This window comes from Ambystoma mexicanum, chromosome 1p (assembly GCF_040938575.1).
Source record: "Ambystoma mexicanum isolate Mex_15411 chromosome 1p, UKY_AmexF1_1, whole genome shotgun sequence".
Taxonomy (NCBI): Eukaryota; Metazoa; Chordata; class Amphibia; order Caudata; family Ambystomatidae; genus Ambystoma; species Ambystoma mexicanum.
The window spans coordinates 128892523-129952152 of record NC_090921.1 but is presented as its reverse complement, the minus strand read 5'-3'; the positions used below and the strand labels follow the sequence as shown (position 1 = coordinate 129952152).

The 1059630-nt window shown below is 47.0% G+C and overlaps 2 protein-coding genes across 4 annotated transcripts in view; both read left to right on the top strand.

The window, feature by feature from the left end:
• TSC22D4 (TSC22 domain family member 4) overlaps nt 1–30902 on the top strand; it is a 637200-nt gene extending 606298 nt beyond the window's left edge. The window contains exon 5 of the mRNA XM_069644942.1: nt 24477–30902. Within this exon, the coding sequence (XP_069501043.1) occupies nt 24477–24695 (219 nt within the window). The 3' untranslated portion in view covers nt 24696–30902. The remainder of the gene's footprint in view (nt 1–24476) is intronic.
• A 240915-nt stretch (nt 30903–271817) lies between these two features.
• On the top strand, nt 271818–928006 carry LOC138567068 (polyamine-transporting ATPase 13A3-like). 3 transcript variants are annotated; one of them, XM_069644921.1, is made up of 34 exons: nt 271818–272082; nt 361489–361570; nt 362132–362225; nt 402566–402659; nt 403581–403754; nt 407225–407407; nt 435901–436052; nt 449555–449624; nt 494820–494954; nt 519328–519400; nt 563845–563976; nt 564060–564242; nt 566746–566903; nt 582195–582383; nt 623611–623672; nt 635445–635595; nt 635697–635813; nt 660593–660610; nt 661080–661233; nt 731987–732107; nt 742708–742832; nt 768082–768257; nt 768966–769100; nt 770431–770510; nt 781430–781472; nt 784024–784133; nt 798311–798407; nt 800629–800701; nt 825847–826024; nt 827741–827961; nt 828118–828206; nt 878682–878762; nt 914411–914500; nt 915171–928006. In XM_069644921.1, the coding sequence occupies exons 4-34, from the start codon at nt 402609–402611 to the stop codon at nt 915345–915347; spliced, it is 3798 nt and encodes a 1265-aa protein (XP_069501022.1). In that variant the 5' UTR covers nt 271818–272082; nt 361489–361570; nt 362132–362225; nt 402566–402608; the 3' UTR covers nt 915348–928006. The 3 variants fall into 3 exon arrangements, with proteins under 3 accessions (XP_069501022.1, XP_069501032.1, XP_069501015.1); XM_069644931.1 differs by lacking the exon at nt 362132–362225 and having other exon boundaries at nt 768969–769100; XM_069644914.1 differs by lacking the exon at nt 362132–362225 and having other exon boundaries at nt 271819–272082.
• The last annotated feature ends 131624 nt before the right edge of the window (nt 928007–1059630 follow it).

Below are 1059630 nucleotides of genomic sequence, written 5' to 3'. Positions count from 1 at the left end.
AGTTGAACATATGGGCTGCTGCCAACCTCGACTGGACATGTCTCAATCTGGCGTCCATCCTCTGCGCAGCCCAGTGGCCGCCGCCCTGCAGTCAGGCACGGATTAGCCCACCGGGCACTTGGCCATTGGCCAAAAGGTATCAGACAATTTATGCAGATTGTTGGCTTGTTTATGTTAATGTAGGCTGATCTTAAATGAACTAATGCACTTTTCACCTTGTACAAGCATCTGTTTGGGGCCGATGAATGGGCACCCGCACCAGCTGGTGCAGAGGTAGCACCTCTGTAAAGTGTGTATCACTAGGCACTAGCACTCCTGTTCTGGTTTAGAGTACGTGTGATAGCAATGATCATTATTATTGGGGTATATATTGAGCGCAGACCCAGCTCTGGGAAGCAACAAAGTGCTTTACAATCATAGGGGGAAGAACATGGCGAGAGACATAGAGATACAAGAGAGTGGGGGGCTAGCAACGGGGAAGGATGAGGGCGGGCAATTTGGTAGTAAGGGACCAGCAAGCAACCAGTGGGAGAAACAGGGGAGAGCAGATCACCCAGTCATGGAGTTAGTGTGGGCCTTGGTGTTAGGAGGAGTAGGGTCTTAGGCTTCCTCCTGAAATGTAGAAGCGAAGGGGAAAGGCTGTTGTTGATGGGGAGGAGGTTCCAGAGTCTGGGGGTGTAGACAGAGAAGGCCTGCCTTCTGGTTCTTTCCTTCTGCACATGTCCTTACTTCTGGTGTATGGCAGGCCACCTGAGATGCTGAGTTTCTCAGCGCGGTAGTTTGAGGACTTCAGGGTGGCAGCTTTGTGGTAGGTGCTTGCAGATGGAGCCAGTGCCGCTTGATACGGATCAGGGTGATGCAGTCGAATCTGTGGAGTCATTTCATGAGTCGTGCTGAAGCATTGTACTCTGGGACAGGAGAACACAACGGTGAGTCAAGGGGTGCTTCTCCGCAGCCCCCCTATGGATCAGGAAAAATAACAAAAGTGAGGAAAAACAGAATCAAATTGTCCAAAACAATGCAGTGTTGCCATAGACTCAAAGATGTTCCTCATTACCAGCAACCACTATGGCACAGGAAAAAAATAAATGCTGTCTTATGTCCTGTTGCAAAGGGAATGAATGGGGGTTGGAAGGTTTTGAAAATCTTCCCCATTGGCATTTCTCTGGGCAGCCCTCCAGGCTATTGATTTTCAGCCCGCCAAGCCATTGCAGGGGGATGAAAACAGTATGCAAATGAGGTACCCACATCTGGGCATACCTGTAATACTCTAAGTGCCAGGGGGGGCGTAACTGAAACCAGGAGCACAGTGCCAAAGAACACGCCTCCATCACAGGTATTCTTGTACCAGTAAAAAAAATAAAAACACCAACCCAGTTTTCTTGCGAATAATTTACAGTGTACTAGTTATCTATCTCACCAGAGGTTTGTGTGCCATCTGTCATGCCCGGTTTATGGTCTTTGCATCGAATGCCATTGCATCTAATGCCATTTCATCGAAATGTTTCCATCTAAAACATTTCCATCAAATGCATTTTTCTTTCTTTTTTTTTCTTTTTTTTGGGAGGATTTCTTTTTTTGGGGGGGTTCCCCCAAATCCCTGTTTTTTTTACTTTTTAAAATGCACCTGAACAAAAATTAACCCTTTACCCCCCAAAAATATCCATTCGATGGACATTTTTTAGTGGAAACATTTCGATGGAAGGGCATTAGATGCAATAGTATTCGATGCAAAGACCAGAGACCATCATATGCCACTATTAGTTATGCCAGTAATCAGACTGCAATCCCGCAGCACATGATTTATTGCATTAATCGTTGATCCCAGCACATGATTTATGCCCATACTGCCTGCCCCAGCACATGTGTGCCTGCAGCCGCGTCCCGCAGCACATGATTTATGCATGTACTCTTTGGTCCCAGCACATGATTTATGCATGTAATCTTTGGTCCCAGCACATGATATATGCATGTAATCTTTGGTCTAGCATATGATGATATGCCTGCAATCGCTGGCCACAGCCCATGATTCACGCCTATAAACACTGACTCTAGCACATGATTTATGGATTCTCGACAATGCATAGGATGCATGCCAGTATGTGTTTCCCACTGAAAGTATTTGTGACATCATCTTATGCCTCCTATAACAGTTATCTCAGTGGGAATGCCCCAGTCCCGTAATATTCTTCCTGCTATCCAGGCAAGGGTGGAGGGGTGGGGTCCCTGGTCTTCCCCTTCTTCCTCGTCTGCCCGGTCCAGCCGCACCTGATGATCGGTGTTCTGGTGGCAGCGGTGTGGAGGATGGAGAGCCTCACACTTCCACTGCTCCTCACCACCACCACCACTTTCTGCTGGCTACAAAGCTGCTCATCAGTTATCTAAAGTAGCGTACATTCGAAGCCCCTGCTAGCAAGGGTCTCTCGAGTTTTTTCTAGTCGTAAACAGCGCATGCATATGCACTGTATAGTACTGAGGTTCTCATTGACGGCCAAACCATCTGCATAACATCTAGATTGATAAACCGTAGCGTATGTATTGGAAACGTATTTCCATCCGTGGCGCATTACATAGACGCGCAACCACAAGTCCTCATCCAGCCATAGACCCCATGTTTGGGATCCGGAGGAGAACCCAGAGGTGCGCTGGGATATATACAATGGAATGGAGGTGGATGGAACACCTTTCGGACAATGACCAAGAGGTTGGCGCTATGGACCCCACAGACTTGGCATGCATTTGACCCATGTTGATGGGTGACAAAAATGTTATCAGTGCTTTCTGTACAATGGTGCAGATCACCATAAATCCACTTCATATTTGGTGCACTGCTTCCACCCAGTGGCCTGCCATGCACAGTGAAACTTTTATTTGCCATGTTTGTTTGCAGTAAATGTCAAATAAAAGTATCTAACATCCCTGTACACGCCAGCACGGTTGACCATAACATCTCGTTGACTATGCGAGTGGGAGAGTAGATTTTGTAGGCCCTCATTCCATAATCATGCTCTTTTTCGGCCGTTAAAGTATGTTTTTTATATCTAGACTCTGTAATGAAGCAACAGGGTGTAGATATTCGGTTGTTTCCAAGAAAGAATTTAATCTTACAAAGATGCTTCTGATGCCGGAAGTCCCTGCAGGACATTTTCTGACCAGAAGTAAACCAATCACCAGAAGAAAATGACAACCACCTATACCTCCCTATATTACAGCTTCCAACCAGGAAAGCTATATTGAAATTGACGAACTTCTTCTTTACAAAGGAAATTGAAACACGACCTGTCTAAAACCGGAAAGTAGAAGTTAACTGCTATCAGAGGAGGCAGGAAGGGAAGGCAGGTATGTCAGGTGACTTGTAATTCCTGTCTCAACTCCTTTCATCTGCCTAATTAAACACATGCTAGACAGACTGTTCAAAGAAGAGCTTGGGGTACAAATGTAACCAGTTCTCGATTATCATTGAATGTAGCATAGCGCAACCGGATCTGGTACTTGCTGTAACTAGGGTCCGGGGGTAGGACTATATCAAAAGCAGTAGCCTAACCCCCTAAATCTGTACTGTTGGCAAGTATGCTGTCCCTTTGTCGAAAGGAAAGCAGCCAGGATGCAGGCCAGCCTGTGATATTACTCTGCATTTACCTCAAGTGTCTCACTATAATTGTCTCATAGGGGGCAGTGTTTCTTGTCATGGGAACGTCGGCGGATAGGATGATGGCAGCACAACAAAATGGAGGTCTCTCTGAGCTGCCCCTGGATATCTCCAGCCTGACCTCTCCCCCCCTCTCCCGCCCCTTGCAGGCTGCTATTTCTCTGCGCAGCACCACCCAGGCTGCCCCATCCACGCTCGTGCCTCGCCCTGCCTGTGGTTGGCGCTTCCTTCCTATGGTTTGGCGTCAGGGATGTCATCACGCCACCCTCTGCGCCCTGTGGTTGGTTGGGGCGCAGCAGTATTTATAACTGCATATAAAGGCAGACGCAGGATTCTGTGAGTACAGCGAGGTTATAAAAAAGCATGCGGCATGGCTCCCAAACACTGTCCTTCACCACTGGCCCAGCATGGCTGTTTTAGCGGGGTGCCCAAAGCCCCAGCTGTGCTTTCCATCACACTCTTCTATGGTAAGTGGAGCAGGCAAATAAGTAACAATAGGGTTTGGGTGCTCCAGAGGAAGGGGTGTTACTGCAGTGAAGACTTGAAGGTTCTTTAAATAGCCATGTGTCAGGTCTCCCCTACCAGAATAGGAGCGCGTGGGTAGGATTGGGGACGCTGAGGAGTGGTGTGGGTCCTAGTTCTGGAATAGCCATGGTTGCTGCACAGATTACATTCAGATCCCTCTGCATCATTCACAAGGCGGTCTGGGCCTGGGGACCACACTATCTACAACTTGCTCTCACTAAATACTCCCCCTCTAGACCACTGCGCTCCCCTGGCTCGAACTCTGTGTGTGTAAAGTGTTTTGATAAACAGAGGGCAGGTGGTCGTTCGCTTTCCTCAGCTGGCTCCCTCCTTTGGAACAGCCTCCCCTTCTCTCTGCGCCTTGAGCAGGACCTTCTTAAATTCCAGAAGCTCCTTAAGACTCTCCTCTTTACCTCCTCCCTGCCTTCTTCTTTCCCCTGCTAATCCCACAGTTGCTGCGATTGGGTGTCCTGTGCCCTTATGCATCCTCGACGATCTGACCTCCCTCAACCAATCGGCTCAGCTCCTGTCTATCTGCACTTCCACTTACACCCTCCGCCCTGGTGGCTCGCACTTACACCCGTCGCGGCTCCAGGCCGTGTAGCACTCATCATTCCTAGCACTTCATCTGTGGCTCACCCATGAGCTCAGACCCCAGAGTACCTACCCCACTGCCCTCTTCCTTGATGCACTTGCATGTTCTGAATACTCACGAGGCATAGTAGGTTCGTCCTATTCCTCTTCCCCAACTGCTCTTATGTTATTGTGTTTTTAATGTATTTTAATGTATTTCCCACTCCTTCACCCTCACGTACGCTGTGGGCACTTTGAAACAGTATTTTCTTATTGTATAAGCCCCTAAAAAGCAAACAATAACTAACTAACTAAATAAATAAATAAGTGGGTTGGGGGGTGTATGTGTGCAGGTGCATAGGCAGAGCATTTGGGAGATGTTTACAGCAGCACCAGGCATGACGTAGTTCCTGCTGAGTAGACATTCAGTCCTAGAGCACCGTGTAAAACTAATTGATACCTTCTAAAAGCAAAATGGCCACCATGAGTATGTTGCAGGAATTCAGACCAGCAAAAGGAACATCCACAGGTGAGGAAAACAGTTGAAAAACTCTCACCACCACACAGTCCTGAAACGCTAATCAACTGCAACCAATGGGATCAGCCTGGCCCGACTCAATATTGAAAACACAACTGCCACAGCATCCCCCCACGACAAAGCCCATTGGAGCCCCTTTTCTCCTCCAGCTCTGTATGCCAGCCACCCCATCATCCTGCACCTACAGCAGAGCGGCTTCCCCTCCACCATTCCCAGACTCCTGATGAACCTCGGTCATTCCCGCCTCATGATCCAGAAATCTCCCTCCACTCCCAAGGCTGGGCAAACATCCCTTTCTTAAAAGCACACATTGCGCCTGGAAACTCTCTCAACTTGCTTTCCCAGCACCGCCTCCAAAAGCTGGGCAAGATCCGTGGTATGATAGGGCCAAGCCAACACCAGGCCCTCATCTCCTGGCCACTCTGCCGTCCTGGCCATCAGCTTTCAAGCCCCCTGTTGCTGCAGCGACCGCGACTATCCTGGTGGTCGACAAGACCCTCCAGATCACAGATGAGCGTGACCCTCCCCTGGAAGTCTCAACTCAGCCTTTCTGCTGTCTTTGATCACTTTCCTCAATGGACACTTTCCAGCACCCACTCCACCGTCCTAGAGATCTGCTCTCAAGCCCCCTATTACAGCAGCGACTGCGACTGTCCAGGTCGTCGACGAGACCCTCCACGTCACAGATGAGCATGACCCGTCCCTGGAAGTCCTTTGATCACTTCCCTCACTGGACACTTTCCAGCACCCTGGCTTTGCAATGTCTCAGTAGAATGTTTTGCCTCATTCGTGAGCGATAGACGACAATGTATCCACCAGTCAACCTCCAGATCAACCACTCTCAGTGCCTTGGGAGGGCCCCCATGGGTTCACCCTCTCACCAGTACCCTCCAACTTCTACATGGAGCCTCTGTGGGCTCTTCTCGTCAGCCAGGTTATCGCCATGGGCCAACATATCGACAACGCTCCATTTTACCATAGTCTGTCACCAGCCTCCGATCGAAACCCTGCCCAACCCTCATTGAGACACTGGCTTCTTCCCTCACACACACACAACCTTATCAAAGCAGAACTCATCCTTCTAAAAGGGGAACACACAAAATCTCCCATTTAAGCGGGGTTCTCTTGTATGAGGCGTTTGGGTGCCCCAAATTGCTTGGTGTTCTGACGGATTCTGACGTGAATTTCCAGGTGCACCGTACACATCAATTATTAATCGTGAGTTGCTTGGGTCCAACTCTTTCCCCTGCCTAACACCGGCCCTTCCTCCCTCAATCTTGTTGTGCGACTGTCAATGCAATCGTCCTCTCCATTGGCCCCCGTACCAGACACCTCCATGGCTCCTGCGGATTTGTTATCCGTGCTGCAACCCACCTGATACTTGGCCAAAAAAAATACAACCATCTAACCCCCATCTTGAGAGAGCTGCACTTTCTCCACCTTCAAGCGTGCGCCCTGTTTATGTGCTCTTGGACTGTTTATAAGATCACCATACCAAAGAGCAAGCAGTCCCAGGCAGTGATAGAAGTGCACCAAACAAGTAGTGGAGCTGTGACCCCGGCAGGGGACAGAGAAGGCAGGAAGGACGCAACGCGCAACACATTTTTGAAGGGTTGCGGCCATGCTGGTTGACGGCCAATTGAGTGGAAATAGATTTCAGTTTAGCCGTAACTGATATCCAGTGGTAAGGTGGGGAAGGTTGCTGTAACTTCATGAGGAACAGTTGCCGAATGGTATAAATGGTTGCAAAAAGTAGTGGAGCTGTTAACAGTAAAAAATAAAAGTAGTGGAACACCATTCCAGACCGTTCCCCCTCACTTCGACCACTGGTCCCAGGTGACTTTATCACGCAGGTATGAACCAGAGGAGTTTAGAGAGATCTCAGGCAACCCCACGTTAGGCGCGAGGTGCAGGGCATGTCCTGTTTTCAGGCTCAGATAAGTAGTGGAACACCATTCCAGACCGTTCCCCCTCACTTCGACCACTGGTCGCAGGTGACTTTATCACGCAGGTATGAACCAGAGGAATTAGAGAGATCTCAGGCTACCCCGCGTTAGGCGAGAGGTGGACTGAGATAAGTAGTGGAGCACCGCTCCCAACCGTTCCCCCTCACTTCGACCACTGGTCCCAGGTGACTTTATCACGCAGGTATGAACCAGAGGAATTAGAGAGATCTCAGGCTACCCCACGTTAGGCGAGAGGTGCAAGGCCTGTCCTGTTTTCAGGCTGAGATAACGTTGCATTCTGGCACTTGTCCTGCGTATACACGACAACATGAGCTGAAACGCTAGGATATTGAGAGTGTCTCAAACTTGCCACAGGACAAACTGAGACAAGGGGGGGGGGGTTCTGGGAGTCCCTCTACCAGCACGAACACAGCCCATTGACCTGTTCTTGGGTGGATGACGCCTGGGAGAGACTCTACCAAGTCTTTAGCTCACTGTCCCTGGAGCCATCCACCCAAGAACAGGTCAATGGGCTGTGTTCGTGCTGGTGGAGAGACTCACAGACCCCCTTTGTTTTGGATAAACTGAGACCTCTGCGTATTTCTGAAAATTGAGTGTGAAGGCGTAGGAATTTCAGTGAATTCTTCCTTGATCCCCACTTCCTTCAGAGGCTGGGGATGTTTGGGGGTGTCAGGGAACATTTTAGCTCCAGAATTAAAAAGCACTATTATAAAACCCAGTCGCATGTCCTTAATTCTTTCCCCTGCTCACCCCCTCCCACTGTGATTTTTTTCAGGGGGAGGAGGGACAATCTCTATACTGTCATGTCACGAATTGTAACTTTGCTGCTGTGTGAGTCACTTTCTTAGGACAACCACCCTCTGAAAATAATGAACTTGTCGCCCATAACCCCAAGAAGGCCACGTTCAAACATAGACAACTAGCTCCACACAAGGCCGGCTGAAGATGTGTCAGGGCTGATGTGGTCCATTTTAACATGGTTTTTGGGACCCCTTGCCTACAACTGGGAAAACAGTCTGAGGCACCCAGGGCTGCCTAAACTATAATGGAGACAAAAGAATACAGCAAGGGAGTTAATAGCTGCACATTATCACGGGACAGTCATCCAGCAGGGAGATGAAACACTAAGTATCGACTTGAAAGCTATCAATTGTTCTTTGCCAGCAAGGATCCAATGTAGACAAAAGCGGTGTAAAAAGAGCAATGGATTAATAGGAGCTTTGCTGGATACTGCAGGAGGGCTGAGGGAGGTACGACCTGAGGGCACCAGCAAAGGCAGCCTGTAAGGTGCCTGCTGCAAAGCGCACAGGTAGTGTCCTGAATTAAAGGAGTGTTTTGCTGGCAGGCAATGGCAGGATATCTGAACACTAGGTAATCATTTAAAGGGAATGACAGGCCTATGTGTGGGGACTACTTCCCTACTGAGGAAGAGGTGTTCAGCCTCAGGGCTGAGGTGCATTGGCAGAGCTGTATGGAATGTATCAGGGCTGGAAACAGCAGGTGGCGCTGCAGGATAGGATTGAAGTGCATTGGAAAAGCTACTTGTGGGTTCTAGGGATGTAACGCAACTCATCGCGATGGCCATGTCACTGCTGTTTTATGCGGCAAGACCCTCATGCGCCCCCATTTCGATGACTGCCACCCTCCCCAACCCATAGATCTCTAAAATCTCATTAAAACCTACACCACATCCCCCATAAAAGCAGATCAAAGGTTGTCCTGTTATGTGGTAACCCCATTCTATGTTTTATGCGCCCTGATGCCCACAGGCTTTCGGCGCTTTATAAGCACCTAAATAAATAAAATGCGATGAAAAACCCACAGAGTTAGGCAGGCCGGGGTGGAGCTGCGCAGACAGAGCTGTGTGTGGTTCCACGCGACTGCTGCTGTGCAGAGGAGAGGTGGACTGGCAGAGGAGAGGTGCACCGGCAGAGCTGTGTGTGGTTCCAGGCGACTGCTGCTGTGCAGAGGAGAGGTGCACCGGCAGAGCTGTGTGTGGTTCCAGGCGACTGCTGCTGTGCAGAGGAGAGGTGCACCGGCAGAGCTGTGTGTGGTTCCAGGCGACTGCTGCTGTGCAGAGGAGAGGTGCACCGGCAGAGCTGTGTGTGGATCCAGGCGACTGCTGCTGTGCAGAGGAGAGGTGCACCGGCAGAGCTGTGTGTGGATCCAGGCGACTGCTGCTGTGCAGAGGAGAGGTGCACCGGCAGAGCTGTGTGTGGTTCCAGGCGACTGCTGCTGTGCAGAGGAGAGGTGCACCGGCAGAGCTGTGTGTGGTTCCAGGCGACTGCTGCTGTGCAGAGGAGAGGTGCACCGGCAGAGCTGTGTGTGGATCCAGGCGACTGCTGCTGTGCAGAGGAGAGGTGCACCGGCAGAGCTGTGTGTGGTTCCAGGCGACTGCTGCTGTTCAGAGGAGAGGTGCACCGGCAGAGCTGTGTGTGGTTCCAGGCGACTGCTGCTGTGCAGAGGAGAGGTGCACCGGCAGAGCTGTGTGTGGATCCAGGCGACTGCTGCTGTGCAGAGGAGAGGTGCACCGGCAGAGCTGTGTGTGGTTCCAGGCGACTGCTGCTGTTCAGAGGAGAGGTGCACCGGCAGAGCTGTGTGTGGTTCCAGGCGACTGCTGCTGTTCAGAGGAGAGGTGCACCGGCAGAGCTGTGTGTGGTTCCAGGCGACTGCTGCTGTGCAGAGGAGAGGTGCACCGGCAGAGCTGTGTGTGGTTCCAGGCGACTGCTGCTGTGCAGAGGAGAGGTGCACCGGCAGAGCTGTGTGTGGTTCCAGGCGACTGCTGCTGTGCAGAGGAGAGGTGCACCGGCAGAGCTGTGTGTGGATCCAGGCGACTGCTGCTGTGCAGAGGAGAGGTGCACCGGCAGAGCTGTGTGTGGTTCCAGGCGACTGCTGCTGTTCAGAGGAGAGGTGCACCGGCAGAGCTGTGTGTGGATCCAGGCGACTGCTGCTGTGCAGAGGAGAGGTGCACTGTCAGAGCTGTGTGTGGTTCCAGGCGACTGCTGCTGTGCAGAGGAGAGGTGGACTGGCAGAGGAGAGGTGCACCGGCAGAGCTGTGTGTGGTTCCAGGCGACTGCTGCTGTGCAGAGGAGAGGTGCACCGGCAGAGCTGTGTGTGGTTCCAGGCGACTGCTGCTGTGCAGAGGAGAGGTGCACCGGCAGAGCTGTGTGTGGTTCCAGGCGACTGCTGCTGTGCAGAGGAGGGGTGCACCGGCAGAGCTGTGTGTGGTTCCAGGCGACTGCTGCTGTGCAGAGGAGAGGTGCACCGGCAGAGCTGTGTGTGGTTCCAGGCGACTGCTGCTGTGCAGAGGAGGGGTGCACCGGCAGAGCTGTGTGTGGTTCCAGGCGACTGCTGCTGTTCAGAGGAGAGGTGCACCAGCAGAGCTGTGTGTAGTTCCAGGCGACTGCTGCTGTGCAGAGGAGAGGTGGACTGGCAGAGGAGAGGTGCACCGGCAGAGCTGTGTGTGGTTCCAGGCGACTGCTGCTGTGCAGAGGAGAGGTGCACCGGCAGAGCTGTGTGTGGTTCCAGGCGACTGCTGCTGTGCAGAGGAGGGGTGCACCGGCAGAGCTGTGTGTGGATCCAGGCGACTGCTGCTGTGCAGAGGAGAGGTGCACTGTCAAAGCTGTGTGTGGTTCCAGGCGACTGCTGCTGTGCAGAGGAGAGGTGGACTGGCAGAGGAGAGGTGCACCGGCAGAGCTGTGTGTGGTTCCAGGCGACTGCTGCTGTGCAGAGGAGAGGTGCACCGGCAGAGCTGTGTGTGGTTCCAGGCGACTGCTGCTGTGCAGAGGAGAGGTGCACCGGCAGAGCTGTGTGTGGTTCCAGGCGACTGCTGCTGTGCAGAGGAGGGGTGCACCGGCAGAGCTGTGTGTGGTTCCAGGCGACTGCTGCTGTGCAGAGGAGAGGTGCACCGGCAGAGCTGTGTGTGGTTCCAGGCGACTGCTGCTGTGCAGAGGAGGGGTGCACCGGCAGAGCTGTGTGTGGTTCCAGGCGACTGCTGCTGTTCAGAGGAGAGGTGCACCAGCAGAGCTGTGTGTGGTTCCAGGCGACTGCTGCTGTGCAGAGGAGAGGTGGACTGGCAGAGGAGAGGTGCACCGGCAGAGCTGTGTGTGGTTCCAGGCGACTGCTGCTGTGCAGAGGAGGGGTGCACCGGCAGAGCTGTGTGTGGTTCCAGGCGACTGTTGCTGTGCAGAGGAGGGGTGCACCGGCAGAGCTGTGTGTGGTTCCAGGCGACTGCTGCTGTGCAGAGGAGGGGTGCACCGGCAGAGCTGTGTGTGGTTCCAGGCGACTGCTGCTGTTCAGAGGAGAGGTGCACCAGCAGAGCTGTGTGTGGTTCCAGGCGACTGCTGCTGTGCAGAGGAGAGGTGGACTGGCAGAGGAGAGGTGCACCGGCAGAGCTGTGTGTGGTTCCAGGCGACTGCTGCTGTGCAGAGGAGAGGTGCACCGGCAGAGCTGTGTGTGGTTCCAGGCGACTGCTGCTGTGCAGAGGAGGGGTGCACCGGCAGAACTGTGTGTGGTTCCAGGCGACTGCTGCTGTGCAGAGGAGTGGTGGACTGGCAGAGGAGAGGTGCACTGGCAGAGCTGTGTGTGGTTCCAGGCGACTGCTGCTGTGCAGAGGAGAGGTGCAAGTGTGGTTCCAGGCGACTGCTGCTGTGCAGAGGAGAGGTGCACCGGCAGAGCTGTGTGTGGTTCCAGGCGACTGCTGCTGTGCAGAGGAGAGGTACACCGGCAGAGCTGTGTGTGGATCCAGGCGACTGCTGCTGTGCAGAGGAGGGGTGCACTGGCAGAGCTGTGTGTGGTTCCAGGCGACTGCTGCTGTTCAGAGGAGAGGTGCACCGGCAGAGCTGTGTGTGGATCCAGGCGACTGCTGCTGTTCAGAGGAGAGGTGCACCGGCAGAGCTGTGTGTGGATCCAGGCGACTGCTGCTGTGCAGAGGAGAGGTGCACCGGCAGAGCTGTGTGTGGATCCAGGCGACTGCTGCTGTGCAGAGGAGAGGTGCACCGGCAGAGCTGTGTGTGGTTCCAGGCGACTGCTGCTGTTCAGAGGAGAGGTGCACCGGCAGAGCTGTGTGTGGTTCCAGGCGACTGCTGCTGTGCAGAGGAGAGGTGCACCGGCAGAGCTGTGTGTGGTTCCAGGCGACTGCTGCTGTGCAGAGGAGGGGTGCACCGGCAGAGCTGTGTGTGGTTCCAGGCGACTGCTGCTGTGCAGAGGAGGGGTGCACCGGCAGAGCTGTGTGTGGTTCCAGGCGACTGCTGCTGTGCAGAGGAGTGGTGGACTGGCAGAGGAGAGGTGCACTGGCAGAGCTGTGTGTGGTTCCAGGCGACTGCTGCTGTGCAGAGGAGAGGTGCAAGTGTGGTTCCAGGCGACTGCTGCTGTGCAGAGGAGAGGTGCACCGGCAGAGCTGTGTGTGGATCCAGGCGATTACTGCTGTGCAGAGGAGAGGTGCACCGGCAGAGCTGTGTGTGGTTCCAGGCGACTGCTGCTGTCAGAGGAGAGGTGCACCGGCAGAGCTGTGTGTGGTTCCAGGCGACTGCTGCTGTGCAGAGGAGGGGTGCACCGGCAGAGCTGTGTGTGGTTCCAGGCGACTGCTGCTGTGCAGAGGAGGGGTGCACCGGCAGAGCTGTGTGTGGTTCCAGGCGACTGCTGCTGTGCAGAGGAGAGGTGCACCGGCAGAGCTGTGTGTGGTTCCAGGCGACTGCTGCTGTTCAGAGGAGAGGTGCACCGGCAGAGCTGTGTGTGGCTCCAGGCGACTGCTGCTGTGCAGAGGAGAGGTGCACCGGCAGAGCTGTGTGTGGTTCCAGGCGACTGCTGCTGTGCAGAGGAGGGGTGCACCGGCAGAGCTGTGTGTGGTTCCAGGCGACTGCTGCTGTGCAGAGGAGGGGTGCACCGGCAGAGCTGTGTGTGGTTCCAGGCGACTGCTGCTGTTCAGAGGAGAGGTGCACCGGCAGAGCTGTGTGTGGATCCAGGCGACTGCTGCTGTGCAGAGCAGGGGTGCACCGGCAGAGCTGTGTGTGGTTCCAGGCGACTGCTGCTGTGCAGAGGAGGGGTGCACCGGCAGAGCTGTGTGTGGTTCCAGGCGACTGCTGCTGTTCAGAGGAGAGGTGCACTGGCAGAGGAGAGGTGCACCGGCAGAGCTGTGTGTGGATCCAGGCGACTGCTGCTGTTCAGAGGAGAGGTGCACTGGCAGAGGAGAGGTGCACCGGCAGAGCTGTGTGTGGATCCAGGCGACTGCTGCTGTTCAGAGGAGAGGTGCACTGGCAGAGCTCTGCGTGGGCGCAGTACTGGTACAGGAGGGGTGCTGCTATTAGGACCCGGCTTTGCTGGGAGGCGGGTAGGTGTGATTTCGGGGAGCAGGACATTAGGTGTTGCTGCTGTTACTGTGGGAGGAGAGGGCGGAGCTCTGTGTGGCTCCGCATCTCAGGGATGGAGAAAGAAAAGTGGGAGTTGCTTTTTCAGAGCCCCGCACAGGTGGTCAGCCAGTGCTATCAGCAGGAGAATGCTCTCCGGGTGCCCCATTGCTGGAGACCTGCTGCTCTGGGAGACCCCAAGTTATCCATGCTCTTAACAGAGACAGAGTACAAAGCATCTCCAGGGATCATATTGGGGGGCGGCGGGGGAGGGGCATGAATGTGTCTAGAGATCAAAGTGTGAACTGAGCACCCGTAATGGGCGAATGCAAATTTCTGATCCATCATGGGTGGGGCCCTAATGGGTGGGGTCAGCAGCAGTAGCGTCTGTCACCGGGCCCTCATGGGTGGGGTCAGCAGCAGTAGCGTCTGTCACCAGGCCCTCATGGGTGGGGTCAGCAGCAGTAACGTCTGTCACCAGGTCCTCATGGTTGGGGTCAGCAGCAGTAGCGTCTGTCACCAGGCCCTCATGGGTGGGGTCAGCAGCAGTAGCGCCTGTCCCCAGTCCCTCATGGGTGGGGACAGCAGCAGTAGCGTCTGTCACCAGGCCCTCATGGGTGGGGTCAGCAGCAGTAGCGTCTGTAACCAGGTCCTCATGGGTGGGGTCAGCAGCAGTAGTGTCTGTCAGGAGGCCTCGTGGGTGGGGTCAGCAGCAGTAGCGTCTGTCACCGGGCCCTCATGGGTGGGGTCAGCAGCAGTAGCGTCTGTAACCAGGTCCTCATGGGTGGGGTCAGCAGCAGTAGTGTCTGTCAGGAGGCCTCGTGGGTGGGGTCAGCAGCAGTAGCGTCTGTCACCGGGCCCTCATGGGTGGGGTCAGCAGCAGTAGCGTCTGTCACCAGGCCCTCATGGGTGGGGTCAGCAGCACTAGCGTCTGTCACCAGGCCCTCATGGGTGGGGTCAGCAGCAGTAGCATCTGTCACCAGCCCCTCATGGATGGGGACAGCAGCAGTAACGTCTGTCACCAGGCCCTCATGGATGGGGACAGCAGCAGTAGCATCTGTCACCGGGCACTCATGGGTGGGGTCAGCAGCAGTAACGTCTGTCACCGGGCACTCATGGGGTGTCAGCTGTTCTGTGTTTATCACCTGGGCCTCATGGGTGGTGTCAGCAGCAGTAGCGTCTGTCCCCAGGCCCTCATGGGTGGGGTCAGCAGCAGTAACGTCTGTCACCGGGCACTCATGGGGTGTCAGCTGTTCTGTGTTTATCACCTGGGCCTAATGGGTGGGGTCAGCAGCAGTAGCGTCTGTCACCGGGCCCTCATGGGTGGGGTCAGCAGCAGTAACGTCTGTCACCAGGCCCTCATGGATGGGGACAGCAGCAGTAGCATCTGTCACCGGGCACTCATGGATGGGGTCAGCAGCAGTAACGTCTGTCACCAGGCCCTCATGGATGGGGTCAGCAGCAGTAGCGTCTGTCCCCAGGCCCTCATGGGTGAGGTCAGCAGCAGTATCGTCTGTCACCAGGTCCTCATGGGTGGGGTCAGCAGCAGTAGCATCTGTCACCGGGCACTCATGGGTGGGGTCAGCAGCAGTAACGTCTGTCAACGGGCACTCATGGGTGGGGTCAGCAGCAGTAGCGTCTGTCACCATGCCCTCATGGGTGGGGTCAGCAGCAGTAGCGTCTGTCACCGGGCCCTCATGGGGGGTCAGCTGTTCTGTGTTTATCACCTGGGCCTCATGGGTGGGGTCAGCAGCAGTAACGTCTGTCACCGGGCACTCATGGGTGGGGTCAGCAGCAGTAGCGTCTGTCACCATGCCCTCATGGGTGGGGTCAGCAGCAGTAGCGTCTGTCACCGGGCCCTCATGGGTGGGGTCAGCAGCAGTAACGTCTGTCACCGGGCACTCATGGGGGGTCAGCTGTTCTGTGTTTATCACCTGGGCCTCATGGGTGGGGTCAGCAGCCGTGCATCTGTCACCAGGCCCTCATGGGTGGGGTCAGCAGCAGTAGCGTCTGTCACCGGGCCCTCATGGGTGGGGTCAGCAGCAGTAACGTCTGTCACCGGGCACTCATGGGTGGGGTCAGCAGCAGTAACGTCTGTCACCGGGCACTCATGGGGGGTCAGCTGTTCTGTGTTTATCACCTGGGCCTCATGGGTGGGGTCAGCAGCAGTAACGTCTGTCACCATGCCCTCATGGGTGGGGTCAGCAGCAGTAGCGTCTGTCACCGGGCCCTCATGGGTGGGGTCAGCAGCAGTAACGTCTGTCACCGGGCACTCATGGGGGGTCAGCTGTTCTGTGTTTATCACCTGGGCCTCATGGGTGGGGTCAGCAGCCGTGCATCTGTCACCAGGCCCTCATGGGTGGGGTCAGCAGCAGTAGCGTCTGTCACCGGGCCCTCATGGGTGGGGTCAGCAGCAGTAACGTCTGTCACCGGGCACTCATGGGGGGTCAGCTGTTCTGTGTTTATCACCTGGGCCTCATGGGTGGGGTCAGCAGCCGTGCATCTGTCACCAGGCCCTCATGGGTGGGATCAGCAGCATTAGCGTATGTCACCAGGCCCTCATGGGTGGGGTCAGCAGCAGTAACGTCTGTCACCGGGCACTCATGGGGGGTCAGCTGTTCTGTGTTTATCACCTGGGCCTCATGGGTGGAGTCAGCAGCAGTAGCGTCTGTCACCAGGCCCTCAAGGGTGGGGTCAGCAGCAGTAGCGTCTGTCACCGGGCCCTCATGGGTGGGGTCAGCAGCAGTAACGTCTGTCACCGGGCACTCATGGGGGGTCAGCTGTTCTGTGTTTATCACCTGGGCCTCATGGGTGGGGTCAGCAGCAGTAGCGTCTGTCACCATGCCCGCATGGGTGGGATCAGCAGCATTAGCGTCTGTCACCATGCCCTCATGGGTGGGGTCAGCAGCAGTAGCGTCTGTCACCGGGCCCTCATGGGTGGGGTCAGCAGCAGTAACGTCTGTCACCGGGCACTCATGGGGGGTCAGCTGTTCTGTGTTTATCACCTGGGCCTCATGGGTTGGGTTAGCAGCAGTAGCGTCTGTCCCCAGGCCCTCATGGGTGAGGTCAGCAGCAGTAGCGTCTGTCACCATGCCCTCATGGGTGGGGTCAGCAGCTATGCTTCTGTCACTGGACCCTCAGGGGTGAAATAGTCTAAGCTTTTTTTTATCTTTATATCATGATGTGTGTAATTCTGTTTCTGAAAATAAGATTTACTAATCACTAATCCCAGTTTAATGATGCACAATGCAAAAAAGCATAATGCAGCCAGGTACGTTGTTGTGACAGTCCACTGATAACACCAGAATGCTAGCATGCAGAAGCAAGCAGGCAGGTTCAAAAGTCACATCTGCATTCATAAACATAGGTGCTGGAATCCAACGTTCTAACAGACAGAGTTGGCTTTTTAACTATGCACCTCTGGTTCAAAATATCAAAATTGTGTGCCCCAGCAGTCTTGTGGCAGTTGATAAAAACTAAGCCATGTGTGGTTTTGGAATGGTGGCTGCTGATATTGCACAATTATAGAGCCACAAGCATTTTATGTCATTTTCTTGTCAGCTTGGTAACAGTGACTTATTCAAGATATGGCCTGGTGTGTATTAAGCTGTCTGGGCTGGCTAAACCCACAACAACCATGTAGGTCCCACCAAGGGAGCCTCCCCTTTGATCACCCTGAGACGGCTAGACACATCCTCCAGGGAACAGAAACAATCCCTGGTGCTCAGATGGGAACTGCTACTTCAAAGGCAGCCCTGCCATTAAAATGGCCCCCTCTTCTCACCAGAGTGCTGATTATTTGAGCCCAGTTGATGTAGACAGACAGAGGAAGATGGCAGAGATAGAGTAGCCCAGGCGAGAGCTTCAATCCACAGAGGGGTCTCACCATCTTGGAATTTGCTAGCACTCCTGAAATTGTTGTCCCCCTGCCAACTCCCTGCAGACAAAGCATTTTTGGTATGACATCATAAGGCAAGGAACATTTGTCACAGCAGCCTGGATTGGACACTTAACAACAGGTTTTCGCTGGGGCACACCACTGTAGCATTTTGCCTATATAAGGTGGGGACACTCCCTTTAGTGAATTCATCTTTGGAACATTCTTGAAAAACAATATAACTGGAACTGTGTTGGGGGGACAGTCTGCTCCAAAGTCCTCTGGCCTAGGGGTGAAGACAGAGAGCACCAAGGAAGAGGAAGGCTCTTCTCCCTAACGATCCGATAGGGCCTTTTTGGGATGGCCTGCTGGCGTGACGAGGCCTACTTCATTTGAGACACTGTTACCCAGGATGCTGCTCACTGACGTTGACAGAACCCTGCAAGTGCTCTCTACAAACCTTCCTTGTTGGGACGAGCAGAAGAAAGGATTTACCTTGCTCCTGAGACTCTGGACTGCACCCCGAGCAACAAATGAACCAAGGAAGCAACCCCTAGTTCTCCCTGCATCTCCGAACTGCCTTAACGCCAGTTAGGGGACCTACAAAGCCTTCCAAGCTGCTGCAAGGGAACTGCTGGAGTCCTCTTTGATTTCAACATATGACTGACTCCACATCGCCAAAGTTCTACTGTCTCAACAGCTGAGACCCGCTGAGTCTTCGAACATCCCAACTCGACACCACCTTCATGAATATCAGCTTCTTAAATCTCCAAGCCAACACCAGTGCAGTACCCTGACGCCTTGATGAGCCCGTCGAGCCTGCTCGCCGCTGAAGGGCAGTCTCCACTTATCCGCTCCCGAGGCCTCCAAGACCTCCCGTGCAGCCAACCTGGCACCGCTTGCCGTCCAGAGCATCACCCCACAAATCATTATTGCTGACGAACAGCACCACATCATTGGAACCCGGCGCCCACCTCTCCTCGACTCAACCCCGACACTCAGCGCCCAGACTTCTGGTTCGACACTGAAGAGACTGGCTTGATCCTGTTAAGCCCTAAAAGAAAAGGACTACATGTATTTGAGGGTCCCATGTCATAATAACGAGAATAAAATAACGGATAGTAATAACAGTGTGAAGATGAATAGGAATATTGAAATGTTGTATAATGAAATGTAGATGTATGTCTTGGTAGGTGTCGGTTTAGGATGTTGTTGTCTAGTGTTAAAATTCCCAAACATGGTTATTAATGGGTATTAATGCTATTTGAATTATTCTTTTTTTTATTATTCTTTATTTACATTTACAAGTATTCTTTCAAGTTTTTTTCCGTATGTGTTCGATTGTAAATTGTTCCATACTTTATTTGAATATTTTTTTATTTGTGTGTTTATAAACAAAACGTATATATTTTGTAAAGGTTTAAAATAAACCAAAGACAAATAAACAAAACAAAAAAAGAAATACATAAAGAACGAAACGGAAATAATGAAAACATTATTAACTAAATGAATAGGGTACAATGTAACGGACATTGTTAACGTAAATTAAATATCGAATATAATATATAACGAAACGGTCATGCTAAGAAAGAGAAACGAGACTCACCTTGAGTGATTTCTGGTATTTTTGTCTACTCCATGAATTCACAAAAATGTTTTTTAAAAAAGGCAAATACATTGAACAAAATCCTTCTGTAATCTAAGAATCCAGCAATGTACAATACTCAACAGGAACACCCAACAAAAAAATGACAACCGCATGACTAAGAGATTTCAAAAGCAGGAAAGCTCAAACAAACCCACACTCAAGGGAACAAAAAGAGAATGCAATTCAGGTCAAGATTGAAAAAATAAGCAGAAACAAGCAAAAATCCTACCGAAAGAAGGAACGCTGTAAAAGGAACCGATAACACGAAGGCTGGAAATCAAAAATGGCATCGAAAAGTTTCTGGTTAAATTCCATTGCAAAACGTAATATTGCGAGTGACACCTACTGGTCAAAAAAGAATTAGCAATTGAAATGGACATTTCAAATTGCACATTTGTTAGACTACTACATATTTATTTATGTTTTTAAATCATAATGCAATATCTACAAAGCATAGCACAACATTTGTTATTTAAGTAAAGCAATATTTACAAAATCGTTATTAATTATTCACTAATAATGTTTTCGTTATTATCTGATTCGATATTATCACTGTATACTGTATTTGAAGTGGCCCCGCCACCCTGGTCCACCTTAAAGGACGCAAGTGCATTGTTTAAAGGACATACCAAATAAGTGACATTTTTCTGCTTAAATCTTTGCCTGGGCACCTAAGTGTACACAGCCAGAGAGTGCCCCTTTACTTTCAAGTCTGCTTCATGAGTCTTTCCCTGCGCGGCCCCAAATGGCAGAGGAAGTATAACTGGCTGGCTTTGCCTGTTTCACCTCTATGCTTGGGATCACTGCTGGTTTAGTAGTACTTAGCGCTTCGGGACTACTCATGCCTGTACTCCTGCACAGCAGTAGTGCTTTCATCACACTGCCCCAAGCCAACCGTAGTAAAATGCAGTGAAATGTCGGATGCAGCAAAATGTGGTGACAGCCAAATCGGTAACTTTGAGAACCGGTGTTGATGGGTTTCCCAGCATTGGAAGCCACTTGAAAAGTAAATTGTTTAGGCCAGTCTTGCCAAAGAGCCGAATTGACATTTCTGAGTCATTGAGGTCCATTCTGTAGAATTTCATCCACTCCTGGATTTTGATCCATCACCAAAACAGGCTCCTGTAGTCATTGGTGTTATCATCCAAACAATGATCACAGCGTTTATACATTGTGTGGCCCTCTAGATGTTTTGGAATACTACTCACATGACCCTTCATCACTGGCTGTGCTGGCTAGGGGTCATGGGAGTTGATGTACGAAGCATGTGGTGGCCAACATCTTGTGGCCCGGAGTATGAGTAACCATGAATTATCAATTATGTATCTATGTATGTAACCCAAGTTTCTCAAGTGCCCAGCTACCTCAGGGTTTGGTGCGCAATATAAATATTAAACAAATACAAATAGAAATCATAGCATCCATTGGAAGGGCAATGATAACTTGCCAGTAAGTGTGGCTAGTGGCTTCAGTGACTCATATGTTGTTTTTTGGGGTTCTCAAGATGAATCGAGCAATCTTTACTCAGAATGGGTGGTTTTGAAGGAATGGTGTTAACCGCATCAGTGCCCTGCTTTGCACGTCATATTATGTTCAAAGCTCTTTATGAGGATGGTCTGGCCGACTGTGTCATGGTGCATATAAAGCACATTGAGACCATACAAATGGGGAAAGAGCGCTATATAAATAACCAAATACAATACAATACAATATAGGTCAAGTCAGATTATGACAGCGGTATTGTTGTCATCAAGGGATCATAAGAGTGTTTCCGCATTGTCTACCAGCTGGCCTGAAAGCAGATGGACAATTATGTTATGTGGATTCATGCCACGCGCCACTCCCATTTGCATGGTCTCTGGGCGCTCTCATGGACTGTAAAGGAAAGTGGTGTGGGAGCTTTGGTGAGCGGAGCAAAGGGGAACACCAAGCAGTTGTGCTTAGCAACTGATGCATGCAGGAGCAGCTGTCCTCTGTGCAGGTGTGTTTTGTAGGGGGGTATTGATGTGTATGCATGAGGTGTTGTGTTTCCAGATTGGACACCTCCTGTGTCTGGCTTGTCAGGGTGCTTTGGTAGGTGGTGGGCTTTGCAGGTTGACTCTAGAGATGTAGGGTTTTGAAGTCTTTAGGCTGAGGGAGCAGGCGTTCTCTAGCCATCTCTGTTGGTGTGTTTGATCAGCATGCAGAGAGGCAGGGTGGTTGAGTTTGAGGTTGTTCGTAGATTTCTTTGAGATATTTGATTACAGTGCCCATGTAGTTGGTAGATCACTCCCTTGCTCAGGTTTGTGGCTAGTTTGAGATGGGGGGTAGTTAATGAAGTCATTCTTATTGCTTACGGTTTGTTTAGAAATGCCGTGCAGGTTGTTTTGTGTATTTTTAGGACCTCTGACCTGTTTTAAGGATGGGTGAGATGGTTCTCACTGAAATTACATACCCGGCTTGATGGTCTTTGGGCCGAGGGCAATTTAAATGGCTTGCTGATTTTACCCATTGAGGTGAAGCTGGATAATGTAGCAGGGGCCAGAGGTGTTTGTGACGTTTGGGGCATGGTCTCTGAAGAATGTTTAGGGGTTTGATATCTTCAGTTTTGGTGAAGCCATAGAATGATATGTTTTTGACTAGTTACGTGGAAAAGAGGTTTGTCGCCTTTGCTTCGGCCGGATCTGCCGTCTCGGCCAAGGTCTGTGATCGTGGCTTAGAACAACAAAGCGATGCCAGTTGTGATCATGTCCTTCCTCTTGCTGCTTGACTGAGGTCTGGTAGTCTTTCACTTGGGTTCTAAAGGCTGTTTTTCCCAGTCCATCTCTGTTCCCCCCCCCCCAACCACATTATACATTTCTCTGTATTACTTTTACAGGTCAGCAGTTACTTGTCTAACCAACTTTTGTTGTTTCTTATTCAGAGTAAATTCTTTGTTTCTGTACTGGGTCCAGTACATCAAGCGCCCTTACTTTTCCAGGTTGAGATTTTTTTGAGAAGTTGGCTGGCGTCAGGGTTATTACTGTTAGCTATTCGGGGAGCAAAGAGGTATATTGGTAGAATTCCTGTGTTTACTTCTTGATGCATCTAATGGTTGTTTATCGAAATAGACTTTATTTAATTGGCGTATCTGAGGGAGAGTCGCGAGTTGAAGCTACGTCTGCGCTTCTCTGGTTCTTTATACATAGATGGAGTGTCCTGTCCCACAGGTGACTTCACTCTCACCCCTTCTTCTGTTTTTTGCTTGAGTAATTTAGCATGGGCAAAGGTTTTAGCAAGAGCCTGCTTGTTCTGTGAAGGAGTCTCATCACTGAGATGGTATACACCTTCTATGTCACCTTCCTTAACCTCCTCATCGCTATATGCCTGTGCCCATGCTCGGACTGGCCTATCGGGCAATCGGCCCATGGCCGAACCAAAAACACAGAATGTTTGGGTGGGCCAGTTTTTTGGATCAACGTGGGCCTGTTGTTTGGGCCAATGTGGGTCAGTTTGATCAGTTACTTCACTATGCGGCTAAAGGTTTTGACCAGTGTTGCTGAATAAATATTCTTTAAAATGCACAATTTGCATCACATTTTATCAAAAAACTCCCCCTTGGTTACTACTCAAACAGTATCACAAAAGGAATGAATTTGCATTGGAAACTGCAGGCCACTTTTTCGCTGGTGCCTGAGACAATATTATGCCCTGGTCCGACCCTTCCTGTGCCTCCTCCCAATCGGCCAGCTGTAGGCTTTTTTACCCTGTAGTGGGCAAGTAAGTGTCCTCTGCCGATGTGTAGGCTCCAGTTGGCATGGTTGAGTCACCGAAATGGTGCCTAAAAAAGGAGCCTTGGAAATACCGTTGTATGACTGACCCTTGGTGACAGGCTGCAGTGTTATAAAAACAGACATTTAGGGGGTGATGTTTTTCTTTAGGTTTCAGGGGCCGATCCGATCATTTTTTGGCCCTTTGGTTACATGATGTTTTCTGTGCTGATTTTTATGTCATATTTGGATTCAGGTGTTTTTTGCTGTTCCCTTTTCCGCACCTTCTGCACCATGTCTAGAAATGTATTACACGGTCTGTCAGAAACCGAGCACCTCCTGCAGTGCCCTATCTGTGTCGCACTCAGTGCTCACAATAAGATTTGGAAGTGGGAGCAGTTTACTTCCTCTTTTTTAAAGTTGGGAGTAAAATTATTTTTTATGGAGTAAAAATTTAAGTCCAACTCCCAATGAGAGTATTTTACATGTGGGTAAAAATATGTTTTAACTGGAAAACGGAAATGTTTTTGTAATAATTATTTGCACCTAGTTATTCATGCACATAAAAAGATACAGTTTTACTACTTCCCATCAGGCAGTAATAATTGTTTTTTTCGTGGTACTACGTGCCCTACTGGGCCAAACATAGCCATGGAGCTTGGTGGGTGAACGCTATTTTTTGTTGGGAGTATTTTACTCCATGTTTTTATTCTTTGGGAGTATTTGCCTATTTTATGGGCGTAAAAATGGATTATACACCCCTTATCCATAGTGCTGGTCCTCCATATCTCCCCAGAGGGAGATTTGCACTCAGTGCGAAGGTTACGTTCCTGCACGACACACGCCACAGAAATGTTTATCTCCAAAATATGTCTGTCACTACTGCTCCCATTCAACTTTTAACCATTAAAAAAACCACAGCATCACAACACACTTTCAAAATATCGGTGTTTTCTCCTTGTTCAGAATGCTGTCAGCAACAGCTGGGGTGGCTCTAGCAAACTATGTTCCCGGCAATATGATACTCACTCACAGAGAGGGGAAGAAGCATAGGGTGGACATACAGAGGGAGAATGAGAGTGCAGCGAGAGAGAGAAAGAACGCAAGACATATCACTCGATGGGCATATGATGCGCCAGATACAAGTAATAGTTAATGAAATGTGTAGTGCTGTGAAGGATTTACATGCAATGAGAGGTGTGTTCTGATAGCTTTGTTGTACAAAGTGCCATTCGTTAGGATCTGTGAAACTTGAGGGATAGGTCTGCTGTCTGATGAATGTGAGGAATGTGCACCTTGAGAGATACCTCTGCCATTTGAGGCCTGACGCTGCATGTTCTGTACAAGCAGAGATATGATATGATATGATTGGTTATTTATAATGCACTTAATACCCAGAGGTTTCGAAGCGCGGACGTGAGGATCGAACCTGTGTTGCAGTGTGTTGTATTGCTTCCAAGACGAGCACGTTGCTCCTGAGCTATCCTCCCGAGATGGCTCTCTTGGTTAACCATACACCTTCTTTCGGAAGGGCAATTGACAGTTATGAAATAATGTACAAACCTGTCTTAGAAAGTACTCGCCATGCAGTCTGCTGTTTTCTCATCTTGTCTGTTGTCTCCTGCAGGATTTGGTGAAGACCCACCTGATGTTTGCGGTCAGAGAGGAGGTGGAGGTGCTGCGGGAACAGATCAAAGATCTGATGGAGAGGAACTCGCACCTGGAGCAGGAGAACACTGTGCTCAAGTCCCTGGCAAGCCCAGAACAGCTGTCCGAGATGCAGGCCAAGATGCAGAGCCTCCGGCTGGGCCTGGTTCCGCCGTCCACCAATACCACCACGGCGTGACCGACCAAGACCAGGGGCCTCCAAGAGCCAAGAAGCCAACCCCAAGGCTGCCCTGTCTGAGGGCCCGCCAACACTACAGTTGCTTGATAATGCCAGGCTTGGTTCCTTTGGGACCTCCAGGGGGTACCAGACCCCACATGCACTACTAACATACCACACGTGCCTTTCCAATGGGGTGCAGGATCGCACCCAGAAAAAGAGCAGTGGAGCCAGAGAGGTCAGTGGCAGGAGTAGGCCAGTGCTCCTGTACTGTTGTGAAACCAGAGAAGATGCAGAGAGCTATGCAAGATGGCGTCTTTGTGCCATGCCGGGAAGCTCCTTCCCTGATGTTCCTTGGAGTCAGAGGTGTGCACAAGATATCGTTGCAGGAAGCCAACTGCACCCACTTGTGAATTTTCTGCCTTTCAGGGCGATGTTGGGGGCAGCAGAAAAGTATTGCATCATAGCAGAGCATCAGACTCTCCTACAACTTTGGTGATGAGGCGGGTGAGCACCATGCTCCAGGCATAGGCAGTGACCTGTCCTCTCCTGCCTCTAGTGCAATAGAGCAATCGACGAAACATAAATGGAGGGCCTCTGGCCCACTTCTACCCATACTCTTCTCCAACCCATCCAATCACCAAGATCTTAGTTCTAAAACGTTTATTTTAAGGGGTGGCCTGCAAATGACGACTAGGCAAAGATGGCCGCCAACATCACACACCACTTTACCCAGACCATACCAAGCAACTGGATGAAGGGTGAAAAGACTGTTAGCACCAGCTCCATACGGACATGTCCCTTCGGCTTGCCTTTGCACAAGTTTGCGATAAACGTTTGCACAATTATGCACGTGACTTTTCAGAAACCTGGCTGAGCTTTGCCATATGCTTTATTGTTGTTATTCAATTTGGGGTGGGAGTGGTGAGGATGGGTCTACATATGCTAACTATGGATTTGCCTAGAACATGTTGCTACCATTGCCAGGTGTATTCGGTGGACTTTTGGTGGGGTAAGAATGTAAATTGATGCAGTCATGCAACCAGAAATGGTCATACGAGAGTATTGATACGGGGAGAGGCGCGTATTGTGGATTTGCAGCCTTCCTGATGGAAAATTAGATGCATTCTCATAAGCAGGTGGCTCCCACTGTCACCGCACAGGGCTGCCACTTGCCAGATAATGTCTGTGGGAAAACTGCTTTATAGCGCCCACAGTGTGTATCAAAGGTGGCCTTCAAGGAGGAGCTTGCAAAAAGATCAGAGCTGTGAGAGGAATGAAAAGGTGCGCACCTTTTATTTCATGAAACGGGCAGCTGGTACGGAAATCCAATTTGATATTTGTGAAATGGTGGCAGCCCTTGGATAAAGCCTCCGGCCTGGCGGCGCCAGGGGCAAACGGTGCCAGGTCTGCTAGACGTTCTAAGCAAGCTGCGGCATAGTAGGCAGGCTCCTTTTCTGGGCGTGCTCTCGTTTGGCTCATGTGCAGTTGGGGGTGGGTGAAGATGAGGGCTGGCTGGGCCACAACGTCATGAGACACAACGCCCCGTGCCTAATCCGCTATCACTGGCTTAGCATTCTGGGACGGTGCTTGTTAAGAAAGGGCTGTGCGGCAGGGCTCAGGCGGAGAGGTGACATACCTTTCCAAGCCTGCTATTGAACCCCAGGTATATGCACCCCTCAGATTGCACCCTGTGTCCGTGTCTTCCTCGTGACTGGTCCACCAGCTGGCGGTCAGTGGAGTCGCCCTTCCCAGTTCTCTGCTGTCTTCCGTTAGTACTTGTACATATATAGAAAATGCGCACTTTTTGTCCTGAATCGGTACTCTCTCGCCAGATGTGATTGAGTAGTCCCAGAGTAGTGCCCCATAATGTGAAAGGAAGGCTGGCTAGGCTGGAATGTGGGCGGTGGCTATGTGTTTACCTTGCCCTTCTGGGCCGCCAACCCTCCACCGGCGCCTGATTTCCGTTGAGTGGTTGGTCTTCGTGGGAGCAGTCTTTTGTCACGTGACACCGAGGCGTAGCCATGACTGTCTAACAAGTGGGGCCTGCAGCACTGCAGTGACATTAACATCTGAAAATGCCCACACAGAGCTGCTGAGTGGGTATTTGTAGATTTTGGGTGGGCCGCGCCCACAAAGGCCCCAACCTGTCTACGCCTCAAACCCCCCAGCCGCCAGATGCCTTTGAGAGCTGCCTGCCTTGCATTCGTCTGCACGTGGCACCCTTTTCATTGCCCATCCCACTAAATCACAGAGAGGCTGTGCAGGCCACGTAAATCACATGCCACGTAAATCACAGAGAGGCTGTGCAGGCCACATAGATCACAGGCCACGTACATCACAGAGAGACTGGGCAGGCCACGTAAATCACACGCCACGTAAATCACAGCGAGGCTGTGCAGGCCACGTAAATCACACGCCATGTAAATCACAGAGAGGCTGGGCAGGTCAATCACACGCCACGTAAATCACTGAGAGGCTGTGCAGGCCACGTAAATCACACGCCACATAAATCACAGTGAGGCTGTGCAGGCCGCGTAAATCACACGCCACGTAAATCACAAAGAGGCTGCCACGTAAATCACAGAGAGGCTGGGCAGGCCACAGAGATCCCAGCGAGGCTGTACAACCCGTAATGCGTATAACCTCTGATGTAGGCGGTACGTTAGCAGAGATCCAAACCAGGCCACGTACACACAAGGCCCTGGAAAGTGTAGCACCAGCACTTTGCTGCAGTGGGCGACCCTGGTAGTGGCAAATCGCCCGACCTGGTACTTTACGGGCCTGTCGAAAATATTAAGCGGCATAACCCAGTGCAGTACTGCTTTTGTAATGTATGTGGTTGGCACGTGTAATCTTACTAATACCTCAGGATTGAAGTTAGAAGTTTGTGTAAATACTATATGGGAATCAAAATTGTCCACCGTGGAATAGCGCATGCGCAAAGCTAGCATCTCTTTCATTTAGTCACAGCTTTATTAAACTCGCCTTTCCACATCACATTCGCAAAATGCTCAGCAAGCTGCGACACAAACGGCACGCCTAGTGTAGGAACTGTTTTCAGTTTGCAAAATGTTTTCAGGGGCCAGGTAAGGGTTAGGCTGAAAGCAGTTCTCAAACACCAGAGTGGCTCGGAGAGAGTGGTCTTTTAAACGGATGGCAAGAGGCAGAACACCTTGGAATTCCCAAAAGAGGAATTTCTGGGAATTCAAGGGTGGATGACAGAAATGCCCCTGTGCCCTGTTGGTTGAGGATGTGTATGCCCTGTGCAAGAGCAGACGCAGAGACTGGGGTTGGCCATTGACGAGCACGAGGATGTGGCAGTCAGGGCCCAAACCTTGCGTGTGATGTCTTCCATGCTGGTCAGACGGCACATGGAGTTGAGCGCTCACCCCTGCTGTCTGTGTGCAGCCTGCTGTCGCAGGTTTGAATCCCGGCAAGGTCAACTCAGCCTTTTCTCTTTCCGAGGTGGATAACTCGAGTACCACTTTGTAGGATAATAATGGCAACTGGCTATTTCAGCGCGAGTAGTGCCAAATAATAGGTATTATTATTAATATTCCACAGCCAGGTCATTTTACCCCAGGAGATGTGTGAATAGCGATCATCGCCCTATAAGGATTGCAAGTGATCAGCGCTTCAAGGCAGGTGTGCATGTGCCAGAAGCCGCGCCATGAGGCTTCATTTTCACCGAAACCGCCGAATAACGTGAGTCTGTGTTCTGTCTGCCAGAAATGAAACCTGCATCCAACAGAAACACTGCCCGCCCACTCCCATTGTGTTGTCCGGGTGCCTTCCGCAGTTTTCAGGGAAACCCCAGACGTGCTAATGGATGTTGTCTTTGTTTAATATTTATTGGTTGGTTACTAACGGTATTAGCATAATTGATCTTAAATATTTGACCGAATTTTGTTGACCTTTTTTCGGTCACATTTAATTAAATATATGTATGGGGTGGGTAAGGGTATAGATTAGGTTGAGTGGAAGTGGCGGGGTTGCGGATAGTCTCCCCCCTGCATTTTAGACCAAAGAAAAAGGTCAAATAAATTCGATCAAAGTTGATTAGGTCAAATGTTTTAGGTCAAATAGGCCCAAACCTTACTAACACTCTAGAGTGCATAGAAGCGGAAGTAAAAACTAAGGCCTTCATGTGCGGCCCAGGAGGTCTTAGAAACTAAGTTCCCTTCTCATGTCCATTTTAAAAGCCAGATGCTCTGAATTGCCCTGTGCAGCATCTATGTCATGATCAATTTCCCGAAAATGTCAGCGATCTAGCTGGCATGGCTCCCTCATGAATAACCAGCTGGCATGGCTCCCTCATGAATAACCAGCTGGCATGGCTCCCTCATGAATAACCAGCTGGCATGGCTCCCTCATGAATAACCAGCTGGCATGGCTCCCTCATGAATAACTTGCTTTAACTGGGAATTCCAATGAGTCTAAGGACAGTGAGACACCTAACGATTTTCTCTGCTTAAAGGCTTCCAAACCGTAACTGAGTTTACCGGGAGCTGTTCTCATAGGCTTTCTGGGGTCACTTTTTCGACTACTATGTATTCGTTTGGGCAGTTTTCATCTGTGTGACTGTGATGTCACATCTTGCAATGTTGTCCCAATTTTTTAAAAAAAGGTATTACTTCGCTTCCTGTGATGTCCGCGAGGTCTCAGACTGTAACTTTGTGATATTCTGATGGAGTATCATCTTTACTTTCGTTGTTATTTTGGTGGAACGTTGCTTCAGGCATCACAGTTTATTTAATTGTTAAAACATGCAGGCTTGTGAGATAGTTTAAATACAGGAGATATTTTTTCGTAATGCCAGGCTGAGACAACGAGAGAGATGTCTAGCAATTGTTATTGGAAACAATGTGCCCTGTATGGAAACTGGGAGATTTCCCCAAATGTCTGTTGCCCTGGCTAGCTATCAGATTTGGGAATTAAGGGGTCATTTCTGACTATGCCTCGGCCCTGCCAGCCTTACAAAGGCACCAGCCTATCACAGAGTTGGCAACCAGCAACAAGTGATCAATTTACTTTTTATCAAAGTTTAAACAAAGTCACTTTAGTCATCAGCACTTTACAGGCTGGCACATGTAGTTGATCTGTCTGCATTATAGGTGTCGGCTTCCAGTTTGCCTTTTGCTAAGGGTTGCTCTCTAACAAAAGGTTGCTCTCTTACAGAGGGTTTCTCTCTAAAAAAGGGTTGCTCGCTAAAAAAAAGGGTTGCTCTCTAACAAAGGGTTGCTCTCTAACAGGGTTTCTCTCTAAAAAAGGTTGCTCTCTAACAAAGGGTTGCTCTCTAACAAAGGGTTGCTCTCTAACAAAGGGTGCTCTCTAACAAAGGGTTGCTCTCTAAAAAATCAGGACTGAATAACAGTGCTTCCAGTGACATGAGGCCAGATGTCACCTCTGCTGATAAGGGAGCGTAGAAGCTCACCTCGGCACTGAAGTCTGCCTCCGGATCTTACACCAGGCAGGAGGTAAAAAACACAAAGGAGATACAGAACAGTAGTCCAGATCTTAGGCGGTGAACAGCTCAATATATGGTGCCAACTATCGACAGGGTGGACGGAAAAAGGTGGTTACAGGATGTGCTAAGTCTTCTGGAAGCAACAGAGGTCAAAAGTCTTAATCCCAAGTGGTGGCGGTACACAACCCTTATTGCACCACTAACATCACTCCTGGGGATAATTCCATACTCCCCATCTAAACCCTCCCTGATTCCTGCAAATACTCCCCCCGGGTTACGGTCACTCCGAGTTGTGAGACTTTCAACGTCGACTCATGCGATTAACTTATATTTGGGCAATGTTTGTACTATGGGGGCTGAGGCAATGAAAAATAAATAAAGCTTTGTAGGCAAAGCGTTATATACTGCCAAGTGTGTAGAAGCGCCCTCGTGTCATCAGCACCAAAGTATTTCAACTGTGTTCCTTTGTTGTGAGCACCCACAGCAGTGTCCATCAACGCCGGACAACTAAATGGTGTTTAACCGACGCCGGACAACTAACTGTGTCTATCGAGCCTGTTGTCCTGGATTTTGTTCATTCAACTCCAAAGTCCATGAACACCGAGAAGCTGTGCACAGGACGTCTTCAATTATGCAAGAAAAAAAAGGAACTGTACTAATCTTAAATGGTTTTTAAGGACTTATAATGGCCGAAAGTCTGTGAAATGAAATGTAAAATGTATGACTAATCTCTGTAAAGTTTTTGCCTTCAAACCCTATTGTACAGTAGAAGTGATGAAACTACTTTTCATTATGGGTGTGTAAGTGTTTGTATGTGGAATGTCTTGCGTGTTGTGGTAAGTCGTACTCAGGAGTCGAACAAAAGGTCAATTTGAGTTTTATTAAAACAAAGAGAAGACCTATTCGTCCCTACATGTAATGTGGATATGGTGCCTATCTAAAAGAAAAGAATAAATGGTCCTCACCAGTAAGTCTTACAAATCTATCCCAAAGACTAATCTAACCTAAATTCTGACCCTGAGAGAGGTACGGGAGTTCCCACATTTGTGAACTTGATCTATTTTTCTAAATTCTGACCCTACCATTAATCAAAAGGATTAACATAAATTCAACCGGATCTGTAAAGACGTTTCTACTCGGCATATGAAATGGTGGCTGGCTTCTGACCCTCTCCTAAATATCTCTCTGGCGGTTTCCAGGCCTTGTGCCTGGTTGTGCAGTTCAAAGTTCAAGCAGAAATGTCACTTTATTCTCCCCTTTCTCCTGGTATAACAGTTGTCGGCCCTAGGAATTGAGCCGTGATCACTCTGCCCTAGAGTATAGCTTGAGGTTGTGTATCTCTCACTCCGCCCTGAAATATAGTTTCTGTCAAGCGACCTGGGATCGTATATCGCTCTCCTAACCTTGGAGATTTGCTTCTCTTAGCCCGCCTTGAGGTTTTGGTTCTTACACCCCATCTTGGGGTCCAGACACTCGCCCACTGTGGGATATTGTAGCTCTTACCCCGTCATGGGGTCGTTTGGTGTTCACCCTGCCTAGAGCTCTCTGGTCTCTCACCCCATCATGGGGTTTCTGATCTCTCACCCTAGTTTGGGATTGTTTGGATTTCACCCCAGCTGTGGGTATCTGGTCTCTCACCCCATCAGGGCCTGGCTGGGTCTATCCACCATCCTTCCTAGAACAACCATGTACCTTGTCTGTCGTGGTGGCATTCCTCAGGAGGTGGTCTCCTCGACAGGGCGGAACGGCGCTTTAGGTTCTTTCTTGGTTCCCTGCGTCTTCTTCGTTGGGCCGATGTTCGCTGGTTCGCTAGCACGGTGTTGTCACGATCTGCTGTCCCTGAAAACTATGGTGGAAATGGAAGAAGGGCTACTGAGCAGAAATTAATACAGCGCTCTAGTTATTTACGGCGCATCACGTACATATACGCGTCACGCCTAAGCGATACAAGGTATTACAGTTTGTTCTCCGTCCACTGTTTGTTCTCCGTCCACTGTTCTGGTGGTTCTGTTTTCCCCTAGTTTTCCTGCTGCCTTCCCACCTTCCTTGCTTTGCCTTCTCCGTGCCTCCTTCCTCCCTTTCTCCTAGCGGTTCGTCCTGATCTATCGGCAGCCATTCTACCCCTTCTCTGCGCTCTGCTTTCCTTCGGAGCGATCTTCTGCCCAGAGATTTCTCAGAGTTTTCCCCTTACACTTACCTTGTGTTTCTACTACGCATCTGTTAACACACATTTGCGTAATCCTCTTCAGCACCTTCTTGAAAGACTGGATAAGCCTTTTCGTCCCACGAAGTCGACTGCATTCAAGAAACCGCAGTTTAACATCGTCCCAGGGTTTTTCAGCCTTGCTTTTCCCTGGTTGTGGGACGGTCCCCCTGGAGGTCCCCACTACCAGGCCGGCTGCAATTAGGCAGAGTGGCCTCCGGCTGGGCTCTTCCTAAGACTCATCCAAAAAAGCCAGGACACGCCTGGAGAAGCCAGAGGGAGATATCTTCAGAAGACTCATCCGAGGAATCACGGACAGGAGAGGAGGAAGGGGAATCTGGGTCAGAAGAATTTTTCTTGGATAGTTTACCCCACATTCATGAAAGTTTGCATCGCCAAGAGATGGCCAGTTTAGAACAATACCAAGAGCTTGTTACAGCCATACAAGGTATTACAGTCGAACTACAGACTTTAAAAACAGAGAACAATGCATTGAAAGCAGACAATGCTGCATTAAGACAACAGTTCTTATGTAGAGAAGATCGGGGGGATCTCCCACCAGTATCCTTGCCATGCGGCAAATACGACAGGAATCACAAAAGACTTAAAGAATTTCTGGACACCTGTCAAAGTTACTTCACTTTTCGCCCCAAGACGTTTGAATTAGACCAGGCTAAAGTTGGATTTGTTGCCTGAAAATTAACGGGTAATGCCCTGGCCTGCGCAACCCCGCTGGTCACCGATGCCGATCCAGTCCTCACTGTTTATGGAACTTTCATCCAACAGTTCCGGACCAGGTTCGAAAGACCAGAGGTGTTATTTACGTCTTATGAAAACCTCTTAGGCACCAAACAAGGCACATCTGACTTTCAGACATATGTGACCAACTTCCAGAGGATAGCCCAGGAGACTGGATGGCCAGACTCTGCAAGACAGACTTTATTCAGAAGGGGTTTACAAGAGGAGATAAAGGACGAACTGTCAAGAATTGCTAGACCTGCATCATTTCAGGAACTGATTTCCCTAGCTCTACAAACTGAATTCCGACTGTCGGAGCGCCGGGCAGGAAGAAGACGACCCAGGTTGCTTGCTCCTCACCTTCCTTCTCCCAGTGTGCAGACCACCCCAGAAAGGAACAAATCTTCAACGGAAGAACCCATGCAAATCGAGACTACCAGAGGACCCCTAACGGTTGCAGAGAGAAAACGGCGAAAGGACTTGAGCCTGTGCCTGTATTGCGGATCTGACAAGCATCTCCTGAGGGATTGTCCTGAGGTCCCTCCTAGGAGGTCGGGAAACGAACAACCCCGTCCGTGAACAGGGACATGGAAGGGGTCTATAGGGCCAATCCCTGTGTTTCAAAACACCCCATAGTAGAGGAAGTCTCACACCAGCTCATGATCCTCAAGGTGGTATTAGAATGGAAGAAGAACTGTAAGGTGGAATGCCTGGCCATGCTAGACTGCGGAGCAGCTGGCAATTTCATGGACGATGAATGGGCAACAAAGCACGCCATACCTAGAAGAAGTAAGCATCTACCAATAGCTGTGGAAGGGGTAGATGGCTCTCCCCTATCTTTGGGTCCCATCAAACAAGAGACTCATGAATTAACAGTCAGGATGAACACCCATCGAGAAAGAATTGCATTCGACTTGATAAGGACGGCCCACTTCCCAGTGATCCTGGGAATCGCTTGGCTAAGGAGACACAATCCCGGTATTGACTGGAGCGCAAATACGCTGGAATTCCGCTCTGACTCTGTTTACACACCTGTTTGTCTCAAGAGAATGAGCCGATTCAAGCTAATAACACGATGCCCATCAAGAGCGTGATTTGTATCCCAGAAGAATACCAGGAGTTTTCAGATGTCTTTTCCGGCATCCAACCCAAGCCTCTCCCACCTTACAAACCAGAAGACTGTAGAATTGAATTAAAACCAGAGGCAGAGGTTCCGTTCGGGAGAATATTCCCGTTGTCCCTACCAGAGAAAGACGCCCTGAGGGAATATTTAGCCACCAATCTACAGAATGGTCTCATCCGAGAATCTACCTCTTCTGCAGGGGCTTCTCTGTTCTTTATCCCCAAGAAGGGTACCACAGAGCTCAGGCCCTGTATCAACTATCGAGGTCTGAACAGTCAGACAATCAGAGACCGCTACCCGATGCCTCTTATCAAGGACATTCTGGAGACTGTGCAAGGAGCAAGATGGTTTACAAAATTGAATCTCAGGGATGCATATCATTTACTAAGAATACATAAAGGAGACAAATGGAAGATGGCTTTTCGTACACCCCTGGGTCACTTCGAGTACAGGGTAATTCCCTTTGGCTTAGTTAATGCTCCCGCTCAATTCCAAAGGTTTATGGACAAGATTTTCTTTGATTTGTTGTTCAGCAAGGTGGTAGTGTATCTGGACGATATATTGGTCTACTCAAAGACCCTTGAGCAACATTGTCTGGACGTAAAGGAAGTCTTGGAACGGCTCAGACATAATCATCTCTTTGCAAAACCTGAAAAGAGCCAGTTCGAAGCCTCTTCTGTTCCTTATCTGGGATTTATACTTTCGGGAGACCAACTGACAATGGGTTCCAACAAGGTCAAGGCAATATCCCAGTGGCCCACTACCGCTTCGGTCAAGGATGTACAGCGATTTTTAGGCTTAGCCAATTTTTACCGGAAATTCATCACCGGGTTTTCCAACATTGTCCTACCAATATCCGCCCTGTTAAAAAAGGGTGTAATGTTCACATGGTCAATCGAAGCCGATCAAGCCTTCCATCAATTAAAAGAAGCTTTTACCACCGCACCAATACTTAGCCAACCTGACCAGACTCAGCCTTTTATCATTGTCATTGATGCTTCTTATGGGGCCCTCGGAGCCGCTATTTTACAGAAAAAGGAAGACCAGTTGGAACACCCAATTGCTTACTATTCAAGAACCCTCAATTCTAGTGAGAAGAATTACTCGGTGATCGAAAAGGAACTCCTTGCCATTCGACAAGCTTGCGAGGAGTGGAGACATCTTCTGCAGGGAGCAAGGTTTCCCTTTCAAGTCCGCACGGATCATAGAAACCTTAGCATCCTACAACAAATGGAATGCAGGAATTCCCGCCATGCCAGATGGGCATATTACTTTTCCCAATTTGACTTCGAACTGACCTGTCTACCAGGGAAGTAAAATCATTTAGCCGATGCTCTTTCTAGAAGTCATGGGGAAGAATCAGGAAAGTACTCAGGTCACGAATACTTACTGCAGGGTAAAACCTTTATCAACTCCATAAACACTTTCTTACAAGATGTTCTTGAAGCCCAGAAAGACCCATCCACCACCCTTATTCCTCTCTTAACTCAAAGAGGGAACCTTTGCTTTTGGGAGGAAGGATTGTATCTTCCAACTCAGGAACTCAGGACCAAGGCACTTACATGGTGCCATGATATACCTACCGCAGGCCACAAGGGTCAGTCTGCCACTCTGGAACTATTACGTTGACATTTCTGGTGGCCTAGGATGGCTAAGGATACCAAGGAGTACGTCTCCTCATGTCCCACTTGTGCAAGAAACAAATATAATACAGCAAAGCCCTTGGGACTCCTTCAACAAGACGGTCCTTCTTCAGGACCCTGGCACCACCTCTCGATGGATTTCATTGTAGAATTACCAGACTCGGCAGGATACACTGCAATTATGGTGGCAGTCGATTCCTTTAGCAAATTGGCTCATTTCACTCCTATGAGGGGCACTCTGTCAGCTTCGGAGACGGCCCTTGCCTTTCTCAGAGACATTGTGCGTCCACATGGAATACCGTTTACCATAGTTTCTGACAGAGGTACCCAATTCACCTCGAAATTCTGGACTGCTCTCTGAAAACAACTTCAGATCCAAAGAGCTTTATCTTCAGGTTTTCATCCTGAGTCCAATGGACAGACGGAGCGTCTTAACGCCACCCTCGAGCAATACATAAGATGTTTTTGTCACCAAACACAGGATGATTGGCATCAGCTATTACCGGTGGCTGCGTTCTCTTATAACAACACAGTACACTCAGCAATCGGAATGAGTCCATTCAAGTGCACCTATGGATACCATCCTCGTCACATTCCTTTTTCTACCATGCAACCCACCTCGTTACCTACCATCGATCAGCTGCTGCACACACTCAAAGACACGCACAAGGAGGTTCAGGAGAATCTGTCAGACAGCCTCCAGAAGAACAAAAGATGGGCCGACAAGGGTAGAAGACCCAATCCTAAATGGAAAGTCGGTGATAAAGTGTGGTTGTCAACCAAGCATCTTCCGAGATGGGTCCATCCTGGGAAGTTTGCCCCAAGATACATTGGTCCTTACTCAATTGAAAAATGTGTCAATCCAGTAACCTTCCAACTCTCTTTGCCATCTTCGTTACGCAGAGTCCACCCTGTATTTCACACATCCCTGCTCAAGGAATACAAATTCGACCCATATAAAAGGCGACTGAGAAAGTCCAATACCTCATACTCTGGAAAGGGTATCCCTGGTCCGAAAGATCATGGGAACCCGAAAGGAATGTGAAGGCTCCAAGGCTCCAATGTCAGTTTCATAGAAATCATCCAGGCAAACCAGGAGGGGTGCCCATAAGAAGGGGTCATACTGTCATGATCCGCCGTCCCTGGAAACTGGTGGAAATGGAAGAAGGGCTACTGAGCGTAAACTAATGCAGCGCTCTAGTTATTTACGGCGCATCACGTACATATACGTGTCACGCCTAAGCGATGATGCATTGCAACCCTCCTAATTTGGATATACACGCTTGTTCACCGTCCACTGTTCTGGTGGTTCTGTTTTCCCCTAGTTTTCCCGCTGCCTTCCCGCCTTCCTTGCTTTGCCTTCTCCGTGCCTCCTTCCTCCCTTTCTCCTAGCGGTTCGTCCTGATCTATCGGCCGCCATTCTACCCCTCCTCTGCGCTCTGCTTTCCTTCGGAGCGTTCTTCCGCCCAGAGACTTCTCAGAGTTTTCCCCTTACACTTACCTTGTGTTTCTACTACGCATCTGTTAACACGCATTTGCGTAAGCCTCTTCAGCACCTTCTGGAAAGACTGGATAGGCCTTTTCGTCCCACGAAGTCGACTGCATTCAAGAAACCGCAGTTTAACATCGTCCCAGGGTTTTTCAGCCTTGCTTTTCCCTGGTTGTGGGACGGTCCCCCTGGTGGTCCCCACTGCCGGGCCGGCTGCAATTAGGCAGGGTGGCCTCCGGCGGGGCTCTTCCTAAGACTCATCCAAAAAAGCCGGAGAACGCCTGGAAAAGCCAGAGGGAGATATCTTCAGAAGACTCATCCGAGGAATCACGGACAGGTGGGGAGGAAGGGGAATCTGGGTCAGAAGAATTGTTCTTGGATAGTTTACCCCACATTCATGAGACGTGTACCGCAGGCACGAATCAACCACTTCTGACATGGTCGGTACCTCTTCGGTCGTCCAGATGAGCTTAGTTGGCTTCAGACTGTCTCGGAGAGAGCAGCGTTCAACATGCTCCTAGGCTCCTCTGCGCAATACTCGTTCTGCTTCAGACTGCTTCCTGTCTCTGCCTTCCAGGAGGATGTCTTCTCTTGTGACTCGCTCCGCAGGACTTCCTCTTCCCTTTCCATCTCTCCTGGTGCCGCTCAAACAGTATCTTTATGTTTGAGCCTGAAACGATATTGAACGATCCGTTGATTCTGTGATTCTCGTAATGAGGATCTTATAAAAGGATCAGAAACCATGCCAGCCATTTCTAAAGAGTCATACATGCTCTGATACTGGTCAATCTCCATGTAGCCAACAAACATATGGAACTTTTCACATGAAGGAGGATTAATAAAATCCCTCACTGGGGATTCGTCCACCAAGGGGGATAAACCCCCAGTGGGATCCCACTTGCCCCATCCCCTAGGGGGCTTAGCATGCTCACCTCCCTAGGCCCAAAGTATGTGGCTCCCACTTAGGGAGAAGTAACAAATTCCCTGAATCGTCACATACCCCTCCTATTTGGTTTGAGCCCTACTCTAGTTACCTCATTCGGGGTGACTGAAGAAATTTATGTTATGAGCAAACAGTTTCCTACTGGTGTTACGGACTAGAAGTTCATGGCCATCAAGCAACTGTGAAAGCAGGGCTCCTAGGCCTACCTTACATGCATCGGTTTACCAGATGACCTCCCTATTGAAATCTTGCATCTTTAGGACAGGTACATCACAAAGAATCTTTATCTACCCATCAAAGCTCTTTTGATATTGGCGAGTCCAGACACGTTCATTCGGTTGTTCATTCTTGAGCTTGTCTGCAAGATTGGCCCTGCTTGTCGAACCATTTGGAATGAACCTGGTCCCCCGACCTATCTGCAGCCTGTTGATTATAGGTAATTGTCTGATGTGCTTGGCCCCTGGAGAGTTAACTGTTAACTTCCCTTACTGCCCTCATTTGGGATTATAGGTTGTTGGCCACTTGGGATATAGGCAGCTAAGCTCCCTCCATCTCCTATTGTCTCCCTTAACATATAGAGCACATCTTGGGGTTCTCTGTCATACAAGAGATTGTACGGGGAACATCCCAGGAGGATTTTGGAGGTTTTCGGGCTGCAAAAGGGGACTAGTGTATCATCAAGTCCCACTAACCCTAGGAAAGCTCAGAGTTATCTCTGTGTTTGTACTGGGGGTGTTATGGCCACTGCCTTCACATTCTCTGTCTGGGGTTGTATGAGGTCATTCCCTATAAACGAGCCTAGATATGCCACTGCATTCTGAGATAGATGCCATTTCTTCAGGTTGGCACGGAGCCCACCTTTCTTAAAGCCCTAGTGATCTCTAGACGTGGCACAGATGTTCCTCCCAACTACTAGCATGAGTCACTATGTCATCTAAGGAGGCTCACACAAATGCGGAATACATTCTTAGAGCTTTATCCATAAGCCTTTGGAAGGTGGCCGTGGCCCCATGAAGTCCAATGGGATGCAAAGTGAATTGAAACAAACCCTGAGGGGTGTAAAATGCAGATTTATCTTTATTGGTAGGGTTCAATGGTATCTGTCAATAAACCATGGTTAAATCTAATCTATTAATGTGCCTAGCGTTCCCTAGTCTTGCGATTAATTTGTGGATTCTGGGCATCAGATAGTTATCGAAGACCAAGATGGAATTCAGTCTCTGGAAATCAATGAAGAATCGCCAAGAACCATCAGGTTTGGCGGCGGTAACAATTGGGGAGGACTATAATCTCTCAGAGGATTCTGTGACTCCTAACTGCAACAACTTGGTTATGTCTTCCTCTATAATCCTCCGGCAAAACTCAGTAGTTCTTTAGGGTATGTGATTGACTGTCTGTCCAAGAGGGGTTTGGATGTAGTGAAAGAAATTCCAGACTCCCCTTGGTTCTTCTGAGAAGACCCCGGGAATTGGTTCAACAAATCTTGGAGGTCCCTTTTTTGTATTTTAGTAACATTTTACAGGATCAGGTTGAATATATTTTCGTTTTCTAGCAAAGGGGTTGCCATGGTGATGGTGCTTTGTTCAACAGGGTCTTCCCTCCAAATCTGTAGTAGATTTATATGATAGATTTGGGTCTTTTGCTTCTATCAAGTTGGGTGACAGATAATTGAGTGATCCCTTTTTCTTGAATATTTTATATGGACCATACGATCTTGAAAACCTCTTATTTTTGAAGGTGGGCAATAGAACCAGTACCTCGTCCCCCATCCGCAAAAGACCTAGCTACAGCCTGTTGATCGTAGGTAAATGTCTGATGTTCTTGGCCCCAGGAGAGTTAACTGTTAACTTCCCTTACTGCCTTCATTTGGGACTTTAGTTCGTTGGACACGTGGGATATAGGTAGCTAAGCTCCCTCCGTCTCCTCTCGTCTCCCTTAACATATAGAGCGCATCTTGGGTTTCTCTGCCATACAAGAGCTTGTACGGGGAACATCCCAGGAGGATTTCGAAGGTTTTCGGACATCAAAAAAGGACTAGGGTATCATCAAGTCCCAAATATTCCCATCAGTCTCCACCAATTTGAGGTCTGGTTAAAGCATTCCACCAATTCATCCATCTGTGAATGATAAACAGCTGCCCAGCGTTTTGATATTAAGGCTTTGATTCATGGAATTATTTGCATGTAAAACAGGGATTTGCATGCTATTCTGCCTGCAGATCCCCATTTGTCAAACATGGATTAGCTGGCGGAATGGCACACAAATAGGGGTTGTTTAGCTTTCAACCCACCTAGGGCTCTCTGGTCTCTGACCCCGTTGTGGGTTTTCTCATCTCTCACCCCAGCTATGTGTATCTGGTCTCTCCGCCCTCCTCCCTGGACCATATGCATACCTTATCTGTCGTGGCGGCATTTCTCGGAGGAGGCAGTCTCCTTGGTTGTCCCGGAGCCGTGCTTCAGTGTCTTGCTTGGTTCTCTGAGTATGTCACCTCGGCTTGTTCATCGGGATGATGCTCGCTGGCTCAACAGCGTTCTGGACTGCAGGTGCCAGTCAACTACTTCCAGCATAGTCGGTACTTCTCTGTTTATCCAGTTGAGCTTGGCTGACTCCAGACTGTCTCAGAGAGAGCAGTGTTCTGTGGGCTCCTCCATGCAACACACCTTCTGCACCAGGCTGCTTCCTGTTTCCGCCTCCAGGAGGACGTCTCCTCACGTGGCTCGCTCCACAGCACTTCCTCTACCCTTTCCTTCACTCTTGGTGTCGCCCATACATCGTCTTTATGTTTCAGGCTTAAATGAGATTGGAGAGACCCTTTGATTTTGAGGTTCTCATAATGAGGATGTTATAAAAAGGGTCAGAAACCACACCATCCATTTCTAAAGGGTTATACACACAATTATATTGGTCAACCCCAATATAGCCAACACACACATGGAACTTTTCACATGAGGCAGAATTAATCAAATCTGTTTCTGGGATTCCTTGTGCACCAATGGGGGTCACCCCCAGTGGGATCCTGCTTGCCCTGTCTCCTAGGGGGTGCTAAGCTTAGCAGGCTTACCTCCCTAGACCTAAAGGAGTTAGCTGCCCCTTGGGAAGATGAGACAAATTCACTAGATTCGTCACAGTGTGAATACCTGCCTTTGTGCTCTTGGAATCCCTCTGTGTTTGGAATTCACAATGGCACCCTCCATGAGAAGGCCCTTCCTTAAAGAAGCGTTGACAAAAGTAATACTTTTGACTTCTGTATAGTGTAAAGTTGTGTAAGGTGTGTGTATGTGTGGACACATATAAGAAGGTATGGAGGAGGAGGAGGAGCTACAGAAGCAGAAGGGCAGGTTCACTGCAGCGCAAGGCACATAGAGGGATTGTGTATGGGGGAGGGTGTGCATTCAAGAAGAGGGGTGCTCTCTGGTGACTCGACAGGAATAGGGCCCCAAAAGATTCAGAAACACCCTCCTGCTCCATCACCTCTACAACAGAATTCCCCCTCTTAAACTCCACACCCCTCTAGGAATCTCCCCCTTCATGCTCCAGCACCACTGTTGCAGAATTAATCTGTCCCAAACTCTATCAACCATCCAAGGATTTTTCACCTCCTTCACGCTCCCAGCACCACACATCCAAGGATCCATAGCCCCTTCACACTCCCAGCACCCCTCATCCAAGGATCCATCACCGCCTTCACACTCCCAGCACCACTCATCCAAGGATCCATCACCTCCTTGACACTCCCAGCACCACTTATACAATGATCCTGCACCTTTTTCACACTTCCAGCACCACTTTTCCAAGGGTCCATCGCCTCCTTTCACACTCCCAAGACCACTTATACAAGGGTCCAGCACCTTTTTCACACTCCCAGCACCACTTTTCCAAGGGTCCATTGCCTCCTTTCACACTCCCAGCACCAGTTATCCAAGGATCCATTGCCTCCTTCACACTCCCAGCACCACTTACCAAGGATCCATAGCCCCCTTCACACTCCCAGCACCCCTCATCCAAGGATCCATTGCCTCCTTCACACTCCCAGCACCACTTATCCAAGTATCTAGAGCCTCCTTCACACTCCCAGCACCACTCATCCAAGGATCCATCACCTCCTTCACACTCCCAGCACCACTTATACAAGGTTCCAGCAACTCCTTCACACTCCCAGCACCACTTGTCCGAGGGTCCATCACCTCCTTCACACTCCTAGCACAACTCATCCAAGGATCCATCACCCCCTTCCTGCCCCAGCACCATTGTTGCAGAATTAATCTACTCCAAACTCTATCAACTATCCAAGGATTTTTCACCTCCTTCACGCTCCCAGCACCACTCATCCAAGGATGCCTGGCCTCCTTCACACTCCCAGCACCACCTACACAAGAATCCATCACCTCCTTGACACTACCAGCACCACTCATCCAAGGATCCATCACCTCATTCACACTCCCAGCACCACGTATCCAAGAGTCCATCGCCTTCTTCACACTTCCAGCACCACTAATCAAAGGATCCATCACCTCTTTCACACTCCCAGCACCACTTACCAAGGATCCATGGCCTCCCTCACACTCCCAGCACCACTCATCCAAGGATCCATCGCCCCTACACACTCCCACGACCCCTCATCCAAGGATTCATCGCCTCCTTCACACTCCTAGCACCACTTATCCAAGTATCCAGTGCCTCCTTCACACTCCCAGCATCACTCATCCAAGGATCCATCACCTCCTTCACACTCCCAGCACCACATATACAAGGATCCAGCACCTCCTTCACACTCCCAGCACCACTTATCCAAGGATACAGCACCTCCTTCACACTCCCAGCACCACTTGTCAAAGGGTCCATCACCTCCTTCACACTCCCAGTGCCACCTATCCATGGATCCATTACCTCCTACACACTCCCAGCACCACTCAACCAAGGATCCATCACCTCCTTCACACTCCCAGTACCACTCATCCAAGGATCCATCACCTCATTCACACTCCCAGCACCACATATCCAAGGATCCATCGCCTCCTTCACACTCCCAGTACCACTCATCCAAGGGTCCATCACCCCCTTCATGCTTCAGCACATTGTTGCAGAATTAAGCTGCTCCAAACTCTATCAATCATTCAAGGATTGTTCACCTCTTCCACGCTCACATCACCACTCATCCAAGGATACCTGGCCTCCTGCACACTCCCAGCACCACGTATCCAAGAATCCATCATCTCTTTCACACTCACAGCACCACTCATCCAAGGATCCATCACCTCATTCACACTCCCAGCACCTCTCATCCAAGGATCCATCACAACATTCCCAGCACCACCTACCAAGGTTCTGTGGCCTCCTTCACACTCCCAGCACCACTCATCCAAGGATCCATTGCCCCTTCACACACCCAGCACCCCTCATCCAAGGATCCATTGCCTCATTCACACTCCCAGCACCACTAATCCATGGATTTAGTGCCTCCTTCACACTCCCAGCACCACTCATTCAAGGGTCCATCGCCTCCTACACACTCTCAGCACCACTTATCCAAGGAATTAGCCTCCCTTCACACTCCCAGCACCACTTATACAAGGATCCAGCGCCTCTTTCACACTCCCAGCACAACTTGTCCAAGGGTTAATCGCCACCTTCACACTCCCAGCACCACTCGTCCAAAGATCCTTTGCCTCCTTCACGCTCCCAGCACCACTTATCCAAGGATCCAGTGCCTCCTTCACACTCCCAGCACCACTCATTCAAGGATCCATCACCTCATTCACACTCCCAGCACCACTTACCAAGGATCCATGGCCTCCCTCACACTGCCAGCACCACTCATCCAAGGATCCATCGCCCCTACACACTCCCAGGACCCCGCATCCAAGGATTCATCGCCTCCTTCACACTCCTAGCACCACTTAGCCAAGTATCCAGTGCCTCCTTCACACTCCCAGCATCAGTCATCCAAGGATCCATCACCTCCTTCACACTCCCAGCACCACATATACAAGGATCCAGCACCTCCTTCACACTCCCAGCACCACTTATCCAAGGATCCAGCACCTCCTTCACACTCCCAGCACCACTTGTCAAAGGGTCCATCACCTCCTTCACACTCCCAGTGCCACCTATCCATGGATCCATTGCCTCCTACACACTCCCAGCACTACTCAACCAAGGATCCATCACCTCCTTCACACTCCCAGTACCACTCATCCAAGGATCCATCACCTCATTCACACACCCAGCACCACATATCCAAGGATCCATCGCCTCCTTAACACTCCCAGCACCACTCATCCAAGGATCCATCACCCCTTCATGCTCCAGCACCATTGTTGCAGAATTAAGCTGCTCCAAACTGTATCAATCATTCAAGGATTGTTCACCTCTTCCACGCTCCCATCACCACTCATCCAAGGATACCTGGCCTCCTGCACACTCCCAGCACCACGTATCCAAGAATCCATCATCTCTTTCACACTCACAGCACCACTCATCCAAGGATCCATCACCTCATTCACACTCCCAGCACCTCTCATCCAAGGATCCATCACCTCATTCACATTCCCAGCACCAATTACCAAGGTTCTGTGGCCTCCTTCACACTCCCAGCACCACTCATCCAAGGATACATCGCCCCTTCACACTCCCAGCACCGCTCATCCAAGGATCCATTGCCTCATTCACACTCCCAGCACCACTAATCCATGGATTTAGTGCCTCCTTCACACTCCCAGCACCACTCATTCAAGGGTCCATTGCCTCCTACACACTCTCAGCACCACTTATCCAAGGAATTAGCCTCCCTTCACACTCCCAGCACCACTTATACAAGGATCCAGTGCCTCTTTCACACTCCCAGCACAACTTGTCCAAGGGTTAATCGCCACCTTCGCACTCCCAGCACCACTCGTCTAAGGATCCTTTGTCTCCTTCACGCTCCCAGCACCACTTATCCAAGGATCCATTGCCTCCTTCACACTCCCAGCACCACTCATTCAAGGATCCATCACCTCATTCACACTCCCAGCACCACTTACCAAGGATCCATGGCCTCCCTCACACTCCCAGCACCACTCATCCAAGGATCCATCGCCCCTACACACTCCCAGGACAACTCATCCAAGGATTCATCGCCTCCTTCACACTCCTAGCACCACTTATCCAAGTATCCAGTGCCTCCTTCACACTCCCAGCACCACTCATCCAAGATCCATCACCTCCTTCACACTCCCAGCACCACATATACAAGGATCCAGCACCTCCTTCACACTCCCAGCACCACTTATCCAAGGATCCAGCACCTCCTTCACATTCCCAGCACCACTTGTCAAAGGGTCCATCACCTCCTTCACACTCCCATGTGCCACCTATGCATGGATCCATTGCCTCCTACACACTCCCAGCACCACTCAACCAAGGATCCATCACCTCCTTCACACTCCCAGCACCACTCATCCAAGGATCCATCACCTCATTCACACTCCCAGCACCACATATCCAAGGATCCATCGCCTCCTTCACACTCCCAGCACCACTCATCCAGGGATCCATCACCCCCTTCATGCTCCAGCACCATTGTTGCAGAATTAAGCTGCTCCAAACTCTATCAATCATTCAAGGATTGTTCACCTCTTCCACGCTCCCATCACCACTCATCCAAGGATACCTGGCCTCCTGCACACTCCCAGCACCACGTATCCAAGAATCCATCATCTCTTTCACACTCACAGCACCACTCATCCAAGGATCCATCACCTCATTCACACTCCCAGCACCTCTCATCCAAGGATCCATCACCTCATTCACATTCCCAGCACCACTTACCAAGGTTCCATGGCCTCCTTCACACTCCCAGCACCACTCATCCAAGGATCCATCGTCCCTTCACACTCCCAGCAACCCTCATCCAAGGATCTATTGCCTCATTCACACTCCCAGCACCACTAATCCATGGATTTATTGCCTCCTTCACACTCCCAGCACCACTCATTCAAGGGTCCATCGCCTCCTACACACTCTCAGCACCACTTATCCAAGGAATTAGCCTCTCCTTCACACTCCCAGCACCACTTATACAAGGATCCAGCGCCTCCTTCACACTCCCAGCACCACTTGTCCAAGGGTTAATCGCCACCTTCACACTCCCAGCACCATTCGTCCAAGGATCCTTTGTCTCCTTCACACTCCCAGCACCACTTATCCAAGGATCCAGTGCCTCCTTCACACTCCCAGCACCACTTGTCCAAGGGTCCATCGCCTCCTTCACACTCCCAGAACCACTCACCCAAAGATCCATCACCTCCTTCACACTCCCAGCACCACATATACAAGGATCCAGCACCTCCTTCACACTCCCAGCACCACTTATCCAAGGATCCAGCACCTCCTTCACACTCCCAGCACCACTTATCCAAGGATCCATCACCTCCTTCACACACCCAGCACCACATATCCAAGGATCCATCGCCTCCTTAACACTCCCAGCACCACTCATCCAAGGATCCATCACCCCTTCATGCTCCAGCACCATTGTTGCAGAATTAAGCTGCTCCAAACTGTATCAATCATTCAAGGATTGTTCACCTCTTCCACGCTCCCATCACCACTCATCCAAGGATACCTGGCCTCCTGCACACTCCCAGCACCACGTATCCAAGAATCCATCATCTCTTTCACACTCACAGCACCACTCATCCAAGGATCCATCACCTCATTCACACTCCCAGCACCTCTCATCCAAGGATCCATCACCTCATTCACATTCCCAGCACCACTTACCAAGGTTCCGTGGCCTCCTTCACACTCCCAGCACCACTCATCCAAGGATACATCGCCCCTTCACACTCCCAGCACCCCTCATCCAAGGATCCATTGCCTCATTCACACTCCCAGCACCACTAATCCATGGATTTAGTGCCTCCTTCACACTCCCAGCACCACTCATTCAAGGGTCCATTTCCTCCTACACACTCTCAGCACCACTTATCCAAGGATCCAGTGCCTCTTTCACACTCCCAGCACAACTTGTCCAAGGGTTAATCACCACCTTCGCACTCCCAGCACCACTCGTCTAAGGATCCTTTGTCTCCTTCACGCTCCCAGCACCACTTATCCAAGGATCCATTGCCTCCTTCACACTCCCAGCACCACTCATTCAAGGATCCATCACCTCATTCACACTCCCAGCACCACTTACCAAGGATCCATGGCCTCCCTCACACTCCCAGCACCACTCATCCAAGGATCCATCGCCCCTACACACTCCCAGGACAACTCATCCAAGGATTCATCACCTCCTTCACACTCCTAGCACCACTTATCCAAGTATCCAGTGCCTCCTTCACACTCCCAGCACCACTCATCCAAGGATCCATCACCTCCTTCACACTCCCAGTACCACATATACAAGGATCCAGCACCTCCTTCACACTCCCAGCACCACTTATCCAAGGATCCAGCACCTCCTTCACATTCCCAGCACCACTTGTCAAAGGGTCCATCACCCCCTTCACACTCCCAGTGCCACCTATGCATGGATCCATTGCCTCCTACACACTCCCAGCACCACTCAACCAAGGATCCATCACCTCCTTCACACTCCCAGCACCACTCATCCAAGGATCCATCACCTCATTCACACTCCCAGCACCACATATCCAAGGATCCATGGCCTCCTTCACACTCCCAGCACCACTCATCCAAGGATCCATCGTCCCTTCACACTCCCAGCAACCCTCATCCAAGGATCTATTGCCTCATTCACACTCCCAGCACCACTAATCCATGGATTTATTGCCTCCTTCACACTCCCAGCACCACTCATTCAAGGGTCCATCGCCTCCTACACACTCTCAGCACCACTTATCCAAGGAATTAGCCTCTCCTTCACACTCCCAGCACCACTTATACAAGGATCCAGCGCCTCCATCACACTCCCAGCACCACTTGTCCAAGGGTTAATCGCCACCTTCACACTCCCAGCACCATTCGTCCAAGGATCCTTTGTCTCCTTCACACTCCCAGCACCACTTATCCAAGGATCCAGTGCCTCCTTCACACTCCCAGCACCACTTGTCCAAGGGTCCATCGCCTCCTTCACACTCCCAGAACCACTCACCCAAAGATCCATCACCTCCTTCACACTCCCAGCACCGCTCATCCAAGGATCCATAACCTTGTTCACACTCCCAGCACCACTTACCAAGGATCCATGGCCTCCTTCACACTCCCAGCACCACTCATCCAAGGATCCAATGCCCCTTCACACTCCCACCACCCCTCATCCAAGGATCCGTTGCCTCATTCACACTCCCAGCACCACTAATCCATGGATTTAGTGCCTCCTTCACACTCCCAGCATCACTCATTCAATGGTCCATCGCCTCCTACACACTCTCAGCACCACTTATCCAAGGAATTAGCCTCTCCTTCACACTCCCAGCACCACTCGTCCAAGGATCCATTGTCTCCTTCACACTCCCAGCACCACTTATCCAAGGATCCAGTGCCTCCTTCACACTCCCAGAACCACTCACCCAAAGATCCATCACCTCCTTCACACTCCCAGCACCGCTCATCCAAGGATCCATCACCTCGTTCACACTCCCAGCACCACATATCCAAGGATCCATTGCCTCCTTCACACTTCCAGCACCACTTATCAAAGGATCCATCGCCTCCTTTACACTCCCAGCACCACTCATCCAAGGATCCATCACCTCCATCACACTCCCAGCACCACTTATCCAAGGATCCAGCGCCTCCTTTACACCCGCAGCACCACTTGTCCAAGGGTCCATCGCCTCCTTCACACTCCCAGCACCACTCATCCAAGGGTCCATCACCTCCTTCACACTTCCAGCACCACTTATCCAATGATCCATGGGCTCCTCACACTCCCAGCACCGCTCATCCAAGGATCCATCACCCCCTTTACGCTCCAGCACCAGTCATCCAAGGATGCCTGGCCTCCTTCACACTCCCAGCACCATGTATCCAAGAATCCATCACCTCCTTCAGACTCCCAGCACCACTCATCCAAGGATCCAATGCCTCCTTTACACTCCCAGCACCACTCATCCAAGGATCCATCACCTCCATCACACTCCCAGCACCACTTATCCAAGGATCCAGCGCCTCCTTTACACTCGCAGCACCACTTGTCCAAGGGTCCATCGCCTCCTTCACACTCCCAGCACCACTCATCCAAGGGTCCATCACCTCCTTCACACTTCCAGCACCACTTATCCAATGATCCATGGGCTCCTCACACTCCCAGCACCGCTCATCCAAGGATCCATCACCCCCTTTACGCTCCAGCACCAGTCATCCAAGGATGCCTGGCCTCCTTCACACTCCCAGCACCATGTATCCAAGAATCCATCACCTCCTTCAGACTCCCAGCACCACTCATCCAAGGATCCAATGCCTCCTTCACACTCACAGCACCACTCATCCAAGGGTCCATTGCTTCTGCAAATTAACTCATCTCCCTCATCCTCATTCACTGTGAGACAAGGAGTTGGCTTGTAATCCCCAGGATGATTTGGGGATGTCTAAAGTTTGCCCCGCCCGATGCAACTTAAAGATTACACAAGGAATTTACAAGAACAAAGATGCTATCTATTTCAAAACAAAAATCGGGTTCTCAGGCTTTTACAAACACTGATGACATTGTTATCCATAGATTAAAATATCACATACATGTTGGTAGCAAAACTATGGGTAATCCAGATTCATAAAAATGGAAAAGCTGTAACTGGTTTTAAAACAATTCAAAAATAGGGTTTAGATGCAAAGCGCAGAGACATATCACTCTTCCATTCCACCTCATGCATCTGCGCTTGAGGCGAGCTTCTCTAGAGCGCCCTAGATACAGCCGAGTCCATAGCAAAAGTGGAGGCTAATGACCTCTATGGTTTTGGGTAGTTCAAGGTGGTCTATTCACACCCCAAGAAACTAAGTCTTCACACAGAACACTCCCTTACACAGTCTGGGGTACAGTTCGCCATTAAAGAGCTTGCCGGCTGTCACGACAACACACTGTTTCAATTCAGATGTGGGGGGGGGGGTGTTGCGGTTCCTCAGTCTGGGGAACAGTGTAAATCAAGGTTCCGGCTTCTAGACGCAATGGAGGACAACACATCACCTGGTGGACAACATGCAGGCGAGAGGGATTCCTTTGTCAGAAGAATATAGTCCAATGGAAGTAGATCACACAAGGCCAAGACTTCAATCACAAAACTAACGCAACTGCTGTGAAGGCTGGGTTTTCCTTTTCTGAAAGACTTCATTAGCCTCAATGCAGAACAGAATCAAGAGTTAATCCTGCCCGCCCCCTTCCAGGAATCCATCACCTCTGCAACTGAATAATCCCCCCATCTTCTGAACCTCCAACACTCCTCTAAGCATGCCCCCTCCAGGAATCCATCACTAGCTCATGATGTATCACCTCTGCAACTGAATCCCCCCCCTGAACCTCCAACACTCCTCTAAGCATGTATCACCACTCCATAAATCCATCACCAGCTCATGCTGTATCACCTCTGCAACTGAATCCCCCCTCCCCTGAACCTCCAACACTCCTATAAGCATGTATCAGCACTCCATAAATCCATCACCAGCTCATGCTGTATCACCTCTGCAACTAAATCCACACCCCGAACCTCCAACACTCCTCTAAGCATGTATCACCACCCCAGGAATCCATCACCAGCTCATGATGTTTCACCTCTGCAACTGAATCCCCCCTCCCCTGAACCTGCAACACTCCTATAAGCATGTATCAGCACTCCATAAATCCATCACCAGCTCATGCTGTATCACCTCTGCAACTAAATCCACACCCCGAACCTCCAACACTCCTCTAAGCATGTATCACCACCCCAGGAATCCATCACCAGCTCATGATGTTTCACCTCTGCAACTGAATCCCCCCTCCCCTGAACCTCCAACACTCCTATAAGCATGTATCAGCACTCCATAAATCCATCACCAGCTCATGCTGTATCACCTCTGCAACTAAATCCACACCCCGAACCTCCAACACTCCTCTAAGCATGTATCACCACCCCAGGAATCCATCACCAGCTCATGATGTTTCACCTCTGCAACTGAATCCCCTGTCCCCGGAACCGCCAACAATCCTCTAGGCATGTATCACCACTCCATAAATCCATCAACAGCTCATGCTGTATCACCTCTGCAACTGAGTACCCCCTCCCCTGAACCTCCAACACTCCTCTAAGCATGCCCCCAATTAGGAATTCATCAGCAGATCATGTTGTATCACCTCTGCAACTGAATCCCCCATCCCCTGAACCTCCAACACTCCTCTAAGCATGCCCCCAATGAGGAATTCATCAGTAGCTCGTGCTGTTCACCTCTGCAACTAAATCCATCCCCGAACATTCAACACTCCTCTAAGCATGCCCCCAATGAGGAATCCAGCACCAGCTCATGCTGTATCACCTCTGCAATTGAATCCCCTCCCCCTGAGCCTGGAACACCCCCTAAGCATGTATGAACACTCCAGTAGTTCATCACCAGCACATGCTGTATCACCTCTGCAACTGAATAACACCCCAAATCTCCAAAACTCCTCTAAGCATGTATCACCACTCCAGGAATCCATCACCAGCTCATGCTTTTTCACCTCTGCAACTGAATCCAGCCAGAACCTCCAACACCCATCTAAACATGCCCTCCCTAAACAAATCCATCTCCAGCTCATGCTGTATCGCCTATGAAACAGAATACCCCCCTGAATCTCCAACACTCCTCTAAGCTTGTATCTCTCCTCCAGGAGTCCATCACCAGCTCATGCTGTATCACCTCTGCTACTGAATGACCCCCCTCCCCTGGAACCTCCAACACTCCTTAAAGCATGTATCACCCCACCAAGAATCCATCACCAACTCATGCTGTATCCCCTCTACAACTGAATACCCCACCCGAACCTCCAACACTCCTCTAAGTGTGCCTCCCCCTCCAGGAATCCATCAACAGCTCATGCTGTATCACCTGTGAAACTGAATAATCCACTGAACCTTCAACACTCCTCTAAGCATACCCACCTCTCTGAATCCTGCACTAGCTCATGTTGCATCACCTCTGAAACTGAATAACCCCCTGAACCTCCAACACTCTGATAAGCATGCCCCCTGCTGAAATCCAGAACCAGCTCGTGCTGTATCACCTCTGCAACTGAATCCTCTCCCCTGAACCTCCAACACTCCTCTAAGCATGTATCAACCCCCCAGGAGTCCATCACCAGCTCATGCTGTATCACCTCTGCAACTGATTAAACCCCTCCAATGGAACCTCAAGCAGTCCTCTAAGCATAAGCATGTATCACCCCTCCAAGAATCCATCCCCAGCTCATGCTGTATCACCTCTGCAACTGAATACCCCCCTGAACCTCCAACACTTCTCTATGCATGCCCCCTCCAGGAATCCATCAGCATCTCTTGCTGTATCACCCCTGCTACTGAATAACCCCCCCTCTCCTGGAACCTCCAACACTTCTCTAGGCATGTATCACCCCTCCAAGAGTCCATCACCAGCTCATGCTGTATCACCTCTGTTACTGAATAACACCCCTCCCCTGGAACCTTCAACACTCGTTTAAGCATGTATCATCCCTCCAGGAATCCATAACAAGCTCATGCTGTATCACCTATGCAACTGAATAACCCCCTGAACCTCCAACAATCCTCTAAGTGTGCCCCCCACCAGGAATCCAGCACCAGCTCATGCTGTATCACCCCAGCAACAGAAACCCCTCCCCCTGAACCTTCAAACACTCCCCTAAGCATAAATCAACACTCCAGTAGTTCATCACCAGCACATTCAGTATCACCTCTGTTACTGAATAACCCACGGTCCCCTGAATCTCAAACACTCCTCTGCGCATGTTGTACCCCTCCAGGAATCCATCACCGGCTCATGCTCTATCACCCCTGCTACTGAACAACCCCCGCCCCTTCCTTTGGAAAATCCAACACTCCTCTAAGCATGTACCACCCCTCCTGGAATCCCTCACCAGCTCATGCTGTATCACCTCTGCAACTGAATCCCCCCAAACCTCCAACACTCATCTAAGCATGCCACCCCCACAAATCCATCTCCAGCTCATGCTGTATCATCTCTGATACTGAATACCCCCCCTTCCCTTGGAACCTCCAACACTCCTTAAAGCATGTATCACCCCACCAAGAATCCATCACCAGCTCATGCTATATCACCTCAGCAACTGAATACCCCCCTGAACCTCCAACACACCTCTAAGCATACCTCCTCCAGGAATCAATTACCAGCTCATGCTGTATCACCTCTACATCTCAATACCCTTCCCCCGAACCTCCAACACTCTTCTAAGTGTAACTCCCACTCCAGGAATACATCGCCAGCTCATGCTGTATCACCTCTGAAACTGAATAACCCCTTGAACCTCCAACACTCCTCTAAGCATGGCCCCCCTCCTGGAAACCAGCACTAGCTCATGCTGTATCACCTCTGAAACTGAATCCCCTCCCCCTGAACCTCCAACACTCCTCTAAGCATGTATCACCCCTGCAGGAGTTCATCACCAGCTCATGCTGTGTCACCTCTGCTACTGATTAACACCCTCCCCTGGAACCTCCAACACTCCTCTAAGCATGCCCCCTCCAGGAATCCATCAGCAGCTCTTGCTGTATCACCTCTGCTACCGGATAAACCCCTCCCCTGGAACCTCTGACACTCCTTTACGCATGTATCATCCCTCCAAGAATCCATCACCAGCTCATGCTGCTTCACCTCTTTTTTTATTTATTTTTTATTTAACGTGTAAAAAATTTGTTTACATGTAAACCTTTGTCACACTTTCCTTTCCATTTCATGACCATCTTAAAACATCTTTAACCTTCATGTTTGTTTGTTCTTTCTCCAGTCTTTTTACGTGTTCTCCATGACTGATTCATTATCCTTCTCTTTCAGGATTTTTTCCAAGAAGTTTATTCCCGCGCACGCGAATCTTGGATTATGTCCTTGAATAAAGTAGTTCCATCGTTCCTCGTCGTTTCTTTGTGTCATGTTTGACATGTGCCTTGTTAGCATTTGCTTTCACATTTGATACTACTCCACAGTTCGTAAGGAGATGTGCCGGTGTCTCCTGTTGGTCGATGTCTAGACAGAATCTACAGCGTCCTTCATTCGTACCTCTGCCTCCAGTTCTGTTTTTGTAGTCGTTGGTCGGGTAAACTCCTAGCCGAATTTTCATTAGTAGGGCTCTGTGTGTGTTTGACAGAACATTTACCAGATACTCAGGAAGCGCGTTTCTTTTCCTGTGTTCCACAGCCATGTTATTTATGTTCTTTAACTTCATTTTGGCCTCCCTTGTTGCTATCCAATCTTGTCTCAAGAGTTTTTCTTTTACTTTGTTAGGGTTTGTCACCAGTTCTTCTTCTGAAGAGTCTAAGTCTGATAAAATTTGACTCCATTCCCTTTTCCAGTGGTTTAGGTAAGTTGAACTCTTGCCTTGCCCTTTCTTAGCCAATATTTTATAGCCCTCCACAGGACTGTCTTCACTGATTTTTCTCAATAGGCCTAGTGATTTCCATTTCATGGTGGCTTCGAGAGACTCTAACCCAAGTTCCGCTCTTATGGCTACTATCGGCGTGTTTCTTGGTAGTTTCAATAGAGTTTCCAGAACCCACTCTCCAACTTGGGCCAGATTTTGTGGGAAAGGTTCACTCCAGCTTCACTCCCATATGTTAGTGATGGAAGTACATTTTGTACATAGAACATTCTTACTGGCGCCAGGGAAAATTTTCCGTATTTCCCATTGACGACTCTTCCTTGCGCACTTAAGTTCTTGACTTTTGCGATCAAAATGTCTTCCGAGTTCTTTTCCACTCTTGAGATATTGAGACCAACACCTAGGTATCTCATCTCCGACACCCGCTCTACTGTTTCTCCTCCTATCTCCCAGGTGAATGTTTTCATTGTGGTGTTGTTCTTGCTGCATATCGTCATTTCCACATTGATCGTTAGGTCGTTTTTTAACATGTAATTCTGCAAGTTGTTCATGAGTCGCTGTAGTCCGATTCTGGTTTCATCCAATAAGACTATGTCAGCAGCATAGCATATTAGCGCCACATCTTGGTCATTTATTTTCGGGCTGAAGTGTCTTGTATGTGATGTTATTTCAGGTAGGTCAGCTAGATACAATTTGAAAAGCGTGGCTGCAAGCGGGCAATCTTGTTTCACGCCCTTGTTGATTCTAATGTTGGGTGTCAGATCACCGTCTTCGTTCAGCCTGATTCGCGTGGTCGTGTTTTAGTGTAAAGCCGCAATAGGGTTCAGCAGCTCTGCTGGACAGGACCACGTTTTTAGCTTTTCCCATAGTTTTCTTCTATTTACGGTGTCAAACGCTTGACTTAGATCGATAAATGCCAAGTGCAGTTCTCTTTTGAATTCTATTGCGTTAGTTTTTAGCATTGACAGATGAAGAGGTTTAGGTCCGTTCCGGTATGCTTCATAAACCCTGTTTGTCGGAGGTCTATGATGTTATTTGTGTCAGCCCACTTTGTCAAGTTCTTCTGCAGATCGGCGGCAAAAAGCTTTCCTATAGTGGCTAGTAGTGAAATCGGCCGATAAATTGTCGGCATGTCACGGTGACTTTTTTTGTAAATTGGCACTGTTATGCTTTTTGTCCAAATTTCAGGGATCTTCCTTTTTGTCACAATTGTTTTGAACAATTTATTTATTATCGCCGCCCATGATTTTGAGTCTTTTTTCAGGTGGATATTAGAACCCCATCTGGCCCAGCAGCAGAGGAGTCCTTTAATTTCCGAATTGCAATTTCGATTTCCACCTCATCCATCATTGTCATCCAGGCATGTTTTGTGATCACATCGGGTAAATCCACGTCTTCTGTTCTGGCTGAAAATACTTTTGTATAATGCTTTATCCACTCCTGCTCAGAGACTCTACCTATTAGCCTGCTTTGATGGTTCAGGGTACAGTTATTGATTAGGTCCCATGTTTCTCTGGTGTTGGTCTTCTATAGAGTCTTTAGCATTACCTCCCCTTGTTCTTGGTATCTTCTGTTTCTGAACTCGGTTACCCAATTTCTGAATTGGTTTCGACTTGACTTGATGTTCCTTTGTCTTTCCGTTACTGAGTCTTTCTTTCTTTTCTTAAATTGTCTTATTTCCTTTCTTAGTTGTTTCCTTCTTTCCACTAGTTGAGAGCTATATTTGTGCTTATGTATTAGGGCGTCGTTTTTAAGTCCCGAGTTCTTTATTGTATAGGCTTCCAGCAGTGTTTCATAATTGAGGTGTCCCGTCAAGTTGTTGTCTGATTCGTTGATGACCTCTTTCAGTTTTAAGATATCTTTCTTTGTCAGCTTTATTCGGTTGACCAACAGGTTCAACTCTACTTTCAGAGTTTTCTCTTTGGTCTTCGAGTTTTTGGCTCCCCTCCATGATGCTTTCAGGATGTTATGATCGCTGTCTTTCTGTTGTGTCATTTCAAAACTTTTTATTTTCTGTAGTAAGGATGCGGATACCCATATGTAGTCTATTGTTGAGGATACTTGACCATTAGACCACGTGTGGGCTCCGGGGATGTCCCCCGATGTTTGACCATTTAGCATATGCAGGTTGAACCCTTGTCATTTGTATCCATTTGGAGGCTTTTGAAGTTCCCATCCTTAATGCTTCCAATTGAGACGTCCCATTTGTTCCTAGGCATTTTATGTTAAGGACACCACAGCGATAGCGAACTTGCTAACCATTGCCAGTCTTTTTGGAGCTATACATTTCTTTTTAAATTGTCTTTTCTGTTTCCAGTTTTTGTCACTCTTTTTCTTGCGTCTTTTTTTCCTACTTCTTTCGACTTCACGTTAGCGTTTGCCACTGTGATTTTAAAGTTTTCTTTTTGATATATGTCCGCCCCTTTCTTTGGGGTGACTCTGTTGTTCCCTCTGTTCTTGAGACATTTGTTCTTTTTTCTTCTTATCCTCAGCATTTGTGTTTCTGAGTACTTCTCGTACCTCATAGCCTCATTTCAACAGCTCATTTCCTTCTTTTAATATTAACTCTTTATGTGCGGTCGACTTCAGATGTAGCACCACTTTGTCGACACGCTCTTCGTCGATGTATTCGACCACTGCTACGTCTTCGTTTCTTAGTTTTCTCAGTCTTTCCACACAGTGGAGAAGGGCCGTCACGTTTATTCGGTTTAGATTTTTTTCTTCATTTTCTGTGAGTAGATTTTCGTCCAACACCTTTTTCCGTGAGTGGTCTCTGCCGTTTTGTTGTTTTTTCGTGTATTTAGAGTCATGATCGTCTGGCTGTTTCTAACACAGATGTTTAGGATTCCAAGACTTATAAGTCTTTCTTTGGGGTTCAGGCTTCGTCACCGACTCCTCTTTCTAAGACCTTTCTCTATTTGCTTTTTTTCTTTTTTCGTCCAATGTTAAGAACCCTGGGCGTTCGCTACCTGCTTCTTCATCAGAGTCCGTATATGAGTTCTCGCCGTCTTCTTTCCCAATTTGCACAGACCTTGATTCTTTCTGGCCTGGTAGTGGTAACTCGACTTCTACCATTGGATTCTGCATACTGCTATTTGCGGCCTCTTTGATATAAAACGAGTCATCTTCAATCAGGTCTCTTGACCTGTCTAGCGACTCCAGTTCACTTTCTTCCTCGTCGGTGATAGGCATGACCTGTCTTTCGTTTTGTTTGGGACTTACTCGAGATGGTCGTCCTTTTTCTTCGCTTGAGAAATGTCTTGCATTTTCTGTTGGTTGCTTGACGTTCCGAAAGATGGATCGTACACATTTTAGGTTGAACTGCCCTTTTTTCGTGGATTTCGAATTGATCGTTTCTTTTTTCTCAACCTTATTTTTTTGAGATATTTGGGTTTCGCCCTTGTTGTTTTGGGCCTCCTGCCCTTGTGTCGGTCCAAACAAAACACTGGGTATAGCTCATCCTTGTTCGTGTTTTTCTTTATGTTATTACTTGCGCTCATTTCATTCGGGGGCTCGTCACTTTGCCTGCTCACTTTGTTCTTTGTCGGAACCTTGCCTAGTCCGGCGTCGATTCTTTCCTGAGGATTCGTCATAGAGGCTCTACTCCTAGAGCATGATGGTTTAGGTGAGCCATTGGTCCCAAGGGCGTCTTCCTTGGCTGCCGTGTCATTGTTGCTTTTTATTTTGATTGTGTTTTTTTGACAATGCTGCCGGATTTCTTTACTTTGGGGATGGGAACCTTACAACTCTTGTGCGTCTTCCCTGGAGTCTATTTGTGTTAACTTTGTCTCTGGGCTTTGGTGTTTTTCTTTCCGCACTGCCGTTTCCGCAGTTTTCCTCATCCATTTTAATGATTCTAGCAGTGCGTTGGTCAAATGATCTTTTTCTTGTCTATCTCCGCTGGCCAGGTCAAATAATCTCCTTTGCCATGCAGCAGAAGTTTCTGCTTCGTGATTTAACCTTGCTTCTATTTTCAGTGCTGTTATTTCCTGAGCTGTTAACTTTGTTAGCATCAGCGCTAGAAGTGCGTTGTTATCTTTTACATTTTCGCTGATGGATTCGTACAGTTTCATATAGGGGGCTGGCGAGATGGCTAAGGCCGCCATGACGTTGTTCTGCAATTGTGTTCCTATTTCTGAGGAAAAGTTTGTGTGTGTCGTCGCTGCATCATTATTTTGCCTGCTCTCTTTGTTTTTTTCTATTACATTTTTGTTACTATTTTGAATGTTTTCACTATTTTGGCCCTTTCTTTGTGGCGAAAGTTCATCCCCGTCTGTTTGTGTAGAGATTGTTACAAGCTTAACTTTGTCATTGGACTTTTCGCCTTCATGGAAGGGTTCATTCGGGATCCAGCGCCTCCAAGCGAATGTTGATTGCAAGCATCTTTTATCCGAGAGAGAGGATAACGATATATCTACATCTTCTAAGTTGAATATCGGCTGGTGTCTTGTTTCTAAGCTCAGGTTTTTCCGGGGTCGCTGCGCTTGCGGACTGTTAAACATTTTTGGTCTTGCACCCATGTCTTTTGATTGGCCTCTGGATAGAAACGGACTGCTTTAGTGCCCAGATTTTGGTCTAATCTCAGTTGTAATTCCCTTTATTGTGTTTCCTTCCATTGTTTTGATAAATTGTTCTCTCCATTCTTGTGCGCCGATCTCTTCTGCAATCGAAGTTACTTGACCACGGTTTTTATCTGCTACCCTTTTCCCAATTAAAGGTGATTGTTGTTTATTCTTTGCTAACTGGAGAAGTTGGTTGATCTGTCTACATGATTCGTTCACGTCTTTCTGATTGTAACCTCTTTTTTGGGATGTCTGTTTTATTAAGGATTCCAATTTTTTGTATTCTTTCTCGTTTGGTCCTGCTTCTGTTTGTATCTTTTTTTAATAGTTTTTTCTTTCAGAGTGACCACGATCTCTTGGGATGTTGTACTATTTCCTACATCAAGACTTTCTCCTTTATCACTTGATAATAATATTTCTGAAGCATCTGAGTATTTAGATTCGTCTAAATCTTCGTCACTTGGGTGTTTGTCGTTTTCCATGAGGTTTTCACTGTGGTCACTCTTTTCTTCAATGGTCATTTTTCCTTTCTTTTTATGACTTTGCTGTTTGAGTGTTTCTGGTAGTTGTCCTCTGTCATTTTCTCTATTTTCTGTGGCAGCTCCTCCTTCGTTCATTTCTACATTGGAAGTCCTTTCTCTAGTCTCGTCTATTACAATTCCTGTGTCACTTCTGTTTTCCTGTTGGGCTTCCAACATCAGTCCAAGGTTCGTTAATTCGGCATCTGTCACGTTTAAGTGATCTGCTCGTGTTTTTGCCATCTGATGCATTTCTTCTCTGTTTTCTTCCTTTTCATTAGAACGTTGATGGCCCGTGTCATTATCGCCTGTTGGTGGAATCAGGGCGGTGTCTTGCGTCCCCTTTTTGGGAGCCTCATTGTTGTCAATCTGAGGGTGGTTATTTTCATGCCTTGATTTACTGAATGTATTTTGCAGATCGCTTGTTGGGTCTGGTGGTGTCTCTGTGCTTTCTGCCTCAGGGTTGGGTTGTTCTTTATGTGTCAGACATGTCTGGTTCCCTCCCTCCTTGCCTTCCTTCTGGTTCTTGATTCTCCATATTTTTTGGTATCTCCGCAATACATAGTCTAGGATAGCCAGGAGTCTTACCTCTTTCTTTGGATGATTCATGAGTCTTTCCTGTTCTCTCTCGCTGGTGCTGCGGGAGTCTGCAGATCGCTCTTGTGTGCAGGCGGGCTGTTACAGCTCCAGGTGAAGAGTTGATGTTAACCTCTGTAATTGTTGAAACAGAGGCCATACCTCTTTGCTGCTCCTTGGTTTTCACGTTGAGTGGATTTACTTGGGTGTGTGTGAGTCGGCTGTTCGTCAAGCTTTGGGGAAAACGCACCACGCGCCAAAGCCGCCAAACAGCCTAACAGTTCGAACCAGCCCTTCTGTCCTCAGGGCTTACGCCGCAAGGGCGCGGTGGGTGTGCCTTTGAGCACAACTGAAGATCACGTGTCAGCTCACGTGTTAGAGTCTGTGAATGGAGATTAAAGCCACAGGTGTCCTTTTCACCTATTCGCTCGTATTGTGATGTTGATAGCTGTTTGTGAATGGTAGTGCTTTTACTGACTGCAGACTGCTCTGCTCCTGTCTCTCTGCAGAAAAAAAGCAAGGCACTTTGAGATCGCCGCCACAGCCTAACAGTTCGAATCAGCCCTACTGTCCTCATGGCTTACTTCTGTAAGGATGTTCCTGATATGCGTTACCGTCCAGATACTATACACAGCAAGGAAAGCCGTAATATAATTATCTTTTCCGTCACACGTACAAGCTAAACACTTAATTGGCTCTCCCCTAATAGCAGGGGTGCTTCACTTCTACAACTGACTACCCCACCCCCGAACCTCCAACACTCCTCTAAGTATGCCCCCTCCAGGAATCCATCAGCAGCTTTTGCTGTATCACCTCTGCTACTGAATAACCCCCATCCCCTGGAACCTCCGACACTCATTTAAGCATGTATCATCCCTCACAGAATCCATCACCAGTTCATGCTGAATCACCTCTACAACTGACTACCCAACCCCCAAACCTCCAACACTCCTCTAAGTGTGTCTCCCCCTCCAGGAATCCATCAGCAGTTCATGCTGTATCACCTCTGCAACTAAATTCCCCTCGAAGCCCCAACACTCCTCTAAGTATTTATCACCCCTCCAGGTATACCTCACCAGCTCATGCTGTATCACACCATCAACTGAATACTCAGCTGAAGCTTCAACACTCATCTAAGCATGTATCACCTGTCAAGGAGTCAATCACCAGCTCATGCTGTATCACCTCTGCAACAGAATAACCTACCATTCCCTGAACATCCAACACTCCTCTAAGCATGCCCCACTTCCAGGAATCCATCACCAGCTCATGCTGTATCACCCCTGCCACTGAATCCCCGAGCCTCCAACATCCTCTAGGCATGTATGATATGATACGATATGATGTGCTATTTATAATGCGCATGTACACAAGTAAGGGGAAAACAAGGGAGGACAAAATAACTATCTTGCTAGGCCTTGTGTAATTTCAGATTGCATAAGTGCGGAGAATAAGGAAGTGGACAAATGCCAGGGGGAGGGGAAGTGCAGTTAACTCACAAGTGCAGCCAGCATGTGACTCATTGGTGCAGATAGAAGCGACTATAAGGTTGCAGATAACGATCCTTAAGTGCTGGGGAGCCCGGAGGCAGTGCGTGGACAACTGGCCATGCAGGATCCTGAGCCCGAGTTCAGAGGGTGACCAGGTAACCAGTGCGCGGAGCAGTCTGGTGCATCAGCAGGGGAGAGGAAGAGAGAAAGCGGAAGTGAAAAGGAAGGTCTTGAGTTGCTTCCAGAACCGGAGGTGGTTCTACTCAATTTTGAGAGAGGCAGGGTGGCTGTTCCAGAGGGATGCCCCAGCCGAGGAGATAGATCTCCCCCCAACTCTCTGCTTTGAGAAGCGTCGGAAACTTAGAGAGTTGGAGGTGGATGAGTGGAGAGTTCAAGAAGGAAGATGATTTAGAAGAGAAAGTTGGAGGTATAGCGGTACCAGGCCCCAGAAAGCCTTGTTGACAATGCAGAGGGTACTGAGTTGATCCTTGCAGCCTGTCGGAACTCGTCTTGTACTCGAGGTGACTGGTCTATCAGGCAACTGAACCTATAGTGTAGGCGACAAGTTCTCCCTAACAATGTACCCCTCTAGATGAATAGAAAGCATACAGAGGGATCTATTACTTGGATGAATGGACACAACACGAACACCATAGGCTGTAAAGGAAGAATCCAAGAGGTTTGCCAGCGGCTGAAAGTACTGCAGGCAAATCGTTTGCATGAGAAAGGTGCGAACTACCAAAAGTTTGCACCTTTCTCATGCAAACACACATACATTCTCACACCAACACACACACAACACACCCATAACACGCCCCCCACCCACACCCTCAGCACCCGCACACCCCCATCCACACCTCCCAACATAAACAAACCCCACTTACCTTCATCTTCATGCTGGGTTCCTGCAGCGCCAGTTCCCTTTCACTTCTGTGGTCGGGAACCGGCACTGCAGAGTCCTTTTCTTTTATTTTTTTAACGGAAGGCAGCGGAGGTGTCCCCTGCAGCCCCGCTCACTATACCATAGAGTATAGTGAGCAGGGCGATGTGGCGGACACCCCCGCAGCCCCCGTTTCTTTTTATTTTTAAACAGAAGGTTGTGGGGTGTCCCCCGCTCACTATACCATAAAGTATAGTGAGCGGGGCGATGCAGTGGACACCCCCGCAGCTCCCGTTTTTTAAAAATTATGCTACCACCAAAGGTTCAAACTTTTGGTGTTCACACCTTTGGTGGTAGCAATTTTAGAACTTTTGGTCAATGCAACATTTTTTTTTTTTAGTTAATTCCAACCTAAACCGTAAAGGAAGAGATGAATATAATCAATAATGCAGTTTTAGCAATACTAAACAGCAACAATAGACCACACCAATGGAGGGCTGACCTGGACGTGATTATAGGAGGAGTCTAGGAGAGAGCTTTTTCCTTGTGGGTCTCTTTCCTGCAAGCTACTTGTATACCTGTAATATATATTCAGGTATTACTGTTACAAGAAAAGAGGATAGAGTCTGAAGAAAACGGGAATTATATCAAGGCTTACCGTGTGAGGAGATATGGATGGTCCACAGAGAAGAAGAGGTCCAATGTTATTAACACGTGATGCAGAATGAGAACAGACTGTCTTGACGGCACGAGGATGCCTAATTAGCAGAGTGGCAAGTAGTCTCCAGTTCCAGAACGTCATCTAGACCGCTGGCACAAGGACGTCTAACAACACTCCAGAAGCGCGCCAAGGAAGTCTCTAGTCCATGCGCGTAATACTGTAGATATACGACGTGTCTATTTCTTCTATACCACTAGAGGGAATCCAGTTGAAAAATGGGTCAGCAACAGGCTGGCAGTGACAGTAACAGAACGTGAGGCAAGGCAGTCCACTTTCGAGTTCCGAGTCGGCATGGTCAATAGCAAGGTACAAATCCGTTGAGCAGGTAATCCAAGTGGAAAAAACAAAGTCGTAACCGAAGCAATGTGAAAGCAGGCAAGGACAAGACAAATGTCGAGGGGACAGGCAAAGGTTTCTCATAGCTCCCAACCTTTTTTGTCAGCATGGCGGGTGAAAACACCCGATTTTCTTTTTGGCGGGTGAGAGGCCCATAGAAGTGAATGGGCGTATGAAGGACTTGGCGGGTGATTCATCTGCTTTCAAGGCGGGTGACACCCACCAAAAGCGGGTGAGTTGAGAGCTATGGTTTCTGTAACGAGGCAATCAAAAGGATCAGGAACAGGCATGAAAACAAGACGCACTTCAATTAATCAGAAGCATCGGAGAGAGGAATGGGAGGTGCCAAAGTACTCCTGGTCACATGACACTCCCGGGACGCTGGTCCCAGGACGTGAATCATGACGCTGAACGTTGTAGAGGATGACACAGTCTCCATGGAAACCTCCAGCTTTCACTGAAGCGTGATCTGCCCCGGCCTCCAACTGTATTCTGGAATCTGTAGTGAGGGAGCGATGACTGTAGTACAACGGCAAACAACGTCTGACGTCCTTGTGTGTGGGAGAGAATCCGGTCTGCACTGTAGGTTGCACATGAATTGCACTTATTTTGTGAACTAGGTGTGCCAGCACCCGGGATCCTGACACAGCCACAGAAAGCCAGTGAAGAGATTTCAGAGCTGGAGAGATACAATCCCTGGGCATGTCTTGCAGACCTGTTCTGGATAAGTTGTAAAGGTCGAAGAGCAGAGGCAGGCAGATTTAGAAAGAGGCAGTTGCAATAGTCCAGCCTAGAGAAGACAAGAGCTCTGGGGAGGTGCAGCTGATAGTTTGTTTTCTTAGAGACGTCAGAGATGTGAGGAGAGAAGGAGAGGGTGGAGTCGAAGATGACACCAAGGTTTTTAGCCTCACATGAAGGAGCAGGAAGAGGGCCCAGGGTGGGCAGCCAGAGAGAGAGAGGAAAGGAGGAAGCGAGTGTTCCATTGAGGAGGATCTCAGTCTTACTGTCGTTAAGGCATAGATCATTGGGGGCACACCATTCCTGAATTGCAGCCAGACAGTCTGGTACAAGAGAAGAGGTGGCTGAGCGGAGCCTGAAAGAGAGCTGAGTGTCATCCACATAACATTGAAAATTGGAGCAGAAAGTAGCGATGCTGTGGGCAAGAGGTGCCAGGTAGTGGTTGCAGAGCCAGGGAGAGAGGCTAGACCCCCTGGGGAACACCACAAGTAGAGAGAGATAGAAGAGAGAAAATACCCTAGTTGGACCTGAGAAGTTCAGTCGGTGAGAAAGGAGGTCAACAAGGCCAGGGCCTGATCAGTAATACCAAGGTTGTCCTGGAGAGGATTGAGCAGGAAGGCATGGTTGACCGTGTCAAAATCAGAGGATAGATCAAGGAGAATGAGGACAGAAGGGAGATTAGAGTCAAGATTGGAGAGCAAATCTTCACGGGTGTTCAGGAGAGCAGTTTCCATGCTTCTGGGAGCTCTGAAGCCAGACTGGTGGTCATGGAGGCAACCAACAGATTCAGTATGTAGATTAAGCTTGGAGATGGCCAGCTTTTCCAAGCATTTTCCCAGGAAAGGAGTGATGGAGATCGGGCGATAGTTAGCCGTAGACGAGAGATCAGCCGAGGACTTCTTTAGAAGGGGGTGCAGAAGAGAGTGCTTAAGTGGGGAGAGGAAAGTTCTAGTAGCAAAGGAGTGATTGCAGAAATCGGCCAAGGTTGGAGCAAGGGTGACGATGTGGTCCTTGTGTAAAGACTGGAGGTGGGTGTCTGTACTTCCGCTCTCTATATGGTAGAGGAGAGGCACAGAGGATCCCAGCCAAGATTGTCTATTATTGGTAACATAGTCGAGCAATCAAGGCCTACCTTCTCAGGAGGTGATGCAGGCTGGTTCTTAAGTACAGTGTAGTCCCCGAACCCCCACAAAGGAATGTCCGCACACTGTATTACTGAAAACACAGTCTTTATATAATTAATATTCAAAGGTATGTACACGATCACAATAACGCACTTTGTACTCGGAAATCAACAATGATAAATATATACAGTTCTAAAGTGGTACTACCAATATTATCAAATCTCATTAAAGTGCATCAACTGTACGGTTAAAATGTCACACAGATCAATAACAAGGACACCTGCAATAGAGATAGGAAAGAACGCAAGATGGTTGAAACAATAGGCAGATTTCTGGCCCCTACCACTAGCCACAGTTCTGTGTGGCGATCCCCCCACCTGGGCAACCTGTAAAATAAAGATATATAGCACAAGCCCAGTCCATATGTTGTCCACTAGTCTTATTTCCTCCTCTTAATTTTTTACCCCCCCAATGTACCTGATGGAGTAGAGTTCTTCGAAGACGCGTCAAATGATCCTTCTTGAGTGACTCCCTTTAAAGCAGGAGCCACGGATTATCGAAGATGGTGAACTTGGCGTCGTTGGCGGCGATGAGAAGTTCAAGGGTGCCGAGACCCCGATGTCGAACCAGGCGGTGCTCGTCAGCGACGTCCTGCGAGGATGAGGTGTGCGGGGCACCTCGTGATGGATTGTTCAGGACCGCAAAGAGTTTCAGAAGAACTGTGGCCCAGCAAGGGCGTTGAGTCGTCGAAGTCTTTGTGGCCTTCAGGTGGTGGGAAACCCATCGGCGGATTCTCCTCGGTGCGTTGGTCATCCTCGACTTTCTCCCGTGGGACAAAGCGGTCGACGTTGCAGACAAGGGAGTCCTTGGATACAAATGTTCTTAGGCAAAGGAGCGGGCGGCTCCGGTTGTCGGCGGCACAGCGTCAAGTGGTCCCCACGGCTGGGCAACACAACTTCGACAGGCCTCCAGCGGTTACACAAACCTGCGAACCCTGGTCGACGGCAATAGACTTTGACAGTGGCGAAGTCCGGGTGCTTTACTTCATTCTCCTCAGCGGCCCCATCTCGGGTCGGCAGCCTTTCGAGTGTCTGACTTCCAGGGAGCTTCGGTGAAGGTTAGCGGTGCTCAATGGTTCCTTGGAGCACGGGAAGAGGGCGCCTTACCAGGTCCTCTCTCGGATCAGTCCTTGACGAGTTCGGCAGCTTTCAGATCAGGTCGAAGCAAATGCAACAGCAAGTCTTCTTCTTCCAGCTGGGCGTCGAGGATCAGCAGTTCCAGTTACTCTTAAAGTGTAGACACAGCTTCTGAACAATTTCCAGTGGTGAGAGGTCCCCAGATATACTATCTTGTCTCTCATCCACACTGCTGGGTCACTCTCAGCAGCCAATCATACAGAAGGGCATTCATGCAGTCAGTCAGCCAATCAGGCACACAGTGCATTCAGGCCATCCTCCTCCCTCTCAGACACTCACAACAAGGAATGTGGATTGGAACAAGTACCCAGCTATTCAACACTACACACTACATTCAGGCCAGTTTCGGGCAGGGCTGTCTCAGTCTTTGCCTCTCATACCAGAAACCAGACAGCCACAATAAGAAGTGCATATTGGTCACACACTCCATTCACCCAGGTCCCACCCACAGGGCGTACCCACAACATACAGTCACTGGGAAGGCTCCAGTCAGTCTGGACTGGACTTCACAACAACACCATATATGCAACTTCCTCCCAACAGCCAGCCAGGGGGAAGGGACAGAGTCAGGGCTTCCCAGGACTTTGGGAAAACAAGGTAACAGGCAATAGAAAGCAAGAGGCCACAGGGGCCATCTTGTTTTCCATCAGGAACCAACTGATTCCAATGGCAGGGCCTGGGTTTCCCAAAATGGAGGATACTCAGCGCACCTGTCAAATTCAGCATGGAGCTGCCACCAGCCCATACCCTGCTCTGCGGGCCACCGAGAGGTGCCCAAAAACATACACTAGGGGCACAGGGTTGTACCCCCACCCATGGGTGCCGTAAGGGTATCCCATGGGTCAGTTCACCAAACCAAAAGAGAGAGAGCTGCACTGTCAGGAGTCCTACATGAACTCCTGCGCGGAAAACACGACAGAACACACAATAAAAAGGCAGTAAAGGACAAGGATACAGAGGCCCTGTCCCTCCGATGCATTTCCAGCATCACACTTTGATAGTTCTAGATGTGCAGGGGAGAACCTGCTTTGGTGAGACTTTCATACATCAGACTTGTCTGGAAACATTGTCAGGGGTGAACAGGGGAAAGGAGGGGAAAGGAGGAGAAATGAGGAGGAGAGACAGCCTCAGATGGGCCAGGAGTGGTAGAGGAGTAGGAAGAGGAGGTAGAGGAAGAGAGGCTGAACAGGATGTCCTGAGTTTTAGTAGTGAAATGAGAGGCCAAGGCTGTGCAGAGGGCCTTGGAGGGAACGGGAGAGATAGAGACTGCAGCAGGATTGGCCAGCTCCTTGCAGATTTTGAAATGTTCGGCCAAGTTGTTAGATACTGCAGAGATGCGGGCATGGATTTAGGCTCTCTTCTTACAGAGGGCAGAGAGTCTGTACTGCCTTTGGAGCAGGCGGCAAGCCAGTTTGTCAGGGGGTGTGCCCAATGCCCTCCACTTCCTCTCCGCTGCCCTACACTTGCATTTAAGGGCAGCAAGGTCGGAATCGTACCAAGAGTTGCACTTGGATTTGGGCTTCAAATGGATCCTCATGACAGGGGTAAGGACACCCAGAGTGTTAGAGATAGAAAGATGAAGGTTAGAGAGGGCTGTGTCAGGGTGTCAGTGAAGGCAAGGCCCACTGTACACCCATTTCAGAGTAAATACACCCTGCTAGGGAAATAGGCCAAGAGATAGCTTTGCAAGGATAACAAAGTTTACTTTTACAGAATACAAATGCTAGCAAAGAACTCTGCTGCCCGAGAGTGCTCTGGCTCTAAAGTACATGACAATGCTTCTTAAGGGGCCACATTGTCATAGATGACATCATGTAGAGGGTCTAAACTGGCACAGTTCATTGGGCGGACAATATACATAATCCTGCTCCATATGGGATGCCAGGCTGCAATTGGTTGGTTCCTCCCCGTCGATCCGGCTCCACGTGGGTCAGCTGGGCTCATCTCCGTGGTGAAGGTCAGGGCATTCATAAACAACACACTATCTAACTAAACTAGACAACTGAACTGGACCATATGGATTCATTATGGCAGGTACCTGGGCAGCACAGGAAAGGGGTGCCATGGAGAGGGGAGGATGAGATACACTCATGCCGACCCGTACATTCTAGGTTCCATTGATGCCTCCGTCCCTACATCCAGTGTCTCCCCTTAGGGGATTGATCTTTGATTTACCGCTTGCAGTATCTCAAGTCAGTCGAGGGGCATGTTGTTGCTGGGGAGAAATACAGTCCTATGGGTTTTGGATCTGTGACATGTATTTTATGAAGGTCAAGGCCTGGGGGCTAGGTGTGTATGAGAGAGCAAAAGGGCATGGGGGTTGGGTTGGTGGTGTGCGACCATCAACGGTCGGACTGGGTGGGAGTTAAAGACTGGATGGCAGGTGGGTGGAGATGAATGGGCACAGACCGGGCTCTGGTACTGTCTCAGGCTCAGCGTCAGGCACATTCCGAAAGGCAATACTACACATTCGCATCATGGAAGGGACGAGCGGGAAATGGACTTCAGTGGGAACAAGGCTCGGACGGGGCCAACATGCGATGCAGAGATGGGGCTCGGTGGCACAGGAATGCGAGCAGTGTGTGCCTTCAGTTTGGTCTAATTGGGCCTAATACAAAATGGAGTCGCAGTGCATGGGCAATTCTAGTGCTAACTGCCTACTTCTATGTTCTGCAATGTCTTCATATGGTATTAAGTGATGCATGCCACTCCCCCCTTGAGGGTTACATGGCCTCATAAGGGCTTCGCCTTATTTGGTAATGCTGTATTACCTCTGCAAGTGAATAACCCCCCCTCCCATGAACCTCCAACACTCCTCTAAGCATGTATCACCAGTCCAAGAGTTAATCACCAGCTCATGCTGTAGCACTTCTGCAACAGAATAACCCACCCTCCCCTGAAGTGCTAACACACCTCTAAGCATGTATTACCCCTCACGGAATCCATCACCAACACATGCTGTATCACCTCTGCAACTGAATACCCCCGTCCACTGAACCTCCAACATTCCTCTAAGCATGCCCCCACTCCAGTAGTTCATCACCAACTCATGCTGTATCACCTCTGCTACTGAATAACCCACCCTCCCCATAACCTCTAACGCTCCACTAAGCACGCGTCCCCTTCAAGGAATCCATCACCAGCTCATTCTGTATCACCTCTGCTACTGAATACTCCCTCAAAACCTCAACACTCCTCTAAGCATGCCCCCCCCAGCAGTCCATACTAAATAATGCTGTATGACATCTGCTACTGAATACCTGCCCCCGAACCTTCAACATTCCTCTAAGCATACCCCCGCTCTAGGAATCCTTCATCAGCTCATGCTGTATCACCTCTGCAATGGAATCCCCTCCCCCCAACCTCCAACACTCCTCTAAGCGTGCCCACCTCCAGGAATTCATTACCAGCTCATGCCGCATCACCTCTACTACTGAGTAACCCACTATCGCCTGAACCTCCAAAACTCCTCTGCGCATGCCCCCCACTCCAGGAATCCATCACCAACTCATGCTGTATGACCTCTGCTACTAAACAACCCACCGTCCCCTGAACCTCCAACACTCATCTAAGCATGTAACACCCCTCCAGGAATCCTTCACCAGCTCATGCTGTATCATCTCTGCTGCCGAATAACCCCCTGACCCTCCAATACTCCTCTAAGCATGCCCCCCACCCTAGGAATCCATCACCATCTCATGCTGTATCACCTCTGCAACGGAATCCCATCCTCCCAACCTCCAACACTCCTCTAAGCGTGCCCACCTCCAGGAATCCATTACCAGCTCATGCTGCATCACCTCTGCTACTGAGTAACCCACCATCCCCTGAACCTCCAACACTCCTCTGCGCATGCCCCCCACTCCAGCAGTTCATCACCAACTCATGCTGTATCACATTGGCTATTAAATAACCCACCGTCCCCATAACCTCCAATACTCATCTAAGCATGTAACACCCCTCCAAGAATCCTTCACCCGCTCATGCTGTATCACCTCTGCAACTGAATACCCCCCTCCACTGAACCTCCAACATTCCTCCAAGCATGCCCCCCTCCAGGAATCCATCACCAGCTCATGCTATATCACCACTGCTACTGAACACCTGCATCCCTTGAACCTCTAACACTCCTCTAAGTGTGCCCTGCCTGCAGGAGTTCATCACCAGCTCATGCAGTATCACCTCTGCTACTGAATACCCCCATCCTCTAAACCTCCAATAATCCTCTAAGCACATATCACCACTAAGGGTCCATCACTAGCTCATGATGTATCACCCCTGCTACTGAATACCGCATCCCCTGAACCTGCAACACTCTCAGCAATTATCACCCCTCCAGGAGTACATCACCAGCTCATGCTATATCACCTCTGATACTGAATACCTCCATCCCCCAAATCTCCAACACTCCTCCAAGCATGTATCACCTCTCTAGGAATCCATCACCAGTTCAAGCTGTATCACCCCAGAAACTGAATAACCTCCTTAAACTCCAACAATTCTCTAAGCGAGCCCCTTCCAGGAATCCAGCACCAGCTCATGCTGTATCACCTCTGTAACTGAATCCTCTCCCCCTGAACCTTTAATGATACTCTAAGCCTGTGTCACCCCTCCAGAAATGCATCACCAGCTCATGCTGTATCACCTCTGCAAGGGAATCCACCTCGAACCTTCAACACTCCTCTAAGTGTTCCCCCCACCCTAGGAATCCATCACCAGCTCATGCTATATCACCTCTGATACTGAATACCTCCCCAAACCATCAACACTCCTCTAAGCATGTATCACCCCTCCAGGAATCCATCAGCAGCTCATGCTGTATCACCCCAGCAACTGAATAACCCCCTTAAACTCACACAATTCTCTAAGCGAGCCCCCTCCAATAATCCATCACCAGCTCATGCTGTATCACCTCTGCAAGTGAATGCACCTTGAACCTTCAACACTCCTCTAAGTGTTCCCCCCTTCCAGGAACCTATAATCAGCTCATACTGTATCACCTCTGCTACTGAATACCCGCATCCCTTGAACCTCCATCACTCCTCTAAGTGTTCCCTGCTGACAGGAGTTCATCACCAGCTCATGCAGTATCACTTCTGCTACTGAATACCCCGTCTTCTGAACCTCCAACACTCCTCTAAGCATGTATCACTACTCCAAGAGTCCATCACCAGCTCGTGCTGTATCACCTCTGCAACTGAATAGCCCCCTCCCCTAGAACCTCCAACACTCCTTAAAGCATGTATCATCCCTCCAAGAATCAAACACCAGCTCATGCTGTGTTTCCTCTGTAACTGAATCCCCTCCCCCTGTACCTTCAACACTCCTCTACGCATGTATCACCCCTCCAGGAATCCATCACCAGCTCATGCTGTATCACCTCTGCAAGTGAATCCACCCCGAACCTCCAACACTCCTCTAAGCATGGCCCCCTGCCTGTAAACCTCTAAGTGTGCCCCCCTTCCAGGCACCTATCACCAACTCATGCTGTATCACCTCTGCTACTGAAGACACCCGTCCCCTGAACCTCCAGCACTTCTCTAAGCGTGTATCAACACTCCATGAATCTATCACCAGCTCATGCTTTATCACCTCTGCTACTGAATACCCCTGTCCCCTGAACCTCTAGCACTCCTCTAAGCCTGCCCCCTCCAGGAATTAATCACTAGCTCATGCTTTATCACCTCTGCAACTGAATACCCCCCCCATAACCTCCAACACTCCTCTAAGCATGCCCCGCTCCAGGAATCCATCACCAGCCTATGCAGTATCACCTCTGCAACTGAATACCCCCGAACCTCTAACACTCTTCTAATTGTGGCTCCCTCTCCAGGAATCCACACCAGCTCATGCTGTATCACACCTGCGAGTGAATCCCCCCTGAACCTCTAACACTCCTCTAAGCATGCCCTCACCTCCAGTTACCCATCACCACCTCATGCTGTATCACCTCTGCTACTGAATACACCTCGCCCCCTGGACCTCCCACACTCCTCTAAGCGTGCCCTGCCCACCAGGAGTCCATCATCAGCTCATGCTGTATCAGCTCATGCTGTATCACCTCTGCTACTGAATAACCCACAGTCCCCTGAATCTCCAACAGTCCTCTGCGTATTTATCAGCCATCCAGGAGTCCATCACCAGGTCATGCTGTATCACCTGTGCTACTGAATAACCCCCCCAACCTCCAACACTCCTCTAAGCGTGCCTCTCCTTCAGGAATCCATCACCAACTCATGCTGTATCACCTCTGCGCCTGAATCCCCTCCCCCCAACCTCCAACACTCCTCTAAGCGTGCCCCTCCTCCAGGAATCCATCACCAACTCATGCTGTATCACCTCTGCAACTTAATACCCTGTCCCCTGAACCTCCAACACTCCTCTAAGCATGCATCATCCCTCCTGGAATCCATCACCAGCTCATGCTGTATTACTTCTGCAACTAAATACCCCCGTTCCCTGAACCTCCAACACTCCTCTAAGCATGCCCCCCTTTCAGAAATCTATCACCAGCTCAAGCTGTATCACCTCTGCTTCTGAATACCCTGTCCCCTGAACCTCCAACACTCCTCTAAGCATGTATCACCCATCCAGGAATCCATCACCAGCTCATGCTGTATCATTTCTGCTACTGAATACGCCTCACCCCCTGAACCTCCAACACTCTTCTAAGCATGTCTTGCCCTGCAGGAGTTCATCAACAGCTCATGTTGAATCACCTCTCCTACTGAATACCTCCCGTCCTGTGAACCTCCAACATCCCTCTAAGCATGTATCATGTTAGGGATTTTGTCAGAGAGCTATTACATAATCTTGTGCTACTTTCTAATGGTGGTATAGTGTTGCATTATTCTAATGATGCCCTCTGTGATGTGACAAGACTTCCCTATGCTACCTGTATTCTATTTGGGTTTACTCTAAATACAAACTTCTAGACCTAACACACCTGAAATATTGACAGAGCTACGTGTTTCTCCAGTGACTTATTTACAAGGCTGGACTACTGTCTTTGACAGATCTTCTCAGCTGGAAGCATGCACAGCCGAAACTCCGCACTCACACAATCAGTCTATCTATCTATAAAAAACCCACAGTAACACAAATGACACAACACAAGCGGCATGAACAATGTATCAACACCTGCAGTAACTTTTAAAATGTGCATTTAAAAATGAACTTACCAATTGTAAAACAGCAACATTGAATAGCGATACAAATACACATGGGAATGTAATTCAGAAGAAATAAGCTTCAAGAGAGAAATTTCAACACTTCGATCTTGGGTTATGAATAGTTGGCAAGAACCACGCTTAGTACAAAGATGCAATTTCTCCAAATAAAATTTGAAAGGTGCTGAATTCTTTTACAAAAAAATAAAACTTCCCTGCTTGTCTCAGAATACATTAGCACACGTGCACCTCACTATATATATATATATATATATAGAGAGAGAGAGAGAGATATGCTCACATTAAATATGAGCAAGGTTTCTGGGCTGTTATCACGGGAGACTCCTCTGACTTGATTATTAGCACAAGGGAGTATCGCAGATTCAGCAAAGCCCAGCCACCCATGAAGGCCTCAGCTTCCTGGCAACTCCTGCCTCTCTACAATGCACGATCCCAGCCAGTCACTCGCTCATCTGTCGGCAGCACTCCTGCTCTGCTATTCTGTCAGCAAAACTCCCTACACCCATTCTGTCTCCTGAATTTATATGCTATCCCTGTCAATCTCACTAACACCTGCCTTTTTGATGATGTATACACATCACCCGAGCTGGTTTCTCTGGAAGCACAGCTTTATGAAAAGATTTGTAACAATCATTTCTTCTGGTACAATAGCGCTTTGACCAGAGGAAATATTTTCCTTCACAGTTTGTGTAATGAAATCACAGCCAGCAGACTGCCTGCAAGTTTAAACTTCCACTGCAAAACAGCACATTATTGTTACCATGTCATCTGAAGCATTTTGCACTGCTTTTTTAAAGATTAATGGGAAGAGGTGTTAGTTGATTAATATATATATAGTGCAAACTGGATATATGACCTATCCACTGTGAAGTGGATCATTTTAATACGTTCTTGCTAAACGACTGTGCACTTCCATTTGTAATGTAAGCAACTAGTGTAGGCCAGCTATTTGTTGTTTGTATTCTGTTTACTGCCTCCTCTGAATATAATGTCATGGCCAATTTACTGCCCCTCATCTACAGTATCCCTACCTCTACAGCATCTCTCTTACTCTCTCCTAAATCTCCCTTGTTTTTTTCCTGCTGGGATCGCCTGGGATATCACTGCAGGCGAAACACAACAGCCTTTCAAAAAAAGTAAAAAAATAAAAAAATGTGTACTCCCAATCCAAATGTCCATATTTCAAATAAATACCACACATTGAACCGCAAGCGTCATTAATTATGTACATACCCCAGCCTCATGGAACAATCAACATTTCCCACCAGAGATACATCAATGATGTCTCGATACATCAATAAATAGTATATATTTTTAGAACAATGTTTTATCTGATCACCATCTTGGAATATATATATATATATATATATATATATATATATATATATATATATATATATATATATATATATATATATGTATTTTATCAGTATTTTTTTTCCAGTGATCCAATGATATATATATTTTTTTGTATAACATCTCATTACCATTTTCATACAACATACAATCAAAAGAAAATCAATAAATGAAAAATAAAAACAACAGTGAAGATTGCGTTGTTTTGATTCCTGGCGACACGCAAAGCGAGCAAGCTACTCCCCCCACTTCCTCCCCTCTGTCATCCCTGCAGCCATCCGGTTCTCATGGGAGAATGGCCACGCGAATGAAACAAACTTCACACTGTATCTTCTGTCTTCCGTCTTAGCTCACTGACCCGGCCGCGGCACAGCTCAAGGCCTGCCTGCAGAAAGTCGCTTGTCTCTATAAACCTGCCCCCAACATGCAGACCCCAGCCATAAAGAATGCCACCCCCATACTCTTTGAACGTGCCTGAATAATTGATAGCGACTCTCGAGTGTGTAATGCTTGCTCGCGCCTCAATATATGGAAGCACATTTCCTTCTAAAACTGCACATTTAAGAGTGGGTTGCTCATGAACCGCTTTCTTGAATATGGAGTGTTAAGAGAATTGTAGTAAATGACAGCATATCGTTTTGTTGCACGAGACATGTATAATGGAGTATTGCCACCAAGATCCATGTGTATGAGTATGAAATGTAATAGAATAGTAGAATGTACCGGCAAGTATAAAACTGCACATGTAAGCTCAAGCTACCTCATTTTAGTTTAAAGTAACCACATGCCTCGAAGTGTTTAATAATAACCAAGTATTTACATGCCATGGATGGTATAATCTCACTGTTATGAATGTGTGTCAAAGTCTATAAGTAAATAATCCTGTTTCTTCGTGCAACATGAGGCTGCTTCTTAAATGGGCCCAACTCCCCTCTCCTCAGCCCACCATGCCACGACGACCCAAAGGGGCTATACAATGATGTTTGGATAAACTGACCCTTATCTCATAGTAAAACCCGTTACCACTATGATATATGCAGCTCATGACCTGGTGTCTGTTTGTGATGTACACTCAATTCCTGTGTCCCCATTTGATGTTCCTGATGAATATTTCAAGTGAATCTGTTATTCTAACCTATGGGCCTCTGAATAAATATGTCTTAGAGCACAATAACTTATTGTTGACCCGGTCACTAATAAGATCTAACACTTGCGTTCCCACCTTAAAAGCCCCTGCCTAGCACCACCTTTCTCTCAGGACCCAAATATACTATCAGCTATCTTCAATGATACTCTCACCAATGCCATAAACTCTATAGAACAGGAACAGTCCCAAACAATCTCAAGGAAGCCTGGGTGCGGCCACTTCTAAAAAAGGCCACACTTGACCCAGCGCAACCCAACAACTACAGACCGATAACGACAGTCCCGTTCCTCCTAAAATTCCTGGACAAAGCAGCTCACATCCAGATCCAATCATTTATAGAAGCTAACTCCATACTAGGCAAAAGACAATCTGCCTTCCGTGTCGTGCATGGAACAGAATCCGCCTTATGAGACCTAAAAAATCAAATCTCACAGATCATGGACAAAGTCAAACCTGACTTGCTCCTCCTCCTCGATCTATCAGCTGCTTTTGACCTGGTAGATCACCAAACACTCACCACCTACCTCACCCATGCAGCCCTTTTCTCTAATCAAGCAGCATCCTGGATCACTTCCTTCCTTGAAGGAAGAGCCATGAAGGTTTACTCCAACACAGCTAACACAGATCCTACCACTATAAACTGCGGTATCCCCCAAGGATCTTGAACAGCCCCCACCCTCTATAACCTCTTCACAAAACCCCTCTTTGACCTACTTGACTCCATGGGTGCTGCATATACAAACTATGCAGACGACACTGAAGTACTTTTACCCCTATCTGGACTCTATCACCAAGACGCCACGGCCCTTCACAACATCTATGCCACTATCCAAGCTTGGATGGCAATCAATGGCCTCTGTCTTAACGGGGAGAAGACTGAAAGTCTCATCGTGGGCCAGACAAACAAATTATCGAAACTAAGCCCCCAATACAACAACTTCAACATAGACAACTCAACCATCTGCGCATCATCCTCTGTCAAGACTCTAGGTGTTCACATTGATGCAAATCTATCAATGAACAAACAAGTCAGTGCCATAGCCTCTGCATCAGTGTTCAGCACAAAACTCATCAATGCCATTAAACCCTATTTATCCACCCCCAACCGCTTGGCCATAGCTAGAGCAACTATAGGAGCCAAACTCGATTATTGCAACGCCCTGCTAGCTGGCACTTCCGCCAAAAACATTCACAGACTGCAAACCACACAAAACAATGCCCTCAGTGCCGCCATGAGCATCCCTAGAAGAGACCATATATCCCACGCCAGACGTGAAGCCCTGTGGCTCCAGGTCAAAGACCGAATTACTCTGAAAATCCTCACCATCACTCACAGGTGCATCAACAAAACCACTCCAGCATACCTATCTGAAGCAATATCAAGGACCACATCCACACGCCCCACCAGAGCTCAGTATACCAACCAGCTACACATACCACGCATAAAGAGAGCCATAGCGGGAGGTCTAGGCTTCTCCTATATTGCACCGAAACTCTGGAACTCACTCCCTGCCACCCTTAGAGCTGAAACTTCCATCTCTGTCTTCCGCAACAACCTCAAGGCCACTCTCCTCAACTAGCAAGTGAGGACTAACTCCTCCACTTTTGCCATGTATATTGTAATATAACACAAATGTAATATAACTATATTGTAACCTGTATATGTACTGCTAATGACTATGTAACTACATTGCAACATGTATATATGTTGCTAATGACCATGTAACTAAGCAACTAAGCTTTGTACTGTAACAAGTGCCACGATGTCCTCGGGCTGTTGTGCGCTATATAAATACGAATAAAACAAAACAAAAACAAACCAGACCCGTCAAGGTACCCTTAACCTCTAACCTGGAATAAATAATCTAAACTATACATCTTACTCTCTTTTGATGCTAGATTAATGGCTTTGTGGATTTGCAGAACATGATGATTTGTAGTTGATAGATGAATGAGTATGTGTGGCCACAAGGGCAAATGTTAGAAATTGTTAGAAAACTCGACATGTATCACTTTGAGAAATGTCTGGACCTTCCATGCCAGCCCGATGAGCCCAGCTGACCGATTGATCCAAGAAGCGTCATCACAGCATCAAATGAGCCTCCGCCAATCACCGAGCCATGAACCTATGGAGGCCATAGGCGCCAATCCTTAGCAACCAATCGCCATTTTCGATGTGCCCTCTAAGCCTCCCCGTCACTGATGACAAAATGATGCTTTAAAAACTGAATGTGACATGTTTTTGGCAGAGCGCTCTCGGAGTTAGCAAAGTAGCGTTTGCCTACCCTATTTTAGATAAACGATTTTTGATATCACAAGCACTTGGTTTTGGTCTCATTCCCTTCGGGGATGTGTCCTATTTGACTCTTATTGGGAGTGTGTAAGTGCAAATGGGGATCTCTCACTTTTACTTTCACCGACATCCTCTTTGTCGTTCCCTCGCCAGACCTATGGACCCTACATATGGTCTCTGTGCTCTCTCCTTTCTCTTCTTCTCCCATTAATGGTGACACCCGGTGGGATGCCCTCCTGGCCTCCTTCCACTCCTCTAAGGTCATCATTAATGTTTACGTGAATGACACCGTTCTAGTCCAAGGCCCTCAGGCCAACCTTCTCCTCTTCGATAGACGCTTCCCGCGCCTCATCAATTTCCTTTCTTCTCCTGCTGTCCCCTCTCCCACCTCCACAGCTTCCTTGCCTCCTCCTGCTTCCTCCTCCTTGCCCTCCCCTTCCCTTTCTGCCCCCCCCCGCGGGCTCCTTCTACACCTCCGCAGGGCGTACCTCTGATTTGTACCCCTCCCCGGAAGTTCTTCAAGGACGGCAACCTTCTCCATATTGCCACTCTAAACTCTCGCTCAGCTGTCAAACACTCCTCCGACATCTGCCGCCTTCTGGAGGAACTTGACCTGGATGTTCTCGGTCTCACCGAGACATGGTCCACAGCCAGCTCTGTCATGAGCTTTGACAAGTTCCTCCCTGATGGCTACAAGATCCTCTCTGCACCCCGGTCCAACTGCTCCGGGGGGGGTGTATCCCTTATCTTCCCAGAGTGGATTCCTGCCTCTGTCATTCCTACGCAGGCCTACTCCTCTTTTGAATGCCTCGCCTGCAGGCTCTCTCTCTCTCCTAGCCACTCCCTTACTGTGGATACTATCTATCGGCCACCTAATCAGAGCTACTCCTTCCTCTCTGAGTGGGCAGACCTCTCCTCTTCCCTCCTGGTCTCGACCACTCAACTCCTCCTCCTTGGAGACTTCAGCATCCACCTGGATGCTTCCTGTCCCTCCTCTGGACTCTTTTGCGACCTATGCGACTCTCTCTCCCTCTCTATTCTCCCCTCAGGCCCAACTCACTCTGCAGGGAACACTCTGGATGTTCTGATCTCCTCAGACCTTCCCCTTTCTATCCCTCTCACCACTCCTCTCTCCTGGAGTGATCACTTTCTCCTTTCCTCCCAGCTCACCCTCTCTACCCCTCAAGTCCAGCACTGCCACCCACCTTCTCGGTCATCCGACCCATGAAGCGTGTGTCAGTTGAGGCTTTCGCCGCCTCATCCCTCCTTCGGCTGACTCACACCCTGACACAGCCCTTTCCATGCTCCACTCTGCTATATCTAATACTCTCGATGCTCTGGCCCCTGTTATGATGATCCACCTGAAGCCCAAAGCTAAATGCAACTCCTGGCATGACTCTGACCTCCTCACCCTCAAACACAAGTGCAAGGTGGCTGAGAGGGAATTGCACGCTTCTTGCACATTCTCCGACAAACTGGCCTGCCGCCTGCTCCAAAGGCAATACCGCTCTCAGTCCTCACCAAGAAGAGAGTTCACATCCAAGCCCGCATCTCTGCTGCATCTAACAACTCGGCTGAACTCTTTAAAATCTGGCAAATCCTGCTGCAGTCTCTACCTCTCCTGTCCCATCCCAGGCCTTCAGCACAGCACTGGCTTCTCATTTCATCTCTAAAACACAGAACATCCTGTCCTTCCTATCCTCCTCTCCCCTTTCTCCCTCTACTCCCTGCTCTTCCTCTGGTCCCTCTTCAGCCTCCTCTCCTCCTTCCTTCTCTGCCTTTCCCCCTTTCTCCCCAGACGAGGTTTCTACACAAGTCCGATCTATGAAAGTCTCATCAAAGCAGGTTCACCCCTTTCCTCCAAATCCATCAAGGAGCACATTGACTCTATGGCTCCTGCCCCGGCCGACTTCTGCAACCACTCCTTCACCACTGGATTTTTCCCTTCCCCCTGAAGCACACTCTTATGCACCCTCTTCTTAAGAAACCCTCTGCTGACCCGTCCTGCCCGGCTAACTATCGCCCATCACTCCTTTTCTGGGAAAACTCTTGGAAAAATTGGCCATCTCCCAGCTCAATCCCACACTGAATCTGTTGGTTGTCTTCATGATCACCAGTCTGGCTTCAGAGCTGCCAGAAGCACGGAAACTGTTCTCCTGAACATCTGTGAAGACCTGCTCTCCAACCTTGATTCCAACACCCCCTGTGTCCTCATCTTACTTGATCTCTCTTCTCTCTTCGACACAGTAAACCATACCATCCTGCTCAACCGTCTCCACGATAACCTGGGGTTCACCGGTCAGGCCCTGGCGTGGCTGACTTCTTTCCTCTCTGATCAACCCTTCCAGGTTCAACCTGGGTCCTTCCTCTCCTCCATCTCTCTCTCTACCTGTGGTATTCCCCAGGGGTCTAACCTTTCTCCCTGGCTGTTCAACCTTTACCTGGCACTTCTTGCCTACCGCATTGCAGCGTTCTGCCCCAACTTCCAGTGCTATGCGGATGACACTCAACTCATTTGCAGGCTGCCCTCAGCCACTTCTACTCCCCTCCTCATCTCTGACTGTCTGTCCGCCATCCATCAGTGGTGTGCTGCCAATGATCGTTGCCTTAATGCCAGTAAGACCGAGATTCTCCTCATTTTCACACCTGCGCCCTCCTTTCCTGTCACTCTCTGGCCAGCCTCTCTTGGCCCTCCTGGTGCTCCCACCTGTGAGGAAAAAAACCTCAGGGCCATCTTCGACTCCTCACTCTCCTTCTCTCCCCACATCTCTGACATTTCTAAGAAGTCACACTACCAGCTTCACCTTCTCAAAAGTATTCTTCCTTTCCACTCTTTCCCCCAGAAGCTCACTGTCTCCAGAGCTCTGGTTCTCTCCAGGCTTGACCATTGCAACAGCCTCCTTCTAAATCGCCTGCTTCTACCCTCTGCCCTCGGGAACTCAATCAGAACAGGACTGCGAGACCTATCCTTGGCCTCAAGCCCAGGGATCGTATGTCTCCAGGACTAAAATCTCTGCACTGGCTCCCAGTGGCTGCAAGGATTAAGTTTAAAACTCTCTGCATTGTCCATAAGGCCTTCTGGGGCCTGGGGCCCCTAAATCTTCAACTCTCTCTTCCTAAATATCTTCCTTCTCGAGCTCTTCACTCAACCGCCTCCAACTCCCTCAGGGTCAGTCACTTCTCCAACCAACGAGTTGGTGGTAGATCTCTTTCTTCGGCTAGGGCCTCCCTGAAACTTGAGGAGAATCATCTCTGGTTCCGGAAGCACCTCAAAAGCTTTCTCTTTGCTTCTGCTTTCTCTCCACCTCTCCCATGCTGACTACCTGGCTGATACTGAAACTGCACTGGTTACCTGGCCACCCTCTAATCTCAGGCCCAGGTCCCCCCCCCACCAATTTCTTAAATGCACTGCCTTCCTGGCAACGCCCACACTTGGGGACTGTTTCTGTACCCCTACAGTCCCCCTACCAGCACTTGACACACATTGTCTGCACTTACCCTTGCACTTGCCACCTGTTGGCCGTACTTTACCTACTGTTATTTATTCTATTATCCCATGTACCGCACTAAACCCCCCTGCCGCACCTACCCTCCGCCCCCTTCCCATGCACTTGCGCGATCTGAATAATACCTGGCCTAGTAGAATCGTTGTCTGTTTTCCCTCTGTTCCCCCTCCCTTGCCTCATTGTGCCTTGAAACACTTGTGTATAGGCGCATTACAAATGTCATATCATATCATACCTGGGGAAGACTAGCCGATATGAGATGTGTAGTTTCCTTTTGACACCCAATATTTGCCAAATCTTGGTCAATAATGCAATAGTGAAATGACTACCCCGGTCTGATTCTATCCTTTGGGGTATGATAAATGGCATTTATAACGCGCCTATACACAAGTGTTTTCCCAAATCTTGAAAAAATATGATTTACCAGTAGCGTGGATGCTGTTTGTGCACTGCCATCCGGTGCAGGAATGCATTCCACCCACTTGGAAATTAGACACACCACCGTTAACAAATATTTTTTCCCCTGGCTGATCTTTTTACAGGCCCAACATAGTCGATTTGCAAATCAGACCATGGAAGGGTCAAACCTCTTTTCAATAATGGTGCTCTATGCATAGGTGGAGCAGGTTGGAATTGTGCACATACTAGACACCCGCTGGTGTTCAGTTCAACATCTTGGGACATATGTGGCCAATAGATGTAATCTTTTAAAATTTCCAAAGTTTTCTTGGAACCCCGGTGTCCCGCAGTTATTGCATCATGTGCGTGATGCAACATTAGTCCCCGAAATGACATTGGATTTGACCTGTTACAGATCCTTTAATCATTAATCCATCTTGTAACCGAATTCTCTTTTTGTTCTTTAACAGTACCCTCAACTCTCCTTTCCCTTTGCAATCATTTTCGGACAGAGGATTTTGTTCTGCATCTATTAAGTGATCATAAAATATGTTTAGAATTGGGTCTTCTTTTTGCGCTTTGATCAGGTCCTGATCAGGGGTATCAGCACTCAATTGCACTGCAGGCTGTTCAACTTCTTTTGGAGATTTGGAACGTCTGATTGCATCAGATTTTTCTCCAGTGTATTATGAAATCATTTCTGACATTAGTTTGTCTGTGGCTTGGATCATCTTGCCATGTTTAAGGGGTTTTTGTTATATGTGAGCATACCTTTCGCTTTCCAGTCAGGTAAATATTCTACACAACTGTTTCACGCATAATCAGAATCAGTCACTAAGACCATCTCTTTGAGTTTATTTTCAACTGCAGTAGCAATTGCCTAACTCTGCTACTTGACTACTTTTAGATCCAATCTTCATGCTCACACTTGGGATGTTGTCACATTTAAACCAGATATTTCCTATTCCTGTTTTCTGTGATATTTTCCACATGATATGGACACCCAGCTACATACACTGTTGGTAAAACCCTACATACACCTTCATTGAATGCTTTGTGTGGGGATTGTTCAAATTCATTCAAATTGGATTCTATTTCTACTTCATCGGGTGTATATTCAGCTGACCAATCATGCAGATCCACTATCCCTTGGGCAATTGGGCTCTTCTTATTTTGTACATATTCTACTTCCACTGAGAACCCCAGAAATGCCAACATCCAGGAAGTAATTCTGGAGTGTGCCAAATTACCTGACCTAATTCTCTTACTTTGCAGAAACTGTAGGGGGTTGGTAATGTGTTTCAATAATTACTCTTCCCCCTTGAATGATGGGACGGAAATGCTGCAATGCCCAAATAGTGGTTAGGAGTTCTTTTTCACATTCACTGAACTTAGTTTCAACCTGAGACAACGCCTTGCTTGCATAAGCAAAAGTTTTATTATTTAAATCATGCCTCTGAGACAACACTGCTAACAGGCATTGGTCAGTGAACCCTATTTCCACAAAGAACATGGTGCCTTCATGTGACCTTCTTTCAACCTGGCCACCACTTCACATTGCTCCTTTTCCAACTTCCAGTGTATACCCTGCTTCAATAATCTGGTTAAAGCTTGGGTAATCTCTGCATCATTTTCAATACATTTTCTGTTATAGCCTGCCATCCCTAATAAACCTTCCAACCCTTTCAAATTTCTCAATTTCAGTATTGCCTCTACCTTTTTCTTTTGTGGATTTAACCTAATCTCAGTCACCTCATGACCTAAGAAATTCACTTTCTTTTTACACCATTGTACTTTCTGCAAAGATATCTTGGCTCCTGCCTTCTGTAACTGGCCAAGCACATGTTTAATCTCATTAAATGACTTCAGATTCTCATTTTTCTTACAGCACATCATCTACGTAAACTATTGTCCCCCTTCCTGCTGCATCTGGCAGTGCCTTCCTCAAAAATATTCCGAATTCACTCCCACTATTGACATACCCGAAATGTGTTGGGGACCATGCATATTGGGATTTGTCAAAAGAAAATGCAAAACAATTTTATATATCTTCAGCTAGTGGCACACACCAGTATCCAGCTGTAATATCTAATGTGGTAAACACTGTTGACCTGTGGGCCTGTGCAAGACCCTGATCAATAAATGGGAGTGGCCACCTGGAAGCAGGCACTCTCTTGTTTAACTCTCATAGGTATGCACACAAACGCTATTGACCGTTAGGTTTCAGCATGCCCAAAATGGGAGTATTTGATGTGCTGTAAATGAGCCTAATAATCCCCCTAGACTCTAGATTTTTAATGATCTCAGCTAATGATTCCAAATATGCTAGTGGTAACCGATATTGATGCACAAATACTGGCTCCCTACCATGTGCCTCTGGTAATGTAGCTACATGCAGATCGATTAGGCCACAATCATACGCGTCTTTGGCAAAAACCTCTATAAATATTTTTCTCAACTCATTCCTTTCCTCTTCATTTGTGCATGCATCTGCAGCCTGAACCTGTTCTTCTACCATTTTTGAAAATTCTGGGAAATCCTCCAATGGCGGAACCTCTGTACTCTCCTCTCACCGTGTAGCTGTATCTCTTTGTAGAGTTGATACCTTTAAATATTTTGGAATATGGCTTCCATTTCAATATGCTGTTTCTCTGTTTCATTTTCGTTTAAATCAAATAAGATGCAATTATCTTCGTGACAGCACACTGTGTCACTTGATTCATACGGATACACAGACTGGATTTTGAATATTCCTTTAGGTTTGAAATCCAAAGACTCTGGCAACTCACACTGTGCGTTCACGTGTCTTTCAGGGATATTCCCAATCACTGCATTACTGAAATCTGCAGTATAATGAGATTTTTGTATTGCCATTCCTAATGCTGAATTCTCTTCTAATTGAATATCTTGGCAGCCTCTATTGTCCACCAGGATTTTAATGGTCCATCCCCAATTTCTTCCAGTGGTGTATATTCACATTCTAGCCCTTGCAGCCTCATGGATTCATTTAGACACAAAAATGCATCAGAATCCCTCATCTGTTGTCCCTTTCTGTGTTTTAGCCTTATTTTAACTTGCCTGGTGAATGCAGGAATGGTAACATACTTTTTCAACTGTAATTCAGTCGCATATGGTACCATCTGTGCGCAATGATAAGCTTGCATTTTTTATTTTCAAATTCAAGTGCAGGTCCCTCCAATCTGGACCACACTTTGTGATTAAGGAAGCTCAGCACCATACACAAAGGGATTCTGTGCATAATGTCATTTCCCAAATAAATGTTTTTAACAGGCATCTTCCTATTACTCTAGTCCCTGAATCCGGATCATCTAACCCAAAAATGTGTTGGGTTTTTTTTATTCGGAATTTTAGGATCTCCTCACTGTCAATTATTCACTGGAGTATTTTCTCACTAATAAAACGTCTTTCCTGCTCAAGTGCTAAAGTGGATTTTATCATTTCAGAATGACCATTTACACAGATAGGGATCCATGGCTGCCCATTTCACATGCGTATTTCAGAAAGGGTCGAAATGTGTTTCTCTGTGTTCATCTCTGGAGTAACAGGTGGCTTCTATTTTTCTTCTTTTAAATAAAAACGTAATGTATTTTCATCTATTTCTGATTGTCATTTTTTCTTAGTGCTGCTCTTCTTCACCTCGCATTTCACTCTGACACATTAGAATGACAGTGACACTGACACTGAGCATACAGCCATTCTGAAGATTCACTTCCACTGCATCATCTGACATAGCCACTGTATGGCATTCTTTTATACTGTTGTTCTGTGACCTCACCTTCTTAGGCCTCAATGGCTTTTTGGCTAGGGACCATAAGACCCCATTTACCCCATCAATGAGGGGCGACAACCTCTTCAGGCAATCTGTTCCCATCAGAAACAGGATTTCACTAAGAGATGTGATCAACACTTCCTGTCTCATCCTGTATTTTCCTATAGTTATGTCAACCTCAGTGACACCTTCGATAGATATCTCCTCACCATTAAAATAGTGAACCGGGCCTTCATTTTGTTTCACTTTGATATTACTTTGTGGGGATCTCCCTTCATTAATACTTTTCACCAACTGTTTGGACATGATCGTGGCCTGTGCAGCCGTGTCAATCATTGCAAATGCATTGCATTTTTCTTCTACAATGATAGGAGCATAATACCTGTCCTCAACTTCTTCCAGCACAAACGAAAAGTGGGAATTTTTGCTGATTTCAGGACTCACCTTTCTCATTCCCTTTTCACTTTTTTCCAAACACATGGGAAAATGAAATTATATTTTCCCCTCCTTGTCCATTTCATTTTGGGAATCTTTGTCTATTCTTCAATATTCAGAACCCATGTGGAGTGTAGCACTGTCCGCCACTCGGATCTGGGTCCATCAGTGTTTACACTGCAGATTTATGATTGAACATTCTCACAAAGATCTAGCTCAGGATACCTATTTGCATTTTGCATGGTGTCTGTCTTTTTGGTCTCTTGGATGATGTGTGGCTCAAAATACTCCTCAGGTGACTGGACTGCACTCTCCTTTTGAGCATCCATTTTTTCTGTCTGGATTTCACCAGTATTCTGACTCACAAGGGAGGATATTTTAACAACTAATCTACCTCGTCATCAGGTGTTTTATATTCACATAAAATGTTCTTTTTACATCTGTCCCTCTGTTCTTTAGGTTCCTCTTGTTTATTTCCCCCTTTTTGTTCTTCATCGGCACACACTTCAATAGTCTGGTTCAATTCTAAATTGAACCAGACCTCCTTTTTATGTGTGGGAGATTCCCTTGTCTCGCTTACATTTGTGGGTATTTTCAGTTTTGAATCAGCTATCAATTCAGGGCAGTTACACAAACCTGGTTCATGGGCTTCCGTATTTTGGGTCTAGTAAATAGTCACTTGTTGGCAGAATGCACAAGATCACTCCTATGGCATTCTGCACCTTCAGTTGGCTGCTGTTTTTGGACTGCACAAAGTTTCCCTATTTGCTCAGATAACATTTTAACTTGGGCCTCCAGACATTGAAATCTGTCCATGTCCCTGAATTCCTCTCTTTGCGGCCTAGGCCAATATTGGTTAAATTCACCCTCATTAGGCCTATTTTGGTACCTCTCAGGAGATTGATTTCTATTTCAGTTATTTCTGAACTCTTGGTTCATAGGAGGTGGAGAACGCATTGTGACAATTCGTTGGCTGTGGTCGACTGGTGGTGGTGACTGATTATAATGGTGCATGATATAATTCGTATTTTGTCTTTCATTTGGTGGGAACTCTTCCCTATGCTGATTTCCATTTTAAATAAATCTATCCACATACCCTGGTCTGTCTTGATGGCCTTATACCATGGTATTAGGGTCAAATCTGCTCTATGCCCCCATTGTCTGGTATGGGCCATTGTTCCTTTGATTTTGATTTTGACTGTTATTCATGCCTGACATATTGGTTCAAAATCCTACCCTAGGGATGTCTCCCAAATATCTAGGACTAATGTAGTTCTCTCTATTAACTATTACTCGGGTCATGTGATTGAACTACAGGGTTTTGGGGTGGCGTCCTCTGTGGTGGCGTGCCCCCTTGATCAGGTGTCATATTGTGCTTTGCCTGAGTTTGGGCTGATTCAAGTGGCATTTTTGCAGATTTTATCTCCATTACCGTTGGTGTAGAGTCCTTAGATTTTGATTTTACTTCCCTCGTCTTAGACCCTTCCTCACTCTGACAATAGATCACCTCATACAGTTTATTACCCTGTTCTACAATCCACTCTAGTGATTTTTCCCGGTCAAATTTGCGAATTAACTATGATATAATGTCTTTTTGAAGGCCATAAAAGTATGCAGTTTTAAATTCTGCAGAATTAGGGCTAAAAGATGCATCAAAATGGGAAAATGTTCTTTTTAATTCCTGGAGGAACTGGAGAGGCGACATATTTATCTACGCTTTCATGGCATATGCTGCTTTCTTAGCATCGTGCATCGACTGGTAATGTGAGAAATTATGTCTAACCTCTCTCTCAAAGTCTCCCTACAACAGAGTTTCTTGTTCATTAAGACCTCGAATGACACTAGCAGTGGCAGAATCAAGTGTTAGTTGAAAGTATTGCCTATACTGTTCCCTAGGTATCTGAAGAGCTTTAAATAAATATATATATATATATATATATATATATATATATATATATATATATATATATATATATATATATATATATATATATATACTGTTTCTAAATGGTCTTCTATACAACAATTACCTCCCTTTTTGAATGGTTCAATCAAGGTTTTGATGGATTTCATTATTTTAATTGGGCTACTTGCCGCAATATTTGGGGGTACATTATTCGATCGCTCATTTCTTTTCTCAGATGGGCAGGACTGATGATAACCACCGGCGGGTTAATCAAACCCCCCCCCCCCAATGGACTACAATCAGGCCTAGCCACAGGTATATCCATTGGTACATTGCTCCCTCGAGCAGAGCTGGGGCTGATCTCAATTCCATTAAACATAGTGCTTTTGTTTTTCGTGAGATTTAAAACTAAATATTTGCTGTTCCAAATCCTTTCACCTTTTATGAAGTCGGTCTGCCTCCTGAAAAAGTTTAGAGTGCTCATCACTAATCCTATTAATCACGGCTTGCATTTCATTTATTTGCATTTGGCATTGGTTAAACTCTCGGTCCTTCTTGTCATTCTCCTCTAGCATTTTACCCATTTCTAACTCTATAGCATGAAATTCGTTCTCTCTCTCCATGTTATTCTTTTGAAGCGTTTGCATCTCCAAAATGGTTTCATCGTTGTCTTGCATAATTGTGTGTATGACCCCTTTCAATTGCATCACTTTTCACTCTCCTCAAATTGCCTTTTTTTCTGAGACAGCTGTTTGTCCAACAGGTATGTGGCAACAGTACTGCTGTGGCAAAGGTCCACGTGTGTGCTGTAAGAGCTGGTGCCTTTGGAACATTGGAGGAAACGCTAGCTAACAGGAGCGGAGGCGCAAGGCACCCGACCAATAGATGGTGTAACAGGAGCCCTAGGTACACGGATATCAGGCAGCTAGCCACAGAACGTAAACCTGACCAAACTCAACAATTGTAAGGGGACAAAAGAGGAGAAAGTGAACGTTGGAGATCAGTGCGGAGTGAGCAAGCAGGGAGGGTGAACCAGACTGGTAACCGCTTTGCCAATCTGGTCTGAATTGCACTATAAGGGGCCCGGCCAAGTGTCCTGGGGTGTGGACGAAGGCAGCATGCATTAACAGCGTGAGGTCCTCACCCACTGATCGACAGGGATCTGGGCTGAGCTACATGGTGGCACACACGTAATAAGGACAGCAGGGGCCCGAGTAAGGCACGGAGTGAGGCACAGAACTGGTAGCTGCCCACGGCTACACATTGGGTGAGACTACGCTGGTGACGCAGCAAAGAAACACAGTACCAGTGATGGTACTGTGCGCTGTCTGCACAGCTCCCTGCGCACTGTGGTGAGAGGCGCCCGATGGACGCAGCAGCCTCGAAGGTGGGAATGCGGTGAACAACTATGGCTACATAAGACGGAATTGGTTGATAGACAGTACAGCAGTCTGAGATCCAGCACTGCGCAACGGTTCGTTACAGGGCTGCCAAACACTCCAACTTGAACAAGTGGGGCTATGAAGTGAAGCAGACCAGAGTCTGCCCTTGATCCAGTTCCATTGCGAGCCACTGAATGCACTGATTAAAAGGACTCGGGCCTTGGGCACTGAGCAGATTTGAAGGTAATTAATCAGTTGGAGGGATACTAGTGGACTGCACGCGCACACTGGGTGCCCCTCACAATACAATGGGAATGTCTGCGATGCAGGGTATTGCCTTTGAGAGCGCTACTGTCGCTGCATGATGAGACACGACTGACTGAGGCGCACGGCAATCAGGCTCCGCAAGACACTAGACCCAATAAAAGGGCATTGAACCGAGTAACACAGGGCGGGTGGGGCAGCTCAGAAGCAGAGTAGGATGGTAGCACTGCGCACCAAAGACGACATTGACCGCAGTGAGGTCCAGGGCACAGGTGACCCACAACCGGCGAGGTGTGATAGCCTGAAGTAATGTGTCCATGAGTGGAAGTCGGAGGTGGTGGAATCCACTGACACAGTGAGTAGGGAAGATAAGGAACAGAGCTGCAATATAAATGTAGGGCACTTAGCCACAGCTGAAAACTCGCCCCTACACCGGCAGACAGTGGCATGTCCCCACCTAAAGGGAAGAACAAATAAATTATGGACTCTTTCAGCAATGCGGTCAGACCCTGCGAATCCAGCAAAAATGGTGCCATGGCACAGAAAGCAACAGAGATGTCTGAGCCTGGCCACAAAGACGATCATGTGCTGGCGGCAATAGCAGCACTGAGGCCGTTTCTCGAGACGAAAATCGACGAGGTCAAAGTGGATATGCAGCTAATAAGACAGGACGTACAAAACTTGGCAGAGTGGGTAACGACGGCGGTAACCACCCTGAAGGAAACCAGTGGGTCTATGAAGGACCTGGAAACACGACTGAAAGAGCTGGAGAGAAGGAACACTGTGCTGGAGCTCAGGTCTGAAGATGCAGAAGGGCGGGCTCGCTGAAATAATGCCCGGCTGCTAGGAATTCCGAAAGGGCTGGAAGGCCCGAACCCCACACGATACATGTAGAACTTGCTAATACAGGAAGTTGGAGCTGGCAACCTCTCACAGGGGTTTGTGGTCAAAAGAGCACATCAGTCTCTGCAAAAACTACCTCCACCAGGGTCACACCATCGTCCGATGATCGCAAAAATCTTAAATTTTCAGGACAGGGAAGTGATACTGAAATACTCACAAGAGGGAGGGGCAATACAAAGAGACAATTCCAAAATAGTCATCTATCCGGATTATACGCCAGCAGTTCAGAGAGCCAGATACTCTTTTGTACCAATATGAGCTAAACTACGGAAACTGGATATCAGAAATATGCTTATGTATCCGTCGAGGCTCAAGATGATATACAACAGCAAGGATATCTTCCTCGAGACACCGGCTGTGGCCACTATGTGGATGGAACATAATAATCTACACCAGGGCGAGGGGCCTGCCACGTGATGAAAGTACTGTCACAGATGACCAGTGAGAGTTGGGGTACCCAGTTGTTGAGGGCATTATTGCCATTAGTTAATGTGCTTGAATGCAATGGTAGGCCACCTGCTAGGGCTTGTAGGTCCACCCCATACACAAGCCGGTTTTGGCCCATTGCTAACACCTATTTTTCTCACACACTATGGTCTGGGTGGGCTTCAAGGGTGCAGGGGCTCCCGAGCGCTGCAAGGAGAAAGCAGCTGCTGGGTGCAAATGTTTTGTTTTCATTGTTGTTTGTTTATTGTTAAGTGCTTCACGCAACAGGGTAAAAGGGAAATGTCTAGCTCACGGTGCGAAGCAAAGGGAAGGAGTAAAGAAGCCAGAGTACAACAGGGAGGTGGCTGCGAGGTCAGTGGGCTTCATTACAAGTTTGCTGGTCCGGTAACTACGGTACCGGTAAGCTTGCTAGTACCGTAGTTATCGGACTGGCAAACTACGAGTTCTGCACGTGGGTGCCTTCCCGTCCGCCAGGTCTGACCTGGCGGGCGTACCGGCACCCGCGAGCAGAGTATGTCAGATGCACCAGCACCATTCACGAATGGTGCCGGTGCATCCGACCTCCCCATTCCCATTGAGCCCTATAGGGCTCAATGGGAATGGGAAGTAATGCATTCCGGCGCCTGGCAATGGGGAAATACAGGGTCCGCCAGGGTTGCAATGTCCCTGTATTTCCCCATTTCTAGGTACCGGAAAAATGTGCAAGTTTGGCAGCAGCCTGCCGGTTTTACCGGCAAGGCTACCGCCAAACTTGTAATGAGGCCTAGTGTGTGGTTGGTTACCAGATGCTAAGAGGTGGAAGGGAGTTGCTACATGTGTTAATGGCATCCAACATTAAGATATTAAAGTGGAATGTAAGGGGGATGGGCACATACTTGCGTAGGAACCGAGTGAGATCTTTCCTTAACAGGAAGAAGGTAGCTACAGCATTAAGACAAGAAACCCATCCCATGAAGGGTGAAATGGTGAAAGTGAACCAACGCTGGGGGGGACAAGGATATGGTGTGGCCTACTCCAAATATGCCAGAGGGGTATATATGTGGATCAACGCTGCAGTGCCGTTCTGTTTGATGAGTGTGGAGGCGGACACAGAAGGGAGGTATTTAATCCTGAAGGGTCACATAGAGCATGTCGAAGTATGTATAATCAACTCCTATTTCCCTAACCATGGAATCCCAGCACACCTCTGCATGCTAAATGCCAAAATAGCGCCACACAGGGAAAATCTTTTGATCTGGGGTGGGGACTTCAATTGTGTCAGGGACTTGGGCTTGAACAGATAATTTCCACCTGTGAATAACATTGGGCTGGCACCCTTGGTGCTTAATGCAGCACTACACGACCTAGACCTTGTGGATGTGTGGCGGGAACTACACCCTAGGGATAAATGCTACTCTTACTATTCTTCACCCCATGGCCTATACACCAGGATAGACTACCTCTTTGTGGGAAGGACCCAAATAGTTGATATAGAGTCGGCACAATACCTGGGCATAACAATTTCAGACCACTCGCCGTTATTAATGGAGTGGAGGGTGCAGGGTCCTAGACCTCCCATATCGATGTGGCCTATGCCCACTGACGCTTTGATGGACCAAGTGTTCAGGGACGGGCTCAAAACTAGATTGGAAGAGTATCTGGAACATAATGTGGGCAGTGTGAAAGAATGTGGTACGGTTTGGGAGGCAATGAAGGTGATGGTGAGAGGGGAGGTCATTGCTAGTGTGGGTGGTATTCGGAAGACACTCAAGGGAGAACTGTAGAAATTAGAGGAGGATTTTCGACAAATGGAGGCTCAGACGAGGAATAGAAACTGGCTGAAGCCAGAAGCAGCTGCCAGGAAGCCTGGGGGAGAATGGTTAAATGTGATTACCAGGTTAAAAGCACTAGGGCATATGCTGAGGGGGACAAACCAAGCAAATTATTATTGTGGATGTGTGAAAGGGAACATCCCCGAGACACTTAACTACAGAACTTGGAGATGAGGAGGGTACCTTACACAGGACAGAGCAGGGGATCAATGACACATTCACCAAATATTATTCCCACCTCTACAAGCATGAAACTCTGGTTACCCAAGAGGGAATAGTGCTGCACGTTGCAAGAAATCTGACTGCCCCGGTTGGGTACAGCACACTGTGAGATATTAGATCAAGACATCACAGCAGAGGAAATAGGGGAGGCGATCAAATCATTGGCTACTTTTAAAACCCTGGCCGCGACAGACTCCCCCTGAGTTCTATAAAACTGTCATGATGCCCGCTCCCGGGGAGCCGGTTCAAGCCCAGCGTCCCCGAAAGCGGACATCCAGTCCCCAAGGAAGGACCCAGCAACCCCATATAGGGGCCCTTTGGACAGTGTCCTGGCGCCTATGGCGCCAGGCTTATAAAAGACATCAGTCCTGGCGCCATAGGCGCCAGGCTCCTTATGGGAATGCTTGGGTGCACTTACCTGATGCAGACCATGCTGCAGGATCCTGGACTCCTTGAGGCCTGAAAGGAACTACTTTACCTGTGGGACTAATTTACCATCCGGCCGTGGTCGGGGAAGGATACATACCTGATTGGAGGAAGGATACATACCTGGAACTTCTTCCAAGGCTATTTAAACCCCACCCGAACAGCCACACGTGCTTCGCGTTGTTCTGCATCTAGCAGCTGGACGCTCACCGTGTCTGCTCCTGCATCCTGACTTCTGCCACGCCTGCCAGCATCCTGGATCACCTGCAAAGGAAGAGAAGAAGAGAACAGAAGAAGGAAAAGTCCTTACCTGCTAAATCCGCATCCCGGAGACATCTCGCCGACAATCCTGAAAAGGAAGACTTTAATTTAAAAGCTCATTGCGTCGATCGCTGCAGCGCCGCATTCCACTCACCTTTACAGGGCACCTCCATGTTCAGCAGCGATCATCCGGATTCGCAGTCACGCCCCAGCGCCTAGGGAGAAAAAGACCAGAACAAAAGGTGAGAGAGAGAAGGGAATAAGGAAAGCTAAATCTCCATGTTAAGACTTACCTGTTGATTCATTCCCTCTTCATTTCAGGACCGCGCCGCATCCTGGCATTTCCGGCCCCCGGCCCCTAAGGGGAAAAAAGAGACATCAGCTTTAATGAGCGAATGAAAAGACATTACCAAAAAACGCTCATTAAAGACTTACCTGATTTCTACAAGGATTTCACCTCTCATCTCGGGTCGGTGCCTGTTCCCCGGCATTCCGTATCCCGGCCCCTATGGGGAAAAAGACACTAGCATTAGTACATTAATGCATGGACACAAGGGGAACCTCTTATCAAAAAAACTTACCTGGAAGCCAAGCAAGTTTGGTTCTCACCAATCCGAAAATCCAGTGAAGTAACTGTATACCAACGCGCCCCTGCATCAGAAGCAGGATGGAGAGCTCGTCCTTCCAGACCCTAAGGTGAGACGCTACGAGAAATCACAGAAGGGTTTCAAGGAGGGTGAGAGGGGAAAGTGGGAGGCCGATTGCATTACCCCGCAGACAGTTAATCCCCTATTTTTGCCTACAGAAGGATACTTCTGCGAGCCAGACAAGCCAGATTTGGGGGCCCGGTCCAGTCCAACTTCCGAACCCTGCGCATCACCTTAGAAGAGGTCACAGCAGTGCGAACCAGGCCAGCGCCTCCGTGGGAGTCAGGTGAGCATAACATAAAACGTATGCATCAGTAGTGACCCCCGTACTACATGAGGTGTTTAAGGAAGCTTACACGAAAGGGAAACTCCGGGCAAGTATAAGGGGAAACCTTAGTGAACCCAATCCCTAAACCTGGTAAAGACAGTGATAACTGTGACTCTTATCGGCCACTGGCCATGCTAAATTACGACATACAGAACTATATTGGCTGGGTGGTTACGTAGGGTGATTGGTGGTCTAATACACAGGAATCAAAATGGATTCATCCCGGGTCATAGTACAGCCATGAATTTGCACAGGCTGCAACATGTGATGGCACACACTAATGATTGCCAGGAGCAATATGCAGTAATATCGCTTGACGCAATAAAGGCTTTCGACTCACTATACTGGGAGTGGCTAATTGCAGTATTAAGGGAGTTTGGGTTGGTGAGCAATTCATTAAATGGGCACAGATTTTATACGCTGAACCAGTGGCGAGAGTAAAATCAAGGAGGCTAGTGTCGGCACTTTCGTAAATACAAAGGGGCACCAGGCAAGGATGCCCATTGTCACGCAAGCTATACATGTTAGCACTACAACCAATATCGATCTGTCTCCGTAAGCAGTTTCCAGAGGCGGGTATATGGGTGGGAGGAGTTGCACATCTGATCTCACTTTATGCGTGTGATGTACTCCTATACCTGAAGGACCCACAACATTACGCACCAGTGATATTAGAGGTACTAGACAATTATGCAAGAGTGTCCGGAATTTGTTTTAGCAAAACAAAGTCCTGCATATTTCCACTTGCAGGACTGAGAAGAATAGAAGCAATGGACCTGCCGGAAGTGGGGCTCCCACGGCAACTAGACTCCTTTCGATATTTGGGGGTGAATATTAAATACACGCCTAAGGAGATGCATGAGGGTAACACAGCAAAGGTGGTAAAGGCTTTGAGAAAGTCCATAACATTTTGGTCTTGACTACCATTTTCACTGATGGGCAGGATGGCTATAACCAAAATGATAATCCTGCTGAGATTTTTGTATTTCTTTGTCAATGTCCAGTACTGCATTCAGGCCGCCTCCTTTAGTGGATTAGAGGCAATGTTGAGGGAATTCTTATGGGGAACGGCCCATCATAGATTTGCCCTTGCAACCCTATGCCTACCGCCAGGGAGGGGGGGATGCAACTATCAGACTTAGAAAGGTATTATCTGGCAGCACAACTCAGCCATGTAGTTATGCGGCTATCAGATGAGACCACCTCAGAAACAACTCTGCTGAGGGAATTGGTTGCCCGGGCACAACTTAAGGAGATACTATGGTTGCCGCTGAATTGCTTAGGTAGCACGCCCATGATCGTGACACTAGGACGACAGGTATGGCATAGAACCCTGAAATTGCTTAAAATTGAGCGCCCATACTTGCCTAAGAAACCAATAGCAGTGGATGTCTACAGGGACAAAGAGGATTTGGTCAGGATCAGACACTGGGAAGGCTGGGTGTCTATACCTGAGGTGACCTCTACACAGAGGGTGTGTTCAGGGAATTTGGGTCACTGCTTGAGCAAGAAGGTCTGCCCAAAGGGCAATTTTTGTGGTACCAGAAGGTGAGGAGTGTTACAAAAGGGAACAAGGGGAAGTGGCCGGAGGAACCAACTGCAAATCCCTTGCTGACCCTGATGCACAATCAGGGTGACGGCTGGCGACCAGTATCCAGATTATACGGCCAACTGGTGGACAGACCTAATCCTCAAAGTGTTAAACTGAGGGAACGCTGGGAAGCGGACTTGGGGGAAAGCATTAGCGATAAGACATGGGAACGTATACTGATATACCCCCGGTAGGTATCCAGGAACTCCCGTTTTAGACTAATTCACCTGAAATGTCCTTTACCGCACTTACATGACGCCACACAAGGTAGCTAAATTCAATAGTAGCGTACAACCAACGTGCCCCTGGTGTGATGCAGTGAAAGCTGATTTCAAACATATGTTCTGGGAGTGTGTGCATGTACAGGGATTCTGGGCAAAAATAGAACAAGCCTGCAGAAGGGCAGGAATAACACGATATGCCTGGACCCCAAAGGAGTGCTTGTTGGGAGCATGCATTCATGGACATGGCATGCATATTAGCTAAGAGATGAATAGCAATGGTGTGGAAATCTTCTAAGGGCCCAAAATACGCACAATGGCACGGGGAATTTGAACATTGGGCAGAAATGGAAACAAGAGTGTGGTGTGGTGGAACTGCCAGCTCAGCGGTACCTCCTAGTGTCATTTACGAATCCTGGAAAACACTGGTATGGGATATGTTCCACCCCTCGGACGACAAGCCCCCGTGAATGACTGCATGCCAGATGTGGGTTGGTGGATACCTTCTGTTATGTTATTTATTGTGAGACACGGACATAAGGACTAATGTGTCACCCCCATGGTGGACCTATGTGCCTCAAGATGCATCCTTGAAAACCTGCCCGGTATGAAGGATAAATAAGCTATCTAATGTACCCGTCAAGTGAAGACAGTTTCTGTTTGTTGTTCTGTTAAATTGGTACCCAGACGTGGGTCCCGAGCCTGCCGGGCCTAGAGACCCAAGCTACTCCTCACTGATGATGCCCAACAAGGCTGAAAATTGTCTGGGGATGCAGAAGAGATGTGACCTAGCAGTTCGGGCTGGACTGCCCCTTTTGGCAGGCTGAAAATCGAGGGCCTGGAGGGTTGCCCATAGCTGTGCCCATGGTTATGATTAATTCAAAACCTTCCAGCCATCACCTTTCTGTTTTGCTGTTAAATTGGTGTTACAGTTGTGCAATTAACAGGTGAACGTAAGGATTGTATTACTGTTAAAGAAACACTCAAGTCATATTTTGTTTTCTGTACCTGTGTATAAAATTCCAATAAAATGTTTTACAAAAAAAAATACTTCTTGGGGACAAGACATGTCAGACGAGGAATGAAGTCCATCCTCGAGGCAGGATGAGGGAGCGTGTGTGCCCCAATGGGAAGCCTGCAAATGGACATAGAAGTAAGATGGTTGGATCTGGAACAACCTAAGGATAGGACACCGGACCCCATACCATATGCAGAGCGTCCCAGGGGACGATCGTATATTGAAAAGGGAGAATCGCCGCCATATGTGAGCAGATTAAGGTCACTAAGCAAGGAAACAAACAGGGACAATCGTCCCTGCCGTGGGTAGACTAAAGATGGGAGCCGACGGGGGCGCTGTGATGTGCCGAACAAGATGGCCGCCTAGCCCCGGACCTCCGAGACTAGCAACCTCCTGAGTTGAAAAATCCTGCGGATAGACTTTTCTGCCGAGAGCAACACCGAAGAGATCGTTTGAACCCCCCTGCACACTTTGAAACGAACAGGAGAGAAATCAGCCCACCCGTTCTGGAGAAACGCGACTGTGTGGGGGAGGGATCCTGCTGGACGGCAGAGTGAGTCGGCGTCTGATCCAGGCCCCGGCCACGAGGAACACCAGAGCCCTAGCCATTGGCAGTCACTTCGGCTGAAACCTCAGACGGGTGTTACTTAACCCGAGAGCCAACAACCCCTGATTCAGCTTGCGGGCACAGACTCAATCCTGCACAGCCCGAAACTCTGCCCGGACCGCCCGATCCCAGGCGCTGCTCCAGCCAGCGTATCCAGAACCTCCTGCGGATCCTGCACAGCTTCCTCACCTGGTAGCTGGACACACGAGCTGCGCCGCCCCAGGCTGGAGGGGACCGCGCTCTGAACGCTCCCTGGCTCACCATCACTGCTCCACCTAGCTGCTTCCTGTCGGGGATCTCCCTCGCCTGATCCGCATCCCAAGTGGGACCGTACCCCGGAGCTAGACGGCCTGAGGACGGGGGCCGCCTCTTTCCCCATACAGCACCCCTGCTGAACCACGGCCTGGTCCCCGGGTAGAAGCGTCAGTGAGGACAGCAAGAACAACAAAATGCAGTGAACAAGGTACGTGCACGACAGAGGGCGGGCGTGGACCCATAGCTGCCCGCGGCTGTATGAAAGCCACCCCCTAATCAGGAAACCACAAGGCTGGACAAGCCCCCCCCTGGACTGGATAAATATTTAGTAAGACACTAACCCACCATCAACACAGCCACCATTACAGAACAAAAGACAGTGGGAAAGGGAACCACGTTGCCGGCAAGACAAATCACAGCCTTGTAAACCTAACCATACGCTGTCAGGCATAGGGAGCTAACTCATATACCCTGCGGCACACACTGCACTCAATAAAAACCCAGCAACATATCCTGCACGTCCACCCTCCGCAAACATGGCTGGTGGTGCCAAAAACAAAGACAAAAAAAAGGGGTCCCATGGATGCATTTGCCAACTCCTCAAATCAGGAACAGGACAATGACAATGCAGAATCCCCTAATACCTCTGCACCAGATCCCCCTACACAAGAAATGGCCCCATACATGGCTGCCATGGAGAGAGGATTTGCAGCAATCAACACCAAACTGGGTGACATAGGGGAAAATATCGCCTCCATCCGAGCCGATATAAAAAAAGTTAACTCTAGGGTCACAGAAGCAGAGAATAGGGTCTCAGCACTTGAAGACACGACCACCATACAAGGCAAAACCTTGGAAAAAATACAAAAAGACATCAAGTCACTACAATACAAATGTGAAGATTTAGAATCCCACTCAAGATGCAATAACATCAGGGTGGTTGGGGTGGCTGAGCGCAAACCTAATATCCCCATGGAAAAATTCTTAGAAGATATGCTACACTCCTTATTCCCGGAAGCACAGTTCTCCAAACAGTTCCTGGTGGAGAGAGCGCACAGAGCACTTACCACGCCTCCCATGCCGGGGGCACCACCACGCACTATAATAGCAAGGCTGCTCAATTATCGTGATCGAGACTTGGTGCTCCACGTGGCGTGTTAACAAGGCCCCCTCTCATTTGAGTCTAACCGAATCCACATATACCCGGATTTTTCGACGGGGTGCAGACAGCTCGAAGATCCTTCGACCCAGTGAAGAGAGCATTGAGAGACCGCAAAACCAAATATTCCATGTTGTTCCCGGCAAGGCTTTGCATCCAACATGCAGACAAGACATCATTCTTTGACTCACTAGACAATGCCACATCACGAGAACCACATCCCGGAAATACCCACAGGGACCTAACTAACAAACCCCTACCTACCGGATCTGATAAGAAACTAGACTTACTACCTTGTACATCAAACAAGGCAGCATCACGCCTATCCACACTTACACTAGGTATAGTCCCGGAGAGGAAGCTGGGCCATGCTGCCCACGCGCTCCCTCAAGTTCTAACGCAAAGTAACAAATGGTTTATTGGGAGACACTGTCCGTTTGGGGGGATGGTGAGGATGGGGGGTGGGAGTACGAACAGGCCCGTTGCCTGGTTAAAACAGCAAGATGCGTTAGTTACATTAAACCACACCACCGACAAGTTGGTCTAATTACAGACAGTTGGGAGAAAAACAAAAACAACCTGGCATTTTCGCAAGAGGAAAAAGACCCTCGAAACACGTCAATGCACATATCACAGAAGGGAACTAAATGGCATCTAAACAAATGACCAAATGCACTAGACTTCTGTCCTGGAACGTGAGAGGACTCCTTAACCCAATTAAGACCAAGAAAGTAATAGCATATGCCAACAGACACAGAATAGACATCCTTCTATTAAAAGAAACGCACACCATGTCACAAAATACTAACGCACTTGGTCGCTCTTGGGGTCCGCAGGTATATACGACAAATTACTCGCCTCAATAATGAGGGGTCCTTAAACTAATCCATCGCAGACTGGGATTCCGGGTCCATAGCACCAACATAGATGCAGAATGCAGATTTGTCATACTCTAGGGTACACTACAAGGCCAGGAACTGATACTCATAAACACATACGTCCCTAACACAGACACCCTAGAATTCTATAAACAAATTGTAAATCTAGTATCCCCAGCAGAAAATACAATAATAATATGGGGAGGGGACTTCAATACCATCCTTGATCCCACCCTGGACAGAACATCAACAGGCCAGCGAGCCACCACCAAAGCAGCACTAACCATAAAACAAGCAATGACTACTGTCCCACTGGCCGATGCCTGGAGGGAAATGCATCCTACCACTAGAGATTATACATTCCACTCATACGTCCATGGGCCAAGCTCCAGGATAGACTATTGGCTTTGTTCCACACGCTGCACTGCTGACCTACAAGAATGTACTATACTACCCAGAACAATATCCGACCACTCGCCAGTGATCCTCAACATCCAGATTGGGACACCCAATCCTGAACACCACTTATGGAGAATGCCTCCAGACCGCCTTAGAGACATCTCAATACACGAATCACTCCGCGTGGAAATACAGGATTTCTTCGACCGTAACAAAGAGTCAGTGGAATCAAATCATACGACGTGGGAAGCCTTCAAGGTCTGGCTTAGGGGACATCTGATCTCCCAAGTACATGGCACCCTGAAAGACATAGCTTCGCAACTGGCCTTAACCGAACTCCAAACCAAAGAAGCAGAAACAGTATACACCAGAACGCCAACACCAGCAACATTATCCACGCTGAACGAAGCTCTGAACAAGTTCAAAACACTAGCAGAACAGGAGGTATGGTATACAACCCAACCAATCAGAGCCAGGAAGTATGGTGAAGGTAATAAATCTGGGAAAATGCTAGCAAACCTTATTAAGATTGAACAGGGACACAGACAAATCACCAGCATAACGGATGACCAAGGATCAACCCATGTCGATCACTCAGAAATTAATGAGGAGTTCCGACTTTTCTACAGCAGGTTGTACTCAAATGCGGACCAAGCACCACCAGAAGAACTACAGGACTATCTCGACTCTTTCCCTCTTCCCAAGCTTACCCCGGAAGAAAGTGGTAACATGGATCTGCCCCTACCCTCGAAGAAATAAAACAAGCAATTAAAGACCTCAAGCCGGGCAAGGCCCCAGGGTCAGATGGCCTGCCAACGGACCTATACAAAATCTACATAGACAAACTCACTCCAAGACTGCTGAAAGTATGGGATGAAGCCCTGGAAATTGGTACACTCCCACCATCAATGAGGGAAGCCATCATTACAGTGCTGCTTAAACCGCACAAGCCAGCTCACTCCCCATCCTCATATAGACCGTTGCCCCTCATCAATGTGGACACAACCTTTTTTGCCAAGGCCATGTCCAATAAACTCAACCCCTACATGTCCAAACCAGTACACCCTGACCAGACTGGTTTTATACCAGGCCGCTCTACTGCCCTGAACCTTAGACGCTTTTTCGCAATCACATCTCAACTGGACCAGCGAGTACAGGCGGTGGCAGTCTCGTTAGACGCGGAAAAGGCGTTCGACTCCATCTCCTGGAAATTCATGTACGGAATCATAGTGAAAATGGGATTTGGACCGGGATTCCTTAGAACTTTAAGACTACTGTACCACAACCCCATGGCCAGAGTACGCATCAACAATACCCTTTCAACCGTAACCACACTAGGCAGAGGCACCAGACAGGGTTGCCCACTTTCCCCGCTAATATTTGCAATAACAATAGAGGGAATGGCCGCATGTCTGCGATACAACAACGCATGGAGAGAGATCCGCATACTGGGAAAACCTCAATTTATATCGCTCTACGCAGATGACACGATGCTATACATTAGGAACCCAGACATCCACTTACCACCGGTGCTACGAGACATTGCCGAATTTACCAGATACCGTGGATACAAAATCAACAGGACCAAATCTGAAGTAATCCCCCTTACAGAGGCCACAAACCAACCTGCAACTATGGAAGACCTGCGGTGGTCTCCCACCTCAACAAGATATATTGGCATTATAATGGCTCCAGACAAAAAACACTGTTTACTAACAACTATGCCCCATACCTTGCTCAAATAGAATGTAAACTCAACACCTGGACCAAACTACCACTGTCGATGTATGGTCGAATATCCATGCTAAAAATGCAGGTAGTCCCGAAACTGCTGTACCTATTTAATGGCATTCCGATCTGGCCAGGCGCGAAATTCTTCGAAGCGCTGCAAAAATTTGCCACCAGATTTGTATGGGGAGGCCGACAGCCCAGACTGAGCTGGGCCAAACTCTGCGAGAACTACAACACAGGTGGTCTGGCAGCTCCGGAACTTTCAGCTGTATTATCATGCAGCACAAGGACACTTCGCAAAATACTGGGCCGATACCACAGAACAACACGTCCATATACATGCAGAACAGTTTGCGGATTCTCCATTGAACCTTAAGAGTATGATGTTTGCCAAGGTAGCCAGAGGAAAACTACTAGCTGACCCTATGGAAACGTCAGTGAGAGCATGGGCACAGATCCTGAAAAGAGTGAAATGCGAAACACCATATTGGCCGCACCTCCCCTTATGGCAATACCCTGGCCTAGAACCCACAATGGATCACACCACACAAACACTATGGGACCCCAACAAACAGGCGAAGGTCGGAGACCTCTTCCCAGAAGGAAGGTTCCTCATGCTGAGGGAAATCCAAAACAGAACAGGGAAAAGTCTAATCACAAACCTTCACCACCAGCAGCTGAAGGCAGCGTGCAAGAAAAAATTGCCATCCTTTCCTAATGCACCTCTGACACATACATTACTGACCGAAATTCTAACTGAAGAAGGCTTTATGGGTAATGTTTCCACCCGATACAGGACGGTGCAATCAAATACACCATCCAAGAACAATATGAAAACCAAATGGGAAAAAGATTTGAACATCCAGATAGATGAACAACAATGGACAAACTACTGTAAATATACCAAAGCCATATCCCTATGCGCGAACTTTAGACTTATACAATTCAAAATCCTGAACCAACTCCACATAACACCTAAACAAATAGCCCATTACATCCCCGATAAGCCACAACCATGCCCCAAATGAAGGTCACTCAATCCAACAGCCATCCATATGTACTGGGAATGCCCACCATTCAAGCAATACTGGAAAGAAGTTGCCAACACAATAAACTCTATACTAAACACCCAAATCCCAGCTACACCGCTGAAATACTTCCTCGGAGATATCGGAAAGGCTTCCATCAAGACCCAAAGATTATTCGCAATAGGAGGTGCAGTGGCCAAACGGAATATCCTTAAGAAATGGAAATCCAAAAATCCCCCCATGCACCAAAGCTGGATAAGAGACTTAACACACAGGAATCTGAAGAGACATACGTCCGGGGGATAAATTCGACCTCCAGACCCAAGGACATATGGGCCCCACTCAGGTCATACCTACTTGCCGAGGAAGAAGAGGCGAGAAGAGCCGCAGCATCCCCGCAATGACACCTTATCCTAAATTTGCCTCTCCCCCTCCCCTTTCCCCCTTCCCTGCCTCCTTCTCCCCCCTCAATGTGTATATAATATAATAAGTACCATAAAACAATGTGCCATATACATAAGCTGTTATATACGATGGAATTACGTTATTGTATTGCTCACTTGCGAGAATGTCAGTAGTAAATAAAGTTTAAAAAAAAAAAAGATGAGAGCCGACTGTGGGTTGGAGTTTACGCAGTTTCCCTTATTGGAAAAAGGGGGAGCAAGACCCCAGTATATTCCATGGAGGCAGATGGATAAGGATAATTTAAGATGCAAGCTCCAGAGTTTGATTTCGGGTGCTGGGAAATGGATCTATGAGTTAGAAAAAATGACAGTAGGAAACACGCTGGCCATAGGGGACAATAAAGGTCTTCTGGCAGTTATTTGTGGGGAAATAGCTGATAACATATGGAGGAGAACATGGTATTCAAGCGTGACAGCACAAAACGCAGCGCATGACAGAGTGTTGTTTAATTATTGCAGAGCAGATATTTGGGGGGCATTAGGGTACAGTATCCTGACACATCAGATATGGGTGCAACCTTGACACGTAAGATGAAGGAAGATGAAGACCCTATTGCTTATAATCAGGATATTCAGGCGAAATAGCAGCTTGAAACTCGAGTGCCGTGGGAAAACATGGTGGCATTATTTTACTACATTTTATGACAAGGATTGCCTGAGAAAGTACAGAGGCAGATGAAGAAACAAGTGGGAATGGAAGTAAAACCATGGGCTGAGATACAGCTGGCGACAGTGCATCACTGTCGTCTATTGCAGGAGAAAAATAGGAAGAAAGATGAGACTAGGAAAATCGAGGAAGCCAAGCTAGTTCAGAAGAAATTGTCCAAATTTGCCATAGAAGGGGTGGTATTGACAAGCAGAGAAGGATTTGGAATGCAGGAAGGAATGGGTACATCGCAGGTGAATAATCAGCACCCAATGGACCATTATGGATATGGGTTTGTGCCACGTGGCAGGGGTATAGGCTATAGAATAAGAGGTGGATTCAAAAATAATCAAGGTGGGTAACAGAATACACAGAATAAGAATCAGAGCACCAGGGAGAACTTAACCAAGAGGGACTAGTCAGAAGAGCACCCACAATATGTTGGACTTGTAGGATGACAGGGCACATTGCAGCCGTATGTGGGAGCCAAGGGAATGTACAGAATGGGCAATTCTCAAGAGGGGGGCAGCTTATCCTCCACCATATAGCATACAAACTAGGGAAGGGTTCGCCCAAGATCACACAGTGTATCAGACACAAGTGCCGCGAGTACAGCAAGTGCAGCAACCAGAGCAAGTGCAAATGAATCCACCACAAGGGCAGTCGCAACAAGCCCCTATGCAAACACAGCAGTACACAAACACAGGACACATGATGACACCCAGAATAGGAGGTGCCACTGTGGTAGGAGGAAATCCTTTCACGGGAACGGGGATATGCCTATACCCATAATATTACAGTTCACAGGGTGACTTGATGTATTCAGTACTATCTGTGATACCAGACCCCCAAGAAGAACCAAGGGTCTATGTGACGATAGGAGGCAAATCTTTTTCTTTTCTAGTAGACACTGAGGCTACTCGTTCATGTATACGAGAGGGAAAATATCCAATGTCGGGAATTGCCATGAATGCTCAAGGGTTCTCTGCAGCTACAAGTCAATTTCCTTTTACTGATGAATTACCAGTCTCTATAGGAGAGTGTGACATGTCTGTTCCTTTGCCATATTCACAACAGACCTCAGTTAACATTTTGGAAAGCATTTTTTATGACAAAAATTAACATGACTTCATTTACTGATCAAGGGATGGTGTGCTCCACTCCTGTAATACACTATTTAAACGTGGGCAAATTTGTATTGGCATTCACAGGGCAAGTGGCTCAGTGAGGCTGTTCCACTAGATCCAGAAGTCTTTCTGTATGGAGTGAGCATTCTATTGACATAGCTACCTGGCTTAGTGGGAAAGACTGTCAGGATACCTGACGAGTTCTTGTGTAGACCACAAATACCCATGGACGAAGAGGGGGGACAGACAATCCCTATAGAATTAGAAGCAGCCATAGTATGAAGGGAAATAGTGATGCTTGAACGAGTGGACATAAGACAGCGCTAATGGCGTAATTACGTAATTGGCATGCAGGCCTTAATGCCTGGGCTCAACCGATGACAAAGTTATTAATGCTTAATTTCAATACATTATGTTCAGTCCCCAAATCCAATACATAGCTGATGCCCTGAACCACCTCTGTTCAAATAATAGCTGGTGTCTGGCCCCAATCCAAAATATATCTTGTGTCGTCCTCTACCCCTTAACCCATCCAAAAACATACCTGCATTTCAAAAGCTACCTGGTGTCCTGCCCTGCTCCCTCAACCCATCAAAAACATACCTGCTGGCTTTTCCCCACCACATCCAAAACACATCAGTGTCCTGCACCCCATCATCCAAAACATATCTGCTGTTGGTCCTCCCCTCCAATACAAAACATATATGTCTCCAATCTAAAACATACATGATCCCAATCATAAATATAATTGCTCCCAATCTAAAACATACATGCTCTGAATCTAAAACATGAATGCTCAGAACCTAAAACATACATGCCGCCAATTTTAAAACATACACTACGATCGGCTACAATCTAAACCGAATCCAGGTACACCCATGGGGTTTCCACGATGTCAGTGTCCTTTGGAAGCAGCGTGGATATTTAACAACCACAGGCACCCCAATATTAAATGGAAAGTATATATCATCCTTACTGAATGCATTGTTTCCTCCTGTAGATGTAGCTATCTTAAAATGGGTGGGATATGATTCCTCACTGTCATTTATAGCCCCTAGTAAATACATTAGCAGATGGTGCAGCTTGCTCAGCGGCTTTAAACGGGCCCCTGGTTCCTAATGAATGATTTTGTGTGTTGCAGTTCTACGGTCACCCATCACTTCCCTTTCCAGTCTGGCAATCCTCCAAGATCTAGCCCCTGAACCTGAAAAGGTTACCTGGACTCAACAAGAGTGTACGTTGGGAGAGGACTCGCTGTGGATTCCCCAGACAACTGCCTGGGGGCAGCAAGGGTACTCCTCACCCACCTGGCCCGTGAATTCCACGGCTTAAACCTTTCAGGTAAAAATGCTATGATAACCTTATTGTGCTGAGATTGGATGGCTCCCGGTTTAGCCTTGGTGGCTCACAGTTATTGTGAAAATTGTGTCATATGCTTAACATACAAATTTGGGAGAGCGGTGCCCAAGAGGATTTCTGCACGTCCTGTACTGGAAGGTTCATTTTTGCACGTGCAGACAGACTTTATACAGTTCCCTGCCTGCACCAACTATGCCTACTGTTTGGACCTTGTTGACGTATTTTATGGTTGGGTGGAGGCATTTCCATGTAGAAAGGCAGATGCTGTCACAGTGGCTAAAACGTTATTAGCAAAGTTTATACCTCAGTTTGGAATCCCCCACCATATAGACATTGACTGAGGTACCTATTTTACTGTACTGATCAAGTTATAAGAGAAGTGTGCAAAGCTTTAGGAATAACGCAACAGTTTCATTGCGCTTATCACCTGCGCTGTCTGGCGCATATAATACACCGGAATGGGGATCTTAAATTAAGTGTGACGGAGCCTACTTTCGGGCCCTGTCAAGTGGAGGGAGGGAGCCCGCTTGCTAGAGTGAGGACATGATCCCTTCCCTCCCCTGCTAACCTGACTCGCTGGCTGGGGACCGTGGCAGACCCTGCCACAGGCAGGAGAAACCCTGGGGTGCCACAAGCAGGAGAAGCCAGAGCCAACACGGCGGCGATCTACATCCTGGGAAGGGGTGCTTCAAATGCAGCAACACCGGCAGCAGGATGCAGCAATGATGGACAACTACAACAACGACACCGCTCCAGCAGACTGTCTGCTGAAGCCTGTGCAAATATGGAGCCTCCATCATGCCACCAAGGAATTTATATTAATTAAATAAGGGCCAGAAAGGCCTTCCCCCTCACCCACTATCCCACCAGGGACATTTGGTGGCAGGCTCAGGCCTACAGAAAGACATTTAAACATTTAATGTCCCTGGACCCCATCAAGTTCCATGTTTGAAAGGGGTGGGGCTCACTAGCCCTTATAATTCCTCCCATGGCCTTGCCCTGTCAAACCCCCGCCGCATCCTTGGAGCCAGGTATGTTATTGGTTAAGGTAAGCAACAATCCTGGGATGGGGTGGGGTATTTAAGAAGGTGTGTGTGTGAATGATTCAGTGTGGATTAGTTGGGTGAGGACAGGAGGATGTTTGAGAGACCAGAGGAGGCGAGAGCGAGAGGAGTGCGGACTAATCAACTGTGGCAAACTCTTCCTAACTAAGAAACTATTAGTGACTACTCATTTTTTGAGATTATTATTTTTGCAGATAAAAACTACTTTGAAAAACAACAGAATTGTATGCTTTTCCTGTTACAATTTGAAGCATATTTTTCACTTTCGAACTGAATTTTCAGTAAAATTGAAAGAAACCACAACCCAGGCTGGGTATCTTAGAGAGCAGTTGTATGACTAGGTATCTTACCTGGTCTCTTGCTTCATATGTTTTCTGGGCTTGGGTGTCCCCAAACCTGTCACAGCCCGCTCCTTCACAAGTTTTTGGACAGACATTTGAAAGAAAGAATTTTTCCTTGCATGAGCTTTGATCACCAGAGACAAGTGAGTTTACTATCCAGTGGTGCCCACTCACTTCGATTCCTATTACAAGGAGGGTGTCTGTGGAGTGTTTGTGAATGAGAGTGGAGCGTTTGAGGAGTAGAGTAGGAGTAGCAGAGGGGTAATGGTAGTAGTGATGGAGGTAGTAGTAGCAGGTGGAAGTTGAGACAGCAGGTAGGGGGAGTAGCAGAGTAGTGAATAAGTAGAATAAGCGGTAGTTGGTAGTAGAGGGTGGAAACAAGCGCTAGTGAAAAGAAAGACTGGCAGTAGTAGTAGAAAGTACTAACGGGATAGTGCTAATAACCGAGTAGGAATAGTAGTAGATGAATAGTCGCAGCAACAGGGAGTGGGAGAATAGGAGTAGCTATTGGTAAGTTAAGAGAGAGAGAGAGAATAAGAAAAAAAATAGGAAGAGCCAAGGAATTGGAGTGAGAGGAAGGAGGGAAGGGAAGAGAAGATAACGGAGGTAGGGGGTACTTGGAGGTATGCACAATTGTAAGAGTAGGAGTAAGAAAAGATGTAAGAGAAAAGAGTGGAGGTGGAAAGGCAGAGTGAGAGGTAGGAGGGGCAGTGACGTAGTGCGAAGAGCATATCTGAAGAGACCAGTATAGTGATGGGTCAGAACAAGCGGATGTGAGAGAAGAGAAAGTGAGACCGGGCAGAAGCAGTCACCATCCCTAAGTCCCTAAGGCTACTGTAAGGAACTCATGGTGCCAACAGTAAAGACGTACACAAGTGATCACAGTTCAAGGGTGTTTATTAAACTGTATTTGCTGGTTGGAAAAATGCCTAATCTAAACCTAAGTCTAAAATGGGAGCAATCTACAACCATCAAAAAATAATAAGGAAGTTCTCGTGGCTTCTTGTCAAATAAAAGGACCTATACAAAAAAACCTATTGCCAATCCTTACACTAAATACAAACAATGAGTGTGGGACAAAGTTCACAGGAAAGAAAGTAGTGTTCACAAATGATAAATCAGGATGCAGTAGTCGGGGTATCCCTTCCCCACATTTTGAGCACAGGAAAAGGTAGGAATCAGGAGCACAGCACACGCTTGAGATTTCCCAGCACAAGCTTAAAGTTCCGTTCTCAGGTATTAGGACCTTCGGTGGTTAAGTCTCTTTTCTACAAAAAGTCTCTTGCCTCTGAGGATCTGATGTGTTAAAAAAATAATAAACAAAAGTTCCTTTCTGCTTGCAGGTTGGGTGATGCCTTTTCACCCCTCGACCCTTCCTCTTCCGGGCTCAGATCCCCAGAAAGTTCTTTTTCGATATCGGATCTTTGGTTTTGAATCTCTTGCTTCCGAGGGCCTGGTATTTAAAACAGCAAAAACAAAAGTTCTTTTCTTTATCTTTAGAGTGATGGCTCTTCACCCTTGGGTCCCCCTCTTCTGGGCTCAGACTCTTCTCGATTGTCAGCTTCCCTCTGTCGGGTTCACCCCGGCTTTTGACCCAATCTCATTTGTGCTTCTAACAAATCTTAATATCTTTTTAAAAAGTTCACTGTGGACGTCCCTTTGCCAAGTTCACTCTTGTCAACACAATGTATACTGGTACTTCAGACGTTGCCCCTGGTCCATCGGCAAACCTTGGTCGGGTTCATTCTTGCCAACTTTCGCAATTTACAAAATGCGGGATTCACTTCCCTTAACTTCACGTTCACTTGCCCGTCAAAGACATTTGATTGTACAGAGGCTTTTACTAGACCCCCATGTGACCACTTCGACCCAAGTCTCTTATGCCGTTCCCAAGGCCTTCTGGTAACGGTAGTTTCAACCATAGGGTATTCGCCCAGAGTTTCTCAAGAAAGCACCTGGGTGGTGCCTGACTCCCCTGTAACTGGCTTTCCACTCTCATATGGAAATAACACTTCTTTGTACTTTTCTTCAATTAGCTGCTTGCTACTTTTATTCAAACACAGTTCGGTTTCTTATCAGCTATCCCCTCGACTCACCGGCTGTGATGAACCGTTTGGCTTTTCTTATCTCTGGAGTCAAGGCCGGTACCACGGTGGCAAGCGTCTCCCCTCGGCTTGATTATCAGCGGAGTAGGGCCAGTGTATCGTTTACATCTGCTGCAACACAAGCTAGCTATTGTTCACAGTCTTACGATTCCTTCTGTGGATGCTTCATGGGCCAGGCTTGGAAAGGGCAAAGTCGCTTCTCTCCTTGTCACCCACTCAATTGGCGCGTCTTTCTCCTCCTCTTGAACTGCCGTGCTGGGTTAGCTTTCTTGTTGTGCTGTCTGCCTTACTCGTATTGTGCTCTTGTGCTCCACCTTTTATCCCTGTGGGGAAGGAAAAGGGCTGTCAGGTGTGTGTGATTCTGGTCAATTGCCTGACTTTGCCTGACCCTGACGTTGGGACATGTCAGGTCAATGGCTTTGGTGTTTGACCATCGTCTTTTGTGATGAGTGAAAGTGTTTGTGTCAGAAGGGGCGGTAGAGTGTTTGCGTGTCCTACGGGGTCGGCTGGGGAAAAGGTATAAGAAGGGGGATAGCGTGTCTCACTCGTCAGTGTCCCACTTCCACTCCCTGAGGACCCCCATCTAGGTGATCCTCCTTCACTAGTCCACCCCCAGGAACTGGATCCAATAGCGATGGCCGTGTCCTGGTCACCTGGATGACAGATCCCCGGGGACTAATAAGTAAAACACCTTCAGGTCTCTCATACTACTAAGTGGACTAGGTTAGGGAAAGCCTAGAAAATCCCCAGGGAGTCAGCCAACATCTCAGGGTAACCACCACTACAGTAACATAGCAGAAAGACAGACAGGTGTTACTGTTCACTATTACTAATACCCCAGTAAGGATGCCTTGGCTAGGGAGGTGGGTAAGATGGGAGGGGTAGTCGAGATAGACAGGCACAGCCTTAACGCCAACATTTCCCGGAACTTGATAGGGCCCAAAAAGACCTTGCATAAACCCAGTGCTATTCCGACTACCTGTATTCTTAATAAACACCCTTGGAACTTGTCTGGGAGTCGCTGTGGTTCTTTGTTACGGGCCGCCCCATCACATAAGGCTGTCTAAAGTGTGTAAGGAGACAGGGTTGAAATGGCCCCAAGTCTAGCCCCTGGTTCCGTTTGCCATGTGCAATAATCTACAGCATAAACATAAACTGTCTGCCTATGAAATCCCCACTGGCCGACCCATGAGAATGCAGACTGTACGCCCAGCGGTTTATAGTCATAATGTCGGAAAAAAAATGTCGACAAACAAAATTGTCGAAAAAAATGTTTCGAAAATAATAATGTCGACATCCTATACTTATAATGTAAAAAGTCATTTTTTCGACAAAAAAATGTCGACAAAAAAATGTCACTTAAAACTATCAACACCTCACCCAACACCCCCCTGCCCCCCCCCCACACCCCCCACCACCACCCTCCCACCCCTCATACTCAACACATTCTAATTATATATTTATTTATTTATTTATTTATTTTTTCAATACATAAATAACCAAAAAGAGTATCATTTACTAATGGGGGGGTCCCCCCCAACCCTCCTCACCCAACACCCCCCTGCCACCCCCCCACACCCTCCCCAACCACCCTCCCACCCCTCATACTCAACACATTCTAATTATATATTTATTTATTTATTTTTTCAATAAATAAATAACCAAAAAGAGTATCATTTACTATTGGGTGGGGGTCCCCCCCAACCCCCCCTCACCCAACAACCACCTGCCACCCCACCCACACCCCCCACACCCCTCACCCCTCATACTCAACACATCTTAGTTATATATATATTTATTTATTTATTCTTACAATAAATACAAAATTTCGAAAAAATATCGAAAAAATGTCGACATTTTTGTTTGTCGACATTATTGTTTTTCGACATTTATTTGTCGACATTTTGACTGTCGACATTTTGACTGTCGACATTATGACTGCCCACCACGCCCAGCAGTTCCCAACTTTCAAACCATGCGACTAGAGGATGATACTTTGCTCCAATATTGTCGCTTGTTGATTAAAACTGTTCAATCTCTCCATGCTCATGTCTGTGAAGCCTTGCCTGAATTGGCTACTGAACTTCTTCACCCTTTACAGCCAGGAAACTGGTTCCTGGTGAAGGTCCATCAGCGGAAATCTCTGCTCCAGCTGAGGTGACGAGGCCCGTTCCAGGTCCTTCTAACCACCAATTCAGCAATAAAGTGCTCAGGGATCCCGGCTTCAATCCATGCGGTCCATTGCCGCAAAATCGCCACCCCTTCCGACGACACCACCTCTATGACGACCAATCTTCCTCGGCTTGGCTCCAGCTCCACCACGATCATCGACTCTACCACCAGTGATTCCGTTGATCATTTGCCGATATCAGACTTTTCCAGTGTTGCTGGAACGAAATGGACAGTACCAGAAGGTGAGGGTGCAGCCCGCAATCAGCCAAATTGCTCATGTGCTGAACCAGGATCTGCAGCTTCTGAAACTCTTCCACACAGTGTGGTCCCTGCGGGAGCTTTTGCTAAGTCTGCTTCACCAAGCAGTTGAAGTTCTGGAAGAAACAACCCCAATTCAGAGCTCACTGCTGGCATACCATCTTCAGTGTCTGACCCCTCTGGGCCTCACAACTCAACCCCAACAGGTACGCTTTGGAATTCTGTTTAAGAGCACCTGAGAATCAATATCTCTGAAAAAAGCGTGCCTCTGGATTTGTCCCCTCAACGACGATGAATCCCCCTGAGGTGGCAATACACTGGCAAAGAGTAAAAGCCACTGCTGTAGATTCACCATTATCTGCAAGTCATGACCCCTGTTGGTATCATCTATTGGTCATTCTTTTTGTTACAATGACCTTCATATGCACATGGCTCTGCTACCTGGGATACTTGTAGTTCGGATGTTTAGATGGTACTTTTGATCGTAAACTGTGGTCCATGCATTCTTTACCCAGTACCCGATTCTTAGTGGAACATTTGAAGATTGATCTTTACTTTGCTGCATCTTCACAGAGCCTATAAACTTTGAAATGAAAGTTTTGGTCTGGATGACTGATTTTACTTGTGTCCTGTACCTTACCTGCCTGGATGAATAAAATAAAACTTTGTCTTAAAGCCACAAACTTTTGTTCTGGTGGTACGACCCGATTCCTGAACTGGGACATTTGAGGATTGGACCTAGTGTACCCGATGTCCGGGTATATTTCTGTTATCGCAGTCATTGTCAGAATGTTGATATATTATTGGTTATACTGTTGCCTTTCGCATCACCTGCCATGAAAATGACGGTCCCTCTGCACATCATCCCTGGGTTCACAGTGAAAATGCTTACTTGCATCTCTCCTGGTAGTATGCCTGCATTTTCAATAACACCGATTGTTGGGTCTGTCCCCATTTGCCACATGATTTATTTTTTCTTTTATTTATGTATATATATTTATATACAGGAGGAACAATGCTCGTTTGATCACAAAAGATCATACAATAGATAAGAAATCAGATTCGACAGGAAGCAGTGAGCTTCTTACAATGGGTTGAGTGTGAGGGATATTCTGACCAGGTTGTGGAGTTGAGTAAAGTGAACAGGCACCAGGGACAATCATAAAAGGACATACATAGATTAAGAACAACCAACATTGGGCATTTTTAAGTGCAGGTAGGTGGTACGGCCGCCAGATGTGCTCTGAATATGGCCATGATGAGTGCCATGACAGATTGGAAGCAGAGGAAGTGAGGGACAGAGGCAGGTTAGAGGCGAGGGAGAAATGTTAGCTAGCAGGCAGGTGAGAGGTAGGTTAAGAGGGTAACTCAGAGGCGGGGAGGTAGGCTTTTAGTTTGGTTTCGAACAAATCCATATGGACTATTTCTCGGATGCCCGGGGGAAGAGAATTCCAGGCAAGTGGAGCAAGAATAGAGGAAGAGCAGAAGCGAGAGTAAGCACAGGGAGGGCGAGGAGCCACAAGGGTAATTGAGGAGGCAGGGCAGAGATTATGAGAAGGCTTGCAGAGTTGAAAAGAGACGGATAGTTACAGTGGTGCCTTACCATGAATAGATTTGTGAACCAGGAGAAGAAATTTAAATCTGCACCCGGTTCTGCATCATCAACCATCCAGCCTGGTGACAGTACCCGGAAGTAGGTGTGAAGTGAAGTCGTTCTAAGAGAGTCCTGGTAGCGAAGTTAATGGTCTTGTCGAGAGGACAGAAAGCATAGCTGGAGAGACTAAAGAGGATCCCGGAACAGTAGTCACGTTTAGAGAAGCCAAGAGTAGTTAGGAGATGCTTCGCAGTGTTGAAAGGAAGGAGGTGTCTGATTTTCCTAATATTTAGGAGGTTGAGGTGAGCTGCTGTTCCACTTTTGGAGATGAAAGTAGAGTAGGTGTGAGAAGGGTCATAAATGGCACCAAGGTTTCTAGCTGAAGAAGAGTAGGGGAGAGTGGCATAGGCAGAGGAAGAGATGAGAGAGAGCTTTTGGCAGGGAAGAAGAGCACCTCTGTTTTCGTAGAGTTTAACATCACAGTGTGCAAAGCCATCCAATATTTAATGGCAGAGACAGTTGGACATATTGATAGATCAGAGGAGAGTTCAGGAGAAGAAGATTTGGGTGTTGTCTGAGAAGAGTTGAGTATGAGAAACCAAAGGAGGAGATTAATGCCCCAAGAGCAGAGGCTTAGAGTATAAAGAGTGGCAGACCCAAGACAGAGCCTTGTAGAACACCAACAGTTAGAGGAGAGAATTGAGAGGTGTTGTTGATCTGGGTGACAGAGAATTGGTGAGGTGCAAGGTAGGATTCAATCCAGGCAAGGGTTTGATCCTGAATCCCAAGACGAAAGAGAGTATTAAGAAGATCAGAGTGATCAACAGTGTCAAAGACAGCATACGGGTCAAGGTGAATTAGGATAGAGGCTAGGCTGGAGTGCTTAGCAGAGGCGATGAAGTTGGACACATTCATGAGAGCAGTTTCTGTGGAGTGACAGCAGCTGAAACCTGTGTGTAAGGGGTGTCGAAGGTTGTGACTGTCTAAGAAATTGGTAAGACGGTTGAACCATTTTGAGCACTTTAGAGTAGTGCGAAAAAAGGACATATGGCGAAAAATAGCTGGTAGGTTCCGGTCAGCCCCTTGCTTTTTTAGGAGAGGAATGACCGTGGTTGTTTTGAAAACAGAGGGAAAGCAAGCGGAGTCGAAGAACAGATTGACGAGTTCAGCAAGGTGAGAGGCCGCTAAAGGGGCAATAGGCTTGACTAGCTGAGGAGAAAGAGGGTCTGATTGGGCAAAAGAGGGGTTAGCTTTCATCAGTAGGGATAGTACTTCGTTAGTATTAGTGTAACTAAAGTGGGGAATAGAGGCAGAGGATGATGGTAGAGTAGGAGGAGTGTAAAATATAGGAGGGAGCATGAGGACGGTCAGTAGACAGTTTCTAATTTTGGAATTATTTGCAGCAACCTATGCAGCTAGGTCCTTAGCTGTGACAGTGGAGTTTATAGTCATAGACTTAGGAGGAGTGAGGAGTGAGTTTAGGGTGGCCCGTAGCTGGTGAGGATGGTTGGAGTGAGAGTCAATGAGGTTAGGTAGAACAACCTTTTTGTTCTGTCAACAGCGGACTTGAGAGTGTTCAAGGCAGAGAGGTTGAGTTGCAGGTCCTCCTACGAGTGGGCACACCGCCGTTTGCACAGCAGCCGATGCATGTTTGTGTGGAGATGGTGTTTGAATGGGGTGACCCATGGTTGAGTATACCGAAATGTAGGGGTGAAAGTAAGCAGTGGGAAGTGAGAGAAGAATGAGTCAAATAGTAGGGATTGGAAGCTGGAGAAGGCAGTGTTGGTGGAAGAGGCATCAGGTGTGAAGGAGGAGAATGAGAACTGTAGGTCGGAGAGAAAGGGCGAATGGCAAACAGTTTGTCACGCTCACCTGGTCTCCACGGGGGAGTGCTCGTGTGCGTAGGGTGTTGTCTGTCCTGATGCTGCTCTGCTTGGCTGGAGATGCTTGCTTGCGTCTCCCCTTAGTCCTTGCTTCAGGAGATGTTAGCCTGCAAGTCGAAACAAGATATTAGCTACCGAAGGGAGCTGGTCAGTGGTTTCACCTCCTTCCGATCTTTCCTTCACTTCTTCTGGCTCACCTCGGTTTTTTAATGGGCGAGCTCTCCATCCTGCACACTCTGGCAGGGGCGCGTTCACAGTCTTTCCTGGATCGAGTTAGGTCACTGATCCGAAGGAGGTTGCTGAAGTAGAAGGCCAGGGAGTAAGCACGTAAGTCTCTATTCCAATAACTCCTTGGAATGACTGCCTTTAAGTCTTTCTGTTCAAGATAACTAATGTATGTTACTCTCTTACAGGTGCGGCGTTAAGCGACCTTCGGATGATGGATGACCCTCCTGACAATGATGCTCAGGATTCCTGCCAGTAAGTATAGCGCTGTGCTGGGCGCGCAAATGTTCGCCTCTGTAGCCTTCCTTTGCTACGTGTGACCAACCTGCTTGTCTTTTTCTGTTCAGCAGGTACGGCGCGATTCCAGAAGAAGAATAGAAGATCCGTGTGGCGGTGTCCAGCTGCGGAGCGCTGCTGACTGAAGAACTGCCCGATGAAGTTCCTGGAATGGGTCGATCAGGTGAGTAGCTACTCGATAGGGTACTTTTCATTCTGTTCTGCAGATGCGGTGGTCCGTGGGAAAGCAGGAGATCTGGATGTACTGCAGGTAAGGCCGTCAATGCTTAAATAACTCCTGTTATTCTCTGTTCGCAGGTGCCGATGGATGGAAGACTCTGGACAGGCGTGGCAGAAGGAAGCAAGAACTGATCTGACACGGTGAGCGTTACGCTGCAGGAGTGCAGAATAACGCGAAGCATGTTCAGATTGTTGGGTGCGGTTTAAATAGCCTTGCAAGTAGTTCCAAGAAAATAGTCCTCTTCTCCGTATCCCTTCTCTCAGGTAAAGTAGTTCCAGGCCACACCCTGAACTGAATGGCTCAGCCTCTCAGAGCCAAGTTAATGGACCATGTAGCTAACACCTCCATGAGCCTGGCGCCAGCGGTGCCAGGACTGAGTCCAGGTGAGCCTGGCTGCGGCCTGATAAGCCCCCAAGGGGGCCAACGTCCCGGATGGCCCCACCAGTTTCAGGGTTTTGGGTGCTTGCACCATGACACAGTTCAAATTTCCTTTTAGTAATAGGAGAAGCCGGTGGTGAGGAAAGGTTAGAGGGTGGAAAGGAGATGGGGGTGGAAACAATTGCGTGATCGGATATGGATGGTGTGCCAGTAGTATTAGTGTCTCAGAGAGAGGTGGGGTTGAAGAAGAGATCCAAGGAGTTACCCCCTCTGTGGGTTGGTAGGTAATGGATAGAGTGGAGTATGTGGTCACTAAGAAAAGACTGAAGATCAGATTACTGAGAAGTGGCTGGAGAGGGAAGGTTACAGTCACCTAAGAGAATAAGGTGATGTTTAGTGGAACGAGAATCAAGGAGTTGCCCAAGATCTTCAAAGAATGGTCCAGTGGGACTAGGTGGTCGATAGATGGAGATGATGTGACCTGAGTGGGGCAGAGCAATAGTAAAGATGGTGAATTCAAAAGAGGTAGGAGAGGATGTGGTATTGCAGGTTTGTGAGGCAGGAAGAGAGTAGGTGTCTCACACCTCCACCTCTGCCAGTTAGTCGAGGAGAGTGAATGAAGGATAGTTTGGAGTCATGTACGGCCACCAAAGTGGCAGTTCCAGATGGAGAAATCCAGGTTTCAGTGATAACAAGAAGGTCTAGGGGCAGACGGCTGGAGTGAAAGTAGTCAGTGATAATGGCGGTTTTGCTGCATTCAGACTGAGCATTTCAGAGTGCAATGTTCAGTTGATGAGGTAAGGAAGAGAAAAGAGTAGAGAAGTTGAGTCTTAGAGGAAGCGAGACAAGGTGGATAGGTGTTGGAGGAGGTATGGTTAGCTTGTTGGCTTTGTTTGTTGGAAAGAGGTGGAAGAGAGATGAAGTAGTGGGAGTTTCAAGCTGTGTGTTTTTATAATAGGGATAGGATAGGAGAGGAAGTTGTAGCATGATTGGAGAAAGCATAGGGAGAGGTAAGTAGGTGGAGGACTGACTGCATTACAGGTGAGAAGCGCAGTGTGTAGAGACAGTAAAGTAATTAGGTGGTTTGAATTACTCACATGTGCAACAGGGAGAAAGGCAAAACAAAGGCTTATAGGCGAAGAGGCAAAGAGGCTGGTCAGTGGTTGGTCTTCACCCTTCACTGTTCTGCCCCTGGCTGGACGCCCCTAGGACATTCAGACATCAGTGGTTGGTGTCTCTGATGTTGTTGCTGGCGTTGCTGAGATGAGACGATTTCTTCCTAATTGGTGTTCGTAGAGAAGTCTCTTGTGGCCTCTTGTGGCCTCGAGCTGGAAATGGGGTTGATCCAAGATGACTGGCAGAAGTGATGTCACAGATCCAAGATGGCCACAGGAAGTGATGACACCAATCCAAGATGGCCACTAGCAGTGAAGTTTTTACACCAAAAACAGGAGGTTCGGGGGGGAACCCCCCCCAAAAAAATGTAAAAAAATATAAATCGACCTTTTTGTTTTCGGTCCTTTTGACTCAACCCTATTGCATTTCGATCCTTTGTATTCGATCCTTTGACCTATAATCCTCTGGTGTTACTGTGATGAAGTGATTTCTTCCTGATTGGTGCTCCCAGTGGAGCCTCTTTTGGCCTTCAACTGAAGATGGGGTTGGTCCAAGATGGTCTCCAGGTTCCCTATAGCACACATCCCCTTTCCGATGTGTGTTTGGATATCAAGTTGGTTACTCAGTCCAAAGGCTCAGGACCTTGTAGGAACGCCCACTCCCACTTGGGCTTTGCCGGACCTCTGAATCTTCCCACCCCAGATCATGTACGCACTAAGCAAGCAGCACTCCACCTTTCCTCTCCAGCAATTGGTCTCATATGCTAAACCAACCCAGGTCCTCTGTTTATCGGAACTAGCAAATGCCATTATTATCTGTCTGCCGATTCCAGTGTAGTTAGCAATAATTTTACATTTGCCTTTGATTGTCATTTTTCATTTTCCCAGTCTGGCTATGCAACTACTCAGCCACGTCTCAGGAGAAGCACTGCCTGGGAAAACTTTGTTGCGGGGGTGGGATATCTTATACCAGCCCTTGGGATTAAGATAAATAGAGATCATCTGACCCCCAATTGTCACAGTTAGTGGAGTATATTGCATATTCCACTGCATCCTCTCTGACTCTATTATCCCGAGAACAAGTAGCCAACCATGGTTGTTCCGAATCGTATGGCTCTAGAGATCATTCTGGCCTCACAAGGATGCGTCTGTGCATGTCATGATGCCTACCCCTGGGCAGCTGGACCAAGTCCATCCGCCCCAGAAGCAGGCATCCGGACGTTTGTTTAAACCTCAGAAGCCCCGGCTAGGGGCTATCTGGGTCCAGTCCTGGCGCCTTAGGCGATTGGCTCATAGTAGAAATCAGTCCTGGCGCCTAAGGCGCCAGGCTCATAGTCATCACTTACCTCAGGCAGACCATGCTGCACATGCATCCAGGCCAACGTGAGACCTGGAATGGACTATTTCTCCACAAGGACTACTTTTCACTCAGGTGTGGTTCTAGGGACTTCTTACCTGGGAACACTTTTGAAGCTATTTAAGCCACGCCCGATCTACAACACACGCTTCGCGTTATTCTGCATTTAGCAGCGTAACGCTCACCGTGTCTGCAAACCTGCATCCAGCCTTCTGCCACGCCCGCCTCGAACATGGAGCCCCTAGGAGAGAAAGGAAAATAGGAGAAGAGGTTAGATTACAGACTTTAATCTGATTCCTCACCTGATTTCGGATCTTGCATCACTCCGAGCCTGAAGGGACATTCTTCCGGCACACGTCGCATCCCAGCTGCAGCGCCGCTCCTTTTTCACCAGCCCACAGCATCTCCGACTCGGCGCTGCCTCCGTCACATTTTCGGTGATTTTCAACATCTGGGGAAAAGACAAGAAATAGCAAGGTGAGCCTAGAGAGACTAAAAAGACAAATCACTTATATTACAAGACTTACCTGATTATCACCGGAGGCTTTATCCTTCAATACGCCACATCTAGGAAAAAAGGAAAAGACAGTGAGCTAATCTCACGCAACCTTACAGGATAGTTTGGGTGATACAGACTCTTACCTGAACGCCGCCAGCAACCTCCAGACAGAATCTACCGCTGCAAATCAACAGGGAAGTGCAAGAGTGAACATTGGACATTTTGAACTCTTTAAACTTGGCAAACTCTGGACTCAATAATCGTCCAGAACTCCAGCACCTAAAACCAGTGAAGTAACTGGTTTCTACGCCCCCCTGCATGCCACGCAGGATGGAGGGCTCACCAATCAAAAACATAAGGTGAGGACACTGACTGGGAATATCGGAGGTGGCAAGTGGGGAGAACGGGAGCAGGGAGGGGGGTCTGCATTCACACCCACGGGGCTAAATACCTTTCTCCATCTACAGGAGAATATTTCTACGAGTCAAGCTTACAAGACTAAGGGGGTCCGTCCAGACGGTCATCTTTGCCCTACGCTTCACGCTGGTGGAGGCCGCAGCTGTCCGAGTTCGATCTACGCCCCTGTGGGAACCAGGTGAGCGTAACAGAACGCGAAGCCTACCTAAAAAAAACCCACACTGGCGTTATGGAAACCTCTGAAACCGACCAACCACACAGCCCAACTGTTAGGGGAACTTAGGGCAGAGGTGCACTCTGCACGCAAGAGACTAATGCCCTCAGGAGAGAACTTATTTTGTCAAAGGAACGCACTGATGATCTTGCTAGACAACTGCTGCAAAGCCAAGCCGGCCAAACACCACTACCTGGACTCAGAGGGAATCCAACTCCTGTCTCTTTGAGCAATCCTGTGCAAGTGGTTCTACCAGGGAGCATTCCTCGAAATTTTATCCCTACGACAAGGCACTCAGGATCTGCTAACCTATATCGCAACCTTCAACAGGTTAGTGGAGGAAACTGGCTGGCCAGAGGAGAAAAGAATTACTTTATTTCATCGTGGGCTTCGGGCTGAACTCAAAGATGTTTTGGCCCAAGTGGTGAACCCACCCCAGGATTGCACAGAATATATAGACTTAGTAGTCCAGTTAGACCACCGACTCCAGAATCGAAAGGCTGATCGAGCTAAATTCGAGAATCGAGTACTGGTCAAACCACATGTTACCTCCAAAGGAACTGACACATCAGAACCCATGCAGATCGGGAGGGTTAAGGGACCCTTAGCGCAAAAAGAGAGAGAAAGAAGACAACAAATGCAATTGTGCCTTTATTGTGGGGCTTCAGGACTTTTTCTAAGGGATTGACCTATTAAACCATCCAAGAAAGTAGCTGGAGTAGCTGTTAGAAATCAAACAGAGCCTGAATCGGGAAACGACCACGCCCGACAAGCGTAGAGGTCCGCTTGCCGAGCTTGAAGAAGGACACTCAGACCTTGCATCTAATCATACCAATGGTCCTCATTGATCCAAGACTCCCATCACATATCCACGCAGCAAGGGCATATATCGATAGCGGGGCCGTAGGAAACTATATGGACCATAAATTGGCTTCTAGGATGAATCTATCTCTCTGCAAAAAGACCGGCCCGGATGTCGTCACCACAGTCGATGGAACTGAAATTGCCTCAGGGCCTGTAACTCATTCCACTACAGAGATGACATTGCTGGGTCAGGGCGGGCATCGAGAGACTATTGTGTTTGACTTAATCAAAGCCCCACAGTTCCAAATAATACTGGGGATACCTTGGTTAGAAACACATAGGGCCTCATCACGACCCAGGCGGTAAGTTACCGCCTGGGCCGTGACTTTACCACCATGGCGTAAACTACGTTTACGCCATGGTGGTTGGCGGACTTACCGCCCCATTCGGACCTTGGCGGGGCGGTAAGTCCCCAATCCCCATTTACCCTTCCCCATTCCCATTTTTGCCCCATAGGGCATAATGGGAGTGGGGAAGGCGTTAATTACGCCACCGTAAATTACGGTGGCGTAATTAACTCCATGGTCCCTTAGCGCCATGGATTTTAACACCTGCTAAAAGCAGGTTTTAAATTCGCCATGGCGCTAAGGGACCTCGTACTCAGGCGGTAAGGGTCGGCGCTGTTTACGGCGCCGTAAACCCCTTACCGCCTGGGTCGTAATGAGGCCCATAATCCTTGTATTGATTGGCGAGAGAAGAGAATAACCTTCCCGGATTGTGTACATACCTGCTACCCGAAAAAACCCTTGAACAAAGGCCTGGCCACAGTCACTACTCCAGTCGTGCAGTTACCTCAGGAATACCAAGAATTCCAGGATGTTTTCCAAAAAGAACAGGCAAATACCTTACCGCCACACAGATCATACGAATGTCCCCGGTGAACAACCCCCATGCAGCAGAATCTACGCCCTCACAGAACCCCGAAAAGCTGTACCTAGGACAATATCTAGACCAATACCTTGCTAATGGTTTCATTCGTCCATCCAAGTCCCCTGTTTCCTCAGCTTTGTTCTTCGTACCGAAAAAGGAAGGTGACCTTAGAACATGTATAGACTACCGCGCATTAAATCAGATTACTGTGAAGAACCGATACCCATTGCCTTTGATCCCCGAGTTACTAGACCAGGTAAAGGATGCTTGCATTTACACTAAATTAGATCTCAGAGGGGCATATCATTTGGTACGTGGAAAGAAGGGCGACGAATGGAAGACTGCCTTCCACACCAAATATGGATTGTTCGAATATCAGGTGATGCCCTTCGGGTTGTGCAATGCACCAGCAGCCTTCCAGTATTTTATGAACGATGTCCTTCGTAAACTCATCGACGTTTGTATTGTCGTTTACATTGACGATATTCTAGTCTACTCTTCCTCAGAATCAGATCATGTTGAGCATGTTCGATCAGTCCTTCAGAAACTATGTCAGCACAAGTTATTTGCAAAACTGGAAAAATGTGTTTTTCATACCACGAAAGTAGAATTCCTAGGATTTATCTTGACTCCAAAAGGAGTCCGAATGGACTCTCGAAAAGTGGATGCAATCCTCAAATGGCCATCACCCAATTCAGTTAAAGGAGTACAAAGCATGCTCGGATTTGCTAATTTCTACCGCAGATTTATTCCAGACTTCTCACAGGTTGTACACCCCATCACAGCACTTTTGCGAAAAAACACACGCTTCTTGTGGACCGAAGAGGCTGAAAGAGCCTTCCAAGAGTTGAAGTCGAAATTCACATCAGCACCTGTCTTGAAGCATCAACGTCCCGAACTTCCATACATAGTCGAAACAGATGCGTCCAGTTTAGCCATGGGGGCTGTCCTGTCCCAGAAGGATCCCGAAACCGGTCAACTTCATCCTGCAGCCTTTTGGTCCAGAAAGTTTTCGGCCCCCGAATTAAACTATGCGGTTACCGATAAAGAATTGTTAGCCATCAAATCCGCCTTCAAAGCTTGGAGACATACCTTCTCGGTGCTAGGCACACCATCACAGTAATCACTGACCACAAGAACCTGCAGTATTTAAAAACAGCCAAGGCCCAATCATCCCGTCAACTCCGATGGGCGCTATTCTTGGCCGAATTCGATTTCATGATTACTTATCGACCTGGTTGCAAGAATGGTAAGGCAGATGCCTTATCCCGAATAGGAATGGGAGAAGCATTTTCAAACCCAGAACCAGTACCCATAATTCCAGGACAAAGAATCCTCGGCGTAACTACTTAACAGACTTTGGAAGATATTCATTTAAAGCTTCAACAACTTTTCGATTCAACAGCCCTGTAGGACTGGAAAAAAAGAGGCCCAGATTATTCAGTCATTAATGAGTTATCCTACTATCAAGGGTGTCTGTTTTAACCACACAAGGAACTGCAAGAACTGGTAATCTCGAATTACCATGATGCTTTGATGGAAGGACACCCAGGTATTGCCAAGACTGAAGCTAAAATTAAAAGACAATTCTGGTGGCCCACCTGGCGAAAGGACATAAAGTCATTTGTGTTGTCTTGTGGGATCTGCGCCCAAAACAAAAGTCATTCTTTTACAGCCTTTGGATATTCCGCCTACACCGTGGCACACTTTGTCCCTAGACTTTACTACAGATCTACCTCCATGTAATGGGTTTAACACCATTCTAGTAGTTGTTGACCTTTTTTCCAAGATGTCTCATTTTATTCCTTTAAAGGGATTACCTTCCGCTTCAATTTTGGCCAAGGAATTCCTTGAAAACATCGTTCGAGTTCTGGTGGTACGACCCGATTCCTGAACTGGGACATTTGAGGACTGGACCTAGTGTACCCGATGTCCGGGTATATTTCTGTTATCGCAGTCATTGTCAGAATGTTGATATATTATTGGTTATACTGTTGCCTTTCGCATCACCTGCCATGAAAATGACGGTCCCTCTGCACATCATCCCTGGGTTCACAGTGAAAATGCTTACTTGCATCTCTCCTGGTAGTATGCCTGCATTTTCAATAACACCGAATGTTGGGTCTGTCCCCATTTGCCACATGATTTATTTTTTCTTTTATTTATGTATATATATTTATATACAAGAGGAACAATGCTCGTTTGATCACAAAAGAACGTACAATAGATAAGAAATCAGATTCGACAGGAAGCAGTGAGCTTCTTAGAATGGGTTGAGTGTGAGGGATATTCTGACCAGGTTGTGGAGGGGAGTAAAGTGAACAGGAACCAGGGACAATCATAAAAGGACATACATAGATTAAGAACAACCAACATTGGGCATTTTTAAGTGCAGGTAGGTGGTACGGCCGCCAGATGTGCTCTGAATATGGCCATGATGAGTGCCATGCCAGAGTGGAAGCAGAGGAAGTTAGGGACAGAGGCAGGTTAGAGGCGAGGGAGAAATGTTAGCTAGCAGGCAGGTGAGAGTTAGGTTAAGAGGGTAACTCAGAGGCGGGGAGGTAGGCTTTTAGTTTGGTTTTGAACAAATCCATATGGACTATTTCTCGGATGTCCGGGGGACGAGAATTCCAGGCAAGTGGAGCAAGAATAGAGGAAGAGCAGAAGCGAGAGTAAGCACAGGGAGGGCGAGGAGCCACAAGGGTAATCGAGGAGGCAGGGCAGAGATTATGAGAAGGCTTGTAGAGTTGAAAAGAGACGGATAGATACAGTGGTGCCTTACCATGAATAGATTTGTGAACCAGGAGAAGAAATTTAAATCTGCACGCTGTTCTGCATCATCAACCATCCAGCCTGGTGGCAGTACCCGGAAGTAGGTGTGAAGTGAAGTCGTTCTAAGAGAGTCCTGGTAGCGAAGTTAATGGTCTTGTCGAGAGGACAGAAAGCATAGCTGGAGAGACTAAAGAGGATCGCGAAACAGTAGTCACGTTTAGAGAAGCCAAGAGTAGTTAAGAGATGCTTTGCAGTGTTGAAAGGAAGGAGGTGTCTGATTTTCCTAATATTTAGGAGGTTGAGGTGAGCTGCTGTTCCACTTTTGGAGATGAAAGTAGAGTAGGTGTGAGAAGGGTCATAAATGGCACCAAGGTTTCTAGCTGAAGAAGAGTAGGGGAGAGTGGCATAGGCAGAGGAAGAGATGAGAGAGAGCTTTTGGCAGGGAAGAAGAGCACCTCTGTTTTCGTAGAGTTTAACATCACAGTGTGCAAAGCCATCCAATATTTAATGGCAGAGACAGTTGGACATTTTGATAGATCAGAGGAGAGTTCAGGAGAAGAAGATTGGGGTGTTGTCTGAGAAGAGTTGAGTATGAGAAACCAAAGGAGGAGATTAATGCCCCAAGAGCAGAGGCTTAGAGTATAAAGAGGGGCAGACCCAAGACAGAGCCTTGTAGAACACCAACAGTTAGAGGAGAGAATTGAGAGGTGTTGTTGATCTGGGTGACAGAGAATTGGTGAGGTGCAAGGTAGGATTCAATCCAGGCAAGGGTTTGATCCTGAATCCCAAGACGAAAGAGAGTATTAAGAAGATCAGAGTGATCAACAGTGTTAAAGACAGCATACGTGTCAAGGTGAATTAGGATAGAGGCTAAGCTGGAGTGCTTAGCAGAGGCGATGAAGTTGGACACATTCATGAGAGCAGTTTCTGTGGAGTGACAGCAGCTGAAACCTGTGTGTAAGGGGTGTCGAAGGTTGTGGCTGTCTAAGAAATTGGTAAGACGGTTGAACCATTTTGAGCACTTTAGAGTAGTGCGAAAAAGGGACATATGGCGAAAAATAGCTGGTAGGTTCCGGTCAGCCCCTTGCTTTTTTAGGAGAGGAATGACCGTGGTTGTTTTGAAAACAGAAGGAAAGCAAGCGGAGTCGAAGAACAGATTGATGAGTTCAGCAAGGTGAGAGGCCGCTAAAGGGGCAATAGGCTTGACTAGCTGAGGAGAAAGAGGGTCTGATTGGGCAAAAGAGGGGCTAGCTTTCATCAGTAGGGATAGTACTTCGTTAGTATTAGTGTAACTAAAGTGGGGAATAGAGGCAGAGGATGATGGTAGAGTAGGAGGAGTGTAAAATATAGGAGGGAGCATGAGGACGGTCAGGAGACAGTTTCTAATTTTGGAATTATTTGCAGCAACCTATGCAGCTAGGTCCTTAGCTGTGACAGTGGAGTTTATAGTCATAGACTTAGGAGGAGTGAGGAGTGAGTTTAGGGTGGCCCGTAGCTGGTGAGGATGGTTGGAGTGAGAGTCAATGAGGTTAGGTAGAACAACCTTTTTGTTCTGTCAACAGCGGACTTGGGAGTGTTCAAGGCAGAGAGGTTGAGTTGCAGGTCCTCCTACGAGTGGGCACACCGCCGTTTGCAAAGCAGCCGATGCATGTTTGTGTGGAGATGGTGTTTGAATGGGGTGACCCATGGTTGAGTATACCGAAATGTAGGGGTGAAAGTAAGCAGTGGGAAGTGAGAGAAGAATGAGTCAAATAGTAGGGATTGGAAGCTGGAGAAGGCAGTGTTGGTGGAAGAGGCATCAGGTGTGAAGGAGGAGAATGAGAACTGTAGGTCGGAGAGAAAGGGCGAATGGCAAACAGTTTGTCACGCTCACCTGGTCTCCACGGGGGAGTGCTCGTGTGCGTAGGGTGTTGTCTGTCCTGATGCTGCTCTGCTTGGCTGGAGATGCTAGCTTGCGTCTCCCCTTAGTCCTTGCTTCAGGAGATGTTAGCCTGCAAGTCGAAACAAGATATTAGCTACCGAAGGGAGCTGGTCAGTGGTTTCACCTCCTTCCGATCTTTCCTTCACTTCTTCTGGCTCACCTCGGTTTTTTAATGGGCGAGCTCTCCGTCCTGCACACTCTGGCAGGGGCGCGTTCACAGTCTTTCCTGGATCGAGTTAGGTCACTGATCCGAAGGAGGTTGCTGAAGTAGAAGGCCCGGGAGTAAGCACGTAAGTCTCTATTCCAATAACTCCTTGGAATGACTGCCTTTAAGTCTTTCTGTTCAAGATAACTAATGTCTGTTACTCTCTTACAGGTGTGGCGTTAAGCGACCTTCGGATGATGGATGACCCTCCTGACAATGATGCTCAGGATTCCTGCCGGTAAGTATAGCGCTGTGCTGGGCGCGCAAATGTTCGCCTCTGTAGCCTTCCTTTGCTACGTGTGACCAACCTGCTTGTCTTTTTCTGTTCAGCAGGTACGGCGCGATTCCAGAAGAAGAATAGAAGATCCGTGTGGCGGTGTCCAGCTGCGGAGCGCTGCTGACTGAAGAACTGCCCGATGAAGTTCCTGGAAGGGGTCGATCAGGTGAGTAGCTACCCGATAGGGTACTTTTCATTCTGTTCTGCAGATGCGGTGGTCCGTGGGAAAGCAGGGGATCTGGATGTACTGCAGGTAAGGCCTTCAATGCTTAAATAACTCCTGTTATTCTCTGTTCGCAGGTGCCGATGGATGGAAGACTCTGGACAGGCGTGGCAGAAGGAAGCAAGAACTGATCTGACACGGTGAGCGTTACGCTGCAGGAGTGCAGAATAACGCGAAGCATGTTCAGATTGTTGGGTGCGGTTTAAATAGCCTTGCAAGTAGTTCCAAGAAAATAGTCCTCTTCTCCGTATCCCTTCTCTCAGGTAAAGTAGTTCCAGGCCACACCCTGAACTGAATTGCTCAGCCTCTCAGAGCCAAGTTAATGGACCATGTAGCTTACACCTCCATGAGCCTGGCGCCAGCAGTGCCAGGACTGAGTCCAGGTGAGCCTGGCTGCGGCCTGATAAGCCCCCAAGGAGGCCAACGTCCCGGATGGCCCCACCAGTTTCAGGGTTTTGGGTGCTTGCACCATGACACAGTTCAAATTTCCTTTTAGTAATAGGAGAAGCCAGTGGTGAGGAAAGGTCAGAGGGTGGAAAGGAGATGGGGGTGGAAACAATTGCGTGATCGGATATGGATGGTGTGCCAGTAGTATTAGTGTCTCAGAGAGAGGTGGGGTTGAAGAAGAGATCCAAGGAGTTACCCCCTCTGTGGATTGGTAGGTAATGGATAGAGTGGAGTATGTGGTCACTAAGAAAAGACTGAAGATCAGATTACTGAGAAGTGGCTGGAGAGGGAAGGTTACAGTCACCTAAGAGAATAAGGTGATGTTTAGTGGAACGAGAATCAAGGAGTTGCCCAAGATCTTCAAAGAATGGTCCAGTGGGACTAGGTGGTCGATAGATGGAGATGATGTGACCTGAGTGGGGCAGAGCAATAGTAAAGATGGTGAATTCAAAAGAGGTAGGAGAGGATGTGGTATTGCAGATTTGTGAGGCAGGAAGAGAGTAGGTGTCTCACACCTCCACCTCTGCCAGTTAGTCGAGGAGAGTGAATGAAGGATAGTTTGGAGTCATGTACGGCCACCAAAGTGGCAGTTCCAGATGGAGAAATCCAGGTTTCAGTGATAACAAGAAGGTCTAGGGGCAGACGGCTGGAGTGAAAGTAGTCAGTGATAATGGCGGTTTTGCTGCATACAGACTGAGCATTTCAGAGTGCAATGTTCAGTTGATGAGGTAAGGAAGAGAAAAGAGCAGAGAAGTTGAGTCTAAGAGGAAGCGAGACAAGGTGGATAGGTGTTGGAGGAGGTATGGTTAGCTTGTTGGCTTTGTTTGTTGGAAAGAGGTGGAAGAGAGATGAAGTAGTGGGAGTTTCAAGCTGTGTGTTTTATAATAGGGATAGGATAGGAGAGGAAGTTGTAGCATGATTGGAGAAAGCATAGGGAGAGGTAAGTAGGTGGAGGACTGACTGCATTACAGGTGAGAAGTGCAGTGTGTAGAGACAGTAAAGTAATTAGGTGGTTTGAATTACTCACATGTGCAACAGGGAGAAAGGCAAAACAAAGGCTTATAGGCGAAGAGGCAAAGAGGCTGGTCAGTCGTTGGTCTTCACCCTTCACTGTTCTGCCCCTGGCTGGACGCCCCTAGGACATTCAGACATCAGTGGTTGGTGTCTCTGATGTTGTTGCTGGCGTTGCTGAGATGAGACGATTTCTTCCTGATTGGTGTTCGTAGAGAAGTCTCTTGTGGCCTCTTGTGGCCTCCAGCTGGAAATGGAGTTGATCCAAGATGTCTGGCAGAAGTGATGTCACAGATCCAAGATGGCCACAGGAAGTGATGACACCAATCCAAGATGGCCACTAGCAGTGAGGTTTTTACACCAAAAACAGGAGGTTCGGGGGGGAACCCCCCCCCCAAAAAAAATGTAAAAAAATATAAATCGACCTTTTTGTTTTCGGTCCTTTTGACTCGACCCTATTGCATTTCGATCCTTTGTATTCGATCCTTTGACCTATAACCCTCTGGTGTTACTGTGATGAAGTGATTTCTTCCTGATTGGTGCTCCCAGTGGAGCCTCTTTTGGCCTTCAACTGAAGATGGGGTTGGTCCAAGATGGTCTCCAGGTTCCCTATAGCACACATTCCCTTTCCGATGTATGTTTGGATATCAAGTTGGTTACTCAGTCCAAAGGCTCAGGACCTTGTAGGAACGCCCACTCCCACTTGGGCTTTGCCGGACCTCTGAATCTTCCCACCCCAGATCATGTTCGCACTAAGCAAGCAGCACTCCACCTTTCCTCTCCAGCAATCGATCTCATATGCTAAACCAACCCAGGTCCTCTGTTTAACGGAACTAGCAAATGCCATTATTATCTGTCTGCCGATTCCAGTGTAGTTAGCAATAATTTTACATTTGCCTTTGATTGTCATTTTTCATTTTCCCAGTCTGGCTATGCAACTACTCAGCCCGGTCTCAGGAGAAGCACTGCCTGGGAAAACTTTGTTGTGGGGGTGGGAAATCTTATACCAGCCCTTGGGATTAAGATAAATAGAGATCATCTGACCCAATTGTCACAGTTAGTGGAGGATATTGCATATTCCACTGCATCCTCTCTGACTCTATTATCCCAGAGAACAAGTAGCCAACCATAGTTGTGCCGAATCGTATGGCTCTAGAGTTCATTCTGGCCTCACAAGGATGCGTCTGTGCATGTCATGATGCCTACCCCCGGGCAGCTGGACCAAGTCCATCCGCCCCAGAAGCAGGTATCCGGACGTTTGTTTAAACCTCAGAAGCCCCGGCTAGGGGCTATCTGGGTTCAGTCCTGGCGCCTTAGGCGCCAGGCTCATAGTAGAAATCAGTCCTGGCGCCTAAGGCGCCAGGCTCATAGTCATCACTTACCTCAGACAGACCATGCTGCACATGCATCCAGGCCAACGTGAGACCTGGAAGGGACTATTTCTCCACAAGGACTACTTTTCACTCGGGTGTGGTTCTAGGGACTTCTTACCTGGGACTACTTTTGAAGCTATTTAAGCCACGCCCGATCTACAACACACGCTTCGCGTTATTCTGCATTTAGCAGCGTAACGCTCACTGTGTCTGCAAACCTGCATCCAGCCTTCTGCCACGCCCGCCTCGAACATGGAGCCTCTAGGAGAGAAAGGAAAATAGGAGAAGAGGTTAGATTACAGACTTTAATCTGATTCCTCACCTGATTTCGGATCTTGCATCACTCTGAGCCTGAAGGGACATTCTTCCGGCACACGTCGCATCCCAGCTGCAGCGCCGCTCCATTTTCACCAGCCCACAGCATCTCCGACTCGGCGCTGCCTCCGTCACATTTTCGGTGATTTTCAACATCTGGGGAAAAGACAAGAAATAGCAAGGTGAGCCTAAAGAGACTAAAAGGACAATCACTTATATTACAGGACTTACGTGATTATCACCGGAGGCTTTATCCTTCAATACGCCACATCTAGGAAAAAAGGAAAAGACACTGAGCTAATCTCACGCAACCTTACAGGATAGTTTGTGTGATACAGACTCTTACCTGAACGCCGACAGCAACCACCAGACAGAATCTACCGCTGCAAATCAACAGGGAAGTGCAAGAGTAAACATTGGACATTTTGAACTCTTTAAACTTGGCAAACTCTGGACTCAATAATCGTCCAGAACTCCAGCACCTAAAACTGGTGAAGTAACTGGTTTCTACGCGCCCCTGCATGCCACGCAGGATGGAGGGCTCACCAATCAAAAACATAAGGTGAGGACACTGACTGGGAATATCGTAGGTGGCAAGTGGGGAGAACGGGAGCAGGGAGGGGGGTCTGCATTCACACCCAGAGGGCTAAATACCTTTCTCCATCTACAGGAGAATATTTCTACGAGTCAAGCTTACAAGACTAAGGGGGTCCGTCCAGGCGGTCATCTTTGCCCTACGCTTCACGCTGGTGGAGGCCGCAGCTGTCCGAGTTCGATCTACGCCCCTGTGGGAACCAGGTGAGCATAACAGAACGCGAAGCCTACCTAAAAAAAACCCACACGGGCGTTATGGAAACCTCTGAAACCGACCAACCACACAGCCCAACTGTTAGGGGAACTTAGGGCAGAGGTGCACTCTGCACGCAAGAGACTAATGCCCTCAGGAGAGAACTTATTTTGTCAAAGGAACGCACTGATGATCTTGCTAGACAACTGCTGCAAAGCCAAGCCGGCCAAACACCACTACCTGGACTCAGAGGGAATCCAACTCCTGTCTCTTTGAGCAATCCTGTGCAAGTGGTTCTACCAGGGAGCATTCCTCGAAATTTTATCCCTACGACAAGGCACTCAGGATCTGCTAACCTATATCGCAACCTTCAACAGGTTAGTGGAGGAAACTGGCTGGCCAGAGGAGAAAAGAATTACTTTATTTCATCGTGGGCTTCGGGTGAACTCAAAGATGTTTTGGCCCAAGTGGTGAACCCACCCCAGGATTGCACAGAATATATAGGGCCTCATTACACGGAAGGCGGTGATCCAGGGTGCTATTAGCACCCTGGACAATGCCGGTAAATTACCGGCACCGCCTTGGCGGAAAGGGGATTTACCGCCCCATTCCAAGGTTGGTGGGGCGGTAAATCCCCCTTCCGCCATTGCCCTTCCCCATTCCCATTTCTGCCCCATAGGGCTCTATGGGAATGGGGAAGGCGCTAATTACGGCACCGCAATTTTGCGGTGCCGTAATTAGCTCCGAGGTCCCTTAGCGGGTTGGTTTTTAACGCCTGCAAAAAGCAGGCGTTAAAGCACCAACCCGTTAAGGGACCTCGTAGTAAGGCGGTAATGGTTAACGGTCACCGTTACCATTAACGGTGGCCGTTAACCATTACCGCCTTCCGTGTAATGAGGCCCATAGACTTAGTAGTCCAGTTAGACCACCGACTCCAGAATCGAAAGGCTGATCGAGCTAAATTCGAGAATCGAGTACTGGTCAAACCACATGTTACCTCCAAAGGAACTGACACATCAGAACCCATGCAGATCGGGAGGGTTAAGGGACCCTTAACGCAAAAAGAGAGAGAAAGAAGACAACAAATGCAATTGTGCCTTTATTGTGGGGCTTCAGGACATTTTCTAAGGGATTGCCCTATTAAACCATCCAAGAAAGTAGCTGGAGTAGCTGTTAAAAATCAAACAGAGCCTGAATCGGGAAACGACCACGCCCGACAAGCGTAGAGGTCCGCTTGCCGAGCTTGAAGAAGGACACTCAGACCTTGCATCTAATCATACCAATGGTCCTCATTGATCCAAGACTCCCATCACGTATGCACGCAGCAAGGGCATATATCGATAGCGGGGCCGTAGGAAACTATATGGACCATAAATTGGCTTCTAGGATGAATCTATCTCTCTGCAAAAAGACCGGCCCGGATGTCGTCACCACAGTCGATGGAACTGAAATTGCCTCATGGCCTGTAACTCATTCCACTACAGAGATGACATTGCTGGGTCAGGGCGGGCATCGAGAGACTATTGTGTTTGACTTAATCAAAGCCCCACAGTTCCAAATAATACTGGGGATACCTTGGTTAGAAACACATAATCCTTGTATTGATTGGCGAGAGAAGAGAATAACCTTCCCGGATTGTGTACATACCTGCTACCCGAAAAAACCCTTGAACAAAGGCCTGGCCACAGTCACTACTCCAGTCGTGCAGTTACCTCAGGAATACCAAGAATTCCAGGATGTTTTCCAAAAAGAACAGGCAAATACCTTACCGCCACAGAGATCATACGATTGTCAAATCGACCTCATCCCCGGTGAACATCCCCCATGCAGCAGAATCTACGCCCTCACAGAACCCCAAAAAGCTGCACCTAGGACAATATCTAGACCAATACCTTGCTAATGGTTTCATTCGTCCATCCAAGTCCCCTGTTTCCTCAGCTTTGTTCTTCGTACCGAAAAAGGAAGGTGACCTTAGAACATGTATAGACTACCGCGCATTAAATCAGATTACTGTGAAGAATCGATACCCATTGCCTTTTATCCCCGAGTTACTAGACCAGGTAAAGGATGGTTGCATTTACACTAAATTAGATCTCAGAGGGGCATATCATTTGGTACGTGTAAAGAAGGGCGACGAATGGAAGACTGCCTTCCACACCAAATATGGATTGTTCGAATATCAGGTGATGCCCTTCGGGTTGTGCAATGCACCAGCAGCCTTCCAGTATTTTATGAACGATGTCCTTCGTAAACTCCTCGACGTTTGTATTGTCGTTTACATTGACGATATTCTAGTCTACTCTTCCTCAGAATCAGATCATGTTGAGCACGTTCGATCAGTCCTTCAGAAACTACGTCAGCACAAGGTATTTGCAAAACTGGAAAAATGTGTTTTTCATACCACGAAAGTAGAATTCCTAGGATTTATCTTGACTCCAAAAGGAGTCCGAATGGACTCTCGAAAAGTGGATGCAATCCTCAAATGGCCATCACCCAATTCAGTTAAAGGAGTACAAAGCATGCTCGGATTTGCTAATTTCTACCGCAGATTTATTCCAGACTTCTCACAGGTCGTACACCCCATCACAGCACTTTTGCGAAAAAACAAACGCTTCTTGTGGACCGAAGAGGCTGAAAGAGCCTTCCAAGAGTTGAAGTCGAAATTCACATCAGCACCTGTCTTGAAGCATCAACGTCCCGAACTTCCATACATAGTCGAAACAGATGCGTCCAGTTTAGCCATGGGGGCTGTCCTGTCCCAGAAGGATCCCGAAACCGGTCAACTTCATCCTGTAGCCTTTTGGTCCAGAAGGTTTTCGGCCCCCGAATTAAACTATGCGGTGACCGATAAAGAATTGTTAGCCATCAAATCCGCCTTCAAAGCTTGGAGACATTACCTTCTCGGTGCTAGGCACACCATCACAGTAATCACTGACTACAAGAACCTGCAGTATTTAAAAACAGCCAAGGCCCAATCATCCCGTCAACTCCGATGGGCGCTATTCTTGGCCGAATTCGATTTCATGATTACTTATCGACCTGGTTGCAAGAATGGTAAGGCAGATGCCTTTTCCCGAATAGGAATGGGAGAAGCATTTTCGCACCCAGAACCAGTACCCATAATTCCAGGACAAAGAATCCTCAGTGTAACTACTTAACAGACTTTGGAAGATATTCATTTAAAGCTTCAACAACTTTTCGATTCAACAGCCCTGCAGGACTGGAAAAAAAGAGGCCCAGATTATTCAGTCATTAATGAGTTATCCTACTATCAAGGGTGTCTGTTTTTAACCACACAAGGAACTGCAAGAACTGGTAATCTCGAATTACCATGATGCTTTGATGGAAGGACACCCAGGTGTTGCCAAGACTGAAGCTAAAATTAAAAGACAATTCTAGTGGCCCACCTGGCGAAAGGACATAAAGTCATTTGTGTTCTCTTGTGGGATCTGCGCCCAAAACAAAAGTCAGAAGAAGAAACCAGCCATTCTTTTACAGCCTTTGGATATTCCGCCTACACCGTGGCACACTTTGTCCCTAGACTTTACTACAGATCTACCTCCATGTAATAGGTTTAACACCATTCTAGTAGTTGTTGACCTTTTTTCCAAGATGTCTCATTTTATTCCTTTAAAGGGATTACCTTCCACAAGCCGGTCAAGTGGCACAGCGAGTAGAGCGCTCGCTTTGACATCTGTGCAGAGCCTTTGACATCTGTGCAGAGCCTGCTGACGCAGGTTTGAATCCCGGCGGGGCCAAACTCAGCCTTTCATCCTTCCGAGGTCGATAAATGAGCACCACACACCGTGGGTAATAATAAGCAGCGCTCAGATACCTGAGGGTTCGTAGCGCTATATAAATGCAAAATTATTATTATTATTATTATTATTCCGCTTCAATTTTGGCCAAGGAATTCCTTGAAAACATCGTTCGAGTTCTGGTGGTACGACCCGATTCCTGAACTGGGACATTTGAGGATTGGACCTAGTGTACCCGATGTCCGGGTATATTTCTGTTATCGCAGTCATTGTCAGAATGTTGATATATTATTGGTTATACTGTTGCCTTTCGCATCACCTGCCATGAAAATGACGGTCCCTCTGCACATCATCCCTGGGTTCACAGTGAAAATGCTTACTTGCATCTCTCCTGGTAGTATGCCTGCATTTTCAATAACACCGATTGTTGGGTCTGTCCCCATTTGCCACATGATTTATTTTTTCTTTTATTTATGTATATATATGTAACGCTCACCTGATTCCCGTAGAGGCTCCGGTCTTGACTGGGCGTATACCGTATCTTCAAAGGTGATGTGTAACACACGGCTGGCTCTTTGGGCTGGACCTCTGTGCACTGTATGTCTGACTCGAAGGGTAAGATGTCTGCAGATAGAAAATATGGGATTAAGGAACTGGGTTATTGAATGTCTCTCTCTTCTTCCCTTTCTCTTCTCCTGTAGAACCCCAAAGGTTAACGCTCTCACCTTAGGTAAGTGAACGCTGTGCTCTCCATCTGCCTCGGGGCAGGGTGCTGTAACCAGTTTCTTCACTGGATAAGGGGAGCAGGCCTCTTGACTTCAGAGGACTGCTGTCCGTCGTTTACTGCACGAACGGTAAGTTTCGAGTAATTCTAATGTCTTTAAAGTCTTTAGTAATGATGTCTCTTGTTTTGCAGGGTTCCGGCGATGGCGGATGACGGGCTGAAGTGAGTTGAAGATGGAGCCTGTGTGATGAATAGAAGCGCCTGGAAGCACGTAAGTAAGCGCTTGTTGCCTGCTTCACGATGCGCTCTAACTGTCTATTTATTTTGCAGGTACAATTTCGGAGCGGTTGCAGGGTGCCGGAATACCCACTGGGTTAGATGTGGAAAGGAGTAATGGCACGTGAGTATTAAAGTTCCCCAATGTCTTTAAACGCACCTTGTTTTGTCTCTCAGTTGCGGGATGCAGCGCCGAAGGCCTCCGGAGCGTGCGAAGAGTTGGTAAGCTTTTGTCTTTCAGATGCCGGAATGCAGTGTGAAGACCTCCGGAGCGCACGAAGAGTAGGTAAGCCTTTGTCTTTCAGATGCCGGAATGCAGCGCGAGGCGTTGGTGACAGCCGATGGACCAGGTAAGTGAAGAGCTGTCACTGAAGACCGTAATGCTAACCTGTTCTTTCTTGTCTTTATAGGTGTTGCTGAAGACTGGATTCAGGATGGTAAGCCTTTTTCCTTAGGCCCAGGATCAGATGCAGAAGACACGATGAGCGTTCTGCTGCAGAGGATGCAGAATAACGCAAAGCAAGATTCATCCATCGGGTGTGGTTTAAATAGCCTCCTGTAGTGCTTAGGTGTCTCCTTCCACAGCCACGCCTAAGAAAAGAGTTCCTGCTTTCCAGAAGAGTTCCAGTGTTCTGAATCTAGGGAGTGGCTCCTGCCCCACCCAACAGGAAAAGTAGTTCCAAACAGAAGAGGATCAGAGGCTCAACTGGCAGGCAAGTAAGCAGCATGGTCTGCTGCAGGTAAGTCCACCCAAGCATTATGAGCCAGGCGCTTCCAGCGCTGGGACTGGGCATATTTATGAGCCTGGTGCCACTGGCGCCAGGACTGGGTCCAAAAGGTCCCAATTGGGACTGGTTGGCACTCGGAACCTGGGTTATGGATCTGCTTCCAAGGGAGTTGGGAAAACCCTGACCTTTTGGAAGCAGAGATCATGACAGTACCCCCCCTCAAGGCCCCTCTCAAACCGGGCTTCTCCGGGGGTTTTGGCTTGTCAGGAAATGTTCGGTGAAATCTTTTGATTAGGCGAGGAGCGTGGACATATTCAGCAGGTTCCCAGGATCTCTCTTGGGGGCCGTAGCCTTTCCAGTCAATTAGGTAAAATAGTTTAGATTTGGAGATCTTGGAGTCCAGAATGCTTTTGACTTCAAACTCGAGTTCTCCATCAACTAGGATAGGTTTTGGAGATTTAGTTAGTCGGGTTTGAGGTTGCACGGGTTTTAATAGAGAGACGTGGAAGACCGGATGTATCTTCATGTGCGGGGGCAAGTCCAACTTGACCGCTACTGGGTTTACCATGGTAGTGATGGAATAGGGACCAAGGTATCTTGGGTTGAATGTGCATGGCCCTTTTAGAGGTAGATATTTGGTGGATAACCAGACTTGATCCCCTATTTGATATTGAGGGGCTTCCTTGTATTGTTCTTTAGCCCTTTGAAGGTGAGAAACAGCTTCCTTAAAGGCTTGGGTGATTGTAGAATGCAGGTAGTCTACTGCTGGTGTTTCAAGATCTTGGAGGGGATCCAACTCCGAGGTTCGAGGGTGACTGCCGTACAAAAAAAAAAACGGGGTTTTCCCAGTTCCCGAATGGACAGAGTTATTGTAGGCATATTCGGCTATCCAAAGGATGTCTTTCCAAGTTTTTTCAGTTTGTTGCAGCATGCAGCGTAAATACTGTTCCAGAGTTTGATTGGTCCTCTCGGTTTGTCCGTCGGTCTGAGGGTGGTGACTGGTCGATAGTCTCACATCAATTTGAGCCGACCGACAGCAACTTCGCCAAAAATGAGAAATAAATTGACTCCCTCGATTCGAAATTAGAACCGAAGGAAAACCGTGCAGTCGGACGATGTTTTCGAGAAATTCTCGGGCCAGAGTTGCTGCTGTTGGCAAGCCTTTGAGCGGAATGAAATGCGCCATCTTGGAGAATAAGTCCACGATTACTAGAATCGTATTGTATCCGGAGCATGGAGGTAGATCGGTGATGAAGTCCATAGAAAGCGTATGCCAAGGGCGAGGTGGGATGTCAATAGGGCGTAAGAGGCCTGCTGGTCTTTCCTTTTGACTCTTGTTTTGGGCGCATACTCCACAGGACATTATAAAGTCTCTGATATCTTTTTTCCAAGACGGCCACCAGAAATAGCGCTTGATCTTTTCTGAGGTCTTGGCCATACCGGGATGTCCTTCCATTAAAGAATCGTGATAACAAGAGATTACTTTTTTCTGTAAATCTGTGCTGGGTAGGTATAATCGTTCTTGGAAATACAATAAGTTGTCCTTTACTGCAAAGTCCTTTCCCTGCAGATGCCAATTCTGTATGTCTGCTGGAGTTACAAGTTGCCTGGCTTTATCCTTAACTTCCTCTATGGATTCTGTGGCGATTACACCCAGAATTCTTTATTCGGGAATGATTGGTACAGGTTTAGGGTTGATCAAGTGTTCTTCCACTCCCATCCGAGAAAGGGCATCAGCTTTACCGTTCTTTGTACCAGGTCGATAGGTAATTATGAAGTCAAACTCGGCAAAGAATAATGCCCAACGGAGTTGTCTAGAGGATTGGGCTTTTGCGGTTTTCAAATATTGCAGGTTTCGGTGATCCGTAATCACAGTAACGGTGTGTCGGGCCCCCAGCAGATAATGCCGCCAAGCCTTAAAGGCAGACTTGATAGCCAGAAGTTCCTTGTCAGTAATCGTGTAATTGATTTCAGGAGGCGAGAATTTGCGGGACCAAAATGCCACGGGATGCAACTGATTGGTTACTGGGTCCTTTTGTGATAGAACTGCCCCCATGGCAAGGCTTGAAGCATCAGTTTCCACGATGTAGGGAAGTTCGGGGCGAGGGTGTTTTAAGATTGGTGCAGAGATAAATTTAGTCTTCAAATCCTGGAAAGCTTGTTCCGCCTCAGTAGACCATTCAAAACGTTTGTTTTTCTTTAACAAGGCAGTGATGGGCTGGACTATTCGAGAGAATTCGGGGATAAACCTGCGGTAAAAGTTAGCGAAGCCTAACATGCTTTGCACACCTTTTACGGAGGATGGTGATGGCCATTTGAGAACTGCATCGACCTTCTTTGAATCCATACGCACTCCGCCAGGTGATAATATGAATCCCAAGAATTCAACTTCAGTCACGTTGAAAACACATTTTTCCAATTTAGCGAAAAGTTTGTGTTGACGCAATCTTTCGAGGACCATTTTCACGTGTTTCCGATGTTCAGATTCCGATGAAGAATAAACGAGGATGTCGTCAATGTAAACAACAACACACACATCTATGAGCTCTCTGAGGACATCGTTCATAAAATATTGAAAGGCGGCCGGGGCATTGCAAAGTCCGAAGGGCATGACCTGATATTCAAATAGCCCATACTTGGTGCGGAAGGCCGTCTTCCATTCATCGCCCTCTTTTACTCGTACCAAGTGGTAAGCTCCTCTAAGATCCAGCTTTGTATATATGCATGCTTTTCTGACTTGGTCCAGGAGTTCAGGGATCAAAGGTAACGGATATCTATTCTTAATGGTGATCTGGTTCAGGGAGCGATAATCTATACAAGTTCTACGGTCTCCTTCCTTTTTTGGAACGAAGAACAAAGCTGAAGAAGCAGGGGACTTGGAAGGACGAATAAACCCATTTGCCAGGTATTGATCCAGGTATTGTCGAAGGTGAAGGTTCTCAGGCTCGGTGAGGGCATAAATTCTACTACAAGGAGGAGTAGATCCAGGTATCAGGTCTATCTGGCAGTCATAAGACCTATGAGGAGGTAGAGAGTTAGCCTGATCCTTCCGGAAAACATCTTGGTATTCTAGGTATTCGGGAGGTAACTGGGGAGTCTCTGAAGAAATTGCTGCCAGTGCAACACCAGGTGGAGGGTGACAAGTAGAGACACATTCTGGAAACTGGACCGTTCTTGCTCGCCAATCGATCAGAGGATTGTGTTTCTCTAACCAAGGTATTCCTAGAATAATCTGAAACTGAGGGGCCTTGATCACATCGAACACGATCTTCTCATGGTGTCCATCTTGACTTACTAGCGTCACCTCTTGAGTGGTATGCGTTACGGGCCCGGAGGCTATCTCCGTACCATCCACCGTAGTAATGACGTCCTTTACAGCCTTGGGACAAAGAGTTAGATTCATCCTCAAAACCATTTCATGATCCACATAATTGCCGATGGCACCGCTGTCGACGTAAGCTTCAATTGCATGTAATCGATCCGGATTATCAGGGCTAATGAGGACCATAGGTATCACGAAATGCGAGGTCACAGAACTGGTTTTCACGCTCGGCAAGAGGACCTCTATTCTTGTCGGTCGAGGTCGTTTCCCTGCTCAGAGTTTGTAACTTTGGTAACTGCAGCTCCTACTGCCTTCTTGGCAGGTTTCACCGGACAGTCTCGAAGAAAGTGCCCTGAGTTTCCGCAATAGAGGCATAATTGCAACCGTTTTCTCCTTTCCCGCTCCTTTTTTGTTAGAGGACCTTTCAGACCCCCTATTTGCATGGGTTCCCCGGAGTCTACTCCTTTGGAAGGAGTTTGCGGTTTGGAAAATACTCGAGCATCAAACTTGGAACGATCGGCCTTCCTGTTCTGCAGTCTGTGATCTATTTGAACGACTAAGTCTATATAGTCCGAACAATCTTGTGGGGGATTCACTACTTGGGCTAACACATCTTTGAGCTCTCCACGTAGACCTCTATAAAACAGCGTAATCCTTTTGTCCTCAGGCCATTGAGTTTCCACTATCAGTCTGTTGAAAGACGCAATATAAGCCAAAAGGTCTTGATTACCTTGTCGCAACGAAAGAAGCTCATTGTCCAAGGCCTGCCCCTGTGAATGTCTTGCGAACAGTTTTTCCATACTGAGCTGAAAAGCTTGAAAATCATGGAGGACCGGATCATCTTGATTTACTAGAGGGATCGACCAGTCTGCCGCATTGCCACTAAGGTACGAAAGCACGAAAGCTACTTTAGCTTGGATAGTTGGAAAGGCTGTTGGCAGGCTTAAGAAATGCAACCGGCACTGATTGATAAATACTGAAAACCTCTTTGGGTCACCAGAAAATCGTTCGGGCGGAGCCAGAGGTACATTCCCAGGTAGGTTGATCTGCACTGGATTCATAGAGTATGTAGAAGGAAGATTTCCCCCAGATGCGGGTAACGGGGTCTGTCCGGCTTGTGACTGTAGCAATTGTCTAGCGAGATCATCTGTTTGCTCCTTGGAAATAATCAGTTCCCTTCTTAGAGCGTTCGTTTCCTGACGGGCTGCATGCACTTCTGCCCTTAGTTCCCCAAGTAACTGGGCTAGCTGGTCGGTATCCGAGGTTTCCATAGCGCCTGGACGGGAGTTTTGTGGTAGGCTTTGCGTTCTGTAACGCTCACCTGATTCCCGTAGAGGCGCCGGTCTTGACTGGGCGTATACCGTATCTTCAAAGGTGATGTGTAACACACGGCTGGCTCTTTGGGCTGGACCTCTGTGCACTGTATGTCTGACTCGAAGGGTAAGATGTCTGCAGATAGAAAATATGGGATTAAGGAACTGGGTTATTGAATGTCTCTCTCTTCTTCCCTTTCTCTTCTCCTGTAGAACACCAAAGGTTAACGCTCTCACCTTAGGTAAGTGAACGCTGTGCTCTCCATCTGCCTCGGGGCAGGGTGCTGTAACCAGTTTCTTCACTGGATAAGGGGAGCAGGCCTCTTGACTTCAGAGGACTGCTGTCCGTCGTTTACTGCACGAACGGTAAGTTTCGAGTAATTCTAATGTCTTTAAAGTCTTTAGTAATGATGTCTCTTGTTTTGCAGGGTTCCGGCGATGGCGGATGACGGGCTGAAGTGAGTTGAAGATGGAGCCCGTGTGATGAATAGAAGCGCCTGGAAGCACGTAAGTAAGCGCTTGTTGCCTGCTTCACGATGCGCTCTAACTGTCTTTTTATTTTGCAGGTACAAGTTCGGAGCGGCTGCAGGGTGCCGGAATACCCACTGGGTTAGATGTGGAAAGGATTAATGGCACGTGAGTATTAACGTTCCCCAATGTCTTTAAACGCACCTTGTTTTGTCTTTCAGATGCGGGATGCAGCGACGAAGGCCTCCGGAGCGTGCGAAGAGTTGGTAAGCTTTTGTCTTTCAGATGCCGGAATGCAGTGTGAAGACCTCCGGAGCGCACGAAGAGTAGGTAAGCCTTTGTCTTTCAGATGCCGGAATGCAGCGCGAGGCGTTGGTGACAGCCGATGGACCAGGTAAGTGAAGAGCTGTCACTGAAGACCGTAATGCTAACCTGTTCTTTCTTGTCTTTATAGGTGTTGCTGAAGACTGGATTCAGGATGGTAAGCCTTTTTCCTTAGGCCCAGGATCAGATGCAGAAGACACGATGAGCGTTCTGCTGCAGAGGATGCAGAATAACGCAAAGCAAGATTCATCCATCGGGTGTGGTTTAAATAGCCTCCTGTAGTGCTTAGGTGTCTCCTTCCACAGCCACGCCTAAGAAAAGAGTTCCTGCTTTCCAGAAGAGTTCCAGTGTTCTGAATCTAGGGAGTGGCTCCTGCCCCACCCAACAGGAAAAGTAGTTCCAAACAGAAGAGGATCAGAGGCTCAACTGGCAGGCAAGTAAGCAGCATGGTCTGCTGCAGGTAAGTCCACCCAAGCATTATGAGCCAGGCGCTTCCAGCGCTGGGACTGGGCATATTTATGAGCCTGGTGCCACTGGCGCCAGGACTGGGTCCAAAAGGTCCCAATTGGGACTGGTTGGCACTCGGAACCTGGGTTATGGATCTGCTTCCAAGGGAGTTGGGAAAACCCTGACCTTTTGGAAGCAGAGATCATGACAATATATTTATATACAAGAGGAACAATGCTCGTTTGATCACAAAAGAACGTACAATAGATAAGAAATCAGATTCAACAGTAAGCAGTGAGCTTCTTACAATGGGTTGAGTGTGAGGGATATTCTGACCAGGTTGTGGAGGGGAGTAAAGTGAACAGGCACCAGGGACAATCATAAAAGGACATACATAGATTAAGAACAACCAACATTGGGCATTTTTAAGTGCAGGTAGGTGGTACGGCGGCCAGATGTGCTCTGAATATGGCCATGATGGGTGCCATGCCAGAGTGGAAGCAGAGGAAGTGAGGGACAGAGGCAGGTTAGAGGCGAGGGAGAAATGTTAGCTAGCAGGCAGGTGAGAGTTAGGTTAAGAGGGTAACTCAGAGGCGGGGAGGTAGGCTTTTAGTTTGGTTTTGAACAAATCCATATGGACTATTTCTCAGATGCCCGGGGGAAGAGAATTCCAGGCAAGTGGAGCAAGAATAGAGGAAGAGCAGAAGCGAGAGTAAGCACAGGGAGGGCGAGGAGCCACAAGGGTAATCGAGGAGGCAGGGCAGAGATTATGAGAAGGCTTGTAGAGTTGAAAAGAGACGGATAGATACAGTGGTGCCTTACCATGAATAGATTTGTGAACCAGGAGAAGAAATTTAAATCTGCACGCTGTTCTGCATCATCAACCATCCAGCCTGGTGGCAGTACCCGGAAGTAGGTGTGAAGTGAAGTCGTTCTAAGAGAGTCCTGGTAGCGAAGTTAATGGTCTTGTCGAGAGGACAGAAAGCGTAGCTGGAGAGACTAAAGAGGATCGCGGAACAGTAGTCACGTTTAGAGAAGCCAAGAGTAGTTAAGAGATGCTTTGCAGTGTTGAAAGGAAGGAGGTGTCTGATTTTCCTAATATTTAGGAGGTTGAGGTGAGCTGCTGTTCCACTTTTGGAGATGAAAGTAGAGTAGGTGTGAGAAGGGTCATAAATGGCACCAAGGTTTCTAGCTGAAGAAGAGTAGGGGAGAGTAGCATAGGCAGAGGAAGAGATGAGAGAGAGCTTTTGGCAGGGAAGAAGAGCACCTCTGTTTTCGTAGAGTTTAACATCACAGTGTGCAAAGCCATCCAATGTTTAATGGCAGAGACAGTTGGACATTTTGATAGATCAGAGGAGAGTTCAGGAGAAGAAGATTGGGGTGTTGTCTGAGAAGAGTTGAGTATGAGAAACCAAAGGAGGAGATTAATGCCCCAAGAGCAGAGGCTTAGAGTATAAAGAGGGGCAGACCCAAGACACAGCCTTGTAGAACACCAACAGTTAGAGGAGAGAATTGAGAGGTGTTGTTGATCTGGGTGACAGAGAATTGGTGAGGTGCAAGGTAGGATTCAATCCAGGCAAGGGTTTGATCCTGAATCCCAAGACGAAAGAGAGTATTAAGAAGATCAGAGTGATCAACAGTGTCAAAGACAGCATACGTGTCAAGGTGAATTAGGATAGAGGCTAAGCTGGAGTGCTTAGCAGAGGCGATGAAGTTGGACACATTCATGAGAGCAGTTTCTGTGGAGTGACAGCAGCTGAAACCTGTGTGTAAGGGGTGTCGAAGGTTGTGGCTGTCTAAGAAATTGGTAAGACGGTTGAACCATTTTGAGCACTTTAGAGTAGTGCGAAAAAGGGACATATGGCGAAAAATAGCTGGTAGGTTCCGGTCAGCCCCTTGCTTTTTTAGGAGAGGAATGACCGTGGTTGTTTTGAAAAGAGAGGGAAAGCAAGCGGAGTCGAAGAACAGATTGACGAGTTCAGCAAGGTGAGAGGCCGCTAAAGGGGCAATAGGCTTGACTAGCTGAGGAGAAAGAGGGTCCGATTGGGCAAAAGGGGGGTTAGCTTTCATCAGTAGGGATAGTACTTCGTTAGTATTAGTGTAACTAAAGTGGGGAAAAGAGGCAGAGGATGATGGTAGAGTAGGAGGAGTGTAAAATATAGGAGGGAGCATGAGGACGGTCAGGAGACAGTTTCTAATTTTGGAATTATTTGCAGCATCCTATGCAGCTAGGTCCTTAGCTGTGACAGTGGAGTTTATAGTCATAGACTTAAGAGGAGTGAGGAGTGAGTTTAGGATGGCCCGTAGCTGGTGAGGATGGTTGGAGTGAGAGTCAATGAGGTTAGGTAGAACAACCTTTTTGTTCTGTCAACAGCGGACTTGAGAGTGTTCAAGGCAGAGAGGTTGAGTTGCAGGTCCTCCTACGAGTGGGCACACGGCAGTTTGCACAGCAGCCGATACATGTTTGTGTGGAGATGGTGTTTGAATGGGGTGACCCATGGTTGAGTATACCGAAATGTAGGGGTGAAAGTAAGCAGTGGGAAGTGAGAGAAGAATGAGTCAAATAGTAGGGATTGGAAGCTGGAGAAGGCAGTGTTGGTGGAAGAGGCATCAGGTGTGAAGGAGGAGAATGAGAACTGTAGGTCGGAGAGAAAGGGCGAATGGCAAACAGTTTGTCACGCTCACCTGGTCTCCACGGGGGAGTGCTCGTGTGCATAGGGTGTTGTCTGTCCTGATGCTGCTCTGCTTGGCTGGACATGCTAGCTTGCGTCTCCCCTTAGTTCTTGCTTCAGGAGATGTTAGCCTGCAAGTCGAAACAAGATATTAGCTACCGAAGGGAGCTGGTCAGTGGTTTCACCTCCTTCCGATCTTTCCTTCACTTCTTCTGGCTCACCTCGGTTTTTTAATGGGCGAGCTCTCCGTCCTGCACACTCTGGCAGGGGCGCGTTCACAGTCTTTCCTGGATCGAGTTAGGTCACTGATCCGAAGGAGGTTGCTGAAGTAGAAGGCCCGGGAGTAAGCACGTAAGTCTCTATTCCAATAACTCCTTGGAATGACTGCCTTTAAGTCTTTCTGTTCAAGATAACTAATGTCTGTTACTCTCTTACAGGTGCGGCGTTAAGCGACCTTCGGATGATGGATGACCCTCCTGACAATGATGCTCAGGATTCCTGCCGGTAAGTATAGCGCTGTGCTGGGCGCGCAAATGTTCGCCTCTGTAGCCTTCCTTTGCTACGTGTGACCAACCTGCTTGTCTTTTTCTGTTCAGCAGGTACGGCGCGATTCCAGAAGAAGAATAGAAGATCCGTGTGGCGGTGTCCAGCTGCGGAGCGCTGCTGACTGATGAACTGCCCGATGAAGTTCCTGGAATGGGTCGATCAGGTGAGTAGCTACCCGATAGGGTACTTTTCATTCTGTTCTGCAGATGCGGTGGTCCGTGGGAAAGCAGGAGATCTGGATGTACTGCAGGTAAGGCCTTCAATGCTTAAATAACTCCTGTTATTCTCTGTTCGCAGGTGCCGATGGATGGAAGACTCTGGACAGGCGTGGCAGAAGGAAGCAAGAACTGATCTGACACGGTGAGCGTTACGCTGCAGGAGTGCAGAATAACGCGAAGCATGTTCAGATTGTTGGGTGCAGTTTAAATAGCCTTGCAAGTAGTTCCAAGAAAATAGTCCTCTTCTCCGTATCCCTTCTCTCAGGTAAAGTAGTTCCAGGCCACACCCTGAACTGAATGGCTCAGCCTCTCAGAGCCAAGTTAATGGACCATGTAGCTAACACCTCCATGAGCCTGGCGCCGGCGGTGCCAGGACTGAGTCCAGGTGAGCCTGGCTGCGGCCTGATAAGCCCCCAAGGGGCCCAACGTCCCGGATGGCCCCACCAGTTTCAGGGTTTTTGGTGCTTGCACCATGACACAGTTCAAATTTCCTTTTAGTAATAGGAGAAGCCAGTGGTGAGGAAAGGTCAGAGGGTGGAAAGGAGATGGGGGTGGAAACAATTGCGTGATCGGATATGGATGGTGTGCCAGTAGTATTAGTGTCTCAGAGAGAGGTGGGGTTGAAGAAGAGATCCAAGGAGTTACCCCCTCTGTGGGTTGGTAGGTAATGGATAGAGTGGAGTATGTGGTCACTAAGAAAAGACTGCAGATCAGATTACTGAGAAGTGACTGGAGAGGGAAGGTTACAGTCACCTAAGAGAATAAGGTGATGTTTAGTGGAACGAGAATCAAGGAGTTGCCCAAGATCTTCAAAGAATGGTCCAGTGGGACTAGGTGGTCGATAGATGGAGATGATGTGACCTGAGTGGGGCAGAGCAATAGTAAAGATGGTGAATTCAAAAGAGGTAGGAGAGGATGTGGTATTGCAGGTTTGTGAGGCAGGAAGAGAGTAGGTGTCTCACACCTTCACCTCTGCCAGTTAGTCGAGGAGAGTGAATGAAGGATAGAGTTTGGAGTCATGTACGGCCACCAAAGTGGCAGTTCCAGATGGAGAAATCCAGGTTTCAGTGATAACAAGAAGGTCTAGGGGCAGACGGCTGGAGTGAAAGTAGTCAGTGATAATGGCGATTTTGCTGCATACAGACTGAGCATTTCAGAGTGCAATGTTCAGTTGATGAGGTAAGGAAGAGAAAAGAGTAGAGAAGTTGAGTCTTAGAGGAAGCGAGACAAGGTGGATAGGTGTTGGAGGAGGTATGGTTAGCTTGTTGGCTTTGTTTGTTGGAAAGAGGTGGAAGAGAGATGAAGTAGTGGGAGTTTCAAGCTGTGTGTTTAATAATAGGGATAGGATAGGAGAGGAAGTTGTAGCATGATTGGAGAAAGCATAGGGAGAGGTAAGTAGGTGGAGGACTGAATGCATTACAGGTGAGAAGCGCAGTGTGTAGAGACAGTAAAGTAATTAGGTGGTTTGGATTACTCACATGTGCAACAGGGAGAAAGGCAAAACAAAGGCTTATAGGCGAAGAGGCAAAGAGGCTGGTCAGTAGTTGGTCTTCACCCTTCACTGTTCTGCCCCTGGCTGGACGCCCCTAGGACATTCAGACATCAGTGGTTGGTGTCTCTGATGTTGTTGCTGAGATGAGACGATTTCTTCCTGATTGGTGTTCGTAGAGAAGTCTCTTGTGGCCTCTTCTGGCCTCCAGCTGGAAATGGGGTTGATCCAAGATGACTGACAGAAGTGATGTCACAGATCCAAGATGGCCACAGGAAGTGATGACACCAATCCAAGATGGCCACTAGCAGTGAAGTTTTTACATCAAAAACAGGATGTTCGGGGGGGAACCCCCCCCCCAAAAAAAATGTAAAAAATATAAATCGACCTTTTTGTTTTCGGTCCTTTTGACTCGACCCTATTGCATTTCGATCCTTTGTATTCAATCCTTTAACCTATAACCCTCTGGTGTTACTGTGATGAAGTGATTTCTTCCTGATTGGTGCTCCCAGTGGAGCCTCTTATGGCCTTCAGCTGAAGATGGGGTTGGTCCAAGATGGTCTCCAGGTTCCCTATCGCACACATCCCCTTTCTGATGTATGTCTGGATATCAAGTTGGTTACTCAGTCCAAAGGCTCAGGACCTTGTAGGAACGCCCACTCCCACTTGGGCTTTGCCGGACCTCTGAATCTTCCCACCCCAGATCATGTACGCACTAAGCAAGCAGCACTCCACCTTTCCTCTCCAGCAATTGGTCTCATATGCTAAACCAACCCAGGTCCTCTGTTTATCGGAACTAGCAAATGCCATTATTATCTGTCTGCCGATTCCAGTGTAGTTAGCAATAATTTTACATTTGCCTTTGATTGTCATTTTTCATTTTCCCAGTCTGGCTATGCAACTACTCAGCCCCGTTTCAGGAGAAGCACTACCTGGGAATACTTTGTTGCGGGGTGGGATATCTTATACCAGCCCTTGGGATTAAGATAAATAGAGATCATCTGACCCAATTGTCACAGTTAGTGGAGGATATTGCATATTCCACTGCATCCTCTCTGACTCTATTATCTCGAGAACAAGTAGCCAACCATGGTTGTTCCGAATCGTATGGCTCTAGAGATCATTCTGGCCTCACAAGGATGCGTCGGTGCATGTCATGATGCCTACCCCCGGGCAGCTGGACCAAGCCCATCCGCCCCGGAAGCAGGCATCCGGATGTTTGTTTAAACCTCAGAAGCCCCGGCTAGGGGCTATCTGGGTTCAGTCCTGGCGCCTTAGGCGCCAGGCTCATAGTAGAAATCAGTCCTGGCGCCTAAGGCGCCAGGCTCATAGTCATCACTTACCTCAGGCAGACCATGCTGCACATGCATCCAGGCCAACGTGAGACCTGGAAGGGACTGTTTTTCCACAAGGACTACTTTTCACTCAGGTGTGGTTCTAGGGACTTCTTACCTGGGACTACTTTTGAAGCTATTTAAGCCACGCCCGATCTACAACACACGCTTCGCGTTATACTGCATTTAGCAGCGTAACGCTCACTGTGTCTGCAAACCTGCATCCAGCCTTCTGCCACGCCCGCCTCGAACACGGAGACCCTAGGAGAGAAAGGAAAATAGGAGAAGAGGTTAGATTACAGACTTTAATCTGATTCCTCACCTGATTTCGGATCTTGCATCACTCCGAGCCTGAAGGGACATTCTTCCGGCACACGTCGCATCCCGGCTGCAGCGCCACTCCATTTTCACCAGCCCACAGCATCTCCGACTCGGCGCTGCCTCCGTCACTTTTTCGGTGATTTTCAACATCTGGGGAAAAGACAAGAAATAGCAAGGTGAGCCTAAAGAGACTAAAAAGACAATCACTTATATTACAAGACTTACCTGATTATCACCGGAGGCTTTATCCTTCAATACGCCGCATCTAGGAAAAAAGGAAAAGACAGTGAGCTAATCTCACGCAACCTTACAGGATAGTTTGGGTGATACAGACTCTTACCTGAACGCCGCCAGCAACCTCCAGACAGAATCTGCCGCCGCAAATCAACAGGGAAGTGCAAGAGTGAACATTGGACATTTTGAACTCTTTAAACTTGGTAAACTCCGGACTCAATAATCGTCCAGAACTCCAGCACCTAAAACCAGTGAAGTAACTGGTTTCTACGCGCCCCTGCATGCCACGCAGGATGGAGAGCTCATCAATCAAAAACATAAGGTGAGGACACTGACTGGGAATATCGAAGGTGGCAAGTGGGGAGAACGGGAGCAGGGAGGGGGGTCTGCATTCACACCCAGAGGGCTAAATACCTTTCTCCATCTACAGGAGAATATTTCTATGAGTCAAGCTTACAAGACTAAGGGGGTCCATCCAGACGGTCATCTTTGCCCTACGCTTCACGCTGGTGGAGGCCGCAGCTGTCCGGGTTCGATCTACACCCCTGTGGGAACCAGGTGAGCATAGCAGTGCAATCTTGAGGAGCAAGTACTGTACTTTCATACTAAGTTACTCAAGCAATATAACTGACATCATCACACTGTAAGCCTCCTTCACAACTGTCCGAAGGTTTCCTGGACCTTTGGGTCTTAGATTGAAGGTCTATTGAGACCTCTGAGTATGCCTATTGGTCAGATTTTACTCATAGCATTGGTCATAATTCTAAGTCTGTCCTGTCTGTCGATGGTTTGTAAGTGTTTCTGTTATCGGCTATGCAACTGTTACGCTCACCTGATATCCACGGGGATGCCACTCAGCCCTGGCTGGAAGATTAGCACTCTCAAACCCTCTCCCTTGATAGTGTGTTGGACATGGATAGCGCCTGCAATACAGAAGAACTGGATATAAGGCTTAAATGTCTCTCTTGGATTGATTCCCACCTCCCTCAGCCTCGAATTCTTCCCTTAAGTCTAATCCCTCTCCTCACAATAATATTAGGTATGGTGTGCTCTGCGTCCTGCGTCTCTGTGCAGGGGCGTGTTGGAGGTGTGGGCGTTCTGCAACCTAGTTGCTTCAATGGTGCGTTGCCCCGTGTTCGGGTCCAGGCCTGCTGTGATTCCGATTTGCTTGATGAGGTTGTGCAAACTACAACAAATCTACCGTGGGGGGGGGTGAATAACTAATGCCCCCCCTGCTCTTGTATCTCAGGGCAATTGTGCACTGTGTTACTCCTAGACTACTCCTAAATTACTCCTATGGACACACTAACATAAGACACAAAGAAAACACATGAATAGATTCAACAATAGAAACACTTTTATTCATACATAGCAATGCATGATGCAAACACTACTATAATGCAAATCTCGAATTTGCACCTTTTACAGGCTTCTAATGCAAGCAATCTAATAGCAACTCTATTCCACACCATTCCTCTCCATTCCACACCATACTTCACACTCTCTCTCTAAGACAAACCCTGTCTGATTACCGCATCTATAGCTCTGTTTGAGTGTCTGTTCTAATTCCCCATGCACGTGTCTTATTCAGCAATACTCCCCTTCATCTCTGTGTTGCTCTGGCTCTCCTCTCCTGCTAACTCTGCAACCAGCCAGCCAGTCAGGGCCAGGCCTCTCTCTGCCAGATCCCTGCCAGATCAATCGCATCAGCTCTGCTGCACCCAAAACCGCTTCCCGAAGTACATCCAATAAATCCCAAACGCCTCTCCAAGTCATCTCTCGATCTCTCAGAGTGTCAGTGTGTCATCTCCAACTCCAACTAGCATCTCAAACTACCAACTCCCTCTCCCCTCAGAGAGCAGACCAGCAGAGCGCAGCCACTCAAATCTTAGAGCCCCACCTTTCATTATAGTGTTCAATGACGTATACATATCCATGGTTACACTCGTTCGCTCTAAGCTAAAATACCTCTCGCTCTATCTGTCAGCATTTCTAAATGTGAGCGGTGCCTAAATGTCTGTGATGCATGTCTTGTACTTTTCAATCACTGCGTGTTCTTGTCATCATGGCATTTGTCATCATATCTATACCATGTCTTTCCCTGCAAAGCACTCCCTCCATGGCCCCACCTTTCTCTGCCTGCTGTCTGCGAACACAAGGACTCTCCAAGTTGCTGATAAGCCAGGCTGTCTCATTCGTTTCTACTCGGGCAAAGTTACGACCTTCCTGCCAAGAAACTGTTGACATTTCATGTACCAGTGTAACTCAAAACAATCTCTCTGCGGAACAAACAGCTTCTGAAAGGCTTCAGAGCCAGCTAAATGCATTCTCTATAGTGCTTACTCTCTCTCTCGCAAACCCAAGCGCTGTCTATAATGCCTCAATGCATATTCTAAGTGTGCACTCAAACGTGTCTCTCTACAAGGCATATATAATACATAATAACATATCTCTACATGTCTCTAGCAAATATAACATGTGTCTCTACATGGCACTTCAAATATAACAGGCCGCATTCTATAGCAAATACAAATGCATACAAAGTGGCAGAATAATGTGGATAGTTTAATATCTCTACTTATCAGAATGATAGATAACTAATCCCTAAATGGGTAATGATTCTCTAACAATGGGTAATGATTCCATAATGATAACAAACCAGGCTTCTCCATACTATTTGGTTTCACAATCTCTCCTCTTATCATTATATAATCATTAGTAGCGATTTGTCTAAACATGTCTCAACATGGCATGCTAAAACCAAGCAATATTGCAAAGGGAAAAAACATTCTATCTCATAATGAAAATACCCCAAACAATGCAAGCATTTCACTCTATCAGTGGCAAGCTAAAATTCAAATGCATAGCAGCAAATGTGTCAAAATTCAGAATAGCATATTCAAGTTTCTATTACAAAAAGTCAAGTCAAAAGTGTAAAGCCAAAAGTTTGTCTACAAGCAGATTATTCAAATCGAAAATGCAATGCATAGAATCAATGCATGTGTACTGTGGACATCGGTTTCAGTGTGTCAAGCACAAAATGGCAATGGGCCTCATTACGAGTCAGCCGGTCCGGAAATAACGGTGGCGGTAAACCCGCCGCCACTGTTTCTGGACCGACTGATCTCGAGTTCTGCAGGCGGGAGGTGTCACTCCCGCCAGATCTGACCTGGTGGGTTTAACACCACCTGCCTGAGGCGGACGTGGAAACACCAGCACCATTACAGCATGGTGCCGGTGTTTCCACTTCCCCATTCCCATGGAGTCCTATGGAACTCTAAGGGAATGGGATTTACCGAATTCCGCCTCCGGAATTACTGGGTCACCGGGGTTGTAATGCCCCGGTGATTCCGGGAATCACGGAGGCGCAATGGTAATACGAGTCCGGCGGTAACCTGCCGGTTTTTCCGGCTCGGTTACTGACGGACTCGTAATGAGGTCCAATATCTCTTTCACAGGTGTCAAGGTGTATCAGTGTATTGGTCATGCAGGCCAATTCAGTTACATTTCCAGTCCAAGTTAATTCCCAGGTTCACTCATGTCAGTCTGTGATCAAATCAGTTGTTGCCAATCAGAATGTATATGTGTCCTCACATCTGTGCAAAATTCCAAGTCAGTACAAATCCAAATATCTCAGCCAAGGAATGTCAACAAAGCGTGTCAACAAAGCGAGTGTTCACAAATGGTTCACAAATGTCTTCAACAAGCGTGTGTTCAGCAAACATGAGTATGGGCATCAAAGCATAGCCCAAAGCAAAATGTAGTTCCAGCTGCAAACGGAACTCAAATGTGTGTTCTGCAAGTGGACAATTTCAGCGACAGATTCCAGTGCCTCACTACTGCAAGCTCTTCTCACAACAGGTGAAAGATCTTTTCTTCAGAGCAATACCTGCTCACTGCTGCAAGTTTCCCTCGTTGATGCCAATCAGTACAGATTCTCAAGCATTTTCCTCTCTTTCCCTATCTCCAAAGCTTTCCCTAGTCTATCCTCTTTTGATACCGATCTATCATTCACGTGGCACTCATTCAGAGTGTTGCAAAACAATGTAGATGGCAACTCTCCTTTGGAAATTCCATGCAATTTCACATAGGCCCTTCACATAGGCCAAAACTCCAGATTCAAATTCACTCCTTTCTTGCCAGGTCATGCTGTGGCCAGTTGTTCCCAATTGTTACTATGCCATGCCATGCCAGTATTCCAGTTCATGCCATGCTAGTCCCTGCTCTTCTCCTGAGGGACCAGCCAACGTTGGATGCAAGTGCAGATTCCAAAGCACATTAGTGTCGATCAATGTTCTCTCTCTCCCAAGAGACAAAGAATTTCACTGCTTTTCAAACGTGGTTAGCACAGGAATTCAAATGCTTTCAGAGCGCGTCTTCCTGCTCATTCCTGCATTTCTCTCCTCTTCCCTAGGCCCAAACTTGTGTCTGGTTCAGGTTCACAAGGTAAGGCATTCCAAATGGATTCTCTTCTTGCTGCAGATTACAAAACAGCTCACAAAACGATTTCTCTCCTTTTGCTGAACATCTTTCACTGCTCTTTCTCTCTCTTGGCACAGAATGCTGCAAGGTGTATTCTCTCTCTACAGTCAGTCACAATCTTCACTCCCCATGGCTTCAGTTGTCATGCCAGGAAATCAGGCAGCAAGCAGGTCTTCTGAGTACCTTCTCAGAACACAGCCATTGACAAAGCTACACCCTAAGGCCTCAAATCGGTCGGTCGGCATTCCCCAGAAGTGCTGCTGCAAAACGTAGGTGTCAGTACCAATGTCTCATCACAAGGTTTGGTCAATCTGGTCTGATCAATCTTTCAGTCGTCATACTGCTGGTTCAATCATAGTCTGGTCAATTCATGCGATGCAATCTGGTCAGTCATCAAGGCGATCTGCAAGGTCTCGCGGTCTGCAAATCTCGGTCCGGTCAAGGTGTCTCTCCAGATGTCATGCAAAGAAAACAAAAGTGCAAGTATCAGTTTTCTCATTAGTTTCCAGGTGTATTCAAAGCCAAAAACAAAACAGCATTCTCACTCTGTGCTTCAGTGCACATAGCTAGTTCTAGTGTATCAGTGTAACCATGCCTGTCTCACTCCCGCCTCATCTTGATCCTTCTCAAAACAAAACAGGACAGCCCACTTCACATAATTCAGAAAATGCACATTCAAATGTTGCACAACTGCATTCCGCTCATTCAATTGCACTCCATTTCCTGCAAAAGCATTGCTTGCTGTGTAATTTTCATGTGTTGTAGCCACAGACTCCCCTTTCAACATGATGTATTCACAACGATGAATACCTACATGTTGACAAAACAAATCGATTTAATTCAACTGGACATTGCTTCCCGCATGTGCAATACAATTCAGATTCAATAAACATTCCTTCCCTTCACTGCGTACTCCTTCTTCAATACAACAGTCTGCTAATCCCGTGCAATGTTTCTGCATAACGTAAACAACCCTTCTCTCCATGCACTCATTCAAACAACTCAAAATATTCAAAGAATGCAATATCTCAAAACATCCAACTTTAGCATGATTCACTCTATTCACTATCTCCTTCAATGCTATCCCAGTTTCTATGTCAATAGACAAAACAATATTTTCACTCCCTAACGTAGGCAAAGCTCTGTTACCAATTCTGCCAAAAATGCCATTACAAATGCCATTTCTATTCAAATCAAAGATTTTCACATAACTGCCTCCATGCACATAACTGCTTCCATGCAAAGGTGTCTCCAATGATACAGTTTCATAATGCAAATATTCATAGGCAAACCCTCTAGGCATTCTGCACAGGTCTGTCAAAAATGCACTCTCCATTTCCTCTTTATAGCAAACATCATTCTCAATGTATTGCTCTGCTGTTGCTGCAATCTCTTCAGTTATTGCCGCAGTATCAGTGGAACAAACTGTCTGGGTCACACTATTTCTGTCATTATTCTGAGTCAACTCTCTCCACGAACAATATTCAAATCTTCTCCATGCACTCCTCCGTGCTTCACCCCTGCCAGGTTTTCTCTAGGAACTCTGTTCCCACCCATCACTGCTGTTGTAAAAGGTTCTTTCAATGGGTAATTCAAAGCTTCTGGGACATCTTCCCAGTTATCAATTACATGTCTGAGACGATATATTATTGCTCGCAAGTCACTAATATATGGTGTCATTTCTGTTCCTGCTTCTTCACTATTCACTTTCAAACCTTCGGGTTTCTCAATCGTCAACAAAATCTCACATCTCGTGGTGTAAGTTTTCAAACAAGCCTCCGAAATCTCTAAACAATGCAGATCTAGACAAAGTTTGGCGTAATTGTGCACAAGTTCCCAAACAAATGAATCCAAAACAAAGGTTGGATTCCAATTCAAATTTCCGCGGCGGATTTCAACAAAATACCTCAAGCATCTACAAGAAAAAAAAACAATTCTCTAGCTTGGCAGATATATGTACATGTATTTTCCAAAACAATTGCCAGTCATGAAACACTGCTCTGGATCAATTCCAATTCAAATTCCGGATTCAAAGTCAGTCAGACAATTGCGTTCCCCTTCCTACGGTGAACAAAATTGTGGATTTAGCATGCTCTAATTCATAACATCTCCAACACAGACAAAACACATCAAACATAAAACATCTATTCCCACGAACTCAATAACCATAGACAGAAAATAAAGCTACAAGAAAACAGATAACATAGCTGCACACTCAAACATTGTGTTCAAACCTTGCCTCCAGCCAAGTCGATCAGTGGATCAGAAGTCAGCTGCCAAAAATCTGCAGACTACACATCTGTTCCAGCACTCATTCATATCAGCTATGGAAGGTAGGGCCACGCGGCCCGGCGCCATTTGTGGAAACTGCAACAAATCTACCTTGGGCGGGTGAATCACTAATGCCCCACCTGCTCTTGTATCTCAGGGCAATTGTGATATGATATGATATGATATGATATGGTATTTGTAACGCGCCTATACACAAGTGTTTCAAGGCGCGACGAGGCAGGGAGGGGGGGACAAGGGGAGACAGACAACGATCCTACTAGGCCAGGTGTCATTCAGATCGCGCAAGTGCAGGGGTAGGGGAGTGGGAAAAAGTGCAGGGGGAAGGGGAGGGGGAAAAGTGCAGTACAAGGTAAGTGGCGTACGTAATAAATAAATAAATAGGACCAGCTGGTGGCAAGTGTGAGGTAAGTGCAGAACAAGTGCTGGGGGAGGGGGTGGCTGTAGGGATACAGAGACAGTCCCGCAGTGCAAAGGGGTTCCAGGGCATCAGTGCAAGTGGAGAGTGGCAGGGCCCAGGACCGAGGCCGTTTAGAGTGGTCCAGTTGCAGGATCAGTGCAGTTTCAGTGAAAATTAATTAGCAGTTCAGCAGGGGAGAGGGAGAGGGAAAGCAGAAGCAAAGAGGAAGGTTTTGAGGTGCTTCCGGAACCGGAGATGGTTCTCCTCAAGTTTCAGGGAGGCAGGAAGGCTGTTCCAGAGGGAGGCCCCTGCCGCGGAGAGAGATCTACCCCCAGCTCGTTGCTTCGAGAAGCGGCTAACCCTGAGGGAGTTGGAGGCGGATGAGCGAAGGGCTCGGGAAGGAAGATATTTGGGAAGAGAGAGTTGAAGGTATTTAGGACCCAGGCCCCAGAAGGCCTTGTGGACAATGCAGAGGGTTTTGAACTTTATCCTCGCAGCCACTGGGAGCCAGTGTAGAGATTTCAGTCCTGGAGAGATACGGTCCCCGGGCTTGAGGCCAAGGACAAGTCTCGCAGTTCTGTTCTGGATGAGTTGCAGAGGGCGGAGAGTGGAGGCAGGCAGATTAAGATAGAGGCTGTTACAATAGTCCAGCTTCGAGAGAACCAGGGCTCGGGAGACAGTGAGCTTCTGGGGGAAGGAGAGGAAGGGAAGAATACCTCTGAGGAGGTGCAGCTGGTAGTGTGACCTCTTGGCGACGTCAGAAATATGAGGAGAGAAGGAGAGTGTGGAGTCTGTGTTACTCCTAGACTACTCCTAAATTACTCCTATGGACACACTAACATAAGACACAAAGAAAACACATGAATCGATTCAACAATAGAAATACTTTTATTCATACATAGCAATGCATGATGCAAACACTACTATAATGCAAATCTCGAATGTGCAACTTTTATGCTTTTGGTGAAAATCTACTAGCAATGCAATAACTATAAGCCTTACAGGCTTCTAATGCAAGCAATCTAATAGCAACTCCATTCCACACGATTCCTCTCCATTCCACACCATACATCACACTCTCTAAGACAAACCCTGTCTGATTACCCCATCTATAACTCTGTGAGAGTGTCTGTTCTAATTCCCCATGCACGTGTCTTATTCAGCAATAATCCCCTTTTTCTCTGTGTTGCTCTGTCTCTCATCTCCTGCTAACTCTACAACCAGCCAGTCAGTCAGGGCCAGGTCTCTCTCTGCCAGATCCCTGCCAGATCGATCTCATCAGCTCTGCTGCACCCAAAACCGCTTTCCGAAGTACATCCAATCAATCCCAAACGCCTCTCCAAGTCATCTCTTGATCTCTCAGAGTATCAGTGTGTCATCTCCAACTCCAACTAGCATCTCGAACTGCCAACTCCCTCTCTTCTCTGAGAGCAGACCAGCAGAGAGCAGCCACTCAAATTTCAGAGCCTCAACTCTCATTATACTGTTCAATGACTTATATATATCCATGGTTACATTAGTTCTCTCTAAGCTAAAATGCCTATCTGTCAGCATTTCTAAATGTGAGCAGTGCCTAAATGTCTGTGATGCATGTCTTGTACATTTCAATCACTGAGTGTTCTTGTCATCGTGACATTTGTCATCATATCTATACCATATCTTCGACTGTCTGCGTTCCATCCTACCAGCTCTTCATATTTCTCCATTCAAATCCCTCTTTCCTTCTACATGTCTCTCTCTGCAAAGCACTCCCTCCATGGCCCCCACTTTTCTCTGTCTGCTGTCTGCGAACACAAGGCCTCTCCAAGTTGCTGATAAGCCAGGCCCTCTCATTCGTTTCTACTCGGGCAAAGTTACGACCTTCCTGCCAAGAAACTGTTGACATTCCATGTACCAGTGTAACTCAAAACAATCTCTCCGCAGAACGAACAGCTTCTGAATGGCTTCAGAGCCAGCTAAATGCATTCTCTATAGTGCTTACTCTCTCTCTCTCGCAAACCCAAGCGCTATCTATAATGCCTCAATGCATATTCGAAGGGCACACTCATACGTGTCTCTCTACATTGCATATATAATAAATAACAACATATCTCTACATGTATCTACATGTCTCTAGCAAATATAACATGTGTCTCTACAGGGCACTTCAAATATAACAGGCCTCATTCTATAGCAAATACAAAAGCATACAAAGTGGCAGAATAATGTGGATAGTCTAATATGTCTACTAATCAGAATGATGGATAACTAATCCCTAAATGGGTAATGATTCTCTAACAATGGGTAATGATACCATAATGATAACAAACCAGGCTTCTCCATACTATCTGGTTTCACAAGGTAGGTACTACTGTTTTACAGTCTCTTATCTAGCCCTTTTCTTCTTTGGCCTTTTTGTTGTTATTAATGTCTCTAGTTTCTTTCCCTCAGATGAGTTGGAGAGTTTTGGCGTTGCCGTGCTGTATAGGATGAGAATCCCAGCAAGGTAAGTGAATGCGTGGTGCGCGGCGCTTTCTTGCCTTTTCTTTTTGCTGAGCTGTGCCTGCGCCGCTTCCTTTGCAGGTCGTTATGATGTTCCGGGCCGCTGTGATGTTCCAAGATCAAGGAGAGACTACACCTGGTAAGTGGTTTTCGTTGTCCTTGCGTGGCCGTGAGCGAGCGCTCACTAATAATGTCTCTTTTTGTCTTTTTCAGGTTGCTGCAGCGTTCCGAAGATGGATGCAGCGTTGTGATGAAGAATCCCCGGATCGCGTGTATTCAGGTGAGCAGCTGGTGGTAGTTTGAAGATGGAAGATTCAAGACCAAAGCCAAGTTGCTACTTACAGGTAAGCGATGAATAATGGTGTTCTTCTTCCAGATACAGGATTCAGCACGTGGCAGGATGCAAGAAACACTGGAGATCAGAACTGGACACGGTGAGCGTTATGCTGCTAACTGCAGAATAACGTGAAGCATGTGCTGCTGTTTGGGTGTGGCTTATATAGCCCAAGTAAAGTAGTTCCAGGTAAAGTAGTCCCAGGCCCAGCCACACCCGAAACACTAGACCGCATAGCTCAGTTCAGTTAACATGTGAGTGCCTCCATGTTAGCTGAAATCCTAATCCAAAGGTTGTCCTTCACATAACAGTATGAGCCTGGCGCCAAGGCGCCAGAACTGGCTCCAAGAGAGTCCCTGATGGTGTTTTGTGGCCCTTGAGGCCACAATGGAAGCCTGTAACCTGGCCCCAACCGAAAGGCTGGTTTGGCCATGATGACCAGGGGCATGAATCGTGACAGCAACACCTGCCTGAAGTTCTCAAACTGCACAAGTGCTTTACTGTCATGCTACTGAAGAAATAATGTGCTATAATATGACGGGTGTGAGGTTTGTTCCCCATGAGATGTATGTAATGAGAATGGAGTGAAGGTGTACGAGAAACCTGACTGTGTTCTCTCACCTACTCCCCGGGATCTTCCATTCAGGTGGCCAGGGAAGGGCCATCGCTTTTGGGTCCCGAGACATGGTATTCCCCCTCTTCCCATTTCCCATCTGAAACCCCTGCCTCAGCTTTCATGAGATATTTGCAATCCCATTCCATCTCACCCTACCCATTTCCGACAAATACTGGGAAGATAAAGAGGCAGCCGAGAGTAGTGAGGATTACCTATATGAAACACCTATGGTGGATTGGAATCACACGGGCCCTAAGCCTCCCATTCCAATGTGGAGAATGCCGATAGACGCCCTTGATGACCTAGTATTCAGGGAAGATCTACACGAATTTATAGAGAGCTTCATTGAAAGAAACACCGGAAGCGTGGACCAATTAAGCACGGTGTGGGACGCCCTAAAAGTAGTGAAAAGGGGGGAAACCATAGCAAGGGCAGGGGGCATTAGGAAACAACTTAAGGGCGAGCTTAATCATTGGGAGCAGCAGATTGAACAACTGGAAAGTGCCCCGGTGGCCACAGAGCGAAGAGAGGCCAACCTCAAAGAACTTAGAAATAACACTGCTTTAGCATGGGATAGGCTCGCCAAATTTGACTATGCCACCAAAACCGACAGGATACATACCGAGGCAGATAAACCTGGTAGAATGTTAGCTTGGCTCTGCAAGAAAGAGCACCCCAGGCACACAATCACGGGGGTACAGACCGACGACGGAGGGATAGCACAGACACAGCAAGCCATAAACGAAACCTTTAAAGGCTTTTATGAACACCTTTACTCTCATAACGATCAGGTTCCCTTAGAACAAATCATGGATACGCTGGAAGAGATAGGACTCCCCAGGATACCCCCGGAACACTCTGAGGCCCTAGATGCAGACATTACACCTGAGGATATCTCTGAGGCAATTAGATCACTAGCCACCCGTAAGACTCCTGGGAGCGATGGCCTGCCCACTGAGTTTTACAAGGCGTACGAGTCCACCCTAACGCCCCTCCTACATGAGGTCTTTCGGGAAGCACATGAAATAGGGATTCTACCCGACAGCATGAGGGAGACCCTCCTGATCCCGATCATTAAGCCTGATAAGCCCCCTGATAGATGCGACTCTTACCGTCCGATAGCAATCCTTAACTGCGACGTGAAAATCCTGACCACAGTGTTAGCAAGCAGATTAGCCAGAATCATAGGGGACGTGGTACATGAAGATCAGTGCGGCTTTATACCAGCCCGAAAGACTACCATGAATTTGCGCAGAGTCCAACACGTTATTGCCCAAACCGAAGATTGCACAGAACAGTACGCCCTGTTGTCCCTTGACGCCATCAAGGCGTTTGACTCGATTTTTTGGGAATGGCTAATACCAGTTTTGGAAGGGTTTGGCTTCGGCCCGGGGTTCATTAGGTGGATCAAGATATTATACACAAAGCCTAGAGCCAGGGTAAAAACCGGGAAATACATATCGGAGGTCTGGAACATATGCAGGGGAACCAGACAGGGTTGTCCTCTCTCCCCTATGCTTTATGTGCTGGGACTAGAACCCATCGCTATCTACTTCCGAAAACAATTTTTCGATGCTGGAATCCGACTGGGCAACTCGGACCACATTATTTCCCTCTATGCGGATGATGTCTTATTATTTGTCAGGGACCCATAAAACAATGTGCCCACGATGTTAGACGTCCTAGACAACTTTGCGAAGTTTTCTGGTATAAAATTCAGCCAGGCAAAATCCTGTCTTTTCCCCCTGGCAGATCTTAAGAGAAAGGTGACTTCGCAACTACCCCTGATGGGAATAAAATGGGAGCACACCTCGTTCAAATACTTAGGGATACACATAATGCACTCCCCGGAACAAATGCATGAACACAACACTAAGGCTGCTCTTCCTGCCTTAAGGAAATCTATGGCCTTCTGGGCGAAACTCCCCCTATCCATGATGGGCAGGGCCTCCATAATTAAAATGATCGTCCTCCCTAGATTCTTGTATGGGTTCCAAAACGTACACTTCTATATCAAAGCCCCCTTTTTTCGCCTAATGGAAAGGATGCTGAGAGACTTCCTGTGGGGGAGGGGAAGACGTAAGATAGCACTTACTACTTTGTCATTACCGTACACCCAGGGGGGAATCCAACTCCCGAACTTTGAAAAATACTATCTAGCAGCACAGCTTGGCTTTATCACCAAGTGGCTGGCTGACGATGCCACATCGGAGACGCCATTCCTGCAGCCACTGATCTCCCCGTTGTATATGAAAGAACTTCCCTGGGCCCCCACCCACCTGATAGCAAATGCACCCATGTTGGTCACCCTTGGCCGCAGAGTCTGGAGTAGGACTGAATCTCTTGCCCATGCCAAACATCAATACTCCCCGAACATACCGCTGATCTCGGACCTATGCAAATCCCCCGAGGACTTACAGCACCTCAGACACTGGGAACAAAAAGGGATATACACATGGGGGGACCTGTACACAGAGGGGGAGTTCAAAGAATTCAAAACTCTCCAAGAAGAAAATGATATCCACACAGGCCAGTTTCTGTGGTACCAAAAGTTAAGATTCACGGCAAGAACCAACTGGCCGACATGGCCAGAGGAACCAAATTCAAACCCCCTGATCACACTACTATACGAATTGGGTGAGGGAGGTAGACCGGTGTCTCAGATCTATAGCCACCTAAGCGACACCCCCAATCCACGCAGCGCTGGTCTAAAATCCAGCTGGGAAGCAGACATAGGCCGAGAATTAACAGATGGCGAATGGGAGAGGGCCCTGACATATCCTAAAACAGTGTCCAGGAACCATAGATTTAGACAAATACAACTGAACCTCTTGCACCGGACATACTTAACCCCATCCAGGCTGGCCAAACTTCACAAGTCTCAAAATTCCAAATGCACATGGTGCGAAATGGACAATGCAGATCTGCTTCACGCATTCTGGCAATGTGCCAAGACACAGTCTCTGTGGTTCTTCATACAACAAACTAGTGAGAAACTGGGGCTGACCAGATACGAATGGTCTCCGGCGGTATGCCTACTGGGCACATATCCCAGACCAGCAAAGCTAAAGCACCTCGCCAAATTAATGGATATCATGTGCATCCTGGCTAAGAGGACAATCGCGATGTCCTGGAAGAAACCATCGGGGACTCAACAGAAAATCTGGCACAAAGAACTGAAACGCTGGGTGCTAGCAGAAACAAAAGCCTGGGAGGAAAGTGTGGCCAGATCCGCAGAAGCCTCGAGCATGACCTTGGATGCCTGGAAAGGACTCACAGACCCCTTGTTCTACCCCTCTGATGATAAGCCCCCATGAGCCGGCACGAACCCACTATAAGAAGATCCATAGACTAAACTGGAGCCCCGGAAGCAGTCCACTCATGACTGCTCGTAGCCCCGACCGGAAGATCCCCCCTCCCCCGAAGGGATTAGCCCCCCTTTACACCCCCATTTGGCACCGGCTTCTCAGGAAACGAAATTGGAGATAGTTAAAGTTCTAATGTTAAGTTGTTATTATTTTTGTTTTGAGATGCAATGCAATTCATCCTCTAATGGCAGCTGAGGTAACTGCCCTGTGGTTGTACTACATAACAAATGCCAATAAACAAATTTTAAAATAAAATGAAACACCTTGCCACCTACTACCATTTGGTTGTCCCATTAATAGGGTCAGACAGGGTCAGGTATTTCACACACACACTACTCACACCTGACTCCACTTGACACTTATGTGAAGAATAAAAGGTGTGGCTTTACAGAATCAGGAGGCGAGGTGCGAATCCTAAAGGAAGCCAAGAAGCTATGGAGCAGGGAGCTGAAGGGAGAAGAGCCTGGAGGATCCAGAGGAGAATGAAGTGCAGCGCCGCTGGCCAGGTGCCTGTGAGGGACAGTAGCATGGCTAGGAAGCCGTGTCTCCTGGGAGCCGGATTGAGGCAGCCCGTCTCCTGCTGGCAGCATGGGAAGAAGTGTTCATTCCCTTGGGATGTGTGCCAGTCCCAAGGGGTATGAGGGGCAGGCTGTGAGACCCTCAGGTCAGTCCCATATGCCCTGAGAGGACCAGTAGCCAGCGCAACGCTACCCACTGAGTTTCATAGGCAAAAGTGAGACAAACTCGGGAGCGTGCGGCTTGCTGGAGCGGGAAGGTAGAAAAGACAGAACTTGCAAGCTGCACAAAGTGGAAAGTAAGAAAGATAGCAGAAAGTACAAGGACAGAGGTGCTGAGAGAGCAGAAAGGCTTGAAGATAGATGAGAAGGGTCCAAGTGACCCAAAAGTGAAGGAAAGGTGCAAGCGAGCACCGGAAAGCGAAACAAAGTAAACAAGAAGTGTGCGAGGGACCCGAAAGTGTAGTGAAGGTGCAAGTGAGCACCGGTGAACGAAGAAGTGTGCAAGAGTCACGCAAAGGAAAAGAACAGGTGTAAGGGTGCACAAAAGCAAAGAAATGAATGTGAAAGAGTGTAGATAAAGTGAACCTAAAGGGAAGGTTCCAGGGGCACGGTAAGCAAAGAGAAAGCAACACAAAGAAGGTTGAAGTGAGCACAACAAAGTGGAAGATAACCAAGGGGAGCAGGAAGCACCTGGCAGAGGAAAGGATAGAAGAGAATCAATTACAGAGTGGAGCCAAAGTTCAGAGTGGTCATGCTTAGGATGAGCCAAGAACCTAGCGTTTTCAAAGGTCTCTGATCTTACCCCATGAGAAGGTTGTATGTGAAAGGAACTGTAGACAAGAGACAGGCACATCTTGACAATTTGAAATTCTGTGTTTGAAACTGGACTCGTGTTTGGGAATTGAAAGGGCCTGACCTTGGGGAATGGAACCCCAAGAGGCCTAACCAAGCTAAATACATATTTGTTAAACTGAAATTTGGTTTGAAACTGAAGGGGTCTGATCTTGGGGGAAGGGAACCCTAAGAGGTCTAATAGAGGCGAACATTTATTCGGTGAAACAAGGAGGCATAAGCTTGGGGAAGCCTGGAAGAAACTGTTATATTTTTGTTTGATTTGAAACTTGGAAGGAGTGAAGCTTTTGGGAAGGGATTCCCCAGGAACTGAAGACATTGGGAATTGTTGAACAGAGTATAAGAACTTTGTGGAGAAGAGCTGATGAACAACTTTTGGATTGTGCTAAACATTGATGACACCAACCAAGCCACACCTGGTGAGAAGGCCACCTGGAACCAGCCTTGGTATATATTTCTTTTGAAATCACTATTTTTCTGTTAAAGAGACGTCCTACCACATTTTATCAGAGAGTGAGGGCAAGCAGGTTTAGACAGGCAGATTTTTGTTTTGCAGACATCGACAGCCCTTAGAAACATCAGTTGAGGGAACCAATCCTTTAAAGTTAGGGCCAGTTAGGTATTACACCAAGCCCAGCATTGTAGTAAATAAAGGTTGTGAAACTATGACACTTGAGTCTGTGTCTCTCTTGATACCATACCTGTCTCGCAGGAGTCATAGGTGGGGAAATGTGGGTGAAGCTTTGGAAGTTAAAATTTGATGTACTCTCCTTGCACAATACTGTATTATAATATTGACCAGATACAGTAAACGGCCATGTTTAAACAACTGTTTCTTGCTTGTGCGAGATGAGGCTTTAGGCTTTACTGTGCATGTCTTTGCGATGGAGGCTCTTTGCTTAGCGTGTAACTATGATCGCCTTTACATCTCTCGCTTCTGACCTGTTTTCCTTTTGGCATATGTGTGTTTTAGGCTCCCGTTTTCTTAGGAAAAGCGGCATTTGCAGACGGAAGTCATCATACAGTAAGCGTTCTCGCCTGCTTCAGAGTGTGTGAGAATCTTTGAGGAGTATATTCAATTTCACTAGATGTATCAGTTTATGCTGTTCTCCCTGATAACAGTGTCTCATATGTAAGTACACAGCTGGCATCAAAGAATTGTATAGTGGGGCTTTGTTCTCTGCTGAGACCACCCTTTCCATTGAAATGCACATGTTCCTTTGGGTATAAAAGAACAGTGCTCTGACGAAGGGGGTTGTCACTTGCGCCAAAGTCTCGTAATTTTGTTGTTTTGTTTTTTCCTGTTTTGCTTTTACTAATACATTGTTCACCAATCCACCGGAACTATCAGTGGTAATTATTTCCACAATTCAGTGTCCTCCCCCCTCATCCAAAATAAATATGCTGATGGGGATCCACCCCAATCCAAACATTGTCCGCAATCTAATACATACATGATCCCAATCTAAAACATACAAACTCCCAATCTAAAATATACATGCTTCCAATCTAAAATATACATGCTTCCAATCTAATACATACATGTCCCCAATTTAAAACATATGTGCCCCCAATCTAAAACATACATGCCCCAATCTAAAGCATATTTGAATTCCCACCCCACTCCCCCCCATCAATAGCATACTTAGCACTCTTACCTTCCATCAAAAACATAATTGTCATCTTGTGTCGGGCATTCCTGTCGAAAACCTTTGTGGTGACCAACCTACCTCACCCCATTCAAAGTATACTTGATGTCTGGCTACCCAATCCAAAACATACATGGTGACCTACGAAACACCCCCCTGCCATGAAAACATGCCTGGTGCCCTGAACCCCTTCCATCCAAAACATGACTGGTGCAAAACATTTCTGGTTTCCAGCTAACCACACCAGAACACACCTGACATTCCAACCCCAAAACCAAAATATACCTGTGTGCCATTGTGCTGATGAGGCACTCTTCTGAGCAATGTGACGTGTTCCTGTAGACGAGAGCTGTAGTTGTAATTGTATTGTGTACCTGTTTGTCTCTGAACCACAAAGTGACTATATCCTGTTCCACCCAATGAGGACACCCCTACCTCCCAGTTTCCAGCCTCTTCCACCAAGCAGGCCTCAGTCCTTGCCTGCACGACCACAGCACTGTCACTTCAGCCAGTGTGAACAGTGAGCCAATGACATCATAATGCCACTCAGAGCCATGGAACAGTCAAACTCCAAAGATTCCGGGCAGACCCTGGGGGCAGCAGGCTGGTTTCCATAGGTCAAGGCTTCCAACGTTTGCTTTGTCTGATGTAATGACCTCAAGACAGGTACTCACCAAATCCTCTCAGCCTCTCTTGCTTTCCTGGGAACAGGCTCCAGGACTGTAGCAGTGCCCCGCAGAGACGCGCTCTGCTAGCTCCATCCTCTTGACATGTGTTTGAGGGTCCAGATAGCCCAGCGCCAGCTCCTAGTCTTTTGTGCTGGTATTTGGATCATGCGTGCTGTCTTCTGGCAACCTGTTGTTTAGATGATGACATCTTCCCTGGTTTGCCAACCCCTGGAATTATCTTCTGACTCTGTTGGACTTTGGGCAATTGCTGCCATCCTATACTGCACTTGACTTCCTGTACTCCACCCGACTTCCGGTGTTGCCTTTGACTTCATGTTTAGAGCCCTTACTTTCTATACTGTGAATGCTGCCTTCTCTGATTTTATCTGCTGCCCATTACTTCCTGTACGGAGCCCCTAACCTCTGTCACTGACCCATACATTTCTGTACTGATCCCCCTAGCATCTTCTGTTGACTTCAGTATTTTTGCATTTCTCTTGACTTCCCATGCTTATCCATAATTTCTCATGCCAGACTCTTATTCTATTCACCATGCCCGTGTTTGCTCTCCCTAGCTCCTTTTAGCTGGTCTATATCCTACTTTTCTGGCCCCTGACATTGCCTCCACCCCATACCTTCTCTGTACCCCAATCAGCATTGTATGCTGACCCTTCAATGCCCTTGTTCACCCGAGTCTCCTACAGAGCCCTTCGATAATTCAGACCACCTTCGATTGTGTAATGACTACTGGAACTCTATGCTGACCTTCTTGTATACCTCTTGAACTTGTCTGCTGTCCACTGCACTCATCGCACTGTTTTAACTCCTAGCCCCCTGTTCCAACTCTTGACGTACTTTTCTGGCCCTGGATGGCCTGTTCTAATGCTTGACATCCTGGTCTAAGCCCTGCCGTGGCCCATTGGACTGGTCCTTGACCTCCTATTCTCATCCCTATTCTGTCCCCTTATGCCACATTCTGAGTTGGCTTCCTGCTGAAACGCCTGCCCGGTTCTGATCCCTGACCGGCTGTGCTGAGCCCTGGAATCCTGGGCTGACTCCTGACCCGAGTACTTACGCTGCTGGATTTGAGGACGGAGGAGTCATCAGTGGTGCAGTTGCCAGGATGGATCTGCCTGGCATACTCTCTCATCAGTGGTGCCATTGCCCTCTGGTTGTCTCTTCAAGTTGGCCGCTTCCTGTGGTGGAGGTGGACGGTCAACACCGACCAGGTGAGGAAGGACAGAGAAATAAGTGTCCTACTATCTGTAGTTGAGCGAGGGCAGAGGGCCGAGGCAAGGTTGCACTACTGTTGCCTGTCTTTCGAGTGTTTATTAGGGAATCTTGCTGTTCTGGTGCCAGTGCTGCCACTATACTGTGTGTATGAATCAAGTTTGAAGTTCTGCTTGCTGTGTTCTATATGGTCTATGGTTTACTTGTGTGGGATGCTTACTCTGTGACCGCCTTGTACTATACCGGTGCTGTGTGGTAAGGTAGCTTGTACATATGCTGTCCATGCTGGACCTGTTCTAGGTGTAATGGAAGCTTGTACTGCTCCTGCACCTACTATGCATGTGTGTTCCTCGTGTGAAGGAAGCTTGTGCTCTGCAGATGCCAATGCTATGCCTATCCTCTGTGGCTCACATTAGGAGTAAGCTGTAGTGGGGGTAAAAACAGGCCACATTTGTAAATACCGCCTTTTACGTCCTGCAGGTAATGGGTCCCATGAAATTGCCAAATGCAGTAATTATTGCAGTATTATAAGGTCAAATTCCTCATTTTTTGACAACCTAAGAGGTTGAGGGAAAGATTTTATAAACTTCCAAGTTTCTAATATCTTTTTTTCTATTTTGAAAGGAAGCACAAGCACTACCCAAAAATACAACAACGAAGTGTTTCCATGGGAACAATCAAAGGGGTGAAAATGTGAGCCTCTCTTATGCTCACCTCCTTTGCTCTGTAGTTCATAAAATGGTAAGAACTGAATATTGTGTGCATTTACAAGACAGTAGCTAACTGAACCACTACCATACAATCCATTTCCATCCTCAAAATGTGAAGCCACCTCTGTGACCCCCAAACATGGCACTTTTATTGTAATGGGGTTGTGTAGCATTCTGCCAAGGTGTAATGAGGTGAGTGGGTAACATGGGTGTATGATGCAGAGTGGAATGCTAAAAGGGTGGCCTGAGTGAATGACCCACAAGGGTCAGTTGGGGCCTGAGAGCTAGATATAATGATATGGCCAGTGTCCCATTTGCCCTCAGTGTATTATATTGTGGTCCTGATGAAGGTTGCAGTGCTTTTGCCCATACTGTATTACTGGTTGGCACAAGGGGAACTTGCCCTGTACCTGCTCTCAGAGCAAAGCATCTATGATATGATGTGATAGGTTATTTATAACGCACTTAATACCCAGATGTTTGTAAGCGCCAACCCGGGGATCGAAACTGTGGTGCTCTGTGTCCTCTTGCTTCCAAGGCGAGCATGTTGCCCCTGCGCTATCCTTTGAGCTATGTATGTTTAGTAATTATAAAGGGCAAACCCCGTTGGGAAGCAATGGAGTGCTGTACTTATGGGATGCACCCAGAGGCTAACGTGTATGGTGTGGGAGTAGAAGTGGCTGCTGGGATGGGTAGTGTGATGACTCCAAGGAGGTCATCACTCCTTTCTCTGGGATGACCCTGCTACGTGGCCAGTGGACGGCAGCCGCTACCTGGGCCTGACCCTGGCGACGGCTTTATGCGGGGGGATCACCTGAGGGAAGGTGATCTCAGGCAGACCCAATGGCATTGGTGGAGGAAATCACCTTAAAGGATGCTTCCTCAGTCCCCTATGCCTTAATGGCACATTGTTACCCTCACTCCCCACCTCTATATAAAGTTGGTGTGTCTAATCTCCAGCTCCCACAAGGGAGAATATGCGGGCCACGACGACAAAGACAAGGCGGGGAGTAATGAAATTCACTCTCCAGGCTTCCTGGTATCTATTTCCTCCAAGTGATCTAAAACCTAACTGTCCCGCTAAAACTACTGTAAATACTCCTTTAAACTCTGCATACAAGTCCTCAACCTTGCATTTAAAACTACTGAGAACGTCTTCCCAGACTCTGTCTATAAGTTATCACAAACTGACTTCCCTTCTTCTAAGGATAGAAGTATTGCCACGAGGAAGCTGAACCAAGTTATGAAGATCAGTGAAGGCCCAGAACCTAAGCCACGCTCTAGTTGTTGCAAGCGCATATCGGCCGGCAGGACATTAAAACGGCAAAGCCAGGTGACAGGAGGAAGATTTTCAAAGAACTGGAGGGCCCATGTCCTATTCCATCGCAGGTCACAAAGGATGTTAACTGGTTTCAGACCATCCAAGACTCCATGTGTAACAAATTGTTGACTGTCCAAAAGGACATCTCTTTTAAAACCTAGCAGGCACAGGGAGACTGTCTGATCACCTCACATTGCGCCGCTTATGTCGAGCACCCTAAATTTGGGTTTCAGCCTATTAGCGAGGAGCATCTTGCAAACATTCTTAGGAAGCTAAAACCTACAAACTGCAAGGGAGATATTTGCCCTGCCCTGACGGTTAAGGAGTGCGGCCCACAACTGGTCCCGGTGATCAATACAATTAGAGAAAGCTCTATTCCCGGCTAGTATCAAACATCTCTGGATTTCCCCATTGAAAACAAATCTACCTTGGATGAAAATGTGCCCTAGAACTATCGGCCAATTACTAATGTCCCTTTTCTACTCAAGATTTTGGATAATGTAGCCCAACAACAAATTGAAGAGTTCTTATGTCAATTCCTCATCTTAGTTGGGAGATGGGGTGGACACTGCTTTAATTTCTATTAGTTCCTTGTTCTGCAATAAGTTGTGGGGGCTCACCCTTGAGCCTAGGCACCAGGTTCTGAACAATATCCACACAGTAGGGCTGGAAAACATCCAACCCTGGGTGAGCTCGCTCTGTCTCCCCTCGACGGGTTTCAATTCACTCTTCAATGCTTTTTATATACTTCATTAAATAATCACCATTCTTAGTATAGTATTACACATACTTCAAGTATTTATTTATTCCTGGCCAATCAGTGTTTCAAAGTTATTGCCAATGCATTTCGGACCTCCGTCCATCATCAGGGCCATTAACACTGTTTGGCTTTATGCTTCCAAAGTGTCCATTCACCACTGTTGCCAGTGTCATTATCTGCTCTCTTTTTTGGATAGCTGACGCGTATGGAGAGCAGGAAATAAGAATACGTGCAGATAATGACACTGGCAACAGTGGTGAATGGACACTTTGGAAGCATAAAGCCAAACAGTGTTAATGGCCCTGATGATGGACGGAGGTCCGAAATGCATTGGCAATAACTTTGAAACACTGATTGGCCAGGAATAAATAAATACTTGAAGTATGTGTAATACTATACTAAGAATGGTGATTATTTAATGAAGTATATAAAAAGCATTGAAGAGTGAATTGAAACCCGTCGAGGGGAGACAGAGCGAGCTCACCCAGGGTTGGAAGTTTTCCAGCCCTACTGTGTGGAAATTCCTCATTTTAGGACATAAACAATCCAGCTTCCGCCGTGCCCATAGTACAGAGTCCACCCTCTTAGACCTTAAATCTAACATCTTCAACATCTTTGATAAGGGTGGCACAGCTCTGTTGGTGCTACTAGATCTGTCTGCGGCATTTGATCTTGTTGATTACGCCATCCTCGTGGAAAGATTGTGTAGCACAGCGCATTTCCTTGTTGAGACGGTACTCTGGGGACACTCATTCCTATCTGAGCGCAAGGCCAGAGTTTTCGTCCAAGATGTTTGTATAGAGGAGTTTCTCGTTTCTTGTGGGGTGCCTCGGGGGTTCTGTGTGTCTCCTACTTTATTTTATATCTTTATGCACCCATTATTTGACCAATTGGATGCTGCAGGCATAGTATATGCAAACTATGCTGATGACATGTTTGGTAGGGATGACAAACCTTTGGATGAGTGTGGGCGCTGGTCGGATTCAATAGTCCAAGAAGTTGCAGTTATGCCTGTGATATTTGGTCAGGGTCGAGTCAAAGAGTTGTTGGTGCATGCGGTTTTTTTATTTGTGTTGGTTTACCAGAACCAAAAAACATCAGTGTGGCAATTAATGCCAGTTGGTCAACATAAATGTGTACAAACAGCCGACGCACGTTTCGACCTAAGTCTTTTTCAAGGCCAATCGAGTATGGTAGTAGTCTCTAAGAAGAGCTGGTATCTGTCTCGCCTCCTGACACTCGAACCACGGCTTTCTCGCCGATCCCGGCAACAGACCAGGCTACTCAGCCCCACTGGCACCTGGACATGGGAGGACCAGATATCAGCTCTTCTTAGAGACTACTACCATACTCAATTGGCCTTAAAAAAGACTTAGGTCAAAACGCACGTTGGCTGTTTGTACACATTTATGTTGACCAACTGGCATTAATTGCCACACTGATGTTTTTTGGTTCTGGTAAACCAACACAAATAAAAATCCACATGCACCAACAACTCTTTGACTCGACCCTGACTAAATATCACAGGCATAACTGCAACTTCTTGGACTATTGAATCCGACCAGCGCCCACACTCATCCAAAGGTTTGTCATCCCTACCAAACATTCAACTAATTGGGAAACCTGGAGTTGGTCCCCAGACAAACCATGATTTAGGCTGCAGGCTGAACTCGAAATCACTAATAGGAGGTGCGCAGGGGATAGGAAGTCCCGACCCCGACCACTCCAACCAACTCTAACTATGCTGATGACATGCAGTGCCTTATGCCACTGTCTTGGTGATTACGATGTCGACTCCTCATCTCTCAATAGCACTTACAGAATTATACAAACGTGGATGCTGGTGAATAAGCTAGCAGTAAACGACTCCAAGACAGAACTTTTGGTGGTCGCTACTTGGCCCCGCAGTAGGAAACTAGGGCAACAATATGAGCAAATTTGATGTTGCTTGCTGTCCAATTAAAATGCAAACCAAAGTAAAAACGTTGGGTTTTACCCTCGATCAGATCCTGACAATGAAGAATAGTCTGGTGGCAGGCACCTCATATCACCTCAAGTTTTGCACGCAGGAACAGCCGTTCTTGTCAACTGTGCTATGGTGGCATGTGCCATCATAGGATCAAGACTCGACTATTGTGACAGTCTCCTGCTAAGAATCACCAGTGGGGATGTATCTTGGCTCCAGATTATGCAGAACAATGCAGTGTGCATAGTTTAAGGTCTACTTAGAACAGACCATTTGTCCCCTGCTCGCAGAGCCCTAAATTGGCTCCCTGTGAGCAAGCACATTCTGTTACGGGTCCATTGTATCTTCCATTGTTGCATCTGTGGGCAAGGTCCCGAGTAATTGGCTAAACATCTCTCTTGGCTTCCGGCCCGTAGAGCTCTCTGGTCTAACAACACTATCCTGCTGCTTACCCCCATGTGCTAAAATGTCCTGTGTTGCTCGTGGTATCAGCAATAAATGAAAAAGGAGAGCAAGATCCTACTGAATTACGAGGCACTATAATAAAAGGAAAGAATAAAAGAAAAAGAAAAGTATTAAGAAGTAAGGATTTGGGTTGTTTGGCCGCAATGGAAAAGTTTGAGGCGGAAAATACAGTAGCTAACTTGACCGTTATGGCCAAACAACCCAAAGTGAATGTCTCCCCAAACATACTCCACAACCCCCCACCCCTTACTTACCTTTTGCTTTTGGTGGCACATATCGTTGTGTGCCGCTGACTCCCTGCGACACCTGTTCTCTTCACTTACGTGCTTGGGTTCCTTTCCTTTTTTTTACTTGATTCACCTATGCGGGGACACACCACTACTGCCAATCAGAAAATGCTTACATCCGCGGATAGGGAATGGTTAGAGGGTGACGTCACCCACGAGGAGGTTCTAGCAGTGATCCGGAATCTTCCATTAAAGAAATCACCAGGCCCAGATGGATACCCAGCCCGATTCTATAAAACTTTTCAGAACGCATTGGCCCCTAAACTAACCCTTCTATATAATTATTTCAGACACTTGGGTAGTATTTCCCCCTCCACGGAGGAAGCAAAAATAGTGATATTTCCCAAACCAGAGAAAGACCCGATTAGCAGTGCGTCATCCCGCCCAATTTCTTTAATAAACGTAGATGCCAAAATCTATAGTAAAATATAAGCTAAAAGGGGGGAAGACCTTCTCCCTTCATTAAATCATCATGATGAATCCGGATTTATAAAACATCACATCCATGACAACATTAGGAGAGTCTGTCATATATTGTGCGGGTGGAAAAGAGGCCCATTCCAGCAGTTGTGCTGTCGCTAGATGCAGAGAAAGCTTTTGACAGGGTCGAATGGTCTTTTCTCTTCCTGACAATGGCAAAGATGGGTTTCGGTCAGAAATGCATAAATATGATATGGGCAAACTATAACCACCCTAGCGCCAGAATACTATTTAATGGCCAATTATCTCCACCATAACTTTACAGCACGGGAGAAAGAAGGATGCCCACTCTCTCCACTGCTATACGCTTTACACCTGGAGCCACTTCTTGCCAAGATACGGCAGACGGACACAATCCATGGGATTGATTTTGGGGGCGTCCCGCAAATAATCATGGTTTATGCTGATGGTATGCTACTCCTGGCCTTGAATCCTCTTTTCTCTTTGCAACAGACGGTGCTGGAATTAGCGAGCTTTGGATCTGGTGCAGGGTTAAAGATAAATATTACAAAATCAGAAATTCTAAATTTGTCTCTCTCCGTGGCAAAAATGCAACAATTTTGCTTAGAGATGACCTTCCGATGGGTGCAGACAGGGATTACGCTATCAATATAACACCAACGCTGGCTGGGCTTTTTGAGGGCAACTATCCCCTATTATTAAAAGAAATCCAAGGTCAATTGATAAAATGGGGGCCACTCTGGGTGTCCTGGTTTGGGAAGGATTAACTCAGTAAAAATCGTTACTCATCCTAGGGTCCTATGCATGTTTCAGGCATTACCGATCTGGGTTCCCGACACTTTTTTCCAAAAACTGAACTGGGCGATCTCAGCATTAATCTGGCATAACAAAGCCCCAGGGCTAGCTCTGAATACATTAATGATGTCCACAGCAAGGGGGTGACTGGGTTTGCCTAATTTTCTGAAATACTACCAGGCTACTCAAATCCGAGTTCTGAAAGATTGGTGTGTGGGAGACTCGGAGAAAAGATGGCATCAGATGGAGCGGGCACTCGGGGGGTGGGGGGGAGTCGCAAATCGGAAATGTGCTGTGGATGCCAAAACAAGATCAACCTCTTTTTTAACATTTATTTACAAGTTAAGTATTTTGTTAACTTGTAAATAAAGGTTAAAAAAAAAAGAAAAAAAATAATAAATCGACCCCTAGATATTCATAATAGTGCGATTATGAAGCAGGTCGAGGAAGTTTGGGACACGGTAGTTACGAAAAATCACCTTACAACTTTTCCTTCACTTCTCACGCCACTATTTCACGCCAGGTTTGTAACCCCATGCATTTAAAGAATGGAAGTGGGCTGGTTTCCTGTGATTACGAGACATGTTTCAGGACCAGGAACCCAAATCTTTCATACAATGCAAGTTGGAAATGGCGCTTCCGGTATCTGCCCGATTTCAAAATTTCTAGTTCAGACACTGGCTTTTAACTCCTCCAAATAAGAAAGCAGCAACTGGTGATTTAACTCCATTTGAAAAATATTTCACCACTAACCCGGGTGATGTAGCTCTTATCTTCAATTTATATAAAACTATAGCAGACACTATTCCTGTGACCCTTCAGAAATTAATACAACACTGGAATCAGTCCTTAGGGGAGCAGTTAACGGAAGCCAAGTGGGAAATTATTTGAAAGATATACCCAAATATACCAGGTCTATTCAAATAAGGGAATTCTGGTACAAAATATTGACCCAATGGCACTACACTCCGGTTTATATTCATAAAATGAAGGTTTCATTTTCAGATAGATGCTGGCGGGCGTGTGGGGCATTGGGGGATTGGGTACATATTTGGTGGGGCTGCCCGTCAAAATTACTGGGAAGAAGTAAACAATAATATGACGCAAAAGTCTTCCTTGCAAGGGCCCAGGACTCTTAAATCATGTATTCTGGTGTTTATCGAAAAAGACTTCAGTTGCACCTCTAGACGCAACTGCAAAGCCTATGTTATACTAAAACTAGCAGCACTTTAGGTAATTTCTCAAAACTGGAGATCAAAAAACCCGCCATCATTCACTGAATGATTTGTAAAGGTATGGAACTTTGTGGCTCTCGAGTGGAGGACATACTCCATACAAGGTGATCAGTCTAAATGTACCAATAACTGGGATAAGGTGTTGGACTTTCTTCAGAGAGACGACGAAATTTCCCTCTGCCCTCAGAAACTAAGATTCTTAGGTATTGCTTAACTCTCTACATGATATATTTGACTGTATCATGCACTGTGGGGAGAACAAGTGGGGGGGCAGAAAGAATGGGGGTCAATTTTGTTTGTAAAAATATAAAATGCGAATACATTTTTTTTAAACAATAAAAAACGAGTAGACGTATGAAGACGTACTGGTATTACAAGGAAATGGTTACTGGAGGCTACCACATTGGATGCAAGAAATGCCATCCAGAAAAATGCAATAAAGGGACATAAGGGCCAACCAAAAGGAGTATTATTAATCAATGTCGAAAATATTTATAACATAAGGGAATTGGCATCCCAAAAAAGTACTAATTAGTCATTACGTGGAATAATCACAGGATTAAAATGATCAGGTAAATACTCGCAATCATTAATAATAATTGTTTATAGCCCACCAGGTCCCAAAGAGTCAAAAAAGAAAAGACTTGCAGTAAGAGTCCGCTTGAATCAGATATAGCAAACAAAAGCAAAACCCTACTGATGGTACTGGGGGATTTTAATGCAAAAATACCTACGGACATAAGACAACCCTTTACTGTGATACTAGAGGATATGTGAACTATTCTGCTAAATAGATCAAAGCAAAAGAAGACAGAGAGCAAGAGAGTCATTTGGTATTATCTTCTAACCACTCTAGGATTACGAATGTTAAATGGTCAATGTTCTGGGGACTTTCCGAGACAAGACACCACGGTCACAAATCAATCAGCATCCACACTAGACTTTATATATTTTGAGTGGTAGAAGTGTACAGAATATATACAGGAATGAAAGATTTTGGCATGCAAGGAAAGTGATTAGTATCCCTTAAACAAGATGGGATATACAGGGAGGAAAAGCGCTAGTGAAGAAGAGAAATGGACGCAGAAGTGAACAAGGACACAAATCGTATTAAACAGACTCCTCACAATATAAAGAAGGTCAGCATATGCATGTTCTGGGCAGTGCACTATTGCTAGGACACCTCCTTCAGATACCCAAGTGCTCAGCTCATAATCACAATCTGGGGATTGTACGGGAAGGTAGGAGTATGCTGGTCAGTGATCTGGAATCAAAAAAAGTCATGAGGTTTTTGGATAGGTATGGTTATTTTGGAGATAATCTGACTAGGCTTGAAGAGAATAGAAGTAAGGACTTTGCAGCAGTACGTCTATCCATAAGACGACGCGCACATACATTTGACAAGAAGATGGCCCAAGTAAAGAAGACTTTAAAACACGACCTGCGGCCGGAAGGATAGCTCAGGGGCAACGTGCTCGCGAAGCGGAACAATGGTTTGATCCCCGGGTCCACGCTTAGACACCTCTGTGTATTAAGCGTGTTATAAACAACCATTTACAATTGCGCAACATCTGGTGCAGCGATTTAACACAGTCTACACAAATTAGTGCCTGCACACAGGAAAACAGATTATACCAAATGGTTACGAGTCCGCAAACAGAATTAAAAGATGGAAAGAATGAATTGAAATAATAAAGATGTGTCATGGCTGTAGGTTCTGGATTTAAGCAAATGCTCAAGAAACCCGAAGCAGCTTGATTGTGGGAGCCTCTAAAGACATTTGGGTACCATTGGGGTAATGGAAGGAACCAGATAGAATTGTAGGCATATCTAGAGAGGCACATGGGGTTATGTTTATGGTTATACTGCTTTCATACTGCGCCAAATCCCCACTTTAGTAGTTTCAGGGAGCATGATCAGTGGCTGTTGCGTATTGTGACCCCACCGGGGTGCTCCAGACCTTAGTGTACTTGAGGAATAGTGCCTAAAACTGAGAAATGTAAGGAAAGAGAGTGGGAAGAGAAGAAGGATATATGGGCAACGGGAAGTGTTTTGAGTAAGGATGAATGGGGCTCATTAAGAGTTAGGGGTAAATCCGCCAGAATACCGCCCAACAGAATTACCATTACCGCCATTTGGTCCAGCGGAATTACTACCAGATTACAATGGCAGTGGCAGATGAATCCTCATTTTTTGAGAGCCCATTGGACTCTATATTTTTGTCGGAAAGTGTAAGGATTAACCTTGTGCATGATACTCAAGGTAAATCCGCCACTCCAGGTCAAACTTGTTGTATGGAGGAGCGGGAAAAGCGGCGTTAATTCTGTTATACTCGTAATTAGCCCATATGTGTCCTAGTCCATTTTATATGGATTGTCTTTTAGAGAATAGATGTATGTGTTGAGACAACATACGTAATTTCGTTCCAAGGCAGTTTTTGAGGCTATAAGTTAAATATCGAGTAGTGTTGGGTGTGAGAGGGGCCCGAGAGCATGCCCGGGCAATCCTGGTAGAGATGTCTGCTTAATATATCTGCTGCATCCATTTAAATCGCTGCAGATATTTCCCAGGGGGTATTTCTGGGGCTGCCAAGCCAATTTTAATTCAGAGGCTTAGACAAAGGGTGGAATAGTCATAAAGGAGAAAGCTGGTTTTGTGAAGAAGGAGATAGCGAGGAAAGGCACGGGATCAAGGTAAATTCGAAGATGTGAAACAAATGCTCAAGGCAATAAAAGATTCTAGAGCCCACGTAGCCAGAGGGCCTCTGTAATGCATTATTGTGGAAAACAGCGCTGTGGGGCTTCCATATTACAGCAATTATTTAAGTGTATAATTAGCTATGGAAATGTATAGTATAGTCTCTATATATAAGAGTTGATCCTAAGAACTACAAATTTCTGGCTATGCTTGATGCACCCACCAAGGAATCTGGATAAATAAACTTGCAAGGGCTGGCTGAGCAAGCAATCATATTCTCACATTCAATCAGACCAGATTTAGAAAGGGATCTTCCAGCTCGACAAACAAAATGGCGCTGATAACTACAATCGAACTGACTAAGGACAAGTGCAATTGGCTTGTCTATGTAGCCTATAAAGACTTTAGCTCTGACTTGGATACAGTGCAATGTAATCTCCTATGACAAAAATTAGACACATGTGGAAATTCCTAGGACATTGAAAAAGTATCATGGCCCTACACAGTACCACAACAATGGCAGTATGATGATGTCAAACAGGCAAATACAATCAGTCAGCATGCATATGGATCACAAACAGAGATGTGGCCGAGAAGATATTTTATTTATTTTATATTTCACACACTTTACAAACGCACTTATGGTAGAAAGTGTCCACCCACCCAAAATAGGCACAAAAAAATGCAATGATTGGAATACCCTGATGATTTAATATGAATTGACTGCAAACCAATGGGACTTCAGAGGCAGGTGACCTCACTACATGCATACAAGGAGGCCAACAGATTATTGATCAACATCAGAAAGACTGAAATGATGGCCTTTAAGGGACCACCGATCAGCTACCCTGGGATGTTTAAAACGGTCGAAGTTGTCACAAATTACACCTATTTGGTTGTTATTATTGACAAATTAAAAAGGGGCGAGCAATGGCAAAATGCAAGCCGCTCTGCGAAGCAACGTATAGCCCGTTAAGACGTTTGCGGCACTAAATTGCAGCTACACTTTAAAGCACTTCGAGACATCCAGAAGATGAAAATACCAGAAATATGGGGGCGAACTAATTTGAATGAACTAGAACAATTGGAGAATAAAAGTCTAAAAAAGACATTTGGTAAATTCCTGTGAGACTACCAAGTGAATAGCTTAGATCCAAATTGGATACATCTCCATGAAGTTCTTGATAATACAGCGAAAGAATAGCAAAAGAATACAACCTAGTCCAGCCACACACCCACGTTATTTATTGGAATGTTACCACGCTGGTAATGTGTGTGATACGAAAACACCATCTTATGGGAGCTTTTGATTGATGGTGCAAGGTGGAGTGAGCGACCGGAGGCTTAAGCACTTATCATTAGCAGTACAAGTTTGCAGATTTATTAAGAAGAAAGTTGACTGGCCTGCACATAAACAAAATGTAGTGGATCTAGCGCCTCAAATCACATAGTGGAGTATATCCCCATGCGCCTGCGGTGGGGCAGAAACTATGAGTTTCCACTTAAGACAAAAAGGCGTGACTAAATAGAGATCAAATTTAACAGGCTGCCCACGCTGGAAATCAAAGGTGCATGCACGCAATCTAACGAGGAATTCAGGAGATGCCGACTTTGCGAAAGTTAGGAACTTCTGGGAGTTAGGAAGTTAGGAGCTTCTGATGCTCGACTGCACCAAGTTATTTATTTACTTATCTACTTCTAACGCGCCGTAGCCCGTAGGCAAGTTAAGGGAGGCCCGAGAAAAACACATAGGATCACAGATCTGTGGTCAGCGGAGATTAGGGGGGGGGTGGAATAAGCTTATGATGGGGAATGGTATTCATTTGATATACTGTGCCAAGCGATGTTGGTATTCAATTGGGGAAATATTAGCGCTTAAGCGATAGCTGCATAATCTTGTGTATTGTATGCCGGAATTGGTATCCAGTTAATATGTCTAAAAAAAATTTCGAATGACAAAAATGTCGAAAAAATGTTACCAAAAAAAAATATTTGAATGTTTTATTTTTTAATTTACATGTTTTTTTGTTTTGCGAGTAAAAAAAAGGGTTAAAAAAAATTATAATTAAAAAACAGGGGGTTTGGGGGGACCCCCCATTTCAAACAAAAAATTACAAAAAAAAGACATTCGAAATTTTTTTTTAGGTAACATTTTTTCAACATTTTTGCATTCGAAATTATGTAATGCCGGAATTATGACTTGATAGATTTTTATAGATTGGTAAGAAAGTCTGTTTTTAAAATGATTAATTAGCTGAGCTGTACACAATTAAAACTTTGCTTATTTATTGAAAAAAAGATCAGAGGTTTTCATTAGAAAGGAAATTGTATTAGTAATGTATTATAATTACTATTTATGACTAGTTGTGTGTATGTCAGCTTGTACCATTACATTATTTCATAATTTATGTGTACGTTTGGATTAATATCATGTTCATGTAATATTCAATTGAGATATTAAGTGAGAAAAGTGTAATGCTTTTTTTTTAAAAATAGCACACTCTATTTTAAGAAAATACTGCCACTGGTTTATCTATTTTGTGTATAAGGGAAGCATGTGCTGTTGCTGCCTAGGCTGGTGTGTATGTATGTGTGTGTGTGTGTGTATGCGTGTGTGTGTGTGACACACAGAGAATGAAGCTGACCCTGCCACTTGTTGTGTGAGTGGAACTTGGAATTCTGTGTTTTGGTATGTGTGTGTCTGCTGGAGATAGTGCTGAGCATGTTTTGTGGGTGAGGGAAATGCACACTTCTTCCCACGCTGTAACTTCTGTGTTTGAGGGAACCTCACCCTGCAGTTGACTTTGCTATAGATGAGTTTGTTTGAAGGCAACCTGCACTGCCTGTCTCACGGTCAGACTGTTGTAGTGAAGGAGGTGCGGAGGACTTTGGACAAGGCATAATTCTATGTTTGTACTCCATAGGGCCACATGGAAGGCGCTGGAATGAGGCCCAATCCTGGGAGGGCTCCTGCGCTGGAGAACAACGAGACCTTTCTAAGAGATGTGCTCGATCTACTGCGCGTGGTGACAGCGGAAATCCGGGAGATTCTAAGGCAGCAGGACCTGGCAGCGCATGATCATGGACGGCCCACACCGGAGGCAGATACGGGGCCCCGAGCTGCCCCCAACATGGATCCCTGCCCACCCTGTCCTAGTCCACAGCCACGTTGCTGTCTGGAAGACTTCAATGCAGGCTCTGTGGGATGAAGTGATAGTGTCTGGAAAGGTGGCCAATGGACGTTACTGTGCTTCTCTTGCATCAGTGACAGCGTCTGAAGCTTACATAGGCTTCAATGCAGTGAGCGCCTGCCTGCTGCGGAGCTGGGGGCAGAAGATCAGCGTCTCGAGGGGACAACCCAAGAGTGCCCTGCCAACAGAAGGGGTCCACTGTGGTGGGCAGCGCCTCTAGACTGCAGATGCTGAGACATGTGGCAACTAGACAGGCATGCAGGGGCACACCCGGAAACTGGTTGCTTGTTCCTGCAGTGTCTGTCATACATGAGCTGCTCCGGAGGTGGGTCAGCCGGAAACAAGCTGCAAAGGCCCTATGGAAATACATTAAGGGACAAGTAGCCACCGCAGGTGACCAATGCAAGTGCACAGAGAATTGACAGTAGCAAACATGAAGTAGTTCCATAGGCTGATATCATGAGTGAAGGACGATTGCTGATGTGCTTCTGTACTTGTTTACAATGCATATATGTGTTGCTTCAGATGGAACAATTATTAATGGACTTTAATCAATGAACAAGATACTGGGCATCATATTAAAGATGCAGCAGGGGGTGGTGGTCGCCTGCTTCAGATGAGGACTGCATCATTGAGCAATGGTCCAGGCACAGTATCTGGATAATGACTGGAAGCACCACACACAACAGTGTCAGTAGATAATGACCCTAAGCACCATGTAGAGCTGTATCACTGGGTAATGACCCTAAGCACCATGTAGAGCTGTATCACTGGGCAATGCCCTAAGCACCATGTAGAGCTGTATCACTGGATAATGCCCCTAAGCAGCATGTAGAGCTCTATCACTGGATAATGACCATAAGCACCATGTAGAGCTGTATCACTGGGCAATGCCCTAAGCACCATGTAGAGCTGTATCACTGGGCAATGCCCTAAGCACCATGTAGAGCTGTATCACTGGATAATGCCCCTAAGCAGCATGTAGAGCTCTATCACTGGATAATGACCATAAGCACCATGTAGAGATGTATCACTGGATAATGACCGTAAGCACCATGTAGAGCTGTATCACTGGATAATGACCCTAAGCACCATGTAGAGCTGTATCACTGGATAATGCCCCTAAGCACCATCTAGAGCTGTATCACTGGATAATGGTCCTAAGCACCATGTAGAGCTGTATCACTGGGTAATGACCCTAAACACCATGTAGAGCTGTATCACTGGGCAATGGTCCTAAGCACCATGTAGAGCTGTATCACTGGGTAATGACCCTAAGCACCATGTAGAGCTGTATCACTGGGTAATGACCCTAAGCACCATGTAGAGCTGTATCACTGGGTAATGATCCTAAGCACCATGTAGAGTTGCATAACAGCATAATGACCCTAAGCACCATGTATCACTGAATAATGCCCCTAAGCACCATCTAGAGCTGTATCACTGGATAATGATCCTAAGCACCATGTAGAGCTGCATAACAGCATAATGACCCTAAGCACCATGTATCACGGAATAATGACCCTAAGCAGCATGTAGAGCTCTATCACTGGATAATGACCGTAAACACCATGTGGAGCTGTATCACTGGATAATGACCCTAAGCACCATGTAGAGCTGTATCACTAAACAATTTTCCTAAGCACCGTTTAGAATGTTATGAATTGGTAATGTCTCTAAGCACAATAAATCGCTGTATCAATAGATATTGACCACAAGCAACACACAGAGGCTGTCAATGGACAAGACCCATAGGCACCTCAAGGACATTATTAATGGATACTCAGCCGGCCCATAAACATACACCAGGAGTGGTGAGCGATTTCTTTTGGGCCACTAGAGCTTTTCCGATGGAGCATTGAATCCTGAAGCCGTGTGCAGATCGTGTTAATTGGCATCTAGAGAATCCGAATGCATCCGTTAGAATCATGCATGGGTATTGAATGCACAGGTGAGAAGTGATCCCAATGTCACACACGGGCAGCACGTGTGAGCAGAGGGTACCAGGTCTGGGGCTGCATTCACAAGGACAGATGGAATTCATGCACTGCACTTAGGAAGAGTAGCCCATTGGTTGACTACCTCTATGGGCCGGTGTCCCGAGAGAGGCGTGTTGCTGGATGCGCTGCCATGCTTGAATGATCGAGCTGGGTTCAGATTGGTTCTAATGCATGTAGAGACTGCCTCCTCTCACTGCCCTCAAATTTCCGTTACCATTCTTACCCCTCACTGTACCCTGTCTTCTCCCACAACTTATATTGTTCTTGTACCTCACTAGTCTCCCCACTGCTTTCCCAACTTTACACAAGCAGGAAAGTATTGAGGAGCAGAGAGAATGCCTGCCCCCCACCACAGACATGTTCTTGCATCCATTCTGGACCTTATTTCACTTCCTCTATTCCCCCTACTTTTACTACCACTGCTCCAAATAGAGCTCCTTGTTATCGGCCGTCTAGTGCCCCACACACCCCTAACTTTGCTCAGTAATAAAAATCGGAAATTGAAATCTTTTGTGTTTAAAGCTTTTATTGGTAGAAATTAGGTATACAGGGCAACTAATACAGTCATTTTATATTAAACATGATGGCACATAAAAAAGGAGATATTAAAGAGGTGATAGATAATTAATGGACATGTAAGACAAGTATCCTTAAATCAACTTATAAAATGCAAAATTAAGATCTTGTAAGATAAGAGGGGGTCATTACAAACAATAAAACAAGAACATATACAGGAGGAAGGAGAGAGGGCGTAAGGAGGAGGGGAAATGTGGGTACAAGTATGACAGGCAATGTTTGCAGGATAATAACTTACAGTTTGCTAAAGTGGGTCAGATAGAAAATCAATAAAAGATTGCCATTTCAACTGATCCTTATTAAGTAAGTCACGGGACGATGCATTGCAGCAATCTAATCTATGGATATTACAAATAGAGTTCCACCAAAATGTATAATAAATATGACTTTCCAGTTGGTAGTGATGATGTGGATCGAAACCATTCGGCATAAATAAAATAAGCAATATGCATGTTTGTTGCTAGAACAATTAGACAACAAGGAACTTCCCAGGATAAGAAAATCAAAACAGAAATCTTGATGGAGATTAAAAATGGTGATAAGCCAAGGTAGACGGGGGTAATAAAGGCTCTAGGATGAAAAAAGAAAAGTGTTTGAATAAGAATAGCAGACGCTGTAATTTTAGAAATGTGCTGCCATTGAGGTGGCCAGCAAAATGGACTGTTTAACAGTAAACAATCATCTCTCCAATCATTATGCAGACAATCAACTTTTGGGGTAGACGAGGTAAGCAGTAGAATTCTATAATAAATAGAGGCTGTGGTGTCTGAGTTAAAAATAAACAGTAATATCTGGGCATTGGTGTAATTGGAGCTATACATCAGTAATTCAAAATGTTCTACTATTGCGGCAATGATGGCAAGAAATTGTTTCAGGGAAGAGGCAATCATGTGGAACTTGGTAGCAAAATCATTAAATGTAATGAGAGTATCTTGAACAAAAAGTTGATTATAAAATGAGATGCCTTTAGTGAGCCATGGCTTCCAAAAGATAGATTTACAATTAATTTTGACCAGGGGAGTAAGCTAAATGAAAGGAGAAATAAGTGTGGACTGTTTAGCTATATATCGGAAAACATATAGCCTAAGAGATAGGACAGATTGGCGAATACATGCGTACTTAGTAAATGTATTATTTCCTTTAATATAATAAGGGACAGCAAGGGGTGTTGGAGACGCCAGAGCTCTTTCCAGGCATACCCATCTAGGTACACAGAATGAATCATCTTGAGTAAACCACCACTGTGTTTGTTTAATAACAAAGGCCATATCATATTTTCTGAAATCGGGGAATCCAACACCACCTTGGGGGCGGGGCTTTTTAAGTTTACTAAGCAAGATTCTGTGTTTCTTTTTCCCCCATAAGAATTTAGTAAGACAGGAATCAATTGATTTAAATAAGGAAGGAGAGAGGGGAATTGGTAACATATATAGAGTATATAGTATAATGGGGGAAATCATAATTTTAATAGATTCCAATCGACCCCACCAGGACAGATAAAGAGGGGACCATGAGGATACTAATTTTTAACCCTGGCTAACAGGACATCAGAGTAATGTTTACGAATACTATTGTTGGAAGCAGAAATGTGAACACCTAAATACTTAAATCCCCGGGGACACCACTTTATCCCTAAAGAGCGGGTGTAATAGGGTGTATATTAAGGGGCAGAATTTCTGACTTATCAGTATTAAGTTTGTAGCCTGAAGCTTTAAAAAACCTAGAGATTATATTTAGTAGATATTGGGCACTATGCTGTGGGTTTTTTAGGAATAAAAGTACATAATCGGCATAAGTCGCCATTTTAATGTGTAAGTGACCAGATGACACTCCTAGAATATTACCACTTTGTATTATAGCTTCTAAAAAGGGTTCTAATGCATGAATAAAAAGAATTGGAGATAGTGGGCAGCCCAGGCGTGTTCCTCTAGATAAGGGGAAGAAGGAAGACATTTGACCATTTACAAAAACTGCAGTTCTAAGATTAGAATAAAGGACCTTAATCAATGAAAGAAAGGGAGGACCAAAACCGTGCCAGTTAAGAGCATTGAACATAAAATTCCATTCAACTCTGTCAAAAGCTTTTTCTGCATCGAGAGCAATCGCAGCAGGGTTATTTGATTTGTGTATTATGTCTAAGATATCTAGAACCAGTCTAGTATTGGAGAATACTCTACCTTTAACATATCCAACTTGATCTTGTTTAAGAAGATTAGGTAAAAAGGGGAGGAGTCTGTTGGCTAGAATCTTGGCATAAATCTTGCAGTCTGTATTAATGAGGGAAATAGGACGATAGTTTTGCGGGAGTTCAGGATCTTTATTAGGCTTAGGAAATACAATTAGCATAGCTTCCAGAAATGAACCTTGGGCCATATTATTTGATATGAAATGAGAGTAGAGTTTGTTAAGCTTGGGAACTAATAGGTCAGATAAGTGGGCGATAAAATCAATAGGGAAGCCATCTGGTCCTGGGGCTTTTCCTTTTTAAAGGTTTTAAAATTAGCTTGGGGGTAGGAGTTACGGGAAATATTGTGTAAGAAATCGATGACAGCAGGATTATTAGGAGGGCTTCATAAGTGTATAAATGTGAATAAAATGTGTTGAATGCTTGAACAATTTCCTTATCTGAGAATTTTCTAGTCCCCAAGTGATCTTTGATAAGAACAATGTTGGTTTTCTCTTCTTAAGTTTAAGGTAGGCAGCTAACGATTTACTCGTTTTATTGGAGAATTGGTATATCTTTGCTTTATATTTAAGCAGGTTGGTGCATGAATATTGTGTGATATTTTTGTTATATTGAAATCTTAGTTTGAGAATGTCCTTGAGAGTAGAGGTTGAGTTAGTACGAGAAAATTTAGTCTCCAAGGGTTTAAGTTGTCTGAGAATGGATTCTGATTCAAGTTTAAGTTTTTCTTCTTGTTTGCAACCAAAAGATATAATATGAACTCTAAGAACTGTTTTATAGCAGTCCCAATTATTGGTAATAGAAGTGTCTTGATTTTTATTTTCAGTGAAGAAATAGTTGTGTTGTGTGATGAACTGTGTAAATGATTCATCTTTTAATAGGTTGGTGTTAAATCTCCATCTACTAGGGTTACAAGAGTTTTTTTGGGGAAGCAAGTTGTATGTATACTGGAGCATGATCAGATATCGTAATGGATTCTATTTTGGCATCAAGGAGGAGACTAACCCTCAAGTTAGGGATGAAAATGTAATTGAGTCGTAAGAAGGAGTTATGGGGTGTAGAGTAAAAGGTAAATTCAGAGTCTGTGGGGTGGAGGATACGCCAAGCATCACTAAGGCCTACTTCAGATATAAAATTAATAAATTGTGCATGAGATGTATTATTGGTGAATCGCACATCTGATTTTCTGTCCAGAAAGGGATCCATGACCTGATTACAATCTCCACACACAATAAAATTATGAGGGTTACGTAGAAGCATATGATCTCTGAGTTGTCTCCAAAAGGAGGGATCCCCAGATGTTGGGCCATATATTTTGACAATAGTGTATGCTGTGGAGTCTATTAAAACCTTGAGAAATTCCCATCTGCCTAACTTGTCAGATTCCGTAGATAATACTTTACATTTAAGGGCTTTATTAATAAGAGTGATGACACTGTTCTTTTTGCCATTTGCAGCACTGGAAAAACCTGACCCACCTAGTGATGCTAGAGTTTTGCTGCTTCATCATCTGAAAGGCGTGATTCCTGTATACATGCTATTGAGGCCTTTAATCTATTGAGATGTGAAAGAACCTTTTGCCTCTTAATAGGATTGTGTAATCCTTTAACATTCCATGATACTATGTTAGTGGGCATCGGTCTGGAGAGTGGGTTCATTCAAATTGGTATAAATAAATCAAAAGATACAATTTCATTAAGACATTAAAGTCTATTACCCTATGAAACATAGAAGTACCCCACAGAAGAGGATACACGAAGGGAGCGAAACATAAGGAAAAGGGTAAGACAAACAGTCAAGACATGAAAATCGGTAATAAGAAGATGTATCCAAAAGAAATTCAATAGAACAGTGGCTAACAGGAACCAGCCCCACCAATCCATGTCAAAAAGTGAAGTAATAAATTCATTCAAGTGATGGGGTTAGAGGTATCCATATCCTTCCTTCTGCGAGATTGGATGTTTTGTTTCAAATCCACCACATTTTGGAAGGCCAAGGACTGCCCATTTAAGGTAACCTTTAGGATAGCTGGATGTATAATGCCATATCTGGCATTTAATTGCTTAAGTGCAGGTCTGAAAGCCAAAAGTTATTTTCATCTCGCCGACATTTTGCAGATATCCTGTTTAATGTAGATTCTATTTCCTTCCCATGCTAGTTGCTTAATTTGCCTGACTTTTTCCATACTAAGCATTATATGATAAAAGTCAAGGAGGCCCAGTATAAGGGTTCTAGGTGGACGAGTAGTGCTTAGAGGTGAATTGCGAGGACCAATTCGGTGTGCTCTTTGAATGTTAAGCTGCACAGATGTCGACAGGTTGAGGATTTGAGGAAGAAATAAATAGTCTTTTTCTATTCCTTCTAGAAGTCCAACAATGCAGAGGTTGTTCCTCCTATTTCTGTTTTCAAGATTTTCTGCTTGCTGTTGTAATGAGGCTTTTGTAGTTTCTAAATTAGTGACTTTATTAGAGACACCTTCTCCTTCACTAACTCTCCTTTCCACCTCACTCATTCAGGATTCAAATACTGACCATTTATTATCTAGAATTAGTATCTTCCATATATATATGAGAGAATGTAAAAAAACAATGTGTTTCAATAGTTCTCAATTCATATATTCCCTGTGCCTTTAATCTCCTCTATTCCCTCTTTTTCCCTTTCACATAAGTGATAATAAAGAGAGGAGCTCTCAGAGTACCAGTCAATAATCCTTAACCAAACATTGGGTTGGTTGAGATATAGAATTAGAGGGGAGGAGTAAAAATTATATCTAGAACTACAGGGAAAATGGAAAATAATATGAAGTTTTTCCTCAGAAATGATTATTCATTCAAAACAGGTGATAAAAGTATGAAAATAGCTCCAAAAGCACTTGAGGCGTATTGTAGGCAGGTCTATTGTTATTATCCAGGCTTTAAAAATAAGGAGTAGGATAGAAAAACAAGGAAAAACCTTTGTTGTGAGGAAATCGGCTAACCGACGTGAGGCTTGCCACCCGCGTGTCGTCGGCTGACCAGCTGACAGGAAACACTGGCCGCGACTCAGCGGGATGACACAGCTTCAGGCCCGGCCTCCGGAGGTTGCGGAACGCTATGATTCAGAAGCACGTATCAGTTCCTGAAGGGTCCAAGCACCAAGGACGTTCAGGAGAACATTATGGGGCATAAAATAGGCACAGACAAGAGTATAAATTTAAACATTACGTTTCACCAGAGCGGCGCTACGCACTAGGCAACCGCTTCCATAGGCGCCAAGCTATGCCCCCGGAAATTGAAATCTATTGATGAATGAATGCTCTTTAGATTATAATATGAAAATGTGTGTTATATCTATCTATACAACAAAGAAAGAGGAAGTGGTCATAACAGGATATGAGGGCTGATAGCTACTGATTGGCTGCACGACTCATGTGATTGAAAGTTCAAAATATTTACAGAAACTAGTACAGGTCCCCATTGCATCTGAGAAAGCTAGGGGTTGTTGAACATTTGTTTTGCTGATTAAAGACAGGGTTGCAGAATATTAGCCTTCACATGGTGCTGTTTATTTATAAAGTGAACTGGCCGGACAAAAGAAAGCATAGTGTGTTTCCTGTGGCATAGCAAAGTAATGCATTTTACGTGACGTGCCACCTTTCCTGTGTCCAGTCCCTTTTTCCCCATGACTGGCCTGAATACTTTGTATGCGGGTCTGTCCGCAGGAGAGCTCTGCCCCTACAAACTTTTTTATATTAACAGCCAAGGTGACCGAAGCTTTCACCCCAAAATTTAGCAAAGTGGTATCCAGTGTCCAATTACAGAGGATTAACAGTTTGTCAGCCATATGTCATCCATGTGCGTCTATTGCACTTTGGCTTTGCTGAGAAATCTCATGCTGACAGGGCCGGCACCTCACTACAGCTCTTCAAAGAGATACAATGTAAACATGTTTGAAAAGGCACAATCAGTATGCTAATCACTCTCCACTATTGTGATTGATAGTAATAATGTAATATATATGTAGTGATTTTATCCAATGCTTTCCCCCATCTCAATGATCCTAACGAGAGTCCTCCTATTGGTTAGCTAACTTCCCAAAAAGCCTTCAAAGTGCTGGAGTAAAATAAGCAACATGTTAGACTTGATAGTCAAAAACAAAATGCTCAGAAACATAGTGATGTATAAATTATTCAAAACAGAAAAAAGGAACTCTGGGAAAATTCCCATATCCGGTTGCAAGCACTCAAAGTGGGAAACATCAGCTCAATGAGCAAAAATTTATTTTGCCAGCTCTCATGTCTGAATTCTGGCGAAATCTTTAAACACTGGATTAGATAGATACTAATCCATGCAGAGATTAAAAAAAAAACATTCTAGCTTTTTCCATGACTTGTAAAGTATAGCAACTTTTTAACTAAATACCGCCCAAGCCATTCTTGAACACAATACAATCACCACTGCTAAGGTATGACTAGATCGGGATGTATATGATATGGCCGAGGCACAATTGTTCGCGGCTGAATTGACAGTGGTCAATTCGACCACAAAGCCAATTTTGTGACGGACAAACCCGGTCAAATAAAAAAAAAGAAAAAAAAACACCTTCTCCCACGGATGCACAGAGGCAATCGTACTGAGAGAAAGGAACATCTTTGAATCCACAAGAATCTACACACAAGGGAAAAAAAGAAAAAAAGAAAAAAAAGGAAAAAAAAGGGAAAAAGAACAAAAGGAAGACAAATAGAGAGCCGATGAGAGAGAAAATTGAATACCAATCAATACTGAATCAGAATTATGAGAAACATGACAAGGAATCTCCCCTGAGGAACCGTGGCTAAAGTCATGGGGAAACACGTGTTGGGAGACAATTTGGGAGACAAAGGCCCTCATTACAACTCAGGCGTTAAGGGTTAACGCCACCGTTAACCCTTAACGCCTGATTCCCACCTTAACGCCTGCTTTTTGCAGGCGTTAAGTTCCATGGTGCTAAGGCACCTTGGTGCTAATTACGGCACCGTAATTTACGGTGCCGTAATTAGCGCCTTCCCCACTCCCATTATGCCCTATGGGGCAAAAATGGGAATGGGGAAGGGAAAATGGGAAATGGGGATTTACCGCCCCACTCACCTTGTAATGGGGCGGTAAATCCGCCATCCACCATGGTGTAAACGTAGTTTACACCATGGTGGTAAAGTTGGTGCACTTAGCACCTCAGTTGTAATGAGGGCCAAAGTTTGTTTATTGAAACTTTAAGTGTATGGACTATCCAGAACCTATAATGAATAAACAAATTGGAATTAACATAACCAAGTGATTGAGTAATTCTTCCCAAGGAGCGCACTAAAGGGTACCAACTTTATTTCTCGGAACCTTCTCCCATTTGTCCACCCACCCACTATTTACCTTTTTGCCATTCGCTCCTCTTGTAAACCTGCAGCGTAGGATCCGTCCCTCCTACGTGGACCAGATCTGACGCCGCAGGGTCTGCTTTTCTATTTTGTATTCATTTATTTTTTCTCGTCCCCTGCCTCCAAACCTCCGGAAAAAGGCGACAGCCCCACTAACCCCAAAGGCCTTCACTACCAAACATGGGGAGCGGGGACACCCCCTGCTCCGATGTTTGGTAGTGACTACCCAAATTGATCGTTTACAAACGATCAAATGGTACTGGCCGAATTTGGCCAGATTTTCCAATATGATCGTTTGTAAAGGATCAATTTGGGTAATACCACTAGATCAACATTCAAAAGCTGCAATATGTTGTCTATGTGTGTCGCTTTCCATCTGGTCCTGGAAGGAGTGTTAGTAAAATGACCAGAACAGAAATTTGACTAGGCAAAATAACGTTTTGCTGGCGCCAAAGGATAGTGTCTAAGAAGTGCCTGCGATATCCTACAAAGTAGCCTTGAACACTTTAAAAGGGTAACTGTAAGGGAGCACTAAGGAAGGAGCCACAGAAGGTAAAGAGCACACCACGGACAGACGGCATAGAGGGACTGAGCAGTGGAAGGGCCCAGCAAAATACAGTGAATACTATCAGCCATGCAGCACCCTCCGGGAACGCTGTGTATATTATACCCAGCTGCGGTAGCATGACCCATCACTTACCGCACAGCAGAGCCGAGGGGGCCGGGGGGGAGTGGCCCTCGCAGACCCTGCAGGACGGAGTGAGGGGGGGACGTGGTCGATGCCGTGAAACATCCTACAGCAGCTGTGGAACAGGTCACAGCTGGGGAGGGAGACCCGACGGCAGGGTCCGCCCCCATTCAGCCTGGCCGCGGGCCCTTAGGAAACGCTGTGATGTAGCCCAGAACACCGGAGGCGGGAGAAAATGCAGGCCGGGACGGCAGCCTTTAAAGGAGGTGGGACAAAGGCTCACAAGCCAATGAATGGATGGCTAGGCAGGGGCCCTGGTGATTGGTGGGAATTTGAAGCTGGAAGAAAAAACAAAAGCCTGCCAAATCGCGTTGACATTTTCTCTGTTTACAGGACGCCGGAGAGAGAAGTGAAGGAAGAACAGAGTGGTGGGCCTATCCAGACACCACGAGATAGGAGAAAGCTGGGAATTACACCAGTATATTTTGGAAGAAAGAAACATCGGTGAAGAAACCGTTTGGAGATTTTCTTTAATGACATTTCTAAGTCCACTTCCATCAAGGAATTAAATATTATTTCAGCATCCACCTGTCTCCTGAGTCGTAATTCCACAAGTGGCGATGAAGGTGGGATAGCGACAACGCGATTGAGACCTTAACCAAAACCCTATCGGAAGGGCAACAGCAGTTGCAGCAAATGATACAGCTGCAAAACCAGCAAGCAGCTGCTGACCGACAAGCCTTCCAGCAGGCTATTCAATTACAGAGTACCGTGCAAACTACTGCCCTGGATAAACAACACGAGACCATCTCCCGACTCACGGATATGGTAGCCAGCGCAAGAAACCAACCGATGGTGCCGTCTGCTTTGCTCCAAAAGTATAAGGATGGAGAGGGCCCTGCTTTCTTTTTCACCAGTTTTGAAAGAATCGCTAGGAACGCGCAGTGGCCTCCGGAACGGTGGGGCAATATGTTGCTCCTCTGCTATCAGGAGTAATGCAGGGAGCCTACCAGGCGGTAAACCCCAATGGCAGCACTCCATATGGGGAAATTAAGGCTGCAGTACTAGACCGCCTAGGCCTAGACGAAGAAGCCTATAGGATCCAGTTAAGAGACACAAAGCTAAGGGCTGGGGAAAGCCTGCAACAGTTGTATTACCGTATAAAGGACTTAGTCGTGAAATGTCTACTGAATCCAACACCGGCGAACCAGCCTCTACTCGATAAAATAATCTTGGAGCAATTTATCGAAGTACTGCCAGGACAAATGCAGAGGTGGGTCAGACAACACTATCGCCCCACCTTAACTGAAGCAGTGGATATCGCCTCTGCATACCAGAAGGCTGGCTTCCACAAAATGCAGCCTACAGGAGCTACAGCCGGCATAGCGATACCTATATCTGACCCTCACATGTTTACGGGTGCCAGAACCCTACCTACGAGATGGAGACAACCCGAAGAAGGCACCAGGAAGTTAGAAGACAAGAAACCTGGAGTCAAAGAAAAACCCTCTGTTGCCTCACCAGGATATAGGCAACCGCAATGCTTTGATTGCAACGAATGGGGCCATATTGCCCGATTTTGTCCCAGGAGAAGAGCAGCTGAACCGATGGACATAGGATACCTGAACCCTATGCCTGAAGAAAGCATCCCCAGGCCATACATCATAGATATCCGAGTGGATGGCAGACCATCACGCGCTCTACTCGACAGCAGCAGCAGACATACCGCCGTATCACCAACTGTGAGTAACACACCCAACTTAACTAATATATCTGTACCTATTAGATGTATTCATGGGGATGTAAAGTATTATCCAATGAAAGACGTGGTGATAGAATTAAACAACACAACCACTCCTTTGAGGGCTGCCGTCCTACCCTTTCTGCCGGCCCTGGTAGTTATAGGGACCGACATACCCAACTTTGAACAGGCATTGATAACCCTGGAGGAAGGGAAGAGGACACCGTCCGAATCCGGTATCCCAGGAATGGACTCTGCTAACCTAAAACCCATAACAGGAAGGAAAAGATGAACCCGTATGGCCTGGTGTCAGGCTAGCTATATGACCCGACCCATTGACTGGAAAATGGAGGACAACGAAGATACCATTAGGGGGGAGAACCTAACCGACACCACCCTCCGGGTAGCTTGAGAAAGAGCAATCCAAGAAGGAGATCCAGATGTATCAAGGGGACCAGGGTTCCTGCTTCGTCAGGGGTTATTATACCGAAGGTATAAAGCTGACTATGGGACCGTTAAGGAATAACTAGTTTTACCAAAGAAACATTGCGCAGTAGTAATACAACTAGCCCACAATCACCCCAGTGGCGGCCATATGGCTTCCCTAAAGACCCAGCAAAACCTACTCAAGAGGTTTTACTGGCCAGGCATTTATGGGGAGGTGGCACAGTTATGTAAAAGCTATCCTACCTGTCAGTTGACTAGCGAGGTATTATCAGCAAAAGCACCATTACAGAAGATGCCCTCATAACAGTGCCGTTTCATAGGATCGGCATAGATATAGTCAGACCATTGGAACCAGCAAGCAGAGGATATAAATACTTACTGGTAATAGATGACTATGCAACCCGATACCCAGAAGCTTTCCACTTGAAAGGAACGTCCGCCAGACAATTGTGTGATCAACTTATCCCGCTGTTTGCGCAAGTGGGGCTACCCTCAGAAATCATCACGGACCAAGGAACACATTTTATGTTCAGCCTCCTATGTCAGGTATGTGAACGTCTTTAAATCAAACAGTTGCGAACCTCAGTGTACCATCCCCAAACAGATGGGCTGGTCGAACGTTATAAAACGATCAAGAAAATGCTGAAAAGAGTGACTGCACCAGATGTAAAAAATTGGGATCGGTTGATACCTCTGGTATTAATGGTAGTAAGGAATACACCCCAATCATCCACAGGCTTTTCTCCCTTCGAACTTTTATTTGGAAGACAACCCCAGACGATATTGGATCTGGTTAAGGAGGAACGGGAAGCCTCTGAAGAAGTGTCCTTAACCGAATACACAGAGGAATTAAAGGAACATTTAACAGCTTTAAGTACCCTTGCAGAAATGAATCTTAGCCAGGCTCAAACGACCCAGGAAAAGAACTGCAATAGGGGGAGCCGAATGAGGACCTTCAACACAGGAGACCAGGTACTCGTACTCCTACCTACCAGCACAAACAAGCTATTGGCCAGATGGAGAGGGCCATACAAGATGACAGATGTTCTCAGACCAGTGACTTATCGGGTGCATCAACACGATAGGACCACTACTGATAAGGTCTACCACATCAATCTATTAAAGGAATGGAACAAGCCTCTTCTAGGTGCATTTGTGGACACCGGGGAAGCAGAAACAGAAGAGACTGTGAACACCATTCCCGATACCTTAGACAACATCAAGAGGAGAGATGCCCTATCCCCGGCCATGAAGTTAGATTTATTGACCAGGGTGTCTCCCTATGCCAATGCCTTTTCTACATTACCGGACGAACCAGTATATTGGAACATGGGATCAAAACAGAGCCCGGACAGACCGTACGACTTAGATCCTATCGAATACCTGAAGCCAGGTCATAAATTCCGAGGTGGACGAAATGTTACGTATGGATATTATTGAGCCATCAATCAGTGTATGGTCATCTCCCATAGTACTAGTCCCTAAGCTGGATGGCTCGATTCGCTTCTGCATGGAATACAGACAACTAAACGTGGTGTCTCAATATGAGGTCTATCCAATGCCGCGAATGGACGAACTGCTAGAAGTCCTCAGAGCTGCACTATTTTTGAGCATGTTAGATCTAACCAAACGCTTTTGGCAGATTCCCTTGCGCTTCATGGATAAGGAGAAAAACACCTTTTCCACACCACAAGGACTCTACCAGTTCAAGGTTCTGTCCTTTGGACTACATGGGGCACCCGCCACGTTTCAAAAATTAATGGACATAATATTGCGACCGCATGTTGGGTATCCGGCTGCTTATTTGGAAGACATTGTGGTGTATAGCAGGTCCTGGGACAATCATCTGAACCATCTGGAACTTGATGTGGCTGACCTACATAAGGCGGGTTTGCACATAAACCCCAAAAAGACCACAATGGGAACCCATGAAACAAAATATTTGGGACACATAGTGGGTGAAGGCGTTTTAAGATCACAGATTTCCAAGACAGAGGCTATACATAGTATTCCAACACCCACTAACAGGAAACAGATTCGGGCATTTTTGGGGCTCATTGGTTATTACAGAAGGTTCATACCAGACTTCTCCTCTGTTGCTGCCCCCTTAACCGATGCATTGAGGCTCAAGGGTACTCCAAACTTGACAAACAACGATAATGTCCTAAAAGCCATAACCCTGCTGAAGCAAAGGATTACATCGGACCCCATCCTATGTTGTCTGAACTTTCAGAAACATTTATTTTTGCAAACAGATGCTTCGGACCAGGGTTTGGGGGCCATACTCTCACAAGACCAAGGGGGTGACCTACAACCTGTATGCTTTATCAGCAGAAAACGAATGCCTCATGAATCAGCATATTCCACTATTGAGGAGAGTGCTTGCCCATCAAGTGGGCCATTGACTCCCTCAAGTACTATCTGTTGGGACGCCGTTTCACGTTGTATACTGACTATGCACCAATACAATGGCTCGCCCGACACAAGGACACCAACCAGAGGGTCCTCTGCAGGTTCCTCTCCCTTCAACCTTTCGACTTCCTCACTTTACACAAACCAGCCAGGTTTCAGCTGGTGGCCGACTACCTGTCCAGGTGTGCACCCTTGCCCAGTCGGCCTGGAACTGGGGTGGGAATGTGTAAGGGAGCACTAAGGAAGGAGCCACAGAAGGTAAAGAGCGCTCCACGGACAGACGGCATAGAGGGACTGAGCAGCGGAAGGGCCTGGCAAAATACATTGAATACTATCAGCCATGCAGCACCGTCCGGGAACGCAGCGTATATTATACCGAGCTGCAGCAGCATAACCCATCACTTACCACACAGCAGAGCCGAGGCAGCCGGGGGGGCAGTGGCCCTCGCAGACCCTGCGGGACGGAGTGAGGGGGGGGTGCGGTCGGCGCCGCAAAACATCCTATGGCAGCTGCGCAACAGGTCACAGCTGGGGAGAAGAAACCCGACGCCAGGGTCCGCCCCTATTCAGCCTGGCCCCTTAGGAAACGCTGTGATGTAGCCACCACAGGTCTTCCCACAGAACACCGGAGGCAGGAGGAAATGCAGGCCGGGACGGCAGCCTTTAAAGGAGGCGGGACAAAGCCTCACGAGCCAATGAATGAATGGCTAGGCAGGGGCCCTGGTGATTGGTGGGAATTTGAAGCTGGAAGAAAGAACAAAAGCCAGCCAAATCACGTTGACTTTTTCTCTGTTTACAGGACGCCGGAGAGAGAAGTGAAGGAAGAACGGAGTGGTGGGCCTATCCGAACACCACAAGATAGGAGAAAGCTGGGAATTACACCACTATATTTTGGAAGAAAGAAACCGGTGAAGAAACCGTTTGGACATTTTTCTTCAATGACATTTCTAAGTCCACTTCTATCAAGGAATTAAATATTATTTCAGCATCCACCTGTCTCCTGAATCGTAATTCTACAGTAACCCAACAGATGCAGACGCATTTTTGTACCTAGCATGAAAGGTAGCTAAATCTATTTTAAAAGGTGTTTTAAATGTGATATAATTAAATAGCAGTTAACACATTGATTAAAACTAAACTATTCACACATAAAAACGAAATCAAATAGAAATAGGTCAAGGTAGGTTACAATCCCTCAGTTCCTTTGAAAGAATGATTCTTATGTATGAACTTTATTCAATTATTCTTCTTATTTTATTTTTATATATGTACAAGACGGAGGAATGCTTGTTTGATCACAAAAGAAAGTACAATAGGTTAGAAGGTGAGGTAGGAAGTAGGCTAAGAGGGTAACTCGGAGGCGAGGAGGTAGGCTTTCAGTTTGGTTTTGAACAAATCGATGTGGACTGTTTCTCGGATGTCGGGGGGAAGAGAATTCCATGCAAGTGGAGCCAGAAGAGAGAAATAGTGGAAGCGAGAAGAAGTACAGGGATGGTGAGGTGGTACATGAGTAGTCGAGGAGGCAGAGTGAAGATTACAATGAGGCTTATAGAGTTGGATAGAAGAGAATAGATATGGTGGTGCATTACCATGGATCTATTTGTGAAGCAGGATAAAAAATTTAAATCTGGCCCGGTTTTGAATCGTCAGCCGAAGTAGATGTGAAGTTCAAAGGGAGGGAGTACAAAGACAGTCCTGGAAGCAAAGTTAATGATATTGTCGAAAGGACAGACAGCATAGTTGGGGAAACCAAAGAGGATGCTAGCACAGTCGTCCAGTTTAGAGAAGACAAGAGTGTCTAAGAGATGTTTGGCAGCGTTGAAAGGAAGGAGTTGCCTGAGTTTCCTAATATTTAGGAGTTTGAAAAGAGCCGTGTTTGCAGTTGTGGAGTAGAGAAGGTGTGAGATGGATCATAGATAACGCTAAGGTTTTTAGCTGAAGAAGTCTAGGGGAGAGTGTCAGGTGGGAACTGGATATGCAGGTGAAGAGAAGGGAGAGAGTATTTAGCAAGGAAGGTGAGCACATCTATTCTGGTAGAATTTAACATTAGAGAGCGTGAAGCCATCCAATATTTAATGGAAGAAAGACAGTAGGACATTTTGATAGAGAGATCAGAGAAGAGTTCAGGAAAAGAGAAGAAGGTTTGGGTGTAGTCCAACTATAGAGATTAGTACCCGAAGAGCAGAGGTGCAGAGTGTAAAGAGGAGGGTACCCAAGACAAAGCCTCGTGGATCACCAAGTTAGAGGACTGAGTTGAGAGGTGTTTTTCCAGGCAACAGAGAATTGGCGAGGTGTCAGATAGGATTCAATCCAGCAAAGGTCCTGATGGTGACTCGCAAGAAAAAAGAGAGTATTAAGGAGAGCAGAGTGATTGACAGTGTCAAAGGCAGTGGGCTGGTCAAGAAGAATTAGGATAGAGGATAGCTTGGAGTGCTTAGTAGAGGAAATGAGGTTGGAGACATTCATGAGAGCAGTTTCTGTGGGATGACAGGACCAGAAACCTGCTTGTAGGGGTCTCGAAGGTTGTGGATGTCTAAGAAAGTTGTAAGATGGACAGAAACAACCATTTTGAGTACTCTAGAGTAGACCAGAAGGAGAGACACGTGGAGAAAGTTAACTGGTAGTTTGGGGTCAGCCCCTTGCTTATTTAGGAGAAGGATAACCATGCCCGTTCTGGAAAAAGAAGGAAAGCAAGCAGCATCGCAGGACAGGTGGAAGAGTTCAGCAAGGTGAGAGGCCACTAAAGGGATAGGTAGTAGGGGAGGTATGGTTACCTTTTAGGAAGTAGGTGGTGCAAGAGAGTAGGAGTAGTGGGAGATTTGAGTTTTATGATAGGATAGGAGGAAGTTGTAGCGTGATTGGAGAACATGCATCGAGAGGTGAGTAGGGAGTGTAGCAGGAGCAACAGGAGTGAATGCATAATAGGGGAGTACCGCAGAGTGGCAAGACAGCACAGTAATTAGCAAGCAAGGGTTACTCACAGGTGAAGCAGGGAGGAAGCACAAGCAACGGCCCACAGGGGAAGAGGCAAAGAGGCTGGTCAATGGCTTGTCTTCACCGTTCACTGTTCCACCCTTAACAGGGATGCCCCTGACTGGACGCTCTTAGGCAGAGGCGTCGCTAGGGGGTGGCTGGGGAGCTATAGCCCTGGGTATTTTGGTTGTAGCCCTGGATAGAATCTCAGGGACTACAACCAAAAAGCTAGCCTGAGTCCCCACATTGGCGTACAAATGTACATTGACATCAATTAGAGTTGAGTACAAAAACGTGCATTCGATCACACGGTAATGATTTAATTTGTATATTTTTCTTTAACAACCAGTCATGTGAATTCCAGTTCTATGCACTTCAAAAGAGGAATAGGGCTTGTGTTTGGCACTGAAGCACAGCACATGGGGAAGACTTTCAGAATGTATGGTCCACTCGGTACCTAACAGAACATTTGGGACCTTTCAAGACATTAGACCGATATTCCTTTTGTATTCGGATAGTAAGATCTTTGCTCCCTTCCTGATGCCCCATCTAAAGGCCTGGGCCAACGCGACAAACAGATTCCCAATTTTTCAAACAGGGTTTCGTAGAGGACACTCTACCAACCTTAATGGATTGGTGGTAAGGGCCATCCAAGAAATTGCCTGGTCAGATAAAACTGCTACTACTTATGTGGCCTCGATAGATCTTTCTGGGGCCTTTGAGTGAGTGGATCGTAGGCACTTGGGGTGAAATATGGACTCTTGGGGTATGCCGAGAGGCATGTTAAAACTTATTATGCCCCTCCATGAGAACTTAGGGGTGAGGGTTCATCTGAATAGAGAGGGCATTATGCCGGACTTTATTTCTACTCCGTCCAGCCTAAGGCAAGGCTGTAAACTTGCTTCCTTTCTTTTTAATTTGTACACATCTGATGTACCGACATACCCAAGGATGGCCTCTCTGGTTACTCCCAAACTGGGTGAGGAAAAAATCTCCTGGTTAGATTACGCGGACAGCTTTTTGTTGTTCGACCACATACGCTTAGGCATAAGGAGGCTACTTGCTGCTTTTTCTGTAATTTGTGGGTGAGAATGGCCGTTTCTCTTCTTTAGTAGAGGGAGGTGTTATATATAGTCTTGCAAAATGTTCCTTTCAGTGCCCCAACTAAAGCTTCCTTAAAGTACGCACACGGCAGCAAGTGTTTTCTCCATCAATCCATTTAACATGAAGAAACGAAACTGACACGTATCACTTCCTTTCATTGTTCGTTCCGCATTCCATGGGTCACCATCACCCACTGAATGTTGACACATGTCATCATTCAATAGAAGGGCTGGAGGAGAACAGACCTCGCTGGGCCTCTGATGTAACTGTATTACACGGAGCATTTTTTGAAATTCAGGCAGGATCTTTGATAAAATCAAACTCCAAACTTTATCCATGTTCATTCCACATGGGAGATATTGTTTAATACACAAAAAAAACTTGGCACAACAAAAATGTCTATCATTACGGGTTGCACACTGCCTTTATGTATTCATTTTCACAGTTAATGTTCTGAGTGCATGGAGCTCTGGCGCCACCCGGTGGTTTGCAGAAAGTACAGGGTGGTCAATGAAACTGTAAAATGCTCCCATGAAGTTATTGCATTTCATTGACACACACTGCCCCCAACTCCTACGCTGAGAGTTATCTTTTTACTTATTAATTTGAACGGGGCTCAAAAAGTCAATTCCCAACTAGCAGGGCCCTTTTTGTCTCCATAAGATCTCTGGGGCTTATTCCTCTTTTATTTTTTTTTTATTTTTTTTTTTTTGTGCGCATTTACATGAGGGAACTCTGGGGAAATTATTGGTTGCTGGGGACCTCCCTCCCAGAGTCCAGTGGCACATATACATTTTCAACCCTGGAGCTGGCAGGATGTTTATTTTTGAGTCTTTGGGGGAACGGTGGGTCACTCTTAGGCTGCTTCCCCCCCACAGCTCTCCTTACTGTACATTTTTGTAGCTGCAGCTCCTCAGTTGCACTCTGTCCTTTTAAGTTGTATTTGTCCATATTCCTGGGTTCTTTAACTCTTGTCGCCAATGAAATAAAGTCTCTTATTAGTCACAAGGAACACACAGACCAGCTGTGGAGACTGATGTTGTTCCAGGTATGCTTTATTGGTACAATATGTACAGTTCCAGTTACTCTCAGGTATTTACAGTAGTCTGGATGACAGGACAAGGACAGGGATAGGTAGTACAGTACACATGAAGGAGAAGACCCACCGGCCATCCACTCACTCCAGCTCAGGCCCCCAACTGACTCACTCAGAACATTCATACACTGATGCACTCAACATTCTCCTGGCTGCATCATACATCACATTCTATGGCAATCACTCCAGGCCAGTGACAAAGTACAAGACTATATATAACAGGAGGCTAACCGCTTATTTAGCATGACCGGTGGAGAAGGCCACTCTCTCACCCTCCCTCAGTATGATACAGCTGTTTTTTTATTTTGGTTGGCCCCTCTACACCTACTCTACAGCAAATTGTGGTTCAAAAGGCCTCTCATTTGTTAAATCAGTTGGCAATTGTGAACCAAAATTGTGGTCGCTATTCATCAAACCAACATTAAAATTTTATGAGGGGAAATGTATGCCTAAAATTATTTACAGCCTTGAATTATACTTCAGGGTGGTACCGAAATGGTTGGATCGAATAGAGACTAAAGTCTGGAGGAGAATACTGAGAGTACCAAACTGTGTTCCTATCGCAGAAATTAGGCTTGAGCTGAGGTTAACATCCTTAAGAGCCCGAGTACAGTGCAATTGCCTGCAACTATACTTGAAACTTTTGTCCCCTATAGACGCGTCACTATATGAGGTATTGAGTAAAGCTATGGGCTTGATCCCGAGGGGGAACAGAGTAAACCTTTTGTCTGAACTCCGTATATACGATAACTCTATTTTGGAAGAGCTAAACATGGACATAGAGTTCTTTGTTGGTAACCTTGATAAGGTTAAAACTCAATTGCATGATCTAGACTGGGCTGAGACCATTGTTAAATTTCATAGTTACCCATCTATGAGTCATCTAAACCATGAATATAAAAAAAGAGGAACAGCTCTGCCATATCTCTTTCTGTTCCATTGTACTATTCTCAAAGCAGTGTTCTTATGTTTTCGTTGGAACCTGCTCCCTACTCGTGAGATCTTACAAAGGAGAGGGCAGAATGAAATGGACGACCAGTTGTGTAGATTTTGGCAAATCTATGACAGTAAAGAAATGTCCAAACATTTAATCATAGAGTGCCCCGCACTGAACATTTTGCGTATGAGCTACTTAGGAAAGTTGTTCCTCTCAGTAAACTGGATTAATAGTGACTCTCTGTGGAAAAGATGTTTAAATTCCCTGACTGTGTCTGATGCGTTAGCAGTTGCATGTTTTTTAAAATCGATTGCTTTTAACTTTTATAATTAATTAGACAGAAGCTTTGATCTTCTTTTATATTTCCTTTTTGAATATCACTGTATTTGCTGTATTTCTGTTTTGGTTTTATATTGCATGAACTTATTCTTAATAGTTGTAAAGGTTTATTTGTCAAACCATAAACAATAAAAAAAATGGCTTCTTGGATGTTCGGGGATACATGATTTAAGGGTGCAGGGGAAGGGAAGGGTAGTAAAAAAGGAATTTGTTTCTACTTTCTGTATTTTTCGTAACTGTTTCATGTAGCGCTGGGAAATAATGTAAAAAAAAAGAAACATACACAACATGCTATTTCATAACGTAGGAACAATGCCATTACAAGCTTTACTGCACAGACAAATATGCCTGACAAAAGAAAGAACGTACGTTTGCCCTAAAACACCAAAACCCTTTCCAGGACTAAATTACATACTATTGTAATGTATAAAAACAGTTTGAAGCAAACAATTTAATTTTATGATAAAAAGAAATAGAGAAAAGAATCATAATATCCACAACTGACAAGATCCTCCATAACTAGTTTTCAGCACAGGTCCACAATACCTCTATCCCCTACCACATACCACCCCCTTGTTCCAGACCAATGCCCCTCCAAGAGTTGCAGCCCTGACCTTGAGCGTTCCCTCTCGACAGTCTGACACCCACAAACCACCTAGAGACATTTCCCAATATTCTAGTCTCATTGCACCCTATTCTGAATCTCCCTCTCTCCTTCATGTTCCCTAGCACTCTTTTGTTCATCCTGTTTTCTCTCTTCTTTCCAACTCCCTAATTCCTTGTGTGTCTCCCTACTTTTCTCAAGCACCCATCTTTCTTTTATCCCTTTCTCTCTAGTTATGGTAGACCTTTTTTCGAAGATGGCTCACTTTGTGGCTCTGAAAGGTATCCCGACTGCCATGCTCTTCTTAGAACACACTGTGAAACTCCATGGTTTCCCATCTGCGGTGGTGTCAGATAGGGGTAGCCAGTTTGTGTCCAAAATTTTGAAAAAGTGCTGTGACCTGGAACGCCAGTCTACAAGTCACCATCCCCAAACTGACCGGCAAATGGAATGTACCAACCAGACACTAGAACAATACCTCTGATGCCTTCTCCATCAAACTGACAGTACTTGGGTGGACATCCTGTGGATTGCAGAATACGCATATCATAACTGGGTACATCCGGCCACATGTTTTAGTCCTTTCTACACTCTATATGGGTGGCACCCACGGACCTCTGTATACGGCCCACCGGAATCCCTGGAGATGCCAGCAGTGCAGACACTACACGATAGCATCGCTCAAGCAAAGGAGAAGGCCATGATGCACCTTGCAGCCGCAAAAGAGACACAAAAGAAATGTGCAGATCGTCATTGTAAAGAAATCCCGATGTACCAAGTGGGTGATGCAGTATGGTTAGCCTCCAAACCTGTCTCATTGAAAGGGCCAAGGAAATTTCACCCCAAGTTCTGGGCTCGTTTACCATTGAGGCGGTGATCAATCCTGTGGCAATTAAACTATCTCTCCCATCCAACATACGGTTACACCTAGTGTTCCATGTTTCCTTACTGAAAACCTGTTCATCCGGGAACTCGTGAGCAGAGACCCCCAACCCCAGTAACAGTAGAAAGTGAGCCGGAGTATGAAATGAAAGACATACTAGACTCCAAAGTAGTCAGAAAGAAATTGTATTACCTGGTAGACTGGAAGGGGTATGGGCCACAAGACAGGGCATGGGAACCCAACAATAATATTCAAGCTCCCTGACTACTCAAACAATCCCATCAGAACCATCCAACCAAGCCTAGGTCCGGGAGGTCAGCCTTGGGGGGACCTTCAGGGGGAAAACTGTGATTATCACTACAACTCTGCCAGGGCATTCCTCTCATTTGGGCATTAGGGGTTCCCAGACCCATATGGGGGCTAGGTGGGTGTCAGCTTGGTGCTCCTGGCATTCTTTATAGTTACAGGCATTCAACACCATTAAGGGTTAAGAACTTCGTTATTCTCACAAGATGGCATTCAGTGGGCCTCAGACATTTCTCAAGAGTGTGCTAGTCTTTGAGCGTGGCTGCCTATTTAAGCCATGCCCAAAGTTCTGCCCGTGCTTCACATTGTTATTGCAGACCGCAGCGCAACGCTTACCGATGCACCCGATCGGACCTGCAAGAGAAAAAGGCACATTAGTGTAAATACGAATATTTCCAGTTGAAGACAATAGAATCTACACTCACCAGTTTTGTTGCAGATCCTCTGGCACAGCTTGGAGCTCAATACTTTCTCGGATTCCTCCCTTCCCGGCTTTCAGCATTCTCTGCTCCACATGACTTCAGTTGCTCCGGCGTTCTCCGCTCCACGGAACTTCAGCTGCTAGACGCTTCCACCTACAAGAAAGGAAGACGGTAAAGAATAGAGTTATGAACAATCACTGAAAAGACAGCAAACCGTGCCATGTTAGGATTCATTTTCTATACTCTGGCCTGGTGGACAGATGTATAGAAGGACAACCTATATTGTGACAGTGACAACTCTTGGAAGCTGTAGCCAAACCAGATTAGGTAGCAGTGACAGGCGGTCTAAGCTAAGTTCTTCAGAGAGGTGAGCTTGTAAAGGGTCATTAATGAGGTCACACAATGGGAATCACAAATTGCACTTAGACGAGATGTATACAAATACAGTTATTTAATTATGGCCAAAACACACTATAAGAAAATGAATACAAGCAGGTAGACATAACACACAATACCATCAAACTAAATACATATATACATTCACGGGTTCAAATGCACAATACAAATCAAATACTCCTGCAATTAATGGATAGATAAGTATTATACACCAAAAGGTCCACAGAGATGATCCCTAGCTGAAATTGTCCAAACCTAAATTGCCTGGGTCGTTGTGCCCTATTGTTCAGGAGACAGTTCCACAGAGAATGCAGGAAAAAATGCAGGTAGGGTCTATGGGGTCCAGTGAAGGGTTCTTAGAGTTAGGGTTCAATGTAGACAAGTGTCCAAAATTATCCCCCACAGTCAGAAGTCTTGCCAAGGCAAGTAATGGCAAAGCCAATAGTATAAGAAATAGGATTATTATAAGCCCCTTGACATATAATGAGAGTATAGGGGTAGGTTAAAAGCTCTGTAACATACCCCCCTTACTCCGAATCTTCCCCAGTCTTGCTAGAACAAAGGAAGGGAGTCCTGGCTTGCTTTTCCCACCAGAATCCGTGGTCCTTGATTCTCAGGGGTTGCAGGTTTGAGCTTCACTCCGGTTAGGATCTTTTGCTGGTGCAAGGACTCTCGGTCGAGGAATGCAAAAACAAATGATGCAGCTACCCTTTAGCGACTGGACTCGTGTCAGAAAAGCAGGTTTCGTATGGTGCACGCTGCACACATCGATGCAACAGGACTCAGTGGCCGTGGTCAGATTTTCCCGTCTTTCTCGGGTCGCCTTGGTGCTAGGACGACAAACTTTCGCAGAGGGTGTCGTTTCAAAGGCAGCTGAGGGTGTGCCAAGTTTCATGTGGAAACTCGGAACAGCGACGAAGGTAGCATGGTAGCCCAAAAACTAAGCTGGTCAGCCACAGGACAGTACCCGGGCACTTCCAAAGTCAGTTTTTGTGCTGGGCACCGAGCAGACATCAGGAATGGATGGTCCCACCACTCCAAGGGTCATAGCACCTTTGCACGGCTACTAAAGATCTCAAGACGGACAGGGCTCCACCAGGGCTGCAGCAGAATTTGGTCGCCAGGCCTCCTTCAGTCAGGTTTCCGGTTTCTAAATTACCATTTTGGGAAACCTTGGGGTCTTGGCAGATTTCCTGAAAGCAGTAATTCCGCTACAGTAAACTGGGCAATTTTTGAAGGATTTACCTTAGCATTTTTCTGGAGGTGAATCCTCCACTTTACTTCCAAACTCAGATTTTCAGCAGTGCAGTAAGTCCGTTACCGGCATAGAACAGTGGCAGCACCGGAATTGCTGGCACTTTTTGACTACAACGTCAAACGCATCATACTTCTGCAACAGAGTTAGAACTTTAAATAAAAGCATGGCTAAACAGGTGCTTATGTGTGAAACGGCATTAATGATTGTGTTGTGTACAAGTCTAGAAAGAATAGCTCAAGGGCAACGCGCTCACCTTGGAAGCAAGGTGACGCAGATCAACACAGGTTTGATCCCTGGGTCCACGCTTATAAACCTCCGGGAATTAAGCGCGTTTTAAATAACCAATCAAGTGTGAACACATGACCTCGTACCCCTTGACTTCCAATTTTGGTTTATTAGTACAAATACCACATTTTAAATGCTTGCCGCTTATTCCGTTCAGCACGCCCTCTTTTTCTTAGAGGCATCTTTTCATTTGCACACAGTTATGCTAATCTTAAACTTTGATTTTCGCGCTTTTTTGAACTCGGATAAAAGAAGTGTATGGGGGGAGTATGGCAGTGGCAAGAGCGCATGACTCGGAACAACTTACTAAGCAGTAACAAAACCAGGGTGACGTAACATTGGTTCCCACCTGTCTTCTCTCTGCTGTCCCCAAGGCCCTACCACAGAGGCAGGAGTCCGCTGGACCTTTGACAGAAAAAAGGGCTCTATGTCCTTTTGCAGAAGAAAATTACACCGTGGCAATTTACTTTGACAAAATTACTTCGATTTACCTTGACTTTATAAACTTTGTTTAATCGGAGTACCTCCCACACCTCTACCACCCTATGCCCAAACCCCTACAACACATCTATACGCTTAATATACATACATCCTCCCCCCTCCTTGATGTTATTGGACCTCATCATAACCATGGCGGTATCTCTGCGGTAAATGCGATACCACCAATGCAAATAACGTTACTGCAACTCAGCCTGGCGCTATTAGCGGCAGATCCCGAGTTGTGGTAAGGCTGTTACTCCCCATTTTTTGAAGAGTCCACAGGACTTTATGAGGTAATAAATGCGCTATTACGCTGGCGATATTAGCGCTGCGGCAATAGAACCGCAAATGGACAGAAAGTGGAGAGTTTTGACTCCGGCAAAAAGCTGGAGGTAAACCTCCAACTTTCCACCCAAACTCGGGATTGGCCCGAGTGGTGATGCAGTGGCAATCACATTACCACCGCATTTTTGACATTCCGCCCAACCCCATTGTGTTGAAGTAAATTACCATGTTGTCTACTTTGGCAAAAGAACGGGCTACTGAAAAAAAGGCACTAATCTATCGGCAAACCTATTCCTGTTGGTCTAACTTTTGTGCGTTTTAAAAAAGCAATCCTGATTGGCCAGCGCTGGGCCACCAATCATCTTTCTCACGGTTTCTCTTCTGTAACAGCCTTCTGCAAGAAAGTGGGCACAGGTATAGAATCACCAATGTGCCCCATAACATATAGTGTGCAGTTGAGGTCTTCAGAGCTCTCCCAACATAACTGAAGAAGAATTGGCAAAAGGCCCAAAGGGATAGTATTAATATTTATTTTACCCACAGGGCGAGGAATGACAATAAAAGGTCGCACACATCAACAGGTCATTGTTTGAATGCAGGGCCAGGGCAAACATTTTAATCACTGATCTGGTGGTTACTGTTTGACCCTAAGCAGAGTTCAGACTCAAATAAATACATCTCTCCAGCTTAACTGTGCAAAAGGCTGGTGTGCAGAGACTAGCTGCACATGTTAAACTACACCAAGGAAGGTTTAAGAGGCATCTTTCAATCTCCGAAATATGTCTGGAGGCAGAGAACAACTGCATCACACACTCTCTTTCTCTGCATCACCTGCTCCCCACCATTAACCCCCCTCCTTCTCTACTTCACTGGCGCACGCTCATTAACCTACCCTCTCTACACAGCCTTCTTTCTCTCCCTATTAACCCCCTCTCTCTCGCCAGGTGACACTTTTTAATCATCCTCTTTCCCACCATCGCCCTCTCTGTAGCTAGCTCTCTCTCTCTCTCTCCCTTTTTACTCTGCTCTCTCTTATCGCCTCCCCATCTGCATTGCAACTCTCTCTCTCCCCTACCTTCACTCTCTCTCCCAATCAACATCTCTCTCTATGCATCACTCCCCCTCTCTCCATCGATCGTGTTCTCCTTTACCCCACCATGCTTTCTCCTTCACTCTATTAATGACCGTCCTCTCTCTCTTTCTATTGCATGCTTTCTTTCTCACGGCACATCCTTTGTCCTCTTTCTTTCTTTCTTCATCGTCCTCCTCCCTCAATATGTTTCGGCCTCTTCCTCCATTAGCTTCTCTAACCTCTCTTCTCCGGAACTCTTCATAGCTCTCTACTTCCCCTAAATTGGAGGATGTCACCTGAAGTGAACTTATTTGTACACCCTCCCTTTCTTGCACCTTTTCTCTTTCAAACATAATCACTCACACCCTTCTGTTGCACCCTGGTTCTGTCCCTCGCACTCACTTTCACAAGCTTGCACAGAGGCTGTCTCTCTTGCACAAAATACAAACAAATACATTTTCCTCCATCAGAGTCACCCATCTGTACACTGTGACACGTCACAAACTTTTTTATGTAGGCATTAAATACTAGCATTGTCAAAGCCAATAACAAAAGACATAGGAAAGACTTCATACACAACGCTGTAGAAATGACTGAAATAAACAGAGAATTCATTGGATTAATTGGATATTTGTTTACACCAATAAAGTTCCTTAATACTAGTGTCATTACAAAGCATCATGAAATAAGGCAAAGCTATTTATATTCACACTAGAATTATAGTTTTCTGATGGCAGAATAGAATATTGTTTAATTACTATTTTTACAAAAACATGTTTAAATGAAAATATTATTTTAAATTCGACAGAACGCCCCATGTACACCTTTGACAGACTGAGAACTTATAAGCTGTGAACTTCTATTGAACTAAAACTGAAACGCTCATGCAAAACAGCCAACCGTCCATGCTCAGAGAGAGGATTTCCAGACCATTATTAACCTACCACTTCAATGAAAGCATTGAAGATAATCAAAACAGCCGCATTTATTCAAGTGAACGTGTGTGGGTTCAAACTAAGAAACACATTAAAATTACAAGCATAACTACTTAAAATCATCACATATCAGCATCTGTAGGCCGCTGCTGCAATCAAAGGGAAGTTGTGCAAGGTGTAAATAAATGTTTGAGTGCCCAAGAACATTGTTCTTCAGCAGTGTAAAAAGGTAATCCTTTCCAAGGCTCGTGCATTCAATTTAAAGACAAGCTTATCAGTGGTGAAGGCAGGGCTGAGAACCAAACAAGAACTATGCTTCATATAAAAGACAGGGCCTAGAACTTTGCAGTGTATTTACTTCCCAAAAGAATTCTGCCGGCCAAAATGTTTGTTGAAAAACTGATAAATAATCTGATTTGTATTCAATTACTGTCTTTGCTATGTATTTTAGAGTAAAATATTGTGTGAAATGTAAGGACTACTGCAGCCTCATGCAAAGCACCCCAAGATTTTACCATATTTTAACTTCACTTAGAATACAGTCCTGCCTTTCCAAACTAATCCCAGGAAATAATTAAGTTGATAAATGACCATTTTAATGACAAGTTAAGTGCATTTCCAGAAACAGACACAAAGAAAGGTCTGTTACCCATTACCTTGGAAACTGTTAGGGTACAGAGAAAGCATGTGTACTTGTTCCATCAGGATTTAGATTATGGAGCATAAAGTACTGAATCATGCTTTTACCAAGTTAAATGGGATTCGAACCAATAGATGGCTCTTACTGATAATGATCAGACTACCAATATGAAATTCAGCAAAACCTACAGTAATAGTCAACTAAAATGTGCACGTGACAAATGAAAATAGATTTTCTAGTGTAATGTTTGAATCCCTTGTTCCACTACAAAAATAAATACTGGTCTAAATTCAGCTAAACAGGTGTATACACTGTAGACCATGATGTATATATACACTTTATACACTTTATGTATATGTTTTACATAATTATCATATATCAATTACTATTAGCCGGTCAAGTGGCACAGCGAGTAGAGCGCTCGCTTTGACATCCGTGCAGAGCCTGCTAACGCAGGTTCGAATCCCGGCGGGGCCAAACTCAGCCTTTCATCCTTCCGAGGTCGATAAATGAGCACCACACACCGTGGGTATAAGCAGCGCTCAGATACCTGAGGGTTTGTAGCGCTATATAAAAATGCCAAATGCCAAATGCCAAATCAATAACCCCCTTATGGGCAAAGTTACAAAAACATCAAACATATCCGTGGATTCAGTGTGGGGTGCATTTAAGTCCCTAAACAGAAATCCCCTCCACCTGAAACATCACATTTAAACCCTGTCACCAAAAACAGCTGTGCTTTGCTTTGCTTTTCCTGTCACATGAGTGGCAAGCATTGGAATACTGCAACCCAAAAACGGCCCTGCATTGTTTTATTTCACCTGAATGATATGAAGTTATGTACTGCATTCAAAAACGACCCAACATTCCTTTTATTTCATCTGAATGGCAAGAGGTTATGCACTCCATCCAAAAACGGCCTTGTTTTACTTCAATTCACATGAGGGGCAAGGATCATAGGCGTAATTTTAGGGGGGACGGGGGTGTTTGTCCCCCACAACTTTAATGGCACAATATTTTGTCCCCATTCATTTGAATGGGGCACCTTTTCTTCAGAGGTCATGTCCCTTCAACATTTTCAGCAAAGTTTCGCCACTGGCAAGGATTTCAACATTACAACCCGCCACGGCTTTTTCTTTCCATTTCATTTGAACAGCAGCCCTTGAAACACTGCAAACGAAAAATAAATGGCTTGCACACGTGTGAAAAAGAAAAATGACTTTAAAAAACCACTATGAAAGGATAGCTCTGCTCGCACAGAAATGGCAGGAAAATATGCTGTGGGGGGGTTGACCAAGCAATGTACATTATGTTTCACCCACAAGACTTCAATCACCTTGGAAGAGTCTCATAATAAAATGTTTTGGGCTCAGGCAGGAAATTTCTCAATTGAAAGCCCCGCTTCCCACTGGAAGTCGCACCTACTAGTGAATCAGCCTGCAATGACCTGTACTGAGGGTGTTATAATTCCCTGCTCTGCCAGACTTGAAGGCAGGGGCTCAGGGATTTCAAGGAAAGAAAGTGTGGCTAAAACCATGACTGGGAGGTGCAGGTTCCTCCTGCACCCACCACCAAGAACCAACAGACAACTTCAAAGGTGGTAATAAAAATCTCTGGTCACCGGCTGTGGGGGATAAAGCATCCCTCCCACAGAGGAGGACAAATCTTCCAAATTGACATTAAAGGACTATTCAATTTTTAGGCATTTTTGTAGCAATTAGAATGATAAATCATTTCAAATTAATCTATGTTTTTATGTAATTTCCAGGCGATTTTTAAGAGCAAAAGTGCTTTTTCCTAGGACTTTGGGGACTGAAATGGCCAGTTAAGGCTAGTTTCTGGCTGCTTGGAAGATGTGACAATTAAAGGATTTGATGGAAAGATGGAAGGTGAAATTAGGAACATGCTTGATCATTTGCAGATTCATAACTGTTATACATTTTATGAAAATGACAAAAAGGTGCCAAAGGGCCATGCTACCTTGTACGGAGTTGGCAATCGGCTTACCTAATTCCCTTTCACCCACTCAAACCCCATATCTAATGCATATGTCAGGTGCTAGTAGAATTATGAAGTTATGTGACATAACTGGGTTTTGTCAAAAAGTGGCTGAGAGAACAAAGAAGGGTAATAAATGCAAATAGACAGATGGTACTCCCATCCCTTGAACCAATCATGCCATGGGGCGGAGAGAGGAATGGTAAACTGTCCTATCCTAGGGGTAGGGGTAATTATAGAGTACTCCCCCTAGATTGTAAAGTGAGTGATGTCATATGTGCTATATAAGGGAGACTGTACTAAGTCAGGTGAGACAGGAAATCCAGGGGAGAGGAGAAAGAGAATTGAGAGGAGGCGGCTGAACCATACCATCTTTGACCAGACCCCTTGCCTAGCTGTTTAGAGTGTATTGAGATCCAGCTGGCTTTCCAGAATCCCACACCAAGGCTTACTTTGTAAGTAGCAAATAACCCCAGTCCTAAATTGCATAAGCCCTTCCTTTTTGTAGCTTTGCAACCCTAATTGAAAGCCCTGACTTGCCAGTGTCAGTCACCTTCCCATAGAAGAATCTGTGTTTTTAGCCTGTGTATGTTAGCATATTCCCTTTGATAAACCTGTCAGTGGGCATCATTATGACTCTGGCAGTAGCCGTGCCAGAGTCATGAATTATCAGGTGCCCGGGAATGGGCAATTACCGGGGCATTACAGCCCTGGCGGAACCGGTAATTGCCCATTCCAGGGCGCCAGAAAATATTAGTCCCCATTCCCATTTAAGTCCCATTGGACTCAATGGGAATCGGGAGGCCAGATGCACCAGCACCATTCATGAATGGTTCCGATGCATTCGTCGAGATCTGCGTGCGGGTGCCGTTCCGCCCGCCAGGTCAGATCTGGCGGGCAGAAAGGCACCAGCTAGCAGAACTCGTAGTTTGCCGGTCCGGAAACAACGGTACCGGCAAGCTTACCAGTTACGTTGTTTCCGGACCGGCAAACCTATAATGAGGCCCAGTGTCTGTGTAAATCCTTTGCATATTTTTAGTAGATGAATTAATTCCCACACTGAAATTCACGGTACAAGATGGTTAAAATTCCAAATTAACCCCCTTGTCCCTGATGTCTTTCTTTAATAATTATAGTCATTAAAGTGTTGCTCCAGAAGAATTAGTCTCATTGTAACTAAAAACCGAATTTACCCGTGTATTGTGTGCATTATCCCATGAATTCATATTTGCTTATATCTGTTAAAACCCCAAACCCTAGTCCCATTGAGAGCAATCCCTTTTGCCTATAAGTCTGTTATGTGTCTCTGTCCGTGCCAATGAAAACCGATTTTCCGATTCTGAGCCATACTCCTTCCCTGAGCTTCCTGTCATTGTAAATCCAGTGTAAAACGAATTTCCATTTGCCATTGTATTTTTCCCTTTTGCATTTGTTTCCTCACAAAACTGATTTCCCTACTTTATTTCTACGTTACCCTGGTGTGCTGATTAGTAATCTCTAAGCTTCCATATCCCCTCAGGTGGAGCAACACGAATTTCCTTTCATTCTGTCCCATAGCAGTTGTGAGTAATAATCAAAATCCCATTCTGCCCTTTAGTCCAAAAGCAGATTTTCACTTTCTTTGCTGACTTCCCATCTGGGGGTGGTGGGATGTACTCTAAATCCTATTTTCTTGCTATATCCCTACTCCTTGCCACTGCCTTCCATTCAAAGGAATCAAGTTAGCTAATGTTTGAGGGTAGTGTTGCAGGGGGAATGCTTAACCGTTGGTGTTATCTCTTACTAAAATTGCTCTTTTTCTGTGTTGCCATTAAAGATTGTGAGAATTGTAACAGTATATCTTAACCTACTTGTTTTGTGGAGATTAGTGCATTGTGTTACCACATCACTAGCGGATGTGAAATTGTCTGATTTTCCTTTTTCATTAAATAATAAATTAATAAATATCGTATTGATGCACACCGTCCTGATTCCTGGTCCATTGTGACACGGGGTGTTTGTGGAGATTGGGTGCAAGACGGGTTGGAGGCCTACTCAAACACAAAAGAACCAGTAGTTTATCAAAAATAAAAAGCGCTTTATTGTATACCACATTCATTGTCGGGAAGGAGTCCCTGGCAGGAGTGTGCTGTGTAATAAAACCGTGACATCAGAACATAATTATGAATCTGCATATGTTATTATACCCAATATTACATGTTCAAGTAAAGGAATGTGCTAAAATGAACACTCAGTATTAGTCCTCGCTCCAAAAGGTGCAGCTATTTTCAGCTGATACATCCCTCTTATGAAACATCAAATTCAATTGACCAAGTGAAGAAAGGAGATGGGCATGGCTAGGTGTGAGATAGAAAAGATAGTCAATTGCAGAACTCAGCCAATCTGAAATGAAGTTTCGAGTGATGCTATTTGGGAGGGGTTTTTCTCGTTGTGCCCAAAGGTACACGTTTTGGTTGGTGGCAGTTGTATCCCCAGCATTAGTCCCTGGTGGTCGAGGGATTTTAACAGTGGTTGTGCATGCCTGCCACACCTATACTGCAGCACTGTGCGGCCTTCCCTGTTGGTCACGTATTGGTGGTGCTATGGATCTCCTCTGTCTCCACTGTCCTCTCTGCTGCTGGCTGATTGTAGACTCTAAAGGAGATGAATACTGGTGATCGGGTCGTGGTTTGCTGGTGGTTGGCATAAGGTGCTGGAATATTGCTCTCAATCGGATGTTTCTCAGTTTCTCTACTAATTGCGATATCACTAGGAAAAACAACAAACCACTGGCAAGCATCTTGCCAAAGAGGTATGGCATGAAACAAAGGTGGACTGCGTAGGAATAGACTGGCACAAGGGGTTGTAAGGGAAAATATAGCAAAGGGTAATGGCCCAAAATAAACTGATCGAAAGCCTTTCTGAAAGAGTGAGAGAGGTACCTGTAAAGAATAGCTTCACGCGGAAAAGATTTTATAACTCAGGTTTATTAAATGCGAGCCCACTGGCAGAGCCTCCCACTCAGCTTCTCGCCATCAACTGCCATTCACATCACGCAAACATCGCTCCTCGAATAACAACAAAGGAAAGATGTTCGTGTGACTACAGGTTCACGAGACATAATCACAAAATATCTTTCCCCTTAAGGGAATCAACATAAGATCGAATAATTAACAACATTTGGTTTGGAACAAACATTATAGAAAATGAAGAAAATGAAAACCACAATAAAAGGAAAACTACTTTTGAATAGAACAAAAGATTCCACAGAATCTTCACATCAGAATTGTTCAACAGATTCGAGAAAATTTTAATACATAAAATCATTCATCCACCCAGGTTTGTATCTGGTCCTTTGGAGACGCTTTGCTATGCCATCACCATCACTTCCTAACCTACTCTTATCACAACTTCCACTTTTGACTACTTCATCTGCTTTCTCCTCCCCTTCACTTACACCATACGCCTTGGCAATTCTCCCCTTTGACCACACTTCTCCTCCTTCTAAAATTACTACACTCTTCTTCACAGCACATATCCTTTTCGGCCCCTTATACTTACTCTCCAAACACTTATTCACAAATCTGGAATTCTTTGTGTACACCATCTCTCCCACCTTCCATTCACGTTCTTTTACTTTCTCTCGATTATCAAAACATGCTTTACCTTTCTCCTGACTTACTCTAATAAGTTTCATAATTTGCTCCCTATCCACTTGGACTACTTTGGCCATGCCCATCCATCCTGGACACAATTTAGTCCCTGGTTCTCTACCTTTCAGGGATGCAAATGGTGACACCCCAGTCACTGAATGCGGTGTAGTAACATAATTCCATGTCAACATATTTAATATTTCTCTCCACTGCTGCTTCGCTCTTTAAGGCAATTGCAAACCTTCCTTTAACCACCGATTCTCCCTCTCCACTAGGCCATTGGCCCTAGGGTGATACAACGCCGTTCTGATATGCCTTATACCATACCCACCAAGAAATTTCTTCATTGCTTCTGACACAAATTGCACCCCATTATCTGATACAAGCTCTGTTGGCACACCCTCTCTAAGAAATATTTTCTCTAGAAATGCAATCAATTCTCTAGCCGTGACTTCCTTGACAGCTTCCCACTCAACCCATTTCGAATGAAAATCAACCAACACAAACAAAAACCTCAATCCACTTCCCAAACCCATGATGGGACCCACAATATCCACTGCAACCTTGGACCATCGCTGATCTGGAACCACATTCGGAACTAACAGGGTTTCCCGCACTACTTTCGTTTTGTCACTGCTTTGACAAATCATGCAGTCGTTCACCCATCTTTCAGCCATTTTGTCAATACGTGGCCACCAATAGCTCTGACGAAGTCTTCTCTTCATCGCCCCTTCTCCTGGGTGTCCCTCATGAGCCAATTCAATTAAACAAGGCCTAATAGATTCAGGAGGAATCACACACCTCCCACTCCTGAGTTTGTCCTTATACATGTTCAACTCCTCCTTGACCTCCCACCAAATATCAAACTTCTTGTCCAAATTCTTCTTATTGGGCCACCCCTTCACCGTCCACTCTTTAATCAACTTAAGATCTTCATCAGACTCTTCCTCTTGCAACCACTTCTCCTGACTCACGGCTTCTTCCACTTCTGCTACCACTGATTCATCTACTTCCATTTCTCTAGTATGCCCAATTTCACCTATAGTTAACCTAGAAAGGCAATCCGCCACTACATTCTTTTTTCCCGGTAGAAAACTCAAATCAAAGTTATATCCTTGTAAGCCCAAACCCCATCGACTTATCCTAGGTGAACCCAACGCCCACCTCCCACTCTCAAACAACTGCACTAGTGGTTTATGATCTGAGCGAACAATAAAACGCCTTCCCCACAAAAAATATTTAAAATGCATTGTGGCCCAGTACATAGCCAATGTTTCTCTCTCAATTACTGGGTACCTATTCTCTGCCCCTCTCAAAGCCCTCGACGCAAATGCGCTCACTCTCTCTTTGTTCTCTTTATTATATTGCACCAAAGCTGCCCACAGACCTGACTTGCTTGCATCCACTACCAATACTGTCTTATCCATCGGATCAAATCTACCAATAGAGGGTGCTTTGCTAATTGCCTTCTTAATGCCTTCAAAAGCTTTATCAAACTTTGGAGTCCAGTCAAACTTGGAGCCTTTTTTCAGAATCATCCTTATTGGGGTGGATACCATAGCAAAATCGTTTACAAATCTATGGTAATATTCTGCAAGACCTAGGCGAGACCTCACCTGGTCTTTATCTGTCGGTATAGGAGCCTCTATACTGCCTTCACTAAACATCTCTTTGGTCTCACACCAGACTCATCAATCTCATGTCCCAGATATTCCACTTGTCCAACTGCTATTTTACACTTATCTCTTTTCACTGTCAAACCAGCTTCGGACAATTTACTCAGTACTTGCTTCAAAATCATATCATGTTCAGCTAAAGAACTCGCATGAATAAGCATGTCATCTTGGAATACCACAACAGTTTTCACTCCTCCCATGACTGTGTCCATCACCCTTTGAAAGACTGCCGCTGCCGAAGCGAGGCCGAACGGCATCCTGCAATACTTGAAAGTACCAAAGGACGTTATGAACACCGTGAGATGCTGGCAATCCTCTTTCAGAGGAATCTGGTGATACGCTTGCGAAAGGTCAATCACAGAGAACACCTTGGCATCTTTCATAGTGGACAAGTTGTCTCCAATCACTGGAAAGGGATGTCTATCCACAAGAATGTTTCTATTGATGTCTCTCATATCCACGCAAAGTCTTATATCTCTATTGGATTTTGCTGCCACCACCACTGGCGATAGCCATTCCGAGCTTTCACTTTCTTCAATGAACCCTCTCTGTAACAATGTTTCTATCTCTGCCTTTAACTTTTTTCTTAGGTCATGAGGTTTTGGTCTTAATTTGTGCACCTTTGGAACTGCCCCTGGTTTCAATCGAGTTCAAAGCCCTTGAGCATCCCCAAGTCTCCTTGCAACACCATTGGCAATTCTTTCTCCCACTTGTCTCTAATTTCCGCAACTGAAATTGATTCCTCTGCACTTGCTTGAATCCTAATTCCCAGTTTGCGCTGTTCACCCCATCCCAACAGTGATGAGCCTTCCTGTATCACATATACTTCAAAATCACAACTTCTACCCTTGTATTTAATAGCTGCTTGAAACTTTCCCAATACCTTAATTTTTACAATTCCGTATGCACAAGGTTCTATCATGTGTTCTTTTAACTCGCTGAGTTCACCTTGCAAACAATCCACATATGTTCTTTTAGACATCAAAGTCCACGGTGAACAACTATCCACCTTTAATGTCACAACTCTGCCATTCATCCAAAACACATCGGTTGGCGCACTTCCCTTTATGGAAACCTCTGAACCTTCTAGCACGTGTTTGGCCTGAGACCCTTGGACAGTCATTGAATTTTCTTCTTTTTCCGATACTCTTGTTCCTGACTCAATATTTTGCACTTGGCTCGACTCTCTACAAACACTTGCAAAATGCCCCTTTTTCTTGCATTTCAAACAAAATATGTTCTTGGCAGGACAAAAAACACTTGTGGAAATGTGGCGATTGCTTCCACACTTATAGCATTTGACTTCTTTGTTTACGTTCATTTTCTTGAATCCCCTCACTGCTGCCACTTCGCCCTCTTCTTTATCACCTTTCATGGTGGACATGTACTTGTGGGTCTGCTCCATGTCTCTGGCAGTCTCCACTGCCATCTCCAAAGATGCATCCTTGGTCAGCAACCTCTCCTGAATTTTCATATTATTTGTACAACGCACCAACTGGTCACGTATCAATGAATCAGTCAACTGGCCAAACTCACATGTATGACTTACAGACCTCAAGGCTGCAATGAAATTTTCCACTGGTTCGAGGGAACCTTGCACCCTTTGGAAAAAATTGTGCCTTTCAAATGTTATGTTTTTCCTTGCTTCAAAGTGAATTTATAATTTCCTCTCAACCAGGGTATACTGGTCTATTTCTCCTTGTACTTCTTGTGGAGGCTGAGGCAATCCGTCATAAACACTCCGACCTTCCGTGCCCAAATTGTGTAAAAGTATAGCCTCCTTCCTCGTTGCAGCAAATTTGTCCCCACCTATTGCTACCAGGTATGTGTCAAAGATCTTTTTCCATCTGTCCCACCTTATTGGTGGAGCACCTGGTTCTGAGAGAAAAGGTGGAGGCTGTGCCATGTTGTTTACAGGAGAAACCTTCAAGGTATGCAATACCTAAAATGTCAAGACAATTCTCTTTTTTTTTCTCTCCTGTTTTTGATAGTGCCTTTCCTATTTGCACTTGTGACAAAATGATCTTATTAGTTTCCCTTTTTTTCTTTTCCTCCTGTATTAATCCTGGAAGACTGTTCCTTTAATCCTCCCTTGCTTGCTACTGCATACAGGACTTTTGAGACACTCCCATTAGTGTCGTGTCATTTGGCTTAGATACTTCTTGGGCATACAGGCGGTGGGGCTTGTTTTTTTTTTCAGAGGCTTTAAACTCACAGAGACGAATCTGCTTGGCACAAATTTCTTCTTATTCTCAATCCCCACGCACTTGAGTGGACCGCCCCCCTAGGACTGAGCGTTACTCTTCCCACTCCCCCTTCAGCCCCTCCTCACCTTAAGTCATCGTCGAGGAGGCGTAAACGAGGAGCTGCTTCAATCGGGAAGTCCGTAGGGACAGGCGATCCATCGATCCTCTGGGCGGCGTGGATAAGCGGCTTGCCGATCCTCCAAGCGGTGCTGCTGTCTGTGCCTCCGTCAGTGCCCGGGAGACTCTGGAGTTTACAGGTGGGCCAGCGGTGCTGAACGCAGGTCCGTGCTTCCACAGCACGGCTCTCCTCAGCCGCGGGCTCGCTCGTTATATATTTAGCTTGTCGCCAATGTAAAGAATAGCTTCACGCGGAAAAGATTTTATAACCTCAGGTTTATTAAATGCGAGCCCGCCGGCAGAGCCTCCCACTCAGCTTCTCGCCATCGACTGCCATTCACGTCACACGAACATCGCTCCTCGAACAACAACAAAGGAAAGATGTTTGCGTGACTACAGGGTCACGAGACATAATCACAACAGTACCATTCACACAATTATGCTTGCTATTGGATTTCTGTACCTTGCCCGCGGGGGGTGCTAGTGCAAGGTGCAAATAAATGTGGGAGCAGCCAAAAACAGTTCTCTTCAACACTGTAAAACTGTGAGACCATTTCCGAGGACTGTGCATTGAATTTAAAGACTGGCTTATCAGTGCTGAACGCAAGGCCGAGAAGCAAACAAGAACTATGCCCCATATAAAAGACATGGCCCAGAAATTCGGAGTGCATTTACTTCTAAGAATAATTCAGCAGGATCAAAATGTTTATTGAAGAACTATGATAAATAATCTGATTTGTATTCTATGACTATCTTTGATATGTATTTTACAGTACAAAATGATGTCAAATGTAAGGTCTACCGCAGCCTCATGTGACGCACCCCGGTATTTTACTACATTTTTACTTCACTTCGATTAAGCCTGTGATATCTGTCCACCAAAAGACTTGCTCAAAGAGATTGTTGATGCAATCTGGGGGAAATGTATCAGTGAATTCCCTTTCAGAAACTCCAGCTGAGTAATACAATATTACAAGATATGAGATACATCAGAAGCATTTATCTATTGTGCTGAAGGTGATTTCTAAGGAAACAGCCTCACAGACCTTCTGCCAGATACTGGTTAAGGGAATTGTGCTCTGGGCTTTAAATGAGACTACAAAGCAGAGGCTCAGAAAGAAATGTCATTAGTTGAATTTTTGTGCCAGTTGTCTAATCTCCCTTAGAAGCCAAAGACATTCTGCCTTGACACATATTAATATCATGAAACAAAGTATGCAGGAGATGTATCATTGGTGCCGTTTTAAGGCTGATGTCAAAGGGGGTAATTCATAGAAATCAGCGCACAAATGGCGCACGCGGCTGGCGCACAGTGTGCGCGTGCAGCAGTCTGCGCCAGCCGCGTGCGCCAACACCCATTTCGGCGCACAGCGTATTCATGGATTTTAACATCCCTAAGCAGCCGTGGTGCTGAGTGGCGCAACGACCCTGCAGCAGCGCCAGTTATGCCCCCAACGCCCCCCATCCACACAGGCCAGTGGACCAGCATACAGCCCCCCAACCACGAAAACGCGTGTAAAACTCCCCGTGCACCCCTCGGAATACACGTACCCCGCTAGCGCTAGGCCAATCGCGTGTAAAACTCCCCGCGCACCCCTCGAAATACACATACCCCGCTCATTCGCGGGAAGTTTCACACGCGGTAGGCCCTGTGCGAGCGGGGTACGTGTATTTCTGGGGTTCACGGGGAGTTTCACACGCGATAGAACCTGTGCGAGCGGGGTACGTGTATTTCTGGGGTTCGCAGGGACTTTCACACGCGGTAGGACCTGTGCGAGCGGGGTACGTGTGTTTCTGGGGTTCACAGGGACTTTCACACGCGGAAGGACCTGTGCGAGCGGGGCACGTGTAATTCTGGGGTTCGCAGGAAGTTTCACATGCGATAGGCCCTGAGCAAGTGTGGTACGCATATTACTGGGGTTCGTGGGAAGTTTCACACGCGATATGCTCTGTGCGAGTGGGGTACGTGCATAACTGGGGTTCGTGGGAATTTTCACACGCAATAGGCCCTGTGCAAGTGGGGTACGTGTATAACAGGGGTTCGCAGGAAGTTTCACACACGATTTTGCTGTCAGAGCAGGGTACGTGTATTTCGGGGGTGCGCGGGGAGTCCTACACGTGAATTGGCAGTGTGGGTCCTCCCAGGTGTGCCCTCTAGCCCCTCCATGGCAGGCAGCCCACACCACAGGGGACTACCCTGGACCCCTGGTCATGCCCCGCAGGCAGCCCATCCACCATGGGCATATCCCCCAGCCAAGCTACATGTCACCTTGCACAAGTGATCACCAACTCATGTTGCCCAGCACCCCCACCCACCCACCATTGACGGGCACCTGCCAGCAGACCCCCACTCATGTCCACCAGCATCCCCACCCCCCAGCAGTGAGGGGCACCTGCCAGCAGGCCCCCACTCATGTCCCCCAGCACCCCACCCCCCAGCAGTGAGGGGCACCTGTCAGCAGGCCCCCACTCATGTCCCACTCATGTCCCCCAGCACCCCCACCCCCCAGCAGTGAGGGGCACCTGTCAGCAGGCCCCAACTCATGTCCCACTCATGTCCCCCAGCACCTCCACGCCCCAGCAGTGAGGGGCAACTGCCAGCAGGCCCCCACTCATGTCCCCCAGCACCCCCACGCCCCAGCAGTGAGGGGCACCTGCCAGCAGGCCCCCACTCATGATCTCCATGACCCCCACTCCCCCAGCAGTGAGGGGCACCTGCCAGCAGGCCCACACTCATGTCCCCCTGTACCCCCAACCCCGAGCAGTGAGGGGCACCTGCCAGCAGGCCCCCACTCATGTCCCCCCCCTACATGAAGTAAAGATGCACAATCATGGCCCACTTCTACACCAAACTACCACAGCACGCCACCCCATTCTTGAGACGCAATGATTTCCCAATCCACCCCACACTGACATGCCTATCTCAAGACACAAACCAAAAGTCAACTATGTACATCAACACATGTCCGTCACACACAAACACTGGTTGTCATTGATTGTGTAAACCCACATTTTCACATGCATTAACCCAATGAGCGAATCCCACACATGGAACTAAAATATGAAAATGTATTATGTACAAAAATAAAGCAATGAAATGAAAGCATAACAAAATAGCAAACATGAAATGAAAACCATGTGCAAAAGATGAGTAAATGAAAAGTATAACCAATCCAAAGTAATCCTAAAGAAAAATAGTCAAAACTCTCCCTCCACCAACGCAAATCAAAAGGAAACGTAAAAAGAAAAATCCATTGATCCATTGTCAGGACCCTGGCAAGTGTTGGGGTGGTAGCTGGGGAAAAGGCCCCTATATTGGGTTTTGGAGGGAGGTGGTGACCTCTCAGGCATCCAGCAGGCTTCTCAAGACGTATTCTCCACCCCTTTTGCAGGTCTCGAGACCAGGGGTGGAGAACAGCCAAGAAACTACATTTCCCAGCAATCCATGCGAGTCACATGGTGGCTGGGAAGGGGACCACGCCCGCACTAGCGCGGATGCGTGAGCCGCGCCCCACAAGCGCTGCTCGCAATACTGACCGGCAACCTGAGCGGATGTGTATTCCCAGAGCTCCGGTCGGCAAGCATCAGCGGGGCACCCGCCCACCTGAAAGCATACCCCAGGCCCCCCGTCACAGTCAAGATAAGTAGCATATCATGTTTCCTACGCGCTGCAGCTAACTGCATGGAAGGGATTTACCTAAACTAATACAAACAGCACGAAAACCAAGTTGCGTGCAAAACAAAACTAACTCTTGGGGCACGTATTACTAATCCTGCATGAGCAGTGCTTGCACAACTACCGCATGCACCCTGGGGGCATTGAACTGTCCAGACTCCTTTGGCCTCAGTGAGGCGGTCGCTAGGCACGGGCCGCCCAAACTCTGAACGATTAACCCTTTAAGGGTAGGACTAACACACGCACCTGTTCTGACAACCCTTTGTTGTTTCTAGTGGAAGACGACTCTGCAGACAGTGCGTGGACAGAAAAGCGAACAGCAGAAGCCACAGAATTCATCTGAGAACGAAGCTAAGTCAATGTTTATGTTTCTTGTTGCCACTAATGAAAGGGCGATCCTACTGGGTAAAGTAAGGGTCTGTTCTAGGTGTATCTGTGCCTTGCATGAAGCAATGTGGGGAGAGTTTAATCCTTCATGCAGTAAGGTGGGAATCTTACATGCAGTAATGTGAGAAACGTTTTATATAACTCTGTGAACAATGGTGGCATACTCTCTGGTACAGTAGAGGCATCTAGCCAACTGGTTGGAGCTCCAGCACAAAGGCTCCCATATCTAGTGCATACTGAATGTTGTAAAGTGAGTAGGAGTGACAGATTGAAACGCCACAAGAAGGAAGCAGGAGCCAAGGAGCATGTTACCCTAATTTCCCCATTCCTATCCACAACACCTTCCTACTCCTCTATCCAGGGATCCTACAACCCCTACCCATCCACTCCACGGACCCTAACCCTCTTTCCCCGAAGGGTCGCGGAAGCTTGCAATGGTATAATCTCCAGGCCCCAAGACCTAACGGGAAGGGAGGCGTTTGTGCTGCCTCTGCGCCAGACGAAGAAGACCGAAGGCTCTGACATCCATGGTGAAATCAAAAGAAAAAGTTCTATACAATCCATTGTCCAAAAGAAAAATCCATTAATCCATGTTCAATATCAAATAAAAAGTTCAAATAAATCCATTGTCCAACTATGTACAACCCATTGTCAAGGGTCCATGAGCCCAACGAAAGAAATGAAACCTACCTAAGAAACTTCCTAATAAAAAAACTATATACAAATGTGTGTGGCATAGTCCATTCACCACAAATCAGAGGAAAAGGAAAAGGAAACCTAACTCTAAAAACTATTTACAATGGCAGCGGGCTAGTCCAACGGCTCACTTTTGGATGTCCTGGGCCAGGGCATCATCGAACTCCCGCTCAATGTTCTGGAGGTGGTCCTCTTCCATGGCCCGAGGGTTCGCAGGGACGATGACATGTTCACATCCATCTCCCTGCGAATTGCCTCGAGGCACTCGGCCCGTTTTAGGGCCCTCTGTATGGAGTTCTCCGCCCTGACCATTGTGAGCCGTGCCTCTTCCGCCCGCTGCCGCTCCGCATCTATGGCGTGGTCCAACCGCTGCCACACGGAAGACACTTGAAATCCTGGGTCCCCCTGCCCTATGGCCGATGCCTGCCCCTCCGATGTTGAAGGCCCGAGCCATCATTGCTCCCACCATGTTGCTGCTGCTGTGCCTGTGCCTGCGCCCTGGCTCTTGCTGCCTAACCGTCCTCCTCCGGCTGGGGTGCAGTTGTCGTGGTGGCCACCCCTGCTGGACGTCCGACTCCCGACTGTGGCAGGCATGTGTCCTCCACCAGCCTGGCCGCTGGGTCAGAGGCAGCTCCACAGGGTACCCAGGTGATACATGGGTGGGAAGATGGCATGGAGGATGACTGGCGCGTAGGGGGTTCAGGTGAGGAGGGGGTCGCAAGAAGGTCCAGCACACAGAGTAAACCAGCACCGGTGACCTGTCCCAGTAGGTCAACATGGTCAAAGAGGCATGCGAGACGACGTGCAGTCTCTCCACGAAAAGACTGCAGGTCACCTCGCATGCCCCGTTGACGCAACGCTATCCCAGCCAGGACAGGCTCAACACAGTCCCGGATAGCCACGTCCGCAGGGAGAGGAAGGCCAGTTGTTGTGCGCTCATCCCCTCCCTGAAAACGGGTCTGGACGTAGGCATCCCTGCTGGTGCCAGATGATGTAGTGACAGGATCAGGGACAGGATTACACACAGGCACCTCCGCAGCTGCCTGTGCTGCCTCCTGTCCCTGCCTCTGCACTGCAGCACTAGCACCAGTGGAATCCCCACCTCCAGACCCCGTGTGTGTCCCTTCCGCGGCCTCCTCCTCCACCAAACCCCCACCAACCTGGATGACTCTGTGCCATCTTCCTCCGTCGGACCCTGTGGGGTCTCAGCTGCCCCTTCTGCGGCTGAGGAGTCCACCTCTGACCTCCGCCTCTTGGACCTACCCTCGGCAGCTGCGGCCTGGGACGCGGCACCAGACTCCTCACTCCCCGACGAGATGACAATCTGGGAGGGGAGCCGGGCCTTGCATCTCCGGCTGGTGGTGCGATCCCTGCCGCTGTGCTCCACAGCACCCTCTCCGCCCTCTTCATCAGTTGACGCTGCAGACAGGGAGAGATAAAACACAGGCATCAGAGCACTGTACAATGGACTGATACACACATGACAGTTGTACATGACTGGCAGTATCATACTTCAGACATGGCATCACACTCCCCAACACACATGTCATTTGTACTCATACACATGAGCAATTCCACAGCAATATTGCACCAGTCAGCACCATCCATACACATAAAACAGCATGAGCATCCGAAGGTGAGCCTGACGTCACATGAAACACGGGGAGTGCACAACACATACACACACGCCACCACACTTACATGCATGTGTACATGTCCACCAACTGTCACAGTGATGAGATCGCCATCCATGTCACATCTGACATTCAGCCTTCTACATGTCAGTTTCACATGCATCCAAGTTGCATCACAGTTGCACACTTGTCAAATACACCCACATGCACATGTACACAGTGCAGATACATGCAGCAGGAACCACCATCCATGTGTGACACCACAACCATGCCAACGTACATACACAGAAATTCAAACATGTGTGCGCCCACACCTTTTTTTGACCAGCATGCTTACCAACACATACACCATCGATGTGTCTCACACCTGAGAGGACTCACATGTGGCAGCCTCACGCCCATGTTCACACACATCCCTACATGGCCCTACAAAAACACATGTGCAACCTCACACTACTGGCACACCACGACACGCACAGTGTCCAATCAGTATGCATGTACACTTACCACTCGACTCCAGATGGGTCTGCCTCTCAAGGACCTGGACGTGGAGCGCTGGGCAAATGCGTTCCAGGATCCTCATTTGGTGGTCGGACAGGTGGCCCCGGCACCCCTTGACATCCACTGCCTTCGAGAGGTGCCGGGCCTTGTTGAGGGTCCTGGACCTGAAGTCCTCCCAGCGCTTCTTGACATGTCATAAGTCGCGGACTGCCACCCCCTCCGCGTTGATGGCAGTCACAATGTCCATCCTGATCCTGGTCCGTCCTTCATAGTCGGCGCGCGAACTTCCAAAGAGGGCATCATACTGCCCCAGGACTTGCTCCACCAGGACACCAACTTCCTGGGCACTGAAGCTTGTGGCCCTCTGCCTCTCTGGCTGGGGGTTGCCAGTGGTGCCAGATGGTGTTGTGCCAGACATGGCAACCCCAGAGGCAGTAGTCGGTGGATAACTGGGTCCTGGGGCTGGGCTGTGGATCGATGGTATCCCAGTCGGGAGTCTTCGGTTCCAGCAGGGTGGTCACAGCAACTGCACCCCTGGCTGACGTGCAGGCAGCAAATAGCAGGGCACATGGGCAGCAGGCAGTCAGGCAGCAGCAGATGGCATGTGGGAGCGTGCTCTGGGCTCTGGGGGGCAGTAATTCGGCCTTCTGGGCAGGAGCGTGGTCTTCCGTGTGTTTTCACGTGGCCAGCTTGATACAGAGTGATTTGGCACGTGAACAAATTGCACGTCAGCGTGTAATTCGAGGAAAGGCCCTTAGCACGTAAGCGCATCTGTGACGTAACGCGTGCGGGCGTTTCCCTCGTGACGTGGGCATAGTGGTTCAGCGCACGTGAAAAAACTGCATGTCCGCGTGTGAATGCGTGTAATCCGAGGAAAGGGCCTACGCGCGTAAGTGACGTGACGCGCGCAGACGTTTCCATCAGCACGGGTTAAGGTGAGCGGGGCCAGCAGTTCGCTGTACGTGCCTTTCGTGGAGACCAACGTGTGTTGCTGCTTCGTATTGTTTTGCGCGCCATCACAACTTCACAGCTATCAAGGACGTTTCTCTTCTTTTGGCGGGGGTATTGGCTATGCGTGTTTTTCTGCATCGCGCTAGTCAGACGGTGAGTAGCGCACGCTATTTTTCCCACTGCGGGTGCCCCTGTGTATCGCACCCATTTACGAGGTCATAGTAGCCTGCGTGTCCCACGCGTATGTGTTTTTCATGTTACTGGGTGCCACCGCGTACTGCGGGAGGTTGATTCCACGCACATAGGCTGCAGGGTTGCGTGCACGGTTTTACTGCAGTTTTGGGGTGCCTGAGCGTTGCGTGACCCGTCACTACATCACTGGGATCACATACAGCCTTGCAGGTGCAGGGGGGCTGTTAACATCTTGCATCCCACCCCCTTCATCCCAATTGCCGAGGTCAATTGTGGTGTACACCTCCCATTGGCACTACTCCATCTGTGCCGGCACTACTACATCTGTGCCATGGTTGGGGCGCCTCAGCTGGGCGTCCTCCTTGTGGCGGGCGTGGTCGGGGACGTGGCCGGGGTGACCAGGGAGTAGGGGGACTCCAGGGTGTCCAGGGTGGCCGCAGAGGGGGGAAGAGGCAGGGGTGCGCCACTTGAGCACGATGTTGTGCCATGTGTCGGTGCAGTCATGCCACTACCCCCTGTGGTTCCGGGAGATGCAGCTTCTGCATCTGGCACTGGTGCCCATGTGACCCGGCAGTCCGTTTCATCGACTGCCACAGCCCCAAGGGTAGTGGTAGCTGCAGGTGCAGCTGTGGACACCACCACCCAGGCTCAGGGCCTGCCAGCGCAGACTGCGTTGGCACTTGAAGAGCCCTTGGAAGATTTGCAACAGGCCGGGAGGGAAACCGTAGGGGCACACAGGGCTGCCCTGACCAAGACACGTGTCCCTGGGGCAGTTATGTCATCTGCTGCCCCGAACACCGTGTTTTGGCAAGTGCAGGGGCAGATGCACCCAACAACACCCCGGTTGTGAGTCTGCCAACCAAGACAGTTGCGGTCAATGACCCTGCCACAGCGGATGTTGCTGCGCAGGGTCCATTAGAGGGCACCCAGCTGCCACTAACACAAGTCAGGCCTTTGGTCCTCCCTCCACCTGCCACTCCCTTGGCTCAATCCACCGAACCCACTGGCCATACTGATCAGGGCGGCATTAGCCAGCCAGGGTCTGCGCCACAATCCAAGTGGAGGAAGGTTGCACCTGCAGCACAGGCTGGGACCCCACACACAACCACGACCTCCGGCACATCGAGGAAGAAGCCTTTCTGCAAACAGGAACTGGACTACCTCGTGGACTTCGTGCGGGACCACAGCCGTGACATGCTAGTGGGTGCTAATTGTCAGACTAAGGCTGCCCACTGTGATACCCACTGGAAGCAAGTTGCGGAACATGTGAGTGCATTCGGCCATGAGGTGCGCACGGCGCAAGAGTGCAAAAAGTGTTGGAATGACCTCAAACGCAGAGCTAAGGCTAAGCGTGCCTCAAATTACAACTTGACTCTGGTGACTGGCAGTGGGCCTGCACCAGAGGAGGAAGATCTCACTCCGCATGAGTCACTCGTTGCGGAGTTCATACCATCTGAATCGGTCGAAGGAGTGGGAGAGATGCCGGACTTTGATGCCCAGTCCAGTGAGTGGTGATGCGTGTTTGTTGAGGACGTGTGTGTTTTACTTGTGTGATGTGTTGTGCATGACTCCCACTACATGTCACGTGTACATGGTTCTGATGTGAAAGTAATGCAATGCTTCCCTGATGCATGTCTGCTCTGCTGGATGGTGGACATGTGGAGCAGACGGGGACTGTCCGCATCACCACTATTGCACCCTACTCACATGCTGGTTACCAGTATGCCCCTCCGGTCCATGTTCCAGCTCACTGGCCCTTCTGCATGTAGTGTGGGGTGACCTTCCTCTCAGCCCAGGGACAATGTCATAGCATGAGTGACGTGCATGTGTCCTCTGCCTGCATGCGGGTACTCCATGTAGGCATGCTCCCTTGCCCCTCCACCCCCCGCTCTGCACCCCAATTCCACCTTTGCACTGGTCTGCTTCAATATTGCCGTTGGATACTTCCCTGTTCATGCGTCCTGTGTACATGCTAACTTCCAGCGGCCAATCTGCCAGACATATGCTGTGTGGTACATCCTTAGTACTTGATGCAGGGTATCTCACTTGTACTGTGCAGAGATCAGATGCCACGCAGGGACATGAGTGCCCATTCATGCTCCATGTGCATTCCACGCATGCCCCTATGTGTCCTTGACTGGATGATCACTGTAATACAAGTCCTGGGTGACATACATTGCATGGCATTTCATCAGCCTTCCCATGTCCACTGTGGCTCAGTACTGCGTTGCACACATGTTTAGGGCCTGACAGTCTGTGTGTGTCACAGGCCTCAGCCTGTTTAATGGCCAATGACTCTGTCCAACTGGGGTAGTGTCTTCTTCACACGTGGGTGTACTCCAGAGGTTTCATCATGTGTCCTGCTTACTGTCCCATCATCATTTGCTGTGTTGTCACTTGATTCACATGATGCTGTTGATGCTAGTCAACACTGTCTGTCAATACACAGTTCTATGTTCGGCCTTTTGATACCATGCTAGGCATCCCTGCATTTGCACTTGGGGGGAGGGGTGGTTTGCTTGTAGACATGCTACCCATTGAATGCACATTGCACGTGATGCCTGAAGTTGACCTTTGTTAGGAAAGATTTCGTAATTGTAGGTAATTTTCCTTCCATGTGGCAACCCCTAAACTTTTTGCTGTTGTTTTCACCTTGTTCTTGACTTTGCCAGAGAAGTGCAGCCTTCTGCAGCACTCCTCTGGGCTTTCGCTCCTTTCTTACGGGGAAACTGACATGCCCTTATGACAGTCAGTACCGGGGAACGCTGTTTCCCGTAGTTTCTTCTATCATGTTGCGGCTTTAGTGCAACATGACACAAGAGGGCACTGTAAGCTAAGTTACAGCTCTCTTGGGTCTCTAGCCTTCTACAGGCCCTAGATAATCTTTTAGGATGGTATTTGATCGGTGCAAGTCATTCAGGGACTCGAATGGTGGCAGCGATCGTTTTGTTTATTTTGAGCTCCTTTTGGCGTTCTGAGCACGTTTTTCGCACTGAACCCAAAATGGTGGCCTGGCTCCCAAAATGGCCAGACCACGAGGCTCCTTTGTCCTGTCCACTGACCGTCTTGCTCCCTTCACCTTCCCCAGGTCGAGCGACCCGGGGCCTTCCTTATTTGGGCATGTACTTTCCCGCGAAACGTGGTTGCTTTCGCGGGCTTCTACATGTCGTTTGTGTGCCTCCAGGGTGTGGGCTGGGATGTCTGGTCCCAATACACATCCTGGGTGCCAGAGAGTCTAGGGTGGTGTGAATGCCTGGGACCACCGTGGTCCGTGATTGGTCCACGTATGGTATGTGTGTTGATGAGCGGATCTCCCATTGGCTCCCCTCCGTTTTGGCGCGAAGGGAACCGTGGATAAGAGGGAGCTGGAAACACCACTACCATGTCGATCTCCTGAGTTCTCACAAACGAAGGAATACAGGAGCCAAGTATCCTGCAACCAAGAGGCTGGACCGAGGAATCGCTGGTGACCCGCTGAAGGAATCCTCCTTTGCACTGCTGTCGTCCTGTGAAACCCTTTCCTCCTTTGATCGAACCAGAAGGCCTGTACTGGTGCTTCGACCTTTGGAATAGCAGGAACAGCTATTCCCGGCGACTTCATCATCTCCTGCCAAGTAAGCCTTCGGAAGTGTCTCTGGGCCATCCAGTTGACTGACCAGCTTACAAGGGAGTCCTGCTCTGTAACCGCCGCCAGGTTGTGTTGTATTCCGAGTCCTTGTCACTCTCCCACGCTTCGTACACTTGCCGTTCCCAAGTCTGAAGGGAGGAGTGTACATTTGGCTCGAATACACACGGCCGCTCCGTTGTCCTGCTGCGGCAACAAACTGTGCTGGTTTCGTCGATTGGGACGTCTTTTTGCTCTACACGACTACGAGGCGTTCCCTGCTCTTCTGAACCTGCCAGCTGCTGAAACGAACGTGGAGAAGCCTGGGTCTGCTTGCTTCGGGGACCGGTGAGTAGTTTAGCTAGGATCTGGTCGCCCTCCTGCAGTAGCCCATTGCTTTTCCCCGCTGTGTAAAAACAGCACCCTTTTGTCCGTACTCGCGCTCTGCTTCTGCTCGCTGTGGAGGCTGCGCTTGAGTCGCGGAACCTGTTCTCCTTCTGTTGTGCACTAACCCGAACTGCCTGACTTCCTCCGAAGTGCTTCCCCTTTTGCCCGTTCGCACCGGCGTGGCAGGTACTTTGAGCACAAGGCTCCACTCTTCTCAGGGCTCGGACTTCCATCTAGTTAGGTGCCTCTGAAGGCGAACTGAGTCTAAAGCATTATCGCACTGCCTGTTTTCCTTCCCTTTCAGGTGGACTACACATTTCGTGCTTATAACGCTAGCGACTGTTGTATTTGTATATATATTGTGTTGATATGGTATGTGTTGGTTTAGTATTGTGATATTGTGATTTTCTCGCTACGGTCATTATTTTAAAGGCCTTAAAATAAATGTGTATATATTTTTGATATAACAACTGTTTGGAGTAGTTTGTAAGTGCTCTTGCTTTGTGTGCTCATTGCGGGCTTTCAGTCACCCTCACCCCTCTTGAGACCTAGTCTTGACCGCCGCGATCGCTACCTTGATTGGTCTGGCTCGTCCAGAGGTTACCCTGTTCCAAGTAATTAGGTTGGCCTTCTGAACTTCTGCGCCACCAGGACAGAGTTCAGAAATCCGTCTTAACAAATTGGTGTACAGCGGTGGGATACGACTGAAGGTATCCAGTGTTGCGCTCGAACTAAGGCATTTCAGGTTATTCCAACCAGTACACGTAGTGAATTGTTGTAGTATAACTTTAAAAAGGCCATAGTCCTATCAAACAGTATGGAAACAAATACCTTGTTAACTTTAAATGCTTCCAAATCAGAAACGCTGAAAAAGATGTGTGCGGAGAGAGGTGTTTCCTCTCAAGGCACAAAATTGGAAATGATCCAGAGAATCGTGGCGTGGCAAGAAGCGCAGCTTGACGCTATAACTTCTGAGGACAGTGCAGAAGGTGGTGGGGCTGCTCTCACTGGTAGAACCGACGGTTCTGCCGCTGCACTGATCCATCGCGACCACGAGGACAGGGAGGATGTGATGTCTAATGTTTCCTCTGCCAGTGTTGATGGGGAGGCTATGCTTGAATTCAAGAAGCAAGAGCTGCGGTTTAGGCAGCAGGAGCTTGAATTCAGCATAGCCAAACTAAAAATCGAACAGGCAGAAAAACAGAAAGACAGGGATCACCAGTTGGAACTGGCCAAGCTTCAGGTTGCAAATGGATCCAAGGGTCCTAGACATGGGTCTGGGGCTTCCTCTCATCCACGGTTTCCGAAAGATCTGCTCAGTGTGTATGAAGAAAGGAATGACATTATGGACTGGCTGAATGCGTTTGAGTATGCATGCGAGGTTCAAGAAGTTGACAATGCTGATAAGATTGCGTGGTTGCTCAGTAGACTGCCCCATTCTGGCTGCAGTGCCATTATGGAAATGTCGAAGGCTGAGCGGGCTGATTTCGCAATGTTAAAGCAAACTCTCATTTTAAAGTTTGGGAAGACTCCGGCCCAATATTTAAAGCGTTTTCGAGAGTATAAGAAAAAGGAAGGTGGTACTTGGGTATCTTATGTCGCTGAATCTTTGAAAAACTTAACTGGCTGGGTCGAAGGTTATAAGGTTTCTACCTTCGAAGGCATGATAAATCTTGTCATGCTGGAACATATTTTTGCTTCTTCTTCCCCGGAGCTTAAGCAGCATTTGGCCGATTCGAAGGAGATAGATCCTAAGAAGCTGGCCATTGCAGCAGACTTATGGGTGTCACATCGAGTGTCCCATAAGGACAAAACTCATCCTGGTAAGCAGGAGGAAGGGAAAAAGTCCAAAGATATGGAGGGTGGGGAATCTGCTAAATCTTCTTCCCATAAGGGCCACAAAAAGAAAAACAAGGGTAAGACACAAGAGAACTCACAGGGTAGTGGAGGTCAGCCTCCGAAACAGAACTCTGGTTACAATAAGCCTCCCTACGTAAACAGACCCACTGGGGCTTGTTTTTCTTGTGGAGCAACTGACCATGTGAAGGGGGATCCCCGGTGTAAGGTTAGACCTTTGGGGGTCCACTCCGCTAATCTGGCCTTCTCCTCCTACGAGGAAGAAGAGATTACAGGAGCATCCTTCTCCTCAGACTCATTTCCCAGCGGGATAGAGGCTGAGGTAGTTTTAGTGTCCCTGGGTTCCTGGGAGCCTAAAGTCGCAGAGGCTTATGCTAGGATTCCGGATAATACCAAGCACTACTTTAAAGACAGTGTGCTGATCAATGGAGTAGATACTCCAGCTCTTAGGGATAGTGGGTGCAGTCGCACTGTAGTGGATTCTACCTTGGTAGACTCAGAGGAAGTTGCCAGAGCTACTCTGATGCCCACTAAGTTGGCTGACGGCCCCCTCCGTATGTTTCCAGTAATACCTGTAAATCTTACTTTAAATGGTACAGCAGTCAGGATTCCAGTGAGCATTCAGAGAAACGTCCCGGGAAAGGTCTTGTTGGGTAATGATCTCAGAGTTTTAGGGCTCGTAGGAGACACTGCCGAAAGACCCTACACACGGTCTCAAACACGGGCAGCATTGGCCAAGTCCAATACGCCGCCCCAGCCAAAGGGGAAACCCAAGGCGAAAGGAGTCTACAAGTCAAAACGAGGGAAAGAGAATATTCCCCCGAGCTCGCCTACCACTGCGGTGGAGGAAGTTGGTCAATCGCCCGGGCCTGACGAGGAGGTGGCGATGCCTGAAGTATTCGACCCCAACGATCATCCTGAACTAAAAGACTTGTTAGTTGAAGGAGGTCCTGATAGGGACGAATTCAGTAAAGGCCAACGTGAGTGCCCATCTCTGGAAGGCCTAAGGAGACAGGCCTGCTCCCAGCTTGAGGGTGAACCTCCTGGGAAGCATAAGATTTATTGGGAAGGTGGACTCCTGTATAGTGAGCCCACAGAGTCTACAGAAGGAGACCATAGGAGGTTGGTGGTTCCCCTTGCTGTTAGGCCCTTCCTCCTGCAGTTGGCGCATGAAGTTCCCCTTGCTGGTCACCTTGGTATGAAGAGGACCAAGCAAAGGTTATCCATGCACTTCTACTGGCCCAAGATGGGGGTGCAAGTAGAAAGTCACTGCAGGAGTTGTGCCTCCTGCCAGTTGTCTGGTAAGGTTGGCGCGACAATCCAAGCTCCGTTGGTACCGCTCCCAGTTGTGGGGGTACCATTTGAAAGGGTAGGGATCGACATCGTTGGTCCCCTTGACCCGCAAACATCCTCAGGCAATAGGTTTATCCTGGTGCTGGTCGACCATGCAACCAGGTATCCTGAGGCCATCCCATTGAAAACTGTAACTGCCAAGTCAGTTGCAAAAGCTTTACTCGGCATATTTACTAGGGTTGGCTTCCCTAAAGAAGTTGTGTCAGATCGTGGCAGCAACTTTATGTCGAAGTATATGCAGGCTATGTGGAAAGAATGTGGGGTCACCTACAAGTTCTCTTCTGCATACCACCCCCAGACCAATGGTCTGGTGGAACGTTTCAACAGAACGTTAAAGAGCATGATTGGGGCTCTGGAGGAGCCTCAGAGAAGAAAATGGGATCTTCTTTTACCATGCTTACTGTTTGCCTACCGAGAGGTACCACAGGAGGGTGTTGGCTTCAGCCCCTTCGAACTTCTGTTCGGTCATCCCGTACGGGGACCCTTAGCCATCGTCAAAGAGGGATGGGAGATGCCCACTCCCCCTGTTACTACCAATGTAGTTGATTATGTGCTAGGGCTCAGAAAACGGATGGTACTTCTGATGGGCTTGGCTAGTGATAAATTGAAGGCAGGGCAAGCGCTGGTGAAACATTGGTACGACCAGAAAGCTTCCCTCATCAACTTTACACCTGGTCAGCAAGTCCTGATCATGAATCCCATAAGGCCTCGAGCTTTACAGGACAAATGGTCAGGCCCTTACACAGTGGTGGAGCCCCTGGGTGAGGTCAACTATTTAGTGGACCTTGGAAGGCATGGACAGGCTCCAAAAGTGTTCCACGTGAATAGGCTGAAGGCTTTCGTCCCAAGAGTCGAAATCGCAGCACTGCTACTGGCTTCAGACGTTGAGGAAGAGGAGTCTGAACCTCTCCCCGACCTGTTCCAGAGCGGTCCTTCAGATAGCTCCTTTGAGGGTGTCCGAGTGGCCCCTCACCTGACTTCTGATCAGCAGGCTGAGGTGAAAAGTTTGCTTAGGCAGTTTTCCCCCCTGTTTTCACAGTCGCCTGGTTTGACACCTGGGTGCAAACATAACATTGACACAGGAGACAGTGTACCTACCAAAAGTAGGGGATACAGGATGTCAGATAAAGTACGGTCTTATATTAAGACCGAGGTCAACAAGATGTTAGACCTTGGGGTGATTGAACCCTCTAGTAGTCCTTGGTCCAGCCCAGTGGTGTTGGTTCCAAAGGCAGGCACTTCTGAATTGAGGTTCTGCGTGGATTACAGGGCTCTGAATGCTGTCACCAAGACAGACGCACACCCCTTGCCTCGAACAGATGAGCTGGTGGATACTTTGGGAGCCTCCAAGTACCTCAGCACGTTTGACCTCACTGCTGGCTATTGGCAAATAGCTTTAGCAGAACATGCCAAGGAGAAGACAGCATTTTCTACTCCAGACGGCCTTTACCAATTCCGGGTAATGCCGTTCGGGTTGAAGAATGCACCTGCCACTTTCCAGAGGCTTGTGAATCATGTGTTGAATGGGTTGGACAATTCTGTCTTGCATATCTGGACGATATAGCAGTTTTCAGTGCCACCTGGGAAGACCATGTGAAACACCTCGGGATTGTGCTCCAGGCTCTTCAGAAAGCCCACTTGACCATAAAGGCTAGTAAATGCCAGATTGGACAAGGCTCAGTGGTTTACCTTGGACATGAAGTAGGTGGAGGGAGGATACAGCCTCTACCCAGTAAAGTACAAGCAGTACAAGACTGGCCTACCCCCACTACGCAAACCCAAGTGAGAGCCTTCTTAGGACTCACGGGGTATTATCGCAATTTTATGGCAGGTAATTTTCCTTCCATGTGGCAACCCCTAAACTTTTTGCTGTTGTTTTCACCTTGTTCTTGACTTTGCCAGAGAAGTGCAGCCTTCTGCCGCACTCCTCTGGGCTTTCGCTCCTTTCTTACGGGGAAACTGACATGCCCTTAAGACAGTCAGTACCGGGGAACGCTGTTTCCCGTAGTTTCTTCTATCATGTTGCGGCTTTAGTGCAACATGACACAAGAGGGCACTGTAAGCTAAGTTACAGCTCTCTTGGGTCTCTAGCCTTCTACAGGCCCTAGATAATCTTTTAGGATGGTATTTGATCGGTGCAAGTCATTCAGGGACTCGAATGGTGGCAGCGATCGTTTTGTTTATTTTGAGCTCCTTTTGGCGTTCTGAGCACGTTTTTCGCACTGAACCCAAAATGGTGGCCTGGCTCCCAAAATGGCCAGACCACGAGGCTCCTTTGTCCTGTCCACTGACCGTCTTGCTCCCTTCACCTTCCCCAGGTCGAGCGACCCGGGGCCTTCCTTATTTGGGCATGTACTTTCCCGCGAAACGTGGTTGCTTTCGCGGGCTTCTACATGTCGTTTGTGTGCCTCCAGGGTGTGGGCTGGGATGTCTGGTCCCAATACACATCCTGGGTGCCAGAGAGTCTAGGGTGGTGTGAATGCCTGGGACCACCGTGGTCCGTGATTGGTCCACGTATGGTATGTGTGTTGATGAGCGGATCTCCCATTGGCTCCCCTCCGTTTTGGCGCGAAGGGAACCGTGGATAAGAGGGAGCTGGAAACACCACTACCATGTCGATCTCCTGAGTTCTCACGAACGAAGGAATACAGGAGCCAAGTATCCTGCAACCAAGAGGCTGGACCGAGGAATCGCTGGTGACCCGCTGAAGGAATCCTCCTTTGCACTGCTGTCGTCCTGTGAAACCCTTTCCTCCTTTGATCGAACCAGAAGGCCTGTACTGGTGCTTCGACCTTTGGAATAGCAGGAACAGCTATTCCCGGCGACTTCATCATCTCCTGCCAAGTAAGCCTTCGGAAGTGTCTCTGGGCCATCCAGTTGACTGACCAGCTTACAAGGGAGTCCTGCTCTGTAACCGCCGCCAGGTTGTGTTGTATTCCGAGTCCTTGTCACTCTCCCACGCTTCGTACACTTGGCGTTCCCAAGTCTGAAGGGAGGAGTGTACATTTGGCTCGAATACACACGGCCGCTCCGTTGTCCTGCTGCGGCAACAAACTGTGCTGGTTTCGTCGATTGGGACGTCTTTTTGCTCTACACGACTACGAGGCGTTCCCTGCTCTTCTGAACCTGCCAGCTGCTGAAACGAACGTGGAGAAGCCTGGGTCTGCTTGCTTCGGGGACCGGTGAGTAGTTTAGCTAGGATCTGGTCGCCCTCCTGCAGTAGCCCATTGCTTTTCCCCGCTGTGTAAAAACAGCACCCTTTTGTCCGTACTCGCGCTCTGCTTCTGCTCGCTGTGGAGGCTGCGCTTGAGTCGCGGAACCTGTTCTCCTTCTGTTGTGCACTAACCCGAACTGCCTGACTTCCTCCGAAGAGCTTCCCCTTTTGCCCGTTGGCACCGGCGTGGCAGGTACTTTGAGCACAAGGCTCCACTCTTCTCAGGGCTCAGACTTCCATCTAGTTAGGTGCCTCTGAAGGCGAACTGAGTCTAAAGCATTATCGCACTGCCTGTTTTCCTTCCCTTTCAGGTGGACTACACATTTCGTGCTTATAACGCTAGCGACTGTTGTATTTGTATATATATTGTGTTGATATGGTATGTGTTGGTTTAGTATTGTGATATTGTGATTTTCTCGCTACGGTCATTATTTTAAAGGCCTTAAAATAAATGTGTATATATTTTTGATATAACAACTGTTTGGAGTAGTTTGTAAGTGCTCTTGCTTTGTGTGCTCATTGTGGGCTTTCAGTCACCCTCACCCCTCTTGAGACCTAGTCTTGACCGCCGCGATCGCTACCTTGATTGGTCTGGCCCGTCCAGAGGTTACCCTGTTCCAAGTAATTAGGTTGGCATTCTGAACTTCTGCGCCACCAGGACAGAGTTCAGAAATCCGTCTTAACAACCTTGCACTGCCTTCACATTTTATGACACACATCATGAAGTTCTTGTACATGTAGATAGTGAGTAACGTACATATTTGCTGCACTACATTGACCCACTTCAGTGCAAACTGACACCTAATCACAGAGGTAATTTCAAGTTGACCCAGCATGCATGGCAGGTTCTATTTTGTGTGTAACATGTCTGCATGATGTGTTTGGTGTGTGTGTGTGTTGTGTGCTTCTAACATGTGTAGTGACCTTATTTCTCTCTACTTTTCAGATGATGACGCATTGGAACAAGAGGATAGTGTTGTCATGCCAGGCACAGGGTTGTTATCACTACAGCAACCCGGCACAAGTGGGGGTAGTGGGGTGGTAGGACACGAAAACCCACATGTGCTACAGTCCATCTTGTCTCTGGCTGGCAATGAGTCCAGCCCTGATGACCACTCTGACGTCCATGTCGAGTTGGACGAGCATCAGGTCCATATGTCAGGGGTGAGTGATTCTGATGTGGACACTCCTCTGTCCACGACACCTGCACTGAGGGGTCAGACAGTCTTGGAACCTCCGCCTGTGGTGGATCGGGACACAGGGTCACCCTCCACACCAGTCACTGATGTGCCTGGGCCATCACGTCGACGGGGGCATGTAGTCGTGCAGCCGCGGGCGGTGCCAGCACAACGAGGACACCCAGTTCTTGGGTCCCGCAGGGGTCAAGCCCAGCAACGCAGTTGCCGCGCGCAACCGCAGTATACTGAGTGGGAGCAAGACATGACTGCCAATTCTGAACAGCAGGGGGCAGCAATGGAGAACATCGCTTAGAGCATGGAGCGTGTGGCCCAATCCGTGCTCTCCCTTGTTAGGCAGGTGCTTCTCCAGCAGCAGGCGGCACGGTCCACGGCCCGCTCACTCAGGCTGGGCATGGCGGCCTCGGACAGGGCACGCCAAACTGAAATGTCGTCTCTGCGTAAAGCAATTGCTGCTCACGCAGAGGCACACATGGAGGCCCTGAGGCAAGAGTATGCTTCCCTCAGATCCACTCTGGGTGTCCTTATGATGTCCCAGAGGGAGCGGGCAGAGGAGAGGTTTGCACAGCTTGAGCGTACCATCTCGGCTGAGCTACATGCTTGCCGGGAGGTGCAGCAGTTGTCCAGCCAGGGCTTGCAGGAGGAACTCCGTGTTACACGTGCTACCTTGCAAGAGGAAGCACGTGTATCACGGGAGGTTCTGCATGCAGACCTACGTGTGATCGCTTCACAGAACCAGGCTCACCCGTCCGGCAGACTTGCTGCCGATGAGGGGCAAGCTGCGGCTAGGCATGGTCAGGCTCCTGTGCCACGTCCTCCTTTCCAGGGAGAGCCAGACTCGGACGACAGTCTATCTCCCACATAGGTCGGGCTGTGCAGGCGTTGAGCCCATGGAGGTTTTTTTTTCCTCAACATCATCGCATGTGGGTGTTGAGCAGCACCCTGTACCTCCCCCCTCCTGGGTGCCCCCCTACCCCCTGGGTCGTATGTGGCCATTTTTGATTTTTCTTTTAGTTTAGTTAGTTTAGTTTCAATTTGATAGTTAGTTTAAATAGGTAATGTAGGTTTTTCATAGTTAGTGTAATTAGTTAATATAGTTTAAAATTGTTCGTCTATTGTGCTTTCATGTGACGGTGTGGTGCTTTGTGGCTTTTGAGAGCATCCACTGTCTGTTCCAGCTGGGCCCTTCAAGCTTGTCTTGTGTATGTGTTTGCAGCTTGGGGTCCTTGACTCACATATGCCACTCCTGCTTCCCTTATCCATGGGCTCGCAAGGATGGTTCGGTGTAACAGCCTATTACACAAGGGCTCTGGACTGTCATATCTGTGGCATGTCTGCTGCTGTGAAACTTGTGTTAACACCCCTAGTGGGGATGATAGGGGTGTTATTGACCACTGTTCTTCATTCGCTAGATGGGGGGTTTCATGATTGATGTGTACATTCATTGCTATTCATTGTGTAGTATGTTTATTATCTATACTGTACATGTGCTTGTTGCAATTCATGGCATAGATGGTGTGTTCAACAGTTTGCCTGTGAAAGATGGACTGATGGTGTGATTTGTGATGTACGTCTCTGACATGGTCCAGTCATGTAATGCCTGAAGAGACACACACAGATGATTTTAAAGCATTAATCATGTGTTTCATGCACTTTCTGCAAGGGGATGAGCCTCCAGACCACCTTTGTCAGCAGACACGGGCCATTGGACGTATGGAAGCTGGACACATTTGGTGGTGCCGACATGCGCATGTGTGCGCAAGCAGAGGCACAGGGATTGCGCTCATGCATCCGAAAACAGCTGACGTGTTTCAAGGGACTCCAGGCAAGGTGAGCAGCACAGGGGGGCCACAACGCAGCAGACATTCCACCTGGCCAGTTGCACATGCATGCTTAGTAGCAGCACTGACGGTGGGTTTGGACAAATATTGGTGATGAAGCGCACAATACAGCTGAGATGCGTTGGTGGACTAATGGCTAGTTGATGGGAAAGTTGTCTGGGGCACCTGGAGGGCCAGTGGCACATACCTTCCGGTCCACCATGGTCCATTGAGGCACTTGTATTAGCCATGTAGCATTGCAAGACATGGAAAGAAGCAGCTCACAGGGACAGACAGCCAGGGACAGACTTGTGTGCAGTGCATTTCATTACCATGTAGAATTTGACACATGCACTACCAACTTTATTTGGGCCATGGTGGAACACGACTTGTTCTGAAGTCACACCTTGCTATTTGCGTCTGGCTGCTTACCCAGGAAACCTAGCATGTTGTGTGATTCGTGACACATTGGTCTTCCATTTGCAACGCACCCAGTGGCGCATGACTTACTGCATTGACTGTGTATGAACCATCACAGGGGTAATGTTACGTATGGGTACGAAGCATCCACACCAGATTGTTTGTTTGTTGAGTATTTTGTTACTTTGGGGCATATATGGTGGTGTGTTTGTGTGTTATGGGCACGCACAGATTAGTAACTGTGGCTCTCTTTGCAGCATTAAACTGCTCCTGTTACCGGACCTGAGAGTGCGCAGACAGGAGGCCAGCACTCACCCCAGAGATAAGTTTCTCTTTGTCTTCCATTTGAGTAATTTGTTACTATGTGCATGATGATCAGGTTTGGTGTACTTGTGTATGTGTAAATGTGAGGAGTACATTTGTGTGCATTTCCTACTTTCCCGTGTGAATCCTACTCCCCTCTCCTGCCCCTCATTCAGGTTATCCAGTGTAGCAATGCCTGTCCCGACTGCATATCCCTGACCCTCCTTCCCCATCAGGGTCTCAGAGGCCTGTGTGAGTTTGACCTTGCAGGCATCCCGACCACGGTGGGGGTGGTTGGTTCGTGCCACTCCTGCACCTGTACACGGGAGCTGTGACAGTACACATCAGTTTGTGGTGCATTATTCTGTGTTATGTACCAAATATGGTACACATCCTGAAGTGACATTGTTTTACTGTGCTACCTTGGTTGTTACGTCATTGTGGTAGTACTTTGGCTTTGTGATGTACTGCTACTTCAAGTCATCTACTGGAGGCTCTTCTGGTTTGTTTTGCTGCCTGCAGGCTTTTTGCTTGGCTTCTGTGTTGGCCTGCTTTCAGTTCTCTTTGATTTGGTGTTTTTGCAAGTCAAGGTGGCCTCTGAGGGTGCTGGACACTTTTTGCACACAAGGTGGGAGATGTTGACAAAGGGGAAGGGTGATCCTGTGGCCAGGTGAACTTCAAGGATGAAGGCTACATAACCCAGGTGCTGTTGTTCAGTGGGTCATGGTGATTTGTGAGGGAGGTTGTTTTGTTCTTGACAGTTGCCTTGCCCTACAGTGTGATGCGCATCCTGACATTGTAATTGCGGTATCCTATGTACATGATGTATTCTGCTGATCAATGCCTGTTCATGTGTTGTGTTTAGCTTTCAGGTGTGAGGGAATAGTTGTGGCTTGACATGCTGGGGTGTACACATGGTGAATGTTCACATGTGATGTGTAGATGCACTATGATCCAATACATGTACAACCACCCTTCCATGTCCACATGTACACTCTGTTTGCCTTCTGGTGCCCACTGTGTCCCTGCAGAACATGATCTATGACCAATTGTGGATCCTGTGCATGTGTATTTTGCTTTCTGATGTAGTTTGTCGCTTAGATGTGATGCTTAGGGTGTGCGTCACACACAATGGCTGTTCACTATGCTGTGCACTGAGCAGTGTGTTGCATGAGGTGGACACGGCATACAGAAGGTTTTGCTTTTGCTATGCACAATGTGCATGTGGGCAGGCATTCATTGTTATGTTACAACTACAACTGTTGGAATGCATTTGGGTATGACTTCTTTTGTGTGGGAGGTTGTTGGTCCGTCATTTCATGTGATTCCTTGTCAGGCATCATTGTCTGATGCCACTTTACATTTTTCACATGTCAATGTGTACCTTATTGGTACTGTATTGCTCTATAGCTATTGCTTGCCATGTCCTGTTGTGGTTTGGGAGGGTTTGGGTGACATAACTGTGATAGTCATGGCCTGTTTTGCAGGTCTGTGTGATTCACAACTTGCATGTGTGCCTTGTGTTTACACAGGATTGCTTATGTTTAAGTAGCTAGGGATGCACACAATGTGGCACTTCCATGGCAACATTCTCAGGGTGGTAAGGTTGTGACAGTTGACTGTCTCTTTGTCATCATCGATTGTCACCTGGTATGTGCCAGGCCTGTGTGCACTCCGTAGGGGTGAGAGTTTAGGTGAAAAATGTGGCCACAAGCTCGGTCCAGGCTTCCTCGCCACATGCTCTATCCCCTCCCATGAGCAGCGCCTGTGCCTGTGGTTGGGGATGTGGGGTCACCACCATGTCCACCGGTACGCCCTGCTGCGTTGCAACATTGTGCAGGACACATGCTGCCACAATGATCCACACTACTGGGGGTGCATAGAGTAGCTGCCTGCCAGAGCGGTCAAGGGAGCGGAAGCGTGACTTGAGCACTCTGAATGTGCGCTCCACTATGGCCCTGGTTGCAATATGGGCCGCGTTGTATCTTACCTGGGGTGGTGTGGTGGGGTTCCGGATTGGCGTCATCATGTGGTTGCTCAAAGGGTAGGCACTGTCCCCTGGAGAGGTGATGATGGTTGTGATTATTGGGGTTTGTGTATTTGTGTGTGTGTGACATGCATGCATGTGCATGGGCATTTGTACTCACCTAGGAGCCATGTGTCACCATGCTGCCCAGCTTCCAGGGCCCGGCTCAGGGCGGACATTCTGTATATGAAACTGTCATGGGTGGAGCCAGGGTAGTTTGCATAGACAGAGGTGATGATTCCCTTTGCATCGCATTCCACCTGCACGTTGATGGAATGCCAGTGCTTGCGGTTTCGGTAGATGTGCTCAGTGGCCCAAGGTGGACGTAGGGCCACATGGGTGCAATCTATGGCACCGAGCACTTTGGGGAAGTGTGCCACCCTGTAAAAGTCCTGGACAACGGCCTGCCTTTCTGCGGGTGTTCTGGGCATGTATATGTGCCTGCGGACTAAGGGGCATGCAGTGATGATTGCCAACACCTGGTGTAGGCAGCGTGACTGCGTGGCCTGTGAGACCCCCCCCACTATGGCATTAGTCCGCTGAAATGACCCAGTGGCCAAAAAATGCAGGACATTGAGCACCTTCTCCAAGGGGCTCAATGCTTGGGAGCAGAGGGTGGGGGATGTAAGTTCATCTTCCCACTCCCTGACCAGGTCTAGGATGATACGAGGTGGAAACCTATACCTGCCGTAGACCTGGGCGTCAGGCATCCCAAAAAGGCTTGTCCGGGGTGAAAAAATGCAGGCCCTGGCTATTCTCCTCCTACTGCGGTGTCCCACGATCAGTGCTGCGACAAATGGGGCATTCATCGTAGCTGTATATACATGTTTGTTGTTTGCACGCACTTTTATACTGTGCGCGGGACGCTTCCGCCTGCCTTCGTGTGGCGGACGTGTTGACGCCTGTGCGTGTCTTTTGACATGCGCGGGTTTTCCGTATTCGAATCCATGAATACAGGTTGTTCGCGTGCGTGTGGGCGTTCCATGTAGTTCACTGTAGTACTTCCCCAGTTACGCCTTCTTATTCACGCGTTATTCCCCATTCCGCCTGTTACGCCCAATATTCCGCCCACTTTTGTTGTGTGCTCCGCGCTATGTGCGCTTTCCCTGTGCATGTAGCGCACGGCGTTTGATGATGTGTGCGCCCGCGTGCACCATGCATGTATTTGGCGCACAACCAGTGGAAAACACGCCAGCGCCTTCCATGAATCGCACGCATGCGCTTGCTTTGTCACACTTGCGCCAGCTTGCGCTGGGATTTTCGGCGCACATTTGTTCCATGAATCGGCCCCAAAATGTCTTCACTTTCAAAATTACATCGAAAGCAAATGGGTGCATGTGAAACCCAAATGTTTAATCATTAACAAATCGTAACTCTGTGATGCAACATGCGATCGACACACAACAAATTGCATTTTCTACATAGAAAATGGATCTACCAAACTATGTATAAGGTCACATAGGGTGCAACATAAAGAATGGGAGATAAATGAGACAACATGTAACTCCTCCAAATGTACTATTTTTATTAAGCTTGCACATTAAATTTCAAAGTTATATATAAAGAAACAAAATAGGAATTCTCTATTCTGAGTGGATTCAGACCTCTCTTTCAGTTTTTCTATGATTGGTGCAAACCACACCTCTGTCAAAAGATATGGGAGGCGGTAAACAATATATATTTGCCTGCTCATAGAATGATTAGGGAATTAATATTGGGAGTTGGAAGGATCTTGGAAACAACTGGAGATGGCTGAGCAGAGCTGAAACCATTTGGGTGACTGACCCCATGCAGCCTGGAGATCAGCCCATTGAAAGGGATGAGCAATCCATGTTGGAAATTGGTTTTCATCAGCCAGCTGAAAGGATAGCTTGCTGCGGGAGTAATTCCAGACTGGCTGGTTCCCCTGCTGATTCTCCAAAATAAGTTGCCACATTTAAAAAGGTAAGTAAAGCCCCACATGTAACTCCCATATTGTCCCAATATACAATCCAGGGTAATTATGAATGTTATTAACAAAATTGCAAACATTCCAAATAAAATAGACTATAACCTGGCACAGGCTCAAGTCATGCAGAATTCCCCAACTTCTACCACTCTCATATTGCACATTCAGACACCCCTGCAGTTTGACTTTATGTCCTTTCCCAGGACTACTAAATAGTTAGAAACCTACCAATGACAACCTTTTTATCTTTCAAGTCTGTGCAGCAAACTACCATGCTGCCGATCCGACACACTTTAGACTAACTTCATGAATCTCTAAATGTTGTAATGAGTTGTTCCATCGGAACTTAAACTTGCCATGGTATCTCCCCTTCTAAAAAAAAAAAGAATCTTGATTCTAGTGACCTTAAAAACTACTGGCCAGTAGCAGGCCTCACCTGGCCAGGAATGATCCTGGAGAAAATAGTGACTAATCAGCTCCGGGATCATGTGGAGAAACATTCTTCCTGGATATTTTCCAGTCTGGTTTCCGCCCGAAGCATGGTACGGAAATGAGATTGTTGGCAGTGTGGGACGACCTGCAGGATTGGTCAGATAAGGAAGAACTTTCCCTTCTGGTGATCCTGGAACCTCTGCGCTGCATTGATACGGTAGATCATAGCATATTACTCTCTCGTCTAAGGACAGTAGGGTAGTTTCAGAGAAGGCCCTAATATGGTTTAACTTGTTTCTGTCTAAGCGATATCAACAAGTTAAATGTGATGGGTATATATCAGATCCCCTTCCATCAAGCTGTGATGTTCAACAGGGTTTGTCCCTCTCACCTCTTCTTTTTAACCTATATAAGAAACCTTAGTGGAGTATCTTCAGGAAATGTAATTTAAGTTTCCATTCGTATACTGATGATACTCAGATATTCTAGAAGGTTGGCAGCAGTGACGACCCATTCCAGAGAATAGACCAATGTCTGAATGAAGCCACTCACTTGCTGTCCCACAACTGGCTAAAACTGAAGGCCAACAAAATGGAAGTGGCCTTGTTTGGTCCTAAACATTTGTGTAAGGACACTTCTAACCCCCCCCGTCCCCCAATTGGTTTATGGGTTTGAGTCGTGTTTATGCATCCAAATAAAGAACTTGGGTTGCATTTGGCAAGCAAAAATAGGGAGTGAGAGCCTGGTTGGTGTCAAGGTTCAGTCAGCCTTTCATTCTCAATGACCTTTGTGTCTCATCTACCCTTTCATACAACAAAACGATCATGCTATGGTCGTGGGTGCACTTGTTAACTCCTGTTTGGACTATGGGAATAGTCTACTTGCAGGTTACCCGGAGAAACAATTGTCTAGACTTCAGAGAGTACAAAATACTGCAGTTCAGCTAACCTTTAAAGTCCCTAAAACAACATTGTTTTTAGCCCTACGCAGGTCCTTAACTGGCTTCCAGTGAAGGAGATAATCAATTGTAATATTCTATGTTTGGTTTTTAGATCTCTAAAAACCTTGCACCTTCATATCTTGCAGACTAACTGAGATGGTATCTGCCAAGTCTACCTCTCCGTTCTTCTGACATGCAGTTGCTGCTAGTACCCCTGACTCGCTGTTCTTTTAGAGGTCACCCACAGTTCTTTGACTACTGCCCCAAACTATGGAATGTGCTACCTTGGCAATTATGCAACATCACAGAATGAACATGATTTTGAAAATCTCTTAAATGCAAACTGTTTTGATAAAACTAAGGAACATTTAAAATACAATCCGTGGCTTAAGCCGGTGTTAAATTATCTGAATTGTAGTGTATTCATGCCACACTATTGCCAAAGAGATATCATGCATTAAAGAAGCAGAGAGAGGCCTAGGCATAAATAAGATGTTTGAGCAATAGACATGAAAATAGGGAATTTGTTCTATTCACTAAGAATTGTGCAGTGTTAAACCACTGCAGTCCCTTGTCTTTGAATGCACAGGTAGACTCATGTGTAATGTAGAAGGGCAGTTTTTTAAAAACATTTGTACGGGTGTAGAAGCGGAAGTTGACATAAAGGTGGCATGGTGGTGGTTATAGTCATTTATTTTCAGTACCAAAAACCTATCTATCCCTATCTCTTTGAGGAGTTTCCATGCCTCAAAACTAATACTTAAGGGTCCGTCATGATGTCTGTCAAAATAAACTCCACTGTCCAATGTCACAACCTACTTCTATCCCTCACACTGTAACTAAAGAATAAACTAACAGAAAAGTGCTTCTTCAGGAGAATGGCTCTCTTCTCCTGTTGTCTGGAAAGCCTCCACAATAATGTTGTCTCAAAAAGAAAATGTCAGGGGGAATGCCTCCCTTTCCCAGACTTGTGGGTTTCACAAATCCCTTATACAAGGTTTGTCTCCAGGAGAATGTCTCCCTTCTCCTGGTGTAGATTTATACAGTTTCCAATAAAGCCATGGGGAATTACTCACTTCCTCTGGTGTCTCCAGTTCAGGACCATGGGAATGCCTCCCTTCTCCTGGTATTGCTTGGATTGCTTGGCAAAGTTCACATCAAGGCCAGGGTGTATGATTCCCTTCCCCTGGGGTCTTAAACACAACTCTTGGTCTGGTACCAGAAGAATTAAACACTTCTCGTTGTATTGTTTGGCACAGTTCTTTCTCACTGCTTTCCGCTTCATATTCACTTTGTCACTCTGGTTTGTTGCTAGCAAAGCAAAGTCCCAAATCTTAGTGGGGTCCCAACCCTTCTCTGGTGGTCAGTGGCTCTCTCTTTCCCACTGTAACATGGAAGATTGCCTCTAATACTCTCAGTAAAGGTTTCCGGGTCCCAGACCCTTCTCTGGTGGTCACTGGTTCTCTCTTTCCCACTGTGATGAGGAAGAGTTCCTATTATGCTCTCGGTATCTGCTTTCAGGTCCCCGACCCTTCCTCGGAGGCCAGCGGTTTTCTCTTTCCCACTGTGGCGAGGAAGATTTCCTATTATTCTCTTTGTATCTTCTTTTGGGTCCCAGACCATTCTCTGGTGGTCAGTGGTTTTCTCTTTCCCACTGTGATAAGGAAGATTTCCTCCTGTGCTCTCGACATCTGCTTTTGGGTCCCAGACCCTTCTCCTCTTATACCAAGTAGCGGGCTTCCCACTTCTGAGGCGAGAGAGAGCTTTGTGAACCAGCCTTCCTTCTACGCTTGCATCCCCTCTGGGTCTCCCGTAACTCCTGTCACTTGGTGTGGGATCGTGGTACATCACCGGGACTTCCAGGGACCGCAGGTGTTCTCTTTGGCCCTGCTTGTTCACTGCTGAGGCTCCTCCAGCTGCGCGGTACTTCTTTCGTCTGTTGTCTGGCTTCGCTTTCTTGTTTGGTCTGCTGCCCGGATTCGCTCCTGCAGAACCCGTGGAGGACTTCCAAGGCACTTCACCGACATCTCGTCCCTTCGGCCATTCGGCAGTGCCTGGATCCCTCCAGCTGGTTCGCCTCTACACCTGCTGCCAGACCCGGAGGTGTTTGACACGGCAGATCATTAAGTAACTCCTACAACTAGAGACCCTTTTTTCAATCATTTGACAAGGTGAACCTATAGATGCTATAAGGTGTGACACCCATGTCATTTATATTGTTCGCAGGGAACCGCATGTGAGGACTCAACAGAGCAGGAAGCTATAGTCGCGAGGGCATCTTACCAAAGGACAGAGGATTAGATTGCAACATACTCACCTATACCAAATACGAGTGGTGAGTCATTTTGATATTTCAAGCACAACACCACGGTCTAGTAAAAATACAGAGGTAGCCCAATTTACACATTTGGCCACTTCTTATTTGCAGAACATCCTTTTTTGGAGATCAAACCGGCAGCATGTATCGCAGTGGCACATAGCCGTCTAACTACTAAGCAGGCGTTCTACACCTTAAATGGGTAAGTAGCTAAATCAAAACAAATGACTTTCTTGGAGATTTACGAAGCCATTACCTAGAAGTTAGTCCCAATTTATAACATAGCCAATTAATAATGGTTGCACTGTAGGATCTTGCAGTTGGGTGTAGTTAATTTCTAAAAGCGGGAATTAAGTTTCTACATGGTAAATAACCATATAGTTGCACCCAAGTATCCTGCATTGCGACTTTGAGGTCTTGAGATTGGGAATTTTGATCCTAGTATATGTAAGGAATGCAGTATCCTAAACATAATCAGCAGGATGAACCGACAGGGAGATATAATGAGAACATACTAAGATCCTTGTTCAACTTTTGGTTTATCAACTCTGAACATTTTTTTGATAATTGGTTCATGAAATGTCTTGATTAATTATGATAAGACAATTCAATAGGTTATTGTCCAGCCAATGCATGAGCATAATGGATCATTTACATACTGATGACTAATAGTCCTCCATAATTCAGAATTGATTGCTAAACATAAAAACTATGGAGGGACGCTGTCGCAATATCTCATTTTAAATTATCTTAGTACATCTTTACTACATTGGATGAACTAACATATTATTACTTTCTCTTCCCACCTCTTTTTGTTTCCCTCCTATGTTTGCCTCATTTTCTCTATTGGTGACATAATGCAAACTGAATGATTTTGTGTGATGTTAACACAATGTATTCATTATTGGTTCCCATGTACTAAATGATGATACATATATACTGACAGATAACATTGGAGCCATAGCTTGTTATTCTTTGATTTTGCCTTGGTAAAGACCACAAAGGTCGAAACACATCTTGGCAAATGGGCAAACTGTTACAGAGGCGAAAGCTATAATGATTTGTTCAATCACACAACTAATAAAAACCTCACTTATCTAATCAACTAATGGTGTATTTATGAGACAACACAGACACCATAGTATATTAAAACTATTATTCTTCGTACAAGCGCATTGTTAGTGGCACACAGTGTTGTTTTTTGTTGTTACTTTTCTAGGCAGGGGTCAGCCTAGTAGTGCCACAGTCTACAGCTGTTTCAATCACCACACGTAAGCAAGTATTCATTCCTTAACCCAAGCGCCCATACATACCTGATCATACCCTGTGACACTTGTGAAAACAGAATTTGATTATATTAATTTTATCAATAGTGCATGTTCACATCCAAAGTAAGGCCCCAAAAACACATTTGGTATCTTTTCAGTAGGAGTGATTATACCCCTCCTTTCAGTGACATAAGACTGCTAGAACACAGACCTCTGTCACAAGTTCTCAGATGTCAGGAATAAGGGTAGGAGCGTGTGTCATGGACCCAGAAAGGGCAAGGGGCCGGTAAACACATAAAAAACGACATTTCCCAGCAGCACGTGGGAAGGCTGGGTAGTCAATAGCCGTGCGCGCGTGTGGCCAGCTGATCCTGATTAGCAGCGGTTTATGAGGGGCCCATGGCGCACGGCAGGTGTGGCTTATTTTGTGTTGCTGTGGAGCGGGTGCCGAGGAAACAAAGGAGACGCCCGCATATGGATTCTGCTGGAGATTGGAAGCGGAAGGCATGAGTTTTGCAGCGGTGAGGGAAGGAGACGGTGGCTGCTACGGGATACACTCTACTATGTCCGGGAAGGCTCAAGAGCCTCCCGGACTTAAGATAAGTGCGGGAGGGGCTCAGATTAATGACAAAATTTACAAGCTCAGCACGAGCCTCATTATTTGTATGGACTGGCGCCGTTTGCATGGTGGTTCAGTGCTTTCATCATAGTAGCTTTCTAAATGCCCACTGGCGCTCTGTAGGTTCCGGTGCTAGGCAACATACCCTTGGAAGAAATAACTTATCCTGTGTTTGTTTATTTGAATACACATTAGTTAATGCTTGAGGTGTCTCATGTCCCTGATTACCCAGTGCTGCTAACTAGGTTCTTGTTGGGGAAACTTCATGAGGAGAGTGTGCAAATGGCAAAATCTTTATGTTTCCATGTTCATCACCAGTTATGTTCAGTGTTTATAAGTGTTGCTTACGCCAGCCTAGAGGGCCATGTGTTATGTCGTATATAATGGGAACATTCCCAATTGTATGTCTCATTTTGCTTGCTATGCATATTGTTCATGTCAGAGGGTGAAAGAGGTACATGTATCAAGGTGTGCTAAAAGAGTATGTTATGAAAGTATCAAGGAGGAGTAAAGGTGTATGTTATGAAAGTATCAGGGTGCATCAAAGGTGTATGTTATGAAACATGGAAATACATGGTTGATGGTGTCACAAGGTACTAGTCAGTATAGGGTTTTTTCACTGTTGCTTCCCCAGTCCTATCCAAACTAGGTTTTCCCTCACCCTCTATCCGGTGTTCCTAAAATCCCTCACCCTGTCCACAACCTCTCCCTAACCCTCTTCCCCCCAGTGGCTGCCACGTGGTGTCCTGTATACTATACATCAGGTACCTGTGCCAACCACGGTGGGAGGGTCGACTTCATTCGGCTTATGTGGTTCGGTGGAAGAGTGTCGACCTCTCTTCCCCATTTATTGTGTGAATCTTGACATCAGAGGAGTTAAAGAATATATACGTTCCTGCTCACAGAATATAGGATGGCACATGGGGAGATACAGATGGGAGACTTTGAAAACAACTGGGTGGAGGGGCTAGAGCTGAAACCTCTTTAGAGGAGGTGCCAATCTCGATTCACACTCCAACCACCCATTTTGAAGTACCAGGAACTTTCATGGCGAAATATGTGACTTATAATGAGCAAATAAACCAGCAGAGAGCCGCAGTTGGGCTCTGTCCAATACCTACCAGGATAACAGCACCTGTTGAAGTACCGACACCAAAGAAAACCTGGACAGTAGGGTACCCATTGAGAAAATCATATCGACAAGTGAGACAGAATGACGATTGTCAGAATGTAATACCCAAAGAAGCTAAGAAGATGCTGAAGGAAGACGAATGATGATGTCATAAGAGCCCAGCCTGACTCACATATAGAAGATATGACGACCTGTGAATGATGAAAAGAGACAAAACACCATGGATAAGTGACATTCTGAGCCTAAAGTGAAATAATTGATGTCAAGATGTCAGAAATTATGCCACATGCACGATGAAGATATTCAGTTAGTTTAAACCTGTACATATGCACAGTAACCGCAAGAAGCACAGAAATCGTGAGGCTTGCTTATGCTTAGTAGTAAGATAGATTGCAGCAAGCGCCACCTATACATATCTACCTCAAATGGAGCACTTTATATAAGTATACTTCTACTATGCACAAGAGCAGAATCAGCCAAAGGTTATTAAAGGTCTAAAGAGGAGAGTTTTGCAGCAAACAAATCGAGAATTAAAGACGAAGAGAAACTCAGACGAAGGTAATCATGCCAAGAAGCCAAGGTCGTATCGGCTGAAATAGACCAACGTGGAGTTGGAAGCTGAGTTGAGTTGCTGCAGTCTGTGGCAGTCTACTCTCTCCTTCTCTACAGAGACCTGAATCTCTCTTCAGTTGCAGTTTGTTCCTGTTTGTGGGAGGACCCATAAAACCCCATACTATCTGCGGAGCGGCCGCGGAGTTGGCAGCTGAGTTGAGTTTCTGCAGTCTGTGGCAGTCTACTCACTCCTTCTCTACAGAGACCTGAGTCTCTCTTCAGTTGCAGTGTGTTCCTGTTTGTGGGAGGACCCATAAAACCCAATACTATCCGCGGAGCGGCCGCGGAGTTGGCAGCTGAGTTGAGTTGCTGCAGTCTGTGGCAGTCTACTCTCTCCTTCTCTACAGAGACCTGAGTCTCTCTTCATTTGCAGTGTGTTCCTGTTTAGGAATAAATTGTTTAGGTATAAAACCCCATACTATCTGCGGAGCGGCCACGGAGTTGGCAGCTGAGCTGAGTTGCTGCAGTCTGTGACAGTCCGTGGACAGGACTGGCAGACCACCACTATATGGAGTCTGAAAACCCTTCGGGTGGTACGGAAGAAAATGGGCACTGGATGCAGAGTGCCAGCTTATCCTACAACAGACCAGAGTCAAACCGGGGCCCCTCGGCCCAGTCGACCCCAGGTTCGCGTGGCGGCCCTCCATTGATATTGTCCAAAGAACCACTGGCCAAAGAATTAAAGGGAACAAGAAACGCTGTAATTGCACCAACATCAGCCGCATCAGCTGCTTGTGCGGGTCGCTTGCCCCCCCTTCTCCAAATTTCATCGACCCTGGCTGACTTGGCAGACTCTTGCAAACTACATACTCCAGCTGTACTGGAAACTGTACAGGGAGAAGCATTGGGAGTAGCAATGGACACAGCACCGGACGTTATACTACAGTCTGAGCACGTTCAGGCGGTACAAACTCCCGGCTTGCCCCCAGTGCAGCCTGCCGAAGCCGGTCCGAGTTGTGCCGCCGGGCTTGTTCCAAGATATGAGGTGCAGCCCTCCCAACCACCTTCATTCATCCTCACCGTTGCTCCGGCGCCGACAACGGGTGTTCGTGGCACAATGTTCGAGGCCTCTGAAGTCCCGCTCGGAGTCCCAGGCACAGATGCCGCCTCCGTGCTCGCGGTGCTGGGCGGCGCGGAGAGGGGACGGGGGTCTCCCCCCTCGGCACGTCATCCGAGAAAAGGCTGGTGGAGGCTTTATTCCACGCCTCAGAAGGCGTGGCCCCGCCTCCAAGTGGAGGTGCGGCTAAGTGGCTCCCGGAAGGAGTCAGGCTGACAACGCCAGAGGGAAGAGCGATGCGGGCCTCCCCCTCGGGAACCAGTGATCAAGCAGACTCCATAGAAGAACTGGGAGAAGTAATAGCATCTTGTACCTCGTTGTCAGCGACCCCTCCCCCAAAAAAGAAAAACAAATTAAGAACTGGACCAAAGTGTCCCACATACCAATGTCAAAAAATAACAACAAAAAAAACCACTAAGCAAACCTTACAAAAAAAAAAACATCTGCTTTGAAAGTCCTGTCCAAAACAAGTATATGTAATTCCTTGAAGGAATACTTCGTGAGCCAAGGAAAAAGAAAATACAATGTTCTAAAAGAACTCACGGACGCAGAGATATTGGAAGTTACCATAGAACACCCAATAGGTCCAATACAAAGTCTACCCGCCTTAGTAGCAACAAAGGACCAAAACAAAGTAAAGGGCCCTTTCAGCGACCCCAGTGCAAGTATTGAAAATCAGAGGCATCCCCGTCCTATTCTTCCTCCAACAGCTGCAAACTTACCATCCCCAACTAATTCCATTAGTGTCATTCAGAGTCAAGACCGGGCGCAAGTCAATTCCACTCACCCAACACTCAACTCCTCGCCAACACCAACCCCTACATAACCGGTGTTTCCGTGCCCTCTCTCGCCCAACACAACACCATCGGAGAGAGTGCGGCGACCTCAATTTTCGTCCGAGGACTTTCTTGCCTCCCCAATTCAGGCAGATCCAGTGGTCAACCACACAAGCTTGCCCCCAGGGCACCCGGTACATCGACCAGTCTTATCACCAATTTCTAAGCACTCAAGTCCAACAAAAAGCGCACCACTGCTCTCTCCACTTCTGACTCTGCCTCCAACCACACCAAGAAGAAAAAGCAAATCTGATGAGCAGCTACATGATGAAACACAGAAAGACTGGCCTCCAAAACGACTAGACCTAGCGACCTTAATGTCTGCAATAACAATTGCCCTTGCCCCCTTCGGCAAACTGTACGAGGCAATAAGCGATTCACTTAAGGACCAAACAACTTTACTGGCAATGACTCACACTAAACTGATTTTCCTGGAAGGATATATCACTGCTAAAGAAACACAGGACACTGAACTGTTTAATAAAATTCTGCTGGCCCCTACGAGACCTGGGCCAACACCAGAGCTTCCATTCCAGAGAACCATTGTTATCAAGGACTCAACATACCAAGGCTCTCAAACGGAAATCACCAATACAACCGAGCAACTGTCGGTACCTAAACCACTAGCAGCAGACAGAAGGTCCCTTCCTGGCAATTGTCCTGACCATCAAAGCAAACAAAAAAAGAACCAGCCTCACCCTGGTCACCCTGACCTATCCAATTTATTCTCAATTGGAACTAGTAAACAGGGGTCCTCCAAGCCCTTCTCACAATCAAAAGGGCCATCAACGAAGTTGTCAGAAAATTCGAAACCTGCGGAGATCCAGTCTGGTGCACAGACGCCTGCAAAGCAGGCAGAGAAAGCAAAATCCTCTCTACAGGCCAACAAAGCCTCAGATCAACCCGACCAAAAGGAAATAAAAGGACAGACTCATCAAGCAGGCCCCTCGGACATGCCAAAAGTGAAAGATCATAAGGAAAGTGAATCCTCGAGGCCTACGTCGAAGAGGTCTCCACCAGAGAAAAGTTTCATCTTGGGCCCTTCAAGAAAGTCACCGATCACAGCAGAGGATTTCATGAGAGATGAAAATCTCATGAACTTAACCCTCCATACATCGCCTACGAGTGCCGTTGACCACCAAAATTGGCACTTTGTCAAGCAAACCACGTCTACAAAACGTAGCAAGATTGTCTCTCCAGTCTCTACAAAACGTAGGCGAATGAGTGGTCCTCGCACGGAAGAGACCCAAGCAAACAACTCCAGATATCCAAGAGGTCCGCTAAAGCTGAGAAACCTTTCATCACCTCCAAAAAACCATCAAAAAGGAACGGACATAAGGTCCTGTGAGAACCAAAAGCCAAGAACCAGAAGAAGCGCAGACAGTCCCCGAAGAGGATCCAGTCCGAAAAAGCAAAGAAGTCCATGCAGACAAAAATACACCTCCCGTCTCCACAGGCCTCAGCACAACCTGTCTCCTTCTATCATCTTTAAACTAGAACAGATCCCGCAAAACTCTGAAGCGATAACTCTGAACAGGGGCACAGTCCTGAAAATTCTGAAGCACTCCAAAGACTTTAAGCCTCTGACGATGGCTGACTTAACGCTAGTCGAGCCATACCACAAAGGACATAAGGCAAAGGCCTTTTTTCACGTTGAAATACACGCTGTGAAGCAGGGTTCCAGAGAAGGCGAATCCGACCTACTCAAATGTGGATACACCATCACAGAGTGGACAAGTTCAAAAGATAAAGAAATTGAACACTCGACGAATATGGACCCCAAGCCAAAACCATCCATAGCGGAAACCTAGAGGAGCCCGCATGATCACCCTAAACCAGCGAGCCATCGGACAGCCACTTTCCATGACCTGGCGCAGAGGCCAAACGTTCGAACAGGAAAGGCAACCAAAATCCCACGAGCGGGGTAAGAGAAAGGAGAAACCTAAGCCCAGTACCCCACGGGACACCTAAAACAACAATTAAAAACGCGAACGGCAAGTCAAATGAAGCGCTGAGTGAGAGGCCCCCTCTTCCACCTCCGAAGATCTCGTCAACATTCGCTCCTATCAAACAACTGCTAGCGTGGTTGCCTAAAGCTCCAACGCACTCGATGAAAAAATAGCAATTAACACCAAGGAGTCTGCTAAAGAGAGAAAAGACTCAACCACCACCTTCAGTAGCCGCTCAAAGCATGAAGATGCAAGAAAGCTCCGTCCTTAAAATGATGTCTTGGAACACAAGAGGATTTAGTCACCTAACAAGTCCAGGCGAAGTCAACCTTGCGGAATACGACATCATAACGCTACAAGAAACATGGCTTATCGACAAACCAGGAATTGATGGTTTCTCAGTAATGGTCTCACCAGCCAGCAAAGGTAGACTGCGTCGTCCGTCCTGCGGTCTCCTGGTAGCAGTCCGGCTCGGAGCTGGTCTGATAATTAAGAAACACCTAGCTGCAACCCAAAACCACCTCGCGGTGTTGGTGGAATGGGCGAGACCCTCTGTACAAGCGACCAAAAAAAAGGAGATCAATTGGCTGGCCATAATTGCAACGTACTGGAATCCGCAGTCTATCACAGATGAGAAATTCCTTAAAATCATCGAAACAGAGATTGATGGAATTTTGGCAGCTCAGGAAGAGCCACTAATCATAATAAGTGGCGACTTAAACGCTAAATGCCCGAAAAATGGCCAGAACACCAACCACTCACGACCAAAAATCCAGGCAGAGTCTCGAGGGCACAAATGGCAATCTCTAATGAATACCAGAAATCTTCACAACATCGAGGAGGCCCTTCCCCCAGTATGCTACATTCCGACCTGGGAAAGAGGCGCTCAAAAGGGAACCATCGACTACATCTTTACATCAGAGGGTCTGCTTACTCGGATCACATCATTCGAAGTCCTACGGAACACCGCCAGTGACCATAATATCCTGAAAATCAGTTGGCCCTCGGAGTTTAGCCCAAGGGAGTACTCGTCTGAGGCTACAGAAGGCACAGCCCAAGGAAATCGTCTCAGACTCACGACTGAAAGGATCAGAGAACTTACAAGAAACTATACTAGACAGCAGTACAGGGAGTCAGGAGCCTTAACGCCTTCATCAGACTACCAGCCTCTCCTACTCCCTTACTATTCAAATATACAGAAAAAAGCAAGGGTCACTACACACCCGATTCATGAGGTCATTAAAAGGCGAAAACTGAGGAAACTGAAGAGGCAAGCGATTAACTTCTTCTTGGAAAAACAAAAAAGATACAAGTCATGGCTAAGATTCCACAGATTTACTCTATATCAACAAGACGCTGAAGAAATGTTAAGGAAACTGGCGGACAAAAACTCTGGAGCTTTTTGGCAATTGATAAGAAAGAATGACAATCCCTCGACCCTCCTACCAACTAACTGTGTCGCGGAGGACGTCTGGAAATCTCATTTTTCTACCACTTTCAAGCTCCCCAAGCAGAATTCAGTCATTACGGAAGAACCCTCCGAAGTTACCACCTGGGAAGACTTCTCTGATATTGACGACATTGTGACAGCCATAAAAGGATAAAACCCTCAAGAGCACCCGGACCCGATGGAATTACCAACATCGATTTGAAAAACCATCCGATAGAATGGGCCTCATTTATCAGTCAAGTTTTCAAAAACTGTACCCTGTCTAGAACAATTCCAGGCTCTTGGACTACCTCCGTGGACGCCCCTATATACAAGAAGGAGACAGGGCGGTCCCTGTAAACTACTGCCCAATTGCTTTGCTAGACACGATCGGAAAAATCTATGGTTCATTCCTACAAAGGAGCTTTCAAACATGGGCAACATCTGCTCAATGCAACGACCCTTTCTAAGCGGGCTTCATGAAGAACTGTGGAACTACAGTGAATATCATGATCCTTAGTATTTTAAAGAACAAACTCATGGAAGGATCAGGAAAGGATTTCCTCGCTTTTATCGACCTCACCCAGGCATTCGACCAAATTGACAGGGAGATGCTATGGTCAAAATTGGCCACATGGAACTGCCCGAACACAATACTGGACCCTGTCAAAGCTCTTCACACCGGAACCTCAATGAGAGTTAAACTGACCCAGAAAGGACTTCTCTCCGAAGAAATACCAACATTCCGAGGATTTAAGCAAGGATGTCCCTTTGCTCCAGCCCTGTTGATCTCCTTCCTAGGCGATTACAAAGAGAGTGCAAATCAAATAAGATCTTTTCCGCCAAAAATTGGCCAAACAGCCTTGGCTCGACTTCTTTATGCTGATGACATTATCCTCCTCGACCAGACAGAAATCGGCCTCCAAAGACAACTGGATAACCTGGCCTCTTACATATCTGCAAACAATCTGGAGATAAACAAGGAGAAAACGAAAATCTTGATAATGGAAAAACCACCTGGAAAGAAGTCAAAACAATCGAGCTGGCACATTGAAAAAGCTTCCCTGGAGGTAATAAAAAACTTTAAATACCTGGGAGTGATGATAGACAGTTCAAAAACAGAAGTATAAATGCAAAAGCACCTGTGGGAAAAAACACGGAAGCTAACAATTCAGGCTCTGATCATCGGCAGGAAATATGGTCGGTTCTCACTGCTACCGGTGCTAAAATTCTACAAAGGGAAAGTGCTGCCGTGCCAGGTCTACGGAGGCAAAGCTTTGCCCGCGATCCCATCACCAATCTGGCAAAAATTGGAGGGGTACTTCTGGCGGAAAGTTCTCCAATTTCCAAATTCAACATCGATTACAGCCATCAGAAGAGAATTGGGCCTACGCTCCCTGAAAGCAGTAAAAGAGGCAGGGGAAATGGCCGTTTTCAGGAAAGTGCTCATGTCTGAATCTCCACCGCTATACAACCTGATAAAAATGGAAATGAATAACGATAGCTGCAAGATGTTGACTGCATGGGCGACCAAACAAAGAACAAGCCTGGCTAACATTGCATGCACAGAAGAGATACTGACTCAAAATCCAACCAAAGTCAAAAAGAAAATGGACCAAGAAGACTGGATTGAAACCCAAACAATTGCAGAAAAAAACAAATTATTGGTGCATCTCCCTCCTCAAGCAAAAAAATTGCACGCCACGACTGAAATCATCAAAAGATTTCCGGACAGAGCTCTTCGCTCAACTTTCCTAAGGGCAAGGCTGAACTTACTGCCAACTAATGAAGTTCGGGCCATCAGGGGTTTCTCTACAACAAACCATTGTCACCTGTGCAAGGTTTCATCAGAAAAGGAGTCGGTGAAACACCTTCTGTTAAACTGCTCTAAAACTATCAAATGGAGAAGAGCGTTCCTCGGCCCTCTACTTGCACCATTCTCTCTGTTTGACGAAGAAGTGTGGTGGTCCCGTCTAATGAGTGGTTCAAAATCTTTATGGTCCCTAGCAACGGCAAAAATCCTAAAAGCCGCCTTGGACGAATGCGCGAAACAAGAGACGGAGCAACTCACAGTGAGCTTGGCGGACTAGTCAGGTCCAACGCCTAAAAACAACGGACTCAAAACAGATAAATCAATAAAGAGAAACCAAAGAAAAAAGAAAGAAAGAAAGAAGAAAGAAAGGAAAGGAAAATCATTTTGCAAAATCATAAAATTGATAAAAGCAACAAAAAAAAAACAAAAATAAAAAATAGACCAACAGTGGATGTAATTAACAGAGTATCCTGTTCAGAAAGGTCAAGATAAGCCACATTTGGCAGAATTAAATCAAATACACGAAATTGCATGAAGAATAAGACGATTTCACGGTGTTGGAATCACGTGACCAGACGAGCAGGAAGGGATGAACATTTCACACCTATGCATGGACCTTTGCCATGCCCAGACGCCTTAACTTTCCCAGACCAAGAAGCAGACTCGAGGCCAACCACAAACAAATAATTGACACATGACCACTGATGTGATGATTGATTGTAGCACTAATTGGAGGGAAACTGGGGTGCAGACGAACTACCTGCACCTGGCCGGCTATTCTGCACGCTGCTAAGCAAGTGGAAAAGTATGAGTGGGGTTGATGCCAACCCAATCATAGTGGACTGTGTAATCTAGGGTCCTATAGTTAGTAGAACCAATGAAACGTCGTACTTTTAGTGACGTCTACAGTAGCCATTTTGAAGGAAGGGCTTAGATGTCCCACCTGACATTGTTTATCCAATCACCTTTCCCCGTTACCATATACAGATACAATACGTATATTAAAGTTACCTTCCTAGAACCAATCAAGTTACATGCTAAATTTTAAGAGTTACATGTCAGTGATGATGAGTTTTTGATATAAATGTTCTGTTATTTCGGAAATTAATTGGAGTTGAAGCGAAAAGGAAGATTGAGCGATTGCTGCTATTCATGAACTCCCCTTTTTTTGTACTCGTCATTAAACTGACTCCCTTTGCCAAACTATTGAGTTGACATTATTGATTTGATGCAAGAGTATTAATCTGCATCCCCATCCATCTCAAGGGTGCTGCTATTCATCTTAAAGTGCTGTTTGGAAACCCCCAGTCCTATGGGCCGGCAGGGGTCCCTATTGCATACCTCCACACTCAAGGCGACTTTTCAAGACAGGCTGGGGAAAGAGCCATTTCAGAGCAGAACTGGCGCCCATGGGAGACTGAATGTCCAGAAAGTCAGCTGACAGAGACCTTGCTGGCATATCACCTCTAGATAAGGGTCTCTGCAGATTTCCCAGAAATGAAAAGCTACATTTTGAATGTAAGTAAGAGCATCCCCAATAAAACCCAGATTGCTGATAGAGGTCCCTGCTAAAAACCCAAGGAATAGAGGTATGGAATAAAGGGAAATGTTAGTGTTACACAGTTGCAGTCTTAGGTATGATGCCCTGTGTCTCCCATAAACTGAATACAGAGTTGGTGCAATTTGTATAGCGGGCATAGTTTAAAACTAACAGCAATGTGTGCATTTGAATGCAAACTGAATGTTTGTAAAATTAAGCATCATTAGACAAACACAGACTCACACAGGGCACAGTGTAGTCAACCCACTACACCTAATGGGATGTCAAGCACAAATAATGCAGCCGGCTAAGTCTAGTCGTAAATATATGTTTACCAAAACACCTGTCACTGGGGAATATTGCATCTCCAGTCCAAAACACATGTATATTGATACACACACACACATATGGGTAATGCAAAAGGCCAAGGATGCTGTAAAATTATAAATATTACTGGAGGAGATTATATCTCCAGCCCAGAAATATATGGAGACTGGCAACACCACACATAGGCACATTGAATGCTTTAAATACCTAGATTGACAGTTGCATACAAGTATAGTGAAAGTAGCACATTTCTGTTTAGTAAAGGTAGCACACACGTCCATAGAAACCTGAAAACTCAGATGTATTTAAAGCAACACACACACATTGAAGGTTATCTACACATAAGGGGGATAACTCAGGGGGAAAGTGTTTTTCTTGGAAGCAAGACAACGCAGTGCAACACAAGTTCAAATCCTGATCCCGAACTTAGAAACCGACCTCTGGTATTAAGCACATTAAAAAGAACAATTATAAAAGAAGGAAAAATTATAATCTCTGGAAGCTGCACATACATATTCTGAGAAGCCTGCACATGTGTGTTGAGAGCAGAGTAAAGAAATCCCTGAGAATATTACTTTTTTAATTCAAACCTGCCGGAGCTAAATTAAGCTGGGCATTTTCTATATTTTAATGACCTGCACATAGCCTATACATTCACTACCTCACACTTGCACAGGGGTGCTAAATTGAATGTATAGGTACTTTAAATGGTATTTGTTCAAGTAACTTTCACTGATAACATACTTGTTTTGATTCTGGAGAAAATCAAATGTTTTAAACACACTTTCCTAATGTTGAAATGCTATCATTAAAGTCAGTTAGGTTGTTGAGATAGAAGCAATTACTGAAGGAATATTTAGAAAGCACATAAAATATATAGTAATGGAAGTGGATGCTTGTATGTGGACAATTAGCAAGATTTGCCCTTCATGGTCTTGGTAGCTATATTATTGTAGTGATTTCCAAGGCGTAGCTGGAGACTTATTTGAATTTGAGTTGTTTATTTAAATACATTTTGAGTTTTAAGAAACACACTGGGACTCATTACGAGTTGGGAGGTATTCTGGTGGTAAATCTGCTGGAATACCGCCCAACAGAATGACTGCTACCGCCACTTGATTACAAGTGGTGGTGGAGGTGTTAGTCCCCAGTAATATGGAGTCCTTAGACCTCCATGGGGGATTTTGGCATATTGTTTTCTACAACTGTATTTCCACCTACGGTAATTCTGGCGATTTTTCAGTGGAAAGAGGGAGGATTTACCACAAGCATGATGCTGGAGGTAAATCACCCACTACTGGACCAAAACCCGTAGTACATAGTACAGTGGAGAGTGGAAAGTCATTGTGATTCCGTCACCGCCACTTTTTACCTACACCGCCATACTCGTAATGAGCCCCAGTGTCCATTGTATTGCCCAGAATTGTGGGGTGGGATTGTATAAGCAGGGGGTGTTACATTGGTGTGTTGCACTAACAAGAACCAATATTTAAACACATACAAATATAAATATTCCTACAACTGGTTTTGCAGTATCCTGGGTGTTCCTTGTTTTCTTCTGGCGCGTCCGGTCCTGTCTTGGGCATGCTTCATAGATTAAAGGACTGGGACGAAGAAGAGGGGGAAGTGGTAATGTATTGATTGCTTAACAGTAACCATCATTACGCCTAGTCGTTCTCTTCCTCGTCACAATCCTAACTACTCAACTCTCCCTCCCAGGGAGAGAACCACATTCTCCTTGAATATGAACTGGTAGTGTGGAGGTTACGGTGCCATCTTCATACTGGGGTATGAGGGACTGGGGTGAAGGCCAACTCCTTCATAGACTAAAGGGCTGTGATGACGAACAGAAGTATTAGAAGTAATGAGGATTACCCATAAGTAATCCCTGCATTCCTTGAAGAATTTGGAAAGCAGGTTTAAATAACAAACGAATATTGAGTTCCAGAGGTTCAAATTGTATACAAGGGAGCAGAGCAGTTCAAGGACCTGGCAGTTGAGTACAATTTAGAAAGTATGAACCCTGGACAGGAACCACATAATCAAATTAGACATCCATAGATAAGCAGGGGTGTAAGGAATGTGTCCAACAAGTTGGAAGATTTTCAAAAGTCATCTAGCAAATGATCAAAGAAGTCCTGGGCTATACGTGGATGATTTCAATGTGTTGGGTATTTCACAAAGATGTGTAGAATGGAGGACAGAAACCAGGTGAATACGATTGATGAGGATCAGTGTGATGAGGATGTCGTTTTGATGGTGAGACGTTGGTATATTATTCTTTCACCACCTTGTTCACCTTTATTGGTCGCTACTGATGCTGGGGATGGGATTAGGGGAAATGGGTACAGAGGGATGAGGCACTGGCCAGCAGCTTCGAACAAGGGCTGGCATCATACATGCCAACCCTCCAGTTTTAGGGCGGGAGACCCCTGATTTTTCAATTTTTCTCTTTCTACCACCTAAAATAATAATAACCTCAATGCATTCTGTTAGGGAGAATTCTCATTCTATGGCTAATTTCCCTCACCTAGTGAGTCCCCCAGCAGCTTTGCTGGATTTCTGGAGTTTATTTTTTCCACTTGGTAAGAGTGTGAGTTTTTCCCCCACTCTTACCTGTGTTTTGTCATGTGTATTTCATCTGTTTTTCTGATTGTGGACTCTGGAGTACGCCACTTCAGTAGTCCCACTCTTTTGTGTGCTACACAGCATCTTCAGTGCAGTGACACAGGGTTGTCTTTTAGACTTCCCACCAACTCCATTTCTGGGGCTGACTACTGTCCTCCAGAAAAGGGTAAAGTTGCCAATAACTTTACAAAGTCATTTAACCACAGATCCAGTACACCCCATCTTACATGCAGTATTGGAAAGGGTTAATTCTTAGCCCTTTTTATCTGTACCTCCTGGAGCATTGTTTCGCTCCCTTAACATTAAGACTTGGCTGGTGGCAGTGGTATCTACCCTAATTTTCCTACCACGATTATATTACATAACGTGGTATTGTTTTAGGCTATTTTAGTAGCATCGAACTTTAAAACCGCTAGCCCAAATACTTTTTATTTCGGCTCTGGTTGGGTTTAATCGCCATTTCTTTTTGCTAACATCCTTCTTGGGTCTTTCTTTGCGCGGCAAACCAGGTTTGCCTCCTTTGTTCGCCGACCTTTGGCAGGCTTCTGACCAGAAGCCTTCCTTTGGCGTCTGGGTGTCTATGTGGGCAGAATGTGAGGGCGCGGTGTAGTCACCCCCTGCACAGGATCTCCTTGGAGACCCGAGTCACACTTTGTGTTGATTGGCTGAGGTGGTTGTCCGGGCTGGACAACCCCCCTGCTGAGTGATTGACAGCCAGACTGTGTGAATGGGGGATTTTGGCATAAAAGGCAGGACTCTTGGGCTAGAAGGCAGAGTCGCCACTGGAAACGCAAGGAACCGAAGAGAAGTGGAGAAGAGGACAGCTGCTACAACCCTGAGTCCCGGTGAAGCACTGCTGCAGTCCTGAGCTATCTACCCTTCAACAACAAGAGAAGATCCAGTCCGGAGTCTTCTTCCCTTGAGCCTGGTGGGATCAACCAGCTCGTCTTTTCTTCAGTCAGAGAATCCTCTCCTGGGTTGAAATCACTGCTGTGCTGTAGTGGTCCGAATAGCCATCAGAAGAGCCCTCTCCTGATTTAAAAGAGCGCACCTTTTATTCATTGTTCTTTTCGCTGCTGCTGGCCTCATCCCTGGGTAGTGCGGATCGCTCCAGATGTCCTCCTTCTTGTCCCCACGATTGAAACCGCAGGAACCATGAGTCTGCAGGAACTACCAGGAACAACTGCCGTGGCACCAGCTTTTCTCCAACGGAATAAGGTACTGTGCACACTTGGTCATTCTCTCCATCTGACCAGCCGGAATCGGTGTGAACCCTTTTCCTCCACGAAGGTTTGTTCTTTCTTCCCTCCTTCTTATAACGTTTCCTTCCATTTGACAATTTTACGAACTCTTGGCATCTCAAATCTCGAACTGTTCAACGTGTGATCCTCAGCAACTGAGCATCTGCTCCACTGACTCTGGCGCAGGCCTATTGACTTTAATCTGTATCTATGAACCCTCAAGTCTCCTTGCTTTGAAAAAGTATTGCCTTTGATTTTTATTCGCTTTTCCCTTGTTTGAAATTCCTAAGTACAAAGTGTGTTTTAACTTCGTGAGCATTTCTATCCGCGGTTACGCGTTAGTATTGCAACACCGGTCTGTCAAATCCTAATGTACTTACCTTGAATTTACTGGCACAAGTGGAATTGGTTGTGTGTAGTGTATTTTACGTGTGGTTTCGAACTTATAGAAGTGAAGTGTTTTATAACAGATGGTTTAAAAATAAATGTACTTATTTTTTTACCTGAAACCGTGAGTCAGTGTTTGCTTGAGTCACAGTAATTGTGGTCCCTTTGTGTAATCTCTGCTACTGTTCATATACTCTTGAGATAAGCCTGGCTGCTCTGCTACTGCTACCACTTTAACAAAGTAGTACAGGCTTGTACCAAAGGTGAACTTGTATTACCACTTGTAGTCTTAATTGTGTGTAGTGGTTCCTAAGGGTACTGCACAGTATTCTGCCTAACACATTCCTATGAGAACATTCATTTCTCCAAATTTCTCTGATGAAATCTGCATCCCTCCCAGATGCTACAGAATGTTGCTGGTAGAATGAATGTTACATTCATACAAAGTCGATTTGCTACCTGGGCACCACCAATACATTTGGCAAGTTGGCACCCCTGGCCCTGGGCATGTTTTAATCTATAGAAACTCTGTGCACGAGTGGGACTTCCCCCACACTGGCGCAGAGTGTGTGCCCCCGACCAAGACCCAATTATACGCTTCATGCTGCCTTTTCATGGCGTGTGATTCACACCTTGTGAAAGGGTCAAGTCCTTAAAATTAGTGGGGGGACTCATCAACAAACGCCCTGGGGTGCGACGTCGCCAGAAATTAGCACATTAAGGTAAAATATGCACATTTCATTAAATTGGCTTTGCATAACCACCCATATTGCACAGGACGAATGGCCTTTGCCTTTCATAAATTCGACACGCACACAAAACCAAGGGAGGATATTTTCTTCTAATAGTGTTTTTGAAAACGTTGAAAGGTGTGCATGTTTTAAACTCTGAGAACCATTACCAATGTTTTCCGTAGGACTTGCAGTGCCGAAATGCAACATTTCACCTTTAGTTGTTTGTTATTTTTCATTAGATTATATAGTGCCGTGGTGAAGTGCCCGGCCTAAAAACGTGACTACTGCGCTTTGATCCCCGAAGTCGTCTTAAATTCATAAATTCAAAGAGGACATTCAATGTTTATTTTAGGGAGGGGGGCTGAGTTCACCCTCTGAATAAAGTTGGTGGACTCCGTCCCCCCGCGTGTACCCTCGACTTGAGCCCTGTGACCTTGGGGCCCATTACAACAGTTGCCTATCCTGCAATATACCAAGTGGCTGCCACGTTCATTGGAGCTGGTGTAAGAAAGTTGGGTTCGCTCTCTTTATCTTGCTGCCCGTTTTGATGTGTCAGTGGTGTTGTTGGTTTGCCCACAATCTGCCACCCACACGGGTTAAGTTATTGCGGGTAAATTACGTTTTTAGTTGAGCACCTGCCGCCGCAAAAACAAACCTTGGCGTACTTGTATTTCCCTCCTAATCACTCATCACCCGAGGAGAAACGAAGCAACTCAAGACCCAAGACTCCAATAATCTTGATACTCTGTTAGAACAGATGCTATTTGAATAATAATGATCATGCTAGGATGAGGCAGCCCTCGCCACACCCCTCAACACTTGAGCACAGCACCTGATATGGCTGCAGTTTCTCGCGTTAGCACCCGCGCATGCGCAAACGACTGTCGAAATGCGGTAGACAGGGTAGTAGTTTCAGAGACGGAAAACATACCTGAAAGACTACAATCCCCATATTCCCAAGCGCAATAGATGCCACTTTCGTGTTGCTCAGCCCCGTCCTGAGCTACCTTCGTAGCTTCGAGAAGCAGAAAGACTACGTGACCCAGGCTGCCCTGGAAGATCCACACGCCACGTCCGGTCAGAGAGAAGGCGGGAGTGGTTCCTTAGCAGGACGGCGCTGCTGTCAGTCAGTGCGAAGAAGCTCGGACGGCGGGCGGCTGACACCTCAACCGGCAGCGCCCCCCCCACCCCTCAGTGCAGGCCTCCCACCAGCCCGGAGCACCTCTTCACACTCAGACAGGCGGAGCCCACTGGGAGATGTGATGTGGATCCAAGACTGGGTGAGGCGGGAGACAAGAGGGGTGAATATAGTGGGAGAGGAGAGTGAACCTGGGGATGACAGTTCATATCATGTTAACGGTGCCAATCGGTGGCGAAGCTACATATGGCGCGTCATAAGAGTGAGTGAGCGAGTGAGTGGCGGGTGACATCAGAGGGGAACTGTAAGGTGGTGGATGGGGGGAATGTATGAACCTGCTGGGTATAGGGGCGGTGGGTGAATGTGGAGACGGAGATTAGGATGGAGGTGCTTTCTGGGCTGGTGTTAGATGCAGGCTTTGGGGCGGGTAGGGCATGAGAATATATCTAGCATTGGGGTGGAAATGGGGAGGGTGGTGACTGTTTATAAGTGATTGGATTTAGATGGTGACGTATAGGTGTTTACATTACAGGGAGGTTTCAGGGAGCAGTGGGTGGTATGAATCTGTGTGAGGGGGGCGTACAGAGGGAATTGCACTGTTTATATGTTGCATAAAGCTGCCAAGGGACATCCAAAGAGTGTTGGATGGAGCAGGTACTCTTTACTCTTATCGCATCACACAGCACCTACTATCCTCTGCAATATTCTGTGTTTTGCCCATCTTCATGTGTACACCTTATATGTTCCTTGCCTTTTTCTCCTTGCAATGAAGAATGTACCATATGTTCCGCCTTATCTGCATGCCCTGTATATGTAACCCTATATGAAAAGCGCCCATATACCCCTGGGCCAGGCACGTTATATAAATAAAATAAACAAACAGGTCGATATGGAGTTGTTGAAATTGAATTCGCAAATTGAGTGGCGGATGTGGGGATATATGCATGGGGAAGGGTACCTGTTGTGTGAGAATAGGTAAAGACTTGGGTGTTACTTAGGTAAGTGGTAACTGGGGTTGGGGTCTGGGGGCTGTGGAGGATGGGTACTTTTTTGACAGCAGTCCAGATTTCGTGGGGACTGGTGGTACCATATGAGTGACAGCCAATTGATAGCGATGAGGAATAACTTTGGAAAGCTGGCTGAATTAGAAGGCAAGGATGGCATCTGTGTGACGATGACGAAGTCGTCAATACATGTAGCTTGGTGTAAGGAGGATGTCGGGGGAGAAAAGCCTACAATGGAGTATGTTGGACTAGTTCTGCAGTCTGTGTGAAACTGCAGATTGTTTGCGGTAGTTGGTGGTGTGCAATTTATTTATGCATTGTTTATTTATACAGCGCTTATACACAGGTGGAGTGCTTCAAATCGGAGTGCTTCGATAGTTTTCTGGCCAAGGTTCACTTTTGTAAATGCCAAGTAACTGCAAAGTCAATGGTGGGCAGCTGAGGCACGGGTGTAATGTAGGGCTCAATACTATGACTGACCCATCGGCATTTGTCATTCAACTACTACTTCACGGCACTAGTCAAGTCGAATTGGAAATGTTTTCAGAAAAGTATGCAGAAGGAAGAGCTATGAAACGGTTTGGTGTCTGGATATCGGTGGAACCTGTACACACAATTATTAATGGGTGCTAGTCCTTTCCCCCAGTTTGCTCTTGGACAAGTAGTCTGCTACTGTTTCTTTGGCACTACCAACCATCATTTTATTCTTGTTTTTGTTTTTTTTATCTGATGTTACAGAGGGAGGTTTCAATCTAAAGTTGCTGCACATTTTCTGTGGTGTGTGGCCATCAGCATAGTGCCACCTGACTGCCTTGGAGGTGAAAATAATAGAACAGTGTGCCAAGGAGGTTATGGTATGATGATTAAAGGAGGTGCTAAAATATTCCTGAGCTGATGACGCCACACTTTGGTTGCTGGTCCGAAGTAGGGTGTTGTAGCACATTCCTTGGGCGGTTCATATCGCAGTGTTGGAAGGGTTTTCGAGTTTGGTGAATGCAGGTTTTTCTAGGGATGCTTTTCAGGGAACTTTGCCTGTTTTTTTCGGCACCATGTTCTAACTTATAAGATGGACTTAACATAGCATGATCAATGGTGGACCAGTGCATGTAACATTATTTTGGGAAAATGCTTCCTTCGTTCCAGCTATCCTGATCAAGCTCTCCCTTTCAAAGAAAGCTGAAGTGAGCAGTAGCCTGTCGGGTGTTGGTTCCCTAGTGTCTTATACTTTTTTTTTGTTTATTTTTTGCACAGGTGTTATGTTTGGGCCAGAACTCCTACATTGCAGGAGCCACCATTAGGGTGCCTTACATATAGTAACTAGTTAGTATTTTTGATAATGTACATGTTGCGTAGGGGGGGATAGTAAATGGGGGGGTTGGGGCGGTTAGGGAAAAGTATGTACAGCGTGAACATAAATGTGGGTGTGTGATATATTTTACATCACAGAACTATATTCCATTACAACTCAAGGGTGGGCAGGCCACCTGAAATTCAGGAAAACCCTAGAAATCTTCAGATTTCAAAAGGCATTAACATAATCCCGGGAGAGGCTGGGGTTGGGTGGGGGGGGATGCCAGACTGACTGTTGTTTGCAGGAGTACAGGGGTGAGTAGTGGCTAAAGGGCCTACTCTGCCCACACTACTACTAAACCAACAGTGATCCCATTTGTAACAGTGAAATGGGCACATCCTCGCAGGTGTACCTCGTTTAGTGAAATGGGCACATCCTCGCAGGTATACCTCTTAGTGAAATGGGCACCTCCTCGCAGGTATACCTGCTTCACCTCATTTAGTAACATGGGCTGAGAGTAGGCTATACTCTTCAGGAGGATTGTGAGATGGCACAGATACTACGCTAGCAACAGTGCAGTGGTTCCAAGATAAAAGAATGTGACAAAATGACTACTGCCCCTCTGGAGTGCAAGGATGGGTAGTGGCTAAACTGCCTACTCGGCCCTCGGGCTTCTACAAAACAATAGTCTGGGCACAAAATGTGCCATCGCCAGTGGCCATTTGGCTAGTGATATTTGACTTTTGGCGAGAGAGACATTTTGTGCATCGTGTATGCATAGAATTGAGGTGACAAGTGACTTTTTTAATGGCTGGCTAATGGCTTCTCAATTCAACGTTTAATCCCTGCAAAGTGATCCCAATCATAACAATGAAACTGGCACAGTCAAGAGCTGTACCTCCTTCGACTTTTGTGGTAATGTTGGCCGATGGCACGCTATACTCTGAAGAGGGGTGTGAATGTGAGACTGTAGCAGTCCAAACGGCAATAGTACAACAGTTCAAAATAAAGGAATGCCCATTCAAGATTCTATAAAATATTCACTACACGACTAATAACGATACTATTTCAAAGTGAGGTTCTTGCGATCATTGCTGAAGAAATAAGGTGGTAGCTACCCCAGCCCCCCTTTATTCTGCGCTTTTGGGTGATACTCCTTCCGTTAAACTGACTATCTTTGACTATCAATTCTATGAGTGATAGCTGTTCTCTTAAACAGTCTGTTTTGACTGCATATTATTTGAAGCTCGTCAGGGAGTGATGTCTGTTCTGCTAAACACCACCTCAAACTAAGTATATATTATTTCAAGCTAGTCGGGGATGATTTCTGTTTAGTTAAAAGCCTGTGGCCTCTCTAAGAGTGGTGTCTTCTCATTAAATATTGCTTGTTTGCACATCGTGCATATCAACAAGCTGCATACCGAATTAAGTGTGCAGAAAGCAGTAACTTGTTCATCTAAGGCCTTATTGGCACAACTCCGCTTTCTTTCTGCATGTATAATTATATATCGTGCAAAGAAGCAGCAGTGGGTTAGTCCTGTGCCCCCAATACGAATCCCCCAGACTGTTGGGATATTTCCAGGGCTAAAAGGGGACTGTAAAAAAGGTGTCTACGTGACATAAAGTTGCTCCAGTCGACCGCACCCTGCCCCCACTGATTCATGACTACAAACCTTTAATGGTAGTCTGGGGGTATGATATGATGTGATAGGTTATTTATAACGCCCTTAATACCCAGAGGTTTCTAAGCGCGGACTCTGGGATCAAACCTGTGTTGCTCCGTGTCGTCTTGCGTCCAAGGCGAGCACGGTGCACCTGAGCTATCCTCCCGTATAAGGGCCTGGCTAACAAGACATAAAACGCTGAACAGGTTAGATTATTGGAATGGAATTGCCCCATTCCTAGCTGCAACCAATAAAATGAGGTTTACTGCAGGACAGAAGAGGTACAGAAAGTCTAAGTTACACCTCACTCTTCTCGCCCTCTCTATCCCTCTATTCCCGCTGACGTCTCACATCACCCACCTCTAATGTAATTTCTATATTCGTTGAATTTCTTTTTCATGCAGATAACCAACCAAAAACGTAACCTCCTAAATGTTTTTGCTTGACTGATGGAGTAATTTTTCCTTCCTGCGTATACCCTTGGAGTTAGTCAAGCCTAACATTTCAAAGCTGGCCCTTCGATCCTTGTCCGGAGCCAGTGCAGGGACTGCGTGGGCAATTTTTTTCAAACCAAGGATTTCCTGTCACACACTTGAAATCTGCCAGTGGATGTTGCCATTTATTTATTTTATTTTATTTATTTATTTGGATTTGTTTAGCGCACTGCAGCCCAAAGGCATCGAGGCGCTATTAATTGGAAATGTGACTAGGCTTAATTCAGGGTTACATTGAAGGCAGCCCAACAAAAAAATGTCTTAGTTACAAGAGGTTCATTGGTTAGACAAAACATACATATAGTTGGTTACATTTTTAGATCTAATGCATTATAGTTTCAAACTTGCTAATGCTAAAATCAAGCCATATAGGGCGAGACGTAAGGAGAGACCAGAGATGCTGTGTCATACAAATCACATCGTTTTGATAGATCTATCTTCCTAATGTGACTGGGTAGAGAGTTCCAGTGCAAAGCGGCCATGGTGGGGAAACTAGTACCACCTACATGGGCTCTCCGAGTTGTAGGAATAGAGATCCTATTGGTGTAGGCCAATCTAGTAGGTCTGGCTGAAGTAGATTTGGCTATTCATTGGACAAGGTCGGGGGGCAAATTGTGGACACATTAGTGCGTGATGGAGAGGGTTTTGAAAACAATTCGCTCTTTAACGGGAAGCCAGTGAACCTGCCTCCTGGTCTCCAAGATATGATCCTTTGTTGAGATACCAGTGGCTATCCTTCAGAAGTTTGGATGTAATACTTTCAAGACCCTCCTCTTTCCTATCAACTTGTGCCACTCTGCACAGTTGTTTGCCTAGTCTTCAGAAAATCTCTCTAAAACTGGCTATTCACTAGATCGCAACAAAGTAGCATAACACCCTCTACATGCTGGACCAGGCAGGGTTTTGAACCTCTATCCAGCCCTACGTTGAGGCTGTAAGACCCTCCAGAACTATGCAGAAAAGCATCATAGTCCTGCATCTCCAAAGGAATTGATCACTTGGATTTTAACAACATAGGAGCCATCACAAATCTGGAGACACAGACGGATCAGAGCACCGCCTTCACAAACAGGATGAGAGACTCACCCATTCTGGTCAGACTCACTGACCTGTGCAACACTTAAATAAGGAGCAGCTTGGCGATTGGGACGCAGGTCAGACCCCCCCATCACACACAAGACCCTGACACCACCCCACAATCATAAAATAGAACCCAGAACAGTAACAACCAATCAAGGTGCAATCGGGTTATAAAATTCAAATGGGACTCCTCAGAAAACCTCCCCCTTTCTCAACCTTTCAATTTACGATCACCTTCAAACTACAAGCCTGCAACACCATCTCAACCAAAAGAACCTTGGGGAGCAGCTCGAAGCTCATTGCACTGCCTGCTTCATCTTCAGCTCCATCACATGCTGTGCTCTGCCTGCGGCTCTGACAGTAACCCAGCGCTGTCATCTAATATGCCTTTTGAGGTATTCCCTTCTAGAGTCTCTAGACAGAATCCATAGACGAGTGTCAATGCCACAGACCACCTAGAACAATATCAGCACTCAGGATTGAAGTGTAGTACCTGCCTCTAACTTGCTACCGCCCCTCTTTTTTTGGCATAACCAAATGCCACAAAGCCACCACAAATTTCATAGAAGCGCTACTCAAGATCAATTTACATTGCCTAACAATACCATTAATTTGGGCAAAAATAACACTTATTAGTGCACTAGGTAAGGGAGGTATCCGGCATGAACATGAGCTAAAAATATAAGCTTGTTATGACTGTTCAACTGGAAATGATGGATCAAAGTGGGATGAAACATTGTTACGGATTATTTGTTTAAAGCGCTGACTGACCGATTCTCTAAGCATTTTCTGGTGCAAATGAGGAGATACGTTAGCGCATCTCCTCACTTGGGCCAAAGAAAGAAGGAACATTGACAGAGGGCATTTGAATGAGCACATTCTGGTTGCACTCTTTCAGGTGCCCTTTTTCCCGCATTGTGCAAATAAAGGGTGTTTTAGGGCATTTTAAAAGTCATTCCCGATTTCCAAGAAGTTCTGTGCTTTTAAATGGCCTGAAACGAGGGTGGCCTCCCTGCGGTTTTTGAAACAGGCGCTGGGTGAGTATCAAATCGTTTCAGGGTAATTTCTGACACCGTCATGATGTTTCTTTGAAGTGTGACCGCCAGCGTCGGATTGACTGATCTGGCGGTCGCCCCTCGTCCCTATCAGATGACCCAATTTTGTGGGTTATTTTTTATTTTAGACTGTGTGGGCTGGTATTGTGAAATGTATTTATTTTTTGTTTTATTTATTGAATATTTATAAGGCGAACTATGCATCAAAATGGCGCCACAAGACACACAAAAGGTGGAGGGGAACAGGGGAGATAAACAATAACGGTCCTACTAGGCCTTGTGACATTTGGATCGTACAAGTGCAGTAACAGGAAGTGCAGGGGGATGGGAGGGGTGAAGTAGGAGGTGATGGGTGACAGTCAGGGCATGTGGCATAACAATGCAGTGGGGGAGGTGAAGAAGGAAGAAAGGGCCCGGGGCCTATGCAAGTGCTGGGGGGAACCCAAAGGGGCAAGTGCCAGGGGTTGCCGTGGGTGGACAACCATCTAAGTGCAAGGGCAGGGGGTGGTCCAGACTTGGGAGGGATGCCCTAGCCACCAGGCTAGTCGGGGAAGGTGGCACGGAAGGGCAGTACGAGATTGGGGGGGTGCTGGTATAGACAGGTCAAGGAGGGCCTGGTTCCCTGTAAGACTCATAAGGGACCAGGCTGCCAGTAGCAGCGGCCGATTGGGGGGGGGGGCATTGGCAAGGGAGGGCAAGAGGGAAGGAAGCAGAGAAGAGCAGGGTCTTGAGAAGCTTCCAGAATTTAAGGAGGTCTGGCTCAAGTCTGAGAGGGGCAGGGAGGCCTTTACATAGAGAGAGGCACCTGCTAAAGAGAGAGAGTCCTACCCCCTGCGTCTGATCTGCAGTGAGTTGGAGCTAGAGGACCAAAGGGCTATAGCAAGGAGGTATTTAGGGAGAGAGTTGGATGTAGTGGGGTCCCAGGCCCCAGAAAGCCTTGTGGCTGATGCAGAGGGTCTTGAATTTGATCCTTGCAGCCACCGGTAGCCAGTGGAGAGATTTTAGGGCTGGAGAGACGCGGTCCCTGGGCCTGAGGCCAAGGATAAACCTTGCGGTCCTATTCTGGATTAGGATTGCATGCTCACAGCCAGTCGCCTGGCTCCCGAGCCGAGAATACGACCACCAGCACTCCACTCTGTCCCAAGCACGGGAATATCGCCAATGTGGCCGGAAGCTGATGAACACCCGAGCCAGCAGGTAAGTTATTAAGTAGATTTATTGTAGTTCAATCCCAGGAACAAAACATTGGCATGTCCTTCCTAGTCAGCATAACTCCAACTGCCAAGCTTAGAACCTTCACACACCAACACTCCACTCACACTGACATCACTACATTCCATTCAGCAGTGATGTCATCCACTCAGCTAGTAAGCACATTACAACACTTCTCCCTCCTTTACTTTGTTGGAAACAGATAATGATCACACCTAAACCATCACCAGACAAAAACCCCTGCATATACGTGTGGCCAGCACGTAATGCTCCAACTAGTTACACCACTGGCGACAAGAAACTGCCCCCAGAGAACACCAAAACCCCGACACACCAAGGAACAGGAAAGTGCTCCACCAAAGGAGTAAGAACCCAATGAAACCTACATGGCACCCCCAAGATACTAACACTGTGCCAACACGTTGGGCCACTTGACACGTAAGTGTCTACCAAACCCTTATACCAAGTCCTACGCCCAACTCTACACCACTTCCACTCCTCCCTTTATAACAAACAGAGAGGAACCCAACGCATTCTACAAAGGGCTCACTCCTTCCAAAAACAGAACTGGACAACCTTCGAGAAACAAAATAAAAACTACACACCTCCACCTGTTCCAAGCTGCCCCTTAGAACCTAGGTCCTGCCACGACCCAGCGTCCCCAATAGATAACTACCTAACACTCCTCAACCCTCAGTGCACAAACATCCTCCCGTCCTAGTCTGCCCCCTAGGACACCAGGGCTGCCACCCCCGGGCACACTCCACACAGCTCAACAGAGCAACAACAAGCACAACAAGTGAACAGTTCACTACAGCACCCCTAAGGATACCACAAAACCACCAAACCCTTAACCTTAGAGAACCAACTCGCAAGAAAGCAGCACACAGCCAGGACCAAACACCTGGACTAGACACGCACCAACCACACACTAACCACCCTGGACCCCAGGTCCAGCCTACTGCCAGCCGCAGCACACCTACTACGCACCTTGGACCCCAGGTCCAGCCTACTGCCACCCGCAGCACACCTACCACATACCATGGACCCCAGGTCCAGCCTCCTGCGAACACAAAACGCAGCACACTTCACTTAAAGGACCCCTGGTCCGGCCAAACTGCACCAACGCAGCACACTCGCCACTCACCACGGACCCCGGGTCCAGCCTACTGCCAGCCGCAGCACACCTACTACGCACCTTGGACCCCAGGTCCAGCCTACTGCCACACGCAGCACACCTACCACATACCATGGACCCCAGGTCCAGCCTCCTGCGAACGCAAAACGCAGCACACTCCACTTACTGGACCCCTGGTCCGGCCAAACTGCACCAACGCAGCACACTCGCCACTCACCACGGACCCCGGGTCCAGCCTACTGCCAGCCGCAGCACACCTACTACGCACCTTGGACCCCAGGTCCAGCCTACTGCCACACGCAGCACACCTACCACATACCATGGACCCCAGGTCCAGCCTCCTGCGAACGCAAAACGCAGCACACTCCACTTACTGGACCCCTGGTCCGGCCAAACTGCACCAACGCAGCACACTCGCCACTCATCATGGACCCCAGGTCCAGCCTCACCTGCTGCACCCCAGCAGAACACCTCAATAACCAACCACTCCCACACAACGCAACGTTCACCTCACGCACCAATGCAAACCCCCCAAACCGGATGGTTGGCATAAACGCAAAACATTGCACACATTTTAAATACAATAATGATGTGTAAAAATGCATTATATCAACAATTATTGGTAAAGGATAACTGTAGGCGCATATAAATACACACAGCACAGGATAAACAATGCTGTTCACAAAGCAATTCAACCCGCAAGTGCCCCCACCCACGAGTCCGTACCCCCAATAATGGAAATACAACCTGCAAGAAAACATTTTAAGTAATGGACAGTTGCATCTGCATAGAATACGGATGAGTGACAACATATGCAATTTAACGCAATATAATGCAGGAACACACTCAACAACTCAATAGCACACAAAATTGCAATTTCTCAATACAACACAAAGCAATCACCCATACACAACTCTCAGCGCGCGCACTCACTCACTCACACGGGCCCATGCACACGCTCACACACTACACACTACGAACCAACATAGCCAGCACAATGATACAACAATTCACTAAGATATCTAAACTGTTTACAGCCTGCGCAGCACCATCTCGTGTCACAGGGCACAGGCAATTCCCTATACCTGCCCTGACAATCCTGCATGAATATAACGTAAATGCCGCACCAAAGTCAAACCTGCAGCTTCAAGCAACGTTCGCCCATGCAGGTAAGTGCGCCTCACTGATGAACCGCATCGTCCATGATGAGTTACTGCCATGTCTCCACACCGCGCACAGTCGACGAAACAAAATGCTTTCCTGCGCTCCAGCTGACCACGCTGGAACGCACGCAGAGACCCAGGCAACGTCACCGTTGTGGAACGTACGACGCTCCATCCAACCAACCGCACGCGTTCCATCTTCCCTTGCTGGAACGCACGCCCACAAAAAGGCCACGTCATCACTTCACCCGAGCTGCCGGCGAAGCAACAACACTGCCTTGCACGAATGGCCACGATTCCATGGAAATCCACTGCCCAGAACGCCTCCTCCGGACTCTCTCTCCTTGGACCACCGCCGCGGACCACTCGCGACAGCCGAAAGCTGGATCCGGACTCGTGCACAATGCGTCTATGCCCAAAAGCTCTCCTGGCAACTCTGTCACTGGGCGCTGGGATCCCAGGAGTTAATCGCGGCGCTCAGATGCCGCACGGGAACCGCTCGCTCCTCACCATGCTGGAAAGCAGAAGCCGCCTCCCTCTGCGAGGCTCCCGTGCTGGCACCGGCCACGTTCGAGCAGCTCACCTCAGGCTTTGAAGGTGCGGGGGCTCTGAACAGGACGTCTGAGCCAGACAACAACTCCTCACGGCTCCGCACACCGACCTGTGTGCCGTACGATTCCCTTGGCACCGGCTGTCGATTTGCCAGTCACAAGCTCCACCCGGAAGACTTGTTCCTCACGGGAAACGCTCCACACACCGACACGTGTGCCGTCCAGTTTCCACAACACCTGCTGGGGATCTGCCAGCACAAACTCCACCCGGCCAGATTGGTACAGATGGCAGAAGCTCCCCGGGTACCGCACACCGAACTGTGTGCCGAAATTACCGTGTGGTTCCAGAACCACACGGTAACTGGAACAGGCGGCCCACACTGGAACAGCTGTTGCTGTTGACACTGCACACCGGACTGTGTGCCGACTAGGACCTCAATTCAGCACCGCCCGGCCTACTGAAGAAGGAATCAGCCTAGTCCTACAACTGTGGGCCCCTCCTTGCTGACTTCCTCAAGGACATGGATTATATGGAGGGCAATGTTTCCTGGATCTGGTCTGCCCCCTCCACGACAGGAATCCCATCCTCGTCGCCAGTGTAATAACTTGGAAGCTGATGAACACCCGAGCCAGCAGGTAAGTTATTAAGTAGATTTATTGTAGTTCAATCCCAGGAACAAAACATTGGCATGTCCTTCCTAGTCAGCATAACTCCAACTGCCAAGCTTAGAACCTTCAGACACCAACACTCCACTCACACTGACATCACTACATTCCATTCAGCAGTGATGTCATCCACTCAGCTAGTAAGCACATTACAACACAGTCGCCTGGCTCCCGAGCCGAGAATACGACCACCAGCACTCCACTCTGTCCCAAGCACGGGAATATCGCCAATGTGGCCGGGGATCAGGATATTGGATAATTTTCGGGAGAGGAGCTCAGTCGCCTTCCATCCACTCCGCTGCCGGGAGCTGAAAGACACTGTAGATTTCAGTTTTGTTAAAATTGCGTTATTATTATAAAGTAGCTTTCTATTAAACTTTATATGTTCCTCTTGTCTTGGCTCATTACTATGCATGTTTTCCGAACGTCCTCGGAGAGGAGTCTTACGCCAAGAAGACGTTTGACATCATAGGCACGTATCTAAGGCATTACGTGCAGTCAGTCATTGTCTTTTGCCTGAGATGCACGGCCTTACAGATATTCCGTGCCCGTTCATTGTCTGAGACTGACTAGAGCGGGGCAGTGCAGCAAAGCGCGACGCAGATCGGGGGCTTTCCCCATCTGGGACGCCTTGCCATGAGACTAACAGAGTTCAGGTAGACGCACGTGGCGAGATCAGCCTCTGAGAAGATAAAAACGGCTGCACAGCAGGTTTAGGTGGCGGGAGTGGGCCCTGTCACCATCATATTTTTACTTAACCAAAAAAAGCCCTGTAAAAAAAAGAAAATGTCCATCAATATTGGGCTTCTTTTCAGAAGTTGAAAGTAATATGTTCCGTTTCCAAACCAGAGGAGGGTTTTGGGCATGTTAATAAAAATGTAACCAGATCCTGCAGGCTAGGTGCAAACCATATTTTTTTTATTTTTCAACCAGAGGAGTAATGCACATTGTGTTATCTAGAGCAGTCCTTTGGTTTCATGTTGTACGGACGTCTGGGGATGTATTCCTCTTTGCAAATCCGTACACTGGCTAAGCCCTGTCTTTTTCAATGTGGACCCTCGGCTGCAAGGAGGCTATGTGCTCCATTTAACCTAATCAAAGTCTTTGCTAATAAACACATTAATGCTTTATGGAGAATAAGAAGGCAATGCACAGTGTTGATGTGTGGTGGAGGGGCAGGAATATGTTACCCAGCTCTAAGGTCCGTTTTAAATTCTTTGAATAGCTTTTATTTGGAGTCCTTACTATTATCTTTGTTTTTTTTTACAGCTAGTGACACCATGTACACAAGCCTGCATTTAAATACACCAATCCCACTAAGTTTGCCAACAGAGAACGCTTGTTTTATGCAGTTAACGGAGACTATAACCAATGGGACGCTCCGTCAATCAGTCAGTTGCCCAGCCTTCAAAAGAAAAGACTAAATTCACAGGAATTAAAGTGGTGCACCTTTTATTCTGGCAGGCCAACATTACATTCAGACTCTTTCACTTCAGGATTAAGCTGTACCAAGGAAGGACTATGCAATTTGTGGAATGCACTTTTGTCTAAAAAAATAGACATCGGCAAGCCACAGCTCATAAAATGCACGTGGGTTTAGCAAGGCAGTACCATAAAACATATAGAAAGTATGTAGAAGGAAGGCCACTAAATGTTGCAAGGAGTCGGATGAACATGGGGGGAAATGACAATCCGGCTGCTTGTTTCAGTGCACGGTAATTAATAGAAAATATTTCAGGTCAGATTGTATACATTAGAAACATTTGTTCACCAGGACCTGCATTATGATGTTATGGTTTAGGGAAGAGTGCACACAACGTGGCATACGATAGAATGCTGAGCTTAATTTTAGGGAATGTGTTTCGCTAACAAAAGGCATAGTGTAATTTTTTTAAAACGTTTGTATGCAATTATGTTTGTGCTTTGGAAATAGTACTGCAATACCCTGTGTTCTCTCTAAAACCAATAGATTGGCCTTTTTGGGAGAGCGGTCTCGCTATATCCAAGCAGTTGATTGGGCGGTGCGGGGAGTGTGGGATCGCCTAGGACGGAGGCGGACACGGGAGACTGACATTTCCACACTGAACTGTATTGGGTCTAGGGAAATTTTAGGCGGGAGGCGTCAGAAATATCAACATATTGACAGAGAAATCGGGAGTCTCGCGTCTAAATTCTCAGGGTTGGCATGTATGGGTTAGGTGAGGGGTAGAGCTTGGATGGCTTATCTCAGGTCATGTAGCCCTCTTGGTACAATGAGCTACATTAATTTTAACCCTTGTGTTTCCAAATTTTCAAAGCATTGTGTGCAGCATCCAATGATGTTCAGGTAAGATTTGGAGGTGGGAGTATTTTACTCCCTATTTTTAAACTTTGAGAGTAAATGTGATTTTTAGAGAGTAAAATGACTTTTCTCCTTTACTTGACAGTAAAATGTGACATCCAGCCGACGTGTGCAAAAGCTGTATGGAAATCATTACTATGCTGCAGCTTTCTGCATTGTGACAGAATGCACCTTTCATTATTTGTCTAGGGTCTGGCCATTTGATCTCTCCTGTATATATTTAAATATTGAAAACACAAAAACCTAGCCAATTACATTGTAAAAGAAGCATGATTTGTATTGTGCGTTTTGAGGTGCGATAGCAGAATTGTCTTTTGATGTTTAAAGTCCTTGTTTCCTGGAACTATTACTATCTAATGGTATGCCAGTGTTATGGTACAACAGTGCTGAGAGGCAAGGACTCCATGCTAAATTCTATATCCAATCTCATGGTCAAATGGTTATTTATATAGCGCTTGTGGCAAAGCGCTGTACATAGAACATACTGATCACAATTATCATCAAACCGAAGTTGGTACTCCTTTATCGAACTTGAAATGATGAAAGGCTGTGTTGGCCTTGCCGGGAGTCGAACCTGCAACCTACGTATCGTGCACAGATCGCAGCAACGAGTGCACAACCGGCTGAGCTATCTTATTGGCCTACATCCTTCAGAGGTTGGTTAACTGAGTATTGACTGAGGTATAATAAGGACCGGGCCTAGATGTTGGACAAACCATGTATAAAGCGCTACATTAAGTTAAATACATATCTGGATTATCACAGGGACAGGTTTTGCTGAGTAACTTTCATTTGTTTGTTTTTGAACAGCGCTTGCACTTCCTGGAGAGTCAGGTTTTGTAGGTTTTAATTGTAGTCTTGAAGATTTGAGAGGCTAGAACACCTGTGATTGGTGTAATGACAATCACTTACCCTTGAACAAAGACATCTGTTGCCACTGACCATTTATAGTAATGTACCCCACTGACTGCAAGGTTGAATGGATGTAAACTAGACCGTGCATAGACAGCATTTTACACACTGTTGTTGTAATTAAAGTGTAAATTAAATTATAAGTGTAAAAATGATCTTCCTCCATATGATTATTCACACAGGAACTCTGAAAAATACAATTGTGCAATACTGGTTTACTTTCACTGGGGGAAAAAAGCATAATTTGTTACAAAATATTATTTCTCAAATGCAACTTAGTTTTCCATCTTATTAATTTTACAATCCTAAAATGCTAGGAAAATGTGCGCAGTGCTTCTGTTTGCTCCATAGCAGAAGCTGAATGGAAATAAACCATTCCTTTTATCACAGTGTGCTGTTTCTTTTTTTGAAAGGCTTCAGAGAAATGCATTCTGTTTGAGGTGTTTATCCATGGCTTGCAATTACATCCATGTAGATAAAAATCAAAAGAAGCCTTCTGGTTTCTGTCAAGTAACCTGACCTTTGCGCTGCCCTCTATTCTAAACTTGTGGGTAAATGTACACAGGAAAATAATAAAGCTGTTGTATTTACAAGATTTTCATGCTTAAAAAGGCCTGGCATACTCCTTATCTGGAGGCCTGTACTTGGAAAAAGTCCAGAATCGATGGGATTTGCAGATGTGTGCGACTTGGCTGCCGGGCTTATTTTTGTCCCAGTCCGGCCCTGGTGACAGCCCTTGATTAAACTGTGGCTATCACTGTAGTATTTCCATTACCCCAAACAGAAACCCAAATGAACCGGGTGAAGTCCCTATGCTCCTTTCATTTGCTTTATTTTTTTTTGTTTTTTTGAGAATCTGCCCCTGAGTGTGCGCTGTAAGCAAGAGAGTTGAACTGTGATGTTGAAAGTGTAGCATGTAAGTTTGGCTGCGGTGCCGTGGGCTGAACTATCAAGGTACCTAATGATGGGGAGGAGTGGGTGGTGATTACAGACTGTTCATTTCTTCTGGTACGCAATGTTTCATACATTTTTCCACTAGAGCAACAAATGATGATTACAAACAGTAAAACACTTGTTTGACTAAATCCCTTTTGGAATTTGTTTAGGGCCCTTTTGTAACCGTTGAACATGTATTAACTTGATGCAAACCATTGTCTTTAAACCTATTTTGAACTTCCATAATATCACAATTTTATAAACCGCTTACAAGGGGGCCTCACTAAAGGTTGTGCCTGCGCCTCGCCAAACCCTGAGAAGCCCTGGTCAGCAGTGGTCGAAGTGAGGGGGAACGGTCGGGGGACGTGTTCCACTACTTTTATTTTTTTATTGTTAACAGGTCCACTACTTTGTGCAACCATTTTCACCATTTTGGAACTGTTCTTTATGAAGTTAAAACGCGCCTCTCCATTTTACCACCGGATATTGGTTGCAGCTAAACTGAAATCCGTTTCAACTAAATTGGCTCTCAAGCAGCATGACTGCAACCCTTGAGAAATGTGTTGCACGTCGCTCCCTTCCTTCCTACTCTGTCCCCTGCCAGAGTCACAGTCCCCCTACTTGTATGGTACGTTTCTATCACTGCTGGCTAGGGAATGGGGGAATGGTAGTATCTGGAGTGCCCGTTTGAAAAAGCTAATTTGCTCCACCTGGCATTCTGCCGTCCTATGTACCAACTGCCGTGAAAGGAACTACATGTTTAATTGCAAGATAATCTCGTGCCTTTTCCAGCTGTTTCTGTTCATCGGCGCCCCAGATGCATCTTCTCTGCGGTAGACTGGCAAAGGGCTTTATCTTGATGCACAGCTGGCCCTCGGGTCTGCATCAGCCGCCTCGATGTCACATGATACCTTAGTCAGTTGGGTCGAGAAGTCCGGAAAAAGGCGCCTCCGGCATTACTTCCAGCTTTGAGTCACACTCACTGTGTGCTGTATGACGTATCGTGCACCTCACTGTGAGCTGACTTGTACCTTGCGTCACTGGCCTCATGCCATCGGCTTAAGTATCCCCTCTGCTCTCAGGGCAGTCTCGCTTATCACTGGCCTCCTGCGTCTCAGTGCTTCACTATTTCCTCACATCATGGCCCAATTCACCGATGTGCAGTCCCGCTCATTCCTCACTGCTGCTCTCCTGGACGTCAGGGCAGTCTCGCTCATCACTGGGCTCCTGCATCTCCGTGCTTTTTTCACTATTTCCTCACATCATGGCCCAATTCACCGATGTGCAGTCCCGCTCATTCCTCATTGCTGCTCTCCTGGACGTCAGGGCACTCTCGCTCATCACTGGCATCCTGTGTCTCAGTGCTGTTCCACTATTTCCTCACATCATGGCCTTACTTGCAGTCTCTCGTTCTCTCATTACTGAAACAGCGTCTCAGTGCTGTTTCACTATTTTCTCACACCATGGTCTAATTTACTGATCTGCAGTCCCGCTCATTCCTCGCATTGCTGCTCTCCTGGACGACATCAGGGCAGTCTCGCTAATCACAGACCTCATGCGTCTCGGTGCTGTCTCACTATTTCCTCGCATCGTGGCCTTGTTCACCGATCTACAGTCACTTACGATATATTTTATAACGTGCCTGTCCATAAGTGTTTCTAGGCGCCGGGAGACAGAGGGGAGACAAGACAAACGATTCTACTAGGCCTTGTGACATTGGGATTGTGCAAGTGTGACAAGGAGAAGTGCATGGGAGAGGGGGGGGAAGTGCAGGGGAAGGTGGGGGAAGTGCGATCAGGGCATCATGGTTCTGAGTAAGGGCAGCCAGGGCAGCGCGCTCTGGGTAAGTGTAGGGGGCAGTTGTGGTGACAGTTACAGCCCCCAAGTGTGCGGTAGGCCAGGAGGCAGTGCAAGGAAGGCTGGTCATGGAGGAGCTTGGTGTTGTGTGCTATTCTATACATTTATATACATCATTAAATGACAGGATACCATTTCCATGTCTATCCTTTTTTTTATTCATCTATCTTAACTCCCACATTCCATTCCATCCCCAAGTTCTACTCGAGCTACATTCTGCATTCTATACAGTCACAAACCCCCCCCCCCCCTTGCTTATCATATAAGTTCACACTCTCCATCTGCCCGAAAGGATCACATCTACATCAGCTCAATAAGACGTGCTGGCTTGCGTATGGTCCTGTGAGGGCGACTAGTGACTTCTCGAACTTCTTTGTCAAGCAGACAAGGCGGGGAATGTCCAGAGTCTTTCAGTGACAGAATACCAAGAGGTTCCCCGTTTCTCCTTTCCCCACGTGGCTCTCCATCCGGATCACCCTGAAACATTTCATGAAAGAAAGAAGCATCCTCAGTTAACCCACCATCACTGTTCATGACAGTAGCCATGGGCCTCTTGACAGCCGTGACTATTAGCGACTTGGGCTCGTGACTAAAGCCCACCTTACTTTGCTGTTTTTGCTGGACCGGTACAGTTTCACTTTCACCTTCGAGCACCCGATGCATTCCATACAGTCACAACACTTGGTACCCAGTGAGACTCTGCGGGTACCAAGCAACCAGTCGGTGCCGCAGACAGTTAAGCTAGCAAGGTATCGAGACAGAAGGTAGAGGACAAAAGAAAGATCTTGAACTGCTTCGGGAACTTCAGATGGTCCGGTTCAAGTTTGAGAGGGGCAGGGAGGCCATTCCAAGGGAGCTACCTACAGAGAAGAGAGATCTACCCCCCAGTCTCTGCTTGGAGAAATGTCTGACCCTCAGAGTTACAGGTAACTGAGCGAAGGGCTCTAGAAGGAAGGTATTTAGGCAGAGAGGGTTGGATATAGTGAGGGCCCCAGAAAGCCTTGTGGACAATGCATATGGTCTTGAACTTGATCCTTGCCGCCACCGGGAGCCAGTGGAGAGATTTCAGGGCAGGAGAGATGCAGTCCCTGGGCTTGAGGCCAAGGATAAGTCTCAGTCCTGTTCTAGATAATGATAATGATGTGTTATTTATATAGCGCCTTAATGCAAAGCGCTTTACAGAGCACTTGTTTACATACAAAAAGCCACATTGGGAAGATTAAGAGGCTGTTGCAGTAGTGCAGCCTGGAGAGAACCAGAGCTCTGGAGATATTGAGCTTCTGGGGAAAGGTGAGAAAAGGTAAATACCTCTGAGGAGGTGCAGCTGGAAGTGGGCCTTATTGGCAAGGTCTATGATGTAAGGAGAGAGTGGAGTCGAAGATGACACCAAGGTTTTTTGCCTCACAGGAATGCAAGGGAAGAGGGCCCAAGAAGGGGGAGGGAGTGACGGGAGGAGGAGAGGGGGGGGGGGGAAACCACACACCCAAGTTGGACCTTGGAGGGTCAGTACAGGAGGAAGGAGGTCTGCCACGCCAGGGCCCGATCTGTGATGCCCAGGTTCTCAGTCTGTTGATCAGGGTGGAGTGATTTACCATATCAAAAGCAGAGGAAAGGTCAAGGAGGATGAGGATGGAAGGAGAGCTGGAATCAAGATTCAGGTGTTCAGGAGAGCAGTTTCAGTGCCTCTGGCTACTCTGAAGCCAGACTGATGGTCATGAAGGCTACCAACAGATTCAATGTGTAGAGTATGCTGGCAGATTGCCAGCTTTTCCAGGAGTTTGCCCGGGAAAGGAGTGATAGAAATCGGGTGATAGATTGCCAGACAGACAGGATCGGCAGATGAATTCTTTAGGAAGCAGTGCACAAGGAAGTGCTTGAGGAGAGAATGGTGAAGATCCAGTGGTGAAGGAAGATTACAGAAATGGGCCAAGGCTGGTGCGAGGGTGGAAACATGGCCCTTAATAGTTCTGGAGGAGCAGGGGAGTACCTGATTGGATGACACTTTCATAGATCAGACTAGTCTGGAAACATCGCCAGATGTTGTCAGAGAGGAGGAGGAGAAAGGAATAGCAGGAGGAGAGCTGGCCAAAGGGGGGCCTGCGAGAGGTAGAGGGGGGGGGGGGAGAGCGGGTTGGAGGACAGGATATACTGTGTCAATAAGCCAGGAGACTGCGGGCCAATACCGCCCCAGGTAATGCCCCCAGGGGCATTACCTGGGGCGGTATTGGCCCGCAGTCGAGGGGCCTATTGCCATTAGTACCCCGGCCCATTAGACCGGGGTACTAATTGCTTTGTTCTGTTCCGAAACACGTCTTCGGAACAGAAAAAAAAACCAGCAAAAAAAATGGCCGGCGGGAAAGGGAAAACTTCGTCCGTTTTCCCTTTCCATGGCGGCCATCGGGATTGGACACGCTGGGAACACTCTGTTCCCAGCGCGTCCGCTCCCGAGATAAGAAGAAAAAAGAAGGTAAGTGAGGTGGGGAAGTAAAATAAAAAATAAATTTAAAAAAAACGTACCGCGGTCTCGCCGGGGGACGATGGAAGCCTCCAGCCGTGTGGAGGCTTGGAGCACGGATAGCCCCGCTCCGAGTCTCCACACGGCTGGAGGTTTCCATCGTCCCCCGCCAGAGACTGAGAGATAGAAGGTAAGTGGGGTGGGGCTGAGGGTGGGAGGAGGGTGGAGGAAAGGGGAAAAAATAAAAAATGTCTTACCTGAGTCCCCGACGGGGGACGAGGGAAGCCTCCAGCCATGGGGAGGCTCGGAGCGGGGATTTCCCCGTTTCGAGCCTCCTCATTGGCTGAGGGGCTGCCACGCCCCTCGCCGGGAACAGAGTAGCCGGCACGCACGGCATGGACGGGAATACCGTGTGGTATGGCTCGCAAATGGCCAATCACCACACAGTATTACTGTTCAGCTGCGTGTCCCGGGTACTAATGAGTTTTAGTGGTGAAATGAGATGCCGTACGAAGGGCCATGGTGAGGGAACCGGAGAAGGGGAGACTGCAGTAGGATTGGCCAGCTCCTTGCAGATTTTAAAGATTTCAGCTGTGTTGTTAGAGACTGCAGAGACGTGTGCGTGAATATGAACCCTCTTCTTGGAGAAGACCGAGTGTCTGTATTGCCTTTGGAGCAGGCGGCAGTCCAGTTTTATCAGAGGATGCACCTGAAGTCCTTCACTTCCTCTCGGCCACCCTGCACTTGCGTTGCAGGGTGGTGAGGTTGGAGTCGTACCAAGAGTTACACTTGAAGGTAGGCTTCAGACGGATTCTCATGATGGGGCGAGGATGTCCAAGGTGTTGGAGATGGAGAGATGCAAGTTAGAGAGGGATGTGTCGGGGTAGGAGTCAGCTGCAGGAGTAGAACGAGCAGAGAAAGTTGAGGCAAAGGCGGCCACTGACACTCTCTTCATGGGCCGAAAGACAGTGAAGGAGGGTGGCAAAGCTGGGGAGGGCCTGGCCGGGTGGACAAGAAGTTTCACGTGGAAGGAGAGCAGAAAGTGGTCCATCCAAGAGCGAGGAGTAGTGAGAGGGTTTGAGAGGGGAATGTCTGAGGATATGAGAACATCCAAGGTGTGTCCCGGCAGAGTATGCCGGACCAGAGGGTAGAATGGAGATGGGGAGAGAGAGTCGCAAAGATTGCTGAAGATCCCGGAGGACGGATTAGAAGCAACCTGGTGGATGTTGAGGTCTCTGAGAAGGAGAAGTTGAGAGGTAGAGACGAGGAGAGAAGAGGAGAGCCCATTCGGAGAGGAAGAGGGTGATTTGGCCAGGCGGCCTGCATATGGTGACCGCAGTCGGAGAGAGAGGCCAGGGGAGTCCAAGAGAGAGGAGAGTGCCACAGCTCAATGCCCATTTAGTTTTCAGGGCATAAAAGGTAGAATTGCAGAATATTACTTATTTTTCAAAAGGGGTTCAGAATAAAGTTTGCTTGTGTTGATGCTTTGGGCAAAAAAGTGGTGCACGTTTTGAGCAGCACACTTATTTTGGAGTTGTGTGTATATAAACCTCTTGACGCAACTAATTAATTTAGGCATGTTCTTCAAGCTTTTGCTGCCTCAAACTAACAAATGCTTTGTCTGTAGACAGGTGCCCTGCAGGCTGTTATTACCAGCACCTAACCAACATGCCCACGACGGACAGAATTGCTTTTAGTAAGGCAAGGGAAGATGGATGGCCAGGCTGGCTCTCCGAGTGGCTGCCGGGTACAATCGATCGCTTGTCGGGCATGAAATGATAGCTGCTGCTGCTTTTGATGCCTTGGCAGACACCAACCACGCTGTCTGCCCATTTTCCCTGTAGGTCAGTCCACCCCTGAAATGGCCCTTTGAGAGATCCACAAGTCGGCCTACACCTAAGTGGACAGAATGTACCTTTAAAAGACTCTGAGGAACTCTCTGAATACTAGTGTACCCCAGGTAACCTGGTCATCAGTGATGGCAATTCTTGTGCCAACTTAAAAAGATGTCAAGGAGAAGGAACAGTTACAACGGACGGAGGAAGGCCCAGGCAATTTCTGCCATGCTGGGGCCTGGACATGGATCGAGGGGCCAGGAAGCCTTCTCTGTATTGCCCTGTTCCTTTTCCCCATGGAGGCTATGGATTGCAAGCCCCACAACCCTGAATCCGGCCATCGGTTCCCGAGCTAACTTCCCCTCAGTAGCTTCCATTGAAGCGCAGTCAGTTTACAAATCTAAAATGGCGGCAATATGGCTACGTACATGTTCAGTTACTATCGACATAGCCTGAGTGAGCTGTCCATAGCCTGGTCTCCATTGTCTAGCCAAGCCCCTATGTCTGCTTTGCTTTTTGATCAGGCCAGGAGCCGTATCGTTGCCTTTATGCAGTGATGTCCATCTGAATTCTTCCTGTGACTTGGTGTGTTGTCATTCGAGCTGCGTACATACTAGTTCCATTGAGGAGTTTCTAAATGAGAAGAGTAAAAGGTGCTATAACTGGGCCTACTCGTTAAAATTCTACCCACCCACTGATGGGCATTAGGAAGGTAGTTTGAATCAGGAAAAATGGCTACCAATCCATAACAATGGGCTACTTCCACATACAGAGCTGGACCATTTAATCTGCACTGGGATTTACTCTGGTGCCGTCTTGGAATGGTGGACCACACTTCATATGTTATGAGAACATATAGAATTTATAGAGTGCAAGTTCACCAGAAGGCATCATGGCGCTAAACCGGCAAAAAGAGCCGAGTAGAAACAGCTTAAAACAGAAACGTTTTTAAAGAGCGACGGAAGGGAAAATGCTCAGACATAGCCCACAAAGAATAGGAGAGAGAATTCTTTTAATTAGTTTAGTTTATTAGTTTTACAAAGCAACACACCATCAAACCGAACAACTTTCCCCCCTTCCCTCCCCTTGGGGCACTTATGTCCATCATTCCGGGGGCCTTTTTATGTATTGAAGATATCCGTTACTTTAATGTTATGGGGGCACCATTGTTCCATAAAGTCCGACTGAAGATATTCTAGAATGCCTTCCCATTACTTTGCGAACTTGTCTCTCATTCCCTGGATTGTGTGGGTGATTTTTTTTTTCCATCGTGATTTGGGCCCACACCTTTTGTAACCATGTGAAAGTCAGTGGGGTATCTTTATTTTTCCAATTCTGGGCGATGGTTGACCATGCTGCTATGAGAAGCCCCATGAAGCCTCTCCACTGTGTCTTTTTAAATTTTCTTGCTGTTTGGTCTCTTATTCCACATAGACAAACTTCCTCTCCCACTTGCCTCAAATCCGGAAACATCTTTCCCATCTCTCCCTTTTATGTCTTCGCAGAATAGTTGTATCCCTTTACAATCCCACCATATGTGCCTCCATGATCCTACCTCCTCACATCCTCTCCAGCATTTATTTGATGTTTTGGGAAACATTGTTTGTAGTCTTTCTGGAGTGTGGTGCCATTGTGTCACTATTTTGATCCACATTTTTCTAGTCTGTGCAGAGTGCGTCATCTTGGGGATCAGTTTCCATAGGTCCTCCCACTGGGTTTTTGTTGGTTCCTCCCCCAACGTTCTGCCCCACTTAATCATGTACGACCACTTGATTTCCTCCTCTTGTGAGTTTATGAATGAGTAGAGTGTCGATACCCACTTTTTCGCCCCTGTGTTGGAGATAACCTAGTTCTCAAATGGTGTGAGGTTCCTTGTTGCCGCTTTAGTAATGTCCGGGGATTTCAGCAAGTGTTTGAGTTGCTCATATCTGTATTTATCTCGTTGGGAACGTGATGCAGTTGAGTAGCATGAGTCATGTGACCTGATTTCGTTGTCTATGAACATTTCCCCTATTTTCGTTATTCATGCCTCTTCCCATTTTTCATATGCCCCTTGTTCCATACCTGGTGGGAATTGAGGATTTTGGCAAATGGGTGTGAAGGGGCCTAGCGTAGTGGCCATAATACCTTTCCGTGCTTGGGAGTCCCATGCCTCCAATGTGGTCTTCATTATTTCGTTTATCCCTACATTAGGGTGTCTATGTTTCTGTTTCCAGAGTAGTTCCACCAGTGGTGTCCTCGCAACTGCCCGGTTTTGTTTTGCCCAAATCAGCTCTGGGTCTTCCCCATCCATTCCCGCAGGACCTTTTAATTGCGCCGCCTGGTAGTATTTCTTGAAGTGGGGGAGCGCCACCCCCCCTCCCTGGTTGGTGCTGTGAGAGTAGCCCTAGCTATTCTCGGGGTCTTCCCTTTCCATATAAAAGATGTGATTGCTTTAGATAGTGTTTTAAAGAAGGTGTGGGGGACGCCTACCGGGAGAGCCTGAAAGTAATATAGTATCTTTGGGAGGATGGTCATCTTGACTGATTGTATTCTGCCCCACCAGGAAATTAGTAGTGGATTCCATCTTTCTAGATCTCTACGCATGTCTGCTAGGAGCGGCGGGTAGTTTTCCCCATATAGCTGCCCTATTTTTTGGGTTATTCTTATTCCCAGGTATTTTATACCCTTCCCGACAATCTTACGGTCCAGTAGGTTAGCTTCCCTTTTCTAACTTTCCCCTATCACCCGCCAGGATTAGGATTTCTGACTTTCTCCTATTAATCTTTAATCCTGATATGGCCCCAAGTCTTCTAGTTCCCTAACCACTGCCGGTAGAGTTGTCTCTGGTTCTTCTAAAGTTATCAGCATATCGTCTGCGTATGCTATTACTTTGTGCTGTGTTCCTACCATTTCAATCCCTTTAATGTGAGTAGCCTCCTGTATTTTTATTAAGAAGGGTTCCAAAAAGATAGCGTACAAAAGTGGGGAGAGCGGGCAGCCCTGTTATGTACCCCTAGATATTATCCTATCTGTGACCTCTCCATTGATGGCTACCCTGCTGGATGGGGAGTTAGTTCTAATCCTGGCAATATATTATTCCCCAAATCCCATGCAGGTTAGGACTCTAAATAACATTGACCATTCTACCCGGTCAAACGCCTTCTCGGCGTCTACTGAGTGTAATAGCGCTGGGGTGTCTGTTATGCCTATTTTTTCCACTAAGTGGAAAAGCCTTCTAAGATTATGATGGGTTTGTCTTCCCGGGATGAAGCCTGATAGGTCCAAGTTAATTAGTTTTGGGAGGAGCGTAGATAGCCTTGCTGCTAGGATCTTTGTATATATTTTTGCGTCCAAGTTGATCAGGGATATTGGCCTATATGACTCGGGGAGTGTCGGGTCTTTCCCTGTTTTATGGAAGACTAACACCTTTGCCTCGTTCATTAGGGGAGAGAATTTTAAGCCTTGGCAGCAGCAACTGAAAAAGCGCGGCCACCCAATGCGTGAAGTCTAAACCCGGGGACCTGAACCATAAGAGTGAAGAGGGCGAAACGGGACATAATTGAGAAACTTAGTCTGAAGATATTCTGCGCCTAGTTTATAAAGAGCTCGATGCACAATGTAGAACGTTTTTTAGTAATTTTTTGTTTTGTTTTTTTTATTTTTTTTTAATTTTATTAAAAGAACACCCTTCTTTCCCGGAAGCCAGTGAAGCTGCCGAAGTAAGAGACCTATGCAAACCCAACAGAGGCTGAAGAACAGACCTGGCTGCAGCATTCTGAAGAAGGTGGAGGCGCCGCAAAAGATAAAAAGGCTGACCCAGGTAGTGAGTTGCAGTATTCAATCATGCCAAATACGAGAGCCGCAACTACAGGAGCCTGAAAATGGACTGGGATGAAAGGAAGCACTTTACTCAATTTTCAGTTTAAAGTGACCAGATTTGCAAACCGATGTATCCTGGTCGCCCATCGATAAAGATGATGCAATCTTAACACCCAGGTTTTTTACATTCGGGGCAGGCATAGGAAAAGGACCCAGAGAAAGAGGCCAGAAATCAACCATCCAGAAGGACAGGGGGTCAGATGTACCAACAAGAAGGACCTCAGTTTTGTCACCGTTAAGCTTTAGCCAGTTCGCAGCCATCCAGGATCCGACAAACGGGAGATTAGGGTGGGATGGTCAACCATGTCAAACGCGGGGGAAAGAATAAAATCACTGCTCAGACACCATCCTGATCAGGCGGGCAAGATCATCCAGCACAGAGTTAAGGACCGACTCTGTACCCCTCCCAGGATGGAAATCCGATTGGAAGGGATCAAACAACCCACAGGATTCCAAAAATGAGGAAAGCAGAGGAGAAACAAGAGACTCCAACAGCTTCATAAGAAAGGGAAGAAGCGAGATGGGCCGAAAATGTAAAGGGAATTAGAAGCGCATGCTTCAAAGCGTTGGGAATACAGCCATCGCGAAAGGATGTATAAACTGCTGATGTAATAAGTGAAACCATGTCACCGAGATTTCCTTAAGAAGAACAAGCAGAATGGGGTCAGACGGTGAAGCAGATTGAAGCTGATGGATCGCCTTAAGAACATCTTGATCAGAGAAAGTGGGGAAAACGGACCAGATAGAATTAGATGAGAGAGAAGAAGACAAAGTAACGGACTGCCCAACAGAGTTACTAATATTGTGACAAATCATCTCGATCTTGATTTGAAAAAAACGGGAGAGAGAATCACAAAGTTCCTGAGGAGGTGCAACCTGAGAGCCCAATTTAGCAGGTGAGGAGAGGGAGTGTACCAAATTAAACAAAGCCTTAGATTAACTGCTGCCTCTACTTTCCAGCTAAAGGATAGTTTTGCAGAGATGATAGCCTTGTGATAGGCCACCGCTGTACAACGAAAGGAAGTTTTATCAGCCAATCAATAGCTGGCTCACCACCTCCTCTCTGCTTACCTGCAGGGAAGTTTACAAGCCCTAGGTTCATTCGAGAACCAGGGCTCAGAGGGATGGTTTTTCTGTTTACAAAGCCTAAGAAGGGCCAAAAGGTCGGCAGCCGCGCAGAAGGTGGCATCCAATGTCAACAAGGAACATGGCGGTTCTTGAGAGCACCGAGGCCGGAGGGAGGCTACTAGGTCCGAACTAAAGACTCTATGCCAGCTACGTTTAGGGATAGCAAGCTTAGCCCCAGGCAGAATAGCATCCACACAGGGGAAGGAAAAAGGTAACCTAAAATTGTCAGACCATAGTACTGGACTAGGGGGGGAAAAAAAATAGTAGTCCCTCGGCGCAAAGACAAAATCCAAATCGATGAGTGGGATCAGAGATCAACTGAGGAAGGCCAAGATCGGTCATAAGGACCAAATAATTGGATACTTGTCGATCATTAGCTGCATTAGCTGGGAAGTTCAAATCTGACAAAAAAGATTTGTATATTTGAGCAGAAGTTCCAGCACAAAAGCAGGAAACTCGGCACAAAAGGTGCTGTCGCACCTGGGGGTCTATAAACCACCAGGACAGATAGCGTTAGAATGCGAACCAGGAGACACTCTATCTTAAGGGAGTGATCCGGCCCGGTACAGTTTTAAAATTAGCCTTATGCATTATAGCTACTCTTCCCCCTGGATGACTAGAAGAACGATCAACATGAGCAAGCTCATAATTGGGGGTAGTGCTTGAATAATAGAGGGACCTGATATATCACAAAGCCAGGCCTCCATAAGAAATAGGGATCAGGTTGGGAGGAAATGACTAGCTCATAACAATCCAGAGAATGAGCCATCAAAGAGGGAGTATTCAGCAGACAGCACTGAAGAGCACCAGCCTTGGGAATAGCTTTAGAAGATGTGTGAAAGCAGACGGGCCATTGGGTGTTAAAGGGGGCCAACGATGCCAAAAAACTATGATCCAAGTGGCCATCAGCTCTAAAAGAAGAAACATTACCAACGGCATGTAGGCCTTGCATGGATGAGCACAGACTGGCTGGACTTTGGCGCGACTTCAGTGGCACACTGAGCCCTCGCCTGCTGCTCTTCGGGGCCGGTCATTTATACAAATACACATGTTGCAAAAACTAGGCCCCGCCCACTAGGGAAGGACATAGAAGTCAGACCGCAAAAGCATGTCTGCAAGTAGATAAATCAGGAAGCCATCCTGCCGCGTGACGCGTCATTACAAGGAAAACAAAAGTTACTATCCTAGGGTGCTCAGTCACCCACCCACACCCTAGTCGTGTATGTAAAAGGAAAACAATCTAAAACAATATGACAGGATACCTGCCGGATACTATTGTTTACGCTTAACTACGGGAGTCATAGTTATGGTAGTCATCGTATAGTTTACACTTGACTGTCTGCTCTTTATTTCTGCTCTGTATGCATCTTCCTTGTGTGACAGCTTTGAACTGCTACATATGAAAATAATGTGTACATTATATTTGTGGCTACCTATATTCCGTTTTTATTTAGTTCTACACATAAATATAGGCACAAATCAATATGCTGCCTGTTTTATAAAAAAGGAAAACGCACAAAATAAAGCTTGTCTACTCGGCTCCCCTATGCTGTCAATCGCATTGCAGACTGTGTTATAATGTAGAATTTCATTGCTCTGTACATAGTTCCAATTTAGAGTGTTCTTTTCGTGTGGTTCTGGAACCTAGATTCAGAACCACACGAGAAGATGATGCTGGTTGTATGAGGTTGGCTGTGGGGGACTTCCTTTGATTAAACCTACGAAATCACATGAACCGTGTTGCATCATCATTGATAGAATAACATAACAACATAACAGACTGGCATCATGTAGAGTGTGTGTATGAAACCTCACATTAGTTCTTCACGTTGCTCACTGCATATAGGGAAGGCTAGCAGCAATACCGGGAGCAGCCATGTGTAGTGATGGTACAATGGAGCGGGCATTGACGTGGAATAACCCAGTTCGATTCGCGCCCTGTATGGCTGTGCATGCGTTATAGTGCTTTTTATTTTTTTATTTGAATAAAAGCTGAAAAGTACTTATTGGAAATGTCTTTTTATATGATCTGGGGAAATGGCAAACGAGGGATGGATAAATACAGATTGAAATTACCCAAAAAACGAAATCCCATAAATCCAGGAGCCTGATGTTATTGGCACATTTTTCGCTTCGGAAGCGGTTTCTTGAATTGCTTCCATGACGTTTTGCAGATCTGTTCATGGTGGCTTCGTGTGCATTGCTTTCGTCTAACCAGCGCGTCGCGTTTCTTGCCAGTGTATTGCAGTGCCCAGCAATCCATCCTGTTTAAAATGCCACCTGCTTTACAGGACAGAGGCAGCAGAGCAGTTTATTACATTGCAGCCATAAAACACATAATTGGCACTGCACTAAAAACCATGCACTCTCCTCTATAAGCAGAGTCCTGTTTCGTTGTAAAACCTACACCCTCAACCCTCCCCTGACCTGTAAACGGAGACCCCCCCCCTCACGCACTCCCTCTCCCCCTCCCCATCTATAAACAGCTGTACAAAAAAAAAATTAATGAACCGGATACATAAGTGAACCTATATCCCAACAGGCCTGGCATCTACATGGGTAGCGAGCCTAAACCCAGTCTCCATTTTGCAACAGTACGTACTTTCATCCGTAGGTCCTTTGTAGGCGCCACCTACATTAATCCAGCGAGGCGTCTCGCATGCCCAGAGACTTCGCCTGTGTGCCCTAATAGCCGTACCAGAGGGCTAAGCTCCATGTGAAACGCTTGTGTATAGGCGCGTTATAAATGCCATATCATATCATGTGTGTCCCCCCTACAACCTCCCCCAGGATCTGAAATACTTCGGTCAAAAAGGCATTAGTGGGCATTGCCATCCCAGTTGTAAAAATGTGGCTACGAAGTAGGAACACCTGCCAAACCATAGTTAAAGTGAAAACTGTGAACCATTTGACTTTTGTGAATATTCCATTGTTTGTAACTGTTGGCTTGATCGTCCTTTTGTGGTTTGGTGTATATCTGTACAGCAGTTTCTTAAACATGTGTTGGATATGGGGTGGGGGAGTGCCCTTGGTCCAAAAAAGACTTAACCTGTTGCAAGCCATTCCATCGATAATCCTGTGGAACTGAAAAAACGTGCTCAAAGGGATATTTGGGGGAGGGGAAACCTAGGCATCACATCAGGGTGGGGGTTGGAAAGGTAGGAGGACCAAAATGGGAGGTTAACACTTCTCCGAGAACTGGCGGCAGTTTTCAGTCCAAACATGTTCATATTACTGCAGCAACGCAAGTGTATTGCAGGAAAGAATTGGGGTGCGGGGGGTGGGGAAACATTCCGACAAAGGCTGGGGAAGCTTGATTTTGGGGTGGGTCGGTGAGGCTGTTAGCAGCTAAAGGCTTTGGCCGAGGAATGGCTGGTGGGTGAGAAGATCATGGTCTGAGCAAGAGGGGGGGATGGATTCATTTCTGGAGAGAGTTGCCAATAAGTGGACTGAGCCTTATATCCGTAGAACTGAATAGTTGAGGGTCGCATCCCTGAAGCTGTGGGGCAGACTATGGAACCCTTGTAGATAGTGGCCTGCTCTTTAGGCTCTTATCTAATTCTGAACAGGTCTCGTTGACCGTTATGAATTTTAGTTGAAAACCTTAGACCCTTTAATGATCCTATCCTGCTGCGTGAATATGGAGGGGGTGGATTTCCCTGTCTCGTGGGTTGGAGTTGATACTGTGCCAAGTCCAGTGCTCTAGAGGTAACTTCCTATGCCTTGACCAAGCGACCCTTCAACCCCTTTTCATAGATGGCACCTCTTGCAGAGTAGTGGCCCTAGGGATTGCCTCCCCCCCCTTACTCAGCCACCAGTTACTGCAATGCTACCATTCTGATGGCAGGCCAGACGGGCGACTAAGGACGATGCCTTTACTGTTGAGACCATGTTTATTCCCCCCCCCCCCCCCCTCCATCCGCCGTACCCGTCGCAATCTACCAGTTTGATTTCTACATGTGAATCGTTAGGCCTCGAATTTGGGGGGGAAAAAAGTGTTCTCTTGAGCAAACAAGTTGGCGCTTTCTTAACTCAACTGGCAACATTTGTTAACTTCTGAAAATGAGTGTAACAGAAACAAATGTAATGCTTGGTTTTGAAAGACATGGCTACTGCTTGCCCTGTTCTCATGGTGAAGAATCCTGTTGGGTTTCTTGTGATGTTAAATGTGGCTGTGATGAGAATCCATCAGATAGTCGCTGGTAGCCCATTTGCATCCTTGTTCTCAAAAGTGGTGGCTCTGGTGAGCTCCTATATACTCACTCTGCAACATTATCTCAGGCTTCGGGTAAACCTGATCGTATGATGCTAGACGTTCTGAGTGGAGTTGATAATCGGTGTTGGCAAAGCCAACGTTTTTTTTTTTTTTTAATGGAATCTTTTTATTATGAAATCAAAGTAACATTCAACAACCGGAGCGATGGCAGGAGTATCCGCTTCACACGTTCTACTGCATGCGATGAACTGCAAATGGCTCTACCACAGAGAAGTGATGTACCCAGCATCGTAGGCTGTATTATAGAAGAAAAAGCCAACCGTTTTTTTGCCTGCCACTGCCATAAAGATGCTGACCACAGGATGGCAACAACTGGAAAATGGTGCGATAACCTGGGCATATGATGGCAGTGCCTTGCAAATGTGTATATAGTACGTGCACGTACTTTTGCCATCAACACCCTATTCCAGTGATGAGCTCCCTGTACCGGTGCAGGAGCGGGGGGTTCTCCTAATAATTGGCGCCCCCTCTCCCTTGTTCCCACCGCGGCGGCCCATTCTCGGGTGATGCACTGGACTCCTTGGCACTGCAATAATGCGGGAGAAGAGCAATGGGGACAGGCGCGCTGCGCAAGTTTCAGGAGCGTGGTGTAGGGAGGAGGAGAAAGGGTCTTCTGAATCCCAATTCTGTGGCATCTACCGCTCCATGGCAACGCAAGCAGCATGCTCGTTCCTGCGTAACGTGTACCTGGCCAACAGTGGCAGATTTAAGGCAAAGGGCCCCGTGGGGAGCACCTGGTGTGGGCCCTAGGTGGGCAGGTCATGGAGGCGGAGCTTTGGGTGGGCGGTGTTAAGTGTGGTCACAAGAGCAGGACGATGAGAAAGAGGGGCGAGGGAGACAGAGGGACAAGGGAGAAGTGAGATGAAGGGATGAGAACGAAGGAGAAAGAAATATAAGTAAAGACAGGGAGGCTGGGAGAGGTAGTAAGAAATATTATATAAAGTGAGTAAAGAGAAAGAAAGATGGAACATAGGATGGAAGAGGAAGTCGTGGGGGAAGGGCGATGGGTTAGAGAAGAACACAGGTGAGAGAATGGTAGAGAAACAGATGAAAAACGAGATAGGGCGATGGAGGGGAAGGGAGAAGAAGGCGGGCCGGACAATAAAGATAGAGAAACACGCTCAGAGAGCTACAGAGGTAACAAGGTGGGCCCCTGAGGGCAGCCTGTGTGCTGCAGGGGAGCTGTGCAGCTGCTATACGCAGTGCTGCGGTCCATGAATTCCCCGCTGAGCCGGGCCCTGAGTCTCTGACTCAACAGGCTAGGGACGGTCCCTGTCCTGGGGCTTCCTTTGGGGCAGCCCCCAACTTCAGGGCGCACATCAGTGCAGGCGGCAGTTCCCTTCACGGCTTCGGACTGTAGTGTAGCGCCTAGGGAAGGAAACCGCAGCGCTAGCGAATAAGACAAGAAACTTGGCCCATACTTGGTGTCCTGCCTCCAACACAGCCAACATGTAACTCATACCTGGGGGCCTGCCTCCCCATTCCCAAAATAACAAACGCACACTAACAGTTCTGCTCTTCTTTCTCAATGTTAGGCTAAAGTTTTGACACTGTGAAAGAAGGGCAGAACAAACGCACACACGACTCAACTCGAACTGGAGTGACATCACAACAGAAAGGGCCTTTTGCTTTGTGGAAGGGGTGGGGCCTGGGACAGGGGCCCCGTCGCCATTTGTCTGCCTGGCGACCATTAGATCCGCCTCTGCTGGCCAAGCCCTGACAGGTTTTGGAAGCTGGAAAATGTAACTGGCACCTATCTATTTTTCAAATGGGCACCGTTACGTGTTCAACTTGCAAATAGCTACAGACCAGCCATATAGACTAGCATTGTAAATGTTATATTGTCACGATCTAAGCCAAACGTGAAGGCTTTGCAGTGTATGCAAACGAGCCCTGGATGGGTTCCAGAGCATGGAGCATGGAGGATGGGTGCTGGGTAGAGAAATTAAAACGCAGAGAGGCTGCGGAGCGAACGGCGAGCTTGGCCATCTGGCAGACATTGGGGAGCGGGAATCGTTAAGGGCAAATCTAAATAACCAGCATCAGCAAAGCCAAAAGGTCTGGCTTGGCTAATGTAGAGGCGAATAAGCCTTCCTTCTTCAGTGCGGCTTTTATAAAATAATCTTAATCTTTGCACTACTTTCAACTGGCTTTGCCAGTGCGTGTTAAAAGTGCTCCACACACTGTCGCGCTTGGATTGAATGCTCCTTTTGGTCTTATTACGGGTTTTTCCTTTAGCGATCGTGAAATGTACATGCCCTGCTCTCTGTCTCGTGCTTGTTACGCCCAGTGCATTGAGCATGGCGCTTTTTTTTACTCGAGTGCATAAGTGTTAATCTGTTTCAATGCCCCAAAATGTGTTCTCTCATTGTCCCCATCTCCCACAGAAACTAAGCAAAAACGCAGCCTTGTAGTCAGACTGCAATAGTGAATGCGCGACAGTCTCGGTGCACATGACTCCACCTTGGTGAGCCATCACTCGCATACCAGGAGGCTCTGCCATGCCACGGGCATTTCCCTGCTTTCCACTCCCCAGCGGAACTTTTGAATTGGAGAGCTGTAAGCATTTCCCATGAATATAAGCGACCAAGCATGTGGAGACAGAGCGCATGAAGGAACTAAATGGGGTTCGGTGCGGGGGTGGGGGGGGGGCGGGAGTTGGCGTTTTGTTTTGTCAGAATTTTTCAAATAACTTAAAATCGTGCATTTTGCAGTACTTTTTCTGTGACCAATTTTGTAAAAAGCCAGTCGTTTTTGTAGGGCAACACTTAGAAAAATCCAATGGATGCCAAGTCACCAATAGTGCAAAAAAGCACTTTCCACTGTTTATTCATGATGCCTTTGCCCACAATGTATGACGAGTATTATTCCCGTGTGTATATCTGTGTACCCAATATATGCAAATAAATGTTGCTGTCTAAAGCCATGCATGTCCATATTGGCTGCACTAATATATGCTGTTGTCCAGCAAAACGTACTCATGATTGCATGACATTTTAGGAAAACATGTCCATATTGGACCTGACAATACATGTGAATATCCACCTGTCTGGACATTCTCCCGTGGCCTTTTCCCATAATGCCAGTAAAAAATGCCATGCCACTGTAAGAAATAATGTCCATGTTGGCTGCACCAATAAGGGCCAGTATGGCCACGTAAGAAAACTCAATTGGTTGGCTTTGTTCATAATGGCAGTTAGAACAAATTCAAATCCATGCCACTGTAACAAAACCTGTCCATGTTGGCTACAGCTACACCAATGTATACCCATGTAAGGACTCCTTATGGGGTATGGCATATGTAGGACTGGGACACAAACACTCTTAATGGCTTTGCCCATAATGGAGTAATTCCACAGTAAATGGACCAGTTTCAGGGCTGAAGATATCCCATTAACCTAAACTGGCAAAATCCTTTTATTCTTCTCTCACCAGCACTATCCTCCACTCCCTCGTTCGAACCGGCACTGTATTACATGCATACCACCCGTCGCCAACTGCCCACCTATTAATACACACATCCGGGTTCGAAATTATGATTTGACGAGCAGGAGCCAAGACCAGCTCATGGGTATCGGGCATCATCTGCAGGCAGGAGCTAAAGCTGGGGAACCAGGAGTAAGTGCACAGCACACTGCAAATCTTGGCTTCCACATGAGATGCATAATGTGTACTAGATGTGTCCTAGTTCTTAATTTACATTCTCAAATGCTAAACGTTAATGCCACACATGTATGTGTGTAAGATACCATTTGGCCTGGCCAAAGGTAGCTCCTTGTCACACTTGGTTTCAAGCTAACGAGCGTCTCCTAAGCTTGAAGCAGAGCTAAATAGCTCGCAGCAATTTCGAACGTTTCGCTTAGATAACCTTTTGCATGTATGCACATATACCTTCATGCCTATTACACTTTCCTGATTGTGCCTAAAGCTCAGACTGCCTATGTCCTTCTCACCTCAGTATTGTGGTGTACCTCTTAAGCGTGGAGCCCTTTGGGCTCAGTATTCCAAATGGACATATCTACGTAGAAATGATGCTCCCTGAGGCAGGCAGCACCCTCCACCCAAGCATTAATACCGAAGGACATACTCTTTAGTCACCGGAGAATGTTTCTTTCACCCTACTGTTTTCTCTTTCATTACCGAACTACTTCCTTAACCCCATGTCTACCCCTTCTTTTTGGCACCCTGTAGAGAATTCTATTTGCAGGTGAGGAGCTTTATGAATTTCAAAAATAATCAGAGTTGTCAGGAGTTTGCGTCTCAGACTGTTTGTTTGAATATTTTTTTTTATTTTTTTTTAACAGGCTTGTTCTTCTGGTTGTAGAATGGACATAGTAACCAGATTTATGCTGGTCTTCACGTTGGCGTTCTGGGGTCGAAATTAAGATTGGATAAGCAGGAGCTAAAAGCAGCTCCTGGGCATCCAACATTAACCAGCGACTAGGAGGTACCACTGGGGAACGAGGAGCTAGTAATAGCATTCTGCAAATCTAATCTCCACATAAGATGCAAACCTATCCTTTATGACCTCTTATACCTTAAATGTTGTGTAGATGTATCCTAATGTTTATTTATAGATTGTCTGAAAATAGTTAAATTAGCATCAGTTGGCCTGATGATCCAAAAATAACTCCTGGTAGAAGTTGGTGCCAAGCTAACCAGGCTCTTCTAGGCTACAAGCAGGAGCTAAATGGCTCCCAACTCCCCTCCATTTCGAACCGTGCTGGTGATGCCATGACCACGCTTGCTAGTTCCACTGCTAAAGCTTGTGAAAACAACATCATGTAATTTCTTCCAAGCCGCCCTTCTTGCCATTTTGGCGCATTGGTTATGGAACAAGCAGAGACTGGTTAGTGGGGCTATTGGGAGAGGCGGTGTGGAACCAGAGCAGTTGATGGTTTCAGGAATTGCCAGAGTCCTTTGCTCGTATGATTGTATGTAGTTGGTGGTGTATGTTTTATGCAGCTTTTAGAACCTAACCTTCATTATGGTATGTTAATAGCACTTATTAAGCGCAGCGATCGCCCTAGGGCATCTTGCTGCTGAAAGACCAAAAGTAGCCAGCAAATATAGGGTCAAATCTGGTTTAGAAAAGGAGTCTTCAAAGATTCGTGAAAGGAGAGGTGATTATCCATCGCACAAAGGGAGAATGGGAGACGGTTCCAGGCCTTTGCTCCTGCAATGAAGAACACTCGACCGCCTATATGGGAATATTTTATCCAGGGCACCCGATTCGTTCGCGAAGACTGAGAGCGAAGTGCTCTAGAGGGGACATAGGCACAGAATTGTTCCTGGAGATCTACAGCCCCCAGTTTGTTAAAAGCTCTATGGACAATACACAGACATTTGACCACCACACGCTTTCCAACAGGGAGCCAGTGTAGCTGACATAGGAGGGGAATCCTATGAGAACCAAAAGGGGGGTGGAACACAGCTCTAGCAGCCATATTCGGCAAGAGCTGGAGTCGATGAATCACATAGGCAAGTTGAGCCAGATAGAGGGCATTACAATAGTCGATACTGCTCATGATTAGAGCAGATATGACAGGAGCGTGGAATTGAGAAGGAATAAATGACAGGACTTTACGTAGGGTTCTTAACTTGAGATGGCCACCTTGACAGACAGCTGCCACCTGGTCAGATATTGACAGATGCAGAGAATTTAACACCCAGATGTTTCACCAAAGTAGTTGGCACTAGTCAGGGTCCTGAAACTAGCAGGTCAGAAATCGGGGGTCCAGAACATAGAAGGGGAATCAGATCCAACTACCAGCACCTCCTTTATCAGCATTAAATTTCAGCCAATTCCTGGTCATCCATCCACCCATGGCCTCCAAGCAGTTCCTAAGCCGAGCAGCCATATCGGGGCAAGACCGATCAAGACGTAGAATAAACTGCTTGTCTGCATAGGAATAGTGGAGGAAACCATGGGAGCGTAGGAGAGCCAAGAGTGGCTGGATGTAAATATTGATCAAGATAGGTGACAAAGTGGAGCCTTGTAGGACTCTGCAAGACGGAGGCACTGGTTTGGAAGAAAAGGGAGAGAAAGATTGATTGCGACCACAGAGAAAAGAAGAAAACTAGATGAGAACCTAGCCAGAAAGACATGCAGAAGACAATCTGGCAACCTGGGTGGGGAGGACCACAGTGTCAAATGCTGCTAAAAGTTCGAATAAAATCCGCAACTCTACACCACCCTGGTCAGCCAGACGGGCAAGGTCATCTACCACAGATGCAAGAACCGATTATGTGCCCCGACCAGGGCGGATGCCAGATTGAAAAGGGTCTAAAAAGAGAGTTAATTCAAGAAAAGAACTCAGTAAAGAAGACGTCAAGGATTCGAGCAGCTTCATAGAGAGAGAAGTTAAATGGGACGGAAGCTAGACAGAACTGCCGGATCCAGAGAGGGTTCGCCAGTGCATGCTTCAGGTCATTGGGAATAAGGCCTGAGCAGACAGTCAATTCACTGCTGCTGTAATCCAAGAATTGATGTCGACCGAAATATCTCTAATAATGGAAAGAGGAATGAGGTCCAGAGGGGAACCAGATTTGAGTTTATTAATGGCGGGCAGAATGTCTGAGCAGGAAAAAGTCAGAAAAGTGGACCAGGTCGATTTCTGAGTGATATTTAAGGAGGGCACAGTAGACATAGGAAGATGAGGGCAGGACCCAGTGATGTTTGGATGAATTAAATAATGAAATTTGGGTTTTTTTAAGGTCATGTTTACTATATTAATTAAATTTGAATACATATTAGTTTGTTTTTTGTTATTCTGACCTCGTCCACTTTCCCATTCTCAAGTAGAAGTCTATTACTTGCATTGTTCCGTGAGACATAATCCCTCTTGTGTTCTGATTTGCAAAACTTTGCCGTATTGGAGGTGGTCCAGTGGCCTGTATACAATAGATGGCTTGCATGCATCCTCTTGATGCTGTCCTGACATGTGGTGCTTCCATACCTCGGCGGGAGTACAGTGGGCTCACGAGGGGACAGGTGGCCATAAGGGAGTGCCTGCTTTCTTTGCACAATAAAATGGATGCACGCTGCTCCGGGTATTATTGGACATATAGTTTCCCCTTTGAGGACATATCGCTGCATATGTGTGAAGCAGGTGATGCGGAGATTAGTGAAACCAGAGTTTCATTTTTATTTTAATTATGTATTTATTTTTACATTTGAAACGAAGCCCAGACTCGAGGGGATTACAGCGTTAAGTACAGAGATACAAATACAATTCACATAAAGCAGGTAGTGGTATCAGTAGCCAGGCAAAGTGTTACTCAAATATGGCAAACAACCAGGATTTTAATAGTGTTTTGTTTTATTTTATTTAACATGGTGTAGGATTGTTCATTCCTAATGGTTCAGGTAAGGAGTTCCAGAGAGACGGAGCCTGGACACCAAAACCTGCCCCGCCCGATCTTTTGTTCTTGAAATGAGGGGTGACTAGCAAAATTCTGGAGCTGGATCTTAGGTCCCAAATGAGACAGTTCTGAGTGATGCAGTTGTTAAGGTAGCAGGGTGCAACCTTGTAAAGACATCAGTGAGCAATAGTCAACGTTTTGAAGAGAAGTTGTGCTTTGATGGGAAGCCAATGGGATTCGCGTCTAGCCTGCTCAATGTGTTTTGTTCTGTAGTAGTTGAAGTTTGGAGATGTTAGCAGCGGTAGTGCCCAGGAGTAAGACGTTAAAATAATCCAGTTTTGATAGGATAAGATCTTGGGCGAGTTGTCGGTGAGAGGAATTGCCTACTCAACAAGATGAGACTTGCTCTATATGTAGTGGAGGAGGCAAGTGAGCTGATGTACCTTCTCATGGAGAGGTCAGCTTCAAGATGGAATACCAAGGTTTTGATGGGGTACAGGACGGGGATGGTGGTGTTGCCAATGCAAAAAGGTGTCCAGGTGTTTGAGATGGTGCAAAGAACCCATAATGAGGAGCTCTAGTTTTCTCATCATTCTGGCATAGGTTGCGAGTAGACATCCAATTTTAGATAGTACTGTATACTGAGTTGATGGTGAGTCCTGGGAGAGGTTGCCTGAGATGGGGATGAGCATTTGTGTATCATCCGTGAAGTTAGTATAGATAATTTTGCTAGAATCGAGGAGATCAAAGAGAGGTTTGGTGTAAGTGTTTGTATAGTATGGGCGAGAGGCAAGAGCCTTGCGGAACACCTATAGGGGTCTGGAATAGGCTCAGCAGCCGAGTCCCCAATGAATACTCTGGTAGTGTGCTCATTGAGAAAAAGGTTTTATCCTGGCAGTGGCTGCTGGATAGAAATGGAAATGTTGTCTGAGCTGCTGGCAGAGAATGTTGTGGTGATTAGATCGAATGCAGCTGAGAGATCTAGTAAAAGGAGGATGGCAAGATTGCTGAGTCACAGATCCTGTCCATTCCGATTTTTAAATCCAACAGGGCAGTTTCGATGGGTTTATGGTCTATCCATCGAATCTAAATTTTTGCATCGAGGGACATTTCCATCGAATTGTTTGCAGCGAAAAAATGTGCATCGAATGTATTTTTTTTTTTAATGATGTCACCCCACCCCCTTTTTGTTACCCTTTAAAACCCACCCCAAAAATTAACTTTACCCCTCAAAAACATGCATTCGATGCATATTTCTTCGTTGCAACCCCCTGGATGCAAATGCATTCAATTGATAGACTTTCGATGGATATACTAGATACCGTTTCGGTGCTGTGCTTGGGACAGAAACTGGATTGTCTGATGCAGAGCTGGTGCTTTTGCTCCTGAAATTGTTGTACTTGGATCTAGGCTAGACAATCCAGAATTTTGAGTAGGAAGGGGCAGTGGTGACGGTCCGGTAGTTGGTGGGGATAGATGGGACAAGGGAGGGTTTCTTAAGGAGTGGTGAGATCCAGGCAGCTTTGATATTGGCAGTCACCGTGCTAGTAGAGCAGGAGGCGTTGGAAAATGTTAGTGATATAGGTGCTAACGTGGAAGCGCAAAGCTTTACTAAGTAGGCAGGGCAGAAAATTAGAAGGTTTGAGCGAGGAATAAAAGCAGGCCCCTTTATCAAGTTACCTCCTCTACTGATGGACTCTCACTCTTCACTCCTGGGTGGGCTGCTGCTTGGAACGGCAAAAGCTCTGCACCAGCACCTTTTTAATGCACCACTCACTCTGACAGCAGTGCTATACCTCTCCAGAAGACCAGAAGGAACAGATGGTGGTTATATAGCCGGGTAGAGTGGCTATGTAACAATAGGAGTTTATCCACTACAAAATGGCCACACTGTTGACCTGCAATACTCTGAGAACGCTACCAAGTTCACAGTGGAGGGGCCTAGTGTGGCGCACAGTTGGCAAACGAACGTACAACTGTAAAGTACTAAGCCTGAAGAAGCTAGAGTAGAGAGCGGAACGCGTAGCGTTTTTAACATGGATGCTTGAGTGAAATTTAGTTTTATGGTTCACCATGATTGCCACTACGGTCAATCTTTTGACCTTTGTGATGCACCTTACTTAATAAAGAAATGTAATTACCAAGCACTAGGTACGAGTCCTCAGGCATTTTTGTTGTCTTTGTTGACCTGGCAGGCATGGTCGCAGTGTGTATAAGAAACTGAGCTAAACCTATGACCTATAGGTGGAGCCTACCTAGCCCTTGAGCACCAGCAAGAAGGTAGAGCGCTACGTTTGTTGACCAACTTGTTTATACTTTTTAAAATATGAATATCCATTTCTAAGGTCTGATCTCAAATGCCTTCCTTCCACCTAAGCCCCATCTGCGATGCAGAAAATGTATTTAAAAAAGTAAACCTACCAAAAATGGGGTGTCTTATCCCCACTCCCCTTCCATGAAATATACCATCTTGATCCCGTCTCCCAGATAAATGCCCTCCAAGACTTGGCACTATGAACGCTAGGTTCTACCTCACTCTCTACTCTCCCACTCGTCTAGTCTTTGTAGCGTGGCAGGTGTTGGAATGTGCATGTGTCCTGTTTAACCTTTTATTAATCTTTTACTTCAAAAGTCCGATTACAGATCTGAGTGGGTGCAAATAGGCATGTCTAGTAGAAGTATGATAGACCAGTTCTAAATCTCAGTGTCCAGTGATAAAAGAAAAACCAAGTTAAAGCCAGCTCCTCAGTACAGGCTTCTGCTTCTCTCCTCAAACCCGCTGCTAAAATCTAAAACCAAACGCCAGGTGTCGCATCAGGATTTTGCTTGGTGTATATTTTTCTCTAAATGTTCTACAATTTCTTAGAGCATTTGTTGTGCCTCCCTTGAACACCGGAGCCAAAGCTGTTACTTCTGCTCTATTTCTTATTGCCACTCTGGAAAGACCAAGGGACAGCTGGGACCAGGGACCGCTTGAATGCGAAAGAATGACCCACTGTTTATGAAGTTTCTGACCTTGCCCCTGGCCAGTTCCCTACACGTTTGACACTAGCTGAGTATATGGAGTCGGTGGTGGACTCACATTGATAGTCGACTTAAGCTTCAGGGAACCAGCGGTTCACTTGAGGAATGGTATAGTAGAGATTTACTGACTGATGTGTGGCCGGTGGTGGTGGTGGTGGTGGTGGTGCAAGGGCGACTTGCTGTGACTGTTTCGGAAGCTGATCCTTCTTGCTTATCGTGGCTAGAGGTTTACTGTCTCTAATGCGGGAAGCATTTCCCCTGAGACCGGTTTTCGTTTCTTAATAAGGACGATTCCCTTTCACTCACCGTGCAGAATAGACTGTATGAAATGATGTAGAACTCTAACATACCTCTGGCATTCAGTAATCCAGGACTCGTATATTAAGCGGTGAATGCTTGGTCAGTGACGTCCCATGCCCACATTATTAATTCCATTTCAGAGACACTTGTCCATGCCTGGTTTTAACTTTAATTCTGTGTAGCCCTCTGCATTCTGGGACTTGTAGTCCTGGATTTCCGATTACAAACAGTTGAAAGCAGCCTGGACAATGTCTCTCTAATGGAATGTATAATATTGCCATGTGTGCTGACTCCGGAAGAGGTGTTCCTTGTCTATGTAGATTGATCCTTTGGGCAAACAGATTTCCTGATCTTGGAATTCCGTTGTTGCAGCCAGTGCAGATGTTGATCAACATTAGTAGCCCAGTTAGTAGAGGCCAGCATGTTCTCATCACTTTAGAGAGGAGCATGTCTCGATCAGAGACACTACTGGAGCCGCCCTCAATTTGCAAACAATCTTCAGAGCTGCACTTTCTCTCCTGTTGATGCCCTTGAGTATTTTTTCCTTTAGTTTGCTTCCTGGAGAGGTAAACGGGTCTTGTCTGGGTAGCCCCGATATTTAATCCCTGCTAATGGTCATCAGGATTGTTCAATCCTTGAACTCAGACCAATGATGGCTCCTTGTCAAGTGGGGTGGCGGAACTTGTTGAATTGATTCTAGCCCTCCATTGAATCATTTGTACTGCTCAGCCTTTATTCTCACATTACTTTGTCCCAGGATGCTCAAGCTGTCTTTGGAGTTCAACTGGATCTTTTGTATGGTGTGGTGTGAGCTTAACTTCATGGTGATGTCACGTGTGGATCTTTGGTGCGTGGAGTGCTCGAGTTCCCTGGTGTCCATTAGGAGTTAATGTTGGTGTGGAAGAGATCCTGGCAGCCAGCGTGGGTGGTGGGTGCCAGTGTCTGGGGATCACCTCTCGGCAGTAGCCTGTACGGTACATTATACTGGAAATAAAGTTGATGCTGACATGTACCTGCTTCCTGCTCCTGTCCTCGTTGTGTGCTGTCTTGGGAAGTACCGAATGTAACACTGTCCTATATCTGGTGCATAGCTTGGTCTTGTTTGGCAGCGTGGGTCTGTGCCTTTTGGTTGCCCGTGAATCTTGGCTTCAAGCCTTGGACTTTTACCCCAGGCCGGTTTGACTTTTGTACATCCGTGTTGATTGAAGTACAGTAAGGTAAGAGGGAGGAAGTAGCACAGCTGAATGCCATCGCCTGGGGGTGCATGGACAGGTGCATGTTTGGTAAATAGGATATATGTCAAGAGGTGTGGCACGCTTAATCCTGGGAAGTATCCGCCAACAGAGGTTCTCGCGTGGAAGGCTTTGGTTTGCTGCCTGCAAGTTTCGCTGACAGTGCGTGGCCATTGCTCCTTCCCTTGGAGGGCAGGTCAGGCCTCTGTCTTTCTGGACTAAGTGTCTGAGGGCTGGGCCAGCCTTAGGGCAGGGCGGCTGGGCGACATTTGCCCCCTGCCACACCAGCTCAGGGGAGTCGTTCAAGGTCTAAACCCCCCCCCCCCCCCCCCCGCGAGCTGGCTTGTTGGGAGAAGGTATGGCAGGCTCCCGCTCTTGGCACCTATTGAACATGTTTTGTTTTGCGGCCCTTCTCGGAGAGACTACGCTTTCATCATTCTGAGAGGAGATGCTGTACACAGGGTGTGGTGCGTGCATGTCGAGAAGCTGCACAAGGCAACTCTATGGTAAGTGGAGCTTAGTAGACTGATCATACATGCACCATGACCTCTCTGGTGATGAGGATTTGGTTTGCTCGCGCCATTGAAGCCAGAATAACCACTTGCTGTTGTTCACCACCTTCTTGCATTGATCCTGCATTTTAAAAGGTTGTTCCCAATGATTTCTCTAAAATCCGATTTTTAAATACCTGCAGGGGTGTGGTGGCATTTAAACGTGTTCCCAACTGGCACCATCCAAAAACATGACTCTAAATCACCCGCTAGTGCAACAGTAGTAGAGCACTTCACGGTTAAAGTGTGTTATCTAAACCGTTTCGTGCGAGTTTGCTTGCTGTGGGTCCGTAATAGCTGATAAGCTCGTGTGGCCTCCGGCGGAGGCTGTGAGCGTCCCGTGGCTGCAATCCTTTTATATCTTTTCGTATCTTCTCAGCTCCTGTTTGTGGATCTTTGAAGAATTGTGTTCTACCAACTTCTGCCACTGTTGTTCTCTGACATGAATGTCATTGGTTGAAAGCTGTTGTCGTTGCAGTACCGACTCCCTAACCTGACATGCCTTCTTCATGACACTGAGAGATGGCATTTAATATGTATTCTTTTTTCCAATGGCGCGACATTTAAGTCTTAGCTGCCTGTGACCTTGTGTGCTGAAGGCGGTTTCCTGATATTAGCTGGTGGAGCAAGTGGAGAACATGCTCTTGCAATACACGTGCCCCACGAGGTTCGATGAGCAGCAGCAAAAACCAGCTCCTGGGTGTCGGGCATCACCCTGTAGGCAACTGCTACCGCAGGGGAACCAGGAGCTACCACAGATGCTCCATTAACTTTGTATGAACCATATGTGTTCCAATTCTTCTTCTTTATTAACATTCTCAAACATAATTAATGTCACATATGCATGTTTGTAAGGCACCAATTGCCCTATGAGCCAAAAGTAGCTCCTGGTAAATGTTGGTTTCATGCGAACCAGGCTGTACTGTGCTAGATACAGGAGCTAATGGCTCTGAGCTCACCTCCATTTCGAACCCTGCCCCGTGATACAATATGTCCACTTCCTTCCTGTATATGTTGGAGAAGGTTTACATTGTTCTATATTAAGTTGCTAGTGTGTTTGTTAACCATAGCACTGCTGTGGGTCCAATCAGGGGTGAAATGGCCTACAGGGAACTCTGGTCATTTCCCGGTGGGCCTCTGCATCATGGTCATCTTTTGTATGGTTACCAAATTTTCTTATGGGAAAGGGCTGGACTTTCTCAAATTGTGTAATATGAGAACACTTTGAAAATTATTTCCTGCGCCACATTTGGTTCCCAATCCTCTCCTGCGACAGGGGCATGTGTGTGAAGGGAATGTGTTGTGTTCAGTGTCGTGTTTGAGGGCCAGGAGTGATCTCAGATTGTGATGCTGCTTACTTGTTGCTGCAGAATATGTGGCCTTTGTGACAGCCAGGAGAGGTGGGAACCTTGAGCATATAATTTGCCTGGAGCACAAGGTCCTTGCTTATTGGCTTTTGCGTTGATAATTGCCATTTTAAGTTGAGGCGATTTGCCATTCTGTTTTATTAATACATTAGGAGGGGCAAATTACTTGCCCCTGGTAATGTTCTTTCTGATGCATGTTCCTCCCACTGATTCCTCATTGTCCAACCTGCCCCTCTGTCCTTGGGCGAATTTCCATTGATTACATTTTCCTCTCTTTCAATGTCTGGGTGTTTTGACCTTTTAAGACTGCTGTGTTATAGGAGGGGGAAGAACTTGAACTGAGGCAACGGGTGCACTCCGTGCTATTTATACCAGTGTCAACGTCACAGCCGAGAGTGGGATGGAAGCCGCAGAGGGACCTCAAGTTGACAACGCATGGCGCTATCTGCTATCAAAGTTTCAGAATCTGAAAGCAGTATATTGGATATATTAAAGATGAGGAATCCGTGGGAGGAATATCCATCGGAAAGAACATTACCACAGGTAGGTAATTTGTTCTTCTCCTGCCCTCCTAATTCCCTCACCCGCTGAGCTGGTTCCGCCGTCTCCATCCCTCACCACCTGTGGTCCCCTTCTATGGCGGTCCATTTCTACGTTGTGCTGTCCATCTTTTCCTTTAGGGAAAAAAGGTTGGGCTTGTGCTGCCATTTGCACCCTATTCTTAAACAAAAACAAAGTTGTTATCCCCCGTCTCCCCCTGCGAGTGGTGGGTGTGCATGTTTGGTTGGTAACGTAATGGCCCTAAACCCTCTTGGTTGCAGGCCATTTCCAGCCAAGCCCACACTCCTACGAATGTTATATTAATGATGTATTAAATGTGCAGTAATTAAATGTTAAAGGGCATTTATACCACGCACTAACACCACCATTGTGGTCCCCTGGCGGATCTGAAAGGTAAGAGGGTAGGTTTGGTTAGTAGGGCATAGCAGGACAAAGATAGAGTGAGTCGTGAAGTTCTGTTGACCGCTTCAGTTTGATGAACATCGCTCGCTGAGCATAAATAAATGCTGCACGCTGTAGTGATGACACTGGAGCAATCTGTAGAGATAATCAGGGTACAGCTTTGTCAGTATTTTTCTGTTCTAGGTAAGGGCAGGTCTCATCAGGATTAAGTATAGTAGTAAGGAGCAGCACCCACGGGCATCTATTCACTTATGCTCGAAGGACTAACTGACACTCTTGTAACACACATACCTATGGTTTCGCACATCTCAATGACATTCGCTCCTGTCTAGTGCTTTATGTGGATGCTCCAACAAGGGGTGTGGTCTAAAGGAGGGGTAGGTGACTTGGACAAGGGACACCTACTGCCCCACACAATAGATTGAGACCTTGTAAATATGTGCTTGGATTACTCTGCATTTTCTCAGACAGTATTATTTGTACCCATTCTGCATACTGTAATTAAACCTCTCTGCCTCAGTTGATCAATAAATTGCTGTCTGTAAATAGGTTACTCCTACATTCCATTTCTTTTCCTCCATATGTATGGGACATTCCAACCATCTGAACTGCACCGGAACACATTTTTGTAGCACCAAAAAATGTTTGTCGATGAGTTTTGTGTTTTTTAAATGCGAGCGCCAGTGCATATGCAGCTTCAGCCCAGCCTTTATATGCCACGCCGCCATGGCCCGAGCCTCACCCTTAAGTCCTCTTCTCTGTGCGGTCGGTGATCTCTAAGTGATGGTCAAGACTGGTCTTGTGTAACTCCAAGTAGTGGTGAATTTCCCACCATCTGGAATCGTGGTGGACGATTACCTTCAGGCTCATGGGTTCTTTTGGTAGTCCGCAAAAGCTTCTGCCTTCCACTTCCCCCAGTTTTTATCCTTCCCACCCTCCTTTCTCCCAAAACAGATCCCAGCTCTCAGAACAGAGATATAATATCTTCTCGCCATGAAGGCAATAGAGGGAGTGCCACCGCAGGGAGAAAGGTGAAGGATTGTATTATCTCTTTACAGTGCCCACACCCACCCAACCAGGCTGGCCTGTGCACAATACTAGACTAACTGAATTTCAACCACCTTCTTCCCAGAGTAATTCAAGAGGATCTCACACTGGCACAGAGACCAATCTACTCCTCAACAGAGTGATTGGCTCTGTACAGCGGATCTGAAAGATACTTATAGCCACATTCTGATCTGGCCCCAACATCGAAAATTTCTTCTTTGACTATTGGGAAGACTCTTTCCGTACAGAGTTCTCCCTTTCGGTATGAGCTTGGCTCCAAGAGTTTTTGCAAAAATTATATATGCGTTGCGGCCAACCTCAGCCTCAGCCTAAGACTACAGGGGGGTCCATGTATTAACTTATTTGAAAGATTGGCTCCCCCGATCGTATTGCCCGTGACTAGCAATTTTTCACCTCCATCCTTTACTCTATTATGTGGGCCTTTCAGTAAACCGAAAGACATCCTCCATGACTGTCGCACATAATCTGATAAGATTTTGCTGTAATGTAACAATGGCTAGAGTGTTTTACAGTGGAGAGGCTATTGGTCTTTCATCAGACTTGTTCTATTTTCATGCAGTTAACCCACATGACTGCATGGTAGTTTGGGACGCTACTGGGTTTACTGGCTTCCTGACTCCTTGCAATACCATTTTTAGCAAGGCTCAAAGTGAGGAGAGCACAAATAGCGTTGAGACAGGCTTGGTCTCAAGCTTCAGAACCTCATTCTCACTTAGTTGCCGTTACATCAGAGATGAAATGACCTGATTTGGTGGTCAAACCAAATGAATACAGTGAATGGAACACCTTTTTCAGAGCCAGTCCCTCCTGTCACCATTACAACTGACTCCTCTCCAGGTTGGGGGTGGGGGTGACTAGATCTCATGCAGGCGTTTGACCTTTGGAGAGAGGATGGAACAGGTATATTTCCTCGCATGAACACCAATTTTCCTGTTAGTAAAGACTTTTCAGCCAAACCTCATGAACAAAACAGTATCAATTTGAACCAAGCAAGGCAGTGTCGGTGTCAATGTTTTACCATTGGCTGTGAGAGTGAAATTGATGTTCAAAGATTTAGGAGGAGTGGTACCCTGTAGCCGCCGAGTAAGTTTGGGTTGAGAGTAGAATTGACTCGATGAGTGGACCTGAGCGAGTCACAGCAGAGAGGTAGAGTTGCAGGTCTTCATACGAGTGGGTACACCTCCATTTGTCTGTCCGGAGGGAGCGTATGAATGGAGTGACTCATGGCTGAAGATGCTGAAACTTGGGGTGAAAGTAAACCGTGGGAAGTGAGAGGAGATTGAGTCCTATATAAGATATTGAAAGCTGGAGAAGTCGGTGTTGGTGGAAAGTGCCTCGGATGTGAAGGAGATCAAGAACTGTAGGTCGGGAGAGAAAGCAGGGAATGCCAGAAGGTTTTCCTTTTTAGTAACGGGTGAAGCAACTGGTGACGAATTGGTAGGTTGTACAGGAGGTGACAAACAATTGAGGGATCAGTTATGGATGGTATGACCGTATTGGCGGCTGAGAGAGAGAGGTTGAGATGACCCCCCAACCCCTCTGTGGGTTGATGGGTTATGGATAGGGTGGAGACTGAATCGCAGATTTCTGAGAAGTGGTTGGAGAGGGAAGGTGAAAGCCAACTAAGAAAATTAGGTGAGGTTTAGTGGAAAGGGAATCGAGGTCATCAAATGTGATCCGAGTGAGACAGAGCAATAGTAGAGCTGGTGAATGCAAAAGAGGTAGGAGAGGACATGGCATTGGAGATTTGTGAGGCGTTGAGGCAGGAAGAGAGTTGGTATTCTCCGCCTCTGTCAGTCATTCGAAGAGGGTGGACAGCCCTGCAGATAAGGGGCGTATTGGCCACTTTTACTCCCTAAAAATAGGAAAATATCTCCCAAAAATTTAAAATGGCGAGTAAAAATACTAACAACAAAATATAGGAAACAGACACAGAACCATGTGCCCCTGTTTCAATTTGCACAATTCCATCCATGGATCTATTTGGACCAGAAGTGCACGTACTACCACTGTAAGAAAGTACTATATTATTCCTGATCGAAAGACTTAAACGGGTATCTTTTTAATGTGAATGAATAACTATGTGCAAAGAAATAATGATTACAAAAACATTTCAGTTTTTCAGTTTAAAACGTTTGTACACGCTTATAAAAAATACTCCCATTGGGAATTGGATTTACATTGTTAATCCCAAATTCAAAAAATAGCGAGTACAATACGCCCACTTCCAAATCTTATCTGGAGTACTGAGAGTGAGTGAATAAAGGATAATTTGAAATCGTGTAGGGTCACTAGAGTGGCAGTGTATGATGGATAAATCCAGGTTTCAGTGATAGCAAGATGGTCTAGGGGAGGAGAGCTGGGGTGAAAGTAGTCGGTGATAAAGGAAGTTTTGTTGCATACAGACTGAGCCTTCCAGAGTGCAATGTTCAGTTCATGAGGTAAGGAATACAAGAGAAGTTGAGTCTCGGAGGAAGAGAGGCAAGGTGGATCGGTGTTGGAGGTACAGTTATCTCAGAGTAGTGGGAATTTCGAGTTGTGAGTTTTATAATAAGGTTAGGAAAGAGGAAGTTGTAGCATGATTGGAGAAAGCGTAGGGAGAGGTGACGAGGAGCAGGAGTGAATGCATGAAAGGTGAGTATCAATGTGTGGAGAAGCACCGTCATTAGGAAGCTTGGGGAACTTGCAGGTGTAACCGAGAGAAAGGCAAAGGCACATAGGCTAAGGGGCAAAGAGGCTGGTCAATACCCTTCACTGGGACGCCCCTGGCTGGATGCAGTTCGAAAGGGATGACACCCGATCTTGCCGCTCTTTCCCTTGTATGCGTTGAAAGAGACTGTGTCCAAATTCTTTGGGAAATGTCCTGGAGATCTCCTCTGCAATATGCCAGTGTTGGTGTTTATTCCTCTACTGCTAATCCATGGAGCACTACTAAAACTCAGAAATTCACCGAACTGCACTCTAGTATTCATACAACATGGTGGCCAGCTAAGTTCGGGTTATCCAGCCCGATGATCCTCACGATTAGTCAACCTGTGCATCCTTTGGCTATCCAAACCGCCATTATCAGTACAACAGACTAATCGTACATCCCTCCCTACAATCGCTGAACTTGGCGTTGACTGCGTTCAGGTCACCTTGACCTTTCGGAGGCAAAACTTTTATATCATTCAGGCAGTGCCCAAATTATCTACGCAAGCTCAATATGGAAGCAAATTGCTTCTCTGCCTAGAAAAGGGGATTTATCCTTTGTCAGCCTCGTTGGATGTGGTTATTTCATTCATTTATTTCGGAACTTGCAGCTATGTGGTTTCAAATGGGTTCCTGCAGGACCGATCTATTGGCTTTGGGGGCATATTTATGTTCAGAATCTTCCTCTTTTTCATTATCCAACCGAGTGGTAAAACAGCATTTTGATGGCCTCTCACCTTTACGTTCTGGTTAAGTCCCCTCTTGCTAAGTGGGATCTTAGTGTGGTGCTTCATGCGTTATCTAAATTTAAAGAACTATGGCGGAACGAGGATACATGTGTTTATTTAAACATATTCCATATTCATTATGTCCTAAACATTTTGAGCCTATGACCACTATCGACTATAAATTCGTTTCTTGGAAGGTCTCCTTTCTTTTGTCCATCGCTTGTGTGAAAAGTTAGCCAGTTGCAGATTTTTTGTGCTGAGAACCTTTCCCCCCTTTTTCATGGGGCTAAAGGTGGACTTCAGGCTCGCCCATCTTTTAACGAAGGTGGTAACAGAATGTCATGTCAGACAAGTGATTTCCTTTCCCGAACCATCCTCTGTTGCAGAAAGTGCCCTCCATAACTTAGGCGTTCTAAAAGGACTTAAATTCTGCCATAAGACAAATGACTTCAGGGCGTCTTCAAATCTATCTCTGTCAGCAATACCAAGGAAGCTGTTTTGACCTCTAAAGCCAACATTTCGGGTGGATATTTTCCTGCATATTGTAGCAATCGCCCTCCACTTTGGGGCTCTGCAGGGGCGATAATGGCCTGCCAGTTTGAGACTATGTTAGCTTGAGCAAAGTGAGGGCCTTAGCGAGGGCTCGGGGCTGTTGCTGGCCTCGTATGTCCTGTAAGCGGGTGTGATTGCTATTCGTACCTCTGGGTTCGTCCAGGGTGCAAATCATTTTAATTTTTTTGTTTTGTGGGAGAATGTTCTGTGCGTGTTGCGCAAGCCCATTCTCCTGTGAAAAAATGATGGCGGCCACCGCCACAGCAAATAGAAAAGGGAGGAGTCTGTTTTCTATTTCAATGGTGCCTATGGGAGGGACGGAGTGCTGGGACTGAAGCACAGCACTCCGGTCCAGCTGGTAAGTGGGGGTGGTGGAGGGGAATGGTGCGTGATGTCTCAGGTGGAGTAGGGGGGTACACATTGTGGGGAAACGGGCATGGGGTGGCAACAGGGAGAAACTATATGTTGCCATCCCACAATCAAGATGGTGGCACCTGGGAGTGTACCTTGGTGGCTGGAGAAATGCAGGCAGTACACTGTGTTTGCTCGCCTGTTTTTCCCCGTCACCTTTTGATGGAGCGCCCTTCCCCGGTTGCAAAAGGAGGCTTATTTTGTTCAGTCTCCATCACTGAAAGGACTGCTAGGTCAGCTGAGTCCCCTGCAAAGCAGTTAGTTGGGCTTTCCAGTCCGCCATCTGCAAATACTACTGCTTGGGTCGGAGTTTCAGGGCTGACGTCCCGCTTATGCAGGCAATTCTCAGAAATTTTTCAAATATGTGATTAGAACCATCCACCCAATAATCTTGTTCCAGTGCTTGAAAATCTCCCTTAATTATGGGAGGAAATTACTCACAGTAGTGTCTAAGGTACTGCTAGGCCAGAGTCCCCTTTCCTTCATACACACGCCTGCTGCAAAAAAGTGCTGCGGTCACATCCCGATTGACAGATTGCCCCACAAGTAGTGGGGGAAAGGGAGACTCTAGACCAGGGATATGTTAGTCACGATCGAAAGTAACTTGTTCTTTCTCAATCAGTAAATAAATCGCCCTCCTTCTGTATATACATTTCCCAGGCCTGACCTAAATGCCAGTTTAACAGCCCTTCTCAAGTGGATATTTACGATTTCAGTTCCCCACTGGCTACCTGCCTTTGTTTTGATGTGCAGGGTCAGTACACCTGCCTCATGAGGATCTGATTTACCTAGGATTTAGCCACAGAATGACGCCCCCTGGCGGGGCTGATTGTATGCGCATATTCTCGAAGGATGCATCAGCCTTTACACACTAAAGACCTCTGTTTAAAAGGTCTTAACACACAAATGCATGCGTTATTTGTCAAACCGCCATACCTACGTTTTGAGACAAACGAGGTTGGTCTGAAACCAAATTCGACCTTCATCCCCAGGGTACTGTCGGAATTCCAACTACACGCAGAGTTACCGGTTTCCTTCGCCCGACCTACAACTCCGGCAGAACAGTCGCTGCACTCACTTGATCTTGTGAGTTTTGAAATTCTGTATAGCCAGGACTAAAGGTTTTTGGCAGACATCGAAGCTATTTGTAGCTTTTGTAGCCCCTAACAAGGGTCGACCCATTTCTAACCAGGGAATCACAAGATACGTCTCCGCTGCAATTACAACAGCGCATATACAGATACACTTCTGAGGGCTATCGTGCGCCTTCGACCAGAGCAGTGGGTTCATCTGCAGCATTATGGGCAGGGATTCCTGTGTCAAACTTTTGTCGAACAGCAACTTGGGCAGTACCGCACACCTTCAACCCCCTCACCCCCCACTTGCATCGTCGCCTTAATAATCTTGCGAATGTTTCATTTTCTGGCCATGAGGAGGCGTCCTTGGTGTTAAACGTGGGTCGGGTGGCAGGCCCGCTGCCCCATTTATAGAATGACCCTGTGCTCAATCCCATTCCAGATTTCTCCTTGTAAACCCCCTTAATCTGACAGCAGGTGAAAGCTTTCGGCTGGCGTCACGGAACGTCCTCTGTGACCCAGGGCGGGCGGGCGTTCGTGCGCGCGTGCGTGCGTGCGTGCGTGCTTGCTTGCGCGCGCGCGCAGTCTGAAGGCTTACCTAGTGCACCGTCACCCGCTGCAGCCCGCACTATTGTTGTCAGTGTCTTCAGGCTGGACCTTCCTATCCCCACATCATATCACTGTCCCTGCATCACCACAGACATTCATTTAAAGATCATGAGATAAAAGGAGCGGGCAGGATAGATCTGCGTTTGCTTAAACTTTCATTTAACCGCTGAGTAAGCTGAGCCTCAGTAGAGCAAGGCAGGCTTCCATTCAAAAACAGGAACTAAAGCACAGCCTTCAATGCCAGGACAACGAGAATAGCCGTAGCGCAGCTTTTCATGCTGGCACAACCGGAATAGCCGCAGTGCAGCCTTCCATGCTGGCACAACCGGAATAGCCGCAGCGCGGCCTTCCATGCAAGTACAACCAGAATAGCCGCCGTGCAGCCTTCCATGCAAGTACAACCAGAATAGCCGCAGTGCAGCCTTCCATGCTATGCAAGCACAATCAGAATAGCCGCAGTGCAGCCTTCCATACAAGCTCAACCAGAATAGCAGCAGTGTACAGCCTTCCATGCAAGCCCAACCAGAATACCAGAAGTGCAGCCTTCCATGCAAGCCCAACCAGAATAGCTGCAGCGCAGCCTTCCATGCAAGCCCAACCAGAATAGCTGCAGTGCAGCCTTCCATGCAAGCACAACAAGAATAGCTGCAGCGCAGCCTTCCATGCAAGCACAACAAGAACAGCTGCAGCGCAGCCTTCCATGCAAGCACAACAAGAATAGCCGCATCGACGCCTTCCATGCTATGCAAGCACAACCAGAATAGCAGCAGTGTGCAGCCTTCCATGCAAGCCCAACTAGAATAGCAGCAGTGCAGCCTTCCATGCCAGCACAGCCAGAATAGCAGCAGTGCAGCCTTCCATGCCAGTACATCTGCAACAGGAGTGCAGATACCCGTACAAACACTAAAGGCTCAGCAGCACACAATGTTATGTAAGCTCAATGGGAGCAGCAACCACAGTCTAAAGTGGCACAATAGAGGGAACAGTAGTGCAGGTTTCCATACAAACAAAACTGTGGCGGCATCTGGCAACCATGGGCGTAATTTTAGGGGGGGGCTGGGGTGTTTGTCCCCCCCAACTTTCATTGCACACCATTTTGTCCCCATTCATTTGGCTGGGAAACCTTTTCTTCAGATGTCATGTCCCCCCCAACTTTTTCAGTAAAGTTACTCCACTCAACCTTACTTGCAGGCAGGCATGCCAGGCTTCTTCAACGCAATCTACAAGGGCAGCAAGCAACCGTGCATGCCTCATTCCAGACTACATGCTTAGTCAGACCCTCCAGGATATTGCGGCATGAAATGGAAAATTTTGCGGCACAAAAAAGAAAAAATTGCGGCACACAACTGCATTTTTTGCGGCATTATTTATTGTCGAAAAATACATCATTTAACATCTTTTTTATCCAAAAACAGAGAACTTGAACAGTACAGAGTGTTGCACATTGAAACAGGAATTTTTGAGGTGATGTGGAGAACTTTTAACAAACCTTTGAGCTAACTTTATCGAGCAATAGCATCAAACTGTGAGCCTGAAATGCCCGTCATTGTTCTTTCAAAGCAGTCTTCTGAGTTAATGCCTTCTGCCACTTGATTTATAAGCACTATAATGGCACTGATTGCATAGCTTTCTGAGCACCCCCGTCCATTCCTGAGCTACATCAGTGTCAGTACTTGGTCTCAATCTCATCTCCCCTAATCACATCAGTCCTGACTTGCAGCTCCTCTTTTATTCTGTGGGTTCCTAAATATAGCTTTACCTGTCGACCTCAGTCCTGACTTTCAGCACTCTACGCAACTCCTGCTTTGGTACCTTCATAATGCTGCCCAGCTATAACCCCTGCATTTTCAGTACTGGGATGTAGACACATACAGGCACACAGCTCTGCTGATCTACCTAAATTCTAAAATGCGCCCCTTCTGCTATCCCCCTACTGAGATCCTCTCACACAGGTGCGTCCAGGCACACCTGTCCCTAGTTAAGGTAACCCTTATGGTCCATTTCTGGAAGCCCATCACTGCTTCATTACCACTCTTTAGTCATGGCATGTGAACCCAATGTGTACGGGCAGTCCTCCGGGGTTAGGTCCACACATTTCAAAACAATGACATTGAAGTGGAGCTAAACACCCTCAAAGCCTAAATTGGCAGATAAGTACCAAAATCAAAAATTTTAAAAGACTGGGGAGTGAAGCGTTGGGTATAGATAGTGGGTGAGTGCAGTGAAGAAAGAGGAAATCCAAAGATGGCATGGGGGTGGTGGGATCCCTATAAAAGTAAATGGAAGGTGTATCTTAATTAAAGATGACAACGTCGATACGATAATCTCAAAAAGACTCAGTCTCCCATCCAAATGAGCCATGAGAATCCTCCCTTCAGCGGAGGACAGGAGCATCCTCTGCAGGCCATCTGGCTTGCCTCCAAGGCTGAAGGCACTTCCCTCGCCAGCTTTCGTCCCCCAGATCTATACTCCCAGTCCGTTGCTGCGCACTGCTAGAATTGTTTTGCATAAATCAGGGCATTTATGTAATTCCTTTAGCTCTTAGTCTTCACTGTGGGTCACCTGCGTCTGAAAATCACCTCCTTCACAGTTCCTATTCCAGCTTTCTACCAGATTCACTGCCTGCTCCTCTGGAAGCACTCTCGAAACCGCATAACACTCTGAGGTGCTCCCACAGTCGGTCCATCGCTACTAGTGTTCTGTGAGTTGCTCCCAAAGCCTTAATCCTCCACAGCAACACTGTGTTATTTGGGGAAGGGGTCCCTCAAGATGCTTCTTAAGCTCAAGGGATCCAGTAAGCGCTCTTGCCAGTAATCCTGCCAGGTTTCCTGGCACCTTAAATCCTTTAAGTCATTTAGTGCGGTGGACAGGCCACATCACTGGTGAGGGTCACAGCACAGCTGTGGCAGCAATGCGCTTTACAGGAGCTTGCTGCCATGTGAAGAGGATATGGGATACTGCTGTTGCCGAAGCTTGGTCTCGGCAAGCTTGGTGTCAGTGCAGACCCTCCCTAGAATAACTCTGTTACACTTAATCAGGTCAAGTACCTCTGCCAAACGCTAAACGTGGGTTCCTTCCCCAAGATAGTTTCTATGAGTGTCCTTCACTGAAGTCCTGCTAAAAACAAGCATTTGTAAATCCAACAGTATTGACTTGCTTTTAACATAACTGTGTATAGGAATTGCCAGCTGCTGCTATGGTAATGAATTGCAAGGCCTTTGTCATTTGTGTCCCGTTCTGTCTGGCCATGCTCTTTAGGACAGCCAGGCTGAGTCACCACAGCCTAACATTTTGGGGTGTGGAGCGGGGAGAGGGCTACAGCTCGATCAGCTCCATGGAGGGGCTTGAATTCAAAGGTGTCAACCCTGGTTCACACCTTTGAACTGAAGCCCCTCGGTTTATTTGCTTTTTGCTCAGTGGAGTTGTTAACCTTTGAGCTGCTGCAATTGGCAACCCCTCTGTGGATGCTATAAATCATTAAATGAGCGTGAAAAAGATACATAAAGCTAATGTGTCTTTTTTGCGCTCATTTAATGATTTATAGCGGCCATAGCGGGAAAGGGCAAATTTTGCGTTTTTTTGCAAATCGCAAAATCGCCATAAGCTGGGTGGTCTGCTTAGTACTAGTGGCTGTTTAAACAATTGGCACTTAATGAGTATTTTAGTGGAGGCACGGAGGCCTCATGGCCAAGGTGTCCCTCCCTTCCACATTGTCCTACCACTCAATAATCTAGCGTTAGCACGCACATGTTCACACAGAAATAATTAAATTGCTAAGCAAAGAGAACAACTTTGCTTGGCTTTAAAATGGGCCGCAACGTTGGAGAGTCAAATTAATGTGTACATGTGTGCCTTTGCTTCCCGAATGTTGGCTGCCTAAACGGTCAACTCTGGGTTTATCGCACTTTGTGGGAGAGGGTGTATCCCTCTTTCCTTCATGAGCCTGGCATTCTCCCCTCCCTTGGCCTACCTCAGGTTCTGTTAGCTACTTATTGGCTCTGTTCTCTCGACTTTCGTATTCCCTGACGCAATACGAGCTTACCCACCTAACTCTTGTTTTGTATGGAGAAAGGGGCAGACTAAGTGTTGGCAGACACCAGAGAATGGCATTGTTTGACTTCTTGGTTCCACCAGCTCCCAATGCCTATCCTTGTAGGTGGCTGAATAGGAGACTAACATCCTTGAGAGATTTCCTGCCCAAGCCGTTAAAACCTTCCTGGTTGAGCGGCACTTGACCATTTGCATGGAAAATCCTTGCTGTACTTATATAAAAACGAACAAAAGTATACCTCGGCATACGCACATCTCGTGCATACAGCTCAACTAGCTTCCCTTGCTCCCCGTCTGTCAAAGTGGCAAACTTATTTGCACATTTTGCAAAAAATCCCTTTTGGCGCAAAATATGCCCTTTACAACTTTTTCGGCCTACATGGCTTTTCATTGAACTTGGATGCCCTGCAAATCCCTGCCAATTGTTACTTGAATAGCCCTCACCTCAAAACCCCTCCGTGGGGGAAAAGTTACTGAGTTGGATTGGCACTGGGGCACTGTTGGCGAACAGCTTCTGCATGGAGGCTGGGCTGGTGCGTTATTTGGATGCTGCTAGGGGAATTTAATGCACGCCTCCTATGTTATTCCGAGAACAGCAACATGTGGATGTTTCTTAGACTCCATGCTAGCAGAAGTGCAAGCTTTAATGATCTTCAAGGGCAACTGCGCTGTTAACTGTCTTACAGATAATAAAGAGCTAGTAACATGGCATGCTTTAACAAACGGTGCCCCGCCACCCCCTCCAAAGCAAAGAAACCTGACCTGGTGCAGGGTGGAGTTTGGATGTGGTGAAAGGGTTCACGAGGCCCTATCTGGTATTGGCATTGGGAGTAAACCAGCCACCTTCAGGGATTGAACTCTGTTCAGGCATTATTAGTAGTTTTGTTGCAAGAAGTTATTGTAAAATGGTACCAGATGGGCCACCTGATTACACCAACTTTGCCAGACTCTGTGTGGAGCCCGGTTTACTGTTTCGGGGTGAGGGTATCTCTCTGTTCGCCACTGGACTGTGAGAAGAGCAGAGATATTCTGTAAGCTTGCAATTTGAAACTGTTTATTGAGCGGTCACCCTCCACCCGGGGAGTTACTTCCCTCCCCAATCAAGGTGCCGCACAACAAACTGTTTAAAGTCAGTTTTGTTCAGCCCCATTTCCAATTCAGCTATTATCCCTTCGATCCTTCCTCCTGAGTTCTCAATGAGCCTAGAAACAGGCCGGGGTACAGGAAATATATTTGTATTTATTTGAATGAAAGATAATGGAGATCACACTAAAACGACAAACGCCACGTTCTTTGTGGGTCACAATTAACCTTCTTGTTACACAAATAAATCGCACAAGTTTATTGGGAAAAACACATCACAATACATTACTTCCTACAGCGTTCACTTCAAGAAATAATTAGCACTGCTCAATGACGGAATTCCATTTACATATGAAATGCTGTGCAATTTCGATTTTCCTGCGTGTTTAAAAGCCTAGCACTTTAGTTTTACAAATTTGTGCAAATGGATATGGAAATTATTTCACCCACACTTTTTCTTTAAAATAACAAGCGATTTAGCTCCTGTGTTGGAAGTCGGACAGAAAAAATTGTGATTTGAGATTTTTGGATTTAAGATCACCCCCTCCACATTCCCCTCCACTTAAAGGCCAGTGTTGGGGAAGCTGGACACATATGAATACCCAGTTAATTGACAGTCTATATTGTTCAGCTCACACTTTGAATGAGATTTGGTTAATTTTGAATTTGATCAAAAATCACCCTATGGTGTTTTGCCAAGGGGAATTCATTACATTAATATTTTTAGTTAAATAGGCCAACGATCTACACAGTTTTGCCCCCCGCCCACTATAAAGGGAATGGATTTAAGGCAAGCAAACTCCCCGACTGTTTGATTTCAAATGGCGCAATTCTACTTACATTTAAAACCTCTGTTTGAAGTGCCGGAAAGCCAGCTGCATTGCAGTACTCGCTTGGAGGACAGGGCAGGGATCTGGACACTCCACTCTCAAGGATGCGCCCCAGCTCTTCACCTTAGCACCCAGTTAGCTGTTAGGCCTTCCTAGCAATAGACCACTCCACCCAGATGCAATTTCCACAAAATGTCCTTTGGCTGTCGGGTCAACTCTCAAATTCGGAACATGTTCAGACCAGCCAGGAACACCTTTAAGCTGGTCGTTACAATTCCCTAAGTCGCTAGTGGAGGAATTTTGTATCACCAAAATCTAACAAAACATACATGGGTACAGTGTAATTTGTACTTATCGGAGAAAAAGCAACAATTGTGGCAGCCCATTTAAACTAAGGGGAATCTTCATATGTGCAAATATCAGCTTCCCTTCCTCTGTCCGATTTGCCACCCTTGGCCAGCCTGTGACCAGGTTTATTTCTTTTATTATCCTCTTGATTGTTTTAAGTTGGCAGCTGCCAGTCGTAACGGGAACATTTCATGGCAACCAAGTGGGCTGTGCTTTTCTTTTCAAATATTTGCTTGTATTTTGCATGTGAAGCATAACCTACATTCGTTTTTGTCAGCACATACCATGTCTTTTCCCTGACATCTTTGTCAGTAGGGGTACATTTTTCAAATGTCTTACTTTAAAACTGCAAACACACATGCAAAGCCGTTTTGGTGTCGGTATTTAAAAATCCTGTTTTTCATGTGAAAGGGACCTTTGAATTTCTTCTACTGTTTGTGAATTAAAAAGACTGCTTTTCCTTTTGTAATGACAGGTAAGCCTTTTCACATAGTGTATCCTTGTGTTGCATGCATAAACCCCCACAGTCTGCGTTAATAGGCCCCGTTTCTGTGTAAAGATGTTGTTATAAATGCTGGCAGGTAATCTTTTTCAGTGGGCAGTTCAGTTGGTTTGGGGCCTCTTATTACACCCCACATGCCTCCCCACACCTCCTGTTCTTCTGAGACTCTTTGGTGGGAAGAGTAGGGCAGAGTGGGGTTTCATCCGATGTACGCTTTTCTTATATTTTTCATTCTGTTGGTGCCCGTCAGACTCCATATCCTTCATCAGGGAGTGGACTCTGCAGCCTCTCCTTCCATCTTTGGGTTAGGGGTGTAGCACAGCACCCCCTTTATTCTTTCCTTTCGGGTTCCATAGTGTCCTCTCCCAACTCCCCCCTTGCCTCCAGGCTGGAAGTTATGGAAGTTGGTTATCTAACAATAGAAACAGAGGGGGTCAGTACTTTTTACACACCACATTTCTCTGGAAAATTTACATGGCATTAGAGAGAAAAAATGTACATAGAAATAGACATCAATTTTAAGATTTCCATTCGAAAGAGGAAAACATTACATAAAACTATGCACAATATTTGAGAACATCAATTTTGCACTTTAAAAAAAAATAATTTCTTTACATTTCCCAAAAATATTAATCAAAATACTCGCCTGTTTATAATTCTCCATCCGGGATTTTCATTGCTTGGATGGTTCCTCTGCTCAACTTTAATTTGGCTCCTCAATCAGTCGTAAAGCATGTCTGGGAGGACAGCGTTTCAACTGATTGATGTGGACCCATTTTTCTTCTGTCTGTTCTCCTTTTGAAATGCGGATCTTGTAGGCAACAGGTGATATTTTATCTACAAATTCAAAGGCACAACACCAAGATGGAAGAAACCTCCGCTGCTTGGCCTGATTCATTTGAAAATTGTGCATGTAAACCTTTTCACCTCCTTCATATTCTTTCTTGGTGGTCTTTAGATTATAATAGGTCTTCATTCCTTCAGCTGACCTTTCTAAATTGCGCTGATCATAAGCAAAAGTGTGTTGGAGGCGCTTCCTTGAATTTTCAATGCATTCATGAGTAGTGGATGCATTTATTACGGTCCGCTCCTGAGTTTAGAGCAGATGCTGAGGTAACACCATCTTTCATCCGGTCATGAGCTCAAATTGAAACATCTTTGTTGCAGAAGATGGTATAGACCGAATAGCTGTCGGGACAAACGTTAATTGGATGTCTTAACTGGGCCCAGAGTCTGCACAAATTATTTAAGATACTCACAGTTGTTTTGTTATATCTCTACCACCCACTTGAGGCCGGCGGTAAGCAATGTGGAGTTTTTTTTACCTCCAGAATCTCCCACATCTTCGCCATCACCTCACTGGTAAAATAACTTCCTCGATCCAAAGTCCTTTGCGGGAGGCCGAAACGAGAGAAGGTGTGATTGATCATTAGTGCAGCAGCTGTCTCTGCCTTACAATTCGGGGCTGGAAGACATTCTACACGCTTTGTGAACAAGCGCGTCACAGTCAACATGTACTTGTTTTCTCTAGAGGAGCGATTCACTGGACCGATGAAATTGACTTGCAAATCTGACCAAGGCAGTGTCATTTCTCTTTTTTTTATAGGAAGCTCTGTTTGTGAGTAAACTGGGTTGAAATTGAACACACACAAGACACTAGCTAAGTGTTGAGGTCCTGGCCCATGTGTGGCCAGTAGGCAACCTCCCCAAGATTTCTAATGTCATGTGAAACCCTCAGACCATCAGGTTTCGGAATGAGGTAGGTACCACCCACTGATCACAACCAGATAGGGCTCTCGTTACTGACAAACCGTCTTGGACACAGAAGATCGGGTCCTCCTTTCTGTGCAGTGATCAAATCTGCATCTGCATACACTGGGCAGCCGAGAGTTCACTATCCGCACGAGTTTGTGACCTGGTGACATCAGCAATTTGTATTTCCGCCAGCAGGGATTCTGTGTCTATGAATCGCCCTGCAGAGCTCTGTTTTTAGCCAGCCAGGCCATTACCAGTCATATCTGACCCCTCCATTTTGGAATGGCCTCTTAGCTTCCAATAGATGGTAATCTCATTGGAGGTCACCAGATCGTTTGCCATGCATTAGGGTTTATTGTTGGCACTTTCATTTAATCAGGTACTCCATAAACCCATTCCTGACATTATGACCAGTTCATTGAGTTGGTGGTGCACTTAGTGAGGATGGCTTCCCATCAACTCTGCAACCGGACTACTTCAGGATCCTGTTTTATAACCAGCAGAGGGTTCTCAGGTATCATTCACCCAGGCATTCCCAATGCCAGCCACCAGTTATTATTCCCCATTGTCAACTTTGGGTATCCACTGACGCGTGTCTTCTTCATGGACCTTGTGTGGGGAAGTTAAGTAAGCCTCATGTTTTCAGTAATTAGACTTTTGTCCTCGAGACAGTTCTGTTGAACACAATCGTGCAAGTCCACCAACCCTTGCACTAGGGAAGTCTTCTTGTTTTGGCCATATCTGACCCCCACAGGAAAGCCGTGAATGGACAGAATCCTGAAATTACTAACGTTCCCCGCCTGGATTCTGTAACTCTGGAGATATTGAAAGGGTTGCTGAGGAGTCTTGACAATGATGTGCTCCCCCTGGATGAATGGGCAGTAATTCCTCAACGCCCACACTGTTGCCAGGAATGCCTTCTCGCAGTCATTGAATTTTTCCTCCACAGAGGACAAAATCTTGCTCGCATAAAAGATCACTTTGTTGACCCGGTCATGTTTTTGATACAACACCGCTGTTATGCAAGTATCTGAGAACCCAGTCCCCATGAAGTACTCCTTGTTCTTTATAGGCTAAGCCAAACAAGGAGCCTGGGAAAGGCTTCTTTTCAGTTGTTTAAGTGCATTGCCTTGTTTCGTACCCCACTCTCACTTGATCAGACCACCCGGCTTATGCGATTTGCAAAAAAAACGCAAAATTTGCCTTTTCCCGCTATGGCCGCTATAAATCATTAAATGAGCGCAAAAAAGACACACTAGCTTTATGTATCTTTTTCACGCTCATTTAATGATTTATAGCATCCACAGAGGGGTTGCCAATTGCAGCAGCTCAAAGGTTAACAACTCCACTGAGCAAAAAGCAAATAAACCGAGGGGCTTCAGTTCAAAGGTGTGAACCAGGGCTGACACCTTTGAATTCAAGCCCCTCCATGGAGCTGATCGAGCTGTAGCCCTCTTCCCCCCTCCACACCCCAAAATGTTAGGCTGTGGTGACTCAGCCTGGCTGTCCTAAAGAGCGTGGCCAGACAGAAAGGGACACAAATGACAAAGACCTTGCAATTAATTACCATAGCAGCAGCTGGCAATTCCTATACACAGTTATGTTAAAATCAAGTCAATACTGTTGGATTTGCAAATGCTTGTTTTTAGCAGGACTTCAGTGAAGGACACTCATAGAAACTATCTTGGGGAAGGAACCCACGTTTTGTGTTTGGCAGAGGTACTGGACCTGATTAAGTGTAACAGAGTTATTCTAGGGAGGGTCTGCACTGACACCAAGCTTGCCGAGACCAAGCTTCGGCAACAGCAGTATCCCAGATCCTCTTCACATGGCAGCAAGCTCCTGTAAAGCGCATTGCTGCCACAGCTGTGCTGTGACCCTCACCAGTGATGTGGCCTGTCCACCGCACTAAATGACTTAAAGGATTTAAGGTGCCAGGAAACCTGGCAGGATTACTGGCAAGAGCGCTTACTGGATCCCTTGAGCTTAAGAAGCATCTTGAGGGACCCCTTCCCCAAATAACAGTGTTGCTGTGGAGGATTAAGGCTTTGGGAGCAACTCACAGAACACTAGTAGCGATGGACCGACTGTGGGAGCACCTCAGAGTGTTATGCGGTTTCGAGAGTGCTTCCAGAGGAGTAGGCAGTGAATCTGGTAGAAAGCTGGAATAGGAACTGGGAAGCAGGTGATTTTCAGACGCAGGTGACCCACAGTGAAGACTAAGAGCTAAAGGAATTACATAAATGCCCTGATTTATGCAAAACAATTCTAGCAGTGCGCAGCAACGGACTGGGAGTATAGATCTGGGGGACGAATGCTGGCGAGGGAAGTGCCTTCAGCCTTGGAGGCAAGCCAGATGGCCTGCAGAGGATGCTCCTGTCCTCCGCTGAAGGGAGGATTCTCATGGCTCATTTGGATGGGAGACTGAGTCTTTTTGAGATTATCGTATCGACGTTGTCATCTTTAATTAAGATACACCTTCCATTTACTTTTATAGGGATCCCACCACCCCCATGCCATCTTTGGATTTCCTCTTTCTTCACTGCACTCACCCACTATCTATACCCAACGCTTCACTCCCCAGTCTTTTAAAATTTTCGATTTTGGTACTTATCTGCCAATTTAGGCTTTAAGGGTGTTTAGCTCCACTTCAATGTCATTGTTTTGAAATGTGTGGACCTAACCCCGGAGGACTGCCTGTACACATTGGGTTCACATGCCATGACTAAAGAGTGGTAGTGAAGCAGTGATGGGCTTCCAGAAATGGACCATAAGGGTTACCTTAACTAGGGACAGGTGTGCCTGGACGCACCTGTGTGAGAGGATCTCAGTAGGGGGATAGCAGAAGGGGCGCATTTTAGAATTTAGGTAGATCAGCAGAGCTGTGTGCGTGTGTGCCTGTATGTGTCTACATCCCAGTACTGAAAATGCAGGGGTTATAGCTGGGCAGCATTATGAAGGTACCAAAGCAGGAGTTGCGTAGAGTGCTGAAAGTCAGGACTGCGGTCGACTGGTAAGGCTATATTTAGGAACCCACAGAATAAAAGAGGAGCTGCAAGTCATGACTGATGTGATTAGGGGAGATGGGATTGAGACCAAGTACTGAAACTGATGTAGCTCAGGAATGGACGGGGGTGCTCAGAAAGCTATGCAATCAGTGCCATTATAGTGCTTATAAATCAAGTGGCAGAAGGCATTAACTCAGAAGACTGCTTTGAAAAAACAATGACGGGCATTTCAGGCTCACAGTTTGATGCTATTGCTCGATAAAGTTAGCTCAAAGGTTTGTTAAAAGTTCTCCACATCACCTCAAACATTCCTGTTTCAATGTGCAACACTCTGTACTGTTCAAGTTCTCTGTTTTTGGATAAAAAAGATGTTAAGTGATGTATTTTTCGACAATAAATAACGCCGCAAAAAATGCAGTTGTGTGCCGCAATTTTTTCTTTTTTGTGCCGCAAAACTTTCCATTTCATGCCGCAATATCCTGGAGGGTCTGCTTGATGCCGGCCTTTTAATAAATGGACCGCGGGTCATGTGACCGCTATGCAGTTTTCAATGAACATCCGACTATAATTAGTGAGTCCAAGAAGGCTTCTTAATTCTCGCAAGTAGGAGTGCCTTCATTTCAACAAGGCTTCCACCTTCTTCGCCTGTGCTTTTCGACCCAGAGGAGTGATCTTGTGCCCTAAGAAGTTTTCAGGTCTTACACCACTGAGCCTTCTGAAAGGACAGTTTTGCTCTTTCTTTCTGCAACTGGGTTAGAACATAGCAGATTGCTGCTATGTGTTCCTCCACAGTTGAGCTCTTGATCAGAACATCATCTACGTAGGACAGGTTTGACCTTCTGTAGAAAGATGTTGAACTCATTGCCAGAGTTTATGCATCCAAAGGGGGTTCAGGTTCACATGCACTGCTGCCCACCTCATCATTCCACCCCCCCGCCCCAAAAGTAAAGCCAAGACTGTACTGGTCTTCCTTACTCACAGGTACTGGCCAGTATCTGTTGCTCAGGTCAATAGCAGTGTACATCTTTGACCCGTGGATTTGTGCCAGCCCTTGATCGATGTAGGAAACTGGCCATCTTGACGTGTGGACCCATTTGTTCAACTCCCTCAGGTCTGCACATAGCCTCCATTGGCCGTTTAGTTGGAGTATACCTAGTACCGGGTTGTTGAAGGTACTGTGAATGGGACAAATCTCTGTGAGTGACTCCATCGACGGGAGAGGTAACCAGTATTGTTTCACAAATACTGCAGCCATTCTCGGGTTGGTGGGTATGGTGGTTGAATGAATTAATGAATTACCTTTATCAAACCAGGGCTATGCATGTCAAACAAAATTTGATCATTTGCATGAGGTTACATGCTTGTTTGTGTTGTAGTAATGGCATAGACCAGCAGGTCCTTCCCTAATAAGGAGGACTAAGGGATCAATTCCATGTAATATCAATGCTCTATATCAAGTCCACAGTAGGGCTGAAACACGTGTCACATGGGCATTTTTTTCAATAATTCACATGACCACATTAAAAGGCATTTTTTGCAAACAATTTTAGTAATGAGTCCAATATAGCAGACTACCTGGCACACTGTTTGTGGTGCAATTTCATAGCCCTCAAAGATGGGGCTGTGACACCAGGGCTTAACATGGCGGACGGGCCAAGCCCCCACCCCTCCCGCCTCCTCCTTTGGCGAAGAGCAGGAAGCAGGGGTCACTGGGATGGTGACCCTAGAGGAAGAGGAAATGTAGGCCAAAGGGGGCTTGGGGAAAGGAAGGGGAGGAAGCTCCATCCCCTGTGTAATCTCCTGATGGGAGGGCAAAGGTATCTATCGCCGAGATGATATCTAGGCTCTCTTGGAGCGGGGCAAAATCGTAAACGGCAGTGGAAAAGTCAAGGAAGAAATTGAACATCGCCATGGCAACTTTTTGCAGGGGGGTTGGCTTTCAACGATTAGGCATGGCCTGATAAACCCATGGGTGTCTGGTTATTATCTGAAGGACTGGGTTACCCTGTCAAATTGGTTTAGACCTCTTTTTATTGAATTTAGAAGATGCCCTAAGAGAGTGAGGTTGGGAATAAAAAATAAATCTTTACAACGGTGAGGGCGGCAAAGGGGCAAAAAAACGTTTTGCTTTGGTGTTTACTCAGGCGATCGAGCAGTGACGAAACTAGCCTCCCAATGGGGAACAAGAATGACCAGGAGCAAGTAGCCCCCGTGTTAGCCTGACCCACTGGGGGGGGGGGGGAGCAAGGTCTGATAAAGAGGTGCACCCCCAGTTTGGCCGTCTGCTTACAGCCTTGGCTGGTGAAAAGAAAGCATAAAGGCCCTCCGCAGCCCAACAGCGGCGTCTGTCATTGTGATTCCTCCTAAGCGGGGAGGTTGGGGGAGTCTAGACCCAAGTATGCAAAGTAAAGTGGTGATGATGAAAAAAAAAGCGGACTAGAGATGAATAATAGATCAAAGGTTAAAATGGGTGCTGATGAAGAGTAAGACTAATTAATAAAAAGGTGCTGCAGCTCGTCTGTTATTAAAAATTGTGTGTTTTGAAGTGTATGGTTGTAAATATGTAATAATAAACTGCAGCCTTGTTTTGCCACAATAAGAGATTGGTCTGGTCCCAGTTATTCATACAAAGTAAGCTACAGAGTAATTGTGGGATATGTTGGGGGTAGAGAGGAGGGTGGGCGAGCAGAACACGACTACATATGTTTGCGTCATTCCAGACCGAACAGGGGCATTGAAATCTTCCTTCAAGGATATGGCTGACTTGGTGACACTGCCAAATAGAAGGCAAGCACATACAATGACACTGGTAGTGGCATTACCAGGGCAGGCATCCATTGATGACTCAGCGCGTCACCCCTCTCTGCGATGGGAATTTCCCTCTGGCTGGAAATTCTGCGGATCTGACTCACTGAGCATTGATCGTTGAAGCCTTTGGACACCTGTCGTGCAATCAAAATGCACAACTCCCTGGAGCTTTCAGTCATGAGTGAGCATCCGGTTTGCAACCTCCTGCATACAACTCCAGGGGCAGTGGGGCCTCTGCACCCATGTTACGTGGTTGCTGTACAGCACTCGCTCCTGGTCTCTGGCCTGCCTCCTCGGCTCTCGGTGGGACAGGTTCAGGGTGGATGTGAAATAATCCGGTTTCTGATAAAGTAAAGCTTGTGTCCAGCATTGAAGTGGGGTTGAAGCCACCCACCCACCCCTCCCCTGCAAAAAGAGTTGTGGGAGCAGTGCCTTTTTGGTGTTAAAGGGAGAGCACTCCCCTGGATGCTGCGGTGTGGTCGGGCCGCTTTTTGTCAGGACTGCATGGAGTCAGCTGTTGGCAGCCATGTCTTGGTGTCCTTCAGCTGCGTAAGCAGACTGGGCGGATCTACTCCATGAAGTCTTGGGTGGTTTGGACCCATTAAATATGGTCTTTCTTTTTCACCAAGTGTTTTCACCTTTGAATTTATTTTCTGTGATTTAGCAGTTGTGGGAGGGGCCAAGGACCCCCACAGCAACTCCTAACCACCCACTCCATTTCTGTATGCCTAACCCCAACCCACCCCCTACCTGTTTGCAGTAAACAAAGAGAAAGGAATATGGCAACAAAAAAAATTGACCGTTTGCATTCAACCAAACCACAAAAACCTCATCTGCCCGTTACCTGCCGACTTGCAACCCACTTTTACTGCTTGCCAACAGTTGATGCATGCAGGGAGCAGCCACCTGAATCTATGGCATTGAAATAAAGTTGTGATCAGCGGGAACTCAAAGCAGCTCCTGGATGTCTGGCATCGCACAGTAGGCAGGAGCTACATTATGAAAATCAGGAGCTGATGCACCGCAAATTGAATTTCCACGCGAGATGCAGGCACTCTTTGTTGTCCCCCTGTATATGAACCTTTAAGCTTTAAAGCTCTTCTCGGTGTCGGAGTGGTGATTTTATACTTATTGCCAGAGTTAATGGCTCATAGGTGTGTCCTTAGCATTATTTGGCCTGTGGTAGTCACAAGTGGTTACTAGAAGTTGTTGGTTGTCAAGCTTACTTGCCTCTTCTAGGCTACAAGCAAGAGCTAAATGGCCATCGGCTCCCACCGTTTTCCAACAGTATGCCTTGGCCAGAAGGTCTTCGCATCCTGGTGAAGGAGGAGTGCACTTGGAAGAGAACTGTTCTCCAAATGCTACGTTCTCATGTGCACCCATCCAGACCAGCAGGACACAAGTGTGTGCAATTAATATTTTCCCCTTAGCACCCTCGATTGTTTGCCCCAGGCATGAGTTGGTTGCCCTGGCACACTCTTCTTCATGCCTGAACTATATACACAGACCACTATGTTATTCACACAGCAATTTCAAATCCCTCCTTGGACGTCAAACAGAACTCTACACCGACCTTGCAGACCACCACCCCGGCCAGTGAGCTCTAGCACCATGGGCACTTTGCACCTGAACACAAATGCCTCTATGGCAGTAGTGGGCGACCTGCAGCCTCTGGGTGTTTTGGCCTACTGCTGCCATCTGCCCTAGCCAGCATAGTCCATGCTGGGGGCTCGTGGGAGTCGGACCATCTAGGACTGCCAACCTCTGCTCTGAGCCCTCGACATGAGGCCACTTAGAAACAGACCTGCACTCGATACCCGGGTACTTCGGACAAGCAGCAAAGCTGTCTTGCCTGTTCTCCTTTCTGCCCTCCCTGTCTATTTGGGATCCAGCGTAGTGCCTGGAGACCATGCACATCGCAGTGGTGTAAATCCTACTAACCTCACCAGATGGTAACTGCTGCCTTCCTGCATGGGCAGTTGTCCCATGGATTATCTGACACGAGTGATGTGTAGATGCCGCATTTGCCATCTGAACCTTGGAAATGGCTTGTCTTACCTTGAACAGAATTTTAACTCGAGCTGTTTAAGGAAACTCCTACCTTTTCCTGGTAATGCACGAAAATCTGCCAGTTCTCTTGAAAGGCCATAGAAAAGGCGTATTGAGGGAGCAGTCTCCTAACAACCGCCGACGAGCAGGTGATTGCAGAAGTATAGAGCAAGGGCTCTACGGTTGCTATTGGTTACTTTGCTATAAGGGCGTGATAAGTCATAGGGAGCAGGCATTAATCTCCGGTCTGGCTACCTACAATTTCTGCATCCGTAATCCCCACCAAAGAATTGTAAACCTTCCCTTTTGAAGGCTTTTCTGCTTTTCAGAACAAAATATAGTATATTGTATTTCCGACCCAAATTTAAAGAAGCTCACGTCCGATCTTTCACCTCGTGGCTCAAATTGAGGGGGGTGGGCAGACTCTTTACGCCACCCTGATCACGTGCCCCTAACGTGGCTGATTTTATCCAATGCTTTCACAATGGAGGGGGCCCTGCAACAGACTGGTAGATGCGAATGGTTCACCAACCAAGATTGCGACTGGCTCAACCAGCAATGCTCGCAGTGAGTGCCTCTTGGACTCAAGGATGGAAGTGGCCCTCCTTGCCGAGGCGACCCACTTGGTCCTGGTATTTTCAGCAGGGAAGTTGGGCTACACACCAACACACCAGTCTTGAGCGTAGCGCCTTCTTAAAAAAGAAAAACGTCGTCTTGGAAGGGGAAGAGTGTGCAGACTGTGCAGAACTCTGGAGTTTTCTGGAGTCTTGGTCCGTAATGCTCCATGTCTCGGATATCTCGCTTCATGATGGGTGGGCGAAAGCCATATCGGCTGTACATGTAAGGGAGAATGAAGGTGGCGATTGTTCTCTTGTCTGATTTGCCCATCCGTGTGATTCTGCAGTCCATAAAACAGTGACGCGCTCACTTTACAGCAGGACTGTCCTGCAGTCTGCTCCCAGAGGCTTCTGATTCTCTGCGGTTTTTGAGAACCATGAACATTTCTGCTTGCGCAGTTGTCCGCCATTTTTTGTAGAGCTCATTTGTTGATTGACAGTCGCATTTCTTGACTCCTTCAGGGAGGTTGTGTGGTTTATTGGATGCAGTGTAGTCTGCTCCGCTTGAGCAAATATTGTAATCCTGGCCACATCCCTACCTCCTTTTTCCTATTTTTTGCTATACGAGCACGGGGCATGTTCTCCTTGCAATTTACTCTACTCGAGGATCTTCAACCAGGTTAATTTACAGCACCATATGTCACCTGTCCATTGATCTTTGGAGACTCGGTGTTTTTGTGTTGTGCCCAAATGTGCTTCTGTTGACCCCTTCCTCACCTGTTTTAGGCTCAGACTGCAAATGTACAGTTCATTTTTCTGCTGTTGCTTGTCTTTTGGTTTGTGAGGTTGCAAGTGCCAGACTGTGAAAAAAATGATCACTGCTCTGCAGGAGTACAGGGAAGAGAAAGTGGATGACCTGGCACAAACAGATCGTATTGGGCAAAACGTTCCTAGAGCTGGTTATTGACTTCTTGATGCTGGAGGACTCATCAGTCGTCCCCAGGGGCAAGGTAGGCCCTTGTTCTGCACTTCCCAGGCAGGAGAGTTTCCTGAGAACTTGCAGGGTCTGTTCCCTCTAGTGAGCAGGTTCAGCACAGGTGACCCCAAATGTTCCTCTATGATGAGTGAGGGAAAGATCCTGCTCCCTTCTTGGAGCCTTTCAACTTGCCCCTGTCGAAGAGGACTTTAGCACAGACTGTACACCCAATCAAGTTCCAGGTGTAATCCTTCACAAAGATAGATGATCCTATGGAGAGTTCAGCCTCACCCCCTTAAAAAGGCAATCTGCTACAGTGGATTGGTTCCCTTCCAGTCTTCTGTAAAGTGTCCAATCCTGGCTGCGTTTTCAGAAGCTTCTGCCTGGTGAAGCCATACCCAGAGTGCTTTGTCAGTGGGAAGTGGAGGCACAGGAAGTATGGGAGCCATGGTAGAATCTAAGAAAGGCAGCCCATTTTGACGACTGGTGCTTTCCTCCTGGCTACTCTGGACTCCTCTCTCCACTACATCAAAGAACATCTGTTAAACAGCACCCTGAGGTGAGCTGTAAATTGTACTGGCACAGCGTGCCTTTGGAGCAGCGGTTCCCAGCTAACCCCCTCGCTAGATTTTCTGTTCTCTGTCGAAGATGACAAGTCTTGATAGAGATCAAAAGAGGGGGTTCCTGGGCTACGCCCAAATGCAAGGTTTGAGTATGAAACCTAGTCCAATACACTTAGACACATGTCCCTGTCGGTGAGATGAGTCACTAGCAAGCAAGCTAGCTGACAGTATGACACACATAGGTTTTGTCCAGTATAATTGTGAATTCCCAGAGACCACCAAGCCAAAACCAGACATGCCTTGTACTTCGTTTCATCTGCAGGCTCTGGGAGCGCACAAATAAATATATAGGATTATAGGTAGACCCAGCTGCTGGGATTTTGGGTTGCATCAGCCTTTGCCAGGAACGCACATGCCACCTTTTAACTGCCATGCATCCAAACTACAAACCGATGCCTAGAGGTGTTGGCACAGTTGCATGTTGGCACTTTTCAGCATGAATTGTGAAAGTGAGTTGTGATTAGCAAATCTGACTTTCATCAGAGACTGGTTAACCCACATCATTCTAATCAAGCAACGTGCAACTCCCAGTACGACTCGGACCTCGTCGCCCTTAAACACAAGTGCAGCGTGGTTGAGAGGAAATGGCGTGCTTCATGTACATCCTCTGACAAACTGGCCTGTCGCCTGCTCCAAAGGCAATACCGGCTCTCTGTCCTCGCCAAGAAGAGAGCTCCCAGCCAAGCCTGTGTCTCTGCGGCATCTAACAACTCGCCTGAACTCTTTAAAATCTGCAAGGAACTGGCCAATCCTGCCGCAGTCTCTACCTCTCCTATCCCTTCCCAGGCCCCCGCTGCACGGCACTGGCTTCTCATTTCATCTCTAAAACTCAGGACATCCTGTCCTCTCTCCTCTTCTCCCCTTCCTCCCTCTACTCCCTGCTCTTCCTATGGCTCTTCTTAGATCACCTCTCCTCCCTCCTTCTCTGCTTTTCCCCTCTTCTCCCCAGACGAGGTTCCTAGACAAGTCCAATCTATGAAAGTCTAGTCAAAACAGGTTCATCCCTGTTCCTCCAAAACCATCAAGGACCACATTGACTCCCTGGCACCTGCCCTGGTGGACTTCTGCAACCACTCCTTCACCACTGGAGCTTTCCCTTCCCCCCCGAGCCCCCCCTCCCTGAAGCACTCCCTTGTGCACCCTCATCTTAAACCCTCTGCCGACCCAACCTGCCTGGCTAACTATCTCCATCACTCCTTTCCTGGGCAAACTCTTGGAAAAGCTGGCCATCTCCCAGCTCAATCTCCACACTGAACCTGTTGGTTGTCTCCACGATCATCAGTCTGGCTTCAGAGCTGCCAGAAGCATTGAGACTGCTCTCCTGAACATCTGGAAGACCTTCTATCCAACCTTGATTCCAACACCCCCCTGTGTCCTCATCTTACTTGATCGCTCTCGTCTGCCTTTAACACGATCAACGATGCCATCCTGCTCAACCGTCTCCGTGATAACCTGGGGATCACCGGTCAGGCATTGGCGTGGCTAACTTCGTTCCTCTCTGATCGACCCTCCCAGGTTCAACTTGGGTCCTTCCTCTCCTCTATATCTATCTGTGGTGTTCCCCAGTGGTCTAACCTCTCTCCCTGGCTGTTCAACTAATACCTGGCACTTCTTGCCCACTGCATGGCTGTGCTCTGCCCAACTTCCAGTGCTATGCGGATGACACTCGGCTCATTTTCAGGCTACCCTCAGCCACCTCTTCTCCCTCTCCCATCTCTGACTGTCCGCATCCAGGAGTGGTGTGCCGCCAATGATCTCTGCCTTAATGCCAGTAAGACTGAGATTCTCCTCATCGGCATTACCGCTCCCTCCTTTCCTGTCACTCTGGCGGGCCTCTTGGCCCTCTTCCTGCTCCCACCTGTGAGGCTAAAAACCTTGGTCATCTTCGACTTTAAACTCTCCTTCTCTCCTCACATCTCTGATGTCTCTAAGAAGTCACACTACCAGCTGCAGCTCCTTGGAGTTATTTTTCGTTTCCTCTCCTTCCCCCAGAAGCTCACTCTCTCCAGAGCTCTGGTTCTCTCTAGGCTGGACTATTGCAACAGCATCTTTCTAAATCTGCCTGCTTCTACTCTACACTCTCTAAAAACTCGTCCGGAACTCTGCACTGGCTCCCAGTGGCTGCGAGGATTAAGTTCAAAACCCTCTGCATTGTCCAAAAGGCCTTCTGGGGGCTCAATACCTTCAACTCTCTTTTCCTCAATACCTTCCTTCTCGAGCTCTTCGCTCATCTGCCTCCAACTCCCTCAGGGTCAGTCCCTTCTCCAAGCAACTAGTTGGTGGTAGATCTTTCTTTTGGCAGAGGGCCTCCCTCTGGAACAGCCTCCCTGCCTCCCTGAAACGTGAGGAGAATCCTCTCCGGTTCCGGAAGCACCTCAAAACCTTTCCCTTTGCTTCTGATTTTTCTCCTCCTCTCCCCTGCTGACTTCCTGGCTGAAACCGAAATTACACTGGTTACCTGGCCACCCTCTGACCCGCCAATCGCACACCTGCATTGCCTTCCTGGCAACCCCCGCACTTAGGGACTGTTTTCTGTATCCCTACAGTCTCACTACCAGCACTTGACACCTGTTGTCTGCACTTACCCTTGCCACCTGTTAGCCGTACTTTTACTTATTGTAATTTATTTATTTTTATCCCACATACTGCACTGTCCCCTCCACTCCCCCCCCCCTCCCCCTTTTCCTGCACTTGCGCGATCTGAATGACATCTGGCCTAGTAGGATCGTCTTCCCTCTGTTCCCCCTCCCTTGCCTCGTCGCACCTTGAAAAGTGTGTGTGTGTGTGTGTGTGTGTGTGTGTGTGTGTGTGTGTGTGTGTGTGTGTGTGTGTGTGTGTGTGTGTGTGTGTGTGTGTGTGTGTGTGTGTGTGTGTGTGTGTGTGTGTGTGTGTGTGTTTATCTCGTTATAAATGCCATATATGAAAAAAAGCTCCATTTTCGCTCACATACGACATTCTGTCACATGGTCGTTTTAATGCTTGGAATGTGACCGTTCCTTTTTAGGGGTTGGTGCGGCGGCATGTCGGCCTCTACATGGTAGTAGTCCATTTCCATAAGAGTCAAATAATGAATGAACCCATCTTGACCAGGGCTTGGTGGTTCTGGATCCTCTTCTGCGTCTGAATCCTCTGTCCTTTTAAGAGGCTTTGGCGTTGGGGAGATATTCCGAAAGTCTATTGTATAATAATACCAAGTTATTGTATGTCTTGGGCATTGTAGCACTATCGGTCTCCTTCCCTTGCAGCCTCCCTCTAGTCCTGTGGTATTCAAACTCTTTCCCGCTAGTGGGTGCAAAGGATGTGGGCTGGGGCAGAAGGGGAAGGCCCTAAAAATATAAGCAGATTTTTAACTGCATATGTTTTCAATGAAAAGGAGTCTCCTTAATCCTTTTTAGATTAACAATAGTGATCTTAATACTGTGTTTTTTTTAGTTTTTTTTTAAGTTTATTAAGAGACTGGGGCCCCCCTGGTCATCCTTAGCAACCCCAGATTGAAGACCACTGATCTAGTCGCCTTTTCAATATCCCCGTAGTTACTTTCTGCCTTGCAGGAAATTAGTGTTGCAGCATACTCGCAAGTTCACAACATATCCATGCATGCTGTTGAGGGGTGGGGTTTGCGATTCCCATTCCATGCTTGGCTCCTCTGCTGGATCTGGGAACGTGGCCCCCCAAGATGTGTGCTTCTGTGAGGATGTTGAGGAAAAGCCTATGGCATAACGAGACCGTGGGTGTTGCGGGCGGTTTCAGGCACGCGGGCTGCAGGAGTGGCAGGCTGGGTCACATGGCTCAGGGCCTCTATACGCCTGTTCTCGTGGATTACTGCCCATTAAAGCCCCCTTAGCCGCAGCTAAAGGAGCAGAAGAGGACCTCTGTTCACCCAGTAAGCCGTGCCTGTGCTTAGAAGCGCCTTTTTTCTAATTCTTTAAACGGGCATGTCCGGAACAGACATGTTTATGTTCCGACTTATTGCACTAATTTTCAACCGTTTTATTGGCCAAGTGGAAGCCAAGAATGCACGGCCTGGGGGCTGGTGGATTCCTTCGCTACAGATACGCTGTGGGAATTGGAGAAGGTGGGGGTGTGGAGGGGGCAGTCTGAGTAAGTGGACAGCGCACAAGTCACTGCTGCCAGAGGCTGAAAACCACAGTCGTGTGGCGGTGGCGGGCGAATCACTGGGGTCCGATGCCACTGCAGAGCACACGCAGTAATGGACGGGACCTGGAAAGTAAAATGCAGCCCGGCCTGCAGCGGAGGCACGGATGGCTCTATTACACCAGTTGGAAGTGTTTATTGCCAGCCCATCAATAATGTATCGGCCCGCTGCGAATCGGGGATGGAAGAGAGGAAGGTCGGATCGTGTTCGCACAGGTGCAGCCCCTGCTCGAAGCCAGGCAGTGCTCCCTAGTCGCAGACTCATCGACAGCCAGCAGATACTGGCTGAAGGCGTGGACCCTGCTGTAGAATATTAGGTTTCAGATACGTCCTTGATGTACCTTGTTGTACAACTCCAGTCCGTGAGGACCTGATCCATGTCGGATTTTCAGGATACCCCTCATTAATATTCAAGATAAACATTTGCATATAATTCGAAATGCATGCAAATTCTTGCTCATGAATATTAATGAGCAATATCCAGAAAACCTGTCAAGGTTCGGCCCTGGAGTTGGACAACCCGAATTAGCAGGTGTGTGCCTCAAGTTTCGTAGTGCCCCTGCAAAGTCTGATCTCTGTTAATTGACAGTCGGTTCCAGCCCTTACTGGCAATGTTATTCAAAGTTTCAGGCTTCTATGGGGCCTGCTGCAGATGAAAGACAACTTCAAGGCTCCACACGGCAATACTAGCTAGCGTGTTGCACGGCAATGGGCGCCTAAGCCAGTGCCACCTCTGTATACGTCAGGCTGAAGAACGAGGGTCTGCCCAGAGCTCTGACAAAGGATTAATATTCATTCTAAACCTTCAAGCCATCACCTATTGTTTTGCTGCAGGGTCATGCGTGACACAGCATTGGACTAAATGTGCTACAGCCCCCTCCATCCACCTGCAACTTTTGGGTCTTCAGATGTTTTGTACTACAACTTCCTTGAGCGCCGGTTGCATAGTCCATGGTTATGTTAATATCATTTATACAGTGCAGCGTACACCTAAGGCAATCGTGGCGCTCGGAGGAAACCCAAACAAGGGAGACAGGCCATTAACTAACTAAACTAGAACAGCAGATTATTTAGGTGAGGTTGAAAGAGCAAATCGTGAACAGTCGGTAGAAGGTTGAACGGAAGCTTATTCTAGAGCTGTGCAGCTGCGACAAAAAAGGTCTGGCCGCCCGTTCTGGAGCGATAGAATCCAGGGACTTGAATCAAAAGGTTGGATTCAGAGCATAGAGATCTTTTGGGGACGTAGCAATGAAACCTACTCTGTAAATACTCTGCTTCAACACCATACACGGCACAATGTATGATACACAGTGACTTGAATTTCCCCAGTTGACCAACTGGAAGCCAGTGGAGATTGTGAAGAATGGGCAACATGCCTTCAAATGAGAGCTCTGAGACAACTCTGGCTGCAGAGTTTCTTAGTACTCTGAGTTGATTAAGAACGTAAACTGGTTGGGCCAAAAAAGATAATTCCAATAGGCCAGTGAGCCAAATGTAGAGGAGACTACCACTGGAGCTTGCAGATGAGATGACTGGAATGGGAGAACCTTGTGCAAAACCTTGATTTGAATGTGTCCTGTTTGGCAGACCAAACTAACTTCATCTAAGAGGCTGAGATTTTTACACCTGAATCTTCACAACCGGCACCGGTTGTGGAAAAAGAGCAAGAGTGCGGGTTGGGGGGGCAACAATCAGGGGTTCAAAAAGAGGTTGCTGAGGGAGGGCCAACCACCAGAACCTGTTTTCTCTACGTTCAACTTAAGCCAATTCTGGCTCATCCAGTCCCCCACAGCCTTCAGGCATGTCCTAAGGCTAGCAGCGACCACATATTGGGCAAGATTGAGAGGAACCACAATTTGTCCTCTGCATAGGTATATCAGTAGAAGCCATGAAACAGGATGAGCTTGGATAACGGCTGAACATAAGCGTTAAATAAGATTGGGTAGAGAGCCGAATATGGGGTTCCTCGCAAGCAACAGGAAGAGAAGAGCAAAAAGGAGGCAAGGAGAAGGGACTGGTCACCTAGGAAAGAGCAGAGCCAGGTCAGAACAGGGCCTGCAACGCCGGCCATGGATAATCTATTAACCAGGATGGCATGGTTGGTCGTATTCAATGCCGCTGATAAATGAAGGATTAGTGCGCCAATTCCACCATGGTCAGGGAGCCGGACGAGCTCATCGATAACCGAGAGATCAGGACTGTCTCAGTGCCACGACCAGGGCAGAAACAAAAAAGCCAGACTCTTCAATGTAGGAGCTTAGAATAGGAGTATTAAGAGTTTCTAACAACTTCATGAATAAAGGTTGAAGAGAAATTGGGCGATAATTAACAGGGAGCAGAGGATGAAGAGATGTTTTTTTCAATAAAGGGATGACTAGGGCATTAGTAGCGAATGAATGATTAACAGCCTTGGTCTCTAAAGAGGCAATTTCAGGCATAATAGATTTGATGATCGATAAAGGAATATAATGTCATCGGGATTAAAAACTGAACTCGAAAAGTAGAACTGGGTGGGGTTGAAAGACCGCAACAGGCCCGGAAGAGGCCATTGAATCTGTCGTGTTTATGAAAAAAAAGGATAATTGATAGCGTCTCAGAAGGCAGACCTGAATTAGAAGTAGTTGAGCGAGCAGATGACTGAACAATTTTAAAGAGCTCTTTTAGATTGATTTAGGGCAGTCTCAATCTGATTAGTGCAGGAGATGCACTTGGCCTCAAAAATGGCCTGATGGTAGTACCATCATGGCACTCGTGGATGGCATCTCAGTAAACCGATTTTGGCTAGAGGAAGGTAGTTGAGGTGCCATTTCTGTACTGCTTGTCTACAGCGAAGCCTCAGGTCAGCAAGGTTGGAGATACTGGGCTCCGAAGAATGGGCATGTGACTTTTGTTTTAAAGGGGGCTAAGCAATCAGCTGTGTTTGTTAAAGGAAGATATAAGCTGAACCAGGTCACGACTATCCAAAGGGCACGTAGCAGTGATCGATTTTATGATCCTAGATGGATCCACAGAAAGCCATTTGTGTCTCTGTGGCTGCGGGTCGACAGGAGAGGGGAGGGAAATGGGATGGAAAAGGGTATGATGAAATGGTCAGTCCAAAGAAGACTGAGGGGAGGGAAAGTCTTAAGGGCGGTAGAGGAAAAAATAACATCAAATGTATTACCTTGAACATGAGTAGGGCTGATAACTAATTGTGAGAGAGCGATAGAGATCCTGCATAGCAGCTAAACATCTGTGCAGCAAGCTGGAGGATAACTGGATGGACTTAAAATTGCCTAATCTGAAAAAATCAGCTACATGATGTTGTAAATCTGCTGCCAAATTCTGAAAATCAGGCAAAACTTTGGGTCACGCCTAGGAGGGCGATAGACGAGAAGAGTGTAACGTTTTTGATGCTGGTATGGCGATGAGAATGAGCATGGCCTCCATATTGATGTCATGATAGAGCGACAGCGGACAGACCAATGTGGTTTAAGCAGCCTGTGACTTGTTGATACAAGAGTCCCGCGCCTAGGACGGACGTGAGTTTGGTGTCTTTTAGGAGCATAATCCTTTGCGGAAACACGAACCAACACCAGGTGAGAGATCTAGGAACTATACCAAGGTCTGTTCTATGTAACTCAGTTTTCATTTTGTTTTCCCCAGGCAGAGTCTTGTATATATCCAACGGTTTGGAAACAGACGCTGGGATTATGTGTATGCGCGAAAAGGTAGAGACAGACATTTTTTTTCTCTGAAATTGTAAATTTTAAGTTTGTAATTTGGTTGTATAAGAAATAGTAGAAGTTCAAGAGAGCCAGTATTATCCGGTTTTTCTCCTTTCAGACTCTCAACTGGCCCGGTGGGTTGGCGAGTGTAGTGTAGAGGTTTCTTGGTCTAATTTGTGACTATGCAAAATATCCAAAATGGAAATTGACGTAGGCACCGAAAATCAAAAAGATTCAGAATCATTAAAAAAAAAAAACAATCTGTGTTGCAACATGAGTGTTTGCTTTTTGATGCAGTAGGTTTCAACTGTGGTACTGATTTTTATATATTACGTCATCGTAGATACATCTGTGGATATGTTTATATACCTCCTGCAGTGGAATATGGTATGCCCTGAAGATGGCTGGGTACAGACAAGAAATAGGCCCATATAGCCAAAACTAGAGTTGGCACCAAAGAACAAGATTTGTAACCATTCAGGAAATGCTGACAACTGCGCTCTAACACCTAACATTTAAGCACTTGATATCTTACTATTTTCTGCAATGAATATTGTTTTTTCTGTAACTTTTAATGTCTATGATGATGACCATATCATATGCTTTTGAAAATATGATATATGTGTTATGATAAAAAAATGGACAGCCTTGAGGACGACCGAGGGGGTCGAAACACGTGTTGGATACTGCAATCAAATATACACCTTTAAGATCACGGAGAGACTTGTATTTCTAATAAGATATCAAGTGCTTAAAAGTTAGGGGTTCTAGCGCAATGATCAGCATTTCCTAAATTTACGCAATTAACTAAGGAGGTGCAGGGTTCTTTGCTAACACACCTAGAGAACAGTAACAGCGCACCCTATGTTGGTCATACCCCAAATTTAAGATTTGTAACCCTCAACCTTACATCTCTGTACTGATGTGAATTAAGTGCACAGTCGTGTTTGTAAATAAAACGACACGTTAGACTAAGGTGTGTCAGGCATACATTAACATGTAGCCTACATTTTTACTTTTGCGATGGCAGGTTGAGAACCTTGGTGGGTATTTCAGCTTTATGATTGATTTTCATACTGTTATTGTTTTTGCAATAGCAAACGCGATTGTCGATTGGTGTGGTGTCAATGTTGGGAGGGTGGCACAGTTTCTTAGGATGCATATACATACAGGATGAGTCATTTCTAATATGCACTGTATGTTTGTCTAGAGTGTACATGTGAAATTGTTAGATGGTGCGAATGTGTATGCAAATTAAATGTGAAAAACAATTATATTCTCATAACATTACTAAGGCACCAATTGAATACATTCAATGAAGTGATTTTCAGAAAAGTGTTAGGGTCCCCCTTCCCGAATGGTGTATTCATTTGGGCAGTGGGCATTTATACCTCTCCGAGGCCTGCTAGACTGGGCCCTACTGCTGAATTGGTTTGATGCCCCTTAAATGGATAGTTGTCTCACTGGGTTTTTTATATAGCTAATATGCAACCATGAATGGCTGTTCGTGCTTAAAATGGCTGCTGTTTTTACTCCTTCTTTTGTTCTCCTTTGATCAATGATTAAAGGACTGGCCCCGTGGGGATTCGGCCAATGGCCTGCCGGTTACACATTGACGTCTGCGCAAGGCCTCCGCAGTTATCGCTGTCTTACCAGTATAACATGGTGTTTCATTTGAAGCCACTTTTGAATGCAAGGATGGCAGGGGCCGGGGGCGAGGTTTACGGATTTCCCCTGCAAACGCTAACCTGCTTTGCTGCCCTGCTACCCAAAGTCCATGTTCTGCAAGCACTCATTTCATTTTTCCCCTTTTCCCTGTTTTTGGTTGTTTACTTTTTGTTGACGGAAATGAATTCAAGTAGCCCTATTTCCAGTGACCTTTTAGATGTGGAAGCATTGGCTTCTGTGTCTGCTGGAGGCAGGTCCCCGAACCAGTCACATCTGCCCCCTCTTGGCACAGTGTGCTCAGACCAATGGTCTTCAAAATGTATCCAGTAGGTTTGCAAAAAACCTTGCACTAGTGCAATCAAAAAAGACCGGAAAAATACATAACATGGAGTAATAGTCTGACAAAGTCATAGAAGCTAAAATAAGTGGCACTCGCCATTAAACGTCTCCAAAAGACTTCTGTTTGAAATATATTTCTGTCTTGTACAACCTACTTCATAAACAAATAAGGTAAATAGTCTAAAGCATTGAATCCAGTACAAAGACGACCTAAAGTTTCTACAACATTTGGATCTTTACAAAAACGACAAATCTATCCAGGACGAGGTAGCATAAGGCGAGCACAGAAGATCTCATACAAGTACTCCACTGGTCTGTTAGGGAACCCCAAGAAGTATTTCTGTGGCTGCCCAAAATAATTACCATTACATTTTCCGTAAAAGTTATCAGTAAGGTTATTAATGTGAGCACAATTAGTACCTGCTCCCATAAATTCATTGTCTTCTGTAATCCTGTTTTAACGATTGGGAGGTTCAAGCAATTATCTTAAGGTCGAGTGCCCAGATTTCAACTTCCCACTATAAAATGAGTCTAGACTTTAGCCCCCGGATGTGGTCATCCCCGGCAATTTACATTTGGTGTATACCATGAGTTTTATTTGGCAAGCTGATGGCATTTAGAGATTTGACGGCTACTTCACTCTTAATTGCCTGCAAAGGTAAGCCCCAAGCTAAACCAAATATTGATCTTCAAGTACACATTCTCAATTTATTTAGCCAAATAATATTCAGCGTAGGAGAAGCATCCATGGCTTAATGCACTGTAGGCATTAGTTTTAATTTGGAAGCTACAAGTGGCTGCCATGAGAAACCATCATGGCCGAATCCATTTATAATTTTTTCAATACCAGTGGTCGAAGTTTTCTACTTTTTGTCATGTACATTTGGTCAGATTTTTTAAAATTTATTTTTTCATTTTAAACCCCTGACAAGTTTCTTGTTTCCTTCAGTGGAAGGTTAATTAAAAATTAGTGTTACTTTTTGGTCAGGATTTTAGAACGTGTAAGGCTCGTTTTGATTTTCTCGATGCTAATCTGTAGAAATGCCCAAATGGCATTGAAACTACTTTGCAAGGCTATCCTTGTCTGATCTAAAAGGACTAAATACTCAGCCTGGACTAGCCAAGAAATTGTACCCAATCTTGCTTGGCGGCACATTTCTTACATCCTGCTAAATCGGTCAACTAGAAGCTAAAGGGACATGGAGCTAAATGCAGCTTGTCTTAAGTCACGGTTAGTAGCGATTTCTCTGTAAAGGAGATGAAGGAAACTCCTCCAGTGCCGAGTGCTCACTCGCCAAGCAGTGCAGCTTATATTAAAGTTTGAACAAATTCCAGTTGTATGTGCTGAATCATGTAGGTCTTGTCAATTAAAAAGATCTGTTACCTTGCCAATAGGTATCACAGAAGCTGACGTACAGTCGGCCAATGCATTTTTTGGAGACCGCTCCTTCATCAGGGCCAGACTATATGGGGAAAAAGAGAACACAGGAAAAGAAAAAACTAGTAGATGACCATCAGACCTGCAGACAAGGGAGGGGTCTTAGTGACTGTGACTGAATCCAACAGACAACTCAATGACGAACGCATATATCTTGGACTTGACTGGGAACCCACTAAAGAAATTGAAGCGAATCTCACTTGTCGTCTCAACCATGCAGAAGGACTAGGCTGGATCTACACAGACTAGGGATTTCCTTATTTGCAAGCATCCCAAAGTACTGACATTCTACACTGGCTCCCTAAGATTCATAAGGATCCCTTACATCCTCCGGGTAGACCCATTGTACCTGCCACAGACGGCGTCTGACAGCCTATGCACGTGTCTTTTATTCCAACCCCATCACGCTCGGTCTTGTCGCACCATTGCCTATTGGTGCTTTAGGCATCTATACCCCTTAACCCCCTCAGGTGGTTCACTAGGTACCATCACCACCGCCCTCTCTTGCTGGCCTCTTCCCTCCTCGAATCTCCTCATGCAAGGGCCTTTTTCATTACATATGCACAAGTGTGTGACTGGTACCCATGTCTTGGCCGTTAGCGGAATCGTCTTTGCCAGTATCTCGGCGCCCTATCTCACCATGCCTGCTACACTTGAAAACCTTTTACTCGCATTCCCTTGAAAGTAGCCCCAACCCCCTCCATTCTACTGCACTGGCTGCTAGTGTCAAGAACCCACTTCCGTGCTGCATGAGTGCACAACGTGCACTTTACATGGCATTAACCGGTCACGTGGATCGGCTTTAATCTTCATAGCAAGGTTGGTCTTAACAAGAACATGGGGCCCTCTTTGGCAGAGAAATGCAGCAGTAATGAAATCCCTTGCATCTCCATTTCGGTAGATGGTTCGGTAGATGGGTTTAGCAAATTCAGTGCTGACCTTCGCTTCGCTCCAGCTGTGCTCGAGTCCTGGAATGCTCGGCTGACGCTGCTCTTCCACAGGGCAATAATTACCCCTGAAGCACTCATTAAAAAGGAGCTGATAGTATTTAAATGCCCCTTTCCGTGTGCTCTAATGTTGCCATCCACCTTTGTGCTTTACAATAATGGCATTCTTCTTTTCATATGCTGGGTGTTTGGTCTTTGTCGTCTTTTTGCCATCCCCCTACCTCTATGGGGCAGAGGGTCTCTTTTAAACCCTAAGCGGGTCATCTTGCCTATCCCGGCCATCTTCTCGTCCCCATGGCGATGCATGCCACTTTATAGGTGGACAATGTGATGCTGACCGTCATCCCACGTGAATGTCTTCTGCAGGGGAACCATGTTCCGGAAGCCTTTCGGATAGCGTGCGATCGTTCTAGTTTTCTGGTCGGTTTCATGGCACGGCTTGTCAAGTTCATGAAGATCGCCTGGATGACGTACCTGCTTTCCACACTGTGCACCCTGCTGCATGCAAAGTAGTGCGTTGCGAAGGGATACTTGGGCGCACTGCTGTGTGAAGGTAGTTTTTCACTACTACCCCAGGTTCTCACAATACAACAACCTGGGCATTGGATGCCAAACCCAGGCAAGACCGTTAGTCCCTTGACTTTTGATGGAGAAAGCTTGGCAGTGGTGTGATGACCTGAGCATTTGGGTGCAAAAGCTGGTATCGGACAATTATCAATACCTGTCCTATGACACGCGTGCCAGAGTAAGTGATGGCAGAATCCGAACATAGGATGGCACTAGCTTTAAATGACTACCTGGCAAATGCTGATCTAAAAGCCAAAACCTTTGGCACCATGAGTGACTTTTTATAGTTGTGTATTTATGCCTAAGAATTACCTCCATAAACCCACTGTTGACTTTTGAGCTTCTCTCGTCCCAACTCATTGGCGGGTGATTTTCTTGTAATAAAAAAAAAAGTTTCTCCAGCCTGCAATTATTCCCTTTACCTGCCTACCATGCCCCCACATCAATCCCCTGTAACTTCTCTCTCTATATCCTGTGGCTGTAGCATTAATACATTTCTTTTCTAATTGCATCTGTGTTTATTGTAGCAGATCATTGCATGATTTTGACCAAACGAGGGGGCGGGGGGCAAAAGGATTAAGTTTTACAGGGTAATGCCCTTTCTCTCTATATACATTTTAACACAAGCAACCGGGTAAGACACATCTGTCTCGTAGTTTTGTTACAGCCAGTCTAAATCCAGGTAAAAAAACCTCAGTGGTAAGGACAAGTGATGGAGAACAACAAGGCTGTGGCGAAGGACAGAGCGAATTTCGAAGTATCCCTACCCCATCCAGGGACCTCAGCTAGGTCGCGATGGTGTGCCGCTTGTCTAACAGAGATAGAATAACAGATAAACTAACAACTTCTATATGTTTGTCAGATGTGGAATAACCTGTTGTAAACTTGTACACATTCTTAGCTTCAAAGGGATGTGGCGAATGAGGACGCAGTGAAATAAAGGGGTGGGTAGCCTGGTTTTCTGCCCATGTTACCCTCTCTCCCAGACTACCCAGAGAAAGAAGGCCTATTGAGCAGATGGTTCCCAGTCAGATGTATGATCAATACATCCTGTCCCATGGTTTATGGTCTCCATCGAAGAAAATGCAACGAAAATAAATGCATCGAAATGCTATCTTTTACATTTAAAAGTACATATCCATCGAAACTTGTCCATCAAATATAGGAATGGACAAGTTTTGATGGATATGTACTTTTAAATGTAAAAGATGGCATTTCGATGCATTTATTTTCCCTGTTGAAACGTTACATGGAGCTGTCCAGCCCTGAAATCTTTAAAGTATTTCGGCACTGGCCAGCTTCATGTAACATTTTCTTTATGGAGGTGAGGGGGTTCCTCCCAACCCCCAAGGGCAACCCCCTAACCCTAATTGAAATCCAACAAAATGTATTCCATGAAAGTGCCTTTCGATGGAAATGACTTTAAATGAATACATTTCATTGGATTTCAATTCAATGAATTTATTTTCGATGGATAGTCCAGATACTGTGTCTCGTACAACACGAGGGCTTGACCTTTTACGAACAATCACAATCTGCTCGTCTAAATTTGTACTTTGTGGAGTATAGCAATGAGTTGTTTTTTTCAACATTTTAGAGAGAGTTTTAATTTAGCTTTTACAGTGGTCCTAGTGTGGCAGGCCAGATCTGGAAAGCTTTACCCCACAGCTCCCAAAATCTGGTCCTCCAAAAGTGAAACCACTCCATATTTTCAAGATAGCGTTACAAATGTACTGTATCTCAGCTGATGTAGTTAACATAATCATTGGTGATATATTCCTGATATGGCTGATGCTACCTTGGACCTGACTTGGAGACCCTTCCTCCATGTTCTTGTTGGTAATGGGCAAATGACTTTTTGAGCCTGGATTTAAGACCCTCCTCCATGCTCATGTTGCTAATAGGTGAATGACTTTTTACAGCCTGGATTGGAGACCCCTCCTCCATGCTCTTGTTGGTAATGGCCGAAGGTATTCGAATTAACACATTCTGTAACAAATGTGGGGGTTAGTCCGTGAATCTGTGGCCAACAAACCTTGCTATGGTGCTCACATAAAAAAAGTCAGTCATTGGTTATAGTCCCAAGGCAACCCTTTCCAAAAAGGAAGGCCAATTTGGAAGTCAAAATGGTGTGCATTCTCGATAAAATACTATTAAAGATACATCTTTTAATTGCACTTGCTTTGTAAACTTTCTTTTAACATATTTCATAATGTTAATTTACGGCCAGGACATATTTTAGTAATAATAAGAACATTACCACGATATTACTGTGCAAAGCACCCTATCAAAGACGGGATTAACCAATGACAATGTTTTTTGTTGGGCTACCGTTGCAAGATGGACAGTTTTTGGTACACTCCTATTTTGCTTCTTCTCTGAAAGGGAACAAGGGTACCACTGAGCTGGCTGCCATACAGCCTTTTGGGAACATACAAATTACCAGAGATTCTTCACAGATATGCCTGGAATGGCTGTGTGCTTGAATCGCAAAGTACGCATTCTAATTTCGTTTTTCACACCAGCCTGACCCTGTTTATAACCATGAAACCATATATGCTCATCTGGACAGCCTGAGGATACAACTGCTGCAACCTCGGTTATTCCATTGGGCCCTAGAAGTTCAAGTTACTAGGCTTCGCACAATCGGGTTTCCTGCAATGAGCAAATGTCTAAATAGAACAAGTATTCTAACCCTACCACAAAATCAAGACGGCGCTAAAGCATTGTAACCATATAGCTAAGAAGAGGAAAATGGAGGATGAGGATGCATGCTGAGGGGACGAATCCTCAGGCTGCATCAGTCAAGAGCTGCCAGTGATGAAGTGGTCTGGATCGCTTTACCCTAGAGGAGAAACGAACGTACAACAGAATGGACTGTCCACATCGGACCATCATGGCGGTTGTGCACTTCTTCAACTTCCCGGACGATCTCTTCCTTTACTGCCTACCAGACTACTAGAGGTGACTACATGTCAAGTTTCAGATTTTGCATCCTGGTGAATTTCCTTTCTAAGAGATTGAGGATGGGTGCCACCTGTCAAACCTAGTCCATCTGGATGATGAAACACATACTACATGAATCACTTGCTATGAGGTTAAAACCCCACAATATCCTAAAACTAGAAGTAGAATTCTGGCAGATGGGGTGTAAAATTAATACTTCTACCCAATGTGGTCCTAGAGGAGGAGGTTGAAGATCGATTCTTCGGTTGGAATCCATGCCAGAGACATGATGTCCTGTTTTTCGTTGATGGTCTCCAGCATTCCTTCAGAAGCTGGCTATTGGATGAAAAGGTCCACTCTTACTGCATGCCAACTTGCTCCAAGGTACAGTCATGGCTTCAGTAGATGAATAGAAACAGTAGTGCTTAGTAGCTGCACATGTGATCTTGGGGCTGGTGCTGGGTGAATGGGCATTTCGTTTGGTGCTTCTAATAGTGATCCAAACGATGCTAACTCTTCTAGGCTCCCACCCTTTCTTTTCTGTTCTGCACAGATTGGCCTGTAGAGCAATGGGTGACTAATCTGCCAGCGTGGGTCGGTTTTTGGAAAATGCGGGCCAATTTTACTTGGTACACTGTACCCCTTGTAGTTTTGATCATTGCCATTGGCCCAGTGTGCCTGGAAAAGATCCATGCACCAAGAATGTTCTCAAATAGAGTTTCTGGTGTTAGTTTATTTGGGGGAAAAGTCACCAGTTTCTATGAGCAAATGTGTGTCTCCCTTTTATGTTGGTTCGCAAGCTTTTTTGTAGCACCAGTCTGACCCTTTCTGTTGTGCAACCAAAGTCCGAGGGAGAAAACTGTGACCTCCATGTTCCACCCGCCCTGGTGCATGTCCAATAACCAGGCTATTCGTCTTGGGCGTCTGACTCGGACACTGTCTACCGCTGCTTGTCTGGTAGCCAGAGGAGCTTTTTGGCTGTGCCTGTGTGCGGGCTGTGCTGCAGTCTGAGCCCTCTGTTATTACCAACGCAAACATTCCTGGAACAAGCTAAATCCGTCTATAGCTTGTGAGTGGGATTTTGTGTACTGTTGGGGGAGCATTCAAGCTTTCTTTTGTATGTGCAGAAAATGGAATGTTAATTGAATATCATCTCAATTTGCATGGATAATACTGTGATCTTTCTATCAAGAGTCGAGATATGCTCGGTGTTGTGGGTACACTCTCTTGAACATGCTGTGTCAACCGCCATGCAGGCTTTTAAGTAAAGGGCATTGGCTTCAGTTTGCATAGGGGACGAGATCATGGAAGTTGTGGTCATGTGACTTTAGCTGGAAAGTTTCCTCACTCCTCTTTTGCCGCCATATGCATGTTGAATGGCCTTTCTGCGTTTTGTTTTCCATCTCGTTGTGTACAGCCCAGGTAAATTGCATTGCAGTAGTCCAAGTTGACTAGGGCTCTGGTACAATTCTCTTTTTGTGGCTTTGCAAAGTATGGCTGATGAGGTGGACTTTGAGATGAACCTTGCATGCCATTTTGCCTATTTGTGATGTAGAGGATATATTTTCATTAAAGATGATGCCAAGATTCTTGAGCTGGGCGACTGGTTTAGGTGGTGCATCTAGGGTGTCGGGCCAGGAGAAGGGGAGGGTGCTAGATTCAGGGTTATTGAATCCTGATCTCCATTTGTGATGCTTTGAGACCAAAGTTATTCAGCGCAAGTCATTCATAGACTGATTTCGGACCGTTGGTTACCGTGTCTAGCTGGGAAACATCCTTTAGATAGAGCTGGTGTCTAGGGGTACTCGTGAGAGCTGCCAGGGGAGTCGATTGATGCATGGTGATTTGCAAGAGATACCAGCTTCAACAGGAGAGTTTCTATGCTGAATTTCAGGTGGATAGGTCCCAACCCTTTGCCCAGGAGAACCAGAGTTCAGAGCCGTAGATTACCAGCCTTTTCTTTCCCATTCATTTTCTTCTGCATGGTGAGAGTGCCAGTTTGTTTGGGAGACCGGAATGAGGCTGTCTCGGAGGGGTATCTTTTTTTTTAAGTAGTCTTGTAATGTACTTGAGCCCTACATTCCACACAGCTTTTCTAGTACCTAAGAGAATCTTTAACTCTGATGGGGAAGCACCAGAGGTTCTGGAAGGCACAGTGATGTGGTCCCTTTCTTGAGGGCGAAGATCAATCATTTAAGCGCTCTTCTGTATTGTGTGTAATTTAGCGATTTGTATTTTTTTAATTGTTTTTTTTAATTATTTTTTTTGGGAGGCAACTGTGTGCACATTCTCACATTAGATTTACTTTCTAAAAATCTCATATTTTTCGCTCCCAGCTCCTGAACACGCTGACCCATCTGCGAAGGGTGTGGACGGTGGACAGAGGACCCTTCAGCTGACATACTGACAAGACCTGCCGTAAGTACACCTTGCTTTGCCAAAGGTTTGATAGTGGAAAGGAGCAAGGAGGATTCCACAGTATTTTTATTTTGTATTTTATTTATTTGTATAGCGCACCAGGCCCAAGGGCATCCGGGAGCATATCTTGGCGCAATAATGGTACAACACAGTAATAGTTAGAAAGCATGAAAGCAAGGAGAGGTAAAGACCTCGCAATGTACAGTATATACAATATAAAAGAATTAACAATGTAAGGTGAGCACTATATATACAGTAGCATTATACACAATATATAATATGATATGCAGCAATATCTACAGTTAGTATTTTTTAAGTGCACAGTTCAGTGGCCTGTATTGCCCTAGATTGATGAGGGGGAACATTGATAAAGTAGGCCGCTGGAACCACCCATGAAATCTTTTTAACGTAATCCTCATTCTCTTGTGTGCTGAGTTGGTATTGTTTAGCGCACAACAGTTGTCGTGTGTCCAGCGATCTGCTCCTGGTTTCATATAGTTTTCCTGAACATTGACTTAACACAACCTGAGCTCAAACCAGTGTCTTAACTTATAATCCTAGCACGACTACTTACGATTGTGTGAAAGAACTGTACCTGATGTTTAACATGAAGCATCCCTCTACTTTGGATATCCATTGGAGAACGCCAGCGTTGGTAAGCCAGTAGATTGTGTTATGTGCCCAGAAACATCATTTCAATATAACATTTTGTAAAATAACCATCTGTGAAAAAGGAGAAGGCTCATCTGCCTACACTAGATTTAGTAAAGGATGATGTTTCAGTTGCTTTTAGTGGAGTGTTTGCGAAAAGTCAGTGGATTCCCGATGTATACTGAACACACACACACACACACACACATGACGGTAAAGCTTAAGATGCAGGCTTGGATGATGGAGTCCATACAAGACTTCTAACAGGTCTACTTTGAATGATTATCAGTGGTAATCAGGATGCCTGTAACTCTGCCTTCTCCAGCATGGGGTCTGGCATGGATTCACATGCTCATGAATATTCCCCGTCGTCAGGCTGGGAATCCTCGGTAAAGAAAAAACCAGTATCAGTTTCGTTTCTGATCTGTCTTTCGTAGTAATAACCAATCACTGGTCTCTGCGTCATACTGACCACAGCCAATGACTGCCCTCTACCTAAGCACCGCCTCTGGCAGCCATCTTCAGATTTTTACCGCACGTTCATGTGTTGGGATCCTCGTGCTATTGCTCTCGAGCGTTAGTGCTATTTTTTCGCGCTTTTTCACAAAAACTTCGATTCTTTCGGTCAAAAGAGCCTCAAGCTCCACCGATCCTACATCCGATCAACGGGGACCCGTGTCGGATTCATCTGTGCCCCTCAAGGGTGAAGATTTCGTCGAGCTACGCTTCGGAGGACTCCAGAAGCTTCTCAGGCCCGGTCTCGGAGATGGCCCAGGAGAAGGGAAGCTCGACGCCCGGAAAGCTGTTCAGGGCCTGCCCTGGATGCCAGCTGCAGAACGTCTTCAAGGAGGACGAACACTCTTTCTGCCTTTACTGCCTTCATGGGGACAAGACGCACGTGGAGAAGGACTGTGCGTTTTGCGGCAACATGTCGGAACGGACCATGAAGGACCGCCATCAACGTCTCGCCAGCTGGCTGGAGGGTAAGAGCCCGTCTGGCGAGAAGAAGAAGAAATCTGAGCGGTCTTCTAAGACCTTTGAGGGCGCCCCGGCGACGGGGGCCCAACATAAGGCCAAGCACCGCGAGTCCGCTGGCACCGGGAGCGCCGAACGGTCGGGCTCTACGGGCGCCAGGCAGGGCGCACCCTCCCCGGCACCATCAACCACGAGCCAACGCTCTGGGTCGGGTAAGAGGAAGGCCGAGCACCCGGCGAAGCTCCTGGAGAGACCCCGGTCGAGCTCTAAGGCAGAGGAGGAGCGTGGCAGTGCCCCCTCCCTCAAGGATAAGGCGGTGAGCGCACCTAAGGTGGTGAAGGCCTTGATCCATTCGACCAAGCCCTCTATCGAAACGGTCGCGGCGGCCCTGGCCCAGCCTGTGGAGGCTGCACCAGTGGTGGCGGCCTCGGGGCCCAGAATCTCCCTGCCTCCTCGGAGGGAGTCTTCTTTCGTGCCCATCGATAGGACCCCCGTGAAACCCTCCGTGGGGAAGAAGGGGGGGCAGGGCGTCGTCGTAGATTCGGCATCAACCTCAGAAGAGGAACTGATCGAGGTCTTAAGCCACGGCCTAGGCGTGGAACAAGACCAGCCCGTCGGAATGGGCCCCGACGCAGGTGACGACGACGACATCGTCGAGGATACCGACGGGGCCCCTGCTCGCCCGTCGGATTCCCCTCTGCCAGCGCCGCAAGACAACTCAGCGGCCATTTTGTTGGCTATACAGTCCTTATGCTCCGAGATAAGGACGAGACTACCGTTACCGACGGAGGAACCTCTCCCGTCGGGGGATCCAGAACCGGGACCTTCTGGTGTTCCCCCTACCAAGAAAAGAAGGATTCATCCACCGCCTCCTTTTCAACCGTCGCGCCCCGTCCAGCCCTCCTCCCCGTCCACCCGAGGGGATGATACGGGGACTGACACGGCAGCGACGGGTACGGACGACGAGGCATACGACGAGGATTTTCCGTCGTCGCCTCCCACCAGGGCTTCTCCGCCCGACGAGATTGGATCGTTCCACTCAATGATCGCCAGGGCATCCGAGCTTTTCCAACTCTGCCCTGAGGAGAAGAAAAAGGAAGGCTTCCTTTACCAACGGCGCGAGACCAAGAGGAAGACGGTCCTCGCAGTGCCTCTGTTGGACGACATTTGGGATGAGGGCCTTTCCCTCCTCAAGAACCCTTCCACGACACCAGCGAAAAGAGACCGGTACGAGAAAAAGTACCGGGTCCCGGACTCGGCCCCCCTATGCCTCCGGGCGCAGCCTACCCCGGACTCCGTCGTCTCCGCGGCAGCCAGGAAGAAAGCGGGGGGGGGGGTGCGGCCTCCACGTCGACTTCCCCGCCGGACGGCGAGGGAAAGAAATTGGATGCCATGGGACGCAGAGTCATCTCGTCGGCGGCGACGACGATTAAAGCGGCCAACGCCTTGGCTATCGTGGCCCGCTACGACAGGGAACTCTGGTACAAGATAGCTCCCCTGCTGGATTTTCTGCCGGACGACAAGAGGGCGGAGGCCCTTGAGATCCTGCAGGAAGGTGAGGTGGCCTCGGACCACGCCATCACCGTGGCGACGGACATCGCCGACACTGGGTTCCGCCAGATGGGCAACGGCGTTTGCCTTCGACGTCGCGGATGGCTCAAGGCTACGGACTTTCGGCAGGACGTCCAGACCAGGGTCCTGGACATGCCCTTCGACGGGAACAACCTGTTTGGGAAGACAGTGGACGATTCCCTTCAGGCCATCAAGGCGGATACTGAGACGGCCCGGGCCCTTGGAGTACTGCAGCAACGGCGGACGCCCTTTCGGAGCGGCGGAGGCAAGGGCGCCTCCAAAGGTTCCGGCGGCGGTTTCGCTTCCTACCGTCAAGCGGCCCGCTCGTCGTCGCAAGAGGCCTACAGAGGACGAGGCAAGTCTGGCGGACCCCGCCGTCGTCGCCAAGGAGGCCAAGGCGGCAAGGCCGCGTCCAAGCAGGATTGAACCGGCCGTGGGGTCGGGCCCCCACCGAAGCACCCCGGTGGGAGGCCGGCTGGCGGGCTTCGTCAGCGTGTGGGAGTCCATCTCCACCGACCGTTGGGTGCTGGACGCCCTGGCCCGGGGCCACGCGCTCGAGTTTCAAAGAAGGTGCCCGCGCGTCCCCCCCGTGGCCAGGAAAGAACTTCACGTCCCTCAACTTCTCCTGGAGGTAAAGGCGATGCTCAGAAAGGGCGCCATCGAACTCGTCCCAAAGAGGCTTCGGGGCTCCGGAGTCTACTCGCGTTACTTCCTCGTGAAGAAGAAGACGGGAGGATGGCGCCCCATCCTGGACCTGCGACGCCTGAACAAGTTCATCAAGGCGCAGAAGTTCCGGATGGTCACCCTCCAGCACGTCCTGGGTCAGCTGGAGGAAGGAGACTTCCTATCGTCGTTGGATTTGGAGGATGCCTACTTCCACATTCCCATCCTAAAGGGGCACCGAAAATTCCTCAGATTCGTGGTCCAAGGGCGTCATTACCAGTTCAAAGCCCTTCCCTTCGGACTGCGGTCGGCACCCAGGGTTTTCACCAAGTGCCTCGCACCGGTGGCGGCGCAGCTGCGCCGCGAGGGGATTCACGTCTACCCCTACCTGGACGACTGGCTCATCCGCGCCAAGACGAGGGAGCTCGCCGTGGTCCACACGGCAAGGACCGTCCAACTCCTCACGGACCTGGGATTCTCCGTGAACTACGCCAAATCCCACCTGGTGCCCGCGCAAGTCGCACTGTTTCTGGGAGCGAGGCTCGACACAGTGTCCCTTCTGGCCTCCCCGTCGGAGGAGAGGACCAGGACCATCCTGGGCAAGGTGCAACGGATGTTGGTGGCCGACGCGGCCAAGGTGAGGTCCATCAAGTCCCTCCTCGGGATGATGTCTTCCTGCATCTACCTCATTCCCATGTGCAGGCTCCGGATGCGCCCGTTGCAAGAGTTCCTGGATGCGCGCTGGATCCAGACGACGGGCAGCTTCGAGGAAAGGATCAAGCTCGACGAGAGTTTCCGACGAGCGATACGGTGGTGGGGCACCCGCGCGCATCTGACGGCGGGCATGGACTTCCAGACCCCAGCCCACCAGGTGACTGTGACCACGGATGCCTCCCTAGAAGGGTGGGGAGCGCACACCGAAAATCTGCACGCAAGGGGACTCTGGCTCCCGACGGAGAAGTCCCTGCATATCAACGTCCTGGAGCTCCGTGCAGTGTTTTGGGCCCTCAGGTCCTTCCTTCCGTCCCTCAAGGGCAAGGTGGTGAGGATCTTCACCGACAACACCACCACCATGTTTTACATCAGGAAACAGGGCGGAACCAGGTCCCCAGCGCTGTCCAAGGAGGCGCAGGATCTGTGGCATTGGGCCGTCGCCCAAGGGATTCTTCTGGTGCCGTTTCATCTGGCAGGGATAAAGAACACCATCGCCGACTCACTCAGCAGGGAGCTGCGCTCGTGCCACGAGTGGGAACTACGGCAGGATCTGGTGGATCGCCTCTTCCGACGGTGGGGCACACCCCAGATCGACCTGTTCGCGACGGCGACGAACACCAAGTGCCGGAGGTTCGCCAGCAGGTTTCCCCAGACGAGGAGCATGGGCGATGCTTTCTCGTTCCCCTGGGAGGGCCTGTTCCTCTACGCGTTCCCTCCCTTGCCTCTGCTAATCCGGCTCGTCAACCAGCTCAAGAGGTCACGGTGCAGGATGATCCTCGTCGCACCTGCGTGGCCGAGGCAGATATGGTTCCCGGACCTTCTGGACTTGTCGGCGTCCCCGCCAATCAAGCTGCCGGCGGACGCGGATCTACTCTCCAGGGAAGGAGGCGCCATCCTCCACCACGACCCGAAGTCGCTGAACTTGCAGGCCTGGCTCCTGCAGCGCTAGAGTTTGGAGGATACGACATACCGGCCGATTGCAGAGAGGTTCTTGCAAAGGCCAGGGCGTCCTCGACTCTTAAATGCTACGGACACAAATGGAAGAGGTTTTCTGTCTGGTGCCACGCACAGAAGATTAACCCTCTACGGATTACGGCTCCCCAAGTGCTGCCGTACCTGCTGACGCTGGCCAAAGCTGGTCTGGCACACGCGTCCATCAAGATTCATCTTGCTGCGATCTCCCGATACACCAGAACCACGGGCCGGACGTCCTTGTGGTCTCGTCTGGTGAAAGAGTTCATGAAGGGACTGTTCAGATCGTTCCCGCCGGTGAAGGCTCCGGCCCCGGCGTGGGAGCTCAACGTGGTGCTGACCAAACTCATGGGACCTCCGTTCGAGCCTCTGCACTCGGCCCCGTTGAAGTTTCTATCGTGGAAAACAGCTTTTCTCGTGGCCATCACCTCCGCACGACGAGTGGGAGAGATCCAGGCCCTTTCCTGCAAGGCCCCGTACTTGACTTTCCACGACACGAGGGTAGTGCTCAGGACGCACCCCTCCTTCATGCCCAAGGTACCGTCGGACTTTCATCTCAACGAACCCTTGGTGTTACCTGTGTTCTTCCCGTCGCCTTCGTCGCCGGCTGAGAGGACTTTGCACTCGCTGGATGTAGCTAGAGCGCTGAAGTTCTACGTGGACCGCACGAAAGGTTTTCGGAAGACGTCACAACTCTTTGTGAACTTTGGACCTGTCAATCAGGGGAAGGCTCTCTCGAAGGCTTCCATCTCCAGATGGCTCTCCGGCTGTATCATGTACTGTCACCGGTTGGCAAACCGACCGCTGCCTGGCCGTCCGAGAGCCCATTCCACCAGAGCGATCGCAGCTACCACGGCGTTCCTATCTGGTGTGCCCCTGCTGGACATATGCAGGGCTGCTACGTGGAGGTCGACGCACACCTTCACGAAATTCTACTGCGTCGACCGGGATTCCAGGGAGGAGTCCAGGGTCGGCCAAGCAGTGCTGCGCAACCTGTTCGCCTGAGGTGAGCCTGGTGAGGAGGTAAGATGCTTAATGTTGAGTTGATGTGATGCTTAATGTTGAGCCTTTGCCACCTCCCGTGGTTGTGCATGTGTGTACTGCTATGTATTCTTTATTCATGAGCATGTGAATCCATGCCAGACCCCATGCTGGAGAACCCTCCCGCCTACCCCTCTGCGGCTCTTCACTTGGTCATACTGCCACTTCACGTGCTTCCAAATCTGAAGATGGCTGCCAGAGGCGGTGCTTAGGTAGAGGGCAGTCATTGGCTGTGGTCAGTATGACGCAGAGACCAGTGATTGGTTATTACTACGAAAGACAGATCAGAAACGAAACTGATACTGGTTTTTTCTTTACCGAGGATTCCCAGCCTGACGACGGGGAATATTCATGAGCATGTGAATCCATGCCAGACCCATGCTGGAGAACAACAGTTACAGGTAAGTAACTTGTTCCAACTGTAATGTCCTGTTTGTCTGACTTAATTAGTTAATGGCCCAGTGCTGCATGATGGAAAAGGCAAGGGCGTTCGTCAATAGCAAGGACATTAGTCAACCAAATACACTAGCTGATTAGGGTCTATAACTATCCACTTGACCACCTAACCTCTTCCAACCAACCCCATGAGATCGCTGCTCCAGGACCTCGGTTTCTCCCTAATTGATTACAGCAGTGACACTTGCATGCATCCTTTGTGTTAAATGCGAAGAGTTAATCAAAATCTTAGCGACGAGACTGTCCTTCAACCTAAAATCCCACAACTGCATTCCCATAGCACAGTCTTCAGGGATTGCTGCCTAGTGTTCATCTGCACTATGTATTGAGTTTTTGGAAAGCACGAACCAACATATCTTCACGCATGTTTTAGTGAATGCAGTCTATTTTGAGCAATAAAAACATGCTCAGAAATTATTTAGCAATTCTGAGAGTTCAAGGTGGTTGGCTGTCCAAGGAAGCACTTAAAGCAGAATAAAACCACTTCCCGTTCTTTAAGTTCCAGAAACCTTGCTGTTTTTGCTGATTTCATGTCTTGGTGTTCTTTCTCTGCTGCCCTCTTCCCCTTTTGACTATCTCTCCCAATTGGTGTTAATCTGGCACAGTTTTCATCCCTCATTCGTATTGAGTAAGTTATGGAGCTGTGATCTATACCTGTGTCAGAGAAGTCCTATATGAAAACGATATTTGTGCTGGATCCATCTGGCGAAAGGTGGTCTAATGCGATCTTTAGTGCTGTATGTTCCCAGGGTATCTGGACTTTCCATCGAAAATGTATTCATCAAATACATTTCCATCGAAAAGCATATTCATTGAATAGATTTCGATGGATAATTTTGATGGATGGTTAGGTTTAGATTTAGGGTTGTTAGGGTTAAGGGGCTGTGTGCGTGGTGGTTGCAGGGGTTGAGGGGGGGGGCGGGGAAATCCCACACCAATATACAATAAACATTAAAACGTTACAAGGAGCTGGCCAGCGCGAACTTTCAGCACTGGACAGCTCCATGTAACGTTTTAACGTGGAAAATAAATGCAACGAAATTGTAACTTTTACATTTAAAAGTACATATCCATCGAAACTTGCCCATTCCTATATTCGATGGACAAGTTTAGATGGATATGCACTTTTAATGTGAAAGAGAGCATTTCAATGTAATTATTTTCGATGCATTTGCTTCCATGGTTTCAATGTTTCTCAGATCTGATAGAACCATCACTCCAGGAGGTGGTGTGGCCATCATTGCAAAAAACACTATCAAACTCAGATCAAGTTCCATTGAAATAATCTCAGGGTACGAACTACTACTCGCCAAACTCTCATTGAATGAAAACACCACAATTAACATAGTGGTCATCTATAGAGCCCCTAGCACAAACAGCCACCCAGAAACAGACATCCCACTAATACTGGCGCCCCTCCTCAAACCCAAAACGAAATGTATCATCATTGGTGACTTGAATCTAGGTTTTAATGACAACCAAGACACCAAAGCAACCGCCCTCATCCTGGCACTAAATGACATGAACTTCCGCCAACATGTCAATGTCCCCACCCATACCAAGGGCAGAACCCTTGATTGGATCCTCACCCTCAACACCAACATCACCTTAGGCCCGATTACCGCACTGAATTGGACAGACCACTTCTGTATAGAATTTACTATCACTAGTGACGACCCTTGCACACCCAAGAACATACCTATGGATATCATCGAAAGTAGAAACTCCAAAAAGCTCACAGCTCAGAACTTCGACCCCACCTTGAACAAATTGCTAGATACCAACTCAATCCTCAGCAATGACCCAACTACTCTCGCTGAGTACTACCATAAATGCCTCTCCACAGCGATTAACACCATAGCACCTGTAACCTCCAAACTAAGGCGCCTCAACAAAAAATCCAACTTCTGGTTCAACGAGGAACTAATCGCCCTTAGAAGGAAAAAACGTTCTCTTGAGCATGCCCATAATAAACACCCCTCCCCGGACTCAGCCAAAGCATTCAAAGACGCTAATACTCTCTACAAATCAGCTATCATCTCTCACAAAGCTAACGCCTATAATGCCCGCATTAGTAATGCAGCTTCCGACTCCAAAGAGCTCTTCTCTATCCTTAGAGAACTTGAAAATCCACTTCCTACCGTCACATCCACAAACACAAGCAAAGAATGGTGTACCACCATCCAAGATGCTCTTGCCTCCAAAATCACTACGTTACAAAACAAAATCAATTCCAAAAAATTACTCCTAGCTACAAAAAAAAACCCCTTCCCCAACCCCTGTGCCCTTTCCAATGACAACTCCAACCCCCCTTCCAATTCACACCAGTCACCCACAATCTCGTACTCGATACTATCTCCAAACTAAAAGCATCCAACTGCAAAGGAGATACTGTCCCAGCCAAACTAGTCAAAGCCTGTGCACCCACCCTGACCCCCCTCATCACCAAATTTGTCAATACCTCATTCAACTCCAATACAGTTCCGACTTGCATCAAAGAAGCTTGGGTTACACCACTTCTAAAAAAATCAAATCTAGACCCCACCATTCCAACTAACTATCGCCCCATAACCACGGTCCCATTCTTACTCAAAATCATCGACAAACTGGCCTACAACCAAATTCAAACCCATTTAGAATCTAACCAGCTCCTCGGCACCAGACAATCAGGCTTCAGGCCCAACCACAGCACTGAAACAGCACTCTTGGACCTCAAAATACAGATGGATGCCATTAGAGACTCAGGGAAACTTTGCATTCTCCTGTTGTTGGACCTCTCAGCAGCGTTCGACCTGGTGGACCACGACAAACTCTGCAACTCACTTGCCCGTGAATTCAACTTCTCTGGGGCTGCCACTGCTTGGGTGAAATCTTTCTTAACTGACCGCACCTCCAGAGTGTCCATAGGCAAAGAAGCAGCCAACCCCATCCCAGTCCCCATAGGAGTGCCCCAAGGCTCTTGCCTTTCTCCCACGCTGTATAACGCATATACCAAGCTCCTGTTCTCTGCACTTGACGATATGGGTGTCATCTACACTAATTTTGCGGATGACACCCAGATCCTCATACCTCTTACAGGCAACTATGACCAGGACACTTTAGCTATCAATAAAATTTATGTCATCATACAAAACTGGATGGCTTTGAACAGCCTATGTCTTAACGATGAGAAGACGGAAGTCCTCATCGTAGGAGCTCCAGCCAAGTTAGCAACCCTTCAGCCAGAATATTCAACTATCAACATCGACGGCACCAATATCCCAGTGTCAAAACAAGTAAAAACACTGGGCGTGTACTTCGATGCTAGCCTGACCATGACCAAACAAATCAATGCACTTTCCTCCTCCACGGCCTACACGTCCAAATTAATCGCACTCAGCCGACAATTTCTGACCCCAGCAAACTGCCTCACCCTGGCCAGAGCACTGGTCCTATCGAAATTGGACTACTGCAACGTATTACTACTGGGCACATCCAACACCAACCTAGCCAAAATGCAACTTTTGCAAAACAAAGTCCTGAGGGCAGCACTAGGCATAAAAAAATCAGACCATATATCCAAGACCAGGAAAGATGCCCACTGGCTCCCCATCAAAGCCCACATCATTTTCAAAACACTATGCATCACCCACAAATGCATTACTAAAAAAGGACCTACCTACCTCAATAACACTCTGCATCCTAAAACTAACATAAGATTACTGAGATCCAACGACAAACTCCTCCTGGACCCCCCTCGGTTCAAAACCACTAGAGCAGGGGGCAGCAGCTTCACCACTTTAGCCCCCAAACACTGAAACACCCTACCCATCACCATCAAAACAGCATCCTCCTTCAAGCTCTTTAAGAAACAGCTAAAAACCTGGTTATTCAACCAATATTAGCACCCTAAGATAGGACCCCTCCATCGGACACTGTTGTAAATACTTAGGCCACTGTATATTTTTGTGAATATGTTGTAACCTATATCTTGTATTGAACCCTCTGTAATGTTTTGATTGTGACTAATTCCTAAGCTATCTTATAACCTCGCCGTGACACCTGAGGGTCTGGGCGTGTAACAAATATACAAAAATAAAAAAAAAATAAATAAAATAAAAATGTTTGATGGATCTTTTTCGATGAAGACCATAAACCTGTCCCCAGCACCTGTGCAGTGAACTGCTAGTTATTTGCATGCTATCACAAAACGCTGTTAAGATATAAGCAACGTCTCGTGCGTTGTTATTGTAAATTAGGGACAGTTTAGATATTGAAAGCTGCATTACCGTTATGGAATGATTGAGGGAGGAAGGAAGGAGTTTGTTCTGTGAATGCTGAAAACCATTGCTCTTTCTGTAGTTGAAAAGGGGACATTTTAGGACTGCATTTGGTGCAGTCCGTTGTTCACTGGCACTTGATGTCAACGATCTATGCACATTTGCATTTTTTGTTAAAAAGCAGACGATCTGGAAAAGGAATTGCGATCACTTTGGCAATGACTGCCAAATCACCACTGAGCAAGACAGTTATTCTGCTAAACGTGTATTCATTGGGATTGCATTTGATTTTAGGGGCAAGGCTAAAATTGTCTTGAAACAGATTTGATTTCTATCTTTGGGTTTTCACAATGTAGGTTTGTAGAGACCGGGACCCTTACTGTGACCCAATGATTGTGTGTGTCTGTCGGTCTGTCATTGGTTAAGCAAACCTGGTCAGGAGGAGTTGGAAGAATAGTAAAAGCATGATTGAAAATTTCTCTTGAGTTCAAATTGTACCTTTTGTTTGTATTCACAGAATTGTCCATGGAGACCAGTTTACATTATATGTGTATACCCTGTATTTATTTTAAATGAGTACTGCCTTTACGGAAAATCTCCCAATTTTGCTTTTTATGAGTACTTTTTTTTAAAAAATATTGTTAGAAGCATTTTCAAAAAACAGATTTACTACCATGAATCAATCGCTGCCTTTTTTAAGCAGCCTTTGAAGGCATGCTTAAAAAAAATAAATAAAAAAATAAAATAAAATAAAAAATTGGACTTGTAACAAATTGTGTGCACCGTCTCATATGAAGTACTTTTAAGGGGAAAGTTTATAGCTTAAGATGGCATATTTGTGCCTTGATTGTTGGGCTTCCAGTGGCATTCCAGTCACTGCTGCACACCCTGCTTCCCAGTCTCTGAGCAGGTCAATGATCCATATTATGTCCTGGACCCGCTTGGGCTTCTGCTGAGCTTGTTCTCCTAGATTTAAAGTATTCAGGGCTGCTCCCTGTCAGTCCTAATAACAAATGTCCACACTACTGTTATTTTATTCATCAGACCCAGTTCTACCCTTCCTCCTCCCGGTTCTTAATATGTTGAAGGTGGTCTGCCTCCCAGCAAATCCTCCAAGCTCCGAAGAACCAATGTTTTCATACTGCGCTGAATTTGGCCATCTAAAGATATTTACGCATGGAAGGTCTACCTGGCAAGCTATATAAAAGGGATGGACTACTAAGGACGAAGGAAGGGTTTCATCTTCTCCCCTGAATTGTTTGCCATAAAGCGAGATGGCAGTCCTTCCACAAAGGTTCCTTTTTTTTGTTGTCCCTCAAAGTGGGATTTGCTGATGGCTCCGGAAGTTCTTCCTTGGTGAACCCTATGCACGTTGTAGCTTGTACTTGTATTTGACATACTTCTGTCTACTGAGGTTTTTCCTTTTCTCCTCCTCTTACAAGAGGCTGAAATAGATGAAGGGGCGGGGGAAGGGGGGTTGTAGAATGACTGACCTTTATGAGTCTGCTATCTACGCCTTGACTTAGCTGGCATAGCAACATTGTAGCACTCCTTGCCCTCAGGCGTTCCCTTAGGTTCGGAGCTTGCCTTGCCCATGGTTTTGTTTTATCTTTCCTACTCCCACAGAGTTGTGGGTTGTGCCAGCGCTCTTGTTCCTTGCAATCCTCGTCTTGCATGACCGCAGGCGTTTTCGCATCGCAGGCAGCCAGCATGGTCTAGTAAGGGGCGCCCTGTAAACGTAAACCTCTGCTTGGCCCAGATCAGCTAGCCAATCTAGTTGCATATTTACACAGGGATCCAACCTTTTCCGGATCCTCTCCATAGGCCACTGCCTCACAAGGACCGTGTGAGGTCTTTGTGGATCCTCCAAGTGCTCAGCAATTGGAAATCCTCTTGCATAATGCTTACAGGTAATGCCAGCCTGGCACCCCGAGCCTTAGCACCAGTATGCCTGTCTTGCAAAGACAGAACAAAAAACATGAGATTTGTGGGTAGCTTATTTTTTAATTTTTTTATGCAGATGCTGAAAAATTGATTTTTGGGAACTTGGAGGGGGGGGGGATTGCTGGTGGCAACGTGGGTAGTTGTTAGATAGTAAGGACTTAACTGAATAAGCGGGACGTGGGTGGGTGTAATGCATGCGAGTGCTGGCAGATTTGTTTGGTCACTCTTTTTTAATCTTTTCTAGATGAGTGTTTATTTAAGAAAATAGACTGCGGTTAGTCCCTTTACTTGATTTTATTTCCAGGTTGCACAAACAAGTGGCCTATCTGAAGAGGCTGTTCCCTTGGAGGCTCCAACCAAACAGTTTTATGTTCCCTTTTGGTTACTTATTAGGTGATGCTAACAGGATGTGCAAAGTCTAACCTCTTTCAAATGTGTGTTGCCAAAACCTTGTCGGATCCTCTGCGTACTGAGTTTGAAAATAGTTGCCTGTCTTTGAACCAGGAATTGTAGCGGGATAGGACTCTCTTAATACTGTGACTTTCCTACTCCCTATACATAGCATGCCAAACAAAAGTGAAGGTTGAGGCCTTTAAGGTACTTTTTGAACATTGTATGAGGGAGACATTCCAGTACGCACTTATTCCATATGTGCCTCAGAGCAGACCATATGGCAGACTGCTAGCAATGTGCGTTCTTTAAAAGCAGGCCTTGCGTACATGTAGGTCTGTTACCTACACATAAGCAAAATTGACAGGATCATAAATCTGTGCCATAAAAGAAAGGCACGTGGACTTTCCGACTAGCTGATGTTGGAACATGCCAGGCAGTTTAAAACATCCTCTACTTCTGTCTGCTTGTGGCATGTGATTGGTAACCATGTTCACCTCCGGTCCAAGATTTCCAAAGCCCTTTGGTTTTTGAGTCGGTACCCACTGGTGCTTCCTGGTGAGGCACCAGTCACTGACATACTTTCCATTGAAATCTGAGAGCAGTTCCTGAGCTGCTGAAGTGACGGAATGCTTACCCCACAGCGCGGACAGCCTTACTGCTTCCTTGTGGGTCAGGCTTTCCTAGGCCCCTGCCAAGTCCCTCAGTATCCCACATATCAAAAGCAGCACACTCTGCGTAGGGCTTACTCCTACCCCAGATTTGATCCATCTCATTGAATTATTTTATAGATCTTACAACAATAGCCTTTAACAATGGGCATGTTTCAAGCTTGCTTCTGGTTGTTCATTAGGTACTACTGAAAGAATATGAAAGACTATGTAACCTGTATAGAATTTGGTTTCAGAATAAATTCAATGAAATAGCCATTTCAGTAACTTTAAGTGCCCTCCCTTATCAGGAACACCAAGGGGAAGATCAAAGCCATCTGCCCCGGCCACCTCTTATTTTCTCTCCACCCCTTTTAAACTCATTGCTGGTTGGTTTCCCGGACCAGCCCCTCTTGATATTGTCCCCTGACACTCCCCACACCCTCGCACATGATCTTGCCATCCTCCTTGAATTGCTTCTCACTGAAGTCCCAGTTGTATACATGGGGAACTTCAACCTCGCCACCATGCCCAAGGCTTACAAACATCCGCTAGACTCTACCTTACCCTGCCAACACACAATTGTGACAAGACACTCCTTTGCCTCCCTCGCCACCCATTTCCCCTGGCCTGCCTTTGATCAATTACCCTTTGACCCCCTCACCTGCTCTTCTACGTTTCACCAAGTCCTCCACAGTCCTTCATTCCTCTAAAGTTACCGAAGACAAATTCAAAGCTGACTCTATTGCCTCTTGCCAAGACTTTCCTTTAAGCACTTGATTGCTTGCCAAACCAATTGGATTGGCATTTCAGTTCTGTGCTGGCAGCTCCCTTATGAGCACCATTACCACACTCGACCCTTCAATTCCACTTGCCCTCAACCATGAATCTCCCCACTCAACCAATTTAAGGCTTACTATCTGGGGGCTCGCTTTGACGGTGACCTCAAACGTCAGGATTTCATGACCTGACGTGCTACTACTGCCAGCCTTAACGTCCTGATCATCCGTAAAGTCTGTCCACATGTCACCTTCCCCTCTACCAAAGCACTGCACCCCAGGCTTGTAGTCCCTCGCCCCCTGTGTGCATCGCCAAGGTACAGCACTCTGTTGCTTCCCGGCTAGGTTTTGGCTTTATACATCCCATACATGCTCATCGGTCTCCGTTAGGCCAGATAACAGTGTCACCCCTTGTACTCCCCTTCTCAGCCCTCCAAAACCACTGATGATCCTCGCTAACCTCCGGGCACTGCCATCACGTGGATTGGCATGCATGTAAAATTGCGCCTTATTCAAATTCCTGTTTGTGCTTGCATCTTTCCATGGGTTAGCCCTTCAGCCTGGCTGAAATGATCTCCCGATACCCATTCTCTTTTCCTAAGCTCTCAATATGCCACCTGTTCCCCACTCCAGCCTCTTTGCCCCCTGCTTTTGCAGGTTTGCCATCCTAGCTCACTGGAATTCACCAGCTCCTGAAGGAAAGCTTTAGAATCACTTCTACAACGAGGGAGCCCTAGCTAGTTCTATCACTAGCCCCCTGCTCTCAGGATCCCAGCCACTTTCCTCATGGGATCCGAATAGACATGTAGTGGTTTTACTAGATCATGTCAAGCTCGCATCAAGGCGACTGCTCCGCCCATCAAGATTCACTGTGTAGAGTGCTTTTTGGCAGCACTTTACATTTCCAGTAAATATTAATTGATGAGAACACTCTGCTAGTTAAGCCACCCCTTCATAGAAAGTCTTAGGTTGGAAGCTTGGCAGGGCGGCTCGACCCATCACTGATTTCAATAAATTGAGTAAAAGTCAAATCCGACACCTTTTTTTTGCAGCACTCAAGGAAGGGGAATCCTTTATTTTGTATGTATTGTTTTATATAGCGCCTCGAACATGCAGTCCTCGTGAATCTATGCATAGTGGTTCTTCTCCCCAGAGGGAACGGGACTGTAGCATGCTACACTGCCGCATGGCATGCGGGCATGCCCCTTCCTCCCGCTTGCTCGCCGCTGAACTGCCCCATCCAGCTTTTCCCCATGCTGGATGGGGGATGAGGGGGTTGGGCGTTGTCGAGTTCTGCCTGCCGCCTTCCTTCATCCGCCTGGCACTCTTCTTCATTGTAGGTCTTTGCCTTCCCTTGCAGTGGCGCTGGTTTATTTCTATTGCACGGGCATACATTTTTCCTCAAACGGGGCAATGTCAAGCTAGGGTAGCAATGATTCGAGTTTGTGTGTCCCCACCCCAAGAATTTATTAAAGTAATGCATGAACAATCCAATGGATGGCAGTCAACAGTACACAGGAGCACTTACCAACACACTTTTATGATGTAGTTGCCCACAATGTATGGCAGCATTCTGCCAGCGTAGGAAGACCTTCACAGGGTCGAAAAGAGTAGTTACTGGCTGGCTTGTCAGACTCCACAAGTGGCACACTATGTTTAAAGGTGGTACTGCGCATGAGTACACCATCCAGTGAGATGTACCCGGGTCTCACTGGAGTGTTAGGCAGAATCCTGTACAGTGCCTTAGGGACCACTACACACAATTAAGACTACAGGTGGCAATACAAGTTTTACCTTTGGTACAGCCTGTACTACTATGTTAAAGTGGTAGCAGTAGCGGAGCAGCCAGGCTTATCTTAAGAGTATATGAGCAGTAGCAGAGATTACACAAAGGGACCACAATTACTGTGACTCAAGTAAACACTGACTCAAGGTTTCAGGTAAAAAAATATAAGTACATTTATTTTTAAACCATTTGTTATAAACACAACACTTCTATTAATTCAAAACCACACGTAAAATATACTACAACCAATTCACTTTGGTACACTCTAACTCAAGGTAAGTACCCTATGTTTTAACGGACGGGTGTTGTGAAACACAAGACGTTACCGTGAATACACCTTGCGATCACATTTTGATAGTTCGGTCTTATTAACGAAACTCGTATCCGCGGCAAGAATTGTTACCGGGGCAAAAACACACTTAGCACCTGAGTTAACCCGAGAGAGTTGGGGGCAAAAATCATAGGCAATACTTTTGTCAAGGCAGACAGAACCAGAGAACACTCGTAGACAGAAATTCAAGAGTCAAGTGGAACCGGGTTCCTGTGGTCAAGGATCAGATTCAACGTTGTCAGGAGTACTTAGATATTGTCAACAGAGGAAGCAAAAGTTATAAGAAGGGAAGACGAGGACAAGCCTTGGAGATGAAGAAAAGGGATTCACCCTAATTCCTCAAGCAGAACACAGTACCTTACTCAATGGAGAAGCTGGTGCCCTGGCAGTTGTTCCTGTTGGTTTCCTGCAGACCCACGGTTCCTGGAGCTTCGATGTGAAGGAGGACATCTGGAGGGGTCTGTACTACACAGGGATGAAGCCGGCAGCAGTGACGGTGAATAAAAGGAGCGCTCCTTAAAAACAGGAGAGGCTCTTCAAATGGCTATCCGGACCACTGTGCAGCGATTTTGACCAAGAAGAGGATCCTCTGGCTGTGGAAGATGAGCTGGTTATCCCCACCAAGCTCAAGGGAAGACGACTCCGGACTGGATCTTCTCTGGTCGTCGAAGGGTAGATGGTTCAGGATTGCAGCAGGGCTTCACCGGGACGGAGTAGTTGCAGCAGCCATCTTCTTCTCTGCTTCTCTTCGGTTCCTTGTAGTTCCAGTGGCGACTGACTTCTAGCCCAGGAGACCTGCCTTTTTATGCGGAAATCCCCCATTCACACAGCCTAGCTGTCAATCACGCAGCAGGGGGGGTTGTCCAGCTCGGACAACCACCTCAGCCAATCATGGCAAAGTGCGACTTGGGTTTCCTAGGATACACTGTGCAGGGGGTGACTACACCCCTCCCTCATATTCAGCCCACCTAGAGACCCAGGCGCCTGGAGGAGGGCTTCTGAGCAGAAGCCCGCCAAAAGACGGTGAACAAAGAAGGCAAACCTGGTTTGCCGAAAGTAAAACACAAGAAGGACTTTAACAAAAAGAAATGGTGAATAAACCTGACCGGAGCCAAAAGAAAAAGTATTTGGTCAAGCGGGTTTTAAGTTCGAGGCTAATAGCCTAAAACAATACCACGTTTATATAGTATAATCGCGGTAGAAAAGTTAGGGTAGATACCACTGCCACCAGCCAAGTCTAAATGTTAAGAGCGATACAAGGCTCTAGGAGGTACAGATAAAAAGGGATACGGATTAACCCTTTCCAGTACTCCATGTAAGATGGGGTGTACTGGATCTGTGGTACTTTGACTAAGTAAAGTTAATGGCGACTTTACCCTTTTCTGGGGGACTGTAGTCAGCCTCAGAAATGGAGTCGGTGGGAAGTCTAAAAGACCACCCCTTGTCACTGCACTGAAGGTGCTGTGTAACGCACAAAAGAAGGGGACGACTGAAGTGGTGTACTCCAGAGTACACAATCACAAAAACAGGTAAAAGACACATGGCAAAACATGGGTAAGAGTGGGGGAAAAGCTCACGCTCTTACCAAGTGAAAAAAAAAATAATAAACTCCAGAAGTCCAGCAAAGCTGCTGGGGGACTCGCTAGGTGAGGGAAATTAGCCATAGATGAGAATTCTCCCTAACAGATGGTACTGCGCATGAGTACACCATCCAGTGAGATGTACCCAGGTCTCACTGGATGCCTGTATGCCTGTATGCTTGGATGCTCGGTACCAATCTTATTCAAGAAGCAGAGGACCGAGTACAAGTATTGCCATTTGGTTTATTTAACCCTTAATTCTTTCTAACAGCAAAATCATTGCTACATATCCCAGAGTCTGCACAGAAACCCTCCTTTTCTCTAGTCTTCAGAACTGTGCTCAGGGCAAAGACAGACCGGACTCTCCCTCGAGGGCACTCTCAAGGAATAGGCAGGAGCCATCTATATCCTCCTAAAGCACAGCAACCATCTCCACATAGCAAAAGAAATGACACGTGCCCCCAGGGGGGTAGGGGATGGGTCTCCCTACATCTGCCCGACTGGAGACAATTGACCCACGAATGCCGGAGTTTCTTCCAGCATCTTCAACCCATTTTCCGTCTCCCACAAACTGGTTTCATTGTGCCAAAACAAGGAAATCCACAACTCCTCCCAGTCCACCCAGAGGCTATGGAGGGATTGCATTTTTTTCTTTTTTTTTTCTTAGTCTTAAGGAAGATTGAGGTGGAGGGGTTGTGGACCATTCTAAACATGCCAGATTCCGACATCTCTTTTCTGACAAATGGGTTCAAGATGGCCACGCAGGCGCAAAGCCTGGCGTGCCTGCAGGAGGGAGATTGCCTTTATGTCCTAGGCTTACAGGATGCATACAGTGAAGTGCTTTTTTGGACTCACTTTGCAAGTTCCTTTGCTTTGCAACAAAGGGTCCAGTCATTGCAGTTCTGCTGTTTGATCTCAGCTCCGCTCCCAGGGCTTGGCCAAGGTCACGATAGGGAGGACGACTTACCTGAGATAAAGGGACCTAAACATGTTCTCCAACTTGAGAGGCAAGCTCATTTGGTCAGCAAACAGACAGTAGGTTCAGTATTTGTGAAAAATATAAAGATGATTTCTTCAAATTGACTGGTTGGCCCAGTGCACACGTCGATCCATATGCGCTCATTTAGGACACCAACTTGGGCAGAGCCTTTACTAATCGGGAGAGGATACAAAGCGGGCTGTCTGTTGGTAGACCGATTTGCAGCCCTTTGCAGGTTCCAGAGTATCTTTGGCCTGATGTATTGTATCTTAGTTGTACCTTGTGCATTTTGCGAGTCACTGGTCTTCAGTCCCTCTCGGTTTTAGAATCCATGAGATCAGACGTTTGCTGGTGGTTGGAGGAAAGCAACCTGATACTAAGGAGTGGGCGGTGTAGGAGTTAGGGGGTCGTGCTGCTTCCAGACCATGGTTTTCTCAGAGTGCAGCCTGGCACGAGCTTGAGTGGGGAATCCATGGGAGTTATAGACGGGCATACATACTCTTCTTAAGATGAAATAAACGTTTGGATGGCAAACCCCCAACCCTTAAGGTTGAAACACACACGCACGCACAACCACTATCCTGCACTGGATGCTGGGTTTTACTTGAATAGGGATGTCACAGGGAAACCCGAAATGGAGGCACTTCCGTAAACGCACATTTGAAACCTCAACGATAAACAAAAAGTAAATATGGTCCCCACAGCGCCTTTCCAGTATTAAATTGGTCATGAAGACTCATCTACACATAAAATGTCTTTTGTTCTTTTTTTAAATTAAAATGATATAGTTTATACATAAACTTCATTTAAATTGCACAAGACCTTTTGCATTATTTATAGATCAAACACCACAGAAACGAAACGAGGGCCAAGTAGCAGAGAGTTACTTTAGGCAGCTTGTGTAAGTTCCAAGATGTCCAGGAATTGTACGATTGTGTATATCCGCTTGTTGTTTTTGCCTTGGAGTTTTAGCCATCTTGAATCTCCTTGTTCTTGTTGTTCTGAGATCTGGAATAGGTCTCCAAAGAGGATTCTCTTGTCCGCTAGTGCAGGGCATATCGTGGTTAGATGCATGATGGACTCTGTTATTTCTTCTTACAAAAGCGGCAAAGATGTTCCTCCTTTGGTATATTTCGAATTTGGGATAGTCTTTGTCTGGTAGGGAGGATATTTAGTCGTAATTTCACGAAGATTGTTCGAATGACTGGGTCCGGAAACAATTCCAAATAGTGTGGAAGTTCATTCAGTGCTCGTATGTCAATTGAGCATTGTAGATTCATTACGTATGCTGCCTTTTCTGCTATTCTAGACCAATCATTACATTGAAGTTTGGTCTTTGTGCGCTGTGGCCCGTTTATAAACATTTCCCTCGTGATTTCTTCTTTTGTCATTTGGTTGAACTCGTTCTTCCATGCTTTCAAGCTGGTATTATGCATTGCTTGTGGTGTTTTGAGAATTTGCATCACTGGCAATGTATCTTCGTTTATGATCTTACGAAGGAGATCAAACTGCTTCCAGCTTACTATTGAGGCAAGCGATTGTAAGGCTACCTCAAAGCGTATTCTGGGCATGGGGTAGTTCCTTGGGAGCTGTAAAATTTTGCGCCAGAATGCTGCCTCTAGCTTTTGCCAGTTTATTTTAGTCGCAATGATCATGGCGTCGCTACCATAAGTGATAATCGGAATTACCTTTTGGCGGTAGAACGCTATGATCGGTTTTGTTGAAAATTTCCCATAGCGTCTGTGCAGCGACACGCCTTGACGTGACAGCAGTTGGATTTTTCCTTCGAGGCTGGTCACCCAGGCTGTTTCTTCCTTTTGTTGGTTTAATAGCACACCGAGATATTTGAACGCGGTAACCGTGGCTAGCTCTTTGTTATCCAGTATGAAATTTGGTTTATTTTGGTAAGACGACGTATGATAATTGGTTAATTTCCATGATTTTGGTTTTTTAAATATTTATCTGAAGTTAGTTGTTGGTCACATATGATTCTGTCATCCGTAGATTCTCCTGTAGTCCAAGTACGATGTTGTCAGCATACATCAAATATGGAATTGGGATTGAATTTATCTTTGGTGGGTTAAGATTTGCAGTGTCGATATTCGTAGAGTAATAAGCAGTATACAGATTATACAGCGTCGCTGCTAAGGGGCATCCCTGTTTTAGGCCATTCCAGGTTCTTATAGCCTCCGTAGTTGTACCTTCTTTTGTTAGCCTGATCGAAACTGTCGTGTTGGAATATAGTAGTTTGATCGGTTTGCTGATTTCAAGTGGGCAGTTCCATTTGGCAAGTTTGTTCCACAGGATGGACCTATTTATGGCATCAAAGGCCATGTGTAAGTCTATGAACGCTGCATAAACGGGCACGTTGTTTCTTATGGCTTCATGTTTTACCAGGTTTAAAGTTAGCAGGTTTACATTAGTTCCTATGTTCGCGGTGAAGCCAGTTTGTCAACTACCCAAATGGTTAGTGGTTTTCGCCCAAATGGTCAATTTTGTAGCAGATATGATGAAAACAATTTTCCCAATGGATCAAGCAGGGCAATAGGTCTGAAGTTAGCCGGGTTATCTCTATCGCCCTGTTTGTAAATTGGGATCAGGACCGCTTTTGTCCAGTAGATGGCAATAACTTGACTGTATTTATTAAGGTTAGTATGAGATCCATTAGGTTCGCCCAGGTCTCTGGATCGCGCTTCAGGTCTGCATTAGATAGCCCATCTGGTCCGCGTGCTCTGGAGGAATTTAATTTGCCAATCATTTCTGCAAATGTGTGCTTCTCCCAGGAGATGGACCATTGATTTGAGATTGTCGGTATCTCCATATTTTGTTGCTATTCCGCGATTTGTAGAGATTAGGAAAAATGTGCGATCCAGTTCTCTTGGGTGACTAGATACCATCGCTTGTTGCTGGTGAGGATTATTATTTAACAGATCCCATACAGATCTCAAGTTATTTCCGAGTGTTTGTAGCATAGCTTCGGCATCTGTTTGCTGCAGGGCCATCGCGTTCGATTTATTCCAGTTTCTATATGCTTGTTTTGCTTTCCGGATGTTTTCCTGGTTTCCCGGGTTTGGGTCTTTTCTCCATTCGCGCAGTTTTTGGCGCAGCAATTTTCTTTTTTTATCTATTCCTTGGTTTTAGTAATGTTGGTGAATCGGTTTCTCTGTAGCAGGGTTATTTTTTTGGAAAGGGAGACGGACCCAATCATAATTTATTTTCTGATCATCTGGCAGTGGTGTTTGTTGGAATACCTGCGGAATGGTGGGCAGCAGATCTCTCCTGATTCTTAATCTGGCGTTACCTCCAACAATTTCTATCCGAGGAGGAGAGGTACAGGGCGCGGGCTCATCCATTCCCGCAACTGCTATCGAGAGATCACTCTGAATAGTAGATATTATTTGGAATTCCAATAATAAGTTAGTTATGGCTGGCGATAGACATATGTAGTCGATGATGGTTGTAGAATTTCGACCAGTCCAGGTCGGGATCAGCAGCTTCTGGGCATCATAGGGTTGATTTATTAACTTTAGATTTCTCATCGAGGTCTCTTTGATCCAGCGCAGGGCTCTAGTTGAGAGGTCATTAGATTGCTTAAGGAGTCCATTGGTATCATAATGAATATTTAGGCCTCCACAGATGATGAAGTCTATGACTGGGAATCTACCACTGATTCTGTCCATTGTGATAAATACGCCGTCCAGGAAACTATTGTCATTAATTGCAACTGGATTCCAATACACGTTGAAAACGGCAATTATTCCAATTGATTTCAATTGTTATTCCGGCAGGCATTCTGAAGTCTTGTTCATAATTTTGATGGTCAATTGTGTCCATGGATTTGTTTTCTGTTTCGACAAAGTTCCATTGTGGCGAAATCCTTACCAGCGTCAGTAGGCCTGCAGCCGCGCAGCCCCTAGAGCTTTTCAGCGCTGGATTAAGGACAGTGATATATCCATCACAAGCTGGAGTCTTAATCATCCACGTCTCTTGAAGACATATGATCTGGCATGATTCTAGTAGTGAGTCTGGAGAGTCGAAAAGATGGGAAGATCCTCTCGTATTCCACAAGCATAATTTCCATCTGTCGCTCTTTGTTTTGATTAATGGTTATGACTGCGGTTCTAGAGGTGTCAAAGGTTGCGATGGAACTTCATCATAATCTCTCCAAAAAGGTTGCTTGTTTTCTGTGAATCTCATACTGGTTAGATGATGTCGACATGTGATTTCTTCCAAGAAATGAGTTGGTACCCATGTGTCTCGTGCTAGTCTGTCATCTCGCGACTTAGTATCGTCATCAAAACAGTTTGCTTGTTGTTCATCTGAGCGTGCAGAGTCATCAGCATCACTTGTTTCATCCACAGTAGGCGCAAGTGCAAATCCTAACGAGAGCAATGGCGTAGCCATGTCTAAAATTTCGGTTCATGGTCTTCGGAGTGTAGAGTTCAATCTGGACCTTGTCTAGGTAATATTAATCTTCAAAGCTCACTATCTTTATATCTTGTGAGTTGATTTAAGTTGTGGGATCGCATGAAGCAATCTAAGTACATTAGTCCTGTTGAGTATGATGGATGTACTTGATTCATTAATGCAGGCTAGTCGTAGAATACATTTCTGCTTTTTCTTCCAGGGATCTATAAATTGTGGTAGGCTGTAAGTTTCAGCCTTCTGAGGATTTCTCGTGTCTTTTCTCTGTATGTCTGGAGAGTCAATTGCTGAGGCTGATGTAGACGCCTCAAACTCAATAGATTTATCAGTCAAATAACTTGTTTCGTTCGAGTAGTTTGACGGGTCATCTGATATGTTTGTAAGGTCTCCCGTTTGGTGGAACGGAGCATCTGAGATTGTTTCACAAGACAGATTCGATTTGTTTAATGGATCAGAGAAGTCGGTTGCATATTAATCTATTACAAATATCGATTCATTAATTATTGGTATCTGTTCATTGGACTCTTGGTGAGCTGAATATGTACTGAGGTTGAGGAGATCTTCAATTTCAGCTTCTGGGTTGTTGGAAGGTCTTTGTATCGGACGTGTCATGTGGTCATCCTTTGGGTCTAGTCTCATTAGTGCATTTTCTTTTCAGTTTTCTAGGGGTGTAGTTCTGTTTCTTAGGCTCAGGGCTTCCCGGAATATTCCTTAAGAAGGCTCTGGAGCCTGTTTGTTTATTCCCCTTTGTTTGTTTTGAGTTTCTAGAGTCTGTTTCCCTGGTTGCGTCTCCTTGGAAGTTTTCTTATTTGAGAATATTTGAAAAATGTCGGAGTTTCAGTGCTCTTAAAGTATTTGGTGGATTCGTGTTAGCAGACTGGGGGCCAGTAGCTGAAGTTACCATTGGGGTTGATGGACGTGGTGCTTCCTGCATGATGTCTGGTAAAATGATGCTGTTTAAAGGTGCCTGTTGTGGGTCTTGAGAAGCCTTGGGGGTTCACACTGGAAGAGCTTTCATCAGGTTAATCATTGTAGCAGATAGCATAGCTTTTTCGGCTCGTTCAGCTGCAGCCATTTCAAAGAGTCTTGTTTGCCATTGATGGGACAGTTCCGCTTCTCTGTCTAAGGGTTTTTTTCCAGTTGGTAATGAAAGCTTCTAGATGGATTTGCTTTGTGTGGATTAACGCTAAAAGTGTTGCTTGATCTTTAGTACTTTCATTTATTGATTCATACAGCTTACAGAATGGAATCATGGCTTGTGTGGTGACAGTTTTGAGCATATTTTGTAGATCGAGCATTGTAGTCGGGATCCTCTGAGGAAATTGGTCTTCGAGGGTGGGGGATAATGCTTTTTTGAAAGCGTCCTGTTCTTCTTCACAGTTAAGAGGAATGTCACTCTTCTTCTGTGTACCTGAACCAAAAGGAAACGAGGAATCCATTTCATCGTATTTGTGCTTTAGATTCTTGATCGGTTGGTATTTTTGTTTCAAAGGTTTTTTTGGCCTCAGGTTCTCTGCCATCGATTTAGTAGACAAGGTTGGGGTTGACGTAGTCGACAATACATTTTGCCGCTTTGCACGTGTGTCTCCGAAAAAGGTCTTTCCTTTTTTCAATGTTGGTCAGAAGTGATTCAATTTCGGTGATGTCCAACGACAGGCAGGCTACTTTTGCTCTAGATTGTTGAGTGTCTTTAGAGTTTTCAGCTTTAGAAAGACTCTTAGCAGTGTAAGATTGCAGCCATCTCAATTTGGCCTGCATGGCTTTTTCTTTTTTTGATGAGTCAGGTATTTCATGATTCTGTAGGCGCTCTCGGGAGAGAGTAGTTGAGTGCTGTGGTCGTCTTTGATAGTAGGGCCAGATTTGTCTCGATGGCTTGATCTGTTTTGCTGATTCCTTGACTGGTCATATTAGGTGAGTCTGCTAGAGTCTCCTCCTTCTATGCAAGGTTTTTCACAAGGCAGTGGGGTTTGCACCAAGGGTACCGTAGTTATAGAGGATATAATAGAGGCTTCCAGTTTTGGAACAGTGGTGGCTGTAATCTTGGTATCCGGCCTCGGACTTTTGTTTGAGCTCGGACTGGTAACGCTGCTATCCCGGAGGTTAGCAGTCGGTAGCTGTTCTTCTGCGAATTGTTGCGGGTGACATGCCGAAATTACTTGCAGGTTGGTTTCCAGCGATAGCGAGGTCTCTCTCTGAGATGGCGTACGGGAGATAACTTCTAGTTCTTATGTGTTCACTGCTGTCGAATTGGCGCCGATGGTCTGAATGGGTTCGCCATGGGTGTCTCTATTTGGCACTTGGTAAATGGGGGGGGGGGTGCATTGTTCCTTTTGCAATTTCTTGTTTGAGTGAAGCTTTTATTGAAGGTTGTGATGAATCATTCATCCATCATTCATCATTTAATCTGGTTTCTTATCACGCTTTCATCACAGCCTAGTGTGAGGACCCGGTTTCTCTGTTTGGGACTGGTCTCCTCCAACACTAGACTTATTTAATTGAGAAGACATTTCTAAGATAGTTGCGTGCTCAGGAGAGGGCAAAAAAGATTGCAGGCTTTTCTGTACAGGGTCTGATGGTGAGGTGGAACGGCAGTCTTATGAAATATCAGACACCAAAGACAGAAGGTTGTAGGTGTATTTGCTAGAGTCCAAGCGGGGCTGAGGAATAATAGCAGCTCGAGGTAACGGGAGCGGTACCAGGATCAAAGGGGCGAACCCCCGCAGTCTCCTGGTAGGTATAGTCTTCCAAGCTAATGATCAGACAAGGATACACCAAATTAACTAAGATCAGGTAGGCACTGGGAAGCAATGTCAACCCACAGTTCAAGGGCAGATATCCGGATCAAAGGGGCGAGCCCCCGCAGTCTCCTGATGATTCTAATCCTCTGGGTTAATGGTTGACGATAAATGTAGGAATATAGGCAGTTCGTAAAAGTCACCTACCGGAAATTCCTCTGGCAGTAGCAGACGCGGCAACGTGCAGGGGGTCGTGAATGGGAGTGATGCTTCGATTCCAATTATCCCTCGCAGCCGTATGGTACGGTCAAACGATGGTGGGGGGGGGGCTCAGCAAGTGGTCTGAAAGTCCTCGTAGCTCGCCACACACAGTATCCTGCAGGTTCTGCAGACCAAAAAAGCGTCTTGACTTGCTTTTATTTACATGAAATCTCGTCAGTTCATCAATTTAACTGAAATGCTATCTGCAAGTCTACTTCTCTAGATTTCTTCTCTCTGTGAACCAACGCGTGTTTCAAGCCTAGCTCTTTCTCAAGGCTCATTGGCATGTGTACATTCTTACTAATGATTTTTCCCTGGCAATCATACTCTCAGAACTTAATCTAAGCAACCATGTGATGTTAGTAATTGGTAAGTGCCACATATAATTGTAAACTTAAGAATCGCATAACCAGAAACCCCATATAAAAGGACTAAAAAATGAATGAAAATCATGCATGATCAGGCATTATGTAAAGTATCACTTGCAAAGTAAACCAGCATAAACGCATTGTACAAGAGAAATAATATGAAAGTGAAAAAAACTGAACCACAACGCAACAAAAACATAAACAGCATTTGCAAACCTACTTAACTCTGAAATTTCACATTCAAATGTGCCTTGACATTACTGATTAATTGTGGTCAGAATACGAATGACTGGGGTGCTTTACCTAGGGAAATGCTGCAACTGTGCGCCCCCCGAAAGGTAACACACCAATGACAGTTAATTGAATACTTTGAGTAGTGACACCGAGGTTTAAGTGGCAGGTGCCATAAATGAGGCTGACTATTGCGTAGCGTGGTTTGCGAAATTAAGTTGCTAGCGTTAACTGTGCACACGTGTGGATACATTTGTACATTACACTCCGAAATAATCCTTTTTGTTTCTTCACGTTTGCAGTTGAAGATGTGTAGTACTCACTATATCAGAAAAGCCCAGTGTTGAACATCGTAATTCCTAGTCCAAGTGATCTAAAAATAACTCCGATCACCAACCCTATTATCACCGGCACGTCCTAATAGAAATTAACATGGTAGATACCGGTCTCTTATGGTACCGGGTCCGGGGTGCTTTAAAGCGTGTTGCGCAGGACCACACTGGGCAGAATCTCTTGAGCATAAAGTACCCATTAACGTTGGAAGCGAACTATGGACTCGAGTAATGAGACATTGATGCAAGTGCAGGCTTGGGCGCCATTTTAAACTACATGACCTCATTTGTGGTGTTCAACCATATTGAATCCTAAACAATTAAAACTACTAGCTTCTAAATAAGGATGGCCCTTTCACACTTATGTGCAAGTGCCAGTTGCCTGTTCACTATCTCATACCACGGTGCAATGAATTGGGTATTGCATTCAGACGCTGCACAGTCAAAGCATTTCCCAGGGTAATGCACCATCGTCATTTGTATTCTGACCACAAATCAGAAATGTCAATGCATATTTGAATGTGAAATTTCAGAGTTAAGTAGGTGAGTGAGTCATTTCTTTATTTTGCATTTAAACTCCATAAAAGATGCATCATGAAATCATTGAAAAATGTTTTGTATAATCTTTAAAAAACAAATAGCCACAAAGCATGTAATATATAGCACCCCAGCTATACAATTCTACACACCTGTGCTCTAACTACGGCACATTTAGACATTCCCGTTTGATTTAATTGTTCTTAAACTCATCTAGTATTCATAAATTCTTCCCACAATTACATACCCATCTATTATCCCATTACGTGTAATCGCAAAGCTTTTCTAATATATAGAGATACATTCCAAGCAATAGGCAAATCTACATTCAGCAAATAATAAAGAGCAAGCCTTCACTGAGTGAAACCACTACCGGCAAAACTTGACACATAGGGTAATTAGATACAAAGTTCCTACCCGTTCTCCGCCGTAGGACCTCGCCCAACTCGATGAACCCAAATCGTGCTCTGGTGATAGGGGCCCTTTCGTACTTAAAATTAGACCAGACAAGATATTCCTTAATTGAATTTGTCAAAATTATCATCAATTGTCTGTTTTCAGCAGTTCCCGCATTTCTCTAGCATCAGTTAACAACTCCACAATTTCCTTCTTTGTAGAGCAGCACATATTATCTACTGGCAGGGGATTAGTGAACATGCCACTGGCATTCGCATGCCCCAACATTTTCTTTATATTTAATAACCAACCAATTGTTTTCTACACTTTTTTCCCCAATAGATCTTTTATCATTTTTTGTGTAAGCCCTGCCCTCGGATTAGACCAGACACGCAACCACAACACACTTGGTTCCAAAAAGTCTTCAAGAAAGGGCAGGCCTATCTCTCTGTGATGCAAAATTTAGAGAAGATACTGGTTAGCCTAAGTGTTTTAATAAGGCAATTGTCCTCTTTTGTGATTGTCCTCCCACGTATTCCTCTGATCTCTCCAATAGCCAACTTCAGCTGCTTCAGAATGTATCTTTCCGCAGAGGGTGCTGTGCGTTGATGAGGCTGACTCGATGTCCCTCAAGGGCCTCCGTCTCAAAGATGTCATCAAAGATCTATATAGAACCTACCGCTCTACATAGAACTATGGCGCACTTCATATATTTCTTCGAAAATGGTCAATAATGTCTTTGGTTCCGACAACCCCGAAGACCGTGTTTAAAATAAATGGCAAGACTGCGACGCAAACATTTCGCTGATGGACCCACAACTGATGTGCTTGTGGTGTCTCGGTGGACCATAAGACCCCGACTTGGTCAGAAGTTGGCGGTAGGTAAATTACCCCAAAAATCCCCTTCAACAACTCTGTCGAAAAAACATTCTTCCAACAAAACGAGAGACCGCTCTCCTCAACGGAAGAAGACTGGTCCAGGTCACGGAGTAGCTCCCACCACTCCTCGTCGAGGAAATCGAAGAAAAGGTATCTTAAATCGCCCACTTCGTCTTCCTTGTCCGACTCTGCTCCACAGAAGACTATATCTGGGACTCACTCAGGTAGGAAATGCTAAAGAATTTCAAGAAACTCTCGAAGTAAGCAGGCCATGCTCCTAACATGCCTTCTGAGGCAGGTAAGGAAAAGGCTCGAGCCAAATCCAGCGCGCCCTCGAGCCCGGGACGGAGGCCAGATCCTCAGAGAGCCACTGAGGCTGCGACGCAATGAAAAGTAATCGAAGAATCCTTCAAGCCCTCGAAGTCTGTCACGGACAAGTCGACATCTACGTCATCAATGCCTTCACTGCCATCGACGCCCAACAAGTCTTCGAAAAACATTGATGCAAAAACGTTTAATGAATACTCCATCGGCATCTGGATTGAAGCCATCAGTGCCTTTGCCAGTAATTCAAAAATCCTTCACACCAGTGCATATAAAGGATTTTTTTTTGCTCACACATTTAGGAAGACAAATTAACCTTCAGATGAAAATGATCCACCTAATGTCCTTGATACTTTTTATATTGGAGGAATTTAGGTTGCGGGAACTGTGTGAAAATGTACAAACAGCCAGTGGGGTGGACACCTCACCAGAGATGGATTTTGGGAAGCCAGAACCAGATCAGGCAAATGCATCTTACAGACAATTGATGACCAGCGTCACTGATTTTGAGATGGAGCAAGCCTGCCCTCCCATTCGAACATGATGACCTCATGGATATCCCGGACAAAGGTCCTCCAAGGGATCCAGTCCTACTTTTTCAAGTCGCGCTACAAAAGAGAATAAGTGCAAACTGGGAGGCACCGGAATCCAGTCTGGCAGTCAATAGAAATCGGACAAAAAAAGAAAAAGTAGCCCATCAAGTGGCGACCCCAGCTATTTGTCTAAACATCCTACCCCAGAAAGACTGGTGGTGCAAACAGCAGCCGCAACCTCCAAGCAAGATGCTTATCTGACCATTCCACCAAATTAGGATGATAAGGGTATTGACGCCTGGTCTAGGAAAGTCTTTTCTGCCAGGAGCTCTAATTAGCCAACTCTACATGTGCACTTGCAAAATTCGCCTACACCCTATGGGACTGTGCATCCATGGCGGCTGAACATATTCCTCAAGGGGAAGAGACAGACTGCATTTTGGCCATTGGAAAAGTTTGCAAAGAGGCCATGTGTGAGTCTGGCGGCAAGCACCGTGATACACGCAGGTTAGCGTGGTTAAGGAAGTCTGAATTTGCATCAGGCGTGCTGTCTAGATTCCTTAATGTCTTTTGACGGGTCTCATCTTTATGGCACCAGGGCTGACCAAAGCCTTGAGAAGCTGCAGACCTTAAAGGCGGCAGCCAAGTCTCTAGGTGCCGCCGTTAGGCAGCCTCAGTCTTTTCACCCCATTGGACCTTCTTGAGGGGTAGATCCTTTCGCTAATACTCCTCAGTTGCAAGAGCGAGAGGAATGGCTGGTCAAATAGGCCAAAGAAGATTCCCTCGTGGCGCGGTGCAAAGCCTGCCAAAGCAGCGACATCTTTACCATCAGCCACTGCTTCAACCTCCTCAAAACCTCTCTGAGGTCTTAACTCATGACACCCCGGTGGGAGGCAGACTGTCTAGGCATCTGAAAGAATGGCAGGGTATTACTTCAGATGCTTGGGCATTATAAACCCTAACCCAAGGTTATTGCCTGCCCGGAAGCCATTTGTTAAATGATCCAGATCCGTTATTTTTGCAGGATATTTTGAGCCTGCTAGAGAAAGGTGCTATAAGGGAGAGGAACAAAGGCAGGTATTGCCCCACATTTGTTGAAACACTTGTGTATAGGCGCGTTACAAATGCCATATCATATCATATTTCCTGATTTCCCCAAGAAGGACGGAGGACTGAGACCCATCTTGGACTTGAGATACTTGAACAAGTTCCTCAGGAAGGACAAGTTCAAGATGGTCACACTTTCTCGGATCCTTCAGGCCCTCCAGCCCCAGGATTGGATGTTGTCATTGGACCTTCAGGATGCTTATTGTCATGTGCCAATTCATCACAAGCGCAGAAAATACCTGAGGTTCACCGTTGGGGGTTTTCATTTTCAGTTTAGAGTTCTGCCATTCTGGCTGACCTCCATTCCGAGGGTTGTCCAAGGGTTTTCACCAAACTATGGCGGTGGTGGCAATGAGTCTAAGGAGAGGGGGATTCAAGTCTACCTCTACCTGGACGATTGGCCGATCAGGATGCATTCTCTCGAACAAGTCCTGGATCATCTCAGCGTAACCTGCTACTCTATCCACAGACTGTGCTTCTCCCTCAATTACAAGAAGTCCCACATGATGCCATCTCAAAAGCTCCAGTTCATCGGGGCTGTACTGGCTAGATCCTTGGGAAAGACCTCGCCACCCGAGGCGAGGGCTGAAGACATTCTGCAGATGGTCAACAAATTTCAGAGTGCCCAGCGTCTCCTGGCCTTCGACTTCGTGAGGTTGCTCGGCCTCATGGCATACTGCATTTTCCTGGTGCCAGAGGCTCTCCTGAGAATGAGATCCCTTCAGTGGGCTCTCCGGACACAATGGTCTCAATTCTCAGGCAACAAGTCAGACCTACTTCAGGTTCCAAACCGGGTCGCACAGGTTCTCCTGTGGTGGGGTCTGCAAGGACAACCTCCTGAAGGGAGACTGTTCTTGGCAACCATGGCCTGAGATAACTATAGTGACTGACGCTTCACTCACTGATGGGGAGCCCACGCTAACGATCTGACAATCAACGGTCGTTGGGCTCCCTCTGAGTCCAAACTACACATCAATCTTTTGGAGTTGAGAGCAATCAGACCTGCGACTTTTCTGACAGTCTATACGGGGAAAAAATGTCCTCATGACGTACAACACAGTGGCTATGTACTACCTCAACAAGAGAGGAGGTGTAGGGTCACTACCACTGTGCAGAGAGGTAATGCAGCTCTGGTTCTGGGCAATACAGTAGTCTCTCGATCAGCAGTTCACCTAGCCAGAGAGAACACGGCGGCAGACGCTCTAAGCAGGCAGAGCAGTCTCTCCTATGAGTGGGAACTAGCTCAGGAGGTCCTTCAAGTCACCCTCCCCCTTTGGGGAACCCCCTGGTGGATTTGATTGCTACCAGTGTCAACAGGAGGGGCAAACTGTACTGCTCCAGGGAAATTCCCCCAAGAGCTCTAGGAGACGCATTCGTAGTAGACTAGGAGTTTCCACTCCTTTACTCGTTTCCTCCAGTCCGTCATTCCTCACGTGATCTTGAGGTTGAGAAAGTTCGGGAAATCTTTGATCGTAAATGCTCCGGATTGGGCCAGGAGGACGTGTTACCCAGACCTTCTGGAAATGTCCATCTGCCCTCCGATACGTCTTCCACAGAGAGGACCTTCTCTTGCAAGAGGAGGGTCAGGGTTCTCCCCTCAAAGGGTGAACATACTCGCCCTTCACGCATGGTTTCTGAGAAGCTGAGGTACAAGGATTGGGACCTCCCGGATGATGTAATGGAGATTTTGCTTTTTCGGCCATAAGGCCAGCAATGAAATCCCATATACCCCTGCAGTTGGAACAACTTCTGCAGCTGGAGCAAGGAAAAGAATATGGATAATTGTCTATGCAAAACACTGGGGGTGTTTTCTTTTCTGATGCATTTGGCCAACCTGGGGCTCCAAGTTGGAAACATTAAAGGTTATTTTGCAGCACTTTCCATCTTTAAGCGGATTCATCTCATGGGGTGGAGGGCTCACCTCCGTCACCAGACGGTGCACAGCGTTTGGTCCCCAGCAGCAGCATCCAACCACATAAACCTGCTGGAGCTGTTAGCGGTATTCAAAGCTCTGAAGGCTTTTCAGACACAGTTGCAGGGAAAGACAGTACTGGTCCTCACGGACAGCACCATGGCCATGTACTACCTGAACAAGCAAGGGGGCACTCGATCTCCAGGGCTATCCAAACTGTCACAGAATATTTGGAAGTAGGCTCTCAATCACGATGTTCCTACTGTCTCAACATGTTCCAGGGGAACTTGATCTTCTGACAGACGTGCTCAGCAGAGACTTCCCACTACCCTTAGAGTAAGAATGACGAATGCACAAAAACATCCTCTCCAATGTTTTTGCAGAATGGGGCTTCCCAGAGATTTACTTTTTCGCAACTCTGGAGAACTCGCAATACTTGGATTACACCTCCAGGTACCCTCAGAACAGACCCAAGAGGAACAGTCTCTGGATAACATGGTCAGGGAAATTTGTTTATGCACCCACAGCCCACAAATCCCCTACTCAAGATTGTGCACAAGATGCACCAGGAACCAGTCACCTTGATATTGGTGGCCCCTCTGTGGGCCTGCCAACTCTGGTTCTCCCATCTGATGGAGATGTCTCCCTCTCCTCCGGTGAAACTACCTTACCCATACAACCTGCTTTCTCAAGACAGGGGAGGTGGGGTGGGCGAAACACTTCATCCATGCCTGCAGACTCTCAACTTAGCGGCCTGGCTTCTGATCATAGAATTCGGGCATCTCCAACTTCTGCAGAGATGCATGGATATACTTAGAGAAGCAAGAAAGCCTAACACAAGACATTGCTACTCCAATACATGGAAACACTTTGTCATCTTGTGTAATTCCAAGAGCATCAACCCCATTGACTGCTCTCCTACTCATATTGTACTATACCTGACTCGACTCTGGTCTAGTTTTTAATTCCCTGAAGGTCCACCTAGCTGCACTTTCAGCCTATACCACGTCCCAGCAACAAGATGTCATGGTGGAAGATCCCAGTAATTAAAGCTTTCATGGAAGGGGTTAAAAGAATTCATCCCCCTATTTCTAACCTGGCTCCCGGGTGGGTCCTAAATGTGGTATTAACCAGACTTATGGGGGTCTCCCTTTTGAACCTATGCAAAAGACAAGCCTCAAAGCCCCCACTTTGAAGACTGCCTTCCTAGTGGCAGTCACTTCAATAAGGAGAGTCGGTTCACAGTACTACAGGGCCTTTTAATTCTAGACCCTTTGTCACAATTCAGAGACAAGGTGGTACTCAACCATGGTCTGCGCCCAAATTCATTTCCAAGTTCCATGTGAACCAGTCAATAGAACTACCCACATTCTTCCCGAACCCCACTAAAGTGGCGGAAAAAAGCCTACACACACTGGATGCGCACAGGGCAGTCATGTACTATCTGGAAATAACTAAACCACTAAGGAAAACAAACCAGTTTTTAGTTTCAGTGGCGGCTGGTAGAGAAGGGGTCCCTGTCTCTAAATCAGCCATCTCAAGGTTGATTGTCAATTGCATCACACTCTGCTAAACTCTTGCCAACAGCGATCTGCCCTTCAAGCCTAGAGCACACTCTCCTCTGGGCACTGGGGCTTCCATAGCATTCATTGCAAATGTTCCTCTAGAGTCCATTTGCAAAGCGGAAACCTGTAGTTCTATACACATTTTTACAAAACACTATTGCCTAGACACTCTCTAGGTCTGATTCTGAGGTGGGACAAGCAGTACTAAGACACCTTTTCACTACTGTTCCTTCTCACATCCCACTACCAACTTGGGTACTGCTTGCTACTCTATGCACAGCATGTGATTCTAAGCAGATTTACAAGCATCAGTAGACATGCATTACTCACTGTAATAGCATTTCTGATGATTATATCTGCTTGGATTGAAATGTGCCCACCCCTGCTCCCTGCTCGGATGGAAGGAACATAGACATCTTACTATTTCTTCTCTCTCTTTCTGTACTCGCTCATGATAGTCACGGGGCTCCCTCAGGGCAGAAAGAATACAATCGTCGGAGTGACCTCGACACGTGAGGAACTTTGGGTACACTACACGTCACGTTAGGGATAGTGTTACAGGCACGCCCATGTCGATGTGTTCCCTTTAGATCCTCGAAAGACAAGATGCAATACTCCGAGGTTAGCACTAGATGTCGGACTATATCCACAGCATGTGAATCTAAGCAATCTAAGCAGATACATTACTCACCGTAATAGTATTTCTGATGATTGTGTGTCATACGCTACATTGGCAGCTACAAGGCAAAGTCGCAGGCCTTCTGGGTTAATCTGTGTCGCCATGGTTACTATCACAGCAGAGGCCAATTCTCCAAGCAGTCCTTACCAGGCTTCGTCTTAGCTGCTCCAGTTTCACACCCCAGTGGGAGGGTATCTCTCCAAATTCGTCGACCATTGCCTAAATATCACCACGGACAAGTGGGTGTTTCCGATTTGCCACGGACACGTTGGAATTCATTCAACATCCACCCTTCATTTCTCCCTCCGCAAAAGTGGAGAAGCATCTGTCATTACTGCAGCGTGAGGTCCAGTACCCTCCTTTCCAAAAAAGCGGTCCAACATGCCCCAGTCAACCAGCGAGTCCAGGGTGTCTGAGATATTGTCTTGTAAAAAAGAAATCCAATGGCTGAATTCCCATATTGACCTGCACCTCCTCAACAAATTAATTCGATCTCAAAATTAGCATAGTTGCACTTCAGTCCATTCCAGGTCCGCTGCACGAAAGTGATTTTATTCTCACTGGACCTGGAAGACATGTATTTTCATGTTCTATTAGATCTACGCCACAGACTGTTCCTGAGCATTACTATTGCAGAACATTACCAGTTCAAGGCCTTGCCCTTTGCTCTCAAATCCACACATTCACAAAATGCCTCACTCCGGCACAGGTTCACCCCCATCGTCTGGGGATCCACGTCTACCCGTACCTCGACTACTGCATGGTTGCGGTCGCATCTCTCTGTGAGTCTTCAACATACAAAAGCCACAGTTCTTTGTCATCCATGGGATTCTCTGTCAATTATACAAAGTTTTGTCTGGCTCTTTCTCAGCACTCTGTGTTCTTGGGATCCCATCTGTACACGTTGTATTGCATGGCTACCCCATCAGATGACAGGGTGAAATCCATGCTTGCGAAGGCCAACCTGCTTTCACAGAGAACGGCTGTCTGTCTGCAACCTAGAATCCCTATTGGGGATAATGTCTTCCTGCATTCCCCTGGCCCAGCATTGCAGGCTTTGGGTGAAGCCTCTCAAAGAATTTCTCGATGCCTGCTGGAAGCAAATCTCAAGTATTTGGAAGGACAAGATTCTTCTGAGACGACCCTTCAGCGCACTGCCTTGTTGGACGATGTGCCCCTCACCCTTCCAGATATCAGACATCAGGTTACAGTCGCAATGGACGCGTCCATGGAAAGCTGCAGAGCCACCACAGAATTCCATGCCAGAGGTCTCTGGTCAAAGGAAGAAAAGGTGCTGCGCATCAATGTCCTGGAGCAGTGCTTTGGGATCTGAAATCCTTTCACCTAAAGCTTTGCTACGGGGCCGGGTGATTCGGGTGTTCAGACAACACAACCACCATGTTTTACATCCGCAAGCTAGGCGGCACCCATTCCACCATCCTGTCCTCGAAAGCCCAGGCCATGTGGAAATGGCTCTAGTCCCCAATATGTTCGCTATTCCGTTCCATTCGCTGGGTATACACAACACAGTGATGGATTCAGCACGGAATTGCGATTTTGCTACAAGTGTGAGCTTCTGCAAAGGTAAGTTCACTGCATATTCTGCAGGTGGGGCGTTCCAGATATAGAGCTCTTTGCTACTGAGGCCAACAGAAAAAAGCAAGATCATTCAACAGCAGGTTCCATCACGCAGGCAGCCTGGGGGATGCATTCAAGTCCTTGTGGGTTGGGAATTTCTTTATCCATCTGCTCGGATTCTCTGTCAATTACACAAAGTCCTACTTGGCTCTTTCTCAGCACTCTCTTTTCTCTCACACAAACGGACACCCTGGCTCCTGCATTCCTAGAATTTGTACAGGTATCTATGCCTCCAGACTGTCGGGGATATCCTCGCCAAAGCCTGCGCTTCTTCCACTGTTTCCTGCTGCAAAAGCAAGTGTAAACACTTCCCTCTTTGGTGTGCTGGCCAAAGAATTGACCCCTTCTGCTTGCATTCGCAAGACAACCTTGCCTTATCTTTATGCCTCATCTTTTATCTCGGCCTTGGAGTGTATTGCCATATTCCTTGATCAAGTTGCATCTTACTGCCATATCAAGGTTTACTTGTTCTTCTGAGCAACTTTCTTTATTGTCTTTGACTCATTAAAAAAATCCTCAAGGGGCTGTTACGCTCCTTGCCTTCTGATTCACGCAAATACTCCTGTCTGAGAATTAAATGTGGTCCTCTACAAGCTTATGGGCCCCCCTTCGAGCCCATACACAAGTCCAGTCTTAAGTATTTGTCCTGGAAGACTGCCTTTTTGGTTGCCATCACCTCAGCGAGAAGAGTGTGAATAATCCAAGCGTTTTTGTTCAAGCCTTCCAACCTGGTGGTTCTTTGCACACATCCTTCTTTCATGCCCAAGGCTCTGTCTATGTTCCATTTGAACAAACTTGTAGTTTTCTTTTTCAGTTCACCACCTTTTCCGGCTGAATGCTCCTTACTTTCATTGGATGTGGTACGCGCTTTGAAGTTCTAGGTCTCGTGCACCAAACAGTTCTTCAAATCATCTCAGCTATTTGTGGCATTTGGTACTTCAGCCATGGGCAAAGTTCTTTCAAGTCCTTCATTTCGCAATGGATGTCGGATCCTAGGAAGCCTAGAGTTCACTCTACGAGAGCTGCTACTGCTAGCTACTGCTACTACAGCCTTTCTTTCTTTCCTTTCTTTCTGTTCACCTGGTGGATATCTGCAGGGTTGCCACTTGGAGATTGGTGCATAACTTTATGAAGTTCTTCTGTGTCGACAGGGATTCCATGGAGAGTTGAGGGTCAGCAGGCAGGTGAGTGTTTTCTACAGTTAAGCCTTACCTCTGCCCTTTTGTTTCTTGTATGTCCTGCTTTCACATCTGTTAAAACAGCATGTGAATCTATGAAAGATCAAACGATGGATTAAGTTACTTACCTGCAACTCCTGTTGTCCAGCACTTGTATCTTTCATAGATTCTCATGCAACCCTCCTGCCTACCCTGCTATTAGCTCTTCATAACTCCTATTGCCATGTTCACGTGCGCTCACCAAATCTGAAGATGGCCTCTGGGGGTTTTGGAGGCAAAGAGGGACTGGTCAATCGGCTATGGGGCAATATGAGCCAAAGTGACTCAAAAGCTAAAGTGACCGCAGTAATCAAATGTAACTGATTTTACTGTTGCCAAGGATTCCCACCCTGACGGGGAATATTCAAACATGTTCTATGAAAAAAAAAAATCGCAATGCTGGAGAACAGGAGTTACAGGTAAGTGACATTTATTTGTAGCTGAAATGTTCACTGTTGGAAGGTACTGATTTCACAGCCCATCACTTCACCTCGCCCCTTTTGATTTACATATATCTGCCCGCCTGGGTCCACATCCTGAGACTAAATGGATCAAAGGTTTGGCTGTTGAAACTTGAACCGTCCATGGGGTATGCTGAGAGCGTGTTCCCTTCTCAAGGCACCTCCCCCTTACAGTAAGCGTTTTAATTTCCAAGTAAAGGCTGGCAGCCTTTTTTGCATGCAAATAATAGTGATGTCATCCAGTTCTTTCCATTAAAGAGTATTTCTCTGCATCATTCAATCCCAAACTGTAGCTTTTCACCGTAATCATTGTAAGGAAGTGGTTATAAGCTCTCTAAAAACATGGACTCCTTGTCGTCCTCGTCGTCTTCTACAATAATGCCTTCCAAGAAATGGGCAAGATTTTATAGTAGTTATCCTCGGCAGCAGGTTATCTGTTCCATATTAGACGCCCATGTCGTCAGTGCCCCTGGATGTGTGTTCTTTTGAGTCTGAAAGTTTTGATGTCAACTCTTTGGCTTCTAAAACAAAATACGTACTCAACAAAGACTGTCGACGGTTGACCTAAAACTGTGGGCTTTCTTGGTACCTAGGATTGACAGAACTTTAGCCACTGCCATAAAGCACCTTCCTCGATTGGCTCTGTGGGAATTTGTGCAAACCTCTGTCTCTTCATTTGCCGTATCTGCATTGAGATGTTTTTCAAGAGGGATGTGTTAGAATGGTGTTGATTTCGACTTTGCCTAATGTTCATTTGTTCCTTTCCCCTTCAGTTAGGGATGTCCCTCCGCCCACACAGTTTGGTTGGACTGCATAACTTGTTTGTGTAGTCTTCTGTCTGATGGCATGCTTTTCTTGGCTCTTTAAATTCTTCATTGGATTCTGCATTTAATGAATTTCTTAACTGGTTAATCATGCTTTAATGAGGATACAGTTGTGGTGTTTAAATGTTAATTTAATTTTCATTTGATCAATCATGTATGCATTTAAATACGTCTAGCAATTACTGGGCAGGGTCTTCTATTCAGTCTCTCACCCAGACACTATTTCATAAATAAAACCGGATTATCCCACAAGATACTTTGAAATAATAGCTACAATAGCAGTGAGGAGTGCTGCTTGCAAAGGACCATGTCCGCATAACGTCCACCATTTGAGGACAGTTAAGAGGGAGGTTTTATACCAATTGAAGGTGGAGTAAACTTTAAGCTGAAGACAGTTGAAATATATATGTTTTAAATGGCAATATTTCGACCTGAATAAAATCGGGTCTCCTGCAGAAATTGAGTTTATCAGTTTACATGCACAATGTGCAAACTGAGCTTTTTCAGCCCATAATTCCTATTGGTCTAATTTCTTTCCTTTTCCATTCACCTCTTTTCCACTCGACCCTCTTGGTGTCTACCTTTCATCCCCCCTATTATTTTAATTTCCTTCCCCTTTCCTTTCTCCATCACCTGATCATAATTCTTACCTGTGTCCCTACATCTCTACTTCTCTCCTGCTCCTTTGCATCCCCGTCCTCCATCTCTTCTCCCTTTTACCCTCAATTTATACCCTTCTCTCCTATTCCCACTACGCCATCTCTTCTTTTCCCATTTCTTTGCTTCTTCCCTCTACCCTTTCCATCCCATCCTCTGTCTGTACCTGCAGGAGTCTGGAGGTGGGGTAGGCGAGTGACTCACAGGAAAGAAACATGGAGAGAGCGGCCAAGAAGTATGTCAATGCTGAGGAAGAGGAGGAGATGGTGAGTGAAAGGGGCAAGGGTATGGGGGGGATCCTTGTAATCTGATTGAGGACTGGATGGAAGAGCTGGTGCATTGGAAGCCAGTTCTTGATAATTCCTGCATCTTAATGCCCAGATAGTTTAGTTGTGCCTGAGCCGATCCAGCCCCTGTTCCATAAAGGAAGACACTACTTTACGCTTGGGAGTGGGTGGAAATGGTTCAGATTTGATTCGGGCTGTTTACGGATCAGTGCTAAGAATCTGAAGCTGTTGGATAGGCCACACATGAAAGGAGGTCTCTTTTGGGCTCTCCTTTTGTCCTTGAATTCAGAGGTACCTGATAAGGCTGAGGGAAACCATAGTTTGGGGAGATTCCTGGCAAGGGCAGTGTGAGCTGATGATAGCTATTCAACAGATGTCCCATAATGTGGGAAATTTAGAGGCGAAGATCTCTTTTCACTAGTGGTCCCTCCTGAGAATAGCCTCCCCCAAAGAGATACTTTGAACAAATTATCCCTTTTTAGGACGTTGTGTTGTAGAGCAGTGATTGAACAATATTTTTTATTCTTGACAGCTTATTTAACAAAACCGCTTCGTTATTTTACCTACCTGTGTTTGCTCCTTCAGGCAATCCATGGTGCAGCTTGCGTCAGATGGTCCATGATGCCTGAATGGGTTTCAAGGGGTAATGCAGAGCAGTTTTAGGTGCAATAGTGTATATTGTGTCATGCGGAGTCAATTTGCAAGGTAGAAATGGACTTGGTGGAGGGGCTTGCATGCATTGCAGTGTTATGTCAAGGGATCTTTGGGAGCCGGTGTGACAGGGCTAATAGCAGCCGGTAGAGGGTCTTAAATAGTGGAGCGTGTTTATAGCGCAAGGGTAGGGCTTGCAGTTATGCAGCCATCAATTGCACACTTGCACACGGTGCTCTCTTTCTACAGGAAATCGCCGGATATAGCCCGTGCCGCTGGAAGATCGGCCTGGTCTTCCTGGGAACGCTGTGCTCTGGGGGTTTCCTCCTCCTCTTCCTCTACTGGCTCCCAGCATGGAGCGTGAAGTGGACGTGCCGTGAGGTGCTGCTGCAGGATGCCTGGGTAGTGCTCTTGCAGACTACGGTAAGACATATGCAAGCGGTACTACAGGCCTTTGCAGGTGATTGGGCGGCATTTGGGCTGCATGTGCTTTTTCTGATTAACACCGAAACACAGTTCTGTGCAGCGGAGTAACTTTGCTGAAAATGTTGGGGGGGCGGGGGGGGGACATGGCATCGGGTCCCCAGCCAAATGAATGGGGACAAAATGGTGTGCAATTGAAAGTTGAGGGAAAGTATGGGGGGGGCAAACACCCCTGACCCCCACGCCCCCTAAAAGTACGCCCATGGTTCTATGATGGGCAGACAGTGTCCCGTAAAAGAGCTGAAACTGGTGGAGCCTGCCCGGCAACAAGCATCACATGATTCTGTGGCAAGATGTGCATGGCAACTAGTGGCCAGTCAAAACATGGCATTTGATTCTCTCGGAGGTATCCTTTGATCTCGCATCATGGTGCGTGAGGAGGGGAGTGGTTGCTGTTGTTTTTTGCAATAGGTGTCGCACTTGAGAGTTCTATCATGAGATTGAGTGCTTTGATGCCTAGTTGCCATTTAGTGCAGGTCTGCATTTTGCCTGCCTTTACCGGAATGTCTAATTTCTGGAGGTAGGTGCCTTTGTTTGCCCTCCTGCAGTTCACCAGTCCAAAGCAAATGGCACTAATCCATGACTGCCTTTCAAAGCTACAGTTCTTGTGAAGTAATCCAATGAGAACCAAAGGAGATCGCTACCTACCCGTTTAGCTTTGAGAAGCCGCAGCTTAGACTGCAGCTGGAGCCTCTCCTGACTCCAGAATAGGGGAGCAGGTGCTGTAGGGGTGTCCGCCGCTCCCCTTGTTCGGGGTAATGGGGGTTGGGGTTCCATTAGATGGAGAGCTGGGGACAGTTTTTTTTTTTTTTTTTTTTTTTTTTTTTTTCTTTATTAATTTTTTCAAATAAAAAGGACCCTGCGGCGCCATCTCTAACCCACTTAAGTGCGTGGGAAATGACGTTGCAGGGACACAGATGAGTTGGCGGCACACACAAGTGTGCCGCCGAAAAGTTAAGTAGCATTGGGAGGGGGAGGAGGGGTTATGGCTGTGGGCCAAAGTGAATGATCGTTGGGCCGTGCCGAAATGAAAGCAGTGATTACATAGATCCATCTCAATCCGCCTGTCACTCTCTTAAATGATGACAATTTATTTTCAAATGCGATCACCACGAATCAGAATTCCCACTTCATTTATACGAATTCCAGAACCTTGAAGGCCTTCAATCATCACCCATGCGTGTCTGCACAGTACATGCACACATACGCATTCTTTCATGCCACATAAGTGACCTTAAAAAAGTAAGGTTGTATTAAACCCTTGTCCAATACATTTACATTACTCGACTGAATTACAGCAAACTAAATTTATCTCAAGAACTCATCAATCCTTTTTTTGTAACATGTATAATTGCGGACAACGCAAGCTCACTAGAGCAATCTCCAGTTCTCCTCAATCATTCTTTTGTTGTGTATATGTAACTGATGAGACAAACTCAGCATGTCATGTTTCTGTTCTTTGTGCTACAAATGCATAACATTCTTCAGGAGCAGACTATGGGGATCATTATGAGTATGCTGGTCTGGAAATAATGTGCCAGTAACAACGTGTACCGGCACCTTTTCTGGGCCAGAGTCTGCTGGTAGGGGCAGTGAACGACCAGCAGGCCAGACCTGCCAATAGTTAACTGCCCTACCAGCAGATGAAGTGTGAATTGTAAATATCTGTGGATACACATAAACATTTTTCTGCGGTCACACTGATTCAGGGCACATCACCATATTATTTCTAAGACAGTTTTTTTTCTAGTACAGGTACGGTGAGTGTTGGCCCGTCTAAATTGTCCCAGGGTACTCTCCTTTTTTTCTTGTAGCTTATAGTAAACCATATGTCATATTGTGTACTTAATATCTGCGCTCATAAACCATATGGTCCCTCAACTACTTGTTAAAAAGCCACTCATGCCTCCTGGATCTCGGTCGCCTTCAACACAGTTGACCACCTCACACGGGTAGCGTATTCGTGAACAGAATTTGCTTCTCGGGAACAGTTCTCAACTGCTTTACATCTTACCTCTTGGACAGGTACCAAGCTCTCAAGATGGACAGCTTCTGGTCAGACCACACCCCGGTCATCTGCGGCATCCCACAAGGCTCCATACTCTTCCATCAATGACCCCGAAAATGTCACTCCACCAAAATGTGGGTGATGCCCAATTATACATAATTATCTTCTAGGAAGGACATCCTGTGCTGCAGGAATTGCTTCACTTCCATCCAAACCTGGATGGCAAGCACATACCAAAAACTCATTCCCCTAAAATGAAATTGGTCATATTTGGTCACCCATCTTAGCGGGATACCATTGAAGGATGGAGAAACAATATGCACCTTGACTGATTCACACCTCACCATGGCCACAACTGCCAAATCACTAGGATTCCTAATATTCTGATATCTATCGACAAAAGGTTCCAGAGTGCCTGATACTAGCTAACACTCATCGGGAAGATAAAACTTTCCTTTCACCCGAGGACTAACTACTAGTAATCTTCCCGCATTGATGGGAGAAATGCACTCCCCTGGCGTTACAGCGACTCACCTGACTCCGCTAATGAATTGTACCGCAGTCCTAATGAGCAACCAGAAATTCACCCACATATTTCCCATCTTTGGGACCTGCACTGGCTTCCCATCCCAGCAAGAATACATCCCCTGTAAGGCAAACACTTCTGGCACACCTACCTTAGCTAGCTGTAAAACTGTGTATCTCCAATGGATCTTGATCCTATAGTAGCCAAGCTTAGATGGGCCCAATACCAAACTGGCAGGCATCGAACAGGCCTTCTCTTTCCAAGTCTTTGCTACTGGAACACCATCCAGTTGGCAGTACTCTTCCAATTCAAGAAGCTAATATTTGAGAGAAGGTCTGTCGTGAGAGGATTGCCTGTATCCATGCATCCTGAAATGGTTGTTTGAACTGGGGAAGTAGATGCTTGGAGCTAGAAATGAATTGAAGGGCCCATTCTCAATTGCTGCAGAATGAGTTTGACACCTCCCATGGCTCAACAGCCAGGAGATGCACTATGATCTTTGTAAACATATCATTTAGACTTTAGGATTACTGTTCCTGCTTTTAATGTTCCATTCTTGATATTGCTTTGATCTCAGATCTAACAAAATCCTTAATGTGGGCTGGAATGACATCAACATACTTAGATTACAACCTCCTGAGTTTTTCACAAATTACTTATAGACTATTGTGGCCCTGCCTGTAGGTTGCCTCTTTAAATTGGGTTATGATTTGCTGACTCCATTAAAAGTATGTTTATTTTTTGTATTTGGTTTTGGATTTCTGCATTGTTTTGTTAAAATAAGTAAATAAAGAATGGAGAACTGCTTCAGGAGTGGATGGTTTCACCATGAATGCATTGCCTGTGGTTATGAATGTAAACACCTTTATCACACAGGATGAGTTTCGGACTTGGTTCCGCGTCAGGGTGCGCACTTTGATGGCTCCGGGATGTGAGCCCTTGGGCTTCCCTCAGCGCAGCGACAGCAATGAGCCCCACCCGGCGTCCACCGAAGCAGAGGAGGAGCAGGGGTGCGAGGAGGGTCTACTGCAGAAATTACCTGAAGTAGAACAGAAAGAAGTAAGTGGGCATTCAAAACCTCAGCATGTAAGCCGTTTGGTGCTGCCCCTTTTAGGGGCCTAGGAATGTCTAGACTCTGAGCTAATTGGAATAGCATGCTTACAAGCTGTTGCTTTGTCAGAACTGACCTTCTGCCCTTTCCCAGCATGCTTCACTTTTTTCGTCTTTTCAAACTGATTATGCTAAACAGCCTTTTCAAGTAGTAGAACTACCTGTAAGGCTCTAGCATTGGCAAAGAAGTGGTTTCCTGTTTATCAACTCTTGCATACTAGATATGATTGATATGATTGAATAGTGTGCATCGTAGACTATGCCCAGCATCTCTACTTATTTTCACTCATCAGAATGAATTTCTTTTCTCATGGGCTTGTGCTTCTTTCTGTTGCTCCATGTTCTTTCTGTTCCTCCAATTACTTGAATAGTGGAAACGGTGTGTTTTTTTTCTTTTTTTAAAGTAATCATTTGAATACTTTATTTTTTTTGTTCAGTGAATCGAGATTGCTCAATTGATCACATTTTAAATCACGCCAATAAATAGATGTGTAGATTTTGTAACTTCTGTAGAACGTACAGTTTGACATCTAAATATATATATATATATTTCTGAGGCTTGTGGAATCTGCTTAGATCACATGCTGTGCATAGGCCGACATCTAGTGGAAGCTGCGGAGTATTAGTTTGTTTTTCGAAACTCGAAAATGGGCGTCGACACAGGCGTGCCAGTAATACTATCCCTAGTGTGACGTCCACTGTACCCAAGATCCCTCACGCGTCTGGGATCCTCAGATTGTTTTTTTCCGCCATACTGGTCGGAAGCATCTTGCGGAGTCCCCTGGCCTTAGCCATACTTTTGCTAATTATTGCAATTTAAAATTATTTATTGACATCCTTCCCCACCCCAACGTCGACCATCGACTCGACGACGGCTGGAGAAGACATCGACGGTCGGCTGCTGCACGACGGATCTGGGCCTCGGAAGGCCGCTGGCCTCGGCCCGGGCCTAGTAGGCCGCTGGCCTCGGCCCTGCAAGTAGGGAGAGTGGGGGGTGGTACATACTCTTCACTCTTGGTATATAGGTACACCTTATATATTTCCTACACTTACCAGCCCGCTGCCTCAAGGTGCGTATGGAGGGTACCCCTTTCCAATTCTGCCCCAAGTGCAACCGCAAATACCCTTGGGTCGACAGGCACGCCACGTGCAATCTCTGCTTGCCGAGGGACAACCCCGAAGCGAACTGCAGAGCGTGTAGTAGGTTTAAACCTAAAACACTTAAGGACCGTTCGACAAAGCGTTGGGCCCACCACGCCAGGCAGGCAGCCATGGCAGCGGAGGGCGCCTTCAGCGATGGCAGCGACGCCGTACTTTCGGACGGCGAGGGCATTACGGCGTCTAAAGACTGCCGAGCGCAGGTCCCCGACCTCGGAAGGTTGTCCGGCAGGGCGGCTATGGGGAAGACCCCCGGCGACGCAAGCGCTACACACCCTACACACACTAAGCACACCAAGTCCAACCGAACCTCGACGACGTCGACTTCTCGGAAAGAGGCACGGATAGAACGGTCCGACTCGGTGTCCTCTGGGCGCTCTCGATCGAGATCGCCTCATGACGCAATGCAATCATCCACTCTTGCCAAGAGTGCCTCGCTCCCTAGATTAACGGAAGTTCGATCGTCGGAAGACGAAGACGACTTCCACCCCCAGGCCGCGCTCCAAGAGACCGAGAGCGCAGTTAACACCAGCGAGGCCCCACGCTCGAAGCAAGATACCTCTCCCGACCCTCGGCGTCGAAAGTCTCTGGGGCCTCCAAGGGGCAGGGAAAACATTTTTCCACGCACGGGGAGGGAGGGAAACAGCGGAAAGCTCAGCCTTCCACTCCTGTAAGACCATCCTTCCACCCCAAGCAGACAGATAAACATAAATCTACTGGGACATCAACATCAAGCAAGGGTACCCTTGATAAGTCCTCTAAGTTGCCTACTAAAGTCATACCCTGTTCCAAAGAATGGTCCAGTGAGGACATAGACAGGGTCATGTCAAGGATGTCTTCCTTAGCTGATTTTTATGACAAAAACCCAGAACATTTCCTTTCGTATGACCCTCAAGGGGCCACACCCTCAGGCTCCTCTGATCCTATCCCCCTAAGTAAAAAGGCCCGGGTCGAAAGACCTGACCCCTTCGAGGTGCAGCCTTACTCTACTCCATACTCTACTCCACACTCCAGATACCATGGAAAACCTTTCCCTGAAGGGGACCAGGAGTTTACGATTATGGAGGAACGAACCGGGTCTGAATACTATGCGGAGGATGAGGACCTGGAGGAGGTAGAAGATGAGCAGGAAATTTACAGAGTAGATTCCCCGGTAGAGAGCGAAGCCCCAGTTACCGACTCGCCAGTTGATAACCAACCCCTCCTTAATGAAGTTCTTGCTCGCGCAGCAGAACATTTTCACATCGACACCCACGGTGTACAGGAGGAAAGGGACTTCGCAGAAGAGTTGGTGGGAGAGAGGAGGCCGGTCGCTCAGACCATCCCTATCCTTAAATCCATCCAACGGAGAATAGATCCATCCCTGGTGAATCCTAACCTCACCAGAGCCGTCAACCCCAGAGTTGAAAAACCTTTTCGGGCAGCCCAGTCTGACCCTCTTTATATAAGAGGTCATCTTAAACCAGACTCCCTAGTGGTTACCAACACTCGGAAGAGGGCTGGGACACCCTTATCGTCGTCAGAAGCTCCTCCCGACAAGGAGTGCAAAAGACTGTACGGGTTTGGCAGGAAGGTAGCCTCAACGTCCGCCTACCAAGCAAGGATTGCAAACTCCACCACCCTGTTGGCAAGTTACAACTGCCATCAATGGGAAGAGGTCGCGGCGCTCATAGCCTCTGCTCCTGAACCGTTAAAGGGCCAGTTGGCTCGGATCTCGGCAGAGGGGAGAGCCGTGTCTGGTTGCATCTTAAAAGCAACTTTCAACGCTGCAGACAACGCAGGAAGATTGATAGCAGAAGGTACTGTTATCAAAAGACATGCGTGGTTACGGCAGTCGGGGTTCAAAACAGAAACACAGGCTTCATTAATAGACAAGCCGGTGGAACCAGATCTATTGTTTGGGAAAGCGGTCAAAGACGCACTTAAGAATGCCAAGGACGAGTACGAGACTCTCAAATCCCTGGGCCAGCTTACCAACAAACCCCCGAACCAGAGGGGGAACAGTAATTTTCGTCGCCCACGCGGCCAAAATTCACAAAGAGGCAACTATGCCCAAGGACAGGGTACACAATGGAACAACAACCAGCAGTCTACCCAAAGTTACAGCAAGGGTAACAAGAGAGGTCGTGGAAGAGGCAGAGGCAGCCCCAACAAGGGAGGTGGCACGCCTCCGCCAAAGCAGTGACGCTCAGTTCAGGGTCCCTTCTCACGCAACCCCAGTAGGGGGACGCATTTCCAACTTCACCCAGGCTTGGGAAGGGATCACCTCAGACAGATGGGTGCTGTCAACAGTGTCCACAGGATATTGTATAGAATTACTGCAGCGTCCCCGGAACCACCCTCCACGACAAAGAATACACTCCTTAGAACATCAGAAGATCCTTCTCGAGGAGATCGCCATTCTGCTAGAAAAGGACGCGATAGAACTCGTCCCAGGACACCAGGTAAACAAGGGTATCTATTCAACTTACTTCCTTGTGCCAAAGAAAGATTTGACAATGCGCCCAGTATTGGACCTACGGCCTGCCAACAAGTATGTCGAGCCCCAAAAATTCCGTATGACCACGCTACAAGAGGTAATACCCCTCCTAAAAAAGGGGGACTACATGGCAACCTTGGATATGAAAGATGCTTATTTTCATATTTCCATGCTCCCAGCGCACAAGAAATACTTGCGCTTCAAAGTGGACAGTCGCCACTACCAATTCAAGGTACTGCCCTTCGGGATAGCTTCAGCACCAAGGGTATTCACCAAGGTACTGGCGGTGGCAGCTGCACACCTACGCAGGGAGGCAATCCCAGTGTACCCTTATCTGGACGACTGGCTCATAACGGGGGAAACCCCAAAAATTTGCAGGTCAAACATTCAGAGGACTATCGACCTCCTCCACGAATTAGGCTTCTCTATCAACGAGAAGAAGTCAAGTCTGGTGCCAAGCACCTCAAAACAGTTCCTAGGAGCAATCCTAGATACTCAGAAAGGGTTGACCTTCCCCTCGGAAGAGAGAATTCGGAATATACTACTGCAAATTCCACATTATCAGTCAGGTCAACAAATAACGGTACGCAAAGCAATGCGGTTACTGGGCATGATGGCGTCATGCATTTACCTGGTCCCCCACGCGCGTCTGCGCATGCGTCCCATGCAGGAATGGTTGGCGAAACAGTGGTCTCAGGCAAGTGGTCAGTGGGACGATCTAGTGGTCGTTTCGCCAACACTCGTACAGAGCTTACACTGGTGGACAAAAGAGAATCTCGCAAGGGGAAAACCCTTTTACGATCCCGAAGTACAAGCAGTGGTAACTACAGATGCTTCTATTATCAGAATGGTTCAGAGTCACAGCTAGGGATAGACTTCTTGCTCTGTGAGCATACACTTTTTTTTATATATACAAAAAGAAAGTCCAGTATTTCAACCGGTGTTGCTTAACACTCTTCCCCCATCAACGGTGGAGTCAATTATCCAAAATACTTTATTTAAATCTAATCTATTTCATAAAAACAATCATAAAAATGATCATAGTACATAAAACATATATCATATGTTAAAACCACACAAGTAAGAACACCATAAGTGAAAAATGTTATAATCATTTCTTTAGGATCATACACTCTGATTCCTATGCCACACAATTGATGGCCTATTTCCTATTGGTGTAATGTAAACAACCCGACTTGTACAAGTTTCTGTCCTTCAGATACAATAATGTAGGACATTCTTCAGGGGGTTTTTGACTTGTGCCGGAATTAATAATTCTTCTTTAGGGGAGAAACCTGTTAAAAACCTTCACAGAGAGATCGTAGAAGATCTCTTCTCTCAGTGGGGTTTCCCCACTATAGACCTATTCGCCACAAGCGAAAACGAACAATGCCCAGGATTTGCATCCAGGTTCCCCCAGCCAGACTCCCAAGGAAACGCCTTGTGGATGAACTGGTCAGGGATGTTTGCGTACGCTTTTCCACCAACTCCTCTCATCAGGAAGGTGGTGTACAAGATGAACAAGGAATCGATGACGCTCATCCTAGTTGCTCCCATGTGGGCGAGACAACCATGGTTTCCACACCTACGCAGGATGGCGCTGTGCGAGCCCATCAAACTCCCAGCCTGGTACAACCTACTGTCCCAGCAACAAGGTCAAACAGTGCACCAGGAACCCAACTCAATGAACCTGGCAGCATGGCTCCTGAGGTCATAGAGTTTGGGCATCTCAATTTACCACAGAGGTGTATGGACATCCTAAAAGAATCCAGGAAACCAAACACAAGGCACTGTTACTTTGACAAGTGGAAGAGATTCGTTATTTGGTGCCAGAATAAACAAATCAACCCAGTTGATTGCACTCCTTCCAACGTGGTAACATACATGCTCCACCTGCTGGACGCAGGTTTGGTTTTTAACTCTCTGAAAGTACACCTGGCAGCCCTCTCGGCTTACACCACATCCCATAACAAAGTATCGTGGTGGAAAGTACCAGTAGTTAAAGCCTTCATGGAAGGAGTAAAGAGACTTCACCCTCCTATTTCGAACCCACCGCCAGGATGGGACCTCAATGTGGTGCTAGCTAAACTCATGGGCCCCCCTTTCGAACCCATGCATAAAAGTAGTCTCAAACACCTGACTTATAAAACGGCCTTCTTAGTAGCCATTACCTCCATAAGAAGGGTCAGTGAAATTCAGGCTCTGTCAGTGCAGGATCCTTTCTTTATTATCCACAAAGACAAACTGGTTTTACGCACACACCCTAGGTTTTCACCTAAATTTATATCTAAATTCCATGTAAACCAGTCCATCGAGCTTCCGGCTTTCTTCCAGAACCCGCAAAGCTCGGCTGAGGTGAAACTACACACCCTTGATGTGCGTAGGGCGGTCCTCTACTATGTAAATAAAACCAGACCGCTAAGAAAAACAGATCAACTGTTTGTCTCCGTAGCTACAGGCAGAGAGGGGGATTGCGTCTCTAAAGGCGCGATCTCGAAGTGGATTATCAACTGTATACAGCTGTGTTACTCTCTTTCTGGAAAAACTCTGCCTTTTACGCCAAGGGCCCATTCTACTAGAGGCATTGGTGCCACTCTGGCTTTCATTGCAAATGTTCCCCTCGACACCATTTGCAAAGCAGCTACTTGGAGCTCTATTCACACTTTTACTCAGCATTACTGCATTGACACTCATTCCAAGACAGATACACAAGTGGGACAAGCGGTTCTAAGACACCTGTTTGCGCATGACCCTTTTCACATCCCACCTCCTTCTTCGGGTACTGCTTGCTAATCTATGCACAGCATGTGATCTAAGCAGATTCCACAAGCCTCAGAAGGGATACATTACTCACCGTAATCGTATTTCTGATGCTTGTATCTGCTTAGATTCACATGCGACCCACCCTTCCTCCCCTCCGAGAGAAGGCGCATGATTACTTGTAGTCTTACCTTTCTGTCTATCTGCTTGGATTATCTGTACTCACGCTACTCCTCATGCTTCCTCATGTCAGAAAAAATACAATCTGAGGATCCCAGACGCGTGAGGGATCTTGGGTACAGTGGACGTCACACTAGGGATAGTATTACTGGCACGCCTGTGTCGACGCCCATTTTCGACTTTCGAAAAACAAACTGTAATACTCCGCAGCTTCCACTAGATGTCGGCCTATGCACAGCATGTGAATCTAAGCAGATACAAGCATCAGAAATACGATTACGGTGAGTAATGTATCCTATATATATATATATATATATATATATATATATCACATTTAAAATCCTTTGTTTAAGCAGACAAACAGATTGCACTAGGGCTCCACGACCCCTATACATCACACAATATTGATACATACTATGTTGGTTTTCTTTGCATGGTAACATTACAATTGCATTATTACTTTATCCATTCCTCGGAGGATTCTAGATATTCACGGAACGGGCCGTAGATATCTCTAGGTCGCCATGTCCCAATTACATTCTTTGCGTATCCCTCTTCTTTCGTTTACATATGTCAATTCTCTAAGCCATTCCTTACATGAGGGTTTCTGTTTCTGATTTGCATTTAAGCAGCATTACATATCTCTGCCACTATACAGCATTCATAAAACCATTTACGTTTTGCAATGGACACTTTTCCAAAGTCGTCCAGTAGGTATTTGAGAGGACCGAGTGTAGGAGGTATTCCCGCCATATCATTCAATGCTGCAGCAACCTCCTGCAAGAACCGTGCCATCCCGGGACAGCTCCAAAACTTGTGGAACGAGTTAGCGCCCCATGCCCTCATTTCGTACATTAATCTTCTGCTGTTGGGGGAACAAGTGCCACCCTCGCGGGTTTGAAAGGACCCTGCACATCTGTTTAGGTCCTTTCACATCAATGAGATAATTCACCTCAATGACCTTTTCCATCACACAGAAAGTGGTCCTGAAGGGCACTGGGTTTGACAGGCTCCATAATTGACACCCACTGGCCTGGAAAATAGACGGTCACTGTGGCCTTTTGGTCGTGCCAGTACTTGATCAGCTCCTGACTGGCCTTTAGATTTTTTGTTGACTGTTCCATGTACTTTGCCATTCTAGACCAAAAGCCAAGTACATAATCCACCACACCTTGTGACGGGGATGAGGTTTTGCTTTCCCATCCCTCCTTCACTAGACTGAGGGGACCTCGTACAGGGTGTCCAAACAGAAGCTCAAAGTGGCTAAACCCTGCTCTGTTCTGTGCCCCTCCCTGTAGGCGAACAGAAGGAATGGCAGGTGAAATCCCATTTTCTCCTCTGGTGCTCTTCCAAGCCACCTATCGGGCTTTCAGTGTCTTGCTGAACTGCTCAACAAGCCGATTGGTTTGTGGGTGAAAGGAGGTAGAGAACCGGTAGGCGACTCCACACTCTTCCCACATAGCCTTCATATATGCTGATATGAAGTTTGATCCCCTGTCAAACTACTTCCTTGGGGAATCCAACACAGGAGAATATCCCAATCGGAGCCTTAGCAACCACAGGGGCTTTGATGCTCCTCGGAGGGACAGCCTTGGGGTATCTCATGGTGGGGTCCACAACCACCAAGATATTTCGGTTCCCTGAGCTGGATTCAGGATCCAAAGGACCCACAATATCCATGCCTATTCTCTTGAAAGGCTGCTAAACCACGGCTAGTGGATTTAAGGGACCTTTGTGGCGCCACCCGACTTGCCAGAGGTTTGACAAGTCTGGCAGGACCGGACAATTCCTTAACTTTTACTCCGAACTGCGGCAAGTAAAAGTGCACTGACAACCGGCCTGATGTCTTAGTCACTCCCAAGTGACTCGCTAAAGGAATTCGGTGCGCCAAATTCAAAAGGAACTTTCTGTGGCATTGGGGAACCACCATCCTTCTGGTGTCCTCGACGGCAGAATCCTTTGGCTCACTTTACATGATTCCATCCTCATAGTACACTTTGAACAGTCACTTGCCCTTGGCCTGCTCCTCCGCCTGCTTCCGCAGACCCGCCAGCGTGGGACACTCTTTCTGGGCTGTGTTGAAGTCCGCCTGATCTGGGCCGCCATCTGATGCAAACTCATCCAGCTTGGGCAGACCCTTCAGATCTGCACCCACCTGGTCCTCCACCTCCGGTTCCTCTGCTGCGCCAGGCAACTCTGAAGTCACAGGGTACCCTTCTACCAAAGTAGGGTTCTCCTTGGCTACTAGCCCCTCTCCCGCAGGAGTAGGCGACACAGTAGTCTGTGGAACTGGAGTAGGGGTTACTGGTCACGCCGGACCTTCCAACAAGCACCCTGGAAGCACTCCAGGCCCTAAGGCTTTCAGAGCAGTCAATCTGGCGTTCTCTTTGCCACTCGATGTGTAGCCGCAACAACTATTTCGGGATCAGGGAGATCATTAACCAACAGACCTGGGACAGGGATGCAGTCTTTCACTGCTACACGGCACTGGGTCGTTGCGCATCGCCAGATGAACTCCATCGCCAAGGGGCACTTACTCTTGCCATCAAATCCACTTATGCACAACTCAGGCCCATTAATGCATAGTTGTACCCATTGCCAGGTGACGCTAGCCACAGTGTCTCGAACCGCAGGAGTCTTGTGTCCATTGATGTATACGTGCTCTAGATCGAGTTGAGTATTATTGGGAACTGGGGTCTATTCTGGAGATCCGGTACCGTTGTGGCCTAGTGGGAAATCCACCTGTGAGAGGCCCACACTAATGATGGTCCAACATGAATTATGGCTTGGGTAAGCCCTTGCAAGCAGGATCCCCTTTCCTATGGCCCTGCTCCTTACACATGAAAGGACCTATGTCCTTCTCATCCTTGTTTACTTTTGTGTCCGCCGATTCCACTTGTGGTTTCGGTGTGCTCGCCTGAGTCTTTTTCTGGACTCGAGTACTCCCAAACCTGTCGGCAGCCTTTGCAAGCTCCCTAGGATCTTGTCCACTAGATGCTGGTGTAGGTCAACCTCACTATTTTTCAACACTTGTTCACACGCAATCAAATTGTACATCCCTTTAAATGTGTCAACGTTGTTACCAGACACCCACCTGCTCAGATATTACAGCGACAAGTGTGTGAATGGTTCAAATATCTGCCCACTTTTCTTCCCAGGGTCTCTGAAGCTTTTTAGATACTGTTCTGGGATTTTGAAAATCTTCCTCAGGGGGGCTGCCTTCATGCTCTCATAAATGGGCCTTTCCTCAGGAGTTAACTGAAGAATTGCATCAGTCCCTGGTGTCGGTAAGTGACTCATCAGGGCTGCCCCCCACAGTACCTCTTCCACCTCCTGCATCTGGAATGCCAGCTCGAGCACTTCAAACCACTCAAATATCCTTCCCCACTTCATAAACCTGTGGTAAGTCTTTGGGGATGTGCCATCGGGGCTTATCCGACGCACTCTGGTTTGAGCCACTACTGCTGCCTTCGCTAGAGGTGGATCTGTTGGCCTCTTTCTTCTCCAAGCACCTGCATGCGCAGCTCTATGGTGGCCATGTCACGCTCAATAGCAACCTTGTCCCGCTGTTTCTGTTCCTCTAGCGCTAGTCTCTTCTCCTTGAACAGGAGCTTCCTAGCCTTTACCTCATTAACAGCCAGAACAATTACTGGGTCCCTTGGAGACTGTGCTGAGGCCTGGGACCTGGAGGATGCCGCACTAGCCCCTGTCCTCACTGACACTCTCGTGTTGAGAAACCACACTTGCCCCCCGGCGGGATGATTGGCGAGAAACCCTGCTCATGCGGTCGTCCTTGTCATTTGCTCTCTCTGGAAGGTCTTGTCCGTTTGGGTACATGGGGCCTAGCCCGTCCCCTGGGGTCTTCTCTCCAACCGCCCTCGCTTCTACCCAAGCTTGGAGGCTGGTCAGCAACTCAAGTTTATTGATCTTAGTGCTGTGGGGAAGTCCCCTCTGTTGACATAATTATATTTCTGATGCTTGTTAATCTGCTTAGAATCACATGCTGTGCATAGGTCCGACATCCAGTGGTCACTGCGGAGTATTGCATTTTGTTTTTCGTAGTCGAAAAGGGACGTCGACAAGGCGTGTCTGAAATACTATCCCTATAGTGACGTGTGTTGTACCCACAATCCTTCACGCGTCGAGGTCCCTCCGATTGTTTTTTTCCGCCCAGCTACTGGTCGCCTTTACGCGGATCTCCTCGAGAGACATTGCAGATTCCATCTCCTCGACCTTTGGTCGTTTTTTCCTGTTAAAGATTAATATATCGATCCCTCCCTCGACGCAGTTGTGAAGCTGTCTCCGCCGAGCAAGATCTTCGACGGAGGGGACGAGCGGAGGAGATCCTTCGGCGTTGCCGAACACGTGGCCTGGCCTCGCAGGCCAAATACAGTAGGGAGAGTTGGGTCGTGGGACATCTCTGATTCTTTTTCTGAGAATGCCTTTCCTTTTCCCCTTCCTTTCCCTTGGGGTAGTTATCACGGTTTATTGCCTCGGCTATGGAGAGGACACCCTTTAGGTTTTGCCCACTTTGTAAGGGCAAGTTTACTTGGAAGGACAAGCATTCACGGTGTAACCGCTGCTTGCCCCTCGATCACAAAGAGGAGGGTTGCTCGGCTTGTCGGCTTCTAAAGCCAAAGACTCTAAAAGACCGTAGGGTCAAGAGGTGGGTGGCCTACGCTATGTCGAAGGCCGGGTCTTCACCCGCCGCTGCGACCACCGACAGTGACGAGGAACGTGATAACACGACCTCCGCTACGGAAGTCGTACACCCCTCTAAGGAGCGCTCGCGCTCTTCGTCGTCTGTCCCCGGCCCCGACGGGCTCGGCTCACGCCCTGCTTATGGGGATGAACACCCCGGCGACACTGACGCACACGATACAACACATAAACACACAACCCATAGCTCTTCTTCGTCGAAGACGAAGAAAGCATCAGCGCCCAAGGAGACGCAGGTTACACCGGCGGCCTCCTCGGACCGTTCGGGTTCGAAGCCCCTCTCGCAGCCGCGACCAGCGACTGGGCTTTCGGCAAATAAGGGCGCCGCCCCCAAACCATCGGCCGGCGCGCACCAGCAGAGAGCGCACGCCGCCGTAGAACGTTCGACACCCGTAACGTCGAAACCACAGCCCTCCGCTGACAAACGAGTCACAGAGAGCTTGGCGAGGATCGTCGTAGCCGACACTCAGAAGCGTACGCCGAAGGACACGTCGAGCGCTACGCAAAGGTCGAAAGACACGCCAAAAAAGCGTGCAGAAAAACAGGGACTACCCCCTTCAGTCGGGGGGGACCCCCAGCACACACCGGAAGGCTTTTCGGAGGGCGACGGGACACTTTCCGCGACGTTGTGGGAGAGGTTGAGCCGTTTTCAGCAAGATAACACTACTTTTCCCCCGCTAGACCGCTCAGGGGTACCCCATGAAACCATGGAAAGGCTCCATCTCTGCATGGAGAGAATGGAGAGGTTTATGAACACCCAGAACCCTCCCACTCCCAAGAGAACAAGAGAAGGGCCTCAGGAGGACCCCAGGGCCAAATACCCGAGGCAGGACACAGCCTTAGACTTCCATAATGTGTATGACCTCACGGGTGAGGAATACTTAGAAGAGGAGGATGATTTTGTGGACAATGAAGAGGGACAGAACCAAGAGGAAGGTCTGGAAGACAGCCCAGATATGGTAGGAGAAGGCTTCGGAGAAAATCCAGAAGAAGGACCTTCTCATCCCTGGCAGTCCCCATCAGTATATTCGGACACTGATGTCCTGAACCTAAATCCTCCTGACAATTCACCAGTTAGAAACACGTCTCCCATTGACGATCAGCCCACATTCAATGCCCTGTTGCGCAGAGCAGCAGCACATTTCGAACTGGACACTGGGTAGATCTCTCCGGAAATAGACTTTGTAGAAAGAGTAATTAAGGAGAAACCCCCAGTCAGCCAGACCATTCCCCTCCTCGCTTCAGTGAAGAGAAGAATCATCCCTTCGCTATCCACACCCGCACTAATCAGAGGAGTTAATCCAAGGATTGAAAAACTTTTCACTCCTGCGCCCTCAGACCCGCTGTACATCAGGGGACATTCTATTCCGGATTCCCTTGTAGTAACGAATACAAGGAAGAGGGCAGGGGTGCCGCTGTCCACCAGTGAGGCACCACCTGACAAGGAGGGCAAGAGGTTATATGCCCTTGCTAAAAGAGTCACATCCTCGGCTGCCTTTTCGGCAAGAATTGCGAACAACAATTCTTTGCTAGCTAGCTACGCGGACGCGCAGTGGGCCAAACTGCGCAAGGATGCCGAAGAAGCGCCGGACCCACTACGTACTCGCCTGCTATCTACTATTGGCGAAGGAACCCAGGTCAACCAGAGTATTGTAAAGAACTCTCTGGATGCTGCTGAGACAGCGGGACGTTCCCTGGTTCAGGGAATACTCCTAAAACGCCATGTATGGCTGCGCAACTCAGGGTTCAAACCGGAGACGGCAGGCGTCTTTAATAAATAAACCTGTTGAAGACTCTAACCTCTTCGGGAAAGCGGTGGATGAGGCTCTGGAAATGGCTAAAAAAGAGTTCGATACTATCAAAACTCTTGACCAGATCTCTAAGCCCACTACCAGACGCGGCTATGGCAACAAACGCTTTTTTCGTTGATAACGCCAACAGCAGAGTCAGCAGCAACAGTACCCTGCCACCAGTTACCAGGCCAATAGTGGGCAGTACAGCCAAAGAGGCCAGCGCAGGGGCAAAGGGAGAGGTCGGGGGTCTGCCCCCAGAGGCTCCCAAACCCCCAACAACACCAAGTGACGCGAACATTCGTGTCCCCTCCCATGCAACACCGGTCGGGGGCCGGATAACATCCTTTCTTCCAGCATGGGAGGGAATAACGTCAGACCGCTGGGTACTTTCCACCGTAGCCCACGGATACTGCATCGAATTCAACAGTTCCCCAACATACAGACCCCCGAGGGGACGACGCATGACACCGGAACACCTTGCTATCCTTCTCCAAGAAGTACAACAGCTGCTGGAAAAAGGAGCCATAGAGGTCGTACCTCTATCTCAGGTAACGGAAGGTATTTATTCAGTGTACTTCCTTGTACCCAAAAAGGATCTAACCATGCGCCCTGTATTAGATCTGCGCCCAGCGAACAAGTTTATCAAACCCCAGAAGTTTCGTATGGTGACCTTACAGGAAGTGATCCCACTGCTAAATCAGGGAGATTACATGACAACATTGGACATGAAAGATGCATACTTTCATATTTTAATGTTGCCAGCACACAGAAGATACCTCAGGTTCGTGATAGAGGGCAAACACTACCAGTTTAGAGTGCTACCCTTCGGCATAGCATCAGCACCAAGGGTATTCACGAAAGTACTGGCAGTGGCAGCGGCCCACCTGCGCAGGTTGTCCATCCCAGTTTACCCTTACCTCGACGACTGGCTCATAACAGGGGATTCTTACGAAACATGCTTCTCCAATACCCAAAAGACGGTAGACCTTTTATTCCAGTTGGGCTTCTCCATCAACGAAAAGAAGTCCAGCTTAGACCCCAGCCAAGTCAAACAATTCCTAGGGGCTCTAATTCAAACAAAGGACGGCCTCGTCTTCCCCTCCAACGAGAGGGTCCAAAACATGCTGTTTCAGATCCCTCAATATGTGACCGGTCGAGAGGTGACGGTACGCAAAGCAATGCGCTTGCTAGGCATGATGGCGTCGTGTATTTATTTGGTACCTCACGCGCGCCTGCACATGCGCCCTATGCAAGAGTGGCTCAACAGCCAGTGGTGTCAGGCCAGCGGATTATGGGAAGATCCAGTGGTGGTCTCGCAGGCCTTGGTTCTCTCGCTACGATGGTGGACAAAGGAAAACCTGGAAAAAGGGAAACCCATTGCCACACCCGCGGCGCAAGCCACTCTAACCACGGACGCATCCCTAACAGGATGGGGGGGCTCACCTATCCCATCAGACTGCTCACGGAGTGTGGACTCCGAACGTAGCATCCAAACACATAAATCTACTGGAGCTACTAGCTGTGTTCAAGGCGCTAAAAGCCTTCCAGGAACACCTACAAGGCAAAACTGTGTTGGTCCTTACAGACAGCACCACAGCCATGTACTACATCAACAAGCAGGGGGGCACCCACTCTCCAGGACTGTCCAAACTGGCCCAGAATATATGGAAGTGGGCTCTCAAACAAAACATGTTCCTACTGTCAGAACATGTACCAGGGGAACTCAATCTGCTGGCAGACAAACTCAGCAGAGATTTCCCCCTGCCTGAAGAGTACGAATGGCGACTGCACGAAGACATCGTCTTCGACGTCTTCACACAATGGGGATTCCCAGAAATAGACCTATTCGCAACCCTGGAGAACTCACAATGCCTAAGTTACGCCTCCAGGTACCCTCAGAACCAATCCAAGGGGAACGGTCTGTCGATGCAATGGTCAGGGAAATTTGTTTACGCTTTTCCCCCCGACTCCCCTTCTCAACAAGGTGGTGCACAAGATGCACCAGGAACAAGTAACCATGATATTGGTGGCCCCTATGTGGGCCCGACAGCCATGGTTCGCTCACTTGATGGAGATGTCTCTATCTCCCCCAGTGAAACTCCCCTGCCCGTACAACATGCTGTCACAAGACAAGGGCAGGACTCTGCATCCATGCCCCCAGAACATGAATTTAGCAGCTTGGCTCCTGAGATCATAGAATTCGGACATCTACTGCTCCCGCAGAGATGTATGGACATTCTCGGGGAAGCCAGAAAACCTAACACTCGCCACTGCTACTCTAGCAAGTGGAAGAGATTTGTCATCTGGTGCAGAGGGAAATGCATCAACCCAATTGACTGCTCTCCCACACATATTGTTCTATACCTGACCCACTTATTGGATTCAGGTCTAGTGTTCAATTCCATTAAAGTCCACCTAGCGGCACTTTCTGCATACACCATTTCCCAACTCAAGGTGTCGTGGTGGAAGATCCCTGTTATAAAGGCCTTCATGGAGGGAATAAAGAGAATACACCCCCCGATAGCTGACCCAGCTCCCGGATGGGACCTTAACGTGGTACTTACCAGACTCATGGGCTCACCTTTCGAACCCATGCACAAAGCATCTCTTAAAGACCTCACTCTTAAGACTGCTTTTTTAATAGCGATCACCTCCATCAGGAGGGTAAGTGAACTACAGGCTCTTTCTGTTCTAGACCCCTTTGTTACAGTTCACAGAGATAAGGTGGTTCTACGCACGCACCCAAGGTTTGCTCCGAAGTTCATATCGAAATTCCACGTAAACCAGTCTATAGAACTGCCAACGTTCTTTCAAAATCCTTCCAACTTGGGAGAAAAAACTCTGCACACACTAGATGTGCGCAGAGCAGTCATGTTCTACATGGAAAGAACCAGACCACTGAGGAAGACTAATCAGTTCTTCGTCTCGGTGGCAGCAGGAAGAGAAGGGGATGCAGTTTCAAAGTCCACTATTTCTAGATGGATTGTTCAATGCATCACTCTCTGCTATACTCTTGCTAAGAGAGAACTGCCCTTTAGTCCAAGAGCACACTCTACTCGAGGCACGGGGGCGTCCATAGCATTCATTGCAAATGTTCCCCTTGAGTCCATCTGCAAAGCGGCTACCTGGAGTTCTGTGCACACCTTTACAAAACACTACTGTCTAGATGCACACTCGAGATCTGACTCCCAGGTGGGTCAGGCAGTATTAAGACATCTTTTCTCTACTGTTCCTTCTCATAACCCACCGCCAATTCCGGGTACTGCTCGCTAGTCTATGCACAGCATGTGATTCTAAGCAGATTAACAAGCATCAGAAGACAATGCATTACTTACCGTAAAAGCATTTCTGATGATTGTATCTGCTTAGATTCACATGCGCCCACCCTTCCTCCCCGCTCGGATGGAAGGAACATAGACTTCCTTTTATATCTCTCTTTTCTGTACTCACTCACGTCTAGAAGGCTCCCTCAGGGCATAAAAATACAAACAGAGGGACCTCGACGCGTGAAGGATTGTGGGTACAACACACGTCACCATAGGGATAGTATTTCAGACACGCCTTGTCGACGTCCCTTTTCGACTACGAAAAACAAAATGCAATACTCCGCAGTGACCACTGGATGTCGGACCTATGCACAGCATGTGAATCTAAGCAGATACAATCATCAGAAATGCTTTTACGGTAAGTAATGCATTGTCATATATTTATGGTAAGTTGATAAACTCATAGGAAGAGCACTTTTTCGGTGGCTTATAACTTCGAGGAATCCTCACCAAAGTTTGCAAAAAAAAGTATATGGCCCGCTCTGAATCTTTTCGCCAAGTTGGGTGAGGTTTCATGCATGGGGGCAAACTTATAAGAGGGGGGGGTCCCCAAATGTTTTTTTTTCTCCATAGACTGAATGGGGAAAAACTTTGCGCACGGCTACAGGCAGAACGGCTGGACGGATATTCACCAAATTTTCAGCAGGAGCAGGGGCTTGGGTCAGAAAGCGTGCTTTTGTGTGTTTGGTGGAAATCCGACCAGTACTTTTGTTGCAAAAAACTGAAATGTACGTCTCAAAAAAATGTGATATGTGGGTCCGCTCTGCAGACCCATTTCCCTGTTTGCTCCGTGGACGAAGTCTCATTGGCTTCCGGTACCCCGTGATGTCGGCGAGCATTGGACTCGGCCGGTGGTTGGCTTGCGGTTGGCTGAAGGGAAGCATGCTGTGCATCAGTTTTTGGGAAATGCCACCATGGTGTATAGGAGGACAGTGCAGCGCCGAAAGGGACTGACAAACATAATTTACGCCATGTGGTGGTGGGAAGAAGAGGGTGGGGGAATGAGAAGTAGTTCATGTGATATGTCAGTAGGTGTCATGATCTCTGCTTCCAAAAGGTCAGGGTTTTCCCAACTCCCTTGGAAGCAGATCCATAACCCAGGTTCCGAGTGCCAACCAGTCCCAATTGGGACCTTTTGGACCCAGTCCTGGCGCCAGTGGCACCAGGCTCATAAATATGCCCAGTCCCAGCGCTGGAAGCGCCGGGCTCATAATGCTTGGGTGGACTTACCTGCAGCAGACCATGCTGCTTACTTGCCTGCCAGTTGAGCCTCTGATCCTCTTCTGTTTGGAACTACTTTTCCTGTTGGGTGGGGCAGGAGCCACTCCCTAGGTTCAGAACACTGGAACTCTTCTGGAAAGCAGGAACTCTTTTCTTACCTAGGCGTGGCTGTGGAAGGAGACACCTAAGCACTACAGGAGGCTATTTAAACCACACCCGATGGATGAATCTTGCTTTGCGTTATTCTGCATCCTCTGCAGCAGAACGCTCATCGTGTCTTCTGCATCTGATCCTGGGCCTAAGGAAAAAGGCTTACCATCCTGAATCCAGTCTTCATCAACACCTATAAAGACAAGAAAGAACAGGTTAGCATTACGGTCTTCAGTGACAGCGCTTCACTTACCTGGTCCATCGGCTGTCACCAACGCCTCGCGCTGCATTCCGGCATCTGAAAGACAAAGGCTTACCTACTCTTCGTGCGCTCCGGAGGTCTTCGCACTGCATTCCGGCATCTGAAAGACAAAAGCTTACCAACTCTTCGCACTGCATTCCGGCATCTGAAAGACAAAAGCTTACCAACTCTTCGCACGCTCCGGAGGCCTTCGGCGCTGCATCCCGCATCTGAAAGACAAAACAAGGTGCGTTTAAAGACATTGGGGAACTTTAATACTCACGTGCCATTACTCCTTTCCACATCTAACCCAGTGGGTATTCCGGCACCCTGCAGCCGCTCCGAACTTGTACCTGCAAAATAAAAAGACAGTTAGAGCGCATCGTGAAGCAGGCAACAAGCGCTTACTTACGTGCTTCCAGGCGCTTCTATTCATCACACGGGCTCCATCTTCAACTCACTTCAGCCCGTCATCCGCCATCGCCGGAACCCTGCAAAACAAGAGACATCATTACTAAAGACTTTAAAGACATTAGAATTACTCGAAACTTACCGTTCGTGCAGTAAACGACGGACAGCAGTCCTCTGAAGTCAAGAGGCCTGCTCCCCTTATCCAGTGAAGAAACTGGTTACAGCACCCTGCCCCGAGGCAGATGGAGAGCACGGCGTTCACTTACCTAAGGTGAGAGCGTTAACCTTTGGGGTTCTACAGGAGAAGAGAAAGGGAAGAAGAGACATTCAATAACTCAGTTCATTAATCCCATATTTTCTATCTGCAGACATCTTACCCTTCGAGTCAGACATACAGTGCACAGAGGTCCAGCCCAAAGAGCCAGCCGTGTGTTACACATCACCTTTGAAGATACGGTATACGCCCAGTCAAGACCGGCGCCTCTACGGGAATCAGGTGAGCGTTACAGTAGGTGGAAGTAGACGGTCGTGTGTCTGCAGTATCTGTGCGTATTGCGCCAATTCGCGGCTGCCTCCACAGGCGACTACTTTGTGTGGGGACTGCAGGCAGTCTACGATACAGCACCGTAGCTGGTGAGGCAACTTGTTTGCTATGACATCCGTGACCACAGAATGTATGCAATGTTGGTTCCATGGGTGTGGAGATTGGTAGCACATCGTACAGTGTTTACTGCATGCTTGGAACTCATGGAGTGACCCGTCCGGTAGTGTATCCACCTGGGTGCAGTGGTGAAGTACTTGCTGTTTAGAAGTGGTAGGGCTGCACGGTATGTACCTGGCCACTTGTTCACCTTCATGACTGTTATTTTCTGCTGGGTGTGGGCAAGACCTACACTGGTGGGTGCGTGGTGAAAGGCCGTAGGCCAGGCACCGAAGAGCCTAGGCCTGCACCGTAGCCACGGCACCATAATGCAGGCATGCAGTTTAAAGTATGCATGTCTCAGAGGGAGCTAACATTTAAAGAATGGTGGGGCAGGAAATTGTAAACGTGGTAGAAGAGCACAAGTACACTGATATGCATACAGTACAATATGGTGTACATTATTGCACAATAGGGAGTCACATGTCGCCATTTGCCTTTGGTATGGGTTGCCCTATATACCACCCATTGTATGGTACACTTGTGGATTGAGGCCATGGCAAATGTTCCCATTCCTGGCGGCAATATGTAGTGCAGGGCCTGGGCAAGGCGTTCACTTTTGGGTACATTTGGCCATACACCCAAGAGAGTAGGCCTTGGGCACACCCAGCACCACGTAAAGCCACCATACAGGGTTAACTCTGCATCTCTCCAAGGATGGTGACCTTTGAAAAGTGGTTGTCGAACATTTTACACTTGGTGGAAAAAGCAACGGGAGGTAATATGCGTTCACTAGCACACGGTGTAGGTCAGTTAACAAGTTGCACGTTGGGGACCAATTTCATATTTCCATTTGCTGTGGGTTGCCCTGTACAAGGCACTTGCTTGAAGAAGTGTCTTACCACATTTTGTCATGAGAAGAACTCGTCAGTATCACGAAGTACATGTGTACTGTGAGTGTGTAACAGTATGTCTGGAGTCCTGTACAGAAATGATAGTGTTCAATGCAGTGGTCTTGCATGTGATTGCTACATGCTTGTCTGCGTATTTCATATGACCTAATGAGGTAGTGTTGCAAATGTAATAGTGGAAACACAGGACTGTCTGCTTTTCTGGGGTGCGGCCCTCACTGTAGCTGGGAAGAGGTATGTGGTACATTCTGTCATTCTGAACAATGTTGCCTTGCAAATGGAACTGTAGGGATTATCCAATCGGGTGTGGAGGGTGTGGTGTGGTTCACAAAAAGCGGCGGTACCATTTTCACGCAAAACTCGATGCAGTGACGTTGTCAGAGATGGCGAGATGCAGAGTGCTAATCGTGGGTGATACCTTTGTGCAAGATCTGCACATGCATGCCGTGGAAAGAGGCTTTGCTGCTAACTTTCAGTAGGAAGGAGTGGAGGCTTTTTGTGGCACAGTCTGAGTGGGATTTCGGGTGTATGGATCTCCTTTGCACATGTGTGGCCTTTGTCGGTACTGTTGATGTGGTGGTCGTGCATTTTGGAGCACTACATTTGGGGTACATGTCGGGCTCCCGTTTGCTCAACTCTCAACTCACCTAAAGAAGTTGATGACAGCAGTGATGCAGATGTTTCCCACTTCCAAGGTGATTTTTTCATCAATTACACCAAGAAGAGCATGGGACTATGTCGGTGTGATTTGTCCACAGCCAGAGGTCGGGAGGTGTTGGATAAACAGAAGCATGTGTGACTTTATTTGCAGTGCTAGGATGTTCTACACATATGAAAGCATTAATAACCAGCAAGATTTCCATTGGTTCCAAGGAAATGGTATTCTTTTTACCTCCATTGGCAATGCTGTTTTGTTTTCCACTCTGCACGAAGCGTTGCAGAGAATCCTGTAGAAAATTAAGAGAATCGTTGACCTTCAGTCGATAGAAATGTCAGGAGGAGAAGCAGTCAGTGAAAGAGAAAACACAAAGAAAATGTATGCACGCACGTACATAACACACGACAAAAAAAAAAAGCAAATAAAGTATTTTCAGAGACAGTACAAAAGACACAATCTCCTGTTTTACATTCCCCCACCCCTCCTCCTGTTCCTAGCACGGTAACTCTGCGAATTCCGCCACACTTTGAGGATAAGACTTGCCACATCCGTCTCTTTTCAGGATTGCAGCTATGGCATTGGCACTGTGGAGGTTAAGGCATTGTGCAATGCGGTTGCTGGTTGTGGTGTGTACACAAACACTGTGGCAGAAGGTACGTTTGTACTGAAAAATGTAGGAGGCTATGGTGCAAGTGTACAAGGTATGCAGCAGGGATCACTTTTCCATCATTTGTAGTACATAGATTACAGAGGAAAGACCATTCTGTGAAGTCTAAAAGTTATGTGGCAGGCATCCTGTTATGAATGCAGTGTGTGTATCATATGATATGATGTGATATGGTATGCTGTGGCATTTGTACCGCGCCAACACACAAGAATTTGAAGGCGCGACGAGGAAAGGGAGGTGGAACAGAGGCCACATAGAGACATTGATCGCACTAGGCCAGTTGACATTAAGAGTGCCAAAGTGAATGGGAAGGGGTCGGGCAAAGTGGAGTACATGGGAACAACAAAAAATAGCAAGAAGTGCCACTACAGCCACTACAGCCAGTGCTGGCAAGTGCAAGGATAGGTGTAGACATCACGTGGTGGTTGGACTCTTAGGGTTATAGAAAACCGTCTCCAAGTGCAGGGGTTGGCAGAAAGCCAGTGCAGGGGTGGAACTATCGGGAGAGAGGTGGCCTGGGGCACAGATTAGAGGGTGGGTAGGAAAGTGCACAATCGGTTTTGGGCAGGAAGTGAGCAGGGGAGAGGAGGGGAAAAAGAAGCACATGGAAAGGTTTTGAGGTGCTTTCAGACCCAAAGATGGTTCTCCTCAAGTTCCAGGGAGGCAGAGAGTCTGTTCAAGAGGGAGGCCCCAACAGAAGAAAGACAACTACCTCCAACTGCTTGCATGCAGAAGCAAATGATCCTGAGGGAGAAGGAGGGGGGGGGGAATGAGGTAAGAGTGCGAGCAAGCAGATTTTTAGGAAGTGAGAGTGGAAGGTATTGGGTACCAGGGACCAGAAGGCCTTGTGCATAATACACATGATTTTCATTTTATTCCTCGCAGCCACTGGGAGCTATTGCAGAAATTTTAGTCCAGTAGAGATGAGATCCCTGGCCTTCAGACCAAGGGCAAGTCACGCAGTCCTCTTATGGATGAGTTGCTGAGGGCGGAGAGTAGAAGCTGGCAGATTTAAAGAGTCTGTGGCAATAGTGCCGCATACAAAGAACCACAGCCATGCACACACTGACCTTTTGGGAACTGCCTTTAGATTGGTAAGACACATTCAGTGGAGGCTTTGGTGCCATATTTTTACAATTTATGTAGGAGATGGGTTAGTGGGAACATAATTTGTAGAATTGTCGGAAGGAAAGAAGTTACTGTTTCGCTAATGCACTGTATGATATGGGTAAATGAAAACATTGCAAGCAGATGCCCTTGAAGTGCCACTTCATGGTAGGAGATGAGGGGGGGGAACCACTAGGCTTTTCAAAAACATAATGTACACTTAGTGGCAGATATCGTGCGCAGAGGCACTTACAACAGAGTTGTAAACCTACTGCCAAAAAAAAATCTTCATACCTTTCTGTGGTGATGGGTGCTCATGTGGATGAATGTGCATGCACAAATCCTGCAATGTTTCACTGAACTTGCTACTGCACGTGCTTTCCAATAACAGCACACTTGCAGGCTGAATTTGTAACGGTACATATAACTTCTTGTGGAGAAATGACCGTGTTGGATACTGACGTCTTGGATGGCATTAATGGATACGTGTATGACTACTTAACAATACCCAATGAGGGCGTGGTGGGAAGCGGAAAGTGGAAAGGGAAGGATGACTGTTTGTGCTTTACTGGGGTGCGGCCCTCACGGTACTTTGGGAAGCGCACGTGCCACATTCTGTGCTTTTCACCATGCTGGCCAATGGAAATGGCACTGTGGGGATTATCCAATCAGGTACTGAGGGTGTGGGTCACAGGAAGGGACGGTAATACTGGTATTAATTACTGTGCGTAGTGATACTGGCTGACATGGAGAAACACATCGTGTTCACTTTGGGTGATGCCTTTCTGATAGATCTGCAGTATGCCCAGGAAAGACACTTTCATGGCAATTTTCGGTTTGGAAGCAGTGAACGCAGTGCGCTGTTGATGACCTCAGTTTAGCCAATATGCATGCACTTTGCAGAGAACTGGCTAGTTCTGCTACTGTTCATGTTGTCTTCATGCACTTTGGCGGCTTGCATTTGGGTTATGTGTCTTGTTTGTTTGCTCCATCGACTCAAGAGGCTGATGAATGCAGTGAAGAGGCTTTTTCCCACTGTCCAGGTGGTTTTCTCCACCATACCAGCTAGAAGAGTATGCACCACTTATATTGTCTGTTGTACTCAGCCAGAGGCTGGAAGGTGTCTGATCAACAGAAGCGGGTCTGATTTTATGTGCGCTCGTGGCATGTTTTTCTGTAACCATGACCTCATTAGTTCTGAAAATGCAGAGGTCTTCCAATAAAATGGCATTTCGTTGTCGTCCATTGGTAATGGGGTTTTGTTTGCTCATCTCCAAGATGCACTCAAAAGCTTCCTGTAATAATCTGAAGATGAAAAGAAAACCCACAACTCTATGAAACCGAAAATGAGCTCTTTGTGGGGAAGTAGACAATAAAAAAAAAATGTAAACCCACAACGGCTCTTTATAGAGCCACCCCTACACCCGAAAGCCCTTACCCTATTTGACATTTCTTCCCCCATGCACGCACGCACACAGCACGAAAGCCTCATCTTGGGATTTTCAGGACGGTGGCCATGGAAATGGGACTGTGGAGGCTTAGCGATTGCATAAAAATGTTTCTGGGTGTGGTGTGTACGCAGGGGACTGTTGTACAGACCTGCGAGTGTTACATGGAGAGCGCGTGTGCTACAATCTGCGCTTCTCACCATGCTGGTCAATGGAAATGCGACTGGAAATTACCCAATCAGCTGGTCAGGGTGTGCGTCGCAGGAAAGTGCTGCCATATTATGTTTCATTACTCTGTGTAGTGAGGCTGGCAGAGATGGTGACAGTTTTCATAGCGGGTGATCCCTTTGTGCTAGATATACTCCAGTATGCCATGGAAAGAGGCTTTAATTGCAATTTGAATTTGGAGGAAGTGGAGGCTTTGGTGCGGTGTAGAGGTGCATAGTTTTGGCCATTTGCTTGCAGAATGTCGACGAGTGGCCACTTTTGCTACTGTACATGTTGTGGTCGTGCACTATGGAGCCTTCCTTTTGGGTACCATGGCTTGTTCACGTGTGTACCGTCAACTCAAAAACATGATGAAAGCAGTGAAGCACATTTTTCCCACTCCAAAGGTGCTTTTCTCATGTATACCACCAAGTCTAGTATATAATTATTCCAATAAAAGTAGTTAGCCAGAGGTCATAAGTTACCTTAACAGAAGCATGTGTTACTTCTTGCGTGCTGCTGGGATATACTCCTGTGAAAATGACAACATCGTTATGATATGTGCACCTTCCCAATGGAAATGGCATTTCTTTGTCGCCCAGTGGCAATGATATTTTGTTTTCCAATCTACAGGCTGCACTGAAGACGCTATTGTAAGAATGCAAGGCGAAGTACAACAAACAAAAACACTTATAAACACCGGAGAAAAAATGGTTTCTATGGAAGCACCTTTAAAAAAAACGGCTCTTTTGAGAGCCACCATTGCAAACGAAATACCCTACCCTGGTTGCCATTTATTACCCCCGCTCCCGCGCGCACAGCACGATAGGTCCGCGGACATCGCGATGGATGCAAGGTTGTATGTGCCACATCCAGCCCTTTTGCAGATGACGGCCATAGCAATGGCCCTGTGCACACTATGGCATTGCTGAATAAGGTTTCTGGGTGTGGATTTTACACACAAACTGTGATACACTATGTATTTGTTGATACAAATGCAGAAGTTGCGGTTATGGATGTGTGCTTCATGAGCCACAGTGTACGGTTTTTAGGGGAGTTCGGAATACATTGATTGAAAGTGAATGGAACACACTGTGCATTGGTTGCTCATTTTGGATTCTACTATGTGGATTTGAACTGGTATAAAGTACCTCTAATGCAGTGACTGCTTTTGGTTTGTGAGACTTTGGTGGCACGCGTGATTATGCCATCATTATTGCTATTCATTGTCGAGGGAAAAGTGCACAATATGTTAAGTTTCCATATTGTTTGCAATGAAGGAGGCACTTGCCCAGGTCATGTGTATGCTTCCGATCTAATGCATAATTTTTTCGCATTATGCAGACACAGATCTGGCTGCGTTACTCTTCATTTGGTCCGGGAATGGAGAAAGCGTGGTACATTGTGAAGACGTCTATTTGTGCCTTTCCAACTCTGAAAACAGCTTTTTTTCATTGAACTATTTTCCTCTTCCAGTTGCTTTCCATTTATTTTGATCTTGTAACACACCACACAGAAGGAAAAGAAGGCAAGGCCTGGTACGGAAGGGGCACCACCTACAAAGACAACATAGGGGAAGTGCACAAAGAGAGGAAAATGTTGGGTGGCCCTCACTTAAATAGGCGTCGGTCATTGTCATGCTCCTCAACCAACCCTTCCCAAGCACTTTGCCTTTGTAGAGTCCCGCATCGCAGTACATGCACAATACAATGCCCTTTGCCAGGTAAGCGCAGCCTATGTTGTGCAAGGATGTTTTAAGGATCCGCTGCCATACACAACTGTTTCTGTTGGTGGCCGGAGCATCTGTGCAGAATGCTGTACATGAAATGATCCTAGTGCCCTGTTGGAAGGGCAGTACCCTGTCCACTGGTGCCTTTTACTTCGATTTCTGTTCTCGTCGCATGTACAGATACTTCATGGTACGCCATTAGCCGTAGGACCAGTATTCACGGACATGCATACATTCCGACAAGGTCAAACGCAACTTCATTATGTGGAGCAGGAAGAGAAGTATTCAGCGAGACCCATGCAGCTACACTACTTTTCTACCCACCACTGACATTCTTTGCGCTCTGAAGAATGTGCTGTTTGTTTACTTCTCTTTAGATGCACTTGCATGTGAGTGACCAAAGTGCACCAGCTTTGCCATTTTGCAGACTCACTGCAGACTGTTTACACCTGCAATTAAATGTTTACTCTAACTCTACGATCCGCCGGCGAACCCTTGACACTATCCGTCGCAGTGCTCACTGCAGAGACGGTGTGTCTGTTTCACGGGTCATGGAAAGGCGAGCAGCACATCGAGCAAATTAATGCGACATTTAACACACCCACCGTACATTGAAGGTTGCTATTCCTTGTTTTCCAGTGGGCCTCGTAGAGCCAGGCGTGCTGCAGCCATTCATTGGTAGGTTTGCACAGCAACCCACGCAGTAGCCATGACTGCTTGAAATGCATCTATAGGCCTGGCAACAGGGGCGGTGTTACCAGCACACAGGATGTCCTACGCATGCGAATGGCTGTGCAACAGACGTATGCTCCTACAACTACTTAAACGTGCATTGGAAGATGCAGCCATTACTGGATTCCTACAAAAACGTGCATTGTGATTGCACATACGCCAGCCAGGTGCGGTCTCCCTAGGAAACCTCTATATTACTCCCCTGCAGCCATCTGATACAGTACTGTGTGCCACAGACTCGTCATGTTTTGTTAACAGAAAAAGAAAAAACACACACTCCCCAACATTTAACATGTAGACCTTCAATTTCTAAGATACACAGACACTATTAGCAAAGGGAAGGGGTAGCACAAATGGATACATACGCAGGGGAATTTGCCCTTTCAACAAGTTCGTCATGAGGGCAGCCAAGGATTCATGCACAAATGTTAACGGCACGTTATGGTTCAGTTCATCTATCACAAACCTTTCACCTTCACAGAAAACACTATGCTAAAGCAACATTCCGCCCTACTAAACGCCTATGAAATTAACCAACAAAAAACATTGTTAAAGGGACGTTATGGTGTTATTGTGTGCCTATGATTTGCTTTCCATGTGTCCACCTATTAAAGAATAAAGGACTAGTACCACGGGAGTGAAGCATGGCTATAGTGTGGTTGTTTTTTTATTGTTGGTAAAACGGTGGAGTGCCGCCATCAACTCTGTGATGGTCCCAAATTTAAGTATAGGGTTGAGCGAGTCCTCAAAGAGATTACTGATTTTATGTGTCAATGTTTTAATACTGTGTATTGAACACTTATTTGAACTAATGGAGATCTGTCTGTGTAACATTATCGATGTATATATTTTTCAGTATATCGGTGTGGTGTGTTTCTAGTGATATGTGTGGGGACTAATTGTATGTTTGCGTCAGTCCAGTACCCCCTTCTTGGAGCTGAACCTTACCACTAATCATGCTACTTGAGGTTTGGCTCTCTTTTTATCTAGGTGTGTTAGCCCCCTCTTCCGATTAGGGTTAGTGGTTGTGTAGCCCTCACCAGAGTGTTGTACAAACACTTTCTTAACACAAGTCTAAGAAGCAAATGTGAATAATCAGCAGAAGGATGTTGGGACATTTTTATAAATGGGACATTTCATAACCATTACAAACTGTTAATTACCTCAAAGGACTAAACTGCATTTGTTAGATACCATTTTTCACCAGCAGTGAATACCTCTCCAGTACTGCCTTTATTCCTTCATTTTGGTCCCTTCTCCTGCATCACCTATTAATTGGGCAATAATGCCTTCTACGGCAGACCATACTGGTTAGTTAACAGCCCACCGCCATAGAGAAAAGCACTATGGCGGTAGGCATTTACCATAGGGTATGGCACCTCAGCATAATATGGTGCTAATTGTTTTGGGGGGGTGGTGTGTGAAAACTGTTACCGTGTTTAATTTAGGCCGGCAAAGAGTGTGATGAACAAGGGAGCACAGACATCTTGCTTGAATGTTGGTTTACTCTAGGTTTGAGCCCCCTCTCTGAACAACCTAATTGTTTGCTCACAGCCTTTCAGGTGTTCATAGTCTATTAAGGCTGTAAGGGCAATGTGCATGTGCTCTACCCCACCATGTTAGCCCCCTACAATCTATTTATCACAAAACTCCTGACTGCTTGAATATCAATTGAAACTGATCAAATGCAGCTTAAAAGGTGTTCATTAAATTAAATTCCCAAAATAGTTTTATTACTTTAATATACTTGCTGCATTCAGGTATTTTTAGAGATTTAAATCGGTGAAAAATTGCTGATTGCTTTTACCATTGTTCCCTTTGTTGAATCATGTTGATAATACATGACACCATTTTAAATTTCGATTTGTAGGTATTGTATTTTAACTTTGTTTTTGTCTGTTCCAGACTCGATATTTTATCCACCATAATGTAAAATATCTGTGGAACCCCAAAACTCAATCCTTCCAACAGCTCACGGCACTTGAGAGAGGTGTGTCCTGCTCTGCCGTTCACAAGTATCACAGCGCCGGACTTTCTCGCTCCACACAGGACTATCGGTAAGTGCTTTGGGCAGTCTTTGATCGTCTGTACAGGGCAATTGGTGATTTATTGTTTTTACTTTAGTACCAGGACTATTAACCTAGATAAGCAGCAATTTCCATTCCTGCCTGGCAATTGGTAAGAGGTTTTAAAAACTTTTAGTTTTGTCAACAGCTCTGTTTTGGGCAGCAGTCCTAACTCCAAGCTAAGAGGCAATTCATGTTCCAGTTGCATGCTGTATAAATGATCACATCTATCCATTTAGAAAATACTAAATTCGAGGGGATTGGGTCCTCCGACGTATTTCATATCTATGACAGTAATCACCACAGCTGTGCTGCTTCGGAAAACCAGTCCGGATTCCGATCACGATGCAGCAGAGAGACCATCACAATCAAAGTTATGGCTGACTCTCCACGTTCTGTACAAAGAGGATCCCTGCCTACTCGATCATTCTTCACCTCCCTTTCACTTTCATTTCTGTTGACCGTGAAGCCTTCTCAACATTCTTGACAACTGCATCGGCTTCAACGCAACAGACCTGTGGCGTTGTACCCCTGTCAACTCCAGAAGACACCAGCCGCTCTAGTTGGTTCCTAGAAGGTCCCATTCCCCTGCCCGTAACCTGTGGGGTTCAGATTTTGACAAAGACCAAATTAATTCTCCTATAGAATATTTTCAGGAGTTCTCAAGTGTCGAACTGGCTTTCGGAAATAAAAGCTTTACAAAGTTATACCTAACTAACTCATGATGGCTAACTACCTGCGATATCCCCCTTTACTTCACCGTAAGAACATCTTCTATATTTACCTGTTCTACATTCACTTCATCAGCCATTTACTTCTTTCATTTACTTTTTCTTACCAAGGCATAAATTAGTTTTGCAGAATTGATTAGTTGAGATTGCTAAATAAAAGAATTTTGATTAGCAATATGATTAGGAATTATTTGTATTATTTTGAAAGGAACGGGAAGTAAATTGCAATAAGCCACCAATAACGAATTGTCTTTTTTTTCATATACACAAAAGCCCCCTGTGATCTGGAAGTCTTGATATTTAGCTCGTGTAATTTTGAATTTTATAACTCGCTTTAATATGATCTGACCTTTAAAAAAAATGTAAAAAATAAATAAAGTACCACACTTTAACAGGGTGTAATCCCTAAAGCCAGGACTGGCTGAACAACACACCTCACAAGTCACAACTCGGATCTTCAAACTCGCCCATTTCTTTAGAGTTTTAAGACCTTTACAAAAATTCAATAAATTCAAACACTTCTTCACATGACCAAGGCACACAGCTTTCTAAATCTGCAGTTCAACAAAGCAAATACTTTTTTTATGCATCAAATAAGTAAACATTTTTGAGCCATTATTGCTTGTATGAACTTCAGAATACTTAGTTTAAACTAAATAAATTAAATGAAACTAAAAAACACATTCGGATTTTCATTTGGGATAAACACGGCTCAAATAAGTGACAGACTCCAGGTTCAGCTTGTTACCATTTGGGATAAACACGGCTCAAATAAGTGACAGACTCCAGGTTCAGCTTGTTACCAACAGCCCTAGACCCCTAGACGACGTGAATGTTAGAAGAATTGAAAGACAGATGAAATAAAGATATGAAGAGCTAAATGTGACTAGGTGAAAGTATAGCACATATGTAAAACACAGTCCTCTCTGCCTATTGGTGTTTCCACCTCAGGTCGTTTTCAAGGCCCAAATCCTCATCTGGGATTGAGCCCGTGACATGTTGGTCCACGAACTTTGGAGCATTAAAAATAACGACATTTAAGTCTACAAATACTTACCGATATAAATACTCGAACATAACCATCCGCCCAGGCTTGAAAGGAATTGTCAAATGAAATTGTCGGGTATTGACAACCGAAATCAAAAAGACATAGGGAGAACATTTGGGCCTTGAAAACGACCTCGAAACACGTGTCGGCTGTGTGTTTGCTCGAAGAATAAAATCACTCATTTTGGAGATATATGATGCCAGTGGTTTTTTGGATTGACTTGGAAATAATCTATGGATAAAAAGGATGGACTTGTAAAAATAACAATTTCTGAAACTAAAGTTAAAAAATATATGGTTAGAGCGCAAGATATCCGTCCGAACCTTGTATTCTAATTTTCACTTTTACAAGCTTTGTGGGAAGCTTGAGGGTAGGATATAACCTGCAGCCAACCTGTTCATTACAAGTTCTTTGAGTGGGAACGAGCGCACACAGTTTTATAGCGATCCCACATTTTTTGTAAGTCTCTCTGCCTATTGGGTTGAGGGCCAAGGAGGACCACCTACAAATTAGGAAGGACTCTAAATACTCATCTTTACCCATACTAAACCCGGTTCCATTTCAGACTTTGAGATATTTGTTGGTGTCTGCTCTTTAGTGCCAGGAAGCCACTGCAGATATCACTGTACTCAACAAGATTCGCAACACAACTCTTGCATCTCAAAATCTAAGCTGTACTATATACTGTGACCTTTTATTAAAAAATACATCTCCAAAAAGACCCAACGGTCATGGTACCAGCTTGCTGCTCTCAGCAAAGTCAAGCCCTCCACCTGGAGTAGATGAACAGTTGTCCCAAGCCCTAGCCACTTCCAACTTAGTGGCAAAGCCCTAGTCAAAGGAGTCTTAAGATGCCACCTTGGGCTCCCTGAAAGCCACCCAGAATGCTTCATTGCAGGACTAAAGTAATTCAACCACACCACCCGCAGCCTCAAGGAGATCCACTGGCTATCCTTTGAAGCATGTATTGTGTTCAAGACCGCCTATAAAGCAATTCAAAACAAAACCTCACTCTAACTGTACTAGAAACCAACAGTCTCCAGAGGCCAACAACCACCAGAAGCTATATTGCACTGAAAACCAAGACTGCAAGGAGATGGTAGGTGGGAGGGGACTAGGCGAAGACTGTCTTTCGAATGGATTGTGTCCTCCCACGTATTCCTCATCTTGTGATATTCGATCTGCCAGCTTCGCTGCTTCGGCATTTATTTTGTGGCAGAGGTTGCGGTGCACGAGGTAGTGACGTTGATGTCCTACGACGGGCTCCGTACTGTGACGTCACCCTCAGTATAAATAGCTTGTGCCGCGCCCGTTGACTTCAGTTCTGTTTTTCCGATTGCTTCACTCTCGAACGGCACGCTTCGAAATTTTCTTCAGAAAATTTTGTCTTCATCTATCCTTTCTACACCCAAGACGGGGTTCAAAAAATGTATCGACTGCGGTTCGATGATGTTAACAGATCCTCACCACATTTGTCTTTGGTGCCTAGGTTCAGATCATCAAACCAGCTACTGTGGCTCCTGTCAGTCGATGACGGAGACTGAGAAGGCCCTTCGTGAGAGAAAAGGTAAACTGGCAGTGGGGAGGGATGCTTCTAAGGCCTCCTCGAAGGCCTCGTCAAAAAGACATAAAAAATTGTCTGATTTGAAAGAATCAGATCGTCATAAAAAACACTCTTAACAGATCACGATCTTGTAGTAGATCAAGGCGCTCTTCATCTTACTCTTCAAAAAGAGTTAAAAGGAGACCTAGAGCTCCCATTGGTACGATGCCCGACTAAGTCGGATTCCCCAAGAAAATGGGAAGATTTTAGAAGGAAGATGATGGAGGTCTTTGAGAATGCGGCCTCGACCCCCCCCCCCCCCCTCAAAGAAGCCTCAAAAGAGCCAGAACCTGGTCGCTCCATCGGACAACACAGGGAAGTCAGGAACTACTGTGGTAAAATCCAGTAGTATGGATGAAACTCGCAAGACTCAAGTCGACGTCAAGTAGTCGAGGAATCCTCGAGACGAGCGTTTCCCCGACACCGCATAAAAAACAGAAGTCGTCAAACATCTGCAACTTCGTCGACACCATCTGCGCCAACAGCGTCGACATCGAAGCCTAAAGCGTCTTCGACGCCTTTGTCGAAGACACCATCTGTGTCGTCGAAGATTACTTTGATACCATCGAAGGATCCTTCCATTCCTTCGACTAAAACAAACTCATGAACAAGACAGGAGATTTACTCCATTACCAAAATCAGACTTTGTCTGTCTTCGAGCTTTGAAGAAAGTGGCTCTGAAGATGAGAAGGTTTCTCCTTTTTGGAGTGCAATATGGCACTAGACAGGTTGCAGAAGAACTAATCAATCCAGAATCGAAAATGAGACCTGTGTGAGACTCTTCACTCTGCTAGTGGCATTGATACGTCACCTGAGCTAGAGATTGGGAGACCTGACCCTGCAGAACATGCAGATTCAGGGTACAGGAGTTAAATGAATAGAGTGGTGCAATATATGGGTTGGTGTAGAGCCTCACCCACCTTTGACCAGGATGACATGACACACATTCTAGATCGGGGACCCCAGAAGGATCCAGTTCTAGCTTTCCATAGGGCACTTCAGAGAACAGTAGAAAAGAACTGGGAAGCTCCTGACAACATTGCTGCAGTAAACAGTAATTTTCCAAAGAAGTATAGAACTTCTACTTCTGATCCTGAGTATTTGAACAGGCATCCCACTCCAGAAAGTCTGGTTATTCAGGCTGCAACCACCTCAAGACAGACTGCATATCCAACTATCTCTCCGGATAGAGAGGATAAGAAGGTAGATGCTTGGGCCCATAAAGTTTTTACTTCGGGTAGCATGGCTTTAAAGTCAACTAATGTCACCTGTACCCTGGCCAGGTTCACACATACCCTGTGGGACTGTATTTCGGCAGCGGCTGAACATATTCCGGAAAGCGAGCAAAGGAAAAGCTTACTGAATATTGTCAAAGGCGGAAAGGAGGCAATGGGGAAATGTCTCCAGTCTGGACTGGATACTGCTGAAGTATCAGCATGTCCATGGCTACAAGCACAGTGCTGTGCAGATTTGCGTGTTTGAGGCGGTTTGGTAGTAAGGCTAATGAAAGCCTAGAAAGACTACAGACCTCAAAAGCGGCAGCTAAATCTCTTAGCGCCTCCATGCGACAGCCTCAAAAACCCTATTCGGGCTCATCTTCCTGGAGGTGTCGTCCTTTTCGGTACTACTCCTCTTTTGGTAGAGGAAGAGGACCGGCCTTTCAAAGGGGCAAAAGAAATGTCACTCGTGGTGGACGAGGAAAGACTGCAAAGCCGTCCTCACGAATGGCATCCTTGCCCTCAACCGCTCCTACAGCCGCCTCCAAATCACTCTGAGGCCTTATCAAACAAAACCCCAGTGGGCGGCAGAATCTCTCAGCATCTGAAAGAATAGTGGGGTATTAATTTGGTTGCTTGGGCACTGGAAACAGTAGCTCAAGGTTACTGCCTTCCCTTCCTAAAAAGGCTTCAGGATCATCCACCGGGAACCAACTCTGCCAAAATTTCCGACCCGCTCCTGTTGCAGGAAATTTTAACCCTGCTAGAGAAAGGTGCAATAGAACATGTACCTGTAGCGGAGAGGAACAAGGGTTGGTACTCCCCTTTCTCATCCCAAAGAAGGACGGAGGATTGAGACCCATCTTGGACTTAAGAAACTTGAACAAGTTCCTCAGGAAGGACAAGTTCAAGATGGTAGCCCTTTCTCAGATCCTTCAGGCTCTCCAACTCCAAGACTAGTTGGTATCATTGGACCTTCAGGATGCTTACTTTCATGTGCCAATCCATCAAAAGCACAGAGTACCTGAGGTTCGCAGTTGGCGGTTCTCACTATCAGTTTTGAGTTCTGCCATTCGGGCTGACCTCCGCCCGAGGGTTTTCACCACGCTGATGGCGGTGGTGGCAGCGAGTCTTAGGAGAGGGGGGATTCAAGTCTACCCCTACCTGGATGATTGGTTGATCAGAGCACGTTCTCCCGAACAAGCTCAAAAACATCTGGCTATCACCTGTCACTTCCTTCACAAACTGGGCTTCTCCCTCAATTTCAAGAAGTCCCACATGATACCATCCCAAAAACTCCAGTTTATCGGAGCGGTTTTGGACACTTCCTCGGACAAAGCCTCGCCTCCCGAGGTGAGAGCTCTCCACATTCTGCAGATGGTAACAAAGTTCCAGAATGCCCAGCATCTGCTGGCCTAAGATTTTCTGAGGTTGCTCGGCCTCATGGCATCCTGCATTTTTCTGGTGCCAGACGCCAGATTGAGAATGAGATCCCTTCAGTGAGCCCTCAGAACTCAGTGGTCCCAGTTCTCGGGGAGTATGTCGGATCTTCTGCAAGTCTCGAGTGCAGTTGCTCAGGATATACTATGGTGGGCTTGCAACGACAACATCCTCAAGGAAGAATCTTTTTGGCAACCATGGCCGGAGATAACCGTAGTAACGGACGCCTCACTCACTGGGTGGGGAGCCCATACCAATGTTCTGACAATCAGCGGTCGTTGGTCTCCATCCGAGTCCAAACTACACATTAATCTATTGGAGCTGAGGGCAATCAGACTAGTGCTAGAGGCCTTCCTGCCCTCTGTACAGGGAAAGTATGTCCTGATAATGACGGACAACACGGTGGCCATGTACTACCTCAACAAGAGAGGAGGCGTAGGGTCACTACCACTGTGCAGAGAGGCAATGCAGTTCTGGTTCTGGGCAATACGAGAAGGAATCGCTCTATCGGCAGTTCACCTAGCCGGAGAGCAGAACACGGCGGCAGACGCTCTGAGCAGGCAGACCAGTCTCCCACGAGTGGGAGCTAGCTCAGGAAGTCCTTCTGGAGTTCTTCACCCTTTGGGGAACCCCTCAAGTGGATCTGTTCGCGACCCCGGTAAACCGGAAGTGCGAACAGTACTGCTCAAGGGAATTTCCTCCGAGAGGAGCTTTTGGAGACGCGTTCATGGTGGACTGGAAGTTTCCACTGCTGTATGAGTTTCCTCCAGTCCCCGTGATTCCTCAAGTAATCAGGAGGTTGAGAAAGTTCAGGAAAACCATGATCCTAATTGCCCCGGATTGGGCCAGGAGGATGTGGTACCCGGACTTTCTGGACATGTCCATCTGCCCTCCAATACGTCTTCTGCAAAGAGGATTTTCTCTCGCAAGAGGAAGGTCGGGTTCTCCATCCAGAGGTCAAGACACTCAACCTTCACGCATGGTTTCTGAGAGGTTGAGATGCAAGGATTGGGATTTTCCGGATGACGTAATGGAGATTTTGCTTTCGGCCAGAAGGCCAGCAACGAAATCTTTGTACTGATGTCGTTGGAACAAGTTCAGTAACTTGTGCAAAGATAAGGATGTGGACCCTTTGGCACCCCAATGGTGCTTTCTTTCATATTGCATCTAGCCAATCTGGGACTCCAGATAGAAACAATTAAAGGATATCTAGCTGCGCTGTCCATTTTCAAGCGCTCCTCGGAAGAGGTTTCCTACTTCAAAATTCCATTAATCCTTCAATTCCTGAAAGGGCTTACTAACGTATACCCTCCAGTACCTTTTCATGTCCCAACTTGGGATTTAAATCTAGTACTTACGTTTCTAACTTGTATACCTTTTGAGCCTCTGCACTCCTATCCCTTGAGGCTTCTAACATTGAAGACTGTCCTTCTTGTAGCCTTAACATCAGCCCGCAGGTTTAGTGAACTACAGGCTCTCTCATGTAAACCCCCATATACTACGTTTTACAAGGACAAGGTAGTTCTTAAAGTTAAACCATCTTTCTTACCAAAAGTAGTTTCTGACTTCCATTTGTCACAAAAAATATTACCAACTTTCTATCCTCATTTTGGCAAGGAAGAGGAGAGACTGCATAGACTGGACCTCAAAAGGGCTCTGTTTTTACATTTCAGGATTGTCAAAGTTCCGTCAAGATGACCAACTTTTTGTAGGCTATACAGGTAATAAATTGGGATTAGCGGTGACTAAACAAACTATATCCCGCTGGATCATTCTGGCTATAATTGAGTGCTACAGATTGGCAGGAAAAGACCTACCGGATGGGCTATGAGCCCATTCCACTAGAGGGATGGCTACTTCTGTGACTTTGAAGAGGGGAGTCCCTGCAGCAGATATTTGTTCAACTGCAACATGGGCCTCAATGCATACTTTCATCAAATTTACCACAGCTTTGGGAGTCGATCACAAGATGAGGAATACGTGGGAGGACACAATCCATTCGAAGAACAAGTTACTTACCAACAGTAATGTTCTTTCGACTGTTCCTCCCACGTATTCCTCATCGACCCTCCCATCCTACCCCACAGTACAGTTTGCGTTTCTTACACTTTCCTCTCACGAAGACTCTTATCAGTCACGGGGCATGCTTGGGTGTTCCTTGAATATTTCCTCAAAAAAACTGAAATGAAGCCAACTGGCACTGCACAAGCTATTTATACTGATGGTGACGTTGACACGGTATGGAGCCCGTCGAGGGACATCGACGCCACAACCTCGTGCACAGCGCCCTCTGCCGGAAAAAAATTCCGAAGCGGGTGGATACGAATATCACAAGATGAGGAATACGTGGGAGGAACATCCAGTCGAAAGAACGTTACAGTTGGTAAGTAACTTGTTCTTTTCCTGCTCTGCAGTCTGTCAATGGAACAAGTTACCAAAGCAGCTCAGACGAGCCAAATCCATCCTACACTTCAGGCAGCACCTGAAGATCCTACTCTTCAAAGAAAATCCTGGAAATCACTATCAAGCCACTCAGCAGTCTGTTGTTTCCCAGCTATGTTCACGCTCTATACATGCCATACACACATCCCAGATCATCTGTTATGATTTACAAAAACTGTCCTTTTCTATTTTTCAGGGTGTTGTTCAGAAATGCCCATGAGGTTAATTTCTCATAAGTATAGGATGAAAAGCTATGGATTGAGGGAATCTTTCCATTTTACATTTTATTTTTTTACTATGGCCCTATTGTGTAAGGGACAGGTTTTCTTTTCTCACTGCACATGCTGCACTGTTACGGTTTCTGCAAGACTTTATCTGCATTGTATATTATCTGTTGTCGGACACACAAGCTGGTTTACTTTAACAATAAGCAGTTCCCTTTCAGAACGATCTTTGTAAACACACATACTCTGCGTGTTGGCGTGTAAAAACAGGAAGTTAGGACTGCTTCACGGTCTGTATTACATGTGCAATGTTTTTGTGCCACCGTTCTCTGCACAGCTTCCTTACTACTGAAACACATAGATTTCTCTAGTACTAAAATAAAATGCATAGGAGGTAACGCTGTATCTGCATGGGGAGAGGTTATTGTGGGCAAACCAAAGGGATCCTGAATCTGCAATGGCTTTGCCTCCCAATTTTCTCCATTTCACAAATTCTCCCAGTCAAGCCCATTTCCCTCGCTTTCAACACTTTCAACATGAATTTCAGCTTTCATTTGTAAAAAGTATCTAGCAGTGCAGATGCAAACATGTCTCCAGCTCTGGACTGCACTTGCGCATGCTCCCTTTCGCAAACGATAGTCCTTGCCAAAGCATGTTGGGAATTGAGTTGTTTGTGTTTCCACCATGCAGCTGCACATATTGTCTTTAGTGCCTAGGTGTGTAGACTGCCTGGGTGCACACCATGTACAGAAATAGACAATGCCTGGTCCCTCTGCACTGGAGATGTTTCACACTGTTGCACGGGCACACATCAAGTGATTTGTTGCTTCAAAGAAGAGTTCTCTTTTAATCGAGCAACCAGGCCTGGAGGTGCATTCCTTGCATGTTCCAGACCTGGAATGGTACAGGTGACCCTCTCCTGAACCACACGGCCGCTTCTATTGAGGACTTCCCCAGAGTGATGCCACTTTAAGCCCAATCCAGGTGGTGTTCCCCTAACCTTTTCCTGAGCTTCAGGGCCTCTGTAAATGTGGCCTTCCCCCAAGTTTCCTCAGGTACTTTTTCAGGAACTTTCTCCTGTGCCCACACTGTGGGAATCGCATGTTTTTAGAGTTAAGACCCCAGGTGCTGCGTTTGTGGCTTTGTCACTGCCGAGGACCAGCTTTCGCTTTTACGTGTGGAGGTCTCTTCATCATTTACAGTCAAGTCAACTGACAGGATCCCACACTTGCTTGATCCCATTTGGAATCATTTGGCTCTCCTCACTGGTGAGCAACTTACTGCGAAACAGTGCATACCTACGCCCCCTTATTTGGATACTTGCATTATTCTCCTCTGCTGTTTCACACCTGGTTCTTTAGCAAGATGCAAAACATGTGTGAGGTGAAGTACAATGACATCCACACAAATCAACCTGACAACATTGAGGCATGGGTGCCACCAAAACGTTATGTTTCCTCCCATGAAACGGATCATATGTACTCAAGGCGTGCTTATAGGTGCATTCCCGGAAGGGCTGGATCATGATCTTCGAGCCGGGGAGATTTGAGCTTTCCCACGCAGGACTCACAATTCCAGCCCAGGGTGAACTGGTTATCTCCTTCTATGGATACCTTGGACCGCTCCAACCTCACCCATTTTGATCCAGTGTTTAGGCTCCTCATGTTACCCACAGGTTTGTACTGCCCCACTGAGTCCACCAATCAGGCAGCACCCAGTTCATCACTGCACTAATTTGTGAGGGAGCTTTCCCAAAGGTTCTCGTTGAGGGTTTAGAGTTCACCAAGCAACAAGTGTTGGTAATTAAGTCAGACGTTTAGGAACTTAAGGATCATTTTAGGGCTTGTCCATTGAAAATAACCAGACAAACTCCATAAGCATTTCCCGGTTATAGTATAAACCTGTTGACGCTTCTCTGCTTAGAATAGAGATGCATAGGAAGCATTCTTCAGGCTGGCATCTAAGGATCTCACCAAAGGAGATCCAAACAAAGCTACACTAACAAGAGGCCCTTTAAGGAAGATGGTAGAGTTGAATCCAAGATTTGAAACTAGATTAAGTTGAGGTTGTGGTGCTCGGAGTGCTGCCTGCAAGTTCACCCCTAAGCAGTGACTAACGTAACCTGCAAATGAGTAGGAGTCAGAATTCCTGTAATACGCAATTAAGGCTGCATGAGTTTGCCAGTAATCCTTGGAACGAGGGTGCGTAGATGAGTCCTAATGTTTGGTTTTCCACTTTTCTGGGCGACAGTCTTCAGGAAGAGCCCCTGGCAATGATGACAAGATCAATGGTGCGGATGAGCTTGGAGGAGACTTGAGTCGGACAATGATACTGTGGTAATGAATTGGTTACTGCTGCTATCGTTTCTCCAAAGGAACCTCCATTGTCCTTTCCTGCAGAATTCAGAGCGAAACGCTTTCTGGTTTTTAGAAACAAGACAGTTATTCCACTTCCGAGACTGTGGTATGCATGGTTAGAAATGTTTGGCTTGGCATATGTGCCAAATATGACGCAGCAGGGTATGGCGTTGAGGAAGGTGGCGGTTTCCATAGCATTGGAAGTAGCTCTGCTGTGCTTGTACTACGCCCCATGTAACAACGACAAAAGAAATGCGCAAGACAGCCGATTGAAGCTCACATCTCGTTCTACTTTACTACAGCAGAGAAGGACCGTATGCTTCTTAGTGAGTCTGTTAACCATTCAGTAGCAGTTTTCTGATATTTTCTTGGACCCTGGCCACCTGGACCGCAATTGTATTTCTCTCGTCTGTTTTCTATGCCATTCACTGTACTATTCATGATTCCCTGTTAGTGAATGTTTGCCTAATACCATATCCGAAGCCCCCTGGGTGGTTTCCTGGATTGCGTGCCCTTTGGAAGCACATCATCCAGCCCCTCTGGTTCTTGAAAACGTTCTTATTTTCACTTGTGTGCCTCCCTGGAAAAGACCATTCTTTGGACTAATTGTGACTGTTACCATCGTATCACCAGCTCCCTCTGTTGGATCTCCACTGAGCACCCTTTCACCTTTATGCTTAATCATGCCCTTTGGGTCAGCTTCCTTGCAAACTGAATTGGTTTGCATCCATGAGGCAACATATCTCTGGGCAGCCACCTCTGGTCTATGAACATATATTTACACAATAAGCCACTCAATAAGTTCCCAGTGCACTCTTAGGCCCGGGAAGAACCAAGCAGTATTCCTGCTGCCTTTTCATCCGAGCCCTCTCAGAGGAATGTCACCTTCCCCTGATGCCCTGTGAAGCACGTTAGTAATTCAATCCTGACCCACTTTAGGGGAGCACACACCAGCTACAGAGATTAGAATGTGACTATGCCAGCTTGTTTGATGGGAAGAATGGCTCCCTCTAGTCAAAAAGGAGCAGAGCGTTGCCTTCTGGATGATCAATAGTTTAGCATTAGATCATTCAATATGATACTCAACAGTCTTCCCCTGTTACACAGGAACAATTCCAGGGTGTTTACTTATAGATCGCTCGGGGTCTCCACAGATACACACTGGCAAGATGGAGGGCGGTATGTCCCATCCCTCCAATCAACCCATGTACCTTTTTAAAAAAAGAGCTCAACCGATGAAGGCCAGCCTCATGTTTGTCACGTGGAGACACACCGAGGGATGTCGGTTTAGGTGTTGAGCAGACCTTCACCCAGATAGAACTGGAAACAATCCAGTCATGGTAGCCTTTGTGAGCTGCAGGTCCGAGCACATGTTTGAAAAACAAAGATGAACGTTGACTGTGAAACATGTACAGGAGAGCAAAATCGGTAGCCAAGTTGCAGGACTTTAGACACCAGGCAGCCATTTTGCACTTGCTCAGAGAAAATGGCGTCACTATGATGCAGTCTCCAAACTGTAAACTGCTTCCATCAGACTATAACATTCTCATGAATAAGAGAAAACGCACCCAGGGACCCTTAGGGCAACTTTTGCATTTTCTTTTGTTTGAACACAATTGTACATAATCCGAGCCCATGGTCCGTGCAAAGTCTTGTTTGGTCTGTGCAACAAAAAAATAAACTGACCTTATGCAGAAAAAGCCAACCTTTTTTCGATTGAGAACTGGGAGATCTTAATATTCGTCTGAAAACAGACTGGGCAAATAGCAGTTTGACAGGCAAACAATATTCTAGAATAGTGGGATAGCCACTGAGCGGTTTGTTAGAGATGTCAAGGAATTTACAACGTTCTGCAAGTTTAATCGCAAAAGAGCTTTACTCAATGTAGAATCCCCAACCCCCCACCCTATCATTTGCATTGTACCCCTACCCTGATTTCCTTATGGACTCCTAGTCCTCTTCATGGTTCTCCCATGCAGTTTGTGATCCCAATAGTTGTGCAGAATATCTTCAAACTTGTTATAGAAATACATACTCCACTTCAGTATTGAAGGCTTTCTCTGGATCAGCACTGCCTGTTTCCACTGGGAAGCCAACAGAGTTGTCTGAGTGATGGGTATGGCTCTATTTTTCAGCGATACAACTTAACTAGTATTTACATTTCACTATAAATTAGCAACATCTTGACTGGGATGTGCAACTGAAATGTTTTGTGGTGTGACAGTTGTGTTAAATGTTCCTCCAGAAATGTTGATCTTTTTGTTCTGAAAAAGCAGTAGAAATAGAAAGGCTTAAGTAATTTAAAGACTTACACCGCTTTTACCATGATGTCCGTGAACCCATCTGTTAGATGTAGTTGACCTAGCAATGCTAACATGCACTTGCAATTAGATACTTCCACTATCAATTTTTTTGCTTCTTTGCTTTGCAGCAAGCTGTTCTATGGAGCCAATCAGATCGAAGTGAAAGTGCCTTCAATCGCCAAACTACTCGTCAAGGAGGTGAGGCTGGGGCATGGGTTCTTTGTATTACAGTTTCTGGATTGCTCTTGCTGGATTGTTTCTCAAATAGTTAATTCACTACCACGCCCAGGATGTCCATACTCATTGTCCTTAATTTTAGGTTTTCAGTCTTCTGCATTTCCTTATGGACTGAAATACTCAATGGGCCCTTTCTCACCTCAGTCTGTATGGCCTTTAAGATTACAGTTCCCACCATGCAGTGATTAGGATTCAGTCTCTTGGGACTACCGGTCCCCATATGCAATTGTCCCGATTCATTGTCTTCATGGAGTTTGTTATGACATCCGTTCCTAATCAGTGGCTCTCATTCCCGTCCCTTCGGACCGTGAAGTCTACAGGCCTCAAAATCGTTTTATCGTCATTTCCCCGTTCTTTTTGCTTCTACCTTCTCGCAGGTTATCATGCCAGTAACATCTACAATGTCAAATATGTTGCAGCATACTGTTACCAGACCAGCGTCTTGCGCTATTCTGTACCTTTCCTTTCATTTAATCACGTCACTCGCATGAAAGCCATCCCCTCACCCTTTTTCCTCCCCCTTGCCGCTCTAGTCTCCCTCTCCCGAGGCTAAGTTAACAGTTATGGTTTGTAACATGGCATTTCTTGGCGAATACAAATTCTATGCACAACAAAAGAATGGTTCTAAACCTGCTATATTCATACACCGTTGGATTGGTTGGTGGCGTTCATAACCTCGAAAGAAAACAACCAAAATTTAAGATTCTAGAGTGACCGAGCAGATTGATGGAAAAATCCTATCAAGTGGCACACTCTTGAGTCCGATGAAAAGCTTCACTGTGCTGCTCTGCCCAGTCAAGCGTCGCTCAAATAACAAAGGTCTTTGGAGCGTCCTTGACTCAAAATGTGCCTCTCAAACTCTGTCCCGGAGTGTTTTATATGGTCTTAACCATTTCTTTGTGCCAATGAGTGCAGGCTTTGATGTTTGTATCCTGTGGTTGCAGTTTGCCGTTATCCTCCCTTGCATTGGACGAACGCCAATTGCCTTCACAGAGGAGTTGGACATCATGTTCTTACGCAATGGACTCGAACCAGTCGTGAAAGAGGGGGGCATTACTAATCTATCTAGCTATTGTCATCCCTCTGGTGCACCCTCCAGCACTAGGTAGGGATATACAACTAAGAGTAAGGACCACCTTTGACTGGTTCCTTACTTGGTAGCTTCCTTCAGACACCTATGTGGGACTTTAGCAGAACATGTTTTTTTAGTTAAGTGGGCTTGCCAGTCCCACCAAGGTCTGGGCTAAGGCTTACAACTAGCCCTTCACTTTTCTCAACCTTTCTTTTTCATTCTCCCCTTTTTGCCTTTCTCTCTGCCCCCTGTGTATTGGCTCTACCCCACCTCTTCTCTGCCCCAATTTTTCTGGCTTGCTTCTCCCGCCGCTCTATTCTGCTCTGGCACAATATTCTCCCGATAGGCCCAGCCCTCTCTTCTCCGCGGTGGGCTCAGCCCCACACTTTCTCCTCCTGTTACCAATATCCTCCCGCCCCCACCTCCAGGCTGCTTTCTACCTGCTCTGCCCTTGGGCCTGGCTTCTTGTCAATGCTGGTCCCACGGATCTTGCTACCTCTCGCTTGGCACCCTCTCTAGCACTTTGGCAATGTTTGCTTGGACAGTGATTTTTTTTCTTTCTACATCTTGGACCTATGTTGTCCTCATCTTTTCTTCCCTTTACTCTTGTTCTCCCTCCTCAGCATAACCAGAGCCTGACCTACTTGGTGCTGAGGCAGAGTTGAAAGGGTCCCCTGTTGGCCAGCTTGTTTGTTGTTTGCTGATTGGCACCACTGTCCCTGTCCTGGTGCCTTGTACGCTCTGCCCTGACAATGTCTGTTTCAGATTGTCCCACAGAGCTACTGGGTTCCGAGCAGCCCTGTATCATGTCGGCTGAAGGCCTATCACAGGAAAATGTCCAGTCCACAAGAGGAGCTAGGAGGCAGTTGGCTCCCACAAAGCGTGAGGATTGGCCCAGGGAGACAGCTGACCAGAGTGCACAATGAGGGCTTATGGATGTGTACAAACCGGAAGGGTAGGGCTATTCAAAGCCTATCCAGAGGTTTAGAGAGAATTGTTTAGGTGAGGGCGGAGGAGGTGCAGGAGGTCCAGGAGGTCCAGGAAACAAGAAAGTAGTGTGATACCAGTGGAGAAGTTGGAGGGGAGTACTGGCATGTTTGGTGATTGTGAAAGGTTAGGTGTTTGGAGTGTGAGTGGTACCAATTTGGGGTGGGTGTGATTGAGGGTAATGTTGGAGTTACAGCAGGAAGGGGAGCGGGAGTGTCAATGGTGGAGGAGAGAATATTGAGGAAGAGTTGGAGGAGTAGCAAGAGCATATTGGAGTAGGAAAACAAGTGCAGTGGAGGGAAGTAGGAAAGCATTGAGAGGAAAAGAGAAGACTGTAAATCGAGAGGGACCATCACTGTTATGTTACTTTGGAATTCCAGTAGGGAGTGAGAGTAATAAAGCCACAGCATTTAGGCCCCCTTATGGGGGCAGGGGGGTATCGCATTTAAACCTGGATGTTCACCCGTGTGTACAAGTAACCATAAAAACTGAAAAACTGCTATCTTTAGCTGAGTGAGTGCTTGACGACTCGTTACATCTTCCTACTCATCTCTCTAGCTTTTCTACCTACAATACCAGGAATGCCATCCACTCCATTGCACTGCTAGTGAAAAGTGAATGTAGCGGCGGGGGTAACGCATGGTTATTGGGAGACTGGTGCAGGCGGGCACAATCACTTTTAGGCCACTTTAACACGTGACCCTCCTCTTACTTGTCACCAACCCCTGCTTACCTGAGCTCATGTTCACCTGGGCGCTCCTCTTTTGGAATTTGATTTGGGACGCACAGGCAAAGGTTAGGACAGGATTCCCTTAAACCCCTAAGTAAGAAAACACTGAGTTATAGTAATTTGGTGCACAAGGGAAAGGCGGACAACAATATGCTGATGTATTATGGTATTTAGTGACCGCGGACCTAGCTTCGAGAAGCAACGGAGTGCTTTACAGAGATATACAACTGTACAGATGCAGAACAGAACGCTTTGCAGAGGTAACAGAACAGATATACAGTAGGGCGTGGGATACAGAGGGGCACTGTCATAGCCACTAAGGGTCATCACTTTCATCCTCCAAATTTATCTCTGCACACTTTGTGTCCGTAGCACGTGCATCCAGTGGCCATTGGAAGGCACTTGCAGAAGTCTATGGGAGTGGTGAGGTGGGGCCACAAGTTGAAGCTAAAGGGGAGTGGCTGGGGCCAGGCTATTTAAGCCAGCCCCACCCGCATGTAGAGGCTTCGCGTTAGTCTGCTGTGTGCAGCGTAACGCTTACCGCCGTCTGAAGCTATTACCTGTTTCCAGCTCAGCACGCATCTCATCAGGTCCTGGACATTATCTTCAGCGCGCATCTACATGATTCCAGCTTTCAATTTCAGTGCGCATCTTACCTGAATCCAGCCATACCATCGCTCACAGCGCAGCTACTTCAACTCTACCTCTGCGATGCGCATCTTACCTGAATCCAGCCATACAATCGCTCACGGCGCAGCTACTTCAACTCTACCTCAACTCTACCTCTAAGACCTCTCTAAGACGAGCATCTTACCTGAATCAGCCACACCATTGCTTGAAGCGCAGCTATCTTCAACTCAGCATCTACAGCGCGCATCTTACCTGTCTCTGCAAATCCATCGGCTGCAGCTCGTCTCATCCTCACCTGTCCGAGCGCACCTACGCGGGAGTCTTCTTCTCGTCCAGCATCCTCACGGATCTTCCATCTATCAGCCGCTGACAGGTTCTCGGATCGCCGCTCTCCATCATCCGACGCGGGGCTATCCGTGCAAGAGAAAAGGAACGCACAAGGTTAGAAACTGCTTAAACATTTAACACTTGGCCGCGCAATGCCTAAGCCTTGCGTACCACCTTGAAACCCTACTTACCTTCTAGTGGGGCCGCTCCATTCCCCTTCTGGTACCGTGTGGACTCGCTTTCAACAACGCGACGCAGAGTGGCCATCTTCACACCTATTGGGAAAAGGAAAGACATTATAAGAATTACGGACAAGAATCATTGGGAAAGACATTGCAAAAGCATACGGACAATAATCATTGTTACGAACACTTACTTCTAAATTGGATTTGTCGCAGCCAGTCTGGGGGCCATCACGTATACGGACCAGTGAAGCAACTAGGTGTATCTACAGTGACCAGAGCAGTCCACACTACAGCAGCTGGGGGTAAACCCGGATCCAGGGGAGCCAAGTCCAGGGAGGGCTCCAACCGTGCCCCAACGTACCCGCAGAGATCAGATGAGCTTAACAGGCACAGAGCAAGGGTACAGCTGTACCGGGTGGTGGGGAGAAGAGGGGTGATGTGATGGCCAAGGTGTTGAGGCGGAGAGATTCCTTGAGAAGGTGGGTCTTGAGTTATTTTCTGAATTGTTGGAGCGGTTCTTTAGTTTTTAGTTTGATTACTCCTACTTTTGTTCTGGTACACAAGCAGGGTTTTAGATGTTTTTGCGTAACTAATAAACAATAAACATTTAAAAAATATAGATCGTCCTTTAAAAAAAAAATCTCTGTATAGTTTACTATTGATAGAACCCTTACTTGGTAGACAGCCTGACCAGGGCTGTTTCAAGATTCTTGCTGCTGCAGTTTGTGATGTTCGCAGGCAAATGACAGTGTGAGTGTAGGGGCCCAAAGTCTTTTTATGGCTGGGCTGCTCATGCCAGCAATCGTCCCCAGTGTGTGGTGCTGCCCCTTTATGGTCTAAGGACAGGCTACATATACATGGAGAAGCCAGGGAATTAATTGCAGCAGTAGGGATCCTCACAGACCTCAGCCAACCAGGGCCGCGTCTGACAGCAGTGGCTCAGGGAATCCTTTTGGGTGCATGGCAAGGGACCAGCACTTTGTGTTTTTTTTTTTTTTTTTCTTTTTTCTTTTTCCTCACAAGGGCCAGGAGATGACTGTAGCGATGGGCAATCCCTGCTGGGGAGAGCACCACTAATGAAGAAACCGGAGGTCTGCGGTGGTGACAGGCGGTGTGCTGGGGATGCGGCGGTGATTACATTCACACCCATGCCTTTCAAGGGAGCGCCGTTTTAGAGGCCCGGGCTGCCGTGGTGCACGGGAGCGGTGCACCACTCCACTCTCTACGAGGGTTGACAACTGTTTTACTGGTGCTCCTCTTTTCTGTTAGAGTAGATGCTTGTGGGCCCTTTACTGAAATTATTTTCGTTTTTCCTGGAACGATCACTGCTTGGCTTCTTGTGCCGGGAATGTATTTTTTTTATCACATGCAAAGACATTTAATACTTGGGAGTGTTACATGCCTTTTGCACTGTGGCTAATGTGGTAATCTGGGTCAATAAATACTGTCCTCTTTCTGCCTCCCTGTGCCCGTGTGCCCACCTCTTTCCCTTCCCACTCTTTAACTCCATGAGAATTAAGTTTTCTATAGGTTTTGGTAGTTTCTCTAACATAGTCCTACTAAAGTGGCATGGCTACTTTCTGTCTTATTGATACATGTGGGAAGTTGGTGTGCAATTGGCTCTCACATCTCTGATTGAATACATTTTACGCAGCAGGTTCAGATATGAGTGCTTTTTGGCTAACTGGCATGCCTGGATGCATTGGATGACTCAAGAGTACCAGGAGCATCTCCAGTGAACCTCCTCCAGTGGCGGGCGGGCGGGTGGGTGGGGTGTGCGGGTGTCACACACACACACTACATCCTCTTCCTCTGCCGGTGCTCCACAGATGACTGACGCATATGGAATTTCTTGCACTCCTCACAGCCCCCTTCCTCCTTAATGGTTGTGGCTTTTACTATGACGGTTTCCCTTAATTATAATTTAAATCTCCACATTACTCAGTCTTACTTTGCAAACTCCTTTCGTTATAAAAGTTAATTTAACGTGGAAATACCCTTTGCCATGGGTTCTCAATCTTCAGGTCTCCTGCTGCACCTGGCCTGAGACCTTCTGTTGGTCACCACCCTCTTCTGTTGATGAACTCACCAGTTCTTGCTCACAAACTGTGCCTTATCCATTTTCGTTCCTCAGCCAATCTGATATTGCAAACCTTGCTTTTCCTGTTCTTACTACTTTTTTACCTTCTACACAACTGATTCTCGCCATTCTCGTCTGGTGCCTCTCTCCCAACTGCCATCTTCTCAGATCCGCGGCTTCTCTGCATAGTGGTAGTGGCTCCACGTTTTGATTTTTGATGAAGAATTGCACCTCCACTCCCTATATAGGTCTATTATTGTCGGCCTTGAGGGGTCAGAAATTATAGGCGTATACACAGTTGTAGTTTTCTCAGTATCCAACATGTTTATTAAACGGAAATGGGTTGGATGAATGCCTCTCTACCCTAAAGAGTTTCCTTGTCTAGGAGACTAAAACCAAAGATCAGTGCGTCAAGTCTTTCAACTTAAACACTTGTGTCCAAAACATTCTAATCTCACACTAGAAATGAACAGCTAAGGGTGTAACGACATTTCTCTGCCTTATAGTTGGCAAAAAGTGTTCATGGCCAAAAGAAAATGAGCAAATCCAACAAACCTTTTCCAGGTAGAAACCCTTGGTTCCAGAGGAGGATTTCCTTTCCCATTTACTTTTGGGTAGGATGGCAAAATGTCTTTCAAATAAGTTTCTTGGTGTTCAGGTATGATGGCAGAGTTCCTGGTGTACTCCCCTACCAGGCATCTGTTCACAAAAAGTATTTTTGGAAATTCACACAACTTCAAATGCTTGACACCTCTATTCACCAAGACCTCCTTCATATACTTCCAAGACTCCTTGGTTTATTTCTCTGCCAGAACTTTTACAATATGGGTACATTTCCTTTTACAACTGGAATGGCTATCCTGTTGTACTTCCCTGCCAGGAATCCATTAGTGGGTTTTTTAGATTCTCTGGTTTCTTCCTCTGCCAGGCAGCTTCCCACAATTTTAAAGTTCTTGTTTTCAAATTCAAACTGCCTGGTATGGTTGCTTGCCAGGGCTTTCCTTATGGACTTCTTAGATTCATGGTATACTCCCCTGCCAAGTATCTTGCAACAATATCTTACAACTTTCTATTCTCTTGGTGGATTCCCTGGTATAATCCCCAGCCAGAACACTTTTTGTTGGGGTCTCGCAGATCGGGTGTACTTCTCTGCCAGGTATCAAATGTCAACTGCCTGGTAAACTCCTTTCGCCAGGACTTCCTATAAATGTCATTGTCCTTTTTAAAAATACCACAGTTGTATTACTTCACGGTTTCTATATGCTTAAGATAATGTTTGCTCCAGCTTTCCCCACATTGACATCCCACACATAGGGACTTTTTTTTAGCTTTTGTTGCTCTTTGCTATTGGCATTTATTGGCTTAGGTTAACACTTGCTTCAGCTTGGCCCACATTGACATCTTACACATAGGGACTTGTTCAAGTGTTTCATTCTATTAATTCGGTAGTCAAATGTTCTAAATTCATTTACTTGGTTACATGCCTGTCTGTACGCGACGGGGGTCCCCAGTGGCTCTGGGCCAATTCACTGGTACTCTGCTGCGTTCCCAACCAATGTCGTGCCTCTGCAAGGCCACTTCCATTCTCTGACGACCTCTTGTGCACTGCGGACCTTCCTCCAAAATTCCGGTCATCTGCGCGCACACCCGCCGGCTTCTCGCCATGACATGGGCTTGAGACTGCTGCTTCTCGGCACCGCTGTATCTCTGATGCTCCTTTGATGTGCCCGATACTCTGACGGTCCTCAATGTGTCTGCTGCGTCTCTTCTCCTTTCTCGTCACGCTGGCATGTTCTTCTCGAGTTTGAGCTGCAGCATGGATGTGCCTGTTCTCTTGACTTCCTCCAGCACGGTTTTCTCCCGTTCTGCTTCTGTTGCGGATGCCATTTTTAAATGTCCCGCCTATTAGTAATGTCACCACTTCCCCCGGCAGTAGCCTCCTCCCACATGATCCTCCCTCGTATTACCACCCCCAGGATCAGGTAGCGGCTGCCTTCCCCTGTCCTCTTAGGAGGAGCTCATCGTCTCGGATTTAGTGATGACTCCACAGGATTCATCAAAGCCTTGGCTAGCAGACTCGCACCAGGTAATTTGTTAGCCCCAACTGCTTACCAGCTTTGCGTGAAAACAATGAACTGGCTCACCTATGCATTTTGGCATGCCCTACACTGCACGGGTGTGGTATTGCTTGCAGGAAGTCTTTTCTGCTTCCTCACTTTACACTCTTTCTTTCAGCTGCATCTGTTTTCTCTTTGCTATCCTGCAAGCTTACTCACCTTCTGGAAAACCTACAGAAAATATTCCTGATTGTGTAATGCTAGCTGACTAGTAAAAGAAAGCTCATGTCAAGGAGTCTTGTGTAGCATGGACATCTGCCATTTTCATGATCTCTGGATCTCTGGATGTATGGTTCTGGAATAAAGTTGGAATGGGGTCGAGAGATATAATAGTCGATGCAGGGCTTGAAATTAGGATTTGTTGACCAGGAGCAAAAATCGGTTCTGTGGTAATGGCATCACCTGTAAGTCACGAGCTACCACTGGTAAGCCCATGCCCCATGGTCTGTCTAGAATGGCCATGGCTGCAAGCCATGAGCATTGGCCACTTTACGAGGGTATAGTGGACACTGAACTAGGATGCAGGCTAGGTGCATTTAATAACTGGTGTGGTTTGGTAGGGTTGGGGTCATGGTTGAACCTCATGCCCTAGACAATTCAACCATGAACTACATCCCCAGCATGCACTGCTGAAAACGACACATCAGTATGTGCTGCAAGAAAATGTTGTTAAAGAACGTTTATAGTTAATTCATACATGTTAAAAGGTATTAACTTATACAGCGCTGAAACGTCATAAACCATTTTCACTAATATCTGAAATTTACTGAAAAACCTTTCTTAAAGGGCCTTTATGGTTACAAGGTAAAACAAAAAAAATAAAAAATTCAACAGTTATGGTAAGCTATGCAACCATAACTCACGCCACCACCATGTAGTGCTAAGACTAACACACAGGACATCAAAGATGACATCAAACGGCAAGCCCCAAGAGGATGACTCTCTCCTCTTGGTGGGTTCACAGTTCTCCGGGAAATGGCTCCCAAGTTACTCTTTACATTTAGGCAATTCAAAATCTTTAGGGTATGTATCGTCTTTGGGATTCTCTTTTCAAAGTGTTTTTATTTGGGTGCGACTACCAGACTTGCAAATCGCCTAGGATACTCTCCTGCCAGTTTTTTCACCACCTTTTTATAACCTTTCCCAATCTCAAGGGTATGGATCCTCTTTGAAATTCTCTTAGTATAGTTTATGCTGGTAGTCCCACCTGCCAGGTCTTAGATGCAGTCTCTTTCACTTTTTCCAGCACAGTGTCTGGCATGAATTCACATGCTCATGAATATTCTCCGTCGGGCCGGGAATCATCGGTAAAAGAAAAAACTGTTTGACTTTCACTTACAAACTGTATTTCTCCTTTAAACCAATCACTGTCCTCTGGGTCATACTGCCACTATCCAATGCCACTAAATCTCCCTAAGCCCCTCCTCTGGCAGCCATCTTCAGATTTCTACCGCATGCTTCAGTGTTGGTGCCTTCTAAAGTCTTTGAAGGTGCCTCCTCATGAGGGCCCAAGACGAGGCCAAGAACCACACAAGTCCGGGTCCACCGGGGTCGCTGCGGAAGCAGGTTCCTCAGTGGACGGGGCGCGATCGACAACACCCTCCGCCTCCATTGCCAGCCGACTGCCCGAAACGACACAGGATAAGACTTCGTCAACGATAGAGCTGGTGGCGGGGCTGACTCTGTGAAGGTAGCCCCCACAGCGCAGAAGGTATCCCTGCCCGAGGCGTGAAATCGCCGCAGTGACTTTGGCAATGTCTGCTGGCATGCCTCAGAAGGTGACAGTCTCAGAACCCGGTTTTGACCCTTGAGGGTGGAAAAATGGGGCTAGGGGTGCAAGGAGGCCCCAGATCAGTCCCAGGCCGTGACCAACACCATGGAGGTTTCGTCCACGGACGGCAAGGACCTGGTGTTCTCACAAACGGTCCACGAGGATGTGGAAGAGGATGACGGTGGCGACAACGGCACAGGGCCTAGTGTTCCGATCACGTCAGCTTAGCCAAGGGATTTGTCTCTGGACATTCTGTCGACCCTCCACAGTGGTCCCCTTATGGATGACATGTGGGAGGAGGGCCTGGCTCTCTTGAAGAACCCTTGGACATCTCCGGCAAAACGGGATAGGCTGGAGAAGAAGTACCGGGTGCCGGAATCTGCACCCAAGTGCCTGAGGTCGCAACCATCGCCGGATTCGGTGGTTTCAGTGGCTGGAAGGAAACTGTCGGCTAGCCCGTCCTCGTCTTCAGTCCTTCCGGACAGCAACGGGAAGAAGATGGATGCCATGGGAAGTTGATTTACACTGCAGCATCCACCAGCAAGGTGTCTAACTTACTGGTGATCCTAACTAGGTACGGCAGGAAGCTGTGGTACAAGCTGGTTCTGATTTTGGAGTTTCTGCTAGATGACAAGCAGATGGAAGCAATCGCTCTCTCTTCCAGGAGGGGGAGGTAGCGTCGGATCACGCCATCACAGTGGTGGTGCTGGAAATTGCCGACACAGGATTACGGCAGATGGGGGGGGGGGGGGGTGTGTCTCCATCGCCAAGGCTGGATGAAGGGCACACATTTCCGCCAGGAGGACCAGGTGAAGGTACTGGACATGCCTTATGACGGGGATAACCTATTCAGGAAGGTTGTCGACTAGTCCCTACAGGCCATCAAGGCAGATAGTGCTGACAGCCTTGTGGATGGAGGATTTGGCCATGTTTCACAACACCGAGAAAGTTATGGTGAGTTTGATATATTTTATTTGTATCGCGCTCATACACAAGTGTTTCAGAGCGCGACGAAGCAAGGGAGGGGAACACGGGAGAAAAAAAACAACGATCTTACTAGGCCCAGTGGCATTGGAAACATGCAAGTGCAGAGGAGACGGAAGGGGGAACGTGCAGGGGGGAAGAGGAAAAGTGCAAAGTGCTAAGCAAAGGAAAATAAAGGACAGTGGTAGTGCAGGCAGCAAGTGGCAAGCGCTAGCTTTAAGGTGCAGACAGGGGGTGTCTGTTAAGTGGAGAAAAAAGGGTGGACTGTAGGGTTACAGATACAGACCCAAGTGCAAGGGTTGCCAGGAGGCATTGCGGGTGTGTGGCATGGTGAGGAAGTACCTGGGCCTGAAATCAGAGGGTAATAAGGTGCACAATGCCGAAGCAGATCAGATCAGCAGGGGAGAAGAGAAGAGAAGAGAAGAGAAGAGAAGAGAAGAGAAGAGAAGAGAAGAGAAGAGAAGAGAAGAGAAGAGAAGAGAAGAGAAGAGAAGAGAAGAGAAGAGAAGAGAAGCAAAGCAAAGAAGGCAGAAGCAAAGAGGAAGGTCTTGAGGAGCTTCCGGAACCGGAGATGGTTCTCAAGTTTGAGAGTGGAAGGAGACTGTTCCAGAGGGAGGCCCCAGCCGAAGACTGAGATCTACCCCCAACTTGTTTCTTTGAGAAATGACTGACCCTGAGTGAGTTTGAGGGGGAGGAGCGAAGAGCTTGAGAGGGAAGTTCTTTACAGAGGGAAAGTTGAAGGTATTTTTGACTCTGGGCACAGAAAGCCTTGTGGGCAATGCACAGGGTTTCGAATTTAATCCTTGCAGCCACTGTGAGCCAATTAAGAGATTTCAGGGCTGGAGAGATTCGATCCCAGGGCTTGAGGCCAAGGACGAGTAGCAGTCTTGTTCTGGATGAGTTGCAAAATGCGGAGTAGAAGAAGGTAGATTGTAATCCAATCTAGCGAGAACCAGGGCTCTAGAGACAGTGAGCTTCTGTGGGAAGAAGAGGAAAGGCAGAATACCTCTGAGGAGGTGTAGTTGGAAGTTTGACTTTTTTGAGACATCCGAGATGTGGGCAGAAAAGGAAAGTGTGTAGTTGAAGATGACCCCGAGGTTCATAGCCTCGCAGGTGGGGGTAGGAGTAGGGCCAAGGGAGGCCGGTCAGAGCGTGACGGAAAAGGTGGCAGAGGGCGTGTCGATGAGGAGGATCTCAGTCTTGCTGGCATTCAGGCAGAGATCATTAGCGGCACACCACTCCTGAATAGCAAACGGGCAATCAGATGAGCAAAGGAGGTGGCTGTGGCCGAGGGAAGCCTGAAAATGAGTTGAGTCATCCATATAGCACTGAAAATTGGAGCAGAAAACAGCCATGCGATGGGCAGGAGTTGCCAGGTATTGGTTGAAAAGCCAGGGTGGGAGGTTAGACCCCCGGGGAACAGCACAGGTAGAGATGGAGAAACGGAAAGACCCAAGTTGGACCTGGGAGGGTCGATCAGAGAGGAAAGAGGTCAGCCAGGCAGAGCCTGATCAGTGATACTCGGGTTGTCCCAGATGTTTGAGCAGGATCGTATGGTTGACGTGTAAAAGGCAGAAGAGAGATCGACTAGGATGAGGACAGAGGGGATGTTAGAGTCAATGTTGGAGAGCACATCTTCACGGATGTTCAGGAGAGCAGTTTCCGTGCTTCTGGCAGCTCTAAAGCCAGACTGAAGGTTATGTTAGGGGTGGACCCTCCAGGTCTGGCCGAGCCAATTTGAAGGCCCGCTGGAGCAAGTCAGTGGAAGGCCTAACTTCTTCCCTTAGTCCTAATCTAGAACGACTGGTCCACACAAGAGGCAAGGGGTACTCCGATTTATTATAACATGCCACAGGGATCACATACATGGAATGGCATCCACAAAGCTCTCGCAGGCCAGTTTTGTTAGCATCTGACGTCACAATTGGCATCTTCAGGAACCATCTCAAAAAACCTGCCCTAACTTGGAATGGGCTGTTTAGTAAGTCCCATATGGAAACGTGTAGAGGCCCTATGTTATTGGCCTGTGCAGTGTCAGGTGGTACCTTCAGCCATTCCCCAAAGGTTGTTACTGCAAAGTTGTTAGTGAGTAAGCCCTGTGATTGGTTGGTGACCCCCACTGTCCACCCCAAGGGTCCTTGGTTATGATTGGATGAGCTAAGAGCCCCGAGCCAGGGACTAACTCTGTTCCCCGACGCAAATCACCTGTGAATAGTGCCTTGTGAATTATCTATCAGCAAGGTGAAACTGTCGGCATCATGGCGGTGTGAAGCCCATAGCCGTAATGAGCGCGCTCTGGTTCCCAACGCAGTATGGTAATGTGACTGCAACAATATTGTTGCAGCTATTGTCTGGACGGCGGGACTGGTTGCTCTTCTCAGGCCATAATCTTGGCAACACCTCAACTCAACCTGGTCACCTGCATGTAGTTGTGAACCCAGGAACTCTGAATTATTCTGTATTTTGTTGGAGAACTCGCTTCTCCGGAGTGAAGAATGTCCGTTGCAACATTGCGACCTTGGTGGTGGCTTTGCTGCTGCTACAGGAGTCCTGCTATGCATGATTCTTGTGTGGCTTGGGGTCCCGTTTCTAGGCCGATCACGGCCTGCTAGATATTTGGAGCATAGTGCTGGCTTCTACTATACATATGGAAAGTTTACAGTGTGATAAATGTGTAAACTGCAAACATCTGTTGATTTAGAACAGTTTGTCTGTCACGTACTAACCGCACTAGATGCTCACAGTAAATAAAATTTGAAATGCCGAATTGATGCAGGCTTTCTTTTGTTCTTAAAGTTTTTAGATTATGATTGAATAAAACGTGTTCTATTTAACTTTGATATAAACATGTCTACAATGTCTATTTCATGATATATGTGCAATAGATAGAAATACCGTACCTGTGCCTCTGCAGTAAGCAGATTGAGAAAGGGATAGTTGATCTGATCTCTTCTAGTATTCTACTATACACGCCTTCTAAATAGTCTATAAGTTAGTGCGTTATGGCTGTCGGGTCCCTTGGGTGCTCCGGCCACACCATGGGTAATTTGCATATGAGCATCTGCAAGCATGTACACAACGCAAGGTGCTGTAGCAGGCCTAATGGCAAAATAATAAACATGTATACGCTATGTATATGTAACTGTCCTCTAACTATAGAGCTGTATACCGGTATTCTTTGTGTAGTTGAATGTGTGTGTCTAAAGTTTAATGAAGGCTCGTGTGCTTCATGTCTGACGTGGCTAAGTCGTTATGGTGTCTCTAACGACAAGAGGCTTGCTGTCTTGCTGTTTAGTCATGTCTGTCCATGCAACTGTCCCCAGCTCCGTCTTGTCTCTGTTTACTCTGGGCAGAATATGCACTACTGCTGGGTTATAAGGTCTGCTGGGAGGGTATCTCTCATGGTAATTGTCCATTGTGCGAGCAGTTGGAATGGGTACAAGTTTGTGTGAGCGAGGGCCATATTGCCGTGGATGATTCTTCCGGTTGAAGGGTCTTCCGGGACGGAGTGCACGTTCTGGTTCTCCCTCTTGATTTAAGCTGCGACATGGACAGCTTTTCCAGGAGTTTGCCCGGGAAAGGAGTGACAGCGATCGGGCGATAGCCGGGCATGATGGGTCAGCTGTGGGTTTCTTGAGAAGAGGGCTCATAAGAGTGCTTCAGAGGGAAAGGGGGAAGGCTTCCAAGGCGAAGGAGAGGTTGCAGAAATCCGGCAGGGCAGGAGCAAGGGTTTCAATGTGGTCCTTGATAGTGGAACCTATATCGGACTTGCCTAGATATCTCATCAGGTGGGAAAAGGGGAAAGGACAGGAAGGAGGGTGGGGGGCAGCTGCTGGAGTGCCAGCATTCGCAGAAGGGGGGGTGGGGACGAGAGGGTGGACAGGATGTCCTGGGTTTTTGAGATGAAGTGAGAGGCAAGAGCTGTGCAATGGGCCTGGTAGGCGACAGGAGAGGTAGAGACTGCAGCATGGTTGGCCAGCTCCTTGCAGATTTTGAAGAGTTCAGCCCAGTTGTTTGCCACAGAGACATGGGCTTGGATGTGTGTTCTTGTTTTTTAGGGACATAGTCTGCATTGCCTTTGGAGCAGGCGACAGGCCAGTTTGTCAGAGGATGAACAAGAAGCCTTAAATTGCCTCTTTGGAAAAATAACAACTTTCACCTGAAATTTTTATTTTTTATTTTTATTGAAAAACTGCAGACTTAACATTTAAGAAAAGACTTTTGTTTCAAGACAAATAAACGGACAGACAGCGAAGAGAAAAATTACAAGAAGAAAATTGCAAGGTCCGGACCAAAATCATGAACTACAGTCCTTCACAGCAGAAATCATCATCATCGACAAGATTCAGGTGGCGGGCAAATTCCTATTTCCTTTGGCGCATTGTAGAACAGTATTGGGCTGAATAGGGAATTTCAGAAGTTCATTCAAATAATTAACTATTGCGCACACATGTTTCGGATTATTGCCAGATGAAATCGTGTGCCACCATGCTGTCATATCTTCATCTGCAGGTGCATATTGACCCAGGTGTTTCGAACGGATCGCACAGATTGTTTGGCAATTTAGAATCAGATGTTTTGTAGATTCAACTGCATCCAAACAAAAGCGACAATAGTTATCACTCGTTGCAGGATTTCCTTTGCCATAGAATCTCTTTTGACTGCAGCGTGTTTAAACGAAAGCTTAGGAATTGCTCGCGATAATAGCGAGAGTAGCATCGTAGCAGATAATTAGACTGTGTATTTAGTTTTTTCTGATCAGTTCCTAACCAGGCGGCTGCTACCAATTTTTCCCGTTTCTCTAAATTGATGATCCATGACCATGTTTCAAACTTTCTCTTGGCAAGTTGAGGGCGGCGGAAGAGGTCAAAATTGCTAATTTCAGCCGCGTTGATCCAGTCTTGCACTCTTGAAAGCCATTGGTTCAACAAACATCCAGTTTTCGGCTGTTCAATGCTCGCAAAAATCTTATATGCTGGAGCACCATCGTTATCTCTCATCTTCCGCATTAATGAGATGGATTTCCATATCACCTGGCTGAATAGCGAGTTCAAAGATAACTCATGTCGTATCAATATTATGGAAATGCAGGATGGAAGGTTGAGGACACGCCGCCAGAATTGGCCCTCGAGTTGGCTCCATATTAGCTCGCTGATGTTCCAGCCTGCTTCGGCGCCAAATGTGAGGATGGGAACCACCTTTTGCTGGTAAAACATTCATACCGGTGTGAGAGAATTTGCCATAATCTTTGTTTATCTTTAATGCTTGCAAGGCTAGTCTTGAGGTTTTTAGTTTTAGGTCTTGTACCCACTGATCTTCACAGATTGATGTATTAATCTGTACTCCTAAATAGCGGATTGAATTGACTGAAGACAGGAACTGACCATCAACTTTCCATTTGAAAACTCACTATTTCTTAGAAAACCCAGGGCCAATCGGGAGTATTTTCGTTTTCTGTATTGATGGTAAGCTCATTGTTGGACAAATACTCATAAAGACTGCTTAATAATCGTTGGAGGCCGATCTGTGTTTTATCTAATAAGACCAAGTCATCGGCATATGCGATATATCTCACCGAGATTGTTTATTTTTGGAGGAAAGCTGTGGACTTTCTCTAGATGAAACGGAAGGTCTGCCAAGAAAAGTTTTAATAGGTCTGCTGCAAGTGGGCAACCTTGTTTGACACCTCTTGTCGTTAATATATTGTCAGACGGCATGCCAGCTTTATCCAGACGAACTTGGAACGAAGTCTTTGAATGAAGCACAATAATTGGATTTAAAATCTCCGCCGGGCAGCACCACTTGCGCAATTTAGATCAGAGCAAGCTACGATTAACACAGTCAAATGCTTGCTTCATGTCTATAAAGGCAAGATGAAGCTTGCCACTTGTTTTGAGTGCCTCTAGTTTCAAAGTTGTTAGTATTTCCAAATTCACATCCACACCAGTTCCTTTCGAAAATCCTGTTTGTCGAATGTCACAAATTCCTGCATTTTTCGCCCAGTTCACCAATTTCAACCTAAGGTTCGAGGCGAAGAGTTTACCAATTGAGTCTAATAATGCAATAGGGCGGTAGTTTTCTGGAGCCTCCCAGCTGCCCTTCTTGTGGATAGGCACCACAACGGCCTTTAGCCAGGAAGTGGGTAATATCTGGGTGGAAGCGATTTTCTTGAAAAGACACTCAATAAAGGGTGCCCATTGACTTCTGTTTTTTTTTTAACATTACATTACACACCATGTCTGGACCGGCTGCACGGGAGTGTTTTAGCTTTTCGATAGCTCTGACAATGTCCATTTGTGACATTTTCACATCTCAGAGCACTGGGTCATCGGCCAGATCTATTGTGGGCCCAAGTGTTTGCACCACCTATCGCCCGCGATTGTATTCTGGGTTGAGTTTAGTGTGTTTAGGTGGCCCATGTTTAGAATTTGCCAAATATCACGGGTGTTCTTAGTGATTAGTAGCTTCAACATGAATTCCGCACGATCCTGCTCCACAAGGAGTTTGTTGGATCTTACCCAACTTCTATAGCTCGCTCTTCTTGATTTTATTGCTTCCGTCAGTTGAGAAGTATTGAGGTTTTTTTTCTTTTTTAATCGACGCATGTCTCTTCTCAACTCTTTCTTTTTGTCATCCATCACTTTACAGAATGGATGAGTGTGATTTTTGACTTTTTGATGTAGATATTTTTTTTCTACAATGCAAGTTGACAGAAGCGGAGTATAGTTCACGCCGTTATGAAGATTCAGTAGTCTTTTGGTTAGGTTGTCAATTATACTAGCACTCAGCTGAAGACGATTACCACTGGAATTAGCTTCTACTGAAGAGGAATATTTCGGGGCGTCTTCCGGAACTGCTAATAGGCATCCAAGTTTCAATAGCCTGTGATCGCTATTCGGCATATTCAAAGTAAGAAGATTAATTATCTTGGGCACACAGTTCTTAGAGACCCAAAAATAATCAATTATACTGTGAGATGACTGTCGGTGCCATGTTGGTTGCGCCGGAATATCGCCTACAGTGGCACCGTTTAGCAACACACAATCCCTCATCTTCATAACATCTGCCCAGAGTTGTTCTTTCGCTCCCAGGTCTCCATAAGCAAGTTGTTTATAGCTTTGGCTTTTCGGGTCGTGATGAAACCATGTGCAGTTTAGATCGCCACAACAAATGATCGTTGGGTTGTTAAATTTCAGGATTGTCTCATCCATTAGCTGGCAGATCGCATTAATGAAGGCCTTTTCATTAATTTTGGCGGGGTGCCAATAACAGTTGATGATCAACAATGATGAGTTTGCCCTCGCCGCGTTAATTGGTGAGTGCAGAATTATCCCTTGAATAAATGGATTTGGATTTAGGCATGTAGGTGTGGACCAATTGGCAGATATTCGTACCATTGTCAAAAGGCCAGCACTTGGGCGTCCTTGAATGTTTCTAATGGCTGGGTTCACAAATATTGACAAACCGTCTCATCGGCACTTCAGACAGCCATGTTTCTTGTAAACAAATAGCAAAAACATCGACCAGGGGGACTTCAAAGCCCTGAAAAAGATGACAATGTCCTCTGGTATTCCACGAGAGGATTGAGAAAGGGCCATCCACGGGAGTCAATCATTGCTAATTAGACACTTGCCTTCTCGGGTGAGCACCTTGGTTTTCATATTGATAGCTCGCCTGACACTTCCTCGCTTCCAACGCTAGGCTACTACGTAGCTGATCTACATTCACAGTTTTAATTTCGACTGGGTTGCATTCCGAAGATTTTGAGCAGTTATTCCCATAGTGTTGCTCCAGTTCGACTGAAATGTCGAAACCGAACATCAAAAGATCATCCACTGCTTTAAGCAGTGTGTTGCGTACACCTGCCGAATCTATGTGTAGCAAAACTGCATCGGAAGACTGCTCGTTCATATATTCCACGATTTGGATATCGTCGGAATTGATCAGACGCAATGGAGGAATATGCTTGAAAAGTCTCAGCACGTTTGCACTGTTTAAATTTAACTCCTTGTCGTCCTTAGGGATGTTTTCCAACCTGAGTTTCCATATGCAGTCAGCTGCTCGCTGATCCTGCGGTTTATGAACCCTAGAAGTGAAACGAACTTGCTGTTTACGTTGGTTCGTTGTCAGTTTTGGGTTCAGGGTCAAGGTGGCAGCATATGATTTCTTCACTTCCAAGTTGCATTGGGCTGAATTCGTTGCTCGATCAGCATGCGATTGCGGGGAGATGACTGACATCCCAGCATTTGTGGCTCCAGCTGATGGATGTAAACTGGACGAGTTTACAGTGTTGGAGGACTGTGACTTCACGTCGTCATCTGAGTTTGAGTACGTAGAAAGGTCGCATAATGCAATTGATGCTGAATTTGTTGATGTCACAGATTGGCAATCATCCGAGTTTATGCGCCGCCTTTTCGCGCTAGGTTTGGAAGACGTCGGGTCACTAATCTTTTGAGATGGTATTACGACCTTGGTGCTGTTACATTTGCGCTTAAAGAGCCCTGTTCTCGGAGGTGTGGTAATGTTTCGTATGAAACTTTCACCTGAAATTTGAAAATGGGAAAGTCCATTTGAACCAAGTCGCACATTCAACAACGCCACCTAGTAGCCATAACTTGGTTTTGTGAAAACATGGCCAGATGCGCCAACCACAAGTCTGTCAGGACTATACTGCACTGATGATCCCTAAGAAGGGTGAAACAAGGTATGCAGTTCTGGCAGCCTTGCAAATGTCTGTCTTGGGTTGATTAAGCTATGTATAAAGGAGCACTGCTCTCTTAGACAAAGACACTTCCCTGGAGAAAGAGGTTTGCATTTGAGCTAATTTGCATACCCACAATGCTTTGCTGTCGTGGCTCAGAATTGGAAGTGAACTTCCAGCGATGGCTGCTAGGTGGCGTTGTGGAATGTGTGACTTTACTCAAATGGAATTCTACTTTTTTCACATTTCAGGTGAGGTTTTTTTTCTCAAATCTTTTTAAACCCACCATAACTTGTTTGTGTCTGAGGCTTGTGGATCTGGATCACATGCTATGCATAGGCTAATATCTAGTGGTAGCCGCAGAGTTTCCATTTTTTGTTTTCTCAAATCAAAAAGGGACGTTATTGGGGCGTGCCAGTAATACTATCTGTAGTGTGACGTCTCCTCTACCCATGGTCCTTCACACGTTAGGTCCCTCAGATTGTTTTTTTTTTTCTGCCATCATAGTCGGATACAAGTTGCAGAGTTCCTTCTACTGGCTGACACCGCCATGGACGTTAAGGGAGCCTGCAGCGATGGCAGCATCAGCGTTCTAAGTGACGCTGTGGGCGTTTGGGACCTGACTGATTCCCGCATGCGAGCCCCCGACTCCACAGGCAGGCCGGTGGGTCTGCTACGGAAACAACACCCAGCGGCGAAAGCACCCACACTGCACACCACACTAAACACCCTCATGGCCGATAGTCGACTGCGTTGCTGACCAATAAGCCACACGTGGTGTCGAAGGGAAGGTCTGAAATGTCCCTGTCCTCTGGGCCATCATGTTCGCCATATAACATGCCCCCAAAACAGATGCCGAAGTCATTCCAACACCGCAAGCAAATCGGACAAGTCCTCTGGTACTAGCGACCATGCATCAACGGACGAATACGCAGTCCTTGCTAATTCAAAAATGAGAGAACTCATTAAAAAACACGTGCTAGACATTCCTCAAATCCAAAATGTCGGAAAACTCCAAATCTGCAATGCCCCATATCCTCAAAAACACCAGTAACAAAGGATAAAAGACACTCTGCCCCTGGTGACACTCTATCCGGGGCAATGTACCACAAATGGCCCTCTACACCAGAGCCTTTCCCAACCCCTGTTCCACGGTTTTACCAAGCTCCAATCAATGGACACTGGAACAATTTCATATAGTTCTGAGGAGAATGTCTAGCTTTTTAAAACTTTTTTGATTAACAGCCTGATCACCTTAGCAACCTCCAGGGGCCCACTGAAGGCGAAGCAGCTAACATGCTGCCCGATGCCAAGACACAGCCTAGTACCTCTACCTCTCAAAAGATATCCGACAGCCTATACTATATTAACACTTCAGGTTCGTTGGACCCTGGCTCAATAGCAGACCAAGGAGACCAAGGGACCAAGGGGACATACAGGATATTGACCAATATTATGATATATACATCATTCAATCCCTGGACCATATTGACCAACCTGTGGCTAATTCTCCTGTGGATAACCAGCTGCAGTATAATCTTCTTTTAAAATCTGCAGAAAATGTTTAAATCGATACCCAGGAGGCACAAGTCAACAAGGACTTTGTAGAGGACATCCTCTAGGATAAAGATCTGCAGTTCATGCCACTGCTCCAATCTATCCAAAGGCGCATTCAGACTTCTTTGATTACCCCCAACTTGACGAGGGCAGTCAACCCTCACATTGCGAAAATGTTCAGACCAGACCCATGGTACATCGAGGCAGCTAAAGCCTGACTCTCTAGTGACCACCAAAAGGAACAGAGCAGGCACACCTTTAGCCTCTGCCAAAGTTCCACCTGACGAGGAGAGCAAAACAAAGTGCACACTGGACAGGAAAGTAGCTTCCTCGGCTGTTTACCAAGTAAGGATAGCCAACAACACTACGCTCCTTGCGAGTTATAATTGCCACAAGTGGGATGAGATCTCACAACAAATAGACTCTGCCCCGGAGTCCCTGAAAACACAGCTTTGGTAAACAGGTGGCAAGCTGCATCCTGAAAAATAATCTGGACACAGCAGTAATGCAGGGCGGATAGTAGGTGAGGGTGTCCTCATTGAACGCCATGCATGGCTACGTCAATCTGGTTTCAAGCTGGAAACCCAAGCCACTGGTTTAAATATGCCAATTGAGCCGAATGCCTTATTTGGAAAAGCGGTCAAGGCCACACTGAAAAGTGCTAAGGTGGAGTATGACGCCCTCAAATCCGTGAGACCGCTCACAAAGAAACCCTTTGTACAAAGAGGCGCATTTAATACATGCCATTTTAGAAGACAAAACTCTCAGCAGTCCTCCACTACAACCAGGGCGGGCAAACTTCATCTTGGGGTTCCTCGCATGGGCACTCCTCCCAACAAAACTTTCATAGGGGCCACAAAAGGTTGAAAGGTAGAGGCAGATCCTCCTCCAGAGGCTCCACCCTACCAAAGCAATGACCACCCGCTCCAGGTCCCCTCCCATGGGTATTTGGTTTTTCCATCTAATGCCATTGCATCTAATGTCATTCCATCAAATTTTTTCCATCTAAAAACTTTGCTTCTAATGCATTTTTTGGGGGGGTAAAGGGTTAATTTTTGTTTGGGTGCATTATAAAGGGCAAAAAACAGGGGTTGCCACCCTCCCCCCCCCCCCCCCCCCCCCCAAAAAAGAAAAGAAAAATGCATTAGATGCAAAGTTTTTAGATGGAAAAAATTTGATGGAATGGTATTGGATGGAAAGACCATAAACCCCTCCCATGCCTCTATAGTAGGTCGCATTTCTCATTTTACCCATGTATGGGAGGGGGATCACGTTAGACAATTGGTACTTTCCACTGTGGCGGGGGGCTATTGCATAGAACTCACACAAACTCCACCCGCCAAGACAAAGACAAACGACGCAGGAGGAACAGCGCATTCTGCTGGAAGAGGTCAAAGCACTGATACTAAAGAAATCCATAGAAATCGTCCCTGCAAACCAGGTAAACAAGGGTATCTATTCAATGTATTTCCTTGTGCCAAAGAAAGACCTTACAATGCACCCTCTCCTAGTCCTGCGCCCTGCGAATACATACGGCAAGCCTCAGAAATTTTGCATGACTACCCTACAGGAAGTAATCCCACTGCTAAAACGGGGACTACATGGCAACTTTGAAATATGAAAGTATGCTTCTTTCATGTCCAATGTTCCAGTGCACAGACAATTCCTGTGCTTTATAATAGCAAATTAACACTACCAACCAATTCAAAGTGCTTCCACTTCCGCATAGCCTCCGCTCCAAGGGTATTCACCAAGGTATTAGCGGTAGTGGCGGCGCACTCATGCAGAGAGTCAATCCCAGTGTACCCTTATCTGGACGACTGGCTGATAACAGGGGAATCCCCTCAAATTTGCAAGTAAAATGCCCAAAGGACAATCCATCTTCTGTTCCAGTTGGGATTCGGAATTAATGAGAAAAAATCAAGTCTTGTTCCAAGCAAAACCAAACCGTTCCTAGGAGTTATCCTGAAAACAGAAGAGGGACTAGTCTTTGCCTCAAACAAGAGTACAAAACATACTGCTGCAAATACCTCAGTATCTGGCCGGTCGCCAAATAACTACGCAAAACAATGCGCTTGCTCGGGATGATGGCTTCATTCATTTACCTGGTTACATATGCGCCCAATGCAAAAGTGGTTAGCGAAACCGTGATCTCATGGAAGCGGTCAGTGGGACGATCTAGTGGTTGTTTGGCTAACCCTAATTTAAGTGCCATGCTGCTGGACTAATCTGTTGAAGGGGAAAACCCCTTCATAATTTTTCAGTGCAAGCTATAGTTATAACAGACGCCTCACTCTCCAGATGGGGAGCCCATTACCTTCACCACACAGCGCATTGCCTGTGGACACAGATCACAGCCCAAAATCACATCACACTTTTGGAGCTCCTAAAACGAGCAGGGAGGCACACACTGTCCAAGCTATCCCAAAAGAAAGTATGTTAACAATTTCCAGGGGAACTCTATTCTTTAGCAGACTCTCGAAGCAGAGATGCCCTACCCGAAGAGCATGAGTGGCAACTCAACTGAGGAATTTTAGACTATCTTTTACGCACAATGCACAGACTTCGCATCCATTTTCCCCAGCCCAGATCCAAGGGGAACGCCCTATGGATGAGGTGGTCAGGGAAATGTGCTTACACTTTCCCACTGACGCTACTCCTCAGCAGAATAGTGCACAAAATGCACCAGGAACAAGCAACTCTATTCCTGGTTGCTCCAATGTGGGTGAGATAACCTTGGTTTCCGCATCTGCACTGGCGATGTGAAACCCAATCAAGCTAACGTGCCCTTTCAACATTCTCACCCAACACGGGAGGGGGGGGGGTGTAACGTTACACCACCATCCTCAATTTATGAATTTGGCATCTTGGCTCCTGAAGTAAGAGTTTGGTCATTTAAAACGACCTCAAAGGTGTGTGGAAATCCTCAAGGAGGCACGTAAACCTGGTACAAGACACTGTTACTTTAACAAATGGAAAAGATTTGTAATATGGTGCCAGTCAAAGTGTAAACCCAATTGAATGTACTCCATCACACATTCTTCACTACATGCTCCACTTAGACTCTGGCCAAGAATCCAACTCCATCAAGGTTCACCAGTGCAAGACCCTTTATTTGTTATCCACAAAGACAAGTTGGTACTAAGAACACACCCTATGTTTTCACCCAAGTTCATATCCAAGTTCAATGTTAACCAATCCAATGAACTACCCGCTTTCTTTCAAAATCCTTCAAACTCAGTTGAGAAGAACCTTCATACACTAGATGTAAGGAGGGTGGTTCTTTACTATGTAAACAAGACAAAACCGCTTAGAATACCAGACCAACTGTTTGTCTCCATAGCACCTGGCAGGGAAGGTGACCATGTTTCAAAAAAAATGCCATCTCAAGATGTATAGTGAAATGCATACATCTCTGCTACTCCTTGTCAAACAAAACCCTGCTTTTCACACCAAGAGCTCATTCTGATTTCTGATGCTTGTATCTGCTTAGATTCACATGCGCACACCTTTCCTCCCCTGTGGAGTAGAAGGTGCATAGATATTTTTTGGCTTTATCTATTCTTAACTGCTTTATTACATCTCTACTTGCGCTAAACTTCATACCACCTCATGCCAGAAACAAAACAATCTTTGAGACCTCGACGCGTGAAGGACCATGGGTACAGGAGATGTCACATCAGGGGTAGTATTACTGGCACGCCCTGTCGACGCCCCTTTTCGAGTAATACTCTGCAGCTATCACAAAGCAGCATCAGAAAAGACCAGACAGCCAATGTGTCTGAGACACTGATACCAAACCAGCTTGTGTTTTGAAACAATGTTGCAAGCAGCAACATTGTACAAAGAGAACAGTGTGTGAGGCGTTTGCAAAGTGCGACACAGATATAATTAGAAAACAAATGGAGTAGTTTAACTTTATAATTTAACTTGGGAAGGAAAGATACCATAATCAGTGGTCCGGCGCCACGTGGGTGTACATTCGAAGGTCTGTTACGTATCCAACTGATGCTGAGAAAAAGGAATATTCAGATTGAAGTGGTCCTGCAACGGGTCAAGCTAAACCCTGTGCACATTCAAAAGTCTACGATAGTTTAAAGCACAACTGGTCTGAGCCCGGCTGAGGGAGACTAATTGAGTGAAAGAAAAGGATCTGAGCCCGGAAGAGGAGGATCCAGGTCAACCCCCAAAATAAGTCCTGGAAAAGAAGGTTTTCATGTTTCTGTGTACCAGGCCTTCTAAGTCAGGAGTCTTGCAAGAAGTAAAGAGGCTTGGACACAGAAGGTCTTGAACTGTGAAATTGGAGCTGTATCTTCGTGCTGCAGAAGCCAGAGTGTGTGCTTTGCTCGAGTGAACCGCCTTGTGGAGAAGGGAGCCCAACAGCCCGAACATCCTGACTTATCTTTTTGTGAACGCTTCTTTCTTTTTCATGAACATCACCCCACCTTATTTTGTAAATTAGTGGTAAGGATTGGCAATAGTTTTATTTTTTTATTTTGTTTTTTAGTATAGGCCCTTTTATGTTAACAAGACTCCACTAGGACTGCATTATTATTTTTTGATGGTCATAGCTTGCTCCCATCTTTAGATTTAGGTTTTATCTCACCCTTTTGAAAGTTCAATAAACATCCTTGAACTGTGGTCACTTGTGTCTTTCTTACTGTTGATACCATGCCTTCCTTACACAGCCTATACCCTTACCTTACTGTTCTGCCACAATACCATTTGTGGTTTGGCTTCCCTTTTGGGGCAGGGTGTGCTGCCCCATTTTAAGTTAGTGGCTGTACAGCCCTGAACAGGGTTGTGCAAAAACCGCCTTAACACCAGACAACTGTAAAGGCTCACTCCCCGACTTACACATGCATATCCAAAAAATATAAAACACCCACATGGGGAATGAGACTAAGAGAGCAGGTTGCAAGATTTAGTTGTTTTATATAGAGTTGGCATCCAGAGAACTCTGCTGCCTCGAGAGCGCTCTGGCAAATACAATTACATGAACTTATAAGGGGAAAAAGCATCATCAGTGATATCATTACATAAGGGATTAAAATAGTTCAGGATTGGTGGTGAGCAGGGCAACATATGTATCCTTAGGTGCTGCTTTTCTCTGGATTGGCTGCTCAGTTGACGGGAGGGTGAGCGTCACAAGGTCCATCTGCCTGTGTCCAGGTGGGGTGAGGGTTAGGTCGCGGTGAGATAGGGCAGACACTAAGCTACCATGGAAAAACTACCACTAGACATACAATAAACTGTGATCATTAGTATACCTTTGAGTAAATCTTTACAAACCTATAAATTGCATGCACATAATTATATCATTAATTAGGATTTATATGGGGTACTGGGCTTAGGGGTCTTGGTTGGCGTGATAACCTTGGTCATAGGGCGGGCCTGTGCTCATCAAAGCAATTATGTGGCACACTGACACTTGTTAGTTCTAGGGTGAAATATACGGTGACTGAGGTCTGGTTTTAGTAGGGGGCATGCTGGGGTGGGCTGCACAGCGGGGTCACACTTCTGGCACATCAAGAGAATACCTTAGGAGGACACAGTAACATTGGCAGTCATTTTCCAACAGCGGGGGTAAGAGGGCACGGGCGGGTTTGTGGAGATGGGTGAGCTACAAGGCATGGTTCGGGGCGGTTCACACACAGGACAGTGATCACAGAGGAAAAGTGAGATGATGCAGTGTATTATTTGTTAGAATTATCCCCGGCGCATCCGTGAGAAAGGGATCTGTGAAGCTTTCAGATAGGGTGAGAAAAGGTGGGGGCCATGAGCGCGTTGTGGGGAGAGAAGCCTTTTCGTATTATCGACGTGAGGCCTAGTCCAAAGATGGAGTCGAGGGCACACAAAATGGAAGCCAAGTGTCTCCCGCAATAGCCCCACGGATGCTAATGTTAGCATACGGGCAATGGAGGCGTCCCCTGCTAATACGCGAGCAAGTGGTCCATTTCGTGCTGAATGTGTGAGGGGGGCCCAAACGACCCCTCACTCCCACACACATTCCCCCCTTTACTTACATCTAAAGTAACAAACTAATCCTTATTACAATTTTCACTCCGACGGTACTCTGCTTCCTGCACTGCCTCGTCCCATGCAGGAGTTCCTTTTATTGGCATCCACGCTCTACACACACCTCTTAGGCTTTGACCCCTCCTGGCGTATTCATCTGGTGTGCATGTCATATATACTCCCTCATCCAAGTCCACCCACACCTCCCTATACCATTGTAACTCCTGTGGCTCCTTAATGGTGGTGTGGTATAAATTATCTACCCTCTGTCCCCATGCTTGTGATATACAACTGTCAGGCGATACTTTGGTGGATTTGACTCCCCAGTCTGTATTTGAGCATCTAATATGGTTGCTACTGTTGTCGATTTGCCCATTGTTACCATCATCATTGTTGAACTAGGCATAGCTTTTGTACAACATCGTATGCCCATCTGGCACACACAGAAAAATAGCAAAAGAAAAGCGATGGAACAAACATTTTCATCATGACGCTGAACCATGATGGTATCCAATTAAAAATGTCGTTGAACCATTGCTCGGCTCTATTCCTCCTTCCTTCCACATTCTTTCCCCCAGGCTGTGCACTGCCAAGATGACGTGGGAAAGGGTCCCATTATCCACATCTTCAGAAGGTACGAATGTACAGCATGCGCTCCTGATTTTTCGGCAAACACCGCCGTCCATTGCTGTGAGAAGGTCCAGGACGTACCAGTTCTGCATTGTCATTAGGTGTAGAGATTGAAGTTCCACTTTTATGACGTCAAATCCTTATTCAGTGTCATTGGCCAGTTGCATCAGCTCCCAGCACACGATCTGCAGCCATTTGACATTTGTTCGCACTTGAAGTCCTGGCACCAGGAGGGAAGCAAAGAAGGTTTAAGCAGAATTGAAGTTTATATTTGTCTGGAATCTCAGCAAGGAGGTTGGATGATTTGCTGGAGATATAGTTGGATGACCTCCTTTTGCGGGATACCCTGTCTTGTAGTTTGTTTTCGGACAGGATGTCGTATGTGGAAGGCGCTGTTGTTGCTGGCTGGGGTGCTGCCGATATGTCAGCCAAATTTTTTCCCCCCTTGGATATTGCTTTCTGGAATCACCATTAGTGCCGAATGCAGGGTGGCCAGGGAACAGGTACCCCTCCAAGATAGTGGAAGGTGCAGGTACGCTTGTTTGCCACATACCCAATACGTGTCTGAGTGCTGCTGTACCCTTTTTCCATGTCTGGGATAATAATTGTTTTCTTGCATTTTCTGTTCGAGCTCATTTGTACCTTCCCCTCACCATGAAAACAAAGTTCATATTCATTTTCTTTCTGTGTTTTGATGGGTTTCTTGAGAGCCGTGACCCATATAAGCCTTGTGATATGTTGGGACCAGACCGGAGTGTATGTCTCTTTGACCCATTGAAAGTTCTCTTCAGTAAGTCCTTGCAACGCTTCTGCTTTGTACGTGATCGTCTCGTCATGCCATTTGTTGTCTGTGAACCGTGTCCCTCTGATGACAAAAATGGTTCTTTAATGCAAATCACTGCTTGCGGCTTACTCGTGCAGGTTTTCTCGTTCTGCAGAATTTCTTTTTTAACTGTGTGTGACTGGAAGGTGCTCCAAATCCTACACAATACTAGATGAATTAAACATTGGGCATCCGACAAGGGCACTTCTTGAGGTATATGTATTGTAGGTGTACCTGAGGCGTGTGGTATGAGAGCAGACAAAACAGCTCTCATTCTTGGCTTGTTTTGCTGTTGCACTGATGTCCGAGTACCAGTTTCATCTGGGTGGCGGGGGTCTTCAATTTCATCTAGTCCCAGGCCATGGTATAAATCATACCTTTTCCCTCCCGCCCCCCTTTTCCATCGCCTCCTCCCCCCTTCCCTGTTATTTTATAATTTTCACTCTCTGGTATTTTATGAGAAAGACATCTACCCATGTTGCATCGCTTAATTCACTATCAGTTTGCCAAGACACTGGTATCGGAGGTTCTTGGGTAGTTGAGGTATATGGGTTAAAGTGCATTACAGTGCCTTGTGAGGTAGGTTCTGTGGTTGCATGTGCATTGGTGTATGTCAGATCAAGCTCAACGAACCAGGAATAATCACCATCATACTCCTTAGTCTCATTATCATTGCCTAAACCCATAGCAGCAAGTGGAAAAACAGGGGTTTTGACAGTTCAGTTTTTATGCAATGTAGTGAGATTGTCATTTACAGAGCCTTTATGTTTCCACATTGTTGTGACTCCAGCCCATATGAGGCTTGAGCCTTCCCGTATCAGGTTTACCCCCCCCTTTCATATCCCCAATTATGAAAGTATATGTCCAATACAAGGCAGTGAAATATAACATCACGGAAAATACTATTGCTGCAAATGCTAATCCACATTCATAGTTGTACCATTTATTTATTCTATTATCTACTCTATCATTATCTACATTTGAGTTGTTGTTAGTGAGGGCCCTCCTTTCCACCTGAATGGGCGATATAAAATGTTTTAGTACAATGCAAAAAACTTTTCATACTTTTATACGTATTTTCTTTTCGATCATTACCGCATTAATATCTAATTTTTCAGCTATTCACTCTTTCTACTTTTAATTTATACACTTCTATTTCACTTCATAAATGTTTTTTGAAAAAGATGAACTTATTTATAACACATGAAAAAGTAATAAATGACAGAAAGATGCAGAGAGATAGAGTGAGGTGGAGAAAGAGATTGAGAGATATATACTGTAAATTTTTAATGCAATTCTCTGCACATGTTTGTTTATCATACAATTTTATTATTTCTCAAATTATTTTCTTAATTTTGTTTGCACATTATACATCTCTATTTTAACCACTTGCAACTTCTGCACTCTCTAGTTGGTCACTTTGAGGAGTTGTTGTAACGCTCACCTGATTCTCGCAGAGGCGCCGGTCTTGACTGGGCGACTACCGTATCTTCAAAGGTGATGTGCAGCACCCGGTTGGCTCTTTGGGCTGGACCTCTGTGCCCTGTATGCCTGACGTGCAGAGTAAGATGTCTTAGGTAAGTGAATGCCGAGCTCTCCATCTGCCTCGGGGCAGGGTGCTGTAACCAGTTTCTTCACTGGATAGGTAGCGCAGGCCTCTTGACTTCAGAGGACTGCTGTCCGTCGTTTACTGCACGAACGGTAAGTTTCGAGTAACAAATGTCTTTAAAGTCTTTAATAATGATGTCTCTTGTTTTGCAGGGTTCCGGCGATGGCGGATGACGGGCTGAAGTGAGTTGAAGATGGAGCCCGTGTGATGGATAGAAGCGCCTGGAAGCACGTAAGTAAGCGCTTGTTGCCAGCTTCACGATGCGCTCTAACTGTCTTTTTATTTTGCAGGTACAAGCTCGGAGCGGCTGCAGGGTGCCGGGATACCCACTGGGTTAGATGTGGAAAGGAGTAATGGCACGTGAGTATTAAAGTTCCCCAATGTCTTTAAACGCAGCTTGTTTTGTCTTTCAGATGCGGGATGCAGCGCCGACGGCCTCCGGAGCGTGCAAAGAGTTGGTAAGCTTTTGTCTTTCAGATGCCGGAATGCAGTGTGAAGACCTCCGGAGCGCACGAAGATTAGGTAAGCCTTTGCCTTTCAGATGCTGGAATGCTAACCTGTTCTTTCTTGTCTTTATAGGTGTTGCTGAAGACTGGATTCAGGATGGTAAGCCTTTTTCCTTAGGCCCAGGACCGGATGCAGAAGACACGATGAGCGTTCTGCTGCAGAGGGTGCAGAATAACGCAAAGCAAGATTCATCCACCGGGTGTGGTTTAAATAGCCTCCTGTAGTGCTTAGGTGTCTCCTTCCACAGCCACGCCTAAGTAAGAAAAGAGTTCCTGGTAAGAAAAGAGTTCCTGCCTTCCAGAAGAGTTCCAGTGTTCTGAATCTAGGGAGTGGCTCCAGCCCCACCCAACAGGAAAAGTAGTTCCAAACAGAAGAGGATCAGAGGCTCAACTGGAAGGCAAGTAAGCAGCATGGTCTGCTGCAGGTAAGTCCACCCAAGCATTATGAGCCCGGCGCTTCCAGCGCTGGGACTGGGCATATTTATGAGCCTGGTGCCACTGGCGCCAGGACTGGGTCCAAAAGGTCCCAATTGGGACTGGTTGGCACTCGGAACCTGGGTTATGGATCTGCTTCCAAGGGAGTTGGGAAAACCCTGACCTTTTGGAAGCAGAGATCATGACAGTACCCCCCCTCAAGGCCCCTCCCAAACCGGGCTTCTCCGGGGGTTTTGGCTTGTCAGGAAATGTTCGGTGAAATCTTTTGATTAGGCGAGGAGCGTGGACATATTCAGCAGGTTCCCAGGATCTCTCTTGGGGGCCGTAGCCTTTCCAGTCAATTAGGTAGAATAGTTTTGGAGATCTTGGAGTCCAGAATGCTTTTGACTTCAAACTCGAGTTCTCCATCAACTAGGATAGGTTTTGGAGATTTGGTTAGTCGGGTTTGAGGTTGCACGGGTTTTAATAGAGAGACGTGGAAGACCGGATGTATCTTCATGTGCGGGGGCAAGTCCAACTTGACCGCTACTGGGTTTACTATGGTAGTGATGGAATAGGGACCAAGGTATCTTGGGTTGAATGTGCGTGGCCCTTTTAGAGATAGATATTTGGTGGATAACCAGACTTGATCCCCTACTTGATAGTGAGGGGCTTCCTTCCGATGTTGATCTGCTCCTTTCTTGTATTGTTCTTTAGCCCTTTGAAGGTGAGAAACAGCTTCCTTAAAGGCTTGGGTGATTGTAGAATGCAGGTAGTCTACTGCTGGTGTTTCAAGATCTTGGAGGGGATCCAACTCCGAGGTTCGAGGGTGACTGCCGTACAAAAGAAAAAACGGGGTTTTCCCAGTTCCCGAATGGACAGAGTTATTGTAGGCATACTCGGCTATCCAAAGGATATCTTTCCAAGTTTTTTCGGTTTGTTGCAGCATGCAGCGTAAATACTGTTCCAGAGTTTGATTGGTCCTCTCGGTTTGTCCGTCGGTCTGAGGGTGGTGACTGGTCGATAGTCTCACATCAATTTGAGCCGACCGACAGCAACTTCGCCAAAAATGAGAAATAAATTGACTACCTCGATCCGAAATTAGAACCGAAGGAAAACCGTGCAGTCGGACGATGTTTTCGAGAAATTCTCGGGCCAGAGTTGCTGCTGTTGGCAAGCCTTTGAGCGGAATGAAATGCGCCATCTTGGAGAATAAGTCCACGATTACTAGAATCGTATTGTATCCGGAGCATGGAGGTAGATCGGTGATGAAGTCCATAGAAAGCGTATGCCAAGGGCGAGGTGGGATGTCAATAGGGCGTAAGAGGCCTGCTGTTCTTTCCTTTTGACTCTTGTTTTGGGCGCATACTCCACAGGACATTATAAAGTCTCTGATATCTTTTTTCCAAGACGGCCACCAGAAGTAGCGCTTGATCTTTTCTGAGGTCTTGGCTATACCGGGATGACCTTCCATTAAAGAGTCGTGATAACAAGAGATTACTTTTTTCTGTAAATCTGTGCTGGGTAGGTATAATCGTTCTTGGAAATACAATAAGTTGTCCTTTACTGCAAAGTCCTTTCCCTGCAGATGCCAATTCTGTATGTCTGCTGGAGTTACAAGTTGCCTGGCTTTATACTTAACTTCCTCTATGGATTCTGTGGCGATTACACCCAGAATTCTTTGTTCGGGAATGATTGGTACAGGTTTAGGGTTGATCAAGTGTTCTTCCACTCCCATCCGAGAAAGGGCATCGGCTTTACCGTTCTTTGTACCAGGTCGATAGGTAATTATGAAGTCAAACTCGGCAAAGAATAATGCCCAACGGAGTTGTCTAGAGGATTGGGCTTTTGCGGTTTTCAAATATTGCAGGTTTCGGTGATCTGTAATCACAGTAACGGTGTGTCGGGCCCCCAGCAGATAATGCCGCCAAGCCTTAAAGGCAGACTTGATAGCCAGAAGTTCCTTGTCAGTAATCGTGTAATTGACTTCAGGAGGCGAGAATTTGCGGGACCAAAATGCCACGGGATGCAACTGATTGGTTACCGGGTCCTTTTGTGATAGAACTGCCCCCATGGCAAGGCTTGAAGCATCAGTTTCCACGATGTAGGGGAGTTCGGGGCGAGGGTGTTTTAAGATTGGTGCAGAGATAAATTTAGTCTTCAAATCCTGGAAAGCTTGTTCCGCCTCGGTAGACCATTCAAAACGTTTGTTTTTCTTTAACAAGGCAGTGATGGGCTGGACTATTCGAGAGAACTCGGGGATAAACCTGCGGTAAAAGTTAGCGAAGCCTAACATGCTTTGCACACCTTTTACGGAGGATGGTGATGGCCATTTGAGAACTGCATCGACCTTCTTTGAATCCATACGCACTCCGCCAGGTAATAATATGAATCCCAAGAATTCGACTTCAGTCACGTTGAAAACACATTTTTCCAACTTAGCGAAAAGTTTGTGTTGACGCAATCTTTCGAGGACCATTTTCACGTGTTTCCGATGTTCAGATTCCGATGAAGAATAAACGAGAATGTCGTCGATGTAAACAACAACACACACATCTATGAGCTCTCTGAGGACATCGTTCATAAAATATTGAAAGGCGGCCGGGGCATTGCAAAGTCCGAAGGGCATGACCTGATATTCAAATAGCCCATACTTGGTGCGGAAGGCCGTCTTCCATTCATCGCCCTCTTTTACTCGTACCAAGTGGTAAGCTCCTCTAAGATCCAGCTTTGTATATATGCATGCTTTTCTGACTTGGTCCAGGAGTTCAGGGATCAAAGGTAACGGATATCTATTCTTAACGGTGATCTGGTTCAGGGAGCGATAATCGATACAAGTTCTAAGGTCTCCTTCCTTTTTTGGAACGAAGAACAAAGCTGAAGAGGCAGGGGACTTGGAAGGACGAATAAACCCATTTGCCAGGTATTGATCCAGGTATTGTCGAAGGTGAAGGTTCTCAGGCTCGGTGAGGGCATAAATTCTACTACAAGGAGGAGTAGATCCAGGTATCAGGTCTATCTGGCAGTCATAAGACCTATGAGGAGGTAGAGAGTTAGCCTGCTCCTTCCGGAAAACATCTTGGTATTCTAGGTATTCGGGAGGTAACTGGGGAGTCTCTGAAGAAATTGCTGCCAGTGCAACACCACGTGGAGGGTGACAAGTAGAGACACATTCTGGAAACTGGACCGTTCTTGCTCGCCAATCGATCAGAGGATTGTGTTTCTCTAACCAAGGTATTCCTAGAATAATCTGGAACTGAGGGGCCTTGATCACATCGAACACGATCTTCTCATGGTGTCCATCTTGACTTACTAGCGTCACCTCTTGAGTGGTATGCGTTACTGGCCCAGAGGCTATCTCCGTACCATCCACCGTAGTAATGAGGTCCTTTACAGCCTTGGGACAAAGAGTTAGATTCATCCTCAAAACCATTTCATGATCCACATAATTGCCGATGGCACCGCTGTCGACGTAAGCTTCAATTGCATGTAATCGATCCGGATTATCAGGGCTAATGAGGACCATAGGTATCACGAAATGCGAGGTCACGGAACTGGTTTTCACGCTCGGCAAGAGGACCTCTATTCTTGTCGGGCGAGGTCGTTTCCCTGCTCAGAGTTTGTAACTGTGGTAACTGCAGCTCCTACTGCCTTCTTGGCAGGTTTCACCGGACAGTCTCGAAGAAAGTGCCCTGAGCTTCCGCAATATAGGCATAATTGCAACTGTTTTCTCCTTTCCCGCTCCCTTTGTGTTAGAGGACCTTTCAGACCCCCTATTTGCATGGGTTCCCCGGAGTCTACTCCTTTGGAAGGAGTTGGCGGTTTGGAAAATACTCGAGCATCAAACTTGGAACGATCGGCCTTCCTGTTCTGCAGTCTGTGATCTATTTGAACGACCAAGTCTATATAATCCGAACAGTCTTGTGGGGGATTCACTACTTGGGCTAAAACGTCTTTGAGCTCTCCACGTAGACCTCTATAAAACAGCGTAATCCTTTTGTCCTCAGGCCATTGAGTTTCCACTATTAGTCTATTGAAAGATGCAATATAAGCCAAAAGGTCTTGATTACCCTGTCGCAACGAAAGAAGCTCATTGTCCAAGGCCTGCCCCTGTGCATGTCTTGCGAACAGTTTTTCCATACTAAGCTGAAAGGCTTGAAAATCATGGAGAACCGGATCATCTTGATTAACTAGAGGGATCGACCAGTCTGCCGCATTGCCACTAAGGTACGAAAGTACAAAAGCTACTTTAGCTTGATCAGTTGGAAAGGCTGCTGGCCGGCATAAGAAGTGCAACCGGCACTGATTGATAAATATCGCAAACCTCTTTGGGTCACCAGAAAATCGTTCGGGCGGAGCCAGAGGTACATCCCCAGGTAGGTTGATCTGCACTGGATTCATAGAGGATGTTGAAGGAAGATTTGCCCCTGATGCGGGTAGCGGGGTCTGTCCGGCTTGTGACTGTAGCAATTGTCTAGCAAGATCATCTGTTCTCTCCTTGGAAATAATTAGTTCCCTTCTTAGAGCGTTCGTTTCCTGACGAGCTGCATGCACTTCTGCCCTTAGTTCCCCAAGTAACCGGGCTAGGTGGTCAGTATCCGAGGTTTCCATAGCACCTGGGCGAGAGTTTTGCGGTAGGCTTTGCGCTCTATAACGCTCACCTGATTCTCGCAGAGGCGCCGGTCTTGACGGGGCGACTACCGTATCTTCAAAGGTGATGTGCAGCACCCGGTTGGCTCTTTGGGCTGGACCTCTGTGCCCTGTATGCCTGACGTGCAGAGTAAGATGTCTTAGGTAAGTGAATGCCGAGCTCTCCATCTGCCTCGGGGCAGGGTGCTGTAACCAGTTTCTTCACTGGATAGGTAGCGCAGGCCTCTTGACTTCAGAGGACTGCTGTCCGTCGTTTACTGCACGAACGGTAAGTTTCGAGTAACTCAAATGTCTTTAAAGTCTTTAATAATGATGTCTCTTGTTTTGCAGGGTTCCGGCGATGGCGGATGACGGGCTGAAGTGAGTTGAAGATGGAGCCCGTGTGATGGATAGAAGCGCCTGGAAGCACGTAAGTAAGCGCTTGTTGCCAGCTTCACGATGCGCTCTAACTGTCTTTTTATTTTGCAGGTACAAGCTCGGAGCGGCTGCAGGGTGCCGGGATACCCACTGGGTTAGATGTGGAAAGGAGTAATGGCACGTGAGTATTAAAGTTCCCCAATGTCTTTAAACGCACCTTGTTTTGTCTTTCAGATGCGGGATGCAGCGCAGACGGCCTCCGGAGCGTGCAAAGAGTTGGTAAGCTTTTGTCTTTCAGATGCCTGAATGCAGTGTGAAGACCTCCGGAGCGCACGAAGATTAGGTAAGCCTTTGCCTTTCAGATGCCGGAATGCTAACCTGTTCTTTCTTGTCTTTATAGGTGTTGCTGAAGACTGGATTCAGGATGGTAAGCCTTTTTCCTTAGGCCCAGGACCGGATGCAGAAGACACGATGAGCGTTCTGCTGCAGAGGGTGCAGAATAACGCAAAGCAAGATTCATCCACCGGGTGTGGTTTAAATAGCCTCCTGTAGTGCTTAGGTGTCTCCTTCCACAGCCACGCCAAAGTAAGAAAAGAGTTCCTGGTAAGAAAAGAGTTCCTGCCTTCCAGAAGAGTTCCAGTGTTCTGAATCTAGGGAGTGGCTCCAGCCCCACCCAACAGGAAAAGTAGTTCCAAACAGAAGAGGATCAGAGGCTCAACTGGCAGGCAAGTAAGCAGCATGGTCTGCTGCAGGTAAGTCCACCCAAGCATTATGAGCCCGGCGCTTCCAGCGCTGGGACTGGGCATATTTATGAGCCTGGGGCCACTGGCGCCAGGACTGGGTCCAAAAGGTCCCAATTGGGACTGGTTGGCACTCGGAACCTGGGTTATGGATCTGCTTCCAAGGGAGTTGGGAAAACCCTGACCTTTTGGAAGCAGAGATCATGACCGTTGTGCTATCGTGTGCTCTTCTCACATCTGAGAGATATACCCAATATTTCAACCCCTTGACCTTCACTGCAGTGGGTGTGCAATAGATAACCTCATAGGGACCGTGAAACCGCAGGGAGTTCCATCTCTGCATGAAACTTTGCACATACATGTTTTCTCCTGGCATTAACTGGCCTGTTGGGCTGTCCTGTGCTGGTGGTGTTGTATCTGTCTCACTGTTCTGGTTAAATGGTGCTATTTGTCTTGCTATGCTACGCACTGTGCGTGTCAGTTGGGTAATGTACTCCTTAAACTCATCCCCCAGCTTGTGGCAGCTCTGTGAGCATCTGATGTTCTCCTTACTGGTGAGAGTGGCGTATGAATGCGCCGTCCGTCACTATTTCGTGCAGGCTCAAATGGTGGTCTTTACTTGACTGTGTTCTGAGTTGGAACAGTGCTAGAGGCAAGCAATATACCCACTTCTTTTTAAGTGTATTACACCACTTGGACAATTTGCTTTTGAGCAGGCCGTTGATCTTCTCTACCACTCCGTTTGCCTGCGGGTGATAAATCAAACATAATTTGTGCTTTAAACCTAACAACATCGTCACTTCCTTGAAAAGATCATTTACAAAATGGGTCCCATGGTTTGACCTTATTACATCGCATATGCCCCATCTCATGGAAACCTCTCTCACCAAAAACTTTGCTGCACACTTTGCATCTGAGTGTGGGCGTGGCCCACCATGAGAATGGGCAAACTATTACAATGAGGTACCTTGCTCCATTACATCTCTCTCCCATGTCTACATAATCAATGTGGAGCTCTCTAAAAGGCCACAGTGGACGCGGTAGTGTTCCTCGCAGTGTTCTAAGAGTCATCCCTGAGCTGTATGTTTGGGCATGTAGTGCATTCTATTGTAAATTTGGACAAATGCTCCTGCAAATTCGGGACAAACCACTCTTCCTGAATCTCTGCTGCAATGTGTTGTTTAGTTACATGTGTTGGGAAGTGTAGTTGTTGTAATGCTATCTCTAACAATTCTACTGGCCTCACCACCTTCCCTGTCAGTTCTTGTCACCATATCAAATCTGTTGGTGATTGTTTGCATCCTCTTTTTCCCCATAATTCATGTTCCTCTAATGGTGCACGTTTTTGCAAATTATTTGTACAATTGGTGTGCGGCTGTATCCTTCTTCTTGTATTTCTTAACTGGTTGCTTTTACAATACACTCTAAAAGTTGTGGGACATTAAAGTATGCTGCTTCTTTCGTGGCAGCGTCCGCTGCTGTGTTCCCCAGCGAGATCGCGTCAGTGTTATTGGTATGTGCTTGGCACTTCACCAATGCTACCACTGATGGTTCCGCTAGTGCTTCTGTTAGATCATTGAATAGTGCTGCATGTTATACTGGCGTACCATCCGTCCTTCTAAACCCTCTTCTTCGCCATTGTGACAACCCTGAGTGCACCGTTGTTGTCGCATATGCTGAGTCCGAAAATATTGTCACAGCACATCCTCTAGCTGTATGTAGAGCTTCAATTAGCGCTATTAGTTCTGCTGCCTGCGCTGACTAATGTGAGGGGAGGCGTTTCTGTACGATAACTTCATACCCTTCTTGTTCCATTCTTACCACTGCCGCCTCGACATGTTTTTCACCTGTCTCACTGTCTATTGATGCTGACCTGTCCATAAAATATATTTCCTCCTCCTCGAGTGCATTTTCACTTGCTTTTGGAATGTCCTCTTCTCCTTCATATGTGGCGCAATCATGTGCCTGCACATCTTCTACCGTGCATGGCTCAGTAATGAATATGGCTGGGTTCACCGTCTTACATCTCACCACATGAACGTTTGGACTCGATATTATGATCTTTTATGCTGTTGCCCTTTGTGTGGTGAGGGTGGATTTGGACCTTTCTAAAATGGCAAACAGTGAGTGCTCCGCATAGTGTCACCGAACAACCCATCATGATGATGTCGCTTTCTTCTATAGCGAAGGCCGCTGCTGTGAGAGCTTGTTCGCACGTAAAGTGGCCCTGGATTACCGAGTCTAGTGTGCTGCTGTAGTAGGCCAATGGCTTGTGGCCTAATGATGTCTTTTGTTTTAGAACTGTGGTCATTAATATGCCATTGCAACGTGAAAATAAGTAGAACTCCCGGTCATAGTCCGGGTTCGCTAAAACTGGTGCATGCGCGATGAGGTCTTTTAATTTGAAATATTGGGTCATCATTTCTTGTGGCCAGAACGCGCTTCGTGTTATTCTGCAACCAGCAGTGTGACGCTCACCGTGTCCAGCGCCTGGTCTTCAGCATCTTCCTATAATCCTACAAGAACAAGATTATTCCGTTTTTACCTGAGAAAACACCATCCAGCACTCAGCATCTCAACTGGGCTGCAATCTGTGGAAACCGAGAGAAGAAGAAACCTCACTCACCTGTGAGTACTAGCTTAAGGACTTCCGAGGAACCGCTACCACAGCTGATGTTCGAACATTGCGACCTGCAATAACGAGAAAGGGAAAAACAATATTAGAACGCGCGCTTCCAAAACATCAAAGTCCATCAGTCTTACCTGAATTCCATGGCACTACGCCACGCTTCCATCCGGAGCACCACTGCAACATCTGCAAAGGAAAAGAGACATATTCAGGTTCGCTTTCAATATTAAACAACTGCACAATGCTGTACTTGCCTTAACGGATTTCGGGGGCCTGTTTTTCATCGCGCTCTCATCCACTCGCAGCACCACACCTGCCTGTGAGGAGAAGAAGAAAAAACAGGTTAGCTTTAAAAGACAATAAAGGCGCTGCGCTTTGCGCTTACCTAGAAACGTGCCTCTCCATCCGGCACGCCAACATCAAGACCTTTGCACCTGAAAAGAAGGAGATAAAGACATTAACGAATTCCCACCATAAACAGAACAAAGACTTACAATTAACAAACCTACCTGCCTACCAGCAGATTTGGGGTCACAGCAGGCCTGGGCCCAAGGAAGGCGTACTGCACCAGTGAAGCATCTCGGCCAGCTTGCCAACAAACGTCAAGCGCCCCTGCCCAAGAAATAACTAGGATTCATTATTCAGCACTGTGCAACTACGCATCCAGGGTTCCAGATCTCAGAGCCTTCCAGACGCCCCTGGGGATATCAGGTGAGCGTAACAAATAGTGGGCGCATGTATGCTGCATACTCAAGTATCCATGCACGGCAGTAATTGCAAATTCTGAGAAACTTCTGCATTTCTTTAACTGTCTTTGGTATTATCAAGTGGCATATTGCTGCTGTCCTTTCTGGTATGATTCTTTTGCCATCTTTCGAAATCACTTTCCCTAAGAGTACCTCGGCTAAGCAATATTGCAGCTTACCTTTGTCCACCTTGTATCCTTTTGTGGCTAGTAAATTTAGCAATGATATCGAATCAGTCCTGTATTACTCTTCACTTTTACTGCAGATGAGCAGGTCATCCACGTACTGGATTATTGTGCTCTCTACGTCCACATTACCAAGTTCTTCATGCAATATTCTATTAAAGGCTCTCACAGTAACCTTGTGGTAATCTACAATGCTCCTATCTGTTGCCCCCCCCAATGTGAATGCTGTGAGATGACGACAACTCTGGTCAAGTGGCACTGAGAAGAAGGCGTTCTTCAAATCCACTACTGTGAAACAAGTAGCATATTCAGGTATGCTACATAAAATGGATGCGGGATTTGGCACTATAGGGAATTATTTCTGTATGACCTCATTAAGCAGGCCTAGGTCCTGTATCATCCTCCCAGCCCCGCCCATTGCTTTTTTTTGATCAGATAAATCGCAGTATTAAAAGGAGAAATTGATGGCACTATATACCTTGTTCTAATAATGCGTTTGTTTTTTATTCCCTCCTCTTGATAATGGGTACTGTTTTACTCTAGGCGGTATTGCACCTGGCATCAATTTTATTTTTATGGGCGTGACCTCTGTAATAGCCCTATGTCATGTGGGCCTGTAGTCCATAATTCTGGCAGCACCTTTTCCATATCTTCCTCGAATATAGTGGGTGGCACACTAACACTAGCCATGAGAGGGTTGTCTATTTCTCGGTGCTGGATCATTATGTCACACGGTACACTTATTTCCATTATTATTTCCCCATCAGTATCATTGTCAGTGAACAATTCCTCATCAGTTAAATCACGCAAAGCTATGTTTCCGGGTCTATGCACAGCACTGGTCTCCATGCGCACCCATGTGTGTCCAGTCCTATTACCGCAATACGTTTGCTTGAAACCTGTACCCCTTCCAAATTAATAGACCATATCGTGCCAGGTACAACATCTGAATTTACAATCGGGCGGAAGACAAAATCAGAAGGCACTTTCCAATCCTTGCGTGTTATCTCAGTCACCCCTTTAGCAAGCACCCGTATTCCATAAATGAACATGTCCATGGGCACCTCTCTTATTGCAATTTCATTCGTCATAGTACTTATCAACATTGATCTTACTGTACACACCCCCCAGAGTGGATCATACTATCCCTCGTTCTGTTAAGGAGATGGTCATATTCAATTTGCTCAGGAGGTCCCATCTCAACAAATTTATTGGCGAGTCTTCATGATGTAGTAGCGGTGCTCACACCATCTTCCCCCATCCCCCACCGTTCTGTCGATCTTTTGTCTCTGGAACTTTTAAAATAGCCCCAGAGAACCCCGAGAGCGGGAACCGGCTTTCCATGAGGCACGATTTTTCAGCTCCTGAGTCTACCATATAGATGAACTGTTTGTTGCCTATCTGCGCCCCCACCAGTGGTTCCTCTTCTGCATATAGGGTAGTTGATAGGACTGGACACGCAAGTGCTTCCTGTGGGCTGTCATAATCTGCATATGTCTCTGTTCCTGGAACAGAGAAAACATTGTCCCCCACTACTGCTGCACTGCAAAAAAAGGTGCTGGCGCGCCATTTGCAGCTGTTGCAAAAATGTGAGTGCTTGCGTTTCCCAGTGTGTTCTGCCGTGCTACTTGTTGCATTCCTCGCTGCTGTGGTTGCTGTCTCAGTTGTATTTGCTGCGCTCTCTGTTGCGGTTCATTATAGCATTGTTCATTCTGCCCACGCCCACCCATTGGCAACCCAAGGGACTGCCTGGATGTGGGCGGCCATACTGCTGTTCGTTTCCCATGGGAGGTTGTCCTTGGTAATATCCCATTGGTCGCATTCTGCACTCTCTCGAAAAATGTCCCCACCTCCCGCAATTCCAACATGATCCTTGGGGGCCCTTCCCTTATTCCTTGTCCCCCAAATCCTCTATTTGCCATTCCGCCAAATCCTCCTCTCTGTCCCCTGTACCCACCTCGTCCTCTTGCGGTCTGCCCTGGCATTGGGGACCTTCGTACTGCTCCTCTCCTTCCCATTGCTCCTGTCCATTTGCGGACCAAGCTGCTGCCATCCTCGCTGGTGTATTCCCTGACCCCCTACTCCCCTTCCCCCTGCCTTTCAGTGGAGGTTGCTGAATTCATTGCCGCGACCTTCACTAATTTATTCTGCACTAACTTTGCTTCATCTGCCAACCTTCTCTGTGCTATCTTTTTCTTTTTTTGATCCTCCTACAATGGTGTACTATTATGCTCTGAATCTCTGGCCAGCCCTTGGCTTCTATCCCAGCTATTTTATCAAAGACCTTCTGTACCTCCTTCGGGAGCCCTTTTTTAATTATAAAGTAGAACAGGGCGGTGGATTTGTCCCACCGAATGCCCGTTTCAGATCTCCACAGGTCTTGCACCTGAAGGATGAATTGTGTAGCCTCTTCCTCCTCTCCCATAGTGCATTGCATCACTAAATGTAAATCTGGAGTATCTGGAAATGTTCTCCGCAATGCATCCCACACTTGTGCCCTTACGTTGTTGAATGACAACCCATCATGGTGGTCACAGTTCATTGTTACCCCCGGAAAGCCAGCCTTCACCCACACTCAGTCTGCTTGGTCACCGACGGCGGACACCAGTAAACCTTTTACATCCCCCTATGGCTAATGGTACCCCTGCTGTGTTCTTCTCTAATGAGTTTATCGACTTCCACTCCCCACCCGAAAGTGGAGGGAGCAGTTTCAACAGGGTTTTTTTGTCCCCATGGTATGTAGTATGGTCTCCCTGCTCCCTTATGTATCAGAGGCATCTGTAGTTTGGCCTTACCTCCTTTTTTACTTACCGTTTCCTTCTTTCTTTTACTTACCAACATGTTTCCTACTCCTTGCCTCAACCTCCCTTGCCACTTTTAGAGGCTTCCCTCTTGGTCAAATCGAAATGGTAGTGGAGACCCCGCCGCTGCTGCCCAATCTTCGTATTCATCTAGATCGCTCCATACCTCATCTATCTCTTCTTCTAACTCTTTCTCCCTGTCCCTCTCCTCCTTGGTGATCTGATGTGTCTGGTCGTATTAGTCTTACAGGTCTGCCGTTTAAATGGAAGAGGAACTCTCCTGACTTCCACCCTTGTTCCATGGGTTCTCAGGTCTGGGTGCAGTTGTCGGACCACACGGTTCACCCGTTACAGGTCACTGAACCAGGAACCCTAGGCTCTTCAGCTCACACAGGTTCTTCTGTGTTTGCCCCTGTGTACATATGCACACTCACTTAGCTTCTCCTTGTCGGCCTCTTGGCTATATGTGACGGGTCACACTCTCCTGATCATTAGTATACCTTTGAGTAAATCTTTACAAACCTATAAATCGCATGCACATAATTATAGCATTCATTAGGACTTATATGGGGTACCGGGCTTAGGGGTCTTGGTTGGCGTGATAACCTTGGTCATGGGGCGGGCCTGTGCTCATTAAAGCAATTATGTGGCACACTAACATTTGTTAGTTCTAGGGTGCAATATACAGTGACAAAGGTCTGGTTTTAGTAGGGGGGCACGCTGGGGTGGGTTGCACAGCAGGGTCACACTTCTGGTACATCAAGAGAATACCTTAGGAGGGCACAGGGTTACATTGGCAGTAATTTTCAAACAGCGGGGCTAAGAGGGCACGGGCGGGTTTGTGGAGATGGATGAGCTACAAGGCATGGTTCGGGCCGGTTCACACACAAGACAGTGATCACAGAGGAAGAGTCAGATGATAGTGTATTTGTTTAAATTATCCCCGGTGCATCCGTGAGAAAGGGGTCTCTGAAGCTTTCAGACGGGGTGAGAAAAGATGGGGCGCCATGAGCGCGTTGTGCGCGGCGCTGCAGAGGGGAGAGAAGCCTTTTCATATTATCGAAGTGAGGCCTAGTCCAAAGATGGAGTCGGGGGCACACAAAATGGAAGCCAAGTGTCTCCCGCAATAGCCCCACATATGCTAATGTTAGCATACGGGCAATGGAGGCGTCCTCCACTAATGCGCGAGCAAGTGGTCCATTTTGTGCTTAATGTGTGAAGGGGGCCCAAACGACCCCTCACTCCCACATACAACCACTGGTCTGAGGTTATCAGGGATGGGGGGCGATGGGAGGTAGTTATGTAATAAAGATGTTACAGGCGGTGCAGCAATCTACAAGTTGCTTTGAGGTGTTGATGGTAGTGCTAGCAGTGTACCTGTGGGGCCTTGAATGTGAACGTAGATTGATAGATTAGGTTACTTGGGTGTTCAGGGAGAGAAATGTAGTTTGATTGGCTTTTGAGGAGTCCTGTTCAGTGTTTGAGCCTAACCGGACACTGAAACACTACAAGGGGGGGTCTGCTTAGCGTATAAAGCTGAAATTCTCTAGTGCTAGCTTTAGTTCAGACAACAGTGTGCTTGCTGTTCTAAGTTACATTTTTATAGTGATTGGTATGTGATTGAAGTTAGGAACGGTCTGAAGTAATTGTATTAATTAAACTGGCCCGGAATCGTGCAGACGGCACCCCGACTCTATTTACCCATTTTAATGTGGAGACTTGCAGCAACATCACTGCAAAACTCCAAATAAAGCAAATTACTGTTTGCTGTGGTCTCCCTTGTGTATGGATTGTATGCTATATCCCGCCCTCTCTCCCCTGATGTAATGACTCCTTATTCCTGCTTCCTGCTATGTGTCGATTTTGAACTTTTGTCTGAGGTTTGATTCTATGCTCTTTCCTCCTAGGTTTTGAATCCGTTCTATATCTTCCAAGTTTTCAGCATGGTCCTGTGGTGCTTGGATGACTATTACTTGTATGCGGCGGCCATCTTGTTCATGTCCATGGTTTCCATCTGTACCTCATTCTACACGGTCAGAAAGGTAAGAGGCTGTCTGGGTCTCAGCTGCTTTCTCTGTAGGGTTAGTACTTGGCAGTCGGTCCCCTTAAACACATTATTCTGTTGGATGGAAGTGGAGCGGGCATAGAAGCCTATGTGTATGCGGTTTGGCCTCTCCTCCATTATCTCCCTTTACTAGCCATCTGCTGTCAACTCGGATTTTCGGCGATGGATGGAGAATGTATTAGGAGTAGGTTTCTGTAGTCGATGGTGTAGACGTGCCCAGGGTGTTTCGTATTTCCAACTTAGTTATTTAAATTGGTTTTAAAAACAATATTGACTATGTCAGAAAAGTTTGGAGGCTTGCAATCTGTGGTGAATCGACCTTGCGATCTGTACCTCCAAGTGTGTGTTCTCCTCTGTACCATCATTTGTGCAAAATAACCTTGAAGAGTTGCTGCGTTTTGATAAGTTGAAGAATGGTGAATTGTATTTTGAGTAAAATGATGCGTGCTCATTTTGTATTCTCAGCAAAGCAGAACCTCAAGCCGCCCTTCCCCTTTCCTCCCTCCCTTCTGGGTAAAGCGCATTTTACCTGGAGTCCTTCCAATGACACATTGACGTGAAGGAATTGGATTCCAGCCTCTGATCATGTCCTCAAATGAACTTAAAGAGATGTCATTCCCTGTTGTGCTTTGGCAGCCTGACTTGCAAAATCCTTGCCGCTCTGCATAACTTGAGCCCTTGCTGTACCAGTCTGAAATTAGTTTCTGATGCAGTTTTAGTAGAGCTGAAGGGCAGTGATGCATTGCATACAGAGCCATGGCTCTTCCCGGTGCTCTCAAGATCATGGTCTCAAATGTCCGCTTTTGAGAATGCACCAATGCACTCCAGGATCCTTGAAGATTACATTGAGGTGCAGGAGAAGCCTTTTTATTTTTTAACTTGTCCAGTCACAAATTCAGAGTAATGGTACGTGTGGCCTACCTGATGATTTACTTATTGCCTAATTACTTTTTCCACAGAATGTATCTGTTTGAGGTGGCCAGGACAGATTCTACCCTTCGAGGGGCTGCCCTGTCTCCTGTTCTTTCTCTGAAGGTTGGCTAGATTCTTGCTTTCACTTAATTACTGATTAAAATGTAGTGGCTTTCCAGAGAACAAGAACACCTTTTATGAGGAACCCATACAAGAGCAATTGCCTGTTATGGAGAATTCTAATTTATGGCTAAGTTCCCTCACCTAGTGAGTCCCTCAGCAGCTTTGCTGGATTTCTGGGGTTTGTTTTCCACCTGGTAAGAGTGTGAGCCTTTTCCCACTCTTACATGTGTTTTGCCATGTGTATTTCTACTGTTTGTGTGATCCTGGCCTCTGGAGCTACACCACTCCATGAGCCCCACTTTTTGTGTGTGTTACACAGCACCTTCAGTGCAGTGACACAGGGCTGTCTTTGAGACTTCCCACTGACTCAATTTTTCTGGGACTGACTAGTGTCCCCCAGAAACAGGTAAAGTTGCCATTTACTTTTTGTAGTCATTTAAACTGCAGACCCAATACACCCCATATTACATGGAGTATTGGACAGAGTTAAATCCTACCGCTTTTTGTCTGTGCCTCGCTGAGCTTTATTTTGCTATCTTAACACTAAAACTTGGCTGGTGGCAGTGGTATCTACCCTAACTTTTCTACTGCGATTATACTATATAAACGTGGTGCAGTTTTAGGCTATTGTATTAGCCTCAAACTTATTTGACCAAATACTTTTTATTTTGGCTCTGGTTGGGTTTTTTCACCATTTCTTTTTGTTAAAGTCCTTCTTGTGTATAACTTTGCGCGGCAAACCAGGTTTGCCTCCTTTGTTCGCCGACCTTTGGCGGGCTTCTGTCCAGAAGCCCTCCTTTGGCGTCTAGGTGGGCTGAATGTGAGGGAGGGGTTTAGTCACCCCCTTCAGTGACTCCTTAGAGACCCGAGTCGCACTTTGTATTGATTGGCTGAGGTGGTTTTCCGGGCCAGGCAACCCCCCTGCTGAGTGATTGACAGCCAGGCTGTGTGAATGGGGGATTTTGGCATAAAAGGCAGGACTCTTGGGCTGGAAGTCGGAGTCGCCACTGGAACTGCAAAGAACCGAAGAGAAGCAGGGAAGAAGACAGCTGCTGCAACTCCCGAGTCCCGGTGAAGCCCTGCTGCAGTCCTGAGCTACCTACCCTTCAACGACAAGAGAAGATCCAGTCCGGAGTCGTCTTCCCTTGAGCCTGGTGGGATCAACCAGCTCACCTTCCACAGTCAGAGGATCCTCTTCTTGGTCGAAATCGCTGCACACAGCTGTAGTGGTGTGGATAGCCATCTGAAGAGCCTCTCCTGTTTTAAAGGAGCGCACCTTTTTATTCACCGTTGCTTCGCTGCTGCTGGCCTCATCCCTGGGTAGTGCAGATCGCTCCAGACGTCCTCCTTGTCCCCACGAATGAAGCTCCAGGAACAGTGAGTCTGCAGGAACAAATGCCGTAGCACCAGCTTTTCTTCCTACAAATAAGGTACTGTGTCCAGCTTTGAGGAATTGGGGTGAACCCTTTCTCCTCACCCAAGGCTTGCCCTTGTCTTCCTTCCATCTTATAACTTTTGCTTCCCGTTTGACAATATCTAAGTACTCCTGGCAATCTCGAATCGTGAACTGTTCCAACCTTGTGATCCTCGACAACAGGGCCCTGTTCCACTTGACACTGGCGCAGGCCTATTGACTTTTATCTACGTTTTAGAAAGTGTCTTTTGATTCTATCTGCCTTGACAAAAGTATTGCCTATGATTTTTATCCCCAATTTTCTTGTGTTAATTCATGTGCGAAGTGTTTGACTACGGTAACATTTCTTCGAAGGGATTGTGTCCTCCAACGTATTCCTTATCTTTGATAATACGTTTCCAGCTTGCTGGCCTCGGAAATTTTTTCTGTAGAAGGCACTGCGCGTCGACGTCCGCCGAGTCGATGTCCCTCGACGGCCACCGTATCGGCGCCTACGTCACCATGCCCATAAATAGCCACGCGCTGCGTCCGTTGTTCAGTTCCGTTTTTCCGCGCTTTGTGGGGCCTCGGAACGTCGTTGCTCAGTTCAGTCAGGTTTACTATCTATTTCGACTCAAATATTCCTTATCGTTCTCGATGGCTTCTTCATCAGAACCGATGACGCCGCGATCCGGCTTCAAGAAATGTCGAGACTGCGGTAAAAAAATGTCAATAACGTATCCACACAGGGTCTGTTTATGGTGCTTGGGGTCCGAGCACCATTGTTCGGAGTATGAGGACTGCATGTCCATGACGGCGAAAGCCCTGAAGGAGCGAAAGGGGAAGCTCGAGAGAGGTAAGTCAGCCAAATCCTCCTCGAATGTTTCGTCGGCTGAGTCGAGGCATTCGTCTCCTAGCCGTCGAAAACATTCCCACTCTAGATCTCGAAGCAGCTCCCACCATTCGTCGAGATCTAGACATGCAAAAAAGAGACATCGAAGGTCCCATTCCTCGTCCTCTTCTGTGTCCCCAGAAAGAGTCTCCTGTCCCACCAAACACAGTTCTCAAGCTGAGTGGGAGGAATTCAGAAAGAAATGTTAAGCGTCTTCGAGAACGCGGCCTCGACCCCCTCAAAGACAGCAGAGGGTGATACCCCGGGTGAAAAACCCAAAAAATCAAAACGCCACGAGTCGCGGCACCCGGCGAAGCATTCCACCCGAGAGCGCCATGAGCCATCGGGTAAGAAGGCACCGTCTTCGCCGGCGTCGAGGGTTCCTTCGACGCCGTTGTCGAAGATTCCTTCGACGCACGGATCGACGCCGTTGTCGAAGGGTTCCTCGAAGCATCGGTCGATCGACTCGATGCCATCGTCGACGCTGATGAAAGAGGGGACCAAGGCTCCACAGCCAACGTTGATTTCAAGGGCCTCCGGCACGACGCCGAGACCGTCGTCGATGCCCTCGAGTAGGATCCCGATCCTCTCGAGTTCTTCGAGACCCCTTCCAGTTTTTTCAACGCCGTTTTCGGCGCCTTCGAAGCCTGTTACATCGGCGTCTACGACATCGACATTTTCTCGCCCAATAACGACAAGTTTGGCTCCTTCGGCCCTAGAGATGGGCTTTACTACATTTCAGAGGTCAGAATACCCTGGTCTGTCTTCAATTTATGAAGAAGGGGAAGATTCTGACCAGGAACCATTTGGTTTACAGAGAACCACACTGCCTACTGCAGAGGATTTCACCTCTGAAGAAAGAAGGCTGAAGGATCTACAGCAGTCACTTGATGAGGCAAGTGGACTGGACACTTCCCCAGAAGTGGAATTTGTAAAGCCAGACCCAGGGGAGCATGCCGAAACACCATATAGAACCCTGATGGCTAGAATAATTGAGTTTATGGGTTGGTCTGTGCCTTCACCTGTTTTCCAACAGGATGATCTAACAGATATATTGGACAAAGGCCCACAGGAGGACCCGGTGGTCCCCTTCCATGCAGCCCTACAAAGAAAAATTGCATCTAATTGGGAAACTCCCGAAGTTATCCCAGCAGTCAATAAAAGATTGTCGACAAAGTATAGGGTAGTGGCTGCTGACCCTGAATACCTGTCAAAACACCCGACCCCAGAGAGCCTGGTGGTTCAAGCGGCAACTTCATCCAGCAGTCTGACTGCTTACCCTACTGTCCCACAGGATAGGGATGACAAGAGGTACGACTCTATGGCAAAGTCTTCTCTGCCTGTAGTATGGCGTTGAAGTCCATCAACGCCACCTGTACGCTCGCCAGGTTCCGTCACACGCTATGGGAGTATGCTTCATCAGCGGCTGACTACATACCTGAAGGAGAGGAAAAGGAAGCCTTCCTTAACATCATTAAAGATGGCAAAGATGCCATGTGCGAATCACTTCAAACGGGCATCGATACCGCTGACAGTATCAGCAGGGCCATGGCGGCAAGTACAAAAATCCGCAGGCATGCGTGGTTGCGAAAGTCTGGCTTTGCCCCTGATGTACAGGCCAGACTTTTGAATATGCTCTTTGACGGCTCTTCATTATTCGGGAAAAAGGCTGATGACAGTCTGGAAAAGTTAGACTTCTAAAGCAGCAGCAAAATCCTTAGGAGCTGCTATCCGCCAAACTCCTTTTCGCCCCCCAGGAACCTCTGGGAGAGGAAAGTCCTTTCGCTATTATTCTGCATTCGGGAAAGGCAGAGGACAGCCGGCTCAAAGAGGCCAAAGGAGATCCACCCGAGGTGGACGGGTCAAGAGTACTAAGACCGCAGCAGCAGGTGCCTCTTTACCCTCGGCATCTGCATCAGCTGCCCCCAAACCACTCTGAGGCCTTCACACACAAGACACCTGTAGGGGGCAGGTTAACTCACCATCTGACGGAATGGCAGGCTATAACGTCAGATGCTTGGGCGTTGGAGACAGTTGCCCAAGGTTACTGCCTTCCCTTTCTACACATCCCTCAGAGTCATCCACCGGGGAACAGCTCCCTAAAAGTTCCAGATCCGCTCCTCTTGCAGGAAATTATGGACCTGCTAGAGAAAGGTGCCATAGAACCGGTACCTGTAGCGGACAAGAACAAGGGCTGGTATTCCCCCTACTTTCTCATACCAAAGCAGGACGGAGGACTGAGACCCATCCTAGACTTACGAGAATTGAACAAGTTCCTCAGGAAGGACCAGTTCAAGATGGTAACTGTCTCTCAGATCCTTCAGGCCCTCCAGCTCCAGGACTGGCTGGTATCTCTGGACCTTCAGGATGCTTATTTCCATGTGCCAATCCATCTCAAGCACAGGAAATACCTGAGGTTCGCAATTGGCCACCCTCATAATCAATTTCGAGTTCTGCCATTTGGGCTGACCTCCGCCCGAGGGTCTTCACCAAGCTGATGTCGGTAGTGGCGGCGAGTCTGAGAGAAGGGATCCACGACTATCCCTACCTGGACGATTGGCTGATCAGGGCCGTATCTTCGGAACAGGCCCAGACCTAGCTAGATTATGTCTGCCTCTTCCTTCACAGACCGGGCTTCTCCCTCAATTTAAAGAAGTCACAGATGATACCATCTCAGAGACTCCAGTTCATTGGAGCGGTCCTGGACACTTCCCTGGGCAAAGCCTCACCACCAGAGGTGAAGGCCCAAGATATTCTACAGATGGTCACCAAGTTTCAAAATGCCCAACGTCTCCCAGCCTGCGACTTTTTGAGGTTGTTAGGCCTCATGGCATCCTGCATCTTCCTTGTGCCAGAGGCTCGCCTGAGAATGAGATCTCTTCAGTGGGCACTGGGAAGTCAGTGGTCACAATTCTCAGGGAGAATGACAGATCTCCTTCAGATTCCGGACAAGGTAGCCCGCGACCTTCAATGGTGGGCCTATCCAGAGAACATCTTGAAAGGAGAACTGTTTTGGCAACCATGGCCGGAGATAACAGTAGTCGGACGCCTCGCTCACAGGGTGGGGAGCCCATGCCAACGACTTGACCATCAGCGGACGTTGGTCTCCATCGGAGTCCAGACTACACATCAACCTATTAGAGCTGAGAGCGATCAGACTAGCGCTGAAAGCTTTCCTGCCATCAGTACAGGGGAGAAATGTCCTGATAATGACAGACAACACGGTGGCCATGCACTACCTCTACAAAAGAGGAGGCGTAGGATCACTGCCACTGTGCAGAGAGGCAATGCAGCTCTGGTTTTGGGCAATTCGGGAAGGAATCGCTCTATCGGCAGTCCACCTAGCCGGAGAGAAGAATTTGACAGCGGACGCTCTGAGCAGGCAGAGCAGTCTCCCACGAGTGGGAGCTAGCTCAGGAAGTCCTTCAAGAGATCTTCGCCCTTTGGGGAACCCCTCAGGTGGAGCTGTTCGCCACAAGCACCAACAGGAAGTGCGATCTGTTCTGTTCAAGGGAATTTCCCCCGAGGGAAGCTCTAGGAGATGCGTTCGTAGTGGACTGGGAGTTTCCACTCCTTTACGCGTTCCCACCAGTCCCTGTTATTCCTCAAATGATCAGGAGGTTGAGAAGATTCCGGAAAACCATGATCCTAATTGCCCCGGATTGGGCCAGGAGAACGTGGTACCCGGACCTTCTAGATATGTCCATTTGCCCTCCAATCCGTCTTCCACTCAAAGAGAATCGTCTCTCACAGAAGGGAGGTCAGGTTCTCCATCCAGACACCAGAACCCTCAACCTTCACGTTTGGCTTCTGAAAGGTTGAGGTACAAGGATTGGGATCTCCCTGATGACGTCATGGAGGTGTTGCTTTCGGCCAGAAGACCAGCAACAAAGTCTTTATACTGCTGCCGTTGGAACACGTTTTGCAGCTGGTGTAGGGTAGAGAATATCAACCCTTTTTCATGCGCTACACCAACGGTGTTATCGTTTCTACTCTCCTTGGCTAACTCAGGCCTTCAAGTGGGCACTGTAAAAGGCTATCTCGCAGCACTTTCTATCTTCAAGCGCACTGCGGAGGAACCATCGTATTTCAAAATTCCTCTAGTAGTACAATTTCTCAAGGGTCTAACTAATTTTTACCCTCCAAAACCATTCCAGGTTCCATTATGGGACTTAAATATAGTTTTGAACTTCTTAATGGGCACTCCATTCAAACCTCTTCACTCTTGCGCATTGAGATTTCTCACGCTTAAAACTGTCCTATTGGTAGCACTAACATCTGCTAGGAGGGGTGAGTGAGCTACAAGCTCTCTCCTGTAAACCCCCACATATAATCTTCCACAAGGACAAGGTTGTCCTACAGGTGAAGCCTAATTTCCTCCCAAAGGTGGTTTCTGACTTCCATATTACTCAGAAAATTACCTTGCCTTCATTCTACCCTCCTCCCCATCTGGCGAAAGAGGAGGAAAGGCTACACAGGCTGGACCCTAGGCGAGCTCTCAGCTTTTACATCAGCAGAATGGCTAGGATCAGGCAAGCAGACCAACTGTTTGTAGGATACTCGGGTCACAAGTTGGGACTACCCATAACAAAACAAACCATCTCCAGGTGGATTATTTTGGCCATCCTGGAATGTTATAGACTAGCAGGGAAAGAGCCACCCCAAAATCTCAGGGCTCATTCAACCAGGAGTATCGCAGCCTCTTCGGCTCTCCAGAGAGGGGTACCGGTCCGGGACATATGTGCGGCTGCCACATGATCGTCCGCACATACATTCACAAAATTTTACAATCTGGATTCCTCCACTGCTCAAGAGACCAGATTTGGCAAGGCCGTATTACATTCGGTCCATCCCTAAAGGGATACATAACACTATCACTCCCTCCTCCAATTACATACCACTGCTATGGGAGTCTATAAAGATAAGGAATACGTCGGAGGACACAATCCCTTCGAAGAACAAGTTACTTCTTACCTGGTAACGTTCTTTCGACGGGATGTTCCTCCGACGTATTCCTTATCGCCCCTCCCATCCATCCCTGCAGTGATAACTTCCCTTGTGGTTGCAGCTTTCGCTCCTTCAAGGTTACTAACCGATTCAGGCATGTCTTTTTCTTATGCTACAAAACGGAACTGAGCAACGGACGCAGTGCGTGGCTATTTATGGGCATGGTGACGTCTGCGCCGATACGGTGGCCGTCGAGGGACATCGACTCGGCGGACGTCGACGCGCAGCGCCCTCTACAGAAAAAATTTCCGAGGCCAGCAAGCTGGAAACGTATTATCAAAGATGAGGAATACGTCGGAGGAACATCCCGTCGAAAGAATGTTACCAGGTAAGAAGTAACTTGTTCTTCTCACGGGTACGCTTTTCTTTCGTAAGACTGAACTGTCATTACTGTCAAAAAGTGATCACGTAACAACCCCCGGTAATGTCTTTGTTTCAGCACACCGGTCTGTCAAATCCAAAGGTACTTACTTTAAATTGTTCTGCACAAGGGGAATCGGTTGTGTGTAGTATATTTGGAGTGTGGTTTTAATTTAATAGAAGTGAAGTGTTTTGTGAACAGATGGTCTAAAAATAAATGCACTTTTACTTTTTAACCAGAAACCTTCAGTCAGTGTTTGCTTGAGTCACAGTAATTGTAGTGCTTTGTGTAATCTCTACTACTGCTCGTTTGCTCTTGAGTTAAGTCTGGCTGCTCAGCCACTGCTACCACTTTTTCTGTGTATTACAGGCTTGACCAAAGGTGAAATTGTACTACCACCTATAGTCTTAATCTTGTGTAGTGGTCCCTAAGGGTGCTGCACAGGATTCTGCCTAACAGTGCCTACGCCTCTGCCTTTATGCTCAGTCGAGCCATATCCCAGCGCTCATTCTTAGTTGGATTTCCCAGCCCTACAGATAAGGGGTGCATCAGCCACATTTACTCCATAAAAATAGGCAGATACTCCCAAAAAAGACAAATAGGGAGAGTAAATATTCCCAGCAAAAAAGATGCCTGTCCCCCTGCTTTCATCCACATCGCTCCATGGATACGTTTGGGCCAGTAGTACTTAGTCATTTCTTCCCCCTGGCACTATTACTGCCGGATTGTAAAAATTGATATTTTAATGAGCATGAATAACTAGGGGAAAAATCTATTACAAAAAACAGTTTTGTTTTAATCTTAAGCTTAGTTTGACTTGCTTATAAGACTCGCAATAGGAATGAGACTTCCTTTTTTACGATCTAAACATCATTATGCACCCCAACTTTAGAAAATGGGGCGTAAGCTACTCCCACTTCAAAATGTTAACTGGAGCACTGGTACTTCCTACAGAGCAAAGTTATCCGACCTTTTCTCTGCTTGTTTCCATAGCAGAAAGTGAAACCTTGTATGGAACTTGAAAGGTTACTTGAACATCCTCCGAGAAAAGCCTCTAAAGTCCATAATCTCTTCTGGAATGTTAATGACCTGAAAACCACATGTTGCAACAGGTGGCATTCCCTGTTGCTTGTAGCATGAGGGGAACTGAGCGCTCCCTCTGCTGGGGATACATGCTGTGTATTCTGAGGGATGGCAATCCTACATTTTTGTTTTCTGAAATGTCTCCACATTTTAATATAAAGCAAGGGCAATGGTGCAATCGCTTTATTACCAGGTTCCCTGTAATTTGGATGGTTTGAGGGCTCCGCTTATAAAGTTCCCATGATCGTTCTCGAGAGTTCATCCTCGGAAAGGAGGGTACCCAAGCCCATATAGGAGACTGGGTTGCTGTTGGTTGTGATGATGTCCCCTGCCTGGCCCTACATGCCGGCATGGGGGTGGCTCAGGTGGCCCAGCCCTACCACCCACTACGTCATGAGGTATGGGGAGGATTCCCTTCCTCCTCCCACAGCCACTGGTGTCTTCCACAGTGCAGGGATGTCGCATTGTTACCACAGCCACTTTCATGCTGGACCTTTTCAAGTGTGCAATCTGGTCTCGCGGAGCCTTGGACCTGCAGCGTTACCAACCTCTTACAGACTTCGCATCACAGCTTTCACATAATGGCCCCAAAGATGCTCACGCTGCTCTAGCTGTACATGTAGGGTACAAACGTGAACAGAGATGCTGAAAATAAGATGGCCGGCCCGCCTAATATAGCTTTGGTCACAGAGACGAGCAAAGCTGGGGTGGGGGTGAAACGATTAGCCACTTTCCAATCCTTAACTCACACTTTATGCTTCCGCGGAAGGAGTTGGAGAACTAATAACGCGGGCAAATGAAGGTGAGATGTTGGCAGATGGGAGAAGCGGGAGCTGCAAGTGGAGGTGACCGAGTGGAGGAGCAGAAGGAAGAAGTGGTGAACATCATGGAGGGAGGAAGAGGTCAGAGGTGGTGAAGGGGTGAGGGGATAGGGATAGAAGTGGCAAAGAGCCAGTAATGATAGCTTGAGGAGAGACTACACAGGAAACCAGGGAACACTGTGGGGCACCTGTGTGGGGTCCCTTGGAGGCATAGAAATGTAGATGGCCGGAGGGTACAACACCACCAGTCCAGCCGTTGTCTGGGAGTAGGAATGAGCATGTGGTGGACCACCAGGGGTAGAAGACGGCCATCTCTAGTGCTAGCTATAGACCCCCATGCACAAGTTAGCAGTGACTTGCTATCAAGCCAAGAATGGGGGATTGGGGTGGTTGTTGACTTGGGAGGCTTAGTAGCGCACCTCCAAGCCCACCCTCCTGTCCCCTGATACCTGGGAGTCCCTGTGGAGCCTGCTTACAGTGGGGCTCAGACTTCAGCAAGAGTGCCTACAAAAGCTGGACCAGCTTCCCCCCAATAGTGTCGTACTGGGAAGGGAAATGTAATCTCCAGGACTTTCTTCCGTCAGGAATGTGGGGGATGCCAGGGAGAGACCCATATAGACTCTCGATATCAAAACCACTTTAATTTGACAAACATTATTTTTCCGGATATAAAACTGCACTCAACAGAGAGTCTAAGCGCAGTGTTAGAAAAGAAGAACGTTCTTTTTCAGCTTTCCCATCTGCGTTAGTGGGAATCCCAGAATATCTGCTGACTATTTTGGAAGTTGGGGCTCTTTGAACCTCGCTCCCTTGCATAGCTCATTCCGTTTGGGGGCTCTGGTCTTTCAGTCTACCAGTGCAGGGTGGCACTGTCCCATCCTCCGTTTAAGATAATGGTATAGCTCGAATACCTCTCGTAGGTAGAGTATTGCAAGGGAACCAGTTGACCCTGCTCATTTGACTGCATGGCCATTTTTTCCCATACTTGATGAAGCCCAAACAAGAAGGTGTTAGTGAGACCTTTTCCTTTGCACTAATTGGTTTCACTGCTTTGCACCACTTCTCTTTATTTATTAACTTGAGGCAGCCTTTTGTACACTACACATTTCAGTGTTTAAACCTTGTCTTCACTGTTTTTGCTTTTTCCTCCTGGCCAGGTAATGGAAATGAGCATAGATGGACATCTTCATGTCAGCCTCTCTCTAGATGCCAGAAGGTTCGTGGAGCTACTTTGGGCTAGGCAAGGAGCCTTGTGGTGTGACTTTATGGCTGCACCGGAGCTGGCTTGAGTGTGTCCCCCAGCCGCCCCTGATGGCAACCTCCATCCATCCCTCTCCAAACACCCTCCCTGCTTGCTTTCAAGTTTGTATATCAGGAGAGGATCTGGAGCCAAAACAAATCTGACTCGCAAGAGGCTGTAGAAGGGCGCTGGAAGTCTGCCGGGATAACTAAATCTACTGCAAGGCTAAACATAGGGAAACCATCCACAGTGCCACCCTCGAACTAGTGAGCCTTAACAATTAAGAGTGCACGTCTCCAAACTCTTAAGATTTGGGGGCCTCTAGTTGGTATCCACCATCCGAAGAGGGGACGTCAGTCTGAATCTTGCACTTGCCAAGTGCACTTTTGTGAAGTGCAGTCTGCCAGAGGTCGATTGGAGAGCTCTCCCTGGTTTGGGACTTGGCTGGGTATGACGCCTCCCTCCCACAAGGACCGCACATAAGCAGTAACACGCGCGCATTTGGCAAGCACACTTTAGTTAAGTGCAGGCTGGCAGTCCTGTTGCCGCCTGCATCTTGGAGAGATATTTGGCCTCGAGTAGGGAGGTGAGTCAGCTAGCCTGCTTCTTTTCGACCTGATCGGCGCCTATTATGACTGTGATAATTAGTATAATACGGTGGAGGCCCAACGCTAAGCCCTACCAGCTAAGGCGCTCTGGGCGCAATGCGCAGGCTGCAAGCATGGCACGAGGCGGAGGCAAAGCGAAACATTCCAGGCGCAGAGTGCAGGGACATCAATCAATCCGAGTCAAACCAGGGAACCATTAGCCCCGGAGATGGGGGCGGGGGAGGCTTTCTCATGCGAATCCGAAAACAATGGCCACTTGAGAGCGAGACGATTTTCAATTCCTGCATCCCCACCCCTTCACAATCGGACACTTCATGAATGCCCATCGACAGTAACTTTCTTCTTAATGTGGGTTACAGCCTTCAGAGAGAGTCCATTGGTTACCCTCGCCCTAGTTCTCTGATACAAAGTGCTGCTCCGTTCTCAAACGTTATTGGATTTCACCTTCCCAAATTGCCTGATTTTTTTTTTTCTCTTTTTACATTTTTTTTTTAATCGAGCAATTTATATGACAGAGCTAATGACTCCAGCAGTACTATAAGCTCCTTATCGGACAAAGAGGATTCTCCTGTACTTGCTGTCGCTAAAGCGCTGTTCACCCTCTGCAGCACAATGGCCCACGATGAAAGGGAACTGCTGTGTGAAATGGTTGCTAGCTTTGCTGATGTGATTGAGTCCTTGAGGCTGTGCATGACTCTGCTAACGAGGCTAGCCTTGTCATTCCTTCGTTAGTCTCACTTGCTGTACCGCCTGCGCCTGGGGAATTACAGGTCGGAGCTAGCCTGTTGAACAATGAAGTGGCTGAGCCTGGGTCCGAGGTGCTGCCGGCCTTTATGGACCCGAACATTAACACAGAGTGCATTAATGGCTCGGCAGCTACTTCCACAACCATTCCTTACGGCAAACGAAAGCTTTTTCGTAGTGGAAAAACAGGATTAAGCAGCACAAATCAACTGCAATAGCAGAGTGCCGGAACCTTGTAAGCAGAATGAAGCTTTACATCGCCCTCTGATCTCATTTGCGGCCCAGCCTACTGCTGACATCTATGAACGTCTTGTTAGGCAGAATTGCATGCAGTACCCTCTGGGACCACCACATACAATTAGGACTACAGGTGTATGCAAAACCAACCTTTGGTATAAGTCTGTACTACACAATTTTGTGGTAGCGAGCTGAGCAGCCAGGCTCATCTCAAGAGGGAATGTGAGCAGTACAAGAGGTTACAGAGAGCTCTTACAATCACAGTGGTTCAAGTAGAGACTTACACTCAAGGTTTCTTGGTAAACCACTTATACATGTATTAGTCATTTAGAAAACATTCACTAGAAGGAGGCAACTTAATATTATACACAAACACACTACGATAACAAACAAATGAGTTTCTGAACAAATTAGGCTCCCCTGAAATAGGAGCAAAATGGCATTTCAGCTACTTTTCAATGGGAGTAAAAAGGCACAGGTTAGCAGAATACATCACAAATACTTCCTTAGGCAGTGCAAATAGTTTTAGTTCACTAGAGGACTCGGTTCAGCCAAAGTCAATGGACTAGTGTCTAGGATAGGAAAAAGCAGTTCTTGAAGTAAACGATAAAGTATTTGCAAAAGTTCTCAGAAGTAGTTAGTACAACAAAGAATCCTATGTTGGGTCACAAGCTGATTAGGCCTGCAAGTTGGGAAAGTTTCACAAACTTTCAATGTGAGAGGCGTTCTCTCAATCGGGTTGGCACAGTACCTTAATATGAAGCAAAAGATGCAGCTGAAGACGTTGGTTCCTAGCACTTCCTGCAGATCTCACTGTTCCTGAGCCTCAGTCGTGGGGATAAGAGGGAGGATGTCGGACTCCTGCACTGCACGGGATCGTTGGAAAACGCAGACACAATTGAGTCACTTCAGTTCGAGTAGCTGTAATTCAAGCACACAAGCTGGTGTCCTTCACCCCGGTTAATCCTAACCAGCTTCGAGAATGTAATCCAGGTGGCTTACGAGTTGATTGGTTCCACCAACTCAAAGGACGAAGTCACCCTTGAAGGGGCTTCTCTATCGAGATGAACTTGGCAATTCGGACCTGCAGCAGGGCTTCACCGGGCAAGCCAACGGTCCAGGTGTTGCAGCAGCTGTCCTCTTCCAGCTCGTCTTCCGTTATTTCGTTCCAGTGGTCGACTCTGCTTTCCAGTCCATGAGACTCGCCTTTTAAACATTTTTCTCCCATTCATTCCAGCCTAGCTGCCACTCGCCCTACAGGGTGGATGTCCTTGCCAGACAGACAGCCAGCCAAACACGCCAGAGTGCATTTGGGTCTCCTAGGAGACTAAGCACAGGGAGTTTTGGGCACCTCCCTCACGTCCCGCCCACCCCAGACACTCAGACGCCAGAGGCGGTCTTCAGTCCTGAAGCCCGCCAAAGGCATAGAAACAAAGTGACCACACCTGGTTTGGCGCGCAGAAACAAACACTAGAAGGACCTTTCCAAAAAGAAATGGCAAAAAGAAGACCTGGACCTGTTTAAACAAAGGGGCTTAAGGCGCCATCTTGAAAAAGAGGGCTTGCGCGATTTTTAGCTACCGGTGTTCGCGGTCGGGAAAAATCATGGTAGTTCGTTGTAAAACCACTGCCTCCAGCCATTTCGATAGTAAGGGTAGCATTTGACTGCTACATGAGTTTCTAGAGACAGGGGATACTAGGTAAACCCTCCAGCACTCTATAGGAAGATGGGGTGTTCTGGGTATAGGAATTTAAAAAGATAGTCAATTGAACCTTAAACAGTAGTTGATCCTAGAGAAGGTATTTTAACCTTTGGGAAGTCTAAAAAGAGTTCCCTGTCACTGCACTGAGGGTGCTGTGTGACACAAATAAAAAAAGATGCCTATGGAGTTGTCTAAAACTCCATAACCAAAAGAAATAAACCCAGAAAACAGATTTAAAAAGTTCAAAGCCCCAAAGTCCAGCAAAAGAGCTGGGGGTTTCTAAGGTAGAGAGGAATTGGCACATTTTGAGAATTCTCCGTAACGCTTCTGATTTTGGAAAACACCAAAAAGGAGATTGATAAGCCCTCATCAATACACACACAACCCACACACCCCTCCTCACCCTCCTCCCCAAGCCTTCCTCATCCGATAGATCTCCCTTCCAGCAGCAGCTCCTCAGAAAAACTATGGACAGTGGGGCGTAGTGCTTATCGACTCGGCCACGATCCATCTTGACTCAACATGGTGATCTTCGACCGTGACGTTGGTCACCGTACATACGTTATTACACTATGCGCCTGTACCTCAGTTCCTTTTTTCCGCACGCTCAGCATTCTGCTCTAGGAACATTTTCAGTGTGTTTTTTTGCTTGTTCAAATAGAAATTCGACGTATTCGCGATTTCAACATTTCTTACTGACCCTCCCAGGATTTGCGTCTGGTGCACTGGCGCTGATCACGTCACCGAAGATTGATTGTGGGAGCGGGCGGTAAATCTCCAGTTGGGGGCACCCACCGGCAAATTCGACTGCCGGATACAGATTCTCCGTGCAGTAGACCGAGAACCTCACGCCAGAGAAAGGCGCCACAAGAAGGCTAAAAAGTGGTCATTCTCCAGAAGCCACTCATCGGCTTTCTCCTCTCATAAAAAGAAGCGCCATCCTTGACGCAGGCATAACTCGCACTCCTCTGAGGAGAGAGGTAAGTCCTGCTCTGCCTCGGGCATGTGCATGTCCAAGTGAGAAGCCTTTAAGGAGCAGATTATGAAGGCGACCACTGCGGGTACGGGGGTCAACCCTCGATGCAGCAGGCCGAAGAGGTCCCAGTTACGCCTGTGCTTCTGGCGTCGGGGAGGTAGAGTACGGTGCCATTGGGCCTGACACCGACCATCGCTAGGCCGACTTTGCCACCGATGGTCAATCGACGCTGACCCTCTCGATGCGGATGTCGATATCTGCACCGATACTCGAGGTTTTGTCCCCAAGTCAATGCCATCATTCTCCCAGATGACTTGGATCATGCTCTCGATTTTGAGCCAGCACCAGGAGGGTCAGGCGGCTGCGATTTATTATATTTACTTTGCTCATCAGGCCGACCTCATTGCGGTATGGCCATGCAAATGCCCAGTACCGGAAAACAGTGGAGTGGTGGATGCCCTAGGCTTGTGTGCCCCCACAAAGCCGCTGTCCGCCTACAAGCTCACATATATACTTGATAGGAGCCCGCCAACGGAGGGAGCAATGCCATTTAATGTGGCCATTGCAGACCCCATTGCCTCCTTGTGGCAAAGACCCTGCACCCAAACCAGGTGCTCGTTTTGATGAGCTACCCCAGATGCCATATAAATCTGCTTGACCTGTGTCGGAGAACAGTAATTCTGTTTTCAGTATTGTCTCATGGAACACAAGGGGTTTTATTTCGTTAGTAAGCCCTAGGAACATGGCTTTTTGACTAATTCAGAGATTTGTCTTACACGAAACATGGTTCGTGGAGGTGTGTCACTTAGGTGGTTGTAGTGTGTTGCAGAGATTTGCAAAGAAAGCTACGGGCAGACGTTTTTGGGGCTTAATGATTGGCACCAGAAATAGCCAAATGATCATGTCTTGGCAGCAAGTGTGACCCCCCCCTTTCATTGTTCACGGTCACCATTTTTAATTATTCTGAATGTTCCTCCTGGAGGTGTTTTAATTGCGATTGTAAGTCATGAAGAATGTATCTTAAGTGCATGGTTTTTAGACTATCCTTTCTCACAATCTCTGATGGGCGATTTTAATGGACCTCTGTGTGCTTTAGATGGATCAAATTATTCTTTAAATCCTTCAAATATTGATTATCAATATGTCAATGACCTTACTAGTGAGATGGTGACTGTCTCAGATGCCCGATGGGCTAATTTATTGGAAAGCTATGGCTTCGAGTAACCACACCTTTCTACCTCCAATTCTATTACCCATAGTAAAACTTGGTCAAACTGTGTCCTTAAATCTTGGATCGTATGTTTTTGACTGGTCGTATTAAATCACGTGTAGGCAAATTTGAGATTATTCCTAATACTTTAAGCGACTGCATTATTTTAAAGTGCTACCTAAACCTTATTAAGAAGCCTGACCTTGATTATTTGTATGGCAATTTTGCAGATAACCTATATGGTAATAGAATCCGCTGGCATGAGATGAATATACATTATTTCAGAGGACTTGTTAAGCTGTTTGGTCCCCAGTGATAATGAGGGTAATTTGAATCTTGTACATGCACGCCAGGAAATCCCCCATGCGTTAAATCGACTTCATTTCCTGCAGAAATGGTTTGCATTCCCTAAAGCCAGGCCTGACCGAGTTTTTGATGCTATTGCCCCCCCCAAAAATAACATTAAAGGCCAACATAAAAATACTTTTAAAAAAAAGGCTCACCATCCACTGGAAGCTTCGTGGCTAAGAACTCAGTTGAAGACTCTGCACAAAAATGGTGTCAGGTTCCACAAATTGTCTCTTCAAAATGCGCAGTGGCAGATTATCCTTGACTGTCTCCGCTCCAGTGACAATCGTACATTCTGGCAACTCTATAATAAACACATTGCAGGGGGCTGCATTAACTTTGAGATTAATCCTATTTGTGCCATTGCATGGCAGGGACATGTACAAGCACTTACTGTAATGGTATGGATAGTATGATGGAGAATACGAAGATTAACTAAGAACCTGATTGCTGTGCCTTTTATATTAAATAAATTGCAGGTATTATTGCTAAACTTAAATCTTCTCGTGCCCACGGCCCTGATGGCATTCTAACATCATATTTGAGAGCCCTTTGTGTAAGTACTTTTCAGGAATTGTCATCCAGGACATTATTCCTGATAGTTGGAAAATGTCTATTCTCCTACTTGTTTTAAAAAATGTTTTAAAAAATCAATGGATGATCCCTCCAACTATCGGCTGTTAGCGATGATTGATTCTCTAAAGTCTTATCACATTATCTATTAGACACAATTAATGGTTGGGCCTATGAGAGGAATCTAATTAAATGGCAACAAACTGGGAGTGAACACATTGAGTAACATCTGGTGCAGACTTTACATGATCTGTTCTATGTTAATAACTCAAGATCTTCAATTGTACATATGCTTTATTGACTATGAAGGAGCCTTCGACATTGTCCGTAGACTTTGGAAAAATGAAGCCTGGATACCTCCATACTTAAATTAGGAAAGCAACTCTATTCCAACACTTCTGTGCAGATCAGATTGAATCATGAATGCTTGCTCTCTCAAATGTTTAGCAGTAATCCTGGGCATAAGCAAGGGTGTGTTCGGGCCTCTACACTCTATAGTTTGTAGGTTTCTGATCTACCCACAACTCTTCAAAAATATCGTACTTTTCTGGCATGCTTAGTGGGGCAGGGGGCTATTTGGCTCTTGCACGTGGATGACACTATTGTAATGGATCGCACTGTAATTGGCCTTCAGGGCAGTTTACAAGCTCTGTATGAATACTCCCTAGAAAATAACCTCCCCCTTAACTTAAAATAAAAATGATGCTTATTCAAGCTAGAGGAAAGCAAACTAATCATTGTATATGGAAAATAAATGACACCGCTATATAGGTCAGCAGTGAATACTTGGTGTTTCCAGCTATAATTCTCCCACTTGTTCCCATCTGGAAGAAGTAACCACTCAAAGTTTTGAAAAGGTTTTGAGCGGTGAAAATATGTATTGCAGTCAGCGGAGGAGGCTCTATGGACGGCCTCAAGAAAATATATAAGACTAGCATTGTCCTAGGGACATTCTATGGCTGAGAGGCTTTGCCTGAGAAACGTGTCACTTGGCTGCGCTGTTTGGATGGGAAATTATGGAGATCTGGTTTGGGGCTGGCTAAATCAATGCTCCTGGAAGGGATTTGTTGTGAACTTGGTCTCACTTCTCTCTTCACTTCCTGGAAAATCTCTTGCAGCACTTAATATTTAAAAACATTAGCAGATGCAGATAACGAAAACTGCCTCGATTGCTTTTTTTAAAAGAATTTCATGGAACTGAAGAGGTTTGATGATCCGAGTTGATAAAGAAATCTCAAATCAATAGGGCTATTTTGGGTGCAATGAAACTCATGATCTTCATGATGTCCTCTGTTTATACACTGACGATGGGCAAACCGGTTTATATCAAATGTATATTAAATGTACATACAATGTTGGTGTCTGATGAAGATTATTTGGGGTTCATTTATAGAGGGTCAATATAGCATCCATTTATAGCCCGTATCAGGAGTCAATCAAACTTATAGGGGTTCAGGCATGGAACGAGGCGGGCTACCTATCAAACGTAACTGACAAAGGCGTCCTTTACAACTACTTTTTTGCCATCAGAAACTTCGATCGCTAACAAAGAATGGAACAGCCAAATCGCTAGATTCAGCGTCCAATGCAGAACACTGCACTCATCACCCCACGATCCAGTGCTAGAACCTACGGTGCGTGCTGTTGTTTCCAATGGCCTTGACTTGTCTTGAGTCGTTGTCTATTCTGATCAGAATAAGAGAGGCTGATTTGCATATCTGTTTTGTAATTTCCCTGGCCCCTAGTTAGTCACTGAAAATCAGTATAAAGTCATACTCTGCAGGTACTCTTGTCTCGCCTTTGGTGATGGAACTTAACGTAGGAATCTTGTCTGGGGGTCCTCCTAGACGACTAGGATTGGTAACTGCCCCCTTCCTTTGCAGAAAGCCTACTTTTTTAATATTATGAGTTGTCACTGACTAAAGCACTATTACAGTAAGCCCATTGCTTCTCATGAGAGAACTTGAGTAACTTTTTTTTTCTCCTTTCCAAATTATGTTTATCAAACAATATAAACAAGAACAATAGAATCAATACAGTAGCTTTGATGCAACAAAATTACATTTTTAAAGTACCTCATGAGCACAATTCTCTAAAGGGTATGAAAAAAGATAGAAGATGAAGAGAATAAAAGAGAAATGCCAACAAGAAGAAATGAAAAGAAATAAAATGAAAAAAACACCTTAGATTATAACAAACAACTAAGCATATAGGTCATTAAATCCTCCCCATATCCTCTCATATTTATATCATTGATCCTTGGCATTAAAGGATACCTTCTCTTGCATAGACAAGAGGGACAAACTCTGTAACCAATCAGCCACACAGGGGGATGTCGCTTTTCCAACATTTAAGAGTATGCTTTTTAGCAAGAAGAGCTCTATATATTCAAAACACCTTACTGTTGGACAACACAATACAATACTTGATGGGAACAGTCCCAACACACCAAAAAGAGGGTCTCTTTGGAGACAATGGCCCAAAACCAAATCTATTCTCTGAAAAACAGCATCCCGGAATGGTTGAATTTTTCTACACAAATGCAACATATGGAGCGTAGTGCCCACCTCTTTTACAGTTCCAACGAACCTCTTCATTACATAGCTTACAGGAGAGCATCTTCCAGGGGGACCAATACAGGTAGTGATTGATTCTCTGCTGCGTTACCTTGGATCTAAGTCAATTTTATATATAATTGGACCCATGCACACTCGCTTCCATTCAGAATCCGACAATACGTAATCCATACCTGATTCCCAATTTTACCATATTGTGCTGTTAATTGAGATGTAGGAGGAGTAATTAACTTGTATAAAGTAGACGCAGACAAGGGCATACTCTTTGAAAGGCGCAAAATTGTGGCTGGATCCTGAAGTGCAGCATTCATTGGAGAAAAAAGTACCACAAAGATTTCTCTCAGAACATTATAACGGCCAATTTCATTTGCTTTCAGCTTGTATTTAAAACACACCAACTCAAAATCCACCATATTTTGACCATCATGCACTTGACCAATTCGCCAAATATGTGCTTTTGCCATGAGATCCACGAAACTACATAGTTACCCTGCTTCACAGCCGGGTTTTTCCAAAGACTGGAGTCTGCAGATAGAAGGTATTTCTCACCACGAATGTCATTACTCTTACGCCACTGCTTTTACAACATGTTTTATAAAAGGTGATTCGTACTAACCAGCAAGCTCTTGTCTGCAAATAGAATAAAATCTAAGGGTGTGGGGGATACAGATTCCTTCTCTATTTTAATCCATCCTGCACTATCAGTTTGGTCAGCCACCAACGAATTGTTACGCTCACCTGGATTCCACAGGGGCGTCGAACGAAGCTGGACTGCTGCGGTCTCCACCAGTGTGACTCGTAGCGAAGTGATGATCGACTGCACTTGCCCACTCAGTTTCGTCTGCCTGGCCCGCAAGAATATTTTTCTAAAAGCAGTAAAGGGGAATTAACCACCCGTGGTAGAGGTTACACTAACACTATTTTCTCTGAAAACTTCCAGTATTCCCCTTCATAAAGTCTCACCTTATTGTTTGGAAGGATGAACTCTCCATCCTGCGTGGAGTGCAGGGGCACGTACAAGTTCAGTTACTTCACTGATCTGAAGGTATTTGGCAGAGTTCCAGACAACAATGACTCCGAGGTAAGTAGTGTGTAAACCGCATGTATAGTTCTTTTTAGAGTTCAAATGTCTGTTAGTTCACTCTTGCTTCTTTCATACCTTTTCCCTTGCAGCGTGATCCAAGGAGTGAGTTTGCCTCGATGGATGAAGGTAGCGCTTAGGTAAGAGTCAGTTTGTACCAAGCACTGTCTAGCAAGTAATCTTGTTCCAAATATAATTAACCAATAGTTCTCTATCTTCTTTGCAGGTGCGGCGCCCTGCCGAAAATGCCTCGAGCGGTAAAATTCAGAGTAAGTATCTTGCGGTAAGTAAAAGAATGTCTTTGGCGGAACCCCGCTCACCTTTTGTTTGTTCTTGTCTTTTCAGATGCTGATGTTTCGGGCCGCAGTTCAACTGGTGCTGCGCCGGGTCGTGGAGATGCTCCGAAGACAGGTGAGTATGGCGCTGCGCTGCAGTTGACAATGCGACGCAGTTTATTTTAATGTCTTTTTTTCCTTTATCCACAGGTGCGGCTGCTCCAGGAAAAGATGACCAAATGGAAATCTCCTTGTTCTAACCTTTTCTTCTTTCCTTTTCTCTAGGATCGGCTCTGGACACAAGACTGGTGTGGCTGTAGACTGGATGCTGGACTGCAGACACGGTGAGCGTTACGCTGCTAAGATGCAGAATAACGCGAAGCGCGTGCTGCTCTTCGGGCGTGGTTTAAATAGCATCACAAAAGTAGTTCCCAGGTAAGAAGTTCCAGTACCACACCCAAGCAGCAAAATAGTTCCTAAAGGAAAGTAGTCCCTCATGGCCTGTACATGAGTTCTTTGCAGGAAGACCTGCATAGTTTAAAGTTGGCAATAGGAGCCTGGCGCCTGCGGTGCCAGGACAGAACCCATATAGCCCCTAGGCGGGGTTTTGGGAATTCCTGTCTCGTCTTGGGTGCCTGTTCCCTGGACAGATGGACCTGTTCCGGATGTCTGGGGGCAGGCATCGTGACACCAATGATGCAGAGTCTGCAATGAAAATGCTGTGTGATATAGTCTTCTGTCTGGATAACCAAAACCTCCTACATGCACTGGTCTCAAAAGGACCTCTTTCGGGATTCTGGCATGACCTTCTCCCCTCCTCCACCGCTCCAAACAAATCTATTCAATGACTTGTTAATACTCAGTAATGGTGTTTTTGAGAGAGGCAGAGGGAATTTCACCTTCCATCTTTCCATCAAATCTCATACTTGTCAAATCTTCCGAGAAGCCAGAAACTAGCCTTAACTGGCCATTTCATTCCCAAAAGTCTTAGGAAAATGCACTATAGCTCCTAAAAACTGCCTGGAAATGACAAAAGCATAGCTTAAAATGAAATTATTTCTCATTCTTATTTTTACAAAAATGCTTAAAAATTGACTCAGTCCTTTAATGTCAATTTGGAAGATCTGTCCCCCTCTGTGGGAGGAGCGCTTTGTCCCCCTCAGCCAGTGACCACAGATTTTGATTACCCCCTTTGTCCGTCTGTCCTTGTTAGTGGGTGCAGGAGGACCTCGCACCTCCTAGTCAGGTTTTTAGCAACACATGGTTTCCTTGAAGTCCCTGAGCCCCTGCCTTCAAGTATGACAGAGCATGGAAGTATACTGCCCTCAGTAAATCACATGTCCTTGCAGGCCTATTCACTAGTAGGTGCGACTTTCAGTGGAGAGCGGGGCTTTCAATTGAGACGTTCCTGCCTGAGCCCAAGAACAGTTTTTTTTTCTGGTATTGTGAGCCTCTTCCAAGGTGATTGAGGTCTTGTGGGTGGGACATAATGTACATTGTCTAGTGAACCCCCCCTCCCCATAGCATTTTTCACTGACATTTCTATGGGAGCAAAGCTATCCTTTCACAGTGGCTTTTTAAAGTAATTTCTTTATTTTCTTTTTACACGTGTGCAACCTATTTCTTCCTCTGATGTTTGAACTCCGATCTTGTATGTCACGGGTTCTTTAATTTGTCCTTTTTGAGTGAGTTGGCATTTGCTGTTGGTCCATTGACAATGAGGGGTAGGCCCCCCTCCACAGGTTCCTTTGATTTGACACTGAATAAAAGAAAAAGCCAAGCCGTTTTTCATTTGCAATGTTTTAAAGGGCAGATATTCAAGTGAAATGAAACGCAAAAGCTATGTCTGGTTGTAAGATTGCAATTCTTGCCCCTCATGTGAAAAAGTACAATAAGGCAGTTTCTGATGCAGTGCATGACTTAATGTCATTAAAGTGTAACAAAAGCAATGCCAGGCCGTTTTTGGATTGCAGGGTTCAACTGCTTGCCCCTCATGTGGGGGGGAAAGTAAAGCCATTTTTTGGTGCAGAGTTTCAATGCAGTTTTTCAAATGAATGAGATTTCTGTTGAGGGCCTTGAAATGCACCCCACAGTGCGAGTAGTGTTTGCAAAATTGGGGGGGAATGTTGACATGTAAGCGTTGCAGTCAAATGTTTTTTTTCGTTTAATGCTGTGCCCTTTCCTGCAGCAATACATCCTCCTGCATGACATGGTGGCAGCTCACAACGTGATGCGTGTGACCGTTTACCGGGGGAACCATGGTGAGTAGAAAAGCGCCCTCGGCGGCTTCTGTGTGCGGTGATGGGAAGGTTATGGTCTTATGTTCTATGATAACTGCTTCCCAAAAGCTGACCTTTTAGCTTATGTTAACCATATTCAGTGGTGAAAATGGAAAGAATTTGAAGGGGGATCCCACAAGGCCCGGGGTGGGGCAGAGTTCCAAGGGCGCAGATTTCAGAGGGGGCAGAGCTGGCAGTTGAACTCCAATCATAGTAAATGTTCAAAATAATAGTTTAAAAATGGCGCCATTTCTTTCATTGCTTAAAAAGTACACAAACAGTGATGTTTCCACAGAGGCCATTGCCGAACATTGCTGATCCGATAGGTGCACGTCACATTGTGAACGGACTGGGGCTTTATCTTATTTTTCAGAAAGCCTTAGGCTGAAACAAATGGAGTTCCCTGGACACTGTCTGAGAGCCTTTGCGAATCATATTTGCAGCTGGCAATGTCAAAGCAGAGCTCTCAAGTTTCCTGTGGCCATGCTTGAGAAATCCAATCCTTTATTTCCCTTTGAATTCTGGGACTTGTAATTATGTATATCCTACTTGAAATTAAGGAAAACTACAAGTCCCGGAGTTCAAAGGAAAAACAGGACTTGGTGGACTCCTCACGCTTTCAGATGCAATTTCCTTCTTGTTTGACCTAAACGTTGAAGGCGTAGACTGGGCAGAGCCTGAACAGGCAAGGCCCACCCAAAATCTGTAAAGGCCCACTCAGCAGCACTGTGCAGGTATTTACAGATGCACTGCGGTGGGCCCAACTACATTAGCATCAAGCCCCACTTGTTGGACAATCCTGGCTACGCCTCTGCTCAACGTACAGTTCAGAAGTTACTTTCAAATGGTTTAAACTGGCCCGTCTCCAGCCCGTATATGTCCAAGGAAACTTGAAGTGGTATCCTAAAATACCAGCTTAGACAATCAGACACTGGTAGATGTAACTGGAAAGGTTGGTGTGGCGTCCCTGATCGTTGTTCTATAACTGTCTAAAAACCCACTGATCAACAACTGGATCCAGTTTAAATTTACTTCAACTGGTCTGATGGAATTTCCACCAACGCGCAGTTACATTGGAATAGAGACCCTTTATTATTTTTGTGTGTGAATGTATATACAGCTGCCGTTCGTTTGTCTGGTCAAGGGCCGCCTGTTCTCAAATGGCCTTGCAGTACCCCCTTGTACATTCTAACAGCAGATCGGAGGCCTGACTCGCCATGCTGAAGCAGAGGGCTCCCTGTCTGTTTACCTCCAAGCACTCATGGTGAGTCAGCGCTGGCTCAAGGTGCGCTCAGTGGGTGCGGCCGCACAAGGCACCCCTGTGTAGCAAATAAAGGGCGCTTTGCCTCCAGTTCACTGTCATGCAAACTTAAGTATCGGACAGATACTTAAGATGACAGTGAGCTGGAGGGAAAGTACACTTTATTTTGCTATCGGTCAATAGCGGCATGCCTGGCCACGTACAATATAAGAACTGGGGGCTCGATTGACATGAACAAACACACTCAGCAACTGAGCCCCCCCTACTGTTCTTGTATTGTGTGGGGCCCGACGCGGCGTTATTTTTTAATGGGCGTGGTAAAACCTTTCTCCCTGTCCCTCGGTTCACTAATGAAGTCAATTAGTGAACCGAGGTACATGGTGAAGTTTTTTGGGGAGGATGGGGTCTGGGCTCCCTCTGCATCTGGGGCACTGCTCATACTGATCAGAGACCCCCACACCGTCTAGGCACACCCTATACACACCTGCACTTGCTGGAGTGTTCCAGCCCCGAGTAACAGTGAGTCGTTATTCCTAGTCCTGTGGCCCACTTCCCATAGTTGGTCCTATTTTCTGTGCTCTCATGTCTCTGGCTGCGGTGTGGTTTATGTGCCCCATATGCCCCCCACTGAGAACACATTCTGTTTGAGTGTGAGACTCATACTGTATACTGGAACCCACATCTTGAGTTCTTCTGGCCAAGCCTGGTGGTGATTGCCATCTCTTATGGACCATAAGTAATCACTAAAAAGACATAATAAGACAAATATTTGGTACATTTGAAAACTCTGTAAAGCTGGAATTAACAAGTATTTGCCCATGAACTGGCATTTATTTATCCGTTGTGACCTGTAGCAGTTTGGACATTTGTGGTATTTTTCAAAGTCTTTTGGTGCATGTTTCATTGTATGCTTTTTAGAGGGCTAACCCGCTACATTGCATGCAAAATATAACTTCCTATGTAGATAAATTGTGCATGCTTAGCATGTGCCTGTTTGCTTTTAAAGGGTTTTCGGGTGATCTGGGCCCCTTTACATTTAGTATACTTACCTGATTTTGACTGTTTAGGTTGTTCCTGCTTCAGCACATACCATCCTACTACTAAACTCTAAAATGTCTGAAGTAGTTTACTGTTGTGGAACTGTCCCTCCATTGAATGTTTATAGTTAATTTTCAATACTTGAACCATTTACTGTTTTTTACGCATACTGCATGGTCTTTTATAGTAAAAATTTCTTTAACTTAGTTTTGCCTAATGCAGTATGTATGGTATACCGTACATATGTCTTCAGTGTGCTTGTATGAGTAGTATATTTTTTTTGCATAGGTGGGCCTAACTGCACCTTGATGCCAGTAGACTTCACTCCCCCGTTTTAGATCGAAGCCAGCCTGCTTTTCCACCATTAGTGCGTTTTTGGATATGCTTGGTGGGGACCCTGCTATTACACTGCTTGTTTGGTTTTCTGAACCCGTCGCAACAGAGTTTCTAGAAAAACCTCCCTAAACCCTACCCTGTGGTTCTGTCGGAGGATCGGAAATCTGAGGAATGGCGCTTAAAACATCCCTGCATTCCATTCCACTGGCCACAACATAGTAGAATATAGCCTGCTGATATGTGGAGAGAGGATCACCCCAGAGATCGCACCCAGGTTGCAGGGAAGGAAACCAGACCATACGATGCTTTACCTCACTATGCTACCTACCTAAGGTATTGCCTGCCAAGCCGCATATTCTGGCGCAGCGCTTTCGGCGCAGAACACTCTGGGTGCAGGTCCCATTTAGTCGCTCCCTGTTGACCACAGTGCCCTACGTTCTGGGGTATTGATTGCCTAAATATGACCTAAAGTACCGAAAACTGCAGTGCTTTGCCTGACATTATATTTAAGCAAACATTAGCTGCTCAGTACATGGAGCTGGAATGTGGGTGAACGCTCCATACACAGATAGGTTGCTGTGTCCCGCATGTCAGGATTGCCTGAGTCCATAGGCCAGACCATGACCACCCAAGCTGGAGCAAGAGGAAGCAGAAAAACAGCCACTAAATAATAGACTATGCAGTGCAAGTTCTCTGAGGGAAGGAGAGGTTTTCAAGTGTGACCTTCATGATGCCAGAGCAAAACAAATGGTCACTGGATGCTTGAAAAGTAAAGTATAGAGCAAGGATTGAAACCCCGACCCACCTCCCACTGTAAATGAGCAGTTCCAAGCTCATTGCAAAGTAGGTCAAATCAAGAGTAGAGCAGGTAAGCAAATGGCAGAATAGGTAGGCTAATTGGAAAGGTGTCTGAGTGCAGTCCTAGAGTTTGAAGTGTTTCAACAAACAGCAGAGGGAGACTCAATCCGCTGTTTCGTTCTGTAAGGCAGGCTTGCAGATCGAGCCAAAGAGTTTGGTACTGTGCGATCAACAGAAACTTGAGGTACAAGGCAAGCATGTCAGCAGAAACTGGCCCACTAAGAGGCAAATTAATGTACTTTAATATAACAAAAGAACTCCGCAAGGCAGGCCTGTTCCTAGGGGCGGGCAAACTGGGCGACTTCCTAGAGCACAGTTGAGGATGTGGGGTGCAGCAGGCAACCTGTAAATCTCCTTCCTGGGATTGCAGGAAGCTTTCTTATTTAACACATTTGAGCACTACACGAACAGAGATTGGAGAACAAAAGCCTGCCCTTTACCGCCCATGATGCAGCCAATGACTTAATACTCTGGTCAGTTTTCTTAAATTGTTTTTTAGGAATGCTCCCACATCCCAAATGTCCATCTTTTTGTGAAACAATAAATGCCTAAACTGTGTGATAACTTGTGCATGTCGCTAGTTTTCCAGAATATGGATGGTTGGGTGTTTATGGTGGAATGGAAGGGCTTTTTGCTGCTGCTGGTTTAAACAAAGGGGACAGTTGGCAGTTGTGAGGGCAGGAGTGGTAGACTAAAGTAAATGGCGAAAGGAAGGCATAATATGAGAATATGAGGAGGAATTGGCCTTCATTTGTCTTTTATCAAGTGACTAGGCTAATTTTCTTGTTCAAGGGATGTTTGAGGGCAGTCAAATGAGTGGCTCCATGTCATGTGAACACCACTGGAGTTTCTTTTGAAAATGATGGTGTTCTTGCATGTTCATTCAGTTGAGAAAAATGTTAATTAACTCTTATAAGGTACAACTCTCCCGTGGGCCTCAGTGCGCAGCAAGTGCAAACTCTGACAAACAGCCACATAGAAATACCAGGGGAAACGCCAGAAACTGAGGATTTTTAAAAGAAGAAAACTGAGCAGATGCGCAGAGACAGGATGAGAATTCCAAAAGCGTGGAGCAACAGAATCGAAACTTGTGCCTCCGAAGCGAGTAAGCTTGTATCATGGCTGCTCAAGGTTGTTGGAGTGACTGGACTGTAAAGAGCCAGATGATTGAGGAAACGTAATGCTAGCTTTCAAATAGGATGGAGCATTATCAGTAAGGTACTTATAGGTAAATGATAGCACCTGGTTGGAAATGCAGTGCTTAACAGGAAGCCACCGTAAAGTTACGAGTTTCAGTAATGTGGTTCCTTCTTGAGATCACCACATACAGCTCGAACAGCATTGTTTTGCACAACCTGTAAGGAGGCCAGGTTAGACTGAGAGGTGCCAGCCAGTAGGCTATTGCCATAGCCCAGTTTGGAATTGACCAGAGCAACAGCGACGGCCGCAGTGGTAGAGTTGGATAAGAAAGGTTTAATTTGCCTAAGGCGTGTCGTATAGGCACAGGATGCCTTCAGCTGACTGACATGTATATTCATATTTAGATTAGCATCAAGAATTACGCCAAGGGTCTTGACCCATGGACTAGTCTTAATTTTAACTCCAACGATATTGAAAGCAGAGTATCTAGGTTCCAGCTTGGCAGGTCGTTGGGAAGTACCAACAAGCATAATCTCAGTTTTATTGCCATTGAGAGCGAGGGAGTTCTTAATCATCCAATTTTCAATGGCAGCATAAATGGAAGTGATTTGTTTGAGGCCCAACTCATAATTGCTAGTCAGTTTGATCACCGCCTGAGTATCATCGGCGTAGTTAGTGTAACTCACGCTGTTGCGGTCAAGAAGGTCAAAAAGAGGGGAAATATACATATTAAAAAGAGTAGGAGAAAGGCATGCTCCCTGTGGGACACCACATCTTGGCAATTCAATAGATGTATAGCCCCCAGAACAATGAAGGCAGATCTGGGACCTAGGAATAGCCAGCACAAGGCATTATTGGAGCAATTCACAATCGCTCCTAATCTCTCCAGCTGTAGTGAGTGATCAACGAGGTTGAAAACCGTGGTAAGGTCCAGGAGCATCAAAAGTGCAATCTGTCCTGAATCGGCAATGTGACATAGATTGTCTTTGAAATCAACCACGGTTGTCTCAGTACCATAAAGAGCACGAAAACCGGACTGTAATGTACCTAGAAGATGGTAGCTTTCAATCTTTTGCTGTAAGTGTATGTATATGCAACTTTGTCAAACATTTTCAAGAGGAAGATGACATTAGTAATGGGGTGATAGTTCTCCACTGAGGCAGAATCAAAAGTGCCCTTTTTCAAAGCGGGTGAGATCCAAACATTTTTGAGAAGCAAGAACAGTGGAGTTAATAAAGAATTAGTTAATCAGTCTGGTGACCATAGGGGCCAAACAGCTGAAAATGTCCATAATCTTAGCAGGGGGACAGATGTAATCGGGGCAGGGGATGGCTTGAGGTGTTGGACAATGTCAGACATCTCATCTTCAGATATCTCTTTAAAGTTAAAGGTAGGAATGGAGGTGTCAAGTGAACAAGCAAACAAATCATTAGTTGTGGTGCAATGAGGATTAGTTAATTTAGCTTGTAATGAAACTAAACAATTTTATTGCGATGCAGATTGTTTATCATTTAATGCATAGTTGAATGTCAAGACATCACTGGTTACTTTTTGTGATAGCAGGCAAAGAGTTGGCCTTGCCCTCAAAGTCCTTAAGAATAGCAAATAGATATTATTGAGAGATCTTGGCATTACAAATACGGTCGTCGTAGAAGTCCTGTTTAGCAGCCAAGGTGGCAATTTTATAGTCCGCGGCGGCTTTACGATAGGAGGCAAGATTGCCGTCAGAGGAGTTCTTCCTCAAAGCCTGCTCCTTTTTAGCTTTCTGATGCCAAGGATTTCATCACAGAACCAAGTTTGTCCCAATGTTTCAGTTTTGACAAGTTTAACAGAAGTGGGAGCAAGGGTATCGATGATGGAAGAAACAACTGCTTTGTATTGATCAACTCAGCTAGTAGTATAGCTTGAAGGTGGCAGATTTTCCAACATGTGTTGGGCAGGTTCATTGAAGGCAGTGTAGGCGTAATCGTACGAATATTCCTGACTGTGTTCTACATGATTAGAATGCAGCCTATCGACTTTAGTCGGTAGAGCCAATAGAAAGGAAATAAGGCAGTGATCAGACCAAGGGCAAGTTATGACTTTAAGATTATTCAAAGATAGGCGATGGGACAATACCCTGTCCATCTCTAGGAGTAGGGATCTTTATTAGTTGATGCGGGCCATAGGCCTTCAGTGAGAGCATCAAACTGGTTGCTTCAGAATCCGGCACATTATATGCCCAGTAAGTAAAGTCATCAAGAATGACTACATAAGAGGAGTATTTAATGAAATCACCCAAGAGGATAAACGGCTGTTCTTCAAACGGGGGATTATTTACTGGTGGACGATATATGGTAAGAAGACAAATGGTAGTAATGGAATCAATAGCAATTTTGATAAGTGTATTGGCAATCATCAGTAGGTGAAGAATTACATATGTCAGAGAGTCTAATGATGACTGCAGTGCTGCCACACCGGCCAGATTGACGATCGGTCTGGAAGATTTGATAGCCGTTGGGAAGGGCAGTGGCAGCAGTGTTAGAGAGAATTCTCCAGCATGGGGTCTGGCATGGATTCACATGCTCATGAATATTCCCCGTCGTCAGGCTGGGAATCCTCGGTAAAGAAAAAACCAGTATCAGTTTCGTTTCTGATCTGTCTTTCGTAGTAATAACCAATCACTGGTCTCTGCGTCATACTGACCACAGCCAATGACTGCCCTCTACCTAAGCACCGCCTCTGGCAGCCATCTTCAGATTTTTACCGCACGTTCATGTGTTGGGATCCTCGTGCTATTGCTCTCGAGCGTTAGTGCTATTTTTTCGCGCTTTTTACAAAAAACTTCGATTCTTTCGGTCAAAAGAGCCTCAAGCTCCACCGATCCTACATCCGATCAATGGGGACCCGTGTCGGATTCATCTGTGCCCCTCAAGGGTGAAGATTTCGTCGAGCTACACTTCGGAGGACTCCAGAAGCTTCTCAGGCCCTGTCTCGGAGATGGCCCAGGAGAAGGGAAGCTCGACGCCCGGAAAGCTGTTCAGGGTCTGCCCTGGATGCCAGCTGCAGAACGTCTTCAAGGAGGACGAACACTCTTTCTGCCTTTACTGCCTTCATGAGGACAAGACTCACGTGGAGAAGGACTGTGCGTTTTGCGGCAACATGTCGGAACGGACCATGAAGGACCGCCATCAACGTCTCGCCAACTGGCTGGAGGGTAAGAGCCCGTCTGGCGAGAAGAAGAAATCCGAGCGGTCTTCTAAGACCTTTGAGGGCGCCCCGGCGACGGGGGCCCAACATAAGGCCAAGCACCGCGAGTCCGCTGGCACCGGGAGCGCCGAACGGTCGGGCTCTACGGGCGCCAGGCAGGGCGCACCCTCCCCGGCACCATCAACCACGAGCCAACGCTCTGGGTCGGGTAAGAGGAAGGCCGAGCACCCGGCGAAGCTCCTGGAGAGGCCCCGGTCGAGCTCTAAGGCAGAGGAGGAGCGTGGCAGTGCCCCCTCCCTCAAGGATAAGGCGGTGAGCGCACCTAAGGTGGTGAAGGCCTTGATCCATCCGACCAAGCCCTCTATCGAAACGGTCGCGGCGGCCCTGGCTCAGCCTGTGGTGGCTGCACCAGTGGTGGCGACCTCAGGGCCCAGAATCTCCCTGCCTCCTCGGAGGGAGTCTTCCTTTGTGCCCATCGATAGGACCCCCGTGAAACCCTCCGTGGGGAAGAAGAAGGGGGGGCAGGGCGTCGTCGTAGAGTCGGCCTCAACCTCAGAAGAGGAGCTGATCGAGGTCTTAAGCCACGGCCTAGGCGTGGAAGAAGGCCAGCCCGTCGGAATGGACCCCGACGCAGGTGACGACGACGACATCGTCGAGGATACCGACGGGGCCCCTGCTCGCCCGTCGGATTCCCCTCTGCCAGCGCCGCAAGACAACTCGGCGGCCATTTTGTTGGCCATACAGTCCTTATGCTCCGAGATAAGGACGAGGCTACCGTTACCGACGGAGGAACCTCTCCCGTCGGGGGATCCAGAACCGGGACCTTCTGGTGTTCCCCCTACCAAGAAAAGAAGGATCCATCCACCACCTCCTTTTCAACCGTCGCGCCCCTTCCAGCCCTCCTCCCCGTCCACCCGAGGGGATGATACGGGGACTGACACGGCAGCGACGGGTACGGACGACGAGGCATACGACGAGGATTTTCCGTCGTCGCCTCCCACCAGGGCCTCTCCGCCCGACGAGATCGGATCTTTCCACTCCATGATCTCCAGGGCTTCCGAGCTTTTCCAACTCTGCCCTGAGGAGAAGAAAAAGGAAGGCTTCCTTTATCAGCGGCGCGAGGCCAAGAGGAAGACGGTCCTCGCAGTGCCTCTGTTGGACGACATTTGGGATGAGGGCCTTTCCCTCCTCAAGAACCCTTCCACGACGCCAGCTAGAAGAGACCGGTACGAGAAAAAGTACCGGGTCCCGGACACGGCCCCCCTATGCCTCCGGGCGCAGCCTACCCCGGACTCCGTCGTCTCCGCGGCAGCCAGGAAGAAAGCGGGGGGGGTGCGGCCTCCACATCGACTTCCCCGCCGGACGGCGAGGGAAAGAAATTGGATACTATGGGGCGTAGAGTCATCTCGTCGGCAGCGACGACGATTAAAGCGGCCAACGCCTTGGCTATCGTGGCCCGCTACGACAGGGAGCTCTGGTACAAGATGGCTCCCCTGCTGGATTTTCTGCCGGACGACAAGAGGGCGGAGGCCCTTGAGATCCTGCAGGAAGGTGAGGTGGCCTCGGACCACGCCATCACCGTGGCGACGGACATCGCCGACACTGGATTCCGCCAGCTGGGCAACGGTGTTTGCCTTCGACGTCGTGGATGGCTCAAAGCTACGGACTTCCGGCAGGACGTCCAGACCAGAGTCCTGGACATGCCCTTCGACGGGAACAACCTGTTTGGGAAGACAGTGGACGATTCCCTTCAGGCCATCAAGGCGGATACTGAGACGGCCCGGGCCCTTGGAGTCCTGCAACGACGGACGCCCTTTCGGAGCGGCGGAGGCAAGGGCGCCTCCAAAGGTTCCGGCGGCGGTTTCGCTTCCTACCGTCAAGCGGCCCGCCCGCTCGTCGTCGCAAGAGGCCTACAGAGGACGAGGCAAGTCTAGCGGACCCCGCCGTCGTCGCCAAGGAGGTCAAGGCGGCAAGGCCGCGTCCAAGCAGGATTGAACCGGCCGTGGGGTCGGGCCCCCACCGAAGCACCCCGGTGGGAGGCCGGCTGGCGGGCTTCGTCAGCGTGTGGGAGTCCATCTCCACCGACCGTTGGGTGCTGGACGCCCTGGCCCGGGGCCACGCGCTCGAGTTTCAAAGAAGGTGCCCGCGCGTCCCCCCCGTGGCCAGGAAAGAACTTCACGTCCCTCAACTTCTCCTGGAGGTAAAGGCGATGCTCAGAAAGGGCGCCATCGAACTCGTCCCAAAGAGGCTTCGGGGCTCCGGAGTCTACTCGAGATACTTCCTCGTGAAGAAGAAGACGGGAGGATGGCGCCCCATCCTGGACCTGCGACGTCTGAACAAGTTCATCAAGGCGCAGAAGTTCCGGATGGTCACCCTCCAGCACGTCCTGGGTCAGCTGGAGGAAGGAGACTTCCTATCGTCGTTGGATTTGGAGGATGCCTACTTCCACATTCCCATCCTAAAGGGGCACCGCAAATTCCTCAGATTCGTGGTCCAAGGGCGTCATTACCAGTTCAAAGCCCTTCCCTTCGGACTACGGTCGGCACCCAGGGTATTCACCAAGTGCCTTGCACCGGTGGCGGCGCAGCTGCGCCGCGAGGGGATCCACGTCTACCCCTACCTGGACGACTGGCTCATCCGCGCCAAGACGAGGGAGCTCGCCGTGGTCCACACGGCAAGGACCGTCCAACTCCTCACGGACCTGGGATTCTCCGTGAACTACGCCAAATCCCACCTGGTGCCCGCGCAAGTCGCACTGTTTCTGGGAGCGAGGCTCGACACAGTGTCCCTTCTGGCCTCCCCGTCGGAGGAGAGGACCAGGACCATCTTGGGCAAGGTGCAACGGATGTTGGTGGCCGACGCGGCCAAAGTGAGGTCCATCAAGTCCCTCCTCGGGATGATGTCTTCCTGCATCTACCTCATTCCCATGTGCAGGCTCCGGATGCGCCCGTTGCAAGAATTCCTGGATGCGCGCTGGATCCAGACGACGGGCAGCTTCGAGGAAAGGATCAAGCTCGACGAGAGTTTCCGACGAGCGATACGGTGGTGGGGCACCCGCGCGCATCTGACGGCGGGCATGGACTTCCAGACCCCAGCCCACCAGGAGACTGTGACCACGGATGCCTCCCTGGAAGGGTGGGGAGCGCACACCGAAAATCTGCACGCAAGGGGACTCTGGCTCCCGACGGAGAAGTCCCTACATATCAACGTCCTGGAGCTCCGTGCAGTGTTTTGGGCCCTCAGGTCCTTCCTTCCGTCCCTCAAGGGCAAGGTGGTGAGGATCTTCACCGACAACACCACCACCATGTTTTACATCAGGAAACAGGGCGGAACCAGGTCCCCAGCGCTGTCCAAGGAGGCGCAGGACCTGTGGCATTGGGCCGTCGCCCAAGGGATTTTTCTGGTGCTGTTTCATCTGGCAGGGATAAAAAACACCATCGCCGACTCACTCAGCAGGGAGCTGCGCTCGTGCCACGAGTGGGAACTACGGCAGGATCTGGTGGATCGCCTCTTCCGACGGTGGGGCACACCCCAGATCGACCTGTTTGCGACGGCGACGAACACCAAGTGCCGGAGGTTCGCCAGCAGGTTTCCCCAGACGAGGAGCATGGGCGATGCTTTCTCGTTCCCCTGGGAGGGCCTGTTCCTCTACGCGTTCCCTCCCTTGCCTCTGCTAATCCGGCTCGTCAACCAGCTCAAGAGGTCACGGTGCAGGATGATCCTCGTCGCACCTGCGTGGCCGAGGCAGATATGGTTCCCGGACCTTCTGGACTTGTCAGCGTCCCCGCCGATCAAGCTGCCGGCGGACGCGGATCTACTCTCCAGGGAAGGAGGCGCCATCCTCCACCACGACCCGAAGTCGCTGAACTTGCAGGCCTGGCTCCTGCAGCACTAGAGTTTGGAGGATACGACATACCGGCCGATTGCAGAGAGGTTCTTGCAAAGGCCAGGGCGTCCTCGACTCTTAAATGCTACGGACACAAATGGAAGAGGTTCTCTGTCTGGTGCCACGCACAGAAGATTAACCCTCTACGGATTACGGCTCCCCAAGTACTGCCGTACCTGCTGACGCTGGCCAAAGCTGGTCTGGCACATGCGTCCATCAAGATTCATCTTGCTGCGATCTCCCGATACACCAGAACCACGGGCCGGACGTCCTTGTGGTCTCATCGTCTGGTGAAAGAGTTCATGAAGGGACTGTTCAGATCGTTCCCGCCGGTGAAGGCTCCGGCCCCGGCGTGGGAGCTCAACGTGGTGCTGACCAAGCTCATGGGACCTCCGTTCGAGCCTCTGCACTCGGCCCTGTTGAAGTTTCTATCGTGGAAAACAGCTTTTCTTGTGGCCATCACCTCCGCACGACGAGTGGGAGAGATCCAGGCCCTTTCCTGCAAGGCCCCGTACTTGACTTTCCACGACACGAGGGTAGTGCTCAGGACGCACCCCTCCTTCATGCCCAAGGTACCGTCGGACTTCCATCTCAACGAACCCTTGGTGTTACCTGTGTTCTTCCCGTCGCCTTCGTCGCCGGCTGAGAGGACTTTGCACTCGCTGGATGTAGCTAGAGCGCTGAAGTTCTACGTGGACCGCACGAAGGGTTTTCGGAAGACGTCACAACTCTTTGTGAACTTTGGACCTGTCAATCAGGGGAAGGCTCTCTCGAAGGCTTCCATCTCCAGATGGCTCTCCGGCTGTATCATGTGCTGTCACCGGTTGGCAAACCGACCGCTGCCTGGCCGTCCGAGAGCCCATTCCACCAGAGCGATCGCAGCTACCACGGCGTTCCTATCTGGTGTGCCCCTGCTGGACATATGCAGGGCTGCTACGTGGAGGTCGACGCACACCTTCACGAAATTCTACTGCGTCGACCGGGATTCCAGGGAGGAGTCCAGGGTCGGCCAAGCAGTGCTGCGCAACCTGTTCGCCTGAGGTGAGCCTGGTGAGGAGGTAAGATGCTTAATGTTGAGTTGATGTGATGCTTAATGTTGAGCCTTTGCCACCTCCCGTGGTTGTGCATGTGTGTACTGCTATGTATTCTTTATTCATGAGCATGTGAATCCATGCCAGACCCCATGCTGGAGAAGGAACAAGTTACTTACCTGTAACTGTTGTTCTCCAGCATGGGTCTGGCATGGATTCACATGCGAACCCTCCCGCCTACCCCTCTGCGGCTCTTCACTTGGTCATACTGCCACTTCACGTGCTTCCAAATCTGAAGATGGCTGCCAGAGGCGGTGCTTAGGTAGAGGGCAGTCATTGGCTGTGGTCAGTATGACGCAGAGACCAGTGATTGGTTATTACTACGAAAGACAGATCAGAAACGAAACTGATACTGGTTTTTTCTTTACCGAGGATTCCCAGCCTGACGACGGGGAATATTCATGAGCATGTGAATCCATGCCAGACCCATGCTGGAGAACAACAGTTACAGGTAAGTAACTTGTTCCTTCTCTGTTTAGGCTGAATTTCCTAACCTAGTGAGTCCCCCAGCAGCTTTGCTGGATTTCTGGAGTTTGTTTTTTTCTCCTGCCAAGAGTGAGACACTCTTTCTCCCACTCTTGGACATGATTTGTGGTGTTCCTTTGAATGTTGATGTGTTTTATGCGCTATGGGGTCTTTTACGCCATAGGGTCTCATGTGTTTTTACTATGTATGTTACACTGCACCCTCCGTGCAGTAACACAGGGGTGTCATAGTGAACTCCCACCATAGACTCCATACCCTGGGACTGACTACTGTCTCCCAGGGCATGTAAAGTCACCATTGGCTTTGCTAGGCCCAAATTACTAACAGAACCAGTACAAACCATCATATTGTGGGCGTACTGGTAGGGGCAATTCGATTTCCCCTGGGTCTGTTGTTCGAGGGGGCACTGTCCGGTCCCCCCTCGTCGAGTTTTGGCTGGTGGCAGTGGATACTACTTTTTATATTCAACCGCGAATATATCTCTATGGGATTTTCCCATTGTTCGAGGGTAATACTTTTTAACATAGCCTCTAACATACCGCCGGTTTATTGTTTTAATATTAATTCACCGGTTGGTATTTTCTGCCAAAGCTCGGTTTTAAAATGGCGTTTGTGTTCGCCTCTGTAACTCGAAACCAAGGGTCGAGCTCTTTGGTCCACTTTTGGCGGGCTTCTGCACAGAAGCCCTCCAAAGTGGTGCCACTTTGTCTGGGTACCACAGGGGGTGTGGGAGGGGGTTTAGGCACCTCGGACCAGGTTGCCTTCCCAACTCGGGTTGCACTCTTGTGTGATTGGCCCAAGTGGTGAGCCACCCCGCTCACCACTTAGCATGTTTGATTGACAGCTAGGCTGAATGAATGGGGGTTTCTTGCATAAAAGCAGGGCTTTGGGGACTGGAACTTCAGAAGTTGCCACAGGACCTGAAAATCCGAAGAGGGAGAAGCTGAGCCGACCTGCTACGACGACACCACCGGTTGAGCCCTGGTGAATCGACTCACCACATCCCAACGACAGAGGAGATCTCCCTGCTGGAGAGTCTTCTTCCCTTGACTGGTGGGCACAACCAGTTTGCTTTCTTCTTCGCATCCCAGGACGTCCAGTGGTCGAATTGCCCGTGCCAAGCACCCCGGCAGCCGGATAGCCACGTACCCCTGTACCACGAATAAAAGGACCGCTCCTTTTAATTGAGAACTCAGCGGCTGGTTTCTTCCCTGGCAGTGCAACTGACGCTTGTTTTCCTCCACGACGAGATCCTCTCTTCCCCCGGATGAAGTACCGACTTGCACCGGCTGCCAGGAACAACTGCCCCCGCTGGAGCGTTCTCACCATTTTAAGGTACTGTGTCCGCCAGGCCTCCCTAAAGATTGCTAAAGGGTAATAATAATCCCTTAACCTTCTGGACTGGGCTGGCCGCCTTGACCATCTAACTGGTCCCTTTCTTTGGTCCAACTCTTTTACGAACCTTTTGCGAGACTGTTTGTGCACTTTCAAACCGTGTGACCTTGGACACATTTCGACCGGAGCCTCAAAGTGGGTCCGGCCATTTGAACTTTGACTCTACGGTTTTAACCTGCCTTTGCCTCCTATACTGTTCTTCTAAAAGTGTTGGGATCTGCTTCTATCTTTGCTCTGCCTTTCTCTCCCTTTTTTTACTGATTGAATAGAGGGTCATCTGCGTTAAGCGCTCACCGCTGTCTGAAAATAAGTGTTGCTTTAACTAAGAGTTGTCTATTAATCTTTGAAGGGAAGTATATATCTTTTAGTGACCGTGTTTCTGAACTGCTTAAAACTTAGTGCCAGTGTGTTTATTAGATGTGCTTTTAAATAAATAATGATATCTCTTTTACACCAAGCTCTGGTCAGTGTTTGCTTGTTCTACTGTGTTCTTTTGACCTATTGTGAATACTCTGTATACTGCCTAACTCTTCTTGAGAAGTCTGACTGCTCAGCCACAGCTACCAGGTAAATCTGGGTGGTACAGACTGCTACCAATTGGGTTTACTGCCAACCACCTGTAGTCTTAAATCTTTTGCAGTGGTCCCAGAGGGAACTGCACAGGTTTCTGCCTAACGAGCAGCATGATTATTCACATCGTAGAGTCAGGTTTCAGTGAGGAATAACATATCAAAATGCTTCATATGTAATGGATCAGACACCTTCTCTGTGTTTGACTAAGCATCGAGTATTAAGAGCCCCACTTTAAAGTGGGAAAATACGGGAGCATTAATACCAGCGTAGTTAGTACAGACAATGTTTGGCTCATGAGAGTTAGCAGATACAGGCAAAGACATAGCTGCAGAGTCTCAGGGCAAACGGAATTAGCATCATCATAAGGAGTGACAATAAAAGTACGGTCCAAGAGGGGTGTATCGCATGACAGCTGGCTTCTACCTAGTGAGTCTCTCACTTGATCAGATGCAGCAGGAGCTTGCGTAATGGGAACAGGGCACGCAAACCAGAGCTGAAGGATGGATCAGCACACACCAACACAGACCGGGTAGTGCCTCACGCGCCGGCGCTCACGTGCCTAGACAGGAAGATGATGAACTTTAGGTGACTACAATAGAGTAGGGTGTTGTAGTTCTTAGGAACAGAATGAAGCAAAATGCAAAATAATGTCACAGGCACAAATTAAGCAGCGTCCTACAGAAAATAAATACAGTTTAGGTGGCCAGTGAAATGCTAAAATCAATACTGAAAACAGCGGATCAGTATAACATCTTTTAAAAATGTATTTGTACAATTTACACAATGATAATAAGCAGTCCATCAAAGCAAACGAACAAGAACCAAAACAATATAACATGCAGAATACAATGTACATATTTACAGATAAAGAACTAGTACAAATTCATAAATTCAGCCCAAATCTTAGCATGCAATGACAATTTCCCTTGTCTCTTGTAAATCATTCTTTCCAAATTTGCAAGACTGGACATCCCTTCAATCCAATCCGCGACAGTAGGTGCAATCCGAGATTTCCAGCCCCTTAATGCCATCTTCTTAGCCACACCTGCCCTTCGGAGCAAGATTTTTTTCTGAGAGACAAAGGTCCTCAAGTAACTCACCACCTCCCAAGATCATTGTTTTGAAATCCAATGCAATATCCAAATTCAGAACACGTAAACGGATGGAACATACATCCTGCCCAAATCCCCGTACTCGCACACAGTCCCATAGTAAATGCTCTAAACCATCCAATCCATTCCCACAACATCAGCAGTCATCCGTATCCAACATTCCTCTCTTGAACAAACGTTCCGGACTCCAAAACACTCTGTTGAGGATCTTTATTTGTCTCGAGCGTTCCTCCAAATTTATAGAACAAAGCTTATTAGCACACATCTCCAACCACATCTCAGCTGTAATCTCACACCCCGATCTCCTACCCCAATCAGCTCTCAGTTCAGAGTTCTCTTTATATGCAGAAACAATTCGATTGTATATCCTGCTAGCAGTTGAACCACAACCTGGCTCCCTCTCTTTAAGAAACAGATTAATTATTGCACCCCCCTTGCTCTGACACAGCACTTATACATCTTTTCAATTTCCTTAAATCATCAATTAGGAAATTTTCAATTTTAAAAATCCAATCCATTTACCATCCTTAATGACATCACCAATCCAGTATATACCACTCAGAAGCCACTCTGGCCAGAATAAATTTTTACCCCCAACAGTAATCGCCGGATTCAGCCAAATGGAAGCATGAGTGGTTTTCAAAGCAACCGATCCTAGCAATTCATGTATACTGTTCCAAGTATCTCTCAGGAAAACTGTCATAGGCATTTTCCGACAGGACTTGTTTGTGGCCGTGAGAATCACCGTAGGAGGCAGCGGGCCCAACAAACTTGCCTCCACAATATCCCACTTATCTGGTGAATCCTTCAAAAAGGGCACAATAAAATGACTGGAAAAAGCCAAATGATACGCTCTGAAATTCGGTACACCTAGTCCCCCTTTTTCCACAGGTAACTGAAGCTTCCGCAACTTTAGCCGAGGCGGTTTATCACCTAAGGAAAGGACTGTAACAAACCATCAATTTTCTGCCAATAAAATTGACTAATCTTAACTGGAAGCATACCCAAAATGTAATTAATTTTTGGAGCTGCATTCATTTTTAGAGCGTTCACCTTGCCCCAGAGAGATAAACGAAGTAAAGACCACCTCTGAATGTTCAGTTTTAAATCACTACACACCTCGTTCATATTTACCCCAGCCATTTCATCAATCAATGGAGTCAGCCAAACACTCAGGTATTTCAGTTTTCTGTCACACCACTGAAAACCCAGTCCAGTAATCATACTCTTATCACAGTATCCCGACACTGGCAACACCTCAGATTTTGACCAATTTACCTTGTATCCCGCTACTCCATGAAACCTGTCTAATACATTTAACAAGGCAGGTAGTTACACAACCAAATTCTGCAACAATAGTACTAGATTGTCCGCATAAAACCATAACTTTTGTTCAACTCCATGAAAGTTTAGGCCCTGGACTCCCGCATCACACCTCAAGACGATCTCCAATGGTTCAATGGCCCAAACAAATATTGAGACAGAGGACACTCCTGTCTAGTACCCCTCTGCAATTCAAAAGAGTCGGATAGCTGGCCATTAGTTTTAACATTGGCCGTTGGACAAGTATATAACGGGGTAATCGGGAAATAAAGTCCTCTCCCAAGTTCATAGCATGTAAGACCGAAAAAAGATACTTCCAATCAACCCGATCAAAAGCTTTTTCAGCGTCCAAAGAGAACACAGCAACATCCTCTTCCAAGCTTTGGGCATGAGTCATCCTCAACAAATTCCTAATATTACTAGATGTTCTACGACCTTGAACAAAACCAGACTGATCTGTGTGCACCAGCTTCATTAGTAAACGTTCCAAACGTATGGCCGCCGAATCGGGTAAGATTTTGTAAAATTCATCAGGTCCAGGAGACTTGCCAGAGTTCAGTTTTCCAATTGCAGACCTCAACCCATCAATAGTCACATCTACATTTAAAATTGATCTTTCCAAGAACCCATGGCTGACCACGTTGGGGACAAAAACATGCGCAAAGGTATACGTCTTCGTGATACTCCCGAGATCATTTCACTATATGCTGACGACGTGCTTCTCTATATTAGAGACCCGGCTGCCCACCTGGACCCGATATTGAGAGACATAACCAAAATTGGTACTTTCTCTGGCTTTACCATAAATGACACCAAATCTGAAATCTTCATGCTCACCCCGTCCACTACACAACCGCCCTGTGAGTTCCCCCTCTGATGGTCACCGAGGGGCATCAGATACCTTGGAGTGCAGGTGTCCCTCACTAAAGCTTCACTTTTGGCTGACAGCTACGTAGCTGCGGCGCAGCTTGCTGAGGCTGAAATGTTGAAATGGCACAGTCTCCCACTCTCACTGTCGGGTACACTGTCTCTAATCAAAATGATAACTGTCCCTAAATTACTCTACATCTTCGCTAATGTGCCGGTTTGGCCTGGAAAGCGATACTTCAGGAACCTGCACACTGCATGTGCTCAATTTTTGTGGCACTCTGGCACGGTTCGTAAGAAATGGCAGCACATGGCTCCCCCTATGGAAAGGGGGGCTTCACCGCCCCCGACTTTGCTAAATACTGGACAGCCGCGCAGGCCCAACACGCCACATACTGGTACACGTTCTCTGACCCTTCCCCGCATGTGAAGCTCGAGAAACCTAGCAAGCAAAGGTGTCAACATCCTCTCTCATACTCCACCATACATTTCATGCCGATGCCCCGGCCGACCCTGTAGCGGCCACTGTCAGGGCCTGGAAATATATCCTACAGACACAACCCGGCCATCACCCATATTACAAATGGCTGCCCATCTGGCACTTCCCAGGCCTCAGCCCTACACATGATAAACTCCTAATGAAACACTGGCACGACTTGGGCTACCGGGCCCTGACCGACTTCTACCCTGATGGGAAGTTCAGCACTCCGCAGACGTGGCGCCCCGGACACCGTGGTACTGCGTTGGAACTACCCTCATACCGTGATGAGCCCCCAGACTCGCCTGAGATTCACTACATATCCAACTCGGCTGGAGCTAGAGGGATAGTGTCCACGCTGTACAAATTGCTGATGGCCGACCCTAAGGACGTGCCACTCAAGGCACGGGAGACGTGGAGTGAGGAGTTGGGCCTCCCCATCACTGACGCAATGTGGGAAAAAATGTGCATACACACCCGAACCGCCTCTCTGAATGCCAGACATAGGTGTATACAATACAAGCTCCTTAATAGGTTGTACGACACACCGCGCAGACTGGATAGGTTTGCACACACCCAGACTCGCACCTGTCCTAAATGTAAGTCTCCTGCGGCAGATCACACTCATATGTTCTGGTCCTGTGATGCACTGGGCCCATACTGGAAAGCCATTATAGACGCTCTCTCAGAAATGACAGCGTCCCATATCCCTCCAGAACCCGTAGCTATACTGTTCGGTCTGTGGGATAACCCTGAATTGAGGAAGGTGTCTAGGTTTCTGAATGTTGCCACCATAGTAGCCAAAGAATGCATATTACAATGTTGGAAGCGCCAAACCCCCCTCCCCCCCTTCTTTTGAGATGTAGTTGGGGGCACTCATCTGGTCTCAAGCATGCGAGGAGGACTATATCAATACCCTCCCGTTGTCCTCTCGCCCCAAGAATGTATGGATGGAATTTTGCACCTATCTGAACAACAAAGATGACTTGGAACTACGGCCCCTTTTCCCCTCTCCTCCCCCCCCTCCTCCCCCTTCCTGGTGAAATAAACTAACCCATTGTTGTGCCACATAAATTTGAACAATTGTGTATCTGTCCTTGCTGGCATTTCCCATGCATTGCATGACCACTTATGTGTCTGATACCCTTTTTATATTGTACATTGTGTTGATTGTCTGTTCTCTCGCCATGCCAATAAAGAAAGGTTAAAAACAAAAATTGATCTTTCCAAATCATTAACTCTTGGAATCTCTAAACCATCTAGAAAAGACCCATCCAGACCATTGACACCCAAATCATTTCAATATAGCTTCATATAATATTCCCTGAAAGCCACATTAATCTCCTTAGGGTCAAATGTTATCAGACCATTTGTCCCCCTAACAGAGGTGATGGGCCCCCTCCGACTGCTGTTGTCGCAATCTATAGGCAAGCCAACGGTCGCATTTCTCCCATATTCAAAATAAGGGCATTTTAGCCTGTACAGGTCCTTTTCAGATCTCGCTTTCAAAATATCATTCAATTCTCTCTGCAATTTTCTAATCGTTGGCCTTTTTTCCGAATTAGTGGGGCCACTTATCAAATAATTCGAGATCATTTTAATACGTTTGTCCAAATCTAAACTTGATCTCTCAATTGTTTTCTCTTGCTACTAGACAATCCTAATATTAGGCCCTGCATTGTACATTTAAACGCCTCCCAGACTGTAACACTATACCGATCCGTTCTATTTTCCACAAAAAAATGTTCAGCCTCTGATCTAATTTTTTCCACAATGGTCTCATCCTGTAGAATAGAGGTGTTAATTTTCCAACAAAACGACCTGCAAGAATCAAACTCCAGGTTGACACTCAAAAACACTGGTGCATGGTCCGTAACAGCAATGCTATCAATTTCATAACCTGTTAGGTTCAAAGTCATCGAACCGGCTGTGAGAAACATATCAATACGAGAATGTGAATCATGAGAGCCAGAATAAAAGGTGTACTCTTACATCTGAATTACATAGTCTCCAACAATCCAAGTCAAATTCAGATACAAGCAACCGAAAGGAACAATACGTTGGGTCTCTTCTCTTGAGTTGTAAAAGGTCCGCTACGATCCATGGTATGACCAATAGCCAAATTAAAATCGCCCCCTAGAATAATATTCGGGGAACCAAAATCTTGCAACATGTGAGCCACTCTACAAAAAAACGATCCATCATCCAATGAGGGGGCATAGACATTACAAAGAACTGTCTGTACTCCTTGAATATCTATTAAAAGTACACTGTCCTACCCTCATCCAAGCGGGATTGTATCACCTTAATCAGGGCAGTTTTTCACAGCAAAACTGCCATCTCTTTGCTCTTAGAGGAATAGCATGAGACATAAAAATGCCCCACCCACCGTTTACGCAATTGATTAACTTCATCCTTTAACAAATGTGTCTCTTGAAGAAAATAAACATCATTATTCATATCATTCAAGCAGTTGAAAATTGTTTGTCGTTTGACTGGGTTGTTAAGACCATTCACATTCCAAGAGGAGACAGACCAAAAGTTCCCCTTTCCAGACGGCATTGCAAAGACTGGAGTAAGAAAATAAAAAAATACCAGTTCAACAATTCTGCAAGTGTTAGAAAAAAAAACTCTCCCACTCCCCCTACAACAGAAGTATGAATCCAACGTCAAAAAGAACTAACACACCCCCCAAAAAAAGGTACCCCTCCCAATTACATATTAGAAAACAAATGAAACATTCCCAACCACTAAGTTAAATATCACATCCAGATTCTTAAAAATTCCCAGAACACCCATATATGTTTGGCATATAAGCAGAACTGTAAGTCTGCCCCCTACGGGAAGGACCCCCAACGCTATATGTTCGAATTCACCATAAAAAATTGCGAATCTAGCAAAACAAAAACAGTAGTAATAAAAATGTTAGCATGACACAGTATCCAAAAACCATGTTGCTTATTATCTTCTACCCATCAATAATGAAGTAATACATTCCCAAACATTCATAACATGTTTCAACCCACCCAATCTGAACAATAGATTGTTACTGTTGTCATATCCAGGAAATCACATCAACCAATCCCATATGTCTCGCATTAAAATATATAAGGTGGTATATAATTGCATATCCCGGTAACGGCCTCATCCATTCAGAGAATCGTATATTCCCATACATATATAACCATTCATTGATAATATGGGCCTAACATACACAGAAACCTTTTCGGTAAATAGCAAGATTCCATCTTGTTATATATGGGCACAGTAAAGGCCCCTTACCACACTAGCCAGCCATACGTCCTAAGTTATGCGTGTAGAATCGGAAGATACAGCAATATAAAAAGATAACAAACTATTACCACAAACACAAAAGAAAGATCCACCCAAGCACAAGGTTATAATGGATCACTTGCAAAATTCTGCACTTAAAGTTATCATAGCAGTTGCATGTAAAAATACTAACTACAAACTGATACCAAGCCTGTAAAAATCCTCAGTAAAGCAGCTAAATCTGTCAAAGAATGCACATATATAAGCATGAGGGCATACATAGTGAGATCCCGCCTAGCATGCGAGAAAATGACATAAACATCAAAAATGTAAAATCAATCAGAAGCCATGAGGATGCTGTTTGTTGTATAAAACTCTCCCACAGCGACGCTTTCCTCCCACAAATTGTAAGCAATTCCTAGACTACTTACTTAAAACCCTGCAACAGTCAAGTGATAATACTCATTTCATTAGCATGCCGGATATAGGGTCCGCTTCAAGATGACATCACTTTCCATTAGCTATATAGAGAAGTATAGCAGATATAGACCTCACATTGGGTATGTGAACATTTTCTGCCCAAGTTCCTATGGTGACACTATCCACTTCGTAATGTGCATACCTCGAGAACTTGTTCACAAAGAAGCAGGATGTGCAACCGTTCTCTCCAATAACCTTCAATTTCTTTAATGATGGAAGAAGGCAGCGGGCAAAGAAAATCAGAAAAGAGCTTACAACTCACGACACCAAGGAGCAATCCTATCCACACGCACAGGCGCACTATGGATGACCGGGAGCCCTCCGGCCACCACCCTTGCGGGAGCGGAGCTAGTTGGGAGATTCCAGCAATGCGGCCAACGTAATCTTTCTGAGGCGATCACCATGCAAGAACCAAGCCCTCCTTTGGGGGCAGAGCTAGTCGGGAGATTGTGCCGCCTTGCTTTCCTGCAATGTGGTTGATGTAATCCTTCTGAAAGAACCAAGCCCTCTCTCCACACGTAGCCTTCTCAAAGGAGAGGTATAGGAGAGTCTGATCCCCGCGCATAGGGTAGGCACTGGACACTCGGCACCCACCCTTGCGGGGGTGGAGCTAGTTGGATGATCGTGCCATATTACATTTCAGCAACGCGGCCGAAGTGATCACCATGAAAGAATTCAAGCCTTCCCTCCACACACTGCTAGACGTCCACGGAGACAGTCATGTGACGCGGCATACCAGAGAAACCAGCTGACCAAATCAGGCAAGGTCCTTTACTTCAAGATGTTTCCATGTTTTCATGACACTGTATTTCCTTGTGTCACAGCTGCATTCCAACATTTTGGAATCTTAACAAAAACGTTTAACTGCAAATCGTTTTCAGCACCATTTTACTATTTCACTGCAATTATCCAATAGTTTTTAAATCCAATATACATAATTCATATATATATATATTGACATTCATCTGCAATTGTAGCACGTGACTCCATAAGAGCCTCAAGCCATAAAGAAGCCTCCTTTGGGTCTGATGTAACCTTTTCCCCATCTGGCAGCATAACAGTCAAGGAATTATTTGTTCAGAAAGGCCTTCACCTGCAGGGTTTTGGCCAGATCTTTCACACCCCTGAAGTTTCTCCTGGCTGCCATGATCTCCTTAGGATAATCCGGGTAAACATATAAGGGCTTCCCCTTGCAGGAGACTGATCCTTTAATTCAAGGTGCATGTAGTAAGCCCTCCTTCTTTCTTGCCAGGACAAAGACCACCATGATATGCCTGGGTTTGGAGCCCGGTTGTTTACCTATTCGGTAAACATGATCAACATCTGATAAAGTAAAATCAATCTAAAAATAACGAATGCAGTCTAGACGGCGATTAGAGCGGCAATAAGTAAATTATCAAACTCCCAGCATGCATTGATCCGTTACACGAAAGCCTTGGACTGTAAACATGTTATATATGGCACCAGCTCGGGCCCGGCCTCATGTGGTTTTGGGAAAATGTAATGCAGCGATATGCCGTAGCAAGGAGCATTTCAGGCATCTGTGCCAATGGCGGTGGCAAGCTGTTTAGAGCCGAGCTCTTCTTACCCATCCTCCTCGCCCATCATGCAAGGTGAAAAGCCTGAAAGCAACTGAAAATAGCCAACTGTGGTGATGGGTTAAATAATCGCACCCGGCGAGGGAGAGGGTCTATGGCAAAGAACAAGTAAGGCGCTGCTTGAGAAAGGGTTACAGAAAGAGAGAAAATAGAAAATGGCAAAACTCAAGGCTTGCGACCTAAAAAACATGGTGCAAGGCCTAACGACAAGAAACAAATTAGCAGCTAAACGAGAGGGACCAGACAATTTAACAGCGAGAAATTGACGAATGGTGCAAGTCTTCGTTTTATTGGTTTACAGCCCATTGTTGTCAAACAAAGTAAATTGCAGCAAAATGTCGCACAAGGGGGTTGCATCCGAAGAAAGGTGGCAACACAGTCCAGAGCAGAGGAAACCCCTGGTGGGTTTAATGGAGTACCAGCCAGTAACGAATGAATGGACAATACTCAAGCTCTCCCGGACCGCTTACTGAACGCTAAGGGAAACTGGGGTCAGCTAACCTGGGATTGCTGCTGGCTTCCTCCCCATCTGACCTGGTGGTGCCCAAAAGTACCTGTGCAAAGTAACTTGCAGTATTGTCTTATATAAATAAAGCCTGCAGCCTTTTTTCTGTTCCATCCTATACAAGTGTCCGAGAGTCCGATTTCCATATGTGGGTATTTGTTTTGTGGCTGCCATATGCATTTCCAGGGTTTACAGTGAAATGCTTTTAGTAAGTGCAAGCTCTGTGTTAACAGCTAAGATCCCCCCCTCCCCAAAACCATAGAACATGCTGGAAAATGATGAACAACTAAAGTTGAAAGGTCACATTTATGGACTGCACCCTCCAGGGCAAATATTGGCATTGATTCTTGGGGTTTTAAAACGTACTCACTAAAATTTTCAAACGCTATTTGAAGAAAATATCCTCTTGGTTTTTTTGTATGTTGATTATATGAAAGGCAAATGCCCATTTGTCCTGTGCACTATGTATGGTTATAGAAAGGCAATTGAATACAGTTTGCATATTTCACCTTAATGTGCTGATTTATGGTGACGTCACATCCCATTGCGTATGTAATTGAGCCCCCCACACTTGTCTAGAGGGAGGGGGCACTTGACTTGACCCCTGATTTGAAAGCAACTTATGTCTTGGCTCGTACCTAAGCACCCCACACACCAGAGTTAGAGGGCCCTGTTGGCAATAGTATAATGCTGCCCCAGCCAGCCTCGGCGATTCCTCGTTCTGCACCCTCTCTTGCCTCAGGACACATAACTAGTGTAACATCTTACATGTCGGTCTCTCTCTCTTCATTCCTGAAATCGGGTGTCTGGCTTGTTCCCTGCAGGCTCTCCAGCCGGGCTGCCACCCCGCCATTCCAGGCTCGCGTTTGCACTCTTTGGAATTCCCGGTTGGTTTCCATGGAGGCTGCTCAAGATGAGTTCTTTACAAAAGTGGGGCACTCTTGTGTAAACTGCATGTGACGTCACGCCCCCGCGGCATACGTCAACGAAATGTGTATGTTTAGTTTTGGGGTGTATCTTTCTTTCCCAACTCATGGAAGGGCACATTCCTTGCTAAATAGAAAATGTGCGTAATGTTTGTTGAAAAATGTGTAAGAAAACGTTCCTGCACAGAAAAGTGTCAATAGGTGTTTTATTCTTGTGGTCTCACGGCTACATTTCTTGTCACCACGTGACCTGGGTCAAATAAATCCCAGACACTGTTGTCATTAACAAGTGGCTGCAGCATGCACAATTGTTACAATTAATCGCACAGCAAGGGAGGACGGTGTCGCCTTGAGCACTTGTGCCATATGTCTGGAATGCGCTGCTTTAAGTGACCTGGCAGTCTCCAGAAAAGACTCTGGGGCCCTGCTGGGGCACACGCCCGACTAGCCCCAGCCATGCTCACACCTGATGCAGCCCTTGTGGCGGCTGCACAGTTACAGGAGCTGCTTGCAGTTGTTAGCACTTCGGATTACAACAAAAGGCATGGCCTTCTTTTTTTCTAAACCAAAGTGCTGACACCTGCAAGCAGCAGGTGCAACTGTGCAGTGCAGGCTACCTGATGGCTCTGTACTCTGTAACCAGTAGACCCACATGCAGGCAAGAGAAAAAACACAAACCTGGGTGTAACCACATATCTTTCCCCCCCAGGTAGTACACAAGAACATTGGGTGAGTCTTTGCAATAAAAGGGCGTGGAATTTTATTGCACAAATTATGGTCATAAAAAAGACAATCATAATTATAGTAACCATAATATGCTGTACTTTTGGGCACCGGGTCCTGAGGTTGCCCCCTCTGGCCCGTACTGCCACACCTGGATGGGTTGCCGGCCATCCAGGTTCCCCAAAAGTTGCTACTGACAGCCCCTATTTGCGAGGTTGTCTATCTCGCTGTGGAAATGTTCCATCCCTGCTCCTGATAAATGCGTCCTGTCCTTGTGAAAAGGTCCGAGTTGGCCAGGGTTATGGCGCTATGTCTTATTTTTCGATCCCTCTATTCATTTTCTTCCTAGCAGTGTCCACGGATTTGAAGGCATTTTCTCCCAGACAGGTTTTTCTGGGTAGCATGCATGAATAAAAAATGTCTGTGTATGCAAGTAACGCCAACTTTGTTCTGTTTTTCCTTGCTGACATGTTTTCGTTCATGACTTGTATTTGTAAAAACGTAATAAAATTGAATAAAGAAAAGTCTGTATCTCCAGTTGTGGGCTATGCCTTCTAGTGAGGTACATATTTATTCTAATAACTTTCTCCTCCCCATGGATAGTAGGTCGTGTATGACTAGGAACTCGGGCGGGTCCCTGTAAACCACCTAATCAGCCAATTTTTCATGAATGTCTGGCCAGCAGAGGCCCCTGTAACCCCACCACGAGGTGATGGTGTTCTTAAAAGTTGTCCCTTCTTTTGTTTCCTCAGTCCATCTGCCTGTTCTAAAACTGAGAGTGCCCTACTATCCAAGCTGATTTTAGGGGTGCATCCTGATCTGTTTGGGGGGGAGGGGAGAAAAGTTTATATTAGTTCTGCTCTTATGTATTTCTTGAAGCAATCTGATTTCCATCCTCCTATGTGTTTTACCTGCTGAGAATCCAGACCCCCCCTGCCATGCAGTTGTCGCTTCGCCAATTCTAAATGAGTGGGTCCCAAACTCTTTTGGGTCCCATCCTGCTTTGCCAATGGCTTTCAACAGTATCCCCTTGAATTGATAACAACTTAGGGCGGAGGAGTCCCTGTGTATCAAAAATCTCCCCCCTACTAGTGGGCGCTGTGAGCAGTATAGACTGGTGATGCAAACCCGGCAGTTGTTTACATCGTCAATACAATAGATATTTACTTCCCTTTGGCTCCTGTTTTAGATTTTTGGACATCAATGGTGATGCTGTCTGCTCGTACCCTTGTATCCATCATCCCTAAGCCATTGTTTGCTTTGGTGCTTGACGCTATGAGCTCGCTCAACCTGAAGGCCCCAAAATATGCTAGTGAAAAGGCTGTTCTGAACAGCAAGATTTTGTATGGGTGTGAACATATGCCCTCTAACAAGCCTGTTATTTTAATTAGCTTTTGGAAATCTAGCGGGCGTCTTTTGTCTAATTGTGGCCCCTCTACGTTGCCCCAGCCTTTCAATGCATATGAAATTCGTGAACTACGTGTGGGCTCTGAGTCTCCCTGCAGTTTTGAAAAATTATACTTCTGTGAGGTGTCTCTTTGCCCATTCTTGCTTAAATCCCTGACTGAATGCCCACCTCAAAAATGCATCGATATCCTTCGTTGTCAACAACTCTACATGGTCTAGCCCAGACACATTTAGTACCGTTTGCAGACACTATATTGCAATTTTGTGTTGTCTGCCAAGGCTCTCTTGTCCAGCTCTAAAAGGAACTCCATCTCAGGATCTGTATTTTTTGTGGGCAGAATTTTACTGTATACACCCGTGATTGAGGTTTTTGTAGGATCAGGTTGTGCATCCTATCCCCTGCCGTTTGGGGTTGGCGTTCATGCTGATTGTGTTATTTTTCTAGAATCTCCCAGCAGTCCTTTGGGATCTGTCATCTCTTTCTGGGTATTGGGCGCCATTTGGCGAAATTTTGTCCAATTAAAACGAGATAAAGCATCTGTAATGTTGTCTGTTCCTGCAATGCATTTTGCTCTGACCACTATATTTTCAAACAAAGTGATTTTTGTGATGGCTCTTAGAACTTTTATCACTAGCTGGTATTTGGTCGTTCTTCTGTTAATTCCCACCACTGCCTTATTGTCAGACAATGCAGTAAGTTCAGTGTTTGCAAGGCGCCTGCCCCAGATGCTTAAAAATAGATATAATCTCTAGAAGGGTTTTTTTTTCTTTTCTTTTTTTTTTTTTTGGTCCAGCCTCTTGGGTGCCATGAAGCTGGCCTTTCTTCAGCAACCCAGTCTGATACTAGGATGGCCCTCAAAACCTTTGTTCCCTGCTGCATCAGTGAAGAGCACCCTTCTGTCACTGGAGTTGTTGTCCCGTTGAAGAAATTCTTCCCATATTTTAAGGTCTTGCTTCACGGTTTCCCCCAGTGTAATGTTTAGATGGGGTTTGCTGCACGCTTTTGTCCTTAGTTCCAAACTTCTTCGAACACCTTTCCTTGTGGTATTACCCTGGCTGCAAAATTCAAACTTCAAGCCAGCGATTGTATCTCCCTGACAGAGCTTTTTTCTTTTTCCCATTTTTTATGATTTGATCTAACAGCTCACCTACTTTTGTGCTTGGAATTTTGCAAATACCTACTTCGGTATCTGTTTCAAACCCTAAGAAACTGATGTTTGTTGCTGGTTTGGTTGTCTTTTCAGCTGCCAGGAGTATGGCCCTCTGAGCTGCCATCTTTATCATTTCTGACAGTGCCCTTTGACAATCGCCTGTACCTGCTGGTCCTACCAAGATGAAGTCATCTAAGTAATGCACCACCTGTGCCCCCCCGGTCCCTGTTTTTGAAAAGCCCACTGAAAAAATGAACTAAACTGTTCAAGTAGCGCACATGAACTGTGCAACCCATGGCCAGGCATCATCAACATTAAACAGATTGTCAAAAGAGAAACCTAGCCATTGTTGTGAGTTTGGGTGGACTGGTAGCATTCTAAATGCTGACTTGTCTAGTTTTGCCAGCTGTGCCCTCTTTCCACAGTTCCGGACTACTCTCAGAGCTTCTTGGAAATGTGTGTAGGTCACTGCTGATTCAGTCTCGGGGATTCCGTCATTGAGTGACTGGCCCCTTGGGTATGTTAAATGGTGTATCATCCTCATTTTGCCTGGTTCCTTTTTGGGAACTAAACCTAAAGGATATACTATATATTCCTTGATGGGTATTTGATCCCATGCCCCTCCCCCCTAATCTGCCCAGTTCTAGCTCTTTATTAATGTTTGCCCTCATTATTTCTGGGTTGTCTCTTGCTGAGATTAGGTTTTTGGGGATTTTTGGTGATCGCTCTCCCTGAAAATGGAATGAGGAAACCTTCTCTAAAACCTTTTTCTATTGCTGCGCTGATGTTTCTGTCTGGGTAAGCAGCCAGCGCTGTTCTGAAACCTTCAATGTTGATGGGGGGGGGGTCCTGCCTGGCGCTAACCTAATTTTAAGCCCTGTATTATTGATCCTCTTTTGTATTTTTATCTGGCAGCCGGGTACGGTTGCTGTTCGTGCGGAGTTACCCCTCAGTTTGAACAATTGTCTGTACCTACATTCCTTGCCCCTGTGCATTGGCCTTTTCCATAATTCCAGCACGTGGGACTTTTGCTTGTGTTTTAAACTGGCTGCGGGTATTAGACTTAGCCCCCCAACCCCATGGCTGTCTCTTCCGAAAGGGCTGCTCCCCCTTGCTGTGATTTTAATTCTCTAGCAATCTGTTGCCCCCTTGGGTGTTACCATTTGTTTTGTTGGGGGCCTGTGATTTTTCTCCCTCTGATGGGGGCGTCCCATTCATCAGATATAGATCATTTTGAACTTCATCCCATTCTATCGTTATTTCTGACATGTTCCTTCTGAACCTTCCATCATGCTATCCATGCATCCCCCTAATAGGCAATTTTGACTTCACAAATTGTGTCTATGTATGCTAGTATTTTGATACCGTCCCCTGTTTTTTTTCTCCAAAAATACAGTTGCTAGAATGGTGAAACACTTTACCCAATTGTCCCAATTGCGTTCTACATGCACATTTCTTGCTATCACTTTTTCTTCAATTTTCTTGGTCTCTAAATGCGCACATGCCTTTTCGCTGCACATCAATAAGTGAGAATACTTCTATGTAGTCTTTTTTCCATATTGCATCTTTTACTGTTTCATGAACGTTCCAAGCCAGCGACTTCTTATTTCTATTTAATATCTCAGCGTTTAACTTTACCTCTATCTGCACACTGGTGATCATGTCAGGTGTATCGACCCACGTTCAAGTTATTATGCTGCGACATTTGGTGCTGTGGGCTTAGAAAATTCAAGATGGCCGAAAAGCCCACATTTGCGCCAGAATCCAGGAAAACCGCACAGTTTGTGCGCACAACTAAATGGTCACCTGACCTGCCACCCACCAGTGCGAGCGTGATGGGCCAGAAGCGCCATGAGTGAAACGTGGTGCCAAAGGAAAAACAGCAGTGCCTGTTAGCTCAAAGAGCGCTTTGAAATCACCTTTGTTTCTCTGAATACAAGCTCAAAATGCCTATTTCAAACATTGCAAGATATTCAAAAATCTTACTGAACACCAGCAGACGTCTGGTAGAATGAAGTCTTGTGTGCATACCAAATCTGGAAAGATGAAGAGCCTAAAATAATGTTCATAACAAAACTGGCTGAGCTGTGGATGTCAGCAGCTTAAGTGAAATGGGATTTAAAGCCACTAAAATCGAAATGTTTAAAATAAATGAATGACCTACTTTTGAGTGTCACATAGGTTGCAACTGTTTAAATGTCATAGTTTTGAACTTAGAATCAACGTTCTAGCTGCATGTGTCAAAATTGTAAGTTTGATTTGAATGAAGAAAAATGGTAACAAAAGTGACCTTGGGCTGAAGCCTGGTTTATGGAGATTGAATTCTGCCCAGCAACTACCCCCGACAGGAGTTGAAACTTGCCCAGCAACTGTATTCACAGGCCTGGCCTCCCTTCTGCTGCCCCACCAAAAGGAGATCACACCACTCTGAATCAGGGGAGGGGTGCCTGGGACTGCAGGAAAACAAAACGAACTTCCCTTTGCTCCAAGCAATTTATAAATCAGGGGGTCATAAATGGCTTCCTCTTGGAAGGAAATGGGAGGGGCACTGCCTCTGTGAGCCAGCTGAGCTTGGAGGAAGTGGACAAACCAGAAATTCCCCCATGTGCTTTTGGAAACCACACCCCTCTGGGCCAGTGCATCATTTTAGAAAGATGGATAATTCATAGTACATAATTGTCAAAATATATCAATAATATCATGATTCCTGTGATTTTTCTGTGCACATTATAAGAGGTGTTAGGACTCTGTGGTATGTTCTGGGGGGTAGTAGCGGAAAATAGGGTATTACTCCAAATGTATGTATGTTAAAAATCTGACACTTCATCATCTGATGCCCATATTCCTAGCGCACATTTGTGTAAATTCTGGAAAAGTTTAGAGGTTGTGTTCTGGATGAAAAGGGCAGAATTCTGTCATAAGTGGACACAACATCTTACAAAGACAGGGATCGGATGATTTGGTGCTACAGAAAATGTTAACTGGACATATACATAGATAAATATGCATTTGGATCAAAAATAGATTTGTGTGCAAAGTAACAAGGGGAGTGTTCTTTCTGTATGCCATAAAAAGGATGCCGATGACTCATTATTCAGTTCCCCAGTCAGGCGACAGAGAATCCTATAGCCTATCAGTATCCTCAGAGGGTTGGGCATAGAAAGTCAGCCTTCCCACCCACTTTCAAGAGACATAGAAAGAGCCACTGAGACCCAGGTAGGATTCACTTTCCACTTTCTTGCGAAGCACTTTGACGGGAGACTCCAGACTTCAAATCCAGACAGATCCTGAGATCCAAAACTTAGACTCCAGAACTTAAAGTAGAGGGGCCAATCCACAAGCTGAATCCTTTTCAGCAGGCCTCAAAATCTTTTGCAACCTGATATTTAACATCCGGGCGAGATGTGTGATTCTGGCAGAACCCTGTGCCAAGAACTGTTGCCAGAACCCCAGACCAGATCACTGTGATCACTGTGATCACTGTGCAGTGCCGAGACCAGAACCAGAGATCCAGAACCGCAGACCAGACCCAGACCAGATCGCTGTGAGCAGAACCGGTACCAGAGACTGTCAGTGGCGAGTGAAGCCCAAACCTGACCAGATCTTGACGGTTTTTCAAATTTATAGTGCGAGTACCCACAGAACTGTGCATAGTCATCTTAGTTTAAAATAATCTAATTCAAACCCTTTTAACCTGTCCAGAACTGCATCATAAGAAATCATGTGTCCATTCTGTGATTCAAACCTGTGAAAGTGTCAATTGCCATTCTGAATCATTATTTCATTTCTGAAAACTACCTCCACAAAATCGTCCGTATCTATAGAACCATACGTGCTAGGAAGATTTAACTTTCATTTTAAAGCTAAGATTCCCTAGCTTTCCAACAAACCCTTATAGTTTTTCCGTAATCGCGATCAACGCACTCGGAAAAAGTGCCGCGAATTGCAATTTGACTCCATTTTCTCCACCTGCCAAAATATAGCTGTCCTTTTGCTTGCATTGATGAAATTCGTTTTCAATCTGATAATCCCTCATGAATCATTGCTAGTGTTGACCTGAACTAATTCAAAGTAGCTGTCACCTACCCTGAATCTCCTATAGGGAATTGAAATCATTTTTAGCATATTTTTCACTTCTTTGCTAATCGCATGTAAAGGTATTTTTGCCTGTTTAAAAGCATACTGGTTGCTCTGTGCTTGCTAGGGGGGAACTGAATTGGTATTGCATTTGATTGTATTCCTGAAAAGTGTGTGCTCTCCTTCCAACCCCTTATATTGCATAGGGGGGAGTGAATTGTCAAAAGAAAGTGATCATATTATCTCTTGTGGAAACCATCTCAGTTTTATCTGTACTGCATTCTTTTCCATCATTGCATTTCCTTGAAACCATAAAAGCATTCTCTGCTACCTTATCCTCTCTATACCAACTCCTAAGTAATTAAAAAAGTGTGCTAATGTAATATTATCCATTGTTGATCACTGTCATATTCATAAGTGTGCTATCAAATATTAATTTATTCATAAGTGTGATATATATATCTTGTTTAATTTTCAATAAATGTTTTAATTTGCAAAACAAACCTACTTCTTGGCTCAGTGAGGTCAGAGGGATTCAAAGAGAGGGGTGTTATACAAGCGTTTATCACCCAGATTATGAACTAGTCGTAAAAATATATAAATAAGGGATTTCATTGGGCATCCCAGACTAGGCACTGACTTAGTTGGAGTACTGAATTGAAGTCGCTTAACAATCATTACTCCCTCTTTTTGTGGTGTGGCTGCTATTGGTTCTGTCTGCCCTACTTTGCCTAAAGTTGTTGCCCCTGCCATTGTTGGGGTGGGGGCAGTCCATGCTTTAAGAGGCCCTTCTGGCCCCCTCCCTTTTCTACATTCACTATTGGCTCTATGGGAACCCTATTTTCAATAGCCACTATTGACCCTATGGGTGCCTGCTGTTTTTCCCTCATTTCCATCATTTGTTCCAATTTTTTTCATATTTTCGTTTTGCTGTCTTAAGTTTGTTTGCCCCTCAATGGCTGCAAAGTTATCTAACAACAAAGACATTTTCGCTGCCTTTTTACCATTCTTGCTGACCTTTTCTTGTGTCTGCTCGTTCACCTCTGAATCTCCTTTGGATTTCATTGCTGCTGAAGAAGCATCTTCTCCCTTCACTGTGCTCTCATTGTCTACTTCTCCCTCTGATTTTTCATATAGGTGCTCTCTGACCCATTGCCATCCATAAAGCTCTGCTGCCTCCTCTGCCAGCCGCAGTAGCTGTGAGTTCTTTCTTTGGTGGTGCCTTTTTGGGTGGCATTGCTTATTCTTTGTTGTGCCCTGTGTACAGGGCACTGTCTTTGTGACTTGCAGGCTTGCTCTCTCTGTAGCGTTGTGCTTGTGTCCAAGAAAACTAGCACGGGCTGACGTTGTGTGAAAAAAAACCTGCTCCACATCGTCCTGCTTCCGAGCACAGCTTTTTAAACCTAGCTTGTCGTTCTGCTTCAAAAGCGCCCTGCTTTTGTCATGCCTCTTAATCAAAACACATTTCTGAAAGTATTCTACCTTGCCGCTAGCTGCCTGCCAACCCCAGCCGGGGCTTCTTGCAACAATGTCAGTATTTTGACTTTGTTTATCCCCCAAGCTACGCCTTAGTTTCCGCTCACCGCAGAGCTAATGTACGTGCTGCCGCTTGTTGAACGGTGCTCCCTTCTCCCGGCTTTCTCGTGCTGCACACCTACCAGGTTTGTGAGGCTTTGGTTATGTTTTATATGCTGCCACAAGCTGCCTTCTTCGGTTTCTGGAGTGTCGCTGGGCTGCTTCTTGGACTGTGCAGAGCTTTCCGCTCAGCTTATTTTCAGCGCGCTGTATTATGTGCTTTCTGGAAATCACTGCCCTCGCTGTTATTCATGTAATGAAGCAGTGGGCCCATAAGAGGCGGTGCTTCTGACGGGCAACCTAACGGCTTACTCCTTCTCGACCTCCGTGCTTGCACCGCTCCTGGTGTCTGCTCTACGGCAGTGGCGCTGGCCTCCTTCAGTTAATGCAGCCGGGGTCGACCACAAACAGTCTTTGTCGACGGAGTAAGTAAAAACTCACGTCTGCGGGGCTGCTTTGTGAACCGAACAATGTTCACAGAACAGAGACTCTGCATACGCAAAGTACTCTTTTGCTTGGGACCCTGTGCAGAATCCCAAGCTGGTTTCTGCTGCTAAAGCAGCTCCTTATATTGGACCCAGGGGCTGGCCCTGGGTCTTTGTTGTGCCTGCCTGGGGGGCTGTGTTGCCAGCCCCCTGCCGGCTGGTGCCGACGGCATCCGCACCACGAGGTGCTTTCTCTGGTGGTCCCTGCCTATTTCCTGACTCCAGTGCTTAGCACCTCCTTGGGAAGAAGGGCAAGGTGGTGTTTCCGCCTTTCCCTCCATTCTTCCTGTTTGATCTGGCGTCGTAGTGGCTGCCCCGGCGGGGGGGCATGAAAGAGGGACATGGGGAGCAGCCCCATGCAGTGTTTATCCTTGGGCTGACCCCGCACTCTCCCTGGCCTGTCAGCCCTGGGGCACAGGTTACCTTACCCCGCTTGGTACCCTTGCGGCGCTAGCCAAAACTGGAGGAGGGCTGGACTGCTGCCCAGCCCTCCTTTTGTTTGAGTAAATGGCCATCACCCAGCATGAAGCCCATGGGCTTGTCACGGTGGCTGATGGCTATTTACTCGGAAACAAAAAGAGCTGGGCAGTCCTCCTGTTTCAGAGTCCAGGACCATCAGCACTTTCATTCAAAGAGCCTGTGGTAAAGCATAGCACCACGTGGCTCCTTGAAAGGGAAAGGCTGCTGCTGGGTGTGTGCTGGGGCACACTGGTGTCACATCTTTGGTGAGCCCAACCCATTCTTTTGTTTAAAAGGAGGGGCTGGGCGCATCAAAGGTAATAATGCTAGTGTGCCACAACTCTGCTTCTTTTAGCAAACCCCACCTCTTAGACAAGATGGGGGGGTTCTCGATGGGGGACGTGGCCTATGCACACCCATACTTAGGCCACACACCCTAACAAGAGCCCGCCCCTCAATTTCTAATCCCACTCATGGCACTGGGAATGCCTAACCCTAGTCTACATCTTTGAATTGCTGCTGTTTTCTTTTATTGCTTGCAAACTCTTGCAGTTAATTTGCTCCATTCGCACTGCGCTAGAGTCGTTGGGGGCAGTTCTGCATAGAGCCGTTCACATCCTACATGTGGTATGTCCCAAACTTAAGACTGCTTGGCCCTATGCTCTGGCATTAAAGTTTGGAACCACATGCACAGAAGCCAAAGGTGTTGCCTCCATGCACTCAGTCATCTCCCTCTTTCACCTTTGCCTTATTATTCCCTCCAATGTTTTCTCCATGCTGTAGACCTTCTAGATCTAAAATGATTGTTGGCACTAGCAGATGTGATCTTGAGGCATCCGCAGCCAAGCTCTAGTTAGAAGGTGTGGCCTTAGTACGGGTGGGTCGACTTAGGCCATGCCCCCTAACTAGAGCCCCGCCCCTCCTCGCCTATAAGTGGTGGGGTCTGGTGTGCACCCAGCCTCTAACGTCTACAAGGCGATAATCGGACCTACCCTGACGTATGCCTCCCCAGCATGGATGACCTGCCATGAGCGCCGCCAGAAGAGTCTTCAGATAGTCCAGAACAAGGCGCTGCGGATAAGGTCTGGAGCTCCAATGTTCACAAGGATAGTTGACCTTCACAGAGAACTGGACATCGAGATGTTGGACAAACATCTAGCGAAGCTGAGTAAGAACTTCGGCCAAGGACTGGATCAGAACCCAAACCCTCTGATCAGAAGACTCCCTGCCACCACTGCAAACCGCTTCCCGCTTCCCGCGGCCCTTCACGGCGAAGACCCTGTGAAACCAGCTCTACTGTGACAAGTCGACGCAGACCAAGAAGAACCCTAACCCATGACTACACTCACCCTGTGAAGATGGAGAAATGAGGGTCAAGCCTTGGTATCCAAAAATCACTGCTGGTGGATCAATAAGAAGACAGACAGCAGCGCCCAGCCTCTATTTTTATTTTTTATTTTTTTGTTCCAACTCGCAGGCTCTGAGCCAAGCTGGCAGGTTGTTTGTGGGGGTGTTGGAGCCTGTGATTAGGAGAGGCCGAACGCACCAAATATATTACAGCAGTACTCCTGAGCTTTCCTTCTGTTTCTTAATGAGAGGATCTAATCCTGTGCAGTCAGCCTTTTCATTCAAGTAGTTGCAAGGTTAAAGGGCTGCCTGCTGGTGTCGCCAACCTGCGCAGGCAACCCTTTAACTATATGGTTCCTTAAGCGAAAGGGCTGCCTGCTAGGGGTTAGCTCATCTCACTAAGAAACAGAAGGAAAACTGGGTTGCCTGGGCTCACCTTTTGTTTCTTAGTGAGTAGCCAACCCCCAGCAGGAGCCCTTTCATGAAGGTGCTCCATGGTTAAAGGGCTGCCTGTAGGTGTCAGTTCATCTGATTAGAAAAAAGGAGAGCGTTCGACAACCACAAGGCCTGGCTAAAAATACGCCCATTGGTTGTAATCTAGGCCCAAATCTTTGTTTTAAAGTTTATGAATTTTAACCTTCTAATGATAACAAGTATTTTATCACTTTATGGGGATTGTGCCAACAATGATTTTACCATTTATTTTAACTACGCATTGTTTTTTACCTGAAGACTTTATAGTCGAATAAAGGAAAAATGAGGAATGGTGCCAAGTGCCAATGATATAAATGGATTTACTTTAAATCTGCTCGGATGTGGCAAGTGGTCATGATGTAATTTATTATTTTCCTAACTTGTACTACCTTTTATTGGACTGGCTTATATACATGTGACAATTTCTGCCCAGCTGCTGGGGTTGACCTTGTCAAGTCATGCCAATGGTTCAGTGTCTCTTCCTTGGGCCGAGGTTTCTAATTCAAGGAGCCTCTTGACACTGTGGGTCAGTATGTCCTTTTTCTGTTGCTCTTCATCCCAGGACAGTGTTCCGTCTTTGAAAAGGCCTTTCAGAACCATCTACTGCAGACATTAGTTGGTGTTATGATATTGCATTTATAACGTGCCTGTACACAAGGGTTTCTAGGTGCCACAAGACAAAGGAGGGACGACCGAGGGAAAACAAGACAAACTATCTTACTAGGCTTTGTGACATTCAGACTGTGGAAGTGTGACGAGAGGTGTGTGGGAAGTATAAGGGAAGAGGGTATGGAGGAGTGCGGTCGGGGCAAGTAAGGCTCTGGGTAAGGGTGACCAGGCCGGTGCGGCTCTGGGTAAGTGCAGGTCGGTAGGGAGGGGGCTGTAGAGGTTACAGATTGCAGCCCTTAAGTGCGCAGTAGACCAGGTGGCAGTTCTAGGACTGCTCGTAAAAAGGTGCCTAGTACCCAGTGAGACTTTTGAGGGTACCAAGCAACCAGTCGGCGCATCATACAGGAAGGTTAGCAGGGAAGTGAGAGAGAAGGCAGAGAAAGAGGGCCTTGAGCTGCGTCCAGAACTTTAGGTGGTCCGGATTAAATCTGAGAGGGGCAGGCTGGCTGTTCCAGAGGGAGGCACCTGCAGACAAGGGTGATCTACCCCCCCACTCTGTCTGGAGACGTGTCTGACCCTTGGCGAGTTGGAGGTAGCTGAGCGAAGGGCTCGAGAAGGAAGGTACTTGGGCAAAGAGAGTTAGATGTAGTGCAGACCCAGCCCCTGAAAGCCTTGTGGATGATGCAGAGGGTCTTGAACTTGATCCTTGCAGCCACTGGCAGCCAGTGAAGAGATCTCGGGGCTGGAGAGAAACGGTCCCTGGGCTTGGGAACAAGGATAAGTGTTGCAGTCCTGTTCTGGATTAGTTGCAGAGGGCGCAGAGCAGAGGCAGGACGATTGAGAAAGAGGCTGTTGCAGTAGTCGAGCCCGGAGAGAACCAGAGTTCTGGAGACTGAGGTTCTGGGGTAAAGTGAGAAAAGGTAGAATACATCTAAGGAGGTGCAGCTGGAAATGGGCCTTCTTGGCAAGGTGCGTGATGTGAGGAGAGAGAGTACAGTCGAACATGACACCAGTTTTTTTCTTCGCACAGAGCTCCCAAGGAGGGCGGCCAGAGTGAGAGGGAAATCGGGAGCAGGGGTTCCAATGGGAAGGATCTGGCATTAAGGCAGATATCGTTGGAGGAGCACCAATCCTGAATCGCGGATAGACGGTCGGGAATGAGCGAGGCGGCTGAGGGAAGCCTATAAGAGATCAGAATGTCATCCACATAACACTGAAAGTTGGAGGAGACGGTGGAGATCAGGTGGGCCAAAGGGGCCAGATACACATTGGAGAGCCAGGGTGATGGCATAGAGCCCTGGGGGACACCACATGTAGAGAGAGCGGTGGCGGCGAGGAAGGACCCAAGTTGGACCTGGGAGGGTCGGTCCAAGCGGAAGGAGGTCAGCCACGCCAGAGCCTGATCTGTGTTGCCCAGACTCTCATAAAGTCGATTGAACAGAGTGGAGTGATGGACCTTGTCGGAAGCAGAATAAAGTTCAAGGAGGATTAGGATGGAAGGAGAGGTAGAGTCCATATTGGAGAGCAGTTTCCGGCCCTCTGGCTGCTCAAAAGCCAGAATGATCGTCGTGGAGGCAACCAACAGATTCAGTGTGGACAGTAAACTGGGAGATGGCCAACTTTTCCAGGAGTTTGCCTAGGAAAGGAGTGATGGAAATCTGGCGTATGCCGGACGGATAGGAACGGCAGAGGGCTTTTTTTTTTTTTTTTTTTTTTGGAGGGGGGGTGCACGAGGGCATGCTTGAGAGAGGGGAAAGATCAGTGGCTCAAGACTGATTGCAGAAATCGGCCAAGGCTGGAGCGAGGGTGTCGATGTGGTCCTTGATGGTTCTGGAGGAGCAGGGGGGAGCACCGATTTTAGACTAAACTTTCATAGATCAGACTTGTTTCAAACATCAGATGTTGAGAGAGAGAGGAGGAAAGAGGAAGAGCAGTGGGAGGGGCGGCCAATGGGGGTCTGAGAGAAGAGGAAGAGGAAAGTGATGACAGGATGTCTTGTGTTTTCGAGGTGAACTGAGAAGCCAGTGCCGTGCAAAAGGCCTGGGAGGGGACAGGAGAGGTGGAGACTGCGTAAGGATTGGCCAGCTCCTTCCAGATTTTAAAGAATTTGTCTGTGCTGTTACAGGGCGCATTGATGCAGGTTTCGATGTGGACTCTTCTTGGAGAGGACAGAGTCGGTATTGCCTTTGTTGCAGGCGGCAGGCCAGTTTGTAAGAGGATGCGCCCAAAGCCCTCCACTTCCTCTCAGCCACCCTGCACTTGCATTTCAGGTCGGTGAGGTCGAATTCCTACCAGGAGTTGCACTTGGAGGTAGGCTTCACACAGATTCTCATGACGGGGTCAAGGACGTCCAGAGTGTTGGAGATGGAGAGATGCAGGTTAGAGAGAGCTGTGTCAGAGTGTGAGTCAGCCACAGGAATAGGAGTAGCAGAGAAAGTAGAGGCAAAGGAGTCCAATGACACTTGCTTCATGTGCCGAATGACCGAGAAGGGAGAAGGCAATGCTGGGGTAGGCTTTGCATGTGGGACACGAAGTGTCAGGTGGGACGAGAGCAGACACTGGCCAGTCCACGAGAGGAGTGGTGAGGGTTAGAGAGGGGGGGGTGTCCGAGGAGATGCTGAGCATCCATGGTGTAGCCAGCAAAGTGTCGTACCAGAGGGAAGAATGCAGAGTCTTGGAGGTTGCGGAGGAACCCAAAGGAGGGATTGGAAGCATCCAGGTGGATGCTCAAGTCTCAGAGGAGGAGAAACTGAGAGGTAGAGGCAAGGAGAGAGGAGGAGAGGTCAGCCCAGTCGGAGAGGAAGAGGGCGGGCTGGCCAAGTGGCCTGTAGATGGTGGCCACAGTCAGATAGAGGCCAGGAAAGAGAGAGAGGGCCTGCAGACCAAGCATTCAAAAGCAGTTGCCTCCTTGGGTAGTTCTATGGCAGGGGTTGTTTGCGTCAGCATGCAGATATGTTGGTGGGTTGAAGCGTCTCGCTACGGCTACTATAAATGCCATATATCATATCATATCATTATCATGACTGCTTGGTGAATTTAGTCAGAGCTGGTTACCCAGACTGACGTCCGCATGTGAGTTAGTCCATGTCATCTGCTACACACATTTCCAGTCTAGCCCAATCCACCATTGTGTCCAACGTCCTTCCCAGTAACTTGCCCTGTGCGACACTAAAGACCTATAGCAACAGCTATGGTCAAGTGAAGCGACCATTGTGTGGAGATGCATATATCTTTGTTAGGCCTCTGACATGCTTTTTTTCTTCAGTGTTTGTAACAGCAGTTGGGTTTTTCTAGTACGAGCATGGCTATTCGAATAGGAATGTGTCCCACTTTGTAATGTTCCTTGGTATAAGGGAATTTCAACAACCTAGCACATTGTAAACTGTTAATGAGGGCTAGCTACGATCAAACATGCATACATAATTTACGAATTGGCGAGAATGTATCAAAATATGTCCCTACATGGCATTGCCACTGTGATTATGCATCTGACCCACATGAAAGGGGGCTAGCGTGTATTGGTGAATCTAAGGTAATGATGAGGACGCTTCCTAAACATTTTTTTTTGTTGTAAAAAATTAAGATTTGTGGGGTTTTGTTATTGCTGATACACCTTGGTTAGGTCAGAAATCCATTTTTGGGTATCTATTCATGGTCGCTTGGCTTTCTGATTTCCACGTATTTTTGCCAAAGTGAGGCTTTTTCCAGAACTGCATTGAAAGCTGTAACTCGCTGTTGGTGTGCTGCCCCCACTGGCCAATGAGGCTACTAGAGCTGGACTACTCCATTTTGTCCCTGGGTGATTTTGCTCACACAAAGTATTTGGTCACAGCTGGTTGGTGACACCTGCATTGTATTGCTTCCACCTCATTGACGGCCACTTGGTCCCTGAAAAAGAACCAAATGGATATCCGGTTGTTTAGATGTTTGTAACAAGGCTGATTTATTTGTTGACCATACTGTTGCGTTTGTATAGTGGGGATAACCTTTTCAGAGCTCGGTCTACGGTTAAATGCAATCTGGTTAAGGCTGGATGAGGGCTACCCAGAGATCTGATACCGAATTGAAAGTTGCCAAAACTTTGAATGGTGCCCCTTGGGGATTAGAGGGCTGGAGCAGCACAAGTATTGTGCAGAGCTAATCACAAGAACTTAACCAGAACTTTGGGCAAGCAATTGGGCAGTATGAGCGCTCCAGCAGGATCTTTGTTGCTTGCTGTGCTGCTGACTCCTTATACTCCTAAGGTTGGAGCTCTGGATCCTTCTATCCAAGGGTATCCTGCTTCAGGCTCTTCCTCCTCTTGATCCGACAACAATGGCAGTATCTTTGAACTCTGCAGCTCTGTGTTACCATGGAAGTTCCTGGGCTTGGATAATCACTGTAAAGAAGCGGGCAGCTGCCTGCTCTCTCCTCGTGCATGAGCAGCATGGCTGCTGCTTTTCCGAAGTGACCGCTCCATCGTGGGGCATTCTGGCAGAACCTCTTGCATCCTGTCTTCTAGCCCTTTAGAAAGCAACTAGAGATGGCCACCTGAGGAAAGACCTAAAGAGATGGAAGATTCGACACTGCAGAACTCAGAAACCCTGAGAGAAGAAAACTACAAACAAATACATTTGGTCTGAGGTAAAATACACTAAGACAAAGTAACTCTGTCTTTGTTTATTAACACCACTCTGCTTTACTTTACTTGAACTGGAGAACCATATATCGGAATCTGGGATTGGAGGGAATTAGGAAGAGTTCCTGCGACTCCGCCGGTGAGGTCTTTTGAAGACCAACCTGTAGTGTTTCCACCAAGGCAAGCCTGCCTGTCAGTGGCAGTATGACTGACGTCTGAGGTGGTTGTATACTGCGCATTACACATACACAGGAAGTATCACATACTATGATACTGAAAATATACAATGTAAAGGAGGATTCAGAAATATGTAAATTACAGTACTATTGAAAATAGAAAGTATGCATATACAAAATCGAAATCACTACATAAGTATTTGGTGCAGGATTGCACATAGGCAATACTTTCAGATACTTTGGTTCTAGAAGTTAAGCATTGTCTATATAAATTAGCACAACAAATAAACCTATAGACATCTTGCCGTCGGAAGACAGATGGGCAAGCATGGTGGCGTGGAGGCTGATTGGTGGGCAATCTGTCATGGAGGCAGGCTGGCAGGCATGGATGCACTCGTGTCCAGTCGATGGTGGACCGGTAGGCAGGTCGATGGACAGAGGGACGGGAGGACAGGCACACAGTCTTGCAACATAGGGCCTGCCTACTCAGCCTGATTAACTCCTTCCCATTTCTCTTTATCAGGTCTCTTTACTTCGTGATGAATAGATTGGATGGAACCTTTGCCAAGCACAGGTCCATTCCCAGGTATTAACTGCTTTCTTTTCCTGGTGTGCTTAGTGAGTCCCGGTCAGGTGTTTTCCAATGGGATTCTCGCAAGACTGCCTCAAATGCCTATTAAAGGAGCTGCTCGCCAGAGAGTCCAATGTTGGCAATGCAACATGTTATTTTAACATGCTCCCTGCACTTCAGAGTATCAGTAATTCATACTTGATGACCAAGTGAGAATATTGGGATTTCCAAGGGCCCTTTCATTGCATTCCTCGTGTTTCAAGTACCTTTTTCTGGTTCATCTGCCCCTCCCCCCCCACTTTGCTCTATACACTGAATAGTGACTGACTTTTATTAGTGCAGCAGAGACCGTACTTTGAGGAAGGGGTGAGGGTGAATCCATTTGAGATATTAAAGGCAGCTACTCCATCATCTCTACATACCTTCTGAAAAGCTGAATATCTTGGCGGGTTTCTCAGGTGTCTGGAACATGGGTGGTTCAGCACATCCTATAGTAGCACATTATTGTGCACGTTATCTGAGGGCCCTTTTTAAAATGTTTGTTGCCAGAGAAAATCTTCGACATAGCCTTTGCAGCATATCAAGTATTTGATACCTTTTGTTATTTGTTGTACTGCTTTCCGCCATTTATTTTTTAAAATCACATACCCACCTTACCTCTGTTGCCGTCGTATGTTTATGGTCTTGTCAGGTAGTATCTAAGGAATTGGGGGTTAGGCACTTTGTTGCCATGCATAGCTTGGGACCAGTGTTACAGAAGGTAAGTAGCTTTTTGCCCTCCCTGGTTGCACGTTATAGAGTTTGCATACATCTGACTTCAAAACAAAGATATCCCTAAATCTAAAGCACACCTGAATCAGCCATCAGAACAGTATTGTCACTGATAATTGGGTCAATTAAATGACTGATATCTTCTCCAACTCCACTTTCCCTTTGCAGAGACTGAGGAGATCTTCTCCACAGACCTGGTACCCGGGGACGTCCTTATCATTCCAGCCAATGGGATGATGATGCCGTGTGATGCAGTGCTGATCAGCGGCACCTGTATTGTGAATGAGAGCATGCTGACCGGTGAGGATCTCGTTTGAAGCTCATGATCGATAGGCATGCTCTTGTTTTTGGTAAACCTGACATTTTAATCTGTTACTTTATAGGTGAGAGTGTTCCAGTCACTAAAACGCACTTGCCCGACCCATCCCGAGCAGCCAACGGGCTGAGCAAAGTAGAATTCTATGACCCAGAAGAGCACAAGCGCCATACCCTGTTCTGCGGTACTGCCGTGATTCAGACTCGCTACTATAGCGGAGAGGCAGTCAAGGCACTCGTTGTTAGCACAGGTACGTATCCGTGGCTTTCAGGGTCTTATATTGGGTCTTTGTCAAACATGAGTGGTTGGAGGGAGATGAAGGGAGTAAGGGTGGCATTTATGGGAAGCGGGTCTTAGAAGGTACAAAAAAGAAGGTGGGTGAGGCGCGCACTCCCAGTCCTGGTCAATTGAACCTGTTGCAAAAAATATAATAAGTAGCTGGGTCAAATCCCAAAATGGACAAATATTCACAGGGTTAGATCCCTTCTGCTGCAAATCAGGTACTCAGTAATAACAGGGTTAGATCCCTTGCTGCAAATCAGGTACTCAGTAATAACAGGGTTAAATCCCTCAGCTGCAGTTCTGTGGTCTGTAGTTGTTCTCCTCCTAGCGCTTTCTTATCTCAAATAATCATCAGGGAGGCTGTTGAGCAGGTGTGTCTAATTAGACTCAAAGGATTCTGGTAGCTGTAGTGAAAACGTTTTTTTCTGTTCAGGTGACCAGCAACCGACACCCCTCCAAAGCACAAGTCCTTCCCAAATTTGGGGGAGGGGAGAGAACCATCTTTATGATTCTCCAAAGTGGGACACAGTCACCCCGTGGCGCTGCCTCTGGAGCCCGGGACTCCCATAGCATTCAGTACAAAAAAGAAGGTGGGTGAGGCGCGCACTCCCAGTCCTGGTCAATTGAACCTGTTGCAAAAAATATAATAAGTAGCTGGGTCAAATCCCAAAATGGACAAATATTCACAGGGTTAGATCCCTTCTGCTGCAAATCAGGTACTCAGTAATAACAGGGTTAGATCCCTTGCTGCAAATCAGGTACTCAGTAATAACAGGGTTAAATCCCTCAGCTGCAGTTCTGTGGTCTGTAGTTGTTCTCCTCCTAGCGCTTTCTTATCTCAAATAATCATCAGGGAGGCTGTTGAGCAGGTGTGTCTAATTAGACTCAAAGGATTCTGGTAGCTGTAGTGAAAACGTTTTTTTCTGTTCAGGTGACCAGCAACCGACACCCCTCCAAAGCACAAGTCCTTCCCAGAGGAAGCGCCACGGGGTGACTGTGCCCCACTTTGGAGAATCATAAAGATGGTTCTCTCCCCTCCCCCAAATTTGGGAAGGACTTGTGCTTTGGAGGGGTGTCGGTTGCTGGTCACCTGAACAGAAAAAAACGTTTTCACTACAGCTACCAGAATCCTTTGAGTCTAATTAGACACACCTGCTCAACAGCCTCCCTGATGATTATTTGAGATAAGAAAGCGCTAGGAGGAGAACAACTACAGACCAAAGAAGTGCAGCTGAGGGATTTAACCCTGTTATTACTGAGTACCTGATTTGCAGCAAGGGATCTAACCCTGTTATTACTGAGTACCTGATTTGCAGCAGAAGGGATCTAACCCTGTGAATATTTGTCCATTTTGGGATTTGACCCAGCTACTTATTATATTTTTTGCAACAGGTTCAATTGACCAGGACCAGGAGTGCGCGCCTCACCCACCTTCTTTTTTGTACGGTCTTAGAAGGTAGCTTTGGAGAATGTGATGGGTCCTGTGTGGGGGAGGAACACCTATCAGACGGAGTACTACTGGGAGGATTGAGAACATTTCTACAGAGAGACGCCCATCCTATCCAAAATTAATGTATGGCCAAGCACTTATTAGATACATTTCTGCAAATTGTATTGGAGAAATTGTATTGGTGACTTCCAATAAATCCGAACAAGATAAAAATGAAAAAAGGATCTTGTTTTTTGTGATTTGAATTTATTTAATAAATCCAATGCCTTTCCAATTTATTATGGAATTCATTATCCATCAAACATATGACATCTGAGTCTTTCAAAACTACTCATGATGGAAAGAAATGAATAGTTTCCACTTAACTCTTGTGTTCACCGCAATTTACAAACTATAAGGATCACCTCTTTTTTGAAAAATTGTTTTGGAATTTGTCCACCTCTACACATGTTTCTCCACCATTTGGATGGGTCATCAGGAGCATTTATGCCCAAACTTTGAGGTGATCTCCTTACAGCCAGCCCAATCCACATCCTTATTTTTTTCATGTCTATAGTAGTCTCTCTGGATATGTGATTTTCCAATGTTCTTTTTATTTGAAGCGCTGGATGCGATAGTCCAACCTCTCAGCAAAACCCATCTTACTGAACAGGAGGTCAAAGGTTTAGACTGAGCAGAACAAGCATTGTGTAAGCTTGTCTTGAACAGAGGGAGTGGAAGGAAGTCTCCACCAAAAGGTTGCGTGTATTGGGAGAGAATGTGTCAGGGGTAATGGGAATGGTGGAAGAAGCCGTAAGGAGGAATCCCTCCACGCCCTTTACTATAATTCAGTGAAGTGCATCTTTTCACATGATTGGTCACTCTGTCCATAGTTTCAGATGTTTTCCTGGTTTCCCCTCTCTCCACCCTTGTGTGTCGGGCTACCTTTTTGAAATACCCAGAATTCAATTGACTCTTAACTGTTTCTTTTTCTCTCTCGCCTCATTTGCCTCCTTTTCCCCTTTGCTCTTCTCTTCGTCAGGTTTTTCTACCTCCAAGGGGCAGCTGGTCTCCTCCATCCTCTATCCCAAGCCCACGGATTTTAAGTTGTACCGTGATGCCTGCCGCTTCCTGCTCTGTCTGGTGGGCTTGGCCGGAATCGGTATGCTGTATTCAATCATCACCTTAGTTCAGCAAGGAGTAAGTACCTTTTGCTTGAATATAGTGTGTTGGCTACAAATATTTGCAGGACCAAGAAGAGAACTACTGTGTCTTTTCTTGCACTTGTAGCACTATCCAGTTGTGGAAGAGAATTGAAACTCTTCATCGCACTGTTAATAAACTCCATTCATTGTTATGTAATGTGTTATGAGAAGCCCAGTCACCGAAGACGGACATGTGTTTATTTTACCCACACTCCTTTGTATTATTCATCACCCAGGACTTTGGCCAATGTTAGGTAGTGTTTCACCACCAGCACTGGTTTATGTTCTTTGATGCCAACCCAGTGAACATGCAAGGGCTTGGTCTAACCAACACTTGGTCTAACCAACTATTCACTTGGTAATACGGCTGAGATGTAAGGCTCTAACTGAAGAGATCAGGTGTTTTGTGACTGGTTCAGTTAACCATGATGGAGGTTGACAAATACTATAATGTCCAGAATCTACTAATACATTATTAGGGGAAATGCTAATCCAGTGTCTGTAAATTGGGTTGCTGAGAAATGTAAATTCCAAACCTTCAAGCCATCACCTCTGTTTTCAATTAATCTTAAACCTCTGGCAATTGCTTTGGGCAACCCTCCAGACCATCGTTCTGCAGAGGGGAAGAGACTAGCTGTTCGGGGTTGGTCTGCCGCTTTGGGGGTGGGACCAAGCCTGATTTGCATATGGTCTTTCGCCTTTCTTTAATGGCATGGCTGGTGAAGAACGATGGTCTGGAGGGGTGCCCAGAGCAATTGGCAGAGTTTTAAGATTAATTATAAACCTTCCAAACAGAACCTATTTTTATTTCTTGTTTTTTTTTTTGTTTAGAAATGTAAATGAGCACGATTGTATTTATTGTATTACTTTAAAATATGAGCGAAGGCCCTAGTTAGTTAGAAGAAAGTGATATAACACAGTTATGGTTACTGTTAAGAAAGAGGCACAGAAACTAGCATGGGGAACCGATCTATGATGCAATTTCTTCAAGATTCTGGGCTGTTGTGGCAGCAGAGATGACTGTATCTTTTTAAGAACAGGATGGGATCTCCCATTTTTTGATTCCTTAGACCCAAATATCCCAATTAACTACAGCCCTATAACAGTCCCTTTTCTAAAAATACCGGACAGAGCAGCATATCTGCAAATCCAGAAGCATCTCAAAACCAATAATCACCTCTGGAATTACGCCAATCCAGATTCTGCCATGGCCACGAAATGGTATCAGTACTCCTTAATTTAAATGGATGAGCTTAAAGACAATGGCAAACTTGCCTTTCTGTTCTTTCTGGACCTCTCTGCTGCCTTTGATTTAGTGGACAATAATATTCTCTGCCTGCACTTATCCTCAGCAGATTACTTCTCCACTAAAGCAACAGCCTGGATCTCTCTTTTTCTGTCAAACAGAACAATAAGGGTCTTCTCCTCTACCGCATCAGCCTGTCCAGATCCAGTCACCTGCAAAGTCCCCCAAGGGTCTTGTGTTTTCCCTACGCTTTACAATATCTTCACAAAGCCCCTCTTTGACCTCCTCGACACCTTGGGTATCTCCTAAACTAACTATGCGGATGACACCCAAATCCTCATTCCCATCTCTGGCTCATATGACACTGATTTTAAGTCATTTGGTGAACAAACTATCCAAGCCTGGATTGCACTACATTCTCTATGCCTAATCGATGACAAGAACGAGTTACTCCTTGAAGGATCTCATACTGTATTAAACAGCCCCCACGAAAAATATGAATCCTTCATCATTGACGGTATCACCATCCCAGTCTCCAAAGAAGTCAAATCATTGGGGGGTTTACCTACGCTCATCCCTCTCACTAACCAGACAAGTTAAAGCAATTGCATCATCCACGGCCTACACAACCAAACTCCTCAATACATGCAGACCCTTTATCACTACTGACAACTGCGTGACAATTGTAAGAGCCCTTCTCTCCAGACTAGACTATAGTAATGCCCTTTTTGTAGGCTCCACCTCCGGTAACAACAAAAAACGGCAAGTGATTCAAAATAATGATCTAAGAGCAGCATTGAGCATTCCGAAAAAAAAAACCATATCTCCGTAGCCAGAATAAGTGTGCTCTAGTTGCCCATTCGCGAACGTATTCTGTTTAAAACTCTCACACTAACACACAAATGCCTCTCTAACAACGCACCTAGATACCCATCTAGAAAAGTTACCAAATCCCAATCCAACAGACCCACGTGGACCTCACAATCGCACCTCCTTACTATCCCGAGATTCTAATTACAAAGAGGGGGGCAGTAGCTTCCATATAATGGCTGCAAAACACTGGAATGTCCTACCACCACACCCAAGAATGGATCCTTCCTTCTGGAAATTCTGCAAAGGCCTCAAAACTTGGCTCTTTACGCTTGACTTATAAAACGACCACACTATCTCCTAAATGTCAATGAATCAGACATCCTAGAACATGTTATCACGTGATCAAGACTGTAAATGCATGTACCCCTACATATGCTGCATTTGACAAGCCTTCTGTAACCAGTGCCTTATGCCTATGCTGTTCTCTTACCTTACAAAGATGTGGGTACTGTAACTGCAACCAATGCCTAATGCCTATATGCTTCTCCTGTACTACAAAGACTTGCTTACTGTAACTAGGGCCCAGATGCCCTCGGGTTTGGGGCGCTATTGAAATGACAAAAATAAATAAATGATATACCAGGAATCCCATTGATCTTCCCAGGTGCCTGGGCGAGTGGACCTTAGTGGAGGTCGTTATGGTGATGAAAGATGCTGTAGCATCTCTTGCCCAGTCGATGTTCTCTTATGTCTGGCACCTGTACTGTAGAATCTGTTTTAAGTAGTATGCTCCTGTTTGTTATCAGGTAATGGAAACAGTCGTTACTAATTCCTATCTTTAAAAGTGGGGACCATCAGCTGTGCTGTTTTGCCCCATCTCCTGACTGAGTCTGGCCTCCAAAACATAGTATATTCTAGGCTGCTCGATTGGGTTTCAAAATCCTTTCCCATTTTTTGGCAATAGTTTGGATTTTATGAAGGTATTGTTTCTATGGAGCAGGCTTTTAACCTTTTAACTGCCATGGGTTCCTCCCTCCCCCAGTGCCAAGGCCTTTTTTGGTATTTCGCCATTCAATGTCTTCTAACATTTTCTCCTTCATTAACCCCTTAAGTGCCAAGGACGAGCTATCTCGCCCTTGGTAACAGGGAGGTAATCCCAAGAACGAGATACCTTGTCCTGGACTCCTTATACAGAACCTACAGGCACAGCTAGAATACGTCAGTAAGTCCGGAATGTATGGATTTAAAGACTGGCTGTTCGTGTTCAAGCAGAGAACGCCTGTAGCCCCTTCTCGAGTCTCAAGGGTCTCCCATTTACCTTCTAGACATCTTGAAGGAAGGCCATTCAGACCTCAGGCAGTGAGGTTTAGCCCCCAATGGAAATTTTGCATTCCTTTTAAGGGGTCCGCTAGGGTATCTGGTCTTTCCATCGAAAGCCATACCATTCCATCAAATTATTCATTGAATTGCTTTTCCATCGAAAAGCATAATCATTGAATATTTTTCGATGGTTAATTTCGATGGATAGATTTAGGGGTTAAGTTTGGGGATAGAGTTAGATTTGGGGTTAGATTTAGGGTTGGGGCTGGGGTTAGATTTAGGGTGGGGGCTAGGGTTGGAGTTAAGGGGGGTGTGCGTGTTGGATGGGGATGTAGAGGGGAGCCCCCCCTCCCCAATATATTTTTTTTAAAAAGCAGCTCCATGTAACGTTTTAATGTACATATCCATGCGATGGAAAAGTTTCGGAAGGATATGTACTTTGAATGTAAAACATAGACTTTCGATGCATCTTTTTAGATGCAATGACTATAAACCGTCCACTAGGGATGTATAGTAACACCCCTATTTAACCTTTACCCATGATCTGGGAGACTAATGTTTAACGTCTCAGGTTGTTCTTTCCCCATGAAACTATATGCAGAAAATGCAGTCTTACTAGCCCGCACACCCAAAGAACTCCAGGCTTTAGTGAATATTTATCATACACATATATAATATGTCGGTGTAAGGGTGCTGGTGTAATTCACGCAGTCTTGGACCCATTTACTGCTACAACCAACAAAAGACTGTAGTGGCTCTTTCGGGTGGAATCGTTTCCAAACTCTCAGGTTTTGGTGTTATCCAATCAAACACACATGATACAGATCAAAAACTTCGGGAATACACGGTGTATGCTGCTGGAGTTGGAGCTGCGCAGAATGCACGCAATTGCCACTGCTCGAAAATGTCTTTCGGTGTTGGCCAATCCGCAGCCATCTTTTTCTTGCACACCTAGCCCAGTTGGGGAAATGTCTCCGGGGGTGTTCAATTTGGGCCAACTCGACGGTCATATTGACAAGAAGACTCTTAAAAGAAATGCCTCTGAGCAATGTACGTTTATAAGCTGCCATGGTTTGTCAATAGTGAACCCAGTAGAATGAACTCTACTCAATAGTGAACCGGGTAGAGTTTGCTTTCAGTTCTGGTTCCTGACTCGCAGCGGATTGAATATGATGAAGGGCCGTTTTTTTAAATTTATTTATTATCTTGAATGCAACAGTGAGTGAAACAGCAAGAGTGCCGTGTTGGGTATACAAAGCATCACTAAGGCATTAACTGTCATTAATGCCACGAACCAGGATGAGCCTGTTGCCAATATATGGGAGTACTTGTGGCGCGCCAGACAATATAGTGACCCTTTTTTTTAACCTATATATTCCAGATTGAGAGAAATAACTTCTCTTAAGCACTTGCATTAAGGCGATGTTCCCCAGCCTTGCTGGTTTTTCAAACTCTGCATTCTCGTTTCATCTATTTAGCTGTGAGTGTTTTTTTTTAATTTTGCATTTAGGAATAGAACAAGTAAAAGGCTGGGCTTGATTTTAACGTTTCATCACATCATTTATTTAATGCTTTTATAATTGAGATGTATTATCGGTAATAAATCGGTTTCTGACACTGTCCATATATGTATATCTATATCATATACAATAAGGTCAAACAAATGCCACAAAACAAAATATACACATATAGGAACACATTTTGTTGACTTAAAACTGATTACACATCACTGGAGTATTCACACAGTTAAAAAGGCGTGTCCACTGTTACAGTACCAACAGCAGAGGGAAAGATCTCTCCTCTTGACACTGCCTGCCTAGTCCTTGCAGTTGTCTATGGGGGAAGGCAGCATGAAGAGAAGCCGGACTCCATGACCTCGTCAGCAACATATGCGTGGCTGGTCTCCGCTTTGGGCGGACCTAGGTGACGCTTTCTCAGGGACATGTGGAACGCTACTATCCGGCACGGAGCTCTTCAGGGCAGGTTTCATAGAACGTTCAGGAGCCTTCCTGGTAGGGGTGCAACGTAGCGGTTTCATAGAACGTTCAGGAGCCTTCCTGGTAGGGGTGCAACGTAGCGGTTTCATAGAACGTTCAGGAGCCTTCCTGCTAGGGGTGCAACGTAGCGGTTTCATAGAACGTTCAGGAGCCTTCCTGGTAGGTGTGCAACGTAGCGGTTTCATAGAACGTTCAGGAGCCTTCCTGCTAGGGGTGCAACGTAGCGGTTTCATAGAACGTTCAGGAGCCTTCCTGGTAGGTGTGCAACGTAGCGGTTTCATAGAACGTTCAGGAGCCTTCCTGGTAGGTGTGCAACGTAGCGGTTTCATAGAACGTTCAGGAGCCTTCTTGCTAGGGGTGCAACGTAGCGGTTTCATAGAACGTTCAGGAGCCTTCCTGGTAGGGGTGCAACGTAGCGGTTTCATAGAACGTTCAGGAGCCTTCCTGGTAGGTGTGCAACGTAGCGGTTTCATAGAACGTTCAGGAGCCTTCCTGCTAGGGGTGCAACGTAGCGGTTTCATAGAACGTTCAGGAGCCTTCCTGGTAGGTGTGCAACGTAGCGGTTTCATAGAACGTTCAGGAGCCTTCCTGGTAGGTGTGCAACGTAGCGGTTTCATAGAACGTTCAGGAGCCTTCTTGCTAGGGGTGCAACGTAGCGGTTTCATAGAACGTTCAGGAGCCTTCCTGGTAGGGGTGCAACGTAGCGGTTTCATAGAACGTTCAGGAGCCTTCCTGGTAGGGGTGCAACGTAGCGGTTTCATAGAACTTTCAGGAGCCTTCCTGGTAGGGGTGCAACGTAGCGGTTTCATAGAACGTTCAGGAGCCTTCCTGCTAGGGGTGCAACGTAGCGGTTTCATAGAACTTTCAGGAGCCTTCCTGGTAGGGGTGCAACGTAGCGGTTTCATAGAACGTTCAGGAGCCTTCCTGGTAGGGGTGCAACGTAGCGGTTTCATAGAACGTTCAGGAGCCTTCCTGGTAGGGGTGCAACGTAGCGGTTTCATAGAACGTTCAGGAGCCTTCCTGATAGGGGTGCAACGTAGCCTACATTTTGGGGGGTGGGAGGTGGGTGCTAAATTGGGATGGGTGGGGCCACTTAAGAAAATAGGCGAGACCAACTATCAAATGTTATACTTTAAAGCGCAATATGCAGAGGCGTGAAAGGCTTTCTTGAAAGTAGCATCTTTAAAGTTTCACCACGTTTGTTCAAGTATATTTTTCTGAACAAACGCAGTAAAACCTTCAGTAAAACTTTAACACCGCCAGTTTTGGGAAAGGCTTCCCTTACCTCTATGCCTAACAAAATGCAGGTGCGCACATCCAGGGTTGCACCTAGGCTAAAATGTAGGCGGGAGCTAACCCTTCAAATGCTGGGAGAGGCGCTAACTTCAGAGAGAGTTGTAGAGTGGTTCTTACTTGTGTGGGGCCTCTAACTTTTTTACTCATTGTAATGAGACTATTCTAGTGCAGCTTCAATGTTACAATCAGTTAACGCTCTCCTTTAAGTCTTACAACGCTCACTTCTTGTGGCTTTTGAAGGTCCTAGAAAGTGTGAAAATGGCAGATGGTGTGCAATGAGACTCCATATCGTAGCATAACGGGACATTGCAGAGTGTGGGGCAGTACTCTGCATGGCCAATGCAACTTCAGTGGCTGGGTGCAACAGGAGAGAAAATGTAATGTTGCTTCTACCACAGTTAGTCCGCTATACTAGAATCTCTGGTGCAGTGAGACTATAGCTGCCTGTCAAATCCAGTGATACGAGACTGGGGAGTGCCAGTGCAGCAATAATACTATCCTATGTGACAGTATTGGAGCTACGAGCAGAGGAGCCCCAGGGTGCACAAATTTGTCCCTACACTTATTAAAACTATCCTATTTTAAGGGTGTAAACGTAATCACTTATAAGCACTCCAATGTTTGTAGTGAAGTCGGGGTGAGATTACATTATTTGCCCGGGAACACACACTTAACGCTAAACAGCTAAGCAGGGATTATAACCAACAATTTGGGCACGACCTCCTTCTACGCTTTACATTTAAGTTTTGGGTGTCAAGGCCTGCAGTAATACTGTTCTATAGAGTTTACTTGCAAAATACTACACATTTGCATAGTAAAGCATCATGACAACATGTAAATCCTTATAGCAGCATGTTGAGCCAAAATAATATCAGTGTACTTTTATTTTCCACATCCTGAATGATAAATTATAAGATGCAAAACATCTATTTACCCACTTTATTTTCAGCGCTTTAAGACACACAATAAGTTTTGTAATAAACTCACTTAGGCTTGGAGATTCGTCACAAACCTCCAGTGTGTTATGTAAGAACAGTCAGACATCAAAGCACATTTTACTTTTTAGAATATTCATGTATTAGACGTTATGGGTATGAACACATTTTCAATGGGTGCTTTATTGTGTTGCTCGCTTTAAATGACTCGTGTTTTTTCACTTGGAAATTCACCTTTATGCATAAGAAAGGTTCTGCTGCTGATAACAAACGTGTTGTCGAGTTCATTAGGGCACTGACTGCAGGACATGTTCCAACAGTACCATGCTCAGCACAGATGCCCTGCCCCTCGGCTAACATTTCGGGGGGGGGGGGCGGTGGGGGCTTCAGCCCGGTGAGCTCAATGACGTTGCTTCCTGGTAACTGCCCTTGAGGACTCTACGAACATTCGTTAGGCTTTGCGCTCTTGGAGGCACCATTTCAGACACCCCTTCACATGACCGTGTACCCTCGGGCCTGAAGCTGGTGCAGAGCTTCTGCCCCATGACACAAACCTGAGCGGAATCCTGTGAGACCAAGACAAACTCCCTGGTGTGGTGACTGATGCTCACAAAAGGATCCTTAAGACCCATATGGAAATCTCCCCTGTTGGGGTGCCCTAATGAAGCGTGAAGTGCTTTCTTCTTGGCAAACTCCTCAGATCTGCAGATTTATGTTTAACAAAAAAAACCTACTTACTACTTAGAAAAAGCTTCATACAACCACCATAAAAGCAGTTACAGCTCAAAAACGAAATTAGTATCTGTAATGGCAGACATCTTGGATTAATGTCACACAGGCCCTCTGCCACAAACCCAGATGCCCCTGAACTAGTTGTGTGCAAAAAAAATCCCTCTGGCTGTTTTTATTGGTTCTGAGGATAAGTGTCACAAGCAGCAAAATCGTCCCACCACTGTTCTGCACCCGAAACTCCAGAGTGCTTGTGTGTCCTATGCCATAAAGGTGCTGTCACAGGAGATGCACTTGTAAGCCGGCATTGCCCTGGGGTAAAAGAGGCAATGCATGGAGATGGAGAACTAGACAAAGAAAGGGGAAAGCAGACCGAAATAAAATAGCTGCGGGACTGATTTGCAACTCGGGAAGGAGGTTTGCAAACTCCCTATAGGGTTTGCATGGGCCTAGGTACCGGCACAACTCGTACAGGCCTACACATCGCGCGCCTTTTTTGCATATTATTTCTATGAATTTGTAGGGGTTGAGGGGAGTTTGAGTACATGTATCTTTTTAATTCTAAGGGTTGGTGAAGGGATGGGAGAATGCAGATTGTGGGGGTGGGTTTGCCCACCATAGAAATGCAGGGTAAAGTCTGCAATGAGTCGGCCACCTAAAAGGTGTACTAGATCCGAGAGCTACACTTCACGGGTGCACTCTCGCACACCTTTTACATTGAAAGATGATGGCGCATATTCCAGTGCAAGTTGCTCAGGTCATGTGCCCAGTGGAGGGGGGGGGCACAGCCATACCTTATGGTGGAAGGGGATTCTGCACTAGGGGTACAGTAGTGACTATGGCGAGAAGCAGTTTCTTTCCGCAAAAATGATGTCTAGACCTACTCTATCCAATGCCCAGGTTTTTATGGGCTAGTAACCCTATTTGTAGAGGTGTGGATGATGGGCATATTACGTACAGAGACAGGGTGGAGAGAGGGGAGCAGACATTAAAACGCACTAGCCATTACACTACCCCAGATGGCGATCATTAGTCACTTTGACTTTAAATCTTTAGGACATTTTGGAAAAAACAATTGCCTGTTTCAGTTAATGTAGGGTCTGACTGGGGGACAGGGCAGCATAAATACTAGGGGCTCTGCTAGGTGAGAAAGGGAATTTCTGCTCCAATTGTTTTTTTTTTCTTCTCATGATGGCCTTAGCGACCTGTCAGTTATGTTTGACGGCAGCGAACAAATTGAACAGACCAGTGTCCTCTACAATACTTCAGGGTTTAGTAATCCGGGCAAGAGTAGAGTTGAACTGTCCCAGGTATATTGGTACAAATTCTGCACATCCTTCACACCAGCTGCAACCAAATCCACAAAACAAAGCAGATCGAAAGCTCTGGTACAGGATCCCTCCTTTTATTTTCGGGGTTCATCCTCTTGAGGTCTCTTCTTTGTAAGAACAGAATCTTCCAGTCCATCTTCATCCTGTGCCTCAAGAAAATTAGAGTAGGTAAATGGATGATATGGGGCACAGGTGTGTGCAGCGAGTGCCCTACTCCCAAGAGCCTCTTGTTGGAAATCTCTGCTGAGGGCATATTGGTGGCTCATTCCTCACTCGAGACGAGAAGTAGACTGGCAGGGACCTGCTTGCAGAGGAGCAGCTAAAATAAGCCCAGCTTGTTAGAGCTGCTTCTGATCATTCAGATGTGTGGGACATCAAGGTTTCCTGCCACCTTTGTTTGAATCCTGCCCTTTGTGATTATCTTTTATTTGCTAACACAAGTGTCCTGAACGGAATGTGGCTCTTGCGTAATTACCTTTAAGAAAGACTGGGTACTGTCCTCTCTGGCCACAATTTTTGCAAACGGGAACCCAGCTTGAAGGAGATGAGTCAGTAGATGCCATCATTTGCCTTCAAGATGCTATGGTCCCTTATTGTCCCCAGATATGTCACATAAGTGAGAGAAAGTCTGCTGCACCCAAATTGGCAGAAAATATCCTATGGGTGATACAGAGATTAACTTTGGGCAAGGCTCATTCTGATCTCTTTAGAGTTATTGAAGAAGCAAAGCACTTTGACATAGTGATTATTTCCACAAGCGCCTTCAAACAGAAACACATACTTCAGATCTTTCCTGTGAAATGGAAATACTTCTCTGCTCTTAATCCGATTCCCCACCTAGGTTTTTGTGGGGGAAAATATCCTGAAGATAAAACTGTTCAGGGGGCATCCTTCTTGCATGGTGTTCTTTGCATTTAGTCTCTGGAAAGACTTGGTGAGACTGTGCCCAGCGTCCTGGTGTATAAAGAGGACTTCCAGGCATGCAGATTGACTTTCGAGCCACAGGTGGTGATGGATGGCCAGCCACTAGGTGACCTGAGGCTGGGGGTGGGAGGCGTGGGCGGGTGAAGCGGTGAAGCGGTGAAGCTGTGAAGCTGTGCTGATTCTTATAATACCAGTCCGGTTATTAGAAGGTGCAGGTGGTGGCTTAGCAGCACAGGTCTGGTAAAGTTGGGGTTCTACACAGACCACGCTTTCTTTATTTTTTGCATTGTGGATCGTTTGGTAGCAATAGGCATGTGGGTCTATGTGTGGCCTCTTTGTTTCCGCATCAAGAATCTTGTGAGAACTAATGGATCTCTGAGACTTACAGCCCACCTTTTCCCGCAATTGCAGAGTCCGGAAGCACTGACTGCACCGCTCCCTCTAGTCTTAAAATGGCTGGAATTCTTAGATCCATGTAGTGTTTTGCCATCAGTTTGGGTGGCGCTTCCTCTCATTAATCATTGAGTCATGTTTGTGGGTGCTTTAGGACTCGTCCTAGTGGTTGACAGGGTTTAGGTGCAAACTCCACTATTGTATAGGCCTATTGGGAGTGGAATGCACATTCTGCTTCCAAATGGTGATGCATCCTTTTAAAATGTATAGCAACCACCCTATCTTTGGGAGCTGCTATTGCTCATTACTCACCCTAGACACACCTTCTTGTTTCTTCCCCTTGAACACAATGTAGGTTCTTCCTTGAATTTCAGTCATCTTAAATTTATGGTGACCCACTCTGGTGCCAACTGCCCACGGCTACATTTTTCAGAACATGGTAGCCATGATTCTAGATGGCCACATATCCATCCTGTCCTTCTGAGTAAAGCAATATTAGCTATGTGGTACGCTGTTTTGGTGCAGCTCTCATTCAGGTGCAGCTCTCATTCAGGTGCGCCCTGTGGGCTAGGGCGTAGGGAGCTCTCTACGCCCGATAGCACTGCTAACAGTTATATTCTGTCACCAAGAACAACCAGTGCAGTGATATTACAGCTCTTTTCCCTGCTCTTCCTTTGCCTATCCAGTTACCACCTGAGACACTCCCCTGCTGTTCAGCTAGAAACCTCGGCATACTTCGGACCCTTCTCACGCCTGATCTACTTTCATCTCCAAAACTGGAAAAGCAGTTTGCCTCAACCTCCTAAATATTACGAAATATTAGGAAAATCTGGAACCTCCTTCCTTTCAACACCACCACGCATCTCTTAACCACTCTTGTCTTCTCTAAACTGGACTACTGTGCCAGCATCCTCTTTGGTCTCCCCCACTATGCTTTCTGTCCTCAACAAGATCAGTAACTTTGCTACCAGGACCAGCTTTGAACTCCCTCACTTCAAATCTACTTCCTCGTACTGTCACCAAGCTGGTTGGCTGATGGTGCGAGGTAATTCAATGTAAAATTACCTCAAGGTCTCAAGAGAAAAAGACAGATGTACTTTGACCGATCTTTCTTTTGATGGGGAAAACCGTCATTGTAAAGGTCATTTTCTCTTGAGATCTTTAAAATGCAGTTTTCCCTTTTTAAAAAACAATATTTGGGGGGTTTCCCTCTCCTGAACCCCCTATTGTTCACCCTCTCGCGCAGGATTTCAGTCCCAGCCCCCTTGACCCATAAACCAAAATGCATACATACAACACATACATGCGCGCACGCATGCACTTACCCGTTCTCCTGGCCCTCCCCTTCCTAGTCCCGCAGGGCCTGTCAGCCCCTGCACGCACTTGTGTGCGGCAGGGGCGTGGCATTTTGCTTTAGAAAGACCGCTCCGTGCGGTCACGGAGCAGTCCTTCTGATTCAACCTTTTAGTTAGAAGATCTTTTGAAAAAGATCTTTTCACTTGGAACTTGCAGAAGAGAACCAGATTTTCATTTCTTCTGCTGGTTCCCAAATCTATCCATTGTAAGGCACCACTGCATCTTTCCTCCTCTATCCAACTCTAGAAGTCTTCTCGTAATCTCTACTCTGCGTCCTCGGCTATCCTTGCGGCTCCTTGCCCTCCATGTGCTAACACTCCTTTCCGCTCCTTCTCTCATCTTGCTACACTTGCATGGAATTCTCTTCCCCAGGACAACCGAAAAACAATCCACGCAGATTTGTTCAAAACCAAACTAAAAGCCTACCTCCTCACCTCCGAGTTATCTTCGTAACCTACCTCTCATCTACCTGCTAGCCAAAATGTTTCCCTCACCTCTAACCTGCCACTGCCCCTCACTTCCTCTGCCTCCTCTAGCTCGGCACCCATAATACTGGCATCGCAAGCACAGCTGGCCATACCGCCTACATGCACTTAAAAATGTCCATTGTCTTTAATCTGTGCATATCTACTTATGTATTGGCCTCGGTGACTGTTTCATTTGCTCCCCTGCACAACCGGGTCAGAATGTCCCTCAAACTTGCCCCATTTTAAGAAGCTCACTGCTTCCCTTCACATGTGATTTCTATCTATTGTACATTCTTTTGTGATCAAAAGAGCATTGGTCATCCTGTATATAAATAAATATTACTGTTTGCTTAAATATATCATCATCCAAAGCACTAACAAAGGCAGTGCTTTGGGTGACAGTATATTTAAGCCAAACACCACACGCTCAGTGCAGCGGTTCCATGTACTGAGCGCATAGTGTTTGCCTTAAATATACTGTCAACCAAAGCATTTTAGTGTTTTGGATGACAATATATTTAAGCAAACAGTAATATCTTGGTGTGGATAGGTCCCTGCGCATGCTCCTGAATGGGAGCTATGTAGAAGGCCGGCTTAGTTAGCGTGGAACCCCATCAGGATTTCCAATGCAAGATCGCCACTTAGGGTCTCAGTTCCAGGCAACAGGTTGTAATTGTTTATTTGTAAAGCGCTTATACACAAGTGAAGTGCTTCAAAGCGCTTTGAGGCGGGAAGAGAACCAGGGAATATAGTCGTCATTCGCAGGCCTTGAAGATTCCGAATGGGCAAACAAAATAACTAGCATACTAGGCCAGAGGCAAATCTGCTTGTGCAAGTGCATGACAGGAAGGCATGAATGAAAAGGGGGCTTAGGGGGGCGATTTCCAACATTCCAACATAATATCGCTGCTACCAATGTCTTGTGGCGCTCACAGCTAGTTGTGCAAGGGTTCTTGCCCAGGAAGCCACTGGTTGCATTTGTAGCAGCCCACCCTCAGAGAAAGGCTATAAGGAGGCACACCATACTTGCATCCCTAATAGACCACTTACAGTGATTGAAATAGTTGACAAGTAGGAGCTAAATGCAGTTCCTGTGTATCTAACATTGCCTAGTATGCAGGAGCTACCTCTGGGTAACCAGGAGCTAGTACGTAGCATGCCACACATCTTACTTCTACTTGATGTGCACACTCTAGAATGTTGTCCATTCTACGACATCATATGCTTCTGTCGTCTAGTTGTCTTAATGCTCCTTTATATACATTCACAAACACCAAGTTGATGTCACATAGGCATGTTTCTGTGGTGCATTTGGTTTGACCCATAGCTGCTGATGTCGATGTAACCAGGCGCACCTCTAGGCAACGCAAAGGTGTCAACTGCTCCGACCAGTTTGAACCCTGGTACCATGTACTAGAAATGCTGTAGTCACTACAGTGGGCAACCTGTGTTTATAGAACTTGGCTTTTGGAACACTGTGGCCCCCTTTCCTAAGTGGACCAAGAGTCAGGAATATTATGTTATCGAAAATCGCAGCTTGCTGGTCTGTGCTAAACTCCCTGCAAGATGGGAGCTCTCGACCATCAGCGCTTGTGCTCATATCGTCTAGAGGCGACATTGCTGGTGTAAAGAAGTGGATCTTCAAGCAAGAAATGCGCTTATGCAGCTTCTGCTGATGCTGTTGTGGCAAATTGAGGAGCTGTTACTACTATTACTGCTGCATCTGGGGTGTGTTCAGGTGCAGCGCTCTGGTCTGATGGAGGCTAATCAGGTTGCAGATTCATTCCTCCCAATAGTATGTTTTATGTTTGTTTGGGTAGTAGCTTAGTTTGCGTCATGAACAGCACCCCTATCCAGGAGTGACTTTGCATCTCAAAGGATGAAATTGGGATTAGGGTCCATAATGTGGCTTCAGATGAGAGCTCCTCAGGAAAGTCCTATAAAACAGGTCACAGAAATTGTAGGATGAAACGTTTGAGTCTCAAACTCCCTTTTAAATGTTGCTGGACAGTAAAGATCAGCTGTTATAAACATGAGACACTAGAGGTTATTTAGTAAACTGCTCAAACTTAGTGCAAGTAAAAACCAATCCTCTCTGATACTGGATCTACAATAATTTCATATCAGAATTCCTCACTTTACTGACAATAGTCCACACTGACGACCACAAATCAGATTGGTGGCCACTGATCCAATCTCTCAAATGTAGATTTGATGGTGTTCCTTGTTAAAACCGATATGAATGCGCCTGAATGCAAAATAATTCTTATGGTGATCTGGTTTCCATTGACTAGCTCTTTATTCTGTGCTTTTGGATGAAATTGTTGTTTTGCACCTAAAACCTCCTTTAGGAAATGTAAGTAACATGTTCTACAAATATTGTTTGAGAAAGCATGTACTTCTTTTTCGTTCAAATGTCTCCTTTTTCTGGCTGCTAATGGACCACACAACTGATCCCTTTTTGTTTGCTTCTTCTCAGGAAGCGGTCATCCGGATAATCATCAAGACCTTGGACATAATCACCATCACCGTTCCGCCAGCACTACCTGCGGCCATGACTGCTGGCATTGTGTATGCGCAGCAACGCCTGAAGAACAAAGGCATATTTTCCATCAGTCCACAGCGCATCAATGTCTGCGGACAACTGAACCTGATCTGCTTTGATAAGGTATGGCTTCTCACCTGCAGCACATTTCGCTGTTACTTTTTGGTGCTTTGTGTTCCATCCTCTTATTGTACTTAACACCCATCTATTTCCAAACTCTCAGGCATTGTGGTCAACAGTATGTAATACAATGTAAGACATGTAATAGTTTTAGAATGACCATGTGCCTGCCAACCCATTTGTCCCCCATCTGACACCAATTCATTTTTGTTTTTTATGCCAGCCTCTCGACTGGAATGTTCCGTCGGAAAGTCCCCATATGCCTCCGCAAGAGCCTCTGAACGTTTACCAATCCTTTCAAAGAGGAGTCCTAATCTAATGCGTCATAAGGGACGGGGGCGGTCATGTGCGCTCTGAGAGAATCCCCAAGTCACATAGGGTTATGCTGTCCCAAAGACATCCAGTCCCCTTCGCGAGTAACCTTGAACAATTTGATATTTGCTCCATTTGTGCATGGCAGCGGTTTACCTTTTTTTGGGTGTCCGGCCCCTGTATCCTGAGGGTGCCTCTGTGATAGAAAACCCGTGCAAGCTCTCGAGCTAAAACCTGCTCCCTTTTTTTCCAACCCTAAAAAAGTGAGAGTTTGTGAGATTTAGGAAGATGCTGCCCCCCCCCCGCTCCCATTGTAAACTACATTTCACAGAAGCATGTTCTTTTTCTCACTTTTTCCTACATGTACAGACACCAGCAACACTCCCGAGGGTGTCTGCACACACTTTGGGCCAATTGCAGTCTTCCCTTTTTGTGAAAGTAAACTGATGCAGCACTATTAGCAGCTCGGGAAAGTTTCAGGATGGCTGTCCCCCAGGTGATTGGGTGGCTGCCCAATGTTGGACTGGTTGCAAACCCCCCCCCCCCCCGATGAGACGAGTTTGCAGAGTTTTTTAACATTTGAGTTTGGATCCTTGCATAGTCTAATCTTGAGACAAGTATCGAGAAAAGACTGTGCCCATATAAAGAGGAATGCGAGGTCTGCTGTTACCTTTTGCCAAGACGTGTAAAACTGCCAGTTTCTGGGGATACTGGATTTTTGGAAAGTCCTTGGGGAACTTTAGGTCTGGCCTCCCATCTTCCCGATTGGCAAGTAGTTTGGTTGCAAGCCTCAAACATCCCCTGTACTTGGAGGCCATACTGCTCTTACCTGTCCGGTAAGAGACATTTGGCGGATGGAGTGCCGGTAACCGAGCCAGCAGCTTGTTGCATAAGGAACAATCCATTAACTTCCAAATAACTGTTGGCACCCTGTGTAGTCCGGGCCTTACCGGCCCTTCGACCACTGGAATCTGTCCGCACCCTACCTGAAAGGCACAGCTTCACTGTTCACCTGTCTCTGAACTTCAGCACCTTTTTCAGTCGTCCTGCTTGCCTACAATACCCCTTTATTACCATCAGACTGTTTCTTGAGTAACTGGATACCAGCATTGCCACTGGTGAACAACTTCCAGACCTATGGCAGAACATGTTTGGGACCGCTGGAGAATGCCTACCCCAACTGTTGACGTACGCGCTTGATCCCTTTGGTAGTTGGGAATGACTACAGGGGATCGGTGCCTGACAGGTTGGTCTTCCTGAGCCCTTACCAGAACACCTTTGGAAACTTAAGAAGTTCGATTTAGCTGCAAAGAAAATTGAGCTCCACCACTTCCATGCCTAGGACTGGCTTGTGTTCCCTTTCTAGACCAATATGCTGGGGCATTCAATAACTATAAAGGCCAGAAAATACTTGAAATACTCCTTCTTAATGGCGTAGAGCCCACTGGCCTGAAACACTGGGTAAATCAGACGGTGGTGGGCCTATTAACCCCCACACCCCCAAACTCCTACAGTAAGATCACAGGGCTATTAGCATGCTTCTCTGGGAACCGCTAAGTAAGCAAGTGGGCTTGATTAAGCATTCCATGTAATCTGTTAAAAAGGCTGTTAACATTCTAATAAGCATCCGAGTAAATCTCCCTGGCAGTGTTTGTTTCGGGGTTCAATTGGTGACCATCTGAGGGCATCAAACTGTTACCAAGACTGATACAGGACAAAGGGGAATCACAAAGGGTTGAAGAAATCTGCCAGTCATCCTACACCTTTTTCTTTTTTTTTTTTTTTTGGTGCTTACGCACCTTTACACAAATGTAACTTTTTTTTACATCATAGCAGCATAAAATTATCAACTATACAATATAAAACATCACATAACACCATCATAAGTAAAACAGAGTTGGCACATAAGCTATAATTTGATACATTTAAGACATTTTGGTCATCATTTTGAAAGAATACAAGGGAAAACAAGGAAATCTAGGAAAGAAAAAACAGGTTGATACCATTCAAAAGAGAAGAAAAGAACAATATTTTCCTTGGTGTGAAAAGCATACCACATCACCTTATAAAATAAGGGTTGATTCAATAATACGAAGAAGACGTACTGTTGCAAGAATTATGGCATTATTCGTTCCCCACATACATCTAGCCCATATGAGTTCACGTCCTAACTCGGTGTGTGTGGAACAAAAAAGGTTTTCATTATGTTTAAGCTTTGCATTTCGAACTGGGGACAAAAAAGGAAATGTTTTAAGGTTTCCACTGCCACTTCATTATTATAAAATATACAGTTTAAATTGAGAAACAAGTATTTGTGTCGACCAGTGCTTAGTTCTGGATTTGGTGTGGAATAAATCCAGACGAAAGCGCATGTACCGTACAAGGGCATAGATTTAGGTATTGCAAACAGGGAAATTGCATGTGCCTGAAGTTAGTATATTCCGAAAAAGAGGAATAGGTGGCAATTAGATCAGATGTTGCAACCCAATCATTTTGAAAAAATTGCTTATGTGCCAATCTCCATTTCGATATTAGTTCCTCAAGGAGAATGTTAATCTGAGACAACATTAAAAGTATGCGTTTCTTAAAGCGCATGATCGACATGGGTTGAGACTGGTTTAACATGATTAGGAAGTCTTCATATAATGAGTTGGGTTGAGGAAAGCGCATTTTTATATATGAATTTAGAATACGCCAATTGTGGTGTGCAGCAAGAGAATTTAATCCCAACTCATGACGAAGTAATGAGCTGGGTAGCTAGTTGGGCAGGCCCAAAATTGACTTAAAGATTTTTGCTCGCAATTTATTTAGAAAACAGTCTAGATCTAAAAGACAGAGATCCAAGCCATAACGAATGATTGCCTCTACCTTCTTCAAATAAAATTCCAACAGAGGTATCGAAGAAAATTTGCAGAATTTATGAAAGATTATTTTCATTTGCCCAATTAATGGGAATACTTTCTCTGCAAGTGCTTTCTGCCAAAATATTGAAGAGGAAATATTTGCAAGGTTATAACCTTATGTTAGATGAGTGACCAACTGGATTTCGAGTGTCAGTGGATCAACAAAATGTGCGTAATTTCTTACGTGAAGAAAGAATAAAAATGTTGGATTTCAGCGAGTTCACAGGTTATTTACCTTGCAATAGCGAGAGAAGCATTCCAGTTTGTTTTGAAGACCTGAATGTGTGCTGTCTAAGAGGACATCATCAGCGTATGCTAACCAAGACAGATGTAACTTACCAATGTGCACTGCAAAAGATTTGTGGTTATCCCAGATTTTATCAATATCTGCTAGGTAAAGATTAAAAAGTACTGTGGCAACCTTACACCCTTGTTTAACACCGATGGATGTAGGAATAGACTCTGTCAGGAATCCTGCACTTGATACACGCACTTTAAAATTTGTGTTGTGATGGAGTAAAGCGATAAGTGCAACTAGATGCGTGGGGAATTTATAATCCAACATCTTTTGCCAAAGTCTGCCTCTCATTAAAACAATCAAAGGCAGAAGAGATGTCCAAAGAGGCGATGTAAATGGGCCCATGTGTAGAGGAATGAGAGGCAGCGGTCAAGTGTGTCAGAACCGTAGCATTCAATTGAGTCCCCATCGATTTACGAAAACCAGTTTGAACTTTGTTTAGAATGGAGTTTTTCGATATGAAGAGTTCCACCTCTTGAAGTAACAGGAGCACAAAAAATTTAGCTGCTACGTCTATAAGGGCAATTGGACGAAAATTAAGTGGATCATTTAGTGGACCTTTTTTATGGAGAGGTATGATGATAGAAGTTAATCTTGACCCTGGTAGTTTTTTTGTTTTAAAGATGGATTGATAAATCTTTAAAAAGACGGTTGCCCAAAACAGCGGATCGTCTTTGATAAAACACGGAGGGAGTCCATCGGGTCCAGCGCATTTGGATGGCTTAAGATTCGAGATCGCAAATACAATGGCTTCGGTAGACCACGGGCATAAAGGCGGAATCTGGGAAGATATATTTTCAATATCAAAGTGAGAGAATCTAAAGGGGAGCGAATATTTCTGCTCAAAAAAAGCAAACCAAGTAGTGCCATCAATTGATGAATCTAGAGATGCAGGGGTTGCTTTATTGGGGGATCGTAAAATGCTCCAAATATCTCTAATGTTATGGTTACATATATGTCGAACCATTATTTGATTCCCTACAAGAATGGCAAGAAAACGAGCTTCTTTCACTTTGTTTTTATAATTTTCCAAAATAGATTTTTTAGCAACACAGTAGTCTACTGTTCCAATCGTAACAAATCTTTATTTTAGTTTTCTCAATTCCCATGTTTTTATTTGTTTTCAGGAACGCAATTGTACCTGATAAAGAGGTGTTTGCTACTGCTACTGAGTGAGTATCAGTTGAATGTTCAGTTAAAGATATAAGATGTAACTGAATCATGCGTACGTTCCACTCAAGAATGTGTTCAGATGAAGTCACGTCTTCATAAGAATCTGCCCAAAAATCACAATTAACTAAAAGTTAAACGACATGTAGAGATGTTCCAATGAATTGAAAGCTCAGCCCTATCAATTTGAGCGAGAGCCAAGGTGGGTGATGAGGAAAAAGTTTACTGCTGCCATCATAGTTGTGAAAAGCATAGAATGATCACCATAAGTAAAAGAATAAAGTTCTATCGGAGAAAGTATGCCTGATAGGTTCTTAGAAGCAACTATAAAGTCTATAGTGGAGCTTACAGAACCTCTCTTCCAAGTGAAGAATGAGGTCAGAGATTTAGGTGCGTTTACATGCAGGACCCACTGAGAAAAGCAACAGGACCATCTCAACCCATTGGAAAAAACGTTTAGAATGTGTCGAAGTAAACAAGGAAATATCAGGTTGAACTGCCGCATAAAGAAAAGCATTGAAGTCGCCTCCAAGAATAAATTCGGCTTGGGGGTTGTTTATAGTTACTTCAATGAAGGTGTTGTTTAGAAGATTAAGAGGAGGGATTCCAATAAAGTGAGATGAGAATAAGATTTTTAGAACAGAGCAAGAATATTCAAATCAATAAAAAAAACAATTGAGTATACGAAATGCTGTTTACAGTAAAAAGCAAATTATTAAGTAAGCTAGCAGTACCGCCCGCCGGGCGACCAAGGACTTCTGAGTAGCTGAATTATGAAATGAATTGGATATCATTGATGGACATGGTTTCTTGAATGAATAAAATGGAGGCCGTAATTTGCGTGCCCATCAATGAGAACCATGTAGAAAGATTTTTTAGCTCGCAACAATTCCAAGAATAGAAATACAAATCTTTGCATTATGACTTAGATGTAGAAAGTGGGTTTGAGGTTGTATTTGGTACAGAAGTTTTTGTGCTTGGTAAAATCCCTAGGAAGCCATTCAAGGCAGACGTAAGAGATGCTAGTTGTGCCAATATTTGCGAGTTGTCATTTTGATTTACATGAACTAATGAATTTTCGTTTTGGCGATTAGTTATCACTGGAGGTTTAAATTCCAAAAATGACATAGCTGTATCAATAGAGCAAAAAGCCTGCAGTTCAAGCCCCAAGAGTACCAAGTCTGATTTGTGTTCCCATAGTAGTTTTGCCATGATAGAGGAGTGGACTTTGCATAGCATACAATTGTTGTATATATTTGATAGCTTAATCCATTCCACATCTTGGGAAACAAGGTTAAGTAAAGATGGAATTTTGTAAATGGCATACATTAAAAAAGCACGATTAATGCGAGCCGAGCCATTAAGTTGAGGATTACTAGTCCACCCAATTGTGGATTGCATGTCAATAGGAATATCTTGGAATGATTCCAATATCCCATTATGCACAACCTACGGAAGTGATATAGGTTTTATCGGAGCCAGCTTCTCACCTTTCTCTGTCTCACCTACTTTTTCAAATGCCACATGTGGATTCTTCGGGAGATCACACAGAGGTAAGTTCGTACTGGACAGTAAGTCATCAGAAGATTCTGTTGACTGGAAAACAGAATTGTGCGATGGCAGTAAATTAGTATCCTCAGAGAGGCAGGGGGTGGCGGATGAATCCTTGCATGTACCGCAATGGGTATGGAAGGAATAAGCCCTGTAATGTTCTCACATGACGTTTTCCCCCCAGGCAGTGAGTTTTTGTTTTCTGCAATGGGAAAGTATGTAGCCATGTTTGCTTGCACCAAGTTAGGGAGTGGTATTTGTTAGAGACTTTCTTATTGTGCTTTGCTCGGTCTTTTTACAGCTTTCTGGAAAGCTTTCTTAGTTCTACGAGAGGAATAGTAAACATTTGCAGTCATGTCTACAGATTTTGAGAGCTCACAGTTAGAAACAGGCAGCCACCACCTCATCTAGAATATTGGTGATGGCTGAAGGACTATAAGGAGATTCACCTTCTGTACTCAAAGGGGGAACCACCGGATCATTGTGAAAAAATTCTGGAGGGACCAATTTTGCGTTGAATAGAATTTGTTCTAACTAAGAGTCTCATATTGTAATTTCTGCCACTTCAATCAGATCAATCGGAGGTATGGATGGAATTGGTGCTTCTAAACAAGGATTGTTAGACACTATATTAGCTAAAAGCATGACTTCAGTAGTTTGAGTACCTTGAGAAAGCAAAGCAATATGAGGAGTCAGCGAAGGCAAACTCTTCCTTACAGTAGCCGCTGTCTGTTCCGGGCAAGTTAAGTGGAATTTGTGACACGCTTCTTGCGCCAATATGAATCACTCTATTTTAGAGAGTTTCTCAGTATTAAACGAGATCATTTCCCTTAGGTATTTCAATAGGTGGTGAGTATATTCATGCCCTTTGTCCAAAAGATTTAATATTCTAGTGAGCACGGGGAATGTGTGAAGCTCTTGTTCGAAAGCATGGGAGGACTCATCTTCATGAGGTATCGAAGATACTGGTGAGTGTATGGAGTTCTGCTCATCACTATTCTCTCCAGACGATTGTATCGGAAGTGATTCCAAATTAAAGTGGTCCGGCGATTGTGTGTTCTTTTGTGGAAACCGTTCCAGTGCAGGGGAGCTACCTGCTTTACTCGGAGCAAAGAATGACTTGGTGGATTTAGGATAAGTAGCATATTTATTGGGCTGGGTTGGAGCAGGTAAGGGCATTGGGTGAAAATGCACCTGCTCACGAAAGGCACTGGATGAGGATACCGGTGTAGATGGACCAAGTGAAAGACTTATTCAGCGTTCTAATGCCGCAATTATCCCCGGTGCTAACATGGAAGTGTCAGAGGGATGCACAAGGGCATTATCATCTTAGCCTTCCACTGAAGATTGCACTTTCTTTATTGTCCCATCCGCATCAGTTTTGAAGTTAATGGCAGAATCGGTCGCTGCCTTTAGAGTGAAAGGTAGGTTAATTTGTACAGGCATCGTTTCATCTAAGGGCTCGGGGATCTGGAGGGTGTGGACAAGGAATTGGAACAGGAAGATTCAGTTCATGGCTTGAGGGCACATCACCTTGAACCGATGTGGATAATAAAGATTTTTGTCCACTTCCCAAAGTTTGCCCAAGTTCAGCGTTAGCAACGGGCATCTTCATGGCTAGCGACTTTTTAGAGGAGTCGCGAATGCGCTTGCCGTTTTTATGGGTAGATTCCATAGGGAAGCTACAGTATCTAGACAAACAGTGTTTAGTCAACCTCAAAATCGAAAAATTCCCTCTGAAAGGAAGATAGTCCAACTGCAACAACAATGCTTATAGACCACAGTTAATGCAGAAACAGCTTCTCTATTGAGAAGTAACAGTCACTCTCACCTCACGCCACCACGCCAAACAGCCCAACAGCCACTGGCATGCCCACTTCGATGCGCGCGCATCAACACTGATATAAGAAGTGAGATGAGCAGGAGGGCGGGTGAAGGGAGGCGGAAGGCGTGACCAAAGTGCCTGATTGACTGCAGAAGAGAAACAAAGATAGAACAATTACGCTCAGTGAAATGAGTTGGTGCGAGTGTGAGCAAGAGCAAGGAGCTGCAAGGAGCCGCGGTAAAACCGCGGTTTATTTTGAGCAAACAAAACACGGGATAAAGTCATAAGTCCATTACTTAGGCAGTAATCCAGTGAGGAGCGTGTTGCGGTGGCAAGATACTTCTTCCAGATGGCGAGCAGCAGGCGACAAGATCCACGGCTGAGGAAAATCCAGGGCAGCTACAGCCAAACAGCCACTTGCATGCCCACTTCGATGCGCGCCTTCAGGTTTGATTGGACACGATTACTGTGGACTTTGAATACTTTAATCCAGCAGACCATCCGGACTTACATGGGCTTTCTGCTGACGGTGGACCCTGTAGGGCAAATTCCATAAGCATAAGAGGACCCCAGTCTGCAGGCTCATCAACAGTCTTCTGTACGGATTTTCACCGGTAAATCAACTTCTCAGAGCTCCATTGATACAGTTTGAAGAGGTGGTTCTTCCACTCTGTTGCTGTAGTAGTCCAGTGGACCTTGGCCTACATCTTCAAGTTTTGAATCTCTGCTGTTCTGGACATACTTTTCATCTTCGTGGTCCCGTTACATGCCTGTGGGGGATTGTTCATTTATTCCGTGGCTGTAGGACTGAATGCTGAAGTAGCCATGCAGAACCAAACCATGACCTTTCCCGGTGATGTTACTATTCCCTTCTGTACTGCTGCGTCCTGGAGAAGGGCCTCTTGTCGCTCTGAAGGCCTCCTTTGGCCGCCTTGTCAGAGGATCCATTGACTTCCTTTGGGGACCTAATGGGAACATAGTTTAGGGGTTTAAATGAATTGCTGAACCTCACTTGGAGTCTATTTGTACTTTGTGGACACTGAACTTAATTGAATGTCTCTGAGATCACTAGTCTGTTTTTGTAATATTGTAAACGCTTTTTACTGTTACCTACATACTTTGCGGTTATAGCCTATGTACAACTTTATGATAAAGAAGGTTTACAGATATCCCATTCCTTTATAGCCATACTAAGTCATTTTGGTAGTGATTTAAATGGGTATCAAATGGCTCCACCACGCAACGTATTTAGTGACGGCTTTACTTTCATCTGTGTTTGTGAAAGATGTTTTGCTATTTGGTTCTTAATTACTGTATTAATTACTGACCGCTGCCCAAAAGGTTCACTTAGTTCATTGCTGATAGATCAGTAATGGGAGGAATTTGACATAAACCTATTTGGACATATGTCCCTTACTTTCTACCGCTATCTCCCTTAATTGTACTCAATAGAATGTTTCATGTAGCATGGTGCCAGGCTTTCATTACATACAAAAGGACGCACATCTGTCCTAGTTCTCATCTTCCCTTTGCCTGTGTCCCCTTTCTATACACATCCAAGGATGACATCACTGTTTTTCTGCAAACAAGCACTGCTCCTGTGGTTAATATAGAACATGACCAAAAGAGTTTACCCATACCTACTACTCTAACTTCGTTTACAGACCAACACCAGTAACCGGAATATGTAGTACTGGGATGTCTGCTGACATGCCCAACTTAGTCCGATTTCTCCAGTGACCACTGCAGAGGTTCTGGATTCCATTGGGATGCGTCCTTTATGCTTGGTCCGGTTGAGCAAGGTCAAAGGGTCATGGGTGCAGAGGTCCTTTTCAAAAGCAGGATTTAGTTTCGGTTGTACGCAGTTCCTGAAGCTCTGTTCCAGGGACTGTCCAGCTGATGACCCATGCAACAAATGTAAAAAGACTTGGGCAGAGCAGGCGACTACAGGCGATCATATGACCAAGAAGACCGATTGCTACAGGAGTTGCCACTGTCAGGAGGTGATGGACGATGTTAAGTTGGCGAACAAAGGAAGTTTCAAGGCTGTACTCAAAACAGCGATGACTGCAGCGAGGTAGCCCAAGAGAACACTGGTCAGTCCACTGGGTATTCCGGCGACACTTCCGAAGGCCCAGGAGGTACAGATCCTGAAGGGTGAATCAAGCCTGGTTCAGATTTTTTCCGGAGGGGTCAGTGAGGGGGGTTTAAGTCTCGAAGACCTTCTTGAGCTCAGGACAGAGGAGAGCAGGGCTTCACGGGGACTTGGTTGGAGGCGATGCTGGTCAGCTACAACGGTCATCCTCTGGTCGTCAGCAGGCTGCATTTCTTCTTAGGGGACTTGGCGATAACAATCTGTCGAATGGCTGCAGGAGTCCACCCTTGATCCAAGATCTGGTCAGTGGTAAGGATCTGCGCCATTCAAACTTGCAGTGGCTAGCCAATCGTGGATGGAATATAGTGCACACCACCTTATGTAGTATGTAAGAAAATATTGCAAAGATTTTTAATTTTCACTTATTTGGTCCACAGCAGAAATCCTGTTGCACCAGGGATCTGATATTCTGGAATTGAAACGCTGACAGCAACTTTGTCAGCGACTGGGTGAGAGCTATTTTCCTATAAATCATCAATTGATGTTAAATTTTGTAAGAACACAGGATTTTAGTTTGTGTTGATCTGATGCATTTCGGACATGGTGTCCTTTACGCTTTCTGATTAATCTCATTGTCTCGTCATCACGAAACGCGTTGGTATACTGCTCCTCCTATTTAAATATGGTCTTCTCAGGAGTGGAGCAGTCATCAACCAGGTTGTCCAAAGCAAAGATCATTCTCTGTTATTCTGATGATTTATATGAAAATGGATATGTATAATATGGGATTAACACTAAAAAAGTTATAAAAGTTTAATGGTGTGGCCCATTGTTTGTCACAACTTTGTTTCCGGCACTTGAAGAATATCCAATCCTGGACAGCCACTAGGCACACAATCTGCCCAGCAACAGACACCGGGGTCAGAGATATGGACTGAGACCACACAGCACCAGCATCCAGCCGCACACATAGACCACCACTTTGACCAGGAAAGCATGAATTTTCCTCAGGAATGAGGGCAAAGTACAACATGGTCAAATAAATGTCAAAAATCTTGTGGCATGGTACTCTTTGTGGCATTATGCAGTAAAATTTGAAAGTGCACAAGTAAAAAGTCAAAAACCCGGTAGAAGAATATCTGCTGCCACCAGCCCATTCTGGACACATTGTATTTGTAACCACAAAGTTACAAAAGAAAATGTTGGAAGGATACCAAGTATCCTAACCACACGTCACTGTAAGTTGTGTGTGCAGCTTTAAAAATACAAGAAATCACTTAAGGGAGACAGTCTCTCAGTACTGATGGTCTTATGGACTGATCAGTTTCCCCAGAAGAATGACCAAAAAGCAAAAGTAAAGCAGAAGCCTTTACTTACCACCAAAAGTCTGGACCGGAGTCAAAGCAAAGCAAAAAGAAAGGGTGTCCCATATAAGTGTATTGGAGAAAAGCATCAAAAAGAAAATATTTCATAACAAGGAGCTAAGAAGTTGTCATTGTTCCAGCCCTTTGACCTGTGCAGTGACCAAATGTTAGAACTTAGGAATACTAAGACCGTCCTGGTACGTGCATTTCAAAGGGATTGTGTCCTCCGACGTATTCCTTATCTTTGATAATACGTTTCCAGCTTTCTGGCCTCGGAAATTTTTTCTGTAGAGGGCGCTGCGCGTCGACGTCCGCCGAGTTGATGTCCCTTGACGGCCACCATATCGGCTCCGACGTCACCATGCCCATAAATAGACACGCGCTGCGTCCGTTGCTCAGTTCCGTTTTTCCGCGCTTCGTGGGGCCTCGGAACGTCGTTGTTCAGTCAGGTTTATCTGAATCTGTTTCGCGAATATTCCTCATCGTTCTCGATGGCTTCTTCATCAGAACCGACGACGCTGCAATCCGGCTTCAAGAAATGTCGAGACTGCAGTAAAAAAATGTCAATAACGGATCCACACATGGTCTGTTTATGGTGCTTGGGGTCCGAGCACCATTGTTCGAAGTGTGAGGACTGCATGTCCATGACGGCGAAAGCCCTGAAGGAGCGAAAGGGGAAGCTCGAGAGAGGTAAGTCAGCCAAATTCTCCTCCGACGGTTTCGTCGGCTGAGTCGAGGCATTCGTCTCCTTGCCGTCAAACACTCCCATTCTAGATCTCGAAGCAGCTCTCACCATTCATCGAGATCTAGATGCTCAAAAAAGACGTCGAAGGTCCCATTCCTCGTCGTCTTCGGTGTCCCAGAAAGAGTTTCCTGTCCAACCAAACAGTTCTCAAGCTGAGTGGGAGGAATTCAGAAAGAAAATGTTAAGCGTCTTCGAGAACACGGCCTCGACCCCCTCGAAGACAGCTGAGGGTGATACCCCGGGTGATAAACCCAAAAAATCAAAAGCTGCGAGTCGCAGCACCCGGCGAAACATTCCACCCGAGAACGCCATGAGCCATCGGGTAAGAAGGCACCGTCTTCGCCGTCGTCGAAGGTTCCTTGGGCGCCGTCGTCGAAGGTTCCTTGGGCGCCGTCGTCGAAGATTCCTTCGACGCACGGGTCAGCGCCATCGACGCCGTTGTCGAAGGGTTCCTCGACGCATCAGTCGATCGACTCGATGCCATCGTCGACGCCGATGAAAGAGGACCAAGGCTCCATAGCCAACTGTGTTTTGAAGGGCCTACGGCACGATGCCGAGACCATCGTCGATCCTCTCGAGTTCTTCGAGACCCCTTCCAGTTTTTTCGACGCCATTTTCGGCGCCTTCGAAGCCGGTTACATCGGCGTCTACGACTTCGACATTTTCTCGTCCAATAACGACGAGTTTGGCTCCTTCGGCCCTAGAGATGGGCTTTACTCCATTTCAGAGATAAGAATACCCTGGTCTTTCTTCAATTTATGAAGAAGGGGAAGACTCTGACCAAGAAACTTTTGGTTTACAGAGATCCACACTGCCTGCTGCAAAGGATTTCACCTCTGAAGAAAGAAGGCTGAAGGAACTACAGGACTCGCTTCATGAGGCAAGTGGACTTGACACTTCCCCAGAAGTGGAATTTGTAAAGCCAGACCCAGGGGAACATGCTGAAACACCATATAGAACCCTGATGGCAAGAATAATTGAGTTTATGGGTTGGTCTGCACCTTCACCTGTTTTCCAACAGGATGATCTGACGGATATATTGGACAAAGGCCCACAGGAGGACCCGGTGGTCCCCTTCCATGCAGCCCTACAAAGAAAAATTGCATCCACTTGGGAAACTCCCGAAGTTATCCCAGCAGTCAATAAAAGACTGTCGACAAAGTATATGGTAGCGGCTGCTGACCCTGAATACCTGTCAAAACACCCGACCCCAGAGAGCCTGGTGGTTCAAGCGGCAACTTCATCCAGCAGTAGGACTGCTTACCCTACTGTCCCACAGGATAGGGATGACAAGAGGTACGACTCTATGGCAAAGAAAGTCTTCTCTGCCTGTAGTATGGCGTTGAAGTCCATCAACGCCACCTGTACGCTCGCCAGGTTCAGTCACACATTATGGGAGTGCTTCATCAGCGGCTGACTGCATACCCGATGGAGAGGAGAAGGAAGCCTTCCTTAACATCATTCAAGATGGCAAAGATGCCATGTGCGAGTCTCTTCAAACCGGCATCGATTCCGCTGACAGTATCAGCAGGGCCATGGCGGCAAGTACAACAATCCGCAGGCATGAGTGGTTGCGAAAGTCAGGCTTTGCTCCTGATGTACAGGCCAGACTTTTGAATATGCCCTTTGACGGCTCTTCATTATTCAGGAAAAAGGCGGATGACAGTCTGGAAAAGTTAGACTTCTAAAGCAGCAGCAAAATCCTTAGGAGCTGCTATCCGCCAAACTCCTTTTCGCCCCTCAGGAACCTCTGGGAGAGGAAAGTCCTTTCGCTATTATTCCGCATTCGGGAAAGGCAGAGGACAGCCAGCTCAAAGAGGCCAAAGAAGATCCACCCGAGGTGGACGGGTCAAAGGTACTAAGACAGCAGCAGGTGCCTCTTTACCCTCGGCATCTGCATCAGCCGCCCCCAAACCACTCTGAGGCCTTAGCACACAAGACACCTGTAGGGGGCAGGTTAACTCGCCATCTGACGGAATGGCAGGCTTGGGCGTTGGAGACAGTTGCCCAAGGTTACTGCCTACCCTTTCTACACATCCCTCAGTCATCCACTGGGGAACAGCTCCCTAAAAGTTCCAGATCCGCTCCTCTTGCAGGAAATTATGGACCTGCTAGAGAAAGGCGCCATAGAACCAGTACCTGTAGCAGACAGGAACAAGGGCTGGTACTCCCCATACGTTCTCATACCAAAGAAGGACAGAGGACTGAGACCCATCCTGGACTTACGAGAATTGAACAAGTTCCTCAGGAAGGACAAGTTCAAGATGGTAACTCTCTCTCAGATCCTTCAGGCCCTCCAGCTCCAGGACTGGCTGGTATCTCTGGACCTTCAGGACGCTTATTTCCATGTGCCAATCCATCTCAAGCACAGGAAATACCCGAGGTTCGCAATTGGCAACTCTCATTATCAATTTCGAGTTCTGCCATTTGGGCTGACCTCCGCCCTGAGGGTCTTCACCAAACTGATGTCGGTAGTGGCGGCGAGTCTAAGGAGGGAAGGGATCCAAGTCTATCCCTACCTGGACGATTGGCTGATCAGGGCCGTATCTTCGGAACAGGCCCAGACCCAGCTAGATTATGTTTGCCTCTTCCTTCACAGACTGGGCTTCTCCCTCAATTTAAAGAAGTCACAGATGATACCATCTCAGAGACTCCAGTTCATTGGAGCGGTCCTGGACTCTTCCCTGGGAAAAGCCTCGCCACCAGAGGTGAGGGCTCAAGATATTCTACAGATGGGGTCACCAAGTTTCAAAATGCCCAGCGTCTCCCAGCCTTCGACTTTTTGAGGTTGCTAGGCCTCATGGCATCCTGCATCTTCCTTGTGCCAGAGGCTCGCCTGAGAATGAGATCTCTTCAGTGGGCACTGAGAAGTCAGTGGTCACAATTCTCAGGGAGAATGTCAGACCTCCTCCGGATTCCGGACAAGGTAGCCCACGACCTTCAACGGTGGGCCTATTCAGAGAACATCTTGAAAGGAGAACTGTTTTGGCAACCATGGCCGGAGATAACAGTAGTCGGACGCCTCGCTCACAGGGTGGGGAGCCCATGCCAACGACTTGACCATCAACGGTCGTTGGTCTCCATCGGAGTCCAGACTACATATCAACCCATTAGAGCCGAGAGCGATCAGACTAGCGCTGAAAGCTTTCCTGCCATCAGTACAGGGGAGAAATGTCCTGATAATGACGGACAACACGGTGGCCATGCACTACCTCAACAAAAGAGGAGGCGTAGGATCACTGCCACTGTGCAGAGAGGCAATGCAGCTCTGGTTTTGGGCAATTTGGGAAGGAATCTCTCTATCGGCAGTCCACCTAGCCGCAGAGAAGAATTTGACAGCGGACACTCTGAGCAGGCAGAGCACAGTCTCCCACAAGTGGGAGCTAGCTCAGGAAGTCCTTCAAGAGATCTTCTCCCTTTGGGGAACCCCTCAGGTGGATCTGTTCGCCACAAGCAACAACAGGAAGTGCGATCTGTTCTGTTGAAGGGAATTTCCCCCAAGAGGAGCTCTAGGAGATGCGTTCGTAGTGGACTGGGAGTTCCCACTCCTTTACGCATTCCCACCAGTCCCTGTTATTCCTCAAATGATCAGGAGGTTGAGAAGATTCCGGAAAACCATGATCCTAATTGCCAGGGATTGGGCCAGGAGAACGTGGTACCCGGACCTTCTGGATATGTCCATCTGCCCTCGAATCCGTCTTCCACTCGAAGAGAATCTTCTCTCTCAGAAGGGAGGTCAGGTTCTCCATCCAGACATCAGAACCCTCAACCTTCACGCTTGGCTTCTGAAAGGTTGAGGTACAAGGATTGGGATCTCCCTGATGACGTCATGGAGGTGTTGCTTTCGGCCAGAAGACCAGCAACAAAGTCTTTATACCGCTGCCGTTGGAACAAGTTTTGCAGCTGGTGTAGGGAAGAGAATATTGTGATGCCGGAAATGCATCTGAGGGACAGGGCCTCTGAATCCTTGTCCTTTTTCTGTTTTTATCGTGTGTTCTGTTATGTTTTCTGCCCAGGAGTCCATTTGCGACTCCTGGCAGTGCAGCTCTCTCTTTTGGTTTGGTGAACAGACCCATGGGATACCCTTATGGCACCCCTGGGTAGGGGTACAACCCTGTGCCCCTAGTGTATGTTTTTGGGCACCTGTGGGTGGCCCACAGAGCAGGGTATGGGCTGGTGGCAGCTCCATGCTGAATTGGACAGGTGCTCTGGGTGTCCTCCATTTTGGGATACCCAGGCCCTGCCATTGGGATCAGTTGATTCCTGATAGAAAACAAGATGGCCCCTGTGGCCTCTTGCTTTCTATTGCCTGTTGTCTTGTTTTTCCCAAAGTCCTGGGAAGCCCTGGCTCTGTCCCTTCCCCCTGGCTGGCTGTTGGGTGGAAGTTCCATATATGGTGTTGTTGTGAAGGCCCAGCTAGACTGACTGGAGCCTTCCCTTTGACTGTATGTTGTGGGTACCTCCTGTGGGTGGGACCTGGGTGAATGGAGTGTGTGACCAATATACACTTCTTGTTGTGGTTGTCTGGTTTCTGGCATGTGAGACAAAGACTGAGACAGCCCTGCCCGAAACTGGCCTGAATGCAGTGTGTAGTGTTGAATGGCTGGGTACTTGTCCCAATCCACATTCCTTGTTGTGAGTGTCTGAAAGGGAGGAGTGTGGCCTGAATGCACTGTGTGCCTGATTGGCTGACTGACTGCATGAATGCCCTTCTGTGTGATTGGCTGCTGTGTGTGTGCCAGCAGTGTGGATGAGAGACAGAATAGTATATCTGGGGACCTCTCACCACTGGAAATTGTTCAGAAGCATTCAGAAGCTGAGTCTCCACTCAAGAGTAACTGGATTTGCTGATCCTCGACGTCCAGCTGGAAGAAGAAGACTTGCTGTGGCATTTGCTTCGACGGAACTGAAGGTTGTCGAAATCGTCGAGGACTGACCCGAGAGAGGACCTGGCTAGGCGCCCTCTTCCCGTGCTCCGAGGGACCATCGAGCACCGCTGAATCTTCGCCGAAGCGCCCTGGAAGTCAGACCCTCGAAAGGCTGCCGACCCGAGACGGGACCGCCGAGGAGATCGAAGTGAAGCACCCGGACATCGACGCTGTCGAAGTCCATTGCCGTCGACCAGGGTTCGCAGGTCTGTGTAACCGCTGGAGGCCCGTCGAAGTTGTGTTGCCCAGCCGTGGGAACCACTTGACGCCGAGCCGCCGACGACCGGAGCCGTCCGCTCCTTGCCTAAGAACATTTCAATCGAAGGACTCCCTCGACCGCATCGTCGACCGCTTATCCTGCCGGAGAAAGTCGAGGACGACCAACGCGCCGAGGAGAAACCTGCCGGTGGGTTTCCCGCCACCCAACGACCTCAAAGACTCGGACGACCCGACGCCTTTGCTGGGCTTCCGTCTCCACAATCTTTGCGGTCCAGAACTATTGTCATCGAGGTGCCCCGCACACCTCCGCCTTGCAGGACGCCGACGCCCCGACGCCGACGAGCACCGCTCGGACGAAGCTGCCGCCTCTTTGACATCGTTCTACCTCGTTTGTCGACGGACGTTCGACGCCCCGTGCCTCCCGCTTGAAAGGGAAGGCATTCAAGAAGGGCCGTCGATTCCCCGTCGCCGAACCCCGAGGTCTTCGACGTTTCTCGACGCCTCTCGACGATCCGTGACTCCTGCTTTAAAGGGGGTCATTCAAGAAGGATCTGTCGACGCCTCTTCGAAGAACTCGACTCCACCAGGTACATTGGGGGTGTAAAAACATTATAGGAGAGAAATAGACTATTGAACAATATATGGACTGGGCTGGTGTTATATCTCTTTATTTTGCAGGTTGCCCAGGTGGGGGGATCTCCACACAGAACTGTGTCCAGTGGTAGGGGCCAGTATTCTGCCTATTGTTTCAACCCTCTGTTATCTCTCCTCTCTCTATTGCTGGTTTCCTTCTTATTGATCTGTGTGCCATTTTAACAGTATTGTGAATGCACTTTAATGAGGTCTAATATTAGTGGTACCACTTTAGAATTGTAGATATTTACCATTGCTGATTTTCCTGAGCACAAAGTGCGTTATTGTGATAAGTGTACATAACCCTTGAATATTAATTATATAAAGACTGTGTTTTCAGTAATACAGTGTGTGGACATTCCTTTGTGGGGGCTTGGGGATACACTGTACTTAAGAACCAGCCTGCATCACCTCCTGAGAAGCTAGGCCTTGATTGCTCGTCCATCGTTACCATATTAGAGAATCTTGGCTGGGGTCCTCTGTGCCTCCCCTCTACCATATAGAGAGCGGAAGTACAGACCCCCCTACCAGTCTTGACAAGCTGGTGGCAGCGGTGGGATGCTTATGGTTTTAAGACTCAGTGTATAACCGTGCCACTTACAAAATATCCGCACTTTTATTAGATTAAGGTTCGGGTGTGTTCCGAATAACTGCATTACAAGCAATGGAGTCCATTGCAAATGGTAAATTGACTCGGATGAGCTTAGAGGCTCTCCAGAGTGCTTGTGAAGCCAGGGAGTTAGACTTTGTGGATAAGTCTAGGGCTGAGCTGATAGCTGCCCTGGTGGATTACCAGACTGATGGTGAAACTCTTGATGAAGTGGGGGATGCAACCAGTGAGGACTCTGCCCCTGGGGTTGTCACTGAATCTGTTTCTGGGAATGCCACCATTCCTGCTGCCTCTGTTCCAAACCCCAGCAATTCCATGGAACTTGAGTTATTAAGGATGAAATTGGCCTTTGAATATCGCAAGTTGGAAATAGAAGCTGAGCTTAAGAAAGAGGAGCTGGCACAGCAAGTGGAACTCAAGAATAGGGATCTTGCGCTCAAAGAAAAGGACACTGAATGTCAGAGAATCCAGTTAGAGAAAGCTCGAGTGGAGACTTCAGCTAGACCAATTGAGAGTGGCAGGTCCCCAGCCACCAAGTTTATGAAAGATTTGGTTGGTGTGTTTGTGGAGGGTTCAGATATCCTCCAATGGATTGAAGCGTTTGAAATGGCTTGTGCAATTCATGATGTAGATAAAAGAGATTGGGCTAAGTGTTTGTTAAGCAGAGTGCCTCAAACTGGATATGACTGTATTCTGAAGCTGAGTGTGGAAGAAAGGGGTCAGTATGAGTGTATGAAGTCTGCTTTGATTGCCAAGTTTGGCAAGACACCTACCCAATACCTTAAAAGGTTCAGGGATTTTAAGAAGAGAGAGAATGTGTCTTGGGTTGACTGGGTGAGTACTGCGCACATGAACATGATGGGGTGGATTGATGGTTACAAGGTGAAAACTTTTGTTGAGTTGTCCCACCTCTTGTTTTTTGAGCATTTTTCTGAAGCCTGTTCACCAGAGCTGCGTCAGTATGTGGCTGACCAGAACATTTTGGACCCCTTTAAGCTGGCTAGGTTGGCTGACAAGTGGGTCTCCCACCGGGTGTCCCCTAAGGACTCCAGTGGGAAGGACAAGGACAAAGAAAAGGGGGCCTCTCAGAAAGCTGAGGAGTCCCAAAAGCAGTCACAGTCGGGTAAACCAAAACCTTCCTCTCCTAAGACCCAAAAATCTAGTGGGGATAAGTCCTCTGTGGGTGGGAATAAGAGTAGTGGTCCACCTGCTGCAAAGCAGGTTCCCAGTGGTTCCAGTACCGTACCCCGCACTCCTGGCACTTGTTGGGATTGTGGGGCTCTGGATCACAAAAGGGGTGACCCCAAGTGTAAAGGTAAGGCACTTGGAGTACAGGCTGTCAGCCTGACCTACCCTTACCCCGTGTCTGAGGTGGAGGCCACTGTCCTCCCCTCCTCTACAGGAATCACATTTGGTGCTCCGGTAGAGATTTCCTTAGTGTCCCTTGGGGCCTGGGACCAGTACGCAGAAGTACTGGCAACTATCCCGCAGAACACCCGTAGGTTTTTGAGAAGTGTCCTCTTGAATGGCCAGCCTTCTACTGGTTTGAGAGACACTGGGGCAAGCATGACAGTGGTGGACAGGACCCTGCTCAAGCCAGAGGACTATGTAGGTGCTCCTCTGAGAACCACCAGGTTAGCTGGTGGGCCTCCCAAATTATCGCCTGTAGCCCTAGTCACACTCATGATTGGAGACAAGACAGCAAAGCTTCCTGTCCTGGTTCAGGACAATGTCCCTGCTAACATTCTGTTAGGAAATGATCTAGTAGAGTTGGGGTTGATCTCGGATGGTCTTCCCATGACTGCTGCTGCAGTCACTAGGTCACAGGTGACACCGGGTCAGGCTGTGAGTCCGGTACCCGAGCCAAAGGCGAGGCCTAAGGCAAGAAGAAGGAAGACCAAGAAGGCCACCTCTGTGGGGGGAACACCATCTCTTCCTGCTGTTCCGACAGCACCCATTGGGATCCATGCTCCGGACGGGCTGGGTCCAGTGGAGAACCCAAACTCAACTCCTGTGGGAGAAGATACAGAAGACTCTCCTGTGGGAGAGGTTCTCAACCCGGAGGATCATCCCGACCTTCAATGCTTGTTAGCTGAAGGGGGACCCTCCCGGGCAGACTTCTGTAAGGGACAGAGAGAGTGCCACTCTCTCGAGGGACTGAGGAAACAGGCCCTATCCCAGGCACAAGGAGAAGTGCCTAAGACATTCAAGGTTTATTGGGAGGGTGAGCTCCTTGTTAGTGAGCCCACTAAGCCTGAACCTGGTGCCCGCAAGAGGTTGGTGGTACCCCAGGTTTACAGGCCCTTCCTACTGCAGTTGGCGCATGAGGTGCCCTTGGCTGGTCATCTTGGGACTAAGAAGACTAAGCAGAGGCTCTCTGCCCATTTCTACTGGCCACGGATGGGAGTAGAGGTGGAGTCCCACTGCAGGACCTGCTCCACTTGTCAGTTGTCTGGCAAGACTGGAGGCAGGGTCATTGCCCCACTGCAGCCATTACCAGTGGTTGGCACACCATTTGAGAGGGTGGGCATCGACATCGTCGGTCCCCTTGACCCTCCCACTTCAGGTGGACATCGGTTCATCCTGGTCTTGGTAGATCATGCCACCAGGTACCCTGAGGCCATACCCCTTCGGACTGTTACTGCCAAGGTGGTTGCCAGGGCTCTCCTGGGCATTTTCACCCGTGTTGGATTCCCCAAGGAGGTTGTCTCTGACAGAGGATCCAACTTCATGTCTAGTTACATGAAAACCATGTGGAAAGAGTGCGGGGTAACCTACAAGTTCTCCACCTCTTACCACCCCCAGACCAATGGTCTGGTTGAGAGATTTAATAAAACTCTCAAGGGCATGCTAGGGGCTTTGGAAGAACCCCTAAGGAGGAAATGGGATCTCCTCCTGCCATGCCTGCTGTTTGCTTACAGAGAGGTACCTCAAGAGGGTGTTGGTTTCAGCCCCTTTGAGTTACTCTTTGGACATCCCGTGAGGGGGCCCCTCGCCTTGATCCGAGAAGGCTTGGAAGCCACCCCTCCAGGTCCCGCCAAGCAAGTGGGGGACTATGTGTTAGGCCTCAGGCGGAGGATGACACAAATGATGGGTCAGGCAACAGCAAATCTCAAGGCCAGCCAGGAATTGAACAAGTACTGGCATGACCTTAAAGCTTCGCAAGTGGATTGGACTCCGGGACAGGAAATCCTTGTGATGGAGCCTACCAAGCCTAGAGCTTTGGCAGACAAGTGGACTGGACCCTTCAGGATCATCTCCAAGATGGGCGAAGTCAATTATCTGGTTGACATGGGAGCCTCTGGGGTAGCCCCCCAGGTATTCCATGTCAACAGGCTCAAGCCTTTCCACAGACGAGCGGAGGTCTCATGTCTCTTGCTAGCTTCAGGGCAAGAAGAGGATGAGAGTGAGCCCCTTCCTGATTTGCTGCATAGCAACCCTCAGGATGGCTCAGTGGAGGGAGTACAACTCTCTCCCGATTTGACAACGGAGCAGCAGAGGGCCTGCAGGGCTTTGCTCCAGCAGTATGCCTCTCTGTTTTCACTGACACCGGGCCTTACACCGTGGTGTAAGCACGAAATTGACACTGGTGACAGCGTGCCTGTCAAGAGCAGGAGCTATCGTATGTCAGATACCGTCAAAAACCACATCCAGGCTGAGGTCGCCAAGATGTTGGATCTGGGTGTTATTGAACCCTCAACCAGTCCCTGGTCCAGTCCAGTGGTCCTTGTCCCCAAGGCAAGTTCCCAGGCGGGTACCAAAGATTGGAGGTTCTGTGTGGACTACCGAGGAGTCAATGCCGTCACCAAAACTGACGCGCACCCATTGCCCAGGGCTGATGAGCTCGTGGACACCATAGGTGCTGCCAAGTTTGTGAGCACCTTGGACCTTACCTCAGGCTATTGGCAAATAGCTCTGACGGACCATGCCAAGGAAAAGACGGCTTTCTCAACACCTGAGGGACTCTACCAGTTTAGGGTCATGCCTTTTGGGTTGAAGAATGCCCCTGCCACCTTCCAGAGATTGGTCAACCATGCGCTCAGTGGGCTGGAAGCCTTTTGTGTGGCTTACTTAGACGACATTGCCGTCTACAGTTCCACCTGGGAAGAGCATTTGACACATCTGGATAAGGTGTTGCAGGCCTTGAAAAGGGCTAACCTCACTATCAAGGCCACCAAGTGCCAGATAGCTCAGGGGAAAGTTACCTATCTTGGTCATGAGGTAGGAGGGGGTCAAATCCAACCTCTCTCCAGTAAAGTACAGGACGTACAGAACTGGGAGACTCCCACTACTCAAACCCAGGTGAGAGCCTTTTTGGGCCTCACTGGGTACTATCGCAATTTCATGGCAGACTATGGAACCATAGCTGCACCCCTGACAGCTCTAACTTCGCCCAAACAGCCTAGGAAGGTTAATTGGACTGAAGACTGTCAGAGGGCCTTTGATGGCTTGAAAGAAAGTCTGTGTAGGGCACCTGTGTTGTGTGCGCCTGACTACAGCCGACCCTTTATCGTCCAGACGGATGCCTGCGACACCGGAATTGGAGCTGTCTTGTCCCAGTTAGATGACAAAGGGAGAGAACATCCTATCATATTCATCAGTAGACAACTCAAGGGTAGAGAACTTAGGTGGGCTACTGTTGAAAAGGAATGTTTTAGTATAGTTTGGAGCCTTAGGCGTTTTGGGCCCTACCTTACGGGGTCCACCTTCAAGGTCCAAACAGATCATAAGCCCCTGAAGTGGCTTATGCAGATGAAGGGTGAGAATCCGAAATTGCTCAGGTGGTCGATTAGCCTACAAGGGCTAGACTTCACCATAGAGCACAGACCAGGGAAGAGTCACGATAATGCAGATGGCCTTTCCAGAAGGTATGTTGACCGTCTGGATGAGGGTGTCTATCCCGTGGGAGATTAGGCACCCTCCACCTCAGTCTGGGGGGGGCGACTGTGATGCCGGAAATGCATCTGAGGGACAGGGCCTCTGAATCCTTGTCCTTTTTCTGTTTTTATCGTGTGTTCTGTTATGTTTTCTGCCCAGGAGTCCATTTGCGACTCCTGGCAGTGCAGCTCTCTCTTTTGGTTTGGTGAACAGACCCATGGGATACCCTTATGGCACCCCTGGGTAGGGGTACAACCCTGTGCCCCTAGTGTATGTTTTTGGGCACCTGTGGGTGGCCCACAGAGCAGGGTATGGGCTGGTGGCAGCTCCATGCTGAATTGGACAGGTGCTCTGGGTGTCCTCCATTTTGGGATACCCAGGCCCTGCCATTGGGATCAGTTGATTCCTGATAGAAAACAAGATGGCCCCTGTGGCCTCTTGCTTTCTATTGCCTGTTGTCTTGTTTTTCCCAAAGTCCTGGGAAGCCCTGGCTCTGTCCCTTCCCCCTGGCTGGCTGTTGGGTGGAAGTTCCATATATGGTGTTGTTGTGAAGGCCCAGCTAGACTGACTGGAGCCTTCCCTTTGACTGTATGTTGTGGGTACCTCCTGTGGGTGGGACCTGGGTGAATGGAGTGTGTGACCAATATACACTTCTTGTTGTGGTTGTCTGGTTTCTGGCATGTGAGACAAAGACTGAGACAGCCCTGCCCGAAACTGGCCTGAATGCAGTGTGTAGTGTTGAATGGCTGGGTACTTGTCCCAATCCACATTCCTTGTTGTGAGTGTCTGAAAGGGAGGAGTGTGGCCTGAATGCACTGTGTGCCTGATTGGCTGACTGACTGCATGAATGCCCTTCTGTGTGATTGGCTGCTGTGTGTGTGCCAGCAGTGTGGATGAGAGACAGAATAGTATATCTGGGGACCTCTCACCACTGGAAATTGTTCAGAAGCATTCAGAAGCTGAGTCTCCACTCAAGAGTAACTGGATTTGCTGATCCTCGACGTCCAGCTGGAAGAAGAAGACTTGCTGTGGCATTTGCTTCGACGGAACTGAAGGTTGTCGAAATCGTCGAGGACTGACCCGAGAGAGGACCTGGCTAGGCGCCCTCTTCCCGTGCTCCGAGGGACCATCGAGCACCGCTGAATCTTCGCCGAAGCGCCCTGGAAGTCAGACCCTCGAAAGGCTGCCGACCCGAGACGGGACCGCCGAGGAGATCGAAGTGAAGCACCCGGACATCGACGCTGTCGAAGTCCATTGCCGTCGACCAGGGTTCGCAGGTCTGTGTAACCGCTGGAGGCCCGTCGAAGTTGTGTTGCCCAGCCGTGGGAACCACTTGACGCCGAGCCGCCGACGACCGGAGCCGTCCGCTCCTTGCCTAAGAACATTTCAATCGAAGGACTCCCTCGACCGCATCGTCGACCGCTTATCCTGCCGGAGAAAGTCGAGGACGACCAACGCGCCGAGGAGAAACCTGCCGGTGGGTTTCCCGCCACCCAACGACCTCAAAGACTCGGACGACCCGACGCCTTTGCTGGGCTTCCGTCTCCACAATCTTTGCGGTCCAGAACTATTGTCATCGAGGTGCCCCGCACACCTCCGCCTTGCAGGACGCCGACGCCGACGAGCACCGCTCGGACGAAGCTGCCGCCTCTTTGACATCGTTCTACCTCGTTTGTCGACGGACGTTCGACGCCCCGTGCCTCCCGCTTGAAAGGGAAGGCATTCAAGAAGGGCCGTCGATTCCCCGTCGCCGAACCCCGAGGTCTTCGACGTTTCTCGACGCCTCTCGACGATCCGTGACTCCTGCTTTAAAGGGGGTCATTCAAGAAGGATCTGTCGACGCCTCTTCGAAGAACTCGACTCCACCAGGTACATTGGGGGTGTAAAAACATTATAGGAGAGAAATAGACTATTGAACAATATATGGACTGGGCTGGTGTTATATCTCTTTATTTTGCAGGTTGCCCAGGTGGGGGGGATCTCCACACAGAACTGTGTCCAGTGGTAGGGGCCAGTATTCTGCCTATTGTTTCAACCCTCTGTTATCTCTCCTCTCTCTATTGCTGGTTTCCTTCTTATTGATCTGTGTGCCATTTTAACAGTATTGTGAATGCACTTTAATGAGGTCTAATATTAGTGGTACCACTTTAGAATTGTAGATATTTACCATTGCTGATTTTCCTGAGCACAAAGTGCGTTATTGTGATAAGTGTACATAACCCTTGAATATTAATTATATAAAGACTGTGTTTTCAGTAATACAGTGTGTGGACATTCCTTTGTGGGGGCTTGGGGATACACTGTACTTAAGAACCAGCCTGCATCACCTCCTGAGAAGCTAGGCCTTGATTGCTCGTCCATCGTTACCATATTAGAGAATCTTGGCTGGGGTCCTCTGTGCCTCCCCTCTACCATATAGAGAGCGGAAGTACAGACCCCCCTACCAGTCTTGACAAATATCGACCCTTTTTCATGCGGTACACCAACAATGTTATCGTTTCTACTCTACTTGGCAAACTCAGGCCTTCAAGTTGGCACTGTAGAAGTCTATCTCGCAGCGCTTTCTATCTTCAAGCGCACTGCGGAGGAACCATCGTGTTTAAAAATTCCTCTAGTGGTACAATTTCTCAAGGGTCTAACTAATGTTTACCCTCCAAAACCATTCCAGGTTCCATTATGGGACTTAAATTTAGTCTTAAACTTCTTAATGGGCACTCCATTCGAACCACTTCACTCTTGCGCATTGAGATTTCTCACACTTAAAACTGTCCTACTGGTAGCACTAACATCTGCTAGGAGGGTGAGTGAGCTACAAGCTCTCTCCTGTAAATCCCCACATAAATCTTCCACAAGGACAAGGTTGTCCTTCAGGTGAAGCCAAATTTTCTCCCAAAGGTGGTTTCTGAATTCCATATTACTCAGAAAATTACCTTGCCTTCTTTCTACCCTCCTCCCCATCCGGGGAAAGAGGAGGAAAGGCTACACAGGCTGGACCCTAGGCGAGCTCTCAGCTTTTACATCAGCAGAATGGCTAGGATCAGGCAAGCAGACCAGCTGTTTGTAGGATACTCAGGTCACAAGTTGGGACTACCCATAACAAAACAAACCATCTCCAGGTGAATTATCTTGGCCATCCTGGAATGTTATAGACTAGCAGGGAAAGAGCCACCCCAAAACCTCAGGGCTCATTCAACCAGGGGTATCGCAGCCTCTTCGGCTCTCCAGAGAGTGGTACCGGTCCGGGACATATGTGCGGCTGCCACATGGTCTTCCGCACATAAATTCACAAAATTTTACAATCTGGATTCCTCCGCTGCTCAAGAGACCAGATTTGGCAAGTCCGTATTACACTCGGTCCATCCTTAAAGGGATACAGAACACTATCACTCCCTCCTCCAATTACATACCACTGCTATGGGAGTCTATCAAAGATAAGGAATACGTCGGAGGACACAATCCCTTCGAAGAACAAGTTACTTCTTACCTGGTAACGTTCTTTCGACGGGATGTTCCTCCGACGTATTCCTTATCGCCCCTCCCATCCATCCCCGCAGTGATAACTTCCCTTGTGGTTGCAGCTTTCGCTCCTTCAAGGTTACTAACCGATTCAGGCATGTCTTTTCTTATACTACAAAACGGAACTGAGCAACGGACGCAGCGCGTGTCTATTTATGGGCATGGTGACGTCAGCGCCGATACGGTGGCCGTCGAGGGACTTCGACTCGGCGGACGTCGACGCGCAGCGCCCTCTACAGAAAAGCTATCTGAGGCCAGCAAGCTGGAAATGTATTATCAAAGATAAGGAATACGTCGGAGGAACATCCCGTCGAAAGAACGTTACCAGGTAAGAAGTAACTTGTTCTTCTGCTGCAGCTCATACCATCCAGTCCTGCCTCTTAAAATGTTTTCTCCAGCAGTGAGCTTTGGGCACATTCTCAATGAATCCCTCCTATAAGGTTAATTGACTGCTTTAACTGAAGGAGGCTTCTCTTTTAGATGCTCAGACTGGATCTGCAATGGCCCCCACCAGGTATAAAATGGAATTTTACAAAAGATGGAAAATAAAGAATACGCAGGTAACCAAGCCACATAGGCCCTAAAGCTCATCTTAAGGGTTTGTGTGCAAGCCCTGTAGCTTCAACATTTATTGAAGACGGATGCCTCTTTCCAATCCACCTTCAAGAGAGTAATGCCTCTTAAATAAGATCAGAGAAGGACACCGCACCCGCCCTCGGAAGTTCCGGCCAAGGTCACTGTTGCTGCACTAAAGAAATTAATGGAAGCAAGATGTGCTTCCCTGTCTTTTTACCTAGGAGGACTCCACACAGTAGTTTGTTAGCCAATCTATTTAGAAGCAAAAATGCAGCCGAGGTAGCTGCCCTAGACCCAAAGCCTTCACACAGCAGTAGCAGTCAACAGTCGGATCCATCAGGCCCGCGTAGCTCTCGGACAAGCAGGTGTGGCAGAGGACATGTAAATCTGCCTTCTCATTTTGAAGTTTTGGGGTCTCCTAATATTTGTATTGTGTACACCTCTCCTTTTTAGACAGACTTCTGCTCTTTTGTTAGTGTAGATGTTCTAATTAGGCTTTTGAACATTGGGACCAGGAGTTAACTTTGCCCAGACTAATTGTTCTGAAAATGTATTGTTGTGGCCTTCCTTCTAGTGTTTGGACAGAAGGCCCTAGGTTTGAGGGGGCGAAACATTGATCGAGACTCAAAAAAGAGATGATCGGGATGGATTGTACATATATTTTCATTTTATGCAGAAGAGTGGGAATTGCCATTTGTCTTTATTTGGTTATCCTCTATTTCAGGGGTCTGCAACCTTTTGCTCTCCAGGTGTTTTGGACAAAAGCTCTTATCAGCCCTAGCCAGCAGTCGTGGTGAGGGGGTTGTAGTCCAAAAAATCTGGACAGCCAAAGGTTACAGACCCTGGCTCTATTTTATTGCACATATATTTTGCAGATCTTTGTGGTCATCTCGGTCTACGGCTATAATGTATTAATTGCTGTTTATTTCACATCTTGAAGAGGAGTTACCTAGACTCTGGAAATGCCAGTTTACTGTTGTATTGCTATCAGATACTAAATGGTGACGGCCTAATGCCTGTCTTTTTAAAAATATTTTGTGTTGGTGCATTGTTTATTATTAATTTGCGCTAAAGTGTAAGGGTGCTGTGGGATATATTGACCCACTCAATGCATTTACCCACATCACTGTGCTGCATTGGTGCAAGAAACAGCAAAATGGTTGCACTGACTCCTGTGCGCCAGCATCTCAAAATTGCGTTTTTGCAACCACCCGAATAATGGCTGCACCACCCTGCCACACACATTTCATGCGGGGGTGAACAGAGTACACACTACAGGAATGTGCCAGTGTGCTCTGCAACATTTAACATGGAATTAAGTAAATGGGCAGCATTGCCAGCGGAAACCCCCCAAAATTCCCTTTTAATATGAAACTTTTTCACTTTGTAAAAGCTGCGTTGACACTAATTCCATTCATTCATTTTGAAACCACTGTGATTAAATAGGCCATGCCATGCCCAGGACCATCCATTGTGTCTCAGCAACACCGGGCCTAGTTCCTGGATGACAGGCCCAGTCATGTTGGCTTGGAAAGAAATCAACCAGGGGCTTTGTTTTCATTTTACACAGGAAACATTCATTTTCTTTGCAAAAGTATCTAAAACTCAGCTGTTCAGAGAAAGTCTCTCAATAGCTGAGCCATGCCTGTTACAATGTATCCTTGCTGCAGAACAACTCCAGCATTCAAGAGAATAACTATAGCTGCATGGCAGTGTGTGAATCTGCTGGAGATGGAAAGTTGAATTAAAGAAAGAAATATTGACTGCATGAGCAAGTTCACGCATAAGTTCTGCTTTGCCGCTTGGACCATATGCTTTCTGCTCCTGCCTGATACTTTGCTGGAACCTTTTGTCGGACTTGTGCTACGAGGATCGTCGGGCTGGAGCCCGCATTCTACAGGTTGCAGGTGATTAGAGCCACGCGTCACGCTAGTGGCCCTGCTTGCTTTGTGACATTACCAATGATACCTTTGTTTGTTGTTGCTTCTAGTGAATCACCAGTGCCGACTGTGATTGACACTCACCATAAACCCGCCCAGGAAATTACGAGGTCAACTTCCTTAAAATCGGCTTGCACGCGCACAGCGCGCGTGCACGAGCAAGTTCGCGCATAAGTTCCGCTTTGCTGCGGCGCCGTGGCCTTGCCACCTTTTTTGAAGTTGTTAAATATCGCTGGTGACTGTCTTTCTAGCTGAAGTGACTCCTGTCCCCTGCATCATACTGTTTCTCGCAGGGTTAAAGGTACTGGTTGATTTCCATTCCCTGATTGTTTGGGCTGGCACTCTTATTTGTCTATTTGTTGCATATGGTGTTTGTAGCGTATTCCCTAAAAACTAATATGCCTGACAATATTGTTCGTCCGTGTCTACCACAAATGTTTAATTCCCAACTTCCTCCGTTTGTGCTTTCTCCAAGGTTTACAGGCTTGCCCTTGAACAATTTATCTTCCTCTATTTTGCCGTTAAAATTACAGCCTGAGCCTGTGGTTTGTCCCTCTTCACACACAGTCAGATTCACATCAGGCTGTTTCATTTACTTCTCCTGCCATCTCAGAACAGACGAACCTTGATCTATCTGTGACTGGTGCTCATCCAAAGGATACCATCTTGGATCAAACCATTTTGGCCTCCTTAAAAGCCAAAAAGGTAAAAGAAATTCAGTTATAATACATCACCAAATATTTCGCCAATTGCAGCTTTAAGCTCGAGCGAAGACAGCACTGGCATATCTATGCATGCAAGTCAGTGCGAATCGCCCATTTCAATTTGCTCTGAAGGACGACGTTCCGCAGTTGAGGCAATGGATTATGACACACCTTCTCCGCGGTCGGCCTCCTCCATAGCATCTTTTGCATTTCCTACACCTAGAGCTATGAAGCAACCTCCATCTTTTTCAGCAGCCGTAACTCCCAACATGATGGAACTGGCGCTCTCCGCCATAAATATCTGTTCTAAGCTTACACAAATTAACTAATGCATGATAAACTGCTCAAACAAGCCGTACAATTGGATGAGATTGTTTTGTGGACCCAAACTCACAATCACCTTTCTATGATGGTACATCCTCCTCCATGCAGCCTTCTAGTGCCGAAGATTCTGTTATCTGTGGCAATGTGAGCGATCGAGTCCCTCCTATGCATGTGTCCTCCCCTTGCACCACTGTTTCCTGTCCCGATAAGCCAGAAATAATTAGTTACCCCAGTTTAGTAAAATCATTCGCCCAATTGGCGATGAATTGGCTACTCAAAGCCTGCATGTGAATGAGCCCCAAGAATTTGCTAAAGCCTTGAATAATGGAGACACAGATGTTTGATTCCGCGCCTGCGGCCCAGCATGTACTGGGAACTATAGGCAAAAGACATCTTCGTCCACAGGTCCAAAAACACCTGTCAGTTATGAAAAAATCAAAGAACCTCCCTGCTCGAAGAGGGGTTAAAAGCACCCTCACTGCCTGTTTTAAAGCAATAGGAGGCTCTGTTCCTATGCCTCAATCTATACTTACTCAGCCCCTAGTATGCTCCCGACTGCAGAAGTTGTGAATCCATCCTCACAGGACTCTGTGTTGGTTAAAGACCTCCTAAATGAAGCTATTAATGTTCAGGATGTTTTGAAACAGAAAAACTCACTTGAATATCCACCTCTAGATACTCTTGTTGAGACTATTGCACAAACGGAGGCCGATCATCAATTAATTGCAAATCCTGTTCTTCGCAAGAAAAATGTTACTTTTAAATCTGCTCACCTGTTGCCATCATCTCTACCAAAAGAACAGAGCCAAATCGCTATAGACCAATTAAAGCGGGCAGTAGATGCATATTTGTTGGACGTTGACCTTGCTCAAAGAATCAACATAGTTTTGTTGCGTTCTACACAGCCACTAGATGCTAATAACACCTACCCTGTGTGCAATTCTACCATGCCGCAATTCAAAATGCAAGAGCCGCATAAAAATGAAGGGTTGCAGCAGCAGACTTGCCACATAACTGACAGAAAGGTTCGAACTAATAGTACGACTAGTGAGCGGTCCCCTAGTTTTCCTCTAGCACACCCACAGGTAGCCAAGTCCTCTCTTCTCTTTCATTTTAAAATGCAGAGAGGGACACTTTCTGGCATATGATCTCAATAGATGTAAAATTTAAATATCTTCAGAGATGTGGCCGAGCTACAAGATGTCACTTCAAGGGACATCGGCCAGATTGAAATATTTCTGATGTTTCCCCGCTCAATTGTCAGACTATGGATCCCATCCGGGGTGGTGGCCAACATCATTTGGCAGGCCAAAATGTCTGTTTGAGATGAGGTTATTGCTGGCACAGTATCCAAAAAGCCCTCTGAATCAGAGCAAGGGTCAAATCCCTAAACCCAACATCTATCGGCGTAACCAGACACATAATGCAAATTCTGTTCATCCGCAATTTATCTCAAGTCATTAACCATTAACAATAACAAACCAACAGGTTTTGAAAATCGCCAGTTGGAACACGAGAGGCCATGTACATCTTCAAACTTCTATTAAGACCTTACCTCTCGACTGCCACATACTGGCGTTTCAAGAAACCTGGGTAATTACACCACCAATTTGGGGATGGGTATGATGTTGTTCTTCTCCCAGCTGAAAATGTCCACCTCAAAATGGTTAAAGTTACATTTGCAGCCCAATCATTGGCCGTTCTTAATATTTACAGAAATGCACTTGCCTGGGTAGACGTAGCTTTTTATAGTGGTTTGAATGGACTCCTAGAGTTGCTCAATATATCTGCCTCAACTTCTCATACTATCATTATGGGAGACTTACATTTGGATTGTCATAATCCAAAGCATCAAACCCAAGCAGTGTTCACTTGGCACAATTTCATGGCAGAAAGACACTTTCAAATGGTTAACTGGTCAGTTCCGGGCGACCTTCCATCTCAAACTACGTGGTTTCGCAAAAATTGTGCTAGCACTATTGATTACATATATGTTGATCAAAGATTGTTCAGAAAGATACAAAAGCTAGACATTAGTACGCAACCTCTGTGATCCCAAATTGCTTGCCCTTTGCTTCACCTGGAATGCCCTGAAGCCTAGGGAACTCGCGGCGAATGTTGGTCTCTGGGTTAACAGTGCAAGGACAAGACTAAAGTGGTCTGATCCTAAGGTTCGTGAATTTGAACGTTTGGTACGACGAGATATGACCATGGTGGGGGTCCAATATACAGAGATCTTAGCGCCCTTTGCTCATACTATCACAGTTCCAAGCAAAGCGCAATTAAAACACACACACCTTTGATCAGGCTATTGACAAACTAAGAGAATTTAGGCAATTAAAAAGAATAATCCTCGCTTCACAGCGTTCCAGTCGATGGCAAGAATTAATATCTGCAAAAACCCGGTGCAAAAATTTGGTTTCAAGTCACAAATCGCTTATGTTTCAGCAAGACAGTGAACAAATGGCAAATGCAATGATTAACAAAAATTCTGCCGGGATGTGGCACCTTCTTGGTAATCATCTGAACAACTCACAAGCGGATGCGCAGTTAAGTACAGTAAATGAAGATCAGTGGGTTACATATTACTCTGCTCTTTACGCTGACACCAAATTCGACAAAGCAAATTATGGCCAATCATCTGGGGTTAGGTGGCGTTTAGATTTCACCATAGATGGCATTGAAGAAACCATTAAAAATGCTAGCTCATCCAGGGCGAATGGCATTTCAAACTACACACTTAAAAATAACCCTGCAGAGTGGGCTCGCATTTTACAGCGTATTTTTCAGAAAGTGGTGACTTCTAGATGTATTCCATCATTGTGGCAATCCTCTATCATCATCCCGATTATTAAAAAAGGGGATAGAACTTTGGCACATAACTATTGACCAATTGCGCTTTTAGATTCCCCAGGGAAGATTTTTTTTCAACATTTGTGCTGCATGATTTCAATAAGTGGACCCTGTCAAATGACTTGCGTGGTCCTCAACAGACAGGATTCATTGCGGGAATGGACACTCAGATCAATTTAATAACCCTAAATGCCTGTCAAGATACTAAGCAAGAATTGTATCTAGCCCTTGTTGACTTGCACTCTGCATTCGACTATGTCTCACGGGTTCTCCTGTTTGACAAGTTGAAGCGCAACCATTGTCCTCCAACTCTTTTTGAGATAATTTTTGCCCTGCACTCATGCACTTCGATTCGCGTTTGTTTGTCCTTAGCTGGGGCTTTATCATCTCCCATCCCAACCGCTCGTGGGTTGAAACGGGGTTGCTTGTTGGCCTCTGCCATCAACTATTTCATCCACGATGTGAGTCACATTTTCCAAAGGGTGGTCTCTGACTCTCCAAATATTAACAATCAGCAAATACATACGCTGATATGGTCCTTATTTCAAAAACCCAGAGTGGCCTCCAGACTCTCTTAATGGCTCTTAATTCATATATAGTGTACAATGAATTAATAATGTACACAAATAAAACTCAATTATGTACTCGCCCAAAAAAAATGGTTGTAATAAATTCACATGGTCTATAAGCCAGACAAGACTAAATATAGTCCATCAATACACCTATTTGGGCATGATTTTTGAAGGCTCAAGTCAACCGAAAGCATATCTTGAGCAAGTGGAGAAGAAATTAGACACAGCCATATCACAAGCCAGGATAATCATGCATCGGTATGGTGGGAAATTTTCATTCAAACCTGCTTGGTTCTATTGGAACCAGAAAGCGGTGCCAACCCTCTTGTATGGCTTGGAAACCCTTCCTGTAAACTCCAAATTTGCTTTTGACAAATGGGAGGCAAACTATTGGAAAAAAGTATTATCTTTACCGCTATCCCTTCCATGTTTCTGGCTTCGATACGAGTTGGGTCTGATCTCGCTCCAAGCTCTCTATGATTGGGGATTTATGTTCATTATTTAGGAAATATTTAATATCCACAGGAAATGATGTAATCCTGAAAGAACCAATGGTACATATGTTTACATCTAGACATAAGTTCATATTACTTTGGACCAATGTGGTTTATACCATTTTGACTAATGCAGATGTAATGGTTTACATGTTAATTAACAATCCAGGCCAGGCTAAAGTCCAAATCTGTACCATGGACTGGATTAAGACATGTGAATCATGCTCACTCTATGTAGATGGGGATCATCTGCGCTTCCCTCCAAAGAAAATGAGATGTCTGCCAGCATATTTTAACAGAGCACCTTCACCGAAATATCGTACCGCAATCTTATGACTGCGCTTTAACATCTGGCCCACTCAAGCACTGCTCATGAAACGGAAATTAGTATGAAGGCAAGATAATTACTGTTGTTTTTGTGGATTCATAGAAATGCCTGAAACTTTGGAACATCTAATAACACAATATCCGGCTTTGGTCGTTGATAGAAGAACTCACTTCACAAGACATTGCCAATATCTAGGCAGTCTGGAGCTGGATCATTGCTGGTCAGTGATATTGAACAGCTCTTATTCACCGATCCAAATAGCAGCTGTACATTTTTTGGACAGCCTACATTTGGAAAGCGGAAACAATATTTTAATAGTTACTCAATAACACACAGGGGCTTATCAGGCACAGATAATGTTTTCTTGTTTTTGTTTTGTTACCTAGGTGAATGTTGTATGAATTTAATTATGTTTTATGGCATGAATTATGAATTTCTGTATAGAAGGTTCTTTACTTATGATTATTGTAATTTTATCCTGTTTTACTTCATTTTTGTATTGGTGTTTGAGCTATTATGATCTGATAAATATTTGAAAGGTTGATTTAATTCAACCAATTCAATAAAAAAAAGAAATTATTAGTAGCTGCACCATATGTAAAAAAAAAAATGGGCCTTTGCCCAACTACAGAAAACAATTGTCTGTTTACTGTTTGAAATGAAAAAATAAATTACTGAATGAAAGCTTGCATTACCTAGCAATGGGAAAGGTGTGTTGCTGTTGAGACTATATAACATGGATTATTTAATGCAATAGGCTTGTTTTCATTCTGGATTTAAGAGCATAAATGAAGGATTTTTAAAACCAGGGTGCTGGAGTTGCAAGTTGAAAAACAGGTTTTCTGCTGGGAGGCGGGCTCTCTCTCTCAGCAGTACCTGGCAACTCCCTGATAATTACTGGGTTGGACAGACTTTTGTCTCTATTGATCCCACAGACAATGAAGCTCCCAAGGCAAGGATTTTAGAAGTTTGAAAGGGCAATGAAATCTACAATGAAGCTGAAACCCTCCATCCTGCTTTGAAGGAAATGCCAGTTGGTGTCAGCTGACAAGATAAGAAAAATGGTCCAGGCCCTGCCATTTGCTTTTAAAGATTATTTCATGGAGAAACTTTAAAGACTTCTATCTCTGCAGCAAGACTTTGAAAAATTGTGAAAACTTCCCAGTATAAAATTGATTGTGTTTGCTTTATTTTGAAACTTGGTAGAATGTCTTGACACACTGTGGACAGAAATGGTGAATTATTGAGGATTTAAAGAAAAGTATAAACGTTTCAAACATACATTTTTGTACATGCATCCTTCATGACAGTACCCACATAGGTATAAAATTATGGAATTTTAGGCTGAACTTTTCATGCCTAAAATGATGAAAAAGTAGTAACTGCCCAAAATAAGGTCTCGCAGATTTCAGGATTGGAACGATGTAGTTTACATTCAATATGTGACCTGATTATGCAATTTATTAAGGTGCTACCATTGTACATATGCTTAAATACTGATATGACAGAATATTGGCAAAAAGGTCTGTGGGAAGTCTTTTTACCTCATAAAAATACAACCTCCTAAACTGGTTACCGCCCAGGGGAGGCCGCTAACATTGATTGCCCAATCCAATTGTTTAAAGGCGTGCTTAGCTAAGCCAGCCCAGCAATATAGTCAGTGATGTCACTATGCTCTATATAAAGGATCCCTGACAACAAACTCAACACACTGATTCCTGACTGATTCCTGATTTCCTGCCGAGCGTCCTGTCTGTTCCTGTCTTCTTGCAATTATCCATCTAGAATCCAGAGCCCAATCACAAGGCCAAACCTCGTTGATCCTGCTTCAGCTAAACCTCCATTTTTAATTATCCCAATAACCAAAGGGAAGCTGTGGTGTTTTGGGAAAGCATCCTAAATTTAACCTGGCTTGCTGCTCACTAAATGCAAACCTGCCATCCAGCTGATCTGTAGTATCCAGTAACGAGAAGTGCTACCCGGTATCCAGTCCATGCCAGCTGATTTTGTCCTGCTGTCCTGTGTTAGACCAGATCTGTGTGGGGATCCAGAGCTCTGACTGTCCAAAATCCAAACTAAAAGTGGACTGTGAGTATCAGAACCATAGAAAACCATAGCATACCTTGCCTTGTCCTATCCCAATCTCTAAACCATCCTATCCTTACCTTAATAACGTGTGACATTGTCAGAATCTTTATTGCAACCCTGTCATTGATTTCTAGTGCAAGCGCCATCTGTTTAGTAATTCTTGTAATTTGAAACCTAAACTATCAATCCTATTTGAGTGATCGGACTGTTCCACCAGGGTGGGCGCTGGGGAACTAGGGTTGAACTCATGTATCAACCCTGGAGCTTACTGTGTCCCTCTTTGGTATTCTAACCTGAATGCTCTAGTATAGAGTAACAAACAAAACACCTTTGGGGAGATAAGAGGATTATGAGCCCTCTTTTTGGCACAACCTCTATACTTTGTAGGCGAAGCCTAGAACAACAGACAAAACAGTGCCAAGGGGCTTGATTTGATCCCTTTTCAATTAGTGTCCCAATGCTTGCAGCATTAATCACCAGTTACTGATTAAATTCCAAACAAATTTACAAAAAAATATATATATCATTTATTAGTTTTCATCATCATTAAATAAAAAACTTTGAGTTTGTTCATAGTCAACATTAAAAACTTCGATAACCAGACAACTGGTATAAAGTGCAAATGCTAGTAACATGTACGTCTTCACAATGTGAGAGTAAAACAGCAGAATAATCAAAAAAAATATAAAGTATTCACCACAGATACCAAGAAATAATAAACAGTGTGAAAACCAGGAGTGAATAAAGATTGAGGTCACTCCGGGGTAGTGTTGTGCAAATGTCACCAAAATCAACCTAATCACTCAGTACATTTGTTCGAATTCAAATTCAGACATATTCATTCATTCATCACTTTCCCAACATGTTTCTTTCTGAACGTGTGTGTAAGCAAAGTAAACAGAAATTCTTCAGTGGTAGTCTGTCTACCAAAACCAAAAATAACCCACTAATGATATTAGTGAGGGTACGAAGCACCAAATAACTATAATCAGATTATTGCAGAGTCAATCAAGAGGATGTAAAAAGCACAATAACAAATATAATAGCTTTAAGCACATATTCATTTGATTTAATAGTCCAAACTCTTCTCGTCCTGTGAATGGTCTAAGAATTGTTTGAGACTCAACAGCAAGAGAGGGACTCCATATCTGAAAAAGGAACAGACCCAGGGTAAAAAAAATGAGTAATGCCCTGTTTATTCATTCACTCTCTAGTAAATAGAAAGGAATGAACATTAAAGGTCGACCTAATTTATAAATAATGGTCAACAAATGATATAACTGCCTAAATTGGCAAGTATATCACTTTAAGTGGTCTAAAAAGAAAGGTAAGCGGTGACACTCAGGATGATAAAAAATACTCAAGAGAGTAAAAGTTGTAGCACCAACAAATACAAAGTAGCAGCACTGTAGAAATTAGATGGAATAAACTGCTCAATGTGCTTACTCAAACAGGAATAGGTAAATGGGAAACTCGTTCGGACACATTAGTGCATCAAAGTGTTAGGGTTCGGAGTGAGAATCATCACTTGCATCAAAAATGGAAGTTCACAAGGGAATATAAGCAAGATCATCCGAGTTGGTCGGTCTTTAATTTCATGTGACTACAGTCTGGAATTGCACATAACACCGTTGGTTATTCTGCATCAGAGAGACGAGAAAAAGCAACAAACGAAATGCATCTCTATCGGTATGTTCTGCAGAACATTAGAAATGTAAGCATGTAGTGGTGGAATAAGTTGCTTACCGTTCCTAATGCACTCATGGTTGCGCGGTGGAAGAAACCATATCATGTCCTTTCCGTTGTATTTAGAATGTTGAAACTTTATCCGTGTTTTGTGGACCGAACTCGGGATAAATGTCCTGTGGCGTTCCTTTGTTAGCACATAGCTGCAAAAGTGCTATGGGTGCAGATTAATGGCGTTAAGAAAAAACTTATCTCGCGACCGCCTACGCTAAGCTAAGCTTAACGAGGCTTAGGTTAGTAGGTGAGCGGGTCGGATCAAAGTCGCAGCGCAGCATGGACACCAAATGGCATGCCCTACTAAGGTGGAATTGCAATTAGTATGTGATTTTTGTTGCCATTTAGATTTCAGCCCTTTGTCTACTTCTGTACTCTTTGTTGTATATTGGAAAATGGCCCACAACTTTCGGGAAACCCCATAACTGAGACAGACTCGTCGTGGATTTTGGTCTGAGCAACACATTGTTCCTGGTCACTTGTTCTTTCAAGTTTCTGCTGCGTTTAAACGCAACAACAGGTCTAGGTACCGGTGTCTCTCCTTTTTCAAGGATTGGCCAATTCCTCAAAATTATCTTCTTAATGTCATTTGACATATTGCTGAAGGTGTTCACAAACATTATTGTGGGATCTTTCGTGGTTTTGGAATATTCTTTGTATTCCAATAGGGACTCCCGATTATTATTAGCCCTTTTAAGAGCTTTCTTAACTATCTTCTGCGGATAGCCTCTTTGGTGTAACTTTTTCTGCATCTTGACCGCTTCTTCGTTGAATTCCTCCTTCTTAGAACTATTCCTTTTGAGCCTCAAAAATTGGCCCAAAGGGAGGTTGTCCCTTACATGTTTAGGATGTGAGCTACTATAATGCAGCAACAAATTTCTGTCTGTTGGTTTATTGTAGGTTTTGACATAGATGCAGTTCTTCATGGGGTCTACCGTGATGGTAATGTCTACGAATACAAGTTCACTAGTGCTATAGTTGGATGTAAATTTCAAATATCTATCTTGACTGTTATCCACACGAGAAATTCTTCAAGGATTGTTTTCGGGGCAGATCAGATTACAAGGATTGCATCGATGTACCTTCGCCAAATATGTATATATTTGAAAAAAGGATTTGTTATTTTCATGATTTAGTTAATTTCAAAGGCTTCCATGTAAAGGTTAGCTACACTCGGGGCTAGAGTGGCTCCCATGGCCGTGCCATGTATTTGCTGGTAAAATTCACCATTGAAATGGAAGTAGTTTTCAACTAAACTCATTTCCGCACACCAGAGGATGAAAGAAATGGGTGTAAAACTGTTCTTGTCCAAATTGATTTTCTTTTCTGTTTTCACTACCTGATTTTTCTAAAAACGCACCTCATACTACCTTTCATACCTCCCTCAGTTTGATAGCTAGAGTTAATTTCACATCCTGATTGTACCTAAGATCTATAGCTACACCCCACACCAAATCATGAATTTCACCCGTTTTTATCAAAAACAGTTTCGTTAATTTCAGGCGGGAATGAGCATTTTGGCAAAGTTTTACACGTGTTATTTTTACTATCAATTGTCTTAAACCTTCCATTCATTTTCGAATTGTATGCTTTTGCTCAACCTTTTGCTTATGATTGCTTGTAACTTTCCAGTGTTGCTTCAGTAAAGAGTTGTACTTATTTAAGGATTTTTGCACACTTTCATTGTTTTATTCAGCCATTTCCGAGTCATTTTAACATTGCAAGGGTTTCAAATCCGTTTTTCTCGCTTGTTTGGGGAGGGAAGGTTGGATTTGAATTTTGTTTCTTATTCCTCATTCCTGATTACCTGCTGCTTCCTTATATCTATTTAGAATTGATTATTTGTGGGTTGAGGAATATTGCAGGGGGAAATCCTAACTTGAGTGCTATCTTGCCAAAAATTGAAAGTATCTCTATTCGTTGGTGTTCTCTATCTGTGTTGCCAAAGGATTAATTTAAGTGCATTGTTCACATTCCTATTTGTTATTGTCACCTCATTGGTGATTGCTGCCCCCTATATTAAAAAGTGTATGATTTTCTTGAATTTCTAAATAAATATTGCCTTTACCAACCAGCCTGGTTCCTGGTCCATCGTGACCCAGGTTATTTGAATAAGGGGTGTGATATGAGTGGTGTGCATCCTGGAGTTCTCTTCTACAATCAACTCCAGGTGGAGAAAATGGCCTTTACTCTGCCTTCAAAGGTATCACACCCACTTAGTCCCTAATTCACACCATTATACCAAGAATTCAAAAGCCCAATGAGGGGTGCAACCAGTCTCCCCTCATCCTCTGCTTCACATGTTTCTATCACTTTGACTGCCCCTTTGATAAAAAGGAATACACCGTCCACAGTCCCCCAACACATGGCAGACCAATTACATGAAGTGCACCACCACGCCAGGTGATCAAATGTAAGCACATCGTAGCTGTTTTGTCCTCCTTCCCCTTATTGTGCCCCTTTCGCTCCCTCCTTTCTCTGTATGTTGTCTTCATTTATTGTTTGTTACTGTTTCTTAAAACTGGTTGGCCCCTTTCTGGTTCATAATGGTCTTTCTCTTGCAGACTGGGACTCTGACCGAGGATGGTTTGGACATGTGGGGATTCCTCCAAGCTCAGTCTGGCAAGTGAGTCTGTGACCTCTTGGGTTAACTTACATTCTTGCTGCTTGGCAAAGTTATTTGATCTAGAACTGTGATGTCAGCAGGGGAGTACGCCATTGACCAGAGAATGGTGAAGTATGTAGCTCTGTGATCTTTGAGAACTATATTTCCCAGTTTGTCTTCTGATATGCACTGGCTACAACATTCTCCCTGTTTTATATATGGTGTGTGAGAGAGAGCGGGGTAGTTGTTTAGATGGTATGGGATTCAGGAGTATAAAGGGGGTCGGGTGGGGGGGGACCCAGAATCACACTGGAGGTGTTGAATGTCTATGGTGTTTAAAAAGACAAAATTGTGGCATAGACCAGTCTTGCACAAGTGAATCTGCATTGATTTGAATTGAAAGAATGTTTTGCTTCAATTTATGTTAATTTCACTCACCGTTTCGTTTAAAAGTGCAAGCTTCTACTGGACGCTGAAAAGGTTCAGAAAGATAGCCATATTCTACTCCCCCAGGATTAGCTAGTGTGCACCATATGCTTAGGAGTTCTTGAAATGATGCTTTCTGATTAGCATGTCAACCACAGGAGCATCCTGTAGTAAAAAAGGAACCAAGACGAGAGAGGCTTTAAATCTATATAGTAAGAGCAGCCTGGTTCTGGAAAGCTTGTTGGCTGTAGGGTTGGACCAGAAGATGGGTGTAGGTATGAGTTTACAGTGAGTTCACAGATGTGGGAAAGGGTAGATCAGGAGAAAGACAAAGACGAGCGCAAACTCTAAGGGCCCCTCTTTGGCTCTCTTTCCGGCTGCACCTATTAGTCCACCTGCTGACAAGACTGACATCGATTAGATGTTAGGTGTTGGGGCCCTATAAAGCCTACAATTGACTCAGAAGGGCTTGGGCCACAGTTGAACGTGTTACCTCGTTCCTCTGGAATTACCTCCTCGGAATTGGTTGTGCTGCCTGAAAGTTTACCTTATAAGAATCAAGGTAAAATATATTGGGCCATAGTGAGGCTTCTGAGGAAAAAGAACTCCAATCATACTGGAGAGCCATCTTCACATTTGTGTTTGGGAAGTTCCCTTTCATTTTGACTTGCCCAATCCTGCAACTCTGCTGAATGCAAGATAAACCATAGATACAGTTGTGGACTCCTTGTTCCTAAGTGAAACAATGTGACTATTCCTATGTAAGAACTATGAATAACTTTTAAAACTCCCTCATATCCACACAACGTTGTTACTTGCCTCAAACCCATGAAAACCTATTCCTAGATTATGGTTTGCCTTAAGTTTACTTGCTTTGGACTGGTGTCACCTTATGTTATTAAGGCCTCTGATAACTCGTTCTCTTGTGTACGTCCACTTTCCTCCATACTGATGGGAGTCAGTCCCATGGGGTCGGGACCAGAGCCTTTTTTGCACCACAAAATGAACTCTCCTTTACATTTGAAGCATGCAAGGGTGTGCCTGGGCATGGCTGCCCATGCTTACTCCTCCCACTGGCCTTGCCCGTCAATCTTTTTTACCGCTCAAATGAACTAGATTCCTTGTACCAGACCAGTGCAGCTGAATTACTATTTTTATTTTGTCGTACATAGCTTTCCAGACAAAATGTTTTTGTTGACTTGTATTAAGGCTGATTACCTGCCAGTTCACCACCATACAATCCGTGTATGCTAGTGATAACTTGGTTTAGGTCCTGTGTCAGGTGCTTCCTGGTTTCAGACAAGCAGAGTCATTGTTTGAGGTGCTTGGGCCCCGATCACATCTGGGTTATCTGCGTGTCATGCGGGGCCTCTTGTTCGCTCACACTTCGACGTGTAATTTTAAAGGCCTAATGAACTTTTGTATATGTTTATACTTGTAGAACAACTTAAATCAGTGGTGTTGTGCTTTGTGGACACGTAGCGCTAGCTCACTCATACCCTTCTTGAGACTTAGCCGTGCCGCTCTGCTACCTTCCTTGAGTGGGTTTCGCTAAACTGTGTCTTCCCTGTTCAGCATAATAGGATGGGCTCCCAAAATCCTCCCCCATTATTTTGGAAATCCATCTCAACATTGCTAGCATACCAGTAATGCGCCTTTCACAGTCCCATACCATCAAGCCATAGTGACAACAGATGCATCCAAAGATAGCTGGGGTGGGGCGGGGTGGGTCACACCGCCAATTCTTCATGCAGGTGCCTCTGGTCAACAGAAGGAAAGTCTCTCCACATCAACATTCTAGAGCTCAAGTCAGTGTTCTTGGCTTTCAAGTCCTTCCTGCCACATCTGCAAGTGAAATTGGTACAGATGTTCATGGACAGCACAACCACAATGTTCTACATTCGAATGCAAGGCAGTACCAGACCTCAGATCCTGTCACCCAAAGCGCAAACTGTGGGTCTATGCTCTTTCCATGGTAATGGTCCAGTCTGGTTTTCACCTTGGGGAGCATCCACAACTCTCGTCAGATTCCCTCAGCAGCGAACTCTGCTCCTGCCACGTACAGGAACTCCTCCAGGACCAAGTGAAAGCCTATTCTGAACTTGTAGGTAAACCAGAGGTGGACCTGTTCGCCATGAACAACCACTCCAAATGACTCGTTTTTAAGCAATTCACTCATCCAGCCGGTCTGGGATATGCCTGCATATTCCAATGCAACAGGTTCCTATACGCCTTTCCACCGTCTCCCCTCATATAGTCCTCCACACAGTCAGACAGTGGATGTGTAGCCTGATCCTTGTGGCATCAGCATGGCCAAGGCAATTCTGGTTCTCAGAGCTTCTAGCAATTTCTTCAGCCCTACACATCAAGCTTCTGTCTGTGTACAACCTGCTATCCAGGTACTTGGGCGAGGTCCTCCACCACAATACATCCTCGCTCAATTTCACAACATGCACCATTAATGCCATAATGTACTTGCCAAGGCACAAGCTCCATCTCATGTTGCAACAAGAAATGCAAGTGGTTCACTGTTTGGTGTTCCAATCAGGCAGGGGACACCCTTAACTTTCAGCTGCTACAAAGCCTGCCTTACTTGCTCTCCTTGGCTACCAGTGGCTTTGCTCTCTCTTCCATCACGATACACTTGGCCGCCATTTCCCATGTCAAGCGCACATCACTGGCGCCTTTGGTATGGTCACATAGAGTGGTGAAAGAGTTTATGAAATTACTTTTCTTGTCTTTTCTCCCTTTATATAAACCTCCTACTTCTTGAGAACTGAATGTTGTTCTACCTAGCTTGATGACAGGGTTATTGGGGCAGGAGCATTTAAGCTGATGCATAAGCACATATCCAATTTGTAACATGAAATACAACGTTTCTGGTGGCGATCACCTCAGTCAGGCAGCTAAGCGAGATTAAAGCACTTGCCTCGCAACCTCCTTACTTTGTTTTACATAAAGACACGGTTCTCCTTCTGTCCAATCCTACATTCATGCCCAAAGTGCACTCTTCTTTCTCCAGCATGGGATATTTCATGGATACACATTCTTTGACTATTCCCCGCCGACAGACTGGAAATCCTCAGTAACATTTTATTATATAATAGTTTTTAAGCTCACTTTAGTAGCCCACCCATGTTCTTTTGGGTGTATTGTGCCTCAGCCAATGGGACGTCGAGTGACAAGCCCCACCCAGGAGGCCATCTTCAGATTCTAAGTTTCACATCGTGCTGAGGAGTCCTCGAGGCTTTCTCTCTTGGTGAAAAAAAGTCAAGAACCAACAAAAATGTATAAAGTTAATATTTCTTCACAACTTTACTAATACATCTAGACAGATAAGTGCTTCTTATTGTCTTAATATGAAGGACAAACTGAAGTTTCTGTTCAAGGCATGCCAGTCATGTGGCATTAAAAATGTTTGAGGGTGGTCAGCATTCTGAATGCATATACTGCCTCTATCCTAATCACATTCAGGAGGATTGTCAGATCTGTGCTACTTTTTGCTCAAAAACCCTCAAGGATAGGAGGAGAAGATTGAGCCTGAAGGCTGATACCCCCCTTCGGAGGCAGAATCCTCAAAGTGTGGTGGAAGGCAAATCCGATAGACCAAAAGTTTATAAAAGGGCCAGATCAGAGGACAAAATGACATCTTCCTCTTCGACCCACAAAAGTAAAAAGGAAGAAATAACGGCCCGTCAGTTGAGGACCTCGCCGACTAGCAACCCTCTGACGAAATCCTTGACGGCAAAACCATTGTTGTCGGCCTCATTGTTGATGACCATCAACAGCCGCAAAACCACAGTCGGCGGCCTAGTCCTCGTCGACGACACCATCGTCGACATTGTCGACTGGTAAACGGGTGAAATCTTTGTCAACGATACTGTCCACACGCCAATCAACGACACTTGCCCCGTCAACGACAACTACCTCCCCGTCAACGGTCCCGTCACTAACAGTACATGGAAGGCCACCAACACCTTACCTGTCTGCGCATTTGACGGGGAGCACACAAGATATCAAAAACAGGAAAAACTGAAGGTTTAGAAAAACAAAAGCACAAACGCAAGTCGGATGACAAATATGTGCCAAGTAGGAAGAAGCAACAGCAAATACATGTCTCTGCACTGGCCCAACAAAGTCTGATAGTCCTAAAACTTCCTATCAATCGCCTGCATTCGCCGAACCTCATGGACGAGCACAATAAGGGAACATTCTTCACCTCAGATCCAGAGTTTGAACAGAGGTTCTCACCCCAGTCATCTGAAGAAAGCAAATTTTCACCGTGGAACCAAGGCCACAAGAGTCACCGCAACTGACATTACCAACCCTGGCTGCTGCTTTACAACCAACAGAACTGCTACTCAACCCACAGTCCCTGTTATACTTACAAAGTACCATCTACTCTTAAGAACCGAATTCAGAAACTAGAGACCAGGCTTACCAGTAAATCGGCCCCTCCCGCAAACACCTTTCGAAGCGCCAGGCCTCTCGGGGGACCCGAGCGACCTGACAGAAACCGGGTGAATGAGCCAAGTGGACCGCCTGTTGGGCCTAAGAGGCACATGCGACCCGACAGGATCAGCAGCCCCATTGGAACACAACGGGCCTCACCAGGACCACACCATTCGCCCATATAGTCAAGAGGAAGGAGTGCTCCAATCCTCTACCACCAACAATGAGGAAGGTAACGGACACTGTTACCTCAACCTCAAAATCTACACAACCAGATAACTGGGAGGACATGGACTTGGGTTTGATGCAACGGTTCTTCAGAATCTTGGGTCAGTCTCCACCTGATGACATAACTGCTTTCCACAATACCGTTCGAAAGGCTTGTGAAGAATTTGACCTAATACCATCATAGCAGAAAAAGGATCCTTTTCGATCTAATGAACAAGTGCAGGAAGGCGGTAATGTCCACTCCCATCCTAGACCACGTTTGGGAGGAAGAGCTATTACTCATGAGAAAACCTTCCTCCGAATCGGCATTGAAAGGCTGCTTAAAGAAGTAATTTAAGGCACCTAAGGTGTACCCTTGATGTTTTACATCCCAGCCGACACCTGATTCGGTAGTATCAGCAGTAGCATGTAGAAATGCAAACGTACAAGGTCAAATGCTCAGTACCACCTGACAATGACAGCAGGAAGCAAGATGCTTTCAGTGAGAAAGTCATAGCCACTGGAGCCACAACAGTAAAATCGGCTAATTCGCTTGCAATAATCTCAAGATATGACCATGGGACGTGGAACCGGCTCACACCGCTGTTAGAATACCTGCCAGAAGACTAAAGAAAACAGGCCTTGGACATCCTCTGAGAGGGTGAAGAAGTCTCAAATCATGCTATCAACATAGCAGTTGACATAGTGGAAACAGGGTTTAAACAAATTAGTCATGGAGTAGTACTAAAACAGGTATGTTAAAATGCAGACTTCAGAACAGATGTGCAATAAAAGGTGCTAGATATGCCTTTTGTGGGAGACCAACTCTTTGGTCCCAAAATTCATGACGCCCTAAAAGCCATAAAAGCAGACACTGACACTAGAGATCGCTCACCACACTGATGAGGAGGTGCAATTTTCGCTCCTTTAGAGGGTCCTCTGGTCATTCTACAGCGACAAATAGAGGAGGAAAACATAACAAAGCACATCCTCACAATCGCAAGCGTACCAGCAGGGATATCGCTGGTCATACCCATATAAGCAAAAATGGCCATCATACAAAAATGGTCACGCCATAGAATTCCAGGGAACCCCCCTCCAATGCCCTCATAATTTCAACACCAGCCGCACCTAAACATCTTAAAGGGCGAAGTGGAGAAACTGCTCATGAAAAAAGCAATTTAAAAAGCCCCTCCACATCAAAGGGGCAAAGGAACCTACTCCAGATTCTTCGTCAAAAAAATCAGACGACTCATGGTGACCAATTCTGGACCTAAAATCTCAACAAATATGTCAAGAAACAAAAGTTCAATATGGCCACCCTGACAGATGTCAAGTCAGTAAAAGAGAACGACTTCCTAGCGTCACTAGATTTCAAAGACGCATACTTCCACAATGCCATTTGCAGAAATCAGACCATTCCTAAGATTTGTAGTGGGCACAAACGACTACCAAGTCAAAGTCCTCCCATTTGGCCTTCGCCCAGCCGCAAGAACATTCCCAAAATGCCTGGCTCCTATAGCCACGTCGTTCATGAAAAAAGGGTACCATGTTTATCCATATCTGGACGATTGGTTGGTATGAGCACCATGTCAGTGTGGGGGAAAGAGCGATCACGCAGGTGTCCAGCACCCTTTTGCGCCTCGGTTTTGCAATAAATTCAAGCAAGTCCTGCTTCAAGACATCAAACACGTTAGTGTTCCAAGGGGTGCAGTACAAGACCAATGAGGGCCGAGTACGTCCCTCGATGGAGAGGGCCACGTCAATACCTAGTCTAATCCAAAGGTTTTACCCGAGCACCAAGGTCACAGTTAGATCTGTCATGCAACTCTCCCCTAACACAACATTGCAGGTTACAAATGAGGCCGCTACAAGAATTCTTAGCGGATCAGTGGTCCCAATTAAAGGGAACATGGAAAGACAAGCTGGCAGTAACAGTCGCCCACAGACAGCTTTCGGTGGTGGCTCATACCATCCCAGATCTCCAAGGGAGTCCCATTCAGGGATCTGCCTTTTCAAGAAACCCTGATCAGATGCCTTGCTAACAGGATTGGGCATGTACACGCACACCATCCGTCTGTGAAGGGCCATTGGTCCCTGACCGAGAAACAACTCCACATAAACCATACTGGAGCTGAAAGCAGTGGCTCACGCCTCCACTCATTCAAGCCAGTGTTCAAAGGCAAAGTGGTACGAGTGTTCACAGACAACACAACCATAGTGCGTTATGTACAAAAACAGGGAGGCACGAGATAAATGACCCTCTCCAGAGCAGCCCAACCAACAGCTGTGGCACTGGACCATCCAGAACAACATGCAACTAGAAGCATTTCACCTTCCAGGAAACGAAAACAAAACTGCAGATCAGCTGAGCAGGACCAACAACCAGTAACAAGAGTGGCACTTGGTGGACAAGAAACTCCTACACATCTTCAACAGATGGGGAGCACCGACCATCATCAATGGATTTGCCACATGGGAGAACAAGAAAATAACCGCTGTTTGTGGGCAGATATCTGCACCATCAATCACTACGCGACCAGTCTTGCGCAGGGTCCTACAAATGATTGCAACGTACAAGTGCACTGTCATCCTCATAGCACCAACATGGGTGAGACAACTATGGTTTTCAGAGCTTGGTCACCTGTCCCAGGACCGTCCAATTCCTCTGGGTCAAGACCCGATCTACTAACCATGTGCAACCAACAGGTGCGTCACCACAATCCAGTGGTGCTCAACTTAAAGGCCTGGTTCCTGACTTTGAGTTCGGACAACTTCCAATTCCACAGGAGTGCAGAAACATCCTTGAGGCTGCAGGGCGGAATCCACAAACAAATCATACAAATACAAGTAGGATAGGTTTTGCACTTTGTGTTCTCAAGAACAATTGGACCCATTGTTTGGGGAGCCTCACCAAATCCTACTGTTCCTGTTGAAATTATCCATAGATGGGTTATCACTCATCCATCAAGGTACATTTGGCAGCAATTTCTAGATAGACTGGAAAGCAAGGAAAAGCTCCCATTTTTGGAGCAGCCATTGTAAAACACTTCATGAGAGGCCTATTCCGCACCTACCCCCCCTCGGAAAAAAACACCATCTCAGTGGAGCTTAAACACTGTGCTGCCTGCTCTAATGAAATCTTTGTTCTAACCAATGGCGACCACAGACATAAAGTTTGTGTCTTGGTAAACCGCTTTTCTGGTGGCGACTGCGTCTTTCAGACGGATGTCAGAAATGCATGCGCTATCTGTTAAACGTCCATATCTCCGGTTTGAAAGGAACAAGGTAATCCTGAGAAACAAACCCTACGTTCATTCCCAAGGTACTATCCACCTTACACTTAAAACTGAGGTTACTCCACCATTTTTCTTTGTGCATTGATCCACACCAGCGGAACAGTCTCTCCACTCGCTAGACCTTCAAAGAGTTATGAAGTTCCACATAGACAAAACAAAGAACTTCAGGTGCACATTTCAACTATGTGACCTTTGGGGCCCCTAACAAAGGTCAACCTATTTCAAAACAAGGTATTGCTATTTGGGTCTTCAGTTTCCACAGCGCACACCCAGGCCAATCGGCCACTACAAGTACATATTCATGCTCATTCCACTGGAGCAGTCAGATCTTCAGTAGCGCTGTGGGCAGGGATTCACCTGTCGGACATCTGCTGTGCTGCAACCTGGGCAGTCCCGCAAACCTTTGTCAAGCCTTACTGCATGGAGGGACAAGGATAGACTGAAACAAAGGTCGGAAGAGCCACCCTGCCATGCTTGTTTCAATAGGGTGTGCATTCTCCCAATACACCCCATATTACAAGATGTTTACTGCTGTGGCAATCGATTCAAAGCATGTGAATCCATGAAAGATCCAATGCTGGAGAAGGAGTACGTTGCTTACCACTAACTCCTGTTCTCCAGCATTGGTATCTTTCATGTATTCACATGCGACCGACCACCTACCACCCCAATGGAAGACGGGCTGCATTTTGCCAACTCTTCTTTCTGGGGTAAGAATCTGAAAATGGCCTCCAGGGTGTGGCTTGTCACTCGACATCCCATTGGCTGAGGCACAATACACCCAAAAGGACATGGATGGGTTAAGTGAGCTTAAAAACTGTTATAAGCTATAATAAAATGTTACTGAGGATTCCCAGCCTTTAGGTGGGAAATACTCAAAGCATGTGAATCCATGAAAGATACCAGTGCTGGAGCACAGAAGTTACAGGTAAGCAACATACTCCTTTCCTCTCAACGAGCCATCGGTCCTGTCGGTTTTCTTCAGCTCTCCTATTGCACCAGCTGAATGCTCTTCCCTGATGTCATGGGGGTGGTCAAATATCAGGTTGATCAGACCAAATCCTTCTAAAAATCGTTGCAGCTGTTTGTTGCATTTGGGTCTGCGGCTTCCGGAAAAGGCCTTAGGATTCCATTTGCAGATGGCTTTTGTATTGTTGTATGCCATCAACTTGCTAACAGGCCCCTTCACGTTAGCCTGAGCACATTCTACGAGAGAAACACTCCTACCAGAAGAGCAGCAGTGGACAAGGCTGCTGTTGGGCAACTGCAGATCGGCTACGTTGAGGTCTACTCAACCGTTCACCAAGGTCTACTGCATTGAAAAATTCTGTGGAGGAGTCCATGTTTGCCTAAAGTGAGACCTGTGACGCCTGTTCCCCAGCATTATCTTTCATAGATTCACATTCAACCCTTCCGCCTCCCCCACAAGTGGCTTGTCTTTGTACTGTAACATGCAGTATACAAATCTTCCGATGGCCTCCAGAGGTGGAACTATAAGACGCTGCATATTGGCTTGTGGGTAAAAAAAAAAACACTTTAACAAAAGCAGTTTTTGGGGTTTTCTATGAAACTGCTTAATGTATCAAGCATTCCCTTAATCATGTTATCGTTGCTAAATAGATTGTTCAGTGAACACAATGTTTGTGTTATTGCACAAGACTCTTCCCTGCAAGTTCACTGTGCACACTCCACTCGAGGTATCGGATAAAAACACTTGCCTTCATTTCAAACATCCACTTCAATGTTATTTGCAAAGTAGCTCAATAGAGCTCAGTTCACGCTTTCACACAGCACTAATCGGTTGATATGCAAGTGAGAGTAGACTTGCAGGTAATACTAAAACATGTTGTTTGACAGTTCCTTCAACTCAGCCTCTGCCACTACCTTCAGGTACTGCTAGCTAGCCTATGCAAAGCATGAGCATCTAAGCAGATTCACAAGCCTCAGAAGGTATACAGTACTTAACAGTAATCTTCTTGATGTCGTCTTTATCTGCGTAATCCTATGCATCCACCCAACTTCCCCTTGCTTCTCCAGCCTCTCATGCTTGCTTACACCAACCAGCACAGCATGCCTGAAAAACAATCTTAAGGCCATCAACACGTAAGGGATTTTGCGTACACGTAGGGTAGGGATAGTACAAAAGGGTTGCCCCTCTCAATGCCCTTTTAGATTCCGATAAACAACTTGTAGTAATCCGCTGGAACCTCTCGATGGTGTATGCAAAGCACGCAGTTCTAAGAACGTAAAAGCACTGAAAGACTATTACTGTTAAGTAATTTTGGCCCTATGGCTTTATTTACCTTTTACTATTATGACTTAATGCATATGTGTTAATTGTGTATTTTTATACTTGTGTGGAAAATCTATTGCTTGACAATCTCTTGTTTATATTCATTGTACTTCACACTAAGCCTCAAATCGCCTTAATCTAAGCTTTCCTGTTCGCCCTCATTACCATGTGACAGTTGGTTAGACCTTTGTGCTAAACCTTTGCAGGACCGCCAAGGGTGACTTCTTGGAGCCTTACACCAATGGTGATTGTGAAATACATCCTGCTAGTGTCCCCAACAATGTTTCCCATGCCAATTTCCTCCTTTCTATAGAAGCAAAAATAACTTGAGCGTACTAGCTTTCAGGGAGATGTCCAGCTCATGGCGAAACTAGAATTGTTGCATGTTCAAGACTTGGGTGGAGACTCTGGGATGAAAATGAGTAGCAGAGCTGCAGTACCAGAACCTGCATTATTACATCAAGCATAGAAGGGAGGGATACTCTGGTAGGATAAGGCTTGTGATTTGTTATGAAACCTGTTTTTGGGGTAAATTCGCCTGAGAGACTTGTGGAGACAGTGCCTCAAGACTAAGAAGTAGCAGACTGGGAAAGTGAGGAAAGCAGCATTCCACAAGTGGTGTGACAGAGCCAGCATTTGTACGAAATCCAGCAGAAAGGGCAGTGAAAGTAAGGCAGTAGAATAAGAACAGATTTACTGCAATAAGTCTAACATACAAGAGAATGACCGTACCAGCCTTAGTGGAGTATGTTCAGAAGGGAAAGTTGCAGAGTTAGGCTGGGCTGTCGTAAAAGTGATGTTAGCGCAGCATGTTCATCAAAAAGGAGTTAACTTCTTTAGGAGAAAGAGGAAGTAAGCATCCCAAAATTCCTCATGGTGAAGTGTATTTAGATTGCTTTGTTTCTTGGTTTTGTTAATGTGCATTAAAATGAAGATTCATTTTAATAGTGTTGATGGGGGCATACATTATTGGGCTGATTGTTTCACAGCCTGACTTGAAACCCAATGAAGTCCTACTCTGTTTGGCAGTCCTGTGTGTTGTGACTTTTCTTTTACAAAACTGCACTCACATTTGTGGGTATTACCTGGGCTCTGATGTAGACTCCTTACTTTCAGGTTTCTCACCACTGCGTATAATGTTCAAGCCAAGAATCTTGTTCGGTCGCACTTTGTGGCTGCCATGGCCTCTTGTCACTCCCTGACAACCATTGAAGGCAAGATCTCTGGTGATCCGCTGGACCTAAAGATGTTTGAGGCCACTGGCTGGGTATGTATGTGCTGAGCGTGATTTTTATTTTTTATTAAGCCTCCTTTTCTGCAATGCTTGGTCATGGACCCTCTTCTGATCTGCTGTTATCTGTTTCTCAGATCCTTGAAGAACCCACCACCGATGAAACGGCAATGCATGATCAGATTTTGCCCACCGTTGTCCGTCCAGCTAATCAGAGTGTGGGGCAGATCTCCTTAGATAATGAAGATGACATGGTAAGATTCCAGTACAAATATAAAGTTGAAATCCAGCCTCTCTTAAATGCAGCATTATACAGTGAACAAGAAAATAGGCTGTGTTTATTAATTTTAATTTCATTGAACAATGAAGCCAGAGACCTTTTCTGTCTTTCTCATGTACTACTATATAAAAGGTTTAAAGGCCACAATTGCCCCCACCCTTTATCTCCTACCCTTTGCCTTCAACCCTTTGCCTAGGAAGTATAAACATATGTGGTCCTACGCAATATGTCTGTCTGGAGAACAAAAACCTAAAGGTTTATTGGTGTTTTTACATAGCTTTATAAAAATGTGGAATCTCATGTGATGCATATTTGGGCACTGAGTGGTTGGTCCACAGTATTAAGTTGTTCACTTCCAGAGTAAAAGTGGGAGTTGCGAGGGGTTTTCCTGAGTGTGTGCAGGTACCCAGGTTCCCCTGATGCTCCGAGTCATATTTTCCAGTAGTATGAAGTGGAAAGAAGCCAATCACCAACTGACACACAACTCCGATACTGACACACTACGTTGCTGTGTCCCGACGACACAGGGGGTTCTTGGATCTAATTGCCTACATACCAGTAGGGCTAGGTAGTATAAAAAGAAAGAATTACATTAGAAATGTAATTTGTAGTGCACTATATGCACAAATGTAGAAAAATCCAAAACTCTTTAAAGTAAGAAGTATCAGTGATGACACCAGATGCAGTGGATGCTGACAAGGCCGCGACCTCCGAGGAAGTTGAGGTAAGTCACTGTGGGAGCAGGTATCGCCAGACCCCAAAGCGATGCGTCTACTCTACGGCAAGGTAACTTCTGCAGCTGACCCCATCTCGGAGACATTTTGCAAGAAGCCAGCCCAGACGTTTGCTGATAGTGGTCTAACATCTGGGAAGGGCAATTAAATTGGAGTGCAAATGCAGCTATTCTGTACTCTGTTCCGAGGGCAGCCAAAGAAAACCTCACATGCTAAACCCTAAAAGAGGGGGGGGAGCACCCTGACAAAGGGATGCCACCTTTGTACCAAAGCATATGGCATACCCAAACATGATGCCGAAAAGGTCGACTTCATGATCCAACCTACCGAACAGGTTCCCTCCAAAAGACATTCAACAAAAAGTGCAGAGCTTCTGTGACTGAACCAGACAAACACTCCACCAAAGCAGTCGGGCTGAGGAGAAACTTTACCAGCAAACACCAATATAAATATGATACAGGTTTCAGCAACCCAGCAGACAAGTGTCAAGGTTTAACAAACATCCAGGCCCAACAATGAACTTAAAGGTAGGTCTTTAATATCTATAGTTAAATCCACATCAGAGCATGAATTAGAACCTGTTTCCTACATACCAGATCATAAAATCTTTTCAAGCTCACTGCGGGGCATGGAAATATATGATCCAGATTTCTCATATGAAGAAGAGCAATAGAATTGGGGGACGCTGTTGAGCAGCTGTCAAGATGGCTGCCTAGCTCTCGAGCTCCGAGCACTGCCGCTGTACATCCGAGAACATCTGCGATCAGCCTCTCCTTTGTGCCTGCATTCCTGACCCCCTGCTTTGCCAATGATTGGGGCTACGTGCCAACGAAATCTGGGTACGAATCGGACCTCTGGAACCGACGAACGGTTCGCACGGCTCACACTGCTGCGGGGCGCTTCCTCGAGACAGCTGAGCCGCGCCGCGGCCCAGTGAGACACCTGCCTCTGCCCGCGCCGCCCCGCTGCTGGGGCCTGGACTATCCGCTGGCCCAATCCCCCTGCTGTGACTGCCGGACCTGGCCGCCTGGAGACCTGTGTCGCGTGTGCTGCGCGCGGCCCGTGCTCCGGCTTAGAGTCGCCGTGGGCCGGGCCACCTCCGCACTGAGCCGGCAACTGTAGCCTGAGCTGCGCGCTGCCTCGGCTCGCGCTGGCCTGGGCCTCCACACTGCTGCTGGGACCACCCAGTGGTGCTACACCCGGGCCTGCATCGTGAAACGCCTGAAGCTGTGGGAGCCCCCAGCTATCCCACGCCCGCACCGCCCTGCTGTTACTTGTGCGGCATGTCCTCCGGCCCTCTGGGTGGTGCGGCTTCATCGGAGGGGCTGCGTGTGCCATCCATCTCCCGCTGTCGGCGCCCAAGGCCCTCCCACCCCCCAGGACTTCCCGAGGACCCAGCTGACCGTGGCCTGGGCTGCCGGCCGCGACACAGGTGAGGAGCTGCTGGGGTCATTGCACACTAAACTCCACGCCCCCCTTGCCCCTAGCGGACACCAGCCGTCTCCCAGCTGGGGCTGATCCCTGTGCTCTACAGCCCAGAGGCACTCCTAAGGCCCACTAACTCCGCTCCGATCGTTGTGTCCATATCCACATGCACCATTATTCAGCCACATCCTGGTGGGCCTCTACTTGCCCCTCTGGCACTGCCGCCACTGGTCCCTTGCTCCAGGCAAATAAGCTCTCGCTCAACAGAGCTGGTCCCACGGATGGTCAACTGACGGGGGTGCCGCCTTGACCAAGGGGAGCCCAACCACGGCGGCCTCCTCTTGTCACTGTACTCGCCCTCCAACTCGGCATCTCAGCACCGGCGTGACTCTGGGACACTATCGGACATTGCCCTTACAACACCGAACAGTGATTAAACGCTGTGGTTCCCTGCTCAGACCTATCTGCACTCGCGCTCTCGCTGCCTACCCTGCTTGTTGCATAGACTGAGACCTGCCCATAAACTGGTCCCACTCACCAGGGCGGCACTACCCCAGCACCATACCCACACCCTCCTTATGCCGGTGGCCCTGCCGCCCCTGCCCAGAAACTGCCTACGCCACTGTGGATTAGTGATCTGCTTCACTGACCTGTGTCTCCTCAACTGAGGTGCCCGAGGGGGGGGTCCCCACCCCTACCCCTACCCCTACCCCTTCACCACGCGGCCTCCTGGGGTGAGCCGCTCGTACGAGACCTTGCCTTGAGCACTGAGCACTCAAATACCATTCTCTACGGATCCAAGACTACCAATAAAGCCGGGGCCATGGATACATTTGCTAAGGTCACCCCGAGGTCTGACTCTGCCCACACACCAAGCGATCATGTTGACGACACGCCTCCTGCCGAGGCACCTGCCACAGACCTGACGGTGATGATGCAATCAATGGCTAGAAACTTTGCGGCCTTCCACGAAAAGCTTGATGACATTAACGCCAACGTGGCGTCACTAAGAGTCAAACTAGACCAGCAAGGAACGAGAATCACGGAGGCTGAAAACAGGATTGGACCCAACGAAGATAATATAGGCGCACTCCAGGGTACAGTATCCACTTTGGTCACAGACATGAAGGCGGTCAGGGCCAAATGTGACTATCTCGAATCCAGATCACGCAGAAATAATATATGCATTATTGGAGTCCTGGAGAATGCTCTGAAGGGTCGACTCGAACTGGCGGTGGAGAACCTCTTGAAAGATTTACTGGGCAATCCCGACATGTCTCCCTTCTTCACCATCGAGAGGGCCCACAGAGCGCTATCACCACGGCCCAAACCTGGAGACTTCCCGAGGCCCATCATTGCGAAGATTTTGAGTTTCAAAGATCGCAATCACATTCTCCGCCTTAGAGGGGAGAGCTAAGAATGGACTCACAGGTGATCAGAATTTTCCCTGACTGCTCAACCGGAGTGCAGCAGGAACGTCGCCAATTTCTTGGAGTGAAGAAACTCCTCAGAGAGAGGAACATCCCCTATGCCATACACTTCCCTGCACGCTTGAAGTTCACGTTCAACAACAAATTGTATTTTCTCAAGGTGCCGTCCAAAGCTGTGGAATTCATAGAAGCGCACATACCCCTGCAACCTCCTGCTGTCGACCTCATGGGCAATGATTGAACTCTACACTTGGCCTGTACCATCTAAATGTTGAGTTCATCTGCTGTTCGATTCTCACCAATCACCTTTCGCATCCATGGTTAACCACGTTTTTGTATTCACCCTGGTACATAGCTCTACTATACACATCTCACCTGGCATCCCATCTATATATGCACCAGGGAGCTAATGCAATACCAGCCCACTTATCCGTCCACTCTCAATATTTGTGGTTGTCTAAGATGTAAGTCTCTAATGTTCTGTCGGCAGGCCTCTGTCTCTCATCTACGGCTAAAGGGACAGGCATTACATAACTGCTAAATCTGCCTGCTGGACAACGGGACCACTAGGGTTCATATGCAGATCCCTGTTTCTCACTTAGAAAAGCAGGGACATGTACTACATGACCGCCTACACTGCTCGTTTTGCAACGGAGCCAATTGGCTCCAAGCGTGCTTGTGCACGGCAATGGCGCACCCCACTGCAATTGCACTGTTCTTGTATTCACTTCTGTTGTGGGTCAGCCTCAGTTGGGCTTTTGAGCAGACTGGGCCAAGTTGGGGACGGCTCAGCTGTGTACAGTTGAGGGTGGGTTATGTTCACACGGCTGATCTTGGGTTAGTGGTGAGCGGGAATGGGGTGTTACAAAAAAAAGGAATGCGAGGTTTCACGGCACGCGCATCGAAAAGCCCACTTTCGACTCTAACTCTGGGAGCTCACACCATTGCTGGGCTTGGGATATTTACTGACACGTGTACTATGGGACTAGATATCTGTCACTGAAATGTCCGCCATCATAATGTCCTGGAACATCCGGAGGTTAAGCAATCACACCATGGCCCGTAGGATAATGCTAATAGGCACAGCTGTAAGGTACTATTTCTACAGGAAACGCGCTCCAATGGCCATATTCCAAGTACCATGGCCCCGGCATGGGGCCCGGCTAGAGTCTTCACTTCCTACTCCTCCCAATCCAGGGGTGTCCTCACAATGATCCATAAGTCAATTAAATTTATACTACATAAAAGCTATATAGACCCTGAAGGACGCTTCGTTATACTGCACTGCACACTAGTTAATAAAGAATACCTACTTGTCAACACCTACTGCCCCAACGTGGACTCCCCTGAGTTATTTGACGCTGTAACCGCCATACTGCTAGGCTATGTAGGAATCCGGACTATATGGGGGGGAGACCTGAACCTTATTCTGGACACTGTCTTGGACAGAACTGGCACCGCCACTCGAGCCCTGTCCAGTGCTGCACGCAGGCTACTCTGCCACATGCGGCCACTTAACATTTGTGATGTCTGGAGGACGCTACAACCCCAGCATCGGGAGTACACTTATTACACATCCACGATTGACCGTATCCACGATGGCCACCAGCCCGTCCCCCACCTTTTCCAACGAGGACTTCGTAGGGGTCTTCTCAATGGGCCTGAAAGACGACTCCCTCCGCGGTGGCAGGGAGACTCTGGGTCCTGAGGGCGCCTCCACTGGTGTAGCCTCCACAGGCTGAGCCAGGGCCGCGGCGACATCCTCAATCGAGGTCTTAGCAGAGTGAATTAAGGCCATTGTCACCTTCTGGACGCCTGGGGCCTTCACCTTGGGGGGAGGGTCCGAGCCTCGCTCCCCCTCTGCCGGAATCTTTGAGATCGACCGGGGCCTCTCCATAAGCTTCGCCGGGTTCTCGGACTTCCTCTTACCCGAGCCAGAGCATTGGCCCGTGGTTGATGGCGCCGGGGAGGATGCGCCCTGCCTGGCAGCCAAGGAGCCCGACCGTTCGGCGCTCCCAGTGCCCGCAGACTTGCGGTGCTTAGCCTTTTGTTGGGCCCCTGTCGCCGGGGCACCCTCACAGGACTTAGAAGACCGCTCGGACTTCTTTTTCTTCTTCTCGCCTGACAGGCTCTTCACTTCCAGCCAGTTGGCGAGACGGAGGTGGCGATCCATCATGGTCTGCTCCGACATGTTCCCACAAAACGCACAGTCCTCCTTGTGCGTCTTGTCCTAACGAATGCTCGTCCTCCTTGAAAACATTCTGAAGCTGGCATCCAGGGCAGGTCCTGAATAGCTTCCCGGGCGTCGAGCTTCCTTTCTCCTGGGCCATGTCCGGGGTAGGCCTCGGAACTTCTGGAATCCTCCAAAAGCGTAACTCAACGAAATCTTCATCCTTGAGGGGCGTAGAAAACTCCGAAACGGATCCCCGTTGATTGGATGTAGAAACGGTGGAGCTTGAGGCTCTATTTAACCGAAAAATGAGAAATCTCCTGAACAAGCGCGAAAACGCAGCAAAAGCTCGAGAGCTACAGCACGAGGACTCCCAAGACTTGAACGTGCGGTAAAAATCTGAGGATGGCTGCCGGAGGCGGGTCTTGGGGAGAGGGCAGTCATTGGCTGGGGGCAGGATGACCCAGAGACCAGTGATTCGTTACTACTAAGAAAGACAGATCAGAAACGAAACTGATACTGATTTTTTTTTTCTATACCGAGGATTCCCGGCCTGACGACAGGGAATATTCTCTTATTCATGAGCATGTGAATCCATGCCAGACCCATGCTGGAGAACAGTTACAGGTAAGTATCATCCAGGATAGACATGTTCCTTGTGTCAAGTGAAACCATGGGCAGGGTGGAGGGGTCCTGGATCCTACCTCGCACATTCTCAGACCATGCTCCAATCACACCATCTGTGAGGCTAGGTATACCCACCCCGACATTCAGCACCTGGCGCTTCAGATCTGAGGCCCTCAAAGATAGTGTTGAAGGCCGAAATTCTGGCAGGCATCAAATCCTTCTTTGAGCACAACTCTCTCCAGTGCACATCAGCTGCGGTTAGGTGGGATGCCTTCAAAGTGTACATCAGGGGAATGTCTATTTCACGGGAGGCTGGGGTACTCATAGCAATCTGAGCTGCCCTTGGTCGCTACGAAGCCAAACTGAAGCAATTAGAGCTGCAATGCCCCACAGGTGCTGACCCCGCTATACTCGCCCAAATCAGCGACGAACTCCAGGCATACAACGCACTGGCTGCCAACGAAGTCCAGTACTTTAGCCACCCACAGGCCGCCAGGAAATATGGCGAGGGGACAGACCGGGGAAAAAACTAGAGCTAGAGGTGAGAGGGGAATCTTGCCGGACCCATATCGCCTCCATCAAAGATCAATTTGGCAATACGCAGTGGGCGGACCAGCAAATTTTATATATATTTACAGACTTGTACAAGTCCCTCTACTCCCAACCTGCCGAACACACTGAACAACATCTACGTGAGCTACTTGACCAGATCCCCACTACTGAGACCTCCCCTCCTACTCGGGACCAGCTGGACTCCCCAATTACATTAGACGAGGTGGTGGCGGCCATCTCAGACTTGCCCAAAGGTAAGGCGCCGGGCCCGGATGGACTCACCACCAAATTTTACCCAGAGCACGTTGCCATGCTAGCCCCCATACTGCTCGAGGTCTTGGACGAATTAATCCGTGTCTCTATCCTCCCCCTTCCATGCGTGAAGCTGTCATTATGGTTCTGCTCAAGACTGGTAAACCTGATGACGAATGCAGGTCCTATAGGCCTCTCTCCCTTATGAACCTCGACACCAAAATCTTTGCAAAGATCATGGCGAACCGCTTTCTGCCCATTATACCATATCTAGTCCACGAAGACCAGGCGGGCTTCGTCCCTGGTAGATCCACTTCCCACAATATCAGGAGATTGTTTAATGTTATGTCCCGTATAGACCAGGACGTCCAGGATGTAGCGGTCACCCTGGATGCCCAGAAGGCCTTTGATATGGTCTCTTGGAGCTACATGTGGCTGGTGCTGGAGACAATGATTGGGTTCATCAAACTACGATACACCTCCCCTGTGGCGCGAGTAAGAGCTAATTCATTGACATCGGACCTTTTCACACTTTCCAGGGGTACCCGACAGGGATGTCCCTTCTCCCCGATTCTTTTTGCACTAGCAATAGAGACGATGGCAGACTATGTCCGTGCACGCCATGCCCGCAAGGGTATAAGATTGAAGGATGACCCCGAAATAATATCTATATGCGGACGACGTTCTATTATACATCAGAGAGCCAACAACCCACCTTGATCCCATATTAAGAGATATCACTCGCATCGGCACCTACTCCGGATTCACAATCAACTATTCAAAGTCTGAAATCTTCCCGCTTACTAAATCTACTCAACAACCCACCACCGAGTACCCCCTACGTTGGTCCCGGGATGGCGTCAGATATCTGGGAGTGCAGATATCCCTAAGTAAATCCACCTTACTTGCCGATAATTACTCGGCGGTGGCACAAACAGTTGAGGCTAAGATATCACGGTGGTGTTCTCTCCCGTTGTCCATGGCTGGTCGGCTTTCCCTCATTAAAATGTTTCTGCTCCTTTACACTTTCAGCAACATGCCTATATGGCCGTGGAGGGAATACTTCGCTAAACTACACACACTTTGCGCACAGTTCCTGTTAGGGAGAATTCTCTGTTAAGGCTGAATTTCCTAACCTAGTGAGTCCCCCAGCAGCTTTACTGGATTTTTGGGGTTTATTTTTTTCTCCTGCCAAGAGTGAGACTATTTTACCCTCACTCTTGGACATGATTTGAGTGTGTTTCTTTGAATCTAGATGTGTTCAATGGGCTATGGGGTCTTTTACCCCACAGGGCTTCATGTGTTTTTGTGAGGTGTTACACAGCACCCTCAGTGCCGTAACACAGGGGTGTCATAGTGACCCCCCAGTATAGACTCCATACCCTGGGACTGACTACTGTCTCCCAGGGCATGTAAAGTCACCATTGACTTTACTAGTCTTAAATTCTGAACAGAACCAGTACAAACCATCATATTGTGGATGTACTGGCTGGGGCAATTCAATTGCCCCGGGGTCTGTTAGTCGAGGGGGCACGTCTCCGTCCCCCCTGATCGAGTTTTGGCCGGTGGCAGTTGATACTATTTTTTTTTATATTCAACCGCAAATATTTTCCTATGGGATTTCCCATTGTTTTAGGCTACTATCTTTATTTAATTATTTACGGTAGCCTCGAACATACCGCCGGTTTATGTAATTAATATTAATTCTCCGGTTGGTATTTTTTGCCAAAACTTGATTCTAAAATGGCGTTTGTGTTCTCTTCTGTGACTCCAACCCAAGTCGAGCCCTTTGTTCCACTTTTTGGCGGGCTTCTCCACAGAAGCCCTCCAAAGTGGTGCCACTCTGTCTGGGGTACTTAGGAGGGGTGGAGGGGGATTTAGGCACCCTGGACTGAGTTGCCTAGGCAACTCAAGTCGCACTCCGTCCTGATTGGCCCAAGTGGTGAGCCGGCCGGCTCACCACTTAGCATGTTTGAGTGACAGCTAGGCTGAGTGGGGGTTTTCTGCATAAAAGCAGGGCTTTGGGGACTGGAACTTCAGAAGTCGCCACAGGACCTAAGAATCCGACGGAGGAGAAGCTGAGCCGACCAGCCACGACACCACCACCGGTGGAGCCCTGCTGGATCGTCTCACCATTTTTCCCAACGACAGAGGAGATCTCCCGCCGGAGAGTCTTCTTCCTTTGACTGGTGGGGATAACCAGTTTCACCATCTTTTCGCCTTCCCGACGTACCTCGTGGCCGCCTTGCCCGTGCCAAGCACCCCGGCAACCGGAATAACACGTTTTACCACGACCGCGAACAAAGGTACCACCTTTAACCGGAAAACTCCACGCTGGTTTCTTCCCTGGTAGTGCAACGACCTTCATCTTTCCTCCAAGTCGAGATCTTCTCTTCCCCTGGACGACGACGCAACTTGCACCCACTGCCAGGAACAACTGCCACCGCTGGAGGATCCTTCCCACTTAAGGTACTGTGTCCCGCCCGGCTTCCCTTGCTACTGACTGTACAGGGTAGATTTAGCCCCCGGCTTTCGAACCTGGGTTGGCCTGGGACACCCTGGCTAAACTTTCTTAAAGCCTCTCTAAACTCTTTTTGAACCCTCTGCAAGACTTTCAAAGCCTAGTGTAACTGTGTGATCTTGGGCGCATTTGTGCTCTGCTCTCTCTAAGAGTGGGTCCAGCCTTTGGACTTTGGCTCACCAGTGACTTTTGCTCTTCTGCCTTGCTAACAGTGTTCCTGAATCTTAGAGTGGTGTACCTTTCCATATTCTGTCTTTTTCCCTCCCTTTCTCACAAACTTATTGGAGTGCCATCTAGTGAAGCGCTCACCTCTGTATGAAAATAAGTGGTGTTTTACTGTGACTTATCTGATAAGGAAAAAGGGGTGTATGTATTACAATAGTAACTGTGTTTAGAATATTTTACAATAAGAGTGCTGGAGTGTTTCAAACAGTGTTTTTTTTTTTTAAAATAAATAATTATATATTTTGATACCAAAGCTCTGGTCAGTGTTTGCTTGTATTATTGTGTCTGAGTGCCTATTGTGTATACTTCGCATACTGCCTAACTCTTCTTGAAAGAAGTCTGACTGCTCAGCCACAGCTACCAGGTAAATCTGGGTGGTACAGACTGCTACCAAGTGGGTTTACTGCCAACACCTGTAGTCTTAAATCTTTTGCAGTGTTCCCTAAGGGAACTGCACCGGTTTCTGCCTAACAGTTCCTATGGCATTCCGGTGCAGTGCGCAAGAAGTGGACGGACATGGTGCTTCCATACAAACGAGGTGGATTCACAGCTCCGGATCTGACACTCTACTGGACTGCGGCCCAGGCCCAACACGCCACTCGCTGGTACCCTGGTTCTCCAGCGCGACCGCACGTCAAATTAGAGCGACTTGCAGCCGCTAGTACCAACATCATGTCTTATACTGCATCGGCATTATGCACCTGACTCTCCTATTGACCCAATCGACTCGACCATTCATGCCTGGACACGCGTGCTATATCCAACAACCGAGCCCTTCCCATACTATTAATGGCTCCCTGTATGGGCCTTCTCCGGCCTGGAACCCACACATGACACTGCTCTGGCCCGACATTGGGGGGGCACTGGTATACCAGACGTTCTCCAGCATGGGGTCTGGCATGGATTCACATGCTCATGAATATTCCCCGTCGTCAGGCTGGGAATCCTCGGTAAAGAAAAAACCAGTATCAGTTTCGTTTCTGATCTGTCTTTCGTAGTAGTAACCAATCACTGGTCTCTGCGTCATACTGACCACAGCCAATGACTGCCCTCTACCTAAGCCCCGCCTCTGGCAGCCATCTTCAGATTTTTACTGCACGTTCATGTGTTGGGATCCTCGTGCTATTGCTCTCGAGCGTTAGTGCTATTTTTTTCACGTTTTTTCTCAAAAACTTCGTTTTTTTTCGGTCAAAAGAGCCTCAAGCTCCACCGACTCTCCATCCGATCAACGGGGACCCGTGTCGGATTGGTCTACGCCCCTCAAGGGTGAAGATTCGTCGAGCTACGCTTTTGGAGGACTCCAGAAGTTTCTCAGGCCCATCTCGGTCATGGCCCAGGAAAGCTGTTCAGGGTCTGCCCTGGATGCCAGCTGCAGAATGTCTTTAAGGAAGACGAACACTCCTTTTGTCTTTACTGCCTACATGAGGACAAGACGCACGTGGAGAAGGACTGTGCGTTTTGCGGCAACATGTCGGAGCGGACCATGAAGGACCGCCATCAACGTCTCGCCAACTGGCTGGAAGGGAAGAGCCCGTCCGGCGAGAAGAAGAAATCCGAGCGGTCTTCTAAGACCTTTGAGGACGCCCCGGCGACGGGGGTCCAACATAAGGCCAAGCACCGCGAGTCCGCTGGCACCGGGAGCGCCGAACGGTCGGGCTCTACGGGCACCAGGCAGGGCGCACCCTCCCCGGCACCATCAACCACGAGCCAACGCTATGGGTCGGGTAAGAGGAAGGCCGAGCACCCGGCGAAGCTCCTGGAGAGGCCCCGGTCGAGCTCGAAGGCGGAGGGGGAGCGAGGCAGTGTCCCCCCCCCCTCAAGGAGAAGGCGGTGAGCGCACCAAGGGTGGTGAAAGCCTTGATCCATCCGGCCAAGGCCTCTATCGAGACAGTCGCGGCGGCCCGGCTCAGCCTGTGGAGGCTACGCCGGTGGTGGTGACCTCGGGGCTCAGAGTCTCCCTGCCACCGCGGAGGGAGTCCTCTTTTATGCCCATCGACAGGACCCCCGTGAAACCTCCGACGGAGAAGAAAAAGGGGGGGCAGGAGGTCGCCGTGGATTCGGCCTCAACCTCTGAGGAAGAACTGATCGAGGTCTTAAGCCACGGCATTGGCGTGGAAGAAGACCAGCCCGTCGGGAGGGATCCCGACGCAGGAGACGACAACATCGTCGAGGGTACCGACGGGGCCCCTGACCGCCCGTCGGATTCCCCTCTGCCAGTGCCGCAAGACAACTCGGCGGCCATTTTGTTGGCTATACAGTCCTTATGCTCAGAGATAAGGACGAGACTGCCGTTACCAGTGGAGGAACCACTCCCGTCGGGGGACCCGGAACCAGGCCCTTCGGGCAGCCCCCCTCCTAAGAAAAGAAGGATTCACCCTCCACCTCCTTTTCAGCCGTCGCGCCCCGTTAAGCACTCCTCCCCGTCCACGACTCGAGGGGATGATACGGGAACTGACACGGCCGCAACGGGTACGGACGACGAGGTGTACGACGAGGATCTGCCGTCGTCTCCTCCCACCCGGACTTCCCCGCCCGACGAGATTGGATCTTTTCACTCCATGATCGCCAGGGCATCCGAGCTCGTCCAGCTCTGCCCTGAGGAGAAGAAGGAAGGTTTCCTTTATCAGCGGCGCGAGGCCAAGAGGAAGACGGTCCTCGCGGTACCTCTACTGGACGATATTTGGGATGAGGGCCTCGCCCTCCTCAAGAACCCATCCACGACGCCGGCTAGAAGGGACCGGTACGAGAAGAAGTACCGGGTCCCGGACGCGGCCCCCTTGTGCCTCCGGGCGCAGCCTACCCCGGACTCCGTCGTCTCCGCGGCGGCCAGGAAGAAAGCGGGGGGGGGGGGGTTGCGGCCTCCACGTCGACTTCCCCGCCGGACGGCGAGGGAAAGAAATTGGACACGATGGGGCGCAGGGTCACCTCGTCTGCAGCGACGACGATTAAGGCGGCTAACGCCTTGGCTATCGTAGCCCGGTACGACAGGGAGCTGTGGTACAAGCTGGCTCCCCTGCTGGACTTCCTACCGGACGACAAGAGGGCGGATGCCCTGGAGATCTTGCAGGAAGGTGAGGTGGCGTCGGACCACGCCATCACTATTGCGACAGACATCGCCGACACTGGATTTCGCCAGTTGGGCAACGGCGTGTGCCTTAGGCGGCGTGGATGGCTCAAGGCTACTGACTTCCGTCAAGACGTACAGACCAGAGTCCTGGACATGCCGTTCGATGGGAACAACCTGTTTGGGAAGACAGTGGACGATTCCCTTCAAGCCATTAAAGCGGACAGGGAGACAGCCCGGGCTCTCGGGGTTCTCCAGCAACGGCGGCCGCCCTTTCGGAGCAGCGGAGGCAAGGGCGCCTCCAAAGGTACCGGCGGCGGATTTTCCACCTACCGTCAAGCGGCCCGTTCGTCGTCTCAAGAAGCTTACAGGGGACGAGGCAAGTCAGGCGGACCCCGCCGTCGTCGCCAAGGAGGTCAAGGCGGCAAAGCCTCGTCTAAGCAGGATTGAACCGGCCGTGGGGTCGGGCCCCCACCGAAGCACCCCGGTGGGAGGCCGGCTGGCGAGCTTCGTCAGCGTGTGGGAGTCCATCTCAGCCGACCGTTGGGTGCTGGACGCCATAGCCCAGGGCCTCGCGCTCGAGTTTCAAAGAAGGTGCCCGCGCGTCCCCCCTGTGGCCAGGAAAGAGCTTCACGTCCCTCAGCTTCTCCGGGAGGTAAGGGCGATGCTAAGGAAGGGCGCCATCGAACTCGTCCCAAGGAGGCTTCGGGGCTCCGGAGTTTACTCAAGATACTTCCTCGTGAAGAAGAAGACGGGAGGATGGCGCCCCATCCTAGACCTACGACGGCTGAACAAGTTCATCAAAGCTCAGAAGTTCCGGATGATCACCCTCCAGCACGTCCTGGGTCAGCTGGAGGAGGGCGACTTCCTGTCGTCGTTGGATTTGGAGGATGCCTACTTCCATATTCCCATCCTAAAGGGGCACCGAAAATTCCTCAGGTTCGTGGTCCAAGGGCGTCACTACCAGTTCAGAGCCCTTCCCTTCGGTCTACGGTCGGCACCCAGGGTATTCACCAAGTGCCTTGCACCAGTGGCGGCGCAGCTGCGCCGAGAGGGGATCCACGTCTACCCCTACCTGGACGACTGGCTCATCCGAGCCAAGACGAGGGAGCTCGCCGTGGAGCACACGGCAAGGACCGTCCAACTTCTCACGGACCTGGGATTCTCCGTGAACTACGCCAAGTCCCACCTGGTACCCGCGCAAAACGCACTGTTTCTGGGAGCGAAGCTCGACACAGTATCCCTTCTGGCCTCCCCGTCGGAGGAAAGGACCAGGTCCATCCTGGGCAAGGTACAGCGGATGTTGGTTTCCGACGCGGCCAAGGTGAGGTCCATCAAGTCCCTCCTCGGAATGATGTCTTCTTGCATCTACCTCATTCCCATGTGCAGGCTCCGGATGCGCCCGTTGCAGGAGTTCCTGGACGCGCGCTGGATCCAAACGACGGGCGGCTTCGAGGAGAGAATCACACTCGACGAGAGTTTCCGCCGAGCGATCCGGTGGTGGGGCACCCGCGCGCATCTGACGGCGGGCATGGACTTCCAGACTCCAGACCACCAGGAGACAGTGACCACGGATGCCTCCCTGGAAGGGTGGGGAGCGCACACCGAAAATCTGCACGCGAGAGGCCTTTGGCTCCCGACGGAGAAGTCCCTCCATATCAACATCCTGGAGCTCCGTGCAGTGTTCTGGGCCCTCAGGTCCTTCCTTCCGTCCCTCAAGGGCAAGGTGGTGAGGATCTTCACCGACAATACCACCACCATGTTTTACATCAGGAAACAGGGCGGAACCAGGTCCCCAGCACTGTCCAAGGAGGCGCAGGACCTGTGGCATTGGGCCGTCGCCCAAAGGATGTTTCTGGTGCCGTTTCATCTGGCAGGGATAAAAAACACCATCGCCGACTCACTCAGCAGGGAGCTGCGCTCGTGCCACGAGTGGGAACTACGGCAGGATCTAGTGGATCGCCTCTTCCGACGGTGGGGCACACCCCAGATCGACCTGTTCGCGACGGCGACGAACTCCAAGTGCCGGAGGTTCGCCAGCAGGTTTCCCCAGCCGAGAAGCATGGGCGATGCTTTCTCGTTCCCCTGGGCGGGCCTGTTCCTATACGCGTTCCCTCCATTGCCACTACTGATCCGGCTCATCAACCAGCTCAAGAGGTCACGGTGCAGGATGATCCTCGTCGCACCTGCGTGGCCGAGGCAGATATGGTTCCCGGACCTTCTGGACTTGTCAGCGTCCCCGTCAATCAAGCTGCCAGTGGACGCGGATCTGCTCTCCAGGGAAGGAGGCGCCATCCTCCACCACGACCCGAAGTCGCTGAACTTGCAGGCCTGGCTCCTGCAGCGCTAGAGTTTGGAGGATACGACATACCGGCCGACTGCAGAGAGGTTTTTGCAAAGGCCAGGGCGTCCTCGACTCTTAAATGCTACGGACACAAATGGAAGAGGTTCTCTGTCTGGTGCCACGCACAGAAGATTAACCCTCTAAGGATTACGGCTCCCCAAGTACTTCCGTACCTGTTGACGCTGGCCAAAGCTGGACTGGCACACGCGTCCATCAAGATTCATCTTGCTGCGATCTCCCGATACACTAGAACCACGGGGCGGACGTCCTTGTGGTCTCATCGTCTGGTGAAAGAGTTCATGAAGGGACTGTTCAGATCGTTCCCGCCGGTGAAGACTCCGGCCCCGGCGTGGGAGCTCAACGTGGTGCTGACCAAGCTCATGGGACCTCCGTTCGAGCCTCTGCACTCGGCCCCGTTGAAGTTCCTGTCGTGGAAAACAGCGTTTCTTGTGGCCATCACCTCCGCACGACGGGTGGGAGTGATCCAGGCCCTTTCCTGCAAGGCCCCGTACTTGACTTTTCACGACACGAGGGTGGTGCTCAGGACGCACCCCTCCTTCATGCCCAAGGTGCCGTCGGACTTCCATCTCAACGAACCCTTGGTGTTGCCTGTGTTTTTCCCGTCGCCTTCGTCGCCGGCTGAGAGGACTTTGCACTCGCTGGATGTGGCTAGAGCGCTGAAGTTCTACGTGGATCGCACAAAGTGTTTTCGGAAGACGTCGCAACTCTTTGTGAACTTTGGACCTGTCAATCAGGGGAAGGCTCTCTCGAAGGCTTCCATTTCCAGATGGCTCTCCGGCTGTATCATGTACTGTCACCGGTTGGCAAACCGACCGCTGCCTGGCCGTCCGAGAGCACATTCCACCAGAGCGATCGCAGCTACCACGGCGTTCCTATCTGGTGTGCCCCTGCTGGACATTTGCAGGGCTGCTACGTGGAGGTCGACGCACACCTTCACGAAATTCTACTGCGTCGATCGGGATTCCAGGGAGGAGTCCAGGGTCGGCCAAGCAGTGCTGCGCAACCTGTTCGCCTGAGGTGAGCCTGGTGAGGAGGTAAGATTGCTTAATGTTGAGTTTGATGTGATGCTTAATGTTGAGCCTTTGCCACCTCCCGTGGTTGTGCATGTGGGTACTGCTATGTATTCTTTATTCATGAGCATGTGAATCCATGCCAGACCCCATGCTGGAGAAGGAACAAGTTACTTACCTGTAACTGTTGTTCTCCAGCATGGGTCTGGCATGGATTCACATGCGAACCCTCCCGCCTACCCCTCTGCGGCTCTTCACTTGGTCATACTGCCACTTCACGTGCTTCCAAATCTGAAGATGGCTGCCAGAGGCGGGGCTTAGGTAGAGGGCAGTCATTGGCTGTGGTCAGTATGACGCAGAGACCAGTGATTGGTTACTACTACGAAAGACAGATCAGAAACGAAACTGATACTGGTTTTTTCTTTACCGAGGATTCCCAGCCTGACGGGGAATATTCATGAGCATGTGAATCCATGCCAGACCCATGCTGGAGAACAACAGTTACAGGTAAGTAACTTGTTCCTTATCCGACTTCGACCCCGAAGGCAGGTTCATTGATCCCCTAACATGGAAACAAGGGCACACCAGATCCGCCTTAGAGACCCTCCAATATTACAGACTCCGGGCCGCGTTCCGCACTAAATGGCCCTCATTTCCAGATGAGCCCCCAGATAACCCGGAGATCGCATATATTGCTAACTCTGACTGTGCCCGCGGCGTCGTCTCCTCACTATATAAGATCCTACAGGACACTTCCACGACCCCAGCTCTCAGGGCACGCGATGAATGGGCAAATTAACTGGGCCTAGAAATATCCGACGAGACCTGGGGGGAAATGTGTCTACACACTCAGTCTCCCTCAATTTCCGCCACCGCGCCATGCAGTACAAACTTCTGAACAGGCTCTATTACACCCCACACAGGACCTCGAGGTTTACCCGCACCACAATGCCCCTATGCCCTCGTTGTGGTGCAGAAGAAGCTGATCACCTACATGTGTTCTGGACCTGCAATGGGCTATCCGATTTTTGGGAAAGCATTTTGAAAACACTTGCTGCAATAATTAAAACTGTGGTTGACCCTGATCCCTTAGCAGTTCTGTTTGGGGCTTGGAAAACGGATGAAACTAGATGCCTGGCTAAATTTCTAAACATAAGCTGTATGATTGCCAAAAAGTGTATACTCCCCCCCCCCCCCCCAAGGCCTTTCAAAAATGGCTGCGCCTGCTCACTTGGTCACGAAATTGTGAGGAGGAATACCTGACTACACTTTCCTCCCACTCTCGCCCCAAGAACATCTGGATTGAATTCAACACTCATCTTAACAGACAAAGCGAGGGTACACCCAAGTCTGGATTGTCCCCTGCTCATCGGGATCTAATCCTACTTCATGAAGCCCTATACCCTCACTTCTCATGTGATTCTCTGTTGCAAATGCTGTGATTGTTGTACTTTGATCAATGTGCTGCTCCATGTTATAACTGTTATATACACCTGTTGCCTTATGTACGTGCCTTGTGAACATCTTCCGTCAAAAATAAAAGTAAACTAAAAAAATAAAAGAGCAATAGAATTCAGAGGCCTTGTCACTCTACGGAGAGTTATTTACCATTATGGTAGAAGTAGGCTTTTACTGAATCTATATCTGTTTTTTGATGTGAAATAGGCGAGAAGTGGAGGAAAGAGAAATCCCTTGATTATACGGTCCAATTGCATCCATCCATTCAGATGTTCATGAAAATAAGGGGAGACTCTACACAGAGACAAAGCTCAAGATGAGCCTAAAGATTCTAGAATGGATTCCCCCAGATGATATCGAGTTGCCAATGATGTCCTCTCCAATGGATGACCAGTGTTTCTATATCACACTCCTAAAAGAGCTGCTATGGGAGGATGTAGCAGACATGGATTTTATTGGTGAGACTTTGGAGGACCTCATTAAGATCTCTCACTGTGTTACATTAATGGAATCAGTAAAAAAGCAGATATCGGACTATGGAGACCAGCACAACCATCTGATATGTTAATGATAAAACGAAGTCTTATAGGCTTGCCCCATTAGATATTTTTCTTTTTGCGGACAACTACAGCCAGACTCCCTTTTGATAACCATTGCACGCAGGAAACTCAGTCGAACACATGCGGATGCACCATACGATAAGGAGTGCAAAATTCTTCCGGATTGCCAGCACCACTGCGCCAGTGAGCAAGAATGACCGAGCGCAATGGGATGATAAGAAAGCATTATTGAAGGATCTGCCAGAAGGGTGTAGAGCATAGCACGTGCCATCATTAAGGAAGGTCAACTTGGAGCAAATGCAGTGATCAAGAGCAGCTTGGATACAGCAGAGACTGCAAGTAACTTATACAGTCATCCTGAAAAGGTATTCTTGGCTACATGTTGTTGGTTTTTGCGAGGGAGTCTCGGCCTATGCCTTATCAAAAAAACATTGGATCAAGAATTACTCTACAGAAAGCAAGTAGACCAGGTATTAGAAAAAACAAATACGCAGCATTAGATATGAAAGACACTAGGCTTGCTTTCTGGCCAAACGTTCCAGCATTGAAGCTCGATCACCAGAAGAGACGCTCGTGCCCAGCACTCCATCATACCATCAGCCTTTCCAGGCGGTTGGTGCTCCGAGCAAGTTTATAGCCAGTCACCATTTCATCAGGGACATTCTCAGCCACAGATCGTAGTTGGAGGCTGTATTTGCCCTGTCAAGAGGCGGTGAGGCCACTACGCAAAGACTACAAACAAAATATCCACGCCTATGCCCGCCATGTTGAGGGAAATGTTGGTATTTTGATCATGCGTGAAAGGCAATCATGGATAAGTAGGGTTTAGGCACAGTGTACCACAGATACTGCATGGGATTTCTCAAATAACCTTCCAGCATCATGCCAAGGAAAATGCATAAAAAACGAGATAATTTCCTGCTACTCCAGACAGGCATAATCACTCAGAGGAAAGAGTGCTCTTCATGACAAACTGGGAATATGTTCAACCTACTGCCTTATACCAAGGAATGACAAGACAGAGAGGCCATTGATAGAACTACGGCCAGCAAACATATTTGTCAAAGATAAAAACGATCGTGAACCCAATGGACCTTAGTGGAGCTGGAATGAACATTTTCTCTGGTTTAAAGTAGATGTTTCAGACTACCAGTTCAAAGTACTTCCCATTGAACAATAATCTGTAACCCGTGTGTTCATTTAGGTAGTGCTGGTCAGATGGCACAGCGAGTAACACGCTCGCTAGACATCCGTGCAGAGCCTGCCAACGCAAGTTCGAATCCTGGCAGGGCCCAACTCAGCCTTTCATCCTTCCGAGGTCGATAAATGAGCACCACACTGTGGGTAAGCAGCGCTCAGATGCCTGAGGGTTCGTAGCGCTATATAAATCCAAAATTATTATTATCATCATCATTGGTGTCACTGACTGGTGCACGGTCTAGGCACTTGTTTCTCCTTCCATCTAGATGTTTGGCTCATAACTGGGGAACTGTGCCAAGCAGTGATACAAATACACCCAAAACAAACTCTGATGGCGTTCCTTCCGAGTCTTCAAGGAAAACGACTGGCAAATTGTACATCCATCTGCATCCTGCTCTGGATGGAGACAGTAAATACACTTGAGGTGTTGATGGACGAGGGGGAAGGCCTCTGACAGGCCCTCTGGGTGTAGTCATGCCTCTTCCAGGGCTGACTGCTCGATGGAGCATGCTCCCTCTAGTATAAAGAGCTTGAGGTCCTTTGAGAATGCTTCCTTGGCAAAGATCCAAAGAAGGTTAAATCGCACGCTCCATCGCCTTCCTTGTTGATGGTCACCGTGGCTGCAGTACCCATGTCACCGTCTGACGGTTGACCTACCGGCAGGCGGATTACCACTGTCCATGAGAAAGTTGCTTGCATCAGCGGGCAAACGCAGGTCTTTTTCAAAGATCAAGCCATCGAATGACCCGTCAACGGCTACACTGTTGATGCATTTGTCGACACTAGTCTTGTAGACTACTTCATCCACTGAGACGACTTCATTTATGAAGTCCGCTCTTCCTCCGACACCAAAGGGTTCGTCCACGACCGTCACTTTTACCACTGTGATGATTACCACACCCATGGTTTCTCAGCAGTCTAGACCTCACTCAGTGGTTATGATGGTCCCGCCAACGACTGCACCTTTCCTGCTCCACAGGCTCCAGTAGTTGCCACTTTCCCTAAGGGATCTGATTTAGTGAAAGAGACGCCTCCAGCTCTGGACGTCCTGCCCAGGTCCTCCAAGGCTGCACCACTCTTCACTCTGGCACCTCAGGGATCCCCCAGAAGCTCTCCAGCAAATCTACACCAGCTCAGGAGACCGTCCAGAGGGTTTCTACTCTGATCAGGAAGGGGGCCAAGAGGAACCCAACCCCATTCTGCCTATGCCTCATCGGGGATCACCGGCATGCTGGCCTTCCTAGCCATTTAGCTCTCCAAGAGCTTGGGCCTGACTCCTGCTGCACCAAGGAACATGTCCTTGGACATACTGACCACCTTTACACACAGTGGTTGCTGAAATCCAGCAGTGGCTGCCCACTACTCCTGTCTCTGTTCAGGCAAAAACCCCTCCAAGGTCTCATCTGGCTCAGCCGCTGGTGCCTCATAAGGCCCCTGGAACCCCTCAGCCACTGCTAGTGGTGCTGCCAGGCCACATTTAGACCTGCCTGCACCAAAATGTCAGTCTAAGCAATAATCTATGATTATTTTATTGGATGCCCAGAAAAATATGCAATGCCACAGTAAGAAACTGATAGCACTCGAATGCCAGTCTAGCCGGGTAATTACACTTAGCAGGGCTACTTTATCAGAGATGCCCAGTTTAAAAAGAGTTAAGCCAAACTAAATAATTACAAACTGGTGGCACCAAAATGCCTCTAGTCACTAATACCACATGACAATCCCGGCTCTGCCCCGCCCCATACATCCCCCCCCCCCTCTCCCTCCTACCCCTTGCCCTAACCACCAAAATCAGCTCCTCTGCCCAGAAGGACCTCCATGTCCCTCTTCCTTGTCCCAGTGCTTACGTATGAAGCATCTTGCCCCATAGTGAAGTACTGGGATGAGGAAAAGTGGGGCTAATTACCTCCATGTCCCCCTACCTCATCCCACAACCTCATTTCAGCACACACTTGTGTATGAAGCAAAATGCCTCATAGACAAATACTGGACGAAGACGAATAGGGCTAGGAGTAATAACAATTACCAATGAGTAATCAACGCATTAAACACAAGCAATGGTGCAACACCATTGGGCTATGTTGACTCTACCTGGCTGACCTACAGAGCTGTTGCCGGACAGAACAGGACACAGATATTAAACCGCACCTGTGTTTTCGCTTTTAACAAAAGCCCGGCAGTTACGAACGTAAAGCATTTCACTGTTGGTACCTGCATTCAAATGCTTAATTTTTTACGCAATTGAAATCGTGATGTGGGTTTAGTACTTGTATGCCAGGGAAGTGATTGGAAGGGTAGATTGGGGACAGAAGACCATTAATTCTCACAGCAGTTCATAAGCGGATGCTTTCAGACTTAAAGGAGACTGATTTGCAACATTGAAGCTGCACTAGAATAGTCACATTAGAATGTGTAAATAAGTTAGATGCCCCCACACAAATATGTTTTCCCCTCTGCCACTGCACTTGAAGTTGGCACCTCGCCCATTATTTGAAGGGATAGCCCACGGCCCCCCGAAATGTAGGTTTTGTTGCCCCCCCCCTGAACACAAGCACGCACACCCAGCCACCCATACATTTAGGTGTGCACCCTTTTACCATACAGGCACACCCAGATTTTGATTTGATTTTGTGCATTTATAAACGCGCTCATGACTGACTCATCTGTATAGCGGCGCAGATGACTTTAAAATTATTAAATCAACAAGCAGTGTACATAAAAGAATTTCATAACCAGGGTGTCTCTTATCTGCCTTCTTTAGGTCTCCTTATTTAAACAAAAAGGTCTTAGTATTCTACGGAACTGGTGGAGCGTGTAAGAGTCCTAATCTCTCTGGGGATCCCATTCCACAGTTTTGGCCCAAAAACTATCTTCCATCTCCCCTTGAAACACATACTGATGGAGGAACAATCAGCAAACGATCCCTTGACTGTAAACACCTTATCGGTTGGTATCAACATATCTTGTCCCTTAAATGGGGAGGTTCCAATCCTTTTAAAGATTTAAATTTGATACAGTCCTCTACTGTCAGCCAGTGCAATACTTGGCGGAAAGGGGATACATGAGCCGATTTGCCCAGACGATAAAGCAATCTAATGGCTGCATTCAGGGCTTTTTGGAGCCTAAGTAGTTGTTTGGCTGGAATGCCCATCAGCAAACTATTGCAGTAGTCCAGGTGGGAATTCGGTAAAGTTCCCACCACTATAACATGATCTTCCTCTGGTATAAATGGCAGTACCTGCCGTAACAAACGCAGTGTAAAAAAGGCTGCCTGAACCGTTGCTCCTAGCTGACACTCACTATCGAGATTATCCTGCCAAATGCAGCCTAAGTTTTTATTATCTTGGAGGCAAACTCAGCCAAACAACTACTGTAACTGCTATTTATTTGCAGTTACAAGTAAATGCCCGAGTCCAAACAATATGAGCTAAGTTTTAGACTCATTCAGCTGACCTGATTCATATGCATCCACTCGCTTACTTCTTCCAAACATTTTTTGACCCTAGTGAATGTGCCCTCAACATTTAAAATTTTGATTAAAAAAAATCTGTCTCATCGGCATAAGAATGTTACTTCGTCCCGTGACGCCTCAGAATATCCATCGAGTTTAAATACACATTGAAAAACAAAGGTGACCGAGAACACCCTTGTGGCACTCCACGCCCTGTCACAATAGGGTCAGAAATCTATCCTTCCAATTTAACCTGCTATTATCTGTTAAGCAGAAATGATTCAAACCACTTCATGGCATTTGCCTACCACTCTCAATCGATCAAGTAAGAGCGATAGCTCTCCCCGATCCGCGGCCTCTCAAAGATCCTCCTGCACAGCCAACAAGGCTGCTTCTGTCGAAGCCTACATTTACTTTGGCTGTAATCATTTTGTAATAATCCAGACTAGAAGGTGGAATATTCATAGCATGCGATTCTAAACTGTTACAAGGTCCAGAAAATCACTTGTGGAGCACGTAATGTTTGTCTCATGATTGTTTTCACATTTTCCCCCCAAATGCATTGCAGGCAACTGTGTTGTGCTTTGTGTAGATTGATGCGTGTATGACCTGCTAATGCAGAAACGCCCCAGCGTTTATAGAGTTATTGAAACAAATATTTTCTGCACAAGAAAAATATTGCTTTTATTACTTAATATTTGGCTCTAGCTTCAATCCCAATTTGCTCGCATTGGTTCTTGTTCTTTTGTTAACTTTCGAAAGAACACGCGTTTGCTTCACTGCAAGTGTATGGAAAGGCTGCTTTTTGTTAAACTGAAATTGTTTAAATGTATGAAGCCTCCTGCGGCTTCATGCAGTTAAACAAAAGAAACCTGTGCAAAGAATTAAGTGTGCATAAGAGGAATGAGTGGCTGGAGGGTAGGCGAGTACTCCATTTTTGATGCAGTAAAAGTACAGGGCCTGAAGCAATTAACAGAAAAACAGTCACATCTCCTACAGATAAGCTGATCGGAGTCTCGGGAGGATAGCTCAGAGGCAACGTGCTCGCCTTGGAACCAAGACGACACAGAACAACCCAGGTTCGATCCCCGGGTCCGCGCTTAGAAACCTCTGCGTATTAAGTGCGTTATAAATAACCTATCATATCATATATTTTATTTCCTTGAGCCTGACAAAAGTAAAACAATTTCTTTAAAAAATACGGTTGGCATAAATCAATCTGGGAAGGCCACTGGTATCACTGCTGCTGTTCCAGGCCTCTCCCTGTAACAAATGCAAAGCACCCAGAAATACAATCCGTAGACTTGAAAATTGTATTTTATGTCCGGTTGCTGCTGGAAAGCAAACATTGGATCTTAGTGTGGTTTTACTGATTTAATCTCAATGCTCTTTTGTTATGTTACTGTTACTTTCCTCCACTGACTGCAAATCCTGCTACATCAGCTTTTTAAAAAATAGAAATAACCATTTTAGCCTGCCCATTGAAGATGAAATAATATTGTCACCAGGCAGACACATTTTAACTTCAAAAGCACCTTCAGTTCAGTAATTTAGTGCCTGTTATCAGGGATTGCTTATTTAAGCTACTCCTGTGTTCTCTTGCTACAGATATTGTGTGAAGAGGGGCATAAGAGGAGGCCGGCGTCGATTTGTATTGCCTCTCAATTCTTTTACTTTTTAATATAAATTGATTCTTTTTTGTTTTTCAGGTGCTGAATGACATTATGGTAAGTGTCTCCTCTCCATCTACCACAAATTGAATTCCTACTTCCCCACCCATAGTGGAATTTCTGTGACCACATAGTGATTGTACCATGTGTTTCATTATTCTGAGGTACCCTGTGTACAGGTTTTGGAAGCTTTCTTTGGTCTGACAGTTAGGTTCGGCCTTAGCCTGTATGGGGTGGAGCAGAGGGAAAGACCTGCTCTAGTAGGTTTGTTGGGGGCGATTGTGTTTAATGAATTCTGTTCCAACTGCTTAACATTGCTCAATTCCTATAGATGTCAAAATAACCTGTTTTAGATCCTGGCTAAATCTTGTGTGTAGTGCATTATGAATATAATTAATTGGTGTCGCTGCAGAAAAGAAAGTTCTAGGCTAGATAATGATTTAGGGGGCTCACATCCTACTACTCTCCTGTGCCTTCTGCTATTGGATGTTCTGACCGCTTTCCTATTTTGTTTTGCACTCTGCAGAAGGTGTACGAACTTGGCATCATCACCCAGTTCCCCTTTTCCTCTGGCCTGCAACGCATGAGTGTAGTAACCAGGAAGCTGGGGGAAAAGCGACTTGCAGCCTACATGAAGGGGGCTCCAGAAATGGTGGCAGGACTCTGCAAGAAAGAGACAGGTGATGGCAGACTCTGACCCATTCCTGCAATGTTGGAATGCCTCTCACAGCTGAGATTATTACAAAAGGTTCTGACTATTGATGTTAATGGAAAACATCCAAAATTGTTAAAGCAAAAGAGTACCAGGGTTTTATCAAAGCATCAGACTGAGCAGAATTGTGCTTCTTCATGTCCTTGGTTTAGTATATAAACTTGTAAATGGTGATGTCGCATTACAGTCTGACTCTAAGTTCTATGTGTTTTTACCGGCAGGTTTTTTCGATTAGTTTTTTAATGAAAATGTATCATTATATGGGGGGGTTCCCCAAACTCCCTTTCCCTTTTGTATCCATAAAATCCCCCGACACTTTTATTCCCTTACCCACCCCCCTTTATTTTCCGATGAGTTTTTTCGATGAAAGTTTTGTAAAAAAATGAAACGAATCCGAAAAAAATCCTAGTGCCAAAACAACTGTATACCCTCTGTAGATATTTATTTGCATTTGTATAGTGCACCTACAGCCCAAAGGCATTGTGGCGCTTGTTACAAGAATTTCTACAAGAAATTTCAATAGGCCAGGTTAACATGTGACCACAAGGTCTCTTGGTTACAGATAAAGTCTTCATACATTACTTATTACAGAATTTACATTACTCGTCCCAGTTTATGCATCACAAGAGAAGCAGCTGATTAGTTAGAAGAATAGTTGTGTTTTGAGTGCTTTGCGGAAGGCTAGATGGGATTTAATCATTCTTGGGTTAGGTGGAAGGGCATTCCATTGTGTAGCAGCAATCATGGGGAAACTGGATCCCCCTGCACTGGCCTTTTTGGTTTTAGGCACAAGGATAAGGTTAGAATAGCCTTCCCCAAGAGGTCTTGTGGCAGTGTTTTTGACAATCCTCTGTACAAGGTACAGAGGGGCACCATCATGGAGACATTTATGTGCCAAGGAGAGAGTTTTGAAAATGATTCTGTTTAACCGGGAGCCAGTGGACCTGTCTCCTGATATCGGAGATGTGCTCTTTCCTAGAGGTCCCCGTGGCTGCCCTCATGGCATTATTTTGCACTAGTTGTAGTTTTGAGAGGTATTTGCATGACGTCTCGCATAGTAGGGTGTTGCAATAGTCTAGTCTGGAGCCTATAATGGCTCTGGCTATGGTGAGACAATTCTGTTGGGTCAGGAATGGTCTAGATGCGTTAATGATTATCGCGTAGTATGTTGAAGAGGTGTAGATAGCATTCACTTGTCTGTCCATGGTGAGGTTAGAATCTAGGTACACGCCAAGTGTTTTGACAAAGTCAGATACCTTGATGGGTGTGTTGTCGATAGTGAAAGAGTATTCTTGACTGAGGTTACCCAGGGTAGTGGGTAGGCCGATAAGTAGGAGTTCCATTTTTTCACTGTTTAAGCAAAGCCAGTTATCAGCCATCCAGGATTGGATAGTTGAGTAAATGGCAGTGAGATTAGACATGTCAGTTTTGTCCGCATAATTGGCGTATGAAATGCCCAAGGAGTCCAGGATGCTAAACAGTGGCCTAGTGAAGAGGTTGTAGAGTGTTGGCGCAATGCAAGATCCTTGTGGGACTCCACATTTGAGGATGCTGGGGGTGGCAGAGGCTAGTTCAGAAAAGACTTTCATAGCCCTGTCTTGGAGAAAGGAGGTAATCCAGTCGCATGCTTTAGGGGAGAAGTTAGCTGCAGAGGCAAGGTGACGGCACAAGGTGTTGTGTTCGACCAGGTCGAAAGCAGCTGATAGGTCAAGGAGCAAGAGGAGTGCAGGTTTGCCTACATCTCTCATGTCATCCATTTGGTTCTTTAAATCGAGGAGGGCTGATTCAGTGCCATGTCGTGGGCGGAAGCCTGATTGCCGCAGGCCTAGGAGTTGGTTCTCTTCCAGGTACTTTTGTACTTGTACATATGTGGCTTTGTCGAAAAATATTAACAGGAATTGGACCGTGGTGATGGGCCTGTAATTCCCGGGGATGGTGGGATCGAGTGAAGGCTTTTTTATTAGTGGGCGCACCCAGGCTTCTTTGAGATCTTTGGGAACAAGATCTGTCTTGAAGGAGGCGTTGATAAAGGCACTGAGAAAGGGAGCCAATGTGGGTGCAGAGTCTTTGATGAGTTGGGCTGGACATGCATCACCTTTGCAGTTGGAGCGTTTAATAGATTTGAGCAGGGTGATGACCTCCGATTCCGTGATGTCTTTGAATTCGAAGGGGGGAGGGGGCGTTCTGTGCAGGTGGGGTGGGCGATTTGCTGTGCTGGCTGGCTATTAGCTTTTCAAGCACTTTTTGGTGGCCAATGATTTTGGATTGAAGGGTGTTGAGCTTGTCTAGCATTGCTGATAGAATGCTGTTGCACTAGTTTGCATCCTTAATGAGCGTAGGAGGTGGGGTGGAGGGTTTTTCCAATTCTCTGAAGATACTGAATATTTATTTGGATTTGGCGTCATTAATCCTTGAGTTAAGAGTGCCTTGGGTTTGATGACATTGTTTTTGTATGATTTGGAGATGGTTTTGAAGGCCTCCCTGTTAGAATCTGAGGGGGTTAGCTTTCCAGGTAGAGAGGGCGGAGCATTTTTCTGGGCGTTGTTTGAGCAGCTCATTGGAGAACCAAGTGTTGGAGTGCTTGATTTTCTTGGGGGCCAGGGGAGCAATGGTGTCTATAGCATTGGTGATAATGTTTTTGAAGGTGCTAGCGAGGATGTCTGGATTGCTGGAGGAGGGCATCTGAAGCTCGGGGATCATTAGAAATGGCGCCAGGTTTCCCACGTTGAGTTTACGTGAGCTCCTGGCGAGTGCCGCTGGGCAAGGGGTGTTGGGGACGGTGTGCTTTTGCTTAGCGGTGAGGTTGAACTGGATGTAGTGGTGGTCGGAACAATGGGATGGGGGTATTATCAGTTACCAGGATGGAGCAATTGAGCTGGTTCGTCCTTTGATGCGAGTAGGTTCAGAGATGGTGGGTGCAAAGCCAAGGGTGGTGAGGGCTTTGTTAAGGGCTTTGGCATGAGGATCTTTAGGGTCATTTAGGCCCAAGTTTAGATCGCCCAGGAGGATGATTTGGGAGTTCTTTTTGATGATGTCTGATAGGGCGTGGACGAGAGAGTCTAGGAAGTCAGTGCAGGGGCCGGGAGGTCGGTATACAATGTGCATACTGATGGTGCAGGTGTGAGACAGGTTGATTTTAAGTGGGAGGTAGTCACAGTTGAGTCCCAGTTGTCCCTGTTGTCTGGGTGATTCCCTGATGTTAATTGAATTCTTGGCTATGAGGGCAACAACACCACCTTTCTGGTTGGTGCGGTCTTTCCTGTAGATGGCGTAGTCTGTGGGGATAGCTAAGGAGAGTACAGGTCCTGAGCTATCGTTCAGCCAAGTTTCAGTAATTACGAGTATGTCAAGATTGTCTTTGATTAGAAGATCATGAATGTCGAGAGGATGCGCAGGAATAGAGCGTGCATTAATTAGTGCGCATTTTAGGGTACGTTTAGGGTGCTGTAAATTGATTTGAGAAGGGGATTGAGGTGTGGTGCAGGGTGGCAGAGCGGTATGAAGAGGCACAAGAGGGGGTGTGGTTGTTACAAGGAGGGAGGTTAGAAGTATATGGAGTGGCAGGAGAAGGCTGACAAGCGACATGATTTGGCACAGGCATCACAGGGGGGATGGGTAGTGCAGCAACAACATGATTGGGCGCAGGCATCACAGTGGGCATAGGCAGTGCAGTAACATGAGGGTGCAGGGAATACAGTGGGCAGTGCAGCAGCATGATTACCTGTAAAGTAACGTGCGGGCGATTTGTCCTCAGCGCCTGGGCACTGCGTGAGCATCAGGGTTCCTTTAGAGAGTATTTTAGTGACGTTGCGGCAGCCATTGGGCACATTAGGGTGGGCACCACAGGGCTTAGACGGCAGGCCTCGAGCAGAGTTACATCTGCGGAGGGATTTTCGTGGACACCTACTAGCAACTCGGAAGTTGCATACGCTAATACACGGTGCATAAGATTGCATCGGGAATGGCTGGATGCATGTACGGAGTCGTAGATTTCTTGCCAGCAGGACCACAGGGTAAGTGTGGAGTGGAGCTTGGCCCTCAGTGCGGATGGGTCTGTGTATAGAGGTGGCAGGGGGTGTGGAGCCTTACCTCACAGCGAAACCAGGGCGCCTTCGAGCGCCAACGAGCTGCAAAGAGGGATGATGGCCTTTCCTCCTGGCCTTCCCTTCGCCGCTTTGCCTCGCAGCGACCCTCCTCTCCCTTTTAAAGCAGGAGAGGAGGTCGCGGCGAGGTGTGGGGGCCAATCCGGCTTCCCCGGAGCTGGTGTTGTGACGGTTGCCATGGGAGCAATCACGGCGGCCAGCTTAGAATTACAGCGGGCCTCGTGGCTCGTAGAACTGTTAAAGGGGATTTCCCCCAGCTGATTCCTTCCTGGACGGGGGAGCGAGGCACGCAGGTCGTGCAGAGGCGAGTGCCTTCCTTCCAGTGTTGGGATTCCCTCGCAGCAGAGCTGCAAAGAGGGAAGAGGGATGGATAATTCAACTCTTCTTAGGAAGATCACTTTTTGAGATGCAATCATTTTAGCACCATTTGACAAAAGTAACAGTACATTAAACTCTGGGTTTTTCCAGTTTGTTTTATGACTTTGTCCATGGGGGCAAAGTTTAGACGCAAAGTTGTTTGACTGTCCCACCCTGTACGTCTTTGGGTGTACCTATCCCTATGCTGGCTGACTATTGTACCAATGCCAGTCTCTGGTGCACAGATCTCTATGCGGCATGACTGGGTTGTACCTGTGCTCTTTTCCCTTTTTAATTCCAGAAGTTGCATTTCCCATACTTTTTGTGCTCTTGTCAAAAGCCACAACTGCTTGACAGCATTGCACCAAACTTTGTGAGAAGCTCTCATTTGGACCCACTCGCAACCTGAACAGGGATTGGTGAAAATCCATCCAGCATGGCGATCAGGCAGGATCTCCTGAGGGTTATTTTATTTATTTATTGTTCATTTGTAAGGCACTTAAACATCAAGTAAATTGTTTCAAAGCACCCACAGGGCAGCAGGGAGGGAACAAGGGAGTGAAAAACCAACAGCGAAAGATGGAGACGGACCTACTAGGCCATGTGAGAAATCAGAACGTGCAAGTGCAGAGAGGGAGAATGGATGTGGGGGTGTTGAGTGCTAAGTGTACTAAGAGGCAAGTGCTAGGGAGTTAGCAGCTGTAAGTGCTTAGGTGAGGTGTCCGTTTCCAATAAATGTGTAAGTGCAGGCTCGTGGTGGCACACGCCAGTGGGTGCCAAGGCAAGTGCTGGGAGTGGACGGAGGCTGAAGCCGATTGGGTGTGGAAGGCCAGGATCCAAGAGGACACACAAGGGCCCTGGTCACCAATCTCAGCAACTGTGGGGTTTAGCAGAGGAAGGAGGAAGGGAAGGAGAAGGTGAAAAGGAAAGCCTTGAGGAGCTTCCTGAATTTGAGGAGATCCGGCTCAAGATGAAGAGGGAGGGGTAGGCTGTTCCATAGGAGGGAGCCTGCTGAGGAAAGAGATCAGCCACTAGCAAAGCGCTTTACACACGGAGTTGGTGACGGAAGAACGTAAAGATCTGGAAGGAGAGTATTTAGTGAGAGCAAGTTGTAGATAGCGTGGTCCCCGGCCCAGACAGCCTTATGGATGATGCAGAGGGATTTGAGTTTGATCCTTGCAGCAACCGGGAGCCAGTGAAGGGTTTTTAGGGCTGGAGAGATTTGGTCCCTGGGCTTGTGGCCAAGGATAAGTCTTGCAGCCCCATTCTGGATTAGCTTGAGGGGGCGTAGAGAAGGGGGTAAACTTAAAAAAAAAAAAGGCTATTGCAGTAGTCTAGCATAGAGAGAACCAGAGCTCTAGAGACATTGAGCTTTTGGGGGAAAGTGAGAAAAGCAAGAATTGCTTTGAGGGAGTAGAGTTGAAGGTAGACCTTCTTGGTAAGGTCCTGATTGTGAGGGGCAGAAAAGAAAAAGAAAGAGCAGGAGACCCAGAAAATAATACTTTTTGCCAAAATAGGATGAGCTTGAACACTCAACCTTACATACCAGCCACATGCATTAACTGATTGTGTCAAGAGAATGTTAGTATTCACATCTTGCCAAACACTGGATTCCTTCAGCTGTCCAGTAGCTCCCCTAGGATGGCAATGGTGAAGCAGCCAAGGCACACCTCTCAGGTGAGTATTGTGGGCAACAGAAATGCAGGTGTAAAATAGTAGGCTGTAGTCGGATGCCGGGTTAACAATTCAAGATTTATTGCGGTGTTCACCTTACCAACAGCTCTCAATATTCACATCAAACAGTATATTGGTCTTTTACGAGGCTTTGTTTCCGTGCAAGGGTTAAACAAATCCAGAGTTCAAAAGGAAGCTCCACTTGGCTTCTCACCTCGTTAAATGAAGAAAAAAAATCATCTTAATTCTTTTCTCCGCGGACGTTAGCTTTCAGTCTCTCCAACCCTCGTTCCAACTGGTTTAAGAAATAAAAGAAAATCCCACACGGAATGCACAGTCCTCTATCAATGGCTTACGGCCGGAGCTTCTCCTCAGCGAGTCCGTCTCTGATGGGGATCTCTTCGGTGCCTCTCAGTGAGTCTTATAGTACGCCCAGTGCAAATCACCTGGGGATTTGTCCCATTCCTCTCTGGTCTCCGGCCCGACTTGCAGCTGCAATCAGAAACACCTGGTGAGATCTCTGTTGCCGCTTTTAACCCTTTCTCTGCTCCTCCTTTCCATTCTGCCTCTACACATTTTTCCCTCCCACACCTGCAGTGCGTTTTCTTTCTTCCTTCCACCCAGTTTCATGCACTGTTTGACTGTCCCACCCTGTACGTCTTTGGGTGTACCTATCCCTATGCTGGCTGACTGTATTGTACCAATGCCAGTCTCTGGTGCACAGATCTCTATGCAGCATGACTGGGTTGTACCTATGCCCTTTTCCCTTTTTAATTCTGTTCCTGCCCCCTCCTTGGTTTCGTTTCTCGTGGTGGTTTCTGGGACATGTAGTTTTAATTTGATCTGCTGGGTTAACCTTTTGTTGGCTGGATCTCATTGTTAGAATAGGGTTCTCCCTTGGCTCTGTTGCCTCTTTGACCACCTCACAACAGGGTAAGAATATATTGTGTGCTATAAAAGCCTCAGATAGTTAAATGTAACTTTATGTGCATGTAGTGGATCCATAAATAGCCCTTAAGTGTTCGCAGGGTCGGAGGACAGACTGAACACCTACTTTTTCTGCTTGGTGTTAGGAAGGATTTCCTCTCTCATTTTCTGAACCCCCCAGTATGACTGCTCTACTGTCAGGATTTTAAGTAAGATTCTTTTTAAACCTCACTTGCTACAGTCATTTGAACATGTAACAATTAGCTTTGGTATTCTTCCTCAATTATGTGGATGAGAAAGACCATATAAACAGTGCCCTCAAATGAAGCCTCCAAGTGAACGGAGTCCATTTTGGGATGGCTATGGGACTGCCTGATGCCCTAATCTCTATACTTGCTAGTGTGATTGAATGGAGGATTGCTGAAAATACATATTGGTTGGCCTCCAAATCTTTGATTGCTGCACCAGGAGTAATTGCAGGGCTGGGTTAACCATAACCCTGCCTTGTGTATGTCCAGAGATATTCTGTAGTCGGACCACTGCACTTGATCCTAAGCAGCAGGAAGTGCTAATAGAAAATAAGGCAAATAGAGCATCTGGGGGAGGGGGATAGCAACAATATTTATTATCAGAGGGCAGGCTTTTACTCAAGGGCGTGCTAAGCACAACCTGGTTTGAATCTCACTGACCTATGGGGATGCTAGGAACTGTGGCAGAGCCCTGCATATCCTGAGCAGTGAGGATGATCACCTGTGGACACTCTCAGAGCATGGAATGGACTCACTAACAGCATGTCCCCTTTAATTGCCTGTGAAGCAGTCTGAAGATGTGCAGGCAATGTCTGTAGAAACACAGGCCCTACAAGAAAGATACCCAGGTGTGCACTAACCAAACCAAAATTTGTGAGCCCATTCCCTGAACAAACCTGTTTGCAAGTGTCTATACGCTCGAACAAGGAAACCTCAATGAAGCCCAATGCTCTGCCGAGTACACAGCATGGATGGGCAGTCAAGATGGTGCCCGTCGCTGAATTCTGCACTCCCTATGGAGTGGCTTCAGGAACTGGAGGAGTCTCAAAGGGCAGAGTATGGCCCACACATTCAATCACACCAATCCAAAATGGCAACCAATTATTCAACATACCAGCGCCAGCACACACAACGGAGGCCTGGTCTGGCAGAGTAGGGTGGTAGTTTGGACAAAAGAAGTGAAGATGTGTGCTAGGTCGGAGACCCCCTGGATGCTGGGATGAGCACAGGCCAGTGGACCTCCTTAGGAAGAGAGTGAGTTGGATAGGGAGGGGGCAGGGCGAGTCGGGTAGGGAGGGTGCAGGACGAGTTGGATAGAGAGGAGGTAAGGCGAAGGGGGCAGACAGCGAGTTGGACAGAGGGGAGAAGATGAGCTGGACAGAGGGGGAGGGGAGACAGGAGGGGTGAGTTGGGCAGAGGAGTTGGTGGGAAGAGGGAGAGGTGGACAGAGCGGGGGAGAGCCAGTTCAACAGAGGGGAGAGAGAGCGAGCGAGAAAGGGATGAACAGATGTGCATGCAAGGGCAGAGGCATGAATGGATGGGTGCACGGGCAGAGACTTGCCCATGGGCAAGGACACGCATGCAAAGAGAGGGAGAGAGCTGGGCAAGCACACACAATTTGGTCCCAGGGTGTTTCTATCCTGAAAGAGATGTGGAGTGGGATGGTGGCAGCTGTGATTTAGTTTTGGCTATACCAGGGTTGCAGTCACTTTTACTGCATTAGTAGTCAAATGCATTTTTATATTTGAAGTCCTGCTCTCTTGCCATCGAGGGCTCTTCATTTGCTTCTTACAGTCCTCCTTGTTGGCTGAACTGGCTGTTGCTATGTGTGGCCTCTTCCTTGCCTGCATTGTTGCCTTCCTAACAAATACCTCTGACCCGGGTGCCTAATAATGTCTTTGGCCTGAATGTGTAGGGTGGCTTGCTAGTGCACCACCTCAGCTTTGTCATGTGGTGATCATGGGGCCTCTGTCATGGGACCAATTCCTGCTGGCATTGCTGCGCACCCTTCCACCTTCCTGCGTCCTTGCCTGAGCCTGGGATCGTTGGTGGGTTCTTCCTGTCTTGTCACTGTCTTTGTTGCTGGTGATTGTTCTGTCTCCTGGGGCATCTCTCCAGGTGTCTGTTAGGCTTACATTGCCTGGATCTGAGCTCGGTTGTGGGCTTTAGTTATTGTACTGTGAGCCTCCAGCTGTGACTAGACAGTCATAAACCTTGCATCCAAACTCACCTTTGCTCCTGCTGTTCTTGGGCTGAATTCTCTGAAAGCAATGCCATAAATACCTGTCCCCTGGTCCTGATCCTTTTCTGGATATCCTCTGTAACTAGCTGTTTCTGGCATGCTTGTTCTCTGGCTGGTTGCCCCTCCTACCTGGCTTTTACCTAGCATTGCAGCTGGATTTGACCCAATTTATTTCCTATGGTAGAAGTAGCAGACGCTTCTTAAACTCCTTTTAATAGGACTAATAACTGTACTTACCTGAACTGAGAATTCCCCCTGATTCTCAAGAAGGCTCTGAAGGTTTTAGAACCGACTTTAATTTTAGAATGCATCATCGATTGATTATAAATGTTAGTGTAACAAACTACTGGAGTTTACTGTATGCATATGTAATCATTGTGTTAATTTACCAATGGTGGTTATATTTATGTCTAGATGAAAACTAGGACCTATAGAGGCATGCATTCTACTTGTAATGTTGCTTCTGATGCTTGTGTAATCTGCTTAGATCACATGTTATGCATAGGCTGACATCTAGTGGAAGCTGCGGAGTATTACAGTTTTCGAAACTCGAAAAAGCGTGTTGAAATAGGGCGTGCCAGTGATACTATGCCTAGTGTGACGTCCCCTGTACCCATGATCCCTCACGCGTGTAGCTCCCTCAGATTGTTTTTTTCCGCCATCGTGAGTGGTCTCATATATGCAGAGTGCCTTTTTGGCTTACACCATTGAACTTACAAAGTATTAATATTAGTATTTCTTTCTGTCCTTTACCGACACCGAGCCTCAACGCCACAAAGACTAAAGAAGGAGACAAGACTGACGTCGAACGGAGACTCGACGGCACCACCCGGCTGCGGAAGGCCCATCGGGCCTCGGCCTTACAGTAGGGAGAGTGGGGGGCGGTCAGAACATCATGTATTTTCCCACCCTTCCCTGAGTCGCCCAGCTGCCTGCCCCCATTATGGAGCGTACTCCTTTTAAATTCTGTCCATCCTGTAATAAGAAATGCACATGGGTCGACAAGCACAAGGTGTGTAAACTGTGCTTGCATCGTGCCCACGACGAGGCTCATTGTGTCTGTAAGCTGCTCCGACCCAAGACCCTCACGGATAGATGGACAAAACGTTGGGCCCATCACGCCATGCAGGCCGAGGCTTCCGTGGACGTAGAAGGGGCATCCAGCGACGCCGTCCTCTGAGACGGCGAGGGTGACGGAGAACCTCGACGTTCCCCAGTGCGAGTCCCTGACCCTAAAAGACAGGCCGGCGGTCCTGTTATGGGGAAGACTCCCAGCGACAAAGGCACCACACTAAGCACACACCCCGCGGCGATGTGAGTGTAGTCACACGCTGAGAGTCGAAGGCGAAGGGCAAATCCTCAGATTTACGGTCCTCTGAGCGCCCCGAGTGGCCGCCTCATGCAAGCCCGCTAAGACAGGACGCCGGACTCAAAACCCCATCGCCCGGCATTGCGACGTCGAAAAACGTTGTGCAAGCTGTTCCCGTAGTCGAGACTTGACCTACATCCGGGGAAAGCCCGGGCTCAAAGTAACGGGATTGTCCCATTCTGTTGAAAAACAGGTCCCCAAGGCCCCTAGCTCTAAAAGATCTTCTCACAAAAGCAAAGATCATAGGGACAAACACGAATCCAGTTCCTCTCATAGCGACAGGAACCCAGGGGATGAAAGGGACAAATCTAGGGAACAACCCGCTACCCTACAGGAACCTGATAATAATCATGTACAAGACATTACAGATGCGCCTGATCCTACACATCAGCCTGATCCCATCTATTTGGAGGAGGAGGAGGAGTTATATAGTGGGTTACCTACCCCTTCTACCCCTACACCTGCCTCTATTATCCCCAGTTCAGCAACTTGGTCTGCCCAAGAGATAGATAGGGTTATGAGGCGCATGACTTTTCCAGCAAATTTCTTCGAAGAGCACCTACAGGCTCTCCAAAGTATGACAAACACGCCTCCAACTACGTAGGCGTCCAGCTCGAAGACGACACCTGTGCCCACTCAGTCAACTTTGTCTGCTCAGTCAAGTTTCTCTACTCAGCCGTCGGGTAAAAGATCTCACCCCCCAGTGGTACTGTATGATGAACCAGTCCACAAGACACCTCGCATCGCCTCTGACCTTTACAACTTGGATGCAGGAGATGATGACTATATAGGAGATGATGAATACATAGACTAGGATAACTCTTATTCCGAGAACGTCAGCATCGACAATGCAGGGGATAATCAGGATGACACCGAATCGGTAGTTTTTGCCATGGAATCTCTGTTCCCGCAAGACCCTACATTACCCGATTCCCCGGTGGACAACTGTCATGCCTACCCCTGGGGATCCAGATCAAGTCCAGCAACCCCGGAAGCAGGCAGCATCAAGTTATTCCAAGCAAGCCCAACAACCCCTCCTAGGGGCTATTTGGGTGCAGTGCTGGCGTCTATGGCGCCAGGCTCATATGGAGTCAGTCCTGGCGCCATAGGCGCCAGGCTCATAGATTAAAACTTACCTGATGCAGACCATGCTGCAAGAGCTCCAAGCCAAAAGAGGCTTGGAAGGGACTACTTTACCTAGGGACTTTTTTTACTCGGGTGGGGTCGAGGAGGAATACTTACCTGGGACTACTTTGGAGGCTATTTAAACCATGCCCGAAGAGCAGCACACGTTTTGCGTTATTCTGCATCCAGCAGCGTAACGCTCACCGTGTCTGCAAGTCTGCATCCAGTCTTCTGCCACGCCCGCCTCGAGTCTGGAGCTCCTAGAAAGAGGGAGAAAGAAGGAGAAAAGGTTAGAACAAGAGCAATACCTTTGATCCTTACCTGAATTCCCGATCCACCGCGCCTTCGAGCTGGAAGAAAGAAGTTATTTTATGCGCGTCGCCTCGCCTGCTGCAGTGCCGTGCTGAACTCACCGGCCTTCGCAGCATCTTCACAATCCACCGCATCCTTCTGCATGTTCCCGCCGCACTCCGGCACCTAAGGGGAACACAAGAGCAGCAAGGTGAGCCAAGGGAATAAACAGAGGCAATATTAATTACCCCTCATAGACTTACCTGATTTTACCGCCAGGGGTACTATTCCTCTTCACGGGTCAGCGCAGCCTCCACCGTATCTTCGCCGTACCCCGGACCCTAAGGGGAACAAAAGGACAGCAAGGTGAAACAAGGGACAAACGAGGGGAATCCTTCTCACCACAATAGGCTTACCTAATTTTACCGCCGGAGGCATTATTCCCCGAGACTTCATAATTTCTCTCAGCACCTGAATAAGGGAGAAAGCCACAGGTTAAATACTGACATTATTTTATCGAACTGTGTTGGACAATACAAATCCTTACCTGAATGTTACCGGTTGCCACGAGGAACTCTTCGCTAGGGTCAAGCTGCAACCTGCAAGGAATCGGACAAGAGTGAAAGTCAGACATTTGAACACTTACGAACTATATACTTACGGCGTCTCGCTGGAAATCTCAGTCAATATTGTTCTGGAACTCACCAATTCCTTCGAACCAGTGAAGCAACTGGTTATCTACGCGCCCCTGCGCTCAATGCAGGATGGAGAGCTCCTCTTTCCAAACCATCAGGTGAGATTATAAGAGGGGACATTAAAGGTGATCAGTGGGGAGAACAGCGGGGGTGGGGGTTAACACTCAACTCCACAGTGGTTAATTCCCTTTCTCCATTTGCAGAAGAATACTCCTACAGGCCAAGCAAACAAAGCTAGGTGGGCCAGTCCAGTCTGTCATCTCGGCACTACGCGTCACATTGGTGGAGACCGCAGCTGTCCAGTTCAGATCAACGCCCCTGTGGGAGCCAGGTGAGCGTAACAACCACCCGCCCCTTTTCAACAACATACTCCTCAGGGTTGCTGAACACTTTGTGATTGAAACACAGGAAATCCAACAAGATAAGGATTTTGCAGAGAACATCTTGGGGCGGATAAGATAACTGCTACTCAGTTCATACCATTACGCAAGTCGGTACAGAAAAGGATTCAACCATTGCTAGAGATGCCTAATCAGACCAGGGAGGTAAACCCCAGAATCAAAACATTTCTAACTGGCGCCTTCCGACACTTTGTATATAAGGGGCCACCTTAGACCAGACTCTATGGTAGTTACCACTACCCACAAGAGAGCGGGTACCGCCTTGGCCTCCTCCGAAGCTCCTCCGGACTAGGGAGAGTAACAAACGTAAAAAACGTTATACTATGGAAAGAAAAATATCGTCTTCAGCAGCGTACCAAGCACGCATTGCTAATAATTCCACCTTACTAGCAAGCTACGATTGCACGAAATGGGATGAGGTTATGACCCTGGCAAAATCGGCGCCAGACCCACTTGAGGCAAAGCTCTCCCTTTTGGCTGCCGAAGGCAGAGCAACAGCTGGCGTCCTGCTAAAGAACAACTTCGACGCAGCGGATAACTCTGGACGTGTTATTGCTGAGGCCACAATCCTAAAACGTCACACCTGGCTTAGACAGTCTAGATTCAAACTAGAAACACAAGCTACCCTACTCAACATGCCTGTTGAGCCAAATGTTTTGTTTGGAAAGACAGTTGAGGACGCTTTAAAATCCGCCAAAGAGGATTATGAAACACTTAAATCTCTGGGCCAACAAACAAGCAAGCAAACCCGAGGGGTGATCACATTTTCGTGGCCAAAACACGCAAAGAGGCACCGGATACAGTTGGTGCCAAAGTTGCTTGTGGAACAATGGCCAACAGGCGTCCCCGGGTTACCCGAGGGGGTCAGCGCAGGGGTCGTGGAAAAGAGGGAGGCTCTCCCACCAGAGGTGGAGGAACACCCCCAAACAATGACGCCCCGCTACAGGTCCCCTCTCATGCCTCCCCAGTCAGGGGACGAATATCACATATTTCACCCACGCATGGGAGGGGATAACATCAGACAGGTGGGTGTTGTCGGTTACTGCATAGAGCTCCAAGGAATACCATCAAACCTCCCCCTGTGCAAGAAGAAACCATCACAAGAAAAACTCATCCTGGTAGGAGGTCAAGGCCCTACTCCTCAAAGACGCCATCGAAGTTGTGCCATACAACGAGGTAAACAAGGGTATTTATTCAACGTACTTTCTTGTTCCAAAAAAAAGATCTAACCATGCGCCCGGTAATAGACCTGCGCCCTGCAAACAAGTTTGTCAAACCTCAAAAATTTCGCATGACAACGCTACAAGAAGTAATCCCTCTGTTAAAACGGGGATTAGATAGCAACATTGGACATGAAAGATGCCTATTTTCATATTTCAATGTTCCCAGTGCACAGAAGATTTCAAGTAGCAGACCAGCACTACCAGTTCAAGGTGCTGCCCTATATAGCCTCGGCTCCAAGGGTGTTTATCAAGGTACTGGCAGTGGTGGCAGCGCACCGACGCGGGGACTCAATCCCAGTGTACCCTTACCTGGACGACTGGCTGATCACGGGAGAAACCTACCAACTTTGCAAGCTAAACAAGCAAAGAGCAATAGACCACCTCTTCCAATTGGGCTTCTCAATAAACGAGAAAAAGTCAAATCTGGTACCAGACAGATCGAAACAGTTCCTAGGAGCTGTATTAGATACAAAGACAGGCTTAGCCTTCCCATCCATGGAAAGAGTACAGAACATGCTTTGGCAAATACCCCAGTATCAAGTCGGTCTCCGGATAAGCGTACGCAAAGCAATGCGTCTGCTAGGTATGATGGCATCGTGCATTTACCTGGTATACACCACGCGCGCCTGCGCATGCAAGCAATGCAGGAATGGTTGGCGAAACAATGTTCTCGGGCAAGTGGTCAGTGGGACGATCTAGTGATTGTTTCACCGACACTGGTTCAGAAGTTACGCTGGTGGTCAAGGGAAAATCTACTAAATGTGGTACTAGCAAAACTCATGGGACCCCCTCAGAGCCTTTGCATCAAGCTACCCTGAAACACATTACCTACAAAACTGCTTTCTTAGTAGCTATTACTTCCATAAGAAGAGTCAGCGAACTCCAAGCCTTGTCAGTGCAGGACCCTTTATTTGTCATCCATAAAAAACAAATTGGTTTTACCGACTCACCCTAGGTTCTCCCCTAAATTTGTTTCCAAGTTCCACGTAAACCAGTCAGTTGAGCTTCCGGCTTTCTTTCAAAAACCATCTAGCTCAGCTGAGGTCAAACTCCACACACTAGATGTAAGGAGGGCGGTTCTCTACTATGTAGACAAAACCAGACCACTTAGAAAGACTGATCAACTGTTCGTCTCCATGGATACAGACAGACAAGGAGAGCGTGTTTCCGAAAGAGCCATCTCCAAATGGATAGTCAAATGTATACAGTTATGCTATTCATTATCAGACAAGACATTGCCTTCTACACCAAGAGCCCACTCCACACGGGGTACTGGGGATAATCTAGCCTTTATTGCAAGTGTCCCCTTAGACAGCATTTGCAAAGCAGCTACATGGAGCTCATTTCACATCTTCACTCAGCACTACTGCATTGATACTCATTCCAAGACAGATACACAGGTGGGACAAGCGGTTTTGAAACATCTATTTGCTGCTACTCCTTCTCACAACCCACCACCTTCTCATAACACTGCTCGCTAATCTATGCATAGCATGTGATCTAAGCAGATTACACAAGCATCAGAAGGAATACATTACTCACCGTAATCATTTTTCTGGTCCTTGTATCTGCTTAGATTCACATGTGCCCACCCTTCCTCCCCTGAGAGAAGGTGCATAGATGTTATATGAGCTTTCTATATATCTGCTTGGGAACTCTGTACTCGCGCTACTCTTCATGCTACCTCCTGTCAGAAAAAATACAATCTGAGGTACCTACACGCGTGAGGGGTCATGGGTACAAGGGACGTCGCACTAGGGATAGTATTATTGGCACCCCCTATTTCGACGTCCTTTTTCGAGTTTCGAAAACAACTGTAATACTCTGCAGCTTCCACTAGATGTCGGCCTATGCATAGCATGTGAACCTAAGCAGATGCAAGCACCAGAAATAAGATTACGGTGATTAATGTATTCCTTACTGTCTATTAGCCCTGTTTCCGATTTGCTCGGCCCCTTTTCTTTTCTCCATACTGGAAATCATAGATGGTGACAGGGTCATGCATGTGATCCTGTCAGGCGGGCCGGGGTGCTAAGGGGGGGCCTGGCCCATAGCTTCCTAGAGTGTCTGAATATATGCAGAGCTATTGATGACACTGTCCCTATCTCAATACAGATCAGCCCCTGTCCACAAGAAGTGCAGCAAGCATCTGAGCCCTCAGAAGCCTGGTGAGAATCACGGGTCCAGGGAAGAAAAACAATTTGAAGGGAAACCTGAAACTACCGTGACCAAAATACACCTGTGTGCAACTGACAACCTGGCTTGATGGAATGGGTCCAGTGCCAAAATGGAAATTAACTGGAGTTTCACCTCCCAAAACGTAGACACCAAACCCTCACCAAAGTAGCCCCAGCTGGATTACCAGGGAGCTGTGGGGCATTACTCGAAGAACTGGAATGGCCAAAAGACTGCAGGGGACACCACGAAACAGCCCCAACCTGTATTTACACACTCTCCTCACCCAGAATAGAATAGAAGTAAACCCAAGAACAACAAACAACCTGGCTAAGTACATGGCTGCCTGCAGGTGAATGGTGTCCGAAAGGGGCTGAGGCTAGAAGGCTTCTTAAAGACTTTCAAGGGAAGTCCTGGTAGGGGGATAGTTTAGGTAGAGATTGACCAAGGAGGGTTGCTTACTTGGCGAACCATTGTGAGCTACAGGTAACTTCTGAGCAGGAAGGGCTGTGCTAGGCTATGAATTGCCAGCCGTTTCTATAGGGAATGATAGGTGTTCTGGTAATTTCAGGCACAGGAGGTGGACAAAGTAACCAGTGACGTGGGTGTACCAGGTGGGAGGAGGAGTTGGGGGAGGCTGTGGAGTACAGGGAGAGAGTGATGGTAAGGTGTTGGGTCTGAGAGGGTGCTACCAATTGGTTTGTTTTAGTGGCTGATTTAAAGGCTGCGTGTAGAAAGGGCAGTTCAAAGCCAGAGAAGGGGGCTTTTGTGAGAGTTAGTGTATGCGTGAGGGAAGTGCAGGGCACGAGGGTAGAGGAGAATAATACAGGTGTATTGGTGGGAGTAAAGAGAAGGGGTAGACCAGAAGGGAGTTGATGTGTAGTGAGTGATGGTGATGAGACCGGGGAAGCATAGTACAGGGCGAGGGGCACAGCTAGGAGAAGCAGAAGAGGTCATTAAGACCAGTGGACAAAGAGTGTGGACCGAGAGAGAGAGGCAAGGGGGTATGGGGTTTAGAGAAGAGACTGGTGAGAGTAGAGAAGGTGGTCATCAAGAGCAGCGACCAAACCAGCAGACTACCCGGTTACATCCCTTAGTGGGAGGGTGGAGCCCGGCTGTAGTTAACCAGCCACAATGTTTCTGCAAGGTTGAATAGGGAGTCTGTGCAATGGAGGTCAGAGCCCACTGCAATCTTTGTAAGGTTTAGGATAGGATGCAATGAATGCCCCTCGACGAAGAATCCCAATTACCTTGCAGAGTTGAAACTAAATACGCTGTTGCAAGCATATTGATCTCCATGGCACAAGGCCTAGTAGTTTAGACTTGAATAGTTCCATGAAAAATAATACAAGAATGATTAAACATACAGTACTTAGCCTGACTGGAATCACATTACCCAAAGGTGGTTACTGTAACCCAATGAGGTTTTGTTGGTCAGAGGGACCGAACCATTGAGATTTGTTATACTAAAACATATAATAAATCACGGGTGCAACCTCAAATTACAGTTGGTTTTAGAAACGTCAGTAACCAAATGGGGATTACGAAAAAATGACAAATTTCAGGTAATACCAGTTTAAGTCCCTTCCCGAAAGTTTCAAAGGTTTATCGGATGTGTAGCAGAAGAAACACCAGCCAGAAGGGGGAGATCAAGATGGTCACAAATAAGAGTTGCAGTTCAGGGTTTGAGAAGAAGGCAGGAAGCGCAGAGGCATACCCAAGACAATGCAGATCAGTGGTAGACTAGTCCAATTAGGTTTCAAAACCTGACCACTCGGTCCCGAGCAATCTGTGAACCAAAACAATTATGGGGGAGAGGTGTTCAAGTGACTGGCTGCTCAGATGTTGGCCCAGGAATGGTTATTGTAAGGGTACGTTTATGTGTTGTATTTTAGTCTGGCTAGTGGCAGTTGGGGGTTATGGGTAGTTGTAAATCAAATCTGGGGTCAGCAAAGGCCTAGACGAACTCCAAACAAATACCTAACTGGCGAGACAACCCACAAGACTAAGATTTTAGCACGCAACAGTGACAACTGTGATGGGACTCCTGCAATACATAGCAGTGGCCACATGTCAGCCCATGGGAAATGCCAGCCAGCAAGGAAACGGTTCAGTGACTGAGGCAGCGGCGAGAGACCAGCAGCAAGGTGCTTTGATTTCAAAGCCAAGTAGACCAGGAGGACCTCCTCTCCTGTCTCCCCTCTCCCCTCCCCTCTCAGCTCCCCTCCCCTCTTTAGCAGTTCGGCCACAAGTATGTTAACTGGTTGGTCGTTTGACCCTTTCCTCCCAGCCCTGTTTAGTTATTGGTGGGCTATCCCTTTTTTGAAATGGACATAAGGCCCTGATTGGTCCAGGCTTCCTTCTTGCTGTTCTACTAATTAGATGAAGCAGGTCTGCTGAAGGAGTGTTCCTGCTGATTGCTACCATTTCTAACCCTTTGCTGACCATACTGGCATCGTAAGTGGTTTGGGTATATTGCAGTATGGGCTTTCTCCCTCTGAGGTCCAGTCCGGGCTTCCTAAATTCTTCTGCTACCTCCCCTCCTCGGCTAAGGAAAGCTTTTCACACTGGAGATTAATGGGCCATTTACTGCTGCCTGCAGCAGTTTAGTGCCTGGATCATCTACTTGGCTGTGGGTCTGTGCTGCCAAGGTTTTATAAAAAAATAAGCATTTAATTAAACTAAAAAGCCAAACTATTAAAGACGCTTGCAACTTCCCCGTCACCCTTACTTCCATCTCTCCCTTTGGTGAGATGCAGAGAATGCAGACTATGAGTAAAAAGGGCATGCTGGGTATGGATGAACAGTGGTCTGCAGGAAAATGGTGTTTTAGAAATCAAGAATGTTCTGACTTATGTGCTAAATGTCACTGGGACTCATATAGCAATGCCAGTGTGACAGAACATCTCATGTATGCCTTACTGTATTCTTTTAATCTTGACTGCGTCGATCCTGGCTTCTGTGTGCTTTCCAGTACTGCGAGTTAGGTAAGAGGTGGTGAGCGGCTCAAATGAATTCAACAAAGCAATGCAGTTTACCAAGTGGCCAATAGCTCATGCCTTGAAGCTTGGGAGAGGCAGGCAATGTTCAGGTTGGCATAGCACAAAGCCGCTTGATCTACATAGGCTCTCAAAGGCTTCTCTGTGGGCTCCTTGCACCACCTTGAAAGAGTTGGCGTGCGTGAAACTATTTGAAGGTAGAAAGCCAAAGGTAGCTTCTTGTTGGTCCTTGCCACTCTGGCCGACCCTCCACTGGGTTCCTGTGGAAACAGCTAAGAATTTGCCAGTGACATTTGCTGTGTTGCTGCTCAGCAGTTTGTCCTGGGTACCATTGTCCAGCAGCAGTCAAGTTTTCCTCTAGAGGGTCGCTTCAGATGTTTTGAAGAAGTGGTTATGGAGAGTTTCTGCACACATTTTGGAAGTCCCAGTGCATGGGAACTTTAGGCAGCTTTTACCCCACGCAGGTTCCGGTGAATTCCTCTTCAGTTTGGTGCCAAACGATTCAAAGCTGATTCCCAAAAATTATTTGTTAAAGGAGGAGTGTTGTATCTCACCACCTTATGATATAATATGGCATTTATAACGCGCCTATACAGCGGTGTTTCAAGGCGCGACGAGGCAAGGTAGGGGAACAAGGGGACCTACAATGATCCTACTAGGGCAGGTGTCATTCAGATTGCCCAAGTGCGTGGGAAGGGAGGAAAGGAAAGTGCAGTACATGGGAATAGATGAGAACAATAAATAAAACAGTGGCCAGCATGTGGCAAGTGCAAGGGTAAGTGCAGACATCAGCTATCGAGGTCTGGTGGGGGGACTGTAGGGATACAGAACAGTCCCTGAGTGTGAGGGTTGCCAGGTGAGCAGTGCAGGTGTGAGAGGCTGGCAGGAGAGGGACCTGGGCCTGGCATCAGAACTTTGCTAAACTAATTTGACGCATCGCATTTGTCCAATTCCAGCCTTCTGTAAGTGTGCCAATCCTGGCTGTTGTAACATGATTCTTCCTTGTGATGTCCTCAGAGTTCCTTGTCTTTAGGAGGTTGGGTTGTCCTCAGGAAGTGAGTGTTGGGCACATTAAAGATGACGGGCCTCCTCCCCAGTGTGTAGGTATTCTCCCAGCTACACTGTATCCCCCCTCCCATCTGCGTCTGAACAAAGGGACTCGGTAGTCTCCCTGACCTGACTTCACTGCTATGTTACAGAGGCCCCTTTGAAGCTCCTATACCACCCCCAGAGAAGGCATGTTCTGATATCACGGGAAATGTGTCATAGCTCCCTAGCGGAGGACAAACGGGCATGCCCACAATCTGTTGCGTGTGAATGCCCAGTGCCGGATACAAATGGCTCTGCAGATGCTGGTCACTGTGAAAACAAAGTGGATACTACCAGAAAGGGTTCTGTCAATTTTACTATGTAATTCCTCATATGCCACGATATTTAACTAGATCTAGCTTTATATTTAACCAAAATCCTTCCACCCGGTAAATTAGCGTAATTCTAGTTAGTTGAGCATAAGAATATACAACCGTTTGTTAAGCCTTTAAAATGCACATTAAGCCAGTAAAACCTCTCGTATTGTCACACCAACTCTATAAAACAAATATACATTCATCCTTGGGAGAAATAGAATAGTATTTGATTCAATGACCAGTTACTCACGGGTAAGTACTAGAAACAGAAAGTACACTTCAGCTAATCATGGAACAACTTCCCTAGCTCTTATAAAGTCCAAAGCTGGTTTGGTGCTTTGTGCCGAAAAGTCACCAATTGCAAAGTAGATGCTTCACAGGTAGGTTTACTAAGATCTTGCAATGCCAGTGGTTATGATTTAATAACAGAAACAAAGTTAGATAAAGTTCAGGAAAGTAAACTCACTCAATCCCTTTTCTTATACTCGTCCTGGAAAGGGATCCTTGACCAGGCCTCCATCGGCTAAAAGCCAGGAAAGGGAGATCTATGGACAAGCCTTCACGCCAATGTAAAATTATGGAAAACGGGCGGGACAGAAACTCTTACGTAAACGTACTCTCCTGTTTCTGATTTCACCAAAGACCACTGATGAGGTTCTGTAATCCTTTGGGGACAGTCTTGTGTGGTTTGTCCAGTAGAGGTAGGTTCAGGAGTCATGTGTGCAGAGGTCACTTTCGGACGCAGGTTTTAGTATTGGGCAGTCGCGGTGCAAAGGAATCTGTTCGAGACACCTTTCACTTGAACACCCAAAGAAAGAAAAGATTAATGCTTCTGCAGTGCAGGCAACCTCGGGACACATCTAGGATGCAAAGATGGATTACAATGGTAGTCGCCATGGCCCAACAGAGACATGTGATCTTCCATGGCAAAACGGAAGAGGAGGGCCTGCACGGATTCTGTTGATGCAAGAAGGCTGAAAATTCAGTAATGGGTGTCTTGTGCAAGTTGAAGACCCGCTAAGTTCCAAGGATGCACTCGGAATGGTGATGGCTGCCATGAGGTAGCACTGGAGGGAGCTGGTCAATCCACCAGTTATTCCAGGGATACTTCTGAAGACTCGGAAGGCATGTATACTCCAGCAGGCATCAAAATTGGTTGTTCCCACTGGTCCAGGGTGGAATCACTGACAAGGGTATTCTTGATCGGGAAGAGGAGCATATCTTCCCCAGGACTTCACTGGAGTAGGTGCTGGTCAGCTCAAGGGGTCATCCTCTCGTCAGTGGACTTCCCTTCTTCATAGAGAGCTTGGCTCGTTCAATAATATGAAGAATGGTTGCAGGAGTCCTCCTTTTATTCAAGATCTGGACTGGAAGCTTGCCCAGGTCAAGCAATGGTAAGGATCTGCACCATTAAAACTGCCCGTGGCTATCTAGTCCTGGGTAGCCACTTGCCACATCTGCCCAGCAACAGATATTCAGGCACCAGGGTGAGTGCTGGGACCAGACAGTTCAAGTGCCCTTATCAGGTTCACACACAAACCACCACTTTGCCCGCTAAAGCAGCAGCTTTCCCTGGAAAAGGGCATTCTATACATGTCATTTGCTCAAGACCAAAGAATAATATGGCCAATGTACAAGCAAAAATCATGTGGTATGACCATCTTGGGGTGCTAGTCACCTTTGACTTGTCCTTTGCGGTAAATACAAAGGTGCTGGAATGAAAAGTATAAAACACGCTAGAAAACTATCTGCTGCCACCATCTCATCCTGGGCATATTGTACCCAAAAAGCCATTCTAGAAAGTTACAAGGATTCAAAGTATCCTAACCACGCTTCACTTTGTGATGTGCCATTCTACCAATACAAGAAATTCACAAAGGGAGACCTACATTCTCTCAGTACTGATAGTATTACAAACTAATCGGTTTCCTCCCAAAAGTCAAGTGTGGTGTACAAACAAAGCAAAAGAAAATGTTCCATAGAAGTCTATGGAAGGAAACCAGCAAGAAGCAAATCTTTCCCACACATCAAATTTTAATTTTCGATTCTGCTGCATAACACTATGGATTTGTTTAGGCCATCTGTGACCCTTAAACTAGTGGTCCCAGTTTGCATGCAGGCTCTTATTGTCAATCAGCAGGTTTACCAATATTTTAAGGGTGGGTTTCCCAGGCTAATCTTTAGGATGTTCTGTTTCGTCAGTTATAGGGGTTGCAGAAGGGGGGTTACATTGTGAATCTTTCAGTCTGTGGAAGGAGCTAACGAATATCATATCAGCCTTTTGGAAGGGAGGTCAGTTGGTCTAGCATTGAAATCTTACTTTCCATCAGTTAGAGGGATTGACAGTTGGTGCTGATGGACAGGACCACCATACATGAGAATTAGGATGGTGTGAGGTCCTTCATACCACTGAAATGTTGTTGTGATGTTCATGATTGCTCTTCCTTTTGAGCCTTTGTATTAGTATCCTGTCAGGCTACTTAGTCCTGTCAGGCTACTTAATCTTGAAGTAGAATTTTTGGTGGCGAGATCTTCTGCTAGAAGTCTCAGAACTACAACCCTTGGGTGTTTCACCAATTTTTTTTTTTACAATGGATGTTGCATTGCGGGTTTTCTTCCGAAGGTAGTCTAAATCTCATTTACAGCAAAAGATTGATCTTCCATGGTTTCCACCTCCTCATCATTCGAAGATGGCAACACTGTTTCATAGACTGCAGGCGAAGAGGGCCTTGACGTTCTATGTTGCTTGAACCAGGGTATGGAATCTAAACTAATAGTGTTTCGCAATATTTGTATACATTCAGTCCAGAACAATTAGATATCAAATAGTTTTTTTAAAAAAGTAAGTTTGCAATTAGATTCATTCCCATCATGCATTTTTGAGGAATTGGTGCCAGACTTAGTAATAGGGGACTATATACTAGACACCTCCGGAATGATTAACTCGGGGTAAAGTCCCGACAGCTTCAGAGTGAAGTCCCCTGCAAAGGCGGAGGAGTAGTGTTCTTCCCGCTATCGGCGGTCACCACCCGTGAGTACATCACTGCTGTAGAATTTCTACTCGCACAGCTAACAATCTCTATGGCAGCATCTCCTACCAGCATTCTACCTTTGACCTACCTCTAACTTGGCATGTGCTTAATTCCGTACTAACTCCTCTGACTATTACGATATGCGCACCACGTCATCTGCTTAACTACCGCCTTGCCTTGCTGCATACAGCTGCCTCACCGGATCATGCTATCCTGGCCTATTCATATCTCGTGTGCACTGTATCCTATGATGTCTATTCTGCCCCAGGGTCAATAACTATCCACCTATGACTATTGCTGTACCCTATGATCGCTATCAGTATACACTGATTTGTGTCGTGCCATTTGGTCACTACAGACCACACCCGTCTTACTATAGCTGACTTTACTACCACAGCACTATAGGGGTCTCTCCGTGTTCTGCCTTCACCAAGCTTATGTCTTGACTAACCTGCAAGGCTATTGTACCATGCCTTATGGTCGCTAACGGACCACTGTGTTGCGCCTTATGGTCGCTAACGGACCACTGTGTTGCGCCTTATGGTCGCTAACGGACCACTGTGTTGCGCCTTATGGTCGCTAACGGACCACTACAACTGTGTTGCGCCTTATGGTCGCTAACGGACCACTGTAATTGTGTTGTGCCTATGGTCGCTAACGGACCACTGCAATTGTGTTGTGCCTTATGGTCGCTAACGGACCACTGTATTTGTGTTGTACCTTATGGCCGCTAACGGACCACTGCAATTGTGTTGTGCCTTATGGTCGCTAACGGACCACTACAACTGTGTTGTGCCTTATGGTCGCTAACGGACCACTGTAATTGTGCTGTGCCTTATGGTCGCCCTCTTGGTCACTATCAGACCACTTGCTCCTAGACTATACTAGGTCAACATGCCCCTCACCAACAGTCTAATTGCTATAAACTCACCCATGTACACTTTCAGTGTTCTACTCACTAGATTACTGCCCACCGTTCTCCTCCTTATACTGCACTCTGGTTGGACCGTACTTAACCACACCACCGCCCCCGTCCTCCACTTTCACCTGCATCACACCACAACTATGCCATCCTACGCTCACCACACCAACGCCTACCTCAACAACCCAGCCCTTTGGATCCAACACTTTGCTACTAGACCTTTACCAAACATACCTTGCTCCATCACCCTGAGAAATGCCAGACTTGGCTCGCGACTCACCCACGCTTCCCATCACTCAGCGCATCGTAACAAACTGCCTCAGACCCCTACATGGTCCACACTTACGCCAAATCTTCCACCATCCCTTTCCAATCCCCCCAACTTAAGCAACATCAAAGGTGCGTTAATCAATGCCAGATCTCTCTCGGCTCACGCCCTAGAAGTAGCTGACCTCGACCTTGACTTTATCGCTATTACCGAAACCTGGCTCCATCCTGCCTCAGGTCCTCTTCTCTCCCTCGCCATCCCTCCAGACTGTAACATTATCAGACATGATCGTAATTCTAATCAGTCCAAAGGTGGTGGCATTGCCATCATCCACAAAAATGCCCTAAACCTCCACCTCTCTGCCACGCACCACTTTTCCACTCTGGAAGCACTGACAGCTAAATTAGCTGTTACCCCTAACCACTCTATCACCTTCCATCTACTCTACCGGCCACCTGGCCCGCTATCCACTTTCGCGGAGGACATCTCTAACATCACTCACAACACCAAAACCAATTCCCAGGTCACGATATTGGGGGATTTCAACCTAGGTCTTTCTGACCCCAAGGACACTGCTGCCACGACTATTGACAATATCCTTACGAATGCTGGATTCACACAGTTCATAAACCAACCTACCCACGACAAGGGTAGAACCCTTGATTGGCTAGCCGCCCATAATTGTCCCATCAACATCACCTCCAACCAACAGTGCTCATGGACTGACCACAACTTAATTACATTCAATATCGAGTCCAAATCTGTCAGCCTCTCTCCTAGCATTGCACCTGCTACGGCCACTCGCAATAAACGTGACCTCACCTGCGACAGACTCCTCCCTCTCCTCCTTCCGGCTCTCAATGACCAGGCTCTCTCATGCTCTGACCCCACGGCCTTGGTTGACGCCTTTAATCGGGCTATGCTTAAAGCCTTAGACACCATCGCACCCTCTAAACTGAGAAAATCCAAACCTCGAGCCCACCTGAACTCCTGGTTCACACCCCAGCTTAGAACTTTACGCAAAGATAAACGAATTGCGGAATCTCACTGGAAAAGTAACCACTCTCCAGCCAACAAATCGTGTCTACTCTTGGCCACCCTTAATTACAAGGAAGCCATACTCCAGGCAAAAAAAGACACATACAATAAACGCATCGAACAAGCCAAATCCAACACCAAAGAACTGTTTAAAATCCTAAAAGAACTTGAAACTCCTGTTACTGCACCTGACACCTGTACCAAAGATAGCACCTGGTGCTCCAAAATCCAAGAGGCTCTCCTAGGCAAGATTGCCACTCTTCAAATTAAAATCAACAAACAAACCAGCCTTCAATCTAACCCTCTACCGATCCTTACACCTACTATAAACCACTCCATCCCAGATTCTCTGACTCCTTTTAGCTTCTCTCCACTCTCCATTCCTAAAGTGGAAAAGATCATCGCCAGCCTTAAACCTTCCAACTGCCATGGTGACCTCTGTCCTGCGCCTATTATTAAGGAAGCAGCTCATGACCTAGCACCATTCATCACTACACTCATCAACTCTTCCTTTAGCTCTGGGATTGTACCGGACAACCTAAAGGATGCCTGGGTCATCCCGCTCCTGAAAAAACCTACCTTGGATCCCAGCATACCCACAAACTACAGGCCAATCACCACTGTCCCATTTTTACTAAAAATCCTTGACCGTGCGGCATACCTACAAATTCAAGAATACCTTGAATCAAACAAACTTCTGGGACTCAGGCAATCGGGGTTTCGGTCACGCCACGGTACTGAAACTGCCCTTATCGATTTAAAAACGCAGATCGAAGATCTCAAAGGCAAACTTGCGCTACTACTTCTCATGGACCTCTCGGCGGCTTTTGATCTTGTTAATCATAAAATTCTTTGTCACCACCTCAAATCAGCTGCACACTTCTCAGACAAAGCCTCAACCTGGATCAGTTCCTTCCTCGATAACAGATCAATGCGCGTGTTCTCTCCATTAGCAGCCGCCCCACCGGCCCCGGTCTCCTGTGGCGTGCCTCAAGGGTCCTGTGTCTCGCCCACGTTCTATAACGTGTTCACCAAACCCCTTTTTGATATCCTGGACCATCTGGGTGTCACGTACACCAATTACGCTGACGACACCCAGATACTAATCCCTATCACAGGTGACTACACTACTGACTCCCTCGCCATCTACCAGGTCATCCAAGTTGGATGGCTCAACACGGACTTTGTCTAAATGATGAAAAGACAGAGCTCCTAATTCTTGGTTCACCACAAAAACTCACGAAACTTGACCCTGCTTTTAAGTCCTTCACCATTGACGGGAATACTATCCTTACTGCTAAGGACACAAAAACCTTAGGGATTTACATTGACTCGACATTATCCCTGACTAGACAAACCAACTCAGTCTCATCAGCAGCAGCTTATACTTGTAAGCTTATTACGGCCTGTCGCCCGTTCCTTTCCACAGCTAACTGCGTGACCTTGGCTAGGACCCTCGTACTGTCCAAGGTCGACTACTGCAATGCCCTTTACCTAGGTACTAATCGCTGTAACTTAAATAAGTTACAAATTGTCCAAAACAATGCGATATGAGCGGCCCTCAACATTCCCAGGCGCCAGCACATATCCAATACTAGGCGTAACCTTCACTGGATCTCTATCCCACACCGCATTTCCTTGAAGTCTTTGGCTCTCACCCATAAGTGCCTTCACAACCAAACTCCCTGTTACTTGGCGAACAGATTTGCCCTCCATAGCTCCACTAGACCTCGCAGATCGGCCCAAGCCAACTGCCTTGTCATCCCACGATTCAATCTCCAAAGATCAGGTGGAACCAGCTTCCCCATCTTGGCAGCCAAACTTTGGAACTCACTCCCTAATGAGCTGAGAGCAGAACCCTCCTTCCTGAAATTCAAACACCTTACCAAAGCCTGGCTGTCCTCCCAAGACATCTAACACTGGCTTACTGCCCTACTTGCACTTTGACAGACTCTTGTATATGCATTCTGCTTATCTTCTTACTGCTATTTTCCTGATTGTAAATTTTGAAATTCTCCTGTAAAAACATTTATACTGCCATGTTATGCTTTCATCATGTTGTATCTAAGTTATGCGCCCGGTTGCCCCTGGGCCTGGTGCGCTATAGATATAAAATAAATACAAATGGTAGCTCCAGTAAAAAAAGGAGCCGCTAGCAGATCCTAATAACTGCTCCAACTATAGACCAGTGTATAACCTTCCCTATGCCGCAAGCACTTCGTAGTACTGAATCTTGACTTGATTATATACGATTGATTGCATATGGAGGAACGAGAGCCGTGGTTGAATTTTGTTTTGAGACTTTTGATGTCATCACTCCTCCGGTCCACTTTCAACTGTTTACATACACTTTCTGTTTGGAGTTTCAGTTCTGGAATGGATATCCTCTTTCCTTTCAGATTGGCAACAAAAGGTTCAGATGGCCCTTCTTACCTCCCCAGCCTTTAATGGGAACTGCAGATACCCACAGGGGTCCTCCCATTACCCATTATTATATAACAATTCTATTACACTCCTGATTCACCAAATTCAACAGTAGCATGTCGAAAATGCCATATAAATATGGCATCCAAGGCAGTTTTAGAATAACTTGTGGGAGGTGGGTGGGAACACCAATAACATTAATTATTCAAACTGTTTTATTTTTATTAATGCTTTGATGAATCTGATCTAATTAAAACCTAATCCATACTAATCAGGAATTCTAATGGTAGGTGAAAAACAAATTGAATGACCTAGTCAATTTGAGGAAAAGGTGTCAGACCTTGTCCCCAGCCAGCAGGCAAGGTGAGGAATCTAAGGATCCTGTTGGAAATGTATATATGGAAGCAAACACATCATTAATAATGAAAATGCTCTTTACCAATGAAAACATGAAATACATATTTTCTAAGCTGTCCTCCCATTGCAAAGTGTGGGGCACAATAACCAAGGTACTGTCCCATTTAGACTCCCAGTCTCTTGCAAAGCTGATAGAAAACACAAAACTTTGTAGGGATGCTGCTCGGGTTAAGCAGCTACTTATGGGTTGCAGACTTGTGGTTCTGTTGCTGGACATCTGTCTGGCAGCAACGTAGGTTATGTTCTGCTAAAGGGGTTTGATGGTGCTCATCTCTGGCCATTAAGCATCTTGGCACTATCTTCATTAGAAGCAGTATGCAACACCTTCAGAAACAGCCCTCAGGCCGGAAATTAGACATTTTTTTAAGCCGCTTCCTGAATGAGTAGATTGGTTTCATTACGTGAAGGTAATGGTTAATTTAGTTACGTAAAGGTAATGGTAGGGCATTCCAGACTTTGATCGGCTGGACCGTGCAAGATTGCCACCTGCCCTCTCCCTGAAATATAGAGCAATCATTGGTAGATTAATGAGGTTGGATCTTGGGGGACGATTAGACATACGAAATGTAATTTGCTTAAAGAAAGGAGTTGACTAATGCCAGTGAAGGCTTTTAAACCCAGTACAGGTTTTCTTTAAAAAAATGCACTTCTCTAGAGGAGCAGGTGGAGGCCTCTTCTCTAGTCCCCGCCCCTTCACTGTGCTATTGGAATAGCAGACGAAGGGCTACCATTGAGAGTTCATGTACAAGTTTGTGATGTGTCCTTACCGCGTCGATTGTACGAAAGACGATCTGCACTTAGCCATTCAGAAGATAGCCTCACGTTGAGATAATGGAGAGAAGTTATCAAGGAGGATGTCACTTGCCTAAATGCAATTAAGAGGCACTGAGAATCATGGGTGAACGCTAAACAAATGTCTGATGACAGCAATATGATGTTATAAAGAAGACATATAAGCCTAAATTGAAACAATATGAAATGGCGTAAGACTGACAATGTAACCGAAGTACTAAGAGAGACTTGTACCAAAAGATGAAGTTATCGTGAAAATAAGATGAAGTAACGTGCTGACCAATAACTGTAAATACTTTGTAACAGAAGGTAGACGAAGCATATAGAAGCTTGCTAAAAAGAGTTGTATAAATATCATTTTTAAGATGGCAATTGGAAGACAATGGATGACTGCTCATGTAAAAGAATTAATACAGCAACCTCAAAAATAAGCCTAGGATCGCAAATTGGTGAATTGATGAAGAAGCTGTTTTCATATGCAGAATAAGGGAGTACAGTGGCCTGAAGCCAAGAAGGCTATTTCAAGCGATGGGTGCAAGGAACAGAAAGGGCGAATGAATAGACCACGTGCATGAGACACATTTCTGCGACGATTAGGAGGACAAGGACACTTCCTGATGCCAAGAACAACCACGAAGGCAAAAGCCTAAGTGAAGTGAACAAGTCTCTAGAGAGGGTACTGTCACCCTGGTCAATTAAATGAAATAGCAGAAATTGAGTGGCAGAAATTAACAGAATCGTGTTTTCCTGACATGCGATGAAGAACTCAAAACAAAGGCTCTTCATTAGAGCTTCAAGTTAAGATAGTGGTGTGCTCCCTCCAATGTCCTAGAACAGTAAGCAGACTACAAGGTCAACTACAAATGATAGACGTTGGCTAAGGATCAGGTCGATGACATACGATGGGCACATTTGAAAACCAAGAACAAGTTGGCGCAGCTTGAACACCTAGGTTTTCCTTTGTTCACCTGCTGCTAAAACGAGCCGAATGTCCAAGGTTGAATAGGATTGCCAACCAATCAAAAGGCCTGCCATGCACTTTCATATACAATGTTGCAGTTATTAGCCCGCTGCCATATTCTCTGCTATTAGTAAGTGACATGCATTGAAGTAGCTCAGGGTGTGTCCTACAGACAAGGGGCAGTCAATGAGACATTAACACTTATATTATTCTATAAGTAGATATGTTCCCTTAATCCAATCCCTGCAGGCGTTAGGTTTTTGTGAAATGCCATGTAGGATGACTTCACGAATGACGCACGTAAAAGTACATAAACTTTGTGCACGCAAACTTTGGTGTGAATATCGATCATCTATTTTGATAGCTGTATTCCTGCTTTCTTTCATTGAGATTAAAGCAGTATTTTACCATCTTCCTTTGGTCTGTGATAATTATTGGTAATCCTATCAAGCATCGCTGAACCCAGCTGTACCAAACAACTATCATCCCATCATAATAGTCCTGTTCTTACTCAAGATCCTGGACAGTGCAGCCTACAAGCAAATTCAAGCCTTCCTTGAATCCAACCACATCGTTGGGAAGCGCCAGTCAGGCTTCCGGCCAGGACATGGTACGAAATTGGCACTACTAGACCTGAAAAACCAGCTTGATGCCCTCACAGATGAAAGCAAGCCTGCCCTCTTTCTCCTCCTGGATCTCTGCCGCCTTTGACCTGGTGGACCACAAAACCCTTTGCCACCACCTTATGGCAGTCACCAACTTCTCCCAGGAGGCCACGACCTGGGTAGCCTCCTTCTTGGAAGGAAGATCCTTGAGTCTTCTCAGACACTGTCAGCGCCCCTCCCATCCCCATTCCATGTGGTGTTACACAAGTATCCTGCGTCTCTCCTTCCCTCTACAATATTTTGACCAAACCCCTCTTCGACGATCTGGACTCCATCGGCATAGCCTAAACAAACTACGCAGACAATGCCCAAATGCTCCTTCCTCTGTGAGGCATTTATGAACCCGGCTCCCTCACTATCAACAAAATATAATCTACAATCCAAACCTGGATGGCCACTAACCACCTATGCCTTACGACAAGATGTCCAGCCATGCTAAAAAAAACTCAACACCCAATTCTCTGTCTTCACTAAAGATGGCACTCCTATCCCTGTTTAAGCTTCTGTAAAAATCCTAGGTGTCTATTTGAATGCCTCGCTCCCCCTCACCAGACAAGTAAACACTATTGGCTCCTGTGCGGCTTATACAGCCAAGCTAATCAATGCAGTCAGAAAATTCCTCACACCGACCAGCTGCCTTACGATTGTCAGAGCAATTGTGGGACTAAGACTTGACTACTGCAATTTCCTTTTTGCAGGGACCTCGATTCGGAACATTAACAAAATGCAGGTAAACCAAAACAATTCCCTACATGCAGCACTCACATCCCGAGAAAAGGACACATCTCAGCAGCAAGAAAGGCAGCGCATTGGCTCCCAATCCGAGCAAGAATCCTCTTCAAAACACTCTCCATCACGCATAAATGTCTTGCCGACACTGCCCTGGAATACCTGTCTCCAAAAATTGTGCAATCTAATTCCACCAGACCAGTGAGGTCTTCAACCGCCTTGTCCCTCCAACCTTTAAAAAAAGCCAGGGGAGGAGGCTCTAGATTCCCTGCAGTGGCAGAGCATAATTGGAATGCTTTTTCCCCTTCCCTGAGGGCAGAGGCATCTTACTGGCCGTTCCGCAAGGCCTTAAAAACCTGGCTCTTTGCCTTGCGACATTGTAATGTGGTAAAGCACATCTACCTACATTACTATACTTGTGGGGAGAGTGTCTCCCTCCTATAAGCTTTGTGTGTAACTGGTTTCTGTAACAGCACCCTGATGCCCCTGGGTTTAGGCGCTTTACAAATGTAAAATAAATAGCAAAAAGAAGACGCTTCAAGGTGCTATAGCACCCTTCTTAATTGAAAGCCAGTACAAGGATCTGAAGCCTGGAGTGATATGTTTCTGCCTTCTCAATTTTAGCAAGATCCAAGCTGCCACATTTTGAATCCTTTGAATCTGTTGCATTGACAACTCTGGTAAACCTAGATAAATGTTTTTGTTGAAATCCAGCCAAGAGGTTATCGTTAGTTCATTACTGTGACTTGTTTGGGGGAAAGAGAACCACAGAAGTATAGGTTTCTGATGCTTGTTAATCTGCTCAGAATTGCATGCTGTGCATATGGTCCGACATTCAGTGGTAACCGCAGAGTATTGCATCTTGTCTTTCGGGGGACCGAATAGGGACATCGTCCTAAGCGTCTCTGTAACACTATCCCTATCGTGACATGTAGTGTACCCAAAATCTCTTGGTTTTTTTCTGCCCAGATAACTGGTCGCCCTATAGCGGAGCTCTTCATACGAGACATTGTTTATCTTTATACCGACTTTGTCGGTTATTTCCCCATAAGTCGCTTCAACGACGATTCAATCAACTTCGGCAAAGACTGCGGGATGTTTCTACGATGGTGGAATTCGGTGCCCAAGATCCGGCGGCTGAGCCATATCACGTGGCCGAGCCCTCTGATTGGTCTACACAGTAGGGAGAGTGGCCGCCATATCTGTCGTTGTCTCTCCTCTTCCCCCTCTTTGCCCTCTAGGTCTGGTCATCTTTGTCTATACCTTTCGCTATGGAAAGGACACCATTTAGGTTCTGCCCTAAGTGTAGGGTCAGGTACCCGTGGCAAGACGAGCACAGTACGTGTAATTCTGGTCTACCCCTAGATCACGACGAGAAGCGGTGTGCGGCCTGTAAGCTCCTTTGGCCTAAGACCCTTAAGGAGCGCTGTGTAAAGCGGTGGGCCGCATACGGTATGTCCTTCCCCCCACCCCCCCCGCCACCGAAAGTGACGGGGGCACTAATGATGACCAGACATCCGTGTAGGATGTCATCGACCTTGAGGTGGAGGCTTCTATGTCCGCCATGCCTGTCCCCAACTCCTCTAGGCCTGACTTAAGTCTCATTAGGGGGAAAACACCCGGCGACAAGGGCGTACAGAAACCACACACTAAGCAAACAACCCCATCACCGATTAAGACAGTTCTGTGGAAAAAGGTGAAAGCGTCAACAGGACCACCAGGATTCCGTCAAAATTTTCGATCTGGTAGATCAGCAGCCTTCTGCGCATCCACAGCAGCGTCTTGCAACTGGGCACTCCAAAGCTAGGGGCACTACCTCTAAATCGGGTTTGGACGCCGAAGCATGATCTTCCGCCGCCCCTTAAGGCCCTGGTAGGCCCGAAACCTACTCCTAGTCCTCCTATCCTTTCCGCAGGCGAAAATTCTATCGCTAGGCCATCTGGCGCCACGGTAGGCGGTTAATCTGCTGACACGTTGACGCTCACCGATTCAGCAGAGATTGAGGACAGTCTCGCGAGGATTACTTCGGCGGTTGGGCTGACGCCTAAGACACTGTCGAAACGCATGGAGCGTGCGGCGGACGTGTCTAAAGACACGCCATGGCGCCGCAGTACTCGCAAAGCCTACGAGGACCGTCAGGAGCCTCTGTCCAACACCCTTGGGGACACATTTCTACACCAACGAGAAGAAGCCAATGTTTTTCCACCTTTTACCCCTTCTAGTTCACCTAAGTGGGCCAGGGAAAAGTTTGAAGGATGCATGGACCGTCTAGAAAGGATTGTCTTGCGTTCAGAGCAACCTTCCCCTAATGGATCTTGTGAAGATCCTGTTTTGGTGTCGGCTTCACATTTACATGAATGTCTTGATTCTCAAGACCCTTCGGCTTCTGTCCACCATGAAGATGTGGTCTAGATGGACACTTACTAAGACATCTATGACGAGGAAGAAGACCATTCCTTCCTGCAGGACTACCCTGATGACCAGGCGGATGCCATGGGCAACTGGGAGGAGAACCAGCAAGTGGAGACGGAACCATGGACGCTCCCTACGCAAAATCAGGACACTGATGGCCTATGCCTGGATTCCCCTCACACCACTCCGGCCCGTCAAGCTTTGGCCTGTGGACGATCAAATGGCTTTCAATGCCATCTTAAGAAAGGCAGCCGAGCACTTTTTAAGATCACCGCCCAGGTGGTGGTACCAGAACAAACTTTTGTGGAGGACATTTTCAAAGAGAAAGCACCCTCAAGCCAAGCCATGCCATTCCTCTCCTAAACTCTGTTAAAAGAAGGTTGGCACCCTCCCTGGCCACGCCAGCACAGACCCGGGCAGTGAATCAAAGAGTGGAGAAACTATTTCGGCAATCTCCTACTGATCCTCAATATATTAAATGCCACGCCACCCCCGACTCCTTGGTAGTCACTACCACCCGGAAACGGACAGGGGTACCCCTTGCTACAGGGAAGGCACCTCCAGATAAGGAATCTAAAAGGTTGTACACCTTAGGTAAACGTGTTACCTCGGCAGCTGCATACACCACGCGCATAGTGAATAACACTACGCTGCTTGCCAGTTATGCAGACGCACAATGGAACCCTGTACAAGAAGGTCTCCAGGAGGTTCCTGAACCCGCTAGGTCCAGGCTACTCACCATCATGGCCGAGGGCAGACAGGTAGATCAAAATATAATTAAAAACACTCTGGACACTGCTGAGACGGCAGGCAGCTCCCTGGCCCAGGGCACACTACTCAAGTGGCACGCTTGGCTCCGAAGCCTGAAACACAGGTTGCTCTTATTAACAAACCCATAGAAGAGACCAATCTCTTTGGTAAAGCGGTTGACGATGCTCTGGAGACAGCCAAGAAAAAGAGCGTAAGACTCTTAAGTCCTTACAACAAATAACTCAGAAGCCTGCCCCCCCCCCCCCCCCCCCCGAGGTGAGGCGGTTCGCGCCGGTCCTTTCGAGGCCAATATCCCGTTCAGGTCAAAATAACTACAATACAAGAAACTGGAACTCTGGACAACAACGCGGAAGAGGCCCCAACCTCAGAGGAGCCACAGCCTCTGGTCAGACATGACCAACGGACCCAGGTCCCCTCCCATTTCACCCCGGTCGGGGGAGGGGGTGCTTAACGTCTCTCCTCACGGCATGGGAGGGGATAACTTCAGACCAGTGGGGCATAAAGACGGTCGCCCGCGGGTACTGTGTGGCATTTGCCCTACCACCACAGTTCAGACCGCCCCGTTCACGACGCCTCACGCCTGACCATCTGCAGATCCTGATTCAAGAGGTTGAAGTGCTTCTGGGAAAGACGCCATAATAGCCGTCCCTATTCTTCAGGTAAACAAGGGTTATTTTTCTGTGTACTTCCTTGTACCCAAAAAGGACCTCGCCATGCGCCCTGTTCTAGACCTGCGCCCAACGAACACATTTATAAAACCTCAAAAGTTTCATATGGTGACACTACAGGAAGTGATCTCTGTTGAAAAAGGGGGACCACATGGCAAAATTGGACATGAAAGATGCATACTTTCATATTTCAATGTTTCCAGCACACAGGAAATATCTAAGGTTCATGGTAGAGGACAGGCACTACCAATTCAAAGTGCTCCCCTTCGGCATTGCCACAGCGCCAAGGGTGTTTACAAAGGTCCTGGCAGTAGGGGCAGCACACTTGCGCAGACTATCCATCCCGGTTTACCCTTGCCTCGACGACTGGCTCATAACAGGGGACTCTTACGACACATGCTTTTTGAACACACACACACACACAAGACTGTAGACCTTCTGTTCAGTCTGGGATTCTCTATCGAGAAGTGCAGTCTAGTCTCCAGTCAAGTAAAACTATTTCTGGGGGCTCTAATCCGGACGAAGGAGAGCCTCATCTTCCCCTCCGAGAGGGTTCAGAACATGCTTTTTCAGATCCCTCAATATGTAGCCAGTCAAGAGGTGACGGTACGCAAGGCCATGCGGCTGCTAGGTATGATGGCGTCATGTATATACTTTGGTTCCCACGCGCGCCTGTGCATGCGTCCCATGCATGAGTGGCTCAACAGCCACTGGTGTCAGGCCAGCAGACAATGCGAAGATCTGGTAGTTTTCTCGCCAGCCCTCGTTCTCTCTCTGCAGTGGTGGTCGAGGGAAAACCTCTTGAAGGGGATGTCCTTCACCACCGCCCGCAGTGGAATCCACTCTCGCGACAGACACATCTCTCACAGGGTGGGGGCTCACCTGCTTCAGCAGACAGCGCATGGAGTGTGGCCCCCCCAAGTGGCATCCAACCATATAAATATGCTAGAGCTATTAGCAGTGTTCAAGGCACTAAACGCTTTTCAGACTCAACTACAAGTGAAGACAGTTCTGGTTCTGACAGACAGCACCACAGCCATGTATTACCTAAACAAACAAGGGGCACAAACTCTCAAGGGCTATCCAAGCTGTCCCAAAACATTTGGATGTGGGCTCTCAAACACAAGATGTTTCTGTTGTCCCCACACGTTCCAGGGGAACTCAATCTTCTGGCAGACGTGCTCAGTAGAGATTTCCCACTGCCCGTAGATTACGAATGGCGTCTGCATGAAGACATCGTCTTCGCAGAATGGGGCTTCCCAGAGATCGACTTGTTCGAAACTCAGGAGAACGCCCAATTCCAAGACTACGCCTCCAGGTACCCCCAGAACCGCTCCAAGGGGAACGGACTCTGGATAACATCGTCGGGGAACTGTGTCTACGCTTCCTCCGCAACCCCCCCCCCCCACCGACTCCCCTACTCAACAAGATAGTGCACAAGATGCACCAGGAACCAGTCACCATGATATTGGTGGCCTCCACGTGGGCCCGCCAACCCTGGTTCGCTCATCTAATGGAAATGTCCCTCTCCCCACCAGTAAAACATGTTGTCTCAGGACAGGGGAGAGACCCTACACCCATGCCACATACTCTGAACTTAGTAGCCTGGCTCCTGAGGTCATAGAGTTTGGACACCTACAGCTCCCTCAGAGATGCATGGACATACTCAGGGAAGCTAGGAAACCTAACGCCCGATATTGCTATTCCAATAAATGGAACCGCTTTGTCATCTGGTGTAATACCAAGGGCATCATTTCCATCGATTTCTCACCCACACACATTGTGCTGTACCTAACCCATTTGTTAGACGCAGGACTGGTCTTCGTTTCCCTAAAGGTTCATCTTGCTGCTCTCTCACCCTACACCACGTCACAACAGAAAGTTTCATGGTGGAAAATACTGGTTATTAAGGCCTTTATGGAAGGGGTTAAGAATCCATCCCCCCATTTCTCACCCAGCTCCTGGATGGGATCTAAATGTGGTTTTAACCAGACTCGTGTCTCCCTTTAAGCCAATGCATAAAGCAAGTCTAAAAGCCCTTACTTACTCGGCGGCCTTCTTAGTGGCTTTCACTTCTATTAGAAGGGTTAGAAAACTACAGGCCCTTTCTGTTCTAGACCCTTTTGTTACAGTCCACAGGGATAAGGTAGTTCTGCGCACTCATCCCAGATTTGCACCTAAATTCATCTTGGAAGTTCCATGTGAACCAATTGATCAAACTAACCACTTTATTCCAGAATCCCTCGTGCATGGCCAAAAGAAGCCTACACACACTAGATGTGCGCAGGGCAGTCCTGTTCTACCTGGAAAGATGAAACCATTGAGGAAAATGAACCAATTTTTCGTTTGTGGCAGCTGGCAGAGAAGGGGATCCTGTCTCTAAATCAGCTATCTCAAGGTGGATTGTCAAATGCATCACACTGTGTTACACTCTTACTAATAGAACTGCCCTTCATGCCTAGAGCACTCTACTCTGGGCCTTCCATAGCATTCATTGCAAATGTTCCCCTCAAGTCCATTTGCAAAGCGGCAACATGGAGTTCTGTACACACCTTTACAAAACACTATTGCCTAGACACTCATTCTAGATCTGACTCTTAGGTGGGACAAACAGTGTTAAGACATCTTTTCTCTACTGTTCCTTCTCATAACCCACCTCCAACTCGCTAGTCTATGCACAGCTTGTGATTCTAAGCAGATTAACAAGCATCAGAAGACATGCATTACTCACCGTAATAGCATTTCTGATGATTGTATGTGCTTAGGTTCACAGGCGCACTCCCTGCCTCCTCGCTCAGGGTGGAAGGAACATAGACGTCTTACTACATTCTCTCTTTACGTACTCACTCACAATAGCCTGGGGCTCCCTCATATCAGAGAAAATACAATCGGAGGAACCTTGGCACATGAGGGATTTTGAGTACACTACACATCACGATAGGGATAGTGTTACAGACATGCCTATGCCGATGTCCCCTTTCAGTCCCCAAAAGACAAGATGCAATAATGAAATGTTTACAGCTGAATCATAGATTATAGCTAGACTTCCACCTGTTCTATTAGACCTAAATGTAGATATACATATTTGTGAAGGCGCAGTCAGGTCGGCCAGTATGCTAGGATTATAATTGTTAATCCAGGATTTTGCAAGCAATACGATGTCCAATTTAAGCTATACAATAAGATCATGAATTAAAAATCTATTTTTAACTGCAGATCTGCCGTTCATCAGGAGACAGTGGAAATCCTTAATGTTGGTTGAGGGTTTATAGGAATTTTGTTAGCCTGGAGTTTTTATTTTAAAACAAACATTTTGTGAAGGGAATCGGCTGGTATAGGTTCTCTGTAATCTTCTGATTTAGTCTTTATAAAGGAGAATATTTATTGAAATTTACCTTTACATTTTTATGTAGCCGACTGGCGCAGACAGGGTTGCCTTAGGTGTGTTGCGTGTAGTCATGTGCTTTACGTAGAGTTTAGAAAAACCAATAGAGAGCCAGCAGGCCGACTGGAGAATCGGCTCTTGCAGTTGTCGGCAATTAGTGCAAGCATTTATCCCTCACACTCAAAGTCTGGCGCTTAATTATACTAATCTGTTTCAATATAAGATGCATGTAATCACAAACTCTTAAACAGTCTAAAAGTGTTTAAACAATACAATCAGAAACACAAACATGAAATAAGCATATTTAACCTGCCATAAGTGTTTCAAACTGCTCTCTGAACTGGTCGAGGGAGCAGCCTCCTACAATCAGTGCAGACGTGTCATCTTGACAAGTTCACAAAACATTACTATTGTGACATTGGCTAATGATGATGCTCGAGCAGGATGCAAGCAGAACGTTCTCATGTACCGAATGTTCTGTTTTAAGGAAGATTTTCTCACACTCTTTACTTTATCCTATGTTTATAGCTATCGGAGGGTTTCAGAAGTTGAGAAATCTGTGGGATCCATCTTAAGAAATCGTGTTTTGTTAATGTTCTTTCTGATGGCTCCGGTATTTCTCTGATGGATGCCTCACCGACCCTCCCACCTACCACTCTAGCAAATTGCTTTTAAATAGTTCTTTATTTTGTGTCAGTTAAGGGTGGCACTGAGGCTCTGACCGAAGTTGGAGCAGAGCTGCATGATGCCTCGTAGTCGCTGTGAGAAAAATGTTGAACAAGTCAGTGCCTGGTTGTCATTTCAAAAGGTGCAGGATCTGTAGAAGGAATACTGTATCCATCGAAAGAACATTGCATAAGGGGTGTGGCTTGAGGCACCAGCGACGCGGACACCTCATTAAGAGTTCCGTGGGACTCCCGGGCTTCAACTGACATAATCCCGTTGTATACGCCTGATCCAGGCACAGACAACCCAGCAGGAGGCAGAACCTCTCCTCGTTCTGCCGCTTGAACGCGGCTCAAAATCGGAGCTGCATAACCCTTAAAACCTGATCTCTTGCTACAGCGTCGGGTCGAAGACCTCGAAGGCAAGATGGTGGCCTCCTGAATGCGCCGGGCCGGGGGAGGAGGCGCTGGTCCCTGCAACACAACGGCACGCACCCTGTTGCTATTGGACCCTACGTTCCCAGCAAAGTCTAGCCCCAGGGCCCGCACCCATTCATCGGCTATCAGGGAGCCTGACGCTGCAGGCGACCACAAACCAGCCTTCTAAACGATCTGGGCAGCGACACGGGACAACCGGAGCACTATAGCCAGGGGAAGCAGCCGGGTGACTGGCGGAGACCTCGGGAAGGAAAGGAGCCCCCGCCTCACCTGCCCCACCTGATACTCTGGAAGATGAAAGGAGCCCCCACGCCACATTAGCGGCAAACTCACGCAGCTGGGAACCTTCCAGGCTCTACTGACAACTTACCAGACCCCGCTCAGCAGTGCCATCAGACAGCAGCGCGCTCTACTCCTGCAAGCAGTCTCCGATGTGGGATCCCCTGCTCCCTCCTGGCAGCTCAGGCATCTGTAGAGAAAAAGAAAGCAAGTAAGATTAGGATAATAACATCACACTGTGCATTAGAATAGTGCAATGAAAGGCAGTGACCGCAACCACATATGGCACACAGCGGTCCAGAAGGGACTTACCCCCGCAGTTCTCCACGTTCTGAGGCTGCTGGTTAGGCCTCTACAGCCATTAGGATCACAATAGGACGCACCTCGCACTCAGTACCGCTCAAGCCTCACCAGCCCCTCCTTCCAGCGCACAGCACGGACACCTGCAAACAAGATCAGTAATGAAAAGAGGGAGATGAATCCTTTACTCTCTGCTTTCATAATGGGCAAAGACACTTGCTAACCCCTGAGGAACTGGTACTTGTGGGGGAAGGCACGATCACCATCTGTTCTTAGATTGACTGTGTGCTCATTAAACAGATCTCGACTGATATCCACATGGGACAAGCAAGGATCCAGTGAAGCAACTGGTACCCACACCCATTCAAGACTTGGTGCCCCTCCACCTCGCAGGGAAGAGAGCCCACCACAGTTGCGATAAAGGTGTGGTAGCCCTCCACACAGCCCTAGCCCAACCAACCAGAGGGGAAAGAGGCTCCTATTGACCCTACAGGGTCCAGTTGAGTGGAACACCGGACGCAACCACACTGCCTCAAGCACCTCACAGGGGCAGATATTAACGCCCACGCCACTGGAGAAGGCACCTCAGCCGTCAAGCTGTGGAGGACACCATTCTGCATTAAAATCCATAAAAAGCCTGCTGCAACAGAGGCGGGCAAGCGGGGACACCCACAAATTCCCGTACCAGGTTGCCCGGGCCCCTGTCCCTCGCAGTGGTGAGCACCGACACCACTGGTAAGAGAGCCTCGGCCACCCAGCTACAGGGGACGTCATCCCGCAACAGAAGGCCAGAGCAACCTGCCTTTGCGGGGGCGGGCTAGGGAAGCAGAGGGGGAACCCCCATCATCTGTTCCCATGTCACGCAGGCCGGGCGCACAGCCGTGACCACAGAGGAGCTCTGACACACCTGATCCGGGTTCTGGAGGGCGCACAGGAGGCTCAGAAGCTCCGGTAAGAGCCCAAGAAGCGCTTACAAAGGGATGAAACCCCCAGATACCACATGTGAACAGGCCCACCTGGGCAGACAGCACTCCAGGTCACATCTGGGGCCCAATCTACAGATAGAGATAACGTTGGCCCTACCAGTAACCGGAATCTAGCTTTCCGACACCTAAACATGTGCCCCAGCCGGCTTCCAGTATAGCACCACGATGGCTAAACATAAGAGCCTAAAATTGGCGGTCATAGCTAGTATGCTACACCTTCAGGAGAAAACCAGGAAAGTTGACCCTGACCCTGCCAGGGCCCGGGCTACGTCACCTGAGAGTTCTCGGAGCCAGTGGGCCACAAAGGACGATCTCCAAGCCCTTTTGGCGGACATTAAGATAGAGTTCCGTAACTGCATGAAAGAGGTGGCGACAAAAATAGAGGGGCTGGACAACTGAATGAGGAGGTAGAGCACAGTGTGGGCGAAACGGAGGACCAAGTCCTGGAACATTCTGTGCAGATTAAGGAACTGTTGCCTAAGAACTCTTGATCCAAGGACGCTCTCGTCTGAATCATCGTCTGTCTTATCCCGCTGGAGAAGTCCAGGCCGTCGACGCGCCAAAGAGCATCCGCCGGTGGGTTTCCCGCGACCCAAAGACCATAGAGATGCCAACGACTTAACGCCCTTGCTGGGCCACAGTTCTTCAAACTCTTTGCGGTGCAGAACTATCGACATCGAGGTGCCCCGCACTCCTCTTCCTTGCAGGATGTTTACGCTTCCCCATCGACGAGCACCGCTAGGAAAGAAGCTGCAACTTCACTGCCGTAGTTCGCCCTTTTCTCTGTCGGACTTTTGATGACCCGTGACTTCTGCCTTTAAAAGGAGGACACTCAAGAAGGGCCGTCGATTCCCTTCGAGGAACGCTACAACACCATGTACTTTGGGGTTGCTGAACTATTAGAAAGACTCTTGTGAACAATATATGGACTGGGCTTGTGATAGATCTTTATTCTACAGGTTGCCCAGGTGGGGAGATCTCCACACAGAACTGCGTCTATCGGTAGGGGCCAGTATTCTGCCAATTGTTCCAACCAACTGCTTTCCTCCATCTATTGTTGGTTTCCTTTACGAACTGATTTGTGTGACGTTTAACCGTACAGTTGATGCACTTTAAAGCGATCTGATAGTAATTGCATGCACTATTTCTTTCTTTATTCCTCAATCGCCATTGTAAATCTGATTGACTGTACAATTTTATTGCAAGTACTTGACTATGTCATGCCTAAGTTTATCTGTAACCACGCCGTGATACCCCAGGGTCTGGGCGCGTAACAAATGTAATAAATAAAATTAAAATATAGTTCATTCCCTCGAAGAAGCAGGAGGCATCATGGGAAGGGAACCATCAAATCCGGACGAAGACCTGACGAACCCGTCCCCGGATAAAACCCAAAGCTCGACCCCGAAATCACAGCTAAACCGTTGGATGACAGTCCCCAGAGGGGGGAAATGCCTCCCGCTACCCAAATATGACATGAAGCATCATGATCTTTGTGCTGGAACACACACTCTCGGCTCCCTCGCGTCCAACGATATGCCCAGCTGAGTGAATGGACATGCACTCCAGCCGCTCGGCCTGTTTTGGTTAAGTTCTGGTTTTTGACCTTTTTTGTTGGGTCTTTTTATGACCCCTTAGGTAGGCGGGCCACATTTGGCCCTGGTTTTGTTATAAGGAAAACCCGGTTGCAGCAGATGGTATCCACAGCCTGGAACCTGAAGACGACCTTCCCTGCAACAGCTCGCCCTCTTACCCCCCTCACCCTCTAACCATTGTAGGTGAACAACGTGATGCCCCCTCCGCCACACGTAAAGCTGCGATACATCTCGCTGAATATCAGGGGCTTGAACTCCCCCAAAAAACGCAAATCCACCCTCAAGCGCCTTAAAGACTTCCAGAGCTCAGTGGTGTTCCTCCAGGAGACTCGCCTGCTGGTGGAGGACTCCCCACGGCTGCGAAATCGGGTGTTTCCGATACAATACCTGGCATCTGGTAACAGCAAGAAAGGGGGCACAGCGACGTTGCTAGCAAGGGGAACACCCTTCAAGGAAAAGGAGATCCTGCGGAGCCCGGACGGCAGATACATTGCAATAAAGGGTGACCTCTACGATCAACTGCACATGCTAATTGCCATCTACGCCCTGAACGAGGGCCAAGAAGCCTTCTTTATTGAGCTGAAATCAACTCTCCTCCCCTTACTTCCCTTGACAGACAAATCCGGCGCCCTGTCACCTAGGGACTTCAAAATTGCATTGAACCTCTGCCACCTTTTTAAATCCCTGGGGGTAGTGGACACCTGGAGGGTCCTCCACCCTGAAACGGGAGAGTACTCAGTCTTTTTTTTTGTTTGGTTTTTTTTTTGCACATCCTGTTCCTCGTCCCGAATAGACTTGATATTGGCTAGTCCACAACTGCTAACGTTTACCGATGGAAGTAGAGATCGGCACAAAATTTCAAATTTCTTTCCGCCCATGCTCCAATCCTGCTGACCGCCCTGGATCTTCGACCCGGACCCCCGACCCCCCTCCCCGGAGAAGCCTAGATGGGCCATTTATGAACCAATGCTACACGATATGTTGGTGCGAGACTCCATAACCAAAGCGATACAGAACTACTTCAAGGAGAATATGCCAGACCTTACTTCCACAGCGACAAGGTGGGAAGCCATGAAGGCGGTGATCAGAGGAGAATTAATATCTCAAGCAGCCGCATACCGCAAAAGATGCGCTGAGAAAAGGGAGCAGCTGGAAAAGGAAATGACCACAGCAGAGTCACGTCATAAGAAGGGCTGGCCAAACTCCTGAGATTGGCCCGCATGAAACTGGAGGCCCACTACGCGGGAGACACTGCTCCGACCCTGATCAGAACTAAACAGAGCTATTATGTAAATGGCAACAAGGCCAACAGATTCTTGGTTAGCAAACTCTCCAGAATTCGCCGATGAACCTATATCCCTGCTCTAAGAGGGCCGGAAGGCAGGATCCTATATGGGGAGAAATCGAAACTACAAGTAGCAAACAGCCCACTTAGCCGACACATTGACTACCTTCCCCCGGCCGAAAGCGCAACAGGAGCAATTTATGGCACACGCCGATGTCCCACACCTATTGGACACAGACAGATCCTCTTTGGAGGCACCCATCACCGCTGAAGAGATTGAGAAGGTGCACAAAACCTTAAAACCTATGGCTCCAGGTTCAGGCGGCTTCCCACCTTAATTCTTCACTCTTCCACCCCCTGCTCCTGGGCCCATTGACCAAATTGTTCAATTCCTTCCGAGACACAGGAACTATAACACCATCCATGCAAGGATCCACCGCAATCCTACTTCTAAAGTCCGGTAAAGACCCGAAAGACTACGTCATACAGGCCTATTCCTCTCCTCAACGTGGATGCAAACATCTACTCTAAAGTGCTGGCGAACAGACTGGCAGTGGTCCTACCATCTATCATAGACCCAGACCAAACAAACTTTATCAAAGGCAGAAGCACAGGAGACCATATCAGTCGAGCCCTCACCGAGGTAGCCGCCCAAAGTCAGCAGGAATTAGCAGTCCTAACCTTGGAAGCCACCAAGGCTTTTAAAGTGGATTGGAACTTTCTCCACCATTGGATCTTTCATGGGTTCACATGCTTGGAATATTCCCCGTCAGGCTAGGCACCCTCGGTATATTTATTAAGACTTTTTCCATAGGAAAAATTTCGACACTTGTGTGTCCTATCTACGCCGTTTTGGGCTGCTTACGCCTGACCCAATAGGACGTAGGGTATAAATAGCCCCGCCACTACGGCTCCTTTCAGATTTCAACCGTCTCCAAAGTAGCGGGAGCACCTTGTTTTTTTTCTACTCTGTACAAGGTTGAATTCTACTCTTACAAGTCTTTCTTTTACAATGTCTGAAAAGGCGTCGTTCCGCCCGTGTGCCACTTGCGGACTGAAGAAAGTCTATGAAGGAGATGAGCACATGGATTGCCTGTACTGTCTAAACCCGCATCACTCTGCGGACAGTTGTGAGATTTGTAAGGGTTTCTCACAGAAGACGCTGAAAGATCGGAATAGGCGTCTGGTGACGTGGCTAAATGAAGGGACCTATCCTGCATCGGAGGTAGGATCGGCACACAGTCTGGTATCGAGGCCTAAATCGTCGGTAGTCCATCGCCGATAGATGTCTGCAGAGCCTCCGGCGAAGAAGCCGCATTCTAGGGAGAAACGTTGCTCAGAGAAACACCCGGCGAAAGAATCCAATTTGAAACATGGACAAGATCGCCATCAAAGGAAGTCGCTTTCATCTTCGTCAAAAAAAGGGAAAGATCCCTTAAAGAACTCCTCCTCGGAAGACCATCGCAGGTCTTCCTTGAGTAGAGACTTGATGAAACATGGGCCTAGCTCAAAAAAGGCGGGATCGCCCAAGGAGCCTGCGTCACAGCCTCCAGCATCGTCGACAGGGATTCCGTCGTTGACGGGATCATTACCACCGGCGCAGGCAATACCTGCAGGGGCTTCGTCGACTCCAGCGGCGACGATTGAAAGGGCTTCCACATTGCCGTCGTCGACGGTGGATCCCCCAAGGGCTTGGCAATCGGAGGTGTACGATGCGGTTTTGCCAGTGACCCTATTGCAGCAGGAGGCAGCTTTCTCGATATCATCAGTGGAGGAAGACCATGAACAAAATGTCGGTCCTGCGGATCTGGGATTGCAGGGCGTTGGCTCATCGATGATTTCGGGAGGACAAAGTGTCAGGGTGATTTTCCCGGGGGCCGGCAGAGCCGTCCGCAGACCTCCGGGGCTGGGGAGGCCCCAACTCCTCCCACGTCCCAAAAGGAGTATGAGACATACCCAAGAGCAAGGTAATAACTGCTGTTTATTAGAGTAACGGCAGGGATACGCTCAGACCGTATGCATCCGGAGAGGCTCTCGTTCTTAGTGGGGTATGCATGCCATTTTTACAGCAGCATGGCGCGCTACTCTCGTCACCTGGGAAAATTGTTACAAAACCGAACGCTACTTCGGTTTGGTTCCCCGAGTGGTAGGGTTAGTATAGTTACCTATGGAAGGAAATGTTAGCGGATAAGGACCGGGTCAGGTTGGTACACTTGGGCTGTCCCTAACAGTTGTTACACCAAAATTGTTACAAGGGGACACTTGGTGATTGGCTAAGGGTAATGGGTCAGTGATGAGCCCCTTGTGTTCTGAATGGTTCTCCCGCGAGCCCCCAAGCCTGGGACCTTCGCCGTTCCCAGTTCGCGGTGTACCTGGCGTTGGCAACAATGTGCAACTACGTGTTTGTGGCGGACAATGGACAGGTCTTGCTTGTGGCTGATGATCACACCTTTCCCATCGGTGTAGGTGTCCAACTTGTCGCTTCGTTGTTGCAGGCTGTGTCCCAGACGTGGGACCCTGCCGACTTTGTCTCGTGAGCTTGGCACCTTGTCAGTTTGGCTTGGTCACATGTGGAGAGACCATAGCTGGAGCAGAATTATGAGAATTAGATTTGTAGTTCGCCTCTAAGGAGCATTTGGCATTGGCAGGTGTAACCTTGGCGCTGGTAGCGCGGCATGTGGGTTGCAACATTGCGGCCTTGGCTGTGGGCTCTCGCTGGGACTCGTTCTGCATGGTCAGCGCTTTGCTTTTCGTCTTGGGAGGATTTTCGTCTGCAAGGCTCCTGTCTGGGGACTCTTGCTTGCGGCCTACTTTGGCCTAGTTCCTGGGTGGCGGTACATAACCCATAATATGGGGGTAGCGGGGCGACAGATTGTCACAAGCAGCATTAAGTACACATGGTGGCGTCTTCATAGGGATATGTAGCAAGATAGCATCAGCAAGCACATACACAAGCTCTTCAGGTGTCTTGCGTTTCTGCTGTGCTGTAGAAGGCCTATGTGAAAAATAACGATGCATGTCTGTGGGTATGTCAGTCCGCTATGAGTATGTTCTTCGTGTGGATTGGTGTGTGAGTGACCATGTGCATGGTGGCACGTGTGTTCTTGTCTGTTGGCTATGTCGTCATGGCATCTCTAACGATGTACATACTTGTGGCTGTTCTAGTCGAGCTGGTCCATGTCGCAGGCGTCGGCTTGACCGGGGCCTGGTAGTGGGCATGCTCCTCGTGCATGTGGGCCACGAACACATGGTACCTTGTTGTTTGGTAAAAAAGGGAGTTGGTCAAACTCCTCTCGTGGGGGGTGCTTGGGCCATGGTCCCCTAGGCCATGGTCTGTATGAGACTGGGGGGAGGGTATTGTCCCATTCTCCAACTTCAGTCCCCCCTCTGGTCGACTTGTCGACCACAAAATTATCCGCTCTTATCCCTGCGTATTCTCCATACTTTCGTTATTCCAGCCAGGAGTCCAATGTGGTTCACATGATCTTCAAATTACCAGTACATGTAAACGCATCCACCACCAGGCTTGCAGTAGACTCACTTTCCAACATAGCTCTTCGGGTTCCTTGGGTTCTCTACCTTTACAGATGGTGGATCCAGGTGTGTTCCTAGTGTTTGCTTGCGCAGCCTTTCTCGTTCCTCTATTACATCTGTGTGCTTGTCTTCTGCTGGCAACATGGCGTGCATGCCGATCATTTCCATCATTTCATCGGTTGTACGTGCTGTTCTTGCTTTCCATAACCTTAATCCTAAAAGGGCAACCATACCCAGTATTAAGCACCCAGCTATTATTTTAAGGCCATCTGACAACCATGATGGTCTCCACAACCACAAGTAGGAAAACCAGCTGCCATCTGTCTTCACTCCCTTAGCTGCTTCCATGTTGGAGTGCATCTTGGCAAGTTGTGATGCTGCCTCAGTAAGTGTGCCGTTGTCTGCGTCATTTGCTGGGATGAATGTGCAACATGATTTTCCAATTTTTGCACAAACTCCTCCTTCCATTGCCGTAAGGAGATCCAGCACATATCTATTCTGCAGTGCTACCATTCGTACTGCCCTCAATTCTTCTTTTATTGCATTGAAACCATTGACAGAGTTTATCGTCATTATTAGCTCCCATCTTATCTGGAGCCATTTTGCATTTGCATATGCCTGCAGTCCTGGATGTATTATTGATGAGAAGAACATTGCTGCTCTGCTAAACAGTCTGTGTCCCGGTGGAATGTCACTGAGCGGTTTCCGATCTACCCCATCGGTAGTTTCCCATCAGTGGTTCTCCTTGCCTTTTCACTCTCGACAATATTTTTGTGTCGTTATTTTCTTTACCTTCTTCAATCGTCACAGATCTTTGCCTCCTTTTGTTCCCTTCGTCCATCTTAGGGAAATTCCCCAAATTGACATCTTTTTGTTGTACCACTAGGGATGGTACATTTATGTGTACCATTGTGTATAGTCCATTCCATGATGGCAGCAAGCTGTGGTATGCCTTATCTCTGCAGGCCCAATAGTGGTCCATTAAAACTGCTATCCCGGCACCCTCCTTAGTTATTGTCACTATCCTTTTGCAATTGCTGTTCCTTCCGACATGGACGTCACCGTTGTGTTGGTAACAGTGTTGTTGTAGTTAGTGGAAGTATGGCTACTGGTTCTTCGTCCTTCTCCAACCAGGTCACCAGTCAAGCTGTCTATATCCATCTATTGAAACATTTGTTGATTTCTTCGTCCATTTTCGCCATGGTTGGTTTCGTTAGTGCTACCATCTCTCTCCCCACAACCCCATCTGTCCATCCTTCCTTCGTGTATATTTTCCCATATATTAGCAGTAGTGGTCTTTCCCAGCACCCCATTACTCCTGCAACTTCACTTGCGCGCCATTCACATGGTAGGTAATTCAATGTTACTTCCTTCGTCTCTCCTTTATCTGGCCCATCTGTCACGTACTGGAGCCCTTCAGTAAGCTGCCAGTAGTGATTGTACATGTGAAGTGTCTTGATGAAGTTATTTTCATACGGGTATGTCTCTTGTCTTCCACTTTATTATTGCCATTCTCCCTTGAAAACGTCCTTTCGTTTGGAACTTGGCCAGGTCTATCAGGCATTCTACTGATGTTGCTGGTACTTCAGTAGCCACAAATGTTCTGGAGGCGAATGGGATCAATGAGCACACATAGCAGCTGTCCTTAGTAGTCCCCTTACCAATTTTAGACATGTGCTGATACCACATGTTGTTTGAGACGTGTGCTGAATCTGTGAGATATGTGTCAACCCCATTATTTTCAACAGATGTGCTGTGTTTACTCCTTCCCCTGTTTATTCTTGTTCTACTTGTACCACCTGACATCGTACCTGTTGCAGCCGTGGTGGGGGGGGGTTCATTAGTAGGGGGTGCAGCCATGACGTACAAAGCATAGTGTGTCTGCCAGACAGTGGCAGCAAGTAGACCAGTGATAAACAACACTCCTATTATTTTTATTACAATAGCTAATATCACTGGCATTTTCCTCTTATCTTTGCTGCGGTCCTGCAGCTTATTATTCTTGGCGTTATAGATGCCCGCCTGAAAATTTCTAAAAATAAGCATTCATTTTGTTAGTTTTGTTTATTCAAGCTCTCCCTATCAAGTAATCGTTTAATGCCCAAGTGAAAAGCTGTTCCCACGCTAGTCTTAGTGACCTATCTCTCAGGGTTGGTAAGTGCTTGTGGAGATGTGGGAATGATTGCTCTAATGAACGTGTTGTAATGCACACGTATTATTTTCTTTAAATATTTCGGTCTTTTTATAACGTATACAAATTGGTGTGATAGTGCTTCTGGTGTGTTGTCGTCTGTGGGCAGCATTTACCCTTGGGCAAAATGCAACGTTCGTTACTTCACTTTTCTTTATACATAAACAGTTGTACGCGGTACCTGCATGTGCGAGACAAAAAGAGAAAGATAACGTGCATGTGTCTACAAGTGTGGTGCAATATGACAGTTTGTTAGGTACTGTCCTTTATTTGGGTAGTGGCAAGGGCGGGGCTGGCCTGGGCAGTGTTTTGTTTGCTCTGGGATCTCGACCATGGGGTGGGCTGTGGGTGATTGTCCATTTGAGTCCTTAGTAGTGTCTGTTGTTAGGGGGGGCTGTATCACAGTGGTCTTTTGTTGCTGTTGCTGCTGCGTTGGCCCTGTCGTCAACGCAAGGGTGGGTCTGATCTTTGTAGGGCTTGACGTCATGCAGATGATTCCAGACATGTTGATCTCTCTGCTTCCACCTGGTGGGGCCCGATAAATCGGGGGGGGTGTTCCACCGGCGATTAAAATTGTGGAAGAGGCAGTGGTCCCCCTCCTTAACAGTCCACTGTGATGGTTGTTCCTGTTCCTCGTTTGTTTCTTCTTGTTGGGTGTTTTTCGACCCACCCCTCGTCCGCTCGAGCTGTTGAGAGATAAAGGCGACACTAGTAATCAAGGAAGACACATACTCATACATTTCATCACCAAAAACATTTGCAGAGGTATGGTAATCTGTCATGGCTCTTGATGGTGGTGTTAGTGGAAGGTGCATCTGACGTTCAGTCACCACCTCATGGGGTGTGAGGTGGTGATCTGACCCTGGCCTATTCCTTAATTCAAACAGGGCCAAGGGGAGGCAGTACAACCAGCTTTTCTTAGTTGTCTGTTGAATTTTTGTAATTTCTTCTTTTAGGAGGCCGTTCAGGCGTTCACAAAAACCATTAGCCTGCGGGTGGTATGGGCATGCAAATTTGTGTTTGATGCCAAGTAGTGTAGTTATGTGTTGGAACATTTCATTGGCAAAGTGCGGGCCATTGTCTGACCGCAGCACCTCGCATACCCCCCACCTCGGGAACGCCTCCCTTACCAGGAACTTGGCTGCTCTGAATGTGTCTGCATGATAGCAGGGTCCAGCCTCGATCCACCTTGAAAATTGGCATACTACCACAATCATGTATTGTGTCCTTGACATACATTGATCATGTCAACGTAGTCAATGTGCAGGTGCAGAAAGGGTCCTTCTGGCCGGGGTATAGTACCTTTGATCACTTGCAGCGTGTGACCGGCCGTAAACTGTTGACCGGTTAGGCAATTGCTGATAAAGTTTGCAACGTGTGAATTTAGCTTGGTACAGAACCAGGCCACTTTTATCCGTGCTGCAATCACTTCCTTTCCTGTGTGTGTGGGGTGGTGTAGCTGAGCCAGGGCTGTTTTCAATAGGGCTAGGGGCATCACTACCTTTCCTGTATTGTTCTGACGCCATAATGCATCTGTGGGGGACATTGTGCATCCTCTTTTTACCCATAGTTCTTTTTCTGCCATAGGTGCTGCTGCCTGTAATTCCATAATTTGAGTTTCAGGGATGTGTGTACCCATCCTTCATCAGCATTTGTCTTGCCCCTGTCCTCCCCTTATCTTTTTGTTTTTCTGGGAGGGTCCAGATCTCGCTAAAGTACGCAGCTTATTTGGCATGTGCATCTGCAGTTTCGTTACCTTTTGAGATAGGGTCATCCCCGTTAGTGTGGGCCGGACACTTCACCAGGGCTATTTATTTAGGGTCATCAATTACTTCAATTAGTTCAGCAAGTAGGAGGGCCTGTTATACTGGGGTACCATCTGCTCTCCTAAACCCCCTTCGTTGCCATTTTATTAACCCTGAGTGTACTGTTGATGTGACGTATGCACTGTCCGAATATATTGTTACCCTCTTGTCATTGCTCTCAGTGCCAAAATTAGGGCCACTAGTTCTGCTGCTTGGGCTGAGTAATGTTGTGGTAGTTGAACACATTTTACTGGTACATGCATCCAATCCTCTGTCAAATGAACCACTGCTGCTCCTGTCCTTCTTACCCCATCACTTTGGTCAATTGTTGAGGACCCATCAATGTACATTATCTCTCCCCGCCCCTACCCCCGCCCTCCAGGGCATTTTCCTCAACTTTTCTTGCGCTGGAGTAGATTTCAATGGCCTGTGTGCAATCATGAACATAGTCCCCATCTTCAACTACCTCTGCTATGAACCTTGCTGGGTTTACATTACTGCACATTACAATCGTTAATTCTGGTCTGGATAAAATTATCTTGTATCCTGACGCCCTCTGTGTGGTCAATGTTGATTTGGGCTTGTTCAGTATTGCAAAGAGGGCGTGTTCCACAAATAGTGTGGTGGGGCACCCCATTGTTATGGATGATGATTTTTCTACGGCAAAGGCTGCGGCGGCCAGGCTCTGTTCGCAAGGGAAGTGACTTAACATTACAGGGTCCAGGTGTCCGCTGTAAAATGCTACAGGCTTGTGTCCCATGCTTGTTTTCTGTGTCAGTACTGCCTTCGTCACTGCTGAGTCGCAATGTGAGAAAATGAAAAATTGATGTTCATAGTTTGGGGTGGCCAGTACTGGTGCTGTTGAGATGGCGTGTTTCAATTTGTCAAATACTTCTTTCATTTCTCTTGTCCATCCCAACTTCTTATCCCCCTTCTGTGCTTCTCTGAAGGCCTCAAGTAGGGGTCCTATGTATGAGCTGTAGTCAAAAACCCATGCCCTGCAGTAGTTGCATAGGCCCAGAAACTGCTCTAGTTCTCTTAATGTCTGTGGTGTGTTTGTTATGGCTTGTGCCCTTTGTGGTGCAATGTCCCTTCCATTTTGTGAAATGAGCTGAATGTACTTGGCAGTACTGTAACTTCTCCATTGTACCCCTTCTCAGCTAATACTGTGAGCATCTTCACGGAGTCCTTTCTACACCTCTCCTCTGTGGTGCTGCATATTATTATGTCATCCACGTATTGCAGCTCCGTGCTCTCCAGCTCAATGTTTCCCAAATCCATTTGTATCACTCTGTTAAAGATGGATGGTGACTCGGGTACCCTTGGGGCAACCTTGTGTGTTTCCATTTTGTGTTGCGGTACATGAAGCTTGTCGGGTCTTGTGAGTCAGGATGCAGAGGTATCGAAAAGAATGCATTTTTGAGGTCAATCACGGTGAACCGTGATGCCTCTGCTGGTATTCCACATTTCCACATAGTATGGTGTCTGGGTTTGCTGCTATGGGGTACTCTGCTTCTACAATGTAGTTCAAGGGTCTCCGGTCCTGGATAAAACGCCAAGACCCTCATTTTGCTTTGGGCACAGGGTACACAGCAGTGTTGCATGGTGACTCTGATGGTACTAGTATACCATTGTTTATTAGGGCTGTTATTGTTTCATATATGCCCTCATCTGCCTCTTTTGATAGTGGGTATTGCTTGACTCTTGGTAATATTGCTCCTTTTTTCAGTTTTATTTTTACTCCTCCAATGCTTTTGATGCAGCCAACGTCATAGGGACTGGTGGTCCACAGAGATGTTGGTACTGCCGCCATGTCTTGTAAAATGGTACTGGTGTAGGGGCAGGTGCCTGTAGTGCCATGGCCATTTTTTGTGCCACCTGCTTGTATGTTACTTGCAACCAGATGTTGATGCTCATCCCAAACACCATTTCTCCCTCTCCATTATCGTCTGAGAAGAGCTCCTCATCCGATACCTGTGTAAGCCTGCACCCCTCTGCCAGTGCTATTACAACTCTCCAGGCCCTTCCTTCCCTATCCTGGGCATGTACTGCGATGTAGTCTGCAGTGGCCATAATGCTCTCTGCTTACTGAAATCATTTTCCCCTCCTTTTCACTTGCTGGTGTTTCTGGTCTGAATAGGTAAGCTGCTGGCCGCCTCCAAATTTTTCCCTCAATTCCAGGCAACCATGCTATTGCCATGTCTGTCCCGTATTGGAAGATGTCTCCATTTACTGGCTCAGCCCTTGCCACTGTTTGGCCACAATAAGACTACAGTATTTGTCGTGCTGTGAGCATGTTAATGCCTGGTGTAGAGCAAATTATGCCCTTCTCCGTGAAGGAGATGGTCATATTCAATCTGCTCATGATATCTCTTCCAAGTATATTTACTGGTGACTGTTTTGAATACAGAAGTGGAAGAGACATGTTGTGATCTACTATAGATGAGATGTTATCAGTGAAGGGAACCAACCCTCGTGCCCCAGAAAATCCGAGTGTGCATAGCTTTGCCTGACAGTTTAAACTTCCCCTCGCCTTTGCAAGGCCTAGTTGCCCCTGTGTCAACTAAGAAGGAAAAATTCTGTCACCTATCGCCACCTGTAGGCGTGGTTCCTCCGCAGAGCTAGATGTTACTGATAGGATGGGACACATCAAAGACATCTGTGGGCTGTCCTATTGTGGGTATAGTGACTGACCGCTCCTGTGTGAGGTTTGTGACCCAATATTGCCACCTTCCCTAGCTGTGTCTGCTGTATAGGGGCATCAGTTGTTGATACTGCATTGTCCTGTATTTGTGTGAGCTTTTGTACCATTTGCACTTGATGTTGTTGTGCGGTTATCGCTTGTTGCTGTGGTAGTGTATATGTTTGTACCTGTGGCTGTTGTAGTGCCTGCTGTACCCGTTGTTCTGTTGGTGATTGTTGTATGTAGGCTGGTGTTTGTAGCTGGGGTTGTTGCAGTGGCGCTTGTTGTTGTGGTAGGCATTGCTGTGTTCCTTGCTGTTGTTGGTAAAATTGCTGTTCCCCCATAGGCCCTTGCTGCCCTTGTTCCCCCCCAGGCTACTTCGCGGTGTCTCATCCTGCAAGTATGTGACATGTGTCCCACCATCCCACATATCCAACATATTGGTGGTTCGCGGGCCTGCAATGGAAAACCCCCCCGTGTTGTCTTGGTACCCCTGTTGTCTATTTGTGGTGTAGCCCTGGAACCCTCCCCCTTGTTGTGCAGGCGGCCCATAACCCCTCCCTCTCATCTGGCCGCCCCTCCCCCTGTACCCATATGCATATACCCTCCATGCGTATGCCGTGTATGGTGGGGGCGGGGCATCTGCTGTGTTATTATTTGTGCTGGCTGCTGTAACTGTGCCACCTGCTGTTGTGTTGTGTCTTGGGCAACCGTGACCTGCGTGGGGGCGGGTGTCGTAATTAGTGCTCCTTCCATGGCATATTTTGATAGTTTCTTCTGTACCAACTTTGCCTCCTCTACCTTTCTATCTTCCTCCTTTTTGTTTAATTTTTTCCTGCCACTTCCTGCAGTGGTGTACTATGGTTAGTTGTATTTCTGGCCAGGCCTTGACTTCCATCCCCACTATTTTCTTCAGCTATCTTTGTACTTGCTCTGGGAGCCCTTGTACTAGTATATGGAAGAAAATTGCTAGTGTTTTATCCCACGGTTCCTGTGTTTCCAGGCGCCACTTCTCCTGAATCTCCTGGATGTAATCAACAGGGTCTTAATTCTCACGCATCTTGCGTGACGTTATTGCTCCTATGTCTGACGTGTCTGGGTACTGGACCCTCGATGCCTGCCACAGCGCGTGTCTGCAGTTTGCAAATGGTGCTCCATCATGTGACGTGTCGGTTATTGTGACCCCTTTTCCAAATGTCATCTGCAGCATCCCCCAGTATTGATATTGGGAGCCCTTTAACGTCCCCCACTGGTAGTTTTTGCCCTGCAGTGTTTTTGTCCATCTCATAGATCCACTTCCCAGCTCCTCCACTTAGTGATGGAACCCTGCATTTTATATTTTCTTTATCGGCATGCTTCCAGGGGACATATTGTGGTCTGGCCCCTCCCCTTTCCAGAAGAGGCATTAAGTTGTACTCCTTCACTTCCCCCAGTGTTCGTGTGGTTATATTTGTGTATTCATCCTCTTCCTCTGTGTCAGGTAACTCTTCAATGTTGTCAATGTTACAGTGGTTTGTTCTTTCGCCCTCTGCATCCTTTCTCCCTCTCCTGTTACCCTCTTGTCTCACCGTGGGCGTTCTCGCCCTGTCTTCTTGCCTGCATCCTGGGAGGTCCCTAAGTCTACAGACAAATGGGGTGTGCGCAGGGGTTGGTGTCAGTGGGTGTGGTGTTAGTACTGGTGTTAGTGGTTGTGCCATTCTCCTGCTGCCTCCCTTACCTGTGCTTCTCCTGTGTTTTCTTCTCCCCTCCTTTCGCATGCCCACGGTGACTCGCGGTTAGTGCGCGTTATGTATAGTTTGTCCAAACATTCCCTATTGCCATCCCTTCCACTTTTTCCCGAACCTTCTTCCTCGCTGCAGAACCCATCAGGAAATGACAATCCCCCCACTGTTACCGTCCTTAAATCTATTCAGGCCGTTTCCCTGTGCTCGCCTCCTTTAACAGCTGCCCCCTGTGTTGACGTTGTTGCCACCTCCAAGGCCTGGCGCGTATATTTTTTAACTCCGTGTTCCACTCTCCTATCTCCTTTCCCCTCTTCCTTCTCTCCCACTACTTCACCTCCTATATCCGCTCATTTCCTGTGTAGTTCTTCCAATACCTCTTTACTCACCTTTGCTAATATTCTCTCTTCTTCTTCCTTTCTCCCCCATATTCCCCTTCCCGCTTTAATATGGTCTTACTTTACCTTCTTCATACTTCCAGGCGCTTTCAGATAATATCTTGCTTTTCCACAGTTCCATTTCCCTATCCCTATCATCCGCCCCTCCTCCTTCTTCCTTTCTTCTGTTCATTCCTTCATCCTCGCCTGCTCATCCCTATTCTCCTTTCTTTCCTTCTTCCTTTCTTGTGTTTCTTTCTCAAACTGTTTGATCAGTGCGCTTTGTACTTCCCTTAATTCAGCTAACCTTTCCTCCAACATTTCTTCCTCTACCTGTGACAGTCGCCCTTCTCTCGTATTACTCACCTCTGTCCCTGTCTGTGCGTTGTCCATTTCTTCCTTGTTCGTTCTCCTCACTGCGTCCTCTTCTTCCCTTGTTAGTGTCCCTCTGAGCTTCAGGAATACCTGTGCTGCTATCCATTCATCTGGTCCTATGTTTGCAATGTTTTCCACAGTTCTCTTTCCGCCCCCCGTGCCTGCCTGTATTGCGTTTGAGTCTATCGTGCCCGTCGCTGCCACCCCTCCTTTGGTAGCTATCTGTAGGGGCGTATGGTGGAGGGCTGTACGCGGGGTTTGAGTATCCCTCAGCGGCTGTTCACTGTTGTCTGGCGACTTCTCTTAATTCTGTTACTGGGTACAACCCTCCTTCCTTCTTCACCACCTTCGCCAGGGGCATATCGTCTGTCCCTTCCTTTTTATCCTTTGCCTCTGATACTGCAACCAATCCTTCTTTCTCTCTTACCCTCTTCTGTGCATAATGCGTTGCTGCGCGCCGTATACACACACCCTTCGTTCTCCTTCTCCTCTTTTACCTCCTTCTCTTCTTTACCCCCTTTCTCCTTCTTTATCTCCTCCACTGTAAACATTCCCATATCTCCTGGTCTGGTTCCCTGGAACATTTTCCATAAATCAAACATTTCTATATGGTGAGCTAATTTCTTTACTTTGTAGGTGTTGTGTATGTATGTCAACAGAGAGTGTTGGGTGTATGAATCAAAGCTGCCGTTAGGCGGCCACAGTGTTCGTATTTTGTTGTCTGTCCCTGGTGTCCAGTCAATGCTGTACTTTATAATTTTCTCCTTATGTGGTGATAGTGATGTGCAAATGTGCTGGAGGGGTGTGGTTAAAATGCTTTCTCTCATCCCCCACCCAACTCCTGCCCCCGAGCCATGTTACAATTTGGTTTTCTTGATACCAACCCTTATTACCTGGCCCCGTAAATTGGGGACTTCCGACCGTCCGCTGAAAAGTAATACAATTGCAAATGTACAGTTCTTTCTCTTTTTATTTGTTTCCCTTGATAAGACTATTATGGCCCCCTGCGGTCGTGGCGCATGAAGCCCCCTGCAGCTGCATGCCCTGTGTTGCGCGCTTTTAGCCGCACCACCTTCCTTTCTTCGTCAGACCTCTACCTCCCCTTTCTCAACCCCCTTGTCGAGCGTGACCGGTGTTCTCTGTGCGCGGCCACCTCTCCCCTTCTCTCCCGCCCCTTTCCGCTTTGTGTCCCCCGGCCACCCCTTTATTAGCACAAGATGGTTGCGGTGTCCTATACAAGCCTTACGGGTGATGTCACCAACCTCTGCAAGCTATTACCAGTAAGAAAACCTTACAAAACCAAAGAATGCGCAATATGTTTTAACCCTCTTGTTCCCTGTAAACCCCACAGCTGTCTTCCCACTTCATCTATATTGGAGTATGCAACACTCAATCAACTTGTTACAATCGGACTGCGCACGCTGCGTCGCCTCGCGTGTGACACACCCCGCCCCCCTCGGGGAGCTTAACCAGCCAATTGTCTTCTGCACTTGGTAATAAACTAGCTACCTCCTGCGGGAAAACATCTACCTAACGAGTTTCAACACTCAATTAGTAGGGTTCCTCGTCTACTCATTGATCTATAACGTCAATTCATAGGAAAGACACACCCCTCCCCTACAGGTGCCCGCGATCTGGACAAATCAGTGCCTTCGAACAACCACATGTGGTAGCCTTGAGCTCCACCCAATTCACTTTGTGATGTGGTAGAAGACGGCCCTCGTGCCTTTCCCACTACCACTTACACGTATTTCGCCACTTATTAATCAAATCTTCTACAAAACACTGTAAACTCCTCCCTCATTACAATTCCTCCCCCCTCCCACACAACTTTACATTGCTGGTTGGGCGTGTCATACTCACCAAGTCCTCGTGAGCCGGGGCCGCTCGACCGCGTGCACCCCTCCAAAGCAGCTCGCCACCTCCCCTCGTCTGGACCATGTCTGGACACTCGCCAACCGCGGGCGGGATACTTCTCAAGTCGGCTCCCGAGGGCCAATGTCCGGATTGCGCTGTCCGGTCTTCTCGCAGTTCCGCAATGGTCCTGTAGTCCTCAAAAGGGGGCAGCGGCATAGGGGGCCGCGCTGCCGGGTTGCCTCGTTGCAAGAGGCCTTGGAATGATGCCGTCAGGTTAGGTGGACCTCAAAACAGATTTCAGCAGTGCCTCCAACTTGTCGGGGTGATTTTCCCAGGGGCCGGCAGAGCCATCCGCGGACCTCCGGGGCTGGGGAGGCCCCGACTTCTCCCGCGTCCCAAAAGGAGTATGAGACACACCCAAGAGCAAGGTAATAGCTGCTGTTTATTAGATTAACGGCAGGGATACGCTCAGACCGTATGCATCCGAAGAGGCTCTCGTCCTTAGTGGGGTTCGCAGGCCCTTTTTATAGCAGTATGACGCGCTACTCGCGTCACCTGGGAAAATCGTCACAAAACCTAACGCCACTTCGGGTTGGTTCCCCGAGTGGTAGGGTTAGTATAGTTACCTATGGAAGAAAATGTTAGTGGATAAGGACGGGGTCAGGTGGTACTTGGGCTGTCCCTAATAGTTGTTACACCAAAATTGTTACAAGGGGACACTTGGGTGATTGTCTAAGGGTAATGGCGTCAGTGATGAGCCCCTTGTGTTCTGATTGGTTCTCCCGTGAGCCCCAAAGCCTGGGACCATCGCCGTTCCCAGCTCGTGGTGTACCTGGCGTTGGCAACAATGTGCAACTGTGTTTGTGGCGGACAATGGACAGGTCTTGTTAGTGGCTGATGATCACGCCTTTCCCATCGGTGTAGGTGTCCAACTTGTCGCTTCGTTGTTGCAGGCTGTGTCCCAGACGTGAGACCCTGGCAACTTTGTCTCGTGAGCTTGGCACCTTGTCAGTTTGGCTTAGTCACGTGTGGAGAGACCGTAGCTGGAGCAGAATTATGAGCATTAGATTTGTAGTTCGCCTCTGAGGAGCATTTGGCATTGGCATGTGTAACCTTGGCGCTGGGAGCGCGGCATGTGGGTTGCAACATTGCGGCCTTGGCTGTGGGCTCTCGCTGGGACTCGTTCTGTATGGACGGCGCTTTGCTTTTCGTCTTGGGAGGATTTTCATCTGCAAGGCTCCTGTCTGGGGACTCTTGCTTGCGGCCTACTTGGGCCTAGTTTTTGGGTGGCAGTACATAACCCATAATATGGGGGTCGCGGGGCGACAGAATGTCACAAGCAGCATTAAGTACACATGGTGGCATCTTCATAGGGATAGGTAGCGAGAAAGCATCAGCAAGCACATACATGAGCTCTTCAGGCGTCTTGCGTTTCTGCGGTGCTGGAGAAGGCCTATGTGAAAAATAACAACGATGCATGTCCGTGGGTATGTCGGTCCGCTACATCATAGCACTGAGTATGTTCTTCGTGTAGGTTGGTGTGTGAGTGACTAGTGTGCATGGTGGCACGTGTGTTCTTGTCTGTTGGCTATGTCGTCATGGTATCTCTAACTATGTACATACTTGTGGCTGTTGTTCTAGTCGAGCTGGCCCATGTCGCAGGCGTCGGCTTGACCGGGGCCTGGTAGTGGGCATGCTCCTCGTGCATGTGGGCCACGAACACATGGTACCTTGTCGTTTGGTAAAGAAGGGAGTTTGTCAAACTCCTCTCGTGGGGGTTGCTTGAGCCGTGGTCCCCTAGGCCATGGTCTTTATGAGACTCGGGGGAGGGTATTGTCCCATTCTCCCACTTCAAAAGTGTCCCCATTGCATCGTCTTTGTTAAACCCTCAGTCACTATCCTTACAGGTGTTGACCACGCTACAGTCTCTTTTGAGCCAATTGGATGCGAAGCTACCCCCCGCAAGTGCACCTACAGGGATACCGACGATGCCGGCCGACGACGAGCCAGGTCCCTCTCCGCCTTTCACGACGGGGATGCCAACCTCCCGTCCAGTTAGCGAGGTGCCTCCTCGTTCACACCCGGAACAAGGGGAATTGCAAGATTCATAGTCGGAACAAGGGCCAAGAGACCCTTTTTCAGTATTTTCATCGTCCCCTTCGAGAGATCCTACATGGGAATCGGAGGCAGAAGTGGAAGCGCCTAGAAGCCCGGCTCAGCCGGTGCCGCCAGATGACACCGGCGCTTTCCACGCGATGATGGCCAAAGCCTGTATTGAATTTGGTCTGACCCCTGAAGAAAAGGAGTGCTTCTTATTCGACCATATGGGGAAGAGGAGGAAATCTGTCTTTTCCCTTCCCATTCTAGACCACGTCTGGCAGGAAGGCTTGCGAACCATGCGCCACCCATTTTCGGAACCAGCAATCGAGGGCAGATTAGAAAAGAAGTTCAAGGCCCCGGACTCTACTCCTAAATGTCTGACTGCACAGCCCTCCCCGGAGTCGGTAGTGTTGGCAGCAGCGGCTAGAAAAGCCAGATCGCAGCATAAATGTACACCACCTCTGGACAATGAGGCTAGAAGGCAAGACGCTTTTGGTAAGAAGGTTTTGTCGGTAGGAGCAACAACGGTTAAGGCAGCTAACTTGCTGGCTATCATGGCAAGGTATGACCGGGAGATGTGGCATCGTTTGGCCCCAATCCTGGAACACCTCCCTGAGGAGCACAGAAAATCGGTCATGTTGCTGGTCCGAGAGGGGGAAGAGGCATCAAACCACTCGCCCAACATCGCTGTGGACTTGGCGAATCCGGGTTCAAGCAAATAAACAACGGAGTGGTTTTGAGAAGGCAAGCCTGGCTGAAATGTACTAACTTTAGACCGGAGGTCCAGTATAAGGTGCTAGATATGTAATGTGAGGGTGCGCAGTTGTTACGGGGAGAAGGTGGACGAGGCCCTAAAAGGTAGAAAAGAGGATACAGACACGGCAAGGTCGCTAGGAGTCCTACAAAGGGGGAGAGTATTTCAGTCTTTTCGTCCCTTCCGTGGAGCATCGGGGAATTCCTGATTTACCGCATCCAGAGACCGTAGTTTCAGCAGGCCATCATACTCCTCCCATGGCTATAGGCGTGCGCTCCAAGCAATGCAAAGAGGCAGAGACTACCAGGCTTCGAGGAGAAGAGGAGGATATCCGTCGTCCACAAAAAGCAGTCAAATTCCCAACAACGACAAGCTTCAGGACGTCCTGGGAGGCAGAGTGTCCCGTCGACGAGTGGGAATGAATAACATCAGACCGTTGGGTGTTGGACACGGTAAAACTAGGACACTCTTTGCAGTTCAAGAAGGCGCCGTCAAAAATTCCACCTGTGTATTCGGCGCAACCCCATCTTCACATATTACAACAGGAAGTGGTGCTTATGCTGCAAAAAGGGGCTATATAATTTGTTCCGGTGGCCGAAAGAGGTCCGGGAGTTTACTCCCGTTACTTCGTGTCAAGAAACCCAACGGCAAGTGGCGACCCATTCTGGACCTTCGGGATCTCAACAAGACTCTGAAAAGCCTGAAGTTCAAAATGCTTACGCTTCAGGAGGTCATCCGATCCATACAGCCGGGAGATTTTCTGACGTTGTTAGACCTACAAGACGCATACTTCCACATACCCATGGTCGATGACACAAAAGGTTTCTAAGGTTCGTAGTTGGTCAGAGTCATTACCAATTTAAAGTACTTCCGTTCGGACTAAAGTAGTCTCCCAGGACGCTCACAAAATGCTTGGCTCCAGTGGCAGCATGGCTACAAAGAAAAGGTCATCATGTTTACCCTTACCTGGACGATTGGCTGGTAAGGGGCCCGTCGCCGAGAATAACACAAGCAAGCCTAGAGGCCACCATGCAACTTCTACAGCGGTTAGGCTTTGCAATCAACTTCGAGAAATCTTCCTTGGCTCCCTCAAGAAGGTTGATATTTGTGGGCGCAGAATTCCAAACTCAATCAGGGCTAGTTAAGCCGTCCTTGGAGAGAGTTCAAAAACTCAAACAAAAAGCAAAGGAGTGGAAAACTGGCACCAGAGTGTCAGTCAGGAAATACATGTCACTACTAGGAGCCATGGCGTCGTGTATCCCATTGGTGAGCAACTGTCGCCTCTTCATGAGACAATACAGGAATTTCTGGCAGACCGATGGTCCCAAAGTCGTGGCTTGTGGTCCGACAAGTTGAGCATCAGCAGCAAGCTTCTACGGGCACTTCAGTGGTGGCAGCTCTCGGACAATCTGACGAGAGGGATGCTCCTGCAGGAACCGGATTTTCAATCGACGGTGATAACGGATGCATCGCTGAAGGGATGGGGAGCTCATCTGGGATCCCTGCAAGTTCAAGGTCAATGGTCATCAGCAGAGTCGACCCTTCACATCAACGTGCTGGAGTTAAGAAGTGGGGTCATCCTTCCCTGGATCTTTTCGCAACCCGAGAGAACAAGAAGTGCAAACATGGCCACAACCCGGCTCTCTGGGGGAGGCATTCTCCTTCCCGTGGACGGGCAGGTTCGCGTATGCGTTCCATCAGTTTCCACTCATCCAGCGGACCCTCCAGTGGATTCACAAATACCCATGTCGTGTAATTGTAGTGGCTCCTTGCTGGGAGAGACGGTTGTGGTTTTCGGACCTACTCCAGTTGTCGATAACACAGCCAGTGAGGTTCCAGAAGATTCCGAACCTTCTATCTCAAGACAAGGGAGAAGTTTGGCATCACGACCCAGACGCCCTCCGCCTGACAGCCTGGCTCATGACTTCTCCAAGTTTGGGGCCCTGAACATTTCCCCGGAGTGTCGACAAATTTTACAGGCAGCGCAAGCTCCGTCCACGAACACTTCATATGCATGTAAGTGGAAAAGTTTGTGTGTGGTGCAGGGATCAACCAGGTGTGGATCCCATAAACATTGCATCAGAACAGATTCTTCCATATTTGCTACACTTAGCGGAAAGAGGGTTATCTTTCTCCTTCATAAAGGTTCATTTGGCAGCCATTTCAAGATTTACTCGTAAGAAACATTCTTTAAGCGATCGACTGGTTAAGCGTTTCCTGCAGGGCATATTTCAGGTTTTTCCTCCAGCCAAAAAGTCAACCTGGTACTGTCAGCACTAATGAAGGCTCCTTTTGAGCCTATGTCGTCGTCATCGTTGAAGTTTTTGTCGTGGAAAATGGCCTTTTTAGTGGCTATTACTTGAGCAAGAAGACTTTCGGAACTGCAAGCACTGGTCATTGATCCCCCATACTTGCGGTTTTTCAAGGACAAAGTGGTATTGGCAACCAATCCTCATTTCATACCAAAAGGTCCAACTACATTCCACAAGCATTCTTCAATTGTGCTGCCAACATTCTTCGCGACAGCCTCTTCTTTCGCGGAAAAAGCTCTCCACCCGTTGGATGTCAAAAGAGCTCTTAGGTTTTACCTCAGTCGTACTCAAGAGTTTAGGCGTACCAGACAACTGTTTGTGGCTTATGGGCCTTCGGTGAAGGGAAGACCGATCTCGAAACCAGGACTAGCCCGCTGGGTGTCGACTATTGCCTTCTGCCACTCTAAAGCAGGGAAGCCTCTGGAGAGACGTCCAAAGGCTCATTCAACAAGATCCACCTCGTCATCCGCGGAATTGTGGTCCGGAATCCCACTGGTGGACATCTGTCAAGCGGCATCCTGGTCGATGCCGCATACTTTTACTCGGCATTATTGCCTAGAGCAACAGCATGCAGCGGATGTGCAGATGGGATGAGCAGTCCTGAGACATCTGTTTCAGTAAGGTAAGCCCCACAGAGGGGTGTATTATCTTGTTAATATACCATGATTGGGACTACTGTCAATGTACCACGATTGGGTTTTTGTTGTATTGCTAACTGCATGTGCGGCTCTGATAATATTGCTTTGCATTACACACCTCGAAATTAGGAGTACTGCTATATAATCTATTCTAAGCATGTGAATCCATGAAGGATCCAATGCTGGAGAAGGGAGTAGTTTCTTACCTGTAACTCAATTTCTCCAGCGTTGGTATCTTTCATGGATTCACATGCGCCTGCCGGCCTCCCCCCTGAATGCAAACTTTATAGGCCCCTACTACTTTGGGGGTTAAAATCTGAATGGAGCCGCGGGTGTGGGGCTATTTATACCCTATGTCCTATTGGGTCATGTGTAAGCAGCCCAAAACGATATAGATAGGACACACAAGTGTCGAAATTTTTCCTATGGAAAACGTCTTAATAAATATACCAAGGGTTCCCAGCCTGACGACGGGGAATATTCTAAGCATGTGAATCCATGAAAGATACCAATGCTGGAGAAATGGAGTTACAGGTAAGAAACTACTCCCTTATGCGACTAACGCTGGAAGCATTTCAATTTGGCCCCTCATTCCGCAGGATGCCGCTAGCTAATTATCAAGCCCCGAAAACATCACTGAGGATAAATCAAAAAAGCTCGGCCCTGATCCCTTTGTCATGCGGGATAAGACCAGGATGCCCGCTCTCCCTACTGATCTTTGCCCTTGGGTATGGAACCGTTCGTCAAAGGATTCGCCTGAACGACAGGATAGCTGGGATGAACATAGACAGCAAACAATTTAAGATCTCCCTATACGCCGATGACTTTATGATGTCCATCACTAACTGCCAATCCTCCTTACCCGCCGCACTAGCAGAACTGAAAGCCTTCGAACAGGTGGCAGGGTTCAAGGTAAACTACTCTAAATCGGAGGCTCTGGGAATAAAGTTGAGCACAGACCGCATGGCAGATCTCCAATCGCAATACCCGTTGAAATGGAACACTACATTTTCACCCTAACTCGGGGATATGCATTACAGCAGACCCGAAACGGCTATACGCAGCAAACTTCCCCCTTCTGTTCAAGGAACTGGAAGTCGACCTGAAACGCTGGGAGTGCCAAGAAATCTTGCTGCTAGGCAGAGTCACTACATATAAAATGGGCCTTCTCCCCAGGCTTCTATACCTCCGCTCTACCCTGCCGGTCCCTCTCCCGAAACAACCCTTGGAGCAACTACAGAATAAACTCTCAAAATTTGTCTGGAAAGGAGTTAAAGCTAGAATCCCGCTGAAGGTCATGACTGGAGCGGCCAAATGGGGTGGCATGGGCCTTCCCAATCTTATAAACTACTACATAGCAGCCCAACTCTCAAATGCTACGGCCTGGGCAGAGCAGGCAGCCTCACCCCCATCCCCCCAAAATGGACTCTAATAGAATAGGCAAATTTCCTCTTCAGCTGAACTCCTTGCTCCACACTTCGGGCATAACCCGCAGTCGTTGGCCGACGATTCTGTCATCCATCAAAGCCACCTTAGACGCATGGTCATGGGCCATGCGCAGGAAGAAGCTACCCAAGGGCTTAGGTCCTCTCTCCCTGATCCTCCGGAACCCAGACTTTTCCCTCGGAATGGATGTAACAAATTTAGTGGATGGTCCAAAAGAGGCCTTCAAACCCTCTCTGACAATGTCACCTCACTCCGCTTCGAAGAATGCAAAACTTGCTTCCAGCTGCGGAAATAGAGAGATTTACATATGCCCAAATCAGGCACTGGATCTCACAGCCAACGGTCCAACAAGGGGCCACAAGAGTCATCCATACTCTAGAGCATGCACTGCAGGAGGGCCCCCAACGGGGGCTGATCACTAAGCTATGCAGACTCCTTCAGGAGGACATGCTGACGACTAGACCACTGTATATGGCCAGGTGGGAGGAGGACCTCGGGCACCCCATCGAGGACCAAACATGGGTAGATATTTTGACAAGGATCAATACAGCCTCTAGGTGTATCACCAACAAAGAATGCGCAATGAAATTCCTCCACCGCTGGCGCTACTCTCCAGACCGCTTGCACCACTTTCAGATGTCTTTAGTAGACCCGACCTGCTGGAGGCAATGTGGAGCACGGGGGGGGGGGATCTGTCTTCCACATGTGGTGGGAATGCCCCATGGTGCAGGCCTTTTGGGAAAAGATCACATACATTGAGTACATAACCCACCGTAAACTCCCCATGGACCCAGGAGGGATCCTTCTCGGAGTACCAAGAACGAAGTGTTACCCCAGAGGGGGTTGCACCGCCAAACTTCTTACGCAACTGCTTCTGACGGCCAAAATAACTGTGGCCCGAAAATGGAAAACACAGGAAGGACCTCTGGTACCGCTATGTTGGATAAAAGTGTGGGAGATCCTGGTGTCTGAGAAAGTCACGACGGCAAAGGAAGGGGCATTGCACCGCTTCACAGACTGCTGATCCACCGTGCTGGAGTTTCATAGCCAGTTCCCGGCCCTAACCTTTCAACCGCAGCTGGCGGCAGAATTCCTAGGAACTTTGAGTCCTTCGCCCAGCGACAGTGAGGGCCTACAAACTCCAGCCTTCTGGGGGCACCAGGAAATGGGACATGGAAGGGATATGATAATCTGTGCTATGTTATGTAGGGGACAAGTTGCCTCATATGTTTAATTGTTTAAATTTGCTGCCACCGAAATAAAGTTGTTAAAAAGAAAAAAAACATTGCAGAAGGTAAATAGCCTATTCTTCTCTGCCCCTTTGCTTCCTCTCCCTCTCCACCCCCAATTAGCCCTCAGTTATTCTCACCTCTTGGAGGTGGTTGGTAGAGTGAGCAAAGTAATGGCCTCCATATAAATGGTCACTTTTTTGTTGCTGCATAATGCCCATTTGAGTAGCATACACTCAAAATGGCTTCTCCATGTGGTTTGAGTCCTGCCCTTTGGTCTTCTTGCATTTTGGCAGTCTTCTGGATCTATAGGGTTGGAAACAGCCATATAAGGGTGCGCATTTTTATGCGGTCTGCTCTGGACTCCATGCAAAGTGCTTTGTGTGACTGAACTGGATAAAAGTGGGTTTGAGGAAGTCTGGTCCCATCAACATTTCAGCTAAGGAATGTGTGTTCCTGAGAGATGTGGGCTGGCTGATTGGAAAGCCCTTACCACTTTGAATGGTGCTGATTCTTTCCATTGGAAGGCTGGGGCAACTCCCACCTCAATTTTGGCTAATAAGGAGCCATGGTGATGTTCTGGAGGCCGCCCATTGGAGCCATAAATCCAAAGCGAAGACTGCACTGAATACCGGGAGACTGCTGCTACGGGCAAACAGCAGCCATTCACAATTCACTGGTGAAGCCCTGCTGCCTCTCCTGTGTCCAAGGAATAGCCTAGACTGTGCCTAGCTATCTTAGACTGGTGGAATCAACCAGTTCCATTTCCGGCACCAGTCTCCTGCCGCCAGTGGAAGTGTCCTGGGGCCATCCTGTGAGTTCCATATCAGTTGACCAGGCCTCTCTGCTGCAATGGTCACCATAAACTGGCGCTTGGGACTCTGCAGAGACTCCATTTGTGGGCTGAAACCATTGCTGCCTGCTGCTTCTCTCCTGCATGAAGACTGGCCTGCCTGGAACCTGTTCTTTGCTGTTGCCACAAACTGAGCTTGCTAACCACTGACCGGCTTAATGTTGCTGCACTTCGTCTGCCGTGTTATGGGAGGCGGGGGATTGGCCCGTCCTCCCCCAAGTCTGCTGGAACCGTCATGCAACTGGAGATTGGAACTGCCACCTATTACGACCCAATCACAATACTTCCAGCCACTGCATCTGCAACCACTGAACTTCCATTGACGGAACTGAGGACAGAAGTGGCTAAATAACCCATGGGGTCGTCACTTGCCAAATCTGAGTAAAGGGTGAGGGTGGCTTGCCACTTTCTGTGGCTCTGCCTTCTTTCCCCCCAAACTCCTGATTGCATTGGTGCAATGTCCACTCCCTAGCACTACCCTTGCCTGTGCCTCCTTGGATGCCCTTTCTGTGGTGGAATTGGAGTGTACCCCCTAATCTTGTTCCCCTACTTTTATTTTCTACCAAACCTGCTTTTAAAGTAAATGTAGCAAAACCTTGTGCAGGGACATTTTGAGAATCTTATGCCTCCACCCCACTTCACCCTCTGCCTACCAAGATGGGAAACTGCCTTTCAATAATAGGCAGCTTGTATATCTTTTTAAATTGCTGTTACAATTTGGCTGCATTGCATTATTAAATTGCTTTTTATTGTTTAGTGCACAGTGTAGGCAGTATCACTTTGGTGTGTGTTGGTTAGTCTACATATGTTCATGTAATGTTTTTTGTTATGAGTTTTGCTTGCGTAGTTTAAGGCCAGATATTAAATATTATATTTTCGGTAACCAGTGATTTTGTTGCAGGAAAAAAGAGAAAAGGAAATAGTGTAAAAAATATCAAATTTGGTTATTAAAGAGGGCACAAAATATCTACTAGAGGTATAAATGTCGAAATACAGGTAGAAATGTAGAATTACAGATTTGTTTTAGTTGTAAAAAAAAAAGTCCAATTAGACTTCAGTATAAAATAATGTAAAGTGGAGGGAGAAGACGACGGTTCACAGATAGAAGTGGTCACTGGGATTAGGGGGTGTCCCCCGTAAAAGATATTTGTGAGGCAAATGTAGGTAGAAAGTAATATGGGCTAATTAAATAACATTAAAAACTAACAAAAACCACAATCTAATTATTAAAAGGTCCCACAGATGGCAGTCTCAGACTATAGAAACAGACCGCATGTAGATATTAGGCTCGATGAAAAGGGTACGTTGTTATTTTTTTAAGTTACTTAAGTTTCATTATATATGCATTTAGATGTTATCTGAGCATTAAAATCACATATAACAATATGTTCTTCCTTCTGTGGGAACTCTGTTACTTGGCTGTCTCCAATTGTTAACTGCATGCTTGCCAGCCCCTGATCTCTGACTCTGCCAGGCAGCTCAGCTTCTGCTACCTCGCAAGTTTGGCTTGACTAAGTATGAAAAGCCCTTGCCTGCCAATTAGGTTGGCCACTCTGAACACCCCCAGCACGCCCTTCAGGGCTGGCTCTGAAAATCCCTTTTAACGGAAGGTATGTGGGGTATGCTGGTGAAAAGTAGCTGGTCCTTTGTGCCTAATTTTGTAGCAAAGCACATCCTTCCCTCCCACTAGTTTCTACAAGACGCGTTTTCCAAGTCTTACCAATGCACCATTCCTATAGCGCTGAAACTGGCATCATTAGTGCTCCCTTTCATCTCATGCTTGTTGCTTTCTGTTTAGTTCCAGAGAATTTCTCGGAGGTCCTGGAGAGCTACACTCGGCAGGGACTACGTGTGATCGCAGTTGCACACCGCAGACTGGAGCAGAAGTACACCTGGCACAAGGTGCAGAACATTAGCAGGTAGGGAGGGTGCTTGTGAGATGTACTTTGCATTGATAAAGTAGTCTATGCTTCAGTGCTGGCTAGAACAGATTATATGCAATGCAGATGGATTACTTCGTACATGTTGCTTGCATGTTTTCCCCCTGCTTAGACTCTTGGTTTGTTTTGAACTGCAAGACCTACTGCACAACAAAAACAAGATAATGGGACCCTGCATGTATACATGGTCATTGACATCTTGTTTGCCGATTTAGCAGCACAATTCTACATGAAAACATCCAGAACAAAAATATTGGTGTGGCAGCAATAATCTGAGCAAACTATCTGTAATCAAAATTGTTAACCACAGCCAGAAAATGGTATGCAGTGATTATATGGAATAGAAAATGAATTAAATTTTAACGAATGAAAAAACAAAAAACAAAAATAGCGAATTTTGGAAAAAAAATTAAAATGGGGTTGGCATTGGGAAACGTGGTTTTTGGGGGTGGGGAGAAAAGTATTACTAAAAAGGGAGTTCAGGGGGTAGCCCCACAAAAACAGAGAATGTTATTTTGGTTTTGGTTTTGGTTTTTGTTAAAATTTAATTTTGTTTTTTCATTCGATGAAATTGCAAATAACTCCAGAAAATACTCAAATGTTATGACTGTTAAATTACTTTTCTTACCTCATTCGGCAGAAAATACTGCTGGTGCTCTTTCACAAAATTTAGTTTGGAAGATTATTTTCACTGGATACTGTGAGTAACCCGAGGGTATCCACACTCCTAATCCCCCAGAATCCTGTGCTCAGGTGGCCAGGGAAAGGACATCGCTCTTGAATACAGACCCTGGAGGTGAAGCAAGGGCGGATCACCTGGGAGGAGGGTCCTTGGGATTGGGAGTGGGGTGCCCACATTCGAGACATGGTATTCCCCCCTTTTCCTATGGAAGACCAACATAACCTTAACCAGCCTTTATAGGCTACTGCAAAACGGATACCTGCATTTCCACATATTTGACCTCTGAAAGTACTAGGATGAGGAAGAGGCGACTAAGAGTAAAGAACACTAAAACATCAGTTCACCACTTTGGTACTGGCAACGAAGAAAATTCCTGCAGAGTGTTTTGAAAGTCAGGCATGTCCCTTTAACAATGGTCAGGCAAACTCAATTCGGAATCCACACCTGCAACCTGTCAAGTGGTTGCAGGTGTATAAAGGGAGACCAGTGAAACAGCACAGAGCACCAGAGAGGCCTGAATGGGGGAAATCAGCAGAGAACCTGTGTCGTGAGGAAACGGCCGTGGTGGGACCTGAGAGGAAGCTAGGACGCCGGCCGATGCACTAGACAACCTGTGGCACCCAAGACAAGTAGAGTCCTAGGGCTGCCACAGGTGTGGGAGATTCCTTTACCCAGAGAAAGCAGCTGGGGCAGCGAGCGAAGAACAAGAGGGGGTCACTGTCCGCGTCTGTGAGGTCAGGTTGCATAGCTGCCGGTGCGTGCTCTGAAGCATCTGACTGAGCGGGGCTCACAGAGACCAGTCCGCTTGCCTGTGAAACTGAATAGAAGAGACATAACAGCTGGAGGAGGAACGGCGAGTACCAGTGAGTGAAAAGAGGTGTCGCTCAAAGCCAGCAGCGCTTCTATGGGCTATGCATGAATACTAAAGTGCTGCATGACCAATGTTGAATTCCGAACTGAATGAAAATTCAAAGGAGAGTTAAATTATGCAATAATTCAATACTGAACTGAATGAAATCTTGAAACAAAGTGAAACTACAAATATTGAATTGAATGAACTTTTCACAACCAAAACTAAGAGTTGATGAAAGCTAAGGAAAGTGCCCTTTTTTTAAAGCAACCCAAGTAAAAAGGGCACCAGTGTGAAAGCGTGCGACAAAGGTGGGGAATACATAAAACCACCTCAAAGGGAACTTTTATGAATAGATACAGTGCGGCAAGGCCAGACTGACAAGGCGTATGTGACAGATAATGGCAAAACCAAGAGGCTAAGCAGGAGATGCTGTGAGAGTGTGAACCTTCGCATAAAGCCAAGAGGCAGACAAAGAGAAGCAAAGTGAAGGTGAATTTGGACACCGGAGCAGACACAGAAAAAACTGTGGGCTGAAGATCCCAGGGTTCCTGGTTGCGCGGCCTGTGATGGGTAGACCACTGCGCCTACACCAGAGAGCCCTGCATTGTGAAAGTCAAAGGCATTGTGAAATATAATGAGAGGAAGGACTGTAAGGGAGCTGGTGACTCAAACCAGAAGGGTCACGTTGGCCTGAAGTTGTGTTGAACTTTGAAAGCCTCAAACAAATATTAGTTGCTATGTTGAAATCTTGGGAAATGGAATCCTGAGACTTGATGAACTGCCAATGGTGTCTTGAGGACGGAGCCTCAAGACCCCGTTTCCTTTTGAACTGTTGCTTGGAACTTGGTGAAGGGAACCCCATGGATTTGTGGAACTTCCTTGAACTTAAAGGTAATTTTGAGACTTTTGTGGAACTTCGGGAAGGGGAGCTGAGAAGAAAGCTAAGAGCTGGAAGAAGTTCAGAACTTTGTGTTGATCACCATTTCTGTGATTGACATGCCTACATGTTGCTTTGCTTTAGTTGTGAGGGCAATCATAGGTTTTGGACATAGATGTTTAAGTTGAACTCTTTGACTAGACTTTCCTTCGTTTCATTCAGGTATGGAAATCCCACCTTAGCATAGGGCGAGTTAGGCCTGCTACCATCCTGACATTTGATTGAGTGAAGCATTTTTTTTTAACTTTGAATTGGTTGTCTGTGTGTCAATAAAGGTAAGTGTGAAGGCATCATTAACCTAGGGTGTCTACTGCCCTTTCTACTAGGGCCCCAAACTTTGCATGGGTGTGGGTGTAGGGCTGACGCAGTTGAAGTTCCACATCTGGAGACGTGTCTAGTCTGCTGGCATTGTGTAATTATTAGGCTGATGCCAACAGATCCGCTAGTTGGTCAACAAATGATCGACACTACCCGACCCTGTATACATGGGATTGATGTCCCCTCATCGCCCTGGTCGGTGCGGAAAATAGATGCCTTGGATTCGAAGAATCTGGACCTCGAGAGGGAGAGGGATGAAGTATCCGTTGCCGATAGCCACCACAGAAGGTTTTTCTTTCGACATTGAAGGAATGGCCGTCAGCGTTGGTTGGGGCTTTGGTGGTACTGTGACCATGGGAACATCAGCCTCAACGTTTGAGAAGGACCGGTCATCAATGGTTTCGGCGCCTTTTGCAGAGCTGGACGAGGAGGATATCTATCAGATGAGGAATCTGAGAAAAGCAATCCATTGAAATCCAGTGTCTACAACGTAAAAAAGGGCTTGAGCCCAAACCTACAAAAAGGAAAGGGGCTCCAAAGTCAAGAAAGCTCAAGGTCACACCTGTGACCCCACCTTCAGCTGAAGAATGACCTACTGGTGACAACCCTTTCTTGAAGATCTGGATCCCAGAGTGCATCACTCGCTCCCCGGGTCTCTTACGCTCCTTCGGGAGGTGCGGCTGTGGCTGAGGGGCCGCGTGAGGACTGTCTGCGGTGGGACCTGGATCACACAGAAATCACTTCCCCGGTCTCCTATAATCCATCAAGCAGTGCGGTTATACCTGCAGGGCTATGGGAGGCCTGCCTGCTGTGAACCCGGGCTGTAGTATCGGCAATTCGGTGGTGGGGTCCTGTACCTGTGCACTGCAGCTCCTCCCCCACACTCCAGGGGGGCCTCCAATACTCCCGTTATCTGTCTTTTGGTTTGGGGGTCCTGCGGCTAGCTGTGGTGCAGCCTGTGCCTGCGACCAATCAGCTCACCACTGCGCCCACTATCCTAAATCTGCAGCATGCTGGGTTCACCAGTGTGACCCTCCTCTATCCCTCCTGAGCGTAAACTTTCCTGATCGAGGGGTGCTTGCATTAATGGCATCAGCCGCAGGCCCTGGCCGCCTCTTGTTTTAAGCATCCTGTTTATCCACATGTTGGGCCTTGTCGTTGTATGCTAGCATCTTGCACTCATTTTATGGATGCATTTCTACACTTACTGCAGTTGTTTTTTTTAAACATTTTTTATTTTATTGCCTAAAAGTTGCTGGTGCCTCTCCAGCTTCATTAGCACCAGTACTTTGTGCATCTTGCAATGTCCTTGCTTGACTTTGCTTTGACCTAATGCAACTGTGGCTTCTCCAGCAAAGAATTGCCTCCTCCTTGAGGCCCCTCTCCACTGAGGATCACCCACAAACCCCTCTTCATGCTAACTCCACCCGTCAGTCTCACCTACTACACCTCTGCAGCGATCCTTCCAAGGAGGGGCTAACTGGCTGTTCGGTCCTGAAGAGTTTTGTTTGAACTTCACCTGCCTATCAGCTGCTAGGCTGTCTGGTGAGTTTATTCATGCTCTTTGCAACTCCTCTCTCTCTCCGCCTAACCCCATGGTGCTTTCCATCTCCCCAATCTATTCTAACAGCTATTCTATCACCTATCCTATCTTGCTCTCGAAGCAATAAGAAGAAAGTCTAAAAAAAGCTCTCCTGGTCTCCAATCCAGGCCTACCTATCCTCCAGGCAGATTTTAACCAACATCCTCTTTTCTGTCACCTTCCCGACATAAGGACTCCCCATTTGGTCTCAACCCTTTTCCTCTTCACCCATTAATTGTGGTACTAGATGGGAAGTACTCTTGGCACACGTCTCATAGTCTAGGTGCTACATTGTCTATCACAATGGCGCTGTAGTCGCCCAGGGTTCTCAATCTAATCTCATTCTTGATTGGTGCCTGCCGTCTCTCATTAATTTCCTCCCTTCTCCTGCTTTTCTGACTCCTTCCCCCTAACCTCTACACCACCACTGACGGGAGTACCACACCTCTGACCCCTCCTCTGAAAACCTTCAAAGGAGGTAACTAGCTCCACTTAGCTACTTTGAATGCTGGTTCTGCTGTTAAACAATCCTGACATCTGTCTCCTTCTTGAAGACATTGACCTTGACATCCTCGCCCTTACCGAGACATGGTTCAATGCCAGCTCTGTCACTGCTCTTGACACTCTCCTTCTTGAGAGCTACCAGCTCCTCTCCAAACCCAGGCCCAACCGGTTTGTTGGTGGAGTGGCCCGGATTTTACCTGAGTGGGCCCTGCTTCAATTATACCTACTCAGTCCTATTGCTCTTTTGATTGCCTCATTTGTAGGCTTGGTGTCTCGCCTACTCTCACTTACCCATGCCACCATCTATAGGCCCCCTGGCCCTGTCTCTCTTCCCCTTTGAATGGGCTGACCTCACCTCTTCTCTCCTAACCTCTACTTCTAAACTACTCCAACTGAGAGATTTCAACATCCACCTTGACTCTCCTGAATCAGCCATCTCACTCTTCCGTGATTTTTGTAATATTCCCTCTCTTCCTTCCAGTCCGACCCACTCAGCTGGACACTCAGAATGCCTTCATCTGTGCAGACATTCCGATCTCTTACCCCCTCACTACCCCCTTCTCTTGGTCTGACCATTCTCTCCTCCCACTTGGGTCCCCTCTGACTGAGCCACCTCCCGCACTACCAGCCTCCTTCGATGTCATTTGACCAATGAAGCGAGTGTCGGTCGCTGCGTTTGCTTCCACTTTAATCCCCCATCCTACCCCTGCTATTGACGCTCCCACCGACTCAGTCCATGCTAATCTCACCGCTCCATCTCTAATACTTTTGGCATCCTTGCCCTTGTCTTGAGGTTCCGCCTGAAGCCTGCCTCCTAGTGTAATGAATGGTATGACTCTGATCTAGCCCCTCTGAAACGTTAGTGCAGAGTTGCTGAACGCAAGTGGCAGACCTCCGGTACGTCTGCTGACGAACTGGCCTGTCGCCTGCTCCAAAGGCAATACTGTTTCTCCATCTGCTCCAAGAAGAGGGCCCACGTTCAAGCCCGCATCTCTGGAGCCACAAATAACATGGCAGAACTTTTCAAAATCTGCAAGGAACTCGTCAATTCAACTGCAGTTGCTACCTCTCCCCCTTCTTCCCAGGCTCTCTGTACCGCACTGTCCTCCCATTTCACATCTAAAACACAGGACATCCTGTCCTCACTCTTTTCCACATCTATATCTACTCCCCATACTGCTCTCTTGCCTCCCTTGGCACCCACCTGTTCCTCCCCACTCTCTCCTCCTTCTCACCCATAGCAGCTGATGAGGTCTCTGAAGTTGTCCACTCTATGAAGGTCTTATCCAAACAAGTGACCCCCAACCCCTGCTCTTTCAGATCTATTAAGGACAATATCTCCTCTCTCGCCCCGGCTCTAGCTGAATTCTGTAACCACTGCTTTGCCATTGGCTCTTTCCCCCTAGCCCAAACCACTCCCTTGTGCACCATCTCCTAAAGAAAAGCCGTCTGCAGACCCGTCCCATCCTGCCCGACTAACTATTGTCCTATCTCTGCTACCCCCTTCTTGGGCAAACTCTTGGAGACGTTGATCCTCCCCGACCCCCAACTGATCCATCATATTGAACTTGCTGGTTGTCTCCACAACCATCAATCTGGATGGCAGGCATCCAGAGGCATGGAAACCGCTCTCCTGAACACCCGTGAAGACCTGCTCGCTGATCTCGACTCCAGATGTTCTCATTCTCCTGGATCTCTTCTCTGCCTTTTACACGATTAACCATTCTGTCTTCATAAAACAGCTCTGTGATACCCTTGGCATCAAGGACTGGGCACTTGATTGGCTTACCTCCTTCTTAACCAATCGCCCTTCCCAGGTACACCTTGACCCTTTCTCCACCTCTACCTCACACTCTAACAGCAGTGTTCCCCATGGCTCTATCATTTTACTGTGGCTTTTCAACATCTATCTTTCCCATCTTGCCTACCTGATCTCCTTCTCTCCACATTTCCAGTGTTATGCTGATGATGCACAGCTCTCCTTCAAGCTTTCCTCTACTACCTCTGCCTCTCTGATTCCCGATTGCCTGATCGTTATTCAGGCATGGTGTGCTTCCAATGATCTCTAATATTAGCAAGACTGAGCTCCTCCCTATTGGGACTGTTCAATAGAGGGCCATACCGAAGCACAAGTCCCGAGGGTCCAAACTTGGTGGTGGCCCACAGAGAAGTCCAGTCCTCAAGTCCAAGTCACCAGAAGCCATCCTGTCATCCATGCTGCAGCACCAAAGAAATTAACAGAAGAAATGAACGGCGGCCAACTAACAAATTACCAAACCTGACGCCTACGTTTGTCACTGCACCCGTTGTACTAAAGGTCATCAACAGTAAACTAAGGACTCATATTCGCTTCCCAAGCCTTGTTGATGTTCACTGTGAGTTTCAGCTTCGTGGGACATCCATAGCCGGTATAGCAATCCGACCAAGGAGACCACCGAAACAGTTCTTCACTGCTGCCTTTCTGATACTGATTGGCTCCCTTCTCCTGCTCGATGGAAACGACCTAGTGACTACTTCTTCCAGAGGGTGTCCATCCTCAGGGTACATCGTCGAGTAAAGCTGAGAGACTCCACCACTTTGCCTTCCAAGGCACCCAAGGTACTGTGACAAGTCCGAGGGGCTTACTCCCTCAGGGTCAATCCAGAGATCTCAAATTCGTATTGACCCCGCTCTCCTGTTGCTTTCCAGGTACTTTGGGGTGGTGGGATCTGTAGAAACAAAAGCAGACAATTAATGAACACATAAGTACTGGACATTAACAAAACAGCAAAGTATAAACATTTATGGCAAGTTGCACGCTTTGGGAGGGAGGGGGCTCTCTACACAGAACTGCATTTTTACTCAGAATATTCTGCCAGTGTTCTAAAGTATTACCTGCATTTCTACATTTATGTCTGTGGGGTTAAACAGTGTTTGGTAATTGTAATGTGGCGTTAAGCCCCCGTTCCAAGGGCTGGAACGGGGGGGGGCAACGGCTATGCAGCCCAAGTTAACAGCCTGAGCGCAGCTTAAGGCCATTAGCACCCCGTACTATCAAAGCGGTAACCCTGGGTGCTAAAATGTATGTTTGACCGGGACGCCTCGTGCATCCTGTTCCCGTTCAATGGCTGAAAATCCTGTCTTAAGATGGCCGCGATGGAATGGGAAGGCAGGGCTCTGTACAGAGCCCCTCTGCCCTTTCCATGGCAGCCTGCTGGAGCCAAGGGGAAGGAGCGGCTGCTGCAAGTGCTGCTGCCGAAATAAGCTAACTAGGGTGCGGGAGGAATACACATTTTTTTTTAAAAGGATGGAGGGAGGGGACTGTCAAGTGTGGTTTGCTGAGGTACGTACCTGAACTGTGACATCTGTCCCTGGTCCATCATGGGGTCCTCAGTTTATAGAACAAAAACTCATTTTAGAATGTACCACTAATTATTTTTAATTGGTATAATTAACCACTGCCATTTACTGTGTGCGTGGGAAAACATTGTTGCTGTAACCATTTACATTGTTTCTATTTATAGGGGTGGACTTACAATATTTAGTACTGTGGCTTTATATGTTTAAGTATACTTGCTGTTTGTTGGCCCGCTGGATCTGTTATCATTAAAGTTTTAACCCTTCCCTTTTAGGCCGTGTGCTCACCTGTTTGGTTAGAGTCCCGTGAGGGACGCCTTGGAAGCAAGCGCGTTATAAATAACCAATTAAAATTTACAATTACAATCCTATGTTGTATATACTGGAATGAAGTGGAATCAATATTTTATCCTTTATACTATTTTTCTGTATGTTTCATAGTGCATATTTAAGCAAAAGTAATAATGGCTGGAATTTTTTGAATCCATCTTCTTAACCACTGAAATGTTTCCTCGAGCAGTGCCAATGGTTAGGAAGCATTAAATACCTTCCACACATCACATTTTTGTTTCTAGTTTGTCTCCTGTGTGAGAGGGTATGCCCGAATGTGTGTCCCTCGCTCGTTGCAAATGGGAAACCAAGCTGCACATAACTGAGACGCAACAAGTCCAAAACATGCCTAGGGTTGTTGTGTCTGTGCAGAGGGGATGCAGCCTAGCAGTTCAAGCTGGACTGCTACTATAGGTGGCAGTTCAGACCAATTTGCATATGGATGGTCCCGTTTTGCAATGGCGCAGACTTGTTAAAAATTGTGGTTTGGAAGGTTAATTCAAAACCTTCCAATCAGCAGCTTTAGTTTAGTACATATTTGACAGTGGTTTACCCTTCTACAATGTTAAATGTGTGTGTACATATTTATATCATGTTTTGTGATGTAGGTTATTGTGTATGGGACGAGTTGTACTTTACCAGTCCATTACCTCCTGCCTGACTGCTTTGCTATGTGTTGACCAATAACACAATTTTGGGCTGACTTTATGGAAACCCTGTTCTTCCTCTCGGGCTTGGTGTCTTCACACCCCTCACCAGGGAATGTGAAACAACGTCCCCAACAGTCATTATTTTCCGCTCCGTAAAAAGAATTTGACTTCCGAAAGATGAGAAGTAAAATACTCCCACGTAATCTTTTCTGGAGCCCTGTCTCAACCCTTGCATTGCGCTGGCTTATATACTTCTCTTACCTCAACTTTAAATTCTCAACTTTGCAACACAAGGTAATCATCAGACAAGGGGCAAACGGACATGTAATCCTATAGATTACATGCATGCTGTTGCAAGTGGCGTGTACTATGTTCCCTCGGACATGGAAGCCCTACATCCATGTTTAAGACTACCCGTTAACATGCACACACAGCAGATGCCATAGGAGTAGTTGCCAATATTCTGTGGAAAAATCTATTCTAGCTGTAAAGACTGCTGCTGAGGTCATGTTTTTGGAGCGATAATGTGCCATTGCTGCAGTGCAATATTTGAGAACTTAAATGGCCTCTTGGAGGGTGTAGACATACACACATCACTGCAACCTTGGTTCCCTCACTGACGAATCCTTAGCAGAGCCTTCCTGGATGGTCTTTTCCTAGTGTGCCTAATCAATTTTTGTAGGTAGTCCCACCATTTATTTACTGGCTTGTGAATCAGCAGATTCCATGAAGTATTTTCATTGCAAATTATTCCTATGCAGGGCCCTAAATGCTATGCACACGAACCCCTACTTCCCCCCCCCCCCCCAATGCAACATAGTTGCAGTCTGTGTCGGTTTGAACTGCTTCACCCGTAGCTGGCCAACATCTCTGTAAAGTCAGTCCAATACATGGATTTTGGTCTTGTGTATTTTTAATGCACAGGGATTCAGTACATCCAGGTACAGACCTTAATGGCTGTCTCTTATCTACCTTGCCATACCGCAGGACTACCGTCGCTGTGGAACCTCCACATGAACAGATTCTGTGTCGATGAGTTTGTCCCCGGATAAATGGGGTTCTTTAAACCATTCATGGCGATGGTGGCCTCCATGGCCGTACCATAGGATTGTGTGCCTCTGTTTCTACTTCTTCGCTATTAAGTTCCAATGAATTTCAGCAATACATAAATGTCATGCAGTCCAAACACTGTAATTAGGTATTGTGAGTTTCTGAAAGGCTTTTTATGCCCATACAAATGTAGAAATGCAGCTGGACTTCCAGACCACCTTCCTAAATATCTGTGGACTCCACTTGATGCATGGGTTTACTTATCTTTTGAGTTCTCATTTAGACCGAGAAGACTGTTTTCAATCCCGCTTAACTGATCTTATTTTCCAATCTGCAGGGAAGTTATTGAATGCAACATGGACTTTCTGGGACTAATTATGATGCAGAACAAACTGAAAGCTGAGACCATCCCGGTGTTGGAGGAGCTACGAAGGGCCTGTATCCGTACCGTCATGGTTACAGGTATGAATACTGGTCAGACCTGGGCAGGAATTCAAATCTTCTATTGTGTCAGATGATCTGCACTCCCACCTATTCCCCCCGCCTGAATCCTTCTCTTGCGTCCTAGCATTAGTTCTCCTGTATACATGTTGGGTATGAGAGGGTAGTTGTGAAGACTATATCCCAGCATCATGATCGGGATTGCTGAACATTTGCTTTCTCCTTAAGGCTTCTGTCACTTGGACCAGCCAGTACTGCTTATAGCACTTGGTATTTGCTTAACTTCATGCTCCAGCCAGAACCAAAATAGGCGGTGGCTCTTTTGGATCCATTGACGGCCATCTTACAAATCGTCCTTTTTTTCTGCATCTCCTGCCCGAATGACTTTGAACAATCTGGGAAACTGTCTACTACACAGCAGACCCTGCTCCACTTCAATCCTTCCTTACAGTAGAAGGAGATGCTATCTCATCAGGTAGTCACCAGCACCCCAAAGGAAAGAAATAATTGTACATTTGTGTGTCAATAATACAATTATGTCTTTCATTTAAATATTGTGGTAAATATATATAGCAAGAGTGTGGATAAATATAAGATTAAAGACAACATTTTCACCCCAAATCGGACTGATAGCAAGTTGGTAAAAACATTTTCACAATGTGGAAATATGGCCCCCATTGACCCTTTTTAATAAAAATCAAAAAAACCCAACTCCTCCACTCTGAACAAGTCAGCACCTGCTAAGGCACTAGCAGCGACTCTCTCCGAAATTGTGCCTCATAGAAAGTAAACTCTTCTTAATCCAAAGAGCCAAAGTGGAGGGAGACCGTGAAAAGTTAGGCTTGTAAAATCTTTTAACCTTCTCGCACCCTGTCTTCTCTAAATCTGCTGCTTAAAGTTTTGTCAGGACTCACAATATCTGTTCAGAGCTGAAGATGGAGGTCTTTGACATCTTAACAATCATGAAAGTAACTCCCTCCTCCGAGCGAGCCATCTGAAATGTCGTAAGTCTTCTACATCAAAAGGCCTTGAAAAGGCCAGCATCACCCTTAAAAATACGAATTTATTTGTCATTACCTTTAAAAAATGATTGCCATTAGCACCTTGATCTACCATTAAATAGAAACTTAAAGGTCCCAAATGAGTATTTTACTGCTGGGGGCCGAGCCCTCTGTACTTGAGTGGGTGCTGACCAACAAAATAGTCTGCAGTGGGAACATGATCCACCAGAATGACAAAGCGATAACCGTTGAAGGGTTGGAATGATGAGCCTTCCTGGAAATAAGGAAATAATCTGTGACCTCCCCCTGGGTGAGTATGAGCAAGACCCCCTCACTTCGTCAAGGAGCCACCTGGACTTAGCCGCACAATACATTCTTCTGGTTCGTGGAGCACAGGAACTCTTGACGAATTGCACTTCTGGCAGATTTCAGGATTGCTGTTAATTCACAGATCTTAACACAGAAGACCAGAGGAAGAGAGCCTCATGCAAGCAGAGTGAATGGTGAAGGATGCCCACATACGCCAAGGAGCCATTAGAATCCAGAAGATGTAGTGAGATCCTCATCTGTGTATGACTAGCAGAAATCACTGTTGGTTTGGCAAAATGAGGACCACCAATCAAATGCCTACAGATGACGTTCCTGAGACAGGTTTCTCACGATCAATACTATCTGAGCAAAACAAATATCCCAAAACTTGTGGGCTGGCTGAGAGAGAATACTAGATGTGGTTCTTCCCAGGCAGATTAAAATGTTTAAGGTATAAGTTCCCTACTACACCTACGGAGTGGCCTTGGTCATTTTATTCCCTGGTTCTGCCTGTCTGACATGATTTTTGCTCTGGGGAGACTTAATGTGCAGTCTCGCCAAGGATGTGGATATTTAAATCTGCATCCAAGAGATACTTTGCCTCTCACGGAGGGTGCATTAAGGTACTCTGGGATTCAGTGCGACTGTCCCACTATGTGTTTAAGTTTGTATCTTGTTAGTGGTAGATTTACTAGCTATTGTTTGGGGAACAGGCTTTCCCATCGGTTGGTGCTGCAGTGCATCCAGTTAACATTCAGTGTCATGTACTTACACCAGTCCTTTGCCACTTGATGGTATGTGTGAGCGAATATATAACGCAACAAATCCTTCGCACTTGGTTCAAAGAATCCTACCACCAATTGTCTGAGATAATAAAACCAAGGACGTGCATGTATTTAGTACAGAAATAATTTATTCATATATCAAAAAGTAAATTAAAATATATTTTTTCAAAATTATTGAAATGCATAGATAATGATATACCACATCATGCCAACATAGTGAATACAATGAATGTTAAAGCACTTACAAAATCTATCACCACACCCAGTGACTGAGTGAAAAAACTTAACACACAACCACCAATTAAAAACACATATACAAGACATCCTGTGTTGAATTAGTCACACTGTTGTTCTGCCCCAACTTGTTTCTATTCTTCGTTAGTTAGAACATTCTTCAGGGGGATACCCCATTCAACAACTGTTTTCCATCACATGGATGCTTGACTTAAATATTATGAAGTGGTATGTCATGCACTATGCAACTCAGACCTATAACATAAGTATGAACAAAGTAAATTGCCAGGTAGGAAGCACAGAACCCAATAGTACTTTTCTCATATCAATGACAGTGTGTTTTATTACCTAAATACCCCTTCCCTTTGAAACAGTACTGTTGAGGATTCACTTCAGCTGGTATATATTAGTTAATCTGTGGACAAATACAAAAAACAGAAATGGACTACATTTCCCAAAAGGGGTGCACCTCGGTGAACGGACCAGGTAAACCTAGATGGTACCCACCTACTCGTTTACTTGTGTAGACCATGGGGAATCCAATGGGAATATCTACATCCCCACACAGTTCGAAGATTATTAAAGAATTCCCTTGCCCTTAATTGAATAAGGAATACTGTGTCATCTTCGCTGTTAATACAGCTGCTACAAAAACAAATGCATATGAGTCACTACCCCGAATATAGACCTGTGTAATCCGGATAGGAAGCAATAGGTCTATGTGGAGCTAGAAAGTTAACATTAAAGTCACCAACCCACAGGAGCTGCACTCCATGGCTGCCCCTTTTAGCTGCTCGACCATTAATATGTTGCATTGTGCTGACACTGTCACATCATGCCTACAATAATTTGCCACTCTTCCCCAAACAATATCTAGTAAACCTGTTTTAGGTTTAAATTTTCCAAGTCATGCACGCGGTACAGTGGAAGATTTACAAAAGCAAGAAGCAAAGCTATTATCCATAACAATTGGGGTGGTTTATGTAAAAGTTGTTCGATGCACTTCCTGGTCACAGTATGGCGATGTTGTGAGTTACCATCTGGTCATTACAATGACAGGAGAACCAGTTTGAATGAAGATGGCGAGAGACGGTGCCCACTGGTGTGATCCCATGGTTGAAGAGGTTTGCATGTTGGGTTATAAATGGAGGTACTTAAAATAGTTTCTTTGAATGTACAAGGCTTCAATTCCCCTATGAAACGGAAGAATGTACTTTCAAAATTAACGGAATTGAAAGCTGATATAATGCTACTACAGGACACTCGTCTGTGAAAGGAGTGTTGGACACGGATGCCTCGTAGAGGGTATCCACCCCAACATTTTGAATTGCTCCAAAATGAGAACGCAGGAGTAACTACGTTGTTCTAAAATGTAAGATGTTTGGGGAGATTTATAGGTCTTCATGTAGGCTTTGGAAGGTATTTGTCCTTGTTCTCAATATATGGCCCCAATCAGTAGCTGGAGGAATTTTATGCTCAGTTTCAGGTCCGTTTCTGAACTGTCTTTCTACTAGTAACCAATCACTGGTCTCTGGGTACTGCCCCCAGCCAATGACTGCCCTCTACCTAAGCCCCTCCTCTGGCAGCCATCTTCAGATTTTTACCGCACGTTCAAGTGTTGGGAGTCCTCGTGCTATAGCTCTAAAGCTTTTACTGCGTTTTGCGATTTTTCAAAGAGTTTAAATCTTATTTTTTCGGTCAATCGAGCCTCAAGCTCCACCGTTTCTACTTCCAATCAACGGGGACCCGGTTCTGAATTTTCTACGCCCTTCAAGGGCGAAGTTTTCGTCGAGGTTTGCTTCTTGGAGGATTCTAGGAGATCTTTGAGGCCTACCCCGCGTGGACATGGCCCAGGACAAAGGAAACGCGACACTCGGATCCTGTTCAGGAGCTGCCCTGGATGCGGATTGCAGAATGTCTTCAAGGAGGACGAGCATTCTAGATGCCTCTACTGCCTTCACAAAGACAAAACGTACATTGCCAAGGACTGTGCGTTTTGCAGAACATGTCGGAACGGACTATGAAGGATCGGCGTATCCGCCTCACCAACTGGCTGGAAGGGAAGAGCCCAACAGTAGGTGAGAAGACGAAGAAGTCCGAGCTGTCTTCTAAGACCTTTGAGGGTGCTCCGGCGACGGGGGCCCAACAAAAGGCAAAGCACTGCGAGTCCGCGGACACCAGGAGCGCCGATCCGTCGGGCTCCTTGGTTGCCAGGCAGGGCGCACTTTCACCGACGCAATCAACCACAAGCCAACGCTCTGGCTCGGGGAAGAGGAAATCTGAGAACACGGGTAAGCTTCGGCAGAAGTCCCGGTCGATCCCGACGGAGACAGCCGAGGGGAGCGAGGCGGTGACCCTCCCCCCGAGGTGAAGGCCTTAAGCACGTCCAAAGTCGTGAAGGCCTTGATTCACCCGGCTAAGGCCTCTATCGAGGGAATCCTCTTTTCAGCCCATCGATAAGACCCCTGTGAAAACCCTGGTGGAAAAAGATGGGGGGAGTGGGGCAGTGGCCATCACGGACACAGATACAGCCTCTGAAGAGGAGTTGGCTGGAGTCGCGAAGATCCTGAACAAGAAGTTGGAGGAGGTCCGGTCCCACGGGAGGGATTCCGACGAGGCGGACGAAGAAAGCGATGGTAGAGGCGGAGGATTCCACTCCCCAAAGGTTGCGCCCATCTCAGCCGATACCTGGGCCACAGGACAACTCGGGAGCAATCTTGATGGCGATCCAGGCCTTGTGTACGGAGATAGACAAGGTTGCCCTTACCCCCAACGGACGATCCAGCGGAGCCTGGACTGTCGGGAAGCCCTCCAAGCAAGCAGAGAAGAATTCATCCCCCCTGCCCTTCCAGCGTTCACGGCCTTCGAGCCTTCGTCTCCTTCCCCTGACCCGAGGGATGATACGGGAACAGAGACGGCCACGACGGGTACGGATGATGACGGTGGTGACGACGGGATGGGCCTTCCATCATCACCTCCTCGGGCCTCCCCGCCCGACGAAATTGGCTCCTTCCACGCCATGATCGCCAGGGCATCCAAGCTCTTCCAGCTTTGCCCCGAAGAACAGAAGAAGGAAGGTTTCCTCCATCCATGGCGTGAGGCCAAAAGGAAGACGGTCCTCTCGGTTCCATTGCTTGACGACATCTGGGACGAAGGGCTGTCGCTCCTGAAGAACCCATCCACGACTCCTGCCAAGAGACCGGTACGAGAAGTACCGGGTCCCGGATTCCACCCCCATGTGCCTTGGGGCGCAGCCGACTCCGGATTCCGTCATCTCAGCGGCAAACAAGAAGACTGCAGCGGGGCCACGGCTTCAACTTCGACCTCCCCGCCGGACGGCGAGGGGAAGAAACTGGACGCTATGGGACGACGAGTCATCTCGGCGGCGATGACGATTAAAGCGGCCAACACCCTCGCGATTGTGGCCTGCAACGACAGGGAGCTATGGTTCAAGATCGCTCCCTTGCTGGACTTCCTCCCGGACGACAAGAGGGCTGAGGCTCTGGAGATCCTAGAGGAAGGCGAGGTGGCGTCGGACCATGCCATAACGGTTGCCACGGACATTGCTGACACCGGCTTCCGCCAGATGGGCAACAGTGTTTGCCTTCGCTGGCATGGTTGGCTCAAGGCAACCGATTTCTGCCAGGACGTGCAGACCAGAGTTCTGGACATTCCTTTCGACGCGAACAACCTGTTTGGCAAGACTGCGCACGAGTCACTGCAGGCCATCAAGGCTGATGCGGAGACGGCGGATGCCTCCCTGGATGGATGGGGAGCGCACACCGGAGATCTCCATGCAAGAGGCCTTTGGCTCCCGGAGGAGAGGTCACTCCACATCAATGTCCTGGAGCTCCGAGCCGTGTTCTGGGCCCGCAGCTCGTTCCTTCCGTCCCCCAAGGGCAAGGTGGTGAGGATCTTCACAGACAACACCACCACGATGTTCTACATCCGGAAGCAGGGAGGCACCAGATCGCCAGCCCTATCCAAGGAGGCTCAGGATCTGTGGCACTGGGCTGTCGCCCAGGGGATGTTTCTGGTACACTTCCACCTGGCAGGAATAAAGAACACCATCGCCGACTCACTCAGCAGGGAGCTGCGCTTGTGCCACGAGTGGGAACTGCAGCAGGATCTAGTGGATCTGCTATTCCAACGATGGGGCAATCCCCAGATCGACCTATTCGTGACCGCGACGAACACCAAGTGGCGGAGGTTCGCCAGCAGGTTTCCCCAGCCGGGAGCATGGACAATGCCTTCTCATTCCCCTGGGATGGCCTGTTTCTGTATGCGTTCCCACCGTTGCCGTTGCGACTCATCAATCAACTCAGACGGTCCCGGTGCAGGATGATCCTCGTCGCACCAGCGTGGCTGAGGCAGATCTGGTTCTCAGACCTTCTGGACATGTCCGCATTCCCCCACCCCCCCCCACCCCCGCGGTCAAACTGCCGACGGACGCGGATCTCCTCGCCAGAGAAGGAGGCGCCATCCTCCACCACAACCTAGGGTCGCTGAACTTGCAGGCCTGGCTCCTGCAGCACTAGAGTTTGGAGGGTACGATATCCCGGCAGACTGCAAGGAGGTGCTTGCAAAGGCCAGGGCGTCAACTCTCAAGTGCTAGGGACACAAATGGAAGAGGTTCTCTGTCTGGTGCCGTGCGCAGTAGATTAACCCTCTGCGGATTACGGCCCCTCAGGTGCTGCCGTACCTACTGTCGCTGGCCAAGTAGGGGCTAGCTCATGCCTCCATCAAGATACATCTAGCAGCGATTTCCCGCTACACCAGAACCCCGGGGCGATCATCTCTGCGGTCTCATCGCCTGGTGAAGGAGTTTATGAAGGGACTGTTCCGATAGGTTCCGCCGGTGAAGGCTCCGGCCCCGGCGTGGGAGCTCAACGTGGTGCTGAGCAGGCTCATTGGGCCGCCATTCGAGCCTCTGCATTCGGCACCGTTGAAGTTCCTATCGTGGAAGACTGCATTTCTTGTGGCCATCACCTCTGCACGACGAGTGGGAGAGATCCAGGCCCTCTCCTGTAAACCTCCATACCTGACTTTGAGGGTGGTGCTGAGGACGCACCCCTCCTTCATGCCCAAGGTGCCGTCGGACTTCCATCTCAACGAGCCCTTGGTGTTTTGTTCCTTCATCGCCGGCAGAGAGGACTTTGCACTCGCTGGATGTAGCTAGAGCGCTGAAGTTCTACGTGGACCGCACGAAGAGCCTTCATCACAACTGTTTGTAAACTTTGGACCTGTGAACCAAGGGAAGGCCCTCTCGAAGGCTTCCATTTCCAAATGGTCTCTGGCTGCATCATACACTGTCACCAGTTGGCAAACCGACAATTGCCCGGCCGTCCGAGAGCCCATTCGACCAGACCGATCGCTGCTACCACGGCGTTCTTGTCTGGTGTACCCCTGCTGGACATCTGCAGGTCTGCTACGTGGAGGTCGACGCACACCTTCACGAGATTCTACTGCGTCGACCGGGATTCCAGGGAGGAGTCCAGGGTCAGCCAGGCAGTGCTGCGCAACCTGTTCGCCTGAAGGTGGGCCTGGTGAGGAGGTAAGAGTTGCTTAATGTTGAGATGATGAAATGCTTAATGTTGAGCCTTGCCACCTCCCATGGTTGTGCATGTGTGTACTACTATGTATTCTTATATTCATGAGCATGTGAATCCATGCCAGACCCCATGCTGGAGAAGGAACCAGTTACATACCTGTAACTGTTCTTCTCCAGCATGGGTCTGGCATGCATTCCCATGCGAACCCACCCTCCTACCCCTCTGCGGCTTTTCTCTTGGTCCTACTGCCACTTTACGGGCTACCAAATCTGAAGAAGGCTGCCAGAGGAGGAGCTTAGGTAGAGGGCAGTCATTGGCTGGGGGCAGTATGACCCAGAGACCAGTGATTCGTTTCTGAACTGTCTTTCTATTAGTAACCAAACTGAAACTGATTTTTTCTTTACCGAGGATTCCCAGCCTGATGACAGGGAATATTCATGAGCATGTGAATCCATGCCAGACCCCTGCTGGAGAACAACAGTTACAGGTAAGTAACTTGTTCCATCTCGGTCCTTCTTGCCTTCTATCTCAGCTTCTACTATAGAATTTGTTGTAACCTCAGACCATGCCCCTATTATGATGCAGATTGATACTTATACATCCCAATCAAGGAAATAATGACTATTGGCATTCTATTTTCAATAAAATACACTAAGGGATACTCCAGTTGCAACGAATTGGGAAGCTTTTAAACCCACATTGAGGGGTGAACTCATTATCTTGGCGTCAGCGCAGAAAAAGATGTTAATGGCACAAAGATCAGAAGTGGGAAAAAGGGTGCAGGAATTAGATTTACAATATAAGAGGGGTGGTTCACAGAGGGTGTTTTTACAAACAGCTAGGGCTGAATTAAAAGCATTGTGGATGGACATTTCTCATAAGCTCTTGAAAACCAAACCATTTTGTTTTAGTGCCTCTAATAAAGCCTTGCAGGTATTGGCATATAAGCTGAAGTCTCATAGCGAAAATACAATAGCTGGACTTTGTGATGAAGGGTGACAAGTGCATGAGGACGAACCCAATAAGATAGGCATCCTCACTCGTTATTACTCTGAATTATTTTGGGCTGACAGACTAGATATTACAGTTCAACAGGATTTTGTCCGTGAAGCACATCTTCCGAGAATGTGATTTGGATAGGGCTAGCTTGGAAGACCCGATAACAGTAGAGGAGATTTCGCAAGTGACAGGATCGCTCTCTAATAATAAAACACCAGGCCCAGACAGATTCTCTGTCCTATTTTATAAGAGGTTTGCAAATCTGATAATAACAGTGAGCCTCTCTTCTTAAGGTTTGTAGACACATGAGGTATTACTTCTACGATGGGCAAATCTATGTTGGAGCTTCTAGGGATGCAACAAGTAGTGCCTCTTATACACCGATTGCAGACCTTATTTATGATGCCCACATTTATTAAAAAAATCTTGACTGTTAGGTAGGCATTCATCCAGATATCATACAGAGGGATCAGACTGGGTTTATTCCCGGTAGATGGTCTCAAGATGGGCTCCAGATAACATTTGTAGGGCAATCGATATGATTGACTGGGCGCGATCTATATCTCTAGTGCTGTTTTGAGTTGACGCTGACAATTCTTTCGACAGAATTGACTTGGCCCTCTCAGGTGGTGCTCCATGGGTTTGGCTTTGGAATCGAGCTGAATGGGACGTTCTCTGACGCACTTCCTTTGTGCAGGGGGATATGTCAGGGGTGCCCATTATCACTCTTGTTCCAATCAATGGAGCCACTAGCATGCAAATTCCGCTCATTGGAATCTATTGAGTATTTGAAATAGCTGGCAACCACCATAAGGTGGTTTTATATGCTGATGAGCTCCTTTTTTTTTTTTTATACATAATTCGGATGCCACACTACAGAATATAGTATCCCTGCTGGAAACTTGTCACAGGAGCCTCCGGTTTTAAAATAAACTATAGCAAACCGAGCATACTTAATATATCGGAACAACCCCATATAGTGACGAGATTGAAGCAAGAGGGCTGAACAATACCAGAAACACTGGATAACAATCTGTAGCGGGGAGTCCTTTTACATGACTAGTGTTGCCATCCCCCTACAGCTCAGCGGAAAACCGCACGGCTGCTTCCATCCATTAACTAGGGCAATGATGGTACACTGGGATAAGGCGGTGAGGAAATACAATATGACCACCTTCCCATCCCCCCTGCAAGGAAGATTTCTTTGTTTTGCAAAGTTTTTAATGCATGCTGATTCAAACCCCCACATACATATATGGCTAGATGGGAGTAGGACAATGGTTTCTCGATTGATGAGATGGCATGGTTCAACATATGGTCTAGGGCTGCAAAGTCATCTAGCTGTGTATAATTAAAGGGGAGTGGTTATAATATAATTTCTGAGGCTTGTGGAATCTGCTTAGATCACATGCTGTGCATAGGCCGACATCTAGTGGAAGCTGCGGAGTATTACAGTTTGTTTTTCGAAACTGGAAAATGGGCGTCGACACAGGCGTGCCAGTAATACTATCCCTAGTGTGACGTCCACCGTACCCAAGATCCCTCACGCGTCTGGGATCCTCAGATTGTTTTTTTCCGCCATACTGGTCGGAAGCATCTTGCGGAGTCCCCTGGCCTTAGCCATACTTTTACTAATTATAGAAATTAAAAAATATTTATTGACATCCTTCCCCACCCCAACGTCGACCCTCGACGACGGCTGGAGAAGACATCGACCGTCGGCTGCTGCACGACGGATCTGGGCCTAGGAAGGCCGCTGGCCTCGGCCCTGCAAGTAGGGAGAGTGGGGGGTGGTACATACTCTTCACTCTTGATATATAGGTACACCTTATATATTTCCTACACTTACCAGCCCGCTGCCTCAAGGTGCGTATGGAGGGTACCCCTTTCCAATTCTGCCCCAAGTGCAACCGCAAATACCCTTGGGTCGACAGGCACGCCACGTGCAATCTCTGCTTGCCGAGGGACCACCCCGAAGCGAACTGCAGAGCGTGTAGTAGGTTTAAGCCTAAGACACTTAAGGACCGTTCGACAAAGCGTTGGGCCCACCACGCCAGGCAGGCGGCCATGGCAGCGGAGGGCGCCTTCAGCGATGGCAGCGACGCCGTACTTTCGGACGGCGAGGGCATTACGGCGTCGAAAGACTGCCGAGCGCAGGTCCCCGACCACGGAAGGTTGTCCGGCAGGGCGGCTATGGGGAAGACCCCCGGCGACGCAAGCGCTACACACCCTACACACACTAAGCACACTAAGTCCAACCGAACCTCGTCGACTTCTCGGAAAGAGGCACAGATAAAACGGTCCGACTCGGTGTCCTCTGGGCGCTCTCGATCGAGATCGCCTCATGACGCAAGGCAATCATCCACTCTTGCCAAGAGTGCCTCGCTCCCTAGATTAACGGAAGTTCGATCGTCGGAAGACGAAGACGACTTCCACCCCCAGGCCGCACTCCAGGAGACCGAGGCCGCAGTTAACACCAGCGAGGCCCCACGCTCGAAACAAGATACCTCTCCAGACCCTCGACGCCAGGCGTCGAAAGCCTCTGGGGCCTCCAAGGGGCAGGGAAAACATTTTTCCACGCACAGGGAGGGGGGGAAACAGCGGAAAGCACAGCCTTCCACTCCTGTAAGACCATCCTTCCTCCCTAAGCAGTCAGACAAACATAAATCTACTGGGACTTCATCTTCCAGCAAGGGTACCCTTGATAAGTCCTCTAAGTTGCCTACTAAAGTCATACCCTGTTCCAAGGAATGGTCCAGTGAAGACATAGACAGGGTCATGTCAAGGATGTCTTCCTTAGCTGATTTTTATGACAAAAACCCAGAACATTTCCTTTCGTATGACCCTCAAGGGGCCACACCCTCAGGCTCCTCTGATCCTATCCCCCTAAGTAAAAAGGCCCGGTTCGAAAGACCTGAACCCTTCGAGGTGCAGCCTTACTCTACTCCATACTCTACTCCACACCCCAGTTACCAAGGACAGCCTTTCCCTGAAGGGGACCAGGAGTTTACAATTATGGAGGAACAAACCGGGACTGAATACTATGCGGATGATGAGGACCTGGAGGAGGTAGAAGATGAACAGGAAATTTACAGAGTAGATTCCCCGGTAGAGAGCGAAGCCCCAGTTACCGACTCGCCAGTTGATAACCAGCCCCTCCTTAATGAAGTTCTCGCTCGCGCAGCAGAACATTTTCACATCGACACCCACGGTGTACAGGAGGAAAGGGACTTCGCAGAAGAGTTGGTGGGAGAGAGGAGGCCGGTCGCTCAGACCATCCCTATCCTTAAATCCATCCAACGTAGAATAGATCCATCCCTGGTGAATCCTAACCTCACCAGAGCCGTCAACCCCAGAGTCGAAAAACTTTTTCGGGCAGCCCAGTCTGACCCTCTTTATATAAGAGGACATCTTAAACCAGACTCCCTAGTGGTTACCAACACTCGGAAGAGGGCTGGGACACCCTTATCGTCGTCAGAAGCTCCTCCCAACAAGGAGAGCAAAAGACTATACGGGTTTGGCAGGAAGGTAGCCTCAACGTCCGCCTACCAAGCAAGGATTGCAAACTCCACCACCCTGTTGGCAAGTTACAACTGCCATCAATGGGAAGAAGTCGCGGCGCTCATAGCCTCTGCTCCTGAACCGTTAAAGGGCCAGTTGGCTCGGATCTCGGCAGAAGGGAGAGCCGTGTCTGGTTGCATATTAAAAGCAACTTTCGACGCCGCGGACAACGCAGGAAGATTGATAGCAGAAGGTACTGTTATCAAAAGACATGCGTGGTTACGGCAGTCGGGGTTCAAAACAGAAACCCAGGCTTCATTAATAGACAAGCCGCTGGAACCCGATCTATTGTTTGGGAAAGCGGTCGAAGACGCACTTAAGAATGCCAAGGACGAGTACGAGACCCTCAAATCCCTTGGCCAGCTTACCAACAAACCCCCTAACCAGAGGGGGAACAGTAATTTTCGTCGCCCACGCGGCCAAAATTCACAAAGAGGCAACTATGCCCAAGGACAGGGTACACAATGGAACAACAACCAGCAGTCTACCCAGAGATACGGCAGGGGTAACAAGAGAGGTCGTGGAAGAGGCAGAGGCAGCCCCAACAAGGGAGGTGGCACGCCTCCACCAAAGCAGTGACGCTCAGTTCAGGGTCCCTTCTCACGCAACCCCAGTAGGGGGACGCATTTCCAACTTCTCCCAGGCTTGGGAAGGGATCACCTCAGACAGATGGGTGCTGTCAACAGTGTCCACAGGATATTGTATAGAATTACTGCAGCGTCCCCGGAACCACCCTCCACGACAAAGAATACACTCCTTAGAACATCAGAAGATCCTTCTCGAGGAGATCGCCATTCTGCTAGAAAAGGACGCGATAGAACTCGTCCCAGGACACCAGGTAAACAAGGGTATCTATTCAACTTACTTCCTTGTGCCAAAGAAAGATTTGAGAATGCGCCCAGTATTGGACTTACGGCCTGCCAACAAGTATGTCAAGCCCCAAAAATTCCTTATGACCACGCTACAAGAGGTAATCCCCCTCCTAAGAAGGGGGGATTACATGGCAACCTTGGATATGAAAGATGCTTATTTTCATATTTCCATGCTCCCAGCGCACACAAAATACTTGCGCTTCAAAGTGGACAGTCGCCACTACCAATTCAAGGTACTGCCCTTCGGGATAGCTTCAGCACCAAGGGTATTCACCAAGGTACTGGCGGTGGCGGCTGCACACCTACGCAGGGAGGCAATCCCAGTGTACCCTTATCTGGACGACTGGCTCATAACGGGGGAAACCCCAGGAATTTGCAAGTCAAACATTCAGAGGACTATCGACCTCCTCCACGAATTAGGCTTCTCTATCAATGAGAAGAAGTCAAGTCTAGTGCCAAACACCTCAAAACAGTTCCTAGGAGCAATCCTAGATACTCAAAAAGGGTTGACCTTCCCTTCGGAAGAGAGAACTCGGAATATACTACTGCAAATTCCACATTATCAGCCAGGTCAACAAATAACGGTACGCAAAGCAATGCGGTTACTGGGCATGATGGCGTCATGCATTTACCTGGTCCCCCACGCGCGTCTGCGCATGCGTCCCATGCAGGAATGGTTGGCGAAACAGTGGTCTCAGGCAAGTGGTCAGTGGGACGATCTAGTGGTCGTTTCGCCAACACTCGTACAGAGCTTACACTGGTGGACAAGAGAGAATCTTGCAAGGGGAAAACCCTTTTACGATCCCGAAGTACAGGCAGTGGTGACTACAGATGCATGCCTGACTGGGTGGGGAGCTCACCATCTCCACCACACAGCTCAGGGTCTCTGGTCTCACTCAGTAGCCAAGAACCACATCAACCTGCTAGAGCTTCTGGCAGTATTCCGAGCGCTTCGGGCGTTCGAGCCCCTTCTGCTAAACTTGTCGGTGCAGATCCGGACGGACAGCACGACAGCCATGTTCTATCTGAACAAACAAGGAGGGACTCGTTCGCCAAATCTGTCCAAGCTTGCCCAGAAAATCTGGATATGGGCACTCAGACGGAACATCTTCCTGTCATCACATGTTCCAGGGGAGCTCAATTCCCTAGCGGATGCCCTAAGCAGAGACTCCCTCCCAGAAGAACACGAATGGGTCCTTCACAGAGATATCGTAGAAGATCTCTTCTCTCAGTGGGGTTTCCCCACTATAGACCTATTCGCCACAAGCGAAAACGAACAATGCCCAGGATTTGCATCCAGGTTCCCCCAGCCAGACTCCCAAGGGAACGCCCTGTGGATGAACTGGTCAGGGATGTTTGCGTACGCTTTTCCACCAACTCCTCATCAGGAAGGTGGTGTACAAGATGAACAAGGAATCGATGACGCTCATCCTAGTTGCTCCCATGTGGGCGAGACAACCATGGTTTCCACACCTACGCAGGATGGCGGTGTGCGAGCCCATCAAACTCCCAGCCTGGTACAACCTACTGTCCCAGCAACAAGGTCAAACAGTGCACCAGGAACCCAACTCAATGAACCTGGCAGCATGGCTCCTGAGGTCATAGAGTTTGGCCATCTCAATTTACCACAAAGGTGTATGGACATCCTAAAAGAATCCAGGAAACCAAACACAAGGCACTGTTACTTTGACAAGTGGAAGAGATTCGTTATTTGGTGCCAAAATAAACAAATCAACCCAGTTGATTGCACTCCTTCCAACGTTGTAACATACATGCTCCACCTGCTGGACGCAGGTTTGGTTTTTAACTCTCTGAAAGTACACCTGGCAGCCCTCTCGGCTTACACCACATCCCATAACAAAGTATCGTGGTGGAAAGTACCAGTAGTTAAAGCCTTCATGGAAGGAGTAAAGAGACTTCACCCTCCTATTTCGAACCCACCGCCAGGATGGGACCTCAATGTGGTGCTAGCTAAGCTCATGGGCCCCCCTTTCGAACCCATGCATAAAAGTAGTCTCAAACACCTGACTTATAAAACGGCCTTCTTAGTAGCCATTACCTCTATAAGAAGGGTCAGTGAAATTCAGGCTCTGTCAGTGCAGGATCCTTTCGTTACTATCCACAAAGACAAACTGGTTTTACGCACACACCCTAGGTTCTCACCTAAATTTATATCTAAATTCCATGTAAACCAGTCCATCGAGCTTCCGGCTTTCTTCCAGAACCCGCAAAGCTCAGCTGAGGTGAAACTACACACCCTTGATGTGCGTAGGGCGGTCCTCTACTATGTAAATAAAACCAGACCGCTAAGGAAAACAGATCAACTGTTTGTCTCCGTAGCTACAGGCAGAGAGGGGGATCGCGTCTCTAAAGGCGCGATCTCGAAGTGGATTATCAACTGTATACAGCTGTGTTACTCTCTTTCTGAAAAAACTCTGCCTTTTACGCCAAGGGCCCATTCTACTAGAGGCATTGGGGCCACTCTGGCTTTCATTGCAAATGTTCCCCTCGACACCATTTGCAAAGCAGCTACTTGGAGCTCTATTCACACTTTTACTCAGCATTACTGCATTGACACTCATTCCAAGACAGATACACAAGTGGGACAAGCGGTTCTAAGACACCTGTTTGCTCATGACCCTTCTCACATCCCACCTCCTTCTTCTGGTACTGCTCGCTAATCTATGCACAGCATGTGATCTAAGCAGATTCCACAAGCCTCAGAAGGGATACATTACTCACCGTAATCGTATTTCTGATGCTTGTATCTGCTTAGATTCACATGCGACCCACCCTTCCTCCCCTCCGAGAGAAGGCGCATGATTGCTTGTAGTCTTACCTTTCTGTCTATCTGCTTGGATTATCTGTACTCGCGCTACTCCTCATGCTTCCTCATGTCAGAAAAAATACAATCTGAGGATCCCAGACGCGTGAGGGATCTTGGGTACGGTGGATGTCACACTAGGGATAGTATTACTGGCACGCCTGTGTCGACGCCCATTTTCGAGTTTCGAAAAACAAACTGTAATACTCCGCAGCTTCCACTAGATGTCGGCCTATGCACAGCATGTGAATCTAAGCAGATACAAGCATCAGAAATACGATTACGGTGAGTAATGTATCCCATATAGATAGTATCTCGCCCCAAAGTGGCTTCCTAAGATTAAGCCAAGGATTCCTTCTATGTTAGAGGTGAGCTCAGACTCCGGGATCACCTTTCCATGTTTCTTATGCAACAGTATTGGAAATAGGTGCTTGCTGAAATAAAGCTAATCAATGGGGTGGACTTACCACTAGACCCAATGGTGGTTCTATTGAGTGATGAAGATCTGGGGCGTCAATATAAATTGATGGCGGAGAATTCCAAACTGACTAGTCATTTCTTGGTGTCCGTTCGCCCGTAATTGGGAAATGGCAAACCCACCGGATATAATGGAGTAGTGGTGAAAATTATGGTTTGTTACTGCAATGTGTAAAAATAGAAGGCTCTCCAGGGTGACCTACCAAAATATTTGGAGGAATGGGGACTGTTTGTTCACCTTATTAGCCAGCATGGTTATCCAGGGGTGCAGCATAAACCTCAATGTGCAGTTTTTCGAGTTATTTGTTGAGGTGTAACCTTGGTTTTATACTTTGGTTTGTTCAGCGAAAAGATGGTCATTCAATTTGAAATGGATTTGTAAATGGATAGGAATTTGTTTTATTCTATCACTCAACAGTATGTCACATGGTCAGTGTACCTGTGTAGATCACTGTGTTTAATAAAATGTGAATGAGAACAAAATAATGTCGCTCATAAAGCCTTCAGGTTTTAAATTATTTGAAGACTTAAGAAAAATATCACTTATCTCTACTGCGTTTCGTTCATGCATTGGCATAAAAAACGGAGTTCTGATTGTGGAGCGTATCAGTCGATGACCCTGAAATGTCTTCCAAATTGGCGCCTGGTTTCTAAATCTCGAGTACCACCACAAAGAGAAAATCTGCTTATGATTGAAAGATCCCCAGAAAGCCCTACGAAAAGGGCAAAGAAATGAGTAAAACATTGCACTCGAGAAGCAAATCTCATCTTTTATCTTCTATGAAAAGGCACCATGGGTAGTCCTCATAGACTGGTTCCTCGTCCAAGAGCCAGCAGGTATACTTCCCATCTAAGTCTGCTCCTGCAGAACAATGGAAACATTTCAGATTAAAGATAAATATTTTCCATCCGGCTGTCAGAACAGTTTCGACTATGGAACCGAGGAAAAAATCAGAACCCACAACAGCCATCATGGACACCGAAAAACATTGTTCTGGCGTGGCATAGGACCCGTGTTCAGCACCTTCCTCAAAGGTCGTCTGAGCAGTATCAACAGCCGCTGTTCCCTAGTCATCCCGCAAACTCATCAGCATCCACTTTAAAGGACCAATCGGCACCAAGGATGGAGTTGACTTCGAGATATACTCTGTATTAAATGTCTGATTTCTTTTATTTTTTTAATTTAATCAACTCCTTTCTTTTTTTGACAAAGGGATCAGATACCTTTTTAGGTTTTTAACCTTTTCGAGGAGTACTATCTGACCCTCCCAAGGAGTTGAGCATGGCAGACTTGACTGCTGATTTATGGTATGCTGCCGGGCTCGACAATCCTCCAGGGGTAGATTTTATGCAAGCAACCCCTTGTGCTCAACTGAATGTCTCATATATAGCAGGGTTATGACATGGGTATCGGAAGCCTAGGGTTGGTTTGCAGCAACTAAACTAGTCACAAAATGATTTAAGACTTTCTTGACAAGCGACCAACTAGGGGACCAGGTTTACAGTTCCAAGGATTTAACAAAGAAATGTAGGCCAGTATTGACAGACCCAAGGGTTGTTGAACCTTACTATTTCATTTTATTGTTTAAAGCACAAACCTAGCTTGAGAGCTTGTACAGCGGTGTGGGTAGCCAATGTATAGGCTGGCATCTTTTAACAGCAGTACATTACTGTGAGTTGCGGTGTGTGTCTGTAGGTGTCCATTGGAATTAGTCCTTGATCAAGTGTTGTTGGAAAAGGCTACATTTTGAGGGATTTGCCAATATTGGAGAATTGTGGGGGTATTCCGAGATGATACCAGGATAGAGTTCCAGGGGGTGGGAGCCTGACCAGAGAAGCATTGTTTGCAGGTCCTCTTTGCGGACGAGTTGTGATTAAATGCTGTTGGTCGATTTTAGAGCGCGAGGAGCGTGTGCCACCAGATGTGTGGAGCTTAACAGCCAGGGGAATTGGTGTGCTACTCGTGACTGCTTTGTAGACGATACATGCAATCTTTGACAGTACCCTAGCCCTGTGTTTGGTAGTGTGCTTACACTTCAGTGGATTGCATTCTCCCGCAGATTCCTCATCAGAAAGATGAACCCATTACAGCATCAATTTTCGACGGGGGGGTGTGGTATGGCTCCATCTGTCACGTCCTCTTGACTCAACTGCGCCACTAGTTGGCTCCGATGTGACGTTGGCCATATATATTATGCCACTACGCCCCATACCATCGGTTTTTTTTCTGCCTGCTTATTCCGAACGTTTCTCGTAAGAGAAAATGTCAATTTGGCAATTCGTCAATTTTGATAGACTTTTGTCGGTATGTTGGCCCCAAAGCCTTCAGAATTCAAGCGTTACTAGGGCTGCAACTCTACGATGGGGATCACCAAACTGCTTGGCATCTCCGTGTGGTGTCTAGGAAAAGATCACAATATCGAAGAATGCAGCTAGTGGCAGCAAATGATTCCAAAATCCCTTGGGGAATGATTGGCTAAATTGGTGCTCGGTTGGCCTATGTCGAAGTTCCTGGCTCGTTCAATAGCAGGTTTTTGGGACAAGAGAAGGAAGTCCCCATGCCTGAAAAGGAGGGCAGGTAAAATAAGAAGTTGAAGAAGCCATTCATCCTCCTCGTCCTCCCATTTAAAAAAAAAAAAGGCACCATCAATGAATGCAGGTACGTCTCGAATTCATTGGATGATAGTGGGAAGGTCTGCCCGGCCCGGGGCTTGCCGTAAAAGTGGGCAAATGCTCCAGATGTTTAAAACAGCTGCAGCAGGTACGACTCCGGTCTGAACGCTGCAGGTCAATACGGCACCAGTTTCACCTGGAGTTTCTGGAGCCAAGTTGACCGTTTGGTCCTATGCCCTCATGCTCGATGACGACCAGGAAACCGAGTCGAACATTCCTTTATCCCTGAATCCCGATCGACATTTTACAACTGAATGAGGTTGATTTACGATGAAGAGGACAGTGACTTTTTGCTTTGAGCCTATAGGCGGGGTGACAGAACATTTTTTTTTTTCTCTCTAAGCGGCTTTGCTTGCTCTAGCCTAAGGGCTAGATGACACAAGTGGGTTGAACACGTCACCCGATATAGATCTGCAACAGGCTGGCCCTTATGGTCACCCTAATATGCACAGTACAGAAAGACTGAGGAGAGGGTGGTAGAGGCCTTGTCTAGGCACACCAGCAAAACCCCTGTCTGCCTATGTTCTAGCAGACATCTTGGATAACAGACCGCAAACAGAAAGGCTATTGCCTTTTAATGCAGCCATATTGGGTCCCATTACAACATTGTGACTGAGGCCCTGCTCCACGCCAGCTGTGGATACAGCAACAAAATACAAGCCCGATGGGGGAAAGGGGGTGATTGACCTTTTATGTCTTCTCACCCCATGTCATAAGGCCTAGTGGTGCTAGCCGCTACAGTAAGTTCTAGGCCTGCCGCGTCTAGCTATAACCTGCCTACAGCGAGGGAATCCAAGAAGACTGATGCCCTGGCCAGTCACGGTTTAGGAAACTCGCCAAATGTCCAAGCAAAACATCTGGACATAGTTTTCGACGGGCGCACCTGTTCGGCCATATGGTCGATGAATCATTGGAGAAATTGCGGCAGCCTACAAAGCAATCTTTTGGCTTCTCCTCTAGGGAAAGAGGCTACAGGCAGTAAATTCTGTTTGGAAAGACGGCACAGCTCCTGCTCGCCGGGCAAGGGACACAGGTCTTTCTTGTGTCCCAGACTGGTTAGAGGGGCCTCTAGGGGCCAACAGACTGAAGGGGCGCCGGCACCCACTAAGCCACTTCACGTTCTCTCCACGTTTCTACAGTTTGAGGGAACATTTCCGAGCACTTGTTCTGGTGGAGTAGCAGATGACCTCTGATGCCTGGGCCTTGCAGCTCATCGAATGGGGGTACTGTCTGCCATTTTTAAGTGAACCTCCCGACAGACCACCCAACCCTCAACAACAACCAGAACTGGAGCCCCAGGAGGAACTTAGAGCCCTGTTACTGAAGGGTGCCATGGACAAGGTGCCATCCGAGCAGAGAGGATCAAGGTGGTACTCTTTAGTTTCTGGTACCCAAGAAAGGAGGAGGAATACGTCCCATCCTTGACCTCGGCAAACAAAGTTCCTGAGGAAAGACGCATTCAGGATGGTGACGTTGAAAGAAATTCTCCAGGCTCTGCAACTTCTGCAACTGGTTGGTGTTGCTGGACCTTCAGGAATATTTTCTTGTGCCAATTCATCGGTGGCACAGGTGATACCCGAGATTCGTCATCTGGGGCACTCATCAATTCAAGGTAATCCCTTTTTCTTAACCTCTGTGCCCAGGATTTTCACCAATCTGATGGCACTGGTGGCGGCGTGTCTTAGGAGATCCGGTGTTCACGAATTCCCATACCTGGAAGACTGGCTGAACCAAGGGAGGTTCCTGGAGGTATGTATTGACGCAGCTCAAGGAAACCTGCTCTATGCTTCACGTTTTGGCTTCTACCTAAATTTCAAGAAGTCCCACGTCACACCAGCACAGCTCCAGTTCATCGGAGCAGTCCTGGATACACGGGTTGGGAAGGTGCTGCAACTATGGTTCTGGTTGCTGGGGAACCGGAACTCTGCGGAGAACAGAGTAGACAGAGCACGGTCTCACACGAGTGTGAAGTGTGCCAGGAAGTTCTTGAGGATATCTTTGCTCAGTGGGGTACCCTGACAGCAGGACTTTGTATGAGAATGCACCACACTATGTTCGATGCATTTATTGGTATTGTTAGAGCCTTGAGAAAGACTGCGTTGGTCGAAACACGTGTCAGCTCAGAAACTGCTGGTTAAATATCATAAATAAAGATGACCATACATCAAAAACAATCACTGTTATTATGACAAGGGAATCTGTGCATGCTTTAAGCAACCCAACTCAGGAAAATATAATCTCCTGGGTGACTCGGGGCATAGTCACATCAGTTGCTTGCCACGTGCACTCCCTGAACATTCCATATTGTTTAGTTTAATTTTTATAAGCTGCCACCCGCCCATGGGCTTCAGAGCGCTGGACAAATAATACAGCAGTGGGGAGTGGTACTTTGACTGGTGAGACGCAGTATCCCCCTTCTTTAAACACCTTATCCCCATCCTACCATGTAGGATATTCCAAGAGACTGCCCCCCCCCCCCCTTTCTGACACAAACACTTCATAAAACACGAACGACAACGGACTAACACCAGAGCCGTTTACCTGACCTGTCCCGTCAGGCAATTGACCAGAATCACAGACACACCGAACGGCCCTTTCCCTTCCCCACAGGGATAAAAGGTAGAGCACGACGGCACACTATGAGCAAAGCAGACCGCACGACGTGAGAGCTAACTCAGCACGGCAGTTCAAAAGGAGGAAAAACAGGGCACAAGTCGAGAGGAGACCAAGGGGAGAAGTGACCTTGCCCTTATCAACTGAGCCCTGTGAAGCCTCAAGAGAAGGAATCGTAAAACCAGGAACAATGGTCTCCGTGTGTTGCAGCAGATGTCCACGATGTCTGGCGCCTCCTCCGCTGACCGCCAAGCCAGGGGAGCCGCATGGACCAATGGTACCGTCCTTGACTCTACAAACAAGAAAAGCAATTAATCACTGTCTCCTTGGCAGCCCCACATGTGTAAATGCTTTGGTTCGTTATATTGAGTTCAAGACTGTTTTACAAATTTTTCTTTCAAATTCTTTTTTATTGTTTTTGTTAACACACAAGTATATATGTCCATCTACTGTCTTGAGCAACTTGTGTGCAGTAAAACAAACTGTTTTTGCACGTGTGAACACATTTTCTTGCAAAATTTTCCTTTAAATGTAACCAAGTGATCAATTCTTCTCATGTGTACAGCTATCCTTGTTCTCCTCTTGTGTTCCAGGTTAACCTCCGTCTTGTGGGTGGCTGCCCCTTTAACTAAGCAATGCGAGCAGCCTCTTTTTTCTCTTCAAATGTAGCACCACAGTAAAGCACTGACTAGCTTATGCAAGAGTTGAACTTACATATTTAAAAATGCCTAATCAGGGAAAGTATCTGAAAAGCTAGGGCTTGGTGAAGAACAGATGCTAGGAAGATCCCAGAAAGAATGCCACAGTCCAGGTTAAATACCTTGGAAACAGCCGGTCAAAGTCCGTAAGATGAACTGTGGGTATGCTGAAAAGCCTGGAAAGCCCCAATTCCTCCCCGCTGGTAGTTAAAAGAATGCAGCCGACACCAGGGACACAGCAGAAACCAAGATGAGAGATCCATTGGATCTTCAAGACCAAGCAGCTCTAGGGACAGAGTAGCCAACCCAGATTTAGGTGCCAATGTGGAAATGTGCTTGAATGGAATCTGCAGAATCCGAAGACCATGGGGACCCTTGAGGGTGCGTATCTTGAATAATATGCCACGTGGGATCGCAGTGCAGATGGTTCCAGGAGAACTGAGGAACCCGCACTTGGTAAACATCAATGGCGCAGCAAATAAGCATGGAGCGTACACCAGCAAAAGCTGCCTCTTCATTAAGACAACAGTGGTGGCGACTAAGATTGCTCAGACAAGCGGATTTGGTGGGGTGTTAAGAGCCCACCAACCTTCCAAGCAGCTGCAAGTTACAAAATCAATGCTGCAACCCTGACAGTAAAATGTGGTGTGTGGTGGTAAAACGGCCTGGATAACAGTCCCGGGATAGAAGGCCTAACCCCAGCAGATGAGGACGACCGTAGCAAAACAAATATTTGGTTAGGACACCCATCAGCCAAAACCCCAAACTGGAGATATGCCCTGACCACTGCAATTTGACAGTTTGGCCAGCAGAGAGCCTAAAATGTAGCAGCAGAGGGAAATAGCGAGAAATCCTCTATCAGGTTAGCTAGCCTGCTTTCCCTCTAAAAATCCAGCAGCACAGAGCTTGGGAACAATTTCCCCTATATGTGCCTTTGCTCACGACCAGTCCTGTTAGAGGATTTAAACAAAGGTTTTGGCGGCCATCCAATCCGGTTCACTCAAAGTAACACCAATCACCTGGGCCCGCCCACACAGTAAGTGTAGTGGCCTGCCCTGAGCCAGGATCTGTGTTTAACCAGTTCAAACCACTATGGTGGCTGCCATTCTGGGCTCACAGACTGTTGGCAGCACTGCCTTTTTAGGCCTGCCCACTGGTTTCCCTGAACAAGCGAAGCCGCTAAAATAGAGAATATGATTTAAATAAAGCATTAATACCACAAAGACAACATTACATTGGGCTACTAATGTGGTAAATCGGCTAGCCCTAGTTGTGAAGTCGAAACTAAATATTAGCTGCCCCCAGCCTGCCACCTGCAACCAGTGTTTAAGCACTCCTAGACCTGGGAGGCTTATGGGTGACCCATGACCATATTCTCTAAAGGTGTAAAATGGGGATGTAGTAGCAGATGGACATCAGTAGAAATCGATAGAACCACCAAAACATTTTGGAAACCTCCCCAATAAGGGGAGGAGGCAAAAAGAAATAAATGGGATTCTGCCCTAACAGTTCCCCATTACTTCAATGGACACATGACTCATGCTTTCCAGGAGACTGACCTCCGCCTGCTGCATGGGAGGTCTTCAAGCTCTGTACTGGAGTGAGCCCAATACAACATTTCATAGGGAGAAGTTGACTCTCTGGACCCACCCTTTCTTTCCCCCTCTCCCCCGTCCCTCCCTCCAAGATCATTGTTTTTCCTCTGCGCCATCTTCACTCTTTCATCCTCCCAAACTAGTCTTTTGAGGCAAAGCACACACTACACGACTTGGATAGGCCAAGGATCCTCACATTTTACCTGGAGTGCACAATGCGATTCAAGTCCTCCGACAACTTCTTGATTTATAAGGGCCTCCACACCATGCCTCAAGGCTTCAAAACCGATTAATGCTTGCTGCTGGGCTTGCATTTTTATAAAATTCTGTAAGGCAACTTCCTGCATCTAAATTCTTGCATGTCCATTTTGTGCAAAAAAAGGCAGCATTTGTGGCTTTTCTGCTCAAGAGAAAACCTGTATGACAGTAGAGTTGGGCCGCCCTGCCTGTCTTCGACAGACATTGTTTTCATGGACACTTCCTCAATATCTGATTAACAGGTGGGACAGGCTTGTGCGCAAACATTTTGCAGTGTTATTGGTTGCATCCGCCCCTATAGATAAGGGTGTTTTACAATCTCACATTAGTAAGGAGGAAAGAGGATGTGACTTAGGCGTAAGTACAAGTTTCTTGCCAAAGTGACTAATCTATAATATACCTTTTAGTCCATGGCTAGCTTTCCTCCATATGCCCCTCCCTCCATGCCTGTCCACGCTGAAAGACTACGGTTAGGCGCAGAATGCTTGTGCAAGAGATGCCCATGTAGGGGGTGTCGCCCTCATCTTTTTTTTTTATGTTTACACTTTTTGCACATGGAGCAACACAGGTTCGATCCCCGTCCGGGCTCAGAAAGCTCTGGGTATTAAGCATGTTATAACATATCCTGTATCATATCAAACTCTAGTCCCGTCAACCTTCCCGGAAAGACACCCCTTTAGTGTGGAAGAAAGGGGAGTGTGGATTAGGCATACAGTAGACTCGTGTAACTTGTACCTTTTTATTGCATCCTAATTCTCTCACTGTAAAGCTTGATCAGAATTATTCAGCATCCCATAATACTTCTCTCCTCTCTTGCAGGAGATAACATGCTGACGGCGGTGTCTGTTGCCCGGGAGTGTGGCATGATTCCCACTCAGGGAAAGGTGATCATCACAGAGGCCCTTCCGCCCAGGGAGGGGCAACCTGCCACCATCCACTGGCAGTATGCCGACGAACTGCCCAGCACCAAGCTCATTGAGGCCAAGGACAAAGAGGTGAGATGAGAACTGTAACCTGGGATTGAGGAGGGTGGAAAGGATGGGAGTATGGTGAGTGTCCAGAGGGGACTGTGAGGAGGGGAAAAGGGATTACAGGGTAGGCTGAGAAAGATGGTTCTATGAGGACGACCCTGCAGTGGCAGAGTGCAAGGAGAGGATCCTCCAGGTAGGGGGTGGGCAGGGTATGGTTCGAAAAAGGCAGCAGTCCCCTCCTACGGAAAGTGTCAGTCGGGTTGAGAGTAAGATGTCCATTCACATGAGGGAGATGAAAAAGGATGGGCGTTAAGCGGAGGAGCCTGAGTGAGCAAGAATATGTGAAGGCTTGACCAGTGAAACCCCCATAGCATGCAACGTTTTCAGGTAAGGTTCCTTGAAGGAGGCAAAGCATATGGCCACAGGATTGATGCTTTTACAGGCTGACTTTAGTCTATGCCCTCTTCCCTCTGTGTATTATTGTCTCTACCAACCATTAATGTTCTCCTTAACTACTTGGTAAAGGGGAAAAGCCTGGTGGTGGAGGGTTGTAAGTAGAACGCATGGGGTGTGACGCTGGTAAGAGTTGATGGGTGGACGATAGTTGGGGGAGGGAGCACGGGGAAATGATTTTAGACGCAGATGTAAGATCAGGAAAGTCGCATCTTATTATGGTTGTCTGGTTACAAAAGCTACTGTTTCTAGATTGTCTTAATTGTCGTGTGATTTCAGCAGGGGGTTAAAATCTGTATGGAAGATGACCTGCCAAATGGCCCAACACCCGTCCCGGAGGTCAGCTATCATTTTGCTATTGGTGGAAAGTCCTTTTCCATCATTTCTGAGCACTTTCCGGATCTCTTGCCAAAGGTGAGTGCAGCTGTCGATGAAAATCTGTATCACATGGGGGGAGGGGGGTACAAGGTTTGCCCATCACTGTAGCGAAAGGAAGAGCAGCACCAATAAATGCTTTATCAAAGGGGGTAGCCCTCTGCGATTAGGCCTTGTTTGGCTTCATAAATTCTAGATAATTAACCAGTGCTACATGGTTATAAAAAATACTACATAGCTGAACATCAAAGGCTAATGATTAGTATCCATCAGTGGGATATCTCAGCTGTGGTCTCCCACAGAGTCATGTTAGCTATCACAATGAGAATGCAGGAGCATGCAAAGACAATGTCGGACACATTGTAAAATACTTCTTTACAATACTGAAAAACTAAACAGTACAGATCCTAAAATCTCAACGCTCTGTTAAATTCAAGCAAACAGATCAAGGACTCTCTGTGACCAAACGCAGCCTATTTGGGATGCTTAAGCTTTACATACAAGTTATGTTTGTGTACAATGCTCACTGAGCATCTAATCACCTGCTGACACTTTACACAAAGAACATGGCCCATTTAAAAAACCTTCAGCTTTCTGTGGCTCTTCTTCCAGGCTTATAAAAGGAATGGAGGTGCCTGAAGGTTATTGGAGTAGCATCATGGTGCAGCTCGAACATATTTGCTAGCAACATGGTCAAATACACTGCCAGCCCATGGTCGCATGCACACACAGTAGTACTTTTGATTCATATATAGGAGGTGCTGTCTCAGTTGCATTGACCATTATTGTTGTGTTTTATAGTTATTTCAAGCTGTTGTGGCGATTGATGCCCCCTTCACTGGGGCTGAAGTTGCTCCGGCCATCCTTTGCAAAACTGTCTCTTCTTAACAATTGCCACAAAAACACAGGGTGATATTAGTGGGAACAAATCCTGATTCTGTAGTAGACCTGGAAAAGAACTTCTGTGTTTGGTTTCAATTATGTAGATCTGCAGTCCTTTAAAAGTATGTAAATACAGCCACTATTTGCTTGAGATATATGCATCACACCATTTTTCTGCCCAAACAAAACCACCATCTGTTAACCCACAGTGATCATGCCACTACCACTGTCAAGATGCTAGGCATGCCAAATATATGTCCACATTTCCTAAACACTTCACAAATGACCACTACTACTTCACTCCAAGATATATTTAGTTCCTTTAGAGCACTGTATCAGCATAGGTGATTTCTTTTTTTTTTCTTTTTTTTTTGGCGCTAGCCCTGTACAGCTAGTGGAGGTGACATTTAACAAGAATCTCTAAAAATGTACCCCACAAACGTCCACCTGCACATTGTCTGATTTGTCACTTTGTTGTACTTGACAGCTGCTGCTGTGTGGAACAGTGTATGCCCGAATGGCTCCAGATCAGAAGACTCAGCTAGTCGAGACACTACAGAAAGTTGAGTAAGTAAAACCTTTCCAGCTCGTTTCATATTGTTTTGTGCACAGTGTTAGAGAGTTTTTACAAAGGTTGGACTTGTGAATACTCACACTTGGGACACAGGGCTCCAACTCTTAGTATAGGCCTGAACCACACAAGTCTGATGGTAGCAATGGCTGAGCAGCAAGGCTTATCTTACGAGGGAGAAAGGGCTGTAGCTGGTACAAAGAACTTATACACATAGGCCAGTGAAACACTGACACACTAAAGTTATATAAAAATAATGGTTTATTTTATATATACACTAAGGTAAAGGTAAAAGGTAAGTACTATGACACACAAAGAACTTTAGAAAAACTAATGCCTTAGTCACAGTAAGTAAACCACTTTGTCATACTTTCACAATGGCAGTATGCAATTCAAAGTTAAGTAAAACTTTTGTAATAACTTTTCAGAATATCTTTTTCAGATGAAATAAATGAAACAAAACCAACATAAGGTAAGTAAATACTTTGCAATAGTTTCACCAAGGTCTAACCGTTTAGAACTTCATCCCCATCTAGTTATGAGTGTCTCGAGTCCGACTGGTGGGCAAAACGGGTAAGGCACAGCTGTTGAAATTTCAAATCTTCCACTAGAATTCTTCAGCAGTTACCATCTTTGTTGGAAAAAGGGCCAGCGACTTTGGGGAAGTCTCCCTGTAGGCTTACAGACATTAGGCCTGGGCGAACGTGTATGGGCAAACACCCAAACAAACGAATCAGCACTTCAGCAACAGAGGAGCAGAAATTCAGCTCTTGGTAAGTTCTACCAAGAGTCTCACAGTACCTTAGGAGTAAAGTGAAGAGGTTGCATCACGATGCAGCCGCAGTAGACTCGGTCAACGGATTCTTGGTCAGGCAGACTGGAGTGGATCTCTCAGCAGCAGTCGATTGAAGAGGCTTCCAGCAAATGATTCTTCTCGGTTCTGTGATTTTGGTGCCTTTCGGGATGCACCAGTGTAGAACGTGTACCACCCGGTCGATTTCATCTTGATATCCCGGTTTAACACTCTGGTGAGGGGACATAAAGTCGTCGTCTTCTTGCCTCTGGAGGCCCAGAAGGAGTTCACCCCGGATTCAGGAGGATTCGATCTTCAAAGACGATGCACTGCACAGTGGCCAAAGGTCCCAAGGTATTGGCGGTTTGCAATCCGTGAAGGTCTCAGCTCGTCGTGGGATGGATCGAAATGCAGGTTGTCTCGAGACTGATTGGTCCTGCCAGTCAAAAGGGGAGAGTCATCCTCTTAGGAGTTCTCCTGACGCTTGGAAGAAGGGGGCGAGCCGCAGCAATTACACAGACATCTCTGGTCGTCTGGAAGCAGCTGCAGACATCTCCCCTCTTCTTCCTCATCGATGCTTCTGTTCCAGGGGTCAGCTTGCCTTCAGCCTCAGGATCCATGCCTTTTATGCAGGAACCCAGCCAATTGGCACCCATGAACCATTCAAATTATGGGTGGTGGCTGTCCTTTTAGGACAGCCAAACCCCCCAGTTGGAACTGGTTCCATGCAGGCACACCAGAAGACAAAACAGAGTTACGGAGTTCTTCCCCGGCTCCTGGCCTCAGACACACTGGAGCCTTGGCGGGCTTCACAAAAGGTTCCTGCTGAAGACAAAAGTCAAACCAGGCCATCCCCCAACCCAGCATGGCAAAAGGACCAAGAAGGGACAAGCAAACAAGAAATGGCGAAAAAAGAACACATCCAGACACGGACCAAAAAGTGGGCAGCTAAACAAAATACATTGCCCTAGTAATCGCACACAAGAAGTTATATATTGGTACATGTACTGAAATGTCTTTATTAGTCACTAATCTATCCCTCCAACCAATGCTAACTGCCTCTGGGTAAGTATTTCCCTAGGGCACCCTGGTGAGCTACCTATCTAAGTTTGAGGGATAGGGAAAAGACACCCTATCTCACTGCAAACAGATTACATGCCCATAGTGAGTTAAACATTCAGAAAAGAGGCTGAATTGGTGAGCGCGGAAGGGACTGGTTCGGATTTTTTTTCATGCTCCATTGTCATCTGCTCCAACACTTGCAATCAAAATCATAAAAGGTTGGCACCTCGTTAGTATTCATGTATCTCTTTAATAAGGGTCAACGGTTTCAGTGGGATTTGCATTACATATACCACTTTTCAGGACCACAAAACACGTATCTGTACTTTGATTCGAGCCAGAGTTCAATGCCTCTTTACATGGTTAGATACCTAAAGATGGAAACAGCAGACAAACGTATCACTACTTATTAACTTGTCAGTGATGGTTAACATTATGTATTTCTTAATATAGTAGAAGTATGACTTCTGAAATATGATGTAAAACAATGGTGCTCACTTTATGGTGTTTTCATCGTCGCAAGAATCTTTACAGTAGCGGCAAATGTGATTTAACAGCTCACTGAATGTTCTGTGAAATGTGAATTGGATCCAAAGTCAGAGGGATATTTAAAAGTGAAAAATCGTTTTTATTTTGTTAATTTTGAAAGTGTCTCACTGCACTAGTTAAGTTCCTTGCTCATAAGAAATGACTGCATCAACACGGAAGGCTTGTACAACAGTAAGCGTCTCAGTGTATATAGCACTTAGTCTTAACAAGCTACGTTTGTCTGTCACTTTTTTTCGAGACGTATGTTGTTGCAAATTAATCTCTCTGGGCATATTCCTTGCACGTTTGCATGCTTGCCGTATTGTTGTTCTCGGGTACCCTCGTGTCCGCATTTTCTGGGAGAGGTGTTTAGATTGTATATCATTCTCTGTGTTGAATAATTTCTACGGTATCGAAGGAACTGTCCAAATGGAAAGTTCCGCTTGAGGCTCTGTTGCAATTATAGTGACATGAGGGAGACCCTACATCATTATGGATTCGACCTGAAACTCGTGAAATGGACTCTAGCCAATTACCAACACCCCACCACGACACTCAGAATAAATGGCACCAGATCGTCCAAAATCGCCATAACTAGAGGCACCTGGCAGGGGTGCCCCATATCACTGCTCATATCTGTGCTCCCTATGGAGGGAAGTCCTAAAAAACAGCACTATACGTGGGCAACGTCCTATTGACTGTAACCCGGACCGAAGCATCCATGAGGGCGCTGTGGTAAGAATTGGAAGCATTCGGGGAAGCATCTGGATTGAGGGGAAAACTTCTCAATCTACAGCCCTGGGCATCAATATTCTTAGAAAGCTCAAGGAGACTCTGGCAGACGGTTACCCGCTCGCCAACTTCCGCTACCTGGGAGTCCAGATCCCAAGCAAAACCGAAAGAATGTATAAAGTAAACCTCCCCCCACTGTTCAAAGAGCTAGACAGCGACTTAGCACGCTGGCAGAAGCAAGAAGTGTCATGGATGGGAAGAATCACTGCACTAAAGATGAACCTGGTCCCAAGACTGGTCTACTTTTGTTTAGCCCTCCCGGTTGCCATACCTAAGAAGGCCTTCCAGAAGCTACAGGCGAGCATTCCGAAAAACGTCTGGGAAGGAAAGAAGCCATGAATACTGAGGCGAATCATGCTCCGGGGCTCAGCATTGGGCGGCCTGGGGAGTCCCGGATGTAGCCAGGTACTGCCTGGTTAAAGCTGGAGGAAGACTGACGTCGGAGCCCACCAGAATCGCTCCTGCACGTAGTAAGACCCCGGGACCCTCCTAACTCAAGCCCCCTAGCAGCAACAAGGAACAAAGTGGAGTGCTGGAAGAAGGCAGCCCACCAATGGAAGTGCAGAAGCGCTGTGGGACTGCTATCCCTGATCTGGGACAACCCGGACTTTACACCGGGAATCGCACCAAACAACTTCGACAGGTGGAGGGAAGGAAGGCTCAAAAACATAGCGGACTTCCTCGAGAATGGCGACCGCTAACTTTTGTAGACTGCAAAACTAAATTCCAAGTACCAGAAACTGACACATTCCGATACACGCTGCTCAGGGACGGGCTATCCAGCGACGTGATAAGGAAAAATGGAAGCAGAGAACTAATAGCTCTAGAGCGTAGGCTCACAGCGCATCCCCCCACCCCTCCCGTTTCCCCCCTCGCAAAATATCCACCCTGTACAGGCTAATAGACAGAGCAGACCCCAGCAAAAAAGAGGTCTACATGCAGAAATGGGAAAGGGACATAGGCAAAGACTTTCAGCCTGAGGAATGGGGCTGCATTTGGGCCAGAGTACACAAGTTCGAAGTGTCACCAATAAAAGGAGCAATTAAAGTCTGCTGCAGGTGGTATCTAACACCGGAGATCCCACAATTCCACAACAATGCTGGAGAGGCTGCTCAGACACAGGCACGCTGTTCCACCTCCTGTGGTTGTGTCCCAAAACCACCGTTTTGGAACAGTTATGGAACAAATCAAATTGATCACAGGTCTCTCGATCCCATGGGATCCAGGGATAGTCCTACTGGGAGCTACGGGCGAAGGTCAATTCCCATTAACCGGCTGCATAGCAGATCTGTGCTTTCACCTACTCACCGCAGCGACGATCTCGATCGCAAAACTATGGATGCACCCTGAGGGCCCAGCGATTCCCATGTGGTTGTCCAAGTGCTGGGACATAGTAGTGGTGGAAAAAATAACAGCCTTCCGTTTTGGAAACGGGAGCAAATTCTACAATACCTCGGCAGCCTTTCTAGACTATGCGCAGCAATTCCCAGGAGTGGTAAGAAAGCCCCCAACCCTTCCCTTCCATGGATATCAAAGCAGGACTAATGAGCCAGCCAGATGACCGCAAGTGAACACTGAGAAGACTCATGCCGAGCCAGTGGCTGCGGAAGAAACCGAATTCCGGCCCCAAGCTCCTTACTAACCTAAATTGCACGAGTACCGTGACTGGACTCGCGGACGCAAAGCTCTCCCTCACATAGCACACTGTGCAGTCAGCTGATGCCTCTTTGTTCCCTCTGACCCACCCCCAACTCAAGGACATTTCTTGTTATGGTTGGTTTGTTTTTGTTAATTTTGACTTCATATCCAATCCCTGCATATTCCAATCGATGTCTGCCGATTTGTTTGTAGCTTGCAATTATTATTTTTGGCATAATAGAACTGTTTGGCTTTCGTCATTTGATGGGCGGTATGTTCAGCATAGTGGGCTTCAATTTTCTTTTTTGCTATTCGGAGAGCTCGCTGCGTTTTAGGGGTCCAGCCCTTCTCCTTATGGATCTTTTCTGCCCTCTCCAGTTCTTCTTCAAGGCCCTGACGAATTTGTTGTTTATGTCTATGATAGGCTGCCCCTTTGGCAATCAGTTCTCCCCGCACCACTGCCTTCATTGCATCCCAGGTGTTAGCTAGGGAGGTATCTCCGCTAGGGTTTTCCTTAAAAAAGTTGTCGATCGTGGTTGCGATAACGTCTCTGAGTGGCATCTCATTAAGGATGGGGTCGTATAGTTTCCATCTGCGTCGCTGGGGATCAGGAGGACCCTGAACTCGGATTTCCAAGGTGACCGGGGCGTGATCGGATAGGATTCTGGAGCCTATGGTCACCTCTTCAGTGAAGGCGAAGATTTGCGGGGATATTAGAAGAAGATCTATCCTGGAGAATGTCCGGTGAACATAAGAGTAGAAGGAGAAGTCTTTTTCAGATGGGTGGAGCACTCTCCATGAGTCCACCACCCCTAGAGTCCTGAACAAACGCAGGAGGGCTAAGGCCGTGGTGAAGTCTCCGGCGGAGGGTGGGTGCGATTTATCTTTTACGGGGTCCGGGACCCCATTAAAGTCCCCACCGATCACTATCTGGCCCTCCAGAAAGGGAGAAAGAGTTGTGGTTAGCGAATCATAGAAGGGTGCTTGGCCCAGGTTCGGCGCGTATACGGAGACCAGGGAGAACAGCTGTCCCGCCAGCAGGCATTTCACTGCTATGTAGCGTCCTTCCGGGCAGCTTATGGTGTCCAGTATCTGGAGATTCAGCCCCCTCCGGAACAGGATTGCAGTGCCACCTCGCTTGGAGTTGCCGGATGCGAAGAGTTGCTTTGGAAAGTCACGAGAGTGTAGGCGGCTGAAGTCTGCCGGTAGCAGGTGAGTTTCCTGTAGCATGGCCACGGCGGCGGCCTCATTCTGGAGTTTTTGTAGAATTGATTTGCGTTTAGCCGGCGAGTTCAGGCCCTTGACGTTTAGAGAGACAAACTTCCAGGTTTGCTGTTCCGGAGCGGGACCTGGGGTCGCTGATGAAGCTTGTGGGAGGGGGGGAGCTACTGAGGAATCAGCCATTATGTCGTGGGAGATGTGACCATCTGTTATCCTGCTTCTGGGGTTTTTGCTCGGACCGCCAACGGGAAGTCCAAGATTTAACTGGGGATGGGGGACCCATTTTGGGGTTGGGCCCTCCCCTGGCCAACGGGGCCGTGAAACGAAGAATAGCCAACATGGCTGAAAATGTGAGTGATTTGCTCCAAGGACTCATAGGTGGAATGTACCTTGAAGCTGGGCATGGGCCGTGGGGGGGGGCCCGCTGCATCGGGGATGAAATCCATCCGTGTTTTCAAGAGTGGCGGTTGGCTCCGCAGCGCCAGGATCGCTAAGCTGGGTCATAGGGGTCGGAAGGGTCCCTTGCGAGGTCGTTCCAGGTTATCTTCTCCTCCTAAATCTCGGAACCCTCGACCATGTATTTTGTTTGGACCTAGGGGAGGCTATGAGGTCCGAGTCAGTTGCCGCTTCGGTGGCCTGTGAGGGCGAGGAGTTAGCGGGGACCGGCTGCAATATACTTCCAGCGTCGTCTAGATGATTGATCCTGCGTATGGTACCCTTATAGGAGAATTGCAAGGCTGTAGGAAAGAGCCATTTGTAGCGAATCTTTTGGGCTTGAAGGAAGGTGGTTAGTGGGCGAAGGGCTCGCCTTTTCTGGAGGGTCAGCGGAGATAGGTCTTGGTAAATCTGAAGAGGGATCCCTTGGAAGGTGATTTCGTTCTCAGAGCGACTTATTGCTGATATGGCTTCCTTTGTTGTAAAGAAATGCACCCTGGTGATCACATCAGGTGGGCCGTCTGACTCAACTCCACGGCGGGGGTTTAGTCTGTGAGTGCGATCCAGTAGCAGAAGTGAATCCTCCATATCTGGGAGGAGAGATTGAAAGAAGAGGCCCACGTATCCGGCAAGCTCTTGGTCTGGGACTGACATAGGAACCCCTCGGATGCGGAGGTTGTTGCGCCGGGCTCTGTTCTCCAAGTTTTCCTGCTTATACTCCAGGATTTCGCATTTGTCCTGCAGAAGCCCCACGGAGCGCTGGATCTCAGTCAGGGAGGAGGCGTGGTCCTGGGCTCGATCCTCAATCTCTCCCACTCTCTGTTCCATCTCCGAGACCCTTTTATCGGTATTCTCCAACTTGGCGGTAAGCTCCGACATACATGATCGAAATTCGGTTTTAATGTCAGCCATGAAATCACGGATGTCCTCTTTAGTTGCTAACGGTCCCTTGTCCAGGGATTCTCGTGAGGCGGGGGGAAGAGTGTCCAGTTTCTTTGCTTTGTCGGACGACATTAGCATTGTTGCTATGTCTGAGGACTTGGTGGATTTCGGTTGCCTAGACATGGTGTGGCCTGGCAAGCGTGGGTCAAGGGCCACAGGCAGTTCAATAGTGGCGATGGCTTGAGGGTAGCCTGAGTCACTCAGGGGGCTGGAATGAGTGTTCCGATGTCTTGGTTGCACGCAGGGGCTTCCAGTGCGAAGGGGAGGAGAATTGAAGTGTCGTCCCGGTTTCACTGGTACCAAGTAGGGCGGGGGGGATGGCGAGCGAGGGCTGGGGCGCCCCAGGAAGCAAACAGGGGGGACGAGCGGGAGCAGCTTATGTGCCAGAGCACGCCAGTTCAGGCTGGGCTCTCAGAGAGGAGGGCGCGGGTCCAGATCGCCACGGGTGCCTGCCGGATTCCTGGTGGTAGTGGTGGCAGTAGAGGGTTTATTTCACCGTTAGGAGGGCAGTAGAACGTGGCGCCGCTGACCGGGACCATGAGCCAGGAGATCTGTTCCTGCAGGGGTGCAGAGTCTGGAGGCGATGAAGTGTCGCAGTCCCCCCACAGATGGAGGGAGAGTTGGTCCGAGGCTCGCCCTCGAGAACTCTTTGGGCCCCAGCCCCCTCTTCTAAGGTGGGGCGTAGCGGAGGGCGAGAGCCGGGGGACCGCGGCTGCGTGGTGTGGCGCGCCCCCGGTGTGTTTGGGGCGGCTGCAAGGTCTTCTCCTCCTGGGGGCGTCCGGGACAGGGGCGAAAGCAGAGGGGGCCCGGGGCCCGAAGCTCCTACCTCGTCTCCTGCCGCCCGGGATATCAGCTGGGTCGCCGGAGTGCTCAGGGGTCCATAGGAGGAGCTCCGATGGCGAGGCTGCGTCTCGGCTGTCGTCGCCGGGTCCCGTCCGCCATCTTGGATTACGCGACGGAGGGGCCGCGAGATGCAGGCGGCCCGATCATCTTTGTCTTGGCGAATCTGGGTCCCAGCAGCACAGCGGCGGGGCTCCGGACCTTCTCACATCCCCTCGCCGAGTTAGGTCCGAAAACGCTGCCTGGGAACCTTAACAAGCTGAGATGCAGCGGGCTTCCCACGGAGGCCATCAAGGAGGCGACTGCATAGTCCGCGCTCCAGGCCACGCTGTAGCTTGCAATTATAATAATAAAAAGAATCCTTGAAAAAAAAGGTGCTGCTGCGGGCCCATGATTTAATGAAGGAATAGGCTTGACGCATCTTCATCCATATAATCTGCAGATGGGTGAATTGTGAGTTTTTAAACTCTTAACGTTTTTTTGCAAAATACAGACTTTTGGTTTGAGGTCCTTTCACCATTAATGAAAAAATCTAGATTCCTTTCTAACTGCTCTAGGCGTTGATTAGAGCAATATTTAATTTGATGGTGCTTCACTACTGGTATAATGTATCTGCTACTTCTGTGCATTTGCTCAATATCTGGAGATGCACATAAAATGTGGATAAGACTAGGATGCATACACCATGTTAAGATGGCCACCGCAGCATGTTGACAAACCATAATGGATACTGGAACCTGCTTATGATGGGGCATACGCAACTTGTTCGACTCTTTGTGCTATATATAGTGAGATGCTGGTTCTTGTACAAGGTTTCCCCATTAATGCAGTCATTCTCTGTGAGCAAAGAACTTTACTAGTGCTGTGAGACACACTTTCAGGAGCTTTTGAAATATAAAAATCTATTTTTCACTTTTAAATATCCCTTCGACTGTGGATCTAATTCACTTTATACAGATAACATTCAGCAAGCTGTTATTCACATGTGCCACTGCTTTAAAGATTCTGATGACAAAGAAACACTGTGGCGGCGAGTCCCATTGTTTTACATTACATTTGTGCAGTAATACTTAAGTACTATATTAAAAAATTCGTAATATTAACCATCACTGACAAGTTAATAATTAGTGGTACGTATATCTGCTGTTCCCATCGTTTGGTATCGAACCATGACTTTTTGACTTGCTATGGGTACATAATCTGTTTGCACTGAGGTAGGCTTGGTGTCATTTCCCTATCCTTCACCCTAGATAGGCAGCCCGCCAGCGTTCCCTGGGGAAATACTTAACCCGGGCCAGTTGGCATTGGTTGAAGGGATAGATTAGCGACTAATAAAAAAAAAAGAAAGGTCAATAAATGTACTGATAAACAATTTGTTGTGTGTGAAAAAAGAATACAGCCACCATTTTGGGTCAATGGAGATCCTTGTGTGCACTACAGCAGCTATGAGTACAGCCTGGAATTGCACAAAAGTAGGTAGGATAAAACAACATCCACCAGCCATACAGATTAGCCTGTCGCTGTAACCAAAAAGTTACAGGAGCCGTGAAAAAGGGGATACTATGTAGCCCCTCGGCACTCCACAAAAGGTGAGGTGTGCTGATCTCACATTATAAAAGCTAGGAAGGATAAGAATATCCCCCCATAACAGAAAATAAAAAGGGAAGCCCAAGGGGCTCCCAGCAACACTGCACATAAAGTGCTGTGTGATGCAAAAGTAAAGGACAGTTGCCTTAAAACTTGGAGGAAAGTAGCACTCCAAGAAACATGTATAAAAAGAAATACAAAGGTTTCCCAAAGATAGTGTAAAAGAAAGAGTGTGGAAAACGGTTCCCACTCACTAAGGGGAACAGACCAAAAATCCAGTAGTCCAGCAAAAGGTGCTGGGAGACTCGCATATAGAGCAGATGGTGCATAAAAATGAAAATGTACCCTAACACACAGTATCAGTGACTTGGGCCTTCTGTTACTGTTTTATACTTTTGACATGCAAGTTGCATGAGTCTCAATGTATATCATTGAGGATGCCCACCTTCAGCAGTTGCACAGCTCAATGCATACACATTAGAATATGCAGGAGGTGTGGCTTGCTTCTTTATTTAGTTTGCAAATAGACATTACAACGTAACCGAAAGCAAGCATTTAGGCATGTGTTGTAGGTTTTTAACCTGCCTTTTTTTTCATTTACTAAATTAGCTGTTCTTATTTGTGTGTTAATTAAGCTTATCTTCTATATAGATGACTATTGTTGCAGGACATACGTTTTGACTCTCTAGAAAGCCTCATGGCTGTACAGTATTACCCGGCCGGGAGGATAGCTCGGGGGGCAAAGCGTTTGTCTTTGAAGCAAGACAAACTCATGGCAACACAGGTTTGAATCATGGTCTTGCGCTTAGAAACTGTTCTCTGGTATTAAGGCGTTATAAAAGAACATTTATTATAATTATATTTATTTGTTACATTTACAAAAATATATATATATTTTTGAAGTATTATGTTTCTCAAATTGTGAGAACTAACACTTTCCTTCTTTCCTCTAATTTTCTTTTCTGGCAGACTCGCTTCGTCTGACCACTCACTTAAAGGTCAAGCTTCTGTCACAAGTAAATTGTTTGTGTGATGTGTACCTCAGACAAATTGTAAATGTGTTTTGTTCCCTTGCAGTTATTATGTGGGGATGTGTGGAGATGGGGCCAATGACTGTGGGGTGAGTTATTTTGCTATTTTTCATGAAAATGTGGGAGAGTGCTAGCGCACAATTCTATCAGTTTTCACCATCACACATATAGGTGTCAGCCTCAAAATGGACAGGAATCCAAATCTCAAGCACAACATTAAATAGATTTTACAGTGACAATTTGGAAACTGAATCCCAATTTCTTTCCCTTATGAGACCTCATCTGAAGACTCTTCAGGTTCATGAATACAGTGTGTGCCCCTTGAGCTACGCAAGCCCCTCAGGGTCAGGGTGCACCATGTACCCTGTTTCCCTTTGCACTCTACTCGCACATTGTTTATTTTTTTACTCCAATTGTTGATGGCAGCCTTTTGTGATTGTATTGGTGTAAAATATCCAATAAAGTTCGTACGAGTAGTCCAATTCCATACTATACAACCTACAACCCGGTACAAGCTCCAATGACTAACTCGCCAAACTTTACATGGGAATCGATGACCTTTGTGCGATCCAGGGCCCAAGGCATGCCTACACCCCTCCAAGTACCAAAAGGAATATGTGCTGTCTTGAATACTTGAGTAGGGCAGTAGAAGGCAAGTTGAGCCATTCGGGGGGTTTGTTGGGGCTGGTGAGATGAGAAGACTTTAGACGACCTTCAGCTAAATTGGTTAACTACCACTCAAGCCTCACCACTAACTGGAACGCCCAGGGTGACAGCATCAAAGCAGAGTGGGTCTTCAAGGTACCAGGCAGAACTAAGCAGCGTAAAAAAGGGATACTGGTGCAGACACACTGAGGCTAGGCTCTATGGATTGATGAGTCTCGCTGAGTCTGAGGGGATGAGCACAAGGTGGCCCTATATGTCAGGAGCCGACGCACATTTCCATGCGTGTACTGATGAGTAAACATGTGCATTGACTTATGTGCATGCACGCATGTATGTGCCCACACACAAATACATGGTAGTGAGGTTGATTGATTATCTAGGCGAGTAGCTGCAACCCCAATATGCCAGAAGCAGCCATTATGAAAAATGGCAGAGGAGAAAAGACAGGAATGAAGACACTGTAGGGGTAATCGAGAGCTGTCTGCCAGTTGTGAGGACTTATTCAAACGTGATAGTACCTCACCCAGGAGACCAGAATGGTGGTGCACCAAGTAAAGGGAGTTGGCACAGGAATGGGAGAAACAAAGCCACCAATGGTGCTAACCGGTAACATGCGTATGTCCGAGTCGGTCTGCCGGGTACTGGGAGTGGGTGAAGAGTATTGTTGGCAGCGGGTGGATTTGGGCGCCCACGAGCGTGGAGCCAGCTGCAGGAGTGGGCACGTTGCTAGGCCTGTTCTTTATCTTGCGGACTGCTTCCATCTGAAAGTGTTTTGGATTCTGAGGCTGAGCATCATTACGCCAACCCTTCTGGTTGAAAGTGTAGTCACAGTTTGGTGTGCATCTTGATCTGTTATCTTGCCAGAGTAGAGTTGGAAACTCGGGGTCCACATTGCGTGTGCACGCTCCTGTTTTTGTTTTTGTTAGCCACTACATACATGTTCCTCCCCGGCTACCTGCAGGGCAGTGACTGGCCTCACTCTGGTTGCGTATAAAGTTTAGAAATCATTATTTATTGAAGAATGTTTTTCATATAGGAGATGGTGAAAAACAAACACATATCAATGTCGCAATTTACTTGTACCTGAAAGATCACGGTCTCTTGATTCCAATTTATTTTTTGAAAGATACTATTTGATCAAATACACTAACATGTCAATTTGTGCAAAGTACAATTATGCAAGTAACATTAAACAAACCACCAACACTTGTGTACATGGAAGGTTATATTCTTATGCTGTTGTCACAGTGGATGCCAAAATGGTCTGGTATGAAAATTAATCAGTGACATTAGAGTATCAAAGGTTTATAAAACATAGAAGACAAACTCAACTTACTAAACTATGTGATTTCTTTAGAAGCTGGACTGTTCAATAAGTGTAGCTGTAGACAGACGGGACCAAAAATTGTAAAACCGGCTAAAGTGAAATGGGTTGTCTCTCTAAGTGTTGGGAGAACCTGTGCATAGGCAGAGAGATTCTGTATTTGACTTTAATGATAACCATGACTGAGAACTAGGTAACATTTCCTTGTTAATAGATATCTGTACAATTGCATTTGAAGCAGGTTGATAACCTGTGTGATACTCTTATGCCAGTGCTATTTTAATAGATCACCTGATGAACGCATTTTGAAAACTGTTGGTAAACCATTATAGTAGAAAGTGATATTGTGATCTCATAGGCATGATGTGGATTGCAAAGGGTGGGGCGGAGTGGTGAGTTTGTGCATGCTTAAAGAGTTGTCTTGCATTTGCATGGAGTCAGATGAATTGGTGATCAGACATGTGACGGAACGGCTGCACTGGTTCCCAATTGCCAGGTTGCTCCCCTTCCTTTGCAGTTTCCTCGTCAGCCATGTTCACACCTTATTCCTTTACCATATCTTCCCTGCTCATAGATACCAGAGAATCGTGCTTAGCTGAGCAGCCACATGGGCCTCTCACCAGTCACGCACTGCCTCTCTTCTTCCACAGGCACTAAAGCGAGCCCATGCTGGCATCTCCCTGTCCGAGCTGGAGGCATCAGTAGCTTCCCCCTTTACTTCCAAGACGGCGAACATCTCCTGTGTGCCAGATCTGATCAGGTAAAAAACCTTGTGGATTTTTGCTTGGCACTGAACTGTTCTGCAATATTCTGACTGCCATGAATTCTGAGCATCCCTGACTGAGATTTCCTAGTCCACCATGTGCCACAAGCAATAAAGTAACATCACCAGACCCTGAAATCCAGCTACTGTCTTGAATCACTGCAAAAGAGAAATATGTTAGTATTTTAAAAGTAAATCATGGAGGCTCTTGCAGACTTTGATTGTGTGGTCTTTGGTAATAATTCAATTTGTTAGGCCACTTTTTCTAACTTGATTATCCCCCTAAAGGTTCTGCTCTTTTTTTGGTTTCTCAAAAGAGTCTGTTATCAGAGACTTCTACAAAGCGCCCCCTAAAAGATGCAACGCCATTTTGTTATGCTGTTCTTGATAGCCAATATGGCTACCTGGGCTTGGTGTTACTAAAACACCTTACATTGACTTTGGGTGATTTTTTCACCCAGAATGTGTGTTGGATCATAGTGGCAGCTATGTGATTTACTTTTAGCTACACCACTCTGTAGCATTTTACCCCATTGGTAGCCACTTGATCCCTGAACAGGAGCAAATCGACTACCATTGTAGTTTTTAAATCCTATGATCTGGGCCATTTTGTTTTTGGCCAACATTTGTGTTTATAACATGAACAGCCAACATGGAAGGATCTTTATGAATGGGATATGGTTTACATGTGGATAAAGGTGTGTAAGAGGCACAAATTCAATCCCTGTGTGCCAGTGAAAGTAAATCTTGGCTGGCCAATCCTAATTGGATAGCTGCCAAAACTTGGGAATGTGCATGGATACGATTGGTAGGCTGTGCTACACCTCCCGCTCTGTTTGTGAAGCCATTCAAAGTGGTCTGTAGATCTAAGAATGAGATTACCCAATTCAACCCTCATTCTGGTTCCTATCCTGGTGTAGAATCAACCATTATAATGTGAGGCTTTGTAATTGTGACCGGTCTTGGAGGATTCCTTGTGCATGAGCTTTGTTTTTGTGGAGCGGAGGCTGGCACAGTAGAACGTGGTACATCTTGACTAAGTGTAGTTCTAGATGGACTGATTTTCTTCCAGTGGGACCAAAAAAGCCATTCAAGGTGTTTTCTATCCTGAAACATGGAACCTTTGCCTTATGCTGTAGGAGAGAGGACCCGTTCCTGAAGATGGCTGAGGTTGCCTGGGCTCATCGTCCACTTGACTGACAAACCCTGACTTTCCATGCTGTGGAATCTTGCTTCAAGTGCTGCTGGACTTCCACCCAGCAGGATTCCCTTGAAAGTCAAAGCATGCTGTCTTCTATTGCTCCATTTAAACTCCTGGACACCGAAACTGAAGTGGAGGTCACTGCTGCATGGCTAGAGCCCAAGTAGCCTGTTGCTGCTATCCAAAACTTACCTGCTCCTTCGTAGGATATGGACTTGGTTGGACCTCTGTAATTGCTCCATATCACAGGACTTCCCAGCTTCCTATCCTGTAACCCATGGTTTGCAACAGAACTTACCTCCAGAACATCTCCGAATCAATTTGTATTACTCTTGTTGAAATTAACACTAGATGTCATAACTTCCTGTGAGTAACCAGAAGGTGTCTCACCCACTAATCCCCAGGCATCTGTCATCCAGGTGGCCAAGACACTGCCGTCGCTTCTGGATCCAGTTCCTGGGGGTGGACCAGTGTGGGAGGAACTTTTGGATATGGGGGCTTCTGGGAGTGGGACACTGGATGGTGAGACCCGGTATCCCCTTCCCTATAACACCTTTACCCCATCCTACCCTGTAGGATATTTAGACACTCGAACCCCCCACTCATTTTACAACACAATCGTTCTCACAGACAGCCCGCTATGAGATAAAACAGACGAACACACGGGCCGTATACCTGACGTGTCCCAATACAATGGTCCGGCAATTACTGACCATCACACACACCTGACTTCCATTATGCTTCCCCACACGGATAAAAGGCAGAGCACGAGAGCACACGTTGAGACAAACCAACACGAGGAAACAGCAATTCCAAGATGGCAGAGGACAAAGACAGCGAAACAGAAGGCGATCGCAAGGAGTGAAGTTCCTTTGACCTTTTCGACGAGGAACCGTTACTTTCATGAAGCCTCTAATAGAAAGCGAAAGATCAGGAAACCAGGCTGACGAACGCTGCATTGTGTGTCTGAGGTACCAGGGTCCCTCCTTTGTCGATTATCAAGGTAGGGCGAAACCGGTGAGTTGGGGAGACCAATACAAGACCAGTCTGTGTTGGAACCAAGGTTGCAAGCGGCAACATTGTATGGCGAGTGCTGGAAAGAACATTCTATGAAACGTGCATGATAACCAACGTGGATGAATTGAACTGCAGAAGAGTGATTGAACTTTGAAACCAAGATACGGTACCTTTTCGATAGTGGTCCTCCACCGCGTGTGTGCTCAAAGGTCTCTGTAAGGTATTCAGCTGAGCGTTGACAAAAGAGAAAGAGTGGCAAAAGATTGTGAATCAAAGTGGTCCTGCGACGGGTCAAGCTAAATCCTGCGCACAATCGAAAGTCTTCGATGTTGATACGGTAAAGAAAGTTTATAACAAAACAGATAAAGTTGGTCCGAGCCCAGCAGAGGGAGATCAATTGAAATCTTTGGGTTAAAGCAAGTTTTGTGATAAAAATCGATGAATTGATCCAGGTCTGGCAGAGGGAGACTGATTAAAGATTTTGTGTCGAAGCAGATCTGAGCCCAGCGGTGGGGGATCCAAGGTGAATAGTAAATCACCCAAGAAAATTGTGGATGGTTGATAGCCAGGTCTGTATGTCTGGATGTTTGGTGGTGTTCGTGAAGAGTAGGAATTTGGTCTTGGAGGGGTTGGGCTTCAGTTATGCACCGGGCATCCAAGACTGGATCAGCAAGAATCCGTTTCTGATTTGAGGTTTGGATGTCCTTGATGGAGTCGGTCTTGAGGTATAGTTGTGTGTTGTCGTATTGGTGTGTGTGGCTAGGAGGGCTCCCAGTGGCTCCATGTATAGATTGACGATCACTGGGGAGAGGCTGGAACCCTGCGTGATGCTATAGGTGACTAGTATCATGGCGATCTAGAGGAGTCCATCTGAACAAACTGCTGCAGTTGGCAAGCTAGTCTTGAACCAGCGTAGGCCAAGGTTGCTGATCCCCATTCGCCAATGTACTGTCGAAAGCGGCCGAGGGGTCTAGTAGAACCAGGAGGCAGGGGTGGCCATCGTCAAGGATGTTGAGGGCGTCGTCAACCACCTGTATGGTTGCTGTCTCTGTCCTGCATCTGGGTTGAACCCAGATTTGTAGGTTGGGAGGAGATTGTTGGTGTCAATGTGTTGCAGCAGTTGTGCGGCTACCGCTTTCTCGATCTTACCTTGGAAGGGAAGATGGGTGATGGGGCAATAGTTACCTAGGTTGTCGGGATGCAGAGACAGATTCTTTAGTAGAGGGAGGATTTGTCCTTTTTTTAGGGTCGATGGGAAGGTGCCTTGAGTTAGGGAACTGTTGATGATCTCCAGGTAGATAAGGAGAGCTTCTGTGGTTAGGATCTCGAGGATGGGTGCTGCAAGGATGTCGTCTCTATACAATGTGGATTTGAGGGTGGCCAGGGTTTCTACCAGGTCCTGTCGAGAGTGTCTTGAATGTTTTCCAGGGTGTGGAGATTTTGAGGAGGGATGCGAGGTGGGTATGTGGCTACAAAGCTGGTGTCTGTGCTGGCGAATCTTGCTGATTCTGTCAAGTGTGGTGGCCGTGCATTTTTTGATGTGTGGCATCGCAGGGGCAGGGTAGCGGGTTCACTCTGTGCTTGACTGCTTTGAAGAGGGCTCTGCTTTCGTTGGCTTCTGCTATGGTGTTCTGATAGTAGGCGGCCTTGGCTGTGTTGATTAGTTATCGGTGGGTTGCTCGGAGTTCCTTGAGGCGCACCAGGTCAGATGCTGACCTGGAATGGCACCAGGTTTTATACTTCTTTGCTAATGACTCTTTTGCTAAATTTGAGTATTTGTGTGTACCAGGGTGCTGATGGTTTTGGTTTCCAGGTGTGTTTCAGAGGCATGTGTCGATTGATGGAGGCTTAGAGGGTGACGTTGAGTGCTTCCAGTAGTTCGGAGTTTGGTGAGGTCTGCATGATGGCTTCCACCGGGAATTTCTTGACAGACCTGAAGGTTTGTCCGATGGGTTTGCTGTGCTAGGCTGAGGGTGTTGAGAAGGCAGAGGAGAGCTTCCTTCATCAGTTTGGTGGTCTTATTGCCCAGGAGGTTGAAGTTGCCTAGCAAGGTGTTATTGGCATGCGTGAGGGACATGGTGGTGACCAGGTCGGTGAAGTCTCAGATAAAGGCTGTGTTGGGTTTGGGTGGTCTGTAGATCTGGGCATTTATGCAAGAGCCACAGTCCAGGACTTTCGACCAATCTTTTCATACCCACCAGCAATGTTCCCTGTAAGGTGCGCGCATGTGCGGCCGCGCACCTTTTGATTGTGAGCCGCGCATAGTGCTTATTTTGCCGCGCACTTGCTCCAATCATCATTTTGTGATTTTTTTTTTTTTTTTTTTCTTTTTTTTTATTAAATAAAATATAATTTAAGGCTAGCCACCAAATGTAAATACGCGGCCGAATGACTTTGGGGTAATTTGTTTATTGGCACTGGCAGGCCTGGCCTGCCCTGCCCACAGTAACAGTGTGTGTGCGGCATGCCGGCGCCGCGGCCCACCTGGAGCAGCTCGTCCGAGTCATCACAGGCTCAGTCACAGCAAGCCGCCCGCGGCCAGGAAGTCGAGTCAGACTCATAGGGGGGGAGGGGGCTGGGGCTGTGCTGGGTTGGGCAGGGCAGGAGCCAGGAGGCGCCGGCGGCACTGTCTGCAGACTGCACTCTGCACACAATTGCAAACACTAAAGCAATTGTAACACCTGCCGCCTCCCTCCCAGTCCTGACCCTGGGGGGGCAGCCTGCCTGCAGTGCTGATTTGGGGCCCAGTGACACATTTCACACTAGTTGCTTCAACTGTGCAGGAAGTAACAATTGCAAAGTTGAAAGCAACTTCCACTTGTGCCCTCAGAAGGAAGAAACAATACTGCTAGTTCGTATTCCTTGTTCATGATGTATCCTGCTCATTTGATCGTGATGTCCAGTAGGGGAAAGGTTTCCAGCGTCGAAGCGTTCCAGGGATGGAAGCTTTCAGTTCCAGCTAAGAGCAATCGTCGTGTTTCGCAGAGCAAACAGACACAAGGTGAATATCATACGTAGGGGGGCGTGCGAGGTGGGGGCTTGGACAATGGGTAGCTGAGAACAAGGTATTTTGTGTGGCTCCATATTTGCACTTCATATGGTGAGGTTGCACGTCCGCTTTATTTGTTGCCCTTGGTGTGCGCGTGATATGCTAGAATCTGCATCAGGGGTGGGACAGTGCCGGCATGTGCTTCACTGCTCGCATGTGTCTGATGGAAAAAAGGAAGCAGTCTCAGACGGGTCGAATGGCGTGTTGAAGGGTTAATGCCCCACGTACATGCAGGAGAGATCACACCGGGGTGGGGGGGGGCAATATACTGCAGGACAGTGCGTGCAGTGCTCCAGCACAGGGTTATATAAAAAAAAAAGATACGTAAATGATAATGGGCAACCAGGTTGTATAGGCACTGGTAACATACGACTATCCGCCGAAGTAATGAAGTGAGGCTTTAAATGATGTGCAGCCAAGGCAGATGATTGAGAATCACGTGCTGGTCGCATTTATTATATGTTGGGTTTACACGATCATTAAGTATAATTTGAAGTGGGCAGGAGTGGTCTTCAGAGCTGCTTGCATTGACTAGAATGCAGTCGCGGGCCGGCACCAGTTAATTCAAAGGCTTTGTCTAATCAGTGATGTGTGGTGGGGGGCAGAGCATGGCGCTTACGGGAAGCAGAAGAGAAGTGGGGGTTAACTCGCGGGAAACCCTATATTGTGTTAGGCATGTGGTTAGACCTGTGCACTCACGGGCATGCCAGTTTGAAAACAAGTGCGTTTGTTTGTGCGCTTGTCGGTAAGGGGGGGATCATATATATTGTTCAGGCCAGCATTGTATTAGCTGATGGTTTAGTGCCTCCATTGTAAGAATCGGTGCATGTACTAAGGAGAACTCGGGAGTTGGATGCATTGATGTTTGGGTGTTCCGTAGGAGGTGATAAGCGGAGGTTTTTGGGGGGTCGAGGGTCATGAATACTGGGTATGGTCGATGGCAAACGCAGGTTGCAGCGTTAAGGTTTTCGGGAAATTTAAAGTGGAGGTGGCGAGTTTCACAACACAGTAACTGGAAAGCAACTCGCAGGGGAAAAATGGGGCGGAAGGAGGAGGTACAGCCTCGTGGCTAATGGTGGCCGTTGCCCACGTGGCAAGACTCTGTTTAAAAAAAATAATAATAAGTAGATGGACGGTTGTCCCACAGTGCAGAAATGGGCGCGGAATGTTATTTGTATTTCCTCCCAGCTTTCTGAGGTTCGCACAATGTATGTTGAGGTGGGATTGCTTGTGCTTACATTATGGCTCATTGTCCATGCTTGGTTAGTATGCAGTGTTAGCTATCCTGCCCTCGAGGCATAAGATGTCATATACAATAGTAATACGATAACGTAGTTTTTCGGGGTCTTGCAAAGTGCTACAGTGATATGCAGCCTGCCATTCAAAAAAAAAAAAAGGAAAAAAAAAACAGCGCCGTTATGGCTCGGCAAGTTATGCTGCGCTGTCTAATGAATTTGCCAGTCCCAAACGTATGGCCCTGCATCGTTATTGTGTGTAACATTGTATTGGTAAAAAATGACGTGCACCGTAATAAAAGGTCGTGTGCGTATTGTAATGTTTGATGGCTGCGTGGGGGGACTGGGTCTTTTCAGTTCGGGGTTCAGTATGAGGATTGCATTGTACAGTGCTTAGAGGAGGGAGCAAAACGGCAAGAGGCGCTATGTAAAAACGGTTTGTTACCTATATGAAGTTCAGTCCTCCCACTACCCATGCGTTGCTTGGCCTCTCTGTGGAGGGTTCATTAGTACATTTGAGTAGGGCGTTCTCTCTCCAGGCATTTCACGCGCACGCCGGTCGCCATTCCAGAGGGTACCAAGGGATGGTGGAGGCATTTATTGTCGTCTAGGGGGGTTGCATTGGACAGTGTCATCAATCAAGGGGAGTGGAGTCTGCAGGCAAACTTATATGACACCAATTTAGGCACCAGAAGCAGCGCTGCCATCGGGGTTACGGTACGGAGAGGTGCGTTGCAGCAATCCTGCCAGAGGGGTGGGACACATGGCAGTTGTGGGGGGCGTGCAGCTTGTCGCACCCAGGAGACCTCAGGCCGTTTGCGGTCTATTGATGGCGGTCTTTGTCCTAATGGGCAGTCGTCAAACTGCTATGTCTGCAAGGCATGTATCAGCCCAATCAAAGGTTTAGTTTCATGAATGTATGGCCTCAGGGCGGACGTTTGTAAGCTGTCCGTGCCACGTGCTTGGTATGTAGGCCCCCGTACGCCTTTACCTTTTGACATATAGGGAAATGTTTGGAACGTCAGCCAGCCAAAGCTGCAATTTAGCAACTCCTTGTGGTGAGCGGGTGCCGTTATCGGGGCATTTAACCAGATGTTTCAATGTTATTTGTTTTCAAAATTGTGCAAAGAAATCTCTGGGCATTGGCAGGGTGGTTGGGTAGGGTGGTAGGAAGATGGGGGTAGGGCGAACCGTTGCAAATTCTTTTATGACCAACCAAGTCAGGTGCCAGATGCTTGCTGGCACCAGAGATTCGGAAGCGGGAGGTGGGGAACTACCAAAGTGGGCTGTGGGGGAGAAGTGGTTGATGCTAGAGCCTTTTAGTTTAATGTACGCTTGCAGCAGCGATAGCTCTCAGGTCGCTGAAAGGGTTGCCCAGCACATACGTGTTAGTGAGAAGGTATAATTTCTAATGGGGCTCCCCCATACAGCATTAAGGAAAGCACATGAGACAGGACACACGCACAGCGAAGAGGCCAATCCTTGTATGGGCGGCTGTTAGTCAGCAGCTAAAGGGCGCCATAATGCGCTTGGTAGGTAGAGGTAGTGGGAAATATTAATTGATTAAGGACTATGGCAGGAAGCCGAATGCAAATCATATATACGACAATCATTGGTAATTAATTGAAGTATATGCGGCTCGAGCACCGCTGACGTTGCATTAAGATGCTACCAGAAGGAGTGAGCGACATGTCCGCACGCTCAGTTAAGTAGCGGCAGCACTAAATGATATATATTTTATTTGTATCGTGCTCGTACATAAGTGTTTCGGAGCGCGGCAAGGCAAAGGGAGGGGAGAACAAAAACACTGATCTTCCTAGACCCAGTGACATTGAGAACGCGCAAGTGCATAGGGGCACAGAGCTCCAGGGAGATAGATGTGTAGGGTGTAGGGTGTGGGGTAAGTGGTACGCAAGGGGGGGTGGCTGCTTTATAAAGATACTATTTGTGGTAAAGTGAACACAAGGCAAGAAGGAGCGGTATTACAAGATATAAAGGTCGGTTTGTTAAGGCGTAATTAGAAGTCAGGGACCATGTGGTAATATAATATTATCGCCTCGCTTAAATTTAGAAAAGTGTTATCATAAAACGCACAATGTTCATGGGAGGTTGTCCCTCAGTTAGCCATATCTGTGCTCAAATTGTCACCGTTTACATGGAGTGGCATTGAAGCAATGCATACTTTATCAACGCCAATAACCCGAATTCAAGAGCAGCATTAAGGCAGGAAGTAGTACAAGGGGCGTATGTGTGCCTCAGAGGGCGAGTAACGCAAGTGTGAATGGACCAGGTGAGACCGGCTATGCCTTGTGGTTTCCTTCCCCACTGATGTGGCAGGAAGGGGGGGAGGGTGTGAGAGGCACTTCTGAAGTTCGTGCTAAGTTATGCAGGCCTGCTGGTCTGCAAAGGCATTTTGGCATCTGCTTTAGGGAAGGGTTTGACTCTTGACTGAAAGAAGTCTCAAAACAGCTGTACTGGCACAGGCAGAGTGAGCATCGACAAATGGCACCAATGAGGATGCATGGATGCTTGGAGCAGAAAGTAGAAATTATCTCAGGCCCTTAACAACGATTACAAATCCCCACGACAGGACTATGGCAGTCTTCAGAAATCTCTCTATGTGATAAACAGATCAAGATAAAAGGAAATGCATGAAGGAGCAAGAGAGTGGGAACCGCAAAGTGTAATCTGTGTTCCACTACAAGAACCCCTCTGTTCTTGTACCAACCCATCATAAAACGAAAGATCTTGCTAATGTTTAGAGATGTAAAAGGACACAATTTCAGATGAGCTAAAGTCTTGGGAGGAGAGTAGAGCACCCAAATGTCCCTTGAAGTAGAGCTTGTTGTGCCGCAAATTCGCATTCCTCGCTTGCACACTGTGGAATCTGATCACTAAGCCTTGCTCACTGGTGGGGCGCTGCGCCGTCGCCGCTGACCACCCCCGGTCTGGCAGCGCATCACTCAGTTCCGCACATGACTGAAAAACAGCCCGCACACAACTATTCTTTGGCGCACACAGCCCAAAAAAATTAGAGGGAACATTGCCCACCAGCTGTCTCTGCTGCCAGTATTTAGTGGGCACAGATGGAGCACTTTTTACAGAAATGCTGCAGTTAATGCTGTGATGAATCTACTGGAGTCATTCGGGATTCTCCGGCGGTGACCTCCCATGTAGCCAGGGGACGGCAGCCACCACCTGATCCGGACCCTAGGGGCGGCTTTGAGGGAGGAGACAGCTACTGGGGGGAGATGTTGTGACTTCATTGGACAAGACACCGTATCTCCCCCTTTCCCATGGGGAAGATCCTCTTATTCACAATACCTTATTGGCATATTATCAGTTGCTTGTTCCCCGTTGTAGAGAAAGTATAGCAACTTCTTTTAATTTTTCTTCTACTATACCTTTGTATAAAGATGTCTGCTCATGTAATTTCTATTGAGGAAAATTACTTAAATGCTATATATCCAATGACCTCTATGAACTCCAATTTACCAGTGAGGCGGAGCATATGCGTCCGCAGAAGCGGGAACGCTGAGCTAGAGCAGGAATAACAGCGGAGACACCTGGAACCGCATGAGTGTTCCTGTGTGCTCGGCAGCTCAACAAAGCAGCATTCCCTAGACCGGGACCTGTTGGGAACAGTGAAGACAGACACAAGTGATCACAGTCCAAGGGTGTTTATTGAAAAATAAATGCAGGGTGGAGGAACGCCTAACCTAAATCTAAGATGGGAGCAAGCGTCAACCACCAAATGAAAAGTGGCGTTCTCAAATAAAAGGGCCCATACTAAAGAAAAACCTATTTCCAAATCCTTACACTAATTACAGAAAGTGTGGGATAGGGTTTCAATAAAGAAAGAAGTGTTCACAAATAGTCAGGATGTGATTGCCAGGGGGTCTCCCTTGCCCACGTTTTGAGCACATGACAAGTGGATCTCCTGAGCACAGCACATGCTCGATCGTTTCCCAGCACGAGCCAACAGTTCTGCGTCAGCTGTCATGTTCTTCGAGGGCCAAGTCTCTTCAATAAAAAGTCTCTTGCCTTCGAGACCTGATGTATCTGCTTCACGTATACCTTAGGTGGGTGATGGTTTCACCCATGGGTCCCCCCTCTTCTGGGCGTAGACCCTTTACACAATTGTATTTAACAATCTATCAAACAGTTTTGGGTGACAACTTTCCACCCTTGATCTCCCTCTTTCGGGTTCGGACCCCTTTCAAACGGTCACCTCTCTCCTTCGGGGTTCACTGTGGCTTTTCTTATTCACGAATCTTAATGTCTTTTAAATAGTTCTTCGGGCTTCGCCCCTTTTGTCGGCTTCCCTCTGCTGGTTCACTCTCACCAACCTTTACACCATATTATTCATAGGGACTTCAGACCTTGCCCCTTTTCGCTAGCATCCATCTGCCAGGGTCACTCTTGCCAACTTATAACAAACAGTTAATGTGCTAATGTTCAGCATACAGGATTCACTTCCCTTAGCTTTCGTAATCATCTGCCGGTCAAAGACTTTCGACGTTAGAGAATTTTGCAAGACCCCTGTATGACCACTTGGACATTTCATTGCCTCTTCCCAAGGCCTTCTGTTTATGGTAGTCTATATGCCATTGGGTATTCACCCAGAGTAATCCTGCCTCAGCCCCCACGTGGTGCCGGCCTCATCTGTTGCTGGTTTCCCCCTCTTTAGCTTTTCAAAGTTCAATTTAGCCATTGGCAATTTATCATGCAGCAAGGTTCTGTTTGTTATCGGTTTTTCCCTCGACTCACCGGCTTTGATGAACTGCTTGGCTTTCATCTCCTTCGAGTCACGGTTGGTACCACAGAGACCTGCGTCTCTCCCCGGCTTGGTTATCAACGGAGGAGGGTCTCATGTACCGTAGACATATGCTGCAACACACGCTGGCTATTGTTCGCAGACTTATGTCTCCATACGCTGAGGTTTCATGGCATTGGTAGGAAAGGGCAAGGTCACTTCTCTCCTTGTCACCCTCTCTGTATTTTGTCTTTTGCCTCCTCTTAAACTGCCGTGCTGAGTTAGCTCTCACGTCATGCTGTCTGTCTCTCTGCTCGTCCTGTGCTCCAGTGCTCCACCTTTTATCCTTGTGGTGAAAGTAAAGGGCTGTTGGGTATGTGTGATTCAGGTTAATTGCCTGACTCTGCCTGGCCCGTGTGTTGGGACATGTCTGTAAAACACCTTTAGGGTTAGTCTGCCGTCTTCCATAGGTTAAGAAATTGTTTCTGTCAAAAAGAAAGGGTTTGTCATGAGAAATGATATTCTTCGTTCTACGGGTGTGGATAGTCAGAAGGGTGAGATTGGTAGGGTTTGTAAAACAAACGGGAAGGACCGGGGTTAACATCATGAAATAAACAAGGGGGATTGTGGGAACGGTAGTTTCATCTGATTTAGACTGGGTGTTCGGGAAAGAATAACCAGAGAGATGGGGTTGCGGGTGGCGATGGAACATTCCGGAGTGTTCAAGTAAGAATAATCAGAGGGACGTGGAGAAGAGCAATTGGGAGTATTCCGGCAGGGAACAGGATAACAGGGATTCTGGGAAAGATGGTTTCTGGGTGCAATGGGGTTTGGGACCTTAGAGGATTGGTTATATACGGAGGGGTTGTTGGATCTGGGAAGGAGATTTTAATGGGAGGAAGCGAGGCAGATGTTTTATAGCCTATAAAGATCTTAGGGATCTCGTCCTCTCCTTCTTCCTCTCGGGTGCAATACCGCGTCTCACCTGGGGCATATCCCTGAGCACACCCATGGGTTCCCCTACCCTGGTAATCTTTCCTTGCTCATCCACCCCCAGGGTTGGGATCTGAGAGTGCCAGGCCACCTGAATAAGGGATTGTCAGTGTCTACCCAGGAGAATACCCTCGGGTTTCTCACAAGGTAAGTAGGCGTGTGACCACAGAGCCGCAAGGGAAGCCGGAAGGACGTCTGCAGCATCCAGAGTGGGAAGAAAGCTGCACTGCCCCTCTGCAGATGTGTGAGCAGGACCTGAGATGCTGGAGAGAACTGGTGGGTCGACCCAAAGCAAGGGAGGACCCCGGGGCGTACTGTCCAACGACAGTTGAACATTTTGAGATTACGTATACTGAAAATACAAGACGCTTGTTTGAATGCAGACAAGGCACCGTCAAGCTCCAAAGTGCATGAGATGCAGGTATAGGGCAAAGTTTGAACAAATGTTACTGCAGACAGATATACCCAAAACGCCACGGTATATACAGTTTTGGTGATATAGAGGAACTATGAACTGCATATGAAGTCCTGGCAGAGGAGTATACAAGACAAGTGAAACCATAAGTGAAGTCCTGGCAGGAGAGTATACCAGGCAGTGGGAATTGCATTCGGAGTCCTGATAGGGTAGTATACCAGGCGAGTTGCAAAGCTAAACAGAAAACTACAGATGAACATTGTTTTTTAAATAAAAGGATATACTTGTGTTGAAGAAAGACTGTTGCTGAACTTGTTGCCTAACAGGAACATTGTGAATCCAGGAGAAACACAAAAGGAACCGGGCCTCATTACGAGTTTGGCGGTAGGAAATTACTGGCACCCAGCAATGGGGTAAAGGGGCATTCCGACCCCGGCGGACCCGGTCCGTCCCCTTTGCCAGGTGCCAGTATTTATTACCATTCCCATTAAGCCCCACAGGGCTCAATGGGAATGGGGAGGTCGGATGCACCGGCACCATTCATGAACTGTGCAGGTGCATTCGACGAGTTGTTTGCGGGTGCCGCTCTGCCCTCCAAGTCAGACCTGGTGGGCAGAAAGGCACCTGCAAACACAACTCGTAGTTTGGCGGTCCGCTACCGGCACCGTTACTACTGGACCGGCAAACTTGTGAGGCCCACTGTTTGTAAAAGAGACATTACCATCCATTTCGAATCCAGGGGAAGGGAACCACCCTCTGGGTCAAAGGTTTTTTACCATGGAGAACATTTTTGTTGTGAGGTATTGTAATCTTTAGTTGTGAATACTTTTTTGCCAATATCATATTGTGTTGGACATTTCATTGCACACTTTATTATTCTCTTATTTGTAGTGTGAAGGTCCGGATAGGACGTTTTGGACACAAGGACGGCTTCTCAGTTATTGACATCCTGACGGACAGACTCTTAGTTTTGCTTTATAGGGAGGGAAAATACTCTTTAGCATAGGATCGGAGAGGAATTTTTCCAACCCATTTTCATTTGAATAAGTCTTTAATAAGAACATGAAAACTTTGTATCTGGCTTTCGTGTCTGGCTCCTCACAATGCACATTATTTTCAGACTCTTCATTCTGAATTTAAGTATTGTGACCCCACTGAAGCGTTCATTTCAAAACAGAAAAAAAAAGAAATTGAACCGGTTAAGGCTCCCCGGACGACCAGGAATATTACATGGTCTGCCTTCATAAAGGGCTCTTGTGCCTGGGAGCTACTGTTACAGGTTAGTACGTTTTCCATTCTTGTCTGAAAGGCTACAGTGCAAGTCGGATTTCTTGAAGGGATCATGGCATGTATGTGTAAGCATTTGTGAAATCTATCCGGCTTGAGTCAAAGTTGTGGCTCAGTTAGACAGTGTTCATTTTGATTTCACTTGCAACCTCTCTGCCTGATTGACATCCACGCTTTCTGTATCTGTGAAATAAGCCTTATTTTGATCTGCTTCTTTCTAGAGAAGGCCGAGCCGCTCTGGTGACTTCTTTCTGTGTTTTCAAATTCATGGCTCTCTACAGTATTATCCAATACCTAAGCGTCCTCCACCTTTACTCTGTAAGTACCATCCTGGCTACTCTGGATGCAATTACCTTGTGTGGGAGTTACAAATCCATCTGTGAAATAATTAGCCTGAATCACCTACTGACCTGCCACATTAGCTATGGCTGAAACTACTACTTTTCCAAGAAAAGATGCTGTCTGCTTGGTTGTTATGGTTGTCTTGTTGGCCCAAGCTATACACCCTTGGTGCACAGCTTCTGCTCACTATTGGAATGTGTTTCGTTCATGGAGCTATACTGTGTTTGTTCTGAAAAACTGATGGTCACTGCAATGTGATCTGTTCTAATGAGCAGAAACCTATCATACTGGATGACTGAGGCTGTCATTTGGAGTTTGGAGCGTTACATTATGTGACGGCGGCATTGTGCTGGGAGATTGTATCTTAGTCTGTTGGTTGGGGCAGTCCTAGGTTAGCTCTTACATTAGAGGGCTGATTTGGCGGGCTTGTTATGGGACACCTGCAGAATGCTGGGCGATTGTTGCTACCTCTATTATTCATGGACCTCTTCTTGGAGAGCAGGGGTATACTTGGGGCACTGGGACATTTGGGTGTGTTGGGTGAAAGTTGTATGTTCAGGAACATTTGCAGGATACTGGATGAGGGGATTGCAGCTTGCTCGGTTCTGTGGCACCGGTGGCTTTATGGTCTGGGATAACTGCAGTACATTTTCTAGTGTTCACTCCATTGGCTGGAGCCTTTGTAACATTTTCATGCAGAGATGTTTGTGGGCTTATATTTTGCTTCATTGGATGAAGCAGCACTTGCCTGTGCTGCAGAGTCATAGCACGTTTGTTATGGAGCTACGACAAGCCAGGTGGACGGCTTACTGGTTAAGCAGTCCCCTCTCTGACATGGGGGGAGGGGAGCTAACGCCAGCGGGCTCGACTCAGCCATTAATCCTTTATAGGTAAATAGGTTGAGTACCATTATATTGGGTAATAGTTAATATTTAAAAGCAGGAGCTAGCTGGCATGAAAAACAACATTAAAACCTGAAATTATTATGGCGTTAACTTGGGAAAGTTGTAGTTTCACATCAACTTGAAGTGTCCCCTGCCCAAAACAGGTCAAAATTTCAATGTGCAGTCTGCTAGCCAGATAGTCATGCACCCCCTCAGTTTCCCACAAGGGCAGACAATTTTAGTTGCCAAGAGTCCATTATCGGGTGCAGTTGGCAAGTGCAAACTTTGAGGTCTGCCCTAAACATTGATGCGCAACTGAAGATGGATGGATGGATGGATGGATGGGAGATTTTGAAAGAATCATAGCCACTGGCATTGCTATGGGAAACATTGCAGACCATCTGCGATTATCAGCCTGCCATGCCCTCACAGCAGGGGAAACATAAGTAAATCATACTTAGTCAATCCCCAAAAGGGTCAGTCAAGTACGAACTGCTAGATCACATTCCTGGAGCTGGTGTTCCCGCAGGCCATTTTTGCCAGAGCCTGGTCTTCCATTCTTGCGCCCCCTCCCTTACTGCACTCTCCTCCTTTGGGGCGGACACACCAGCGACCCTCATACTCTGCTCTATGTTTGAATTGTGCGGAGGGGACCCCAAAACCCCTGGGCTCTAGTCAGGCCACACTCTGCTCCCACAACTCTGCATCCTTCCCCCTAACTTTGAACCCCCCCACCCTTCCCCACCCACAACCTTTCGACATTCCCCACCCTTACATTTGCAGTCCTGCTGCCACTACTTCTTGCATACGCATTTAACGCATTGATTAATGTAGCCTTTCTGGAGGGTGGGAGAATGGCAAAAAGTTGTCGAGGCCACATTCTCTTTGCGCAAAAAACCTCATGCCATCCCAGACATGTTTTGATCTAATTGGATGTTCTCAGTCAGGTGTAAACTTCCATTCAGCAGTGCAGTTGGGCACTCTGCCTTCTTTGCAGAACATACTGTAAATGCAGAGTGGCCGAGGTGTTCATCATTTGGGAATAGAATCTTGGGAAGAGCCCTGAGGGACAGGGGAAATGGGCAGCCAGACTGGATGCATGAAAGCTCTACTGCAAGGGCTGAGCATCTTGGCCGTTAGGCTCCTTGTTCGATACTAACATTAGAGATCGGCCTCAGGAGCTTGGGTGTGCAGTAAGAGCTCATGGACCTTCAGTGGGTAGCGATGCATTAAGCGGTCAGTTTGCGAGTAGGTGTCAGCATCTATCTGGAAGACCCAAGTGTATGTTTCATGTCCATTTCTTTCTCTTGCAGCTTCCTGGGAACCTGGGGGATGTGCAGTATCTCTTCATTGATGTGGCGATAATCTTGTCTTTGGCCTTCACAAGTAAGTATGTTAGAATGTTGCTAGAAGCAGTGGTGTATTTGTGGGCCCCCCTATGGGCCTAGATGAGGCCCTGAAATACCCGCCCCCTTGTTCCTCAACAATGCATGGGACATGGCACACTCCAGACTGGCCAATTCCACAACGCATGCGCAATGCCCATGATGATCATGCCACTGTAGGGGAACGCGCACACTGTACTAGGAGAAAAATGCGAGTGTGTTTTCATCTAAGCTTAAATCTTACACCTAGTGTAGAAACATGGGGTGGTGCCGGCCCCAGCCACCAGTGGCGGCTGGTGAATTTTTAAATTGGAGTGGTGTGAATATGTGCCACAGGTATACAAGAGCGACCGAGTGAACCTACGAGAAGGGCGGACATTTTTTGAATAATGGGTTGAAATGGTATGTTATACAGCACAATTTCTGTGAAAGATTGGGTAAAAAGTCTGACAGTTTCCAGTGGAGTTTGCAGGGTAAATCGGTAGAAAATCCAATAGCAAGTCGGCAACAGTCCACAGGAGCATTTTCATAACTTGCCCACAGTATAGGCTAGTATAAAAAACGTTTGCGTTGGCTGTGTCCCTACATTACCATGTTGGCTGCACCAATATATGTCCGTATTCCCATATAAGAAAATACTCCAGTTTGCTTTACGCATAATGGTAGTAATGATGCTGTAAGAAAGCATGTTCAAGTTGGTTCTGCCAGTGTATGCCAGAATCCCACATAAGGGCATCCTGCTGTTGGCTTTGTCATTACAATTCCATGCCACAATCACAAAATGTGTCCAAACCAAACTGTGTCCAGTGTAGACCATTTTAGACGCAAACGAGCACCGCTCATTCTTGCTTTATCATAAATGCCCAGCACAAAATGTCATACCACAATAAGAAATGGCTAGATTGCCTGAACAAAATGGCAGCCTTCCCATGTAATAACACTCATTAAGTTGGCTTTGTCCAAAAATGGCAGTAAAACATTCCATGGAACAGTTTTGGGGATCACTTTAACACAAATGACCTTGGCTCTGTGCACACTTTTGTGAATAAAACTATGCAAAATGAATACTCTCATCGTTCTCATACAATTATTGCATATTTTAATTATTTAAACATAGAGTGTATATGATGGTGACAACTGTCACTTACCTCTCCAAGTTTTTTAACTTCAAAACATAAATCATTATACCAGTTTAACATTACCTCATGCTTTGTGGTGCTTAATTCAAAATACGTTATAAACAAAAAACAAAGATCATAAATTATTATATCATTTTCATGTAGCTATCATTTCCTATGAAAAGAAATGTCACACTTTCTTCATCTGTAAATACACTTCCTGTTGGCTCAAAGAAATATCCATGTCTGAGATTGTCATTTGACTTAATGCCAATTGAATTCAATGCACGACACGTTTCGGGCTGTCCACGCCCTTAATCAGGTGCTGGCAAGTGTCTTGTTTCAAAGGGGTATGTTCTGAAAATTGAATCCACATATATTTCTGATCAATATCTTTATCTATGTTTTCTACAATGACAATCTTACTGATTCTATTTCTTTCGTGAGCGTTCATAGAGACCTGCTGTACCTGTAACAATGAAGATCTGGTTTTCTTTAAAACGTCTTGAACATGTCAGTTCTGCTTGTAGATAGGCGCTGTGCCTGCTCACTTTCTTAATGCGCATGGGGCGATTCTTAGCGTGATCTGTTTAAAAAAACGAATAACATTTGTTTCTGACACTGTCTGTTGTTATGGTGGGGGTTGGTTTTGTGCTGGGAAAAGTCGCTAGTGCATAGCGCTGTGTCCCAGTAACAAAACCGAATTCGCTAGTGTTTAAAGTTAGTTTCATGTAGTTTTAGTGCTCACCTCAGCGTAACTGTATCCACGGGTAGTGGAGCTTTAAATCAGTCCCGGCGCTTCGCCTCGATTTGTTCTTTTCGAGCGTCCTCGTTGATTCGTCCTGATCCGCTTCTTCCACCGTTCGTCCCATCGTGTCCACTCTTGGAAGCGGAGCATATACTGCTTGTCGCCTTGTTCTGGTTACACAGTCACGTTACTTTTGTTTCCTGTGGTGAATGCAGACTGAGTCCGTTCTCTCTTGCCACGGTTGCATGGAGGCCTCAACTTGGAGGTTTACTGGGTGCCATCTTGTGGTGTCTTTAGATGATGGACTCACTGTGTTGGATTACACTTTTGTTTTCATAATATATGTTGGCTGTACCTTGCCGCATGTGTAAAGTTGGCATATCTTTGTGAAATTCACACAATTGAAGGCTTTGCAAAAATGCTTCCCTCATTTTTCTTTCATGCTGAGTGGTGATTTGCTTGTTTTGCTTCGGTTAACGCCATCTTATTGTGTCCTTTTTTTATCCTGTGGTGTTAGTATTCCTTTTCCTCACATCATCTGTTATCGGTATGCCTTTTGGGCAGTCTGGCCGAGTTGTTTAGTCCTGCTTGTTTATTATAGAAAACAACTTAGATCCTAGTCGGCATTCATCCCATTTGGCTGCATGGAGCTCAGTTTTTCTATCCAGTATGTTTCTTTCTGTATAGAATTTTATTCAGGTCTCCCCCTCTCCTTGGTGCCTTTATTTGTTCAAGAATAATGAACCTTATCTGAGCGATGTTTTGTCTCTCTTTCTTGAAATGTTGTGTTATTGGCGATTTGATGGCTCCAGTCCTTATGTTGGAATTGTGTTCTGACCATCTCGTTTTCGCTTTCCTCGTTGTCATTCCTACGTAATATATTCCACAGGGGCATTTTATGCCATATATTACATTTTTAGAGTCACATGTGGACGAATTGTGGAGGTTTATCTTGTATCCTTTATGGGGATGGGTGATGGTAATGCCCTTAATTAGGTTGTTGCAATTATTGCAGTTATGGCATGGCGTGGTTCCTTCAAAGTTTTCCTGAATTTGTCCTTCAGCCAAGAAATCTGCTTTGATCAGATGTTCTCTGATCGATTTGCTTTTACTGCAGGTGAAAGGGGGAGGTTCTGGAAAAAGTCTTTTGATCATGGGATCAAGTGTAAGAGTTGTCCAGTTTTTTTAATGATCTTCTTGATTTTTGGGCTCTGTTGAGAGTAAGTAGTGACATATACCAGTTTCTCTGCCTCTGTTTTTTTCTTTAGGTTTCAGTGCTTCTTCTCTGCTGATCCTGCTTACTTTGTCAGCGCTCGTATTGATATTAACAAGCTGGTAGCCTCTTTTTTTTAAAATTTACTCTTCAAGGCTTTCGTCTTGTTGTATTCGTCTTCTTCCAAAATGATCCGTCTGTACCTCAAGAACTGACTGAATGGTATACTTTCTATTGTTCTTTGTGGATGAAAACTCTTGGCATGCAGCATACTGTTTCTGTCAATTGTGTATATATAGTGGTTTCCAATTTGTCTCTTTTCTTGTATACTTGTACGCCAAGAATTCAATTCTTTCTTTGCTTGTCTTTGTCAGTTTTATCCTGGGTGCCATTCTGTTTAAATGTTGAAAGAATATCTCCAGTTCTTCATAAGAACCACTCAAGATGCCGAAGATGTCATCTATGAAACGATAGATGCACTTCAACTGTTTTGTCCATTTTTCTTCATTGAAGATATTTGTTTCTTCCAGGTACGCCATGTACGTGTTGGCATTGCTGGGGGCCATGGCGGCCCCCATTGTTCCGGATGTTTGTATGTAATACTTATCCTCAAACATAAAGTTGTTCTGTAAGACGATTTTCAACAATTTTAGAATGAACAGTTTGTCTGCTTTGCAATCCGTATCTAGTTTTAGCAATAGCCACTCCATGGCTTCTAATCCCCCTTCATGGGTAATGTTGGTGTAAAGACTTACAACGTCCATTGTGAAGAGAATGTCATGCTCTTCATCAATTTCGATGTTCCTTAATTTATTCAAAAAGTCATTTGTGTCTTTGATATAGGTCTTGAATTTGAGAACTGAAGGTTGGATTGCTCGGTCTATGTATTGTGCTAGGGGCTTAAGTAGACTGTTAGCTGCAATGATAGGTCTTCCTGGCGGGTTTGTCAGATCTTTATGAACTTTCGGTAGCGTGTATATTATTGGAATTGATGGATGAAGTTTCATCAAGAAATTTTTTGTACGGTGATTTATTAGTTTGTCATTTTCAGCTTCAGTTTCTGTACTTTTTCTGTGGGATTTTTAAAAATGTCAGGATAGGTGTTGCCATCTGATAGTTGTCTTTCTATTTCCATTTTATATTGTTCTGAATTCATCACTACCAGTGTGCCCACCTTGTCAGCTGGTTTTAGTATTAAATTCGGGTTTTGCCACAAATTTTTCAGCACTTGCTGCTCTCTTTTGTGAAGTTAGTCTTAGTTCTTTTTTGGCAATTCAATTTTTCCAGATCTTTTAAGACCTGTTTTTGGAACACATCAATCAAGGGATTTTGTATTGGAGGCATAAATGTACTTTTAGATTTAATTTCTAAATATTTGCAATCCTCTTTGGGAGTTCCACATTCACATGTGTCAAAAAACAATTTCAATTTCATTTTCCGAGTTAATTTGTAGAAATTCATTTTTTCTTTTAAGAGTGAACTTTTGTGACTCGGAACAAATGAGATGCCTTTTTGTAGTGTTTTTTCCTCTAATGTACTTAACCTGTAATCAGAGATGTTGATAACTAATTTCTCTTCTGTATGAAGTTCACTTTCCAGGTTGGATTTTTTCTTCTTGCCTCTTCTAGTTTTGCCTGGTCTAAAAAAGATGCAATGTTCTCTGATGGTGATTTTGTTCCCTTTGATGTTGTTGGTACTTGTTAGTCTCTTTCCGTGGATATTTGTTCCGGTTCAGGTGTTTCTGATTCAACACTTGATGCCTCAGAGGAGGCACTTCCTGTGGTCGGGGTTCTTTTATTGTATGGTGTCCGCCCGCTTTTGGAATTGTCCCTCTGTTGATAGTATTCCTTCCACGAATACACTATATCCAACTTGTAATCCAGAGTATCCCTCCTGAATTTTCTAATTTTATGGCTTCTATTTCCTTTTTGTATGTATCTTGTTTGTTGTTAGTTTCTTCTAATAACTTTGCCAATTCTTCTTTCGTGATTATTTTCGTTAGTGAGGTTTTCAATTTATCAAGATCCGATTCTAGGGTAGTTAATGATTTAGATAATTCTTCAATTGTCAATAAAATCAAATCCAGGGAGCATTTGTTGAGAATATATCTCCACCTTTTAACAAACTCAGGTTTTTCTTTACACAAGGTTGGTTCAAGGTCTATTCTCAGACCACGTGGTATTCGTTACGCTTTGTAGTATTGAGCTAATGTAGTGGCGTGTAATTTCTGCTGATCTCTCTTCGTATCGGACGTTCCAGTTGATGTATCAGTTCTTCAGGATTGTCAGAGGCACTGAGGTCAATATTTATGTCCTTAATTAACCCTAGAATTTGTGTTGCTTCCTCTGCTGAGAAGCCCAAGGTTTCTGCTCTATTTGTGGTTAATGATTCAATTTTTGAAAATGACATATCTTCTCTGATGGTTGTTAGTGGTGGGTGCTCTGTCTAGAATTGGAGTAGCCTCTAACAATGATAACAATGGTAAAAATGATGTAGAGGAGCACACCTTCTTTTAAGTTTACTTTCTAGTATTTGAAATGATTCCTAATCCACTATTTAGGGTAACTTTCTTGAATAGTTAGGTGCTAAAAGAGTCAGATTCTGGGCTACAGAATCCAATATGAGCAGAACAATTTTGGGGATCACTTTAACACACATGACCTTGGCTCCGTGCACACTTTTGTGCATAAAACTATGCAAAATGCTCTTTCACCGTTCTCATACAATTTTTACATATTTTAATTATTTAAACATAGTGTATATGATGGTGACAACTGTCACTTATCTCTCGAAGTTTTTTAACTTCAATATTCAAGAAAGTTACCCTAAATAGTGGATTAGGAATCATTTCAAATACTAGAAAGTAAACTTAAAAGAAGGTGGGCTCCTCTACATCATTTTTACCATTAGTAAAACATTCCATGTCACTTTAAGGAAATGCCGACAGTGTTCCAGTGCTTACTTGGCCTTCCAGCGCCTGACACATACACATAATCACATGTATAACCATTAACCCACAAGTCACTCACCCATACACTTTGTTTCACATTCACGCACCCAGATCATTCACACTGCACTCGCCAAACGGGCACGCACCCAGAACATTCACACACAATCACTTTCATACCCTTTCACGCACCCATGTAACTTCTCTCACATTCATACACACTGCATTCTTATTCACCTGACATGCACACACACACCTGTACACACCATTCACAGGCACGTGTACATACACACATATACAAACATTACACAAACACTTGCTTACCCGTTTCCTGCGTCAGGTCAGCTGCCATAATCCCCCCCCCCCCGCACAGCAGAAGCTGATTGGGCCCCTGCTGGGCCACTGCCCACTTAAGTTGCAACAACACACCGTTTAATAAAAAGCATGAGGATTTTTCTGAAAGTTGAGTAAACATTTTTTTATGGGAAGGGTCTGGCAAAAGGTAACGCAGCACAGCATCAGGTGAGCTCTATGTACTGGCAGAACAAACTTTTTGGTTCGCGTTTTGCTAACTTTAGTCCATACAATAAATTCAGATATTTTTTTTTTGCTGACCGTTTTGTACTGCAGTTTCCCTGCAACCAAATTGTGATGTTCTTCTCGGAGTATAACATATGCTTGCCTTGCCAGAGATGCTTCTTTATGGTCCTTGGGTGTGTTTACTCACCCAGAAAGAATGGTGGAGACAAAAGTAAAATATACAGCAGTCACCAGTCAAGTCAAAAGAGTAGCCTTTTTACCATGTGGGTAGCCACTTGCTCCCTTATTGGCAGCAAGGTGACTATCAATGAATTTTTAAGTTTGACAACACAAGTGATTTTTTTTTTACATGAGGGACTACCTTTTTGTCAGTTCTGTTTACATGAACTCCATGCAGAATTTACAAAGTTCCTTCTGTATGACTGGGATCTGGTTTAGACTGTATGAGGATCTGCTGCCTCTCTCCAGGTGTCGGGGCCTGCAATACCTCTGCTTGGCTGGCCTATCTTGATTGTCTGGCCTAATACAAGCCAAGCCAAGTCATGCAGATGTGTACCTAGAAACTTTCTGGAAGATGCGGACAAGAAGAGACTTTTTCTGAAGATCCTGGAAGCTGACTGTGCTGCTGACAACTGATCCTTCTGACTCTGAAACCCTGCCTCTCCCTGCGTTGGGATTTTGCTTCAGGCTCTCGGCCATGTCTTCAATCCAGTAGAAAGTGGTGGAAAATCGGTGTCTCTAAAGCCTCCTGGTTTTCCCCTAAAGGCCTCCCTGTAGCTATAGAGTTTACCAGATGTGAATTGGGAGGACTAGCTGGAACTAGAGTGGAGTTGCTATTGCTGATTTATGGCACATCCTGTCTCCACAGCTGCACCATCTGTCCTTCGGGCTATTGTCTCCTCAGGGGCATCTTAACATTTTCTTTAAATGGTCCTTACTGTTCCTTCAGCTGCTGCTTCAGTCGTATCCAGCTGTTTGTGGGGTTCCTTGAGTTAAACAGTCTTGTGATTTACTATTGTGTGACTTTGGATACATTATTTGTCTTGTCTTGGATTTGTCTGCTGCCCTTCTTCAACACTTACTGCAGCAGAGCTCTTGGTCCTACTCTTGTCCGGGCCCCCGCTCGACACCCCTTGGCCTTATAACTCCTCTGTGGCTTCCACGTGCCTTGTCAGGCTGAAGATTGCCTTCTCTGCATCTCCTGTAATAAGCTAGTTCTACTTGCCTTGCTCTTCACTATAATTATCTGCCTACATACTTTGCTGCTTTGAGCTTTGCAAACCATTAAAATATCTTCAACTAAGAACTTCATAATTTTGCTTAGTAAAGCACTCAGATTACCTTTTTTAGATTGGGGTTTACTGCTTTTACGGCCAGTGTTCTAATTTTTCTTACTACATACTACCGTTGATTTGCTTTGATGAATTTTCTAAGGCTCTTGAAATAGTTTTTGCGTTTTAAAGTGTATGCTACCATTCATAAATCCTTGGCACTTTAGGCACATTACTGCTTTGTCATACTGATATGATATGGTATTTATCACGCACCTGTACACGGGTGTTTCTAGGTGCGACATGACAAGCAGGGGAAACAAAACGAAGACAAAATAATGATCTTACTAGGCCTGGTGTCATTGAGATCTTGCAAGTGCAGGGAAGAGGGAAAAGGAGAAGTGCCATGGGTAGGGGAAGAGGGTAGTACAGTTAACTCACAAGTGCTTATATGTTAAAGTACTTATCTTAACTGAAGCAATTTCTTCTGGTCTTTACAAAAGTATGTTTCAGTAATTATATTTTGTAGATGTGCCTTCATTGGTATTGTACCAAAGTACCAACTCTCAGCCCTCCTAAGAGTGAAACCGAGCTGTTCAGTTACGCATGCCATTGTGAGGGTCAGGACTAATTTGGTTGAACCCCAGGGAATGCCCTCCCATGTTGGGCTTCACAAGCAGTCACCAGTAGATTTATGTAAATATGGTTCGAGGGGATTGGGTCCTCCGACGTATTCCATATCTATGACATGTAATCACCACAGCTGTGCTGCTTCGGAAACTTTTTCCGGCGTCGATGCGCCGTCGTCGAGGACCTCCTCCGATGTGATAAGCAGGACGCACGACGCCCGTAGCCTCAGTTCCGTTTTTTCCGCGAACATGTTGCTTCGTGAATCTCGGTTAACGCCTTGACTCTTTGGAGTTCTGTTCTTCTCGGTTCTTCGAACCTGTTCGTTTTGTGAAAATCCTTCGTGTGAAGATGTCTTCTACTTGGTCTTCGACCCCGCGTCCGGGTTTCAAGAAGTGCGGGGAGTGTGGGTCCAAGATGTCGGTGACGGACTCGCACGACGCCTGCCTCTGGTGCCTCGGGGAGGCCCACGACACGGATGACTGTATCGACTGCCAGTCGCTCACGTCCAAAGCCTTACGCGAACGTAAGAAGAAGTTGTCGGTAGGTCGGGTGTCCAAGCCCCGGAAGTCGAAGTCTGCGGGGCTTTCGACGGATGATTCGAGGGGTGACTCTCCGCGTCATCGTCGGAAGTCTCGTGGGTCTCCTTCTAGGAGTCGGTCTCGCCACTCCTCAGCCTCTTCGAGGCATTCTCGGAAGCGCTGACACCGGTCGTCTTCCAGGTCCTCTTCGGAGGTCTCTGCCCGGCAGGTCGCTTACCCCACCAGCCGTGCGACGCCGGAGGAATGGGCTTCCTTCGGGAAGAAAATGCTGGCGATTCTTGAGTCGCAGGGTACTAAGCCGTCCGCGCCCCCGAGTGGGGTCGGTCGTGAGAGGTCGAGAGACACCGCTCGCAAGAGTGGTCGGCACGAGTCACGGGAGAGGTCCCGTTCGGACAAGGAGACTCGTTCTCGACGTACCCGTTCCAGGTCCCGGTCCTCGACGCGTTTGAGACCGTGTGCACCTGTGAGGTCTTCGAGGAAGACATCGACGTCTGAGGTGTCGAGGGCGTCGACAGGCTTACTCGAGGCTACGGCTCAGAGGAAGTCGTCTAAGCCGTCGACGCTCAGGTCGTCGAGGGACACGCTCGGGGCTCCGGCTTCGAGGGCTGTGTCGACGCCGCCGATGCTGGCGGCGCTGCATCTGACGTCGACGCCGATCCTCTCGGCGCCGATGCCTGTTCTCTCGACGTCGGCGCCGATTCGCTCGCCGCCATCGACGCCTTTCGTGTCGGAGGTACCCCGTGGCACGGGGGAACCCCCTAGGAAGGCTCTGGTTAAGAGCAAGCACTCTCGGGTGCCTTCTTTTCGCCACCTGGAATATATTTCAGAGGCGGATGAGGATTCTGATGGCCTGGTTCCTAGTCAGGTTCCAGATGAAATTCTCGGGCCATAGTCAGTTTGACGAGTTGAGGCAGTCACTGCATGATGCCAGTGGACTGGACACCTCTCCGGAGGTGGAGCTTTGTAGGCCTGAGCCTGGCTCTCATGCCGATTCCTCGTACCGGCGCCTTATGGCTAGGGTTTCTGAGTACTTGGGATGGTCTGCTCCCCCAGGGGAGTTTGTGCAGGATGATCTGACGGACATCCTTGATGTTGGTCCCCCAACTGACCCGGTACTGCCGTTCCATATGGCTTTACAGAGAAGGGTGGCGGCGGCTTGGACTGCTCCGGAGAGTCTCCCGGCGGTGGGCAGATCCTTGTAGTGAAAATACCGTCCCGCCAGTAGCGACCCCTGCTACTTGACCAGGCACCCCACTCCGGAGAGTTTGGTGGTGCGGGCGGCCACGGCCCCGGCAAAGCAGGCGTCTTACCCTACCATCTCTCCTGATAGGGACGAGAAACGTTTTGATGGCTGGGCGAAGAAAGTGTTTTCTTCTGGTGGTATGGCGCTTCAGGCGGCCAACTCCATTTGTGCCTTGTCTCGTTTCACACACACTCTGTGGAACTGTGTTGCGTTAGCGGCTGAACATATTCCCGAAGGGGACGAACGGGATGGTTTCCTTGCTATGGTCCAGGATGGTAAGGATGCCATGTGTGAGTCCGTTCAGTCGGGCTTGGACTTAGCTGAATACGTAGTAGGTCCATGGCGGCGAGCACCGTGATACGCAGGTTTGCGTGGTTGCGGAAGTCGGGTTTGCTCCTGATGTGCAGTCCCGGCTCCTCAACATGCCCTTTGACGGTGAACATCTTTTTGGCAGCAAGGCGGACGAGAGCCTTGAGAGGTTGCAGACCTCAAAAGCTGCAGCGAAGTCGTTGGGCGCTGCAGTTCGCCAACCTCTGCCTTTTCGTCCTAGGGGACAGCAGTGGAGGGGTGGTTCCTTTCGCTATTACTCGTCCTTCAGTAAAGCGAGAGGAGCTGGCAGTCAAAGAGGCCAACGCAGGGGTACCAGAGGTGGACGACAGGGTACCCGTGGTGCCAAGGCCGCTCGGGCAGTTGCCTCTTTGCCCTCAGGTAACGCCGCAGCCGCTCCCACTCAGTCATGAGGCCATGTCCCATGGTTCGCCGGTTGGGGGAAGGCTGGCGCAGCATCTTGTAGAGTGGCAAGCCATTACTTCAGATGTGTGGGTTCTGGAGATCATAACCCACGGCTACTGTCTTCCCTTTCGGCACAGGCCTCGCGACAATCCACCAGGGAACCTCTTTGCAGAGTCCGTATCCGCTCCTTGCGCAGGAAATTCAAGCCCTGCTGGAGAAAGGCGCCATAGAACTGGTGCCTGTAGCGGAGAGGAACAAGGGATGGTATTCCCCTTATTTTTTGATTTCGAAGAAAGACGGGGGATTGAGACCCATCATGGACTTGCGCGGTCTGAACAAATTCCTCAGGAAGGACAAGTTCAAGATGGTTACTCTCTCTCAAGTCCTCGAGGCCCTTCAGCTTCAGGACTGGTTGGTGTCACTCGACCTCAAGGATGCCTACTTCCATGTGCCGATCCATCCCAAGCACAAGAAGTACCTGAGGTTCGCGGTTGGCGACTCGCACTTTCAGTTTCGGGTCATGCCGTTCGGATTGACCTCCGCCCCGAGGGTTTTCACCAAGCTCATGGTGGTGGTGGCAGCGCATCTCAGGCAAGGGGGGATTCACGTCTACCCCTACCTGGACGATTGGTTGATCAGGGGGAGCTCTCCCGAGCAAGTCCTGGATCATCTGTCCGTCACCTGCCACTCCCTTCACAGGCTGGGCTTCTCCCTCAATTTAAAGAAGTCCCATTTGACGCCAACACAGCGGCTCCAGTACATCGGAGCAGTGCTCGACACTTCCCTGGGGCAATGTTTTCCTCCCCAGGTGAGGGCTCTTCACATTCAGCAGATGGTGCACAAGTTTCAGCATGCCCAGACGCTCCCGGCGTTCGAGTTCTTGAGGTTGCTCAGCCTCATGGCATCCTGCATTATTCTGGTGCCAGAGGCTCGCCTGCGGATGAGATCTTTGCAGTGGGCACTCAAGACGCAATGGTCGCAGTCCTCCGGCAGGATGTCGGACCCGGTTCAGGTGCTGCCCTCAGTCGCCCGGGAATTTCTGTGGTGGGCCGTCGAAGGCAACTTGATGAAGGGGGCTCCATTTTGGCTTCCCCGGCCAGAGGTGACGATCATGACGGATGCATCCCTCACGGGATGGGGAGCTCATGCCAACGGGCTGACAGTCAGCGGTCGTTGGTCTCCGTCGGAGTCCAGACTCCATATCAATCTGTTGGAGCTGAGGGCCGTCAGGCTAGCCCTGAAGGCTTTTCTGCCGACTGTGCGAGGAAAGAGTGTCCTGATCCTGACGGACAACACAGTGGCCATGCACTACCTCAACAAAAAGGGGGGGGGCAGGGTCATTTCCTCTGTGCAGGGAGGCGATGCAGCTCGAGTTCTGGGCCATCCGGCAGGAAGTTTCGATCTCGGCAGTTCATCTGGCCTGAGACAAACGTGACGGCTGACGCTCTGAGCAGGCAGAGCGCGATCTCTCACGAGTGGGAGTTGGCTCAGGAGATTCTCCTGGAGATCTTCGCCCTTTGGGGGACCCCTCAAGTGGATCTCTTCGCCTCCAGTGTCAACCGGAAGTGCGAAAGGTTTTGCTCGCGGGAATTTCCTCCAAAAGGAGCCTAAGGAGACGCGTTTGTGGTGGAGTGGTCATTCCCGCTGCTGTACGCGTTTCCTCCAGTCTCCGTCATCCCGCAAGTGCTGCAGAGGTTACGGAAGTTCGGTTCCCGGATGATCCTCATTGCTCCGGCGTGGGCTCGGAGGATGTGGTCCCCGGACCTTCTCCATCTGCCCTCCACGTCTTCCCTACTGAGACGATATGCTCTCACAGGAGGGGGGGGTCTGGTTCTCCATCCAGAGGTCAGATCCCTCAACCTTCACGCTTGGCTTCTGAAAGGTTGAGGTATAAGGATTGGGACCTCCCTGAAGACGTGATGGAGGTGTTGCTTTCGGCCCGAAGGCCAGCAACAAAGTCTCTGTACCGTTGCCGGTGGCGTAAGTTCTGCGACTGGTGCAGAGTTCAGAATGTGGATCCTTTTGCATGTGACATCCCCATGGTTCTGTCCTTTTTACTTTCTTTGGCCCACAGGGGCTTGCAAGTGGGTACCATTAAAGGTTACCTGGCGGCGCGGTCCATCTTTAAGCGCTCGTCTGAAGAGTGTTCTTACTTTAAAATCCCTTTAATTTCACAGTTTCTGAAAGGGCTCACTAATGTGTTCCCTCCGTCACCTTTCCTGGTGCCCGGTTGGGATTTAAACCTTGTTCTTAAGTTTCTTATGGGTGCTCCGTTTGAGCCTTTACATTCTTGCCCTTTGAGGCTGTTAACTCTGAAAACTGTGTTTTTAGTTGCGGTTACTTCCGCTCTCAGAGTGAGTGAGTTACAGGCACTTTCAGTTAAGCCACCCTTCACTGTATTTCACAAGGACAGGGTTGTCCTTAGGGTTCGTCCTTCTTTTCTTCCGAAGGTAGTGACGGAATTTCATTTGGCCCAGAAGGTTGTTCTTCCGGCATTCTATCCTCCTCCGCATCCTGGTAAGGAAGAGGAGAGGCTCCATAGGCTTGATCCTAGGAGAACTTTAAGCTTTTATGTTTCACGCATGTCCCAGGTCAGAGTGGACGATCAACTCTTTATTGGTTACGCTGGAAAGCGTTTGGGGCAAGCTGTGACGAAACAGACTGTCTCGCTGGATTATTTTAGCCATCTCGGAGTGTTACCGCTTGGCGGGTAAGGACCCACCGGCTGGCTTGCGGGCCCATTCTACCAGGGGTGTGGCTGCATCTACTGCCCTGCAGAGGGGTGTTCCTATTCGCAACATCTGTGATGCAGCCACCTGGGCTTCAGTACATACATTTGTACGTCACTATTCCCTCGATTCCATCCGAGGACAGGATCTGGCCTTTGGCAAGGCGGTCCTTTGCTCTGCTATTTGATTGGCTATTCTAAATTTTGATTCTAAATTCTTTCCCTCCTCCTTGCTCTGGTACTGCATATCGCTCCCGCCCTGCCTTCCCCGCTGCAGAATTTCTTTTGCGATTGCAGCTTACGTTCCGCAAGGCTTTGTGTCTGACTGGCAGTTGACTAATGTCACACGTTCTGGGGGAAAAAACTACAACTGCGGCTATGGGCGTCGTGCGTCCTACTTATCACATCGGATGACGTCGGAGGAGGTCCTCTACGACGGCGCATCGACGTCATCGACGCAGGACGCAGACGCCGAAAAGTTTCCGAAGCAGCACAGCTGTGGTGATTACATGTCATAGACATGGAATACGTCGTCGGACCATCCCATCGAAAGAACGTTACCAGGTAAGAAAGTAACTTGTTCTACTCTTGCGTCCCCTCCCCTTTCCTCCATACTGTATGGGCATCCCTCGCGAGGGACGGGAGACAGAACCTTTTCGGAAGAAAAAATCTTCTTCCCCTTTAAATTTAGAGGTGCTCGGGGCGCGGCCCTGGGAGCATGCGCTCCCCTGACTCCGTCCCTCGGCACCACTCCTCAGTCCCCATTATCGCGCAGACGGGAATGGGCCGAAAAATTACCAGCGCTCCTGGGTTTGGCTTCCGGCATGTAATTCCCCACGCGGATACTTCTTCTCTTCTGTCTTTTTATCATTCACGTACTCCTCCCCGGCGCATGTCGACTTCTACAGGGTTCCGCAGGTGTCCATCCTGCAACAGGCTCTTTCCAACTTTAGACCCGCATGCCCTCTGCCTACGTTGCTCTGGCCCTGACCACCACTGGCAAGCTCGTACCGCGTGCAACGCGCATTCCTTGTGGTCTCTGAAGACAAACTAGCCAGGTGGAGGGAGCTCTCCCAGAGATCGCCTCCAGAGGACCAGAAGGACTTTGACGATCATCGATCCAGGCCCAAGGGAGACTCCTTCCAAGGACTCGCCCGCGTGGTAGGAACCGCTCAGGATCTCATACAAGCGCATGTACCGAAGCTAAGTCAGCTACAGGCTGGTAGGCCGAGGGGTCATTGGATCCCTCCAGTGACAGTGCTGAGGGACAGGAAGGTTTTTTTACTGGGTTTTCACTTGAGGAGCCATGTGCTAGTACCAGCAACATGTCCGAGGGGGCGCCTATACGCAGTACTGCCAGCAGATCCACCGAGGGCAAATTGCCTACCAGGTCTCGGCCTGAAATAACTGGGATTACTCCCGAGGGGCAATGCCCTAGTACCGGCACACGTACCGAGGCTAGTCCAGCTACCGGCCTCCTGGCAGAGTGGTCCCCGGATCCTTCTGGTGTCAGTGCTGAGGGACCGCAAAGTTCTTTTACCGGGGTTACTCCCGAGGGGCAACACCATAGTACCGGCGTCATGTCCAAGGAGGCACCTTCACGCAGCACTACCGGCAGTTCTGCTGAGGGCAATACGCCTTCCAGGTCACAGCCTGAGGTGTGGGATAGGCCTGTTGTTCCAATGCCAAGCGTCTGGGACAGGGCTGGATCCAGCGAGCCAGGCACCACGACTTCGGCATGTGGCACGCAGCTTGTCAAAATGGCCGATGCACCAGAGAAAATGGCCACTCATCCGATACCCCCTCTTGCGGAGCGGGTTGAGTATATATTCACAAGGTGGGACTGGTGTCAGCCAGGTGCGTGGCCTACAGTTTATCCATCAGCAGCGCGGGGCAGGTTTCCCCGGCACCCCAGGCAGTGTGTGCCCCGGTCCCAGCGGCCCTCGGCCACTCAGTCAATATCACCTGCCCACCTCTTCAGCCTCTGGAGACAGGTTCTTCAAAAGGTTCCTAGGGCTGATGCGAACTCCCCAGATGGGGGCCATCCTTCGGGATGCCATCAGGGACATGTTCCCTTAGGTCACCCCACCGGCACCCATAGTCATTCCTCTGAGGGCTTTGGTACCACAGGCCCCAGCACAGACACTGCTGCCCCAGCCGGCTCCTCCGATTCCCGCTTTCCTGCCTCCCACAGTACAGGCGGTTCCACACCAGCCTCCGCAGCAGCCACCACTCCGCAACCCCTGAGCCTGAAGGACACGGACGAGAAGGAGGACCCCGACACGCCATCTTCAACCAGAGCCTTCCAGGAACACCTTGCAGGTTTGGCAGAATATTTGGGCCTTCCTCAGCCCGAGGTAGAGCAGCCAGAGGAGAGGGTCTTAGCAGAAGTCCTCGCCCTAAGACCCCCTACCAAAATGGGGATCATGATGCAGAAAGACGTAGTTGCTCTGGTCAAGAAGGGGTGGCTCAAGCCACGCTCAACCCAGCCTGTCACTCGCGCCTTGACGGCAAGTGCAGGCAGATGGTGGGGGACACTCTTGCTTTCAGCGCATCCTCAACCACAGTGATAACAGCAGCGTCACTCTATTCCTAGCCACTCACGTCCTCTGCCATCTCGTCCTCGCCGCTGCTGGGCGAGGAGGAGAAGATCTTGGAGGCGTACGAGAAGTAGCTGTACTCCATCGCCTCCTTGCACCGGCGACAGCCCAACGTAGTTGCCATGTTGGCAGCTGCTAACCAAGGGCTTTGGCGGGAAATGGCAGACTACCTCCCAGAACCTCTGGCACAGGGCCAAGCGCGCATCAAGGCGGGACTAGGAGAATCCAGGCTGGTAGCGCAGGACATTATGAGTCCACCGTGACCCACATCGATACTTTGGCTCGGGCCATCTGCATTGCCACAGTCGTGAGAAGGACGGCCTGGCTCTGGGTTACTAAGTTTAATCCCGATGTCCAGGAACGCATATTGGACCTTCCCTTCGAGGGCCGTGACCTCTTCCACTCCACCACGGGTGAGGAATGAGATCAAAAGAACAGCTCGCAAACCGCGAGGTCTCTATTCCTAGAAAGGCCACGCTCAAGGCCTACACCCAGTCGCAACTACGCTCCGACAAGGGACGGGCGTTTGGCGGGTTCCGAGGCCTCCAAGACTGGAGGTCCAGAAAATTGGACTGTTCTCAGTCAAAATCGGTGGAAACAAATGGGGGTGGAGGAGGAAGGCAAAGGGTTCTTCCAATCCCCCTCCTCTGCATCAGCCTCAGAGGGGAAAAAAGGCATGACACGTCCCTTCGAGTCCACATGTCTCCGGCGGGGGAGTAGGCTTGCCTTTCACGTGCAATTTTGGGGCCAGAATTTATTGGACCCCTGGATCCTCTCCATAGTCTCCACGGGGTACCGTCTACCGGTACCTTCATTTCCTCCCTCCTCCCTCCTCCCCTCCTCTCCCACAGATTGGGACAGCAACTCTGCTGGCAAAGATCCGGTCGCTCGGCGAGAGCAAGGCTGTGGAAGAAGTCCCAACCTCCCAGTGAGGCTTGGGCTTTTATGCAGGGATTTTTGCCATACAGAAGAAGGAAGCTCTTGTTGCGGAAACACTGGACAGGGGAGAATGGATGTGCCCCCTCCCTGGATCTGAAGGATGCTTACCTACACGTCCCGATTTGGCAGCTACATCGTTCCTGTTACGGATCTTGATTGTCGTGAAGAGTATGAGACCTCCGTCCCCAAGTGCCACAGAGGGAGAATATAATATTACTCCCTATGCGATCATTGAGGCCACAGGTGGGTAGTCCTCAAAGGCCCGGAACCACGGAACGCTGATAACCCCAAGGCTGCTGCAAAGGAAAGCTTTGGTTAGCAATCAAATGAGCACAGTACAATAAAGAGACTAAAGATGTAGGCAGGGGCTTACCTAAGCAGGGAGTTGATGTGCCCTAAATCCGGGGCTTGGGGTGGTTCTGTGGAGATGAACACGTGAGCCGGCTCCCCGATAGTATGGGGGAAGAGGAACAGCAGGCTGGGTGTGATCCCAACCTACCCGCCTGTAGTGACTGTTGTAGAACTGGAATCACAAAAACTGGTGAAGCAAGAAAGACCAAAAAACGCCAAATCCATACAGGGCAATCCAAGGCAGTCCCAAGAACCATCCGAGGTCAGGTAAATAATCCAAGCAGTAGAGGCAAGAACGTAATCCAAGAAGTCCGAGTAGAAGTCCTGAGTCAAAAAACCATGAGACAAAGTATCCAAAAACGCCGTACAGAGTCCTCCAAAGTGAACAGCTGTGAAGCGCGGTACCGCGGGAGTTCACTGCTTAAGTAGTGACTGCCCCCGCGTCACATGATCCGCAAGTGGGACGGGCAAGCGCGTCACGTGACCCGGGACCGTGACACGTGACCGCTGGATTCGTCCCGGCGGTCGCCGAAGCGGCCGTCTGCACGCAGCATCCTGCAAACGCCAAGGAAGGTGCCAGCGGAGGAGTGTAGAACCCCCGTATTTGGGTGTGCGGCGTGTTCGGCCCCTGGGGTAGGCCCGCTCACGTGACATCCCCCGAACGTGAGTGGGGGCGATGTGTCTAAAGCAGCGCGAGTGTTGCCTGGTCTAGGTGCATTAGAAGGGCGTGAAGCAGCAAGGGTGTTATCTGGCCTGAGTGCATGAGGATTGGAGCGTGAAGAAAGCGTGACAGTTCCTTACTGTGCTTTTAGGATCAGGGGCTTCCATTTCCAATACAAGGTTCTACCCTTTGGCCTCAACTCGGCTCCCAGGGTATTTACAAGGTTGATGATTGCAGTGGCAGTCCTCCTCAGGGACCAGGGCCACTATGTCTACCCATACCTGGACGACTGGCTTGTCCGGGCCACCTCTCTGGAAGCGGTTCAGCATACGGCCTCCGCACTGAGGAACACACTCCACTACCTGGGGTTCACTATCAATCTCAAAGAAGTCTCAGCTGCAGCCCACGCAGATCCTTACCTTCTTAGGCCTCATCTGGGACACCCGCTCCGTGAGTCTTTCCCTCGGAGGACAAGATTGCAGCCATCAACAAAGCTACAGCTCACTTCCTCTCCAGGCCTGTGACCTCGGCCTTGTGGTACCAACACCTACTGGGGCTTAGGGCAGCTGTCCTTTCGGCCGTGCCCCACACAAGACTCGGGTGGTGGAAATTACAGCTGCACTTCGCAGCCTCAGGGAATCGGGAGACTGGCTCCCAAGTGGAGCCAGTCAACATTCCGCAGACTTCAACCTGAGGCAGGGCAAACCCTTCCGGCAGCTGGCCCCTCATGTCACAGTTACTACAGACTGGAAGGCCATATGGCTCTCAAGGCCTTTCTCCCTCTTATCGAGGGCAAGTCAGTTCTTATCCAGACAGACCACTCCACCAACATGTACTATGCCTACAAGCAGGGGGGGCACCAAATCCCTTCCGCTGTGCATTTTTGCAGTCGGGATTTGGTAATGCGCTCTGGAGAATAGTATTTACCTCATGGCTGTCCTTCTCCCGGCTGAATCCCGGGGGAATCCAACCTGGAAGGGGACAGGCACAGCAGACTGGGGGCTTACAATTACGAGTGGCAATTGAACGACCTGATACTAAAAGGAGATCTTCCTCAGATGGGGGCATCCCCAGGTGGATCTTTTTGCCTCCTGGCAGGGACAGGGCTCCGGCCCCCTGGCCGACGCATTCCAGATCTGATGGAACGACGGGACAGCATATGCTTTCCCACCCACACCCCTAGTCCACAGGGTGATCTGCAAGATAAAGGAATCCCGGCCTCAGCATCATCATGATGGCTCCCTGGTGGCCGGCCAGAACGTGGTTCTCCGAGCTTCTCAACCTTTCGGACAGACCACCCATTCACCTACTGCTGGGCCCAGCTCCTCCTGGCCCGGCAGGGTACTCCATCCTGCTCCTCACAAGCTAGCCCTCGCAGCGTGGCTCCTGAGCAGGTCCCGCTGAAACGCTTAGAACTATCTCAGGCTAACCTAGAGATCATCCAGGGCGCTAGAAGCAAGGCTACTAGGAGCCAATATAAGAGTAAATGGTGCATCTGGCGGGCCTCCACAAGCTTTACACGACTATAAAGAAGCCACACCTGGTGTGAGACCTTAAGGTTGTGTTGAGCGTTCGGCGCACAAACCTTTTAAGCCTAGGGTGCCCGCGGACATCAAGCTGGTCACCATAAAGACAGCTCTGTGCGTGGGCCTCACCTCAGCTCGCCGAGTCGGCGAGATCCAAGCTCTGGTGGCATCGGAACCCTACACTACTTTTCTCAGGGACACTGCTTTCCTACCCAAGGTGACCTCCTCCTTCCATCTCCACGAGGAAATAGCGGATGCCTTGTTTGTCACCTTAGGTGGTCAAGGCCAGGTTATCCAAGACACCCTAAGCAGGGGGATGATTGCGGCCATCAAGGAGGCCTATGAGGGGCAGCACAAACCAGTGCCAGCTAACTTGCATGCCCATGGCGTTCAGAGCCAAGGCCACCGCCATTTTGTTCCAACAGCTGTGCCATGGCAGGTCATCCGCAGGGTGGCTTCCTGGTCACCCCTTCGGTTTTCTGTAAACACTGTTTGGACGCTGCCTCTAGCTCAGACGCAGCATTCGGGCAGGCGGTTCTAAGAAACCTGTGTTCTTAAGGACGGACTCCTCTCCACCCTGGGGCTACATTCAGTTGTAATCGCCCATACAGTATTAAGCAGACGGGACATAATAGTAATTAAGTTACTCACCGCAGTGACTAATTTACTTAGTCCATAGTCCCCTTTCCTCTATATGTCCCACCATCCTCGGCTCAATTAAAACTGGTGTCATTAGGCAATGCCTATCATTGTTGACCCATCAATAGGGACTGAGGAGTGGCGCTGGGGGGCGGAGTCAGTCGAGCGCATGCTCCCAGGGCCGCGTCCCCACGCGCCTCTAAATTTTAAAGGGGAAGAAGAGTTTTTCTGGTGAAAAAGGTTCAGTCTCCCGTCCCTCGCGACTATGGACTAAGAGTATGTTGGTCACTATGGTGAGTAACTGTTCATTTATTATAAATACTAAGTTAACTAACACAATATTAGAATCACGTGTAAGTAAATGTATGTATGTTCGACATTAATGCTGCAGCGTGATGAGAAGAAGCCCGCCAAGAGGACTACCCACTTGATGCCACCATTAATGGGAGAGGATGTGAAAGGGGAGAGAGTTGAGATGAGATAAGAAGCCCATAGGTCTGGAAAGGGGACAGAGAAGAGGATATCGGTGAAGATCCCTCTGGAGGATGCACTGACATAGAAGACTGTGATAGGAAGGCCAGAGATGGCACTCAGGGTGTCATATTTATTATTATTTTTTGGTGGTTTTTTTGTCCCGATTTTGTGAGGGGGAGGATTGGTGATAGTGTAGCAATTAGAAAAGATTGGGGAGATAGAGAGTGCTATATCAGCGGCAGACAATAGATGGGAGAAGGAAAAAGAAAAGTGTGGGTGCAATGCACAGTCCTAGCCCTTACTCGCAAGCGGCCTAGAAGTTACGGAGGGCACAAATACAATTGCAGATCAATAGGTGGAGTGCAGGATTCGATTATTTTAAAAAGGAATACAATGCAGTGCTCACAGGTATGAAGATGTAAAAAAACAGATCCACCTAGATTCGATTTTTCAAAAAGGAATACAATGCAGTGAACACAGGGATGCGAGAGGAAAGGAGAAACACAACGTGAAATGAATGACCAATTGTATAACAGAGTGCAGTGACGTAAGAGGTCAAGGGAGAAGCCAGAATAGGAATGGCACAGTTACGGTTCAAGTGGATAGCTGGAGGAGGCAATAGGACCGTTCAGCCATCATTCACATTAGTGAAGAAAGGGGGGAACTGGGGTGCTGTGGTCCATGTTCATGCATGAACAAGACGTGCACAGGAGGTGGCAGCATTGTTTGTAGAGCAGCAGCAAGGAGGGGGCCTATCTGAGCCCATTCAGGCTCGGACAGGAGCCAAGAGAGGGGCATTTGGAAGGGGCTGGCAGTCTGTTGGCACTTCTATTGGCCCACATAAGAGGGGCTCAGCCAATCAAATTATATCCTCAGTGAACACACAAAGCACTCCAGTGCTCCTGTTGCGGTTGGCCATCTTGGAATGGCCTACACAATTGCTTTAATTAAAGTGAGACATGTTTCCCCAAGGAAGCAGGAAACGCACGAAATATAGGCAATGCCATGATGTCGGGAGAAAATCTTCTCAGGAAATTACTGTAACTTTTCCTCAATTAGCACTGTGTGCGACACTAGCACTAATAAGCCCCGGGTGGCTTACCATTAATCCTTGCTATGTCTCTGATCTCGGGGGAGTTCTCATGGTGGAAGGCTCTGGAGCAGCCTTCTTCCATGCAGGCTCTGTCTCCGGTGTAAGCATTAAAGGCCAATTGTCAAACAATACGCAGTTCCTAGTATTAGCAATACAGTAGTGAGTAGATACCCAGGATCCTACTCTCCTTTTCACTTCTATTATCAAGCAACAATGTGTATGTAGCCATTGTGGCTCAACCTTAAAATCATACTCCCAGTTGTAATGCTGAGGATTGGCAATATATGGGACAAGTGAGGTTGTACGGATCACCCTCTGAATAACCCATTCAGTGGAAGAGTTTCATCTCTAAGTGCATGGCTTCTATGGGTAGTTAACTAAGAACACCGTGGAAGCAATCTAGAGGTATAGATCAAAAACGGATTACAAATATAGCATTGTAAGCCCCCTGCAAAGAATTCCTGTCTGTTCCTCTGTGCTGTGATGGATCCACTTATACTGGCCAAAGAAGAATGAGGAGCAACATAGGTTGCATATGGGCACTGTATCAAAACTCGGTGCAACCCTAAACAGTGTCACCAGCACAGGGAAGATTGAAAGGCTAACCTAACAAAAAACATTTTCTCTGTGGTCCTCCCATGGAAAAGAACATTTTTGAAAAAAGGGTAAAAATTGCTTATTTCGGCCACCAAAAAAGTACAATTTGGAAAATTGCCAAAAGACATTTTTTTGGTCACCATGAGGAATTTACTTTATAAAGGTGAATGCCTTTGAAAGCTGTTTGTTTCCAAGTCAGTTCAACTTTGTATTTTAGCTCTGCCTCCAAATTATTCAAGTAAGCATTAAAAATCAGATTTTTAAATGACCAATTATTAGGCTCCTAGACTAGAGTTAGTCTTGGCCTAGTCAATACTGTTTCTCCTTGCTTCCTTGCCCAGTCAGGTTTAGATCTTGTAGGCCAGCAGTGTCCTCCACGTCCTGCCACTTTGAGGTCCAATTTCAGAAACTCCTCTACTGTCTAACGCTGGTTTTTAAAGGTTAAGTCCCATCCCTGTTTCTATGTTGGCCAATCCAATTGTAACAAATGATTTCATTCATGTAATCCGTAGAACTGGCCATCTTGTTTACATTTGAAATTGCGTGAATCTTGTCTTTATCGGTCGCTTACGTATGAAGTGGCATGTTCGAACAAATTGGGTCTTTTGCCAAATGGTGCAAGAAAAGGTTATTTCTAAGATATCACGTTTGGCTACCAAGCTGTCCTAATACGGCATTCACACTTGGTTAGTTTATTTATATTAGCTTGAACTTATCTGATCATAAAAACAAAAAAGACATGTTTGCTGCCATGTTGCATTTGTTGTGCAGTTTCTAATTAAATCTTTACAAAAGAATTCTCTAACATATATTGCATTTGTTTTGAATATGTTGCACGTATCGCAGCTACATTTTAATACAAAAGCTGAAAATGTGACGTGCTAATTTTAGCGAAACAAGGAGCACATTTGTTTTGAAAAATAATTTGTAAGCAGGACAATTGAGGCCTTTCGCTCAGTCCACTTCTTATTGTCCTTTTCACATAGAAAAAAACAATATTGTTTAAACTCCCCCAGCTTTTTGAGTCTTTCAGTGAACACATTAACCTTATCATGCATTTTGAAAGTTTCTGGAATGTTCTATATGTCGCCAAATGTGCTTGAAAAGTGAAGACTTTCAAACTCAATAGTTGGAAGGGGCATTTGTTTTGCTGTCCATTTTATACAGTGCAACATATGCCCATGGCTCTAAAAAAGAACTCCATGACAGCAGAACAAGAGTCAACCAAGAAAATTCATTTTAGAAAAGCAGGGTCTTCATAGAATGATAGAATAGCAAATGGTCTTTAGTAGACTGCAAAGCCAGCGGAAAGGCGTTCCAAAGCTTCACCACAACTGAAAAAGCCCCTCCACCAAACTGTGCGTATCGGAATCTCAGAACTTCAATAAGATGTTTCTTTTGAACGCAGAAGACAGCAAGGGACATAGGGGCAACATTTGAGTTGCAAACACTCAGGTTTTACCCCATAAAAAGCCTGATGTACTAAATACAAGGATTTCAAATGGACACGCTTAGCTACAGGAAGCCAATGAAGAGCAACCAGGACAAGAGAGATATGGTCTCTAAAAGGAGTGCCAGTGGCCAACCCATCCACAGAAATTAGAAGAATCTGCAGTCTGATCAAATGAGCAGACTGGGTTAAGCACAAAGAATTGCAATGGTCAATCAGATTTGGTACCAAAGCCGCAACCACCGGAGCACAAAAGCTCTGAGGAAGAAAACAAAGGATTTTCCCAAGAATTTTCAACTGTACATGGCCGGACTGACAAACTGTGCAGCCAGGTTTTTTATCAAGGGCGCTGAAACAGGAAGAGAGCCAGAGAGATGAGGTCCAAAGAGAGGCCAACAAAGGAGAACCCACAACCCCACACCCACAACCATCACTTCAGATTTGTCCCCATTTAGTTTAAGCCATTTGTCCCTCATCCAACCTCCTACGGCCCCCAGACAATCTCTTAACTGAGAGGCATTGTCATGATGAAGCAAATTTAGTCGTACAGTAATTTGCATATCATCAGCATACGAATAACATTGGAGGCCGTGGGAATGGATAAGCGCAACCAGAGGCTGAATACAAATTGTAAACTCGGTCGGAGAATAGGCAGAACCCTGTGGTGTTTGTGAACTGGATCTGTCAATCAATAGGAGCATTCCATTTGTTAAATTTATCACTGCCAAAAGCAATATGAATGTACCATATGTGAGTGTAGGCCTGGAGTTTCAAGCTGTTCCAATTATAGGCAAATAATACAATTTGACAGTTGTTTACTCCTGTTGCATGTCATGTAAATCTAGAACACACTTCTCACTGTCTAATAACAGGAACACTCTCTAGGTGTTGTCTTTGTCAAAATTGTAATCTTGTATAGTGGAAGGTGGTGACGATTGTGCTCACATTTCTGAAGAGAAAATAATTCTGTATGGGGACTTGTGCTTAAGTGAGGTTCCCTTGAGCACACACAGTACTACAGCATCTTGGGATACGATGTCATGGAGATCATTGTGGCAAAGGCTGGATCGTGTTCTGAGTCTTAACATTCTTGATTCTCCCCTTTAGTGAGTTTGAATCGATCATGGAAAGAAATAGTTCCACAGAGGCCGCCCACTAGCCTGGTATCTGCCCAGCTGCTCCTGTCTGTCATCACCCAGATCCTTCTGTCTCTTGCCTTCCAGTTAACTGCATTCCTGCTAGTACAAAAACAACCTTGGTACAAGAGATGGTCTCCAATAGCAGGGTGAGTGGCTCTAACTTTCCAAGCGGTCATGGTGGTAAATACAACTATGGAGGCATATACATTTTCCCCAGCTGTTGTCATGACCAATATGATATGCCTGTAGAATGTGAAATGTGATCTGATGCACTAGATACTTTACCATCAGAGTTCATGTATTTGTCCAAGTCTACGACAACTGAATGTAATCAGAAGATGTTGCAACTACGTTTTGGATTTCATTGGTTTGGCAAATTTCAAGCAAACTGACAAGTATCTACATAAAGAAGAAATGGTACCATTGTAATGTCAGATTTTTACCACAAAACCATAGATGGTACGTTTGGGAGGTAGAAGGGAGGACTGGAGTCGCTTCCCTCTTCTTGTGTTTAAAAAAATAAAGGTGATATAAAAGCCCCAAAAACATTGGCGAAATTGCCATTCGGAAAAATAAGTTTGAAGAACCTTCATAGATCCCTGGTCATAGATCGCACTTTGTTCACAAATGGAAGCAAATGAAATTTGTATGACTAGTAATTTCAGATTTGACATTTTACACCATACACTAGATGCCTACAGAGCTACCAGGTTCTACATGGATAGGAACCACACTATACAGAGAACTAGCCAGTTGATTTTCTGCCTGGCACAGGTGGAGCAAGCGGGCAGCCCTTTTAGTAAAGCAAGTACTACAAGATGCAGCTGTGTGAGAGGAGCCACATGGGAAACACTTGTTTTCCTAGGTAACGATTAACTAGAGCTCAATTGTAAAACTGCAACCTGGGGTCAGTACACACGTTCACAAAACACTATTGCATAGCTATGTGAACCAAATCAGACCCCCCCGCCCCCCTGTCGGTCAAGCACTAGGAAGACATTTGTTAACCACTGGACCACAAAAAACGGTATTACCCATTGTTGACGAATAGCGTCTCACTAAATCTTTTTTTGCATTTCTTTCTTTTGCCACTTTATACATGTTGATGAGGTGGGGGTCGGAAGGAGTGGTAGGGTCGGGGGGAGCCTCGCTCCACTATTTGTGTTAAATTATTTTTTAAAGAGAGGCAACACCGGCCAAAACAAATTTGACGAAATTGCCATTCAACAAAAAAATAGGTAAATTGTTTATAGATCCACACTGCTTGTTTATCTCTGCATAGCGTTTCAAATCCAGAACCAATTCACAAGCCCCACTAGAGGAACTTTACTAAGCAGTAGTAGGCTTTATGTATCTTGTTCCTTAGTGTTGCATGTACCCACCAGTGCTCTTCCTCCCTATTTGGGATATAGGAATAAAGGTATTGCATGTTTTCTTTCTTGATTGATTGCCTTGCTTTACAGTGACTTTGATGATGGTTATTAGTTATAAATACATGTATGAGCACACCTGGCCTCATACTTTACAACGGCAGAAAGCAATCTGAGAATTGTTGACTTGGAAAAGCTCTTTGGGTAACCTGTACACATAGTACATGGATAATGTAGCAGGAATATCCCCATTGGGGCGCCTATCTTTGTCTCAATAAACAACTTGTAATACACTATATGGCAGAATATCCACAGCATATTACTAAAACTGATGAGCTCTAGAGAGAGCAGAATGTATGTATGTGCAAGTGTTCCAAGATCCCACTCTTAGGTGGAGCTATTCATGGTTTATGAATTTAATGAAGATACCCTTGATGTGATGAACTAAGATTACAAGTAACTTGCTTTTCTTTTTTTTGACGCTACCTCCAGTGTATGTGAGCAGATGGTGAATGGAACACATAGCACCGAGTCCCTGGAGCAGAATGAAACTGTGTATCGGCACGACAGTCAACTGTTGGTTGAGAACGATGAACACCACGTCGTCAGTATTGAAAACACCACCTTGTTCTACGTCTCGTCCTTCCAGTACCTCATCGTAGCACTAGTTTTCACCAAGGGGAAGCCATTCCGGCAGCCCACCCACACCAACTGTAAGTGGAATCAAAGCCTTGCCCTCACACATACCTCTAGGTTTATTTCAATGGCATGCCCCTCATAGACCTTTTGATTAGGTAGAACACTTACTGCATTCAACTTTGAGCTATTCATCTCTGCTGAAATATACTCATGTGACTGTATTCTTACAGATCCATTTGTGGCCTCCATTGGCATAATCTTCAGCTTCATGCTCCTCGTTCTGCTGTACCCCATCCCGATCTTGGAGAAGTTCTTTGAGGTAAGGGTTTGCTTGTAAGGTATTTGAACTAACCACTTTTGGCTTTGAACGAATGGCAAACCAAGTATATACTTTGAAGGTCAGCACCCTGTCCATTGGCAAGTCTAGTCTTCATTCTATGTCGCAACAATACTGAGTGATAACACTGATGTATGCATTACTTCATGTCTCCAAACAAGCGCATGTTATTGCAAGACGTGCACTGCAACTGCTAACTCTCTTTTTCTGTGGCCACCACTTAAAGGCCTTCTGCCCAGGTCGCCCTCTTCCTCTCCGAGTGGGCCATTCTCTCCTCCTCTCTCCTTGCCTCCATTTCTCAACTTCTCCTCCTCTGAGACCTCAACATCCACCTAGATGCTTCTAACCCCTCCTCAGGGTTCTTTCGCAATCTCTGCGACTCTCTTTCCATTTTACCCTTCAGGCAGACACACTCTGCCAGGCACACTGTGGACATTCTCATCTCTTCAGACATCCCCGCCACTCCCCTCTCTTGGAATGACCACTTTCGTCTTTTCTCCTACCTGACCCTCTCTCCCCAAGGTGAAGTTGACCCCTACACTTCCACCCACCTTCTCGGTCATCCTGCCCATGAAGCGTGTCTCATTGGAGGCCTTCGCTGCCACTTTCTCTCCTCTGACTCATGTGGCTAGCGCACTCTGATACAGCCCTCTCTAACCTGCATCTCTCTATCTCTAACAGTCATGATGTCCTTGCCCCTGTCATGAGGATCCGTCTGAAGCCCACCTCCAAGTGTAACTCTTGGTATGACTCTGACCTCGCCACCCCTAAACGCAAGTGTCGAGTGCTTGAGAGGAAGTGGAGGGCATCGGGCGCATCCTCTGACAAACTGGCCTGCTGCCTGCTCCAAAGGCAATACAGACTCTCAGTCCTGTCCAAAAAAGAGAGCCTACATCCAAGTCTGTGTCTCTGCGTCCTCTAACAGCACAGCTGAATTCTTCAAAATCTGCAAGGAGCTGGCCAATCATACTGCAGTCTCCACCTTCCCTGTTCCCTCCCAGGCCCTTTGCACAGCACTTTCCTCTCAATACACCACTAAAACTCAGTACATCCTGTTTTCTCTCTCTCCTCTTACTCTCCCTCTACGTCTCTCGGCCCCTCTCCAGCCGCCACACCCTCTCCTCCTCTTTCCCTGTGTGCATTTCTGATGAAGCTTCTAGACAAGTCCGATCTATGAAAGTGTCATCCAAGCAGGTGCTGCCCTGCTCCTCCAGAACCATCAAGCACCACATCGACACCCTCGCACCAGCCTTGGACGATTCCTCCAATCACTCTTTTGCCACTGGAACTTTCCCCTCTGCCCTAAACACTCCCTTCTGTACCCCCTCCTTAAGAAGCCTTCTGCTGATCCTGCCCCTCCGTTAAACTACCGCCCGATCTCTATCACTACTTTCCTGTGTAAAAGTCTGGAAAAGCTGGCCCTCTCCCAGCTTACTCTCCATACTGAATCTGTTGGTTTACATGACCATCAGTCTGAATTTAGATCAGCCAGAAACTGCTCTCCTGAACACCCGTGTAGACCTGCTCTCTAATCTCTAGCCTTCATTCTGTCCTCATCCTCCTTGACCTTTCCTCTGCTTTCGACACGGTCAATCACACCATCCTGGTTGACCTCCTTCCTATCTGATCGTCCCTCCCAGGCCCAACTGGAATCCTTTCTCTCCAGCACCTCTCCCCACATGTGGTGTTCCCCAGGGCTCTCAACCTTTACTTGGCACCTCTGGCGTGCCTCATCTCTACATTCTCTCCTAACTTTCAGTGTTATGCGGATGACACTAAGCTCTCCCTCAGGTTCCCTTTTGCCTCCTCTCTTGCTCATTCCTTACTGTCTATCCGCGATTCAGGAATGGTGTGCCTCCAACGATCTTTGCCTTAATGCTAATAAGATCGAGATCCTTCTCATTGGGTCTCCTACTCCCGCTTTCCCTCGTTCACTCTGGCCAACCTCCTTTGGCCCTCTACCTGTGCATTCCTGCGAGGCAATAAACATTAGTGTCGTCTTCGACTCCACCCTCTCCTTTTCTCCTCAAATCACGGACCTCTCTAAGAAGTCCCACTACCAGCTGCATCTCCTCAAAGGTAGTATTCATTTTCTCACTTTCCCAAGAAGCTCAGTCTCCAGAGCCCTGGTTCTCTCTAGGCTGGACTACTGCAACAGCCTCTTACTAAATCTTCCTGCCTCTACCCTTCTTCCTCTACAACTTATCCAGAACAGTACTGTGAGCCTTGTCTTTGGCCTCAAGCCCAGGCATCATATCTCCAGCCCTGAAATCTCTCTACTTGCTCCTGGTGGCTGCGAGGATCAAGTTCAAGACTCTCTGCATTGTCCACAAGGCTTTCTGGGGCCAGGGACCACACTACATCCAACACTCTTGTCCTAAGCACTTTCCTTCTCTAGCCCTCTGCTCGTCCTCCTCCAGCTCTCTGAGGGTCAGACGCTTCTCCAGACAGAGTGGGGGGGTAGATCACGCCCCTCGACTGGTACCTCCCTCTGAACAGCCTCTGACTTGAGCAGGACCACCTCCGGTTCTGGAAGCAACTCAAGACCTTCCTTTTCGCTTCTGCTCTCTCTCCCCCTCTCTCCCTGTGTCCCTCTCTCCCTCGCTGATTTTTTTGTCTGCTGCAGTAACTGGTTACCTGGCTTTTCATAGAACTTCATGGGGACCAGGACCCTTCATGACCAGTAGCCCCATGCACTGCCTCCGGGGTCTAGCGCGCACTAGGGTCTGTATCTGTGTAACCCTACAGTCCCCTGGGGGCGCTCGAGAGCCCGACCGGCATGGCCAAAGGTCTGTGAAGCTCCTCGGCACCCCCGGCTATCCGGCACGAAATCCTGCAGACTTGTGAGGTTTTTTTCGCCACTTGTTGCGGAGAGTCAGCGCTGGTACCTGCTTGGTCCCTGCAGGTTCCGACTTGACCCGAGGGAAGGTGCACTGGTGTGGCGCGGAGGCGGATCGGCCTGGGAGGAGTGAACTTGCCGCGCGGGAGGCTGTTGGCAGCGCCCTGGTCTGTACGGGCAGGTGACCGCCGTGTGTCGGTGCGGCTGCGGGGCCCTACGGAGGGGCACCCGGACACTTGGAGAGGGGCGCCGCGGCCGCGGTGAGGAGCGGAGACGGCGGTGCGAGCGGTCCGGGAGGAGGTTTGCCGGAGCGGTGTTGCTGGTGGAGTGGATTCCCCCGGGCCACAGCGGTGATACGGCGGCGCGGCGCTGCTGGAGTGCCCCTGCGGCTGGGATCCCCGCGGTGGAGGTGTGTGGGGAGGCGCCACTTGAGAGGTGGCTGTGCTCCCTGGGAGATCCCTCTCCGTGGCCGGGAGGCACGAACGCTGGGGAGAACTGGTCCTGCAGTGGGAGCTCCAGGAACACGTGGATAGCTCCGGACAAGGTTGGGGAGTGGACTGTTTCAGTGGCTTTGGGAGCGGAGTGGGGGCCTGGGTGCTCCCTTGTGCTTGGAGGTCCTGTGCACGGGTGGAGCGACCTGACTGCCCTGTAACCCTCGGTATACCTGTATGGTTGGACCGAGCCTGCTGCCCGTGAGTAGCAGTACATCTGTTGGTGGCGCTTTAACCGCTTGGCGCCTGGCCCCTCCTGCTTTGTGGTTGGGGGCCTGGTGGCAGAGAAGCCCAGCCAGCGCAGTGGTGGCTCCGGGAGGGGCCTGCAGGTGTGAGGGGGGGCTGCTTTGTTCCGGGTGCACTTCTGTTAGCGGGACCTTTGCCCTCTCTCCTGTCCCTCTTTGCCTGCCATGTCAAAATCGGGAAAGAGTGGGAAGCATCAAACTAAGCTACACTTTGAGGCGCCTGCTCAGGCTAAGCCTGGAGGAACGATGGTGGATTCCTCGGAGCAAGGTGCCCTGACGACCGGAACAGATCCCTCTTCAGCTCTGCAGGATATCAAAGCTATGCTTCTACAGCTGCAGTCCGGGATTCAGTCTCTGGATGGGAAACTGGACACCCTGACCTGCAAGGTAGATCATATGCAGGCAGGCTAGATAAGCATGGGGAGAGGCTGGATGAGCCGGATGAACGGATTTCCGGGGTGGAGGATGCTACGAACTCGGTGTCCGGAGCAATGGTGGAGGTGCAGAAGGTCCTGAAGGAACTACGGGAGAAACAGGAGGACTTTGAGTCGCGGTCGAGGAGGCACAACGTGAGAATTGTTGGAGTCGGTGGACCGAAGGGATATGGAAAGCATGGTGGAAGACATCTTGAGGGAAGCGCTGGGCTCGGAGGGCTTCTCTCCGGTGTGTGTGGCAGGAGGCCGGTTCCGGGAGCTCCACCGAGACCTTTGATAGCTCGCCTCCTGAATTATCGGGACAGGGACACTATTCTTCGGAAGGCACGGGAGAGGGGCACTGTGTCCTATAAGGGGATGTCATCAGGTTCTTTCTGGATTTTTCAGATAAGGTGCAAGCTGTTCGGAAAACCTTTTTTGACGTGAAGAAGCGGCTGAGAGCCAGGAACATTAAGTATGCTATGCTCTTCCCGGCGAAGCTCCGTGTGGAGCATAAGGGCAAGGCGCTGTTCTTTCAATCTCCGGGAGAAGCGGCCTCCTTTTGGATATGCTACCGGAGGAGCCTACCCGGTGAGGCGTTACATTGGGCTGGTTTGCGGGGCGGGAACTGTTGGGCTTGTTACGGGGTCGCTGACATGATCCTCGGGACTGCTTTCTGTGGAATGAGTCGGTGAAATAACGGGGGGATGCCAGGGGGGTCGGTCTGGTAGAACCCTTAGCGCGAAAGCTGGTTGTTTATGTTGTTGGGGTGCCTGACAATTGGGGTCTTTGGCACGTTAAGGGAGGGAGTTCGGTGGGTGTTTGGGGGGGCAGGATGCAGGGGTGGCACCGACAAGTTGGGGAGTTGTCGGTAGGGGTAGGGGGGCGGGGGCTGGGGGAGGGGTTTGGGTGTTGGTTAAGGGGGTCATGGCACAGGACACACAACGCTGTTGGGGGTCGGTGGTTGTTGGCATGATGAATTTCTGGTCGCTTGGTGATGGAGTCACTTAGGCTTTTATCCTGGAATGTGCGGGGCCTTAACGATCTGCCGAAATGCCGTAAGGTTCTACAATATTTGCGACATCATTGGGTGGAGGTGGCCTTTCAGGAAACTCACCTGACGGTAGACTCAGAGGCGAAGTTTGGTAAATGCTGGGGGTGCCACAGATCTTTTTCGTCGTACTACTTTTTCCCGGGGGGTGGCTATTTTGGTGCATAGGTCGGTGGGATTTCGACTGGTCAAGGTTTTGAGGGATCAGGAGGGACGGGCGCTTATTCTCCAGGGGCTTGTGCAGGGGAGGCTGTATACGTTAGTTATTATGGCTCTAACCAGGATACGATTGACTCACTACAGTGGATTGAGCGGCAATTGGCGGATATATCCACGGGGGAGGTACTATGGGCCGGGGACTTCAATGCGGTGCTTGACCCCTCTCTGGATCGCACTGGGCACCACTCTCGCTCTCGCAGCCGGTGTTCGGTTAAAATTCAGGGTATGCAACAGGTCTGGGGATTGGCGGATGTTTGGAGGGTGCGTAACCCCGGGGTGTGCCAGTACACATTATTCTGCACCACACAATTCGGGCTGCACGACTGGATTATTTTCTGGAGTCTGAGGCTATTTTGGGGCACGTATCAGGGGTTTGGACCCTGGCTCGCACTCTCTCTGATCATGCCCCAGTCTCCCTGGAAGTTCGGTTGAGGGGGCGGATCGGGGGGAGACTACCGTGGAGGTTTAAAGGGAATGAGCTTCAAGATGTGGTTTTCCGGGAGGAACTGGGGAAGGCAATTGACGACTACTTTGCAGTGAATGAGGGTTCGGTGTCCTCTATCGGGACTCTGTGGGAGGGGTTTAAGTGCGTAATATGGGGGGGAATGTATCTCCAAGGAAGCCGGCATACTGAAAAGGATCTGTAAGGAGTTGGAGAGGAAGGAGGAGGAGATACGGGCGCTACAGGAGGCTGCCCCTGTTCCTTCCAAGGCCCAACAGGGGGAGATCATGCAACGTCTTCAGGAGTTTCGCACCCTAGCCCAGCGGGAGGTTCAGTATTTGTGGGATAGGTTGGCCTCTCGGAAATAAGGTGAGGGTCAGGCGCCAGGCAGGCTGTTGGCTAGGGCCATGCGGATGCATACCTCGGGAGGCAGGGTGGCGGTCATCATGGACGAGGATGGGGTAAATCACTTTGAGGATGAGTCGATCCTTAATGAATTTCACACGTTTTATGCCCGCCTGTATGCTTCTCAGTCCTGTGCTTCGCAGGCGGATATTGATGCGTTTCTCGACCAGGTTGGTCTGTACTGGTGCTCGGATGAGCAGAGGGAATGGCTGGGCAGGCCGGTGTCGCTGGAGGAAGTGCGGGAGGCTATACAGTTGTTACCTAATGGGAAGTCCCCGGGTCTGGATGGGTTCACCTCTGAGTTTTACAAGTGTTTTGCGGACAAATTAGCTCCATATTTACTGCGGGTATATCAGGAGGCGGTAGTTGCAGGTCAATTGCCGGAATCCTTGAGAGAGGCCTTGGTGGTGGTGCTCTTAAAGCCGGGGAACCCTGAGGGGTATTGTTCCTCTTATCGCCCGATCTCCTTGATAAATTTGGATAATAAAATCTTGGCCAAGATCTTGGGTCTTGTTTGCTGCCGCTGATGTCCACGTTGGTGAGAGCAGATCAGGCAGGCTTTATACCAGGGCGTTCGATGTCGTTTGGTCTGAGGCGGATGTTTGGGTTGATGGCCACCCTCCCGAGTACGGACCCGGCTCTGGCAGTCCTATTGGATGCCACTAAGGCCTTTGATTCTATTGAATGGCCCTTTTTGTTCACGGTTCTGCGTAGATCTGGTCTCGGGGGCTCCTTCCTGGCTATGGTGTCCCTTCTATATGAAAAACTGGTGGCACGGGTGAGGGTCAACGGGCAGGTTACTGCACGGATCCCGCTTGAAAGGGGGACGCGTCAGGGGTGCCCTTTGTCTCCTCTGTTGTTCGCTTTGGCCATAGAGCCTTGGGCTGAGAGGGTGAGGGAGCTTCATCTCCACCGCGGGATCCAGTTGTTTTCTCAGAGTGGTTATTTCGCTGTACGCGGATGATATGGTCTTGTTCCTGCGCCACCCTGAGGTCAATTTAAATCCAGTTATGTTAGATGTTCAGCAATTTGGGGCGCTCTCTGGGCTGAAGGTGAACCCAGGTAAATCAGTGATATTTCCTTTGACGGACGGGCAGGCTTGTTTTCAAGACGAGTGGGGGTTTCAATGGGACATGCTCAGTACACGGTATTTGGGTGTAACATTGGCTCGATCTAGGGAACTGGTGTTCCGTACTAACTATGAGGTGGTGCTTCAGCAGTCTAAGAAAGCGATGCAAAGGTGGGCTTCCCTTCCGCTCAATCTGTATGGGAGGGTTTCTGTGGTGAAGATGGCCATTCTACCCCAGTTTTTGTATGCGTTTCTTAATGTTCCTATACCGGCGCCTAAGAGTTACTTCCAAGCCCTCAAATCGGCGGTGATTCGCTTTCTCTGGGCCGGCAAGCAAGCGCGGGTGGCGTGGGGTACGCTTACCGCGCCTGTCCGCCGTGGGAGCCTTGCGTTGCCTGAATTTGAATTCGATTACTGGGTTGCCCAGGCTAGTTAGTTACGGTATTGGTATGGATTGGCGGCGGAACATAGGCACGTGGAGATAGAATGGTCCATTGCGTCCCCGGCTTTGCTCTGGTCGGTTATTCTGATGTCTCCGACACGTTCGGGGGTGGTACGCAATATAGTGGAGTTAACATGTAAGGCCTGTTCTCGGTTGGAGCGGACGCCTGCGAATAGTATACTTTACTCGCCGGAGCTCCCGGTCATATTTATCCCTGGTATACCTGTGACGAGTGAGGCAGGCTATGTCGCCATGACTAAGCGGCTGGGTTTGGTTAAGTTTGCGGATTTGTTCCCAAATGGCACATTCCTAACCATGGAGCAGTTGCGAAATAATGGGGCTTTGTCTGCGTTAGATGTCTTGACATATTACAGGCTTCGGGTGGCGCTGAAGCGGCTTTTTCCGACCTTTCCCGGGCAACCCCCGGTGGCGCAGTTAGTGTGATTAAGGGAGACTTGGATCGAGGGTTGGTCAGGCGGCTTTATGCAGCGGGGATAGAGAGCAGACCGCTGTCCGCATCATCTCCGCGTGTAGAGTGGGAACAGCTGTTGGGGAGGGAGGTTTCGGAAGAAGTGTGGCTATACTGCTGTGAGGGTACGAGGAAGGGGGCCATCAATACCAATTTTAAGCTTGTGCATTTACACATTTTTACATCAATACTATTACTCTCCGGGGTGTCTGCATTGTTATTTTCCCCACAGGTACGCGGCTTGCAAGAGGTGTGGGTATGAACCCGCAGGGTTTTTCCATGTGGCGTGGGACTGTGTATCGCTTGGCTGGTTCTGGGGGGGGGGGAGGGGTGTTTGATGTGATAGGGCAGATCGTGGGCCAACGGTATCCTCCGGATCCGCTGATGGGCTTGTTGGGATACACTGCCCAGGTACCGAAAGGGTTTAGGAAGTTGGTTACTCTCCTGCTGATCCTGGCCAAGCGGAGGGTTGCTATGGGCTGGGGTAGTGCCGTGGCTCTGACGATTGCCCAATGGTCCCGGGACATTTTGTACTGTAACGATATGGAATTGAGATGGGGTGATGAGGGGGAACACCTGGGGGGACACTAGGATGCGGGATGCGTATACGTCATATCTCCTTCATGGGAGTGATGAGCGCTCAAACTCTGCTTCACCACGGATACTCATGGCTTTGCCATCACCGAGCTGAGAGGGCCGCCAGTTATGGGCAACTCGGGATACGTTTGATTTTGAATTGTTGGTTCACTAAGGGGGAATGAGGGATTGTACTGCTTTGGGTCCCTTACCTCGTTATGCATGTGCCTAAAGACTTGCTGTGGAGCGGTATGTGACCTCTGCATCGTTGCACTATGTTGTTTATTTATATACACTTTGGCCTGACTTTTGACTTGTGGAATATCTCGTGTCATGTTGGGGGGAGAGGGGAATAGTGGTTTGTGGTCTGGTTCGTTGTTGCTGTTTTTATGCAATGGCAATACATTCCCCTGCCTCCTTGTACTTTGAGCCGGCCACCCCAGCAGCACTTACTTGAGCGTTGCTATTGCACTCTCCCCTTCCCCCCCCCCCCCCCCCCCCCCGACATGTCTCCTCTCCCTTCCCCTTGCACGATCTGAATTACACAAGATGTTTGGTTTGTTCCCTTTGGCTTCCCATTCCTTGTCTTGTTATGCCTAGAAACACTTGTGTACAGTTGCGTTATAAATGACTTGTATCGTAACTAGTTAGGCCCAAGAAAGACTAGTTTTGAAATCCTACTAGAGACCTTTGAGTAATCGCATCGGGCACCTTGCAAGAATCACACATGTGGTCAGGCCCCAAACACACTAAACAGAGCAAATGGAGATATGACGCCGGAAAGGAAGCATCGAAGGAGGCGCACCGTGAAAACACACTTGCGACCGACATACACTGGGGAGCGATGTGCTGGAGAAAAGGATAAACCACTGGGAAAAAAGGGTGCTGCGAGAATTCGCACTGAGGGGCTTTTCAGGTCTGTTTCTGTCCGAGCAGAAAAGAGGACTGAAGCAAGGTGCTGGTGGGAGAGCGAGCTAGGCTTGATTACGCCTGTTGCCATAACTACATGTGCTCTAAATCTAAAGGCGAAAAGATGTGTCCAGGGGTTCCGGTACCGTCCCTGTACAGGGACACCCATGCAGTATGGAGCAAAGGGGGATGGGAGCATACCTCTGAGAGCAGAGATTATTCTTTTGTGTTAGAGGAGGATAAGGAGTGATGGGATCACACCTCAAATGAGGGTGTGTGGATTTTTCTGTCTTTCTGATGAGGGAACTTTTTGCAGGAGTGGGCTGAGTGGTGGCCCCTTCATTCTTCATGGGACATGTGATTTCATCAAGGCCGAGAGTGGCAGCTTCTCTACCCACTCAGTCATGGCTACACAAGAACCGTACGCCACCAAATCGTGACCAGTCTCCATATACAAGACAGATGCTATGGAGATAAGTGGGTGAGCATTTGGCATTTTGGATGCGCTTATATTCGGAGGCCTTCTGAGTACCCGGCATACTGAGCAGCAACATTTTCTCCAATTGGGGGGAAAAAACAAAAACGTTGCAATGCAGTGTGCCAAGTGCATAGTAAAAAGGAAATGATGCCACAAGGCGCGGTTTGCTCTATATGTGTGTATTGATGTGATTTTCAGAACTATAGAGCTGGGTACTGGAGCAGATAGACAACCAGGTATGCTAAACCCTCTGCTGTGAAGTTCCTGATGACCTACACTGTTGCAGAATGGCTATCCAAGATGAGGAATCTGTGAGAGGAGGCAATCCATTAGAAAGAACACCATTCAACTCCCAAGGAGCAGACCATGTCCTGACCCTTGAATAAATCTTTTTAAGACCCCCAAGACTGGGAGGGCACATTTTCATACACAGTAGTAGCAGTCTAATGCAGTTTTAAAGAGGAGAAAGAAAAAAAAAGCAGGGGGGGTGGAACAGGTTAACTTAACGAGACCACCGCCTAGGTTCCGGAATCCGTTGGGGACATAACCTTCTGTGCTCGGTCCGGTCAAGGAAGTCCCAGGGGTCGTGGGTGCAGAGGTCACTTTCGGATGCAGCATTTCATTTCATTTCAGTTGGTCATGGTGCTTAGGAATCTGTTCCAGATTAACACCCAAATGAACAAAAGATGAGGACTTCTGCGGTGCAGGCAACTTTAGGGCACCTGTAGGATGCGTAGAAGACTGATTGCAATGGGAGTCACCGCGGTCATGCAGCGACAGGTGAGCTTCCATGGATGAACAAAGGAGCAGGTCCTGCATGTCTTCCGTTGGTGCAAGTAGGCTGAGAACTCACACGCAGGCGTCTTTGTTGTACAAGCTGAATATCATCCAGGTTCCAAGGATGCACTTGGAAGGCAGCAGCGATGGCGAGATCATCGAGGAGAGAGCTAGTCAGTCGACTGGTTGGTCAAGGGGCGGCACTGTTGAAGGCTCGGATCCTCGAGAAGGGGTTGAGATGCGTTCCCCACCCATCCAGGGGCCGAAGCACAGACGAGGGTCTTCTTGATCAGGCAGATAAGCAGGGCTTTACTGGGTCCTTCACTAGTGTTGGTGCTGGTTAGCTGCAGAGTTATCTTCGGGTCGTCAATGGGCTGCTCTTCATAGAGGATTTGGCTACAAAGCTGATTTGAAGAAAGGCTGCAGACGTCCTTTTATCCAATATCTGGACTGGAAGCTAACCCAGGTCCACCAATGGTAAGGATCTGCACCATTTAAATGGGCAGTGGCTATCCAGCCACTGGGCACAAAATCTGCCCAGCAACAGACATCAGGCACCAGTATTGTGGTACTCCATAGTAACCCTTGTTGGTAAATGCAAAAGTACATGGGTAAGAAGTATACAAAACACAGTAGGAAAATATCCGCTGCCACCTGCTCATCTTAGCCACATTGTAACGGTAACCAAAAAGACGGTCTAGAAAAAGATGAGGATAGAAAGTATCCTAACTGCTCTTCACTTTAAAGTGATTTGTGCAAATGTAACCATACCAGAATTTCACAGAGGCAGTCTCTCAGTACTGGTAGATCTATCCAAGAGAAACAACTAGCACTTTCGCAATGCCTTGTATCAAAGCCAGCCTAGTAGACCGTCAACCCAATCTCTGCACCCTACCTTTAGACAAAACAAAAGGTCCCAAACAAGATTTACTCTGCCCAGTGTTGCTAGGTTAGCAGGAAGCTCTCTCTCGTAATGCCACAAATACTCTGCCTTTCTCCTTTCCACCTTACTTCCAGAATATCATCCCTGGGAAGGTGATGGGACTGGAGCGTGATGTGGAGCAGCGTTCTAATTCAATATTTCTTTTGCCAGGATGATAATTAGTCATGCTCCTGGACCCAACTGCCAATACTTTAATCTGTGACGATATGGAGCTGCTGTGACATTTCATTCTATACTTTTTTGGTTCTTCTCTGCCTGGTGTCTATACCCCATAGAAAGGGCTGTGGATGCTGTGCTTGTGCAGCTTGCCCCACATCCGGATCCCCCTTTCAGCCGTAAAAGAACAGCAAGATCCACTAGCTTTGATCGAGAGAAACCTAAAAAATACCAGATTTGTACCCCAATAGTTCCCTCAGCTGCTGTTAGGCAGAATCCTATGCAGTTCCCTTAGGGAGCACTACAGAAGATTAGGACTACAGGTATATGCAATAAATCCCCTTTGGTATCAGTCTGTACCACACAGATTTAGTTGGTAGCTGTGGCTGAGCAGTCAGACTTATCTCAAGAGGGAGATGAGCAGTATGCAGGGTTTACACAATAGGACTACAGTACTAGGGTACAAGGAAACACTGACCACAGCTTTGTATCAAAAAGAATATATATATTTATTTTGAACACTCTTAAGTCAACACACATCACTATTACTAAAGCAAGTTAAAACAGTCAAGAAAAGTATACGCAACTCCCTATTTAAATAGTAGACACGTTTGAGCAAGAGTGAAAACTGAGCAAAACGGCAGCAGTGTAAAACCAAGCAGAAATGGCACTCTAACAATTTCTTCAGAGGGAAGGAAATGTCAAGTTATGCAGGGTAAGACTTGCACCAGCAACACGTCCCAATTGGATTGTGAACAAGTTAGGCAAAGCAGTACTTTAGTGTAAGCAATACTTAGGTGAAAAACGAGCAAAATGGCACTTCAACAATATATAAAGCGGAAGGAAAGGTGGTTATAAGAGTTTAGGTGCACCAACAAATTTCTTTATGAAAAGCAATCTGGAGAAGGCAGTTGTAATTGAAATAGCCAGAGTCAATAGGCCGTGCCAGAGTCAATGGTACAGGACAATGTGCCCAGGATCAAACAGTTCTAGTAGCTGCAGTCAAGTCTTTGTTTAACTATTGAAAAGGCAGTTGCAAAAGGTAAAAAGACAATGTTCGATGAAAGGGACAGCCAGCCCAGAAGGTAAGTAAAGGATTTAAAACACCTTTAGCACTACCCAACGAAACGGGAGGCATGGCGGAACAATGTACCTTAAAAGTGGAAGAGGCTCCTGCGGTGGCGGTAGTTCCTGCCAGTTCCTGCAGTTCGGGAGATCCAGCAGAGGAAGAGAGGCTCTCGTTGCGGAGGAAGGTTCGAGTCACTGCACTGCCCAGGGAAGAAGCGGGCCGCGGTGATGCCAAAACGGAATAAAAGGCATGCTCCTTTAAATCATGGTCATGGTGGACGGGTGCCTGGCTATCCGGTCTCCGAGTGCTTACCACTGGCGATTCGACCAAAGCAGGTCCTGGAAGGCGATTGGCGAACTGGTTGGCCCCACCAGCTCAAGGGAAGACTCTTGCAGGTGAAGATCTTCTTGGGTCGTTGGAGAAGTGGTGAGGATCTGCAGCAGGGCCTCACCGGTGGTTCAGTCGTTGCAGATGTCTTCAGCTTCTCTCCTCTTCGGGTTTCTCCGGTCCAGTGGCGACATCTTGTCCTCCAGTCCTCAGAGCCCTGCTTTTATACAGAAAACCCCCATTTATACAGCCTAGCTGTCACTCACACAGCGGGATGGTTGTTTTGGCGGGATAACGCCCCAGCCTATCAGGGCAGAGTGCGACTTGGGTTGCTTAGGCAACCCTCTCCATGGTGCCTATTCCCCCTCCCACACATCCCGTCTACCCCAGACTCGGTGGCGCCAAAAGGAGGGCTTCTGTGCAGAAGCCCGCCAAAAGGGACGAACAAAGGATCCCCGACCTGGGTTAGGATTACAGAGGAAGACGCGCAAAAGAGGTTTTAACAGAGAGATGGCAAAAATACCGAACCGAAGAATAAACAATAATTAAATAAACCGGCAGTATGTTTGAGGCTACTATTTAAAAAAATAGCCTCGAACAATGGGATAATCCCATAGGAAACTATTTGCGGTTAAACGAAAAGTGGTAGAACCACTGCCAGCAGCCATACTCTGATAAAAGGGGGACGAGCCATTGTCCCCCACTAAACAGACACAGGCGAAACATTATTAACCCCTCCAGTACTTACATATAAGATGGTTTGTACTGGTTCTGTTCAATAGATTTGACTATTAAAGTCAATGGTAACTTTACATTCCCATTGGAGACAGTAGTCAGTTCCAGGGTATGGAGTCCATGTTTGGGGGTCACTATGACACCCCTGTGTTACTGCACTGAGGGTGCTGTGTAACACACAGAAATAAGATGATACCTATGAGGGTGAGAAAAACCCCATAGACCATAAGCACAATAAAATAGCCTAAAACACACATCAGCAATATGTCTAAGAGTGGGAAAAAGAGTCTCACTCTTAGCAGGATAAAAAAAACCTACCCTTCAATTCCAGCAAAGCTGATGGGGGGGGGGGGGCTCTATAGGTAAGGGAAATTGGCCTTTAAAGAGAATTCTCCCTAACAGCTGCTGAGCAAAGGAGCCGGGGGAAGGGGTGGAAATGAGGTCATGAGCATGGTGTGGTCTATTTGTACTGTTACGGTTGTCCCCTCCCGAGCAGAGGAGTGGGCATCAGACCTGCTTGGCACTGAAGCACACAACAGCCCCTGCTGGATTAAGGTTTCGGATGCCAGCTGCACCGGACGAGATGCATCTCTAAAGATGAGAAATCTATGGTAGGCACCATCCATCAGGAAGAACATTACCCAGTAATTTGTTGTTCACTCCATAGCCTCTCTCAACACTCCTCTTCTCTATTCTAACTCTACCCCTCCACCTTTCCTTAACCCTACTGCTCTTATCGCTCATCTCACGTCTCTACTCTTCTAACTCTGCCCCTCAACACTCCAGTCTCTACCCCCTTCTGACTCTCCTGATCGTACTGTTTTCTCGCACAATCTCACTCCCTTCCACACATAAAACAAATGTGGCATCACTCTAACTGTCGCATTGCCCTAGTAAGCTGCTACCCCGGCAGACTGAGGGACTCCTGACCGGGTCTTATCCAGTACCATGTCACATCTGCCTTTTGGTGACTGAGATCATGGTCCTATTGGGGCTAATCAGCAGTGGGTGAAACCACATAATGCAGTAATTAGCAACTGCATGTGTGGAGAAAAGGGCAGGCTGCCAGGACAAACCGTCTGTTTAGGCATCTTCTTCAAAATGGCAGTATGACTGAAAAGCATGACATTGATACTGCAGGCTCAAGACTAAATTGTGCCCTTTGGTAAACACCTACTGACACCACCACAAAAGATGAAAAGCAACCGCACAAACCGTGAAATCCTTGTCCTCAATTTTGAAAGACTCTTAAGCCATCTACCGCACCCTTAAAAGAGGGGTAGATACTTTCAGGGGATGTCAGTCCTGAGTTCAGCGCTGCTGGGGATATTCCAGACTCCTCTGCTCCGGGACAGCTGGAAGAAAGTGCATTTCAAAGGGGTGTGATATTCGCCTCCTTTCAACCCACCTTAGACAAATCTAACACGCATTGGCGTAGCCAATAGATTTGGCGTTTGCATTGCATTTATTGCATTTTACATTTGTATGTAAGCATGCAGTAAGTGTTGGCGCTCTACCAATAATTCCAAACAGTTGGTGTTTGCAGACAAATAACATTAATAATAGTAGACATAGTAAATGGACTTCTCTTCACCGCAGCGTACAGACGCCTGTATGCAATGTGTATAACTAAAGTTACTTGTCAGCAAACACTAACTTAAAGACAGGTTTCAACCTTTTAAGTTAAGATATCGACTTTAAGCATGAACTAGGATGGAAGGGAGAAGAGGTGAGCTTTGTTGGGAGGTTGTAGGGAAAAGGGAGCTAGGGTTGGTCGGTCGGTTGGTGGAGACTGGTACGATGGAGTTGTGTGGGGTAAGAATTGGGTGACTGGGATGGTGATGCGTGGTGTAGAATTGAGGTGGGGTAGAGGGGTGTGGGGTTTTGTGTAAGAGTGGTATGGTGGACTAGAGGGATGCTGAGCAAAATGGGGTGTTCGGTTGAGTTGCGTGATGGGGGTGGTGTTGGCCGGGGTGATATGGGGAGGTGGAGGGCATGGTGGTATTGGGTGGAATGCAGTTGAATGGAATGGTGGGATGTGGTAGAATGGTGTGGTGCAGAGTTATGTATGGAGTGGCTTGGTGTGGAATTGTCTGGAGTGGGAGGGGTGGGATGGAGGGGGTATAGAGTGGTGTGGCATGGCGAAGGAAGGGGGCAAGGGTAGTGTGTGGCGGAGCTGTATGGAGTAGGGTGGACTAAGACTAGGTTAAGTCTTTCTAATCATGTTACTTGAGCCTCTGGGACAAGAAATTGGCTTCGCAACAACCGAAATGCAAGTGAATAGAAGCAGTGACCAGACACCATGTACCCTTTACAAAACATTAAATGAGTGCGCGCACTGTTGCAAAGCCAATTAAATTATATACAGGTGGAAGCACCATGCATTATTGCATGGACTACAAAAGTGCTAGGACAAGTTCAAGATGGTTACTGTAACCCAGATTTTGCAAGCCCTCGATCTGCAGGACTGGTTGGTTTCCTTCAGTAATTGCTTCTTCCCTGTGCGCATTCATCGAAAGCACAGGAAGTACCTAAGGTTCGTTGTGGGTCAACACCATTGGTTCAACCTAAAATCACACAATTATGGATCTTTACCAAAAACTCAATTATTTATAAATATATATTTGGAATTTTATTATACATATTGCACACACAACACTAAAAATAGATGTAAGAACAATATAAAAAGCACAATCCACAATAATACACGTATGTATACACACATGGTCAATAGTGGATTGGTGCTCAGTATCTCAATCCTAAATCGTTAACAATCACTTCAATGCGTGAATTTGTGAACAATTCTATTGAAAATCATAGCCCAATAGTTTTGGGTACAGATCCATAATTGTGATTTTAGGTTCCTTTTGTATATATCACGTCATGTACCCACAAATTAGGAAGGCTGTGAATTTCCCTTGTGGAATTAGCCGTTGTGAAACCAGTGGGTCAACACTGTTACCAGTTCAACGTCATGCCGTTCGTTCTTTCCCCAGCCCCGTGGGTTTTCACTAAGTTGCTGGCACGGAGGGAGGGCATTCATGTCTTTCCCTTTCTGGACAACTGCCTCGTTCGAGCAAGCTCCCGGGATCTAGTGTCCGAGCATCTACTCTGCACATGCACGCTATTGCACAGGGCTTGCCCCTGAACTACAAGTAGTACGGTTTTGCTGTTCTAGTCTCTCCCGTTCATCAGGGCAGACTTGGACACTGGACTGGGCAGGGCGTTCCCACCCGAGGACCGGGCGACGAACATCTTTCGTATGGTCAATGTCCCCCCAATCCCTGGCACAAGTCCCTGCTTTGGCTTTCCTGCGCCTTCTGGGCCTCATGGCCTCCTCCATCCATGTGGTACCAGAGGTGAGGCTGTACATGAGATTGTTTCAGTGGCTTCTCTGTCGTCAATGGTCGCAGTTTCATGGCTACATGTCAGACCTTATACAGATCTGGAAACAGGTGGCTAAGGATCTCGCATGGTGGGCCGTGTGGTGTGAGAGGCGTGTTGTTTCGCCAACCTTGACCCGAGGTGACCGTGGTCCCGGACACATTAGAATGGTTGGGGCCTCATTCCGCTCACATGTCAGACCTAACAGTGAGCGGAATGTGTGCTCCCGCAGAGTCACAGGAACATATCAACTTGCTGGAGCTGAGGGTGATTTGGATGGCCCTGGTTGCTACCCCCCCTCTGTGAAACGCAAGACTGCTGATCCTGTGGGACAACACAGTGGCCTAAACAAACCAGGTGGTGTGGGGTCCTTCCCTCTGTGCAGAGAAGCAATGTGACTGTGTTTCTGGGCTCGGGAGAACAATGTCTCTGAACTTGGCTCATCTGCCCGGATGAGGGAATGTCACAGCAGATGCCTTGAGCAGACGGACTTCGGTCTCCCACAAGTGAGGATCTCTATCAGGAAGTTCTGGAGGAGATATTCTCCTTTTTGGGAACTCCTCAATTGCACCTCTGTTTCCAGTGTCAACAGGAAGTGCAATTTCTGCTCAAGGGATCTTCTTAAACGGGGAGCTCTGGGTTACGCACTGATGGTAGAGTGGACTTTTGAACTCCTTTATGCATTCTGGTGGATTCCTGTCATTCCGCTGGTTCTCAGGAGGCTGCGCCTGTTTGGAACCACAGGGATCCTGATTGCTTCGGACTGGGCATGGAGAGCGTGGTATTCTGGAGTTGCTGGACATGTCCATCTGCCCTCCCTGGCGCTTATCGAGCAGAGTCGACTTGCTCTCCCAGACAAAAGGTCCTCCACTTGAGCCTCAGCAGCCTGAAACTTGATGCTTGGCTACTGAGAGGTTGAGGTACAAGGAGTGGCACTTGTCGGACGATGTCCTTGATGTGCTCCTTGCAGCTGAGGCCCACTACGAAATCCATTTATACCTGCAGATGGCGTATATTTTCAGTTTGGTGCCTGGAGAAGGACCGGGATACTTGAACTTGTCCTCTATCCTTTGTTGGATTTTATGCTTTCTTTAGCCCAAACGGGCCTGTCACTGGCAAAGGGTTACTTCGCCGCTATTTTGGTGTTCACGAGGTCCCCAGAACAGGGCTTGTTTTTCACCATCCCCACTGTTATGCAATTCTTTCCGGGTTTGTGTAAGCTGCTTCCTCCCCGCCAGTTTGGGGTTCCGGCATGGGATTTTAATATAGTTTTAACTTTCTTGTGGATGCTCTGTTTTAGCACCTTCATTCCTGTTCTAGTCGGTTACTTACCCTTGTTTTACTAGTGGCCATTACTTTCGCGAGACGGGTGACTGAGCTCCAGGCATTGTCTGTTTGACCTCCTTATTTGTTTTTTTTCCAAAGAGAAGGTGACTTTGAGAGTGAGACCTTCCTTTTTGCCGAAGGTGGTCTAGATTTTTCAATTCTCTCAGAAGATGCATCTTCCTGTGTTTTTTCCTCGCCCTTCTAAGGCAGAGGATCACTGTGCGCCACTCACACCCATCCCTGTCAATTCCTAACACGACAACCTCTCTTGTCGGAGACCAACAATCCCTGCAAATCCAGCAACAATATCATTCCTGCCACCACCACCTCAAGTGACACTGCTGGATGGAACACTGTTTAGCAATCTGAGGCGCTGCCTCCAAGAGCACAGTAATACCATAAATGAACATGTCTGGGTCCACGGGAGTCCCGCGGACCACCACCTCCCTTATCATTGTGTGTATTATCAACATTGCTTGTATAGCGCACATCCCAGGCGTGGAGCAAACTATGCCACGATCTGTAAATGATATTGTCATGTTTAATTTGCTGAGCAGGTCCCTGCCAAGTAAATTAACAGGGAAACTTTCGGAATATAGTAAGGGCGCCCGCACTACCTTCCCTCCCACCTTTATGTTCAGCTCCTCATTGTATAGAACCTTGGAAATAGCCCCATAGAATCCCTGTGTGTCAAGATATTTTCTGATGAGGGAGAATTTCCCTCCATGATGCATGATTTAGTCGCACCCGAGATCACCATAAATATGAACTGTTTGTTTCCTATCTCTGCCCGCACCAAAGGTTCCTCTTTAGTGTGGATCGTCGTAAACGAGACCGGACACGCGAGTGCTCTCTGTGGGCTGTCCTAATCAGGGTATGTATTTGTTCCAGGGAACGAGAAGGCGTTGTCCCCCATCACTGCTGCTCCTCCAAAGGGAGCGGTAGCCCCACTCTGTACCCTGCCCACCCTGGCAGCACCACACTGCTGTTGCTGTGGAGGATGCTGCACTTGCATGTCAGCTGCTTGAAGCTGCTGATTATATGTTTGGTGTTGACCAAGGGGATACCCTTGGTTCTGATATCCTTGACCCTATTGCGGATAGCCTAGTCCTTGCTGCCCTTGGCTCCGTTGCTATGAATCATAATTATACCCCACTGCAGACCTGTTCCTACATTCCCTTGCAAAATGCCCCCACCTTAAACAATTCCAACATTGGGATAGTCCAAACCCACCCCCTTTGGGTCCAAAACCACCTCTTGCTCCTTGAAATCCTCCTTGTCCTCTGTGTGGTGCTCCTTGTTGCCACTGTGGGCCGCGATACTGTTGTCTCCTGCCCCACTGTCCTTGTCCTCCTTCAGCCCAGAGCGGAGCAATGCTGGCGCTCACTTGTTGGGTACTCTCTCTCTCCCCCTTCTTACCTGTACATGCGTTGGCACAGGCACCTGAACGACAATCTTTGCCAATTTCATTTCTACCAATTTCACTTCTTCCGTCTGGCGCCTTTGAGCTGTTTCCCTCTGCCGTTTCTTAATTCTTTTGCAATGATGCACTATTATACTCTGTATTTCCGGCCACCCCTTTGCCTCAATACCCACAATTTTATATAAGGCCTTCTGTACTTTCTTTGGCAATCCTCTCTTTACAGTAAAATAGAATATTGAACGATACCATGGTCCTCCCATCTCAGCTCTCCACATCTCTTGTAATTTAAAAATGAATTTAGATGGATCCTCCGCATCCCAGAGACGTTTTTATGGGAGGGCAAAAGGGGCACTTGCCCAGGGCCCCCACCTTGAAGGGGGGCCCCCACAAAGCTGCCTGATCTGAAAAAGTAAGATTACATTGTTCACCAGTCCTAAATAGTACACGTCAGGATATGTTATGGGGTGCTGCTGAGGGTCTAACCCCATTTCCTTTCTGTTTTAACAAGTACCTTCTGCCTTGATCAAATTCATCATGTATTGCTTTCTGTGTTCACTGTGGTATACATAGTTTGTGTGTTCTTTACGGCACAACTCTGTAGCATTATTTCCTTCCTGTGGGGATTAGGTTGAGCATGTGCAATAGGCAACGGAGAAATGCATATTGATAAATTGAGTGCCACAATGGTTCAGAAGTTAGCTCAGTGTGTGAAGCACCCATTGCAGAGATATTTGTTCATATGCAAAATTAGAATATCACACTTCAGCAAGGCTGGCTGAGCCTTTCCTATGTCTGAGGTTTATAAACCTGCCTGCATATGTACTTTGTTTTGAAGAACATCTCCTATTATCAGCAACATACCTGCACCAGATAGAGGTTGCTATAAAAACTAACATATCTTCTGTATGGTGAAGGTCTACAAATTGGTTTGTTCAGGTGGAGGGTTGTCAAACCTAGGCAATAGCCTCCAACAATGGCACAAACTGTTAGTCCAAGAGGTGAATAAGTATCCAAATTCAAGACTATGGAACGAAAACGTTCATGCTTGTATCCTGGATTTGCCAGCAGTCGATACAGTGATCCTAGTCAAATCATCTAATATATCTTACATTAGTGTGCTGTCTTCTGTGAGGTTTGCCTTATTGCATGCTGCTGGCAACGTTTAGCCCATTACTTGATCTTTCTTCTTATGTAGGTCACTTGGGTGGAAAGGTTGGTAGACAGAAGAGAGCGGACCAGATGTTGCAGGACTCAGGAAAACATATTTTAGTCTGCTTGTTGGACACAATAAACGGTTTGCTTTTTGATAAAAGACGAAGGTTTCATGCACGTTTATAAATGAAAATGTCACAAGCCATGGTTTTGGAAATATTTAAAGCTTTAAAATACAAAAGACAAACCCATATTAAATTTGTTAAATCACATTGATTGGTATGCTGGTAGTTGTATACTTCCCTTGATAATGGAGAGAATGAAGCTAGAATCATTCCCATTTTGCATAACACACTTCTATAATATTTTTGTTTAAAAATGGTCATGTTGATGGTAATGTGATTTGTTTACTTTACAAGTCCATTTTTATAAAATGAGATTGTTTTAGTTCATGGTAAGAACCCCAGGTTCACCTCTTATCCTATGTGTGAGCCTGGGCATCTCATTTAATCTTGTATTGCTTAACCTCTCAATATTGCCACTGCCTAAACCTTTAAAAATTGTCAGCCCTTCAGAGTGATTTCCTTCTCATGGTATGATCTTCATAAAAGACTTATTCATGGTTTAACTGGCTATAGGGTTGCTTCAATTTTAATAGTGAGCATATTTATAGTGCACACCACAGGCAGGTGTTCCTTTGATATCTAATGGCAACACTATTTGAAAACCATATCCCACTTCTAATCTCAGTCTATCTGTATAAAGACAACTTCCACTATCCATGCTACAGTATGTGAAGCTTTGTCTTTCTTCCAATTGGTCTCCTCTATCCGTGCATGAGCACCTTTGCATTCTGTGAGGCAGCTAATGTGAGTTCTCCGTCTATTATGGGTTACATGTACCTTTTACATGCGGTCCTGCATTAATACTACAGGCTGTATACCTTCCTGGATGCTACTGATAAGTATCCTGTATGTGCTAGAACAGTAACCTCTTCGTGGACTGCTAATGCTGGTCTTCAAATGCTACATGTTTATCATTCTTTTAGAGCAAAAATGAAGCAGGTAAGGGGATTTAAAAGGGAGTAAACGTGCTGATTATGCTGCGAGACAGCATATCAACCTATAGGGAGTGGGCACAACGGGTGGGGGGGGCAGGAGCGCCACCAGTATTCTTGATCCCTTAAATCCTTTGGTTTGGTGGAGGGGGCCCCCAAAGATGTCCGTGCCCAGGGCCCCGAAAGTGCTCAAAATGGCCCTGTCGCATCCCCCATTGGTAGGTAAATAGATAAAAATCAGGGTGAGAGATCCGAGGGCAGCTGTCAAGTTTTTGAAGCTATTTTATTTTGCCTTCAAAAAGATTTTGCACAGATTAGTATTTTTAAACATTTACACAACTTTCGATAAGCACGAAAGGTTAGGTGGACAGATTTCTTTTTTTGCGAAATACAAATGAGTATCGTCCTCTTTTCTTGCGGAGGAACAATTTTCACAGTGATGCACGAGTATACAGTACAAGTGATTGATGACAGAAGGTGTCAACATTGTGCAGCCCAGGACTGATATAAGTCCGGGGGTACTAGAACAACAATGGTGAACACAACACTATTCTACAAACACATATAAACAGGGGTTGTGCCACAGAAAATCGACACAACGGTGTTTCGGCCAAGCTGGGCTGGGATTAAGCCCGAGGTTGTAGTGGCCTTCATCAGGATGGTTTCTTACTACAGGTTCTGTCCGTAAAAGAAATCTGTGGGGGAAGGGGAGAGCTGTCAGGATCTCGGGTAGTTAAGGTTTCATTTACGTATTAATAAATAATGGCTGAATGGTGCCTAAAAATACACTCGGAGTGTATTGCCATAAAACAGCTTACCGTCTGCTGTGGTGCAGCGGGGACGCTGTGCTGGAGTCCTGTTATGGTTGCCGGACTCTTGGGGACATGGGAAGACTCGTATGACTCGGGTCACTCAGGCTATTAATTAATGCCTATGGGAGCTGTAGAGACAAAGGTAAGTATACCGTTATCCCCGCATGTGGGGGCGTCAGTGTATTTCAAGCACAACACGAGGCCCATGTACATCCAGCATGGGATGTGTTGGAGTGGTGAGTGTTGGACCCGGAATGATGAACACCGGTGGTGTGGGTGTCTCGTGAGAGTGGTGTTTGTCAGCAAAACGATCAGGTAATGCCTATCGATTTGGTATCCTGTCGGTGGCAGGAATCAAGTAAAAACGCCACGGTGAACTATGGGCTGTAAAACCCAGTTTACTGTGATTAAAGGTGATGCGAGCGTGCAAGAGGAGATACGATTTTGTGGTGGGTGCAAAGTCCGGAGTACTTGTGCTGGATCAGGGTGGAAGCTGGCTGTAGCCATCGCCGTGTTTTTTGGTATACAAAGTTTTCCAATCTTTTTGCAAGCATGGTGCTGTCGTGCGCGTTTAAAAGATGTCTACCAGAAGGCTAAAGGTTTCTACAGTGCACGAGTGGGACTATAAAAGGACAGTGAATTAGGTAGGAAATGCTAGAGGTACCTAGGCTCTGTTCCGAACTGTCTAAATGAGAGAAAGAGCATAAATCAACAAGGTGACTTACCGAAGCCTGTTGTGGCAATGTCTGCGCTCCTCGCGGTAATGGATGCTACTGAGGAGTGGAGACACCATAGGTTAAAAGCAGCCCAGCAGGGCCGGCCAGCCAATGGGGTGCCCAAAGGAGAGTAGGGTAGGGCAAAGATAGGATTGAGTAATGGCCGTGGTTATTGGTGTTCGACATTGGGCCAATAGAGAGGAGGCATGACAAGCAACAGATATGACCCGTATGTGTGAGCTTGCGAGGGGGCACATAAGGTTCCTGTCATGGATGACTTAAAGCACGGGCTGGACTATTGTGGACTTAGTACAATGGGAGTGCGGCAGGAAGTAAACTGCTACAGATTAATGGACACTGTAAGATGTAGCTGGGTTAAAATTAAGTCAATCAAAGGTCAGAGACATGTAAAAGATTTAGCATGGTGTCATACAAAGTCCTGACTATGCACAAAAATGTCCTTCCGAGGTGGACACAATGTTGTGTGATGAAGGCTCGATATACATAAATCGGTATTAAGGTCCTGGTCGACAGCTAGTGTGGAAAAATCCACATATACCCAAGACAGTATAAGCAGTATAGTTTCTTATGTGATTAATGTAAAGCAGGACCATACGATGCTGTATATACACAGTTGTTCAATGGCATATATGTTGATGTTAAAAACTGCAAGAAAAACATGCAAACATACAGTGTCAAACAGAGGACAGCAGGATGTGAACCAGTGCTCGGGAACGACCTGTACTGGACAATCGCCAGTGGAATCTACGGGGGTCACTTAGTCCCAGAAGTGTTTCCACTCTACGGTGATATTAAGTCCAGTTCTTACTGTGTCCAGTCTGTGGACCCATTTCTGTTAGAGCCTTGTGAGCGCTAGATTGATATCACCTCCTTCTTTGTTGTAAGATGGTCCAGGTAAATTGCTCATTGGTGTGGCCTTTTCTGCTGTAATGCTCCACTAGTGGTTTATCCTGTATGGAGTTCTTGATGCACGATCGATGTTCACTTATCCTTTGTTTAATGGGTATCGTTGTTTTCCCAATGTAAATGAGCTTGCATGGACACTTTATCACATAGATTACGTTTTTGCTCTCGCAATTCGTATGGCTTTGCATTGTCCAGATTGTCAACGAGACCCATTAAACAAAGGATAAGTGAACATCGACTACAATGGAGACAACATATACTGTTTTAAGTAGGGCTGAATATTTCAAGTCTCTCGCCTCTATTTATGAGGATGGAGAGGAATCTTCAGATGAATGTAGGCCTTTTGGTCTCCAGATGGTACGTCATCTATCCCATAAGAATTAATTTCAGAGGATTCCAGATTAAAGACTTTACAAGAATGCCTGCATGATGCGAGTGGTTTAAATATCTTACCTGAAGTAGTTTGGCATGGCAGATGCTGGTGACCATGCAGAGGTTACTTATTGACAATTGATGTCAAGAGAAATGTAATATATGGGTTGGTCTAGACCGACTCCAGTCTTTCAACAGGATGACATAACCAACATTTTGTACAGGGGACCCCAAGAGGACCCAACTGTGCCATTCCATGCAGCCTTGCAAAGGTGTGTCGCTAGCAACTGGGAGGCACCCCAAATTATTCCAGCTGTCAAGAAGCTAACTTCGAAATACAGGGTTTCAAGTTCTGATCCTTTTTACTTAAACACCAGAGAGCTTGGTGGTTCAAGCTGCCACCTCAGCCAATAGACAGAATGCCTACCCTACAATCCCTCCGGATAGGGATGATGAGAATTACGACGCCCTGGCTTTCGGCTGGTAGTATGGCCCTGAAATCAGCTAATGCAACATGCATGTTGGCAAGGTTTATTCACACCCTTTGAGAGTGCATATCCATGGTGGTTGACCATACCCCAGAAGGGAAGAGCGAGACAGGTTTTTAAACATGGTCGAGGATGAGAAAGATGCAATGTGCAAATCCCTCCAGACTGGTCTCGACAGTATCTGCAGGACTATAGCGGCAAGTACAGTTCTGTATAGGTTGCCTGGCTGAAAGTCTGAATTTGCTCCAGACGTACAATCCAGACTTCTCAACATGCCCTTTGACGGCACTCATTTATTCAGAAGCAAAGCTGATGCGAGTTTGGAGAAACTGCAAACTTTTAAGACGGCAGCCAAATCACTTGGTGCTGCAATCAGACAACCTCCAAACCGCCCCATGGGTACACCCTGGAGGGGTAGGTGATTTCGACACTACTACACATTTGGAAGGGGCAGAGGACAGCCAGCTCAAAGGCCCAAAGAAGATTCCCCCGTGGTGGACAGGAAAGAAGTACTAAGACCGCAGCAGCAGGGGCCATCAGCCACAGCGCCAGCCGCCCCAAAACCTATTACTAGGCTATTACTTCAGATGCATGGGCATTGGAAACAGTTGCCCGAGGTTACTGCCTTCCCTTTCTTAAGAAGCTTCAGTGTCATCCACCGGGGAACAACTCTTACAAATTTCCAGATCCGCTCCTTGCAGGAGATACCAACCCTGCTAGAGAAAGGTTCCATAGAACCAGTACCTGTAGCGGAGAGGAACAAGGGTTGGTACTCACTTTAATTTCTAATCCCCAAGAAGGACGGCGGATTGAGACCCATCTTGGACTTAAGAGACTTGTACAAGTCCCTCAGGAAGGACAAGTTTAAGATGGTAACCCTTTCTCAGATCCTTCAGGCCCTCCAGCTTCAGCATTGGATGGTATCATTGGACCTTCAGGATGCTTACTTTCATGTGCCAATCCATCACAAGCACTGACAATACCTGAGGTTTGCCGTTGGCGGTTCTCATTATCAATTTCGGGTTCTGCCATTTGGGCTTACCTCCGTCCGAAGGTTTTCACAAAACTGATGGTGGTTGTAGTAGCACGTCTCAGGAGAGGGAATTCACGTTTACCCCTACCTGGATGATTGGCTGATCAGGTCCAATGCCCCAGAACAGCCCTAGAACATCTCGGCTATACCTGTCACTCCCTTCAGACTGGGCTTCTCTCTCAACTTCAAGAAGTCCCACATGATATGATACCGTCACAAAGGCTCCAATTCATTGCATCCTACAAATCCCGAGCAGTTTCTCACAGGATCTTCGGTGGTGGGCCTGTTGGGAGAACATCTTGAAAGGAGAGCCGTTTGGCAACCATGGCTGGAGATAACAGTAGTGAGGGACACCTTACTTACGGGGTGGGGAGCCCATACCACGATCTGACAATCAGCGGTAGTCTGTCTCAATTAGAGATCAAACTAACTATCCACCTTTTGGAGCTGTGGGCGATCAGACTAGCGCTGAAAGTATTCCTGTCCTCCTGTCTGTGGAAAGAATGTCCTGATAATGATGGACACCACAGGGGCCATGTACTACCTCAACAAGAAGAGGTGTAGGGTCACTACCACTGTGCAGAGAGGCAATACAGCTCTGGTTCCGGGCAATACAAAAAGGATCTCTGTTTGGCAGTTCACCTAGCCGGAGAGCAGAACACAGCGGTGGACACTCTGAGCAGGCAGAGCAGTTTCCCACGAGTGGCAACAAGCTCAGGAAGTGCTTCAAGAGATCTTCACCCTTTGGGGAACCCCTCAAGTGCATCTATTCGCAACCAGTGTCAACCGGAAGTGCGAACAGTACTGCTCCAGGGAATTTTCCCCAAGATGAGCTCTGGGAGACGTGTTTGTAGGGGACTGGGATTTTCCGCTCCTGTACATGTTTCCTCCAGTTCCGATTACGTGAGGAATGACTGGGAGTTGAAAAAGTTCAGGAAATCCATGATCCTTTTTTCTCCGGATTGGGCCAAGAGGACGGGGTACCTGGACCTTCTGGACATGTTCATCTGTGCTCTGATACGTCTTCCACTAAGAGGGCTTTCTCTCACGAGAGGAGGGCCAGGTTCTCCATCTGGATATCAGGGCGCTCAGCCTTCACACATGGTTTCTGAGAGGCTCAGATACAAGGATTGACACCTCCTGGACGGCCTAATGGAGATTTTGCTTTCGGCCAGAAAGGCCAGCAACTAAGTCTTTGTACTGCTGCCGTTGGAATTTGTTCTGTAGCTGGTGTAGATATAAGAATGTTGACCCATTTACATGTAATACACCGATTTTAGTAGTCAATATATATATCATCTTCCAAATGGAGCCTTCACTAAGATTAATATTCAAACTGTCATGAGAATTCTAGATGAATGTGATGTAAAGATTCAGATTATTCTGCTAGGCGACTTCAATGCCACCATAGCCGATTCTATTTGTCTTGATAACAGTAAATCAGGACCGTATAGGATCTACATGTCTAATAAACCTGGGAAAGGTTGGAATAATCTGATTGAAACACATACATTGAAGATTATGAATGGCAATTGTCAAAGTGATGCCACCTGTCTTAATAACGGTGTCAACCATATAAAATGGAATCCAACTAATCTAGCTAAGGGAAGTCGGAAAGCTGCACAGGAACTTACTATCGTTCTCCAGCATGGGGTCTGGCATGGATTCACATGCTCATGAATATTCCCCGTCGTCAGGCCGGGAATCCTCGGTATAGAAAAAATCAGTATCAATTTCGTTTCTGATCTGTCTTTCTCAGTAGTAACCAATCACTGGTCTCTGGGTCATACTGCCCCCAGCCAATGACTGCCCTCTCCATAAGCCCCGCCCCTGGCAGCCATCCTCAGATTTTTACCGCACATTCAAGTGTTGGGAGTCCTCGTGCTTAGCTCTCGAGCTTTTGCTGCGTTTTCGTGCTTTTTCAGGAGATTTTCTAATTTTTTTCGGTTAAATAGAGCCTCAAGCTCCACCGTTTCTACTTCCGATCAACGGGGATCCGTTTCGGAGTTTCTACACCCCTCAAGGGTGAAGATTTTGTCTAGTTACGCTTTTGGAGGATTACAGAAGTTACAAGGCCTACCCCGGACATGGCCCAGGAGAAGGGGAGCTCGACGCCCGGGAAGCTATTCAGGACCTGCCCTGGATGCCAGCTTCAGAACGGTCGGGCTCCTTGGCTGCCAGGCAGTGCGCACCCTCCCCGGCGCCATCGACCACGAGCCAACGCTCTGGCTCGGGTAAGAGGAAGTCCGAGAACCCGGCGAAGCTTCTGGAGAGGCCCCGGTCGATCTCGAAGATTCCGGCAGAGGGGGAGCGAGGCTCGGACCCTCCCCCCAAGGTGAAGGCCCCAGGCGTACAGAAGGTGACGTTGGCCTTAATTCACCCTGCTAAGACCTCGATTGAGGATGTCGCCGCGGCCCTGGCTCAGCCTGTGGAGGCTACGCCAGTGGAGGCGCCCTCAGGTACCAGTCTCCCTGCCACCGCGGAGGGAGTCGTCTTTCAGGCCCATCGAGAAGACCCCCACGAAGTCCTCGTTGGAAAGGGGGGCGGAGGGGTTGGTGGCCGTCGTGGATACGGACACGACCTCTAAAGAGGAGCTCATCCAAGTCGTGGAGGAGGCCCAGCCCATCGGGAGGGATCCCGACGACGACGAGGGCGATGGTGACGCAGACGAGACTCCTCAAGAGCCCTCGCTCCCGTCGTTTCCGGCGCCGCAGGACACCTCGGCGGCCATTTTGTCAGCCATCCAGTCCTTATGCTCGGAGATAAGGACCAGGTTGCCCCTTCCCCTGACGGAGGTGCCTGAGCCAGACCCGACAGAGGAACCGGAGCCAGGACCTTCGGGGAGCCCACCCCTTAAGAGGAGGACGACGCATCCTAGGCCTCCGCTCCCGCCTCTGGGGCCTTCTCTGCCTTCGCCCCGGTCCACTACCCACGGGGATGATACAGGCATGGACACGACTACGACGGGTACGGATGACGACGGAGGCGACGACGGGACGTGTCCCCCGTCGCCCCCTGCCCGGGCGTCCCCGCCAGACGAGATTGGATCCTTCCATGCAATGATCTCCAGGGCATCCAAGCTTTTCCAGCTCTGCCCCGAGGAAAAGGAGGGGTTCCTTTACCAGCGGTGCAAAGCTAAAAGGAAGACGGTCCTCGCCGTACCGCTTCTTGATGACATCTGGGATGAGGGGCTCGCCCTCCTCAAGAACCCTGCCACGGCTCCTGCGAAGAGGGACCGGTACGAGAAGAAGTACCGGGTCCCCGACGCTGCCCCCGTGTGCCTTAGGGCGCAGCCTACCCCGGACTCGGTCGTTTCGGCGGCAGCCAAGAAGAAAGCGGGGGGGGGGCATCGGCCTCGACTTCAACCACCCCTCCGGACGGCGAGGGTAGGAAGCTGGATGCGATGGGACGACGGGTCATCTCATCTGCAGCGACGACCATCAAGGCGGCCAATGCCCTGGCCATCGTAGCCCGCTACGACAGGGAGTTGTGGTTCAAGATCGCCCCTCTGTTGGACTTCCTTCCGGATGCCAAGAGGGCTGAGGCCCTGGAAATCTTGCAGGAAGATGAGATTGCCTCGGACCACACCATTACGGTGGCTACGGACATCGCCGACACTGGTTTCCGTCAGTTGGGCAACAGCGTTTGCCTGAGACGACGAGGATGGCTCAAGGCAACGGATTTCCGCCAGGACGTTCAGACCAAGTTTTTGGACATGCCCTTCGATGGGAACAACCTTTTTGGCAAGGCGGTTGATGAATCCCTTCAGGCGATCAAGACGAACACGGCGACGGCCCGTGCACTGGGTGTGCTCCAACAGCGACGGCCGTCCTTTCGGAGCTCCGGGGGCAGACAGGGTGCCTCCAAGGGAGCCGGCAGCAGCTCCTCTACGTACCGTCAAGCGGCAAGGTCTTCGTCGCAGGAGGCCTACAGGGGACGCGGCAAGTCAGGTGGATCCCGCTGTCGTCGCCAAGGTGGTCAAGGAGGCAAAGCGGCCTCCAAGCAAGATTGAACCGACTGTTGGGTCGGGCCCCCGCCGAAGCACCCCGGTGGGAGGCCGGCTGACGAAGTTCGTCAGCGTGTGGGAGTCAATCTCCACTGACCGTTGGGTGCTGGACGCTCTGGCCCTGGGGCACGCCCTCGAGTTCCAGAAGAGGTGCCCCTGCATTCCTCCCGTGGCCAGGAAGGAAAATCACGTCCCTCAACTGCTGTTGGAAGTACGGGCGATGCTCAGGAAAGGTGCCATCGAGCTCGTCCCGAAGAGGCTTCGGGGCTCTGGAGTGTACTCCTGATACTTCCTCGTGAAGAAGGCAGGAGGATGGCGTCCCATCCTGGACCTGCGACGACTAAACAAATACATCAAGGCACAGAAGTTCCGGATGGTCACCCTCCAGCACGTGCTGGGACAGCTGGAGGAGGGCGATTTCCTGTGGTCGTTGGACTTGGAGGATGCTTACTTCCAAATCCCTATTCTAAAGAGGCACCGAAAGTTCCTCAGGTTCGTGGTCAAAGGGCGGCACTACCAGTTCAAGGCCCTCCCGTTCGGATTGAAATCGGCGCCCATGGTGTTCACCAAGTGCCTAGCACCGGTGGCGGCGCGGCTGCGCATGCAGGGGTCCGCGTCTACCCTTACCTGGACGACTGGCTCATACGGGCAAGGACAAGGGAGATCGCCGTGGAACACACTGCGAAGACCGTCCAGCTGCTCACGGACCTGGGGTTCTCCATCAACTTTCCAAAATCCCACCTGGTCCCGTCGCAAGTCGCCCTGTTTCTGGGAGCACAGCTCGGCACAGTGGCACAGCGGGCCTCACCGTCGGAGGAAAGGATAAGGACCATCCTAGGAAAGGTGCAACGTCTACTGGCCACGGACGTGGCCAGAGTGAGGTCTATCAAGTCCCTCCCGGAATGATGTCCTCCTGCATTTATCTGGTGCCCCACTGCAGACTTCGGATGCGGCCCTTGCAAGAATTTCTCGAAGCCCGCTGGATCCAGACGACGGGCAGCTTCGAGGACAGGATCCCGCTCGACGAAGCGTTCCATCAGGCGATACGATGGTGGGGTGCCCGCGCTCATCTGACAGCGGGAACAGGTTTCCTAGCCCCGGCCCACCAGTTGACGGTGACGACCGATGCCTCCCTGGAAGGTTGGGGCGCGCACACCGGGGGTCTCCATGCGAGAGGCCTTTGGTGCTTGGAGGAGAAGACTCTCCACATCAACATCTTGGAGCTCTGCGCAGTGTTCTGGGCCCTCAGGTCCTTCCTTCCGTTCCTCAAGGGCAAGGTGGTGAGGATCTTCACCGACAACACCACCACAATGTTTTACATTCAGAAGCAGGGCGGAACCAGATCCCCTGCCCTGTCCAAGGAAGCCCAGGATCTGTGGCACTGGGCCGTCGCCCAAGGAATGTTTCTGGTACCCTTTCATCTGGCAGGGATAAAAAACACCATCGCCGACTCACTCAGCAGAGAGCTGCACTCGTGCCACAAGTGGGAACTGCGCCAGGATCAAGTGGACCGACTCTTCCGACGATGGGGCAAACCCCAGATCGATCTCTTCGCGACGGCGGCGAACTCCAAGTGCCGGAGGTTCGCCAGCAGGTTTCCCCAACCGAGGAGCATGGGCGATGCTTTCTCGTTCCCCTGGGACGGCCTGTTCCCTTATGCATTCCCGCCGTTGCTACTCTGGCTCGTCAACCAGCTCAAGAGGTCCCGGTGCAGGATGATCCTCGTCGCACCGGCGTGGCCGAGGCAGATCTGGTTCCCGGACCTTCTGGGCTTGTCAGCGTCCACACCAGTCAAGCTGCCGACCGACACGGATCTTCTCTCCAGAGAAGGAGGCGCCATTCTTCATCACGAACCAGAGTCGCTGAACTTGCAGGCCTGGCTCCTGCAGCACTAGAGCTTGGAGGATATGACATCCCGGCCGACTGCAGAGAGGTTCTTGCAAAGGCCAGGGCGTCCTCAACTCTCAAGTGCTACGGACATAAATGGAAGAGGTTCTCTGTCTAGTGCCGTGCACAGAAGATTAACCCTCTGCGGATTACGGCCCCTCAAGTATTGCCGTACCTACTGTCTTTGGCCAAGGCCGGCCTATCTCACGCTTCCATCAAGGTACATCTAGCTGCCGTCTCACGTTACACCAGAACTACAGGACGGGAATCCTTGTGGTCTCATCGTCTGGTGAAGGAATTTATGAAAGGACTGTTCAGGACTGTTCTGATCATTCCCGCCAGTGAAGGCCCCTGCCCCGGCGTGGGAGCTCAACGTGGTGCTAACTAGGCTCATGGGGGCCCCATTCGAGCCTATGCATTCAGTGCCGTTGAAGTTTCTGTCGTGGAAGACAGCATTCCTCGTGGCCATCACCTCTGCACGACGAGTGGGAGAGATCCAGGCCCTGTCTTGCAAGCCTCCATACTTGACTTTTCACGACACGAGGGTGGTGCTGAGGACGCACCCCTCCTTCATGCCCAAGGTGCCGTCGGACTTCCACCTCAACGAGCCCTTGGTGTTGCCAGTTTTCTTCCCGTCGCCTTCGTCGTCGGCTGAGAGGACACTGCACTCGCTGGATGTAGCTAGAGCGCTGAAGTTCTACGTGGACCGCACAAAGAGTTGTCTGAAGACATCACAGCTGTTTGTGAACTTTGGAGCTGTGAATCAAGGGAAGGCTCTCTCGAAGACTTCCATTTCCAGATGGCTCTCCGGCTGCATCATGCACTGTCACCGGTTGGCAAACCGACCGTTGCCAGGCCGTCCGAGGGCCCATTCGACCAGAGGGATCGCTGCTACTGCGGCGTTCTTGTCTGGTGTGCCCCTGCTCGACATCTGCTGGGCTGCTACGTGGAGGTCGACGCACACCTTCACAAGATTCTACTGCGTCGACCGGGATTCAAGGGAGGAGTCCAGAGTCGGCCAGGCAGTGCTGCGCAACCTGTTCGCCTAAGGTGAGCCTGGTGAGGAGGTAAGAGTTGCTTAATGTTGAGTTGTTGTATTGCTTGATATTGAGCCTTTTGCCACCTCCCGTGGTTGTGCATGTGTATACTGCTATGTATTCTTATATTCATGAGCATATGAATCCATGCCAGACCCCATGCTGGAGAAGGAACAAGTTACTTACCTGTAACTGTTGTTCTCCAGCATGGGTCTGGCATGGATTCACATGCGAACCCTCCCGCCTACCCCTCTGCGACTCTTCACTTGGTCATACTGCCACTTCACGTGCTACCAAATCTGAGGATGGCTGCCAGAGGCGGGGCTTTGGGAGAGTGCAGTCATTGGCTGGGGGCAGTATGACCCAGAGACCAGTGATTGGTTACTACTGAGAAAGACAGATCAGAAACGAAACTGATACTGATTTTTTTCTATACCGAGGATTCCCGACCTGACGACGGGGAATATTCATGAGCATGTGAATCCATGCCAGACCCATGCTGGAGAACAACAGTTACAGGTAAGTAACTTGTTCCTTATTGATAAGATGTGAGTAGTGACAGATAATAGTGATTCCAATGCGATAGTAGCCTTTGAACAAATAGTTGCAATTAAAACTGTCTCAGCACACAAACCTGACATAACAAAAACCAAAGCTGTACAATGCCATCCATAACTCTAAGAAAAAGCTGCGAAACTGTGTAGGATTATAAATACTAACCTGGACAATGCGCATCTGAAAATTAGAATGGTTAAGTGTGAACACACAAAGTGGCTCCGTCGGCACACAGCATATTTGGCAAATGAGATATGACGAATGTTAGCCCATTTGTCTAGATCTAATAATAATCAAGGAATATGGGCAGTAATAAATGGATCAGTAAAGAAGGTACTGCCAATCAACTGTGTAGGTGAACATGAATGGACAATGCATGTTAGAAAGACTTTGGGAGCGCATTAACCCATTGACGAAATAACAAACTGTGGTGACTGAATGGAATTGTAGCCATTCGGTTGAAGAAATTAAAGTTAATGATTCTAACTTTACCATCTTCGCGAGCTATGGGCCAAGACTTCACCTGTAATGCACTGGTTAAACTATCGCCAGACAAATGGGTCCATGCTCTGCGTTTATTGTTTGTATGGATTGGCAAACATTGTCAGGTGCCTAAAACCTGGCAAGAAAGGTCCATATTACCCATACACAAAAAGGGTAGCTGGAAAGATCCAAGTAATTATCGGATATTAGCGATGCTTGATATTCCAGTTAAGATCTTTGTCAAAATACTGCATAAAGAACTGATTCAATGGATTACAAATTATCATATCTTGCCCGTAAATCAATCTAGATTTCGGGCGAAATTCTCGACGATCCATAACATTACCACCTTGGTCTCAGCGATTGAATACACATGGTCTAGATGTCAGTTACCAGTTTATGCAGCATTTATACATTGGGCGAGGATAACATGGTACTCATAACTCCTAGAGTTGACCACCTGCCCATCTCTCCGGTTGCCTAGACAGTCGGACCTCCTACCCGGGTTGGAAGGGCGGGTACTTCACATGAGATTCTGCAAAGAGAAAGCTTCTCGCAAGGTAGATCTGGCAGGCCCACACCACCTTTGCCTTTGGGCATTGTTAGGACCTTGTATGCTACTCTGGCCTTCTTTCCTTGCCAGATAAATCTCAGGTTGCCCTTTTTACCTCACCAAAGAAGGGTCTCGGAAGTCGGATCTGAAGCATTTGGAATGGGTACAAGAATCTGGGCAGACAGACAATCTTCATGGCATTTAGTCTCCCAAGCCAAGATATCGTGAGTTTTGCCATTTTTCTAGCTCGGCTCGGAAGTTTGAGAGAAGAGGAGGAAGGTTGGCATTGTATAGGGTGTCTAGGTCCCTCGTAAGATTTATTCCCAAATTGCCCTATTGATCTTGAAGCCCGCTTTCTCCCCAATCATGTGGATTTCTCTAGGTATGGATGTCAAAAGGTTCTGTACATGTTGTGGTTCCGCTAGTAGTTATGAAAGAAATCGCTAGTGACATCCTTACGGAACTCTACACATCTGTTAATGTTTCCTGCCAGACTGGAGTTATTCCAGCTGAACTCAAAATCGCTATTGCTATCCCTCTTTTAAAGAAGCCTTTGTTAGACCCCTCCCTTCTCTCAAATTTCCGTTCTATTTCTTTTCTTCCGTTCTCTATGAAACTGCTGGAATCTCTGGTCTCCCCTCTTCTCTCCTCCTTTCTAGAGTCATCTACACTGCTTGATTCCACCCAATCTGGCTTTAGGCCAGGGCAGGGCACGGAAAGCGTACTGGTGTTAGTTCTGAATGACGTGGCCAGGTTGGCTGATGCTGGTGGGTTGGGGGCTCTGATTTTGTTAGATCTTTCAGCAGCCTTTGATACGATTGACCACCCTATTCTGCTGATCCGCTTGTCCCAGATTGGGATCGCGGGCCAGGTCCTATCTTGGTTATCATCCTTTCAGGCTGATCGCGCTCAGGTGCTCTCCCTTCCTCCTTTTCTGTCCCGCTCTTTCAACCTTACTTGTGGGGTGCCGCAGGGCTCTGCCTTGTCGCCCATTCTCTTCAATATACACATCTGGCCTCTTATTTGTCTCATCCGCTCCCTTGGAGTCAGGTGCTCCTCCTATTCCGACGACACTCAGTTTGTGATTCGTCTTGATTTAGCTCCTACTGAGGTGTCGTTGTGCTTCCATCAGTGCCTGGCTGCTGTAGGTGAGTGGATGAGCCGCAACTGGCTAAAGCTGAATGGGGACAAGACAGAGGTGATGGTGGTGGGTGCCCCCCCCTAATCCCTCACTCTGGGTGTCCTCCTTGTGGCCCTCTTCTTTAGGTTCCTTACCGGTTCCTGTAACAAAGGTTAAGAATCTTGGTGTCATTCTTTCCGCCTCTCCCTCAATGCACGACTAAGTCTCTGCGGTATGCAAAATAGGTAATTTACATCTTAAGATATTGAAGAGGGTTCTTCCGCTTTTCCCAGTTGCTCTCCATCCACCAGTTGTTGCAGCCATGGTGCTTAGTCGTCTGGATTACTGCAACTCGCTGTTTCTTGCGCAGCCAAAAGGCTTCAAAACTGCACGTGTCGCTACAGGATCTACCTATGGTGCTCATATTACCCTGGTGCTTCGTGCTCTACATTGGCTTCCGGTCAGTCGGAGAATTGAGTTTAAGTAATTTTGTATTGTTCACCGAGTACTCCATGGACTGGGGGCAGAATACCTTCAGTCTGTTTGCTCATTACTACCCCTCTCGTATGCTGCGTTCTTCTTCAGCTGATTTGCTGGTAGTCTCCCCCCACACACCCCCCCCACCGCTATGAAGGAGGCTGGGCCTTTTCAATTGCTGCGGCTCAAATGTGGCATAATTACCACCTATGATCAAGACTATACCTATCTATCAAGCCTTTAGAAAATCTTTGAAGACCATGCTATTCTAATTTCTCAGTGGCCTACTGCTGGTGGTCTCCCTCTTCAAATCCTCAGCGCCAAGATGCCTTTGGTCACCGTGCACTCTAAAAGTTCAAATAACATAACATTACATGTAAGATTGCGTATAGGGCTACTTTGTATTCCCTCACGCCCACCTTAAGTCCCTCTACCTATTGGTCCCCTCTAAGTCCTTGGGCTAGAGACTCAAGAGAGAGTGCAAACAGTATTGCCGATAGGGGGCAACTCTGCTGCGTTACTCTACCTATGTCGAACCATCGGGAGTAAACGCCATTAACCGTTACAGATGCTTTGGAGGGGGGGGGTGTATACACTGCCTTCACTCACCTTCTAAAACTTGCGCCCAGTCTCACTTTGCCCAATAAAACCTCCACAAAGCCCCATTCCACCCCCTCTAACGCTTTCTCTGCGTCTACAGAGAGGACCAGCTCCCGTTCAATGTTTTCGTCACTCATGGATGAAGTGCAATGTCTTCCTCATCGTCTGTGCCCTGTCTCCCCATTATAAATCCAACCTGATCCGAGTGGATTGTGCAAGGCATCAATATTTCTAGTCTCGCTGTGAGTACCCTTGTGTAAATCTTGGCGTCAGTGTAGCGATAGGGGATAATAGGATCCGCACGTTTTGGGGTTCCTGCCCTCCTTGGGGATCACTGTAATGAGCTGATCTCCAGAATATCATTGAACAGCTCCACCATGAAGGGGAGCAGAGAAGAGAGAAAGGATTTATAAAAACCTGCTGTATAACCATCCTCCCCCAGGGCCTTCCCTAGCGGCAGCCTCTTCACATCTCTTCTGCAGTGATTGGGGCATCCAGTTCGTAGGCCTCCTCATGGGAGAATTTCGCCATCTCTATGTTCTAGATGTATTCATCTATTCTCGACCTCACGTGGCCAGTCTCAAATTTATATAGGGCCTCATAAAGTGTTGCAAACGCCTCGGGAATTCTCCCGGTCCCTGAGTTCTGAGCACCTTCTCCCTCTATATGGTCGCCACCAATCTCTCGCCCCATTGTCCTCGTAGTCTGGTGGTCAACAGCGCGTCCACCTTGTCTCCCTTCTCATAGAACTTCTGTTTGAGAAGCTGTAGTTCCCGAACTATCTGCCCTTCCTCTAGCATTCAGAGCGCCTCTTTTGTTTGGCTTCCATGACCCTTCCTTCCCTCCCCCCACGGCATTCCGTGCCACTCTATTGAACTGGAAGCTTCCAGCCCTTTAAGATGAGTAGCAGTGCCCTTGAGATAGACAGATGCAGATTTTAATCAAACATCAATAATAAAGACTACATAAATTGTTTGGCAAAGGTTTGTCTGTTTTAATGCAAGTATTTAAAACAGGGAGTACAACGAACATCAGCAATCGCTCGATACTCTGACTCTAACTACTTCATAGAAAAGATGGGTTCTTATGCCCATAATTGGTCATAGCTGACGTGTTGACCTGCGTCATTACCAACGTAATCTTATGTGGCAAACTACAGAAACTTATCGGGAAGCAGGATAGATTCTAAGTGAATAACTAAGCATAGGTTCTATATCTGCATGGAGTAACGGACAGAGGTAATAGGATAGTTATCATCGTGGGGCAACTACACCCTCCCTTCAAAATGGCCTCTATGAACGTTACTAAATACACGCCGCCCATTAGCTACACAAAACTGTAGGACTCCAAACTACGTGGTCCCTTACAATTGCTTGGCTACTAACCCCCGTCAGTAATTTTCCACCTAGGTGAGCAGCACGCAGACCGAACAACCAGATGCGGGTGAGCTTGACTTGATACCAACTTCCCACCAATTAAAAATGTGATCCATCATCACTGAGATGGTCCAGCGTCAATTAGTGTTTTTAAGTTGGCCTTGAGTCTGTACTGTTCTGAGAATGTTTAAGGAGTATGCAGCTTCCGTGCGTAGGTTTGATCTTCTAATCCATTCAACTTTCTTCCATCATGTGACTGGACACCATGAAATTAAGCCTTTCTGTGTATTTGATTTCTAGTTTCGATAGTCTTCTGACGTCTTGTTTTTTCTTGATCTCTCTTGAATAGGAGCATCTGTTCTTTCACGTTAATTGTATCTAATGTCAGCCAACTCCTAGATAAGACCTTGGCTTTCTTGGCTCAGTGAACTCCTTAGCTGAAATGTATTCTGTATAATTGAATTGCTTTTTGTAACTGCAACATTGAAATGAGGCCACCTTGCGTTGTTCAGAACTGCTTTATACGAAGTGGAAACATTCATTCTTTACTTAATCCATATGTATCTGAGGTGTATAGGTATATGTTGGCGCTTGCCGTGGTTTAATCTATTTAAGCATGTGGCTAGCTTCATGATTGCTTAGCTGCTTGCGTTTCATTACATCTGTACACGTTTGAACTAACTATGTTTCTTCATCAGGTTTGAGGCATAAGTCTCTTCTTGATCCCAAGATGTCACTTATCCTTGGTATTTCTCTGTTCTTTATAAATCTGCCTCTCTGGTCTGGTTATCTTTCTATATGGGTGTCGATTTAGCTTTGTATGATGTCACCATTCATCCTGGTCATTCAGTTTCTTTGTTTCATCAGGAATCTCGTTCAAATGGTCATCTTATTGTCTTGGATGCAAGTATGGTTTCCTCAATGGGTACTTTACCTTCCATATTCTCTTAGGTATAGGTATTCTTATGGGTATTGCACATAGTCTGCTCTCTTTTCTTTGCTGGTTCATCTGTTCAGGATACATCACATATTTTAGTTCATACGTCTCGGGTAATGTAGGCGGGGCAGGTGGAGTGGGGGTACTTGGCTCCTCCACTACACTATCTAGATGGGCTATCTCCTTCCTCAGTCTGCCTTCTATCAGAGCCCTCTCTCTCTTTTTACGGGCCCCTTCCCTGATCAGTATCCCACGCCATGTTGCCTTTCCCGCCTCCCACACCGTCGTTCTTGGTATCTCTCCCGCGTTGTTTGTTTTAAAGAACTCCCTTATTTCAACCTCCATCTCAGTCCGAAAGACCAGGTCTTCCGAGAGTGACTCATTATATTTCCACTTTGATCCCTTGTGTGGGAGGCCTGCCCAGTCCAAATCAACCGATACCATGTCCTGATCAGACTATGCAATCTGCGAGATCTCAGCCCATCGACACCTACCACAGGCCGCCTGTGATGTACAAATAGTCAATCCTGGTGAAGGTACCATGGGGTGTCGAGTAAAAGGTATACCCTGTCTCATTTGGGTGGAAACCCCGGCATGCATCTCGTAGCCCATAGACGTCTAGCATTTCCATAAGCTCAGCCCGACCTCCATCTAGCCGGTCTCCTGTTTCTGGACTACCCACCTGCCTGTCTAGTTTGTCTGCCCAGCGGTCAACATCCCCTCTCGGGATCACATGCCCAGAGGTCTCCAACATTATTTTCTGGAGTTTTCTCTGCAGAAATCGGGATTGACCCGTATAAGGGGAGTACACTGTTGCCAGTGTGGGGGTCAGTTTCTGTGCAGTGCCCACAATCACGAGAGCTCTACCTTCCACATCCGCCCACACCTTGGTCACCTCTAGCCCCAGTGTTCTGCCCCCATTCTCGGACTCAGGATCCTACGTTCTTCCCCGCATGCATATTTGGTTTCCTGCAGAAACATCACGTCAAGTCCCTCTCTTTGAAACTCCCTGGACACTAGGGATCTTTTCGTGGGCGAGTTCAGACCCTTAACATTTAGTGTTCCCACCCTGAGGAGGTTACCCCTTTGAAGGCCTAGTTTTACTGCCATTTCTTCCTCAACACCTGTCGACACTTTGATGAGCCCCGCCAGCCAGGCCTGTAATTCAGCGCACATGCCACCTTGTTTTGTGCTTGAAGAAGATCCCGTACATACCCTATCTCCCCAACCCTGTCCCACTCCTCCCCCCACCAATTCCCCATGAAGGCATCTAATACTGCCCGGTTAACATCACCAAGCCGAGTTCGGACCACCAGCGGAGACTGCATACCTTCCGGTCCTTTCCTAAAAACAACCACATTAACATTGAGCCCCTTTTTGTCGCCCCCCTCCCAAACGTCGCACAAACCCCCAAAATTTCTCACACTGAAGGTGCCCCATTGGCTGATATGTCACCCGGAGCGTCGAGGTCTGGTACGCCCACCGGTCCGCACTCCCGAGTACTTGGCTTCTCTAGAAACATTGCAGCCCAACATTATTAGAACCACTCGAGGTCCGGCCGAAACCTTTAGTGCAGCATTCATTTAGCCACATGTCCTTGGGTCCAATAACTCTGTCCCGGGAGTCCCAAGATCCTAACACTTCTAGAGCGTTCTCAAGATGGACCCACCCTGGGATTAACCTCACGAAACCAACACGTGGTTCTGCACCATCCACTTCCAGCTTTGTAGGGGGCACTGCATTCCCTTAGGTAGGTGCGCTGATGCCACCTAGGTCTTTCATCAGATGTCCCTGGGGAGGCATTCAGTCTCTATATTTTCTGGAGCATGGTATGCATCCCCGTCTTGGTCCTTGAATATGTCACTGTCTGTCGTCGTCTCTTCTTTCGTCTTGATTCTGCCTATTTTCCTGGTTGCCCAGAAACTCAGCGATGCAGGTTTTTATGTCCCTCTCCGTTCTCAGCCTCTCCTTTCGTCCTTCCAATTCGATTGTGAGAGAGAATGGGTAGCCCCATCTGTAGCAGATGTCTTTTAGCCACTTTGTGAGGGGCATGCACATCCGTCTCAGGGCCAAGGTTAATGATAACAAGTCTTTGAAGATCGTCACTCTGGCTGCGCCAAGAGTGACTTGACCACTACGTTTAGCATTTTCCAAGATTCTGGCCTTGTCGCTGTAGTTGTGGAACCGGACTAGGGCGGTCTTCGGACCTCCTGCAACTCCCCCTGATCTATGTATTCTTTCAGTCTTTGACTCGTTGATGGAGTCCTCTTCAAATAAAAGCTTCATAATTTCATGGAGCATCCTTTTAAGGTCCTGTTCGGACTCTCCTTCTCTTTCCAGGATGCCAAAAACGTCTTGGGTTGTTCTGCTGTTCATGAATCTCCAAATCGTCCCATCTTTAGGCGGATCTCCTCTTCCTGGGTCTCTATTTCGGTTATTCTTAAATCCATCTGCGTCTCGAGAGTGCTCAATGAGGTTTGATTGTTTTCAACTCCTTCGAGTCTCCCCTCCATCTTGTCGATCCTCTGAGTGATTCTGTCGACCTTCCTGCCAGTGTCTGCCCTCATGTTCTTGATTTCTTCCAGTAAGGCTGCCATGTCTCCCTTGGTTGCCGCGGCATCAGTCCCTGAGGTCACCATGGTGGACTTATGAGGGTTCTCTGGCTCAGTGCGAAATGGAGTGTGTACCTGTATGTCGCCATTTTCTGTCTTATTTCCATGAAGTCCGAGACTGACACATGTGCGTCGCCCCCTGCTCTCTCCTTGTAGCTCTTTCACCACCTGGCGGCCGTGTCTCCTTGGGGCCTTTCTCCTCCGTGGGCACTGTTGAGAGTGAAGCACTCAGTTTTCTTTTTCCTGAGTGCAACTCAGATTACATCTATTTTCCTCTGGCCCAAGTCCCGGAGAAGGGCACACGCCCCAAAGCTGGGGGCCCAACCTTCACAATGACTAGGTCTGCCGTGTTGTCCAGGAGGTCAGTCAGTACACTTCCCTTGGTTCACTGCAAGGGGCCCTTGCTTGATGGCAGGGGTCTTATAGTCTGATAGTGATCTTCGCCTATCGAGGTGGGCAATTGTAGACTGTGTTCCCTCCGCACTTCCTGGGCTGTGGTTGCGGTGGCTTCAATTGGTCCCTGCCCAGAGTCCAGAATGAGGGCACATGCCCCAAGACTGGGGGCCCAGCTCTTCGTTACTACTGTTCAGTTTGCAGAGGTGAGCAGCTACGTTGGTGTGTGTCCATATACTAGTTAGACCCCACTGTCACTGGGAGGGTCTGACCGGTGGCAGGTTATGACATCCAGATTAGGATCTTTACGGTCAGCAATGCTCCGGCTGTGGCGATGCCCCAGATGCCTGTCGTTTGAGTCTCCTTAAATCAAGGAGGAGGGCACATGCCCATAGAACAGGGGCCCACCCCTTCCTGGTCTTATGGGGCTCTTCTAGTTTCCCCCCTCCACTATGTAATCGGGGCACCGGGGCTCAATGTGGGCAGATTGCAGACACCACCTACACTGGGCGCGAGAAGGCGGATCCAGGTTAGTGGTGGGGGACCCTCAACGGGCACCCAAGTGGTTTATTCCTGTAGTTCAATCCCCCCTCGCTGTCTTGCAGCTGTCATGGCCCATGGATGGGGGGTGCTGTGTCCCTCAATGTCCCGGGACGCTCTGTCTGCAAGGCCTGGGTCCAGGGACCCAGGCGGGTTGGGTGTCCTCTCCAGCTACCTTGACCGCAGCCGCTGTGACTGACTGGGTTATCTGAGGGCCAAGTAAGCCAGCACTGTCCAGCGAGGGAAGGCCCCAAAATGAACAATAGCTCAGGTCCTCAGTCTCGCCCCCTGCCCCCTCACTGGTGCATGCAGTTGGTTGGCCCTAGTGTCTCCCCCTGCCCCCTCACTGGTGCATGCAGTAGGTTGGCCCTCTTCAAAATGTCCAGCCCACTGGGTTGTGGGGGTAGCAACCCAAGACCAGCACTCTACGTGTGCGGCTTCCTTGGGTGTGCCTTCACCTCAACGTTGTCGCATTGCCCACGGGGTGCTGGAGACACGGAGCGGTGCCCCTTCGCTCAGTCGAGGCCTCTCTGGAGGTTCCCCTTTTTGGCCAACCTGATGGGTCTACTCAATCCACCCTGCTATGTGCGGATCCCCCCTGCTCCCCCGTACCAGGTGGGCCTTATTTAAGAGCCTGCTCCCTCTTATCGGTAATACACTCCTCACCGGCCTCCTCTGATCTGAGGGTGACACCTCTCCACCGGTGCGCACTAACGTCAGGGCCAGCAGCGCAACCCGGAGGCCTCTCTGCATCCAAATCAGCCCTGTGCGGGCTTGTGGGCCCTGCACATGTTCACTCCGGGATGCCCTCTTCTATTGCGGTCCTGCGGTGCCCCTCTGCCGAGGTGCTGCGACCATATGGACGCCCGCAGCTCCTTCTCTCTGGTCTACGTCAGGGGTGGGTGGGGGAACCTGCCACCCATCAGGTGAGCTGCTTCTTCAGTGTGACTCGCCTCGATTGACACAGGAGGGGGGGGGGGGGGCAGGAAGTACCTGCGCTGCTGAAACCTTCAGCGGGGACATCTTCCAACAGCCTTCTGCCGTCCACTTTTCCCAGTCGGTCTTCTCCCCAAGGTTTGCCGCGGATCTGGTGCCGTTGCTCTGGATGTACTCCGAAGAGCCCACCAGCCTCCCAGTCACGGGGAGGGGGTTCCAAGCATCCGCATCCTCTCACAGCTGCCTCACTAGCAGAGTGTCTCCTCCTCTCGATCCGTCCCACGGTGCCGACGGTCATCTCTCGGGGTGGGGTTCACTTTTGATTTCGCCTCCGTGTGCAGAGGCGGTTTCTCAGCAGTCACAGGGTCAATTCTTTGTTCTTCCGCACAATGTCTGCAGGAAAGGTTCACAAACCACCTTATTCGTCCATTCTTGGGATGGGTAGGTCCAAAGTGGGGGCTCAGACCATTTCATTTTTACAATCAATTGCCCTACATGTCTGTCACCCCCCGCATCCTATTTTAGTACTGAGACGAGGAAGAGAAATGGAGTAATGAAGGGGACTAGATGCGGTAAGCCAAAGCCACGTTCTACTCTTTGGAGGAGGCCGACTGTGGGTGCAAAAGTTAAAACCACCCCAGCTGATCCTGAGTGCAGATAGTAGCAGAGTTAGAGGCTGTGTTGGATTGTGAAAACTGAGTGAGACACCAGAGACAAGCGAACTGTAAGCGGCAGCACAGAGGCAAGAGAGGACAGCGAGGGAAGAGACTATGCCAAAAGCAGTCTTCTGTCTGTTGACCGGGAACCATAGAAGGCACCCGAAGTGAAAGAAGCTAAACAAAAGTGGACCAGCTGACAGGACGTATGCCTAGTCAGTAGACCAGCAGAGAAGCCAATCGGGAGACGCGAGGGCTGCCCGATAAGCCCAATGAGAATGAATGGGTTACTGGAGAATCTTCCAATACTTGCCGCGTCGAATTGAAAAAGTATGGGAAACCAAGAGTGAATATTTAAAACACGGATATGAATGAGAACTTTATGAAAGAAGGGTTAGTGACCCAATGTGTTAAACAAGGAAGATATACATATACAAACAGTATTGAAAGTAGAGCAGAAGCCCAATGTTTAAAAGGAAAAGGCTGAAAGAGGGTTAGAAGCCCAACCAGTGAAGTGCTGAGAGAGTCGAGAACCCAATACTTGAAAGAGGGTAATACTATTGATGCAAACTTCGACAAGAAAGGGTCAGTGTCCCAACTTTGGAGTTCTGTGATAAAATGGATAAGAGAAGAGTGAATAGAGAGGAAAAGCCATAGCAGGTTAGTGCACCAGACAAACAAGATAAGAGGTAAAGTCGTATCCAGGCAGAAGAGTAAACCATGAGTGAGAAGTGAAAAAGTATCCTGGCAGGAAAGTGAACCAGAAGAGAAGTAAAGTGATATCCTGGTAAGGGAGTAAGCCAGGAGTGCAAAGGCAAATCAACCCGAAGTTGTGGATACAAAAAGGAAGACTCATACCCTTTTTAAGAACTGGAAAGAAAATCACAAAATACCCTGGTAGGAGAGTACACCAGGGGTGAAAAGTGGATAGTTTGAGAAATTGAACGTTGTAAAGAAATACATGGTTGGAGGAAATTCAGAGGAAGAATCTTGCCCTTTTGAATTTGATGAAACCATAAGGAAAATACATTTTTGAACTGCCAGAAGACCTTTTCCTCAAAGAACTATTATATCTTTTCTGTTCTGCATCTTAAACCTTGATGCTGAGAACTTTAGAAGCAAGCTACAAGTATATTGCTAACCGGAAAACCCTTGTGCAAGTTATATTGAGTTTCACCTCTTTATTTAAACATTTTAAATGTTACATAAAGAAAAACCAAACCAAATGGAACATATGGAATACAGCATAACCTCAGGTTTTAGTTTAGAGTTTAAGGGTCAGTTTAGGATTCTTGGGCACACGACGGAGGACACTCTTTTATTTAACATCCTGACCATTATGTTTTTTTGAGGCAGGGCACTCCCTTTTAGGGATAGATAGGATTTCCTCCAACCCTTCCCATTATTTTCTGGAATGAAGTCTGTAACAATCATTCAGCATGCCTCTGAGTCCGAGTCTTACTCTTGATTCCTTACAGGACTTTTATCCAGCCGCTGCACTCTGTACTGCTTTGGTAGTCTAGCGGATGAGGAATCTGCAGGAGAATGCAATCCATTGAAGGAGAAATTACTTACTGGTAATGTTCTGTTTATGCATCCTCATAACTCTCCCATTCGGCCCTTCTATGAAACTGGTCTGCAGTCCATAATTTGTCCTTTTCTACTGGGACAAGGTTATCTTTGGTATTCTCGGAAAGGACTGTGTGATGTTGCCCCCACCAATTCCGGACCCTGGACTTGATCTCCCAGAAATATGAAATTAGCATTTTGCGTGAGGTAATAGATTATTTTTGCCCTCATATCTGTGATGAAAACTTGCATCCAATTAATTTATTTAAAATAAACTGTCTCTTTCTGCGCTAATAAAAAATGGAATGCTGGGTAGGCAGCTCCCTGGTAAAAGGCTGCCCTCCAATACAGAATTCACCTGCACTTCTGTTTCAATCCAGCCGACTGCTGTTATCTTTCCGAGACATAGCTCTGCATGATATGGTGGAATAAACGCCACTGCAAGGCCGAACCGTGACACAGTTTGCTAGAATTCCTTATGTATTGTGATTCACTGTGCTTTGTGCAAGAGCCAGCAAAGCTTTATTGCAGTCAGCCAATTCACTTTGAAATGAAGTAATGTGCCATCAACAATTTTGCAAATGTGGAAGAATGTGCAAGCAGTTTACTATGATATAGGGGGCCTGTCATTCCTTCAAGGCTGGTGTGAATGTGTCCTTGACAGCTATGTGCACCAAGGAGCATTGGTTAAGGTTAACAGGTTACACCTACCTGCTAGCTTTAGGACGTGTGTGTGTGTATATATATATATATATATGTAGGTGCATTCAGCAAAGCAGTTTTGTTTCCAAGACATAGGCATTTGAAATAGATCAATGGATAAAATAAACACAGGCAATATCTGTCGGCGGATGAGCAACCTTGAAGATGCCATTTCTAAACCAGAAAGTACATTTTGGTTTAAATTTTGTTTGGTGAGAGGATTTGAAATGGTTATTATTGCTCTCAGATCAAATACTCAGAGTTGTCATTTTGGGATGGCCAGGGGTCACCACTGCAACCCCTGTGTTCTCCCTTGCTACCCCTGTGGTCTCCTTTTTAATGTTTTTTATTTAATAAACCGAATCCAGCACCATCTGGCTCTTTGCTTCTGGAGTGGCGGGCTTTCTTGTTCAAGTCTCTTAAAAAAAAAAAACCAGGAGGTTCCACAAATGAGACAGTGATCCTAAATAAGGAAGAATAGGACTAGTAACATTAAATGCTAGACTCATTCAAGGTTTATTTTAGGTGCATTTCAGGGGTTGAGTCACTGATTTAATCTGTTCTTAAACACCTCAAATTTACAATGCAGACAAAAACCTCCAAATAACATTTAGAGTATAAGCATCCATTTTGGACTATGTATTTTGCGTTTTGCAGGTTGCAATTATTGCATGTTTTTTTCTGCTGTTCTCTGTTACGATCATATTAAGATATTCCATCTCGGTGTCCTCAGTCACTTGACAAAATCCTTGTGCCTAAAAGCTTGCGTTTGACCATAGCACATAGTGGCCCTTGATTTCATTGTGCCACAATTAATGCTTTGTTGCAATGTGTCTATCTTTACCATCTCCCTGGCATGCTGTTCAGGATGTTTGTTTACATGTATGAGGTAATCAGTGCCCAGAGTACTGGATGCCGTGTGAGTGCACTGCTTTCCCTCCGCTATTCTAAATTATTTAATACACAGTTATGAGCACTCCCAGCGGTATGTATTTTGCCAAACTCTGAAGCCTAAAAAGTAGATCCACACGAGCTTGACATGTGGCCAAATTTGCATCGGACCTGCAGATGAAATGGCCTGCTGCCTGTTTAATTTGATCCACTACAGAGTGTAGTTTGCTTTCTGACTTTGAGAACATTCAGGCATGTAATTGCACATTTTTTATAGCTAGTAAGATAGTTCAGTGGGTTGAGCGCTCACTGCTGCGATGTCTGATCTGCAGGTTTGAATCTCAGCAAGGCCAGCTCAGCCTTTCATCCTTCTGAGGTCGATACACGAGTACCAACACAGGTTGGCTTATATTGTTTGTACATTTGTTCTATATAAATCGCTAAAGCGTAAATGCTATATGATAACACTTCATTATCATTTTGCCTTGGACGTCTGCTTACATTCACAGTAATTTGGTAATATGGGGCTATGTAGATATTAGCGATACATATGTTGATCCATTCTTGTATGAAATATATTTCACATTAGTGATATCGTAACCATATTTTTCGTAGTGTACTTAGGAACAATGCTATGTGATGCCACTTCCCGTTTTGTCAAGGAGAGAAAGGTCGTGTTCCATGGGTCACTTTGGGGTGGGGTCAAATGACATCGGTTCCTGTGATGTCATCAGAGGTCAAGGGTCGTGTTGTCACTTCCGCTACCCCTGCCATTTTGGTGAAATGACCTCCTTGCAAATAGTGGTGTACGTTTCTGTTAATGAACAATGACAGAGGAGAAAAAAGATGTCGAAATGGAGTTCAGCTGTGCAAAGTGCTATGGACATGCTGAGTGCTGTTTTGGTTTTACAAGTAAAGATATCTATGACCTTCGCAATGATGGCCCCTATATTTACATGCACTACCCATAATTATTATAATGTCTTTTACAACACATTTAATACCAGAGATTGGTTTCTAAGCGCAGGATCAGGATTCGAACCTGTATTGCGCTGGTATCTTGCTTCCAAGGCAAACGTGTTGCCCCTGAGCTATCACCACCACCCCACCCCCACCCATGAGACTCCAGCTTTCATACACACCTCACCCGAGTCTCTGGTACATAAGGTAGTGCTTATGTCAGCAATCCTTCAGCAAGCATGAACCAGCAAGTAACTAAATGCCAAGCAATGGGAGGAATGGCCACTAACTTTTCAGGTCAAATGCCCAGCTGGCCTGCTTGCTGCATCTAAACCTTGATGCCCTCCAGATTTATTGATACACCACCACTGAATGTGATCACCACCCTTCATCCATTGCACAACAACAACTTAACCGAGACGATGCAAGCAATGATGCTTTATTAGCATGAATAACAGACTCCAGTGTTACACTGTCTGTGCTGCAGCACCCATCTCTCACAGTAGTCCTGTAAACAAATGGCTGGTCCACACAGATCATGTTAATCAGCCATCCGACAAACTGAGTGCCATGACACTGGATAATACAACCTATGTCGGTATTTAACTCCCTGCTGTGGGCATGAGTAATCATGAATACTTGCTTAAAAATAATTGTCCTTTACTTTCTTTCAAAAATGAATATATTTAAAAAAACAGAGTGAAAATGTCTTCAATATAGCATCCTCTTGGTGAGCCAGGTCCCAGAGATGTGCAATGTTTAAATGTTATTAACTAGATAATCCATTTAAAGACTAGATGAGTGTCTGTTGAATTTGACTCAAGGTATGTAATGCCTTCATTTTACAGGTTGGGGGAGCATGGGTTTCGAGGTGGGTGGGGTTAAGGGGATATGGGTTTGAGGGGTGGGGGTGAAGGCTCACTACCCAGGGCCCCAAAAACTGTTAAGATAGCCCTGATACAAACGCAACTAGTACAGTCCTCAGATCAGCCCTGTGTATTATACATAATTGAGTATGCGTGAACCAAACTGGGCCAGCTCAAATCCCCTCATAGACCCAATGAGTAAAGATCTCTTCCTCATACCTAATGGTAATCCTAGGATATTGCAGCATGATTGGCCTTCTATGTAATTGCATCCAGAACACAGCTCTGAAACAACACTGCGCTCTGCCCCTGTCCTTCAGCAATCCAAACTGTCTAGACCACCTCGAGCCCAAGGCCAACATTAAGTAATGGAGCAAACCTGTGAGCTGAATTCTGCCCCTCAACAAACCATATCCTATTGCTTCAGGATCTAAGGCCAGAGAGCACTCAACAAAGCAGAGTACAATGTTTATCCTCTTCCATATACACTGTTATGTTTTCAGCTTCCTTCCATCGGATGCTAATCACTGCTTTGTGTGTCCTTTTATCTCTGTAGCTGGTGTGCATCCCCTTCGAGTGGAGGTTCACCCTGCTGGCTTTAGTCTTTGCTAATTTACTACTCTCTGCATTCCTGGAGGTAAGAAACCTACCCTTCATCCAAGCTACTGTGTTTTTCAAGTCCTCAGTTTATTTTTAGATTGTTTTGAGGAGGAGCATGAGGTGGGTGATGCAGAGTTGCTTAAGGCAACATGCTTTAGAAACGAAGTCATGTGATGAGTGCTAATCGAGGTTCTCCCTCCTGCGATCTTAATTTACCTTTTTGAGTGGCAGGATGAATCCATAAATACTGAATACCTCTGTCTATGATCCACCTCTCTGAACACTTAATAAAAAAATAAAAAAACATATTTATATTCTTTCCATAAACACAGAACTCTGTTTACAATGGTCACATTACAACAAATTGGAATCTCAGTCAAACCTACACCCAGAACCTTAACATTACCAACCCCTTGTTACTTACTTATAGAAAAGTTACTGCATACCCTCTGAAACTTGATTTTACTAGACCTACAAGTTGTGTGCATACAGAGACTGGATAGATGAGGCTTGAAGAAGAGGGTGGGGAAAGATTGTGACAAACCAGGCGGGATGAGATCTTGGTTATAAATCCATATATTGAGTATTCATGTCGCACACAGACTTCATTAAATGGACCCCAAATTGGCACATATTCATCAGAAGAGTTTCTTGGTGCTGGACACATTGGGCCTCATCCAGAGTCGGGTGGTATCCCAGCAGTAATACTGCTGGTGCAAATAGCGTTACCTCTGCTCGGTCCGGTGCTATTAGCGACGGATCACAAGTATCGGTTGGGCGGTTATTGCCAATCCCCATTGGGTCTGGACCCAATGGGGTTGGGGGTGCTATTACGATAATAGCTCCCAAAATGGGCGGTAAGGGGAAATGTATACCTCCAGCTTTTTGTTGTAATAGCATTACTGCTGCATTTAAGGGCTACCGCCCAACTCGTAATGAGGCCCATTCTCTTTTGCAGATTTCATCCTTTTGGATCCATTGTTCACACCATGACCTGTCCATGCTCTTCCATCTCCTAAAACATTTATTTTCCATTATCAGTGCCCTGTATATCTAGCTCTCGTAGGAGAAGTGCAGATACAGCAGGAAGAGACCTAGCACAGAGCCTAGGGGTATTAGGTACTCAGCAGTTCGTCACTAGCTCAATTCGTTGCAGCATTTCCACCCAGTGCTGTGTAATTGTGTTGCAACGCCAAAGCATATGTAGGGTTGTGCTAGGGTCCCTCTTATGCACCCAACACATGACTAGAGCGTACTCATCTTCCGTGGTGACTGGTATGTACATATAATTTAAAATTTCAGAACCAATAGATTGCCTCTCATGCTTTAATTATTTTTAGACGTACAAGGACATTTTTGCTGCTTTTCTGCTGGCATATTGTCTGTGCCTCTTAAGAGCAAAATGGGCATGGAAACCAGCTTTGCACAGCAGTAAGTCATTTTTATGTTTTTTTGCTGTCTTTTTTTAAATCTCCGCTTTTCTGCTGACAGGAAATCCTCTACCGTGGTCTCTCTAAAAGTTCAACTCATGTGCTGTCCTAACTAGCCCAGATGATATGGCATTGATAACGCGCCTGTACACAAGTGTTTCTAGACGCGCTATGAATACTGTTCAGATGGATTTTCAGACCCAGCCCTGTGGTTGGGTTCCAAGAGGCCACCTTAGTCAGTAAATGTGTTTGACAGTTTGTATAGGCAAAAACAATCTAGGCACTGTGTGCTGAGCAGTAAGGCATACTTAAGGAGTGAAGGGGTGGTGTGCAAGTGCAGATAACTACACATGGAGAAAGCCTAGTATTAGTCCAGACATGTACAAAAATATACTTTAACTATGCATGTGAAAGGAAAAGAACAATGTATTACAACATAAACAATATACTCTCCTTAGACATCTAAGGCAGATAACTAACTTTAGCAGTCCTTCCTTATGAGATAAGTACGCCTAGTACCGCAACAGTCTGAATTTTAGTTAACGCCCTGAGAGGGGATTTGAAAGTCTCAGAAGTTCCCCTGCACATCATTTGGTAAAGCCAACCAACCAATTGGTAAAAGATGTAATTTAAAAGCACCTTTAGATTTAAAAGGTAAGTTGTCATTTTAGTTGAACACTCAATCCCACACGCTAGAGAGGCTACTTGGCTAGAAGTGTACCGATCACAGCCAGGCAAGAGAGTGATTGGGAGTGGACTCTGTGCCCATAAAATCCATGTGGCGGGAAGGAGTTCACGAGAAAGCTAAATACCTTGCGCCCCTTAAACACCCTTTAAGTACTCAATCACTGGGGACGCTTCTGCTGTTGGTCCTGTCGATGGAGGTCTAGTGGTCACCGGTGCAGTGGCTGAACATTGTGTTGGGATTGTGTCCTGCTATGCAGTGGTTCCCATCTTTGGTTCTGGTACAGCTCCAACAGACTTGCAGATGGACAAGCTGGACACCTCAAGACAGCAGCCACAGCGGGTCCCGTGAAAATAAGAGACCTCCTGGGCACAGCAAAAGCCGGACAGCAGTGACAAACACCTGGTCTGGCGCCAGCAGGCTTGATAAATGACTGCGGTAAGCATCAGCCTCCAGGAAGGTCCATCTTCACCAAGTACAGCAGCTACAGCAACAGAGACTATACTAAGACACAAGTCTATGACCCACACAGTTACAAGTTATATAGCAGCACTGCAACTGGTGCAACAGAAAGGCTTACTCCTTCGGATTGGAAACCTATAGGATGGTCCTGGACACTTCCGACATCTTCTGATGCAGGGTGCAGGACTGGTTGATCCCATCAGTGCATGGTTTGAACACTAATGAGGGTCTCTTGTGGTCGGATTGAAGGCAGCAGTCTTCGCCGATGGATGGCTTTGAAAATGCTGGTTGTCCTCTGCAGAAGTATGTATGTAGGTGATTTATATAGCTTAAACCTAATTAGGAAAGAATGGGACACTGTATAAAAAGGCTAGTGGTACATGGTGATGGGTGATTGTTTTGTTAGTCTATGGACTGCATTTGTGTATGTATCTTGAAGTGCAGGGTTTTTGGTTCTTTTCAGAATCGCTGGAGGGAGAAAGCTAGCCTGATGTTGGCAGGAAGTTTGTTACAAAGCCTGGTTGCATATCAGTGGGATGATTGTTTTCCATTCTGGTCTTCTGGGTTTTCACTGTGGACTGCTCCTTCTGAATATTGGAAACTGCTACTGGGCTCCTGATCCCAAATTTGTCTGGGGGCTGTCCTAGCCCACCAATGGCAAGGATCTGCACCATTAAAATAGGTAAGAACTGCCCAGTCATGGGCCGCAAAAAAAGTGCATCTGCCCAGAAATATTTACTTTCGGGAATGTGTATTGGGTCTAGACAGTCCCAAACAGTTCACCCACTCAAGGCCACTAGATCGGGAGTCCAAGCCAAATCGCAGGAAATGCATTATCTATTATGGTGTTTCCTGACCCAAGGTCAGATGGACTGCCACAAAGCAAGATGGCCCAAGGACAGAACTTAAACCACATGCCACAACCATTTTAAGTATATTGAAGCTTACACCAGAAAAATAAGTATATCACAGTTCACTGCCACCAGACTTTTTTCGGCACATTAAACGGATGTTATGGAAACAAAGAAAAAAGGGAATCCAAATATCCATGCAGTTCTTCACTATAGGATGGTGGGTGCTACATAAACGCACCAGAAATCTTGAAAGGGCACAGTGCTCTCGCACTGGTAACCTTATGGGCTGTGAAGGGACCCCAATATAAATTATTTCATAAAGGTAAATGAAGTTAAAAATGTATTAGCTGCCTCCAAAGTCAGGTTAGGATCGAACACCTATCAAATTGCTGGGAGTTCCATTCGGCTCAATGAAGGCAAGTTGCAAAAAGAAAAGTCTTTATTTTTATTTGCAGCATTGTAGGCTTTTTTACTGTGAGAGCCGATTGTTCACTGAACAGGACCGCAGTGACTACACAATGCTTTTAAGCCCTGTGACCTAGCAATTTAGTTTTGTCGTTTTTTTTGTTTCACAGCCTGGGACAACCCTTTGTGCCTATGTGGGCGCTCTTCATCTCAGAAAGTTTTCTTTGTGTGAGTAGTTTCCAGTTCTGACTGGACGAGGGTCTGTCAAACACCCACATCTAATCCCTGTGTGCGCACACAAATGTGGTATTTGGGATGTGTGATGAATCTAGAGATATCATCACTACATCTTCAGGGAAAAGTCTCTTCCCATATGGCCATTGTGAAAGGCAGCCGCTATCTGATCCTGGAGTTGCTGTCTGAGGGAGAACCATATGGGCGAGACAACCCTGGATTATGATATCCCCCTTTCCACTCTGGGTATGACACCACTCCATTGAACTCCCAATCCTGTATGGTCTATTGTAGTATGGAACTAGAACCACTAATCCGTACTGACAACAGGGTCATTTTATGCTCTTGTAGTAAATTGACTAGGAAGAGGATGAGAGTGATGCAGAGCGCTGAAGCCACGAAACCAGAGACACGTGTAGGATGTAGGAAGGATTAATAGGTAGCGGGACATTTGAAAACATCCAGCGGCAAGAAACATGGAGAACCACTAATCCAGACTTGGGTCGGGAAACCGAGAGGAAGCAAGCTGGAGTGGGGTAGCAAGAGAGCTCCTACAGGCGCCATCACAGGAGGCTTGAAAGTCAGAGGTTTGCCGCGCAGAGGCTGATAGCATAGGAATCTGTGGAATGATGGCCGAGACATTGGGAGCACTGGATAACCGACGGGATGCCAGCAGGAGGAAGCAACCCACCGGGTGGTTTGCAGATCGCAGAGAACGGTGAAGCAGCCAGGAGAGACTGGTGAGCCCAGTGAGAGGAATCGGCACACTAAGGCGCTTCATGGCATATACCGCACACCGTTAAAGGACAGATGCATGAACAGGGTGAAGCTGAGCAGGGGAGCTGGTTGGAAATCAAAGCAATTGTTGAATGAAGCATGCAACAGAAGGTCATGGTTCAATGAAGAAGAGATAAAAGCGTGGAACTGTGAGCAAGTTAAAGTCCTGGCAGGAGAGTATACCAGCCAACCTGATAGCAATTCTGGGGCCTGCACCCAATTGTATAATTGAACATAAGTGTTTGGAAACAAATGAGGAGAGTGTGCCAGACCGACAAGACATTGCATGTAAACTGAAAATCAAGAGAGTGTGACATCCAGGGGAAGGGAGTCATTCCCCCTACACTTGAGACAGGCATATTGTGATTAGGGGAAGGGAATCAATCCCCCAATGATTGGAAACTTGTGAACACTGTCAAGGAGCGAAGCAAAGAGGAATAACTTGGCATTTTGAATTGTGGAAGTGAGATCGGGGGGAATAGCCATACCCTCTGAAACTGGATTGCAATGAGTCTGAAGCTCGGGGGAAGGGAATCCTCTCCTGAGGATTGTGGCACTTTGATTATTTCTTTTTGCACTGTTTGGATCTTTTTAGAACTCTGGAAAAGAGCTGAAGATAATCAGTTAAGCGTGTACGGGTCAGATTTGGATTTGGACTCAATACGGCAAACTTTACTTTGAGCATCCTTTAGTTTCGTTGAGGCAGAGAATCTCATTTTAGAGGTATGGTAAGATAGGATTTTCTCCAACCCTCCTTTTTATTTTAATAAGTCTTTACCAACCACTACAATGCCCTTGTGTCCGAGTCTTACTCCCGATTTCTTACAGTGGCCCATCCTGCTGAATGTTTGCCGAAAAGTTTCTTTGTGGACAAATAGTGATTGGACGACTGGGATAGCTCCCAGCCTTGTCTGTTTGTCGGGATCCATTCCTCAGAATGTACCTGGAATCGCATCTAAGTAGGTGTTGAAAATGCAGTCTTTAAGATCATCCTGTCGACATGTGCTGCGTCCTTCAGATCTTCCTAAGCCAAAGCTCTTTTGCTCTCCATACAGGTGAGTCCTGCTTGCGGCTTTTCCTCCTCTGATCTTGTGATAAAATCTGAATCCTCCTTCAGTGCAGCCCTGTGTGCGCCCCTGCATCCATGGCCTGCAACTAGGACAGAAATAAGGTGGGGAGCAGCTCTCAGGCAGGCAACAGTGGCATTGTTAGTGCTGTATTGGAGTACATGGTCCTTCGTGGAACATCCTCTTCGGAAATCTTCTGCTGTTCCTCCTCAAGGGCCCTTCTGCATCCTGTCCCGGCTGTCCTTTATCCAAACACATTTATCACTGCCCTGACCAGTAGAGCCAGTATTGTGATATCTTGCTGCTCTGCCTGTCATGTCGTCCACCACCTTTAGAATTGTCTCCTGGGAGTCTGGTGACCTCATCTGGGTTTCTAGAACCATCCTTCTGTGTCTATGGACTTTGTGTAGATTCCTTGGATTAGGGGTTCAAACCTCGACCTGTAAAACACTTTTCCCCCCTCACCACTGCACCCATAAAATGTATGCTGTTTCTACAAATCACACCAGCCCCATTCACATACTTGGGGTCTTTAGCCCTTGAATCTGTTGCTGGTGGCTATTTTTAGTGCTAAGGGTTTAACTTCAGACCGCAAAGGACTTCTTTGCAGAGGCTCTGCCTCCAGACGCACCTGTGGATTCCTGCTCCTGCCACCAACCTGCCCAGGACAAGGGTTGCCGCCTGAGGGCCCCCTACCGCCATGGTAGCTGCCACTCGGACTCGCACTCTGCTCCCTCCCACCCAGGACTATATCAGCAGTCATTTAATGACACGCCGATTTCTTCTTGTGGACGTCCTCCTCAAATGCGACCCTCCAAGGGCATTGTCCATCCCTGTTTGGCTCCGTTTGTGACTGCTTGTGGCCTACCATGCCATCCTAGCTCACCATCTGCTACAATAGCGCACTGCCGACTTGGTTGCCACTATCCTCCCAACTGGGTCCCGTTCTCCACACTGTGGCAACTTGTCATTTCCTCCGTGATCCGCTTGCTCTTGCTTTTTGCTCTACTTCCACATCCTAGCACTTGTTTCATGTCTCCTTTTCCTAGCCTCACTCCTGCCTCTTAAACACTTTTTGTTTCTCTCCCCTGGCAACGCACTATCTTCTTTAAACTATACTCTCTACACACCCTTAACTCATTCCACCCTGGCCCGGACGCTGGCCTCCCCAGTCCTGGCTTCTTCCTCCACTCCCTATGCTCCACTCCTCATTGTGTCGTGCTGAGCGTAATTGGAGAAAAGGACACCTACCCCAGCTAACCTCTTTTCTCTCTTCCTTGCACTCTTTCTAGAACTCCTTACTACTAGCTAAAATGACTTACTGTTCAAATCTTTTTCGCTCTTACTCTCCTCACCCGCTGTGCCTCATCCGCATTCTTAATCGGATTCTATCCCATCACTTCTCATTCTTAAAATCTACCCCCTGCTCTTACCTTTCCTTACTACTAAAATCAACTCTTCTTTTATTGCTGCGTTTCCTTCCTCGTTCAAGAAGGTCATTATCATCCCTATTCTAAAGAAACCTTCGCTCGATCCTACTTCCCTCTCTAACATCCATTCTATTTCTCTTCTCTTTCCCTCCAAGTTACTTGAACGGGTCTTCTACTCCCAACTTTCCTCTTACCTTGACTCAAACTCCCTACTTTCTCCTCTCCAATCTGGTTTCCACTGGCATCACTCTACCAAAACAGCTTTGAGTGTTTCCAACTCACTTCTATCTGCATGGGATTCTAAACTCTCGTCAATTCTTATCCTCCTTTACTTGTCTGCCACTTTCAATACTGTGCATCACCCTACTCTTATGTCTACGCTCTCCTCATTTGGACTCTCTGGCTTCATACTATGATGGTTCTCTTATCTCCATGACTGCTCCTTATCTCTTTCTTGATCTGGTAGCATTTTCTTCTCCTACCCTGCTCTGCACAGTGTTCCCCAAGACTGTCCATGGCCACCCATGGTCTTGCCCCTCCATACCTTTCTTCTCTACTTTATTTCTATGTGCCTTGCAATGTCCTCCGCTTTGCTAATCAGTTCCTTCTTTCTTCTAAGACTACCTGTGCACAATCTCGCTTTCGCTCCTTTTCTCTGTTGCCTCCTAAACTTGGGAATTCCCTCCCCCTTTTTATGGGATTCTCTCCCTTGTTACACCTTTTTCTCACTGAACTAAAAATGTTGCTGCTTCACTCCCCATCTTAGCTCAGGCTTTTTTCAAATATGCCCCATTGGCTCTGTTTGTCAAATCGCTTTGGCGTAAGCGCTCTATAAATCCATAAAACACAAATACAATACAAATACCACCACCATATTTTGAAGCAATGACCCCACAGGATCAGAAGCGGCCATCTTCGTCTTTGTCTTTTTCTAACCTCGGTCTGGAACTCGTTTGATGGTAGCTTAAAAAGACATTGGGCAGGCCTGCATAACATGGGCGTCTCGCATCATGTACGCAAAACATTACTTTAGATTGGTTGCAGGGAGGTAATGGCCAGTTTGGCAGGGCCATTTTGCAAAGTTTCTTTTGTTCAAATTTTTTTCAGTGCATCTACATCAGCTATAATGCTATGGGAATCTATTCAAACAAGGAATCTGTGCGAGGCTGCAGTCCATTCACAGAAGGAAAGAACGGTAACGTTCTGGCTTTGGATTTTCCTTCCACAGATTCCTCATTGCCCTCCCTGCCTGACCCGCATATCAAAGCTGTCCTGTGTGTGAGTTAAGAGATGTAAAATAAAAAAACAGACAAATGGAAAACAAGTCAAAGTGAAGGCTTTTAGGATATATATATTTTTTTTACAATTTGTTTTATTTATAAAAAAAGAGGGCGTGAGACTTAACATTCAGCATCCATACCAATGTCTCAAAAGAACAAAGAGAAAGCAATACATACAGAAGGCATCCAATACATTGACCAATATGCTAAGCTTTTGATACACATCAGCTGCAAAATTTTCAGTAGACCTAGTTTCAAGACATCCATGTGTTCAATATTTTACCATGCTTTCTTCGACAGCCAGTGTGGCTATAATTACGCTATTCCATTAACATGCAATTGTCCATGTCGCTTATCCATTTGGACAGCGTGGGAGAGTCCTGGGTGTCCCAGTTCGTGATGTCATGTTTCGCTACAATTAAGATTTTGGATATAAAAAGTTTTCCATAATGAGTGTATGAGGTTTTGCCACAGATACCCAACAAGGCGAATTAGGGTCAACTGTCCCCAGTAGATGGAACTTTTGCATTACTGTGCATTGCCAAATCGGATGGTAGAAGGTGTCCCTGAAAGAGTGAATTATGTGAAGGATTTTCAGTTGGACTAGCCAAAGACGGGCCGGGATAGCTATCGCCCGTGGGGACATCAGGGCTTCTTGCGAGTCTTCTGTTTCCATAGAACACATATTCCTTCCTAAGTTATCGAGAGGTAGTGCAGAGTAAAGTTAAGGATGACCATATATAACAATGAAAGGGCCTTCTTTGGACTAGCTTGTCATTTATATTAGTCTCGAGCGGAGAATGTGTCGGGCGGTCATATTGCCAACATTGCGTGAACATGGCATGTCTACATTGTACATAATGATATTGGTATGTGGTTGATAGCGCAACATTTTGTCCTGGGGCTGCAAAGGATTGCAGCCTACCCTCAAAGATCACGTCAATCAGCAGTCTAATATTATTCCCCACACACCTAGTTTTGTGAAATGATTTGATGTTTGGTTCCTCCCAAAAAAAAAGGAAGGGAAAGAGTTGAAGCTTTTTGAAAGTTGGTTTCTTAATATGTGAAAATCTTCCCTTGGCTACTGAGCATGGATATGCTGGGGGACGGTGTGTAATTGAGGTATGCAGGCATAGTGCATACTATATATAAGAGCGTACAAAGGGGTCCTGGTTATCTTGCAGTAAGTTATGAAGATTTTTTTTACCCTTATAAATAAGGATCTCGCGCAGGTTGCTGTGTCTTCACATATGGTTTTTATTGTCCAAAATGTGGACATATGGTAACAGGAAGGTGGTCAGCCGACACGTGTTTCAACCCAAAAGGGTCTTTATCAAGGCAATAGTAGTATATCTGGGGGAATTGTAACCCATCTCATTTTAGCTGCCGGTTGGCACTGTTCCTTATCAAGCTTGTAGAGTCCCTAAGGCTGTTGCCATATTGGTGTGGCTAGCTCTTCTGCAGGTCACCTGTCAGTTGACCACCTTCCTGTTACCATATGTCCACATTTTGGACAGTAAAAACCACATGTGAAGACACAGCAACCTGCGTGAGATCCTTTCTTATTTATAAGGGTAAAAAAAACTTCATAACTTACTGCAAGGTAACCAGGACTCCTTTGTATGAAATTTCCACAAGGGGCATTAGGTTTGGCCCTTCCTCCCTGTGATCTTGCAAAGAAACACCAGTGAAAAAACTACGACCACATAGAACTCACAGGAGCGTTCCGTTTCTAGAACCTACTCTTATTACTATATATAAGAGCACTGAAATCATGTCTGGCGACAAGGCGCACTGGTGTCAAGAAAGGTGCTGTTGAGCCGCACTCTGCCCCCTGTTGAGATTTTCCAAGAGCAGTTCCGCTGTAGGAAATCTATCCAGATGCGGAATCCATGTGAGGAGAATCCATTGAAAGAGCAATATTGGTAAGAAATATTTCTTTCACCTACTTTTTGCCTTAAAATGACCAGACCGGGGAGCTGTTCAAGAATTTCGTGTTGTGACGTTCACTGGTGACTTACCTTGTTAAGTCCAATTACTGTGCTGCACGTGGGGATTCGGTCTCCCGACGGAAGGTCCTGGGTATCAGACTGTGCTGTCATGCCTCCTTTTGTTATTGGGCACCTTCTAAGCAGCCAGAGCCAGCTGAGAGCCCTCTTTAAGCTGAGCTAAAGTGATTGGCATAGTTAAGATAGTTTTGTGGATCTGCGAAGTTTGGGGGTACACAGAAGCACAGGTCTATGGGAAGAAGTCATCCCTTTCAAACATTAAGATGTATGGATTGAAACCTGTACTTCTATTCTTCATACAATTGTGATCGTGGGCAACGGTTTTGATGTGTTGGCACCACTTGGTCTGATCTGTGGATGTTGGGGTCCCGAGCATATCTGTTAAAGGGATTTTTGCACAACCTCATGGTGAGGCATGGGTAATCTAACTTAATGGTAGAACAGTGCGCCATCCAATAGGAAAGACAAGACTCCAATGGTATCTGTAGCACACGCATGCCGGCTTAACTTCAGAAACAACTAAGGCATGTAGGAAGGTACAATTAATCTCAACAGACACCATAAAAGAACACCCCACACTGGTGTACTAAAAGATATACCCTTTAGGTCACAAAATATTTACGATGGTGAAAATAAGTATGCATTCAGGTGAACATCGCACACATTGGATGATAGTGGAAGTTAAAGCAAGCATTGGTAATGTCAACAGTTTTTGCTTTTATGTAGGCATAGGAAATGCAATTGATGGCACTGCCGTAGTGGTATTAATGGGCCATTGATGGCAGCAGCTGCAAAATGGCGCAAGTACCTGGGCATATAGCCGGGCCTGGCAAATGCTTCATACTTGTACACAAGCTAACATTGTTGGATTTGACAATGTTTGTTTGCAACAGGATTCAGTGAAGGTCAATCATAGTACTTATAAATCAAGTGGCTGATGGCAGACCTGGCACGGTCATTTTTATTACACCAGTAGCACGTTTACAGCTACAATTAAGTTTTAACTCTCAGAAGACTGCTTTTAAAAAAGCACAAAGTTTGGTAAGTGTTAAAGCTAGCTGAAAGATCCCAGGAGGATGTGTTGTGGGCATGGAGGGGCTGGAGGTGGGTGGGAATGGCCATTGGGATTAGAATTGCCATGGGCAGTTAATGGGTGGGTAAATAACCAAACCCCTACAAGCTTTGTATCCGTCATATGCCATTTCTGCCTACCTGTACTGTGATGCTTTAGTTTTGGCCTATAGGTGATGCTTTAGCTCCACCTAATAGCCAGCCAAAACAAAAAACAGTAAATGGCCAGTTAAGGCTTACCTCAAAGCCTGGTGGCAGTCACAATATGTATAGAGTTTGAGGTACATTAAAGAAACGACCCCTAGACTATATTACACACAATGATTACCAGTTTGACTAGGACCCAATGGTACCACACAGAACAAGCACTTGGGCATACAGCTATGTCCTACACAGTCAGGAGGGCTACCAGAGTCCAGGATATATGTTAGCCTGTAGGCCCAGAAGGGCATGTTCCACACCAGGAGGCAAGCAGTAGCACCAGAGTGAATCAATGCATTTTCGTAGATCAGAGTGTAACACAGATTGAATGTCCTAATAAATCGGGAATAGTCTCTGCAATCTAGATTTTGGCGAAGAACTCCAGGGACCCTAGAACAATGCCACAGCTTAGATGGGTACCTTGCAGTGTCACTTGTAGGAGCTCCAGTGTTGAGAAAAGTGCCTCATAGGAATCGGGAAAGCCAGGCAAGCCCCAGTTTCTGCCCACAGGTATCTAGTAGAAAGCAGTCTACCCCAAAGGACACCAACGGACGGAGAGGAAGAAATGCAGTGGAGGGTTCAAGGCCCAGAACCCCCAGGAGCAGAGAAGCAAAGCAAGATTCAGCCCCCAACGCTAACAAATGGGGAAATGCAGTACAAGGGTGCCCGCAGAACAAGACTACCACAAACCACGGGGACTCATTGTAGGGAAAGATTTTATTTTTTGCTGCTTTCCTCCCATAGACCTCTAAGAGACGCCCTTTCTTCTTTCTTTGCTCAGACACCTGTCCTGGCTATATTGGGTGCAAGTAAAGCCTTCTGCTTTACTTCCCTTGCTCATTCTTATAGGGAAAATTGATTAGTCCAATGAGACTATTAGTACTGAGAGACTGCCTCTTTTAGTGAATTTCTGGTATTTTTACATTTGCACAAATCACTTTAAAGTGAAGCGCGGTTAGGAAACTTTCTATACTTCTATCTTTTTCTAGACAGTCTTTTTGGTTACTGTTACAATGTGGCTAGGATGAGCAGGTGGCAGCGGATATTTTCCTACTGTCTCTTTTATACGTCGTACCCATGTACTTTTGCATTTACCACAAAGGGTTACTAAAGGTGGCTAGACAGTACCACAAGGTTTTTGCTTGTCCTTGGGCCATATTGTTCTTTGGCCTGCTTCTTAGCTCAAAGGTCAGGAAATGTCATATATGTAATGCCCTTTCCTCGGGGAAAGCTGCTGCTTTCGCAGGCAAAGGGGCAGTGCGTGTATGTATGCAAGTATATATGTGTGTGTGTGTGCCCAGATGTGGTTGGGGCTGTCTGTTCCCAATACACATCCTGGTGCCAGATGTCTGTTGCTGGGCAGATTTTGTGGCCAGTGGCTATGCAGGATTGGATAGCCACTGCCAGTTTAAATGGTGCAGATCCTTGCCATTGGTGGACCTGGGTGAGCTTCTAGTCCAGATCTTGGATAAAAGGACGTCTGCAGCCTTTCTTCAAATCACCTTTGTAGCCAAATTCCCTATGAAGAAAAGCAGCCCATTGACGACCCAAAGATAACCCCTGCAGCTAACCAGCACCAACTCTAGTGAAGGACCCAGGAAAGCCCTGCTTATCTACCTGATCAAGGAGACCCTCGTCAGTGCTTCGGCCCCTGGATGGGTGGGAACAAGTCTCAACCCTTGCTCAAGGATCCGTGCCTTCAGAGCCATCGACAGTGCCGCTCCTGGACCAACCAGTCGACTGACGAGCTCTCCTCGGCGATCTCGCCATCGCTGCTGCCTTCCAAATTCATCCTTGGAGCTTGGATGATCTTCAGCATGTACAACAAAGACGTTTGCATTTTCAGCCTACTTGCACCAACGGAAGACATGCAGGACCTGCTCCTTTGTTCATCCATGGAAGATCACCTGTTGCTGCATGACCGTGGTGACTCCCATTGCAATCCGTCTTCTACGCATCTTAGAGGTGTCCTAAGGTCGCCTGCACCGCAGAAGTCCTCCTCTTTTCTTCATTTGGGTGTTGATCTGGAAGTTGTCTGGAACAGATTCCTAAGCACCATGACCTACTGAAATGCTGCATCCGAAAGTGACCTCTGCACCAACGACCCCTGGGCCTTCCTCGACCGGACCAAGCACATAAGGCTATGTCCCCAACGAATTCCAGAATCTAAGCAGTGGTCTCGGTAAGTTGACTGGTTCCATCCCCCACTTTTTTTCTTTCTCCTCTTTAAATGTGCATTTGACTGCTATTACAAAGTACAAAAATTGTGCCCTCCCAGTCTTCTCTTTTGCCCCACCAGTACATAAATGACTTCCTTGCGGGTCTTAAAAAGATGTATTCACTGGTCGGACACCGTCTTCTCCCTGGGAGTTGAATGGTGTTATTTCTAATGGATTGCCTCCTCTCACAGATTCCTCATTTGGATAGCCATTCTGCAACAGTATAGGTCATCAGGAACTTCACAGCAGAGGGTTTAGCATACCTGGTTGTCTATCTGCTCCAGTACCCAGCTCTATAGTTCTGAAAATCACATCAATACACACATATAGAGCAAACCGCGCATTGTGGCATCATTTCCTTTTTACTATGCACTTGGCACACTGCATTGCAACGTTTTTGTTTTTTCCCAATTGGAGAAAATGTTGCTGCTCAGTATGCCGGGTACTCAGAAGGCATCCGATTATAAGCGCATCCAAAATGCCAAATGCTCACCCACTTATCTCCATAGCATCTGTCTTGTATATGGAGACTGTACTCAATGTGGTGGGGTATGGTTCTTGTGAAGCCATGAGGGAGTGGGTACAGAAACTACCGCTCTCGGCCCTGATGAAATCGCATGTCCCATGAAGAATGGATGGGCCCACCACTCAGCCCACTCCTGGAAAGAAGTTCCCTCACCAGAAAGACAAAAACATCCACACACCCCCATTTGAGGTGTGAATCCCATCCCTCCTTATCCTCCTCTCACACAAGAAATATCTCTGCTCTGAGGTATACTCCCGTCCCCTTTGCTCCGTACTGCATGGGAGTCCCTGTACAGGGACGGTACCGAAACCCATTTTGCCCTGCACACATTCTCTTTTCACCTTTAAATTTAGAGCACATGTAGGTATGGCTGCAGGCGTAATCACGCCTAGCTGGCTCTCCCACCAGCACCTCGCTTCAGTCCTCTTTTCAGCACAGACAGAAACTGACCTGAACAGCGCCTCAGTACGAATTCTCGCAGCACCCTTTTCTCCCAGTGGTTTATACTTTTCTCCAGCACATCGCACCCCAGTGTATATAAGTTCTCTAAGTGGAGAGAGAATTTCTCGCAGTCTCCTCCAGAAAATCGCACGGCCTTCTGGTGTCACAAGTCGAGGAAAACACCAAACGGGTAAGTCCTATCTTTTAATTTTCACCTCGGCTTTCCTAGGAGTTCCTCCGCTGAGAGGAGGTCCACATGATCCTCGTACCAGCTCATCACCTGAGGCCTCTAAGGCTACCTGTGCACGCAGCGAGGGGTCAGCGGATCCTTCCACATCGAGAGTCTCGGGGCTGGCTGTAGTACCGGATCTCAGGCTGAGGGGCATTAAAACTCTGTTACCAGGCGCATTCCTTAAGGGGTGCCTAAACGTGACCAGACTGCCGGAAGACTGCCCAAGCACATAAGGCCTACCATATGAAACTGTGGTCGTTCATAATACCAAGCCAGGTCTCGAGGGTCTACAAAGGCCTAATGTTCTGGGCTCTACTCCGAGCAACATGCCTCTGTGCATTTCCCCATATCTACCACAACAATGGCAGCAAGTCATCTAGTAAGACCAGGGCCTCAATCCTTTGAAGAGGTCCAATCCATCTATGGCCTCATCCCGCTCTGAGTGGGCTACTGTCTCGTTCAAGAACTTATAGGCATTCGGCCCAAATTGCTTGGAGTATTTCTTTCCCCTCACACTGTTAGATATGCAGAGGGGAGTGGACTGCAGCTGAGAATCGCCAGGGAAAGGACTCCCATGGCTACCTGAACTCCGACAGCAGCAGTGCAACTTTCAGCCTCCAGGCTCCACAAGCACAGGTGGCATGCAAAGACATTATTTTTTTTTAACCCATTTATGCAGCTAATGCGGTTGCAACAAATGAAGCATATTCTCAAAATAATGGTACCTCGGGTGCAGCCCCTGCCTTCACCTCAGGCCGCACAACCAAGGGCACCTGAAGCACTGCGCTCATTCCTCCCCACCTCCTCCACCACACCTCCGCCGCCACCAGAACAGATGCCGCCTCAGCCAATTCAGGCTGGCTCCACTATCCCGCAAGCGTAGAGTGAACCCGTGCTTCAGTCACCGGCTCCACGTCAGGCTTCTGACAAAGAGGAGGAGGATACACCTTCCTCAGCCAAGATGTTCTAAGATCAATTGGAAAGGTTGGTGGGTTTTCTGGGTATCCCAGCGCCTAAGCCTGAAGGAGGGGTTTTGGCAAAAATCTCATTGCTAAGGGTGTCTAGTCAGTCTGGTGTTCCTCTTCAGAAGGACTTGTTGGAAGTGGCTAAAACGATGGTTAAACCACACTCTTCACAGGCTGTAAGCGTTTAGACGCCAGATTGGAAGGTGAGACTATTTTTATATTCAAAATCGGCTGCAACATCTTCCACAGTAACATCAGCGGCTGCTTGCTTATCAAAAAAGGACAAGCTTACTTGAATCATTTGGTTTACCTCAACATAGGTTTACATATAAGGCAGGCAAATGCTGATGCGTTGATCGCAGCAGCCAACCAAAAGCTATGATGAGAAATTGGTAACTTTCTCCCGAATGTGCCTATGGCACGCCAAGCTGTGTTCAAAGGGTGTTGATGGGGGTGAAGATCATTGAACAAGACATGCTGGAATCCATAGTGTCGTACATCGACCCTGCAAGCAGAGGACTATGTGGGGGGGGGGGTGACGGTGTCAACAGATGATCAGCTTGGATGCATGCCACCAGGTTTACATCTGATGTTCAGGACAGCATTTATTTTAGGGCACAGAGCTCTTTCTTTCCTCCACTGATGAGGAACCAACAAAGAAAAAAACAGTACTCAAAAGGCAACGTCATTGGCAATACAATGAAAACCAACAACTGAGGGTTTCTCACGAAGTCAGGTCAAATTAGACCGAAGGCACTACTCATTTGGAGAATTCAGGGGTTTCCAGGAAAGGAGGACCAAGAAACCGAAGTGTTCTCCAGGCACTCATTGCAGGAAACAGCAAAGCACAGACCCAAAGGGGTTCTTATCGCCCCCACCCCTGGCCTCTCCTCCTCACAAGCCTCGGAATCTAAAAAGCAATGAGGAAAGCATCCGGGTGTCTGATTGGGGGCAGATTGGCTCAGCATGTGCTTCAGTGACACCATCTTTTTTATGACCGGTGGCACCATCTGTGGTTTCAATAGGATTTTCGCCTTCTCCCTCTTCCCCTCCCCTCCTTCATATTGGTTCTCCGGCGCTCCTCAAGGATATGATAATGCTGGTTCAGGATCAAGCTGTGGAAGGGGTCAGGGCTTCTACTCGAGGATCTTTGCGATCCACAAGATAAACCAGACTTGCCTGCAAGTAGTCTTGGACTTCTCGTACCACAATCGTTCCATTCACCTGGAGAAATTCAAGGTGGTGACGCCATCGCATATTGCAGATGCGCTCTGCAAGGGAGAATGGGTGTGCTCTCTGGACCTGAAGGATGAGTATTTGCTTGTTCCAGTATGGCGTCCACACAGACCAATATTACAAGTAGGCGTGAGCTGCAATCATTTCCAGTACAAGGTCCTTTCCGTCTGGCCTAAACTCTGCTCTTTGAGATTATGAATGCAGTGGCATCCCTCCTCAGACAGGAAACACATCATATATATCCCTACTTGGACGACTGGCTAGTAAGTTACAGTTCGCCGGAGGGATTGACAACTACAACCATGAGGCTATTCGAAATTCTATTTGACCTAGGAGTTTTCATCAATCTGAAGTCAGAGCTTTTGCCCACTGATAATCTTGTCTTCTTAGGGATAAGGTGGGACACACTCGCCGAGATGATGTTTTCTACTTGGAGAGATTCACAGGCATTTTGGCAGCTGTCAAACACTTTCTCTCCAGGTATTCCACCTCTGCATGGTGGCACCATCATCTGCTGGGTCTAGTGTCCTGCGTGCTCACGATTTCCCCTGGCCAGGCTCAAAATGAGATGTATACAGATGCAGCTATCAAGCTCATGGGACCCAGGAATCGGGGAAACCAATCATACAGGATCTCCATCCCCAGTTTACTATTTCAGGATCTACTGTGGTGGACGTAAGAAACCAGGGTACTGATAGGAGCTCCTTTCCAACCAGCCCCACATTCAGTGATTACAACAGATTCATCCATGGATATGCCCGGATGCCCTTGGGCAAGGTGCGCTATATAAATAAATACAAAATGCAAATGGGTGAGGTGCCACTCTGGAGTAGCATCCTGTTCATGGGTAGTGGTCCAAAGTGTAGAAACAGCATCATATAAACTATCTAGAGCCATTGCTTTAGCTCTAATATCCTTAGAGCTTTGATACAGAACAAGTTAGTGTTTATCAGGACAGTTCCACTGCCATGTATTACATCAACAAGCAGGGAGGGGAAAGGTCCCCCCGGCAATATGCAAACTGGCAGTACAGACCTGGTGCTCGGCAGTGGCTCAAAGTATTCTCAGGGCAGTTTACCTACCAGACGTGGGCAGATTGAGCTGGCTTGCAACCACTTCTTATGAGTGGTAACCCAACCAAGAAGCACTGAGTTTCACAAGTGGGGGCTTCTGGATGTGGATCTGTTTGCCACAAGAACACCAAATGTCCTCTTTTTACCTCGACAGGAGATTAGGGGATGCATTTCCGATACCATGGAGCCATCTGTGGGGATACGCCTTCCCTCCAACCCCCCTTCATCAAAGAATGATCTGCAAGATCAGGAATTCAGAGACTGCAGGATTACTGTAACAGCGCCACATTGGCCATCAAGAGTGTGTTCTCAGACCTGCTCCAGCTGTCCCAGCCATGGCCCATTCAGTTACAGGGCAACATCCCCTGTTTACACTGCAGAGGTGGTCGGTGACTTAGGGGGACAAGGGACAAGCTAGCCCTTTTGGCTTGGTTCCTGAGGAGCTAGCGTTAGGACATGTTGGCCTGTCGCTGAAAAATAAGCAAATTATTCAAAAGGCTGGCAAGGAGACTACCCGAAATCAATACAAAAGCAAATGGTCTCGATTCTGCTTTTGGGGGTAAAGACAATGTCAAACCCCCCTCATGACCTGAATGATGTACTATCTTTTTACGCATACCTGGCATGTACGGGAGTAGAGGTAAATATTTACCCAGCAGCTATCGGAGCCTATCGAAACTCCTAATCCAGTGATTAAAAAGCATCTTCAATGTTTAGCGAGAATGTACCGTTCGATAGCCAGACCTCATCCGGTTTAGAACTTCAGTATGGTTCTAGGGACTCTAGCTCATGAGGCTTTTGAGCAAATGTCATCCTCTGATATTCGGTTGGTCTCCTTTAAAAAGGCCCTTCTGGTGGCAGTAATCTCAGCTGGATGGATTAGTGAATTTCAACCCCTTCATCCAAGGAATCCCACACAATATTCCACATAGACAAGGTGGTGCTACCTAAGGTCGTCTTTCTTTATTTTATTTTTGTATTTGCAGAGCGCACTACAGCCCACAGGCATCGAGGCGCTATAAGGAGATGTAGGAGGGCTTGCTTGAGGGTTGTCTTTCATCTTATTCATGAAATTGTGCTACCCCCATTCTTTCCAGAGCATACCTCAAAAGCAGATACATTTCTACATTGCTCCAGATGTACATAGGATGCTAAAGTTCTACCTAGACAGGACTAAAGAGTTCGGGAAGTTGGACGCTCTTTTTGTCACTTTCAGAGGTTCACCTCCTAACTCCCAGGCAAAGGCTCCACCTACAGGAATCCAGGCCCAAGCAGTAAGGGCTAAAGCCATGGCTGTGGCATATCTGATGCAAGGCCGTGGGATGTCATTAGCTAAGTGGCCACCTGGGCATCCCCATCTTCCTTCTGTAAACATTACTGCCTAAATACCAATGCTAGGTCAGATGCATCATTTGGTCAGGCAATGCTGGAAAATCTGTTTGCTAACAGCTCATAGGAGCTTAGTTTTCAGCCCTCTCCCAGTTGGTGTAATGTAATCGCCAATTGCAGTATGGAGGAAAGGGGACCGAGAAAGAAAAGTTACTTACAGTAGTGACTGAAGTACTCGACCATTGTCCCTTTACTCCATAGAACCCACCCATCATCCCCCATACTAAAAGTTTACCAGTATGGACTGTCTTGTGTCCTATGCTACAAAGGGGACTAATGTGATTTGCTGGTGGGCGGGGCCAGCTGGGCATGGCATGGGCAAAATGGTTTCAGTACCATCCCTGTACAGGGTCTCCCATGCAGTATGTAGGAATGGGGACAATGGACTATGAGTACTTCAGTCACTACTGTGATTAACTCTTTATTTAGAGAGTGATAGCACTGCTCAGATACATCAGAATACAGGTAACATGCCCAATTGCTTATTCTTCCACGGAGCAGTGGGAAATATTCAGAAACCAAATATTGGTTATCTTTATTGGATATATTTGCTAAGGCCTCTGCGCAAACTGCTACTTCCTCTGCGCCGATGGTGGAGCAGGGCCCCACTGCACCTCATAGAACCAGAACAGACACCTGCGAAACTGGCAGGCATATGATTGTAAGCTTACCTCCTACTTCAAAAACCAAAAGACGTCAGCCTTTTGGCGTAGAAAGAGGACATCGACCTATCGGCACCAAACCAGAATGTTGACCATTTAGAAACTTCCACTCTGCAAAAGGCTTTTTCCTCCGCTTTCAAACTGCGATGATATTATGCTCTGGCATTGAGAATGAGATATGCGCGTTATGAGGGATATCTATGAGGAGGAATGGGACATGATCCGAATTGGCTTAGAACCCATTGAACCACCCTATGGACAAACCTCAGGGTAGTTTCTCTGTTGGGTTGGCACCTTCGGCAACAGATGTAAAGGATGACACCTGTAAGGGGCGGTTAGTTGATCTTGGTACATCAAAGGGTGGAGTTCCAATACTTGGATGTGAAAGCAATTCAGTTTGTGTCACAGGGGTAGTGCCTCCCCTTCCTGCAGAGCACCCCAGACACCCTCCTCCTCAACAACCCTCTCTACTCAACCCCTTGCTCTCAGAGGAGGTAAAACTCCTCTTGGACAAAGCTGCCATTGAGCACGTTCCGGCAGCATGGAGTACAGGGTGGTACTCTGTTTTCTGGTCGACAAAAAGGAGTTTGCAACCAGTTTTGGACCAAAGTCCTTCAAAAAGTTACTCAGGAAGTTCAAGTTCGAGATGGTCAACCTATATGATCTTTCAGGCCCTAGAGTACCAGGATTGACCTGTGTCACTGGACCTCAGTACACTTATTTCCATGTGCCTATTCACCCAAAACATGGGAAGTACCAGAGAATCATGATTGGTAGCACTCATTACCAGTTTTAAGTTTTATCCTTTGGTCTAACCTCAGCCCCGAGGGTCTTAACCAAACCATCAATGATGGTGGCTTTTCTCAGACGAAAAGGGTCCACATCTTTCCCTAACTGGACAATTGGTTCATCAGAGCTCATTCTCATGAATAGGTGTCCTCTCGTCTAAGCCACACCTGACATCTAGTACACAGCTCGGGGTTCTGCCTGAATTTGAATGAGTCACAGGTGGCACCATCTATTTCATCGGGGTAGACCTGGACACTCACGAGAGTTTGTTTCCACTTGACGGTAGTGCCTCCAAAATCTACCAGATGGACGCGAGATCCAGAACAGTCTACCTCTGCTAGCCTTTTGGGCCTCATGGCATTATGCATTTTAGTGATGCCAGAGGCTAGACTGCGAATGAAGTCACTCTGATGGCTTCTGTGATAGTTTTCGGGCAGTAGGATAGATCTTTGGTTTTTGGCTTGTGTATCACAAGACCTTCGGTGGTGGGCCCGCCTAAACAACTTGATCGTGGAGGGAGCCATTTTGGCATTCATGGCTGGCGGTCAATGGTCCTAGACTGGCCTCTGAGAGGCTTTAGTGATTACCTTTGCAGTCTTGTGGTGATGGACCTTTTAGCATAACACAGATCACACATCAATCTGTTGGAGCTGCATGTGAAGTTTCCTCAACAGGAAAGATGGTGTGGGGTCCCTGTGCCAGTAAGCAATGTGGCTTTGGGCCTTGGAGAACATCTGTTAATGGCCCATCTTGCTGGGATTAAGAATAAAATGGCTTATGCCCAGAGTAGGCAGTACTGGGTCACCCACGTATGGGAGCTTTGCCAGGAGATCCTTGAGGAAATCTTCAACCTTTGAGGAACCTCTTCAGTGGAACTTTCTCAGCTTTTCTCAGTAAGTTGAAGAGGTGTGGTACTCTGATCCCATTGACATGGCATCTCCCAAAGAGAGCGGTCATTCCTCCATGTTGGCAGAGCAAGTTCTTCACCCAAACATCTGTACTCTCTGCCTGCATACCTGACGGTCCAGAGGCTGGGATACAGTGTTTGGGATTTGCCTGAAGAAATCTTGGAGCTTCTACTCTTTGCAAAGACACTGTCATCCAAGGTGAAAGCTGCCAGTAGAGGACATTTTTCTTTTTGGAGCAGAAATGGGAACTGGACTTCTTATCCTGTGCCATGACTTTGATTTTGCAATTTATCACATCTTTGGAACAGCAAGCCTTCTGATTGGCATAGTAAATGTTATTTGGTTGCCATCTCAGATTTCAAGCAGACATGTGAACAAGGTTACTATTTTATACAATTTCAATTTCTGACATGTTTAGATGTTTAGGTAACATGGTCCTTCTGCGGCAGTTTCTGGTCCTGGGTAGGGAATTGAACCTTGTCCTTATTTCTTTTTTTTATGGGGTCGCCTTTTTTCGAAGCCCTCCACTCTTGCTTCATTACTGTTTAACATAAAAGTTGCTTTCCTGCTGAGTTGCTTTGCTGCTATCACTTTACCTGAGAGGGCCCACAAACCTCAAGTGGCCTGTCATGCCCCCTTACTTGATTTTCTTGAAGGTGGTAACATTTTTCGGTGTGTCCTGTGGTCCTTCCAAAGTAATCTCCGAAATCCTTTTGAACCAACATATTCAACTATCATTTTTTTTCTCCTCAACTGCCCATTGTTTGAATCCTTAAAGTGCACTAAGCTTTTACATGGCCAGAATGAGGGATTGCAGCATAGCCAACCAGCCTTTTGCTGCCTTTTGGGAACCCAGACAGGGTATGTCTGTCTCAAAGCAGTCAATCGCTTGTTAAATCTTGTGTGTAGCAGAATTCTTTGGCTAATGGCATACAAGCTTACTCCATGAAGGGTCTTGCGGCTACCACAGCCTTGCAGAGGAGAATGCCAGTCTTGGCTGCCACCTTACCTTCGCTCCATGCCTTCAAAAATGACCATTGCCTAGGCTTGCAAAATGGCCAAGATGCCTGCTTTGGAAGGGCAGTGCTTCAAAATGTCTTGGTGTAGTTCCGTTTTCCCCACTGGCCTCCCTCGAAGATGAGAATTGTGTGGGGGGTAGGTGGGAGCAATCCATCAGAAGAACAAATTACTAGTCTGGTAATGTCTTATTAATTCCCTACCCACTGATTCCTGCTCACCCGCCCAGCCGACTCCACACATGGGGAACTTGTCAATGTCTGAGGGAGGACGTTTTTCTCATTTCTAAAGCATTGGGGTGGTGGGCGGGGTGGGGACTATGTCCTGGACGTAGTGTGCTATATATAGGTTAAACTACACTCTGCTGTGAAATGTTTCAGTGGTAGCTGCTGCTTCAGAATGAATATCTAAGATGAGGAATCTGTGGGAAGAGAATCAATCAAAAAATGCATTAACAGATTTAAGTAATTTGTTCTTATAAGCTCTTAGCCAGAAGGGTTAGCGGGTCCGGGGAAATCTAAGTACTGTGTTCTATCGCAAATAGCCTCAAGAACAGAAATGATTTGAAAGATGGTACAGGAGTATTGGTTTTACATAGATCAGTTATGGGTGTATGAGAGTTGCAATAAGATAATAACTGGACTCACTAAAGACTGTCCCTTTCTCATCTCCTGTGTGTCTCTCAACTCTTTAGCCCAAGCTTCCCCATCCTAAAATGCAGGCAATAAGAGATTAGGAACATCTACTGTTGTTGATGCCATCTATGGTGAAGGCCTAATGGCCACAGCCTTGTCTGTCTGCGTTTTTACTATGTGGAACCTAGCCTGACATCCCACAAATGGATGATCTTTGCAATAGAAAATGGTGCCTTCCAAACACTCTGACTCTGGTCTCACACTGGCCTGCCTTTCTCACCCTCTTGTACTCCTCAACCTGCTGTCCTTTGCTTCCTTTGCCTTCCTTCTACCCTCCTCATCCCACTCTACTTTCACTCCCTCTCTTCTATCGATCTGATGTTGTCCTGTCTCACACCTGCTCTTTTTTCCTACTCTCTACTCCTCTTAAAGGAATGGTTCGCCCAAAAAATGTTATTGCAAAAAAAAGATGGGCAATAATAAAAAAAAAAATAGATTGGCACTTTTTTTTTTTAAGTCCCTATGTAAAATTTTGAGCACTTGAAGCTCAAAATTTACAAAAGCAAGCACATGGGGGCATCCATTTTGTGAAATGGATGCCCGCCTGTGCTCGCTTTTGCTTTTGCGGCACTAATGAAGGAAAAGCCAGCCAGCTGTAGTAAACAAAAGCTACCACTGGGTGGCTTTTCCTTCATTGGTGCTGGGACTCGGAGGACGCAGACCGGAGACTACAGGCAGAAAAGCTTTTCTGGGTTGGAGGAGCCCGGAAAACTTAGAAATTAAACCGCAGCTTTAAAAATGTATTTGTTTGCAGTAGCTTTTGAAGCTACCGCAAACATAAATACAACGTTATTGTGTTTGAAAACGCTGTGTTTTTTCTTTCTAAGTTTCTCAGGCTCCTCCGGCTCGGATGCCCCCATGTGCTTGCTTTTATACATTTTGAGCTTCAATTGCTCAATGTTTTACATAGGGACTTTAAAAAACAAAAAGTGTCAATCTATTTTTTTATTATTGCCCTTCTTTTTTCGCAATAAAATTTTTTGGGCAAACCATTCCTTTAACTCCCTTCTATTATCCACTATTCTCCACACCTTCTACTTTCAATCACCCTCCTTTCGCTCTCCCATTCATCCTTTTCCCTCACTCCAACATACTCCACTACTCTTGCACAAAGCCTCAATCACTACTCACTTCCCATACACACTGTTAAAGATTTTATTTTTGCTGCTTTCGTCTCATTGACCTCTTTGGGGAACACCCTTTTGCTTCGCTCGGTTTTAGCTGCTGACATTGGGTTTGAGGGGTAAGTAAAGCCTTAGGCTCTACTTCCTTTGCTCATTTTCATGGGGAAACTGATCAGTCCCTAACACTGTCTCCCTTAGTCAATTTCTTCTATTATAAAAGCTACATTCATAAGTGAAGTGTGGTTACGATATGTTGTATCCTTGCAACTATTTATTTTGTAACTTTGTGGTTACAAAGGCAATGTGTCCACCATGGGCTGGAGACAACGGATATTTTATACAGTGTTTTTGACTTCACTTGTGCACCTTTGCATTTTACTGCATAATGCCATAAAGAAGTACCATATACTCTAGAATGGCTGTGCCACAAGATTTACACCTGTCCTTTGTCCTTCTTTATGCTGTCTCGGTTCAAGAATTCTCATATATTGAAAGGCCTTTCCTGCGCAAAGCCTCTGCTTTCTCAGTCAAGCTGGTGGTGGTGGTGGTAGTGGGACTCTGGTCCATGTCCCTTGGTATCTATTGCTGGGAAGAATGTTTGGCCAGTGGCTGGCTATGATTGGATAGCCACTGACCGTTTGAATTGTGCAGATCCTTAGCTTTGATGGCCTGAGTGTGCTACCAGTCCAAATCTTGGATAAAAGGACTCCTCCTGCAGCCATTTGACAGATCGTTGGAGCCGAGACCCCTACGAAGAAGTGCAGACCACTGAACACCCAGGGAACACAGCTGCAGCTGACCAGCATCCTCTCCAGTGCAGTCCCGGTGAAGTCCTGCTCCTGTGTCCAGATCTCAAGAAGGCCTCCATCAGTGCTTCAACACATGGACCGGTGGTAACAACCAGTATCGACCACCGCTTGAGAATCCATGCCTGCCGAGTCTTCGGAAGTGTCCCTGGACCACACGGTAGACTGACCAGCTGTACCTTGCTGCAGTCATCGCTGTTCTGAGTGCATTTTTGGAACTTGGATGATCTTCAAGATGTGCTACAAGGCTCCTGCATTTTCAACCTTTTTCTCTCAATGGAAACCATGCAAGAGCTGTTCCTTTATTTGTCAACCGAAGATCGCCTGACCATGTTAACTCCCATTGAATCACGTATTTGCTCCCTAGAGGCCTCTGTAGTTTGCCAGCTCCACAGAAGTCTTATTTCTATCTCAAAGATGATCAGCTGGAGAGTCCCTGGAACCCGAACTACAAGTACTGTGACAACCTGAGACTAAATTCTACATATGAAAACTACCAATGCACCCACGACTCCTGGGCCTCTCACGACCAGACCAAGTACATACGTCTGTGGCCCCGATGGATTCCGAAACCCTTGAAGTGGTCTCTGAGAAAATCTGAGTATTGTGGAGGGTTGTATGTATACATATCGGTTTCGTCCGCCCCCCCCCCCCTCTCCATAAGGTTACCTGGGCCTTAAGTCCTGTCCCTATCTCGCTTTCCTGACGGAGATCAGTGGTGGAATCAAGGATCCCTCCCTGGGCCTTCCCTAAGGTGGTGGAATTGAGAGAGGCACTCACCTGAACGTTTCCAAACTTTTGGAACACTTAATTGGAACCACTGGCATTGGTAAATCCAATAGCAAACCTACCTTCTAGTGGAATAGGTGACTTTAGGGAGCTAGGCCCCATTCTATCTCTGGGTTGGACTTACTAAGAGTTAGGGAATTATATCCTTGCTAAAGTGTTTTAACTCTGATTTGCTACATTCATTACTTACCTCAGTTGTACTGGTTTTGAATGAACTGTTTTTCTCTCTCGTGTGTGTGTGTCTGTCTGTCTGTCTGTCTGTCTGTCTGTCTCAGTGTCAGTCACACGCTCACCTGATTCCCGCAGAGGCGCCGGTCTTGACTGGGTGAATGCCGTATCTTCAAAGGTGATGTGTAACACACGGTTGGCTCTTTGGGCTGGACCTCTGTGCACTGTATGTCTGACTCGAAGAGTAAGATGTCTTAGGTAAGTGAACGCCGAGCTCTCCATCTGCCTCGGGGCAGGGTGCCGTAACCAGTTTCTTCACTGGATAAGGGTGCAGGCCTCTTGACCTCAGAGGACTGCTGTCCGTCGTTAACTGCACGAACGGTAAGTTCTGGGCACTTCAAATGTCTTAAAAGTCTTTTGTAATGATAGCTCTTGTTTTGCAGGGTTCCGGCGATGGCGGATGGCGGGCTGTTGAGAGGTGAGGAATAGAAGCGCCTGGAAGCACGTAAGTAAGCGCTTGTAGCCTGCTTCACGATGCGCACTAACTGTCCCTTTTATCTTGCAGGTACAAGTTCGGAGCTTTAGAGAAGCTGAAGGGTGCTGGAATACCCACTGGATTCGGCGTGGGAAGGAGTAATGGCACGTGAGTAATAAAGTTGCCCAATGTCTTTAAACGCACCTTCTTTTGTCTTTCAGATGCGGGATGCAGCGCCGAAGGCCTCCGGAGCGTGCGAAGAGCTGGTAAGCTTTTGTCTTTCAGATGCCGGAATGCAGTGCGAGGCGTTGGTGACAGCCGATGGACCAGGTAAGAGATGCGCTGCCACTGAAGACCGTAGTGCTAACCTGTTCTTTCTTGTCTTTACAGGTGCTGCTGAAGACTGGATTCCAGGATGGTAAGCCTTTGTTCCCTTAGGCCCAGGATCAGAAGCAGAAGACACGATGAGCGTTCTGCTGCAGAGAATGCAGAATAACGCAAAGCAAGATTCATCCATCGGGTGTGGTTTAAATAGCCTCCTGTAGTGCTTAGGTGTCTCCTTCCACAGCCACGCCTAGGTAAGAAAAGAGTTCCTGCTTTCCAGAAGAGTTCCAGTGTTCTGAACCTAGGGAGTGGCTCCTGCCCCACCCAACAGGAAAAGTAGTCCCAAACAGAAGAGGATCAGGGGTTCAACTGGCAGGTAAGTAAGCAGCATGGTCTGCTGCAGGTAAGTCCACCCAAGCATTATGAGCCCGGCGCTTCCAGCGCTGGGACTGGGCATCTTTATGAGCCTGGTGCCACTGGCGCCAGGACAGGGTCCAAAAGGTCCCAATTGGGACTGGCTGACACTCGGAACCGGGGTTATGGGTCTGCTTCCAAGGGAGTCGGGCAAGTCCTGATCTTTTGGAAGCAGAGATCATGACAGTGTGTGTGTGTATATGTGTATGTGTGTATAATATATATCCTTGCTTAGTGTATATTTTAAAGTCATAAATCATTGGATATTGTTGTACTTGCCTGTCTGTGTGTTTTTGTAGCCCTAGAACATCTCTCAGCCCTCCTGAGTCAGGCCTTGCATCTCCGATACCTACCTTGATTAAGTTTGGCTTCACTTCAGTGTTTTTCCTGTTCACCATAATTGGTTGGCCTATCGATTACCATCTTAACACATGCACTCTCGCACCCAAGTACCACTCTTTTACCATCCAATACCTCACATTTAACATTTTCTGTTAGTCTCCTCCATCCTTCCACCTATTCCGCCTCCTCCCCGTGACCTGACCCAAACAACCCACACTGCCCTCTGCTGCTTGTTCCATTTATAGGGCCTCTTGCCCAGTTTGGTAGTGTTGCCCCCCCTCCTCATTGGTTACTGCATTGACCTGGACCCCTGGCTGATCTTTAGGTCTTTCCCTTTGGGGGTCTGGCTTTCCAGGTTAGAAGTTTCAAATAGTCCTTAATTGCCACAGCTGTTTCACTTACAGGTCTTGCTGGTGTAGGCATGACATACCCTCCGTGTTTGCCTTCTGCAGTGGAGAAGCATACTCTTCACCTGTGTAGACTTGTTCCAGCAGCTCTGCATCTTTGTTCTCCTCTCGATGGGCATCTCACTGGTCCGAGTACTCAAACCTGTAGTTCTGGTAGACCAATGAGACAACCCGAGCCAGCAGAATGCAATGTAAGCATGGGGTAAATAAGAGTTGAACTTAACTTGCAACCAGGCACATGAGGGGGGCAGAGACTGGGACTCTCCAATCTCTCTCTGATTCTGAGGCTCTGGCAGTCACCCTGGTAGTCGTCCTGCCCCTGGTTAAGAGAGGAATCCCATCCCCCCACCTCTTGACAGTGTTGGGTTCCTGTCTGTTGTCGCAGTTTATTAGGCAGTCACACAACACTGGGAGTTTCTCTTCTCCCCCCCACCCTCCATGTCCCAGCAAGGTGGCATGTTCCCAAAGCACTTATACAGGTTCAACTTTAGTGATGCTTCCAACCCGTCTCGCACCACCCCAACAAACAACTATGCCACCAATGGGCTAGGAACCAGGCCGGTTATAATAACAATATATATATTTATTTAAGGTTTGACAAAATGGAATAGCAACCAAAACCCCAACCACCAATACTGTGGCACTACATAATATCCACTCCAAATTACTTTCCGTTATTAAAGCAACACAGGTAGAATTTTGAAGTATGCAGTTTTGGCTTTATTTTTTAGAACGGCAATGTTTGAGAAAGAAACTCAATGGAAAAATCGTTTTTTTGCTTTTCTTTGAAAAGCAAGTTTTGGAAAAGGAACTCAAATGGGGAAATCCTTTTTTAGGCTTTTATTTGAAAGACGAGGTTTGGAAAAAAACTTAAATGGGGAAATCATATTTCAACACACATTCAAAGGACATGCTGCGCTCTGCTATTCTGGTTTGGGATGCACAGGAATAAATGGGAAATTTAGTTTTGCAACACGCATACAAATGAGATGTAAGGCTTTGTAATTCTGACTCTGGAATCACTGGGAATAAATGAGAAAATGTGTTTTGAACAATTTGTTCTCCAAGGAAATGCAGTGTTTGGAGATTCTGGTTTTGGGGACACTGGCACATTCAAATGAACAGCAGGGTTACCCAATTACATTACAGACTAGTCATTTATAGTGCACTGGGATACTCCTTTGTCAATTTAGAATTTTGACAGAAACTTAATCCTGTGATAAATGACCCAATGGGAATTCATTAAATTATGTTAGTTAAATGTGCTAAGGATCTACACAGCTTACCCCCTTCCCATAATTTAATAGAAAGGACTCATGTTTAAGGCAGGCTGTTCCCAATACAATTCCATTTAAATGGATAGAGTGATTTTCTATAGTGGAATTCATTTGAATTGGATTTAATAAAATGACCCAACGGTCTTCCCAGTACCACTCCCTCCCCTATCCGCTATGCAAGATGGAGATTAAGGCTGGCAGTTCCCCCCCCTCCCCACACACACGTGGGAGGCCTTGATTATGGGGCATCTATGGAAACAATAGGCCTCCTCTGAAGAAGGCCCAGATCTGGTGGTTCCATGTGTTAAAATTGTGGGAAAAATGGCTGTGGACACAAATTTGTGTCAAAAATGCAGTGGTTTTGGCGCTGCTAAAGGATGTGGGGGACACCCCTGCAACCCTCAAACCCATCATACCATTTAAGGGGAGCGGGGAAAACCCCTGCAACATCCGCTCCCCTTAAATGGTGTAATGGGGTACACCTTTAACGGGTCAAACCACATTTTTGATGCAATTTTATCACTGCATACCAATCTGACTAGGGGTTTCAGTCAAGGATTTTCACTTGCACTCAGACTTCCTCTGGTTCCTCTGATGGGGTCCCAGCTATCTTCTAGATTTCCCTGTCCCTGTCTCAATGCAAGGATTGAGGCCTCTCTGCTAGTTGTTCCTCGCAAGAGTCCGGCAGTAGACTACCTCCAGGAATAAAGTGCAAAAAGCTGGTTCTGATGCAAAATTGACCTCTTATAGGGCTGATGCCACTCCTACATTATCATAATTCCCACAGTAAGGATTGGCTAGATCTCTCCCTTCACCTCACACCAACGTACACTTGCTGCTGATAGGACCAGGAATTTGGGGGCAGGGGGGTGTATGATGTATGCTGAGGGAGGAGTAAAAATACAGAATTTCAAAATGACAGGTGGGTTTTATCTTTTTTGGGTTCTGAAAATCTAACATGGCAGCTATGCTAATTTTTCATATAACTACATGAATCTATATATTTTTGGATTCTACATTTTATGGCGAATCGGACAATATTAATTTTATTTCGGCAAGCCCTTCCTGGGCAGAGCTATCATTTTTCACACTTTGTGGCTGCGCCGTAATAGTTGCAACTCTGACACTACATACTTCCAACATTAATTTCACAGCCCATCACTCTATCAATTTTTCCAGTTCCTCAGATATATGAAAATGCTAGAATTATAATTTTGATCTTAACTTAAATTGCATCCATCACACACGTTTTGTGTTCATATGGTCCTGATGGGCTCTTTATACCCTTTAATATGAATCTGGGTTGAGCTCACTGGAACAAACTATTTTCTTTTTATTACAGAAAAAGGAGTCCAATGTTATTCAGTGGAACTGCTTAATAGGTGCTCCTAGTTTCAGTGTTATGGCCCCCTACCATTTCTTCCCTTAAGTTGCATTTATCTCTAAACATGTGACCAGGGCATCTGCTCGGGCCAATGTTCATTCTACACCCTTCCTCCTTGGCTTCAAAGGCCTTTGCTCAGAGCTAATGCACAATTTATGGGGAGGTTTGACCTTAAGGGTCATTGCTGTTGATCATATCTGTAAATACTATACTTTTTATCTACTTCTCTGTATATCCTAGCGTTTAAATTGAAAACCAGACCTTTTTCTCCTAGGGGTCATTAGCCAAAGGTCTTGGTCAAGTTCTCAAAGGCACAGACCTTTCAGTTCAGTGGGGAAAACACCAGCTGCATGCACACTTCAGAAAATACAGCTTTAAATTGACAAGATGTGCTTACATCTAACATTTTAGCAATATATTTGGGCATGGGGTTTAAAATACAATCTTTCTTTTCTACTATATTAGAACAGAGGAAGTTTAATTCTTAATCTAATGCACACAAATAGGCCATAGTTGACATAAGAAACCAGTGTCACTGCTACAAAAAGGAAATGGGCCTTTCTCTTTACAGGCTGTCATTTTATATGATAGAAATTAAGACTCTTTATTCCCGAGAAACGCAATCTGTCACTTCACTTTATTTCTTAATGTCAGGCATCATTCCTCCTTATCTTCCAAATGCACAGTGCTTCTTCAAATGTTTTTTTTTCTTTCCACGTGCACTGCTACAGTTTTACATAATTTCTTTCCATTTCACTAGATGTAATGTCGAAATCCCTGTTTTGTACTGGCTTTTATATTTCAATGGAACCACACATTAGCCAGCTTCACTCTCACAAAGGGGCCTAGCGTGGCCTCTCCATCTGTCACTGATGCCTCCTTTTTACCCCACACAGTTCACATGAATCTTCTGTTTTTCATAGGTACAAGGTTCCTTCCCTTAGTGATTTTGAATTTCCAAATCAAGCAATCTATGTTGTCCTCCAACCCTCCCGTCTCCCCATCTGAATTCTGTAGCATTTACCAGAGGGCAAACTAGCCTCTTTGGCAGACCTAGGGCTCTTTCTAAAAGGTTAAGAGTTTCAGAACTTGGCTCGATCTAGTTCATCTGAATGTATTAAATTCCAAAAGGACACACTCATTGAGAATAATGGTCTCTGAATTTCACCTAGCCCAAAAAGTTAATTACCCTGTGTTTTTTCCACCTCCTCATCCATCTAAGGCTATGAAAACATTACATAGGTTGGCCCTATAATCCAAAAGTCAATTAATATGATGACCCACCACAACAGACTGCATTACTAAAGAGACGGCGATGAAAATGCTGATCTAACCACTTGAGTACCCTGGCAAGTAAGTGAGCTCTCTAGCTCCCAAATTACCCTGAGGTGCCTAATTTTATTTGCAAAAAAAGTGCACAATCCAAACAGCATTGGTGGAAATGAACCGATTTTTCAGCACCATCATCTGGAGTCAATTGTTGGTCATCCATTGTTTAACCTCAAGTAGGAAATCCTCTAAATGGGAAGAATTCCCCTTTGCATCAGTTGTTTTAATGTAAATCTGTGTGTCATCAGCATAGGAATGAAAGGGTAAAAGATATTTCCAAACAATAATCCATAGACATTGCAAATAGATATTAAATAATAATGGAGATCTGTGCCACAGTCTACACTTGATAGGGGTGGGATGGTCTACTAAGGAACCTACTTGGACCATTTGGGACTAAGGAACCTACTTGGACCATTTGGGACCTGCATTTCATAAAACCGCAGAACTGTGAGTTAGCATGGTCGGTCATACGAACAATATTTTTTAGGCAAGCAAATGGAACAGTATGATCCACAGTGTTGAACACTCCAGAGACATCCAACATAAGTCGCAAGAACACATTACCTTCATTAGCATATCTAATGAAGGTAATGTGAAGGAATATCCCACTCCAAAACCAGCGCTGATTCGATTTCGTGCTAAGGACGAAAGCCTCATTGCAATGAATCATATGATTTTGTTATACAAAATGCAAAAGTTTCTAGGATCCTGGCGATCCAGAGTCAGGGGAAAAATGCTCAATACAGTGGGATCTAATGCAGCCTTTTTTTAAGGGAGGAGAGATTAAAACTGTTTGAGGGAAGATTGCATACGCAATGACGAAACCAGCAATTGATTGGGTATGAAAGTGGTTTCGAAATACAGAGTACAAGATGCCGAGCCACAATGGCTGGAAACAAATTTAGTTTTTATTTTGGCATTGGGTTCTTCAATAAATGAAGGGCTGTGTCCTTTGTTACTTCCTGGAAGGTAAATAGGGAGCTGAAGAAGCCATAGGCCCCCCCATATCTTTACCCAGGCGTGAAGAAACATCCTTCAGGAGCATTTTTCAAATTAAATCCAGTTTTGCCGTAAAATTCTTTCGTTTGCCAGTTGTGAAGGAGTGAAACTTTGCAACAGGCAACTTGGGTTGAATAATTATTTGATTGGGAATCGCTCTTTGGGCTTGTTCAAGGCAAGGTGAAACTGATCATGAAGAAAGGGATTTGAACTTTGATATAGCTTTTTTTGTAGCTTTGGAACATGTCCTTAATTTGTGATAACATTTGGGAGTCAAGGGCTCGAGTCAAGTGCTCGCCATGTATGATTTTGTTGTCTGCTGTACGTTTTCGTCAGCCATGTTCCAGGCCACAGATTCCTCACCCAGTGTGAGCCAATCTCCCACTCTGGTGCCCCGCTTTAGCCTGTAGCCAAGCAAAGTGATTAATCTGTCGCTATTTGGCATAGTATAAAGCCTACAACATAACATATTGCTGTGCATGCAAAACACTGATTCTGGGGTCAATTGTCTCTGGGCTTTCTCTCTCAGAATCAAAGGTTGGGCTCTGACACCCACAATGCAGCCTTGTTCACCTCAGCCAAGGAGCAAACCCCCCAACTATTCTGGGGTATGTTCACTACTCTGGGCACCCATTGTGCCTCTGACTACTACGATGGAAGGGCTGGAGAAGCTGAGTGGGATCCACCTTGTACTTCCGTAGGTTCGGGTATGGAGTAGGCGGCTACCTCTATTACCCAGACATCATCTAACTTCACGGGGAGTAACCTTTTGTTGTAGTCTCCTGGAACTGGCTATGAAGGGTATCAAGATGCTCAGCACCATGGATAACCTTTCCAACTCTCATACCACCCCTATATCAGATTATATAGAAGTCTGGAGGATCACTTAAGAATCTGGAGAACTTGTGTTACAAGGAAGCAACTGCTACTCGAGTCTTGGGTTCTTTTATCCCTGAAACAGGAATGTTATATGACCAGTCGTTTCTCACAATACAGGATGTTATTGTGATTATGGTATTTGAATGCAGGCATAGCTTTTAGAATCAACAGAGCGCTTTATAAGCCATAGCGGGAAGTACACAGTGTGGGAAATAGATCACAAAGGATCAGTACAATGGAGCAGTGACCTAATATGGGAGTGTGGGCAATTTGGCAACAAGGGATCTACTTGCAAATAATGGGTTGCAGATTTTCCAGGCTTGGCTTAGGTGGGGAACGAAGGGAGTGTGGACCTAGGTGTTGGGGAGGTACTATTCTTTGGTGAGGAGGGTCTTCATGTTGCATCTGTCGGGAAGGGACATTCCTTTTTTAAGGGAACCAAGTGTCTAGAATTGATCATTAAGAAACACTTGGGATGGTACACCATAATGTTGGAATTCTGGTTCACTATTCGGCACAGTTATTGTGCAACACAATGGATAATTTAGTGGCTAGTTAACCCAATCAGTAGTGATTAAAATATTGTTTAGATTCAATGGACAATTTATGCCACCTGAAACCTTCACTGGTAGTTCTACAGTAATCTTCCAAGATAGCGGCACCATTCATAACGTAACAACTCTGGTCCTTGGACTTCCAACAGAGACTTTATAGAACAAGAGGGTTTTGTTCTAATGTTTATGGCATTGTTCTTTTGTAAGGGGGAAAAGCACAAGGGGTATGAACAAGAACAGACAAAGGGACTATGTCTATCCTGTAATTTTGATCTTCCTTATTCCCTTTGTACCATCATGAGAAGAAAATCTGGCAGATTGTTAAATGAGATTTCTTTTCTCTACTCTCACCAGGTTTATGTCTGCGACTACGACCTACTTTGGCAGCGCCTTTGCTACACAAAGAGGACCTATGAGTACAGGAGCCGGGTAACATACCCGCAGGTATGGTTGATGCCTGAACTGGCCTGAGTTCCAGATTGGGAGTGTTAGGATAGAATTGAGTAGGTAAGGAGAGACTAAGGCATATGATAGCAGGACTTGAGGGGAATGTTTAGAGACCATTAATCTCTTGTATAAGACCTCTCAATTTTTACCATTAAACTCTTGTAGATACTCTGACTCTAAATATCTGACCAGTAGCCTTGCCTTTTCATCTTCCTCTGTTCCCGGGAACTCTTTTGCCGACTGTCCAGGATTAATGAGGTAACATTGGCCTCTGCAAGCCTATTGATGCCTGGCCTCCACACTAAATCCACACGCTTCCAATTTCTGCTGCTTCTTACTCCACTCACCTGCTCTGCCAAATGATTGTTGTGGTTTATGGTGCGCTTTAAAAATAATCTTCCGAAATAAACTGATGGATAGCTCTGCATATTTGAATATCTTCTGTACTTTAGCATTTGTAATTATTTGTATGAGCAAATTCCTAAGAGCGTAGCTGTTAATTGATGCTGTAGATCTCTGCATTACAAATGCCAGCTGATGGCATGATTCGGATAGTCTGTATTGCTGTCTTTGCATCTTCTTATCTCCCATCTTTTATTGGTGCTCCCTTTTGTGTTTCTCACTTCCTGTCCACAATTAATGTAATGTTCACATTGTGTCTTTGCAGCTGGAACTTGATGAACTGGCCTCCGCCTATAGCAGGCGGCTCTGCTGCAGGCGCAATGCTCCACCCAAAGCAAAGTACAAATGGTTGGCCCAGGAACTGCTGGAGGATCCAGACTGGCCCCCACAGCCGCAGAGCAGCACCAAAGCCAAAGTCCCCCCCGCAGAGAGCTGCACATAGAAGGGGTTTATGGGGTGCAAGTGGACGAGTGGGAATGTTGAAGAAAGTGGGCCCCATTGGAACCTTCTGATGCCTTCCCATGGCCACACTGGGTTGGAACATTGCACATCATCACAAAGGCCATCATGTATTTATTTGTGGGAACTGTCAGTCGCATTTTGTCCCTCAGATGGCCCTTAAGCTTATAATGGTACATTAAGCACTTACTGTAAAGTATTGGCCTAGGTACTCCACACACCCACATTAGTCATGGGGATCAGAGGCCAGTGCAAGGACTGAACGAAATGTCCACGTATGGATGGACATAGCACACTATTTACTACCAAAGCCACAAAGAAAGGGGTGACGGACGCATTCCAGAAATGGGGAGCAGTGGAGATACAAACTCGGTTAAGTTATTGGTACGCCGACATGGCACTTTGCACTTGAGAGGGACTGTGTGTAGTGTGGTACTGGCAAGCGAAGGGCTTTCTGGCACCAGACTGCTCATTCCCTGAATGTGGTTATCCCAAACTACATAAACTTGAAAGACATGCCCAGAGTACGTTGAAGAGTATCTGTTTTGTTTTTCTATTTGCTCATGATTTTTCTGGCTGGTCTAGGTTAATGAAAAGTTCATACAGCAGAGCAGTACGTGCCCTGTATATTATGAAGAATGGCCATGTGGGAATCCCCTGCCTCCTTCTGTCAGTGTAATGTCAAGTGAACAAGCACCAAGCTTCATGAGGAAATACAAGGAACAGATTTTAGTCACATAACTGTTGGATTACAATGTGCTTTCTGTGTCTGTCCTTGTTGCATATATTTTTGGTATGTATTCCTCATGGTGGGAGCCATGGCTTTGCTGAGGGTTTGTTAAACTTTGCAGAATCACTTTGCATGAAAGAAAATCACCTGTAATAATAGAACTGTTTGCTTTCAAATTGTTTACATCTTGAAATACCCCTCTGGCGCCAGACTGTAATCCTAAAACTTAAGCACCGGTGCCATCAACAACTAAATTGACCACACACTTATTCTTGCTTCACCCCCTTGCGCTGGTGTCCATCACTGGATGCAGGGGCATTCAGATAACATATTTATTGCTTATGTCCTTTAGAGAGTTCCTTTTCCTGTCCCCGCTTGGCCTCTTGGAAGCCCCAAGCTATTGGAGTGCCAGAACAATCCATAGAGCATATTAACTTCTTTTCCCCTCAGTGCTTCCTGATGGATCTCTTGAAAGACACCTTGTAATTTTGAGGTCAGACCTGCCTTGCCAAGGCCTACAAGTCGGGGGCAGGACTGCTTGATTCAGTATTGATAGGAAACTGATTCAACATATTTAACATTCTGAAGACTGCCTGCCTCTTGCCCAGCCTCAGTTTACCATGCTCTTAGTATCACTTTTGAACCACATAGGCGGCTTTCTGTGCTAAAGACTCCACTTGCCTCATGGTGTGGTCCTTAGTTCCGCAGCTGGTAGTTTTTGTTCAGAAATGTCACTTGTTCTGGATTGGGATGTTTCTTCTGCTCTTTCCCACTGGTACTTGCAGACATCAAATGCTTTTGACTGAGTCAGGGATCATTGTTTTCGGTGCTTACGTCACAGAATATTTGTGGGTTGGTTCCCTTTGTGGCCTGGGCTCCATAGCCCGTGAAGGCCTGTTCTGCACCTAGGATTGGTTTGGGGTCGCTAGAGCTTCAAGCTGAACTTGGGTATTAGTCCCACCTGGTCTCTTGGTTTCTCTTCTTTTAGCAGATGGCAGAAATGTCTGTGCTTGAAGCCTCAGTCCATATATTTTCTAATCTACCATCGGGCATGCAGTTTCTCCAGGCTGAGACTGTTTCTTTTAATATTTAAGTGCCTGTACTACATCTGTAGGAGATATGGCCATCACGATTAATAGATTCTTCTCTCACGTTTTGTTGCGCAGGAAACCACACGAGGTACGTTCTTTCAAGTATTTATTCAGTATAAGCAGGATACATATGTGAGAACCCCAACCAGCACTGCATCACATATCCAACTGAATCTAACACAAAACATAACAAGGCTTCCAAAGCAGCCCTTTCTGACATCAGCTTTCTAGTGACCAATAGCAGCATGTCAGGGATGCACATCAAATCCATAGCAACTACTGTACAATCTCTTAATACTAACAACTCATACATAACACACCCCTCTCCCTTATTTACAAAAATAAAATATACAAATGCATTTTAAGGATATGTACATACAATGCAGATTGAACAGACAGTACAATACCTATTTTCTTATTTTAGCAACTCTCGATAAATTCCAAATTTGACCACTTTCAATTCTGACAGCTCCCTTGAATACTTGGGCAACTCTAACTGGATCAGAGTACAAAAGATCCCCCTTTTTATTGATTACAGGTTTCCTTATTCTGATCCAATCGCCCACCTCAACCACAGTTGTCTTCCTCATTGGAGCTTTCTTATTCATTTTCTTGACCCATTTTTCCTTTCGTTCATCCATTCTCATCCTCACCTCCTCCACCACTTTATCTGTTTCTCTCGCTCTACCCAGCCACGCAGGTGACAACATAGTATTCCCTTTTCGTCCTCATCAGTTCAAAAGGACTCACTCCCGTTTCCACATTTGGTGCCATCCGCAAATCATAGACGTTCTTTAACTGCAACTCTGCGGTCACTACCAGATGCACTTGCTCCTCTAATTCCTTCCATTACACATCGATTCAGTCTTTCAACCATACCATTTCCCAGTGGATAATACAGTGCAGTTTTCTTATGCATTATTCCACATCTGAGCAAATATTCTTGAAACATTTTGCCAGTAAATTGTGGACCATTGTCTGCGAGAACACTCCTTGGCAATCCTTCCCTCTCAAAAATACTCTCTAGAAACGCCACAACAGATTGACTTGTAACATCCCTCAGGATTTTAAATTCCGTCCACCTCGAAAACATATCTATTAGGGCAACAACAAATCTTCCTCTCCATTTACCCATATCAACAGGACCCAGAACATCAATGGCAAGATCCTGCCAAACACCTTCCGGTGCCAGTTTTTCTCACTGGTTGAACCACAGCTGAAATATTCTTTCTCGATTTGATGCAAATTGCACATTCGCCAACTACCCTCAATCGCACGATCACAAGGCGGCCACCAATAATCTGCCTTTAACTTCTTTAGTCTTGCTGACACCCACGTGACCCTGGTGAGCAATTTCCACCAACCTTACACTCAAACTTTCGGGAACCACGAACTTGTCCCAACGATATAGTAGTCCATCTCTCACTGACAATTCCAATCTCACTTCCCACAGCGATCTTTCCTCTCCTGATAACAATCTCTTCTCTGGCTAACCATCCCTGACAAATCCAATAATGCGTCTCCACTTCTCATCAGATTGTAAAGCTTCAATCCACTCCTCCTTCTGTATCACCCCTTCTGTGGTGATAAATACCATATTGCCAACATCTATGTATTTGTCATCTTCTCCACCATTGTTGCTTCCTACTCTCAATCTTGAAGCATAATCCGCCTGTACATTGTTTTTGCCAGGTACAACTTCAATCTTAAATTTGAGACATTGTAACCTAGTTACCCAGCAAGCGACTCTCCTTGAAACCTTATCTAGCCCTTTGCTCTCTAAAATTGCCTTCAATGGTTTATGGTCCGTTCTCAATGTGAATTCTTGACCCCACACAAAATTCTTTAGTTTCTCAATCCCCCAATGACATGCCAATGCTTCCTTCTCTAGGACCGAATAGTTTAGTTCGGCTCCCTTCAACATACGTGAAGCATGCAACACCACTTCCTCCATACCGTCCACACCCACCTGGGACATCACAACACCAGTGCCCATGTCACTGGCATCTACAGAAAGAATAGTTCTTCTCTTGGTGACATAGCTAATGGTTTTGCCAAATCAATTTATTTTATTTCATCAAATTCCTTCTGGCAATCTTTATTCCATTCAAATTCCACACCCTTCTACATCCTCCTCAAACTTGTCACTCTTTCCGCATAGTTTTCTACAAAGCGATGGTAGAACTCTATGGTACCTAAAAACGACCTCAATTCAGTTTTGTTCCTCGGGGCTTGCATCCTTTATTAACTTGTCCATGACCTTTTGGAAGACTGATGAAGCAGATATCAACCCAAAAGGGATGCGACGGAATTGATAGATACCATCATATGTAATAAATGCTGTGAGTTTCCGTGATTCAAAATCTATTTGGTGATATGCACTTGCCATGTCCAATTTTGCAAAGAACTTAGCATTTCCAATTCTACTCAGTAATTTTCCCATGTTGGGAAAGGGATGTCGATCCGCTAGAACACACTTGTTCAATTCTCTCAAATCTATACAAACTCGACTCTCCACTAGGTTTTTTTACTACTACAACCGGAGAGATCCACTCTACAGCTTTGGCTGGTTCAATAATACCTGCCTTTTCCAATTTCCTCAATTCCTCCTTTACTGCCTCACGCATAGTCATGGGCAACGGTCTGAGCTTTGCACATACAGGCACATTACCATCCATAAGCGTAATATTGTGCACCATACCTCTAAGGCATCCAACACCATTATTAAAGACTTTCGGATACCTCACTATCAAGTCATTCATTTCATCACTCACGTCACCACTCCCCATCACATTACCAATATTTAATACTTGTTAATCACTATTTGGGTCCAGTCTAATGCCCAAACCTTTGTTCCCTCCACCCAAGTAAAGTCTCTCCCTTCCTTGCGACATATATTTTACTGTATGTCGTCCTCCCTTTAAAACTGAAATGGGCCATGCAACATCCCAACAGCTCTATCCTCCCACCATTATAATATCCAGGATTCTTATCAGCAGGGATTAAATCTTCCATCTGACCATGTACCACGTTTTCATAAGTCGCTCTGGACATCAACGTAATCTTCGAGCACGAGTCTGCTAACATTTTGACGTTGTCCATTCACCTTCACCCAAGCAGCAGGATGTTCGCACTCATCACCTTCTGAACATTTCACCATATTAACTGTGACAACCTCGCTCTCAGACTCTTCACCTTCTCCTGATGACCCCACATCACAATCCTCAACGAACATGGTTACCTTTCCTCCACCAATCCGGTAGTTTTTACAGCAATTTTCAAAATGCCCCCACCTCTTACATAAATTGCAATTCGCTCGCCTCCCTGGACACATTGGAGACGTTGATAAATGGCGTGCACTTCCACACCTAAAACACATACGATCATCTCTCCTTGGGCCTCTCTGGCCAACATCCTTCTGGGTGTTTTTACCACCCACTTGGCCTAGACCTCCCCCACCTTTGCTTTGCACACTGTCATTCCCCTTCGCATATTTGTTTTTCGGTTTTCTTTTTTCCTTAGCTCCCTCTTTGTCACCAATTTTCAAGACTTCAGTAACTTGCAAGGCTTTTACCTCCCTAGTACCTAACTTCGCCACACACTGCAAGGTATGCTCTATTTTCTTAGCAATACTTATGACTTAGTCTAGGTCGGGATCATCCTTCAGCCACACTTCCTCCCGAATTTTATCATTAGAGCAATGTAACTTGAACTGATCCCTTATGTGCTCATCCAACCCCCCCACCAAATTAGCAATTTAATGACAAGTGTCTCAGCGCTGTAATGTACTCTTCTACAGTCTCGCCATCATGTTGGAATCTCATTCAAAAAATGGTATCGCTCCAAAACGGTGCTGATCTTGATTCAAAGTGTTTATCCAATTTCAGTAACGCTGAATCAAAATCATTTCCACCCCCTTCCATATCAAGCTCCGCAACATCAGGTAGCGTTTCATAGATTCTTTGCCCTTCATAGCCCAAAAAGTGCATCAACATGGACACTTTCCTTTCCGTGGACATTCATTGCCACAGGTCGCCTTAACGTAATGTAAAAATCCCCTTTTCCATGGACCCCACTTAATCCTAGGGGGGCCTGGGGTGGGCATGAACATCAGAGGCCCTGGTACACCCGACATAGCCTTAACAAATACTATGCAGGACACTACACTCCAATAGGTGGCAACGTCCCAATACATAAAATACAGTGGTCAGTACCAACAGGTGCTTATAGTTCTATTGCTGCGTTATGGAGTCCTTCAAAGTGCAGTGAGGCGTGTGGACCAACCTGTGCCTCTCCTCACCTGTGTGGCGCCAGAACACAATTCTCCTTCACAGCTCCACGAATCAATCCAGCAATCACTGCTGCTCAAAGCAGACACTCCTTCCTGGCCGCCTTCCCCGATGGGCCCTGGGCGGGGAGCGTGCAGAGAACAGCTGATACTTCCCCAAATCGGACGCGATTTAAGATATGTTGTCACATGACCGGACTTTGCTTTCCCAATCGGATGCTCACCGTAACACGCACAGCACTCTGTCACATGATCCGCGTGCAATTTCCCTTGAGAAGGAAAACAGCGTTGCACCGCCTCCTCACAGGAGCGTAGCACTGACACGGGCCTTCCTCACCTGGAGCTCCGTCCAGCTACTGGCCCGCCCCGCGCCTCATCCAGCCTCCAGGAAGCAAAAGGAGGCCGCTGTCCGTTCCCGGTCGTCTCCCTCGTAGGGATGCTGGGGCAATCCGCCAAAGCGAGCGGTCCCGCTCCTCGCCGTCAGACAGCAGCTGATAGCGATTGCTCCCTTCCACTTGTGCGGGCCAGCCTACGACTTCACTGGTCAAGGCACTTTTAGTTGCTGTGCCGGGTGTCGGAGGTTTGCCCTCTCCGGCAGCTATCAATGCGTGGGGCCTCAAAGTAGGACCGGGCGGGCAACGGTCGTCTCCAGGGAGGCACCGACGGTCGGGGGTCTCGACACTCAAAGGGTCACTTCCTCACGCAGTTCTGCTACTCGCCATCCCATCCTCGTCTCCAATGTCGCGCAGGAAACCACACGCGGTACGTTCTTTCAAGTATTTATTCAGTATAAGCAGGATACATATGCGAGACCCCCAACCAGCACAGCATCACATATCCAACTGAATCGAACACAAAACATAACAAGCACAAGGCTTCCAAAGCCGTCCTTTGTGACATCAGCTTTCTAGTGACCAATGGCAGCATGTCAGGGATGCACATCAAATCCATAGCAACTACTGTAAATCTCTTAATACTAACAACTCATACATAACAACGTTGAATTGCATCGATGTGGTGTATTGCAAAGTCACATTTTGCTTGAGTGTTATTCCTTTGCTGATGGTGGTTTGGGATGTAAGCCAAGGTTAGACTGCCTGCCTGCCTGCCGTTCTTGGTGGTTGGTTTATGCACTGCTGCGTATCTACAAACCTCTTTCTTGCCACAAAGCCATTTCAAAATCATGTGGTCACAGAGGTAATGTCATATGCTGAGCACTGGAATTTGTAGCGGCCCACGTGGCTTCTTTTTCTTTGTACATGGCTTTGGTTTGTTGATTAAAAGCTCTGTGATGGCTTTATTCTATTTTGACACCGTAAAATGTGTATTATCAGTGCAAGCCTTCAAGGAACGGGTTCTAGGTGGGCTTCTATATTTCATTGTGGATGACTGGTGAACTGAAGCCACCCTGCGTTTGTTGCAATCCTGCTTCACGCGTTTTCCTTGGACTTAAGGATACATGACAGTCTACATTGTATTTCTGAAATGGCTTTGTTGGTTGAAGTCCTTCAATTGGTAATGCACACTTGTTACTGCTGGGCCTCTTGGTGTGTGGCTTCAGGTTTTTGTTGCTCTTATATATAGCAACCTCTATTGGCCTCTCCTGATACACTCGTTGTTCGCCTTTCAGAGAGGGTTGGTCCATTGTGTGCAAATTAAAATTACAGGCCGCTGTGGTGGTTGAGTCTTGGAGATGGTTCACGTCTGTATTCTCGGTTTCCCTAGATTCTTCTGAGTTTGCTTGCCTGCGGTTCTCGTAACTAGGTCTTCCTGCTGTAAGGCCCAGAGCTTATGCACAGATCTATTTGGACCCAGTCTCCTGCCATTCATATTTTTCTTTATTACCTATCTTGTAGCTATTGTCATAAAATGACCGGTCAACCAACATTTGCTCTGATCTTCAATTTCTTAGATTATTGTCGGGCTTACACTATTATTTATTTCCATTTGTTCTGATCTACTAATATATACTGCCATCTCTCTTGTTTCTGCCATCCTGAGCAGGAGCCTTGCTTTACTCATCTACTTATGTGCTCATTTTATGGATTGCAGAGGTTAGAATGAGCAAGCATGAAGGTTTCTGTTAATGGCAGGCCAGCATCACGTGCTCAGTCACCATGACTGTAAACCGAGATCTAGAAGGTTGAGAGGCATCCAAGCCTCTGATTTGGGAAGCAGCCACCTAGGGATTCTTCAAGGTGACAGCCTAGGGATATCCTTGTATTTTGGCCAAGACCCAAGCTTTACACTCTGGTGTTCAGGTAGAAGAAAGATTTCACATTTAAGTTAAAATGCATGTCAGAAAGGTTCTTAATTGAATTCCTCGGGTTGCAGTTTGCCAGACCAGTATCTGCGACCAATTTTCAAAGATGTGAAGCAAGGGCAAATGGGTCTATTATAAGATGATACTGGAGAGTTGGATATTTTTGGACCAATATTCAGCATCTCTTTCAGCTCCTAGATATAGAATGAGTTCATTAAACATTCTTCCACGCGCCACATAGTTTTCTAAATGTCCTCCTCCACTGTCCACACACCTACTGCCCTAAAATCATGCTCCTGTCTTATAACCATTCTTCTCCACTCCGACCACTCTTTCCTGCCACACAAGACTTTGGTTTCCTTGCAATTTCCAAATCATAGAAAGGTTTCTTGAGTCGAAGTCCAATGATTGCAGATATTTCCAGATGTAAACTGTGTGCTTCCATTGGAGGCAACCGCCTAATCCTAATGTCCCATCCTGAACTTGAAAATCCTCAAAATGCTGCATTATCTTTCAGCGTTGCTGTGTAGTTTACGCTTGTGTCTCCAGACACCAAGGGATAAACCACATAATATCTGAACCTATAAAAAAGTGCCAGCCTTGGCAAACTAAGTTTCTAAGTTTCTGGCTATTTGGCAGTGCTTTGGGAATTGGGTTCTAAAACTTTGCTTTACTCCCTTTGCTGTGGCTTGCAAAGCATCCTGGGGAAATGTTCTTAACATGGGCAACACGTTATACAGCTATGAGGAACGAGCTTTCTGAGAAAAGCAACATTTGCGTCGGTTGAGACAAAGAACGAAGCATAAAATGTGCACATAGGTTAGCGTTCAAGTTTCGACTTCTTTAATTTTGTGTTGTCCAGAAGAGGACGTATTGGAAAAAGTGCTAGACATTATGTGCTTGCCCTGTTAAGCTTACACCAGCAGTGGTATTCATTACATTATTTACACTAGTCTGCATAGGTATGCAGGCATGCCTGTTGAAAGCAGTTCTACAAATTGAACTCTTTCAAAGATGCATACATTTTTTGTTCATTTGGTTTAAAGGGTTTTTGACCTAATTCAATCTTGCTGTTGTATTTTTCCCAGTAAAGGAGTATTATTTGTGTGTTGTAAAGTTGCCAATCATCACTGCCACTTGGTGCCAATGCATTTGTCAACTTGAGTTTATTTGAAGCTTTTCTTCTGTGAAAACAGATTCAAAAGTGCCATTTGCGCCTACCTTACCTCCAGGTAGCCCTACAGTCTTGTGTTGATCAAGGCAGTGCCTCGTCTCCAAGACCACAGTTAAACATGTATGCTTCCCTGCTAAGCCTGCATGTTTCCCTGCTAAGCCATCTAGTGTTCAGCTTTACATACTGCTAAGTCCATACATCACATCACTCATTTTGTTCTCACTCTTGCATTACTTCCTGCTTTACCTTATTTTCTTTGCACCATTGTAGAGCTAAACCTTCTGATGTCACTCTTACGTCATAAGTATGTGCCCTCCACTACGCTGCTTGGTCTTCTGCTAACACCACTACATGCCGCAGCGAGGGGAGACAGCGTGGGTATGGTTTTAGTGTCTTATGGTTAACCTTTGCCCCAGAGTAAATAGAATACTCCCATGCAGTCAAGTTCACTGCAGCATCAGCTGTTGTGTTGCTTTCGGTTTCCCATATATGTTCACCTAACTATTTATAAACTGCTGAACAGACAAACGTGTGCTAGCGTTGCATAATCTCATCTGTTTTCAACAGCTACGAAAGGGAAACCGTGGGTTGAATGTCAATATTGAAGATGGTGAATCTTTGCAACGTGTGTGCAATGATTTTATAATCTGTGTTGCTATGTAATTTGGATTTCTCCCATAGCATGAAATCCTAACAGTATACAGTTATCAGAAACCACAACCTGTATGTAATGTTCAGACACGCTTACAGTGTTTTTGAAAATCCTTTCAGCATTGTTCGTTGGAAAGGATTTACCTTCGTATTTTTTGCATATGTGGTGCTGCTTTGTAAGGTTTTGGGGGTGTTTGACCAAGGAGAAGAGCACGTTTCTTTACCCGCTTGCCCATCTGCTCCCATGTAGAATTGGTGCCTGCTCAAATACTGTTGTGAAAAGGTCTGCTGTATCTTGGGCCTGGGGTTACACAGGATACCTTGTCGATTGCTTTTCTTGTACTGGGCCATTGTCCGAAAGCCCATGTCATAACTGAATACAGCAGAAATCATTTAGAACTACTGTAGTGGAATTTCCAGCAGTGACTACATAGGTCATAAGGACCTATAAAGGTTTGCTTGGTATTGAAGTGCTGCTAAAACAGGTTTTTTTAAAGTTTCGAACGGTACACAAATGTGTGATGTAAAAATAGATGTATATGTATAAATAATAAGATCAACCAGGCAGGCGAAGACTGTTATCAAAAATCTACGACCAAGGAAAAAGGGACATTTTACATCCCCTGCAGGTCTCCATTCTTGGGCCAAGCAGGGAGGCCCTCCAGGATTTTAAACTGATCATTCTCTTGAAATCATCCCATTTCAATAGGCATTCAACATTAATTTTCCAACCATTTCAACAACAAATAAATTCCCAAACCATCTGCCTGTGGCTAGCTTAGTCACAGTTCCAAGGTTTTGTAGCTGGGTGAGGATTTTTAGTTTAGATTCTGGGGCTAGAAAGGTTTTCGTGGCTGCAATGCTAATTGTCTTTCATTCTCCCTTTCATAACCTTCTAATACATTGAACCGTAAGGAGGAAAGTCTACCAGAAATCCATTGTAGGAGAGTAGAGCACTCCTCAAAGGAGATAGGCTCTCTATACACCCTCCTATCTAGCCAGATGATCAGACTCACTATATTGTGCCCGTCCATTTTTACTAGTATGTCGACAGTGCTGCACTGTTAACCTCTTTACCGAGGCACCTGTGGCTGATGGCAACCAATTGAGTGGGAGACTCACACACCCATTGACCTTTTGAGAAAATGTTTCTAATTTTTTTTGTTCCAAAGCAGTATGATCATGTCGGGGAATCAGACCGAAGATCGTAGAAATATAGGAAAACTCAGACGACGAGAAGCACAAACCACATCACGCTTGTATTTCTGTGTTAATTGATTTCCTTAAATGCTTAACCCTGTTTGTGGTTGTGTAGTGTTTGCCCTCTTTTTGAATGAGCATTGAGTTTACATGCATTGAGTTTACATCTAGAAATGAGTTCCTGGTAGAGCGTAAGTGGCCCTCGGCAAAAAATCGAACGCTGATGTATATGTTCTCTCCTCACAGTACAGAGACAGTAGTGAGAAATGACAACCCTCGCCTTTAGAGGAAAACCCATGAGGAGACCAAGATTGGTAGGGTATGGTGACCATTACCTCTTCAACATATTGGGCGCAGATCAAATAGATTAGGGGTGATTGGAGTAGAAACCAGCCTACCCTTTCACACTGTAAACCTGGTTCCATTAAGGAGTGTCTTCAGTCTCTCCTCTGCTTAAACTCCATAGGAACAGCAGAGGGCATATTTCAATAGCGTGACTAGTGTCACCATTACAACCTTTATATCTACCAGTTGCCCTATCTCCCGGCCCAACGAGGGCTGGTTTCCAAGTGACTAGCCAAGAGAGCTGCCATCAAAAAGCTTCATGGTGTCAGTAATGGATCATGTGGTTGTTCAAATATTGTTTGGTTCGGTTTTCAGGCACTCCACTGAAAGTTCCAAAACCGTTTGGTATTGGTTGAGGTGGGCAACTCTGGAAGATCTATACTACTTCTACCCCTGCATTATGTATCTCTTCAGGGTAGGATTCTTCTATATGAAGCCAAGGTACTTATATGGAGCAGATCATTTATGCAGGGCAGGTTTTCATAGAAAGTGCATTCTGCATCTTTTCGTTGTCCCAGACAGATGTAAGATTATAAGAAATATTTTAAGAAACGTCGTAATGTAAATTTTAAAATATGCGAATATTTGTAGATAAAGCATTCTTTGTATTGGAGATTTTTTTTATTTGCGATGCTGGCTTTCTGCAGGCTTTCTTGGTTTTTATTTATTGAGGAATAACTTGTAAAACTTAAATTATTGAACTGAGGGGGGGAGGGGAGGTGGGGTAGACTGGGAGGAAAAGAAGGGAAAGTTTGAAAAGATGATTTTATTTTGTTACACCATTGGGGTTCTGTGGGCGGTGGGAATGCGTACACGAGGACATGACGGTCACTCGTGTATTTGAGAATCATAATAAAACCGTAAGCTGTAGCATTTCAATAAAGTGGAAATGACAAATGAGTTTGACTTGTTTATTTAACAACTTGGTCTTGAGCTGATTTTTGTCAAGGGGGAAGGGGAACGGGTGCAGCCATGAACAGCTGATTTACCAATATTCTAGACAATCCAATGCTTGAACTTCAAAAGGAGGTAAGTCATCTAGGCCTCACATGTCATTAAAATATTTTATCTGGCAAGGTTTTTTATCTCCTGTCTACATAGATTAGTACAGCTGTATCTGATCGGCACAGGTGATAAGGAGGTTTATCTGGACTTAAAAACATTTTTAAGTTGTAGGCAGGGCTGTAGTCAAAATGGCGTTCATATAGAGTATGTTTACAATCTATATATGATATGGCATTTATCACGTGCCTATACTCAAGTATTTCAAGGCGCAACACTGCAAAGGAGGGGGAACAGAGGGAGGACAAAAAACAATGATCTTACTAGGCCTTTGTGACATTCAGAAGACGCAAGGGAAGGGGAGGGGAGGGGAGAAGTGCCGGGGGGCGGGGAGGAGGATGGAGAAGTGCAAGTCAAAGCAAAAAAAGGAAACGAGTTGTTCAGCCAACGGGTGGCAAGTGTAGGTGCACATAAGTGCAGATGAGTGTCTAATAAGTGCAGGAGAGGGGACTGTAGTGTTACAGATGGAGGTAATCAAAATGGGTCCCCTTTTTTGTGTAGGGGGCTCTGTGGATGAGGACAAACACTAAGACCAACATGCAGTGTCCACAGATAGCTACGCTAATCCGGCCTGATGGTGAGAAGAAGGCATACGTGCGCCTAGCACCGGACTACGATGCATTGGATGTGGCTAACAAGATTGGCATCATCTAAACTGCTGCCTTGGTACCTGTACAGTTAAGAATAAAATTATTTAAAAAAAAAAAAAAGATAGCTACCAAGCTTTTACACAACTAGGCCGTGGGAGAAGCCCTGTTATGCATCCTTGTTGTAATGTGGTGTATGTGTGTATGTAGTGTTTTCAGAAGAAAGGGAGGTATGTTAATGTAAGTGTAAGCTTGTGATGTCATTCAGAATGTTATTATGTGGAATAGAGAATGTTGGTGATTAGATTCCTAGCCCAGGCATTTAGAGAGAACCCTGCCTGGGTGATGGGAGCCAGTGTCTGTCCTATATGTCTTCATACTGTAACTTAATAAGAAGCAAATATAGCTAAGAGAACTTAACTTACCAAGAAGACTGGAAGGCAACATTATTTCATTGGCGATGAGCTGGTTAAGAGAGGAACCCATGTTCGAGAAACGGGAAGCTAAGCTGTTGGATCTGCTGTGAGTGGTGCAGAAAGAAGAAAGCGGACACACTGCCCCCAAACAAGTAAGACCCATCACACAGGGCAAAAGAGGGGAGGACTGTAAGTTGGGCAGGCCAAGAAAGGGAAGGTTAGGGGGAAACAACCCTATCAGAGACTCAGGGTTATTTAAGTAGAAGAGTCCCAGAGGAGGGGAATAAAGGGACTGTCCCAAAGAAGATAAAGAAAGTCTCCCAGGGAAGATAAAGAGAGGGGCTGTGCCGTAGTAACCCAAATGGGTCTCAGCGAAATACGAGGGATGTTCCTAAGTCTTGGCAGCAAAAAAGAAAAGGGTGCTGGAGTACGAGGAGGCTGGTGAGGTTTTGTTTTTATATGCCCAGATGGCCTTACAAGAAAAGTAAACCAGTTGTCTCTTTGAAGCGTAAAGAGCTGGTTTTACAGTAATGGTATAACGGTTGTTTTCTAAGCTAAAATAAGGCGGTGTTTTGGGGGGAAAAGTTCTGCTTTGCCTCGTTGTTAGCCGGCCCATCTAGTGACGTTGAAGCTATGCAGCCCTCTGCTGCAGTTTGTGACTGGTGACGTCACATAAGGCGCTGGTGGAGATGGTAAAGGAGTATAGCAGAGCGTTCCCAACGTTCATGTGAGTTGATATGCGAGAGTAGCTTTATGAAGTGCCTAACGTTTATCTGCCTACAAAATTAATGCACCGTAAATGGAGTAAGAAGGAAGCGTTTGATTAATGAACCTAACAACGTTATCCAGCATTACTAGGAAGTGGACTGGCGGCAAATAAAGAGATCTGCGTCGTATGGGGTGCAAAGAACTGTGTGGTAATGGATGCTTTTTTGGGCGCCATCGGAGCAAGTTATGTGATTTGCTTTGCTTGGAGAAGCCCTGGAAGGACTTGGGATGCGGTATTGGATAATATAAGTGGCGGTGCAATGAGGAGCCTCCGTGGTCTGTGCAGCATGGTTGCTCCAGGGGAGCGTGATGGCGACATGGGGATAAGGAGTTCATCCCACCGAAGGACGGAACGGTGGTGGACAGTGATACTGTTTGACTGCAGGTTATTGGTAAAGGCACATGGTCCGGCCCATGAGGGATGGAGAAAATGCCATCCGTCCCTAGTTTAATGTGTGTACATATTGAGTGCTCAGCAATGTGTAGGGACGAAGGACACACATATGTATCCTTTATATGTAGAATAACCTAATTTTGAGGAATTGCAGGTGGCAGTAGAATTCATTATTGACTCGTAGCGTATAATGCATGGAAACATTATAAATAACTGACAAGGATGTGCACAGTGTGTGTTTATGAATGTGTGCAATGTATGTTTAGAAGTTGATAGAATTGACACAAATTTGAGGATTTCCAGAATAAGAGTTGCAAGGATTCAACGTGGACTTTAAGGAGTGTAATTACTTACTGTTTATGCTGTGTGAGTGGCATGTGTATTGTGTTCTACTATGCGTGACATTAAATATAACAATCTTTGAGGATTTGTAGCATTAAGTTGCCAGAACGCAACATGGACTTTTAGGAGAATAAAGACGTTAATGCTGTTTGAAATTCACAGTAGAATAATGTGAGAATGTCACTTATAATGTGGTGAGTGAGTATCCTCTGGTATGATGAAGGGAGGTCATGCATTTTCCCAGTGGTGGAGGAAGGATAGGCCTTCCACTAGAGATAAGAGGATGAGGTTATTAGTTCCCTTAGTGACAGATGGGGATGGTAGGTCCCATAGCAGCAAAAATGTGTGGTCATGCCTCCCGCTTGAGTGGTAATGGGGAGGTCACGCCTGCCACCATTTATGAGTAGTGGGAATAATATTTTCCCATAGAGTTAAATGGGAATCGGTGTATCCCATAGAAGCATATAGGGATGGTCATGCCTCCCGCAGGGATAGTCATGCCTTCCTCAAATGGTAATTGGGTGGTCGTGCCTGCCACCGTTTATTAGAAGTGGGATTTGTGTTTTCCCAAGTGATTAAAGGGGGTAATGCGCCACAGTTGTTTCACAGAGTAGCACAACTCTTCAAAGGTGCACTGTTGTGGTGAGCATGTGTATGTGGTGATGTTGATGGAAAGGGTGATGTGTTGTGATGTCTCCATTAGAAAGGGAGATATGTTTTAATGTGCTTTGTGTGTATGTAGTGTTTTCAGAAGAAAGGCAGGTATGTTGTAAAGTACTTGTGAATGTAGGTATAAGCTTGTGATGTCATTCAGAATGTTATTATGTGTATTAGAGAATATTGGCGATGAGAGTTCCTAGCCCAGGTAGTTAGAGAGAGCCCTGCCTGGGTGATGGAAGCCAGTGTCTGTCCTATATGGTTGTAACTGTAACTTAATAAGAAGCAAATAAAGCTAAGAGAACTTACCAAGAAGACTGGAAGGCAACATTATTTCAATCCGGTACATCTGTATTAATTAAATTCAATTTCAATAGTGGTACAGTAGGTCAGTTGAATACATAAGTTTTTTTTGAAGAACAATTACAAAAAACACATTAATCAAAGATAAACGAAGGGTAAAAAGATGTTTAAACATCAACATGATTATTCAATCAAATAGTGTCCAATTGCTAATTCGAACATTTACTTTCATTGTCATTTATTAAATGTTTCATCGCGGCAGTCTTTAGTGGGGTTAATAACATGAGTGAGTGGCTAGTACCAGATTACTATATAGGCATTTGGCCTCACGTTTTCGTGCCTACACCAGTTTGTTTCTAGTTACGAACAGAGCACCAATATGACCCAATCTTTTTTATGGGCTCCTTCAAAGCAGTCTTCAGGACACTCAAGATGCTTTAGCTGTGCACTTATATCACACTTCAAGTACATGTGATCATGTGTGTAAAGAATTTTTTTAAATCTTATATTAAAAAACTGACCATAACCTTCTATGTATTACGATGGAGCTTTTTCCTCTGACCACACATTTCTGGTTTGTTCTAGAAACAGTAGACCTGCACCTACGTGGCGGTGACAAAGGCTTGACACTGCGTGAACTTGAAAACTCAGTAAAATATTCTTTGAACATACGCATCGAGTGGAACTTGTTCATACACTAGAAACGACTGGAATGCTCCTGCATCAGAATCTACATTAAGGTGTATGAATATCCCTTTCTTTTCATAAAAAATCACTCTTAACAAGACCTTTTGTCCTAACGTGGTGATAGGTGTGTTATATGACAAAAAAAAAGTAAGAGTAGCATTGCCTACAATAGGGCACAAAGAAATACGTGAGTTTATATGATGTCAAAACTAAATGATCTACTTTTATTAAAAAAAATACCCATCAGAAATACACTGGGGACTGATCCCGTTGGGGTTGAGCAATCTATATGCCATGAAGAAACGGTATCTAGTTTTTATAAAAGATCAGCTCATGCCATTTTGCCGAGAATAATTATGAAATATCTACTTGCCCATTAGGGCTTTAAAAAGGGGAAAAAGCACAAGTAAAGTGCTATAGGAGTTTTTCTCCATGCCCAAAATGGCACTCATTTGTGCCGTTGAAACGAAAAGCCAAAAGAGGTCTAGATGGTCTGATTGAGACCACGGGACCTCGTTTACATAACCTATGGTGGCGAGGTAACACAGCAAGGATGATAGCTGGCATGGGTTCGATAAACACGGATCAAAAAGTAAATGAAATGTGCGGTTATATGCAAATGAAATACCGCATTGTAAACACAGAAAAAATAGATGCAAGATCCGAAAATGATTAAGACGTGCATATCATTTTAAACTATAGGTCCGGTATGCACAGCAACCACGGCCCAAAAAAAACATACAATTCGAAATCCAATCCTTTGTGTAAAAGGTAAATTGACATATGTGCAGTTCTAATGGCACAAAGATGGCAATTGACAAATTAAGAAAAGTAGAATATTAAAAGCCGCTTTACACTGAGTTATTATTAAAATGACATACAAATTATACCTTTTTACATTGTAGAGTAAGTGCTCAACACACCTGTGGTTTTGTCAAATAACAGGCAAAGGCACTAGACTGAAAAATTACAGCGCAGATAAAAAGGAAAGGAAGCACCGTATTTGACGGTATAAATCTCCGAGTTGAAAGGTGAATTAAAACACCTGTACTTCTAATGTGATGTAAGCAGACAATTACTGCAGTGTGATCAATTAACATGATATATGTAGTTTGAAAATTAACATAGAGACCACTTCATAAAAATTGCCTCTGAACTTTGCTGTTTCAGTGAACAGACTACAAGAAATATCGAACTGGATTACCTACAAGACAGGTTCTTGTGTACCATCTTGCTAACATTCCATGAAGTAGGAAAATATTGCACATACAGGTAATGGCGGCCACCATAACAATGTCAACAATTAATAGAGATATTAAATAAAATGCAAAGTGACTCTCAAACAAGTGAACTAATACTAAATATCGAAAAAATCAAAAAGAAGGCCAGATATGTATACCTGATTATGTTGGAATGAAAACAACGCCATGAGATAAAATAGACTAATCCATGCCTAATACTAAATCACTGAATAAGTGCAATAGGAAAGAATACATTTGTCTTCCATTGAAAGTGATTGAACATTATGTGAATGAACTGGATGTCACCCACATTGGGATATCAGAGTATATGATACTGCTTTACACAACAGCAAGAAATTTGTGGTCAAGTAAGGTGTTCGCGGTAGGGAGCCCCCTAACACAATATCTAAACTGTTCAAAACATCCCTCCAAAAGATAGATACCCATGAGCATGACCATAGCATAGGAAGCAGGGTGCCCCCACTAAGACCACAGCCCCAACAGACCTCATTATCCAACAGTCCTAGATTGGCCATTCGTGTAGGGGTCCAATACAATCTACATACAATTCTCTAATATACCTCGGCCCTAAATCCATTTTTGACTGCACCCCTATACCAAGCAGACTTTCCCATTCCTCAGTAGAAATATCCATTCCAAGTTCCTCTACCCAAACCCGATGCAATTTTTCCCCTGACTCAACATGCAAGTTATCCAACGGCATAAGTTTTGTGTATGTTGACACTGCACATGGAAGAGGAGGCATAACATCATGAACCATAGGCCTCTCACTCATTGGTTCCCCAAACATTCTCTGCCGTTCAGTTAAAAGGAAAGTCAGGTCTCTATATCGTGCACGTTCTCTACACCCAAGCCTGAAAGAATCTCTCTAAGGCTTTCAAAGGATATCATAAGACCACGCTCCCATACATCACGTATTCTAAAAATGCCCTTACTGATCCAGCTTTGCCAACACAGAATCTTTTTATCGAGCAGGGAAAGAGGCAACATGGGCAGTGTGAGAACAGGATGGATTAACAGGATATTCGTGGTAGCGGCTAAACAAATATTAAAAGTTTGGAAGTCAAGGAAAAAGCCGGTTGTGGATGAATGGCTGAGTGATGTCTGTACTTTGTCTGATTACGAGAAAATTATGTTAACAAAGCACAAGAGGGAGGAGCATTACCTTAGAACTTGGGGTTCTTTCAGTGAATTATACAGTTGATGTGCACTGATTGCATGCATCATTGATTGGGATGGAAGGGGGTTATTATTTCCGTACTTGATGATGTGTGTTGCGCTTGTTGGTGTTGTATTGTCTTTTGTTTTGGGATGTTTGACTTTCTACTGTAGAAAAGTATTTGTGGTAGTGTGTTTGGGTTTTAAAGTTTTGGATTTAGGTTTGGTTAGGTTTAGTTAATTGTTATAAGTATTATACAAATTGAATGCATATCTCTGGTGTAATGGATATATACATATTATTTTTCTCTATAAGAGCTCTCTATGAAGATACCACCATGAGAGTCCGGCTGAATGGGGCAGGGTCACTGTCAAAGGTTATTCATACCGCCCGAGGAGTAAAGCAGGGCTGTCCCTTAGCTCCAGTACTGTATAATGCCTATTTAGCAGACCTGGAAGACGACTTTGCCAAAACTAGGTGCTTTCCCCATCATTAGGAGGAGAGAAAATACAGAGACTCCTCTATGCGGATGATATCATCCTATTAGATCAGACAGCAGTGGGGCTCCAAAGGCAGTTGAACAGTCTTCTTGTATACCTGGGAAACAACCATTTAGAACTAAATAAAAGAAAAACCAAGATCATGGCCTTCGAAACTACAACTCGAACAGCAAGCAAAGAAAAATGGAGCTTGGAAAACGAAGAAGTTGAAATCGTAAAGAGCTTTAAATACTTGGGAGTGACGCTAAGTAACAGCCCCACGGAAATTCCAATGCAGGAGATGCTAATAGCCAAAACAAAGACCCTGTCATGCCAGGCACGGACAATCGACATTAAATATGGAAAGTGCTCATTGATTCCAGTACTGTCTTTCTTTAAAACTAAGGTCATCCCGAGTATAACGTATGGAGCCGAAGCCATGCCACAAATCCCGAGGCAGTTTTGGGACAGGTTGGAGGGCCAATTTTGGAAGAAGGTGCTGGGACTGCCAACGTCTGTTCCCATATGTCACATCGGACAAGAACTCTGCCTACCATCTGTGAAGGGGATGGTGGCGAGGAACACTGATGCTCTTCAGGAAAGTGATCATGGACTCGTCAGTGCCTGTTTTTGAGATTCTGAAGAACGAACTGGCCAGCGGGAAAAACAAAATACTAACATCATGGGAAGAACACTGTGAAAACCTGTTACAAGAGGCGGTCCTCACTAGAGCAATCCTAATATAAAATCCAACGAAGGTGGTGAAAAACCTGACCGAATTGGATTGGATCAGAACGCAGGATAATGTTGCCTCTTATAAATCAAGCAAAAACCTTCCGATAAGCCAAAAGAGAGTCAACGAAGTGAGAGGGTATTTGAAAAAATTCCCGGACAAAAAGCTGCGTAACACCTTCCTCAGAATCAGATTGAACCTCTTAAAAACAAATGAGATCTTGGCCAGAAGAGGAGAGGTAACCATGGATAAGTGCCGGTATTTTAATACCCAGCAGGTGGAATCCATCAGACACCTTCTGTTAAAGTGCAAGGGTACCCACGAGGCAAGAGAAATCTATTTAATGAAACACCTGAGCAGTGTAATTACAGCTGACGAAGAGGACTGGTGGAACGGCTTACTGGGGGGGGGAAACCGAATGGTCAGTGGCAGTGACTTTGTTCTTTAAAAAAATTGGACTAGTACAGGAGTACAAAAACCGTTCAGGTGCGAAAAGGACAGTAACGCAGTAATGGAGACAGGCGTAAGCAGAAGCCTAAAATCTTGCTCTCTAAAGCTAGGATCTCTTGAATTTAACTTGGATGGAATGCAATTTAATCTAATTTGGAGGGTGAACCTTCAGCGGCTTGTTTGTTTTGTAAAAATTGTAAAATTGTATTACAATTAAATCAAATTAAAAAAAAAATAAAAAAAATATATTTTTCTCTTGTATGTTTTATTTTCAAAATGATATAGTGATTAAAAAAATAAAAATAGAAATTTGTATTCGGAGGAAAATGCGCCAATGGTAATAACAGGTTATAATGGTCAGTTTTTTTAATGACCGTCATTCATTTTTTTAGAATTCTTTACACACATGTTCACGTGTACTTGAAGTGTGGTACAAGTGGACGGCTAAAGCATCTCGAGTGTCCTGAAGACGGCTTCGAAGGAGCCCATAAAAAAGATTGGGTCATATTGGTGCTCTGTTCGAAACTAGAAACACAAACTGGTGTAGACACGAAAACGTGAGGGCAAATGCCTATATAGTAACCTGACACTAGCCACTCACTCATGTTCTCCAGCATGGGGTCTGGCATGGATTCACATGCTCATGAATATTCCCCGTCGTCAGGCCGGGAATCCTCAGTATAGAAAAAAATCAGTATCAGTTTCGTTTCTGATCTGTCTTTCTTAGTAGTAACCAATCACTGGTCTCTGGGTCATACTGCACCCAGCCAATGACTGCCCTCTCCCTAAGCCCCGCCTCCGGAAGCCATCCTCAGATTTTTACTGCACGTTCAAGTGTCCTCGTGCTGTAGCTCTCGAGCTTTTGCTGCGTTTTCGCGCTTTTTCAGGAGATTTTTCTCATTTTTCGGTTAAATAGGGCCTCAAGCTCCACCGTTTCTACATCCGATCAACGGGGATCCGTTTCGGAGTTTTCTACGCCCCTCAAGGGTAAAGATTTTGAGTTACGCTTTTGGAGGATTCCAGGAGTTCCGAGGCCTACCCCGCACATGGCCCAGGAGAAAGGAAGCTCGACGCCCGGGAAGCTGTTCAAGACTTGCCCTGGATGCCAGCTTCAGAATGTTTTCAAGGAGGACGAGCATTCGTTATGCCCCTACTGTCTCCATGAGGACAAGACGCACAAGGAGAAGGACTGTGCGTTTTGTGGGAACATGTCGGAGCGGACCATGAAGGATCGCCACCTCCGTCTCGCCAACTGGCTGGAAGGGGAGCCCGTCGGGCGAGAAGAAGAAAAAGAAGTCTGAGCGGTCTTCTAAGTCCTGTGAGGGTGCCCCGGCGACGGGGGCCCAACAAAAGGCTAAGCACCGCGAGTCCACGGGCACTGGGAGCGCCGAACGGTCGGGCTCCTTGGCTGCCAGGCAGGGCGCATCCTCCCTGGCGCCATCAACCACGAGCCAACGCTCTGGCTCGGGTAAGAGGAAGTCTGAGAACCCGGCAAAGCTTCTGGAGAGGCCCTGGTCGATCTCGAAGATTTCGGCAGAGGGGGAGTGAGGCTCGGACCCTCCCCCCAAGGTGAAGTCCCCAGGCGTCCAGAAGGTGACGATGGCCTTAATTCATCCTGCTAAGACCTCGATTGAGGATGTCGCCATGGTCCTGGCTCAGCCTGTGGAGGCTACACCAGTGGAGGCGCCCTCAGGACCCGGAGTTTCTCTGCCACCGCGTAGGGAGTCGTCTTTCAGGCCCATTGAGAAGACCCCCACGAAGTCCTCGTTGGAAATGGTGGGGGAGGGGCTGGTGGCCATCGTGGATACGGACACGACCTCTGAAGAAGAGCTCATTGAAGTCGTGGAAGAGGCCCAGCCCATCGGGAGGGATCCCGATGAGGGCGACGACGTCGCCGACAAGGCTCCTCAAGAGCACTCGCGCCCGTCGTTTCCGGTGCCGCAGGACACCTCGGCAGCCATTTTGTCAGCGATTCAGTCCTTATGCTTGGAGATAAGGACAAGGTTGCCCCTTCCCCCGAAGGAGGTACCTGAGCCAGACCCGACGGGGGAACCGGAGCCAGGACCTTCGGAGAGTCCACCGCATAAGAGGAGGCGGACGCATCCTATGCCACCTCTCCCACCTCTGCGACCTGCTCTGCCTTCCCACCGGTCTACTACCCACAGGGATGATACAGGCACGGACACGGCTATGACAGGTACAGATGAAGACGGAGGCGACGACGGGACGCGTCCCCCGTCGCCCCCTGCTCGGGCGTCCCCGCCCGACGAGATTGGATCCTTTCATGCCATGATTTCCAGGGCATCCGAGCTTTTTCAGCTCTGCCCAGAAGAAAGAAGGGTTCCTTTACCAACAGCGCGAGGCTAAGAGGAAGACGGTCCTCGCCGTACCGCTTCTTTATGACATCTGGGATGAGGGGCTCGCCCTCCTTAAGAACCCTGCCACGGCGCCGGCAAAGAGGGACCGATACGAGAAGTACCGGGTCCCCGATGCTGCCCCCTTGTGCCTTTGGGCACAACCTACCCCGGATTCGGTCGTCTCGGCCGCAGCAAAGAATAAAGCTGGGGGGGCATCGGCCTTGACGTCAACTTCCCCGCCGGACGGCGAGGGCAGGAAGTTGGACACGGGACGACGGATCATCTCATCCGCAGCGACGACTATCAAGGTGGCCAACGCCCTGGCTATCGTAGCCCGCTACGACAGGGAGTTGTGGTTCAAAATCGCCCCTATGTTAGACTTCCTTCCGGACGCCAAAAGGGCCGAGGCCCTTGAAATCCTACAGGAGGGGGAGATTGCTTCGGACCATGCCATCACGGTGGCAACGGACATTGCTGACACCGGTTTCCGTCAGTTGGGCAACGGCATTTGCCTGAGACGACGAGGATGGCTCAAGGCCACGGATTTCCGCCAGGACGTACAAACCAAGGTTTTGGACATGCCCTTCGACGGGAACAACCTGTTTGGGAAGGCGGTTGAGAGTCCCTTCAGGCCATCAAGACAGACACGGAGACTGCCCGGGCACTGGGAGTGCTCCAACAACGACGGCCGTCCTTTCGGAGCTCCGGAGGCAGACAAGGTGCCTCCAAGGGATCCGCAGTGGCTCCTCCACTTACTGCCAAGCGGCAAGATCTTCGCTCAACGAGACGTTCCGTCAGGCGATCCGGTGGTGGGGTACCCGCTCCCATATGCCCAAGGTGCCGTTGGACTTCCACCTCAACGAGCCCTTGGTGTTGCCAGTTTTCTTCCTGTCGCCTTCGTCGCCGGCTTAGAGGACTTTGCACTTGCTGGAGGTAGCTAGAGCGCTGAAGTTCTACGTGGACCGCACGAAGAGTTTTCGGAAGACATCACAACTGTTTGTGAACTTTGGGGCTGTGAATCAAGGGAAGGCTCTCTCAAAGACTTCCATTTCCAGATGGCTCTCCGGCTGCATCATGCACTGTCACCGGTTGGCAAACCGACAGCTGCCCGGCCGCCCGACAGCCCGTTCGACCAGAGCGATCGCTGCTACCACGGCGTTCCTGTCTGGTGTGCCCCTGCTGGACATCTGCAGGGCTGCGACGTGGAGGCCGACGCACACCTTCACAAGATTCTACTGCGTCGATCGGGACTCCAGGGAGGAGTCCAGGGTCGGCCAAGTAGTGCTGCGCAACCTGTTCGCCTAAGGTGAGCCTGGTGAGGAGGTAAGAGTTGCTTAATGTTAAGTTGTTGCATTGCTTAATGTTGAGCCTGTGGGTACTGCTATGTATTCTCTTATTCATGAGCATGTGAATCCATGCCAGACCCCGTGCTGGAGAAGGAACAAGTTACTTACCTGTAACTCTTGTTCTCCAGCATGGGTCTGGCATGGATTCATATGTGAACCCTCCCGCCTACCCCTCTGCGGCTCTTCGCATGGTCATACTGTAACGCTCACCTGATTCCCGTAGAGGCGCCGGTCTTGACTGGGCGTATACCGTATCTTCAAAGGTGATGTGTAACACACGGCTGGCTCTTTGGGCTGGACCTCTGTGCACTGTATGTTTGACTCGAAGGGTAAGATGTCTTAGGTAAGTGAACGCCGTGCTCTCCATCTGCCTCGGGGCAGGGTGCTGTAACCAGTTTCTTCACTGGTTAAGGGGGGGCAGGCCTCTTGACTTCAGAGGACTGCTGTCCGTCGTTTACTGCACGAACGGTAAGTTTCGAGTAATTCTAATGTCTTTAAAGTCTTTAGTAATAATGTCTCTTGTTTTGCAGGGTTCCGGCGATGGTGGGTGACGGGCTGAAGTGAGTTGAAGATGGAGCCCGTGTGATGAATAGAAGCGCCTGGAAGCACGTAAGTAAGCGCTTGTTGCCTGCTTCACGATGCGCTCTGTCTTTTTATTTTGCAGGTACAAGTTCGGAGCGGCTGCAGGGTGCCGGAATACCCAATGGGTTAGATGTGGAAAGGAGTAATGGCACATGAGTATTAAAGTTTCCCAATGTCTTTACACGCACCTTGTTTTGTCTTTCAGATGCGGGATGCAGCGCCGAAGGCCTCCGGAGCTTGCGAAGAGTTGGTAAGCTTTTGTCTTCCAGATGCCGGAATGCAGTGTGAAGACCTCCGGAGCGCACGAAGAGTAGGTAAGCCTTTGTCTTTCAGAATGCAGCGCGAGGCGTTGGTGACAGCCGATGGACCAGGTAAGTAAAGAGCTGTCACTGAAGACCATAATGCTAATCTGTTCTTTCTTGTCTTTATAGGTGTTGCTGAAGACTGGATTCAGGATGGTAAGCCTTTTTCCTTAGGCCCAGGATCAGATGCAGAAGACACGATGAGCGTTCTGCTGCAGAGGATGCAGAATAACGCAAAGCAAGATTCATCCATCGGGTGTGGTTTAAATAGGCTCCTGTAGTGCTTAGGTGTCTCCTTCCACAGCCACGCCTAGGTAAGAAAAGAGTTCCTGCTTTCCAGAAGAGTTCCAGTGTTCTGAACCTAGGGAGTGGCTCCTGCCCCACCCAATAGGAAAAGTAGTTCCAAACAGAAGAGGATCAGAGGCTCAACTGGCAGGCAAGTAAGCAGCATGGTCTGCTGCAGGTAAGTCCACCCAAGCATTATGAGCCCGGCGCTTCCAGCGCTGGGACTGGGCATATTTATGAGCCTGGTGCCACTGGCGCCAGGACTGGGTCCAAAAGGTCCCAATTGGGACTGGTTGGCACTCGGAACCTGGGTTATGGAGCTGCTTCCAAGGGAGTTGGGGAAAACCCTGTCCTTTTGGAAGCAGAGATCATGACAGTACCCCCCCCTCAAGGCCCCTCCCAAACCGGGGGTTTTGGCTTGTCAGGAAATGTTCGGTGAAATCTTTTGATTAGGCGAGGAGCGTGGACATATTCAGCAGGTTCCCAGGATCTCTCTTGGGGGCCGTAGCCTTTCCAGTCAATTAGGTAAAATAGTTTAGATTTGGAGATCTTGGAGTCCAGAATGCTTTTGACTTCAAACTCGAGTTCCCCATCAACTAGGATAGGTTTTGGAGATTTAGTTAGTCGGGTTTGAGGTTGCACGGGTTTTAATAGAGAGACGTGGAATACCGGATGTATCTTCATGTGCGGGGGCAAGTCCAACTTGACCGCTACTGGGTTTACTATGGTAGTGATGGAATAGGGACCAAGGTATCTTGGGTTGAATGTGCGTGGCCCTTTTAGAGGTAGATATTTGGTGGATAACCAGACTTGATCACCTACTCGATATTGAGGGGCTTCTTTCCGATGTTGATCTGCTCCTTTCTTGTATTGTTCTTTAGCCCTTTGAAGGTGAGAAACAGCTTCCTTAAAGGCTTGGGTGATTGTAGAATGCAGGTAGTCTACTGCTGGTGTTTCAAGATCTTGGAGGGGATCCAACTCCGAGGTTCGAGGGTGACTGCCGTACAAAAGAAAAAACGGGGTTTTCCCAGTTCCCGAATGGACAGAGTTATTGTAGGCATATTCGGCTATCCAAAGGATGTCTTTCCAAGTTTTTTCAGTTTGTTGCAGCATGCAGCGTAAATACTGTTCCAGAGTTTGATTGGTCCTCTCGGTTTGTCCGTCGGTCTGAGGGTGGTGGCTGGTCGAAAGTCTCACATCAATTTGAGCCGACCGACAGCAACTTTGCCAAAAATGAGAAATAAATTGACTACCTCGATCCGAAATTAGAACTGAAGGAAAACCGTGCAGTCGGACGATGTTTTCGTGAAATTCTCGGGCTAGAGTTGCTGCTGTTGGCAAGCCTTTGTCATGATCTCTGCTTCCAAAAGGTCAGGGTTTTCCCAACTCCCTTGGAAGCAGATCCATAACCCAGGTTCCGAGTGCCAACCAGTCCCAATTGGGTACTTTTGGACCCAGTCCTGGCGCCAGTGGCACCAGGCTCATAAATATGCCCAGTCCCAGCGCTGGAAGCGCCGGGCTCATAATGCTTGGGTGGACTTACCTGCAGCAGACCATGCTGCTTACTTGCCTGCCAGTTGAGTCTCTGATCCTCTTCTGTTTGGAACTACTTTTCCTGTTGGGTGGGGCAGGAGCCACTCCCTAGATTCAGAACACTGGAACTCTTCTGGAAAGCAGGAACTCTTTTCTTACCTAGGCGTGGCTGTGGAAGGAGACACCTAAGCACTACAGGAGGCTATTTAAACCACACCCGATATATGAATCTTGCTTTGCGTTATTCTGCATCCTCAGCAGCAGAACGCTCATCGTGTCTTCTGCATCTGATCCTGGGCCTAAGGAAAAAGGGCTTACCATTCTGAATCCAGTCTTCAGCAACACCTATAAAGACAAGAAAGAACAGGTTAGCATTACGGTCTTCAGTGACAGCTCTTCACTTACCTGGTCCATCGGCTGTCACCAACGCCTCGCGCTGCATTCCGGCATCTGAAAGACAAAGGCTTACCTACTCTTAGTGCGCTCCGGAAGTCTTCACACTGCATTCCGGCATCTGAAAGACAAAAGATTACCAACTCTTTGCACGCTCCGGAGGCCTTCGGCGCTGCATCCCACATCTGAAAGACAAAACAAGGTGCGTTTAAAGACATTGGGGAACTTTAATATTCACGTGCCATTACTCCTTTCCACATCTAACCCAGTGGGTATTCCGGCACCCTGCAGCCGCCCCGAACTTGTACCTGCAAAATAAAAAGACAGTTAGAGCGCATTGTGAAGCAGGCAACAAGCGCTTACTTACGTGCTTCCAGGCGCTTCTATTCATCACACGGGCTCCATCTTCAACTCACTTCAGCCCGCCATCCGCCATCGCCGGAACCCTGCAAAACAAGAGACATCATTACTAAAGACTTTAAAGACATTAGAATTACTCGAAACTTACCGTTCGTGCAGTAAACGACGGACAGCAGTCCTCTGAAGTCAAGAGGCCTGCTCCCCTTATCCAGTGAAGAAACTGGTTACAGCACCCTGCCTCGAGGCAGATGGAGAGCACAGCGTTCACTTACCTAAGGTGAGAGCGTTAACCTTTGGGGTTCTACAGGAGAAGAGAAAGGGAAGAAGAGAGAGACATTCAATAACCCAGTTCATTAATCCCACATTTTCTATCTGCAGACATCTTACCCTTCGAGCCAGACATACAGTGCACAGAGGTCCAGCCCAAAGAGCCAGCCGTGTGTTACACATCACCTTTGAAGATACGGTATACGCCCAGTCAAGACTGGCGCCTCTACGGGAATCAGGTGAGCGTTACACCTTTGAGCGGAATGAAATGCGCCATCTTGGAGAATAAGTCCACGATTACTAGAATCGTATTGTATCCGGAGCATGGAGGTAGATCGGTGATGAAGTCCATAGAAAGCGTATGCCAAGGGCGAGGTGGGATGTCAATAGGGCGTAAGAGGCCTGCTGGTCTTTCCTTTTGACTCTTGTTTTGGGCGCATACTCCACAGGACATTATAAAGTCTCTGATATCTTTTTTCCAAGACGGCCACCAGAAGTAGCGCTTGATCTTTTCTGAGGTCTTGGCTATACCGGGATGTCCTTCCATTAAAGAATCGTGAAAACAAGGGATTACTTCTTTCTGTAAATCTGTGCTGGGTAGGTATAATCGTTCTTGGAAATACAATAAGTTGTCCTTTACTGCAAAGTCCTTTCCTTGCAGATGCCAATTCTGTATGTCTGCTGGAGTTACAAGTTGCCTGGCTTTATCCTTAACTTCCTCTATGGATTGTGTGGCGATTACACCCATAATTCTTTGTTCGGGAATGATTGGTACAGGTTTAGGGTTGATCAAGTGTTCTTCCACTGCCATCCGAGAAAGGGCATCAGCTTTACCGTTTTTTGTACCAGGTCGATAGGTAATTATGAAGTCAAACTCGGCAAAGAATAATGCCCAATGGAGTTGTCTAGAGGATTGGGCTTTTGCGGTTTTCAAATATTGCAGGTTTCGGTGATCCGTAATCACAGTAACGGTGTGTCGGGCCCCCAGCAGATAATGCCGCCAAGCCTTAAAGGCAGACTTGATAGCCAGAAGTTCCTTGTCAGTAATCGTGTAATTGATTTCAGGAGGCGAGAATTTGTGGGACCAAAATGCCACGGGATGCAACTGATTGGTTGCCGGGTCCTTTTGTGATAGAACTGCCCCCATGGCAAGGCTTGAAAGCATCAGTTTCCACGATGTAGGGGAGTTCGGGGCAAGGGTGTTTTAAGATTGGTGCAGAGATAAATTTAGTCTTCAAATCCTGGAAAGCTTGTTCCGCCTCGGTAGACCATTCAAAACGTTTGTTTTTCTTTAACAAGGCAGTGATGGGCTGGACTATTCGAGAGAATTCGGGGATAAACCTGCGGTAAAAGTTAGCGAAGCCTAACATGCTTTGCACACCTTTTACGGAGGATGGTGATGGCCATTTGAGAACTGCATCGACCTTCTTTGAATCCATACGCACTCCGCCAGGTGATAATATGAATCCCAAGAATTCAACTTCAGTCACGTTGAAAACACATTTTTCCAACTTAGCGAAAAGTTTGTGTTGACGCAATCTTTCGAGGACCATTTTCACGTGTTTCCGATGTTCAGATTCCGATGAAGAATAAACGAGGATGTCGTCAATGTAAACAACAACACACACATCTATGAGCTCTCTGAGGACATCGTTCATAAAATATTGAAAGGAGGCCGGGGCATTGCAAAGTCCGAAGGGCATGACCTGATATTCAAATAGCCCATACTTGGTGCGGAAGGCCGTCTTCCATTCATCGCCCTCTTTTACTCGTACCAAGTGGTAAGCTCCTCTAAGATCCAGCTTTGTATATATGCATGCTTTTCTGACTTGGTCCAGGAGTTCAGGGATCAAAGGTAACGGATATCTATTCTTAACGGTGATCTGGTTCAGGGAGCGATAATCTATACAAGTTCTAAGGTCTCCTTCCTTTTTTGGAACGAAGAACAAAGCTGAAGAAGCAGGGGACTTGGAAGGACGAATAAACCCATTTGCCAGGTATTGTCGAAGGTGTAGTTTCTCAGGCTCGGTGAGGGCATAAATTCTACTACAAGGCGGAGTAGATCCAGGTATCAGGTCTATCTGGCAGTCATAAGACCTATGAGGAGGTAGAGAGTTAGCCTGATCCTTCCGGAAAACATCTTGGTATTCTAGGTATTCGGGAGGTAACTGGGGAGTCTCTGAAGAAATTGCTGCCAGTGCAACACCAGGTGGAGGGTGACAAGTAGAGACACATTCTGGAAACTGGACCGTTCTTGCTCGCCAATCGATCAGAGGATTGTGTTTCTCTAACCAAGGTATTCCTAGAATAATCTGAAACTGAGGGGCCTCGATCACATCGAACACGATCTTCTCATGGTGTCCATCTTGACTTACTAGCGTCACTTCTTGAGTGGTATGCGTTACTGGCCCGGAGGCTATCTCCGTACCATCCACCGTAGTAATGACGTCCTTTACAGCCTTGGGACAAAGAGTTAGATTCATCCTCAAAACCATTTCATGATCCACATAATTGCCGATGGCACCGCTGTCGACGTAAGCTTCAATTGCATGTAATCGATCTGGATTATCAGGGCTAATGAGGACCATAGGTATCACGAAATGCGAGGTCACAGAACTGGTTTTCACGCTCGGCAAGAGGACCTCTATTCTTGTCGGGCGAGTTCATTTCCCTGCTCAGAGTTTGTAACTTTGGTAACTGCAGCTCCTACTGCCTTCTTAGCAGGTTTCACCGGACAGTCTCGAAGAAAGTGCCCTGAGTTTCCGCAATAGAGGCATAATTGCAACTGTTTTCTCCTTTCCCCCTCCTTTTGTGTTAGAGGACCTTTCAGACCCCCTATTTGCATGGGTTCCCCGGAGTCTACTCCTTTGGAAGGAGTTGGCGGCTTGGAAAATACTAGAGCATCAAACTTGGAACGATCGGCCTTCCTGTTCTGCAGTCTGTGATCTATTTGAACGACTAAGTCTATATAGTCCGAACAATCTTGTGGGGGATTCACTACTTGGGCTAACGCATCTTTGAGCTCTCCACGTAGACCTCTATAAAACAGCGTAATCCTTTTGTCCTCAGGCCATTGAGTTTCCACTATCAGTCTGTTGAAAGACGCAATATAAGCCAAAAGGTCTTGATTACCTTGTCGCAACGAAAGAAGCTCATTGTCCAAGGCCTGCCCCTGTGAATGTCTTGCGAACAGTTTTTCCATACTGAGTTGAAAAGCTTGAAAATCATGGAGGACCGGATCATCTTGATTTACTAGAGGGATCGACCAGTCTGCCGCATTGCCACTAAGGTACGAAAGCACGAAAGCTACTTTAGCTTGATCAGTTGGAAAGGCTGCTGGCCGGCATAAGAAATGCAACCGGCACTGATTGATAAATACTGCAAACCTCTTTGGGTCACCAGAAAATCGTTCGGGCGGAGCCAGAGGTACATTCCCAGGTAGGTTGATCTGCACTGGATTCATAGAGGATGTAGAAGGAAGATTTCCCCCAGATGCGGGCAACGGGGTCTGTCCGGCTTGTGACTGTAGCAATTGTCTAGCGAGATCATCTGTTCGCTCCTTGGAAATAATCAGTTCCCTTCTTAGAGCGTTCGTTTCCTGACGGGCTGCATGCACTTCTGCCCTTAGTTCCCCAAGTAACTGGGCTAGTTGGTCGGTATCCGAGGTTTCCATAGCGCCTGGACGGGAGTTTTGTGGTAGGCTTTGCGTTCTGTAACGCTCACCTGATTCCCGTAGAGGCGCCGGTCTTGACTGGGCGTATACCGTATCTTCAAAGGTGATGTGTAACACACGGCTGGCTCTTTGGGCTGGACCTCTGTGCACTGTATGTTTGACTCGAAGGGTAAGATGTCTTAGGTAAGTGAATGCCGTGCTCTCCATCTGCCTCGGGGCAGGGTGCTGTAACCAGTTTCTTCACTGGATAAGGGGGGCAGGCCTCTTGACTTCAGAGGACTGCTGTCCGTCGTTTACTGCACGAACGGTAAGTTTCGAGTAATTCTAATGTCTTTAAAGTCTTTAGTAATAATGTCTCTTGTTTTGCAGGGTTCCGGCGATGGTGGGTGACGGGCTGAAGTGAGTTGAAGATGGAGCCCGTGTGATGAATAGAAGCGCCTTGAAGCACGTAAGTAAGCGCTTGTTGCCTGCTTCACGATGCGCTCTAACTGTCTTTTTATTTTGCAGGTACAAGTTCGGAGCGGCTGCAGGGTGCCGTAATACCCACTGGGTTAGATGTGGAAAGGAGTAATGGCACGTGAGTATTAAAGTTCCCCAATGTCTTTACACGCACCTTGTTTTGTCTTTCAGATGCGGGATGCAGCGCCGAAGGCCTCCGGAGCGTGCGAAGAGTTGGTAAGCTTTTGTCTTCCAGATGCCGGAATGCAGTGTGAAGACCTCCGGAGCGCACGAAGAGTAGGTAAGCCTTTGTCTTTCAGATGCCGGAATGCAGCGCGAGGCGTTGGTGACAGCCGATGGACCAGGTAAGTGAAGAGCTGTCACTGAAGACCGTAATGCTAACCTGTTCCTTCTTGTCTTTATAGGTGTTGCTGAAGACTGGATTCAGGATGGTAAGCCTTTTTCCTTAGGCCCAGGATCAGATGCAGAAGACACGATGAGCGTTCTGCTGCAGAGGATGCAGAATAACGCAAAGCAAGATTCATCCATCGGGTGTGGTTTAAATAGCCTCCTGTAGTGCTTAGGTGTCTCCTTCCACAGCCACGCCTAGGTAAGAAAAGAGTTCCTGCTTTCCAGAAGAGTTCCAGTGTTCTGAACCTAGGGAGTGGCTCCTGCCCCACCCAACAGGAAAAGTAGTTCCAAACAGAAGAGGATCAGAGGCTCAACTGGCAGGCAAGTAAGCAGCATGGTCTGCTGCAGGTAAGTCCACCCAAGCATTATGAGCCCGGCGCTTCCAGCGCTGGGACTGGGCATATTTATGAGCCTGGTGCCACTGGCGCCAGGACTGGGTCCAAAAGGTCCCAATTGGGACTGGTTGGCACTCGGAACCTGGGTTATGGATCTGCTTCCAAGGGAGTTGGGAAAACCCTGACCTTTTGGAAGCAGAGATCATGACACATACTGCCACTTTACGTGCTACCAAATCTGAGGATGGCTGCCGGAGGCGGGGCTTAGGGAGAGGGCAGTCATTGGCTGGGGGCAGTATGACCCAGAGACCAGTGATTGGTTACTACTAAGAAAGACAGATCAGAAACGAAACTGATACTGATTTTTTTTTCTTTACTGAGGATTCCCAGCCTGACGACGGGGAATATTCATGAGCATGTGAATCCATGCCAGACCTATGCTGGAGAACAACAGTTACAGGCAAGTAACTTGTTCCTTACTAACCCCACTAAAGGTTGTCACAAAGAAAAACATTTTATATATGACAATGAAAGTAAATGCCCAAATAAGCAATTGGACACTATTTGATTGAATAATCATGTTGATGTGTAAAAATGTTTTTAACCTTCTTTTATCTTTGATTAATGTGATGTTTATAATGGTTCTTCAATAAAAATTAATATATGTATTCAAATGACCTACTGTACCACTATTGAATTTAATTAATATAGATATACAGGATGTATTCCGGGAATTCTCCCACGGCCTAGTTGTGTAAAAGCTGGGTAGCTATCTGTGGACACTGCATGTTGGTCTTGGTGTTACAGCTACAGCCCACAAGTGCAGGGGGGGTGCCAAGAGGCAGTGCGGGTTTGCAGCTGGACAGGCAGGGACCTGGGCCTGAATTCAGATGGTGGTCAAGTGACCAGTGCGTGGATCGGACAGGATATCAGCAGGGGAGAGGAAGAGAGAATTATATGGTATGGCATTTATAACATGCCTATACGCAAGTGTTTCAAGGTGCGACGAAGCAAAGGGGGGGAAACAGAGGGAGGACAGACAACAATCCTACTAGGCCAGGTGTCATTCATGGGAAGGGGGAAAGTGCGGGGAGGGGGAGGAGACAGTGCAGTACAAGGGATAATAGATAAGCGAAGTACGGCCAACAGGTGGCAAGTGCAGCGGTAAGTGCAGACATCAGGTGTCAAGTGCCGATAGTGGGAATGAGGGGGTTACAGAACAGTCCCCAAGTGCAGGTTGCAATGAAAGTGCAGGTGTGTGACTGGCGGGGGAGGGACCTGGGCCTGAGATTAGAGGGTGGCCAGGTAACCAGTGCAGTATGAGTTTCAGCAGGGGAGAGGAGGAGAGAAAGCAGAAGCAAAGACATAGGTTTTGAGGTGTGGTTCTGGAACCAGAGATGATTCTCCTCCAGTTTCAGAGAGGCAGGGAGGCTGTTCCAGAGGGATGCCCCAGCCGAAGAAAGAGATCTATCACCAACTCGTTGCTTGGAAAAGTGACTGACCCTGAGGGAGTTGGAGGCGACTGAGTGAAGAGCTTGAGAAGGAAGATATTTAAGAAGAGAGGGTTGAAGGTATTGAGGCCCACAGCCCCAGAAGGCCTTGTGGACAATGCAGAGGGTTTGAACTGGATCCTTGCAGCCACTGGGAGCCAGTGTAGAGATTTCAGTCCTGGAGAGATACGATCCCTGGGCTTGAGGCCAAGGACAAGTTTGCAGTCCTGTTCTGGATGAGTTGCAGAGGTCGGAGGGTAGTAGCAGGCAGATTTAGAAAGAGGCTGTTGCAGTAGTCCAGCCTAGAGAGAACCAGAGCTCTGGAGACAATGAGCTTATGGGGGAAGGAGAGGAAAGGAAGAATATCTCTGAGGAGGTGCAGCTGGTAGTGTGACTTCTTAGAGATGTCAGAGATGTGAGGAGCGAAGGAGAGTGTGGAGTTGAAGATGACGCAGAGGTTTTTAGCCTCACAGGAGGGAGCCGGAAGGGGGCCAAGAGAGGCCGGCCAGAGAGTGACAGGAAAGGAGGGAGCGGGTGTGCCGATGAGGAGAATCTCGGTCTTACTGGCATTAAGGCAGAGATCATTGGCGGCACACCACTCCTGGATATCACACAGTCGGAGATTAGAGAGGGAGAAGAGGTGGCTGAGTGTAGCCTGAAAATGAGCCCAGTGTCATCCGCATAGCACTGGAAGTTGAGGTAGAGCCCAGCAATGCGGTGGGCAAGATGTGCCAAGTATTGGTTGAACAGCCAGGAAGAGAGGTTAGACCCCTCGAGAACACCACAGGTGGAAATGAAGATAGAGGAGAGGAAGGACCCAAGTTGAACCTGGGAGGGTCGGTCAGAAAGAAAAGAAGTCGACCATGCCGGGGCCTGACCGGTGATCCTGGCACCAGAAAGCCTTGTGGACGATGCAGTGTGTCTTGAACATGATCCACCACTGGGAGCCAATGAAGAGATTTCAGTGCTCGAGAGATACGATCCCTGGGTTTGAGGCCAAGGACAAGTGTCGCAATCCTGTTCTGGATGAGTTGCAGAGGATGAAGAGTAGAAGCAGGTAGATTTAGAAAGAGGCTGTTGCAGTAGTCCAGCCTAGGGAGGACCAGAGCTCTGGAGACCGTGAGCTTCTGGGGGAAAGTGAGAATAGAAAGAATACCTCTGAGGGGGTGCAGCTGGTAGTTTGACTTCTTCGGGACGTGAGAGATGTGAGGAGAGAAGGAGAGTGTGGATTGAAAGATGACTGAGGTTCTTCGCCTCACAAGTAGGAGCAGGAAGAGGGCGCAGGGTTAGGTGGTCAGAGAGTGAGAGTCCAGGAGCTAGCTGGTGATCTGATGAGGAGGATCTCCGTCTTACAAGCATTAAGGCATAGATCATTGGCGGCACACCACTACTGGATTTCGGACAGACAATCTGGGATGAGAGGGGGAGAAGAGGCGGCTGTGGGCACCCTGAAAGAGAGCTGAGTATCATCCGCATAGCACTGGAAGTTGTATCAGAGAGCAGCTATGCGGTGGGCTAGAGGTGCCAGGTACCCAGCCAAGGAGAAAGATTAGACCCCTGGGTAACACCACAGGTAGAGAGAGAGATGGAACAGAGGACAGACCCAAGTTGGACCTGGGAGGGTCGGTTAGATAGAAAGGAGGTCAACCAGGCCAGAGCCTAAGTGATACCCAGGATATCATTGAGCAGGATGGCATGGTTGACCGTATCAAAATCAGAAGAGATCGAGGAGGAGAAGGATGGTTAGTGTTGAGGTTTGAGAGCAGGTCTTCATGGATGTTCAGGAGAGCAGTTTCCATGCTTCTGGCCGCTCTGAAGCCAGACGGATGGTCATGGAGACACCCAACAGATTTGGTGTGAAGGTTAAGCTCGGGGATGGACAGCTTTTCCAAGGGTTTGCCCAGAAAAGGAGTAATGGAGATCAGCAAAAGTGGTGGAAGAGTGGTTTCAGAAGTCAGCCTAGGCAGGAGCGAGGGTGTCAATGTGGTCCCTGATGGTTTTGGATGTACAGGGAAGAACCTGTTTTGACCAGACTTTCATAGATCGGACTTGTCTAGAGATCTCGTCGGGGTTGAACAAAGGAAAGGAAAGGAAGAGGAGAGGCACCCACAAGAAGGCCAGAAGAAGAGCAAGGAGGAAGAGAGGGTGGACAGGATGTCCTGGGTTTCAAAGATGAAATGTGAGGCCAAGGCCGTGCAGAGGGCATGGGAGGGGAACAGGAGAGGTAGAGACTGCAGCAAGATTGGCCAGCTCCTTGCAGTTTTGAAAGATCCTGGCTGAGTTGTTAGATGCCACAGAGATGTGAGCTTGGATGTTTGCTCTCTTCTTAGTGTGGACAGAGAGTCGGTACTGATTTTGGAGCAGGTGGCAGACCAATTTGTCAGAGGGTGCACATGATGCCCTCCATTTCCTCTCAGCCACCCTACACTTGCATTTAAGGGTGACCAGGTCTGAGTTGCATCAAGAGTTGCACTTGGCTTTGGGCTTCAAGCGGTTCCTCATGACGGGGGCAAGTACTTCGAGAGTATCAGAGATAGAACAGTGGAGGTTAGAAAGGGCTGTGTCAGGATGTGAGTCAGCCAGCCATATAGGAGGGGGAGAGAAAGTGGTGGTGAAAGCCTCAACTGACACACGCTTCATGAGTCGATGGCCGAGAAGGTGGGTGGCAGTGCCGGGGTTGACTCAGCCTGAGGGCTGGAGAGGAGAGTAGAGGAGAAAGTGGTCACTCCAGGAGAGTGAGGAGGTCTGAGGGGATCAGAACATCCAAGGTGTGCCCTGCAAAGTGAGTCGGACCAGAGGGAAGAATAGAGAGAGAAAGATAATCGCAGAGGTTGAGAAAGAGTCCAGAGGAAGGATAGGAAGCATCCAAGTGGATGTTGAGGTCTCTGAGGAGGAGGAGGAGTTGAGTGGTAGAGGCAAGGAGGGAGGAGAAGCCCGCCCACGAGGAAGGTGGTTACCTGGCCAGGCAGCTGGTATATAGTAGCCACAGTAAGAGAGCGGCCAGGAGAGAGTGAGTGTGCGCCTGCAGACCAGGCATTCAAAAGAGTAGTCCTGCATAGGAATGATAAAGACAGAGATCCACTCCGGGAAGATCAAGGCTCCACCCCCACCATGCCGGGTGGTTCTGGGCGCAAAGAGTGTCAAAACTAGTGCCAGATCTGGCCATGAACCATGTCTCGGTAAGACTGAGAACATCAAGGTCGAGGCAGATGGGGGGCGGCAGATGTCGGAAGAGTGTATGACAGCGGAGTGAGAATTTATCATGGCAATGTAGAGAAGGTTACCACCCTTGAAAGACTTCCGTGCAGGGGTTCAGGTCTTGCGGAAGTGTAGAAGGATCCAGAGCGTGGACGGAGGAGGTGAGAGGAGAGGGCAAGGTAGCCAAGGAGCAGGATGAAGATGCCAAAGAGGTTGCGGGGGAGGGAGGCAACAGGGCAGCCGGAGAAGTAGAGGAAGCCAAAGGGGAGGCAGAGGAGCTGGAAAGAAGGGACAGCAGGAGAAGAAAGGAAGTTGATTAGGCTCGGGAAGCGTCTATCAAAAAGGAGGAGGTTGGCCATTGAGATAAACAATAATGGTCTTAGAGGATTGGAAGGGGGCCAGGAGAGCCTCCCACCGGGTGCCACCATTAATTGGAGAGGAAAAAGAGCACACAGACGATATGTGGAGTCCATAGGTCTGGCGAAGGAACAACAAAGCGGATGTCAGTGAGGGACTGTCTGGAGGAAGCGCTGTTGTAGGTATCAGCGATAGGGAGGTCGGGGTTGGAGACCAGGATATCCCTTTTGTACTTCTTCGTACCTGACTTAGTAAGGAGGACAGGATAGCCAAGAGAGAAGATGGAAAGCACCACAGAGGATACAGATAGAAGGGTGAGGGGTACCGGGACAGTGGAGGGGTGGGGAAACAAGGTGGGCACAAGGAGAAGGGGTGCAAGCAGACAAAACAAGAGCAGGAGAGGATATTGGCAAATTAATTACAATTCAAGATGAGCTTGATGAGGCAAAAACAATCCATTAACAGAGCAAAACCGACCAAGGGAAACTGAAAGAAAAGCAGAACACAACCGTGGTGGCGGCAGTACGGTGAGGGAACAACCAGGCAGAGCCAGGGCTAAGCAACAGAACAGTGATCGAGGGAGCCTAGAGGAGGAGAGTGAAAAACATCCAGAGTAGGCAGTGCGAGAATACAGCAGTCAAAGATAGCAGACGCAGGAACTTAGCAAGTTAAAAAAATTGGGGCCTAGAAGAAGAAAAAGCAACAGAGCACAGAGTTGTAACAAAGGGTAGGGGAGGTGCTGGGGTGGGGAAAGGGCAGGGGGAGGGTAAGGGCATGCAGGGGGAGTAAGGACACGCTGCCGGTTTGGACCGGGTTAGGGTGCACAGTCTAGGGTTGCAGGGGGGCACACAGGATCGAGGAATTCGCAAGGGCACACTAGGCCTAGTTGAGAGTGTGCAACCAAAGATTGCGTGTTGTGAGCGCGCCCATGCTTGGGATGCAAGAGGAGTGTGGTAGCCTCACAATCAGGGGTTGCAAGAGGCCTGCGTGATCAAGGATCACAGGGGAATGTGTGCGGCCTAGGGAGCGCACAAGATCAGAATGTGAGGGAACCACACGTGCTGAATTCATTTGGTTGCACTGGTAGACTGGGATGCAAGGGGCGTGGGTGCGCAAGTGATAAAGGATTGCGAGGGAACTGTGAGGTCAGAGGATGCGTGGGTGCAGCCAAGGATGGGATGGGCGCAGGAGCAAGGATTGCAAGGGAACCATGCAGGCAAGGAAGGGAGGGGCGCAGGAGCACACGCAATCAGGGATTGCGAGGGAACCACCCAGGCAGTGGGCGTGTAGGCACAGCCAATGATGGAAGGGGCATGGGAGCACGCAATCGAGGATTGCGAGGGAACCATGCTGGCAGAGGTCACGCAGCCGCGAAGACAACCAAGGATGGAAGCGACGAGGGAGTGCAACGCGAAACAGGAGTGCAATGGAATCAAGCAGCTTTGGTTACACAGGATGCAAGTTTTCAGGGAAAGGGGGGTGCACCAGGCTTCTATGGGGCAAGGGCGGATGGACAAGTCTTGGTCGCTGAGGGGTACAGCTCAGGGAGAAGAGCACCAAGTCAGAAGGGCTACGAAGAGTAGAGCAAGCTAACTCTCCCCACAACTTCTCGCCTGGCGGCTGCCGCAGTCCCTAGGATAAGTTGTCTGCACTCACTGTCTACGCCGCAGACCACTTCACTGCCAAACACCTGCCTCGCTCACCATCGCGGCCTTGTCCTGCGAGGGCTTTGCAGCAGAGTGTCCAAACCTCGTATTAAATAGGCTTGGAAGCGTGGAAGTAGCAAACGTGCTGCGTTTCGTCATGCAGTGTCCCATGCGCACCTGCGTCGCTCAACACTGCGCCCTTGTCCTGCAATGTACTTTGAAGATGTTGCAGCTGGTTTGGGATGTAGCATGGTTATGTAGAGGATTGATGTTATCCGGATCATGTGACCCCTGGGGCCACTTATCTGGGACGTTCCATCGACCTCCCAACTTTGAGGATTCCATCAGCAGACCAGACTCTGGAAGGCTGACCCCGCTGATGTGCTCCCTTGCAAGCAGGCACTCACGTACCCTATTCCTGCTGTCTCTGCCCTCTCCACAGGGCTGGGAGTCATGCTGCCACTCCTCCTGCCGCCATCTAGGTTGCCTGATCCAGGTCACGTGACCCCTTGTTTCAGTCTCCACCCTTGGGTGTCCTCTCTAAAGAGCGATTCCCTTAAGGGCACCTTTGATTGTGTCCCGTTTGTCCCTGTGAGTTCCCACGGACGCCCTTTTTTGCTCTCAGACACTTGCTACATTGGCCTACAACATGGAAGGCAATCTGCTTCCTCAGTGCTTGCAGCACTTTTTTACCTTTTGCAATTTACCATCTTAAGCGCAATTTTTCCAACCCCTCAGTTCTTTTGTTTGGCATCTATCTTATATTTACTAGGACTTTTACTATTCCTGTTTTTACGTCCTCTGCTTCACCTTGCCCACACATTATTCTGCTCTTGTAATCTAGACAACCATATTCATATACAGACTACTGACTCTCCTCAAGCTCTATCTGTTGGACTCATTAATGCTGGTTCTCTCTGTAATACGAATCCTTCTATTTGGGATACTTCTCTTCGCCTTAAACTCCATTTTCTTTGCATCACTGTAGATTGGCTCTCCACCTCTGATTCTGTTACTTTTCACCTCTTGCTCAATTCTCTCACTCCCCCCGCCGAATATGTACTGTTGGTGGAACAGCCATTCTTTACCACTTGTATTCCTCTCCATCTCTTTCTGATCCTTTAACCTTTTATTATTTTGAGTATGACCGTGCTGCTTTTTCTAAGGATTGCATTCTCCCACAGATTCCTCATCTTGATAGATATTAATCCAGCGTCAGTTGCTCGAATCTTTTCGACCGGGGGTGTAGTGCTCTCTTGACTCCCTCATATTCGGCTGTGCTACTCTTCAGCAACAGACGTTCACCATACTAAAGGGATGCACTACGCCTACTTACTTCTGTTCCTTTTTTTCCATGCGCTCAGTATGCTACTGGAAACACGCTCGTACATTCGACTTGTTAGAAATCTTGTTACAGCAGCAGGTCTGTGCTTAAACCGACCGGATTGAAGCGTTAAAAGGTCTGCAACTCTGAAATGTCCCTCACTGATCCACACATGATCTGTGTGTGGTGTCTCGGTGTCCAGCATGATACAGAGCAATGGGGTTCTTGTCTGGCCATGAACCCGAAGGTGGTCAAGGAACGTTCGGCGAAGCTGGCGCTCTGCAGACCACCATTGAAATCTCTGCGAAGTGTGGCTCAAAAGGAAGGTGTTGCAATAAATCTAAAAAGACTAACACTCGTGTAGGGAGTCCTTCCATTCTTTTCAATAATTGTGGTACAAAAAGAAGCGCAGACACAATTGACTTGTTGGACGATGAGGGTAAGCTGTACAATGTGAAAGATGTCTCGAGCGAGGTCACAAGCCCTAAAACGGGACCTTGAAGGAGATGCCGACTCCTGTGCCTATACCATCGGCAACCTCCTTGGGCCGAGAAACCTCTCGACCGCAGACATTCTGCAAGACCAGAATTGCACAGCAGAATCTAAAGAGTTCTTCTTTGACTCGCTTCGGTCGATCTTTCATGAGGAGGGCGACCCGATAAGTTTCTGGATTAAGCAGCTGGGAGTTGCAGCTCTGGACCCATTGCCTAATGATGGACCAGGCGGAGTTGCTAGAACTAGCGGGCTGGACGCGTCCCCAGATAAGTTCCAGCAGTCGAAGCCCTATGCACACCCGAGGACCAGTACCGCAAGAAGGTAGTTGTGACATTCTGGCTTGGCACTACGTCGAAGCCAGTATTGCAGTATGAACTGCCCAGCGGTCGACACGTTTCTGACAACAACAAAAAAATAAGCTGACTAGATGTAATATTCTGTTCTTGATAGCCCACCCGAACCCTGAAGGACTAGTGGTGCAGGCTGCAACGGTTATATCAAGACCTTCGACATCAAACATTCCCATGGATGGGGAGTTGAAGGTCGATGCTTTGGCAAAAAGTATTCGCTTTGGGGAGCATGTCGGTGAAAGCCATTAATTCCTCTTGTGCCTTTGGGAAATCTTTCCATATTGTATTGAATGCCATCACGGAAGTAGCCAACCATTTCCCAGTGGAGGAATCGGGGACAGTTTTCTGGAAATCATTGGTGATGGTAAGGAGATGGCCTGCCAGGTTCTCCAGCGTGGATTAGATGCTGCGGACTGCATGGGCCATATCATTGGCACATTGACAGTGCTGTGCAGGTCAGTCTACCTGAGAACGTCCAAATGAATCGGCAAAGTCATTGGGGTTGGCTGTGCAAAAGCAACCACCAAGTCAGAAATGTGCCTTCTGGTCGAAAGGGCGAGCATAGATTCCCAAGACCTGGAAGGGTCAGAAGGTGGTTGAAGATGACTCTTGTTACCACGTCAATGGCACTGGCACCTCAGAAACCGAAGTTCTTTTCCCCCAGGCCCCATACATCGCCAGTTGAAGGTAGTGTCTCTGGATTCTTGGGCAAATGGATCACTTCCAACGCCTGGGTCCTTCAGTTGGTCGAGTTAAGCTACTGCCTACCATTTGTGAAATGGCCACCTGACAGACCACCACCCTTCTGACAGCCAGAACGGGAGCTCCAGGGAGCAGTAGAGAAGGTGCCAGCTGAGGAAAGAGGCTTGGGCTAGTTTTCCAGATACTTCCTGGTCACCAAGAAAGCTGTAGGACTCTGTCCCATCCTGGACATCGAGGACTTGATCAAGTTCCTGAGGAAGGACAAATTCAGGATGGTGACGTTGAGGGAGATTGTCCAGGCTCTACAGTTCCAAGACTGGCTGGTGTAGTTGGATCTTCAGGATGCCTATTTCCACACTAAGCACAAGCATTTCCCGAGGTTCGTCATTGGGGACAAACATTAACAGTTCAAGATTCTCCCTTTTGCCTTGATCTTCGCACCCAGGCTTTTTATCAAACTGATGGCAGTAGTAGTGGCCCATCTCGGGAGAACCAGTGCCTTCATTTTCCCATACTTGGTCGATTGGCTTATCCAGCTCAGGCGCCTGAATACGTTTGGAGGGCACCTCAAAGACACTTGTTTGGTGCTGCACGGCTGGGTTGCACCCTGAACTTATAGAAATCACAAATCTCAGAATGCTGGTAGCAGAGGCAGCAGCTTAATCCTGCAGCTCCTTGCCCTCTCCTTCTATTCATATAATTGATGATAATGAACTCAAAGAAAAAGATTTACATTGCTGAGAACCCAATCCCAAAAAATCTAAACAAGCCTCTAAAATGAATGAGACTCCCAGCCCTCCGGACATATATACCCTCTTGTTGAAAGTTGTCCAAGATCTTGTAGAAGTTAAATCATCCTTGGCTGATCTCAACCTGAAAGTCTCAACTGGACAGCCGAGTCTGCTGTTTGGAAAAGGGCTCTAGAACAATGGGCACAGAGATTGCTGGCAGCTTCAGGGCATACAATAACCTAAAGGATGAACTACGGAAGGAAAGGGAGAAGGATCTGGAGTTGGATTTGAAAATGAGAGGTACAAATCTAAGATTGGTGGGGATAGAAGAAATGGCTGAGAAAAACACGGACCATTTGATCCCCTTTGTGACTGAAATCTTAAAACATTGCTTTAACTGTGACCCTATTACTATGGAGGCATACAGGGTTGGGAGAAAAATGGAACCAAGAGCCAGACAGATTTTGATCACCTCCATGAACTTTAGAACCAAAGAACTGGTATTGAATGCTACAAGGAATAAAGGAAGTACCAGTTATAAAGGATGCCCAATTTTCATTCATCCAGATTACCCGAAAGAGACCTTGTTGAAAAGAAGATCTTTTAAGAGTGCTAAAGATATGGTTAAGCTAATGGACATTAAGGTGTAGCTGAACAAAGCCAACATCTTGACTCTATTTCTACCTGATGGTGTGAAATCTACATCTGATCCTAAAGAAGTATTAAATTGGTTGGAGAATCTGAGAAGTATCACACCCATCGGGCCTTAATTGGATTGGACCTCCTACCTCAATGCTGGAATTTTGAAGGCTTTTTAAACTTAAGATATCCTGTTTTTTATTACTTCTGTTTATTTGTTTAGTTTGACAATAATTAGCCTATTGCTCTTTACAAAATGGTGCCGCCTCTTTTTGTCGGTTGAACGTAACAGAATCGAAAGAAAATAACGCTTCCAAAGTTCTGTGTTTAGTCTCGGATTACCTGCGACCAAGCTGAAGCTGGAAAATTAAACCAAAAGAGTGCCGGGTTACTCGCACGCATCAGGTAATAATAATAATAATGACTTGGGAAAGGTGACTTAGAATGTGATAACGGTGCATCGGTTTCATCACTCGATGCAAGTGATGAACCCGAAACAAGGTTGAATGCAGACTTGGATTGGGCTGCACGTATGATTCTGAGATCTTCCTTTCGGTGCCCTTTCCCTGCGTGTTACTTACTGGTTGGAAATCGGCTGTTTCACTTAAAATTGATATCAGGATTGAGGAGATGCACAAATTGGCGGAAATGGAGAAGACCATCTATAGAAGAGAGAAGAAATTCTTCCTTTTCAATAAGATTTGGGGGAGATGTATGCTATTGTACTAGGCTCAGGTTGTTAAATGTGATGGTTTGATTGGTAGGGTAGGGTGGGGTGGGGGGTTGGGTTGGGGGTCATGGGGAGGTGGTGTAAGGAACTTACTTTTAATGTATATAGTTATATTTTCATATTTTGTTGATGTTTTTTGGATGATTTGTTTATACTGTTGAACTGCTTGTGTTTGTGTATTTTGTATATGAATACTTGAAAATAAATATTAATTAAAAAAAGAAATCACAGATCTCACCAGTGCAAGGACTCTAATTCATCGAAGGGGTCTTGGACATCCGGTAAGAGAAGGATTTTCCTCCCGAGGAGAGTCATCAACGTGATGAAGATGGTCAGTCTTTTTGAGAATTCCAGCTGTCTCCCCGCATCCGCTTTCCTGCACCTTCTGGGCCTCATGGTATCCTGTATTTTTCTGGTGCTGCAGGCGAACTACGGATGAGGTCTTTAGTGGCTTCTCAGGAGCCAGTGGTTGTGTTTTGGTGAGGTGTCGTATGTGCTCCAGTTGTCAAGGTCTGTGCCAGACAACCTGACTTGGTGGAGCGTCAGAAGGGACTTGCCTGGAGAACAATTGCCTGGAGGCAGAGGTGGTCACAGGTGCCTCTCTGAAAGACTGAAAGGGCTCATTGCAGTGCTCTTCAAATCAACTCCCATTGGTCCCAGAATTAGAAATGTTGGCACACAAATCTGCTGGCGCTGCGCGGACGGCATTTGCACCTTCTCTTCAGGGGAAAAATGCCCTAGTTGTAACATTCAATACAGTAACTTTGTACTACTTCAACAAGTAGGGAGGCGTGTGAGAGCACTTCCCCTGTTGAGGGAGGACGTGCAGCTGTGGTTCTGGATGCTGGAGAACACTTCAGCCTCTGCATCTCATCCGGCAGTGGTGAAGAATGAGTTGGTGGATGATCCAAGCAGGCAGTGCTATGCCCGGAGGACATTGCAGATATCTTCACCCAGCGAGGCACCCCAGCAGTGGATCTGTTTGCGACAAGGGACAATATGAAATGCGAACAGTTATGGATGAAGGAATTACCACTCAGGTAGACATTGGGGGACGAGTTTCTTGTAAAGCGTTTCTTCGACCTCCATTATTCGTTCCCGCTGTTGCCAGTTATCCCTTGGGTTCTCAGGTGGTTGAGATTTAGGGCTCACCTGACCCTGATTTGCCCGGACTGGGTGAGTAGGACATGATACACACATCTGGTACTGGCCCTATCCCCACCACTCCAGGTTCCTCTGAGGATGGACCTCTTGTCTCAACGTGAAGGCAACGTGCTTCACCCAAACCTGGAAACTCGCAGCCTGAATGCTGTCAGTGAGTTGCATGCACTATCTTGAAAACCCCCTTTCCTGAGGTTCTTCAAGGAGAAGGAATTTCTAAAAGTTCACCCTACGTTTTTACCGAAAGTGGTGTCAGAATTCCAATTGAGCCTGCATATAGATCTCCCTTACCCTCTGCCCCATCTGTCTAAGGATAATGATAGACTCCATAGGTTGGACCCCAAGAAGTTGCTGAGTTTTACCGGTCCAGAAAGGGCCCTTTCAGGAAGGATGATCAACTATTCATTGTGTTCTCGCAATCCAGGTTGTCGAGCTGTTACCAAACAGACTATCTCTCGTTGGACAGTGCTGTGCATTTTGTAGGGCTACCAGAACGCAGGTAAGGATGTACCGGTAGGGCTTAGGGGCCCACCACTCAACCAGAGGGTTCGGAGCTTCCTCTGTCCTCCAGAGGGGAGTGCCTGTCGGGACATTTGTCGAACAGATGTGGTCGTCTTTGCACACCTTTGCCAAACATTACGTTTAAATCAATAATCTAACCATTTAGTTTGTTAGTCATACTATTCTTTGTTGAAAGAATGCAATACCAAACAAACATTTATGCACCAAAAGACAGTAAAAACATTATCAAAACGACAAACATAGTTAAAATGGAAGCATATTGTAAAATTGCTGACCATAGTAAATGGTTTTTGAATTTCTGGCTCTACGCCAGAACTCTAATGTCGGCGGAGGGCACTCTAGATCACATGAAGGTAGACGCTGGATTAGGCAACCAGCGTTATGGCTGTTCGTAAGTTCCTGATGTCCTGGCTATATTTTTATCTTTGGAGTACCAAACGTGTTTCTATTTGCTTGATGTTGGCTCGCTTGCCATCATGAATTTTTGGCCCTAGATTAATTTATAAATCCCGAAGAAGACATGCATAAATTGGTGTTTAACGTCAAAACCTGTCGGTCATTTTTTGTTGCCAGCAGATGGAAATATCAAATGATTTTTACTGTACCTCCATGCTGAGTTTTATTTTCAAGTTCTACAAAGTAATTTTTTACGTTGACTTTTGCACTATTTATTAGTGTGCATGTGTTGACAAATCCCCAGATGTCACTTCTCCCCTAGGGGGAGCCCCTTCCAAATGGGGCCAGGGAGGTGAGTCTGCTAGCCAAATGTTCCCTGGAGTTATTTAGCGGGTGGATCTCATGGGCGGGAAGCACCCTATGGGATTAGTGACGACCTGGTGAGAACATGGGATCCCCATAGCCTACCTAACACCTTCCTACCCCTCTCCCACAAGCACTTTCCCTAGTGTTCCTGTTTTTGCCAGACTGGCAACATAGGAAGTACTGGGACGAGGAGGAGGGTGGACTACTCAAGGGACATGTATCCCTTAAGTACTGGAATGTGGGAGAGACCAATTAACTCACTGGTACACCTCAAGATCAGTACTGAGACGAAGAAATGTGGAAGCATAAAGCGCACTCATGAGAACTTGAATAAAATGTAGTGTTGCCCAAAACCTGATGTCAAAACACATTCAAAACTGAAGAGGGAAACCAGGAAGGAGAGGAGCCCTCCCTGGAGGAACCACGAGACGGGAAGCTGACTGGATAGGAGGGGAGATCGTAGCTGGAAGCACTGGAATGCAGGCAGAGCTGTTCCTACCTGGTCTGCCGTGGATAGACCGACCAGAGCTGTGGAGAAGCAGGCGTTCAGACACGAGAGGCAGCTAAAACGCCTGGTTGACTGGAGACGCACAGCCCATGAGGAACCACACACTGCGGAGCTGCTACAACACAATGGGAAGCATCAGGGGCTGCGAGAGACCCTAAAGGACACAGAGGCCCCGACCGACTGTGTACCTGGATTGTGGGGACAGTTGGTGGTCTTCAGAAGGGCTGAAAAGTAATCGAATACAGGTCTGGTACAAGCACCATTTTATGGATTAGGAAACCGAGTCATCTTCATAGTCACAGTATCTGGCAGGATAGTGAACCAAGTCTGCAGTACCAAGAGGAGAAGATCCCAGGGTCTGGGGCCCATACCCTTTTATGAAAATAAATCCAAGTTCTCTTCTTAGTCCCAGCACCGGGCAAGATAGTGAACCAGGTCTACAGAAAAAGGACACGTGAAATACACAGGTTTGGGACTTGCACCATAAGACTGGGAGTTTAGGTGAATTGCTTGTTTGTTTGTTGATTTATATGGCGCACCAAACCCAGAGGTATCTAGGCACCTTTACACAGAATTACAAGTATACTTTTGGCATGAGTTACAGTAGTTACAGTTGATTTATATATAATAACAAAACATGTATACATAACAGATAATATATACATGAGGTACAGTGCAGGAGAAGATACATTTGCAATCAAAGGCAGTGGTTATAATGGCAAGGGGTCATATAAACTCACATGAATAGGCTCGGACTATCAGTACCTTAGCTATGAGCCAATTTATGGTGTTACGCCTAAAGTTAGGAAAGGGTTGGTCTGCTCTCAAGGAAGGAGGGAGGGTGTTCCATGCTTGCGCTGCCATAACCGAGAAGCTCTCTTCCCCCACCCCCCCCTCCCCCCGCCCCTACCTGCTTTTTTTAGTTTGAATCTAGGAATGGCCAGACAGCATGAATTGGCTATCCTTGTCGGTAGTGAGGAGGATTTTTTGATAATTCTCTGAGAAGTAGAGTTGGGCCGCTTGATTAAGACATTTATGGGTTAGTGAAAGAGTTTTAAGCATCGTTTTGTCTTTGGTGGAAAGCCATTTGTTCTGTCTCCTCAGCGCCGAGATATGCTCTCTCCTTGGTATGCCAAGTGCTTTTCTGAGGGCATCATTTTGAAGAATTCTGATTATGTTAACAATGTACTTGGGTACAATGCGTTATAACAATCCAGCTTGGAGAGGATAAGGGCTCTGGCTAGGATCGTACAGCTTTCTTTGGAAAGAAAGGGTTTGCAGGCTCTGATCAGCTTACAAGTATAAGATGTAGAGAAGGCAAAGGCATTGACTTGCTTACTTAGTGCAAGGGCTGAGTCAAGGTAGAAACCTAAGGTTTTTACTTCTTTTACCACTTTAATGTTGTTCCCATCGATATTGCAGGAAGTGTATTTTGTGCTAAGTTTACTGAGGTTGGCTGTAGTTCCGAGTATCGAGATCTCGGTTTTATCGTCATTCAGGCATAGGCTGTGTGCGGCCATCCATGCCTGGATGATTAAGTAAATCTTATTCACTAAGGCCATGTCCTTGTCATACTCTCCAGTAAGAGGTATGAGGATCTAGGTGTCATCTGCATAATTCCTGTAGGTGACACCCAGATGGTCCAAGTCGCCGAACAGTGGCTTTGTAAATCTATTATAAATCGTTGGTGAGACACCGGAGCCTTGTGGCACACCACAGGTTATTGGGATAGGGTCAGCGGTAGCTAAGGGAGAGAAGACTCTAATGGTCCTATCATTCAAAAAGGATTTGATCCAAGTAATATTGTCCTGTGAAAAGTGAGCTGCTGTGGCAAGGTGTTTACATGGTACTTTGTGAACCACCAAATCGAACGCAGCAGAAAGATCATGGAGAAGTAAGAAGTCCATTTTTCCTTTATCTTTCAGTTCATCGATTAGAGTCTTTAAGTCTATTAATGCTGTTTCAGTACCGTGCCGTAGCCTAAAGACCAATTGGCGCAAACCAAGGAGGTGATTAGTCTCTAAGTACTCCTGTATCTGAGTGTAGGCCACTTTGTCCAGTATCTTAAGTAGGAACAGTACGGTAGTGATCAGCCTGTAAATAGTAGGGAGGCTGGGATCCAGGGATTGTTTTTTTAGAAGGGGTAACACCCAGGACTCCTTTAAGTTGCTGGGGACAGTGCCAGATGAAAACAAGGCATACATTTAGAGATAAAAGGCTCCAGGTCTCTAGCAGCATCTTTAATTATCTGAGCTGGGCAGCTATCTCCTTGACACCTTGAAGGTTTGAGGGAGGCAATGATTTTTTCTACCTCACGGGTGGAGACTTGTGAGAATCTAAAACGATGAGGAGGTTTAATGGCAGGAGCTGTGGTAGTGGTGTGCTTTCCTAGGTTATGTAGGTTTGCTCTTTTGTCAGCAATCTTATTCTGGAGGAGGGATATTTTATTAGTTAAGGCATTCTGGATATTAGTGTACCAGAGTTTGTCCTTCAGGCAGTCTGGCTGAGGTATGGGAGCTTCCATTTCTCTTAAGATAGAAAATAGTTCCTTAGTACTTTATTAATATTATCATTATAGGATTCCTGTTTGGTGCATACTATTTCCTTTTTATAGGTGGCAGCCATGTTTATAAGGTTTGATTTATTTTCCTCAGTAGGTAGATGTCTCGTAAGGACTTCTAGTTTCCTTTTTTTCGCTCTCAGGATATTAGTTTGGGAGTAAACCATGAGTTCAGGTGAGCTCTAGGTTTACTTGTCCGCATTTTAAGTGGGGCAATTACTTCTAGTGCTTTGGTCATAGTGGCATTATAAGCATCTACTAAGATGTCTGGACTAGGTGAGTCTGGCAGTGAGTTGAGCGTAGGGGTTATGAGTGGTATGATCTTGTCTGCTGTGATATTCCATTTGTTCCTTGTGCGGAGAGGAGGGGCTATTAGATTGACCTTGGTGGTGGGGATGTGAGCTAGGATGGTAAAAGACAGAAGGAAGTGATCTGTCCATGTTTAGGAGTAATAGGGTGATTGATGCTTCGCAGTTGAAGTCGCCACCCAATCTAAAGTTCTACCTTTTGTCATGGGTAGCCTGGGTCACTCTATGGGTGAATCCAAGTTCGGTGAGCACATTAGATAATGCTAAGGCATGTTGGTCGTTGGGATCATTGAAGCCCAACTTGAAATCCCCAAGCAGTAGAATTTGGGAAGAAGCTTTAGCATTCTCAGATAGTATTATGTAAATGTCTTCAACTGGTGAGGGGGCTATTTTCATAGATAAGTTCGACTTAGCAATGAAGGCAATGCCTCTACAGTCCACTCTGTCTGCTCCTAATATGTTGTAATTGTCAGGTACTGCAAGTAAGAGGACAGGGCCTGCAGCTGCGTGTAGCCATGTTATTGCTAGGAGGTCAAGGCTGTCGGCCGTAATCAGGTCCGCTACCTCAGTAGCATGCGCTACCAATGATCTAGCATTGATTAGGGTGCCCTTGATCTTTGTGGGGGTTGGTATTGGACGGGTGAACAGTAGGATTGGCCTGACTTGCTTTATTGTTGGAACTTTGAATGGTGACTGAGGCATTATTTTTCTTTCTGTCATTAGTTTTGATATTCTGGTTGTTCCCCATATTAGGAAGACCAATAGGTTTGCCCTGGATTACTTTATTGTAGGAATGATTAGTGGCTGTGGCATTATTTTTCACTCGGTCATTAATTTTGGTGTTAAGGTTGTTCCCAATATTAGGGAGGCCTGTTTTGGCTAGAGTGTTGGTTGGTGGTTCGTGGAGTCTAGTTAATCTTGCACAGAGTCTATAATTTCTACATATGGTGGAACAAGGTATATTTGTCTTACTAAGGATGCTGTTGGTCTTTAGGTTAGTAGGTGGCAGGAGGCTAGGGCCTTCGCTGCTGGTATATTCTTCTAGAATAGTTTTGGTATCTAAAGTTCAATATGGGTAAGAATCTTGTAGGTTTGATAATTAAGAGTTGACTGTCAATTTAAGCCGTGGGAGGAATGTGGTAGGTTTGACTTCCGTTTTGTTTGCCATAGTGATAATCTGATAGTCAAGGTAGTAGGAGCCTACTACTTTGGCTTGTATTCCTACAGCCAGTAGGGCAACCAGTTGTTTTAACAGCAGATAGGTAGTAGTGTGCATAGTACTAGTAGCGTATCGCAGTAGTTGACTGAGGCACTCATTTTGAAGGACAACCTTCAAAGGTACGAGGCCCACAACATCAAGTACTAGGCAATGTAAAGAATGGGGAGGGCAATAGCGTTACAGTTCGTTATACGAGGGCAGAATTAGGCCCAAAGTAATAATTCACGGTGCTTATCAAGCCAAGTTTGAAAGGAGTCACGCATTACACCCAGTAATGATAATGCACAACATGCTATTGAGTTTATAGGATAAAAGTCACAGAAGGCTAATCATTGCTGCATAAATCACATGAAAACACAATTATTTCATAGTACTAGACGATGAGAAAGTGGAAAGGGCAGTAACGTTGAGATTTCGTTATACAGCGGGCAGAGCTAGGCTAGCAGTAATAATGTGCAGGGTTTACAAAGCCAAGTTTGGAAGTAGTCTCACATCGCGCACAGTAACAAAGGCATAACGTGTTATCAATTTACAGGATAAGAGTCACAATAGACTGAGTATTGCTGCATAAATCACATGAAGACACAACAGGCTAGATGTGCAACTCAGGGCTGTAGCAGAAATATAGAAAGCTAAACGAGGCATTTAGAAGCAAGAAGCCAAGTTGTGAGGCTCAAAAAGGCAGTAGAGGAGCACAGTAGGTTACACATAGCAGTATGGATCAGTCGCTACACCATTGGGCAAGAGGTCAACATAGGCCATACATACAATTAGCACATGCAAGAGGTTAAACATATGATCTGTAGCACCATAGTTTGAGTATGGTGTTTAAGCCTGTAGAGAAGTTTTTGAGGCTACTCAGGCAAAGGGCCGTGAAGTGGTCAACGGCGGCGTAAAAGGTCGGCTCATGCAGTGATGGATAGCCGAGTGCTACAGTCCAGTACTGTTGCGGCCTATCACAGTGTTCAGGCAACCAAAGAAAGATTGATGGCAGATAGGATAGTCTGTGATGCTGTAAGGCTATTGAGGCGTTGCACAGGTGGGGTAGTATACAGGTGGGGGGGTAGTAATCCGTGTGTAGGCTTTATAGCCACAATAGAATCTATGCTCATGAAATGCTGCCAGAATGCTCCACTGAGAGTTGGGAAGTTATTAAGCAAAAATGTCGTTTCGGGCATGTATTCGAGAGAGGGGAGAAGGTATGATGGAAGGAATGAAGACTCTCACCTGGGCAGATATCGGAACGTAGCTCCCTGTGGCAAACAGGTGCAAACCGGGCCTTTTTCTTGGCCTTCTTCAATGGCCGGCACTTCCGCCTGCCGGCGGATTCTAATGGCTGTAGGTTTTAGTTGCCAGGCAACAGGACGTCATCAGCCTCGTTGTGGCGCTCTATCGCGCCCGACATTTTGGAATCAGACGTACATGAAAATGTACGATCAGATTCATGTCAGCTGGCAGGGAGCTGCAAATGGGTGAAGGAAGCTAGCAAGCTTCGTTGAGCATGAGGGGTTGATCAGATTATCATGGGCCACACCATTAAGATCAGCTGTATAAGGTACGATGGATGTTGCGGAGGGGGCTGCGGCGGCAGCGGTACCATGCTATATATTGTGAACTTCTGAAGGGCACACAAGGCCAGTGGAAGGGAGGCATTCTCTCTGGTAATGTTGAACCGTGAATTGTGAACATTTGAAGGGCTAGGAAGCTAGGAGAAGGGAGGCATCCCCCTGGAAGTGTGAACTGTGAAACCAAAAAGGGCCAAGAAGCCAGGGGAAGGAAGGCAACACTCTAGCAGTGTGAACTCCATACTAAGGCCTGAGAAGGGCTTGGACAATGGAGTCATTCCCTCAGCTTTTGTAAACTGTAAAGCCAATAGATGACATGAGAAGGAAGCTGTATCTCCTGTTGTGATAAATTGTGAAGGAAGACAAAAGAAGACCCGGCATTGTGGAAGCATTTGAGAATAGAATACCTGGAGAAGGGAGGCATTCTCCAGGATCCCATTAGTGAAAAAAAACTATAGACTATAAGGAATGCTGGTTGAGTTGGAACTGTACCTTTTGAATTGCAACTGAGAACTTTGCAGCATCACAAGCTGGAACTTTGTTTATTTTCTTGGAGTAGAACTGAAACCTGTAGAAGTGAGTCATTCTCTTAGGGGAAGTTCCCACCTATGATTGGAACTGCGGTTCATTGTCCAGTAGAAAGGAGTCATTCTTCTGGACCAGGAAGATCAACTACCTTTTTAGTATTAGTTACAAGTGTGAGGGACAGAAGTAGGCATTTTGATTGATTGATTTGTTTATTTATAGAGCGCTTTATACCAAGGCGCTGTACAATGGAACAACTTGTACAGTGAACAACAATAAACAATGTGAGCAAAATTACATGATGAATCATTCGACACAAAAAACAGTGCAAAAAGCAATTAACTGTGGAGAAGGGGAAGTGAAGAGGAAGTAGGATTGGTGTGGGGGAACAGAGAAGGATAGAACAAGTGAAGAATAGGAAGGTGGGAGAATGAGAAGAGAGTGGGGATTAAGACGTTAGAAGAGGGAGAGAGGGGGGATGAGAGAATAATCAGATCTTCAAGGAGGGGAGTGGAGGAGAAGGGATTTAAGGGATGTGCAAAATGAGGGAAGGGTATTGGAAGAGCGGATTGAGAGAGGGAGTGCGTTCCAGTGAAGAGGAGCGAGGAGTTGGAAGGAATTTGACACACAACGGTGGACTCTACTTTGTTTACTTGGACATTCTGATGATTTCTTTATTCCTTAGTTGAGACAGGGAAACCCAGCTTAGAGTTAGGGAAGAGAGGTTTCCTCTTTATTATTTAGTAAAAAAAAAATAAAAAAAAATAAAGTATGCCAACAAGCATGCCACCTGTTTCAGTCTCCTCCTTCTGCACCCTCACAGCATTCTACACTGAATTGGTCTAGCTTGAGATGCCCTTAATTAGGGAATCCTTCACTGTTTCACAGTTGTGGTCATTTTTACAGGGTTTCTTGCATGTGTTTTAATGATTTGAATTATTACTTTTATCTGTAATTTTTTCCATGTGCTGCTATTAGAACTACGTATCTTTTTGATAATGTTTTTACTGTCTTTTTGTATATAAATGTTGTTTGGTATTGAATTATTGCAACACATTGTTTTGTATGACTAAAATAAACTACTGGAGTAGATTATAGATGTATACCACCATACCTTTCCTTTTGATTATAACAATATAATCCTTAGGTTTGGGGTTTGTGGGATACCTGCTTTTCCATTTTCTCAAACAATACACCTTAGACATTGTTGGGGGAGCCAATGCTTGTTTTGGTAGAGCGGTCCTCCAAAATGTCCTGGTGTTACTGCCAACCCTCCACCGGAGTGGACACTGTTTTGGAAGTTGTACAGAAATCTTAACCCAAAAACCGATCCACAATAATCCAAAAGGCCAAATAATCACTACATCTTGTTGCAATGGAAAAAAAAATTCTATTACATGCAAAAGGTCTGACAGCCCGTAGAACTGAACTGACACAGAGCTAGTCAGATCCAACAAAGTTAAATCTTTTATAGTGGGAAACTACAAAATGTGGTTATATAGGTGACAATGTTATCCCACCAACCTCAGTAGTTACCGCCTATAGAACATACTAATGCCCCCTATGGTCCCTGGACCGTTTAGCCACACACTATCTAAACGCATTGTCCCCTAAATCGTCACTATTGAATCCAGGAAAGGAATTGGTTGTGCAAAGTTATTGACACATGAATAATTAAGACTGCCCTGTGATGTGCACCCCTCCATTCCAGAGGCGTGCGAAGTAAACTGGCGAGGCCAGCTCTGCTTAGATAAGACAATAGGCCTTTTCATTATACCAGATGCTGTGGTGCACACAAGCTGCCTCCCCGACCTTGTACTTAATTTACTGGCGTCACCTTTCCTCCTCCTATCCCAAATCACAGGAAGTTCCAGACATGGCATCCCTTTATCTCCATCAAACCCCAAGTGTCCAGCAATCACATGACTGGTGCACCATTCTTGAGTCTGAATTTCATGGATTTATTTGATCAAGTTGTGTGTCTACTTGTAATTCATATGGGATGACCACTCATTGGGGAGGGCAGTAGTGCTCTAAATCTTTACTTGGGCCCCTTGACATCACAAAACCTTATGCCCTTGTCTACAAGTCTGTCCTACAAAGGGTGCATTCCTACCAGCTCACATTCCATTCCCACCACGTCCAGGCCATGCAGCTGGATACAATTAGTATTTATCTGCACACCCCGGGTGCCTCCGACCTCCGCTTCTCTGCTGGAGAACGGGAAAGGGGATTTGTTATTGAGTTAGGCTACATAGAGCTGCAGCTCCACATCAGGGCCTGCCTTCCATTCTGTTCATAATGTACTAGGCCTCAACTTCCTATATGGCGACACTTCTGCCATGTTGACACACTGACCTTGCTTATACCACAGCACCTTCCTAACTCCCATCTTCCACCTACATCTGCACACCTTACTTTGGCCCATACCTTTGAATGCAACTAGACAAAGGGCCTATAATACTGCCCTGCCTGTAACATCTGCAACCACAACAGTAATACATTTGTTGCTCTTTCAGTGTTGTAATGTGTGAGTATCAAATGTGTCAAACCTAACTAAAAACAATACGTGCTTATTTTGCTGTGCAAACCTCAGTCTGCTCCCACAATAGTTTGCGCTAATAGGTTTTTCTCAACCTGTACCTTTTTGCCCTGCTGGGACGCTGTACGTGCATCCCAACATTCCCCCCTTTAGTTAATACCCAATTAACTAATCCTTCTCCATCATCCCTAGGCAGGCCTCACAAAATACCCTCAGCTGCTTGTTAGGCTACTCAACTGGGCCGGCAATCGCTGTTAGGAAATCTTTTGTTAGCAATAAATATGACGCATTGTCTTTGAAGTCTCTAGGTGGCAGCAGTGCACTGCGCCCAGCATGTTAATGTTATAGGACTCTGAGCAGGAAGTTTAGGTGCCAGATCTTTTGGCGTGGCTTGTTTCCTCAAACGCTGAGAATGCATAGAGGTATGGCTTGCGTGGGACTTGCCATACAGAGCTCTGTGTCGTTGGACAAGGTGGTCCAGGGCAATGACACATAAGAATGTGCTGTTCTCTTGTTCTGCCCAGTTTCAATAGCAAAATGTTATGGCATCTCTGGCAATTAAGTAAAGACATTGGCCGAAATAGATTGTGCTCTTCAGATTCTCCCCTGTTCATTTTATTCGAAGTAATAAAGTTACAATTTGCCTATTAAAGTGGATTTGAGCACTGTTCAAACAATTAAATGTACAATTTCCAAAAGCACACATTTTGTAAATCCAATTAAATGTGTGGCAGCTGGCAGGGTATCTGGGCAATACAGACAGTTCTAGCTAACAAACAAAATGCAAGTGATCGAATAAAACTAAACAAACTGACATGATCCAAATGATCCCGGTTAAATGTACGTTTTTCCTAGACAGGAAAATGCTTATAAGTTAATTCCAAAGAGAAACACAGATAGTCTTCCACAAGCAGGATTTCTCCAGCTTGGGGTCTGGCATGGATTCACATGCTCATGAATATTCCCTGTCAGGCTGGGAATCCTCAGTAAAAGAAAAAACATTTCACTTTAAAAATATATTTCTCCTCTAAAACAATCACTGTCCCCCGACTCATACTTCCCCATCCAATAACAGTCCTTTCCCTCCCTAAGCTTCACCCCTGGTGGCCATCTTCAGATTTTTACTGCACGCTTCAGTGTTGCGAGTCCTTCAGTTGCTCTCCGAGCTTTTTATTTTTGGTGCAATTTCGAATTTTCCCATAGCAATTTAATAATTTTGACTGGTTTTTGCTTAATCATTTTCGAGAAAGGACGGCAACCGACAGCAGGGATCCGCTGCCGGTGAAGATCTTCATACACTGTTGGATTGTCCTTCGAAGTTTTCGAGAAGGCCCGGCCTTGGACCTACTTTGCCTTTCCACCATGTTTGAGGAAAAGGAAAGCAGGAGCCTCTTCAAACTCTGCGCAAAGTGTGAATTAAGGAACGTATTTATGGAAGATATCGCCTGCATCTGGACCACGATGTGGAGAGATGTGAGGTGTGCCCTGGTTTCTCAAAGAAAACAAAGATCGCTGGTGAGCGTGGCTCCAATCGAGGAAGGTCTCACCCAGGATGGGCCGGTCTGAGGAGCGAACTCCCTCTAGCAGGAGATTGAGTTCCTTTGAGGACACCACGCCTGCGGGGGTCCAAGAGAAGGCCAAGCTCTGTGATGCTGGGTTTCGCCCTCTGATGCAGGTCCCAAGTCGGGCAGAGCGCAATCCCCATCACCATCAGTCTCCACAGTGAGCCTGCTGATGAAAGGGGCCTCTTCTAAGAAAAAGTCTGTAACCCCATCCAAACTCGTTTATCAGCGGACAAACCAACCAGAGAGAGGTCTGGGGAGGACTCCTCAAACCTAACTAAGACCTCTCAACCTTCCAAGTCAACAGATTTGATGACCGCCACATCGACGAGTGCCTCGACAAGCACATTATCGACAAAGTTGACAACCGCATTGAAGGGAGAGTGGGTCTGTGAAGGTGGTACCTAGTACGGCCACCCCATGTGCATCCTTACCCACAAGACGTGATACAGCTGCAGAGGCAGCGAGTAAGGCAGCAGGCACCCCGGGGTTGGGGAAAGGCCCTGTTACCGCATCAGTTCAGAAGCCTCCGCAGAAGGAAAGAGAGGAGGACAAAGCACCCCTGATGGAAACTTCACAGGAGGTGGACACACGTGCTCCTCAAGGGAAACTGGAGCAGATTTATTCAAGCTCTGACGACAGCAACATTGATTTGCCTGATTACTATACAGACCTCGAAGAAGGGGAATCTGAGGGCGATGAGCCGTCTGCTGCACGCAAAAGGAGCCGTGTCACTCCTGACCGTACGCCACTGGCTCATTTCACCCCTCAGCCAATGGACATGTCGCTGGATAGTCTAATGACTCTACACACACTGGTCAGAGATCCAGCAGAGGATGCTACCTGCACCGTGCCTATGCCATCACCAGAGCATCAGGAGCTCCTGAGGTTGATCCCTCCTCGTTGGAAGGGAAAATCTAAGGGAGGTGGTGGTCCTCAACGTCATCGGACTCCACCACCACCACCACTGTATCGTGACCCGACTCCACCCGGACCCCCGGCTCCGCACATGTACACGGACACAGGCATGGCTATAGGCACCAACGAGGACGATTACTTTGTGCCAGCTGAAGGGAAAACACCACACGTGAATGAACCCCATGGGGCCTCCCTGAAGTTGGATCCTTTCATTCCATGATGTATAGGGCCTCTGAACTGTTTCAGTTGGTACCCGAGGAAACTAAGAAATAAGGGTTCCTGTACCAGCTGCGCAAGTCCAGAAGCAAGGCCATCATGTCTGTTCCTTTCCTGGATATCTTGGAGGAGGGTTTGGTGCTAATGAAGAACCACAGTTTGGCCCCAACCAAGCATGACAGATTGGAGAAAAAGTACAGAGTACCAGATGCCGCTCCCAGATGCTTAGGATCTCAGCCTTCGCTTGACTCTGTGCTCTTGGCCGCAGCCATGAAGTGCTCAGCAAACCCATTCGCCACAGCCATAGCACCTCTGGACCAGGAGGGGAAGAAGCTGGATGCAATTAACAAGAGGAGAATCTACACAGCAGCCAAGGTAGCTAATGCCCTAGCCATTTTGTCCCAATATGACAGGAAACTATGGTACAATCTGGGCCCGAGGACAGGAAGACTGAGGCACTGGAACTTGTTTCAAGAAGGGGGAAGTGGCCGCTGACCATGCCATCACAGTGGCGCAGGAAATTGCGTACACAAGATTCTGCTAGATGCTAGATGGGGACCGGAGTGTCCCTTTCATCGACAAGGGTGGTTGAAGGCAACAAACGTCAACCAGGACGTTCAGCCTAAGGTGCTGGATATGCCGTTCAGCTGTGAGAACCTCTTCGGCAAGGCCATCGACAAGTCTTTAGCAGCCATAAAGACCGACACAGAGACAGCATGCTCCCTGGGAACCCTGCGACAACGTTGTCTTTCTTCCTTTTCTTCATCCAGGTGAGAGCCCGGCAGATCTTCCAAGGGATATACTACGCCTTAGAAACAGCCTACACGCTCTTCCACTCAAGAAGCATACAGGGGTCACTCTCAAAGCAGTGGAGGACAGCGTTGGTGCCGCCCACAGGGCATGGCCTGATCCCCAAGCAAGCCTGAACCGGCCTCGACCTCAGATCCCCACTTATGCACCCCACTGGGGGGCTGCTGGCATAGTTGGTCAGCGCGTGGAAAATCACCACCGACAAACTATCAGACAGGGGCATACCTTGGAGTTCCAACGCAGTTGTTCTCGTATTCCACCGGTGCCGCGGCAAGAACAACACAGCCCACAGCTTCTGCGAGAGGAGTGTGCCATGTTACAGAAGAGGGCAATAGAACCCGTACCCCAGCACCTCCAAGGCCAATCCTGGATCAGCGCCGGCTGAACAAGTGTTTAAAGTCACAAAAGTTCTGGATGGTCACGTTACAACACTTGCTGGAGGAAGGGGATTTTCTGATGTCTTTGGATCCGGAGGACATCTATTTCCACAACCCCTTCACAAAAAAAACCACAAATTCCTACGATTCGTTGTTTAGGGTCAGCACTACCAGTTCAAGACTCTGCCCTTCGGCCTAAAATCGTCTCTGAGGGTCTTTGCGAAGTGCTTTGGCATGGTGGTGGCGCATCGTAAATCTGCAGGGCATCCACGTATACTCTTACCTAGACGATTGGCTTGTGCGATGCCGCTCACACGTGCTGGCGAGCAAGCATACACCGAGGACCGTACATCTTCTGACGGAGTTGGGGTTCTGCATAAACTATACAAAGTCCTAAGAAAGCAAAGAGAGGAACTCTTGTGGGGATACCAACTTAACGAACCACTGCACCGTTGTTTAATTTCTGTTTTTCCTCGATTGTCTCATGCATGTGAAGGTAAACAGACTTGGGTTCCACACCTCTGTTGAATTATCAAAAGTAAATGTGTTTCACAATTCAACATGCGCCATGAAAAATCAGTTTTCTCACATCCTTTTTGGTTTTGCTCAATTCGTGATTTAATTAAAAAATGTAGTATAAGTGATTGTTGGCCCTTTAAGATTACACGTGTTTCGGAAAACACATTGCCTTTTTCAACTCAGGGCAAATCTTAGACACAAAACATAATCACCTAACATATAAGTGTTTGGTGAACACCACTCAAGTCATTGTATTTCATTAGGCAATGTCCATAAACGAGATTATAGTGACAAACACATCAGTAATTAGTCCACAGAGATGCACGGCAGGGGTCTGGGTAGGAGAATTAAAGGTATTCAGATAAGAAAGAGATTTTGAAAAATGCAAAAAGAAAAGAAAACACAAAATAAATCTGTTAGCACATCAGGTAATGTAGCAAAACATTAGTTACTCTAGTGTATTATTGTGGGTATTTTAGGTTGATATATATATCAGTGGTGGGGTGTCCCCTCTTACCATCAGCGTGATCTTGCAAAATTCAGTCTCTCGAAAAAACTCCCATTTCGTCATGGGTTAAATCCCTCCTAGGTGAAAACATTTGTTTTGTCATTTGTAGTACATGATGGAGGCACACGTGTTAATGTCTCGTTAGTCTGTTTGTGACCTCATTTTACTGATATGCCAACATTGCTGAAGTTCCATCTACTTGTAACTCCTATTACTGAATGCACTTGCACTCTTAATCAGTGTTTAAGCCTTAGAACATTCAGACTTTCCTCATTATAATTCAGTTTTCACCCTAAACTGGTGTGGCGTACCTTGCAAAAGCGTCCACGTGTATTAAATACTGTCTTATTACTTCTATTTCTCGAGTGATTACACCTATTGAATAGTGTTCGCACATCGCGGTCGGACCCTTCTGCTGAAGGGGCCTGAGGCATCAGCGCTTCTAGAACCATAACTCCTCGTAATGGGTCTCAGAAAAGTTTGCTGCTTACCTGAAAAGTGTTACATCTCCTTAAAGCGATCTTGCGTCTCTGTTCACACGTGGCCGAGTAGCAACTACAATTTTGTTTGTGGTCCGTCGCCATGGAAACTGGTGGGGACCATCATTAGTTTCTATTACGGCTACCATATTTTGGGTTGGAGCCCATTGTAGCCATAATACTGTGATTCAACTCGTACCTTAACCAATCTGGACCTGCAAATCAAGTCTAGGAACAGTTTCCTGGTTCCTTGTAACAATTAGACGCATAATAAATAAAAGAGGATATAGATTTTAGTTTGTTTCTCCTGAAATTGTTCAAAAAAGACCAATATGAACAAAAACCAATCAGGGTCAAATACTTGCAATTATTAAGCGGCTAAAATGAGTTCCTATATATATATATATACATATATATATATATACATACATATATATTTGGTGCAACTGGTCACTGATGACTGTTGTGTTATTAGTGTCAGGTTTGAATCTCTACTGGAATTAAAGTGCTTGAACACGAAATATCTCGAGATGTAAAATCAAACAAGATATGGAAACAGTACAATGTACTCTGACATCAGTAGCTATGAAAGCCCACAAAGCTGTGAAAATCAAAAAGGACACAAATATAATGATTGCGATAGCTACAACAATTACCACCAACGATCCTACTTTCGATCTGAAGCAAAACGATCACCCAACAAGAGGGACTTAAAACAATCTCCTTTCTGGTGAGAAATGCAACTGATGGCACAATACGATCTGCAAGACAGAGCTCTGCAATAACGAGTCAAAAACCCTAATCAATCAGGGATAATTTGTTCTGCGAACACCCGTGGCCACCTACATCTATTCCAAACAGAACAAGTGGATCTAAATAACGCCAATATCAGGAGACATGGCTTACTGAACCTCCAACATGTGAAGGATATCTTGCAAATACAAATCCAGCAACCTAAAAGGATAAAGGCCGTCCCTCGGCTGGACTGCTAACCTTGATCAAACATGACTTCATGTTCAGTTATCGAATACCTCAAAAACCGATCGACGATTGTGCGGGATAATAACCAACTGGATACATGTCCATCTGAACTCCACCTAAGCATCATAAACCTATATTGGAACCCGAGAAAACTCGATGAGGGGGCAGTGATAGATTCCATATTGACCAGAATTGACTAGATCTCATTGAAATATGAACAAGTGGAATTTATCATATGTGGTGATTTCAACTTCCACCTTTATGATCAAGAAGGGAAATTGATTGGAGACCACAAGCTTGAGCATCGAGCACGCAGATAGACGACAGAGATGAGCGACCGGAAACTTGATCGCCTGGATGCCTTCAATAGAGATATGGCTAGACCCTCACCCACATGGTCACGAGGAAACAATCAATAATAGATTATATCTACACCTCAAAAGGAATCGCTAAAAACATCTCAGAAGCTGCGAATATATATTGCCATCACAGCGACCACTACATACTGAAGCGCTCCTGGGAAACCAAGGGCTCCAATCCGGACAGAAGAAATATTCCTCCATGACACTGAATTCTAAAATGAACCGACTCAAAATCTCGCAAACCAATCTACAAAACATGATGGAAACATTTAAGAAATCTGATATGGACGACCACAATAAAATTAATTATGGTTGGCTACTTAACCAATTCAAACTGACAGCTGCGACTACAGGCCATCTGCATCGACCATCCAAATATGTTTACAATAAGTCCATAGCCGAGAAAAAGAAAGAAATGAAAAAATCTGTGAAGCAAGCCAAATATGATTCCCCTCAATCGAAAAGGACAAAGATCCATGCAGCCAAGCAAAAGTATAAAAATTGTCTCAAAAATGCCAAAATGATGCAAGACCAAGAATATGCGGAAAATATGCTGGGCACTCTAAAAAACAATAACACCCAGTGTCTTTGGGATCTACTAAAACCAAGTACGAGTACGAAGGAGTCTATGATAGTAGATGTACAGGAATCTGCCTGAGTAACCTATTTTACAGAGTTATACAAAGAGAGAACAACGCCCAGGAGAAAGGGCACGACGCATAATGAAAAGATTTGGAATGTGTCATGGGATCTGGTGGACCCAATAACCACCATCCGGAATCTGAATGCATCGAGGGCCCCCTGGCCCTGACGGCCTGTCAAATGCCCCGCTCAAAAAGAATCCTGAAATTTGGGCAGACTTTTGTGCTGAAATCTCCCATCTAATCAATCGCACTAAGACAATTCCTGAATCATGGCAACTTGCAACATTAATCCCAATATATAAAAGGGATCAACTAAAGATCCAATGAACTACCGTCCTTTGGCATTGTTAGATCCCCTAGGAAGAATATTGCAAATTTACTACTATCAAAGTTAAACTGCTGGTCCAAACAGACAAATCATCAGGCGGTGCGACAAACTGGTTTTGTCCAACATGTAGGTACTGGTGTCAATCTGCTAATTATGAACACGATCAAACATGAAACGGCCAAGGCAAAAATGCAAACATAAATTGCATATGTTGACTTAAGTCTAGCATTTGACAAAATCAATCGAGACCTCCTTTGGTAGAAACTAGAACGATTGGGCTGCCCCAGTGACCTACTCAAACCTATAAAGTTACTTTATTCAAACACTAAAATTCAAGTGAGAATGTCTACTGCCGGGATAGTATCTAATCTAATCAACACATGGCCTGGATTAAAGCAGGGATGCCACCTTGCTGCAGCTCTCTTTAACCTTTTTACATTGGATTTTGAGGCAACCATACATACGCCCAATATAAAGTTCTTCTTTTTGTTCCAGTAGCATTGAGGGGCTAAGGTTTGATTTTAGGGTTTTTGCCTTCCTATAAATTATGGAAGGAACGTCTTCTACAAACTCTCCAATTTGCAAGTCTAATTTTAGCAAATGCCAATTCCTTTTTGCAAAACTCGTTTTATATGATGGTTGTTAGCACAATAGGTAGTTATGAACTGTACTTTGTCCGGGTATTGGCTCTGTTTCCTCTTTCGTATCAAGGTCTCAACTCTTGTTATGTTCCGTGCTTTATTGCGTGCTGTTTTTATGCACTTGTCTGTATACCCCCTTTCCTTAAACCTTCTGGTCAGAAGCGAACATTCTTCCAGAAAAGTTTTGTTCTCAGTACAATTCCTTTGCGCTCTAATAAATTCACCTTTGGGAATATTCCTCTTTACCGGTTCATGGCGACAGCGAGTAGCAGAGAGTGTGGAGTTCACCTCTGTCGATCCGTTTTGGTTAGTATTCTGTTCTCTGATCTATAAATTGTCAGATCCAAAAGGTTTATACTTGTGTTGCTGCTTCCACCAGTGAACTCTATTCCTGCTGAATTGAGGTTAATTCTTGGCATAAACTCCTCTAGTTCATGGTTTGTTCCTTCCCAAATCAGAAAGTAATGGACATGCAGGTATTATGTGGGGCTACAGTAACAGTTCCTATAACTGGAGTTGCTTCTTACCATAGGCACACTACACAATGTGGCACCCCTGTTATATCCAAAGGACACGACCATCAACATATTAGCTAGAGACATTATGAGCAAATTGAACATGACTATTTCATTCCCAGAGAAGGGCATTGTTTGCTCCACAACAGGCATGTATTACAAATGGGCCGCAGCATTCATACATACAAGTATTATGTGCACACACCACTTTGTGAGGCATTCCATTGCACCCACAGCTATTTTTGAATGGGGCACTGGTTTTGTTGGGATGGGTGCCACGGATTAAGGATCACACATTTCAACTGCCCGCAGAACTTTTATTTCAACCAGCAGTACAGAAGGAAATAGTGTCAGGTACCACCATCACCATACACTTAGAAGAAGCAGCACTCACGAGGAAGGAGATGGCACTTTTACAAGGGATAGATGATGAGGGATCGGAGTGGTGCATGGTTTTGTATATTGACCTAACACACCGCTTGATGGACGCAACGGATGACAAACTTATTGCAGGCTGTGAGGAGGAGGGGGAGCTCATATTTCAAATAGGCATATCATGCCAGTTGATGGTAGAGTACAGAAAGGTCCCGCAGAAGACACAAACTAGGGTATCCTATCGACACACATACAAGCAGATTTGAGCAGGGAACCAGAGAAAATATGGGCCAGTGGCCCCCACGATGTAGGCTTGCTGAAAGGGACAGGGGCAGTCTACATATAGCTTAAGGAAGGAGATATATTACCCCAGGTAAAACAATACCCCCTGTCGAGAGACAGACGAGGGAATATATGAAACAATATTGGCCCTGTGGTGACAGGGCATTATCAAGAGTTCAGAATCCCCATGTAACACAGCCATCTACCCAGTGAAAAAAGTAAAGCTAGGCATGGAAGATGATCTAGGATCTCCGCCCATTGAATAACATAGTGAAGATGGATTTTCCGGTGGTACTGAATTCGGTCACCATCTTGTACAATGTCACCACTGGAGGAGACCATTTTACAGTGATTGACCTAAAAAACACATTCTGTTTTCGATTCCATTACATCCAGACTCTCCCGCATTTACCTACCAGATTCCAACACACGTTTACCACACAGGTATTGCGAATCCCCAAGTGTTTTTAACAGGGTGCTACAAATGGACTTGTGTAACTAAGAGATGCATAGCACAGTGATACCATATGTTGATTATCTTTTGGTGTGCCGTTCAACAGAGGATCAATGTAGCAAGGATTCAATTACACTGCTCACATTCATTTTCAGAAAAGGATACAAGGTAGACAAGGACAAGATGCAACATTGTCAAAAGGAAGTAGTGTATTTAGGACAGATAATATCAGCAGAGGGTAGGAGGGTGACCCCAGAAAGGACAGTAGTAATACAGCACACCCCACAACCAAATACAGTAAAGGAAAAGCAGCAATTCCTGGGATTGTGCAACGATTGCAGGTCGTTGATATTCGATTATTCCACTTATACTAAACCACTTCTTCAGGGATTGAAGGAAGCACAGAAAGCAAAAGGTCCTTTTGTCTGGACCCAGGAGATGATTGATTCATGCAGGGAATTAAAAGAGGCACTTAGGAAGACCCCCGTTCTGGCAACACCAGATTATAAAGAGATGTTTGTTTGTAAGGCAAAGTGATGACAGCTGTCGTAACTTACAAGAAACCACAAGGCCACAAACCTTTGGCCTACTATAGCAGTCCCCTAGATTTAGTGACCACCCAACAAGCTTCAGGTATGAGGTTATATTGACAAATCCTGATATCAAAATTGTGGTGTGTTATCTTGTGAATCCAGCAACATCTATTGCACTACCCCTTTTTAAAAGGAGACTATGTGCATGATTGCGCTACATACATGAACAAAACCATGGGGCATACAGTGTTTCAGGACAAACACTTAGAGAATGGAGATATACTCTTCGTTGTTGGGTCGTCAAAGATAGATCAGAACATGGGGTGTTGACATACAGGTGCAGCAGTAGTGCTTTGCCACAAGGGAGAATTTAAGATTGGGGCACAAATGAGGTTTCCGATGCACGTTATGGCCCAAGCAGCAGAGCTTGTGGCACTAATAATCGCAGTGGAAGTGTCAGATGGTCACTGTGTGACCATTTACTCTGACTGCATACATCATGCCCCCCGTGCATTCAGGACTAGCAAAGTGGAAAATGAAGGGATTCAGGAGTGGTGGCTCGCCAGTACAGCATGCTGAATTACTGTCAAAATGATGGAGGCATTGCCTCTCCCCGCAGCATTAGTGGTGGTGAAATACACCACCCACACCAACGGGGCAGATGTAATTTCCAAAAGGAATGACAGAGCAGACAGCGCGACCAAATAAGCAACATATATGCCATTGATAACAAGAGAATATATGCCTCATGACACAAAGTACCCATGCTCGCACGAATAACACGCCCACCCACATCACACCCAGATCACTACAACTCTTTGTCCGTAACCAAACTTCTAGATGTGCAGGGGGTGCTTCACCAGAGGAGGAGGCGCTGTGGAACCAAGAGAGGGTGTTCCTTATCGCCCACTGATATGATATGGTGCCAGAATAACACAGGAAAACCAGTCATGCCCCTAACACTGCTCCACACAGCACTGGATCAATTGCAGTACCCAGCGCGCACCTCTAAGGAAGATGTCGCTGCAGAGATACAATCGCAATGGTTCATACCCAACTTACAGGAGAATGTGACTCAATTTGTGAACAATTGTCTGATGTGCCAGCATTACAACAAGGGCACATTCTCAAGACAATAATAGCTGTTACCCCGTCCATCAGGACAGTTTCGACACTTGCACAAAGACTATAGAAATGATATCCCAGTGTAAGTCTCATCGCTATGTCATTGTAGTTGCATATCCATTTTCAGGCTGGCTTGAGGCGGATGTATGCGCTCACAACAATGCCAAATCTGCAGCCAAATATTTGGTGTACAAAGTATTTCTAAGGTAGGGAGTGTGTGAAAGGCTAATATCTGATAATGTTTCACACTTCGCCAATAATTTGTTCAGGGAAATTACATCTTTATTGGGCATCAAACACAAGTTGTGTTCTGCATACCACCCTCAGGCTAACAGTGATGCAGAGCGCTTAAATGGCCAGCTCAAGGAGCGTGTCGCGAAACTTTGTGGCACACTGCACATAAGCTGGCTTTATTGTCTGCTGCTCCCTTTATATTCATTACGTAACGCGCCTGTAACGCTCACCTGATTCCCGCAGAGGCGCCGGTCTTGACTGGGTGAATGCCGTGTCTTCAAAGGTGATGTGTAACACACGGTTGGTTCCTCGGGCTGGACCTCTGTGCACTGTGTGTCTGACTCGGAGAGTAAGATGTCTGCAGATAGAAAATATGGGATTAATGAACTGGGGTTATAGGGTGCCTCTCTCCTCTTCCCTTTCTCTTCTCCTGTAGGACCCCAAAGGTTAACGATCTCACCTTAGGTAGGTGAACGCCGAGCTCTCCATCTGCCTCGGGGGCAGGGTGCCGTAACCAGTTTCTTCACTGGATAAGGGTGCAGGCCTCTTGACCTCAGAGGACTGCTTCCCGTCGTTTACTGCACGAACGGTAAGTTCTGGGCACTTCAAATGTCTTAAAAGTCTTTAAGTGCGTAAGGCGTGGCTGCTGTGGAGCGGTGCCAAGGAGCACGTGAGTATGGCTTTTGACTTATGTAAAGTTCTTTTGTAATGATACCTCTTGTTTTGCAGGGTTCCGGCGATGGCGGATGGCGGGATGAAGAGAGTTGAGGATCGAACCCGCGTGAGGAATAGAAGCGCTTGGAAGCACGTAAGTGAGCGCTTGTTGTCTGCTTCACGATGCGCACTAACTGTCTCTTTTACCTTGCAGGTACAAGTTCGGAGCTTTAGAGAAGCTGAAGGGTGCTGGGATACTCGCTGATTTCGGCGTGGGAAGGAGTGATGGCACGTGAGTAGTAAAGTTGCCCAATGTCTCTAAACGCACCTTCTTTTGTCTTTCAGATGCGGATGCAGCGTTGAAGGCCTCCGGAGCTTGCGAAGAGCCTGTAAGCTTTTGTCTTTCAGATGCCGGAATGCAGCGCAAAGACCTCCGGAGCGTGCGAAGAGTCGGTAAGCCTTTGTCTTTCAGATGCCGGAATGCAGCGCGAGGCGTTGGTGACAGCCGCTGGACCAGGTAAGAGATGCGCTACCACTGAAGACCGTAGTGCTAACCTGTTCTTTCTTTGTCTTTATAGGTGCTGCTGAAGACTGGATTCCAGGATGGTAAGCCTTTGTTCCCTTAGGCACAGGATCAGAAGACACGGTGAGCGTTCTGCTGCAGAGAATGCAGAATAACGCAAAGCAAGATTCATCCATCGGGTGTGGTTTAAATAGCCTCCTGTAGTGCTTAGGTGTCTCCTTCTACGGCCTCGCCTAGGTAAGAAAAGAGTTCCTGCTTTCCAGAAGAGTTCCAGTGTTCTGAACCTAGGGAGTGGCTCCTGCCCCACCCAACAGGAAAAGTAGTCCCAAACAGAAGAGGATCAGGGGCTCAACTGGCAGGTAAGTAAGCAGCATGGTCTGCTGCAGGTAAGTCCACCCAAGCATTATGAGCCCGGCGCTTCCAGCGCTGGGACTGGGCATATTTATGAGCCTGGTGCCACTGGCGCCAGGACAGGGTCCAAAAGGTCCCAATTGGGACTGGCCGGCACCCGGAACCGGGGTTATGGGTCTGCTTCCAAGGGAGTTGGGTAAGTCCTGACCCTTTGGAAGCAGAGATCATGACGGCGCCTGGCTCTGACCACCATTTCACCCCGCTGTAGTGCGTTTGCAAAAATTATTTAAAACATGGCGCTGGTGCATGGACATTTTGGACATTCACTTCCAAACCGCAATGAAAGTCTACATTTCTATGAGCTCAGTTAGAAGGCAGGCATGAGTTCTGCAACGGGTGCAATATTTTAGTGTGAAACAGATGAGCTTATTATGGAAGACAGTTTTCGCATTATTCACTCAAGGACGAGCCGAGAGGGGAGTCAGAGATGTGCAGGTGCATTGATGAAGGTTGCTGGGAATGAGTGCGCGATAGAGGAGCTGGGTTTTTTCACTACTGTCTGGATTGTTCTGCTCTTGCCTCCCATGCTTGCTGTCTGCTCTTTGGACGGGGGCAGACTGCAACTTATGAGGGGCTGGGATTTGTCCCCCCTTAAGAAGAGTGGTATCCCAAGAGGAGACAGAGAATTAGAACCCAGTGTGAGGAAGTCTCTGAGAGGGAGGAAGCTCCACTATAGGCCCCGTTAGTTGAAGCATAATCTCTCTGCCTATCTGCCTTAAGACTGGGTGGTGTTGTACTGGCTGAGATGAGATGTACTCCTACAACTGCACTAACGGTGATGTATATTTGTCATACCTGTCCTTGTTCATGTATAACCAGTTGCATTTATTCTACAGTTATATTTACTCTTATTTTAGTGTGCATAAAGGGCCTGTAAAGAGACAAATATTTTCTAACTAATTGTCTGAGTGTGCATTATTGCCTTGTTGTGTCCAAGAACTTTTAGTCTGTGTAATAGGGTGAGTAATTCTAAGTTCATTACACGCGTCTGAAAAGCAGAACACCCGCATGAAATAGTTTTAGCCAGGAGAATGCATGCGCCTTTTGCTCCTGCATGTACTATTTCTGATACGCACAGCGCTGCGCAGGTTCTGTGGATGTGTTTCAAGGGTACCTTAAACAGCTTACTAACACCCTGAAATATATTTCACAACAGTTATAGCCTCGTCAAAACCGTCCGGCTGCCTTTTCAGGAGAAGTACCATACCCACAGGAGGGAAAAGGACCTATTATCACAGCCTCCCCTCTATCCAGGCGATCAAATCTTCATAAAGAACTTCACACAAAAAAATTCCCACGCCAGATTTGAGGGTCCCTTCACAGTAACATACTGCACCCCATCAGCTGGAAAGGTAGAGGGCAGGTGGTCATGGATCCATCTATCCGACGTCTGCAAACTCATTGAGTTTGTCGTCCTCTTGCCTCCTGACTTAACCTTTCTTTTGCAGCAACACAGAATGGAGAATTAGCATCAGTACAGAATAGATATAGCAATGTATGTTGGTTAGGATTTGATTTTTCGGCTTTATGTTCTTCCTTTCCTTTGGTTTAAAGTAGATTGGAGGTCTTTTACCCCCTTTAAGAGTAACAGGAAATTAAAATATGTCCGTTTTTTTAACCGAAAGGGAAGTATTTAATCTAAACCTGTTTGTAGGCAGCGTGGATAAGCAATGTTCAATTGATTTTGACATTTGGTATAACCACATGCAAGCAGTGGGCCAAGAGACCAAATGACACATATGCTCTCTCATCCCACACGCCATGGGGATACCAAGGTTTTTCTTGCCACAGGAAGTGCCAGTAGAAATGGCACATTGTTTATACACCTGGCAATTTCCAAGGTACAAGGGTTGTTTCAAGGTGTCGTGAACCATCAAACTCGCCCCTTCTGGTCCTCCTGGTCCCTAACACGTCGGGCCTTACACTCCATAATACTACCAACATGGCGGCAAGCTCAGAATGCTGCTCACCAATCTTCACGTTCTACGCAGCGTCCTCTATAAAGAAACCACATCCCCGCGGCCCCACGCATCTCAATGCTGCTACTAGCTGTGATCAGACGTGTGCTCCGTACCTTCTCTTGTGCGACTTGCTATCCCCTGGCCCCTGGATTCCCTTCTCCCGACTTCTTCCTTATCCAATCTTCCCGGAATCCCTGCGTCGCTTCCGCGTGCCCCCTACTCCTTCCTGAATATTCCCGGAGTGTTCCTTTGATCCTGGACATCGAAGCTGAATGTAATCTGTAAGCCGAGGACGGCCAAGCGGGCTTATTTAAGTCTCAAACCATACGAAAGAAGACTATGCCTAAAGAGGACATCAGGCGACACAGACAGGTGAGAAGGGGGGAAACCTGTGACACAAGGCCACAGGGTACAAGCAAATTTGGGTGAGGTAGACTCGATCTATGAGAACAAATATATAAAGATTAAAAAGATGGCGGATGCAGAAGAAACAAAATGTATTGTTCTAGAGTACCAAACAGAGGGCCAGAGAAGGCGGGAGCAGCTATTTCAAACTCAATGCTCTCTCTTATGTGTGAATGATACAGGACACCCATTACCATGGTGCAGGAAACAGGCCCAGCTGCACATAGAGGGCTCAGTGCTGCACAATGAGCCATGGATGGAAGGGCTAATAGGGTGTAGGGCAGAGGGATTTGTGGGATTTGCTGAAGTAACAGTGATGATGAATGATAAATGTGACACTATTTAGAAACTTAACACCCGGGCCCTCACCTGCTCACAGCAGCCATTATACATAAAGGCCCTCGCATGTTATTCTTTGTGTTTCAGATCCATGGGAACAAAAGGTTCCATCAAATTGGGTTGGAACCGCAGCCCTTATTTATTTTTTATTTATTTTTATCATTTTTAAAGCGCTCACACAGCCCGTGGGTATCGAGGCACTGTTACAGGAATTGTTCGTTTTTTTGTCTTGTAATTGTTTTTTTTGTCTTAGTTGCGTAATTGTTTTTTTTGTCTTAGTTGCTTATTTATAACACACTTAAACACCCAGAGGTTTCTAAGCGTGGACCCGGGGATCGAACCTGTGTTGCTTCATGTCGTCTTGCTTCCAAGGCGCGCACGTCGCAGCTAAGCTATCCTCCCAGAACTTATGAATTATTTCTGGGCCTGTGGGTCCCAGGCATATGCCCAATTACCACCAAACTGGAGTGGCTGGTGCTCCCTGGTCACTTTACACTCCCCCGCCCTTGTAGTGCCCCCATTCCAACATTGCACTATTGAATGAACATCCAGCCCTACAAAAAGGGGCCGTCAGACGTTTTAAGAGATCTATGAACACTGCACATTTTAGGTCTATGGACACTGCAAATATTGAAGAAGAAAAGAATTCACACATCACTGCAAATATTAATGAGGAAAGGCATCCAGGTGCCAGACGATAAATGAATTTGAATAGGAGAAAAGGGAACTACTGGTCCCAGCAGAGTGCGGACTGACTGGACGCTATCCAAATTGAATTCAGGCCGTTTAGTAAAACTGCCATCTTTTTTAACTTGTTGCTTTCCCCTAGTGTACAGACCACAGCCAACACCAAGTGGCTGCAGATAACACAGTGTGAGCAGTTACAACTGGCAAATGGGACAGAGAAAGGGTTGAATGCAGTAAGGGTATTACGGTTGGTCACTCTGCAGAACCGGTATATGCTAGATTTGGTAACTGCCATTGAGGGTGGCATCTGTGCCAAAATAGGGAGCAGCTGCTGCACGTACATGCCTGCAAATGATGCCGCAACCAGCATACTATCATAAGCAATAGATGTCTTGCATGCCCTCCTTGAAATTAGGATTCACGGAACAAGCAGAATGACCAAACAAGAACGGTTTAAGAGAATGTTTGCTTGTGTACTCACATGGTTATCAGTGCTCATGAAAATAGCTGTTCCGGTCATCGTATTGGCTCCCAGTGCCTTTTGTGCATGTCAGTTGGGATTGAGGTGGTGCCAAGGGGGCGAGTACAGGGGGAAATACATGATGACAATAGGGACGGCCAAAGGTAGGGAAGCAATGCCACCAACCAGACACATTCAAACACAAGCGATTCCTGAAAGTAATATGGTACAGGGGGAGGGTTTTTGTGGCCTCAAGGGACAATTTCCATGCCACCTTCTGATTTAGAGAATAATACCTCCCACTGGGTTGATTGTTATGTATATGGAGGGTGCTACCTTTTGGGATGCACCCCTGACAAATAGGTTGGCTCGGGAGGGAGCTTAAGAGGGGGTGTCTAGAATTTGGACACCATGCGTGATGTTGGGAGGGAAGAATAAAGTGTCAATCAATATATTGATCGAAGGGGGGGGGGATGTGAATATGCAATGCCAAAACTCACAATTGGGTGCATGTACAAGATAAAGACTCGACGCAGTAACGACAAAAGTAATATGAAGGGTGACATCACAACGCACGTATATCACACCTATATTACACATAGTGTGCCACACGTTGGGGAATAGGGCGCACCTATATTACACCTAGTGTGCCACACTTTGGGGAATAGGGCGCTGTGCAGGGAAGTAAATGCACAAAAACCACAACACGTAGTATGTATTTTTAAACTACCAATTTGCTAGGGATAGGTAAGCAGGGCTGCTGCAATAAAATAAAGTGCACATGCAGTGGTTGCAATATGTTTTATATTTTGTTTAAACATAACTAAGGAGTGTAAGGGTTAGGCATTTTAACGAATAACAGCTTGGCCATATTTTAGTAGGCCCAGGGCAGACTAAACAGAACTTTTTTTGTTATTTTCCACAGCTCACAGTAGATTTGGAGTTTTGCTGACACTCGCAGAAAATGCTAGATCAGCTCACCAAGGGCAAGACACCAGGAAGCCCACAGTAAATAATTAATTCTTGCAGAAGGAAAAGTTTCTCAGGGCAAAAGAACAGCATCCGAATACCAAGTACAGTCCCACACGATAATCTGGAGGTCGTTTGGCTGGGTACCAACGGTCCAGAATTGAGTACAATAGGAAAAGAGAATTAAATAAAGGAAATTTGGTTCCACCAACAGTGTCCTGCGCAGATTGTTCTATATCGAGCTGGCACGATGCAAGAGAGGAGACAGGGAGCGAACAAGTGCTGGTGGGTGATGGAAGAGGGTAGCCTATCAGGGGACTGGGATATGGTATTTCATAGGCTGTAACAATGCCCCTGACCTTTTTGCTGTTCCCTCATAATTTAATTGAATAGGTTTGGTGGAATGCTGTGGTTCGGGCTTTGTCCAACAAAGGGGTCCAATACGCATTGAGGGATTTATCAGCCTGTACCTTAGCAGATGCCAACCATTGGCATGCCAGAGTTTCAGCAGGTCAGCGGATAATGATGTAATAGAGGGGAGAGTCTTGCCGTCATGATAAAATGCTTAAGGGCCTTGAAGGGGAGATGTTCCAGGAAATGTTTTAATCCAATCAGGACATGTAATGTATATGACCCTATAGAGGTCCCGTGATGACCCCCTAATTCTGTATTACCACATACCTAAAATTGTAACAATTGATAACGTATGCTAATATGAGATTTCCATGTATTGCTGCCTTTCTGGGTGGAGTTGTGTATGTTTTACAGTTTAGGTCCACTGGGCTGTTTGTTCTCCCAGGCAACTGTTTAATAAAGGCTGTTTTTTTCTTGCACACTGTGCTCTTCTTTTGGATTACTTTTGTATTTGCCTTGGATCACCCCTTATCTACAGACTGCATATCCAAAAAGTTCCTGTTTAAGGCCTGTCCCATCTGTGGCCTTAATAATGTCTTTGAAGGGGACAGACATGCCGACTGCATCTACTGTCTGTATCCTAATCACTCAGCGGAGGACTGTGAGGTTTGTCGAGGGTTCAGCTACAATCTCCTGAAGGACAGGAAGCAATGCTTGGTTTTTTGGTTGAAAGAGGGAAACTATCCTGCTGTCAGGCTCACCTGATTCCCACGGAGGCGCAGGTCTGGCTTCGAGTGCTGATGCTTCTTCAATGGTGAAGCGCAGGACTCTGAGGATGGACAGGTAGGGCCCCTCTACTCTGGCTTCTCTGGCTCGCAGGAATATTCCCCTGTGCGTGAAAAGGGAGTATTACCTACTGACGGAATAATGCTCAAGCCTCCCGCTCCCTTCCACGATTCCCCGTGAAGTCTCACCTTAGGGTCTGGAAGGATGAGTTCTCCATCCTGCTTCTGATGCAGGGGCGCGTTGAAACCCAGTTACTTCACTGGATTGAGGTTTGATGGGAGTTCAAATAAGCTTGACTGTTCAGGTAAGGCGCTGTAGGAGTTCTGTAGCAAGTTCAAAAGTTCAAGCTTAATAATAATGTCTTATTGCAGCAAGCGCTAACGCTTATGTCTTTTTCCCCTTAGGGGCCGGGGTCGGAATGCCGGAGATATGGTGCCGACCCGAAGTGAAACGTGCAGTTCCAGTAAATGACAGGTAAGTTCTGGATGAGCGTTCGGGTAATGTCTTTGCATTCGCTCATTCAATGTCTTTGTCTTTTTTCCCCATAGGGGCTGGGGTCCGGAATGCCAGGAAGCGGCAGGACCCGAAATGAAATGGGAATGACCCAACAGGTAAGTCTTAGAAGGAAACTGAGCTTTTCGTATTCCCTTCCTTCCCTCACCTTGTGTTCTTGTCTTTTTCTCTCTAGGCTCTAGGAGTGGCTGCGGATCCGGATGATCGCTGCTGAAGATGGAGGTGCCCAGGAAAGGTGAGTGAAATGCAGCGCTGCAGCGATCGAAGCGAAATGCTTTTAAAATGATGTCTTCCCTTTCAGGATCGTCGGTGTGAAGTCTCCGTGATGCAGCTTTAGCAGGTAAGGTCTTCTTTCTCTCCAATTCTCTCTTAGCAGGTGACCCAGGATGCTGACAGGCGTGGCTGAAGTCCAGATGCAGGAGCTGACACGGTGAGCGTCCAGCTGCGAGGAGCAGAACAAAGCGAAGCAAGAGTTGCTGATTGGGCGTGGTTTAAATAGCTTTGGAAGAAGTTCTGGGTATGTATCCTTCCACCAATCAGGTATGTATCCTTCCCTGACCACACCCAGGTGGAAAGTAGTCCCACAGGTAAAGTAGTTCCATTCAGGCCTCAAGAGGGCCTGGATGTAGCAGCATGGTCTGCATCAGGTAAGTGCACATTGAAACACTTGAACACATGTCTAGCTTTATGAGCCTGGCCCCTAAGGCGCCAGGACAGGGGTCCAAAGGGCCCCAGCTTGGGCCCGATGGCACTTCCCTGGGGGGAATGATGCCTGCCTCTGGGGTTGCTGGGTCGGACTCGGCTCCTTGGAGGTAGGCATCATGACAGTACCCCCCCCCTCAAGGCCCCTCCCAAGGTTGTTCCTTCCGGGGGTTTTGGCTTGTTCGGAAATCTCCGGTGGAACCTTTGTATTAATCGAGGTGCGTGAACATGGTTACTAGTCTCCCACGATCTCTCCTGAGGTCCATATCCCTTCCAGTCAACAAGATAGAAGAGTTTTGACTTTAACACCTTGGAGTCTAAAATATCTTTAACTTCGAATTCTAATTCCCCTTCAATTTGAACTGGGTCTGGAGGCTTGGACAGTCGGGTCCCTGGTTGTACTGGCTTCAAAAGTGATGCGTGAAAAACTGGATGAATACGCATGTTGGACGGTAAATCCAGTTTAAAGGCCACGGGATTGATTATAGCCTTGATGGGATAAGGTCCTATGAATCTGGGATTGAAGGTTCGCGGGCCCTTGAGGGGTAAATGTTTTGTTGCTAACCATACCTGGTCTCCTACTTGGTAAGGAGGAGTTTTACTTCGGTGCAAATCGGCGTTTTCTTTATACTTTTTCTTGGCTTGCTGTAAATGAGTTGCAGCTTCTTTGAAGGCTCGGGTTATTGTGGAATGCAAATGATTTACTGCGGGCATTTCCAGGGTCAGAGGTGGATCTAGGTCAGAGGTCCGAGGATGGTCACCATACAAAGTATAAAAAGGAGTTTGTCCGGTTCCAGAATGCACTGAATTGTTGTATGCATATTCTGCGATCCAAAGGACGTCTTTCCAATTAAACTCGGATTGGTGTAACATGCACCGAAGATATTGCTCGAGAGTCTGATTGGTTCTCTCGGTTTGTCCGTCGGTCTGGGGGTGGTGGCTGGTGGATAACCGCACATCTATTTGTGCTAGTTGGCAACACTTCTTCCAAAAATGGGAGATAAATTGACTTCCACGATCCGAGACTAATATGGAAGGGAAACCATGTATGCGAACTATATTCTCCAGAAATTCCTTGGCCAAGGTGGAAGCTGAAGGCAAACCTTTTAAAGGGATAAAGTGGGCCATTTTGGAGAATAGATCCACAATTACAAGAATAGTGTTGTAACCAGCACAAGGAGGAAGGTCAGTTATAAAGTCCATTGACAAGGTGTGCCATGGTGCCGGTGGAATATACAAGGGTTGAAGTAGGCCGGCTGGCCTTTTCTTTTGACCCTTGTTTTGGGTGCAAATTCCGCAAGACAATACAAAAGACTTTGTCTTTTCTCCAAGAAGGCCACCAGAAGTGGCGTTTGATTTTTTCCTCCGTTTTAGCGATACCAGGGTGTCCTTCCATTAATGATTCATGATGATGGGCAATAACAAGTTCTTGCAATTCTTTACTTGGCAGAAACAACCGCTCCTGGAAGTAGGGTAAATCATCCTTAACGGTGTAATGAGGACCCTTTTGACTCCATTCCAGTAAGGCTGAAGTGTCTAGAAGTTGTTTTACTTGCGTTTGGATGTCCTCAATAGTTTGCAATGAAGTTAGGCCTAAGATTCTTTGTTCAGGTATGATTGGCACAGGTTCTAAACTCGAATTGGATTCTTCCATGCCAGTCCGGGATAAGGCGTCCGCTTTACCATTCTTGCAGCCAGGGCGATAGGTAATTACAAAATCAAATTCCGCAAAGACTAGAGCCCATCGTAGTTGTCGTGAAGATTGAGCTTTGGCCGTCTTTAAATACTGTAAATTTCTGTGGTCCGTAATTACGGTGATGGTGTGTCTTGCCCCGAGAAGGTAGTGACGCCAAGCCTTGAAAGCAGATTTAATAGCCAGTAACTCTTTGTCGGTAATTGCGTAGTTGATTTCAGGAGGAGAACATTTGCTGGACCAAAAGGCCACTGGGTGTAGTTGGTTAGTTTCTGGGTCTCTTTGCGACAGGGCAGCTCCCATGGCCGAACTGGATGCGTCGGTTTCCACAATATAAGGGAGATCTGGGTGCGTGTGCTTCAATACAGGTGCAGAGGTGAATTTGGTTTTCAGGTCCTGAAAGGCTTGTTCGGTCTCAAGAGTCCATTCAAAGCATTTGTTTTTCTTTAGGAGAGCTGTGATGGGTTGGACTGTTCAGGAAAATTCCGGGATGAATCTTCGATAGAAATTGGCAAAGCCGAGCATGCTCTGAACTCCCTTCACCGAGCTAGGAGATGGCCATTTGAGGATGGCGTCCACCTTTCGCGAGTCCATTCGGACTCCTTGTGGTGTCAGGATGAATCCGAGAAACTCAACTTCTGTGGTATGAAAAACGCATTTTTCGAGCTTTGCAAATAGTCTGTGCTGGCGCAATTTCTCAAGAACTGCCCTAACATGTTTTCTGTGATCGGATTCAGAAGAAGAGTACAGCAGGATGTCGTCAATATAAACAATGACACAGACATCGATAAGTTCCCAAAGAACATCATTCATAAAGTACTGAAAGGCGGCAGGTGCATTGCACAAACCGAAGGGCATCACCTGATATTCGAAGAGCCCAAATTTGGTGCGGATGCAGTCTTCCATTCGTCGCCTTCTTTTATACGTACCAGGTGATAAGCTCCTTGAAGATCTAACTTGGTGTACACACAAGCGTCTTTCACCTGGTCGATAAGCTCAGGGATCAGGGGCAGAGGATAACGATTCTTAATCGTTATTTGATTTAGGGCGCAATAGTCTATACATGTTCTAAGGTCGCCCTCTTTTTTCGGCACGAAGAACAGAGCTGAGGAGACAGGAGACTTGGACGGGCGAATAAAACCATTGGCTAGGTACTGATCTAAATACTGACGCAAATGCAGGTTCTCAGGTTCCGTAAGAGCATAAATCCTACTACAAGGTAGTTGAGCATTGGGTACCAGATCGATTTGGCAATCATAAGACCGATGGGGAGGTAACGTGTTAGCCTGTTCCTTCTGAAAAACGTCTTGGAATTCTTGGTATTCTGACGGTAGCTGTACAGGGGTGGAAGTTGCTGAGGCTAGACCCATAACTAGATTTCTTGGATAACAAGTTGGTTCACAATCAGGAAAACTTATCTTCTTTGCTCGCCAGTCAATTCTGGGATTATGTGTTTCTAACCAAGGAATTCCAAGAATTACTTGAAATTGTGGGGCCTTGATCACATCAAACACGATTGCTTCCCGATGTCCATCCTGACCCACCAGTGTCATTTCAACAGTGGAATGCGTTACAGGCCCTGAGGCTATTTCGGTTCCGTCTACTGTAGTAATGACATCTTGGGTTACTTTCGGGCGGAGAGGGAGCTTAATCCTGGAAGCCAATTCACAGTCTATGTAATTTCCAATAGCTCCACTGTCGATGTATGCTTTTATAGCATGCAACTGCTGAGGCTGTTTTGGGTCCACGAGCACCATTGGCATGACAAAATGCGAGGTCAAAGAGTTTGTTTTCAAGCTCGGCAAGCGGACCCCTACGCTTGTCGGGCCAGGTCGTTTCCCGAATCAGGTGTCAATAAATCGTTATCAGTGGCTCCAACCACCTTCTTAGGTGGTTTAACCGGACAATTTTGAAGAAAGTGACCGGAAGTCCCGCAATACAGACAAAGTTGCATTTGTCGCCTTCTCTCTCGTTCCTTCTGCGTTAATGGTCCTTTAACAGTTACCAGTCAAATGGTCGAAAACATTTGGTCGACAGACAATTTGGTCGACACCATTTGGTCGAATGCCAAATGGTAGAATTTTTTTTTTTTTTTTTTTTTTTACCCATTTTTTGGTTTTTTTGGGGGGGGTCCCCCCCCAACCCCCTTTTTTTTCTTTTTTCTTTTTTTTCCCCACACGAAAACCCACAAAACACATATATATATAAAAAAAAAAAACATTCGACCATTTGGCTTTACACCAAATGGTGTCGACCAAATTGCAGTCGACCAGTTTGTCGTCGACCAGTTGACTGGACACCTCCTTTAACACCGCCAATTTGCATAGGTTCGGATACGTCGGTACTCTTGGAGTTAGCGTGGGTTTTGATCGGTACCCGGGTTTCGTACTTGAACCGATCTGCTTTCCTATTTTGAAGTCTGTGATCAAGTTGAACCACCAAGTCTATGTAGTCTGCGCAGACCTGGGGTGGATCTACTATCTGAGCTAGAACATCCTTAAGCTCTCCGCGCAGGCCTCGATGAAACAATGTGATCCTTTTGTTTTCTGGCCATCCAGTTTCCACAACCAGTCTATTAAAGGTGGCAACGTAGGACAGGAGATCTAGATTACCTTGTCGTAAGGATAGCAGTTCGTTATCAAGGGCCTGTCCTTGAGAGTGTCGAGCAAACAATCTTTCCATGCTGGCCTGGAAACCCTGAAAATTCTGGAGAATGGGATCATCCTGATTTACCAATGGAATAGACCAATCGGCAGCACTGCCACTGAGGTAAGATAGTATAAAGGCTACCTTGGTCTGGTCGTTAGGGAAGGCCCCGGGTCTGCATAGAAAGTGTAAACGACATTGGTTCATAAAGACGGCATATTTCTTGGGATCCCCCGCAAAACGTTCAGGCGGGGCCAAAGGCATGTGTCCAGGTAGATTGATTTGTACCGGGTTATTCGAACCCATTGATGTGGAAGTACCTCCGGAATTAGATAAAGGAGTGTGCCCTGCCTGGGCCTGCAATAACCTTTTGGCCAGGTCATCTGTTCTTTCCTTGGATAGGATCAGTTCTCTTTTGAGAGCGTTAGTCTCCTGGCGGGCTGAGTGCACTTCTGCCCGTAATTCCCCCAAAAGCTGGGCCAGCTGATCTGTCTCGGAAGTCCCCATAGCGCCCGGGTGGGAAATTGTGGGTAGGCTTCGCGTTCTGTCACGCTCACCTGATGCCCACGGAGGCGCAGGTCTGGCTTCGAGTGCTGATGCTTCTTCAATGGTGAAGCGCAGGACTCTGAGGATGGACATGTAGGGCCCCTCTACTCTGGCTTCTCTGGCTCGCAGGAATATTCCCCTGTGCGTGAAAAGGGAGTATTACCTACTGACGGAAAAATGCTAAAGCCTCCCGCTCCCTTCCACGATTCCCCGTGAAGTCTCACCTTAGGGTCTGGAAGGATGAGTTCTCCATCCTGCTTCTGATGCAGGGGCGCGTTGAAACCCAGTTACTTCACTGGATTGAGGTTTGATGGGAGTTCAAATAAGCTTGACTGTTCAGGTAAGGCGCTGTAGGAGTTCTGTAGCAAGTTCAAAAGTTCAAGCTTAATAATAATGTCTTATTGCAGCAAGCGCTAACGCTTATGTCTTTTTCCCCTTAGGGGCCGGGGTCGGAATGCCGGAGATATGGCGCCGACCCGAAGTGAAACGTGCAGTTCCAGTAAATGACAGGTAAGTTCTGGATGAGCGTTTGGGTAATGTCTTTGCATTCGCTCATTCAATGTCTTTGTCTTTTTTCCCCATAGGGGCCGGGGTCCGGAATGCCAGGAAGCGGCAGGACCCGAAATGAAATGGGAATGACCCAACAGGTAAGTCTTAGAAGGAAACTGAGCTTTTCCTATTCCCTTCCTTCCCTCACTTTGTGTTCTTGTCTTTTTCTCTCTAGGCTCTAGGAGTGGCTGCGGATCCGGATGAACGCTGCTGAAGATGGAGGTGCCCAGGAAAGGTGAGTGAAAAGCAGCGCTGCAGCGATCGAAGCAAAATGCTTTTAAAATGATGTCTTCCCTTTCAGGATCGTCGGTGTGAAGTCTCTGTGATGCAGCTTTAGCAGGTAAGGTCTTCTTTCTCTCCAATTCTCTCTTAGCAGGTGACCCAGGATGCTGACAGGCGTGGCTGAAGTCCAGATGCAGGAGCTGACACGGTGAGCGTCCAGCTGCGAGGAGCAGAACAACGCGAAGCAAGAGTTGCTGATCGGGGGTGGTTTAAATAGCTTTGGAAGACGTTTCGGGTATGTATCCTTCCACCGATCAGGTATGTATCCTTCCCCGACCACACCCAGGTGGAAAGTAGTCCCACAGGTAAAGTAGTTCCATTCAGGCCTCAAGAGGGCCTGGATGTAGCAGCATGGTCTGCATCAGGTAAGTGCACATTGAAACACTTGAACACATATCTAGCTTTATGAGCCTGGCGCCTAAGGCGCCAGGACAGGGGTCCAACATGAGCCTGGCGCCAGGACTGTGTCCAAAGGGCCCCAGCTTGGGCCCGCTGGCACTTCCCTGGGGGGAATGATGCCTGCCTCTGGGGTTGCTGGGTCGGACTCGGCTCCTTGGAGGTAGGCATCATGACACCTGCCTCAGAAGCCTAAACAGGTGGAGAAAATACCTGCCTCCCGACAGAGAGCAAGGTCAGAAGAAATGCTGACTAAAAACCAAATGCACAGAGAGAAACCAGATGAATCCGCCTTCACAGGTGAGCCTTTAGAAATGCCTAAACAGTTGGGGGGATTGTCAACAAGAGGGGGACGCATGACCGAGCCAACATACTTGTTGCCGCACAAATATCAAGCATCCACGTTGCGGCCTAGTAAATCACAGGCCATGGAGGAAAAATGTCTATGGACACATGTTCGTCGTCGGCGGCTCCGTCATCGGAAAGGTCGGACCCAAAAAAGTCATGTTCATTGACTACTCCGACAGGGCACCTCTCGACGGCAATCTCCTCAACAATGCAATCGTCCACACAGATGGTAAAACATTTGTGGGCAAAAACCCCGACGAGGACATCACCGTTGGCAGTCCAACCAGCTACTAAAACCAGGTGCAAATAAAGGGCTCACTCGTCGGCGGAATTAACGTTGACAAAGATGTCAACTATTCCACATACGTCCTCCACAAAGGGGCAACTGATGCAGGCGACCAGTAAATGTCACCTGTCAAGTTCCTCATCCACAAAGGTGATTCACCACTCATATGTTGAATTGACGACTGGGTTTACGACTCAGACAATAGAGCCAACAAGGATAGATTTCCTCGCTCACAGCCAGATGCTGCACCTGGCTTTGCTAGGGAGCAGCAGGAACAAGAAGGGCAGTCACAGCCCATTGTCTCAGATGTCTCACCATTCATATACTCGGATGTCATGCCTGAAGACATCCTACAGCACAAGATCACTTTGGATTTTGAGGCACAAAGTGCACACGCCCCAGTGTTTTTTTTTTTACAGATTCGGATTCTGATCAATACATGATTATTTAGGAGCAACGAACCCCAAGTCGTTCATGGAGCTCCCATGGGTCTCCGCAGGTATCAAGCCAAATGGCATTTCAACCGCAACAACCAACAGCAGGCCCCTCCGAGGCAATCCCATGCCATGCAGGTCATCTAGCCTCACTAGCCTACCCACTATTGACTCTTCAGTCCCTTTTGTCATTACAAGTTCACTCCCCAGTGCTGAATCTGCTCACACAGCTCAATGTCATGCCCGCTCCTCCAAAAGCAGCACAGGGAGCACCAATGCCAACAGACCCAAAAGGAGCGCCAGCACTGACAGATCCACAAGTTTCTTCAGCTAAGCGCAAGAGATCAGCGTCCGATCAATGGTCAATGTCCCCACACTTCCCAAAGGAACTAGCAAGATCAGAGGCAAGTATATAACATTTACCATGACCCGTCCACCACACATGGATGATGAATGGGATACTGATGATACTGCTATGGATGAAACATCTAAATGCCCCCTGCAACCATCACCACCGGATGATATTAGGGCTTTCCACTCTATGATCTCTAAGACATGTCTAGAATTTGACTTGACACCAGCGGAAGGAAAGAAAGACTTTTCTTTTCGAAGACCTGGGAAAACTATGCAAAACCATGGTCTCCATCCCCATCCTTGGCCATGTGTGGGAGGAAGGAGTGCGTACGAAGCATCCCTTCACCGAGCCGGCACTGAAAGTTAGATTGTAGAACAAATGTACGGTTCCAGAATCTACACCTAAATGCCTCACTGCCCAACCAACGCCAGAGTCAGTGGTGTCCACGGTGGCAAGCAGGATGCGCATACACAATCTCAAAAATGTGCTGTCGCCAGAGAAAGTTGGATGCTTTCAGCAAAAAAGTCCTAACAATTGGGGCCACAACAGTAATGGCTGCAAATTCACTCACCATTATAGCCCTTTATGACCGCAAGATGTGGCATGAAATGGCTCCCATTCTCCAATATCTGCCTGAAGAACACTGGAAAGAAGCCCCAGCTATCTTTAGAGGGCGAGGAAGCATCAAACAGCATTAACATCGCTGTCGACCTCGCGGAAACAGTATTCAAACAAATTGGGAACAAAGTAGTTCTAAGACAAAAAGGCTGGCTTTGGTGCACTGACTTCAGGCAGGAAGTCCAACACAAGTTGGTGGACATGCCATTTGAAGGCAACAACTTGTACGGCCCACAGATAGATGAGGTATTGAAGGCCATGAAGACGGATTCAGACACTGAACATTTGCTTACAACGCTGCAGGGAAGGAAGACTTTTCGTCCCTTTAAGGGAGCATCAGGGCAAGCAGGATCATCCTCTGTTAGGTGCACCAGAGGTTACTCCAGAAGCGCCTATTGTTCCCAAGGATATAGACGAAGTTACCAGTCTTACCAGCGATACAGGGAATATCGCCAGCCACAGCGGGGAGAGCAAAGCAAGTCCCAACCATGACTAGATTAGCAGCACACCATTCCTAGGGGGAAATGACACGCTTTACACAGACACGTGGGCTCTAGTAACTACAGACGGATCGGTGTTAGACGTCATCCAGCACAGCTATCTGGTGAAATTCAAGAAAGAAACAAAGCACATTCCCCCCAGGAAACATGCACAAACAGACATTCAAGTGCTTCGACAAGAGGTGCGACAAATGCTCACCCAAAGAACCATCTAGAGGGTTCTGAAACATCTCAAAGGAAAAGGAGTGTATTCCAGATACTTCATGAGGAAAAAGCCTGAAGGCAATTACGCCCCGTACTGGATTTGATGCGGCTAAACAAGTTAATCAAAATTCAAAAATTCAAAATGGTCACGTTGCAGGAAGTAATGAGGGCAGTGCAGCCTTGAGAATACCTGGCATCATTAGATGTGCAGGACGCCTATTTTCACATCCCAATCCACCAGAGCCACAGGAAATATCTAAGATTTTTAGTAGGGAACGATCACTGCCAATTTGGAGTCCTGACTTTTGGCCTAAAGTCAGCGCTTTGGTCATTCATCAAATGTCTTGCGCCCGGTACTGAATACCTCCGTCGGCAAGGTCACCACGTCTATCCATATTTGGATGACTGGCTGGTTCGTGCACCGACCATCAACCAACCAAAGTCCTCCTTTTCCAAGACAAAAGCTCTCCTGCAACAGGTAGGATTTACCATAAATTGCAAAACATCTGGTGCACGACCCTCCAAAACTCTAGTATTTTCTCTGGTATTTTTGGGAGAACAGTTCTCCACGACAAAAGCGTTGGTGAGATCATCCACCGACAGAACTCCAGCGCTAAGAGCGCTAGTATCAACCTTAAGACCAAACAAATGGGTATCGATCTGCAAATACATGGCATTCCTGGGCACTATGTCGTCCTGCATCTTGCTTATTCCTCACTGCAGGCTGCACATGAAGCCCCTGCAGGAATTTCTCACCAGCAGGTAGTCCCATATTGAGGGATCATGGGAATACAGAGTGCAAATCATCCCCATCATCACAAGCAAACTCCAGTGGTGGACCAGCATATAACAGAGAACATGCCTTTTCAAGAACCAGTTTCCCAGGCCACACTGGTGACGGATGCGTCACTATCAGGATGGGGAACGCACATTGGCCCCAGTCATGTCAAGGATCTATGGACGCTGGAAGAAACATCCCTACACATAAACATCCTGGAGCCAAAAGCAGTCCGGGAAACACTCAAATCGTTCCTGCTGATAATACACAGCTCTGTGGTTAAGGTCCTCACAGACAACGCCACCTCTATGTATTACCTGTGTAAGCAAGGAGGAACAAAGTCAAACGGATTATCACAGGAAGCACAAAAGATTTGTCATTGGCCCATACTCAATGGCATATCTCTCCAGGCGTGTCACCTACCGGAGATACAAAACCAGATAGAGGACAGTCTAAGCAGAGCCAATGCTCAGTACCACAAGTGGGAACTCCATCACAATCTGGTGCATAGGATTTTCGCTCAATGGGGCCACCCATCCATCAATCTGTTTGCTACCAGGAACAACAAAAAATGTCACCAGTTTGCAAGCAGAAGACCACAACAGGGATTGCTAGGAGACGTGTTCTCTTTTCCGTGGACCAACATCTTTTCCTACGCCTTCCCCTCCTTTTCCAATGATCCGCCAGAATGTACAGATGGTCCGAGCGTACCGTTGTCGGATAATACTGATAGCACCTAACTGGCTGAGGCAGGTGTGGTTTTGCGACCTTCATCAGCTGTCCGGAGACGAGCCAAGTCACTTGCGGAGTTGAAAGATCTACTGGCCCAAGACAATGGCAGAATCCTACATCACGACCCATGATCACTCACCTAGCAGTGTGGCTCCTGATTTCACAGAGTTCAGACATTTAAGCATTCCCCAGAAATGCCAAAAATGTGCTTGCAGTGGCGAGTGCACCATCCACAAACCACTCATACATTCTAAAATGGAAGCGTTTTTGTGACTGTTGACAACAGCAAAACCTGCAGACGTTGTTAGCACAGCCAGAGCAAATTCTCCCTTATCAGTCGCTAATAGTGAGCTCTCCATCTAATCCATCAATGAGCACCACGCGGCTATCTCCAGGTTCACTCGGAAAAGTGGAAAAGCGCAGCTGATCAGCGACAGACTGATTAAGCATTTTCTGAGGGGATTATTACGCTCTTTCCCTCATGTTAAAAAGATGCTGCCGGAGTGGAGCTTGAACCTAGGCCTTGTAGGGTTTAGAAGGGCACCTTTTGAATCTTTAGCTACAGTTCACATAAAGTTTGTCTCATGGAAGTTCATGTTCTTGCTGGCTATTACATCATCCGGAAGGGTTTCAGAATTGCATTTGCAAAGGACAAAGTGGTGTGCATAGTACCACCCCCCCATTTCATCCCGTAGATACCTACTGAGTTTCACAAGAACGCAACCATCACGCTCCCTACATTCTCCCAGAACGCTACAACTCTAGCAAAGTCTGCTTTACACTCAGTAGATGTAAACAGGGTGCTCAAATATTATTTGGATCGAACAAAGTCCTTCAGAGCCTCAAAATAACTTGTCGTGGCATACACCCATTCAAGTAAAGGGAAGGTGATTACAAAGCAAGGCATTTCTAGGTGGATTTCATCCACTATTTCCTTTTGCCATGCTGAGGCCAATAAATCGCTACAGGCAGCAGTCCGGGCACACCCCACAAGAGCCGCGGCAGCTTCCATGGCAATATGGGCCGGCATTTCACTAAGAGACATTTGCCAAGCAGCCACATGAGCGGGACCTCACACCTCCACAAGGCAATACTGTCTGCATAGACAGCATGCTGTGGACGCTCAGATGGGGAGAGCAGTCCTACAGCATCTATTTCAGTAAGGTAAGCTGTGCAGCTCCAGCGGTCAGTCTTTATACACTATTCATCTAATCTGTTTACTTTTTTTTAACCTACCTTCACCTCTTTGCAAAAGCTGATACTGCTGTCACAGCATGTGAATCTATGAAAGATCAAATGCTGGAAAAGGGAAAAGTTACTTACCTGTAACTCCATTTCTCCAGCATTGGCATCTTTCATATTGTTATTGTTATTTGGCATTTATATAGAGCTCTATATATCATTGGTATGACCTCAAAGAGCTTGTGGGTTGAACGCCCTTGGGGACTGTAGGCCAGGTCAGTGGAGAGAGTAGGGTAGTATAGGGTGCTTGGGTGCACTCAGTATGTGTGCAGCTAGTGTGAATTGTCTGATGGTAGCTGCATCCTAACATTAGGTGCAGTGGTAGTGCGAGATCAGTTGTATGCATGCAGTCAGGTGGTTGGTTTCCGAGACTGCATTCTGGCAGCATTAGGCCTGTGTAGGACGTATGTGTGCTGCTAGGCCAATAATTCAGTAGGGTATAGCTGCGTTCTAGCAGGATGTTGAGGTGTTCATGGAGTAATGTTCTTATGTGAGCAACTTGGCTGAAATTGATCGAGGGGTATAGCTGTGCTCTATAATGTGCTGGTGAAAAGTAGAGAGTGAGCATAGTGGGAGGAGAGGGGAGTGGATGGTTTATTTTTACGAGCCTGATGTTCCAGGATTACACTCTGGATCTGGATAAATTGGTGGCGGTCGTCCTCATGTATCGTTGTAGTGACACTCTGAGGTAGATTTATCGCTAGGAGCAGAGTAAGGTATGTTTGTTCAGACAGATGGTCATTATTCTTATGATCAGCACTATGCATCTCAGGGGCCCGGTTCTGGGTCGCCGGTTGTGGTTTATGATGCGTTGCAGGGTAGTATTAGGGAGGATTTTTGGTTATGTGGCAGGAGATATCTCACACCAACGTAGTCACACCAAGCCCATATTCCGGTGTCTGGTAGCGGTTTATGGTGGGTTGCAGGGTGGGTCTAGGAAGGATATTTGATTATAGCACAGGGAACATCAGTCATGCTAAAGCATAGGCTGGACAGAGGCCTTTTAGAGTCTGGGGGTTTTGCGCCTATGAGGGTCGTATCTTATGTATGTAGTTGGGTAAGATATGAAGCGAAATGGGATTATCAGCTTGATGGCGCGAGAGGCTGCTAGACTTGTGCAGCAGAGTTGGGAAGTGGAGAGTCAGCAGTTGCATATCCTAGAGCCTGCAGGACGCTAAGGTTGTCATCTGTGGTCTCCATTTCCTGATTCTGTCATGGTGATTTATTGGTCGCTTGCAGTGGTCTCATTGCTTGGTATTCCCTGAACATCTGTCCACAGTCTGTAATTGCTTTCGGATGTAATGTCACTGAAGTCATGGTTCATGATGTTGATGAGTTTTAGCGGCCGTAGTTGGTCCTAATCCGGTTTACGTAAAGAGCCAGGTTTTTAGAGCTTTGCGGAATGCCATGTAGTCTTGTTTGTGACGAATGTGCGGAGGGAGTGAGTTCCACAGTGTTGGAGCCAAGGTTGAGAAGGCAGACCCTCCAAGCCTGGCTGAATTGGAGGCTGGAATCACTATAAAGAGTGCATAGCTTGATCTTAGGGTGCGTGATGGGTGTTAGAGTTTTACCTTCTCTTTTAGGTAAGCTGGGCCGGTCTTGTGCACTGCTCGGTTGGTAATGCAGAGGGTTTTGAAAGTTGCATTTCGTCCTACAGGCCAGCCAGTGGAGGGTGTGGAGAGCAGGGGAGATGTGATCCCTGTGTTCCAGAGCAAGAGGAAGTCTAGCGGCAGCGTTTTGTGCTCTCTGGAGTTTAAGTTGGTATGTCAGTGCACCCAGGTATAGGGAGTTGGCATAGTACAGTGTCGACATATCAATGGACATAATGGCGTCGAGTCTGTTGGGATAGGTGAGGTAAGGAAAAATGTGTTTTAGGAGTCTCAGCTGATAGTGACAGGATTTTGATACGTTATTGATCTGATGGTGGGGTTTACACACGAGTCCATAGTGCAGCCAAGGATTTTGACTATTTTGGAGGGGGTGCCAAGGGACGGGGGCCATGGCAGTGGAAGGGATGGGGGCCATGGCAATGGTTGCGGGAGAAGGGCAGTATTTCCGCACACCATGATCTCAGTTTTATCTGGGTTCAGAAGGAGGTGGTTTCTTGTCATCCATCGGTCAATATCTCTGAGGCAAGCTTCAAGGTCGGGATGTGGGTTGGTGCTTGTTTTTGAAATTTTTGGGATGATTTGGGTATTGTCAGCGTAATAGTAGCAGGTGAGGTTGTGCGGGTGGATGATTCCTGCTAGAGAGGTCAGATAGAGGTTGAAAAGGAGAGCAGAGAGGCATATCCCTTGGGGTACTCCAGTATTCACGTTGTGAGCAGTTGAGACAAAAGGGGAGAGAAGAGCAAGTACCGGATACCTACGGAGTGGAGATGGTCAAGGATGATAGAATGGTTAACGGTGTCGAAGGCAGCTGACAAATCAAGGAGAATCAGTGTTGTGCAGCATTCCGAGTCTGCCCGAGAACTTGAGATCAGCCCAGATCGAGATCAGGGTGGTTTCTGTTCCATGGCGTGGTCTGAAGCCATGATTGAGCGGGGTTGAGTAGTTTGTTGGTTTCTACAAAGTGGTTGAGTTGAGAGTACGCAGCGCTGTCAATGAGTTTCACCAGGAATTGGGTGATGGAGATCGGCCTGTAATTCTCAAGGGTCAAGGGAAGGGGCGGCCGATGGTTGAGAGAATGCTTTATTTTTGCCATTACATTTTTATTGAACATTTTCAGAATACAGAAAACCATACACTACTGTTAAGCACACTTCCAACAATCATATAATCCAGTGTAAACTCCCCACCTCACCCCCTCCACCCACCTGGCTGAACTATTACCGAGTTCTGAATGGGACTGAAGCACTTATAAAAGATGGGAGCATAGATTAGAAAACATGTTTCAAACATTTGCTGACCCAAGAGGATTTAAAGAGAACAACAAACTCAGAGGGTGACCCAGAACTTAGGCCCACGAGCCACAAGTGAAGAGATCAGGCTAGTTAAAACAAAGCCTTCAAAGTCTCAGCGACTCACATTCCTCATGCAACAGTACCGGAGTCCAATCCCGCAGAAAGGATGTGTCATTTTATCGTGGGCCTTCGCAGACAGTTTCTCATAGGTAAATATCACCCACAGTTTAGACAACCACTCAGGTTTGGATGGGGTTAGTTTACTTTTCCAGGGCTAACCTCACTGCTCTCAAGATTCCCTTTATTGCCTGCGGGAGGCCCCCCCCGAGTCGTCTTCAGAGCTCGTAACCCCAAACAGTATCTCCAGGGGGCCGTTGGCCACAGTGATACCCATGATTTCCTTGATCCAACTGAGGAGCTCAGACCAATAGACCTGCACACACGGGCACTCCCACCACATATGGATCCACGTACCCCGAGAGCCACATTTCCTAGGACACAGGGGGAAGAGACCCCGATGCATCTTAGACAGCCTTGCCGGGGAGATGCCATGTATGAAGGATCTTAAAGTTATGTTCCAACGCGGCTGTATACAAAGAGCCCGAGAAAAGAGTTTCAAATATTCTAGACCAGGTGGAGTCATTTATTACAAACCCAAGCTTCTCATCCAAAAATGCTTGAAGCCCTGCCTACTGAAGGCAAGCGTCCCCAACCAGCACGATCCTCCCCGCAATGAGAGACAATGAAGGACTCTCCCAAGTTGGGAATAAAGCCAAGACAGAGTGCGGGTGAGCTTAAATGGGAGTTTATCAATCAAAATAGGGCATGCAAAGAACTCTGCAAACTCTGAGAGCGCTCTGTCTGACAATAGCAAAGACAGGCGTATATATTTACAAAACACGTCATCAGAACCTACATTCTATAAGGGGCACAAGTTCAATGGGATTGGGTCGTGATGACTAGCTATAGGTGCTGCTGCGATGTGGTTGGCTTTGGCTGGAGGACTCTGCTCTCTTGTTTGGCAGTCTTTGCAGGGTGGGAGGGGGAATGGCCTTGCACATATTCACAAAGGTATCTTCCTCGTGTGTTGCTGACTTTAGGTACAAAACATTTGAACACTCTATAATACTCATTTGGATCACTCGAAAGCATATATTTCAACTTTGCTAAATGTCTCTCAAATATAGCCAGTCTGAGCACCTTATTTGTACACTATGTTTTAACGACTACAGCATTTAGTTATATGCATATACATTTGCAGTAAGTGAGGTAGTAGTGTGGTTGGTGGAGCACAAAGAAAGAGACCCGCCACCGTGCGTGGCGGTAGTGGCACATAAGGGCTTAAACATACACACATGACGGGTGCATTCTCGCGCGTCCTTCACATGAGCCCTCTATATGATTACACTTGTCTTCCCTTGTACTCTAGCAGCATTAATTTGGTTATGGCGCGGGACCGTGGAGTGTAAGCTTCTCAATGATACATATAACGAATAGTCCCCCGGAATGCTTTTTATTATTTGCACACAACTGCAGGGGTGTGGGTCCTTCATTGCTGGTGTCATGTGAACATGCGTTCTACCATAATTACACATGTTTACAGGTTTCTTTAATAGAAGAAGTTTTGTGAAGAGAATGCGCGTATTACAAGTAGTTTTGGCATTAGTATTTGGGGATTTTTCTGCTTTCATCGGATGACCATTTTACAGTTCTCTCCATCACCCAGGCCTCGCTGGCCGGGTCATGCTGGGAGCAGTGATACAATGCGGAAGGTGAAATGTTACAGTGTTAGTATCTTACGCTAGCTCATGTCCGTCTTGTTCGTGGGAACGGGCTCACAGCGGATCTGCCAGGGTGATGCGGCAACAGGGATAATTGAAACTCTCCAAGGGTGGGGACCACGCTACAGTGCGCTGAGCTCACACCATCTTTATTAGGCAAAATGGTTTCTGAGGCCTAGCTAAATTCAATACGTGTGGGCAATGTCTTCAGCAGGTGAGCCCTCCACCACCTGGGCCCTGGTGGTATGAGGGGACGCCCAATGAGCCATGGCCCTCACCTGGGGAAGGGATGTAGGCAAGGGGGGTCTCTTGGACCAACCCTCCCCTACACTACCCTGAAGCCGGGCCATTATCAGGGCCCCATAAATTCTGGAGAGCGACCCCCTACGAGACCGAGACTCTATTATCACCCTCTCGAAGGGGGAAAGCGGTCGCGCCAGGTCCGTAGCCCAAGGGGGAGAGGTGAGAATGCCTTTAACCCGTAGATACTCGAAGATTGACATCAGGCTATCCCCCATAGCTTCTACCAAAGAGTCATAGTCCACGAAGGAGCCCTGTCGAAATAATTGGACAGCCCTCTCAACGCCCATATCTGACCATTGATGAGTGTTTCGTAGACCCCTATTACCCAGCTCCAGGGGGGGACTCCAAAGAGAACAAAAAGGGGAAGGCAAAGAAGAAAGAGCAAGATTCTCTCCAGAGGGTCTCCAAAGCTCCCACAGTACTGCCAAAGTAGGATGCGTCCTCACTCGGCGTGGGAGCTCACCTCCTAGAGCCCACAACCAGTCTCTAACTTTCCGTGGGTGTGTGTAAGTGTCTTAAATATACGTCCAATAAGTACGCAAGTCGTCTCTCATGTGTTCCAGCAAGACTCTAAGCTGGGCTGCCTTATAATACAGGCGGAAGTCAGGGAATCCGAACCCCCCAAAAGACCTCGGTAGAGTCAAAGTATCATGGCTAATCCCAGGGCCGTCACAAGGGGGGGCAGGAGGGGCAAACTGCCCCAGGCCTCGCGCTCAGGGGGGGGCCTCGCGGCTGCGTTTGTCTTTTTTTTTACACTTTTTTTTTAATAACTTTTTTTTAAAAATACATTTTTTTTCTGTATTGCCCTTTGACTAAATTGTCTCTGTATGAGACTATGTGAGTGGCTGGCTCAGCCTGGCCGCCGCCCGGCAGCGGCTGCCACCACTGCAGTGACAGTGTGTGGGTGGTGTGTGCAACATGCCGCGGCGCTGCCTGCAGCAGGTGGGCGGCCCGACCCGTGACCCGATGCAATCCGAGCGGATCAGCTCTGCTTGCCTCGCTCGCAGCACTCCATGGCCAGCGGAAGTGTCATGCTGGGCTGGGCCTGGGCTAGGCAGCAGGAGGCATTGTCTGCAGCGTCAGACTGCAGCATAATTCATCATTCAAAGCAGGCATATGTTGTTACCTTGCTTTGATTATTGCAGATTCATGCATGCATCATAATTTTATGATGCATGCAGATGAGATGCATTTATGCATCAGATTCATTAAGTACGGACGGTGGCCACCAGCGGAGCCCTGCCGCTACTGCATGGGAGCCGGCACCGTACGGTGCTCGCTCGGGTCGACTCTGTTGTTGACTTGACTGACTCTGTCCGAATGAGCTATTGCAAAAGCAATAGTAACACACTAACACCTCCTGACCCTGGGGGGCGGGCCCGTGCGGGGCAGCCTGCCTACCTGCTGGGAGCTGGCTGGGCCTGGGCCCGCACCCGGCACTTTCTGCAGCAGTGCCACATTTCACACTCAGTTGCTTTCAACTTTGCAGGAAGTAACAACAAATTTGTTGCACTTCTTTGCAAAGTTGACAGACTCCCTGCCGCCAGGTTCACCTCACTCACACTGACGTGATTGACTATATTTGCCTTGGGCCTCTGACCCTGAGCATGATTTTGGCCACCAGCACAGCGCATAGCAGCGGGCACAGACACTCTACAGAGACTGAGAGCAGAGCCAGGCAACCAGCTGATCCGCACTGCACACCAGGAGGAGGACCGCCACCAGGCAAGTCGGAGGCTGCCAGTGAGTGCCCACAGGAGAACCACCGACCACCAGGCGAGTCAGAGGCCGGCCCGCCAGTGCACAGGCCCACAGCAGAGCAGCCAGCCTACCAGCAGTGCCGCCCGCACCTGCACAATCAGGTACTAGCCCGAGTCCGACCCAGGATGTCCCACAAAGTATTGCCTTGAGTGTTGATTGGTGGGAGAGACTTCAGGTGCCATGAGCCATTCCGTGCACCTTTGTGCGGACATGGCAGTGGTCAGACATGGGCCTTTGAATATAAAGTTGCAGGAAATAGGAAGGGGCCTGTGAATGGGTCTGAGTCACAGAATGGTCTGTTGCTGATGGCCAGTTGGGTCTTGTATGTGTTCCGCAGTGGTCAGACATGGGCGTTTGACTATAAAGTTGCAGGAAATATGGAGCGGCTAGTGGATGGGGTTGAGCCACAGACTTGTCTGGTTCTCCTTGCTAATAGTTCACTCTTATACCTGTTCTGTGGGTTTGCGCAGTACAGTGGCATGGGAAGCTTCTTGGACTGTAGATTTCTTGCATTGGACTGCCGCCGCTCTTGTGCTCTCTCGCTGCCTCACACCATTAGCCGTTTCTCCACCTTCTTTCAATCCATTCTCCTTGCTTCTGCCTTCCAAGTTCCTCCCCCTTTGTATCTTTGTATCTGATACCCCACCGGTCCGCTGTGCCGTTTCTCCTTATCTGTCTATCTTGCTCTCTGAATCCAGCAGTCTCCCTCTGCTCTGCACATCACTCTTTCTCCCGATCCCATTTTTGTGTGCCCAGTCTCTGCGTGCTCGCGCCGTAATCAGTTTGCGTGCTTCATTTCGATGCCCTATCTTTCTGCTAGGGCCTTGTTGTGCCTATACCACCCTGTGCCTTCATGTTTCAGAATGAAGCACTGTATAATAAACGCGGTGATATTAAAGTGCTGGTTCAAATCATGTAACTTTCCATTAAACCAATTAAATCAGTGGGATCATTTGGAGGCTGCAGCAGGAATATTTCATTTTTAACTAAAATGCTGGTGCGATTTATAGGTACGTCTGGTATGTTGAAAAACAATTACACGACTAGTGACTATCGGAAAACGTTGCATGCATTCCCCTCACTCTTCTGGGAGACAGTGGTCACCACATTAATAGTGCGGGTGTCTTTCACGGCGTTGGCGTTACAGCACACGATATGAGAAGTACGTGTTGCCGTTCGCAGGTTTCCTTTCTTCTTAATCACGGCAGTGATAAATAGTTCAACCCCTGGCAGCAGCATAGTTTTGTGGGCGAGGAGGGAGTGCATGGAATGGTAAGACTCACGCGGCACCCCTTAAACAGCACTAGCCCGACTGCAGTCACAAGGACTTAGGGTGCATGATTGGCAGCCCACCAGCTAGTTCAATGCTGTGTGCCGTAATGTCCCATTATGTTGTGATATGTATGCAATGGACGGTCTGATGGCCCTGTTACCTTGTCCAAGAAATTGGCAAGGTGTGCCCCCACCCTCCTCTTTTTCTCTCAGCACGCACCTCTATCACTCACTCTCTTCTATCCATCTCGCTTCTTGCTTTTGACCTTCACCTTCTTTTCCACATTCTCAATATTGTCTACAAGTGCACCCATGGTGGTCTGGCCCCTCTTTATCTCTCCTCCCTCGTTTCCCTGTGCATTCCTTCTTGCTCACAGCAACTCCTGCCCCACCTTGTGCTCCAGCCTCCCACTCGCTTCTAGCGCCTAAACACTGGCGCTCTTTAATGTTGGCAACCTCCACAAGCCCTATACAGTCATGGGCAGAGCCTCCAAATTTGACCGTGAGGCGCTGGCAGTCCCGCCTGAGGAGGAAATGGCTTCTGGTTTCCCATGCACATATTCCTGTCTATCATAAAGGAATGCAAGTCTCCTGTGTTCACTTGCAGGCACTTGATTCATGCGCAGCGCAGTATTGCGCCAACACTAACACCTGCCCCTCCACATAAAAAACAAATCCCCCCGAGATCTTTGACCCAGTTCTATCAAGCAGTAACATCAAACCTGTCAATGTTAGTTCTAAGCAGTCTGAGAGCTAATGGCTTAATTGCAACTATGAATGTGCTACTGGTGTAATAAAAATGTCTTTCCCTATGATGCCTTCAGCGGTTTATAGTCATTTTTTCGAAAACAAAGTCGAAAGTCAAAATTTTGAAAAAAAGTCTAATTTTTTTGATTAATACGTTTTTTTTTCGAAATGGGGGGGTGTTCCCCCCAACCCCCTTTTTTTCTATTTTCTTTTTATTTTTCCCCTTTTTTTTACTTACCTAACCCAAAAAATACATATAAATAAAAAAATAATACATTCGACTTTTTTTTCGACTTTTTTTTTCGACATTTTTGTCATTCGACTTTATTTTTTTGAAAAAATGACTGACCACCGCCTTCAGCCACTTGACTTATATTTGTTCCTTGAACTGAAGTTCTGTTGAAAACTAACACGGACAAAGCCAACAGTTGTGTCTAGTGTATAGGTATTGTTATATTTGCAGCAACTCTGTAGTCAGGCTTTATTTAAATAACAGCATGATATATTAACATAAGCTCTGAAGTGCATCACAGAGCTGCAGATAAGACAGTGTCATTAAAGTATCTGCCCAGGATCACACACTTTGTTTAAATGGTGAAACCGGGATGTGGAACATTCAAGCAACTGAGCACATCTTCACAGGTATGTATTTCTAATAAGCCCTTGAAGATAATGCATTCACTACTTTCAACAGTGCCAAATGCTTTCCTTTGACACGTCCGTCTTGACTATGACAATGCTCTCTCCCAAATGCAACCTTTTCACAACTCACATGCTAGACTTATTGCAGGCCTGAATAAACATGGCTGCATTAACCCAATTCATACTAAATTACATTGGCTTGAAGAGGTTTTCTCGTCTTTTGGAGCAATTTTCGTAATGGAGGCACTGGAGGAAAGCATAGGGATTGGGTGACCTGCCATACACATCACTATGGCAAACTTGGAGACTGGGCAGTGGCTGCCTATGCAGGATTTTTAAAATCATTGTGCAACATTCGACGATTGGAGGAGGAACAAAGGGGGGGACTGGGGCAAATAATTGTCTTGGGCACCAATGAAAAAGTGGCCATAGTCGCACATGGCAGTTCATTCCTTTTGTGACAGACTGTTTGAATAGTACCCAAGGGGGAGTTTTTTGATCCTCTACATTTATTGAACACAATATACAAGGAAAATGTGGATCATTAATTTCCACAGGTGTGTATAGGACTTTGGATTTTTCTAACAATCCCACTTAGTGTTGCTACAGGGGACCGTTCCTTTAGCAAACTCATTAATCAAGAACTACCTACGGTCAACAATGGGCCAAGAGATTAAATAGCTTATCAATTTTGTCAATTGAAAATGCACTGGCTTCCAAATTGACTACAAAAGAATTATTTCTTCATTTGCAGAGAAGAAAGTTCGAAAGTAGAAGTTGCGGTGAAAGCTCGGTGTCATGTGTTCATATATAACATTTTTGACAGATATATTGAGTTGTAATTCAAGTTACTTAAGAAAGTCCCTTCTAAAAATAAAATGCATGAAAATCTATATTTAATGCGTATGATACAAAACCAAGTCTGGAATATACCTTTCTTCAGCTTAGAAACATGGCTTTGCTTTAGTTGATTTGCAGTCATAAAAATAAACCATATTCGAGTTCTTCCATAAATAAACTCAAGTAGAGATTTCTCGCTTCACTTATTTACGGTGCCACTGGCCAAGTGCAAAAAATGAAGGGGCCTCACCAAATTTTTTGCCCCGGGCCTCACCTTACCCTGTGACAGCTCTGCCTAATCCTCGGTTTCTTACCCCTCCATGCAAACCGATGAATCACGAAGTGAAGAGACCTAAAAAATGACTCTGGGATTCTAATAGGAAGGGAGGAGAAGAGATAAAGAAGGCGGGGAAGAGTATTCATCTTAACGGACACCATCCGACCAAACCATGAAAGGGTCAGGGGCACCCACCTAGCAAGGTCAGTCCTAATTTTCGAGATAGTCGAGGGGGGGGGGTATTTGGCTTCAAATATGGAGCTCAGATCTCTCGGGATGTGAGTCCCAAGATAAAGGATGTCTGAAAGCACTACCTTGATACCCTCCACCATAGCCCCCTCCTCACGGACCCGGGAACCCCGCCCAACCGGCATTAAACAGGATTTAGACAGATTAATCTTCAAACCCGAGAAAACTCCAAAGGCTCGGATCAGAGAAAGAAGGTTGGGGAGGGAGACGTCCAGGTTGGTTAAGTATGCTAAGATATCATATAGCATTTATGTGCCGAGGAGAACCCCTATGCAACGGTCGGGTGAAGCGGGCGTGCCGTCATTGCGTCGAAGGCGCGCTTAAGGCAAGCCCGACTGTGCCTACTGTCCCGACTGTGATTACTGCTTCTTAATACTAGATCCCTACCTGGTCATGCAGATGGCATACAATATCTCATATTGTTGCGAGCCCTAGTAAGCGTCTCTGCTGTAGCTGCCACTGCTCCTGCTCGATAGCGCCTAGTCTCACACCAGCTGCATCGGACTCCACTCGTCATTTGCACCACTCGTCATTTGCACCACTGTTCCCTGGAGTTACAGCGCCTATACTGCTAATTCTCCCAGCGACATTAAATTGGCTCCCGCTACTAGACTACATCTGCATGTGGCACACCTCTGTTCAACCAATGTACGTCCTGGGACTGCCACCTGACCTAGTACCGACTGCTTAAATGTTTATGCTGTGCCTAGATCTGCTTATTGCTGTTGTTGTGCTTAGATGTGTTAAAATACCGATGTTGGGCTTAGATTTGCTGCACTGCTTGCTCTGCCTCGCTAGTCACCACAGCACCATGTTAAGATAACGCGCCGCCACACGTAACTTTAGGTAACATGTTTATTAAGTATAAACATACGTTGGCAGGCTCTGCCACGGAGAACCAAAACCAACTGCCTTCAGAATCTTTCATCTCTAGAATCCATACTGGAATGACATGAAGTCACAATGGTGACTTGCATATATGCTTTGCCTGAACTAATGTATTAATAACTTGAACTATTTACATACAGCATTATAAACTGGTTGCATTACTACAATGGAACAAATATGCTGTCTTCATCATTACTCTGTAATTGCTTAACCTCTTAACACATCTCCCTCCTTCAAACACAAAGTTTTACTCAACATAATCTCTTAACCATGAAGGTCTGCTCCTTGTTCTCCTCGTACCTTCATCACTATTCTCTGGCTCAACACTGCTGTTCTCTGAATCCTGTGTTCTTTCTATAATACTATCCTGACTCTCACACTCTGGAAGACCTTCGTTGAAATTACTCTTTACTAAACTTGACATTGACCAACATTCTCCTCCTTCTAAAATCACTACATTGTTTCTTACCTTAGCTATTCTTTTTGGCCCTAAGAACTTGCTAACAGTGCACTTAGGTGACAATCTGGGATTCCTTACATACACCCACTCACCTTCCTTCACATCCAACCTCTTACATTTCTTGTCAGAATTGAACCTGTTTTCATAACCATTTTGAGCCTCCTTAATTAATGTCACAATCTTACTTCTATCAATGTTGACTGACTTATCCAAATTCAACCACCCTGGACACAATTGAGAGCCAGGTTGCCTCCCTTTAAGGGACATAAAGGGAGAAATCTTGGTTACAGTATGCGGTGTGATACAGTAGCCCCAAATCATTTCTCTTAGAAGTTTCTTCCAATCTAACCTTGCAGCCATGGCCAGTTGTAACCCTCCCTTTATAAACCTGTTCGCTCTTTCTACAAGTCCATTAGCCCTAGGGTGATAAAGGGCCGTTCTATAATGTCTTATCCCATACTTCCTGAAAAACTCCATCATTTTACATGAAGTGAATTGGACACCATTGTCCGATATCAATTCTGTTGGAAATCCTTCCTTGTAAAAGATATCTTCAAAGAATGCAATCATCTGTTCGGTTGTAGCTTCTCTAATAGCCCTATACTCAATCCACTTGGTGTGATAATCTACCATAACTATTAGGTATTTGAGGTCCTCCCCCAAGTCTTGTAAAGGGCCTATTAAGTCTACCGCCACCTTCTTCCAAGGCTCATTGGGAACACTTACTGGTTTCATGGGTGCAACTCTTACAACCTTGGTTTTATCACTCCTCATACAATCATAACAATCTCTAACACACCTGTCAACTTCCCCATCAATTCCCGGCCACCAATAGGACTCTCTAATCTGTCTCTTTGTGCCAGCCATACCCAAATGTCCTTGATGAGCTAAATTTACCAGTGTAGGCCTGATACCACCAGGTGGTATGACCTTCAAACCTTTTCTAAGATGAATCCCATCTTCTGACATGCTGAGTTCATCCTTTATATTATAATAGCATTCAAAACTTTTTTCCACCTCTGTCTTGCGAGGCCACCCTACCTTGGTCCAAAACTTGACCTGTTGCAATACCATGTCTTCTTTGCTAGCAGACTCCCACTCTTCCCTGCTTATGGCATTATTTTCCACTTCAGCAATTACCACCCTCTGCTCATAATGCACTCCCTCAACCTCTTTCTCCTCAGCTGGTAGTCTAGATAAGCAATCCGCAACTATATTGTTTTTGCCTGCCACATGCACAATCTTAAAGTCATAGGCTAACAAGTCCACCATCCACCTTGACACTCTGGGCGAGCTTTTAGACCATTCAACACCACCCAGTAATTGAACTAAGGGCTTATGATCAGTTTTGACCAGAAATGTTTGCCCCCACAAGAAGAATTTAAAATGAGCCACAGCCCAAAACACCGCCAAAGCCTCCCTCTCAATCACTGAGTAATTGATCTCAGCTCCCCTCAGTGGTCTTGATGCAAATGCAATTATGTGTTCTACTTTATCAGAGTCATATTGTGTCAACACCGCCCCCAAACCTTGGTTGCTTGCATCCACTTCTAATATTGTCTTCCTTCCCACCACAAATCCTCCTAGAGAGGGAGCTCCAATGATACTCTCCTTGATTCTCTCAAAAGCTGCCTGACAGTCACTTGACCATTCAAATTTTACATTCTTCTTAAGTAAATCTCTCAACGGTGTGGAAATGGTGGCAAAGTTGTTAACAAACTTATGATAGTATTCTGCTAATCCTATAAACGACCTTAGCTGATCTTTGTCACAAGGTTGGGGCGCCTTACTTATACTATCTACCAGCGATTTCTTAGGAGAAATACCATCTTTTGATATTCTATGACCCAGGTAGTCTACTTCCTGAACAGCAATTCTACATTTACTCCTCTGTACAGTTAGACCAGCTCTCTTGAGTCTATTCAACACAGCTCTGAGATGATCATCATGTTCTGCCTCCGTGTCAGCAAACACCAGAATATCATCCTGGAATACTGTCACACTTTTTAAACCCCTAAGTACCTCTTCCATAATCCTTTGAAACACAGACGCCGCAGAAGCTAATCCAAATGGCATTCTTTTGAATTGGAAAATGCCATCTGGTGTGATGAATGCCGTAAGATGCTGCGAACTCTCTGATAGCGGAACTTGATGATACGCTGCTGATAGGTCTAAAATGGAAAAAAACTTTGGTTCACCTAAAGTGGACAATGTCTCAGGAATGTTAGGAAGGGGATGCTTCTCAACTACAATGTTTTGGTTGAGACTGCGCAGGTCGACACACAGCCTTAAATTTCCATTCGACTTGGCCACCAACACAATTGGTGATAACCACTCCGTGGCAACTACTGGTTCTATCACACCTTTTCTCATCAAGTCCTTGAGTTCTCCAGTTAATTGACTCTTCATTCTCAATGGAACTTGCCTCACCTTGTGTTGAATAGGTTGTGCCCCTTTTTTGAGTTTGATGTGGTGTTCAAAGTTTTTTAGTTTCCCAAGTTCCTCCGAAAATACTTCAGGAAAATTCCTTGACCAAATGTCTCCTACTTCCGCTATGGATATGGGATTTGATGCACTAGCTTGAATCCTCACACCAAGATTCTTTTGCTCCTCCCATCCTAATAAGGACGAACCTCTTCTGGACACAATTATGTTGGCTTGACAAACTTTTCCTTTGTAGGCAATCTTGGCTGGAAACTCCCCCATGATGTCAATGGCAGATTCTGCATATCCGCATGCTTTGACATTCGTGGATCTAATCAATTTTTCTTCTTTCTGTAATACGTTTACTAGAGTGTCTCTAGATACTATTGTCCAAGGAGAACATGTGTCAACCTTCATCTCTACGTCACATCCATCCACACGGAATATATCACTTGGACCATTTCCATCACCTTGAATGGTGGAAATCTCAAAAACAAACTTTGTGTTTGGTTCCTGATTAGCCGAGATCTCATGAATATTATAATTTCTCTTGACTTCCTCTTCATGGTTAGATCTTGCGTCCGCCGTTGATTCTATCAGGTTTACTGAGCCAGCTTTGCAAAGATTGGTGAAATGTCCTTTTCCTTTACACCTGAAACATTCCGCATATCTAGCCGGACATGATGGAAAGTTTGCACTATGTCTAAAATTTCCACATCTAAAACAGGAACCCTTCGCACTCCAGTTCCCTCTTCTTGGTGTCAGGGAGTTACTTCTCTTCTTCTGGTCAACTGAGCAAACTGACATGGCCGTGGTAATTTGTTTATCATCTTTAAGTTCTTTCACGTAATGAGACGTTCGCTCTATACTTCTTGCCATATCCAGTGCCTCCTCCAACTTCATGTCCTTCGCTAGGAGCTTTTCTTGAATTTTCGGGTTATTAGTGCATCTAAGTAGTTGATCCCTTATTAAAGAATCCGCCAACTGTTCAAATTCGCACGAATAACTCAGTGACCTGAGACACGCTACATATGACTCCACTGATTCATTCTGTTCTTGCACTCTTTGGAAAAACTTGTGCCTTTCGAAGCTTATGTTTTTTCGCGGTTCAAAATGATCCCGTAACTTCTTCACTGTTTGGTCATAAATGTCAGCATCATTATCATCCAATGTTTGACTGCCAGCTAATCCATCCAGAATTCTGCGTCCCTCAACACCAAAGTTGTGTATTAATAGAGCTTTTTTTCGTGCTGGGGAAAACCTGTCACCTCCTATAGCCACTAAATAATTTTCAAAGGCGTCCTTCCATTTGTCCCATGTGAGGAAGGGCCGACCAGGCTCCTCCAAAAATGATCTGGGAGGTGGAATTGATGTGGCCATGATGGTCTTACTGCCAGATGTAAGAGACAGTCAAATGCAAGTTGTAACCAGTCAATATTTGCTTAGAATTCCAACTTGTTGCAGGCGATCTGTTAACTGTGCTGCCGTGGCTTTAATTTCCTGTGTGAATGTATCTTGAACAGGCTCGACTATGTAATGTATTAAGCAAACTAAGGATGGCCTGTAACTCGCTTCATAGACGCAGCGCGATGAATTCTGTTCATTTGCTTTAGTTTCCTGAGACAGCCGAGCGCTGGTTGCCAGGAAACACACGTCACAATGGCCTGTTTACTTTAGGGTTAGGCCTTGCTGACGCTCCCAGCTCGTCTTTCTTGTCGACAATATCACGAATGCGTGATCATTAAACAAACAGTTTAAGAGCTGCCAGATAACGCTGCGTAATCCACTTGCCTTTGTTCTGCTGTGTGCGCTGACTTTCCCTTCCGCCTTTTATCCAAGCCTGCCACCGCCGCGAAGGGAAAGGCCCATAAAGTCCAGGATTCACAGCGCAGTTTGCAGCACACGACGCGCGCGGGGCCCATCAATCATCCTCGTCGCCAATGTTAAGATAACGCGCCGCCACACGTAACTTTAGGTAACATGTTTATTAAGTATAAACATACGTTGGCAGGCTCTGCCACGGAGAACCAAAACCAACTGCCTTCAGAATCTTTCATCTCTAGAATCCATACTGGAATGACATGAAGTCACAATGGTGACTTGCATATATGCTTTGCCTGAACTAATGTATTAATAACTTGAACTATTTACATACAGCATTATAAACTGGTTGCATTACTACAATGGAACAAATATGCTGTCTTCATCATTACTCTGTAATTGCTTAACCTCTTAACACACCACCATCTTCATTGCTCTATACTACCTACTCACGCTGCTGCTCACTACTGTTCGCCTAAAAACCCTGCAATGACGCACACTCACAATCACTCTGTGCCTAGCACTCTCCCGAATGGCCCATTTCGGTAGACATACTCTCATAATGACCACTCTCCTACAAAGTAGTCTGTCCACTCCACATACTTCACACCATCCTACAGGTGAAACATCCCCCCCAGCTAACGGGAACACCCCAGTGGCCCCCTGTTCATTCACCCCGGCAGAATGGATCACTCTTTTTGCCTCACCACCCACGTCGTTGGTGCCTCGCTCCATCCCACAGAGGGATGCAAGACTAGGGTCCCGCTTTTGCCCTAAGATATCTAGACCTAAGGCAGGCATGCCCCAGATCCCTACTAGACCAAACACAGTACGGGCACCTATTTTAATTGGCAGCATTTCGTTCCTTCCGAACGTCTTTCGTTAGATCTGCGCCACCATTAACACGTGGTTCTACATGACGCAATGGCTGCCTGCATGTTATTTGGTTGCCCAGCAACCTACACGCTCCTGATTGGTCAGACCCAGCCTCTTCACTAAGTGATCCCCGCCGGAAGGTGTTAGCCGGGCCCACATCCCAAAGGCACAAGGAGAAAGGCACTGGCCTGTCTGTGCCTGTCGGATGTCGGACCCAAGGACCGCACCACAGACCTCTGACTTCAGTGAGTACTCATGCACCCCTAAACGAACCTTCGTGAACACAGCCCTCCAGGGCTCCCTGTCTGGTACCCTATCCCGCAACGAACCTTCACAGCGGCGCTGGTGGCGACATACTGCCCACAAAGGGAAAGTTGAAACCCCCTCTCACACGGCACTACCTTTGCCGCCCCCACTTACTCCGCTGATTAGGAATCTCTGCCCCTGCACAAGTCCTTGCTGTCCATATTATCCACGCTATATCCGTCCGCATGTTTGCTAGCCTCCTGGCCACAGCTCCTTATGACACTATGTATGCCTGATATCCCCTCGCTACTACATACTATGTTCGGATTGTCACGTGCACCATGCGCTTGTCCGACTACCCATGTTGCTATCTGTAAACTGAACTCGACGTTACTGTGACCCGCCATTATCGCATTGTGTGCCCTGAACGCAACGTTATTGTGACCCGCCATTATTGCATTGTGTGCCAATCGTTCAGTAAATTGCGTGATCCACATAACTACCATCATAATAGACACTGCACCCCCATTCCCCCAGCATACCCCACACCCACTTCCTACCCTCGTTTTTCACCAAATGCAACACCATGTCATCCCATCCAATGCTGACCAGAACTACACGCCCAAGGTCCACCGAGACCAGAAACCAACTACTAGGTCTCCGCTCCAGACTCCCACCCACCACAGCCCATGTCCACCCACACACCCCACGCCCACCCACACACCCCACAGGCTCACCTAAACTCACAAACATACTAGCGTCACCTACACCACCCATGGTACCTACCAAATTTAAAACAGTAGGACCGTGCAACACCAATGTAAAAAAAAAAACAGACTCCTAAAAACCTGCAATGTGCATTGATTACTGCCAGATCGATCCTGGCACATACCACCAAAATCAACAAACTAATCACCAACCTTGACCTGGACATCCTTGCTATCACTGAGACCTGGCTACATGGCGCTGCGGGACCTGCCCTCACCCTAGCCATCCCACCATTAGACAGGACCGACTCACCACCGTAGGAGGTGGTGTAGCTATCATAATTAAAGACCACTTAGAGGCCACACAAACTCCATCAAATATGGGTGGAAACACTGATGCGCTCCACTTGAAGATCTCCCTCTCTCCCAACACTCCATCACCCTCAACCTGGTCTACCGCCCACCAGGCCCACTACTAGACTTTCAAGAAAACCTGATACACCTATTGGCAGAAAATCTAAAAGCCACTTCCAAATCAATCCTCATAGGTGACCTTAACCTTGGATTCAAGGATAAGAATGACAGACCAGCTAAAGCTCTGACACTAGCCCTACAAGAATAAGCTTCGACCAGAAAATTCTCTCACTCATGCATAACAAAGGGCGTATCCACGACTGGGTAGCTGACCACAATTGTCACATTGACATCAGCTCCATCACTCCCACCCCATGGTCTGACCACCTCCTCATACACTTCTTCATCCCCACGGCCACCACCAACATACAGAAACCTAGCCCTCTCCCTAGGGGCATGGCAAGAAGTGCAAAAACATCACTAAAGAAAGGATTCTACCACACCTTTGCACCTCATCATTAACCCTCCTAAATCCACACACCCATTGGTTTTAGCAGACCTATACAAATCCACCATCACCACTGCAATGGACATTATTGCCCCTCTCCAGAAGAAAAAAGCCAAAAATGCGAAACACGCTAACACCTGGTTCTCCACCGACTTAAAAGAACTCTGTGCCCAAAAACATAAAGCGCTAAATAACTGGCAGAACACACCTACCCCTGCCACACTATCCGCATACAAAAAACTCGCCTCACAATATAAAAAAGCTATGGTCACAGTCAAATCAGCATCCTATAACGATAGGATCACAAACGCCAGTTCGGAATCCAAAGAGCTTTTCGCAATCTACAAAGAACTGTCGACCCCAGCCACTACATCTCTAGACATAGTCAGAGATGAAAAATGGTGCAACACAATACAAACTGCCCTACTAAACAAAATTGATCTCCTACAAAAGAAAATCAGGAGCACCATAACAACCTGAAGCAGCTTATTAAATGCACCGCCAGCTCAGGCCAAGCGAACTCCTCAAAACCAGTGCCAGTGGTCACTAAAGACCCAATAACACACTTCAAATTCAGGGAAGTTACAGAACAAGAAGTAATTGAGATAGTGAACAAAATCAGGCCTTCCAACTGCAAAGGAGACGCCTGCCCAGCTAAACTAGTCAAAGACTGTGCAGAAACACTCGCCCCATTTCTCAAGTCATTCATCAACACCTCCTTCAACTCCAACACTGTTCCTGACAGCTTAAAAGAAGCATGGGTGCGCCCACTTCTAAAAAGAAAAAAAAACACTTTGGACCCTGAAATTGCAAATAATGATAGGCCTATAACCACTGTCCCCTTCCTGCTCAAGATACTGGATAAAGTCGCCTATACGCAAATCCAGCACTACCTAGAAGCAAACCACATTCTAGGCAAAAGACAGTCAGGATTCCGACCAGGACACGGGACCGAGTCTGCCTTACTTGACCTTAAAATACAACTAGGGGATATCATGGACAAAGGTAAACCGGCACTTCTCCTCCTGGATCTATCCGCTGCCTTTGATCTTGCAAACCATGATATCCTCAATACAAAACCTTCACCATTGACAACTCCACCATCACAGTCTCAACAGCCGTAAAAACCCTAGGAGTGTACCTGGACTCCTCACTATCCATGTCCCGACAGGTCAATGCTATAGCCTCATCTGTCATCTGTCTAGCCTTACCTCTCTGAAAAAACTGCCTATACAGTGCCAGAGCAACAGTAGGAACCAAACTGGACTACTGCAATGCACTATTTCTGGGCTCCTCTGCCAAAAACATCAGAAAACTCCAGGTCACACAAAATAATGCTCTCAGGGCTACTCTGAGCATTCACAAAAGGGAACACATCACTCAAGCCAGAAAAGGCCCCCAGTGGCTGCCGTTAAAAGAGTGCATACTCTTCAAATCACTGGCCATCACACACTGGTGCCTCTGGTCCGACGCCCCTCCCTACCTAGCAGAGAGAATCACCCTCAACTCGTCAAACAGACCCACCAGATCACACCTGTCCAACCTGATGCAAGTACCCACCTTCAAAAGAACCAAAGCAGGAGGGTCCAGCTTTCAACACCTGGCTCCAAAAAACTGGAATGCACTGCCCACTAGAGTTAGGAATGAAAAATCATACACTACCTTCCGTAAATTGTTGAAAACTAGACTGTTCTGTTAGACCCTGTTATCCTGCAGAAATTACGCTGTTCAAATGTAACCTAAGCAACAGCCAAATTCAGGTATGCTACCATTGTCCTCTTCTACTGCACCTGTCCACCTGCTGTTCACCTTATTGCTCGAAATGTACCTAAGCTAAGGATTCTGTAACAGCCCCACGAAGCCCCAGGGCCGATGCGCGCTTTATAAATGCAAATAAATAAAAATAAATATCAATGCATATCTGCCTTCAGCTGAAGATAGAAAGTCCAATCTCTCACCTCAACCTCTTCCACACTCACACACTTCCCCTAACATCTAGGGAGCCCTTGTAAATGCCAGCTCTCTAGCAGCCCACGCTCTTGATATTGCGGACTTTATCATAGCTGATCAACTTGACTTTATGGCCATTACAGAAACTTGGCACACCCCTGCGATGAGACCGTCTCTAGCACTAGCACTCCCAGATAATTATACTATCATCAGAGCCGACAGCACCTCTGGTAAAAGGGGCAGTATCGCATTCATAGCAAAATCCCATTTCGGCCTTAGAGAATTCTCCTGCTCCCGACTACCTTCAGCTGAACTACTCTCAGTCAAACTACCCCTTACTCCCACCAGGACCCTACTCTTGCATCTTATCTACTGGCCACCCGGCCCCCTCTCCTCCTTTGAGGAAGACATTTTCTTAACTCTCCTCACACAAAACACCAAACCTGGCGCCCAAATCATCCTGCTAGGGGATCTGAAACTAGGCCTCCACGAACCCAAAGACACAAACGCCACCTCACTTGAGAACTCCCTTTCCCGACATGGATTCAATATACACACCACCAGACCCACCCACTGCAAAGGCAGATCTCTGGACTGGTTGGCAAATCTCAATTTCCCCACCACTATTCTTAACAATGAACCTTGTGCATGGTCTGATCACCACTGCATTACCTTCCCTATACCAGAGAAAGGCAGTTCTAGCCTAGGATCCAGTGAGGCACCCCCACCCTCTCTAGGAATAATTGCAACCTAACCATAGAACACTTATGGCCCCTATTACAGCCCATTAACATCTTATCTCCAGATAAGGAGCCTGCCGACCTAGTCGAAACCTATAATACCACTATGGAACAAGCCATCAACAAGATTGCTGCAATAAAGCTTTGTAGGGCCAAACCCTTGTCCCACTTAAATAAGTGGTTCACTGCTGACCTAAAACTGCTCTACAATGAAAAAAGAACCTGGAGAAAAACTACATCTCTCCTGAACAAAGTGAAATATGCCACGGCAGTCTCCGCTCATAAAGCAGCCATTCTCAGAACCAAAAAATAAATATACAATGAAAGAATACAGCATGCTAAATCAAGCACTAAGGAGATTTTCACTATGCTAAGGGAATAAAGAGTCCCTTGCCCCACCCGCTGAATCATGTTTGAAAGACACTCCTGGTGTGCTAATATCCAGAAGGCCCTTTCAGACAAAGGGCCTCATTAGGAGGCTGGCGGTAGCTGTGCCTGTAATAGAGGCATGGTTGCCTCCGGTATTAATTATTTTCCGGCACCCAGGAATGGGCAATACCCGGGTCATTACGGCATTGCCGGACCCAGTATTTGCCCATTCCTGGGCGTCTGAAAATATTCTTCCCCATTCCCATAGGGCTCAATGGGAATGGGAAAGTCGGATGCATCCGACATGCTGTGCTTGCGGGTGCCGCTCTGCCCGCCAGGTCAGACCTGGTGGGCAGAAAGGCACCCGCAAGCACAACTCGTAGTTTGCCGGTCCGGGAACTACGGTACCGGCAAGCTTACCGGTACCGTAGTTCCCGGACTGGCAAACCTTTGAGGCCCAAAATAACACTTCTTCAATCTAAAATTGAAACAAAAAAAAAACCTAACCCCCAGTGCCTGCAATATTGAAACCAATGCACACCAACCCCCACCCTGCCCTCCGTTCCACTTTTCTCTAGTCACCACCGAAGATGTGGAGAATATAATCCATTGGATAAAACCATCTAACTGCCAAGGGGACCTCTGTCCTGCGTCATTCATCAAGGATGGTGCAAAAGAACTAGCTCCGTTCATAACAAATCTGATAAACTCCTCCTTTAAAAATTGCTCAGTACCAGACAACCTCAAAGAAGCATGGGTCGTGCCACTAACTTCAGACCCATTACAACAGTTCCCTTCCTCCTAAACATTTTAGACCGTGCTGCCTATATCGAAATACAAAAACACTTGGAAGATAATGATCTATTTGGCCTCCGACAGTCTGGCTTCAGACCCAGACACGGCCCTTTTAGAACTTAAGATACAGATGGGCGAAGCGAAAGACAAAGGCAAACTGGCCATTCTCCTACTTTTAGACCTCTCAGCAGCCTTCGACTTGGTCGACCACAAAATCCTGACTAAACACCTCACACAGCAGCTGCCTTCTCCTCGAGTGCTACCAGGTGTATCCAATCCTTCCTCGCCAACAGAACCACCAGGGTCTTTGCTCCATCAGTGTCAGCACCCCCCATCCCTATCCACTGTAGAGTGCCGCAGGGCTCCTGCATCTTGCCCACGCTCTACAATATATTTACGATGCTCTGCTTCAACCGTCTTGACAATCTGGGTGTCACCTACACTAATTATGCAGATGACACCCAGATCCTCATCACTCTCACTGGTTGCTACGCGGAAGACACTGAGTTGATCAATGACATATATTTCGAGATCCAAGCATGGATGGCTAATCACAGCCTATGCCTAAACGATGACAAGACTGAACTCTTGATCATTGGTACCCAAGCCCGCCTTAACAACTAGATAACCGCTACTCAGCCTTCAATATAGATGGGAACACCATAAAAGTTTCCAGTGAAGTCAAAATGCTTGGGGTTTATCTAGACTCAAACAGGTCAACAGCACAGCCTCCTCCATGGCTTATACCACCTTACTCATAAATGCACGTAAAACCTTCTTATCCACTTACACTTGCATTACTCTTGCCAGAGCCCTGAGCCTATCAAAGCTGGATTACTGCAACACCCTATTCCTTGGCTCATCTGCTCGGAATTTAAACAAACTCCAAGTTCTTCAGAACAATGCTCTAAGATCAGCATTAAACATCCCTCGTCCGAGCATATATCTAACCATAGAAGGGAGGCACACTGGTTACCCGTGCATGATAGAATCACCCTACGATCACTGGTTATCACACACAAATGCCTCTCTAATGTGGCACCGAAATATCTAACAGATACATTCTGTAGATATAACAGACCGACCAGGTCCATCTACCTCTACCAACTGAACATTCCTAAATACAACCTTAAAACAGCAGGAGGCTCCAGTTTCCCAGTTTCACAGTATTAGCGGTCAAATGCTGAAATATCTTGCCCCCAGTCATAAGAGCAAAAATCTTCTGGACATTCAGAGCCAAGACCAAATCCTGGTTTCTCGCCCAATCTGCAAACTAACTAAGCTCTCACTACACCTTGCAAACCACGGCACAGTCAACTGCACACTCACTCTGTAGAGTGATCTGCACACTCACGTTGCTACTGTATAGCTTACCTCTGCTCAGATTGTAAATTTTAATGCAAAACTTGTATATATGTTGTATCTTGTACCCAGATCTATTGTCTGCTTTACATATTTGCATCTGCTACCTGTACATATTTGACTGCAACATTAACCTGTTATAATATTTTGTGACCATTCTATGTGGTGATCTGTAACCCACCTTATAAACCCAAGCATAAAATGTGTAAACTACTGTGTATACCTAAATGTAAGCGCCCAGATACCCCTGGGTTAGGCGCGCTATATAAGAAAATAAACTAAACTAAACTAAATATCAGATTGCCTTTGTGATCTTTTAATTTGTGACGGAAACGTGGATGCTCTTCAACCCCTGCATTGAATCAAGCTTTACCATAGGGTTTTTCTATTATCCATGCAAATCGCCCCCTCCATAGAAGGGTGGAGGGCTAGCGGTTATTTTTGGTCTCCAAAAACATGAGTGCCCCCTTAACCTGTCTATGGAATCTCTTCTTTTGCACTGTATTCTATCTCCCTCCTCTGTATGCCACTTTCTACTTATTTATCGCCTGCCCGGGTTCTACACTGATGATTTGGAGCCCTTTCTGAACACTGTGACAGACCTGCACTCACAATTCTCCAATCTTCTGGTATTAGAAGATTTTAATTTAAAATTCAATAAACCTCACCCAATAATGCTTAGTTCCTTCTTTGACACTTTGGCTGACCTGGGTCTTGTCCAATCTGTCTTAGAACCCACTCACAAGTTGGGGAATATCCTGGACCTTGTGTTTGCCAATGAAGACCTTCTGACCAGCTTTTCTGTGGAACCAGTGTCTTGGACTGACCACCATTTGGTCTCTTTTATCATAAACTGGGCTTGTACATAGTGAAAGGCTGCCCCAGTGGAGTTGGTGTCTGCCGACCTGCCTAATTTGATATCTATTATCAAAAGGAAAGGGTGTGAGGTATCTGAACCTACACTGGCAGGGCTTACTAATGTGCTACACACTACGGCTGACCTAGTAGCCCCATTACAGCTTATTCAGCCTCGGAGGTCGCCTTCACAGCCCTGGTTCACAGAAAATCTTAGATCACTGCACCGCACTATGAAACAAGCAGAACGTAAATGGTGGCAGACCTATCATCCCATTCTAAGGCTGTTTTAAATCATGTGCCACTGTCTGTTTTGCTGCTATTCTGGCAGCGAAAATAGTTTTCTATGCTCAGAAAATTGAGACCTCCTATTTGTCAACCTAAATCTTTTTTTCTGTGGTAAGATCTCTCTCTTCTACTGCTAGATTCACTCCATCAGTTATTCCTACTCAAGTCCTCTGATACTCTGTCTCTCTCATTAATCACAAAATTTGATAAAATACGTACCAACATTACTAATACCCTAGCGCAAACTACTACTGTGGCTCCCAGCCCCCCGGTTGATTGTAATATTACATCTGGTACCCCCATCTATTGAATCAGCCACTCTCTGAGGGATGGTCTACTTTTCCTCTGTTAACTCAGTCTAACGTCCATACTGCTATTTGCCGTATTAAGTCTGGGTCTCCTTCTGGTGCCATTCCTTTGGTTATTATGAGAGATATCTCCTCTGAATTGCTTGCTGAGATCACTGCTACAGTGAATAGTTCTTGTCAAACCGGCTCTCTCCCCTCCGAACTCAAGCCGCCACAGTGATCCCATTGCTTAAAAAACCTTCACTTGATCCTTTGGTGTCATCAAACTGCTGCCCTATTTCACTTCTTCCATTTCTCATGAAACGTCTTGAATCTCTTGATTCCCCCTTGCTCTCATCCTTTATGGAGTCTACTGGAGTTTACGATTCTTGCCAATCTGGGTTCAGGCCAGGTCGGGGGACCGAGTTTCCTGGTCTCGGTTCTGGACGATGTGGCCAGGTTGCTTGATGCAGGAGGGGTGGGCACCCTGATTCTATTAGGCCTATCAGCGGACTTCAACACTGTCGACCACCCTATCCTGCTCAACCGCCTGGCACAAGTCGGAAACTTCAGGCATGGTTTACCACTTTCCTGGCCGATAAAACTGAGATTCTTTCACTTCCCCCGTTTCTTTCATCTATTTTTTTCACTCCTTTGCGGTGTTCCTCAAGGCTACGCCCTGTCCCCCATTCTCTTCAATATTTACATCTGGTCTCTTGTGTCTCATCCGCTCCTTCGGCGTCAGATGTTACTCATATGTCGATGACACTCAGATCCTGATCCGATTAGATCTTGATCAGGCTGAGATGTCGGCATGCCTGAGGGGATGTCTGGCAGCCGTGGGAGATTGGATGAACCGCAACTGGCTGAAGTTGAATGGGGACAAGACTGAGGTGCTGGTGGTGGGTTCACCTCCTGACCCCTCACTCTGGGTGTCTTCTTTCTGGCCTGCTTCCTTGGGTCCCCTCCCGTTCCGATAAGGTGAGGAATCTAGTGGTAATAATCTCAGCTACTCTTTCCATGGAGTCCCAGGTTGCCGCTTTTTGTAAAGCAGGGCATTACCATCTACGAATTCTTAGGAAAGTTCTCCCATTAATTCCTGCTCATCCCCATCCTCCTGTTGTAGCTGCAATCGTGCTCAGTCGGTTAGACTATTGTAATTCCCTTTATCTCAACCTAAGGGACTTTTCCAGCGGCTTCAACGGTTACAGAACATGGCTGCTCGGGTTGCCACCGACTCCCTTTATGGTGCCCACAAATCTCCGGTGTTGCGGTCCCTGCACTGGCTACCGGTTGCCATTGCATTGCTTTTAAAACTGTGTCTGGTTCATCGCGCGCTTCAGGAACAAGGGGCCGAATATCTCTGTGCCAAGTTTACGCGTTAACTTCCGGCGCATTCTTGCACTTGGCAATAGCCAGTTTATTGCCCGTTCCTGTATTCCAGCGATCTCGCTGTTTTGGGCGTGCTGTTTCTGTTGCTGCACCCAGACTTTGGAATGCACCTCAAAAATTTGGAAAACTACTTTGCCTTCAGAAAAGCATTAAAATCTCATCTGTTTTCGTTCTGTGGCTGTCGTTCATATACGCTGACCCCTCTACACCCTCAGCGCCATGTTGCCTTTGGCAAACGCGTGCTTTATAAATATACCTAACATAACATAACAGCGGGAGGGTGATGGGTCCGGATGGGCTGAAATGGGTGGGTTGACGGAATGATGCCCGTGGAATTTGGTGCATTAGAGCGTTCCCCTGATCTTAGAGGTGGAATGGTGATGAAGGGTTTGTGTGTGGGGGCGGGTGGGTCAGGGTGTATAGTGTTCGGGAGCATGAGTAGGAGGTAGGAAGGGGAAGGGGGGTTCTTAAAAATAGGTGCTAGTACGGAGGACATGTGCCAGGTGGGATGCATTATGGTTTGGTTCGAGGGTTGGTGTGGTGCAGGGTTGAGGGGGCGGAGAAGTTGTTGTGGTATCCCCAACAGGGAGGGGGAGTCAGTCATGGTTGTGGGATGGAGCAATTCAGTAGCTGAATGATATGGGGGTAAGAGAGTGGCTCCACGTCTACAGGGCTAGGATGGAAGGGACAACTGGATAGAGGGAGAAAGGGCCTAACAGGGGGGGGGGCAACAGTAAATACAATAACAGTAAATGCAATAGCAGCACCTATATTTGGGACACCTGGATAGAGGGCACCTAGGGCCTAACACAGGGGGGCCTTTGATCACGTGTTCTGTCGCGTGCATGCACGGCCATGCTGCTAGGGGGCTTCCTATGTCCTTATAGGCTCACTCACAGCCGAGATACTGTCCAATACAGGCCTGGATAGTCCCAATGAGCTACCATTTGACTGCGCAATTAACGCTGTACCTACTCAGCCAGGGCAACTACAATCCATGGCAATCGCAAGCTCTTTGTCATTGCCGCAACTCATCACCAGTTAAGTGAACCAGGACACAGCCAGTATGTGTGACTTCATTTCTTTTTATTTCATCTTTATGCGGTGCCAACTCTCTCTGTTCTCACCCTAACCACCGTACTACTTGCCTTGCATTCTCTTCCAGTGTTCTCTGTTTGTATTCCACACCCATAACATTCCCTCTGCTGACATTCTTAACACCATGAGGACCCCTTTCTTCTAGAGGACTTTATTCCTGTGTCCACTTTCCGTAGTCTAATATTATTCAACTAGAGGTGTATTGCTGAGTGTGAATGCTTCAGTTAGTCCCCCTCTAGTGCTCTATATTAGCATGGGTTGACCCTCCTAGGATTGACGACGCATTGGCCCTGCTAGGCATGTAGATTTGTTTGCTCTCCTGGCCAGAAAGACCATTTGTCTGTCCTGGGTTTGAAGACAAAGATATGCCCTTTCTGGGGCCAGAAACTAATCATGTAATGCATCGGCAGTGCCAAAAACAGAAGAGAGGTACCACTCACCTTGGTGTTGAGAGTTAAACCACAGTCAAGTTGGTTTACCCAGAGTACTCAGCTCCTCCTCGCCTTTCCACTACCCCTCTCTACTTTTGATGGGCTAGTTATTAGGTTAAGATGTACAACCAGGCGCCAGCTAGCATACTTAACGCACACGGCCTTCTTCCACAGTATTTACCTTATTTTCAGGGTCCACATTCTGAACTTCTTCCTTCCTCCACCTCCCTTTTCTTCCTCAGTACCTCTTCCAACATATTCCTCTGTCGGTGGCCCTCATCTTACTGCACCAATGCTGTCTATACCTTTCAAACTGTTCTCTAAATAATGTCCTCCTTTTTCTTGAATCTCACCTTCCATCTCTCCTTTCGCCCTTGCTAATTTTCCCCTTGTCATACTGCTCACCCCTTTCCCTTCTTTTCACCCATTTTCACCTTCCTTTCCCATCACCTCACTTTAATTATTACTCCCCTTCCACTTCTTCGGCCTTCCTTCTTTCTCTTTTACTCCGCTCTTTCCTGCAACGCTTGTTTCCAAACTCCCATACTAGGCCTTTGACCCAAGCCTCCCTGTATAGTTCTTCCCCTTTTGAAAGTGAAAAGGGAAGGATGCTAATAAATGTACCCAAGTCCTTGTGTGTATGTGACAAAGGGATTAGCTCTTCTGAGTAACTCATCTTCAGAACTAGTGGTTTTTATCAGTTATAAATTATCCGCTGCCGGTGGCCACCAGGGGGCGCGCGGATGAATTCCTCTCCTGCGTGAGCTCCCGTCCCGAAAAGTGGAATGAGCCCCCACTTTTGGACCCCCCCTCCCCGGGTTAAAACTCGAGACAAAGGTTTATGAAGGTATCGACCATACATGGGAGAAATCCCAGGTGAAAATGGCCCAGGCTTCCAGTAAATATTGCCAAGAACCCATGGCGGTGAAAACGAAACTAGATGCGGCCTTGAGGCGGCTCGGGACCTCGTGCCTGCCGGGAGCGATCACTGCGCTGGCACCAGGAGGAGTGCCCACCGGAGGTTGAGCCCCCACATCTACGCAACACCACTTTTGGAAGCGAGGACCCCACGGAACATTCGATGGGATGCAGTAGCGGGGAAAGGGCCTGAAACAAGCTAGACGTTGCGAAGCCGGTCGCCCCGCGGAGATGACAGAGACTGTGCCCCCTCCTCTGCTGAGTCGTACTCCCGCGGAAGGATTACTTCGCCTCCCTCTGCAATGAGCGTGACCCAAGAGAAGTAAGTGATTCCCGCTGGCCCCTCCATCGCTTGGCGCTAGCGCACAAAGCTTTCAGCCCGAAACTGCGACACAACTGACTGCGGCCTTGCCGGCGCCCCTCGCCCGGAGGAAACCCGCAAAACCGAATATAGGCAACGCGCTACCTTCCAGCCGCGGGGTTCCTTGGGGTTCCTTTCTTAAGCGATAACGAAGAAGCGGGCATACGATAGGTGCACTTTGCGTCTGATTCGCGGGGCACCCGAGGTGTCCACAGGACATTGAGAGACTACGAACAATCCTGCTCCCTCAAGGCCCTTGCTTGGACTGTAACAACAAACGCATCTCCCCCACAGAGGGTAAGGCCCCCGGTGACACCCTTAAAACGGTCCGTCTGGGCCAGATACCAAAATAATAGAAGGGGGAAATTGGTCTAGGGACGTGTGCCTCCTCTGTGGTACCAAGTACTTGAGCTTTTGCACTTACGACACGTTGAATCTGCAACACCAGGCGCATGAACGCCCGCCAGAAACTTGCCATATATGCATACGGCACCCCGAATTGACGTCGGACCCACAATGGCCACATCATCAATTGTTGGCGCAGAAACCGCCGCGACAAAAGGAGATATTGCGGATTTACTGGCGGAAATAAGAAATATGGGAGCCAGCATAGGAGGAAAAATCGATAAGCTCACACAGCGCCTTGATAACATAGAGGACAGGGTTGAGGGCGTTGAGAACAATCAGGCCTCAATTGACGTCCTAGAAATGCAGCTCTCACACAGAATAACCGAATTAGAACGGAGGGAGCAAGAATTTAAACTCAAGATGGACGATTTGGAGAATCGCGAAAGGCAAAACAATCTACGCTTTTTTGGGATTCCTGAGAAGGAAGGAGAGACAGAGGAGGACCTAAAAACGACCCTTCACGACATCATTAAGCTACTCGTTGCGGACGACAACATTGATGAATCCAAAACTGAACGCATTCACAGAGAGCGGGAGGCCCACCTGGAGGCCCGAGGTCGGTGCTGGCAAGATTCCACCGTTATCAAGATAGGTCGAGAGTGCTGGAAAAGGCATGGAGTGGGGGCACCATTACCCTAAGTGGGGCCCAAATAACAATATACCAGGACCTCTCCGCCCTGACACTAGCCCTGAGGAAAATGTGCAAACCACTCACAACGTGGCTCAAGTCTCAGGACACGCGCTACAGGTGGGGATATCCTTTTTCTCTCTACTTCGAACATGAAGGCACGAAGATCAGGCTGAGCTCCGAACAGCAGATCAAGGATTGCAGCGCTGACTTACTAGGCCCGCAGGATTGCGAGGAATCCAGCGACCGTCCTCCCAGGGATGGGTCAGAATGGCAGACACACGGCCCGAAGAGGAGGAAGGTGAAAGGTTCAAGGAAATACTGCAGAGGGAACGGTTCTCCGGAGGGGGGCAGCTAAGCCCCGATAAGTATAGTACTCTTTGCTTGAACTGACATTTGATATAAGGACATGGTTGCTTTTTTTTTTGGGTGAAATGTGATAGAGACTTCCACTCATGTTGCGGTATTGAGCTCACTCTGGGGGGAGGTTCTTGGGGGCTCATTAGTTATTTTGATGTTTACTCTACGAGGGAACCGTGAGGTAACAGACTCCACTGGTGGTTCGGTCCAGGGCGAGTGAAGCTAACTCGGCCCGATCGGACGCCACCAAACTCAGGTAGTGGGAGGGAAGGGGGGAGGGGTCGGGGTACTGGGGCGCATGTTGAATCAAATGTAAACTGAAGAACTATGAGCAGTGCAACGGTCATGTGATTGTTTCGATACCAAGGAAGTGAGTTACAACGTTCAGAAAATATGGATGGTCCTAGATCCCATCGTTATGATGTCCGCTGAATCATATTGCAGGGGTGCCATAAGGGTGGGGACGTTAAATGTCAAAGGTCTTAATTCACCAACAAAAAGATCACTTGTTTACAGAGAATTTTGCAGATCAAAAATTGACATCCCTCTATTGCAGGAGACTAAATATATGAAAGGAGAGGAGAGGGTGGTCCTGGGGAGGCGTTCCGGGGTGGAATTTTGGGGCTCGGGACCGTTGAGGAGTGGGAATCCTCGTTAGGAAGGGGTTGGACTTCAAGATCACAAAGGTCTGGTCAGATGTTGAGGGCCGTGCCCTACTGATTTCGGGGACCATTGGGAATGTGTCCACTACAATTGCCACGATTTATTCCCCCAATGTACGGCAAGTTAGATTTCTCTCCAAAACAATTCCCAAGATTATGTTAGAGTCAACAAGTCATGTCATCCTTGGGGGAGATTTTAATATATGGGCAGACCCCACGCTTGATTGGAAACCTGGTAATCCAGAAACGCGCGTAAAACTTGGAGGAGATCACGCTCAATTCAGGTCAATGATGGAACTCTATGGACTGACTGATGTGTGGAGACAAATGCACCCTACAGAGAAAGCTTACACCTTTTTTTCAGCCCCACATAACACCCTCACCCGCATCGACCACCTCTATTTCTCAAGGGACTTATTCGGTACGACCACACACACAGAAATCACACCAATCACATGATCATGACATGGTGATCGCTGACATGGTATGAGAGTCCTTGCCAGTTAGTGGTGGGAATTGAAGATGCAATGAAACCCTATGGAAAGACCCTGCCTTTAAACTGGAAATGGAAACTGAGATCACCGAATACTTTCGATTGAATGATACTGGGGAGGTTTCTAGACAAAGGGTCTGGGATGCGGGCAAGGCGACCTGGAGGGGAATCCTTATAAAGGAGGAAGCCAAAAAGAAAAGAGGGCTTTGATCGAAAACAGACTCTGTAAGGCAATCACCCAACTAGAAAATGAGGCGAGGGACGGGGATGAGCTAAACCATGAAAAAGCCGGCCAAGCGCGGACAAAAAGAGAGGAACTCCGTCACCTGGAACATGATAAAATAACTTGCAAACTCCTCTTCCTTAAACAAACGTTTTATGAGAAAGGGGACAAGGCGGATGGCGGCCAGACTGCGAGCACAACAGGCAGAACGCAGAGTACAGGGAATAGTTGATGGAGGCCCCAACACCCCGATAACTAGCACCACCATCCCCGAAGCCTTTGCAGACTTTTATGAAGCTCTGTACACCCCAGAGACGGTACCGGATTCGTCCAGTATTCGCTCCTACTTGTCCGACATCGATATGCCCAAACTGTTGCCCACTGAATCAGAGGGCCATGGACGCCCCCGTAACTGAGAAGGAGATCCAGGAGGCCATAAAACGATGCACACTGGGTAAATCCCCAGGCGAAGATGGGTACACTGCAAGTTTTTACAAGACATTTGCCACCCAGCTTACGCCCTTCCTAGCGGAATTATTTAATGAAATCCTAGAGACCGGGAAACCTCCAGACTCATTTGTTAAAGCACTCATGATTGTCATCCCGAAAGAAGGGAGAGGCCCCAAAAAATGTGGATCATATCGCTCCATTTCCCTGATCAATCTAGACGCGAAGATATACACAAGGGTCCTGGCTGCTAGAATTGAGTCATTCATGCCCCGCCTCATCCACCCCCACCAAGTTGGCTTTATATTGGGCCGCCAGGGTGCAAACACCCTGCACCTGATACATGCCTCCCACAACCTGGATACTGATCCTTCATTATTTTCCATCGATGCAGAAAAATCATTCGATAGGGTTGACTGGGACTTCCTGATGGGAGTCCTTCGCAAGATTGGTATGGGCCCTAAATTTAGGAAGGGAACCCAGGCAGTTTACTCGAGGCCCACAGCTTCGGTATTTATAAATGGGACATGTTCTAGGTGGTTCCGATTGAAGCGAGGAACCCGACAGGGATGTCCATTATCGGCCATCTTGTTTGCCCTATCGCTTGAACCCCTGGCGCATAAAATACGATCGGACCCCAGCATAGAAGGGATACACCTGGGTCACACTGAACACAAACTGGCATTATATGCTGACAATATACTCCTTCATGTGGTCAATCCCTCCAGATCCATCCCACGAGTTATATCTCTCCTTGAGGAATATGGCCAGTTGTCAGGGTTTAAGGTCAATCGATCTAAATCCATACTGTTCCCCCTCCAGGGCACACCAGAGGCGAATGAAACAAAATATTCCTCCTTTGGATTGACGTTAGAACATGACGCTATGCAATATTTGGGGATTCAAATTACGAAACGAATAGACACCCTATATGAGGCAAATTTCCCAAAACTCCTTGCGAGATTCCATGCAGACCTAGCCAGGTGGGACAAACTAACCATCTCGTGGCTTGGCAGATTTAATGCTATAAAAATGACATTCCTCCCGAGGTTCCTCTATCCCTTTAAGATGCTCCCCATTAAAATTCCAAAACGATACTTCGCCAAGGTCGAAAAGCAACCCTAAAGTTTTTGTGGCAGGGGAAGAAAGCCAGAATCACCTACAGCATATTGACACTGCCCAAACGCAAAGGAGGGGCAGGCCTTCCCGATCTTAAGAAGTACTATGTTGCGGCTCAACTTCGAGTGCTCATCCCTCACTTACGCAACCATAAAGAGCCTCAGTGGATAGCTATGGACAACCACTATCTAGACTCAGCGACACTCTCGGAGTGGCTATGGTCCCCAAGAAAAAGAGTCTTGAGGAAGACAAGGGAGCATCCGCTCTTTGCCACCTTATGGGAAATATGGAGAGGGTCCAGAGATGAGAGAAATCACAACGTGGCCGTCCCCCTTGAGTCACCTGTGGTCCCCGGGCATTAACAACTACATCCCCAATGTTGAAAGATTCCAGGCGTGGTATGAGGCGGGACTAGAGAGGGTAGGACAGCTCCTCCGATGTGATTCCTTCATCACTCTCCCGGAACTGACAGAGGCCCTTAATATAGGCGTACTATGCACCTTCCATTACCTACAGATCAAAGAGGTCCTAACAAAGGCGGCATGGAAGGCAAAACTTAGTAGAGAACTCACCCCCTTTGAAAAGCTCTTGGACTCCAAAACTGACAGGAAAGGCCTGATTTCCACCATGTATAAATTACTCGTAGAAGCGGGTGGAGGGAACACGCTTAATCTCAGGACGCATTGGGAGAAAGATATGGGCCTAGAAATAGATGACGACGTGTGGGATAATATGTGCCGCATGGAAACGCGCACATCCATATCGTGCCAATACAAGCTCCATTCCATCAACCTTTTGCATCGTTGGCAGTATGACACCTATAGACTATCCAAAATGTACCAGTCACCCCCCCCACCCACGTTGGCGTGAATGTGGACAAGTTGCGGACTATTGGCACATGTGGTGGGGATGCCCTAAGATTAAGATCTATTGGGATGAGGTCTTGGGGTGGATTAGACACCTGGACGGGATTCAGAGAACAGCGGACCCTCATCTAGTCCTTTTTGGTCTAGAGAAAATGGACGATGAGTGGAAGAGAGTACATGTCAGGATTAGTCAGGCGAGTACAAAGGCAGCGAATATGGCAAGGGAAATGTGCACCCAGGAACAACGACTCAGGTATGCTAGAACCCAGGAGTGCAAATAGAGTGTGACATCAAAACCAATATATGAAAAGGGATGTGGGGTAAGCACCTGACCGCGAGGAAAGTCGGCAAGCGCCTTACCCCCAATTGCTGTTACAGGTACTGACAGCGCTAAACCCACGTGGAGGGCAAGCAATGACAGGATCTGTGTACTAACACTCTTGATGGTATTACATAAGGGAACTTAAGAACTGTACTCACGAGGACGAGATACACCTCTTGAATGTCAGCTAGCCCCCGAATCCTGTTGGTGAATCTGGGACCCAGAAAGGCTATAACAGCAATGGGAGAAGTAGGGAGGTCCAGAGGACAAGGGCTGAAGGCAGCCGGAGTGAGGCAGGCTGCCGGGCAGGGCAAGGGCGTAGACTGGAAGGCAGCAGAGCGTGATCCGCTGCTATGTGGAGAGCCCGCAGGGCAAGGGCGGAGGCTGGAAGGCAGCAGAGTGAGATCCGCTACAATGTGGAGAGCCCGCTGGGCAAGGGCGGAGACTGGAAGGCAGCGGAGCGTGATCCGCTGCAGAAAACTAAATACCTAAGTAGGAATAGGGATTACAACTTAGAGGGGAAAACATAAGCATTCACACAGGAGCTAGCTACCACCACACACCACACCTAATGATCAAATGGGAAATGGATGCAGAAGTGCAATGGAAAACATGGAATGGATCCTCTAGAAAGTAAGGAGCAGGAAAAAACGAAATATGCAAACTTTTCCCTACCCCTCCAAGGAAAAGACAGGAAACTAAACTAAGAGGAAGGCTAAGGCAAATGGGTAACAGCAGCAAAGGACAGAGTCAAAGAAATATAGAACACAGACAAACTGGGCTGCAGCTAAAAGGGGAAAGCACTGAGAATTGCTGCCTGCAAACAGGGGAAGACAAAAAGGGAAATCAAGGGAGCAGAAATCAATTAGCGCATGAATCCGAAATTCAGGGCGGAGGAAACAAGAAAAACAGGAACTAGGAAGTAGGTACAAAGGCAAGGAACCAGGAACCAGGGACTAGTCAAAAACAGGAACACTGCAATCGATGACCAGCCCTGGACTGAAGTGAGACTGAGGCTTTTAAAGCTGTTAAACGAGCACACGCCTCTGGTGTGCTGACTGCTGCACCTGCAGCCACAGGTGTTGCCTATCCTCCACCCAACCTTGTCCTGCAAGGGTGGAGGTGGAGCAGTGGGCCAGGCATTCTGGGAAGCACAGTCATTTGGTTAAAGAAGCACGCTGGCTGCCAAAAACCTGGAATGGATCCGGAAGGGAAGTAGTTTGGAAAATAGGGATTTAGCGCTCCCAATTCATTACAGCACTGTGGCATTAGGTTCGGAGGAAATGTCCAGCAAGGAATAAGCCCCAAAACATGCCCCCAAGTGGCGGGAACGGGAGCGAAGGGAGCGAGTCGTGACAGTACAAGGCTTGGCCCCCCCATCTCTTGCTTGCAGCCTGAGACTTAATAGCCACCAAGTGGAAATCAGCTATGACCCCAACCGAGACTGAATGGATAAACATTGTAATGAACATATGCACCATGGAAAAAATCACAGCCTCACTCCATGGCAGAGCAACACAGTGTGACACCCTGTAGTCTGATTTTTTTATCCAAACACACATCAGACATCCACCCTAGTGGTGACAAGGTCCAATGTCCGCGGGGCACGAATGGGTCCATCCCCTCTCAATGCTGTGCCCCCTCCGCTTTGACCCTGTCCCCATACTACCGACCAGACGACATCCAAATCAAGATAGAATAAGAAGCCCTCCCTATGGAGAGCCCCTGCACACATGACATCGAAAAAGTTTCAAGCTGTGACAATGACCACATGACCATACAAGCACGACTCCTTGGTAACACAACCTCCTAGTCCATGAGGGTGGGGGCAAAGTGTAAGAGAATGAAGAAAACGAGGGATCCAAGTAAAACGTTTTCACTGTTATTCAGTTTGGTTCATGGTTACGAAATTGTACAATGTATTCTGGTTTTATTTCCACCTGTTTAATGCCTATTAATCCATATGTAACTTTTTCTTTTGTTTCTTTTCCATTAAGAAATTGTTGTTAAAACCTAATAAAAAAAATTGTCTGCTGCCAACTTGAAGTCCAGCAACGCTGTCATGGTAGCTGCCACACCCACCATTGTGCCTCCTGCAGGAAGCTGCGTAATAACTCTGCCAACCTTGAACCTCCTCATCTGTCAACTTAATTGCATACCCTCAAGCTCAAATATGTCTTTTTCACAGTCCATCCTGCAGACTGTATTGAAATGTACTTTTAGTTGGATCAAAGACGATACCCACAGATCTTTTGGCCTTCTAATGCAGAGTTGTTCATTCTTCAAAACTCCACCAGGTCTTGAATTACAGACTGATACCTGGCAAAGGAGAAAGTGGATAGGTTAGATGCTTTGGGAATACCCTATATACTGGCTATTATCTTTCTGAACGTACAGCTCCCTCCCCACCACCCACCAGGGTCTCGTAGCTCCATTCCCAGGTGTCCACCTAGAAACAAGGTCACAGTTCTCTCCTTTTTTATGCTGTCACTCAGTTCACTGGTGTACTCAATATGTAATTCTTTTCATTGACGGTTTCATATTTCCAGTCATTTATATTCAATGAAAGTATTTATATTGTTAAAGTAGGCCTTATTTTAATGTATTACATTACTCGAGTTATCGGTTCATGGTTCTTACATATTTAAGATTTATTTTAACCATTTAATTGGACCAAAGTGTAAGATATCTTATCCATTGGCATAATTATGGATCTATGTGTTCTAATTGAACTTGAACTAGTTGCATTTTTTCCCAACTGTTTTGTACCTAATATTTTATGTCAAATTGTGAGATAACTGGTGTTATGTTCACTAATATTCTTAATAAAAATATACACAACTTTAAAAAAGAATAACAAACATTAGATTAAAGAAATAAATAGACAATTGGGTAATGCAAGTGTTTTTATTATGACAAGTGCTTACACTGTAAAGCAACAAATAGTACAAATACATGTGTAGACTGGATATAAATTATACATTACACAGTATATTAGGCAATTGCCTTTTTAAAACCAAAGCTCGAATTGGTGGAGTCACATGGAGTGAACCTGCTTTACCTGGGGGGATTGGAAGAAAAAGAAGCCTAATAGTGAAACATTTGTGGAAAAACTGTTCTCATAACTGCCCATGAAAAGCTGCAAGAATTTGATAACGAAAAAAGAAAACTTTGTTATTGCAAATGTTCACAATCTTTTGTCACTATTTCCTGTAAGGGTTCAACAGATATCACGACTTCACACCTTCAGCAGGGGCACGCTGATACACAGTGCCAGAGGTTTCTGGCACAATTATCGATCTATAAATTATTTGCTTTTCATAATGGTGCTGTAATGTGAACAAGTACTGGTGAACTATAGACAACTAAAGATCTCAGAAAGAACATTTTCAAGTTAATAATGTCACTCGAAAAGTATGGATTTATAGGAGAATGAGCTAAAATAACTTGAAAAGCAACACACACTGCCTAAAATTAAAAATGTGATTAGAGTGGAAAGAACTCAAAAAACTTGGACACTTTACTGAAGCACACCTACCACTTTTTGAATCTGTTATACTCTTTGCAATTAAGTCAGGTATTTCCAATATTTACGATTTGCCTTGGTGAAGGAATATGGTTCTGCATTGACTTTGCACTCAGCACTTTTATATGGATGTATAATGGATTTGTATGTACAAGATAGTTTTGTCAGTATTTAACGTCCATATGTGTTTTGATATGTATTCTTGTTTTTTTGATGAGCTCTTTATATTAGGTATGTAATTAGTGTTTTGCAATAAGTCATTGTGAGCAGAGCAAAAGGAGTGGTGCATTTTTTCTACATTAACGTGCACCTGCATATATTTTGCTGCCAGTACATGTATTATATGCATCATGCTTTTATTTTTGTTCACAAACAATTCACTTATTTATGCTCCACACTGTGGAAAATGACCTAGTATATCAATGTATTCTTTAGCAACATTTATTGCTGATTTCAATAAAGCTAGCAATGTTTATTTAGTCAATTAATGAGTCTATACCCATGAAGTTCTTTGTGTATTAATGTGTTGCTGCACATTTTTTGCAGAAATTGGTAGTGCCATTTCTTCATTGATGTGGAAGGCGACATCCACCTCTGGTCGTAACTTGGGGTGCATTTTGAGAAACACCATTTCCCTGTAGATGATAATAGAAGGCTGTACTGCACAGAGCGCTTGAAGCTCACTTAATCAGCAGGCCTGGGTTATAGCAACCAAAAAGTACACCTTTACGCAACCATTGACAATTGGCGGTTCAAACAGTTTTTACATGAGCGCCGACAGAACCACATTGAGGTCCCACTGGTTGTGCAGTATTCTCCTTGGCAGGTAATCTATGTAGACCGTTAACATGGCTCCAAATGATTTGATTTACAAATGACATAATCTGCAGTCATCTGTTCTAATATGCCCCTATCGCTGCCGAATAGGTTATATAAGCGACTACAGACACACTACTTCATCACTTTCCACCAATTGTGTGATGAAGGAGATATCATGCAGTCTTGCCTGCAGTGGTTTTTTTCTCTCCATAAACACCCTTCGGCCTTAGTTTGTGCTATATTACATTTTTAAATAATAATCACACCTCCATTTGACCTGATGGAATCCTTCCTTATGGCCCTAATGCTCCCCATGTTCTTTTGAGAGGGTTCCAGGTGACTAGCCTAGGTGCTGTAACAATACTTCAGATGGTGTCACATCTTCCCAGCGGGGAGACTCTTTCTTGGAGTTTAGGGAGGTGAGGCCGCTAACAGATAGTCCCCCTAGAAATGGTAACATGAGGGAGGACCTCAGAGGGAGCAACTCCCTGCCTGGGGCTAAGGATGGGAGTTTGGGATATGGTGCCTTTAACTCCAATCACAGGGGGTAAAAAAAAAATCAACTCTTTGTTACACATGATAAAATCATAGACAATGTATTACTGTAATGCGTCAGACAGTCTCCCTGTGATAAGGACTGGGATGAAGAAGAAATCAAGAACAATACAGTCAAGCATTAAGTATTCAATTAGCTGCTCTCAATCGGACTGATGTTACGCTAGGGCAGTCCCAGCTACTTAAGACAAACAGAAAAGAGGGACTAGGAAAACCACCTCCGAAGAGAGAGAACTACCTCTGGGATGAGTGCAACAAGCAAGGACGCTGACAGAAATCCCATGTTTCCCCCCTAACTCCCGTGTTCGCCCTGGTGTTAGAACTATTAGCACAGGCAATCAGAACAAATGCTCAGATACAGGGGTTCGTAGGAGCAGGAAGTGAACACAAGTTGCCACTATTTGCTCACAACATCCTAGCATACATCTCTCAACCGCTGGAGTCGATGCATGCCCTTTTTGCCACATTGGCAGAATATGGGACACTATCAGGATTTCGGGCAAACTTAAATAAAACTGTTGTGTTAACACTGCAGCCAAGCTCAGCCCTTCCAAGACACTTAGTAGCGGAGTGGGGTTTCCAACTGCAGGCAGAGGGAATAAAGATTTGAGCATGATGATCACGAAAGATGTTGCAAGTTTGTTCCAGGCAAACTACACACCCCCTGTGGAACGCCATTAAATCTGATTTCGAGAGGTGGTCCAAAATGGCACTGTCCTGGACGGCTAGATTTACATCGATTAAGATGAATATTCTTCCCAGATTTGTATTTCTTTTCCAGTCACTCCCAGTGGCCACCCCGGAAGCATTCCATGTAGAAGTAAAGCGTGTTACACTCACCTGGCTCCCACAGAGCCGTCGATCTGGACTGGACAGCTGTGGTCTCCACCAATGTGACGCGTAGGGCTGAGATGACGGACTGGATTGGCCCACCTAGCTTTGTTTGCTTGGCCCATAGGAATATTCTTCTGCAACTGGAGAAAGGGAATTAACCACCTGTGGAGTTGAGCGTAAATCCCCCCCACCCTGCTGTTCTCCCCACTGATCACCTTTGATGTCCCCTCTTAAAGTCTCACCTGATGGTTTGAAAAGATGAGCTCTCCATCCTGCATTGAGCGCAGGGCCGCGTAGATAACCAGTTGCTTCACTGGCTCGAAGGAATTGGTGAGTTCCAGAACAATATTGACTCCGATATTTCTGGCAAGATGGTGTAAGTATGTAGTTCGTAAGAGTTCAAAATGCCTGACTTTCACTCTTGTTCGATTCCTTGCAGGTTGCAGCTTGACCCTCCTGAAGAGTTCCTCGTGGCAACCGGTAATATTCTGGTAAGGATTTGTATTATCCAACACAGTTCGATAAAATAATGGCCATATGTAATCTGTTGCTTTCTCCCTTATTCAGGCGCTGAGAGAAAGTATGAAGTCTCAGGGAATAATGCCTCCGACGGTAAAATCAGGTAAGTCTTTTGTGGTGAGGAGGGTTCCCCTTGTTAGTCCCTTTGTTTCACCCTGCTGTCCTTTTGTTTCCCCTTAGGGGCCGGGGTTCGGCTAGGATGCAGTGGAAGCTGCGCCGACCCGTGAAGAGGAATAGTACCCCCGTGGTAAAATCAGGTATGTCTATGGGGTGTATTCCTCTGTGTATTCCCTTGGCTCACCTTGCTCTAGTGCGGCGGGAACATGCAGGAGGATGCAGTGGAATGTAAAGATGCTGCGAAGGGCGGTGAGTTTAGCGCGGCGCTGCAGCAGGCGAGGCGACGCGCATAAAATAACTTTTCTTCCAGCTCGAAGGCGCGATGGATCGGTTATTCAGGTAAGGATCAAAGTTATTGCTCTTGTTCTAACCTTTTCTCCTTCTTTCTCCTTTTTTCTAGGAGCTCCAAACTCGAGGCGGGTGTGGCAGAAGACTGGATGTAGACTTGCAGGCACGGTGAGCGATACGCTGCTGGATGCAGAATAACGCGAAGCGTGTGCTGCTCTTCGGGCGTGGTTTAAATAGCCTCCAAAATAGTCCCAGGTAAGTATTCCTCCCCAGCCCCACCGGAGTAAAAAAATATTCCCTAGGTAAAATAGTCCCTTCCAAGCCTCTTTTGGCTTGGAGCTCTTGCAGCATGATCTGCATCAGGTAAGTTTGCAGCATGGTCTGCATCAGGTAAAATTTAATCTATGAGCCTGGCGCTTATGGCGCCAGGACTAACTCTCCATATGAGCCTGGCGCCATAGGCGCCAGGCCTGCACCCAAATAGCCCCTAGCAGGGGTTGTTGGGCTTGCTTGGGGTAACTTGATGCCTACTTCCGTGGTTGCTGGACTTGGTCTGGGTCCCCGGGGGTAGGCATCATGACAAAGCGCACCCTTCTTGCATATTTGTGGGCGGGTCTGCAGCCCTGGTGTCATACGCAACTCTGATTACACCAAAGGATAAGGGGGGAATGGGTTTCCTGGACCTCTTTGAATATTATAGAGCCTCACAACTTCGCATCATTGCGGACCACTTGTGGGAAAACACAGAGAAGCAGTGGATTGGCCTTGAAAATGATCTATTTGCGCCGGTAACCCATGGCGAATGTTTATGGGTCCCGATCAGGCCATGCCGCGTAGAATCCGAGAATACCCAGTCTTAGCAGTATTGTGGTCTCTATGGCGCCCAACACAAACCATGAACAGGGTGACGTCCTGGCCATCCCCCCTCAGTTGCATATGCCCTTCCCCATCAGAGATCGGCTACTAGATGTAAGCCCTTTTCAGCCACAATACGAGGGATATTTATAAACCTCTGAATGTTTACCAATATATTTTTGCCCCGATTATTTCCCATCTATAAACAGAAGGAATAACATATGCCTTCACAGTTATATTAAGAACTTCAAAAACCTCTTTGTTGCATTATTATTAGTAGCTGTCTCAAAAAGCAAAAAGACAGATATTTGTTGGACTACCACACAAATATCCTGTAATTTTTGTGCCCCTTCATTTACGTTTTATGCAGGCTTTCTACATGCTAGGCACACTATTGTTTTCCAAATGTGCATTTCACACTTCCATTAAAAAAAAAGTAATTTCCTAATTGAAAAATGCTGCTTGCGTTCACTAGTTTTATTTGAAATGCTTTTTTTGTCAGACACCACACATACTCTGTTATTTTGTGTGACCCACTGTGTTTTAGCACAGGTTATATTTATAAAGATGTTACATGCTTGTCAAACTGGTTAATCACAAATAAATGCTTCTGTTGTGCTGACAGCTGTTTTTAGGGTTCATGTGTGCCAACTTTTGATTTTCACTACAGGGGCAGAAATATCCCCACCTCTGCCCTGAATATAAGCAAGCAACCAGTCCAACCTATACCCTGGCCAAACACATTTTATAACACTTTTTTTTTTATAAGGCATTGCAAAAATGTCATACGATTAACAACCTGTAGTTTTGAATATATAACATCTCAGCATCGGTCTGTCATCTTGCTGAGCTACCCTGATAGTCTTCTACTGTACAGCGTGTCTATGGATCGCTTAATGTACTAAAAGTGGGAGTACCTGTGTCATGGAAGTGATTTAAAGTGGAAATGTACAGTGTGGAGTTCGGAAAGAAGCCACATGAAAGAAATTGCACAATTCTTGTTAATATTATTTTGAACATTTCCAGGTGAACGGCAGCGCTACTGTGATATTTTCATTGCATGGTCACAATAATCCTGCCCCTCTGACATCCCTGGCAAACAAGAACAGCTTGCTTAAGCAAGACTGTGTCGTGGGGGCGGACAAGGCCAACTGTGGTACTACAGGCGGCCTGCGGAAGCAGAACATGATACTGACATCTGTCAGCATATTTACAAGTAGCTCCACATGGCACAGCAGCCAAGCTCCCAGCCCTCAATTGGGACAACCAGGGTTTGGGTCCTGAACACGGAAAATAGCCATTAAACACACCATTAAATAATTTAACTTAAAAAAGTATATTTTTCGGTATAGACCACTGCACTAGAGAAACACATTCTGGGGGGGATAAAAGCTATTATATCCCCCCACTTAAAATTGTGGGGGGGATTTGTCCCCCCCATGTTGTGACGCCCAACATCTTGATATTGCTTATAGGCTCTGGTATGCTAATGCATCAAAGATGGACTAACCAAGATAGATTCTACAGCCTAGACACCATCTTGGAATGGCGTCCTGTCCTTAAATTCAATGAAATCTATCACTAATCTCTGTGGTAACCAATTATATTAGTGCAACCATTGTGTTCGGACTAATCTTCTCATGGATCTCCATTATAAAGGCAAGCAGATCACAGCCCAGCTCCCTGGGGTAAAGACACTATTTCTACTCCAATGGGTCAACATCTAAGTGGCGCACATATGATTAGCCAAAGTACCTCACGTTATTCTAACGTAGATAATACAGAGAAATGCTCCTCTCTTTTGGGTATATCATCTTACACTAGTCTGCGTATCTAAGTAAGGGCATTAATTGATAATGCAATCCATTCTTGACATGTTCATGTGATTCAACCATATTTTGCAGGGAGCCCATACTGGTTCTACAGACCAAGCCCCACATTTATATTTACACATTGTACAATTAATTGCAGGTTCTACAGACAACCTCTTTCTCTATCCATAATCAAGATTATACAGTTATTGACTCCTCACCCTTGTTAATCTATCGCTAAATCCTAGCAACATTTGATCCACTATTGTAAGTCGATGTATGGTTGCTACATTACAACTCCAATTCCCCTCAAATAGGTCAATTTCTTATATAGTGAACACAAAGATATCACATTCAATGAAATGATGTTACACAAGATAATAAGAGGAACAATCTTACTACAGATACTATGATAACCATTGGGCGGATCCAATTAAGGTCCCTCGAGAAGAGCTAGGTTTCCCTCGGCTCCCGGCTGCCCCCACCAATGCATGCCCCCTGGCGGGTCAGAGAGAGGAGCGCGGCTGGTTGAGGAGAGGGCGGCGCACAGGACTCACTCTCCGGTGCGTGGGTGGGGACATCCCCAACAGGTTAATCCAACCCTGCCAAGCGTTCGCATCCATCTGCTGGGTCGTGGACCCCCCTCCTGTGGAAGGGAATCCTGCTCTCCAGCACCTGGTTGCCCACATGCCCTGGACTGCTCTCCTGGCCGGACCGTAGCACAAGCGGTGCCCTGGTTGGTGGGTGTGCGCGTCTGGGACGCAACCGAGGAGGTCAGGCCTGCGGCTCTCCCTCCGGCTGCTCCGCTGTTAATGATCCCTCATGCCCCACTCAAAAGCAAATACCCCAGCCCTACATGTCCCAATTCACACTTAAATGCCCCATTTCTCCTTCCAAACACGTTCCAGATTCAAATGCCACCACCCTCCAGACCCACATGCCACCATCCCTCCCTTCGAAACCCACACAAAGACAACCAACATTCGTCCCTCCATAACTACACCAAATGCTCTCCAGAGCCACACCCATATGCTTCACTTCTACCTCCAGACTCACACACAGATGGCGCCACCGGCCCTCTCTCCATACCCACAACCAGATTACCCCATCAATTCGACACACACATGCTCCCATCTCTCCCATAAACCAACACCTGTCTCTCTAGACATACATACCCCATCCCCCCATTTACAACCAGATGCCCCCTTCCTTCCCACCAGAGTGCTCCAGCCCTCACTCAGACCATATGCTCCATCATTCCCTGACATGTCCCCATTATACCCTGTTCCTCCATTCAAGATTAAAAACGCCCTCCTCCGATCGGGACTCCACCAAGATGCCCCATCCCTTCCTCAAGACCCATACCATGATGCCCCATCCTGCATCCACACAGCAAGATGCCTACATCCCTCCCCGACCAATGAGCCCCATCCCTCCCTCCAGACCCACACTAATCTGCCCCATCCCTCCATCCAGACACACACCAATGTGCCCCATCCCTCCATCCAGACACACACCAATGTGCCCAATGCCCCCCTTCACATCCACAACAATGTCCCCAGCTCTCCCTCTCAGACCCACACCAAGATGCCCCATCCCAGAGCCCACCAAGATGCCACCAACCCTCGATGCCAGACCTCACCAATCCCCCCTCGAGACTCATACCATAATGCCCCATCCTCCCTCCAGACAGGAAGATGCCCCCATCCTACCCTCCAGACACAAACCAAGATATCCATCGCCACACACCAAGATGCCCTATCAACCCTTCAGACCCAGACAAATTTGCCTCATCCCTCCGCCCAGACCCTCACCAAGATGCCCCCATCCCTCACTCCAGACCTACACAAAGATGCCCCATCCCACCCAACACCTAGATTACCCATGCCACCCTCCAGAATAGATGCCCCATACCTGTTCCAGACCAACACTAAATGGCCCCTCATTCATTGCAGACCCCCCCCAAGATGCCACCATCAGTCCCTCCACACAGCAAGAGGCCCCCCCATACCTCTCCCTAGGCCCACACTAATGTGCCCCAATCCCTACCCCCAGACCCACATTATGCCCCGTCCTTCCCATCAAACCCATACCAATGTGCCCCATCCCCTCTATCCAGACCCACACCAAATACCCCCATTCCCACCCTCCAGATGCACACAGATGTCCCCATAGTTGCCTTTATTATTGTTGCCTTTATTATTTATTTATCGTTATTTATCTGTTTCCCCTCTGCTTTGCACTTTCCGCTTCTCCCCCCTTCCATGCACTTTTCCCCTCACCCCTCTCCCATGCACTTGCGCGTTCTCAATGTCACTGGGCCTAGTAAAATCGCTGTTTTGTTCTCTCCTGTTCCCCTCCCTTGTCACTCTCTGAAACACTTGTGTACGAGCGCGATAGAAATAAAATATCAATCAATCATCCCGCCCTCCAGACCAACAGATGCTCCATACCTGTTCAGACCGACACCATTGTGCCCCCATCCATTGCAGACCACACCAAGATGCCACCATCCCTCATGCACACAGCAAGATGCCCCCATCCTGCCCTCCAGACCCTCCCCCAGACCAATGTCCCCATACCCTCCCTCCAGACCCACACCACGATGCCCCCATCCCTCCCTCCAGACCCACACTGTGCCACCATCCCTCCCCCAGACCCACAATGTGCCCTGTCCCTCCCATCAAACCTACACCAATGTGTCCCATCCCTCCCATCAAACTGACACCAATGTACCTCCATCCACTCCCTCCAGAGCCACACCAAGATGCCCTTATCTCACCCTCCAGATGCACACAGATGTCCCCATCCCACCCACAACAGGATGCCCCATCCCACCCTCCAGACCATATCCCCATACCTGTTCCAGACCGACACCAATGTGCCCCCATCCATTGCAGACCCCACCAAGATGCCACTATCCCTCCATCCACACAGCAAGATGCCCAGATCCCGCCCTCAGGCCCACACCTATATGAACCATCCCTTGCCCCAGATCCACAATGTGCCCCCATCCCTCCCATCAAACCCACACCAATGTGCCCCATCACCTCCCTCCAGATCAACAGATGTCCCATACCTGTTCCAGGCTGACATCAATGTGCCCCCATCCATTGCAGACACCAAGATGCCACCATCCCTCCCTCAAGACCCACACCAATATGCCCTCACCCCTCCCCCGACCCACACCAATGTGCCCCATCCCTCCCCCAGACCAATGTGTCGGTCCCTCCCATCAAACCCACATCAATGTGCCCCATCCCCTCCCTCTAGACCCACACCAATGTCCCCATCCAACCCAAACCAGGATGCCTCATCCCTCCCTGCAGACCCACACCTATGTGTCCAGCCCCTCTCAGACCCACACCAATAGGCCCCATCCCTCCCATCAAACCGACACCAATGTTCCTCCATGCAGAGCCACACCAAGATGCCCCATCCCAACCTCCAGATGCACACAGATGTCCCCACTCACACCAGGATGCCCCACCCCAACCGCCAGACCAACATCAATATGCCCATCCCTCCCCAGACCCACACAAATGTGCCCCCATGCCACCCTCAGACCCACACTGATGTCCCGTCCAACCCAAACCTGGATGCCTCATCCCACCCTGCGGACCCACACTAATGTACCCCGTCCCTTCCATCAAACCCACACCAATGTGCCCCAACCCCCTCCCCCCAGACGTCCCCCATCCAACCCAAACCAGGATGTGCCATCCCTCCTTGCTGACCCACACCAATGTGCCCCATCCCTCCCATCAAACCAACACCAATGTGCCTTCATCCACTCCCTCAAGAGCAACACCAAGATGCCACCATCGCTCCATCCACACAGCAAGATTCCTCCATCCCTCCCCAGACCCACAATGTGCCCATATCCCTCCCCCATACACAGACCAATGTCCCCATCCCACCCACATCAGGATGCCCCATCCCTACTCCAAGACCCACACAAATGTGCCCCATCCCTCCCATTAAACCAACACCAATGTGCCTCCATCCACTCCCTCCAGAGCCACACCAAGATGCCCCTTTCCCACCCTCCAGATGCACTCAGATGTCCCCATCCCACCCATACCAGGATGCCCCATCCCACCCGCCAGATCAACAGATGTCCCATACTTGTTCCAGAACGATAACAATGTGCCCCCATCCACTGCAGGCCCCATCAAGATACCAGCATCCCTCCATCCACACAGCAAGATGCCCCATCCCGCCCTCCAGACCCATACCTAGATGAACTATCCATCCCTGCAGACCCTCACCAATGTGCCCCATCTGCCAGACCCACACCAGCATACGCGCCTATCCAACCATTCAGACCCCAAGATGCCCCATCCCTCCCTCTACCAATGCCATAATGCCCCATCCTCCTTCCATAGCAACCTGCCTCTCCACCTTGCAGACCCACATCAAGAAGCCCATGTGCCCTCTCCCGAACCACTCGCAGATAGCCCCAGCCGACCCCTTCTAAAACCACCCATCACTCGCATCAACTATTACATTACTCTATGAAGTAGACCGGAACAGGAAATTATATATATATTGGTAGGAGACGTTTATGTAACGTAATTATATTTATTGTGTTTATCATTTAACAACATAAGCAAGTTACATGTAAGAAAGGAGGAGGGAAGCTGCTAACAGTAAAGGGAGCTGGGCAGTTGTCCTTTGACTGCAGCTCTCTCTTCTAGAACCGTAACCACACCTGGATTCCAAGCATTGTGATTCTACATACTATAATGTAGTCAGGCATGTCCCACTGAGATCAGGCAGCTCCAACTATGAGGTTGTAGTATTACACATCTCCTTCCCTTTCTATTGTTCACAAACTATGTACAAAAACTGACAAACAATTGTTCTAGCTGGTTCATGTAAATTCCACATAGTCTTCCATCCTTTTCGGCAAACGATAAGCTCTGCCAGATCTGGACATGCCTCCATCATATCTGGAGGTAGTTGGCAAAGAAAATTGAGATTGTTCAGATTTGCCATCACATTTCTTCTTAACAACACTATAACAATCACTCTTCACCCTACCGTTCATATTTTTAGAAATTCTAACATTTCTGTCCATCCTCTGCCCTACATTTCTCTTTTCTTTCTCATTACGAACCTTACTTTCACACATCCAAATTCTTTCTACATTCCATATTCTTTTATCCTCTGTTCTGACAGCATGACGAAAAGCCTCTATAACCTTAATGGGTTTGGACCATTTGCATGGTCCACTTCTTAGAGCAGGAGGAAGTAAAACCTTGACAAATTTACCAATAGCTGTGGACATATCATATTTGTTGGTACGTACCTTCTTATCATAATTTATCTTGTTTCTCTTTTGCATTTCCCTAATTTTTTTTTTTGCATTTACTAGATTCTTCTCTATTTCCTTACTTTCTTTGATAAGCCAAATGGGAGCCAATTTTGTGTTTGCCTTCCTTCCCCTACTATGCTCAAAGGGAGAAATACCTGTACTGGTATGTGGGGTAAAACGATGTGCAATTACTTTCTCCCTGACAGCATTTTCCCAGTCCATCCCATTGGCCCAAGCCATCCTGATGGTTTCTTTCAATATTTTATTAAAACGCTCCACTAATCCATTGGTTTGAGGATGGTAAATGGAGCTGGTCTTATGCTCAATGGCAAATTTTTTACAGAAGTCTGCCACTTCTTTAGACTTAAATTGGGTACCGTTGTCAGAAAGAATACTTCCTGGATACCCTTCCCTCTCACAAATATTTGATAAAAATTCAACTACAGTTTTGCCCGTGACACTGGAAGTAATTAAAACCTCTACCCACCTGGTGAGGAGGTCTATGACTACCAAACAATACTTTTGTACACCTTTACAACATATGGGACCTAAAACATCCATACTTATATCCCTCCAAGCACTATTAGGAATGTCGGTAATAACCATTGGTTGCCTAGAACCCACACACTTTTTTTCATCATCACAACAAAGGATACATTCCCTAATATATCGCTCGATCTGCAAGTCGCAGCCAGGCCACCAATAGTCATTCCTAATTCTTTGCTTGGTCTTTACTACTCCTTGATGACCTTCATGTCCTAGTTCTATAATCTTTGAACGAAGCTCCATCGGAGGAATGACTTTATCTCCTCTCATCATAAAATCCCCTTGTACATAAAGTTCATCTGCAACAGGCCAAAAAACACTTAAGTTGGCTTCTTCAAATTTAGATTTCTTCATACACTCATGACTTTGAATCAATTCTTTTAATTTCTTGATGTCATGATCATTTGATTCGGCATGATCCCAATCATCCTTTGATATGGAAGAAGTTTCCACACAGAAGACCACTTCCATGTCTTCATCTTCCTCGACCACCTCGGAAATGTTAGTTAAGCGAGATAAGCAATCAGCAGACACATTCTTTATTCCTGGAACATATGTCACAGTGTATTTGAACTCTTGCATCATCATGACCCATCTTCTCATCCTGTTGGAAACTTTATTAAGACCCTTTGACATGAACACTTGAGTTAAGGGCTTATGATCAGTTCGAAACTCAACTTGGTTTCCCCATATAAAGCTCCTAAATTTATCAGCTGCCCACTTGATGGCTAACGCTTCCTTCTCTATAGTGGCATATGAAATCTCTGCTCCCTTGAGTAATCTCGATGCAAAAGCAATTATAGCTTCGTGCCCATCCTTCTCCTGGGACAACACAGCCCTCAGGCCCACATTGCTGGCATCCGTAGTGATGATAATCTTGTCACTGGTACTAAAATTCTTTAATGCAGGAGCAGAATTTATCGCATTCTTTATACACTTGAATTCATCTTCACATTCCTCATTCCACTCAAACACTTTCTTCTTAAGTGCCTCTCGTAATGGAACAGTATGGATGGCAAAATCCTTGACAAATTTAGAATAGTACTCAGCCATACCAATAAATGTACGAATCTCATCCTTGTTACTTGGGCTTGGCATTTCCACGATGGTGTTGACTAATTGTGGTTTCGGAAAAATTCCTTCTGCTGTAATTTTATGTCCCAAATATTCAATTTCTGTGCAATTTATCTTGCATTTGTCCTTGCTCAAAGTCATGCCTGCATCGCATAATTTTTTACATACATGTAATAGTCTCTCGTCATGCAGTTCTTGAGTGATAGCATGAATCAATATATCGTCTTGAAAGCAAATGACACCTTTGGTATCTTTGAACATCCCATGCATAACTTTCTGGAACACTGATGCCGCCGATACTAATCCAAACGGCATTCTTTTAAATTGATATAAACCATCAGGAGTTATGAACGCAGTCAATTTCCTTGAACTTGTGTGAAGTTTGATTTGATGGTAAGCAGATGATAAGTCAAGAGTTGAAAATATTTTAGAAGGTCCAATGGTAGACACAATTTCTTGTATATTTGGTAGCGGATGCCGATCAGGTATGACACATTTGTTCAACTCACGTAGGTCAACGCAAATTCTAAGTTTTCCAGATTTTTTTCTTATTACAACAAGTGGTGAAACCCATTCACTGGCATCAATACTTTCTATGATTCCATCTTCTTCCATTTTCCTTATCTCCTTACTGACTTCCTCTCGTACAGCTAACGGAATGCTTCTCAATCTTTGAGCTATAGGTTTTTGGTCTGGTTTGAGTAATATCTGATGAGTATAACCTTGCAGACATCCAATGTTATCTCGAAAAACTTTTAGTAAACCAGCTTTACCTATAACATTGCTACCATTAATCGATTCAGAATTGCTACCACTTATAGACAACACTGATTCCGAGTTGGTGGAATCGACTTTCACTCGTAATTTACTTTGGTGAGTCCAACTGAGTAGGGCAGTTTTCCCTTCACCAGTGATGTATATCTTGCCTTTGGCAACTCTGTTCTTAAATTTCAACTTTCCCCAATGCCAACCAATGACATTGATCTTCACACCTCCATATGCTCTTGGATTGATATCCGTCTCATGTAAAAACTCATGTTTAGTCTTGTTCCAAAATCGTCTTGGCAGAAGCGTATATTTTGCACCAGTATCAACCATCATACATACTTCATTTCCGTCAATAGACACCATGGCCCTTGGACTTTCCAACACTTCTTCATCGTCATCATCATCAGTTATGGTACATACACAATCCTCTTGAATTTCTTTATCACTGCGATCACTGTCAGAATTGTCTCCTATCCAGTTCATAGCATTGTCACGTGATCTGCAACATTTAGAGAAGTGACCTTTCCCTTTGCACTTGCTACAAATGATCTTTAGTGCTGGACAATCCGGGTCATCAGCCCAATGATTCACATTTCCGCATCTATAACACCTTCCTTGGCGTTTACTTCCCACTTTCCTTGATTGATTCTCTGAAATGTTTTTTCTGGAACCCTCGTATGATGACCCTTTTTGACTATATTTGCTTGACCTTTTGTCCGTTTTCGACAAATTGTATTGTTTTGTGACAGATCTCCTTTTAATAATATCATTGTTGATCATGGAAATTGACTCCTCTTCAGGTGCATCATGTGTTTTACTACTGGTGCTTCCTATTTTTACTTGTTTCAACTTGTTCTCTAATTCCTTAACACACTCTTCAGTGTGTTCTACTTCTTTTGCCACACGGAGAACAACATCAAAGGAAGGATCACTTTCTGACCACAGTCTTTCCCTCACTTTACTACTGCGACACTCTAACATAAATTGGTCTCTGAGTCTCTCATCCAGTTGCTCATTGAGATTGCATGACTTTGCTAATTTCCTCAATGCAGTGACAAACTTTTCCACACTTTCTCCCTCCTCCTGTGTGCGTTTGCCAAACTTGTAACGTTCTAAAATTATGCTCACCTTCTTTTCAAAATGTTTGTCAATTTTTTTTACAGCTCGTTGGTATTCATTTAGATCCACACTCTCCTCTTCTGGTAATTCTGGAAGTGTTTCATATTTTTCTTGCCCAACTGGACCTAAACAGTGCAAGAGTAATGACTTCCTCTTTTCTGCGCTACAATTGGGACCACAAATCACACCTGCATAATGTTCAAAGGATTTTATCCACCTCTTCCAAGGCAAGGCAGGTTCATCAGTGCTGGGCATAAAGAAAGCAGGCGGAGGCACACTGCTAAATGCCATGTCAACTTGATTTGGTGAGAACCACAAGTATGTGTATGATTCTGTCAGGAACCACAAAGTGCAACTTGTGCCAGTTCAAATTCTGCAAAAAAAACACAGTATGTGGGGCACAGTGATGTCCAGGAACCGTGTTGTGATCAGGTATTATATACTACCTGTCATTGTGCATGTATTTATTTTTGCTTGAGTAACTGTGTTCAACCACCTCTTGTCAGTAGAGAAATGGATCCTCAATATCATTTACAAGGTTGACATTCACTTGTGTGATACTCAAAATAAACGATTCCTTAAACTTGTGATGTAAACCCCAGCAGGTAATATGCTTCTACTGATGACGTGGGTACCTTAATTGCTTCCAATGCACCGATTTGCATTGGAGAAATAGAACAAAGGTAAACAGCGTACTGTCCCTTTAATGATTCCTTCCTTCTTCGGCGCATTCAACGCATGCGCGAACTTGGATGAGCAGTGTCCACGGAGAAAACCGAAGGAAAGGCTGAAACAGCACGGCAACGTATATCGCGGCCTAGCAGATCGATCGAGTGCCTCATAAAAGAAAAGCCGTCGCAGCTTGGTAATGTGCAGCGCAGCCCAGCAAGAAATCGAGTTCCTTATATATTTAAATGAAGCGATTGGGACGTAGCGCCAGGACGATGCGTTGGGGCGAACTGCCGGTCGTTACCTTCAGGATCTGGAAGACGGAGCCGCTGCTACACCCGGGCATGGGCGGAGCAGCTCCGTAAACATGGATGAAGTACGAATCCCATCCTCGTCGCCAATGAAGTAGACCGGAACAGGAAATTATATATATATTGGTAGGAGACGTTTATGTAACGTAATTATATTTATTGTGTTTATCATTTAACAACATAAGCAAGTTACATGTAAGAAAGGAGGAGGGAAGCTGCTAACAGTAAAGGGAGCTGGGCAGTTGTCCTTTGACTGCAGCTCTCTCTTCTAGAACCCTAACCACACCTGGATTCCAAGCATTGTGATTCTACATACTATAATGTAGTCAGGCATGTCCCACTGAGATCAGGCAGCTCCAACTATGAGGTTGTAGTATTACACTCTATTAGCCCACTATGTTCAGTTAAACAACAGCATCCAATGTCCCTTTTCTTAGGCCTCCATAGCTTTCACGTTGAATGGCTGAACATGATTTTGAAAGTAAATGTAATTCACTCCCCCTCCACCCCCCGTATTACAGGAACGTTCACGGTATCCTAAAGTAATCGCATATTGTATTCTCAGCCAGCCAGGGGCACACAGATTGCTGCTGATTCTGCAGCCAGAGTCTTCCTGGTCCCCGCTCAGAAAAATGACGATGATGGACAAGACGTTACTGTGCTCCGATGGGAACTAGATACTACCCGCCCTCCGCGGTCCTCAGAATATCCCTAGGCGCTATTAACAGTGTTGCCAGGTCGGAAGGAAAAAATAAGCTGAATGCCCTTCAAAAACAAGCCCAAAACAAGCTGACTCCCATCCAAATAAGC

What these genes read in the sequence shown, in the direction of transcription:
- LOC138567068 (XM_069644921.1), top strand. Translation starts at nt 402,609, where the DNA reads ATGGAGAGAGCGGCCAAGAAGTATGTCAATGCTGAGGAAGAGGAGGAG. An exon ending in GAATGAGAGCATGCTGACCG is followed by an intron (nt 563,977 to 564,059) that starts GTGAGGATCTCG and finishes GTTACTTTATAG; the next exon opens with GTGAGAGTGTTCCAGTCACT. An exon ending in GCAGCCCACCCACACCAACT is followed by an intron (nt 827,962 to 828,117) that starts GTAAGTGGAATC and finishes GTATTCTTACAG; the next exon opens with ATCCATTTGTGGCCTCCATT.